This window comes from Leptopilina heterotoma, unplaced genomic scaffold (genome assembly GCF_015476425.1).
Source record: "Leptopilina heterotoma isolate Lh14 unplaced genomic scaffold, ASM1547642v1 Lhet_60, whole genome shotgun sequence".
In the NCBI taxonomy this organism is placed as follows: Eukaryota; Metazoa; Arthropoda; class Insecta; order Hymenoptera; family Figitidae; genus Leptopilina; species Leptopilina heterotoma.
The window spans coordinates 6,747,509-7,900,941 of NW_025111138.1; the positions used below are offsets into that span (position 1 = coordinate 6,747,509).

At 23.7% G+C, this 1,153,433-nt stretch overlaps 57 protein-coding genes and 5 long non-coding RNA genes across 116 annotated transcripts in view; 30 read left to right on the forward strand and 32 right to left on the reverse strand.

Annotated features, from left to right (window-relative positions):
• Positions 1-8,278: 8,278 nt before the first annotated feature.
• Positions 8,279-10,624, reverse strand: LOC122509321. The gene is made up of 3 exons (XR_006302347.1): positions 10,585-10,624; positions 8,724-8,822; positions 8,279-8,459 (listed from the first exon to the last, which is right to left on the reverse strand). It is a non-coding gene; the product is annotated as an uncharacterized LOC122509321 (long non-coding RNA).
• Positions 10,625-12,066: 1,442 nt separating this feature from the next.
• On the forward strand, positions 12,067-18,158 carry LOC122509344 (egalitarian protein homolog). Its single transcript, XM_043623332.1, has 6 exons — positions 12,067-12,470; positions 13,087-14,558; positions 16,000-16,080; positions 16,163-16,407; positions 16,530-16,912; positions 17,289-18,158. Exons 2-6 carry the CDS (start codon positions 13,173-13,175, stop codon positions 17,660-17,662), a joined length of 2,469 nt encoding a protein of 822 aa, XP_043479267.1. The 5' UTR covers positions 12,067-12,470; positions 13,087-13,172; the 3' UTR covers positions 17,663-18,158.
• Positions 18,159-20,079: 1,921 nt separating this feature from the next.
• LOC122509346 (protein unc-50 homolog) lies at positions 20,080-22,541 on the reverse strand. Of its 2 annotated transcripts, none has more exons than XM_043623334.1 (7): positions 22,387-22,541; positions 21,971-22,070; positions 21,651-21,802; positions 21,355-21,541; positions 21,106-21,239; positions 20,477-20,578; positions 20,080-20,401 (listed from the first exon to the last, which is right to left on the reverse strand). In XM_043623334.1, exons 2-7 carry the CDS (start codon positions 22,060-22,062, stop codon positions 20,265-20,267), a joined length of 804 nt encoding a protein of 267 aa, XP_043479269.1. In that variant the 5' UTR covers positions 22,063-22,070; positions 22,387-22,541; the 3' UTR covers positions 20,080-20,264. The 2 variants fall into 2 exon arrangements, with proteins under 2 accessions (XP_043479269.1, XP_043479270.1); XM_043623335.1 differs by having other exon boundaries at positions 22,338-22,489.
• Positions 22,542-22,799: 258 nt separating this feature from the next.
• Positions 22,800-25,924, forward strand: LOC122509345 (heparan sulfate glucosamine 3-O-sulfotransferase 6). Its single transcript, XM_043623333.1, has 5 exons — positions 22,800-23,025; positions 23,381-23,706; positions 24,024-24,235; positions 24,544-25,034; positions 25,280-25,924. Exons 2-5 carry the CDS (start codon positions 23,419-23,421, stop codon positions 25,402-25,404), a joined length of 1,116 nt encoding a protein of 371 aa, XP_043479268.1. The 5' UTR covers positions 22,800-23,025; positions 23,381-23,418; the 3' UTR covers positions 25,405-25,924.
• Positions 25,925-28,574: 2,650 nt separating this feature from the next.
• LOC122509322 (sodium-independent sulfate anion transporter) lies at positions 28,575-57,427 on the reverse strand. Of its 2 annotated transcripts, none has more exons than XM_043623288.1 (11): positions 57,289-57,427; positions 46,667-46,848; positions 44,529-44,782; positions 35,733-35,934; positions 35,087-35,313; positions 33,563-33,734; positions 33,227-33,391; positions 32,817-32,978; positions 32,568-32,708; positions 32,070-32,215; positions 28,575-29,638 (listed from the first exon to the last, which is right to left on the reverse strand). In XM_043623288.1, the coding sequence occupies exons 2-11, from the start codon at positions 46,845-46,847 to the stop codon at positions 29,264-29,266; spliced, it is 2,025 nt and encodes a 674-aa protein (XP_043479223.1). In that variant the 5' UTR covers position 46,848; positions 57,289-57,427; the 3' UTR covers positions 28,575-29,263. The 2 variants fall into 2 exon arrangements, with proteins under 2 accessions (XP_043479223.1, XP_043479224.1); XM_043623289.1 differs by lacking the exon at positions 57,289-57,427 and adding an exon at positions 53,658-54,373.
• On the forward strand, positions 35,825-57,439 carry LOC122509323. 2 transcript variants are annotated; one of them, XR_006302349.1, is made up of 5 exons: positions 35,825-35,952; positions 46,634-46,862; positions 49,614-49,759; positions 56,697-57,008; positions 57,309-57,439. It is a non-coding gene; the product is annotated as an uncharacterized LOC122509323 (long non-coding RNA). The 2 variants fall into 2 exon arrangements; XR_006302348.1 differs by lacking the exon at positions 35,825-35,952 and adding an exon at positions 44,677-44,808.
• Positions 57,440-65,060: 7,621 nt separating this feature from the next.
• Positions 65,061-138,281, reverse strand: LOC122509324 (axin). 5 transcript variants are annotated; one of them, XM_043623293.1, is made up of 11 exons: positions 137,883-138,281; positions 122,029-122,307; positions 99,736-99,843; positions 74,151-74,306; positions 73,554-73,923; positions 72,899-73,336; positions 70,689-70,847; positions 69,863-70,575; positions 67,474-67,778; positions 66,971-67,272; positions 65,061-66,691 (listed from the first exon to the last, which is right to left on the reverse strand). In XM_043623293.1, the coding sequence occupies exons 4-11, from the start codon at positions 74,215-74,217 to the stop codon at positions 66,565-66,567; spliced, it is 2,481 nt and encodes an 826-aa protein (XP_043479228.1). In that variant the 5' UTR covers positions 74,218-74,306; positions 99,736-99,843; positions 122,029-122,307; positions 137,883-138,281; the 3' UTR covers positions 65,061-66,564. The 5 variants fall into 5 exon arrangements, with proteins under 5 accessions (XP_043479228.1, XP_043479225.1, XP_043479226.1 ...); XM_043623290.1 differs by lacking the exons at positions 99,736-99,843; positions 122,029-122,307; XM_043623291.1 differs by lacking the exons at positions 99,736-99,843; positions 122,029-122,307; positions 137,883-138,281 and adding an exon at positions 97,464-98,387.
• LOC122509332 (transmembrane protein 170A) lies at positions 122,261-158,402 on the forward strand. 4 transcript variants are annotated; one of them, XM_043623310.1, is made up of 5 exons: positions 122,261-122,378; positions 139,846-140,087; positions 154,833-155,042; positions 155,264-155,369; positions 158,085-158,402. In XM_043623310.1, exons 3-5 carry the CDS (start codon positions 154,937-154,939, stop codon positions 158,278-158,280), a joined length of 408 nt encoding a protein of 135 aa, XP_043479245.1. In that variant the 5' UTR covers positions 122,261-122,378; positions 139,846-140,087; positions 154,833-154,936; the 3' UTR covers positions 158,281-158,402. The 4 variants fall into 4 exon arrangements, with proteins under 4 accessions (XP_043479245.1, XP_043479244.1, XP_043479243.1 ...); XM_043623309.1 differs by lacking the exon at positions 122,261-122,378 and adding an exon at positions 138,662-138,835; XM_043623308.1 differs by lacking the exons at positions 122,261-122,378; positions 139,846-140,087 and adding an exon at positions 154,281-154,502.
• Positions 141,892-147,125, reverse strand: LOC122509325 (phosphatidylinositol N-acetylglucosaminyltransferase subunit Q). 2 transcript variants are annotated; one of them, XM_043623297.1, is made up of 6 exons: positions 146,796-147,125; positions 144,099-144,895; positions 143,645-143,925; positions 142,565-142,757; positions 142,330-142,444; positions 141,892-142,149 (listed from the first exon to the last, which is right to left on the reverse strand). In XM_043623297.1, exons 2-6 carry the CDS (start codon positions 144,882-144,884, stop codon positions 141,959-141,961), a joined length of 1,566 nt encoding a protein of 521 aa, XP_043479232.1. In that variant the 5' UTR covers positions 144,885-144,895; positions 146,796-147,125; the 3' UTR covers positions 141,892-141,958. The 2 variants fall into 2 exon arrangements, with proteins under 2 accessions (XP_043479232.1, XP_043479231.1); XM_043623296.1 differs by lacking the exon at positions 146,796-147,125 and adding an exon at positions 146,040-146,242.
• On the forward strand, positions 146,360-147,699 carry LOC122509334 (transcription factor MafK). Its single transcript, XM_043623312.1, has 2 exons — positions 146,360-146,680; positions 147,148-147,699. The coding sequence occupies exons 1-2, from the start codon at positions 146,654-146,656 to the stop codon at positions 147,511-147,513; spliced, it is 393 nt and encodes a 130-aa protein (XP_043479247.1). The 5' UTR covers positions 146,360-146,653; the 3' UTR covers positions 147,514-147,699.
• LOC122509329 (tRNA (cytosine(38)-C(5))-methyltransferase) lies at positions 149,581-151,178 on the reverse strand. Its single transcript, XM_043623301.1, has 2 exons — positions 150,998-151,178; positions 149,581-150,688 (listed from the first exon to the last, which is right to left on the reverse strand). The coding sequence occupies exons 1-2, from the start codon at positions 151,050-151,052 to the stop codon at positions 149,676-149,678; spliced, it is 1,068 nt and encodes a 355-aa protein (XP_043479236.1). The 5' UTR covers positions 151,053-151,178; the 3' UTR covers positions 149,581-149,675.
• LOC122509327 (vacuolar protein-sorting-associated protein 36) lies at positions 152,016-154,259 on the reverse strand. Its single transcript, XM_043623299.1, has 7 exons — positions 153,818-154,259; positions 153,553-153,748; positions 153,330-153,475; positions 153,036-153,236; positions 152,813-152,977; positions 152,524-152,739; positions 152,016-152,362 (listed from the first exon to the last, which is right to left on the reverse strand). The coding sequence occupies exons 1-7, from the start codon at positions 153,911-153,913 to the stop codon at positions 152,189-152,191; spliced, it is 1,194 nt and encodes a 397-aa protein (XP_043479234.1). The 5' UTR covers positions 153,914-154,259; the 3' UTR covers positions 152,016-152,188.
• Positions 158,403-161,337: 2,935 nt separating the features above from the next.
• LOC122509330 lies at positions 161,338-173,990 on the forward strand. 5 transcript variants are annotated; one of them, XM_043623305.1, is made up of 8 exons: positions 161,338-161,450; positions 168,370-168,454; positions 168,710-168,932; positions 170,948-171,108; positions 171,203-171,356; positions 171,597-171,842; positions 172,339-172,437; positions 173,856-173,886. In XM_043623305.1, exons 1-6 carry the CDS (start codon positions 161,418-161,420, stop codon positions 171,835-171,837), a joined length of 897 nt encoding a protein of 298 aa, XP_043479240.1. In that variant the 5' UTR covers positions 161,338-161,417; the 3' UTR covers positions 171,838-171,842; positions 172,339-172,437; positions 173,856-173,886. The 5 variants fall into 5 exon arrangements, with proteins under 5 accessions (XP_043479240.1, XP_043479237.1, XP_043479239.1 ...); XM_043623302.1 differs by lacking the exon at positions 161,338-161,450 and adding an exon at positions 167,927-168,151; XM_043623304.1 differs by lacking the exon at positions 161,338-161,450 and adding an exon at positions 167,927-168,151 and having other exon boundaries at positions 170,966-171,108.
• Positions 161,434-167,976, reverse strand: LOC122509326. Of its 3 annotated transcripts, none has more exons than XR_006302350.1 (8): positions 167,795-167,976; positions 167,462-167,702; positions 166,917-167,220; positions 164,587-164,787; positions 163,961-164,403; positions 163,519-163,768; positions 161,668-162,066; positions 161,434-161,564 (listed from the first exon to the last, which is right to left on the reverse strand). XR_006302350.1 is itself a non-coding variant. In XM_043623298.1 (7 exons), the coding sequence occupies exons 1-6, from the start codon at positions 167,846-167,848 to the stop codon at positions 163,563-163,565; spliced, it is 1,449 nt and encodes a 482-aa protein (XP_043479233.1). In that variant the 5' UTR covers positions 167,849-167,976; the 3' UTR covers positions 161,650-162,066; positions 163,519-163,562. The 3 variants fall into 3 exon arrangements, 1 of the variants encoding a protein (XP_043479233.1); XR_006302351.1 differs by having other exon boundaries at positions 166,917-167,217; positions 167,795-167,975; XM_043623298.1 differs by lacking the exon at positions 161,434-161,564 and having other exon boundaries at positions 161,650-162,066.
• Positions 173,991-183,107: 9,117 nt separating the features above from the next.
• On the reverse strand, positions 183,108-193,301 carry LOC122509331 (globin). The gene is made up of 4 exons (XM_043623307.1): positions 193,156-193,301; positions 192,611-192,768; positions 187,053-187,278; positions 183,108-184,098 (listed from the first exon to the last, which is right to left on the reverse strand). The coding sequence occupies exons 2-4, from the start codon at positions 192,763-192,765 to the stop codon at positions 183,970-183,972; spliced, it is 510 nt and encodes a 169-aa protein (XP_043479242.1). The 5' UTR covers positions 192,766-192,768; positions 193,156-193,301; the 3' UTR covers positions 183,108-183,969.
• A 600-nt stretch (positions 193,302-193,901) lies between these two features.
• Positions 193,902-196,721, reverse strand: LOC122509335. 2 transcript variants are annotated; one of them, XM_043623314.1, is made up of 7 exons: positions 196,508-196,721; positions 196,222-196,441; positions 195,641-195,823; positions 195,120-195,366; positions 194,615-194,715; positions 194,410-194,536; positions 193,902-194,164 (listed from the first exon to the last, which is right to left on the reverse strand). In XM_043623314.1, the coding sequence occupies exons 1-7, from the start codon at positions 196,654-196,656 to the stop codon at positions 194,076-194,078; spliced, it is 1,116 nt and encodes a 371-aa protein (XP_043479249.1). In that variant the 5' UTR covers positions 196,657-196,721; the 3' UTR covers positions 193,902-194,075. The 2 variants fall into 2 exon arrangements, with proteins under 2 accessions (XP_043479249.1, XP_043479250.1); XM_043623315.1 differs by lacking the exons at positions 194,410-194,536; positions 194,615-194,715.
• A 450-nt stretch (positions 196,722-197,171) lies between these two features.
• On the reverse strand, positions 197,172-199,989 carry LOC122509339 (deoxyhypusine hydroxylase). Its single transcript, XM_043623323.1, has 4 exons — positions 199,850-199,989; positions 199,242-199,523; positions 198,475-198,798; positions 197,172-197,503 (listed from the first exon to the last, which is right to left on the reverse strand). The coding sequence occupies exons 2-4, from the start codon at positions 199,519-199,521 to the stop codon at positions 197,193-197,195; spliced, it is 915 nt and encodes a 304-aa protein (XP_043479258.1). The 5' UTR covers positions 199,522-199,523; positions 199,850-199,989; the 3' UTR covers positions 197,172-197,192.
• Positions 199,990-199,996: 7 nt separating this feature from the next.
• LOC122509338 (26S proteasome non-ATPase regulatory subunit 4) lies at positions 199,997-203,812 on the forward strand. The gene is made up of 6 exons (XM_043623321.1): positions 199,997-200,146; positions 200,547-200,687; positions 200,906-201,017; positions 202,287-202,661; positions 202,867-203,152; positions 203,470-203,812. The coding sequence occupies exons 1-6, from the start codon at positions 200,121-200,123 to the stop codon at positions 203,685-203,687; spliced, it is 1,158 nt and encodes a 385-aa protein (XP_043479256.1). The 5' UTR covers positions 199,997-200,120; the 3' UTR covers positions 203,688-203,812.
• A 337-nt stretch (positions 203,813-204,149) lies between these two features.
• On the forward strand, positions 204,150-221,708 carry LOC122509336 (farnesyl pyrophosphate synthase-like). Of its 4 annotated transcripts, XM_043623318.1 has the most exons (8): positions 214,255-214,401; positions 214,695-214,879; positions 216,556-216,718; positions 218,583-218,723; positions 218,843-219,046; positions 219,291-219,455; positions 220,751-220,963; positions 221,309-221,696. In XM_043623318.1, the coding sequence occupies exons 2-8, from the start codon at positions 214,734-214,736 to the stop codon at positions 221,507-221,509; spliced, it is 1,233 nt and encodes a 410-aa protein (XP_043479253.1). In that variant the 5' UTR covers positions 214,255-214,401; positions 214,695-214,733; the 3' UTR covers positions 221,510-221,696. The 4 variants fall into 4 exon arrangements, with proteins under 4 accessions (XP_043479251.1, XP_043479254.1, XP_043479253.1 ...); XM_043623316.1 differs by lacking the exons at positions 214,255-214,401; positions 214,695-214,879; positions 216,556-216,718; ... (3 more) ...; positions 220,751-220,963; positions 221,309-221,696 and adding exons at positions 204,150-204,602; positions 204,852-204,986; positions 205,775-205,983; ... (2 more) ...; positions 206,652-206,775; positions 206,872-208,635; XM_043623319.1 differs by lacking the exons at positions 214,255-214,401; positions 214,695-214,879 and adding an exon at positions 207,997-208,208 and having other exon boundaries at positions 216,580-216,718; positions 221,309-221,708.
• On the reverse strand, positions 208,702-214,036 carry LOC122509337 (protein FAM98A). Its single transcript, XM_043623320.1, has 5 exons — positions 213,859-214,036; positions 213,309-213,672; positions 211,897-212,187; positions 211,399-211,694; positions 208,702-209,461 (listed from the first exon to the last, which is right to left on the reverse strand). The coding sequence occupies exons 1-5, from the start codon at positions 213,894-213,896 to the stop codon at positions 208,951-208,953; spliced, it is 1,500 nt and encodes a 499-aa protein (XP_043479255.1). The 5' UTR covers positions 213,897-214,036; the 3' UTR covers positions 208,702-208,950.
• A 1,294-nt stretch (positions 221,709-223,002) lies between the features above and the next one.
• Positions 223,003-234,133, forward strand: LOC122509340 (farnesyl pyrophosphate synthase-like). 3 transcript variants are annotated; one of them, XM_043623326.1, is made up of 7 exons: positions 223,003-223,108; positions 223,196-223,355; positions 223,450-223,590; positions 225,246-225,449; positions 225,573-225,737; positions 225,836-226,048; positions 233,622-234,133. In XM_043623326.1, exons 1-7 carry the CDS (start codon positions 223,074-223,076, stop codon positions 233,820-233,822), a joined length of 1,119 nt encoding a protein of 372 aa, XP_043479261.1. In that variant the 5' UTR covers positions 223,003-223,073; the 3' UTR covers positions 233,823-234,133. The 3 variants fall into 3 exon arrangements, with proteins under 3 accessions (XP_043479261.1, XP_043479260.1, XP_043479259.1); XM_043623325.1 differs by lacking the exon at positions 233,622-234,133 and adding an exon at positions 226,262-226,510; XM_043623324.1 differs by lacking the exons at positions 223,003-223,108; positions 223,196-223,355; positions 223,450-223,590; ... (1 more) ...; positions 225,573-225,737; positions 225,836-226,048 and adding exons at positions 228,624-228,808; positions 228,946-229,108; positions 231,199-231,339; ... (1 more) ...; positions 231,910-232,074; positions 232,282-232,494 and having other exon boundaries at positions 233,622-234,125.
• Positions 234,134-234,295: 162 nt separating this feature from the next.
• LOC122509342 (farnesyl pyrophosphate synthase-like) lies at positions 234,296-238,267 on the forward strand. 2 transcript variants are annotated; one of them, XM_043623329.1, is made up of 7 exons: positions 234,296-234,437; positions 234,532-234,694; positions 235,035-235,175; positions 235,318-235,521; positions 237,078-237,242; positions 237,326-237,538; positions 237,903-238,267. In XM_043623329.1, exons 1-7 carry the CDS (start codon positions 234,427-234,429, stop codon positions 238,101-238,103), a joined length of 1,098 nt encoding a protein of 365 aa, XP_043479264.1. In that variant the 5' UTR covers positions 234,296-234,426; the 3' UTR covers positions 238,104-238,267. The 2 variants fall into 2 exon arrangements, with proteins under 2 accessions (XP_043479264.1, XP_043479263.1); XM_043623328.1 differs by lacking the exon at positions 234,296-234,437 and having other exon boundaries at positions 234,447-234,694.
• LOC122509343 (nucleolar protein 8-like) lies at positions 235,401-243,460 on the reverse strand. The gene is made up of 7 exons (XM_043623330.1): positions 243,389-243,460; positions 243,139-243,291; positions 242,835-243,052; positions 239,149-239,399; positions 238,661-238,882; positions 238,287-238,450; positions 235,401-235,537 (listed from the first exon to the last, which is right to left on the reverse strand). Exons 1-6 carry the CDS (start codon positions 243,428-243,430, stop codon positions 238,302-238,304), a joined length of 1,035 nt encoding a protein of 344 aa, XP_043479265.1. The 5' UTR covers positions 243,431-243,460; the 3' UTR covers positions 235,401-235,537; positions 238,287-238,301.
• Positions 243,461-243,912: 452 nt separating this feature from the next.
• Positions 243,913-247,762, reverse strand: LOC122509341 (CDP-diacylglycerol--glycerol-3-phosphate 3-phosphatidyltransferase, mitochondrial). The gene is made up of 8 exons (XM_043623327.1): positions 247,567-247,762; positions 246,993-247,188; positions 246,391-246,513; positions 246,032-246,309; positions 245,324-245,595; positions 244,993-245,229; positions 244,664-244,873; positions 243,913-244,222 (listed from the first exon to the last, which is right to left on the reverse strand). The coding sequence occupies exons 1-8, from the start codon at positions 247,599-247,601 to the stop codon at positions 244,020-244,022; spliced, it is 1,554 nt and encodes a 517-aa protein (XP_043479262.1). The 5' UTR covers positions 247,602-247,762; the 3' UTR covers positions 243,913-244,019.
• Positions 247,763-248,059: 297 nt separating this feature from the next.
• Positions 248,060-263,771, forward strand: LOC122509460 (intraflagellar transport protein 172 homolog). Its single transcript, XM_043623569.1, has 11 exons — positions 248,060-248,251; positions 248,355-248,498; positions 248,653-248,765; positions 248,978-249,163; positions 251,342-251,911; positions 252,195-252,745; positions 255,285-256,393; positions 258,506-259,066; positions 259,210-259,653; positions 262,141-262,464; positions 262,556-263,771. The coding sequence occupies exons 1-11, from the start codon at positions 248,213-248,215 to the stop codon at positions 263,720-263,722; spliced, it is 5,208 nt and encodes a 1,735-aa protein (XP_043479504.1). The 5' UTR covers positions 248,060-248,212; the 3' UTR covers positions 263,723-263,771.
• A 2,312-nt stretch (positions 263,772-266,083) lies between these two features.
• LOC122509283 (brefeldin A-inhibited guanine nucleotide-exchange protein 2) lies at positions 266,084-281,805 on the reverse strand. Its single transcript, XM_043623222.1, has 13 exons — positions 281,157-281,805; positions 278,109-278,620; positions 277,483-277,859; positions 274,742-275,146; positions 274,121-274,477; positions 273,725-274,036; positions 273,330-273,571; positions 272,857-273,137; positions 271,647-271,980; positions 270,846-271,442; positions 270,415-270,635; positions 267,991-268,194; positions 266,084-267,648 (listed from the first exon to the last, which is right to left on the reverse strand). The coding sequence occupies exons 1-13, from the start codon at positions 281,278-281,280 to the stop codon at positions 266,524-266,526; spliced, it is 5,091 nt and encodes a 1,696-aa protein (XP_043479157.1). The 5' UTR covers positions 281,281-281,805; the 3' UTR covers positions 266,084-266,523.
• A 3,289-nt stretch (positions 281,806-285,094) lies between these two features.
• LOC122509287 lies at positions 285,095-289,346 on the forward strand. The gene is made up of 5 exons (XM_043623230.1): positions 285,095-285,252; positions 285,992-286,211; positions 287,289-287,376; positions 288,110-288,340; positions 289,069-289,346. The coding sequence occupies exons 2-5, from the start codon at positions 285,997-285,999 to the stop codon at positions 289,180-289,182; spliced, it is 648 nt and encodes a 215-aa protein (XP_043479165.1). The 5' UTR covers positions 285,095-285,252; positions 285,992-285,996; the 3' UTR covers positions 289,183-289,346.
• A 3,267-nt stretch (positions 289,347-292,613) lies between these two features.
• LOC122509288 (dynein light chain Tctex-type 5-like) lies at positions 292,614-294,105 on the forward strand. Its single transcript, XM_043623231.1, has 3 exons — positions 292,614-292,750; positions 293,414-293,598; positions 293,940-294,105. The coding sequence occupies exons 1-3, from the start codon at positions 292,700-292,702 to the stop codon at positions 294,103-294,105; spliced, it is 402 nt and encodes a 133-aa protein (XP_043479166.1). The 5' UTR covers positions 292,614-292,699.
• Positions 294,106-294,783: 678 nt separating this feature from the next.
• On the forward strand, positions 294,784-299,377 carry LOC122509285 (multiple inositol polyphosphate phosphatase 1-like). 4 transcript variants are annotated; one of them, XR_006302339.1, is made up of 11 exons: positions 294,784-294,866; positions 295,077-295,243; positions 296,093-296,224; positions 296,299-296,489; positions 297,178-297,297; positions 297,433-297,580; positions 297,673-297,883; positions 298,013-298,222; positions 298,798-298,940; positions 299,076-299,178; positions 299,277-299,377. XR_006302339.1 is itself a non-coding variant. In XM_043623228.1 (10 exons), exons 2-10 carry the CDS (start codon positions 295,090-295,092, stop codon positions 299,105-299,107), a joined length of 1,341 nt encoding a protein of 446 aa, XP_043479163.1. In that variant the 5' UTR covers positions 294,784-294,866; positions 295,077-295,089; the 3' UTR covers positions 299,108-299,377. The 4 variants fall into 4 exon arrangements, 2 of the variants coding, with proteins under 2 accessions (XP_043479163.1, XP_043479162.1); XR_006302338.1 differs by having other exon boundaries at positions 298,798-299,178; XM_043623228.1 differs by having other exon boundaries at positions 299,076-299,377.
• Positions 299,378-299,965: 588 nt separating this feature from the next.
• On the forward strand, positions 299,966-312,503 carry LOC122509284 (multiple inositol polyphosphate phosphatase 1-like). 3 transcript variants are annotated; one of them, XM_043623224.1, is made up of 9 exons: positions 299,966-300,321; positions 304,629-304,797; positions 304,895-305,026; positions 306,079-306,269; positions 306,413-306,532; positions 306,729-306,876; positions 309,088-309,298; positions 309,710-309,919; positions 311,309-312,503. In XM_043623224.1, exons 2-9 carry the CDS (start codon positions 304,644-304,646, stop codon positions 311,568-311,570), a joined length of 1,428 nt encoding a protein of 475 aa, XP_043479159.1. In that variant the 5' UTR covers positions 299,966-300,321; positions 304,629-304,643; the 3' UTR covers positions 311,571-312,503. The 3 variants fall into 3 exon arrangements, with proteins under 3 accessions (XP_043479159.1, XP_043479160.1, XP_043479161.1); XM_043623225.1 differs by lacking the exon at positions 299,966-300,321 and adding an exon at positions 304,128-304,266; XM_043623226.1 differs by lacking the exons at positions 299,966-300,321; positions 304,629-304,797; positions 304,895-305,026 and adding an exon at positions 305,673-305,896.
• Positions 312,504-312,514: 11 nt separating this feature from the next.
• LOC122509289 lies at positions 312,515-461,848 on the reverse strand. Of its 2 annotated transcripts, XR_006302341.1 has the most exons (4): positions 461,262-461,848; positions 409,648-409,821; positions 366,012-366,046; positions 312,521-312,592 (listed from the first exon to the last, which is right to left on the reverse strand). It is a non-coding gene; the product is annotated as an uncharacterized LOC122509289 (long non-coding RNA). The 2 variants fall into 2 exon arrangements; XR_006302340.1 differs by lacking the exon at positions 409,648-409,821 and having other exon boundaries at positions 312,515-312,592.
• On the reverse strand, positions 341,381-343,488 carry LOC122509286 (heart- and neural crest derivatives-expressed protein 1-like). Its single transcript, XM_043623229.1, has one exon. It carries the CDS (start codon positions 343,146-343,148, stop codon positions 342,405-342,407), a length of 744 nt encoding a protein of 247 aa, XP_043479164.1. The 5' UTR covers positions 343,149-343,488; the 3' UTR covers positions 341,381-342,404.
• A 4,953-nt stretch (positions 461,849-466,801) lies between the features above and the next one.
• Positions 466,802-472,312, reverse strand: LOC122509543 (WD40 repeat-containing protein SMU1). Its single transcript, XM_043623706.1, has 8 exons — positions 472,127-472,312; positions 471,929-471,995; positions 471,591-471,734; positions 470,955-471,069; positions 470,042-470,684; positions 467,809-467,910; positions 467,151-467,487; positions 466,802-467,080 (listed from the first exon to the last, which is right to left on the reverse strand). The coding sequence occupies exons 1-8, from the start codon at positions 472,150-472,152 to the stop codon at positions 466,982-466,984; spliced, it is 1,533 nt and encodes a 510-aa protein (XP_043479641.1). The 5' UTR covers positions 472,153-472,312; the 3' UTR covers positions 466,802-466,981.
• Positions 472,313-472,461: 149 nt separating this feature from the next.
• On the forward strand, positions 472,462-483,809 carry LOC122509542 (serine/threonine-protein kinase 11-interacting protein). Of its 3 annotated transcripts, none has more exons than XM_043623702.1 (19): positions 472,462-472,726; positions 472,979-473,857; positions 473,966-474,262; positions 474,447-474,640; positions 475,444-475,786; positions 475,928-476,272; positions 476,332-476,410; positions 476,636-476,810; positions 476,976-477,102; positions 478,057-478,227; positions 478,922-478,999; positions 479,678-479,813; positions 480,021-480,139; positions 480,247-480,420; positions 480,820-481,010; positions 481,181-481,278; positions 481,378-481,580; positions 481,760-482,064; positions 483,459-483,809. In XM_043623702.1, the coding sequence occupies exons 2-19, from the start codon at positions 473,392-473,394 to the stop codon at positions 483,681-483,683; spliced, it is 3,726 nt and encodes a 1,241-aa protein (XP_043479637.1). In that variant the 5' UTR covers positions 472,462-472,726; positions 472,979-473,391; the 3' UTR covers positions 483,684-483,809. The 3 variants fall into 3 exon arrangements, with proteins under 3 accessions (XP_043479637.1, XP_043479639.1, XP_043479640.1); XM_043623704.1 differs by having other exon boundaries at positions 473,033-473,857; XM_043623705.1 differs by lacking the exon at positions 478,922-478,999.
• Positions 483,810-483,840: 31 nt separating this feature from the next.
• On the forward strand, positions 483,841-487,743 carry LOC122509545 (carbonic anhydrase 2-like). 3 transcript variants are annotated; one of them, XM_043623709.1, is made up of 6 exons: positions 483,841-484,464; positions 484,562-484,609; positions 484,673-484,840; positions 485,039-485,310; positions 485,474-485,701; positions 487,311-487,743. In XM_043623709.1, exons 1-6 carry the CDS (start codon positions 484,434-484,436, stop codon positions 487,482-487,484), a joined length of 921 nt encoding a protein of 306 aa, XP_043479644.1. In that variant the 5' UTR covers positions 483,841-484,433; the 3' UTR covers positions 487,485-487,743. The 3 variants fall into 3 exon arrangements, with proteins under 3 accessions (XP_043479644.1, XP_043479645.1, XP_043479646.1); XM_043623710.1 differs by having other exon boundaries at positions 485,480-485,701; XM_043623711.1 differs by having other exon boundaries at positions 485,039-485,289.
• Positions 487,744-487,989: 246 nt separating this feature from the next.
• Positions 487,990-512,260, reverse strand: LOC122509544 (vacuolar protein sorting-associated protein 13). Of its 2 annotated transcripts, XM_043623707.1 has the most exons (56): positions 511,787-512,260; positions 510,668-510,754; positions 510,389-510,586; positions 509,611-509,843; positions 509,257-509,395; positions 508,738-508,984; positions 508,034-508,268; positions 507,510-507,630; positions 507,137-507,383; positions 506,754-507,008; positions 506,507-506,606; positions 505,818-506,057; positions 505,392-505,575; positions 505,228-505,310; positions 504,987-505,116; positions 504,627-504,859; positions 504,317-504,454; positions 503,988-504,132; positions 503,167-503,384; positions 502,924-503,076; positions 502,597-502,731; positions 502,320-502,489; positions 501,730-502,034; positions 500,395-500,531; positions 500,021-500,315; positions 499,554-499,813; positions 499,196-499,318; positions 498,863-499,112; positions 498,432-498,628; positions 498,177-498,314; positions 497,776-497,895; positions 497,328-497,507; positions 496,954-497,130; positions 496,561-496,722; positions 495,918-496,202; positions 495,421-495,645; positions 495,024-495,239; positions 494,539-494,580; positions 493,576-493,779; positions 493,190-493,327; positions 492,858-493,004; positions 492,553-492,701; positions 492,343-492,454; positions 492,003-492,241; positions 491,464-491,626; positions 491,072-491,288; positions 490,811-490,986; positions 490,569-490,688; positions 490,290-490,411; positions 489,916-490,229; positions 489,670-489,791; positions 489,412-489,581; positions 489,182-489,296; positions 488,786-488,917; positions 488,387-488,551; positions 487,990-488,122 (listed from the first exon to the last, which is right to left on the reverse strand). In XM_043623707.1, the coding sequence occupies exons 1-56, from the start codon at positions 511,884-511,886 to the stop codon at positions 488,075-488,077; spliced, it is 9,756 nt and encodes a 3,251-aa protein (XP_043479642.1). In that variant the 5' UTR covers positions 511,887-512,260; the 3' UTR covers positions 487,990-488,074. The 2 variants fall into 2 exon arrangements, with proteins under 2 accessions (XP_043479642.1, XP_043479643.1); XM_043623708.1 differs by lacking the exon at positions 494,539-494,580.
• A 1,674-nt stretch (positions 512,261-513,934) lies between these two features.
• Positions 513,935-521,955, reverse strand: LOC122509413 (integrin beta-PS-like). Of its 5 annotated transcripts, none has more exons than XM_043623460.1 (10): positions 521,732-521,955; positions 519,777-519,941; positions 519,405-519,663; positions 518,832-519,060; positions 518,637-518,721; positions 517,705-518,361; positions 515,908-516,213; positions 515,423-515,620; positions 514,624-515,127; positions 513,935-514,246 (listed from the first exon to the last, which is right to left on the reverse strand). In XM_043623460.1, exons 2-10 carry the CDS (start codon positions 519,939-519,941, stop codon positions 514,181-514,183), a joined length of 2,469 nt encoding a protein of 822 aa, XP_043479395.1. In that variant the 5' UTR covers positions 521,732-521,955; the 3' UTR covers positions 513,935-514,180. The 5 variants fall into 5 exon arrangements, with proteins under 5 accessions (XP_043479395.1, XP_043479392.1, XP_043479390.1 ...); XM_043623457.1 differs by having other exon boundaries at positions 521,687-521,955; XM_043623455.1 differs by having other exon boundaries at positions 521,654-521,955.
• Positions 521,956-527,781: 5,826 nt separating this feature from the next.
• On the reverse strand, positions 527,782-546,395 carry LOC122509527 (serine/threonine-protein kinase 10). 3 transcript variants are annotated; one of them, XM_043623671.1, is made up of 13 exons: positions 546,133-546,393; positions 543,831-544,102; positions 543,395-543,683; positions 540,979-541,143; positions 540,650-540,848; positions 540,417-540,547; positions 539,960-540,283; positions 536,741-536,825; positions 536,469-536,629; positions 535,876-536,372; positions 534,952-535,406; positions 532,500-534,709; positions 528,363-529,581 (listed from the first exon to the last, which is right to left on the reverse strand). In XM_043623671.1, the coding sequence occupies exons 3-13, from the start codon at positions 543,551-543,553 to the stop codon at positions 529,282-529,284; spliced, it is 4,686 nt and encodes a 1,561-aa protein (XP_043479606.1). In that variant the 5' UTR covers positions 543,554-543,683; positions 543,831-544,102; positions 546,133-546,393; the 3' UTR covers positions 528,363-529,281. The 3 variants fall into 3 exon arrangements, with proteins under 3 accessions (XP_043479608.1, XP_043479606.1, XP_043479607.1); XM_043623673.1 differs by lacking the exon at positions 528,363-529,581 and adding an exon at positions 527,782-528,093 and having other exon boundaries at positions 543,395-544,102; positions 546,133-546,395; XM_043623672.1 differs by lacking the exon at positions 546,133-546,393 and adding an exon at positions 544,772-545,170 and having other exon boundaries at positions 543,395-544,102.
• Positions 546,396-547,193: 798 nt separating this feature from the next.
• LOC122509528 (exportin-4-like) lies at positions 547,194-559,123 on the forward strand. The gene is made up of 12 exons (XM_043623674.1): positions 547,194-547,322; positions 548,026-548,415; positions 550,962-551,229; positions 551,416-551,864; positions 551,979-552,240; positions 552,320-552,576; positions 552,665-553,104; positions 554,106-554,389; positions 554,560-554,735; positions 554,957-555,255; positions 555,486-555,714; positions 557,688-559,123. Exons 1-12 carry the CDS (start codon positions 547,272-547,274, stop codon positions 557,973-557,975), a joined length of 3,393 nt encoding a protein of 1,130 aa, XP_043479609.1. The 5' UTR covers positions 547,194-547,271; the 3' UTR covers positions 557,976-559,123.
• Positions 559,124-561,684: 2,561 nt separating this feature from the next.
• LOC122509441 (glycoprotein endo-alpha-1,2-mannosidase) lies at positions 561,685-565,626 on the reverse strand. 3 transcript variants are annotated; one of them, XM_043623537.1, is made up of 5 exons: positions 565,268-565,626; positions 564,129-564,749; positions 563,568-563,830; positions 562,726-563,044; positions 561,685-562,617 (listed from the first exon to the last, which is right to left on the reverse strand). In XM_043623537.1, the coding sequence occupies exons 2-5, from the start codon at positions 564,690-564,692 to the stop codon at positions 562,348-562,350; spliced, it is 1,416 nt and encodes a 471-aa protein (XP_043479472.1). In that variant the 5' UTR covers positions 564,693-564,749; positions 565,268-565,626; the 3' UTR covers positions 561,685-562,347. The 3 variants fall into 3 exon arrangements, with proteins under 3 accessions (XP_043479472.1, XP_043479470.1, XP_043479471.1); XM_043623535.1 differs by having other exon boundaries at positions 561,686-562,617; positions 565,290-565,625; XM_043623536.1 differs by lacking the exon at positions 565,268-565,626 and having other exon boundaries at positions 561,686-562,617; positions 564,129-564,850.
• An 81-nt stretch (positions 565,627-565,707) lies between these two features.
• On the forward strand, positions 565,708-566,955 carry LOC122509442 (U3 small nucleolar ribonucleoprotein protein IMP3). The gene is made up of 4 exons (XM_043623539.1): positions 565,708-565,932; positions 566,076-566,390; positions 566,602-566,674; positions 566,854-566,955. Exons 1-4 carry the CDS (start codon positions 565,796-565,798, stop codon positions 566,875-566,877), a joined length of 549 nt encoding a protein of 182 aa, XP_043479474.1. The 5' UTR covers positions 565,708-565,795; the 3' UTR covers positions 566,878-566,955.
• A 20-nt stretch (positions 566,956-566,975) lies between these two features.
• On the forward strand, positions 566,976-569,659 carry LOC122509443 (HIG1 domain family member 2A, mitochondrial). Its single transcript, XM_043623540.1, has 2 exons — positions 566,976-567,313; positions 569,334-569,659. The coding sequence occupies exons 1-2, from the start codon at positions 567,172-567,174 to the stop codon at positions 569,519-569,521; spliced, it is 330 nt and encodes a 109-aa protein (XP_043479475.1). The 5' UTR covers positions 566,976-567,171; the 3' UTR covers positions 569,522-569,659.
• Positions 569,660-570,680: 1,021 nt separating this feature from the next.
• LOC122509461 (rhotekin-like) lies at positions 570,681-677,176 on the reverse strand. Of its 2 annotated transcripts, XM_043623570.1 has the most exons (9): positions 676,978-677,176; positions 660,901-661,948; positions 576,914-577,086; positions 576,065-576,277; positions 574,616-574,795; positions 574,443-574,537; positions 573,910-574,124; positions 573,152-573,419; positions 570,681-571,073 (listed from the first exon to the last, which is right to left on the reverse strand). In XM_043623570.1, exons 2-9 carry the CDS (start codon positions 661,744-661,746, stop codon positions 570,919-570,921), a joined length of 2,145 nt encoding a protein of 714 aa, XP_043479505.1. In that variant the 5' UTR covers positions 661,747-661,948; positions 676,978-677,176; the 3' UTR covers positions 570,681-570,918. The 2 variants fall into 2 exon arrangements, with proteins under 2 accessions (XP_043479505.1, XP_043479506.1); XM_043623571.1 differs by lacking the exons at positions 660,901-661,948; positions 676,978-677,176 and adding an exon at positions 612,470-612,783.
• On the reverse strand, positions 629,308-630,556 carry LOC122509463. Its single transcript, XR_006302357.1, has 3 exons — positions 630,504-630,556; positions 629,691-629,727; positions 629,308-629,434 (listed from the first exon to the last, which is right to left on the reverse strand). It is a non-coding gene; the product is annotated as an uncharacterized LOC122509463 (long non-coding RNA).
• LOC122509462 (serine protease inhibitor dipetalogastin-like) lies at positions 629,386-633,268 on the forward strand. 2 transcript variants are annotated; one of them, XM_043623573.1, is made up of 3 exons: positions 629,386-629,511; positions 631,306-631,476; positions 632,973-633,268. In XM_043623573.1, the coding sequence occupies exons 2-3, from the start codon at positions 631,311-631,313 to the stop codon at positions 633,056-633,058; spliced, it is 252 nt and encodes an 83-aa protein (XP_043479508.1). In that variant the 5' UTR covers positions 629,386-629,511; positions 631,306-631,310; the 3' UTR covers positions 633,059-633,268. The 2 variants fall into 2 exon arrangements, with proteins under 2 accessions (XP_043479508.1, XP_043479507.1); XM_043623572.1 differs by lacking the exon at positions 629,386-629,511 and adding an exon at positions 630,558-630,712 and having other exon boundaries at positions 632,973-633,239.
• A 6,085-nt stretch (positions 677,177-683,261) lies between the features above and the next one.
• Positions 683,262-832,409, reverse strand: LOC122509464 (caskin-2). 6 transcript variants are annotated; one of them, XM_043623578.1, is made up of 9 exons: positions 831,973-832,409; positions 831,459-831,586; positions 831,003-831,229; positions 698,120-698,401; positions 691,605-691,928; positions 690,925-691,262; positions 688,220-688,612; positions 687,478-687,903; positions 683,262-685,053 (listed from the first exon to the last, which is right to left on the reverse strand). In XM_043623578.1, the coding sequence occupies exons 4-9, from the start codon at positions 698,391-698,393 to the stop codon at positions 684,802-684,804; spliced, it is 2,007 nt and encodes a 668-aa protein (XP_043479513.1). In that variant the 5' UTR covers positions 698,394-698,401; positions 831,003-831,229; positions 831,459-831,586; positions 831,973-832,409; the 3' UTR covers positions 683,262-684,801. The 6 variants fall into 6 exon arrangements, with proteins under 6 accessions (XP_043479513.1, XP_043479515.1, XP_043479511.1 ...); XM_043623580.1 differs by lacking the exons at positions 831,003-831,229; positions 831,459-831,586; positions 831,973-832,409 and adding an exon at positions 828,509-828,828; XM_043623576.1 differs by lacking the exons at positions 831,003-831,229; positions 831,459-831,586; positions 831,973-832,409 and adding an exon at positions 816,309-816,707.
• A 9,231-nt stretch (positions 832,410-841,640) lies between these two features.
• Positions 841,641-846,773, reverse strand: LOC122509465 (NAD-dependent protein deacetylase sirtuin-7). The gene is made up of 4 exons (XM_043623581.1): positions 846,200-846,773; positions 845,952-846,049; positions 843,307-843,522; positions 841,641-843,187 (listed from the first exon to the last, which is right to left on the reverse strand). The coding sequence occupies exons 1-4, from the start codon at positions 846,296-846,298 to the stop codon at positions 841,969-841,971; spliced, it is 1,632 nt and encodes a 543-aa protein (XP_043479516.1). The 5' UTR covers positions 846,299-846,773; the 3' UTR covers positions 841,641-841,968.
• Positions 846,774-847,356: 583 nt separating this feature from the next.
• On the forward strand, positions 847,357-851,408 carry LOC122509437 (methyltransferase-like protein 23). The gene is made up of 2 exons (XM_043623532.1): positions 847,357-847,691; positions 850,812-851,408. Exons 1-2 carry the CDS (start codon positions 847,518-847,520, stop codon positions 851,394-851,396), a joined length of 759 nt encoding a protein of 252 aa, XP_043479467.1. The 5' UTR covers positions 847,357-847,517; the 3' UTR covers positions 851,397-851,408.
• Positions 851,409-851,670: 262 nt separating this feature from the next.
• On the forward strand, positions 851,671-852,437 carry LOC122509438 (acyl-CoA-binding domain-containing protein 6). The gene has a single exon (XM_043623533.1). It carries the CDS (start codon positions 851,671-851,673, stop codon positions 852,379-852,381), a length of 711 nt encoding a protein of 236 aa, XP_043479468.1. The 3' UTR covers positions 852,382-852,437.
• A 6,490-nt stretch (positions 852,438-858,927) lies between these two features.
• On the reverse strand, positions 858,928-870,666 carry LOC122509351 (rho GTPase-activating protein 44-like). 3 transcript variants are annotated; one of them, XM_043623341.1, is made up of 10 exons: positions 870,034-870,625; positions 868,100-868,253; positions 867,729-868,017; positions 867,175-867,399; positions 866,680-866,977; positions 864,072-864,311; positions 863,128-863,930; positions 860,971-861,131; positions 860,097-860,144; positions 858,928-860,015 (listed from the first exon to the last, which is right to left on the reverse strand). In XM_043623341.1, exons 1-10 carry the CDS (start codon positions 870,084-870,086, stop codon positions 859,713-859,715), a joined length of 2,574 nt encoding a protein of 857 aa, XP_043479276.1. In that variant the 5' UTR covers positions 870,087-870,625; the 3' UTR covers positions 858,928-859,712. The 3 variants fall into 3 exon arrangements, with proteins under 3 accessions (XP_043479276.1, XP_043479274.1, XP_043479275.1); XM_043623339.1 differs by having other exon boundaries at positions 858,929-860,144; positions 870,034-870,459; positions 870,559-870,666; XM_043623340.1 differs by having other exon boundaries at positions 858,929-860,144; positions 870,034-870,301; positions 870,559-870,648.
• Positions 870,667-870,857: 191 nt separating this feature from the next.
• LOC122509352 lies at positions 870,858-873,229 on the forward strand. Its single transcript, XR_006302353.1, has 3 exons — positions 870,858-871,340; positions 871,629-871,721; positions 872,557-873,229. It is a non-coding gene; the product is annotated as an uncharacterized LOC122509352 (long non-coding RNA).
• Positions 873,230-874,942: 1,713 nt separating this feature from the next.
• LOC122509317 (50S ribosomal protein L1) lies at positions 874,943-878,914 on the forward strand. 2 transcript variants are annotated; one of them, XM_043623277.1, is made up of 8 exons: positions 874,943-875,065; positions 875,336-875,525; positions 876,299-876,500; positions 876,665-876,844; positions 876,980-877,094; positions 877,214-877,332; positions 878,180-878,277; positions 878,680-878,914. In XM_043623277.1, the coding sequence occupies exons 1-8, from the start codon at positions 875,050-875,052 to the stop codon at positions 878,822-878,824; spliced, it is 1,065 nt and encodes a 354-aa protein (XP_043479212.1). In that variant the 5' UTR covers positions 874,943-875,049; the 3' UTR covers positions 878,825-878,914. The 2 variants fall into 2 exon arrangements, with proteins under 2 accessions (XP_043479212.1, XP_043479213.1); XM_043623278.1 differs by having other exon boundaries at positions 875,027-875,128.
• A 3,473-nt stretch (positions 878,915-882,387) lies between these two features.
• LOC122509304 (cadherin-99C) lies at positions 882,388-1,080,985 on the forward strand. The gene is made up of 22 exons (XM_043623263.1): positions 882,388-883,045; positions 1,028,052-1,028,121; positions 1,033,088-1,033,153; positions 1,037,108-1,037,286; positions 1,039,010-1,039,132; positions 1,042,837-1,043,100; positions 1,058,040-1,058,189; positions 1,058,683-1,058,901; positions 1,059,712-1,059,906; positions 1,061,015-1,061,302; positions 1,062,934-1,063,251; positions 1,066,549-1,066,689; positions 1,068,806-1,069,090; positions 1,069,747-1,069,920; positions 1,070,155-1,070,364; positions 1,070,663-1,070,794; positions 1,070,940-1,071,056; positions 1,071,662-1,072,060; positions 1,074,755-1,075,374; positions 1,077,282-1,077,512; positions 1,079,571-1,079,800; positions 1,080,398-1,080,985. Exons 1-22 carry the CDS (start codon positions 883,043-883,045, stop codon positions 1,080,706-1,080,708), a joined length of 4,725 nt encoding a protein of 1,574 aa, XP_043479198.1. The 5' UTR covers positions 882,388-883,042; the 3' UTR covers positions 1,080,709-1,080,985.
• LOC122509305 (UPF0489 protein C5orf22 homolog) lies at positions 920,157-924,902 on the reverse strand. Its single transcript, XM_043623264.1, has 2 exons — positions 924,594-924,902; positions 920,157-921,644 (listed from the first exon to the last, which is right to left on the reverse strand). The coding sequence occupies exon 2, from the start codon at positions 921,512-921,514 to the stop codon at positions 920,375-920,377; it is 1,140 nt and encodes a 379-aa protein (XP_043479199.1). The 5' UTR covers positions 921,515-921,644; positions 924,594-924,902; the 3' UTR covers positions 920,157-920,374.
• LOC122509306 (uncharacterized protein C15orf61 homolog) lies at positions 929,821-939,867 on the reverse strand. Of its 2 annotated transcripts, none has more exons than XM_043623265.1 (4): positions 939,703-939,867; positions 936,440-936,599; positions 933,589-933,832; positions 929,821-930,050 (listed from the first exon to the last, which is right to left on the reverse strand). In XM_043623265.1, exons 2-4 carry the CDS (start codon positions 936,542-936,544, stop codon positions 929,923-929,925), a joined length of 477 nt encoding a protein of 158 aa, XP_043479200.1. In that variant the 5' UTR covers positions 936,545-936,599; positions 939,703-939,867; the 3' UTR covers positions 929,821-929,922. The 2 variants fall into 2 exon arrangements, with proteins under 2 accessions (XP_043479200.1, XP_043479201.1); XM_043623266.1 differs by having other exon boundaries at positions 933,575-933,832.
• A 10,296-nt stretch (positions 1,080,986-1,091,281) lies between the features above and the next one.
• Positions 1,091,282-1,107,877, forward strand: LOC122509347 (leukocyte surface antigen CD53-like). The gene is made up of 9 exons (XM_043623336.1): positions 1,091,282-1,091,818; positions 1,096,787-1,096,875; positions 1,100,868-1,101,080; positions 1,104,202-1,104,387; positions 1,105,335-1,105,457; positions 1,106,449-1,106,502; positions 1,106,620-1,106,712; positions 1,106,782-1,106,865; positions 1,107,191-1,107,877. Exons 2-9 carry the CDS (start codon positions 1,096,828-1,096,830, stop codon positions 1,107,251-1,107,253), a joined length of 864 nt encoding a protein of 287 aa, XP_043479271.1. The 5' UTR covers positions 1,091,282-1,091,818; positions 1,096,787-1,096,827; the 3' UTR covers positions 1,107,254-1,107,877.
• Positions 1,107,878-1,112,021: 4,144 nt separating this feature from the next.
• Positions 1,112,022-1,122,783, reverse strand: LOC122509538 (carbonic anhydrase 1-like). The gene is made up of 5 exons (XM_043623698.1): positions 1,122,726-1,122,783; positions 1,121,831-1,122,097; positions 1,117,114-1,117,370; positions 1,112,492-1,112,716; positions 1,112,022-1,112,126 (listed from the first exon to the last, which is right to left on the reverse strand). Exons 1-5 carry the CDS (start codon positions 1,122,781-1,122,783, stop codon positions 1,112,022-1,112,024), a joined length of 912 nt encoding a protein of 303 aa, XP_043479633.1.
• Positions 1,122,784-1,123,093: 310 nt separating this feature from the next.
• Positions 1,123,094-1,125,607, forward strand: LOC122509539 (carbonic anhydrase 2-like). The gene is made up of 7 exons (XM_043623699.1): positions 1,123,094-1,123,138; positions 1,123,424-1,123,591; positions 1,123,868-1,124,006; positions 1,124,352-1,124,457; positions 1,124,838-1,124,940; positions 1,125,301-1,125,398; positions 1,125,593-1,125,607. Exons 1-7 carry the CDS (start codon positions 1,123,120-1,123,122, stop codon positions 1,125,605-1,125,607), a joined length of 648 nt encoding a protein of 215 aa, XP_043479634.1. The 5' UTR covers positions 1,123,094-1,123,119.
• A 263-nt stretch (positions 1,125,608-1,125,870) lies between these two features.
• On the forward strand, positions 1,125,871-1,128,535 carry LOC122509540 (carbonic anhydrase 2-like). Its single transcript, XM_043623700.1, has 7 exons — positions 1,125,871-1,125,895; positions 1,126,149-1,126,283; positions 1,126,917-1,127,061; positions 1,127,233-1,127,338; positions 1,127,796-1,127,898; positions 1,128,098-1,128,234; positions 1,128,431-1,128,535. The coding sequence occupies exons 1-7, from the start codon at positions 1,125,871-1,125,873 to the stop codon at positions 1,128,533-1,128,535; spliced, it is 756 nt and encodes a 251-aa protein (XP_043479635.1).
• A 2,170-nt stretch (positions 1,128,536-1,130,705) lies between these two features.
• Positions 1,130,706-1,134,511, reverse strand: LOC122509541 (MYCBP-associated protein-like). The gene is made up of 4 exons (XM_043623701.1): positions 1,134,016-1,134,511; positions 1,133,351-1,133,904; positions 1,131,054-1,131,485; positions 1,130,706-1,130,915 (listed from the first exon to the last, which is right to left on the reverse strand). The coding sequence occupies exons 1-4, from the start codon at positions 1,134,509-1,134,511 to the stop codon at positions 1,130,706-1,130,708; spliced, it is 1,692 nt and encodes a 563-aa protein (XP_043479636.1).
• Positions 1,134,512-1,136,798: 2,287 nt separating this feature from the next.
• LOC122509436 lies at positions 1,136,799-1,142,024 on the reverse strand. The gene is made up of 6 exons (XM_043623531.1): positions 1,141,718-1,142,024; positions 1,141,145-1,141,345; positions 1,140,898-1,141,064; positions 1,140,486-1,140,781; positions 1,137,615-1,137,892; positions 1,136,799-1,137,170 (listed from the first exon to the last, which is right to left on the reverse strand). Exons 1-6 carry the CDS (start codon positions 1,141,960-1,141,962, stop codon positions 1,136,996-1,136,998), a joined length of 1,362 nt encoding a protein of 453 aa, XP_043479466.1. The 5' UTR covers positions 1,141,963-1,142,024; the 3' UTR covers positions 1,136,799-1,136,995.
• Positions 1,142,025-1,150,491: 8,467 nt separating this feature from the next.
• Positions 1,150,492-1,153,433, forward strand: part of LOC122509395 (homeobox protein ceh-19-like) — a 10,487-nt gene continuing 7,545 nt past the window's right edge. Inside the window, exons 1-2 of the mRNA XM_043623427.1 lie at positions 1,150,492-1,151,360; positions 1,152,265-1,152,408. Of these exons, the coding sequence (XP_043479362.1) occupies positions 1,150,979-1,151,360; positions 1,152,265-1,152,408 (526 nt within the window). The 5' untranslated portion in view covers positions 1,150,492-1,150,978. The remainder of the gene's footprint in view (positions 1,151,361-1,152,264; positions 1,152,409-1,153,433) is intronic.

Genomic DNA, 1,153,433 nt, shown 5'->3' on the forward strand with positions numbered 1-1,153,433 from the left:
ATATCATTTATAATTCTATAAATTATAACTGATTGAAAAACAAAATTTTTATACCAATAAAAAATTGTATCACTCACATTGAAATTAATTCCAGAATTTTTTTTTCCCGAAGAGGCCCAAATTCAATAACTCGCTTCCTTCCTTCTTTCTTTCCTTCCGGGACAAAAAAACTCGTCTTCTTCTCAATTTCACCTTGAAAAAATAATTAAAATCTAAAGTATTTAAATATCGTAAAAAGTACCATTATACCAGTCACAGAAAATATATGCGTTTCGCAGAAAGTCTCTTTCACTAGCACTCATGAACTATGACTAATATAATGAAAGTAAACGCCGAATTTTAATAAATGTAAAAATCCATTTACTAAAATTTAACGTTCCTTTTTTTCACAAACAAAAACTTTTTCACACTAGTAATGAGAGAGTAAAAGTAGAAATTCTACTTTCTCCGTATAAAATGGAATAACATTTGCAATAAATATGCAATAAGCAAAACATGCAAATAAACAATAAGCAAAATATGCAAATGTGCAATAAGCAAAATATGCAACAAGCAAAGAATGTAAATATAGGATAATCATAATATGCAAATAGGGGGAAATCATTATGCAAAAATTGCAATAAAAATAGTATGTGGATATGGGATAAACATAATATGCAAATATGGGACAAAAATAAAATGCAAATTTGCAAAAAGCATAAAATATGCAAAAATGGGAGAAAAATAATATTATGCAAATATGCAAATAAGGGAGAAAAATAATATGCAATTAATATAAAAGGCAAATATGCAATAAAAATATTACATAAAGCCGATTATATAAATATTAATTCAAAATAAAAAATATTGGCAATGTCAAAAGTAGAAAAATGCACAAAGCATTTAGAATTCATAAAATGTAAAATTGAATTTAAAACAACATAGTGACAAAATAAAAAATATAATATAATATAATAAATATAAAATTAACAAAAACTTTATAACTGGTACTCCAGTTATTGTGTCACACATTTAAAAAAAAACGCCGATTTCCCTACCTAAGAAATATAAAAGCCACGAAAAAAAATTATCTCAATCATACAAAAAAAAGCTAATCCTTCCTAACCCGATCTAATTAAATGCAAACTTAATTTTAATTTACAGAAACACTCCACGGTCCTCTCACATACCGCCCCGGTGCAAAAAAACCTACTCTAGGGATAAAGGGGCACGTTAGGCTCACCCATACGTCCCGGGACGCATCCGTCACCTGAGCTCAAAAATTGCCTGAAAATAAACATCACAATTGAGAATTTGAATTTTATAAGAGGAAATATAATAATAGAAAATAAAATTGGATAAAATAAAAATAAAATACGATATTTTATAACGTAATGATTAATCAATTATCGTTAATGATTAATTTTAATCGTTAAATTTGAAAAGTTTAATTTTCAATAAGACACGTTATAATTCGTTTATAAAATCCCTCTTATAAAATTCAGTCCCATAATTAATACATTTAGTGAATTTACCAAAAAACTTTAATTTTACTTTTAACTTTCAAATTCCGCATGCATTAACTTTTTAATTTTATTTTTAAAAATTTACTATTAAAAAGCAAGGAAAATTTATCAATTTTTCAAAATTATTCTAACTTTCAAAAAATATCAAACTTCAATTACTTCAAATTATTTCAACTGAAGAAAAAAAAAAAGTTACTTTAAATATAAAAAAGAAAACAGTTACTTCAAATTTAAAAGAAGAAAAAAATTAATTCAAATTTAAAAATTTACAAAACACGAAACAATTTTTATGTAAGATACATGCAAATGTTGTAAACAATAAACATTGACAAAAATTTTAATTTACGTTATAGTAATAAAAAAAATATTACTAAGACTATAAATAATTAATTTTTGTCAATGGTGTCACTATGTTGTTTGATTTCCTTCCCTGTCTGAATTTTTTCTAAATACAAAATTACGATAAGATAAACTAATTAATTAGATTTACTAATTAATTAGATTAACTAAACTAATTAAATTATTAAATTAAAATAATTAAGTACACTGAAAAAAAAATTGTTTCAAATAACCAATTACTTGTTTATTTTATCTAATAAATATTTAATCGAATCAAATAATTTTTATTTAAATCAATTAAATTGTATATTTGCTTCAAATACTGAAATTATTCGTTCAAATACCATTTATTTGATTACAATACTTTAGTTTCAATAAAAATTCTTTGATTCAATGAAATATTTATTTGATAATAGACAAGTACTTCCAGAGAAAAATTTTATTTAAACCAAATATAATTTATTTGAATGTGAAAGAAATTAACAATCAATAATTTATTAAGTTGATAATTTATTGAAGTTAAATAAAAGTATATTTGTCTCAGAGAAAACTAGATTGTTTATTTGTTTTAAATAAAAAAAATTTTTCGACATAAATAAAACTTTTCTTTGAACCAAATAAAATTTTATTTACACCAAATAAAATTTATTTGAAACAAATAAAAAGTCTAGGCACCTTTGAAACAAATATCTTTTTTCTGTTTGTAATCGGTTAATTTAGTTATATACTAAATTATTTTCAGAGTATTAAATAATTTAATAATTTAATCAAAATACAAATTATTTAAAAAGAATCTTCCAAGCTTCATTGGGAAATTATTAAAAGGTAGTCCATATATTACGTCACACTTTACGGGGCTGGGATATAGGGTCAAAGCCATCGATAATAACTTGTGAAAAAAAAAATCGCGCAAAATACCGAACAAGTATATTGCAGCGGATTCAAGAGGGAGGAGGACATAAAAAAACATGACGTAATGTACAGACGACCCTTAAATTAAAAAGAAAAATTTATATTTATAAATTGATGTTAATTTCCAAACCGTAGGAAATTTACTCATCAATACCACAATTTCAAACAGAGAAGGAATCACGTAAATTAAATCAAACTAAAATTTTTATTTTAGTTTGATAATTAAAAAAAAATCAAATAAAATTAAACTAAATTAAAAAAGAAAATTTTCATTTGACTCATAGAACGATGAATCCCACGATGGTCGAATGGACGCCATGCCATCGTGCCTCCTCTATTGTTGATTGCACCATCGTGATAGAGATATGATGACAGCGTATCCACTTCCAACAGATGAGACGTACCAGAACTCCTCCAGATGTAGCTCCGCAACAAATAACCATTCTTCAAGAAATGAACTCCTATAAATAGAAAAAAAGAACTATTTTAAACAAGATCTTCAAAATTTTGTCGGTTCTCTATTTATTTACGTTCTAAATCGTTTCAAAATATTATTTCAAACTTTGTATTATATTTTTTTAAATAAATAAACTGCAATTTTTTTTTTTGCAGTAATAAACATTTCTAATTAAGTATTTTAAAACACTAAAAACAATTATAATTTTTTTATTGTTTTTTACTAAAAACAATTACTTTTACTAATTGAGATTATAAATACCAAGAATATTGAATTAAATTTTAATTACAATAATGGAAATTCGGCATTTATTTAAGAAAATAATTATTTATTTCTAAATATTCAATTGAATCGTGAATTACGAAAAGGGCTCAACTTGAAAAAGCGTAAGTGTCATTTTCACATGACAATAATGAAAATGACTACAATTTTTAGATTTGTGCCCTTTTCGAAATTGATAAACAAATAAATTCAAAATCTTATTATCAAAATTCTCTACAAAATTCGATAAAAATCACGATTATAATATGAAGATATTTTTATCACTTCAAATGTAAAACAAGAACTATTGAAATTTATTACTTTTAATAAAAATTGATGTCTCTAAAGTTTCGAACGTTCAAAGGAACAATATTTTTTTCACTTATTCTTTTATATTTGAACTTTATTACAAAACACTTTTTTTATAATTAGAAAAATCATTTTTAACTAAATAAATATTCAATTAGAATATTTTTCATTTCAGTCCAATAATTTTTAAAAATATTTAAGTGTAAAAAAACATTTTATTCATCTGAAAGTTCATAACTTTGAAGAAACAAAAATTGTGAAAATTAATATGTTTCTAAAGTTTCGAACGTTCAAGTCAACGACAATATTTTTGTTACTGCTTTTAATTTGCATTTTATTATAAAAAATTATTTTTTATCCTGAGAAAATTAATTCATGACTAAATTGCATGTTTAATTTGTATTGTTTTTCATTTTAGTATAAAAATTTTTGAAAATATTTTAGCACAAAAAAAATTTCATTCAGTATGAAACTATGAACATTCAAAACTTCAAGGGAATTAATTAATAAAAAGTAAAAAAAAAACTCTTCTAGATAAAAATTCGAATAAAAAAATCAATTGAAATCGAAAAAATTAAGAAAACAAAAAAAATTATTTAAAATGTCGATTAACAGAAAAAATACCAAAATAAATACAAAAGAACAATTAACAAAAAAAACACAATTAATACATTTTTGACATTAAATTCTTGCTTACCAAAACACAGATCTTCAAGAAAAAATCGATGACAGTATATTTTTTGAGAACAGCATATTCAGCTTTCGATTGCTTAAAGTTTTCTTCGGCCAGATAAAAATTCGATCACCTGGACATTCTGCAAAAACAAAATTCGAACAAATGGTAAAATTCATTAATTTTATCAAAAGGAAATTCTCAAAAATTTACACTAAGAGCAAAAAAAAATAACTTTGTCTCTAACTATTTTGTAGAAAAAACGATTTTTATACAAAAAGCAAATATTTATCATAAACTATTTCTCCTAATTTAATTTATCAATAGATTGAAAAATAGAAAAAAGAGTTTAGAAAATTATTGTATTCTGTGAAAAACTAAATCAATTTTATTATTTATTTTTCCACAGAATACCATAGAACTTCTTTTTTTTTTTTATTTTAAACCACTCTTTCTCTATTTTTTCTGTAAAACTCGAGCAATTCTCTTTAATTTTCATCCTTTTACTCTATTTTTTTCACTATAAAACTAGAACATTTCTCTATAATTTTGTGCCGTCGCTCTATTTTTTGGTTAAAACTAAAGTCATTCTCCTTGATTTTATTCCTCTGCGCTCTATTTTTAGAAAACTCGACAATTTTACAAGTTTTATATTAATTACTTGTTGATATGGTGTAATAAAGTTTAAAATTAACAATAATGAAGAAAATAATAAACGAAAAAAATTAAAACGCTGTAAAATTCAAATAGAACATTTATTATCAATTACTCAAACATTTACGAAAGGAATGAGCCGTGAAAAAAATATGAATGTTATAAAAATCTGCAATTAAGCTCATAATTCTGTCATAAACTATTAAAACTTTTATAAGTTAAACAGCCTGTTACCGTATAAATTTTTTTCTATTTTCCAAAGATTTTATAATTTTGCAATAATTTAATAACCTAAATTATCTCTTTTATCTTTTATAAAAAATTTTCAAAAAAAAATTAAATTATTTTAAAAAAATGTAATAAAACTCGTTGCAAGAATTCAATTATTCTCATAAAGAATAAAATTCTTTACAGGATTTTAATTATTTAAAAAAATGTAATAAAAATTCGTTGCAAGAATTAAATTATTCTCCTAAATAATAAAATTCTTCACAGGATTTTAATTATTTTTAATACAATTTTAAGTAAATTCTTCGAAAAATGTAATAATTTTCAAAAATTTTATTAAAATTCTTCGAAAGAATTTAATTATCAATTATTTTAAATAATTTTTGCAAAAGTTCCTTGATAATTTTTAAATCCATTTGTTTACAATTCAATTTTACGAACTTTTGATTATATTCGAAAATTCTTCAATTAAATATTTAGAAAATAAAAACTTAAAATAATGTCAAAAAAATTATATTGAATCTCTGTAAAAAATTTTATTTATGAAAATAATTGAAATATTGCGAAGAAATTTATAAAAAATTTGTAAATAGTTGAATTAAAGCTTATTAATTAAAATTTTATTAAAATAGTAGATATTAAAAATCATTGAATTGAGGAAAATTTTTTAGAAGAATTTTATTATTTTTAAAGATAATTGAAATTTAGACGAGAATTTTTTTTTAATTTTTGAACATAATTGAATTTTTGCGAAGAATTTTATTACTTTTGAAAATAATTGACTTTCTGCAATCATTTGTAACTTCTTCAAAATTCAATTTTTTTCCGTACTTTAATAGAAAAAATCCCTGACTTTTCCCTGATTTCCCTGACCAATTCTTCTGTCCCTGAATTCCCTGATCTATAGCAACTCTGTTAAATAGAAAATGTATAATTTAAATTTGAAACTTTTATCAAACAAAAAATGAATTTCTTGTTTATTTTTACATTATTCATCACCAAAGGAAAATAAATTACGAGAAAATGAAGAAATAATGAAGTTCTTTTTTAGAAAAAATCTATGACTAAAAAAAGAAGAAAAAGAAGAAGCAGAAGGCAAAGCAACCGAATAAAACAAAGTGAAATGAATAGTTGACACCCACTAGTATCTACCCCTTTTCTCTTTCTCTCGTTTTTATACAGCCAACCTACATCACCAAGTAAACTTATCCCACTAATGAACGCGGGGACTATAACCTCAAAATGCAAGTACCCACTCTTTCCTTCTGACGGCACTAGCGCTTGAAAATTGGAGTACACCAACCTGCAGATTCAAAAAACTATTTTTAAGGTTGCAAAGCAAACTGAAATACACTGACTTATATATTAAAGTTAAATCGTGACAATTCAAAGAAAAAGAGAAAGTGTAAATGCAGAATAATTTAAGTCATGAAAATTCTATTTTCTAATTATCTATTTTTGAAAATATTAACTAAAAATTAAATTAACGGTACAAAAAAATTAAATAAATATATCTACATTACTAATTGATGTATTCCTGTAATCTGTTCGTAGTTTTAAGCAAAGAATTTTATTAAAAAATTTCAAAATAATTGAATTACTTCGAACAATTTAATTATTTATGAAAATAATTGAATTCTCAAGAAAAATTTTAATAAAATTTTTGAAAATCCTAATTTCTTTAAATCTTTTTTTTTAAATAATGGAGTTTCTTTAATAATTTTAATTAAAAATTTTTGAATGTAATTGAATTCTAATGATTCACAACTTTTGAACATTCAAATAAACGAAATATTTTTATAAATTACTGATTGCAATAAAAATTGAAGGCAAATTTTGCATTTAGAAACTTCATTATTATTTTTTTCCTGATAGTGACGCAAAATTATTGTAATAAAAATTTAATTTCAAGAAGAAATAAATAAATTTCGTTCATTTGAACGTTCAAAACTTTAGGATCAGGAATTTTATGAAGAATTTCTTTCAAGTTTTTAAAATAATCGTTGAATTAAAACATTTAATTGCTGATTTTCATTAAAATTTTTAGAAAATAATTAAATTATCCTCAAATTCTTCCCAGAATTTTATTACAATGTTTTAAAAATAATTTAATTCATTCAATGAATTTTACTAAAATATTAAAAATAATTTAATTCTTTAAAAAAAATTCTTTAATTTTTTTAATAAAATCAATTTTTGTTAATAATTGTAATTAACAATTTTTCTATTAAATTTTATTAAAATTATTGATAGAAAATTAAATTCTTTAAAGAATTTTAATGGAATTTTTTTAATTAAATTTTTTAGAAGAATTTCTTTAAGTTCCTTGAAAATAATGTAGCTTTTTAATAATTTTAATTGAAAATTTTGAAAAGAATTGAATTAAAAAAAGACTTTTTCATCTTTTTAAAATAATCCTGTCTATCAATAATTATAATTTCATTATTGAATTTTATTAAAATTGTAATTAAAAATAATTGAATTCATGAGAAGAATTTTATTTATATAAATAATTGAATTGTTTCGGATAATTTATTAAAATTTTAGAAAATAATTGGATTCTGTAGAAAAATGTTATTAAAAATTAAATTCCTGCAAAAAATTTTACTATTCATAAAAATAATTGAATTCTTCCAAAGAATGTTATTATTTATGAGAATAATTAAATTTTTGCAAAGAATTTTATTAAAAATTTTTAAAGTAATAAACAATAATAAATAATTCTTTAATTATTTATTCTGTACTCTGTGAATTTTTTAAATTTTCAATATAAAATTATTAAAAAATTAAAGTTTATATTTAAATATAAAAAAATTTTGTAATTTGCATAATAATAATAAATTGAATATCACGTTCCGCGCGCGTAACTTTTGCTAGTTAAATAAATAAAAATTAAAATTAAATTAATATGGTACTGAAATTTTTAAAACTCACCGAGTTCACAAATTGAATACGTCGAAAAATGTTGCAGCGTTGCTCATGGATCCTTCCCTTTTATACACTGAAAGTAGTAAAGTCAACATTCAGTCAGCCGCTTTTTTCTTCAACATCCTGTATCCTTTATTCTTCTTGTTTTTTTATTCAACGTTCGAAAATAAAGTTCTTCATGAGAGAAATTTCACTACAAAGAATTATAAACAATTATAATAATTTGTTAAAATTCAATTGTTATTAAATAATTTATAAAGTTTAATTTCCATACTTTTTATAAAAATCTAACATTTTTGTCCCAAATACAAGAAAATATTTTTCATCAAAAAACAGTTTTCAGTTTTAAAAATTTCATAATTGAATTTTAATTAATTATATTATAAATAGCATTTATGAGATGAAAAAAGAAGAAAAAGGAGAAATTGTAAAGAGAGTAAAAATAAAAAATACTTACAAATTAAATATCCTTATGTATTGATAAAATAGCTGACTTCTGGATCATAGCAAAATTTTAATCCTCCTTCTTTATTTTGTTATTGAATGACTCTTGAATCTGTAAATAAAATAAATCAGTGAAAATTCTCAACAATACTTAATAATTATTTCTGAAAAAAAAAATTATTTATACTATTTTAATAAAAGCTATACAAAATTCAAGGCGAAATTTACAAAAGTTCATAAATTTCTTTCATTTGGTAAAGAAAATTTGCTTTCGCAGTGCAAAAGTGTTTTATCAAAACACAAAGTACAATTGCGTATTATTTTCCAAATATTTCAGGCAAAATTCTTTTTAAATAAACAAGAAAGAAATTTTCACTTTACTAATCTCACGCGGGTACAAATCTCATTTTATATTCCATTTGTCTTTAATTGCAGAGATTGCAGACAAAAGAAATTCGAAGTCAAAATTAAACTGTCGATTTTTAGGTTAAAACTGTTGACGTTTTTAAATTCGTTTAAATATTAAAACATCGACAATTTTTAACACTAAAGATTATTCAAAATTTTCCATATTTGAATCAGACTGGAAATTATTATTAAAAACGTCTCGCCATTTACTTAAATATTATTAAATACTTTTCTTGATTTTACAAAAGATTCGTTACTTTTCTACAGTTTCAACTGTTTTTTTAACAATGCGATGATAACAAATGTCTACCATTGATACCAACCCAAGATAAAAAAAAAAACATGTCAACTAAACCGGAATCGGAAATTATGAGAAATTGATTTGATTGGCTCAAAATAAGCGCTTTTATTTGAAAATGGTTAAAAAAACAAAAACATTTTTAATTCTTCCGCTATTTCGACGACACTTACTCATCTCCTTCCGATTCCGGTTTCTCGCAAAAACAGTAGAAGGGGAAAAATGTGACAAGGACAACTCTCCTTAAGAATCTGTAAAACGCGTTTGTTTCTGAATAGAAGAAAAAAATTTGTTTGAGCTTTCAGTAGAGAATAAATACAATTTTTATACAAATGGCTATTTATAGGGCAAGAGATCGTACTTTTGGCGAAGTATTCATCATGCCGGAGATGTTGAGACTTTTTGCGACATTATGCGAGGAACGCATTCTAATGCATATTGGGAAACGCAGATGAGCTGCGTAGGCCTAAAGATTATTTAAAATATTTATGTTTATCAAAAGAAATAAATAAATAAAATTATTACCTATAAAATTCCTATGATTTACTTAAATATTAATAAATATTTTTCTTAATCCCTAAAATATTCGTTAACTTTCAACTATTTTTCAACAATGACGACATATTGGTGTATATAATATATATTTTTGCACCAGATTATCTTCCATTGATAACTGTGTAATATCTAATTGAATTATCAATTTGCATTACAAATTATGAACGTGATATAAATAATAGCGACACTCTAATTTCAAGGTCACATTTTACTCAAAAAAGTTTTATTAAATTATAATTGAGGCCTTGGATCCAATAACTCGCCCGACGCTCGGAGAAACGCGCAACTGCCAGTCAGTGAGCAGTGAGCGCCTCTGGGCCACTCACTGCTACCCGACTGGTATTAGCGCGTGCCTTCGAGCGTCGGGCGAGTTATTGGATCCAAGGCCTCAATTAAATACTTCATTTTTGTTCAAATTATTAATTATTTGCATTTAATTATGTTACACTGAACTTTATACCTGTATTTGTTATAATCGCAATGGTCGCAATCGCAACAATGAAAAAATTTTGAGGTTAAAATTTTGTCGGAAAAACTTTTCTCAAATATATTACTTTATATTCAAGTTGCCAAAAAACTAATATGAATTATAAATTATTGACATAATACTGACCTTAATTGGCAAAAAAAACATGCAGTAAACGTAATGATTTTAATGCAATATTACGATTTGATGTTAACAAGCACAAACGCGTCCTCTCATCATTCTATACAGCAAAATGGCGTCGGCGACTCGGCGTCTATTGCGAAGTTAGCAGTGAACAGGGTTGCCAACCTAACATATTTAAATCTACCGTGATTGTACATTTTTCTCTTTTCATTAATTTTCTTTAAATGAAAATATTAAATAATTGTTTTATTTTACTAATTAATTGATTTTAAATATTATTTTAATTATTTCCTTCATCTGTAATTGCTATTTCAATAAAAATAAATTTTTTATTTCTCCTTACACTGACATCTAAAGGCAGCGATGCGAAATAAAACGAAATATTTTCGAAAAGTTGAGAATACAATTTTGCAAACAATATTAATATATTTGTACGATTTATAATAATTATTTATGGAATTTGATATAAATTATATTAAATATAATGAACATCCCAGTAAACGAAAACTAATTGAAATGAATTAAAAAGAATTCACAAAGAGCTTTCGTGAATCCCGCTTTGTGACAAATACGAATTGGAGCCATGATGCAATTTTCCTGAATTCGTGAAACTGTATTGAACTTCCGAACCTTCTATCCGTACCAATTCACTGGACAAGTTTTGAGCCTTTAATTTTTTTCAATTCGTTAGCACGAATTCAATGCATTCCTTGGCCATTTCTTTCGAATGCGAATTCGTTTGGACAAATTGGTACATATTGAATTAAATTCAATTGAATATACAAAGAGCTTGAGTGAATCCCGCTTTGTGACAAATACGAATTGGAGCCTACCAAAAATGTTAATTCGTTTCAATTCATTTGAATTAGTTTTTTTTTACTGGGATATTTACCAGTAATTATTTGTCGAAATTTGAAGTTTACGTTTTGGTGGATAGAACAAATATAAATTTTCGTCTAAGCTGACAAGAAAACAATTACTAGTACAATTACAAACAATTACTAGTACAAAACTGAACTTAATTACTGAAATGTACAATTAACGATAAACGATTTAAATGTAATAATACTTATTTAAGTGATTCTAAATCCGTGAACAACACTTGTTGGCACTTGTTGGACAAGGTCATCTGTATAATGCCCGTTTCACAGTACAATCGAATGCGAACCTAAGATAAAAAAAAGTTACTAGACTTCTACCAGTTCTACCAACATTACCACTCTATTTTTAATATATGTATTTGTCTTTTTTATTATTGTTCAATTGTTCATTAAAGTTTTAAAAAGTGATAATTAATTACTGAAATTTAGAAATCAAAATTTGAAACTCAAGTTTAATAACTTTATACAAAATTATCAAACAACAAATAATTATATAAAAAAATATTCATAAGAAAAATTGAACAATTTCTATTGACTTTAAAGAATTATTTGTTTTTATAAAATGGGTTTTTAAACCCCTATCACTATTTCCTTGAAGTCTGCTGAAGTTAATTAAACTAAATAATTTTTTTATTTTTCGAAACATAAAACAATGCATTCCACAATAAAGAAATTCATCTGAATTGACAAAATTTCTTTCGACATTTTTAAACAGAGAAGAATCACCTCGTTTAATTGAATTTTGAGGTTAGAATGTGAGAATCTGTTTCCAAGATTTATATCATGTTTGCCCGATTAGTATGACGCGAACTGTCGAAGTATATATTAAAGTTCACTGTCCCTTGATGACTTGGGAACATGTAAGTGAATATGTAGTGAAAGCTCCTTCAATGAAAATTAGAGGAGACAAATGTTGACTCTCTGTGTATAACTGTTGACCACCAGTCATTCGGCTCCGACCTGCACCAAAGTAGTTTTCATTCATTCATTCATTATTTAATTTTTAAGGTATGTAATCCGATTATAAATTGTAGATTTTGCTCTGGTACTGGGGTCCATGCCCATTTTCTTTTACTCCCACTATAAAAATTTACCTTTGAAAATTTCTAATCTTTTTAAAATTCGACAACCTCAATTTTTAAGTGAAAAATTTGGTAGTTTGTAGAAATGTTATTCTTGTACCATTCTTACCATACAAGATAAATTTATAAACCATAAAACAATTTAAGTTATTTTACGTAAATTTTATTGTCAACAAAACTATTTCACCTTCATAAATTACCATTGGAATTTTAATGACTATACGTATTGAATAGGTTAATTGTCTTGTCAACTATTTCATTAAGATTTAAAATGAAAATGAAGAAAATTATTTTTAGTATTTAGTTTTGTACTGATTTAATAATTGTTAATTATTTCCTTATATTAGAAAATTAATGACAATGAGTTTATAAAATATATTGTGATCTTTCGACGTGACCCTGTTATTTTAATGAGATTATTACATACTTATTGCTTTGAAAGCAACGGTTATAAATACAAATACAAGTATGTCAAGACATGTCAAGAAGATTAAAATTGCAGTTAATAATCGGAAATTTATTAATATCTTTCTCTTTTTCAGATTTATTGGACAAAATTAACTATAATTAGATATTAAAAGAGGAAAGTATCTATAGAAACAAGTGAGAAAAAGAAAAACAAGAAAAAATGGATAGTTCTGAATATGAATTGGTACGTAATTTGACACTCCTCTTTTTCTTTGAACGTCTCATGGATAAAGGTGGTCCACGTACACTGCATGATTTAAGTTGTCAATTTGGAGCAAAAGGTTTTACGAAAGAAATGCGTCAAATAGCCGGTGGTTCACAGAGTGGTCTTAAAAAATTTCTATCACAATATCCATCACTCTTTCTTATTGACGATGACTACGTCTCGGTAAATACATTTCAACCAATAATTGAAGAAGACAGCGGAACAAAATGCAGTGGTAAACGTGATTATGCACGCGAAGCCGTAGAATATTTTTCTAACAAACTGATGCAGTACGGAGCCGGAACTGAGGTGCCGATAAAAAGTCTACTTGGACATCGTTCACAAGCATCGCCTGAGGTTCGACACATATCAGGCCAACATTATAAGGAATTTCAAAGTTTTCTCGAAAAGCATCCCGATGCATTTGTCGTTCATGACGATACAGTAATATTAAAACAATACGAGGGCATGAAAGCCGAACCATTTCGTGAATTAGAACCCGATATATCAATTGATCCCGAAGTAACAGCGAGATTATTAGATTTCTTCGCCCTTTCAATTGAACAAAAAGGTGTTATCACTGTCGATCAATTATTTTCAATGGTGAATGAAAAATTCCCCCAAGACACAATATTTCAAACACATCAAGATCTATCGACTTTTCTGAAAATGTTCTCAGACGCATTTCACGTGCAAAGTAATTTGGTAACACTCATCGGTCGGCCAAAATCATACCAAAACGATGGTAAAGTAAAAAAGGAAAATGCTAAAAACCAAAATCAAAATAATAATCAACCACAAAAAACATCGAGTCCAATACAAAATCAAATTACTCTTTTTCAAAATTCACCCGACAGTATTGTGTCGAATAGTTCGAATTCACAGCCAAATTCATTGCAGAATATTATACATTCGCCAACTGAAAGTAATAATAATTCACCGCCAATTAGTTTGCAGCAACAGACATTGAAGCAGAGAATAAATACACTTGTTATGAAAACATTGGCCGATAATACGGAAAGAGATCGTAGTTTGCAGAGTGTTCAAATGGGTGACGCTTGGAAATTAAAGGTGATACAGCAAACAACAGTTATTGTTAATCCTCGTGAGTGCCTTCGTATTGTTGAGGATATCATGAATCCTAGACGACCACCGGCTGATGGGAAAATTGTCATTTCGGTCGATTGCGAAGGCGTTAATCTCGGCATGAAGGGACAATTGACACTTCTTCAAATTGGAACAATGAGCGGGCAATCTTATCTTTTTGATTTATGCACCTGTCCAAGTTTAATTCAAGCCGGTGGGCTTCAACGACTTCTTGAAAATGAAAATGTTGTAAAAGTGAGTTGAGAATTTACTTTTTTGAGAATTTATTTTTTAGACTTTTTTTTTACTATTTTCAAGAAGGCAATTTGCTTCAACTTATTTTACAAAAATGCCACTTTTCCGACTATTTTTTGCAAGACTTGCAATAAAATACCAATTTTTTGGTATAAAAAGCAACTTATTTCGATTTCTGTTATGTAAAAAATAACTAGTCAAAAAGTACAAAAATTATTTTTGAATTATTTTTTCAAATCATTAAATTTTTGAAATATATAATGAATTTTTAAAATCAAATTCTGAAGGATTTTAATTTTTAAAATAATATAACTATCAAAACAATTTTTGATCATAAATGTTCAGGTGGAAATTTAAATTTGAAACTAAATAAAAATTAAAGTTTAAAAATTGAAATATTTTTTAAAAAAGTGAATTTTAGAATTTTTTTCATTATAATTAAAATATTTTCGATTACACATTTTGAACAATTCAAATAATTCTTTTAAAAAAGTGTTTCACTCTTTAAATTGTCAAAAAATTATTTTTAAAAATACAATTATCAAAAAATTAAAATATTGTATTTTTAAAATTTTAATTCATAGAATTTTTTATAATAATTTTTTTAAATTCATTTATCTTAAAATTTTTGAGAAATCAAGAATTTTTTTATTTGTATTGTAATAATTGAATTTTTAAATTTAAATAATTGATTTCTAGACAAACTTTCAGAGAATCATTAAAAATAATTGATTTAGAGAAGAAGTTTATTAAAATATTCTTGAAAATAATTGAATTTTTGTTACAATTGCAATTTAAGATAAAAAATTCAAATTTTTTTATTTAAATAATGGAATTTTGGAAAAACCTTTTCCAAATTATTAAAAATGTTTGATTTAGAGAAGAATTTTGTTTAAATATTTTGGAAAATAATTGAATTTTTTAATGAATTGAATTTGTAATTTTTGGAAATAATTGAAATTTTGTTACAGTTACAATTTTATAAAAAATTAAATTTTTGTATTTAAATAATTGAATTCTTAAATTTGTTAAAAAAAATTTGATTTAGTGAAGAATTTTAGTTACAAAAATTCTGTAAATAATTGAATTTCGAAACAATTACAGTTGTAGTTTTTGAAAATAATTGAATTTCAGAAGATATGAAACTGAAATTTTCAAAATTTTAATTTTAAATATTTGTCTAATAAAATTATTGAATTTTTAAATAATTGAATTTAGAAATCGGTGAAATGTCGGAGAAATAAAAAACAGTAATTTTTTCTACTTTGTTTTCTATTTTTAATCATAAAGGGACTTTTTTGCACCTTAAAATCGATCCGAGGCCTGAATTTTGCCTTTTTTTCTATTTTCTATTTGATTTTTTCCCTATTAATTTTGTTTTTGTATATTTTTTCTATTTTCTATTATTTTAATGTTAATTCTTTTTTTATATTTCTTTCAGGTTATTCATGACTGTAGGAATGACAGTGTCAATCTTTATAACCAATTTGGAATTGTTCTGAATAATATTTTCGACACACAGGTAAGAAATATTTACGTTAAATTATTCTTTTTCAATGAGAAGCAACTGGAGTAATTAAAATTAATTTTTCCCTCGTTTTCAGGCTGCTCATGCGATTCTACAATTTCAAGAAACTGGCAAACCTGTTTATAAAGTGAAGAACGTTAATTTAAACGCTCTCTGTGAATTGTATGGCGCACCTTGTAATCTTCTAAAGGAACAATTAAAAAATATTTATCGTCGAGATCAAAGATATTGGTCCAGACGTCCACTGACTCGCGACATGCTAATTTATGCCAGTAGCGATGTTCTCAGCCTCGTTCCCCAAATTTACAACGCCATGTCTAAGTAAGTTCGCTTAAAATTTAATTTTTTATTTAAAAACTATTTTTATTAATAATTTAATTTAATTTAATCAATTTAATTTAATTATATTTAAGAGTTTATTTAATTTCTTTTTTGTTCTACAGACTCATTAAGCCGGAGATGTTGACACTTTTCGCAGAATTATGCGAAGAACAGGTGTGCATGCACATAAAGCCGCAGGATGTGAAGACGAGAAAAAAGCAACGCAAGGTTGAAACCGAAGTGGCAGATCTTCGTAAAAGAATGGAGGAAACGACGGGAAAAAATATTGTTCTCAGTAATCGGGAAATTCGCCTTCTGCGTTATTTATCTCTCACTGAAGAGGAGAAGGAAAAATTGAAAGGCAGCTACAAGGTGGCGAAAAAATTGGAAAAACTGGAAAACATTGGTGACAAAGATAAAAACGATTCTAGTGACGACGATGACGACGATGACAAAAATGATGACGCGGAATATCCAAGTCTCGACTCAGAAACATCCCACTCGGGTACAATTTTAATTTACAAATTCAATTCATTTTTTTAATCACTCTACATATTTAATAATTAATTGCTACTATTTAGTAGATATTAATTATAATAAACTAATAATATTAGTTGCTACTATTTAGTAGCTATTAATTATTGAATACGTAGAGTCATTAAAAAATGAACTGAATTACTATTTAAATACTAAATTTAATAAATTTACAAAATTAATTAAATTAATTACTCATCGAGCCAATTTTTAACGTCGGTTAAGGATTTAATCTTTAACTTTTAAATCTAAACTGGTGAAACTGGCTCTAAATTTAAAAAAATAATTATTTATTTAATAATAATTTGTTTAATAACAATATTTATTTAAAAAATATTTTCCCCTAGGCGGTGTAGTGTCACCACGTAATTCAGAAACACCAAGTCTCACCGAATCAATGCACATGATGGACGAAATTCTCTCCGACGTGCAAATGGATCGTTTTGAAAAAATTGAACGTCTCGAGGCAATTTTATCGGCAGTCACCGGTTCAACAAATGACACTGACACATTGGATTCAGTGTCAACGGCAACATCTCCTACCAAGTGTACGTGTATGTGCCAATTAAACAAAATGTCTAATCAATCACAAAGTGTTCCAAAACAAAATCAAGAAGTCGCGTGTCAAACCCTCAGCACTGGTGATATTGTAATCACAAGGATTCATTTCTCCGAGGAGGAAAAGGAACGCGAAAGATTACTCAATTCACCAAAAAAATAGGTAGTTTGAAAAATTTTTGAAACCTCTTACGAGAAAATAAGGAAATGAATTTTTTTTTTTTTTAATAATCCCAACAGTTTGAAGGACGAGTCATTCTTAGATTTTTATTTCAGACATTTTTTTTTAGACAATTTTCATTAGATGATTGTTTGAAACCTTAGATAATTTTTTTTAATTAATACCGCTATCGAGTTGTTTTAAATATTTATAAATTTGCTGCTTTTTAATTTTTTTTTCGTAGTAATTTCTAACAAGGGAGATTAATTTTTTTTATTCCCTAACTGATTAATTTATTAATGTTTATCAAACATTTTTTCAATGTTTATTTATTATTGTATTGTATTTAGTAGAAATGCAGCATTTTACATTATACGAAGTTAATTTTAATTGAATAATCAAAGAATTGTTTCGGAAAACAATGATTTTTTTCCGATGTTTTGATTGAGAGCTGTGCCATTGATACGTTTTGCTTTCAATCATCACATCGCTAAATATTTAATCGTTAAATATTAAATTAAAATAATTCTTTAATGAAATTAAAATCTTTAATTGAATTGAAATAATTCATTAATCAATTATATTGCATAATACCGTTTTGTTCAATTTTGTTATCATTGAATATGATTTTTATTAAAATAGCACAATATTTTGAATCAAAATTAATTAAGAATGTATTTTTAACGTTTTTTTTGTGTATTTGTGTTTTATTTCCGTTTTTTGTGGGTTTTCTCCTGTTTATATTGTTATTAAAAAAAGCATAATGCAATGTACACCAAGTAGCTTCTAATTTTAATTAAAATTAATTATTTTATTTTCAAAATCACGCACATGTGTTTACACTACATTATGCTTTATAGTAATTTAAATTTTCAATAATTAGTTGAGCACTTCTAACATTTTTATTTCTAAAAAGAAAAGTGTAAATATATAATTAAAATACTATACGGGAGAAAAAAATCAATTTTAAATTCAAGTTCTTTTCAATGTCTTATTTGTACATAAGTCATTTGTGTAATGTATAGTGTTAGATTAACGGTACTAAATTGATCATGAGGCCTTATTGTAGTTCATAGTTAAACGAACTATGAAAATTCAATGCGTAATACGCCGACGAAACTTTCAAATAATCAATGGTCAATTACAATTTTATATTATTTATAGTTATTACGTTTTCAATTGCCATTTAATGACTACAATTAACAAAGAAACTGTCCTTTTAACTGTGTTTTTACAGTCTTTATCGTTTTTTTTAATTAAAAATATATTATGTGTATTTTAATATTTTTTATTCGACTTGCCATAAAAAAAATTGTTTATTCTTTGAAAAATTTAATTTTTGCGAAACTGAAGTTTTTTTTTGATAATTTTTTTCTTTTTAACTGTTAAATAATTGAAAAAATATTTTTATATACAATGTTAATTGCCTTAAAATAGAGGTGCTTTCGTTTTATCATCGAAAAATTCGTAAAATCAATTTCATTATTATAGTTGTAATTGAAATTTACTTATTTGGTATTTAATTAGTGAAATAAAAAATTTAATCGGGGAATGGGATAGAATATTAACAATTATATATATTTATTGATAAATAAATAAAGGGGAAACAGTATTTTCAAAATTAATAATTAAAAAATTAATTTTACAATAATTTAAATAAAATACTGTTTCTTGGGGAATTTTTTTTTTTTTAGAATCAATTAAAAATATTGGGTTTTATTTGGGATATTAATTTACAATTCTGCCTTTTTTGCGAGTGTAAAAAAAGTATGAGTTTATTAAGCGTGGCATAATCCAACTTTTATGCATAATATCATGTGATATTAATTTGCATATCGATAGAGAGAATTTACTGCCAGATTCTGGTGAGAAGTTATTTCAGAGAAATTAATTTTTAATGTGTAAATTTTTCTTCTAGAGCAAATTAAATAATTATTAGATCGTTTCACGATTTTTTTCTTTTTTTTTGAACAAAATGAAACAATGACTGTTGTCGACTAGACAAATTTATTGTGAATAATCGAAATGAATCTCGATGAATTTTTTTTCTTTCCGAAAAGGAATTTACATTTTTTTCTGACGAGATTTTCGCAATTTTTTGTTAATGATCTAATATTTATGACAAAGCTATAAATCATGAGCATCTTGTAAATAAAGAAAACAATAAAAAAAACGACAGTAGTGATATTAGTAGAAAATTCAAAGCTAATTGTAATTTGATAATAATTCACTTTATATCGGACATTTACATAGTAAAAATTATATATATATATATATATATATTAAAATTATAATATTATGAAAAATATTTACACGCTGTTAATAAGTAACGCATTTAATTATCTATTTAAAAGAAAATTTTTTAAAAAATGTATTTTTAACATTATTAAAACAAAAAAAAAAGTGAAAAAAAGAAAACGTTATATACAAATGATTTTTATGTCATTCAACGATATGTTTACACAATTATTTAAATATATGAGAAATTTGACAAAATGAAATTTTCAATTTTATTGACTTTCTTCCATTGTTCACCACTTAATTTTTATTTATTTGTGAAATTAGATTTTTGCGTTATAAAAAAAAATATATTTATTTACACTAACTACACGACTCTGTCGTAATAGAAATTCATTATCATTCGGGTAATATTTATTCCTCCAGCTAATGTTGTTACGTAAAGGAGAAATGCTATCGGTAACGCTGATAAAATTACATGTGTTTTAGAAAGAATCTCTACATCTGCAACAAAATGCAAAAATTAATTTTTTGTTTCTATTTTTAAGATTCAATTTTTTTTTTGAATAATAAACTTACTAGCGTATCCTAAGAATGTTATATAAATGTAATAACTAACAGCAATCATCCAAAAAGTATTTCCAAGAAAGCGAGAGGAAAATCCATCGTGAATAATGAAACCTAAAATTATTTCAAATTAATAAACATTCAATTCTTTTAAATTGAAGGTACAGTGGAACCTCGATTATCCGAACCTCTGTTATCCGAAACCTCTATTATCCGAACCGAAAATCATTTTATCCGAATTTCTATTATCCGAACTTTTTTTTGGCTATCCGAATTTTAAAATTTATTTTCTCTATTTATTTTATTACTTATGTTTGTTTATGCCAAAAAAGTCTTAAAAAAATCATATATTGTGTTTTATTAATATATTATTATAAATTAATATATATACTTATATATCTTTGAAAAATGTATTAAATTAAATATGTACATATAGTTCAACTGTCCAATTTTTTTACTTTAATTATGAAAAACATTAAAACCTCTATTATCCGAATTTTCGATTATCCGAATCAGGCCGTGCCTAGGTTAGTTCGGATAATCGAGGTTCCACTGTATTGAAATTTTTTCAATTATAAATTGAAATAATTCGAGAAAAATGTGAAATATAAATTATTTTTTAATTTCTAGAACTACTTTACCATTGTATAGAAATAGTTGAACAAAATGAAGAATTATGAGAGGTGGGAAAAAAGCATTTATATGAATGTCGAAACAATAGCCCCATTCAACGTCCTGAGTTTTATCTATTCGAAGATATCGATTTGTCACAAACCTGTCGATAGTAAAATTAATTTAATTACATTGTCATTAAGTTTGACTCTTCTCTCAGTTTTCTTTAAAAACTTTTCCTCTTTTTTTGTCTAAAAAAGAAAATCTTTTTTCATTACCAAAAAAGCGAAGCGACTATGACTCCAATTCCAATACAATCGACTATGATCACGTAAAATAGAAACGCGAGAAATTGGAAAAATCCTAAACCTAAAACAATGGCAAAGCCAACGGATGAAACGAACAGCCAGAACGTCAATAACACAAGAAAAGCTGGATCATCTCTGGCAAACTGCGATTTTGTCTCTATAAATAATATTTTAGTTCTCATTTCTTTACAAAAACATTTCGAATCGTATTTAAAATAAATTTACTAATAACTTAACTAATATTTTAATAATTTTTTACTACTTACGCTTTCTACTTCTGAAATTTCTATAAACTTTCTGTGGATTTGTAAAAAGATAGATCATTTGCCATGTAGCAAATTCAAAATCCATTTGTTCAAACATTAAAAGTTTTCGTAGGTATTTGTAAAATTTTGTCGGTGCACCAAAACATTCTTGCCTGAAAAAGAATAAATTACGAATTACAAAATAAGACTAAATAAATTTTTACTTAAGCTACAGTAAATAAATAAATTAATTTAAGTACCAATTTATATTTAACTAAATTACTTAGGCAAGAAAGAGAAAGAAGTCGAGAGATTGAAAATAAAAATAAAGAAAGATTTACCTGTAAGTGGCAGGTATCGGTAGCGATGAAGATGATCTCATTGACATAGGAGATGCACATCTACTTACTGGCGGTGATGTGGAATATTTCATCTTAATTTCTAAATGACAGATAAATTATTAGACGAACGTTACAGACCATTAATTAAATTTCTTGCAAACGCATGTCCCCCCAAAATTGAATAGAAATATAATTTTTATCAACTATAATCATTGAAACAATTTTTATATTATTTATTGCTTTTTAAAACAACTCTTTTATAATTATTTAAAAAAAAATAAATGACAAAAAGCAAAAGATGTCATCACTATTTTGAGGTTAAGTTTCAATTGTTGACGTATACCACGGATACCACGTATACAATTACGTTTTTATCTATACTGCACGAATATACTCATTAAAAAAACACTCCTTACGCTTTATTTACTCGATTACTAATAAACATAGTCCACTTATTTCCCGGATATTAATGACAAAAATTAATTTTTATTTAAATAATAATAATGTCAATATCATTTAGGAACTTTTTATACAATCACAATTTTTTATTTTTGTCGTGTTTTTCCCCCTGAAATTCCCTAGACACTTTTATCCGTTCTGCACATGCGCTTTTGATTGCGCGCTTATTTGAAAAATCGTCCTTCTTTAAATTTTCCTTCTAGAGTTGTAGAAAAATTTATTTACACTATTAGTTTCTAATTTTCTCGAATATTTTTATTTTACTCAAGGTATTGTTTGTCAAAAGTAAAATATTTGGGTGGTAAATTGTTTGTTTGAATTTGAAAACGGGGAAAATGTTGCGAATTCTTTACCCTATTCGCGGGTTTTATCGATTTTTCACCAACACTGCCAAAGGCTGTAAACTGTTCTATCTACTATTAAAAGTATATAATTTTCTTGTTCGAATTTGTCAACAAGAAAAGAAAATAATGAAATTCGTGTGTCAACAAACATCAATTACAATAACTCAATAAATAGGAATAATAATGTCTTCTTGTCACATACTCGAAACAATTCCATGCTCTTCCTGGTGCTAAGTTTCTTCTAATAATAAGGTAAATTTTTTTGTTCTATTATCTAAAAAAGTGTCAGTGTTCCTCTAAATTGTCCCATTTCAATTATTTTAGATTATTTTTATATGTTTATTTTCGTTTAAAGTTTATAAATTGTATTTATTACAATGCATAATATATATAAAAAAAGGTAAAATTCGTGAGGAATGAATTGAAACATAACCAAAAAATTTGACAGATTCGTTCGTTTTCATTAGACAGGCATTTTTATTATAATATTTATAAGTGGTTTAGTGATAATATTGTAAATAATTCAAATATTGTCTATTTTTAGTTTTCTTTTAGAAAAATAGAAAACAAAGTACATGAAAATAAATGTTTATTATACATATTTTAGTGCGTGTAAAATTATGATAGAAGAAAGAAGAAGAATACATGATGGAAGTTAGGAAATCATGGCAGTTGGTGAAAAAAATTCTAGTCATTATTTGTCTTCTATTATTTCTCGTGTGGATAATTATCAATGAGAAATCGTGTCTGTTTAGTGGTCTTTCACGTAAAATTACTCTACACCGAATAAGACTGACATCGAATCATTTTTTGAGAAGAGTTTCCGAAAGTATTAAAGTTGAAGAAATTCCTCTAGACGACTTTACGAATATTAATTACAAAGTAACCAAGGTTCAAGTCGTTCCACTTTTGACCAGCAATGAAAGTTTCAAAGTAAGTAGATTTTATTTTTTTAAAAACGATTTTTGTTTATTAATTACTTTACTTAACTAAATTGCTAATAATTCCCTTATTAATTAAATTCTTAATTTCCTTAATTAAATTGCTTAAAAATTACTTAATTAAATTGTTAATTCCCTTATTAATTAAATTCTTAATTTCCTTAATTAAATTTCTTAAAAATTACTTAATTAAATTGTTAATTCCCTTAATTAAATTACTTATTTACTTAATTAAATTTCTTAAATAATTTGCTTAATTAAAGGATAATTGAAATAATTTTGAGGAGAAAGTAATCAATTGTTTTTTAGGATATTATTGATGTGTCTCCAAAGTACAAGATCTTTCGACAACAAGGTTTAGTGCCGAATAGACAACTTCCTACTGCTCTTATAATTGGCGTGAAAAAAGGAGGCACCAGGGCTCTCCTAGAGTTTTTGAGACTTCATCCCGATATTCGAGCAGCTGGCTCGGAAGTTCATTTTTTCGATCATTATTACGCGAAGGGATTCCATTGGTACAGGTGAATTTCAGGAAAATAGAAATTAACAGAAAAAGAAAATATTTTTAATCACCGTTTTGTTTCTACTTCAGGGTTGCCACAAGTCAGGGAAATCAGGAAAAAGTCCGGGGTTTTTAGTAAAAGTACTGGAAAAAATTGAATTTTTAAAACTCATAAGAAAACTCTGAATTTTGATGTTTTTTTGTCAGGGAAAAATTCAAAATTCTGTCTGGAAATCAGGGAAAACGAAATTAAATATTTGTGACAATCCTGTATTTTTTCTTCCCCTAATTATGTTTTTATTTTCTTTTTTCTATTTTTATTAATAGACGCAAAATGCCACCAACTTTGGAGGGTCAAATTACAATGGAAAAAACGCCGTCATACTTTGTGACGCCGGAAGCACCAAGACGTGTACAACACATGAATCCTGGCACAAAATTAATTGTCGTTGTTCGCGATCCAGTGACACGTGCAATATCCGATTATACTCAAGTGAAGAGTAAACGAGCGAAAATGTTGAGATTTGAGGATTTGGCATTTTTGAATGAATCGCAAGTCGTTGACATGACGTGGTCTCCTCTTAGAATTGGTGTTTACGCGAGACATTTGGAACGTTGGCTACAATATTTTCCATTATCGCAACTTCTCTTTGTCTCTGGCGAACGATTAATTGCCGATCCCGTCACTGAAATGACGCGTGTTCAAGATTTTCTCGGCATTAAACGAGTCATTTGCGAAAAGCACTTTTACTTTAATGCCACCAAGGGTTTTCCCTGTCTTCTTAAATCCGAGGAGCGAGCGACTCCCCATTGCCTTGGTGAGTAAATAAAAAAAGAATAAAAAATATTTCTTTCAAGAATTAGATTAACTTTTCTTTTTTCTGAATTAATATTATTTTAGTTCATATTTTTTTAATTAATGCTTAATATTATTTTTTTCTTTCGAATACAAATTTTATTTCTTTCCTTTCTTTTCAAGGAAAATGGCAAAATCAGTTAATGTTATTTTTTAAACTTCTATTAAAATTTTCAATTTTCTTTTAAATGGAAATTTTCTTTTAAGGAAAAAATAAAGGCAGAAGTCATCCGCACATAGAACCAGTCGCAATTGAACGTTTACGCGATTTTTATAGACCATTCAATCAACGTTTTTATCAACTCACTGGAATGGATTTTGGCTGGCTTTAAAGGTATCCGCACAATTCTATGAGCAATAAAGATGAGACATATCGTAAGTAGAATCTAAAGTAACTTGGTCAATTTCAAATAGATTTACTATGAATATTTGATATTCAAAAAGAGACTCTCTTTAAAAAAAAAAGTATCCTTAAAGTTTCGAACGTTCGACATGAACCTTATTTTTTATTTTACTAAAAATTTATTTACATATTAAAACACTAATTGATAAATAAAATTTTTATTATGAATACCTGGTAAATAGTAAATTTAAATTAATTTTGAAAAATTCAGAAACAAATAAAAAAAATCGTTCATTTGAACGTTTGAAATTTTAGCGGAATAAAAAAAATGTTTATCAATTTGGTGAGATTAGGAATATATCATAACGAAACGAATGTCAATCTTCTAAGTCAATTTTTTCGAATATTTAATTAAAAATTTCAATTTAATGAAAAAAATTGAAATTAACGAACGTTTTATTTACGAATTTACAAATAAGTTGTAAAAATTAAGTGAAAATCTTATTGAAAGAAAATTTTAATTTAAAATCGTTTAGAATAATTTATAATTATAATTTTAATTCTAAATTAAATTATAATTATAATTCTAAACAATTAAAATTATACTTTAATTTATAATGAAAATTATGATTCTAAACAATTAAAATTATAATTTAATTTATAATGAAAATTATAATTGTAATTGTTTACAATTATAATAATGTTTTTCTTCATAAGTTTTCAATTAAAAATACGTGCAATATGATATATAAAAATTGTGATTAAATTTATATATTAAAAAAAAAGTGCATACGTACAAAGGAAAATTAATATTTAAGGAAAAATTTATGCTTCTATTATATATCTTCCATAGACGAATAATTTACAGTAGATTCAAGTAGAACTTTAATAATAAAAGAAATTTTTTAAATTCTATAAAATTTGTTTTCAAAAAACTTGTTTAAAGAAAAACTTGTTTAAAAAAAAATTCCGAAAGAAAAGTCCAAATTTTTGAATAGAGAGAAAGAATAGAGAATAAAAAAAAGAAAGCATATCAATATATACACGAACATACGTAAATTTTAGTCAGGGTGTAATAATTTTTAATTTATTCGCAGTATTAAAAAAAAGAAGACTTAAATTTAGAACTAATAAACATATTTTTTATAAGAAAAAAAAACACATTTTCTCAATAGAATATAAAATTAAAACCAAAGACCATCTAAATATAAGTAAAGTGATAATTAAAATTACTTATATTCTGATGATTCGTTAAATTCGTTCAAAATTATTCCATTCCCACTTTCGTGTGTTCGATGAAAGATAAAAATTGTTTTTAATTCTATAATAATAATAATAGGAAAAAAAAATACAATGAAAATAAAAGAAATGAAGAATGCACAAAGAGGATGCTTTTGCTCAAATGTACATACACTAGAATATATGAATTTTATTTATAATATTCAAAATTGTTAACTAAAAAGTATGTTGATTTAGAAATTTATTTACTTGTTTTATTATGATCGTATTATTAATGTAATAGGTAGAAAAATTTTTTATGTATATTTTTTCTCTTAACTAGGAATGAATGATTTTTAAATAGGTATTTTTTAAGAATTGAAAAATATTCAAATTATTCAAGTCTCATTCCTAATTAAGAATAAATTTTCGAATGGTTTATAATTGAACTTTATTATTCAATCAATGAAATGTTTTTTGCATTTCCAAAACTTGTGTTATTCAATAAAGTTTATATAAAATGTCTTTTGCTACTGTACTTTTCAAACCAAACAAAACAATTTATTGTTTACAAATTTTATTAATTTTCAACTTAAATTAATTTTAATATTAATTTTCAATTTAAATTACTTTTTAATTTAAATTACTTTTCGATTTCAATTACTTTTCGATTTAAATTGCTTTTTAATTTTAATTACTTTTCGACTTAAATTACTTTTCGATTTTAATTACTTTTCAATTCTTATTATTTTCAATTTCAATACATTACTATATTTAAATAAAAGTGTAAATAAATAAATAAATATAATTTTAATTAAAATTAGTTGTATTTAAATTACAATTTTAATTTAATTTTGATTCATTTTGTTTCAGTTTCCTCTAAATCTTTTTTTGAAATAATTTTTAATCTAGAAATAAAACTAGATTCGAACATAAGAAATGAACACGAGGTCAAGAAATAAAATACCCAAAAAATAATATTTATAAATATATTAATATTACACGGAAAAAAGAAGTACGTGAATCCTTCCTTGACAGTGCTTGACTTTTGGATAGGACACAAAATACAAGAATTATTCTAGTACTAGTATGGGCCGTACTAGTACTAGAATAATTCTAGGACTTTCTTATATTTTCTAATAAAAAGTATATGGAACAGCCTTGTATTTTGTGTCCTATCCAAAAGTCAAGCACTGTCAAGGAAGGATTCACGTACTTCTTTTTTCCGTGTATAACGATTATAACGTGATAGTACAGGAAGATCTTTCCGTTTCTGTTTTTTTTTTGTCTCTTTTTTATAAACTCTTTGTTTTAATTTTAAACTCTATTATAATCGTATAATCACAGGAACTACAAATATACTTTACATTTTGTTTTTAAATTTTACATTTTCTTCCATTTTTTATACTTTTCTTTCATTATTAGAGGATATATTTTCATGAAATTATCTCTAATTGGCAGAAAGTGCACATAATTTTTGATGTTTGCTGATTATGTATAAACTAGGTCCTAGAATTATAATACTACAATTTGACTACTTTTATTATAATACATTTTATCATTTTCTTCATTTTTTTTTTTTTTTTACAAAAATTATCACAGTATTTGTTACAAACTTAATCTATTTACACATACACACTGCCATATCAAAGCGAAAAGAAACATTTCTCTCGAAAATTTTTAAACTCCTAAGAAATACTAAAGAGTTTCTTATAAGTTAAAATTAATTAATTAAAAATAAATAAAATAAAAAATATTTATTAAAACGAAACTTGAGATGTCAATACTAAATGTTTAATATTATAATTTCGATAATATAATGAGAAAAATAATTATAATTGTAATAATTAAATGCAATCATTATGTATTATAAAAATTAATTAATAATAATTATTAATAATTATTAATCAGTTAATAATGATTAATAATTATAATTATTATTTATAGAATTACAATATTAACATTTTTCGCTAATTAAATGACAACTGAAGATTATTGTTAACAAATATTGTTAATAAGTACAAGTTTTCTTTCAAAATATTCTTTGTAATAAATAATTTTTTTTATATCTTTATGTAATATATAATACTATAAAGAATGTCTTTTTATCGCTCGGCAGTTACATTCGAAAATACTGTTTCCGGTGCATAATAATTACACTTTTCCATGCGACGTCAAAATTTATTAAAATACCTATTTGTGAATATATAATTTTTATTCTCATGAAAAACAAGATTCATCTTCTTTCTATTAATATATAATTAAATAATTTCAGTAAATTTAAATCTCGTTTTTCTTACAATAGTAGCACAAAGTATCGAAGTTAAAAACTATTTCAAGACATTTTTTTAAGTCATCCAACATTGATATTCTCTTAAATTTACCATTATTTTTTTTTTGTAACTAATTTTCTTTTTTTTCTTTAAAAATCTTTCTTCTAAATTTTCAACATTTTTTTTTTTTAGAGTTATTTTTATTTAATTAATAATAATCTAGAATTTACAGGAATTAATACTTTTTCATCTCTATGTATTTATATCGATGTTGTGGTGTTTCCACCGAAGAATCGATTGGGGAGAAATGAATTTTGTAATTTAGTAATTAAAAAAAAAAATTAGAAAGTTTCTGTTTCAGACTAATGGAATGTCGTGTTTAATTTGATTGAGATATCCACGTTCTTTGAGGAGATCGTCAAGTCCTTCGCGGGTATAATAAACGACAAAATCAGTGGGCGAAACACCTTCGAAGACGGCATGAACCGATGGTTTTAAATTGAAAAAGAATAATGGTTGTCCACGTGCAGCAAAGTCTTTTGTTAAAGTTTCAATAACTGTCGCGGCTGTAAAATCGGCACCGTAAATGTGCGAACAATCAATAACAACTGGTGTCAAAACACTTGAACCACGACAACTGTATTTTGTCACGAGATTTCTCACATAGTCAACTGATGGGAAAATTAAACATCTATCTGGAGTTAACATCAAGTATTCAATTCCATGACGACTCTGAAAATTAATTTCAACAACATTGGTCAGGTAAAATTTAATTTTAATTTTATAATTTAACAATATTAATTTTCTTTTCAATTTATTAATTGAAATTATAAATTATTAATCAATTGTTAATTAAAATTATAAATTATTAATCAATTATTAATTAAAATGATAAATTATTAATTAACTAGCAAATGTTACGCGCGAACTCGGTATCAACTTCAATAATTGAAGTTCGAATAATTTATTTAATTTATTTTTGAATAATTTCAGATTCAGATTTAAAAATAATGCAATTATTAACATTATTACGTAATTAATTATTATTATTTTTTAAAATTTGAATGAAATTCTCCGCTAAAATTCAATTATTATTTTCATAAATAATAACATTCTTCTCAGGAATTCAATTATTATTTGTTTAATTTTAATAAAATTTCTCGAAAAAAATTTAATTATTTTTATAACTAATAAAATTCTTCGTAAGCAATATTAATAATCGTTGTATTCCGGTAATCTGTTCCCAGTTTGAAGTTAGTTTTTGTTTGCTTCTTTGTTTACTGACTTTTGTAATAATTTTTCTTTTTAAATATTTTCAATTTTAAAATTAATATATTGAAAATCATTGAATTCTTGCAAAGAATTTTATCAAAAAATTTAAGAATAATTGAAATTCTCCGAAGAATTTTATTATTTATGAAAATAATTGAATTCTTGCAAAGAATGTTATCAAAATATTGAAAATTTTGACAGTAATTGAATTTTATGAACAATTTCTTTCAAGTTTTAAAATTATTATGTTTCTTAATAATTAAAATTAAACAATTAAATTATTGAATTCTATTACAATTTTTAGAAAATAATTAAATTCTTCTCAGAATTTTATTACAATTTTCTAAAATAATTTAAGTAATTTAAGGAATTTTATTAAAATATTGAAAATAATTGAATTCTTTCGAAAAATTTTATTAAAAATTTTTAAAAATTGAATTGTTTCGAAAGATTTTTAAAAATTTTAGAAAATAATTGAAATCTTTTTAAAAATGTTATAACAAATTAAGAAAAAAATTTGAATTATTTCGTGAAATTTTATTGAAAATTATTGAATTTTTTCAAAGATTTTTACTATTTAAAAAAATATTTGAATTGTGAAAGATTTATTAAAATATTAAAAAATAATTGAAATCTTTCGTGAAATTTTTTAAAAAGTTTTTAAAAAATTGAATTTTTGCAAAAGATTGTACTATTTATAAAAGTAATTGAATTCTTTCAAAGAATGTTATTATTTATGAAAATCATTGAATTCTTGTGAAGTGTTATTTAATTATATTAACTTCAATAATTTTAAAAACTTTAAATAAAATTGCTCGCTAAAATTTAATTACTTTCATAAATAATATAACTCATCAGAGAAATTCAATTATTTTTTATATCAATTTAATAAAATTCTTCCCAGAAATTCAATTATTTTCATAAATAATAGAATTCTTCAGAGAAATTCAATTATTTTGAACGTAATTATATTTAAATTTCTCGAAGGAATTCAATTGTTTTCAGAAATAATAAAATTCGTCGAAAATGATTAATTATTTTGAAAAAGAATTTAATGAAATTTCTAAAAGAATTCAATTATTTCCATAAATAACAAAATTCTTTGCAAAAATTAACTTTTTTCATAAATAATATAAACTTTCAGAGAAATTCAATTATTTTGAACATAATTTGATATTTGTAGTAAGATTCTTCGAAACAATTCAATTATTTTCATAAATATTAGAATTCTTCACTGGAATTCAATTATTTTGAAAAGAAGTTTAATAGAATTTCTCAAAAAACTTCAATTATTTACATAAATAATAAATTTTTTTCAAAGAAATTCAAGTGTTTTTTAAATATAATTTTAAAATTTCTCAAAAAACTTCAATTATTTACATAAGTAATAAAATTTTTCTAAAGAATTCAATTGTTTTGAACATAATTTTTTAAAAATTTCTCGAAATAATTGAAGTATTTTATAAATTTTTTTATCAGAATTCAATTATTTTCAATTGAATTTTAATTAAATTTCGCGAAATCATTTAATTATTTTCAAAATTGTCCATAATACTTTTCGTAACAATTCGAAAATTTTATTAAAATTCTATAGAAAATTTTTGTTAATAAAAATGTTATCTTTTAAAATTAAAAACAAAAAATTACGAAAAATAAAATAATTTCTAAATTTTCTTACAAAAATAGTGTCACAAAATTTATTCTCTAAATCTGAATAAGTAAAAAATTTGAACAATTTAGAACAAAAGTGATAAGAAATGTTTGAAAAATTAATTTTTGAATTCTACAGAGAACAGTATAATTATAATTAAAATATATAAAATCCAGTTTTTCTTATGCGATAAAAAACATTAAATTTATTTATTTTATTACTTGTTTCGCCAAAACTTACCGAGAGTTTTTCCACAGATATCTTTGGCCTGGCTGCATGATAAAGAATAAAAAGAACGTTCAGTCCAATTCCAAAAAGAATGCCGATTTCCAGTTGCAGAACCAGACAGGCGATAAAAGTACCAATACCTGGTATTAAATCGGATTCTACCAAAAAGAAAAGTATTATTCAGGTCAGTAAATATTCGACACAATAATTTAATATCAAAACGAAATAACAATTAAAAAATAACTTTTATTAAAAAAACATTATCAACCTTTTTAACTAAACATTTCAAAATTAATAGTTTTAATTTCAAAATTAACAGTTTTAATTTCAAAATTAACAGTTTTATTTCAAAATCATAGCAGTTTTATTTTAAAAACAGCAGTTTTATTTATGAAAATAAACAGCAAAATAAAAAAAACATTCTCTGGTCATATTAATTTATATAAAAAACAAGAAAAAAATAAAAGGAACTGCAAAATTGAAATGCAACGAAAAAAAAAGCTCACGTACTTTTTGTCCTCCACATGGGCCTCACGACCTTGACCTCAACCATAAAAATGACAGCAGCGATAATAATCGCAGCCAAGGACGCTTTTGGAATATAATAGAAATAAGGCGTGAGGAATAAAAGTGCCAAGATTACGAGAATACCTGTGCAAATGAAAAATTATTAACATCATTTTTACATTAAATTCAACAAAAAAAAAAAAAATGAAACAAAAAAGCAAAAATGTTTTCATTCTGATTAACATTAATTACCAGTGTAAAGTCCACCGAGTGGGGTTCTAACTCCAGAAGCATTGTTAACTGCACTTCGGCTCAATGAACCTGTCCCAGGAAAAGATTGCACAAAAGAATTTCCTATATTTGCCATTCCAATTGCTATTAATTCCTGAGTTGCGTCAACGGATTTTCCATTTGCTAAAATTCAAAATAGAATTTATTTTTCTTTCGTTTAAATTCAAATTTTGTTTTCAATTATCGTATTATTATATTTTAATCAATTGTACTATTTAAAATACCTCCGAGTGGTAAATATAATTATTATTAATCCTACAATTTAATTAATTTAACTCATCAGTAATTTTAATAAAATTTCGTAACGTATAAAAATATTTTTTTAGTGTATTTTGAATACAATGCAAGAAATAAAATATTCTTTAGCATACCAAAGGCTTTGCAGATGGCCACATTTTCCATGAGAGAAATAAGTGGAACAACAAGGATTCCACTTCCTAAATTTTTACACATCTCAATGAAGGAAATTGTACTATTGGCATTATTTATACTAAATGGTGGTAGTTGTATCGTTGGCATTCCCCTTGAAATTTCACCTTTAAAATAGAAGGAAAAGAGAAACAAAATTTATTAAATGAAGAAAATAAACAAATTTAATTGAACAGAAAAAAAAATTGAAAATAAATTATTGAGGAAAAATAGAATTTTATTTAAAAAAAAAAAATACTTCCTCCATGAGGAAACAAAAGAGAGGAAAAAAATCTTACCAATCAAATGAATTTCTTTATTTTCCGAAAAATAATAGCCCAAGCCACCGCACATGATGACTAATAGGGCATTCCTTGAAGTTCCTGTGAGCCAAATAATTTTGTTTATCACTTTTTGCCTACTTGTTCGAAGCTCTTCTTGCTTGGGGCCTATGTTAAATGACGTGATCATCTGCAAGGGAATTTTTTCTTTATTAAAATCCAAATATTCCGAATTAAAAATAAAATAAAAAAACTACTGTTTTTTATATTATTTTTCTATTCATTACATTTTTTACTTATAATCTTTCTGATTTTTCATTTATTAAAATATTTTCATGAATAAAAGTCTTTTGATTCTTTATTTATTGAAATTAAAAAATTTGTGTTATTGAAATTTTTATTTCTTTATTGTAAACTAGCAAATGTCATTAAATATTCTTGTTTATTAATTTTACAAATTTTAATAAAATTCTTCACAAGAATTCAATTATTTTTATAAATAATAAAATTCTTTGTAAAAATTCAATTATTTTTTTAAATAGTAGAATTTTTTGCCAAAATTTAATTATTTTTAAACAAAATTTTAATAACATTTCACGAACGAATACAATTATTTTCTAAAATTTTCATAAATCCTTCGAAACAATTCAACTATTTCTTTAAATACCGTAAAATTTTTGCAAAAATTCAATAATTTTCAAAAAAAATTCACGAAAGAATTCAATTTTTTTGAATCGTTATAAAATCTGCAAAAATTTAATTATTTTCAAAAAAAATTCACGAAACAATTCAATTTTAATTATAATCAATAAAATTCTTTGGAAAAATTCAATTATTTTTAATACAATTTTAATAACATTTTTAGAAAGAATTCAATATTTTAAAAAAATTTTTAGTAATATTTTTCGAAAAAAAATCAATTATTTTCAAGAATTTTAATAAATCCTTCGAAACAATTCAATTATATTTATAAATAGTAAAAATTATTTGCAAACATTCAATTATATCCTAAACAATTTCACGAAAGACTTCAATTTTTTTCCTAATTCGTTATAAAATTTTTCAAAAGAATTCGATTATTTTCTAATATTTTAATAAAATTTAAGAATATGTTTAACTTCAATTAATAGCAAACACGATTTTTTTAAAATCTTGAAAGAAATTGTTCATAAAATTCAATTATTTTCAAAAATTTTAATTAAAATTATTGAAGAAACTCCATTACTTGAAAAAAAATTAATAGAAATTCTTCAAAAGAATTTAATTAGAATTTTCAAAAATTTTAATAAAATTCTTCACGAGAAGAATGACATTAATTTACATCAATGCAATAATTTTAAAATTGCAAATATTTAAAAAGAAAAATTATTTTAAAAAGTTACGAAACAAAAACTAACTTTAAACTGCGAACAGATTACCGGAACACAACGATTATGAATATAGATTTTTTTTATTCCTTTATTTATAAAAGTCTTAGGTTTTTTCTTTAAATTTGTTTTCAACTATTTTTTATTAGCTTAAGAATTTAAAAATTTTACCTACCCTAAAAATAAGTAAAAAAACGATACAGGAGACACCAATTGAAGCATCCAAATAAGAAATTGGACCATACGATACTTTATCAATGATGCTTGTCCACATATCGAGAAAAGTCGTACCTTCCGCGGGTACTCCTAAAATATCTTTTATTTGTGACGTAACAATAATTAAAGCTACAGCTGATGTGAATCCTGAACTAACAGGACCGGAGACGAAATTTATAATGAAACCTGAAAGCATAAAATTTCTAATTAAAATAAAATTTAATACTAATATAAAAATAGAAACTATCTGTAAAATAAAAATCTAATCTATCTATTTCTATAAAAAAATAAAAATAGAAATAAAAATTTAAATTAAATTAAAGTACCTATTAAAGTAAATTTAATGAAATATATTTAATTTAATATATTAAAATTTTATATTAATTATATATTAATTAATATCGTTATTTTTATTATTATTAGTAGTAGTATTAATATTTTTATTCAAGTATTAATATTATTTTAAATTAGTGTAGAGTTTTTGTTAAATATTAATATTAAATAAATATTTTTGCAAATAATATTTTTACTCTATTATATTGATAGTAAATAATTATTATTTTCTTTTCTAGATCCTGAGAATTGCTTTTGAATGGAATAATCACCTAGACCGAAAATTCCCATCAATAATTCAAAGACGCCTGCTATGAAACATAAAAGTAAGGCGTGAGAGACTTTATCATCTAAATGAGCCACTGTTTGGTATGTTAGCAACGAAGCAATGGCAGTGGGACCCACAGGAACATCCTTACAGGATCCGAATATAATATAAATAAAGCAGCCGAGAAAACTGCCATAAAGTCCATACTGCAATTCACAAAAAACGTAAGAATGATAAATGCATATTTCATATAATATCAAATTACTAAATTTTCAAAAGCGCCTCTAAATTTTGGGGGGAAAAAATTTCCGAATTTCTCTAATTGTTTGTGTTAGTATTTTTTATCTAAAATTTTGAGAATCTAAAAAATAGATATAAAAATAAATTAAAAAACAGATTTAAAATTAAATTTAAAAAATAGATTAAAACAGATTTTAAAAAAAATAAATTTAAAAATAGAATAAAAAATAGAATAAAAACTAGAATAAACAATAGAATAAATAATAGATCAAAGAACAGACTAAATAATAGATCGATAGATATTTTAATAGATTAAAAAATAGATAATTAATAGAATAGACAATTAAAAAAATTGACAAATCTCTTATTATATTAAGTTGAAGAACGACCGACCGACCGACCGACCGACCGACCCTAGCCGTATATATATGTATATCTTTTAAAAATAATATTAACACAAATGTATACATATTCACAATGTCACGCATGCGCAGTAGTGTTCTGTCAATGTTACGCATGCGCAGTAGTGTTCTGTCAATGTTACGCATGCGCAGTAGTGTTCTGTCAATGTTACGCATGCGCAGTAGTGTTCTATCACTGTTACGCATGCGCAGTAGTGTTCTGTCAATATTACACATGCGCAGTAGTGTTCTGTCAATATTAGGCATGCGCAGTAGTGTTCTGTCAATATTACACATGCGCAGTAGTGTTCTGTCAATATTACACATGCGCAGTAGTGTTCTGACAATATTACACATGCGCAGTAGTGTTCTATTAGTGCCACGCATGCGCAGTAGTGTTCTGTCAATATTACACATGCGCAGTAGTGTTCTGTCAATATTAGGCATGCGCAGTAGTGTTCTGTCAATATTACGCATGCGCAGTAGTGTTCTGTCAATATTACGCATGCGCAGTAGTGTTCTTTAAATATCAGGCATGCGCAGTAGTGTTCTATGAATATCAGGCATGCGCAGTAGTGTTCTATCAATGTGAGGAATGCGCAGTAGTGTTCTATGAATATCAGGCATGCGCAGTAGTGTTCTATGAATATCAAGCATGCGCGCATAACACCCACACATGTATACTCACACATATACACTAATCACATGTACATGTATACTCACACATGTTCATAAATTACATACACATGTATACTGCTCATATGCAGATATAAACTCCTACATATACACAAATCACATATATGTATAGATTTAATAAACGATTGATAATATAAATTGTTGAATTTTTTAAGGTTCGTTGATGCACGTAGTGTCTGTTGAAATTTTTTTAAATATACGTAAATACCTCACTCGCTAATGCTGCGCTGTCTGTGTTGTAATGGAACTTATTTATTTACTTGTGTATTTACTTATTTATTTCAGGGTTGCCACAAGACATCGATTTTAAAATTCCATGACTTTTCCAGGTTTTCCAGACCATTTCTTAAAAAATTCCAAACCAGAAATAAAATTGTTTTGGTATGTTTTTAGCTAATTACGACAAAAAGTATAAAATCCTTTAAGTAAATTGTTAACAAAATAAGTTATTAATTTTTAATTTCATTATTAACAAAAAATTAAGTTAAAATTTGTAAGGTTATTTGAGATACGCTCCGAAGAAAGATGAGGAGCAAATCTTTTTAAATTTAAAAATTTAGTTAAGTTTAGCATTTTTCACAATTATTAAACCAGTATTTTAAAAAGCATTTTAATAACATTTTATGAAACTGAAGTTACCTACGTTTATTCAATGACAATTTTTTCTTTGCTAATTATTTATTTTAATGTTAGAAGCCTTTTAAAAAATTTTAAAAGATCGAAGTCGGGGAAATTATTAATTTTGATTTTTTACACAGATTTTCGAAAAATCCATATATTATTTAAACAAAATTATTATTTCCTCACCTCATAAGCAATTTTTTCTTTTACAAATTATTTATTTTAATGTGACAAGTCATTTAAAAAAATTGTAAGAGGATCTAAGGAAGGCAAGGAAATTAGTGATTTTTAATTATTTTTTCGTAGATTTTCCAAATATCCCGAAATTTTAACTAAATTATTATTTCCTTGCTTCAGAAGCAATTTTTTTCGATTGCAATTTTTTAAAGGGCTTCTTACATTAAAAAACAATTAGCAAAAGAAAAAATTTTCATTGCATAAAAGTTGGTAGCTTCAGTTTCATAACATTTTGGGGTTTCTAAAATGTATTAATTTAAAAATTATTTAAAGGAAGATAGAGACCAAAAGAAACTAAAATTTAGAAATGCCATATTGATTTCAATTGTAAGCACTAAATTTAAAATCAAAAAGTTGTATGTCAACTTGAAAACTTGAAATTTTTACGACTCAAATACAAAAAATTGAGCTTTTAGTATCAGGCTTTATAAAATTCCCTGACAATTCCAGATTTTTCAGGTTTTCCATGACTGAAAAAAAATTCCATGACAATTCCGGGTTTCCCAGGTTTTCCAGGTCCGTGGCAACCCTGTATTTGTTTGGCAGACATCAACAATAATTTTTTAAATGGATAATCAGTGAAAAATGACTTATATTTCTGTAAGTTAGTGTTTCACTTCGATCCGCGAATTTCATTTTTTCGAGCGATTATTTGGTTATCGTCTTTGGTTTTCAAACGATCATCTTGTTTATTCTTTTGTTAATTGTCAAATCGTATCGTCTAATTTTCTAATTGTCATCGACCGAACTTCTCGACTTTCCCATAACTGACAACTAAAAATAATACAATAATAACCTATTTTTTGAAAAAAATCGATATCCAAAAACATTTAAATTCTTTTTTATTAATTCTATTAAAAACTAAAATTAAATTCATTTTAGTGAATTAAAATTATTATATCAAGTTAAAAATTAATTCAAGGTGTCTAGTGAATTATTATTTTTAAATTCCCGGACCAAAAATAAATATTCCCGGATTGATTTTTTAAAACAGCAATTACTATAAAATTTAAATATTAATACTTTTAATAAAGAAATTTTTAAGAAAATCAATTTTAAAAAGTCAATAGACATCTTTATTTAGAGAAATATATATAATATTACTTGTTATATATTACTTAATAAATCTATAACATTGTAATAGTTGGATCTAAATTTAAAATTAACCTACTTTTTTATTTTTCTATTAGTTGGGCTTTTTTGCGGAGTATTATTATTATTTTTAATTGTGTATTTAAATAATAAAAATTAAAAATAATTATTTTTAATTTTTATTATTAAAAAAAAAAAGTTGTCTGTTCATTGAACAAGACCTACATGTCTTATAGTATTTTGGCCCCCTGAATACGAATATGAAGTCAGAATTGCTCCATCACCCTCTGTTTTCTTTTAAATCGAAAAAACTACCCTTAAGTCTAAAATTCAAGAATTAAAGTAAAAAAAAATAAAAACACGGCTTTCTTCGGAGTAGAAGAATATATTTATGCGTTTTCTTCTTTCAACAACTCAAATAATGTCAAAATTGCTCCACCACCCCTACTTTTTTTTAAATCGAAGAAAGTACCCTTAAATCTAAAATTCAAGAACTAAAGTGAAAAAAAATGAAATAACCGGTTTTCTTCGGAGTAGAAGAATATATTTATGCGTTTTCTTCTTTCAACAACAAATAATGATAAATTAACTCTGATTCTGCTTTTTAGTTATGAGAACAAAAATAAAGGAACGTATGCTTTTGTCTAAAACTAATTGTTTTTATTGTTGTTAGTATACTCTGGGTTCATACTTAAAGGGGTAGTTTTTTCAATATAAATCAATAAGAGGGTGATGAAGCAATGCTGATGCTTTTTTAAAAAGTACATAAATATATTCTTCTACTTTGGAAAAAACCTGTTATATCATTTTTTACTATAATTCTTGAATTTTAGATTTAAGGGCAGGGGGTGATGGAGCAATTTCGTCATTATTTCTAAATTGTTGAAAGAAAAAAACGCATAAATATATTTTTCGACTTCGCAAAAAAACTGGTTATTTCATTCTTTGACTTTAGTTCTTGAATTTTAGATTTAAGGGTAGTTTCTCCCATTTAAAAGAAACAGGGGTGGTGGAGCAATTTTGACATTATTTCTGAGAGGTTAAAGGAAGAAAACGCATAAATATATTCTTCTACTCCCAAGAAAACCGGTTATTTCATATTTTTTTACTTTAGTTCTTGAATTTTAGATTTAAGGGTAGTTTCTCCTATTTAAAAAAACAGGGGTGGTGGAGCAATTTTGACATTATTTGAGTTGTTGAAAGAAGAAAACGCACAAATATATTCTTCTACTCCGAAGAAAGCCGTGTTTTTATTTTTTTTTACTTTAATTCTTGAATTTTAGACTTAAGGGTAGTTTTTTCGATTTAAAAAAAACAGAGGGTGCTGGAGCAATTCTGACTTCATATTCGTATTCAGGGGGCCAAAATACTATAAGACATGTAGGTCTTGTTCAATGAACAGACAACTTTTTTTTTGTGTGCCTGTGATTGTAATCATGCCTAAATTAAAAAAATTTAACTTTTTTAGGTATAAAATAATTTTTTAATAAACATTAATAAAAATTTAGTTTTCTAAACATTATTCAAAAGTAGACGAAAGAACAAAGTTTTGTCCTCTTGATGTAATTTTTCTAAATTCAATAGATTAAGTTATAGATAATTAAAAATAAGTATACTTAGATTTCTTTGAATAATTTTTTAACACAATTAAATTTTTCAAATATGTCTACAATAGAAACCTTTTTGAATAGTTGAAATTGTGCAAAATTTAATTGAAAATAATTAATTTATTTCAAGTATTTTGTTACAATTTTTTGAAGAATTTTAATTGCAAATTTTGAAAATAATTGAATTACCAAAAATTTAAAAAAAATTTTTAAAGGTAAATTAGGATATAAGAATTATTTTAAGAAATTCAATTATTTTCGAAAAATAACATTATAATATTTTTAAAAACTAATATTATTAGAATTTTTTTATAGTAATTTTTTAAGATTTAATTATCTTCGAATAATGTAAATAAACATTTATGAAAATTTACTTCAATAAGACGAGCGAACATGACAGCTTGGTTATCAAAACAAAAAGAAAATCGTTTTTTGTTCGTTTCTCGGATCGTGTTGCTCGAATGAAACACTACTGTAAGTGTAATTTTCAACTGACTTTTAGTAAAATTATTTGTTTGACAGAAATTTACAATATTAATAAATAAATCACAATAAAATAATAATCAGTGAAGAATGACTGATATTTTAGTACTTTTCAACTGATTTTCAGTAAAATTCCACTGATTATGAATCCAAAGTCACTTTTTAAAAATACAAAATGGCGAATCCAGGATAGCGGACGAAAATGAAAGGTTTAGTAAGAGAATACGTAAAAATAACATTTCGTATAATGTACAATGACATTTTTTGTAAATGTCACTTCATAATTTTTGTCTTATTACACAATGATTTTAAATAAAATAATTTATATTTTTATAAATATTAATAATTTTTTACATTTTCTAACCACTATAAGGTTTTAATTTTGTAAATGTTCAAATTCTGGTTTAGAAAGAAAAATTTATATTATTATACAACTATATTGTCTAGACTTGCAAAAACCCAAAGTCTAGACTTTGTTGTAACAATATTGTTACAATATATATTGTAACAATATTGGTGACGGTGACATGCGTAAGAATAGTGCAGTAAAAATTTCAAAAAAACACCCTGATCATTACCTACAGAAAATCCTATTAGTAAGAAAAGAATGGACGTATCTTCGCCCTTTTCTTACTAATTATTCGAGACGCCTGTTTATCCCCGTTTATGCAAATGCTCTAATAGTCATTTGATCTAATTTAAAGGTTATAAATATTCAAATGATCTAAAGAACATTGAATATAATGTGATTTTATATAAAAGTCTAATTAATAAAATGAGTTTATTCTATAATTTATTTTTAAGCCAATAATCAAAATATCCAATTCGCATTTTCTATAATCATAAGCAATTATAAAATTTTTTTACGCAAACTTTCAACTGATAAAATAGTTGTATAAGCCAAAGTTTATTTTTTATAATTTTATAATAACCTAATTTTAAAGTGTTATAATTTTTAATTTGTATAAATTGTAATTTAACAAATGTCTGTCAAATCTAAATGTAGTAAAATATAATATATTTAAATAAAATATCTTTTTTAAAAAATGCTAACAACCTCGAATCGACAATTGATCAAATATTCAAAACATCTAATCGTCATTTCGTCCAATGCTAAAAACATCGAATCGTCAAATGGTCGAATGCTTAAAACATCGAATCGTCAATTGATCAAATATTCAAAACATCTAATCGTCATTTCGTCCAATGCTCGAAACGTCGAATCGAGAAAAAGTTGAAAAATTTGCTTGATGTAAGTTAACATTTATTTAAACCAAGCAAATTTTTCCAATTTTTGTCGATTCGACGTTTCGAGCATTGGACCAAATGACGATTAGATGTTTTGAATATTTGATCAATTGACGATTCGATGTTTTAAGCATTCGACCATTTGACGATTCGATGTTTTTAGCATTGGACGAAATGACGATTAGATGTTTTGAATATTTGATCAATTGACGATTCGAGGTTGTTAGCATTTTTTAAAAAAGATATTTTATTTAAATAAATTGTATTTTACTACATTTAGATTTGACAGACATTTGTTAAATTACAATTTATACAAATTAAAAATTATAACACTTTAAAATTAGGTTATTATAAAATTATAAAAAATAAACTTTGGCTTATACAACTATTTTATCAGTTGAAAGTTTGCGTGAAAAAATTTTATAATTGCTTATGATTATAGAAAATGCGAATTGGATATTTTGATTATTGGCTTAAAAATAAATTATAGAATAAACTCATTTTATTAATTAGACTTTTATATAAAATCACATTATATTCAATGTTCTTTAGATCATTTGAATATTTATAACCTTTAAATTAGATCAAATGACTATTAGAGCATTTGCATAAACGGGGATAAACAGGCGTCTCAATTATTCAGAGAATCAGGCTAACATTCAAAATCTAACCTTCTAAGTTTAGTTATTTCAAAAAAATTATTTTATTGATGCAAATAAATATTTATTTTAATTAAAAACTATGCATTATTTAATCAAGTAATTTTTATAATTGATTTAAAGCAATATTTATTAAATTAAATTATTCTATTTAATTGACTTAAGTAATTTGTATTTGGTTCAAATAACTATTTAATAGATACCATAAATTAAAATATTTATGTCCAGTAAATATTTACTTAGTTCAAATAAAAAAAAAAAAATAAGTAAAAACTAATAAGTTTAAATACAACCGAACGAGCGTTAGCGAGTGAGGTATATGTTGCTAGTTATCAAATTATTGCTGAAAAACGAAAGATCCATATCTGTATTATTCAACTTTTATTATAGTCATAATTCACTGTAGATTTTGTTTGAAATAACAAAAAAAAAAAAAAAGGAATTACGCGACATTATTTGCGAATTTAAAAAATTTATTGCCTTCTTACTTTTAACTGAATTGAACTGTTAATTGTTCCACTCACTATAAATATATCATCAAACGAATAATCATGACTCATTAAATATTTAACTTTGTTTTGCAACACTAATTAAAGAATCATTAAACTTGAAAGACGGAACTATTTTCGAAACAGTTCTATATAAACAAAGCTCTTTTAAAAAAAAAACTTTCCTTTTTCGGAAACTATTTACAATAGGCTTCACAAATACGAAAAATAACTTCATATAAATTATATTTTTCAAAATATAGAATTTATATTATTTTATTTCTATTCTCGCCAATTTAATTAGACAAATGAATTTTAACTTATATTTATTAATTATAATAATTAATTATACTTATTACTATCGTTTATTAAAATCTTCGGGAGGAATTAAATTAAATTGAAAAATATGAAAATTATACTAATTATTATTATTATTAATAATCCGAATGGTGATAAATTATTTTCTTTTATTAAAATCCTCTGGAGGAATTAAATTAAATTGAAGAATGTGAAAATTATATTAGATTATCATCAATAATATCGGAATAGTGATAAATTATTTTTGTTTTTATTAAAATCCTCTAGAGGAATTAAATTAATTTCAAAAATATGAAAATTATTAATTAATATTATTTATTATACATAGTTCATGCCTTTTGGCTTTGAACGACCTTCCGGCATTCTCCTTTACGTTGTAATTTAGTAATTAATTAATATTAATATCATTAACAATCCGAATAGTGATAAATTAGTTTTGTTTACTAAACTCCACTGTAGGAATTAAATTAAATTTAAAAATGTAAAAAATGATTAATTAAATTCAAATTCATAGAATTAAGAAAGTGATTAATTAAATCAAAAATAGTATGGAATTGAAAAAAATGCGCAAAAAATGTTGTTTAGAAGGAAAAAAAAATTTTTTTTTTCCAAAGACTTAAAGACGCTTTTCATGTTAAATCATTATTGTTCTTTTTCTTTTCTTTCTTTTTGCAGATGTGAAGTAAATATTATGTAATTTGTAATATTACCTGAGCTGGCAATCCCGCGACACGCGAATATGCCAGAGATTGGGGAATCACAGTCAAACCGACTGTGATTCCTGCCACGAGGTCACCAAGCGCATCTTGTGCATTGTACCTCGGTAACCATCGCAAAATTGGTAATCTTTTGTATAGAGTTTTTTTCGTGCAAATCGCTCGTGCACGTCTTTTCGCCAATTCTGCCACTGATTTGCAGATACTATTCTTTTGGTTGCCCTCGTCATCTCCGGGCTCTTCCACCACTTGAAAAACAAATTTTTACTTATAGGTATTGATATTTTTTATTTTTATTTATTACAAATATTATAATTAGATATTATTTCTATACTTTTGATTATTATCATTTTATTAATTTTACTATTATTTTTGTTATTATTGAATAAAAATAATAATTCTTAATTTTTTAAAATTATTACTATATTATTATTACTATTACTATTATTATTTTTACTATTTTTGTTATTATCGCTATTTTTTTATTATTTCCATATGGATAGTATTTTTATTTTTATAAAAATATAAATCGTCATTTAAATCATTAAATTGTTGATAGTAATAATTAAAAGTAAATTAATTTAATTTCCTGCACGGGAGCATTTAAATATTTAAATTTACTTGTAAGTTATTTCAGAAATAGTGAAAAATTAAAATTAACGGAGAAAAATTTTCTAGGAAAGTGAAGAAAAACAATTTCATGAATATATTTAACATTATAATTCAACTTATTTTCCAGTATAAATAAAATTCTATTTTAAAAATTCAATTTGAAGTGATGCAGACAACTAGACTCCGCGTGCTTGGTAAATTATTATTCCGCTCAATTACAATGACTTAACTCTATTTCAATTAGATTCGGAATAACTATTTTTTTTTTATGGAACTAAAAAATTTTTTTTATCATACCTAGAAATTTTTTTTTCTAATGTACTTTCAAATTTATTTAATAAACAAATATGAATATGTAGAAATATAAAATTTATGCGTAAAAATAGAAAATTAAATAGAAAATAATAGTAATAAATATTAAAAAAATGATAATAATAATTTATTTACATCACGTTGTCAACCTTGACATTATATAATGGCGACATATTTTTGTTCAATTTTTGTTGAGTTTCCGACAACGAAATTGATACATGATTATCAATTCTCTTTCAATAACAAAGAATAAGGGAAAATCTATTGTTTATGAGCCTGTAAATTATTAGAAGTAAAATTACTTATGCTCTTGAAAATTTTCTATACAAAGTGAGAATTTTTTCGAAAAATAAAATTTTTTTCGTTTAAATAAATTATTGCAATTCTGTATATTAATAAATTTACTGTTTTTTAAAATCTGTCAACCTATTCTTGAGATAAATGCATTTTGTATGTATATAGAGGCCAATGTCACACAAGTCTGTTTATACTTGACTTTTTACTGCCTCGTAAACAATGAGAAAAAAGAATGATAAAAAGATAATTTAATAAATTTGACATTTTTGGAATTACTTACTATTGTGGCATCCTCGTGGCATGTGACAGAAATCAATGTTATTTATGACCATTATTAAGCGTAAAGTTAATTTTAGTTTTTAATCAATTTTACTTTACGCTCTGATTTAATTTTTTTTGTGATTAATTTTTTATAAATAAATTTAAAATTATGATTTTTAATCTTGATTTTTGAGAATTTGGATTGAAAATAGTGAAAATAATCAATAGAAATTAATTTATTAATTTTTTTTTTTTGGAGAAAAAAAACAAAGAAAAATATTTCATTTTCAAGAAAAAGCATTGTCATTTTTCTATTAGTGGAGAAAAATCTCATGAAATAAATTCCTAAATTTCTTTCAAAATAATTTTATTTTCCGCAAAGAACAAGGAAAACGGATAAAAAAAATTGTTTTTAATAATTTTTCAATTTAAATGTATATTATCATTTTAAATCCAAGGACAACAATAATAATATACAATTAGAAAGAAATAATAAATAACTTTATTAATTGTTTAAAATAAAACAAAAATAATATCGAAACAAATAAATTAAGTTTCAATAGAAAAAAAATTCTTTCTGCAAATTCAGATATAATTAAAATTTCTCTTTTTTTCAGGAAACTGTGTTTTAAGACGAAAAAGGAACTTACAGATGAAGTCGGATGATCCCTGTATCTCAGGATGAACTTTATGTGAATTCTGAAGTTTTTGAGAGGAGCCATTTGCTTGCATGAGATTTAGACTTCCACCAGAACCACTTAGCGCATGATTTATATATGCTCCACCGATTCTTCCCATTTTCTCATCACTTACAATGTCGACTCCCTTCATTCTGAAAAAAGAGAGGTACATATAAAAATTACATCAAAAATTCTCTCCGAAAAAATTCAAAAATTCTGAATTCATCGAAACATCTAAATTTATTAAATTAATCATAGCAATTTTTTCATTACTCAAAAATTATTCCATTTGCAATAAAAGTGGACAAGGGAAATATATTTAACAGAAAACAAGATAAAAAACGAAAGCAAATATAAAAAAAAGTATTATGTAAAATTATTTTACAACAATAAAATATTATTCCTTTGTTATATTGAGTTGTAAAAAATTTCAACAAAAACCAGTTCAAGACAAATAATAGAGAATAAAAATTTTATAGATATCAAAATATAAATAAAAAGAAGAAAGGATAATAAAAATAAAAATAATAATAATAAAAATAATAAAAATAATAATAAAAAGAAAATTTGAATAAAATAAAAAAAGAATAAGACTAAAGAAAAAATGGTATACAAATTGCAAACATCAATTCATATATGTTAGATTATACAATCTTAATTACTGTGAAGATCAATTAAAATCGGGAAGATAAAACTAATTCTCTCCGGAAGTTGAATTTGCGCAATAGAATTATTTTTTATAATTATTTTTTGTTTTGTTTTGTTTAAACTAAAGCACTCATTTAAAAGTGGTTAAACAGAAAGCAAGAAAAAAACTTTACGAATGTACGGAATAAATTGTCATCACTTAGATCACTAATTATTGCATAACATTATTGTATCACGTTCCCTTACACGATTATATATTAATCACTTTACTATATATAAAGTGGGAATAAAAATGTAGTTCGTAAATTTCATAAATAAACATTTTTATCCAGACATATATGCAAGCGGATTTGTGTAAATTGCAAAAAAATAAGAAATACTGTATCACAGATCTTGGAAGTTTTTCACAATGTAGAACAAAAAATTTACACTATTTGTCAATTTTAAAATCGCTTTTTATTGCAAATGGACTCAAGTCATCAATATGTATCCACGAGCTTGCCTTATATCCTTGAGGAACACTCTTATCACTTTAAGTCATAACCGGCTCAATACACCTTTGAATTTTTATAAACATATTGACTAAGCAAATAAAATTGTTAATTTTTTTCCATATTTTTAAAAAATTAAATTCCTTTTAATTTAGAATTTTTTGCAAACTTTCACTGAGTTAACTAATCAAAGCACATTTTTAATTTCGATGTTTCGAATTTTCGAAATTATGTTTACTTTTGAAATTCCAAAAATTTTAATAAATTCAATATTAATAATTACCGACTAATATTTAGTTTTTAGAATTTAAATGATTTATTTTAGTTAAGTAATTAATTTAGAATTTAAATTTAATTTCAGACTATTTATTAATTTACTATTAATTTGGATTTTGGAATCATTAAAGAATTTCTTTCCTGATGTCACGAAAAAAAATTCTGTTTTCAAAAAAATTTGAATTCAAATAAATGAAAAATCTGTTAATAAATTCAATAACTGCTAATTACGAGAATACAATAAATTGATTCAAGAAATTAAAATTATAATGAGGAGAGAAAAAAATTGCAATTATGTATTCAGGCGAAAAAATTAACACTGAGATGGATTTCCAAGTAAATTCTCTCTTAAAAGTTTGCACATGTGGCTAAGTGCGATAAAATTTTTCGTTTGCCTCAATAAAAGTTTGTCGGAAATAAAATAAACTGACGAAATAAAAAAAAATTGACAGAATAAAATTTACGAAATTTATTTCGTAAATTTTATTTCAATTTTTCTTTTTTAAATTTTAATTTTATAAATTTTATTCTGTTAAATGAAATTTACAAAACAGAATTTACAAAAGAAAATTTCCAGAATAAAATTTCCAGAATAAAAATTAACAGAATAAAAATTGAAAAAATAAAATTTACAAAACAAAAAAAATTGAAAAGGAAAATTAAAAAGATGAGAAGATTATTGTATTGAAAAGAAAAAGTTTTGAGAGCGTGATGATAAATTTTGCAAAATATTCTTCGTGTGTGTGTGTGTGTGTGTGTGAGGGAATAATAATTATTGATATAAATTAATATTTATTTTCAGCTTTAATATGATTGTTAGCATTTGTCAACTCGAGTTATAAAATGTTATCTTGCCTCGTAAACAAGAGCACGTGCTCACACGGATATAAGTGCGAGTTTACTTAATTGTGCGTGTGTACATTCAGAATTGGTCTCGTGACCAAGTCATGTGAGAAATATATCATTTTAATCAACATTCTCTACAGGTGTGTAAGCCTTGAGACACATGTGACCGGAAAAAATACCTGTTTTTTTGAAAATCACATGCTAAATCACATGACCCACCTCTAGACAACAAGTTTTAATAATCATCCATATAATTGACATACCGAGAATTATCATCATATTAAATTTAATATTTTATTATCTCCAATTTTAAGTCTCGGCAATTATTTACAATTGCAAACAGAAAGAATAGAAAATAAATTTTTTTACATTCTTTTTCATTTATTTTCAAAATTTAAATATAAAATTACTTTTAAAAATTCCTTAAGGTAAAAATTATGTCCTGTGATAAAAATTTTTCTACGAAAGGAATTTTTTTACAAAATTTAAATATTTCTTTTTTATTTAAATTTAGGATGAATTTAATAATTTCTTTTTTATCAAAAATATATTTTTATTATTGTATTATTATTTTCTTATAAGTAATGTGTTGACAAAATTGATAATTGGGAAACAAATTAGTAAGACTGATAATATTTCGAATTTCTTTTTTTTAGGTGGGAGCCTTAGAGCAATTGAGAACTGACAAATCGGAAATGGAGAATTTTTGAAGACAAAACAAAGGAGGAGTGAAAACGTGCATAACACTTGGAGCAATAGACAAATATGCATATATCTTTTGTATCTATGTACCAGATGTTACGTGAGTATTCGTTTGCGGGTATTAAAATGGCCCCAGTATCTATTTTATGTAAGATTGCAAAACCGTTTCATAACTTTTACATTTTATCGCAAAAAGGACGATCAATACCATCTTACACGCGCAACGTGTCACATACGAATTTCGATAAGTCATGTGAATGATAAAAAGGGATAATATTTTTTTTTTCTCACTATTATAAAAAGGTAATTCATTAATTTCTAATAATTTAAGTAAAAGCACTTATAATTCGAGTCAAGTGGAATATTCTAAATAATTGTTTCTTTAATAAAAAAAATAGTCGCAAAAAATTCTAAACTAAAAAAATAATTTAAAAAATAGAATTAAAAATTTTACTACACTATATAAAAATTTAATTTTTAATAATTTATCTGAAGCACTAAATTCGAGTCAATTAGAATATTCTAAATTATTGTTTCTTTAATCAAAAAAATAGTCGCAAAAAATTCTAAATTCTAAACTGTAAAAATATAATTTGAAAAATAGAGTTAAAAATAGAATTAAAAAGAAAAATCAAAATTACAAAAATATATAAATAAAAAATAATAGTAATAAATAATAATTTGTTTATTTTTATTTATAAATACAAAGAAATTAATTAATTTATTTATAAATAGAAAGAAATGATATAAAACTGTAAATTAAACCTACAAAAATTAAAATACTTATTTTTTTTTCAAATTTACATAAAGAAAAAAATATAAAATCACAAAAGGATCCAAGCACATGATATTTATCAATAAGTCAATCAATATAACTATGACGCCAACCAATCGTATCCACTTGTACTAATTTCAACCAAAGCTCGATGATTCTGAATATAAATCAAACGAATGACTATTCGTATTCGTTTCGACTGAGACGTTTATTTACAATAATTAAAAATCTCCATCGCATTTTTTTTTCGCAAAAGTCAAATTTCAATTAAAAAAACTGTGTTCAATAATTGAGTGGATCAATAATTCTAATTGATAGATAATTGATAGAAATGTTCAAAAAAAAATTACGTAAAATATTTTATCAAATGTTAATTTATTTTAGGAAATAACTTCGATAAATTAGATAGTGAAATAATTAATGAAAAGTGTCATCGAAAATGTATGATCGAAAGGTTAATATTAATAATTAATGTTAGTAATCAACGGTTTATGGCTAATTAACCATTTAATGGAAAAATATATTCCTCTAATTAATAAGGGAAAAAATATATTCCCCTATTCAATAAGGGGAAAAATATATTCAACTATTTAGGAAAAACATATTCTCCTAATTAATAAGGGAAAAAAGAAATTTAATTAATTAATTTATTTAAATGGGAAAATTTAAATCACAATTAAAAGAAAGAAAAAATTGTTTTAAATAATCGAAATTATCGAAGATATAAATTATTTTGTTAGAAAATTATTTTAATTTATTATATTCAATTTATTTTAGTTGAAGGTAAAATGAAAAAAAAATAAATGCAATCGTCATTAAATAAGTGATTGGGGTACGTGTTTAGTCAGACATATAATAGAGACTCGAGCAATGAAGGCGATTATTTAAATTTAAATAATATTGTAAAAATTATATTTTCAATTTTAATACTGTAAAATAATTACTATAATTATTATTTTAAGTTTAAAATTATTTTTTTATTTTTAATAATAAATTTTAAACTTAAATCTTAAAAAAAATAAATAAATAATTTACTAAATAAATTAGAAAAATTTTTAATTATAAACTTCAATTAGATAAATAGTGAATTATAAACTTGAATTATAAAAATTACGATTTTTATAAAATTTACAAATTTGCTTGAATCATTTTTAGTTTCAAATTTATAATTTTTAAATTTGTAAAAATTATAAACTGAAATTATATAAATTAAAAACTAAAATTATTAATTATTAACTTAAATTATAAAAAGTGTAAATTATAAACTCAGATATAAAAATTCTAAAATATTATTTAATTAATATACGATTGTTATACGTATGATTATTTCTTTGTACGATTTTTATACGTTCGATTATTTGTACGTATATTATATATTCGATTATTATACCTAACGATATTATTTTTATTCGAACGCAGAAATTATGGAATTAACCAGTTCATGCAAATCAAGAACAAATTGAAAAAACATTAGTTAAAAATTGATAGCAAACAATTTTTTTTATTAAAAGAAAAATAATTAGAAATAGTTTTTTTATGCGTTGTGATAAGACTCTCATACATTTTTAATTTACCGTGATTTATTGTCAATCTTAAAAGAATAAGATCATTAAATTCTGTATTACGATAGAAATTTTCTACTTGGTTCCTTTTTTATGATGAAAAAATGAAATTAAAAATTAAATTAAAAATTAAATTAAAAATTAAATTTGTTAAAAGAAATTTATTTTACGTCATTATAATAACAATTTAATTACTTTTACCTAATTTTAAAAGAGTCAAAATTTTCCACATTGAAATTCGAATTGAGTGCTTTTTAATGAAAACGAAAATTATTTACATTTACGAACTTTAATTTCTTTTAGACGATATCGATTAAGTACCTTTATAAAAAACAATTAAGTATTTGTCTTTTCAAACTAAGTGGCATATTCCAATGTTTTCTTGATAAAGAATTTCATTATCTTAATCAAGACAATATTTGAATTTTACATTAATATTGTGATTAAAAACATAGTTTTATAAATAGGTTACATCTCGAATATGAAAATTAACTGATAAACGATCACGGAAAAAATGTTTCGATTACTAATTAATTTTATTTTTAATTTTTATTTTTGAATTTACTGAATAGAAAACATTTTTTTTATTCAATAATTAATCATTTCAAATATTCATTTTTAACAATTGATTATTAAACGCCGATTGTTAACAATTTATTATTAAAACCTAATTAGTTTTATAACAATTATTTTTTAATTTAATTAATTTTTTTTTAACAATTGTTAACAATTTATTACTAAAAACTAATTGTTAACAATTTATCATCAAAAACTAATTGTTAACAATTTATTACTAAAAAAATAATTAACAAACTTATTACTAAAGACTAAAAAAATAAAAAAAATTGTTAACAAGTAACTCTTAAAAACTAATTGTTAAAAATTTATTATTAAAAATTAATTGTTAACAATTAATAAAAACTTTAAGGTGAAAATTAAAACTAAGTGAATAATTCCAGGAAAAACTGGAAAATACAAACAAATTATTAACAATTAATGTTTAAATAGAAAAATAAATATTGAAGTATAGAAAATGAATTTCAGAAGTATAAAAAAATTAATTACCGAATTGTATTAATTTCTGTAGAAAATTAAATTATTTATTGACTTTTGCAGTAATAATGAATAATAGTAAACAATAATTAGGTAATGGGTGAATGGCCGGAACTAGAACGAGTTTTTTTTATGACTAACTCTTATTGAGACAAAAGCCTTGATTAGTGATGTGACTCGCAAAAGGAAATAATATCTTTGAAAAAAAGTCATTTACAAAAATTTTTACAACAATCGAAAAGAAAATTCTCTAAATTTTACTCACTATTATCATTTATGAGAAGAAAATAAATTTAGAACAGAAAAATACAGACAAAAAAAATTAATAGAAATTAAAAGGAATATTATTTTGTTTTTGTTATCAATTATCAATTTTCTCAACAGACACAATAATAAAGATCGAATGGAAAAATTGTTTAATAATATCAAATAGTCTGATAAATTATCTTCTATATTTATAATACTATTTATAAAACTAAAATAAAATTTTAAAAAAACTAAAATAAAACTAAAAAAAACTAATAAAACACTAAAAAACGAAAATTTAAAATGAAAAAAAATTGAAAATAGTGAATTAAAATTATTTTTGTTAAAAATCAATCACTCACCTAATTTTCTCTCTTTTTTTTGCAAAAATTGACAATTTTTTCGAAATAATATTGTCTCCTTTTTCTAAGTCTCTTCTCGCTCTTTATCTTCTCCACTTTTTAAACATTTTCTAGTCTCTCTTCGTGGCAATTAAAAACAAAAAAAAAATCAAAGAAATTAATGAAAATAAAAATCCCACAGTGAAGAAAGAAGAATCGCTCTGCGAAGCGATTCCGTATTAGTCGCACTTGACGAAAAAACTTGTATCGACATTCACGCACAAAGTTTATATACAAACGCCGATTATTATTTTTTTTTCCAGAGACGAAAAGAATCAACTCGGTTTTTTTTTTTTTTTTTTAAGAAGAAGAAGAAGAGAACAAAATGGAAAAAAAATTCAATAATCCTAAGGACTAAAAAACAATGATGAAGGAAGAAGTTAAAAATTTTGTGTTTAATGCTCAATTTTTCAAACTGCAAAATGAACACAACGACTGAGTTGACGCGGGTGTGCAGCTTGCCATATAAATGGTACCGAGCAGCAGGTTTCGCCAGTATTTTCCTATCATCTTGATTCTCTCCCGTGTACAAATCACTCTGGGCAACCCCCACATGTTGTCGTCATCGGCGAATACGCCAATCAGGACGACGACTCGTGTGTGCCTTACTTGGATGAAATTCATTCAATTTTCTTTTTTTACTCAAACTCTATAATTAACAAATAGTTCCATCAAAAATGCTCCAATTTAGAAAAAAAAAATTTTTGTAATCAAATTTTTGATAAATTGTCCCTGACAATTAAATTTTAATTATGTAATTAATTTTTAATCTTCTTCAGATTAAAAATCTTTTATTAATCTTCTTAAATCACTAAAAATTCTAAGCGAATTTTTTGAATTTTCAATTCTCCCTTTTCTTCTCGAATTAAATTTTACTTTTCAATATTAAATTTATTTTTTCTATTTTTGACATAAACTTTATTAATTGGACTTGACTTTGTTTCTCTTTCTCATATATATTAATTTTTACCTTTAAAAATATAAGAGAAGAAATTATAAAATAAAACTTGTCTTTTCCCCCTCTTCACAACATCTTTCGGTGAGAGATTTACAATTATAAGTATTGTATTATATTAAAAAACAAAAAGAAATATCATTTACAAAACTGTTTATATAAAAACAAGATTTAAAAGGAAATCCCAACTCGTAAATATAGTTTTTTTTTTTCACTCTTTACTCCGAATGCATACTTCTTCAATGGATTTAATTAACTTCCTGTCTGCGAACTATCATCATCTGATAAATGCATTAAAAAAATTTTATCTTCATTTTAAGGAATGACTAAAACATTTGGAATTCAATACATTCTTGTAAAGCTTACAAATTAAAAAAGATGATTTTTTTCCACCAGAGAATAGAATATTTAAATATCCTCTCACACACAATACAAACAAAATGAGGAATAATTAATCTTTGGAATAATTTTTTGATAATAAAAAAAATAATTTGCAAATATAATTCGAAAAAATAATTTTAGTAAATAATTTGCAAAACATAATTTTTTAGTTAATAATTTGCAAATACAAGTTTGGAGGAAATAATTTGAAAAAGTAATATTTTAGACAATAAATGGAAACAATGATTTTAGACAATAATTTCAAAAAATTATTTGAAAATAATTTGGATGTATTATAAATATATGTCAATATAATTGGAAAGTGATATATTGCATAATGAATATAATTAACGACTCAACGTATTGTTAACAAAAATTTATATTCTAGAAAATTCGAAAATGCCTCATCAAATAATCAAACAGAACGATATCTATCTTTTTAATAACACTTTAAAAAAAAAAAAAAAAGTTACATTTTTACTGTCATGAAGAAAAACAAGTCTATTTGCTTTATTCATAAAAAGAATTTTCGTTTATTATTTACTGAAATTAACAAAAAAAAAAAGAAAATAATAATAAACTTGATTCCTTTTTTTTTTTGGTTTTGTTTGCATTTGTTATAAAGTCTCGCAGGTGAGATAACAAAAGGTGGATGAACATAAACAATGAATCATTCAACACATAAGTTCATAAGCGCAAGTAGTTACAAACAGAAATATATGTAATGAATTGTCATTCTTACACAGCCACTTATGCTCTGTCTTTATCTTTAAATCTCCAAGTTAATTAAACCACTTTTCGTTTTTAATAATTTACATGACAGGTACTTCCATGTTAGGTGTAATTATAATTGGAAAATAATTTTTTTTCTCAAAAATTCAATTCAGGAATGAAGGAAAAAAAAATTTTTTTTTTTTACATTTTCGCAAATAAAAATTAAAAATTCAAATATAATTTAAAATTACAATTTTTGTCCTTTTTCGAATTCTGTTTGTGTATTATTTGAAAATTATTATATAATACTTTTAATCGAAAATTAATACAATTTTTCTGTTAATTTTTTTTACTATTTAAACATTATTTCTCATGGAAAAATTAATTTTCTTTAAAGTTTGTTTAATTTTGTACGTTTTGTACTATTTCGAAATTATTTTCTGGAAAAATTATTTTTTTTTTAATTTTGTTCAAATTGGAATTAATTTTACAGGAAGAATTAATTTTCTTTTAATTTTGACGAATTTTAAAAATTATTTAACGAAAAATGTAATTTTCTCTTAATTTTGTACTGTTAAAAAATAATTATACGGAAAAATTAATTTTTTTCAAAATGTTGTCCTATTTAATAATTAATGAAAATTAATTTTCTTCTAATTTTGAACGGAAAAAACCCATTACCATCTCATGATATTTAAAGATTATTTTACAGAAAAATTAATTTTCTCTTTATTTTCACCTATTTAAAAATTATTTTAGCGAACAATTTAATTTCCTTCTAATTTTGGACTATCTATAAAAATTATTTTACAGAAAAATGAATTTTCTCTTTATTTTCTACTATTTAAAAATAATTTTGTCAAACAATTTAATTTCCTTCTATTTTTCTATGACTGCATTTATAGTTCCAATGAATAAATAGAATTTATTGTAGTTTAATCTTTTTTCAGATTTCGGAGAAGGAAATATTAACTACTATCAAACAGGAGAAAACATTGGATAATATGACGTGGATTCATATATAGAATTTCCTTTTTATTTTTTTTTCTTAACACACAGAAATCACATGATTAGGAAAAGTAGAAAATCACATGATTTTAAAAACATTTCACATGCAAAGGAGGTAACTCAGTTCCTTGAACCAGGAAAATCCAAGTCAACCTTTCTAACTGTCACGTGTTCAATATATTCTAATACATTTTCAGAAAAGGAATATTAATTATTCATCGGGAAAAATTCTAAATTGAGGAAAAAAAAATCAGGTAAAATTCCTCAAAAAAAAATATTTTTCAAATTATTTTTACGTAATTAAAATATCAATATTTTATATTTTCTTATTCTTATTGAAAAAAATTCATTGTCGTTTGGTTTCAACAAAAAAAAAAAGTACTGAAAACAACTGACCGTAAATAATTACAAATAATAATTGTTTAAACCTTTTTTTTTCTTTTTCTAAATTTTTTTATATTTCTTCTCCGTAAATGTTGATATTTATAGAAAAATACATTAAATAGAGGAAATGAATTTTATAATAATAAATACCTTTGTTTGTTTTTGTGCAGGTGCAATCGATGAATTTTTGTGGAAATGTGAATAAAATATATTTTTCGTTGAATTTTGAAAAATATTTATTCATTTTATATTTAGAGAGTCATGTGAGAGATTATTTTGTATATACGTGCGATCACTTGACGTTAATTCAATGTTTACTTTCTACTAGGAACAATAATAAATTAATTTCGCTTCGTTCATTCATCAGAAGCACATGACTTGAGGACATATAAGGTACTTATAAACATGTTAACTGACAATTATAACAAATTTTTGATGTCGATGAAAAGCACATGACTTTTTAAAAGGACGTTACCATTCGCACGTTATTCTTTCTGTCAAATTAAAAAGTGGCACACCAACGTTTGCACATTTTGTTCCAATTTTATACCTGTCGCGTCGAATGCAACTCACGCAACTCGTACACCTAGAGAAATGATTTATTTGAATTAAATAAAATTTATTTCAAACAAATAAAAAAGGATATTTGTCACAGAACCAACTAAACTTTTATTTAGCTCAAATAATATTTTTTATTTGAATTAATATATTTCGTTTAAATATCCATTTTTATTTAAATGAAAAAAATTTTATATTTTCTTTAAATATATTTTATATTTAGAACAAATAAAAAACACTTTTCATTTTAATAAATCCTGTAAGCATTCTAAAATATTAAAATTCACTTATAACCTTCAAATAAATTTAACAATCACAATCACTAATGGAACTTTTAATATTCATTAAAATAAATGTTTATTTTTATAAGAATATTTGTTAAATAAAGTCAGGTTTTTTTATTGTTAGTCATTTTACTTTACTTTTTCACTTCATATGTAAAAGTCCACTGTCACATTTTTCTCACAAAATCTCAAATAAGACACTAAAATGTAAATGAAATCACATACAAATCTGTTACTTTGTACTAATTAAAATTTTCACTTAAAAAGAAAAATTCTGTACTTAAATCAATTAAATTTGTTAACTATTCATGATGAATAAACCTCTTATAATTGTACGCGTTAAACTGTTAAAAGCAAAACATCTTATTGTTTTACTATAGCAATGCAATATGCGCAGGCGTCTACTTATAAGTCAAACAAACATTTATTTGAATCAAATATATTTTTTATTTGCTACAAATATACTATTTCATAAATTGCAAATATATTTCTTTATTTTAGATTAATTAGTGCATTTATTTGAAATAAATATTAGTTTATTTATTTTAAATAAAATATTTATTTGCAACAAATAAATTTTTCTTAAATATACACTTTTAGTTAAAATAAATAACTTTTTTCTCTGGGTGTAATAAATTTTTTATTTTTACTTTTCTTTCGCATCTCAATTTCAAATGGTACGTGAAAACTTTACTGAGGATCTTGAAAGAAAAGGATCGAATCAAAAAAAAATTATTTGAATTCAATATTGAAGAACAAATAGAGAAAAAAATAGAAAAAAAATTGATTCCGTTTAGGTAAAATTCTACAATTTTAAATTTATAAAAATACTATCAATTTTTTTTTAATCAAAGTCATGCGGTGTTAATAAATTGAAAATTTAAAAAAAAAGAATGAAATCTATAACAAGAAAATTAAGACAATTAAGAGAAAAATGAAAACTAGAAATGGGAGTGAATAAATTGTGAATCGAGTAGCGTTTCTTGAAACTGTCAACAGAAAGCACGTGATGAGACTTTCAAGATATCAACCAGTTTAAAGAAGCGGCAATGTTAAGAAGGGCACAAAGATCAAATGAACCCAATTGTATTGTGTCACGTGCTGTTAAATATTAAAGCCAAAGGCATTCCAAAATTGATAAGTCAAGATTGCATTATTATCAAATATCATTTAAGAGCTATTAAACGCTTTACTTTTCAAAATGTATATTTCTTTTTCAATTTTGGGAAAGTCTTCCATTTTTTCATTAAAACATTAATTCAATTACCTATTGTCTCGTTGCCCAATATTAAAGTCATAACATTTTTTTTTATCATCACGAACGAAACGTCACCACGTGACAGAAATTCGTCACGTTGGAAAATAATTAAACAAAAAAAAAATAAAATAAAAAATATAAATATAAATAAAAAAATTAAATACAAAACAAAAATTATTATTAATTATTATTCATTATTATTTTAACTATAATAATCGTCGTATTCTGTCCAGTCTGTCCACACTTGAAGTTAGACTATTGTGCATGCTTTTGTTTTTTTGATATATTCTGATAGATAATATTATACGTCATTATTTTTTCACTAATTTTTTAATTTAATAATATTATTTTTATTTCTCAAATAATTCAAAAATATTTTTATTAATTTAAAAAAATTATTAATATTATTATATTATTCATTATTTCCTTTGTTTCTAAAAAATAAATCCTGCAAAATATTTTCTTTTTTTTTATATGAAAAACTTAATTACTTGACAAAATTTTGACTTCTTCCCTAACCCTAAAGAAAATTCTGATACACTCTAAAAATGATTAGACACTCAAAAAATGTTCTATTACATTTATTTACCAATTTCTGAAATTATTTGAAAACATCAATAACTTCTTTTCTAAATAAATTTTAATCATTATTATTTTCGCACAGGAATAAATTATTTTTAATAATTTTTGAAAAAAGTTCTTTGAGAGTTTTAAAATCCATTTGTTTACGAAATTTAAATTATTCAGAAATTCTTCAACTAAAAATACGAATTAAAAAATAAATACTTCAAATAATTTCAGAAAAAAATTCAATTAAACTTTTTTAAAATAATTAATTTTACAGAATTGTTAGTTATAAGTATGAAAAATACAAATTTTTAAAGAATTTGATTTGAAACCATTTTAAAATTTAATTATTTCTTAAAATTCATGCTATAATAATGCCTATAATAATCAATTATTATGTAAAACTTTAACTGAAATTCATTTTGAAATAAATTTTTAATTAGATAATTCAATAATTTAAATGCAAAAATAAATAATTTATTTAATATTTAAAATTTCTTAAAATTGAAGTCTCATAAAGAATTTTATCAAAATATTTTTAAATCATTGATTTTTTTTTAACGATTTTTCATAAAATTTTTAAGAACAATTACATTTTTCGATGAATTTGATTAAAATTGTATTAAAAATAATTTAAAATCTGCGATGAGTTTTATTTATGAAAATAATTTAATTCCTGAAAGAAATTTTATTATTTATAAAAATAATTAAATTATTGCGAAGAAATTTATAAAAATATTGTAAATAATAGATTTCTTATTAAATTTTTTAAAAATAATTGACATTTTGATGAGAATATTAAAAAATTCTTGAACATAATTGAATTTCTGCGAAAAATTTTATTACTTTTGAAAATAATTGCATTTATGCAATCAGTTATAAAGTTTCAAAAATTCAATTTATTATTGGGAGGCTTAAAAATGAATTTTGTGCAAAAATTAATTTTGTGCAAAGTTAGCAAAGCATTCAAAATTTTTGCTCACAAATTTTTTTTAGTTTTTTTGTTATTTGTAACAGGAATTTGTCGTAAATTACTGAAGTAACATTTCAAAAAACTTTAACTAATTCAATATCTATTGATACTAAGAGAAACTACACGTGCGCTTTAGCGCGCGTTTGTTTAGCTGTTACCTATACAATAATTTAAAAAGATAACATTTTTGTAATTTTTCATAAATTTTTCGAAGAATTTTTTATTGAAATTTTGTCAAGATAATTTTATTTCTTTTGAGTAATAATAATTATAAATTAAATACTTCATTTGGCGGGCGTGACAGTTGCTACTTATTTATATTATTTAATAAAAAAAATTTTAAATACAAATTTCATAAAATTCAATTATTTCTTTAATTTTTAAATAAAAAATTATTCCAAAATAATTCATAAAAAATAATTTTTTTTCGACAGTTTTTCAATAATTAAATTATTTGAAAAAATAAATTTTAAATCTTTAAAGTCTAATTATTGTTAAAAACAGGAAAAGTTTGAAATAAATAAAATCTTTTCAACGCTGAAGAATAACATTCAGAATTTTCTTATGAATTCTTGAAATTGAATATTATTCCAGCACTTTTGACAAAATTCTCTGACTTTTTTCTGATTTTCCTGAATAAATATAGAAAAATAGTGATTTTGTGTAGAATTCTTCTGAATAATTGAACTTTTTAATGTTAATGACATGAAAATAATATTATTTAATTTTGACTAGAAAACTATTAGAAACAAAATAACAAATAAGTAATTAATTGTAATTTATTTTTGATAATTAATAAGTCAAAATACTGTAATAAACATATCTTCTATTATCGTCTCATTGGCAATCACGCTTTTCTATGAACAATAGTCAACCTTAAAATATAACATGCTTAACGGAATAAAAATTTAAGTCTTATTCTCATGTGACATGTAATGTAAAAATTACATTATTGTTATATATGTTAAAAGTGAAATAAGAAACTTCACGCGCGCTTTAGCGCGCGTTATTTGTGCTAGTGATAAAATAAAAGAACAAAAACAAATTTAAAATGATAATAAAATTGTCGACATAGAATAATTATTAAACGGTGATAAAAGCTAATTTTTTTCATCGACCATAAAATTCAATTAATTTATAATTTAGTGAGTATAGCAAATAGCGAATTCAATTTGTCACGAGTATAAATGCAAAAATAATGAAACAAATTATTATTAAATAATAAAATATGTGAAATGAATAATAAAAAATGTTTTTCTTCGTTTTTGACTCGAAATGGCAATGTTATCTGCCAATGTTAATGAAATACAGAAAATAAAAAAGAAAGAAAAACTAGTTAAACGAGTTATTTGAGTCTATCGAAGAAAACTATGTTTTCGCTTAAAGTATAATTAACACTTACTTGCAAGCACAATTAATAAAAAATGCAACAGTCCACGTTGAACGATTACGTTTTTTTTTTAAATATGGAATTATCTGAATTTATTATCTGTCCAGAATTCAATTATTCAGATTATATATTTGTATTTTCAATTTGACACGAATTCTTAATTAAAAGAAAAAAATTCGATTTTGATTAAATATTATCGACTGATTAAATAATAATAAATAAAAATATTTTATTGAAGATTTTATTATTATCTATAATAATTTTATTTTATTTACAATTTACTGAGATAATTGAAAAAAAATTATTATTTACTGAATAAATATTTTTAGTAAATAAGTATTTAATAAATAAATATTTAGTAAATAAATATTTAGAAAATAAATATTTTTAGCAAATAAATATTTCTAGTAAATAAATATTTCTAGTAAATAAATTATTATCATATATTTCAAATAAATTGCCTCGTTTTGGAAAATTACGAATTTTTTCAATATCGCCTCTTCTAGGATAATAATCCCACTCAATGATCTGTAATGTCTTCATTAGACTTCTTGAATGTTAATTAATTAGGTAATATTCAAATTATAATTTTACAAACAAGAACCATTATTCAAATTTTTTTAAAATGAATATTCAAAACCAAAAAAGCGAGATTTTTAAATTTTCCGTTTTCAAAGCAATAAAAATTGAAATTGTATTTTTAATTAAAATTTATAAAAATTGATTTTCATTTTCATAATTACATTTTTTGCCTGCAATGATTCGAATAATAACTCTAATTGTTTTTTAAGGTTTAGAAAATAATTTCAAATCTTTTTTAATTTTCAAATATAAACTTCAATTTTTAAATATAATTTTAGATAGAAAATTTGAAAAATTCACTTACTAATTACATAAATAATTATTATTTATTTATTTATCAAAATACATACAATAAAAAATTATCGTTTATTATTTTCAGAAATTTTAATATGTAAAATTCTTTGTAAGAATCCAATTATTTTCACAAATTATTTTAAATTATTTAAAAATATTAAAAATAAATTATTATAAATTATCTTCTTTAATTATTAATACAATTTTTTAAAAGAATTCAATTACTTTCTAAAATTTTAATAAATTCTTCGAAAGAATTTAATTATTTTTATAATCAGTAAAATTCTTCGCAAGAATTAAATTGTTTTTATAAAAAAAAAAATGTTACTCAGGAATGCAATTATTTTCAAAACAATTTTAATAAAATTCAATAATCATATTTATAATTATTTTGTAATTATAATTATTAAAAGACACGATCATTTTCAAAAGTTAAAAGAAAATTATTTTGAAATCCATTACTTTCAAAATTTCCATTTAAAATTATTAAAGAAACTCCATTTACTTTAAAAAAATTCAATGGAATTCTTCAAAAGAATTTATTTAGGATTTTCAAAAATGTTAATAAAATTTTTCGCAAGAATGCAATTATTTTCATAAATATTAAATTTCTTTGAAGGAATCCAATTATTTTCAATTTTTTTGATAAAATTCTTTGCAATAATTCAATGGTTTTTAATAAATTAATTTTTAAATTGAAAACATTTAAAAAGAAAAATTTTTAATTTAGGAAATATAAAATATACAAGAAGAATATATGTATATAATTTACTTGAATAAAAATTTTGAAGTTTCAAATTTTTATTTTCCTTCTAAAACATAAAATTTATCTTAACAAAAAATCACATTTTCAAAATGAATAAAATAAATTCATTTCAGGGTAAAGATTGACAATAAAAAACCAAATTCCAGTGAAAATCGCGTTATTATTTTGAATACTTTTTGATATACAATAATAATTTTAATAATAATAATAATAATAATAATAATAATTTTAATAATAATAATAATTAATTAGGTACAGGAACACTTTATTAATTAATCATAATTAATTACGATTAAAAAAGATCAATTGTTTGCAATGCACCGCCTCCTGAAGTGACAAATCGAATAAAAATCAATTTTCTTTCTTTTTCTTTTTTGATAAATTTTCTATCAAAAATCTTAAATACGAAATAAAGTTTCAATGAAAATTACATTAATATTATATTGTAAATTTACATAAATTTATTAATTATTTCACTTCAAAGAGGCGGACAATTGGTGACAGCGTAGATTTTAACAAAATACCATTCACGGAGAGACCGCTCTGAGAAATTGTGCCGACTTCCGTGAAATACTCGCTCAAAAAAAAAATTAAAAAAAAGAATACTAGCAATAAAAAATGTCCTATACAGTGTACAGAATAATCTGTAAATATTGCCGACGTTTTATTTGACTAAAAGAGAGAGAAAAAAAAAAGTTTCGCCCAACAATAAATAATTACATAGCGCTCAAAAAAGCTTTCTCATTATAACATACTATATGCGTTTCAGCGAAATTCCAAGATTCTAGGCATTCTTAAAAACTAAATAAAAATTAAAAAAAAGAAAAATAGAGTAGCTTTGCTTCTCCATTTCATGTAATACTAGAATATATTTTATTACATACTCGTTGGTGTTTATAAATTTAATATTTTTTCTATTTAATGTTCGTAGATTCAATTTTAAAATTAATGACAATTTCAGAAATAAAATAGTTTCCTAATTTTTTTATTTCCTAATAAATAAAAATATTATTTTCGTTAGAGAAGGAAATATTTATTTAGATAAATATTAATTCATTTTAATAACTATTCAAAGAAATATTAATTTTAATATTTATTCAAAGAAATATTAATTCAAATATTTATTCAGAGAAATATTAATTCAAATATTTATTCAGAGAAATATTAATTCAAATATTTATTCAGAGAAATATTAATTAATTTAAATATTTATTCAAATAAATACTAATGTAAATAAATATTTATTCTCTAAATCAATTTTTTGTCGGAAAATATTTGGAAATTTAAAGTTTTCTTTTTTTGATACATATTTTAAAAATGTATTTAATAAACAATGTACACTGACAGCAGGGGAAGAAAAAAAAATAATTTATGTACGATCACGGCTGGCCTCTCGGTAACGGACCCTCAATTTTTTTTTTTCGAGTACAAAGTCAAAAAAAATTTGACATATTGTGATTCATTTAGGCTTAATATTCAACCTTACTCCACTAAAAAGGCACAATTTTCCGCACCTGATAAAGCATTGTTACGTTCTAAATGCTAATGCCTCCTCCGCGGTATTCGTCTCTGTTTTTTCTCTAACGCAAATCCCATGTTCATGTATCTTCAGTCTATTTCGTATCAAATACGAGTTTCTTTTATGTATAATGTAATGATTATATTTTACAATGTCAACGATGATTGGCGGCACGATGAGTCGTAAGTTACAATTTTTTTTTTTATTATTTTCAATAATTATCTCTCGCCTTATATATAATATATACCACATATATATTATATATAAAAACCAGATGTATATATATATTTATATAATATACATAATATCTTTATTCTTATAAACTAATTTGTAATAATAACTTTTTTTTCCCTATAATTTCAAGTTCCATTGCACAGATTTAGACAAGAGCCGATTTTTTTTTGTTGACTTCGACTTTTGTTCTGTCTCTGAACAATAGAAACTCTTTTTTTTTTATTTCTAGTCTAGGGTCTACGCAGACCTTATTAAGGCGGTAAACTACTCAGGCGCTTTGTACAGACGATTGGAAAACTATTGGGAAGTCTTCGAGAGGAAGAAATTTTTAATGATTTTTCTTTTAAAACTGTTTTGAGCGAATTTTCACTCATCAGTCTCTCATCGATTTCTTTCTTTTCTTTAAGAAAATTACTATTACATTTATTTACACAGTCAAGTCTTGAATAATTCTTCGCTTCCTTGAAAAAATTAACAAATATATATATATATATGTATATATATTTTATGTATATCTTATAATTGGGTAGACATTTAAAAAATTTTACCCATGTGTAAAAAAATTATCTTGCAATTAAAAAAATTTCTGTAAAATATAAAGAAAAGAGAAAAAAATCTCTTCTTTTTGTTTGTTTGTTTGTTTATACACTTCAACCGATATATTCAGATCGAACTTGTAAATTGCATTCTAAGAATCTACAATTATTTTTTGAATTGAGAGAAATTGTATACAAAAAATGAATTCTATTCACAAAAAGGGAAAAGAAAATTAGATACCCTGATATTATTTTTTTTCGATTCCTCGTTTTTCTATTGCTTACTTTACATACCGTAAAATATAGAAAATGATTTTTCGTTGAATCGTAAAAAATATGGTTCAAGTACTTTTCGAAACACACGTTTGTTTTTCTTTTTTTAAACTAGTAAAAAATGTTTGTAACGTTTGTTACTTGTCTTTTTCTTTTCTTCTTCTTTTTCTTTTTTCTTTTGAAAAACAAAAATTATTCCAGAGATTTTACCTCGGCCATTATCTTTCCTTCCCAGAGTGGTAAAATTTCAGCGTCGTCAGTTATCTCCTCCTGAATCACTTTCACGTCCAAATCTTCGCATTCCGTTTTAAAGAAATACCTGTAGGAGGAAACATTTTTTTATTATTCTATGAAACATTATCAAAAAAAAAGAAGGAAAAACTGTGTTTATTATTCTAAAAAAAATGTAAAAATTATGCTTATTTAAGGAAGTCTAAAGATTATGTTTATTATTCTTTGAAATATTAAAAAATTCTAGATTTTTAGAAATTTATTGTTTCTAAATCTAAAGATTGCAAATTTTAGATTCTAATTTTTAAAATCTAATTTTTTAAATATAATTTTTAAAATCTAATTTTTTAAAAAAGCAATAATTTACCTGTAGCTGCCTTTCTTATGGAGAATTTCTTTAAATTGCTTTAAAGTTATATTTCGTCCTGGTATTTTTGTTCTGTATGGATATTGTTCGTCACAGAAATTGAACACAACCGTGGTAAAATCTTTTTCCTCTTGTTTCGTTTTTCTTAGTGTCGATTGATTTGAATATGAGCACGACGGACTTTGCGCCGATTGCTCGTAAACTTGTTTATTGCCAGGATATCTCTGTCTATTGTTACCTCGTCCTCGATCATCTTCCATTAAAGGAAGTAACCTTCTTTTTGCCTCCTCGAGTTGTGTATCCTGTTAGAGAGAAAAAAATAAATCAATTATTTTCGAAACAAAGTCAAAATAAAGAAAATTGTCCCGCCATTCTTTCCTAGTGTTATTTTTTCAAATCTAATCGTTTTCATTTTATTTTTGTATTTATTTTATAATGAGGATTTTATTTTACAATTAGGAAAACAAAGTATTTTTGGTAAAAAAAAATTTATTTTTGCTTACAGTGTGCGGTTGAGGAAGAGGTGGCATTCCAGGATCGGCCACAAACGGTTGAGCGGGAGCGAGCATGTCTTGATTTGATCTCTCCAAAGATCCACTACGAGAACCATAAAGATTGAGTTGCTGTCTAACGTACTTGACGTCCGAGCCTTTGTCCGAGTCCTTCAACCAGGAAAGAAGACGCCTATCTCGTGGCAGAGACGATGCCTCACTAAGGACACTGACTCCACTGTCAGTTAATTCAGTCAACGACTTTTTTGTTGTCGATCGCCTCGCAATTTCCGCCTTCTTCATTCTTTGCTCACGACCTGGACAACAAAATTTCGAAAATTATTCTCCAAAAGAAAGCATTAAAGCGAAAATTATTTCTCGAAAGAAAACATTGTGACGAAAATTATTTTTCGAAAGAAAACGTCAAGATGGAAATTATTTTCCAAAAGGTAACATTGTGACGAAAATTTATTACCCAAAAAAAATACATTAAAAGAATTCATTTTCAAGAAAAAAATGAATTAAAACAGGGTTGCCACAAAAAATTAACTTTATTATATAATAACTCATAAAAATATTATTATAAAACATAAAGATAACCCAGTGACTATATATTATAAGAGTATTGTTTTTGTAACTTCTTCAAAATTATTTTCATCATTTCAATTCAATTATTATTTTCTACAATTTTCAAATAAATATCTTCTTTAAATCAATTACATAAATTATTATTCAATTAAACTTTTTCCAAAAAAAATAAATTCTACAGAATTTTTAGTTAAAAGTACGATAAACAATAATTGAATTCTACGAGAATTCAATTATTTAAATACAAAAATAAATAATTTATTCAATAATTGAATTTTTCTTACAATTTAATTTTTTTACGAAGCGTTGTATTAACAACTTTTGAAAATATTTAATTTCTTTTAAGGAATTTAATTAAAATTTTAATGAAATTTATTATATTAAAGAATTTTACAACAATATTTGAAAACAATTGAAAACTTTTTGAAGAATTATATTAAATTTTTTAAAAAAAATTGAATGCCTGAGAAGAATTTAGGTACTTTTTCAAAAGAATTAAATTCTTATGATAAATTTTGATATTTATCAAAATAATTGAATTTTGGAAAAGAATTTTATTAAAATTTCTAAGAATAATTGATTTTATTGAAAGAATTTCTATAAATGAAATTTTATTTTATTTATAAAAATAATTGAATGTTTTTGTAGAATTGTATCAAAATTTTTTTTTCAATAATTAAATCTGTTGATAAATTTTATGAAAATAGTAAATATTGAAAGTTATTGAATTGCGAAAAACTTTTGAAAATAATTGAAATTTTGCAAAGATTTTTATTTAAATTTTTGCAAATAATTGAATTTTTGGCAAAAAATTTTGCTATTTGCAAAGATAATTGAATTCTTGTAATGAATATTGTTATTGATGAAAACAATTGAATTTTTCATACAACTTAAATATAATAATTAATAATAATTGAATTCCTATAAATGAAATTTTATTATATTTATGAAAATAATTGAATGTCTTTGTAGAATTGTATCAAAAATTTTTTCAATAATTAAATCTGTTGATAAATTTTATGAAAATAGTAAATATTGAAAATTATTTAATTGCGAAAAACTTTTGAAAATAATTGAACTTTCCATACAATTTAAATATAAAAAATATATAAATTATATAAAATTATATAAAAAAAATTATTATATTTTAATAAAATATATAAATATATAAAAATTTAATTTCTATAAATGAATTTTTATTATATTTATAAAAATAATTGAATGTTTTCGTAGAATTGTATCAAAAATTTTTTTTCAATAATTAAATCTGTTGATAAATTTTATGAAAATAGTAAATATTGAAAATTATCGAATTGCGAGAAACTTTTGAAAATAATTGTAATTTTGCAAAGATTTTTATTTACATTTTTGAAAATAATTGAATTTTTGGCGTAAAATTTTTCTATTTGCAAAAATAATTAAATTCTTGGCAAGATATTCATGAAAATTTTTAAAAATAATTGAATTTCGACGAATTTTATTACTTTTGAAAATAATTGAATTCTTGTGATGAATATTGTTATTTATGAAAAGAATTGAATTTTGTAAAGAATTTTATATTTATTAAAAAATTCATTCTTGTCAGAAATAGAAAAATTTTTTGAAGATTTTGTATTAGAATTAGTGGTGGTTTCATAGTTTATGAGGCAAACAAAAAAGACCCAAAAAATTCAGAATTTTCTTATGAATTCTAAAAATTTATTTTTTTCCAGTACTTTTAATAAAAATCCCTGACTTTTCTCTGAATTCTTTGATTTCACTGACCAGTGGCAACCCTGTAAAAATAAAATTTTCCAAGAAGCAAAAAATTTACCTTGCAAGTAGAAATCGTGTTTATGGAGGGAATCTGCATAATCGGATGGTACGGATTTAGATTTAGGCAAATGTGAGCCAAGTGAACTCATGGAACCAGCGCCGATAAGATCGCTTCCTTCGGGGAAATCGTGAATGTTACCACTGTCAATGGAGAAAGTTGAGAATACATCTTTGTCCCGTCGCTGTTTACTTGAACGTGAATAGGCGTGTTGGGGACGTCGTCTCTCTGGCAAGCGTGGCGGTGGCGATGCCAAACCGTGCGGCGATCTCGAGGGCGTTGAATCAGCCCAGACACGCGACACATGCTGATCGAGAATAGCCTGATCATTATCATCGTCAATAAATAGATTTTGTCTAAGTTGATCAGTGAAAAATATTCCCCGACTATCGCCAATATTTCCCGTTGTCAATGGACCACCACTCGATTCAACGTCCACCTCACCAAATGACATCATCTCAGGATCCTGTAAATGACGACTCAATCTCTCTCCATTCTCCTGTTGTCGTTTAACAATCTCCAATTTTTGTATTAAACGATGTGCAAACGATTCGGGATCTTGCGGCTGATTCACGTCACGTGTCATTCGTTGTGTTCGCGGTATCATTGAATCCAAATTATCACGATTCTTCGATGCACTCTCCTTCATTGCTCGATGTTGTCGACTGTACTGCTTTTTACTCGCAAACGATTTACCTATCGACATTCCGTCACTGGAAAAAGAAGAACAAAATCATTTTAAAAAAATGAAGTTGTAAATTAGGAAAAATCAAATTAAAGAATTAAATTCTTGTGTCGATAATTTGAAAAAAAAGAGAATACTTACATGGACGAGCCATTAAGTGACATTGTGTCAGATTCAGTGCGAGCATCGCTGCTCACACTTTGCAGTTCGGAATCCTGTCTGGAGACTGGGTTGTATGAGGAATATTGAGCGTGCATTCTGGTTACATGGTAGGGATTAGCTCCAGGTTGTAAATAAATGCTACGCAATCGCCACATAAAACGGCAAAAAAACGAACAAACAAAAAAATCAAAAACTAGCTCAAAAATAAATGTTTTATATTAAATAATAGGGGAAAAAAGCCAGAATTGGACATTTTTGGCAAACAAAACTTATTTTCAACTTATATTCAAAAAACTGCATTTAATAAATTGCTAATTTGAATTTATTTCTTAGCTTCTTAAAATAAAATAATAATAATAGATATTTGAAAATAAATTTCGTTTTGAGTTTGAAAATAAATTTCTATTTGAATTTGAAAATAAATTTCTATTTGAATTTGAAAATAAAGTTCTTCTTTAATTTGAAAGTAAATTTCTACTTGAATTTAAAAATCAATTTATATTTGAAATTTAAAATAATATTTCAAAATAATAACATAATGTCCAATTCGAAAATAGCAACAAGACATTTATTAACAGCTTGCAAAAAATATATCACAAGCAGGAAAATCAGCATCTGACTAATAAGAAATACAAAAAAAATTTCTAACTAATTAAAAAAAAAAAATTACTGTACAGAATAAAAAATCTTTTTCCACGAGGCTAGGAGGCAAAAATAATAAAAAATTACGGTAAAGAATAAAAAATAATAAAAAATTACCACACAGAATAAAAAATAATGAAAAAATTAAAAAAATTCAATTATTAACAAATTTACTAATTCATTATAATTATTTATAGTTCTAAAAGAAACTTGAATAAAATTTTTCGCAGGAATTTAATTATTTTCTATACAATTTCAATAAAATTTCTTAAAAGAATTCAATTATTTTTAAAAATCTCATAAAATTCTTCGCAAAAATTCAATTATATTAAAAAATGTTGATTAAATTCTTTAAAAGAATTCAATTATTTTCAATATTACAATTTTATAAAATTCTTCAGTGAAATTCAATTATTTTGAAAAATTCTGATACAATTCATTAGGAGAATTCAATTCTTAATATAATTTTTATTACCTTACTTGAAAAATTCAATTATTAACGAAAATTTTAATAAATTTTTTAGAAAGATTTCAATTATTTTCATAATTTATAAAAAAAAATGAATTCAATTATAAATGAAAATTTTAATAAAATTCTTAGAAAGATTTCAATTATTTTCATAATTTATAAAACTGTTCTCAAAAATTTACTTATTTTAAACAATTTTAATAAAATTCTTCACCAAAATTTTATAATTTCGAGAAATTTCGGTTAAATTTTTGAGGAGAAAAAAATTTAATTCTTTTTCTAAATAATAAAATTTTTGGCAAAAATTCAACTATTTTGGAAAAATTTAATAAAATTCTTAGCAAGATTTCAATTATTTTCATAATTTATAAGATTTTTCTCAGAAATTTCATTATTTTAAAGAATTTTAATAATATTCTTCGCAAAAATTTTGGTTAAATTCTTTATCAGAATTGAAATAATTTTCAATACAATTTTAATTCGATTATTTGAAAAAATTCAATTATTTTCCAAAATTTTAAAAATTCTTCGCAGAAATTCAATTGTTTTCAAAAATTTTTATAAAACTCTTTATAAGAATTTAAATTAAGTCTGTTGAATTAAATTTCTTGTAAGAATTAACTTCTCTTTGAAGATTTAAATTCAATTCTTCCCAAGAAATTTAATTATCTTAAAAAATTTATATAAATTTCTTTATAAAAATTATTTCAGATTCAAAATTATAAAAGAAAGATTTTTAATTGAAAACAATTTGAATTGAGTTTTGCTATTTTTTAATTTTCAAATCATTAAATTAGAGTTTTATTAATTTTAAAATTCAAAAAATTAACTACAGAATAAAAAATAATACAAAAATTACGGTACGAAATAAAAAAATAATAAAAAATTCTACAGTGTAAAAAATTACTGTACATAAAAAAAATACTCTACACAATAATTTAGGTAAAAAATTTTTTAAAAAAATAAGAAAGAAACGTCAATGCTATGGACAATTTTTAAAAACAGGTATATGTAAAATGTCTACGGCAGTCAGTGGAGAATTTCTTTTTTTTAACTAAAAAAATTAAAAAATACATACCCAGCAAAAGCTTCGGGTTTTCGTTTAAAGTCCAATGCTCTGACTTGTTGCGTTCGCATGAGAACCTCCTCGGTTAATTTCACTTCTCTAGTCATTTCCATGGACGTTGAACTAGTTGTATGAGGGACATGCATCGAACTGATAAATTCGCTGTCTTCAAATAATGTTGGTAGCGTATTAGGCCCACAAGAAAGAGACATTTCGCGACTTGATCCTGGACTTGGACAACCGCCAGGATCGGGATTTTGGCAGGATTGAACATACTGTAGGTATGTGTCGGACCTCAGAAAATTCGGATATGTCGTTTCATTAATAAGATGTTCAACTTGTAATTGCGCCACATTAAACACCATCTTATCGACTAGACCTTCTTTAACTCTACGATTCGCCTCCTTTCGCACTTCCTCCGGTATTTGTAGCTGTGACTTAACGAAAAACCTGCGAAAATTCAAAATTGTTCTTATTATATTCTCTTTTATTTCTACCGATATTATATTCTATATTTTATTTCTATTTAATTTTGTTTATTTTTTTTATTCTCATTTATTTTTATTTATTTTTGTATATATTCTCATTTATTTCTATTTTTTCTATTTAATTTTTAGAAAATAATTTTGAGAAAGTAATTTTTCGATTTTTATTTCAGAATTCTCACCTTCCATGAATGAGTTTGATGAGTTCGTATATTTGTTTAGCATCTCGTTGTTTTTTGAGGCCTTCGCAAGCGAACCAAAAATTGAGGGGATTCACGTGAGGTCTCCCTTCCTGATCCAAATATTTTCGAAAAAGTTCAAGACCCTCGGGATCGTGTAGAAGATTGTGCAAATTTTTTGCCCATTGAAGACAGGGTAGACGTGGATCGCTCTCCATGATGGTTGCGCCACAAGAACCCTCTGGTTCAAAGCCCAAAGGTGCGGAAGCGTCATAATAGCTCGATATCGATGGACGGACGAGAGATGAACGCCTTGGTGTTAATGCTGGACTTTGAAGATTGCAAGCGCCAGTAAACTTTTCCGTTTCTCCTCCTGAAAGACGAAAAATAATTACTTTAACTACCAATAATTAATTAAATTAATTCGATTCAGAAAAATAGTGTTTTAATCAATATTTTTTTCATTTTTGATCATAGATTTAATGAAGAAGATAAAAAAGCGAAAAAAAATCTGAAAAAGAAAACAAAAAATAATTTCTTGATGAGGAAGTGAAAAATTAAATATTTTAAGAAGGGAAAAAAGTGAAGAGCAACATTTACCAGGAACAGGTGGCCTTGGACATTTTTCATTGAAGCTGCGAGCTTCACTCTGTCGAGGTCCACTCATTCTATCTGACGCGTTTCTCGCGTACGTCTTCTCTGTCTATGGTGAATTTCAATTCACGTCGCCGCCTACAAGACATGGCTGGTCCAAACCTGAAACAATAAAATAAATTCTCATTAATAATCAAAAAAACAAATTTCCAATTCAATTTCAATCAAAAAAAAATTTTTTTTTTGAATTATTTTTGTTAAATAAACAATTTATATGAACATTTCAAAACAAACAATTAGAATCAATCAAAAACATTCAAAATACAAAAAAAAAAATTTTTTCCAAAAAAAAATTTTCTATTTTTGCAATTTTTTTTTAAATAAACAATTTTTTTTTATTGCAAATATTATCAGTCCTTCAAGAACAATAATGATAAGAATATAAAGAGGAGAAAGAAAAAGAAGCGAGGGGTTGAAAGGTATTGATTTCGTCAAATGAGTGCTTCGATGTGCCTCGATGTGCCTCCGAACCATCATTCGATGATCGGAACAAAAGGCATTCAGACTCAGAGTTTCAGATCGATGGAGCTAAAGGTTGAGTCATATGCCAATTAAGGATTGAAGGGAATATTTTTTTAATATGTGCACCACATAAAAGAGGGGGGGAGGGGTTTACTATGAGAAAACATGGTCCAAGTTGTGCGCATCGAGTCGCTTCGATGAAGGTTTTCATCAGTCTGCGCAAGAATCTTTGTCTGGGTATTGATCGACCAAAAATTATGACACAATCGTTAGAATCCTGTTGAAAGCTAAAAAAATAATAATCCCTTTTAGCATTATCAATGAAAAGAAATTTCATAAGGCGGAAAAATATTAATAGAGCCTCATATGGGCAGTCTATGCTTCATCGAAGGAGAGACCTTTCGAAGGCCCACAGGGTTTCGAATACAAGTCTATTATACGCTTCACTCTTTTGTTATAAACCTCTATTGAAATATTATACACACTGGGGTTAAAATTTATTTCTATATTAAATATTATAAATTAAATTCATATTCAGTGCACAAAAAAAAAAATTTTTACTTTTTTTAAAATTTTTTCCAAAAAATTTTTCAAAGAAAAAATTTTTTTTTTCCTTTACAAAAAAAATTGTTTATTTTAATTTATACAGAATGTTAATGTTTTCTATTTACATTTTAGATTGTTATTTTAATTGAAAATAATATGCATAGAGGTGGAGAAAAAAAAATTTCTCTTCGAAGACTTAAGTGGCTCGGTTCACCACTTACCTTCGAAGGATTCATTAAATTCATACAAAAAAATAATACACGCATATATACAAACATCATCACAAGCTATAGAAAAATATTAAGCTGGAAATTTGAAACCAGAAATTAAATAGAGAGTATAAAAAGCGAGATAGGTAGCAAAAGAATAAAGAAATATGAAATGAAAAGCTGTCATAATGAATCATCTCACATGGATGCATTCATACCTGAAGAGGGGTGAGGAGTGCACATACCATTTTTGAAGTATACCCTTCGAAGAAATTTTCTGAATGCTCTGAGAAGTCTAAATATCTATTACAAGATTAATGTATATTAAGATATTAGTAAGAATGAATTAATTAAATGGTTGTTCTGCAAGGAACAATGAAAATTTTGACGTTTCGATACTCAAGCCGAACGATTCGAACTGAGCTGATGCAGCGTCCTGACCAGGACTGAAGCCAGATTGTCAGGGGAGGAACCTCAAAAGAGGGGAGGATTCACAATCCTGAGCAGTTGTAGCTACCAGCAAGCAGTGATTTGTGCTATGAGTACTCTGCTGGGATTGTTCGGTCCGCTTCGAGGAGAAGAATGGGTTGGGGGCTTCGAAGGCTGTTTCATCGAAGAGCACAATGCATCTCATGCTTCCATATTTTCCCTTCATCAATTCCTTTCAATCAATTAATTTCTCATTCTACTTCTATTGTTTACAATTATTAATAATTTTTTTTGCAAAAAAAATGTTTATAAAAAAAATTTTTTTTTAAATAAAAAAAATTTTGTTCGAACAAAAAAAAAAATTTTTTTTCGTATAAACATAATTAGATAAGTCAATTTTAACCCTGTCTCTGTTGATTACAAAAAATAATTTCTTATTATTAATAATAATTTATAAACAATCTTTTTGCCAAAAATTTTTTTTTTAACTTTGCAAAAATTAGATTTTTTTATAAAACCTCTTTTATTTATAATTACTCCTACATTTAATGGGAAATTATCATTTATAAACAATTTTTTTGCAAAAAATTATTTTTTTACTTTGTCTTGTCAAAACCTTATTGTTTACAAAAATTTGTAATAAACAATTCTTTTTGCCAAACTAATTTTTAATTTTCTTTTTCTGAAAAATTAATTTTTTACGTACATTTTTTGGCAAAAAATTTTTTTTAATTATTAATTTTCTAAATAAACGTCATTGTTTACAATTATTTTTGTTTGCAATAAAAAAAATTTTACAAACAACTTTTTTTGCAAAATTAATATTTTTATTTCCTTTTTTTGCAAAATTAATTTTTTATATACTTTTTTTGGAAAAAAAGAAATTTTTATTACTTAATTAATTTTCTAATTAAACCACATTGTTTACAATTATTTTTGTATGCAATAAAAAAATGTTATAAACAATTTTTTTTGCAAAATTAATATTTTTATTTCCTTTTTTTACAAAATTAATTTTTTATATACTTTTTTTTGGCAAAAAAGAAATTTTTATTACTTAATTAATTTTCTAATTAATCGACATTGTTTACAATTATTTTTGTTTGCAATAAAAAAATTTTGTAAACAATTTATACCATTTTTTTTCCAAAATTTGAATAATATTTTTAATTAAGTAAATTTTTTTGTAAACAATTACTTAAATAATTGCAAAAAATTATTATTTAATTTAACTTTTTTTTAATTATTATTTTTAATTAGTTTTTAGAAATTTTACCTTAATTTGATTAATTAAATTGTGTGTAATTAAATAAATACTGTATTGAATATTAATAAATATTTAATAAAAAGTTAAGTAAATAATTACACAATTTATAAACAAGAAAATAATTATCTGAATATTTCAAGATTTGAAATTTCGCGGTTACGTTTCGAACTTCTGGAAATAGCCAATCAGAAGGCATTATTGCTTACAGCGCTGCGTGCGCCGTGTCAACAGTAGTATGCAGGAAACAAGTGTCTTGTAATCAACAAAACTGTCAAATTTTACACAAACGATATCTAATTATCGCTATAAATAATTCGAATGAAAGTATTTGCAACAGAAACATGAATTCTTTATGTCACAGATGAGTAAATTGAAATACGATTTAGTTCGGAAGAAGTAGACGTTCCAGACCAGAGAAGTAAGCATGTTTTTGAGGTTATGTTACCCATCACCGGCAGAAAGTAAATAACAAGGTACAATTAAAGAATTTTAAATGTTTAGTGTAAGTAGATTTAAAAAACTTTATAAACTAAATAATAGGGAATAAAATTGCAATTAGAAAATGGCGAAAAATGTTATAATGCGAAAATCAAGTCGAAACATGAAGCAAAGAAAAGAAGCTGAATTCGTGTAAATAATTCGGTATTAGTAAAGTTTGTGCCATAAAAAATTGATACAAACTAAAAAATATGCTTAATGGACATATTATAATAATATATTTATACATTTTACTATTATTTTAATTTAATAAAAGTTTGACGCGTTCGGAATAATTGACAGATTTTGCTACCAATTCGTTAATATAACGTATTTTCATAACGCGGTGCAAAAAAGGGCACTTTTTTGCACCTTGTTATGAAAGATATCGTTCGTAACTTATTAACACTATTGATTAAAATTTGCAATCAAAAGTTTTCTGAAATGTAAAATCACCAAAAAGATCACAATTTTGAAAACTTTTGTAATTAAAAACGAAAAAATCAATTTAATAACTTAAGCATAAACATTTTCTTAATAAAAAGAGAAAATGCTTTCGAAAAAATCTTTTTTTGTAGAAAAAGTTTTTAGTACAAATTTCATTTGATTAATTATTATTATTTCAAATATTTTAATCTATTTTATTATTTAATTTAAATAATTATTTAGTTAATTAATTAATATAATTATTTAGTTAATTAATTAATATAATTATTTAATTAATTAATTATTATAATATTATTATTGACTTTAACACGAAAAAGTTTTTCGATTTTTGAAATTTAAAAGAATTTATACAGTTTATCGTTAAAACTATTGAAAATATCCCAACTTGTTATTCTTTTCCGTCTTTTTTTAAAGACCACAATTTTCGAGTTGGAAAAAAGCATTCGAAATGGCCTTTAAAAGTATTGATTTACGAATTCAACAATATTTCAGCTGTTTTGTTCAAGTCAAAAGACGCATCTAGTGTCTGCACCCGCTTGCTTCTGTGCGGTAAAAATAGATGAAAGAAAAACCACGATCCGCAGTCTGCGGCAACTAAATCTCCAGACTAATGAAGTTGCCGTGGATTTTCGATGTATTTATTACACGCATTAATTTTTTTTTTCTCTTTTATTTCTTGTTTTATTTTTCTGCGTCCAAAGTCTCGCGGAAAAAAAATCATTGAAGCTCATTCGACTTTAATCGAAATTTATTGACAAATTCATTCCAATATAAGCTTTTATATTACACACATATTATGCGTATATATATCTATATACGAAATCAGTAAATATAGTATTTCCATTAAACCATACGAACATTTCAAAGAGATCAAAGTAAGCCTCTTACGATAAATAAAATTAAAAAAAAAAAAGAAAAAGAAGGAAAAAGTAAATCATTTTCTTCTTATTCAAATAAATAATAGTCTTAATTCTTTGCGTGGGTTTTCTTAATTTCATAGCAGGTCTTAACGTCTTACATAACACGCCGCGAGCAAACTTCACTGAAGCGTGCGCTTTCCTTTACACCACCGACTTATGAGTTTCATGTCGGGGCCTACCATCAAAGAGGGAGAGAGAGAAAAAAAATAATTGTAATTTGTGACTCTGAAATTCTACGGCCTTTTACCTCAGTTTATATTTGCGTAATGATGTCCGTAGCTTTAATTATTTGAGCGAACGTCGCCTTAAGACGTAATTAAATAGCAAAGGAATTGTTTCAAACGAGTTTAATGTTTGCCAAACTTCAAAAGCACGTTTTACGACTGATCAGCACACTTGCTAAATCACGATGTGCATTTTTAATAATAACAATCGTTTTTATTGCCCTTACAGTTAAATTTATTAACTAATTAACTATTATTGTGATATATTACTTTCTAAAATTTTAATTATTTAATTATTTTTATAAATAATAAAATTCTCCTTAGTAATTAAATTATTTTGAATATAATTTTAATTAAATTTTTTGACAGGATTCAATTAATTTTTTGAAAGATTTTAATAAAATTCCTGGAAAAAATTTTTTCATTTATTTCAAAAATTTTAATAAAATTCTTCGAAATTTATAACAAAATTTGTCGAAATAATTCGATTATTTACAATATAATTTTAATTAAATTCCTGAAAAGAATTTAATTAACTAACAAATTTTTAGTACAATTCTTCGAAACAAATAAATTGTTTTCTAAAATTTTAATAAAATTCTATGCAAGCGTTCAATTATTTTTATTAATAATAAAATTCTTCATAGAAAGTCAATCATTTTGAATACAATTTTAATTAAATTTTTGACAGGATTCAATTATTTTTAAAAATTTTAATAAAATTTGTGGAAAGAATTTCAGTTATTCCAAAAATTTTAATAAAATTCTTTGAAATTTATAACAAACTTTGTCGAAATAATTCAATTATTTACAATATAATTCAATTATTTTTTATATTTAATAATATTCATTGAAGGAATTTAATTATTATCATAAAAATTAAATTTCTTCGTAAGAATTCAATTATTTTCAAAACAAATTTTGATAAAATTTCTGAAAAAAATGTAATTATTTTCAAAAATTGTATTAAAATTCTAGGAAAAATTCAATTATTAAAAAACAAGATTATTCTAAAAACTTGAATGAAATTCTTCGTAAAATTCAATTATTCTTTAAATTTTCAATTGAAATTTTTTCGAAAAATCTAAAAAGAATTCAATTTTTTATCAATAATTTTGATAAAATTTAATAATAAAATTATTAATTACAATTCCTAACAAAATCAACTATATTCAAAAAATTAAAGAAATGCTTCGAAAGAATTCAATTATTGTTAAGAACTTTACGAGTCTTCTTGGGAAAAATTCAATAATTTACAAAATTTTAATAGAATTCCTTGAATGCATTCAATTATTTTAAAAAAATTGTATTAAAAATCTGAGAATAATTAAATTATTTCCCAAAAATTTTAATCAAATTCAATGGTCAAATTTTTAATTCAAATTATTTTTAAAAAAAACTTAATTATTTTCAAAAAATTCAAAGAATCTCTAAAAAAAAATTGAAATTATTTTCAAAAATTTTAATAAAATTATTTACAAGAATTTAAATATTTACATAAATAATAAAATTCTTCACACAGAAATTAAATTATTTTTAATACAATTTTAATAAAATTTCTCGGAAAAAATTCAATTGTTTTAAAAAATTTTAATGAAATTCTTCGGAAAAAGTAAGTTTTTTTCTAAAATTTTGATAAAATTTTTTATAGCAATTCAATTATTTTGAATAAATTAATTTTAAAATTCAAAACAATGAAGAAGAAAAATTATAGATTAGTAACTAATCCATTGTTAATTAATTAATTAATTATAAATTATTAACGAATTAATTATTAATTAATAAATTATTAAAATTATTAGTACACTAGTAATTAAAATTATTATACCATTACTTTTACGCATTTTGCATAAGAAAAAACTTATCTTCGAGGTAATTAATTTTTAAAATATTAAAAAAAATTGAAAATTCACTATTTTGTGTAAATTGTACACTTTTTTTCAAAATTTTGTAATCTCTGCTTGCAATTATTAAGTTTTTGTTTCATAATTAATTTTTTCCTATATTTTCTTTTCTAATTTATTTTTAATAATTATTATTTTCAATTAGTTATGTTACTTATAATTAATTGTATTATTTTCAATGAATTAAATTATTTTTAATTCATTGCATGATTGAAAATTATTTATATTATTTTTAATTAATTTGCATTATTTTTAATTAATTGCATCATTTTCAGTTAATTTTATTAGTTTAAATTTAATCAGCAATAAATGAGAAAAGTAATTAGATATTTTTTAGAGCTAGAAAAATAAAAAAAAGGAAAATTCCGTAAATTATAAGTCAACTGATAAACAACTTGAGAAAAGTTTTTTCTCATGTATCTCCATGCGTTTAAAGACAAGTGAAATAAGACTGGAGGGGTACATAATTCAGACTGGCGGCTTCCACTTATATTACAAGTGAAGAACCGACAGGTAAGAATGGATCTCCCATCCAGAGTGAAAGATAAACGTAGACTAGACACATTACTGTCTTTAAAAAAAAATCCTCCTTTTCCACATCAAAATTTCATAAAAAAGAAATTATTTTATCAAAATTTGAAATCCCAAAGATTAAAAAAATCTTTTGGAATTTTTTTTAATAAAAAAAAAGAAAGATTAAAAGATTAAGAAATAAGAAATTTAAATGTTAAAGTAAAATTTTTTTGAATATTTAATGAACATTTACTGAAAAAAAATTAAAAAATAAAAAATAAAAATAGGTGTTTTTATAAAACGATATTTCATTCACGAAAGTCATTTCTATTCAATCTGTCTCGGCATGAAGGCATGGTATCAATTTTTTTTACTCTCTCTCTCTCTCTCTCTCTTACTAAAAGACTCTTTTTAGCTGACGCTTTGGAAATTTGAACTCTATGTCCCTAGTTGAAACTGAATAGAGCTTCTTTCTTCACTCTCCACCTTCTATAAAGGTTTTAAATTAAAATCTCTCTAATTGCTAACTAAACGAAAAATTTTCCCTTTTCCTTTTATCAATTACATGACATGATATCTCATATATATACATTTGGAGTAAAAAATTGCAGATTATCCTCCTTTTTTATTTTTATTTTCTTGTTACATATGCTTTGGGCGCTGCGCTTTGATAAACGTGCTTTGAGTTCAACTTTCTGAGGTTGGTCCAGTCGCGGCGAGATTTGGCTGACGCGGTATAAAAAAGTTTCAATATGTATATAAAATGCAGCCTAGAAAACTTTTGCTGCAGTAGTCAAACTTCTGGATAATCAAGTCGCGGAAATATACTTGAAACCAAATGCATAAACCTCATTCCATAACTTTCAATCATTTTAATTTAAAAAAGTAGCAAACCCCGAAAAAAAGAGAGGCAAAAAAAAAAAATTACACTATATGCATAATTTATCAAGAAGTAAAAATAGTTGCGGTATTTTTTTTCTTCTCCTTTCGTATTTTCAATAAGTACAGATTCGGAATTTCAATAAGATTCTGAAAAAGAGAATTTTTGAAGAAACTTTCTTCTCATATTGAAACGATTCATAAAATATGAATACCAGATGCAATCGAGTATGAGGAATTTTTTCTTTTTTTTTTGCAAATGAAAAAATATTTTCAACAGAATTGAGAGAATTTTTGAAGCGTTAACATACCATAAGAATGGTATTAACTTTTGTATCGTCTTCTCAAATCGTTTGAAAGAAAATTTTTGCGGTGCAAAAGTCCAGTATAATGTGAAATCCATGATAGGAATATTGAATTTGTCATTCTTGTTGAAGAGAAAAATATATCTTTCGGAAAAAGGGATTTCTTGTGGTTTCTTTTTTCTCTTTTTGCTTTTTTTTCTCTCTTGATGTCGATAAAGCAAACTCACAAAATCACAGTTTACCGCCATCGCTCGTTGAAATCTTGCACCACTAAACATCGTTGAATATCCGCAGCATCCATTCCCGACAATAGAGAGAGAATTCCCCCTTTCTCGTCGTCTCATATGATGAAAAGAGAGACGATTTCAATGCTCGATAATTTCATCCCTTCGAGTTACCGACCTGAAAATTGCGTAGGGATTTATCGGAATTATTTTTGTTTATTGATTTTTTCGACTATTTTCAAAATTTTGAAAAACTAGATACTGTCTTAGGAACATGACTAAAGTAATTATTGTTTTTCCTCTCGAATTAATTTTTTAAAGCTGGATTTGTTTTTCTGAACTTGAAATTATTGTGAACCACCAGTCGGTATCAGACTTGAAGTATTTGATGTTCTTGAAGGGTTTTTTTTTGAAAGTTCTTGTCCGGAAGATAATAGAGAATTTTTCCGAAGATATTTGATTAATTTCAGATAACAGATTTATTTATAAATCAGAAAAAATCTTATTTGATATAGAAGAATTTTTGATAATCCAGAATTTGTTTTTCAAAATAAAGTGATTAATTTACTTTGCACTGTTACAAATGGAATAGTAATTAAATTAACCGATTTGAAACTGATGCTTTTGACCTATTCGATTTGTAAGCAAGCACTGCTTATATTTGGATTTAAAACATTTTCATTTGCCGGCAGATTGTTAAATATTTTCCAAAAGTTAATTATTTGTAAATTATTTACCAAACACTCGCTTTTGGAAATTATTTTCCAAAAATTGTCAATTTGTATAAATTATTTCCCAAAAGCTGGCGATTTCTAAATTATTCCCCAAAAAACTGTCGATTTGTAAACTATTTTCCAAAAATTATTTGTAAATTATTTTACAAACATGGCAATTCGTAAATTATTTTTCAGAAACTGGACATTTGCAAATTAGTTTCAAAAAGCTGGCGATATACAAATTATATTAAAAAAATTGTCGATTTGTTAATTATCTTCCAAAAGTTAATTTTCAATTCTTCAAGAAATCTGTCGATTTATAAATTATTTTCCAAAAAGTTATTTATAATTATTTTCCAAAAATTCTTCATTATTTGTATATTATTTTTTAAAATTGTCAATTTCTAAATTATTTTTTTCAAAAACTGTCCATTTGTAAACTATTTTTCAAAAATTATTTGTATAAAGTATTTTCCAAAAATTGACAAATTTGTAAATTATTTACCAAAAGCTGTTGATTTGTAAATTATTTTCAATAAATTGGATATTTTGTAAATTAATTTCCAAAAGCTGACAGTTTCTAAATTATTCTCCAAAAAAGTTGATTTGTAAACTATCTTCCAAAAATGATTCGTAAATTACTTTCAAAATTTTGGTTGTTTAAATTTCTTTCCAATAATTGTTAACTTGTAAAAATGTTTCCAAAAGCTGTCGATTTTTAAATTATTTTCAAAAAACTCGATTTCCAAATTATTTTCTAAAAGTTGATTATTATTTTGTAAATTATTTTCCAGAAGCTGGTGATTAGTAAATTATTTTTTAAAAATTGTTCGTTTGTAAAATATTTTACAAAAATTATTTATAAATCACTTTCCAATACTGGAGATTCGTAAATTATTTTCCAAAAACTGTCGATTCATAAACTACTTTCCAAAATTTATTTGTAAATTACTTTCCAAAGTTGGCGATTTCTTAATTATTTTTCCAGAAACTGGAAAGTTGTTAATTATTTTTCAAAATTTATTTGATAATTATTTCACAAATCTGTCGATTCGTAAATTGTTTGTCAACAGTTATTTGTAAATTAGTTTCCAAAGTTGTCGATTTCTTAATTATTTTCCAGAAACTGGAAATTTGTTAATTATTTTCCAAAATTTATTTGAAAATTATTTAACAAATCTGTCGATTCGTAAATTATTTTCCAACAGTTATTTGTAAATTATTTTCCAAAAAGTATCGTTGGTTAACTAACTTCTCAAGAGTTATTTGTAAATTATTTACAAAAATTGATTATTTTTATATTATTTTCCAAAAGCTGTCGAATTCTAAATTATTTTCCAAAAATTGTCGATTTGCAAGCTATATTCCAAAAATTATTTGTAAATTATTTTCAAAAACTGTCTGTTTGTAAATTAATTTCCAAAACTTGTCGACTCGTAAATTATTTCCCAAAAGCTGACGAACTATTTTCCAATATGGATTTGTTCTCCTGAACTTGAAATTATTGTAAACCGCACCAGTCGGTATCAGACTTGAATCATTTGATGTTCTTCAAAGCTTTTTTTGTTCAATCTTCCCCTGAAGATAACAAAAAATTTTTTCCGATGCAATTTGATTCATTCGAGATAACAGATTCATTCACAATCATAAAAATGCTTATTCGATTGTAAAGAATTTTTAATAATCCAGAATTTTTTTTTCAAAATAAAGTGGTTTGCTCTGTTACAAATGGAATAGTAATTACATTAACCAATTTGAAACCGGTGCTTTTGACCTATATTTATTCGGTTTGTAAGCAAGCAATGCTTATATTTGGATTTAAAACATTTTGTCTCGCCGGCAGTGGTACTCATACAAAAGTCAATGTTTTGCTTCTTTGGCAAATATATTCTCTCCTCAAATAATAAAACATTTATGTGTTTACACATTGATGTGCGCACTTATTTGTCGATATGTTCTCTCACCCCATGATATACATTTCTTTCTTCTGCATTATACACTTTTTTTGCCCAAAAAAAATTTTTTGTTAATATTTTTTAAAAATATTTTTTCGTGTTAACTATTTTTCCGAAATAACAACGAACAAATGAGAAACAAACAGAAGGCAAAAAAATAAAATGGTAAAAGCTCTTCTCAAACAGTAAATTCGTTATCCTGTTGGGGAAAAAAAGCAACTTTGACCCACTTTTTTTTCAACAAACACACAAGCTAGGCGTATCCGAACAACATGTATACATAAAATCAACGATCGATAATTCAAATAAATGTGAACTTCTCCATTAATGGTTGAAGTCATTAGCGGTGTTGCGCGCGGCATTCTTTTGTGAAAGCAATGTAGGCCGTCTTGACGTGAAACTTGGCCATAAACGAGGACAATAAGCAGGATATGTTGTGTTGTATAAGAAAGTCGACATTCAACAGCGAAAAACTTTTTGATAGGACCAATTTCCAAATACCACAAACGACCCTCTAAAAATTTTGACAAAAAGGGTACACCTCTTGTTTCGTGTATTAAGATTCCTTCTCGAAGGGGACACGACCGGTTACTACATCGGCCACTGTCCGATGTATATAGTATTGCTTTCTTTTTCCTTCTCTCTTCCTGTGTCTCTCCCCATCCAACCTTTTACCGTTCTCGAGAATCGCATACACACAGTGGTAGCTTGTTTTTGAAAAGAATGTTAATCGCACAACGATAAGGGAAGTTATATATACGTATAAACTCGTATATATACCTTTTATCTCATTCTCTCCCTTCCATAATATAAAAGCAAGGAGCCACAAAACTTCTTCTCTCTTTCTCAAGAAAGAAGGAAGTAGCAAACACCCTAAGAGAAAGAGGAGAAGAAGAGAGCAGAGCAAAAAAACAACAAAACGCTATAGAAAAACAAGAGAGGCCGCTGCCCTGAAAAACTAGTAGCCTCCGTGTAAGAATGCCGACTGACAGCTCCAAGGGATCTCAGAAACCTTGCATATAAATACGCACCACTCGATTTGCAATCCACGTTACTGTAATTGGATTTAGATGACAATGACAATCGACAGCGACAGGTTGGATAATAGTAAACGAGTATTACTGTCACTCTATGCGCATTTTCTCTGGAATGCTTTTGATTTTAAACAACTTTTTTTTTTATAGATATCAAACATCTTGTGTACATTTCAGACACGATTGCATTCCTCCAATTACATTCTCACAAGAGAGAAAGTTACGGTCTATTTAATTTTTCCAGTTTCTTTCTGAGGATCACTGCGCGCGAGGATGTTTATCCGATCTATACCTAAAAAAACAAATCTCGCATTTAATAACGAAAAACTATATCATTAATTTTTTATCCTTTTTTTTAGGAATAAAATAGGATCTGAATTAAATTTTGAATAGGAATTCATTTCAAATTTCTTTCCTTTTTTTCTATTTCTGAAAAATTATGTTCCTTAAGTTTTGAATATATTCAAATGGAACGAAATTTTTGTTACTTCATTTAATTTGTATTTTGTATATTAAAAAAAATTCTTAACTAAGCAAAAATATTTAATTTAAATAAATTAAGTTTTTAAAAACTAAAACAAAAATGTAATAAATAAATAAATTTGCATTGAATTTCGTAAATTCTGGAAAAATATTGAGAAAGAAAACTTTTGTTCACTTGAACGTTCAAAATTTTAGGCCAATCAAAATTTAGCAATTTTATATTCTTTCCTTTTCATTTCTTAGAACTTCAATTTTAAGTTTTTGTAAAATTCAATTTTATTTGACACATTTTTCTTCAAAAAACACGATTATTTTCAAAAATCGTAAAAAATTTCCTCAAAATAGAAAATTTATATGAATAAAATTGGATGAAATTTATGATTGTTTGGCAAATTTTTCAATTAATTAATTTCAAGAATTCAATTATCTTCAAAAAAAATTATAATTAAAATTCTTCAAAAATCTACATTTTTCAAAATTTATCAATTCAGTTATTAAAAAATTCAATAATCTTGCTAAATAAAAATTTCAATTTCAAATCTTCTAAAATTTAATTATTTCTAAAAATTGCTATTGTAACTTCTTCAAAATTCAATAATTTTCTAGGTTTTTTAACTAAAATTAATTGAATTCTTGCGAAGAATTTTATTATTTATGAAAATAATTCAATTCTTGTAAAGAATTTTATTGTTTATGATATAATTAAATTCTTACGAAGCATTTCTTTGAACTTTTTTAATATAGTCGATTTTGTTAATAATTGAAATTAATTATTTTATAATTAAATTTTATTAAAATTATTTTTAAAAAATTTAATTCATTTAAAGAATTTTTTTAGTTTTCAAAAATAATTAAATGTGTAGTTTTTTAAAGAATATTTAAAATGATTTTGATGAATTTTATTAAAATTTTTGAAAATAATTGAATTTTTTCGAAACATTTCTTTGAATCTTTATAAAGTTATTGAAAATAATTGAATTCGAACGAAGAATTTTATTAGTTTTGAAAATAATTCAATTCTTGTGAAGAACTTTATTAAAATTTTTAAAAATAATTGAATTCTTTCGAAACATTTCTTTCAATTTTAATAAAGTTATAGAAAATAATTGAAATCGAGCGAAGAATTTTATTAGTTTTGAAAATAATTCAATTCTTGTGAAGAATTTTATTAAAATTTTTGAAAATAATTCAATTCTTTCGAAATATTTCTTTGAATTTTTTTAATATAGTCGATTTTGTTAATAACTGAAATTAATTATTTTATTATTAAATTTTAGTAAAATTATTAACAAAAAAATTTTATTCCTTTGAAGAATTTTTTTAGTTTTCAAAAATAATTAAAATCTTTTGAAGAATTTCTTTGAATTTTTGAAAAATAATGGAATTTTTTAAAATTATTTTAATTGATTTTAAAAGTAATTGAATTTTACAAAGAATTTCTTTCAAGTTTTTAAAACAATCGTGTTTATGACTAATTGTAACTAAAAATCGGAAATCGGAAATAATTGAATTCTTGCTGGAATTTAAATATAATTTTTAAAAATAATTGAATTCTTTCGAGAAATTTTATAAAAATTGTACTGAAAATAATTGAATTCGTGCGAAGAAATTAATTATTCATGAAAATAATATGATTTTCTAGATTTCTAATAATTTTGAATAAATTCTTTTCGATTATTCAAAATTTTTTAATTGAATATATTCAAAAATTCCAAATAATTGCTAATAATTAAATAATTTTAAAAAATATTTAAATTAAAAAATGTTTTTAAAACTAAGTTGTTTAGAATTTTTAATTAAAATTACTCAAAATACAAACATTCAAAAATTTCAATTATTTTCTAGATTCTTAAATTCTGACATTCTTTTCTAAATCAATTATTCTATATAAGTTTTAGAAAGTACTTCGAGAATTGAATTATTTAAAAAAATGTACATAAAATACAATTTAAAATTCAATTATTTTAAATTCAATTTTACGAAAATTTGATAATTCGAAAAACTTGCAGAAAAATGTTCCACTTTCTTCTATAATACATAATAGAAATTAAAATGAATTCCATATCGACCAATAATTCAATAATTCAAGTTTAGAAAATTAACAGAATAAAAAGAGAGAAAATTTGGAATATTTTCTTTTGAAATTAACCATTTCAAAATTTATTCTAAAAAGCAACGAGAGAAGCTTCATTTCATTTTATCTTTTTTCGAGTCACGAGACCAATCTTTTTCCTTCCTTCTTCTCTAAATCGGCTTTTCGAATCCAATTTTCAAAATTCCAATTGAATCTTTTTTCCTCACTCTGAAAGGACATGCACACATATAATTCCTAATTTTAACAGACATATTGATAGCGTAGAGAGTGAATCAAGTCCAAGACCGAAAGCGATAATCGGATCTAATATCAGTTGCCGGAGCTTTGAACGAGCGGAAAGTTGAAACGCGCGTATATGTTGCGACTTACGTTCGAGAAAGAAATCCCTCCATGAATCTGAAGGAGAGGTTTTAACAGGTAAATTCGTATATGTTAGAGAGAAAGAGAGAAGAGTGCCAAGAAATAGAGAGAGAGAGAGAGAGAGAGACGGAGGGAAATGATAGAAGTGAGAGAGAGAAGCGGATGAAAAAAAAGAGAGACGGAAAACGTAGACCTCGATGGCTGGCGGCACCGCTTGATGTACGCCGGGTCCGTAATTACAGGTTTTCGGAACGCCTCGCTTGGCCGAGCCACGCTGTTCGAGAGGCAGGGCCTTCCTCGCCACTACATCTACCCGGTGTGCCTTCAGATTTATCTACTTATATGTACCTCTAGTATTCCCACTCTCAAACGAACATAACACCTGCTACCAAAAATATTTCACATCATTTCAATTTTCCATTTTTACTTTATGCATTGGGTGGAAAAATATTTTCCGAAAAATTCCTTATTTGTGGATTATTTTCAAAAAATCTGCTTGGTTTGTCAATTATTTTCCACAAAAGTTGGCGAGAAGTAAATTATTTTCCAAAAACTGTTTGTAAATTATTTACCGAAAGCTGGTTAATTTGCAAATTATTTTCCACAATCTAATGTAAATTATTTTCCACAAACTGTCGATTCGTAAACTATATTCCAAAAATTATTTGTAAACTATTTTCCAAAAACTGGCAATTTGTAAATTATATTCCAAAAATTATTTGTAAATTATTTTCCAAAAGCTGTCGACTTCCAAATTATTTTCCCAAAAACTGGCGAGTTTTAAACCATAATTTCCAAAAAATATTTGTACATTTTCCTCCAAAAATTAGGTTTTTGCAAATTATTTTCCAACAGTTATTTGTAAATTACTTTCTAAAGTTAACGATTTCTAAATTGTTTTCCAAAAACTGGCTATTTGTAAACTATTTTCCAAAAATTGTTAGCACATTAATTTTTCAAATACCGGCGATTTGTAAATTATTTTCCAAAAACTGGCGAATTTCAAACTATTTTCCAGAATTATTTGTTTAATATTTTCCAAAAACTGTCTGTTCGTAAATTATTTTCCAGAAACTGGCGATTTTTAAACTATTTTCCAAAATTATTTGTAAGCTGACGATTCATAAATTATTCTCCAAACTCTCGATCCTTTTAAATTATTTTTCAACCATTATTTGTAAATTATTCTCCAAAAAACTGTCGATTTATCCAAGTATATTCCAAAAATGATCAGTAAATTACTCTCCAAAATCCATGCAAATCGTAAATTATTCTCCAATAGCTCGATATTTGTAAATTATTTCCCAAAAACTGCGCGTTTTTTAAATTACTTTCAAAACTCCTGCGTTTCGTAAATCATATTTCAAAAACTGGCTATTTGTAAATTGTTCTCCAAAAATTATTTGTAAATCATTCTACAAAGCTTGTTATTCGTAAATTATTTTCCAAATCAAGCGATTCGTCATTGTCCAAAACCCAGCGATCCATAAATTATTTTCCAAAAACTGGAGATACGTAAATTATTTTCCAAAAACTGATTGTCTCTAAATTTTGTTCCAAAAGCCGACTGTCAGTGAATTATTTTGCAAAAATTGGTTATTTGTCCTAAAAAACAAAAAACAAATTGTAATAGTAGAAAATTATACAAAAAAACAGAATACATAGTGAAAAAATAGGTACGATATTTAAATGAATTATTACGGAACTTGCTTTTCGGTCCATTCTAGGAAATGCAAAGTCGATTAAATATTGAAATCATGGTCCATACATTTGAAAGATTCAACAGGTCGTGGAGCGGGAATTAGACGAGTCACTATGAAAAAAAAACTGAAAATATTATCAGGAAATCTTTACAATAAGCAAATTTTTTTCTGACTTCAAAAAAATGTTTTTCAACGTTTTTCAAAGGAGCAAAAGTAAAAAATACATTACTTTATCTTTGATTTTCTTTCACTCTTCTATTATAATTATCCAAATTTTTACTCTTAGTGCTTATAATAAAAATCTTAGGAAAAAAGAAGATAATTCAGAAATACAATTTCTGATTCTCTTCTATTTTTCTAATTCGAATGTATTTGTAATTTAAAACCTCGTCTGGAAAATCAAATAGAAATTACGAAAATTAAAGTCTTCTGGGAACAATAATTGTTTACATAGTTTAGTATAATAATCTCGTCAAATATTTCGAAATTCAGAGCATGAGATTGTGCGGGGCATTTAAAAAGAAATTTCACAGGCAATTCGTGCGTCGGCAGCCGGTTTGAGACACTGGGTACGTGATCCTACGCGCCATTTATGAATGCAGCTGGAAGAAAAGGCTTGGACTACTCTTCTTGAAACGTTTGTGAGCGAGATGGATGGACGAAAATACGATTAAGGGAGGGTATACCTATACACAACGTGCACAGAAAGATGCCGGTAGTATACTCTAGAGTCTCTTTTGAATTTCGGCTCCTCGGGCAGTCTGGAGCCCAGAGAGAGAAAGAAAGAGAGAGAGAGCATATCGGGTGTTGGAAAAGTGTGCTGCATTCAAATTTTATGCCGTTAAATGTACTCTCATCAAGCAGCCACAACAAAATTCTTAGGCAAATATGTTAAAATTAAAAGTGGTCGGTGTCGGAAAATTCTTTGAAATCTGGTCCTAACCATCATCGACCAACCGAAACAGGAACGAGAGAAAGGGAAAAAAAGAGAGAAAAAAAGAGAGGAGAGAGAGGCAGAGAAGGTTGCCTCAGAGATGCAGCGGCTGACTAAACTTCTAAGAAAGATACAATGATGCAGGTATGGCTCGTGGGGATTTTCTTTTTTATCTTTCTTGGTGTGGAGTCCTCATCGACACCTCGGCTAAGTTAAAAGAAAACAAAAAAAAAAATTCGTCCAATGAAGAAACAAGTGAACGACTTTCTATTCCAGATCTTTAAACTATCCCAAAAAAACACTATAATCTCCAAAAAAAAATTTCTTCTTCAAATATTCGAAATATTTCTCCGGTTCATCAGTTATTGAAAATGAGTCTCATTGAATATCCAAAAAAACGTTAGTTATTCAATATCTTTGTTTGTTGATTAAATGAGTTATTCAAATACATCAGTTATTGAAGCATTTCTATTTTTAATGCACAGATATTTTGGAGACATGTACAAAAATAAAACACACACTTGTGCCGAAACAAGGAAGAAGAGAAAACTCAAGAGTTCAGTGAAAAAATGGAAAAAAATAACTTCTCGTTTTTGAACAGAATGTTAACGAAATAAGAGCAGAAAATGAAAAAATAATTACAATCCTAGTGCGTCAAAACCAGAAATAAATTGTATATTATTTATCAAGCAACTGTGGTCAGTGTTTGTCCCACCGGAAAGGAATCTTAAAACATCTACTTAAGATAAAAATGTCGATTAGAAAATCTCGTGTTACGAAGAAAACACAAGTGATAAACAACAACAGGCGCATTCCTTACGCTTGCACCAAACTCCTGTGTTTTGAAAAACTTTTTTAGACAATATATTGAAATATTGAGCAAAGTTGTCAATTAGAAAGGGCCAAAGGGTCCTGATTCATAATAAGAAAACAAGAAGAAAAATGCTTCGAAACGATTATACAGGTAAGGATTCAGTAAGGATCATCATCACCTAACTAGAAATGCAAAGAGACAATTGGGTGGGGATTAAAGTATGAGAGGAGAGAGTTTTTTAAAAACTCTTTTATGTTCTCGCACATCAACACACAGACATAGTCAATAGAATGTTAGAAAGGGTTAAGCGAGGGTGAAACTGATGATGAAGTCGAGGGCGTTAGAGTCGATAACTACGACACTGGGCAATCCGAAGCTTCTCAAACGAGAAAAGCATACACACGGCTCCCATTCAACTAACCCTTTCAGTCTTTCTCCGACGACCCCGTTCTTCTCTTATACCCCCGCGTTCATCCACCCTAATCGTCTTTCTTTTTTCATCGTATATACCTTCCTTCTATATCGCCTCCTATACTCTTCAAGCCATCATCCTGCCTCTCGCAATGTCGGCAAAATCTCTTTTACACGCCTCAAGAGAAAGAGAGAGAGAGAGAGAGAGAGAGAGAGAGAGAGAGAGAGAGAGAGAGAGAGAGAGAGAGAGAGAGAGAGAGAGAGAGAGAGGCGATATCCAAAGCGAGTGACTAAGAGAGTTATATCACTCTCGAAAGAGAGCGAGAGAGAAACAGACACTATACACCTTTCTCTTATTCTGGCATTCGATGTCTGTCAACCGTGTCCTTTGAATTAGGCCTTATTTGCATCATCTACAAAACGAAAGAATTAAGAAATGAACTAAAAAGAAATTAAGAATTAGTAGGAATAAAATTAGGAAACGAATTAAATAAAATTAAGAAAAGAAATAGATTCGAGAAACGAATTTTCTACTGCAACAGAATTTAGGATTGAAAATTAGAGAACAAAATACAAAACAGAAGAAATAATTTAGGACCAAAGACTCCAAAATGGAATCAATTCAGTTTTCCAGACTCTCGCTCGGTCGAGTCTGGAAATTATGTCATTATATAGAAATAAAAAGAAAGTCCCCAAGAGTAAAGTTTCTTTTATTTCCCGCATTGGCCTCTTGCCAGCAATCTTGTCCATCTTCTCCATGCGCGAGAACAAAAGTCATATTTTTCTCTCGCATTATTACGAAATTGTTTACCCTTACATAAGTTTAGAAAAAAAAAATAATACTTCAAAATTTCCCGAACAGAAAAAAAAACAACAATCTTTTACGATGAGAAATAATCACGTGAATTGATATTACGTAAGAATTCTCTTTAAAGACAGTTTGATGATTCTGAATTCCATTCACTGTTGTAATATGAGAAGTTCGCCAAAGATTCATTCATGGGACATTTTCGTTTTGAAGAAAGAAAGAAAAAAAAACCCTTTCGACGTATATATAAAGGTGTTGTATGACCGCAGTTAAAATTGATGGTTTCCAGGTTTTTTTCCTCATCCTCAGAATTATACTTTATATTCATAATTAAGGGGATATTAAGTTCAATTTCAGTGTAATGAAATGAAAGAAACAATTTTTTTTTCCAAGAAATTTCGAGAAAATATATTTTATTTTTAATAAAGGAAGCGGCGAGTATAAAGGAATAAATGTTTTTCTTTCTCTCTCTTTATAGTGATAAATGCTAATGGTTTCCTGAGGATGTGGCTACCAGATATTATAGAAATCCCTAATTATGTATTTTCCATATGGCTCTAATAGATATAGAAACGAACCTGAAGCATCTGGATATGTTTCAAGAAGAATTGTATATTGATTGTCAGTGCGAATAAATCAATGTCAATCGGATCGGACATAAGAGAGACTAGAGAAAGAGACACTTGTGTTAATTATTTTTGTTGGAATTTACAATCTAATTTTGCTTCCTCTCGCGATTCTGGTCGAAATAAGTTTTCTCTTTCCTCTCTTTTCTCAAAAGAAAAAATGAAACAATAAAAAGAGGAAATTAGACAATTAGAAAAAAGAAATCAGAATTCGAGGAGGAGGAAAGATTGTATTCAGAGGAAATATTTTAAATGCATGAAACACAAATTTGTCGCCGGTGTCCCTAGATGTATATAATCATGCCGAAGGCAATGGACCCTCGGCGCAAATGCTCCACACAAATGCTCCAGTTAAAAATTAATGATCTTGATCCAGGCTCATTAATCACACTAGGTGGTAGGTCTTCGTACTCTTTAGGGTCATGTTCGTTCATCGCTTTTAAAAATTTCAAGGTGGCCCGATTCCGTAGTCACCCTGTACACATATATATTTTTGGGGTCGACGTAGAATAAAAGCATGGCGCGATGCCAAAGTCTCAAGTAGGTACACACAAGTACCTGATATTTACTGGCTCAAAAATCCCACCAGGATAGCAGAATTTTTTTTATCTTCATCTTTCCCCGAAATCATCAATTATGGAGAAATTCTATTAATCATTTCCAGCAAAGATAAGAATAGAACAACAAAGATAATACTAAAATAGCAATAGAAAAGAATAGATTAACAAGAAGAAGAAACTAAGAATAGAAAAGAATAAAGCTAATGGAATGAAAAAAGCAAAAAATATAAGAAAACAGTTCATTAGCAGTGAACCATTTTCATTTTTTGTTTTCAACATATGGCACACAATATTTGAAGAGGACGATCAAAGAGATTGAGAATAGAGTGACGAGTTGACCGGATGTTAAGGTCGAACGGAAATCGCGAACACTTTTCTCTCTCTCTCTCTCTCTCGCTTTTGCAAGAGAGAAACCGCTTTCTCTCCTTTGCACTTGGATGACGATATTGACAAAGATTGTGCGCGCGGAAATCGTCAAAGGCCAGTGTCTGCGTTATCAGACAAGATGACTTACGTAGCCAGGGAATTATTGTAACCCGCAGAGCCAACGAATCCTTCAAAAGAAACATCAAAGACACCGCATGGTCGGTTCGTCCACTCAAAAGCAAAGACAGCTTCAGCCGGCTACCGAGATCCCGGCGCCCCTTGAAGCAAAAGAAAACACTTGTACACAGGGAAAAGTCCTTGGCTTGAAACTTTAGATGAATCTCTGACCCGGACTTAAGTCCCGAAAAAGAAAATTTTCCCCAAAAGAAAATCTCCTAAAGAAAAATCTCAACAATAAGAAATTTAAACTCAGCTTCCTTTAACAACAAACCTTGATTAGTACAACGTTTTCCAGCAATAAAAACTATTCATTTTCCCTCTAAATAGAAGCTGTAGGAAAAAAAAAATATTTTCTACAAATAGACTCTATTTGTAAAATCCATTGATAATTACCGATTTTTCAAATAGTGTGAACGTGTGATTGTGTGAATGAATCATTAGTGTGTGTGAAAAAAATTACGTAATACAGGGTCATGACCCTAACAAAGTGTGCGACAATTAATAACTCGATTCATATATATACATGTATACATGCATGCGGTGAAAGTTGAGAGAAAAAAAATAGTGTATAGCAAATTCCACAGTAATTAATCGCCGTCTCATTAAGCGGCGGTTCTTTTCTTCTTTAGCCATGTAAAAAAGTTATTACTTCAATGAAGAATGCAATTCGAGTATATGTTCACCGCCTCACTAAGCACTTAGGCCTGTCGGCAAGATAAGATTCATTTTAATTATTACATCAAGAGATTCCTTTTTCAAAATAATTATGAATTCATAATTTTTAATTTTAATGCTCCTCTAATTTTTGATAAATCGATTCTCAATCTTTCGGGATAATCGACAATATTTTAAGACACCAAAAAACAAACTTCCTCCTGGAATAATCTGTTACTAAAAGAAACAGGATTTTTGTGCATCGATAATTGACAATTTAACAAAGTAAATACAGAATAGAATATTAAGTAGACTACTAAATACTACTAATACTACTACTGCTATTTTTTCTGCTATCCTAAATGCAATACTAAATACAATACCAAATAGAATACTTAATGCAATACTAAATATAATTCCAAATAATATGCTGAATATAATACCAAATAAAATAAAAACCGAATGCTGAACATAATGCCAAATACAAAAAATTGATCCAAAATTTGGATCAATTAGCATTTGGTATTTGATACAAATGGTTCACTATTTGGATCAATTAGCATTTGGCGCTTGATGCAAATGAATTACTATTTGGATCAATTAGCATTTTGATACAAATGGTATTGTTTTAGTGAAAACAAAACAAGAAGAGATAAAAATAAATTATAATAAATTCTGTTGGAAATTATGGTAACACGATTATCTCTCATCAATATTTATAATGTGGGTAGAAAATAAAGAAATGAAGCAATACCTCGGCATCACTTTGATCCATGACAAGAGGTGCGGCGTCATAAAAGAGTTTTATATGCCTCCGTGGCTGTGTTCGATTTAAAGTAAGCTGCTCAAGGCAATCGCTCGCCTAGACTCACTTTTCCTGTTAAAATGGACATTTGTGCTCGAAAAGGTACTATCATTACTATAGACTCGTGACACTATCATTACACTGACAGTTATACCGTAATTCCCTTGCATTTGATGTCTTGTAATTAAGGCGGGAGAGAGAGAAAGAGAGACCCCGTTACACTTCCTCGTCTCCACAACTCTCCAAACGTTTCACGTTTTCTTCTCTTCTGTCTCCCGACAATCGCGATAAAACATCTCAAGTGTCAACAGCTCCAATTTATCCGTTTCTATTTCTTCAACAATTTTTTGTTTCTTCTTTCCTGAACTCCAATTATTTCTTTTGGTCCACTTAATCCATTTAATACGTTTAATAAATAGCAAAGAATTGTTCTTCTTTGGTGAAATAGAATAATTCTTATTTATATAATTTTTTTTTACACAATTATTGCAGAGGAGAAAAAATAGCGGGTATTTATTTTTTTTTGGTTTCACTTATAAGACTTCACTAGATAATTTCACACTTATCTTTCACTCTCAAGTACACGTTGAATGTGAGCTATTAATGCTCAGCGGCATGGAATGTATTTCAAAGGAACGCTTGTTGCCGGTTTAAATTAAAAATAATAAAGCTAATATAATTTTTGTAGTTGGGCGCGAGTTTGTTGACTTCGAGAAGAGAGGAACGTGTTTTCTTCGACGAAGAAACTAAAAACTCAGACCGGCCTGTGCAGTGAACGAACGCGGGTAGACTGAAGTCTAGAGAACAGTGACCATAACCCGGGACGAGAACTCAACTCTCTCTCTCTCTTTCTCTCTCGCTCTCTCTCTCTCTCTCTCTCTCTGTCTGGCAGTTGCCTCACTCGGTGATCTCCCTCTTTCTTACATGTATACACATCTCGCTCCCTCTCACATGATTTCCCCTCTCTCTCTTTTGTCGTCCTTCGTCGGCGTCGCGAAGAACTCAGAACAAAAAGTGGAACAGAAAGGGACGCACCAGGTATGAGGGCTGAGGGCGAAGTCTCCTGAGGGTCTTTAAATGAAAACGCTCTGTTATCCGATCCAACGCAGAGAGTTGAGGCTGCTGGAGAACGATCGATTTCCTTGCATTAATTATTAGCTGGCGCAATGAGTAGCGTTATTATCTTTTGTTTTTGTATTTTTTTTTCATCCTCTCTTTTTTTGTTAATTTTTTCTTCCATTGTCGACGCTCAATTATATTTGTTTCAACAAAATGCTTTTTGAAAATTCCGTGAAATTAGCTGGCTCCTTTCCAAATAACAAACGAAACTCTTCTCTGACAAGCAGTTAAACGATTTTCATTGATGTTGTACCCAAAAAATAAATTAGGCATTAGAAAGCCGATCGGTATTATTGATGAAAGAACTGCTGTTCAAGACATGTGAATGCGCTTCCTATCGTTTTTCCTTTTTTTTTTTTTTATTTTGATAAACTTATCAGACAATCGCTGGAGCAAGAAATTTCTGTCCATTACAGTGACTTTCCTAAAAGTAAATATGTTCGATCCAAAAGATTTTATTCCTTTCAAGTAAAATTTTGAGGAAAATTAATTTTGTTTTAATATTTAGAAAAGTAAAAGTTCTTCAACATATTGCTTACTCTTTGCTTGTGTGTATGATGTGAAAAATTTGATGAAACAAAGGGGGTCGGAGGTCCAGGTGGATTAATTACCGCTGGTTTAGGGAACGCATCCTGGGATGAATCGCTTTTGCGATCAAGATGACGATTACAAAACCATGATAACGAACGAGAGGATAAATAATAGAGAGCTGAAAACTAAAGATGGAAATGAATGCCCCGACATAGCGGAAGTTCTATATTAACGTAACTCCTGAGAATTTCAGGTTTCTCGTTTCAAATCATTTTTCCGTTGAATAGGAAATTGCGGATTTATATAAAAGCCGGAAAAAATTCCATATCTCCACAGGAAAATACAAAAATAATTCTTAATATTTCGTGTAAATTTTTCTACTTTTTTTCGTAATAGAAAGAAACTAATGCGAATCAAAAAGGATAAAAATAAATTTCTAAGTTTACAATTAGATACAATCAAAAATCTCTTTTAAATTTTCATACCTTTGAAAAGGATACGATTTTTTAAAGATGAAAAAAAGAACTGCATGGAAAAAGTGATTAATGGATGATTGAATTAAATAACATACTTGAGAGTGTTTTCGGTGAAAATGGACGAAAATTAATCTTCAAATTTCCGAAAGAAATGTATTATATACTGGAATTTTATAATCAACTTTGGACTGCTTTGTTCATACCTGAAACAAACAAAAAAATGTAAAATTAGAAACAATTCGTAAATTTGATAGTATATTAATATTAACAGTGAGATATATTTTTATGAGTTTCCGCTACTGATAATGAGATAAAAATGATCGTTTTCCTTTCTCACAGAAAAAAAATACTTATCTACTATCACTCTTTTATTAATATTTGGTTAATATTTCCCAGGAAATGTTACGGAATCAAAAGCCATATAAAAAAAACGATTTGTTTTCGATAGGAATTTCAGAATCAAAAAGAAACTTTTGTTTATTTTCGGTTCAGATTTGTGAATCAAAAAGTGATTACGTTTTGATTCAAAAATCTGAAGTAAATTTTGTTTTCTGTTATGATTCCAAAATCATAATCAAAAGTAAACTTTGTTTATTTTGGGTTTGGTTTTCTGTATCAAAAGCGGAATCTGTTTATGTTTTGATTCAAAAATCAGTAGCAAACATTGTTTATTTTCGGTCAGGTTTTCTGAATCAAAAGCGGATTCTGTTTCTGTTTTGATTAAAAAATCAGTAGCAAACTTTGTTTATGTTTTGATTCAAAAATCAATAGCAAACTTTGTTTATTTTCGGTTCAGATTTTTGAATCAAAAAGCGAACTTTGTTTATGTTTTGATTCAAAAGAACTTTTAGTTTTTTTTGGTTTTTTTAATTAAAAGCGGATTCTGTTTATGTTTTGATTCCAAAATTATAATTAAAGTAAACTGTTTATCTACGGTTCAAACATTTAATTCTGTTTATGTTTTGATTCAAAAATCAGTAGTGAACTTTGTTCAGATTTCTGAATAAAAACCGCATTTTGTTTATGTGTTGATTCAAAAATCAGAATCACAAGTAATTGTTTATTTTCGGTTCAAATTTCTGATTAAAAATCGAATTCGGTTCATACTTTGATTACAGAATCAAATTCGATTTTGTTGTCAGTTTTGATTCCAAAGTCGACAGAAGTATCTGAACCAAAAATAGATTCTGCTTCTAAATAAAAACTGATTATTACTATTAATTTTCGCCTTGACTCTGAACCAGAATCAAATTTGGTTTGACAATTTTCTTTTGTTCCTTAAAATTGAAGAGAAAAAATTGAACTTTCGTTAAGGATGAAGTTTGTTTTTTTTTCTCCACTCAGAGTACTCATTCTATTAAAGTGCGGTATTTGTTTGATATTCTCTTCACAGCAGTAAATAAAAAAAAAGAATAAACCCCTACTATTGTAATATTACAATGGCAATTGCGTAACAAAAAATGTAAAAAGGATTTAAAATGACAAGAAGCTACATATATAGTATATACACCGAGATTACATTTTGAAAATCTGTTTTCTCTCTTGCCACAATTCACTCAGGGGACAGAGTTTACCGAACTTGAATAAACCAGGTGTAATGGTACCGAATTTTCACATCACAGAGAGTTGGAGATTAAACGAATACTCGAGAGCCCTGGGGGAAGTCCTCTGAAGAAGGAGACGTTGCCGTCGCGCACGGATAAAAATCGAGGGAACTTTTTGAGTTTTCCTGTTTCCCTCAACAAAAGAAAAAAAAAAAAAAAAGAAAAAAACAACAACAACATGGCACAGGACGAAAAGGAGGGGAAAAAAAAGAAGGATATATATGGGAGTTTGGGTTCTGTAGGATATGGGGGCCAGGGGGGAGGCGGAAAACGTCAGGTTGTGGCGGGCTCAGGCGGGCTATTGAGTCGTTAGAGAGCCATCGAGGAGAGACTTGGTCGTGTGAGTAAAAGTGAGATTACCGGTGGCGTGCGAGCGAGCGAGTAAGCGAGAAAGGGGATTCCCCTTTGATCTTGCCGCCGCACGCGATCTCACACATGCACGCTACTGGTCGCTACGTGTGAATCCCCCCACGGACTCACCAATACAAGCCACAAATTAATGCACACTCGCCCTGTATAATAAACACCGTGCGCAACTCCACGCTAAGTCGCCTATAATTTCTCGCGGAAAATTATATGTTAATGCGCCCTAATGGCGTTGTTCGTTAACGGGACCGTCAAAGAAGACGCACACAACTTTCGAAAAAAAGAAGAAACAGAAAAAAAATGACCACCTCTCGACAATCTTTTAAGTTACCTCCCACTTGCACCAACTTTCGTTCGCATTATATGCATAAATGAATTCGAAAAATATTGTCAACCTTCTGATAATTCTGGCCTATTAAAACCGTCTAGACTTGCAAAGTCTGAATGCATCTCTGAATCATCATAGTCCGAATGATTTTACTTCAAAATTATGCTTCTGATATTAGAAGAAAGGTCCTTTACTATGAAACTACTGATAGTCCAACTTCTATCGAGGAAAAATTTGCTGTTGTTGTCCCAGAGACACAATTAGGGACAACAAGCGTCTAATGGGAGCATTTTTAGGGCCAGTTTCACCAACTCCGATTAAATCCTTAACCGACCAATCATGTTAAACTGACTTTGATCATAACTTTTAATCGGAGTTGGTGAAACTGGCCCTTGGATCAGTTAATCAATGATTAAATCCTTAACCGACCAATCATGCTAAACTGCGACTTTAATCATTGATTAACTTTTAATCGAAGTTGGTGAAACTGACCCCTAGTGTACTAGGCAGGATGAAATGAAGCCAGCGAATCCTAAGAATAATCCTGACACAATTTGTCTCCCATTTTTGATGACTGTACCTGAAGATAAATATAGTTTCCATTAGAAATCAAGTTCATTCAAATGGTATTAAGAATTTAACGCTTGTCCATTATAAGAAAAGAAACTCTTTGACCTTTTTCCGACTGTGTGTCAAAAAACGTCCTCGATTTCTATAATCGCTTCTAATGATGCAGTATGTTAATAACCATTGGGATTAGTTAACACTATTACGCAGCTGAATTTCAGAAAGTTGTGCGCGATCGCATCAGTTGCGCGCGGAGTTCATTCAATCGCCGTCAAGATTTCGATCAAGAAAAATAAAAATAAAAAAAGAAAAGAAAAAGACCAGAGAGCGAGATGAGAAAGAGAGAGCGACAGGTAAGTCATTAAAAAAAGACTTCTGTCGTGAAGAGCCGGTAGAAAGAGACGGTGAGTTGAGAGTGCGCTAGCATGCGAGGTTTAGCGTCGAGAAAGACGAAGACGATAAAGAAGAAGCAAAAGTAGGCGGAGGGGAGGAGAGAATCGAGCCGAGGACACCAACTGAACTTCAAAGGACTCTTTGATGGTTTCCGCTGCTGCTGCCATTGCGAGATCTTGATAAGCCAACGTTATATGTCGGTAGTATACTATCTTGTGCGGCGTGCGGTATCATATTGTATGCCCAAACCAGTTTTCGTTCGAGACCGTGGCGTAATTAAATACGTCAGCTTCGCCAAGCCGTAAACCCAACGCGAGAGTGTACTTACAGTGCCCCTGAAGCCGTTACCATAATCGCGGAAAACTTCTTTTAAACCCCCCCCTCTGGTCTCATTCTTGGCACAAGTTTTTTTTATTCTCCCACTTCTTCTAAAATCTAGAACACACAATTATTTCCCATATGAGACATAAGCAGTCCCACGCATATCCTTTCAAAGTAAAATATACAACATTATCTCTATTCGTGATTTTTTTTCTAGATAATTCAACTAAAAGTATGGATAAGGAAACAAGTCCTATATAAATATAAAAGCTCTCTGTGAAATCAAGCTCTATATTCAACATGACTTGAATGACACACCTTCATTCTTATCGATTTTCAGAATTGCTACAAAAATTTAATTTTGTATTTCCCTGATTTTGAGGAGATGACTTTTTTCCTGACCCTAAAGAATATTCTGATTCAGTCTAAAAATTATCAGACTTCCCTGACTTTTTCCTGAATTCCCCTGACCTGTGGCAACCCTGATTTTGAATTAGAATCAAGTTCCAAAAGATCGAAATAGCTTGAAATTAGGTATCAAATCACGAAAAATTAAGTAACGAAAAAAAGTCTATAGCGGTTTGGTATTAATTCCCAGCAACTTCATTACAATGAAGTGAGGATTAATGCAAGAATTAGAATCAAATTCCTAAATATCAAAATAATGAAAAAATATATACCCTTAATTTATAATTAACCGATAGAAATGTAGTCAATTATTTTCCTCACTTAATGATGAGAATTTTCAATCAATACATTTGATGGACATTGTGTCAAAAAAAATTGAGAGATTGAAACAAAAGCAAAACTGTTGAAACTACATATTATGGATAACTTTTGTTTATACACACAAACGTATGAACACACATCGAAGAGAAAATCGAATAGCAAACACACAGTGAACAATGTTGGCCTGACACAATCGGAGCATTGTCCTCAAATCTGTTTCCATGTTCCTATATGCGCTCAGACACTAATTATTCGAGAACGATGCAAATTGCCCACAAACTATATTGCAGACGTGACCTCTAATTTGAAGCCGCTTCGAATAAGCGGTCATAAAGGATTCTCCGTGACGAAGGGATAAATCTTTAAATATTTTTCTTTTACTTTTACAAAAAAAAAAAAAAAATAAAGAAACATTGCCTACCAAAAAAGAAACATTATAGGATGAAATTCTCAAAAATTGAAGATTAAGCAATAAAAAAAGCGGGAGAATAAAAAAGAAAGCGAATGAAAAATTAAGAGAGAAAAGAGAATGAAATATATTAAATGAATAGCAAATAAATAGTAAATTAAATAAAAAAGAAGAAAAAAAATAATAAGAGAGTTAACAATCTATCTTTCAATATTAATAATCGTTCTATTCTGGTAATCTGTTCGCAAATTAAAGTTACTTTTTAATTCCTTCTTTGTTTCCTAATTTTTTAAATAATTTTTCTTTTTAAATGTTTTGAATTTTAAAATTAAAATATTCAAAATCATTAAATTCTTGAGAAGTATATTTCAAAAAATTTTTAAATAAATTGAATTCCTTGGAAAGATTTTATTATTTACGAAAATAATTGATTTCATGCGAAGAATTTTATTAACATTTTTGAAAATTCTAATTAAACTCTTCTGAAGAATTTCTTTAAATTTTTTAAAAATAATGAAGTTTCTTTAGTAATTTTAATCGGCAATTTTGAAAGTAATTGAATTTTCTGAAGAATATATTTTAAGTTCTTGAAATAATCTTGAAATAATTCTGTTTGTTAATAATTTAAGTTAAACATTTTATTATTGAATTTCATTAAAATTTTTAGAAAATAATCAAATTCTTCTGATAATTTTATTAAAACTTTTAGAAAATGATTAAACTCTTCTTAGAATTTTATTATAATTTTTTAAAATAATTTAATTTATTCAAGAAATTTTTTTAAAAAATTAAAAATAATTGAATTCTTTCGTAATATTTCTTTGAATTTTAATAATATTATTGCAAATAATTTAAATCCTGCCAAGAATTTTATTAAAATTTTTGAAAATAATTGAATTTTTTCGAAGCATTTCTTTGAATTTTTTTAATATAGACGATTTTGTGTTAATAATTGAAATTATTTTGAAAAATTTCTTTGAATTTTTTAAAAATAATATAGTTTTTTAAATAATTTTAATTGATTTTTAAAGTAATTGAATTTTAGGAAGAATTTCTTTCAAGTTTTTAAAACAATCGTGATTATGACTAAAAACTTTATTATTGGATTTTTACTAAGTTTTTTGAAAATAATTGAATTCTTCCCAGAATTTTAATATAATTTTTAAAAATAATTGAATTCTTTTGAGAAATTTTATAAAAATTGTACTGAAAATAATTGAATTTTTGCAAAGGATTTTACTATTTATAAAAATAATTGAATTGTTTTAAAAAATTGATTAAAATTTTAGAAAATAATTGAATTCTTTCGTGAAAGTTTAATAAAATTGTATTGAAAATAATTGAATTTTTGCAAAGAATTTTACTAGTATTTTTAAAAATAATTGAATTATTTCAAAAAATTGATTAAAATTTTAGAAAATAATTGAATTCTTTCGTGAAAGTTTAATAAAATTGTACTGAAAATAATTGAATTTTTGTAACGAATTTTACTATTTATAAAAATAATTAAATTGTTTAAAAAAATTTATTAAAATTTTGAAAATAATTGAATTCTTTAAAAAAATTGTATTAAAAATTAGAAAAAAGAATTGAATTTTTGCAAACGATTTATTGAAATTTTAGAAAATAATGGAATTTTTCGATAAATGCTATTAAAAATTATTTTAAAAAATTGAATTTAATTTTTATTGAAATTGAAATTTTATTAAAATTGTATTGAAAATAATTGAATTTTTGCCAAGAATTTTACTATATATTTATAAAAATAATTGAATTCTTCCAAACAAAATCATTATTTATAAAAATAATTGAATTCTTGCGAAGAATTTTATTAAAATTTTTGAAAATAATAAACAATAATATTTAATTTTATACTTAATAATGAATTTTTAAAATTTTGAATCTGAAATTTTTAAAAGAATTTATACTTGAAAATAAAAAATATAATTTGCATAATTATAATAAATTGAATATCACGTTTCAAGCGCGTAACATTTACTAAAGGTACTAGTAAGAGATTAAACAATAAAAGAATAAAAGATAAGAGAATAAACAATAAGTGAATAAAAATATGAGAAAAGACAATAAGAAACGAGAAATAAAAATAAGAAAACAATAAAATTGTCTACTATCGAGAATTAACTTGAATCACTCTTTTACGAGGCCTTAACTAATATTTCTCAATAAAATTCGTTACGTTCTCCGTATACACGCAGTACAAGAGATTTTCGTCGAGAATTATTGTCGAAACGGAACGAAAAGCAAAAAAAATTGATGACAATTGAGGAAAATTGGACACAGTTTTGTGTTTGTGTGACTCAACATTATCGGCAAAGATCATAGAAAGTAAAGGGCGAATAATCAGATATCGAATAAACGTACTGTGAATTGCAGGGAAAAATAAAAAAGAAATATGGATGAGTACACATTCGAATGTTCTTGAAATCAACGAACCAATGAGAGTAACGACAGCTGAGGTGGTCAGCGCGCCTTTCCTTTTATCCTTACCGCCTTTCTGATTCACTTCACGCGTATTTACACGACTGCCGTGGGGGTTGGGGTGTCAGAGAGAAAAAGAGAAAATGGGGAAGAGAGTTGAACATCGAGTAGCAACTGTCTCGAGAGAGAACTAGGATCAGCTGCCTATATATATGAGAATTGCTAACCAATATTATAAGGGGGGCGGCAGCTGACGGAAGACATTAGAAGGAAATAGCCGAAACAGACCCTTTGGGAAATTATGGATTTTCTTCTCGGGTTATTTAATAATATAAGAAACTCAACACCACGGGGGCTCGATAGAAATTAATTCCCGAAAAACAATATAGAGAATATTTATGTAAAGGGATCCGAACGAAAATTTACACTATAGAGAAGAATAAATTTTGAAATTCGTTTCGATTTCTGGTCGAAATTTAGAAAAAAGAAAGAGAATTTTGAAAGATTAGATTTATGTGATAAACCAAAAAGAACTTTAAGGGCCAAGGGACCGTGAGGTGCTCTTATTTGCACATCTTAGGGGTCAGAATGTAATCCAATTGAGTCGCTTGATTTTGCTCTAAATTTCAAAAGTTAGAATAACAAATTATTCGAAATGCAAAAAGTTCGAATGTTAATTTGCTAGAATTATCAAAAGTTCGACTATTTCTTTGTTCTAATAGCCAAAAGTTCGACTATTTATTTCTTCTAATAACCAATAGTTCAACAATTTTTTCCCTCAATAGCCAAAAGTTAAAATATTTTTTCCTTCAGTAGCCAAAAAGTTCAATTTTTTTCCTTCAATAGCCAAAAGTTCGAATATTAATTTCTTTTCATAGCCAGAAGTTTGAATATTTTTTTTCTTTTAATAGCCAAAACTTTGAATGTTCATATTGTCAAAAGTCCGAATTTTTCTTTATTCAAATTGTCAAAATTTCAATTTAAAAGCTTCTGAAATTCTAGTACTTATAAAAATTTAAAACTCAACTCTGTCAAAATTCAATTATTGTTTGAATTTTTAAGTAAAATTATTTGCTAAATAATTTATTTTAAATAATAATTTTATGAAAGCTCTTCAAGAAAATTATTTAAAATAAATTCAATTCAAACATTTTGAAATTTAATTATTTCTAAAAATTGCAAACACAATTCTTTCAAAATTCAATTAATTTTCGAATTTTTAGGCAAAATTATTCAAAGAATTTATAAACGATTATTTTATGAAACTTCTTCAAGAATTAAATTATTTAAAATAAATTCAATTCAAAACTTTTGAAATTCAATTATTCATAAAAATTACAAACACAATTCTTTCAAAATAATTCAATTATTTTTGGAATTTTTGAGCAAAATTATTCTCCAAAGAATTTAATATTTATAAACAATAATTTAATGAAAGTTCCTCAAGAATTAAATTATTTAAAATAAATTCAATTCAAACATTGTGAAATTTAATTTGTATTTCTAAAAATTGCAAACATAATTCTTACAAAATTCAATTAATTTTCGAATTTTTAGGCAAAATTATTCAAAGAATTTATAAATGATAATTTTATAAAAGTTGTTCAAGAATTAAATTATTTTAAATAAATTCAATTCCAAACTTTTCAAATTCAATTATTTCTAAAAATTACAAACACAATTCTTTCAAAATTCAATTATTTTTTGAATTTTTATGTTTTTTGTTCACAATTTTTACTAATAATTGAATTTTAGAAAAGTTACCTTTACAATTTTTGTAAATAATTGAATTTTAAACCTTAAAGTATATTATTAAAAAATTATTAAAAGTAATTATTTTTAATCATTATTCAACAATAATAATTCTTCTCTAAATTAATTATATTTGATTAGAGAAGAATTTTTGTTAAAATATCTAGAGAATAATTTTGTTTATTTTGAATTATTTTACAATTGAAGATATTCAGAAATAAATTAATTGAAAACATTTTTAAAATAAATTAAAATATTCTTTACAGTCAGGGAAAAATTCAAAATTCTGTCTAAAAATCAGGGAAAAGTCTGAGAAAAACAAAATCAAATTTTTGTGTCAATAATTCTATTAAAATAAATTTAATTCAAAACCTTTAAAATTCAATTTATAAAAATTCAAAATGGAGTTTCTTAAAAATTCAATTTTTATTGAATTTTTAGGTAAATTTAAAAATTATTTTCCAAATAATTTAGAAATGATAATTTTATAAGTTTTTCGAGAATTTAGTTATTTAAAATAAAATCAATAATTGTAAAGTTCAATTATTGTCGGAAATAGAAAAAATTTAATGTTTCGTATTCGTGGCGATTTGAAAGTTTCAAAATTTCAAGAAGAATTAAATATTTTTTGCTGGACATCAAAAGAATATTTTCAATTTTAGAAATTTAATACTTTTTGCAGTACTTTTAATAAAATTCCTTGATTTCCCTGATTTTCGTATAATCAGTGACATATTTGAACTTTTGTCAATTCGCTCAAATGATGAAATTATTATTCCAGTTTTTGAAATTTAGAACTGATCCAATTTTGATTATTAGGATCATTGAGACGAGAATAAAATTTGGTATTTTCGATTTAGAAAATTCTCCTCGTCATAGAGGGAATAAAAATGGGTTAAGAGAGAATAGTGGTCAGAAGTATATATATAAGAACGAAATGGACAGAATGTAAAAGTGCGTTGGGGGAATGACGAACGTCGACCCCGAGAGTTGAGGCAGTTACTTGACGACGATAGTACTCTCATGATTGTTTGATCGGCCTCCTGGGTAAAGGGGGTTGCCAGAGAGAAGTGAGGTCGACAAAAGCCAGAAGGACGAAGTAGAGTCAGAGACATCGTCAAAGAATAAAGATCGGTTGAGTAAAAACGCGACACGAGGTGCGGCACCTTTGACGTTTTTTTCTCTCTTCTCTTCTCTTCTCTTCTTTCTCTCTCTCTTTGTTTGTAGCACGTGTGTCGAAATCTCTCGCTCTTCACCATACGCACAACATCAATTAAGAGAGCCAGATCTGCCCTTTTACTCTTTTCCCTGGACAAACAATTTCACTATCTCTTTTCGTGTTCTTCTGTTCTCTTAGATCTCGCGTAAATTCTCCTCATCTTTCTCCTCTCTTTCTTCTTTATTTACTTCTTTTTCAATCTCTTCCTTCCAGAATATGACTCTTTTCTCTTCTTTCACACTTGCCATTTTTTTGTCTTTCTCTTTCTCTTTCTCTCCTTTTTCGTCTGTAAACAAGGAAGCAGAATATATGTATCTTTTTCATACGCACTTTGTTCAATCTACGTGACAATTCTATGTGTACATCAGTCAGATGATAACTGACGCATTCAAGTTTCTTTATGAGAAAAAGTTTCACACAAAAAAATTGTCACTCAGACCACAATTTTTATAATAAAAATACAGACAATCTTTTTTTTAAATAAATAATTAAATGCTATTTATTAATATTATTAATAGCATTATTTAGTAAATATACTGCTAGAAACGTGGTATTTAATTTATTATTATTTTCAATACTTAAAAGTTTTTTATTTAAATATCAACTTCAACATTTTTAAATGATTTCAGATTCAGAATTTAAAAAAAAATTCATTTATTTACTAAATTAATTATTATTTAGTTAAAAACTTTTATAAAATTCTTCAAAACAATTCGATTATTATAAATACAATTTTAATAAAATGTCTCGATAGAATTCAATTATTTTCAAAATTTGTTTAAAAATTCTTCATAGGAATTCAATTATTTTCAATAAATTTTTAATTAAATTTGTCGAAGAAATTTAATTATTGTCAATCAATTATTTTTAAAAAATAATAAAATGATTCAATTCAATTCTTTTGAATAAAATTATTCGCAGCGATTTATTTAATTATTTTCAATACAATTTTAATTGAATTTCTCGAAAAGATTTCATTATTTTAAAATTTTTTCAGTTAAATTCTACAAGTTAGGTAATTTAATTATTTTTAAAATTTAAATAAAATTCTGTGCAAAAATTAAATTTTTTCAAATTAAAAATTATTAAACGTTACAAAAATTACAAAAAGTAATATAAAAATATTAGTATAAAATAAATAAATTAATTTAAAAATTTTGATTGCCAGAATATTATGACAAAATATATTCTCTGTTTCGTTTTAGATGTTTTGAATTTTACAAATTACATAATATATTGTTGAAAATCATTGAATTCTTGCGAAGAATTTTATTAAAATTTTTAAAAATAATTGAATTCTCGTGAAGAATTTTATTAAAATTATTGAAAATAATTGAATTGTTTCGACATTTTTTTTGTTAATTTAGGAAAATTATAAATAATAATAATTTGTCATGTAGTTAATAAGCGAATTTTTAAAAATTTTGAATCTGAAATTCAAAAATTGGAATTGATATTTGAACTATTTTGTATATTTCAGAATTTTAAATTAATTTTACAAATTAAATTATAATTTCTGATACAAAACAATTTTGTTTAATTAATTTTGGTTATTACTTCATTATTATTACTTCACTTCTTGAAATTTTTTTTTTTAAAATTGATTGATTAAATTAAAAATTAAATTAGAATTTCATTAATTAATTCAACATTCAAAAATAGAAATTATTATGAAAAAAATTAGGAAACGAAAAAAACTAACGTCAAACTGCAAACAGACTTCCGGAATACGATTATTATTAATATAGAAGAAGAAGAAGAAGATTAAATGGAATCATTAAAAAAGAGATTAGAATTTTCTGATACAAGGAAAAAGTTTGTAATTTTCAAAACCCTGAGACAGAGACTGACTAACTGATATTTATAGATCTGAAAAGCCATAATTTTCGATATTGCGGGAACTTGAAAAGAAAAATGTTTCAACACATCTTGAGAAATTATGATCCTAGACATTTGGTTGTAGGCATTAGATTTTAGTCATTTTTTTTTTCTAGACATTAATTAACATCTGTTAAAAAAAGTAAATTATTTCTTTATTTAGAGCGACTAAAAATGAACAATCCGTTTTTATAGCAAGCACACTTTTTTTTATATATAAAATTAAAGCAGATTATCATAATGCGTACATTTGAAATTTACCGACTCGACGCGACAGTTGGTCGACGAGCAAAGAGAATTTAAACGCATTTGTGATAATGAGCGATTTTCCCACAAAGCGGTTTTTCTAAGGGAACTTCCGGAATGGAATAACAGCTTTTGCTACTTCAGAAGGGAGATAAATCCAATAATTGCATTCTTTTGATTTGCGTTTGAAGAAAAGCGAACTTTGCTAGATTTCTATAAAGAATATTATTCCTTAAAGTGAGGAAGGCGAAGGTCGGATTTCGATAGGGCAAAAGGGGGAAAGAAAAAGAAAAAAAAAAAAAAAAAAAGAGGAACCAGTCGACAGCCCAGCGCCGTCAAGTGGCACTTTAATCTTTGAAAGGGGGAAGGGAGAGGTAAAGATCCGGACTTCAAAGTTACCTGCAACTTGAACCATCTGGTTGATAAATGTTTCAGCGGCGGTAAAAGCGAAATCTCATCCTCCTTATCCTTTTTCGCGATGAAGCAGAAATCACCGATAAATGTTCACCGTTTGATTTTTTTTATCCTTCACCTTTTCGCCGACAGTAGCTTGTTTTTATCTTCCACCAAGAGACTCTTAAACATTTGCATAACTGCTTTAAAAAAGAGAGAAAATAAAAGAAGTGAGCATCGGCAAAAAGAATTTATTTTTATTTCTTATCGCTCTAATTGACCAGATAGAAATTTTAACTTATGAAATAAAAGCTTTTTAACGGATGAAAAGAAAAATAAATATATTCTTTATTTTTTTCTTTTTGTTCGACACCTGCCGGTGCCCTGCCGGCGCAGAGAATAAAAGAGAAGCAAATTCTACCGTTTGTTGTTTACACGAAGAATTAAGTCACGCTAATTACTTTTCTATTCTCGTATCTAGAGGATAATTATTACCCTAATACCATAAAATCATAATTATAAATTACGACATTTATAATTATAAACTTTACAAACTGAAGAAGTTGAGAAAAAATTCAGAGATAATACTAAGAACTATTGAATTATTATTGCGTCCTTTTTAGATTCTCATTAATAACGTCATTATGATCATTAAAATTTCCAAAGTTTGTGAAATATTACGAAATTGTTTTCACATATCCAGGAGTTTATATAGTCGGTTTTTTTTTTATTCTGCCTTTCTCTACCGTCTTTAAAGAAACCCAGACTGTCTGGCAAAACAATTGGAAAACGGATTAGAGCAGATTTTATGGGGATCAGGACTCGAATGTATATATGTATATAGCTTGAAACCTTTAGGCGACCTTAAATTTAGACGAGAGTTATTCTATTTTTTACAACAGTTTGCTAAATATTCTGTAAACTGAAAGTAACTTTAGATTTGTTAAAAGAATCCTGCGAAAATTCAGCCCCAACGATCTGAAAATTTTATTTTAAACGAAAATAATTCTATTCTTTTATAAAATTTTCTTAATGTTCAAATGAAGGAATTATGTTCCTAAACTTTTGAACGATGAAATGAACAATACTTTTAGAAGAGAATTCAACTTTTTTAAAAATTTAATTTAAAATTATTAATGAAAACTGCAAACGCAATTTTTCCAAAAATTCAATTATTCTTCGTTTATTTAAGTAAAACTGTTCTCTAAATAATCTCTAAATTATTTATAGAAAGTACAAGAACGACTTGTGGAAAATTCAATTAATTTTGGAATTTTTAGAAAAAAATATTCCCTAAATAATTTTGAAACAATAATTTTTATGAAGGTTTTTTGAAGAATTAAATTATTAAAAATAAATTCAATTCGAACCTTTTGAAATTCAATTATTTATAAAAATTGCAAACACAACTTTTGGAAAATTCAATTATTTTTTGAAATTTTAAATATAATTATATTCACAAAATCATTTATAAAATAATAATTTTTAAAAAGTTCTTTGAGAATTAATTTATTTAAAATAGATTCAATTCCAAATTTTTTAAAATTTAATTATTGTCAAAAATTGAAAAAAAATTCAATAATTTTTAGAGTTTTGAAACAAAATTATTCGCAAAATTATTTATAAATTCAATTCAAATCTTTCGAAATTCAATTATTTTTATAAAAATTGCAAACACAGATTGTCCAAAATTCATTTATTTTTAGAATTTTCAAATCAAAATTATTCGTAAAATTATTTATAATAAATGAGAATTTTTAAAAAAATCTAAAATTATCAAAAATTCAACATTTTTTCTTCTCTTTTATGGCATTTAGCTTCATTATTTTTGGACTCTTCAAAAACATTTTACTTATTTAATAGTCTTCACCCTTTGGTATAAAATCTAAAATTATCAAAAATTATCAAAAATTTAAAAAACCGAATTTCTTAAAATTCAACATTTTTTCTTCTCTTTTATGGCATTTAGCTTCATTATTTTTGGGCTCTTCAAAAACACTTTACTTATTAATTAGTCTCCACCCTTTGATAAAAAATTAAAATTATCAAAAATTATCAAAAATTCGAAAAACCGAATTTCCTAAAATACAATACATTTGTTCTTCTCTTTTATGGCATTTAGCGTCAATATTTTTGGGCTCTTGAAAAACACTTTACTTATTTAAACAGTTTGTTTAACAAGGATTGAGAAAATAATTCCCTGACTTTTTACTAATTTTATTTCTGCTTTCTTGGGACAAAAATATGGTAACTGACATATTTAACAATACAAGAAATTAATATCTAATGATAGAAACAAACGATAATAAAAATCTTCTAAGTTTTGTTAAATTAAAAAAATTTTTTATTCACAAAAATTTTAATTTTTGTATAAATTTTTAGAAATTTTCCTGACTTTCAATGAAATTCTCTGACATTCCCTGACTTTTCCATGACTTTTCCCTGAACAAAAAAATTTCCTAACTTCCCTGACCGTTAGACACCCTGTATTGTCAAAAATAGAAAAAAATTCAGGATTTTGTTTCAAAATTCGTGATTATCAAATTTTTTAAAGGAACACAAAAAATTAAAGAAAAAATAAATATTTTCAAAGTTTGCTTGATGTCAAAAATATATTAAATTTTGTAAATTTATTTCACAATTTTGGGAGAAAATTTGACATATTTAGCAAATTGTAAATTTAATATTTTTTTGTTTGTGTATTAGGATTTTGATATTTTTTCAATACTTTTGATGAATTTTCTTTGAATTTTCCCTAATTTCCTTGACAAATTCTATTTTTCCTGTGATTTTTCTCGAAATTAACTATAGTTTCCGTAAATTTTGATATTTTTCCAATACTTTTGATGAATTTTCTTTGAATTTTGCCTATAATTTCCTTGACAAATTCTACTTTCCCTACGATTAACTATAGCTTTCGTAAATGAGTAGCAACCTTAAATAAATTTCTTTTATGTGAATCGTTCAGAACTTTAGGAACATTATTTTCAAAATTTCCTCTAAAATTTAGAAAAATAAATTTTCTTCTTTTTAAGCCAGTATTATTATTAGTAGAAGATTATATGAGAATTGTGTCCTAATTCTCATCATCATTTTCTCTAAAATAATATTTAAACGAAAAACTTTTCTGCCCCCGGATGACTGAACATCTTCTAAATCCATCAATAAAACCGCATTTAAAAAACGATTATAAAACCTTAGTTGTAGCTTTGAACAAGTACGTGTCGAACAATTGTTCCTCAATTGCAATAAATTGAGACGATATGTGATGGCTGATGAAGAAGTAAGAGAGAGAAAAAGCAAGAGAGAGAGAGAGAGGGGGGGGCCACAAAGGAAGACGAGGGCCTCGAGAGGTTGTAAAGGGTAGAAATCCATAGAGTGCACTTAACAGTTTACAGGCACTTAGCCAGGCGCGCTTCGAATTCGCTTGGATTAGTGAAAAGGGGGAGATATATGTGACCGGGTGGTGGCTTGGTGATATGTGCAATGCGTGTGTAGAAATCAAAGCAAACACACGGGGAGAGAGAGAGAGAGAGAGAGAGAGAGAGAGAGAGTAAAAGAGGTGGCTGGTGTTTACTAACGGTCTAGATGCGTAAAGGGGGCATCCATCCGTCGCAAACAATAGAGACAATTATTGTGTGCAGGACCTATGGAAATAATGGATCAAACGCGGGGCCATTTCGGTATGTTACGCGTCATCGTTTCGTCTGTCTCGCCATAATCGTCCTCTGTCGTCTGCCAGTAAACCACCAATCGTATTTACGTGCAGGGGAAAATTGTCAGAAGTTTCGGCTCTGTGTGTACATTTATACATATAGTTCTGGATATACAATTCGGCAAGCTTCAAAGCGCATCATGCTCTATTGTAGGGCCCCTATCTTCCTATATTGTCGACGTTAATCGATTTTCGTGTTTTTCTTTCTCTCTATTTTTTTTTCATCATTATTTACCAAGCAGCAGTAGGTTTATTTGTACTCTATCTATCTGCCTCTCTCTCTCTCTCTCTCTCTCTCTGATCTATATTTTCCTTTAGGAGAACAAGGTCCCGTAATTTATACTAAATTAGAATCCAATCTGCTCTTGATTAATAGCTCTCTGTCGAAATAATCTCTATATGATGAATCCCAGTGGTTTTGATATTTGATGTGGTAAACTGTCACCCCGATATCGCTGTACTCGACATTCGAACTCTGCATTTGCCTATAAAAATAATTTTAAAAAAACATTTAAATTCCGTCTGATTTGAATTTATTAAAATAAATCATAGAAGAAGTGCAGGGCTCGAACCAGTGAAAGTATTTAAAAATACGGACTTTACGGACCAAAAATGAAAAATGGACTATTTGCGTACCAATTACTGACAAAATTCAATTATTATTTTCTAGAATTTTCAACTAAAACTCTTCTTTAAATCAATTATTCTAATAATTATTTTTGACAAAGTTCTTTGAGAATTTTCAAATCCATTTGTATACAATTTAATTTTTTTAAAGGGTTTATCACCCGTTTATATATATATCTAAATAAATAAATTTATCAAATTTCAATTATTCGGAAATTCTTCAATTAAATATTTATTAGAAAATAAAAACTGGAAATAACTTTTTAAAAAATTTGAATTAAAGTTTATCAAAAAAATTAATTTGACAGAATTATTAATTAAAAGTATGGAAAATTTGGAACTTCAAATATTTTAACTTTAAACCTTTTCAAAATTCAATTATTTTCAAAAATTCACCTTATAATGCTTTTAATATTCCATTATTTATATAGAACTTTGACTGAAATTCATTTTTAAATCAATTTTCATCAGAAAATTGAATTATTTAAATACAAAATTAAATAATGTACTGAATAATTAAATGTTTCTTAAGATTGAATTATTTCGACGAATTTTAATAAAATTTTTGAGAATAATTGCATATTCCGAGGAATTCATTTAAAACTGTATAATTATTAAAAAAACTGAATTCCTAAAAAGAATTTTATTATTTATGAAAATACCTAATTGAATCCCTGAGAAGAATTTTATTATAATTATGAAAATAATTGAATTTTTGTAAAGAATTTTATCAACAAATTTTTAAATAATTGAATTCTTTCGACGAATTTTAATGAAAGTTTTAAGAATAATTACACTTTTAAAGGAATTCCATTAAAATTGTATTAAAATTCAACATTGAGTTTTATTATTTATAAAAATAATTGAATTCTTAGAAAGAATTTTTTTTAGGAATTCAATTATATTATTTATGAAAATAATTGATTCCTGGTAAAAAAAATTATTATTTATGAAAATAATTGAATTATTGCGAAGAAATTTATTTAAAAAAACTTGTAAATAATTGAAATTTTACTCAGAATTAAAAATTAAAAAGTTTTGAATTTAATTAAATTTCTGCGATTAGGTTTAATATTTATGAAAATAATTGAATTCCTAAAAAGAATTTTATTTACAAAAATAATTGAATCCCTGTAAAAATTCTATTTTTTGTTAAAATAATTGAACTATTTAGAAGAAATATATAAAAAAAATTTGTGAATAATTGAATTCCTGTGAAATTTTTTAAATAATTGAATTCTTTTGGAAAATTTGATTAAAATAGCAAATATTAAAAATCATTGAATTGAGGAAAATTTGTGAAAATAATTGAATTTTGGAGAAGAATTTTATTATTTCTAAAAATAATTGAAATTTTGACGAGAATTTTTAAAACTTTTGAACATATTTCAAATTTTGTCCAAGAATTTTATTAAAATTTGTGAAAATAATTAAATTTCGAAAAAGAATTTTTTTATTTCTAAAAATAATTGAAATTTTGACGAGAATTTTTAAAAATTTTTGAAAATAATTGAAATTTTGTCCAAGAATTTTATTAAAATTTGTGAAAATAATTAAATTCCGAAAAAGAATTTTATTATTTCTAAAAATAATTGAAATTTTGACCAGAATTTTTTTGAAATTTTCGAAAATAATTGAATTTCTGCGAAGAATTTTATTACTTTTGATAATAATTGAATTTCTACAATCATTTGTAATTTCTCTAAAATTCTCCAAATTATATCGTACAATTTACGAACTTTTTTGTCCTTTCAAATTACGGACTTTACGGACCTTTTTTCAAAAAAACGGACTTTCACAGACTTGAAGCAAATTTACGGACCTAGTTCGAGTCCTGGAAGTGCTCTTGAAACCTTTTTTTTGATTTTAACTTCCCGCGAGGGTTCGGAAGAGATTTTTTCCTTCTTTTTTTTCGGTGTGATCAAGAGCCGAAAGGAAAAGAGAGGCGTCAATTTGGATTAAGCTGCACATTCATTGGAATGAAAACAATGATTTCCGCTTATACAAAAGAGAGTCAGTCACACAGTGCCTATAATTCAGGGAGTGGTTCAAACTATAGAACAACTCTTCCCCTTTGGAGAATGAAACCGCGCGTGGAACATGTGATTTTCTCACTGTCCTTACCGCACGCATCCCAACGACGAGGGATTCCCCAATGGAGTTGAGAGTAAGCCCGGAGGGAGGTAGGTGGGGTGCTTGATGGTTGGGTTCTTGTCCTGTTTGATACCACGTGCTCGGCACGATCAAAGAGTCGAGTATACCCCGCGACCTTTCATTTCGATGTCAAAGACTTATCACGCCCATCGCCCTTGTTTTAAACGACCCTATAACAGATAATTAATCACAATCTACTCTGACTTATAAATTAACTGAAAATGAAAACAAACTTATTAATAAAATTTTGCCAGGAAAATTTAATTTTGGCTTTTCCATGAATTTACAGACAAAATTTTCACTTTTTCCTTGATTCTATAAAGAATATTCTGATTCACTCTAAAAATGATTAGACACTCAAAGAAATATTCTATTACATTTACGAATTTCTTGAAATGTAAAATTATTCGAAAACATCAATAACTTTTTTTTAAATAAATATTTAATTATTTTTCAGTAGGAATTACAAATTTTGAAAACATTTAAAATCAAACTTTTTTGAAATTTAATAACTTATAGGAATATTATTAGGTATAAAATATAAAGAAATTCTTTTTGAAATCAATTATTTTTAATATTTTTCAAAAAATGTTCGTTCTTTAAGAGTTTTCCAATCCATTTGTTTAAAATTCAATTTTACGAAATTTTGATTATTCGGAAATTCTTTAATTAAATTTATTTGAAAATAAAAACTTCGAATAATTTCAACAAAAAATTCAATTAAATTTAAAAAAAAAAATTAATTCTACAAAATTGTTAGTTAAAAGTATGAAAAACTGAAATTTTCAAAGATTTTAATTTGAAACCTTTTCAGAATTCAATTATTTCTAAAAATTTACGCCATATAGTGCTTTTAATATTCAATTATTATTTAAAATTTTAACTGAAATTAATTTTTAAATCAATTTTTATTAGAAAATTTTACGAGAATTCAATTATTTAAATACAAAAATAAATAATTTATTGAATAATTGAATTTTTCTTAGAATTGAATTCTCATAAAGAATTTTATCAACAAATTTTTAAATAATGAATTTTTTCGACGAATTTTAATAAAATTTTTAAGATTAATTACATTTTTCGATGAATTCGATTAAAATTGTATTAAAAATAATTGAATTCCTAAAAGGAATTATATTATTTATAAAAATAATTGAATCCTTGTAAAAAATTTTATTTATGAAAATAATTTATTGAATTATTGCGAAGAAATTTATTAAAAAAACTTGTAAATAATTGAATTTCTGTGAAGTTTTGATTATTTATGGAAATAATTAAATGTTTGAGTAGAATTTTATTAAAATTTTTTTAAAAAAATTAAATTCTTTTGGAAAATTTTTTTTAAAATAGTAGATATTGGAAACTAAGAAAAACTTTCGTAAATAATTAAATTTCTATGAAGTTTTGATTATTTATGAAAATAATTAAATCTAAATTTTTTAAAATAGTAGATATTGAAACCTAAGGAAAACTTTTGAAAATAATTTAATTGCGGAAAAGAATTTTATTAAAATTTTTGAAAATAATTGAATTCCGGAACAGGATTATGTTATATTTGTAAATATAATTGAAATTTTACACAGAATTTTTTGAACATAATTGAATTTCTGTGATGAGTTTTAATATATTTATAAAAATAATTGAATTTCTAAAAAAAATTTTATTATTTATGAAAATAATTGAATCTCTGTAAAAAGTTTTATTATTTTTGAAAATAATTAAATGTTTGCGTAGAATTTTATTAAAATAACAGATATTGAAAATCATTAAACTAAGGAAAACTTTTAAAAATAATTGAATTCCTAAAAAGAAAATTACTATTTAAGAAAATAATTGAATTTTTGCGAAGAAATTTAAAACAAAACTTGTAAATATTTGAATTCCTGTGAAATTTCTATTATTTATGAAAATAATTAAATGCTTTCATGGAATGTTATTAAAATTTTTGAAAATAATTCAATTTCGGAGAAGAACTTTATTATTTATAAAGATAATTGAAATTTTAATCAGAATTTTTAAAAGTTTTGAACACATTTCAATTTCTGCGAAGAATTTTATGACTTTTGAAAAGAATTGAATTTTGGCAATCATTTTTTTCAATAACTACTTCAAAATTCAATTTTTTTTAGTGTTTTTAACTAAAATTCTTCTATAAATCCATTATTTTTAATAAATAATTAAATTTATATTTAAAAATTTAATTAATTTCAGAAGAATGTGAACTATTAAAATTTTTCAAAAATCTTTAAAATTTCTATTTAAATTCATACAAAATTGAAATTTTATAAAATTTCATATTAAAAACTTTTGAAGTACATTTTTTTATGAAAATTGTAAATGCAACTCTTTTAGAATTCACTTCATTTTGAAATATTTCAGTAAAATTATTCATTATTTTTCTAATTTTTAGCTAAAATTTTTTTCTAAATAATTTATAAATTATTATTTTTTATAGTTTTGTCGACAGTATGAAGTATGAGTGTGTATTGTAAAGAGTGGGGACGAGTTCACAGTCCTTTAAAACTAAAGCATAAGCAGGTGTGGTCAGATTAATTAGTCGCTACTCAAAGTGATAGCACGTTTGTCTTCCAATAAGGCTCAGTGAAGAATTGGAAGGATTGATTATCTCCAAGTTTTGTACTTTTACTTGTTAAATAAATAAAGTAGAGTTGGCTCTCAGTTGAGTAACCAACTCACCAAAAATAATAATATTAGTTGTTTCTTACGGCGACAACAGTTTCTCAAAAATTAAATTTCAAATAAATTCAATTCAATCCTTTTGAAATTCAATTATTAATTAAAATTGCAGAGGTAATATTTCCAAAATTCAATTATTTTATGAATTTTAATAAAATTATACGCTAAATAATTTATAAATAATAATTTTATGAATGTTCTTAAAGAATTAGATTATTTAAAATTAATTTAATTCAAAACCTTTTAAAATTCAATTAATATACAAAAATTGCAAATGCATTTCTTGAAAAATTCAATTATTTTTTGTACAATTTGATAAATAATTGAATTTAATTATCTAAGTAATTTTTAAATAATAATTTTATGAAAGCTATTCAAGAATTGAATTTCTACAAATAAAATAAATTTTATTTATTAATTTTATTTATTTTATTTATTAAAATTATTGAAAAATAGATCCAATTATTTTTGATAAATTTTGAACGTAACTTTTTCGAAATTTAATTATTATCCATTAAATAATTTTTAAGTAATATTTTTATTCGCCTGACCTGTGTCAACTTTGTTTTCGTTCGTTGCTGTTCAATTTTCTTTGGATTTTTAGAGTCACCAATTTTATATTCAGTTAAAAGTTGTTGATAAAAATCAGAAAGGCCAGAAGTGCGCCTTCAGCACCGACACACAAGCTTCCTTTTTTTTCTTTTCGTCATTAACTTCAATACCTTCTTCCTCTCCACTATTAAATTCAAATTAATTTTTTCTGTTTCAGTACATCCTCGAAATTTATTTGTTGACGCCCGTTGATGAATTTATTCCATTCTTTTATTAAACTGTCAATAAAAACAAACAATTAAGCAAATTTTTGGAGAACGGATGATCAATTAGAAGAAGAATGTTTCGGGTAAGTGAAAACAATTAAAATATTCATTTTTAAGCGAATGAGAAATTGAAGAAAAAAAAAGATGTGAGAACTGAGGGGATGGAGTTTATATGCATGGATGAATTTGAAGTGTGAAGATCATTGACAATAACTATACATATATATAGGGAATGATGATGGGTATAAGGAAGGGAGTTTTAAGCTTCTGTCGTCGTCGTCGCGGGAGCACACGAGACAGAAAGTCTCTTGTGCAAAGTGGACCAATACAAGGGGGTGAAAAGCAAAGGGTAAGAGGCAACCTCGATCCCGTTTGATACCACGTGCTTCTCTCCGGCACGGTTAAAGCGCGGGTATATATCCCCCTACTTCCTTTCATTTCGATATCAAAAGGCTGCGCTCCCGGGGTTGCTAAAGCGTTGCTTCTCGACTTTGCAAGTCCCGCCCTTCACTTCTACTCTTTCTCACTATCTTCCTGTCTTTGTTACACGATCCGTGAACTCCTTTTACTTTGTATCGGGCGCGAATTAAATTTCATACTACTACTACTCTTCTGACTTATGGCTTCTCTTTAAATCCTCAATTCCCTCCAAATCCTTCACAATTTCTCTTCTTTTTTTTTTGCTCAACGCATCCTCATTTTCAATCTTTATAATCTTCCAAAGAGTCCGGCGAGTCCAAAAGAATTTTGAATTAATTCGATAATAAAATTCCAACCAAGAATCATTTAACTGTCAGCAAATTTGGAAAAAATCTGAAATCAAAATTTTCATTTTACAAAATATTTCTAATTAAACAATGGATAACACAGAATAGAAATTGGATTTTTTTTCCTGATTTTCAGAAAGAATTTTGACTGTTTCCTTGAGTAAGAAAAATTTTCTGATTCCTCTAAAAGTGATTAGGAGAAAGAAGAAAATATTTATTACAGGAAAATGTTTCTAATTTCAAAAAATAGGAATTTAAAAAAGTTTTTAAATTCATGCCCCTAAAGTTCTCAATATTGAAGTATATATTTGTATGGAAAAAATACTTCGTACAATTGAAATTTCAGAACTTTTTGTTTCTTTTGAAATTCAATTATTTATACAAATTGCAAACGCAACTCTCTTAAAATTCAATTATTTTAAAAATTTTGAAATAGAAATATTCGCAAAACAGGGTGGTCACAAGTTTCAGTTTATCAATTTCCCTGACATTAAAATTATTTTCGCCGACAACATTTTTTTTACAGGAAAATATGAATGTTTACGGAAAATCGATTATTTTAAATAATTTTCTGAAAGTTTTTCGAAAACAATTGAATTTTTTAAAAGAGTTTTTGTATTATTTAAAAAAAACTAATTAATTTTTTGATGAATTTTAATGAAATATTTTGAACATTATTTTTTTCTATAAAATGTTAAAAATAATTCTAAAATATTATTATTTTTTGTATGTATTTGAATTTTCGGAAATATGTAATTGATAGTACTGAAAATACTAAATTTAAAAAAATTAGAAGCTAATTTTCATTAATTTTCATTTTTAAATTTACGTTTAAAGTTTTTTCATTAACATTTTCGATAATTCAATTATTTTCAAAATTTGGAATTAAAATTCTTCAAAAGTTTATTTTTAAAAATTCTAACAAAATACTTGAAAAAAATTGTTTTCAATTAAATTTTACAAAATTTCAATTATTCAAAATCTTTTTAATTGTATATTTCGAAAATTTAAATAGAAAAATGATTCAAAAAATATTTTTTGATAGATTTGTTTGTAGTTATTTTTCGCACTATAAAAATCGGACTGAGTTACGAAATGAGTCGAGAAAGACGTAATTTTTTAAAGAAAGTTGAAAGAAAATTCTACGAGAATTCAATTATTTAACTATAAAAATAAATATTTTATTAAACAATTGAATGTTTCTTAAAATTGAATTTTCATAAAGAATTTTATCAACAAATTTTTAAATAATTGAATTCTCTTGACAAATTTTAATAAAATTTAAAAAAAAAATTTCGAGGAATTCGATTAAAATTGTATTAAAAATAATTGAAATTCTACAAAGAATTTTATTAAAAGTTTTTAAAATAATTGAATTTCGGAGAAAAATGTTATTATTTATAAAGATAATTGAAATTTTGACGAGAATTTTTGTAAATTTTTAAACATAATTGGATTTCTACGAAGAATTTTATTAAAATTATTTTGAAAAAAATTGAATTGTTACGCAAAGAATTTCATTAAAATTTTTGAAAATAATATTTAAATTTTAATAAATAAATTGTAGCAAGAGTTATTAAAATAATTGAATTTCTTTGATAAATTTTAATAAAATTTTTAAGAATAATAACTTTTTTCGAGGAATTCCATTAAAATTGTAATTTAAAATTTTTAAAATGTAAATAATTGAAATTCAGCATTTAGTTTTATTATTTATGAAAATAATTGAATTCCTGTAAAAAAAATGTTATTATTTATGAAAATAATTGAATAATATATGAAAATAATTTGCAAATAATTGAATTCCTGTGAAATTTATTTTGAAATATTTAAGTGAAATTAGATTTCAAGAATAAACACAATTATTTTAGAAAACAACAATTTTCCAGGATTTCGATCAAAATTCCCTGACTTTTCTAGGTTTTTTCAAGGTTTATAAAATTCCCTGACATTTCCAGGTTTTCCATGTTTCCAGGTTGCGTAGCAACCCTGTATTAGAAATATTATCAGGGTGGCCGCAAGATTGTCTTTATCAATTTCCCTGACATTTTACTGACATAACAACGAATTTCCCTGACAAAAATTTTTTTGTTTAGAGCAAATAATATATTGCGTGACCGTCTTAATTTCTTTAATTGCCCTGACAAAAAAATTTTTCCTGACATTTCCCTGACTTTACTGACAAAAAATTTTTTTTCCTGACATTTCCCTTTTTCTTTAATTGCCCTGACAAAAAAATTTTTCCTGACATTTCCCTGACTTTACTGACAAAAAATTTTTTTCCTGACATTTCCCTGACTTTACTGACAAAATATTTTTTTCCCTGACATTTCCCTGACTTTACTGACTTTACTGATATGTGGCCACCCTGATTATTGTCAAATTAATTTCAAAGTCGAATTTTTCATAGGCTGGATTCAATTTTCGAAAAATTGATTAAACGATCAATTTTTTTTTCAAACATATTAGAAATGTTTGTCAAATTAATTTCAATTTGAGTCGGAATACTTCAAAGACTAGATTAAATTTTCGAAAAATTGATTCAAAAATTAAAATCAAATACATATCACAGTCAGTTTCTCCTCGAGAGAGTATAGTAGAGCGCTCTCCATATCCTCTCTTTTAATGTCAGCGTCGGATTATCTGATACATAAACAACTCGGAGCTTCATGCATTAATTCATTACTCAAATAGCTTAGGTACAAGGATCAAAGCACTTTACAGAATGATAGATTAATTTTCTAAAATGATGATGATGATGATGATGATGATGTGGTTTTGAAAAATAATTCTACTTTTTTCTTTTTTGTATATTCTTATTACAATTTTTTTTTGTCTAGACATAAGCAAGGATTGCGAGATGAAGATTGTGCGCGTTATATACAAAAGAATCGGTGAATATTCAGATAAGGGTTCTTTCTGTTGTAGGCGACTTCAACAAAAGAATAATAGTTGCACTCAATGAGGTTTCTTCGTGTCTGAATGTTCCCGATTGTATCCAGCACTTAAGTGCATCGATTCATACCAGCATGAATGATTGAATCAATTCAAGAATTCATATCATTATAAACAAAATTCGATCAATACGTAGGTCTCAATAGAAATTTCGCATCAGAAATGGTCGTTAGTTTCATTAAATAAAAAAAAAAAAAGAATAAGAATTGGAAAAAATTTGTCATTTTTTTTTGACAGAATTGTCACAGGTCAGGGAAATTAGAAAAAAAATTGCAGGGGAAGTAAAATTTCTCCATGTAGAAAATCAGGCAAATTTTCGGAAATTTTATCAAAACTTCATGGAAATAAGGGAAAAATAAGAGAATAATTTTTGTATAGAAAAATACTGGAAAAAGTATTCAAATTCCAAAATTGATAAAAAAATTCTATTTTTTGGTTGATATCAGAACTTGAAAATATTAAAACAATTAAATTCATCATGAACTTTTCTGTTCGCCTTGTAAACTTTGAAATCGTCACGAATTTTAATCAAAATTCTTCAATTTTTTCTATTTATGACAATAATTTCATTAAATTTTGCAGAAAATGAAATTCAATTTATTTAAATTTAATTCTTGGAGAATTTTTATAAGATTTACTTGAAAATTCAAAAAATAATTGAAATTTTGCACAAAGAAAGTAATTTTTGTTGAGTTATCAATTTATTTCATTCAAAAATAATTTATTCGTTTGAAAGAAATTTCTTTGATATAAAGAACAAATTTTTGGAGTTAAAAAATTTGGTTTCAAAAAATTATTTAAATATTTTCAGTATTAAAAAGATTGCTGGACAACAAAATTTAGAATTTCTTTTATGAATTGTAGGAATTTGATAGTCTTTTAGTACTTTTGATAAAATTTTATTTCTGATAATAATTGAATTTTACTGAAACTGAAATTGAATTTATATTCAACAACTTAATTCTTAATGAACTTTTACAAAATTATTATTATTTATAATAATTTATTCAGCGATAAATTTTATTTCAAAATTTAAAAAATAATTGAACTTTACAGAATATTCTTTTTTGAATTTTTTTAAAAAATTGAATTTTAAAAGATTTGAATTGGATTTATTTTAAATAAATTAATTTTTAAAGAACATTCATTAAATTAATATATATAAATTATGTAGATAATGATTTTACTTAAAAGTTCGAAAAATAATTGAATTTTGGAAGAATTACGTTTGCAATTATTATAAATAATTTAAATTCGAAAAGTTTAAATTGAATTTGCTTTAAATAATTTAAATTCGAAAGGTTTTAATTGAATTTACATTAAATAATGTAATTCTTAAAGACTTTCCATAAAATTATTATTTATAAAATATTTAGCAAATAATTTTACTTAAAAAGTCATGAAATAATTGATTTTTTAAAGAAGAGTTTACAATTTTTACAAATAATTCAATTTCAAAAGGTTTAAATTGAATTTATTTTAAGTAATTTAATTCTTGAAGAACTTTCATAAAATTATTGTTTATAAATTATTTATCGAATAATTTTTTTTTAAATTCCAAAAATAATTGAATTGAAGAATTGAGTTTGCAAATTTTTAAAAATATTTAAATTTCAAAAAATTTGAATTGAATTTATTTTATTGAAAAATTATTCTTAAAGAACTTTTATTTAATCCTTAATAATAAATTATTTAGAAAATCCAAAAAATAATTCAATTTCAAAGGAGTTGGCGTTTGTAATTTTCCTATAATAATTGAATTTTAAAATGTTTGAATTAAATTTACTATTTAAATAATTTAATTCTTGAAGATCTTTCATAAAATTATTATTTATAAAATATTTCGCAAATAATTTTGCTTAAAAATTCATAAAATAATTGATTTTTTGAAGAAAAGTTTAGCATTTTCACAAATAATTGAATTTCAAAAGGTTTGAATGGAATTTATTTTAAGTACTTTAATTCATGAAGAACTTTCTTGAAATTATTATTTATAAATTATTTTGCAAATAATTTTACTTGAAAATTCAAAAAAATAATTGAATTTCGAAAGAATTGCGTTTGCAATTTTTATAAATAATTAAATTTCAAAAGGTTTGAATTGAATTTATTTTAAAAAATATAAATTTTGGTATTTTCATAAATAATTGAATTTGAAAAGGTTTTAATTCAAAATATAAAAAATTTAATTTTTAAAAAAACTTTGTAAATATTATTAAAATTTATAAATTATTTAAATATTTTCAGTATTAAAAAGACTGTTGGACAATAAAATTCAGAATTTTTTTTTATGAATTGCAGATGTACTTTTGATAAAATTCATAAAGATTTCGTTGATTTTCCTGATTAATTTTATTTTTTCTGACTCTTTCCTGATTTCCTGTTGAGTAGAAATATAGAATTTGGGATGAATTTATGAAAAAGAGAATAGTAGCGGTATTTTTCAAGAAGGGTATTTATTTTACCGGAAAGAATATGGATATAGTTTTGAAGAGATAAAATCTCTGGAGTTTCAAGAAGAGATCTTGGAATATAACAGATGTTATTGTTGTTGTTAGTGTAGATGCAATAACGCAGTGTGGAAAATTGCGGCCAATGACGCTTTTCCCGTTTTCTCTTTTAAATCATGCACACACGATTACAGAGTAGTACGCCGGAAGTTTATGATCGGTAGTCGTGACTTTTTTTGCCAGCGTTACTGACCGAGCGCAAAAACACGGTGAGAGGAATACAAAGCCAGCATCGGCCAATGCCGCGTCGGGAGCATAAGGCAAGGATAATGGTATTAAGGCTTAAAGAGACCTTAACCTAACCGTTAGTTTATTGGCGTGAAGGAGTCGCAGAGCGTGTCTACATCAAAGCTGCCGCTTCCGAGTCTCTCTCTCTCTCTCTCTCTCTCTCTTCTTCTTTCCCCTCTGTTTAGAAACGATATTCTACACCGTCGTCTTCGTCATTGCCGTCTCTCTTTCTTTCTCTCTTAAATTGAAGAGAGAGAGAGAGAGAGAGAGAGAGAGAGAGAGAGAGAGAGAGAGAGAGAGAGAGAGAGAGAGAGCTCTTGTGTATGTACCTCCCAATCTCTATGTACATTGACTACACGGCCCTCTTTTTACTTTCACATCAATTCTCTTCACTCACGATCTTTCCTTCCTTAGTATGTTGTCCTACGATCTATAGACATCTATTAATATTTTCGCTCTCCCTCTGCACCCTTGCGAATTTTGCATCGTGTCAGATTATAGATTCCCCCTATATTTGACAATAATCTCCTTTTATCAGACCGAGAGTACGTGCCTCAAACAAAATGATTCATGTTTCTTGAGGGTAACAAGATGAGCGTGAAATTTCATTATGTCAAAACCCCTGTTGGGGTAGAAGAATTTTAGTAGCAATCGAAATACACTGAAATTAGAAGGTGGAAATAAAAAATTTTTTAAATACTGTTACAGTGAAACCTGTCGGAATGCAACTCTATTTTAGAAAACTTTTGTTTCCATTTATAAAAATGTCCAACAAAAATTATTTTCCCCTTAGTTCGAGAATATTGTAAATTATTACAAAATTTAATTATACAACAATTTTTTAAGGATTTTTTACTGTAATAAAATTTTAAAAAATGCACGACAGGTTTCACTGTATTTCATTAAATGAACGTTGAAACGAAAATAATTTTGTTTCAATATTTAAAAAAATGTTGAATGTTGAGAAATTGCCAATTTTTTAAGTCTTCGACTTGGAAGATTAATAATTTCTCAACATTCAACATCCGTCGTTATTTGTACGAAGTAATAATTCCTGTTATTACATTAAAATATTTGAAAAGTATTTAAATAATTTAAAAAAATATTTAAATGACTATTTAAAAAAATACTTAAGTATTTTAAAAAATAATTACAAAACAATATCAAAAAATAATAATTTAATAGTAACTTAACTAAGAAATAATTTTTTTAATTACGTTTTTTACATTTCGAACGTTTAAATGAACGACGATATTTTCTTTATGCTTAATTTAATTTCAGGGCTGCCAAAAAATTGAATTTTGTTTTTTCGTGATTTTCAAACAGATTTATGAGTAACTCCTCCAAATTCAATATTTTAATTTAAATTTAGAGTAAAATTATTTGCTAAATAATTTACAAACAATAATTTTATGAGAGATCTTCGAGAATTAAATTATTTAAAATAAATTCAATTCAAACCTTTTGAAATTCAATTATTCATAAAAATTGCAAACGCAACTCTTTCGAAATTCAATTATTTTTTTGAATTTTCAAGTAAAATTATTCGCAAAATAATTTATAAATAATAATTATAAGAAAGTTCTTCATGAATTAAATTACTTAAAATAAATTCAATTTAAACTTTTTGAAATTGATTTATTAATAAAAATTTTAAACTCTTCTTCAAAAATTCAATTATTTCATGACTTTTTAAGAAAAATTATAAATTTGCTAAATATTTTATAAATAATAATTTTATGAAAATTCTTTAAGAATTACATTATTTAATGTAAATTCAATTAAAACCTTTCAAATTTAAATTATTTATAATAATGCAAACGCAATTATTCCAAAATTCAATTGTTTTTTGAATTTTTAAGTAAAATCATTTGCTAAATAATTTATATATAATAATTTAATGAATGTTCTTTAAAAATTAATTTATTTTAAATAAATCAAATTCAAATCTTTTAAAATTCAATTATTTAAAAAAATTCAAAAACGAATATTCTGCAAAGTTCAATTATTTTTTGAATTTTGAAATAGAATTTATCGCTGAATAAATTATTATAAATAATAATAATTTTGTAAAAGTTCATTAAGAATTTAGTTGTTAAATATAAATTCAATTTCAGTGTCAGTAAAATTCAGTTATTATCAGAAATAGAATTTTATCAAAAGTACTGAAAAACTATCAAATTTCTACAATTCATAAAAAAATTTCTGAATTTTGTTGTCCAGCAGTCTTTTTAATACTGAAAATATTTAAATAATTTATAAATAATAATATTTAGAAAGTTTTTTAACAATTAAATTCATTAAAATATTTTGAATTCAAACCTTTTGAAATTCAATTATTTATAAAATTTTCAAACGCAACTCTTTCGAAATTCAATTATTTTTTGGATTTTCTATTGAAAAATTATTTTCTAATTTATTAATAACGATTAAATAAAAGTTCTGTAAGAATAATTTTTTAAAAAATAAATTCAATTCAAACCTTTTCAAATTCAATTATTTACAAAAGTTACAAACTCAATTCTTCTAAAATTCAATTATTTTTGGAATTTTTAAGGGAAATTATTCGATAAATAATTTATAAATAATAATTTTATGAAACTTCTTCCAGAATTAAATTACTTAAAATAAATTCAATTTGTAACCTTTTAAAATTGAATTATTTGTAAAAATTTGCAAAAATTTTCTTCAAAAATTCAATTATTTCATGACTTTTTAAGTATTAAAATTATTTGATAAATATTTTATAAAAAATAATTTTATGAAAATTCACCAAAAAAATACAAACCCTGAATTTGTAGTTTGAAAAAAAATTATTCTGGACATAAAAAAAGTACGTATAATTCTTAACTGAGGAAAAATTCAGAATTTACATTTTTTTCCTTTTTATTTAGTAAATTTTAAAAAATATTTAAATCTAAAATAAATTGTGTTTTTTTGAACGATCAGAACATTAGAAAAAATTTTAATTGTATGAAAAAATATTTTTTCAACACAGAAGTAATTTTAGGAGTAAATTGAAAGAAGTAAAAAAATTTGGTCGTTCATTTTCTCGTTCGAATCATAGGGACAAAGATACTGTCTGATTTTTATTTCTATTGGAAAATACTTGTTGAGAATATTAATCAGAGATATATTGTTGCTAATTTTTGTCAATTACTGCTTCGGAAAATTTTCTAAACGATTTAAACTATGCCAAAAAAAAAGATATATTTGACTTAGAGCCAAGGAGACTTATTTGTTTCAAATAAATTTTATTTTGTTCAAATAAAAGTTTTATTTATGTCGAATAAAATTTTTATGTAAAACAAATAAATAACCTATTTGGCTCTGAGGCAAATATATACTTTTATTTAATTCAAATAAATTATATTTGGTTTGAATAAAATTTTTCTCTAGGTGTAGTTACGAAAAGGATCTACGATTTGCTTAATTGGAAGAAAATCAGAAAAGTAAAAATCTATTTTGTCTCGGAAATTCCCCTGCTTACTTTGACCTTTGGCCAAAACCTGATTTAGTTAACCCCAATGTCCGCACGAAGCTTAAATTTCAACCCAAAGTTAACCTTACACATACGTACAACTTCAAAGCACAAATGAATGTTCATTACATTCAAGAGAATATAAATTTCATCGTTGATCAATCACGAACCTAATAGATTTGTAAGTCAAAAATTTCAAAGAACATTAATTACTAAAACAAATTTCTATGAATATAATTAATATACATATGTATATAAAGTGTTTTAAAATAAAAATCTTTTGATGAACGAAATAAACGGTACATCAAAGTTCTCTTCCTCATATTCTAGTAATTATAAAAATCTTGTGTAAATGATCAAAGGAAGTTCAGTTGAATAAAAATACTCTATGGCAATTGAATCTTCTTTCTAAAATGCGAATTAGAAAAAAAAACATCTAATTTAACTTTTTTTTTCCTTTGCCTATTATGAATATTAGTTTGAAACTTTACTAACGAATTAAAGAAAATTTAGTAGACTAATATTTATTTCTTTTTCTCAAGTCTTTAAAACTGAGAAATATTAATTTTTTTTTTTGTGAAAATATTTAGATAGAGAAAAAAAATTCTACATTCATTTCAATGTTCGGTAGAATTTACGGCAAATTAATTTTGAAAGGAAAATTTATCAAACGATTTAAAAAAAAATATTCTTAATTAATTTAAGAGAAACTTGGGAAAAATTTTTTTTTTTTTTTTGAGAAACTCTTTTGGCCCTACTCGTGACCTGAATTTCTGGAGATAGTGTTAACTTGTATATATATCGATTTTGCTACCTAAAAATAAAAACCTTTGCCAAAAGGGGAGAACCACGTTTAAGAATAATAGAAAGCGAAAAAAATATTCTTAGCTTTGGCTAATTATTGTTATTATGATTATTATTTTTTTTCTGTTTTTAAGGAAACATACAAATAGTCTACCATTCGAATTTTTAATTATTAATTACATGATAATTAGTAATAAATATTTTTCCTAAACAACGGAAAATTTTTGTTAATTTAGTAAAAAGTTTTATTCAACTGAATTTCCTTTGAATAATTTTTCCATTTAACCAAATTTTTGAATTTTAATTTTAACCGAATTACAAACTTTTTTCTAATTCTGACATTCGTTTAGCAAAAAAATTTATTCAACTAAATATCCATTGAATAAATATTAAATTGAATTGAATGAATTGAATTTTAATAATTGAATTTGAATTATAACCGAATTACAAAATTTTTTCTACTTCTAACATTCGTTTAGCAAAAAAATTTATTCAACTAAATATCCATTGAACAGATAACTAAATTAAATCGAATGAATTGAATTTTAATTGAATTTTAATTTTAACCGAATTACAAAGTTTTTCTTTTAATTCTGACATTCATTGGACTTTGAAGTTGGATATAGGTATATGTAAAAGAAAGAAAAATATTTTAATGATTAAAATTTGTCGTTGATTTATCCACAAGTTTTTTTTTTTACTTGCCCTGTAATGTCAGGGAATTTAAACTTGAAACTAAGCGAAACGTGACGTTATTGGGGTTACACTTATAACTATATATGAGGGTGGAGTAAAAAGTATTATATGAAGAGTATATATGAACAAGTCTGCGTATCCATAACCTTTTAATTTTTTATGCTCTAAAGAAAGCTGACGACGGGGACGCTAATTGAAATCCATGCTTATGCACCCATTAACTATATTTATATCAATGTGAGATTACGCGTTAGAGCAGAAATGTTATTGAAAATGCGTATATCCTTTGATCAAGCCGTGAGCGAGACTTTTTTTTGTAAACGTGTTTTTATAAATTACAAAACAAGTGAAACGCAAGCGTATATATCACTGTTCGAATTTTGCTTAATATCTATTCAATTTCCAAAAAAAAAAATTAATTGTATATTTAAAAATATTAGCATTATTAACTTTTTTTAATTTTTTGTTTATTACTTTTCAGGCCTCGGATCGACTTTAAGCAAAAAAAAGTCGCAGCAGTCAATTAAAAATAGAAAAAAAGTCGAAAAAATCGTTTATTTAATTCACTGTTGACACAAAAATTTTATTTTGCATTTTCTTGACCTTTCACTGATTTCTAAATTCAATTATTCCAGACTTTCATACTTTGTAAAATAAATATTTAAATACTTCTCGTTTTTCCACGGGAAACAAAATTAAAAAATTTCAATTTAAAACCTTCTGAAATTTAATAATTTCCAAAAACTAAAACTCCAAAATTCAATTATTTTTTACAATTAATAAATTATTTTTAATTAAAATTCATCTCTAAATAATTCAATTATTTTTAATAATCTTTTAAAGTTCTTCGAGAATTTAAATATTTAAATACAAAAATTCAAATTTTTATAATAATTGTAACTGTAACTGTCTGTTTTTTTAAAGTTATTTTCAAAAAATTATAATAAAGAAATTATTAAAATTAATTTTCTAAAAATATTTTTAAATCATTTTTCAAAGGTAACAGTTTTTTTAATTATATACAATTGAAAAATTTGCAAACAATTGGAATTTGGTAAAATTTATTAAAAATAATTGAAATTTAGTAAATTCTTTTAAAAATAATTAAATTTTTGAAGAATATAAAAAGAATTATGATAAAATTCTAAGAATTAGTTTTTTAAAAATATTACGTAATGAAATTTTTCGAAATTAATTGAATTTCTTAAAAAAAATTTTGTATAATTGAAAAAAAAAACTAATTAATTTTTTGAAGAATTTTAATTAAATAATTTGAACATTATTATTTTCTTCAAAATGTTAAAAATAATTCTAGAAAATTTTAAAATTATTATTTTTTGTTTGTATTTGAATTTTTGGAAATGTGTAATTGAAAATATTGAAACTATTTAATTGAATTTTAGAAAATTAGAATGAAGAAATTTTAAGATTTACTTTTTTCAAAAATATATTTTAATATAATTTTTATAAGCTAATTTTCTTTTTTAAATTTACATACCTACTTAAAGATTTTCCATTAAAATTTTTAAAAATTCCATTAATTCAAAAATTTGAAATTAAAATTTTTCAAAAGTTGATTTTCGAAAATTGTAATAAGATACTTGAAGGAAATCAATTATTTTCAATTAAATTTTACAAAATTCCAAATATTAAAAATCTTTTTAATTGTATATTTCGAAAATTTAATTAGAAAAATTATTCAAAAATAATTTTTGAAGGATTTGTCTATAGTTATTTTTCTCATTGTAAAAATCGAAATAAGTTTAATTTTATATTAAAAAATGTGGTATTTTGTTGCAATATTTGGAAGAAAAGTCGAAATTTTTTAAAATGAGTCGAAAAAAGTCATAAGATCCGAAGCCTGTTTTTATAGCAACTTAAAAAAAAATTACAATTTATTAATTTTATTTCAGTTTGTTCTTCAAGCGAAGTTTAATGATTCACAAGTTTTGAATGTTTAAATGAACGAAATATTTTTGATTAAAAGTATTTTCCTATTGAAGAAAATAATTTATTATTAAAAATATTTCAGTAAAAAATTACTGATTGTAAATGTAAAAATTAATAAATTAAATTTTACATTTAGAAACCAATTAACTTTTTTTCTATAGTTACGCAAAATAATTGTAATAAAAATGTAATTTGAAGAAGAAATATATAAATTTCATTTCACAAATCAGAACTTTAGAATCATAACTTTTTAGAAGAATTTCCATATAGTAGAACTTTTAGTATTTTGAGAATTTTTAATTACATAATTGTTATTTCAATGAATTTTAATTTTTCTTAACTTTGAATTGTAGGAATTATTATCTTTCGCTGAAATAAAAATTCTATTATTAAAAATTTAAACAACTAGAAGTTCTACTAAATAGAAAAAACTAATAAATGTAAATTCGGTTGATTATAAATTTTTTTAGGTGAAAATTCTCGTAAATGAATATTTAGTAATGTAAATAATGTGCATGGCATAAACAATATAATTGAATAATTATAATATAATTGAATAATTATAATATAATTGAACAATTACAATATAGTTGAATAATTATAATGTAATTGAACAATTACAATATAATTGAATAATTGTAGTATAATTGAACAATTATATTGATTGAATAATTATAATTCAAGTGAATTAATAAAAATTTGATTTAAAAAATTTTCTTGAATGGATATTCAGTCTTTTGGCAAAATTTTCTAAAATGAAAATTGATTATATCTATATCCCAAGATTGATTTTGTTTAGAAAAACAAAAAATTTTCTTTAAAAAAACAGTATTTAAAAAAAAGATTAAATAATTAAAATCTACAGTGATAATTTACCTTCTTTGAATTACACGTTTGTCCATAACGATGAATATTTGAAGACAATTAAACTGAAATTTGCTTATATACACCTATCATCGTTTGGTATACCATTGATATGTTTCTCTGAAGAATATTATAAATAATTAAGGCTCCCACATTCTGTGTAATATATCGAGTACAGTGGACGATGAATCAATACTAATTTCTTTTTCAAAGAAGCGTTCATGTGTTGTTTGCAAATAATGGACATCAGTTTTTCTACAAACGTCCAAATTTAGAGGAGTGACTGACACTATTGATTCAATGAAAATTTCCCTTGAACGTATAATTAAACAATTCTCCATTATATATGTGTTTCCAAAAGTCTAATTATGTAACAATTCGCTACAACAATAGTATCAATTTTGTCGAAAATTCCAATGAAAATAATGAAGTATTGTTTCACAACATTTCTGAAAGCAGAGTAATGAATATTTTAGTCATTTAAGTGCAAAATAAATCACGTATTCAATTAATATAGACATTGAGAAGAAAAAAAATTAATTAAATTCCCAGAGTGTAGAATAGAATGAGAATTTAATTTAATTTTTATTCTGTATACAAGTAAAATTGATTAAAAAAATTTTAGAAATTAATTTTGTTAAATTATGTATTGTTATTAAGTAATTAACTGAGTAATTTACCTTATCGTTTAGAAAATATTCTGCACTTCATTTATGTGAATGAAAATAATGGAGGGAAAAATTAGGAAAAAAATAAAATCCTCGCAAGAATTTTCGACTTTAAAGTCTAGTTGCAAGGGAATAAATTCAGTTTAAACGTGAACAAGTTTCTATGTGATTCAGAGAGCCGTCGATTGAAAAGAAGCCACGAAAGGTAGAAAAACTAGCTCGATGAGGAACGTAGAGGAAGGAATGAGTTTTACTGACAGAGACACAGGCATGTACAACAAAAATGACTGCAATAGTTTGCTTGAAACCAAAACCATCAAGAGTACAAATCAAGAAAGAGAATTATAAGTTCTTCGACATTGGCAAGGAAGAAGCCCAGGAAAAAAGACACGAGGGAGGAAAAAGAAGATCTCTATATACAGAGACGCGTGAAATGTCTTCAAGCGGAAAGCCACAAGTCTGGCTGGAGAGGGGGGGAAAAGGGAGGATGGAAACATTTCTCCCCCTGTGTAAACGACCCTTTTTGGTCGGAAAAACGAAGAGAAGGCTACACACCCTTCTTGATTGTCCTGAAAAATTTCTCCACAATAAAAAAAGAAACATTATCACATTTTTTTTTTTCAAAGAGAAAACATTAAAAATAAAAAGAATGTTATGATTTTACCTGCTGCACGATGACCTCTCAAGGCACCGGCTTCTTCTCTCTTGTTGATGAGGCGTTTTTTTATTACGATGGTCCGCCTTTTTCATGGAGCAAAAGCTCAAAATAGAGGCCCATGCCCGAAGGTGTCAACTCTCGTCGAGGCCACGCCGTTTACACATCGCGATGCCCACTTCTCTCCTTGTGTCCCTTTAAATCCAAGCCGTTTAACTAAACTAAAAACACAAACACTTCACAATCAGTTGGAAAAAACAGTTCTCCAAATGGTAAATTTGTGATAAACTTCGATTTAGAAACTCCGTGAATTTTGACGCAATTCATGTACGGTTTTTATTCATTAAACACACAACACCGTCCCCGTCGCCATCAACTCCTAGCCTCGCACACATATACAACACAGAGAAAAAATAGTCACGACGTTTGCGCCTTCTGGCGCTCATTTAAACAACTTTCGTTCAAAGCGCGGGGCCAATCAACGAGCCGCATGCCCTGTGACATCAACACCCTCGAACTCCACATTTTCAGAGCCCTGCACTTTTTAATTTTCTTCTAATTTTCCCTACGTTGACTTTCTTTTCAAATTTTTCACGAAAAACTCACCTGATATACCTCTTCTAATTTATTTCTTTCCTAAGAACCCAAATTTACTGAAAATATTACAATATTAAGTAAAAATGATAATTAGGTGCTAATTCATTTTTCAAATTCCCGCCAAAATTAGTTTTGAAATTAAAGGTTAATCACGTGATTTATCAACTGTCGGAATTCGGAAATCGGAATCATCGGAATAGTTTCTAACGTTTTTTCTATAATATAATGATAAGTGATTAATAGTATGATAAAAGTGAATAACTGAATAATTAGAAGTATTTTGATTGTTTAATTAAAAGATAAATTTAATTAAAGGCGAAAAATCGAAATATCGAATTAGAAGGATTTAATTAAGGAGATAATTAGTGAGTGACGATAAAAAAAAAGAGGATATATACGTTTAATAGAAGATGTGCCCTACGCACCTTGTAAGGAAATAAAGAGTGAGGGGAAAAAAAGGTTGTGAAAACCGATGATTATTGTCCAAGTACCATTGGTACGAAAGGCAGCACCTTGTTCCTACTTGTAGCAAATACCCGTTTCTTTGATCCTCGCATCTCTTTGATCTCGCGACACCCCCCGGACGTCCTCCGGCTCCCAACCCTTCGCCGGCGCTTCACAAGTAACTCAACTTTTCCTCCCTCTCCCTGGGCCACACAAAGTGCATGATGCCGTCTAACAAAACAATTTCAAAGTCTCTTCAATGTGTGCCTTGCAGCATTGTGTGTATTTGCCTCAAATAAAAAGCGAAGTCTATTGCCTTCGCGGCTTCATCGTCATCCTTTTTTCGTTTTCTTCCCTTTAAACCCCCCACCGTATAAGGAGTAGAAAGTATCCTTGAAAACAGAGGAGACACTTTAACTGTCTTTTGTACATATATATATGTATATTTTTCTTATTTCTGGAGCTTCACTTCATTTCGCATTTTCTCGAGAAATTCTTTTTCTCCATACAAATCATTTTTTTCGTATATTGTTATTCGTATTTTTATTTCATATCTGGTTTTAATGAATCCAGGGTTGTTACGCAACCTGGAATTTTGATTGAAATCCTGGAAAATTGTTGTTTTCTAAATAGTAATTGTTTTTATTCTTGAAATCTAATTTCACTTAAATATTTCAAAATTAATTCAATATTGAAAGAATTGCGTTTACAATTTTCATAAGTAGATGAACTTCAAAAGATTTTGATTTAAAATTTTGTAAAAATTTCAATTTTAAATGAATTTAATTAAAAATATAAAAAAAACTTAGATTTAAAAAAAAAATTTTAAACTTAAATTCTTCTGAAATTAGTTAAATTTTTTATTAAATTTACTTTCAAGGGGATAATTTTTTTCTTTTTTATGTTGTTAACATTTTCTTTCTTTTCGCAGGAAAATTTTTGCTCCAAAAGATGTTGGAGAGAAATCGTGTTTTGGTTTTCAAGTGTGATTAGTGGAACGTTAGAGGAATTAGGAAGAGGAAAAATTCTGGACATCGATGTCCAGGGAAGTTAAATTCGTTAACGAAAAGTGCCTGGACCCCTGTAATGAATGGCCTTACCCTCAGGAAAATTGCTCTGGGGAAAAGAATCGCTCCCTAATGTCTATGGAATGCCAATGAAAAGGCGAAATCGGTAAGAATTTTTTTTGTTTTTTCGAAAATCAAAAGAAGACTTACATAAAAATAATACGAAAAAGAAACATTAATTTTTCGCTACACAAAAAATGATTATTTAACTACAGTCAATAATTTAATAAACTTCCTCCGAGAAAAATGAAAATGAATTTAATTTATTTTTTCGAAATAATTAAAATTATTATCATTTCAATTTCATCTTAAGAAGAAAAAGAAATTTTTCACTACTAGAGAAAATTATTTATCTAAAAATAATTATTTCACTTAATTATGAAAAACGATTTCACTTAACAATTAATAATAAATCCCCCCCCCCCAAAGAAAAATTGAAATGAATTTAATTCGTTATTCGAAATCGGTTAGAATATTATTAAAATTATTATTATTATTATTTTATTTAAATTTCATTTTTATATGGAATGATAAAAATACAAAACAGTTTGATCGCTCGACTGAAAAATAAAATTATCTATTAAACAAAAGTAGGCGCATGTCAGTTCGTTGTAAATGTCCCCTTTGCAAAATCCAATAAATTATCCTTTGAAGTCAACATCAGATACTTATGCTTTGAACAGACCGAAAGTTAAATACAAAAAGTGAAAAAAAAGAATAATAATGAAAACTTTAATTTCATCAAAGTCGCAGCGTAAAATGCATTATCTGTGTTCTAATTGTAAATATTCAGAAAAATCCGTTTGCAATATTAATTTTTTTTATTATATTTTATCTTTCACAGTCGATTGAATTTTGTGTTTATTCTAATTTTCCCTTTCACGATAAGAAGTTAAACGATTCGGTAGATAAGGGATGCTGTAGATAAAAACGAAAACTGGTTTTATTTGAACAAGTAGAGTAATTGATTTCTGAAAATCGATATTTTTATTGGTTAATTATTTTAAATTTTTTAATTGAAAAGAAAATATTAAATAAATAAATATCAATGCCATTTTTAAATATACTTTTAGATTTAAAATTTAAAAAAATTCAAATTATTTACTGTTTCTTTATTAATATTTACTTTCAAAAAGTTTAATAATAATAAAAATCTTTTAAAGAATTCAATTGATTTTAAAATTTTTAAAAAAATTCCCAATTCAATTATTTTCTTAAACAATAAAATTTTTCACAGGAGTTTAATTATTTTTCTATACAATTTCAGTAAAATTTATCTTGAGAATTCAATTATATTCATAAACAATAAAATTATTTGCCAACAGTTAAATTATTTTTAAAAATTTTAATGAAATTTCTCGAAAAAATTCAGTTAATTTCGAAAATTTTCATAAATTTCTTCTAAGTAATTAAATTACTATCAAAAATTTTAATGAAAGTCTTCTCAAGAATTCAATTATTTTAATAAACAGTAAAATTCTTCGCAGAAATTCAAATTGTTTTCAATGCATTTTTTATATAAAATTTCTCCAAAAAATTCAATTATTTTTAAAACTTGTAATAAAATTTTTAGCAAAAATTCAATTATTTTAAACATTTTTTAATACAATTCTTCGAAATAATCCAATTGTTACCAAAAATTTTGATAAAATTTGTATATAAAAATTCAATTAATTTGAATAGAATTTCAATTCAATTCCTCGAGAGAATTTAATTGTTTTCAAAATTTTTAATAAAATATTTTGCTAAAGAATTACATATGTCAGATTTAAAATTATAAAAATCACAAAAGTTCTGACATCTTTTTAATAAAAATATTATCTTCTAAATTAAAAAAAAAATCCTTTATAATTTTTTTTTATAATGAAGAACAGAAATAAGAAAAGGCAGAATGAAAAAAAAATCATTAATTAAATATTTACATTTTTCTTTATTCATTTTATAAATATATAATTATATATTTTGAATTTTTTAGTATTACAAAGGATAGATCAACTCCCCGCATATTACATTATTTACAATTCTATTCCATTCGATTGAGGGGTAAAATTTAATTGTATCGGGAATGCATTGTTTCCACGTTATACTCCACGATGAGACAACCATTTTTGAAATTAAAGTTATTGGTTCATTCTCTAGTCTCTTGTGCACTTTAATATTTATACAATCTGTAATTAAATTTTTTTATTAGCTTTCTTCTCCTGTAATTATTAATTATCTAAACGAAAGAAAACATCAAATTCTTTAAAGTTAATTTATTTTAAAGAATTTTATGTTTTTCGTTACTTTTTAAATTACTTTTTTCGTTACTTAATTCTGAAATAGTGTACGAAATAATTTAAACTCACTGCGAACGCTATCGGCGCGAAAAATCCAATTAACAAAAGTGAAGATTGGTATAACTTGCAGATAAAATTTCAGTCTTGTCAAAGTGCCTGCAAGTCCTACCATTATTAGTCTGAGCTGAAATTACCAAAATAATTTTTTTGTATTAATATCGCCATTTAATATTGAAATTTATTATTATTATTCAAAATCTATAAAATCGGATTTTTTTATATTAATTTCATTTTTAATACAAACCGTTGTGAAGACAGAATAATAAACCCAAGTGGTTGGAATGAGAAATAAAAGAATCGTGAATAGTAGAGTTCCCAAAAATAATTGATCCGGTTGATATAAACAAGAATCCACTCTTTCTCTCAGTGGATTTTTTTTCTTTCCCAAGAAAAGCCGGAATAATGCTGTGAGACCCCTCAGTTGAATATTAAACAATCTGCAATTTTTTTAAAATACAATTTAGAAAAACAACTAAATAAAAATCGATTTTTAATATTTTATTATCATCTTTATATTTTTAACTAGCAAATATTACGCTCGAAACGTGATATTCAATTTATTTATATTCAATTTATTAAAAAAATTCAATTATTAACTAATTTACTAATTAATTATTCTTGTTTATTAATTTCAAAAATTTTAATAAAACTCTTTACAAGATTCTTGGAAATAATTCAATTATTTTTATAAATAGTAAAATTTGTTGCAAAAATTCAATTATTTTTAAACAAAGTTCCAATGAAATTTCACGAACGAATACAATTATTTTCTAAAATTTTAATTAATCCTTCGAAACAATTCAATTATTTTTTTAAACAGTAAAATCTTTGCAGAAATTCAATTATTTTCTAAAAAAATTTAGATAAAATTGAATAATCATGTGTTTTATTTTAATGATTTATAAACTCGATTATTTTAAAAACTTGAAAGAAATTGTTCATAAAATTAAATTATTTTCAAACATTTTAATTAAAAAAGAATTTAATTAGAATTTTCAAAAGTTTTAACAAAATTCTTCACGAGAATTCAATTATTTTTCTAAATGTGTAATAAAATTCTTCGAAGGAATTCTATTATTATCAAATTTTTTATATAAATTTTTTTATATAATAAAATTCTTTACAACAATTCGATGATTTTCAATACATTAATTTTAAAATTGAAAATATTTAAAAAGAAAAATTATTAAAAAAGTTACGAAACAAAAAAGCAAACAACAACTAACTTCAAACTGCAATCAGATTACCAGAATACAACAATTATTATTATAGATATTTTACTTTAAATTACTTTAAATTTAATTTAAAACTAAATGGAATTTACCTTGCTGCATAAACGTAAATACAATAGGAATGAAAGCTGAGAAGTGCTAAAAGATCGCCAATTATTGCAATTTGAAAAGTAAGACCTAAGCGACCGAATAGCAACGCAACTTCAAAGGCAAAATTCATCACGGGTTCAATAATTGTTAGAAAAGTCCACCACAAATGAATATGGTACAAAAAAAATTTGCCCAGCATTTCATTGAAGCAAGAATTTAATTTCAATCCAGCCGGCGATCCCATTAACCAGTTAACCAATTCTTTTAACGTCACGACAACTTTCTGAAAAAATATTTTAAATTCAATTAATATTATTATTTGCAAAAAAAAAATTCTACACATTTTTCTAAAGATGAAATATTTGTCAATCAAGTGTAGTATTTCTTAAAAGAATGAATCTAAACAAAAAGAATTTTAGGTTTTCTATTTTTATTTTTATTAAAAATAATACTTACGTCTGCATTAGTTAACAATATTGAAGACGGAGTATCGTCCTCAATAGCGAATAAAATAAATTTCAATACTAGAATTCCCAGAATCATATCAACAATCATTGCTAAAATATAATTTCCCGTTTTTATCGAAATTCTCTTCTCGTGAATAATCGAATTCAACATCCAATTAAAATTTTCCAACCAAGCATTCCAGTGTAAACCGAGTGTTGAGTACTTGGAAATTGGCAATAGAAATTTACTCACACTTGATAGAAATAAAATTGGATAAAATAAAAGGAATGCACAATTTGTCAGGATAAATTCCCGTGTACAATCGTTGAGAGTTTTTCTTCTAATTTCATTTTGGTTCGCTTTTTTCTTCAATAATTGTTGTAATTCCACAAAGTGATCCTTTTTCGTTGAACTAATAAAAAGTTCCGATTGAATAAGTGATAATTGATCGTAAATAATTATCATAGTGTGACACATTGTTGGAGAGATAGTTTTACCATTCACCAAAATATTCTTTAGACAATAATCATAATTGAGGTGATTATCATTTTCCGATTTAGTGTACAAATTGATCCAATTTGGACATTTTTTGTCAATTCTTTCATTTTTCGTACAAGTTCCAGAATAGTAGCCTAATATTTCAGTCTTATTTTTTACTATCGGTAAGCTGCTTTGTCTTCCAATTATGTAGAATTTTTTTACTTGGTTTATTTCGTCGTAGACAATTTGCCCGAATATTTGTCCCGCTTTCTCTTCACACAATCGATTTGGAATGAATATTAATAGCATTTTCATGGTGAATTAATCTGTAAAGAAAATAATGAAAAGTTCTCATAATTTAAAATTTCTCGAAAGAATACAATTATTTTTAAAAATATTAATTAAATTCGATTATTTTCAAGAATTTTATTATAAATTCAATTATTTTCGACAATTTTAATGAAATTCTTTTTAAAAAAATTATTATTTTCAAAATTTTTAATAAAATTCCTTTAAAAAATTCAATTATTTTCAAAAATTCAGATTAAATCAATTCAATTATTTTAATGAATTGTAAAATCCTCTGTAAAAATTCAAATATTTTTATAAATATGAAAATTCTTCGCAAGAATTAAAACAATTTCATAAATAATTAATTTCTTTAAAGAAATTCATTAATTTTTATAAATAATAAAATGTTTCGGAGAAATTCAATTATTTTCAATACAATTTTAATAAAATTCTTCGAAAGAATAGAATTTTTTTTTAAATGATTTAAATTCAATTATTTTTAAGAGTTTGAATAAAAATTCAATTATTTTCAACATTTCTGATAAAACTCGTCGAAACTATTCAATTATTTTTATAAATTGTAAAATTCTTGGCAAGAATTAAATTATTTTCATAAGTAAGAAAATTCTTGGCAAGAATTAAAATGTAATTATTTACAAAAACTAATAAAATTGTTTTAAAGTATTTAATTTTCTATGAATAATTTTAATATAATTGGATAGAAAACTTATTAATTACAATTAATAATAAACACGATTATTTCAAAAACTTAAAAGAAAATCTTCATAAAATTCAATTACTTTCAAACTTGTCAGTAAAAATTAGGTATTAAAAAAAAACTCCATTATTTTTAAGAAAATTGAAATAAATTCTTCAAAACAATTCAATTATTTTAAAGAATTTAAATAAAAATCTTGCCAAGAATTAAATTATTTTCAATACATTTTCTCGAAAGAATTCAATTATTGAAAAAAATGTTGATAAAATTCTTGAAACGAATTCAATAATTTTCAAATTTTTTGATAGATACTTTTCAAGAATTCAATTATTTTCAGTATACATAAATCTTAAAATTGAAAACATTTAAAAAGGAAAATTATTAACATAGTTAGGAAACAAAAAAGCAAACAGCAACAAAAGTTAAAAAAGTTAAAAAAACAAAACACACGAACACCTAACCTCTTTGTTTAGATTATGAAGTATTTCCGCAGGTAGAGTTAATTAATTGACTAAACTTTTTCTCTAAAAATAATCATTTTTCATTGAATTAAAATTACTGGATGAAAACAGTAATTTGTGTGTAGTATATAATTTACAATTTTTGTAATTTTACGTTCGCAAACTAAAGACAGCAAGTGTTTGACGTTTGTTTGTTATGGCTGTCACAAGATTCTTGGGCTGTCATCAATTTCCGGAAGTAAGCAGCGCCTCCTTGCGGATTAGATTTCGAACTATTTCGTCATTTCCGGTGGTTTTTAAACGGAAATTGAAACTTTTAATCAAAATGTAAACAAATAGGAAAAAAGTGTAAATTTATATGAATTTTTTTCATTATAATGTTAGAATTGCAATTTTAAAGTATCTCGAAAGCAACAAAGAGTTAAAGAACTGATGTTTTTGGAAAAGCCAGTAGTTTACGATCATTTATTATGATATGACAGCAGGAACGCTCGCAAAGAATCACTATAGAATGACTAAGCAAATTTATTTAGAAAGCGAAAGATCCAGAGAAAAATTGTGCATCCAGTTCTTTTCCCACGTAGGAACTTGAACTTTTGTGCTTTCTTTTAATTATGAGCATTAAGAGATCTATGAATATGGTGAGTACTTTAAATCATATGTCCACACATGTTCTCATTTTGTTTTGATTTCGATATTTCTCGCTACTACACAATTCCAAAAACATACAACAAAGCATTCTCATTAAAAACACACCTGAATTTTTGTTGTTATTTTTTCTTCTTTCTCAAGTCGAAAATATTCCGAATAATCCCCTTTCTTTGAAATTTGATTTCATAACCTCAAAATTCATAAATGTCAAAATTTTCTATATTATGGAATTTTTTTTAATTTCTTCATCGTAGATTTTTCTTTGGATATGAGAAATTTTCTGTAGAATTTGTTTCTTTTCGACACCTTTATGGAATTTTTTTTAATATCTTCATCATAAATTTTTCTTTGGATATGAGAAATTTTCTGTAGAATTTTGTTTCTTTTCGACAACTTTTTGATGAATTATTATAAATATCTTTTATTATATTTCTAAGATTGTTTATTTATCCGTCAGGATCCTCTTTCACCTGGTCCTTGCTTGGATATTAGTGACGATGAACTTGTTTCAATATCAGTTCGTGATTTAAATCGTCAACTGAAACTTCGAGGTTTGTCTCGTGAGGAAATTGTTCGTATGAAACAGCGTCGACGTACATTAAAAAATCGAGGTTATGCAGCGAGTTGTCGTATTAAGAGAATCGAACAAAAGGACGAATTGGAAACGGAAAAAACTCAGGAATATCGTGACATGGAAGCAATGCAGGACGATAACAATAGAATGCGAGAGGAAGTTGAATCATGGCATTCAAAATATTTAGCATTAAAAAAATTCGCATTACATGAGAAAATTCACATTCCACCTGAATTGGAAACAATATAAATTTATTCTTTTTATTTAAAGTATTAAGCTAAGGGTAGAAAATTATAGAAAACTTATAATTATACCGAACTAATGGATATATTGTTACTTTCTTACATAAGGATTTTAAATTTTCAATTAAGATGTATGTAATTTACAATGTGACTTTACGATTAAGTGAAATTAAATCTAAACTGATATTTCAAATTCAATGGTATTTTTTCATTGGTCGAATTCGCACTTGGATTGACTTGATTGACAAATATTTCAGTTTTTAATTAATGATAATTTTAATTAAATATCTAACTAATTAATAACAAAAGTTTCAATTGTGTTGGTTCTTTGAATGATAAGTTGGGAATTTTTGGCAAATGAATTTCAGGATTAAAAAAATTGAGTAGAGGAAATAGAATAATTTCAGAGGTAATACAAGGTTGCCACAGGTCAGGGAATTTGGAGATTTTTATTAAGAGTAATGAAAAAAATTAGATGTTTAGAATTTATAAAAAAATTCTGAATTTCTGAAAAAACCTTAAATTTCTTCTATTTTTGACAATAATTTATTTTAAATAATTTAATTCTATTGAAGAACTGCCATAAAGTTATTACTTACAAATTATTTAATGAAATATTTTTGAGAAAAATTTTAATTTCAATTCTTGTAAAATTAGTTTCAATTTTAAAAATTTTAACGCAATTCTTCGAAAGAATTCAAATATCTTAATAATAAATATTAAAATTCTTTCCAGAAATTCAATTATTTTCAAAAATTAAAAAAAAATTCTCGATATTTCTATTATCTTTATAAATTGTAGCAAAATTCTTCGCAGAAATTCAATTATATTCAAGAATATTCACAGAATTCAATTATTTTCAAAATCAATAAAAAATTCAATTATTTTCAAAAATTTTAATAAAATTCATTTCTAAATTTCAATTATTTTTCTTAATTCAATATTTTGTATATCTATTATTTTAATAAAATTTCCCAAAAGAATTGAATTATTTAAAAATAATTTTGACAAAGTTCTACACGAATATTCAATTATTTTTCTAAAATAATGAAAATTTCACAGGAATTCAATTATTATAAATAGAGGTTCATACATTTTTTCGAAAAAAAATCAATTGTTCGAAACTTTTTTATAAAATTCTTCGCAATAATTCAATTATTTCCATAAATAATAATAAAACTCATTGCAGAATTTCAATTATTTTTAATACAAATTTTAATCGAATTCCTCGAAAAATGTAATTATTATGAAAAAAGTTATTAAAATTCGTCGAAAGAATTCAATTATTAAAAAATTTGTTGATAAAATTCTTTATGAGAATTCAATTTTAAGAAACATTCAATTATTCAATAAATTATCTATATTTGTATTTAAATAATTGAATTTTCTTAGAATTTTCTAATTAAAATTGATTTAAAAATGAATTTCATTTAAAATTTTAGATAATAATTGAATATTAAAAATATAGCATGGATTTATAGAAATAATTGAATTTCGAAAAAGCTTAAAAATAAAATGTTTGGAAATTTGAATCTTTAATACTTTTATTTTAAAATTCTATGGAACTAATTTTTTTAAAAAAAGTTTAATTGAATTTTTTTTTAAATTATTGAAAGGATTTTATTTTCTAATGTTTGTTTAATTGAAGAATTTCCAAATAATTGAAATTTTGGGTAAAATTGGATTGTAAACAAATGAATTTGAAAGTTTTCAAAAGAAACTTTATCAAAAATTATTTAATATAATTGATTTAAAGAAGAATTTTAGTTTTTTTATCTTCATGTTTTATAAAATATTCTTATAAGTAATTGAATTTTAAAAGGTTTGATTTAGAAATTTTGAAAATTCTTTGTTTCCATGGAAAAATAATAATGATTAAATATTTATTTGAAAATGAAGTTATTGGTGTTTTTGAATAATTTTGCAATTAAGAAAATTTGTAATTAAATGTAATAGAACATTTTTTTGAGTATCTAATAATTTTTAGAGTGAATCATAATATTCTTAAGGTTCAGGGAAAAGGGCAAAATTTTGTCTGGAAATCAGGGAAAAGTCAGGGAAAAACAAAATTAAATTTTTGTGACAACCCTGAATATTTTAATCGCAATGAGGTATTACAATCGATAGGAAGGAAATTAAGAGAATATAAAAATAAATTCCAAAACTGTGTCAGCTGATTGTGCCCTCGTGGTTTAAAAGAAATATCAATTGACTAACGACATGAACATTAATCGAATTGCCCAAAAGTCTATATCTTTGTTTATTGGTGATACTATTTGGAAAGGAAAAATCCTCTGGAAAGCACATGAGTCTCGACACTTCCTTAGGCGTAAAGTAACGTAATTTTAAATCAATCAAAGGTTGCAATTCCTCTAAAGGCACTTCTTTGCAATTCTTCAGTTTCAGGAAATTCTCCTTTATTATTTCCTCAGAATGTGGACAAAATACGGAACCAGTTCCCTCCACGTAATGTCCATATGCTTTTGTGAAACAACAAGATCCCTGTGAATTATTATTTCTTATGTCAAAAATTGAGGCGTATTTTTGAAGTGTTTTCTCTGGAATTAAATATTTTTCGTCAACCACTTCATCCAGGATGTGTCGTAATTTGTAACAATTTGTTTCTGTTAAACATCCGTCTTTTAGTGCTAATAATCGATGACGACTTGTTGGTAGAATTTTGTGAAACTCGTCTGGAAGAGAATTAATTAGGGATTGATTTTTAAAACAGAAATTGAGATCCTTTCTTTTTGCGAGTAGATAATATCTTTGTCGTGAATTAGGAACGCCGAATTGACAGGGACTTAGTAATAATTCTTTGTAATTAAATTTCGTTTCAAGGCACTTGACGAGTTCATTTCTTGTATTCGAGGCTTCGAAGCCTTTGACATTCTCGACAATTATGTATTTTAGCGTTTCAATTTGAGGTATTAATTTTAGAATGTGTAGCAGTGATTCGGATCTATTGTCTAAACTGTCTTTCTTTAGTCCTACCCTCGTGAATGGTTGACAAGGCGGACTCATTAAAATTGTATCAATATTAAATTTTCTTATTTCATCGATACTTAGTGATTGAATGTTTCGGCTGAAATTTTTTGTCTTTTGAAAATTGTGCCTGTAGACTTCATTTGCGACTGTATTTACATCAATTGATACAATTATATCTCCCTCCACGTTGCTTTCTGGAGAAAAATTATCATAATTAGTATTACATTATTAAATAGTAATTAATTAAATTATTAAACAGTAGGTAATTAATTTTAATTATTAAAATACTTTCTTCAAAATTAGATTTTTTGAGGTTAAAACTGTTTTTTGTCTAAAATTCCTCTTTTTATTATTTTAAAGCTTTAAAGTCATTAAACAATTTAAGTGATTAAATATTTCGGAGAATCGACTTGCAAACTTATTACTTATTTAAGAAAACTTTAAATATCTTTGAAATTAAAATGTTACTGATGAGTTTTGTAAATAGTAAAAAATTAACGTACCATTGAAAGCATAGTGCATTCCTCCGATTCCGCTATAAAGTTCAAGAACTCTCATTGTTTGCGAAAATATATATTTTAGAATGAATAAATTTTATATTCCACTATATATTAATTACAAACATAAATATGTTTGACTTTAAGGTTATATCAGTGACAGAACAAAATAAGGATTGAGGACACGTGAACTTAAAACTACACAAATCAAAATAAGTCCTAATTTGAAAAATATATTTGCAAAAAAATTATTGTATTATCATATTATTATTATTATTAGGTATAATAATCGACATAATCTGTCCTCAGGTGTTTTTTGATTTCAATTTTTTGTTTTATAGTTCGAATTGTTATATCAAAAGTTTGACAGTTAATTTTGTAAATAATAAAAAAATTGGAGTAAGAAAATTGAACTCCAATTTCAAAAACTCAATAAAGAGGTACAGTTGCAATTTTTAAAAATAATTAATTATTCTATGAATTATTTATTTTTGTATTTAAATAATTGAATTTTGATAAGAATTGATTTAAAAAAGAATTTTAGTTAAAACTCTAGAAAATAATTCGTTAAAGTAGGATTCTTTAGAAATAATTAAATTTCAAAAAGTTTTTAAATTTCAATCTTTGAAATTCTAATTCATGTGAAAGTATCATAATATTTCAATATAAAAAATTATTAATTTGTTAGCTTTCTTCAAAATTGAAAGTTTTGAATAATATTATTCGAAAATTCTAAAAAATAATTGAATTTTGGAAGACTTGCAGTTTAAATTTCCATAAAAAAATTTTCCAATGGTTTTACATTGAAAGTATTTCGAAATTTGAAGCAAGTAAAGAACAATAAGCATTTAAATATGTATTTTACAAAAATGATCGAAATTTGAAATTTTTTTTTACGCGCGCGTTTAGTTTTCCTAGTTGTTTCATAATTTAAATTAAAATTTGATTAATTTCTTTATTTATTGCTTCCTTGTTTTTTTTTATTTTCTTTCTTTTCCTTTAGATTTCAAGTAACAAGAACTAATTGTTTTTGTAATAAATGTATTTTCCGTGTAGTGTACAATTGTTTGTCTTAAAATGAAGAACAAGCACAATGCAAAAAGGCACAAAAATTTTAGTATTTTGTCAGTATATTAAAAATATCAGACAATATTCCTGAAAAAATGCTCATTAAAGTCGGCGAAAAAAATTCAAATATCACACATCCTGTTCTAGAAAAAGATTAGGATAAAATCTCAGTGCCTCTATAGAATCATCTCTGCAAGCTCTTCCATTTTTCTCTGTAACTAATAGTCTTTCTCGTGCCAATGTCACGGATATACCTTCTGACTGAGCTAATTCCTCAGCCGAAATTGATCCTCTGTCTTTCAACTGTAAAGACAAAAAAAATTCAGTAAATTATAGGAGAAAAATGTCAATTTCTGTAGATTAAAAGATAATAAATTTTACTGTATACCAAAAAAAGTTAATTAAATTTTTTAAATTAATTAAATTTCTTTAAAAAAAAAAATACAGTGAAAGAGAATATTTACCAATTCGGCAATAGATTCAACGACTGCCTCATCATCGAGAGATCGAATTTGAAGGACCATGACACCACTGTCAAAAACTCTCAGTACAAGTGGCAAATCCAAGGGACCAAGTTGTCGACTAGCGTTCAATAAATCCTCAGGGGATAAAAGTTCCAAACCTCGAGCTCGATTAACTCGACAATAAACATCCGTTAATGTCATCATACCCCCTACTTCCTGTAAAATTTTTCCATTTTCTAGAAACGAAAAATTAAAATCATAAAAATGGTGGAAAATTTTCGAAACAAACTTTAATAGGTTCTTCTAGAATATCCGCCAATTGTCGGGCGAGTTGTCGAAAATACTCATTGCTACTCCTGTAGGCATCTCTAGTGACCGGATCATCAATACCTAAGCTCATCAGGTACGACTTAAATCTGACTGTTTCATCTTCCGTGATATCGCCTTGGCGTTCCTGTAATTTTTTCCGATTATGAACGACAATTATTTAAAGCGCGATCTTTGACAATCACCCTTATTTTTGTTGAGATGGTCTTCGATATTGACACCATGTCCTTTGCCATTTCCATCAGTTTCCTGAGATCTTGAAATGCCATGGTAATACTTTGATCGGTGGCTTTTTGCCTCTCCTGAAGATTCCTCTCAATTCCAATGATTCCCGTGCGTGTTTTTATTTCTGGTAGACGTTTCATACTACTGGAACCGCTTTGTTGCTGGAAAAAAATTAATTAACGGAAATTAAAATAATTTAAGTAGATTAAATAAATTAGAAATATTTTTCTAATGAAAATTGGAAAATTAATTACACTTTCAGTAATCGGAGGCATAAATTCCCAAGCTCGTCGCGTAAGAGCGTCCGATAATTGAACAATAAAATTTGGATCCAGTCCTTCTTTGAATGATAATTTGATATAATTTTTTGTACTGTCATCAAGGGGACCTTTCGTTTTCTCTGTAAAAATTTTTTTTAGTTAATTACATATTTAAATTAATAGTAGTTTTTGTCAATGCATTAAAAATCTGACGCACCTGGACCGGGTTCGGTAAGATGTAGGACAACCTTTTTACTTCGACTAAATGAAAAAGCACCAGGATTTTCCTCCTCGAGGAAAATAACGTATTTTAATGACAGTGCCAAACGAGAACCTTGATTGTCGACTTCATTCGGTTGGCCCCAAAATATTCTATAATTTGTCAAGACCAAATCACTGGTGACAAAGTGTGTCTGTTAAGAAAATAAATAATTCAGTTATTAATAAATTTGTCAATTGAAATTAAAATTAAAGATCTTTACCTTTGTTTCGCCATCATAAAGACTCACTCTTCTGTCAGTTCTCAAATGAACTTCATTTGGTAAAAATGTTAAAGTCGCATATTCAAATCTATTCATATTGTCTGTTCGTCTTCAATATTTTCAGTATTTAAAATTGGAATTATTATTAATTATTTATAATCTTTATCTTTATATGTAATACATAATCTAGTTCAGTTGAATCAATTCTATGCTCGTATGGCTCGTATACACGGTATACACAGAAACCTAACCTCAAAATGTACACTTTTCGCCCTTTCTCCAAGCAGTGAATTTTTCTTTACTAAAAATATTTTTTATAATATTGAAAATTTGAGTTATTTCTCATACACTAGTAAATAGAGTAATTTTATTAATTAATATCATTAATATCATAGAAAAAGAGAGTGACGAGACGGCAGACGCAACTCACCCCCACCATTGCTCTAAACATACTGACATCTGTCAAAAAAATTCAACAAAATGTGCAAAGTGTGCATTCCAAAAATTTTGGCGAAAGTAAATGAATTTTTGTTAAGTCTCATTAAATAGATAACACTGTCTCCAGTATCGTTAAACACTAGTTTGTAAATATTAATAAATACAATATGAAATGTGTTCAACAAGTTCCAAAAATCGTTGCATTGTTTGCATTATTGACAGTCGAAGAATGAGAATTTCATTAATGGTTTGTCTTCTTTTTCAACAATAATCTAACAAACTAATCCGTTTTTATTTTTGTATTTATTTTTGTTTTCTTTTACCGTTCATGTAATCCGCAATTCCTATTTTAAAATTGAGAAATTAATCATGTAAACATAACCTCACTTTCTGAAAAAGTAAGATATGATTTTTATTAATTAAATTGTTTCAGGGTTTTATTATATATTATAATAATTATTCTAGTTTTCTGGAATATTCCAATATTATTATTCTAGTTTTATAGAATATTCTAGTTATTATAATTAATAAATGTTATTTAACAAATTCAGGTGTTAAAACTAAATTTTTTTTTCAGCTGACACTTTGGAATATTACAACGCAATGAGACTTGAATCTGACGAAACTTGAAAAATAAATTAGTGTTTATTGTATTTTAATAGACACTTGCAATTCTTAGAAATGCCAGATGATAATTTACAAAATATTGCACTTCAATCTCAACCAGTCAGCAAATCAATTAATAATGCTGGAAATATTTTCGACACGCCGTTAACATCTTTTGCTGGTAAGTTTTTTTTTATTTTTTATTTTTTATTATTATTATTATTATTATTATTATTATTATTATTACTATTACTTATTTCAAAGGTATAATAATAAAATATAATTTAAAATATCAGATTAACTATAATTAATAGTAAAGGAACGAAAATCGTTAATTTAATTTTATTTTAAAAAAAATTCTGATTTCTGTGAATTCACATTTAATAGTCTAATGAATTACAGAGATGTGGTACCAAATATTTTTATCGGCACTCTTCTCCTCAATTTTTGTCCACACAATTGCTGGTGCAATATGCTTTGCAACTTTAAGAAAACACAAATATGGAAAGTATGTATACAAAATACATTTTTTGTGTTTGTTTGTTTAAATTAAAAGTACACATCGTACGGATGGGTTTTGAAATATTGTGAGAATCAAGAAAAATGGAATTAATTGGACAATCTGAAAGTATAAAGAGAAAAATAGTAAAATAAAAAGTACAGTAGTTATTTATTTAAAGATAAATAAATACTTTTTCTTTATTTTTCAGATAAATAACTACTATTTTCTCTTTATTTAGATAAATTAGTATAATTTTTTTTTGTTTATTAATTAATTATAGAAAAAGATTAGGGTCAATACGAAATTTACATTCAAAATTTTAAGCTGGAAAAAATTTATTTGCTTTTAATAGCCGATTATTTGTCTATTATCAAATAAACATGCATTTAATTAAATTACATTTATTTGTAGAAATTAAAAATTGTTAGAAAAAAAATTTTAGAAAATGACCTTCATTAGAAAAAGAAATTTTAGAAATTCACCTTCAAGGTTGCCACAGGTCAGAGAATTCAGGGAAAACTTAAGGAATTTAAATAAAAAAAACTGGAAAAAATTAAATTTTTCGAATTCATAAGAAAATTCAAAATTTTGTTTTTTTTTAAATTTTGTAAAATTTCAATTTTGAAAGAATTTAATTAGAAATTTTATAAAATTTCAATTTTAAAAGAAGTTAATTACAAATTTTAAAGAACAATTTTAATAATTCAAATTCTTCTGAAATTAGTTAAATTTTTAAATATATATTTAATTAATTATTAAAAATTATGGATTTATAGAAAAATAATGGAAGAAATTGAATTTTGAAGTAGTTACAAATGATTGCAGAAATTCAATTATTTTCAAAAGTAATAAAATTCTACTCAAAAAATTAAATTATGTTCAAAAATTTTTTTAAATTCTTATCAAAATTTCAAATATCTTTATAAATAATAAAATTTTCTTCTAAATTCAATTTATCATTTTCAAAAATTTTAATAAAATTCTTGGCAAAATTTCAATTATTTTTAAAAATTTTCCTCAATTCAATGATTTTCAATATCTGCTTTTATCTATATAATACCTAAAATTTTCCAAAAGAATTCAATTATTTAAAAAATGTTAATAAAATTCTGCGCAAAGATTTAATTATTTTCATAAATAATAAAAACTTCGAAGGAATTCAATTAATTACTAATTTCTAATAAATTTCTTCGCAATAATTCAATTATTTTCATAAATAATAAAAATGTTTACAGGGTTTCAATTATTTTTATAAATAATAAAACTCATCGCAAAATTACAATTATTTTTAATAGAATTCCTCGAAAAATGAAATTATTCTTACGAATTTTATTAAAAATCGTCAAAATAATTCAATTATTTAGAAATTGTTTGATAAAATTCTTTATGAGAATTCAATTTTAATAATCATTCAATTATTCAATAAATTATTTATTTTTGTATTTAAATAATTGAATTCTCGTAGAATTTTCGAATAAAAATTGATTAAAAAAGGAATTTCAGTTCAAATTTTAGATAATAATTGAATATTAGAAGCATTTTAGCATAAATTTTTAGAAATAATTAAATTTTAAAAAGGTTTCAAAATTAAAATCTTTGAAGATTTGAATTTTTCATAGTTATAACTAACAATTCTGTGAAATTAATTTTTTGGGTTATTATTTTCAAAAGTAATAAAATTCTTCGAAAAAATGGAATTTTATTCTAAAATTTAAAGAAAGTCCCGTCAAAATTTAAATTCTCTTTATAAATTATAAAATTATATAATTCTTCTCCAAAATTCAATTAATGTCAAAAATTTTTATAAAATTCTTTGCAAAATTCCAATTATTTACAAAAAATTTCTCGCAATTAAATGATTTTCAATATCTACTAGGTATTTTAATATAATTTTGCAGAAGAATTCAATTATTAAACAAAAATTATGATAATATTCTACGCAAACGTTTAATTATATTTTCATAAATAATAAAAATTTCACAGGAATTCAATTATTTACAAATATTTGATAAATTTCTTCGTATTAATTTAATTATTTTCTTATAATGAAATTTTTTTAAAAAATTTCAAAAATAATTGATTTAAAAAAGAATTTTAGTTAAAAATTCTAGAAGATAATAATTAAATTGAAATCATGAACAATATTTTTATAAAATAATAATTTTATCACTCGGTCATCTGTAATTAATTATTATAAAACATGAAGAAATCGATCACTCCGACTCGGAGTTATTGATTTCTTCATGTTTTATAATGTTCTTATATTATTGAATTTCAAAAGGTTTGAGTTTTAATGTTTCGAAAAATTTTAATTCCTACGGAAATATAATAATTAAATATTTATGAGAAGTTATTGTTGTTTTCGAATTTTACAATTAAAGAAATTCGTAAATAAATGTAGTAGAAAATTGTTTTTGAGTATCTAATCAATTTTAGAGTGAATCAGAATATTCTTTGGGGCCAAAAAAAAGTCGAAAATTTTGTCTTGAAATTATGGAAAAATAAAATTAAAGTTTTGTGGCGACCCTGTATTTATTTATTTATATTTATTTGATTATAGACAAGTAATTTCTTATTTAATTCAAATAACTTTCTTTCTCAGTGTAAGAATTTTAGAATAAATGTATAAATTCAAAATAAAAAAAAAATTAGCCATCCTTGCGTATAGTGTGACTTGAGAGAGAGAGAGGAATATAAACAAATAATTTTCTCTTAATTAAGGTTCTTCCCCCTGTTGATTATAATAATGGGCTTTGTACTGCCGCTAACATCAGGAGTTCTCAGTTCTGCTGCAGTGGCTTTTGTCTATCAAGCGTCAAGCTATCAAATGCCATCTTTATATGCCTTATTCTGGGGTATTGGGCAGACTTTCGTGGCTGCTTGCGTTGGCTTCACGAGAATTTTAGCAACCTTATAATCAAAGAAAATTTATTTTCCTTTCTGTAAATATATTTCTTCGTAACTTATCATTTCTGTCGTAAAGCACAATTTTTTTATTTTAGAATTCAACATAGTTTTCGAATAAAATTGTTCCTTCTTTATTTTTTCAATATTTCTAGGTATACTGTATTCTAAACCGTTGCCTTTAATACATGATATTAAAAGAAAATTATAGATAGAAACGAAAAAGGAAAAAAATTGACAATTTTCCGTTTTTGTCTCGATTGATATTAGAATTTTTAGTTTTTCAAATTAAAAGAAAGTTTATAACAATATCTTGTAAGTTATGTTATACAATTAACATAACCGGCATTCTTCGTTTAAATAAGAAAATAGAATTACATTTTTAAAAATTGAAAAAAGTAATTTTAAGAAAAAATTGCTGTACAGGGGAAAAAAGTATTCAAATTTGACTACTTAAAAAATCGGACATTATAATAATTTCTCTAAATGACTGTAACTTATTTATTAACAGACTATAAATATTATATATGTCCGATAATTTATATAAAAAAAGTCAATTAAAAATAATGTTTATTTTATAAACTTGACTGAATTTCTTAAGAAATTTAACAATGCGTATACAAAAGAAAATTTTTGTTTCACTTGATTATATGAAAAAAAAAATTATATTTTGCATTTTTGCCTATAGATTTTATACATTTAGTGAAATATTTTTATTTTTCACTAAAATTATTTGTGATTATAATTTTTATTTACATACCTATTTAATAATTTCCAAAAGAAAAAAAAATGTGTGCAATAAAAAAAAGAAGTATGCAAGAAAGATAATAATATAAAATTACGTAAATTTTGTACATAAAATAATTATCGAAGTATTTTTAATTGAAAATAATTAAAAAGTATTTAAATAATTAAATTTCGATATTATAGATTCAGTTATAGTTAATTTAACAATATTTTGTATTTACTCGAATACTTCGGCACATTAGCTCACTCATGTCTTTCATATAGTAAAAAAGTTGTTGACATTTTGTTGCATGATTAATGAAGGCATTTTTCTTTTGAAAAATGTTATTTTTAAAGTAATTTTTTTATTACAAATTTACAAATTGATAAGAATATTTTATCATGCAGAGTCGACTATTTAAGTATTTTCCTTAAAAAAAAGTAATTAATTGCTTACCTTATATACATCGTATCTGTAATAATAGTTAAAAAAAAGAAATTCTCACGGATATCATATTTACACGATTGTATATTAACAAGTATGTATGATAATTATTAAATAGATACATTTATTAACGTTATTCGTCGTATTGTTCTTAATTTTCGTTTGTCGATACTGTTAATTAATTTATTATTATTTATTTACTTATTTTTTACTATTCGAATAATTTCCAAATTTTTTAAATAAATAATAATATAATAAATAATTTAATAATATAGTAATAATAATAATAATAATAATAATAATAATAATATTAATAATATTAATAATAAAAATAGTAATAAGAATAATAATATAGTAAATACTATAATAATAAAATATTTTTATTAAAATTTAAAGAAAAATACAATTTGGCCAAAAAGTTCTTTATTTTTCGTGGCTTTATTTTTTCTATAAACAATAAATCAGATTTTATAAAAATTTTAAATCAATTTTAAAATTAAATCAAAATTTTAATGTTTGACGAATTTGTTTATTTATTTTAAAAAAATATTATTTCGGAGTAAATATTCTTCAGTTGATCCAATTATGATTATTATACATTTCCTTGAAACAATTTAATATTTATTTTTTTTTTTTATAAATGTTATCGATTTAAAAAAAGTAAAAATTTTACCTGTCTATATTTTCTTTGTATACTTATTTTCTAATTTTTCTTCTCTGCCTTTTGCGTGACCGAATATAATCTACAGTCCGAATATCAGTAAATTTATCTTCATCGATGTTAAAAAGTTGACACATTTCACAAGTGCAAATTTCATTTAATTTGTGAGTGACAATTTTCTCTGTTTCTGAATTTTGTGTATTTATTTTCTCTCTAGATTTTTTTGATTTCTTCCTTTTTTCTTTTGGTGGACAGACATTTTTATTTATTTTCCTTAATTTAATACTGTTTTTGTTTCTTCTATTTTCCTTATTCTTATTGAGAGTGAATAATTTTTTTATCTTTAAGAAAGGTAATAGTAGCTTCAGTCTTTTTTTCGAGTATTTCTTGTGGCTATTATTCTTTTTTTGTTTTTCTTTAATTTTCTCATTAATCATCGATTGATTTAAGGAATTTTCGTCACTTTCAATCATTTCAATTCCAGATGATTCAGAAGTATTTAATTTTATTTTATTATAATAAACTTTTTTGTGACAATTTTTTCTGTTTTCGCCTCCACGCCTGTTTTTTTTTATAGAAATTGTAATTTTTATTTTAATGAAATTTATTATTTGATAAAAAAAATATTTATTTCAGTAAAAATTTAAAATAAATGATTTTGGATATTGTTTTGGAAAATAGTAACTACTCTAAATTCGTTGGATGGAAATTTGAACGAATCGCTCGAATGTAGATCACGAGGAGCAAACATCCAAAAGATGTTATTATAATTAGACTTCCAATTATCATGTAAATAATTAAATTGCCGTCATTGTATTCGATGATTTCGGCTTCTTTTCTTTTACGGGAATTCCTCCTGAAGTTGCCATTTCTTAAAAGATTAAATATTTTTTTTATTAAATGAAATAAATATTTCAAATAATTAATTAAATAAATAATTAAAAAATAATTTTTATTAAACTATTTATTGCAATATTTTTTTATTTTATTTAAATATATTTTTTTTTTGATAATAGAAAAATATGAATAAAAATAGAAATAAATCGAGTATTTTATTTTTCAAATTAAAAGTTGTATCCTACCGATGAAATTCATTGTGTTTTATTTTTCTTTCAGAACTTGGAGAGCGCAATTCCTCATTGAAATATGCAACGAGATCCGATTTTCCTAATTTATAGAGAGCCTTTTTTAACAAGCCTCGAGACAACGACTTTGGTATTCTCTCATTCCAATTGACGAGACTCTCCAAACAATGTGAATTCGATATTTCATTCCAATTTTCCGGGAAATTCTCATTTTCAAGTTGTCGTAATGCTCGATGAACATCTCGTTTTGTCAAAACGATAATAAGGTAAAAACATTCTATTGGATCAAGCTTACTGACAATGTTTTTCAATTTACCATTATCCAAGTGTCTGGTTCTTCGCAAATTTCCCTAAACAGATGTTGCCAAAGATACCGGCACCTTCCAATTTCACAGGTGAAATTCATGAATTTTATTTATTTTCATATTTTTTTTGACAAAAAAAAAAGAATAGAGAATATAAATATAGAATTTAATCGTTTACCTCGATGATAATTATGAAGAAATACAAGTACGAAAATTTCATCATCAGCTAAATTTGTTCATAATCAATTTTTTTCTTTTATTTTCGTTTGTTTATAGAGAAAAAATTTGTGACATTTTTCCAACATATTTTCCAAGTAAGGAGCAATTTCAAGTGATTCAATTATTTTTTCTATTGTTTTTTTTTATTTTCTTCGAAACAGTTGAACGGCTTGTAAAGTGTCTAATCAATACTCGTCTTTTCATTTCTGTTCTTTCTCAACCCTTTCTTGCGACGAATCTTTTGACCCTCAACCTTGACCGAGAGACTTAATCTAGATGTCGGAGTATTCTCATCCTTTTGAGTGCAACGATTATAGTCTCAGAATTTTCAGAGAGAATTTACCAATTACTAGTTTTTCTAAAAGTCGAATAATTTTAATAAAAAAATTTTTTTTTCAAATTCATAATTCGATTTATATTATTAGAAATCGAATTGTAATTTTTAAAGTTAATTCAAGAATTTTTTAATCTCAGATCGAATTATTTTTTGCTTCCTAACTTTTTTCGATAAATTTTTAATAGAATTTCTTTTTGAATGTTTTGAATTTTAAAATTAATGAAATTCTAATTCAATGTTTTGAAAATTGAATATTAACAAAATCTTTGTTATCATATTCATAATTTTATTCAATTAGTTTAATTAAGCAAAATTGTTTTTAATTAAGAAATATAATTTAATTAAAAAGTTTAATTTTACATTAAAAAATGTAAAAATTGTTACTTGTAAATTATTGTAGAAAAACGAATTTTTATTAATACAAAATACGATTAATAATTAAATTCCAGCAAAGAATTTTATTATTTACAGAAATAATTGAATTCTTAGACAGAAATTTATTTCAATTTTTAGAAATAATTAAATAATTTTTAAGTATTTCGTTGAAATTTTTTTTTAAATAATGTAGTTTTTTAAAAGTTTTAATTGAAGATTTGATTTTTGAGTATAATTAAAATTTGTAAAAAATGATTAAATTTAATATCACAATTTCTTTAAATAATTAAATTCACTCAAGAAATTTTATTAAAATTAAAAAGAATTGAATTCTTTCGAAGCAATTCTTTAATTTTATGAATATAATCGATTTTGTTAATAATTGAAATTAATAATTTAATATTAAATTCTTCAAAGTTATTGACAAAAGAATGAATTCATTTATTTTATTGTTTTGAAAATAATTGAATTTTTTTGAGTAATTTTATTCTAATTGCATTGAAAATAATTGGATTCTTTCAAAGAATTTCATTAACTTTTTGAATATAATTGATTTTGTTAATTGTAATTAATAATTTTATTAATAAATATTATTAAAATAATCGATAAAAAATTGAATTATTTTGAAAAATTTGTGTACAGTGTTCGAAAATAATTGAATTTTTGTGAAGATTTTTACTATTTACGAAAAATAATTGAATTCTTGCGAAAAATTTTACTGAAAGTTTAGAAAATAAATAAATAATAATTAATTAGTTATTAATTTTGAATCTGAAAATATTTTTAAAAATTATTTATTTAATTAAAAATTGCTAGTTTCTATAATAATTGCAGATAACAATTAAATTATCTTACTAATTATATGAACTAAATTCGATCTAAGATTAAAGGATAAAATATAAAATTTACTGAATTAGAGAATTAATTAAATATTTATTTCTCTAATTGTTGAATAAATATTTAATTATTCCACTAATTTTATATTCTGAATTTAAAAGCCCGCATTTGATTTTTTCTATATTGCAAATTGTAAATTCTCGGCGTACTGTAAATTATTTCTAAAATAAGGTAAAATAGAAAAAACAGAAAACTGTTTACCGGAGGATAACAAAATTGTGCAATTTTCCAAGTAGTAATTAAATTTACACGCTATTTTTCCCGTGTCTCTTTCCCTTGGCTATTTTTCTCCACTCGCAGGTTTTTCTAGAGCAAGGACTACTTGAGTCGTATTGAAACAATTTCTCTGCGTTTTTCGATCCCTTTATTCTCTTTTCCTTCAATTGCGGCGATGTCCAACCACTTTTCTTTTTTTTCTTCCCTTTTTTGGTCGCTATAATAAACTCTGTTTCTAAATAAAATGAGAAAAGGAAAATTTCACTATTCAACAATTTTTGAAAAGGAGAAAAGAAACTAGAATTTCTGTTTGGTAAAAATAATAAATTTTTGTGTGAGAAAAATAAAAGAAGAGAAGATTAAAAAATAAATTAGAATTTTAGGAGTAAAATAAAATACTTTATATTGAAAAAAAAATGTTTTCAACCTTCACTGGTGCAGTTACACTGATAATGGTTGTAGTTATTTTTTGGCACGGTGACAATTTTATTTTGCATTTCCTTATAATCAGTACGTGATGGTTCACTAATGGCACTTCTCTGACACTTTCGTATTTTCATTTCCTTCTCGAGACACTTGTTTCTCGCTACTTTCTTTGCCTCTTTCTTCTGGCATTTCTCTCTCGTTTTTGAATGTGTTTTCTTCTTTCTCAATTTTTTGCATTTTTGCACGCACGCCGTTTCTTTCATCAAACGTGACTTTTCATTGTTATCGTCTCCCTTTGAATCCAAACAGCACTTTGAGCATTTTCTGGACCATCCACTTTCCATGCAGTCTACATTCGAATAAGCCCTTCTACTTGTTTCTCTTCGCTTACCACAGCAACATACGTTAATATTCTGCTTTTCTTTACTTAAGGCCCATTCTTGACTTGAACCGAAAAACAAAAATTGTCTCTCAAAAAAATTTAAATGTTTAAAAAAATAATTGTTTCGCAAAAAAATTTATTTAACAAAAAAAAAATTGAAAAACTTGGAAAAATTATTTTTAATCATAAGGAAGAATTTTTCTTCTCTAAGAAAAAGAAAAGAATTCTTTTAAAAGAATTTTTACCATAAACGACCCTTGACAAATCGATCGCAATTTTTTCTGTAGATGAAAAAAATTCCACTTCCACAAATGGACATGATTACTAGAGCAATAACAGTGATAAGAATAATCCAGTAAACGTCAAAGTTCTTCTCTCTTGTTTTCCCTCTAATTACGTCTTTATTTCTATTTTCGTAATCATTTTCATTAAAAGTCTCTCCGCTCCTGGAAAAAGGGAGGAAAAGAAACACATCGAGTTATAAAAATAAAGTAGAAAACGAGAAGAAATAAAAATAAATAAGTTGAGATGAAAAATAAAATAAAAAATTCAATTCAAAATATATTTTATCAAAGTACATACTTGAAAATTTTATGAAAACTTTTACTAATTTTATAAAATATATAAAAAATTTCTCGTAGTTCTTTTGAATTTTATGACCCATTTTTTTTTAATAACAAGATTTTATTTTTATTTGATTCAAGGTTCGACTCAATTGCAGATTAATGGATTCATTTTTTTTAAATGCTTTTTAACAAAGAGCATTTAGTTTGAGAGGATATTTTTAGGATTGGAGAACAGTCGAGGAAATCAGGACAAAATATAATAATTGTGGCAAAAGCGTGACGTCGTCTTATCAAACAAGTTTCAAGGAACAAACGAAACAAAGGGGCAGTAATTGTCTCTGGCCCTGACTATCATTATCAACTTCTCATTGCGTTCTACTCCCCTTATTGTTTATGATTTTAAAGGGTACGATCAGATTTTAATATTGCATTATTGACAATAACATTTTACATTATCAGATCTCTTTATTCTCAAGAATATTTCCAATGTCAACGATCATTGAGAAAGCTCTCTTCATTATCGTGAATTGTTCTCTTAAAATTTCATTTTCCAAAAAAAGAAAGAAATAAGAATTTTTTTTTGCTTAAAATTTTTATTGAAAAGTTTTTCAATTTTTTCAAAATTATATTTTATTTTTTCTATCTATATTAATAATCGTTATATTCTGGTCATTTGTTCGTTGTTTGAAGTTAATTGTTGTTTGCTTGTTTCTTTCCTAATTTTTTGAATAATATTTCTTTCTAAATCTTTTATTTTAACATTAATCTTTTGAAAATATTTGAATTTTTTTGATGAATTTAATAACAAAATTTTTAAAAATAATTAAATTGTTTCGAGAAATATTAAATTTTATTGATAAATAAATTTCTGCTAAGAATTTTGAAAAAATGAAAATATTTTATTTCTTGCGAGAAATTTAATTAAAATTACAATGAAAATAAATGAATTCTTTCACAGAATTTTAACAACATTTTTAAAAGTAATGGAATTTTTTGGAAAAATTAAAAAAAAAAAAAATAAAAAAAATAAATAATATTAAAATTGTATTAAAAATAATTGAATCCCTGTGAAGAATTTTATTATTTATGAAAATAATTAAATTTTAGCGGAGAATTCCATTAAAATTTTAGAAAATAATGTAGTTTTTTGATAATTTTAATTGAAAATTTCATTTTTTTTAATATTCTTAAAATTATTAAGAAATAATTAAATAGTTAAATTTAATAATCTTACAATTCTTTTAAATACTTAAATATAATTGAATTCCTGTGAAGAATTTTATTATTTATGAAAATATTTCAATTCTTTCGAGAAATTTAATTAAAAATAAAATGAAAATAATTGAATTCTTTCAAAGAATGTTATCACATTGTTAAAAATAATGGAATTTTTGGAAATTTTTTTTATTTAATTGTATTAAAAATAATTCAATTAAATAAATTAATTAATTAAATTGTTTTAAAATTAATTGAATTCCTAAGAAGAATTTTATTATTTATGAAAATAATTCAATTTTAGCCGAGAATTTTCTTTAATTTTTAGAAAATAATTGAATGTTTCAATGAATTTAATAAAATTTTTAGAAATAATTGAATTTTTTCTAGGATTTTAATTAAAGTTTAATTGAAAATAATTAAATTCCTAGGAATAAATTTTTCAAAACAATTAAATCATTTTAAAGAATTTTGTTGCATTTTTTAAAAATAATGTAGTTTTTGTTAATAATTGCAATTGAAATTTTAATGTTTGAAATTTATTTAAATTTTTAGGAAATACTTGAGATCTTCTCAGAATTTGATAAAAGTTTTTGTTAAAATAATTTAATTTTTTCTAAAATTTTATTAAAATTTGAAAATAATTGAATTCTTTAGAAAAATTTTATGGTTAGAGTTTAAATTCTAATTTAATTTTCCTTTAAATATTATAATATTTGATAATTGATAATTATTGTAATTATTAATTATTATTATCTTACTTTTGAAATCAACTTTGAAAAAAAATTTCTTACATAACGGCTTGAGTTGGAGGCGCATGGTTGCTATCAATTCCATCTAAATCGAATTTCTGATATAGATTATTTTTCTCGTGACCGTTTCCGTTTTGATATTTACTTTGATTCATTTCTTCGTCATTCACGGCTTCATATCGTTTCGCTTCATTGTAATCATTATTTTCCATTAACTTTTCAAATCTCTTTAAATGTTTGATAAAATGTCCTCTTTGAGTTTTTCTCAAATATTTCACTAAATCAGATCTTCCCAAAGATAATAATACATCTTCCATTAATTTACGTCCTTCAATATTTCCATCTTCTTAAAAAAAACATTGGGATAAATTTTCCCCAAATTATTGCAAGAAAATGTAAAATATTTTTTTCCGATATTAATTACTTAAATGATTATTATTAACATTATTTATTATTTAATAATTTCAGAATAATATCAACAATACCAATAATATAAATAATATAATAAATATAATAATATTTATTGTTATTACTATTATTATTTTATTATTATTTATTATTATTTATTATTATAAATTATTACTCACCAGGAAAACTGTTTTGCCACTTTAGCAAATGAGAAAAGCAACTTTTGTCCGTAGACCATGATTTTTTCAAAATACTTTTTATCTCCTCTTGAAGTTTTTCAAGTACAATAGATTTTTCTGAGACGATTTTTTCATAAATCACATCAAGAAGTTTAAAACACTCCATAGGTTGTAATTTTTCTGATAAATATTTCAATTCACCAAATTCAAAATTAGATGTCCCGAGAACGAACCATTTAGACTGAAATAAAAAAATATTCATTTTAATATTTTGCAAAGTAGTGACAATATTGCATTCCTTTTTGTTTTTCTTAGAGTAAAAAAAATACTTACTTTGGTTAATATAAAAATCAAAATATACGTATAAAAATAGTGTACAAATTTCATCTTAAAAATAATAAAGTGTATAAATTTCGAAAAGAAATTATCCTCATTTTCGATTAACAATCTGACAGATAACCTCAGTAAATATAGTGACAATTGCTTGGGAAATTTATTGTTTACAAAATCATAACCTGTTAAAAAATATATAATAGATTCTTTCAATTCATTCAATTCTTATGGGATTTTTTTAAAATTAAAACTATTTTTGCTATGAAACACGAATTTAAATGTAGAAATTTATTTAATGTTTCGAAAAATAAAGCAACTGTTATAATTATCTTTTTATTTCTCGTTTCAATTCACCAGGTACTATGAAAATTTTTTGATTAAATTCAAACTAAATTATGTTCAATGAATTATGTTGTAAATTACAATTTAATTGCAATCAGAATTATTTGATAAATTATTTTCATTTATACGCAGTTTTTAAATTCTAAACTTTTTGGAGTTTTTTAATTTAATAATTAGCTAAAAATGAAAAATTTCACTTTTTTAAATTAACTCTTATTTTTTTTCCATTTCAGGTCTCTTCTGTCTATAATCGAGAAATCCAATGTTTAGCGGATTTCCTCAAGCCTGAAGAATGTGAAAAATTATTGGCTTTTTCCGGTAAAGTATTTATAAATTAAAAACACTAATTAGACAAATGCTGCTTTAATATTTTTCTATTTTCGTATATTTCAAACTTTTTTATAATTTAATTTCATGTTATTAATTTTTATTTCACTTAATTATTATTATTTTTTTTCTTTTGAATCTGAGATATTATTTTTAAAATTAATAATTATATACCTAAATTTTATTATTTATAATATTGTTATTGTTTAGGTTCAATATTTATTATTAAAAAAAATATTATTTCAGATGGAGATTCTTTGAAAGCGACAAATTATAACAATTCAATCGAATGTTTTCAAAGGCTTGCCAATTGGACTCTACATTTGAAATGGAAACAAAAGGATACATATGCGATGCTCAAAAATCGATTTCGTCAAATTGGAGGAAGAACGAATTTGGTCTCGTTAATTCACAATTGTTTCACTCGTTTTCGCAGAGAGATTGTGGACGAGACAATTGATGATTGGGGGTAAGCTGCTCACTATAAAACAATAAATTTATACGCTCGGCAATTATCCATTTAAATGAAAATTTATTTTACAAAAAAACAACGCCTCACATTTATATTACATCAAAATTGTATCCAATTCATTAACTTAATTAGCGCTATAGTTATCACGAGTTAGAAATGTTTACATATTTTAATTAAAATTAAAATTTGTTAATTAAATTCAAAAAATTGTTTTGAATTTAAATTAAAAATAAGAAATGATAATTTTGAATTTAAATTAAAAATAAGAAATGATAATTTTAAATTTAAATTAAAAATGAGAAATGATCGTATCTTAATTTAAAAAGGATGAAAAGTTATTATAAAAAAAGAGGAAGAGAAATTTGAAGATCTTATTCTTGATGGTTAACCTTGGATCAGATTTGAAATAATTGGAAAAGATTTGAAGCAATTCGATTCTAACTTGCGTTTCTGTTGGTCTCTTTCTATAGGTTGAACGGTGACAAGAAAGAGACCATCAGAAACTCTCGTGTCGATATACCCGTGTGTAGTATACAAAACCTTATCGAAAATCAATAATCTTCTTTTCGGTGTTCCATGATTGGAATCGATCCCTGGTTCATCAACGAATGCAAAAGATATTTGAAAGTTACAATCGGTCCTGGGATCTGGATTGAAACTTCTGATGAATGCTTCAACAGGAATCAAATCACACTTTATTAATAGAAAACAGAACAAAAGTGAAATTGACAATTTTTGTTTTTCTTTTTTTTCCATGACTAACAGTTACCAATTTTTATGACGCTACGCCTCACACAACATGGATTTATTTTTCTTACTATTCATCAATTTTTTTCTATTGAATGTTTTCTATTATTTTTCAAATCATTTTTTATTCTTTTTCTTTTTTTTCAATTTTTTTTTTTATTTTTTTTTATCTTTTTCGATCGAATCGATTCACTTTTTTCTATTGACTATTTTTTATGTTTTTATTATCTTTATCTATTATTATAATTTCTTTCGAACTTTCTATTATTTTTTTAGTATTAATCAATTTATTTCTAAATTAATTTCTTCGATCGAATCGTATCACTTCTTTCTATTGACTATTTTTAATTCTTTTTCTATTGTTTTCAATTATTTTTATCCAATATTAGAATTTACTTTCAGTTGAATTTTTGAATTATTTATTTTTTTTAGAATTAATCAATTTATTTCTAATTTAATTTTAAAAATTGTTCCTTCGTTGATTTTTTTATTTATTGTTAATATTCATTCAATTTTCTTAATTAATAAAAATCTTCACAAGAATTCAATTATTTTCTTAAATAATAACGTTCTTCGGAAGAATTTAATTATTTGTATAAATAGTTAAATTCTTTGCAGGAATTCAATTATTTTCAACACAATTTTAATAAAATTTCACGAAAAAATTCAATTGTTTTTAAAAATATTTAATACAATTTTTCGAGAGAATTGAAATCATTTTTTTTTAAATTTTAATACATTTTTCAAAACAATTCAATTATTTTCAAGATTCTAAATTAAAATTAGTAAAAAAACTACTTTATTTAGAAAAAACCTAAAGAAATTCTTCAATAGAATTCAATTATTTACAAGAACTCTAATAAAATTGTTTAAAAAAATTTTAATTCATCTCAATAATTTTAATAAAATGTAATAGTAAGATTATTAATTACACTTATTAACAAAATGGATTATATTTAAAAACTTGAAAATGTTGAATTATTAAAAAAAAACTGTATTATTTGAAAAAATTCAAAGAAATTCTTTCAAAGAATTTAATCAAGACTTGTAACAATTCTTATAATATTCTTCGCAAGAATTAAATTATTTTCAAATTTTTAGATATAATTATTTGTCTTATTAAATTATTATTTATTTGACGTAAATTATTCTGTCATTGTTTTCAATCTTAATTTTTTATTCGTTTTCTTAAGTAATTAAATTTTAGATTATTTACTTCACCGGCTGCTTTTTTATTATCACTTCAAGTACAAATCTCATTTTAGCTTTTATCCCGTTCCTAGGGAAGATGGAGAAAAAAGCAATTTGGAGGAAAGTTTTACAAAAGGAAAAAAAGAAGAAAGAGAGGAAGGACAAAGTGAAGGCAAATTTTCAAATTCACTTCGGTCAAGATCTATTTTTAGTTCTCTCAATTCAACTTCGAGTGGTAAATAGTTATCTTTTCTGTAACTGCTTCTTTTTACTTCTTTTTAATATATAAGAAAAGGAATTGTTAATAATTTTAAATATTTCATTTCTAGATTATCCGTGTTTGAAATTAAATCCGTATATAATTTTGGGAATTGTTGGTATTATTGTCCTGTGCGTTTGCTGTAGTACTCTTGTTATAAGAAGAAAATTGGCCAATTGTTTCAAATGCTGTAAAAGAAAGAAGAAACCAAAAAAATCGTCCGGGTAATTTTCTAAGATAATTTGTCTTTATTTCTTTTTGTACTTTTTTATCGTTTCGTTCAATTTTTTTTTTAATTATTTAGTCAATTTTTAAATGTATTAATTAAAACAAAAAAAATTAATTAAATAATTCATATAATTAAAGAGTAAAAAAAAGAAAAATGTTTAAAGAAAAGAAATTATACTCGAGAAAAACATTTATTAATTTTGTTATTTAGAGAAGAAAAATTATTTATGTTACAGAAAATATTCTCCAATTGATGCTGAAAAAGGAAAAAAATCACCGCGAAAAAAGAAAATGTCGTTTTCTTCAAAGGCAGAGGAGAGAAATGACGAGTCTTCGAAAGTTTTAATAAATACAGCAACTCAGGATAGTAATCCTTCTGTTCGAAGAGTAGAAGAAGAATCGCCTCCTTCAGGTTGTTGTCAATGTTGTAAGAAAAAGAAGAAAAAACGAAAGAAAAGTACAAGACGCAAAAAGTGATGACGGTAATTAAATTTTATTTCTCAAGCATTATTTATGAAAAATGAAAACTAAGGAAAAAATAATTAATTTAAAAATTGAAAAGTAAGACATTCAATTTAAAATACAATTTCAAATTAAAATTTAATTATGAATATAATTTCAATATAGAAATAAATATACAAATAGAATATTTAAAAGAAAGAATAGAAATATAATTAGAGAACTTCGTTTATTTATTTGAAAAAAAGTAAGAAAATAGCTGAAGTTATCAACAAAATTAAAAAATATTTAGAAACAAAAAAAGAAAATTAAAAAAATTTTAATTAGATAAGTAGAAAAAAATGAATGAAGATAAATTTTTGGTAAATATTTATATCTTATCTGTCACATGAAAGCTACAAACAAACAAATTAGTAATAAAAAGGAAAAAAATGAATTATTTAATTTTAATTAATTATTTTTTAATTACGTTTCCATTTCTGATTTCCTGCACTATAGATATTAATTTATCTGAACTAGAATACATAGCTTCACATCTCGATCCTTTTGAGTGTCGACGACTCATTGCTGCCCTACACTATTCATCTCATGATTTACCGAAAAATTTATCAGGAGCAGGTACATTTTTGTCTGACAAAAAAAATATTTATAACATTTCAAAGATTTTTGACACAAAAATTTTTGTGTCAATTTATTTGACATTATTTTATATTTTCAAATATAAACATCAATTATTCTCTTAAATAATAACATTTTTTAGAAGTTTTCAATTATTCTTACAAATAGAAAAGTTCTTTGCAAGAATTCAATTAATTTTAACAAAATTTTAATAAAATTTCACGAAAGAATTCAATTATTTCTAAAAATTGTAAAAAAAAAGTTCTACAAAATTCAATTATTCGCAAAAGTTTGAATAAAATTCTTTGTAAATTTCAATTACTTTCAACATTTTCAATTAAAATTATTTTAAAAATTCCATTATTTTCAAATAAATTCTTCAAAACAATTCAATTATTTTCAGTGTAATTTTAATAAAATTCCTTCAGAGAATTCAACTATTTCTAAAAATTTTAATAAAACTCATGGAAACATTAAATTGTTTTCTAAAATTTTAATAAAATTTAATTATTTTCATAAATAATGAAGTTCTTCCAAAGAATTCAATTTATAAAAAATAAAATTCTTCACATGAATTTAATTGTATTCAAACAAATTTCAATAAAATTTCTCGAAAGAATTCAATTATTTCTAAAAATTTTAATAAATCTCATGGAAATATTCAATTTCTTTCTAAAATTTTAATAAAATTCAATTATTTTCATTAATAATAAAATTTTTCGCAGGAATTCAATTATTTTAAAACAAATTTTTATAAAATTTCTCGAAAGAATTCAATTTCTAAAAATTTTAATAAAATTTTTCCTTGAATGAATTCAATTGTTTTTACAAAAATTTGAGATTATTAAATTTTATTAATTAATTATTTTCTAAAAATTTTAATCAAATCCAATAATCGAATTTTCAATTAAAATTACTTTCGAAAAATTTAACGAAATTTTTTAAAATAATTCGATTACTTTAAAAAATTTTAATAAATTTTCTCCTAAGAATTCAATTATTTCTGTAAATAATAAAATTCTTCGTAGGAATTCAATTATTTTCAATCAAATTTTAATAAAGTATCTCAAAAGAATTTAATTGTTCTCATTTTTAAAAAATCCTACAAAGGAATTCAGTGATTTTCAATACATTTATTTTAAAATTGAAAAGATTTCAAAGAAAAATTATTTAAAAAAATTTGTGAATCAAAAAAGAAAATAAAAACTAATTTCAAATTGGGAAAAGATTTCTGGAATACAACGATTATTAATATAGATGGTAAAATTATTCATAAAGCAGAAAATACAAAAAATTATTACGAGCGAGAAAAATATTGCAAGTTATTTAATAAGTGGATGATATTAAATTTTATTTTACTTTATTTTATTCAATTCAATTTTGCTGTATTTTTATTTTCACTTGATTTCTCTCTACAGAACGAAAAGTGAATGAAGAAATTCCTTGCCTTCGACAATTGATTCATTGGAATATATCAACGAACGAAGGAAAAGGTAAAACGCACGAGGAACTCGAACGTCGCCTACGACAAATGAATAGAAATGATCTTGCCGATTGGCTAGGAAAAGAAACCTTCAAACAACTTGGAAAGGATTTTGGAAGAGCTCTTGACCATCCGTTTGGTGAACTTGGCGATGAACAAACCGAAATTCCGTAAGTAATAAATAATAAATTATTTATTAAAATTCTTATTCATTCTCAATTCTTCTAAATTTGAAAAAATCATTTTTTTAAATTCTTATTCATTCTCAATTCTTCTAAAATTTAAAGAATTATTTTTTTAAATTCTTATTCATTCTCAATTCTTCTAAAATATAAAAATTATTAATTAAATTATTATTATTTTCATTATAATTATATAGAAATTCTTTATAATTTTCATTATAATTATACATAAAAATTATAAAATTATTACCATCACAATTTTCTTAAACGAATCAAATTAATAGAGAAAATACAAAGCATAATAAAAATGACGAAGAAATAAAAAAAGAAAGATCAACAAAAAGTGCAGTAGAATCTACTGAAAATATTTATGAAAATGAAGATATTGAAATTTAAAACTAAAAGAAAAATAAGGAAGTCAAAAAACAATGAAGTATGTAAATGTTTCCGAAAAAAATTTACAAATTCTGGAAAATTCTATAAAAAAATCGTCAAGATTAAACGAATTATATTGGGTGTTAATATTCTATTTTCGAAAGGTACAAAAATTCAAAAACAAAATGGAATTTTAAGAAAAAATTCAAAAGAAGATTTTAAATTAATTACACCTAAAAAACAACCGGGTTTAACGAAAATTCTCCATCAATCAAGTGTGAAATTACGAGAGGAAAAAATACGAAAAGAAATTGTGATATATAAGAAAAAGCCCTATTGAAAATAAATTGAGTCCTTTTCTCGTATGTGAGATTTTCTCGAGAAAAAAACACACACACACGATGTATGTAACACGGGGAAAAACAATGGAATAAGCTCCTGTGAGACCTTGACAAAAGAGAATAATAGCCTAGATTTTTTTTCAATTAAAAAAATAGAAAAAAGAACAGGCACACGATATGCATTGAAAATGAAATCCAGGAATAATTGTGCGCGCGCGAGAATTAATTTTAATTATTGTATACTCGTTATAAGTCGTGTTTTATTTTAACATCAACTCATGTTCACCTTTGATGCGAAGAGTATAAATGTTCTATACGTTCTATATATGTTCTATTCGTTCTATATATGTATATATACATATATATAATTCCTATTGGTTTATATATACGGAAGCTTTGAACAAACAAGGGGAAAATGAAATTTTTCGCATACCTATACTTTCTTTTGTCCAGATCCGTATATATACATACATTGACGTTCCGTTGCATTGCAATGGAACAAATTGCCGGTCGTTGGCTCATAATACTATTCCTACAATGTCCGGTCGCATAGACGTACCGGAAATCATACAATTCTCATCTTCTTTTCTTTCTCTCCGTCTCTCTTTCAATTTTTCTTCATTTCTGAATTTCAGAATTCATAAATGACGATGAAAATCAAATAACTCGGAAATACAAGTTTTTTCTTCTGAGGTGAAAATGAATTCTTTTCGGAGATATTATCAAAAATTGGAAATTTTTCTCCTCTTCTAAACAATTTACATCTAATTCTAAATTATTTCTTCAAATAATTAGGAATGGAAAATAACAAGGAAATAGATTTTTTTTCACGTTAAAATGAATTTTTTTGTAGATATTTCAAAAATTATTTATTTATTTCAAAAAAAAAAAATTATAATTATAATTATAGACATGAATTTTCTTTTTAATTCAATTGAAAAATTTAGATATCAAATTCTAAGTTATTGTCGAATAATTTGAAAATTATAAAAATAACTCGGAAAAATATTTTTTTTTATGAGAAAATGGATTTTTAAATACATAATTTTAAGCATATGAATTTTCTTCTCGTTTAATTAAAATTTAATATTTATTCTACTAAATCTGCAAAATAATCTAGGAATAATTAGAATAACTCGGAAATAGAATAGAAAATGATTTTTTAACAGACATTTTCTAAAATATAAATTTTTTTCTCATTTAATTAAAAATTTAATTAAATACCTTAAATAATTGAATTTATTCTAACTCTAAATTAAAATACATAATTGAAAAATAATAAAATAGCTCGGAAGAATATTTATTTTCATGAGAAAATAAATTTTTTAATAAATCATTTGTAAAAAAAAAATTTTTCGTTTGATTAAAAATTTATATTTCTTCTAAATGATCTTCAAAATATTTCAGAAATAATGAGAATAACTAGGAATTAAATCTTTCTTTCACTTCAAAATAAATTTTTTAACGGAAATTTTCAAAATTATGAAATTATTTTCAATCAATTAAAATTTAATTATTTAGGAATAATTTAATTTATTCTAATTCTGCATTATTTTCAAAAAATTAGGAAATAAAAGTAACTTGAAAATATATTTTTTTTCACCGAAAAAATAAAGTTTCTTAGCAGATATTTGAAAAGCTAAACATTTTTTTTTCTCATTCAATTAAAAAATTTATATCTGATTCTAGAGATCTCTGATTCTAAATTATTTTTAAATAATTGAAAAATAATAAAAATAGCTCGGAAAAAAAATTTTTCTTTTTGAGATTTTGTTTTTAGAGTAATTTTTATTATTCTCTAATTGTTTGGAAATAGTTTAGATATTATAAAAATTATGAATTTCTTTCTCGTTCAATTAAAAGTTTTATTTTATTTAATTAAATAAATTTGATACTTCAATTTAATATAATTCTAAATTATTTTCAAACAATAAATTTGGAATATACATTATAATAATCGTAAGTTTCCTTTCCGTTAGCAAATTATCTGCATTCATTTGTTTGTTTTGAAAATTAAATTTTGTGGGTTAAGTATTGGCATTTTATATATATTTTTTAATCTCAAACTTTTTAATGTGGAAAATACTTTACTTATTAAATTGTCTAGACTCTTTGGTAAAAAATCTAAAATTATCAAAAATTCGAAAAAATTCAAAAATCCGATTTTCTTAAAATTCAATATTTTTTCTTCTCTTTTATGGGATTTAGCTTCATTATTTTTGTGCTTTTGAAAAATACTTTACTTATTAAATTGTCTCGACTCTTTGGTAAAAAATCTAAAATTATCAAAAATTCGAAAAAATTCAAAAATCCGATTTTCTTAAAATTCAATATATTTTCTTCTCTTTTATGGGATTTCGCTTCATTATTTTTGTGCTTTTGGAAAATGCTTTACTTATTTAATAGTCTCGACTCTTTCATAAAAAATCTAAAATTATCAAAAATTCGAAAAAATTCAAAAATCCGATTTTCTTAAAATTTAACATTTTTTCTACTCTTTAATGGGATTTAGCTTCATTATTTTTGTGCTTTTGGAAAATACTTTACTTATTAAATTGTCTCGACTCTTTGGTAAAAAATCTAAAATTATAAAAAATTCGAAAAAATTCAAAAATCCGAATTTCTAAAAATTCAACATTTTTTCCTCTCTTTTATGGGATTTAGCTTCATTATTTTTGTGCTTTTGGAAAATACTTTACTTATTAAATTGTCTCGACTCTTTGGTAAAAAATCTAAAATTATCAAAAATCCGAAAAAATTCAAATATCCGATTTTTTTAAAATTCAATATTTTTTCTTCTCTTTTATGGGATTTAGCTTCATTATTTTTGTGCTTTTGGAAAATGCTTTACTTATTTAATAGTCTCATCTCTTTGGTAAAAAATCTAAAATTATCAAAAATTCAAAAATCCGATTTTCTTAAAATTTAATATTTTTTCATCTCTTTTATGGAATTTAGCTTTATTATTTTTGTGATTTTGAAAAATGCTTTACTTATTTAATAGTCTCGACTCTTTGGTAAAAAATCTAAAATTATCAAAAATTCGAAAAAATTCAAAAATCCGATTTTCTTAAAATTTAACATTTTTTCTTCTCTTTAATGGGATTTAGCTTCATTATTTTTGTGCTTTTGGAAAATACTTTACTTATTTAATACTCTCGACTCTTTGGTAAAAAATCTAAAATTATCAAAAATTCGAAAAATTTCAAAAATCCGAATTTCTAAAAATTCAACATTTTTTCCTCTCTTTTATGGGATTTAGCTTCATTATTTTTGTGCTTTTGAAAAATACTTTACTTATTAAATTGTCTCGAATCTTTGGTAAAAAATCTAAAATTATCAAAAATTTGAAAAAATTTAGAAATCCGATTTTATTAAAATTCAATATTTTTTCTTCTCTTTTATGGGATTTAGCTTCATTATTTTTGTGCTTTTGAAAAATACTTTACTTATTAAATTGTCTCGACTCTTTGGTAAAAATTCTAAAATTATCGAAAATTATCAAAAATTCAAAAATCCGAATTTCTTAAAATTCAACATTTTTTCTTCTCTTTTATAGAATTTAGCTTTATTATTTTTGTGCTTTTGGAAAATGCTTTACTTATTTAATAGTCTCTACTCTTTGGTAAAAAATCTAAAATTATCAAAAATTCGAAAAAATTCAAAAATCCGATTTTCTTAAAATTTAACATTTTTTCTTCTCTTTAATGGGATTTAGCTTCATTATTTTTGTGCTTTTGGAAAATACTTTACTTATTTAATACTCTCGACTCTTTGGTAAAAAATCTAAAATTATCAAAAATTCGAAAAATTTCAAAAATCCGAATTTCTAAAAATTCAACATTTTTTCCTCTCTTTTATGGGATTTAGCTTCATTATTTTTGTGCTTTTGAAAAATACTTTACTTATTAAATTGTCTCGAATCTTTGGTAAAAAATCTAAAATTATCAAAAATTTGAAAAAATTTAGAAATCCGATTTTATTAAAATTCAATATTTTTTCTTCTCTTTTATGGGATTTAGCTTCATTATTTTTGTGCTTTTGAAAAATACTTTACTTATTAAATTGTCTCGACTCTTTGGTAAAAATTCTAAAATTATCGAAAATTATCAAAAATTCAAAAATCCGAATTTCTTAAAATTCAACATTTTTTCTTCTCTTTTATAGAATTTAGCTTTATTATTTTTGTGCTTTTAGAAAATGCTTTACTTATTTAATTGTCTCGTCTCTTTGGTAAAAAATCTAAAATTATCAAAAATTCGAAAAAATTCAAAAATCCGATTTTCTTAAAATTTAACATTTTTTCTTCTCTTTAATGGGATTTAGCTTCATTATTTTTGTGCTTTTGGAAAATACTTTGCTTATTTTATACTCTTGACTCTTTAGTAAAAAATCTAAAATTATCAAAAATTCGAAAAATTTCAAAAATCCGAATTTCTAAAAATTCAACATTTTTTCCTCTCTTTTATGGGATTTAGCTTCATTATTTTTGTGCTTTTGAAAAATACTTTACTTATTAAATTGTCTCGACTCTTTGGTAAAAAAATTAAAATTATCAAAAATTCGAAAAATTTCAAAAATACGTTTTTCTTAAAATTCAACATTTTTTCCTCTCTTTTATAGGATTTAGCTTCATTTTTTTTGTGCTATTGGAAAATACTTTACTTATTTAATATTCTCGAATCTTTGGTAAAAATTCTAAAATTATCGAAAATTCGAAAAATTTCAAAAATCCGAATTTCTAAAAATTCAACATTTTTTCCTCTCTTTTATGGGATTCAGCTTCATTATTTTTGTGCTTTTGGAAAATACTTTACTTATTTAATACTCTCGACTCTTTGGTAAAAAATCTAAAATTATCAAAAATTCAAAAATCCGATTTTCTTAAAATTCAATATTTTTTCTTCTCTTTAATGGGATTTAGCTTCATTATATTTGTGCTTATGGAAAATACTTTACTTATTTAATACTCTCGACTCTTTGGTAAAAAATCTAAAACTATCAAAAATTCGAAAAATTTCAAAAATCCGAATTTCTAAAAATTCAACATTTTTTCCTCTCTTTTATGGGATTTAGCTTCATTATTTTTGTGCTTTTGAAAAATACTTTACTTATTAAATTGTCTCGATTCTTTGGTAAAAAAATTAAAATTATCAAAAATTCGAAAAATTTCAAAAATACGTTTTTCTTAAAATTCAACATTTTTTCCTCTCTTTTATAGGATTTAGCTTCATTTGTTTTGTGCTATTGGAAAATACTTTACTTATTTAATATTCTCGACTCTTTGGTAAAAATTCTAAAATTATCAAAAATTCAAAAATCCGATTTTCTTAAAATTCAATATTTTTTCTTCTCTTTTTTGGGATTTAGCTTCATTATTTTTGTGCTTTTGGAAAATACTTTACTTATTAAATTGTCTCGACTCTTTGGTAAAAATTCTAAAATTATCGAAAATTATCAAAAATTCAAAAATCCGAATTTCTTATAATTCAACATTTTTTCTTCTCTTTTATGAGATTTAGCTTCATTATTTTTGTGCTTTTGGAAAATGCTTTACTTATTTAATAGTCTCGTCTCTTTGGTAAAAAATCTAAAATTATCAAAAATTCGAAAAAATTCAAATATCCGATTTTCTTAAAATTCAATATTTTTTTTTCTCTTTTATGGGATTTAGCTTCATTATTTTTGTGCTTTTGGAAAATATTTTACTTATTAAATTTTCTCGACTCTTTGGTAAAAATTCTAAAATTATCGAAAATTATCAAAAATTCAAAAATCCGAATTTCTTAAAATTCAAATTTTTTCTTCTCTTTTATGGAATTTAGCTTTATTATTTTTGTGCTTTTGAAAAATGCTTTACTTATTTAATAGTCTCGACTCTTTGGTAAAAAATCTAAAATTATCAAATATTCGAAAAAATTCAAAAATCCGATTTTCTTAAAATTTAACATTTTTTCTTCTCTTTAATGGGATTTAGCTTCATTATTTTTGTGCTTTTAAAAAATACTTTACTTATTAAATTGTCTCGACTCTTTGGTAAAAATTCTAAAATTATCGAAAATTCGAAAAAATTCAAAAATCCGATTTTCTTAAAATTCAACATTTTTTCTTCTCTTTAATGGGATTTAGCTTCATTATATTTGTGCTTATGGAAAATACTTTACTTATTTAATACTCTCGACTCTTTGGTAAAAAATCTAAAACTATCAAAAATTCGAAAAATTTCAAAAATCCGAATTTCTAAAAATTCAACATTTTTTCCTCTCTTTTATGGGATTTAGCTTCATTATTTTTGTGCTTTTGAAAAATACTTTACTTATTAAATTGTCTCGAATCTTTGGTAAAAAATCTGAAATTATCAAAAATTCGAAAAAATTCAAAAATCCGAATTTCTAAAAATTCAACATTTTTTCCTCTCTTTTATGGGATTTAGCTTCATTATTTTTGTGCTTTTGAAAAATACTTTACTTATTAAATTGTCTCGAATCTTTGGTAAAAAATCTAAAATTATCAAAAATTCGAAAAATTTCAAAAATCCGAATTTCTAAAAATTCAACATTTTTTCCTCTCTTTTATGGGATTCAGCTTCATTATTTTTGTGCTTTTGGAAAATACTTTACTTATTAATTACTCTCGTCTCTTTGGTAAAAAATCTAAAATTATCAAAAATTCGAAAAAATTCAAAAATCCGATTTTCTTAAAATTCAATATTTTTTCTTCTCTTTTATGGGATTTAGCTTCATTATTTTTGTGCTTTTGGAAAATACTTTACTTATTTAATACTCTTGACTCTTTGGTAAAAAATCTAAAATTATCAAAAATTCGAAAAATTTCAAAAATCCGAATTTCTAAAAATTCTAAATTTTTTCTCTCTTTTATGGGATTTAGCTTCATTATTTTTGTGCTTTTGAAAAATACTTTACTTATTAAATTGTCTCGAATCTTTGGTAAAAAATCTAAAATTATCAAAAATTCGAAAAAATTCAAAAATCGATTTTCTTAAAATTCAACATTTTTTCCTCTCTTTTATGGGATTTATCTGCATTATTTTTGTGCTTTTGGAAAATACTTTACTTATTTAATAGTCTCGATTCTTTGGTAAAAAATCTAAAATTATCAAAAATTCGAAAAAATTCAAAAATCCGAATTTCTTAAAATTCAACATTTTTTCTTCTCTTTTATGGGATATAGCTTCATTATTTTTGTGCTTTTAGAAAATACTTTACTTATTAAATTGTCTCGACTCTTTGGTAAAAAATCTAAAATTATCGAAAATTATCAAAAATTCGAAAAATGGAATTGCTTAAAATTCAACATTTTTTTTTTGTCTTTTATGCCATTTAGCTTTATTATTATTTGAATTTTTATTCAAGAGAAAAAATGGAAAACTGAAAAAATTTAGAAACTTTTAAAAATTCCAGGCCTTTTCCATGATTTCCCTGATTTCCAGAAGCCTTTTAAAAATTCCATATTATTTTCATGATTTTCCAGATTCTGTAGGAACCCTGCTTTTGTCTGACTTTCTTCTAAATTATCGAATTCAGTGATTTTTGGGGTGAATTTGGTTAAGTTGTAAAATGATTAATTTCTATTTGAATTCGTTTTTTTTTAATGTAGAAAATCTGATGTTAATTTAATTCTTTTTTCGTTATGCACGGCAAAAAATATTTAGCTGGATGAACTACAGATTTCACTTTAGTAGCGAAATTTTTCAGTGCTTCAATTAATACTTTCGTTATTCTAGAGAAACTTATCGCTATTTCAAGTAAAACTTTTTTCAGTGTGTAATAATTATTATTTCTTTAAAAAGTATTTAATTTAAAATGGCTTTATAAAATAGGCAATGCAAAAGATGACCCAGATACTAATTGTAATTGTTCTAGCCATAGTTTAAGTCTAGTAATGTAAATTCTATTTAAATTGAGACCATTGAGTGAAATTATTTGATTTTTAGTTAGTTAAATCTCTTTGTTAGGTTATAATAATTATTTCTTTAGAATTTTTTAAATTGTTTAAAATAAGCAGTCCCATACAACATTCCCGCGCGGATAGTTTGGCTAGTTTTCAAATAATTAGAAAATAATAAAAATAACCAGAAAACACATTTTTTTACGTGAAAAACGTATTTTTTTAAAAAAAATATTATAAAAATAATAAATTTCTTCTGAAAATTGGATATTAATTAAAAATTGATATCCAATTTTAAATTATTTTCAAAATTAATAACATTTTCAGTCCCTATTAAATAAATAAATACCCAAATATTAAAATTGAATAATTCGTGTATTAAACTCGCTTTATTTTACAAACATTTTCCCTACTTAAAATGCATTGAAATTTGTCATTTTTATAATAATTAATTACATTTTTTTGATTGATAATTAATGGATGCTTAGAGCAACACTTAAAACATTATTGATAATTATTTTTAATTGAGTATTTTACTCAATCTATAAATATCTGCTAGTATTTTTTTTCTTCTTATTCTTCTTTTGAAAGCATTTATTATTTACATAAATTAATAATCGTAAATATTTGAAAATTATCAATTCTGTTCAAGCCTCTCTATGCAAGAGTTATCTTAAAATATAACTTAAAAATACAATCACATATTATGTAAAATGTAAACATTATTAGATCATTTAATTAAGTTTTTCATATAAAACAAGTAGTCAACCCTATTAAAATATAACGTATCTTATTAGTTATTATAATTATATTAATAATATGTAATATTCAATATTATTATTATAATATTACAATTATAATTAGTAAATATTTTAATATACTAATTTTTTTTTACTGTTTATCGTGTGTAAAACATAGACACTGTTTTGACATTTTTTTTCTTTTTTAAGACAAAAACTTTGTTTTCAAGAAAATATTGATATTACCGATTTTTATTAATTTCTTTTTTTTCACTGAATTCATTTCTTTTAATTCAATTTAAATTTCATTTTTTAATTAATTTTACTTTTTAACTTGCAGGGGATTTTTTTTTTTTTGGTCTAGGAGTGTTGTCCTAGAAATATAATAACATAGCCACAGTGAAATTTGTGATAGGCCGGTATTTGATGTTTTTTTCATCAGCGAAAACATTTTTTCTTTTGTTAATTTTTTCAATTATAATTATTAACAAAGCTGTTGATTACTAAGAGTATGCTTTATAAAGGCATTCAAAAGCAACGTCAAGGGTCTTATTCCAAGCATCTCGTGTTTCTGGTGTGAATTTCGAGCCCAAACTTACGCCAATTATTTCCAAAATCACCGCTTTTAATTGCTGAAATAAAAACAAAACAATCTTTTTTAGATTCTTTGAATTATTTTGCATTTGAATTGAAAAAAAATGAATACAATTTTTTATTCTATTGGAATTTTCTTTTTTATTCGAAGAGAAAAATTATTATTTTTTTCTCAAACACAAAGAAAGAAATAGAATTTATTCGATTTAATGATTACAATATAAACTGTTGTGTCGCCGGTAATTTTCTACTAGAGATAGAAGGAGTAATTCCTTTTATTCATTTCTCCTTGATAAATAGAAAATTGTGGATGATTGGAGTTTAAACTTAATACCAATTTGATAAATTATTCCAATATATCTTTATCTCCCTTCTACTTGTCGTATTGATATAGAATTAAAAATATGAATATATTAAATATGACTTTGTGTTAGAAAAATATCGTTAATTCAAATCAATGAAGCGAACCGATTTAACGACTTGCGGTTTAACGAGTGTCTGACAATGTATACGCATTAACGCAGTGTATAATTTCCAACGCGAATCAAAAATCATTTGAATATTCAAATATTGTTTTCCCCCTGACGCATGAAAATAATGTCGTTAAATTGTTACTCTTTCAAGTACGTGACTATCCCTGTTAACTAGAAACTCAAATCATTATTCCGCCTCGCATCCTTCAAACAATATTTGACTAATTAAATTCTCCATATTACTAATAAGAGGAGAATCTCGTTTATTATGGCAAAATATCTCTCCAATTGTCGAAAAAATAATTATTGACAATTAAAAATCAAAAAATAATTACTGACAATTGGAATTCAAAAAATAATTAGTGACAATTAGAAATCAAAAAATTATTACTGACAATTGGAATTCAAAAAATAATTATTGACAATCAGAAATCAAAAAATAATTACTGACAATTAGAAATCAAAAAATAATGACTGACAATTAGAATTCAAAAAATAATCATTGACAATTTGAATTAGAATTTTCCGAATTTCTTCGAATTTATTTTTTCGTCTTTAACTCAACATTGAAAAAAATTGGATTCTTTCCAGATGATAAAATTTGTTTCTTCAGCGAAAAGAAGAGGCGAAAAATAAATGAAGGAAATATTAATAAACATGGTGAAAAATAAAACAGGCTTCGCACTCTTTAATTAATTGAGAAAGCAGTTGTAACACTGATAAGAAGCAGTAAAAAAGGAGCAATTGAAAAAATTAAATTTGACGAATTAAAAAACTCGTTTCAGTCGATTCCAATTTTTAATTAAAAATTAAATTCAAATATATTAAATTGAATAAGTTAAATTAAATTTTACAATTTTTCGAAAACCTAATTTTCTTCAAAATTTACAAATTAAATTATTCAAAACTTGAATTTAATAATATTTGTTAAATAAATATTTAAATACTTAGGAATTTTTATATATTTTTTCTTAGGAATTAAAATTTTACATAATAATTTCAATGTAAAATCTTTTGAAAATTAATTTTTTCTAAAAATTACAACTGCAATTTTTTTCTTTTTTTTGAATTTTCAAATATAATTATTTAAAACTTTAATAATTTAGAAAAATAGTAAATTAATAATTTTAAAAATTGAATATTTAAATATTATTATACTTTTACAGAAATTAAAATTTACAAAAATTTCAGTTTAGAGACCATTTGAAATTTTATTATTTTTAAAAATATTCAATCAATATTGAATTTCTAAAAATATTACTTTTAATATTCAGTTTATTCCTAGAATGTTGACTAAAATTCTTCTCTAAATCAATTATTAATTAAATTTTTTAATAAGTTTCCGAAAATTCTTATAGAATTCAATTATTTAAATACAAAAATTCAATTTTTTTATAAAAATTACAAATGTAACTTTTTTTGTTAACTTTAAAAAAAATTCTTAAAATTAGTTTTTTAAGAATATTTTCAAATCATTTTTGAAGGATAATAGATTTTTCTCTGATATATAATTAACAAATTTTCATATAATTAAATAAGTAAGTTTAGTCAATTTTTGGGGAAATAATTGAATATTTTAAAAGAATTTTTCGAGAATACTAAAAAATAATCAAGTTTTTAAAGAATTCTAATTAAAACAAACATGAAAATAGATGATTTCTGTACAAATTTTTTATGAGTCTATAAAAGTAGATTTTTTATAATTTTCTTTTTTTTTAGATAATTTAAACAATTTTTTAAATTATTAAAATTTCAATTGAATTAGTTTTCTAAAAATATTGCATGCAATGCAATTTTTCCGAAAATAATTCATTTTCTTAAAAGAATTTTTGTAAAATTCGAAAAACTAGTCAATTTTTCAAAGAATTTAAATGACGAGAATTAAATTATTTTTATACAAAAATAAATAATGGATAAAATAATTGATTATTTCTAAAAAAAAATAGCAACTTTATCTTTATTTATAGTGTTTTTTTCAAATTTTTACGGTGAGAAATAAAATTCATCGACAATTTAAGTTTTCCAATAATTTGATACTTTTCTACTACTTTGGGTAAAATTTCCCTACTTTTTTTAATCCTCTGTGAAAATTTCCCCTTCAAAAGAAGGGATTATTTTCCAAAAAAGTGCTAAAAAATATGTTAGATAAAAACAAAATTAACCTGTTGAGTGCGAAGCCTGATAGAAGAATAAAATATTAATAGTATTATTTAAATAGAAATTAAAAAAAAATTCCATTCTTCAAAATTGTCCAACTCTTTGTGAAATTCGCGAGGATTATGTAATGATCTAATTGACGCCAATTTAGTTTGAAAGAATATTTTAACTCATGCAGAAAATTCAATTATCGTTATGTTCAAAGTGACAGCAAGTTTAGAGACTTTATATTATATGTACAATGAATTTATGACTTTCAGCTCATAAAGTCTCTCGTCTCGTCGCCGCTTGTCAGTCTTAAAGAGAAGTATATGTACATTAGTCATGCAGAACTCGAAAAAAGAAGTTGTGAAGCTACTCACGTCAAACTGCTCTTTGGTTTGTCCACGTCTTCTGTGCCTCTCACCCAAGCTAATCAAGCTTGCTTCCATCAAAGGAGGATCGTTAATGGCATCGATCACACTGCCTAAGGCCGTCACAATATTCAAGCAATGTGCTTGGTATTTTTTATTATTTGGAAGCTCGTCCAATGGAACGTTGCTGAACGAGGCGAATAACTTTTGATATTCCGGATATTTTTTGAAATATCTGCAAAAATTTCAAGTCAAAGCCAAAATTTTAATCGATTTCTAATTTACACAATTAGGAGACAATTTATGTTTATTGAGAAAATAATTTATTTATTTTATTAATATATTAAAATTAATACTTCATAATATAATTCAAATTTCGAAAATTCGATTGCAAAGAAATTTATAATTTCGTTAAATTGAATTCGACGAGTTTATAATTTCGCTGAATTTTGCAATTCAATGGAATTATAATTTCGTTAAATTAATTTTCCCAAAGTTTTAAACATTCAAATGAACGAAATTTTTTTTCTACTTAAATAATTTCCAAAATTCCAATCTGCATAAGAAAAATAATTAGATACAATTAAACATTTTCTTATCTAATTGTACCAATTTTCTGAATTTAATAATTTTCAATATCCACTATTTTAATAAAATTTTTCAAAAGAATTCAATTATTTAAAACAATTGTTGATAAAATTCAACGCAAACATTTAATTATTTTCATAAATAATAAAAATTTCACACAAATTCAATTATTTTCATAAATAATAACACTAATTTTTTTGTATTTAAATAATTGAATTCTAGTAGAATTTTCTAATAAAAATTGATTTAAAAAAGAATTTTCGTTAAAATTTTTATATAATAATTGAATATTAAAATTTAAATTACTCTTCAAAGGGCCTTTGAGCCCGTATATACATTAAATAAATAAATAAATAAATAATTAATTAAAAGCATTAGAGTGTAAATTTTTAAAATAATTAAATTTTAAGAACATTCAAATTAAAATCTTTGTAAATCTGAATTTTTCATATTCTTAACTTCTCAAAGAACTTTTTCAAAAATTATTAAAAATAATGGATTTTTGGTAAAATTTTAGTTAAAAGCACTAAAAACAAAATTTAATTCTGGAGAAATTATAAATTATTGCAAAAATTCAATTATTTTTAAGAATAATAAAATTCTACGGAGAAATTCAATTATTTTTAAGAGTAATAAAATTCTTCGGAGAAATTCAATTATTTTCGTAAATAATAAAACTCATCGCAGAATTTCAATTATTTTTAGTACAATTTTAATCAAATTCCTCGAAAAATGTAATTATTCTTAAAAATGTTATTAAAATTCGTCAAAAGAATTCAATTTTAAGAAACATTCAATTATTCAATAAATTATTTTCTTTTTATTTAAATAATTTGAATTCTTGTAGAATTTTATAATAAAAATTGATTTAAAAATGAATTTCCGTTAAAATTTTAGATTACAATTGAATAATAAATGCATTATATCGTAAATTTTTTAAATAATTGAATTTTGAAAACGTTTCAAACTAAAATCTTTGAAAATCTGAATTTTTCATATTCTTAACTTCTCAAAGAATTTTTTTTCAAAATTTATTAAAAATATTTGATTTTTGATAGAATTTTATTTAAAAGCACTAAAAACAAAATTTAATTCTGGAGAAATTACAAATTATTGCAGAAATTCAATTATTTTTAAGAGTAGGTAATAAAATTCTTCGCAGAAATTTAATTATGTTCTAAAATAATAAAATTCAATTATTTTCACAAATAATAAAACTCATCGCAGAATTTCAATTATTTTGAATACAATTTTAATCGAATTCCTTAAAAAATGTAATTTATTCACAAAAATTTTATTAAAATTCGTCCAAAAAATTTAATTATTTAAAAATCATTCAATTATTTGCAATAAATTATTTATTTTTGTATTTAAATAATTTAATTCTAGTAGAATTTTTTAATAAAAATTGATTTGCAAAAATTCAATTATTTTTATAAATAATTAAAATTTCACAGGAATTCAATAATTATTTACAAATTTTTTAAAAATGTCTTATAAAATTCTTCACATTTTTAAATTATTTTCATAAATATCATAAACTTATCGCAGAATTTCAATTATTTTGAATACAGTTTTAATCGACTTTCTCGAATAATGTAATTATTCTTAAGAATTTTATTAAAATTCGTCAAAATAATTCAATTATTCAATAAAAATTATTTATTTGTGTATTTCAATAATTTAATTCTACTGGAATTTTTTAATAAAAATTGATTTAAAAATGATTTTTAGTTAAAATTTTAGATAATAATTGAATATAAGAAGCAATATAGGTAGCGGGAATTTTTAGAAATAATTTAATTTTGAAATAAATTTTTTGGAAAAAATTTAATTAAAAAAAATTCAATAAATTTCTAAAAATAAAAAAAAAAATTATTTAGAAGTTTTTATTTTTTTAATAGGTATGTATTTAATTGAAGAATATAAAAATAATTGAAATTTCGTAAAATTGAATATTGTGTAAACAAATGTATTTGGAAATTCTTAAAAAAAAAATTTTCGAAAATTATTAAAAATAGTTGATTTAGAGAAGAATTTTAGTTAAAAATTCTTGAAAATAATTTTGAAGAAGTACAATATTCTTATAATATAAAACAATGATATTATCACTGGATCATCTTCATGTTTTATAGTTATGAAAAAATTTAATTTATTGTTTTAAGTATGATTAATGATTAAATATTAATTTCTCAATGAGACAATTATTAGAATTTATCAAATAGCGTAGAAATTTTGGCATTTTTCAAAAGACCCCAAAAATATCTTTGTCGTGGAAATTGTGCCCACGAATAAATATTTCATTCATTAAAGAATCATTTTTTACAAAATGAAATTGAATATGAAAAGAAATTGAAAATGAAAAGAATTTGTAATGAAATTGAAAATGAAATGAAAAGAATTTGAAATAAAATTGAAAATGAAATGAAAAGAATTTGAAATAAAATTGAAAATGAAATGAAAAGAATTTGAAATGAAATTGACAATGAAATTTCTCAAACGAGATTTTAATAACTGCACACAGGTGTGAATTAATAAGAAAAATAAATTGTTTCATCATTTATTGAAATACAGTAGTTTCTTCATGAATGAAGATACGCTTAATTAATTTCGAAGTAAAGTACGTGCGTAGTTTACTAATACTACCAAGGTATGCAGAAAATAGTGCATCGCGCGTTGAATAGTAATGTCAGTAGCACGTGTGACAAGAAGCAAGTGCAATTAATTTTATAACACACTAAACAAAGTAGAATTAGCTTGTGGTAAATGTTTAAAGGCAAACCAGAAAATCAATACTTCTATCATAATACATATTTCAATATTCTCTAGATATATATTATATAAATAAATAGCCATGTATAAATAATAATGCTAAAACCCATATTTCTCGAAAATCACCGAGCACAAAGTGATTTATATCGAACGAAATGAAACTTAATATCATCGTAAATGACTTAATGTCCGATAAAAGGATTCAAAAATTTGCAATGTGGAAAATATGCAAAAAAAAAGAAAAAAATGTTCTTTTTATTAGTCGATAAAACTGAATTATTTGACGGGATCTTTTTTTAAAGGCTGTTTTGAAAAATTGTTTTTATATATCCAACGAAATTTATTTTTTAATTCAAAATATTCCTTTTTGTTAAAAATATTTTCTGTATTATAATTTCTTTTTTAAAAATATTTTCTATTTAATTTTCCTTTTTGTTAAAAGTATTCTCTGTCTAATTTTTCTCTTTTTCAAAATTATTTTCTACACTTTTTTCTTTTTGACAAAAATAATTTCTATATAATTTTCCTTTTTATTAGAAATATTTTCTGTATAATTTCCCTTTTTATTAAAAATATTCTCTTTTAAAAATATTTTGTGTACAATTTTTATTTTTATTGAAATATTTTGTATATAATTTTCATTTTTATTGAAATATTTTGTATATAATTTTTACTTTTTATTAGAAATTATTATTATGCAAATAACAAAATTTTTTATATATAAATTCATTTATTGAATAATTTCAGATTCAAAATTTTCAAAATTTACATATTAAGTACATACGTAATTATTATTATTGTTTTTTTTTTACAAATTTTAATAAAATTCTTCGAAACAATCAAATTATTTTTAAAAATAATAAAATTTTTCGCAAGAATTAAATTGTTTTTATAAGAAATAAAATTTTTCTCAGGAATTCAATTATTTTCAAAATTTTAATAAAATTGTTTGAATGAATAAAATTATTTTGAAAAATTGTAATAAAATTCTGAGAAGATTTTAATTATTTTCTAAAACTTTTAATAAAATTCAATAATGAAACGGTTCATTTCAATTATTAACAAACACGATTATTTTAAAAACTTGAAAGAAATGCTTCATAAAATTCAATTAATTTCAAAATTTTCTATTAAAATTATTTTAAAAAACTCCGTTATTTTAAAAAAATTCAAAGAAATTTTTCTAAAGAATTTTATTAGGATTTTCAAAAGTTTTAATAAAACAAGAATTCAATTATTTTCATAAATAATAAAATTCTTCGAAGAAATTCAATAATTTGAAAATTTTGATTAAGTTGTTTGCAAGAATTCAATTACATATTTTCTATATAATTTTCCATTTTGTTAAAAATATTTTGTATAATTTTTTCTTTTTTAAAAATATTTTTTATATAATTTTCCTTTTTGTTAAAAATATTCTCTATAATTTTTTCTTTTTTTAAAACTATTTTCTATATAATTTTCCTTTTTGTTAAAAATATTTTCCACACAATTTTCCTTTTTCCTAGAAATATTTTCTATTTAATTTCCGTTTTTATTAAAAATATTCTCTACATAATTTTCCACTTATTAAAAATATTTTCCGGATATAATTTTCTTTTTTATTTAAAATATTTTCTACCTATATAATTTTCCATTTATTAAAAATATTTTCCGTATAATTTTCCTTTTTATTAAGAATATTTTCCACACAATTTTTCTTTTTAAAAAAAATATTTTCCACATTGTATCGTGTTAATTATTAAACAATAAAATAATCCACATTTATTTCAATAATTTCTTTCCCCTCACGGCAAATTTCAACGGTTCTTGAAAATTTTTTTGAATTCTTCGGCACTTGAAGAAAGTACTCTCAAGGAATCAAAACCGGTTTGTAAATTATAGAATTCGCAAAAAATTAAAATATAAAATTACAAAAAAATTTTATATATCAAATTAAAATTACATTAGAAATTTAATACAGAAAATTAAAATTACACGAAACGTTTAGTAAATAAAATTAAAAATTACATAAAAAATTTAAATTTACACAAAATATTTAGTAAATAAAATTAAATTTCCGTTATTATCACACTTGAAGATAAGAGAAAACGTTAATATTTCATAATGATAATTTAATCGATGCTTATATTTGAAAAATTGAGAATATAATATTCTGGAGGAGAAGTTTGCGCATTTTAAGAAACGAGAAAAATCTGAGTACTCACGCAATCATTATTGCAACACCGGTGCCAACGGGATCCTTCTTTAAAATACTCCACGTGTTCTGAACAAGTTTTTTCTGCCTTCCCGACAGATTGGTCACAGGATCGATAACATTATCATTCGATGAATTCCATAACATGCTAAGCGAAGAACCCATCGTCTGTTTAAAACAAAAATTAATAAAAATATAGGACCAATATTACAAAAAAGAAACGAACTTATTCATTAAATTTGCAATTTTCTACGAAAACAAAGCACATTAAAAAAATATTTCTATTACTTCTATTAATTTATTTTGCAATGTAATTATTTTCAAACTCTCGAAGTAATTTGCAAATAAAAATGAATTTCTATATATTTTTGTTTGAAAAGTAGAAATCCTTTTTAAAAATTTTTTGGAATCTTTTTTAAAGTTTTTAAATTTTTAAAAATTTTTTTAAACTTTTTCCCCAAAGTTAGTTGATTTTTTGCAAAATGGAATTTTTATTTGAAAAAAAAATGAAAAGAGGAGAAAAATAAAATTTCAGTGGTAAACAATTTTTTTTACACTGTGTAATATTGATAAACAGTTCAATAACGGTTTCTTTTTTGGAGCACTAAACCTCTCGGAGTTTTGGCGAGAACTGTTAAACAACCTGTGACTCGTCTACATCTATACGTACTCATTTCCGTGACTCGAAGCGTGGTAGAGATGCGCTTTCGATCTCGAGTCTCTCTTTTCTCTTGTATTATATATTTGACAAACTATTTTTGTGCGCCGCGCATCCAAATTTAAATGTATTTATATGTTGTACAAATGTCATATATGCAAAAATAGACCGATTCAAACAAAAAATTTACATACTTTTTTCTCAAGTTTTTTTTTTTAAATTATTATCGCTTTTCAATTTCTTCAGAATCTAAGAAAAGAATATTTTATTTTTATTTATAAGTAACAAGTTTTGTTCTTATTTCATTTTAATTACTTTTAAAAATAAATATTCATTAAATAAATTAGAATTTATTTATTCTGAAGTTAATTTGATCTCTATAATAAATAATTACTAAAGTGAAAATATTTTTTCAGAAAAGCATTTTATAAAATAAAAATTGCTTATTGCAAATTTATTGATCGATTTATTATAAAATTATGTTTGGTTAATTTATTATAAAATTATTTTTGGTTAATTGAAATGTACTTTTATATAAAAAATTAAATATTAAATTAGAATATTAGAATAAAATGTTAAATTAGAAAATATTCAATTTCAACTGAATAAAAAGATTTTTTGAAAAATTAATACTTGCCTGAGAGATATTCTTTTGTCAATATTGTTGAAAATATCAGAAATATCTTTTGTCCTTCTTTAAATTCTAGAAATTGGAATATTTTTAGTTTCAATTATTTATTTCCGTCCATATTTATATGGAATATTTTTAATTTCAATTTAATTATTATTTTCGGAATAGAATCTTTGCATCTGATTATCATATTTGATTTTTATTTCCCACTAGTTGCCTCCTACGTTCTCGTGCTGTTTCCATCGTGTTTCCATTATCATTCGTTGAACTTGAAACTGAAAAAAGAAAAGAACTTTTTATTTTGTAAATAATGTAAAAAATATATTGATTTTTTTAAATTAGATAAATTTTAAATTAAATATTTAAATTGAATTAAAAATCAATAATTAAAGTTAATAATTAATAATTAAAATTAATAATTACAATCTGATAAAATTAGCTACTTAAATTAAATTGTAATGTAAATATTAATTGATTTTAAAATAATTACAGTAAATTATAATCAGTTTGAAACACTTACAAAAATAAAGTTCCGAATTTCGTCTCGATAATTTTAAATAGTTAACAGCATCATTAAAAGCTTCTGTTTTCTTGATAGATCCCTTTCTTAAATTTTTAACTGCTCTGCAATCAAGATTGCTCTCGCACTAAAATATTTATTGTACGCTTAAAATTTAAGAAAACGTAGATTAAATTAATTGGTTTAAATAAAAACAATAATCTACTGAATTTTCATCGATTGCCTCCATTCGAGAATCAGGCTGAGAATTTTTTAAATGCTTTTCAATGCCACGTTCACTTGATTGCCTCTTTTTATATTTAAGTGCTAGAAGAAATATTTATGTGCATTCTAGGAAATAATTAAATTAAATTTATAATAATTAACATTTGAAGGATAACATTTAAAAATTTAACAGAGATTTATTTAATTAATTTAATAATTAACTAAGAAAAATTTAACATTTGAAAATAATTTGCAATCATTTTTAGAATTGAAATAATGATTTATAATTAATCAATCAATCAATAAATTAATTAATTATCTATTTAATTAATTAATCAATCAATTGATTAATTAACTATTTAATTAATTTCAAAAAATTTTACAAAATATTTTTCAATTTCTTTTTAATATTTAAAAATTTGCAGTTAAATAAAAATTAATTAAAGTAAAATTAAGAATTACTTGAAATTATACAAATTCGGAAATTTAAATTCGTGGATATTTACTTGTTTCTTCGTCAATAGAACTAGTTTCAGAAAAATTACGAAACTGAATTCTCATCTCGCTTCTTTCTTTTCTTCTTTTTGTCCTTGAATCGTTAACATTTTTTCTTATTTTCGAATGCGTTGTATTTGAAAAATCAGTAACTAATGTCGACCATAAAGCAACTCTTGTGCACCAATAAATTCTTCTTGCTTCCCAGTATTCCAAAGATTTTCCATAAATCGTTCGATTTTTATTCCATCCACAAAGCTTAAAATAAATTAATTGTACTATTAATATTATTATAATAATAGGAGAAATATTTTGAATTTTCCCACCATTTTTTACGAGATGAATAATAATAATACAAAAACGAAACGAATAATTATTATTATTATTAATTATTGTATTATTAAATCATTATTATTGTCTAATTAAAAACTCTTATTTGATGTAGAAATTTATTTATGTAGAAATTTTATAGATTATTTGCTAAAATAAATAAAAGAATAATATAAATAGAATTAATTAAAAAATTACTTACCGATCGAAAAATAGAGTCGTCATTCGAATTAAATTTTAAATCATTCTCTCTATGAATTATCATCAGGGAATTCATTTTGTGAATTAAAATATTAAACTGATTCGACTGAATGACAATTTGCTCCTTTGTCATAAGTACCGGAAATTCCCATTTTAACATTTCCAAAAAATCGGACGAAAAATTCTGAAAAAAAAGAAAATATTTTTTAGTGATAAATGTAAATAAATATAAATAAATAATCATAAATAAATAAATACAATAAAATATAATATAAATCGAATAAATCCAGTAGAAAATGATTCCAATACTTTTTAGAACTAAAGCAAAAGCAAAATCAAAAATATAATTAAATAGGAATAAAATAGAAAAATATTTAGAGCAGAAAATAGAAAAAATTTAAATTTGTTTATAAACTAGGTATATAATTTATTAACGTCAATTGGATTACCAAAACAATAAAATACCTGAGCCCCTGAAAGCACGTTTGACCCAAATGCATAATTTAAATCCACTTTACTTTAAGGACTTGAGTTCTAATACTATCTAAAATGAATCAGGTACATAAAAATTATGTCACATACCTCGAGGTCCTTAAGAGTTAGTTGCATGTCTTTGTGAATCATGGCTATGAAATCTAAAACATCATTTCTCTGTTGGGGCTTATTAAAATAATCTACAATCAAAGTACTCATTATAGCACAAACTGAGGAAAATTTCTTTTTCATTTTAGCGTCTTGAACGAATTGCGGAATTAAATCGTATTGAAAGTACTTGATGTATTCAGGATGATTTTGAAAGAATCTAAATATAAAAATTCGATTATTTTTTTTCTTCTCTTAATTTTTCATCCTGAAAAAAGTAAATTACATTTTACCAAAAGCCGAACCATAATAGTTGACATCATTTTCCACTAATTGCCAAACTTTTTTCAAAGTCTCCGACTCCTTTGATTTGATTGAAATTTTATTCAATTTTTTCAATTGTTTTGCATTTCCATGGGAAATTCTATTACCCATTACGATTAACTATATTAATTTTCTTATAATTTGTAATTAAAATTATAATTTATAACTAAAATTGTAATTTATAATTATTTATAATTATTTATAATTAAAATTAGAATTTATAATTAGAATTAGAATTTATAGTTAGAATTATAATTTATAATTAAAATTACAATATGTAATTATAATGACAATATAAAATTATAATAATGAAATTTTTTCATTCGAGTTTTAGTATCATTAACTATGAATTAATTCACAAAATGTCAAAATAGAAAATAGAAACATTTGAACGCTGCATAAAAAAAACATTTTTTTCTTCTTTTTATTTCTCTACTTTCAATGTGGCAGTGTAAGAAAAAACTTTGACCTTATCTTCCAATTGTCAAATATAATCAATATTTTATTCAAGTAAAAATTTTAAAAAAATGTACAAATACAAAATTTATTAATTTTTTTTCGCATGAAAGAAATCAAAAAGTGTAAAATTTATAAATTTGAAAATTAGCGGTTAATAAAAAAATATACTAAGCCTTTTTTGTATAATGTTACGAGACAATTTCTGACAGAGTGTCAGCGTACTGAAATTCGGAACTGTTTTCATATTCACACATGTCCAAAGCAATAATGCAACTTTCGCGAACAACACGTTTTTCATCTTCGAGATATTTGTTCAAAATTTCCAAACAATCTTCAGTTGCAATTGCACCTAAAGCTTCGGCGCACTCGTGACGAACCATTTCATTTTCCTTTTCGTCCACAAGCGATTCCTTTAGGTATGGAACAGAAACTTCTTCTTGCAATTGCCCAAGAACAAATGCAATCTCATGACGAAATAGCGCGGTTCCTGCCTTTAAACCTGTAACAAAATTGAATCATTTTTTATTGAAATAAATAGATTTTTATATATTTTAATAATTTAATAAAATTCTTCGCAAGAATAAACTTATTTTCATAAGTAATATAATTCTCCGCTGGAATTTAATTATTTGCTATTCAATTAAAATAAAATTCCTCTCAAGAATTCACATTATTTTTAAAAATGTTTATAAAATTCATCGAAAGAATTGATTTTTTTCAAACATTTTGATACAATTCATTATTATAATTGAATTAAATTTTAAATACAATTTTAACTAAATTAAAAAAATTTTAATTGTCTATGAAACAATTACATTTTTTTCCAAAAAAAAATTAATAAAATTCTTGTCAGGAATTCAATTATTTTCATCATTTAAAAAATTCCTCAGAGGAATTCAATTATTTTTAATACAATTTCAATAAAAGTTAGCGAAATAATTCAATTATTTTTAAATAATTAAATTTCTTGAAAGAATTCAATTATTATCAAAAATTTAAATCAAATTCTTGTCATTAATTCAATTATTTTACGTTCAATTTGAATTTAACTCCTCGAAAGAATTTAAATTTTCTTTGAAGCACTTGAATTTGTATTTTTACAAATTTTATTATATTTTATTTATTTTCATAAATATTGAAGTGCTTTGCAGGAATTACATTATTTTCAATACAATTTGAATAAAATTTCTCGAAATAATTGAATTATTTTCCAAAATTTTCATAAAATTTGTTGTTTAGTAGGATTTAATTATTTTCAACACATTTTAAATTAAATTCAGTAAAAAAATCCAACAATCAGAATTTTTCTAGTAATTCTAGAAATTTGATATTTTTCCAGTACTTTAGATAAAATTCTCTAACGTTTCCCTGATTTTTCTGCCAAAATTTCATTTTTCTTGATCTGTGTCAGTTTGAAAAAATTTAATTAGTTTCTGGTTAGTAGAATGAATAATTAAAATATAAATTTACCTTCAGCAATGGCGATTGTACTTTCATCTGTTCGAATATTTCTCAATGCAAACATTGCACGATATCTATTAAAAAGTGATTCATTTTCATCCAAAAGAATAATTTTTAATTCGTCGATACTTTTCATTTCGCAGGGTGGTGCGGGATCAACAGAAGCGTAAGGATTTTTCGACAGTTTTTCCTTTGTCGATGCAGGATCATCCAACCATTGCAATCGTCTTAAAGCCAATTCGCAAGTTTCAGCAACCTCGGGGAGTGGATCTTTTGAGTATTCTTCAAGTATTGGAATCACTTTACTGTCACCAATTGCTCCCAGTGCCTCGCCTTTGTTTATTAACAGAATTTTGTTATCAATACGAATATTATTATATTTTTAAATTCTTATATATTATATTTATTAATTATATCTCACGAATCCTACTTTAAATAATTATTTTCTAGAGTTTTAACTAAAATTCTTTTTTAAATCAATTCTTATCAGAATTCAATTATTTAAATCCAAAAATAAATAATTTATAGAATAATTAATTATTTTTAAAAATTGCAACTGGTACCTCTTTATTAAGTTTTTGAAATTGGGGTTCAATTTTCTTTGATTTTCTTACTCCACTTACTTTATTATTTACAAATTAACTGTCAAACTTTGACATAACAATTCGAATTATAAAACAAAAAATTGGAATAAAACAACACTAATTTCAGGTGAGGACAAATTATTATTATTATAATATGATAAATAATAATAATAATATATTTAGTATTATTACCTGCTTCGTGACGAACCATTGGCTCTTGGGTCTTATCCTTTAAAACTTTAATAAGTACAGACAGTGCTTGAGTGTCTTGCATTTGTCCCAAACAATAGGCGAGTTCGTGCTTTAATAATGCAGACGGATCATTAAATCCCTTCTCTATTTGGTCGATTGCTAATTTTCCTCCAATATTTTTCAAGGTAAAAAGAGCTCGAAATCTTTCCTTTAACGGTCTGTTTTCGTCATTTAATACTCGGCCTATTGCCACAATGTCTTCATCTTTTACGTCTGCCATATCTAAAAAAACAATTAGTTTTACACTTCATTGTATAATTAGCCAACAATTTTTAATTAGTCATTTATCACAATATCCAGCTGCGATTAAAAAATACAACTCCCAAAGATTTTAACTAGCAAAAAATGAATCAGTAACAATTCTAATTGTTAATTACTACATTGTATTTTAATCAACTAGAATCTTATTTTTAATTCCTGTAATTCTTCATTTTTCTTTATTTTTGCTATTTTCCTATTTTATTTATTTAATTAAAATGATTAAAATTTTTAAATTGAAAAATTTACACATAACCTAAAAAGGAATCGAATGTGATTTATCCATATACCTTTTGGGTGCGTCTTATTAAAAAATCACAAGTAACAGAGAAGAGAAAAACTATTATGTAATTTTTCCACTTGTCAATTAATTTTAAACAAAATAGAAAAGTTATTTAATTATTTAAATAATAAAAATCAAATAACGTCAATCGAAAATCACGTGGAGCAAAATAAAATTCAACTGTCGGAATCAGTGGAAAAGGATTGAAAATTGAAACGCAGAATTCCAAGAAGATGAAACGGTTGAAAACTGGAACTTGAACCACTAGTAAATGCAAAATGGTGCTCGAAAGTACTATGATATGGTGAGCTGTCAATAATATTTTCAATTATTTTTAATATTAACATGCACTTTAATTATTTAACAATTTTTATTGTGAAAAAGAATTTTTACTTTTTACATTCGTCTTTTCCGTAAACGTCTGGTGTCAAAATTATTTAAATAAATAATAATGTTATCCCTTCTATTTAGAGTATGACACTGCAAAGTTGAATATCATGGTATACTTGAAAAATATCAAATTCCTTCAATTTATGCATTAAAACTGAAAAAGGATAGTTTAAATAAATAATTCTATTAGTCTTTAATTTGATTTTAAGGCTAATCGAGAGAAACTAAATATTACAGTAAACATAACCTCTACGTATTGGGGAATAAAAGAAAACTTTTGTTTATATTTTTACCGAAAATCTATTTTTTTCCAGTGTCGACAATAGCGACTACATGAGAAATGGAGACTTTTTACCAACAAGATTGCAAGCTCAACAAGATGCTGTTAATTTAGTCTGCCTTTCGAAAACTCGATCCAATCCTGAAAACAACGTTGGATTGTTAACGCTCGCCAAGTATAAATCTATTGTCTAAATAATTTATTTATTGTTATATTGTTTATGATATTATTTATTTACTTATATTGTTTGCAAAGTTTTTAAATGAATGAGAAATTGAAAAATTTCGAGGTAGTCTGAAATTATTATTTCTTAGATTTCTTGTCAATTTTTAATAAATAAATTGTAATGAAGAAACAAAATGAACTTTAATAAAGAAATGAATTCTTTTTCAGTGCTGAAGTTCTAGCAACACTGACCAGCGATGTAGGACGAATTATTTCCAAACTCCACAAAGTACAGCCGCATGGAAACCTCTGTTTAATCACGGGAATTAAAATTGCTCACGTAAGTATAAAATACGAAAAATAATTTACAGGGTTGCCACAAATCAGGAAAGACAAGGAATTCAGAAAAAAGTCAGGGATTTTTAATCAAAGTACTGGGAAAAATTTAATTTTTATAATAAGAAATTCTGAATTTTTGTGTTTTTTTGTTTGCCTCATAAACTATGAAATTACCACGAATTCTAATACGAAACCTTCAATTTTTTCAATCTCTCACAATAATTTCTTTTTAAATAACTTAATTCTTGAAGAACTATCATAAAATTTTATTATTACTTCGAAATTATTTAATGAATAATTTTACTTAAATATTTCAAAATTAATTGAATTTTAAAAAAAGTTGCGTTTATTATTTTCATAAACAGATCAACTTCAAAAGGTTCAAATTTGAAATTTTATGAAATTTCAATTTTGAATTCAATTTTGAAGGAATTTAATTAGAAATTTTGAAGAACTTAGATTTTTCAAAAAAGTTAATAATTCAAATTTTTCTGAAATTAGTTAAATTTTTTAATATATATTCAATTAATTAATAAAAATAATGGAGTTATAGAAGAATTTTAGTTCAAATCACTAAAAACATTGAATTATGGAAAAGTTACAAATGATTTCAGAAATTCAATTATTTTCGAAAATAATAAAATTTTTCACAGAAATTCAATTATGTTCATAAATTTAAAAAAAATTCTAGTCAAAATTTTAATTATCTTTATAAATAATAAAATTCTCCAAAATTCAATTATTTAAAAAAATTTTTTGAAAATTCTTTGCAAAATTTCAATTATTTTCAAAAAATTTCCTCAATTCAATGATTTTCAATATTTACTATTTTAATAAAATTTTCTGAATTTTTCGAAAAATGCAATTATTTTCAAAAATTTTTATTAAAATTCGTCGAAAGAATTCAATTATTTAAAAATTGGTCGATGAAATTCTTAATGAGAATTCAATTTTAAGAAACATTCAATTATTCAATAAATTATTTATTTTCATACTTAAAAATGGAATTATTGTTTATTGATGTTTTCGAAATAATTTTTTTTATAGTATCTAATAATTTCTAGAGTGAATCGCAGAATATTCTTTTGGAATCAGGGAAAAGGTCAAAATATAGTCTGAAAATTGGGGAAAACGTAAGGGGAAAACAAAATTAATTGTGGCAACCTTGATTTATTAAAAATTCTCTTTGAATTTTAAAAACCTCGTCAAAAAGAGGAAAGGAATTTGTAAAGTTTTTTTTAAGACAAGACTCGAAAACTTTTCTTTTTAGTTGGCATTGAAGCATCGTCAGGGAAAGAATCACAAGATGCGTATTGTTGCATTTGTCGGAAGTCCAGTGCTGATTGATGACAAAGAATTAGTGAAATTAGCGAAACGTTTAAAGAAGGAGAAGGTCAATGTGGATATTATAAGTTTTGGCGAAGAGACCGTGAATAATGACGTTTTGACGGCATTCATTAATGCCCTCAATGGAAAGGACGGAACTGGAAGTCATCTCGTTACAGTTCCACCAGGTCCACATCTATCCGATGCTTTGATTTCGTCTCCGATTATTCAAGGCGAGGATGGAATGGGTGGTGCTGGAATGGGAGGAGCTGCATTTGAATTCGGTGTCGATCCGAATGAAGATCCTGAACTTGCATTGGTATAAAAAGAATTATTTAATTATTATGTTTATTATTATTTTTTGATTTTATCACTCGGTAGTCTTAATTATAAATAAACATTTGAAAAACTTAAAAACAAACACTCCCGAGTCGAAGACTCGGAGCTTTTGTTAATCTCAAAGTTTTATTTATATTTTATTATTATTATTATTGAAGTCTATAAACTAAACAAATTACTTTTAGGCTCTTCGTGTTTCCATGGAGGAACAACGACAAAGACAAGAGGATGAGGCGAGACGAGCTCAAGTTAAGGACGCGACTGCAGATAAGAAACCTGAAACAATTAAAGAATCGCCGAATGAAGAAGCAATGTTGAAGCGTGCACTTGAAATGTCCATGGAAGGACCTGAAGAATCGACACCAGTACCCGAAAATACAACTGCCAGCACTGGGGCAATGCCCGATTTTGCTCGTATGACTGAAGAGGAACAAATCGCCTTTGCTATGAAAATGTCCATGCAAGATCAACGTAAGTTCGCGTCATATTTAATTTTACGATTAAATTAAATTGTAATAAAAGCTCTAGAAGCATATTTCGATCCTTTATTACAAAAATAATTAAAAGACGGTTAAACAAAAAAGAAAAATTAAATAAAAATATCTTTCAGGCCTTGGATATTATGACTTTTTCCAACTATTTTCGAATAATGCGACTTTTATGGATACTTTTTGATACTTTTTTAAAATTAATTATTGAGTGTAAAGCCTGTAATCACAATTTATTGATTGTAATTGACATTTTATTATTCGAATAAAAATATTCTAATTGTTTTGTGCAATTTACAGCTGAGGCAGATCCACCGAAAGAAGAAGCAATGGACGTGGAAGAGGACTATGCGGCTGTAATGTCAGATCCTGCATTTTTACAATCTGTTCTGGAGAGTCTTCCCGGTGTGGATCCACATTCGGAAGCTGTACGCGAAGCCGTGGGATCATTGCAACAAAATAAAGATAAGGAAAAGGAGAAAGAGAAGGAGAAAGACAAGGACAAAAGGAGTGGCTGATAATTTTTGATAGTAATAAGTTAATTTTTCGATTGATTTATAATATTGCTATTTGATACTCGATTGTGTGGAAAAATGTATCAATTCTACACAGGAAAAAAAATAATAAAACAATTTTCATTCAATAACTTTGTTATTTTTAATATTAAAAACGTAATTACTATTAAGTATTAATTTTTTATTTTAGTTTCGATAATTTATTTTCAGTTCTATTTTTCTTTTCTTCTTTTTTTGTTCGTGGCTTTTTGCTATTGCGATTCAGTTCTCTTTTTGCTTCTAATATTTTATTTTCAAAAAAAGTAATTTTTTATTTTAAAATTAAAATTTACTTTTTATTTAAGTATATTTAAATAATTTAAATTATGCAAATAGTTTTAAGGCTTATTTTCAAATTTATGCAAAATGGAATTGTTGCATTTTCCCGCACAAATTTAAAATACCCAGCAACCCAGCTGCAATTGTTATGAAGTGTGTACTACCCTTAACGATCAGTGAAACGAAAACATTAAACAAAATGTGTTTACCTCTATGATTTTTGTGTTTTTTTTATACATTTGGTAGCAATAAAAAAATTTTCACCACTTTCAGTGTTTAGTATTAAAGTTATGTAACACACATGGTTTGTTATATTTCGGTTTATATAACAAAAACAATGAAAGAATGTGATGTAAACGATGTAAACAATAAGGCGACATAACCTATAAAAAAGAAAAATTTTATCCATTTTATCAATAAAAATTTATAATATTCAGTATTTTCAAGAGAAAAATTAATTACAATGGCAGGTTTTGGTGAGAGAATTGTAGTGCTAATTGATATGGATTGTTTTTTCTGTCAAGTTGAAGCTAGACTTCAACCAGAATACCAAGGAAAACCACTTGCTGTTGTTCAATACAATCAATGGAAAATGGGAGGGTAAACAATATTAATTATTAATTAATTAATTGAATTTCAAGATTAATTTATTTCGTTTAAGTTCTACTAAATTTAATTTTCTAAAATATTTGGAGATTAAATTTTCTCGATTTTTGATTTCATTTTTTCGAACTGTTTCCACGCGACTTTTATTTATTGTTTTGTATTTTAAAGTTGATGTAAATATTGTTTGTTCATAAATATATTATAAGACGATAATTTTAATTATCAAAATAATTAATTTTGCAGTATAATTGCCGTAAATTATGAAGCTAGAGGTTTTGGTGTGACTCGACATATGCGTGGTGAAGAGGCTAAAGAAAAATGTCCAGATGTAATTTTAGCCAGTGTTCCAGCTCTTCGTGGAAAATCAGACACATCTAGGTGATTTTGAACTATTTAATCACTAAATAAACAAAAAATTTTCTATATTATTAATCATTGTATTCTTGTAATCTGTTAAAAATTTGAAGTTGTTTGCTTTTTTGTTTCCTAACATTTTTAATAATTTTTCTTATTAAATGTATTCAATTTAAAATTTAATGTATTAAAAATTACTGAATTCTTATTGCTAAGAATTTTAACAAACAATTAGAAAATAATTGAATTCTTCGAAGAATTTTATTGTTTATAAAACTAATTTAATTATTACGAAGAATTTTACTATTTATAAAAATAATTTAATTGTTTCGAAAAAATGCATTTAAAATTGAAAAAAAAGAATTGAATCCTTTCATGAAATTTTATTAAAATTGTATTGAAAGTAATTGAATTTTTGCAAAGAATTTTACTATTTATAAAAATAATTGAATTCTTGCGTAAAATTGTATTCAAAATTAAAAAAAATATGTAATTGAATCCTTTAGTAAAATTTTATTAAAATTGTATTGTAAGTAATTAAATACTGCAAAGAATTTTAATATTTATAAAAATAATTGAATTCTTGCATAAAATTCTCGAAAATAATTAACAAGAATAATTAATTATGTACTTACTTCAAAAATTGAAGTTTATTATTTGAAAATAGAACAATTTTGTAATTTGCATAATAATAATAATAAGTTGAATATCATGTTCCGCGCGCCTAAAATTTGCTAATTCTTTTATAACTGCTGAGATTTTTCAAAAAATACAAGAATTACATTACAAGGATATTTTAATGAAAATTTCAGATATAGAAGCGCTGGAAGAGAAGTAATCGATGTTCTAAAAAAGCATTGCAATAAAATCGAAAGGGCAAGTGTTGATGAAGCTTATTTAGATATCACTCAAATAGTTGAAAATCGATTAGCCGCAAATTCTCCTTCTTCAAGTGAATTAATGAAACAATTGTCAAATACTTTTGTCGTTGGTTTCTCCGAATCTGATGACAATGATGAAGGTATGCATATTGATAAGAGAGTAGAACAAAATTTTATTAATATTCTAAAATTGTTTTAATTTTCGATCATTTTTTGCAGAGCAAAGAAGTAAAGGTCTTCAAAATTGGTTAAATACATCATTCGACGAACTTGATGATATACAAGCACAAAAATTAGCCATTGCTGGAGTTATTGTTGAAGAAATCAGAGATGACGTATACGAAACGACAAAATTTAGATGCTCTGCAGGAATTTCTTACAATAAAGTACGTACGGTCTTCTCTAACCATTTAATTACTTTTTTAACTCGACCCTAAAAACCCCGAGTTTATTTATTTCATTGTAAATTAATCTGTTTACATATATTTTTCAGATATTGGCAAAACTCGCGTGTGGTTTACACAAACCAAATAGACAAACAATATTGCCATCAAATGGCGTTCCCTCGTTATTCAAAACTTTACCAGTGAAAAAAGTGAGAAATCTAGGCGGAAAACTCGGAGACGTTGTTATCGATTCACTCAAATGTAATGTCATGTCAGATCTTTTGCGATATTCCCTAATGGACCTTCAAAAAGTATTCGACGAGAAAACCGGGTATTACTATTAAAATTAAAACTATATTAAAAATTCAAATATAATTCTAATAATTTGTTAAATTATTTATAACCAAGTATTTTTATTTCAGATTTTGGTTGTATAACATTGCTCGCGGTATTGATAACGAACCAGTGACAACAAGATTAGTTTCCAAGTCAATTGGCGTTTGTAAAAAGTTCCCTGGAAAGCAAGCTATCGCTAATGCTGAAACAGTGAGTTTATAATAATTTTAATTCAATTTAGACAACTAAAAATACCTATTAATAAATATTTAGGTATTAAAGCTCAATTTTCTTTTTTCGAAACAGTTGAAAAGCTGGCTCAAAGATCTGACAGCCGAAGTTTGCGAGCGTCTGGATCAGGATCTTGAGGAGAACGAGAGGCGGGCGACACTCTTGACTGTCAGTTTCCATTACTATCAAGACAAAGTTGAAATTTCTCAGTCACGTTCCTGTCCTTTGAATTCGTATAAGCCCGAAAAAGTCGCCGATTCATGTTTTAATATCATAACCAAATCGGTACAACATCCTGTTGCCTTTATTGGACTTTCGGCGGGAAAATTTATAGCTGCAAAAGGTAGCGATTACTTTCGAAGTTTTTTCAAAACAAATCCAAATAAAGAAGAAACTAAAACAAATTCTTCGGAAAAGCTCGAGTCGAAAAATCCACTTAACACTAGTTTTGAACTCGAAAACAATGAAGTCAATTCCGCTTCTAGTACAAAAGAAAATAGCAATTCTAATATAAAAGAAAATAATAGTGATTCTGATACGAAAGAAAATAATAGTAATTCTAATACGAAAGAAAATAATAGTAATTCAAATACAAAAGAAAATAACAGCAATTCTGAAGCGAAAGAAAATAATAGAAAAATAGAGAAAAATTATTTTAAAACAGATGCAAATGCTTCGAAAACAGTTGAAAAAGAATCTAAAACAGATGAAAATGAAACAGATTTTAAACAAGAAGAAAATGAGGGAAAAATCAACAAAAATTGTGAAGATTTCTTCAGCAATAATCGTAGAACAAATTCACGTGACAGTTTCGATAGGGCCTTAAATTCCCAACCATTTAAACAATCATTTTTCATGAATATTCTAAAAAAGAATCACGAGAGCACTGAAGACGAAACAAACGATTCTGTTCCTCAGACAAACGAAGAGGAACAAAATGAACAAACTAACGTTAATTTAAATGTGTACGACACAAATGAAAATCAACTCCTCGATTCAGAAAATACGGAAGAAATTCCCATTCGTCAATCTTCCGCCACATTGGAAATTTCTTCAAAAGCAGAAGAAAAAATCGAAGCCGAAGGAAAATATTCATCATCCCTCTATTCACAAGTATCGAACAGCAACTGGTCTGCAGCAAAAATGGACAATGTGGAACCCTTCGTGAATAACAACAGCAAAGTTAATGTCAAACTACAAGAAATATTTCCCGATTTATCAGACATTGATCCCGGTGTAATATCACTTTTACCACAAGAATTACAACAGGAAGCTTCTGAACTCTTAAAGAATGCCACAAAAATAAATAAGAAAGCTGAAATTGTAGCGAAACATATAAAAATGAAAAAAATTATGAATAAACAAAAATTACAAGAAGCAGGAACAAGTAAAGGTGAAAATACAATACAAAACTTTTTAATTAAAGCAAACACAAATTGTGAAATTGACGATTCGGTGAAGAAATGCGACAAATGCCATCAATTAGTGCCCGTTGAAAAACAAATCGAACATAATGATTATCACATTGCACACGAGTTACAGAGAAAAATGAACAAAATCGAAAATACGACAATAATAACACAAGAGAATTGTATGAAACGAAAGCAAACATTCGATTCCAGTGGGGAAAATAATTCTAAAAAACGAGGTACAAAGAATCAGAAAAATAGCACTAGAAGTAAATCAATAGCCTCTTACTTTTCATAAAGATATATTTTTTTAAATTATAAAGCAAACTTGTAAATATTGTCCCGAGTCTACGAAACATTTTTTATAAATTGTAAAAATTTTCTTTATTCTATTAATTTTTCTAAAAAATAAAAATTAAAGAGTAAATTTTATGCTTAGTAAAGTGTATCCTTGAATTTCCAAATTCTTTTCAATTTTCTTTTCAATTCTTTTCAATTCTTAATGTATTTCTATTCTTATTTCTTTTCTATTCTTACGTAATGTTTTGAGTATAACAATTCAAAATTTAGAAATAATGTTCTAAATTCAATATTTTTTTTCGCTAGTGAAAAAGAATATTTATTTCTGTTCACAACAGAATATTTATACGATTAGATATTTTTATAAAAAAAAGCTTCGATTTATTTTTAAAATCTAGAAAACAAAATTCGAAAAAAAACTCTCCTGTGCGTGGGGAGAAATAAATTAATAATTACGACCTCTTCCACGATGATAACCACCACGTTGATAATTTGAATCGCCTTGATTCCAGCCGCCTTGAACTCTTCCTCGTTTACCCTCGTCTCTGTGATCGGAATAACCTCCACGCTTTCCATCGTTTTTGTGATCGGAATATCCTCCACGTTGGCCATCGTCTCTATGATCGGAATATCCACCACGTTTTCCATAGCCTGACGAATTTTGAGAAGACGATTGAAAATAATCTTCTGCTCTTGGCTTTTGATTACTGAAATAATCCTCGGCTCGATAACTTCTCTCGGGTCCTGATCGATTTTGACCGAAATTATTCGACGCATCCTTGTGATCGTGATAACCACCTCTACCGCCATAACCACCACCTCCGCCGCTGAATCCTCCACGGCCGCCGTCGGCACCACCTCTGGCTCCTTGTCCGCCTCCTCTACCTCGGCCTCCGAAACCACCTCCGCCGCTGAAGTTTCCGCCACCTCTGGCTCCTTGGCCACCTCTGCCACCCCTGAAGAATTATTTATATTTTTGTAAATTGATTTAGTAATTTTTTTTCACTTTGATATTTACAAGCCTCGAATCGACTTTGACACCCAATTAAGACACAAAAAAAAAAAAACGCTTTAGATAGAAAAATAAAAAAAAAAAAAAAAAAATGTGGAAAAAGAGTAGTCAGAAAAATTTCATTTTGTATTTCCCTGATCTTTTACTAATTTCTTAATTCAATTATTCGTGATACTAAAGTTCTGAACTTTCAACAGAACGAAATTTGTTTATATTTTCTTCAAATTAAATTTTTAAATTATAATTTGCGTCATTAAAAAAAAAGTTAATTATGTACAAAGTTTTCTACATGTTTAACTTTTTAATTTTACAATTTAAGTTTTTAATATTTGTTGATCCTTGAACATTATTATTCAAAACTCCAATAATTGTTTAAATAAATATAGAAATACTTGTTTATTTTTTAAGTTTTAACTTTTTTCAAATATCAAAATATCTAAAATTAAAGTTTAAAAATTCTTGATTTCTGTAAAAAATAAATAACAATTATTTCAATATTTATTGAAAAAAATTACTGGAGTTTTGAATAATTAAGTATAAGAAGTTTTGAATTTCTTAAAAGAATTTTTGGAGATTTTAAAAAAACCAATAAATTTTTAAAAATTTTGAAAATGGACTATTTTCTCAAAAATTTTAATAATAATTCATAAAAAGTAGATTTTTAAAAAAATTTCGATTTACTTTTCTTTAGGAAATTGAATTTTAAAAAATTATAATGAATAAGTTGAAGAATTAGTTTTTTAAAAATATTTTAATTATTAATGTAATGTTTCGAATATAATTAAAATTCTTAAAAGAATTTTTGGACAATTTAAAAAAAACTAATATAAATTTTTAAAGAACTTTAATTAAAAATTTTGAAATTGACTGCTTTCTCCAAAATTTTAAGAATTAATAATTCAAAAAAAAGTAAATTTTTTAAAAATTTCGATTTACTTTCTGTTAAGAAATTGAATTTTAAAAAATTATTTTCGATTTACTTTTTTTTAAGAAATTGAATTTTAAAAAATTGTTTTCGATGTACTTTTTTTCAGAAATTGAATTTTAAAAAATTATAATGAATAAGTTGAAGAATTAGATTTTTGAAGATATTTTAATGTAATTTTTCGATAATAATTAAAATTTCTACAAGAAGTTTTGGACAATTTAAAAAAACAAATAAATAATAAAATTTTAATAATAATTATTAAAAATTATATTTTTAAATTATAATCTAAATTCTTGAAGCTAATTTTCAATTTTTGAATTTTTCAATTGAAGATTTTTCATTAAAATTTTTGAGAATTCAGTTATTTTTGAAATTTACATTTGAAATTCTTTTAAAAATTCTATTTTCAAAAATGCTTATGAAATACTTTTAAAAAAATCAATTATTATCAATAATCTTGTACAAAAATTTAAATTATTGAACAAATCTTTAATTATTTTTTTAACAGAAAATTAAATTCAAAAATAATTTTTGAAAGATTTGACAGGTATATTTATTTTTCACGCTATAAAAATCAAAATAAGTTGCATTCTATGCCAAAAAAAAATTGTATTTTGATGCAATATTTTAAAGAAAATACAAAAAAGTCTCAGTTTTTGAATATAGGTCATGAAAAAGTCGAAAAAGTTATAATGAGTCGTGTATTTTGTTATATCTTATTATTTACTTTAATAATTGGTTAAATTTTATTATTTATATTAATAACTAGTTAAATTTTATTATTTACTTTAATAACTGGTTAAATTTTAATATTTACTTTAATAATTCGTTAAATTTTAATATTTGCTTTAATAATTCGTTAAATATTAATATTTACTTTAATAAGAATTGGTTAAATGTATTATTTTTAGTTTAAAATTTGCTAAATAATTATTTATTTGAAAGAAACTTACCCAAAGCTTTGTCCTCCAGCACGATCCTTCTGCCAAGGTGGCATTTCCGGTGGCGGTGGTTCCTGTTCGTACGGCCTTCCTCCACGATCAGGAACAGCGCCTATTATTACTTTATTCACTTGACTTCGAGTATTTTTACGCACCGAGGCATTACTCGTTTTCTCCAATATCGCAATATCCTCACGAGCCGCCAGTAAGTGGGCAATTGAAACTCCCGGTTCTCGTGACATTGTATCTTTTTTACTCTTGAAACAAGTCATCACCTCTGTCTCCTTACTCTTCAATCTATCCGACCACTGTAAGTAAATTCCATTTTCAAATTCGTTCAAATTCATTTAAATTCGTTCTAATACATTCAAATTCGTCTAAATTTGTTCAAAATCATTTAAATTCGTCTAAATTCATTCAAATTCGTTCTAATCAATTAAAATTAAATTCAAGACGAAAATATTAATTTATTTATAATAAAGAAATAAACCTTTCAAATTTAATTCTTACCAAAAAGGACTGAACAGTGACATCCAATCGTTTCAGCAAAAGTTCACGTCTTATCGTATATTCCGATTGTAATTCGCTCTGTAGTTCTCTCAATTTTTTCCACTGATTACCAGAAAGTTTCCCGACAAATATCGGTTTACTTAGAAGCTTAGGCGGTACTTGTGCTTTCACTTCCTGTAATTTTGTCGCAACTTTATTAAAAAGAACATCCGCCGCTATATTGTCCGGCGGCTTTTGAAACCTCAACATCACCAGAATATTTTTTAGATTCTTCGCAGTTGAAGTTTCACTCTGAAAAGGAAATAAAATTTGAAACTTTCGTCCTCTCAGTAAAGAATTCAATTATTTTTAAAAATAATGAAATTTTCGCTAGAATTCAATTATTTTAAATACAATTTTAATTGAATTCTAGGGAAAATTAAATTATTTTTAAACATTTTTTTAAACTTCTTCGAAGGAAGTCAATAATATCAATAAATAGTAAATTTTTCACATGAATTCAATTATTTTAAATACAATTTTAATTAAATTCTTCTCAAAAATTCAATTACTTTTGTTAAAATTTGAAAAAATTCAATTATTCGCAGAAATAATAAATTTTTTCGCAGGGATTCAATTATTTAAAAAAGTTTTAATAAAATTCTATGAAAGAAGTCAATTACATTCAGAAATAATTAAATTGTCGATGTACTGAAAATCATTGAATTCTTGGAATTTATTTATTTATAAACAAATTTGAAAATAATTGAAATTTACGAAGAATTTTTTAAAAAATTTTTGTGAACAATTAAATTGTTTAGAAAAATTTTATTACAATTTTTAAAAATAATTGAAACTGTTCGAGAAATTTTATGAAAGTTATCTTGAATATAATTGAATTTTTTCCTAGAAATTTTATTAAAATTGTATTGAAAATAATTGAATTTCTCAGAAGAATTTTATTACTTACAAAAAATAATTAAATTCTTGACAAGAATTTTACAATTTATAAAAATAATTGAATTGTTTCGAAGAATTTTATAACAGAATTGTTGAAAATAATTGAATTTTTATTAAAACTCATTTTGAAAAAAAATTGAATTGAATTCCTCCGAAACATTTTATTATTTAGGAAAATAATTGAATACCTTTGTAGAATTTTATTATTTATGAAAATAATTGAATTCTTGCGGAGAATTTTACAATTCATAAAAATAATTGAATTGTTTCGAAGGATTTTATCTGAATTTTTGAAAATATAGGTAGTTGAATTTTTTGAAGGAATTTTATTAAAAATTTTGAAAATAATGATTTTTTAAAAAGAATTTTATAAAAATTGTTGAAAATAATTGAATTTATATTAAAATTATCATTTGCTAGTAGTATAAATAATGAAATTAATAATAATAAATATTAAACAATTTGAAACTCACTATAGTAACTTCCATGTGCTCCTCAACCGGCTTCTTGGATTCTAACAAAGTTGCCGTCATAAGTTCCGAAAGCAAATAATCTAGAAGAAACAGTCTTTGCTCTTTGTTGGCTAATCGTTGATTAACATTTCCCGTCATTAATTGCTGATTGATACATCCAACTTCTTTGAGAAATGCGCTTAATTCTAGGAGAAATGAACTAGCATCGTCTGGTGATGTTGTGGGATGAACACTTTCATCAAGTTTACTGATTAATACAATTTTCTCCACTATCCATGCAACAAGACCAGTAAATTGTACAGATTTTGGTCCAATTTCAACAGCTTCGCAAAATTTTGCATAATTCAATAGCGGTCCCGTATACCTTAGTAATTAAAACACCAATTAATTAATCAAAATTGTATATATAATTGAAACAAGAAATTCATATTCTGATCGAAAATAATAGAATTAGTAGTTGAAAACTTGTTCCTATTTTTATATCTTACTGTTAATTTATTGTAAATTTGATCATTTTGACAATGTTTTGTAACATAACCTCAAAACTTACCCGAAATCCTGAAGGATCTGTAACATTTCTTCTTCCATGGCTACAAGGCTACAGGTACTTTATGTTTGTAATTAACGGACGAACATGTAAAAACTAGAGTATTTATAATGTTTATTAATTAAATTTCAGTCCTAATGTCAATACCGACACCGACACTACTGCTCCAAAATCTCCGAAGTCCGAAGCTGAACTCTCAAACGCCTGAAAAGTAGCTTTTATTCTTACTTACAAGCATGTCATTTCAAACGTCAAAACTCATTGTGATCTTAAATTCCCTATACAGTACAAAATAAAACAGATTTCTAGGAATTTCGATGATTTTATTCTGTGGAAATTCAAACGGATTTCCTCAAAGTCATTACTTATATTCTCCTTTATAATTCTATTCATTCTAGTATATTAATAAATAATAACGATTACCATTTTGATAAACATTGTTTAGAAATCTAATCTAATAATATTGACAACTTGAAACTGAAGATACTAAAAGATTAAACAAATTTTTTTTTATTGTCAAGGACAGAAGATTTATATCATAATAAGGTTTGTTTTTTTTCAACAACACCTAGGGAAGTTTTTTGTGTTATCAGCATTGTCACGGCCACACTTTTATAAAATTATCATAAAAGAAATTCCTATAATATCATTTCAATCATTGTTGTCAAACGCACCTGACGTTTCTTTTGAATTTAAAGTGACTTATTGTTTTTTTTTGCAATTTTATAATTTATGTTAATGAAAGAGTTGATTTTTCTCGAGTCATTAAACTTTCACGCACCTAAATATTACTTTTTAATAAGAAATTTAGGTTAATTAAGTATATTATACACACACAGGATACGACGTGTAGAAAAAAAAATAACAGTACAATAAATATGTCATCATGTATACAAAAATGTACTTCTCTTTTGAGGAATGGATATCCTCAAAAATTTATGAAAAACGGAATCTCAAAGATAACCTCAAATTCAGTTCGAAGTCAATCAAGTGATAAAAGATGTTTTTTATCTCCTTTAGCGGTGTAAGTATATTTTATATTATGTGCAAATATTCATATTATTTATTTCCGTTTTTATGCGTGCAATATGTTTTTTTAATATTCTATTTTAATTTTTATAAATAAGCATGACGAGTTTAATTCTTTTGCTGTTAATTACTTTGTTTAAAGAATATATTACAGAGTTATAAACAACTTGATTTTATGGATAACTCAATTTTATAATTTAGTTTTAAATAACTTATTTTTATTTTCGTATTAATTCCTCGATTAATTGATTCTTTTATTGATTCGTCTTTTTTAGAATTTTAGTTTTATAAATTATTTTTATATTAATTAATTTTATTTTGATTATGAATTATTTTCACTCTTGTCATTGATTCGTATTTTTTTGCCGAATATTCATTGTCTTCAATTTTGAAACGTTTTTTTACAATTTTTTTTTAAATATACTATGAAATAGAAAAACAATATTTATGTTTACAAAGTAAATAATTCAAAAACGTGACTTTACAATCATATCGATAAATTGCTGTTTTGTGAGTAAAGGTTCACAATGTATTTCAGTTTGTGTTCCTCTATGAAATGCTTTTAATATCAAAACTTCTTTAGTTGCACTAATTTCATCCTCTGATTCCTCTGAATTCTTTAAGAAAAAAGTTTTTTTTTAATTTTGTACAAACAAAAAATTACTAAAAATAAATAGAAAAAAATTGGAAAAGATTTTAATTACTTTCTACAAGATCAGAATATTTTCTATAATTGAGGCTCCGGATCTTAAAAGGGCACTTTCAGCATTGATTTTAAATGATAAAAGTGGCCCTTTTAAGATCCGGAGCCTCAATTAGCATATACATGTAATTAGTGTCACACTTTTCCCTAAAAATATTATTGTGAAAGAGTTGATAATATTTTACCTTTCCAGAATTTTTGTGAAAGTTTTCATTCATTTTGGTATTTTTCATAGGCTGCATAATATCAAAAACATCCGGAATTTTGAATTTAATGAAAAAAATAAATATAACCTGTGAAACTGTTAAATTAAAACTCACGGCTATTTTCAGTTTGTAAATTGCAACAAAATATTTGCAAATACTTATCTATAACGTTTCACTTCCTGTTATTCTATTTTAAAAAATACGTTTCAATTTTATCTACGTAAATCATTTTTAATTTCCTCAAAAAGCAACAAATGTAAACAAATAAAAAGCAAATATTTAAATTTCAAAAAAGGAAATATAATCATTATTTTTATGTATTGAAATTTATTGCACTACATTCATATTTCTTTTTTTTATTGACAGTTTGTTATTCTCATTCAAAAGTTTCTATTGTATAACAAGTTTTATTATTATGTTTATGTTTGAAAAAATCTTAATTAAAAAAAACTGAATAACAAAAACAACAAATAGTAAAAAGACTATTTTTAAAATAATAGTCATCGTAAATAAATAATAATAATTTTTTAAAATTAATTTAATAGATTAATTTAAATTTTTTTAAATATTAATTTAATGGATGAATTTAATAAATTAATTTAATTAATTTATCAGGAAACGTGAGAATATTCTCGTTTTTTTTTTAATTCAAGTAATAAACAAGATTTCACTTGCATTATATTGTACCGTCTGCATTATCTAATCTTTCACCAATAATAAAAATAAAATGTCACTAAAAATAATTCTGCAAATATTTTACAGGCCTAGTAATATTCACAATATGGTTCATACGGCGCCTCAAGCAAATTGGGTTACAAGTAAAGATGAAAGTCGAGAAATGATGGCTTTATGGCCAGATGTAGTCAGAGATCTCACGGACGGTCGTCATTCAGATATGCCCGATGTGACCAGATGGTTGTCAAAGGTAAACAAGGAAAAATTCATTACGAAATTCCACTGATACAGACGAAAATTATATTCGAAAAAACAAGAAAATCTCCAAAAAGAAAGTCATGTAAAAAATGTGAAAGTTAAAAGAACTTTTAATAGAAGATTCTTTTTTCCATTTTATGACTCAAATCTAAAAAAATTAAAAATGAATTTTACAATTTTTCTACTTAAATAGTTTTTTATAATTGTTTTATTTAAAGTTTATGCCACTAAAAACTAATTTCTTTTCTTTAATTTGCACTACTTTAAACCCGCTAATAGGAAATAAAAAAAAATTCATATTTATTTTCTTCAAAATAATCCAAAACTCATGAAATCCAAAACCTTTTCACCTTGTCTTATTAATATCCAAAAATTTTGTTACTAAATATAAATTTATTAATCCAAAATATTCTAATCTAATCTTAATCGATTCAAATTACAAATTATTAAAATTTTAAGTGTTGATAACAAATTTATAAATAACAATTGATTAAAATTACAATCCATTAAATTAATTTACAAGTTAATTTGTTTTATTTAAAATTTTTTAGCGTCTGTTTTGAGAAATAATACCTCTTTTTATTCTGTTAAAGTAAAAAAATAAACTGACGTGATTCCTGAGAAATTATTTTTGAGTTAGACATTTCTTTTACATTTTTATCACTTTTGATAATAACGGGATTCTGAAAAAACGGGAAATTAAGAAAAGTAGAGAAATTTAACCCAAATAATATAATAGTCAAATATATACTCAAATTCTCAAATTACAAAAGGTTTTGTTTTAAAATTTTTTGAAAATTTGAATTTTGACTAAAATTTTATTAAAAAAATTGTAAAGAACTTAGTTTTTTGTTGGACAATTTTAGTACAAATTCTTTTGAAATTAGTAGAATTTTCGAATACATATATTATTCAATTGAAAAACTTTCGAATATTCGAATTTTATTGACAGAAAAAATAATTACGTTTAAAATATTTCAAGAAATCTAATTTTTTTAGAATTATTATTTAACTTTTTGAAGAAAGCAATTAATTTTCACAATTTTTGATTAAAATTCTTCAAAAAATTGACTAGTTTTTCAAATTGTTCAAAATTTTTTTTAAGGTAATTATGTTTGAAAAATTGCATTAAAATATTTTTAAAAAACTAATTAAATCGAACTTTTTATCATAATTTTTATAACATTCTAAAAAATAAAGGAATTTTAGAAGAATTACCGTTGTAATTTTTTAGAAATAATTAAATTTCCGAAAGTTTTACATTGAAATTATTTAAAATTTCAATTCTTGTGGAAAAATAAAAATTATTTTTTATTTTACCACAAGAATAAATAAATAATATTAAGTATTTATTTTTAAAAAATTATTCAAGTATTGAATAAATTTTAAAAAAGAAACTATTGTAAATTTTATCATATCATTATCATTGAAATAAATGTTATATTTGAAAAAATTTTATTTTTGTAATTTTAAAAATTATTATTTTTGTAATTTTAAAAATTATTATTTTTAAATATAATCGTAGTTTTGAAGAATTTTAACTGTAAATTTGGAAAATAATTGATATTTAACGAAAATTTAGAATTGAAGTTATTACTAAGATAAGGAAGAAAGTTATTAAATTTTTTCTGGAAATCAGGGAATATTTTTATAACTACTTTTTTCTACTTCTTTTGAGTCTTAAAGATAATGTTTGCTATTTCTTTTAGTGAATTAATAAGGACAAAGCTTGTAATTAGCTAGTAGTTTTAAAAAACAATTATCGAATTTCCATCATATTTATATTGTATTCATTAGACTTTATTTTGCTTCAATTAAAAGTAATTTGTAATCGAATAAAATAATTTTTTCTCTAGGTTTTGCAGTACAATGTTCCTGGTGGCAAGAAGAATCGTGCTTTAGTTCTAGTCTATGCGTATAAACAATTAGCTCTTCCGGATCAATTAACTGACGAAAATATTCGATTAGCGCGCATTTTAGGATGGTGCAATGAAATGGTGAGAGAAATTAAAAATACCTCTTTCGAAATCAAAACTGTATACGTGTCAAATAGAAAAGTAATTATGTTCCATAAATTAATTCATCACTCAATTAATCCTGAATTTTTTATTTATAGCTGCAAGCATTTTTCTTGATAGAAGATGACGTTGTGGATCATTCGCAAACACGTCGAGGACAACCCTGCTGGTACCTTCACAATGATATTGGACTAACGGCCGTTAACGATGGAATTCTAGTGGAGCAAATGATCTTTCAATTGCTTCGAATGCACTTCAAGCATAAATCTTGTTATATGGATCTTGTCGAAACACTTCACGAAGTAATTAATATTATTGATCTTAATTTTTATTTTTATTATAAATCTCAGTTATTATAAATTGAAAATAAAAATAATATCGTAATAATTTTACGATATTATTGAAACAAAAATAATATCGTAATAATTTTACGATGTAATTGAAATAAAAATTAAATTTAAGCAAGAAAATAAATTTCGTTCAATTGAGACTTTAGAACTTCAGGGACGTGAAAATAAAAAATAAATAGAAATGAAAAATTTTCAGAATATCTACAGAACAACAGTGGGTCAAACGTTAGATTTACTATCGACGAATCATGGGAAGAAACCTAATTTGAATCTTTTCACAATGGACCGATACAACGCTATAGTAAAATACAAGACTGCTTATTATACGTTTGTTATGCCTGTAATGTTAGCTATGCACCTCGTAAGTATTCTTCTTTTTCTTCCTTTTACAAAAAAGAAATTTTTATAAATAAAAATTTTACAGAAATTCTATTATTTACAAATTCTTTATAAATTTCTTCGAAATAATTCAATTATTTTTATAAATAATAAAACTCATCCCAGAATTTCAATTATTTTTAATACAATTTTAATGGAATTTCTCGAAAAATGTAATTATTCTTAAAAATTTTATTAAAATTCATCAAAGAAATTCAATTATTTTAAAAATCCTTCCTATAATTTATTTATTAGAATTTATGTATTATTGTCAATACATTTTTAATTAAATTTCTTGAAAAAAAAAAGTTTAAAAAAAAATTCTCTTCAAAATTTCAATTATCTTTATAAATAATAAATTTTTTCTCCGAAATTCAATTATTTTCAAAAACTTTTCTCAATTCAATCAAATTTTTTACAGAGATTCAATTATTTTTAATAGAATTTTAATATAATTTCTCGAAAATGAAATTATTCTTTAAAATATTATTAAAATTCGTCAAAAGAATTTTAATTACTTATTTAAAAATTTGTTGATAAAATTCTTTATGAGAATTTAATTTTAAAAAACATTTAATTCTTCTAAAAATTATTTTTTTTATTTAAATAATTGAAATTCTAGTGGAATTTTCTAATAAAAATTGATTTAAAAATTAATTTCTGTTAAAATTTTAGATTATAATTAAATATTATACTCTGTAAATTTCAATTAGTAAAAATGTTTTCTAATTTCAATTAGTGACTGACTTTTTTCTTTTGAAATTTGAATTAGCAAATTTTACTAATAAGTAGTCGTTTTTACTAATTTAATAGTAAACTTTACTAATTCAATAGCAAAAAGTCAGTCACTAATTCCAATTTAGTAAATATTTTTACTAATTCAAAATTAGGGAGAAAGTATTATAGCGTGAATTTTTAGAAATAATTGAATTTTGAAAAGGTTTCAAATTATAATTTTTGAATGTTTGAATTTTTTATTCGAGTCGAAGACTCGGAGTAATCGATTTCTTCATGTTTTATAACAATTTTTTATAAGTTGTTTAAATTTCAAAAAGGTTTGAATTTGAATCTTTTGAAGCATTTTAATTCCACGTATTTGTAAAAATTTATTGGAATTATTTAATTTTGTAAAATATAATTTAAAAACCTGGAAAAATTCGGTTTTTTAACCTGAAAAACCTGGAAAAGTCAGGGAATTTAAAATAAGCAAAACCCTGATTTTAGTTTCTTTCAAAAAAAAAATTTAGTCTCATTTGTTAAAATTTATCTACTTTACAGGCTGGAATTAAAGATGATGAAATGTTTCGACAAGCCACAACACTACTTATTGAAATGGGTAATTTCTATCAAGTGCAAGATGATTATTTAGATTGTTTTGGAAATCCGGAGGTAACGGGAAAAGTTGGAACCGACATTCAAGAGGGAAAATGCTCATGGTTAGTTGTTGTCGCCCTGCAACGAGTCACTCCTTCTCAACGAAAAATTTTAGAGGTAATAATTAATAAATAATATTAAAAATCACCCCGAACTTTAATAAAAAACTAATAATTTTAAATTTCTTCTATTAAATACAATAATTTAACTTTACAGAATATTAAATTGAATTTGTTTTCAAAAATTTATTCTTGAAGAACAATCATAAAATTATTATTCATAAATTATTTAACGAACAAATTTATTTAAAAATACCAAAATTAATTAAAATTTCAAAAAGAATTAAGAATGAAATTTCAGAAAGTTTGAATTTAAAATAATTTTAATTCAAAATTACGAAAAATTTTTAGTTACTTAATTAAAGTGCTTTTAAATTAAAATTTAATATTTTTATCCTTTCAGGAATGTTACGGAATAAATGATCCGGAAAAAATTGCAAGAGTAAAGCAATTGTATCACGATTTAGGAATACAAACAACTTACTCTGTTTATGAAGAGGAAAATTATAATTTAATTAATACTCATATACAACAAATATCACGCGGACTACCTCATGATTTATTTTTCAAAATATTGAATAAAATTTATCGCAGAAATATGTAAAATTGCGCTGCGAATCAAAAAATTTTATTCAAATGAAATAATAGGCATTTATCTCTGTTGCACATTATGAGCTAAAACTGTTTATAGTCTAACTCTCAAAGTTTCAAATCAAATAATTTTAATTTAATTTTTAATTTTCAAATAATTTTAAATACAAAATTTCAAAGAGTTTCAAAAACTCAAAAATTTAACTTTCAAGTTAAATTTAAAAATTTACTTAATTTTTCTTTCATTTATGAACAATTTGAATATTTTTTTCTTTTTGAAAAAAAGAAAGAAAATATTTATCAAAATAGAAAACAAACAAGATTTCAAAGAGTTTGAAAAACTCAAAAACTTAAAATTTAATGAACAATTTGAATCTTTTTTCTCTTTTATCTTTTTGAAAAAGATAAAAAATATTTTCAAAAATAGAAACTTTTAATACTTGAATATTTGTGACTATTGAAAATTTTGTAGGTACTTTGGGTATTTTGATAATGAAAACTTTGAGTTTCAAAGTTTTACTCGAATTATTGAAATACTCAAATTTTATTGTAAATTTAAAATGTAAATTTAAAACTGATTTAAAATTCTGAGACTTAAACTATAAGCACAAGACTCATAAATTCCATATGAATTAAATTATCGCATTCCTATAATAATTACTTTTTTAAAGCAATTTAATTGCGAATTTTATATAATGTTTTTTGATAATATTTTGAAATAATCTAAATATAATCAAAGTTTATTTTAATAAAATAAACTTTTATTTAATATAAAAAATATATACACACGAATATAAATTTTTTTTCCATTAAATGAGAATTTAGGGATTTTTTCTTATAAACTATTTTTCTAATCTTTATCAATGACAATTGAATTATTGAATTCCTGTAACTTGAAATGGAAAATATTTTTCTATTTAAAAATTTATAAATGTGATATTTTCTTAAAATTAACTAATTTTCGTTGAATTTTTAAAAACGAATTTTCAGAATTTTGATGTTTTATAATAACTTATTAAATGGATATAAAATGTTGTCAACAGAGTTGCTTAAAATCAGGAAATATTTGTAAGAAATCGAATTATTAAAATACTAAAAAATGTATTGTGAATACATTTGTTCATCATTGTAAAGATATAAAAATATATCGAAATAAAAAATATTTTTAAAAAATATAAATTCTTCGAAACATTTTAATTTTAATTTTAATTTAGAATATAATCTTGATTATTTTCTATATGTATGTGGAATTTGTAGAAATAATTTTTAGAAAAATTGATTGACACTATTTTCAAATAATCTATACATAATTATAAAAAAAAATTAAAGTTTATGTTGACAGTTCAGAACAGGCCTTGCAGAAAATATATAAAAGCAAATATATGCACATATGTTTAAAACTACATGATGCTGAAAGGATTTTATTACTTTCTTAATGCTCCCAATAATTTTACATATTTCACTTTTTGAAATAAAAATTAAAACTTTCAATCGTCAGTTGCTAAACAACTGTTGAATTAATTCCTCCTATATTTAGAAGTTTATAAAGTAAAATAGATTAAAAATTTATCTCAAGAATGAGAAAAACAGTGATAAATCTCTACAATAAAAGGTTAAGAAGACTTCTTTGATATTTAGTTTTTTTTTCATTGAATTTTTGTTATGATTTTTTGAACTAATAGAGAAAAATATTTTCCAGGCTTTTCAATATTCATATGGAGCGAAATATTCCTCAGAGGAGATGGATTAGCAGTAAGGATGAAAAACAAGAAATGTTGAATTTATGGCCAAGTGTAGTTAGAGATTTAACAGATAATCATGATCCGAATACTCCTCAGATTACAAATTTGTTGACAAATGTATTCTCTTAATTTTAATTAAAATTTCTTCAAAATTAAATTTAATTTCCTTCAAATGTCAATTAAAAAAAAATTATTAGAATATTTTTTTCAGATATTGCAGTATAATGTTCCAAAGGGAAAAATGACTCGTGCTAGAGATTTAGTTATTGCTTATCAACATCTTGCTCCTCCTGATGAATTAAATGAGAAAAATATTCGATTAGCACGAATTTTAGGATGGTGCAATGAATTGGTAACGAAAATTGAATTCAAATATTTTCATTTATAAATAGTAAAATTTATAAATTAATGTTTTTCAAAAATTCAATTATTTTCAACAAAATCTTAATAAAATTTCATGAATTTTGGAAGACTTGCAGTTTAAATTTCCATAAAAAAATTTTCCAATGGTTTTATATTGAAAGTATTTCGTAATTTTGAGCCAATAAAGAACAATTAGTATTTAAATATTTATTTTACAAAAATGATTGAAATTTGAAAGATTTAATTTAGGAATTCTGAAAAAATTAGGTTCTTGAAAAATAGTAATTAAAATTTTTTGAAGATATTCTTTAATTCCCGAAAATAATTTTAAAAAATTGAAACAATTGGAAATTTTGTAAAATTTTATATTTTAAAGAATTTCATTTTTTCATCTTTAAACATTTTCTATTTTAATATAATTGTATTTTTGAAAATACATTATTTTATGAATTTACAAAAATTATTCTATTTAAATAAATTTGAATTCTGATAGGAATTGAATTATAAAAATTAGATTTAAAAATTTTAGAAAATAATTGAATATTTAAGGCGTTGAAACAGAAATTTTAGGAATTAATTAAATTCAAAAAAATTTTTTTTTAAATAAATTCTTTGAAAATTTAAGGGAAGGAAAAGTATAAAAATATTTCAATTTTTATTTTTCTAAATTATTAATTACATTTTTTTCTTTAAAAGTTCTTAAAGTTTTTCAATAATTTTATTCAAAAATTCTAAAAAAAATTATTGAATTTTTCGAAGAATTACAGTTGCAATTTTTAGAAATAATTCAATTTCATGAGGTTTCTCATTAAAATAATTTGAAATTTTAATTCCTGTGGAAAAATAAATAAGAATAATTTTTAAAATTGTTATATAACAAAAAGTACTAAAGTTTTGAATAATTTAATTCAGAAATTACGAAAAATTGTTTCTTGAAAAAAAAATGTATGTACAAATTAAATTTTTTTTAAAAATAATTGTATTTTCGAAAATAATTTTAGAAAATTGAAACAATTGGAAATTTTGTCAAATTTCATTGAAATAAATTTTATATTTTAATGAATTTCATTTGTTTACTTTACAAAATTATTTTGAAATATAATTGTATTTTTTAAGAATTCTAATTAAAAATTTGGAAAATAATTGAATTTAAAAAAAATTTTAAATTTTAAAATTAAAATTTAAAATTTAAAATAAACTTCATACCAGGATAGTTCAATTATTTAATCAAAAATATCTTACATTCAAGTTGCTGTTTGAAATATCTTGGCGATTTCTATACGAATTGTTCGAATAATTAAATTTAAAGAAAAACTGTTGGAAAAATTATATTTTTTAAATTAAATGAAGAATTTTCATTAAATTTCAAAAAGCAAATTTTTTAAGTAACTGAACTGAAGGACAAATGTTTAATTTCTAATTTAAATTGTTTTTCAGTGGATTTAGTAAATTTTTGAAAATATTTAAATAGAAAAAAATTATTTTTTCATTTGAATGTCCAGAATATTAGAAAAATTTCCAATTTTAGTTAATTTATTTATTTAAAAATTTCCACGAATAGATGTTTATTTAATAAGATCAAATTCCTAGAATTAAAAGTCCTTCAACGAATTTTATGTAATAATGAAAAAAAAATGTTTACAGTTGCAAGCATTTATTATAATAGAAGATGATATTATGGACCGTTCGATATCTCGTCGAGGACAACCGTGCTGGTATCTTCAGGACGATATTGGACTTGCAGCCATTAAACATGGATTTTTAGTAGAGCAAATGATTTATCGTCTACTAAAAATGCATTTCAGAGAAAAACCTTGCTATCCTGATCTCGTTGATATATTTCACAATGTAATTATCCTCTCCGAAATGTACTATTATTTATTGTTTTAATAATTATGTTTAATTATTAATAATTTAATAATTGTTTTAATAATTAATATATAGTCAATAACCGAAATAAAATATTTATAGACTATCTACAAGACTACAGCTGGTGAATATTTAGACTTGTTTTGGGCGAATTTTGGAAAGAAACCAAACCTGAATCTTTTTACGATGGACCGATATAATACTATGATAAAATATAAGACATCTTATTGCTCATTTATTTTGCCGACAACTGTAGCTAAGAATTTCGTAAGTTTTACTCCATTTTTCCTCTTTTCTACAAAATCAGAATTTATTTATTTCGATTAAAAAAAAATAAAGTCATAAAAAAATTTTCTTTCTTATAGGCTGGAATTAAAGATAATGATGAGTTCAGACAAGTCGATAAATTACTCATTGAAATTGGTAATTTTTTTCAAAATCAGAACGATTTTTTGGATTGTTTTGGAAATCCGGAAGAAACGGGAAAAATTGGAACCGACATTCAAGAAGGAAAATGCACCTGGCTGAGTACTACTGCCTTGCAACTAGTCAATTCACAGCAAAGAAAAATTTTAGAGGTAATACTTGACGAAGAAAAGAAGTAGAAGGAAAATATATATAAAAAAAGTAGAAAAAATATAGGAAATATAAAAAAATTACAAAAGAAATACAGAAAAAATAATTAATATAGAAAAGAAATAGAGAGAGAAAATATAGAAGAGAAAATAGAAAAAGTGTTAAACAAAAATTTTTCTCTACAATTTAAAATAAAAGTATATTTTTTATTTTAGGAATGTTATGGAGAAAATGATTCTAAAAAAGTAGCAAGAGTGAAGAAATTATATAATGAATTGGACTTGATAACCGTTTACAACGATTATCAAAACGAGAATTACAAACGCCTCAAAACGAATATTCAACAAAAATCCCCGAAAATATTACAGGATTTTCTTCTTACAATATTGAATAGAGAATATCGTAGGAATCGATAAAACTAACATCAATTTATATTTCCAGTCTTACAATTGAATTGAATTAAATTTTTTTACAATCAAATCAATTGCAAAGTTTAGACATTATAATTATTATTTATTTACTATTTATAACTTTTTTGATTTAACAATTTGCTAATATTTGAACATTTTTTTCAAAAAATTCAATTATTTTCAAAAATTTTCCTCATTTTAATAATTTTTAATATTTCTACTATAATTTTAATAAAACTACCCAAAAGAAATCAATTAATTAAATAAAAAATTCTAATAAAATTGTACGCAAACATTTAATTATTTACATAAATAATAAAAATTCCATAGGAATTAAATGTATTTACAAATTTTTTTATAAGTTTCTTCTCAATAATTCAATTATTTTCATAAATAATAAAACTCATCGCAGAATAAAATTATTTTCGTAAAATATATATCATTCTTCTTAGGAATACAATTATTGTCAAAAATGTTTGTAAAAATCTTCGAAACAGTTCAATTATTTTTGTAGAAAATAAAATTCTTCGAGACAATTGAATTATTTAAGAAATTTTAATAAAATTCTCCCTAAACATTTAATTCTTTTTAAAAATAAAATTCTTCACAGGAATTCAATTCTTTAAAAAAAATTTAATAAAATTCGTTGCATGATTTCAATTATTTTCATAAATAACAAAACTTATCGCTGTATTTCAATTATTTAAAATGATTGGAATAAAATTCTTCACATGAAATTAATTATTTTCACAAATGAAATTCTTCACAGGAATTCAATTATTTTCACAAATAAAATTCTTCGCAGGAATTCAATTCTTTAAAAAAAATTTTAATAAAATTCGTTGCATGATTTCAATTATTTTCGTAAATAACAAAACTTATCGTAGAATTTCAATTATTTTTTACACAATTTTAAATAAAATGATAGAAAATTGGATTTATTCTTAAAATTTTTTTTTTTTAATTCGCCCGAAAGAATTCAATGATTTTTAAAAATTTTGATAAAATTCTCCGTAAAAATCCAATTTTAAGAAATATTCAATTATTTAATAAATTATTTATTTTTGTATTTAAATAATAATTGAATTCTCAAAAAATTTTCTAATAAAAATTGATTTCAAAATGAATGTTAATTAAAATTTTAGATGATAATTGAATATTAAAATAATTTTCAAGAAGTTAAAGTAACAATATTTTTATAATGTAAAATAATTATTTTATCTCTCAAACATCTTTGATTATTATAAAAAATGAAGAAATCGATCACTCCGTGTCTTCGACTCAGAGCAATCAATATATTCATGTTTTATAACAATATATTTTTTAAGTTGTTTAATTTCAAAAAGGTTTGAATTTGAATGTTTTGAAGAATTTTAATTCCTACGAAAAAATAATAATTAAATATTTATTTAGAAAAGAAGTTATTGATGTTTTTGAATAATTTTACAATTAAAGTAATTCGTAAATAAATGTAACAGAACATTTTTTTTTTTTTGAGTAAAATTTGTTCCTTTATTTTCTAAAAATTGAAAAATTTTAATTTTGAATTAAAATTTGTAATTGATAAATAGAATTGATAAAAATTTTGTTCCTTTATTTTTAAAAAACTTTGAATTTTATTTAAACAATTGTAACTAAGAAATAGAAATAATATAAATTATTTCCTTATGAAAATTGAAACAAAAATAAATTCTACAAAAATATTAAGAAACGGGAATATGTAATGTTTTTTTTCCCAAATAAAAGAATGAGTTTGTCAACAATATTGTTATTGAGAAATAAAAAAAAGTCCATGATAAACCTCTACAGCAAAAGGTCTATTCAGACAAATATTTAAACTTCTTTGAATAATTTTTTTATGTTGGGATTTTTAAAAATTTAAATATTCTTCAGCAAAAAATATTCATAAAAAATCTTCGAAAATATTTTATAATTTTCATTTTACAATAGTAAATAGAGTATATCGTCGAAATAAACAAAATTACAATATTTTTTTTTTTGTAGAAATAAAATCATTTTGTCCAATAAAAAATACCCGGAAAAATTAGTGAAGAAAAAAAAATGATTCTTAATAATTCAATTCGTTTCGTAGTGCATGGACCTTGCAAAAAATAGATGCATAAAATAATATATGTACATATATTTGAAATAATAAAAAAATTTTACAACTTGGCTATTAAATTATCTTATCATAATTTCAGAATTTTCTCTCTTCAAAAACAAATTGTAATTTTTAACAGATAGTTGTCAAAGTGCTACTGAACTTATCTCTCATATATAGTTTACTAAGCAACATATTAAAATGCTGCATATAAGAATGAGGAAGTCTATGATGACTCTTTGCCACAAACGGTAAATTTATTAAAATAATTTAATACTCAAACAATTAATCAAATAATTATTGAAAACAATTTTCGATTTTTAAGTGATTCTTAACGGATTTTGTAAAATAAATCTGCTGACAATTTTTTCCGACTGTGCCTTTTCAGACTCTTCAGTATTCGCGTCTTACACAATGCGCCTCAAAAAAATATAATTACGAATAAAGATGAAAGACAAGAATTAATGGCTCTATGGCCAAATGTTGTCAAAGATCTAACAAAGTTCGATGGTGATTTAAATATTCCTGAAGTAACCACAAGATTTTCTAAGGTTTACTCTCTTCATTTTTGTCTAAATATTTTCTATCAGTATAGAAAATATTCTACTTCAGGTTTTGTCACAAAAATTTAATTTTGTTTTTCCCTGATTTTCAGACAAAATTTTCACCTTTTCCCTGATCCTGAAGAATATTCTAATTCACTCCAAAAAATGTTCTATTACATTTATTTATAAATTACTTCAAAAGTAAAATTATTCGAAGACTCTTTTCAAAGTTCAATTATTTCTAAAAATTCACGCTATAATGATTTTAATATTCAATTATAATTTAAAATTTTTAAGTGAAATTCATTTTTTAATCAATTTTTATTAGAAACTTTTTTGAGAAATCAATTATTATTTAAATACAAAAATAAATAATTTATTAAACAATTGAATACATATTTCTTAAAATTGATTTTGTATGCAAAATTTTATTAAAATTTTTAAAAATAATTGAATTCTTTCGGGCGAATTAAAAAAAAAAATTTAAGAATAAATGAAATTTTCTATCATTTTATTTAAAATTGTATAAAAAATAATTTAAATTCTGCGATAAGTTTTGTTATTTATGAAAATAATTGAAATCATGCAACGAATTTTATTAAAATTTTTTTTAAAGAATTGAATTCCTGTGAAGAATTTTATTTGTGAAAATAATTGAATTCCTGTGAAGAATTTTATTTGTGAAATAATTAATTTCTTGTGAAGAATTTTATTCAAATTTTTTTAAATAATTGAAATTCTGCGATAAATTTTGTTATATATGAAAATAATTGAAATCATGCAACGAATTTTATGAAAAATTTTTTAAAGAATTGAATTCCTGTGAAGAATTTAATTTGTGAAATAATTAATTTCTTGTAAAGAATTTTATTCAAATTTTTTTAAATAATTAAATTTCTCAGAATTTTTTAAAACTTTTTGAAAATAATTAAATTCCACCGAGAAATTACATTAAACAATTAAAAAAAAATTGAAATCTGACAAAGAATTTTATTAAATTTTTTTCAAATAATTGAATTCCTGTAAAAAATTTTATTTTTGAAAAGAATTGAATTTTTGGGAAGAATTTTATTAAAATTTCTTAAATAATTCAATTGTTTCGAAGAATTTTATTTACTACAAAAATAAATGAACTGTTTCGAAGATTTTTACAAACATTTTTGGCAATAATTGTATTCCTTGGAAGAATGATATATATTTTACGAAAATAATTATTCTAAAAATTCTAAAAATTGTTAAATTTATAATACATTTTATCAAAATTTTTAAAAATAATTGAATTCTCGAGAAAAATTTTATTATTTTCAAATTTTTTTTAAATAATTGAATTCCCATAAAAAAGTGTATTTATTTGTGTAAATAATTGAATTCTTAAGAAGAATAGTATGGAAAATATTTGAATTGTATAGGAAAATTTTTATTAAAATAGCAATTTTATTAACTAAATCTTGTAAAGAATTTTTTCAAAATTTTTTTTAAATAATAGAATTTTTAAAAGAATTTGATTTAAATTTTTCGAAATAATTGAATTTCTCAGAATTATTTTTTTCAATTCTCTAAATATATTTAAATTCTTTCGAGAAAATGCATTAAAAAATTTAAAATAATTAAATTAGTGCGAAAAAATTTGTAAAAAATTGGCAAGTAATTGAATTTTTGTGAAATTTTTATTAAAATTTTGTTTAAATAATTGAATTCTTTGGTAAAATTTTATTAAAATAAGTAGATATTAAAAATAATTGAAATGTGAAAAATTTTTGAAAATAATTGAAATTTTTCCAAGGATTTTATTAAATTTTTTTTGAAAATAATTGAATTTTGGAGAAGAATTTTATTATTTATAAAGATAATTGAAATTTTTACGAGAATTTTTTTAAAATTTTTGTACATAATTGAATTTTTTTCATATAGTTTATAAGGCAAACAAAAAAAAACTGAAATTAAGAATTTTCTTATAAATTCTAAACATATAATTTTTTCCAGTACTTTTATTAAAAATCCCTGACTTTTCCCTGAATTCCTTGACCTGTGGCAACCCTGTAACTTATTTGCGATTAACAATTATTTTTGTAATAAAGATGGAATATTTTTTTCAGTTATTGCAATATAATATTCCAAATGGTAAAATGGGTCGTGGAATAAGTCTTATTAATGCATACAAAGAACTTGTCCCCGTTGAACAATTAACTGACGAAAATATTCGATTGGCACGAATTTTAGGATGGTGCTGTGAAATAGTATGTACATTTACAAAATAATTTGACAATTATATATATAATAATAATAATAATAATAATAATATCCAGTTACGAAATAGGTAAGTGAATTAAATACAAAATGACGAAATTTGAGAAATAGACAAAAGATGCAAATATTATAGAAAATATAAAATGTATAGAAGTCAGGAAAATTAATCGAAATCCAAACAATTCTTTCGCAATGAGGAAGCAAAATATAAATTACTAGAAAATAAATTTCTGTTTTAAAACAGATGCATGGATATACATTGTTAGAGGACGATATTATGGATCGCTCATTAACCAGAAGAGGACAACCCTGTTGGTATCTTCAGGACAATGTTGGACTTTCAGCCATAAATGATGGACAATTATTAGAACAAATGATCTTTAAACTACTTCATATGCATTTCAGAGAAAAATCATACTATCTGGATCTTCTTGAAACATTTCACAAAGTAATTAAAAGTCTACATATAATTATTCACATCTATTCCAATATAATCATGAACTCTTCTAATCAGAATTCAAATTAAATTGTAAATAATAATCAAAGCAAAAACTTTTTAGATTATTTATAAGATCCTAATTGGTCAAAGCTTAGATCTATTGTCGACGAATTGTGGAAAAAAACGCAATTTTAATTTTTTTACAATGGACCACTATAACACTATAGTAAAATACAAGAGTGGTTACAGTACATTTCTACCTTCGGTAATGTTAGCCATGAATGTCGTAAGTTTCGTAATCTGTCTAAAAAATAAAATATTAATTTATTCGTTTCACAAAAATAGAAAATTTATTTATTCGTTTCACAAAAATGTAAATTATTTCGCTTCGTTCGACAAAAGTAAATAAGTAAATAATAAATAAATAAAGTAATTAAAATTGCAATAGAAAGAAAAAAAATTACAATTAAAAGTTAATTTTTCAAACTTTCAGGCTGAAATCAAAGACGATGAAATGTTTAGAGAGGCGAAAAATGTACTTTGTGAAATAGGTATTTTTTATCAAGTCCAAGATGACTATTTAGATTGTTATGGAGATCAGGATATAACAGGAAAAGTTGGAACTGATATTCAAGAAGGAAAATGTAACTGGTTAATTGTTTCAGCATTGGAAAGAGTCACTCCGGAGCAACGAAAAATTTTAGAAGTAAAATATTTAAATTTTCATTTCTACATTTATAACTTAAAAAGTAAGAACTTTTTAAGTTATAAATTCTAAAAGTATTTAAATTTTAAATTGAAATATTAAATAGCAAACAAAATTTTAAAAAAAGAATTTTTTTAAATTTAAATATTTTTTACAACAAAAAATTTATAACTTAGTTTTTAAATATTAATTTCAAATTTTTGGAATAATTTTAAATTCATAATTAAAGATAATTTCGATTATTAACTAATTTAATAATTAATTATTATCGTTTACTATTTTCAAAAATTTTGAGAAAATTCTTCGAAACAATTGAAAACAATTCAACTAATTTCTAAAATATTAAATAAAAAATACTTTTAAAAAATTCAACTATTTACATAAATAATAAAATTCGTTGCAATAAGTCAATTATTGTTTATACAATTTTAATAAAATTCTACGGAAGAATTCAATTATTTTTATAAATAATAACATTCTTCGTATAGAAATTCAATTATTTTTAAAAAATGCTCATAACACTTTTCGCAGAAATTCAATTATTTCCAAAAAGTTTTGATAAAACACTTTATGAGAATTAAATTATTTTCCATACAATTTTAATTTGATTTCAGGAAAGAATTTGAATTATTTTTAAAGATTTTAATAATATTCTCCGCCGAAATTCAATTATTTTGAACTATTTTTTGAAATTTTTCATTTTTCAAGAAAAATTACATTTTGATCAATTTAAATCGAATTCTCTGTATTTTCGACAAAAAGTACAACTTATTATAAAGTTACAGAAAAAATTTGTTTAAATGACCGAGTTTGAGAAATAATTATTTTTTTATGCAAATCTTAAAAAAACTTGGTGGAAATCAAATCTAATCATATTTTGCCTTTCTTTTTTTAAATTCATATAAATATTAATATAAAATTAATATAAATATTCATACGAAAATTTAAACCGAATAAGTCGTATAGTTTTTCTTCCTAGAGCAAGAAAAGAAATTTTGCCAAAAAGCAAAACTAATAAATAGGGTTCCATATATAAATTAATAATTAATTAATGCACTTCATCTACAAGAACCCTAAAAATGGAAAATTTTGAAGAAACTATAAAAAAATATCCTTTCTAATTCCAGGAATGTTATGGAGAAAATGATGGAGAAAAATCAGCAAGAGTGAAGGAATTATATCATGAATTGAAATTGCAAACAATTTACAACGATTACGAAGAAAAAAAATATAATTTAATAATTAATCAAATAAAACAAAAATCCCCTCAACTATTACAAAATTTACTTTTAACAATATTGAATTCAATTTATCGTAGAAATAAATAAATTATAATTATATAATTATTATTATATTTGATTGATAATTATTCATTTCTTCACCAATTTTCACCATCAATTGGAGAAATAAATACTTTTCGACTTTGGTTCGAATTATATTAAAAATATTTTAAATTCTCCATTGTCGTGAGAAAAAATAATAATTCGTCTAATAATAGTCGTTACTCATTTTTGTAAATTTTCCCAGAAAAAACAAAATTTTGAAAACTAATAAATATTAAATTTTAATCTATTCAGAGACTTATTATAATATATTGATTCATAATCAAACATAATTAATTCGAATAAATTAATTTTGATTAATTACATATATATATTGCTATTTGATCTAATCATAAATAATGATTAGAATAAAAGGAAATATAATTTCAATACGAACAAAAAATGTAAAAAACATAAATTATGTATCTTTTGAAAGAATATTTATGCAATAAACCTTCTGTAGCAGAGGGACATCATGACCTTCTTCATTCTTATTATAATTTTAAAGTACTTTTGTCATAAAAGCAACTTCGACTTGACAAATATATTTAGTAGTTCTTTGGAATCTATCAGTTCGAGAGTACAATTTTTTTTCTCGTTTAAAAAAAAAATGAACGATAAGTACGATTATACTTGCAGATAATATGTTGTGTGCAATGTCAGCTCTAATTAGAAACCAAAAGAAAGTGTTGTATAATTATAAAACATTTTTCAGGTCAGTCAATATTCAAAAGGATTCTAATGCGCCTCAAATTACTTCGGTTATCAATAAAGATGAAAGTCGGGAATTAATGGCAATGTGGCCGGATGTAGTCAGAGATCTTACTAAAGACAGTCGTTTTGCAGATGCTCCTGATATCACCAAGTGGCTCGAAAAGGTATGTAACAAATACGAGAAATACCACAATATTATAATTACGAAAATAATTCCAGTTTTCTTAAAATTTCGAAAGTAATTTTAGTTGTTCTTAGAATTACGAAAGTAATTTTAGTTATTTTAGAATTACAAAAGTAATTTCAGTTATTTTAGAAATAAAAAAATAATTTCAGTTATTTTAAAAATAAAAAATTAATTTCCATCATTTTAGAAATAAAAAAATAATTTTAGTTATTTTACAATTTCTAAATAAGACAAAATTTCTTTTAATAAATAACATAATTTTCCAGAGAAATTCTAGTTGAATATAATTTCTAATTTAAATGGCATAAATTTTCTAGATGTTGCAATATAATGTTCCAAAGGGTAAGATGACTCGTGCTACAGATTTAGTTTATGCATATAAACAACTCGCTCCTCCTGATCAAGTAACCGATGGAAATATTCGTTTAGCACGAATTTTAGGATGGTGCAATGAAATGGTAACAATAAAAAAATTCTAATTTTGACAATGGAAATAAAATACTTTATGCATTATAAAGTACAGTAAAAAATAAAGGAAAAAAAAAAAATTTAATATAGCATCTAAAGTGTTACCTTATATTGAAATCTTTTTATTTATAGCTGCAAGCATTTTTCCTGATGGAGGATGATATTATGGATCATTCGAAAATTCGTCGAGGACAACCTTGTTGGTATCTTCACAACGATATCGGACTTGCAGCCGTTAATGATGGAATTTTAGTTGAGCAAATGATCTATCAACTTCTTCAAATTCATTTCCGAGAAAAATCTTGCTATCTCGATCTTGTTGATACATTTCACGAGGTAATTATCCGCTGAACTAAAAAAATTTTTTCAATTAATAGTTGATTTATTTAGTATTATAAAATAATTAATTAAAAAATTAATTATCAGAAATTTAATAGAACTTTTGTTTTTCGTTCTTAAAAATTCAAATTTTTAATAATTCAAAATTATTTACATTCTTATTTATTATTTACTTACTTATTCAGAGAATAAGTTTTTAAAAAAAATATTTTCACATGAAAAATTTAGAAATTATATTCTTTTCTTTTCTTGCTCTAGGAAAAAAACTATTCGACTCATTTGGTTTAAATTTTGTCTGAATATTTATATTAATTCTATATTTAATATTCATATGAATTTAAAAGAAGAAGGGCAAAATATGATAAGATTTGATAATCGCGGAGTAAACAATCGTACATTTTTCGAACATTATTAAGAGAAAAATACAGAGAATTCGATTTAAATTGTTCAAAATTTAATTTTACTTGCAAAATGAAAAATTTCAAAAAATAGTGGTCACCAAATTAATTAACTGATTAATTGATATTAATATTAATATCAATTAAAATTGAAAAATTACAAAAATTTTTCAAAATAATTGAATTTCGGCGAAGAATTTTATTAAAATCTTTAAAAATAATTCAAATTCTTTCGAGGAATTTAATCAAAATTATATGGAAATTAATTGAATTCTTTTAAAGAATTTAATGAAAATTTTTGAATATAATTAAATTCTAATAAATGAATTCTATATAAAATTTTTAAAATAATTCAATTCTATCAACAAATTTTATGAAAATTAAGTTTAAAATAATTGAATTACACTGAAAGAAATTTAATGAAAATGTCGGTGTAAATAATTAAATTCTTATAAATGAATTCTATAAAAAATTTCGAAAATAATTAAATTCTTTCGAGAAATTTTATTCAAATTGTATTGTAAATAATTGAATTCCTTCGAGGAATTTTATTATTTATGAAAATAATTGAATTCTTCCAAGAATTTTATTAAATGTTTTGAAAATAATTTAATCATCTCAAAGATGCTTATTAAAATTTTCGAAATTAATTAAATTGTCTGGAACTATTTTATTATAATTTTTAAAAATAATTGAATTTTTTCCAATAATTTTGTTAAAATTGTACAGAAAATAATTTAATTCCAGTGAAGGATTTTATTATTTATGAAAATAATTGAATTCTTGCAAAAAATTTTATTGTTAATAAAAATAATTTAATCCTTGCTAAAAATGTTATTATCTATGAAAATAATTGAATTCTTCCAAAGAATTTTACTATTTATGAAAATAGTGGAACTGTTTTTAGAAAAACATGAATAATAATAATAATAATAATAATAATAATAATAATAATAATAATAATAATAATAATAATAATAATAATAATAATAATAATAATAATAATTAGTTAAGAAGTGAATTATTTGGAATTTTGATTCTGAAATCATTCAAAAACTGAAATTGATATTTAAAAAAACAAAGATTTGAAATTTGCATAATTAAGAAACTCCTCGAGTATAATTATAGTAATTAATAGAAGTAAAATTTGTTTAGAATATCTATTTGACAGCAGTGGGACAATCATTGGATTTATTGTCAACGAATAATGGGAAGAAACCGAATTTAAATATTTTTACAATGGACCGATATAAGAGTATTATAAAATACAAAACTGCGTATTATACATGTGTTTTGCCAGTAGTATTAGCAATGCACCTCGTAAGTTTTTCCCATCTGAACAAAAAATTAGGAATTTTTTTTTTCTTAAATATTAATTCAAAACTAAATTTTCTACTTTACAGGCTGGAATTAAAGATAGTGAAAAGTTTAAACAAGCGACAAATATACTTTTGGAGATAGGAATATTCTTTCAAATTCAGGACGATTATTTAGATTCTTTCGGAGATTCAAGTGTCACGGGAAAAATTGGAACCGATGTTGAAGAAGGAAAATGTACCTGGTTAGTCGTTGTTGCCCTGGAACGAGTCACGCCGGCACAACGAAAAATTTTAGAGGTACTATTAATAATATTATTTTATCATAAATAAATAAAAAGAAAAACTTTAAAAACTAATTTTTAATATGAGGCTGAAGTCCGCAATGTTATTGAAAATGAAAAGGCAAAAATAATGCGAAGAATATATTTTATTTTTTAAGTAATTGCCCTTCAAGTATCAATTAATTTCTTCACCAGTGAAAATTTTTGAAAAATTGCACTTTAAAATTAGACATGAATTTAAATTGAAAAAGGTTCTGTTTCGATTTTTCCTTTTCAGAAAATGTTGTGAACTTCAAATTTTATCTAAAATTAAAATTTAATTTTGTAATTAAAGACCTTATTTTAAATTTAATTTAAAAAAAAAACCTTTTGAATTCTAGGAATGTTATGGCGAAAATGATTCGAAAAAAATCGCAAAAGTGAAAGATTTGTATAATGAATTGGGATTGCAAACAATTTACTCTGCTTATGAAGAAGAAAGTTATAATTTAATCAACACTCATATCAAACAAATGTCCTGCGGAATGCCTCGTGATTTATTTTTGACAATATTGCATAAATTTTATCGCAGAAATATGTAAAATCAACTTTCATGAATTTATTCATAAACGTTGATTCTAATTTTGTAAAAAAGAAATAGACCGAGGACTTATTCATATAAATGAAGTTTGGCAATATTACAAAATTTACTACCGTAAAATGACTATTTGAGCGAAAAAATTAAATAATAAATAAATTCGTTCAATTGTTTATAATTTATTTACCTTTCTATTGGAAGATTAGTACTTTTTCCTTAACCTTTTACGTTGTGTGGAATTCTTTTTCAAATTTGTTCGAATTCTCTTCCTTATAGTTTGCTTCAATTTTGGACGAAGGGTCTTCAAATTTTCACTGTGTTCTGATGGTTTCTTGAAAAATTCTTCACATTCTGAAATAGACGGTAATTTAAACAGTAAAATAATTTAATGATTAATCATTTTAAATTAATAACAAATAAAGTGAATAAAAAATAAAATAGATAAAAATAAAATCATTATTTTAAACAGTAAAATAATTTAATTATTAATTTTAAATCAATAACCTCATTAAAATCAACAGAAAGAAAATAGAAAATAGAATAGGAAATTTATTAATTTACCTTGAAATCGAGAATCGTCAATGATGAAAAAAAACCTATCAGTGCTACCAATGAAATTTGAAGATTCTATCTTTTCTGATTCAAATTTTCTTTCTGTTTTCTTTGAATCTTCAGTTACATCTTCATCATCAGAAGTGTCGTACTTGAAAGCCCTGCTTGAACTGAATCCAAATATTTTATTTTTTGAACTAGATTCACAAGATGTTTCAACTTTCTCGTTATCTGAAAAAAATATTAATTTTTTAGTCACTTTACGGTAGTAAATTTTTCATATTTTTAAATATTAAATTTAAGTTTTTAATTTTTACTCTAATGAGAAATTTTTGATAATATTTTTAATGAAAATTATTTCGTTTCTTTAAACGTTTAAAATTTGTGGATCATTAAAAAAGAATAATTAACGACGTTATTTATTAAATTAACTAATTTGTAATAAATAAATAAATAAATAAATAAACTAATAAAATGCACTATTTTGAAATTAATACCCGATTCTGGCGCTTCTTTTCCAAATGCTTGCAATAAACTAATTTTTTCCTCCTTTCCAAAAACTGATGTTAACAATTTCGAATCAGTAATCACATAAGAACGTTCTTTTGAAACTTCTGGCACTTCAGGTTTCTCGACAATTTCAATTTCTTTCTTTTTCTTCTTCTTGACTTTCTCTTTTTTCTCGGGTAAAATTTCATATTCCTGATGTTGTTCATCAGCGGGATCATATCTTATCATTCCTCCAATACTAAAAGCATTTTTTTATTTCACTTCAACTGAAGATATAACATATAATCATGTAAAAAAATATAAATATATATAAATCAAAATAGAATTTATTATTAAATTTAATTATTATTTTTATGAATTGTAAAATCCTCCACAAGAATTCAACTATTTTCATAAAAAAGAAAATTCTTCAAAGGAATTCAATTTTTTTATAAATAATAAAATGTTTCGGAGGAATTCAATTGTTTTCAATACAATTTAAATTCAATTATTTTCGACAATTATGATGAAATTCTTCGAAACAATTCAATTATTTTTATAAATTGTAAAATTCTTTGCAAGAATTCAATTATTTTTATGAATTGTAAAATTCTTGGCAAGAATTCAATTATTTTTGTAAATAATAAAATTCTTCTGAGAAATTCAATTATTTTCAATACAATTTTAATAAAATTTCTCTAACAGGTTCAATTATTTTTCAAAATTGTAATCAAATTTTTCTAAACAATTCAATTGTTCTCAAAAGTTTTTAAGAAAATTCTTTATAAAATTCAATTATATTTTAAAAATTTTTAATTAAAATTATTTTAAAAAATTTCATTATTTTTACAAAATTTAATGAAATTTTTCATAGAAATTTTAATTGAGCTCCCGCGGGCAATAACTCGATCTGCGCTTGAACTGAAAAATCCAAGCCAGTCAAGCCGTCAAAAAATGAAAAAAAATAAAAGTCGGAATTTTTAATTTTAAAACATACTACCGTATAGAACATAAAAATGCGCAACTTTTTTGTCTTTGAAATTTTTTTGTAGGACTTTTATTTTTAATAATAATGGAAAAAACTGAATTTTTTTTATTCTTCAATTTCAATGAATTTCAAAACATAAATCGACTTTTCTCAAACAAATCTGCATGAAATTAATTAAAAATTGATATACTTACGTATCAGGGTCTACTGAAGACGATAAAATGATTAAAACATTTTAAAAAATTAATTGTAAAATTATTTGTTAATGTAAATAAAGACCTGTCAGTAAATACGTTTTCTCAACTTTGAAGAGAAAAAGTATGCGGTGAACTTTCGAGTTGACAAAACTTCCAGTGAGACATTTGTTTATTAATGTGTCAAGAAGTTTTTTGGAAATTTTTATTTAAATCGAATGAAAAATAAACAAGATACATAATGTTAAAAAAAATATGCGTCGCGCGGCGTTTTGACATTTTGACGCGAAAGCTTTACGATAGGAGGAAATTATTGGTAACTATTGCTATTTTCTGTTGATTTATTTAAAAAATAATTTTATTATTAATATATCTGACTTTTTAAAATATATACATAACTTAAATTCTTTTGTTCTTAAAAATTTGTTAATACTGTTTGGTTTTTCAAACCAGATTAAAACATTAAATAATAAATAAAAGTGTTACATAGAGAAAACATACTCGATTCAAGTAAAAAAATAATTTTAATTGATTTTGTTTAATTTAAATTAGTTTGTAAGCTTAATCCTAATATATAGAAAATATCTACTGCTTTGATTCAAAAATAATATTTGTTTGAATAATTATGTTTAATTCAAATATATTTTTTGTTTTGGTTTAAACAAAAAATACCTACGTTTAAAAATTTTATGTTTGATTTAAACTTAAAAGTTGATTATAAATAATTTAAAATCAACCATAAATTAAATATATTATTTTTATAAATGAACCAAAAAATATGTTTGAATTAAACTTACATTTATTTGACTGTAAAGCAAAAATATTTTAAGTTTGATTTAAAAGAAATTTGATTGAATTAAATAAATTGTTTTCTCAGTGTATTCTTAATCTGATTGTTTTACTTTTTTGGTCGTTTTCTTGAAGCACCTTGCACACACTCTACTTCTAACATTATTTAAATTTTTTTTATTAATTTACAATTAATTTTCAATTTTAAAACACATGGACTATTAAAAAAACTTAACGACAGGAATAAAGTAAACTGTATTTTCTTCGAAAAAATACAAGGACCTGCTATGTTTAAATTAATGCACAGTATATAGTGCATCAAAACAATCTTAACCTTGGATTGAGTTAAAAGTTGGAAATAAGATTCAAAAAACGTAAAAAGCTGCCTATCATATATAAATGTATAGAATTGGTTTTATTTTAAATACAATACATGCATAAAATTATTTTTTAAATAAATCAACAGAAAGTAGCAATAGTTTCCAATAATTTCCTCCTATCGTAAAGCTTTCGCGTCAAAATGTCAAAACGCCGCGCGACGCATATTTTTTTAAACATTATGTATCTTGTTTATTTTTCATTCGATTTAAATAAAAATTTCCAAAAAACTTCTTGACATGTTAATAAACAAATGTCTCACTGGAAGTTTTGTCAACTCGAAAGTTCACCGCATACTTTTTCTCTTCAAAGTTGAGAAAACGTATTTACTGACAGGTCTTTATTTACATTAACAAATAATTTTACAATTAATTTTTTAAAATGTTTTAATCATTTTATCGTCTTCAGTAGACCCTGATACGTAAGTATATCAATTTTTAATTAATTTCATGCAGATTTGTTTGAGAAAAGTCGATTTATGTTTTGAAATTCATTGAAATTAAAGAATAAAAAAAATTCAGTTTTTTCCATTATTATTAAAAATAAAAGTCCTACAAAAAAATTTCAAAGACAAAAAAGTTGCGCATTTTTATGCTCTATACGGTAGTATGTTTTAAAATTAAAAATTCCGACTTTTATTTTTTTTCATTTTTTGACGGCTTGACTGGCTTGGATTTTTCAGTTCAAGCGCAGATCGAGTTATTGCCCGCGGGAGCTCAATTATTTACAAAATCTCTAATAAAATTATTTAAAAGAATTTAATTTTCTATGAATAATTTTAATATATGTAATTGAATAGGAAACTTATTTTAAATAAATAAAAATCTTGCCAAGAATTAAATTATTTTTAATACACTTTTAATTACATTTTCTCGAAAGAATCTAATTATTGAAAAAAATGTTGATAAAATTCTTCAAAACGAATACAATTATTTTCAAATGTTTTGATAAATAGTTTGCAACGTTTAAATGAACGATATTTCTTTACTTATTTTAATTTGCTTTTGTTTTGTATAAAGAAATTATTTTGTATATTACAGAAATTAATTCTTAACTAAGTAAATATTCAATTTTAACTATTTTTCTTTTTTAATATGAATATTTTTATGAATATGAAACTATTTTTCTTTTCTTATAGCAATTGTTAAAAAAATTTTCTTCATTTGAACGTTAAAAACTTTAGAAAAATTTATTTTTGATAAATTATAATTAATAATTAAATTAAAAAAAAATACAATATAAGTAATTGAATTAAAAAGAAAAATTAAAAGAAAATAAATTATAACTGACCTGTTTATTGTCAAATAAATAAAAAATGAAATAAGAATTGCAACATTTTTCGTACCTTTTTGCCTTTTTATCCTTTTCAGGACTCTTTTTAGCAGCTATTGGCTTTCCAAGAATACTTCCTAAAATTTCCAATTGCTTTGTTTTTTCATCGATATGTTCATCAATTTCCTCCTCTTCCTTCTGCTGATCATCCTCAATGTCTTCATCCTCCAAGAAACGCTCGTCCACAGCAAATCGTTCATCAGTTCCAATTGAGGATTGAAGTTTTGCCAACTTGATTTATTTGATAAACAACAGCAGCGAAAAAATTTAGTAGACAAAAATATAAAAATAGAGGCATTATAAATATTAAATTTTACCTTAGCTCTTGATTTGGATTTAAATTCACTGTCCTCTGGAAATACAAATTCCTCATCCTCTTCATCACTTTCTAGCAATAATTTTGGTTTTTTCGGCGCTTCAATTTCTCCCTCCTCATCGAATCTTAATCTTTTGCTTTTGGAAACAGTATCCTTGCAATGAAAGTACGTAATTTATTAAAATAACAACAATTAGAAAAATAAGAACTGAAATTAAAAATATTAGTAGTGATGGATATTTATTACTTACAGTTCCATCGAAATTTATTTCTTGTTTTGACGCAGACTTCATTTTTTGGCACTTTTTTCTTTATTTCTTCTTTTTCTTCTTCTACTTTATTTATTTTCTACTTCTTTTTCTTTTTCTCCTTTATTTATTTTTTTCTTCTTCTTCTACTTTATTTATTTTCTTCTTCTTTATTTATTTTTTTGGCATATTTCACTTTAGAGCGTTTAGCACGTGGTTGTCAATTTTCAGTTGAGGTTAGTTTGGAAACTTAAAACGTGGATCAGACGCAAATAATGAAGCTAAAGATTACTTCTAAAAATCCCCACTAAAGCGGAGCGCTTGCTTACCTACCCTTTTACTGAATTTCGTAGTGTTTTTTATAAAAAGTTTTTTTTTTTATAATAATAATCTAAATAATTTATAGAAAAAATGAAGAAAATTTTTTTACTAAAATTAAAAATATTAAACCTTATTGAGAAAATAAGTTTGTAAAATAATTACTACCTTTCAGTAATATTTACATCTTTTTTCAATATATTTTTTAATTGAGTTTTCTTTAATTATTAAATATGTACAATTATTCATTTCATTGATTTCATTAATTTAATTAAATTACGACTAATTAATTAAATTAATTAATTATGACTAGTAATTAAAAATAATATCGACATAGAAGAACGACAGCACGTACCCAAGCTGGAGGAATTCTATCATCCTGTCGAAATGATTTTGAATTCACCGGTGTCGCGAGCTGGAACAATCTCTCATATTCCCTTTGAAGTGAATTTTGTAATTTTTCATTTTTCGTGACAACTGCTATTTGAGTTTCAAGGTCTCTCATCACAGATCTGTAGCCTAAAAGTCAATTAGAAATTATTTTTTCGTAAAAGAAAATTAGTTTATTATTTATTTATTTATTTTCTCCGCATTGTCAGAGAATTAATAATAAAAATAAAATTTTTAATTATTATTCGGTATTTTTAATTGGATAATTATCGCCTAAGTGAAGTTCACAACTATAACCCAACGATTAGAAGAGAAAAGAAAAGTTTTTACGCAAAAAACATGAAGAAATATTGTTATAAAAAATTTTTTAGCCAAACATTTGAATGGAAAAATATTTTTTCTATTAAATCTATTATCTATTAAATTTTTTCTATAATTTTTATTAAATATAATCTTTATAAATTATTATAAACGTTGTGAACTTCAACAAAATGTAATTGTCTCAATAAAAGTTAGAAAATCATCATTTATTTGTCAATAATAGTCTGTTATTCAATTTGAGTAAAATACCGAAATTTGGTGAACCAATAAGTGTCAGAGAAGGTTTCTGTTGATTAGGTAACGTGTACCAAAGTCCCTTGGCGTGATACGTCCATCCCGGTCGTTGGAATTCCCATAAAGTTATTCTTTCCGCTTGTTGTAATTTTTCCGATAACTTGCAAAATTTTTCCTCGATTTTTGTATAAGCGGCAGGTATTCCGCCTGCCATTCCTTTGGCACCTTTTACAGAATTAAAGATTTTATTATATTACTTATTTAATTAATTTATTATTATTGAACTTTACGCAATTTACCAAATATTTAATAAAATAAATCGTAAATTATGTTTATATGTTTACCAAAGAAACCATTAGCTGTCGGATGTGCAGTGAGAAGATGACAAACAGCTCGACAATCGCCCAATAATGCGTTTCGATATTCGGTCGTTAAATTAAAATAGCCAGTCGCAAGTCTCAAGGTAGCACCAAACGGAGCAGTTTGTAAAAGTCGAAGTGTCACTTCACTGTCATGCCAAATATCCAACTGGCTCATTTGTATTAAAGGAAATATCCACGTGTCTGTCTCGAGACTTTCCGCTGAAACACCGAAAATTTGTTCCTTATTTTTTAAATTTAATATCTTTAATAAATAAATATAGTGTATTAAATAATTCACTGTATTAATAAATACCTTGCTTATTAATTTCCGACCGTTTCATTATTTCCGTTTGAAATAATGTACGAATTTTCCCAGCAGCAGATTCATTAAATTGCTTTGCCGGACTTTTCAGTGGATTACATTCCACGGAACAAGGAACTGCACTTCCATCTGGCATTAAACGAAAACTAAATTCTCCTACTTTCTCTATAAGTTCACTATAAAAATCGCAAAGTTCCTTGCAATCTTCAATCATGAAATATCTATCTTGTCTATTTGTAAAATAATCATTACTGAGATTGGCACTGAAATTCAAACAAAATTTCATTTTTAGTAAAATTCAATTTATATTGAATTAAATTCAATTAAAATTAAATTACGATACAGAAATTTTGAACGTTCGAATGAACGAAAAATTATTCACCAAAAATATTTTTTTAAATTAGGTACTGATTGTAATATTAAAAAATAAAAACCTAAATTTAACGTTTAGAAACTTTATAATTAATTTTGTTGATATATTTACAGAAAATTATTGTAATAAACTTTTAATTGAAAGAAGAAGTAAATAAATTCCGTTCAGAACTTTAGACATATTTTTAATTAAAATTCTATCTAAGTACAAAAATTTTTTTATGAGAACCCAAAAAAATGAATAAATTCCATTTCTTTGAATGAATGAATTTTTTTTTAAATTAATAATAATTTCCATGATTTACAATATGGATAATAAATACTAACCCGCTGATGATGAGAGTATCATCGAATAAATACAACTTCATATGCTGCAAACCAATCATTTCATTATAACGATCGGGCGTGACTCTTTTTAGAACTCCTCGAAGTTTCGGTGTGTGATAGAGAAAAACATTCCAGCAATTTTTCCACTTGCCATTCAAGGAGGATTGTAATAATTTGCGAGAATTTTGTTTGCCCCGCGAACCACGCATATAGTCTATTAATATACTTATTTTTACACTGCCATCATTTGCATCCAGAGTTTCTTCAATAGTGTCAATCTATATTGAAAAATAAATTTTTTTTTATCTACTGACCTAATTCTTATTTTAAAATACTGTATAATTTTTTTATCTACTCACCAGTTTGGTTTCCAATTTTCCATTTCCAATATACAAGGAAGATAGAACAATACGATTTTGGGCTGTTTTGCATTTTTCTAATAAAGTGGAATAAAATTCAGAAGGCTCCTCGATAATTGTGATCTGAAAAAATAATTACTCACTTTAGTACAAATACTAATTTTGACGTATTATTAATGGTTCATTTAGAAAGTTTATACATAATTATGTTCGTGGCGATTTTTTTTTTGGTAGTGACGAAAAATTATTGTAAGAAAATTTTAATTTGAAAAAAAGAGACAAATAAACTTCGTTCTTAGCACATTTTTAAGGAATTCAATTATTCTTACAAATAGTAACATTCTTCGGAAGAATTCAATTATTTTTATAAATAGTAAAATTCATTGCAGGAATTCAATTATTTTTACAAATAGTAAAATTCTTCGTTTAAAATTTCTGTAACGTAATTTAAATTTAATTGAATTTAATTGAATTTAAATTTAATTGTACTAAATAAAATTGTATTGTTTAAATTTCAGTGCCAATTTCAGTAATGATTATTTCAGAAGTAGACAAGATTAGGAGCATTATTATTATTAATAAGTGAAGAATTATAAAAATACCTTTGATCCATTCACAGGAAAACCTGGAGCCGCTTGATGGAGCCATGAAAGACTGCTTATTTCAAATTGCAAAGAATCCACTTCTGACAGTCGACAACGATCATCTAATACTGCCATTTGATCTTTAAACATATTACAATATGTGCTAATAAATCTCAAACTCTTTAAGTTCTCCAAACCTTTTGAATTCTGAAAACTAGACAATTCAATGTTATTTACCTCATTTTCCAACAAGTAAACATAGAGTAAAAAAATATTATAAAATAATATCTTCTCACATAATTAGAATGTGTCTGACAATTTTATTTTAGTTAAAATTATTACCAATATTTACCAGATAAATGATTGAGCAATCACAGTATAATAATAAATTATTATAAATATTAATATTACGATTATTATCAATTACTAATAATAATACATAATTTTGTAATAAATGAATTAATAATAAATAATGACACACAGTTTTGTAACAAATTATTAATTTGATAGTAATAAATAAATAATAAGAAATAAAATAAAAAACAATTTTGCATAAAGACAATTTTTGAGGTTATGTGTGACAAATATATACCTTTTGACAATTATACGAAATGATGTAGACGACATTCCCCATGTGTATGTAAAAAACACTTAGTACAACATAAAAACTTATAGGAAAGTAATTTTAATACGAAAAGTAAACAAAATTTTCTATAATTTAATAGTAAAAATTGATTTCAAAACGATGACAGTATGACACCGATGACACTTTCATCATAATATTTATTCCATATTTATTCCTATACTAACAAATAGCCAATAAGAACAATTCACTCTCAATAACGATTTTCCATTGGGCTTGAAAGTCACGTGACTTTTGAGCACGTGACTCCGAACACGTGTTTAAAGCTCAAATTCAAATGTCAAAAAAATAAATAAATAAATATTTTAAAGATTTCCTTTACAAGAGCGAAATTTGTCAAACTTTCTCATCTTTTTACATTTTTCGATAAAATAGTGAATTTTTGACTAAATATATTTATGGTAGAAATTAATTTCTGATATTCTCTAATTTCTTTCTCTTTTTCTGTATTGTTGCTAAGCAACTAAAATTCAATACAAAACTAAAAACATGGCTGTTCCTATCAAACGTGTCAAACACTGTCAAATGTTAAGAATTTAGTATTAAAAAAATACTTGTATTTGTTAATTATTAACTAATTTTAAATTTTAATAAAATGTTGTTAAAATATTTAGGATCTATTTTATCAGCTCAAGTAAGTAAATTATTAATGGTTATTTAATATTTAAAGAATTTTTTAAATTATTGAATTTCACTTAAGTTTTCGTCTATTTATGGATTTTTTTACTTTCACTTAGGATCAAGAAAATAGAATAGCAGGAATTGCCTGGTCGCCAAATAATTTAAAGTTGGCTGTTGCTTTATCGGATCGTACAGTTTATTTATTCGACGAACAAGGTGTCAGGAAGGATAAATTTTCCACAAAACCTGCTGATCCCAGGGTAAAAAAAACAGTGACTTTGTTTAGAAATTCTAATTATTTTTGAATAAAAAAATGTGGAAATTTTTTTTCTACATGAAAAAAAATTGGAATATCTAATTAAAATTCCACAAACTCTAATTAAAATTCAACAAAAGTTAATTAAAATTTTACAGTTTGGTAAAAAAAGCTATCTTGTCAGAGGAATCGTATTTTCGCCAGATTCAACAAAAATTGCCATTGGACAAACTGACAATATCGTTTACGTTTATAAAATCGGAGAAGAATGGTAAAAAATTTATTTCAACTAAAATAATTAAATAGATCCTAAATTTAATATTTAGAATATTTAATTTAATATTTAGACTATTTAATTTATGTTCAGGTTAACTAATATTTAGAATATTTAATTAATATTCAGGTTATTTAATATTAAAAAAAAATTTAATTTATAATTAGGATATTTAATATTTAGAATATTTAAGGAATATTTACCTACAGGGGAGAGAAAAAAGTGATTTGCAACAAATTCAATCAGTCATCGTCAGTGACTTGTCTCATTTGGCCTTTGGAGGGTCCGGTTGTTGTTGGATTAGCTGACGGCAAAGTTCGAGCAGCTTTAGTGAAAGCAAATAAAGCTCAAACTTTGTACGCTGCTGACTCGATGACCATTGCATTGGCTACAAAGTAAGAATCCTTATTTGAATTCATTAATTATTTATTGAATTTTTTTCCAAGAAAAAAAATACATTTCATGTGACATTCCACGATTTTTTTCGAATTGTTAACTATAAAAGTATTCGACAAATAATTTATAAATAATAATATTATGACAGTTCTTCAAAAATTAAATTATCTACAAAAAAATTTTTACAAAAGAAAGAAAAAAAAATTATTTAAAATAAATTCAATTTTATATTTTTTAAAGTTCAATTATAGACAGAAATAGAAAAACTTTGAGGTTTTGCATTAATATTTGTGATGACTTCAAAGTACATAAAGTGAAAAAAAAATAAATCAAGAAGAAAATTTTTAATATTTTTAAAGGTTGCTGGAGAAAAAAACTATAAATTTACCAATTTTAGAAATTTAAAACCATTTTCAGTATTTTTGATAAAATTCCGACTTTCGAAGAATTTCTTTGCATTTTTTTTTGTAAATAATGGAGTTTAAAAATTTATTTTAATTAAAAATTTTTAATGTAATTTAATTTTACATCTGAAGGAGTTTCTTTCAAGTTCTTTTTTAAGTAATCGTCTTCGATAATAATTGAAATTAAACATTTGATTATTGAATTTCATTAAAATTTTTAGAAAATAATGAAATTTTTCTCAGAATTTTATTACAATTTTTGTAAATAATTTAATTCATTAAAGGAAATAAAAATAATCGATTTTGTTAATAATTGTAATTAAAAATTTTACTATTAAATTTAATTAAAATTATTGATACAAAATAATATTTTTTTAAACAATTTTATTAGAGTTTTTGCGCAAATATTTAAATTCTTTGGAAGAATATCTTTCAAATTTTTGAAAATAATGTATTTTTTTAAAAATAATTTTAATTTAAATGTTTGAAAAGAATTGAACTGAACAAAGAATTTTATCAACTTTTTAAAATAATCGAGTCTGGTTAATAATTATAATTAAGAATTTTGATTATTGAATTTTATTAAAATTGTATTGAAAATAATTGAATTCCTGAGAAAAATTTTATTATTTAAATTATAAAAATATTTCAATTCTTGCAAAGAATATTCCTTTTCATAAAAATAATTTGAATTTGTCTTCAAGAATTTATTAAAATTTTAGAAAATAATTAAATCCTTTCATGAAATTTTTTTAATATTGTACTGTAAATAATTAAATTCTTCCGAAGAATTTTATTATTCATAAAAATAATTGAATTCTTACTAAGAATTTTATTGTTCATGACAATAATTGAATTCTTTCGAAAAATATTATTAAAAACTTGAAAGAATAATTGAATTCTTTTGTGAAATTTTATTAAAATTATATTGACAATAATTGAATTCCTGCATAGAATTTTACTATTTATAAAAATAATTGAATTCTTGAGAAGAATTTGATTATTTATGAAAATAATTGAATTCTTGCCAAGAATTATTTTTATTTATGAAAATAATTGCATTATTTCGAACAATTTTATTAAAATTTTTTAAAATGATAAAAAACAATAATTATGTATTTAATAAGTGAATTTTTAAATTTTCAATCGTAAATTATTCAAAAATTGAAGATTATATTTGGAAATTAGAAAAAAATTTGTAATTTGAATATTAATAAATTAAATTAAATTGTTATTATAGTAATTTTTTGAGAGAAATTCAATGGTCATAAAATAAAATTAGAAAATATTTAAACTTTTTTTTTAATTTTTATTTATTTTTCTTCAAAATTAACAGATTTTAAAATCCATGGCTAATTTTGTAGAAAAATTAATTTCTATCAATTTTTAAGGGAAATAAAATTTCTAAAAGGGTTAAAATATTTTCTGAATGATTTTATTTTATGATCATTGAATTTTTTTCAAAAAATTACTATAAAAACAATTTTTTGGAATAATTAAATCATTTTCATGATAAATAATTAGAAATATTGGCAATTTCTCTTCTTAAAATTGACACAAACATAAACTGAAATAGTTTTTGGCTCTTTCTTCGTGGAATGTCAGATAGAAAAAATTTAATTTGATAATGAAAGTGTTTAAATGTATTTAAGTGATTGAATTAAAATTGAAATTGAAATTGAATTTGAAATAAATTGAAATTGAAATTAAAATTAAAATTGAAGTAAAAAGAATTTAAGAACTGAATTTAATATAAAGAAAATACTTTTTAAGCACGAGAGGAACGGGCTTTCTATCAAGCCACATCGATGGAAGTATCATAAGATATTTTGTATCCGACGATGGAAATATGGAACCAGTTGGTCGTGTACTGGTGCACAATGTTCCCGCGTACAGTTTAGCTTGGCCTCAAGGACACATTTTAGCCTCGGGTTCCGATAAGAGAATAACATTTTACGATTCTCGTGGCAAAGTGGTGAAATCACTGGACTACAGTCGTGAACCAGGTGAAAAAGAAATGACAGTCGCTTGTTGCAGTCCCAGTGGACAGAGTGTCGCCGTTGGTTCATGGGACAAAATTCGCATCATCGACTGGAGTCCTCGACGTTCAGTCTGGGAGGAGGCGAATTGTCGAAATCTACCCAATTTCTACACAGTCACGGCGATTTCCTGGCGACGAGACGGTTCAAAACTCGTTATCGGCGGTCTCTGCGGTGCTGTCGAACAATTCGAAACAATCCTTCGACGTTCAATAATCCGCGGCAGTCACGAAGTCTCCTACGTTGGTCCCAGTCAGGTCGTTGTTCGTCGGCTCGACAATAAGTATCCTCCAGTGATCATCAGGTAATAATCTAAAAAAAGGAAATTTATTTATTATCTAAAATAAAATATAATTGATATAAATTTTGAATTATACTAAAGTTTCGAACGATTTGTTCTTTTGGTCGGCGGCGATTCACTTGACAATGAAGTAGAAATAAATAAAGCAATTGACAAATTTAGAAGTGAAAATGTTCCATTTTCACTTCAAAATTTGTCAATTGCTTTTTTATTTCCTGTGATTATCAATGAAGTAAAATAAAGTAAAAGAAAATGAAAGAAATAAAGTAAAAAAATCTATTTACAGATCCCAAACCGGAAATGAAATAGAAGACGTCAAGGTGATGGGCCGCAAGGATAATCACATAGTGGCAAGAACATCGGCTTCATTATTAGTCTGCGATATCGATTCAGGCCTATTGAGTGAAATACCATGGAATCATAAAAATCATAAGGAGAAATTTTTCTTCGAATATTCAGCAGTTTGTTTGGTATTTTTGAACGGGGAATTGAGTGTCATTGAATATGGAAAGAACGAAATTTTGGGATCAGTGCGAACTGAAGCTGTCAATCCGAGAGTGGTGAGTGTTCGGGTCAATGAGAGGAAGGTTCTCGGGATGCCATTGAATAATCGACTGGCTTATCTACTCGATTCGAAAACAATTCGCGTGGTAGATCTTTCGATGGGTACGACGCTCAATATAATTAATCACGACACACGGGTCGATTGGTTGGAATTGAGTGAAACTGGTCATAGAATTCTTTCACGTGATAAACGAGGAAGACTTTGGTTGTGTAATGATCAAGGCGGAAGGGATTTGCTTCTCACTGGAACTGGGTTTGCATCTTGGGTACCTGGTAATTTATTTCTTAGATTTCGATATTTAAGTTCAAATCGTATTTCGATTTTTTCTCTTTTCGTATTTTTTTCCTTTCGTAGTTTTTTCTTTTTCGTATTTTTCCCCCTTTAGAATTTTTTTTCTTTTTTGCATTATTTCCGTTTACGTATTTTTTTTCTTTTTCGTATTATTTCTGTTTTTATATTTTTTTTTCATTCTCATATTTTTTTCTTTTTTCAAGCTTCACATCATCTACTAAAACCTACTATTTAGTATTATTTTTTAAGATTTCCCAATATTTGGAAAATTTTTTTAAACTTGTGCTTCTAAAAGAAGATTTTACTTTTATTTGAATTTGCACTACTTTAAATCCGCCAATAGTTGAAAAAAAACAATTGAAGGGCTACATAAAATAAGGGGACGAACGCGAGGCTTGGAAGGGATACTACCAGTCGGGTAGCAGTGACAGGCCTTGAGCCGCTCGCTGCTACCTGACTGATATTATCCCTTTCAACCATGCGTTCGTCCCCTTATTTTATGTAGCCCTTCAATTATTCTCAAAAATGTATCTTTTGAAAAGATTCAATTATTTTCAAAAATTTTCGCATGACTTCAATTATTTTCATAGATAATAAAAGTTTCAGAAGAAATTCAATTATTTAAAATACAATTTTCAAGAAAATTTTTTAAGAGAAGACAATTATTTTCAAAAATTTTGATAAAATTTTGTTTATAAGAATTAATTTATGTTCAAGAAAATTTTTATTGGATTCCTCGAAAAAATTTTCGTAAATAATAAAATTTCATCGCAAGAGTTCAATTATTTTTTAAATATCAATTAAATTCTTCACAAGAATTTATTATTTACAAAAATTTTTAATAAAATTCTTTGCATGAATTTAACTAATTTTTATAAATAAAATTTTTCAGTGGAATTCAGCTATTTTGAATATAATTTTAATAAAATGTCTCTAACAAATTCAATTTAAAAAAAATTTTTTTAAAATTTTAAAAAATTTTTTTTTTTTTTTTTTATTCAATTTTTTCTTAAATTATAAAATTCTTCGCAGGAATTCAATTAATTTTCATAAATAATAAAATTCTTTTCAAGACTTCATTTAATTTTATATTTTACATAATACAATTTTTCACAGAAATTCAATTATTTAAAAAAAACTTCTATAAAATTCTTCGCAGAATTTAAATTATTTTTAATACAATATTAACTGAATTCCACGAAAAATGCAATTATTCTTAAAATTTTTATTAAAATTCATCGAAAGAAATCAATTATTTTCAAAAATGGTGATAAAATTCTATGAGAATTTAATTTTTAGAATTAATCAATTATTTTGTCAATTATTAATTTTTGTATTTAAATAATTGAATTCTAGAAAATTTTTCTAATAAGAATTGATTTAAAAATGAATGTCAGTTAACATTTTAAATAATAATTAAATATTAAAAGTATTATTGTCTGAATTTTTAGAAATAATTGAATTATAAAGGATTTTTAAATTAAAATCCTTGAAAATTTTAATTGTTGCAAAACTGTAATAATATTTAAATATTTATTTGACAAAAATCATTGTTTTTATTTTTCTAAAAACTTATTAAATGTTTCAATAATTTTATTTAAAAATTATAGAATAAATATTAAAATCCATCGCAAGAATTCAATTATTAAATTCTTCACAAGAATTTATTATTTTCCAAAATTTTAAGAAAATTTTCGCATGAATTCAATTAAATAAAATTAAGTAAATTAAATAAAATAATTAAATAAATAAATTAAATTAATTAATTTTATTAATTTTTATTAATTTTTAATTACTTAAAAAAAAATTTTTCAAGAAAAAACAATTATTTTCAAAAATTTTGATAAAATTTTGTTTATAAGAATTTAATTATTTTCAATATTTATACAATTTTTATTAAATTCCTCGAGAGAATTTTCGTAAATAATAAAATTTCTTTCGAAAAATTGTAATAAAATTTTATGAAGTTGGTTAAATTGCGGGAATTTTTTTTTTAAAATTGTATTAAATTTTCCTATTAATTGGAAATTTTGTCAAAATTTAAAACGAGTTTTTTTAGTTGTCTAATTTAATTTTTCAATATCTACTTTTTTACTACTTATTTCAATCTGAAAGATATTTTTTCCTTTTTTCTATTTTTCCCCTTTCGAATTTGTTTCTTTCTCATATTTTTTTTATCTTTTCGTATTTATTCCCCTTTCGTATTTTTTCCTTTTTCTATTTTTTCTCTTTTCGTATTTTTCCCTTTTCGTAGTTTTTCCTTTTTCGTATTTCTTCTCTTCTCGTATTTTTTCCTTTCGTAGTTTTTCCTTTTTCGCTTTTCTTCTCTTCTCGTATTTTTTCCTTTACTGTATTTATTCCTCTTTTGTATTTTTTTTCTTTTTCATATTTTTTCTCATTTAGCATTTTTTCCCTCTCTTTTTTGTATTTTTTACCCTTTCGTAATTTTTTTTATCGTTTCTTATCTCTTCCTTTTTCCAATAAAAAATTTATTTTGAATCATTTCATGAATTTTTTCAGAGAGCGACGTAGTGGTTGCTCAGTCAGGTCAGACGCTAGCAATCTGGTACAACGTGGACGCCCCGGAGGCGGCAACATTGCTCTCAATTCGCGGCGAGGCAACGGAAATAATTCGCGAAAATGGACAAACTCAAGTGCAAGTGGAAGAATTGGGAATAAAAACATCCTATCTGTTAGACGAAGGTTTAATTGAATTTGGCACAGCACTACACGACAATGATTTCGGAAGAGTCGTCCTCTTTCTCGAGGAATTCGGCGATCGACCACAAGCCGAGGCAATGTGGGAGAATGTTGCCAGAAATGCAATGAGTTCACGAAATTTCCTGATAGCAGCGCGATGTTTCGCGGCACTTGGCGACGTTGCTCGTTCACGATTTCTCCAGGATGTGGTGAAAATAAGCGAGGATTACGCCCAAGAGAGTGGAAACGAGGCGCTGGCGAGTCCCGATTGTTGGGCGAGACTGGCAATTCTCAATGGGGAATTAAAAACCGCCGAGGCAATTTACCTTGAGCAGAATGAATTGGAAAAGGCGTTGGAGATGTATCAGAAGTATTGGCACTGGGAGGATGCGATTACTCTCGCACAGAATCGTGGCTGGGAGGGAGTTGCTGAATTGAGAGATAAACATTTGAATTGGTTGCTTGACAGTGGACAGACGGCGAAGGCAGCGGGGATAATTGAAAATAATAATCCTCGAAAGGCGATAAAATTGTACCTTGAGGCTCATCGACCTGGACGAGCTGCTAGATTGATATTGGCGAATGAGGATTTACTGAATGATAATTCTTTGGTTCATGAGATTATCAAGGCACTCAAGTCGACGTATCTCATGGAATTGGCGGGCGAAATTTTCGAGAAGACTAACGATTATCCGGCGGCAATTAAGGCTTACGCTCAGGCTGGTGTTTTTTCACGAGCTCTCGATCTCGCGAGGCAAGCAGAGCCGAATTCTGTCGTGAGTCTCGAGAAAGAATGGGGTCATCATTTGGTCGAATCTGGTCACTACGATGCTGCGATTAATCATTTTATCGAGGCCGGTGAGACGTCTCTTGCTCTAAACGCTGCCGTCAACGCTCATCAGTGGCGGAAAGCTCTGCAAATTATTCAGGTATTATTATTTCAATTATTTTGAGAACAAATTCATTTTGACTTTGAATACATAACTTTTATTATTTATTAAACATCTATTATTTTTAAGGTCCTAAAAATTGAAAAATAATTATTTATCAAAACTATTCAGAGTTGCAACAAAAATTTAATTTTGGTTTCTCCTTAACTTTTCCATGATTTCCAGACAGAATTTTAACTTTTTCCCTGACCCTGAATAATATTCTGATTCACTCCCAAAATAATTAGATGCTCAAAAAAATTTTCTATTACATTCATTTAAACTTGTATTATTTTATTTAAATTTTTGAAAATAATTGAATTTTTTGCGAAAAATTTTGTTATTTATAATGATAATTGAATTCTTGACGAGATATTCGTTAAATTTTTTTGAAAATAATTGAATTTCTACGAAGAATTTTATTACTTTTAAAAATAATTGAATTCTTGTGATGAATGTTGTATTAAATTTTGTTTAAATAATTGAAATTTTGCCAAGAATTTCATTAAAATTTTTTAAAAATAATTTAATTCTTGAGAAAAGAATTTCGCTACCTATTTATAAAGATAATCTAATTCTTTACGAGAATTTTAAAAAAATTTTTAAATAATTTAATTTCTGCAAAGTATTTTATTACTTTTCAAAAGAATTGAATTCTTGTGATAAATTTTAATATTTATCAAAATAATTGAATTTTGGCAATGAATTTTTTTAAAATTCCTTAAAATAATTGATTTTATGGGAAGAATTTTGTTGTTTATCAAGATACCTAATTGAATTCATTTTCAGAAGTATTTAAAAATTTTCGATAATAATTGATTTTCTGCGACGAATTAAGTAATTTATGAAAATAATTGAATTATTACAACGAATTTCATAAATTTATTGACATTTTTTTTGAGGAATTTATTTAAAATTATATTACGTTATTTAAATTTTTGAAAATAATTTAATTTTTGGCGAAAAATTTTGCTATTTATAATGATAATTGAATTTTTGACGAGATATTCGTTAAAATTTTTGAAAATAAATGAATTTCTACGAAGAATTTTACTACTTTTGAAAATAATTTAATTCTTGTCATGAATTTTATTGCTTTTGAAAATAATTGAATTTTTCGCGAAAAGTTTTGCTATTTATAAAAATAATTGAATTCTTGACGAGATATTCGTTAATATTGTTGACAATAATTTAATTCTTGTGATAAATCTTGTTATTTTTTTAAATAATTGGATTTTTGACGAAAAATTCTGTTATTTATAATGATAATTGAATTTTTGACGAGATATTCGTTAAAATTTTTGAAAATAATTGAATTTCTACAAAGAATTTTATTACTTTTGAAAATAATTGAATTTTTGTCTAAAACTTTTGCTATTTATAAAAATAATTGAATTCTTGACGAGATATTCGTTAATATTTTTGACAATAATTAAATTCTTGTGATAAATATTGTTATTTTTGAAAATAATTGAATTTTTGTCGAAAAATGTTGCTATTTATAAAAAACATTGAATTCTTTACGAGATATTCATTAATATTTTTGACAATTATTGAATTTCTACAAAAACATTTATTACTTTCGAAAATAATTAAATTTTTGTGATGAATATTGTTATTTATGAAAATAATTTAATTTTGCAAAGAATTTTATTAAAATTCCTTAAAATAACTTAATTTCTGTAAAGAATTTTGTTATTTATCAAGATAATTATTGCGTTAAACGTTTTGAAATAATTAAATAATATTAAAAAATTCATTCTCGTCATAAATAGAAAAAAATTTATAGTTTATGAAACAAAAAAGACACCAAAATTCTGAATTTTCTTATGAATTCTAAAAATTAAATTTTTTCCAATACAATAAAAATTCCTGACTTTTTCCTGATTTCCCTGAATTAATTTCTGTTTTAATTAAATAATAGAATTAACAAAAATAATAATAGAAATAAAAGAAATAATAGAAATAGAATAAATTTAAATATAAAAATTAAATAAAAATTTGTTTGTTACTTTAATTTCGAAGGTAATTGAAAACGACGAAATGAATAATAAAACATAGAATAAATTTAAATAGAAATTAAATAAAAATTTGTTACTTTAATTTTTAAAGGTAATCGAAAACGACGATCCAGAAATAAGAAAGCAGTGCGAGAAGCTCGGCGAGTATTTCGCTTCGGTGGGCGACAAGAATTTGGCGGAGAGTCTATTTCTCCGCAGCGGAAAACCGCATCGTGCTGTTGAGACACACATAAAAGCGGGCGATTGGGCTCGAGCGCAGGAAGTCGCATTGGGTCAGATGGATTCCGTCGAGGCAAATGAAATTCTCGCCAATCATGCAGAAACTCTCAAGGCTTCAGGTGATTTGCGACACGCCGAAGCATTGTACATCGCAACAGGTGATCACGATTCGGCAATTGCAATGTACAGAAAAGCCGGGCATCGTGCCGATATGATTCGTCTTGTCGGCAAATACAGATCAGATTTACTTCAAACGACTCATGCACACCTCGCTCGAGAATTGGAGGCTGTGGGGAAAATTCGCGAGGCCGAGGAGCATTTCCTGGGAGCTGGCGACTGGAAAGGCGCCGTTACTGCCTACAGAACTGCAAACATGTGGGAGGATGCACTGAGAGTTGCCAAACGTGCCTCGAGTGAAAAAGCCGCTCAACAGGTGAAAACTCGACGAAAGTTTTCCTTTTCTTCCATTTTTCGTTTTCTGAAAAAGAAAAAAGATCCTGTTATGAAAATTCCTTTCTTATTTGATTTACATTTAATTTTATTTTGTTTGTCTTAATTTTTTATGGCTTTTTGCAGGTTGCGCTGATGTGGGCACGAACCCTGGCACCGGAACTCGGCGCAAAATTACTGGGAAGATTGAATTACATGGATTCGTGTTTACAACTTGCGTGTGAGGCGAGTCTTTTTGAATGGGCATTGGATGTCGTCAAGTACGGAACAGCGGAACAACAGCAGGAGGTTCATTATCGATATGCAATGTATTTGGAGGACGAGGGTCAATTTGCCGAAGCAGAGAAGGAATTTATTCGTGCTAATAAAGCACTGGAGGCGGTACAAATGTATATTCATACTCGTGATTGGGAAGCTGCTGAGGAAGTTGCAAAAAATCACAGTCAAGAAGCTCTATCGCAGGTTCTCGTCGCACGGGCAGCGGAAGCTGTTAAGAATCAAGATTACAGCACTGCTGAGGCTCTTCTTCTTCGAGCGCACAAACCGGAGATTATTATCGATCACTATAAGGTAGCGTTTCTAATTTTTGATGCAAAAAATATTAACAGGCCTCGGATCGACATTAGTCACTTTAGACAATTTATTCCAATACAGGGCTGACACAAAAATTTAATTTTGTTTTTCCCTGATTTACAGATAAAATTTTTATTTTTTTACTGACCCTAAAGAATATTCTGATTCACTGTAAAAATTATTAGATACTCAAAAAAATTTTCTATTACTTTCATTTACGAATTTCTTTAATTTAAAAATTATTCGAAAACATCAATAACTTCTTTTTTAAATAAATATTCAATCATTATTATTTTTCCATAGGAATTAAGATTTTTAAAAATTCCAAACTCAAACCTTTTTGAAATTCAATAACTTATAATAATTAAAATAGTCCGAGTGATAACATCATTATTTTATATTATAAAAATATTGTTACTATAACTTCTTCAAAACTATTTTCATCATTTCAATTCAATTATTATTTTCTACAATTTTTAACTAAAATTCTTCTTTAAATCAATTATTTTTCATCATTTTTGAAAAAGTTCTTTGAAAATGTTCAAATCCATTTATTTTCAATTCAGTTTTTACGAAATTTCGATTGTTCGGAAATTCTTTAATTAAATCATACATTAGAAAATAAAAGCTTCAAATAATTTTAAAAAAATTCAATTAAACTTCTTCAAGAAAAATTAATTCTACAGAATTTTTAGTTAAAAATACGAAAAATTCAGATTTTCTAAGATTTTAATTTGAAACAATTTCAAAATTCAATTATTTCGAAAAATTCACGCTATAATGCTTTTAATATTTAATTATTATCAAAAATTTTAACTGAAATATATTTTTAAATCAATTTTTATTAAAAAATTCTACTAGAATTCAATTAGTTAATTACAAAAATAAATAATTTATTGAATAATTGAATGTTTCTTAAAATTCAATTCTCATAAAGAATTTTGTCAACAAATTTCTAAATAATTGAGTTCATTCGAAGAATTTAAAAAAAATTTTTAAGAATAATTACCTTTTTTTAAGAAAGATTAAAATTGTATTAAAAATAATTGAAATTTTATGATTAGTTTTATTATTTATAAAAATAATTCTTAAAGAGAATTTTATTATTCAACAAAATAATTTAATCTCTTTAAGAAATTTTATTATTTATGAAAATAATAGAAAAAATAAAATATAAATTTAATTTTTCGAAGAATATTTAAATCCTTACTAAGAATTTAATTAAAATTAAACTGAAAGTAATTAATTTTTTCTAAAGAATTTTACTAAAAGTCTTGAAAATAATTGAATTCTTTCAAGAAATATTTTTATTTATGAAAATACCTAAGTGAATAATTGCGAAGAAATTTATAAAAAATTTGTAAATAATTGAATTCCTGTGAAATTTTGATTATTTATTAAAACAATTAAATGTTTGCGTAGAATTTGATCAAAATTTTTTTTAAAAAAAATTGAATTCTTTTGAAGAATTTTATTAAAATAGTAGATATTGAAAATGATTGGATTGAGGAAGATTTTTGAAAATAAAACTGAAATTTTACCAAGAATTTTATTAAAATTTTTAAAAATAAATGAAACTTTACCAAGAATATTATTAAAATTTTTGAAAATAATTGAATTTTGGAGAAGAATTTTATTATTTCTAAAAATGATTGAAATTTTGATGATAATTTTATTATTTATAAAGAAAATTGAAATTTTTACGAGAATTTTTTCAAATTTTGGAAAATAATTGAATTTTTGCGAAGAATTTTATTACTTTTGAAAATAATTAAATTTCTGCCATCATTTGTTACTTCTCCAAAATTCAATTTTTTTAAGTGTTTCTAATCTAAGTTTTAAATTAATTTTTTAATTCTAAGTTCTTTAAAATTTCTAATTAAATTCCTTGAAAATTGAAATTTTATAAAATTTCAAATTGAAACCTTCTGAAGTTCATCTATTTATAAAAATTGTAAATGCTATTCTTTTAAAATTCATTTAATTTTGAAATGTTTAAGTAAAATTATTCATTGAATAATTTCTAAGTAATAATTTAATGATAGCTCTTCAAGAATTAAGTTATTTGAAATGAAATTATTGTCAGAAATAGAGAAAATTGAAGGTTTTGTATTAGAATTCGTGGTAATTTCATAGTTTTTATGAGGCAAACAAAAAAGACACCCAAATTCAGAATTTTCTTATGAATTCTAAAAATTTAATTTTTTCCAGTAAAAAATCCCTGAATTTTCCTTGATTTCCCAGATCAATTCTACTTTTTTCTGACATTTTTCTGAATTGCCTAACTTCCCTGACCTGTTAATAATTAAATTTCACAATATTTGGAAAAAAGTTGCATTTTTTGAAAAAAAATCGAAAAAAAAGTCGCACTTCTCGAAATATAGTTTAAAAAGGCGAAAAAGTCATTAGTATCCGAAGCCTGTTGATACAAAATTAAAAAAAAAAACTATTCAAACAAAAAAGAATTGAATAATTTTATTCCAGAATGGCGGAATGTGGTCGGAGGCGATGAGAGTTTGTCGTGAATATTTACCAAGTCAGGAAGCAGCATTGAGACGGGAATTGGGCCAAAAAACGTCCCAAATCGATGGTGGAAATAATCTCGAAGAAGCTCGGCGATGGCTCGAAGTTGGTGAAATTCGTGCTGCACTGGATATTCTTCTCTTTGATCCACAAGCCTCAAGAGCCGCTCTTATTCAAGCGGCAGACATTCTTTTACATCAAGCAGAACCGGACGTTGCCGCTCACATCGGCGGCGATCTCGGAACTCGTTTATTCTCCGTCGGCGAGTATGCTCTTGCTGCTCAGGTAACTAAAAACCAATCATTACATTAATTTTATCATCATTATTATTATTATTAAAAAATGAAAAGAATAAAAAAAACTCACCAAATTTCAGGTATTTCTTCAAGCGGACAGATTGAGAGACGCGATAAATTCACTGGCAGCTATTGGCGAGTGGGAGCGAGCAAAACGTGTCGTTCAAGAGCTCGCACCCGATTTGGAATACTATTTAGAGGAAAAATACAAAGAGACAATGATTAAAGAAGATCAAATGGATAAATTGGCGGAAGTTGATGCCGAAGCAGCATTGGAAATTCTCGTTCGCAAGGGACAATGGACCCAGGTATTTGAAGCGGCAAGTGCAAAAAGTTCATCCCTCCTTCACAAATACGTCGCTCTTCGTGCCGCTCAATTACTAAAATCAGATTCGCCAATTCAATCCTTACAATTGTACGTGCAATATGGCACGCCACCAATTCCGCAAAATTACAATCTCTACTATCATCTGGCGGAGACAATTCTCAATTCGGAAGAGACTCACAGTGAATATCGTTATTTATCGCAATTACGCGATATTCTTGTGAAATTTGTGAAAAATCTCGAATCCACGGATTATTTGGAGAAATTCGAAAGACTCTTTCGAGCGGCTCACTATTCGAGTTTTCGTTGTGCAATGAGAATGTATCCGCCTCTCGCGGGATTAATGGTGAAGGCGTCAATTGTTCTTTTGCGATATTCGGATATATTGTTGGCTGATCGTTGTTACTATGAGGCGGGAATAGACGCGAGATCGGCGGGTTTGAGTAGTGAGGCTTTTGTCTTTTTGAATCATTTTCTCGATTTGGAGGAGTGCATCGAGGAGGGCGATGGAAGTATTTTGGATGTGGATGACTTGAGAATGACTGATTTTCCACTCGAGGTTCCACTTCCGTCGCGATTGACTTTGACGAAAGATGAGAGGGAGGAGGTGCGTGAATGGGTTCTGACGGTGTCGGTGGATCAAAAAGTGGAGCAAGGATTGCCGACCGATCATCGTGGAACTTATACTGGATCGTTGACTAATTCTACGGATAAATCGAATGCATTGCAGGAATGTGCACTCACGGGTTATCCGATTCGTGGACCAGTTGTTAGATTTGAAGGGACGAGTTGTGTTGCCGATCGGGACGATTGGAATAAACTTGTGAGCGCTGCTCGACAAGCGCCTCCCGACTCCAATCTCAATGATATTCTCGCTTTTATGCGAGAATGGTGTGGAACGATTCCCAATTATTCCTTCTAATTTCATTAATTTCATTAATTTCATGGGAGAATTTTCCTACGAAAATAAATACAATGCTTCCTGATGAGGAAGCAAAAACAAAGATTGATACAAAAGAAATTAAATGAAAAGAAAATATTTCTTGATTTTCATCGAGAGAAAGATAAAGAAAAAAATGTAAAAAGAATAATGAAGAATCAAGAAATATTTTTTACATAGATGTTAAAATAAATGCAAATTTAAATTCAATTTTTTTTAAATTTGAATTTATATTTGCACTTATTTAATTTATTTAATATTTAATATTTAGAAATAATGAAAGATTTTAATTATATTTATAAATAAATTTATATCCTATAGAGTCAATCCATTAAATGTCGGTTAAACTCATCGCCAACTAATTATAATATTTTAATAAATATTACAATATTTTGCAAAAATGATTTTGAAGTATAAACATTAAGAAATGAAGAGCATTTTTCGGAAATTTTCTACATTTTCCAGTAAATATTATGTGCGAAACGTGGAATTTAATTTATTATTCTGCAAATTTTTTAATTCTTTTATATTTTCAAATATCAAGTTCAATTTTTTAATGAATTTAGATTCAAAATTTGAAAAAAAATTAATTTTCTAACTAATTATTATTATTTATTTTCTAAAATATTAATAAAATTCTTCACAAGACTTCAATTAATTGTTTATAAAATTTTAATTAAAATTCTCGAAACAATTCAATTATTTTCATAAATTTGTTTTTTTTTTAAATTTACATACTTTCAATTCATTTTTAATTAAATTTTTTTTAATTCTTTCACAAGAATTAAATTATTTTTTATAATTTTTTAATAAAATTCTTTAAAAAGTTTAAATATCTTTAAAAGTTTTTGAAAAAAAATCTGTAGAAAAATTCAATTAATTTCAATATAATTTTAATCAAATTCCTCGAAAGAATTTAATTATTTTAAAAAATTTTAATGAAATTCTTCGAAACAATTATTCAATTATTTCCGAAATTTTTTAAAAATTCGTCGCAAGAATTGAATTACATATTTCAAAAATTTTCCAAAAATTCTTTCAGAAGAATTAAATTATTTCAAAAATTTTGATAAAATTATTAAAAGTTAATTATTTTCAATTTATTTTTAATTAAATTTCTTGAAAGAATTTAATTATTATCTTAAAAAAATTTAATGAAACTCATCGAAACAATTCAATTACTTTCCCAAATTTTTTTTTTAAATTCGTCGGACGAATTGAATTATTTTTATAAGTTATAAAATTCTTTGGAGGAATTCAGTTGAAAAAATTCAAAAATCAAAAAAAGAATATTAGTTTTTATCAACAGTGATTAAATTAAATATTCTAAATTAACATAAATACTTAAAGATATGAAATTATAGATAAAATATTATTACAAAGTTTACCTGTCAAATATCCTAATTTTGCGATTTTTATCCATTAACTATATGAGAAAGTGGAATAAATTAAGGATAAAAATAAAAAAATTAAGATTATTTGACAAGAAAATTTTGATATTATCTATTATTTCATATCTTTAAATATTTATATCAATTTATTATATTCAATTTAGTCATTGTTGTTAAAATCCAATAATTTTCTTTACATTTTTTTCCTGAATTGTATATTTTCTTTGATTATTTTCTACTAGCTGAAAAATTTACAGTTTTTAGCATCTCATAAGCACATTAAATTCACATTTTACAATAAATGTAAAATTTTCATAAAGTTCTATTCATTTCGTGATTTTCATACCTTCTAAGTAAACAATTTTTGCAAAATATTATTTTTTTAAATTAGTCGGCGACGACTTTATTCGAAATGTAATGTTTTGACCCTATAACGAAAATATTTCTTGATTTCATGTCAAAAAGAAATGTAAAAACGGTTGAAAGTAAAAAATCAAGAATTATTTTTTACATATAGATCGAAAAATAAATCAAAATATAAATATAATATTTAAGAAGAATGAAAGATTTAAAATATATTTATAAAAAAATTTCTAACTTAATTTCTAAATAAATTGTAATGTAAATTAATATTCTATAAATGTGACGCTCTCCGAAGAAAGACACTTAAGAAGCAAATCATTTTAAGGTTTTATTTGTGTTATTTTTACCTTAATTAAAATTTTCTGCTTTATTGCGTAAAACTAAAAGTAGTGTTTTAAAATGATTTTGGATGTAATAGACTTAAACATCAGTGGTTTATTTATCAAGAGTTGAATCCTTTTGTGTATTATCATTTTCAAAATTACAAACAACCGATACATTTTTTTCTTCTTAGTTTCCTTTTTTAAGATCGCGTCACAAATATAACACAATTTTGTAAATATAAATTCTACAATTAATTGAATCAAGATTTTAACATTTGTAATTTGGTTTGGAACCAAAAAAAATTTATTAAAATCAGATCGCACTAAACTTATAATAAAATAGGCGCCATAAATTATTTTAAACGAGAATAAACATCTAGTCGAGTACAAATGTACAATGTAACACATTCCTCCAGTACTATAAATTGAAAAACATAATTCCCTATTTATATATGTATATATAAGAAATAAAATTACTACTTTCACGCATTCTTCGATACCGAAGTTACAATAATTATATATATTTATAATAATTCACTACTCTGTGGTTTTTTTTTTCTTTTCAAATAAATTGTGTATGTATAATATTGTAATAATATATAATATGTATAGAATGATACAATTTTAAAGTACAATTCCTTGCGTTCACACTTGCGTTTTCAAGCAAAGTACCAAATAGTTGACATTATTACCGTTTAGTTATTAACTATTGCTGTGTAATTCTGAAAACAGGACCAAGCCTAAGGAAAAACCTTCGCAGAACAGATCTTAATTCAGGTTTAAGATCGAAGCACATAACTTCGCATAGCAATAGATAACAATTTGATGCGTGCACTGCAAAACGATTGTCGGACATTTTCAATATTCTCGTTAGTAGGAGAAGGAGAATTGGCGTCCATGCGTCACGATGCGCTTCGGTTGAGAGTGCGAGGAAATAATCCAAAGCCTCGCGCGCCACTTCCTCGAGACGATTTTCAACTTTTGACCAATCGTTTCTGTGCGCTTCGTCACTGTACATTTTGAAAAGAATTCGTAAAGCACAGGCTAAAGATTGTGTCTCTTGTTTCATGAGACTTGGTTTCACATTGCCACGAAATCCCGCCTTCCAAAGGACATTTCGTTGCTCGTGATTGGAATTGAAATTTTTCGCGAAACGATGCGATTTCAAGAGACACTCGACAAGTCGCAGAAGATGATTTGCCGTCAATGAACAGTACATGCCCTGTTCCTCTTTCTGTTGATCACCGCCATTACTGCCGCCTAATTCGCTTGATTTATGATTCATCATGTCAGCTTGAGCTAGAGCAAGATTCTCCTGATCCTCTTTTCTCGAGGTGGCCGGATAAAAGACGACATTGTCAATTGTTTGGATTAATTCCAATTGCACGACACACTTGATGAGTAGGGCGGAGAAAATTTTCGTTCGATGATTCTCACCGTTCGTTAGACTCTGATTACTGTTACTTCTCTTCAGGATGCCTACATGATCGGAATCACCGGTGATTACATCGAGATCTGATTCCTTGTTCGGTGATTGTGGTTTCCACGTGAGCAGTGCATTTGGCAGGGTACTTTCAAAAATATCAAAGACACAACGACACGTTTTATCCCACGTTTGTTCGTCAAATTTTATTCCATTACTGATGACTAAATTCTCGAGACAATTTGTTCCTGATCGTGCCAATTGTTCATTGTCTTGTTGAACACACCATAATAGTTGGGAGTACAATTGCTCAAGGAGAATGGGTCCGAGAATCTCGTAAAATTGCGAGAAGACATCGACTATTGCGTAGAGTGCATGATTACACGTCGTTGTCATCCATTCAGCTTTCTACAAAAGTATTTACTTTTTTAACAAATTTCCTTCATTTCTTTCTTCCTCTAATTTCTTTTTCTTTCTTATCAACTAAACTAGAAATTTTCATTGTTGATCAAAATGTAAATTTTTGGAGAAATCTTCCTCCAAATTAATTAATCTTAATATTGTCAACTAAGTTAACTACATTACTCTTGTTAATAAAGTGAACTATTTGAGAGAAATAAATTATAATCTATTGCTCTCAAATACTTCACTTTGTTAACTTTGTTAACTTTGTTTTTCTTCAATTTTAACAAATTCTGTTCGAAATTTATATCAGAAAATTTTTAAATACATGAAAAATTAATAATTTACCTCTGTATGTTGCTCGGGTAATTTCATATTATCGAATATCCTAAAGAGAACTTGGAACAAATCTTTCCACCAATGTGGTTTAAAAGACAAACCATGGGTTTTGACAACTTCGAAAAGTACAGTCAACGCTCTCGTTCTGACATCTAATTTACATCTGCTAACGACGCACGATAATTCGAATAATAAGGGGAACCAACCTCTCACCTATAAATACATAAAACAAATTAATTTCATATTGAAATAAAATAATCTTACAATTAGTAGTTTAATGATTTTGATTGAACAATCAATTTGAACAAATTCTTTCAAGTTTTTAAAATAATCGCAATTCTTAATAATTGAAATTTAACAATTACTTATTGAATTTTCTTAAAATTTTTGTAAATAATTGAATTCTTCTCAGAATATTATTACAATTTTCTAAAATAATTTAATTCTTTCAAGGAATTTTATTGAAATATAGAAAATAATTAAATTCTTTCGAAGAATAGATGCTATTAAAAGTTTGAACTATAATTGAATTCTTTCAAAACATTTCTTTAATTTATTGAATATTAATTTTGTTAATAATTATAATGAAATATTCGGTTTTTGAAGTTTATTAAAATAGTATAGAAAAGAATTGAATTCCTCAGGAGAATTTTATTATTTATAAAAAATAGTTTAATTTTTGGGATGAATTTTACTTCGAAAGGGTTTCTTGACAAGAATATGTTTCAAATTTTGGAAAATAATTGAAATTCTGTAAGGAATTCAATTATTTATGAAAAAAATTAAATTCTTGACACAAATTTGTTTCAAATTTTTGAAAATAATTGAAATCCTTTGAAGAATTTTATTATTAACGAAAATAATTAAAATCTTTAAAAGATTTTTAATTTTTATAAAGATAATTGAATTCTTGCGAAGAATTTTATTAAAATTTACAAAAATAATTTAAATCCTTTGAAGAATTTTATTATTTAAAATAATAATTGACATCTTAAAAAGAATGTTATTTTTTATGAAGATAATTGAATTTTCAGGAAGACTTTTATTAAAATTTTTGAAAATAATTGAAATCCTCCGAAGAATTTTATTATTAATGAAAAATAATTGAAAACTTGCAAAGAATTTTATTTTTTATACGGATAATTGAATTCTTGGAAAAAATTTTATTAAATTTTTTGAAAATAATTGAAATCCTCTGAAGAATTTTATTATTAATGAAAAATAATTGAAATCTTCAAAAGAATTTTATTTTTTATGAAGATATTTTTACCAAGAATTTTATAGAAATTTTGCGACAATAATTAAATTGCTTAGAAGAAAATTAAAATTCTTTTGAGAAATTAAATTGAAATTGTATCAAAAATAATTGAATTTTTCCGACGAATTTGATTTAAATTTTTAACAATAATTGAATTTTTAAAAGAAATTTTATTATTTAAGAAAATAATTGAAATTTTCAAAAGAATTTTTTTTATGAAGATAATTGAATTCTTGCGTAGAATTTGATTGAAATTTTTGAAAAGAATTTAAATTCTCAGAAGAATTTTATTATTAATGAAAATAATTGAAAACTTGCAAACAATTTTATTTTTTATGAAAATAATTAAATTCTTGCTAAGAATTTTATTAAAAGTTAGTGACAATAATTTAATTGCTTCGAGGAAAATTAAAATTCTTTCGAGAAATTAAATTAAAATTTTATGAAAAATAATTGAATTTTTGAAAAGAATTTCATAGCTATTGAAAATAATTGAATTTTCAGGAAGAACTTTATTAAAATTTTTGAAAATAATTTAAATCCTCCGAAGAATTTTATTATAAATGAAAATAATTAAAATTTTCAAAGAATTTAATTTTTTATGAAGATAATTGAATTTTTAGGGAGAATTTTATTGAAATTTTTGAAAATAATAATTGGATTCTTTAGGAAAATTTTATAACGAATTAAGAAAAAAATTGAATTCTTTTGGGGAATTTTATTGATAATAATAATTTAAAGTTTGCAAATATTTTACTATTTTAAAAAATAATTGAATTGCTCTAAGGATTTATTAAACTTTTGTTGAAAATAATTGAATTTTTGCAAAAAATTGTATTATTTATAAAAATAACTGAATTCATCTGAAGAATTCAATTATTTTCATAAATAATAACATTCTTCGGAAGAAAGATTTTTGAAAATATAAACAATAATAATTAATTATTTAAGAATTTTTTTAAAATTTTGATTATGAAATTATTCAAAAATTTATATTTGAAAATAAAAAATTTTGTAATTTCCATAATAATAAGAAATTGAATATTACGTTCCGCAAGCGTAACATTTGCTATAGTTACAAAATAAATTCAAATGCTGCGGAAAAAAATATAAAAAATTAACTAAATTTTAAAATCAAAATAGTTATTTCATGTTTATTGATTGAAAATTCTCACCCAAGCTCGATCATCTTCAGACACCATTCCATTATCATCCATCATACCTTCAGCGAACATATTCGGATTCATATCGATATAACAGGCACAAGATCGAATCAGTCTTATCGCTTCCATACTTGTGTCAGGAAATGACGCATTACAGGCGAATTCACTTAGGCACTTAACCGCATCTTGAAATGAATCTACCATGATGCTAAAATCTTCAGCGTACAATTCATCTGCGAAAAAAGGTTTAATTACTTTAGAATTCTTTTTCCAAAAATCCCCTAATTGTTATTAGGATTTATATTTTTATTTGGACAAATAATATTATATTAACAAAACAAGAATATAAATAAGGTTTAGTAATAGTATAAGTAATTGTGTTCTAATATCTATTAGAACATAGAATTTAATCTCTACTAGAATTAGACAAAGAAGAAACTCACTGATAATTTTTCCAGTCATAGAGAAGGCAAGCTCAACAACCGACTCATCACGATCACTCGCCGCATGATGAAAAACGCTGAATATATTCTTCCAACCTGATCGTATATTCGGCGCTTGTGAATGTACAATTTGTGCAACACATCTGACAACCATATCGCGAATAATTGGCGAACGATTCTTCTTCATTATATGCTCGAAAGGCCTGAGAAAATCCTTTTGAAATCGGAAATTTGCAAATTCACCTTTCTCAATGAATTTCGTTGCCAATTGTCTCAATGAATCGACGGCAAAAAATGAGATATCCTGTCGAGGACTACAGCCGACACGATCAAAATGCTCGCCAATTACTTGCCAAATTCGTGACCATTGCAATCTAATACGTCCCATATTGTAGTAGGAAATTTCAACTATTTTTGTCAATGAAAACATTCGCGGTTGCATTGGATGCGCCAATTCTTCCAGTGATACTTGACAGAGTGCCTTGACAAATTCCACAATTGCATCGCCGTCCAATCTGGTTGAACCAGTAAATATTCTATCCACTGCCACGACAACGCTCTGCGAACTTGTCTCGCCGATTGACTCCTTTACGCTCGCTGAAAAAATTAAATATCCAAATTAGAATAAATTAAAAAATGTCTCCAAAATTCTCGACGTCTTATTTGGTGTTTTCGAGATCAAAATGTCACTAATTATTATTTATTTCGCCCAGAAAATAATTATCGTTTTGATTGCAGAAAAGAAATTAAAGTTCAGGAATTAAAAGAAGGAAATAAAATTAACTGTAATTAATTACTTACGATCTAGAGAACTGAGATTTAAACTATTGGACTGATTAGAATTATTGTAACTTAAACTCGTGAGATTAGCGAGTGGCGATTGAAAATGAGGCTTCGAGGGAGGTCCCAGAAGTTGAGGTCGCACTCCAGTTCCAATTAATTGAGCGAGCTCCAATTGCGATATGCATTTGACGACATCGAGCCAAGAGCTGCCAAGGTAATTTCCGTCCGTGTGCGCGACAGTTATTAACGTTTTTATTGTATCTATATTCTTTGATTTCATTTCCGTTATGGGCGAATTTGCCGTCAAGAGAGTGAATCTCGCCAAAGCTTGTACATACGCATCACGTTCCAACTGCAATTAAAAATAAAATCCAATTGTTTTTTTAATAATTAATACAGGCCTCGGATCGACTTTAAAATGCAATTCAATTATTTTCTTCAATTTTTAACTAAACTTCATCTATAAATCGATTATTTTAAATAATTTTCCGAAACTTCTTTGAGAATTCAATTCTTTAATTACAAAAATTCAATTTTTTTATTTGTTGTCTCAAAAATGTTCAAAATAATTCTAAAAAATTTTAATGTTATCATTTTTTCTATGAATTTGCATTTTCGGAAATATATAATTGAAAATATTGAAAATAATTGAATTTTAAAAAATTCGAAGAATTACATTTTTCAAAAATATTTTAACATAATTTTTAAAAGCTAATTTTAATTAATTTTCATTTTTATGAATTTACACTTGACGATTTTTCATTAAAATTTTTGAAAATTTAATTATTTTCAAAATTTGCAATTAAAATTCATCAAAAGTCGATTTTCCAAAATTTGTAATAAAATACTTGAAAAAATCAATTATTTCAATTAAATTCTACAAAATTTCAATTATTCACAATTTTTTTTAATTGTATATTTCGAAAATTTCATTTTAAAAATTATTCAAAAATACTTCTTGAAAGATTTGTCTATTCTAATTTTTCACACTATAAAAATTTGAAACAAATTGAATTTTTCCAAAGAAAATGTGTTATTTTGCTGCAATATTTGGAAAAAGAAGTCGAAAAAGTCTCAATTTTTGAAAATCAGTCGAAAGAGTCGAAAAAATTTAAATGTCCGAAGCCTATTAATAATATTAACATATGAATAATTTTCTTAAAAAAACTACTACTAATAAATATTTAATATTTAATTTAACTAACTAATTTGGTTAAAAAAAACTCACCGTCATGTGGAAAATACAAGCGATTCTAATTGCGCATCGAATACCGTCTAAACACAAAGAGGCAATTTCAGGATCATCACAATCTTGAAGACCAACACTGAAAGCTGCCAGGAATGGTGTCCACGCAATTTTAAACATTGGACGAACATGTTCGAGATGTTTTGCCGTGGTGAATGGCGCTTGAACGTGACTAACCGACTCCATTAAATTCTTTGCTGCCGTTGAGATCACTTCCATTTCCATATTCCACAAAAGTCTCCGTTTCTTTTCACTAGAAATAACTGTAACAATAAAAGAATTGTTATTTTATTCAATATTTAGAGAATACAAAAATAATGATGAACTATTATTAACTATTAACTATTATTAACTATTAACTATTAATAATTTATTAACTATATTTTAATTTTGATAAAATAAATTAAAATATTTAAATCATAAACATTTAAACATAATATTTAAATCATAAACACCTTGTTTCCCAAGTCTATTTGGATTCGATTTCATTTTGATTTCATTGCCCGCAATTTGGTCGTAGATTTTCGACAAGTACTCCTCTGGTAAATCTTCATTATCACTAATTCGTCGATTTAGTTTGATGTATTGCTCTTTGGTCATTTTGTTTTTGACCTGAGGTGAATGCAAATCTGTAGTGAGCATAATAATTGAAAAACCGAGAACATAGACAGTATCGGCACTAGTAAACAGACCATTACTGTAAAAGAAATAAAAAAATTTATTTTCCGACTTACAATTAGTTATTTCGAGTCATTTTATCGAATAGAAAAAAATTCTTCAAAAAACGATGAAATTTTAAAGTTTTTCTTTTAAATAGACAGAAATAGTGTATTTAATTAAAAATACATACTTGGGATTACACTCGCAGTATCGACTGGCAAATTTCTCCATTAGCCGATCGATTTTTTGAGCTTCACCCGGCAGTCGAAATCCTTCCAAAAAATATCTAAGAGCATTGACTAATTCTCGCTTCGCAAAATCCATTTGATCTATATAACTGTACATAACTACATTATGATTATGATCACCGAGGAAATCTCCAATTGCAGTTTTATCGAGACGCTCATCGACGTGTAGCCATCTCGCCACATCAGTCGGCGATGTTCCCAAACGACCTTGTTCCTGAAGATACTGGATTCCTTTACTTGGTTTACGATTAAATCTTTTGGAAAAAAAAATAAATTAAAAATCATTTGCTTTAAGTTAATAAATAACGATAAAAAAAATTGTTCCAAATAAAACTTACATTTCAATACCAGCTTCCCAAACTTCTTTCTGATGTTTTTGTACCTCGTATTGCTCCGGAGAATCGGGAACTTCCTTATTTCCTACGAGACTAGAATTTGCGGACGACAAACTACCGGCACTTCCATAACGTGGCAAAGGTGGATCGAGCGGAGGATCAGGCGGCTCCGTTGGCAATTGTTGTTCAGCGGGAATACTGGGATTCACGTAGAGATCACGACTCCATTCGACCATACACTTCAAAATCGACACCAAGCACTCGAGACCTCGTATTCTCATCGATTTCTCCTGATTCGGAGACGCGCCAAGCTCCAGGGCATGTCGACCTTGCGCTATCTTCGATAAGTCATTAACCAGCCTGAAAATCACAATCGAAATTAATTCAAATTTTAATTAATTTAATTTAAATTAAAATTTAACAATTAAATTTAAATTAAAATTCAACAATTAAATTTTAATTAAAATTCAACAATTAAATTTTAATTTAAATTCAACAATTTAATTTGAATTTGAATTAAAATTAAACAAAATTAATTGTAATTTTAATTAAAACTAAACAATTTAATAATTTTAATCCGAATTTTTCATACAATAATGAAATGATTTAGAAAATAAAACAAACCTTTCAAATAAATTAGCAGCCGATAGATCACAGTCATAGTTTACGTAAATATCAACGACACTTTGCGCATCGGCACAAATACGAGTCAGTGCATGTATCACCATCCATTTATGTTCAAAGGAACTGCTTGATGTTTCGAGTATATTCATGAAAATCTCCTTGAAAAATACTTCAATCTGCATTTTTAAATGTACCTTAAAACGTGCTAGCAATGCAAGGAATAACGCCAAGGACAATTCAAAAACTTCAGGTACTGAAGAAACGCCATTCTTCGATAAAGCAACACACAAATACTGCTTAATTGCAATAACAAACATTTCATTCGATCTCAATATTGGTCCCGCATTTTGCAATATACCCAAGAGCAATTGTAGTGACAATATTTTTGATCGTAGCTCGTGAGATCTGTAACAATTTTTAATAAAATATTTTATTTATCAACTGAATTACAATTTCAATTAAAAAATTAAAGACAAAATTAAATTAAAGATTAAAGTAAAAACAAAAAAATTAAAATTAAAGTAAAAACTAAATTAAAAATTAAAATCAAAACAACAAATAAAAATTGAAGTAAAAACTATATTAGAAATTAGATTTAAATTATCTGGGTCATCACAATTAATTTAATTCACAATTCTTAAAAAGTAACCACAGCCGATAATCAGCAGAAGATGAAAAATTATTTTCTGAGCGAACTTTATCTTCTGTTTACTAACAATTGTTAGTCAAAATATTTTTTACCGGTCCCAAACTATTGCTAGAACAATTCCAATTAATATCTAGGTCATCAAAATTAATTTAATTCACAGTTCATAAAAAGTAACCACAGCTGATAATCAGCAGAAGATAAAAAATTATTTTTTTAACGAACTTTATCTTCTGTTTACTAACAATTGTTAGTCAAAAATTTTTTTACTGGTCCCAAACTATTGCTAGAAGAATTCCAATTAATATCTAGGTCATTAAAATTAATTAAGTATACATTACAAAATAAAAACTTCAAATAATTTAAAAAAAATTCAATTGATTTTTTTCTAAAAAATTATTTCTATATAATTGTTAGTTAAAAGAATGAAAAATTCAAATTTTCAAAGATTTTATTTCAAAACCTTTTCAAAATTCAATTATTTCTAAAAATCCATGATACAATGCTTTTTTAATATTCAATTATTATCTAAAATTTTAACTAAAATTCATTTTTAAATCAATTTTTATTTAAAAATTCTAGGAGAATTCAATTATTTAACTTCAAAAATAAATAATTTATTAAATAATAATTGAATGTTTATTAAAATTGAATTTTCATAAAGAATTTTATCAACAAATTTATAAATAATTGAATTCTTTTGACGAATTTTAAAAAATTCTTTAAGAATAAATTCATTTTTTGATAAGTTCCATTAAAATTGTATTAAAAATAATTGAAATTCTACGATGAGTTAATTATTGTGAAAAAATTTGTAAATAATTTGAATTTCTGAGAAATTTTAATTATTTATGAAAATAATTAAATCTTTGCATAGAATTTTATCAAATTTTTTTTAAATAATTCAATTTCGGAGATGAATTTTATTATTTTTAAAGATATTTGAAATTTCGACAAGAATTATTTTTAATTTTTGAACATAATTGAATTATTGAGAAGAAATTTATAAAAAAAATTTGTAAATAATTGAATTCATGTGAAGTTTTTATTATTTATGAAAATAATTAAATGTTTGCATAGTATTTTATCAAATTTTTTTTAAATAATTGGATTTTGGAGAAGAATTTATTATTTTTAAAGATATTAGAAATTTTTTTAATTTTTTATCATAATTGAATTATTGCGAAGAAGTTATTAAAAAATTGGTAAATAATTGAATTCTTCTGAAATTTTTATTATTTATGAAAAAATTTTTTGAAAATAATTGAAATTTTGCCAAGAATTTTGTTAAAATTTCTAAAAATACCTATAATTAAATTTTGGAGAAGAATTGATTATTATTTATAGAGATAATATTGGTAATTTGACGAGATTTTTTTAAAATTATGAACATAATTAAATTTTGTGATAAGAATTTTATGATTTTTGAAAACAATTGAATTTCTGCAATCATTTGTAACTTATAAAAAATTCAATTTTTTTAGTGTTTACACTAAAATTCTTAGCTATAAATCCATTATTTTTAATGATTAATTAAATATATTTATTAAAAAATTTAACTTATATTTCAGAAGAATTTGATTTATTAAAATTTTTCAAAAATCGAAGTTCTTGAAATTTTCTAATTAAATTCATTCAAAATTGAAATTTTCTAAAATTTGAAATTGAAACCTTTTGAAGTTCACCTATTTATGAAAATTGTAAACGCAACTCTTTTAAAATTGAATTAATTTTGAAATATTTAAGTAAAATTATTCATTAAATAATTTCTAAGTAATAATTTTATGATATTAAGAATTAAGTTATTTAGAAAGAAATTATTGTCAGAAATAGATAAATTTGAAGGTTCTGTATTAGAATTCGTGGTAATTTCATAGTTTATGAGACAAACAAAAAAGACAAAAAAATTCAGAAATTTCTTTTGAATTCTCAAAATTTAATTTTTTCCAGTAATTTTAATAAAAATCCCAGACTTTTTCTTGATTTCTCTGACCAATTCTACTTTCCCTGTCTTTTTCCTGAATTTCCTGACCTGTGGCAACCCTGCATTTGTTATTTAAACTGAACTTTATTCTGTGAAATTAATTTTTCTTACTTTGGATCAGGAGTTCCATCGGGCAGTGGTTTCATAGAAAGTTTGCAAAGTGCGCGGAAAACCAAAAATGCATCTTTTTGCAGAACATGAGTGAATTTTGCAGTTACTATATTGTCACTTTCGGCGACTGTCTCATCTGTATTGTCGTCGGTTGGAACTTGATCCAAACTAATTGCTTCCGAAGTGACGGGAATTGGTGACTCCTCAGAAATAATTGTATTCACCACATCGTCTAAAATTGACTTCACAACAATCTGCGACTCCTGCACATTCTCTCCACTCGGCTCCTCATTGACAACCTGCTCGCTCTCTGTTTCCGTCCCCGAAGTTCCCGACTGATCAGGTTGCTCCATTTCCGCCTTAATGTGCTCCTCCTCCTAAAATGGTAAACAAATTAAAAATATTTCTCTTGAAATAAAGAAATAAAACTCTAAAGTATAAATAACTCTAAAATAAATAGAATTTCTAAAATATTTTAGAAATTCTATTTATATTCGAGTTATTTATACTTTAGAATAAAGAATCTCTAAAATAAATAAAAAGTTAAATTAATACTAAAAGAAATTAAAATATAAATTAGAGAAAAGCGTAAAATTGTAATTTAAATTAAAAATTGTATTTCTTACAGCTTGCGTCTCCATCCTTGCGAAAATAACATTAATCATTTGCGTGAGAGTGGCACGAGCTGTCGTTTGATTGACTAAATTTCTCGACGCAAGATAAACATTGTAAACGGTGCGAATTGTGAGAAGAACAGTTCCCTCGTGAACTTCGACGTGTTGACTTGTCATAACGGTCAACAAGGCTTTGATAATTTGTAATTGAACTCCCTCGTCCGTCTGTGGACCCATAAAGCATGCACATATTGTCTCCACAATGCGAACAATCAGCAATTTACTTGGATCGGTTGAATCTGGAACACTGCCCGTCAGGTGACCGTACGCTATCAACTTTTGTAAACAATCCAATGATGTGACAACAATTCTTGGCGATTTACTTTGACACGCCAATTCAAATGGAAGGAAATATTTTTCCGCCGAAATGACACTTGAATCACTTTTCGGTTGGGGTAATGCATTCGAAATTGCTTCATCACTCTGCGAATTTGGGACATCTTTGATTTCGTTCCGTAAATCCTCTGGAATTTATCGATAAACAAAATTAGTTATAAAAGACAATTTGTACTTTAGATAAAACTTTTTTTTAATTTAATGTTAAATAAAAAATTAATTAAGCAGTGTAACAATTTTATTTTATATTTCACTGGCACTTTTCCCTTATTTATGCTCTCAAAGGTTTGAACGTTCAAATGAACGAAATATTTGTTATTTAAAAATATTTCCATAAATTACTGATTGTTATAAAAATTAAACATTTTAATTTTATACTTAAAAACTTTATTATTAATTATTTTTGACAATAAAGCAAAATTATTGTAAGAAATATTTCATTTGAACAAAGAATAAATAAATTTCGTTCAACTGAACGTTCAGAACTTTAAGATTATCCTGATTTCTAAATTCAATTATTCGAAACTTGAATAATTTTATTAAATAAATATTTAAATACTTATTTGTTTTTTCCACGGGAAATAAAATTTTAAAAATTTCAATTTAAAACCTAAAATTTTATAATTACTAAAAAATACCTTCTAAAATGTAAACTATTTTGTACAATTTTTAACTAAACTTCATCTCTAAATCAATTATATTAAAATTAAAATTAAAATTGAAAAATAATTGAATTTCTTAAAAGAATTTTAATTAAAAATTTTGAACATGCTTGTTGTCTCAAAAATGTTAAAAATAATTCTAAAAAATTTTAATGTTATTATTTTTTCTATAAATTTGAATTTTCGGAAATATATAATTGAAAATAATTGAATTTTAAGAAATTATATTGAAAAATTCGAAGAATTACATTTTTCAAATTTTAACATAATTTTTAAAAGCTAATTTTAATTAATTTTCATTTTTATAAATTTACATTTGACGATTTTTCATTAAAATTTTTGAGAATTCAATTATTTGTAAATTTGCAATTGCAGTTTAATTCAATTATTTTCTGTAGAATTTTAATAAAATTTCACAAAAAGATGCAATTAGAATTTTTAACAATTTTTAACAAACTTTTTCGAAAGAATTCAATTATTTTCTAAAATTTTCATATAAAAAACAATTCAATTATTTTTATAAATAGTAAAATTCTTGGCAAGAATTAAATTATTTTTATTAATATTAAACTTCTTCTAATAAATCCAATGATTTTCAATGCAATTTTAATAAAATTCAATAATCAAATTGTTAATTGCAATTATTAACAGACACAATTATTTTAAAAAGTTGAAAAAAAATTCTTTGTTTAATTCAATTATTTTCAAAATTTTCAATTAAAATGATTAAGAAACCTACATTATTTTCAAAAAATTTAAAGAAATTCTTCAAAATAAATATAATTTCTTGAATAAATTAAATTTTTTTAAAACATTTTAATAAAATTCTCAGCAGAATTTAATTATTTTCTAAAAATGATAATAAAATTCAATAATTAAATGATTAATTTCAATTGTTAACAAACTTGATTATTTTAAAGACTTGAAAGAAATTCTACATAAAAATACAATATTAATTTTAAAAATTTTCAATTAAAATGATTAAAGAAACTCCATTATTTTAAAAAAATTTTTTAAAATTCTTCAAAAGAATTTAATTAGGATTTTCAAAAATTTGAATAAAATTTTTCGCATGAATTCAATTATCTTCATAAATAAATATCAAAGAATATCAATTATTTTCAAATTTTTTGATAAAATTCTTTGCAAGAATTCAATGGATTTTCAATGCATTAAAAATTTTAATGTTATTATTTTTTGTATGAATTTATATTTTCGGAAATATGTAATTAAAAATTTTTTTCATTAAAATTTTTTAAGTATTCAATTATTTTCAAAATTTGCAATTAAAATTCTTCAAAAGTTGATTTTCAAAAATTGTAATAAAAATATTGGAAAACGTCAATTATTTTCAATTGCATTTTACAAAATTTCAGTTATTAAAAATCTTTTTAAATGTATATTTCGAAAATTTAATTGGAAAAATAACTAATTTTTTGAAAGATTTTTGTCTATAGTTTTTTTTTACACTATAAAAATCGAAAAGTTCCATTTTTTTATACTAAAAAATGTGGTAGTTTCTCGCAATATTTGGAAGAAAAGTCGAGAAAGTCACAATTTTTAAAAATAAGTCGAAAAAAGGCGCATTTTTTGAAAATAGTCGAAAGAGTAACAATATCCAAGGCCTGTAAAATATAAATTTTTTTAGTTGTTAGCCATTAGTTGATTGTTAACAATTAGTTGGTTAACAAGTTATCAGTTAATAATTAATCGGTTAACAATTCGATAGTTAAATTAGTCGGTGAACAATTCGACAGTTAATAATTGTTCAGTGAACAATTCAACAGTGAATAATTAGTCGATTAACAATTTCTCAGTCGTTAATTATTAATTAGTTGTTAACAAATAAATTGTTACTACTTAATTAAAACTAAAATTAAATTATTAGAAAAAAAACATGCCTTGTGACACTGACAATTAAAATCAATTGAACAACGAAACAAAAGATAAAAAAAAACAACCAACAAAATTAATGAAACAATCAATTGTTTAATAAACTCACCAAGTGCTGATTCGCACGCTTTTCTAAGTTGTGAGAGATGTGATCTTTTGACATCTCTGTCGGCGAGAATTTTTTCAAGAGCTCTGACAATGAACATCTCTCTGGTTTTGGAATTATTTTGCATCGTCAATTATGACACCTGATCCCACTGATCTCCAGTTCAAATTCTATCCAACAAATATGTATTGAATGGCAGAATTGATAAGTAAGATAAGTAATGTAATAGCAGGTTAAATTTGTGAAAGTAGATTGACGTAAGCATCCTGACGATTAGGTTGTCAACATTAATATAGTGCACATTGCAATAGGTTTAATTTAACGAAGAAAATTTTAATTCACAAATAATTTTCATGATTCGAAAATGAAAATTTACTTATTTAATAGTCAATCGGATAATTTACACAGTAAGCATTACTAAATATATGTGAAGAAACGATTGTTGAATGTTGACAGATTGACAGGGCACATATTCGATTTTTTTAGTGGTTAAGTATGTGAAGGTGGTCCTCCATCATGGGCCACCTATAAACTTTTTAGTTGATTCACGTTCCAGTAGATGACACAATTGAAAATTTCTTGCTAGTTACCATGTGAGTTAAATTTATCGACTGTAGGTTTTCTTCGCCGCGGGAATTTTCAAATTTAATTTTCTTCTTTCTTTTTTCATATTGTTTTCCATACAGATTTTTTCTTTCTTTCTTTTTTCCGTTTTTTTCCTTCCTATTTGTTCTTTCCGTCTTCATTTATTTATTTATCGATAAGTATTTTTTCTTCTTTTTCTTTATTTTCGGACTAATATTTAATACACTCAGGAAACAGTTTCACTTGGATTGAATAGATTGTCGTTTCTTCAATAAATAATCTTTTCGTAAATAAATAATTTTATTTTTTCTCTTCGCATTCAAAAATTATTTTATTATTAAAAATAATTTCAATGATTTTAATAATTTTTGGACCTGAAACAAAAAAAAAAATTAATTATACTGACGAAATGAAATTAACTATTATTAATTATTATTAAATATTACAAACCTGTTATAGAAGATTTTTCGTTATTATAAACTGAGACTAAAAAGCATAATTAATTATAATTTAAAACAGAAGAAATTTAATTATTTAAATCTAAAACGGAAATTTTTTTCAATAATTATTATTAACCTGAAAGAAAAAATGTTTTGTTTAAAAGTAAATAATAATAATTTTCTAAAAAAGACTTGCCGTCGATACGTTTTCTCTGCGCATTATTATCCTCACTTACTTGTCTGAAACATATAAAGAAAAATAAGATTTATTAGTTTATAATTTTAGTATTTGGAATTTTTTTTTTATCAATAATGAATAAAATAAATAATAAAAAGAATAAATTTTTTAATAATAAAATAATAAATAATAATTTGTTATTTAATAAATCATATGTTTGATTTTTACGTTTCGATTTTTCTTCTCGTCAAATTTAATTTTTCCTTAATTACGCATTTTTTTCCTTTTTTTTTATATTAAAATTACATTTTTAATAAATTGATTCGTTCAAATAAAAAATTTTATTTCCAGAAAATAAAATATTATTTTGTGTCAAATAAATTTTATTTAGTTCAAGTAAAACATTTATTTCCATTAAAAATATGCACTTGTGTCTCAAATAAATATTTTCTTGGGTCAAACAAATTTTATTTGGTACAAATAAAATATTTTTTTTTTTATATTATTGTAACAAGTGTGAAGCTAGGAGAAGTGATTTTAAATAAATTAATAAAAAATTTATATCGATTAATTAAAGTAAATAATATTAAGAATATTAAATAATATGAATATTATTATATTTATTTATTATTATAATGTAATTGATAAATTTAAATTAATTAGAGCTTAAAATTTCTCCTTTTAATTGAAAAATGTATTGAATTTATTTCATATAGTTTTTTTTCTGCACTGCATTCTTATTAATATTCATTATAAGTGATAATTCATTAATAAATATTAAATCGCACAAATTAATCAATTTCAAAATTTTCAATTCTTGATTATTAATTAAAATCAATTTATTATTTGATTATTTTTAAAAATTTTAACAAAACTCTGTAAAAAAAAATATAATGAATATTTGAACTGTAAATAAACTTCAAAGTTTTAATTATTAAACAATTTTTTAAACTCATTACTTTCAAAAAAATTTTTTTTCATTTAATTTTCAAAAATTAAATTATTTTCTTGAAAATTTTTCATTATAATAAATCAAATGGTAAATAATTTTTCAGAAAAAGGTGTTAAAAATGTTAAATAAAAGAAATTACCTAACTTGCAAAATAATTAATTTATTGTAATTTTAATAAATTGAAGCTTTTTTTATGAAGAGTTAAATTTTTAATAGTTTAATTAGTCAATTAGTTTAATAATAATTGTTTTAAATCGACTTAAATTAAAATAGATTAGATTAATTTAATTAGTAAAGTTAAATAATAAAATTTTTATATTTTAAATTCTTGAATTTGAATTTATGTTTATTGTGATGAAAATAAACTATTAAATTTTTTATTTCAATAATTAACTGCTATAAAATAAAATAATCAATTTTCAAAAAAAAGGAAAAAAGCAGATACATTAAAAGTATTAATTAATTAATTAATATCTACTTTTGATTTTTTAAATTTACTTTTAATTTCATTTAAATTAATTAATAAAATTGGAATTGGATTAAAAATGGCAAAACTTTATGAATTTTTGAATTCATCATGGAAATTTAATTTAATTTATTTATTTAAAAAATTATTATTTTGTTTATTTATTTATTTTGAAAAAATTCTAGTTCCAATGAATTTTAATTTAAAAATGGAAAATATATTAATAAAAAATCCAAATAGTAGCAAAAAGAAAGAAAAAAAAATAGAAATTTAAAATATTAATTAACTAATTAATATTTTTGATTTCTATAATTAACTTTTAATTCAAATCAATTAATGAAAATGGAAATTTGATTAAATATTGCAAACTTAACGGAATTTTTAATTCATGTGAAAATTTTATTTTATTCATTTATTAAAAAGGTTGTTATTTTGATTATTTATTTGAAAAAATACTAATTTTAATAAATTATAATTTAAAAAATTAAAGTACGTTATAAAAAAATTCAAATACCTATAGTAGCAAAAAAAAGTAGAAATTACTTTTAATTTAAATTATAATTAATAAAATTGGAATTGGATTAAAATTTGCAAACTTAACGGAATTTTTAATTCATTGGAAATTTTATTTTATTTATTTATTAAAAAAAATTGTTATTTGTTTATTTAGTGATTTGAAAAAATTCAAATGAATTCTAATTAAAAAATTGAAATTATACTATAAAAAATCCAAATAGTAGCAAACAGTAAAAAAAATAATTATTAGATGAGTGCAAAGTCTGAAAATTTCGGAAATGTGTATTTTACAATAGTTGGTTCAGTTTAGAATTAAAAAATCGTAATCAATTGTCATTTGAAATATAGTCGATAAATAACATATATAAAGAAAATAGTTGAATAAAAATTACTGGCGCTAAATTTGAAAATACTATAAATTACAATATCAAATTTCACGTTGTAAAAATTAAAAATACATAGACGTGTATACAATTTTTGGTGAGAAGGAAATATTTTTCTAAAAAGCAATTGTTAAATAAATTGTTAAATTTAAAATAACATTAAATTGCATTACAACAAAAAATGATTAAATTTTTCTAAATAATATTTTCACTCAAATTATAGTTTAAATAAAAAAAAATAATTTTTCTAGTCAGATAAAATTTGTAGGAGGCGATTAAGCCTTATAAGTCTCATTGCATACATGAAAAAAGAGAATAAAATTTTATTATATAGTAGAGAAAAATGAATTATAATTATGCTTCTTATATACTATATATGTACATCTATAGATATACAATTTTATCAAAGTTATAGGCGCTGCCATCGCTCGGATCAATAAAGGGTAGGAGGACTGTTTTGTCAACTTTCTTCTAAAGCATTTGTTCGATACATTCATATAATAGCAAATGTGGACTTAATTAAAAACATTTATAACAATACCCTTCCCCCCAGAAACAATCCAAATTATTCAATCAATTGTAAGTAGAATTTTTTTTTAATTATTACGCTTATACACTCTTGGGGAAAAAATTTACAAATTTCAAATATTTTCCCTTCATTGACAGTATACAATATTTTGCTAATAATAATCAAAAATCTATAAGTGTGAGAAAATTATAAATTAATATCCACTGTTTAAAAAAGACAATATAGAAAATTATTTAATTTTTAAAAAATTTGATAAAAAATTTTTTTTTGAGTTTATAGAATTATTATATTATAGCTAATTTTGATCTTTGACATTTACAGAGTAAAGTTACATTTACAGGATTTAGTATAACGTTAATTTAATTAATATTATTAAATGTTGACTTTTAACTTATTTAATAATAATTTAATAATATTGTAGACAAAATGAAATTGATAACATATTGTTTGATTTTATCTTTAGTTTTAAAAAAATTATTCATAGTATAAAAAGAATTGTTACTATAAATTTATTGTAATAAATAAAATTTTGTATATTGATAAATAAAAAATAAAATTTTATTAGAAATAAAAAGTAAAAAAAAAAATAAAATTTTAAATTCTTTCTTTGTATTTATAAAAATACAAAAATACATAAATACAAAAATACAAAAATACAAAATTAAAAATTACGAAAAATTTAAATTTTTTTTAATTTCTTTCCAAATTGGTTTTATTTTTTTTTTTTAATAAATTAAATGAATTTGGTTTTTATTTAATTAAATAATTATTTGTAAAATTTTGTTTCAGACGATATGGTTACTTTAGAAGATAGTTGGAAAGAAGCGACTGAGGGCTTAGATAGTGAAGTTTGTGAAACTTGGTTTACTCGACTCCAGGAAGCATATTCCGAGGAGAAGAGGACTTTTCATCATGTAGAATCTCTTTGCGAGAAGCTCAATCATTTTTATGAAATAAAGGAATGCATTAATAAGCCACAGGCAATGTTGTTGGCGCTTTTCTTTCAAAAGTATGTACACAATATTTTTTAAACAAAAAATTTTTTAAAAAAATTTATTTCTAAACTAATTAATTAATTAATATTAATTAATAATTTATTAATTTATTAACTAACAATTATAATTATACATATTTTATCTCTTATTTGAATTAATAAAAATGAAATAAAATTAAATATTTTCAAACCCCTCTAAATTTGAATAAATAAAAGTGTTTACTAATTTAAATTAGTGACTGAGTTTTTTCTTTTGAATCAGTAAATTTTACTAATAAATTATAGTAGCAATTACTATTTATTAGTAAACTTTACTTGTTTTTGCTTTTGAATTAGTAAACTTTACCAATAAATTAGTAGAAATTATTATTTGTTAGTAAAATTTACTACTTTTTGCTTTTGAATTAGTAAATTTTACTAATAAATTAGTAAAAAAGACTATTTATTATTAAAATTGACTAAATCAAAAGCAAAAAGTCAGTCCCTAATTCAAATTCGCCATTAACTAATCAAAATATTAATAAAAATTTCTACTAATTTAAGTCTACCTAAACTTTAACTATTTTCTTTAGAAATTTTTAAATTGTTTACTTAACTATTTTTTTTTAAATTAGGAAAAAATTTTATGTCCCTGAAGGTTTACACGTTCAAGAAAACGAAACTGTTTTTTCCAATTAAATATTTTTTATAAAAATATATTACTATACGAAAGTGAAAAATAACATAAATTATTTATTTACTCAACAATTTATTAGTTAACAATTTAATTCTTTAATATAAAAAATAATTGTTACAATAACATACAAAATTAAATGAAGTTACAAAAATATCTTCGTTTATTGTAAAGAAGTAGGTCGTTCTAAACTGAGGAAACATAAATTATTATTACAAAAAAGTTACAAGAAATATTACAAAAAATTTTTTACAAAAAGTTAGTCATTTTTTTTTACTAATTGTTACTAATTTAAATTAGTGGACGATTTTTTACTAATTCAAGTTTAGAGAATAAAATATTAAATAGAAAGTATATATAATAATTAAAATTAATAATTAATTAAAATAGAATATTAATTTGTATTTTTTATTTTTCAGCTTTGAATACGATCCAAAAGCATTAGACGATGAAAATAAAAGTTTAGAGCACTTCTCAGCTTTTGCAGACGAAGTTGGAATTCCAGCAGTAAGTTTATATTATTGAAAAACAAAATTAATTTCCATTTTTTTTTTTTTGAAAAATATATTTTTATTTCGAAAATAAAATGAAAAAATAATTTTTTTTAAAATTTTGTTTATTAGATATTTGTTAATTATTATTTATAATAATAATTATTATTTATTATATGGTTTTCTACACTGAAAAAAAAATTTATTTGATCCAAATAACCGATTAGTTGCCTATCATCAAACAAATATTATTATTTAATATTTGTTAATATTTATTAATTTATTATTTATTATTATTAATAATAAATTATTTTACATTTATTATTATTAATTAATAATAAATTATTTTACAATTTATTATTATTAATTAATAATAAATATTATTGTCCCGTCATGTTTATAAATAAATAAATAAATATTAATATTTATTATTAAAAATATAATTCTTATTTAATTTAAATTTGTATATTTGTACAAATAATTTAAATATTTGAATCAAATAAATCTTATTTATTTGATTTAGTGTAATTTTAAATATATTTTATTATATATTTATTTTTTTATTTGACTTATAAACGGACTGTGCCCGTTTATAAGTTTTATTTTAATATTCTACTTTTTTTATTTTAATATTAACATTATTATTTTATTATTTTGAATTTTGCTTTTTTTCTAAATAAATAAAAAAATATAAATTTACGTTTTTTCTGCCATTGTTTTTACGCTCTAAATTAATAATTTATTTATAGGATGGAGAATTACGAGAAGAGACTTGCGCTCTATTGAGAGCAGCGGCGACGCACAGTACAGAGGCACATAAAATTGGAGGCGCATTCGGAGGAGAAGATGCTCACTATTTATTAGATTTAGATATGGCTATTTTGGGATCTGTACCTGAAAAATATGCAGAATACAGAGAACAAATCCGCGGTGAATATTCATTTCTCAGTGAACCCATGTACACTGCACTGAGACTAAAGGTAAAAAAATAGCATAATAGAAAAAAAATTATCAATCCCAATTATTTATTATTTTAATTATTAATTATTTATTTATTTAAACTCTAAAGTTTTTGAGAGATAAAATAAAAGTTCAATTTCTCCACCTGAGAGCGCCAAGGTCGCCACCAGATAGCGAGGAATCTGATTTTATCAACCGAACTGCCATCTGACGGTGACCTTGGCGTTCGCAGGTGGAGAATTGCAACTCCATTTTGAATCTCAAGATATTCGTCAATATTCGTAATTTTATAATTATTTATAATTAAATTTTGAGAGATTTAAAATTAATATAAATGGATTTTAATTTTTAATTTACTTTCCTTTTTCGATATTTTTATCCCTTTCAATTTTTTCATAGTTGCATTTAAGGTCATGTTATTCAGTGTAAAGTTTTTCCATAGTCAAGTATATGGGGCACGTGACCACTGAATAACATGACCTTAATATACAAACATCATTGTAATAAATTTTAATAAAATTTAAATAAAAATATAAATTCAAATAAAATTTGAAAAATTTAAAAGAATTAAAAATACAAATAAACAATTTGATGGAGAAATAAATAAATTTTCCCTTATTTTTAACGTTCGAAACTTTAGGAAAATAATTTCTTGCGATTGAAATTTGACGCATGATTAAAAATAACAAAAAATATTAAAAAATTATAATTTACAGTGTAAAATGACAAAAAAAATTTCTTTCAACAGGTGCTACAGAATTTTGTGCAGATTCCAAATATCTTTGCAACGAAGGAATTTCGAGAAAAATTTGAAGAGCAGGCGCGACAAAATATTCAAGCCGAAGTTGAACTTTTGTCATAGAATGTTTTTAAAAACATTTTTGATAAATGCCTTGATATTATTTTAAACAAAAATGGTCATAAAATAATGTCGTTTTTTTGTGACTGCAAAAAACTATATATATATAAATATAAATAGATCTCATAAGATCGAAAAAACACTATTAAAAATAATAAATATTTAATTTACGTTCAAAAATTGTTTGAATATTTAAATTAGATATTTTGAATTATTATTCAAATTAATTAATAATTAATTTTTTATTATTAATTAAATTAGTTAATTAATTAATCAATTTATTAAATTTATTAAATTAAATATTTTTAATTCAAATTATCTAAAAAAAAAAAATGAGTAGTTCTAAAAGTACAAGCACGAAGGAATTAGCGATCTTCAAAAGAATCGCCACCGAAGAGATGAAAATATATCCGAAAAATTTAATATATATTTGTGAAAATTTATTTTCTTTTGTGAAAAAAGAATTTATTTTCTTTTTCAAAAATCCAATTTTCGTCACCGAGAAGCTATTCATAGTAAATAAATAAAAATTACTGTTGTTTAAAAAAATTAATGTGAAAATAATAATAATAATGAGAGACTTGATGGATTTTTTCCAACATCTGCAAAACACTATGGAAAATAAAATTGTTTCCAATATTGAACTGTTGACTGTAGAATATTAAAAAAAATATCAATATTCACGTTTTTTCTTTCCTTTTCATATATTCAGTTGTAAAAAATGATTTATTATCAATAAAAAAAAAATAGATAAGAATTGTTTGCAAAATTGTATTAAAAATTGTAAATCAATATCGTAGGAAAAAAAATTTGATAAATATTAAAAGATGAAGAAAAGGCGGAAAAAACAAATTGTAATTAAAAATTAATTCTTGTCGTGTATACGTCTGAATTTATACCTTAAATAGAGATCGCAAAAAAATACACGAATTAAAAAGTAATTGTGAGCGCAACGACTGCTATTGAATTATAATAGAAATCTACAGTTTTAGTGTTTTTTTTTTGTAATTGTTCTTTTTAGAAATTTTTCTTCAGAAATAGTAACTTCATACTAATTAATAGTAGAATAATATTGTTTAAATTATTTTTTACATTATTATTAAAAATTATTTAAATTATTATTTATATTATTATTATTTAAAATATTTTTTTATTTTTAATTGTTAATTTCATTTAGAAAAAATTATTGTTTAGCACATTTTTGTTGGCTTAACTTTCAATGTTATACAATTAATGACGATAAGATATTTTTGTCCTTTTATCTTTATTTCGCATATAAATATAAAACTTGAAATTAAATAAAAAAAACTGTATATTTCGTTGTAAAAAAAATTTTTAAAGCACTTGTTTAATTTTTAATTTTTAATCGTTAATTTAATTTAGATAAATTTATTGTTTACCATATTTTTCTTGGCTTAACTTTCAATGTTATAATTATTAATGACGATAAAATATTTTTGTTCTTTTTATATTTTATTTCGCATATAAATATAAAACTTGAAATTAAATAACAAAAAAACTGTATATTTCGTTGTAAAAAAAAAAAAATTTTAAAGCACATCTGTGAAAAAACAATCGAATGGTATAATTATTGAGAATTGTGTCGAAAACGGGTAAAGAAGAAAAATATCAATTCAGGATTTTAAAAGTTAAAAAGATACTTAAAGACAAGTGCTTTTATTGTTATCTAGATATACTCTAAATATATTATTATATATAAATATAAATATACGGGTTCGTTTTATTTAGAAGAAAAAAAATTGATATACAATTAAATGTAAAGAAAAGGATAATTATATATACACACGATCAAGAGAGTTGTATAGTAATCCTCTTCAATTTTGTCAAATGTTATTTCAAAAATATGCGGTGCAATATGTGAATTTATGATGACAAATAAATAAAATTAAATAATGAATTTGATCTTTTCATTTTTAGTTTCATTATTATTTTTTTTACAACTATTATTTATAAATTATTTAATAAATAATTTTACTTAAATATTTCAAATTTAATTGACTTTCAAAAGAATTGAGTTTACAATTTTCATAAATCAATTATTTTCAAAATTTACAAAAAAATCTCGACAAAATTTCAATTATTATCTTTATAAATAAAAAAATTCTTCTTCAAAATTTAATTATTTTCATAAATAATAAAAATTTCACAAGAATTCAATTATTTACAAATTTTTTAAAAATTTCTTCGCAATAATTCAATTATGTTCAAAAATTAAAAATAATTCTCGACAAAATTTCAAATATCTCCAAAAATAATAAAATTCATCTCTGAAATTCAATTATTTAAAAAAATGTTGATAATATATTCTATGCAAAGATTTAATAATTTTCATAAATAATAAAAATTTCGCAGGAATTGAATTATTTACAAATTTTTTATAAATTTCTTCACAATAATTAACTCATCGTAGAATTTCATTATTTTTAATACAATTTTAATGGAAATTCTCAAAAAATGAATTTAATCTTAAAGATTTTTTTTAAATTCGTCAAAAGAATTCAATTATTTATAAATTTGTTGATAACATTCTTTATGAGAATTCAATTTTAAAAAACATTGAATTATTCAATTTTCAATATCTACTATTTTAATGAAATTACCCAAAAGAATTCAATTATTTAAAAACAATTTTAATAAAATTATACGCAAACATTTAATTATTTTCATAAATTATAAAAATTTCACAGGAATTCACATATTTACAAATTTTTTTATTTTTTCTTCTCAAGAATTCAATTATTTTCAGAAATAATAAAACTCATCGCAGAATTTAAATTATTTTTAATACAATTTTTAATCAAATTCCTTGAAAAATTTAACTATAAAATTTTTTATTAAAATTCGTCAAAAGAATTCAATTATTCAAAAATTTGTTAATAAAATTCTTTATAAGAATTAAATTTTAAGAAACATTCAATTATTCAATAAATCATTTATTTTTGTATTTAAATAATTGAATTCCCGTAGAATTTTCTAATAAAAATTGATTTGAAAATGAATTTTAGTTTAAATTTTAAATAATATTTGAAAATAATTTTTAAGAATTTACAGTAACAATATTCTTATCATATAAAATAATAATTTTAACACTCGATTCTCTTTAATTGTTATCTTTATGTTTTATAACAATATTTTTAAAGTTGATTAATTTCAAAAAAGTTTTAATTTGAAATTTATATTTTTTATTGTAAAAATTATTAAAAAAATTTTGTTTACAGTTTTTTCACACAAATTGTTTCGGAATTTAGCATATCAATTTAATTTACGAGCATTTTTTCCAAATTTCTATTTTTCTTGGCGAATTGAAAAAAAATATATTGTATAAAATACTAAGACTCATCATCATGACAATAATATTGATTAAACAAAACATTTTTGTTTCGTTTCCAAGATACGAAAACAATTACATAAGCGTTAAAATTAGATTTAGTTTTCTCCTCAAAAAAAAGAGTTAAGTTAAAAAAAACAGTTTTCGTTTTTAAATGAAGAAAATTGAATTATGCCGACGAATACTGAAGTCATTGATAGGATTAGTTACGAAAACGATCAGGTTCGAAAAAGAAATTTACAAAAAAATAAAAATAAATACAAGTTCTTTGATATTTGCTTCAACATCTTGATATAAACAATTTTTTATAAGATATTTATTATTAATATATTTAATTTTTCTTATTCTTCATTTTTTATTCATATTTTCTTATTATTTATTTGTTTATATTTTATAATTATAGTTTAGTTACAATTATTATTATATTTTTATATTACTATATTTTATAAACAATTATTATTACAGTTTTAGTGTAATTTTTTTATTTACATATTATTATATTGTAAGTAAAAAATAATAACTGTAAAAAGTTATTATTAAATTTGAATTAAATTAAAAATTAAAACTTTTTAATTATATATTTATTATTAATTTTTATTTGCTATTATGTATCTATAGTATATTATATTATATTTTATATACAAATAATAATAATAATAATTATTATTATTAAAATTATTAATGAAAATTTATTATTAAATTTAAATAAAATAATAAAAATTCTTAATTTTAATTTAAAATTTTGAATAATATAATTAAGATACTTTCTATAGTTTTTTTTTATAGTTACAAATTACTTGGAATAGATTGAAAAAATTTTTTGAAAACTTCGCTCCTCATAAATTGCAATTTTCAAAATATGGAATGATTATAAATTATTTTTAGATAGCAAATTCCTATCGACTGGAATCGCAAAATCCATTTAAAGCGGAACCAGTGGAGAAGATTTTAGAAACATGGATGAATAATATTTTAGAAAATGCATCTTACGATGCAAATGAAAGTCCAAAATTATGCGCGCAAATCGCAAAAGAAATTAGAAATCGAGTCCAAATGTTAGAATTTGATAGGTTGGTGTATTTATTCAGATATCATATTTTTATTTTCTATCAAAAATATTTTTTATAAATAGAAAAGTATTTCTATTACAATAATTTTTTTGTAAATAAAAAAACTATTTTCTATTTATTTTATTCACTTTATATATTCTTAAAAAAATTTTATTTTTAATTTCTTTATTAAAAAAAAAGAAAAAAGAAAAGAAATTTTTAATAAAATTTTATTTTTCAATAATTTTAATAAAAATTATTATTTTATACTTTATAGTAAATTATTTCTTAGAATTTAGTCAATTTATTTGTTAAAAAAAAATTTACACATTTGGATGCAATAAATATTTTGTTTTTTGTAGATACAAAATTGTTGTTGTCGTAACTATAGTGGAAAAGGAAAATCAGGGCATAACATCAACAATGGCATGTGTCTGGGATAGTCAAAGAGACAATTATGCTAAATATGTTTTGGAAACTCTTACTTTTATTGCCTATTGTTGCGTTTATGGAATTTATTGTGAATAATTATTATAAATATTAAATGTTTCTTTGAAAGCAATTTAAAATTTTGTCAATTTTATCTATTCAAGAAAAAAAGACATTTTTTTTTTCAAAAAAGGAAAAAGAACTTTTTACTTTATAATTAATAATATTTAAGAAACCAATAAATGAAGAAAAGGACAATTAATTTATCTTTACTTGTTTCAAATAAATTTTATTTGCTTTAAGTAAAGTTCATTTGGTTTAAATGAATTTTATTTTGTTCAAATAAAATTTATTTGATTCACTTAAATTTTATTTAGTTCAAATAAAATTTATTTGATTCACATAAATTTTATTTGGTTCAAATGAAAATTATACTTGAATCCAAAAAATTGTTTATTTAAAACAAATAAATAATTTAGTACATAGCTTCTGAGACAAAATATACTTTTATTTATGTCAAAATAAATTATTATATTTGATTTGACTAACAAATTTTTTTTGTGTATAAAAATAGTTACAGAAAAATTACAAAAATAATTCAATATCTCCATATGTTGAATAAATATTTACGATAAAAAAAATTCATGAAGAAAATATGTATTTTTTATTGACTGAAATGTCCAAAAAAATTCTTATCTAGTAAAATTCATTTTTAAAGTGTACTTAAATTGTTGCGTTTTGACAAAACAATTAAAATTTTTTTTGATAAAAAAATGTGTTTTTTAAAATGAATTTAAATGGGAATTTTTCTTTTTCATTTATTCTATTAAAAGTAATTGGTGGAGCAGGTTTTCAAAATGGTAAATCCATCTTTTTTTAAAGTTAAATATCTATTTTTTTATTTATATTTTAAGCACTATAATTATTAATTAAATTATTAATTATTATTTAAATATTAAATATTAAATATTAAATATATTAATATTAAAATTATTAATTAAAAAAAAAATATTCCATTGGTAATGAAAAGAATTATTTTTTTTATAATTACATTTTTTGTTTCCTACTAGTTTGCGCAAAACAATGTATTGTATCACAATTTTTTTGACACTATTGGCATGTATTGTCACTGCTGAAGAATCACACCACTGTCATGCAAATGATGACAATCCCTACTTACATTTTGGTACAAAATCTGCCTATAATTTTATGCATGGAGAATTGAAAACTCAACAAAGTAAGTATAATTTTTTATTTGAAATTTTAAAATTCTACTCTATATGTATTTATTTACTTTTTTGTTTAATAATTCATTTATTCAAAAAATAATTGATTTATTAATTAATTAATTAAATTATTTCTTTCTTTAATAATTAAATTATTTATTTACTTACTTATTTAGTAATTTATTTATTCAACTACTTGTTTGTTTATTTAACTTAATTCTTTAATTGCTTATTTCCTTAATAATTGATTTACTTATTCATTCATTTAACTATACTTGTTTATTTATTTTATTTATTTTTTTAAAATATAAATTTTCTTAATAATTAATTAATTAATTAATTAATTTAAATATTTATAATTTTAAGTACTTATTTCCTTAATAATTCAATTATTTATTTACTTACTTATTTATTTAACAATTTATTCATTTATTTATTTAACTAATTGTTTGTTTATTTAACTTATTCCTTTAATTGCTTGTTTATTTATTTAATTTATTTCTTTAATTGATTATTCCCTTAATAATTGATTTATTCATTTATTTGTTTACTAATTTAATTATTTATTTCCTTGTTTAAAAAAAATTTATTTATTCATTTAATCATATATTTATCAGAAAATATTCATTGATAAAATTATAATTCAATTTCTCCACTTGAGAACGCCAAGGTCGCAACCAGATGGCGAGAAATCTGATTTCATCAACCGAACTGCCATCTGACGGTGGCCTTGGCGTTCGCAGGTGAAGAGTAGTATCTCTACAATGAACTTCAAATATTAATATTAAATAAATAAAACAAATTAAACAAAATAAATTAATATTAATTAATAATTATTAAAAAATGTAATATATTTTCAGATTGTAGACCAATTCAACTTTTTGTTGTTGTGAGACATGGAACACGTTACCCTGATTTAGATCAGATTCCAAATATGCAAAAATTATTAATTCTTCGTGATGAAATTATTTCCAATCACAGAGAAAAGCAAAGTGAGTTTAAAAAAATATAAACAATTATTTGGGTAATTATTTTAAGCAATAAATTATTATTATTATTATTTCAGTGGGACATCTTTGTGAAAGTGATTTGAAAAATTTAGAGAACTGGAAATTGGATGATAATGTCACGGACAATATGACAGAACTTTTAACACCGCAGGGAGAAAATGATTTAAAGGGATTGGCACTACGATTAAAGGCAGCTTTTCCAGAACTTTTAACAACAATTAATAATAGTAGTACGAACGATTATGTGGTAGGTTGAAGAAGATAATTTTTTTAATTAACTATTTATTTATTTAGCAATTTATTTATACATTTAACTAAATAGCTATTTATTTATTTATTTACCTATTTATTTAGTAATTTATTTATGCATTTGACTAATTAGCTATTTATTTATTCATTTAATTATTTAAATCACAATAACATTTTTTGCATTTTATTAATTATAAAAAAATTTTTGAGAGATAAAACTGTGGTTTTGATTTCTCCACCTGAGAACGCCAAGGTCGCCACCAGGTGGCGAGGAATCTGATTTTATCAACAGAATTGACATCTGGCGGTGACCTTGGCGTTCGCAGGTGGAGATTTGCATCTCCATTTTGAGATTAATTGTAGTATTAACGAAAAAATAATAAATTAAAAAATAATATTAGACAATAATATTAGGAAGTAACAAAAATAAGACACAACGAAAAGTAATAATTGAAAAAAAGTAGGAAAAAGAATAATTAAAAAACATAATAAAAATAGGAAGAAAAATTAAAAAGCAATAAAAATATGGGGAAAAATATAATAAAAATAGGAAGAAATATTAAAAAGCAATAAAAATATGGGGAAAAATATAATAAAAATAGGAAAAATAATAATTAAGAAAAAATAAATAAGAAAAAATCATAGAAGTAGAAAAAATATATATTCAGAAAAAAATTGTTCTTCAGTTCAGGTCAACTAAAACTCAACGAACGGAAAAAAGTATGTCATCATTTATCGAGAGATTATTCGGTAATAAAAATGCAGTAACACCGGAAAATGTGCCTAACAACGATACCTTATTACGAGTAAGAAAAAAAAAATTTCTTTTTTTATTTTTCAATAATTTTTTTGTTTGTTTTAAATTAACAAAAATTTGTCGTACTTTATACAAAAATTAAAAACAATGTCAATTTATGACAATAATTTTTATTTCCCACAAGGCAAATAAGCAATGTGTCCCAATGAGAAAAGAAGTCAGACGAAATATATTTACCGCTGAGCGTAATAAATTTGATAATGAACCAGAGATGAAAAATTTAATTCACAACGTTAGTCGTCGACTTGGTTTTCAAAACAATATCACCCTGGGTATAAAAATCGACATTTAGATTATTTATAATTATATATTAGTTTTATATTAAATAAAAATTTATTATGTAAATAATTAAAATCTGTTACAGATTCAGTGATTTCAATGTACGATATGTGTAGATTTGAAAAAGCTTGGAATGTGGATAAAATTTCTCCATGGTGTGCCGTATTCAGCAAACAAGAATTTATTGTTCTTGAATTTAGAGAGGATTTATATTATTACTATTATGTCGGACCTGGTAACAGGAGAAATGCTATACTCGGATGTCCACTTATGAAGGACTTGTTTCAACACTTTCGGTATAAAAAAAAAAAATTGCACTTTAACAAAAGCTCAAAAATTTTAAAAAGTTATTTCAAAATTTAATAATTTTGAAATAAGTTTTTAATTTATTTCAATTACTGTTTATTACAAAAATTATTCTACAGAAAATTGGAAGGAAATGATTTTAATCAAGAGCCAAAGGGGATTTTTTACTTTGCACATACAGCGACTCTTCAACCTTTACTGACAGCTTTGGGATTTAATAATGGTTCTCAGCCACTATTGGCCACTAATTTTCAAGAATCAAAAGAACGTCAGTGGAGAACATCGTTTATTGGCCCGTTTGCAACTAATTTGGTTGCTGCCTTTTACAAGTAAATTTATAAAAAAAAAAAAAATAAATTTAAAACATTTATTGCTTTTTCATGAATATTAAGGGAATTTGAACCATTATGACGTCACAGATTAGAACAAATGCTTTGAACAAACTGTGACGTCATAATGGTTCAAATGCCCTTAAACTTTTAAAAATTTTTGAAAATAAGACTTTTTTAAAAAATTTTGTTAAAAAAATAACAAATAACTTGTAGAACTTTAAAAATCGCTTTGATTCACTTATTTTTAGAATATTCGTATTCGATCAGAAATTACGAAATTATTTTTATTTTAAAAACCAAAAATTAGGAAAAATATCATTTTCAAAATTTATAGTTAAAATAATTTTATAAAAGCAGAAGTGTTTAATGTAATAAACATTTATGTGATAATAAAAAATAAAATAAATTGATCGAAAAAATATCCATAATAAGGAAGCAAAGTGTTCATGAAATGAACACACTTTTAACTTGGCAGCGGTTTTATATTTTATTTTTTAATCATATTTTTATTTATTTTTTAAAAAATAAATTTTTTGAATGTTATTGTACATTTAAAATTTGTTCTTTCAAAGGTGCAAAAACGATAATTCAACAAATGTGCAAAACAAAGTGGTGTTCCATTGGGCAGAGAGATTAGTGAAATATGATGGTTGCACTCAAGGACTATGCAATTGGGAATACATAAATGATAAACTTGGCAAAAAAGCTGACGATTGTAATATGGATTTCTGCTTTAATGCAACTAAACTTGCGAAATAATGTTCTTGAATGATATTCTTTAATAATATTTTTAAATTTATAATCGTAAAATAAAAAGTTCAGAAGCTGAAATTTTTACATTTTTTTGCAGTGTGTGTTAATAATTCGAAAACAGAAAAATGACGTTTTCGATTTTCAATAAATTGTGAAAATAAATATTTATATGAATATTGAGGAACATGTGTTTTCTATATGTATGTATACAGTTGTTTTATTGCATAAATTTTATCTATCTACGAAAATTTTATCCGGAAAATTTTCATTTTCAAATATTTTCTCCAATTATTTACAGAGTTCTGTAATTCGTTAATGCACAGGAAAAAACTTTTGCATAAATGTCGATCTACATTTTTAAAAAGAGAAATAATTATAATAATAAGAAAATCTTTTGAAGAAAAAATAAACATGTCACTGAAATTAGCGTCGAGAACTATTATTTGAGGCTTTTTACAAAAATGTCACTAAATTCACTTCTTTATTCACCTAGGGAGTTAAAAACAATTCGAGAGTAATTTTTTAAATCTGAAAACTTAGAAAAAAATATTTTATACTTTTCGGTTTCGTAAAAAAAATGTTCTTGACGCTCAGCGTTGACGCTAACTTCAGGGATTTAAATAATAAAATAGTAAATAAATTACTAAAGGGAAAATTAAAAATATACTAAATAAATCACTCTGAAGAAAAAATAAAAAAATACTAAATAAATTACTAAAGGAAAAGTAAATATTTAATAAATTATACTAATGAAAGAATAAACAAATAATTAGAAAATTACTAAAGAAAAAATAAATAAATATAAATATATATTATAAATATTATAAATAATGTAAATAAAAAAATGGAAAAAATAAAAAAAATCCAAAAGATGATAACAAAAATAAATTTATTACTTTTGTACGAGTTAAAATTAAGAATGAAAATAATTTTCTCGCGACAGTATTTATTTATAAAAAATAGAAAAAAAGAAAATTGAGCAAAGTTTACCATTAACGGGAAAGAGAGAAGAAAATTGCAACTACAAACTATTAAATAAGAGAGGCGATAGAGTGGGTTTTGAAACAAGTGAAGTTGTTTCATACCTGCCACTCACTGTAAGTTCAGACTCAAATGAAATAAGATGCATTGATAGTTGCAGTGATATAAAATAAAAGTTAATTTCATTTTTCAAATATAATATTTAAATCTCTCCCCCCTATTTTTCAATAAAACAATACAAACATTTTTTTCGTCATTATTTTCTTTCTTGTATTCGGCTTGTCCCGAATACAAGAACGATTATTCTTTCGTGTGTTTCAATTTAAGAGGAAGAAGAAAAAGGATTACTTGCAACGATAAAGGTGAGAAAAAAGAACTTATTTTTCGAAATTTTTTTTAATAAATTTTACATTAGTTTTATTTTTTAAGAAGTTTTAAATTTTTCTATTATTTTATGTTTTTATTTTAAACTTTTGTTTTCTTATAATTTTATTTTCTATTTTCTTCTCTTTTTTCTATTTTATTTCTTGAATTTTTATTTTCAATTTTTTCTATTTTATTTCTAAATATTCTTATTTTATATTATTAAATTTTTATTTGTTTCTATTTTATTTCTTAAATAATTTTCCATTTTCTCTATTTCATTTCTTGAATTTTTCTTTTCTATTTTTTCTATTTTATTTCTTCAATTTTTATTTTCTATTCTTTCTATTTTATTGCTAGAATTTTGATTTTCTATTATTTCAATAATCAGATTAATTTTATTATTAAAATTATTATTGAAAATTTCTTAAAATTGTCATATTATAAAACAATAGTTATCAATTTTTCTGCATACAATGAAGGAAAGCTTCAAAATAATTTCAAAAATAAAAATAAGAATATAAAAGAAGTAAAAAATTGACGAAAATTAAATATACAAAATTTAATTTATTAAAATACTTATTAAAATTATTTTCCTATTTTTGAAAATTAGAAAGAAAATAAATGAGGGAAAAAATTGTTGCAAATTAAAAAAAAAAATTTTAAATATTAAAAATTTATTTATTTACAAAGTTTTGCGTTCGAATAAAAAGTCATTGCACTCGAAAAAATTGATTTCTATCATTTAAAATGGGTTTGGTCAGGAAATTGAGATTTTTTTTTTGAATTAATGTCAGTCATTAACAAAGTGTGGGTTATGTTGCTAGTGAACTCATTCTTCGTTATTTTTATCCAAAGTTCGAAGACTGACATTTTCACACTCTAAATAATAATCTTCATTAAAATATAAAATTTATATTATTAATATTTATTATATTAATATTATATTAATATTACTATAATTACCTGTAATTACTAATTTATAACTAATTGTTTACTAAATTCATCAATTACTATTTTTAATTAATTTTTTAAATATTATATTGTCATAATAATTAATTTTTTTCTATTATCATAATTATTAATTAATAATTTTCAATTTATTTTTTTACACTTTTATTATAATGATTATTACGTTAAGATTACTTTTTTACTAACTAACTATAGTTAGTTAGTAAAAAAGTAATTAAAAGTAAATTAATAATTTAATAATTTAATTTAATTTAATTATTTTAATTAAAGTAATTATAATTACAAATTTTTCTAATGATAATAATTTTATTAATTTAATTAATTATTATTTACTAATTAGTTTTACATGATTTTTTCAATTATTATTATTCATAATTAATGCAGTTCTTAATATATTATATACTTATTATTTAAAAATGTATTAGTTTTTTCAATTAGTTTCGAAATAGTTAATTTTTTCCAAAAGTATATAAACTTTTATTGAATAAATTAATAAAAAAAAACAAATTATTAAAAAAATAAATTAATACAAAAAATAAATTTAGAAAAAAAATTAATGAATTCAGTTACTTATAAAATGTGATGAATTTCGTAGTAAAAATATTTAATAAAATAAAAAAGATTATTTAATTCAAAAAGAGAAGTGTAATTTTGAAGAAATTACACTTCAGTAATAAATAAATTTAATTTAAAAAAAATGTAAGTATTTTTGTTGTAAGATAAAAAGTTTGAGAATTGAAAGAAGAGTTATTAACCTTAAGGATTATTTAATAACTTTTTTTTGTTATCTATGCTCATGTATTTTAGTTTATCAAAGAAAATATGCGTCACTAAATGAGTTCTCTACTCTACAATATATGCACCTTATTTGCGAACGAACTATTATTGAATAAAAGAGAAAATTTCACGTGTCAAATTCTTCCCATTTCAAGAATAGTTTCAAATCTAAAGTACTTGAACTTTATATGTCCGTGTAATTATAACAATTAGAATTTTAATTTCATAATTATAAATTATTGCCGCGAATAAATGAATTATTACCACGTTAAAAAGCAAGTGTTTAAAAAAATAATATACATACACTGAAAGAAAAAATTATTTCATTTAAATAACCGATTACTTGCATGTGACTATTATTAAATATTTTTATTAAATAGTAAATTAAATATTTACTTGAATCAAATAATCTTTATTTGAATCCATTAAATGATATTTGCTTCAAATACTGAAATTATTGGTTCAAAACAATTTCACTGGATTTAAATAAAAATTATTTGATTTAAGTAAATATTTAATCGATAATAGTCAAGTAATCGATTATTTAATTCAAATAAATTTTTTTTCAGTGTATTATGTTCCGTTCATTACTTAAGTAAATAAATATTTATTAGTCATAAAAATATAATCTTTAAAATTTATAACAAAAAATTCTAATCATTAAAATAAGAAATTTAAATAACAAATATTTATTACACTTCGATCATGTCTTTCGTTTTTCAACATGTAAAATAAAAAAAAAAGTATTTTAAAAAAATTACAAAAAACAAAAATAAAAAAAGTAACGAAAAAACATAAAAAACATAAAAAAAAGTATTTTAAAAAAATTAAAAAAAACAAAAATAAAAAAGTAACGAAAAAACATAAAAATGAAACTTTTTATTAAAAAAAAATTGAAGAAATTTTATTCTTTCGGAAATATATTACATTTTTATGTTTAAAAAAATTTTTAATTCAAATTATTATGAATGAAAGGTACATGAAGGTAGACGTAACTTTATAGGTGGGTCAACGAGTCATGTAATATTGTTACAGTTGGTCGATTCAACTCAAAGCCGTTGAAAGTGACAGTTGTAAAAAAAAAAAAAAAAAAATGAGAAAAGATATACGTTTCTTTTTAAAGATGCATTAGAAAATGTTCAGATAATGTGTCTTTTTTTTTAAATGAAAATGCGGATGTACCTTGATTTCAATGAGCCTTTCTCTTTTATTCGCCAATAAAATGATATAGAGTTAATCAATAAAATAATTATTTTAGATAATATTGACATGAATTTAGAAATATAGTTGCAAGAATTTTTATTTTTATTACTTCTATTTTTATTGTTATTAATTTTTTTATTATTATTTGTATTTGTACTTTTATTATTATTATTATTATAGTATTTTCCTTATTATTATCAGTAATGCAATTATTATTTGTGATAATCACTAATAATTAACAATTATTATAAACCATAATATTAATAACAATTATCGTAAACAATATTAATAATAACTCAATTATTCTTAATATCATTATTCATAATACAATTATTGTTGACATTATTATTAATAACACAATTAATACTAATATTAATACGAATAACACAATTTTTTTTTTTTTTTTTTGCAAAACTTTTTAACACAATTATAAGTTATTAATAACCACTAGTTACTTATACACTGAAAATGAACAATTAATAATCAATTCAACAATTATTATTTATTATTCAATAATAAATTATTTTTTTCTTCACTATTTACCGTTTTCTTGTTTTTTCTTTTTTAATTTAATAATTAATTTCATGACCTATTATTTCCAGGCGACAATTTTTCTCTACGATTGAAATATTATAAATATTGAACTTGCATGATTTTTTTATTTTCTGAATAATATTGTCCTAGTTTAGCTATTATTATATTTCAAGGATATAGAATTGAATAAACGTTCGAAATTTATTTTGTTTTCTATATAAATTTGAGAATTAAATCAAATAATCATAGTGGAAAATCTTTTGAATTATGTAATGAGTATATTCTATTTACAGCAGTGACCATCAAATCGCAAGAATTCTTACGTGCATCATATACCAGGAAACTGCATAAATTAAATAATTCTGATGTCCCATATTTTTTTTTCCATGATAAGAATGTCTATTTGTTATGGAACATTAAAAGTTTGTCATTGAATTCGCATGATTGTTGCGTGAGCGGTAATTTATATTATAGAAAATTGGTTCATATATTAGGAATTTAATTAATTAAACTTCGAATAAATTTTAATAAAAATAAATAGAAAAAATTTTTTTAAATTAAAAAAAAATTTGAAAAATAAAAGAATAATGAGTGAATAATAATAATAATAATAATAATAATAATAATAATAATAATAATAATAATAATAATAATAATAATAAAAAAAATAATAGTTTTAATTTTAAATATTAAATAAATAAATATTTAAATAATATTAATAAATTATTAAAGATTCGTTATTTTTAATTGTAAAAAATTATTTTGCAATAAAAATCAAATTGAGAGAATTAAAAAATAATTATTCTTGCTTCTTTTTCAGATCGTGTAAACAAAAATGTATTGTATCACAATATTTCTAACATTATTGGCATGTCTTGTCACTGCTCGAGAATCTGATTACTGCCTTGCTGATGATGACAATCCCTATTTATATTTCGCTACAAAATCTGCCTATAATTTTATGCACGGAGAATTCAAACCTGAACGAAGTGAGAATGATTCTAATTTTTCATTAGGAAATTAAATTTAAAAAAATAAAATTTCTAAAATTTAATATAATTAATTAATTACAAATATACTTTTTAGATTGCAGGCCAGTTCAACTTTTTGTTGTCTCAAGGCATGGAACACGTTATCCAGGATCAAAATCAATTCCAAAAATGAAAATACTGTACAAACTTCGTGATCAAATTGTTTCTAATCATCTAGAACGAAGACGTGAGTTTGAAAGAAAATTCCAATTAATTTTCTTGTTTTTTGCTTTAAATTTAATATTTGGATTGTATAATAATAATAATAATAATAATAATAATAATTAAAACAAGTGGAAAAAAATACTAACAAATTTTAATTTTTCAAAGTTAAGTTCAACTTGGTCGAATAAATAAATAATTCAATAAATAAATAAATGAACGAACAAAATAAATAAATAACATTTCTGAATTAATTTCTACTTTTTCAAATAAGTAAATATGCAAATAAATAACTAAATATAAATAAATAAATAAAATAAATGACTAAATAGACAAATAGATAAACAAATAAATAACTAAATAAAAAAATAATTAAATAAGCAAATAAATAACTAAATAAGAAAATAATTAAATAAAAAAATAAACAACTAAATAAATAAGCAAATAAAATAGAAATATAAATAATAGAATACAAATAAAATTTACAGCATAATTAAGAAATAAAACTAAAACTAAACATAGTTAGATAGCATAGAAAAATTTTGTCTACAAAGAGAAAAACAAATTCGTTTCTCTCTTCAGGTGTACAAAGTATGAAATTTAATATGGTGTTTAAAATGAATTTTTACGTGTATTGCTTTCAAGTATAGATTTTATACAGATAGTGGACTCGATACTTATTTCCTTTAAACTCGCGGGTGACATAATAAGTATTTGTAAGCATAGAGTGCATTCTCGCATGTTTTATGCGTTAAGAAAAGTGGGTCAATATATATAAACACTGTAAGAAAAGCATAGTTGCATACACCAAGAAACTAATCAACTTACGTCATTTTACACACACACTTTACACATGAATGTAATTTTCAATACGGAAATTGTCAACTCTCATACAGTAATTAACCATTTAACAGCAATATGTTAAAATTTGCAACTTTGCATAAAGAAAGTTTAGAATACACTTCCTTGTATATAATTATAGTTATCTGCTAACTTTGCTATTCTTTTGAAAAATCAGTATTGTCAACAACTATATCATTAAATTTGGAAAAGATAACAAACTTTTTTCTCTTACAGTGGGACACCTCTGTGATTATGATTTGGAAAATTTTCAAAATTGGAAATTAGATGACAATGTCAGGGAAGATATGGCAGATTTTCTAACACCCCAAGGAGAAACAGATTTAAAGGGATTGGCTGTTAGATTGAGAGCTGCTTTTCCAGAACTTTTGACACCAACTGATTACAATAGTATGCATAATTACGTGGTACGTACAACTATATATACAGATAATTTATCACTGCAAAATTTTCTATACTATTTTTGTTTTTCAAAATTAATTTTCACAAAATAATTTTTTCGAAAAAAAAAAATTTTTTTTTTTGATTTTAATTTAGCAAATTGTTCTAGTTCAGGTCGACTAAAACTCAACGAACAGAAGAAAGTATGAGGGCATTTATAGAGGGATTATTTGGTGGTAGAAATTCAGTAATACCAGAAATAGCACCTAATAATGATACTTTATTACGGGTAAGAATATTTGCAACACATTTTTTTTTTATTTTACTTCAGCAGTAATTATTTGATAAAATGTCAAGTAAAACAAATAAAAATAAACAATTCCGGAGTAATTAGTTGATAAATTATCAAGAAAAATTTAAAAAAGAAATAAAAAATAAAACACTGTGAATGAAAATTAGAAAATTTGTTAATGTTTCCATTTTAGGCAAACAAAGAATGTCCTTCATGGGAAGAAGAAACGGAAAGTTTTAAATATCTCGAGGAACGTAATAAATTTAACAATGGACCAGAGATGCAAAATTTATTTTACAACGTCAGTCGTCGACTTGGTTTTCGAGAGAATATCACTCTGGGTATTGAATATTATCATACATTAGAATTTTTAAATACTTATTTAAGAAAAAATTTATTTTTTAAAAATTTTTCACTAAAATTCTTCTATAAATCAATTAATTTTCGAATAAGTTCTTCGAAAATATTTTCAAATCCATTTGTTTACAATATTCAATTTTACGATTTTTAATTGTTCGTAAATTCTTCAATTTAATATATATATATTAGAAAATAAAAACTTCAAATAATATAAAAAAATTCAATTACACTTTATCAAGAAAATTTCAAAATTCAATTCTCACAAAGAATTTTATCATCATATTTTAAAAATAGTTGAAATTTTGCAGAGAATTTTTTAAAATTTATAAAAATAATTGAATTTCGGAGAATAATTTTATTATTTGTAAAGATATTTGAAATTTTGATGAGAATTTGAAAAAAAATTTTTATCATAATTGAATTTTTGAGAAGAATTTTATTACTTTTGAAAATAATTGAATTTCTGCAATAATTTGTAACTTCAAAATTAAATTTTCTTTTAGTGTTTTTAACTAAAATTTTTCTACAAATCCATTATTTTTAATATAATTTTTGAAAAAGTTTTTTGAGAATTTTCAAATTCATTTGTTATTAACTGAAATTCATTTTTAAATCAATTTTTATTAGAAAATTCTACTAGAATTCAATTATTTAAATACAAAACAATAATTTATTAAATATTTGACTGTTTCTTCAAAATTGAATTTTCATAAAGAATTTTATCAACAAATTTTTAAATATATTTAAAAGAATTTATCACTTGGTAAAAAATTATATAATTCGAAATAAAAGGAATTTATCAATCTTCCAAGTCAAAAACTTGGAAGAACTTGGTTTTTTGACTTGGAAGATTGATAAATTCCTTTTATTTCGAATTATCAAATTTTTAAATAATTGAATTCGTTTGACGAATTTTAATAAACTTTTTAAGAATAATTACATTTTTCGAGGAATTCGATTAAAAATTGTATTAAAAATAATTAAAATTTTTGCGATGAGTTTTATTATTTATGAAAATAATTGAATTCTTGTAAAAAGTTTTATTATAGAAATTTATATAAAATTTGAAAATAATCAAATTCTTGTGAAATTTTTATTTTTCATCAAAATAATTAAATCTTTGTCAAGAATTTTATTAAAAATTTTTTAAATTATTGAATTTTGTAGAAGAATTTTATTATTTTTAAAAATATTTGAAACTTTGACGAGAATTTTTAAAAATTAAAAAAATTTTTTTTTGTAAATAATTGAATTTTTGTGAAATTTTTATTATTTATCAAAATAAGTAAATGTTTGCATAGAATTTTATCAAATTTTTTTTAATTAATTGAATTTCTTTTGGAAAATTTGAATAAAATAGTATGGATATTAAAAATTATTGAATTAAGGAAAATTTTTGAAAATAATTCAAATTTTGGCAAGTATTTTATTAACATTTTTTATAATAATTGAATTTCGGAAACAAATTTTATTATTATTTATTTTGACGAAAATTTAAAAAATTTTTTTAACATAATTGAATTTTTGCGAAAAATTTTATTACTTTTAAAAATAATTGAATTCTCATAAAGAATTTTATCAACAAATTTTTAAATAAATGAATTCGTTTGACGAATTTTAATAAAAATTTTAATAATAATTACATTTATCGAGGAATTCGATTAAAATTTTATTATAAAAATAATTGAAATTCTGCGTTGAGTTTTACTATTTACCAAATTATTGAATTATACTGAAAGGAATTTTATTATTAAGAAAAATAATTGAACCCCTTTAAAAATGTTATTATTTAGAAATATAATTGAATTATATTGCGAAGAAATTTGTAAATAATTGAATTTTTGTGAAATTATTATTATTTTATGAAAATAATTAAATGTTTGCGTAGAATTTAATAAAAAAATTTTTAAGTAATTGAATTCTTTTGAAAAATTTTATTGCAATAATAGATATTAAAAATCATTGAATTGAAGAAAATTTTTGAAAATAATTGAATTTCAGATAAGAATTTTATTATTATTTATAAAAATAATTGAATTTCAGATAAGAATTTTATTATTATTTATAAAAATAATTGAAATTTTGACAAGAATTTAAAAAAAATTTTTGAACATAATTGAATTTTTGCGAAGAATTTGATTACTTTTTTGAAAATAAATGAATTTATGCAATCATTTAAAAATCTATTGCAGATTCAGTGAATTCAATGTACGATATGTGCAGATTTGAGAAAGCCTGGCGGATAGATAAAGTTTCACCATGGTGTGCAGCATTCAGCAAATGGGAACTCAGAATTCTTGAATTCAGAGAGGATTTAGATTACTACTATTATGTTGGACCTGGTCGGGAAACAAACGTTAAACTCGGATGTCCACTCATGAAGGACATGTTTCATCACTTCCGGTAAGCATTGAAATCCATACAGTAAAATATTAGATACAGTCAACTCTCGATAAATCGAACCTCAAGAGATTTAGGGAAAAATTCAAATTATCTCAAGTGTTTTATTTATCGCAAATATTTTAAGTATAAAAATTTTTCCAAAGAATAATCTGAAACCTCAACTTTAATTTATTGAGAAATTCAATTTATCGAGAGTTGACTGTAATTACATAATTACATTTCATACATGGATTTTCTGTCCCTTGGAACTTTAGATTTGGACATTTTGTACTGTAATCATTCTACTTGATTAATTTTAATTAATTTAATTTAATTAATTTAATTTAATTACTCATTTAATTTAATTTATGAATATTAATATTATAATTGAAGTTTCCCTAAAGTATCGAATGTGCGAAAATTCTTTTTCAGAAAACTGGAAGGCGATGATTATTATCAAGAGCCAAAGGGCATTTTTTACTTTGCGCACACAGTGACCCTTCAAACTTTACTCGCGGCTTTGGGATTTAATGACGATCCTCAGCCTCTATTGGCCACTAATTTTAAATCATCGGCAGGACGTCACTGGAGAACGTCATTTATTGGTCCGTTCGCCACTAATTTAGTAGCTGTCTTTTACAAGTGAGTTTAAAAAAGAAAGAAAAATTTTAAGTAAGTTTAACAATAGTAAAACAATAATAAACAATAATATAATAATAAAAATGAAAATAATAATAAAAATAATAATAATAATAATAATAATAATAATAATAATAATAATAATATTAATAATAATAATAATAATAATAATAATAATAATAATAATAATAATTAGTAATGAAGTTAACAGTAGCCAATTATAATATAATAATAACACGAATACAGTCAACTCGCGATAAAATTAAAATTGGTTTCTGGTCCCTTGAAAAAATTTTTTCATAACGCGGTGCAAAAAAGGGCACTTTTTTGCACCTTGTTATGAAAAATATCGTTCGTAACTAGTGCTAGCAGTTGCCAATTTTTGAACGAGCACTTTTTTTGGAACAAACTGTAGGCGAAGCTTCGCTTCGCCTATAATTTGTTCCAAAAAAAGTGCTCATTCAAAAATTGACAACTGCTCGCACTCGTTACGAAATATACTATGATACAGTCAACTCTCGATAAATTAAACTTTAAGGGACCTAGAAAAAAATTAGAATTCTCGAGGGTTTTATTTATCGAATTTTTAAAATACAGTTAACTCTCGATAATTAAACTTTCCATTTATTTTAATTTCTCAATAAATTGAAATTGATTGCTGATTCCTTAAAAAAATGTTGACACTTAAAATATTCGATAAAATAAAAACCCTCGATAATTTAAATTTTTCCCTAGGTTCCTTAAGATTTAAATTATCGAGAATTGACTGTATCAAAATTTTTTCAAGCGACCAGAAACCAATTTCAATTTATTGAGAAAATTCAATTTATCGAAAGTTTAATAATTATTGAGAGTTGACTGCGTTCTACATTTAATAAGTAAAACTCTTGATAATTTTAATTTTTCCCCAAGTTCCGTAAGGTTTAATTTATCGAGAGTTGACTGTATCAAAATTTTTTCAAGGAACCAGAAACCAATTTCAATTTATTGAGAAATTCAAAATTTTATTGATAAATTATCCAAAGTTTAATTATTGAGAGTTGACTGTATCAAAATTCTTTTTAAGGGACCAGAAACGAATTTCAATTTATTGAGAAATTCAATTTATCGAAAGTTTAATTATTGAGAGTTGACTGCGTATTTAAAATATGCATAAAACTTTCGATAATTTGCAATTTTTCCTAAGGATCCTTGAAGTTTACTTTATCGAGAGTTGACTGTAGTAAAAATTTAATTCGATATAAATAAAACCCTCGATAATTTGAATTTTTCCCTAAGGACCCTTGAAGTTTATTTTATCGAGAGTTGACTGTAGTAATAAGTAATAATAATAATTATTAACATTAGAAATTAAAAAATATTGAAAAATTAATAAAATTTGTTTATTAACAGATGTAATGACTCAATGTCATCGAATGTGGTGAACAAAGTGATATTCCACTGGGCAGAGAGACTAGTGAGATATGAAGGTTGTAACGTGGGACTGTGCAATTGGGAATACATAAAAGATAGACTTGAGAGAAAAGCTAACGAATGTAACATGAATTTTTGCTTTAATGCAAGTGGACTTTCGAGATTATCCAATTTCAGTATTATTCACTTGGTACTTTCACTTTTCCTTCTTCTAGTCGGTCACAAACAAATACTTTTCTAAAAAAAAATTTTATATTTTTCTAAGGAAAAGTATTTTTGTTCATATTTTTCTCTATAAGGAAAGTACTGTTTATTTTTTAATTACATATTAAATAATCAAATTGTTTTCTATTTTTAAATCTCAGGAAAGATCTGATTAACATATTTTTTGTTAAGCTTGTAAATATCTTTTTTGCTATACGTAGAAAGCCAAATGTTTATGATCTAATTTTTTACGTTGATAATTCTTAAAAAATTGATTACAAAATTTTTTTTATGTAATTGTTTATTTAAGAACAGAATTCTTTTTTATTTAATTTAATTCTTAAAAATTTCTTTTATGTAATTACATGTATGAGTATAGAAATCGAAATTATCAAATTTTTTAAAATTTTTTCTATTTTTTGAATTTATTTGTAAATTTATTTATTTATAAATTGATCACTTAATTGCATAATTAAATGTTGCAAAAAATTGCAAAAGACGTAAAAATCTATTTGTACATAATAATTGATTATAATGTTGAATGCGTATTATAACGTTGCCAAAAAATTGCAAAAAATGTGAAAATTTATTTAATTATAAATTAATTACAATGCGAACTGTGTATTACAATGTTGCGAAAAATTGCAATAAAAAGAGCAGCATTGAAACGTTAGATTGGAGCAGAAATTAAATTCAATTATAAATTTAAAGTTAGTAATTTTTAGTAATTAATAAAATTAATAAAAAAAATTAATTGTAATTATTATTAATTATTAATTACTATAAATATAATAAGTGTTTTTAAAATAGAAAATATTTGAAAGAAAATCGCTTTCTGCTCCGATCTACCTCAATTTAAAATTAATTTTCGTTTGAAGAACTGATATTATTATAATTAATATTGACTAATGTTCGATTATTGTTGTAAACTGACATAATAAAATGAAGAAAAATTTTATTATCGATAAAATTGTATATCTCACTTACCATTCGTCTCCGATGAAATTGTTGAGCCGAGCATCACTAGAGAGCGCCAAAATTCCCATTTTGGTTCGAGTTCTAAAACAAATTAAAAGAATATTAAAAGAATATTTTAGAATATTAAAAATTAAAGTCATTTTTCTAAATTTAATATTTTCGAAAAAATTTAAGTATGAGTAAAAAAATTTATTTATAAATAAAAAAATATAAAAATTTATTTATAAATAATAAGGTATAATAAAAGGGATAATTACAATTATAAATATATATTTTTTTATTATTTTAAACCAATAATTTCAATAATTTGAGACAAATACAATTTAATTGACTTTAAAAATTAAATAATTTTTAAAGACAATTAAATAAAAATTAAAATTATTAAATTTAATAAGCAAATAAAAATCATTTGATAGAAATAATAATTTTATTATAGCCAGAAGTAATCGTATATTTGAATCAAATAAATATTTATCTAAATCAAGTAAATTTTATTTGAACTAATAATTTTAATAATATAACCAATAATTTTATTATTATAACCAATAATTTCAATAATTTAAAGCAAATACAATTTAATTGATTTAAAAAAATATTGTTTAATGCAAATAAAAATCATTTGATAGAAATAATTATTTTATTTGACAAAAATAAACAAGTAATCGTATATTTGAACCAATAATTTTATTATTTTAACCAATAAGTTCAGTAATTTGAAGCCAATACAATTTAATTGGTTTGAATAAAACTATATTTAATGCGCAAATAAAACTTATTTGATAGAAATAATTATTTATCTAAATCAAATTTATTTTTTAATTAAATTAATTATTTGAATCTGTAATTTTAATATTTGAACCAAATAAATAATAATAAAGCAAATAAATATAATTGAAATCTTTAAACTAATCAAAAAAATTTCTTCAGATTTTGGTTATAATTTTTTCTAAAATTTGACAAATGAAATTAAATTTCACAATTAATTTCAAAAAAATAAATTAATGTTATTGTGTTTGAATCTGTTCGCAGTTTTAAGTTAGCTTTTGTTATAGCTTCTCAGTTCTCAATTTTTTTAAAATAAATTTTCTTTTTCAATGTTTTCAATTTTAAAAATTAATGCACTGAAAATTACTAAATTTTTGCAAAGTTTTTACTTTTTATCCAAAAATTTGAAAATATAGGTAATTAAAGTCATTTGACGAATTTTATCAAAAATTTTTTTTTCAAATAATTGAATTCTTTCGAGAAAATTTAATTAAAATTATATTGAAAATAATATTGAATTCTTGCAAAAAATATTATTATTTATAAAATAAGAATCGAATTATTTCAAAGAATTTTATTAAAATTATTGAAAATAATTTAATTTTTAACAAGAATTTTGTTACAAATTTTTTTAAATAATTTGAATCTTTTAGTGAAATTTTATTAAATTTTGTTTTGAAAATATGTAATTGAATTCCTGCGATGAATTTTACTTGTTTATAAAAATAATTGAATTCCCCCAAAGAATGTTTTATTAAAATTTTTCAAAATAACTTAATTCTTATCATTAAAAATTTTTAATAATAGATGTAAATGTTTTTTGGATTGAAAATTTTTGTTAAATAATTTAATTCTTGCGAAAAATGTTATCAACATTTTTGAAAATAATAAACAAGAATATAGTTATAATTATGTAGTTAAAAGGTGAATTTTTTAAATTTTGAATCTGAAATTATTCAAAAATTAATGTTTATATTTGAAGCTATAAAATTTTTTTCATTTGCAAAATATTAAATGGAACAGTAACATTTACGATAGTAATGAATAATTATTACATTTATTATTACAATCATAAGAATGTAAAGAACAAATATAATTTATCTTTAAAAATTGCTTTAATTTTCTTCAGATTTGAAAAAAAATCTTCCAATCTGTCAGCACTGATTATATACTATAAAGTATATAGAATACTATAAATTATATAGTATAAAATAAAGATATAGTATAAAAATTTATTCAAGTGAAAAATAAAAGTTTGAATCTGAATGTAGTGCGCGGGACAAACAATAGAGAAATCCCTGACGAGTTGGTGTTTGATTAAACAAAATTAATGTCGAGAGAAAGAAAAAAAGAGAAAAAGGGAGAAAAAGAGAGTATTCAAGTACCAGGGCGTGTGCACTTTGTCGAAAAGAAGCCGCGTGCCACAAGGAGAACCCCATTTGAATTTTACGATTTTCAGTTGTACACGATACGGCACTTCATCAGTACCAAAGCATATATTTCATCAGAGGTAAATAAATTTGCGCACATGCAAACAAATCAGTTCACACGCATGATCGCATTTCACTATTGAAACCAGTTAATATCATTATATAGCTCGGATTAGTCGTTGGGAATATTTTTGATTTCCAGGTGACATCTAGCATTCTCCAGGGACCTCTTCTCAATAAATTTTTTTTTTTTTGTTTGACTCTCAAAAACCGTTTTTATCCAACCCCAAATAAATACAGATGAACAATAATTCTATACAAGGGAAAATAATTAATTTTAATTAATTAATTAAATAAAAATACTATTTCTTTTTATGGCCAAGAAATACCCTTCAAAGCTGGTACAATTTCTTATAGAAATTAATGCAAATTATGTCCGCCATATTGGATCCGCCATTTTGAATTTTATGAAATTGACAAATTTCATAAAATCCAAAATGGCGGATCCAACATGGCGGACAGAATTTACATTTCTTCAAGAAAGATGAGCGTTAAATAAATTTTAATTTTTGACAATTGAATATTTGAATGCATTTAAGCATTCAAATATTCAATTGTCAAAAATTAAAATTATCAAAACCGTCATGCACGTTATTGGATTAAAAACAAAAATTTTTACACTTCGAAGTGTAAATTTTTAATTTGTCAATAACTATATAATTTTTACTAAAAACTTGTACTATTTATAAGAAGGGCAAGCATAGTTTTATTGAAAGTATCAAATTGATACCAAAAAATTTAGATCTAATTTTAATTCGATCCATACATTTTCGGTATCAATTCGTAGCCATATGATACTTTTAAATTAGCGAGTGAAAGTAAAACCTAAAACCTCCTGAGCATTTTTACTTTTTTTGTGAATTTTTACTATATATTTTCAGAAAGTAAATTTTACACCAACTATAAAAAAATTTAACTCATTTTCATTAAAATTTATATGTACACTTTCTAAATCCGAAATAGTAAAATTTTAATTAGTAAAAATGTTTACTTTTTAATAATTTTGGTTCTGAGAAGTAAACAGTTCGTATATATATAGTAAAAAAATTGACAATACGAAAATTATTTTATTAGCATTGTTTCGTGTATTTTATATTATGAAAGCTAATAATTAAGAAAAGAGTCATCACTCAATAGAAACAGAAACAAAAAAGTAAGTAATAAACTAATAACTTGAAATTATGATATTAAAGGGATCGAAACCATGTCGTAAACACTAAAATGAACGCACACAGTAATAGATCGACGAGACTTTATTAATTGCGGTAATTTATGTTGTGGATCAAATGCAAGAAGCTCATTTCATAATGACCCATCATCAATAACTTTATCAAATGCTTTAGTAACATTCAGTATATAAATCACTCCAGACTGTAATCATTTCAAACATCATAAATGCATTTCCCGCGTGTAAATTAATAAAATTTCTTCTACTCCATACTTCTTTTAACAATAAATATTTATTTTCTATACTCTCTAAATTTCAATTAGTTAAAAATTAATTTATTTTGCAGTATGTACTCTCCAAATTAGAATTGCTGAAGATTTTCACTAATTCTTATAGTAAAATTTTACTGAATATTTAAAACTATGATTTTAAATATTTTAATAATTAAATAATATTTTAATTTATTTTAAATATTTATGAATTATGAAAATAATTAAATTATTGCGAAGTATTTTATAAAAAAGTTGCAAAAAAATTGTTTTTTTCGGAAAAAATTTATGCAAATTCTATTTTTAATTTAATAATTGAATTCCTGTGAAATTTTTATTATTATAGAAAATAATTGAATAGTCGTGTAGAACTTTGTCAGAATTGTATATGTATATGTTTATATGTTAAATAAACTTACTTACTTACTAATTGAATTCTTTTGGGAAATTTTATTAAAATTAAAATTAAATTCTGACCTCCTCCAAATTATTTTATTATTTATGAAAATAAATAAATCCCTTAAAGAATTTTAAAATTTATAAAAATAATTGAATTACTGCGAAATTTAATTACTGTTAAATTTTAAAACATTTGATTTTTTCGTAAAAATTTATGCAAATTCTATTTTAATTTTTAAATAATTGAATTTCTGTGAAATTTTTATTTTTTTGGAAAATCATTGAATGTTCCTGTAGAATATTATTAAAATCATTGTTTAATAATTGAATTCTTTTGGTAAATTTTATTAAAATATGTAGGAGAATATTAGAAAATCATTGAATTAAGAAAATTTTTTGAAAATAATTGAAATTTTAACATAAATTTTATTAAAATGTTTGAAAATAATTGAATTATTATCAAGAATTTTATTACAATTATTAAAAATAATTGAATTCTTGCCAAGAATTTTATAACAAATTTTTTTTTTAATAATCGAGTTTTTTTTGAAGCATTTTCTATAAAAAATTGAGAAAATAATTTATTTCTTCCGAAGAATTTAATTACAATTGTAATGGAAAATAATGGAATTTCTGTGAAAAATTATATTATTTGTGAATATAATTGAATTTTTGTAAAGAATTTTATTAAAAATTTTTAAAACAATTTATTGAATTCCTGTCAAGAATTTTATCAAAATTTAAAAAAAAGTAATTCAATTCTTTAGAGGTATTTTATTAAAATTTTTAAAGAATAATTTAATTCTTTGAGAAATTTTATTAAAATTTTTAATATTAAAAATAATTGAAATTCTGCAACGAGTTTTATTATTTATAAAAATAACTAAATTATTGTGAATCATTTTATAAAAAAGTTGCAAACAATTGTTTTCTTTTAGAGAAAATTTATGCAAGTTCTATTTTCAATAATTGATTTCCTGTGAAATTTATCAAAATTTTTGTTTAATAATTAAATTCTTTTGGGAAATTTTATAAAAATAATAGAATATTTGATAATTATGAAATTAGGAAAATTTGTTGAAAACAATTAAAACTTTTGCCATGAATTTTATTAAGATTTTTGAAAATATTTTAATTTTATTACTTTTGAAAATAATTTAATTCTTATTGTTCTTCAATAGAATTAAGTTATTTAAAATAAATTTTTGTCACAAATAAAAGAAATTGAAGTTTTTTTTAAGAATTCGTGGTAATTTCATAGTTTATGAGGCAAACAAAAAGACACAAAAATTTAGAATTTTCTTATAAATTCTGAACATTTAATTTTTTCCAGTACTTTTAATTAAAAATCCCTGATTCTCCTAACTTTTCCCTGAATTCCCTGACCTGCGCCAACCTTGTATTTCTAATTATAGTAGTTTTTGACTAAAAATAAGTAAAAATGCTTAATAATTAATTGAAATTAACGAATCAGCTTTATTCCATTAATTATATTTTAACATTCGCAATATAATTCAGGACCAAATTTTTTTCTTTTTCCAAATTTAAGATGTGCGATTAACTATCGTCTACACTGTTAGAAAATTCTGTTGTGATTTTACAGCAAAAGTACAAGAAACAATTATCCATCAAAATAATATTGTAATTTTACTTCACTAAAGTGCTGTAAATTTACAGTATACCATGTATTTCAAAAATATTCCCTACTATTAATTCGGAAATTCTATCATTTGAATATTTACATAAAAAATCAAAACTGTTTATATTGTTTTCTGATATGTTATAATAAAAGTAAATTAACTAAAAAAAAAGTTTTATTAGCATTTTATTATCATTATTACGGAAATGCGACGCCACGATTGGAACCCTTAGTCGTATATAGTGTTGTCTATCTTGTATGGAGCCATCAACCTTGGGAGCTGCGCCTAGACGCGCTCGACCAAGGGAGGCTATGAAAGTCTCTTGCAAAGTATTATGTATATATTGTCCCGACGCGAAATAGTCATTATAATAATCAAATTATTTATTATATGAATGTTGAATGACTTTTCTTCGATCGACAGTTAAAAATGAATTAATTTAATGTAATAATCGCAAATTAATAAGAAATAAAATATTATCTTTTTGTCAAATTATAAAAATTAATGTTATATTTATTAAAATTATACATCTCCGAACTAAAGTAAAGTTAAATTAAAATTTTGCATAAGACAAAAAATAAAAATAAACTAAATTTGTTACAGTATCAAATATAAGAAACATGTGTACCATACTCTATTCTTCTTTTCAGTCCAAAATTATTCACTAATACTAAAATGCAATATAATTAAAAAATAGTTTTTATTGAAACTATTTTTAAGCTTAAAAAATGATTCAGCTATACTTTTAGGACTTAAAATCATATTCTTAAGGTTAAAATTCAGTCAATGCTATAGTTATAATGTAAAAAACCTCAGCTAAAATCACAAAATGAATATCTGTAAAATTCTTTGAGTTTTATACTGTGATTTCGCAAACAATTTACTGTAAATAAAAAGTAAAATTTTTTTTGCTGTGAATTATTCAAATACAATGAAATTTTGCTGTATTTGTAAGGTTTTACTGTAAAAATTACAACATTTTTGTGAATTTACTACATTTATGTGTTATTACAGCAAAAACTGTAAATTCACAATATGTTTGTACTGTAAAGTTGCTGTAAAATTACAGAAATTTCTAACAGTGTATATATACGAAAATTATCCACAGAATACAATGCAGCATAGTCGCATAAGATAATCATATTATAATCTTGGATAAATACAGATTTCTTTCATAAAAATAAATCGGTAAATTCAAAAAAGCACAAAAAAAACAGAAGAAAACAAAACAAAACAAAAATCACAAGGTAAAAATATGAATAGAATTGCACTCTTAGAAGTCGAGAGAAGTATTATTTTGACGTTTGGCACATAATACTAGGTTCGATAAATCTTCAAGCACAATAGGAATGGTTTTTGCCGCGATGCCTTTTGGCATCACGCACACGTCGCGAGAAGATCGCATTTTTTTTTCTCTCTTCTCCTGAAAAAAACTGTGTGCTGCGGCTAACACACATAGAAATCGAAATGAACAATCGGTATCGAATCGGGGCACGCACTAGTCCTAATGTCTCCTTGAATCATTCCCGTCTGTCTACCTGCTTATATAATCCAGGAGCACTCTCGTCCTGAATCTATACTATTAACTTTTCTGTGCTCATATTTCTTTTTTTTCCTTCTTTTTTTTTTGACACAACACGGAAGGGTGTTTGGGTGTATGTATATTCTTTTGGCGACGACGCCACCAATTTACACTATATGGCAAACGACAAGCAAGTCAATAGACTTCCGCCAGGACCACCCCGAGTCAAACATGATCAAATGAACATCGTGGCTTTGTGGCAGTCGTGCGGTTTAACGGCTCGCGCCATTCTAATCCTCACCTTTTTTTTAACACCTTTATGTTTCACTCTTACAAAAATATAATTTATTCATCTAAACTGAATAGCAATGCCGGGGAACGTGTGTATATATAGTCATAAAAAAAGACAAAACAAATTTCTTTATTTACTCTGTACATATATAGAAGGGTTATCTTTTTTCTATTGTTCACTGATTATTAAAAATTTTTAAAAATCGAGAAATTATAGTTTTATGACATTTCTATATGAATATAGAGGTATTTTAGTTTTAGTTTAATTTATAACTAGCAATAATTCGCGCGCCTGACTTCTCACTCACTTTTTATAAATAAAATTAACAATTTTAAAAATAATAGAACGTAAAAATTTTTAATTTAAATTTATTTATTTATTTATTTTTTAAATAAAATATGAATTGGAATATACAGTTTTAATATTATTATAATTGTAATAATCATATATTCTGACATTGGGAATTCAGGAAAAAGTCAGGAATTTTTATTAAAAGTAATGAAAAAAATTTTTAGAATAATATTCATGAGAAAATTCTGAATTTTTGTGTCTTTTTTGTTTGACTATGAAATTGCCACGAATTCTAATACAAAACATTCCATTTTTTTTCTATTTCTGACAAAAAATTCTTTTTAAATAACTTAAATCTTGAACAACTATATCATAAAATAAATAAATTATTTAATAAATATCAAATAAATATCAAAATTAATTCAATTTTAAAAAAGCTGCGATTGTAACTTTCATATAGATAAATGAACTCAAACGGTTTCAATTTAAAATTTTAGAAAATTTCAATGTTGAATGAATTTAATTAGAAATTTTAATGAATAACTTAGATTTTTGAAAAATTTTTATAATTCGAAATCTTCTAAAACTAGTTAAATTTGTCAATATATATTTAATTAATTATTAAAAATAATGGATTTATAGAAAAATGTTAGTTAAAAACATTTAAAAAAATGAATTTTGAAGAAGTTACAAATGATTGCAGAAATTCAATTATTTTCAAAAGTCATAAAATTGTTATTACAAAAATCAATAATTATTTTCAAAATTTACAAAAAAATCTCGACAAAATCCCAATTATATTATCTTTATACATAAAAAAATTCTTCTTCAAAAATCAATTATTTTCAAAAATTTTCCTCATTTCAATGTATTTTTCAATATCTACACTATAAAAAAAAGGTTCTAAATTAGAGCTGATTTCGGTACTAAAATAGAACCAAATTACGATTTAGTACCAATTTTGGTACTAAATTAGTACCTTTCTTTTTACAGTGTACTATTTTAATAAAATTACCCGAAAGAATTAAAAATATTTAAAAACATTTTTAATACAAAAATTGTACGCAAACATGTCATTATTATCGTAAATAATAAAAACTCAACAAAAATTCAAATATATTTACAAATTTTTTATAAGTTTCTTCTCAATAGTTCAATTATTTTCAGAAATAATAAAACTCATCGCAGAATTTCAATTATTTTTAAAACAATATGTTAATCAAATTCCTTGAAAAATGTATTCTATTCTAAAAAATTTTATCAAAATTCGTCAAAAGAATTCAATGAATTGTAAACAAATGGAATTGAAAATTCTCAAGGAACTTTTGCAAAAATTATTAAAAATAATTGATAATTGAATTTCTTCGAAGAATTTTAATAAAATTTTTGAAAATAATTACATTTTTCGAAGAATTTACTTAAAATTGTATTAAAAATAATTGAAATCCAGTGAAGAATTTTATTATTTATGAAAATAATTGAATTCTCGCAAAAAATTTTTATTACGTTTTTTTTTATAAGTAATTGAATTATTTTAGATATTTTATTAAAATAGTATATAAATTTTGAAAATATTTGAATTTCAGCTAAAAATTTCATTATTTGTTAAATATAATAAATTGAATTCTTGCAAAAAATTTGTGGAAATTTTTTTTCTCGAGAAATTCATAAGTATAAAAAATAATGAAAATCATATGAAAAATTTTTATTATTTATGAAAATAATGAATTCTTGCAACGAATTTTATTACATTTTCTTAAATTATTGAATTCATGTGAAAAATTCTATTATACTTGTAAAAAATAATTGAATTCTTGCGAAGGATATTTTATCAAAATTTTTGTAAATAATTTAATTTTTTTTTTTTTTTTCGAAATTATTTGAAGTTTTTTTTTATGTGTATATAATTAAAGAATTTACGCTTAATCGGAATTTCGTAAAATTGAATTGTAAATAAATGGATTTGAAAATTGTCAAAGAACTTTTTCAAAAATTATTAAAAATAATTTATTTAAAGAAGAATTTTAGTTCAAAATTCTAGAAAATAGTAATTGAATTGAAATGATGAAAAAAGTGTTAAAAAAGTTATAGTAACAATAAATATAAAATAATGATTTTCACACTCGGTCATATCTTCGCATGTTTTATAATAAATATTCTTATAAGTTGTTGGATTTCAAAATAGTTTGAATTTGAATGTTTTAGAAAATTTTAATTCCTATGGAAAAATAATAATGTTTAAATATTTATTTAGAAATTAATTGATGTTTTCGAATAATTATACAATTAAAGAAATTCGTAAATAAACGAATAGAATATTTTTTTTGAATTAGTAGAAATGTTTACTAATTTGAATTGATGACTGACTTTTTGCTTTCGAATTAGTAAATTTTACTAATGAATTAGGAGAAATTACTATTTATTAGTAAAATTTACTAATTGAAAAACGAAAATCAGTTACTAAGTGAAATTAGTAAATATTTTTATTATTTCAAATTTAGAGAGTATCTAATCATTTTTAGAGTGAATCAGAATATTTTTTAAGATCAGGGAAAAAATGGTTATTATAAAAATAATTATTTTTATTATTATTATTATTATTATTGTTTTTATTATTTTAATTTTTATTATTACGGTTAAAGTTGTAATTATTATAATTGTAATTGATAGTAATCACGCGGAATAATTATTTTAAATCAAAACTGTTTATGCATACACAATCTTGGGATTATTATGTCCTCTCTCCTTCTCTCTCTTTGAAAGAACAATAATTAAGATGGTTGAAAAATTTCAAGGGGGCTTTCGTGTTCTAAAGTTAAAAGTGTGCGCGGTTTTAAAGATGTATATATACATATATATAGAATTGCGTACGGACATCGAAATGATCTTCGCGCCGCGATATAAATCAAGCATTTCCGACATTGGCCGTCATCCACAGTAAACTTTAGTCATTAAGGAAGCTGGCTTCTCCTTTAGATTTCTCACTACATGGTCGACCGGTTTTATTTAAAGAGGTTCTGCTTGAAAAGCTTTTAACTCGCACCCAAGTCCTTTACTGTATATCTATATACATCCCTTTAAGATATGCGTTCCTTTACACCAAAAGATTTACGAAATTCACACTTTTGTTTCTAAATTTCTATATTATAAATTATCACAGAGAAATTTGGATTTTTCCAAACAAAATTTCGCTTGGGAATTTTAAAAATTAGTTTAGGGGATTTTTTTCAAGAACCTTAAAAATTATGTATTTTTTTCCCAATGAGTGTAGAAACAGGAGAAAAAAAACCACAACTAATTAGTTGAAAAAAAACAATAATAACTAATTGAATAAACAAAATAACCTGAAAATTATATTTTTACAACAAACTATCGTATATATTTGATAAAATAATAAATTTTTCCTACTAGAAGCGTAGAAAGAAGGAGGGGAAAAAAAAGACTCGCACCCAAGGAGATATAAAATAAAAGGAGTCCTAAAGCGACGAGTAAAAGGTGCCCTTAAATGTATGCCGACAAATTATATATTTATCGCTCGATTCCTTGAGTGAGATTAAATTATTTCCACAACTTCTTTTGACTACTGCGCTTATATAGGCGCGCGTGAAACTCAGACATTGAGGAATTTTGGTGAGTGAACCTATAAACAAATTCCATGGGCAAATAAAGTGATATCGCGATGAATATAGCAATTCACCGCTGCGGCTTTTCTATTATGTCTTTTATATATCCAAAGTATTTTGACACAGGGTGACTACGATTTCTATCCGCAAGGAACGCAAAAAACTATACATTTATACTTTGTATTGGCATACCGATTATACTGAATGAGGGTGATGAGAGAAATCACGATTCAAACTATTTGCATAAAAGAGAAGGGGAAATTAATTACCTTGGAAAATATTTAAGAATTTTTTGTCTATATATAAATTTTAGAGGAATCTATTTTTTTTATTACCCGAGAAAAATATTATTTGAACCAAATATAATTTAAGTTTATTTATTTATTTATTCATAATAAAATTTATTCATATTTAATTCATAATAAAAAGTTCTTGAGAGATAAAAATGGTGGTTTTAATTTCTCCACTTGAGAACGCCAAGGTCGCCACCAGATGTCAAGGAATCTGATTTTATCAACCGAACTGCCATCTGACGGTGACCTTGGCGTTCGCAGGTGGAGAGTCGCATCTCCATTTTGAATATCAAGATATTCGTCGATATTCGTCAATATTCGTAATTCTATAATTAATTATAATCAAATTTAAAGAGTTTCAAAATTAATATAAACGTATTTCAATTTTTAATTTACTTTCCTTTTCGATATTTTTATCTCCTTCAATTTTTTATAGTATTATAATTAATTTCTTCCCTAAATATAATATAATTATTCACATATTCATTTAATTATTTATTTACCAATTTATTTATTTATTCACTCAATTATTTACCAATTTATTCAATTATTTATTTACTCATTTAATTACTTTTTTAGTGTTAACGCTTCTTTATGAAATTAATTCATTGGCTTTTTATTTTTTATGAATGTTATTCAAGAGGGTGTAATAATCTTTCCATGATTAAATTTTTTTTTAATTTACAGGACTTGGAAAATATGTTCTTAACTCTATAAAAATTTATAATCAACTTTAGAGAGTTTGGCAATTAATATAAACGAATTTAAATTTTTAATTTACTTTAATTTGCGATATTTTTATGTTCTCCAATCTTTTAACCTTAGAATGAATTTCTTCACTAAATAAATTGATATTTAAAATCTAAATAAGTGTCATTAGTAATTTCTTCATAAAAATAGTAGCTAAATATGTTGCAAGAATAAAATTTAATTAGAACAAATAAAAGTTTTAGAGATTATTTATTTTTTATTTAAATTTTTTTTTTATTTTTTTTATTTTTTTTATTTAACTATTCCCGACAGTAGTAATTTTTCTATTGTTTTCAATTTTTGAGACTAGTTTTTACTTTTTAGTTAACAAAGTGCAGTGAAAATTTTTTTCTCAGAAGTCAAGAGACGGAAGTTCAAAATTTTTTTCTTTAAACATTTTTATCATATTTATTTTTCATCATGTAGTAGTCTAATTGACAGATGTTTCCTCTGAACTAAAGGTGTTATAAAATCTATTTACCAGTAAAGAATAAAACTTTTCTTTATATATTTACTTTTTTCTAATACTCAGAAATGGAAATTCACACCTAATTATTATCATAATTCATTGTATTACTCACTTTCTTTATAAACATTTAAATAAAAAATATAATGATGAAAATCATAATTTAAATTAATATTTAACATAATGTAATAATAATAATTGTAATAATTCCGAAATAAATAAATAAATTAAATAATAATAATAATAATAATAATAATAATAATAATAATAATAATATAATAATGATAATTTAATAATAATATTAATAAAAATAATTATTATTTCATCAAAACTAAAAGTATGAACGTTCAAATAAAAGAAACTTTTTTAATTATTTAAATATTTAAAAAAAATTACTCTATTAAATTGAACACCGCGAAAAAAGGTTCATATTTGACTCAGAGTCAACAAAATTTTTTATTTATTTCAAATAAATTTTATTTGGTTGAAATAAAAATTTAATTTGATGAATAAAAATTTTATTTGACAAACAAAAATTTTATGTGTTGAATAAAATTTTTATTTAAAACAAATAAATTATTTACTAGCTTCTGAGTCAAATATAGGTTTATTTAACTCAAACACATATGTTACAATTTGTTGTTAATTGTCAACTACAATTTATTGTTGTTGTAATTTGTTATTATTTAATACAATTTTGTTATTTGTTACTTTCAATTTATTACTTATTATTATTACAATCTTGTTATTTGTTAATTATAATTTGTTATTATTTATTATTACAATTTTATTATTTGTTAGTTGCAACTTGTTAGTATTATTATTACAATCTTGTTATTTGTTAATTATTATTTGTTATTACAATATTGTAAGTTACTAATGAAATGACGAAAAGTCTTCCACCAAATGATTTAGTAATAATTTTACTAACAAATAGTGAAATTTTACTAATTATTAGTAGATTTTACTAATTGCTTAGTAGAATTCTACTAACAATTAGTAGAACTGTTTTATTAATAGTCGATAAAACAGTTTCACTAATTCATTAAGTAAAAAAGTGACTTTCAATTAGTGGAATTCTACTAAAATATTAGTAAAATATTACTAAAAATTAGTAATATTCTACGAAATGAAAAGGGGAAAAGTCTTCCATGAAAACTACTAAAAATTAGTAAAATTTTACTATTTCATAGTAGAATTCTACTAATTCAGATTTAGAGAGTATAATTTATTGTCATTTCTTAATACAATTTTGATGTTATTCGTTAATTAATTATTTGTTATCACAATTTTGTTAATTACAATTAAAAGTTACAATTTGTTATTAATTATTATACAATTGAATTATTAGTTCGAACAATTTTATAGTAATATTTAAGTAATAATTATTATTTGTTATTATTAATTTTATTATTATTGTCACCATTATTATTATTATTATTATTATTATTATTATTATTATTATTATTATAATTACTACCATTATTATTATTAATTATTATTATACATATTATTATTATTATTATTAGTTACGATGACGTGACATATATAGTTGGTTAAAATAAAATTTTTCTCTGATACAAAACCATTTGGTGAACTTTTAGCAATAAAAAAAAAATTGAAAACAAAAAGTAGATACCGTAAAATATAAAAAGTTGATAAGAAAATACATGGTAATAAAATGGTCCAAAAGTACCAATAAACGTACTAATAAATTTCATCTCTCTCTATCTCTCACACACCAAAAGGTGTGCGCTCCAAAATTTATCCCATTTGTAAATTTGAAATTTAACGCATTTTAAGTTTATCTATTTGAGAAAATCAATTGAAAGTTTTCTAATGAGATAGATGGGTCACGATAAACTTAAAGTAAAACAGGTGGATTTTCTCTCAAATTTTTTTTTTTTTTTTTTGAAGGAAAAACGGTCGCTGTAAAATTTGGGTACGCACAACATAAAGCGGAATGGTATAAAGTTGAAAGGACGAACGTTGCGTATATATATACGGATAATCACGCGTATATATATACATATATACAGTGCGTTGTTATTATTACGCTCTAGAGCATCACTTGAGATTTACACCGCGTCCTGAACGTAAATTAACTGAGGGAACGTAATTTGCTCTAAACAATCCATAAAATGAGCACGGGGCACATAGTGATGCTTCGAGCAATGGTTTTCGCATTAGCATTTCTTGTATTCATGTTTTTTTTTCATTTTCTCCTTCTTATATTTTTTTTCTCTGGTTTTAAAAAAAAGCGTGTGTATTGAAAATGCGCGAAAATTGTAAGTGATTATAATTTTCGAACAATTTTGATATTTACGATTGTTTTACGGTGCCGCTCTACTTTTTGTAACATCCTTTCACATCTTTTCACACTAATCATACACGAATATATTATCATTTTTTTTTAAAATTAAATCCCCAGTTTTTTAGTACGTTCAGCGTTCAGAGAAAAGTACCAGGAAAATTTTATTTTATCCTTAGAGAATATTTATTAGTTAATTTAATATTTATTATTAACTAATTGTTCATTTATTATTAGTTTATTATTTATTACTAGCTGATTATTTATTATTAGTTTGTTAATTATTACTACCTAAATATTTATTATTAGTTTATTCTTTATTTATTCTACATTTTATTATTATTAACTAATTGTTTATTATTAGCTAATTATTTATTGACAGTTTATTATTAGTTAATAATTTATTGTTAGATTATTATTTAGTAATAAATAATTGTTTACTATTGTCTTATTAGTTATTATTAATTTATTATAATTTATTACTCATTATTAACTTATCGTTTATTATTAACAAATTATTTACAGTTTCTTTATAATTAGTTAATTATTTATTATTAGAGTTTATATTATTTACTATAAGTTTATTAATTATTAGTATTCTTAACTATTTGTTTATAATTGGTTACTTATTTATTGTTAGTAATAATAAATTTTGTACTTTTTTCTTTTTTACTATAATTTTTACTTAAAAGAACTAATTTTTGTTGTTGAGAAAACGGAAGAAATTTGTGTTTTACATTTATGTAAAAATTCTATCGATTATTGATAATTTTTTTTTCATTAGCAGTGCGAGAATCTTTGATTTTTTCTCTAGATCAATAGGAAAAAATATTCCTCTTATCTTTGACGGCATCGGGGAATCTGACTTTCTTTTTTCAGCAGGTGGTTTGTCTCTCTACACTAAAATACGATGACGTTTTTGAAAATTATTCGAGAAGCTCCAAAACAATGAAGTAATTATGTAATAAACTTCGAATAATTTTTTGGTAATGGCATCTTAAATACTTATTAGCATTTTTATTGAACGAAATGGATCGTTATTTAGAAATTACTTCACCTATAGTAGCTTTATTTAATTCGAAAAAGTATTATTTTAAAATTTCTTAATTCAAATTGTATTTTCTTCTCAATTGTAACATTTATTAAATTAAATATTATAATTAAAATTAAAAATTAAAAATTAAAAATTAAAAATTAAAAATTAAATTAATTATTAATTTAAAACAAATTATTAAAAAAATAACTAAAAAGAGAGATTACAAAAAACAGGCCCCGGATTGACTTTAAAAACCGCAAAAAATGTCGCTTTAGTCGATTAAAAATACAAAAAAGTTAAAAAAAATCGTTTATTTAATATTCAGTGTTGTCACAAAAATTTTAATTTTATTTGTTTTCTCCAAAATCTTAAAAAAAAGTCTAAAAATGTTTGTAAAAATTTGAATGTAATTTTTAGAAGCTAACTTTCATAATTTATTTTCATTTTTAAATTTACACTTGAAAATTTTTTATTAGGATGTTTGGAGAATTCAATTATTTTCAAAATTTCTAATTAAAATTCTTCAAAAGTTGATTTTTAAAACTGGAATAAAATACTTGATAAAAACAGCGATTATTTTTAATTAAATTTTACAAAATTTCAATTATTCAAAAATAATTATTGAAAGATAATATTTTTTCAATTACATACAATTGGAAATTTTCCAAATAATTGAAAATTTGGCAAAATTTTTTAAAAATAATTGAAATTTGACAAAATCTTTTGAAAATAATTGAAATTTGACAAAATCTTTTGAAAATAATTGAAATTTGATAAAATCTTTTAAACATAATTGAATTTTTGAAAAATATAAAATAAAGTTTTTAAGAATATTTGTTATAAATATGGACATGATTTCTCCAAAATTTTAATAAGTATAAAAAAATTAATTTTTAAAAATTTTAATTTACTTTGCTCGAAGACGATTGAATCTTAAAAAATTATGATAAAATAATTCTAAAAATTAGTTTTTTAAAAATATTGTAATGTAATTTTTCGAAAATAATCGAAATCAAAATGTTAAAAATAAATCTAAAAAATTGTAATATTATTATTTTTTGTATGTACTTGAATTTTCGGAAATATGTAATAGAAAAGATTGAAAATATAATTGAACTTTAAAAAATTAGAAGGAAAAAATTCGAAGAATTAATTTTTTCAAAAATAGTTGTATACAATGTTTAGAAGCTTATTTTCATTAATTTTCATTTTTAAAATTTTAAACTCGAAGATTTTTCATTATAATTTTTGGAGAATTCAATTATTTTCAAAATTTGTAATTAAAATTCTTCAAAAGTTGATTTTTAAAACTGGAATAAAATACTTGATAAAAACAGCGATTATTTTTATTTAAATTTTACAAAATTTCAATTATTCAAAAATAATTTTTGAAAGATAATATTTTTTCAATTACATACATACAATTGGAAATTTTCCAATTAATTGAAAATTTGTCAAAATCTTTTAAAAATAATTGAAATTTGACAAAATCTTTTAAAAATAATTGCAATTTGACAAAATCTTTTGAAAATAATTGAAATTTGATAAAATCTTTTAAAAATAATTGAATTTTTGAAAAATATTTAAAAAAAGTTTTGAAGAATATTTTTTATAAATGTGAACATGGTTTCTCCGATATAAAAACATATTTTTTTTAAAATTTTAATTTACTTTGTTCGAAGACGATTGAATCTTAAAAAATTATGATAAAATAATTCTAAAAATTAGTTTCTTGAAAATATTGTAATGTAATTTATTCGAAATATGTAATAGAAAAAATATTGAAAATAATTGAATTTTAAAAAATTAGAAGGAAAAAAATTCTAAGAATTACTTTTTTTCAGAAATATTTTAATATAATTTTTAGAAGCTTATTTTCATTATTAAATTTAAACTCGAAGATTTTTCATTAAAATTTTTGGAGAATTCAATTATTTTCAAAATTTGTAATTAAAATTCTTTAAAAGTTGATTTTTAAAAATTGTTATAAAATACTTGATAGAGAAATCAATTACTTGCAATTAAATTTTACAAAATTTCAATTATTCAAAAAAAATATTTTTTTTTGTATATCTCGAAAATTTAATTAGAAGAATTATTCAAAAATTATATTTTTGAAAGATTTTTGTCTATAGTTATCTTTTACACTTTAAAAATCGAATAAGTTGCATTATATACTAAAAATGTGGTATTTTGTCATTTTGTCGCAATATTTGGAAGAAAAGTCCAAAAAGTCACAATTTTTAAAAATAAGTGGAAAAAAGTATGGAAAATGTCTTAATATCTGAGGCCTGGAAAAAATTAAAAAAAGGCAGTTAAATTTAACTTCGTTCGTCTTAAATAATTTTTATTTAAGTAAATTGAAATAAATACTTTGTGAATAAAATTCAAATAATTTTTAAAAATAAAATTATGTAAAAAATTCAGAACTTTCAAATTATCGAAATTTGTTGACAATGTAATTGTCAACAAATTTGGATAATTTGAAAGTTCTGCATTTTTTAGATAATTTCAAACTAAATGTTTCCTATTTTGTTTTTTGCTTCTTTTCCTTTTACTATAGTAATAATAATCCGTTAAAAAAAATATTAAAAGAATTAATAATCCGTTAAAAAGAATATTAAAAAAATAAATAATCCGTTTAAAAGAATTAATTAATTAATCACCTTACCTAACTACTTACTAGTTACTTAATTGACTCGTTATCTTTTATAAACATTTCACCAAGCATAAAAAGTAAACTTTTGTCTAAACAACCAAAAATAAAAAAAAATCTTTTGTTCAATAATAAATCGGAAATAATCAAGGAGAAATTTCTCTTTTTCTTTTCCTCTCGGTGCGTTATAAGACAGACAAAATTTTCCACAAAGGAAATAAGCAATTCGTTTCTTCCTCCCCTATTAAAAAAAAATAATAATCTATTTTTCAAAGCATTGAAAATTAATTACTCACGCTAAACTGTTATATAGGTAGCTAATAAGCAATTTAATTTTGTTTCTTGTTTTTAGAGACCCGACAGGGAGGAAAAAGGGCTTCTTGACCTGGCGCGAATTTAGCGTAACACGTGTGCGCTCAGTACTTCTATATTATTTTATCATAAGCGTGAATAACGTGGGAGTAAAAAAATTGTGGTCGGGACACACACGATGGATGTGAAAGTGGGTTTGTATATATATGTTTTTGATATTCGAGTTTTTCATGGGTGCCTGTATATGTATGGGGTGAACATCAAGGGGTGTGGCATATACCCAAGGGTTCTCGATAGAAAATTGAGAGCAATACTAATACGCACTAGAAATAAAAGTACTATAAAATACTATATATATTATATATATAAAAATCGTATGTGTATAGACACGCGACGCCAAATGCGCTCGAATCGTTTTGATATCTTTTTCCCGAAGTAAACGATATCCCAGCAGGACATTAATAATTCTGAATATATTTAATCGGTTTGCTTTAAGGAATTTCTTTGTATATTGTATTTGATATTAAAAGTGATGCTGAGATGCATTTTTCTCCCTTTCTTACTAAATTCAACTAAATTAGCGAGCAGAAGGGAAAACTTTTCCCCCTCAGCGAAAAAAACGGTTCTTTAATTTTTTATTTTTGAATAAAAGTTTTAAAAAACGATTTAAAAATCACGTTTGTAATACTAAAATTTTTATTTGCAATATAAATTTTAAGGTGAAAAATAAATAAATAAATTTCGTTCATTAGTAAAGATTTTTACTAATTCAAATTTAGAGAGTGAATTTGAATTAGTAAAACAGTTTACTAATTTGAGTTAGTAACTGTGACTTCTCGCTTTCGAATTAGTAAATTTTATTAATAAATAGTAATTTTTACTAATCTTTTAGTAAAATTTACAAATTTAAAAGCAAAAAGTCAGGTAATAATTCAAATTAGTAAACATTTTTACTAATTTAAATTTAGAGAGCAGTTAATAGGTAACCTTGCTGCATAAGCTTTAAATGTAATCTGACAGTTGGTCAAAAAAAGAAAGTTATAGACATAAAACCAAATAAAAACCTGACTAAAAAAACTACCAACACATTTTTTCTATAAGGATATCAAATTGAAACAAAAAACGAATCAAAAGTGCTGCAAAGCAATTCATTTTCAGACTTCGCACTCGATAATTAATTTTAAAAAAGTATAGCTTTCCAACTAAAAAAAAAGTATCAAAAAAGTATAGTCATCGAAAAATTAAACTTGACAACAACAAAAAACTCGTTTTAAACACTTTACAAAAATGACAAAAATTATAAACCATATTTTTTATTTTCCTGACTATTTCCTAATTTTCATCAAAAATATTAACTTCTTTCTTATTCTGATGATAATAAATTGAATTCCTCTGCAACGAATTTTATTATTCACTAAAGAATTTAAATATTTATAAAAATAATTGAATTCTTAAGAAGATTTTTACAAAAATTTTAAATAATTGAATTCCTGAGAAATTTTTATTATTTATAAAAATAATTGAATTCTTAAGAAGATATTTACAAAAATTTTCAAATAATTGAATTCTGCTTGGAAATTTTATGAAAATAGTAGACATTGAAAATCATTGAATTGCTAAAAGTTTTTAAAAATAATTAAATTTTACAAAAAGTTTAATTAAAATTTTTTCAATAAGTTAATATCTATGTGGTATTTTATTAAATTTTTTTTAAAATAATTAAATTCTTAAAAATCATTTTATTATTTATCAAAATAATTTAATTCTTGCGAACGATTTTATTAGAATTTTTTTAAATAATTAAATTCTTGTGATGAATATTGTTATTTATGAAAATAATTGAATTTTGCAAAGAATTTTATTAAAATCCCTCAAAATAATTGAATTTTCCGGAATAATTTTGTTATTTATCTGCATAATTGAATTCTTGGGAAGAATTTTATTAAAATCTAAAAGAATAATTATTGAATTATTTCAAAAAAAATTTAATTAAAATTGAATTTAAAATAATTGTTTTCTTTCGAAAAATTTTATTAAAATATTTGAAAATAATTAAATTCATGTGAAAAATTCTAATATTTTTGTAAATAATTAAATTCTTTCAAAGAATTTAAAAAAAAACATTTTTTTAAATAATTGATAATTTCGAGGAATTGAAATTAAATTTTTTTAAATAATTACATTGTTTGAGTATTTCTTGTAAAATTGTCATAAAAATAATTGAAATCCTGCGATGAATTTGATTATTTATGAATATAATTAAATAGTTGCAAAGAATTTTATTAAAATTTTCAAAAATAATTGAATTTCTGAGAAGAATTTTATTATTTATATGAAAATAATTGAATTCCTGAGAAGAATTTTATTATTTATGAAAATAATTGAATTATTGCGAAAAATTTTATTAAAATGTTTAAAAAGAATTGAATTTCTTTGAAATTTGAAAATTTTTGTTATTTTAAAAAATAATTGATTTCTTCAGAGGAATTTGATAAACATTGTTTTAAATAATTAATTTTTTCGAAATTTAATAAATTTTATGAAAATATTATTTTAAATAATTGAATTCTTGTTAAAAAATGTATTTATGAAAGTATAATTGAAGTTTTCTAATTTAAAATAGTATTAAAAATCATTGAAATTCTTCGACGAGTTTTATTATCTATGAAAATAATTGAATTTTTGCTTAGAATTTTATCAAAAAAATTTTTAAAAATTTGAATTTCCATGAAAAATGTTTTTATTAAGAAAAGTAATTGATTTATTGTGAAGAATTTTATAAAAATTTTGTTAAATAAATGATTTTTTCGAAATTTTTTTTGTAAATGCTATTCTAAATTAATTGAATTCCTGTGAAAATTTTATAACTTATGAAAATAATTGAATTTTGGATGAATTATGTCAATTTTTTTTAAATAATTAAATTGTTTTGCGAAATTTTATGAAAATACTAGATATTGAAAATAATTGAATTTCGAATATTTTTTTGATAATAATTGAATCGTTTTAAAGAATTTGATTATAATTTTTCAGAATTATAGTTTTTTGATTTCTATAGTGAATTTAAATTAGTGGAAATTCTAACAAAAAAAAACAGAAATAGTAGCTTTTAGTGGCTGAAATCTAAAAAAAAAATACTAGCATAACTTAAAAAAAGTATAGTAAATAGTAGGTTTTAGTAGATGAGTGCAAAGCCTGCGTTTTTGATTTGTTTTTTGTCTCAATTTGATATCCGAAAAAAACGATTGTTTAAAACAATAAAAGTAGTTTAAAAATAGGAAAAAATTCCGCTCGCCTCCTTTTTTTCAGTGTTTCTTAAACATTGTCAACAGAAAAAACTTTTCGGCTAATACTTTCGCCGATTAGGAAAAAAAATGAGATTGGGTGGTGACTGTTTTTTTTTCTTGACCTCAAACGTCATCAGGGATTATGAAAAACTGGAGAATGTCGTCGGCACTTTTCTATAATAGTTTTTCGGTAAACGCCTACCAAGGACCCTTTCGAAAGGTTTACGATCCCTATATTTTCGACCTTTTATCTCCGCCTTCTTTTTTATCCCGTGACGCCGGCTCTTGAAAAATTTGTTTTTTTATTACAGTGCAAATTTTTCCATTTTCTCCTTTAAATAATAATCAATTAACCCTAAAAAATAATGCCGATGAGTCGCTAAAGGTATCTGCCAAGTTAACAACTTTCTTTTAACAAAATATCTTTTCCAAATTTGCACCAGTCAGAAAATAGATATATTTCACTCAGAGTCATTTTTATTTCTTTCACATCAATTTTATATTATCTCTAAATTGGAATTAGTAAAAATGTTTACTAATTAATTTTTCCAGTACTTTTGATTAAAATTCTTGTCTTTTCCTATTAATTTGAAAAAAGGACTATAATCGTATAGAACGAGAACCAATAAAGTGCGCGGGAAAATTAGAAAGTTAAAAACAAATTGCTGGGTAATTTTTCATCTTTAAAATTATTAAATATATAGAAACATGTTTATTAAAATCTCAAGAAAAATTAAAAGTGCGTGAAAATGGGAAAATACGCACCTTGTGCGAATATATTTTTATGATTTAATAAAAATATTAATTGCATGGACATCATTTAATTTTCGTCGCTTTTACACGCGCTTTTATGGGATGTGTGAGCCTATAAAAAATGGAGAATACCGTAAAATTATGCCATGCGTCTTTTTCAACATTTACAAACGATCTTTATAACGTGGAACACGATTCCGTGTGGCGCATATTATAATGTACATGCGGGAAATGTGTGCGCGGGGTTGTGGTGATGCATCGGAAGAGCTTTGAAAGTCAACGGTTAGTCGGCGGTGTATATATATGTACATGAATTGCGCATAAAGCTATAAGCTCATAATGCGGTTCACTTCAGTGGAAGCTGAACGCATCTCGAAACTGATGCTGTGTGCCACGCACTTAACGCATTTCTGCGCTCATAACTTTCCTCATAATAAGTCATTTGAATCTCCGCACAACATTGCTCAAGTGGAACTAATAAAAATTTCCCAAAAACGAAAAAAAAACGCTCCCATTTCTCATCTACCTGCCGGCCTATATATACGAAATATCTTGTATTTTTAATTTGTCAACCTCCTCATATTTTGAATATGAAAAAAAAAATTATTTTCTTAGGGATTTTTACTGTACTTCTAATGTAAATTTTAGTAAAAATTACTTTGAACGTAATTGCAAATTTTACTTCTGAATTATTTTTATTTATTTAAATTATTTAATCTACATCTTGTGCAAATAATTAAAAATAAAAATAATAATAAAAATAATAATAATAATAAAATTAATTAATTAATTAATAATTAAAATTACCTTCATTTATAATTTTTAATTATTTATTTAATATTATTGTGAAAGTTTGATTCATTTCCTCATGCAATTATTGTTATTAATTATTATTATTATTAACTATAATAATCGTGGTATATTCTGTCCATAGTCTATCCACACTTGAAGTTAGACTTTTGTGCATGCTTTTGTTTTCTTGATAAATAATATTTATCAAATATTAAAATAAAAATAAATTTCAGTTAAAATGTTAGATTACAATTGAATTTTAAAAGCATTAGAACGTAAATTTTCAGAAATAATTGAATTTTGAAAAGATTTCAGATTAAAATCTTTGAAAATTTGAATTTTTCAAATTTTTAACTAATAATTCTGTGGAATTGATTCTTTTGGAGAAACTTTAATTGTGTATTTTTTTGAAATTATTTAAAGTATTTATTTTCTAATATATATTTAATTAAAGAATTTACGAATAATTGATATTTTATAAAATTGAATTGTAAACGAATGAATATGAAAATTTTTAAAGAACTTTTTCAAAAATGATTAAAAATATTGGATTTATTGAAGATGTTTATAGTTGAAAGTACGAAAAAAAAATTCAATTTTGGAAAAGTTACAAATTATTGCAAAAATTAAATTAAATATTAAATATTGTTCAAAAGTAATAAAATTCTTCTTAGGGATTCAATTATTTTCACAAATAATAAAATTCATTGCAGAATTTCAATTATTTTTAATACAATTTTAATCGAATTTCTCGAAAAATGTTATTATTCTTAAAAATTTTATTAAAATTCGTTGATGGAATTTAATTATTTTCATAAATAATAATATTCTTTGCAGGATTTTAATTATTTAAAAAAAATGTAATAAAAATTCACTGTAAGAATTTAATAATTTTCATAAATTCATGTTTTATTAAATTTTTAATAATATTCAATTATTATCTAAAATTTTAACTTAAATTCATTTTTTAATCAATTTTTATTACACAATTCTACAAGAATTCAATGATTTGAATATAAACATAGATAATTTTTTGAATAATTGAATGTTTCTTAAAATTGAATTCTTATACTTTATTTTATCAACAAATTTTTAAATTATTGAATTTTATCGACAAATTTTAAAGAATATATAATTACTTTTTTCGAGGAATTCGTTTAAAATATTGTATATTAAAGATAATTGAAATTCTATAATGAGTTTTATTATTTATGAAAATAATTTAATCCTTATAAAATTTTCTATTATATTTGTAAAGAATTTTGGAGAAGAATTTTTTGGAGAAGAATTTTATTATTTTTAAAGATATAATTGAAATTTTTACGAAACATTTTAAGAAACTTTTAATTATTCAATAAAATTATTTTTGTATTTAAATTTTAAATAATTGAATTCTAGTAGAATTATCTAATAAAAATTGATTTTCATTTTATAAAAATGAATTTCAGTTAAAATTTTAGATAATAATTGAATATTAAAAGCAATATAGCGTGAATTTTTAAAAATAATTGAATTTTGAAATTTATTTTTTGTGAAAAAGTTTATTTGAATTTTTTTAATATTATTTTAAGTTTTTATTTTCCAATATTTCTTTAATTGAAGAATTTATGAATAATTGAAATTTTTAAAAATTGAATATTGTAAAGAAATGTATTTGAAAATTGTCAAAGAACTTTTTAGAAAATTATAAAAAAAATAATCGATTTAAAGAAGAATTTTAGTTAAAAATTCTTGTAAATAATAATTGAATTGTAAATGATTTTGTCACACGGTCATCTTTAATTATTATAAAACATGAAGAACATGAAGTTATTAAAAATTTAATTTATAGTTTTAAGTAAAATGTTCTCTTATTTCACTCGAACTGCTATTTTTGTCAGTAATTGGTCCGTAAATGGTCCGTAATTTTTCATATTTGGTCTGTATAAAGTCCGTATTTTTAAATACTTTCATATTGGTTCGAGCCCTGTAGTTTCATTCCAAACGATAATAAAATCACTAATGAAATCACTAATGAAATCACTAATGAAATCGCTAATAAAATCATTAATAAAATCACGATTAAAGGTACAAATATAAATTATAAATATCTTTGTTAAAAATTGCGAATATACATCTCCTGGAATCGTTTAGCGCCATACAGAAATAATTGACTCCGAAAGAATGTTATAACCACGTGTATACGCGTATTTTTTATACGTGAGAATCTTTAATAACACGGTAACACCTACAGGAAAAAATTCTTCTAATTCTTACAACAAGGCTAAAAAATTAACCGCCTATAATATACGTATATAAAAGTGGACTTGTTCAGGGTAAATCATTCTTTCTTTAATTTAATAACCTTTAATTTAAAAGGATGCTTATAACTATAATAAAATGTTAATAATAACAACAACAACAGCAACTCGTGTACGCAGATGAACTGACAAGTTCCTTAAAGAAAAAAAGAAAAAAAAAATGAAAAAGAGTAAAAAAAATTTCGCTCGCATATCTATCATTACCTTGAACCACTTATACGGATGTATGAGTTCAAGTAGATGTATACATGCGCGAGAGCTTTATGATGCGCCGCAAAACGGTTTTATGAGTCCTGAAACGTGTCTAATTGAATGAATCGCGCAAAAGTTGCGACGACGTATTATACATATACTCTGTACCGTGTGCTATGGGAGGAGCAATGAGTTTTGCCATACATGGTGCATTATGATTTTACAACTACTATACTCGCAGTATATATATGGTGGAGTTATTTAAATTCCATATCTTGGCGAAAAGCGCCTTTTGCCATGTATACCGCGGTAATGTGGCTGTTAATGCCTTTTCGCCGATCATCGTAATCCCTTCTTGTTTTAGCTTCCAGAAACTCAACGCCTTTACACCCGTATGAACTTGAAACTTTACTGCCAAGATTCAATACATAATTTTCAGCAAACGCTTTTTTTTATTATATACTATATACGTGCCGATCAATATAATGGTGTGAAAAATAATTTTATTATATTGTATTGTGATATGATTTTTTGCTTTTTTTTAAATTTGTGAAAAAATCGTTTTCAGGTTCAAAAGAGGTTTAAAAAAAGAGGGTCAAAAGAGGGTCTAAATTTTGACTCGGGTTATTTCTGAGTTTTAATAGCAATAAGATACAGCAACCGTCCTTTTTCTTCACGTACGTTTTGTGATTTTTTTTTACAAACTCTAACGAGTGCGAGACTATATGTTATTATCATGATTTTAATGTCATTTAATAATTAGGATGACTGTAAATTATGCCGATTATACTTATAATTATGATGACGATTATAATTATGATGAATAGCACAAGACAATGATCGTGAATACAAATAAAATGCGTTCACCATTTATTTCTTATATTAAAGTTTCAAGTAATTTTTCATTTTTTAATGCCCGGGGATAATTTATTGAACTTTTCCATCGTCAAACGTCTCAAGTGTGATTGGTGATAAGATAATTAATGTTTTCATATATATGATTGATACGAAACTACCGGTAGTAAATTGCGTCAATTGAGCAGTACATAAAAAAACAAGTTTTCCCCCCGTCCTTATTATTAATTCTTATCGCACTTTTCATAGATTTTTTAAAGCTTTTTTTTCTTATTTTTATACAATCAAGCCTCAGCTCGATTTTAAGGCGGGCAAAAAAAGTAAATTTTACTTAAAAATCAGTAGAAATTACTATATTAATAATATTTTCTAATTCAAAAGCAAAAAGTCAGTCACTAATTTAAATTAGTAAACATTTTTACTAATTCAAAGTTTAGAGAGTAAGATAAATTAAATATGATAATAAAATTATTATTATTCGCAAAAACGTCGATTTTTGCTAGTGGGCCCGGATATTGCCTAACTTTTAATAAACGTTGGCGAGTTTTTGGGATGGCGGAAGGCGATATGTTCTCAAATTGCGATGAAATTGGGCACCGGCGCGTCGTTGGGTTTCGAATGACAACGGGACCACCGATGACGTTGTTCTTCTTCCCTCTTATTTTCTCGACTTATGAACTCGTCAACTCTCTTTCTATATATAGTCGAAATGATGATCCCGCAAAGACTTTATGCATTCAGCCTTGGCCAATGCTCCAGCTCCGACGATCAATGAAAATTACACCTGCGAGAACGAAAACTACCCCGCCAAACAAGAAGATGAGAAAGCAAAACGAACAAAAAAGAAGAAGAAGCCTCTAATTCAAACCATCAGAAAACAAGACCACAAATTTACTATCCACATAAAAAAGAACTTGATATTGGTATTTAACTTCATAATCCAATTTTGCACCTCATTTATCCAAATTAAGTCAAATTAGGTATATAAACTATTCAAAAGTCAAAACCTAAAGTCGGAATTTATTTTAAAAGGTTTTAAAAGGTTTTAAAAGGATTCAAAAGGTTTTAAAAAGATTCAAAAGGTTATAAAAAGGTTTTAAAAAGTTTTCAAGTTTTTATACAGAAAGTGGAGTTATTAAAAATGTCAGCAAAAAATAAGTTCAAGTAGAAAATTTATTAACAGTTTTCTTTTCCTCTCTTTTTTACAAATATGCATTTCAGTCATTTTTTGATATATAATCAGGTCGTCGAGCCGACACAATATATAATATATAAATACCTAAACTATGAAAATGTTTAATATATAAAAAATATACAGAGATCAATCTTTTAAACATTGAAAAATATATATAATTCATTATCCAGAGAATTATTTTCAATCATATTCTCTTTAATAATTAATCTGCCTTTTTAAAAAAACTATTCTTTACACATTATTCAAAGAACATAATTTTGAATTTGCACAAAATTTACACAATTTGTGCATTTAATTGCACAATTAGTTGTAATTTACTGTTCACATACGTGAACACTGACGACAAAAATTTATTTGATTTATTTGATCCAAAATGGCACCAAAAATTATTTCATGTAAATTAAAATTATTCTGAATGTAATTAAAAAAGTAACCAAAAAATTTTTAAAACGTAAATCAAATGTCGAAGGAAAGCAGACGTTCTATAAAAATAAGTACTGGCGCAGTTTACATGTATTCAGTCGAAGATATTTAAATTAGTTCAAATAAATACAAAACTTCCTATCTTTTACAGTAGAAAAATACTTGAGTCACTTTTCCTCTAAAATCTCTCGATATAAAAAAAGACTCATGTGTCAAATTTACTATTCTCTTTGTGTATATATAAAAATAATTATAAATATATAAATAAATATATATGAATATATTTATACATATACAAAAGTAGGTAAATGGTACAAAGTACGAAACATTACTTGGCAATAAATTTCGCCTCTTGAGCAACTTTCTTTAATTGACAATCAGACAGCAAAGAATCAACAGTATAAAAAAAATCATTTGTCAATGTTCAGATCACGTCAAAATATGTCATCTCGAAACTATTTACAAATCTATTTACAAAATATACACAGTGTGGAACCATATTTACAAGATGGTGGAAAAATAATTTTTAAACATTGAAATGTTTTTTAAAAATATATACAAGTCTTACAAAAAATTAATCCACGCAATCAACTCCACTATTAACAAAAAGAGTTTTTCAACGTATCACAGAAGTCTGGATTCACATGTCAGGTTCCTTTTACATCCCATATCAGCTATTCTTATCCTCTTTTTAGAAGAATAACTGAAGAGGATAAAAATATTCTGTACAGTATCAGAAAACATGTACAGAATCAGAAAACATGTATATACAGCATCAGAAAACCACAGAATCAAAATTTTTTTTTTCAGGAACTACTGCAGTAAATCGTACAAGGCCGTAATGTAGGACTGTGCCATTTGCAGTGTCTCGTACTTTGACAACTGCCTGTCATTACCCAGAGATGGAAGATACGTCCTCAGTCTGTCAAAGGCCTTATTGAGATTCTGCATTCGTCGTCTTTCTCTTGCATTGGCAGCCAATCGCCTCTTCTTAACAACCGTTGAACTCACATACTTCCCCCGTCTCCTTGGCTCATCATTACACTCCTGATCATTGTCACTCTCGGCACCGTCGCTCTCCTCAAGATCCATTCTGTCCTCGAGACTACTGCCATTACTGATAACACTTTGCCTCGAGGATCTCTCCTTAATTTCCAATTCATCTTGCACGAGAACATTATGATGATGATGATGATGGTGTGGATAATGATGGACACGATTCATTATTTGATTGCCGGATACTGAAAGAGTTTCGTACCTCTTCTCGTGCTGAAAGTTCGACCCCCTTCTTCCTGTCAGTGTTCCGCTTTCGGACTCTGAGGAAACGGATGTCGTGGTTGGACTTACGGATCTCAAACTCGCCGCAGGACTCGGTGTGTGCCAACCATCGCTACTATTGTCATACGGTACGCACTGCGGTACTGTCAATGTGCTAACTGGCGGAAGGCAAATTTCCTTCTTTAAATAATGATAGTTGGGCAATTCCAAGTACGTTGGTGTGACATCCTCCTGCGGTGGGTACATGTATCCGTACCGGAACATCTCTTGCAACTCCATATTTCACTTTTCCTTCTCTTCTTCTTCTTCTTCACTAGTCTGTTTTTCTACTTCTTCACTAGTCTGCTTCTACTTCTTCACTAGTCTGCGAGTATAAACTCTACAGAATCAGGACAGTAGATCACTCGCGAAAATCGAGAAAAGAAGCAAAAATATTCAAACACTTCACGATTATTCTTTGTATGACTTCTTGTAAAACAAGAAATTAGAACGTGAATAAAACTTGTAATAATAATAGTATAGAGTATTAATAATAATAGTATAGAATTAGAACTTGTATAGAAGGCACGATTATTTTCACGTTAAAGATTTGGTTGAACCAAAAAAATTTGAAATAACTTTCTCGACGGACGAGAAGATTCTGAGGAGTCGGGAAGAGAGTCGGTCGATTTATGCACTTGGGGAGCGAGTCACCCTTGGCAGCACGTGCCCCAGGACCAATGGGAAGCGAGCGGTTCCCCACCAGTTCGCCGGTGGTTCGGCCCAAGAGAAGTAACGCAACAGGTGGCCCGGCGCCTGTATAGCAATTCCAGATAGGTATTACACATACGTATATGAAGCTCAAGTCGCACGACCAACTACAGGGAGATGACGAGGGTGCGACTTGTGCTACCTGTATGAGTTGACTTGTGCTTAGTCAGTATGTGCATGCGTTATTGCTGAACACATACTGCGTGGATGATGCTTTACTGCATGCGTACTAGATACGCGTACTGCATAATGCTGCACATTTGTTTAATAAATGTGTATAGTAACGTATTATGCTGAATGTATGCAGTATGAAAAACGCAGTTTTTTATGCTGCATACATGCAGCATAAAAGTAAGAAAACGTAAAACTACGTTTTACTTAACTTTCCTTTTTAATTTTACTATGCAGTAAAACTATAATGTATAGTATAGTTGTAGTATTGTAGCTGCAGCTGTACTGCTGTCCAAAAAAAAATTGTAACCACATTTTCCGTAAGGTTGTAATTTGTATATTTTGAATTTCGACCTTTCTGAAAATTCGGTTACTAGGTTTTTACTTTGGATAGCAAAGTATAGTATAGCAGCAGCAGTAGTAGTACTAATTGTAGTAGTGTATTATACAGATGTAGTAGAAGCAGCAGCATTAAAATACTAATAATATTTGTCTCACTTGATCCACTTCCCGACAAACTTTCAGATACATTTATCGCATGTTATTTCTTATGGCTATTTGACAGTTAAAGTTCACTAAGAGTTGGATCAATTAGGTCTTAGTGTATAATATATACAGAAGTATACTTCTCTTACAAAAATTAGATTTTGTTTTTTCCTGATTTCCAGAAAAAATTTTGACTTTTTCCCTGACCCTAAGGAATATTTTGATTCGCTCTAAAAAATGATTAGATACTCAAAAAAATGTATTCTATTACATTTATTTACGAATTTCCTTAATTGTAAAATTATTCAAAAATACCAATAACTTCATTATTAAATAAATATTTAACCATTATTATTTTTCCATGGGAACTAAGATTTTCAAAATTTCAAATTTAAACCTTTTAAAATTCAATTAACTTATATGAAAATCCTTCGCAAGAATTCAATTATTCTTATAAGTATTAATACAATTTTTCACATCAATTCAATTATTTAAAAAAATGTAATAAAATTCGTTGTAAGAATTCAATTATTATCATAAATAATAAAATTTTTCCCAGGGGGCTGTCCATAAATTACGTAAGACATTTTTTGGGTAAATTTGACCCCCCCCCCTCGTAAGATATTTTACATACATTAGCGCCATTTTTCCTATTGTTCGTAAGATCTTGCTGACCCCCCCCCTCCCCCCTAAATGTCTTACGTAATTTATGGACGGCCCCTTAGGATTTAAATTAATTTTAATACAATTTTTAAATGAATTCCTCGAAAAATGTAATTATTTTCAAACATTTTTTGCAAGAATTCAATTAAATTTCACAAATAATGAAACTCTTCTCTAAAATTCAAATATTTTCAAAATCTACTATACTTACATATAGTTTAATAAAAATTCTCAAAAGAATTCAATTATTTTCATATAAATAATAATATTCTTCACAGGATTTCAATTATTTAAAAAAAATGTTTTAAAAATTCGTTGCGGAAGACCTTCAATTATTTTCCTAAATAATAAAATTCCTCACAGGTTTTCAATTATTTTTTAATACAATTAAAAGTAAATTCTCCGAAAAACATAATTAATTTCAAAAATTTTATTAAAATTCTTCGAAGGAAATAATTCAACAATTATCAATTATTTTTAATAATTTTTGCAAAAGTTTCTAGAGAATTTTCAAATCCTTTTTTTTATACAATAATTCAATTTTACAAAATTTCGATTATTCGTAAATTTTTCAATTAAAATATACATTAGAAAATAAAAAACTTGCAATAATTTTAAAAAATTTGGATTAAGTTTTTTGAAAAAAATTAGTTCCAAAGAGAATGTTTAATTAAAACTATGTATATTATATGAAAAAATCAAATTTTCAAAGATTTTAATTAACTTTAACTGAAATTAATTTTTAAATCAATTTTTATTATAGAAAATTCAACGAGTATTCAATTATTTAAATATAAACATAAATAATTTATTAAATAATTAAATGTTTCTTGAAATTAAATTCTTATATATATAATTTTATTAACAAATTTTTAAATAATTGAATTTTTTTGGACGAATTTTAATAAAACATTTTGAAGAATAATTATATTTTTCGAGGAATTCAATTAAAACTGTATTAAAAATAATTGAAATTCTGCAACAAGTTTTATTATTTATGAAAATGATTGAATTATTGCAAAGAATTTTATAAAAAAAAGTTGCAAAGAATTTTTCTTCGAGAAAATTTATCCAAATTCTTTTTTTAATTATTGAATTCCTATGTGAAACTATCATTATTTTAGAAAATAATTGAATGTTCGTGTAGAATATTATCAAAATTTTTGTTTAATAATTGCATATTCTTTTGTGAAATTTTATTAAAATAGTAGGGGAACATAGTCTAGGTCGGCCACCTTTTTGACTTTTGTTTATAACTTTTTTTTAAAAATGAATTTGGACAATTGAAGTATATGGTTGGAAAGTCCTGTTTAATAGGAACATTTTTTCTGTACAAAGTAAATTGACAGGTTTAAAAATGAAAAAGTTATAAAGATTTAAAAAAAAAAAAATTTGTAGTCCAGGTTAGCCATTACAGTCAAGGTCGGCCATGTTTAAAATTCAAAGGGCATTAATCGTTAAAAAATAAAATAACATGTTTGGAGTTACGGAAAATTGATTCTTTATTGTTTACAGTTTGTAACTTAATGAAATAACAAAATAATAACAATAAACAATATAAAAAAATAAATATAAATAAAAAAAGTTTTGCACTAAAATATTAATAAAATTAAATAAAAATATTAATAAGATGATCAATTATATTATGACTTATACAGAATTGCAGTTTTTGCAAATGAAGTAGCTCGTCCTCAACTTTGCGCATTTTAAACACATAGTGGCCGACCTTGACAGTAAGTAACATTACCGAATTGTTGTAAACAAAAAGAAATACGTTTCGGGATTCGATTTTTTACTTTGTTTTCCTTTCAACCATGAGTCCCACAAATTTTCTGCATACTTGCCTTGACGATTCAATTTGTTTTTTATCTTTTATTAATGGTTTTTCACATTATGCACAAAACTTTTTTTGAGCTTTTTTTGTACCGACGTCACAGAAAACACAATTTTCGATTTTCCGAAAATGTAATTGAACAAAAAGTTAGGTTTCACTAAGACAAGCTTCGACAAAAATGCGCGTAGGTGGCGCTAGTGAACTTGACAAAAAAACGCGAGTGGCCTACCTAGACAGTAGGCCAACCTTGACTACATTCCCCTAGAATAATGAAAAATTATTGAATTTAGAAAACTTTTTGAAAATAATTAAAATTTTGACATGAAATTATATTAAAATTTTTGAAAATAATTGAATTTTATTAATTTTGAAAATAATTGAATTCTTGTGATAAATACTATAATTATTTATGAAAATAATTGAATTTTGTAATGAACTGTATTAAAATTCCTGAATGTAATTGAATTTCGGCGAAGAATTTTGCTATAGTATTTATATAAAGATAATTGAAATGTTGATGAGAATTTTTTTTAAAACTTTTGGAAAATCATTGGATTTCTGGAAAGAATTTTAATATTCATTAAGATATATCTTTCAAAGAATTACGTTAAAATTTTTAAAATTGAAACTAATTTCAACAGAATTGAAATTAAATTTTTTTTAAAAATTACTTCGTTAAATGATTTATAAGTAATATCTTTATGACAGTTGTTCAAGATTTAAGTTATTTAGAAAGAAATTTTTGTCAGAAATTGAAAAAATTGAAGGTTTTGTATTAGAATTCGTGGTAAATTCATAGTTTATGAGGCAAACAAAAAGACACAAAAATTCAGAATTTTCTTATAAATTCTAAACATTTAAGTTTTTCCAGTATACTTTTAATAAAAATCCCTGACTTTTCCCTGATTTCTCTGACCAATTCTATTTTTCCTGCGACTTTTCCCTGATTCCCCTGATTTGTGAAAATGGCCCTTAGAGAGTGTAGTATACAGAAATAATAGCAGCAGTATAGAATTAATATTAGTATAGTAGTATTAGTAGTATAGTAGTAGTAGTAGTAATTAATATTAGTAGAAACAGCACACTCAGAAAAAGAGTTGGCTGCCATAGCCAATTAAATAGTTGCTATAGCGCGATCCAATTAATTGGATGGGGCAACTATTTCTTGGTTGATACATCCAACTTTTTAGCTGCATTACATACATAGCTGGGGTACCTTTTCGCATGGAAACAGTATCCAATAGTTGGATGTGCTAACCAATTAATTGGATCGCGCTATAGCAACTATTTAATTGCGGTTATGGCAGCCAACTCTTTTTCTGAGTGTAGTAACAGTAGCAGAATTGCTAATAGTAGTGGTATTTTAGCATATACAGAAGTAGCATCAGCAGTAGTACCAAATAGTAGCAGTAGCATTAATACAGCAAATAGAAATAGTACATCAGCAGCAGTATTACACTTTACAGAAGTGTACTACCATCAGTGCAGTATGCATCCACGCACACACACCGAACACGCGTCCCATGCTTTCCGCAGTTTTGCAACAAAATCCTCAGAGTCGAAGATGTAATTACGCATGACGAGAAGGATGACGAAACGCACGTGTTCCGTCGATGAGAAAACAGCGGTTGCATCTCGATTATTGTATAGGTCAATGTCATTGAAGGAGACGCGTATATAGCGGAGCTTTTCAAACTGCGTGCGAGGGGGAAAAATCGCGATTCACGAGAATGAAATTATTTATCATTTAACTGTTACCGCGTGTATATATATATATGTGATGTCCGTCTCCCCATATATATACATATGGAGAGTCATTGCACTTGAGGAGAGAGAAATAGCTTTCAAGATGTTCTTCTCCCTGATGGCTATTTCATTTGTACAGACAGTTTTTATTTTAAATTTTATATTACAAAGGCGAATATGTATAGTTTATTTTATGAAACGACAATTTATTTTTCATACCTAATCTTATATTATTAATGGGTCTGCTTTTTTGTAACAACATTCCTCTTCGCTTTTATTTGTATGCATGCTGTGTGCGCGCACTCTTGACAATTTTTCTTTTTTTACTATTTTTGTTTTATAGAATATTTCCTAATTGAGATTTCTGATGCAGTGTGTCTGCATAGTATGATCGAGGAGAAGCTGTACAGATTTGTTCACAGATTCCAAAAAGATATCAATTTAATTAATGTGCTTTAATGCTGTTAGATATACTAATATGATTTAATATCCGTTTTTGTATAAATATTTGTGAAAGAAGTCGACGATAACTTCATTATCAGTATGATACTTTTTTGATAATTTTCTGTTAGTACTTAAATAATATTTGCTAATGTTATTAATTACCACTAATAAATTTTGACAGGTTTCATGCACTGTACGGCATTCAGTACAATTTTAAATTCTAAAGAGTGTTAAATAGTTCAAGTGTTAGTACACTTCATCTATTTATCTTGCTCTTTACTCTTTTGTAAACAGTATTATTATATCTCGATACAATTTCGAGTATCAAGAAAAACACCAAATTTGAATGGTACCTGATCCTCGAGAGTAAAATCACAAAATTCCTGCTTATCATTATTTTGATGTAGAGAATCAAGTTCTTATCATAACAGGGAAATCATCCGCGACTAAAATAAATACAGATTCCTGACAAGAATATTCGGACGGAATATAAAGAATACGAAATGTTATGATGTTAGTCTATTTATGTTAACGAATTTCCAATTATGTCTTTTCAAAAGATCCCAAATTACAGAATGGCTACTCAAAATTTTGATGTTCTCGCACCTCGTGATCATAGGAGAAGAAGAAGAATAAAAAAGAAACAAGTAGAACGAAAAGATGAACAAAAAAAACAAGAAGAATGAAAAGAAGAACAACATGCAAGAAGAGAGTAAGAAGAACAAGAACAATAAAGACACGGAACTGTTATTGCAAATCCGCAACAAAATCGGAAAAATAGAAAAATAAATCAACAATGGAATCATCAAGCATTATGTGAAACTATAATTTTTAATTGATACGTCAACTATATTCTATGCAGCATTATCGAATGATGCCATTACGTATACTCTGAATAATATCCATAAAGCCATTCTTCCCTTTAATACATTTAAACTAACTATGAAAGATTTTTGCAAGGAAAATTTCATCTTATCATCGTTGCATGCTTGTCGACGGTACACTTTATTCTCCTGTCAATTTTGCACTTCCTCTCTAGTCATCGTTAGTGATTCAGCTTCTATATTCTACACATAATGACCCGTATCTGTCGTTTGGTTTGGCAGACTACTTTCATTGACTCTCAACCAAAAAAAAAAAAAAAAAAAAAAATCAACAACTCCCATACGCGCTAGAGCTATTATTTTTAATTTAAGGGTTTCAAAGTGGTAAACGAAGGTGCTAACAGTCAAACTATTGTATAGAATCTAAAAGTGGCGAAATTTTGCATCGACACAAGACACAATAGAAGAATAGAAAGAACACTACAATTTTATCACCTTTTTCTCTCCTTTCTGTTAGCGCGCCGATTTTTTTTTTTTTTTTTGAAAATAAAATAATCAGTAATAATCACTATTCGACACGAGAACAATTTTCTATATGCATTTATTTATTCTAATCCTTTCATCTATACAAACTGTTTGTTGTGTCACTGCATTTAAAGAAATTCGAAGAAGAGCATTATAACATATTTTGTCTCGCATTTTGTTTAAATAAAAAATGAGTGTCTTTATTCTTTTCAATTTTATAAATATAAGGTATGAGATCGATTTTTTTTGAAAGTCTATATGCGAGTTTTGTATATATGTATATAAAGTCTTGTGTACAAAAACTATATAGTTAAGAGGAAGAGAGGAGAAGTTAAAAAATTTTCAAGGTCTGTCGTGCGAACGAAAATACTCCTTTGTATAAGGATAGTTAGTTATATATATGTGTATGTATATGTATATAGGTACAACCTGCAAATATCTTTCTTTGAATAGACCTTTTTCCCTTGGAGGCTTTTGTATTGCTTGCTGAAAGCAGCTTCCGCTGATGAGAGAGAGGTCAGCAGTAATTTAAACTGGCGCTTGATTGGCACGTGCAGAAATCGACAATCGACTTCCGATATATACCTGAGTTCAACTTTTCGAGAAAAAAAAATTATTTCCTTCAGCCTTGAATGAAAAGTATATTAACCAAAAGTATCTTTATACTTTCTTGTATATATCATCACAATTGCAATAACTTTAGTCTCTAGGAAAAGCTATTAAAAAATTATGAAACTAAACTAAAAAATTAAACTAAATACTGAACAAAATAAAAAAGTAACTAAAAAGGTTATTATTTTCAGTGCTCTTTTTATTTTTTTCTAATTTTATCCATTAATAAGAATTATGTTCAACTAGCAAGTGTTACGCTCTCGAAACGCTGTGTTCTATTTATTATTATTATTATTATTATTATTATTATTATTATTATTATTATTATTATTATTATTATTATTATTACCCAAATTGGAAACTTTGTTATTTTCAAATATAACAACTTCAATTTTTGAATATAGATTTAGAATTTAGAAAAATTCACTTATAAACCAATTAATTATTCAAATTATTAAAATTTTTCGAAACAATTTCTTATAATAATAAAAGCCTTTTAATAAAATTCTTTGAAACAATTTATAATTGTTTCAATAAAATTAATTTATAATTAATTTACAATTTTTTATTAATTTTAATAAAATTTCAAGATTTTTAAAAATTTTAACAAAATTCCTTGAAAGAATTCAATTATTTTCATAAATAAATAAAATTCCTTGAAAATTCAATTATTTTTTTCATAATTAATAAAATCCTTTGTAGAAATTCAATTATTTTCAATACAATTTTAATAAAATTTATCGAAACATATAATTCAATTCTTTTTCAAAATGTGTAATAAAATTCTGCAAATAATTCAATTATTTCCAAAAAATGTTTACAACATTCTTTCCAAGAATTCAATTATTTTTATAAATAATCAAATTCTTTGCAGAAAACTAATTATTTCCAAATCAATTTAAATAAAATTTCTTGAATGAATTCAATTATTTAAAAAAATTTTTGCAGAAATTCATTTTTTTTACATTTGAAAAAATAAAAAAATAAAAAATTCTTCGAAATACTTAAAGAATTTTTAAAAAAATTTCAAAATTTTTTTCCAGAAATTCAATTATTTCCAATGCGATTTAAATCAAAATTCTTGAATGAATTTAATTATTTTTAAAATTTTTTATAAAATTCTTTGAAACAATTCAATCATTTTCAGACATTTCGATAAAATTTCTTATAAGAATTCAATATTTAATACAATTTTAATTAAGTTCCTAGCAATAATTCAATTATTTTTAAAAACTCTAATAGAACTCTTTGAAAGAATTCAATTATTTTCATAAACAATAAAATTCCCCGAAAAATTCAATTATTTTTATAATTAATAATATCCTTTGCAGGAATTCATTTATTTTCAATATAATGTTAATGAAATTACTGAAAATAATTCAATTATTTTCAAAATGAATACAATTCTGCGAAAAATTCAATTATTTACAAAAAAATTTTTATGAATTGCTTTGCAGAATTTTATTTCAAAATAATTCAATTATTTTCATAAATATTAAAAGTCCTTGAAAGAATTCAATTATTTTTTTAATTAATAAAATCCTTTGCAGGAATTAAATTATTTTCACTGCAAATTTTTATAAAATTTCTCAAAATAATTCAATTATTTTCAAAAATTGTAATAAAATTCTATGAAGAATTCAATTATTTCCAAAAAATTTTAATAAAATTCGATAATCTAATTTTTTATTAAATTTATTAACAAAGACGATTATTTGAAAAAACTTGCAAAAAATTTTTATTCCTATAATTCAATATTTACTTTCAAAATTTTTAATGAAAATTATTAAAGAAACTATACATTATGTTCAAAAAGCTTTTAAAGAAATTCTTTAGAACAATTTAATTTACGAAAACTTAAATAAAATATTGTTCATAGGAAATCAATTTTTTATTAATAATTTTAATAAAATTTAAAAATAAAATTCTTTTTTTAATTCTTTCAAAGTTATTAATAAATTCGATTATATTTTTAAAAAATTAACGAATTGCTTCAAAAGAATTTAGTTATTGTAACTTTAATATTCTTTGAAAAAATTTAATTATTTCCAATATTTTAATAAAATGTCTTGAATAATTTATAAAATTATAATAATTACATATAAGGGGCGCCGTCCATATACCACGTGTACAGTTTTTCAAAGATTTTTGACCCCCCCTCCCCCCTTGTGGACACAAAAATACATGGGATCGTGGACATTTTCAAACCTTTTTTAACCCCCCCCCTCCCTCCCTCCAAAAGTGTCCACGTGGTATATGGACGACCCCTAAGATAATTTTATAATAATAATATTGACAGATTTATAAAAAAATTAATTTAAACTGCATATATAGCGTCTAATTACATCCAAGCAAATTTTAATATCAAAATTATTTAAAAAATTGTACGAGTTTAAACTGCATATGATTGAAAATTATAAATTTTAATCAAAAAATAGAATTAATCAAATTAATAAAATTAGTGTGTACTTCATACGAAAAAACTGCACAAGCTTATATTTTTATTAAATGTATATTAAAAAATGAGCAAAATTATTTATAACAAACTTGTTTTTATTAAATTTATTAAAAATAAGCTTGTATGCAGTTTGACGCTATATGAAGTTTAAATTAATTAAATATTTTTTATAAATTTGTATGATTTATATAATCAATCAAGTACAGTTGTTGCATGCAGTTTTTCTGTGTATACAATTGAATTTTATTGTATAGGCAATAATTGATACTGCCCCAAAAAATTAATTGTACAAATTTTCACCAAATATTTCTTTGTAGAGTTATTCTAGTAAAATTATATAGAATTTTTTTTTTTTTTTTTGACTATTCACTGCCTAATATAGGAAAACAAATATTTTGAAAAACGTGAGTGGACTTTTGCAGTGACAAGTCTTTTGTTCGCGCGAGAGTGTAGAGAATACGTTTATGCGAACGCTGAAAGAAAAATAGATTGTATCTGGACAAAAAGGGTGCACATACCTTGGGAGCGCAAGGTCCAGTTACATCTTTACTCGCTCAATTAACGAAAACAGGTAGGATAAAGTTTGCGGTGAACGCGACGGTGGTCCTGAAGCAACCCGATCTCTGTCATTCCTTTCGCATAGCCTTCTTGGATTTCGCGATCGCCCTGTTCCCCCAAAAACTCCCAGCCTAAGTAGCAAAACGATAATCCCGGACTTTAAAAATGCGTATACGTGCATCGCCCTCTTTTTTGGCCACTGCGACTTTACATTTCAAAGATCTGCATAGCTAATACCACGCTCTCATAAAAAAAGCATATAGGCTTCGCACTCATCTACTAAAACCTACTGTTTACCACTTTTTTTTAAGTTCTGCTACTATTTGGGTACTTTTTTTTAGATTTCATCCACTAAAACCTATTATTTCTGTTTTTTTTTGTTGAGAATTTCCACTACTTTAAATACGCTAATACTACACTGAAAAAAAAATTTATTTGATTCAATTAACCGATTAATTATGACTATTATCAATTAAATATTTAATTGAATCAAATAATATTTATTGGAGTCAATTAAATGGCATTTGAGCGAATAATTTCAGTATTTGAAGCAAATATGAATTGAACCATTTAATTGACTCCAATAAATATTATTTGATTCAATTAAATATTTCATTGATAATAGTCAACTAATCGATTATTTAAATTAAATAATTTTTTCTTCAGTGTAGAAATCAAGAAACTATTCTCAAAAATTGTAATCAAATTCTTTAAAATGATTCAATTACTATAAAAAAATATTCGAAATTCAATTAATTTTAATATCCAGTATTTTCATAAAATTTCGCAAAATTCAATTATTTAAAAAAAATAGATAAAATTCATCCAAAATTCAATTATTTTCATAAATAATAAAATTTCCACAGGAATTCAATTAATTTAGAATAACAGTTTGAAAAAAATTTCGAAAAAATCAATTATTTAACACAATTTTTATACAATTCTTCACAATAATTCAATTACTGCTTTTACTAATAACAACATTTTTCATGGAAATTCAATTATTAAAAAAAATGTTTAATAAAATTCTAAACAAGAATTCAATTATTTTCATAAATAATAAAACTCATCGAAAAATTTCAATTATTTTGAATACTATTTTAAATTAGTTAATTGAAAATTTCAATTATTTTCACAAATAAAATTTTCCACAAGAATTAATTTCCATAACAATTAATAAAATTCCTTGAAAGAATATTCAATTATTTTTATAACTAGCCAAACTATCCGCGCGCAAGCGCGCGGGAATGTTGTGTGAGGCTGCTTATTTTAAACAATTTAAAAAATTTTAAAGAAATAATTATTATAACCTAACAAAGAGATTTAACTAACTAAAAACCAAATAATTTCACTCAATGGTCTCAATTTAAATAGAATTTACATTACTAGACTTAAACTATGGCTAGAACAATTACAATTAGTATCTGGGTCATCTTTTGCATTGCTTATTTTATAAAGCCATTTTAAATTAAATACTTTTTAAAGAAATAATAATTATTACACACTGAAAAAAGTTTTACTTGAAATAGCGATAAGTTTCTCTAGAATAACGAAAGTATTAATTGAAGCACTGAAAAATTTCGCTACTAAAGTGAAATCTGTAGTTCATCCAGCTAAATATTTTTTGCCGTGCATAACGAAAAAAGAATTAAATTAACATCAGATTTTCTACATTAAAAAAAACGAATTCAAATAGAAATTAATCATTTTACAACTTAACCAAATTCACCCCAGAAATCACTGAATTCGATAATTTAGAAGAAAGTCAGACAAAAGCATGGTTCCTACAGAATCTGAAAATCAGGGAAATCATGGAAAAGGCCTGGAATTTTTAAAAGTTTCTAAATTTTTCAAGTTTTCCATTTTTTCTCTTGAATAAAATTTCAAATAATAATAAAGCTAAATGGCATAAAAGAAAAGAAAAAATAAAGAATTTTAAGAAATTCGATTTTTCGGATTTTTGATCATTTTTGATAATTTTAGATTTTTTACCAAAGAGTCGAGACAATTTAATAAGTAAAGTATTTTCCAAAAGCACAAAAATAATGAAGCTAAATCCCATAAAAAAGAGGAAAAAATGTTGAATTTTAAGAAAAACGGATTTTTGAAATTTTTCGAGTTTTTGATAATTTTAGATTTTTTACCAAAGAGTCGAGAGTATTAAATAAGTAAAGTATTTTCCAAAAGCACAAAAATTATGAAGGTTAATCCCATTAAAGAGAAGAAAAAATGTTAAATTTTAAGAAAATCGGATTTTTGAATTTTTTCGAATTTTTGATAATTTTAGATTTTTTACCAAAGAGTCGAGACTATTAAATATGTAAAGTCTTTTCCAAAAGCACAAAAATAATGAAACTAAATCCCATAAAAGAGAAGAAAAAATGTTGAATTTTAAGAAAATCAAATTTTTGAATTTTTTCGAATTTTTGATAATTTTAGATTTTTTACCAAAGAGTCGAGACAATTTAATAAGTAAAGTATTTTCCAAAAGCACAAAAATAATGAAGCTAAATTCCATCAAAGAGAAGAAAAAATGTTGAATTTTAAGAAATTCGGATTTTTGAATTTTTGATAATTTTCGATAATTTTAGATTTTTTACCAAAGAGTCGAGAATATTAAATAAGTAAAGTATTTTACAAAAGCACAAAAATTATGAAGCTAAATCCTATAAAAGAGAGGAAAAAATGTTGAATTTTAAGAAAATCGGATTTTTGAATTTTTTCGAATTTTTAATAATTTTAGATTTTTTACCAAAGAATTGAAACATTTTAATAAGTAAAGTATTTTCTAAAAGCACAAAAATAATGAAGCTAAATCCCATAAAAGGGAGGAAAAAATGTTGAATTTTAAGAAAATCGGATTTTTGAATTTTTGATAATTTTCGATAATTTTAGATTTTTTACCAAAGAGTCGAGACAATTTAATAAGTAAAGTATTTTCCAAAAGCACAAAAATAATGAAGCTAAATCCCATAAAAGGGAGGAAAAAATGTTGAATTTTAAGAAAAACGTATTTTTGAAATTTTTCGAATTTTTGATAATTTTAGATTTTTTTACCAAAGATTCGAGAGTATTAAATAAGTAAAGTATTTTCCAAAAGCACAAAAATAATGAAGCTAAATCCCATAAAAGAGAAGAAAAAATGTTGAATTTTAAGAAATTCGGATTTTTGAATTTTTGATAATTTTCGATAATTTTAGATTTTTTACCAAAGAGTCGAGACAATTTAATAAGTAAAGTATTTTCCAAAAGCACAAAAATAATGAAGCTAAATCCCATAAAAGGGAGGAAAAAATGTTGAATTTTAAGAAAATCGGATTTTTGAATTTTTTCGAATTTTTGATAATTTTAGATTTTTTACCAAAGAATTGAGACAATTTAATATGTAAAGTATTTTCTAAAAGCACAAAAATAATGAAGCTAAATCCCATAAAAGGGAGGAAAAAATGTTGAATTTTAAGAAAATCGGATTTTTGAATTTTTGATAATTTTTAATAATTTTAGATTTTTTACCAAAGAATTGAGACAATTTAATAAGTAAAGTATTTTCCAAAAGCACAAAAATAATGAAGCTAAATTCCATCAAAGAGAAGAAAAAATGTTGAATTTTAAGAAATTCGGATTTTTGAATTTTTGATAATTTTCGATAATTTTAGATTTTTTACCAAAGAGTCGAGAATATTAAATAAGTAAAGTATTTTACAAAAGCACAAAAATTATGAAGCTAAATCCTATAAAAGAGAGGAAAAAATGTTGAATTTTAAGAAAATCGGATTTTTGAATTTTTTCGAATTTTTAATAATTTTAGATTTTTTACCAAAGAATTGAAACATTTTAATAAGTAAAGTATTTTCTAAAAGCACAAAACTAATGAAGCTAAATCCCATAAAAGGGAGGAAAAAATGTTGAATTTTAAGAAAATCGGATTTTTGAAATTTTTCGAATTTTTGATAATTTTAGATTTTTTTACCAAAGAGTCGAGAGTATTAAATAAGTAAAGTATTTTCCAAAAGCACAAAAATAATGAAGCTAAATCCCATAAAAGAGAAGAAAAAATGTTGAATTTTAAGAAATTCGGATTTTTGAATTTTTGATAATTTTCGATAATTTTAGATTTTTTACCAAAGAGTCGAGACAATTTAATAAGTAAAGTATTTTCCAAAAGCACAAAAATAATGAAGCTAAATCCCATAAAAGGGAGGAAAAAATGTTGAATTTTAAGAAAATCGGATTTTTGAATTTTTTCGAATTTTTGATAATTTTAGATTTTTTACCAAAGAATTGAGACAATTTAATATGTAAAGTATTTTCTAAAAGCACAAAAATAATGAAGCTAAATCCCATAAAAGGGAGGAAAAAATGTTGAATTTTAAGAAAATCGGATTTTTGAATTTTTGATAATTTTCGATAATTTTAGATTTTTTACCAAAGAGTCGAGACAATTTAATAAGTAAAGTATTTTCCAAAAGCACAAAAATAATGAAGCTAAATCCCATAAAAGGGAGGAAAAAATGTTGAATTTTAAGAAAAACGTATTTTTGAAATTTTTCGAATTTTTGATAATTTTAGATTTTTTTACCAAAGAGTCGAGAGTATTAAATAAGTAAAGTATTTTCCAAAAGCACAAAAATAATGAAGCTAAATCCCATAAAAGAGAAGAAAAAATGTTGAATTTTAAGAAAATCAAATTTTTGAATTTTTTCGAATTTTTGATAATTTTAGATTTTTTACCAAAGAGTCGAGACAATTTAATAAGTAAAGTATTTTCCAAAAGCACAAAAATAATAAAGCTAAATTCCATCAAAGAGAAGAAAAAATGTTGAATTTTAAGAAATTCGGATTTTTGAATTTTTGATAATTTTCGATAATTTTAGATTTTTTACCAAAGAGTCGAGAATATTAAATAAGTAAAGTATTTTACAAAAGCACAAAAATTATGAAGCTAAATCCTATAAAAGAGAGGAAAAAATGTTGAATTTTAAGAAAATCGGATTTTTGAATTTTTTCGAATTTTTAATAATTTTAGATTTTTTACCAAAGAATTGAGACATTTTAATAAGTAAAGTATTTTCTAAAAGCACAAAACTAATGAAGCTAAATCCCATAAAAGGGAGGAAAAAATGTTGAATTTTAAGAAAATCGGATTTTTGAATTTTTGATAATTTTCGATAATTTTAGATTTTTTACCAAAGAGTCGAGACAATTTAATAAGTAAAGTATTTTCCAAAAGCACAAAAATAATGAAGCTAAATCCCATAAAAGGGAGGAAAAAATGTTGAATTTTAAGAAAAACGTATTTTTGAAATTTTTCGAATTTTTGATAATTTTAGATTTTTTTACCAAAGAGTCGAGAGTATTAAATAAGTAAAGTATTTTCCAAAAGCACAAAAATAATGAAGCTAAATCCCATAAAAGAGAAGAAAAAATGTTGAATTTTAAGAAATTCGGATTTTTGAATTTTTGATAATTTTCGATAATTTTAGATTTTTTACCAAAGAGTCGAGACAATTTAATAAGTAAAGTATTTTCCAAAAGCACAAAAATAATGAAGCTAAATCCCATAAAAGGGAGGAAAAAATGTTGAATTTTAAGAAAATCGGATTTTTGAATTTTTTCGAATTTTTGATAATTTTAGATTTTTTACCAAAGAATTGAGACAATTTAATATGTAAAGTATTTTCTAAAAGCACAAAAATAATGAAGCTAAATCCCATAAAAGGGAGGAAAAAATGTTGAATTTTAAGAAAATCGGATTTTTGAATTTTTGATAATTTTTAATAATTTTAGATTTTTTACCAAAGAATTGAGACAATTTAATAAGTAAAGTATTTTCCAAAAGCACAAAAATAATGAAGCTAAATTCCATCAAAGAGAAGAAAAAATGTTGAATTTTAAGAAATTCGGATTTTTGAATTTTTGATAATTTTCGATAATTTTAGATTTTTTACCAAAGAGTCGAGAATATTAAATAAGTAAAGTATTTTACAAAAGCACAAAAATTATGAAGCTAAATCCTATAAAAGAGAGGAAAAAATGTTGAATTTTAAGAAAATCGGATTTTTGAATTTTTTCGAATTTTTAATAATTTTAGATTTTTTACCAAAGAATTGAAACATTTTAATAAGTAAAGTATTTTCTAAAAGCACAAAACTAATGAAGCTAAATCCCATAAAAGGGAGGAAAAAATGTTGAATTTTAAGAAAATCGGATTTTTGAATTTTTGATAATTTTCGATAATTTTAGATTTTTTACCAAAGAGTCGAGACAATTTAATAAGTAAAGTATTTTCCAAAAGCACAAAAATAATGAAGCTAAATCCCATAAAAGGGAGGAAAAAATGTTGAATTTTAAGAAAAACGTATTTTTGAAATTTTTCGAATTTTTGATAATTTTAGATTTTTTTACCAAAGAGTCGAGAGTATTAAATAAGTAAAGTATTTTCCAAAAGCACAAAAATAATGAAGCTAAATCCCATAAAAGAGAAGAAAAAATGTTGAATTTTAAGAAATTCGGATTTTTGAATTTTTGATAATTTTCGATAATTTTAGATTTTTTACCAAAGAGTCGAGACAATTTAAAAAATAAAGTATTTTCCAAAAGCACAAAAATAATGAAGCTAAATCCCATAAAAGGGAGGAAAAAATGTTGAATTTTAAGAAAATCGGATTTTTGAATTTTTTCGAATTTTTGATAATTTTAGATTTTTTACCAAAGAATTGAGACAATTTAATATGTAAAGTATTTTCTAAAAGCACAAAAATAATGAAGCTAAATCCCATAAAAGGGAGGAAAAAATGTTGAATTTTAAGAAAATCGGATTTTTGAATTTTTGATAATTTTTAATAATTTTAGATTTTTTACCAAAGAATTGAGACATTTTAATAAGTAAAGTATTTTCTAAAAGCACAAAAATAATGAAGCTAAATCCCATAAAAGGGAGGAAAAAATGTTGAATTTTAAGAAAATCGGATTTTTGAATTTTTTCGAATTTTTAATAATTTTAGATTTTTTACCAAAGAATTGAGACATTTTAATAAGTAAAGTATTTTCCAAAAGCACAAAAATAATGAAGCTAAATCCCATAAAAGGGAGGAAAAAATGTTGAATTTTAAGAAAAACGTTTTTTTGAAATTTTTCGAATTTTTGATAATTTTAGATTTTTTTACCAAAGAGTCGAGAGTATTAAATAAGTAAAGTATTTTCCAAAAGCACAAAAATAATGAAGCTAAATCCCATAAAAGAGAAGAAAAAATGTTGAATTTTAAGAAATTCGGATTTTTGAATTTTTGATAATTTTCGATAATTTTAGATTTTTTACCAAAGAGTCGAGACAATTTAATAAGTAAAGTATTTTCCAAAAGCACAAAAATAATGAAGCTAAATCCCATAAAAGGGAGGAAAAAATGTTGAATTTTAAGAAAATCGGATTTTTGAATTTTTTCGAATTTTTAATAATTTTAGATTTTTTACCAAAGAATTGAGACATTTTAATAAGTAAAGTATTTTCCAAAAGCACAAAAATAATGAAGCTAAATCCCATAAAAGGGAGGAAAAAATGTTGAATTTTAAGAAAAACGGATTTTTGAAATTTTTCGAATTTTTGGTAATGTTAGATTTTTTACCAAAGAGTCGAGACAATTTAATAAGTTAAGTATTTTCCACATTAAAAAGTTTGACATTAAAAAATATATATAAAAAGCCAATACTTAACCCACAAAATTTAATTTTCAAAACAAACAAATGAATGCAGATAATTTGCTAACGGAAAGGAAACTTACGATTATTATAATGTATTATACTGAAATCATTTGCTGAAATTCAATTATTTTCAATACATTTTAAATCAAATTTCTCGAATAAATTCAATTATTTTAAATATTTCAATAGAATACTTCGCAGAAATTCAATTCTTTTAAAAATTGTTAATATTCATCGAAATACTTAAATTATTTTCAAAAATTAAAATAAAATTTTTTGTAAAAATTTCTTGAATGCAATCAATTATTTTTTTAAATTTTAATAAAAATCTTAGCAAAAAATTAAATTTTTAAAAAATTTTAAACAAATTATTTGCAAAATTCATTTTTTTTTCATTTTCATAAAATCTTTGAAACAATTTAATTATTTTCAAACTGTTTAATTCAATTATTTAAAAAAATTCAATTAATTTCAATACAATATTAATTAAATTCTTGGGAATATGTATATATGTAGTAAAATTGTTTTCAAAAAGTTTAACAAAATTCTTTGTAGCAATTCAATTACATTTTTAAATAATAAAATTTCTTGAAAGAATTACATTATTTAAATCAATTTAAATTTTAAATACAATTCTTTGAAACACTCCTATTATTTAAAAAAACGTTAACAAAATTCTTTATAGAAATTCAATGACTTTCAAAAATGATATCATAACATTCTTTCATTCTTTGCAATGATTTCAATTATTTTCAAAATTAATAAAATTCTTTCCAGAAATATTCAATTATTTTCAATTCATTTTAAATTAAATTTCATGAAAGAAATCAATTATTTTCAATTTCAAGGATTCAATTATTTTCATTCCAATTTAAATAAAATTTCTTGAATAAAATCAATTAAATTTTTTTCAAATTTTAATAAAATTTTTCGTATTAATTCAATTATTTTAATAAAAAATAAAATTCTTAGCAACTATTCAATTATTTTCATAAATAATAAAATTCATCGCAAGATTTCAATTATTTTTAATACAATTTTACAGGAATTGCTCGAGAAATGTTATTATTCTTAAAAATTTAATTTCAATTCCTCGAAGAAAACAATTGTTTAAAAAAATGTTTTTTTTATTTGTCCCAGAATTTTTCACGAAACAATTATCAATAAATATTATTATTGATTTTTTTAAATTCTTTGAAAGTATTCAATTATTTACAAAAATATTAGAATTTTTCACAGGATTTCAATTATTATTATTATTATTTAAAATAACTATTTTTTTACTACTTTTTTTTTAGTTTGAAAGTTACTTTTTGCTACTTTTTTAAAATTAATTATCGAGTGCGAAGTCAGAAAAACAGAAAAGAAATCTAATAATCCAATTCTCAGCACTCAACTCTTTATTGATTCTAATAATTTCGCCTCATCTGTCTGATTATTTAAATAAATAACAAGAATCAATTTTATATCACAAAAAAAAATATTTTTCCCGAAAAGATCATTATAGTGATTTCAAAATATTGTTCCAAGGAAAATATTTGATCCAAAGAGTTGAACAGTTTTTTTCTGTATAATGAATTTCCATCATATGCAAATCAGTCCTTGTATTAATTGAATTCGATTATAAAATGAGAGAAGAAAAATATTCCAGATGACAGGAAGATATGTCGAAGTTGAAAAGAAATCGGATATAATGATTTGAAGTCTGAGTGACTAGCGAACGTCAAAGAAAATTATAGGCTATAGGCCTTATATTATAAATGTATACGCTACTATATAGACGAATATTAAAGATATACATTAATGAAAACAATAAAACTGTCTATTCGTAAGACGGTGTTAGACATAACGCGCGTCTATCAAAAAAAAAGAAAAATATAATTCTTTTTTTTTTCTTTTCCCAAAAGATCGAAGCACACTTGAAAACATAACTATCTGTTTCATCGATAGTATTTTTGCCATTTTGACTAGTTATTAAAAGAAGACGAGGGTCCATATAGTGATGTGTAATTTAAAGATAACCAAATCATTTTCACGGTCTTTTCAAAGGCAAAAAAAATTTGTTTCATCGGAGGAACGAATGACGATGATGATAATGATGATAATGATGAGGATGATGATGATCATGCTTGTAAAGAAGTAGTAGCTAAAGAGGGATTTTATTATCCGGCAGAATTAATTGTCGTCGTTTCACCTTTTTACGCGCGTGGAAAGCGAGAAAGGAAATCTTTATAATCTCTTTAGCCTACTTGAAGCATCATTCTCATCGCGGTTTATTTTTCTCTTTTTTCTCTTCTTTCCTCTATATTTGAAAGCCTCTGTGTTTACAACTATCAGGCCTTGGATTGACTTTCAGGCGCAAAAATTTCCAAAAAATCATTAGTTAATTCTTATTAATTATTACTAATTATTACTAACTATTACTAACTATTACTAACTATTAAATAAATCAAATAAATTTTATTAATAAATTCCTTAGAATCCGTATTTTATTTTAAAAAAAAACGGCGCATTTATTTAAAATAGCCGAAAAGTTATCCAAGGCCTCAACTTTGTATTTTAATTTCAAGTAAAGTTTCAAACATTCAAATTATTTGTTGTTTTGATTCTTTTTATATTTTTTATAAGAACCGATAATTATTGGAATTTAAAAACTTAATTTTCAACATGAAGAAAAATTATTAAATTTCTTTCATTTTTCATTTTATTTTAATAATTTTTGAAAATATTAAGGATTTAAATGATCCACAACTGTTGAACGTTCAAATGAATGAAATATTTTCATAATTTACTGATTGCAATAAAAATTAAAAACATAAATTTTACACTTAGAAACTTTATAATTAACTTTCATGATATATGAAATGCGTCAAAAATTTAATTTTGTTTTTCCCTAATTTCCAGACAAAATTTTTACTTCTTCCTGAGGCTAAAAAATATTCTGATTCATTCTAAAAATAATTATAGATACTCAAAAAAATGTACCTACGAATTTATTTAATTGTAAAATTATTCGAAAACTGATTAATAACTTCTTTTTGAAATAAATATTCAATCATTATTATTTTTCCATAAGCATTAATATTTTCAAAAAATATCAAATTATTCTCTTCAATTCAATTATTATTTTCTACAATTTTTAACTATAAAATTCTTCTTGAAATTTTCAAAGATATTAATTCGAAATCTTTTTAAAATTAAATTATTTCAAAAATTCACGCTATAATGCTTATAATATTTAATTATTATATCAAAAATTTTAACTAAAATTCATTTTTAAAGCAATTTTTATTAAAAAATTCTACGAGAATTCAAGTATTTAAATTTTAAATACAAGAATAATTTATTGAATAATTGAATGTTTCTTAAAATTTAACTATCATAAAGAATTTTATCAACAAATTTTAAAAAAAATTGAGCTAAATACTAAGAATTTCATTAAAATTTTTGAAAATAATTAAATTATTTCAAGAAATGAAATTCAAAATATATTGAAAATAATTGAATTCCCGCAAAGAATTCTAAAAAAATTCTTTTAAGTATTAATTGATTGTTTTCAAAAATTTTTTATGAAAATCATGTTTTAAATCATTGAATTTCTGTAAAAATTTTATTATTTTTGAAAATAGTTGACATTTTGCCAAAAATGTTATTAAAATTTTTAAAAATAATTGAATTTTGGAGAAAAATTTTGTTATTTATAAAAATAATTGAAATTTTAAAGAGAATTAAAAAAAATTTTTTGAACATAATTGAATTTCTGCAATCATTCGTAACTTCTTCAAAATTCAAATTTTTAAAATGTTTTTAACTAAAATTCTTTTATAAATCCATGATTTTTAATAATTAATTAAAAATATATATAAAAAAATGTAACTGATTTCAGAAAAATTTGAATTATTAAAATTTTTCAAAAATCTAAGTTCTTTAAAATTTTTAATTAAATTCATTAAAAATTTAAATTTTATAAATCTTTAAACGCAACTCTTTTAAAATTCAATTAATTTTGAAATATTTAAGTTAAATTATTCATTAAATAATTTCTAGGTAATAATTTTATGATAGTTATTAAAGAATTAAGTTATTTAAAAAGAAATTATTGTCAGAAATAGAAAACATTGAAGGTTTTGTTTTAGAATTCGTGGTAATTTTATAATTTATGAGACAAACAAAAAAGACACCAAAATTCAGAATTTTTTTTATGAATTCTAAAAATTTAATTTTTTCCAGTACTTTTAATATAAATCCCCAACTTTTCTCTGACCAATTCTACTTTCCCTTACTCTAAAATACTTAAACAGGAAAAATTTTTTCTCCGCATTATAACGTTCAAAATAGAAAAAAAAATCAATTTCATTAAAAAAAACACTCACCATTTCGGAAAATCTGTTCAACACGTGCATCATTTCTGAAACAAATAGAAAAAATGATTTATTTCAAAATAAATTCACCATTGTAATAGTACTAAAAGTTTTAGTTTTTAGACCAAAAACTTGAGAATAAAAAACAAAAGATTTTTCTAAAAAGAAATCCTTTTTAAAACTAAAATTAATTTCCGTAATCTGTCAAAACATAAATAGAATCGACTAAACTTTTGTTTTCCATTCCTTTTTTTCCATTAAATGATTTTTTATTACCAAAAGTCCGATTTTCCCCTTTTTTTCTATTAAAAAACAAAAAAAAAAAAAAATACTGCACCAAGAAGAATTGATTGCTTTCATCTATTTTAACTCTAGTTCGAAAAATGGGAATCGCGGCTGCATGGAACTAATAATTAGGACTGATGGACCCTCGAGACGAACAACTATTTTACTATAGTTAACAAAAAATATAAAAATACACTGCCATATACTCTATATTATCAGTCATCAAAAGGAATCTTTTTTTGGGGGTTCATCGAGAGTTTGCAAAGCCTATATCTCTCTTCCATAAGTAATATACATTTTTAGAAACAACAGTTCTTTCAGGGCGGTCAGTCTCTCGATTTAGGGTCTCTCGCACTCTATATACTAAAAAACAAGGTGGTCCCGCGATGTGGATACGCCCTGGGCGTGAGTTGAGTAATTAAATATAAAGTGAACTCATTTGTGGATCTCAGTGGCAAATAACATGTTACGCGGCAACAAGCGATAATTTATGAGAGCATATATAAAAAGTTTAAAAAGAATACAAGTCTCAAGCTGCGAGCAATGAATATGTATATACAGTTGAATTAATAAAGATGTTGCTCTCCTTTCTAACGATCGGAGATTCCAAAACACATAGTATATGCATATTCTGCGAGGAGAGTTGTCTTAACTAACCATTTTTTATGGTTTTTTTGGTCTCTGGTTTTTTTTCTCAATTTTTGACATAGGTGGTTATTATATCTCAATTTACGTCTTTGGAAAATTCAAATAATTTTCAGAGATTTCGAATGTAGATTAGAAAGATATTAATTGTTCTTTCTTGCCGAGATTTTGTTATATAATCTACCAGCAAGATTTTTTTTAGGCAAATATGCATGTAGAGAGAAAAAAGAATTTGTTAAAACAGAATTAACAAATTTTTCTTTTGTCTTTGTTTTCAAAATTTTTTGTTTTTTTAATTTGTACCCATTTCTCTAAATTTGAATCAGTTATAAATGATTGATTTAGAAGCAAAAAGTCAGTCACTAATTCAAATAGTAATATTTCTACTGACAATTAGTTATAAAAATAACTGATTGTCATTTAAAAATAACTTGTGTTTCAGTAAATTTTTTTAACTGATTCAATTAGTCAAGTTTAACTAATTTTTCAATTATTTTTTTTTAATGAACATCAGTTATTTTCAACTGATACAGAAGAAAAAAGTCAATCACTGATTGACAGTTAAAACAATGATTTTTAACTGATTTTAAATTTAGAGAGTATATTAATAATCGTTAAATCCGATAATCTGTTCGTAGTTTAGAATAGTTGTTCTTGTTTGCTCTTTTGTTTTCTAAAATTTTTTGATAACTATTCATTATAAATAATAATTGAATTCCTGAAAAGAATTTTATTATTAATAAAAATATTAGACTTCTTTTTAAGAGGAAAAAAGAGTTTTTGAAAATATCATCATTGAAGTGAATTTCTGCTAAGAATTATATTAAAATTTGAAAAAATAATTGAATTTATTCAAGAAATTTCATTCAAATAAGAATGACAATAATTAAATTCTTGCAATTAAAAATAATTGATTTCGTTTACGAAATTTTATTTAAAATGAATTAAAAATAATAAAAAATTTCTAGAAAGAATTTTATTAATTATGAAAATAATTCAATCCTTTGAAGGAATTAAATTATTTATGAAAATAATTGAAATTATTGCAAATCGTGAAAGAATTTTATGATATCATTTTTTAAAATAATTGAATTTCTGCAAAGAATTTTATTAAAATTTGAAAAAATTATTTATTTTATACAAATTGGAGTGACAATAATTACATTCTTGCAATTAAAAATAATTGATTTCTTTCAAGAAATATTTTATTTAAAATGAATTAAAAATAATTGAATATTTCTAGAATAAATTTTACTAATTATGAAAATAATTCAATTTTTTGAAGGAATTGAATTATTTATGAAAATTATTGAAATTATTGCAAAGAATGAAAGAATATTATGATATAATTTTTAAAAGTAATTGAATTTCTACAAAGAACTTTGTTAAAATTTTTTTAAATAATGGAATCCTTTCAAGAAATTTTATTATTTATGAATGTAATTGATTTGTTACAAAGAATTTTGATAAACTTTTTAAAAATAATTTTACTACATATTTCCAGGAAATTAAATTAAAATTGTATTGAAATTAATTGAATTTTTATAAATAATTTAATTCAACAATTTGGAAATAATTGAATTGTTTCAAAGAATTTTATAAAAAATAAAAAAAAATTGAATTTTACAAAAAATTTGTTTAACATTTAAAAAAAAATTGAATTTCTGCAAAGAATTTTATTAAAATTTGAAAAAATTATTTATTTTATACAAATTGGAGTGACAATAATTACATTCTTGCAATTAAAAATAATTGATTTCTTTCAAGAAATATTTTATTTAAAATGAATTAAAAATAATTGAATATTTCTAGAATAAATTTTACTAATTATGAAAATAATTCAATTTTTTGAAGGAATTGAATTATTTATGAAAATTATTGAAATTATTGCAAAGAATGAAAGAATATTATGATATAATTTTTAAAAGTAATTGAATTTCTACAAAGAACTTTGTTAAAATTTTTTTAAATAATGGAATCCTTTCAAGAAATTTTATTATTTATGAATGTAATTGATTTGTTACAAAGAATTTTGATAAACTTTTTAAAAATAATTTTACTACATATTTCCAGGAAATTAAATTAAAATTGTATTGAAATTAATTGAATTTTTATAAATAATTTAATTCAACAATTTGGAAATAATTGAATTGTTTCAAAGAATTTTATAAAAAATAAAAAAAAATTGAATTTTACAAAAAATTTGTTTAACATTTAAAAAAAAATTGAAATTCTGCAAAGAATTTTATTAACATTTGAAAAAATAATTGATTGCATTTAAGAAATTTTATTGAAATTGCAATTACAGTAATTGAAATCCTGCAAAAAATTGTATTATAATTTTTGAAAATAATTAAAGTGTTTCTATAAATATTAACAATTTAAAAAAAATTGAATTTCTGTGAAGTATATTTTATTAAAATATTTAAAATAATTGAATTTATTCGAGAAATTTTATTTAAAATGTAGTGAAAATAATTGAATTTCTGCTCAAACAGTTTCAGTAATATTATAAAAATAATTGAATTCTCTCAAGGAATTTTATTATTTATCAAAATAATTGAATTGTTACAAAGAATAATTGTTTTTAAATAATTGAACTATTTCTAGAAATGTCATTAAAAATGTATTAGAATTAATTAAATTTTAATAAAAAATGTTATCAAACTATTTGAAAATAAATGAACTATTTCAAAGAATTTCATGAAAATTTTTTTTAAAAAATTAATTTTTAACTAATTTTTAGTAGAATTTTACTACTTTTATTTAGTATCTTTCAATGTTTTACTGTAACTTTAGTGAAAAATTACTAGAAATCAGTGTAAATTTTTTAGGATAAATTTGTAGTAGTTTTAAAATTTAAGTTTTTTTAAAAATTCTTTTATGAAATTTTAATAAAAAAAATTACTAAAAATTAATAGAAATTTTTAAGCTCAGTTTTAAAGTTTAGTTTTAGTTTAGTTAAGACATTTTTAATTTTTCTTCTGATTAGTGAAAAATTACCAGAAATTAAAAGAAATTTATTTAGTAGAATTTTTCAGTTTGTTTAAATTTATTTACTGAAATTTTTAAGAAAAATTACTAGAAATTAGTATAAAAATTTTAATGTTGTTTTCAAGTTAAAGTAATTTTAAAATCTGTTACAAAAGTTTTACTGAAAAATTAGCATAAGAAATTATAAGAAACTTTTACTAATTTAAAATTAATGGTCTCTTTTCACTATTAATGATCCATATTCAAAGATGAGTAAAAATATTACAATCTTTTTTTTTATACGTGACGCAAATATTATTGCAAGAAAATTTGAATTTAAAAAAGAAAACTTCATTTGAACTTTCGAAGAACTTTAGTGAAAATTTTCTAATTTTACACTCGTTTTAAAGTCAAATTTTCTATTTTACCGTACAAAACAATAACCAAAGAGAAAACCCATTGCAAATTCCTGTTACCACTGACCTATTTCTTGAAAAAAATAAAATAAAAATAAAAACAAGTATTGTCTATACAAAAGGAAATTTTCTTCAATTTCGAATCGATTATTCAAGTGAAGAATGATAAATGGAGTTAAAAAAATGTAAAAAAATCGAAAGTGAAGTACACATAGTAAAAGAAATCCCACACAAGGAGCGCTATAGGTAACCTCTGTATGGGGTCTTTCTTTGAGGAGTGACGAATTATGTGATTTTAAACGGTGGTATTTTATAATACCGCGAGGTCGTCTATTCAAATCAAGAAAAAAAAATTTACCCCAGGTACCAACAGATTACTTACATTATTTATAACACAGTTGGAGACATCTCAATTTTCCAAAAGTGCTTTTTTTCAATATTAACCTTCGTATTTCAAATGATTTCAAAAAAAGGGTGTAAAGTTAATACGGAAAATCTATAATGATGACAATTTGATATTATAATAAAAGAATATGTAACGAACGAATTTTTAATAAAAATTTATTTTTCCTTTCTGGAACAAAAAAAAAAATAACAAAAACCTTCTATTATTTATTTCAAAAACGAGATGAGAAATATAAAATATAAAAAAGGGGATAATGAAAACAAAACAAAAGTTCAAAGTATGTGTGTGATAAACAATTTTTACCTTATAATTAGATTTTTATGAAAAAATATAAAAAAAATCATTTCCCTCTCGAAAAAACTGATTATATTAATAATTGTATTCGCTTATAGGAAGCGTGTATTGTTTACGAGGAAATTTTAAAGTGACTGCTGGTCTATCAACTGTCGAAGAGCGTAAATGGTTAAATTAAGTATACTGTCAAATTAACTCCTAGATGTAACGGTAAGAAGTAAATCATTCATTGTAAGCGTCAATATAGCTTATAGGAGAGAAACGTACGTGCGAAATGTATAGTGTATGGGTATTATCTTCCTTGCATTGCACACACGGTAGAGGACGATACTACTTTTTGCCTAAGGGCCCCTCATCTCTTTTAATATGCTAAGAGAATATAGGTGGCAAACTGCTTCGTGGAAGCTGATTATCGTATTAACTGCAGGTTCCACTTCCAAATTTCAAATCACATTATAGTTGCGGATTTTATTTTTGCGAAAGAGAAATTTATTAACAGAAATTTATTTTATCTAAATATTCGTTATAGTAACAAATAAATATTTACTTGAAACAAATAATTTTTAATTATTAATTATAAATTCAAATAAATATTTTATTCCAGATAGTTTTTCTAATGATATCAAATTGAGACAAAAAAAGCATCAAAAGTTTTGCATTGCAACAAGTGTTTTTCTAAGGATATCAAATTGAGACACAAAACGTATTAAAATTGTTGCATTGTAACAATTATTTCCAAAAATTAACGCTATATTACATTGTAATATTCAATTAAAAGATCTAAAATTTTAACTCAAATTCATATTTAAATCAATTTTTATTAGAAAATTCTATTAGAATTCAATTATTTTCATAATAATAAATTTCTTCCTAGGCATTCAATTATTTTTAATACAATAAATTATAAAAAAAAGTTTCTCCAAAGAATTCAATTCACTGAAATTCAATTATTTGTTATACAATTTTAATACAAATTTCTAGAAATAATAGAATTATTTCGAAAAATTTCAATAAAATTCTTTGAAGAAATTCAATTTTTTTAAATTTAAAACAAATTCTTTGCAAAATTCAATTTTTTTTTAATTTTCATAAAATTCTTTAAAACATTTCAATCATTTTTAATTTTTAAAACAGTTTAATAAAATTTTTTATAAAAATTCAATTCATTTCAATACAATTTTCATTAAATTCCTAGAAATAGTAAAACTATTTTTAAAAAGTTTAATAAAAATTCTTTGCAACAATTCAATTACATATTTTTATAAGTAATATACAATTCCTTATTCAAAAGATTCAATATTTTAATAATTAAAAAAATTCTTTTTAGGAATTCAATTATTTCCAAACGGTTTAATAAGATATAATTATTTTAAAAAAGTTTAATATTAATATAATTCTTTGTAACAAATCAATTATTTTCAGCAATAATACAATTCCTTCAGAGGATTCAATTATTTTTATAATTAAAAAATATTCTTTTTTGGAATTCAATTAAAATAATAAAAAGATTCATTTTAACTTTTTCAAAAAAATTAATTTCAAAATTCAATTATTTCTAAAAATTCACGCTATATTGATTGTAATATTCAATTAAAAGATCTCAAATTTTAACTGAAATTCATATTTAAATCAATTTTTATTAGAAAATTCTACTAGAATTCAATTATTAAAATACAAAAATAATTTATTGAATAATTGAATGTTTCTTAAAATATTAATTTCTCATAAAGAATTTTATCAAAAAATTTTTAAATAATTGAATTTTTTGGCGAAATATTTTTCGATTTATATAGATAATTGAAGTGTTAACGAGATTTTTTTTCAAATTTTTGTAAATAATTGAATTTCTGCAAAGAATTTTATTACTTACTTTTGAAGTTAACTGAATTCTTGTAAATTCCTAAATTCCTAAAAATAATTGAATTCCCAAGAATTATTATTAATATTTCTTTTGAAAATAATTGAATTTTTCATTGAATTTTCTTAAAATTCCTGAAAATAATTTAATTTCTGGGACAATTTTTGTCATATATCAAAATAATTGAATTTTTTCGAAGAATTGCGTTAAAATTTTTGAAAAAAATTCATTAAATAATTTTATGTTAGTTCTCGGAGAATTTCGGAGAATTTCGGAGAATTTAGTTATTTAAAACGAAATTATTGTCAAAAATGGAATAAATTAAAAATGTTGTATTATAATTCGTGGCAATAATTTGTAATTTTTCTAAAATTACATTTTTTTTCGTGTTTTTATCTAAAATTCTTCTATAAATGCATTATTTATAATAATTTAAAAAAAATTTTTTTGAGAATTTTCAAATTCATTATTGTTTCGAATTGAATTCAATTTTACAAAATTTCAATTATTCGTAAATTCTTCAATTAAATATTTTTTAGAAAATAAAAACTTCATATAATTTAAAAAAAAATTATAATTAAACTTTCTCAAAAAAATTAATTCCACAGAATTATTAGTTAAAAATATGAAAAATTCAGATTTTCAAAGATTTTAATTTAAAACATTTTCAAAATTCTACAAGAATTCAATTATTGCATGCTTCTTAAAATTGAATTCGCATAAAGAATTGTATTAATGAATTTTTAATGTAATTGAATTCTTTTGAGGAATTTTAATAAAATTATTAAGAATAATTACATTTTTCAATGAATTCGATTAAAATTGTATTAATGATAATTGAAATTTTGCGATGAGTTTCATTATTTGTAAAAATAATTGAATTTCAAAAAAGAATTTTACTATTTACGAAAATAATTGAATCCCTGCGTAAAAATTTTATTATTTATGAAAATAATTAAATGATTGCAAAGAAATTTATAAAAAATTTGTAAATAATTGAATTTCTGTGAAATTTTTATTATTTTATGAAAATAATTAAAGTTTTGAGTAGAATTTTATTCCAATTTTTTTAAATAATTGAATTCTGTTGGACAATTTGCTTAAAATAAATAAATTTTGAAAATCATTTGTTGAAGAAAATTTTTGAAAATAATTGAAATTTTGACAAGAATTTCATTACAATTTTTGAAAATAATCGATTTTATTAATATTTACACAAAGAAATTATAATTTTCCTAAATATTATTTATCCAAAAAATCATAATATACAAAAACGATTTATTCTTCCAAAAAAAAAAAAAAAAATGATTCATCGATCTCGTTTCAGAAAAAAGGCACATTCCTTTTCAATTTAACGCTTATAGATCATCTGAATCTATTACTAATGTGCATAATATATATAGATCAGGGGTGAAAATTTACGATAACATATTGCCATGAGTGAGTTTATAATATTATTCCTGATTTCTGAACATTTTATAATGTAATAAAAAGGGACCGACGATCAACAGGCTTGGGAAAGAAAAAAAAATGCTTTTGAAGAATTAGGGCGAAAAAAGGGCTCGTGTGGTGTGTATCATGATGCGTTCTTGACACCCCATTTGGCTTTTAAGACTGCCGACGTGTATGCATTAATGCGGACGCTTTTCACGGCGTTATCTCTAAAAATCCTTAAAAACTCTTCAGTTCACGATCACTTTCAATAAATGTCTTCTACACATCACTTCAAGTATATCTCGTGAAAGCAGAAATTTCTATTAATTTAGGAAACACGTTTTTTTTTGTTCTTTTTTTTTGACGTTGAACAAAACGCACGCCAGCAGTTCATACACGAAGGAGGATGATACTCCCTCAACGTAGTTAAAATTATCAAAAAGCTCGTAAATTCGATTTTACTGTTTTACTTTTTTCGTTTAAAAGAAATTCTTTTATAGTTTTTAAAGATAGTGTTCATAATATTAAGATAAAATTCTAAAATTAAATTCGACTCGATAAAATAAAGAATTCAATTATTAATTAGTTATAACTAATTAAAATATAGATATTTATTATTTTCAAAAATTGCAATAAAATTCTTCGCAAAAATTCAATTATTCTAATAATAATAATAATAATAATAATAAATTTTTCCCCTAGGCATTCAATTATTTTCAATACAATTATTTATTTATTTATTTAAGAAGCATAATTATAAAAATATTTCTCCAAAGAATTCAATTATCATTAAAAATTTTAATGCAATTCTTCGAAAACTTCAATTGTTTGCATATGTAATAAAAATATTCACTGGAATTCAATTATTTCTTGTACAATTTTAACACAAATTTTTAGAAATAATTGAATTATTTTAAAAAAGTTTTAAAATTTTAAATAAATTCTTTGCGAAATTCAATTTTTTTTTAATTTTCATAAAATTCTTTAAAACATTTCAATCATTTTTAATTTTTTAAACAGTTTAATAAAATTTTTTATAAAAATTCAATTATTTTCATAAATAATTCAATTCCTTCAAAGGATTCAATTATTTTCATAATTAAAAAAATTCTTTTTAGGAATTCAATTATTTTCAATTCATTTGAAATATTTAAAGAAATCTATTTTTAATTGCAAGAATTCAATTATCATCATTCCAATTTAAATAAAATTTTTTATATAAATTTAATTATTTTTAAAAACTTTACTAAAATTCCTTGGAGAAATAAAATTATTTTTAAATATTTTCATAATATTCGTCGTAAAAATTTAATTTTCAAAAAAGTTAATAAAATTCTTTGCAACAATTCAATTATTTTCATAAATAATACAATTCCTTCAACGAATTCAATTATTCTCTCAATTACAAAATTATTTTTAGGAATTAAATTATTTTCAATTCATTTTAATAAAATTTCTTTAGATAAATCAATTATTTTTAATTGCAAGAGTTCAATAATTATTGTCATTCCAATTTAAATAAAATTTCTTGAATGAATTTAATTATTTTTAAATATTTTCATAGTATTCGCCGTAAAAATTTAATTATTTTCAAAAAATTGAATAAAATTCTTTGCAACAATTCAATTATTTTCATAAATATAATATAATACAATTTCTTCAAAGGATTCAATTATTTTTATAATTAATAAAATTTTTTGAAACAATTCAATCATTTTCAAACAGTTTAATAAAATTCTTCATAAAATTTTAATAAATTTCAATAAAACTCGAATAAAATTCTTCTAAAGAATTCAATTATTTTTATAAATAATACAATTCCTTCAAAACGGATTCAATTATTTTCAAACAGTTTAATAAAATTCTTCTAAAGAATTCAATTATTTTCATAAATAATTCAATTCCTTCAAAGGATTCAATTATTTTCATAATTAAAAAAATTCTTTTTAGGAATTCAATTACTTTCAATTCATTTTAAATATTTAAATAAAATTTCTTTAAGGAAATCAATTATTTTTAATTACAAGAATTTAATTATTTTCATAAAAATTTAAATAAAATTTCTTGAATGAATATAATTATTTTTAAAAATTTTACTAAAATTCCTTGGAGAAATTAAATTATTTTAAAATATTTTCATAATATTCGTCGTAAAAATTTAATTATTTTCCAAAATGTTCATAAAATTATTTGCACCAATTCAATAATTTTCATAAATAATTCAATTCCTTCAAAGGATTCAATTTTTTTTTATTATTAATTAAATTCATTATTAATTAATTATTTAGTTCTACAAAGTTATTAGTAAAATTTACTAATTCAAAAGCAAAAAGTCAGTCACTTTTTCTAATTCAAATTTAGGGAGATATAAATTAAATTTGATAAACTTTTACAATAGTTTTGATATGAAACTAAAATTATCACCGTAAAGCAGAAGAATTATTTTTTAACACTAAAAGAAGTCAATGTAAAAAATATTCAAAGTTGCATTCCAACAGGTTCCATAGCATAACCAAAACTATGTCCTTCTCAGGAAATTTCGAAATCGAAATTTTGACAATAATTTTGGAAGAACTCTCATTATTTATCCTTAAATTTCCAGCGAGTGTTATGGGAAAAAAAAATTTTTTCAAGACAGGGTTGAAATCAATTCGGCAAGCTCTTATATGGCTAATTTAAACTAGAGGTGATGGACCTACGTGATGAATATTTAGTTTTCTGTTACGCACTTAACACAGGACTAATTACATATAGTTAAAGGGCGCATAGTTTACCTGCTAAAATTCACGGTTAGCGACAAATTACAGAGGAGAAATTGTCGCAGTTTAAAGAGTCAAAGACAAAAACCTGAGAGTGAAACAGTATAAACCAGAAATGGATTTTACCTTTCCAAAGTCAGACAGAAAGAGAGAGGACACGGTCATTACAAGGCGGCCTCATCATCTAGACAAGTTGGAAAGGCAAAGGACAATTTTCGGGAGTGAAACCACCCACATTTTTAGCAACCGTTCCACGCAGTGACGCATTTGCCACCAAGAAATTTTCCCATCCTTTTCCTCTATATTAACCATATACTTTCGCGTCAACATTTTTATGCCCATTAATCATTAATTTTCAGAAGGATTTAAGAAACACAAAATCGTATATAATACTTTTTTAGGATTTGTGACACTAAAAATTACTTTTTTTTATCTTTTTGAGAATTTGCAATAATTTAAATTCACTAATATTGGAATAAAAAAATTATTCTCAAAAAGTTTTATAAAATTCTTCTTATAGAAACAATTCAGAAAATTTTAAGAAATTTTTCGCAAGAATTCAATTATTTTCACAAATAATGAAATTTTTTGCTGAAATTTAATTATTTTCAATAATTACTATTACAATAAAATTTATCAAAAAAATTTAATTATTTAAAAAAAATTTTAATGAAACTTTTTGTAAAAGTTCAGTTAATATCATGAATAATAAAAATTCTCAAAGGTATTCAATTATTTGAAATACAATTTTAGAACAATTTTTTCTGCAGAAATCAATTATTTGAAATATTTTAATAAAACTCTTTGAAAGAAATTAATAAGTTAAAAAAAAATTTTAATTAAATTTGTAAAAATTGTATTATTTTCATAAATATAGTAAAATTCATCTAAAGAATTCAATTATTTTTTTAAATAATAAAATTCATTCAAAGAATTCAATTTTTTTAACTTTAATAAAAGGATTTAAAAAAAATTCAATTATTTTTAAAAATTTTACTAACAATCTTCACAAGAATGCAATTATTTTTACAAACAATAGAATTTTTCATAAGAATTGAATTACCTATATTTAAAAAAAAAATTAATAAAATTTTCGCAGGAATTAAATTATTTAAAATAAAATTTTCATGAAAATTTTCCGAAGGAAATCAATTATTAGAAATATTTTAATAAAATTCTTTGAAAGAAGTTAATTAGTTTCAAAAAATTAAAAAAAAAATTGTAAGAATTAAATTATTTTCATAAATAATAAAATTCACTCCCAGAATTCAATTTTTTTTAAAAATTTTAATAAATTCATAAAAATTGAATTATTACCAAAAATTTTAATCCAATTGTTCGCAAAAATTCAATTATTTTTATAAATTCAAAGGAAATCAATTATTTGAAATATTTTAATAAAATTAATAAGTGTCTAAAATATTGATGAAATTTGTTTGTAATAATTAAATTATTTTTATAATTAATAATACTCGTCCAACCAATTCAATAATTTTTTTCTATTTCAATAAAAGGATTCATAAAAATTCAATTATTTTCGAAAATTTTAATAAAATTCTTTGTAAGAATTCAATTATATGTTTACCAACAATATCATTTTTCACAGGAATTCAGTAATTAAAAAAAATTAATTAAATTGATTGCAAGAATTTAATTATTTTCACAATCAGTAAAATTCTTTGCAGGAATTTAATTATTTTTAATACTTTAAATGAATTCCTTGAATAATGTGATTATTTTATAAAATTTTATTACAATTTTTGGAGAGAAATTAATTATTTAAAAAAGTTTAGATAATGTTTGTTATAAGAATTAAATTTTAAGAAATAATTAATTATTCTATCAATTATTTACTTTTGCATTTTAAATAATTTAATTCTTGCCGAACTTTCTAATAGGATTTGATTTAAAATTTAATTTCAGTTAAAATTTTACACTGTAAAAAATTTGGGGAACATTCACTAACTTTTTATGATGAATATTACACATTTTTTGGGAAAAGTACTTTTCCCCAAAAAATTGGTGAATATCTCTTAAAATTTGGTGAAAATTTTACAAAATTCTAATGAATATAATTTTCCCCAAAAAGTTTATGAATATTCCCCAGATTTTAAGGAATACTTTTTATAAATTGGTGAATATTCACTAACTTTTTAGGGAAAAATATATTCAACAAAATATGAATTAATTTTCAACAACTTTTTATTTAATTAAAATTACTTTTATTTGATTTAATTTTATTTACATATTTTCCACCGAATCCTAAAAAAGTCAGCCAAGCTTCTCGAGTTAAGTTTTTAGAGAAATAAATTATTACTGAATATTTATTGCCTTTAAACTTATAATTATGTTAACATTATTTAATTAAATTACATAATATATCCAATAGTTTTTTCAAAATAAAATTTGTGGATTAATAAAATATGAAAGTTAGGAAAAAAATACTTTTTGTGCATTTTTATTAACAAAGAATGTTTACTTATTTCATTGTAAAATTGAATGAGTTTCAAAAATTAGTTATGTATACTATATTTTGTAAATATTTTCGTTTTGAAGAAAAAATAAAAGATGCTTTAGGGAAGAATATTCGCTTTTTAGAAAATATGTTTAACATGTGGTTTCTTAGGATGACCAACTATACTGGTTTCTTGTTACAAAAGGGTCTATTGTATGAGTTTTTCGGTGCCTGTTTTTTTCGTATAGTTTTATTGAGATAGAAAGATGGGGGATTGAAAAGTGCAGAAGAAAAATTTAGAGATCTCAAATATTTTTCACAAAATTTCCGAATGTCAGCATTCGCCGCGTCAGTTGCTCTTAAGCATTTGCTAGAGTCGAATCTACATCTTTCGTGCTAAAAATTTTTTTTGTGTAAGTGAAGTTTTAAAATTGTGAAAAATTTATGGATTATCTTTAAAGAATACGTATTAGACAGGTAAATAATATTTAATAACAATAAGTTAATAGTAACTGCGCTCCCTTGATCGTAATGAGCGAAATGGAATAAGACTAATTATTGATTTAATAAATCTTTTAACAACTTTTCAGAATGTTATTGGATATTAATCTCATGAAAAGACAAGAAAGTGGATGAAAAATACAAGAAAAATGGTCAGCGATGCAAAGTCTGACTGATTGATAAATAACATAATAGATTTTAATGGAAATTTTTGTACTTTAAAAAATATTTTATCATATATATTATAAGAAAATAAAATAATATTGTATTATATTATTTGTATATTATTATTATTATTATTATTATTATTATTATTATTATTATTATTATTATTATTATTATTATTATTATTATTATTATTATTATTATTATTATTATTATTATTATTATTATTGTATATAATAGTGTATTATAACTTAAGATTACCTTAAGTATTGCAACTAATAAAAAATATATATTAGTTTTCATTTAAACACATGGTTTCATTTTTAAGTAAATATATAATAAAATTTAATTTAATCCACATAATCCTGAAGAAAATATACCAAAAATATAGTATAACAATTACAAACATTTGTGAAATTTCTCTAAAACTCTAGTAAAAATCCATCAAAATATTGTAGGGAACATTCACAAATATTTGAGGAAATTTCATTTAACTTGATTGAAAATTCACCACAAAATTTTAGGAAAACGTTACCAATATTTGTGGATTTTTTCAAAACTGTTGTTGAAAATTCACCAACAAAATTACAGAATATTCATAAAAATTTGTGAAATTTCCACAAAATTTCCTGGGTAAACTTTTCACCAAAATCTTGGTGAATATTTCACAAAATTTTGGGGAAAATTTTCCCCAGAAAATTTTGGGACATATTCCACAAAATGCCTTCAAAGTTGCGTCAACAGAATTTTGGGGAATTTTCACCACAAAATTTTTTACAGTGTAGATAATTGAATATCAAAACCTTTATAAAGTGGATTTTTAGAAATAACTAAATTTATAAACTTTTTTTTGTAGAAATTTTTAATTTGTTGAAAAGTGTGAAAATAGTTAAATATTTGTTCTAAAAAATATTAATTTAATATTTTTTTAAAAAATGATTGAAGTAATAATTTTATTTCAAAGTTCAAAAAATAAAATAAGTTTTTAAAGAATTACAGTTGTAATTTTTTGAAATAATTAAATTTCAAGAAGTTGTTTCATTAAGATTTTTTAATAATAATTATTTAATTTATTCTTGTGGAAAAATAAATAAGAATCAGTATTTAAATATTTATTTCACAAAAATTATTCAAATTGCAATAATTTAATTTAGAAATTATGAAAAAAAATTAGTCTTTTGAATATTGTTAAATTCTCATAAAATTTTTTTTTTTAGTTTTACTTTATAAATAGTAAAAGTTACTCTATATTTTTCTCCATGCACTGTATTCCATCTGTATAAAAAATCACACCGTCTTTGACATCCCCGTAAAAATTACAATATTTGCGTATAATAATTTTACAAAGACCAAAAAAAATTCAATTTTCTTTTTTTATTCTCTTCTTTTAGAGAATGCTTCTTCTCGAGAAGAAACATAGTGTATTGAATGAAAAATAGAGAATAAACCGTGTAATTTAAAATAATTCTCAAATAAAATGAAACAAGGTCTATACGCAACAATTGAAATATACTCAAAAAAAAAATAAAAAAGGACAATGGAAATATTGGAAGAGAATGTATACACGTATATACATAGATTCAGAAACACCACAGGAATCACAACGTGAAGTCTTCTTTGCACCTAATAGGAAGCGAAATCCGGTCAACCGCATTACACGCAGAAAAAGAGAACCTGTTCGCCTTTAGCCGCACTATCAAAAGAAGCCGCTTGTCTAAACTGAATACCCATGAGAAAAAAAAACTTTTTTCATTTTATTAATGACATTTGTTTTTTCCTCATTTTTCTTTCTTTCAATAATATAATCAATAGTCAAATAAATGTATATTTAAAATTCGTTTCAAAATTCAAAAAATCCATGCAAAAATTTGTTCTTTTCTCGGGAAGAAAAGAATAAATTTTTGCATGAATTTTCAAACGAATTTTGAATTAACATTTATTATTGTATTTATTATTGTAAAAGTAAAAAAAAGTAAAAAGTATAGTAAAAGTATATAGCGCGTGTGTGTAATAGAAACATATTAAAATAAATTTGCAACTTGATCAGAGAAGAAGGAAAAAAGAAGTATTCTATTAATGAAAATTTGTTGTGAAATAAAAGTCAGGAGGCAATTTGTAAAATAATTACTGGTTTGTGCTAAAAGTGACAAAGACCGTTATACATTGCTTGTTATAAGAGGCACTGTGCGATCCCTCGTTAGTGATGTATATTATACACAAAATGCAAAACACGAAAGTGTTTTATTAAGTATTACAAATACATTTAGGATTTCTGTAAAAAATTTCATCTGTGCCTCGTAAAATAAAGTCAAGATTTTAACAATGTTGCCTGTCCAGTTATGCTCCCGGCTAGCAGCGAGAGATTTATTTCTTAAACAACTTTATGTCTTCATTTGCATTTAGCGCAGTTGATATTTATTATTCGCTTTACAAGCGAAATCCGTCCGATCGTATCTCAAAAAATAGAACTAAAAAAGGGTTTTTTGAAGGAAGAAAAACAATCCTGATCATCTAATCAAAAACAGTTTAGTAATGAGTCCCAAACTATACCAGAATCTTTAGATTCTGGTATAGTTTGGGACTCATTACTAAACTGTTTTAGAACTATACCAGAATCTAAAGATTCTAGTATAGTTTGGGACTCACTACTAAACTGTTTTAGAACTATAACAGAATCTAAAGATTCTAGTATAGTTTGGGACTCATTACTAAACTGTTTTAGATTAGATGATCAAGATCGTTTTTCTTCCTTCAAAAAACCCTTTTTTAATTCTGTTTCTTTTGTAGTACACTATATACTCATTACAGTTTTCTTTAGATTCGATTATTCCCCTTATTAATACTGCTTAGAAAATTAAACAAAATCTGTTTACAAAAGAAACAAACAATAAAAAAAAGTCCATAAATTAAAGTGAATTAGGAACACTTAAAAATAAACGACACAAATCATCATCGCAATATTAATAGAATAAGCAGTTAGTCATTAGCAGATTGTTACAAGTATTTATATTACGAGTGTTCGAACAATTATCCCTTCAATTTTAGCAATATATCTTTAAAACGAAAAGGAGCTTCTGTATATATATTTTTCTATATAGATGCAAATCTAAAGTTGTTACACACACCTGTGAGGCGCATTACACTTTGAACGACTAAACTTCCCCGCTATTAAGCTGCACTTAATGAGCCAGGAAGAAACCAGGCATATAATATCGCAAACACAGTAAAAGATGCGATGCTTTAGCTCCGAGAAAAAAAGGTTCACGCGCGGAAGAGACGTATACTCAACGGACATACAGTATATATTCTAACCAATGACTTTGCAGAAAGAGATTTTTTTTTGGACCCTCGCTCGCGCATCACTACCGTCGCATAATGTAGAGTTTTGATCCTAACATAAAGATCGTTTTGTACGTAATCATCAAGTTTGATATAATTGTTTACTACTTCCAAGTATAAATTAGCGAGGAAATTGTTTTAGTTCCGACAACAAAAACAGAATTGTCACAAAAATTTATTTTTGTTTTTCCTCGACTTTTTCCTGATTTCCAGAAAAAATTTTCACTTTTTCTCTGATCCTAAAGAATATTCTGCGATTCACTCTAAAAATTATTAGATACTCAAAAAAAATGTTCTATTACATTTATTCACGAATTTCCTTAATTGTAAAATTATTCAAAAACACCAATAACTTCATATTTAAATAAATATTTAACCATTATTATTTTTCCATCCGAATTTCCTGATTCCCCAGACCTGAGGCAACCCTGAAAAAGCTTTGGTCTCAACTAAATTTTATGCTTTCTAAAACAAAAAAATTGTTTTGGGCGCAAAACTAAGAGCAATAATTTTCTTCTTCTCGAGTCTCAAATGTTCCAAAAATCCTCCAAGTCTAAGAACAAAACGACTGGACTTCGGATCGGATGCATTTTCTTAGCAACTCTTTTCTCTGCCTTTTTTTGAAAATATTATGTCATGCAATCGCGTTTTATGTTAGACTTAAAAGCACATCTCGAGTGTATAAGATTACGCATTCGTTTTGCATACAGTGCATGTACCTCTTTTATGTCCCTCTCCATAACGGTAGAAGTAATTCTCAATTCTTTCTGGTCTTTGCAAGCATCACAATGCAGGTTTCATTATATATATCTCCTATGTGTATGGTTCCCTTCATTCTAATTACAAAATTACCCATGCAATAAGGGTGTTGATAGTCCCTAGACTCATATAAAAACATCGGGGTACTTGTGCTGCTAATTTATACAAATGCCTTTGAAATTTGTTACTTTTAAAAGCAAAAAAAGGTTATTTCAGAAACTGTTTATTTTATACTCTGAACATTTTTTAATATATTTTTTAATATATATATTTTATAGCAAATAGTATTAAAAGAAGTATAGTATAAATATAGTAAGTGCTTATAGTATCTTTTGAAGTACACAAAGACCTAGAAAACAACAATTAATTCTCATTAGTGAGTATTAATTGCGACAATAATTATTTATCTAGAAATAATTATTCTGAAATAATATATTTATAATAATGAAACATATTTTTATATTAACAAATGATTAACGGTCTGTGATTAACGGTATTCTTTCTTTTTTCCTTCTCAGTATGAATTTATGTGCTTAAAGGAGTTTGAAAAGATTTATACTGGAGGTAATGATGCATTAAACCTGAAGTACCTCAGCTTGTAGTTAATGAAGCTTCGAGGCCACCGACTTGTTCGTTTCTGATTGAATTTTATGCTCCTGCTTAAATTTTTATTTTGGAAAATTCTAATTCACAGATGCTAAAGGAAATTATAATCACAGGGACACTAGAATCTTTTGCACATATAGAAGTACTATATAACTGTAAACTATATAATACAAAGGTTTGTACCATATAGTCAATAAAAGCAGGACATCTATACAAAAATTTATTTTTACCTCTCCAATCATAAAAAATTATCAATACAATTTTGCTTTCTTTTTTTTTAGACAGGAATATTTATTCCTCTCTAAAAAAACAAACAAAGCGATATCAACATTTAGGTAAAAAACATTTATTATAAGTGTCAAATAGTAATCATAAAGAATTTTGATTTTAGTTCACTAACAACATTTAAAGATTTGCATAATTGGAATAAAAAGGTCTAATTTTGCTTCTGTTCATTTTTCGGATATTAGAAAATAGCCTAGGGTTGTCACGCGAAATACCATTTTATAAATACGGCAAAAGGATGATAATTAATCGAAAGAGTATTAACTAGAGTTGCTATTGTCTGCACGAGAATTATATTGTAAGTTTTTTTTCTTCGAAAGTTTAGCACGAAGCGTGTGGCCAAAGACTATGTATATTTTTCTACAATCGATTACTATGAAATATATGTGGGATCTGCGCATTTCCATAATTTAAAGAAGAAACTAGACTCTAAAAACTAGACTTCCTCCTAATATATATGAATTCGACTAATACTAAGTCCACGATCCTTTTAAGATAAACACATATCTTTGCAGTTGAATTCGAAATGAATGAGTAGCCGCGCCTGAAGAAACGAATTTTGTACTTGAAATTCCAACACGAAATGGTTAAAATTAAACGATATTTATGGGGTTAAATACCATTTAATATTAGACACAGGTCAAGGAGATCTGTGAGATATATTCTATTTTTTTGTTTTAACCAAAAATTTTAAGTATTCTTTTTTTGGCTTGTTCTTTGAGAATCCGTAAGGCTATTTTTACAACTCTGTAAATTTGAATTAGTAAAAACGTTTACTATATAATTTGAATTAGTAACTGACTTTTTGCTTTCGAATTAGTAAATTTTATTAATAAATAAGTAGAAATTACTACTTATTAGTAAAATTTATACACAAAATCCGTTATACCATAGGAAAACAATTATTTTTTAATAACCTACAGTTCTTTTTTCGAAATTGATGTCCTGTCGTGTTTGCGATCAACTAAAAATGTTTTAAATTTACTCTTGCGTGAAAAACTCAAATAACATAATTTTTGACTTTGTAGAAAAAACCCCTATTTAGTTGTTTCCTCTTGCGGAACCCTACATGTTAAATGACCTCTAATACACGAATTCAATAATGTTTCGAGAAACTACGCATTAAAAGTTAATTTGATCAAATGAGTTTCTGATATAATTCTCTCTATTAAAGTACGACAAAATAATTACATTTTTTGAGTTATTGAAGTTTAGTCTCAAGTTTTAATAATTTATTTTTTTCAAATTGAAGTCAAGAGTGAAAAATGATCTTTAATCTCTTAATTAGTTTGGTAATACATTTTTTTTCAAACAGAAATTTTTTAAAAGTTCGCAGCAAAAAAAAGACGTTTTGTTGTTCTATTTTTGAAACAAGAAGAACAATTGGATTTCCCTAACTTAACGCATTATTAAACACTGCTGCATAGTTTTATACCATTTGTGATTAGAATTCAACGGTTTTATAATTTTGTACAGCAATTCCAAAAATTTGTGCAACATCGCACATTTAGTACGTCAGTACGGACATTAATGATTTGCTAATTAATTTAGTGAATGAAAAATTTAAGAGACTTCGGATTCCATGATTTTCGCAACTAAAGATTCCGAAGGTATCAGTCAAGTTAATTTCAAGTTTCAGGAAACTTTCAAAGCCGTTCGGATCACAACATCAAAATAATACCCGATTATGATTTCCCAAAATAAAAAATGAACCTAAAATCAAACATGAAAAACAGTTTTCATAAGAATATCAAATTGAGACCAAAAAATGTATCAAAACTGTTGCGAAGGAACGTTTTGATACATTTTTTATCTCAATTTGCCATCCCTAGAAAAACTGTGAATAAAAAATACAACAGTGCAGAACAGAAAAGAATTCAGAAAAGAATGCAAACGCATAACGAGCAGAAAAAAGTACCAAGAACATATGTCGACAAAAGGGTTCGGAAAACACGTCGGCAGAGATTACAAGACTTTGCATAAGGATTATACTAGGAATTACTAGGATTACCATCAACTAATTTCTCTCCAAAGAAATAAAGGTGTGTGATGCTCTTCTTGCGTATACGCGCATCATATTACTCCGCATGCAATATACATGAGTCAGTTTCGCCTAATAGTCTAATAAACTTTATAAATAAGGAAGAAAGAAAATACCCGCGGAAGTGAGGCACATATTCATATACATAAATATACAAGTATGTTTATAAGGTGTATTACAAGGAAGAAAGAAAGAAACGAAGCGTGTCCAAGAGCACGCGCGAGTGTCCTTGAGGAGGGAAATATTGTTAACGACGACATTGCGATGGCGTCGAGGCGGACAAATGTGTGTCTTAAAAAAGTTGTAACCCCTCGGGTTCACAAACCGAAACCAAATTTAAACCAATGATCATTGCAATGCAATGGAGAAAAGAGAGAAGAAGAAAAAAAACAAGAAAAGAGAGAAGGAGAGAGAAGGAGAGCGGGGGAATATTGTAACCATAGGGAGAGGTACAACCAGCACGCGCCAGCCACACGCCTCATACACCTGGGTCAGTTGGCAAGCGAGGTTTCCCTCTCTTTTTCATAGTCAACACCCGCGTCCGTTCTGATACTCGTCAAAATTTTACGATTCCGACATATCGATGGAGACTATTTACAAAAACAATAAACTTATATATTGTATTTTAAATAACAAAGCGACCGAGTTTTTTTGGATGCATTCTTTCGTCTACTCTATAATAGTTGAAGAACTAGATTTTCTCTTTTTCTTTATTTATCAAATGTTCCTTTATGAATCTCTTTCTTTTATTTATGATTTTCTTTATTATGCCTTGGATCTCTGAATATTTCAAAACATTCCGAATAGTTTTATTAATTAATATAGTTCAAGTACTTTTTCTTTCTGCAAAACCAAGAAACAAATCCAAAGAGAAACTTTTGGAATTCAGCTATATGCTAATGAAAGCTTAACAGTTTTCATTATCAGCTGAATTCCAAAAGTTTCTGTTAATGACATGTTGGATCACAAAAGAAGCTCGAAAAGTTCTTCGATGCTGAGTATTGATGCCAATTTTGGCTCTTTAGATACAACAAGACATAAAAGTTTCTTAATGTTGTGTCATCGGTAACAAAAGGATTTAAAGCACTTACAGCATAAATCTGCATATTTTAAGCAGATGTCAAAGTCGATGCGATTTGTCCATTGGACCTTTGCCTAAAAATCGCATCGACTTTGACATCCCCCCGGTATGAAAATGTTTCTAATTAAGATGCAATATTCATAATCCAACAAAGCAATCATCAAAAAAGGCAAAAATGTGATGCAAAATGTCACATCTCTGTAAAACTTGAAACTAAAAATCTACTAAAATCTAATCTAAAAGAATTTAGAGTCAAACATTTATCTAAATCTGAATTAGAGAAATTTACTTGTACTTTCGTCACTTCAACAAACAAAATTTTAAAAACGACAGCAACTTCCTAACGTAAAGTTTATATTACAAAAAAATAAAATGTTTTTATTTCGAAGAGAACAAGACGTACAAATTCCAGTGTTTCAGGAGAAGAACGGGGCGTTTCGATCGGCGATGCTTTCATTCGTTGTTCGCTGGTGTGGGCGGAGGATATACTCTACATTGAATTAGTACGTACTACATAATGGTTCACGGGAACTTCTTTTATATGATATTATTCGCGTATCATTGGATAGAAAAATTCTCATAGCTCTAAAAATACACACTAAAAATCATCAAGACTGTTATACCAATGAGGTTCACATGATGATAAACCTATTATACGAAATATTGAAAAATGAAGGGCACTCAACACGAAAATTGCTAACGAGACCATATCCTCTCGTGTTAAATGAAAAACTGACCTGTCTGTCCATCAAAACGACCCTTATGTCCTGTCTCCTATAAATTAAAATTTATCCTCCCTTTTATAGTCATCCAATTCAATATACGAAACTATCATTCGCTCATCATCATGAAACGATTAAAAATATTAATCGTTTTTTCTAATTTATCATATACACAAAGACTAATTAAAACACTTTTAATTATTTTCTTCTGAACTAACATCCACTAGTAATTACCTATTTTTTCTGGATGTACTTTTTAGAAACGTAAAATTTTTAAAACATAACATTTGGACAAAATAAAATTCATATACACGAACCGTATCAGATTTGTAATTGAACCAAATAAAATTTACTTGTACCGAATAAAATTTATTCGAAACAAATAAAATTTACTCGAACCAAATAGAATTTATTCGAACCAAAAAACAATTAATTTGAAACAAAAAAAAGTGTACAGTATAGAGTCTGAGTCATATATCTTTTCTCTAGGTGCACACATCTCTTTTTTGCCCCTCAATTACTCCCAATTACCCAAACAAAAAACACAATTTCCTTGATTGATTAAGCCATATATACCTATATAAAAATCATAACATCTATATTTCTAATTAAATTTAATTTAAATCGCATTAGTACCAAGCGTAATAGAATACGACAAAAAAACCTTAAAAAAATAATCATCTGTTGAATGGAAAGAGAACCATGCGCAACAAAAAAACCAAACACCTTGATTTTTATCATCAACCATAAACATTCGATTTCCAATAATATAAGAGAAAAAAATATTCAATATCCATAAAGAAAAAAAATAATTATTCCGTGACCTATACAAAAAAGCATCTGCATTCAAAAGTATAGAAAGAGTTAAAATCTCCGATTGTAATGCTTGATATCAAAGAAAATATGTTTCTACGATGGAAATTTCTATATGTATACGTTTAGAGAAAATAACAAAGGATGAGAGTGGAAAAAAAGAGAGTGAGGCCACGTGCCTTATAGTCTAATATAGGAAAAATATAAGTGTTATGGCTACGCACCGCGCGATCATCAATGATCTCTTCGAGGTTAATTCCTGATACATATAAGAAAGGCCCAGGGTGAAGGGTAAAAGACGATGAGGATGAGCCACCTGATTTTTTTCGACAGTAGTTTGGCAGTAGATTAAACCCTTGAGGGAGCGGGTGCCTGCTCACCGTATGCTTCCCATATGTTCAAATTCCCTTTATATATATATAACTATAAATGTATATATGTATATCTATACATATGTATATGTTTTGCCTATATATATATAAAATAAATAAAATAAAAATAATCTCGTTGGACTCTAAAAATGAAAAATTACAAAGAAAAGGCTATAACAGCATCCGGATATTTAGGATATATGCTGAGGTCAGGACGTCTTAAGGATGTTCGGAAATTATTATATACGCGTATATTATGTCCTAGGGGCATCCATAGATATCCTAAATATCCGGATGCTGTTAGGGTATTGTTGCTTTTTAGCCCCTTTCTTCAATCTTTTACTTTTAGAGTCCATCCAGATTATTTTTATTTTATCTATTTACGGAAGTCTTAAGGATATCCGGAAATTATTACATCCGTATTACGTCCTAGGGACATTCGACATAGATATCATAATTTCCGTACATAACCAGGACGTCCAATTAGTAATTGATTCTACTTCTGTATTTTTACCCCAAAAATTATAAACATGACCTAAAATTTGTTGCAACTTAGGTATATCTTATTTCTTACGGAAGTTCTAAAAAAAAATTTAGAAACTTGGAAGTTTAGAAAACTTAGTTGGCGCGTGTTGCTTTTCTCTCTCGCAATTCCGAATAAGTTTTACGAGTATATATATACTCGGAAAAAGAGGTGAGTCCTTTATACCATCGCAGTGACATCGGGGGCTTAACCTAAATAACTGTGGATGTGCACGCACTTATATGTAGGGTATGTGCGCATATGCACCTGCGAGGGCGAACCAATGAGGCTTTCATAATACTATTCGCATGCGAGGTGCTTCCGGTAAACAAGAAGGGATAATGATATACTCTCTTCATCCCCCACTATTTCAATGATTGATGGGTTCCTTCACGAGTCTTCAATATTAGCCTACATTATCCTTTTTATACACAACTACACATATATATTATTTCCCATGTAGGCAAAATATTATAACAGACAACCTATATCTCCCCTATTCTTATTGACACTTTGTAAAAATTGATTTAGCATAGAGAGTACATTATTTTAAAATGCTGCATGCGCAGTACGTCATCACTTCTCTTAATGCAGAAAAGAGCCAACGTTTTACTAACAATTAGTTAATTTAACTACACAGGAAAAAAAAAGTCTGACTCCGTTTACACCTTAAATTCAGCCCATGTATTTCACATAAGTCTGTCCTTGTTTAACGGGGCTGACTCCGTTTACATCTTAAATTCAGCCTCAAAAATAGGCTGAAAGTAAAACTTTTTTTTTAGTGTGTATAATTCAGGTTTATACACTGTTCAAAAAATCTTAGTTTCAGACTTTTGACTAAAACCGTTTACATTAAAAACATTTTTGACTGAATCTTAACTTTGGAAGCAATATTTTAAGTTCTAGAGTTATTATTTAACTCATAGTTTTAAATTTTAAAATAGGCTATACTTTTCAATCATTTTGCGGTTTTAAGATGTAAAACAAAATCTATATATTTTCATTAAGCTTAAATACTTGGTTTTAAGATACAAATGGTTTAAGACTTTGCCTTCTCTACAAAACTGTTTTAGATCTAAGAATTAAAAATAGAATAAAAAATATTATTTGATATATAAGATCCTTATTTTGTTGAAAGAAAAATTTTATTTCTTTTAGTAAAAAGTAAAAGAAATTTTAGTTTTTCAATTCGAACAATTGTGTTGTAAAGAGAAGACAATCGTCTTTTCTTCAGTCTCGTATAACCTCGCGGATATATAGTTCATTATACCGGCACAAAAAGGGAACCATGCATTTTTGTCCGACTCCCGCGAATAAAACACCGGAACTGCGAGGCATATATATATATACGAAGATTGTTTCGAAATTTATCGTGGGAACCGCAAAGACGTTCGCACAAAAAGTTGCTCAACTTTATTTTTACAATTATCTCAAAACGAGCTTGTAAAATAATATTGATGCTAACAAATTTTAAATTTCTAATACGCACTTTCCTTCTTATCAAAATGGATCCAAATAAATTTGATAAATTTCAGATTAGAAGTATAATGATGATGTAATCTCTAAATTTTTGAATTAGTAGAATATTTGACTAATAATCAGTAGAATTCTGTACTAATTGTTGTAGCCACAATTAAGTTACTGATAATTAGCAGAAATTTACTGATTCATTATAGTTGTATAAAAGATCCAAAATCAGTTGTATAAAAATGTGGCTTTTATCGTCAAATTTACTAATTTATCAGATAATTTAAAAGGTTACTGTACTTACTGTACTTTTATGGTGAAAACTTTCCGGTAAAGCATTTCTGGTAATATTTACTATACTTTTGGAATAAATTTTGCTACGTTCGAAGTAAATTTTACTAATTTTTACAAATTTGTACTTCCAACGTATAGCAAAAGTATACCAAAAGTATAGTAAAAATTACCAGAAATGCTTTACCGGAAATTTTTTACTATAAAAGTAGTATAAAAGTTACTTTATATTTTTCTCCGTGTATTTACTGATTGGATCAGTAATTTTGCAAAAAATTATTAAATGATCAAATATATTTGAAATTTAATGATTGATGACAACTTTGGACTGATTCAAATTTAGAAAGACGTTGCAAGCAGGACTTTTTGAATCGATTTTTGTTAAAAGTAAGGTACTTATTAAAATGTTATATTAAATAACAATTTTTTTGTAAAATTTCAAAATTCCAGTAGGTATTGGTATTTATGAAGACCATCCGTACAGTTGTGTGGTATACACGTAATATAATTAAATTAAGTCATCATAACGAATTCGGGTGCGTGGATCATCATATCATATACGTATACAAGGAAATGACGATCCATATTTCCTGCGCTATTTTCCCTCAAGTATATATAAAAACACGATAAAAAAAGGGGAATAAGAACACCTACGAAGATCGAACAAGGTGCTCCATAGAATCGACTATTATTAACAATTTGGAATAGTGTCTTTGAAATGTTATATTAAGTTTTACAGAAATTTCGAAGAGTCACGGTGGGATTTTTATTGTGAGTGAGATTTTTATTGTCAGGGGGTCGAATCTTTCGAGACTCACCCAATATAACGCCCACTCCAACTCCTTTCAGATTACGTACCATCTGTATATGTATATAGTATGTGTATGTTTCGGCTTTCGTGGGGCTTTAATGAATGGAGAAGTTAGCGTGAGATTTCTTGAATGTGCGCTTGCGAGGATCATTAATTTAAACAGGATGTCTCGAGTCAATTTTAACGAAAACAGAGATGTAAACCACCTCGTCGAGTCATCTTATAATATATTTAAGGTGTATATATATAATACAGGAAGACGATCAATAATCAATAAATTGCCGGATATCCTTCCTGTAAAAGAGAGTCTGTAGAAAAATTCGCTTCCACGAATTTCATTATATCTGTATACAATGAATGAAATTCACTTTTTTGGATATGTAAATTAAGATAATTTAAATGTCAATAAGTTTTGGAAATTTGTCGAAATTTGTTTCGTATACTCAGAAAAGTGCACTTTTCTGCATAGTATTTAGCAAATTAATGAAAAGTATATGGCGAAAAGTACACATTTCTGAATAGTAAAGTAAAAATGAAGAAACCTTTTTTGCATAGTCAGGGTTTTGCCACAAAAATTTAATTTTCTTTTCCCTGACTTTTCCTGATTTCCATATAAACAAAATTTTTACTATTTCCCTGACCCTAAAGAATATTCTGATTCACTTTAAAAATGATTATATACTCAAAAGAAATGTTCTATCGCGCACTTATTTACGAATTTCATTAATTGTAAAATTATTCGAAAATATCTATAACTTAAGTTCTTTTTTAATCATTATTATTTTTTCATAGGAAAAATAATTTCAAAAATTTCAAATTCAAACCTTTCGAAATTCAATAACTTGAAAAAATTTTATTATTTCTGCAAACATTTGGAACTTCTCTAAAATTCAATATTCAATCCTGCAAATTTAATTTTTTCCAGTACTTTTAAACAGTTACTTTTAACTATTTATATTATTCTTTCAAATGTTTGGACATTCTTGTAGCATAATAAATAAATTGCACGGGAGAGAAACATTTGATTAAAATAATCTTAATACAGCAGTAGCTAACTAATAAATTTCTAAATTCTAATTTTCAAATTAGTAAAATTATACATTTTAAACGAATTTTACATTTCAACACTAATAGAATTTATAATAATAAATAATAATATATTAATAGAATACCGTAAAGAGACTTTCCTGAGAAAATTGACAAATTTTATTCTCACACATACACACACTCTTTGAATGACTAAATCTTTCTATAATACTGAAATTTATTTGAAATTAATAAAACGATAAGAATCATTAATTGAAACTTGAAAAATGGTTAATAAATATAAATTTAAATATTGCTCAAAAGTTATCCCTTCTCGTCACTGAAGAAAATTTAAATCCCCATAGGAAAAGCTTTTAAGATTTTTATCTGAAAAAAAGGGACTAACTCTCCAGCAGAGAAGAATCCCTTTTAAAATCTCATTCTTAACCGTGAGACATAAACAAATCGTGAAACAATATTATACTTATTTTCTCTTATACTAACTTGAAAGTACCTCTATCCTTGCTGATGATTCGGAAGAGAAAAAGGTAATGCACTTGACCGGGTTTACATAGTATATTAACCCTTGAGAATCGTTTTTGCTCCCAAAAGTTATTTCTTTTTTGGTGATTTTTCGAAAACAGGTACGTACCACTTCTCTGGGACCCTAAAAATTATATGCGTATAAAGAGAGGTGAGAGAGGCCCATGAGAGAAGTTGAAGGTTTTCGTTAAATTTAAAGATGAAAGTTGATGTAATCGCTTTAATCGCGTATGAAATGTCGGGGATTGTACCCCGAAAACGGAGCCGCCCACATCCGCTGATTCGGGCGTCAGATCGGTAAATGTTTGTTGGTTTTTTCGCATAAATGTGCTCCATTCATATTCCCGGCGTGATCTTAAAACTCTATCATAATTGGACCGACACCATAAATCTCATGACTTGTTGGTGGACCAATTTCAGACGTAGAGAGAGTCTTCTTCCTCTTTTTCTTCTCACACGCACTACTCTTCCCTTGTCTGCTGTACTTTTGCATTCAACTTCCGCTATACTTGTTTCATATTGGCCATAATATCTTTGCATCCTGTGTAGATATAGGACAATGTAATTCTGATTTTTTTTTAATTTTAGCCCTTTAAATTTTTTATGGAGTTTTTGTTGTAACAGAAATAAGAGATTCTTCCAAAATACTTCCTTTTTTGTGCGAGTATTGGTAACAAGGGAAGAATTATTAATTTGTGTAACACCTGGAAGAAAGGGAGATGTTTTGTTTAACGTGGTTTAAGGTTAAATTAACCCGCAAAAGATTGGTTAATTTTTTCGAATTTAAAAGCATGAGGAAAAGTGTACTTTTCTGCACAATTTTTTTTACTCTCTGCTGCATACTATCAGCACGGAGAAAAAGGATTCTTATACATTGACAAAAAGATTGTTAATATAGAACTAACAAATTTATTTTGTTGTCCTAACAATTCAAATTTTTTCTAATAACAGTAATTTGTTGAGGTGACAACAAAATTTGAAAAAAAAAAATTTGTTAGTTCTATATTAACAATTCTTTTTTCTCTGTGAGGGTTGACACAGGTCAGGGAAGTCAGGGAAATATCAGAGATTTTTATTAAAAGTACTGGAAAAAATGAAATTCTATTATTCTATTACTCTATTATTTTTCATAAATAATAAATTTTTTTACAAAGATTCAATTATTTTCATAAATAATAAAACTCATCATAGAATTTCAATTTTTTTTAATACAATTTTCACCGAATTTCTCGAAAAATGTAATTATTCTTGAAAATTTTATTAAATAATCGAAAAATTCGATTATTTAAAAATTTGTTGATAAAATTCTTTATGAGAATTCAATTGTGAAAAACATTCATTTGTTCAACAATTTTTTCATTTTTGTATTTAAATAATTAAATTCTCGTAGAATTTTCTGATAAAAATTGTTTTAAAAATAAATTTCAGTTAAAATTTAAGATAATAATAATTGAATATTAAAAAGCGTGAATTTTTAAAAATTATTGTATTTTGAAAAAGTTTAATTGAATTATTTTTTAAATTATATCAAGTTTTTATTTTCAAAATATTTAATTCAAGAATATCTGAATAATCAAGTTTCGTAAAATTGAATTGTATAGGTATAGAATAATTTTAAAATTCTCTACAAACTTTTACAAAAATTATTAAAAATAATTGTTCATTGTTCATTTATTTCTGTTGAAGAATTTTAATAAAATTTTTGAAATTAATTACAATTACAATTAAGTAATTACTTAAAATTGTATTAAAAATAATTGAAATCCTGTCAAGATATTTATTATTTATGAAAATAATTGAATTCTTGCAACGAATTTTTATTACATTTTTTTTTTTAATAATTGAAATCCTATGAAGAATATTATTATGTATGAAAATAATTGAATTCTTGCATCAAATTTTATTCTATTTCTTTTTAATAATTGAATTCTTTTGATAATTTTATTATTTAGAAAAATAAATCAATTCTTTTGATAATTTTATTATTTATGAAAATGAAAATAATTGATTTCATTTGAGAATTTTATTATTTATGAAAATAATTAAATTCTTACAACGAATTTTATTACATTTTTTTTAAATAATTGAATTCCTATGAGAAATTTTATTAAAATAGTAGATTTTAAAAATATTTGAATTTTAGCAAAAAATTTAATTATTTGTGACATGTAATTAAATTCTGGCAAAATTACTTAAAATTGTATAAAAATAATTGAAATCCTGTGAAGATTTTTATTATTTAGAAAAATAATTGAATTCTTGCAACAAATTTTATTCCATTTCTTCTTAATAATTGAAATCCTATGAAGAATATTATTATTTATGAAAATAATTTAATTCTTTTGAGAATTTTATTATTTATGAAAATAATTGAATTCTTGCAACTAATTTTATTACATTTTTTTTAAATAATTGAATTTTAGCAAAAAATTTAATTATTTGTGACATGTAATTAAATTCTTGCAAAATTACTTAAAATTGTATAAAAATAATTGAAATCCTGTGAAGATTTTTATTATTTAGAAAAATAATTGAATTCTTGCAACAAATTTTATTATTTATGAAAATAATAATTTAATTCTTGCAACGAATTTTATTACATTTTTTTTAAATTATCGAATTTTTTTGAAAAATTTGATTAAAATTGTAAATTTTGAAAATATTTGAATTTTAGCGAAGAATTTAATTATTTCTGAAATATAATTGAATTCTTGCAAAAAAAATGTTTGAAAATAATTACACTTTTCGAGGAATTTTTTTAAAATTGTATTAAAAATAATTTAAATCCTATGAAAAATTTTATTATGTACGATAATAATTGAATTCTTACAACGAATTTTATGAAATTTTTTAAAATAATTGAATTGATGTGAAAAATTGTATTACCTATAAAAATAATTAATTTCTTGCGAAGGATTTTATTAAAATTTTGGTAAATAATTACATTTTTTTTTTTTTTGAAAATTTTTATCGAAGTTTAAATTTTTATAAAACATGAAGATAGCGATCACTCCGAGTCAAAGACTCGGAGTGCTCGATATCTTTGTTTTATAAAAATATTCTTAATAGTTATTAAATATCAGTTTTTTTTAAATCTTAATTCCTATGAAAAAAAATAATGATTTAATATTTAAATTTCAGTTTTTTTTAAATCTTAATTCATATGGAAAAAAATAATGATTTAATATTTATTTTAAATTTATTTATTTATTTTTATTTATCGATGTTTTCGAAAAAATTTACAATTAAAGAAATTCGTAAATAAATGTAATATAACATTTTTTTGGGTATCTAATAATTTTTAGAGTGAATCAGAATATTGTTAAGGCTCTGGGAAAAAATTAAAATTTTGTCTGGAAATTAGAGAAAAGTCAGGGAAATAGAAAATAAATTTTTTTTGTGTCAACCCTGATGAAAGTCAATGTAAAAAATGAAAGTCAAAATTTTAAAGTAAAAGTAAATGACGCAAAACAGAAAAGGACAAGAGGTCCAAGACAGCACTTTTACTATAAAAGTATAGTAAAAATTACATTATCCGATTCTGCCGTACGATTTATCTTTTTTTTTTTTTGTTTTATCTTTTCGGTCGAGGACTAATAAGTTACGGATACATAGAGAATTCTATGAAAGCTCATAAAATGTTAGATGAAAAAAAAGTAAAACTCCGATTTAAATTTTCCTTTGATACCAAAAAAATTGCTTTCAAATTCTGGGAATAGCTTTCTCCTGATTTGAAAATCGAGATATTTGCACTGATTCAGAAAGATCTATATGATTGTATCGGTACGTGGTTCTTTCTTGTGTCGGGAATAGAGATTCGAAACACCACAGGGTGTCTATCGTACCAAGAAGGACTTGGATGTAGGAAGTAGACACACAACTTGTTTAGTTTTCTGTTCATGTACAGCAACGACGAGACAACTCTCACTCTTTCTCTCAAAGGACCTTTATATGGATAACATTATAGTGCGGTAATCTGATCGTGTCATCCTATAGTAGATCAGCTTCTTGCCGCACAGTACATCCAAGTTTCGAGTCTCTTCGCACCTATTTCAACACGCAGTCTTATCGTATCCGATCTATCAGCATTTGTCTTCTAAACGAAAGTTTCTGGTACTATTTCATTCTGCGCTTGTTTCGCTTGTCAAACGAAATCGGGATCTCATCTCTCATCTCATTTGTTGTCGCCTCGGAAATTATCCTCGTTTGCTCTCATTTTTTAAATAAGCCTAAGCCGTACGTGTTTACATTATATCCGATATCTTGTTGTATTATATTTTGTTAGAACATTTTTCTAACATTCTTTTATGTATGCATATATAATTATCAGATGGAAATAAAACATCCGGATTGAGATATATTGTTAAAGAATTCGATGATTAATTTTGATTGATTGTAATTTAAAGCATAGTATAGTAGTATAGATTATGCACCAAGAGTGCATTTAATACTTTTAAAAATAATCGATCTCTTGTGATGAATATTGTTAATTATGAAAATAATTTTTTTAGAATTTTGTTAAAATGCCTCAAAATAATTGAATTTTCAGAAATATTTTTGTTATTTATCAACATAATTGAATTCTTTCGAAGAATTATTTATGTAAATAATTGTATTCTTAGCAAGAATTTTATTAAAATCTAAAATAATAATTCAATTATTAAAAAAAAATTTAATTAAAATGTTATTTAAAATAATTGATTTCTTTCGAGCATTTGTATTAAAATATTTGAAAATAATTAAATTCCTGTGAAAAATTCTAAAATTGTAAATAATTAAATTCTTCCAAAGAATTAAAAAAATATATTTTTAAATAATTGATTTTTTGAGGAGGAATTGAAATTAAATTTTAAAGAATAATTACGTTTTTTGATCAATTCCTGTAAAATTTTATTAAAAATAATTAAAATCCTGCGATAAATTTTATTATTTATGAAAATAATTGAATTGTTTCAAAGAATTTTATTGAAATTTTTAAAATTAATTGAATTCATGTGGAAATTTTATTATTTATGAAAATAATTGAATTCCTGTAAAAAATTTTGATATTTTTGGAAATAACTGAATCGTTTTCTTCGAGGAATTGAAATTAAATTTTTAAGAATAATTACATTTCGCGAGCAATTCCTGTTAAATTATATTAAAAATAATTGAAATCTTGCGATGAATTTTATTGTTTATGAAAATAATTGAATAATTGCTAAGAATTTTATTATTTATGAAAATAATTGAATTATTATTGCGAAAAATTTTATTTAAATTTGAAAACATTTAATTGATTTTATTCAAGAAATTTTATTTAAATAGGAATGACATAATAATTGAATCCTTGCAATTGAAAATAATTGATTTCTTTCAAGACATTTAAAATGTCTGAATGTATTTAAAATGAATTGAAAATAATTGAATACTTCTGGAAAGAATTTAATAAAAAACATTCTTTTAATTTTAAATAATTGATTTTTTCGAGAAATTGAAATTAAATTTTATAAGAATATAATTACATTTTTTGAATAATTCCTGTAAAATTGGACCAAGTAAAAATAATTGAAATTCTGCGAGGAAGTTTATTATTTATGGAAATAATTGAATATTTGTAAAAAATGTTATTAAAATTTTCATAAATAATTGAATTCCTGAGAAGTAGTTTATTATTTATGAAAATAATTGAATTATTGCGAAAAATTTTATTAAAATGTTCGACAAGAATTGAATTTCTGTAAAAAATGTTATTAAAATTTTCATAAATAATTGAATTCCTGAGAAGTAGTTTATTATTTATGAAAATAATTGAATTATTGCGAAAAATTTTATTAAAATGTTCGACAAGAATTGAATTTCTGTAAAAAATTTTATTACTTTTTGAAAATAATTGAATTCTAGTTTATAAGAATTTTATAAATATTGTTATAAATAATTAATTTTTTCGAAAAAGGTACAATAAATATTTTGAATATTTGAATTCTTGTGTAAAACTTTATTTTTGAAAATAATTTATTTTTTCGATTAATTAATTTTAAATGGTATTAAAAATAATTGAAATTCTTCGATAAGTTTTATTATTTACGAAAATAATTGAATTCTTGCTTAGAATTTTATCAAAATTTTTTAAAAATAATTTAATTTTAGTGAAAGTATTTGAATTATTGTGAAGAATTGTATAAACATTTTGTTAAATAATTGATTTTTTCGAAATTTGTTTCAAAATTCTATTCTAAATTAATTGTATTCCTGTGGAAATTTTATTATTTATGAAAATAATTGAATTTTGGATGAATTTATCTATTTTTTTAAATAATTGATTTTTGCGAAATTTTATGAAAATACTAGATATTGAAATTAATTGAATTTCGAATATTTTTTGATAGTAATTGAATCGTTTTATAGAATTTGATTACAATTTTTGAGAATAGTTTTTTGATTTCTGTATTAGCGAATTTAAAGTAGTGGAAATTCTAAAACAAAAAATCAGAAATAGTAGCTTTTAGTGTCTGAAATCTAAAAAAAGGACCCAAATAGTAGCATAACGTAAAAAAAAGTATTAAATAGTAGTATAGATGAGTGCAAAGCCTGCATTTGTTTAGCAAAAAGTAAAAATCGAATCAAAAGTCAAATTTCAAAATCCCACCCGAGAAATACAATGCATTTTCTTTCCAAAAATAAAATTTCCAAACCTAAAATATACCTTCTCCAGTAAAATTCCAAATTATACGACAACCGATATAATATGCATGCGCGCGAATTAAAATACCAAATATCAGCGCGAAAAATTTTTGTGTCGAAATAAAATACACAAAAATGTAATTTGACTCTAACCATATTCCATAGAGACAATAACATTCCTTATGAATGGTTCAGTTGCAGTTTTTCTGTAAAACAAAATTCATACAGGTGTTAACGACATTCCAGTTGACACCCGATCACAGGTCCTGACGATCAGCTTCGTCACTCCAGATTCCCCGGGTGGTCCAGTCCACTGTTACCCCGATCCTATCTGTACACGATCTTTAGGTTCACTATATATATGTAGAGCGAGAAATATATAGCAAATTTTATACCAGCGCACTCAAATCTATATAAAATAGTTGAGCGACAATGATCATGATAGCACACTATATATAGTGAGAAAAAATTCTAATCGCAAATGCTTCTTCATCGCTTCCGAACATTTCCGCAAGCATTAAAATTAAATGGCTACCACCCAAGTAGTAACACAAGAAACGTCAATTCGATTTAATCGATTTGAAACGAAGGTTGTAATCCAGAGAGTGAAAATAACACGTAGCGATTTCTTAGAAATTGGATATGTCGATCTAATGTTCTACATTGTGTGATATAGCATCTATAAAGTTTCAAAATATCACACTTTTTTCTGCGGCTAATAAACGAAAGTTATTTTCTTCGAAATTTGGAATATTTTTGCTATTTGACTCTAAATGTTTTTGCTTTTTGTGCGCACATTTTATTTCTGATTTATAAAGACCCCCTTATAGCCCATCGGTCAATAAAGTGTCCATTATTGCCCTAGAGCAATAATGTCCACTTTATTGACCGCTTGCAGGTCATTATTACCCTAAGGCAATAATGTGACCTTTATTGACCGCTTGCAGGTCATTATTTTCCTAGGGTAAAAATGAATATTTTATTCACCGCTCGCAGGTCAATAATATAACCATTATTACCCTAGGACAATAATAGGCACTTTATTGATCGGTTGCAGGTTAAGAAAAAAATACAAAATTAAATTTTTGTGATTTTTCTGAATCGTCTAAAAACAACTCGTTTTAGACGATTCAGAAAAATGACAATAATTTAATTCTGTATTTTTTTTTTAATTTAAGAAAAAATAACATTTTTTCTCATACTGATGCTAATAACTTGAATTCTAAATTTTTACAAAATTCAATATTTTTCAAAATTTCAATATTAAATTTTACAAAAATACTATATTTAAAAATAATTTTTAAATGTAGAAAAAAAATTGTTTAAATGTACAATTTATTTCTATTAAATATGACAATATTTCTAAAAAATTGGGAATATAATTTAATCTTTTAAAAATAATTTTGTGGGAATTCACTTCAAAATATTTTAATTACAATTTTTCAAAAGACGAACATTTTTCATAATTTTCAAATTAAATTATACATTCAAAACTTGAATAATTTTTGTGAAATAAATATTTAAATACTTATTTATTTATCCACAGAAATTACAATTTTACAATATTTTAAATGATTACATGTGTAAAATCTTTTTGAAATTTAACAATTTCTAAAAATTACAACTGCAATTCTTCCAAAATTCAATAATTTTTTTATTTTTGACGTTTTTAATTAAAACTATTAAAAACTTTAATAATTTTTTAAGCAAAAAATAAATTTATATATTTAAAAAAACGAATAGAAAATTGAATATTGTTACAACAATAATTTAAAATTTCAAAGATTACAATTTCAAAATTTTTTGAAATTTAATTATTTATAAAAATCCACACTGTACACGCTTCAAATATTCAATTATTATATAGAATTTTAACTGAAATTTAATTTTAAATCAATTCTAAATGAAAAAGTTCTACGAGAATTCAAATATTTAAATACAAAAATAAACAAGTTTTTGAAAAATTGAATATTTCTTAAAATTGAATTCTTATAAAGAACTTTAACAAAATTTTTTTCAATAATGTAATATTTACGAAGAGTTTCATTAGAATGTTTGATAATAATTAAATTCTTTCAAGAAATTCAATTAAAAATATTAAAAATAATTTTTAAATTCAAATAAACAAATTATATAAAAATTAATTTATTTAAATTATTGAATTCTTTCGAAGAATTTTAATAAAATTTTTAAGAATAATTGCATTTTTCTTGAAATTCATTTTCATTAACAATAATTACAATTCTGCGATCAGTTTTATTATTTATAAAAATAATTGAATTCTTGCAACGAATTTTATTAAAATTTTTAAAAATAATTGAATTCCTCAGATGAATTTTATTAATCATAAAAATAATTGAATTCTTGCTAAGAACTTTATTAATTTTTTTTTCAAATAATTGAATTCTTGCGAAGAATTTTATTATTTACTTAAATAATTGAAATCTTACAAATTTTTTTGGCGAATTTAATTACAATTTTATTGAAAATAATTCAATTCTTATTTATAGAATTTTAATAAAATTTTTAAAAATAATTGAATTTCTGCGAAGAGTTGCATTAAAATTTTCAAATAATAATTGAATTTTCAAGAAGAATTTTGTAAAAATTCTTTTAAATAATTAATTTTTTCGAAAAAATTTAATGAAAATTGTATTTTAAATAATTGAATTCGAGTAAAAATTTTATTATTTATGAAAATAATTGAATGTTTACAAAGAAATTTATTAAGATTCTTTTAAATAATTGAATTCTCTTGGGCTGTAATAGCGGCGCACTTTATTGACCATACGCACAGGAAAATAAAGTACTAATTATTACTCGAGGGAAATAATGGTCACTTTATTGACCAGACTGCAGTTTGCTGCTCTTTTTTTTAACCAAAAACTTGAAAAAAATAGTTTTATTCTTTTCATTTTCGCCAAAAAGAAACGTTTTTCGACTCTATAAGCATCGTCGCTACCTTCAAGGACCCGAAATTTTTTGTTTTATAGAAGCCCTTTTATTTTATGGCACCTTTTTCTTTTTTCTTTCTCTTTTTGCTAACTTTTTTCTATTTCACGCCAATTTTTTTGCTATATGACAACTTTTTTTGCTCTACTGCAAAAGATACACAAAATAGATGTGAAAAAGTGATGAAGTGTGAATTTAGAGTGTTTCTATTAATTCTAACATCCTTAAACATCGAATAAAATCATTTACAGACGAATAAGTAGAATATACATACCATTACGTAATTTAATTGGAACAGAGTTTTTGACGAGGGTTTATTCTTTTGATATATATTTTAACGATGATCTTTGATGATTCTCAAAGTCCTTTTACGCGTTGTTTTGTTAACTTTTTGATATTTGATACTCGAACGGTCTAGTGCGCATTCTATGTGTACAAGATTGGAAAGGTAATATATATAGATCCAGGATCGTGCAATATAATACTTATATATACTGCGTGAATATATTGTGTGTACATGAACTATATGCCAGTGTGTCTGGGTCATGTCTATACTCTAACAATTTTCAAAAAAAAATCAAAGATACTACTATTCTGTAATTTTGAATTAGTAAAAATGTTTACTTTATTTAAATTAGTGACTAAATTTTTGCTTCTGAATTACTTAATTTTGTTAATAAATAGTAATTTCTAACAATTTATTAGTAAAATTTAATAATTCAAAAGCAAAAAGTCAGTCACTAATTCAAGTTAGTAAACATTTTTACTAATTCAAATTTAGAGAGTAGAAAAAAAAATTCAATCAGACAAAAAGAATTTCATTGATTTGAACTTTGATTCAACAAAAATTTTTGTTTACAGAAATAATTTTTTTCTGAGAACATGAATCGAAATACCAATGTATTTAGATTTATGGAAAATTAGTCCCGTATTTCATGAATCAATTTTGAGTCATCGCAGAAAATCATTAGCGATAATTACAAGATGAAGAAGAAGAAAAAGGAAAATAAAGTTTTGTTGATGTAGAATGCGGAAAAGAGGGCGGACAGCTTTTAAAAAATGATGATACACTAAAATAATAAATGAATATTTCTTCTTTCCGTTTGCTAAGAAAATTCAAATTTTTCCCCTTATGAAATATTTTTCAAATATAAGTTAATAAAACTTATTAATTTTTTTATTCCTAAAATTTTCGAACGTTCAAAATAAGAACAACGATATATTTTGAGTACTTCTGTTTTAAGTTAAAATTTCGTTTATTTGAACGTTGAGAATTTCAAGGAAATTTTTTTAATTCAACTTTCTTTATTAGTTTAATAAATTTATTTCATTATTATTATTAATTATTAGTAAATTTATTTTATTATTATTAATTATTAATAAATTAAATAGTATTAATCCAATTGCTCACTCAGCGATATTTTAATAAATTAATCAATTATACTAATAAATAAATTAAATTTAAACCATATTTGAAATCAGTTTCAAATTTCCATTTTCAAAAAAATACATTTCTTATCTTACTCTTCTTCTTTCACTCAAAATTTGACATTTATTTCTGATTCTGGTTTTCTTTCAATCAGTATATAGTATGGGAACCATAAAATCACTGTCGCCAGACGTTATAAGGCCACCCCTCAACAATATTTGATGGGGGGTGGTCTTGACGAAGTTTTTTGACCGCCGACAAAGTTGCCGAAGAGAGAAGAGCGATAAAAACAAGCCGCCCGTCTAAATACGTGCCCGTTGCCGCCTTCTAATATTAGTGCCAGAAAAATAAGCGCAACAGTGCTCCCAAATAAAAAAAAAAAAAAAAAAAAATGGGGAAAAAATCGTTTCTTGACCAACCGTAACGACCAATTACGTATTGGCGGCTGCCGAAGTACACACGGTTTAAAGAAACCAAATATTGAAGCCAAAAATATAAATAAGACAACAATCCTAAGAGAGTCCGCAATAGGAGCTGATTACTTTCTTAATTGAAGACACAAAAATTCTCCTTTCCCACTTTTGTTTTCAATGAAATAATCCATGAAGAATGTAAATAAAAAAATTTTTAAATAATGAAAAAATAAAAGACATAATTATTTTTACTCTCTAAATTTGAACTATGTTAAAAATAACTGATTATTAGCAAAATATTTACTCTCTATCTAAATTTTAATTAGTTGGAAATAACTAATTTTATAGTAAAAAATAAGTCACTCTAAATTTTAATTTATTGTAAGTAACTCATTTGATAGTTTCTGCATAAAATACTATAATTTCTACTATAATTATTAGTTCTTTTCTAGTAATACTTAATTATTTTCTACTCTCTAAATTTGAATAAGTAAAACTATTTACTAATTTGAATTAGTGACTGATGACTTTTTTCTATTGAATTAGTAAATTTTACTAATAATTTAGTAGACATTACTATTTACTAGTAAAATTTAATAATTCAAAAGCAAAAAGTCAGTCACTAATTCAAATTAGTAAACATTTTTACTAATTCAAATTTAGAGAGAAATTCTAATTTGAATTAAATTCAAACAAAATTTTAATTTGAAGCGAAATAACCAAATATTGTTAATTTGAACGCTCAGTAGAGAATTATAAGGTAAAATTTGTCACGAAGAATTTAGAATAAAGAAAATTAAAATTATTAAAAATTAAATTATAAAATTTCTTCTCGATAAAATAAAACAGAATATTTTTCACCAAAATATAATTTTCAAGATGAAAATATGAAATGTTTAAAAATTGATTCACTGAATTGTTTCGTTCTACATATATTTTTAAAGAATTCGTTACAACCTATATAAAGAAGGAGTGTCTATAATACTCAACACTCACTGAGTTGAAATTTGAAAAATATAATGAAAACTCAAGTATGACAAACCGGAAAAGTTTCGGTCAGTTCATAAAGGGCCGGCGAATGGGCGCCACTCTGATCTGCCATATACCATGCAACTCATAAATTTGTGCGCAGAAGCTGAGAAAAAGGATAATCCGAATCCCTTTTTTCTAATTTAGTCTAAATTCGAGATTAAAAGTCTCGAGCAAAAAATCCTGAGTCACGTTTTGACTTAGGATTTTATCACGAAACTTTTTTTCACGCAAACACTTTAAGAAACAATAGAAATTTCAACTAACAGTATAATAACCTGCAGAATTTTTGTTTTTACCACATTTAAAAGCGGAAATGTCTTATTTCGCAGATAAAGTGAAAAAAAACAAAGTCCTAAAGTACTTAAAGCTTAAACAATTAAGTTTCAAAATGAACTAATATTAAAGTTGACTCTCTAAATCTAAATTAGTTAAAAATTACTAATTGTTAGTGAAATCTTGGCTCACTTTTTGCTTCAGCAATTAGAAAAAAATAACTATGTAATGACTTAATTCTATTTTTTATTTTTAAACCTCAAAGTGAACAGAATTTATTTATTTCCTCTACAAATTTAATTTTTACTACAAAAATTTTGCTATACTTTTGATGAAATTTTGATGAAAATAATTGAATTCTTTAGAGTAATTTTATTAAAATTATATTAAAAATAATTGAATTTCTGTAAAGAATTTTATTGTTGTATAAAAATATAATTGAATTCTTGCAAATTTTTTTCGACAGAATTTAATGAAAATTGTATTGAAAATAATTGAATTATTTTAAAGAATTTTATTAAAGTTAAATGGTTTTAAATTTCGAATCTGAAATTATTCAAAAAAATTCAAGTTGGTGGTTGAAAATAAAAAATTAAATTTTATTTATAAAAATTGAAAGCGCAACTTTTTTAAAATTCAATTATGTATAGGTATTTCTTGAATTTCCAAAGAAAATTATTCGCAAAATAATTTATAAATAATAATTTTTCGAATGATTTCCATGAATTAAATTATTTAAAATAAACATTCACTTTTAAATCGACAAAGTTTAATTATAGAAAGAATTAAAATTAAATTAAATCTTTTCAATAATTTTAAAGCTTGCTGGTCAACAAAATTTAGCAATTTTAAAAATAACACATACAACATTGATACAACATTGTTGCCATTTGTTGTACTATTTAGCCTAAAATAAGCCTTTCTTTTTAACTGTGACAAAAAATAGAAAAATTCTTCTCCTATTTTTCTACATATTCTGAAATTAAGAATAAAGAAGAAAAGAATTTATAAAGTTTATATTTTAACATCTTTCACAAAGAAGAGGAATTAGCTCACACCTATTATATTTTTCTCCAGAAATAATCGCATAGAGAATATTCCAAAATATCATCATATATTTTTCACAAAATATATTTTTTCCACACAAAGAACTATAGATCATAAAAAATCCAATTTCTCAGAAAAATCAAAAAACTCAGCTCTACATTTCGAAAATTTTGACAACTTTATTAACCTCACTATTGTATTCAGAAAATTGTCCTCTGTCGAGAAATCGCGTGAAATAAAAGGGAAAGAAACAAATTTTCAAGTTTGCCCTAAAAATTTAAAAGGGTTCTGAGAATGATCAATCATCGCTTGTCTGTACTTTTTTCAAAAGCTCTATATGCTTATATATATGTTTTATAAAATGTTCCCCGGGGAGTGAGAGAGTTATAACCAACTGTGACTCCTAAAATGGCACATCATAGCAATAGGATGAGTTTCACTCTATATGTCGAAAGGCGTATTCCTTGTTTAAAGAGGTTGCATTCTCTTAAAACGAAGAAAAAAAAATTTAATAGGAAAATCATATTTGGAGTTCTCGAAGAGAGAAAAGATGCGTGCACGTGCCAGCCACGCTTCGAGAAAATGACAGTTGGTTAGCGTGCTGACCATTTTCAGTTAGTTTACATTTTATATGTTCAGTTTTGTTTTCTAATTTAGAGAGAAAGAGAGAGAGAGGGAATTTTCTTATTTCGAGTTTCACTGTTGAGTATTAATTCTTGTCTATATAATTCAAAACATCAGGATTATATTTAGATGCCGTGGAATGTTATATAAATGGATGTTCTATCCTCTGAATATTTTTCATAAACAACTGCGCACAGGGTCTTATTGAGTAATTATAAAAGAAGCATATTCAAAAAATTCTTCGAGGTTATTATTTATGGAAAATTAGGCAAGAGAGTACACGATTTTTGAGTTTTTTATGTGCACAAGTGTCGTTATATGGATATTGGGACTATATTGCGCGTACCTTTATTCGTGTGTGAGAAGCGGGTGGATTCAGTGAGAAGCTCATTTGTATAATCAAGCGGAGAGCATCTGTGCGATCCAGCAGGTGCCTAAAGGCTTTTATCGCTGTCCCGTGTTATACGGCTTCCTGTCCCCATCTGGACCAAATTCACCAAATTATGATCAAACTTCGTACCTGAAAAAGACAAAAAAAAGTTTTATCAGAACTCTTGTAACTTTCATTTGAAGAGACAAATCTTGATTTAAAGAAGCATATTGTCAAAAGTTAACAAAGAAAGAAACTACACGGCAAGACAATCGTTTCAAAATTTACAAAATATTGTAAAAAATTAACAGCATGTGACTCAAGATCCTAATTTCTAGAATTACTATACATACGACGTTCGTATATGATCCTGAAATAGCTATATGCTATTAGAAAATATAAAAGCAATAACAATAATAGAGATTGTAGAGAGTAAGGGCTAAAAATGGTTCGAAAATATTTAACAAGAGTTTCCTCTTGACCTTACATGATAAGATTTAGAAAATTTTGAGTAAATGTTCTTTTGACATTATGTGATAAGAGTTGCCGAAGAAATTCTCCTCTCATTTACAAAGTGAGCTGTCAAGTAGTGAAACATTTTTATAACCACCGCAGTCATATCCATTTCACGGGTCGCATTATAAGTCACGCTGTGGACATTAAAGCAGCAGACAGATATTGAGGAAGAGGCGTAACGCTCATTACGGACAACCGTTCTTTCTCAGTCACAAATCAAATATAAAAGTTTACTCGTATGTCCTGCGTAACCGTCAAACTGCATCAAAAGCGCAGACACTTCGCACGCAATAATTTTAACCCTGCCCTTTTTTTCTTCATTTATGCAAGCATTAACTTTGTCTAATGCTCATACCAAATAGAAAAAATTTAAATCAAATAATCTAAAATTTAAAAAGACATCATTTTTGAATAAAGAAGTAGAAAAAGAAAAAAAAGAAGAAGAAAGAAAGAAAGTAAGAACTTATTTTAATAACAAAAATAATAAGTTTCAATTGAGTATTAACTTTCTTTACGCTTTTTGCTATAAACGGGATTCGCAACTATCATCTCCTGAGTTTGAGACGTAACAAATTGTATAATATGTTGAGTAAATGTTCACGCCTAATGGGGTAATGATAGAGTTAGGGAGCAACTTTAATGATACACATGGACATTGAAGTGAAAAACAATTAAGTGTAAATGTTCGCCTTTCCTATTCCTGAATTAAACACCAGAAAACAATATGTATAATTACCGAAAGAGTATATATAACAGCGGGTGGTCCACGTCTGTGGTCTCATGTCTTTAATAGAGACTTAATAATTGTTTGTATGTTTAACTAAAAATGTTCGCAATAAAAAATAGAAGCATATTCTTTTTTTAATTTCAATTTCGATAAACGAGTTGCAACAAAAATAACCACAAGTTTTTATTTTTAAATAGTGAATAAAAGTTGCGATAAAATAATTTATGATTGAGGTTCGGATGATCTCAGATCATCCGAACCTCAATCATAAATTATTTTATCGGAACTTTTATCGTTGTGTAATTTTTCCGATTCTCTAATCGGAAAGATAAAAGTTCGGATGTCGCAGGTTTAGAAGATAAAAGTTCGAATGATGATGATTCGGAAAATAAAAGTTCGGATGCTGCAGGTTCAGATGATAAAGATTCAGAAGATAGAAGTTCGAATGATGGAGGTTCAGATAATATACAGATTCAGAAGATAAAAGTTCGGATGATACAAATTCGGAAGATAAAATTTCGGATGATACAGATTCAGAACATAAAAGCGTTTGGATGATGGAGGTTCGGATGATACAGATTCGAAAAACAAAAGTTCGCGGCGAGTGTCACAGGTTCGAAAGATAGAAGTTCGGATGTTACAGATTCGGAAGAAAAAGGTTCTAATGTTATAGGTTCGGATGATAAAGATTCAGAAGATAGAAGTTCGAATAATGAATAAGGTTATCAGATGATAGAATAAGAAGTTCGGATATGTTACAGATCCGGTCGGAAGATAAAATTTTGGATGTTGTAGCTTATTTAGAGGATAAACGTATTCAAATGTTACAGGTTCGAACGTTTCGTTTCGGAGACTTTTGGAATAGTATTCGCGCGCGTTTATAAACACACTACATATTTTGATATGCGGCAAGTAGAGGGAACATGCAGAGAAGAATATTATCCCGTCAGAGAATGAAGCGGCTCATTCTAACGTCCGCCCACGTTCACAGCTTGTTACAGATGAGGGTGAGACTGTGACCCTGCCAACATTTTACCACCTTTAGCGTTATAACGTAATCCCATAATTGCTAACCGAGTGATGGTTGTCATAACCTTAACTGGACTATGAATACGATTCTTATCCTCAGTTGTTTTCTTTTTAGGCAGCGCGCCGCCTTGTAAACGATCTAAACGAGCTGTTTGTCAGAGTAGAGCAATATATTTCGCGCCATATTAACGCTATCAAAATTTTACTCACGTTGAACAGCCGCACGTTAATTGACTCGGGTATGTGTAGGTATTACATATACGTTCTTCGTAAGTGAAAATTTCATACAATACAATAATAACTATACAACAATACAGCATTAAACAATTATTTTTACTATTTTTGCTCTAGTAAGTTTTGTTTTTTATAAAGATTAAAAAATAATTTAACCTCTTTTTTAAAAATGGAATAAACGCCCGAGGTCTGATGGAAATTTTGCTCCGAACTAATTATTGGCACGTGCCGAAAATTGCAAAATAAGATTTGTTACGTCACGTGTCTTACAGAAACATTTCGTGTATCTACAACGAAAATTCGTATTGTTTTTAAACTAATACTTTGTCACTAAATGGATCAGAATTAAGATATTAAAATCCTGGCGAAATTTAACAATTTTTCTATAAAGTCTGATTCACATATAATATATATTATATATGGCGAGAGGTCCAGAGGAAAGATGCTCGTAAATTTGCACGGTTCAAGGTCCAACTGTGTCCGAAACGAAACGACTCCTCCCCTTTGTTGGTTTATAAGCGCTTAATTCGGTAATCAAATAACGCAAAGACTGATTCGATCTTGAAGCTCCATATAATTAAAGGGGATATAATAACAACCTCCTTCCGACAGCATTAACTTAATTGCTTTATTAGATTAGGCGACCTGAAAAATTTGGTTCGCACACACAAAGATCAAATCTTTCATTATTATGCCATATAATACCGCAGTTTCGATATTAGAAATCAATGGGAAAAATTGTAGGCACAACTGCATCAAACATTTTTTATCCAACTATTGCAATTTGTTACTTTTAACTACAACTACAGGTTAACAGTGTATTTTTTATTACCTGAAAAAAGACATTCGGATGTTTATAACAAAATTGGGTGCTCATTATAATACCGCAGGGTACAAGATAAAACTGTTCTAAACTTTGCTAAACTGAACTTATTTTCGTTAATTAAGGTATATAATGAAGACGTTAACGGTGATGAAGATCGATATTTTAAACCGTCAAATTTTACCTAAGTCAACATAAACTCTTTTACAGTTAACAGGAAATATAAAACGGATATAGGTTGAAGAAAATTATAAGTTTGTCTCAACTGGTCCTGAGCTTGTGTACTTCAATATGGAACTATCGATGTGTTCTATTGTCTAAAACTCAATCTAAAGACCTACTAATTTTAACGACGAGAGAGAGCTATTGAAACATTTATGGTGAACGGAAACCACATATGTATTTTTATAAATATATGAACTTCCGAATAGAATTGTTATTGCAGCATGAATAACATACATTAGTTCTGCAACTATATAATTATAAACCGAAGAGAAAAAACAAAACATTAAATCTGTAGCAATAATTTTTAAATACTTTTTTTTTATAAAACAAATTTTGTAATTTAGTGCATGATTGATAGTTAAAAATAATCCTTGTTTAGTAACTGTATTCAAGAATTAAGAAGCTAATTGGACGGATGGACATCATTTACAGCGAGATTTATATATTTTTTTCCAAGGAGTCTAGATATTATTATAAAGACTTATGACGCCTTATGAAGACATAATTCGTGTTGGCAACTGTAGCAAAAGAGTTTTTATTCATTGAAAAAAATGCTAAGCCACTCCATTCAATAAGGGGATTATTAGAAAGCTTTTAAATCAAAACTAAGAGATAACCGATCTCATTCAACATTTTAATGTTGAAGTCTCTTCTTTCCGTACAATATAAATAAAATACTGCGAAAAGACTGCTAAACTTTGAAAAAAATTTTGATACTCTAACAAGAAGGATGAGTTCTAATCCCCTAGTGAAGTTTTTAAGTCTACTTTATTAGTTATTAGTACCAGATGTATAAAATCACACTCATAATCACTATATTCATATAGTATAAAATCAGAACATTAAAGTCAATTCAAAAAGAAAATCATTGTTTAATATTTAACACCTGATTCCAATTATTCCTCTCTATTCTTCTTCTAAGCGAATTTATAAAAAAAAAGGATTCCTTTTGCGCGTAATCTTCAAAAGGCAACATGTGCACAAGCAAATAAAAAAAGCATCTAAAGATTAGATTCAATAACCTAGACTAATTAACATTTTTATTGAAATATCGTTCGGCGTACGAAAAAAAAAGTTCAAAAAATCACGGGAAAATAAGTAGTTATTTACTTCTCGTGACGATATTGCGGTCACATGTGTACAATTGCCGTATAAATTAGAATAAATTTTGAAGAACGATTGTGTCCTATAGCGAAGCAGTAATAACTTATTTTCCACGTCAGGTGTGTGTTTCAAAAAATTTTAAAATACGAAATTCGCGCGATTATATATATTGTTCGAACAAAAAGATTTTAGAAGCACACACGCAAAATATTCTTTTGCTCTAATAGATGGTATATAGTTCTGGAGACAAAACGATTATTAAATCCCCCAGTGCCATTGTTCATTCACAAAATTCAACTCAGTTATAGATTGCGTGTTTTGTGCTTTATATGCGCGGCTGTAAAAATCTCTACTCTAATCGGCGCGACGAATAAAAGAAATCGACAATGCTTAAAAAGAAATAGTAAAAAAGGGTAGAAAAGGGTAATGCATACAACCTGAATGGCTTTCATTCTATAACTAAAAAATATTCGACATGCAATTTTTGCGTTTTCGTATAAACAGAGACAGACAGACCTAAATATTCATACCTAAATCTATATGCATATTATTTCGTATAAGTATATACAAATACATTTAGGTTCATAAAGTTCCAATTGTCATAAAAGATTTTTTTTTGTATTCCTATTATGATGTGACATGACTAGAAACAACCATAACACTTCAGTGCGATCGATTTTTGAATGATCGGATATTTTGCATGTATTTCCCTTTAACTGACAGCGTGTTATTTCACCAACAAATAATACGCATAGGCTATTGTGAATCGGTGAGTGCACTCAAAATTTTGAGGGCCGAGTTTAAATGCTTTTAAATACGTGCGAAGAATGCACCGACTGAAGAGGAGGCCAAGAACCATATAGCCGATGGCATATGATCCCCTTGGCTCGACCAATCTCAACAACTACCTGCTAAATTACAATGACGAGTTGACGATCGTTTAGAGAGAACTTCACCCAGTGCCAATTACTAAGCAGACTTTGGCTGAGGACCCCCCAACCGTTATAAATATAGGAGAACCTTTAATTGTCCGATCTTGTCGCTTATCTATAAACACATGCGTACTTCATATTTTTAATAATACGCAAACTTTTAGTACACATACTTTTATTATCTACAAACTTTTATACACATCCTCATACATATTCTTTTAAGGCACATACTTTTTTATAAAAGCTAACATGTTCTTTATACTGAAAACTTATGACACTTATCTCGCCACTAACAAAAGAATAATGTGTAGAATATTAATTACCAGATCTGAAAACTTTGGGTACAAAAAGAATAAATTTATTCAGAATTACTTTCTGATTTTTTTGCAACTTTTAAAATCTCTTTTAAGAACTTATTCTGTTTTCGATAAATTTAAAGCGAATGTTGCATGTGCCTGAAACTAATAAAACGTTTAAAAATTTTACGTAAAATGTAAGAGCATAGAAAGATTAGTTAGATTTGCTTGAAATTTATTAAATATGTTCCTTAAGATTCTTCTAAATGTTACTCAGAAATCAAAACTGTTATTAAAAATCATTAGCGAGCAATGGAATATATTAAGTTAAGTCATAAAAAACTCTACGAAACATTTAACGGCATAAAACTTCCGTTGATGTTTTCTGAAAAATCCCCAACAACTGAAATTCCTAAAATTTTTAACAGCATACACAAATGTACTTATGCTAACTATTATGATATACCAGATAACTAAATGTTCGCAGCTCTATATAATATTAGATCGTCCAACAACTCGTGAGAGGCGACTAAGTGTAAATCGTATATACCCATTGTTGATCTTCCTCTCGTCTAATTTGTATGAAATTGTCGAGTGTGCCTAGGAACAATGATATTTACACTCAAACGTATTTCGAGTATCATTCGAGTATCCAGAAGAGCGGTTCCCACTCAAATCTTCAATGCACTTGAGTGTTGGACATGGACCAAAGCAGAGAGCTTCCCTTCAGTTCCCATGATTCCCTGGAGCTAAACTACCAACACTAAGTTGCGCACACTACACACGTATATGTATGGCACGTATACCTGTCTGAATAATCGTAATTATCTCTCTGCAGCCACACGGGTCCTATAATACCGACTTCTTCTCTTCCACTATATACAATAACAACAACAAAAAAAGGAGAAAAAAAAAAAGAAAAGGCGCCCATCTCACATGAAGCGTGAACTCTCGCTTTGATGACAGTACATTTCATCCGTAATTATGATTGCCTTCATAATCGCAATCACAGAATATAATACCTACCAAATTACAACTTAAAGTGCAGCACATTTCCTTTTTTGTCCACGAAAGCATTTAACATACTTTGCACTAATGAATTGAACATTATTCATCACTATATGGATCAATTCCGCGAACAAATTATTCTCTTGTATTATAAAAGTCTTTAATTTAATTCTTTTTTTAGGTTTTGCTAGAAAATTAAGAGAAGTTGAAGAAGAAGAATTTTTTTTTCTCTCATTGAAGAAAAGATATGATCAAGTTTCGTACTCGATAATTAATTTTAAAAAAGTAGAAAAAAGTAACTCTAAGACTGAAAGAAAGTAGTAAAAAAGTATAGCTATGGAAAAATTAAACTTGACGACTCAATTTCTTCATAATATCCGTAAATAAAATTACATTCAAGAATAAAATAATTTTTTTAAATAAATATTTAAATACCTATTTATTCTTCCACAGGAAATAAAATATTTTAAATAATTTCAATGTATTTTCTTTTTGAATTAAAACTATTTCTGAAAATTGTAACTGTAATTCTCCCAAAAGTCAATTATTTTTTTCGTGAAATTTCTAAATAAAATTATTCAAAACTTTAATCATTTTATTTTAAAATAAAAATTTAAATATTGCAGTTTTACAAAAATTAAAATTTTCAAAGATTTCAATTTAAAAACCTTTGAAAATTTAATTATTTCTAAAAATTCACGCTGTAACGCTTCAAATATTCAATTATTACCTAGAATTTTAACTGAAATTCAATTTGAAATCAATTCTATAATCAAAAAGTTCTACGAGAATTAAATTATGCAAATACGAATTTTATTAAAATGTTTTTTTAATAATTGAATTTTATTGAAAATAATTAAATTTCGTCAAATTTTTTAAATTAATTAAATTTATACGAAGAACGAGAACTCAATTATTTAAAATTAAATACAAACATAAATAATTTATTGAATAATTGTAAATTCCTTAAAATTGAATTCTTATAAAGAACTTTATCAAATTTTTTTTTTTTAAATTATTGAATTCTATTCGAAGAATTTTTATAAAATTTCCAAGTATAATTGCATTTTTTTGAAATATATTAAAAATTGTATTAAAAATAATTACAATCCTGTGAAGAATTTTATTATTTATGAAAATAATTGAATTTCTGAGAAGAATTTTATCATTTATAAAAATAATGGGATTTCTAAAAATAAATTTTATCATTCATAAACATAATTAAAGTCTGGCGAAAAGTTAATTAATTATTTTTTAATAATTGAGTTCTTGCGAAGAATTTAAAAAAAAATCTTTTTAAATAATTGATTATTTCGTGAAATTATAAGAAAATTGTGTATTAAATAATTGAATTCTTGTGAAAATTTTATTATTTATGAAAATAATTGAATGTCGAAAAATTAGTTAAAATAATTAAATCGTTTGAAACAATTTTTGTTAATATTTTTGTAAATAATTGAATTCTTTTAAGAAATTTAATTAAAATTGCATTCAAAATAATTATTAAATTCTAATTGAATTCATGATACGAATTTTACTAAAATTTTTGAAAATAATTAAATTGTTACGAAGAATTTCATTAAATTCTAATAAACAAATTTATGTATATCAAATTTTTTTTAAATAATTGGATTCTTTTGAAGAATTTTAATAAAACTTTTAAGAATTTACTGTATCTATTTTTCGTGAAATTTATTTAAAATTGTATTAAAAATAATTGAAATCCTGCGATGAGTTTTATTATTTATAAAAATAATTAAAGTCTTGCAACGATTTTATTAAAATTTTTAAATATAATTGAATTCCTCAGATGAATTTTATTAATCATAAGAATAATTGAATTCTTACGAAGTATTTTAAAAAATCTTTTTTAATAATTAACTAAAATTAACTAAAATCAATTTTGAATCAGTTCTAATCAAAAGTTCTACGAGAATTCAATTATTTAAATACAAAAATAAATAATTGTTTGAAAAATTGAATATTTCTTAAAATTAAATTCTTATATAGAACTTTATTATAATTTTGTTCAATAATTCAATTTTTACGAAGAATTTCATTAAAATTTTTGATAATAATTAAATTCTTTCAAGAAATATAATTAAAAATCCCATTGAAAATAATTTTTAAATTCTAATAAACAAATTACGCATCAACATTTTTTTAAATAATTGAATTGTATTGCAGAATTTTAAAATAATTTTTAAGAATAATTGCATTTTTCTTGAAATTTATTTAAAATTGAATATTAAAAATAATTACAATCCTGTGAAGAATTTTATTATTTATGAAAATAATTGAATTCTTGAGAAGAATTTTATTTATTCATAAAAGTAATTCAATTCTTGCTAAGAACTTTATTAAATTTTTTTTTAAATAATTGAATTCTTTTGGGAAATTTTTTATTAATAATTGAATTGTTCGAAAGAACTTTATGAACTATTTATAAGAACTTTATTAATATTTATGTTTTTTTTAGTGTCAGAAATCTAAAAAAAAGTGTCCAAATAATAGCAAATCGTAAAAAAAATAAAAAAAATAATAGGTTTCAGTAGTTGAGTACGAAGCCTGCATGACACGACTACTGTCATCGCAGTTTCTTTCCTTCATTCAATTAATGAAGTCTTCCTCTGGTATTAAATTTCCATTCACGTAAATCTTTCTAAAACAGGAGTAAATCTTCTTTCAGCAGGAGTAAAGGAAGCTGCGCGCAGGTATATACAAGTTACAAATGGTATTTCTTTGACATTTTGAGAAATTTTTCACTACTATTCAAATTTCTAGAAAACTAGCTGCTTATCTTTAAATTTCCATCATGAATGTAAACAAGAGTTGTCCACTGATACGAATCACACAAATTTTTGATGAAAAATCTGCTATTAATTCTCTTATTGTCGCGGATGTGTTATTTCATTCAAGAATGAAGACACAACACGAATTCTATACACTAATTTTAAATTCCAGTTCTTCTTTTAAAACAAGACAGAAATATAGTGGGTGCAATTAATAATCGAGAGAAAGACCGAAAGAGCCGAAGATCAGAAGGCATTAAATATTGGTCATTTATCATGAGCTGAAGTTTGTCGGACACTCAACAATGTAGAAAAAAATTTTCCTAGTAAACCACCTTTTTAAAATAAACAATAAAGTCCTAATGACATTTAATGAATATATAATCATTATTTTAATTATATTTCTCGGTATAATTTTTAATGAATAATCTAATTAATTTCAATTATATTGAATCAAACACGAAATATAATAAATGGAGAATTAAACGAATAGTTTTAATGAATAATTATCCTAACTAATTTCAATATAATTGAATCGAGCGAAATAAAATAAAAGGAGCATTAAACGAATATTTTTAACGAATAATTATTCTATAATTATTTCAATAGGGGAATGTAGTCAAGGTTGGCCTACTGTCTAGGTAGGCCACTCGCGTTTTTTTGTCAAGTTCACTAGCGCCACCTACGCGCATTTTTGTCGAAGCTTGTCTTAGTGAAACCTAACTTTTTGTTCAATTACATTTTCGGAAAATCGAAAATTGTGTTTTCTGTGACGTCGGTACAAAAAAAGCTCAAAAAAAGTTTTGTGCATAATGTGAAAAACCATTAATAAAAGATAAAAAACAAATTGAATCGTCAAGGCAAGTATGCAGAAAATTTGTGGGACTCATGGTTGAAAGGAAAACAAAGTAAAAAATCGAATCCCGAAACGTATTTCTTTATGGTTACAACAATTCGGTAATGTTACTTACTGTCAAGGTCGGCCACTATGTGTTTAAAATGCGCAAAGTTGAGGACGAGCTACTTCATTTGCAAAAACTGCAATTCTGTATAACTCATAATATAATTGATCATCTTATTAATATTTTTATTTAATTTTATTAATATTTTAGTGCAAAACTTTTTTTTATTTATATTTATTTTTTTATATTGTTTATTGTTATTATTTTGTTATTTCATTAAGTTACAAACTGTAAACAATAAAGAATCAATTTTCCGTAACTCCAAACATGTTATTTTATTTTTTAACGATTAATGCCCTTTGAATTTTAAACATGGCCGACCTTGACTGTAATGGCCAACCTGGACTACAAATTTTTTTTTTTTTAAATCTTTATAACTTTTTCATTTTTAAACCTGTCAATTTACTTTGTACAGAAAAAATGTTCCTATTAAACAGGACTTTCCAACCATATTCTTCAATTGTCCAAATTCATTTTTAAAAAAAAGTTATAAACAAAAGTCAAAAAGGTGGCCGACCTAGACTATGTTCCCCTATATTAATTCTGCTTTTATTTCATTTTCTTTGATTCAATTAATCAAACGAAATAAAATAAAAGCAGAATTAAACGAACATTTAATTGTAACTATAACAATGAGACAACGAAAATACTTATTTTTTTTACAGTAGTTAATGTGTGAATCTGTCAAAATTACGATCCTTTCAAAAATAATATGCGCAGTCTATAATTTAACGGAGAATTCAAAGTGACCGCTTTAATCCTTGGTGGGAAAATTGGAAAAGATCTCCTTTTCTCCAGAAGCGATAGGTCAAGAATTTTATATTTTGAATTTTAACAGAAACAATAGTCGTGAAATTGTCTTCACTGCCCACTTTTTTTTTGAAAAAATAGAATTACAAAGTTAAAAGAAAATGCAACCGAAAAATTGTACTATACGAAAATAAAAACTTTGAATTAAAATTTTTTAAGTTGGATTTAAATTTTAACTGCATATAACTTTAACTTAACTCCTTCCTCTTTCTAAAATTTGAAAAAAAAAGTTTTTATAAACTTGTAACTTATTAAAATTTTCAAAATAAATTTTAGTAATTTCCTAAAATTCGTGATTTTTTATTCTTAATTTTAATTTTTAACTCTTAATTATATTTTTTAACTCAGAATTATAATTTTTAACTTAAAATTATTATTTTTAACTCTGAATTATAATGTTTAACTTTGAATTATTATTTTTAACTCTGAATTATAATTTTTAACTCTGAATTATAATTTATAACTTTGAATTATTATTTTTAACTCTTAATTATAATTTTTAACTCTGAATGCGCAATTATTTATTCTTAATTATCAGTTTTAACTACTAATTATAATTTTCAATTCCTGAGTTAATTTAAACTAGTTAAAATTATTAAAAATTAGTGTTAAACATTATAAGTAAGAATAAAAAATCGTAATTCAGAAAATTACTAAAATTACTATCAAAAATTTAATTAAAAAAAGTATTTTAAAAATGACTCAAATTTCAGCAAGAAGAAAAGAAATTAAAATTTTGGGATTATATTATAGCACCTTGTGCTACTGATTCATATTGGGTCAAAGGGACCTTAAAAACTGGAATTTAATCCGATATTCTTAGCTATAACCATCAGTTTTTGGAGTGTATTTCAAGAGATTATAATGCATGAATAGATTTTGATGAATCAAATAAACGAAAAGAACTACAATAAATTACATTTATTTTTTAATTGTTTTTTTTGGAAACATTTTTAATACTAAAAAAATAGTTTCTATACTTCCTAATCTTTTTGATAATTTTTCTTACCAAATGTTTTGAACTTTTAAAATTAATAAAATTCTCTTTTAATTTTCTGAAGATTGAATAATAACAAAAATTAATCGAACAACATTTTTTTAAATTAAAAATCACACATTTTTGTTAAAAAATAATGATATAATTTTTATAACATAATTTTGAATCAGAAATAATTAAAATCTTCCATATAATATTACTTAAATTAATCAAGAGAATTTAATTATTTTCTTAAAAAATAAAAAAACTTTGAACAATTTTTTTTTTCTTAACTATATTTTATATTTTCTTAATTAATTTTCTTAACTAATTAATAATATTCTACTAGAAATTCAAGTATTTTTATAAATTTTAATAAAATTCTTTGGAAAAATTCAATTCTTTCATAAATAATAAAATTCTTCAAAGAATGCAATTATTTTCTTAAATAATAAAATTCTTCGAAAAAATTCAATCATTTTCATAAATAATAAAATTCTTTATAATAATTCAATTATAATTTAAATACAATTTTTTGACAGAATTCAATTAGTTTTAAAAATGTTAAAAAATTCCAGTTCTTCTTTTAAAACAAGACAGAAATATAGTTAACAAAAAAAAACAAAATTTTTCGAAAAAATTCAATTATTTACAAAAATTTTAATAAAGTTCTTGAAAAAAATTATTTATTTACAAAAATTAAATAAAAATCTTGTAAAAAATTGAATTTTTTTCAATATAATTTGAATAAAACTTCTCGAAAGAAATTAATTTTTTTAACAATGTTAATACAATTTCTTGAAAAATTTAATTATTTACAAAAATTTTGATAAAATTTTTTATAAGAATTCAATTATTTTGCAGAATTTATTAAATTCTAATTAAATAAAATAATTACAATTTTTAAAAAAATTGTATTAACATTGTTAAATGAATTCATTTCTTTCGATAAGTTTTATTCAACTTATATTGAAAATAATTGATTTTTTTAAAGAATTCTATTTAAATTTTTGTGAATAATAATTAAATTTTTTTCCAACATTTTTAAAACTAATTAAATTCCTTCAAAAAATTGTATTTAAATTATAATTGAATTATTATAAAGAATTTTGTTATTTATATGAAAATAATTGGATTTTTTCAAAGAATTTTATTATTTAAGAAAATAATTGAATTCCTTAAAGAGTTTTGTTATTTATAAAAATAATTAAATTCTTTCAAAGAATTTTGTTAAGATTTAAAAAAGTAATTGAATTTGTCGTACAATTTTATTAATTAGTTAAGAAAATAATTGAATTCCTCGAAAAATTTTATTATTTATAAAAATAATTGAATGCCTCGTAGAATTTTATTAATTAGTTAAGAATAATTGAATTCCTTGTAGAATTTTATTAATTAGTTAAAAAATAATTGAATTCTTCGAAGAATTTTATTATTTAATAAAATAATTGAACTCTCTTTATTCATTTATTTATTTAAAGTTTAAACGGACAGAAAACTCTCTTGAAAAACATTATTTAAATTTTCAAGAATAATTGCATTCCACGAAAACGTTATTATTTATGAAAATAATTGAATTTTTTCGAAGAATTTTATTAAGATTTAAAAAAAAATTTAATTCCTCGAAGAATTTTAGTAATTTAAAATTTTAGTTTTTTATTAATTAAGAAAGTTGAATTGAAAATTGAATTCTTATTAGGAATTGTATAAAATTTTATCAAAATGATAAATAATAATAATGAATTAAATAATAAGATAATTTTTAAAAATTAAAATCCTTCAAAAAATAATAGTTAAAATTTTCCTAAATTCATAAAAATACAGCCGCACAGTAATTTTCTCATTTTCATTATACCATCTAATTTTCAAATTATCCCCTAAATTAACAAATTATTTCTAATGATTGTAAAAACACTGAGAATATTCTTTAAATTTTACTTATATTCGTTTTTAAGTGCAGACCTCACCGGAGACTTTTAAAAACCTATAATAAGCAATTAACAACTGTCTTTTCGCCACCACTTTTGACACACAAAAATGCTGGAAGGACTTTTCAAAACCTCAAAAAAAAATTCTCACCAAATCGCGTAATAACTCACAGGTACAAATCCTGTGATCCTCCCAAAACAAAAGTCTCAAATCGAGAAAGTGTCGAAAAATTTTAACGCCTCCCTTTATATACGTGTGTGGTGTTAAATTTTCCAAAAAGTTCACACTTTCAATGTAAAAAAAAAAAAAAAAACTGCCCTAAATATAACGATACACACATATTGAGGGTGTGTCCAAGGTTTATAATAATAAATAAAAAAGTAGTGCGCAAAATAAATCGAAATAGTGTGTTTGGTAAAAGAATAGAAATAAAGGGAGAAAAGAAAGGGATTTTCCGTATAGGTGGGAGGACCGTCTCGAATTGTAGCGCCATATATTTAATTTTTGTTTCTCAACGTGGGCGATCTCTTCTTCTTTCGTTTTTGTCTTCCAAAGAATCCTCATTATGAGAAATCAAAATTTTAGATATAACTTTCTTCATTATTGCCGGTGCCTCATTTTTTTTTTTTTTCTAAGAGAGTGGGGGGATGGAAACGGTTTATTGTTTCAAGAATTTTTTTACGCACGCCACGTGTGGGAAAAGATGTGTTTTTTCCAGAAAAGAAAGAAGAAGAAAAAAAGGAACGTGAAATTGAATCACCTCATTTATACAAATTTTCATAATAGAAATAAGGAGAAAGTCAAAAAGAGCGCGAGCCATTTTGAAAAATTGAATAAAATTTGAGTAATGTTATTACGATCATATACGTCAAGTTTTGAAAGGAAAAAAAATTTATAAAAGAATGTGAAAATGAACGAATAAATTTTTAGAGGCTCTGCCCATTTGGCATTAGGAACAAATTTTTATTTCAGACATAAAAAACAACGACCGAAAAATGTAAAATTTTTTTGTAAATCGAAAATATGCGTTGGTAAATATTTATTTTAATTTTTATGTTAATTTTGATTTTCATTTGTATTACGACATTTCGAATGTAATATTAATTAGTTTGTTTTGTTTGAAATGAATAAAGTCGATTATAATATTAATTATTGTTATTAGGTTATAAAGATTATTCACAAGGTTAATTGATTAAGGCTGTTTATTTAAATGTTACGAATTTTAGGAAAACCAAATTTAATCCAGAAATAGGAAAAATTATGAAGTGAATTTTTTAAATTTTTACTTAAATTTACTTCGAACATAGTAACATTTCCTCAGAAATATAAAAATTCTGAACTAAATTTTGCTATAATTTCTACTAAAATTCACTTTAAATGAACATTTATTTCAAAAATATAGTAAAAATTCTGAAATGTTTAGAATTTTTGGAATACGAAATTTAATCCAGAAATAGTAAAAATTAAGAAGTAAATTTTATTAATTTTTACTAAAATTTATTTTTTAAACGTTTAAGTAAAATTTACTTACTAAGTAAGATTATTTTAATAATTCTTACTTTAAATCCACTTCACAAGTTATAGTAAAAATTCTGAAGTAAGTTTTACTATTTTTTTATTGAAAATTACTTGGAAAATAGTAAAATTAAATCCAGAAACGTTAAAAATTTTTAAGTAAATTTTTCCTATTTTTTATAAAAATTTACTTTTAAAATAGTAAAATTAAATTTAAAAATGGTAAGAATTCAGAAACTTTTACTAAAACTCACTTTGAAAATAGTAAAATTAAATACAGAAATGTTAAAAATTCTTAAATAAATTTTACTATTTTTTACAAAAATTCACTTTGATTTTTTTTTTTACTAAAATTTACTTGGAAAGTGTTAAAATTCAAACCAGAAATAATAAAACTATTGTGAAATTTATAATTAATTTTTGACAAAATTTACTTCGTCTAAATTTACATTTACTGTAGAAATAGTAAAAATTCGGAAGTTAAATTTACTATATTTCACTGAAATGTATTTGAAAAACAATAAACTTTAATTCAGAAATAGTAAAAATTCTGAAGCGAATTTTACTATAATTTCTACTAAAATTTACTTGGAAAATAATAAAATTTAATTCAGAAATAGTAAAAATTCTGAAGTGCTTATTCATTTTTAATTTTAATAAAATTTATTTATAGAAAATTAAAAAATTTTCGTCATAAATAGAAAAATTTGAAGAAATTTTACTCACTTTCTCTAAAGTTTACTTGAAAAATATTTAAAATTAAACCAGAAATAAAAAAAATTATGAAAGTATTTAAATTTTACCAAATTTTACTGAATTTTACTTTAAAAAATTTACTTCACAAATAGTGAGAAATTATAAGTAAATTTTACAATTTGTAATATTAAAATTCACTTGCAAAATGGTAAAATTCAATTTTAGAAATAAGTAAAACTTTTTTAATTAAAATCCACTAATTTTTGTACTTACTAAAATTTACTTGATAAATAGTAAATTCTAATCCAGAACTTTATAGTAAAAATTTTGAATTAGAAAATATATATGCAGAATTTAAATTTGACATTGTAGTCGAAATATAAATTTAAAATTTTAGAGAGGGTAGAAAATTTTTTTTTTGTTAAAAAGAAAAGTATCGAAACGTGATTCGTAATTCTAGGGTCGTATTTAATTTTCTGAATGTAACCGCATTTCGAAGGGAACTTCCTGAAAGCATCTATAACTGTCAGGAAATCAAAGAATATCGAAGGTCGATCACCGAACTTTTGTATTAGAAATAATATAATTATATTAGTCATGCCTTTTCTATGTTTATAACCTATTTTGAACTAATTTTCATAGCAAATTATTTGTCCACAAAATGATCACGTTTCTTTATAAATCCACCTTTTTCTCTTTAGATTTTAATAGAAAAAGAAACATATTCCATCAAATATATATGTCGATTTCATCAAAGGGAATACCGACAATTTCAAAACTATCAATTTCGAATTATAGATTATAGAGTATTTGGTATTAATAAATTTACCAAGATTTTTTTTATTGAACTGTACTATGTGTATATTGTGAATTTAAATTATAGTGTAAAAATTTTATTTTTCTCTGGAAAAAAAATGTTGTAGCAATATTTGGCATCAGAAATTAGCGCAGAGTTTTTAATTTTTGTATATAAAATAATTAGAAATAATTGAATTCTTTAATTTATAATTAAATCAAATTATAATTGATTTATAATTAAATTAAATTACACAGAAGAAATATAGAGCAACTTTTACTATTTTCGCAAAGAAATACCTACACTGCCGGAAAATTTTGTGCATTTTCATCAATTTTTACTATTTTCAGAATTTATTTTGCTTCATTTCGAGTAGATTTTACTAAAATTTACAAAAATTTTACTTCTAGAAAAGTAAAATATACTCCGAAAATAGTAAAAATTTTAAAATAAATTTTACTATAATTTTTAATAAACTTCGCTTCAGAAATAGCAAAATTTAATCTAGAAATAGTAAGAATTGTGAAGTAAGTTTTACTACAATTTTCAGTAAAATTCACTTTAAAAACAGTAAAATTTAGGTAATCTAAAAATAATAAAGATTCTGAAGTAAGAATTTTACAAAAATTTTAATAAAATATATTTCAAAAGCAGTAAAATTTGCTCAAAAATAATAAAAATTCTAAAGAAATTTTGACTATTTTTTACCAAAATTCACTTCGAAAATAGTAAAACTAAAGGCAATTCAGAAAATGTAAAATTTAGAAAATTCTGAAATTTTACTTTAATTTTTACTAAAATTCACTTTAAGAACATTAAAATTATTTAATCTAAAAATATTAAAGATTCTGTAAGAAATTTTACAAATTTTTGTAAACAAATTCTTTAATAACAGTAAAATTGTTCAAAAATAGTAAAATTTCTAAAGCAAATGCGACTATTTTTGACTCAAATTCACTCCGAAAATAGTAAAATTGAATCCAGAAATGAAAAAATTCGAAAACAAATTTTACAATTTTTTACTATATTTTCTGTAAAATAGTAAAATTTGAATCTAGAAATAGTAAAAATTCCGAAAGTTTTAACAACTTTTAATAAAATTTACTTAGAAAATATTAAAATTCAATTTAGAAATAAAATAATGTTTGAAATGAATTTTACAAATTTTTAATTACTAGGTATAAAATTAAATTCGAAAATAGTAAAATTTGCTACGAAGCAATTAAAAATTCTGAAATAACTTTTATTGTAATGGCTCGGTAAAACTAGCGACCCGCCGGCCGCCAGCCATCAGAAGAATCCATAGGCGCCGACACACATAGTAGCGCGGTGGCCCAATACGGTTCAATCAACGCAAAAACAACGTACGCTAGCTAATACAGTTTATAGAAAAAAATTGCAATAGTCACATTTTATTAAAGAGCAATAATCCCCCTTTAATTTGTGACCAAGAAATTTTAAAGAGCAATAATCACCCTTTACTCAAAAAAACGAAAATTGGAAAAAAAATCGAAAAAAAATTCATAACTCAAACAATTTTAGACCAAATGTTTATTTCTTGGTCGCAAATTAAAGAGGGATTAATGCTTCTTTTGATTAAACCAATAGGAATTTTTTAAAACAATTTTTGATAGCCAGCGTCCCCACCCGCCCGTATCAGAAAAACGAAAATTTGGAAAAAAAGTTCAAAAAAAATTCATAACTCGAAAAACTTTAGACCAAATGTTTATTTCTTGGTCGCAAATTAAAGAGGGATTAATGCTTCTTTTGATTAAACCAATAGGAATTTTTTAAAACAATTTTTGATAGCCAGCGTCCCCACCCGCCGGTATCAGAAAAACGAAAATTTGGAAAAAAAGTTCAAAAAAAATTCATAACTGGAACAATTTTAGACCAAATGTTTATTTCTTGGTCGCAAATTAAAGAGGGATTAATGCTTCTTTTCATTGGACCAATAGGAATTTTCTAAAACAATTTTTGATAGCCAGCGTCCCCACCCGCCCGTATCAGAAAAACGAAAATTTGGAAAAAAAGTTCAAAAAAAATTCATAACTGGAACAATTTTAGACCAAATGTTTATTTCTTGGTCGCAAATTAAAGAAGGATTAATGCTTCTTTTCATTGGACCAATAGGAATTTTCTAAAACAATTTTTGATAGCCAGCGTCCCCACCCGCCCGTATCAGAAAAACGAAAATTTGGAAAAAAAGTTCAAAAAAAATTCATAACTCGAAAAACTTTAGACCAAATGTTTATTTCTTGGTCGCAAATTAAAGAGGGATTAATGCTTCTTTTCATTGGACCAATAGGAATTTTTTAAAACAATTTTTGATAGCCAGCGTCCCCACCCGCCCGCATCAGAAAAACGAAAATTTGGAAAAAAAATTCATAACTCGAACAATTTTAGACCAAATGTTTATTTCTTGGTCGCAAATTAAAGAGGGATTAATGCTTCTTTTCATTGGACCAATAGGAATTTTCTAAAACAATTTTTGATAGCCAGCGTCCCCACCCGCCCGTATCAGAAAAACGAAAATTTGGAAAAAAAGTTCAAAAAAAATTCATATCTCGAACAATTTTAGACCAAATGTTTATTTCTTGGTCGCAAATTAAAGAGGGATTAATGTTTCTTTCGATTAAACCAATAGGAATTTTTTAAAACAATTTTTGATAGCCAGCGTCCCCACCCGCCCGTATCAGAAAAACGAAAATTTGGAAAAAAAGTTCAAAAAAAATTCATAACTCGAAAAACTTTAGACCAAATGTTTATTTATTGGTCGCAAATTAAAGAGGGATTAATGCTTCTTTTGATTAAACCAATAGGAATTTTTTAAAACAATTTTTGATAGCCAGCGTCTCCACCCGCCCGCATCAGAAAAACGAAAATTTGGAAAAAAAGTTCAAAAAAAATTCATAACTGGAACAATTTTAGACCAAATGTTTATTTCTTGGTCGTAAATTAAAGAGGGATTAATGTTTCTTTCGATTAAACCAATAGGAATTTTTTAAAACAATTTTTGATAGCCAGCGTCCCCACCCGCCCGCATCAGAAAAACGAAAATTTGGAAAAAAAATTCATAACTCGAACAATTTTAGACCAAATGTTTATTTCTTGGTCGCAAATTAAAGAGGGATTAATGCTTTTTTTGATTAAACCAATAGGAATTTTTTAAAACAATTTTTGATAGCCAGCGTCCCCACCCGCCCGCATCAGAAAAACGAAAATTTGGAAAAAAAGTTCAAAAAAAATTCATAACTCGAAAAACTTTAGACCAAATGTTTATTTCTTGGTCGTTAATTAAAAAGGGATTAATGCTTCTTTTCATTGGACCAATAGGAATTTTCTAAAACAATTTTTGATAGCCAGCGTCCCCACCCGCCCGTATCAGAAAAACTAAAATTTGGAAAAAAAGTTCAAAAAAAATTCATAACTCGAACAATTTTAGACCAAATGTTTATTTCTTGGTCGTAAATTAAAGAGGGATTAATGCTTCTTCTGATTGGACCAATAGGAATTTTTTGAAAAAATTTTTCATAGCCAGCGTCCCCACCCGCCCGTATCAGAAAAACGAAAATTTGGAAAAAAAGTTCAAAAAAAATTTATAACTCGAAAAATTTTAGACCAAATGTTTATTTCTTGGTCGTAAATTAAAAAGGGATTAATGCTTCTTTTCATTGGACCAATAGGAATTTTTTAAAACAATTTTTGATAGCCAGCGTCCCCACCCGCCCGTATCAGAAAAACGAAAATTTGGAATAAAAGTTCAAAAAAAATTCATAACTCGAACAATTTTAGACCAAATGTTTATTTCTTGGTCGCAAATTGAAGAGGGATTAATGCTTCTTTTCATTGGACCAATAAGAATTTTTTTAAAAAATTTTTGATACACTGTAAAAAGAAGTGTGTTACTGGAATGCACTTCAAGTGCATAAATGATGTCCCAGATCTGAACACACTTTGAAGTGCATTACCCTCATGCGTTTTGGTCACAAATGTAATGTATTTCACTTTTTTATGCACTTTAAAGTGCATAAAAATTTGAAGGCTAAATGCATTAAAACACACTTCTTTTTATAGTGTAGCCAGCGTTCCCACCCGCCTGTATCAGAAAAACGAAAATTGTAAAAAAAAGTTCAACAAAAATTCATAACTCGAACAATTTTAGATCAAATTTTTATTTTTTGGTCACAAATTAAAGGGGGATTATTTTTCCTTAAAATGTGACTATTGCAATTTTTTCTATAAACTGTAATAGCTAGCGTACGTTGTTTTTGCGTTTATTGAACCGTATAGGGCCACCTCGCTACTATGTGTGTCGGCGCCTATGGATTCTTCTGAAGGCTGGCTGCCGGCGGGTTTGTATTTTCACCGAGCCTATTGTAATTTTTACTATACATACTTTAAATATATAAATAAATAATTAAATAAATAGATATAGTAAAACTATAGTAAACATTTTGAAGTAAATTTTACTATTAGTTTTTAATAACATTTATTTCAAAAGAACTTTTACTTTACAAATATGTAAAAATTTTGAAGTAAATTTTACTATAATTTTTACAAAGCTTCGCTTCAGAAATATTAAATTTTAATTCAAAAATAGTAAAATTAGTACTCAAGTAAGTTTTACTATAATTTTTACTAAACTTCGCTTCGGAAATAGTAAATTTTAATAGAGAAATAGTAAAAATTCTAAAGTAAGTTTATGATCATAGTAAGTTTTACTACAATTTTTACTACACTTCACTTTCAGAATAGTAAAATTTAATTTAAAAGTATTAGAGATTCTAAGTCAATGTAAATTTTACAAATTTTTACTATAGTTTAATTAAAAACTAGTAAAATTTAATACAGATGTAGTAAAAATTTCGATAGCAAAATTACTTATTTTTACTAAGTTTTAGAAAAATTTTACTTAAAAAAAAATAAAATTTAGTCTGTAAATAGTAAAATATGACAGAAATGCACTGAAATTTCGAACAGTTCAGATTTTTACTTTGGAAATAGTAAAAGTTGCTCTTTTCTTCCCCGTTTGCAATTAATTTATAATTAACAAGATTTTTAATTTTTATTTAAATTGATTTATAATTAATTCACAATTAATTAAATTAAGTCTATAATTAAACTTATAAATAATTGCAAAGTGGAGATTATTTCGTTTTTAATTTCAGTCTGGTTTGAATTGATTAGAATTGAATTTTGAATTGACTGAAATTAATTAAATTAGTTAAGTATGTAGTTGTTTTTTTTTACTAATTTTGATTTTAGGGATGAAGGGAATAAAAACGAAAAATTCAGAGGGAAAAAAATCTAATCGCATATAAAAGTAGATGAAATACACATATCAGTTTCGTTTTATGATTCGATAACAAGAAAGCATTGTTGTCATAATTCTCATGTATATTGTATATAAAAGTAGAGAGACCAGGGGTGAAATAATAGCAGAAACGATTGCCCCCAATCAACTCGTCGCCTACGCAGTCGGTAAAACATAATAGGGACTTTAGAAACATGCATTAATATACCATTAATCCGAAACTGCGTTTACATCGTCGCCCATGGCCGTTTCTTTACTATAATAATGACCCTTCACTGCAACTTCTCAAATATTTGCGATAATAATATTTGGCTCTCAAATTTGATATACATACTTGCTTGAAATAATAATAATTATATACATTTTTAGTGCAAACAGTTTATACATATATGTATATATATCAGAATGAAAAAAATGTAGAAAAAAGTAGCTTTAAGGCTGATAAAAAGTTTACAGAAAGGTAGCTGAAGAAAGAATAAAAAATAAAAATAAAAATTCAACTATTTTTACATAAATAAAAACATTCTTCGGAAGAAATCAATTATTTTTATAAATAGTAAATTTTTTTACAAAAATTCAATTATTTTTAACAAAAGATTGTTAAGAAATTGTAAACTGCATATGCAAGAATTACAAACTGTCATCATTGTTTGTTTGGCAAAAATATACCGAATAACAATAATTTGCATAGTAATAATTTATTTGCGTATGTAATAATTTGCATTATACAGAGTATAATTAAAAGTGGAGAAAAAATTAATAAGATTACAATAATTAATTTGAAACACTTCTCAACTCCTCCCACCAAGCAAATGATCTAGACGACACAGGAAGTCCTTTTGAAAATAATAATACATTATAATGACGACGATGATGACGACGACCCTTGGAAAAATATATATAACGATGAGAAAAAAAAATGTCGGCGCAATTTTCTCAAAGAGAAAACCGATACGTATCTCTCTCTGATTTTAAAAAACCAAGTCCCGAGGAAAAAAAAATAGTCTGGCGTTACGCTTTAAAAATTAAATTTACCAAGGTTGGTCCCTGGGTATCAATATAAGGTATCCAGTATCTCTAGTATCCCTAGTATAATTATGTGGAAAATTATAATATTACTGTCTGATTATAAAAATTTTTTTTTTTTCTTCCATTTTATTATTAATTCCTAACTTTTGATACCTATATCTCGACAATATTCTTTTATTCTCAAATCGATTCTGCAAACACTACAGGATACATTGGAAGAGAAAAATATAAGAAAAACCAAACAATTGGTCCTTTGGGAAACAATTGACGGGTGTGCATTGAATTCGGCTTATGGAACCAATAATAATAAGCGAAGAAGGAAAAGTTACGGATTAGTAGATGGCGTCCTCCTGCGCGCAACAAAATACTTGTTTCGTTTCAGTTACAAAATAGAAGAACAAAAAAGTTTATCGATTTTTTATCATTGCTGCTATTCATAAGAATGCTTTTCTATAAATTAATTATGTAACAATAGGCAAATAAATTTTGTAAGGGTAAAAACTTGATAAAATATATACGATTTTCTGGTTTCGAATTTTAATATTTATTCAGTAAACTATAGTGAGAATTGGCAAAATTTTTTTAAGTTTTACTATTTTTCGCTTAAATTTTAATACTTTTTTTTAAATTTTGAAAGTAAATTTTTAAGTTAAAAAATTAGTAAAATTTGATTCAAAAGTTTTATTTATTTCTAAATTGAAGTTTAGTATTTTCCAAGTAAATTTTAGTGAAAATGGGTAAAATTTATTTCAGACTATAATTTTTCTATTTTCAAAGTGACATTTAGTAAAAAATAATAATATTTATTTTAGAATTTTTACTATTTGTGAAGGAGGGAAAATGTACTTTTAAGTACTCTTTAGTAAAAATTGTTGTAAAATTTAATTCAAAGATTTTACTATTTCTCAAATGAATTTTAATAATTTAAAAGTAAATCTTGGTAAAAATAAGTAAAACCTTTCAAATTTGTATTATATCTAAGATTGAATTTTTACTATATTACATTGAAAATTTGTGAAATTTATTTCAGAACTTTAATACTTTTGAAATTAAAATTTATTACTTTCGAGGTAAATTTTACTAAGTAGACCTTTCAAAATTTACTTCAAAAGATTTGCTTATTTATTAATCGAATGTTAATATTCTCCAGGAAAATTTTAGTGAAAGTGAATAAAAATTTCAGAATTTTTACTCTTTCTGAATTGAAATTTTACTATTTTCCAAGTAAATTTTAGTTGAAATTATAGTAAAATTCACTTAAGAATTTTTACTATTTCTGAATTAAATTTTACAGTTTTTCAAATATACATTTCAGTAAGAAATAGTAAAATTTACTTCCGAATTTTTACTATTTCTGTAGTAAATGTAAATTTTATTAAAAATTGATTTAAAATTTACACAATAATTTTTTTTATTTCTGGTTTGATTTTTAATATTTTCCAAATAAATTTTAGTAAAATTTAGTAAATATTTCAGAATTCTTACCATTTATGAATTTAATTTTACTACTTACAAAGTGAATATTTTGTAAAAAAAATAGTAAAATTTACTTCAGAATTTTTACCATTTCCTGATTTAATTTGAATTCTTTACTATTTTCAAAATAAATTTTAGTAGAAAATTTTACTTTAGAATTTTTACTATATTTGTTATGTGAATTTACGTAAAAATTATTAAAATCTTATTTATACTTAAATAAGAGGGAAGTTTAGTAAAAATTATAGTAAAATTTACTTAATAATTCTTACTTATTCTGGATTAAATTTCGTATTCCTACAATTCTAAATATTTAAATAAACAAAATTTATTTACATTCTTTTAATTTAAATTTTACTATTAAAAATAAAATTAATTAAATTTTATTATAAGTAGAGAGAAAATCTGACAAACAATCAGAATAAAAGTTTTCATTACATTTCGTATGTTAAATGCAAAAAAGCAATTAAAAATTTCATTTGAATAAAAATTACTACGTTTTATCCGGCAAAACGTTTCAGGTATATAACGCACACTAAAGAAAATTTGATTTAAATAACTGATTATTTGTCTATTTCAAAATAAATATTTACTTAAATCAAATAATTTTTACTTAAATCAAATCATAAATGTCATTTGCTTCAAATACTGAAATTATTAATTCAAACACAATTTATTCGATTCAAATACAATTCATTCGAATCAAATATACAATTTATTCGATTCAAATACAATTTCTTTGAATTAAATATAAAAATTATTTGATTCAAGTAAACATTTATTTGAATCTAAATTTCTTCCCAGTCTAACGTAATCTATAATTTAACATACATTTTTTAATGACAAAAAAATTGCAATTTAATTTCTTTCTTATTGTAAAACCCGAAATTACAGCATTGAACTAACTTTTCTTTTGACTGTCCATCAGATTCTTAATATTCTTTAAATGAAAATTCTCTCAATGGAAATTCAACATTACAAAATTTGAACCAAAGGATAACTATAGAAAAATATTCAAAGCCGTATATATAGAATTGCAGGATAAATAAAAATATGAGAACAAAACAAACATTAAAAAAAAATAAAAAAATACATACACAGAACTTCGCAGTCTTTATATATATATTTTATATGAAAGGTCAATTTTCTTATAATTCTAATGAAATAGTACGTTTCCGTTACACTCACAAAAGTAGGTGGTCCCTGAATATATCCCTCGCATGCTTAATTGTTGATCAAGGCAGGAAAGGGTGGGAAGTAAAAAAAAGGGCACGGAGAGGAATTGTTCACCCTGTGGTTTTGCATTTAAGCGCACGTGTCTGTGGTTTCGGTTACACCACACTATCTCACATGTATATATGTATACAAACCGATAATACAAGAAATAGTGATCGTTTTCCTCATAACGATTATCGCTGCCTAGTTATATGCCTTTGTGGATTCTATAGCGTGTCTAATTGATAGATATTCGGCTTTTTCGGTCGGTCTTCTTTGATAATTTTGCACGTAAGCAATTTTCTAAACTAAATGTAAAATCAAATATGAAATGGATCAATTTTAATTTTTTTTTTTATTCTTTCCTTTTCTTTTTATTTTTTTGGAAAAGGAATATGCTGATCATTGTTTTCAATGTATTCTTTTCGGTTCAAGTTTTGCAACATTGTTCTATGACTTTTTTTTATTCCTTATGAATATATATATATATATATATATATATACAAAAGAGAGGATAACTAGTCTCTCATATTTTGTTATGAGTGATGTTCTTTATTTGATTCTTTGAAAAATTATATTCAGCCTAACGAGAGAGGTATTAACAAGCATCATGAGCGTCTCTTTTTTGGAAGGCAAAAAAAATTGTAAAACACATAATGAACCACAAGAGTTTTGAACGTTTATTCAAATGAATGAAATATTTAAACATTATATAAATAATTCAAACATTATTTTTATATTTTTTTCAAAAATTGCTCATAAATAATTAAGAATGTAAATTAAATAATTTTTAAACATTGTAATTTACTTCTTTAATAGTGGACGAAATATTATTGTAATACAATTGAAATTTACGAAAAAATAAATAAAAACTTCAATACTTTTGCTAATTCTCGATTGAAATTTACTATTTTCGAAGTAAATTTTAATAAGTACTACAATTAGTAAAGTCTACTTCAAAAGATCACTATTTTCTGAAAACATTTCAGTACAAAATTATAAAACTTACTTCAGAATTTTTACTATTTCTGGATTTAATTTGACTAGATTCCAAGTAAATTTTCGTAAAAATTTGCCAAATTCACGCTGGAATTTTTACTATTTCTAAATTAAATTTTACTACTTTCCAAATCCATTTTAGTAAAAAATTGTAAAACTTACTGCAAATTTTTTTTTATTATTTCTGGATTTAATTTTACTATTTTTCAAGTAAATTTTAGTAAAAAATTTCCAATATTCAAACCAGAACTTTTACTGTATCTGAATTAAATTTTACTATTTTTCAAAAACATTTTAGTAAAATATATTGTAAAACTTACTTCAGAACTTTTACTATTTCTTGGATTTAATTTCACTATTTTCCAAGTAAATTTCAGTAAAAATTTGTAAAATTCACGCTAAAATTTTTACCATTTCTAAATAATTAAAATTGACTATTTTCCAAACCCGTTTTAGTAAAAAATTATAAAACTTACTTCAGTATTTTTACTATTTCTGGATTTAATTTTACTATTTTCCAAGTAAATTTCAGTAAAAATTTGTAAAATTCACGCTGGAATTTTTACTATTTCTAAATTAAATTTTACTACTTTCCAAACCCATTTTAGTAAAAAATTGTAAAACTTACTGCAAAATTTTGTTTATTATTTCTGGATTTAATTTCACTATTTTCCAAGTAAATTTTAGTAAAAAATTTCTAAGGGGCCGTACACATAATACGTCACGCGATTTTTGACCATTTTTGACCCCTCCCTCCCCCTATGTCACACTTCGTCACAAACCTTGAACCCCTCCCTCCCCCTACGTCACGTCACACACGTAAATTTCACTGTAAATTTTATACATTGGACATTATATATTATATACAACACTCTAAATTATTGAATCAGTTAGAAATAACTGATTTAGAAGCAAGAAATCAGTCACTAATTCAAATAGTAATATTTTTTTTCTGACAATTAGTTAAAAATAACTGATGTTTCAATAAAATTTTTTTGGATTGATTTAATTATTAGTCACGTTTAACTACCTACATAGCACCGAAACTTTCCTAACAATTTATTGAAGGCAAGCTTCGAAATATTTAAATGCAATGTTTAGTAAAAATTGTATAAAGATTTAAATATCAGGTCTATTAAGTTGGCACCACTACTTTTATATTTTGAGTTATCAACTATGTCACAATTTAGGGCTCAAATAGGGCTCTTCAACGCTCAAAAATAAAAATTTGACGCCCCTCATTTTTAAAAAAAAACTTTGATTCTGCTAGCTTAACGTTAAGTTGGCACAAATTACTCTATAACTTCAATAAATAATTACAAATCAAAAAAACTTTAACGCTATAATTTAGGGCTCATTTAGGGCTCTCTGATGGACAAAGAACAAACTTCTTAAAAATACTCTTTGTCTTAAAAATTGCCCATCCACATTTCTTTTAATAAAACCTTGTTTTTGCTAACTTAACGTTAAGCAAGCACAAATTACTTTATAACTTCAATAAATAATTACAAATCAAAAAAATTTTAACGCTATAATTTAAGGCTCATTTAGGGCTCTCCAAAGGCTAAAGAACGAACCTCACAAAAACTACACTTAAATTTAAAAAATTACCTTAACTACTTTTTTATATTTAAAAAATTTTTTAAAAATGACCTTTTTTATCTAATTCATTTTTCCAGCCTTACAAATTTATAAAATACTATTTTTATTTATAGTTAGAAACTCTAAATCCTAAAAATCACTCTCAAAACACTCATTTAAAATAAAGGACGTTAATGTTACCTCATCATTTTTCTGGGGCCATATACACTCTTAAATTATATCAAAATAATTAATAATCAAACATTTTTAAACACTATAATTTTAGGCACACTTAGAACTCTCTAATTAATGAAAAAACAATTTCCTAAAAATACCCTTTTGCCTAAAAAATCTCCACAACCCCATTTTAAAAAAAAATACCTCGTTTTTGCTAGCTCAACTTTAAGTTGACACAAATTATTCTGTTACTTCAATAAATAATTACAAATCAAACAAATTTTAACGCTATAATTTAGGGCTTATTTAGGGCTCTCCGATGGACAAAGAACAAACTTCTTAAAAATACTCTTTATCTAAAAAATTGCCCATCCACATTTTTTTTTAATAAAACCTTGTTTTTGCTAACTTAACGTTAAGCTAGCACAAATTACTTTATAACTTCAATAAATAATTACAAATCAAAAAAATTTCAACGATATAATTTAAGGCTCATTTAGGGCTCTTCAAAGGCTAAAGGACGAACTTCCTAAAAACTACCCTTAAATTTAAAAAATTACCCTAACCACTTTTATTATATTTAAACAATTTTTTAAACGTACCCTTTTTTATCAGCCCCGTGAAGCTAGCAGACCGACAGTGGTCCGCAGCCACACTTGGCAGTCAAATACGTGTGGCTGCGGACCGCTGTCGGTCTGCTAGCTTCACGGGGCTTTTTTTATCAAATTTATTTCTCTAGTCTTACAAATTTATTAAATGCTATTTTTATTTATAGTTAGAAATACTAAATTCTAAAAATCACTTTTAAAAACTCGTTTTTGCTATCTCAACGTGAAGTCGGCACAAGTTACTCTATAACTTTAATAAATTCTTTTTTTGAATTTTAATACCAAAAACCTTAAAAAATATATATAAAAATTTGCAAGTTTGATGCAAATTTTCTCAAGTACCAATGTCAAAATTGAAAGTTGTTGGATCAGGCTAATATTTTTCAGTATTTAGTATTATAAATTAGTACTTAAACCAACAAGTAGTATGAAATTTTATAAAAAATTGTAGAGCTTTTTCAAAATGTGGAAACAGTTTCTCAAAAAATTCAAAATTTAATCTTTTTTTTTGAAAATTAAAAAATTTTTTTTTCAGAAAGAACTCTTTTTTATATCAAAAGAGATTAAGATTTGTACTTTTAATATGCGAAACAGAAAAAATGACGTTTTTTTCTTTTCAAATTATTAATTAATTAGTAAAAATTAATAGAAATTAAAATATTTTACAACAATTTTACATCAAACGAGCCCTATGTGAAGAATTTTTGATAAACTGACGTTTTCGAAATAAATATTTATAAAAAATTAATTATTAAATGAATATCATTCAGAAAAATAAAGATAAAGTGTTAGTTTTTTTAAACGAATGTTTATGTATAAAAGAATTTTTAGAATTGTAATTCTACGTTAAAAAAATGTATCCCAGTCCCAGGACTTAATTTTTCTTACATTTTCTGAAGAACATTTTTTTATTAAATGTTTACATTTTTCATGTAAGAAGAACTACAATAAAGCAAAGCAGGAAAAGGTCGAATTAAAAAAAAGTCTAACTCGAAAAGTATCGAAATAAGTATTATAGCATCAACAGTGCTATGAATACATTGACAGGATAGTGACTGGTGCCGCCGCAGCGCTGGCTGTACATAGATCCGATATTCTTATCGGTAATTTAAAAAAAATAACATTATTTTTATTATTTTGTTTATTATTATAATATATTTTAGTTTCAGTAAAATCGGTTAAGGAATTTTTGAGAAAAATGAGTTTTTTGAATTTTTTTTTTAAAAAGTCGTTACTTTAATATTTCACCTCCAACAAAATTTTGAAAATTTCAAAATTAATTTTTTTTGACTTTTTTTGAAAAAAAAATTTTGATATTTTTTTTCTTAAAGGTCTTACTAGTATTTATAACATATTTAAATTTTAGAAAAATCTGTCGAGTGGTTTTCGAGAAAATCAAGTTTTTTAATTTTTCTTTCCCCCTCCATAACTCCCAAAGGAAGTCGAATGAGGGGTTGAAACTTGCAGAAATTTATACTTATATTGGTAGCAATATAACCCAGTAAGAAACGAAAAATTGAAAAGTATTAAAAAGATTCTATTCTTTTGAATGCCATTTCTGTCCAATACTTTTCTATCCAGTGAGAGCAATATAAATAGTAACGATATCAATCCTCTTGAATACCCAGTAAGAAAGCAAAGATTAAGAAGCATTAAAAAAATTCTATCCTTTTGAATACCATTTCTGCCCTATGCTTCTGAATTCCGCGACAGTAGTATAATAATATAATACTAATATTGCTGACATATAGAATGTTCAATTACTTTCAAATAACTGAACTCATGAATTATTTGCTATTTTAAAAATGAATAATTATTAAATTATCAGTTAAGAGGGTTAAAAGTGTTTAAAGGTCTCTGAAATTTTTAGGTTATGATTTATTGTCTAACAGAATAACGTCCCTGACTCGTTTAAATGACGTTAAATTGGTAAACAATCAATTTTTCAGCAAGTTTTTCTTTGAACACAAACACTTTTTACAAAATCTGCCACTGTATGTATCTTATAAATTACAAAAATCCAGAAGATTGCTTGAATGCATGCAGAAACGCGGTTCCAATGAAAAATTGAAAAGTGATATAATGACAGGCTGTAATAATTTCGGATGGGATTGGAAAGCATTCAGAAAAAAATTTTGTCTTTGTTAAAAATTACAAAAAGAATTGAATAGCATTCATTTTTAGACGAAACGTGGTCCTATCATGGTATAGAAAAGTATTGGACAGAAATGGCATTCAAAAGTATTGGATAATTTCTACTATACCATACAGAGTTTGAATTATTTCAATCCTTTTCAATTTTTCGTTTCTTACTGGGAAGGTACCAATATGAGCTTAATACATGCGGGGGCACTTTTTGCATACTTATCCCCCTATGCCCTTTCTATTTCAAAGGAGGCTAAGCAAAACCGCGCCATAATTGGTACACTTACCCTTGTAAATAATTATTTAAATCAGTTATAAAAATTATTTCATTTAATATTTAATACAAAATTTTTTTTTAATATTTAGTATTTTTTTAAATTTATGGAATTTAAATCAATAAAATATAATTTTGTTATGTCAAATATTTTTCTTTTATACATAGAAAAATTAAATACTAGAAATAAATAACTGATTATTTGTATTAAACAAATTCGCTTTTATTCAATTCAATTAATTATTTAATTGAATCAAATGCGATTTATTTGGTTCAAATAAGTGTGATTCCATTAATTCAAGTTATTTGAATCAAATACATATTTTTTTGATCCTACTAAAAAGTATTTGAATAATAATTAAATATTTTTCAAATAATTTGAATTATTTGAATCAAATAAATTTTTTTTCAGTGAAAGATTTAATAAACAATTTTGACAAATAAGTATACAATAAAAAAATATAATACATTTTAAAAAAAGCGCAGTGACTTTTCAAAAAATAAAAGGTAAAACAACTCATACGTAGAAAAAGTTAGCCATCGCAGCTAACATATGGTTTATTATAATAGGCATAGCTAAGAATAAAAAATATTAATTGTATTAGCTAACACTCAATCATTTTTACTAATGTTAGTTGTAACAGCAACAAGTTCACTTCTTCTTAAAGCTTCTTAGATATGGTAGCTAACTTTTAGAGATTTTACAGAACAATATTGTTTAATAAATATGTAATTATTTATTGAAGTTATAAAGTAATTTGTGCTAGCTTAACGTTAAGTTAGCAAAAACAAGGTTTTATTAAAAAAAAATGTGGATGGGCAATTTTTTAGATAAAGAGTATTTTTAAGAATAATTCTGATATTATTAATGTGGAATACGTATTTTTAATAAAGTAAGATTTTAGGCCATTTTTTTCCACAGGTTTGTTTATTTATTTATAACAATAAATTTATATATTTTATTTTGTTATAAATAAATAAACAAACCTGTGGAAAAAAATGGCCTAAAATCTTACTTTATTATTTTTAAGAAGTTTGTTCTTTGTCCATCGGAGAGCCCTAAATAAGCCCTAAATTATAGCGTTAAAATTTGTTTGATTTGTAATTATTTATTGAAGTAACAGAATAATTTGTGTCAACTTAAAGTTGAGCTAGCAAAAACGAGGTATTTTTTTTAAAAATGGGGTTGTGGAGATTTTTTAGGCAAAAGGGTATTTTTAGGAAATTGTTTTTTCATTAATTAGAGAGTTCTAAATGTGCCTAAAATTATAGTGTTTAAAAATGTTTGATTATTAATTATTTTGATATAATTTAAGAGTGTATATGGCCCCAGAAAAATGATGAGGTAACATTAACGTCCTTTATTTTAAATGAGTGTTTTGAGAGTGATTTTTAGGATTTAGAGTTTCTAACTATAAATAAAAATAGTATTTTATAAATTTGTAAGGCTGGAAAAATGAATTAGATAAAAAAGGTCATTTTTAAAAAATTTTTTAAATATAAAAAAGTAGTTAAGGTAATTTTTTAAATTTAAGGGTAGTTTTTGTGAGGTTCGTTCTTTAGCCTTTGGAGAGCCCTAAATGAGCCTTAAATTATAGCGTTAAAATTTTTTTGATTTGTAATTATTTATTGAAGTTATAAAGTAATTTGTGCTTGCTTAACGTTAAGTTAGCAAAAACAAGGTTTTATTAAAAGAAATGTGGATGGGCAATTTTTTAGACAAAGAGTATTTTTAAGAAGTTTGTTCTTTGTCCATCGGAGAGCCCTAAATGAGCCCTAAATTATAGCGTTAAAGTTTTTTTGATTTGTAATTATTTATTGAAGTTATAGAGTAATTTGTGCCAACTTAACGTTAAGCTAGCAGAATCAAAGTTTTTTTTTAAAAATGAGGGGCGTCAAATTTTTATTTTTGAGCGTTGAAGAGCCCTATTTGAGCCCTAAATTGTGACATAGTTGATAACTCAAAATATAAAAGTAGTGGTGCCAACTTAATAGACCTTTAAATATCCCACTTCAATAAATGTTTAGCGCGAAACATTCCTGAAAATTTAACTTAAATTTTCAGCAAAATTTTTACGAAAGTATAGTCAAAAGTGTAATTAAATGTTCAGGAAAGTTTCAAGCTATATTTTTAAGAAAATTTGACGATAAACATTTATTGGAGTGAGAAATTTAAATCTTTACACAATTTTAAATAAACTAATTGCTAGTAAACTTTTCGAAGTATGCAAGCAAATCTTTAATATACATATATTTAGAAAAGTTTCGGTGTTTTGTGGATAATTTTTCAGTTATTTTTAACTGATTCAGATACAAAAAGACAGTCACTGCTGATTGCCAGTTTAAACCATGATTTTTAACTGATTCAAATTAAGAGAATATATTACTTATCATATTATAAATAATATACCAATAGATGTTAAACAGGTACATATAATAGATATTAAATAGTTTAGAGCATTTTTAACTTGTTTTATTTAGAAAAAGTGCCATTGTCACATATAATTTCTTATAATCTTTGAATTTAAAAGATTGTGACGTAACACATGAGTTCACCCCCCCTCCCCCATGTCACACTTAGTCACAATTCTCAGACCCCCTCCCTCCCCCTAGCCGCGTGACGTATTATGTGTACGACCCCTAATATTCAAACCAAAAATTTTACTATCTAAATTAAATTTTATTATTTTTCAAACCCATTTTAGTAAAATATTGTAAAACTTACTTCAAAACTTTTACTATTTTCGAATTTAAATTTGACTATTTTGCAAGTAAATCTTAGTAAAAATTTGTAAAATTCACGCTAAAATTTTTACTATTTCTGGATTTAATTTTACTGTTTTCCAAGTATAATTTTCAATAAAAATTTGTAAAATTCAATCCTAAATTTTTACAATTTACGAATTAAATTTTACTACTTTTCAAACCCATTTTAGTAAAAATTGTAAAACTTACTGCAAATTTTTTTTATTTTATCTGGATTTAATTTTACTATTTTTCACGTAAATTTTAATAAAAAATTTCTAATATTCAAACCAGAAATTTTACTACATCTAAATTAAATTTTACTATTTTTCAAACCCATTTTAGTAAAGTATTGTAAAACTTACTTCAGAACTTTTACTATTTCTAAATTTAATTTGACTATTTTCCAAGTAAATTTCAGTAAAAATTTGTAAAATTCACGCTAAAATTTTTACTTTTTCTAAATAATTAAAATTGACTATTTTTCAAACCCGTTTTAGTAAAAAATTGTAAAACTTACTTCAGAATATTTACTATTTCTGTATTTAATTTTACTATTTTCCAAGTAATTTTTAATAAAAATTTATAAAATTCACGACTAAATTTTTATAATTTATGAATTAAATTTCATTATTTTTAAACCCATTTTAGTACCTACAAAATCGTTTTAATTTACTTTAGAATTTTTACTATTTCTGGATTTAATTTGACTATTTTCTAAGTAAATTATAGTATAAATTTGCAGAATTTACAAAAATTTTACTATTTTTCAAACCCACTTTAGTAAAAAATTGTAAAACTTACTTCAAAATTTTTACTATTTCTGTATTAAATGTAATTTTACCGATTTTTAACTAAATGTTATCAAAATTTAATATAAAATTTACATCATAATCTTTATGATTTCTGTATTCAATTTCACTTATAGTATTTTCCAAATAAATTTTATAGTAAAAATTGAGAAAATTTATTTCAAAATATTAACTACATTTCGAAATTAAATTTTCCTATTTTCCAAAAACATTTTAATAAGAAATATATAAAATTGACATTAAAATTTTTACTAAGTCTGCAGTAAATGTATATTTATACTCAATTTAAAGTAAAAACTTTATTAAAAATGTACATCACAATCTTTACCATTTCTGGTTGAGTTTCAAAATAATTTCCAAATAAATTTTAGTAAAAATTAGTAAAAACTTTATAATTTTTAGTTTTCTTCTTGGCTAAATTTTACTATTTTCTAAGTAAATATTATTATGTAAAATTTTAGTAAAATTTACCTATTTTTAGAATCTTTACTACTTCTGGATTATAAAAATTTTATACTATTTTCTAAGTAAATTTTATTGTGTAAAAGTTTAGTAAAATTTACTTTTTTCAGAATCTTTACTCCTGGATTATAAATTTTACTATTTTCCAAGTAAATTTTTAGTTGAAAATGTTAAAATTTACTTTATAATTTCTACAGTTTCTGGAGTAAATGTTATTAACTGGATTGCGTTTATTTTCTACTTTTAAAGTAAATTTTTATTCTATCAATTTTTGATATAAAAACTTTGAAATAATTATTTGATTCTTTTATAGATTTCAAGAACAAAAATTGTGTTTGTACACAAGAAATTTTAAAGAGAAAAAAGAAAATTTCGAATAGTGATACATACTAAACCACAACAAAAACTAAAGCGTTAATTTCTCCTGAAAATTACAGTCTATTGTGATAATTATACACAATAATCATATGTATTAAAAGATGAAAATTGACATTTTACATACAAACGAGGCACTATTATACAATTTGGGGGGTAATATTAAAATTCTTAAATAACCAATTTGAAATGTTCTTATATAGCAGTGTAATTAAACGTAATTTTCGTGTGAGAATGAGAATGTAAATTGAGAGAGAAAGAGAGAGAGAGAGAGAGAAATTCTTTTAGCGCGGGAACAATTAAAAAAATCTTCTTTCCTGAGATCAATTATTCGATTCCTTATTTTGAGAGTCTGCGAAATCAGAAACGCTCGTGAATGTGTGTGTGTGTGTGTGAATTCCGCTTTCGATGTCTATTAAAATCGAGGGCTAGGAGATGCGTGTACACAGAAAAATTACACGGTACGAACGAAATGGCGCCCCACATTCTGACGCTTTTGCCGAATTTCTGACCGCTTGACCCTTCGGTTCCCAATAATTATCCACTTAAATCGAAAGTCGTGCGAGTGCAATTATTTGTGGGGGTGTGAGGGTTAATTTGATAATTGCATTATTCCGTTGTAACTAAATACTACCTTTCTGCAAATGCAAATCCCGCTATTTTAGGTGTTTGGCGCGAGAATGATATGGAGGGGGGAGGGGGTGGGTGGGACCATATAGGGGGAGAGAGAGAGATAAAAAGAAAGAATGCGCGACGATTAACCCGATCCCAGAGAGATCGCACCCGCGCGCTTTTAACTCATCCGCAAAAGAAGAGAAGAGGAAGAAGAATGCAGGTCCCAAAAAATGCTTCTTCTACACCTGCTTTAATGGTGCGAAAGACTCTCTTTCTCTCTTCGCATTATAGCAAGAGACAAGAATATATTATACGTATACAATAATAAGAAAAAAGAAGAGAGGACTAGACTCTATACAGACACTATAAATCTAAGAGGAATTCGTGCTTCGCAGCTATACTTCAGTGACTTCTGAAGGAAACCCATATAATACTATATTCACATATTCATGTAAACACGCATCGATTTTGAATTTCTATTTCTATTATGTTATTTATCGGGAAAGTTTTGTTAAATAATAATGGAATCAAATTTTACGCTTGCGGTGTATATAAATCAAATATTGAATGGATTTTGTCAGATTTCAGGTTGACACACAATAAACAGAAAATCTCTCACATTATGTAGTACAATAAATTTGAGGATAAAACTTAAATTTAGTCCGGAAAATTGAAAATGGACTTTAAAGACTCGTACTCTTTAAATTTGAATTAGTAATTTTCTGCTATAATGAAATAATGCGGATTCATTTACCAATTTGAATTAGTAACAGTTTTTACTAATCTTTAGTAGTTTCTTACTAATTTCTAGTAGAAAACTACTAATGAATTTAGTAAATCGACTTACTAATTTGAAACAGTAAAAAATACGACTTACTCTCTAAATCTTAATTAGTTAAAAATAACTAATTGTTAGTAAAATCGTGGATGACTTTTTGCTTCAGCAGTAAGTAAAAAATAACTAATTATTAGTAGAAAATCACTAATTAATATAGTAAATAAATAACTAAAAAATATAGTCAAATTTTACTAATTGAATTAGTTACTACAAATTTCAGTCATTTTTACATAACCTAAAAGTGAATTTAACTAATAATTAGTCATTATTAACTATTTCATTAGTAAAATATTACTATTTGAATCATTGACTGACTTTTTGGTATCAAATTAGTTATTTTTACTCTCTAAATCTGAATATGTGAAATTTCACTTATTGTACGTTATAAGTCGTCCTCTCGATCAATAAGTGCATATACACTTATAAATAAGTGAATTTTTCACTTATTCTGAGTGAAATTTCACTTATTATAAGTGTATATGCACTTATTGATCGAGAAGACGACTTATAACGTACAAATATGTGAATTTTCACATATTCAGATTTAGAGAGTAACAAATTCAAATTTAGAGAGTACTAATGAATTAGTAGTTTTCTACTAGCATTTAGTAAAAAAAAACACTAAAGATTAGTAAAAAATTTACGAGTTTACTCTCTAAATTTGAGAATCAGTTAAAAATAACAGATTTTAGAAGCAAAAAGTCGGTCACTAATTCAAATAGTAATATTTCTAATGCTATTTAGTTAAAAATAACTGATGTTTCAGTAGATTTTTTTAATTAATTAATTTAGTCAAGTTGAACTAATTTTTCAGTTGCTTTTAACTGAAAATAATTTATTTATAACTGATTCACATTTAGAGAGTAAATTAAATATTTATTAATTATTATTAATTAATTAATTATTTATTCACTAATTCCTGAAGCAAAAAGTCAGTCAAAATTTTATCAACAATTAGTTATTTTTAACTAATTTAAATTTAGAGAGAGAATAACAGGAAGTTCATAACTTTTACAATCAATTATGATTGACAAAAAAATACTTTTTAAGCAAAAAAAAATATTTTTTCTTCTAAATCGTTGATTATAAGCGTTGTGAACTTAACCACAAAATGAAGAATAAAGAAATTTAATTGATTTTTTAAGAAACCGTTGAAGTAATTATTGTAAACTTTGTAAAATTTTTCTTGACAGTTTATACTGTAAAAAATTTAGGGAGTTAACGGACTCGGGAGTTGGGAGTGAAATTTTTCGAGTTAAAAATCAACTCCAAAAGAGAGTTAATTTCTAACTCCCCTCATTCAACACCCGCGCGAGTTATTTTTTCCTTGGGGAGTTAGCATTTGGGTGTGAAATTTTAACTCTCTTTATTTAACTCCCCTGGCATTAACTCCCCAATGGGTGCGACTTTTATAGACCCCCTGGGGGAGTTAAAATTTAACTCCCTTTTTTTACAGTGTATTATTTTTGAAAAAATTCGTAAAGAAAAAGTTTATTGTTTATCGATTAAAATACATTATTCTCCATTAATTGTTGATAACCAAACGTTGTTAATTAAATTTAATTTAATTAACAACAAAAATTTAATTGAATTGAATTTTGTTAATTAAACATTAAACGTTGTAAATTTCCTCGATATTATTTTGTTATTACTCTCTAAATTTGAAGACGTTTAAAATCACAGTTTAAAAAAATTGAATTTTAAATGTAGAAACGTTATAATTATTTTTTTTATAGTGTCGCAAAATTCTTGTAATAAAAATTTAATTTGTTAAAAAAATGTACATAAATTTCGTTCTGATGAACGTTCAGCGAGCTTAAGGATCATTATTTTTAACTGATCAAATTTAGAGAGTAATTATATTTAAAAATCTAAACTTTTTGAAATAATTTAAATAATTTAAACAATTGACGTAATTAAAGTAATAAAAATAACTCAATAAATTGAAAAATATAATTCTAAATTCATTTTTAGGTGATATGTATAAAAATAACTAAAGTTTCTGATTATTATTTCAATGTTGGTCATAAATTGAACATATGTTCCTATAAAAGTTATGAAAATTCAAATGAACGCAGTTTATTTATTTCTCCTTTAAATTAAAATTTATTTCGGTAATAGTATTGCGTCACTTGTAAAAAATTAATTAAAAAATTTCTAAATATTGAAGTTCAGTTTTTTACATTTATACTGTAATGAGAAGTATTTGAAAATATTTTTAATGTAAAATATTTCGTTCATTTAAACATTCAAAATTTGTGGATCAAGTTTGACTATAGTTTTCCAGCTATTTTGTTATTATTAATAAAATAATTGTAAATATTAACTGATTGAAGTAATTGGATCAATATTGAAATAATTTAAATAATTCAACAAATTGAAAAATAATTTTAAATTGATTTTTAATTCATATACAAAAAAAAAAATTAAAGTTGATGCTGATTGTATGCTATTTCAGTATTAGCTAAATTTGACTACTTTTTTTTAGTTTTTCCCTAAAATTCCAAACGTTAAAACAGACAAATTTATTTATATTTCTTCTACAAATTCAAATTCTTCAAATTCTAATTATACAATAATATTTTATTATGGAGCTGAAGTTCTCAACGTTTTTAAAAATCAAAACGAAAAAATAATGAGACGATTTGTATTTCAAAATTAAGTTATATCTGAGTAGCTGCGTTCTCTAAAAACGAATTAATTTATTAAAAATTTGTTACCATCAAAATTGTAAATGAATTAATTGGAAAAAATAATTCTTTTTTAATTCTTAGTTTTTCAAAACGTCTCAAACTTCAGGTTCATAATTATATTTCTAACTGGTAGAACAGCATAAATATTCGATTTAGGTTCCTGAAATTGGCGTCGACACTGAGTGTTTAAAAATATTTTTTTCACAAAGCCAAAAAGAATAAAACAATTTTCTGATGTTTTTAGGTATGTCGCTAAAGTTAGCGTCGACGCTCAGAATCAAAAACTATTTTTTAGGGTTTTAACACTAATTTTACATCTTTCATTCACTTCCAAAGTGAAAAATAAGTTCAGGTCACTTTTTCATTATAAAACTTTTAAAAAATTGTTTTATTTTTTCTTTTTTGTCAAAAAAAGCATTTTTCGACGCTGAGCGTCGACACTAACTTCGGGGACCTTTAGGGTTAAAAAAATACTTTTAAAAATACTGGAAAATAAACTGGAAAATTATTTTACTCACTAGGCTCCCAAGTGAAATTAGTATAACCTATAAAATTTGATCTCTAAAAATCTCAAAAGATAATTTTCGACGTTGAGCGTTGAAAGCTAACGCTAACACTCAGGGACATTTCTATTTTAATCAAAATATCACATAATAATAGTTCATTTAACCAAAATTTCAAATAAAATTCCTACTGAATATTAAATCATCCTTAAGAGTCTTTAAAGAAAAGAACAACATCCTCTTCGAAAAAAGCACCTGTTTCAAATTCAAGAATATATGCACTATGCGCGCTTGTCGTATATATATAAGGTGAAATTGCGGGGGATGTGTGAGAGAGGTTGTAAAGCAAAAGAGGTCGCGAGAAAAGAGGAGAGATAGAGAGAGAGAAGAAAAGAAAGTAAGAGTACATGTATACATGTATATATAGTATATATATATAAGAAAGGGACAAAAGAAAAAAGAGGATCCGTGGATCGTTGAGGGTTAAAGAGGGGAGAAGCACGCGTCAGCCACGCTCCCTTTGCACGCACCTGGGGCCAGTTGGCTAGCGAGAAAGGGCCTCCTCCAACGGCACAAGCAATGCCCAATTATTAACAAATTATAACCGCGAAATTGAGGATATTCCGGAAATCCGGAAACAAAGTCTCGCATTGGACCCCGCCGCGAAATATCGATTCGAAGAAAAGAAACATTCTCTTGTTAGCGCTCTAGCAAAACATTGACAAATGATTAGATGCTGCATACAAAAATAACAAAAGTTCCTTATATGAATAACATGCACGTATACAACAATAGCGTTTGCCGTTGGGCACTTTATGCTTTATAGCAGATGAGATATAAAATAATTAATTTATATTAAAATACAGACAACTGTATTCAATATACAAAATACAATACAAACTTTTGATGTTCCTATACAGTTCCGAACGTTCAAAATCAACACATTTATTTCTTTGTTCAAATTAAATTTTTTTTTACAATAATATCACGTATGGAAATGATGCACAAGTTTAAAGCTAAATATTTTTTTGTTGTTAAAAAACGAATATAAAATTTTAAAAAATTAACTGCGAGTGCAAGTTTCAGCTTCATAAAAAATATTTAACACTAAAATTTAATTTCCAAAATTTGGTGTGAGTTTCAACTTCATAATTGTATAATAAAAATTTAATTTCAAGGAAAAATAAATAAATTTCGTTCGCAATTGAATGTTCGGAACTTTATTAAAATATCATTATTATATAAATTCTGAAGTTCCTAAATCTGAAATTTAATTTTATTGCAACAAAATTTTTGAAAATATTTTCAATTAAAAATATTCTCTATCATTTTGAACCTTCAAAATTTGTGGATCATTACAACTTGTATTTATGTATTGAATTACATACGAAATTTATTTAATATAACAGGAAGGGACTCTTTGCAACAGGGGTTCGAAACATTCCGCGCAGGGGAAAAATTTGACTTTGACAACAAACATTTGGTTAAATGGATAATCATTCGTGATCGAATAATTCGATAACGATTTGGTCGTTATGAATTTTTTTCCTAACACGCACACTTAGGGTGAAATTACATAGGTATACATTTGAATCAAATACTTTATTTTGTTGAAATTTAAAGCTAAATTTTAGGTTATTCTACCTCTTTAAATTCGAGGTACATTTACAAAAATTTACTTCGAACGTTGCAAATTTTACACACACAAAAAGTAAGTTTTGGTTTTACTTTAAAAGTTTAGGTTTTACTATGAAAATTTACAGAATTTACTTAGAAAATAGTAAAATTTAATCTAGAAATAGTAAAAATTCTAAATGTATTACTAATTTTTACTAAAATTTATTTGGAAAATCGAAATATTCAAATTTAAACCGTAAAAATTATTAAGTTTTCACTTTAACTTTTTACTAATATTTACTATAGGAAAATATTAAAATTCAAACCAGAAATGGTAAAAATTGTGGAGATTTTTAATAAAATTTAGTTTGCTAAAATTTTGGTTAACTGTATAGAAATAGTAAAAATTCGGAAGTAAAATTTACTATTTCTTACTAAAATGTATTTTTTTGGGGAAAACAATAAAATTTAATTGAGAAAATAGTAGAAACTCTAAAGTGCATTTTAAAATAATTTTTACTAAAATTTTTTTGACAAATATTAAAATTCAAACCAATAAAAATGGTAAAAAATTATTGTATAAATTTTATATTAATTTTTAAACTCGTTTTTAACAAAATTTACTTTAAAATCGGTAAATTTACTTTCAGTAAATGTACCTATACATTTACAATAGAAATGGTAAAAATTATGAAGTAAAATTTATTATTTCTTACAAAAATGTATTTAGAAATTAGTAAAATTAAAATTCAGAAATAATAAAGATTGTGAAGTTAATTTTACTAATTTTTACTAAAATTTACGCTTTGAAAATTGTAAATTTTTCTCCAGAAGTAGTAAAAATTCTAAAGTTCTTATAATTATTTTCACTAAAATTTACTGTAAAATACTAAAACTTAATCCAAAAATGGAAAGGATTTTAAAATTTTACCAATTTTTATTAAAATTTACTTGGAAAATAGTAAAACTTAATCTAGAAATAGTAAAAATTCTGAAATTTTTACTTATTTTATTTTTTACAAAAATGTATTTAGAAAATGGTAAAATGAAAATTCAGAAATAATAAAGATTGTGAAGTTAAATTTACTAATTTTTACTAAAATTTACTGTAAAATACTCAAATTTAATCCAGAAATAATACGAATCTATAAATTTTACCAATTTTTATTAAAATTTACTTGGAAAATAGTAAAACTTAATCCAGAAATAGTAAAAATTCTCTGGAATATTTTTACTTTTTTTTACACTAAAATTTTCTAAATTCAATTTAAAAATAATTTGTTAAGTAAAACTTTTGAAGTAAATTTTACTAATTCTTTACTTACTAAAATTTACTCAGAAAATAGTAAAGTTTAATCCATAATAAATATTTTTAAATTTTTACTCATTTTCACTAAAATTTACTTAAAAAATAATAAAATTTAAAACTTTAACTATATAATGTAAATTATTAGTAAACAAGATTGACTAATTATTTAGTAATTGTCATTGTTGTTAGTAATAATTACAGTTATTATTTCTCCAATTAGTAAAATTTACCAAATAATAATATTTTATAGTTTTTTACTAATATTTTACTAATTAATTAATAGATAATAATGACTATAATATTAGTAAATTTCACTGTTATTTTATGTGAAAATAACTAAAATTTTCTGTGACTAATTTAATTAATAGTTAAATTTGACTATTTTCTTAGTTATTTATTTACTAATAATTAGTTCTTTTTAACTAACTAAAAATTACTTATTTTTTACTATTTCAAATGTAGATAAAACAAAAACTTAAATAATACAAATTAAACATTTATTTTTATAGTTAAGAATTAAATTTTTTAGTACAAAAAACAAGATTTTTCAATAAAATTCAAATCGAAAAAAAATAAAAATATTGTTGTTTATTTGAACGTTGGAAACTCTATTAGAAACATGTTCGAAAAAAGAATTTTGTCACCTGAAGAAAAATTTCCAGTTGAACCAAACAAATGTTTAGTTAACTATATAGCAATGAATTCAGTGGAATTTATTCAAAATTTGGTTGTTTCAACAAAAATCTGGTTAAACAAAATTAATCTGGTAAACAAAATCTGATTACTTCGAAACAAATTTTTCTCTTAGTGCATAGGTATAACAGTTGAAAACTAAAACGACCGTTATTTCTTGACGATTTAAAATAAATAAATATATGTTCAATTAAAGATTGAACTTAACGGGAATCAATGAATGGAACTTGTATGCCATCGAAGGAAGTAAAATTAATGAAGTGAATGTCCTTGGAGTCTTTCAAAGTCTAACCGTACGTAGTTCCTCTTTCAAGCGACCAGGCTTCGCAAATTGTTTACGGGTTTCCGCTTCTTTCCTGGAAGTGTGCTTTTTGAATATGTTTTCCCTTTTTTTTTTGTTTTTTAGAAAAATATCGAGGACACACGTGTAACACTAAATTCGATCTGATCAATTACATATCGCACCTACAAAATAATAATTCAAAAATATAAGATAAACTTTGCGCGCTTTTTCCTTATAATATCACAGACGCAAAATACACAATACGATCTAAATTCAAAGTTACGAAATTCGATATTAAACTGCGGTGGGTCGAATCATTATCCTCCCGGTTTTGTTTCATGATTTATGATTCCGGGAAAACGTAGTTTTAACTCAAAAGTAAAAAAAAGGTACCTGTTACGTCACAATTTCATATCCTGAATTCGGTCTCTATTGCAAAAGGACTTTGTAATCTGCGGTTTTTTATATAATCGTTATATCGATAGAAAATGGAAATTATAGACATTATTGACTTAAAGCAGTTTAAAAGGGTATAATTTCTGGTAGCTGAAACTTTATTGCAAATATTATACACTTGATTCTTTTAAAGAAAATGTCTTAATTATAAGACGAAAAAAAATAACGATGAATATTACTTCCGTAGTTTTTTTTTATAATTTCAAAATCAAATTTACGGGATTAATATCCAGTCTATTAATTTCATACACACATGTATAATTTCAAGAAACTGACACTCGGAATAACTTAGAAAAAGAGAAGAAAACCGCATCCGAAATAATTAGAGGATCTAGTTTGCCGAAAAGGAAATAGACCATAAAATTAAAAACCAAGGGTGTCACACTACTGTCAACTGAAATCCTCTCTCACAAAAAAATACCAGAAAACAAAAGCAGAATAATTAATCTTCTCAAAAAAAAAATTTCCAAACCGACGACATGGTTGTAGATTTTTATAGTATAATATACGTTATTTGTTTTTGACGGTGAATTTTAGCTTCAACCCAAATTAGTTCTATATGTGCACAGTTTAAAAGGAAAATGACCACCCAAACTTCCGAAAAGTCGAAAATCTTCAGGTATAATGTTATAGTGTATATTAAAGTCACATTAGAAGTGTGAGAGGAAGTTGACGATATTTTGGTCCATTTTAAAGGACCACAAATATGTCACCGGTCGTTCCTTTCCCTTTTTTTCCTTTTAAAGAATTTTAATCTTGAAAATATATTTCATATTCTACACTCTTTTTAACTCACCGCGTTGCGTTCGTCATTTGTCTAGAAAATAAAAACTACCTGTGATGTTTGCACTACTGTTTCACCTTATTCAAAGTTCCGCTTTGCAGCTTCCCGTGTTAAGTGTGCGTATAAAGTTAATTTAAGAAGATGAGTAAACGCCCTTATATGAAAAGTTAAAACTTGTAGTTCAATAATAGATTTAACAATAACTTTTATAGTTTTATTACCTTCATTGTTCCTCGATTTTAATAACCGCGCGGTTCAAAGAAACATGCAGACGGAAATAACATTATATTGTATTCTATATGGACCACTCAACCTACATTTGTTTGTCTTAAAAACTTTATAATTTTTTTTTTTTTACAAATTCTCCAAATTCAGATGGCAGGGCACGAACCAGTGAAAGTATAAAATAAATAGACTTTACGGATCAATTACTGACAAAAATATAACCAGTCCGAGTCAAATAAGAGAAAATTTTACTTAAAACTATAAATTAATTTAAATTATTCAAAAAAAAATTTTTAATTTTCGAATGAATTCAATTATTTTAAAAACTTCAACAAAATTCTTAGCAAAAATCCAATTACCCTGAATACAATTCCAACAAAATTTCTCGAAAAGATTTAATTATTACAAAAATAAAATTTTTCGAAACAATCCAATGTTTTGCAATAGTTAAATATGACCGAGTGATAAAATCATCAATTCAATTATATTATTTTCAACAATTTTTAACTAAAATTCTTCTATAATAATAATCGAATAATTTTCGAAAAAGTTCTTTGACAATTTTTTCAAATTGTTTTCAAATTATTAGAAATTCACGCTACATTGCTTTTAATATTCAATTATAATCTAAAATTTTAACTAAAATACATTTTTAAATCAATTTTTATTAGAAAATTCTACGAGAATTCAAATTATTTAAATACAAAAATAAATAATTTAATTGAATTTTTCTTAAAATTCAAATCCCATAAAGAAAGTTATTAACAAATTTTTAAATAATTGAATTCTTTCGACGAATTTTAATAAAATTTTTAAGAATAAATTACATTTTTCGAGAAATTTGATTATAAAATTGTATTGAAAATAATTGAAAATCTGCAATGAGTTTTATTATTGGTGAAAATAATTGAATCTCTAAAAAGAATTTTATTATTTTTGATCAATATTTAATTTTTTAAGATTTGAATATTATTACTCTTGAAAATAATTGAATTTCTGCAATAACTTCCCAGGCGCGAAAGACCAGTGCTGACGACGGGTTGAAACTTGACTGAGTCTTGAACGCCCAGCGTGGGTAACCCAGAGTTGAAGCAGTCTTTATATCATTGTCACTCAATATTGGTTCAGCATGGGACACCAATGTTCGTCCCATGCTCGATTCAAGACTCGGTCAATCTTCGTGAGTGGAGCTTCAACATCCAGTCTTTATTCAAGCTTGAATCAATCTTGATAGTTTATTTATTACCGTGTGCACTTAACAATATTAGATATAAATACTTATAAATTATTTAATATTAAAATATTATTTCTGATAATTTTTAGTAATTTTTTATACTATTTAAAAATTATTATTATTAATTATTATTAAATAATATAATAAGTATTATTATTATTGTTATTAAGATATCAATTGGTAAATAAATATTAATATTTATTTAGTGTATAATATTTATATTAATTACATAAGATTCATATCAATACAGTTAAATTATTATATATTATTTTTTTTCTTGCACAGAGTCAAATTATTATTTCAAAGTTCAAGAGTTTCGTTTATCTGAAAAATTTTCAGTGAAAAAAATGCTCATTAGGTAGTAATAAATATTTATGCCTATAGTAGATTTACACTAGGTTTAACTGTTTACTGAATATTATCAAAAATATATTTTTCGTCAAACGCGCGCGACTAAACACAAATAACCTTGAGACGTTGCGATTGTCGTGCTCCCACCATCCCATCTACTCAATGCTTTCCCCTCATGACGTCACAGGCGGGGAGTGTATTGAGTAGATGGGATGGTGGGAGCACGACAATCGCAACGTCACGCTGTAAAGTCTCAAGGTTATTTGTGTTTAGTCGCGCGCGTTTGACGAAAAATATATTTTTGATAATATTCAGTAAACAGTTAATCCTAGTGTAAAACTACTAGGCATAAATATTTACTACTACCTAATGAACATTTTTTTCACTGAAAATTTTACAGATAAACGAAACTCTTGAACTTTGAAAATAATAATTTGACACTGTGCGAGAAAAAAAATAATATATAATTTAACTTATAAAATTATCAGAAAAAATATTTTAATATTAAATAATTTATAAATATTTATATTTAATATTGTACAGTGCACACGGCAATAAAGGAACTGAATATTGTAACAAGATTGACCGAGTCTTGAATCGAGCATGGGACGAACATTGGTGTCCCATACTGAGTGACGGCACTGGCATTGATATACAGTCGAACCTGGATAAGTGGTCCCTGGATAAGTGGGAATCCTCTTTAAGTGAAACTTTTTTTGCGGTCCCTTGCACAAGCAATGCAAAATATCAAAAAAAACCTCTATAAGTGGGAAAACGCTACCTCTATAAGTGGAACTGATTTTTTAAAATAAGGCCTCTATAAGTGGAACAGTTTCTTAAATTTACCTCTATGAGTGGAACGTTCCCTCTATAATTGGAACTTTTTATTCATGTACCTCTGTAAGTGGAACGTGTCCTCTATAAGTGGAACTTTTCATTTATGTACCTTCATAAGTAGAATCTAAAACTTTTGATTAAACCACGATAAACACCATTAATGATTGGTAAATCTGCTAGACCGAGATGTTTCAAACACATCAAAACCTTACCATTTACATACAGAAACAATAAAAATGCTTGGATGACGTCTCTTATTTTCAAGGAATGGTTGTTAGAAGTTGATAAACAGATGAAGGCTCAAAGCAGAGAAATTCTTCTCTTTGTTGACAATTGTACAGCCCATGCGGATATACCTCTACTACATTCAGTTAAAGTCAAATTTTTGCCACCTAATACGACAAGTAAGCTACAACCGCTTGATCAAGGTATAATTCAAAATTTTAAAGTTTTTTATCGTCATAAAGTTTTGAACTTTATTATCGATTTCATTGACAATGGCAGTAATTACAAAATTACGTTAATGGACGCAATGAGATTCACGTTCAAAGCGTGGCATAATGTAACTAAGACAACAATTTCCAATTGCTTTAGAAAATCTGATGAAGGGGACAACTATGATGACAATCATGTAAAAGTGACAAAAAAAGATGCGCTAAATGCTTTAAAAACAATTACACAGTATTTTGAAAATAATGTCAGTGACAATGAAGTTTTCAATCATTTAAGTATTATAGAAACATCCATATATAAGACAAGTAATAATTTAAAACAAACTTCGATAACCGACTTTTTTATTCATTAATATTGTAAAAATTTTTTATTTTATTACTGTAAAATATTAATGTAAAATACTTATATATATAAAAAGTGCAAGACAAATATACCTCTTTAAATGGAACTTGGCCTACAACGACCTGGATAAGTGGGAAACTGGATAAATGGAATACCTCTGTAAGTGGAACGAAAATTTCGGTCCCTTCAGGTTCCACTTATCCAGGTTCGACTGTAGTAGATTAGGCGAGAAGCCTTCCAGCCTTCTGTGGCCGAGCGGTTTAAATGCGTGCGTTAGATACTTCCGGTATGCGTTAGGGGCGGGGGGCGTGAGTTTCGATCCCACATGCGAGCGAATATTTTTCATTCTTTGTTATAAGCGTTTATATAAAAAAATAAAATTGTGTGTTGTGTCGTGAATAAAAAATGTGAACATGTTTATAAATAATGTTAAAAGTATGTTAAAAATCAAGAAAAAAATGTAACAATTAACAGAAAAATTGTCTTTTTTTACTAAAATTATTTTTTTAAAATTACTATTTAAATGATATTTATTGTTAGTAATATATTCTTATTTATATGAAAATAATATAATTATTACAAATAATAATTTATTGTCATTAAATATATATGTATATATACGCACATGAATTAAAATAATAACAATAATATTTATTATTATTATTAATAATTCATATATTCACATTATATTGAATAAACGTGAGAAACGAGTAAATTTGGGAACAGTGGAAGCAGTCTTGTTTCAGTCCTGCGTTAGGCGTCCGCAGCATTGATTGAGCATTGATGTCCAATGCTGAATCAAGGCTCGCGCTGCAGTCTGGAATCGGTGTTACATTAAAGCTTCGATCATTCCTGCTCTCGCTGATTCACTCATGCTCAATCAATGTTGACCAATGCTCGGCCAATCTTTATAAAGCCTTAACTCGGCGTCACTTCGCGCCTGGGTTGTAACTTTTCCAAAATAAAATTTTTTTTCGTGTTTTTAACTAAAATTCTTCTATAAATGCATAACTTTTAATAATTTTTAAAAAAGTTCTTTTCTAATTTTCAAATTCATTTGAAAATTCAATTTTACAAAATTTCAATTATTCGTAAATTCTTAAATTATAAATTAAAAAATTAAAACTTAAAATAATATTAAACAAATTTAATTTAAATTGTTCAAAAAAATTACTTTCAAAATTCAATTATTTAAATACAAAAATAAATAATTTATTGAATAATTGATTGTTTCTTACAATTGAATTCTCATAAAGAATTTTATCAACAAATTTTTAAATAATTAAATTCTTTCGACGAATCTTAAGAATATTTTTAAGAATAATCAGATTTTTCGAGAAATTCGATTACAATTGTGTTAAAAATAATTGAAATTTTGCAATGAGTTTTATTATTATGAAAATAATTGAATTCCTAAAAAGAATTTTATTATTTACGAAAATAATTGAATTCTTTTGGGAAATTTTTAAAAATAATTGAAATTTTGACAAAAATTTTATTAAAATTTTTGAAAATAATTGAATTATTTATAAAAATAATTAAAATTTTGACGAGAATTAAAAAAAAATTTTGAACATAATTGAATTTCTGCGAAGATTTTTATTACTTTTGAAAATAATTGAATTTCTCCAATCATTTATAATTTCTCTAAAATTCTCCAATTTATATCGTACAATTTACAAACTTTTCGTTTTTTCGGACTTGAAGCAAATTTACGGACCTAGTTCGAGTCCTGAGATGGGGAAAGAAAAAAAAATGGTACCATTTCTAACCTGGTTTGGGGATGACTGTCTCTCTCCAATCCTCTCGATTTTTATCCACTTGATAAACTCCAGATGTTGTCTTCCAAAAAAACACTGAACACTTTAACACGAGTTTTTAATCACACTGGTACAATTTTTTTTATGTTAAACACTTAGAGACAGCAACATGTGGTCGTGCTGTCATTTCATCGCGCACTTGGTTTCACCGATTGTGATTGAATTTATTTCATTTCACACTGTTTACACTATTCCACACTTCTTACCGATTGCGAGATTATTAGGACACTCCCGAGTACTTTTAATTTTATAAGACGAAAATTAAAATTAATCAAAATTCTACAAACTTTAAATTTGGAAAAAATTATTCCAAACACGTGATTGTCGTCAATGGTCATTTTTCTATTCACGTTACAATGAGATAGTAAATTAAAACTTACACAAAATAAAACGAAATTTAAAGAAAATTCTTACTCTTTCGAACTATTGGAATAATTAAAACGACTCAAATGTAAACTAGAATGTAATATAACCAATGAAAATAAATAAATAATCCAGAAAAAGAAAAGAATAACGCCACTTGTTTCATTGTTAAAGTTACCAGAAATAAACAAAGCGCCAACAACGCTAATGGTGATAGGAAAAGCAACTAATTGCTCAGATCATAATGTTGAAAAAAAGTTATTCTATCAAAATGTAGATAAAAATATGAAATTACAATCTGTAATGCACTTTAAAAGAATAAAATAGCATTCCTTTATAATTATTAAATTTTGAAAAAACAACAGTGAAACTATATTTTTAGAGGAACGAAAAGTCCCAAACATAAATTATATAGGAAAGAAATTGCGCAGGTTAATAATTTATTCAATAATTGAATTACGTGATCCGTTAGGAACAATCTAATATAAACTGTAAATTGGCCACCATGCACAAAAAGACAAGAAAATTAAAGATTTTCATTAAAGGAAAAAAATTGCGACTAGAATAAAGACGCCATATTGATTATAGCGCCAATGGTAGTAAAAAGAGGAACTAATTGCTCCATTTTCATCTCAATTTTAAGACCTGAAATTAAAAAGAATTTTCCAAACACTTTTCTAAAAATATTGCAGCGTTGATGAAATTACACCCTCCTTTAAACTTTGGAATAATGATTAACAATCGGATTGAAAATTTTAATATTCACGAAACGCGATTTCGCCCTTTGAGAGAAAGAAAACTTACGATATTGACAAACACTTTGCGAATAAAATAATGACCAAGGCAAAAGATTTATACAATCTTTCTGTCAATCAACCAATTAATAATGCAAATCTTAACTTTAATTTACACACCACGCAATAAAACTAGAGAAAATTTTAGATTTCGAGAGAAGAAAAATCGCGACACGGACAAGTTGGCCACCAAGCAAGGAATGAATGTAGCGCCAAATGCGGTCGACAATGTAACTAATCGACAAATTTTCTGTCGGTAAGGTAGATTTGAAAAAAAATTTATCTTCGATCAAATTTGATGAAAAGAATAGAAAAATCAATGAAATCACATCCTGATTCAAACTTTAAAGTAATTAATATGAACTTGCCTGTATTTTTCAATGAATAAACTCAAAGGGAATAAGAAATGAAAATAGATTTTGGGAGAGAGAAAAGTTTCCGAGTTGCCAAAAACTATGAACAAAATAAAGACCGTGTTAAAAAAATTATATAATTTTTGCTTTTCTAACTAATTAATAATGTCCCACAAAACATTAAATTACACTCCGCGAATTAAAACTAAAGAAAATTTTATGATTTCGAGAGGAGAAAAATCGCGACACTGCCAACAAAAAGCGCGGGCTTATACTGAACAAAAGAGCCAACGCCCAACTGTGGTTGAAAATGTAACTAACTGTTAATTTTCACCAGAAAAAATTTTCATTGATTGAATGATTTTTTTTCAAGAATACAAAAATATATGAAATTACACGCTCTATTTAACTTTAGATTAATTAATAAGAACCGAACTGAATTTCATAATAATTAAACTCAAGAAAAATTGCAACGAATTTAGATTTTGGGTGGGGGAAAAGAGTTCCGGAAATTTTAAACACATGACGAAAATATTGATCGAGTTGTAGAATTTATACATTTTTTATGTACTTTTACCAATTAATAACGTTCCACTAAACTTTAATTTACACTCCGCGCATTAAAACACAAGAAAATTCTAGATTTTGCAAGAAGAAAAATCGCGACGCCGTCGCGAAAAAAACGCGGGATTACATACTGAATACAGCGCCAACGGTGGTTGAAAAAGTAACTAAATGCTAATTTTTCAATAATACCAACCTAATTTCTAAAAAAAATTTTTCACTTAATTTTCTTTTTTTAAATCGAAAAATTGATGAAATTACACAACCTTTTCAAAGTATAGAATAATTATATAATTAATAACAACCGGCCTGTACTTTTTAATTAATTAATTGAATACAAATATCAGCGACTTTAGATTCGTAGAAAGACGGGTTCGGAAATTGTCGAAAATTCTACGAATAAAATAACGATTGAATTCATGATTTTATACAAACTTTGCGTTCCATAGCTAATTAATAATGCCCCACAGAACTTTAAATTACACTCCGCGAATTAAAACTAAAGAAAGTTTTATGATTTCGAGAGGAGAAAAATCGCGACACTGCCAACAAAAAGCGCGGGATTATACTGAACAAAAGAGCTAACGCCCAACTGTGGTTGAAAATGTAACTAACTGTTAATTTTCACCAGAAAAAATTTTCATTGATTGAATGATTTTTTTTCAAGAATACAAAAATATATGAAATTACACGCTCTATTTAACTTTAGATTAATTAATAAGAACCCAACTGAATTTTATAATTAAACACAAGAAAAATTGCAACGAAGTTAGTTTTTGGGTGGGGGAAAAGAGTTCCGGAAATTTTAAACACATGACGAAAATATTGATCGAGTTGTAGAATTTATACATTTTTTATGTACTTTTACCAATTAATAACGTTCCACTAAACTTTAATTTACACTCCGCGCATTAAAACACAAGAAAATTCTAGATTTTGCAAGAAGAAAAATCGCGACGCCGTCGCGAAAAAAACGCGGGATTACATACTGAATACAGCGCCAACGGTGGTTGAAAAAGTAACTAAATGTTAATTTTTCAATAATACCAACCTAATTTCTAAAAAAAATTTTTCACTTAATTTTCTTTTTTTAAATCGGAAAATTGATGAAATTACACAACCTTTTCAAACTATAGAATAATTATATAATTAATAACAACCGGCCTGTACTTTTAATTAATTAATTCAAGAAAAATATCAGCGACTTTAAATTCGAAGAAAGACGGGTACAGGAATTGTCGAAAACTTTACGAATAAAATAACGATTGAATTCATGTTTATATACAAACTTTGCATTCCTTGGCTAATTAATAATACCCCACTGTACTTTTAATTACACTTCGCACTTGGAAACACACAAAAATCTTTTATATCGGGAGAAGAAAATTGCAACGATTTGCCACCCGGAAAACGCGGGAATGATCTAAAAATAAAGCGCCAACTGCGGTTAGAAAAGGAACTAATTTCATTTTTAGCGGCAAATTCGAATTTGAATTTATTTACTTTTTTTATTTTTTTACTATTTATTACTAATTATATATTTATTATTATTTATTTTATTATTAATTTTTTTAATTAATTTCATTTTTAGCGGCAAATTTGAATTTGTTTACTTTTATTTTTTACTATTTATTAGGCTATATATTTTTATTTATTTATTTATTTATTATTATCTATTTTATTATTAATTTTTTTTTAATGAATTTTATTTTTAGCGGCAAATTTAAATTTATTTATTTTTATTTTTTTACTATTTATTACTATATATTTTTATTTATTTATTTATTATTTATTTTATTAATTTTTTTTTGTTTTTTATTTATTTTAATATTAAATTATTTTTTCTATTTCTCACGTAATTTGGAGATGAATTAGTTTCTAGTTATTTACTACTCGAAAAAAAATTGTTTTTTTTCCTTTTTACATTTTATATTTATATAATAAATAAATTAATATTTAATATTTGTAAACACTGCATAGTTAATTATAGAAAAATGTGAAAAATCTGATTTAAATAAAATATAAAAGTAAATGAAATAAATAAATTTTTTTATTAAAATAAATTTAGTAAATAATTAATTTTCCTTTGAAAATAATAACGTAAGTAATAAAAAAATTAATAAATAATAAAAAAAATAAATAATAAAATAAATAATAAAATGTATAATAAAATAATAGGTAATAAATAGTAATAGTAGTAATATTATCAGTAGTAATAAATTAAATTGATTTATTTTTTCGTATAATTAAATAAAATTTATTTTTTATATAAATAAATAAAGTTTATTTATTCTTTATATAAAAAAATAAAATTTATTTGTTCTTTATATAAATAAAAAAAATTTATTTGTTTAGTATATAAATAAATAAATGAAAATTTAAATATATTAAATAAACCAGCTCAATTAAATTTACTTAAACTAATTTGATTTTCAAAATCACGACAAAATTTCTAATTATTATTATTATCATCATAGTGTTTCTCATTATCAAATCGAATATAATCACATTACCTGTAAATACTTCCGAAGATCTTTTTTACAAGATTATCGAGCTCGATACTTTTGATAATGGATGTTTACATCCTTCCGCTTCGTATTAGCTTTAATTTATCTCCTCACTTTCCTTGAAATGGTTTTCTTATTTCATCTCTTCTTTTATCGATAAATATAATATTCCCGCGATATATAGGTAAACCGGCCATACAGTATGAAGATATTATATATTTTTCGTGGAGGGGAAAATGGAACAAGACACGTAAAAATGATCGGGGTCCTGGGTGCCGGTTTTAACGCTGTCTAAGGCGCCTGGTTACGTGATGATACTCCCGATAACCTGGTTAACCCCAACAGCCCGGCTATTATAATATTTGCCGAACCAAAATATAGTAATTGCTTATTTGCTTGAGCCCAATTATTGTAAGTCTGATCCCCGTATATGCGAGACCCAGATAGGCACCTCTCTCTTTCTCTCTCATTCTTTTTCTCTCTATCGGTGAGGGTAACGATTAGGCCAATTGGGTGAACAATAATCACCGAGTTCTCTATTATTCATTCGCGCCCAGAAATTGCACTCCTGTGAAATTCAGACCATTAGATTTATCAATTTTTTTCTTTTTTATCAATTAACGTAAATAAACAAAATAGGAAAGAAACATTTTTTATAAAGTTTGGAAAAGTATTAATGATTTTAATTATGAAAACGAAGTAGTAGAGTAGTTAAAATTTGAAAAAATTCAAAAAATAGTAAAATAGAGTTAAAGAAAGCTAGTAAAAATATAGAAAATAATTTCTTTTTTCCACGATAAAAAAATTAGTTCTAGTAATTTTTAATGTAAAAGTTCTTTTATAATTTCGTACATAATTTTTAATGTTTACATTTCTCTCGAGAATTAAAATTAAATATAAATTAATCCGACTTGGTAAAATTTACATATTTCTTATGTACTTTATTCATTTTTTACTTCGAGTCTTTCTTTTACTTCAAAAAACAAAAAATCATGAGAAATATTTCATTTGAAAAATCTAAATACGCTTCAAACTCTATTAAAATCTATAACGTAAAAAATTCCTTTTTGTCTTTACTCTCCGTCAATACCTTACGGTTTCCAAAGTTTCAATAAACCGTCTTCGCTATACGAACAAAGTAAATTTTGATGCGGGTGATGAGCTAGGCCAATTACATCTTTTTCGTGAATCTGAAATTTTTTAATTTTGACGTAATTCAAACTGTATTTGTATTTTTTTCAATAGAAGAAAACAACTCACATTTAGGGTTCTTTCCAATTTTCCCGATGTTGTCGAGAAACAATAGAGTACAAGATCCTCTCCCACGCAGTAAATGAATTCACCTCGAGGACTCACGACAGTACAAACAAAATCACCGCCCTCACGTTTACCAGAAGAAAAGGATCTGACTATTTGTCCTTGCATATTCATGATGACAACTGTATTCGAACGATTGCAAACGACAAAATGTTCTGGATTCCTTGGCAGTGGTTGAATACTATTAACTGTTAAATCCGCGGCACCAAGAGATTTATACGTTCCTGTGCATTCAGTTGTTTTTAAACTCCAAACCTTCACGGTTCCGTCCGATGAGGCACTGTAATTTTTTCAAGAATAATTGTATTATTTAAATTTAAAATTAAAAATCTCTATTCTAGTTAAAATAAAAAAAAAACCTTATGAAAATTTTTAATTGAAACTAAATTTAAATTTACATTAAGACTGCAAGAGATGTAGAACAAAATTTTTTGTATCAAGAAATAAATTCTATTCTATAACATATATCTTTGTCTTAATCTTGATTACGTCCTTGTTTATTAATTCTATTCTAAAATTTAGATTGAAAATTAATATTACAAAAAATTTGTTTCTTAGCACCTAACTTTCTTTATAATAATTATAATAAATTCTACTTTACCTAATAACATTGTGTCCATCAGGAGAAAAGACCACTTCGTTAACAAAAGACGAATGTCCTCTAAATTCCTTAAGAGTTTTGCCAGATTTTAATCCGTGTATTCTAAAATAAACCAAATTAAATAGTAAATAATAATAAAATAATAAATAGTAAATATTAATATAATAATAATAATAAAATAAAATAATAACAGGTTTCGCACTCGATAATTAATTTTAAGGAAGTAGCAAAAAGTAGTTTTAAGACAGAAAAAAGAACTCGTTTTAAAATCACAAATAAAATAAAATAAAAATCACAAAAATTTAAAAATGTAGTTCCCTGACTTTTTCTTGATTTCCAAAAAAATATAATTTTTCCTCCTATCCTGATAATAATTTCAATTCCAAATATTTCTAAAATTCAAGTATTTTGCAAAGTTTTAATTAGAATTCTTCAAAAAGAAAGATTTTATTTAAAAATAATTTTGAAAAGTAAATAAATAAAAATACTTAAAAATGTAAAATTTATTTCAATTAAATTAGACAAAATTTCCAATTAACTCAAAATTTAATTAATTTTTTTTTTCATTTTTAAGGGAATTTAACAATTTTCAAAAAGTTTTAATTAAAATTTTTCAAAAGATTATTTTCTTTTATAATTTCTAAATTAAATATTTGCTTTCTTTCAAAGAATTATAAAAAAAATTTATGAATAATAATATTTTTGGAGGAAATCATTTTAAATTTTATTAAAAATAATTGAATTCTTGTAACGAATTTTATTATGATTTTTTTAAATAATTGAATGTCTGTGAAAAATTTTATTATTCGTTAAAATAATTGAATTCTTGAGTAGAATTTTATAAAAAAAGTTTTAAAGTAATTGAATTCTTGCCAAGAATTTAATTACAATTATTGAAAATAATTGAATTCTTGGAACGAATTTTATTATGAATTTTTTAAATAATTGAATTTCTGTGAAAAGTTTTATTATTCGTGAAAATAATTGGATTCTTGCAATGAATTTTATTATGGTTTTTTAAATAATTGAATTCTTGCAATGAATTTTATTATGATTTTCTAAATAATTGAATTTCGGTAAAAAATTTAATTATTCATTAAAATAATTAAATTCTTGCCAAGAATTTTATTAAAAAATTTTAAAATAATTGAATTCTTGTCAAGAATTTAACTACAATTTTATTGAAAATAATTGAATTCTTGCCAAGAATGTTATTAAGTACAATTTTTGAAAATAAATGAGTTTTTTTAAACATTTTTTATGAAAAATTTTGAAAATAATTTATTTGCTTCAAGAATTTAATTACAATTATATTAAAAATAATTGAATTTCTGCGAAGAATTCCATCATTTGCGAAAAACATTGAATTCTTGCGAAAAGTTTATTTAAATTTTTGAAAATAATTTAATTTTTTTCAAGAATGTTATTAAAAGTTAAAATAATAATTAAATTATTTCGAGTAAATTAATTAAAATTGCACTAAAAATAATAAAATTTTTATAAACAAATTTTATCAAAATTTTCCGAATCAATTATTTTCTTTTAAAGAATTTTATTAAAATATTTTAAATAATTGGTTTCTTACAAATTTTTTTTTTTTTAAATTGTACTTTAAATAACTGAATTTTTGTGAAAATTTTATTATTTATGAAAAGAATTGAATTTTAGCGAAGAATTTTATTATAGTTTTTTAAAAATATTTAAATTCTTTTGGAAAATTTTATTAAAATTTTCTATATTGAGAATAATTGAATTTCAGCGAAAAAATTTATTATTTGTGAAAATAATTGAATTCTTATGAAAAAGTTTATTTAAATTTTTGAAAATAAAAAAATTGTTTCTACGAATTTTATTAAAATTGCAGAGAATAATTTTTTTTTATTTTAACTATTAGCTGATTTAAAGTAGTGAAAATGCCCTAAAGATTCGAGCGTTCAAATGAACGACGATATTTTTAATTCCTCTTTTGATTAAAAATTTATTACAAAATTTTGTCTTTCATGATTAAAAAATTGATTTTTAACTAAATAGTTTGTTAAATTACATTTTTCATATTGGTATATAGAAAATTTTTAAAAATATTGTAATACGAAAAAATATTTTATTTATTTAAACGTTCGAAATTTTAGGAAAATGTAAATAGTAAGTTTTAGTAAATGAGTACAAAGCCTATAATAAAAAATAATAAAGCAATTGCCAATAAATTTGTTTAAATAAAAAATCAAATAAATACCTAATTGTGGTGTCAAACGATGCGGACAATATTTGACTGTTATCGCGACTAAATTGAAGACAAGTGACACCCTTGGAATGTGCTTTTTCAAATCGTCTCAAACACTGTCCATTTTGCACTCTCCAGACTTTGATTTTTCCATCCTGTGAACCTGTCGCAAGCATTTCACTATCACGACTGAATGACATTGACAGTACGGCTTGTTCCATCATCATAAAATTATCCTGTGCCTGATATTTAAGATCTTTACGAATTTTTCCCGTGGTGAAATTCCAGACCTCAATGAAACCATCGACCGAACCAGTGACAAGAAATTGTCCATCAGGCGAGAAACGAGAACATTCAACATGTGATTTCTGTCCGAATTTAATTTGTTTCGATAATTGTGTTGGATATTTTTCATCCTCTTGATCACGAACGGCAGCCTTTCCTCGAAACAAATCGATCGTCGTTCCTGGAGGCAAGAGTCCCTGATGCTGTTGCCATTTTAGTGCCTGTCCCAATAGGGCCAATAATCTGCTCGATGGGACAACTGACACTTCACCGGCTAAGGCAGTTGCTATGTAGGCTCGACGTTTCTCTTTTGTACTGCCATCGGGATAAGCTTCACGTGGATCGAAATAGGAACGTGCCAATAGATTTTCTGCAAGGAAAGAAAAATTGTAAGAAGATTTTCTTTAAATAAATAAATAAATAAAATAAAATAGGAAAGAAAAGTAACGAACCATTGGATTTTCTGCAAGGAGAACAAAATTTTAAGAAAGAAAAGAATTGAATAATTAATTTTCTGTAAGGAAAGAAAAATTTCAAGAAAGAAAAGAAAGAGCCAATTAATTTTCTGCAAAGAAAGAATTTTAATTTTGCTAAGACTAAAAGCAATTATATTTGAAAGTAATTTAATTATTTGCCTTACCTAAATGAATGTATCTCTCAGCCTCTTGTTGCTTCATCATAACCATTGGATCAGTTTGTCGGAGCAGAGATCGAGCTGCTCCCAATTCTCGCAATTCAATTAATTCCAAGACCACCTGGAAAAATACATTAAAATGAAATTGATTTTTAATTAATTAAAAACTTCCAATTAAAATTAAATTGACGTAAAATTAAATTATAAAATTAAATTAAGGCTTTAAAAATTTTAATTTCAAACCTTCTGAAATTTAATTATTTCTAAAAATTACAAATTGAACTCTTCCAACATATAATCTAAACCTCTTCTCTAAATCAACTATTTTTAACAATTTTTCCGAAAGTTCTGCAATATTTATTAATTGAACACAAAAATTAATTTTTTTAATAATTATGACTGTAAGTCTTCAGTTTTTTTTTAAAAAAGCTAGTAAAATGAATTAATTGAAATATGTAACAGAAAATATTTGTAAATAATTAAGTTTTAAAAAAATAAAATAAAAGTTTCTTAAAATTTGTTTTTTAAAAATATTTAAAAAAATATAAAATTAAAGTTTTTAAGTGTCATGACAAAGATTTAAAGGCCAAAATCTTTGCAATCTCTACTCAAGAAGTTAACAATTAACTCAAAAATTTTTACCTGTTCATATAAATCAATAAGCTTTTTATCCGGTAATTTAAGCGATTGAATAGCTTTAAGCACAGTATCCCAATGTCCATTGTTTATATCCGCAACAAAACCGTCTACACTGTCAACAGTATTTAATGACACCCCAGTTTCTTCCTATAATTGTAAATTCATTACATTCATTAGCACAATTCATTACCACAAAGATTCGTTTTTTTGGTAATTATAATAATCGAAACTTCCTAGTAAAATTAACCAAGAATTTTAATTCCTCGTTTAATAGTAAATTTTTGCTAAATTGTTATTATGGACATAAAATTACACTAAATAATAAAAAAAATTAATAATACCTGAAGAGTTTGTAAAGTTCTAACAAGATTAGATTCCTTCAAATATTGCTGTATCAATCGAATCACGCTGAAATTTAAATAAGACAAAGAACTTAGAAATTACAATAAATTAAATATAATTACAAATTAGAAACAATCAATTTGTTTACATCGTTTACATGGAAATCGTGTGTGGAATTTAAAGGCGAAATTACTTACTCAGCTGACTCGATTTCGATGGACATTGTCCCAGATTAATTATATTCTTCGTTATTTTATTATTAAGAATATTTATCACTTCTTTTATTTATATATTTATATTTTTTCACCACAGAAATAAGAGTAGAAAATTTATTTTTTTGGTTATGTTCGTTATGTTGATGTTAGAGCCAGGGCTGGGAACTAACGTCAGTTCTCGAGTAAGAAGAGGGCACCACTTCTGCAGCGGGAAATTTAAATTACTACTTAAATAACCAATCAAAATTTTCCGACCTAAATTTTTTACGATTTTTACGATTCTTACATTTTTTACGTTTTTTTTTACATTTTACGACTCTTACATTTTTGACATGTCACATACGTAAAAAAACATTGTTATAACTGCGCAACCCAGTAAATACTATATGTGTTATTTAAAAACAATAAACAACATTGTAATAATCAGTTTTACTTAAGAAGAAATCTAATAATATCATTGTTACAAGATATATAATTATTCAGCTGTCAAGACAGCACGTGATACAATCGTGGAGTGCAGTTTGTTTCCTTTGTTTTAATACAGCAACTGTTGGGATTTACTGAATTTATTTACTTTACTCTGTAAGTAAATTATTTATTTCTTCTCATGTCTTCATTTGTTCTCTTTTTGTTAAAATTGGTAAACGCTATTTTAAATTAAACATTTAGGGAGTTTTGATTCATTGTTTCCGATCTTCGTTAGAACAATTTGACTTTTCGTTTCATAAGCTTTTAAATTATTTACGCCTATTACAAGAGATAAAAAAAACAAATGTTTTCTATTTATCTAATTGATGGAAAGACTTTAAACTTATGATGCAATTGTATTTGTAGATCAAGTGATTATAATAGAGAATTGGATTAAACGAACTTTTAATACACCTCCAGGCGCAGTTGCACTTTATATCGTCTCCGATTGGTTCTAATTAAATAGAATTGACATAAATGCAATGGTCTCAAAATGATGATGCACAAAAACAGTTTTAGAACAAAAATACCACACCCGTCTTGCCGTCATTAAAAAAAAAACGCGTGAAATTTTTTCCTCACTTTATATTATTATTCTTGATAAGTGAGTTTGTGTCTAGCGCTTGACAATGACGATGAGGTTAACATTTATTATTAGAAAGTTGAATTTTCCGCTAAATGTGACGTTTAAAATATTCTAAATCCTATCAATTATATATCGCACACAAAAACAAAAAAATTAAATGAAGGAATGAAGTGTTTGGAAAAATTCTTAAATCATGACAGAATTGTCAAGCAATCCAATGACAATGTCTGGGATACAGGAAATTATCGAATTAGCAAAATTGTTACGACAAAACGGTGACAAAATATTAAACGGCACCAGTAAACTCTCATTATCGACGACACTTTTGCATAACCTAAATCATGAATTCCATCAAATTGTCAACGAGGCAGAAGATATTGAGAGTTCCTTTCAAGTTTGTAACAGTTCAAAGAATGATGTTTTTCGGGACATAAAGTTTCTACATGATTTTGTGCAAAAAACGATTGGATTAAAAATCACCTGTAATCTCGCCGAAGCAAAAGTTGACATTGATATCAGTAAATTTCGACACTTAAAATATTTGGAGTTGCAGAAAGTTTGCATTGAATTAACGAAAGGAATACAGAGTATAAGGGGACAATTGGAATGTGTCATTTGTGCTGGTGGACGAGGAGTTAGCAGTATTGGTCACTTGTTGGGTAAATATTTTGTAAACATTTTGTTTAAATTTCAAAATATCAAGTAAATTAATCTCTGGTTAATATAAAGCTGTATTTTTGATTTTTAATTTGATTATTAATTTTTAGCCGCTTGTGGTGGAGATGCAGGTGTTGGATTTGTTTGGAATTCACTAAATCGACTTTCTTTACCCTACAATACCTTAACTGGATTAGATAAATCCCTCGAACTCACTCCTTGGCTCCAGATGTTGGATTTAAGTCATAATCTGATATCAAAAGCATCTGAAATAGATTGTTTACCGAGTTTGAAATACGTTAATTTAGGATTTAATAAATTAGAGGCAGTCCCTCCTTTTCATAAGGCGACGTTTCATACGCTACAAAAATTAATACTGAAGAGCAATTATATTGACAATATTAAGGGTATGTAATAAATTTAAATTTAACAATAATTATAAGAATAATATTATTGATTTTTATTTTATTCTTTTATAATATTAAATATTGTAAAAATAAAAATATAATTTTTATATTTTTTATTTATATTTATATTTTTTTAGATAATTTTTCATTTTCTTTTAATAATAAAGTGATTATTTAATTTCAGGTTTGCAAGGACTTGAAAACTTGGTTGAATTAGATTTGTCCTACAATTGTTTAACAGAACATTTTAATTTATGGCCTTTGGAAACAATGTCAGGACTCTTGTGGGTATCGTTGGAGGGCAATCCTATTTCTTATCATCCTAATCACAGATTACTCTCTTTAAAACACCTACATCCGTGTTTAAGTGGCACTAAGGTACTGATATTTAAAAATTAAAATTCTTTCTAGCGAATTCAAGTCAGAAAATTCAAATTTTGTTTTAAAAATCCACAAGTTTTGAAAATTTAGATAAACGAAATATTTTTTATTAACAAAATTTCATAAATTACTGATTGCAATAAAAATTGAAAATTTTAATCTTTAATTAAGAACTTTAATTTCTATGTAAAAACTAAAATTACATTTAGAAACTTTATAATTATTTTTTTTGGTAGTGATTCAAATATTACAACGAAATATTATTTTCGGGCATGAAAATTAATTTATTTCTATTTTTATAATTTAAAAAACTCAAATATGTAATTTTTAGAAATAATTAAATTTCAGAAGAATAAATAAATAAAAAAAGTTTAATTCTTTTGTAAAAATAAATAACAAGCATTTAAATATTTATTTAACAAAAATATTGATGGTTTGAATAGTTGAATTTATAAATAAGTGAGAAGTCAGGGAAAAACAAAATTAAATTTTTGTGACAATTCTGAATAAGATAAATGACGTTTTCGACTTTTTTCGTCGGAAAAGTTTTTGTTTTAATAATTTATTAAAATTTTTAATTTTTTTAAATCCAGTAAAGCGACTTTTTTTTGCACCTGAAAGTAGATTCGAGGCCTGTAATAAAAAATTAATTCAAAGAAGAAATAAATTTTTCTTCATTTAAATATTCAGAACTGCAGGATCACAAAATTTAACTACTTGTAATGATTAGTTTATGATAAATTAATTATTATTTTATTATTTATGATTAATAATTTCAACATATTTTCAATTATTTTCAGTTCGTTTTGGATCGATTGCCACTTACAAGATCGGAAAAAATTCTAGTGTCGGAAAATCGAAATTATTCTATTAGATCAATAGGCGCCGTACCTAGAGAATATTTTTCAAGTGTATCAGATTTTGCGTCCGACAATTCATTTGCATCGTTAGAGGCATCATTTTGTGATGATAGTAGTGAAAAGAGACAGTCCTTTGATGGAATGGACAGTTTAAGCACAAGTGTCACAAGCATAATGAAAAGTAAACGAAAGCAAACTGTAAAGGAAGCTATAATAGCCGAAGAAGAGCACGACAAGGAAAAGTCATCCGGAAAACCCGCTTCTCTATCCAGTTCTTTTATGGGTAAATTTCAGTACAACCTTTAAAGTTTATACTTTATTAAAAATATTATTTGTTAATTTTCTTTTATTTATTTATTTACTTATTTTTGATACTGTATTCTATAGAGCAGTACTATGTTTAAAATCTTTTTTTTAAAAACAGAATCATCCATGGAACATTTGGAAACAAAAAGACAGATTCTCGCATTGCGGAAACAATTTGGAGAAAATAATTGGTTGAGTCATCGTGCTGGAAGTGTAATTCAGAATATTATGGGAATTGATAGTGTAATAGACGTAGTGCCTTCAAGTTCACCAATACCTTCGATAAAAATTCTCGATTCACCGCCAAAATCGAATCAAGATGAAACAATCAAAATTGAGGATAAAACTGAAGAGTTTGATGAAACTGTAAATAATGAAAATGAATCACAAAATGACGGAATTGCGATAATTGAAACTAGCAGTAAGGAGCAGAATGAAGAACCTATTTACAATCCAGAAGAAGGTAAACAAAAATCACAATTGCATTTAAGTAATTTTTCTTAAATTAATCCTCTTTTTCAGAATTGGGCGATTTGTATTTAGTTCAGAAGAAAAAGAATGAAAATGATCTGGAAGAAGTTTTTCTAATAGTTACTAACGAGTAAGTTTTGTTTAACTTTTTTCTTATTAATAGCTTACGCGTCTACTTTTCCTTATTTATTATTAGAGCTTTTTTTGCCTGGAAGAAGTTTTTCTAATAGTTACTAACGAGTAAGTTTTGTTTAACTTTTTTCTTATTAATAGCTTACGCGTCTACTTTTCCTTATTTATTATTAGAGCTTTTTTTGCCTTTTATCTTTTATTAAAATTAAATATTTTTCTTCAGGGAGGTGAAGGAAAGAGATTACATCACCGGGAAATTGAAATTTCGTTGGTCGACAGAAACAGTTTTGTCGTGTGTTATTGGCAGAGGAACACCGACAACTGTTAATATTATTTTTGACACAACACGCAAAGATAGACAGAACAGAACCTATTTAGTGGAAATTGATGACGCAAAAGTAATGTTTGATTTTATATTAATTTTAATATTTAAATATTATATTTACATTTTATATAATTTTATTATTTAATAATATAATTTTATATAAATATTTACTATATTTGGGTTCGAAATTATATTTCGATAATTACTTCTATTAATTAAAGACAATAAATTTTTGTAGAAAATTGTCAAAACTCTAAACGAGAGAATAATAACGAGGTCGATAGAATTAAAAGTCTACAAGTGTATGAAATGTTCAACGCACTTCTCTCACGACACGGAAATCACGACTGTTTCCATGCTACCAGGTACATTATTTTTATTACTCTACACACAAAATTAATTTTCATATTTGACAATATTTTTCATCATCAAAACTTATCATTAAAAATAATTTAATTCTTGACAAGATTTTTATTAAAATTCTTTAAAATAATTAAAGTGTTTTGAAGAATTTATTTCAATTTTCTCGAAAATAATGGAGTTTTTTTTAATAACTTTTATTGAAAATTTTGAAAGTAATTGAATTTTTGGAAGATTTTCTTTTAAGTTTTTAAAATAATCGTGTTTATCATTAATAATTTCCCTATTAAATAAAATTAAAATTATTCATAAAAAATTAAATTCTTTTAAATAATATTTTTAGAGTTTTTGTAAATAAATACATTTTTTAAAAAGAATTTAATTAAATTTCGTAAAAATAATGTAATTTTTAAAAATAATTTTAATTGAAAATTTTGAAAATAATTGAAATTTACAAAAAATTTTATTAAAAACTTTTGAAAAAAATTGAATTGTTTAGAAAAATTTTATTACAATTTTAAAAAATAATTGAACCTGTTAGAGAATCTTTTTAAAATTATCTTGAATATAATTGATTTTTTTCCTAGAAATTTTATTAAAATTGTATTGAAAATAATTGAATTTCTCAGAAGAATTTTATTATATTTACAAAAATAATTGAATTCTTGCGGAGAATTTTACAATATTCATAAAAATAATTGAATTGTTTCGAAGAATTTTATCTGATTTTTTGAAAATAATTGAATTTTTTGAAGGAATTTTATTAAAAATTTTGAAAATAATGAATTTTTGAAAAGAACTTCATCAAAATTGGTGAAAATAATTGAATTTATATTAAAATTCTTTAAAATAATTGATTTTAATTAATAATTTAAAAAAAAATTGTATTCATTAATTCAATAATTCAATAATTAATTATTTCAATTTATAATTATTAACTAGTAAACAATTTTTTTAAGGATTAGGACCTCCAAAGTGTCCTGCCTGTCAAAGCGCTCTAGTTATTCAAACAGACGATTTCAACACTCCAAATGCTGATAATTCCAAAAATCAAGCAAAATCTGAAGCCGAGGCGCAAAAAGATATTCTGGAAGGCAATCTAAAACATTCTGAATCGCAATCAAGTATAGGTGAGACTTATAATAATTCAAATTCTCTACAGTGATTAGAAAAAAAAGAGAAATAACTTTCGTGGTTTTTTCTATCACATCTTTTTCTTTGCATGAAGTAGTAATTTAGTATTAACCCTCGATAATTATTGTAGATTGTTTAGCTATTTATTTAAAGCAGTTTTTTATATTTCTTGTATATTAATATTTGTTACTAATACTAAATAATAGTTTTGTAAATTTTATAAAAATAATAATTTACAATTTCAATTTTTATAAAAATGATAATTTTACTATTTTGTAAATTTTACAAATTTTATGAAAATAATCATTAGACTTGCAATTTTATAAAAATGATAATTCGTAATTTTATCAATTTTATAAAAAGGATAATTTCATGAGTTTATAAATTTAAAGAAAAAAAATTATTTCCTAATTTTATAAATTTTACAAAAATGACAATTTAAATTTATTAACTGGTTAATATTAATAGGTGTTAATTGTTAATTAATAAGGTGTTTTTTTTCTTCTGCCTTTTTTTCTTTTGGTTTTGAGACTTTTTTTCTGAACATTAACAAAACTTTCAAAAAAAAAAAAAATTAATTGTAATAGATAATAATATTTTTAAATAATAATTTTATTTGCTTAACAAATCATGAATTTTTTGCTATTAAATTCCATTGATTAGAATGTAACAAACTAATACCCAGTACAGGTGGAACTAAGGGTGGAGCTATAAACACCACCTCTTCTCTGGTGAACAGTGACTTAAAACGTCGAAATCCAATCTGCTGTAAGCTTTAGTCACAATAATTAATTCTAAAGCACATCGAATCTCTTTTTTTGTTAAATTTTACCTAATTTATCGTCTCTTTATTGTTATATCGTAAATTTAATTTCATAAATAATTTTTCACATTTTCACTTTTAAATATTACACATTATTTTTCATCAAGCATGATAATCATTCAGCTTGCTCTCTTCGGATGTAAATATTTGTAAGAAATTCATATTCATTCGATTTAAAAAAATTTCTATTCTTACCATCACTTTAAAGTTATTTAAAATATCGATGTATTTATTTCTTCACTGTTTGTAAAACTATTTTTACGTTTTATTAGCTTTTTCCATTTATTTCAGTTTTTATTAGCTTATTTTTAATTTTTTTTCTTATTAGTTTATTTTTAGTTTTATTTGTTTTTATTATTGGATTTTTTTAGTTTGGTTTTTTATTTTCATTTTTATTTTAGTTTCGTTTTTTAGTTTTTTTCAGTTTTATTTATTATTTTTTTACTTATTTTCATATAATTTACAGTTTTAGAAAATTTTTAAAACTGAATTTGTAAATTATTGTCAAATATTCCGTATGGATAACACTAAATTATTATTCATCATCTACGATCATTTCTTGTGAATTAAATAATTTCCCACTCGTTGGGAAATAAATTTCTAATCAAATTTTATTTCAATAGGTTCAGCGGCAAGCCTCGAAGATTCTAGGGAATCAACACCGTCCGGAGGGACGACGGCTAAAAAATCTGAAAGCGACATTGAAGTTCTGAGCAATCCAAGTCAAAGTAGCATCGAAGTCCTGGATGAAGGTTCAAAGTAAGATGATTTCAAAAATTTACATCAAATTTAATCACAGTAAATCTATTTTATCAAAAAAAGTTTGCAAATTTTCAAGTCGAAAATATTTTTTTTTTATTTTTTGTCACTAATTTAGTGCACGAATTAATAAAATTAATAAAATTAATGAAATTAATTAAATTAATTAAATTAATGAAACATTAAACGACATATTAAAACGTACAGGTCGAATTTAACACCAAAACGAAAAAGATCCGAAGGACAACGCAATGCAGGAGAATCTTCTGTTATAACAAATGAAATAATTCCTATTATGGCGGGTCTAACAGAAAGTAGTTCATCAGGTTGGAATTAATTAATATTATTAAAATTAAAAATTGTGCGAGAAATGTTAATTATTAATTTCCCCCTGTATAACTGAGTGAATTTTATTCTTTGTCTCTGTTTGCAGGCTCTATGACTGACAGTGTGTGTACAGCTTATGAAAATAAAAATGTCAAACTATGCGATATTAGTGAAATGTCGCATAGTAACGATAATGTCGACAATGATGCTATTAAAAGCCAAGAAATTGAAAAAGAAACAGTTTTTATGCCTGTTACAAATTTGACATCAATGTTAGGAGGTGAGAGATAAATGAGACATCACTAATATCGCATAAGGTGTTAACTAGCTTTGCTGTTTTGATAACTCTAACGTTTGCTAGTTAATATCTTATGTGTTAATCTCTTGGTTTTTTATTTTAATTTATTCTGTTAATCATTTTACTGATTAGTATTGTGATTTTACTGTTTAATTTTTTAATTCACTATTTTACTGTTTATAATTAATTCACGATTTTACAGTTTTACTATTAATTTACTATTTTACTGTTTCACTGATAATTAATTGTCGAAAACGTTTCTTTAAATATTAAACTATTAATACGTTTCTAAATAGATTTTTTAAAATGAATTAAAAAATGTTATTTAGTAATATTTTCAAATCTAATAATAATTCACGATAAATTTGATTTTCCTTTTAGAATTGCTGCAAACTATGAAAATTGGAAGTACGAAGACAACGCCTACAAAATCGGAGGAGAGTACTGAATTTATGGGAAGTGACGTTCATTATTCGTACACGGATTTTAATAGTGTAGACCACAGAATTAAACTTCATATAATTTTAAATATCTTCGAGCAGGAAAAAGAAGAACTTGTCCTTTTATTGAGGGTAAACAAAACTTTCATATATTTTATTCATTTTTTTCTAATTTTCTCATAATAAAATTATACTTTTATTATTAAATATCGTTATAAATATTTAATTTATTGTTATTGTTGTACTATTTTTGACTATTTTTGTATTTTTAGTCTAAAAGTCTTCTTTTATTTTAATTTCAGGCTGAAATTTTCACTCCAGCATCATCAAAAACATTTCCAGGTTGTTTAGTTTTGTCCACGTCTAAAATTTACATTCTCAAGATTTTTGGACCCGAAGGGTAAGAATTTTCAAGAGTAAAATTTATTTGAAAACTAAAAACAATATTTTTCAAATTTCGAAATTTTCAATTTTCTTTTTACCGTTTTTTTTTTAATAGAGAAGATCCTCAACGTTGGTTGAAAAAAGAATCGAGTTGGACAATGGATAGACTACGCACGTTTGCTCCACTACCTTTTAAACAAGGTCTTTTGGTGCAATTGGAAATGCCAAACAAAAGTGTCGAGGAAATTCAAAATTTTACTCTTCTCTGCATTCTTCAAGATTTTCAAAGAACTTCAAGTTTTTTATTTTATCTAACTGGTGAGAAATAAGAAAGAAAAATTTGTTAAAAACAAATTAATTTTATCTTTGAAAAATTACACTTTAGAAGAAATTTTTCTTCTAGTTAATATGAAGGGGAAGGAAAGGAAAATTTATTTCTAAATAATGTAAGAGAAAAAAGGGAAATTTGGTTTTAAATAGAACTTTTGCTGTTTTAGAATTGAGTTTGCCGGCAAGTTGTGAGGTTGAATTCATTGTGCCAGATCATTGTAATTTATCGATAAAAAATATGCTATTAACATCGAAGAATCATCGAACAAGCGATCATGTTCGATTGCTAGCGATGTTTTCGTCAGCTATTGCAAAATCAGAAAAATGTACAACAAAATTAAGTACCTCTGGACTTGTCACCACTTCGTCGACGTTAATAATGTTGGAGGATAATTTACAGTGGCTTTTGCCGGATTATAATAAAACTCCAGCCATCGCGGTAGAACAAGCGCTTAGCAATTTAATAGCAGTGGTAAGAATTTATTTTTTCAAAATATAATTTCTAACGCACGTTTTTCTATACACTATAATACTTTTTTTCTACTGCAGTTTTTTAATAATATAAATATAACAATAATCTTTCATAAATTAAAATATTAATTCAATGAATAAATTAATTTTCTTCTTCTATATTAATAATCGTTGTATTCCGGTAAACTGTTCCCAGTTTGAACTTATTTGCTTTTTTCTTTCCTAAACTTTTCTAATAATTTTTCTTTTTAAAATGTTTTCATTTTCAAAATTATTGAAAAATCATTGAATTTTATTAACATTTTCAAAAAATAATTAAATTCTTCTTAAAATACAATAATTTACTGCAATTTTTTAAAATAATGTATTTAATTCAAGAAACTTTTTTTAAAATTAAAAATAATTGAATTCTTTCGAAGAATTTTATTAAAATTTTTGAAAATTCTAATTAAATTCTTTTTAAAAATTTCTTTGAATATTTTTAAAACAATGGAGTTTCTTTAATAATTTTAAATTGAAAATTTTGAAAGTAATTGAATTTTGTATCAGAATTTTATTACAATTTTTAAAAATAATTCATTCATAGAATTTTAACAATTTAAAAATTTAGAAAATAACTGAATTCTTTCGAAGAAGAGATTAATAATTGTAATTCCTAATAAGTTTACTATTAAATTTTATTAAAATTATTGATATAAAATTAAATTCTTTTAAACAATTTTATTAGGATTTTTGTAAGTAACTAAATTTTTTTGAAGAATTTCTTTAAGCTTTTTGAAAATAATGTAGTTTTTTTTAATAATTTTAATTAAAAATTTTGAAAATAATCGAATCAAAGAATTTCATTTCAACTTTTTAAAATAATTGTGAGTTAATAATTATAATTAAAAATTGGATTGATGAATTTTATTGAAATTGTATTGAAATTTGAAAATAATTGAATTTCTGAGAAGAATTTTTTTGTTTATAAAAATAGTTTAATTTTTTAAGAATTTTACTATTATTTATAAAAATAATTGAATTGTTTCGATAAAATTAGAATTTTAAGAAATAATTCAATCTTTTCGTTAAATTTTAATTAAAATTGTATTGAAAATAATTCAATTCCTGCAAAGAATTTTACTAATTATAAAAATAATTGAATTCTTCCGAAGAATGTTATTATTTATGAAAATAAGTGAATTTTTGCAAAGAATTTTACTATTTATGAAAATAATTGAATTCTTCAGAGGAATGTTATTGTTTATGATAATAATTGAATTCTTGCGAAGAATTTTATTAAAATTTTCGAAAATGATAAATAATAATAATTAATTATTTTCTGGTTTAATAAATAAATCTTAATTCAACAAACTAAAATCTAAAAATTACTCATTAAAAAAATCTATTTTTCAGGATATAGAAATTGACTCGAAAGTGGAAAATGGAAGTGCAAAGCTCAATTTGAGTTTCTCGGATGAAATGGCAGGCTTGGAAGAAACCTGGATATTGGAATATGTCTCAGTGGGTGCTGCCGAGTCTGTTGTAAATTCTATTCAACTACCATGGGAGGAACTATTTTCAGTTCCATTGCAAATAGAAACAAGAATACTCAACTCGACGAAAAATGTTGAAAGATAAGAGTATAGTAAAAAAAAACCCCCGTATAGTTATATTTTCTTTCTAAACAATGTCAATTTTTTAACAAAAACATTTTAATTAACAAAAAGTTAACAATTTTACTTCTACACTAGAACAATTTGCAATTTTATTACACATTTTTATTTATAAATTTAAAAAAGAAATTATATATTGTAAATTAATAATATTGTAAAAAAAAACTAATTTCTAAAAACTAATTATACAAAGAAATAGTTTTTCTCCAAAATAAGAAAAACTACAATTTTTCTAAGAAAATTCTGTAATATTATTGCGACTGTGATATGTGCGTATAAAATCATATATGTAGATATTTTTAGTCCAATTAACATTTTATAAATGTGTCTATATAAAAAAAATTTTACCGAAAATTTGTCATAATAATTATCAAACTGGAAATTATAATTAGAATAAAGTTTTTGTTTTCTTTTGAAAAAAAAATTAATGGAATTTAAATCCTTTATAATTTTTCCACAAAATAGAAATAAATAAATATTCGATATTACATGGATTGTATAGAAATTGAAAAATAGGTCAAGAGAAATATTATTGGCACATGTTTTCATTTGGCGAATACAAGTTACATAATCGGATATTTTTAAAATTTCACACCTGCAAAGCTTAAATAGTGCAGAGGTAGAATATGCGGCGAAAACACGCCAAATTATCTCCAATTTTTATAAAATAACGAAAATCGAGTGTTTTCACAAATTTTCTCTATAAAAATAAAATATGTTTGTAATTTTATTCTCTTTTCTTCTGGGTACGATTTAAAATTACTTTTTTAGTTTTTTATAAATTTAAATTATTAATTTCTAAAATTATTAATTTCCCTGAAAAATTTATTATTTTTAATATAGTTTCGAGCATTGTTACAGACGGACATCATTTTGGATATAGTAAAAAAAGTGAGTTTAATTATAAAATAAGTAACAAAAACTAATTAAAATAATTAATTTTTTTTACTTTAGATCAACATTTATGGATGAAAGATCACAAAACATGTGCTGGAAAATTACAATCACCAATTGCTTTATCAACAAGTCAGTCTATTTCGCTACCATTGCCGGCTTTGGAAATGATTGGCTATCATGATTTTTTGAAGAATCCTTTGAAATTAGAAAATAATGGCCACTCGGGTAATTTGAAAATAATTTTCGAATTAACAGCAAATTATTTTTATTACACACAAAGATATCATTTTTTTGGATTAAAATATTTAGTGAAAGAAATAGAAAACTATTGTTTTCTATTTTTTTCACTAAATATTTTAATCCAAAAAAATAATTAGATTTTGATAATTTTCAATTATTCAAAAATATTTTTCTCCTGATCAGTGACTCTAACACCCAGCATCGATTCAATAAATAAGACAATTTCCAACAATCCCTATATTTTCGGAGGTTTATTGAGTCCTGGCAAAGATTACGAATTCCAAGCCCTTCATTTTCATTGGGGCAGAAAAAATAATAGAGGATCTGAACATTTACTGAATGGTGTGCGATATCCAATGGAAATGCATTTAATTCACAAAAATACAATTTACGAAAATATGGAAATTGCTTTAAATAATTCGGATGGACTTTCGGTGATTGGAGTCTTTTTTCAAGTAAAAATAATAATTATCTTTTTCAAAAATTGATTGACAAATTGTAACATTTTAAAAAAAAGGAACCTTCAAAATTGTTTCCAATTTTAGAAAATAACGAAAGAAAAATTTCAAAATTAAATCCGAAATGATAGGAATTAACAAAATTTGTTAATTATTAAAGTTACAGGAAGAAGCTAATCCACGACTTGTTCCAATTTTGAAAGTTTTACCAGATCTTCAGTGGAATAATAGTCAAGTTTCTGTAAATTCGTATTTAACTCTATCATCCCTAATGCCATCAAATGTGGAAGTATTTTACACTTACAAGGGATCATTGACAACTCCTCCTTGTAATGAGGCAGTGACTTGGATCATTTTTCCCACTGCTGTACCAATATCCCTTCGACAAGTATAAAACTTTTAATAATAAAAAAGCCAAAGTTCCATAATTATAAATTTATAATAAAACTAGTTTTTTTTGCCATATTTTTACTACTTTGTAATATTTTGCCATAATTTCTATATTATAATAGAAATTATATTAATATCAAAGTAAGAATTAGTTACTTTTTAAATAATAATTTTTTTTCCAGGGAAAATTAAATTATTTTCAAACATTTCTTTTAAATTCACAGGAATTCAATTATTTTAAATACAAATTAATAAATTATTTTTAATACAAATTAATAAATTATTTTAAATACAAATTAATAAATTATTTTTAAAAATTCACTTATTTTTTTAAATTTTTCAAATAATCAATTATTTGTAAAAATAATACATTTTTTCTCAGGTATTCAATTATTTAAAAAAGTTTTAATAAAATTCTAATCAAGAATTCAATCATTTTTAGAAATAATTCAATTGTCGATTTGATTTTCAAATTTTTTTTATAAATACTTTACAAGAATTCAATGATTTTTAGTACAAAATCATTGAATTCTTGTAAAGTATTTATAAAATATTTATAAAATATTTATAAAATATTTATTTTTTCAGTAGAAAATCATTGAATTCTTGTAAAGTTTTTATAAAAAAATTTCAAAATTAAATTAAAATATTAAATTTTATTAAAATTACTCACAGAGAATTAAATTCTTTTAAACAATTTTATTAGAGTTTTAGTAAATAATTACATTTTTTTTTTTTTTTTAAAGAATTTTATTAAATTTCGTAAAAATAATTAATTTTTTTAAAGTAATTTTGAATGCAATTGAAATTTACAAAGAATTTGATTAAAAACTTTTGTAAACAATTGAATTTGTTTAGAAAAATATTATTAGAATTTTTAAAAATAATTGAACCTGTTGGAGAAATTTTATTTAAATTATCTTGAATATAATTAAATTTTTTCCTAGAAATTTCATTAAAATTGTTTTGAAAATAATTGAATTTCTCAGAAGAATTTTATTATTTACAAAAATAATTGAATTGTTTCCAAAAATTTTTATCAGAATTGTTGAAAATAATTGAATTTTGATTAAAAATCTTAAAAATAATTAAATTTAAATAATATTTTTAAAAATAATTGTTTTCTTTCGAGAAATTTTATTAGAATTGTATTGGAAATAATTGAATTTCTTCGAAACATTTTATTATTTATAAAAAAAATTGAATTCTTGCGGAGGGTTTTATAATTCGTAAAAATAATTGAATCGTTTCGAAGAATTTTATCTGAATTTTTGAGAATAATTGAATTTTTTGAATGAATTTTATTAAAAATTTAGAAAATACCTGATGATTTTTTAAAAAGAATTGAGTTTATATTAAATTTCTTGAAAATAATCTAATTTAATTAATTTTTAAAAAAATAATTGTATTTTTAAAAAAATAATTGTATTTTTTCGATAAATTTAATTAAAATTGTATAGAAAATAATTGAATTTCTCTAAAGAATTTTATTATTTATGAGAATAATTAAATTCTTGCGAAAAATTTGTTTTGAATATAATAAACAAGAATATTATTACTAATTATGATTTTACTAAATTATCATTAATGGAAAAAAAAATTTACAGCTGAATAAATTTAGACACCTCTCAAGTGGCGAAGGATCATTAGCAGACAATTATCGTCATGTTCAAGGCATAGGACGTAGAAAAGTTTACGTAAGAAGAATTGATGCAGGAATTATGAATAAAACGAAAATACCAAATTTAGACATGACAAATTTATCCTGGTACTGGGAGTAAAAATAATTTCCAAACAACTCTCTCAAAATGATACTGTGATATTAATTAAAAATTATTCAAACTTATATAATATATATTTTACAACATAACACATATATTTTAATAAATGTTACTCCTTTCATTCATTATAATTGAACAAAATGTAAAAAATAATAAAATCTTTATCAAAAATTAATTATATATTTGTAAATCAATCAAAAAAGAAAAAAAAATTATACGAAACTTATTTTTACAAAAATATAATATGTAAATTCATTTTTAAAATGAAAACAATCTCGAATGAAAAACATTTCGAAATATAAATTGTCAAAAATATTTTTTTTAATCAATATTGTAATTCAACTTAATTGATAATTATAAAAGTAGTTTTCTTTTATACTTTAGTAAAGTGTGTACTTTTAGTACAAGATTGTAATTTTTGAACTTATTCTAAATTAACTTACTTTGATATTGTGCCATGGTTAGATTTTCTTTTTTGTATCATCGGAAGAAATAATTGCTTTTCTTTTAGAAAAAATCATACATACTTGGTGTTTTCTTTTTACATGACTTCGTTGCATTAATTGTGTGGAGTTGCATTGACTTTTATTTTAAACCTCATTTTGTCGAATTTGCTCATGAATCTTGTTACAGAGAACCTGCAGAGAAGAGAAGAAATTTTCCCATCAATAATTATTATTTTATTTATTTTAATAAAAAAATATATTATACAAATTAATAACAAAAATGTTAAAAGTAAGAGTAAAGTAAATTTCAATATTGAATTTTTATTATGTAGTAATTGACTAAATTTGTAAATTAACAATTAAATTTAAGGCAGAAAAAGAAAATGAAATAAAAAATAAATAATAAAATAAATTATAAAATCTTTTCAAAAATTCATTATTAGTAAATAAACTTACTTGTTTCAACAGATAATCGGGAATAAGGAGAAGTTTTACATGATCACTACTGCCAAATAATTTCCCCAGTTTCTTTTTCTTTGTGTCTTTGATGCAAAGTTGTACACCTTTCTCTGCTACGGCAGTTGATTCGCTAATTTCCTGCCATGTATGTGACCAATCAACCTGTCAATATTAAAATATTTGTTATTATTTATATTATTTTGTTAGAAGGACATTAGAAATTTTTTTCTTTTTAATTTAAAAGAACAATAGAAATTTTTTTTATTAAATTTCTTTTTAATTTAAAATATAGAAAATTAATTATTGAATTCAATTAAATTCAATTCAATTCAATTCAATTCAATTCAATTCAATTTAAATTAATTATTAAAATTAATTAATTTGAATATTACAAACCTTCCAACCGCCAAAGATGTCATTTCTTTCTAAGTACAATATTCTCTTATCCGTCAAAAGAACAACATCTTTGTTTATGTACAAGTGATAGAAGTAAATATCAGTATTTGCATATTTTCCTTTCTCCAATTCCTGCAAAAAATTAATAACGATTAAGCGATAACAGAAGAAAATGCTGAATATTTACAACAAAATTAAATTGTTAACAACAAAATTAAATATTATATAATATTATATAATTCTAATATTATTTAATTAGGTAATTATGATTATTAAACGTAGAAGCACAAATTAAATATAGAAATCTAAACAAAAAAAAATGCTGAATATTTATAATAATAACAAAATTAAATTGTTAAGAACAAAATTAAATATTAAAAGTAAATGGAAATTTACACAAAGAATTTTATTGCCCTCGGCTTCTATACGGATGTAGGGTCTGACAAGATTGTCATGCTGGAAAAATCTGGGAGGCCTAACTCGTTTTGCTTCTTCATTCAATTCAGTTGCGCTGAAAAAAGAATTTTTTTAAATTTAATAATATTTAATAAGTTATTGATATTATTATTTAATAATTTATTATTAATATTTAATTATAATTGTCAAGAGATAAATAATTAATCTACCGTCTAACAGCTCCGAAAGATCCACTCGCGAAATCAACAACACCAGCGGTTGGTCTGGTAACGAGGCCGACGACTCCTTTACCGAAACCTTTGAAGAAACCTTCGACACCTTCTTCTCTTGCTCCGGAAATTGGTTTTGTCACCACGCCAGTTACACCATCAAACACGCCCTTAATTTTACACATAACAATTCTGTTAGATATCAATTTTTTTTTTTTTTTGAATTAATTGAAGAAAAAATACCAAAAAATCGCTCACCATAAATAATCCTTTTCCACTCTGTGCAAGACCTTCCTGAAGATTCGCCGGCTGTTTGTTGAGTTGCTCCTGTCGCTTTCTTTGATAATCCTTGTCGAACGTCAAAGCAGCGAGTCCTTTGCCTATTATAATTTAATTATTAATTTTAATTTAATAATTAAGTTTAATTTAATTTTAAAAATTGTCTTTGAATTTAAATGGTAAAATTATGACCGTTATTAATTTTAATTAATTAACAATAATTACCCATAGCTCCTGTGATTTTGGAGACGGCGCCAGCCATTCCGCCGACAGTGTGTCCGAGCATACTTCTAACTCCAAGGAACAAGCCCTCGGCAAATTCTCCAGGTCCCTGAATTGCTCCTTGGAAAGGCTCGTAGAACAAATCTTCAATTCCTTTCATTGTACCAACGACGAGTCCATAGGGATTTCCAATAACATCGAGACCCAAAATTAAAACATAAGCCTGTTTAATTGATTGACCCACGTAATGATTTGTTGCCTCTGAAATTAATTGTTTATGCGTCATAAACACATAATCCCTCTCGAAATACGCCAATCTGAAAACAATTTCCAAATTAATTTTTTGCTCTAGTTCATTATAGATAAATTCGACTCACTTGAAAACAATATCGTTTATATCCGTTAAAGTTACACCAATTCCTTGAAGCAAGACGTTTAGAACTTGAGGCACTCCGGACGATTCGCCACTGCTTCCAGACATTGAAAAACTTATGTGTATCTAAAATAAATATAAATTACTCATTAAAAATTACGATCAATACACTAATTATCTATTCTAAATAAAGTATCGATAAATGTTATTCTTAATACAGTAAATTTATTTTAATCTAATTTGATATTAAATATATTTTTTAAAATTGTTTCTTTAAACGAACCTTCAGTGGAGAGAAATGAAGCAAATCGAAAAAGTTCTTTTGCTCAGCAGTTGTGATCAAATTTACATGATGCATAAGCGGTTCATCCACCAATTTCATGTCAGACTGGAAGAGCTCACTCTAAATAGTGTAAAAAAATAATTAATAGTAAAAAAATAATCTTACAAATATTTAAAAAATATAGTATTATAAATTATGTATTATTCGTTACAAAAAATTATTCAAATATAAAAAATAAATACCTCTTGTGATTCATTAGCTTCGTCAGCCACGAACAAGGCGGATAAAGCGTTCATAAATGCAATATCAACTTTGACATGGAATTCTTGAATGAGAACTTTAAAGTATCTGAATTGTTGAACTGAGCTGTGTTCCAATAATTGTTTCACAATACTAAGTTCGGCGAACGGTTTCATTACTGCAAAAAAAATTAACAAAATAAAATCACAATTTACACTGTAAACGATAATTAATTAATGAACAAAAAAATCGTGAATATTTACCTGTACTTTGAGTAACACTCTTTGGCGGTGGAACTGGCGCCAAAATAACAGGGAAAATACACTCGGAAAGTTGATTGTCAATTTGAAGTTTATTAATTTTCGCATGCAAATGAACTTGATGACTTGATGTGCGATATTGAATCCATAAACCAGTTTGGAAAGTTCGTCGCATGTATCGACGACTTGGTCGCAGCATTTCCATATTCAGATAGTCGACCTATGAAAACAATTCATAAAATAAATAAATATGTAAAAAAAATGAACACATAAAATAATTATAAATAAATAAATAAAGAATTACGTAAAATAAATAACAAAATCAATTATTTTCAATTACAATTTACATTTACAATTAATTATTAATTCTGAATGAAAAAAATTGAAATATTTACCTCGAATTTAGGTTCAAGCATCACTCGATAGTGTGTTTCTTTATCAACTTGCACTTCTTTCATGTAACGTTGATATCCCTCTTCGATTAGGCCAACTTCCCTCGAATCTAAAGCACGCCAACGACCACCAACGGTTTTTCGATTCTCCCAAATTATTCCCGAACTGAAAGACAAATGTTTATTTCAAATATTAACTATATTTTAAATATACTTTTAATAAATTATTCTTAAATATAACGTCCATAAAGTTTTGAACCTTAAAATGAACGAATTATTCATTTCTTCTTTAAATTAAAATTGTATTGGAATATAATGCGTCAAATATTAAAAAAATAAATTTTACAAAATCTAAATGTTTAATTTTGCTTTTGCTTTTTATAAGTCAGTAATAATTTTTATAACATTTATAGTAGCAAAATATTTCGTTCATTCCAACGTTCAGAACTTATAGATTAATTTTTCTTAAAAATTTGTTTTAATAATTATTCTTGAATACTTTTTTTAATAATTGTTCTTAAATATTCTTTTAGAAAATATACCTTGCAATGCACATGTACAAAAGTTCCGATTTAGTGACATTATTTACAAGCGACAATCCAACTCCATGAATACTTAAAGTAATGTCTTGATCAATCACTTCAAGATCGCCAGCAAGCTGACAATCTTCGGCTACTTTTAAACTCGTTGTGAATAAAAGAATTCTCTGTGTTCCATCAAGAAACGAGACATAATAAACTTCCTCATCAATGTCCGGTATTTTGAACGTTCCCAAATTATCCTACAGTAGAGAATAAATAAATTAATATTTTCATAAAATTAATAATTAAGAAAATTATTAAATTTTTGAATTTATTTAAATAATAAAAATGCATTGGCTACTTTTCGAAGATCATCCTCTATTTCCCGTTTGTTGCCATCTTCCCATAACAATAATCTCGGTCCCACTGGATTCTCCCAAGTGTAAAACATTTGATTGAAGGACTGAACGGATCTGTAATCAACATAAAGAATAAATTTAAAATAATTTTTGAAAAATAAGTAAAACAAATTAATTTTCTTTCAAATATAAATTTATAAATGGTAACAAACCTAATGTTAATGGAACCTTTTTCCCAAATGTTAATTGTATGACTCGTGTGATTCATGATTAACGCTGGAGCATTTCCATGATTGTAAGCCGACAATGAAATGTAAATTCCACCTTCGTTAATTTGAATGTCTACGTTTATTCCTCCAAACTGTTGGAAACATTTTTTTTTAAATAATAAAATAAAGAAAAGTTTCAATAAAATAACAATAAATAAAATAAAAAAAATTTAATAAAATAATGAATAATAAATTATAATTCAAATTAATATTATTTACTTTTAGTTATTAAAATTGTGAAAAGTTACCTTGTTGTTCAATTTTAATAAAGTTGTATGAACGTTTGTATAGAGAAAAGGAGCCGTTTTCTCCTTATGTCCGGACACATTTGCTTTCAAAGTTTTCTTTTCTTGCTCGGATCGGGGCCAAAGAGCTGCACATTCACCAGCTGGGACCTTTAAATAAATAATAAGTAAATAAATTATGAAATAAGTAAATAAGTAAGTAAAAAAGTTATTAAATAAGTAAATAAATATGTAAATAAATAAATAATTAAGTAAGTAAATAACAAAAAAATAATAATCAAGCAAAAGTATTTAAAATTTGTATTTGCTATTAAAAAGTTGAATTATGAACTCACTAAAATTGCAGGATCAGCTGGTCGATCGCCTTCCTGACACTCGATAAGGAAACTCGAATTGTTTATAAGAACGTAATATGGAGTAAAGGTGATTTGTTTCGTTAAAGAGTTGTACGTTAACTGATTATGTACACCAATCTGAAAAGACAAAAATTATCCACATCGTCAATCTTCCAACAATTATTCTTTTCTTATCAATTTCTATTAAATTTCTTCCTAAATTTCTGTTAAATTTCTTCTTTAATTTCTATTAAATTTTTTCTTGAATTTCTGTTTAATTTCTTTTTTTAATTTTCTTTAACTCCTGTTTTGAATTTCTTCTTAAAACTTCTCTTTTCAAATTTCGCTTTCATCAAAAAAATGTAAAAAAATAATCAAAAACATACCTGATAAGTTCTATCATTGTATTTACACAAAACAACTCCTTTACTTCCAGCAACATCAATAGAAAACTTATCCGACCATTCACCATCTTCAACACGAATCATCGCTTTCTTTTTGCCAAAGAACGCCTTTGATTTAAACGAAAAGAGAATTGGTCCTTTATAATGTTCCGGATGATAAAGTACATTCAATTGATCCTCTTGACTCTGTAAATAAAGAAAAAGTCTTATTTTCCAAAAAAAAATTAATTAATCAACAAATCTAATTCAAAACAATTTTGAATTTAATCCCATGGTTATTGAATGTGTGTAAATTATTTAATATTATTAATTATTAATCACACTACATTAAATTAACAGTCTTAATTATTATTAAAGAAATTTCTTTATTTAAGAAATTTCCCTCTTTCTTCTTCATAAACTTATGATTATAAAATCTTTGCAAATTATGCAAAAATCCTTATCTCTGAAATAAAACGAAAGCAGAATTAGTACAAAAATATTTACTAGTAGTGTAAATATATTTCCAATTTCGCTAAATAAACCAGTGGATGACAAATAAATTGAGTAATATAAAAATACAATGTTTTCCAGCCCATCACCACTCCTAAAAACTATATTCATGCATAATTATAAAACTACGATTTTCGAAAATATAATTAAAATCATTTTTAATATTATCGGTATTAACCAATACTCGATAAATTATTAATTAAAATTAAATAAATTGCTTTCTAAATATGCAATTTAGCCCATTGATCTATAATAAATCATTATTTATTATTTATTTCTTTAGTTATTCTTTTTCGCTTCTAAAAAGCACTGGATCCCAAAGAGTATTTGGATCAATCCCTAATTTTGTATTCTTCATTATTTTATAACGAGAAGATAAGCCTTATAAAGTGAATTATAAACATTGACAGCCACAAAAAGCACTTAAACATTACAATAGTTTATAATTTCTACCTTGCATGGACTCGAGTGTATTTTTCCACCTTTACTTGATTTCTGTAAACACAATTAATACTCGGTGACAGTTTAATAGAAGAAAATATAAAAATAAAAAACTTATAAGTTGTTTTTCGTAAAATCTGCAAATTATAAAAATATCATAAGAAAGCGGTATTTGTCGGTTTCTTTTCCAATTGCTTAATTAACTCAAAAAAATAAAAAGCTCTTATTTTTCAAAGAATACTTTTCTGTGCACGTCACGTTAATAAATAAAATATATTTATTAAATATATTTCCTAAAAGTTTCTTTTAAAATAAAAAATCACAGGGGGCAAAACGACATGCAAACGATAAATTTCAAATTTTATCCATAACTTTTTTTTTAAGAAATTAGAGAAATAGAGAAAATAGTTTGGATAATATTTTGGATGTAGCACAAAATATGTTAGTTAAGCAATCCAGTAATTTGAAAGTATAATTAACAGGAGAATTCAACTCACTCTGTAGGATAACATCAGTCCAGTTTTATTTAGCATCCAGAATGGACAATAGAGAGCCATTATTACGGATCCATGTTGGAATGATGAATGAATTCCTAAATCCATTATTACTCTTTGCGCACTGTCAAAGGACTCGAAGGACCAAACGGAAAATTCTGGTGGATTCGGAGTAATGTCCACATTACAGGACCAGTCTTTCTCCAAATACTGAGGTAGCTATAATAAATAATCAAAATTTGAATATAAAATTAAAATTTGAATACAATATTAAAATTTAAATATATAATATAAATTTTCAAATATAAATTAAAAATGTATATTTTAGATGATAAATTGATTTATTTTCATTTGGAAAAAAATGACTTAGGAAAACTGATAAAGAAAAATTAAATCTTACTTTAATTACTATTGACGATTTACTGGGATCTATTGTCGATAATTGTAGAGTTTTACTAGCTTCAACTTTTATGTCTTGTGCATTGCCAGGTTGACAAACGAGAATATCAATCGGTAGGAAATTCTTCAGGTACACTGACGGATACAGATGAACGTTGTAAATTGTACTCGCCATCGTGTGACGAGTTGTATTTTCAAAATACACTTGTTCAATTTCACCAACAGCCTAAAAAATAGAAGAATTTTATACTTCACGCAAAATGTTTTTTTAAAAAAAGTAAAAATAAATGAAAATTCCCTTTCAGATATATATTTTGTAAGAGAAGTAAATTCGATCAAAGGAAGATAGAAAAACAAACAATTTTTATGTTGTTTTGTCAAATTACGATTTTTCATAGATCAAATTTACTTGTGATAAAAAAAGTAAAATTTAAAATGCGTTTGTAAAATGTAAAATTTTAAATGTATTTTTATTTAGGTAATAAATGAAAATTGTACCTGAATATAAAATGGTGCGGTTGTTTCTTTATTTGTACGAGATTCACATTTTAGAAGTTTCTTCATGGAAATTGTTTTTTGCAGATCTTTCCAAATAAACGGTTCTATCGAAACCATGTACCCTTTGATGTTAAAGAAAAGCCAGTAATTATTTGTTGGAGTGTAGACTGCATCCAATGGAAGATTCAAACGTTCCTCGGGATTTACAGTGCCCACGCATTCGACTTCGTTTCCTCGTTTCGTCATAAAATAGACAGAAACTGGCACATTAAAGTGATTATACACCTGGGAAAATTTCAGAATAATTAATGAATAAAGAAATTTTTGCAATCATTATATTTTTTGTTACTATTAAACATTTTGTTATTATTATAGTTTTGTTACTATTACAGTTTTTGTTATTATTAAACTTTTTGTTATTATTATATTTTTGTTCCTATTATATTTTTTGTCACTAAATATTTTGTTACTACTTATTACATTTTTTCTACTATTATATTTATTTTCCTATTATATAATTTCGTTAATTATAATAAATAAAACAAACAAAAAAAAGAAATAGAAAAAAAAGAATACGAGAAATTATACAACTTTTAGAAAATTTACATAAAAATTTACTTTAAATAATAGTTTGTAACGTTACCTGTAAAACGCTCCTCAATGTGACAATTGTGCTACCCTCATCGACAACAACATCAGAAACTATTCCCCATTCTTCAGAACCTTCTTTTCTGTGTTTCAGTGAAAAGAATCGTTTATCAGCTCTAAGTACTGGTACTTCAAGTTTACCCTGAATTCCTTTCAACTAAAATATAAATTTCGATTATTTTTCAGTGACAAAATTTAGAAAATTGAAGAAAACATAATTATTTTTTAATAATTAAAATTAAAAAAGCATTCTAAAATTCTAAATTTTTAATTTAAAAGTTTAAAACAAAAATTCATTATCAAAAAATTTATTAATTAGAATTGGTAAAAAAATTCATTTATTAAAAATAATCAACAAAAAATTGATTAATTAATTCAATTAACACACCGAAACAATTAATTTGTGCTGAGTGTTCTGCTTAACATGATCTGCTCTTAGTTCCTCAAGTAATTTTATTTCCTTTTTGCCAAATTTAGGGGCTAATTGTACCAAAGCACCTGCCTCGAGAATTATTTCGTTGTATTCAGATTTATCAGCGTCCATATTTTTTCCCTGCTCTACAACCTGTTCAAAGGAATACAAATTTTGTTATGAAAACTTTTTCTTTTCCAAAACAAATTAAACTGTAACCGAGAAATTTAATTTGAATAGGAATAAATTAATTTTCAATTATGTGAGAATATTTTAAATTTAATAATAGAAAGTTTCAATTTCAATTAGATGGGAATATTTTCAAGAAAGTAATTTTAAAAAAAAAATACCTTGAAATTTCCATTTTCCAAATGAAGAGTCATAGATAATCCAGTCTCGTTTTTCAATATAAATGGAGCCATTTTACTTTTGCCTGATTTTCCTCCCGGTGCCATTGCATTAGAGAAAGCATTTCCAAGTTGTTTCAATACATCCAAACACGTCTTCGTCACTGTTAGCTCTAAATTTTCCTATTTTTTCAAAAAATAAAAGAAAAATGTAAAGAAACTGAAAAAGACTTTTATATTTTTCGTCTAGTTTCTTAATTTATTTCCTCATTTCTAATTTGCATTTTCCTAAAATTTTGAACCAATGAACGGAATATTTTTTTCGTATTCCAATACTTTTAAAAATTTAAATTAAAAGAAGAATTAAAAATATTGTCGTTCATTTAAGCATTCGAAACTTTAAGGACATTAATTCACTTTCTTGGCAAATTTCTTTATTCTTGTTTCTTACCGTTGATGAAACTTCTATTGACATTTTGGAAATTTGCTGCAATTCCTCCGGTTCTCCTTCAGTACTTGGAGTAACAGCACTCGCTCCTTTCGATACTTGATTCACATCGTTAAATTGAATCTAAAATAAACAGAAAATTAATTTAAATTTAAATTTTTTAAATTAATTTTTCATAATTACTCTTTTATCTAATACAAAATTTTCTAATTAAAAATATTGAACTTAAAACAAATTTTATTTTATTTATATTTTATTTTTTCTTAATTTTCTACTATACTTTATTAAAATTCGAAACATATTAAATTTAATTAAAAATTAACTAACAATAATGTTAAAAAATGATAAAAAATGTTTCATTTTTAAAAAATTTAGAACTAACACTTCTTTTGAAACATAAATACCTTTGTTTTTAATTCCCAAGGAGTAGAAATTCGCTTTCCTTTGTGAAGTCCTTCAATTGGTTCAATTAGTGGTTCCCAAAGTGCAAGACGACTGTTATAATACGCAACTAATAGTGACATTGAAGCTTCTATACCCATCTGTTAAGGGTAATTAAAATTTTTTTTATAAATTGAAAAACAATTTTCTTTTTATGACTAAAATTTACTTTCCTCTTCTTTAAATTAAAATTCAACAATGGAAAATAATTTACTAACCGTTTTGGTGCTCCAATCATTAATATTGCTCTGAAAACCTAAATGAAAGAGAAGCATCGGCAGGGTTTTATTTCCAACACCAGCTTCCAATGTTAATAAAATAACAGGTGCTGAAATAATAGCCAATTCTGGTTTGTAGGCAGGCAAAAATTCTTCATCAGCAAGAATCATATCTTCAATTGCTTCAATTCCAATTTCTGTAATTTAAAAATCAAATGAATGAATTTATCACTTAGTGGCTTCTACTCTTTTATCCAAAATTAAAATATTCTTTTCATTATTTTTTAATTTTAATTTTGTTTATTGAAAATCGATTTTCTATTTCTATTCATTCTATTACTTCTTTATAGAGGAAGGAAATTTAGTTTTTTAAAATGTTTATTTTTTAAAATCCCTTTTCAAAAATTTGTTTATCCTCCAGTGATATTTACCTGTTTTCAAGAACCAATATTCCTTTTCCTGATACGGAGAAATCAACCATAATTTTTCATGGCTAGGTCCTGGTTTTTCAATTTCACTGTCTTCCACTTCTTTTTTCGTTATAGTTTGAACGACTTTATTTAAAATTTCAATTACTCCTGGCGACACCGAGACATGAATGTCTGTGAAGCAAATATCCAAATGCAAACCTTCGCCTTCCGGTGTAGAACCAGCGACACTCATACTACAGGGTTTTAAAACCTGAAAAATTTACAAATAAATATGGAAATGTAAGAAATTAATTGTCAACCGATTTTTTTTTTTTTCAATTTTTCCGAACTTACTTCATACATGGAATCCGCTCTCTTATCAATATTATAAATTCCAGTCGTCAGCGAAAGGTCTTTGATAGATCCAGATATAACTTGATGTTCGCCCATTAATCGAACTTTCAACAAAATTTCACTCTGTACAGAAAATAATATCAGTTAAAAGATTATTACTTTAAATGAATATTAACTTTAAAAAATACTCAACTTAAAAAAATACTCAACTTTAAAAAATTATTGTTTAGAAAATTACTAGTTAAAAATTTACTCTACTCAAAAAGTTATTATTAAAAATATTACTACTTAAAAAATTGTTACTCAAAAAATGCTTTCAAAAGAAAATAAATACTTCTGATTGAAAAAAAATGCGTACGTTTAAAATAATACAATTTGAATCAATATCGTCCATGTCTTCGAGTAGAATTATATCGGGTTTTTCTACGTGCAAATTAATCGTAAGCTTGGGCAATTCCCCGGGAGTTTGCATTGTTTTCTTCTTAACAATAGTTTCAGGCACTTTTTGCGACGCCTGAATGGCTTGCTTCGAAGTTTCATCGGCAGCGAAAAAGTCCTTAACTTTCATCAAATAATCCAGAGAAACTATTATACTGAATGAGAAGACTCTACAATCGACTGAAATAAAGCAACAATAATTAAACATTTCAATTGATTTTAAATTTTAATATTTTTAAATTAAAATTTTACTTTTCAGTAAAATTCGATATTTTTACATTCAAATTTTACTTTTCAATAAAATTTGATACTTTTAAATAACAATGTTATTTTTCAATAAAAAATATATTTCCTAAATTGTGTAGAATAAAATTAAAAGTCAATTACCAAAAGTGTCATTGGGTCCTTTTCTGATAGTAACATCCAACATGCTTCTGGCAGAACTCTTCTTCTGCTCGTAATCTACAACTCCCATGTTGGGAATTGCAGACGTTCTCTCCATGATTCTAGCGAGACCTCCTTTTCGATTGTATCTCGTGTCGTCTAATGTGCAATTCATGAGAATCACCGAAGTCGCCAGCAATCCATCGTCAAACATACGACCTTTGATGGCAAAATGCGTCAAGCCAAATGTTCCCAATCCATTTTGTGGCAAATGCAACGACGAACTTTTAGAGTGAAGCTAAAGTTTCGATAAAATTAAAACAATAAGAATATTTTTTTTTTTTGATTTTTGATTAATGTTTGACTTTTAAAATTACCTTTTTCGTTCCTCCACTAAATAATTCAATCACCAAACTGTCCATTATAAATTCAAACTGAATCGAGGTGTGCGCCTGTCTCTGCCTCTGATTATCATCTGATTCAACTTTGCTTACAATTTCCGCCTCTGTTTTAACTGTAAACGATATTAATCATGTCAGGAGATAATAAATAAATAATAATTGTGTTAATAATAAATAAAAAATCTATAAATATTCTCTGTATATTTTTTAACTAACAAATAATACGCGCGTAACGCAGTATTCAATTTATTTTTATTACGAAAATTACAAAATTTTTAATTTTTAAATATAAACTTCACTTTTATTGAATAATGTTAGATTAAAAATTTTAAAAATGCACTTATTAGTCACATAATTAATTAGATCTTAAATGTTTATTATTTTTAAAAATGTTAATAAAATTCTTCTCAGGAATTCAATTATTTTCAAAAAAATTAATATAATTTTTAATTATAATTATTAACAGATACGATTATTTTAAAAGGTTCAAAATAAAAATTCTTTGTGAAATTCAATTATTTTCAAAATTTTCAGTTAAAATTATTAAAAAAAACTACAATATTTAAAAAAAACTTGAAGAAATTCTTCAAAAAAATTTAATTATTTTCAGAAACTAATAAAATTATTCAAAAGAATTTAATTTTCTACCAATAATTTCAATAAGATTTAATAATAAAATTATTCATTACAATTTGTAACAAAATCTATTATATTTAAAAAATTAAAGAAATTCTATAGAAGAATTAAATTATTTTTAATATTTTAATAAAATTACTTGAATGAATTCAATTATTATAAAAAATTGTAATATAATTCTGAGAAGAATTTAATTTTTTTCTAAAAATTTTAATAAAATACAATAATTAAATATTTAATTACAATTATTAAAAAAACACGATTACTTTGAAAACTTGAAAGAAATCCTTCATAAAATTCAATTATTATTAAAATTTTCAATTAAAATTATTAAAAAAACTCCATTATTTTCAAAAAATTCAAAGAAATTCTTCTAAACAATTCAATTATTTTCAAAACTTTTAATAAAATTCTTCACAAGAATTCAATTATTTTCATAAATAATAAAATTTTATGCAAAAATTCTAGTATTTTCAATACAATTTTATTAAAATATTTCGAAAGAATCCAATTATTTTTAAAAATTTTGATAAAATTCAGTTATTTTCAAAATTTTTGATAACATTTTTTGCAACAATTAAATGATTTTCAATACATTAATTTAATAAAAATTTATAAATAAATAAATAGTATAAAATGAAATAGAAATGAAATTCAAATCCAAAATTTACTCACAGACTTTTGTTCTTTGAAGTTCATCAATCTGTTGCGATTTCCTCTCATTTCTAGGAACAACTTTACTTGACTGTGCATCTTCGTTCTGTTCTCCTAAATTTTCATCCATTACTGTCATAATCATCACGTAATCTTCATGACTCAGTAGCAAATGTATTTCGTTCATTCTACCCGACATGTCGATATCGGGCACAGATTTATACCAATTTGTGGATAAATTTCTCTTCAGAAGTAATGTAAAACTCACTGGTTGGAGTAAAAGAAGTTCATCTTCTTCAGCAAATGACTCGACGTCTAACGTTATTCTAAAATTTTTTAAAATAATTTTGTTCATTTTATTTAAAATAAACATCCAAAAACATATATATTTATCGAATCAGGTAATAATTCATTATATTAACAGTTATTTTTGTTTATTATTTGCTCTTTTGTTATTTATATTCAAAATTACTTAATTAATTACTGAATTATTATTCTTTTTATTATTCAAGAAAATTATTTTTAAAAATTAATGAATGAAATATTATAATTTTTAATAACAAAAGAGTAGACACTGCCCAGTGATAAATTCAAAAAAATATTTTTCTTACCTAGATAGCTTCAAATTTTGCAATTCAACTTTCATTTCATCAATTACTGGATAGCATTCTGCTTCTGATATTTCCAATTTTTTGAAGACATTTCGAATAGTAAGATTACCCATGTCCAACATTAAGCATTGATCGCTTTTTGAATTTTTCGGCACATAAACAACTGGAGCCTGTAATAAAAAATTATAAAAATATAAGGAAACAAAAAGAAATCGAATTTTTGTAATATTAATATCAATTGTCATTGAAATACATAATTTTTTACAGAAATAATTACCTTAATGTTAACTGCCAATTCTATGCGTGCGGCACTTTCCTGGACGTCTTTAATATTCGTCTTTGCAGCTTCAGCCGCTGCTGCGGAAGCTTCTCTAATTGCTTCTTGTGCAGCTTGGAAATTATTCAAAAAGTCCTGCAAAAACAAGGTGGAAAATAATTAATATTATCTCCTACTTTTTTATTGTAAAAAATTATAAAAAATTATTTTATTTAATTAGATTTCATAATTAATAGTTTTTTTAAAAATTTGTTTTTTTCAATTTAAATTTATCATTTTTATCAATTTGTAATATTATTTTTGTATTTGTAATATTTGTAATGTTACCATAACACTGGCGACGAAAGCATTGAGGAAAACTATTCTGTGACAACCCATAATGACCGTGATGGACATATTATTCTTTTCCGTTTCGTAATCATCTAAATTATTCATTACCGCTTGAATCTGTAGAGATTCCGAGTCCTCGACCGACACAATCTGAAACAATATAATTTTATTGTTAATTGTATTTAATAATTTATATTTCAAAATTATTTCTAAATATTTTTATTTTAATAATTGTCTTACGTTTCGATAAACAGAGGATGTATTCAAATCTTTAATATTTATCGAAGAGAGACTGATATTTGCTTGCGAATACGAAGCCTTCATAATGTAACCAGCAGCAAGGCCTTTTACGAAAAAACTTGCGATGTCTCTGTTATTACACGCCATTTTAATTCCGATTTCTCCAATTTTTGCTTTTACTTTGAAATCAATTATCTCAACGTGTGCTTTCTTTCGACCTGAAATAAAGAATTAATATCAAAAAATGCAAAAAATAGAAAAATATAAAAAAGAAGGAAAATATAAAATTGATATCAAATTGAGAAAATTAATATATTCCTAAGGTTTTGAACGCACAAATGAACGAAATTTATTTATTTCTTTTTGCAAGTCAAATCTTATTTTACGGAAAATTAAATTAATTAAATTTTTTTAAATGAATTAATTTTTTTTGTTAAAAATACGAAAAAATGGAAAATATACAAAATTGATAGCAAATTAAGAAAATTAATATATCCCTAAAGTTTTGAACGTACAAAGGAACAAAATGTATTCATCTTTTTTCAAATTTAAATCTTAGGTACAATAATATTGCGCCATGAATTAAAAAGTAATTTTAAAGTTTCAAAATGTTTAATTGAACCGCCGGATCGAAGAAGGGCATATAGCCAATGTAATTCAAATGGGCTATATGCCCTTCTACGATCCGGCGGTTCAATTTACGTTTTTGACTTGTTGCTTTTAAAAATACAAGGAAAAACTATTTCATTTTCATTTGAACGTTCATAAGTTTTGTTGCATATATCAATGAAAAAAATACTAATTTTTACGAAATAACTAACGTGTAACTCTATCGCGTTGTTTTTGAATATGCTCTTTGAAAAATGTAGTAGCGTCTTCCTGAATTGTCGACAAATGAGCTGTGCGATTAACTTTTTGCTTAATTTTCTTCTCATTCATCATTGCAGTAGTGGTACTTATTTTTTCCTAAAAAAAAATTCCAATCCATTAGAAATCTAATTACATTTTTAATTGTTTTAATTTTTTAAATATTAATTTAATCTTTCTACTCTTATTTTAATATTTTTTATTCTACTTCAATCTTTTTAATTCTACTTTAATCTTTTTAATTCTGCTGTAATTTTAGATTAGATTTCATAAAATATTTCACCTGAATGTTTGTCATAAACTTTAGAACGTTAACAAGCACTTCCTGGTGGAGTAAAACATCTAGAGTCGTAAACTCCATTTCCAATAATTGCGTTACTGATCCGTGAATTGTGACAAATTCTGGAGATCGCTTATTGACCTAAATAATTTCAAGAAGAAAATTAATAAATAATAATACAATAAAACTAATAATAATAAAAATAATAACAAATAATAATAAATAACAAATAAATAAATAAATAATAAAAATAATAAGGAAAATAATAGCAAAATTATTACTGCAAAAACTAAATAATTAGAAATATTCTCACATGTACATATCGTAGGATTATCAAATATTCTTTACTTCCAGTTGTCATTGGAGTATTAATCATAAAAACTTCTCCAGTATCGTGATACTGTTTCACCTGAATTCCACCCAATCTCAACATTATTTCCTGATTATAAGTTCTCTGCAGCATCTCCGCTTCCAATTTAAGAAGTTGAAATTTCAAAAATGGCAACATTTGTTGCACACCTTGTTTTGAAATTGTAATAGTAAGCTCTGAAAAAAAATAAAAGCAATTTTAAAACACCTTTAAAATAATTATATGTTTAACGATAAATTATTTAATTTATTTTAATTTATTTATTATTTAAATAAAGTTATAATAAATATTAAATTTTTATACCTTTCATAATGAATTTCGCTTCTAAATCCGTCGTTTGTTTAACGGGAGTAACATCTTTTTCCTTCTTCTCTGGTTTGTTGACCATATTCGAAAAGTCTTTAAATAATGACAATTGTGAGAGTGATTTTGTCTGAAAGAAAAAGAGCGAATAATGAAAATTATTTTCGAATAAAGAAAATTATTTTTTCGATTCGAAAAAAAAATCGAAGAAAGATACAAAGAAGAATCGAAAAAAACGTACTAAAGATGTGGCAATTTCGGGTTTATCTTCTTCCGGAAAAGGAATACTTTGTGCTATTGCGAGACCTTCCAGTAATCGATTTTCTAAATAATAAAATAAAAAATAGTCAATAAAATAGAAAATTGAATTACAAAACAATTATCAAAAATTTTATTATTAATTACCATCGAAGTTAATTTCAACCGACGGCAATTGTCCAATTACTCTCATTTTCGGCAAAAGGGGATCGTCCATAATGAGGCATTTGTGAAATTGCACTTCTAAAGTTGTTGGTTGAAGAATTTTCATTGGACTCACTGAATCGGATAATGCATTTCGCCAATCTTCGTTTGGCATTGTTACAAGGGCCTAGACAAAATATTAAACTCTAATATTTTTAAATAATTGATAAATTAACAAAATTCGATATAAGAATTATTCAAAACAAATTTCTATTCGAGATAAAAATTAATAAAAATAAAATCAAATTCGATAAAAATTAATAATAAAATAGAATTCGATAAAAACTAATAAAAATAAAATCAAACTCGAAAAAAATTCATGAAAATAAAATCAAATTCGCCAGTAAAAAATCTCCAAGAAAACAATACCTGGAAATTTACAATCTTCAGAACAAATTTATCGTAGCTGTACAATCGGAGATGAGACAAAATTTCTTCTTCACTTTTCCCCATGCTGACTAATTGTTTAACAGATAAATGCGCAGATTCGTCTTTTGCTTTCTCGAGAGAATGAATTTTCAAACTACCCAAATTAATAACAAATAAGGATTCGGTTCTATTGTAGAATCCACCGTAGGGAATTATCAATTGCGACGCATTTAAGTCCACCTGTAAGAATATTTTTTTCATTTAATAAGACAATTTCAATATTTCCCTTGATCTTGCAAATTTATAAAAATAAGAGATTATTTCTCTTCGAGTATAATATATTCCCAGTTTTTGCAAATTAATAAATAAGAGTATTTCTCTTCGAGTACAAAATATTTTTCTCGTTTTGCAAATTAATAACTAAGAGTATTTCTCTTCGAGTACAAAATATTTTTCTCGTTCTTGAAAATTAATAATTATTTATTTTTCTTCGAGTACAAAAATAGTATTCTTCTCATTTTTGTAAATTAATAAATAAGAGATTCATACTTCATTATAAACATGTTTTATTATTAAAAACTTGGACTTTTAAATGTATTTTTTTTTTGCAAAAAGCATTTCTTAATCTATAAAAATGTTAATTTAACTAGTTTGATAGTTCTGTTATTTTTAACGATCAATAATCTCACCTGAATATCGAGGACGGAATGTTTTTGAATAGCATATTCAAGACCTAAGGCAGACATTTCTTTCAGGCCAACCAATCGCTCAGCAGCGACTGCTTGAAGTCTAAAATTAAATAAAACATTAAATCAAAATTAAAATAAAAAATAAATAAAAAAAGTAAAAATAAATCTGAAAAGTAAATTAAAAATAAATTTAAAAAATAAACAAAAATTTTAGAATTCAAATTTGTTAATTAAAAAATATACGAACTGATTTAATGTCGTTGGATCTTGAACTTTGAATAAATTGATTAATTCTATAATTGTTTGTGCATCATAAACGATGTGAACAGACGCAGATTTAACAATTACACGATCTCCGCATAATTTATCCAATGGATTTTTTTCATATGACACAGAAAACAAATTACTGTCTGAAGTGCTGCTTTCGGAATTAAAAAGCGATGGTATTTTTTCTCCTTGTTGAACGCCCAATAATTTCAAGTCGCCAATCGAGGCAGTAACACTGAAAAAATAATATTTTTCTTTATTATTAATCACAGCAATTATTGTTATTTATAAATTTCAATTCAGATTTTTTTTGTATGGAATAATCAGTTGATTATAAAAAAATTAATTTAATATAAAACGTACGAAATTCCGTTTGCCGATGGCCTTGATTTAAAGGTTGCCAAAACGTTATTGAATTGCAGATCTAAAACCTGCGGAGACTCTTTATCAGTATCAAGAATAACGATTTGAAGACCATGCAGGAAAAATTTCGTATCAATCATTTCAAATGTTTCGGGATAATGAGTTGGCGCGGAATTTTCTTGATAATCAATGGCAAGATACAATTTTTCCTTTTCCTGTGGTGTCATCTCTGCCTCCAATTTTTTCACTGTAAATTATTATTATTTTTATATTTACTTACTTATTATTATGTAATTTAAATAATAAAATGAAACAATAGAAATGAATAGAAAAAAAAATAAATTAAGAACATAAAGATAGAAAATATTCATACTAATTGCAGCTGCAGAATTTAATCCAGCTTCTTCCTCGTCATTTTGTCCTGATCCCCACCAACTACTGAACCATCCTTGTTTCGCCTTTAAATTCTTTTCCTTTTCTGCCAATTTTTCCACCTGTAGAAGAAAAATTACCGAATTATTCAACATATTTCAATTTTATTTTAGTAAAATAAATTTACGAAAATAGTATTTTAATTCTATTTTAGTAAAATATATTCACTAAAATAGGATTTTATTTTTATTTTAGTAAAATAAATTTACGAAAATAGTAATTTAGTTTCATTAAAAAATTTATATTCTTCATTTATGTAAGAGAAACCTCTCGCAATTATGTTAATTAGTTGCTGCGAAATTATCAAAAATAAATTTAATATTCCGCCTGATTTTAAAAGGTTGACATTCTTCCGACAAGCAAAAAAAAATTATCATAATTTCGCAATTTTGGCTAGACTCAAGAAAAAAAAAACAATCTTCAAAAGTATTGAATGTAAATTTCTTGAAAAACATTTAAACATGCCTCCATTTCTATTTGTTGCCTAATTATAACAAGATTGAAAATATCCAATTTAATTTCACATTCTGTTATTTTACTGTCAATATCACTGGGACATCGTTTCGATGTCAATTTTGTATGATAAACATCAGCGTAAGTTCTGCATGTATCTCGATGTTCCTTCATGTGATTCCAATCCCAATTTCTCCGTGGTCTTCGAATATTTTCCTCTAATACACTCGTGTATGCGAAATTCCACCTAATGGAAAAATTCTAATTAGAAATCAATTAATATTGCTGAAAATTTAATAACAAAAAACAATTAAAGCAATTGTACCCTTAAAATTTTTATTTAAAAACGAAAATTAAAAGCCAAAATTACTGGATGTTAAAATAATTTTCAAATAAAAAACTAAATATTAAAGTTACTAATTATTGTAATAGCTGATTTTAATAAGTAATAAAAAAATAAAATAACTATATACTAAAGTAATTAAGTATTTAAATTACTGAATATTAAAGTAACTAAATATTAAAATAACTAAATATTAATATAACTAAATATTAAAATAACTAAATATTCTAGAAACTAAATATTAAAATAATAAAATATTAAAGAAATTAAATACTAAAGTAACTAAATATTTAAATAACTAAATATTAAAATAATTGAATATTAAAATGAAGTAAAAATAAGGAAAAGAAATTTACAAAATTAAATAATTTACCATTGTTTATAGTGACCTCGATAGGACGTTAAATTAGGTCTGTATTTTCTGTAGGGCCCAGCTTTATTAGCACGATCTAATCCTTCACCCAGCTGCATAAGAGCTTGATATTGTTTTTTCGTTAATCCAACTCTCAATTTTTGCATTTCAAGATCGAGCCATACTTTTGGTATTGTATAATCACTACCGTCAGTTTCCGGTTTCGGATTAAGTTTTAATTTTGCCTTCACATTTATTGGACCCAATACTAAAACAAAAAAAATTTAACAATAAAAAAAGAAAAATTTGTAAGCATAAACAAAATTTGTAAATTAAAATTATTTAAGAGATTTAAGAGATTAAAAACTAAAAATGTATTAAAATGTATAAAATTTAGAGACAAAAAAAATGTATAAATACTATTTAAACAAAATTTGTAAATAAACATTAAATATCAATCATATTTAAAAGATTCTCATTTCCAAAGTCGTTCGGATAAACTTTTAATATTAAATTAAATTTTTCTGATAAATTTCTTACAATACAAAAATCCTTCTGGTATTAGATCAGCAGTTGCAATTGATTCTTTGAATATTTTTAAATAAGTGTCTCGTGGTTCTTTGCTGAAAAGCTTTACAGTTGGATTTAGATAAACGGCAAAAGCGTCCATGGTACAGAGCTGTGAAAATATTTTTTTATACATTATTTAATGTAAATAAATATCAAATAATAATACTAAATATTAATTATAAGTAATAATAATAAAATAATAAAAATAACTATAAAAATTATTAAATATTATTTAATAATTAAATTAAATTAAATTAGATTAAATATTATTAAATAGTTCTAAATAACAGAAAATGGGATATAATCCTTCAAGAATTGACTCACTTTGAAAATTTGCTGAATCGCATACATATCCTTTAGATTTCCGGTTGTTTGCCAAGCATCTGTGCAACTCTCTAATGCAAATCTATTCAGTGTGATACCACAGGAAAATGAGAGATCTTTAAAGGATATATGATCTTCATAACGCACATGAATTCCTTTAATTTCCAAATGAATATTTTTTATCATTCGGGCAACAAGTTTTTCCATCATGGAATCATCAACTTTCTCCTTGGCTGTAGAAATTCGTTAATGTTTTTTGTTTATTAAAAGTAGCAAATTAAACGATTGTGAATAAATAAATTATTCTAGAAAATATAAACTGGTAATATTATAAAAAATATATTTTAAATTCGCTTCTAAATGAATTAATGTTTTTTTTTGTTTGTTAAAAATAACAAATTAAACGATCATGAATAAATAAATAATTCTTGAAAATATATTCTAATAATATTATAAAAAATATATATTAAATTTGCTTCAAATAAATTAATGTGATTGTAAAGTTCCGCAAGTTCAAATAAACGAATTTTATTTATTTCTTCTTCAAATTAAATTTTTATTGCAATATTTTGCATCACGTAGATATAAAAAAAATGAATTAGTTTTTAACTGTAAAATTGAAGTTCTTATTTAGTTTTGCAATTTAATTTAGGAGAATATTTTCAATTTAATTAATTTTAATTAATTAATATTAAGGAAATTAGTTTCAATAAAGTTATTCATTTAAATGTTTAAAACTTCTCGGGCGTGAATTAATATAAATTGACAATTAATTTACATTTAAGTTCAGCCAATCGTTTCTTGTTCTCCACTCTCGCAAGCTCAGCCCTTTTCGCGTCCAATTGCGCCTTCGTTTCTTTTTCGGCATCATATTTCACCTGACTTGTTGGAACTATTAAAATAAACAAATCTTCAACAACTGCATCAATCTGACCATTCCACATATCCTTGAATGGAATCTTAAGAACTAATTTGCCTGAATAAAAGAAATTATACGATTATAATAATTATTATAATTAAAATGATTCACATACAATAGAAATATAAAATTACAAACCTAATCGACCATATTCCAATTTTATTGGCAGATCTAGCATATCAAGTGCACTTTCATTTATTAACAAGTCCTTCAGGACTACATCGCCTGAAAATAAATAAATAAAAACATAAATTAGTTAAAATAAATAAATTAAAATATTAAAAATAAATAAATTTCTCTAAATTTTAATTATTTCAAGAAATCTTCAATTTATTTCAACGAAAATAAAAAGGACTATAAAAAACTCTTTAAAAAATAAGAATTAATTTTGAATATTTTTTTATAGAAAGTAGGTGCCATAAAATTTACATAATAGAATTAAGTTTCGAATTTATTTAAACAAGCCAAGGACTTTTTTCATTTTACAATGACAATTTATTGCTCTTTAAATAATCATTGGTCGCTAAATTTAGAAGATAAAAAACTATTAATACAATGTATTTACATTCGCATATAAAAAAAAAATATTTTCGACATATTTTTTTGGGAATTAGATTTAAGAATTCGAATATTTTTAGAAAAAAACCAATTTATATATTTAATAGCCGTAATTATTTCTCGTAACTATCATGAAAACTTATCTCCCCCTGAAACAATGTTTTAATGTCTCGTTATCGTTGTTAATTTCGATAAAAAGGAAAAAAATATATCTTAAAAGTAACACAAAAGCTGCTTAAAAAGAAATCGACTGTTAGAATAATGAATTTAATTCCTATTTGAGTTTTCTAATTTTAAATTAAGGGGATTTTTCTAGGTGTTTAATTTATTAATTAGTTTTTTAATCATTTTTTTGCGGTTCTAAGTAAAAAAAAGGTACATTTTATTAATTAATTAAAAAAGGTAAAATCGGTAAAAATCAAAGGAAAGTAAAATGAATAGGAGTCGAAAATAGAATATATTAGTTTCTAATAAAAGACCATAATTAAACAGACACGTGTCACTATTTATAAATAGTTGAGTGATACAAAACAAATATTATTGTTTACAGAAAAAAAATACCAAAACAATGTAAATATAAATGTTATTGATTTTGAAAACAGCCCACGTGTTTCGAATAACCTTCCATATATTGATTTTCGAGAATTTAAAGGTAAAATTAAAATTTAATAGTAAATAATAAATAATCAAGTTACTTACCACCCCATAAGCTGAGCTTTAATTGTGTACAATCCAAATTTTGGATGTACTCTCCTAGAACTTTGTTCAAAAGATCAGCTACAATTGATTCGAAAACCATCTTGATTATGATATAATTTTCGAAATTCAATAACTAGGTACCACAAAATAAAATTTTTAATTGTCTTTTAAAATGCTACAAAATATAGTTTTTCACTATTCTATTAACTGTCATTATTTTCACATTTGTTTATTTGAATTTACAAAATATAAATTCATCTCTCAATAATACACGAACACATGTTTCATTGCTATCTTTACATTTTTAAAGGACTCTCTTTTTGTAATTAAAGATTCAAAATTTAAACTTGTAAAGAGCTATGTCGAACCACAGCATGTAAAGAACTATTCTTTTAAAAAGTATGACATCAGAGAAATATTTTGTTTATATACTTTGCTCATCCCAAAAATCCCACTTTTACGACGCAACTGCTATTAAATAATAATTTTAGGTTAGGTTCGAAAGTTGTCTGCTGCACTGCAGCAGACGACATTTTTATCTTCTGCAAACTATTTTTTGATTCGTTAAATTATGGTGCAAACTTTTGTGATTGGTCCATTTTATTAAACGTTAATTAATTGGTCACTCATTTGGAACTAAAATTTAAATTTTAAATTTTACTTCTTTTCATTATTATTAATTTTTTTTTATTATTAAAAGTTAAAAAGAATATTTTTTACGATTATAAATATAATAACAATTAATAAAAATAACAATAATAACTAATATTATATATAATAATATTAATAATAAATAATTGAATTATCACGAAGAATTTTGCTAACATTTTTGAAAATTCCAATTAAATTTTTTTTTAAGAATTTTTTTTGAATTTTTTTTTAAATAATTGAGATTCTCTAATAATTTTAATTAAAAATTTTGAAAATAATTCAATTTTATGAAAAATTTTTATCAAGTTTTTAAAATAATCGTGTTTGTTAATAATTTAAATAAAAACATTTAATTATTGAATTTTATTAAAATTTGAGAAAATAATTAATATAATTAATATATAATTGAATTGCTTCGAAGGATTTAATAAAAATTTTAGAAAATAATTGAATTTTTTCGAAAAATATTATAAATTAAAAAAAAATTGAATTTTTGCAATGAATTTTACAATTTATAAATAAAAATGAATTGTTTCGAAGGATTTATTAATTTAAAATTTTAGAAAGTAATTGAATTCTTTTGAAATATTTTATATCGAATTAAGAAAAAAATTTAATTCTTTCGTGGAATTTTTTTGAAAATAATTGAATTTTTACAAAAAATTTCACTATTTATAAAAATAATTGAATTTTTACAAAAAATTTCACTATTTATAAAAATAATTGAATTCTTAAGAAGAATGTTATTATTTATGAAAATAATTGAATTCTTGCGAAGCGTAACATTTTGCTAGTAATATAATAACTCGTAAACGCAATTAGGAGGAAAATTTAAAAATGCAAAATCTATTCCTTAGAAAATTATTATTAAAATTGTGTTAAAAAATAAACGACTAAAATAAATTATAAATTAACGAAAATTCTAATCAGATACGTGTATAATAATTACAAAAACATAACTTTATTACACAATTTTCCTAGTAATACAAAGCAACTTATAATATTGTTATTTTATAAAAACTAATAAGTATAGTTTTAATATTTATTAGACAATTATTGACAGTAACGATTGTCAAAAAAATTAAAAAATAAGAAAACAATGAGTAGGTACATTAATAAATTAAAATATTTACAAATTTCAATAGTTGACACCTACAAATCAGTCTAAAAAAAAAATTTGAGTGTATTAGAGCACTCTTTCTTTTATTTTTAAGTATTAACGGCGTTATTCTTGACTTTTTAAAAAGTATTTTTTCTAACATTACATTAAAATTATTGCACAAATTATTATCAACAATTTGCTAATAATAAATGCTAACAATGAGAATTATAGATTTGTCGCATGATTCGCTAATTTTTTTTATATCATTTTATTAAAATTCTAAAAAGAATTTCATTTTTACTGAATCTGAAGAATTTTTCATAGAAATCAAGTTCTTAATATCTAATATTTTGATGTTTTTTTACTGGAATAAAATATAGTTAGTTGTCATTTAATCTTATCTTTATCATTTATCTTTTATGAATCATGGCAAGATTTCTAATTTTTTCTTTGCGAACACGAAAAAATTACTAATTTTTTATATTTGCGATTGCGAATCTGATTCGCAAGAACATTGATAATTTTTTTTTATTGTTCCAATAGGATTTCTTCAAAATTCTTTATCATTAATGATTGTTACTGATTTCGGAAATTTGTATACAAACCTTTCATATACAAATTCTGATTTGAAATCCTCGAGATCATCTTCCAGCGTAAGTTGGATTTTTGAATGTTGAAGTTGCTTGTTTGTAAATTGGATTTTCTCCCTAAAAAAAATAAAAACATGTAATTAAAAATATATTTTATACAGTCAAATCTCGATAATTAAACTTTCGATAAATTGAAGTTTGATTTTGAGTCCCTAGAAAAAATTTCGCTATTTAAAATCCTCGATAATTTGAATTTTTTCTGTGTCCCTTGAGGTTTAATTTAAAGAGAGTCGACTCAAAAAAGAACAGAAGTAATTGAATAAATAAATAATATTTACTATTTAATTATTAAATAATAATAACTGTTTAATTATTAATTATTAATTATTAAATAATAGGGTTTGGATATTAACAGTTTAATTATTAATTATTGAATAATATTTACTATAATTAGTTATTAGTTATTAAATGAAATTTTTAATATTTTTAATTACCGCGTCCCATTTGGCCATCATTCTCTCCTTCTCGAATTTGGCGAATTCCTGTTTATCCTTGATTGTTGCAAAAGTTTTCCACGTGGCCAGCATTGCGACACCTGTCAAAACAATGCCCGCCACGACAGCAAGAACAACACCAAGTAAATAAATCACTGGCGGACAATGATCGGGTTCCTTTTGTGATTGAATTACCAATTTTGTCTCATTGTAATAATAAAGATAAACATATGTACAATCATCGTCGCCCTTGAAATAACAAATCGTCTCATCATTCTCGATTAGAGTTTTATCGATTTTTTCCACAACCTCAACATTAATGTTTGTGCAATTTTTCGCACATTCCTCGGCAGTAATATTGCCTGTGTGATTCATTTGACACATAACGCATGGTTTTAGTTCTTCACATTGATTTTTGCATGTTAGGCATTTTTCACAATAAAGTCCCGAGTAGCGAACTTCGTCCTCTACGCGGCACACGCATTGACCACAAACGCAATCGCCCTGAAATTATTTTATTAACAATTTAGTAAAAATTAACTATAGTCATTTTAAAATAATTTCTTAAAAGTAATTAGTTTTAAGAAATTATTAAAAAATTAACTAAAATCATTTTATAACATTTTATTAAATTAACAATTAACTTTAAGAGTATTAATATTATTAATATTAAAATATTCATAATTTTGCAAGTTAACAATTTTTATATTTTTAAATATAAACACTAATTTTTGAATAATTTCAGATTCAAAATTTAAATTAAAATTCACTTATTAAAATGTAAATAGAAAAGACTTACTTTTCCTGAGCATATAAGATTAGATCCTGGTCGCTTGCAAGTGTCGGTTGATGTTATGCATTCACATGCTTTTCCAGACCAGCCCGAATAACATTTACAAACTCCATTGCAGTCACAATCTCCGTTTCCAGAACAGTATTTATTGTCACGACGATCACATGAAAAATTGTCACATTCACAAAAATCGCCCCATATTCTCTGAAAAAATATAGTTTCTTTATTTAAGTTCGTAAAAAAGATTTCTGTAAAGTTATTTTTTACTTCCTCTAAGTTAACTTTTGCTTATTTAAGCAAAAATATTAAATTAGAAATAAAAATTTTGATAGCAATATTACTATTGAAATTTTTATAAAACGTATACAAAGAATTGACTTAAAATTAATTTAATGTAATTAAAGAAAGTGAATTTAAAAATTAATTTAATTTATCTTAAATTATCAATAAATAAAAATAAATTCTTGCTTTTTAAAATAAAAATATCTTACCACGTATTCACCACTGGGACGGTTGCAATCACAAATTCCGCAGGTACATTCTCCTCTACCTGAACAATCGACTAAACTGGTGTTATCACGCTTACAAGATTGCATATTGTAAGGATCGCTTGTCGCAGTATTGCATTCGCATCGTTTTCCAAAACTGAGAGGATTACATTCGCAAGTTCCACATTTATAGGTTCCACTGTAACTGCATTTTGGTGAATTTATCTCATAAGTCGAGTGATCCGGTCGTTCGCAATCACAATCGCAAATCATTTCCAAATTTATTCTCAGAGATTCATTAATGCCGACCTTAAATGAAAAATTTAATTGTAAACACAATTATCAACAACTAAAATTACTAACATCTAAATTTATTTTTCAGTTTCTGACTGTTTGATATTTTATATTTAATTTATGATCCTAAAGTTCTGAACGATCAACTGAACGAAATTTTATTACAATAAATTTGCATCACTACCAAATTGTTTTATTATAATAAATTTGTATCATTGTCAAATAAATTAATTATAGTTTCTAAATATAAATATAAATAAAAATATTTTTAATAAAAATTATTTCGCTCATTTGAAAGTTCTGGATAAAGGTAATTCTTGCATAGAATTATATTAAAATTTTTGAAAAGAATTTAATTGCTTCGAAGAATTTTGTTAAAAAATGCTGAAAATAATTGAATTCTTGAGAGAAAGTTTATTAAAATTGTAATGAATATAATTAAATTCCTGCAAAGCATTTTATTTAGGAAAATAATAAAAAATAAAAAAGTAAAACTTGTAGAAATACAAATTCAATTGTTTCGAATAAAATTTAAATTGTGCTAAAAATAATTGAACTATTTTAAAGAATTTTATCAAAATTGTTGAAAATAATTGAATTCTTTTAAGGAATTTTATTAAAATTTTGAAGAGTAATTGAATTCTTTCTAGAAGCCAATAATTATAAAATAAAATTCTTTAGAAATTCAAAATTTTTTAAAAATTTGTAATAAAACTGTTTTTCGAAATTCAATAATTATTTACTAATAATTAAATTTAAATTCTTTGAAAATCAATTTTGTTTTAAATTTCTATTGAAATTGTTTGTTGAAATTCAGTTATTTACCAATTATTAAATAAAAATTTTTCTACAATTAATTTATTTAGAATCTGTCATAAAACTTTTTAAAAATTCAATTATTTTAGAATCTCTCATAAAATTCTTTAGAAATTCAATTATTTTAGAATCTTTCATAAACTTCTTTGAAAATTCATTTATTGTAGAATCTCTCGTAAAATTCTTAAAAATTCAATTATTTTAGAATCTCTCGTAAAATTCTTAAAAAATTCAATTATTTTAGAATCTTTCATGAAATTCCTTTGTCAAAATTCAATTATTTACTAATTATTAATTAAAAATTTTTTGAAAATTCAATTTTTTTAGAATGTCTAAAAAAATTCGATGTCAAAATTCAATTATTATTTCCAAATTAATATTCCAAAACTTCAATTAATTTGATAATTGAATTATGATTAAATAAGATTGAATAAAAATCCAATTTTTTTACTAATTATTAAATTTATTCTTCCGAGGAATTTAATTAATATTGTACTGAAAATAATTAAATTCTTTCGATAAATTTTATAGAAAATTTGTCAAAATAATAGAATTGTTTTAAAGAATTTTATTATTATTTTAGAAAATAATAATAATCAATTTGGTAATAAGTGAATTCTTTTTGAATTTTATTTTCGTATATTAAATCTAAAAATAAAAACTAATAGAAACTTTGAGAAGAACTCTTACCGGATAAATCATAAATGTTTGATTCCATTCAGAACGATTTTTCGGACAATGAGTGGCAGTAATTTCAGCAATGAATTCAACTTTATCGCCCTTTTGCAATTTGTCGCACTTCATTGTCTCCACGAGTTCTCCATTTTTATTGAGACACTGTGACCAGTATTTAATTTTAACAGCCTCACTGATAGACGTGTCACGAATTTCCACCGTACTTCTAATTTGATTGTACTGCTCTTTAATTAATTCAACAACATTACTGGAATCATTTGACAAAACACCAGCCGAAGATCCCTCGACATGCGAACATAATCTCGAATAAGTGCCCATTTCTCGTTGCGTTACTGCCCAAATAACATTGATGGCATTTTGTTTTACTTTTTGATTGATTTGCGAAATACTCGGATAATCTTGAATCGATGAGTGCGTATACATTCCAGAGAAGGCATCCAAGTGACACAAGCCATCGTTTGGCTTTACAATTCCACCTAGTTTTCCATCGCCGGCAAAATGAAAACTGGCATCCGTTGAGAAAACCAAAAGTCTTCTGGCTCGATCACGCCAACCGATTTGATCTTTACAAACAATTGCCTGCATTATTGCGTCGAAACCTCCTTCGGGTGCGTCCAAATTTCCGGAAACTGAGGCACTACGCACCAGACCCTGAAAATTTAAATAAAATGTTAAATATTTTTTTCCAGTTTATTTTTGATGAATGTTAAATAAATTCTTTTTTGTATTTCTTTAATGCAATCAGGTTTTGGTGAAATATTTCTTGACATCTTAATAATATTTCTAATATCGAATTGACAAAAGGATTCGAGTTTGTTTTTTCTTGATTTCAGAAAAGAATTTTGACTTTTTCTCTGATCCTAAAGAATATTCCTTTTTAATATTTTTTTCAGTTTCCTTCTTGAATTATTTATATATTTACTTACAGAAAATCGGCTCGTATCGTCCGAAAGTGACATGATGTGTTTGTAACCATACGGAGCAGCACATTTTGAACACGGCTCGAGAAGTCTATTAATAAGAAGGAAAATTGAAATTAAAAAAAGGTTTTAATATATTATATTATATTAATTAAATAATTCAGACTATTTTATACTATTATTATTAATATTAATATTTACTTCTGTGGTACGACGCTCACATAGGGCATTACGACTTTATCGACAAAACTACCGAATCCCAATCGAAATTTGCTAGTGAGACTGCTCATTTCCCTGACAAGAAGATCCCCCAGATCGGAGAGTTTTTCCTTATCGTCCTCCATCGATTTACTCAAATCCATAAGATAATAAAGATCCACTGGATAATCCTCAGCCTGGGAAACTGCAAATCTTACTTTCTGCGCTTGATCTGAAAAAAAGGAAAAAGATTTTATTATTTTTCTTCTCCAATAAAAAATTTTGTTGCTCTCTTGAATGAAGAAATTAAATTATGGCAAAAATGTTTTTTCGGAGCAAAATTAATCTCGAAAATAATTATAGGAAAAAAATCCTTATTCATAACCAATATCATGCAGAGAAAAAATAGAATAAGATTATATCTAATTGTAAGAAAATAAAGTATTGAAAATTGTATTTCGGAGCAAACAATTAATTTCCTAATTTTTAAAAAGAAGAATTACAAGAAAAAAAAAATACCATACAAGGAAGAAATATTAGAATATAAATATAATATTTAAAATGTTCACTACTCACTGATTCTGACTTTTATATTAACTTCCTGAGGCGCTATCTGAACTGCATCGTGTTTTCCGGCACCGCAACAAGTCGCATTAAATTGCGAATCATATGTTTCAGTTTCCGTGAATGTTGACTCTGAATAATGCATCTCAGAACTTAAATTACGATTTTGTATTATGCTAAATATATTCGATGGATAAAAGACATATTCCTCCTCGCAGAATTTCGATATATTCGTACCCGGTGCGTAGAAACATCGCCGCTCATTTAAATCCTAAAAAAAAAGAATTGTTAAACTCTCACTGCCTATTGATTTAAAAATTAAATTCAATCTCGAAAAATATATATAAATATCAGGATTTTTTCATTAATATAATTATAACTCACAGGTTTCATGCACCAGGCACAGAATTGCGTTTGAATACATTCGTGACAGGTTTGTCTGCTGATGCAGATATTTGTTCCCGATTGCGACTTCACCTTCACACACATCATCCATATTATTGCTAGTGTTACGAATCTCCATTTCCAGTTACCGCACATTTTTATCATCTAAAAAGAAAATAAGTTTAAAAAAATTATTTTAAGCAAACTTTGGATAAATTCGAAATTTTACAATTAATAAAAAAAGAGGGAATTTTATTTTAAACACTGTATAGAAATAATTTTAATCGTCTCAAACAATACCCACAGGGATGTTAGAAAACACTGTCTATTTATAATCACTGACTCAAATTTCTGAATCACTAATATACAGTGATTATTCTTTTTCTTATTCAATAAGTTTTACACTTTTTTTTTTAAATATTCAGTGCCAACTGGTTAATTTAATTAACGTTAAATATAAAAATTGCGTGAATAAGATAAAAATAATGGGGATAAAATAGAAGCACTGTTCGTTTACACGAATAAATAAATAATAAAAATAGAATAAAATAAAATTAGTAAAAATAGAATAAATTTGAAATAATGGGATAAATTCGAAATAATAGAATAAATTTAAAATAATAGAATTAATTGGAAATAAAACAATAAAGTAGAAATAATAACAGAATAAATTAGAAATAATAATAGAATAAAATAGAAGTAATAAAATAAAAAATAGAAATAATGGAAAAAAATAAAAATAATAAATAACAAAAGAATAGAACAGAAATTATAAAAATTGAACAAAATTCACGAAAATATAAAAAGAGTTTTTATAAATTAAGCACCGAAGTGATAGTAAAAATAAATAATTGAGTTTTGTTTAATATTCACTGGGAAAAAATTGTAATTCGATAAACAAATTGTCCGCAATTAATCATTTTGAAATGTGATTTATAACCGGATGGGAAACTATTTTTAAAGTCCTATTATCTCATGTGATAATAATCTCGTCCGCGTAAATGACCGTTCACCCAAAAGATTATACAACAATTAAATTGTAATGACAACATTGCTCCAAATTAAATAAACAATTAAAATTAACAACCCAGAATTAAAATTTACAAAAGAGAATTTAAACAAACAAACTAGAATTTAAATTAACAAAAAAGAGTTAAAATTAAAAAACAAGAATTTAAACTAACAAACGAGAATTTGAATTAATAAAAGAGAGTTAAAATTAACAAACGAGAATTTAAATTAACAAAAGAGTTAAGATTAACAACCGAGAATTGAAATTAACAAAGTAGAGTTAAAATTAACAAACGAGAATTTAAATAAACAAAAGAGAATTGAAATTAACAAACGAGAATTTAAATTAACAAACGAGAATTTAAATTAACAAACAAGAATTAAAATTAACTAAAATTTAAATTAACAAAAGAGTTAAGATTAACAACCGAGAATTAAAATTAACAGAATACAATTCAAATTGACAATAATAACACGATTCAAGATAACAAAATATGATCAAAAAATTAAAAACACTTTTAAGAAATTAAGAAAAATCGAACACTACGAATTAATTTATTTTTAAATAAATATTTAATCGAACTTTGTATACGATTTTAGGTCAGAAAATATACCGGTTAGTCAACTCAGCAATGTCGTCATGTTTATATTTACAATTTTATAATTGTATATTATATAGCGTTAAAAAAAATTCCCTCTTGTAATTTCACAAAACTTATAACAATTATAACAATGCAATTAATCCAATAAATAAACAGCGATCGTCACTCACTTTATCGTTAGAAAAAAAAAGAAACTAAAAGCACTGTAAATTTTGAAAGCGACAAACTTTCACAAACTTGTGTTTTTCGTTATATATAGATCACCATAAAAGGTAACCCAGGAATGGAGTTACACACACTATTGAGGCGAGTCACCAGCCCACCCGCCAGAACGAGACTCACTCTTCTTGCTCACACTCTCCATCCACAAACCGCCGACGTAATGATTACAGAAGGCAAAACCAGTGAAGGCAACTCTTTATAGTTGATTCAAGTTCATTCACAAAAGGAATGGCACAACATGGTTGAAGAGTTTTCATATACAAAACTCAAACGAGAGTCTCCTTCTTCAGCACCTTTCTTTTCTTCTACTTCTTCAATCTCTGCTTCTTTTTTATCTCTTCTTCTTTTTTACTTCTTCTTCTATTTTACTTCTTCTTCTATTTTACCTCTTTCACTATTTTACCTCTTCTTCTTTTTTGTCTCTTCTTATTTTTTATCCCTTCTTCTTTTTAATCCCTTCTCGCTTTAAAGGGGGTCAAAATTTCTATTTTTACCTATAGGTCAGAAGAAATATAATATTATTATCAGAAACTGAAAGCTAGAATTGTATATGTTCAAAACTCACCTGGATGATTTGCTTCTTTTGAATGATTTGCTGAATTTGCTTTATTTCCTATAAAAAAGAGTGTTACGCCCAATGAGTTGTATCAATTCCTTTTTTTTTCTTCTTCAAGAGGGGAAAAAAAGCACCAGTTACGATAAAGATCCTCGAGATGAAAATGGGTCAAATTTGTCATTTGACACCCAACCCTCGAGGAAAGGAATATTAATGATCCTTCTGAAAAAAATAGTTCTAGAAACGTTTTTTTATTGATGAGATTTACAAGATATTAAAGTAATCTGTTCAAATAGACTTCAAATAACGATTTGAAGAGTGAATAAAAATCAAAAAGCCATTTAATCTCTCTTAATTTTTCACACTCCTTTCTCGTATTCAACGATTTAATAAATGGAAATTAAATTATTACAAAAATGTAATCAATTTCATAAAAATTTTAAGAAATAATTTAATCCTTTCGTGAAATTTTATTAAAATTGTTTTGAAAATAATTGAATTTTTTTGAAGAATTTTTATTATTTATAAAAATAATTTGAATTCCTGCAAAGAATTTTATTATTTATGAAAATAATTGGATTTTGTCGAAGCATTTTTAATATTTATAAAAATAATTGAATTCCTGGTAAGAATTTTTATTTATGAAAATAATTGAATTTTTCAGCAACATTTCTATTTTTTATAAAAATAATTGAATTCCTGCAAAGAATTTTATTATTTATTAAAATAATTGAATTCCTGTAAAGAATTTGTATTATTTATGTAAATAATTGAATTGCAGTGAAGAATTTTACTATTTATATAAATCATTGAATTCTTGCAAAAATTGGTATTTAAATTGTTGAAAATAATAAATTTTATAATAAATAAAATTAAATATTTTCAAAAATTAATAGAATAGAATTAAGAATAAAATAAACAAAATAATAAAAAAATTTAGATATTTTCAAAAATCACTAGAATAAAAATACATATAATTAAAAATAAATTTAAAACTTCCGGAAGGAAATTAGTTTTCTAAATTAAAAAAAATATATATTTGCCAAAATTCAAAATTTAGCAAAACATAGAAAAAACCCGTCGTTTATTTAAACGTTCGAATCTTTAGGAACAAGTCTGAAAAAAACCTTTCTATTTACACTTAACTAATTTATTCGAAGGTTGTATAAATAATTGTGAAAAATATTCCATCTAAAAGTATAATTGAAATATTTATTAGGTACTTATTTTTTAATAACATATAACGTTACCATTTTTTTTTTATCAAACCTAATTAAGACTGTGATAATTAATTAATTTCCAATAAATTCCAAGTCAAAAACTGAGAATCAAACATTAAATTCACGTGGTATTTTTTTTAAATATTTTTTTCAATATAAATTTATTTAAAAAATAAATCCACGTAAACCTAATGTCCTCGTGTTTTTCTTTTAAATTTCCCTTGAAATATCAAGGAATTTTTCTTTTTCATTCAAATTCTGAGCAATTACTTAAAAATATTATTTTCTTTTCAAATAAATGTATATATACAATACATCGGATCTTTTTGTCATTTATTTCCTTTCGTTTTTTTTATTTGCACACGTCGTTAATTAAAATGCGCAATTATTTGTTTCTTTCATTTATTAGTATAAATACAATTCACCAAAGATATAAATATTTTTTTCCCCCTCAATTACAACAAAAAGGAATACAAACTTGATTTCACTTTTTAATCAAAATATTTGATTTTTTGATTTTCTTAACTTTATAATAACTATACAAAAAACGACTTACATAATAATGTATAATAATAATAATAATAAATTACTTTTTATATTAGAAATATAGAAAACACTCAAATTTCATAAATGGAAGAACACATTTATAATTTTTGTATTACTTAAAGAAGAACGAAAAGAAAATACATTGGCACCGAATTTTTTTTTATATAAAAATATATTTATATTCCCTTTTGTCGAATTTTCGTGATTTTGTCTTCTCTTTTAACTTTTTTCGAGGGTATTTTTTTTATATAATATATTTACAAAACAAACAAGAAGCGAAAGATTGTAAACTTTCATTTTACAAATAATCAAAGTTATGGTGAGGGGAAGGGGGGAAATTTTTACAAAAAAAATTCTCCCCCAACTGTTTTAATCACCGTTTAAACACCTATATAATTATATAAAAAAGATACACAATAACAATGGATTTTTCTTTTATACATTATTATTATTATCATTCAGTCCAGTCGCACGAATTTACGATATTCTGTGTTTTTTTCTTTCAAAAATCGCGATCGTTTTTCTCAAGTCGAATCATTTTTTTGAAACTGCGATCATTTCTTTAAAATTACGACCATTTTTCAAATAAAGACTATAAAAGATTTCTTTCGAGATAAATCTCTAATATGACTCAAATCTTCAATAATAAAATTCGAATAGTTTTGAATCGTCAAAAAAAAAAACACAGGAAATCGTGATTAAATGTAAAAATAACATTTTTAAGGTGCTAACTTATTTCTTTTCTTTTTTAATTATTATTCACGTGCTGCAACGATAAATGTTAATATTTTATATATGTTTATGTACAAGCAAGTCCCTTAATGGGAAACTCTACTTTTAACTATTTAACAATTCACCCACGATACAATAAATGTACACAACTAAAAAATAGGCTGTATTAAAAAAATAAATAAATAAACAGCGCTAAATATTTTAATAACTTCGTAAAGCTCGCGATATTTGAACATAATTGTCCATTTTCTTCTTCTTTTTTTTTGTTGCATAAATGAATAATATGTGCCCCACAATTAAATGGAAAATTTTTAAACTATGAGAAAAACTAAAAAAAAAATTCAAAAACGTAATGCCTTTTTATAAGTGAATAAAATTGGGAAAGAAGTAAAATTATCAGTGCAATGAGAAAAAAAGTTGACTCAAAAGAAATTGAGTTATTAAGAAAAAAAAATGTTAATAAATAACATTTTTTTTTTATTAAAAAATAATGTTAATAAATAACATTTTTTTTATTAAAAAATGTTTTCAGTACAAACTGTAAGTATTTATAAGTATTATTTACATTAATAATCTTTATTTGATTTTAATGAAGGCATTTTTCACCAGTGCACTAGACGAATTTTATTTCTATTCTGCATCTTAAATATATATATATATATATATGAATATTTTTTTCATGTATAAAACAGTCATGCGTCTCGAGGTTTAACAGGTTTTTTTTCTTCTTTTAAAATCTATTGTCTACGTGACAAGATTGTCGAGATTAAGAGGGCAAAGAAATTCGCTATTTTTATCATTTAATTCCTTTTCCGAAAACAGATTCAATTTCAATTCAAATTTTCTTGTCTGTTTTGAATTTCAATTCGAATTCAAAAAATGCAATCGTAAATTTGAATTGAAATTGAAACTGACAAAAAAATTCTTTCTTCTTAGATATTATATCAGAAAAAAAATTTTTTTTTTCATAACTTATTGAACAAAAGTTAAGTATTTGAATCGTGTTGATTCATAAAACAAATTAAGAATGACAAGCCCTTTTATCAACGACAAAATATAGGAAATATTTTTCTTTTCATTCTTTTAATATATTCATGCATATTGTTTTTTTTTCAGAGATTCTTTAAAAGCTTGTAAGGCTACGCAATAACGCATACTGTATTTGGTGTTGTTTTTTTGATTTCGGTAAAATACCGTTCGCTTGTGATTAACTGTCCGTCATTTAATTTTTAACCAAAATTTATTCATTAATAATTCTTATCTGACGATTTTGCGAAATCGACATTTGTCACGAGAAATTCTTCATTAGGCAATATGAAAAGATTAGGCCGAGTAGAAATTACTTTGATATTAAAATTAGACTAATAAAGAATTGACAAATGACAATTGAAACGAATAAAAATTCGGCTGAATTTGATCGAATTATTTGAAATCGAATTAATCAAATTAATTAAAATCGAATTAAAGAAAATAATTAAAATCGAATTCATCAAAATAATTAGAATCAAATTAATTAAATTACTTGAAATCAAATTAATTGAATTCATAGAATTACTTGAAATCGAATTAATTAAATTACTTGAAATCGATTTGATTGAATTAGTTAAAATCAAATTAATTGAATCGATTGAATTAGTTGAAATCAAATTAATTGAATTCATAAAATTACTGAAAATAAAATTAATTGAATTATTTGTAATCAAATTAATTGAATTAGTTGAAATTAAACTAATTAAATTATTTGAAATCAAATTAATTGAATTAATTAGAATCAAATTAATTGAATTACTTAAAATCTGATTAATTAAATTCCTTGAACTCAACTTAATTAAATTACTTGAAATCAAATAAACTTAATTAGTTAAAATCAAATTAATTGAAATCGAATTGATTAAATTAATTTAAGTCGAATTAATTAAATTAATTTAAATCGAATTAATTAAACTGATTTAAATAAAATTAATCAAAATTAATTGAATTAATTTCCTTCGGACAGTAAAATTGAAAAAGTAACATTTTTTCGAAAACAGGATTTTTTTGCGTTTCGAAACTAAATTCAAATATAGATTTTATATATAATATATATATTATTATTCATCTGCGGGTAAATGTTACAAAATGCCGTGATGGCACGCATATGCTGCACGATTACTATACCTAATCTCTAAAAATTTATCAAAGAGACTCAAAATATAGCTTTCTTTTGTATCACTTCACTACGTAACCATACTGCTTATAAAATCATGAATAAGAAATTACTATATGGCCTACAAGATGCGTGGGAAGTGCCTTATTAACAGGCAAGTACGCTCCAGAGAATAACGAAAATAATATAACTCAAAAATAATTCCACTCATGATAATAATAAAACTTTTTGCAATTGTTTCCCTTCTTTAAATTTTATCAATTTAAAAAAAGAGACAAACAGAAAAAAAGTTTCACAAGAAATCTCAAATTTAAAATAAAATTTGAAATAAAATTCCAAATGAAATTTTAAATTTGAAATAAAATTTATTTCAAATTTGGAATTTTGTATCAAGTTTAAAATTTTATTTGGAAATATCATTTCAAAAAATGCAATCATTTGAGTGAATCAATTTTCGAGAACAATTTGAAAGAAATAAATAATAAAAATGAAAATCATACCTAAACGAAAGATAATTTCCTTGCATAAAGATATTCCCTCTCATCACTCATTTTCTCCTTTACTTATTTTTATATATAAAATGTGACTTTCTTTCCAATCGAATTGACATTTAATGGACTATGCTTACAATAGAAGGCTATTAAAAATCAGTGCATTCTTGATTTTTTTTCTCTCTAATCGGGTGGATTAGGCGGAATTGTACCATTATATATATACTTTCTCCTGTGACGATAGTAAATTATTTACAAAAATTTCATTTTTTTTTCTCCTGAGCCAAAAAATTCTCTGGCAAGAGTATGGAAAACTCTTTCGATAATAATATTGAGCAAAACATACGGATTATTTCTTTCTTCGAGAGGAAAAAGAAAAAAACTACTCTCCCGAAAAGTCGTAGACTGAAGGAAGCAAAAAAAGTCCTCTTCGAAAAAGGACAAATCTTTTGGAAATTAAGAATTTGTTGTTCTAATATCCTTTTCCTTTCTGCTTTTTTATTTTCCCTTTTCCTTTTTTCTCCGTTTATCCACTTTTTTCATTTTCGGCAGATCTCGGAAGAAGATGAATCAAATTGAAAGAATAGCAAACAAATTAGACATTGTTTCGATCACTCGGGGAACAAAGTGATTTTTTAACCCTCACTGACGGAAGATAATGAACTTCGCGTTGAATTCGCCGTGTGATGAGTTAGATCAGGTAAATCTGGCGGCAGGCACAGAGGAATAGCACTAGGTCCATAAATTAATTCCTGTTCTTCTAATTGCAATGCAAATTGTTCTTCCAATTTCTGTAAAAAAAGAAAAAAACAGATTTAATACTCCCTATTTTTATATTCTTCAATCTCCATCCATTTTTTCTCTCTCTTTCTCTCCCTCTTTCTCACTTTCAAAAATCTCAAAGTCTCACTGTATAAAATTTTGATTAATTATATTATAAATCGAAAATTCGTAACAACTAACCTGCACAATTCAGAATAAAGTCACTTTATCTCCTTCACGATCTTGACTACAATTTTTCTCAGGGAATTTTTTTTGTTTTATTGATTTTGCAGGAAAGTATAATCAAAATGAAGCGTTTATTTGATACGTAAAAGCAACAACAAACAAAATGATAATAAACAATAAAAACAAATTTACCTTTTTTTTCTCTATTAGTACAAGGTACATATCCCTTTATAGGTATAATGACTTTTTTTCGATAACATTTTCAACAAACCAACAATTGGAATGTTTATGGCACTACAAACATAATTTAAAAAAAAAATTTATTGACACTACCTGTGACATTGACCACAAAAAAAAATGGAATGTAGTGACGGACGGACAAATAAACTACATAATACTTCAGAAATTACACGAAATAATTTCGAATTTCTGAAAAAATTGACGACAATTCTGAGGTACTTAACTACGAAAATTACTTAATTACAAAGGTACAAAATATACCACGATTAATTAAACATTATTATAATTAGGTAATTAAATATTAAGAAAAAAGTGTCTTAAAAAATATTCTAGAAATTTGCACTAAATTATGAACAATTTATAATTAATAAAAAATCAAGCGAAGAAAATAAAAAAAAAACCAAGCGATTAAATCAAATTAAATTTGTTTCTTTACTATAAAATAAAATGATATTTCGTAATTCCTGTTAGAAACAAAATTAAAAAATTAAATTCAGAGATTTTTTTTTAAAAAGAAAATTTTCGAAAAATTGACATCTTTTGTATTCAAATCTAGAGAAACAAGACTAAAAAATACAAGGACTCAGCATACAACCCCCCAACGAGACTTACTCTGTTAGATGAGAATTTTTTTTTCGGAATAATTTCTGGAAAAAAATTAATTATGCAAAAAAGCAAAAAATCGATGACGAAAATAATTTTTTTCTAATAGACAAACAGAAAAAGCATGTATGATGAACAAGATAACGAATAAGATGCATGGAACAGAGATAAACAGAAAAAAAATTTGACTAACTACGAGGAGGAGATGGAACAAGGTCTGATTTAGAATATCTTCTAGAGAGCGTGCTGCTCAATGAACTTGTGTCTGAACCACTGGTTCTCAAACTCACACGGGGTATGCTAAATGAAGAAGGCGAATTTGGAGTGGAATGTGGAATTTGTGTGGAGGAACGTTTCAAGGTACCGGGCAATGAAAGTGTTGAGTAGTCAAAGGTAGTAAGATAGAAGCCGCTAAGACGAGAAGGCAAATAGCCGCGGTAATGAGTCTCCAATGCTTCCATTTCTGTTGTCAGCTCCGCCTCTAATTTCTACAACAAGTATATCAACACAAGACTCATTTTAAATTCTCATTCTATTATTTTCCTTCCTCGCGAAGGGATCGCGAATTATTTTTTTCATTTCCTGATAACGAAGAGTTTCAATTAAAAAAAAAAATATTCTAATTTGTTCCTCTCTCTTAGTCTTTTTTATCAAGAAATGCAGAAAAAAATATCTTCATAAATATTTTTTGTTAGTTAAAAAAAAGAAACAGAGAAAAGAAAAAAATCAGAAAAAAGAAAATAAAAACAGAAAGAAGAAAAAATGAAAACAGAAAAAAGGAAAAAGAAACAAAAAGAAATAGAAAACGAAAAAAGAAATAAAAAATTTTGTCTCTGGAAATTAAATTCCCGACCTGCGAGTAGAAATAATAAATCCAAGTGTGAAATTAAAAATATGCTTTATACTTTTTGGAACCAAGGAGTCGATAAAATTTGCATTTTTTTCCGAATTCAAATGGTCTAGAGAAAAGAATAATAATTACTAACTCATAACTCATAAGAGAGTGAATGCTGAAAAGGATTTGCTGCAAATGTTGACACCATTTATGTGTACGCATAATATGTGGGCAGTCAAGAATGTTTTACAAAAGAAAAAGTTGTAGGCATACGTTATTTAAATTTTTCACGACTTTGCGAAATAAAATTGAAAATTTCAGCCTTGCAAAAATAATTTTCTTCAGTACGTATATGAGCTTGTTTACTTTATTCAATTCAAAATAAATATGTAAACAATATTTATTAAACAAACAACAATTATTATTTAGTCAAAATATTTTTAAAAGTTATTAAAATAAATTATTCAGTGTTTATATTGTCAATAAATAAATTGAGTGTTGCCACTAATAATAATTGTCACAAAAATTTAATTTTATATTTCCCTGACCTAAAATAAAATCGACATCAATTAATAATTAATTTCTAAATTCAATTATTCTAAAATTCCAACAATTTTTTTGATATATAAATATTTATTTTTATTTTTCTATAAAAATTAAAGTTTTTTAAATTTCAATTTCAAATCTTTTGAAATCTAATTTTTTCTAAAATTACAACTCTAATTCTTCCAAAATTTAACTATTTTCTAGAATTTTTAACTCAACTTCTTCTCTAAATCAATTTTTTTAAAATAATTATCCAAAAATGATAGATTTTTAAAAAAAAATAAAAAAATTGTTAAGATTTGTTTTTTAGAAATATTTGTAAATAATTTTTGAAAGATAATAATAGATTTTTCAATTTTATATATTATTATTAGAAAATTTGCAAATAATTTATTTATTTATTTTATAGCAGATAATAATTGAAATGCAATGAAATTTTTTGGTAATAATTGGATTTTGTAATAGAATTTTTGGAAAATATTAAAAAATAATCAAGTTATTCACGAATTTTAAGAATAAATATAAAAACAATACGTTTTATTCAAGATTTTAAATAAATATTTTAAAAAGTAAATTTATTAAAAATTTTAATTTACTATTTTTAAAAATAATTGAATTTCTTGAAAGAATTTGTAGACAATTTAAAAAACTAATCAATGTATTTTTGAAGAATTGTAATTAAAAATTTTGAAAAAATGATTTTTATCTCTAAAATTTTAAGAACAATTTTAAAATTTAGATTTTTTTATAAAATTTTATTGCAATTATTTTTTATAGATATTTGAATTTTTAGAAAATATATAATTGAAAATATTAAAAATAATTGAATTTTAAAAAATTATAATGAAAAACTTCTAATAATTACTTCTCTAAAGAATATTTAAATATACAATTTTTTAAAGCTATTCTTTTATTAATTTTCATTTTCTAATTTTCATTTAAAGATTTAAAATTTAAACTTTTGAAAATTTAATTATTTTCGAAAATTTGTTTTTATAAAATTTTAATGAAAAATTTTATATTTAAAAGAAAACTATTATTTTTAATGCTAATTTACAAAATTTGAATTATTTACATTATCTTTTTAAATGTTTACTTCAAAAATTAATTTCTCCAAAACTTTTTAATAATAATTCTAAAAAGATAGAATTTTCTTGTAATTATTTTTTGTAGATATGTATTTAAATTTTCGGAAATAAATAATTGAAAATAATATTATTCAATTGTAAAAAATTATACTGAAGAAATTCTATACCTTACTTTTTTAATAAATATTTTAATATAATTTTTTGAAACCAATTTTTATCAAGTTTCATTTTCAAATTCTCATTTTTAGATTTTTCATTAAAATTTTTGAGAATTAAATTATTTTCTAAATTTGCAATTTAAATTCATCACGATTTTATTTTCCAATATTTTAACGAAGTCCTTAAGAAAGTCAATTATTTGTAATCAAATTTAACAAAATTCCAATTTTTTAAAACCTTTTTAATTCAAAATTTCGAAAATTTAATTATCTTAAAAAAATTGTTCAAAAATCATTTTTATAATTTTTGATTACAGTTACTTTCACCCTTTTATCAAAATAAGTTGCGTTTTGTACAAAAAAAATGGTATTTTGTTGCAATAATTGAAAGAAAAGTAAAAAAAAGTGGCATTTTTTTAAAGGAGTCGAAAAGTCGTCTTTTTTTTAAAATAGTCGGAAAAAGTTTTTTAAAAAAACCCGAGGCCTGTATTTTGGTTTTCAATTCTGAAAGAAAAATTTCAATCCCATATATAAATCCTAAACTGCGTAAATTTATTACAGGGAAGATTTAAATTATTTGCAAAAATCAAATTTTAATAAAAAAAAGTCTTTGGAAAAAAAAATTAGCACATTGAAATTATGCTGGTATAAATAGAAGCTTTTTAGCATATTCAAAACGTATAATAAAAAGAAATCAACAAATTGAAAAATTGGCAAACAATAAAAATAAAATCAAAAAACAATAAAAGATCAATGAAATAAAAATTAATTCGACATACCTGTTTACGTGGTTTCAATAGAGTCTTCCACTCTCTCAACTCCTTGGTATACGCCTCTTCTTGCTCCTTCAATTTCATTGTCTCATGCTCCATCAGCATTTTTCTCTTTTCATTCTGCAGTTGTTCCAGTTCCTTAATATTCGCATCGCATTGAGCCTTAACTTCCTCGAGTTGTCGGGCGTGTTTTAATTCAAAACGCTGTTGCTCCGCACGATACCTTTTCTTCTCATTCTCCTGGAATTTCTTCAATTTATCCCTCTCGGCGTCTGGATCCGGCGTCGTCGACGTTATGGAAATTCTCATCGACTCTCTAAACATCATTTCCCTTGCTTTCATTTCATTGCGAATTCGTTTTGGTAAATTTCTCCGTTCAATTGTCTGTCGTTTTATTAATTCCTCCTCCTTTCGAAGATTCATCCGTTTCATTTGTTCCAATTCTTTCTCGTGTCGAATTAACATTTGATGTCGTTGAAGGAAAAATATGTCTTTTAATTGTTTCTTTAGTAATTGTTGTCTCTCGTGTATTTGACGTTCTTCCAATTCCCAAATTGCAGCCTCTCGCGCTCTCATTAATTGTTGTTTTTGTTGAAGGAATTGACGCTCCATTAGGGCAATTTTCTCCCTGTGACTGTCTGATAATCGTCGTAGTGACATTTCATGATTTTCGTTTAATTTCTCGAGGAATAATTTCTCACGATCCTCGTGTTCAGCTTCGAGTTTTTCCTTACGTACCTTAAAGGCGTTCTTTCGCTTCTCTTTGGGCATTAGGTCAACCTCTTGTTTAATCAGTCTCAAATCTTGTTTCAGTCCCTCGCGGAATTGCTTTAATTCACGTTCCTGTTCGCTGCGGATTTTTTTCGATGCTAACCTCAAATCGGCTTCTTGCTGTGTTTCGGCGCGTTCGATTTGCTGTCTTTGTTGACGGGCGAGCATTTCTAAATCGGCCTCGGCTCCACGTTCTAATAATTGTCTCTCTTGCTCGAAACGTTTCTCTTGCTGATCCTTGTAGCATTGTGCTTTCTGCGAGAGATCTTGAAATTGTTTTTGTTCCATTTTCTGTAGCATTTTTAATTCTCGTAGTTCTTGTTTGCGGAATATTTGATCGTCGTAAACTCTTCCATTTTCATCGTCACCGTAAATGACACGCGATGTTGTTGTTGTGACAACAACACCGTCAATTTCGAATTTTCTTGTTCGCTTTCGGGTCTTTTTCTTTAGATTCATCATTTGTATGTCTTCCTTTGTTCGGGTTGTTCGCGGAACGTCGCGATTGTATTCGGGTTTGCGACGAAGAACAACTTCGTCGTCGATTTCGGATGATTGACGGGATTCACGACCGATGTGATTTTCTTTGTTTGAACCGCGACTGTCTTGACTGATGGTTGTTGAGATTGATTCGGCGTCGGAACGATCGACACTCTTACTTGGTGTGTAGGATCGTGTCGAGCCTGAATCGCTGTGCGATCGAGAACCTTCGTAACTATCGGGAGAGACACGTTTTTCTTTTTGTGTTTTGAGATTGGTTTCAATTTGTTTTTGCAATTTTGGAAGTCTATTCACTTGTGATGGTTGATTATTCTTGAGTTGTCCGTTCATTTTAACGGGCGCTTTACGTCCGGAATCGTCAACTTCGGAAGCATCGATTTTTGAACTCGCAGTTATTATGGAGGTTTTACTTGTTTCATCGCCACTGTCACTCTTGGTGCTTGATCTTCCGGTTGAACTGAGATCACTTAATGATGAACCTGTTCGATTGACGGATGAATCTTTCACTTGCTCTTGTTCGTCGCCGACTGTAACCACTGAAACGTGACTAGTATCCTGTAACTCGTCCACTATTGGACTGACTATGATGACTTCGGATTCGTCTAGTTTTTTACCGATTTTCTTACTTGCGTCCGTGATAACAATTGACTGTTCCTGCGGTGTGTACTCCAAACTATCGAGACTAGGGAATCCGTCATCGTCAGTTGAACTCTCGTTGACTTGGGTTTTATTTGTCTCGTTAGCGACGATGACAACCTCTGACGTTGGCGAGGAATGTCTCGGTGGCGGCGATGATGTTGCGTCAACGAGAACTGGTGGATGAGTCGTAACCACTGTCACTTGACTCACATTACTTGCGAGGCTGTTCGATGGATCTGGAGTTTCAGTCGTGATCCTTACTGTTGACGTGTTTAGACGCACTTCCTGATCGATAGGCGATTTTCCTAAACACAATTAGAATTTAAGATAAATTTAAGATTAAGGCTAATTAAGATTAAAATAAAGATTAAGTTTAAGATTAAAATAAAGATTAAGTTTGAGATTAAAATAAAGATTAATTTTAAGATTAAAATTAAGATTTAGATTCGCATTCAAGTTAAGATTAAAATTACGATTAAGATTAAAGATTAAATATAAAAAATTGTCAGCAAGTACAGACAAAAAATTAATTCCTCTGCTAACTTACCAGTAATAACAACAATATTATCTCCACTTCCAGTTCTCGTGACACTTTTGCTTCTATGTGGCGTTGATGTGATAACCGCGACATTAACCGCAGAACCAGAAGCCCTCCTGTCCCTTGTGCGCTGCCCTGACGGACTTTCACGACTAGGTTTCGAGACATTTTCGTAAGAATCATTTCTGGACGAATTTTCGCTACGCCATTTTTCGAGATCTTCACGAATTTCCGAATTCTTCTTAATATCCCCCGTGGAACTTGCTTTCACAGAACTCTTTTCCGAAAAGGTGGGATTTCGCGTTTTTGGTGGTTGCTTCGTACTTTCGGCAATAGAATCATTAATTCTTTTTCCAACATCCATTGATATTTGCCTCTCCAACATGGCATTCAATTTTTCCTCCACTGATCGACGTTTCTCCTGAATACTTTTACTATTTTCGATTGATGGTTTTCGTTCAAGTCTGAAATTAAAAATTCTTAAATTATAACAGTATAATTATAATTAATCAAATTATAGGATCAATATTTTGATTTTTGTTGCAACATTTTCGTGTTCACAAAAAATTACTTCTTGAAATTCAGTTATCTTTTTAATAAAATTTTAATTTGTTTTTGAAGAACTTCATTTTTTAAAAATTTTTGAATTCATTCACAAGTTTATCTAAGGTTTGAATAAATATTTAAACCTGTGATAAACTTGTTTCAAAAAGCTAAGTTGTTTAGAATTTGTAATTAAAATTATTTCTGTATTCAAATCTTCAAAATTTTCAATTTCAAATCTTCGGAAATTTAATTATTTTTAAAAGTTGCTACTGTAACTATTCCAAAATTCAATTATTTTCTAGAATTGAAAATAGTTGGAAAAAGTCAATGGTTTAATTAAAAGTTCAGGCCAAGATCTGAAAATAAAGAATTTAATTGAAATTTTACCTGTTTTTCTCTTCCAAGGAACATTGTTTATTTAAAACAGGCTTCTTCCATTCATCACTCGATAAAGGACGTACTGGTGCAGATTTTCTCTTCTCCTCAATACTCATTTTATTCTTACTTCCCGAGTGTCTTTTGTCTTCCGCTGATTTTGGTCTAATGTCAACATTCTTCTTTTCATGATTACTTGCCTTTTCCTCAACTTTTGGCGATTTCACTTTCTCCGAATTATCCACTAGAATATTCTTCTCAATTGCTTTTTGACTCTCGCCATTGAGATTCGACGATTCTTCTTTGTTATGATTTTGCATTGTACTTTTGTTTTGTAACTTATCATCAACTATCGACTTTGGACGATCTGTTATCTCGATTTTCGGGACATTTTCCTTCTCGTCATTTTTACTATCTTGACGTGGCAACGGTGGCGGAGGTGGTGCAGGTCCTTTTTCCCTGGACAGTCTTCTTTCATTTGTCTCACCCGTAGCTGGCGGCTTTGGTGCCTAAAGAGAAAATATATTTTCAAAAATTAATCTCTTTTTAATATTATTTTTTTTGTTTTTACCAGTAAATAAAATAAATTCCATTTTTTAACATACCTGTTTCTTTTCAACTGACAATGGAATATTTTCCTTAGAATCAGTCTTTCGTATTTTCTTATTTCTTTCTTCTTTCTCGCCATCGCGAGTAATTTCTCGTTTGTTGCTTTCTTCCTTCTTAACAGATACGGGTGGTGCAATTGTCGTTTCTTTATCGTTAACTGCAATTTTAAAAATTATAAAACGTTTAATAACAAAATTAAAGTACAGAATTAAAAGTTCCATCAAACAAAATAATGTTTAGCAAATGGAAAAAATCAAATTAAAATTACCTTTAACGTCAATGTCACTGCGTACAGATGCAGAGTCATCTCCGAGTTGATCCAGTTCCAGTGGAAGCTGTGACGTGCGCTGCTCCTGCAAATCATTTGAAAAATGTTTAAAAATACAGAAATTTTCTAATAAAATCATAATTGCAAATAATTTTGCTATAAAAACACAGACAGCGTAAACTTAATTCGACTCATTCGTAATAATTCAAACTAATAATCAAACTAATAAATAAGAAAAATCGTTAAATATTAATGAATATCTATCTCCTCAGTAAAAGGAAGTTTATTTTCGCATTCTTCTACAGAAAATCTTCTTCCGTTTAATATCATCTTCCGTTTACCAGGAAATATGATAAAATTGCTGCATAAGGCGAATTTAAAGAAAAAAATAATTGGGCCTACATAAAAAAATAAAAATATGTCCGATATTATTTGCAGAAGCTACTGACCTGGCAATCGCACGGGCGATGGGGCTGGCGAGGCCCAGGAGAGCCGCATGCACAGCCGAATAATAAAGTTACACGTTACAACAGCGCATTCACGATTTATTTTTTAATTCCAATTTAATTTTAGAAATTAAAAAAGAAAGAACGTGAATTTCAAAAATTAAAAAAGAAAAAACGTTAAATATGAAATAAAAAATTGTAATAAAAAATAATTAAACTAATAATTGCGATATATCAGCAAAAATTGTGACTTGCATTTTTTTTATATAAAGTGAACGATTATTCAATATTTTTTTTTCTGTATTAATTATATATGCATGACAAATGACATATGATAATAGAATAAAAATTGCATCTTCTTTCTGCGTGATCATCTAAATACATTATTGAAGAAGCTAAAAAACTATTCCGTGCAAATGTTTAAAAAATTAATGTAATATTGTGGAATTTTCAAATAATTGACATAAATTTTAATGCACAAAATATAGACTAATATTTAGATTTCCCTGCAGATAATAAAATGCAATATTTTTGGTTTTTACTGGTATTTTTTACAATATTGAATTAAAAAGTAAAAAAAAATGTATTTATTTAAAATCAGTATTTTATTTAAAAATAGAATTTTTAAATTTAAATATTTCAGTTTTTAAAAAATCAGGCCCCGGATCGACTTTCAAGCTCAAAACAGTTGCTTTAGCCAATTGAAAATAGAAAAAAGTCTTATTCAATTCACAGATGTCAAAAAAAATTTTATTTTGTACTTGTCTGATCTTTCACTGATTTCTAAATTCAATTATTCAAAACTTGAATAATTTTCTTACATAAATATTTAAATACTTATTTGTTTTTCCACGGGTAATAAAATTTAAAAAAATTTAAATTTAAAACCTTCTACAATTTAATAATTTCTAAAAACTACAACTACAATCCTTCCAGAATTCAATTATTTTCTACAATTTTTAACTATATCTACTTCATCTCTAAATCAATTATTTTTAATAATTTTCCGAAAATTCTTCGAGAATTCAATTATTTAAATACAAAAATTCCATTTTTTATAAATGTAACTCTTCATGTTTTTTTAAAAAAAGTTACTAAGATATAATAATTATTTTCAAAAAGTTATAATAAAGAAGTTCTTAAAATTAAATTTTTTAAAATATTTTAAAATAATTTTTGAAAGATAATAATTTTTCAATTATAAACAATCGAAATATTTTCAAACAATGGAATTTTGGTAAAATCTTTTGAAAATAACTGACTTTTTAAAAAATATACAAAAAAATAATCAAAGTTTTGAAGAATTTTAATTATAAATATAAACACGATTTCTCCGAAATTTTAATAAATCTAAAAAATTAATTTAAAAAATTAAAAAAAAAATTTTTAAACTAATTTATTCGAATTGAATTTATTTATTTTGAATTTTAAAATCTTGAAATCTTAAAAAATTATGATAAAACAATTTTAAGAATTAATATTTTAAAAACATTGTAATTTTTCGAAAATAATTGAATTTTATAAAAGAATTTTTCTACAGTTTAAAAAAACTAATTATGTTTTAGGAGAATTCAAATAAATATTTTGAACATGATTGTTTTTTCCAAAATGTTAAAAATAATTCTAAAAAACGTTAATTTTACTATTTTTCATATTGTAATTGAATTTTCGGAAATATGTAATTGAAAATATTGATAATAATTAAATATAAAAAAATTAGAATGAACAATTCTATAATAATTACTTTATTCAAAAATATTTTAGTATAATTTTGAGAAGCTAATTTTTATTTTCAAATTCTCATTTGAAGATGTTTCATTAAAATTTTTGAGAATTCAATTATTTTCAAAATTTGCATTTAATATTTTTCAAAATTCGATTTTCAAAAATTGTAATAAAATAGAAGAAAATAAATTATTTTCAATTAAATTTTACAAAATTTCAAATATTCAAAATCTTTTTAATCGTATATTTTGAAACTTTAATTGGAAAAAATTGTTCAAAAATAAATAAAGATTTATCTATTGTATTTATTTTCTACATTATAAAAATCGAAATGAGTTGCAGTTTATACTAAAAATGTTTTGTATTTTGTCGCATTATTTAAAACAAAAGTCGTAAAAGTAACTAGTTTTGAAAATAAGTAGAAAAAAGTCGAAAAGGTCATAATACCCGAGGCCTGAAAGTACTTAATGAGTATTTAAAAATATTTCAGAGAAATTCAAATATTTTCTAGAAAAATAATTTGCAACTACAGTTAATTGCCTTTCTCTCTATCAAGAGAGAAAAAAAGAAATTTTTCGAATCAGCCAAAAAAAAGTGGTAATATTTTTGCTAAAAAGTGACTACTAGCGATGGTATCACTTGAAAGCAGCTTACCAATTCGCTGATACTGTTCTCTGTGCTTTTTCGCCTTTTTGGCCTTCTATCGTAGAGTAAGCGTGTAACAACGTATTTACATATTAACCGTATAATTCAAGCGAGCACTATTTTTCTTTCTCGTTCTTGTTGTTATTATTATTATAACTGTTATTCTCAAACATGCTATTTCAGTTGAAGCAAAAAATACCGTGATGTCAAGAAGTATTTTTAACGAAAAAGAGTAATTTCACAGTTTTATGAAGTAGAGTTTTATGGAGAGAGAGTATGGTTTTTTTATGAAACTTTATGGAATTCTTTACAATGTATGATTATTTAAATAAAAACAACAGAAAAAAAGAAGAGAAAAGAATTAAAAGTAAAAAAAAATTGAAATAAAAAGAAAATTTTGTACCTCAGCTTCTTCGTCGACGAGTTCTTCTTCCACAACATCAGCCTTATACTCCAATAATAAATCCCTAATCGGTTTTGAATCCAATGTTCGATTAATAAACGAATGCTTAAGTAATTCTTCCGACGTCGGTCTTGAAGCGGGATCTTTGATAAGAGCCTTGGCAATGAAATCATTAAATTCTTTACTCCATTTGCCAGGTTGATCAAGCTTTGGTGGATCGCTTTTTTGAATTTTTAATAGAACTCGCATTGGGGACATTTCGTGATTTGGCGGTTCCATTTGTGCGAATTCTATTAAAGTTATACCTAGAGACCAAATATCCACCTGGGAAAAACAAATTCATTTTTTAAATTCTTCTTGAAATTTAGTATAAAAAGATTACTAATTCGACTGAAAAAAAAGTTATGAAATTATTGTAATTAAAGAATTCTATAAATTGAAAAAAAAGAAAAATTACTTTAAAATCGTATGGATTGTCCCTAAACGTTTCACATAAAACCACTTCTGGCGCCATCCAATAGGGCGTACCAATAAAAGTATCATGTTTCTGTAGGGTTTGTTTATTTTTAGCCGAGACCCCAAAATCAGCTGCAATAAAAAAGAATTAACATTCAATTAAAATTAATTGAGCAATTTAATACTCGCAAGTAAATTTACTTTTCCTGAAAAAGTTAATTTTATCCTTATTACCTATTTTAATACCGCCTTGCATTGTCAATAAAACATTGCCCGCTTTAAGATCCCTATGTATAACTTTGGATTTGTGCAAAAATGCCAGACCTTTGGTCATATTTTGACAAACGTAAGATATTTGTGGTTCGGTTAATGGTTTTTCCAATTCAACCATTATTGAATCCACTGCGCCACCATCACAGTATTCAATTAACATCTACAATAATAAATTAGACGTGTTAAGTGAGTTTAATTCGCGTGAAAAAAATTGATTCAAGGTAGTTTAAATTATTAGAACAATTATTATTATTATTATTATTATTATTATTTCTAATTATTATTCTTACCCATAATTTGCCTTCTGTGAAGAACGCCTCATATAGTTCGACTACATTTGGATGCTTACATTCTGACAATATGTCTATTTCAATCATAAAGTCACTTAAATCATCTTCGCCATCAAGTGCACACATCTTTGCAGCAGCCAGCTGATGCGTTTGTTTTTGCTGTGCCTAAAATTAAACGACTTATTAATTTCGGAGAATTATTTTTCTAATTTCAGTTTCTTATTTTTTTTTTGTCAGGATTACTGCAAAAACTTCATTTTAGTTTTTCCCCGACTTTTCCCTGATTTACAGAATTTTTTTTTTACTTTTTCCCTGACTCTAAAGAATATTTTACGATTCATTCTAAAAATGAAAACTTCAATAACTTATTTTTTAAATAAATATTTAATCATTATTATTTTTAAGTAGGAATTAAAATTCTTCAAAATATTCAAATTCAAACATTTTTGAAATCCAATAACTTATATGAATATTTATTTGAAAACATGAAGATATCGATCACTCCGAGTCTTCGACTCGGAATGATCAATTTCTTCATGTTCTCTTATAATTAATAATAAAGATGACCGAGTGATATAATTATAATTTTATATTATAAGAATATTATAACTGTAACTTCTTCAAAATTATTTTCATCATTTCAATTAAATTAATATTTTCTAGAATTTTTAACTAAAATTCTTCTTTAAATAAATTATTTTAGATAATTTAAAAAAAAAGTTCTTTGAGAATTTTGTAATCCATTTGTTTACAATTCAATTTCACAAAATTTCATTGATTATTCAGAAATTCTTCAATTGTATATTAGAAAATAAAAACTTCAAATAATTTTAAAAAAAATTCAATTAAACTTTTTGAAAAAAAAAATCAACAGAATTGTTGAAAAATTCAGATTTTCAAAGATTTTAATTTGAAACCTTTTCAAAGTCAATTATTTCTAAATAATTTCTAGAATAGAATTAGAATTTTTGTAAATAATTGAATTCTTTTGGAAAATTTTATTTAAATAGTAAATATTGAAAATCATTGAATTCAGGAAGATTTTTGAAAATAATTGAAATTTTGTCAAGAACATTATTGGAAAAATTATTTTATTATTAAATTATTTTTAAAAATTTATTAAAAATTTATTTATTTAATATTTATATGCAATATTTATTTATTTTATTTAATATATAATACCAAAAATATATTCTTAAATTAAAAACTCGTTAACAATTACAATAATATAACCTATTTATAAAAATTGTAAACACAATTCTTTTAAAATTCAATTAATTTTGAAATATTTAAGTAAAATAATTAACTCTAATAATCGTCGTATTCATTAAATAATTTCTAAGTAATAATTTTACGATCGCTCTTCAAGAATTAAGTTATTTAAGAAGAAATTATTGTCAGAAATAGAAAAAATTGAAGGTTTTATATTAGATTTCTTGGTAATTTCCCAGTTTATGATTCAAACAAAAAAGACACCAAAATTCTGAATTTTCTTATATATAAATGCTACAAAATAAATTTTTTCCAGTGTTTTTTAATAAAAAATGAAAAATTTAACAATTTTTTCTTAGAGACGTAAAGTTTTTGTTGGAAAAATTGTTGAACGTCGTTCGATATTGTTTGCTAATAAGATTAGAAAAGAAGCTTTACAATTTCAGGTGCTTATTTGTGTTAAGTAGAATATTAAGTATTCTTTGAATCTTTTTTCGATTTCGTTTTATTTCATTCGATGGTGAAATTATAAATAATAAATTAACATCTTTTTTTTCCAAACATATAAAAGTAAACATTAAATTCTTTTTCAAATTCCGATTTTCTCTCAATTTATTTGATTAGAAAAAAAAAGTTTTTCGATTAATTGTAAATTGCAGGAGAATTAAATTTGACAAAAATTATCTCTTGATATTGCAAAATTTGAACAAATCAATTTAATAGTTTCAATTGTGACAGAATTGTGTTAAATGTATATTTTTGTACTTTTTTTATGATTTATCACAGCAATTACTAGTCATTATTGAGTTCGTAATTGATTTTTTTATCAACTAATGATAAAATATTCCTGAATATTTATTTATTCTGAGTTTTCTTACAATCTTAGAGAAAATATTTTCTTTTATTTTAACGTTAATCACTACTCAATAAATAATAGTTTTGTTTTTCTATTTATTAATTTTATTATTATTGTCTCATTTTATTATTTATTTTGTTTTTTTTTATTTTTCTATTTATTAATTTTATTCTTGTTATTGTCTTGTTTTATTATTTATTTTGCTCTATTTTATTATTTTTTGTTCTACTTTATTATTTTTTGTTTTACTCTATTATTTTTTATTCTACATTATTATTTTTTGTTCTATTTTATTATTTTTTATTTTACTATTTACTTTATTATTCTTGAATAATAAAATTTCGTTACCTTATACACAATTCCAAAAGCGCCGCCTCCCAATTCTCCAACCATTTCCCAAAATTCCTCTGGATCGCAATCCATTCTGATGTTGTTGTAAAGTTTTTTCTTCTTCGCGTCATTGCCACCAAAGTGGAGTGCTTTCTTCAAGTTTGATAGAAAAGACATATTGACTGTTGCAATATTAATTCACTAAGATTTAAAAAAAAACACAGCGATGTCCACCTTCCTTTTTTTTACATAGTGCACAAAACTAAAAGCATTCACTATAATACTTAATTGACGACGTTACTTTCACCTATGAAAATTATGAAAATAACTGTAAAAAGACATAGTCTCAATATATTTTGAGAAACACGGAAAACACAAGATGACAATTATTCCTCTTTAGAAAAATAATTCTTGATAATGAATCATTCAGTTTTAAAAAACAAAGCCGGTATACCATTTGGAAGTTGCATCACCTTCAAGTAATCCTCATTTTTTCTCTCTTTTTTATATTCTCAATAATGAAATTAAATTCAATTCAAAATTTCTTCCAAAATTTAATTCAATTAATTCTCATCAGAGCCCTGGTTAATTTCCAGGGAATTAAATCGTTCCCGCATCTTGACAGAAAAAAATCCTCTTAATTGTAAAAGTAATTTTTATCCTTAATTCTCAAATATCCTCTTTTTTGATCCATTTTCCGAATTTTAATTTGTAAATCCAAGGCACCTGAAATAGAGAAATTGTGAAAATTTTAAAAATAAATAATTTTCCATTAAATCAAGGCTGGTAAATATTATATTGTTTTCTTTTCATAATATCACTAATATTTATGTGTTTCCCCCTAATATTTAGATTATCATAATCACAAGAAAACTTTCTGTCAGCCAATAATGACTTAATGACATCATTCCTTTTTGCTTTCACATACTTTCAATTTTATTGACTGAAAGGTAAGTATTGAAAAGATTTCAAAGAATTACTTCCTTTTTCTACAAATTGTAGAATATTGCAGAGAAAAAGGAATTGGCGGAAAAAAAACATCCAAGATAAGAATCAATTATTTTAGAGATCAATTTAATAAACAAGGTGTTTTAGAAAGGAAGAAAGAAAAAAGAAAGTGTGCAACTACAAATACTGAAACTTAAGGAAATGATAGTTAAAAAAGCAAAAAAAAAAAAATTTGTAAACTTGGAAAGAACTTCTTTTCTGAACAAGCATAATTAATGTGCTAGTAAGAAATTCTTGCAATAGAGAAAACTAGGACATGACTGTTAGACCAACATTCCATCCAAGAGGCCTTCTAATTTACCATTGGTCTTGACTTTCATTAAATAGTTTTTTATATATTTAATTCTTGCATAATAGCGAAAGGCCGATATGTAAATATTTACTTACAAAAATCTTTCGCTTCCTTGAGCTTTAAGTCAATGGCCTCATATTTAATCTCTCTCAACTTTTTGCATCTCTTTTTTTTGCATAAAATGTGAAGAACAAATCCTGGTTTTCAAAGCAATTGAATTTTACCTACTATCGTTAGTTTATCAGCATAATTCAGTTATCACGTTCATTGTTCATGAGAATGTTAGATAAGAATTGATATTGCGTTGCGATAAGAAAAATTTCGTTAGATCAGAGGGATCAGAGCATTTGACATTCTTAATTAAATAACGAAAATTTACCTTCTAAAAATTAAAAAACGAGTTAGAATTGTCGAGAAAAAATCTATCTTTGCACTCCCGAGTCTTCTAGCAATCATAATAGACTAGGAACTATAAAATAATAGCTATTTGTAAGATATTAACGTCATTGTTCAGTGAATCATAAATTCCTCCAAGTACAATTTATGCCAATGACTTATTGCGCTTCTAGACGAATAACAACAGATTTCCCGTAGACTATCAATCAAAAATAGGACACAATTTTTTTCCGTATAAAGCCAAAGGGGTTAGAGAGCAATAATGTATAGTTAATACTTTGTATTTTTGATGTTGCAAATATAACTTCCTGCTGTATTATGAAATTCACTTTTTTAAAATAAACCCACGCTTCTCATTAAACGAGAAAAACAACTTTACCCACTATACTGAATAAATTGAATTGAGCCTTTACAATTGAAACTATGACACAAGACTTGCTTTCAATATACACTTTTTTTTATAATTAGTCAAAGTTCGTCTTCATCTTGACATCGATTTTCATTACCGAAAAAAGAAAAAACCGAGCTAAAATAAGTTTGTGAACTACTTATCAGACACTCATAAGTAAACTTGAATTACGAAAAATCCGAAAAATATTTGTGCTAAATACAGTCAATCTAAAGACGTCTCGTGGCTTCCGTCCGTTCGTCCATTTGTCCAAACGTCTGTTCAACTGATTGAAAACAAATCGACAGGTGCCGACGTTTTAAAGATTGAAAATAAACAATTTTTGACACAATTCATCTCCATCTTTCAATGTTTCAAAGATTCTACAAAGAATTAATTTGATCAAAAAAAATACACTTGGAGAGAAATTTTAACACTTTAGGAGGACATCAGCAATATCAATCTGCGAATGTAGCAGGCGCGTCTCCCATACGATAGAAAATTTGGTTCGTGAATTTTTTTTTCCTCGTGAAAATTAGGTGCAATATTCTGTCAACATGATTATAGATAGAAATTGACAGTATTGATGAAAACTTTTTCAATGTCGAGATGGAGATTAAATTATTACACGCTTTTTCGTTTATAGTGAAAGGTCATCAATGAAGAACTCACCTTATTTTGCGGTAAAATCCTTTCGCATACGCGAAATTCGGTGAGACTTCACTTTGCAAAAAAACACTTGGCGTGTCGACACCCTTTTTTCACTTGAAACTTGAGTACGATTTCGTAATCACATACACACGATAAATATCTACATCGGAAAACCACAAATATTGAAAAATCACAGAATTTCGTACGTTTGACTGTTCATCACGGCCATTTTCAGCGCACGCACAGAGCACACACGATTAAACACCACGCCTGGAAGTGACGTAACTAAAATGCAACACTGCGCTCTAGTGATAATGTTCCTAAAGATCCCGCAATGCACTTTACTGCATTTTCTTGTAGAAATTTGTCTTCATACTTTTTTCTTTTATCGGTTTTTTTTAAATGAGAAGTTAAAATTATTTATTTTCGAATTGAATCAAAGAGGAGAATTTAAAGAGTTTTCGGCAGGAAAAAAATGAAGGTCAGGGGCACTGAGTTTTCTAGATACAGTGGTGTGATAGGCATGGAATTTAATTTTTAAATGATAAAATAGTATTAAATATTTAGAAATTAGAAATATTGTTTAAAAACACAATATAAGTCATTTTTTACGAATTACAGAACTGTTTGAAGGGACATTTCGATTAAAACTTTTTTCTTCTTTTTCACGAATTGTTGATTTGATAAAAAATTCTTTTTTATAACTTATTTATTCTTTAGAGACGGATCCGTTTTCAAATGTCAACTTAGCGATAACTTAACTACTATTTTTAATTTTTAACCATTATTAATTATTAATATTAACAATTAACTTATTTATCCGATTCTGTTAACAACAAAATATTTAAATGAACTTGTGTCTAGGGTGTCTAGTGACAACTAGTGATCTGAAGTAAATCACTTCTTGAAGTTGGTGGCACTTTACGTAACAGCTGTTGCGCATGTCAACCTGAAGTTTTGCTATTGGTTGAAAAGAGCGCCTATATTTAAAACAGTAAGTAAATTTTAAATTATCGCGCCTATTTCAACCAATGAGGGAATTCTTTGAAGTGCTTTGAAGATACTTGCAACTGGTTTGATATTCTGTTGGTAGACATGATTTTATTAATTAGAGGGTGGGGGGTGTAAAAAATTATTATTTTTATCACATTTATGTAAAAATGGCTGATCAAGTGTTAAGGGAATTAGAGGCTGCTGCACAAGTTGTTTTAGTAAGTTCCATTGCTACTAATACTAATTAAACTATAAACATTTAAAGTTGAATAATTATGTTCCCTTCGCTATATTAAATGCATTTTATATTATATCCATATTGACGGAATTTTAATGTTACACCTTCACGATGATGGTTATGTTATCATAGTCGAAAATACATATTATTGTTTATTTTGAATAGGAAAAATATTTCTCTATTACAATGTTTTTTTTATGTTCATAAATATAAAATACTAAATTCCGTTAAAGGACAAACACAAAAAGTATTAATTATTGACAACTATTTTTTAATTAAAAGGGAAAATATAAAATGTATAAAATTAGATTTACACCGCACTTTCATCACAATTAGCTCGTTATTTTAGGAAACTGAGTTTTTTTCTGTATTCCGAAGCTTTCTTTTCACTTTCTAGTCAAAGCATAATATATACATTTTTATCATTCTCTTGAAGCTTTTTTCCGCTTCGTTTGAATTCATTTCAAGTTCATGAGATTTATAAATTTATGTAAAATTACAAACTTTATAAAACACGTGTAATTTTCATATTGTGAGAGTTTTTCGTTTTCTTTTATGTAAAAAATAAATAATATAATTAAATGTAATGGGAACGAACGATTTTTGAAAATACTGCTAAAAAAGTAAATTTCTAATTTTAAGTTTGAAAAGAGAAAGGAAATTTATGAATGAAAATGTTACAGGCGCCTCCGAATCTTGTGAACGCTGAGCAGAGACAATCGGCAGAAGCAGTGTTCCTTAATTTTCGAAAAACAAAATCGCCCTATGTACTTTGTCGACAAATATTGGAGACATGCACCGTAGACTATGTTCTCTTTGAATCGGCTGGTTTAATAAAATCAGCGTTAATTAGAGAATGGACATTTTTGCCACCAGAGGATATTGTCTCATTGAGACAATATCTTTTGCATTATATCATCACGAAACCCACATTGGCATTATTCGTGAGGGAAAGAATATTGCAAGTTATTGCAATAATGGTGAAAAGAGGAAGCGTGGAAGATATGGGTGAAGAGAGACGTCAAATATTAAATGAAGTTGAAAATCTCATTATGAGCGGAGACATGCAAAGGGTAATTTTAATATTTATTCAATAAAATTTTGATATAAAATAGAAATAAATATAACAGGGTTTGCCACAGGTCAGGGAAAAGTCAGGGAAAGTTGAATTGGTCAGGAAAATCAGGGAAGAGTCAGGGATTTTTACTAAAAGTGCTGGAAAACATTTAATTTGTAGAATTTATAAGAAAATTCAAAATTTTGGTGTCTTTTTTGTTTGAATTATGAACTGTGAAATTAACATAAATTCTAATACAAAACCTTCAATTTTTTCTATTTCTAACAATAATTTCTTCTTAAATAACTTAATTCCTCAAGAACTATCATAAAATAATAATTTTATGATTTATTTACCTATAAATTATTTAATGAATAATTTTACTTAAATATTTCAAAATTAATTCAATTTTAAAAGAGTTGCGTTTATAATTTTCATAAATAGACGAATTTTAAAAGCTTTTAATTTTAAATTTTGGGAAATTTTGAATTTTAAATAATTTTAATATGAATTTTGAAGAATGTAATTTTTAAAAAATAATAATTAGAATATTTTTGGAATAATTTAAATTTTGGAATATTATATTGTAATTGTTAACGAGTACATTTGAGAATAATTTTGTGTAAACTTTTTGGTTTCTATTTAAAATAATTGAATTTTTGAAGAACATTCTCAAAAATTATTAAAAATAATTGATTTAGAGAAGAACATTTATTCTTATCTTTTATAGCATTTAGCTTTATTATTTTTGGGCTCTTCAAAAACAATTTACATATTTAAAAGTCTCTACCCTTTGGTTAAAAATTTAAATTTATTAAAAATTATCAAAAATTCGAAAAACCGAATTTCTTAAAATTCAACAATTTTTCTTCTTTTTTGTGGCATTTAGCTTCATTATTTTTGGGCTCTTCAAAAACAATTTACTTATTTAATAGTCTCCACACTTTGGTACAAAATCTAAAATTATCAAAAATTATCAAAAATTCAAAAAACCGAATTTCTAAAAATTCAACATTTTTCCTTCTTTTTTATGGCATTTAGCTTCATTATTTTTGTGCTCTTCAAAAATACTCTACTTATTTAATTGTTTCCACCCTTTGGTAAAAAAATCTAAAATTATCAAAAATTACCAAAAATCGAAAAACCGAATTTCTTGAAATTCAACAATTTTTCTTCTTTTTTATGGCATTTAGCTTCAATATTTTTAGGCTCTTCAAAAACAATTTACAATTTAAAAGTCTCTACCCTTTGGTTAAAAATTTAAAATTATCAAAAATTATCAAAAATTCGAAAAACCGAATTTCTTAAAATTCAACATTTTTTCTTCTTTTTTATGGCATTTAGCTTCAATATTTTTGGGCTCTTCAAAAACACTTTACTTAATTAATAGTCTTCAGCCTTTGGTTAAAAATTTAAATTTATTAAAAATTATCAAAAACTCGAAAAACCGAATTTCTTAAAATTCAACATTTTTTCTTCTTTTTTATGGCATTTAGCTTCATTATTTTTTTCATTATTATTCAATTTAATTATATCTAAAAATTTGTTTAAATTGTCTTCAAAGTTTTATTGATTTTTATAAATAATCAAACTCTTCTCCCAAATTCAATTATTTTCAAAAAATTTTTTTAACATTCAATTATTCAATTAATTATGTATTTATTTTTGTATTTAGATAATTGAGTTCTAGTAGAATTTCCTAATAAAAATTGATTTAAAAATTAATTTTAGTTAAAATTTTAGATAATAATTGAATATTAAAATCATTATTAGCATAAATTTTTAGAAATAGTTTAATTTTGAAAAGGTTTCAAATTAAAATCTTTGAAAATTTGAATTTTTCATACTTTTAACTAACAATTCTGTAGAATTAATTTTTTTAAAATAGTTTAATTGAATTTTCAAAAAAAATTATTTGAAGCGTCTATTTTCTATTGTTTATATTTAATTAAAGAATTTCGTAAAATTGAATTTAAAAAAAATCGTTTTGAAAATTCTCTAAGAACTTTTTTAAAAAATTAACACAAATAATTGATTTAAAGAAAAATTTTAGTTAAAAATTCTAGAAAATAATATGGAAATTGAATTAAAATGATGAAAATAGTTTTGAAGAAGTTACAGTTATAATATTCTTATAATATAAAATTATCATTTTAATTTCTATTGTAAAAAAATTATCATTAAATATTTATTTAAAAATGAAGTTATTGATGTTTTCGAATAATTTTACAATTAAAGAAATTCGTAAATAAATGTATTAGAACATTTTTTTGATTATCTAATAATTTTTAGAGTGAATCAGAATATTCTTTAGGGTCAGGGAAAAAGTCAAAATTTTGTCTCGAAATCAGGGAAAAGACAAGGAAAAACAAAATTAAATTTTTGTGGCAACCCTGTATAAAAAAATAGAAAATAGAAGTAAATTTAAAATATAAAAAATAAAAAATAGAAGTAAATATAAAATATACATAAACCTAAAATATAAATATAAATTTTCCAAAGAGTTAATTTAAGGATATTTAAGCACCAAAGTTTCTCATCTTTTGTTTTTTTATTTTTAAGCAACTTTTGGGATGCAGCATAATATCATCTCTAATGCAAGAATATGCAACGACTGTAAAATCCTCCGACGTTGGATTAACATGGGAGACTCATTTTAAAGCCAAGAAACAATTTGAATTGACTGATTTAAAGAGGATATTTAAATTTTGCATTGGAGCACTCGGAGAATTGACTAAAGAGAATATACGTGAAGAAACATTACCACTTGTCAAACATCTTTTGGTCATATCAGACAACATTCTCCTATGGGGATTCATTTATGCAAACTATATCCTTTTTATATTATTCATTTTTAAATTTCAAGTTTAAAATTTCTTAAGTTCAAATTTTATTCTTTATTATTATTCTAAAATTCTGAGTGTTCAAATGAACAAAGTATTTTTTGTTCTATAAATGATACATTTTTTTTTTTTTTTTGTTAGGAACTAAAATATTATCCTTAATTCCTTTGCACTGCCAAAAAGATTAATAGGAGTTTTTGAAACTGTTCACGAATCGGATGTACCATCATTACGTTTGAATAGTTCCTGGCAAGATGTGATTCTCGATCCAGCTGTTTTAGACTTATTTTTTACTCTCTACTGGAAAGTTCGTACCAATCTACAACTCGCTCATCATGCAAGGAATTGTCTTGTTCAATTGGGAAGTCTGAATATGATTGGTTTCTCTAGTTCTGGAAAATTACAGTATCTGACAAATTATTTACAAAACTTCCTTAAACTTCTCTCCAATATTGAAATTATCGATCAGGAAGCTCTTGGAATTGCTAGAATTATAAGAAAAATCATGACATTCTTCCAAAATACATTAAAATCATTGCCCGAAGATTTATTCAAATCGTTCATGGAACAAATCACGAGATTAACTTGTCTATTTGCTGAAGGCGCTGCTCGCGAGGAGTCTGTAAGTATTTTTGAATTAATTATTAATTTTTTAATTTTTATGGATAATATTTCTGGATATTCTCTGATAGACTATATTTTTTTGACTAATTTGAATAAATTTGTTTTTTTTTAGATGTGTGCAGACGATTGTTTATACATGGAAGCATTCGAGAGAATGCTTGACATTTGGAGCACAATTACATGCCAATACAATTTGTGTCCTAATGAATTTAATGAAAATAGTTTTGTACAAATATTTAATACGTACCTTCAGTGCCACTTATCACCTCCTGATGGTAGCAGAGGAGCAGGAGGCAGAGAAATCAGCAACGAAGAAATTAATTCAAACGAGGCAGACGATAGAACTAAATTTAATTATCAGTTACACAGTATAGGTAAATATTTCTGTTTTATTTATTTACATTTTTATTTATTTTCTTCAAATATAATTAAATATTAAAATACTGTTTACAGGAAATTTGGGAAGAGAAATTCCGGGTCATTCGCTACCACTTTTAGCCCGACTTCTTGAAGATCGAACGAGCCGGTTGCGAGCTCAACTTAGCAGTATATTAAGTCAAAAGATGACAGCCAATATTCCAATAACACTTGAAAACATTTATGAAGATTTACATTGGATAATTCTCCTCGCGAGTCACGTTCTCTGTATGGAATCAGAAGGAGAAGTGCCTACAATTCCATCAGAAATTATGCGCTACAGCATGAAACAGGTAAATTACTTTCCAGTAATTTTACTTTTGATGGATAAAATTTAAAAAATGAAAAATATATTAAATTGTGAAAATTTGTACATTTTAGGTACAAAATGGCCAAGTCGATGTAAATACAACATTGCAGCTTTTGGCATCACCACAAAGTAATTTATCGGACATAAATGGTGCTGAACAATCAGCAGATCACGTTGTTAGACTGACGGCCGCTGTTTTTCGAATAAGCGAAATTGAAAAAATGGCAATTGAAGCAAACGCGGCATATATATTGAGTCCTGAATTAAGTAGTTCGATAATGTATTTTTTACATAATTGGTCATTGAATTATTTGATGCCAAATGAAGCAAATTACTCGGAGATTAGTACAATATTTTTGCAAGCTTTCGGTGAAGAGAGCCCGGGAGGCATGTGGACTGTTAACTTTTTATTGGAAAAAGTTCTCTATATGATTGAATCATTCAAAGGAGAGCAAACTTTATTATTATTGATTATTCAATTATTATCGGCATTGGCTCAATCACAAACCAAGTATGTATCTTTTATTTGTATTCTTTTTCCTTTGCTAATTTCAGTTTTTTCAGGGTTGCCAAGAAAATTTGAGTTTTAAATTGTAAGCACAACTCTTATAAAATAAAATTAATTAATTATTAAAATTAAATTATATGATCTGTGTGGCAACCCCAATTTTGTTCTGTTTTATTTACTATTATTATTATACAAATTACAAGATTTTTTATTTTCAAATATAAATTTTTGAATAATTTCATATTCAAAATATTTAAAAAATTCACTTATTAAGTACATACTTTATTATTATTTATAATCATAAATAATAACATTCTTCAGAAGAATTCAATTATTTTTTTTTATAAATAGTAAAGATTTTTGCAAAAATTCAATTATTTTCTAAAATTTTTTAAAAAAATTTTGACACAATTCAATTATTTTTTTAAATAGTAACATTATTCGCAAGAATTCAATTATTTCCATAAATATTAACATTCTTTAGAAGAATTCAATTATTATCTAAAATTTTAATAAATCCTTCGAAACAATTCAATAACATTCTTCAGAACAATTTAATTATTTTTATAAATACTAAAATTCTTCGCAAGAATTCAATTATTTTCATAAATAATAACATTCTTCAAAAGAATTCAATTACTTTTATAGATTGTAAAATTTTTTCCAAAAATTCAATTATTTTCAATAAAATTTCACGAAAGAATTGAATTATTTTTTAAAATTGTAATAAATTCTTCGAAACAATTTAATAACATTCTTCGGAACTACATTATTTAAAAAAATTCAAAGAAATTCTTCAAAAGAATTTAATTAGGATTTTTAAAAATTTTAATAAAATTCTTCCCGAGAATCCAATTATTTTCATAAAAATAATAATATTCTTCGAAGGAATTTTGATAAAATTACCGAAGTACAACGATTATTAAAATAATATAGATTTTACTTTCAACTCTTATTTTTAATTTTAAATTTGAGATTAAAACTTGAATTTCGAAAATCTACAGGTCTGGGGCTTTACTGCAATCCGATCATTTTCCGAGATTGGTCGACTTAGCGACAAAGGCACATTTAGATTTGTCACAAATTGCAAAGCGAGGTCTATCGAAGGTTATTGTTCAAGTTGGTGGAGCTATTCAAGATGCATGTAATAAGGAGCAATATTGGTCGCAAACTTTGCAACCTTTACAGAATAGATTCAAAGAAATTATTTCTAATGAATCCTTCTCTAGATCGTATCATCAAGAGAATGTCAAAATGCAAATTATCGATATACTCGAATCAATTATAGGTAATATTTTATTTATATTAATATTGTTTTTTAATAATAGCATTAGTAATAATAATATTTTATTGCTTCCTCATAGAGGAAGGATTGTATTTTATTATCTATCGTTTTGTTTGTTTATTATTTTTATTTATCAAATGAACATTTATTTTATTTAATTTTAATTATTTCAGGGGTCGTTCAAGGAGTTCAAAGTTCAACGGTTGATAGCGTTTTTCAATATACGAGTGTTATTCTAAATGAACTTCCTCAACTTCTCTCGTTATATAATAATTATGAACAAGTGGTGCAACTTATTTTGGAATTATTTTGCGAGTGCTCGAAAGGAATGCTTTGCTATTTATCGGAGGTAAGGCGTTTTTTTTTTGTTTATTTCTTGTGATGAATTTAAATACGATGCGCTACGAAAAAAGGTACAAAAAAAAATCAAAAATTTACACTTTATGCTTTTGATCGTTTTAGATTGAATAATGGAGTAAAATGCGAAAATTTTCCCTTAGCCACTTTTATTCGTAGCGCGTGTTAAATGGAAATTAATTATTTTACAATCCTTTTTTGTGCCAATTTCAGTCAAATAGCTCACTGATGTTTCAAGCGTGTTTGCATACTGTTCAAACGTATGCACGATGCAACACAAATCGATCGACTATTGATACAACGGCTGAGGAAGACAGCTTTCAGGATATTCTTCTGCTCATGAAACTTTTAACGAATTTACTTGGCAAAGACATTTTTGACTTGAGTCTCCCGGATCCTGATTCTAGTCGCGATCAACCTTTTACATCCGTGAATGTATTTTTGTATGGTTTGAATATTGTGATGCCCATGATGACCATTGATTTACTCAAGTTCCCCTCCTTATGTTTACAGTGAGTCTCTTTCGTTTTTAAGTCATTTTCAATTTTTATTCATTTCCAAAAATTATTATTTATTCAATTTCATTTATTTTATTTCAATTTCATTCATTTTTAAAGATTTGCTTTATTTAAATCATTTGTTTTTTTAATTCTTAGTTTTTTTTGAATAATTAGTTTTTTTTGTTAGTTTTTCGAATTGTTAGTCATTTTTAGAATTGTCATTTTTTTCTTTCTTTTTTCAGGTATTTTAAAATGATCACCTTCGTGTGTGACGTTTATCCCGAGAAGGTTTGCGCACTGCCGGAAGATTTACTGCAACATTTACTTGTCTCAGTGGAATTGGGCTTTTTCTCATTTGGACATGACGTTACTATTTTGTGCTGTGATATGGTCCATGTTATGGCCATGCATATTTTTAAGGAAATTAACAAAGGACAACCAAGAAATCAACTCATGGCCCCATTTTTAAACGTAAGTTTTTGAAAATTATCTCTCTTTCTAAATATTATGAATTAATTCGCGAAAGAAATCGACGAAACAATTTGAATGATTTTAAAGTAATTTGTAAAACGTAATCAGGCCTCGAATTGACTTTTTTTAAAAAAAAGTCGTTTTATTCGATTTAAATTACGTATAAAGACAAAAAGTCGCTAATTTTATTCATAATTTTTAAAGAAATTTGACTTTATGCTTATCTGACTTTTCCCTGATTTTTAGAAAAGTTTTTTACTATTTCCCTTATTATGATAATAAATTAAATTCTTTTGTGAAATTCAATTATTTTGAAAACAAAAAAAAATTTTTATAAATTCAAAATTTCAAAAACAAGGTTATTTTTAAAAAACCGATAAAATTCTCCAAAATATAAAATTTAATTCATATAAAATTTGACGAGGTTTACAATTTTTGTCAATTTTTCAATTAATTACTTTTGGAAATTTAATTATCTTAAAGAAATGTTTAAATAAAATTTCTCAAAAACCTAATTTCTTCAAAATTTCTAAATTCAATTATTCAAAAGTTTAATAAATTTGTCAAATAAATATTTAATTTCTTTACATAAATTCAATTTTTCGAATATTTTTTAGTTGAAACCTTCTGAAATTTAATTATTTCTAAAAATTACAACTGTAACTTCTGTAAAACTCAATTATTTTCTAGAATTTTTAACTAAAATTCGTTTCTAAATCGATTATTTTCAATAATTTTTCAGAAAGTTGTCTGAAAATTCAATTATTACATAAAAAAAAGGTTCACTTAACATACGTTTAAAAGACAATAATTTTTAATTTAATTTTATGAAAGAAAATTCATGAAATAAATAAATTCTTCAAAATTATTAAATTGATTAATTCCTCAAAAATTTATAAAGAAATTGCTTTTTTTTAAATAATTTAATTCACAGTTTTTTAAAGATATAAATTGTTTAGAATTTCTAATTCAAATTATTCATAATAAAAATCTTCAGAAATTTCTAGTCAAAACCTTTCGAAATTCAATTATTTATAAAAAAATTCTACTTAAACTTTCGACAAATTTCATTATTTTCTCAAATTTTTTACTAAAATTCTTTTCTAAATCAATTATCAATTATTTTCAATAATTTTTCAAAAAGTTGTTTGAAAATTCAATTATTCAAATAAACGAATGTTTACTTAAAATACGTCTAACAAACAATAGTTTTCAATTTAATTTTACGAAAGGAAATTCGTGAAATAAATAAATTCGTCAAAATTATTAAATTATTTATTCCAAAATTTTAAATAAATGTTAATTATATAAAAATAAATTAATTTTTAAAGAATTTTAATCACAATTTTTCAAATAACTGAATTGTTTAGAATTTTTATTCAAATTTAATTTTCAAAAATGTTCAAAAAAATTACAAAAATTTCAATTTAAAGCCTTCTGAAATTTAATTATTTTGTAAAAATTGCTACTGTTTAATTTTCCAAAATTATTTTCTAGAATTTTAACCCCGAATTCTTTACCTGCAATCAATTATTTTTAATAATTTTCAGAAAGTTCTTTAAAGAATTGAATTATTCAAAAAATTAAAAAGTCCACTTAAAATACAATTTTAAATTCAATTTTACAAAATTTAGATTGTTAAAAATTTTTTTAATTTATTGTATATTTAAAAATTCAATTAATTTCAAAAACAATTTTAATTCACATTTTTCGAAAAACTGAATCGGTTAGAATTTAGAAATTTAATAGTTTCCAGAAATTTCTACTTTCTTCAGAAATTTAACAAAAAATAAATATTTTTGTAGCATTTCATATTTTTTACAATTGTATTCAACGTAATTATTATTCAAGGCCTGCGTAATCAATTCAAGAATGAATTAAAAAAATTTAATAAAAGAATAGAATGTAGCAATTTTGAAAAATAAAAAAATAAATAAAAATAATTTTTTTCGAATATTGACATTTGTTTGCAGCTGATAATAAATCTCATCTTCAATCATCAAATCAATTCGGATCTCATATCTCACACGGTTACACCATTGTATTATTTAATTTGCTGCTATCAGGAGCAATATCAGCAAATTGTCCAGGATGTCTTATCATCTCAAGAGAATACACAAATTGCCGAAAGACTCGCAGCAGCTTTCACCGAACTCACAGCTAATATTGCATTAAACGGCGAACGTGTAACAATGATTAAGTTCAAAGACAATTTTGACAAATTTATTGTCAACATACAAGGATTTTTAATAGTCAAGTAAAATTATGTCCATTGTACTTACTGTAATACATTTTTTACGACTCTCCCAGTAATTACAAAAGAAAAAACAAAAAAAAAAAAAAAATTGTGAGTGTATACGTTTGTAATCTTAAGAAAAAAGTGAAATGATTTCTACTAAAAAAACTGAAAAAGACGAATTTTCGGAATGTCACAACGAATTGATTTCCGAATATTTTTAATACAAGCGTACAAATACAAAAAATAATAATCAAGCCAATACATTCTTCCAGTCATCGAAGCTTGAGAATATTTTTCGAATACAAATGTTTTCAATTCTCGATAAATAAGAGAATTTTCTGAGTTCTTTTTTTTAAATGATAAAAAAAACAGAGAACTTTCAGAATAATCAAGAACTCCAATATTTAAAAAAAAACTCGATTTCTTTTTTTAAAGAATCAATTATGCTGTGAAAGTTAAATTTTAAAGTACCAGTATTTAATCTACACGAAAAAATTATTCTGCTCTAAATCGACTCTTATTGCACAGCACGAAAAAGGAATATTTAAGCTCTAATTGTATCGCAAAAATTCAGTCCATTTGTATAATTATTGTGACGTTATTTATGCAATGAAAATGTGCTCATAAATATTCTATAAAAATTTTCTAAATATGACTGATAATTCTTACTATTATAGTATTGCTGTTTGTCGAAATCGATAAAAGAAAAAGAGCTGAAATCAAAATTTTATCTAATTGTGTTAAATATTGTATTGGTACTTTATTGCAAAACAATTTAACAAATGAAACTAAAATACTACTTAATTTTAAATTTAGAGAAGTTAAAAGTTATTTTTAAATTCACTTTTTTAACACTTAAAATAGATATCAAGCAGAACTGATAGACTGAGAATATTTTCTCTTCAAAAAAACTTGGATTATATTTTCAAAATTTGACACTAATGCACATTTCCTGTTATAAAAAAAACTACATTTTTTTCGCTTGTTAAAACACGTATAAAAAAAAATGAAAATTTGATATCACTTTGTCCACTGTTTATATTTCCTCGATTTGAGTATTATGTACAGTGATTTTTTTTTTGTTGCCTCCCTTTTTGTGGATTCATCCAAACGACTCCATTTCAGTGTAAAATTGAAAAATCGAATTTTCAATAAAATCTGTACATATTACTTTTTGCATGTTTTTTCAGATTTCTTTTCTCTTACATAGGTATTATTTTTACGCTGTTTTTTCTAATTTGAAAATTGAATTTTTGTGTGTGATTTTTTTTTAATATTATTATTATTATTATTTGAGATCAATTATTCTAATCGAAAGTATATTAATTTAGAATAGTGTTAATTGTTGTAAATAAAATTATTTTATATTTACAAGAAGCTATATACCAATTGAAAGTATTCACATATGCAATTTTCTGTTTTTATTGCTAATGTTAATGTGTAATGCATATTTAAAGTAAAAAAAAAAAAAATGTATATTTATTGAAAAAAAGAACAAAATTTGTGCTACAAATATATGTGTCCTATAAATATAATCTTTTCAAATATCTCTTTGTCTTTCTTCTAGTTACAGAAAATTCGACCTTTCAATCAAAATTTATTTAAATAAAATAAAATATTTAAATTCATTTAATTATATTTTTTTTAAATTAAAAAATGGTTCATAAAATCAAAATCAATGATTGTGGATCGAAATATGTTTCATGGTATTTTTTATTTTTATTCTACTCTGTTATTTCACTTATTGAAAATTTGAATTAACTTTTTTTCAGCCTTGTTTCAATTTTCTTTTGTTCGAAAATAAATCGCTAGAATTGAAAAAAAATTGTAATGGGTCGAAAAATCGAAATTTAATTACAATGTCACACGAAAAATACAAAAAAACGAATTAATTTCAATGAATGTAATTTTATTTACCCGTTTTTTGTGCACTTAATTTTTTCGCACATGTTTCAAACAATATTATTAATGATAAACATGAGATCAGTGCTTATATTAATATTAAAAGTGTAACTTGAATACTTATTACAATATCAATCCTAGAATTATGTTCTAGATATGTATATATTAATTCGACAAATAAATTATCGAAGCTAAAAATAAATCATCGACTATTATTTTATTTTTTGTTTACAGACATTTTTATTTTTGTTTCTAAAAAAATTCTGTTATTGCAGTTTTTCGAGGATTTTTGAATCATTATACAAAAATGTTAAAATTTAAGGACTAATTATTATTTTTAAATACATTAATATTAATAATTAATTAATAATTAAAAATTTTAACATTTATACAACACGTTAAGTTGAAAAATCTAAAATACTAAATAGATATGCTTTGGATAAAAATTTTTAAGATTATTCAAGGAGAATGCAACTTTAAAATTCTACAATAAGATTAATTACCAGGAAGAAATTACCCTGTGAGTTGTAAAGAACAGGGACTGATTATTGTCTATATAATATACATACAATAAAGGTACACCAAAAATTACTTTTCGAGAATTGATAGTGAATTATTTAGAATTTGAAATATTTGTTTTGTATTTATATTTACAAATGTATGCGCGATTTTTTTATTTATTATTATGAAAGATCTTTTTTTTTTTTTTTTGCAGAAATTTACGAGGAGAAAATTTTTAGAGAAATTATTCTTAAATTATGCGGTAAAGATGATAAAGATTTCTCGCTCTGAATTTTTGGTGTATCAAAATAGAGTATTCAAAATTTTAGCTTTCGTGGAAGAAATTTTATTCCCTTTCTCCTGTTTTCATGACTAGCATTCAAAATTCTAAACTCGTCATTATTAATGTTAAGTATTATTGTATTATCAACATTGGTCACCAATATTTCACAAAATTCAAAATTTCCTTTCACAAAACCCAATTCTTTGGTACACGTTGCTTATTAACTATTTATTCTTGTTGAAAAAAATATTACAACATAGCAATTTTTTAATTTTTACAGAAAAATAAAATTCAAACTTTATAATAATTAATTAATTTTTAATTAGTTGAATTACATTAATTACATTAATTAAAAATAATTAATATTCACTAATATTGTTTTCAAGAAGAAAAAAATATTTGCGAAGGAACTGAAAGTTAAGTTGTTTTTCTTACTTTTCTGGTAATATTTTTTTCACAAGGAAAATATTATAGTTTATGAAGAATACATTTAATTTTGTTAAATACTTATTACGCAATATGAGTATTAATAATTATTAAATAGTTAAAGCCATAATATAAACAACCCTGGTTAAAATACACTTTTGTGTTTTTTTCTTCTAATTAATCAATATTCTCACAGAAGAGCGAAATGAGAAAATTGTAATTCAATTTCTTGTAAAAAATACTCTTAATTAGAAAATATTTAACAAATCCTTAAACAGTAAAATTTATCACCCTCGTAATTATATAAAAATAAATTGTAACACAGTAGAATTAGAATTAATTAATCATAATACACTTTTAGTCGCAAATTTAATTTTAATTTAGAATTTGATTTTAACTTTGAATAGAATTTTAATTTAGAATTTAATTTTAATTTCAAATTTGATTTTAACTTAGAATTTAATTTTAATTTCTAATTTAATTTCAATTTCGAATTTAATTTTAATTTAGAATTCGATTTTAACTTTTAATTTAATTTTGGAAACATACTTGGAATTTAATATCAATTTAGAAATTTCATTTTTAAGTTATGAATTTAATTACAATTTTACAAATTTAATTTCAATTTACAAAAGTCAAGTTCTTTTCGATATTGTTAATTATTTTATAATTGTTTTACTGACTATAAAGCAATACACTGTTGGCTGTTTATAAATATTTTTTTTAAAAGACGAATTTTAATTTATGTTAGAGAAAAAATGTTTCTGTTATTTTTCGAAAAATTATTAAATTCATCAATATTATGAGGAATTTATCACTTTGTTGATATATTATAATAATTAGGACAAGAAAAATTGACTCTCAAAATCAATTAACAAAGAAAAAATTTTAAAACAATATAATTATTAAATATAATTATAATTATAATTGTAATTATTAAATAATAAATTTTATTGTATCAAAATTAATCAAAGTTAGTTGACTGAAAAGTATCGATTATTCTTGCCCGAATCTCCGGTTTCTCAATACCTTTATATTTTTATATTTAAATCGGTAAAAATAGTCTTTCTCTTGAATATTTGAAATTTTTCCATTTTTTCGTGAGAGGGAAAAAATTGGAGAAAAAGAAGAAAAATTTCTAAATATTGAAGAGAAATGTTTTATATCAGAGAGACATGATGAATTTTATCTGTAACAGATATGCTTGATGATGAATGGATAAAAGTTTTTTTTTCTGTAGAAGATTAAAATAGATTAGAATAATAATAATAATTGTTAATACTTATTGAGCTTTGTATTTTACCGTGAATTGTTGAACCCACCATTTTGTTAAATTCAGATAAAAATTAGGTCCTTCTGGTTCATAATCTAAATAATTAAAATCTTTATTACTTGCTGGTTTGGCCGGTTCTATTTGTGTTCCTTCGTGCCATTCGTTAAACGAAGTTATTGAAATTGTCGTTGCTCCGCTATTTAGTGCCGTTCTCCATGCAACTTCATAATATTGTCCATGACGACGTGGTCTTGTATTATCCGCATTCCAAGGACGTACCTGAAATTAATTACACAATTTATTAATTTTAATAAAACAAAAAAACAATTTTTATTATTTTTTTTTATAAATTAAAAATAAATAAAAAAAAAATATTTTTTTGTATACCTGTGTATCGGCATAGCCGGGTCCAACGCTTGGTATAAAAAGAAGTTTATTTTGAATGGCGAATTTATTCAAATCCTTCCAATTCTTCCAGGTGCTTCCGTAGCTGAAGCCATTTACCGCAAAGTACGTATAAAATCCATCAAAATGTGATTTTTTAATATGACTTTTATGCTGCGATTCTACTAATAAACCTATATAAAATGCATCCATTTCCGAGCCTCTCAAAGTTAAATTCCCCCTCTCCGATAATAATTCCCACCAAGCAGTGGATGGAAATACGTACGAGTCATAAATGTAAATAACCGGCAATATTGCTCCACTGAAACATTTTACAAATTCATTAATACTTTTTTAATTAATTTCCAAAAACTTTAATAAAATACTTAAAAAAACAATCATTTTCGAATAAAATTGTACTAAATTTTAATTATTCAAAACTTTTTAAATTCATTTATTTCAAAAATTTAATTATCTTAAAAAAATGATCTAAAAATAATTTTTTAAAGATTTAACTAGTCATTTTTACACTGTATCGAAATAAGTTGCATTTTATACCAAAAAAGTGTCATTTTGTTGCAATATTTGGAGAAGAAAAGTTGAAAAAGTAATAATTTTTGAAAATAAGTCGAAAAATTTGCTTTTTATTAAAAATAGTCGAAAAGAGTTTAAAAAGTCATTCAATCCGAAGCCTGTAAGTTTAATGAAATTAATTAATAAATTTATTTCATATGTATTCATAATTATTTCTTTATATTTTATTTATGTCTTATCGATATTTAAAATTAGATTTTCCTTTAATAATAATAATAATATTTATAAAAAAAAATTGGCGCATAACTTACTCGTCCTCTCTCTTTAGTCTGTAGAGTGCTGGATGCGATCCATAATTTGTGAATAAATATTTTATGTGGTCCAATAAATTAATTGGATTTCTTCCCTCGTATGGTTCTATTTGCGGTGCAACTTTTAATTGATAACGATGAGCTGCATCCAATAAATCTGGCATTAGTACGTCTGTATTATCGGCTACTGTTTGTGGAGTCCATGAAACAATTGCAACGCCAATTCCCGTTTCTTTTAACTGCTTCATATGCAAATCGATCACCTGCAAATTTCACATTTCTTTAAAGCATTTTCTTTTTATTTCAAACATAAATAAATTACTAGCTAAATATATTATATTCATAGTAAATTTACTAGACAACAAGAAATAATTAATACACAATAAATAAAAAAATGTTTATTTCGATATTAATTATTATTAATAGATAGAAAGAAAAATAGATAAATAAAAAATGGATGAAAAAATAAAAAGTAGATAAAAAAATAAAAAATAGATGAAAAAATAAAAAATAGATCAAGAAATATTTAGAAAAAAATAGTAAATAGGAAATATTAAATACCTTTGGATCGAAAGAACTGTAACAGCCCAAATCGGGATAAAAATTAGAGCCAATATCAGCCGGTGGATCATGATGCCCTTGTGGAAAGATTCTCTTATCATTTTTCTTCCAATTTGGCAAATACTCGTGATTCCAGTGCTTCCAAAATCCATCGTATTCCTTAGATCGATACCAAGGATAGTAAAATATATGAATATTGTAATTTGGCTCGACAATAACGGAACTATTTAATAATGGAAGAATTTTATTTCTCATTCGCCTTGACATGCGAGCAATTTTATTTTGAACAATTTTCTCCCTCATTTCATTATATCTCCTGTTATTCATTTCCTTTTGATTATTTTCAATTACTTTCGGTGTTGTTATAGGATCAATTTGTTGATTTACAATTGTACTCCATTCAACACCCGGAGTTACTGGATGTGGTTGACATTTAATTGATTCTAAAGGTGTTAATTTCACAATTATAACTGCTGCCATTAATGTCGAGAGCACCAAAACCACAGCGGACAAATAAAAACATCTTCTTAAAGAAACTGCTGTCATAACCCCAGTCAGTATCATGATTGTTTTTTTTTTAAAAACTCGTATATTATTTAAATTTTCAGTTTATTCAAAAAGCTGTAAAAAAGGGGGATTAGAGTTGTAAACGGTAGGAAATAATAAAAATTAAACAAATCCACTGAAAAGAAAAATTAAAATTAATTATAAATCTAATTATAAATAAATTGTAAATAAATGAAATAAATTATAAACAAATCCACTGAAAAAAACGATAATTTTAAATCTTAATCTTTTTCTAAAAAAATCTTTTTCGAAAGAATTAATTTGTTTCTTAAAAACTGGAATTATTTTTATACGAGAAATTTATAGAAAGAAATTATCATAATATAAATTCAAAGCAAAGCATTCAAAGGGTTAGGAAAAGTGTGCTTGAAACAATAGAAAATCAATATTGTTCAGGATGGCAACAATATATGGTAACAATAACAATAATAACAATAATTTCTCATCTTATTGTATTTATAAATAATTATCAAATATAATAAATTATAAATGTATAAATAATGGAGAAAAATGAAGCAAACTAATAAACAAATATAAAAAAGAACTTATAAAAGAAATAAAAATATACAGACATGCTGGATTATAATTTGGAACCTTTTGTAATTTGCACTTTAAACACTTTCTTTAAACCCTATTCACTAATACACTAATTTTTAAAAAGATTTTCACTATAAAATCTGAATATTTTATAATATCCACTTTCAAGAAAAGCACTTTTGTCTGTATCACAAATTGTAGATCTGAAATAATCCACTTTGGCAAAAAAAAATGCAGAAAATTATGCGATTTAATGCGAAAAATGGTGTGAAAATTATAGTAAACCTATTATTGAAATACTTGGAAGTATTTAATGGCGCAATTCGCGAATAAATTCCATGAGAGAGGAGAGACAATGAGAGAACACAAGAGAATTTTGACACATTTCACACATTTGACAGGTCGCAATTTTCGCAAAAAACTAACCTCTCAAACCGATTCGATCTTTCGATTCTATCGCCATTGCGATTCGATAGTGATACTCTGCAAACTTCAGAGAGTTCACAAGTCACATTGTTGCTTATTGTTGAGTTAACTGTCAATATTTATTAATTAGACATAAAATGGTACGAAAATTGAAATATCACGAACAAAAACTACTAAAAAAGGTCGACTTCATTTCATGGAAAGCTGACAACAATTTACACGAAGTAAAAATATTGAAACGTTATCGTATTCAAAAGAGAAGTGACTACACAACGTGAGTACATAACCTATAAACTTTATCAATCCATTGATTTTATCACTTCTTTTCATTTTCTTTTCATATTTCATACTATTTATATTTTTATTATTTTATCATATTTTATTCCTTCTATGATTTAATTAATAATTTATTTGTAGATATAATCAATTAGCGCGAGAAATTCGGGAAGTTGGCAAAAAAATAAAGGAAATTGACCAGGATCATCCTTTTCGAGCCGAGCAAAGTGCATTATTACTTGAAAAATTGTACATGATGGGTCTAATTCCTACAAAATGGGATCTATCATTGTGTCAAAAAGTAAATGCCAGTTCCTTTTGTCGTCGACGATTGCCAGTTATAATGGTTCGAAATAAAATGAGTGAAAATTTAAAAATGGCAGTGCAATTAATTGAACAGGGACATGTGAGAGTTGGAGCTGAATTAGTCAAAGATCCAGCTTTTCTTGTAACGAGGTAATTCACTATTAGTTCCTCATTACAATTATCTTTAAAAATAATAAAATTTTTCTCCGAATTTCAATTATTTTCAAAAATTCTATTAAAATTCTTTGCAAAATTTCAATTATTTTCAAAAAATTTTTCTCAATTCAATGATTTTCAATATCTATAATATCCAAAATTCTTCAAGTTGAAAATTTTAATTTAAAACATTTATTATTTTCAGAAATTTGGAAGACTTTGTAACGTGGGTCGATACTTCAGCTATTAAGAAACACATAATGACGTACAACAATGCCGTAAGTATTAAAATTTATTATTTTATAATTTATTATTTAAATTTAAATTCTTTAAATTCTATTCGTTTGAAAATTTTAAATTTTAAATTGCAAAATTGCGTTAAATTGCAAACTTCATACAAATTGCAATACAAAATTCTTGGATGAAAAATAATGAATTAATAAATTTTCCTTTACAGAGAGACGATTTCGATGCTATGTAATTATAAAAAGTATTTCTATAAAATAGGTTATTGATAAAATAATTTCTAATTTTTTTAAATAAAAACTATTTGCTAATATTTGCTCAATTTTTAATTGTCCCGGGCTAATTCATATTTAAATACATCAGAAAATGTAGATTCCTCTCTGATCTACACAATTGTTTTCGTTTCCCCCTCTTCCTTACTGTTTTTTTTTGTAATAAAAAGTGCGTTCAACGTGATCAACGTGATTGAAATGAACGAAATGTGAATTTGAATGAATTATTGAATTTAAAGAAAAAAAATATTTAAAAAATGTCGAATAAAGAAGAAATTGGTGCAGCTGAATGGATTCCTAAGGTTAATGTTGATACAAATGAATATTCTAGTGAACAATATGAAGGTTCCATGGACAAGTTAATTCGCAAGTGTAAAGAAAGTCCTGGTGTACCTTTGGGTAAATATGTGTTTTTATAATTAAAAAAGTGATTAATTTTAGCTAAATTTATTTGTATATTCTATTGACGTTGAAGAATTTTAATGTTTTATATAGTTTAAGAATGTTTCATGACAATAAGAAGACTCCAAACATAACCTATCGTTACAAACGAAGGAAAGAACATAATATTATACAAAAATAGTATCTTTTTCCATAAAAATCTGACTAAGAATTTTTTAAAAATATTCGAAAATATTTCAATTATTTGAAGAAATTCAATTAAAATTTATTGTAAAAAAATTTAATTCTTAGAAAGAATATTATTTCAAAATAATAGAATTTCTGCGCAGTACCTATTTTTAAAAAACTTTTTAAATTATTTAATTCCTGGGAAGTGTTTTAATTTAATTATTTATTAAAAAATTATTATTTATTATTATTTATTATTTCTTAAAACCGTAAAAGGCCTCTAAATATTATTATCAATATTCTTATAAAACGGTTCTTGTAAAAGGCCTCTAAATATTATTATCAATTTTGAACATTATTATGAAAAATAGTTATGAACATAATTAAATTTTTTCAAAGTATTTAGTTAAATTTTTTTCTTATAAAGAGTTTTATACAGAAAATATTATTAAAATATAACTTCTGCAAAGAATTTTATTAAAAATTTTCAAAATAATTGAATTTCTGCGAAGAATTTTATTGATAATGAAAATAATTGAACTATTGCTAAAAATTTTAAGGAAATTTTTGAAAAATAATTTAAATCTTATATTGAATTTTTTGAAATTAACAGAATTTCTGCGAAAAATTTTCTAAATTAATTCAATTCCTGGAAAGAATTTTATTAATTATGAAAATAATTGAAATCATGCTCGAAATTTTATTAAAATTTTCTAAAATAATTGAATTTTTGAGGGGAATTCAATTAAAATTGTATATTTAAAAAAGAATTTAATTCTCAAACAAAATGTTTTCAAAATAATAGAATTTCTGCAAAAAATAGTTTATTTAAAATTTTCAAAATAATTGCATTCCTGCGAAGAATTTTATTGATAATGAAAATAATTGAACTATTGCTAAGAATTTTGTGGAAATTTTCGAAAAATAATTGAATTCTTCCGAGGAATTTAATTAAAATTTTGTGGAAAAAGAAAATTTTAATCTGAAGAATTTTTTAAAATTAACAGAATTTCTGCGAATAATTTTATTAAAAAATTTTCAAAATAATTGAATTCCTGGGAAGAATTTTAATAATTATGAAAATAATTCAATTTTTTCAAAGTATTTAATTTAATTTTTCATTTATAACGAGTTTTATCAAAATTTTAAAGACTAATAGAATTTTTGCTATGAATTTTATTAATAATATATAGAAAATAATTGAAATCCTGCCAAGAGTTTTTATTTTATATTTTAATAAAGAATAATTATAATATTCTGATTTAGTAATATCACTTATAATTTTTTGATTTAATTCTTTGAAAAAAATGGAATTTTTCTTAAAGAGTTTTATTCAAATTTTGGAAAATAATTGAATTCTTTCGAGGAATTTAATAAAAATTGTACTAAAAATAATTTAATTTAAATAAAGAATTTTTACAAAATTTTTCAAAATAATTGAATTTTCGCGAAGAATTTTATTAACTTTTTGAAAATAATTGAATTCATTTCATAAGTTTTCATTAACTAAAAATGTAAATAAATTGTTTCAAAGTATTTAATTAAATATTTCCAAAGTAATTGAATTTTTTCTGAAGTATTTTATTAAAATTTTTGATAATTGATTTTTTTCTGAAGAATTTTATTAAAATGTTTGAAAATAAACATTAATAGTGAAATTAGTAAATTAGTTAAGAATTGATTTTTTTTGAATTATGAAAATGAAATTATAATTTGTAAATAAAAAATTTTTCTAAATTGCATAAAAATAATAAAAAAAAATTGAATACAATTTATTGTGGTACAAGAATAATTACTAAATATATTAAGAAATAATTACAATTACAATAAAATAAAATTTTATCTTCAGGACTTTTGGCAACTACCAGTGCTCTGACTTATGGTCTTTATCAATTTAAAAAAGGCAATAGTATGAAACAACAATATGCCATGCGTGCTAGGGTTACTTTTCAAGGATTAACACTTGCTGCGGTTGTATTCAGTCTTTGGATTGCAAGGGCAAATGACATGAAAAAAAGGGGCGAAGAAAAATCTTGAAAAAAATTACTGACCGATTTTGTCTAATTTATGATAAATAGTTACATGTACAGCATAAATAGGACCTTAAGCCATTGTATTATTTATAAATAAAACATAACTGTTTTAATAAATTAGTAGGATTTTTAATATTTCAAATTTTCGCTGAATTATTTATTTTACTTTTTTCCCTTTTTTTATTTACCAGTATGATTTCTATTACAAAAAATACTTGGATAAAAATTCTTCACCTTTATTCGAAAATATAGACGAAAAATAGAGAAGATAATAATTATTTTACTCAACATTTTTCATCCTTGAAACTAATTTACAATTTTTACGAATTTATTTTCGAAAATTAATTTTTTAGAAATGGAAAATTTTAGGCGAATCAAAAGAACAACAATGACGTAGTATTAATTATTTCAGTTTTATTGATTATAAATCACAATAAATTGAATTTCAAATATTTTCAAAAAAAAGAAGAAAAGAGTATGAATATTTCGTACACTCTTTCAATATTATATCTAAGCAAAAATTTTACATAATATTTATCGCTGAGAAATACATTAAATTGTGTCTGTATTCTAAACTCAATACGATGCTGCGCTAATTACTGACTCAATTATTTTCTTAAACAAAAATTGTAGCCACAGCAGTGATATTATTAAAAAAAAATATTTCATACTTTTCTTAATATTCTAAAAAATAAGAGAGCAGGGTCATGGAATGCAAACCGTAATAAAAATTATTGCTTGCTTCTTAAATTCGAATATCTCAATTTATTACGTATTCGCAAAAAGAAAAAGATTTTTATTTAATAATTCAATTAATTATTGAAAACCAAATGTTTTGGTTAATTTTTTCTTGGGCAAAATAAAATTTGAAAAAAAAACCATGTTTTCCATGCAAGCTCATAAAAAATTACGTTTACCTGTTAAATAATAATTTGATCATATTTAATATACAATCACAATATTGTAAACAATTCTTTTCACCTGCGAAAAATTCTCTTAAAGCAAATAAACATAATTTATTCGCATTAAGTCTTTACAAAAAAAACACAAAATTAAATTAATTTTTTTACATGACAAAAAAAAACTTGAGTATGTTCGGGCAATGCCATTATTTCTATTTTTGAGTGTCTTTTTTCACTTCTTTTTTGTTTTTTTCCCTTTTCTTTTATACATTTCTTTTCAATCAGTCTTTTCAAATCGAGTAGTAGTAGTAGTAGTAGTAGACTATGAAGATAATCAAGTCTCTTTGTCGGAAACTCCTACGCAGAATACAATACATAATTGTCCAGCAAGTCGTCCTGGTTTCTTGTTCCACAAGAACAGATAATTGCTACAAAAAAGTCTCTTGGAGACTTTTTTTTCCTTTTTTTTAAATGTATATATTGATATTGGTAAATTTGATCAACCTAATCGTGACTTCTGTTGGAGAATGGCCATAAGAGTTTCGAGTTTTCTTGTACCACTTGTACTGTGGGATCGCAATCTTAATGTCGACGAATTTGACGATAATCCAAAAATTTCCTGCACCGTTGGACGTGAAGAGGAATAATCGGATTCTGTAATATTCAAATTTAAATATTTTGTCAATTTTTGTTTGTTTGCTATTTTTAAAAGAATTTTCTATAACACTATTTTTTGTTTAAAAATACTTTTTTGTATGATCTTAAAGTTTCGAAGGTTCAAATGAACGAAAATATTTTTATTACTTCTTTCAATTCGCATTTTAAAAAAAATTATCGTTTTTTATAATTAAGAAATTAACTTTTAACTAAATAAATAAATGGCAATATTTTTCACTCCAGTTTAGTAATTTTTAGAAATATTGTACGAGAATATATTTTCTCATTTAAACGATCAAAACTTTAGGGACTTTTTTTCCTGATTTCCAGGCAGAATTTTGACTTTTTTTTCTAATTCCTGTATAAAAAAATTCAAAGGCAATTCAATTATTAAAAAAAAGATAATTCTTAGAAACAAAAAACTCATTTTAAACTCTACGGTTGTCAAACTATTTTAAAAATAAAATTTATTTAATTTTACCCAATTATTTTCAAAAGTTCCAATAAAATTCTTAAAAAATTTAAGTCGCTTGTTTCGAGCCAGAAGTCTAACGTTTTTAAAAGCGAAAAATTAAAAAAGAATTATTTTTTCTAATTAATCCATTTCCATCTACACAAAAATAATTTGATCTTGAAGATAAACTAATACAAATAGTCTCATTATTTTTTTCCAAACTTCAGCTTCATGAAATTCAATTATTATTTTTTTTAATAAAATTTCATAAAAAATTGTAATAATTATTTCAAAAATTTTCAACTATTTCTTTATTAATATTCATTTATCGTTAAAAAATGGAATTAAAATATTTAAAAAACATAATTTTTCCAGAATTTCAAGTAAAACTTTTCGGAATTTCCAATTTTTTTTAAAATGATAAATTTAGTTATTTAAAAAATTTCAATTATTACGAAATTTTATTATTTCTAACAATAAAACTGCAATCCATCCAGAATTTAATTATTTTCAAGTATTTTTAACTAAACTTCTTCCTTAAATCAATTATTTTTAATAACTTGCCAAAAGCTTTTCGAAAATTCAATTATTTAAATACAATAAGTAAAATAATTGAATTTTAAAAAATTATAAAAAAAATTCTAAGAATTTGGTTTTTAAAATAATTTAATATTCTTTTTTTAAAGCTAGTTTTCATTTTGATTTTTCATTAAAATTTTAAAGAATTTAATTATTTTCAAAATTTACAATTGAAATTCTTCAAAATTTGATTTTCAAAAATTTTAATAAAATAGTTAAGAAAATAATTATTGTATCAATAAAAGTTTACAAAATTTCAATTATTTAAACACTTTTTTTCAATATATTTCGAAAATTTAATTAGCTTAGTAAAATTAGTCAAAAATAAATTTTGAAATATTTGACTATTTATTTTTTACTCTATAAAAATCCAAGTAATTTTCATTCTATACCAAAAAAGTGGTAATTTTTTGAAATATTAAGAAGAAAAGTAAAAAAAGTCTCATTTTTTGAAAATAAGTCGAAAAAAGTCAAACTATCCAAGATCTACAATTGTTTAATAAAATTATTTAAAAAATTCAAGTATCTTTAAAAAAACTAACTTAAAATTTCTTCAGTGAAATCTATTTCCTTAAAATTTTAAATAAAATTATTTAAAACTCAAATAACTTTTTAAATAAATATTTATCAGTCATTTTTTGATAGAAAATATTGAAATTTTCAAAAATTTTACTTTAAAACCTACTGAAATTCAATTATTTCCGAAAATTGCAACAATAATTAACTAAAATCTTTTCCAAGTTAATAAAATAATTCGCAACTTTAATGAATTTATTCTAGAAATTAATTATTTAAAACAAATTTAATTATTCGAGAAATAAAATTAAAACAGAAAAAATATCAAGTTATTATTTAAAATTAAAAATTCTCTGATATTTCCCTGACGAATTTTTTTTCCGGAGTTTTCCTTGAATTTCCTGATTTCCCTGACTAGTATTAATTATTTATTTTAATATTAACAATAAACCTTGTATAAATAATTAATTAACTCTCATATAGATAAAATTATATTTAGTAGAAAATAGAAATAAAATTCACTAACCAATTAATGGAGTCTCGTCGTACAGTGATCCCTGTCTTTTATTACCTATAAATGAATTTCTAGCAGTATCGACATTTGGTACATTTTGCAAAGATTCGGCAGCGTGCTTCCATCTGAGATGATCCTTGACATGAGTGTTTAGTTGTCTCAGCCATTTTTGAGCCTCTTCACTCGAATCTAATTTGATTATTGACGTTTTCTCAGCACCGTCGATAGTGTTAATAATGCGCAATTCCTTCGAAGATTTTGTCGGCTGAATGGAAGTTTCCTGAAAGATGTATAAAAATATTTTGTTTAAATCTTTATTTACAATCTAAAAATATAAAATTTCAAATTTTTAAATCTCTAAATCTAAATCTTAGAAGAATTTTTATTTTTTCAGAATTGGTATATTTAAAAAAAATTCTTGATAACAAATTTTGATCTATTAAAAATTATAATTCATATAAATTGTGATTTTTAACTTATAATTTATATAAATTATAATTTTTAATTTGTACAATTCATATAAATTGTAATTTTTAGTTTGTAATTTTTAGTTCGTAATTTATATAAATTGTAATTTTTCATTTGTAATTCATATTGTAACTTTGAATTTATACATTTTTTGCTAAAAAATTATTCTTAATTTTTAAATAAAACATTCTGAGAAAATGACAATTCTTCTAATAAATAGAATTTGTTTATTCTTTTCGAATTCAAATGAATATTATTAAAAACAGCGAATAATATGAATAATCAATAAAAAATTTATTCACTCTATTAACAGCAATGACGTGAGCAGGACTTTGATCTTCTTCAGCTAATTTTCTCGATTCCCAGGTTTGTATTTCAAATCCCTGCAGTCGAGCCCAACAATTTCGTCCATTCAAATTAATATTTCCTGTACATATTTCTTTACTCACGCAGTCTGGTTGAGCAGCCAGACGACAGCAAAAATGCCCGAACAGAGGTAGTGCGTGATTTTTATTTTCTTCAATAAAAAACGACAAAAATCAATTAGAAATTTTATGCGCAATATTATGTTAATAGAAAAATTACAAATACTCAAAATAGTGGAAATTTAAAAATAAAAAATACGTAGTTAATGGAAATGACTAATAAAGTGTTAAGAAAAGTAATAAAATAAAAAATTAATTTTTTTTTTAATTTTTATTTAATTAATTTCTTTTTGAAATTTTGATTTTCATATATTAATTTCCATGTTTAATTTTTATTTCATTAATTTTTGTTATTAATTTCTTTGTTGAATTTTTATTTTATAAATTTCTGTGTTAGTTTATTAATTTACCCAAATTGTTGATAACCAAATCGTGTGTATGAATATTATCGTCCGTGTCGTCCAACGATAATCTCGCCGATGCCATTAATTCAAATTGTGGTCCCCTGGAATAATATTTGTTTTTTCTTATTCGGTTTTCTTGTAAATAAAATTACAATAGATCAATATTTGACTTTACTTACATTTTTCCCGAGTTAAGCTCATCACGCAGGGAAGCGGCCAATTTTTTACCAACTGTTTTTGAAATCGAGGAATGAATTGTCCTCTTGATTCTTCGTGGTGTGCTCGCAATACTCATATCTTCCTGAAGAATATGGCTGTATATCTCAAGCGTCAATTGGAAATTTTCTGGCACGTTATTACTGCAAAAAAAAAGAGAAAAATTGTTTATTAACTAATTCGTAAATAATTAATGAAATGGAGAAAAATATTTTGAATATTGAAACTTTTTTTTCAACATTAGCAATTTCTTTTCAACATAAACCATTTTTTTCAACAATTTTTTAAAAATTACCTTAGAACTTTTGTTCATTTTAAAAATTTTATTCGACAATAAAAATATATTATTTTCAACTAAAACTACGCTAATAAATTTCTTTTTAACAAAAAAAATTTATTTTTATCCATAAAAATTTATTTGCAACACTAAAAATTTATTTTCAAGTTTAAAAATTTATTTTTAACTATAAAAATACCTTTAAAAAATTCTTTTCTCTAATTTGCAACATTAAAAATTTATTCTCAACTAAAAATACCCTTCATAAATTTTATTTAACATTAAAAATTTATTTTCAAACAAAAAAAACCTTTAAAAAAATTCTGTTCAACATGAAAAATTTGTTTTTAATATTAGAAATTTATTTTCAACTCTAAAAATATCCACCAAAAATTCTATTCAACATTAAAAATTTCTTTTCAACAATAAAAATTTATTTTTAACTAACTTAATAAATTTTTTTCAGCATTAAAAATTTATTTTCAACTTTAGAATTTCTTTTCCAACTAAAAAAGTATTTAAAAAAAAAATTCTTTCCGACAGAAAAAATTTATTTGCCAGATGAAAAATGTTTTATCAATTTTAAAAATTTATTTTCAACAAAACAACCCTTGAAAAATTATGTTCAGCATTAAAAATTTATTTTCCTCAATAAAAAAAATTTTTCAACATTAAAAACTTATTTATAACATTAAAAATTTATTTCCAACTTTAAAACTACTCTCAAAAAATTCTTTTCAAGAATAAAAATTTATTTTCAAGTTTAAAAATTTCTATTCAACACTAAAAATATATTTCCAACTAGAAATACCTTTAAAAAATTCTTCCCATCATTAAAAATTTCTTTTCAACCATAAAAATTAATTAGCAACATTAAAAATTTATTTTCAAGCTTAAAAATTTATTTTAAACTAAAAAAAACCCTTAAAAATTCTGATCAACATTAAAAATCAATTTGCAACATTAATAATTTATTTTCAGTTAAAAATATTGTTAAAAAATTCTTTTCAAGATTAAAATATCCTTAAAAAAATTTTTTAACAACTTTAAAAATTTATTTCCCACGGTAAAAATTGAAGAAATAAAAAAAAAGTATTTACATATTAAAAAAAAAGAATTCTGAAAATTTTCTTACAATACTAAAACGTCTGGAAAGCTGATATCGGTAAGAACACGATCGACGGGCCAGAGAAGTGCAGTGTCGTGAATTTCAGTGCCAATACGAGCCAAACAGAAGACGGCAAATCTTCTATAATCTCCTCGATTTTTGAAGTGATCCGAATCTCTCCACATTAGAGGCACCCTCAGATCCGAAAATGAGACTCTTGCAGTACTGACTGTCTGTACACTAAATAAACAAACAAAAAAATATTAATTTACTTATTAATTATTAATAATTATTATTAATTTGATTTTATCAAAAATATTCTATTTAAAATTCGAAATATTCATTTTAAAACTAAAAATGACAATAAATTTGAAATACAGTCGAACCTGTCGGAATGCAACTGTATTTTAAAAATTTTTTTCCATTCAAAAAAGTTCACCAAAAATTATTTTCGCTTAGTTCCAGAATATTGTAAAAATCTAAAAATATTACAAAATTAAATTATAAAACAATTTTTTAAAGATTTTTTACTGTAATAAAATTTAAAAAATCGAGTTGCATTTCGACAGGTTTCACTGTATCAAAATTTAAAATCTAGGCTAAAAAAATATTTCCTTAAAAAAATTTGTGTTTTTTTTTAAATTTATTTTTTACTTTTTATTTTCTTTTTATTTACTTCAAATTTCTTCTATTTTTATTTCATCAATTAATAGAAGTTAGATTTATTTTGGTTTATTTTATTAATTTTTTTTCATTCATTTATTTAATAATTTATTTTTTTAAATTTATTTTCAGTTTATTTCATTTGAATATTTTTTTTTTTTTTGATTTTCTAATTTATTCTATTTATCTATTTGATTTTCAGGCATAATTTACCTCGATTTGCGACGTTGTAATTCAGCCATGTACGTGGACATCCTTTCGTTGGATGTCAAGAGTGCTTTGGCAGCTTCCAAGCATTGCGCACGATGTCGAGATGCTGCCAAAAGTCTCGTCGATCCTTCTCGCATTTTAATCTCCACTTCGATCTTCTGCTCGAGGTCATAATCCTGAAACAAAAACATTAAAAAAAATTTTAACAACATTATAATATTACCGAGAATAAATTCTCGTCAGAATTGAGTACAAATATTGACATTCTTAAAAAAATAAGCCTCACATAATATAATAAATGGCTTAAGGTCGAATACTTTATCAAGTTTAAAAAAGGAAGAAACAAATTTCAAAAGAGTCAAAGCAAAAAAAAATAACACAAGTTTTTCCTTTTATCTGTAATAATTTTTTTTTAATTTCACATTTTTTTATAACTTAATTTTTAATATTGATTTTATTTTTCTATTAAAAATTTATTACATCTTCAATATTTTTTTATAACTTAATATTTTTATTTTTTAATTTTCCATTAAAAATTTTCACTTAAAAATTTTTTTTTAATTTTCTTTTATCAGTTTGAACAAAAATCATCATTTAATTTATTTATTCAACATTTCGTTATTTTTTACTTTCGAACAATTTAAAAAATTTTTTTTATTTAACAATTTGAACAAAAATCACCATTTAATTTATATTTATTCTTTATTTATTTATTTATTCAACATTTTATTGTTTTTTACTTTCCAACAATTTAAAAAAAATTTTTTATTTAACAATTCGAACAAAAATCACCAGAATCATTGTTTTGAAAAATTGTGTTTGAGATAAAGGAAAAAAAAACAGTTCAAATTTAATAAATTTAATTTATTTATTTTTACTTTCTAACAATTTAAAAAAATTCTTATTATTTAACAATTTGAACAAAAAGCACCAGAGTCATAGTCTTGAGAAATTTTATTCGAAAATTGGAAAGAGAAGAAAGAAATTCGTTGAAAGGATGAGTTTTTGAAGAAAAAATTGTTTTTTCCGCCTTTTGCTAAAATAGAAATAGCAAAAGTGAAGTAAACGAAATAATTAGCGTAATGATGTTAATTTTCTCACTGTTTGATTCAGAGTATCTGCTAGAAGTCGCATCACGATTCAAAAATAGTGCGATGACTAATACTTTCGACAAGAAATTTTATTTTCCCCCTCGCAATTATTTTTTGCAATTAAAAATCACATTTTCGCTAATTAATCTAATTATAATATTATGAGAGCGTAATAAACGTATTTTTCACCGTATCACACTTAGAATATACATTAAAGATAATAATTTTAATTTCTTTCTCTATAAAATTGATAATTCAACCGAAAATCACCAAATCACTTTTTAAAATTAATAAATTCGAGAATCAAGAAAATCAGAATTAAATATCTAGAATAAAAATAAAACAAAAAGAAAATAAAAAGAAATTAAAAAGAAATTAAAAATGGGATAAAAATAAAATAAAATAAAAATAATATAGAAATAAAATAAGATGGAAATAAATAAAAAGCAGAGAGTTTTTTCTTATCTAGAAAATTGAGTATTTTTGCGATAAATTAATTAAAGGAAAATTGCAACCACGAAAAAATTCACTTATTTCTTGAATGCAATGAAAAAAAATTCACTTATTTAATAACTTTGAAGAAACACAAAAAGACGTAATTTGTTCAAATTGCCACGAACGACTGAAAAGAAACTTAACAGTAAATGTACAGCTTAACTCGTAATATTGTAATGCTACGAAAGTGGGGAATAATAAATTCACTTTATTCATTTTCACAATCATAAGTGTGACTTTTCCAATTTGTACGATAAATGAATTTGTTTATTAATCATTCCTGATACTGCTTTCTAAAAACAATGATAATTTTCATTATATTTCAACTGCATTTGCAGTTTTAATAAAGAAATTAACTGCCTACATTTATTAAAAGTTTTAAATTAATTTTATAAGACTTAAAAATTAATTAATTAATTTTAGCAAAGGCGTAATTATTTTTTAAATTAAATATTTTGTTTTTGTTTTTCTAATAATAAATTAATATCTATAAATTATAAATTAACAAAATAATAAATTAATATAAATTAATAAAAAATAGAAACTAAAAAATAAAGACAGAATAAAAATAAAGAGGACAATAAGATAAAACAATAAAATGAGAAAATAAAATTTTACAATAGAAATTAAAAAAATAAAATGGAAAAATAAAACTAGAAAAACAAAATAAAATAACAAAAATAAATAAATAAATAAAATATGAAGTCTTTTGTATTATAATAATTATTTTTAGAAAGGTAATTAGTATTATGAATAAATAAAGAAATAAAAATACAAAAATAAAACCAAAAACAGAACTAAAAAAGTAAAAGCAAAAAAGAAAAATAAAACGAAACATTCAAAATAGAAAAGTTAAAAATAAAATTTAAAATAAATAAAATATTGAATATTTTATTAAAATAATTATTTTCCGAAAAGTAATTATTATATACAATCGATTATAAATTTGCGAAAAGGAAAAAAAAAGTTCCAAAAAATATCAAATGATAATTTTATGTAATAACGATAATAAAAATCGCATATATATATTATAAATTATTTATCAAAGAATCACACAATTCACAGGAAGTTGGTAGTTTCCTGTCTTGAAAGGAGATAACACATTTAAATCTCTTTCGAGTTTGGTAGAATTTCGTTGCAATTGCAAAATCTTTTAAAAGCCAAATCAGCAAAAATGTCTATTAATAATGACGTTCATTAATTGTGAATTTAAATTTTGTCACGCGTCGACAAAGCAGGTGTTTAATTTTTCACTTACATCTATGAGAAAATAATCTTCTTACATAAGAAATTATAACATAATTAATATGAACAATATTTTTTCAATATTTCAATATTTTCCCCTTAAAAATAAAAATAAGAAATAAAAAATATTTATTTTTTATTCATTTGGAAAAATAAAAAATGAATAATAATTAAAGTACAATAATATAAAAATTAGTAACAATATAATTATGTTTTATTGAACTAAGTAAAGAAAATACAATTAAAATAATAATACTAATAATAACAATAAAAAACTAAAAAATATAATAGTAATAAAAAAGAGCAATAACAATTATTATTATTAGAATAATATATCGAAGTAAGTAAAAATAAATGAAATAAATAATTTATATAGTAAAATAATAATATTAAATAAATCTTAGAGTAATAAAAAATAAAGAAATAAGTTAGAAAGAAATGAAGAAAAATAAATAGTAATTATAATAATGATTGTTATTTATTATTGATTATTATTTATTCATGTAATTCTTCGAAATAATACTTTTTTAATTAGAAATAAACAATATTATTTTTATTTATGAATAAATAAATAAATAAATTTCTGACGTTAGTAAAAAATGGCAAAATTATCTTAAAATCAGTTTTTGCGGTTAAGTATATGCGGCGAATAAGGGATTCTTTCATGGTGAGAAATTTTCGAATTTACATTCTCCCCTTTTTTTTTTTTGCAATAAAAAAAATCGTAACTCGAGAAAGGTAATAAGAAAATTTATCGAGCGTAATAAACTATAAAATCTGCTTGTGGCAAAACAGGATCAAAAGAACAATCTTAGATCAAATTTCAAATCTCCGATGCAATTAAAAATTAAATATATGTTAATACAAGACGAGAAAAAAAGATTTTTATACTTATTCAATATCGTAAATAATAATACAAATAACACAACAACAATATCAATCAATCAATTGAATAATCGAAATATAGATTACAAATTTATCATTATGTGTATAATTTTCCACAGTGGAAATTATGAAATACGAAATTATATTTAATCGTAAAAAAAGTTGGTGGAAAAATTCGTCAAAAAAAAAAAAAAAAATTAAAGTGATAAAATAAAACGTAAAGAAGTAAATAAATAAAGTAAATACAAAAGTGAATAAATAAAGAAAGTAATAAATGAAGGAGGTAGTAAATAAAGAAGTAAATAAATAGGGAAGTAAATACATAAAGAAGTTAATAAATAGAGAAGTAGATACGTAAAGAAGTTAATGAATAGAGAAGTTAATAAACCCTGATAAAATACAATTATATTTGGTTCAGAGATTTTTATTTATTTATAGACATTTATTTAATGGTTTCAAAAAAATTTAATTTGATTCAAATAAAAATTTTTATCTACATCGAATAAAATTTTTAATAAAAGCAAAAAAATGATTTATTATGCTCAGAGGCTCAAATAAATTATATTTTGTTTAAATAAATTTTTTCTTGATAAATAAAGAAATTAATATATCTAAAAAAATATTTGACTCACTAAAATTTGTTTCAAATAAATTTTACTTGGTTTAAATAAATTTTACTTGGTTCAAATCAATTTTACTTGGTTCAAATAAATTTTACTTGGTTCAAATAAAAATGTTATTTGCGTCAAATAAAATTTTTCTTTAAAAGAAATAAATTATTTATTACGCTCTGAGATAATTATAATTTTATTTAGGTCGCAAATAAATTATACATTAGATTTAAATAAAATAGGTTAGGTAATAAATAAAGAAGTTAATCATTTTCAAAGTTAATAAATAAAGAAGTTAATAAATAAAATTAGTTAATAAATAAAGAAGTTAATAATTAAAGAAGTTAACAAATAAAATAACCTAATAAATACAGAAGTTAATAAATAAAGAAGTTAATAATTAAAAAAGTTAATAAATAAAATAAGTTAATAAATACAGAAGTTAATAAATAAAGAAGTTAATCATTTTCAAAGTTAATAAATAAAGAAGTTAATAATTAAAAAAGTTAATAAATAAAATTAGTTAATAAATAAAGAAGTTAACAAACAAAATAACTTAATAAATAAAATAAGTTAATAAATAAAGAAGTTAACAAACAAAATAACTTAATAAATAATGAAGTCAATAAATGAAGAAGTTAATAATTAAAAAAGTTAATAAATAAAATAAGTTAATAAATACAGAAGTTAATAAATACAGAAGTTAACAAACAGAATAACTTAATAAATACAGAAGTTAATAAATAATGAAGTTAATAATTAATAATAAAACTATTTTTTAATAATTGTAATTAAGTTAATAAATAAAATAAGTTAATAAATACAGAAGTTAATAAATAAAGAAGTTAATCATTTTCAAAGTTAATAAATAAAGAAGTTAATAATTAAAAAAGTTAATAAATAAAATTAGTTAACAAATAAAGAAGTTAACAAACAAAATAACTTAATAAATAAAATAAGTTAATAAATAAAGAAGTTAACAAACAAAATAACTTAATAAATAATGAAGTCAATAAATGAAGAAGTTAATAATTAAAAAAGTTAATAAATAAAATAAGTTAATAAATACAGAAGTTAACAAACAGAATAACTTAATAAATACAGAAGTTAATAAATAATGAAGTTAATAATTAATAATAAAACTATTTTTTAATAATTGTAAAAGTTAATAAATAAAATAAGTTAATAAATAAAGAAGTTAATAAATAAAGAAGATAACAAATAAAAATAAATATAAAAAAGAAGTTAATAAATAAATAAAAATAAACGTCGAATTACACTGTAAAGAATAATGAGAATAATGATGCTGTATTTTTCCCCTTTTCCTTTTTCTTTTTGAAGAAATATGATGAATCATTAATGTTGATACGAGTACTTGGGAAAAATTCTTTTTTCCGAGTGCGTGTAATAATGTGGCAGATGCAAGATCTTTATATACAGGAAGGAAACCCGACGGACGTTAAAACATTATCCACAAGGACTTTTTGTAACAGTGAAATTTAGTATGAGAGCTCGTGCGCGCTTGATAGACGAGCGAGATAAATGGTTCATCACATATTCGAAAGAGACGGATGTGTTGAGTGCCATTAAAAAGACCCACACTGATAGCTATTGCTTTCTATATAATCTTTTTCAAATTTACTTATTTTATCGCATAAAAAATAAAAAAAAAGCAAAAAAAAAAATTCTAATTGAAAAAAATTATTAAATGAATCATTTTCTTTAGAAGGTTTGATACAAAAATTTAATTTTCTTTCTCCTTGATTTCCAAAACAAAATTTTGATTTTTTTTCTGACATTAAAGAATATTCTATGATTCATTCTAAAAATTATTAGATAATCAAAAAAATGTTCTATATTACATTTATTTGCGAATTTTCTTAATTGTAAAATTATTCGAAAACATCATTATTTAAACTTTAAAATTCTTGAAAATAATTACAAAAAAATTAAAACAAAAGTTCTGAAATAATTGAAATAATTAAATAATAATAATAAATAATTGAAATAAATTTTATAACTATGGAAATTAATCAAGAGCCTCGAAAAGGTCAACGTACTTTTCTGCTTGTGCAAAAATATATTCTGCAGTTTTGAAATTGAAACCTTCGATATTTTTCCTTCTTTCGAGGATTATTTTATTTCTAATGTATACTTTGACCTTTTTTCGAATTTAATGCCAGAATATGTACAACTTATTTATAAATCAAGTGGCATTGAGACCGTATTTACGTTTTAGAAGTACATACATACTCATGAAATTCTTGGTCACCTATTCCTTTTTCATCAGATGACATTATTTTATTTAGTATTCGTATCGAAGATCGGCCAGGATGTGATTTTAAAAGACTCACTAACAGCGAGGAGCTCTAGTCAGAATTCCAAATTGTTTTCCTTCTTTTTCATCATTCAAAATTCAAAACAAAATTCAAAATACAAAAAAAAAAAAAAAAAAAATTGGAGCAAGTGTGAAAAATTATCTAGCAAGGGGAAGAAGTAGTTGTTTTTGGGCTCAAAGGACTAATTACCGCAAAAAAAAAAAAAATGTACCGCTCTGTACAAATTATAAGATATTTAACAAAATGTTCTATTACATTTATTTACGAATTTTCTTAATTGCAAAAATTATTCAAAAACACCAATAACTTTATATTTAAATAAATATATTTAATTATTATTATTTTTCCATAGAAACTAAGATTTTCAAAATTTCAAATTTAAACCTTTTGAAATTCAATAATTTATAAGAATATTATTATAAAACATGAAGATATCGATCACTCCGAGTCTTCGACTCGGAGTAATCGCTTTCTTCATGTTTTATAATAATTAAGTATGACCGATTGAAAAAATCATTATTTTATATTATAAAAATATAGTTACTGTAACTTTTTCAAAATTATTTTCATCATTTCCATTCTATTATTATTTTCTACAATTTATAAATAAAATTCTTCTTTAAATTAATTATTTAATTAAATGAAAAATTATTTGAAAAAGTTCTTTGAGAATTTTCAAATTCATTTGTTTACAATTCAATTTAACGAAATTTCACCGATTATTCAGAAATTCTTCAATTAAATATTAGGAAAAAAAACTTGAAATAATTTTTAAAAATTACGATTAAGCTTTTTGAAAAAAATTAGTTTCATAGAATTTTTAATTGAAAGAATGAAAAATTTAGATTTTCAAAGACTTTAATTTGAAAACTTTACAAAATTCAATTATTTCTGAAAATTGTAATTATTAATAACTTCTCAAAAATTCAATTATTATCTGAAACTTTATCTGAAATTAATTTTTTAAATTAAATTTTTATTATAACACTCTAAGAAAATTCAATTTTAAACACAAACATGAATAATTTATTGAATAATTGAATGTTTATTAAAATTGAATTCTTATACATAATTTTATAAACAAATTTTTAAATAATTGAATTGTTTCGACGAATTTTCATCAAATTTTTAAAAATAATTACATTTTTTGAGGAATTCGATTAAAATTTTATTAAAAATAATTGGAATTCTGCAATGAGTTTTATTATTTATGAAAATAATTGAATTATTGCAACGAATTTTAGAAAAAAATTTCAAAAAATTTATTCAAATTCTATTTTTAATAATTGAAATTCTATGAAATTTTCATTATTTTTTTTTAGAAAATAATTGAATATTATAGTGTAGAACTATGTCAAAATTGTTTTTAAATAATTGAATTATTTTGGGAAATTTTATGAAAATAGTAGAATATTGATCATTATTGAATTAAGAAAAGTTTTTTCAAATAATTGAAATTTTGACATAAATTTTATTAAAAATTTTGAAAATAATTGGGTTTTATTATTTTTTTAAAATAATTGAATTCTTGTGATGAATATTGTTATTTATGAAAATAATTGACTTCCTCCGAATGATTTTGTTACGTATGAAAATAACTAAATAACTTAAAAGGATTTTAAAATAATTTATGAAAATAATTGAATTATTGCAAAGAATTTAATGACAAATTTATAAATATTTGATTTTTTCGAAAAAAATTGATGCAAATTCTATTTTTTATAAATAATTGAATTCCTGTAAAATTTTTATTTTTTTTTTGAATATAATTGAATGTTCGTGTAGAATATTATCAAAATTTTTGTTTAATAATTGAATTCTTTTGGGAAATGTTATTAAAATAGTAGAATATTGAAAATCATTGAATTAACAGCATGTGATTGTTAGGCTCTCAATGGTAATTTTTTCAACCACTTTTCTCTTCAAATATTTAATAAATTGAGCTGAAATTTTGTACAAAAGTCTAAAATACAATAAAGAAGGGCAGTGATGTGCAAAAGTTTTAATATTTTTAAAATCAATTATTACAAATTACTTTAAAATTATCAGTTGTCACGGTCACTTCTAATCACTTTCTCGTCTTTATCGATTTCAAAGTGTTTTATTATAATTTATTTTTTAATTATTAAAACTTTTGCACATTACTGCCCTTCTTTATTATATTTTAGACTTTCTTACAAAATTTCAGCTCATTTTATTAAATATTTAAAGAGAAATGTGGTCGAAAAAATTACCATTAAATGTCTAACAGTCACATGCTGTTAAGAAAAATTTTTAAAAATAATTGAAATTTTGCCATGAATTTTATTAAAAATTTTGAAAATAATTGGATTTTGTTACTTTTGAAAATAATTGAATTCTTGTGATGAATATTATTATTTATGAAAATAATTGAATTTTGCAATTAATTTTATTAAAATTCCTGAAAATAATTGAATTTTGGCAACGAATTTTGCTATTTATTTATAAAGATAATTGAAATGTTATGACAATTGTTTTTATGTTTTTTGAAAATAATTGAATTTCGGCGAAGAATTTTATTAATTTTGAAAATAATTGAATTCTTCTGATGAATATTATGTTATTATTTATTTGAAAATAATTGAATTTTATAAAAATTTCTGAATGTAATTAAATTTTGGTGAAGAATTGAGTTAAAATTTAAAAAATTGAAACTAATTTCAACAGAATTGAAATTAAAATTTTTCTTTAAAAAATTCTTTATTAAATGATTTATAAGCAATAACTTTATGGCAGTTCTTCAATAGAATTAAGTTATTTAAAATAAATTATTGTCAAAAATAGAGGAAATTTCAAGTTTTTTTTCAGAAATTCAGAATTTTCTTATAAATTCTAAAAATTAAATTTTTTTTAGTACTTTTAATGAAAATCCCAGACTTTTCCCTGAATTTCCTGATTTCCCCGACCTGTGGGAACCCCTTTTATAATGTTTGAGAGTGCGGAAAAATATGTTGAAGCACGTGCTTTATAAATATATATGGTTTATGCCTCATGAATCCAGAGCTAGTGTTATAAGTGTATGCGTAAATGCACTCTCCCGCAGAGTAATGTAATTACACTGGTTACGACATGGAAATTGAGAACCAAACCGCGGAGAATCACATTATATTAACATAATGTCTTGAAGTTAATTTCATTCTGAAATGGAACCAATATGATAATATTATTACGAAACGGAAAGTTCACCACCCGAGAAATAACGTTTTTTTTGTACTGTATCTACAATTAAGATGTATTCTCTAAATATTTAATTAATCACCTTTAATTAATCACTATTGACAAATTTGCTAATTAATTATTCTTGTTTATTAGTTTCAAAAATTTTAATAAAATTCTTCGCAAGAATTCAATTATTTTCATAAATAATAACATTCTTCGTAAGAATTCAATTATTATTTTTATAATTAGTAAAATTTTTGGCAAAAATTCAATTATTTTATAGCAAAATTTTAATAAAATTTCACAAATGAATACAATTATTTTCTAAAATTTTAAAAAATCCCTCGAAGCATTCAATTATTTTTTTAAATAGTAAAATCTTTGCAAAAATTCAATTATTTTCTAAAAAAATTCCACGAAAGAATTAAATTTTTTTCTTAACTCTTTATAAAATATATGCAAAAATTCAATTATGTATTTAAAAAAAACTTCACGAAAGAATTCAATATTTTTTCTTAATTTGTTATCAAATATTTCGAAAAAATTCAATTATTTTCTAAAATTTTAATAAATCCTTTAAAATAATTTAATTTTATTTATAAATATTAAAATTCATTTTAAAAATTCAATTATTTTCATAAGTAATAACATTCTTCGTAAGAATTCAATTATTTTTATAAATAGTAAAATTTTTGGCAAAAATTCAATTATTTTTTAGCAAAATTTTAATGAAATTTCACGAAAAAATTCAATTATTTTCTACAATTTTAATAAATCCTTGGAAATAATTCTATTATTTTTTTAAATAGTCCAATCTTTGCAAAAATTCAATTATTTTCACTAAAATTTTACGAAAGAATTCAATTTTTTCTTAATTCTTTATAAAATCTTTGCAAAAATTCAATTATTTTTAACACAATTTCACGAGAGAATTCAATTTTTCTCTTAATCGTTATAAAAAATTTCAATAGAATATTGAATTATTTTCTTAAATTTTAATAAAATTCAATAATTAAATGTTCAATAATTTCAATTATTAACAAACATGATTATTTTAAAAACTTGAAAGAAATTCTTCATAAAATTCAATTATTTTCAAAATTTTTAATTAAAATTGTTAAAGAAACTTCATTATTTTAAAAAAAAGTCAAAGGAATTCTTCAAAATAATTCATAAATAATAAAATTCTATGAAGAAATTCGATTGTTCTCAAATTTTTTGATAAAATTCTTTGCAAGAACTCAATGATTTTCAATGCATTTATTTTTAAATTGAAAATATTTAAAAAGGAAAGTTATTAAAAAATTATTTAAAAAGTTAGGAATTATCATTATTATGCAAATTACAAAATATTTTATTTTCAAATATGAATTTTTGAATAATTTCAGATTCAAACTTTGAAAAAATTCAATTATTAACTAATTTACTAATTAATAATTTTTGTTCATTAATTTCAAAAATTTTAATAAAATTCTTTGCAAGAATCCAATTATTTTCATAAATAATAACATTCTTCGCAAGAATCCAATTATTTTCATAAATAATAACATTCTTCGTAAGAATTCAATTATTTATATAAATAGAAAAGTTTTTTGCAAGAATTCAATTATTTTTAAACAAAATTTTAATAACAATTCACGAACGAATACAATTATTTTCTAAAATTTTAATAAATCCTTCAAAACAATTCAATTATATTTACATATAAATAGTTAAAATTCTTTGCGAAAATTTAATTATATTCAAAAGAATTTCACGTAAGAATTCATTTTTTTTCCTAATTCGTTATAAAAAATTACAATAGAATTTAATTTAAAAAGAATTCAGTTATTTTTGCAATTATTTTTGCAGAAATTCAATTATTTTTAAAAGTATAGTAAAATTCTTCACAAAAATTCAATTGTGTTCAAAAATTAAAAAAAATTCTTGTCAAAATTTCAATTATCTTTAAAAATAACTAGCATTAAAAATAAATATAGTCATAGACTATTTAAGATTTTGAAAAATTAGATATTTTTTTTAATACTTTGGATAAAATTTTCTTTACTGTTCTGTGAAAATTCTGTTATTGTAAAAATTCTGGGGGAATTTTTACTCTATAATTTACAAATTAATTTTCATTTCTTTCACACGACAATTTTAGCTGATTTGAGCTGTAAAACAAAGTAGAAATTTTTTTAATTCTATTCTATTTTTTCAAAATGCCTTAACTTCACGTGAGGACAGAATATCTTGATTGTTATTAAATAATAATTGAAATAGTATTCAATTTCCTTATATTTCTCCCAAAAAATACTTTACGAAGGGGAATATAACAAAAAAATAAAATAATAGTTGCAATTAAATTTAAAGTACTTCCTCTCTGGGGAAGCTCAATAAATTATAATTAATTACTACTCCTAATTATGATATAATTACAATAAAATATCAAACAACCGCTAAAATGTTCCATTTGGTAACTTGCAATTTTTTTCCCCTTATAATAAAATGCAGTTTGCTTTATAATTTGTATCTTTTTTTGGTCTTCCTCAAGGATCAAAAGACTCTCGAGTAAAAGGAAAGAAAATGAGCAAATGATACTACTTGTTCCAAGTACTCGTCAGAATCTCTCGGAAGTATTTTGTGCGACAGATTTTGCTCTTCCAACATCTGGATATAGACGCAAGAGTGTATAACCGCGGCAAAGGTATATATATATATAAAAGTAAAATGAATATATAGAGGGAAGAAATGAGATGCACGATAGTTTTGCTTCTCTTCACTCTAAAGTCTACTTGCAACGAGGAGATGCTCCATACTGCCGCCACCACCGCCGCTTGAATCTAATTCGAGAGTTCGTCGACCAGATGAACTTCACGCATAAGCCACCCTACCACACGAGTTACGTTATGTTTGCCAGAGTGCAAGACACAAATAATGCACCTTTTCTCAAGCGGTAAATAAATTTCAATTTCCCCACAAAAAACCATTTTTCAATATCAATGAAATACAGTGATGAGAAAATTTTTTTTTTTTAATTCAAAAATAAGTAGCCAACCAAAAAAATATGTTTCAATTAAACATATTTTATAATTGAATTAAACGTATAATTTTTATTGAATGAAAATTATTATCTTTAATCTTCTAAATTAATTTGCCTTCTATATTATCTTCTATATTAATAATCGTTGTTTGTTGAATTTAAAAAAAATCGGTTTTTCGAATTTTTGATAATTTTTAATCATTTTAAATTTTTTACCAAAGGACTGAGGTAAAAAATTGGGTGGTGTTTCTGAAGAGCCAAAAAATAATGAAGCTAAATGCCACAAAAAAAAGAAGAAAATATGTTGAATTTTAAAAAATTCGGTTTTTCGAATTTTTGATAATTTTTAATAATTTTAAAGTTTTTACGAAAGGACTGAGATAAAAAATTGGGTGAAGTGTTTTTGAAGAGCACAAAAATAATGAAGCTAAATACCATAAACAAGAAGAAAAAATGTTGAATATTAAGAAATTCGGTTTTTTCAATTTTTGATAATTTCTAATAATTTTAAATGTTTTCCAAAGGACTGTGATAAAAAATTGGTTGAAGTGTTTTTAAAGAGCACAAAAATAATGAAGCTAAATGCCATAAAAAAGAAGAAAAAATGTTCAATATTAAGAAATTCGGTTTTTCCAATTTTTCATATTTTTTAATAATTTTTTATTTTTTTCCAAAGGACTGTGATAAAAAATTGGTTGAAGTGTTTTTAAAGAGCACAAAAATAATGAAGCTAAATGCCATAAAAAAGAAGAAAAAATGTTGAATATTAAGAAATTCGGTTTTTCCAATTTTTCATATTTTTTAATAATTTTTTATTTTTTCCCAAAGGACTGTGATAAAAAATTGGTTGAAGTGTTTTTAAAGAGCACAAAAATTGTGAAGCTAAATGCCACAAAAAAAAGAAGAAAATATGTTGAATTTTAAAAAATTCGGTTTTTCGAATTTTTGATAATTTCTAATAATTTTAAATGTTTTCCAAAGGACTGTGATAAAAAATTGGTTGAAGTGTTTTTAAAGAGCACAAAAATAATGAAGCTAAATGCCATAAAAAAGAAGAAAAAATGTTGAATATTAAGAAATTCGGTTTTTCCAATTTTTCATATTTTTTAATAATTTTTTATTTTTTCCCAAAGGACTGTGATAAAAAATTGGTTGAAGTGTTTTTAAAGAGCACAAAAATTGTGAAGCTAAATGCCACAAAAAAAAGAAGAAAATATGTTGAATTTTAAAAAATTCGGTTTTTCGAATTTTTGATAATTTTTAATAATTTTAAATTTTTTACGAAAGGACTGAGATAAAAAATTGGGTGAAGTGTTTTTAAAGAGCACAAAAATAATGAAGCTAAATGCCATAAAAAAGAAGAAAAAATGTTGAATATTAAGAAATTCGGTTTTTTCAATTTTTGATAATTTCTAATAATTTTAAATGTTTTCCAAAGGACTGTGATAAAAAATTGGTTGAAGTGTTTTTAAAGAGCACAAAAATAATGAAGCTAAATGCCATAAAAAAGAAGAAAATATGTTGAATTTTAAGAAATTCTGTTTTTCAAATTTTTGATAATTTTTAATAATTTTAAATGTTTTACGAAAGAACTGAGGTAAAAAATTGGGTGAAGTGTTTTTAAAGAGCACAAAAATAATAAAGCTAAATGCCATAAAAAAGAAGAAAAAATGTTGAATTTAAAAAAAATCGGTATTAAGAATAATTGAATTTTTAAAATGAATTTTAATATTTATAAATGAAATTGAATTGTTTCGAAGGATTTATTAAAATTTTAGAAAATAATTGAATTATTTCGAAATATTTTATAACGAATTAAGAAAAAACATTGAACTCTTTCCTGAAGTTTTTTTTTGAAAATAATATTATTGAATTTTTTCAAAGATTTTATAAAGAATTAAGAAAAAAATTAAATTCTTTCGTAAAATTTTAGTGAAAATAATTGAATTTTTGCAAAGATTGTACTATTTAAAAAAATAATTGAATTGTTTCCAAGGATTTATTAAAATTGCAGATAATAATTGGATTTTTTCTTGAAATTTCATTAAAATTTTTGTTGAAAATATTTTAATTTTAGCAAAAAATTTCACTATTTATAAAAAATAATTGAATTCCTGCGAAGAATTTTATTTAAAGTTATTGAAATTAATAAACAAGTATAATTAATTAGTAAATTAGTTAATAATTGAATTTTTTTAAAGTTTGAATCTAAAAACTATTCAAAAATTCATATTTGAAAATAAATTATTTTAAACAATTTTATTAGACATTTGGTAAATAATTAAGTTCTTATTCTGAAGAATTTCTTTAAGTTTCTTTTGAAGTTTTTTAAATAATTTTAATTGAAAATTTTGAAAATAACTGAAAAGAATTTTTTTCAACTTTTTAAAATAGTCGTATCTGTCAATAATTATGATTAAATATTTGTTTATTGAAGTTTATTAAAATTGTATTGAAAATAATAATTGAATTCTTGAGAAGAACTTCTTTATGTATAATGTATAAAAATAATTTAACTGTTCATATGAATTTTACTAGGTATACTTATAAAAATAATTAAATTGTTTCGAAGAATTTATTAAAATTTTAGATAATAATTGAATTGTTTCGAAAAACATTATTAAAAATAAAAATAAATTGAATTCTTTCATGAAATTTTATTAAAATTCTATTAAAAATAATTGAATTGTTTCGTGAAATTTTATTAAAGTTTTGTTAAAATTTTTATTTTTGCAGAAAAATTTTACTATTTATAAGAATAATTGAATTTTTCCCAAGAATGTTACAATTTATTTATGAAAATAATATTGAATTCTTGCGAAGAATTATATTAAAGTTTTTGAATATTATTTATAAATTATAATTAATTATAAATCATCATAAATGCAAACGAGTACTTATAATTTTTCTTTCCTTCAACAGAAACCATAAAACGAACCTGTGGACAATTTTAATGAAATTATAAAACTTGGTTATTATGAAACCTCGCTATTTGTGTTAAGTCCCTTTTATCTAAATATGTAAATAAAATCTGTGCCTATTTTTTTCTATTATTATTATTCGAATTTTTACACGACATATTAAAATAAATGTAAAAATTATAGAAATTATTTTATTCCTGTCATTTCTGCAATAAAACAAAATCGAAATTTTGAAAAAACAATTTCAAGGGAGAAATTTGTTTTTTAAATATTTAAAAAATTAAAAAATTGTTCTACAGAGTTTTTAGAGCAGAAATGTCAAAAAAATGTCAACAAAGGAAATTTCTATTAAATCGGAACAGGAAAAATGGCCTTATATAAATATTAATCATGAATATCTTACAGAAAGTGCATGGCAAAAATTTAATCGTAAAACTCTATCTCCTATTATTCCTCTCGGTAAATAGTTTCACTATAAACATGTTGATTAGAAAATTTGTTTGATAAAAAAAATCATTTCGATTTTTAACCTATATTCATTATTTTCTGTTTTCAAAATATTTTTATTATTGTATTTTTATGCATAATATTTTTCAATTTTATTTAATTAATTAAATTAAATTATTTATTTATTATTTTTATTTTTTATTTATATTTATTTTTCATTCTATTTTCTATCTATTTTTATTTATTTTTATTTGATGATTTTTATCTATACTGATTTTTATTTACCTATTTCTTTATATACCTACTCTATATTTATTTAAAATAAAATAATGAAAATTCTATTTACAGGTCTTCTAACAACAACATGTGTCTTTTTTTACGGTTTGTGTTCTAGTGACAAAATGAAACAGCAATATTGCATGCGAGCACGTATAGTCTGTCAATTTTTAACAATAGGTGCTCTCTTTCTTGGCTCAATGCATCGTGAAAAAAAGCGTCGAGTTAATTATACTAATCGATTTTTTTAATGAGTTGAAAGAAACAATTTTTTCCTTCAAATAATAATACGATTTCAATTATTTCCCGTAATTATTATCAGCATATCAATTTAAAGATCGAAATATCTCAATTTTTTTGCAAATGAGGAAAAATGAAAAATTACGAAGACAAAAATATCAATTAAAAATCAATAAAAAATAAAAAAAATTTTTTTTTTTAAATAAAAATTGTAAAAAAACAAGGAATTACCTAAAACGAATAAAAATAAAAAAGTATGTATAAATAAAAATAAATAAATTAAAGTAAAAATAATAATTAAATAAATAAACAATTTTTTTTCTATAAGTAATACTTTTCTAAAATAACACTATATTTTTTTACATTCGAGAAAGTAATAGTAAACTTTTGTTTTAATGAAAAAAATGTATATTAATTTTAATTAAAAAAACAGTTCCACATAACGTTTCTTGTCATTAATAATATGAAATTAACAGATTTAACTACTAATTGAATTTTTATTGCCGTCATACACTAAAAAGCACAATAGCGTGCGTACGACAATAATAACTGATAAACACAATAGCGAGTTAATTAAAGGTGAGCAATAAAATATAAATGCATGTCGAAGATTAATTACAAAATTGCATTTTTCTATTCCGCATATCATTTATTTTACAATTTAATCTCGATTTAATAAAAAGAAATATTAACAGACGAAAAATAAAAAGTTATAAACGAAAAAATATTTCTTGCAAAATCTATTGAAAATTAATTGGCAAGAATTTAATATTTAATAATAATTATTTTCATCTGATTTCATTATTATTATTTTTATTATTATTAATATTACTATTATTATAATAATAATAATTATTATTATTAATTAATATAATAATTTTCATAACAACTAAATTGAAAAATAAAATTTAAATAAATACAGTAATAATTATGAATTAATATTCCCAGTAATATTAATATAATTAAAATAATAATATAATATTAATAAAATATTTGTAAATTTAAAGGTATCGCAAATCTTCGACTAAAAAGGGAAAGTGTTATGAAAGGCAAAAAACTGTAATTAGAATACAGAAAATTGGACTGTAAATGTAGAAAAGTTTTCGCGTGCGACTTCTATTTATGGCAACGCGTAGGAAGAACTCCTCTGGACCCAGCATCCCACCAAAATGTCGACATTTCGAAGAAAGTCGCGAAAACGAATAAATAATATTCTAATTAATGATGTTTCAACGAAACAGAAAGTCAACTCTCATCGAAATAATAATTTTATAGTAAGATTGAAAAAATTTATATTTGTTTAAAATAACCGATTACTTGTCTATTATATCAAATAAATATTTACTTCAATCAAAGAATTTTTATTTAAATCAATTAAATGGTTCAATTCATATTTGCTTCAAATACTGAAATTATTGGTTCAATTATTAAATTTATTAATTCAAATACAATTTATTTGATTTAAATAAAAATTATTTGATTCAAGTAAATATTTATTTGGTAATAGACAAGTATAATCGTTAAGCTGAATCAAGCTGGATTTTTTTTCACTGCAAGTTAATATTTTTTCTTTAATTCTCGATCAAATTTTTTGAGATGAATCAAAATTAATAATTAAATCTCAAATACTGAAACCAAAAAAATTTTTTTCGTACATTTTTTTGGTATTAATTTGAAATTTAATTCGTAAAAATTTGTGTTACAAATTGATGCTGTCCTTAAGTATTCTTTTAAAAAGAAGACTGAGTTTGAATATTTTTGTAAAATATTTTGTCGACTAAATGAAAAAAATTTTTTTCCCAAGATTTTTTTTAATATGTTTTCTATAGATTTTACACCCAGAGAAAAATTTTATTTAAATCAAATATAATTTATTCGAAATAATAAAAGTACATTTGTCTAAGAGTTAACTGGGTTATTTATTTGTTTTAAAAAAAAAATTTTATTTAAAAATAAAATTTTTACTTGAATCAAATAAAAATTTAGTTGAACCAAATAAAATTTTTACTTGCATCAAATAAAAATTTAGTTAAACCAAATAAAATTTATTTGAAACAATTAAAAAGTCTAATTGGCTCTGAGTCAAATGTATATTTTTCTTCTGGGTATAGTAAAATATTTTGTTGACAAACAAAAATTTTGTTGTATATTATTTTTCTAGTAAAAAAATTGAAACGTTCAAATACCTTTTTCGCTGGCCTCGACACTATCAAATTGGTCATTCTTTCCTCAAGATTTGTATTTCCCATTCCCAGCACGCAAAAAACATTCAGTCACGATGTTTCACGTTAGAGAATTTAGAATATAGATATATTCTCTCAGTTAAATAATATATTCCCACGACACAAACACACCACACGACTTGTCAGTCTATGAATTTATATATTTAATTTAAATACATTTTTTCCGCAAAAAAAAAGAAAACACATTTTTATTGTTATTGCCAAAAAGATTCTCCACCGTCTGAAAGAACATTTTTTTAAACAAATAACATTTTATTTATTTCTATTATTATTATTATTATTATTTACTTTTCAATAAAAATAAGGTTTTGTCCCAAAAATTGTAGTTTTTTTCTTTTTGTACTAAAAATTCTTAAGTTTTTCCTTTTTGTATTAATATATTAATAATTTTGTGAATTAAAAAATTTCTGTTTATTTATCTGGATTTACGGAGACAGAGAATTTGTGTAAAATTTACTCTACTGAAAGAGATTGTTGCAAGAAAAAAAAAAGATTTATAATTTCGTCAGTGAAATTTGTATTGCGTAAAGTTGGAGGTTATATGTTGAGGTAGAAAAACACCCCCGTAAGCTTAGGTTTGTGAAAGTGTACTGAAGCCGGGGGTGGCAATGCCGGTTCGTGACGGAGACTATCCACTGTTCGCGAAGGGAGTTGTGGCGCCATGGAATATCGATCCATTTTAATACCCCACCCTGTTACGAATTTACACTTTATCCCCTTGAAAACGATGATGATCGTCGTCATCATTGAGTCGCAGAATCAACAAAAGCAGAATTAAATGCTTTCCCCTCTATTGACTACGGCCACTACGGCCATCTAATTTTTTCATTTCAAAAATAATACACTATGGGATGCACTGCCAGAGAAAAGGTATATTATAATATTTGTCTCAAGGCCAAGTAGAAATTTATTTTATGCAATTAAATTTTATTTGTTGCAAATAAATATTATCTGTTGCAAATAAATTTTATTTGTTAATAACAAATTTTTTTTGTCACAAATAAATAATATTTGTTACAAAGAAATATTATCTGTTGCAAATAATTATTATTTGTTGCAAATAATATTTATTTGTTGTAAATAATTATTATTTGTTGCAAATAATATTTATTTGCAACAAATAAATTTTATTTGTTGAAAACAAATATTATTTGTTGCAAATAAATATTATTTATTACAAATAAATATTATCTGTTGCAAATAAATTCTATTTGTTAAAAACAAATTTTATTTGTTGTAAATAAATATTGTTTGTTGCAAATCAATATTATTTGTTGCAAATAAAGATGTGTTACAAATTTTTATTTGTTAATAAACTTTCTAATTGCGGCAAATAAAATTTATTTGTAACAAATCAATTTGAATGTACTCATTAATTTATTCTATTTATTCACAAATGGAATTTATTTGAACCAAATAAACTTTATTTGCAACAAATAAATTACTATTTGGTTCAAATAAATTCTATTCATTATAAAGTAAAGTTTAGTTCAAATGTGAAAGTTTATTAACAAAAGAAAATGTAATAATACTAATAAAATTTATTTGCAACGAATATAATCAAATAAACTTTATTTGCAATTGCAACAAATAAATTACTATTTGGTTCAAATAAATTCTATTCATTATAAAGTAAACTTTAGTTCAAATAAAAAGTTTAATTACAAAAGAAAGTGTAACAATACTAATAAAATTTATTTGCAACGAATAAAATTTATTTGAATCAAATAAACTTTATTTGAAACAAAAAATGTCTATTTTTAGTTTAAAAAAACAATATTTCTTTCAAGTAAATTTCATTTTGATCAAATAAAAAGTTTATTAACAAATAAAACATTTAATCAAAACTAATAAAAATTATTTGCAACAAATAAAATTTTATTTAAACAAAATAAAATTAATTTGTAACAAATAAAAAGTCTAGTTGGTTCTGAGTCAAATATATCTTTCCTCTGGATGTAACTGCAAGTAAATTTTAATTGGTTCAAATAAAAAGTTTATTAGCAAATAAAACATTTAAACAAAACTAATAAAATTTATTTGCAAACAATAAAATTTATTTGAACCGAATAAACTTTATTTTGTAATAAGTAAATTTCCATTAGGTTTAAATAAATTAACATCCTCAAAATTTTTTTAAAAATCCATAATAAGTAGAGTGACAGTTGCAATTTTTAGAAATGATCAAATAATTTTATCACTTATTTTTGTATTTAAATAATTGAATTCTCGTATAACTTTTTCAAAAGAATTGATTTGAAAAAGAATATCATCTAAAATTTTACAAAATATTTGAAGAATTGCAAAAATTTGTCGTTACAATTTTTAGAAATAATTAAATTTTAAAAGGTTTTACATTAAAAGAAATTTTGAAATTTTTATTTCTGTTGAACAAATAAATAACAATAAGTATTCAAGAATTTATTAAACAAAAATTAATGAAATTTGAAAAATTTTATTTAGAAATTCTAAAAAATGAAGTTTTTATAAAATCATAATTCAAAATAAGTTTTGAAAATAGTTTAATTTCAGAAATTTTTTTTTAAAAATTAATAAAATAAGGAATTTTTTAAAATTTCATGAAAATAAATTTTATATTTCAAAGGTTTTTTATTTTCTCACTTTAAAAACTTATTTTTAAATTTAATTGTATTTTTTGAAAAATTGTAATTAAAAACTGGAAAAATAATAATAATAATAATAATATTAATAATAATAATAATATTAATAATAATAATATAATAATATTAATATTAATAATAATATTTTGCAAAAATTTATGAATTTAAATAATTCAATTATCGTAATTGAATTTTAATAACAAAGAAAAAGAATTTCAGTTAAAATTATTTAAAATTTCAATTAAAATAAATAATAAGTTTTAAAATATTTGTTTATAAAAAATTATTGAACTTTCAAATAAATTATTGTGGAAATTCTAAAAAAGTTAGGCTTTTGAAAAATAGAAATTAAATTTTTTTGATAATTGAATTCCTGAAAATAGTTTTAAAAATTAAAACAATTAAAAGTTTTGTCAAATTTCGATGAAATAAATTTTATATTTGAGAGAATTTGATTTTATTCCAAAAAAATAAGGTTTTAAAAAAATTGTAATTAAATTTCAAGAGGTTTTATATTGAAATAATTTTAAATTTCAATTAAAATAAATAACAATTTTTTAAAATATTTGTTGAACAAGAATGATTGAACTTTTGAATAAATTATTGTATAGAAATTCTAAAAAAAATTAGGCTTTTGAAAAATAGTAATTAAATTTTTTTTTTCAAGATAATTGAATTCCCGAAAATAGTTTTAAAAATTGAAACAATTAAAATAAATAACAATAAGTTTTAAAATATTTGTTTACAAAAAGTTATTGAATTTTTGAATAAATTTAGAAATTCTATAAAAATTAGGCTTTTGAAAAATAGATATCAAAAGATTTTACATTGAAATAATTTAAAATTTCAATTAAAATAAATAATATTGTTATTTATTGTAATTGAAATTTAAAATTATTTCAATGTATTTGTTTGTAATTGTTGTAAAGTAAACAAAATATTTGTTTAGGAAAAAATTATTGGATTTTTGAATAATTTATTGTTGAAATACTAAAAGAAGTTAGGTATTTGAAAAATTTAAATTTCTTCAAAGATTTTTATTTTATTTCCACTTTTACAAAAAATAAATATTTTCGAATTGATTGTTTAGTATTTTATTGGTATTCGGTTAATATTTTGGTTGGCATTCTGGAAATTTCAGTTTGATATTGGTTTTGGTATTTACAGTAGATGCTTATGCAAATGTCGCGCATAAATCAAGCGACCAAGCGCATAGATCAACTAGATCATAAGATGATATTATACTCGATACGTTCATTACGCCCATGGTAATAAATCGTATCGATAAAACGCGGATTTGCGCTTCTCGGTCTAATAATACCGCTGATGGGGTTGAATTATTTATTTATGAGCAGCAACCATACGGTATATGTCGTAATTGTAGCATCCTACAAGAACTGCTTAGACTCCAGCACGATATGATTCATTAAGACTCGTTTACCGGTGGTCAGGAGTCAACTTTGTATCCGTATTAGTAATTACGTACATGCTCTGTCTGCAACAATTTCTTATCCTCTACATATACACACACAAAATGCGCGCCTTCTTATTTGTACAACTACAAAATTATTTATTATCATTATTATAAAAAAAAAAAAAAAAAAATAGGCAGAAATTTGTTTTCAATTTTTTAAAAACCGATATTTTTATACGAGTTAAATTTAGAAATTTATTTCGTGATATTGTGGTAGTAGAGTAAGTTGCTTTTAACAAAGTGGTGACTTGATTAATTGAGGTCATTATATTGACGCAGAAGTAAACTGTTTCATTCTAAAAATACTTATTGTTGAACAAATGTGGAGAAATTGTAATTACTCGCTGTGAATGACAATAGGTGACATATTTCTATTTATCGAATTTTGTACCGATTATAAAGGCTTTGAAAACAAGTTTTGACAAAATATAAATAAAAAGTTCAGCTATAAAAAATATGCTGCAATGAAAACAAAGTACAAACTTCACAGGTAATATACAAAAATGCAAATTAAAGATCAGTACAAACTACGTTGATGAAGTTCACAACGTTTATAATCTACAATTTACGAAGAAAAATATTTTTTTAAGCAAAATTTTTATTAATTTTCGTATAGAAAATATTTTGATTAGTTTTTTGAATAATGATTTACAAAAGAAATATTTGTGAGCAAAAAATTCTATTCTTTTTGGTAGGAACATAATTTTTCTCTTTCAATCGTTGATCATAAACGTTGCGAACTTCACCGAGGTTACAAACTAACTAGCAAATTTTGCAAAAAAAAAAAAAAATTTGCAACAAATTGCAGATTTTGCACTCGATAATTAATTTAAAAAAAAGTAGCAAAAAGTAGCTTTGAAACTAAAAAAAAGTAGCTATCGAAAAATTAAACTTGACGAACAAAAAAACTCGTTTTAGAAACTTGACAAAACTGACAAAAATTCCATTCTATATTTTACTTTCCTGACTTTTTCCGAATTTTCATAAAAAATATTTACTTCTTTCTTATCCTGCTAATAAATTGAATTGCTGCAACGAATTTTATTATTCATGAAAGAATTTAAATAATTATAAAAATAATTTAATTCTTGCGAAGAATTTTATCAAAATTTTTAAATACATGATTTCTTTTGACTAATTTTAAGCAAATTCTAATTTAAATAATTAAATACCTCAGAAATTCTTATTATTCATAAAAAGAATTGAATTTTAACGAAGATTTATACAACAAATTTTTTAAACAATTGAATTCTGTTTATAAATTTTATGAAAATAGTAGATATTGAAAATCATTGAATTGCAAAATGTTTTTAAAAATAATTAAATTTTACAAAGAATTCTATTAAAATTTTTGAGAATAATTGAACGTCTGTGTGTCAATTTAATAAAATTATCAAAATTGAATTCTTGCCAAAGATTTTATTATAATTTTTTTTAAATAATTAAATTTACAAGAAAAAATTTATAAGTTTTAAAAAGAACTGAATGCCTCAAAATAATTGAATTTTCGGGAATAATTTTGTTATTTATCGACAAAATTGAATTCTCTCGAAGGATTATTTATGTAAATAATTGAATTCTTGCGAAGAATGTTATTAAAATCTAAAAGAATAATTGAATTATTTCAAAAAAATGTAATTAAAATTGTATTTAAAATAATTCATTTCTTTCGAATAATTTTATTAGATTATTTGAAAATAATTGAATTCCTGTAAAAAATTCTAATATTTTTGTAAATAATTTAATTCTTCCAAAGAATTAAAAAAAACATTTTTGTAATTAATTTTTTCGAAGAATTGAAATTAAATTTTTAAGAATAATTACATTTTTCGTACAATTCCTGTAAAATTGTATTAAAAATAATTGAAATCCTGCGATGAATTTCATTATTTATGAAAATAATTGAATAGTGGCTAAGAATTCTATTAAAATTATCAAAAATAATTGAATTCTTGCGAAAGATTTTATTATAATTTTATTTTAAATAATTGAATTTACAAGAAAAAATTTATTACTTTTAAGAATAATTGAATTCTTGTGATGAATATTGTTATTTATGAAAATAATTGAATTTTGTAAAGAATTTTGTTAAAATGCCTCAAAATAATTGAATTTTCGGGTATAATTTTGTTATTTATCTTTAATAATTGAATTCTTTCGAAGAATTGTTTATGTAAATAATTGAATGCTTGCGAAGAATTTTATTGAAATCTAAAAGAATAATTGAAATATTTAAAAAAAATTCAATTAAAATTGTATTTAAAATAATTGATTTCTTTCGAACAATTATTTTATTAAAATATTTGAAAATAATTGAATTTCTGTAAAAAATTCTAATATTTTTGTAAATAATTGAATTATTGCGAAAAATTTTATTTATATATTTAAAAAAAATGGAATTTCTGTAAAAAAATGGTTATTTTTGAAAATAATTAAATTCTTCATAAGAATTTTATAAACATTGTTTTAAATAATTAATTTTTTCGAAATATAATAAATATTATGAAAATTTTATTTAAAATAATTCTTGCTGAGAATGTTATCAAAAATATTGTTAAAAAATTGAATTTCCATGAAAAATATTGATATTAGTGAAATTAATTGAATTATTGTGTAGAACAGTATACAAATTTTGTTAAATAATTGATTTTTTCGAAATTTTTTTGAAAATGCTATTTTAAATTAATTGAATTCCTGTGAAAATTTTATTATTTATGATAATAATTGAATTTTGGGTGAATGTTATCATTTTTTTAAATAATAATTGAATTCTTTTGGAAAATTTTATGAAAATACTAGATATTGAAAATAATTGAATTTCAAATATTTTTTTGAAAATAATTGAATCATTTTAAAGAATTTAATTATAATTTTTGAGAATACTTTTTTAATTAGTTAAAGTTAGTTTTAATTAATTTAATTAATTTAATTTTTAATTTTTTTTTTAATTAGTTTTAGTTTTTTAGTTTTTTTTTAATTTCTAGTATTAGCGAATTTAAAGTACACGGAGAAAAATATAAATAGTAACTTTTACTACTTTTATATGTAGTAAAACATTTCTGGTAACTTTTAAATATAAAGTAACTTTTACTACTTTTATTGTAAAACATTTCTGGTAACTTTTACTACTTTCGGAGTAAATTTTGTTACGTTCAAAGTAAATTTTACTACATTCGAAGAATATATTTGTAATAAATTAGTAAAATTTACTTCGAACGTAGCAAAATTTACTCCGAAAGTAGTAAAAGTTACCAGAAATGTTTTACTGTAAAAGTAAGTGCAATTTTTTACCTTTAGTTTGAATTTAAAATTTTTGCTGTTTTTAGAAAAAGAAAGTTTACCAAAAAAGAGAAATAAATCCTTTGCTTCGATATTTTTCTCTCTTGTCAGCTGTTCTTAAGTATAGATTTCTTTGACAAAACTCCTTTTTAGTGGAGAGGATTCAAGTACCAAAAATAAAGTCATCGCTTTTAATCACTCGATAGTGATCAATTCAGTGAATATTCCAGTGGACTGAAACTGATTAGTGTATTTCCTTTGACCTCATTTCTGTTTATAATCTTCAATGTTCCGAAAAATGCTTGCAGATTTTTAGCCCATTTTTTTTTATTTTTGATATATTTATTTATAAACATGTGAAAGATATTTTCTTCTGCTCTTCTTGTCTTCATTGCGACAAAAAAAAAAAAAAAAAAAAAGTGCTGTGTCTATAAATAAAGAGAAAAGTATATATCTGCTCTTTATTAAATTGCAAAAGATAACGATTATATATTAAAGAAAGATTTCACCGTTCATCAAACATTTATTTTCTTATTTAACGAATTGCAACGATTTGCAGTTTTAAATGAGAGGGTACCTTTATTCTCTCTTTTGCCTCTGATTGCAAGCACTCAAGGTTCAGGTCAACAAAAAAAGGAGAAGACGTCCTTGTACCACTTTTATGTTAGTACCCTTCCTTAGTTTTATATAAAAATTAAAATTACTCCTATATCAAAAAGAAGATGGGAAATTTTGTTTTTAACTTGAAATTCTCATCTCGATTTATAAAAAACTTTTTTATTAGTTGAGCAGACTATACAGACTGTAAATAAAAAAGAAAAAAAAACACAAAGACACTGGAGGAGCTATTTTTACACTGCTCGCCACGCGGGGAAACAAGAGAGGAAAGAAAGAAAAAAAGAGAATGAGAAAAAAGCTTCAGGAAGTGACAAAAATAATATTTGGTGAAAGTGAGAAATTTATTTTTGGATAGGTCAAAATTATTTGTTTACTTATTTTTTAATTTTTAATAATACATATCTATATTTGCTATTGAAATCTCGATCCTGTGGAGGAAATTTTTTTCTTTCTACATCAAATTAAAACTTTATTGCAATAATTTCACGTCACATATCGAAAATATTATAACCATAAAGTTCTTGAATGTTAAATTTAATTTTTGAATTTTTATTACAAAACAGTATATAAAAATACAGGTTTTGAATCGACTTTAGAGCGCAAAAAAGTTGCTTTAGTCGATTAAAAATTTTAAAAAAGTAGAAAAAGTCTTTTATTTAATTATTTTATAAAAAAAGTAAAATTAAATTATTTTAATAACATTAAAATTAAATTCGGGCTCTCTTTAATTACTTCAAGCGGAAATATCATTCAGTTTCCAGAAGGAAATTCTCCCTTCATTCAAAGAAACTCATAAAAAAAATTTTCTTTCATAGATACAAAAAAAAAACATTTCATTGAGCCGCCTATGTTTTTCTCTATATACAGTAAAAATAGAAGAAATCTTTACTGATGTATTAGCTACACGTAAAACGAAACATTTCCGACGATTAATGCCGACATCCTCTTTTTTTTAAAGATAGAAACTCACGCTTCAAAAATAGTGCCGAGTGTCTCATCGCCTTACGGTGCAATTATATCTTTGGAGGGTGATTATATATATTATGAACTCTCCAAAATAAGCTCACGATTCTGAGAAAAAGCTGCATTACGACATTTTTCAACACCAATTTTTAATATCACCACACATTGATAAATTCCCATCCTAATTAATTTTTGAATACACCGATGAAAATGCATTTTAGACGAAAATTGAGGAAAAGAAAAAAGGGTTAGAAAATTATTCGTTTCCCTTCATAATAATTTTTTTAGATACACGAAACCTTGAAAATTAATTAATACGAGAAGAAAATTATTTTCTAGCCTAGACAATAATTTTTTATAATATATGAAATCTTGGAAATTAAGTAATACGAGAAAAAAAATTATTTTCTACACTAGACTAGAAAATATAATTTTTTTTCTCCCAATCTATAGAATATTCTGTTTTCAACAGAGATGTATCTTCAGACGATGAATAATAATTACTTGTAACTAAAGTGTATAAAGAAATTAGAACCGTGTGCGGGGCAAATATAGAGAAAGTTTCAGGAAGAGACCTAAGATGCAGTGACAAGATAAAATTTTATAACATTTGCTGCTTGTCCAAAACGACACTACATATACCTCTGTGCCAAAAGATAAATGTGATGAAAGATTTCTAAATGATATTTAAATTTTGGCTCGCATTTTACGAAAGATTTTCTCGACGTTTCAAATTAAAAATTATAGAAACATTAAAAACTAAAAAAAAAAGTTTATTTTTTTTCCTTCTTGTTCTCTAAAAATTTTTCTATTTGAAAAAAGAAGAAAATAAAAATGCAAATGGAAATAAAAGAAAATAAAAAAAGAAATAAATAAAAGAAAATGAAAAAGAAACAAATAAAAGAAAATTAAAAAATTAATTAATAATAATTAATAAAGAAATTAATAAAATTAAAAAATAATAAATGGGACAAAAAATGTATAAATAAAAAAAGAGGTAAGTGGAGAAATAAATGTAACAATAATAATGATAATAATTTATCATAAAAATAAATAAAATATAAATAAAATTTAATTCTATCACTCGGTCATTTTTAATAATCAAATTTAAAATTTAACGATTACTCCAATTCAAGAAAAAATTTTCAATGTAATTGTTAATAATAAATGTAATAAAAATAAAGTAAAGATAACGAATAAAATAACAAAAATAGAAAAAATATTTTCTATTCTACAAAATAAAAATAGAAAAATACAGTAGTTTTCGGTAAATAAATAGAAAAGAAACGAATTTAGAATATTAAAAAAAAAGTAATAGTTTCCAGACATGTAAGCAGATGCAACAGGAAGATGCTGGTCATCTTTCACTCTTAGGAAAAAAGGAAGTGAACCTCCTCGAAATAATAAAAGAATCCTATTTCCAAAATAAAAACATTTTTATATATTTTTTGCTTGGAAAAACATAAACGACAAGAAGTTGTAAATTAAATAGAAACAAATTTTCAATAAATAATTATAAATTATAATTATAATTGTTGTAATTATTATTTATAATAATAAAATAATAATAATAATAATAATAATAATAATAATAATAATAATAATAATAATAATAATAAAATAATAATAATAAAAATAACTCTTTACATTATAAAGTTAATATTACATACATGTAAAATATTTCCATTCATAAAAATTGTATTATAAGGTAATTCACCTACATGAATGACACAATTTATATTTTTAAAAAGCAGGTTGGTCAAGACATTTAAAATAAAACAGTTGTGGAATAATATTCAACAATATAAGATTTTTATTGATCGATGAACCGGTTCGCCCACAATTCCAGAAATTTTTCTTAAATAAAGATTTTAAGCTATTTGTAAAATATAAATGTGAACATTAAGAATGTGTTGAAAAAAATAATTAACGACAAAAAATAAAAAATAATCAAAAAATAAATTTGTTTCAAAAATTTTAAACTTTTCTTATCGAACAATATAAAACTATAATTATTATCATAATTTACACATAAAATTCACACTATTTATTTATACCATAATTATTTAAATAATTCACTATAGAAATTACATTTAAAAAATTTTAACTCCAATAATAGTTTACACGATTATGATTTTTATTATTATTATTATTATTATTATTATTATTATTATTATTATTATTATTATTATTATTATTATTATTATTATTATTATTATTATCATAAAAATATATTATTTATATAAATATTTATATTAAAATTAATGTAATATATTTAAATTACAATTAATAAAAAATATGATATTATAAAAAATGAAATAATAAAAATATTTTTACTAGGATTATTATTTTTATTATTATAATTACTACTATTATCATTAACATTATTATTATTAATACTGCTATTATTGATGTTTATGCTATTATTAATATTGTTATTATCATTAATAAACATTATAAATAATTTATAAATACATTAAAAAGAAATTTTTAATTTGACGCTTACAAGAAGCTATATTTATTATCGACTGTGAAATTATGAAACAAAGGGCCATTATACTAAAGTGAGAGCGCATTAAAAAATGTTTTTCAATCCCGAGACGCTAAATTGTATAGTTTTCGAAAATTAAAGAGAGCGTTTTAAAAAAATTATTCAAGAAAAAAACACAGCACGGAAAGTGAACACATTTAGAATAGTATTATTATATCAGATGCGTGAGAAAAAGAAATAATTTTACTATCCTCATTAAAATCCTAATATCGCAGATAAAAAAAATACTTTGAAAGAGTAATAATAAAAGTGTTGATGAAGATGCACATAATTAGGAATTTTTTCTAACATCTTTAAAAATTTTTTTAACTGCGACAGAAATTATAAAAGACAAACCGAATTCCCAAGCAAACGGTTATAATTTCCATTTCTGTTGGTCTGAAATTTTCTTTCTCTTTACTTTCATATGACTTATTCAAAGAACTTTTAAAACACCTATTGTTTTAAAATGCAAAATTAACCTCATGAATGGCAAAATGCAATCAAAGGAAATTAATAGCCAACTATGAGAGAGTGATAAGAAAATGAAAATTTACATGTAAATATAGACATATAAGGTTAATATATAGGTGTTGGCGAACGCGTACAGAATAAATTACCGAAGGAAATTTAACTTGTTGCTGTTCTTGTGGATGTGTGTATTCATAGTAACCTCGTAATACAATTATGTCGTAATTGTTCACAATAGCGCCAATCGCAACAAGTTTCTTAATTAGATCAATTAATCAGCAAATATGGAGACATTTACTTTGTATATAGATTCGTCACTCATGTATGAAAAAAATTAATTGCAAACATTAAAGGTATTTGAACCAAATAAAATTTATTTGAACCAAAAATAATTTTTTTTGAACCAAATAAAATATTTATTTAAAAGAAATAAAATTATTTTGATCAAAATTAAAAATTTATTTGAACCAAATAAAATTTTTTGAACCAAATAAAATTTTTTGAACCAAATAGAATTTTTTTGAACCAAATAGAATCTATTTCAAACAAATAAAATTTATTTTAACCCAATAAAAATTAACTTAACCGACTACAATTTTCTTTATACCAAATAGAATTTATTTGAACCAAAATAAAAATTTATTTGAATCAAATAACATTTTTTTGAACCAAATAGAATTTATAAATCAAATAGAATTTATTTGAACCCAATTAAAATTTATTTGAAGCAAATAAAATTTGTTTGACCCTAATAGAATTTATTTAAACCAAATAAAATTTTTTTGAACAAACTATAATTTTTTAGAAACAAATAAAAACAATTTCAACCAAATAAAATTTATTTTGACCCAATACAAATTATTTTAATCGACTACAATTTTTTTGTACCAAATAGAATTTATTTTAACCAAAATAAAAATTTTTTTGATGCAAATAAAATTTTTTTCACCCAAATAGAATTTATTTAAACCAAATAGAATTTATAAACCAAATAAAATTTTTTTAAACCAAAATAAAAATTTATCTGTAGCAAATAAAGTTTATTTGAACCAAATACAATTTTTTTTAACCAAATAGAATTTATTTAAACCAAATAAAATTTTTTTGATCCAAAATAAAAAATTATTATAACCGAATACAATTTTTTTTAACCAAATAGAATCTATTACAAACAAATAAAATTTATTTTAACCCAATAAAAATTAACTTAACCTACTACAATTTTCTTTATACCAAATAGAATTTATTTGAACCAAAATAAAAATTTATTTGAATCAAATAACATTTTTTTGAACCAAATAGAATTTATAAATCAAATAGAATTTATTTAAACCCAATTAAAATTTATTTGAAGCAAATAAAATTTGTTTGACCCTAATAGAATTTATTTAAACCAAATAAAATTTTTTTGAGCAAACTATAATTTTTTAGAAACAAATAAAAACAATTTCAACCAAATAAAATTTATTTTGACCCAATACAAATTATTTTAATCGACTACAATTTTTTTGTACCAAATAGAATTTATTTTAACCAAAATAAAAATTTTTTTGATGCAAATAAAATTTTTTTCACCCAAATAGAATTTATTTAAACCAAATAGAATTTATAAACCAAATAAAATTTTTTTAAACCAAAATAAAAATTTATCTGTAGCAAATAAAGTTTATTTGAACCAAATACAATTTTTTTTAACCAAATAGAATTTATTTAAACCAAATAAAATTTTTTTGATCCAAAATAAAAAATTATTATAACCGAATACAATTTTTTTTAACCAAATAGAATTTATTTGAACCAAAATAAAAATTTATTTTAAGCAAATAAAATTTTGAACCAAATAGAATCTATTTCAACCAAATAAAATTTATTTTAACAGACTACAATTTTTTTTTAACCAAATATAATTTATTTGAACCAAAATAAAAATTTCTTTGAAACAAATACAATTTTTTTTTAACCAAATAGAATCTATTTCAACCAAATAAAATTTATTTAAACCAAAGTGAATTTTTTTTCCACCAAATAAAATTTATTATAATCGAATACAATTTTTTTAAACCAAATAGAATTTATTTGAACCAAAATAAAAATATATTTGAAGCAAATAAAATTTTTTGAACCAAATAGAATTTATTTCTACCAAATAAAATTTATTCTAACAGACTACAATTTTTTTGTACTAAATATAATTTATTTGAAAGAAAAGAAAAATTTCTGTGAACCAAATAGAATTTATTTGAACCGAATGGAAATTTATTTGAACTAAAATAAAAATTTATTTGAAACAAATATAATTTTTTTGAACTTTTAGTAATCCCTCAGTCAAATATAACATTTTTCCGTGAATAGTAAATTTATTTTTGTCAAATAAACATTTGTTTGTATCAAATATTTGTTTAAATCAAATAAATATTTGTTTGTATCAAAAAAATTTTATTTAAGTCAATCAAATAGTGTATTTACATCAATAACAGAAATTATTGATTCAAATAAATTTCCACAAGTTAAAAAACAAATTATTGACATAAATAAAAATTATTTGATTCAACTAAATATTTATTTGCTAAGACTATTTATTTAAGAGACAAGTAATCGTGTTTATTTTTCTCAAATATTTTTTTTTTCAGTTGCATTTTTTTCTGCAGGGAAAATTAAAAAAAAAAATCAATTCACACACGTCACTTATTATGCGTACATAATTGAAAAAGGGTTAGCGGATGATAAGAGCGAAATAAATATTTATTGAGAACCTCTGCTGAATAGCACGTGTGTGGTCCGTTCAAGGTTTGTCCCTCAGACTAAAAGTCATAAGAATTAAACTTGAGCAATTTTTTCAACAACGACATTTATTATCGACAAAATGGTTTTTTCAAAAACAAAATTCTTACTTTTTTTTTATTAAATTTTTTTTTTTTAATGAAAAAAACAGAAAATTTTTCTGAAATCTTTTCCTGTGTATGTACACATAGAAAACCTACTCAAGACCGCCCTATTATCTAAAGTACTACATCTTCTGATCTAAAAGGTTTACGGCAATTCCGTTTCTGCAAAGAAAAGCAATTTCATGCAATAGAGGGTTCTCTGTCTCTATCAGGGAAAAAGTATACCGCGAAGACAAGCTGGGGTTGATTACAGTGAAGATGAATCGTGTGCATGAAATGCATTCAAAGCCCCAGGACACGAAAGACCTGTTTTTTTTCTTCTTTTTTTTTCATTTTTTTTTTAATCTAATCGAATCAAAGCGGCAAGTTTCTATAAATTATGTTTGTATGAATTACGACGAAACACGAAACCTCATTATTGTGTATTTGACAAGTACCTATCAGTTTGTAAATTCACATTGTCTTCATGTAGAAAAACGATAAGCGAAAAGAAGCATTTTTTCCATTAAAGTTAATTATTACAATATCAAGCGAAATATTAAATATTATTGTTAAATTATTATTATTCCTCGATCATTATTATTCTTATTTTTATTATTATCATTATTACTATTACTAATAATTTTTAAACAACTTTTAACAATGGAACAAATAATAAATAATATAGTAAAAGTAAATATTTTTAGTAACAATATTGTCATGAGTATTAAAAGATAAAAAAAAAATCCTTACAAAATTACTATTTTTAGTAACATTATTGTCATGAGTGTTAAGGACAAAAATAAGTTTTCAAACTTATATTTGCTATATAGAGTTCTAGAAATATAAAAGTCAAAGGCAGACTTTGGTTGAGTCAGAAAATAAGGAGTGTCGCAAATATTAATGGACAGTTAAGAAGCGTGAGCCGTAACATTAATGAAGCATCACTGATCTTTCATTATTTCAAGAAGACATTCTTTCCATCAAAACGTTTCAAAAGAAAAGAGAGAAAAAAATAAATGATTTAATGCCTCGCACAAGAATAAATTACCTTTTAAAAGCAAGTTCCATACTATATAGTTTGGCGAAATTACATACGTGACTGAAACAAATTTACCAGAAAGATAGAAAATTTTTCCTAATACCTACAAATTGTTTTTTTTTCAAATTATGTTTAAATTTTATATTTGTGTATAAAAATAATAATAAATTTCTGGTAAGGAATTTTTGGTAGAAAATAAATGTATAGTAATAATTTTTTTAAAAATAAATCTATGGTAAAACCAGGAAATTATCACTAGATTCCAATTTTCAAATGCATTTTCAAATTCACCCAAAAAAAATAAATCAAACAATCAACAGAAATATTACTTCTGAAAACAAAATCCCATAAAATGTATAACAGTTGGAAAAAAGTATAATTTACTGTTAAGGCAAATTAATGATAAATGAGTAGAAGATGGTGCACGTGGACAAACAAGAAACTTGTCTCGAGGGACTTTCCGCTACTCAACAGAGAGCAACCTCATAATATACCCTCAAGTCTCAAGTGACTGTATATATAAATAATTATTCCATACATATTAGTGCGCAAAAAAAAGAAGTGAAAACCCTCCTGTAAAAAAATATACTTCTCTTCTTTATTTTCAAAAAAGAAAAAAAAGAAAAGAACTTTTTTATCTAATAAAGAAGAAAAAAAACCCAATACACAACAATAAACATATTCCGAGAAATTTGTTTTTACCTTTAAATTGTGAGCGATTTGACGAATATAGTAAAAATCCAAATCCTGTAAAATCTCAATTTTTCCAGGTGAATGACCACCAACAGAGGGTGTGGGACTATCTCCACTACTAAGACGATGTTTAATAGTTGTCGGCGATTTTTTCGTGTCCCTGAGACTCAATGTTGCCAAGGGCGGAAAACAGGAATCCATTTTGATCCAAATTTTATGACTTTTCTTTGAAATTCTCTTCTCGAAACTGATTTTCAAATTCAAATTTTATTTAAAGATGAAAAGAATGAATTTTCAAAGACGAAAATTTGTTGCAACAAAGTCATACTTTTCGAAATAATTAACTAATATTTTCTATTATTTTTGATGTAACGTCACGATTTCATTTTCGTTTCAAGCAACAAACAAAAATTCGTTTGCAAAAAGTCATAGTCTTCGAAATAATTAAGTAAATTTTACTATAATTTTTGATGCAACGAACATCGTGATTTTTCGTTTAAAACAACAAACAAAAATTCGTTGCAAAAATCACTGTTTTCAAAATAATTAAGTAATTTTTAATCTATACTTTTTGATGCAAACAAACATCAAGTTTTAAGCAACAAACTTCACGATTTCATTTTCCAAGCAACAATCAAAAAGTCGCATATAATTTTTGATGTCATTAATTAAGTTTCACTGTATTTTTTTGGATGCAACAAACTTCACGATTTCAATTTCGTTGCAAGCAGCAAATAAAAATTCATTTCAAAAATTTGCACATAATTTTGATGTCATTAAATAAGTGTCATTATTTTTTTCGGTGCAACAAACATCTTACGAGCACTTTTCACCTGTTTTGCATCTTTAATCGATTTTTGAATTCGAACAATTGTTATTGTACGACAATTGTAATTGTACAGCAATTGTAACAGTACAAAAATTGTAACAGTACAAAAATTTTAACAGCAAAACAATTGTAACAGCACAACAATAAATTGTAGTCAATAATGATACAAACTAGAATTAATATTTAAAAAACACAAAAAGTGTATTGTTGGTGGAAAAAATGTATCGTCGAGAGAGCATAAAAAGGCAAAAGAAAACGGTATAATGAGTGAAAACAAACACGCGGTCTGAGCGCACTTCTCGCGATGTTGAGTTCGTTTCCAGTTTGCAGCCGGCGAATACTATATCGTCGCCAAAAGACACTTCAGCTTCCTTTTTTTTCTGTCTAGAGAGATGTGAATATGAGAAGAAAATCATGCGTCACAAAGAACTCAATTTGTCGAGAAAAAAAAAATTCTCTCACGAAATTTCTTTCTTCTATATGCAAAAATCGAAAAATTATTACTTTACAACGAAGAAAATTTTTCGTTTCTTTTTCTCTGCTTTTCCACCAGTGATGGTCCATACAGTTTCCTTTTATAAAAATTCTGATTTATTCTAAAATTAAGATCCATCAGTTTGTTATCCTCTATAAAAATCACATCATCCTTAAAATCATTTTGCTATATTTGTCAATTGTTTATTCCTTAATGTTCCTTATTTCGAATCTTTTTCCCCTCCTCTCTCGAATAGTGAATATTTCCAAAATAAAAAAAAGTTTACTTGGGAATACAACAGGTAAATGATACACCTGTGCAGAACACAAACTCGGTTTATCTCGTTCGCGATCGGTCACTCTCGGTTAAGTATGATTTATCACTCGTGTAACATCGGTTTTCTTCGTGCCGATCAAAATGAAAAGTGGGAAAAACGATAGAAGGGGATTACAAACAAAAGCAAGTGGCGGGAGTTCATGGGTCACTTAAAGTGCAAAATCCTCGGCACACAGCATCTTTATAAGGTCCACCAACTTTTTTCTCAGTGGAGAGAGAAAACGAGCGAGCGACGCTCTCTCGGTCGCGAACAAACTCTGAATGACGCCCGATCACCGGATAGTACTTCTTGTTCTCTGTATGAGTCTATATGGCTGTTGGGACTCGTCCCTTGTCAGCTGAGAGAGAGAAAGAAAAAAAAGGAGACAGATTTGAAAAAAAGGCGAGAGAAATATAAAACTGATTTACAATCAAACTGATGGAAACAGAGATGAAGAGAGAAAAGCAGATGGAGATGAAGAGAGAAAAGAAGATAGAAATAAAGATAAAAAAGAAGATAGAAATAAAGACGAAAAAGAAGATAGAAATAAAGATAGAACTGAAGATAGAAACATATAGGTGAAAGATTTCTTCGAAAAAGAGATGCATAGCAAGAGAGAAAAAGAGGAAGTAATACTGGAGAAAAGAGAATTAAATAAAGACACATGAAGAGAATTTGAGAACGAAGGGATTTTTTTTTTAAAGGGGCGTGGAATTTATGCCAAAATGAAAGAGTGAACACGAACAAATGTTGAATATAAGCACGTGCGTGTTCACAAAGAGAACCAGTCGAACAGCATGGATAACCACTAATAAGCACCCTTCCCACAGAAGAACCATTCGTGTTATTTCCCCCGTTTTGCAGAGGCTATTTCCTCATTTTATTGGATTTTACCAGATTTTTATTATCGTATCCACTTATTATAAAGCGCACTTGGGAATATTTTTGATGTACACGTGCTGCTCTGGATATTGATTATCAATGTATTATAACGATGATATTTATAATTGTTTCTTTGTGATTGTCTGATGTGGTATAATTACCATTTAATGATCTTTTTTTGTCAACAATAGCAGACGTAGAATTATGCAACTGAAAACAGACGCAAAAGAATTGAAGCTACTATTAATACAACTGTCATTAATTCAAATTACCATAGGGCCCTTAAGTTAGAACCAGAAATTGAAACCACAATTGGATCTAGGATTAGTGTAAAATTCTAGTTATTGTCTGCTGATGCAGACAATAACTAGAATTTTCCACTAATCGTTTTCCACTACCAATTGAAAATGGTATTAATTGGGGTAACAACAGATGAAACCTCTATTGATTAGGATTACCAACAATTAATACTTTTATTTATTAGGACTACCAATAGTTGAAACTTCTATCGATTAGGACTATCAACAATTAAAACTTCAATTGCTATCAACTATCAACTGAAATGACAATTAGTTGAAACTAAAATTAATTAGCACTCTAATCACTTGAAACTACTAGTGATTGTTAGAACCAGAAGAAGAAACCATAATAGTCACTACCAATTAAGAATATTTACGGATACTACTAATATTTAAAACTAATTTTGATTATAATTACCAACAGTTAAAATTACTATTAATCGGCACTATAATTAGTTGAAATTGCTGGTAATTAACAGTAACAGAAAATGAAAGCACAACTAATTAGCACTACGGATTAGAGGAATCTTTCAGATGTTGTCAGCATCAGTCTACAGCAATTAAAAATTCTATTAATTTCCTGTACCAAATATCGAAACGACTATTAATTAGGACTACAAATAACCAAAATTACTATTAATCAGGACTGCTTCTATAGTCATGATCTGTATCAGTCTGAACCAATTTAAAATCCTTAAAAAATCGAAATGAAAAATTGGCATTACCGGATGTTTAAAAATACTACTGATTGGCACAACCAAAAACATTTAAAAACACTATTGTGTTAATACAGTATTTAAAAATACTATTGTTTGATGCTAACAATAGTTGAATCTACTGTTTTCTATAAGAGCAAACTTTTGTTTATAATTTCCCTATAGACATAAAATCGCACTTGCAAGGGCCATGAATTCTCCAATGAAAACATGTTTCGAGAGAAAAGGTGAAAAAAATTAGAAAACGCTGGGTCGAAGGTACAACAGAGCACCGCAGAACGGGTTAAACAAGATTCTATTCTCTTTATTATTCTCCTCGCTTTCTCATAGAATTCACACATAACACAATGCTACGTCAACTGAGAACTGACTCCAGCAAAAGGTGTTTCCTATACGTTCATATTCTTTATTTCCCCATTCAAAAAAAATTAAAGAGAATTTTACAATTTTCGCTTATTTTAATAACAGCAACAATAACAACGAGAACAACACAAAAATAATTAATAATAATATTTATTATTATTACTAATATTATTATTATTGGCCCCACTATTTTTTTAGTATTTTTAAGGGCATTTGAACTATCATGACGTCACAGAGAACACCTTAGGATCAAAATAAAAAATTTCCTTAATCTAATTGCTGAACTATTCAGCACATTCTGTTTGGAAATATTTTCAGAATTATTAACATTCGTAAAAGCACTTTTGTACATGTGTATTTAAATTTAAACACTTGTGTACAATTATGATAGATAATATACATAATTCCGAGAATAATGATTATAATTATAAATGACGGTACGTGCGAAATGTATTCTTATTTTCGCCATTATACAAGCACGCATTTTACTTTTTTCACTAATCATTTTAAAGATTAGTGGGAATCATTGAAAATGATTCAAAATGCTAATATAAGATAAATTAATTCAAAGAAATGATATTATATTATTATATGCTCTATAAAATTTTCCCTTGTCTGAACGCGAGAATTGGCACAAAGTGAAATAATAGTTTGTTACTAGTAGAGTGTCATTTTAATTAATGAACGCATTTTAGCGGAGCAATAAAGTTTCAGTTAAGTACATACACAGCATAGACACTTGTTTTGACATAAACATTAATTACGTTTCGAATTGTTTGAAAATCGTATTCTAAATAGATAATCCATGTTTCTATTCCTATTTATAGTGCGGCAAGGAAAATCTTTATCTAATATAATAGATAAAAAAATGATCCGCACGAGTTTTGAAGGTTCAAATCAAGGAAATATTTTTTATTGGAAATATTTTCTTATAAATTACTCATGTTCCTGAAATAATAGTTCTCGAAGTTGAGCGTCGATGTTAACGTCGACAATCAACGTCGAAAACTATTATTTGGAAATTTTACAGATGAAAATGTGACTAATTTTTCTTTATTATTCGCCTAAAGAGTTACAAAATTTTTTAAGGCAATTTTTTAATTAAAATCTTTGAATAATTTTTTTGATTCTTTTTGGAATCAGGGGGAAAAATCAGGGATGCCATAGGTTAGAGAAATCAGGGAAATGTCAGGGATTTTTATTAAAAGTACTGGAAAAAATTCAATTTTTAGAATTCATAAGGAAATTCTGAATTTTTGTGTCATTTCAGAATTTCAATTATTTTTAATACAATTTTAATTAAATTTCATGAAAAATGTCATTATTCTTAAAAACTTTATTAAAATACGTCAAAAGAATTCAATTATTTTGATATATATCAGAATAATTTCCAGAAATTCAATTATTATTAAAAAATTTCTAAACTTATCGTCAAGATTTCAATTATTATTATTTCATAAATAATAAAAATTTCACAGGAATTCAATTATTTAAAATAGAATTTGAATAAATTTTTTTTTAAATTCTTCGCAATAATTCAATTAATTTCATAAAGATTAAAATTCTTTTCAGGGTTTCAATTATTTCTGTAAATAATAAAATTCTTTTTAGGAATTCAATTATTTTCATAAATAATAAAACTCATGGCAGAATTTCAATTATTTTTAATAAAATTATAATCGAATTTCTCGAAAAATTCTCGTAGAATTTGCTAATAAAAATTGATTCAAAAATGAATTTCAGTTAATATATTTTAGATAATAATTGAATACTAAAAGTTTATATCATGAATTTTTAGAAATAATTGAATTTTGAAAAGATTTCAAATTAAAATTGTGGAGAATCTGAATTTTTCATTCTTTTAATAGAATTAATTTTTTTGGAAAAGTTTAATTGGATATTTTTTTGTAATTATTTGAATTTTTTATTTTCTTATATATATTTAATTGAAAAATTTCCGAATAATTGAAATTTAGTAAAATTAAATTGTAAACAAATGGGTTTAAAAATTCTCAAAGAACTTTATAAAAAATTATTAAAAATAATACATTTAAAGAAGAATACTTTAGTTAACAATTGCTAAAAATTATAATTAAATTGAAATGATGAAAATAATTTTCGAAGATAAGTTACAGTAATAATATTTTTATAAGTTGTTGAATTTCAAAAATGTTTAAATTTGAATGTTTTGAAGAATTTTAATTTCTCTGGAAAAATAATAATTATTAAATATTTATTTTAAAAAAAGTTATTAGTGTTTTCAAATAATTTTAAAATTAAAGAAATTCGTAAATTAAAGAATTCGAACATTTTGAGTTTCTAATCATTTTTAGAGTGAATCAGAATATTTTTTTGCTTCAGAAATTAGAACTTTAGAAAAATGCTAATAAAATATTAGTATTTGAAATATTTAAAAAAAAATTTTAAATCTCAACTAAATTAATTTCTTTAATGGGGTGAAAATGCAGTCTATTTTTGAACATATGCGCTCAAAAAGAATCATTTCACCTTTAGTTTGCTCTACAGGGTAATCTTGTTTGCAGCGGGTTATAATTCATTCATTTTTCAAAGGGAGCAGTGTCCTTTTCAAACTGGTTCCAATCTGTTATGTCTCTCTTTCGATGAACCGGGATTACTAAATAAAATTCGAAATAAAAATTTCATTTCAATATTCAAGAATTATTCACATTTTTCATCAATTACAGAATGAGTAATTTCGAATTTTTATCATCATATTTTTAAAACTTCTCTTTGATTTTGTTTACATTTTTCCGAGTTGTATGTTTAATAATTAAAATACGAAAAAAAAAATTACAACATGCATTCGAAATCATAAATCTCACCTCAAATATATTATTCAGTCTCGAATGCACACATATATCTCTTATTCTGACTCAATTTTATAATAAGGTGATTAAACTCAAGAGATTATTGAAAGAAATCTTCAAATTCTCTCGTTTTTTATTTCTTTTCAATAAAAATTTATTCCATTCGTTTTCAAATAATTTCAGTGAGAGAGCAAATTTTCTTCAAAGCAAATATTAAATAAATATAAATTAACAATTCTAAATTTATAAGTTGCGAAAAATTTATCAATTTTTTTAATATATAGTAAATGTCAATATACTGACAAGAAATAATGTCAGTGAACTACAAAATATATGTTGGAAATTCTTACTGGGTGGTGATACAATTTTTAAACTTGTACAGCTATTATTCACGAGTGCATTTATCTGCAAACGTATGATTGAAAATTTGTAGTACGAATACATCTTCCGAGTGGGCGAGGCATTTACCGGAAGAGTAGAAACGTCACGATGAGGTCATAAAACAGAAAAATTAACACTAATTCTCAACTTTAAAGGCATCTCTCAACTATTAATTTTCGACTTGACATAAATAACGATTCTCTTTATTATGCACACTATTTGTCTAATGTATATCACTGAATCATAATAAAAATTATGAAAGTTTATGCTCATGTTTTCAAAGACATAAAAAGTTGGAAAGTTGTTTAAAAGTATGCACTGAACAAAAAATTTATTTGAATTGAAAGGAAGTGAATTTATCATTCGGTGATTAAATATAAAATTTGAAGAAGTTAACAATTTTCCCGAATCAATCTACACTTAAATAAATTAAATATCTTAAATAAATCTCGATAAGCTCATGGGCTTCAATGTATCGACAGCACAGCAGCTGCCCTAATACAGAAACCTGCTTAATTTGAAAAATATTTTCGAAATTAATTAATAATTTCAAAATTATCAAAGAACTCAAAAAAACTCCAAAAAAAAAACTCAAAAACAAAAGAACTCGGAGAGTCTCGGGGTGCATGTAGCTCAGTGGTCAGAGCAGTCTACCGGCAATAGAAAGGTCGTGGGCTCGTATCCCACCATGCTACCGTTTTTTTCTGAGTTCTTTGATAATTTTGAAATTATTAATTAATTTCGAAAATATTTTTCAAATTAAGCAGGTTTCTGTATTAGGGCAGCTGTGCTGTCGATACATTGAAGCCCATGAGCTTATCGAGATTTATTTAAGATATTTAATTTATTTAAGTGTAGATTGATTCGGGAATATTGTTAACTTCTTCAAATTTAATAAAAAATTTATTTGTTTCAAATAACCGATTACTTGTCTATTACCAACTTACTAATTACTTGAATCAAATTTTTATTTAAAGCAAATGCCATTTAACTGATTTCAATTAATAATAAAATGCTTTTTAGGAATTAAATTATTTTTTAAAAAATTTAATAAAAATCTTTGTAAGAATTCTATTCTTTTTATGAATGATAAAAATTTCTCAGGAATTCAATTATTTAAATTATAGAATTTGCATAAAATTAGTCGAAAGATTTTTGATAAAAACTAGGAAAATGTCAGGAAAATAAAAGATGGAATTGAATTTTTGTCAGTTTTGTGAAGTGTCTAAAACGAGTTTTTTTTGGTCAAGTTTAATTTTTCGATAGCTACTTTTTTACTACTTTTTTTTAGTTTTAGACACTTCACAAAACTGACAAAAATTCCATTCCATATTTTATTTTCCTGACTTTTTCCTAATTTTCATAAAAAATATTTACCTTTTTCTTATCCTGCTAATAAATTGAATTCCTGCAACGAATTCTATTATTAATTAAAGAATTTAAATATTTATAAAAATAATTAATTAATTATTCATAAAAAGAATTGAATTCTTTCGAAGATGTTTACAAAAATATTCTTGCGAACTATTTTATTAGAATTTTTTGAAATAACTGAATCTCCAAGAAGAAATTTATTACTTTTAAAAACAATTGAATTCTTGTGATGAATATTGTTAGATTATGAAAATAATTGAATTTTGTAAAGAATTTTATTAAAATGCCTAAAAATAATTAAATTTTCGGGAATAATTTGGATATTTATCGACATAATTGAAATCTTTCGAAGAATTATTTATGTAAATATTTGAATTCTTGAGAAGAATTTTATTAATCTCTAAAAGAATAATTGAATTATTTCAAAAAATATTAATTAAAACTGTATTTAAAATAATTGATTTCTTTCCAACAATTTTATTAAAATATTCCAAAATAATTGAATTCCTGTGAAAAATTCTAATATTTTTGTAAATAATTTAATTCTTCCAAAGAATTTTAAAAAAATTTTTGTTTAAATAATTGATTTTTTCGACTAATTTTATGCAAATTCTAATTTAATTAATTGAATTCCTAAGAAATTTTAATTATTCATGAAAAAAATTGAATTCTTACGAACATTATTAAAAAAAAAAATTCTTGCGAACGATTTTATTAGAATTTTTTGAAATAATTGAATTTCCAAGAAGAAATTTATTACTTTTAAAAATAATTGAATTCTTATGATGAATATTGTTATTTATAAAAATAATTGAATTTTCCAAAGAATTTCATTAAAATGCCTCAAAATAATTGAATTTCCCAGCATAATTTTGTTATTTTTCGACATAATTGCATTTTTTAATAATTTTTTAAATTGAATTTATGTAAATAATTGAATTCTGGAAAAGAATTTTATTAAAATCTAAAAGAATAATTGAATTATTTAAAAAAAAATTAATTTAAATTGTATTTGAAATAATTTATTTCTTTCCAACAATTTTATTCAAGTATTTGAAAATAATTGAATTCCATTGAAAAATTCTAATATTTTTGTAAATAATTTAATTCTGCCAAAGAATTTTAAGAAAACATTTTTTTTTAAATTATTGATTTTTTTGAGGAATTGAAATTAAATTTTTAAGAGTGAATGAGCAATTCCTGTAAAATTTTACTAAAAATAATTGAAATCCTGCAATGAATTTTATTATTTATGAAACTAATTGAATAATTGCTAAGAATTTTATTAAAATTTTCAAAAATAATTGAATTTCTGTAAAGAATTTTATTATTTATGAAAATAATAATTTAATTATTGCGAAAAATTTTATTAAAATGTCTAAAAAGAATTGGATTTATGTGAAAAATTTTGTTATTTATGAAAATAATTGAATTCTTACTAAGAATTTTATCAAAATTTTTTTTAAAAAATTGAATTTCCATGAAAAATATTATTAGTGAAAATGTTTGAATTATTGTGAAGAATTGTATAAAAATTTTGTTAAATAATTGATTTCTCGAAATTTTTTTGAAAATTCTATTCTAAAGTAATTAAATTTCTGTGGAAATTTTATTATTTATGAAAATAATTGAATTTTGCATGAATTTTATCAATTTTTTTTTCAAATAATTAGATTCATTTGCAAAATTTTATGAAAATACTAGATATTGAAAACGATTGAATTTCGAATATTTTTTGAAAATAATTGAATCATTTTAAAGAATTTGATTATAATTTTTGAGAATAGTTTTTGGATCCTTATTATTAGCGAATTTAAAGTACCTAGTAGAAATTCTCAAAAAAATAAATAAATAAAAACAGAAATAGTAGCTTTTAGTGGCTAAAATCTAAATAAAGTACCCAAATAGTAGTATAACGTAAAGAAAGTATAGTAAATAGTAAGTTTTAGTACATAGATGAGTGCAAATCCAGTCAATCAAATAATTTCTATTCAAGTCAATTAAATTGTATTTGCTTCAAATACAGAAATTGATGTTTCAAATATAATGTCTTTGATGTAAATAAAAATTGTTGATTAAAATATAATTTAGTTGATTTAAATAAAAACAACTGCTGGTTCAAATATAATTTATTCGAATTAAAAAAATTTCATGCAAGTAATTTGTGTAAATAAATAATAATAAAATGATGGCAACGTATGTAGACTGTTGGAATAGATGTACAAAAGAGAGCATTTTAATTAATTCTTGGTAACAAGAAAGTTAACATGTATGATCTATATCATAACATAGTTGATGAGTGTCAACTGATGCATCGACCGAACTCTGTCTGCGTAAATGAATACATTCTCTAACACCCTTAATTAAAATGATTACTTTCCTCATTTATATGCATTATCAAGGAACACCTGGGAGTAATTCCAAGAATCTATAAGAATTTATATGTCGACACGCAATGTATTTATGCGCAGATTTATAAATAGCGGCGCGCACATTAAATGCGAAAACACTCTTAAAATATTGTATACAATTGTTCTCATGTAACATTTGTATGCATGTATCATTCACGTTGTAAATGTGCGTGAATACAGTATAGGTACACGTGCTTCAATAGAAAAATTAGTCTCAGTATTTATAAAGTTCTTACAAAATTATTTGTAAAATATTTGTAAAATTTTTTTAACAGAAATACCAGTTGTAAATAAATTAATTCGCACTGGTTCTTCGAATGATATTTATGCATTGAAAAAATATTTATTCGATAAAAATAACCGATTATTTGTCCATTATCAAAAAAATATTTACTTGAATCAAAATAATTTTTATTTGAAAACAAATAAATTTTTTTTAGTTTATAATAAACAGGAAAAAAATTCATTTGTTTCAAACACTGGAAAAAAAATTATTTGATTCAAATAACTGATTACTTGACTATTATTAAATATTTACTTGAATCAAATAATTTTTATTTAAGTCAATTACATTGTATTTGAATCAATAATTTTAGTATTTAGAGCCAATACCATTTAATTGACTCAAATAAAAATTATTTGATTCAAGTAAATATTTAATTGATAATAGTCAAGTAATCGGTTATTTGAATCAAATCATTTTTATTTAAGTCAATTACCTTGTATTTGAATCAATAATTTCAGTATTTAGAGCAAATACCATTGACTCAAATAAAAATTATTTGATTCAAGTAAATATTCAATTGATAATAGTAAAGTAATCAGTTATTTGAATCAAATAATCTTTTCTTCAGTTTATTATCAAAAATAAATATTTACTTGAATCAAATAAATTTTATTCCAGTCAATTAAATGGTATTTGATTCAAATATTGAAATTGTTGATTCAAATACAATTTAATTGACTGAAATAAAATTTATTTGATTCAAGTAAATATTTATTTGATAAAGTATTACATTTATTTAACAAGTATTTCAAGGAAATATTTACTTGAATCAAAAAGATTTTATTTAAGTCAAAAAAATTGTATTTGAACCAATAATTTCAGTATTTGAAGAAATACCATTTAATTGACTCAAGTAAAAATTATTTGATTCAAGTAAATATTTATTTGATAATAGACAGGTAATCAGTTATTTGAAACAAATACATTTTTTTTCCAGTGAATATTAGCTTCAAGTACTGAAATTATTGGTTTAAAAACCAATTTCGTTGATTTATAAATAATAATTATTTGATTGAAGTAAATATTTATGTAGATAAGTACTATGTACATATTATGAAATCTGTTATTTGTAAAGAATACTATTTGATCGATTTAAATAAAAATTATTTTAACAGTCAATTAATCGTTTATTTGAACAAAATAAACTTTTTTCAACGTTTTAAAATTCATATATAATGGAAAATTTTCTAATTACAAATTTAGCTGCATATAACTAAAAATCTAGATGAAACTGGGTATCTAATTTTGTGGTCTCTTCTCACTTTTAACGCAGGAAATTTACATTATCTAGCGTTTCCGCAGTAATTTTATTTTACGAATGATCTAATGTTTCATCAAGCATAAATTTCTCTACTTAAGCCACTGTAGTTAATAGGGTTCTTTCAAATGTAGAGTTTTTTTAAAGAGTCGCACTTTTTAATTTTAGAATTAATTTTAGAATTAAAAAAAATAATGCGTAATAATTTTGAAACTTTTAAATTCCCATGGATTAAATTTGAATTTGATTAAAATATTAAAATGCAATTAAATATTTACGTGAATCAAATAATTTTTATTTGAGTCAATTAAATGACATTTAATTGAATTTATTTAAATTATCAGTTCAAATACGATTTAATTGACTAAAATAAAAATTATTTGATTTAAATAAATATTTTATTTCATAATAGACAAGTAATCGATTATTTTAATCAAATATACATTTTTTTTTAATGAAATTACAATTTATACCAAATATTTAAATGTTATATATAATTTAAAATTAATGTTTAATTATTAATTAACGTTTTATAAATATGAATTCTTATTAATGAAAATAAATTCAAATGGAAAAAAGTAATTTCGCAGTGCAATGAAAAAAATTCCCAAGCGATTTTTTATTCTTTTAAAGGAATTCGAAGCAGAAAAACAATTTTAAAAAAAGGGAAAAACTCGTTAAGGTAACGCCATAAAATCGTCAAAGAGCACACGTCTCAAGTGGTGTCTACAGTTTTTCAAACAAAAGTGTCTGGTGCCTCTGGTGATGAACGCGCGATTTTAATTGCAAAAAAAGAAGTCTTTGAATTTTTATACAATTCTATGCTCAAGTTATATATATCATTTTCATCGAAATAATGCGTTTGTATGTATTAAAATAAAATGAACAGAAATTTATTTAAAAAGTAAATTTAAAAAAAAATTGTGTATTGTTGATAATAAAAATAATTTATTGATTTACTTGTACTCGTATTTACTAATTAATTTAATTTCATTATTATTATTATTAGGGGAACATAGTCTAGGTCGGCCACCTTTTTGACTTTTGTTTATAACTTTTTTTTAAAAATGAATTTGGACAATTGAAGTATATGGTTGGAAAGTCCTGTTTAATAGGAACATTTTTTCTGTACAAAGTAAATTGACAGGTTTAAAAATGAAAAAGTTATAAAGATTTAAAAAAAAAAAAATTTGTAGTCCAGGTTAGCCATTACAGTCAAGGTCGGCCATGTTTAAAATTCAAAGGGCATTAATCGTTAAAAAATAAAATAACATGTTTGGAGTTACGGAAAATTGATTCTTTATTGTTTACAGTTTGTAACTTAATGAAATAACAAAATAATAACAATAAACAATATAAAAAAATAAATATAAATAAAAAAAAGTTTTGCACTAAAATATTAATAAAATTAAATAAAAATATTAATAAGATGATCAATTACATTATGAGTTATACAGAATTGCAGTTTTTGCAAATGAAGTAGCTCGTCCTCAACTTTGCGCATTTTAAACACATAGTGGCCGACCTTGACAGTAAGTAACATTACCGAATTGTTGTAAACAAAAAGAAATACGTTTCGGGATTCGATTTTTTACTTTGTTTTCCTTTCAACCATGAGTCCCACAAATTTTCTGCATACTTGCCTTGACGATTCAATTTGTTTTTTATCTTTTATTAATGGTTTTTCACATTATGCACAAAACTTTTTTTGAGCTTTTTTTGTACCGACGTCACAGAAAACACAATTTTCGATTTTCCGAAAATGTAATTGAACAAAAAGTTAGGTTTCACTAAGACAAGCTTCGACAAAAATGCGCGTAGGTGGCGCTAGTGAACTTGACAAAAAAACGCGAGTGGCCTACCTAGACAGTAGGCCAACCTTGACTACATTCCCCTATTATTATTATTATTATTATTATTATTATTATTAATTAAAAACTGAAGTCAACGATCACTCCGAGTCAGGATATTTGACAAACCGAGTGATAAATTCGTTTATATTATGTTTATTATTATTATGATTATTATTATTTATTAATTTAATTTTACTACTTATTTTTTTACTTACTTTTGGAGTAAAATTAATCTTTAAATTTCAGTAGTTAGAATTCAATAGAGAAAAATTGTGATAAAAAAATGTTAAATTATGTTAAATGTTAGAATTTTTAATTAGTGTTTTTAATGATTTTTTTATTATAAAATGGAAAAAAAATTTTTTGAATCAAATGATAATTTGCCCACAGTTTCGTTTTTAGCTTCCATTAGTTCTTACTCTTTAAGGGTAATACAGAAATTTTATAGGATAACACAGCTTTCTACTATCCAGTCGGTAAATTGGCTTTCACTTTTGTTACCAAAGAGCAGATAAAAATAAATAGCATAGTATCATAGTATCATAAATTAATAACATAGTAACATTTATGCCTTAATTAATATTAGCATATACAATAAAAAATTTACTTGATTCAAATAAACGATTACTTGTCTACTGTCAAATAAATATTTACCTCAATCAAATAATTTTTATTTAAGTCAAATAAATTGTATTCGAATCAATAACTTCAGTATTTGAAGTAAATATCATTTAATTGATTTAAATAAAAATTATTTGATTCAATTTTAAGAAATAAATGAATTTTATGTAAATATTATTGAAAATAATTAAATTCTTTCGAGGAATTCTATTAAAATTGTTTTTAAAAGAATTGAATTTCTACAAAGGATTTTACGATTTTTAAAAATAATTGAATTCTTGCGAAGAATTTTACTATTTTTTATAAAAATAATTGAAATGTTTCGAAGAATTTATTTAAATTTTAGGAAATCTGTAAAGAATTTTATTAAAATGAAGTATATATTCAAATAATTGAATTTTTTCAATTTTTTTGAAGAATATATTTAAAAATTGCATTGAAAGTAATTTAATTTTCATATGGAATTTTTTAAAAATATTTTGAGAATAGTTGAACAATTTTTACAGAATTTTAAATTCTTGTTGAAATTGAATTTTATGGAAATTTTTTAAAATAATTAACTTCTTTCGTGCAATTTTATTTAAATTGAAATAAAAATAATGTAATTCCTGCAAAGAATTTTACTATTTATAAAAATAATTGAATTATTGCGAAGTATTTATTAAAATTTTAGGAAATAATAGAATCTTATGGAAATATTTTAAAATATTTGAATTCTTTAGAGGAATTCGATTAAAATTGTTTTGAAAATAATTGAATTCCTGCAAAGAATTTTACTATTTATATAAATAATTGAATTCTTTTAAAGAATTTTAATAAAATTTTTACTAATAATTGCCTTTTTCGAGAAATTTATTTAAAATTGCGATCCTGTGATAAGTATTATTATTTATAAAAATTGAAAATTTGCAACAAATTTTATTAATATTTTTAAATAATTGAATTGCTGTAAAGATTTTCATTATTTGAAAAAATAATTGAATTTAGGTGAAATATTTTATTTTTTATAAAGATAATTGAAGTTTTGACTCGATTTTTTTTAATTTTGGAACATAATTGAAGTTTTTGGAAGAATTTTATTACTTTTGAAAATAATTGAATTTTTCTGCAATATTTGAAGAGGAAATTGAGTCAAATAAAAATATTTATTTGATAATAGACAAGTAAAATGTTAAAATACTCTTTAAAAATATTTTCTACACATGTATTGGGTTATTTGAATCGAATAAAATTTTTTCAGTTTATTTGATTCAAATAACCGAATACTTATCTAAAAGTATTTAAAAAAACGTTTTATTAATGTTTTATTAATCAAATATAATTTAATTAAGTCAAATAAAAATATATTTGTCACAGAGCATACTAAATAATTTATTTTTTAAAATATAATTTTATTTTGCACAAATAAAAGTTAGTTTGAAACAAGTAAATAATTTAGTAAGCTCTGAGTCAAATATATCTTTTTTCTGGGTGTTGACAATTAATTTTGGTTATTCGAATCAAAAAAATTTTTTCCAGTGAATTATTACAATTTATTAATGTAAATAATTTATATTATTGTAATATTAAGAATTTAGGATAGAATTAATTGTGGCATAAATATTATAATAATTTAAATTTTACTTTAATATTCTAAATTTAAATTGATAAAAGAATATATAAAATTTAATTTAATTGTAAAAATTTGAGAAAAATCCGCAGGCACTTGGTATTTCTAATGAGATATTAATTACCACCCTAATGACTGAAATTAAAAAAATACGAAACTCTTATGTGAACTAAACTTGAATTCTGAATTCGCTATTCATAACTGGTGACTTATAAAAATAAAGGATAGACTCTCATTAAGCAGCAATTAGTGAAAATTACCAAATTTAAAGACAGGAGTTCTCCAAATTTTTTCTATACAATTTATTACAGAATACAAAATATAGAAGTGGGAGAATTCCCCTTCCCCTGTTTTTGAAAGATGCATCAAAGAATCCTAAAATTTTGCAAGGAACCCATCAGTTCAATTTGTTCCTCCGTAGAGTTATTAACTCTCTGACTAATTGGAAATACTCCAAACCAAGTGTAAAAATTCTAGAAAAAAAATTAAGTTTACTCTGTGACTATTTTATTTTACTGAAAATTTAAAGCTACCTCGAAATAAATAACTGGTGAGCTTTGGAATTCGATTTCTATTTTTCAATAAATTTGTAAATTTCAGATAAATAAAATAATTAATTTTTTTAATTAAATAATTAATTCTTGTTAATAATAACGATTTTTTCATGTAATATCAGGTTAAAAAGGGGATTTTAATTATTATTTAAATTTTTAATATATATTTACTTACGAAATCAACTCGATAGAAAACATGTTGTTTAACTCACCTGAAACAAGAAGAAAAGAAAATACGTTAAATTAGAATTATTAATAAAAAAATAAAAAGTGAAAACATATAATAATTTTTACACTGAAAAAAAAATTTATTTGATTCAAATAATTTTTAATTTTAATAATTATTTGATTACTTGACTATTATCAAATAAATATTTACTTGAATCAGATAATTTTGATTTAAGCCAATTAAATGGTATTTGCTTCAAGTACTGAAATTATTGGTTAAAATTCCATTTAATTAATTTAAATAGAAATTATTTGATTCAATAAGTAAATATTTATTTGATAATAGACAAATAATCGGTTATTTGAATCTCAAATAAATTATTTTTCAGTGTTTCTAGCTAATTAATAGCTAAATTAATTATTAATTTATTAATTATTAATAAATTAATAATTAAATTAATTTTTAAAAAAATGAAAATTTCAATTTTTTTGTTGTTGAAATTTTGTATTTTTGAGAACAATATGAAAAAGTTTAATTATTTTGAAGTTACTTTGAATAATTTTTTATAAGTTTAGTAATTAATTAATTTGAATAAAATTTTATTTAAATAAAATAAAATATATACGAAGCAAATAAATAAGTTAGCAAACTCTGAGACAAATAAATTTGAACAATAAGATTATCATATACTATAATTTGTAATGCATTAAATTAAATCACGTTCTTATAAGTACTTATTTTTCAAAGATCAAATGATACAATTTATGTCGAAGGATTTTTTCTTCAAATCTCTGAATAAAAAAGATTTTTAATATTTACTTTAATTGTGAAATTAATCACTTGTACATTCCCTTTTTTGCTGACAATCTCACTCTTATCTAAATGCGACTAATTTAAAACAATGAAGGTGGTTACACTTGTCTTCAGTCGAATAAAAGTATTGGTCAAGTGCTGACAAGCAATTCTTGAATTATTAATTCATTTTAAAGAATTTAATTTTGTTATTTCTGATTTTCATTCAAAAAGAGGTGAGACTATTTACTACTTTATTGAATAGAGTTTCCTTTTTAATTTTTATTTTCTACTTTTTTTTAATCTTATTTTTTTCAGAAGAAATTTTTATACCTTCTGAATGTTTCAAAAGAACGAAATTTATTCACTTCTTATTCATTGGGTCATGTATTAAAAAATAAATTGCACAATTAAATAATAATTAAATATTATTAAATATTTATAATTATTATAATTAAATTATACAAATAATAATTTATAATTTATTCAATTTTGTTTCTCCTTTTCATTGCAACATTAAATTTCGTGTATTCTACAATCAGAACTTATGGAATATACACTGGAAAGAAAATTTATTTAATTCAAATAATCGATTACTTTTCTATTATCAAATAAATATTTACTTGAATCAAATAATTTTTATTGAACGAAAAATAATTGAAATCAAATAAATTGTATTTGAACGAGAAATTTCAATGATTGTTTGAATGAAATAATTTTTTTTCAGTGTATTGTTATAAATTGTCAATTACTCTGTTTTTTCAATATTTTTTGGCAAAAATATATTTTTTCTTAAACATATAAAAAAATAATTTATGAATTTTTTCAGAAAAAATGCGTTCTACAATTTTGCTTTTGGTAGTCGCACTTTTCATTGTAATGATCAATGGAATGTGTCCATGTCCAAGAAACTACGATCCTCTTTGTGGCAGTGATGGAAGAACTTACAACAACCAATGCCTATTTGATTGTGCGCTACGAGAAAGAATTGAAAAAAACGGTAATTTATTTTTTAACTATTAAAAATTATCAGTTTTCATTTTTTTAATAATAAATTCAAGTTGAAAATAATTTAAACGTTCAAATAAATATTATAATCTTTTGTTAATTATAAATATTTTCAAGAAAAAAATTATTACCAACTGCATTATTAAAAAAAAGTAAATAAAAAATTTAGAAATTTTATCATTTTTTTCCAACTATTTATTATTATAATTATAAACTTCATTGAAATTGTTTTCAATTGTTTTTAAATTTTAAATTAAATATTATTCACGAAAAAAGAACTTTACTTTGAACAGTGAAAACACAGGAAGAAAAAATTATTTGAATAAAAAAACCGATTAGTTGTCTATATTATCAAATAAATATTTACTTGAATAAAATAATTTTTATTTAAATCAATTAAATGGTATTTGCTTTAAATATTTAAATTATTGGTTTAAATACCATTTAATTATTGATTTAAATAAAAATTATTTGATTCAAGAAAATATTTAATTGATAATAGTCGAAGTAATCGATTATTTGAATCAAATAAATCTTTTTTCAGTTGTAAGTTTTTCTGGAACAACAAAAGTTTTAACTGAAACTACCAAAAATTTTGATAATAATAGTAAAATTTGTAATCTGTAAATGTTTCAGACGAAACGTTTTTTCCTTGTTTAAAAATTTAATTGATATTTCTTTCTAATTCTGCGTTAAATTTGTATTTAAATTAATTTATATAAAATTTGTATTTGAAGAAGAAATAAATACATTTCGTTTATTTAAACGTTTAAAATTTTAAACACATTTGATTAAATTAATCTATAGGAAAATTTTTATCCTAATTTTTATATTGAAAAAAGAATTTTTTCATTCACTGAAAAAAAATGTATTTGATTCAAATAACCGATTAATTGTCTATTATTAAATAAATATTCACCTTGAATCAAATAATTTTTATTTCAATCAATTAAATGATATTTGCTTCCAATAATAAAGTTATTGGTTCAAATACAATCAAAATACATTCATTTGATTCAAGTAAAAATTAATTAATTCAAGTAAAAATTATTTGATTCAAGTAAAAATTAATTAATTCAAGTAAAAATTATTTGATTCAAATAAAAATTAATTAATTCAAGTAAAAATTTTTTGATTTAAGTAAATATTTGATAATAGACAAGAAATCGTTTATTTGAATCAAATAAATTTTTTTTCCACTGAAGCAAAAACGAAACAAAATTTAATCAAAATTCGACCATTTTTTGTATTATAATTATGACGTCATATTATAAAATTTAAATTTCTCCTATAATCACGTCATCATTAAATCAATTTTTTTTATCAAAAAATTTCACGAAACCAACAAAACAGTCGATCATTGTCAAATCATGATAATCGTTAAATCAGTTTTTTTCCGATTTTCATTTTACATTAAAAATATTATTTCCAGACAGAGACGATAAGAAAAATTGATTATTTATTTATATTCTATTGTTTTTTTTTCAGAGCCCATAATAACAGTTGTCAGTCACACTCCATGTTTCAAGTATATGCCTCTTCACGGATTTGGAAATGATTATTTATATGAATAATTTAAATTAAATTAATTACTTTTAATTTTATTATAAATTACATTTGTGTATAACTAAATATATGTATATATGTATGTTTTTCGAAAAAAAAGTTTAAGACTACACTGATAATGAATTTATTCGATTCAAGTAAATTACTTGTCTATTTATTTGATAGTAGAAATGGTTTATTTGAATTAAATAAATTTTTTTTCAGTGTAATATTTATATTTTTATAATAATTTTTATATAAATATATTTACATTTTTATGTGAACTTAAAAAAATATTTTTTAATAAATTTAATGTTTGTTTAATTTACGTTGCTTCAATGATAAAAATTATTCGTTTCAATAAAAATAAATTAGTTCAAGTAAATATTTATTTGATAGACGATTATTTAGATCAAATGGATTTTCTTCCAGTATCATATTAGATAGCAAAGTATCAACAGTATATTATAAAATTTAAAATATTTTCAAATAAAAAATTTTTTAACAATAAAAATAATTAATTAATATTTATTCCATTATCGAAAATTTGTGATATAGAAAAATTCATTAATCAAAATCGATTATGTGTACGAAAAAAATATTAGATAATAAATTTTAATTGTAGTGTTAGTTAAGTTATTACTGTTTGCAATTTCTAAATAAAAAAATTACTTGAATAAGGGATTTTTTTAATGAATCATTTTTAATATTCCTCCATTTACCTGTATTCGCATTTATTCCTGTATTTATAAGCTGAAAAAAAAATTATTTGATTCAAATAATCGATTTTATTTGTCTATTATCAAATAAATATTTACTTGAATCAAATAATTTTTATTTAAATCAATTAAATTACGATTTAATTGACTTAAATAAAAATTATTTGATTCAAGTAAATATTTAATTGATAAGTCAAGTAATCGATTATTTGAATCAAATCAAATTTTTTTCTCGTATTTATTTCTTGTATTTATTTCTGTATACCCAGACAAAAATTTAATTTAAATCAAATACAATTTACTTGGGTCAAATAAAAGTATTTTTGTCTTAGAGAAAATTAAACTAAATTATTTATTTAAATTTAATTTAAATTTTTTTCGAGGTAAATAAAATTTTTATTTGAACAAAATAAAATTTTATTTGTGACAATTAAAATTTTTTTTTAAAACCAAATAAAATTTTATTTAAACCAATTAAAATTTTTTTCAAACCAAATAAAATTTTATTTAAACCAATGAAATTTTTTTTTAAACCAAATAAAAAAGTTTAGTTTGCTCTCAGTAAAATATATTTTTATCTTGGTGTATTTGTTTCAGTATTCGTATAATAGAGTAGAAGTTATTATAAAGCAAATTGTGTTTTATTAATAAAACGATAGTCATCACGTCATCAAGATATGTAATCAAACTACAATAATCGCACATGTTTCGCAGTTAACAATTTCTGGAATGTTCAGCACTAGTATATAATACCGTTGTTGCAATTGAGTGCGTTGTAACTTTTTCACGGTGTGCAGTGCCCACTTGCCCAGAGTGATTTATCTAACGGTGCGCCCTTAAGGTTATATACCCAACAAAAGTTTTTTTTTTCTATAAATTAAAAGAAAATTATCAACGTTTTTTTTTTTATTTTCTTTTTTTGCTAAACCTCAACACAGTGGAGGACTAATTTTCAATCACGATTTCACAAAGATCAGATAAAATCACTTCACGATTGTTGAAATTGAAAATATAAATCCCTACACAATAGGAGAAAAAAGCAGAGACAAATTCAAGCAAATATAAATTGGTTTTGAATTAATAATTTTTTAAAATTTTTATTTATTCTATTTCTTTTCGGTAATTATTTTAATTATGCAACAGGGTTGGAACAATAATTTTATTTTGTATTTTCCTCATTTCTATAAAAGAAAATTCAAAAGGAGATCAATTATAAGAACAAAGATATTTTTAGAAACAAAAATTTCATTGACAGGAGTGAATTATTTAAAAAATAAAATTAATTACTGTAGTTAACATTCGTCGATTATTTAAAAAAATTTCGATAAAATTTTTCTAAAAAATTTAATTAATTTAAATACGATTTAAAGAAATTTCAGTTATTTCTAAATTTTTTAATTATTTCTTTATAAAAATCCAATTATTTATTTTAAAACTGTAAAAATTTCAACTATTTCAATATTTTCAATTACTTGTTTATTAAAAAATCAATTAACATTAAAAATAGAATTGAAATTTTTTAAAAAGTTATAAATAAATAATAAAATAAAATTCAATTAGGTAAATATATCATTAATTTAAAAAATTCAATTACTTTTAATAAATTTAATAAAATTCAATTATTTCAATATTTTCAATTATTTAAAAAAAATAGAATTGAAATAATTTGCAAAAGTGAATAAAAGAAATAAAATAAATACATTAAATATAAAATTCTTTTTAAAAATTAAATTATTTTTAATAAAATTTAAGAAAATTTCATATATTTCAATATTTTCAATTCTTTGGTTAATAAAAAATTTAATTATCTTTGAAAAATAGAATTGAAATAATTTTGAGACGTAAATAAAAGAAATAAAATAAAATTCAATACAATAAAGATAAAATTCTTTTTAAAAATTATATTAATTTTTAATAGAATTTAAGAAAAATTCAATTATTTCAATATTTTCAATTCTTTGGTTAATAAAAAATTCAATCATCTTTAAAAAATAGAATTGAAATAATTTGGAAATGCAAATAAAAGAAATAAAGTAAAATTCTTTTAAAAATATAATTATTTTTAATAGAATTTTAGAAAATTTCAATTATTCTAAAATTTTCAATTACTTGTTTCTTAAAAATTCAATTATCATAGAATTGAACGAAGTAATAAACATGTTAATATGTAACTGTTTGGAAATTAAATTCTATTTTTAATTAATTAATTAACTAATTAATGTCACAAAATCCCCATTAATTTGCTTTAATTAAAAATTCAATTATCATAGAATTGAACTAAGTAATGAAAACTTTAATATGTAACTCTTTGGAAATTAAATTATTTTCAATTAATTAATTAACTAATTGATGTCACAAAATTTCTATTAATTTGCTATTTTTTTAATTCAAGTGTTGAAGAATGAAATTAAAAGTTCTCAAATACTTGATTTTTTCGAAAATTTTATTAAAACTTTTTAAACTTTATAATTTTTGTAGTAAATAATTTATTATTATTATCTTTTTCAAGGAAATTGTAATTATGAAAAATTTTGGTTTGACTCCTTCTGAAATTCAATTATTTTTGAAAATTGCAACTGTCATGATATTGTTTCAAAATTTTTTGTGATTCAAAAAATTTTAAGGTTGAAAAAAATTCTAGTCTAGATTTTTGTTTTCTCTTTTACTGTACCAATTTTTATTTTCACTCTAATTTTAACATGTGCTTTAATAAATTTTTATTTTCACTTTCATTTTTGCTTTGATAGTAATTTTTTTTATTTCCACTTTAAGAAATTTGTACTTCCACTATGATAGATTTTTTAAAAATTTATGAAAGTGGAATTAAAAATCTACCAAAGTGAAATTGAACGAGAAAATAAAAATTTTTCAATGTGAAAATGAAAGAGAAAATAAAAATTTTTAAATGTGAAAATGGAAGAGAAAATAAAAAATTTCCAATGTGAAAATGAAAGAGAAAATAAAAATCGATCAAAGTAAAAATGATTGCAAAAATAAAAATCTATAAAAGTATAAATGAAAATGAAAATGAAAGTCAAAGTGCAAAATAAATTACATAATCCACCTCCAGATTTAAAAAAAATTAATTCTAACGAGTGCAAAGCTTGCGATTATTATAATATAATAATTAATTAAATTAATTTTAATATTAATATTTATATTAAAATTTAAAATTTTAATAATTACAACAGTTAATTCTGATTAAATAAAATCTAAATAAATAAAAAACTCAATTTATTGAGAGAATATTTCCTCTCCTAACTTCCATTGGTTTTGAAACAATGAAAAATCTCTTTAAATGAAAATAAATGGATCTATCCCTTGCGGTGTGTAGTATACCATTTAACCAGTTTTCACTGTTGTTTTATTTTTATTCCAATTTATTCGCATAGTGGAACAAATGACAGGGGGGGGGGGTCTTTAAATTAATTCGTTGTTTAAGAAAGTTGAATAAAAACGTGTGCAATAAATAATAAAAGTGTACAATATATATACATACATAAATATATTGTGTTAGCTGCGGAATAAAATATCAACCTGTCGACTTAATTGAAGCCTACAAATGTTGATTACACATTATGCTTACAGCCAATTTGCGATTCGTTTCGCAAGATGATTTTCACTATAACGCTGTGTTGTATGGATGTTCATACACACCAGCATTAACAAATGACATATTTAAAATTTATTATGCATTTTATAAATTACTGTAACGGGATTTATGAAAATTCTCCTCTGCAAATTAGATAAATTTTTTATACTCGCGTTTTTGGTTTATGATCTATTAAAATTTTATACAGAATTTTAGTTGTTGTATGCTATTTATATTTTAGTATCGAATTTATTTTCCGAAATACAGGGTGTCTACTATTTTCGTCCAACAAAATTCCCGTTTATTTCCCGGCTTTTTCCTCATTTTTTTCTCATCAAATTGTTTGCGTAGAATATTATTAAAATTTTTGAAAATACATATTTTATTAAAATTTCCCAAAACAATTAAATTATTTCTAAGAATTTTAATAAAATTCTTCGAAACGATTCATTTACTTACTTAAATTTTTTTTTTTTTATAAATTTCTTTGCAAATATTCAATTATTTTATAAACAATAAAATGTTCACAGCAATGCACTTATTTAGGACACAATTGTCATAAAATTTTCAAAAAATTTCTAATACATAAAAAAAGTTTAATAAAATTCTTCGCAAAAATTCAATTATTTTTATAAATAATAAAAGTCTTCTCAGGAATTTAATTATTTTTAAAAATTTTCATAAAATTCGTTGTACGAATTCAATTATTTTTAATACAATTTATTTTAAATTATTTCTTCGAAAAATAAAAATTATTATTACAAATTTTTTTAAAATTCTTAAAAAGAATTCAATTATTTAAAAAAAAATTGATTTAATTTGTTTATTAAAAGTTAATAATTATTTTTAATAGATTCTTAATTAAATTAAATTTTTCCAGGTTTTTAAAACTACAGTTATATTTTACAAAATTTTTAATTCAAACCTTTTTGAAATTAAACAACTTATAAAAAATTGTTATAAAACATGAAGAAATCGATCACTCCGAGTCTTCGACTCGGAGCAATCGATATCTTCATGTTTTATATAATATATAATATAATAATTAAAAATGACCGACTGATAAAATCATTATTTTACATTATAAGAATATTGTTATTGTAACTTATTCAAAATTACTTTCATCACTTCAATTCAATTATTGTTTTCCAGAATTTTCAACTAAAATTCTTCTTTAAATTAATTATTCATTCATTTTTAATAATTTTTGAAAAATTTCTTTGAAAATTTTCAAATCCTTTTGTTCACAATTCACTTTTACAAAATTCCATCGATTATTCAGAAATTCTTTAATCAAATATATATTAGAAAATAAAAACCTCAAATAACTTAAAAAAAATTTAATTGGACTTTTTCAAAAAAATTTAATCTACACAATTTTCAGTTAAAGGTATGAAAAATTCACACATTCAAAGATTATAACTTGAAACCTTTTCAAAATTCAATTATTATCTAAAATTTTAACTGAAATTCATATTTGAATTAATTATTATTAGGAAATTCTACGACAATTCAATTATTTAAATACAAAAAAAATAATTTATTGAAGAATTGAATGTTTTTTAAAATTGAACTCTCATTTAAATAATTTTTACAACAAATTTTTAAATAGGTAATTAAAATTCATCTGACGAATTTCAAATTTTCAATCAAATTTTTTAAAATAGTTTCATTTTTCGAGAAATGAGATTAAAAATGTATTAAAAATAATTGAATCTCTGTAAAAAATTTGATTGAATTGAGAAAAGTTTTTAAAAATAATTGAAATTTTGCTAAAAATTTTATTAAAATTTTTGAAAATAATTGAAAAATTGCCAAGAATTTTATTAAAATTTTTGAAAATATTTGAATTTTTGGAGAAACATTTTAATTTTTATAAAGATAATTGAAATTTTGAAGATAATTTTTTTAAACATTTGAAAATAATTGAATTTCTGCAAAGAATTTTATTTTTACTTTTGAAAATAATTGAATTCTTGAGACGAATTTTTTAATATTTCTTTTTAAATAACTAATTATTTTTAATACAAAAATAAATAATTTATTGAATAATTAAATGTTTCTCAAAATTGAATTCTCATAAAGAATTTTATCAATAAATTTTTAAATAGGTAATTAAAATTCTTTTGACGAATTTCAATAAAATTTTTAAGAATAATTTCATTTTTCGAGAAATTTGATTAAAATTGTATTAAAAATAATTGCATCTCTGTGAAAAATTTCATTGAATTGAGAAAAGATTTTAAAAGTAATTGAAATTTTGACAAGAATTTTATTAAAATGTTTGAAAATAATTAAAATATTGCCAAGAATATTATTAAAATTTTTGAAAATAATTGAATTTTTGGAGAAAAATTTTAATATTTATAAAGATAATTGAAATTTTGACGATAATTTTTTTAAACTTTTGAAAATAATTGAATTCTTGAAACGAATTTTTTAATAATATTTCTTTTTAAATACCTAATTGAATTCTTTTGTGAAATTTTATTGAATTAGTAAATATTGAAAATAATTGAATTTTGATAAATTATAGAAATTAATGAAATTTCTACGAAGAATTCTATTAAAATTATTTTGGAAAAAATTGAATTGTTAAAAAGAATTTCATTAAAATTTTTGAAAATAATTTAATTCTTTCAAGAAATGTAAATAAAAATGTATTGACAATAATACTTATATTCTAATAAATAAATAATAGGAAAGATTTTTAATTTTAAAATAATTGAATTTCTTTGATGAATTTAAATAAAATTTTTAAGAATAATTGTACATTTTTCATGATCCACAAGTTTTGAACGTTCAAATGAACAAAATATTTTGTATTAAAAATATTTTCATAAATTACTGATTCGATTAAAAATTTAAAACTTTAATTCTACGTTTAAAAACTTTAAAAATGAATTTTTTTGATAGTGACTCAAAATTATTGTAATAAAAATTGAATTTGAAGAAGAAATAAATAAATTTCGTTCATTTGAACGCTCAGAACTTTAGGATCATCATTTTTCGAGAAATTTCAATAAAATTGTATTAAAAATAATTAAAATTTTGCGATGAGTTTTATTATATTTATGAAAATAATTGTAAATCTGTAAATTTTTTTATTATTTATGAAAATAATTGAATTAGTGCGAAGAAAAATTGTAAAGTCTAAATTTGAAAGAAAGAGTGGTATAATTTCAAAGAATATAAATAAATTATAAAATCAATGGACAAAAAGGGTCAATTTTATAAAAATCAGCCACGTACTTAAAAAAAAGGTTATTTAAATTTAATTTTTTAATTATTTTTTTAAATCTTTTTTTTAATTTAAAATAGTTGCACTTTAATTTTGCAAAGTGAGAGTGTCATCTGTCTACGATAATTAAACGAGAGTAAAGAAGATCGGATCGACTTGTGGATGGCCTTGGGCAACCTTGCTGTACGGACTTCTTCTTGGATGAGAGTCGATCGTTAACTGTTTCAATCGACTCCCCAAGATCGCGACACTAAATTTATGGGAACACTTGTGTACTAGTACTGACCTTGAATTACCACAAGCAGCATCAGAGCGAAAGGAGAGGAAAAAATCCCCTAAAGCCCTTAATACACTCCATATATTTACTAACACGATTAATAAACATTTTTTTTTAATTACATACTTCCACGTGTCATTCCAGAATAAAACTCTTGCAGTGAATTTCAACTTCACGCTAATTATATATACACTTCTAGAAAATAGTATACACTCAATATAATTATTATACAAGTACAATTATACAAGTAATATAATTACTGAACTAATATAATTACTAAACTTGTGTATCATAATTGAAATACTTTGTATACAGTAAAGATGTATATAAATAAAATTAAATAAAATAAAGAAAAAAAAGTACCGAATCAATTATAATTAACATAAATGCAGGCCTCGGATCTTCATGTAATTAATTTTCTATTTCCAGGGTGTTTACTAACCAGGAAAAATCGGGAATTTTATGCCAAATCGGGAATTTTTTCATTAAATTAAAAATAGTTTTATTATTTTAATTTGTTTTTAAAAAATCGCTTTTTATTTCAATTTTTATAAATATTAATTACTCTAAAACAAATTAAATTTTGAAGTAATTACAAATCATTGAAGAAATTTAATTATTTTCAAAAGTAGTAAAATTTTATACTTCTCAGAAATTCAATTATTTACAAAAATTTTAATAAAATTCTTGGCAATATTTCAATTATTTTCAAAAATTTTAATAAAATTCTCGTCAAAATTTCAATTATTTTCAAAAACTTTCCTCAATTCAATAATTTTTAATATCTACAACTTTAATAAAAATTTCTAAAAGAATTCAATTAGTTAAAAAAAATTTTAATAAAATTCTACGCACAAACATTTCATTATTTTTATAAATAATGAAAATTTCACAGAAATTCAATTATTTACAAAGTATTTTCATATATTATTCAATTATTTTCATGAATAATAAAACTCAATGCTGAATTTAAATTATTCTTAATAGAATTTTAATGGAATTTCTCGAAAAAAGTTATTATTCTTAAAAATCTTATTAAAAGTTATCAAAGAAATTTAATTATTTTAATAACCTTTGCTACAATTTATTTATTAGAATTATTATTTTCAATACATTTTTAATCGAATTTCTTTAAAGAATAAAATTATTTTCCAAAATTTTAATGAAATTCTTTGCGTAGCAATTATTCTTAAAGATTTTATTAAAATTTGTCAAGAGAATTAAATGATTAAAAAAATTTGTTAGTAAAATTCTTTATGAAAATTCAATTTTAAGAAACATTCAGTTGTTTAATATAATATTTATTTTTATAGTTAAATAATTAAATTATTCTCGTAGAATTTTCTAATAAAAATTGATTTGAAAATGAATTTGAAATTAAAATCTTTGAATATTTGAACTTTTTATACTTTTAATTAAGAGTTCTATAGAAATAGTTTTTTTCAATAAGTTTAATGGAATTTTTTTTTAATTATTTCAAGTTTTTAATTTCTAATATATTCAATTGAATTTTTTTGTATGAATGTTTGCAAAGAATTTTATATACATTTTTTAAAATAATTGAATCCTTTAGTAGAATTACATTAAATTTTTTTTAAATAATTGAATTCTTTCGAAGAATTTTAATAAAATTTTTAAGAATGATTTTTATTTTTCGAAGAATTCATTTAAAATAATTTAAATCCTGCGAAAATGATTTTTTTATTTATAAAAATAATATTGTATTTCTGCGTAGAATTTTGATATTTATAATAATAATTGAATTTCTCCGAAGAATTCTGTAAAAAAAATTTTTAATTTTTAAATAATTTAATTCTTAATAAGAATTTTGTTCTTTATGAAAATATTTGAATTCTTACGAAGAATTTTGTTATTTATAAAGATAACTGAATTTTTGGCAGGTACTTTATTAAAATTTTTGAAAATAATAGAATTTTTGCGAAGAACTTTATGATAAGTTTTGAAAATAATTGAATTTCTGCGAAGAATTTTATAAAAAAAAATTTTTTTAATAATTAAATTCCTCCGAAGAACTTTGTTCTTGATGATAATAATAATAATTAAATTTTGTTATTTATCAAGATTTTTGTTAGGTTAGGTAGAATTTTATTAAAATTTTTTTTTGAATAATTGAATTCTTTTGGAAAATTTTACTAAAATAGTAGATTTTGAATTGAGGAAATTGAAATTTTTGAAAATAATTGAATTACAAAGAAGAATTTTATTATTTATATAGAGGTAATTAGAATTTTGACAAGAATGTTTAAAAATTTTTGAATATAATTGAATTTTTGCAAAGAATTATATTATACTTTTAAAAATAATTGAATTTCTGCTTTATAGAATTTACGGCGACATAGTTCGAGCCCTGTAATTGAATTCCTGTTAAAATTTTAATTTTTCGAGAAAGTGATTGAATGTTTGTAATGAATTTTATAAAAACGTTTTGAAATTATTGAATTCTTTTGGGAAATTTTTTTATTAAAATAGTAGATATTGAAAATAATTGAATTTCGAAAAATTGGTGAAAGTAATTTAATTGAATCGTTTGAAATAATTTTATTAAATTTTTTTTGTATTGTTTTGAGTAATTATTATTAAAATTTTTGAGAATAATTTTTTATTCCAAATATTAGCGAATTTAAAGTAATTGTAGTTTTTAGAGATTTTTACTAATTAAAAGGCATATAAAAAAGGGGGAAAAAGGCGTCTTAACTGCGACTAAATTCCACGTGACAGGTGTGAGTATATTTACAAAAAATAATTTTTCTGCGAATAGAACATTTGCCATTAAACAAGTTGAAAGTGTAGAGAGCAATTTAACGGTTGTGATGTTAAAAGTTTTGCAGGTTATATATATACTTTAATTTCCATAACACGTTTTGGATGAGTGATTACTATCTTGAATAAACATTGACACGCATTGTGTGCATACGGAGGCGTCGATATACTCGCGAAAATGGTAATCAAACGCATCTGCCGCGCCCACGGATTTTCACACAACGTTTCGCGTCCTTTGATTGTTAAATCAGATAATAGAAGTGGTTGAGTGCCCATTCAGAAACCAAAAAAAAAAAAAAAAAAAAATAGACATCCTCTCTAAAATTAAATTTTAATTACCCGATAATTAAATGCAAGGAAAAAAATTCAAAGTAATCCGCAGTAATTAAAATTTCAATTTTGCATTTTTGTCTCAAAAAAAGAGAAAATTAGAATTGACATATATAATTATAAATAATCTACTCTAAAACGAAAAATATACGTTCTTTTCCAGCATACCTATATACATAACAGGAAAATTCCTCTAAATCGTTATTATGTTTTCTTTTTTGGTTTACGATCGTATTTTTCACGCGACAAACCATAAGTCAATTATTAACTTCTGTACACAATTTTAGCGCAGAAAGAAAGTGGGTTTACATGTTTTCGTTATGGCTTGTTATCGTGATAGTTACATACCATAAAACCTCATATACAATCGCGTTATTAGTCCTGCATATTTTACTAATCATATATGTGTTACGCGGTAAATTATAATAACACAACAAACTTTTAATCGTCATTTCTTGTTCCTTTTACTTTTAGGCCAAATTATTTTCAACACGAAACAATGACAAAAAAAGAGTCTTTTCAACTCATTGCGTAGTATTCCGTTTCTAGGCGCGCAATTATTTTATTTTTTACAATTACAAATTTAATTCCTGAAGAACTTCTTTTTGCAGGTGTAAAAACTTATAGAGTGTAATATTTTACAAAATAAAATCATTATCAATTTTTCTTTGTAATGCTTGAAGATAATACTAGAAATTTCACTATGTTATTAATTTTAACTATCGCGTTAAATAATTTATTTTTTGCTCTTGAATAAAATTGAAAAAATTATTGCGGAAGATTAAAATTTACTGAAATTAGTATTTATAATTAAAAGAATAATTATAATAATAATGATAATTGTTAGTCAAAAAATTTCTTACTGGTCTTAAACTATTAGTAGAACAATTTCAATTAATATCTGGATCATCAAAATTAATTTAATTAACAATTCATAAAAAGTAACCACAGCAGATAATGAGCAGAAGATGGAATATTTATTTTTAAGCTACCATTATATTTTTTTTACTAACAATTGTTAGTCAAAAAATTTCTTACTGGTCTTAAACTATTACTAGAACAATTTCAATTAATATCTGGATCATCAAAATTAATTTAATTCACAATTGATAAAAAGTAACTACAGCCGATAATCAGCAGAAGATGAAAAATTATTTTTCAAGCGACCTTTATATTTTTTTAACTAACAATTGTTAGTCCAAAAATTATAACCTGGTGCTAAACTATTAGTAGAACAATTCCTATTAATATCTGGGTCATCAAAATTAATTTAATTCTCAATTGATAAAAAGTAACCACAGCCGATAATCAGCAGAAGATGAAAAATTATTTTTCAAGCGACCTTTATATTTTTTTAACTAACAATTGTTAGTCCAAAAATTATAACCTGGTGCTAAACTATTAGTAGAACAATTCCTATTAATATCTGGGTCATAAAAATTAATTTAATTCTCAATTCATAAAGAGTAACCACAGCCGATAATCAGCAGAAGGTCAAAAATTAATTTTAAGCGAACTTTATTTTTTTTAACTAATAATTGTTAGTTGTAAAATTATTTTTTGGTTTTTTTATTTAAATTTAAAAAAAAAATGAATTATTGTCTACAAAGAAAACATTTTTAAATGTTGACAAAGCGATTTTCACAGAACATCCCTTCAACTTGCACTTATCGAGGTTTTACTGTATTATAATTTTCAAATTCTATTTTTTTCTCGCTCCCTTCTATACTTATGTCATTGTTGGCCGTTTCTCAATATATAAAAACATAAACCACATTCCTGCATCGGAAACAAATGTTGAAAATTGACCATTTAAACGAGCGCTCAAAACAAAAAGTTGTCTGCGAATATAAGCTGACCGGAATACTTTCGTTTTAAAGTACCACCTATAAGGTTTAAACTCCAAGTATACAAGTTCTTTTCCTGTACATCTACATATATAAGATTGAACAAGAGCTTTTCAGATAAAGAGGAAGAAATTTATTCAATAGAGTAGAAGAAGAAGAAGAAGAAGAAGAAGAAGAAGAAGAAGAAAGTAAAAATAAATAGAAAATTCCTATTAAGTCTCTCACAATGTGTCACACGTAATATTTTCTTATTAATATTTAATGTACCTATTAATATTTATTTATTTTCACTAATTATTTAAATGCAAGTATGGGTGACTTTTCAAAAGTGTCACTTTTGTATACATTTCCATTTTTCAATTAATTAATTTTTTACATTATTGTAATTAATAAAATTATTAATGAAATTATTAATAAAATTATTAATAAAATTACTAATAAGAAATAATTATATATAATAAACAATAATTAATCATTTAATTAAATATCACGATAATTAAACTTTCGATAAATAAAATCCTGGATAATTAAAAGTTTTATTAAGTCCCTTGAGATTCAATTTATCGAAAGTCAACTGCATTTAAATTCACATAAGTGAAATTTATCCAACTTTTAATTCTAGACCAAAAGAAAAGGATACCCACGTTTTATAACTATTCAATAAATTAGGTAAGTCAAATTATATATTGTAAAAATTATAGTATCAGAAATTACAAAATCACTACTGAATTTGCATGAAAAAAAAATAAGCACATTTCTATTCGCTCATTTTGATTCAATCGTTTCGTGAACTCCTTTGTCCCTCTCGTGTTAGAAAGTCGAATATTGTTATAATACCATTACTGGTCCTATTAACCAGTGTATATATGATAAATTTATCTAAATATTTGTAATAGTTATATAATAAAAGAATATTTTTAAAGAAATAAAAAAAAGTCTTATTATATTTCGAAAATTTCCACTCGAGAGAAATTGGTATATTTTCCATATTAAATCAATATTAGGAATAATTTTTTCATGCTGAAGAAAACTAGGGTAATTTTCCATTTACGCAATTTAGTAAAAAATATATATTATCAAGATATGCAAATATTGTTATGTATGCTTGCTTGAAAACACGTGCAAAAACTATAATATAACCATCATGTAAACCAGGTGTGTAAATTGACAGTTTTAGAAAATATTCAGCTGATAAGGAAGCACTTTAGAAAACGGCTGCTTTCCGTACTTGGTACACAATGTACACAGAAAAAAAATTTGATTCAATTCAAATTATTTGAAAAATATTTACCTAGTTCAACTAATTGTTGGATTGATTGACTAATTAAAATTAACTAATTTTTGGATCAAAAAAATATATATTTGATTCAAATAACTTGAATTATTTGAACCAAATAAATCTTAATATTGGATCAAGTAAATAATTAATTGAATCTAATAAACGAATTTATTTTACTCAAATTATTTATCTAACATAACTACTTATTTGAAACTAATCATTAATTTATTTCAGTCAAATATTTAAGTTTATAAAAATTACTTGGCACAATTAATATATTTTATGAATTCAAGTTAGCAAAATATACTCTCTAAATCTGAATTAGTAGAAAGTTACTAATGAAATGGTGAAAAGTCGTCCACCAAATGATTTAGTAATATATTACTAACAAATAGTAAATTTTACTAATTGATTAGTAGAATTCTACTAACAATTAGTAGAACTGTTTTATTAATAGTCGATAAAACAGTTTTACTAATTCATTTAGTGAAATGAGTGACTTTTAATTAGTGAATTTCTACTAAAATATTAGTAAAATTTTACTAAGAATTAGTAATATTCTACTAATTAAAAAGGGGAAAAGTCGTCCATGAAAACTACTAAAAATTAGTCAAATTTTACTATTTCTTAGTAGAATTCTACTAATTCAGATTTAGAGAGTAATTCGATACAAATAATCTACTATTTAATTATATTTTTCATAAAAACAAATAAATATTTAAATCAACTAAATAATTTATTCAAACGAAAATAGAGAATTATTAGAATAACAAAATTCAAATATTATTACAGTTTTAGAACAATTAAAATTTTCAAAGATTTCAATTTAAAAATCTTTTGAAATGTAATTATTTCTACAAAAATTCATAATATACCTAATGCTTCTAATATTCAATTATTATCTAAAATTTTTTTTTAAATCAATTCTCATCAGAAAGTTCTATGAGAATTCAATTATTTAATAATACAAAAATTAATAATTTAATGAAAAATTGAATATTTTTTAAAATTGAATTATTATAAAGAACTTTATCTAAATTTTTGAAAACAATTCAATTCTTTCGAAGAATTTTAATAAAATTTTTAAGAATAATTGCAAAGAATTTTATAGATTTTTTTTTAAATAATTGATTTTATTCGACAAATTATATGAAAATTGTATTATTTAAATAATTGAATTTCTGCGAACAATTTTATTAAAATTATATTCAAAACAATTAAATTTATCTAAAGTATTTTATTATTTATGAAAATAATTGAATTCCCGCAAAGAAATTTATTATTTATGAGAATAATAATTGAATTCTTATGAATTTTTTCGACGAATTTAATTAAAATTCCATTGAAAATAATTACAATAATTATAAAAACATAATAAATTATAACAATTATAACTGAATTCTCATAAACAATTTTATCAACAAATTTTTAAGCAATTGAATTCTTTCCAAGAATTTTAATAAAAAATTTTAATAATAATTACATTTTTTGAGGAATTCATCAAAAATTGTATTAAAAATAATTGAAATCCTGCGAAGAGTTTTATTATTTATGAAAATAATTGAATTTTTGCAACGAATGTTATCAATATTTTTAAATATAATTGAATTCCTGAGAAGAATTTTATTATTTATAAAATTAATTGAATTCTTGAGAAGAATTTTACAATTTATAAGAATAATTGAATTGTTTCGAAAAATTTATTAGAATTTTTGGAAATAATTTAATTCTTTCGGTGAATTTTAATAAAATTTTTAAGAATATTTTTTATTTTTTGAGGAATTCATTAAAAATTGTATTAAAAATAATTGAAATCTTAATATGAGTTTTATTATTTATGAAAGTAATATTCAATTCTTGCAACGAATTTTATTAATATTTTTAAAACATAATTCAATTCCTGAGAAGAATTTTATTATTTATAAAATTAATTGAATTCTTATGAACAACTTTATTAAATTCATTTAAATAATTGTTTTTTTTTGAAAAATTTTATAAAAATTGTTTTTTAAATAATTAAATTCCTGCGTGAAACTTGTATTATTTATGAAAATAATTGAATGTTTGCTAAAAATTTTATTAAAATTCGTTTAAATAATTGAATTCTTTTAGGAAATTTTAATAAAATAGCAGATATTGAAAATAATTGAGTTTCGTAATAATTTAAAAAAATAATTGAATCATTTCTGAGAATTATATTGAAATTTTGGAGAATAATTGAATTTTTTCGAATGAATGTTTGCAAAGAATTTTATATACATTTTTTAAAATAATTGAATTCTTACGAAGAATTTCTCTAAAATTTAAAAAAAAATTGAATTCTTTCCATGAATTTTAATAAAATTTTTAACAATAATTTACTTTTTTCGAGGAATTCATTAAAAATTGTTTTAAAATTATTGAAATCCTGCGAAGAGTTTTATTATTTATGAAAATAATTGAATTCTCGAAAAGAATTTTATCAATATTTAAAAAAAATAATTCAAATCTTGAGAAGAATTTTATTATTTATAATATTAATTGAACTCTTGCGAACAACTTTATTACATTTTTTTAAATAATTGATTTTTTGGAAAAATTTTATAAAAATTGTTTTTTAAATAATTAAATTCCTGCATGAAACTTGTATTATTTATGAAAATAATTGAATGTTTGCGAAGAATTTTATTAAAATTCTTTTAAATAATTGAATTCTTCTTTGACATTTTAATAAAATAGTAGATATTGAAAATAATTAAATTTCGTAAAATTTTCAAGAATAATTTGAATTCTTTCGTTTGAATGTTTGCAAAGGATTTTATATACATTTTTAAAAACAATTTAATCGTTTCGAAGAATGTCATTTCAATCTTTTCAATTTTTGACAATAATTGAATTCTTTCGAAGAATTTTAATAAAATTTTTAACAATAATTTTCATTTTTCGAGGAATTTATTAAAAATAATTGAAATCCTTCGAAGAGTTTTATTATTTATAAAAATAATTGAATGTTTGTGAAGAATTTTATTAAAATTCTTTTAAATAATTGAATTCTTCTTTGAAATTTGAATAAAATAGTAAATATGGAAAATAATTGAATTATTTCAATGAATTTTAATAAAATTTGTAAGAAGAATTTTAACTTTTCGAGGAATTCATTAAAAATTGTATTAAATATAATTAAAATCCTGCGAAGACTTTTATTTATTTATGAAAGTATAATTGATTTTTTGTAACGAATTTTATTACATTTTTTTAAAAAATAATTGAATTCTATTTTAAGAAATTTTATTAAAATAGTAGATTTTAAAAATATTTTGATTTCAGTGATGAATTTCATTATTTGTGATATTTAATAGAATTCTTGCAAACAATTTTTGAAAATAATTACAATTTTCGAGGAATTCATTTAAAATTGTATTAAAAATAATTGAAATCCTATGAAAAATTTTATTATATTTATGAAAATAATTGAATTCTTACAACAAATTTTATTACATTTTTCTGAATAATTGAATTCATGTGAAAAATTGTATTACTTGTAAAAATAATTGAATTCTTGCGAAAAATGTTATTAAAATTGTAAATTAATAATTATTGTAAATAATAATTAATTTTAAATAATTGAGTGAATAAATAAATAATTGAATAAATTGTAAATGATTATACCGATTAGTTGTCAAATCAATAATTTCAATATTTGAAGTAAATACAATTTAATTGATTTAAATAAAAATTATTTGATTCAAGTAAATATTTATTTGATAATAATAAACAAGTGATCGGTCATTAAAATCAAAATTTTTGAATGTAGAAGTACAAATGGCTGATGGATGGATAAATGGACATAAAAATTTATCATTTATACAATGATTAATAAATAATTTTTTAATGGAAAGAAAATATCTACAAATCGTTATAGAGTAGATAATGAGCGCGAAAAGAAGTTGAGGAGCATATTGAGCATATGATGCATGCGCAATGCTAAAGGCAATATACCTTTATTGCAATAACAAAGTAGACTTTCTACATAACCAATGGCGAGTGGGGCAAATAACAAGAGGGCTCAAGATATTCGGTTGACATTTCATTTCGCAATTCCATTAATGCCCCGCGGTACTTGCTCTCTGCGAATGTGAAGATCAGCATCTACCTGTTTCGACACTAACACGGGGGAAAGGTTTTAATATATTATATACCTGAAACCAAGAGGTGATGATGCTTCTTCAATGGCATCTGCAATCTTATGTACCAACTATCGATCAAAGAAAAAAGAAAAACCCTGTCTCCTTAAATACGCAAATATTCAGCAAACATGTCTCTCAAAAGAACACAAAAACTTACACAAAGAATTTTGCAGAAAAATAAATTTATTATCAAATTGCCACAATATTATTTATGCAACAAACATTCTAAATTTATAAAATACATAAATTTCTCTTCCCTGTTTAGATCAAAAAACATTTTTTTTTTGTATTCCAACTTTTAATTTTTGCTATTATGTCTCTCTCTTTTTATTGGTATGTTAATGATATTCCTGCTGATTAGCATAAAATATCTTCAGTCAATTATTTATGAGTATGGATAATAATTTTGCAACATACACTAAAATAGTGTCAAACATGATGACATGACTAGAGGTGCAATATTTGAAAAACACTAATTCTCTCTCTCTCTCTCTCTCTCTCTTTCTCTATAGACACCAGTCAAACCGGGTCCATTATCAAGGAGAATAATTTTTGTTCAACAAAATTGCATATTACTTGCATTCTGCGCATTCTTTTTTTTTCTTCTCTCCTTTATAATGTTTCAACGGAACCCGCTAGAATTTGTTGATTTAAGGTCAACAAACCGGTGCGAAATAGGCGTTCTCAAAAAAATCTTCTGACATACACTCTTTTCTTTGAAAATTGTGAAATTATATTTTTTATTGCTCTTTCATTCAGTTTAATTTCCTTTGTTACAGTCCTTGAAACGATATATATACACTTGAAAAAAAGAAATGAAATGCGAGGAAAAATATTTAACTGTAATAGTTTCAACCCACTTTGAAGAGAACTATAATTTTTGAAATATGATCACGCACCTTAAAATTGTAATTCAATTAAAATTTACTTGTTCAATTTGAATTTGAAATTTAAATTCAAAATTCTCTACAGGAATGATAATTTCCTAAGTGGGTGAAATTCGAAAATTAATTATTCGAAGAAAAAATTAATAAACTATTTCCGTTTAAAGTATAATGCCGCACAAAAATTTAATTTTGTTTTTTCCTAACTTTTTCCCTGACCCTAAAGAATATTCTGCGATTCACTCTAAAAATTATTAGATACTCAAAACAATATTCTAATTGCATTTATTTATAATGCATTTATTTACGAATTTCTTCAATTATAAAGTTATTCGAAAACATCAATAACTTCTGATTAAATAAATATTTAATCTTTATTACTTTTACATATATAAATTAATATTTAAAAAATGTTAAAATCCAAACCATTTTGAAATTCATCAATTTATAAAAATATTAAATATTATAAAACAAGAAGATATCGATCACTTCATGTTTTATAATAATTAAAGATTTTTTATAAAGTTCTATTGAGAATTTTCAAATTTATTTCTTTACAATTCAATTTTACCTGAAATTTCGATTATTCGAAAATTCTCCAATTATAAATATTTATACATTAGATTTTAGAAAATAAAAACTACAAATAATTTTTTTTTAAAATTCAATTAAACTTTTTCAAACAAATTAATTTTACAGAATTGTTACTTAAAAGTATGAAAAATGCAAATATTTCTAAAAATGTATGCTACAATGTTTTTAATATTCAATTATTATTCAAAATTGTAACTAAAATTATTTTTAAATCAATATTTATTAGAAAATTCTACGAGAATTCAATTATTCAAATACAGAAAAAAATAATTTATTGAACAATTGAATGTTTCTTAAAATTGAATACTTCTAAAGAATTTTATCAACAAATAATGCTTACATAATTAAATTCTTTCGATGAATTTTAATCAAATTTTTAAGAATAATTATTAAATTTTTCGAGGAATTCAATTAAAATTATAATAAAAATATTTTAAATTCTCCTATCAGATTTTTTATTTATGAAAATAATTGAATTCCTAAAAAGAATTTTATTATTTATGAAAATAATTGAATCCCTGAAAAGAATTTTGATATTTCTGAAAATAATTGAATTATGCGAAAAATTTAATAAATTTTTTTTGAATAATTGGTTTTCTTCAAAAAAATCTATGCAAATTCTATTTTAAATAATTGATTGCCTGCGAAATTTTTATCATTTTTAAAAATAATTGAACTCCTAAAAAGAAATTTATTATTTATGAAAATAATTGAATAGCTGAAAATTTTTTTAAAATATTTATGAAAATAATTGAATTATTGCGAAGAATTTTATAAAAAAATTTTAAATAATTTATTTTATTCGAAAACATTTATGTAAATTTTATTTTAAATAATTGAATTCTTGCAAAATTTTTAATATTTATAAAAATCATTGAATGTTGACAAAGAATTTTATTATTTATAAAAATAATTGAATTCCTAAAAAGAAATTTATTATTTATGAAAATAATTGAATCCCTGAAAAGAATTTTAATATTTATGAAAATAATTGAATTATTAAATAACTGAATTCCTGCGAAATGTTTATAATTTATGAAAATAATTAAATTTTAGTGTAGAATTTTATCAAAATTTCCATAAATAATTGAATTCCTTTGGGAAATTTTATTAAAATAGTAGATATTGAAAATCATTGAAAAGAGAAAATTTTTTGAAAATAATTTAAATGTTTCAAAGAATTTTTTTTTCAATTTTTCGAAATAATTGAATTTTGTCGAAGAATTTTGCTATTTATAAAAATAATTAAAATGTTGACGATAATTTTTTTTTTAAATTTCGAAAATAATTGAATTTCTACGAAGAATTTTATTATACTTTTGAAAATAATTGAATTCTTGTGATGAATATTTTTTTTTTTATAAAAATCGAATTTTACAAAGAATTTTATAAAAATTTCTGAAAATAATTGAATTTCAGGGGAAAATTTTTTTGGTAATTTCATAGTTTATAAGAGACAAAAAAGTCACAAAAATTCAGAATTTTTTTTAGTGAATTTAAAAATTTAATTTTTTTCACTACTTTTAACTCGACTTTTAATAAAATTCCCTGAATTTTCTCTGAATTCCCTGATTTCCCTGACCTATGATAACCCTGATAGTGCCAATAACCAGTAATGTATGATATAAGAGTTCTTAAATAAAAAAAATTATTTATTTTACGAAAAAAAAATTCATCCTTTTGACGTTTTGACCCATATAACCCTTTAATTTCCTAATTCTAAATCACGATACCTAATTATTTAAAATTATGAAAACTAGAATTACGAAAGTATAAAAGTGTCAAATATAAAATCAAGATAAGTATCAAAAATTTGTATATACTTGAAATTATCAACCTTGAGCTAATTAAACGATTTCCTAAGTATTAAAATTGTCTCGATCTATTTTGACGAATTTCTGCGCTAAGATTGTAACGAACAGCAACTTTTCACTTTCAATGGAAGAAACCGGTTGATTACGGAAGTGCTTTCTTCTCTAGCTCCAGGGGACTCTTGAGAGCAAGCTTCTCATTTGTGTCAATCTTTTTTTTTTTCGATAATTTCCTTTTGAAGTATTACGTGATTATTATGTAAAAACAATGTTACGAGAAAAATGTGAAAGTATTTAAAATACTTTTGCAAAAATATGTCAAGAACTTATAATGGCATTTTTCCCTGATCCAGAGGGAAATACTAAAACTGCAATTGGCGTAGTTATTTAACAAAAAAAACAGGTATTTTTCGAACAATACTTATATGTAGAATTAAACTCTGTTTTGTTTCATTTGCAAAATTGTTTTTAATAAGTAATAATAATAATTAATCGAAGTAATTCTCTCTAAATTTTAATTAGTCAAAATGTTTACTAATTTGGTTCAAGTAAACATTTTATTTCTGATAAATAAAATTTTTATTTAAACTAATATTTTTTATTTAATTTAATATATATACGAATAGTAAAAACATTATATTCCTTTAAATATATAACCTTCGCGGAATAGGTGAGGTTAATATAAGTCAGTACTAATTAAATGTATAATAAAACAATAATTAAGTTCTAACTAATTGTATCTAATTTAGAAATTATACTAAATCAAATATTGAATATTCAATAAATTTACATAAGCAACGTTTGCGTGTAAACTACAAGGGGGAATTAAAAAAATATCATTTAATTAAATATATATATTGCACCACAAATAACATGCATAGTAATCACATTCAGTAATTACCCAACATGTGTATTTCGACAATATAATAATTAATTCACCATATATAATATGCATTATAATAATAAATTATTAATATATTCTCGAATGATAAAATAATTATAATAGTAATATTAAAAATAATAATAGTATAATAATAATTAATGCTGTAGCATTTATTTATCTCCTCAAATGAAAAAAAATGGTATATGCGCATTAAAATAATATAAATAATAAGAAAAATAATTGTAATTAAAATTATAATCAGAGATGAATTCTAAATAATTTTTAAGTATACAGTAACGTTTCGGAAAAAGCTCTTTTTTAATAAAAAACGACCATTATTAATTTTAAAAAAAGCAAAAATTTTATAATCGATATAAAAAAATATCAAGACCAGCGTCGTTTTTCCACATAAAATTTTTTTCTGAATTAGACATGAATTTTAAAATGTTTCTGACTACCGCTTCGTTTCGGAAAAAGCTCTTTTTTAACCAAAAAAGCCCTTTTTCAAGAAAAAAACTCTAATTTGAGAATCTACTCCAAAAAATCCTATAAAAAGATGTTTTAAGACCAGCCTTTTATTTTTCAAGATAAAATTTTTTTTTTTCAATCAGTGATGAATTTTAAAAAATTTCTGTATAAAGCCACGTTTCGGAAAAAAGCCCTTTTTTAACAAAAAAAAAAGACCAAATTTTATAATCGACTAAAAAAAATCGTATAAAAAATATTAAGTTCATCGTCGCTTTTCAAGGCACAACTTTCATCTGAAACAGGGATGACTTCTAAAAAATTTATGAATATAACCACATTTCGGAAAAAAGTCCTTTTTTAATTAAAAAAAAGCCAATTTTTAATGAAAAAAGCACAAAAATTTTATAATCAACTCCAAAAATCGTATTGAAAAATATGAAGACGAGCGTCGTTTTTCCAGATACAAATTTTTTTCTTAATTATGAATTCTAAAATGCTTCTGACAATTGTTTCTCCGAAAAAAGCTCCTTTTCTAAACCAAAAAGCCCTTTTTCAATAAAAAAAAGCTCAATTTTCAATGAAAAAAAAATTTTTCAACATAAAATTTTTTCTTGAATCAGAGATGAATTTTAAAAAGTTTCTAAGTACTGATACGTTTCGGGAAAAAACCATTTTTTTTTTAATAAAAGAAAGCCCATTTTTAATCTAAAAAGCCCACATTTTTCTAATCGATAGTAAAAATCGTATAAAAAAAATCAAGATACCAGTGTCGTTTTTCGACATAACAATTTTTTCTGAATTAGAACTCATGAATTCTAAAAAATTTTTGAGTACAGCCACGTTTCGGAAAAAAGCTCTTTTTTATTAAAAAAAGCCCTTTTTCAATAAAGAAAAGCTCTTATTTGAGACTCAGAAAAATTATATAAAAAGATGTTAAGACCAGCGTTTCTTTTCAAGATATAAATTTTTTTTTTAAACAGAGATGAATTTTAAAAAATTTTTGAGTAGAGCCACGTTTTGAGAAAAAGCACAAATTTTGTAATCGACTAAAAAAATCGTATAAAAAAATTAATTTAATATTAAAATACTAAAAATCGCCAATTTTTAATAAAAAAGCACAAAATTTTATTATCAACTCAAATCAAGACCAGCGTCGTTTTTCCAGATAGAAATTGTTTCTGAATTAGAAATGAATTCTAAAAAATTGTTGAGTACAGAACGTTTCGGAAAAAAGCTCCTTTTTTATAAAAAAAACCCTTTTACAATAAAAAAAGCTATAATTTTTGAACAGACTCCAAAAAAATTGTCAAGACCGTCCTAAAAAAATTCTAAGTACCGCCACATTTCGAAAAAAGACCTTTTTGAGAAAAAGCCCCTCTTGAATAAAAAAAAGCTCTAATTTGATTCAAATAACAGATTACTTGTCTATTTAGAACTAAGTATTGAGAGGAATCAAATAAAGTTTTCTTTTAGTGTAATGATAGTAAAAATAGTAATAATAAAAATAATTGTAATAAAAATAATGATGATGATAATAATAATAAAAATAATAATAGTAGTAATAATAATCATAATAATAATGGTAATAATAATAATAATAATAATATAAATTGTGACCATGACCAATCAAGTTGCAAAATTTGATGTGCATATGATTATATAAAGTATTGCATTAAGCTCGCAGATAAAATGCGCTCGCACTGAATTGCACTGAATGAAAATACACGCCCGACTGAATAAATGAATCGATTTCATTGAGAAAAGGATTCACGTGTAATAAATATTGCAGATTTATTGCAATTTAGCTATACATCACGGTGATAACTCGACGATTATTTTACTCCATCTATATAGAGTTTAGAATGCTATAATATCCCGCTGTCTGTGCCTGTTCTGTCTCGAAGGCTATTTTCATTCCTTTTATTATTTTACTTTTCTTTTATTTCCCTACTGGCTCTTTCTTTTTTCTTCTTTTTCTCTCTTTTTTAACCCAAGCCAAGTGAGCCTCGTTATGTGATATGGGTGCACGCACTTCGTATATAATGCTAATTCACTCTTCTGAAAATTGCATGTTACATCGTTGCAACTCATATTGCGGTATGGTATTAACTTTCTTCGAAAAATTTCCTTCTTTATAATCTTTTTTTCTCTTCTATCATCAAATCAACATTTGTAACGAATTTTTTTTTTTTTTTTTTTTTTGTAATTTTCGTGTGAGTTAGTGTGAATTAAAAGTGTGCTTTCTGATTAGGAGAGGTGTTTTTTCTCTGTATCATCAAATCAAGATTTGCAACGAATTTTTTGCAGTTTAATGTGAATTTTATTCGAATAGGACTCTTTGTAAAATTCAATTATTTATCAATTATTTAATAACAATTCATTGAAAATATTGTTTTAAATCTTTAATAAAATTAAAGTTTTTTCAATTCAATTCTATTCGTAAAATTTTATAACTACAGCTTTTAATACGAATTTTGTAAGTGGACTGAATAGAATTTTTACGAGTTTCATGTTTTCAAATAATTTAAATTTCCATAAAATTTAAAAAAAAAGTAAAATTATTTACAAAAATTTTAATAAAATCCTTCGCAAGAATTCAATTTTTTTTTCAAGTAATACAATTTTTCACATGAATTCAATTATTTAAAAAAAGGTAATAAAATTCGTTGTAAGAATTCAATTATTTTCATAAATAATAAAATTTTTTATAGGATTTCAATTATTTTTAATACAATTTTAAATGAATTTCACGAAAAATGTAGTGAAATTCGTTGCAAGAATTAAATTATTTTCATAAATAATAAAATTCTTCACAGGATTTCAATTATTTAAACAAAATGTAATAAAAGCTCGTTGAAAGAATTAAAGTAATCTCTTAAATAATAAAATTCTTCACAGGATTTCAATTATTTTTAATTCAATTTAAAGTAAATTCTTCGAAAAATGTAATTATTTTCAGAAAAAGTTATTAAAATTCTTCGAAAGATTTCAATTATTAATTAACAATTTTTTAAAATAATTTTTGCAAAAGTTCCTAGAGAATTTTCTAATCCATTTGTTTACAATTCAATTTTATGAAATTGCGATTATTCGGTACTTCTTCAATTAAATATTTAGAAATAAAAACATTAAATAATTTCAAAAAAAATTCAATTGAAACTTTTTCAAAAAAGTTAATAAATTCTACAAAACTCTTAGTTAAAAATATGAAAAATTCATATTTTCAAAGATTTTAATTTCAAAACCTTTTCAAAATTCAATTATTTCTAAAAATTCAAGAAATAATTATTTTTATATTCAATTATTATCTTAAATTTTAACTGAACTTTATTTTTAAATCAATTTTTATTAGCAAATTCTACGAGAATTCAATTATTTAAATAGAAAAATAAATAATTTATTGAATAAATGAGTTTTTATCAAAATTGAATTCTCATAAAAAATGTTATCAACAAATTTTTAAATAATTGAATTATTTCGACGAATTCTAATAAAATTTTTAAAGAATAATTACATTTTTCGAGAAATTCAATCAAAATTATATTAAAAATAATTGAAATTCTATGAAAATTTAAAATTCTAATAAATTATTTCTGAAAATAATTGAATATTATTGCGAAGATATTTTTTAAAAATTTATAAATAGTTGAATTCCTGTGAAATTTTTATTATTTATGAAAGTAATTGAATTTTGACAAAGAATTATATTATTTATGAAAATAATTGAATTTCTGAGACAAATTTTATTATTCATGAAAATAATTGAACTCTTTCAAGAAATTTTATTCAAATCTTTAAAAATAATTGAAATTTTGCCATGAATTTTATTCAAATTTTTGAAAATAATCGAATTCTTGTAATGAATACTATTACATATTTATGAAAATAATTGAATTTTGCAATGAATTTTATTTAAATTCCTGAAAATAATTGAATATTGTCGAAGAATATTGCTATTTATTTATAAAGATAATTGAAATGTTGACGACAATTTTTTTTAGATTTTTTGAAAATAATTGAATTATTATTCTCAAGAATTCTTGAGATCAATATTGTTATTTCTAAAAATAATTGAATTTTACAATGAATTTTATAAAAATTTCTGAATTTAATTGAATTTTTGAGAAAAATTTTATAATTTTTAAAAATATTTGAAATTTTGAAGAGAATTTTTTTTAACTCTTCAACATAATTGAATTATTGAGAAGAACGTTATAAAAAAATTTGTAAATAATTGAATTCCTGTGAAATTTTTATTATTTATGAAAATAATTAAATGTTTGGGTAGAATTTAATCTAATTTTTTTTAAATAATTGAATTGTTTTGGAAAATTTGAATAAAATAGTATGGATAATGAAAATTATTGAATAGAAGAAAATTTTTGAAAGTAATTGAAATTTCCAGTACTTTTCCCTGATTTCCCTGAACAATTCTACTTTCCCTAAATTCCCTGACCTGTGTCAACCCTGTGATGATACCAACGGATGTATAGCGAAAGTTAAAAAGTAAAATTTCTTTTTTTTTTGGTTAAAAAAAAAGGTTGTAAATTATTTTAATTTTCCCCCGATGTTTTCGAAACGATAAAATATGTAATAAATGATTTGAGGAGAGTGCGTACTTCCTAGCACCTAAGTTCCGTGATATATAAAATATATATTGATTGCTCGAGAAAGTATAATTTATACAAATTAAATATAGTTAGATAATTTCCACAATCATTAACAGGCTTTTTTATTTTGATTATTTATTAACGGTGCATTAACCATTCAAATGATATGTGTAATCAATACATTCAAGTGGAGCGGATTTCTATCTACAATAAAATGTCTTTAACCCAGATAATAATATACATGAACCTTTTTACTAATTCTCATTTCTTTCTTAATAAAAAATTTTTAAGGAGGAAATTAAATTATAGAACTTCATTAAAATATTTATCGACACTAACACTTTACGATTTCTAAATATGACGAAAAATGTGCATAAAAAAAAACTCACCATATATCTGTTGAGTTTATTATTCCTACGAACGATCGTGGACCCTGTGGAACTATTACTCTTGATAGAAGCATCATCCTGTATTATGTCGTCATGATTGATTTTGTTTTGAATCAAAATTCGTTTATCGTGAAGAATTATTGGCGAGGAAGAGGAAAATTTTTCGTTAATTCTATTCTTCTTTCGTTCTTCACTATCTACTTGATCGTATTCACAATTTTGAATGATCCACGAATTATTCGAGTGTCTCTCAACTTTGTCATCGGTTTCTCCACTAGTGTTCATATTCTCAATAATTGGAGTGAGTGATCTTAAAAAATTGTCATTCTTGACAGTACGACACATTCCGTATTTATTGTTATCATCAACTTCCGTTGATTTACAATCTTGCAAATTGTTATTAACATTCTCTGTCAGTTTAGCATTTCTCTCCAACATCTTTTCCTGAAGATTGAGAGCCAATTGTTTTATTCTCGGCGATGCAAAAACTGACTTTCGAGGTATATTGGCATGATTTTTTGGTAAAATTGGAGGTGGCACTAGTGGTTTTTCATAAATTAGACCATTCTCTAAAGGAAGTAAATTTCCACCTCTGTTCGAGAAAGACAATGACTTTTCCAATGAATTAACATCACATTTATTCATCTCCTGACGAATTTGCTTCAATTTCGGCGAAACTGAATCAGATTTACGATCCTTTTGAATGATGTTCTGCCGTAACAAACTTGGTCTGCGAGAATTTCTTCTCTGCATCATTGGCGGTGGATAATCATCGTCATCAAAGAATTCTTCATCGGGTGCCTCCTCCTGCAGCTCTTGTACCACATACAATCGTATTTTATGCATTTTTCCCTTTTTCTTAATTTGAAAACAACAATAATTCCTGTTATTGTTAATCAATGAATAATTTACCGAAAAATGCTACAAAGTTGAGAGAGACGAATTTGCAGGATTTTCAATTAATTTTCCTCATATGTTTGCAATTTTTCATTAGGGTGACAAACTCCCTTTGGCAATTTTTGAGAAAACATTTTTCTCAAGATGTTATCTGAAATATAATTCGAAACCTGCATTCGAAAAGAATCATTTTTTTCTAAATTTGACATCAATCGAACAAACTTTTTCTCGAGCAGGGTGTCTACTATTTTCATTCAACAAAATTCCCGGCCATTTCCCGGCTTTATCCTAATTTTTCTCGGTTTTTTTCTCATGAAATTTAAATTTATTTGATTTCGAACATAAATAAATCTACAAATAACTTCCAAAATTTTTATTAGAGTTTTTATGAATAATTAAATTCTTTTGACGAATTTCTTTAAATTTTTTGAAAATAATTGAATTGTGGAGAACAATTTAATTATTTATAAAAAGAATTGAAATTTTGAGGAGAATTTAAAATAATTTTCAAACATAATTGAATTTCTGCGAAGAATTTTATTACTTTTTAAAATAATTGAATTGTTTCACCCTGTCGAGGTAAATTTTTTTGTACAATTCAGAAAGGAAAGAAGCTTCCTAAATAAAAAAAATCAGAAGTTGTACGAAATATTTGCAAACGTCAGAATTGAGAAAGAAGTAACGATTTACCAGTTATTACATAAAAAAACGATAACGTCCTTGGCTTTCTAATTGGATTCTTAAATGTAAGAATAGAATACTTAAATTCTTAAATGATTCCTAAACAATACTTAAATAATTCATAAAGAATACCCAGTTGGAAAAATTCCATAGAATTTTACTAGAATGACTCTGTAGCAATTCTAGTAAACATTTAGTAGAAAAAGGAAAGAGTAAAAAGCAAAAATAGATTAATGTAAATAAATAATCTTTTTTTTCTCCTACTTTATTTTTTTATGTAAATTCATTCTATAGAATCATTTTAGTAAAATTCTATCAATTTTGTTTTGACTCGGTACTTAAGTTATTTTCTAAACAATGCTTAAATGGTTCATAAATAATTATGTAATTCATAAATAATTAAGTAATTCATAAATACTTAAGTAATTCATAAATACTTAAATAATTCATAAATACATACGTAAATAATTCATAAATAATTTAATAATCAGTATTATGATCAGCACCTAATATAACACGACATGATGATGATAATGAAATCTTTCTGGATATTTCGCATACCTAATGATTCAGTTGAGAGAAGATCATTTTCTTTGCTGATTTCTAATGACACTGCTCACGAAAAATGCAAATAGAATAATTAAATTACGAAAGCAACTCTTTTCTGAATTTTTAAAGAAAGGTAATAATTACGGAAAATTAAAGTTAGCTATAGTTTCCAAATGGGTTTGGATCTATGAAAAATGAGTTTTTAAGTATGACAAATGAATAATAATAAATTCACTCATATAAATATATACGTATTTATAATGACTGACTTTAATCATTGTTTGAGTGATTAGAAGATATTTACTGCTATTATGTAAAGTCATCCATACAAGCACAAAAAATAGTACACACTCTATGCGAGAAAACAATCTTGATGAAATGACAAACGAGTTTTACAGAGGCGAAAGTTGAATGAATTTATGATGACACGGTTGTCACGCAGAAAAATTTGATTTTCCCCCTGATTTCCAAATGGAATTTTGATTTTTTTTCTCTGAACGTAAAAAATATTTTGATTCACTCTAAACATAATATTAGATACAAAAGGAATTATTTATTATTTACATCTATCTGTAAATATTCTCATTTGTGAAATTATTCGAAATCAATTTTTATAATAAATATTTGTTATTAAATATTTAATTACTATTATCATTTTTCCCAAGGCATTATAATTTTCAAAAAAATTTAATAAAAAATAAATATTGACAGAAATAGAAAAAATATAAGATTCAGTTTTAAAATTCGTAGTAATTTCAAAAGTTTTTTAATTGAATAAAAAACAATTCTAAAATAATTAAATGTTTTTTAATATATTTAATACCGAAAATTAATATTGTTGATAAAATTCCCTAAGTTTTCCCTAAAGTCTCTTATTTTCCTGACCTGATCCCTGGAAAATATAATAATTTTCTTCACAACAACAAAAATTTACTGAATCATAATTTTTCTATAGAAACTTTATAAAATAGAATTATCGAGTCAAATAAAAATTAATAACAAGTAGATAAATAAATATCAGTAAATAAAAACTTAAAATAATATTTAAAAAATTCAATTAAACTTTTTCAAAAAAATTAATTTCAAAATTTAATTATTTTTAAAAATCCACGCTATATTGCTTTTAATATTCAATTATTATATAAAATTTTAACTGAAATTCATTTTCAAATCAATATTTATTAGAAAATTATATTAGAATTCAATTATTTAAATACAAAATTAAATTAAATTATTAAATAATTGAATGTTTCTTAAAATTCAATTCCCATAAAGAATCGTTATCAACAAATTTTCAAATAATTGAATTCTAGTAGAATTTTAATAAAATGTTTAAGAATACACATTTTTCGAGAAATTTGATTAAAATTGAATTAAAAATAATTGAAATTCTGCAATGAGTTTTATTATTTATGAAAATAATTGAATCCGTAAGAAGAATTTGATTACTTTTAAACAATATTTAATTTTTGCGAAGAATATTATTACTTTTGAAAATAATTGAATTTTTGCAATAATTTGTAACTTTTACAAAATTGAATTTTTTTAATCCATTATTTTTAATAATTTTTGAAAAAGTTTTTTAAGAATTTTCAAATTCATTTGTTTACAACTCAATTTTTACAAAATTTCAATTATTCGTAAATTCTTCAATTAAATATTTAGAAAATAAAAACTTAAAATAATATTTTAAAAATCCGCAATTAAAGTTTCTCAAAAAAATTTAACTCCACAAAATTGTTAGTTAAAAATTTAAATTTTTAAAGATTTCTATTGACGAATTTTATTAAAATTTCTAAGAATACAATTACATTTTTCGAGAAATTCGATTAAAATTGTATTAAAAATAATTGAATTTTTCCAATGAGTTTTATTATTTATGAAAATAATTGAATTCTTAAAAAGAATTTTATTATTTACAAAAATAATTGAATCCCCGTAAAAATTTTATTATATTTACGAAAATAATTGAATCCCCGCAAAAATTTTATTATTTATGAAAATAATTGAATGTTGACAAAGAATTATATTATTTATGAAAATAAATGAACTCTTGAGAAAAATTTTATTATTTATGTAAATAATTGAACTCTTTCAAAAAATTTTATTCAAATATTTAAAAATAATTGAAATTTTGCCATGAATTTTATTAAAATTTTCGAAAATAATTGAATTCTCGTGATGTATTCATCACGATGTAATATCACTATTACATATTTTTGAAAATAATTGAATTTTGCAATGAATTTTATTTAAAGTCCTGAAAATAATTGAATTTAGTCGAGGAACTTTGCTATTTATTTAAAAAGATAATTGAAATGTTGAATTTTTTTTAGATTTTTTGAAAATAATCGAATTATTTCAATTATTATTCTCAAGAATTCTTGAGATGCATATTGTTATTTATGAAAGTAATTGGATTTTACAATGAATTTTACAAAAATTCCTGAATATAATTGAATTTTAGCGAAGAATTTTATAATTTTTAGAAATGTTTGAAATTTTGACGAGAATTCTTTTTAATTCTTGAACATAATTGAATTATTGCGAAAAAATTTATAAAAAATTTGTAAATAATTGAAATTCTGTAAAATTTTTATTATTTATGAAATTATAATTAAATGTTTGCGTAGAATTTAATCTAATTTTTTTTAAATAATTGAATTCTTTTGGAAAATTTTATGAAAATAGTAGATATTGAAAATCATTGAATTGAGGAAAATTTTTGAAAATAATTGAATTTCGGTTCAAACACAATTTATTTAATTTAAATGAAAATTAATTAATTCAAGTAAATATTTACCTACTTGATAATAGATAAGTAATCACATATTTGATACAAATAAATTTTTTTTCCAATCTGTCGAATATTGATAAATATCAAAAAATTAAATTGCCTATAAAGCAAACACGTCATCTGTAATTAATGTTGAAAACCTCTCTTTCATCTGATCTCGTTTCTTGCATCGATAAAACTAGATCAAGTCATGTGAATAATTAGCGCGCAATCTTTTTGCCCTCTAATGTACATATAATTAATAACAGAAATCTAGATAAACCAATCAACCATATCAACACTCATTGGAAATTCTCCTAAAATAGACATATTTTTAAAAGACTATAAAACGGAAATTTTTTTTTACTCAATTTTTCCTTTTAAATTCAAAACATTAAACTTCTAATGATGATAAAATTCATAAATCGATTGAAATTAATAACGATTACTTTTTTCCTCTTTCTTTCTTTTTTTTGGGGGAGGGAAAATGAGGCTAATCAGAGAAATCAGAACCAAAGTTTCTTTTTCAAAATTCTGGATATAAAAATACAACCTAATTCCATTGAAGAATACAAATTTTGTTAAACTTTCTTCAACAAAAGAGACATTGAACTACTGCCAGAAGGCGAAAAAAAAGTGAATCCTTCATCACTTGCATCAACGTTCTCCTTTCATTGAGGAGAGACCTGGAAATTATAAATTGGAATGTTTCATATACCATTCTAGCCTTGGAAAGTATGCAAAACGATGAAGGGAAAAAACAAGTGGAATGATAGTATAATTTAATCGACCGCACGATTGTCACTTGTGATTAATATGACACAATTACAAAACACACACTATTTGTAAATCCAATAACATTTAATTGTCATTTGACATAATGAATTATTGCTCTATGACAGAAAATAAACAGATTATCAAATTGAAATAAACATTCAAATAACAGACTTTCCACGAAATTTTTTTTTTTAATTTTTCCTAATTTTCGGAGAAAACTTTTGACTTTTTCCCTGATCTCTATAAAAATTAAAATTTTAAACTGAGACTATTTTAAACATAAATTAAAATTTCAACACTACTGCTATATTTTTTTGCTTTTTTGTTTTAAAGAAATAAAGAAGAAGAAGAAGAAGAAGAAGAAAAATAAAAGAAGAAAGGCAATTAGATCGCCTTTCTCTATTTTTCTCTGTACACCTATTTTGATGAAAAAAAATTTTTTCCTCTTAACTATCCGTTAGAATAAATTACCGTCAATATAATATGTATATGTATATAGTATAAGAAAAAGGTCAATCGAGAGGCAAAAACTTTTCAATGTTTTACAAATCGAAACAAATAAAGCGAAACCGTTAAAATTTGCATCTCCGTTTTGTTCGCAACGGTTTGTCATAGAATACTCGTTATGTATTATATAGTTGAATGTGTAATTGTATATAAACGCGTGCACGTCACGCTAAGTGGACGTGTAAGCGTAATACTCGCAGATGAAAACAAATAAAAAGAAATATACGATAAAACAGCACAACAAGGTGTACGCACTAAAGGAGAAGACGAAAAAAAATTCAGATTACCCAGATACGGAAAGAAATGAAAACCACGTGCTTGTTTCTATTGAAACGTTCGTCCCGAATACTCCCAAAGGTCAAATTTTTTTACAGCCATAAAAAAAATTATTATTATTATTTATTTATTTATTTAACAAATATACGGGACAAGCCCTTTCGTACATAGTACTCTTACAATCTAAAAGTTGCAACCGCAACTTATATTGTACAATATTAACTGTATGTAATCAACGCTAGGTAGTTTTAATTTAAAAGTCGAAAATAAACCTACGCAATGAAGAGGTGAATCTTAAGAAGTTACTATCAAAAAAGTCAACAATATTTGACATCGAATTAGCCTCTCTACTTAATCTTGTTACAAAAGTAACAAGTTGTTATTATTATTATTATTATTATTATTATTATTATTATTATTATTATTATTATAATTCTAATCTTATTATTTATATGAACGAAGATTTTTCTTCTTACTTAGTTCAATTTTAATTTTATTCAAAAATAATTTTTTTGGATATTAAAAAAAGCATGGTTGACACAAAAATTTAATTTTGTTTTTCCCTGACTTTTCCCTGATTTCCATAAAAAATTGTCACTTTTTCCGTGACTCTAAAGAATATTTTGAATCACTCAAAAAGTGATTAGACACACTCAAAAAAATGTTCCAGTAAATTTATTTTATAATTTCTTCTTTAATTGGAATTAAGATTTTAAAAAATTTTAAATTCAAATCTTTTTGAAATTATTTTTATCATTTCAATTAAATTACTATTTTCTACAATTTTTTAAATAAAATACTATAATTTTAAGTAAAATTCATTTTTCAATCAATTGTTATTAAAAAATTTTACGAGAATTCAATTATATTTAAATACAAATATAAATAATTCATTGAATAATTGAATGTTTCTTAAAATTTAATTCCCATAAAGAATAGTTATCAACAAAATTTTCAAATAATTGAATTCTAGTAGAATTTTAATAAAATGTTTAAGAATACACATTTTTCGAGAAATTCGATTAAAATATTGAATTAAAAATAATTTAAATTCTGCAATGAGTTTTATTATTTATGAAAATAATTGAACTTTTATAAAAAAAATTGTATTATTTATGGAAACAATTGAATTATTGCGAAGAAATTTATAAAAAATTTGTAAGAAATTGAATTCCTGGGAAAATTGTATTATTTATTTTTTTATAAAAAATATTTAAATAATTGATTGTTTTAAAAAAAAATGTATGAAAATTCAATTTTAAATAATTGAATTCTTGTGAAATTTTTATTATTTATAAAAATAAATGAAATGTTTGCGTAGAATTTTTTCAACATTTTTTTAAATAATTGAATTTCAGAGAAGAATTTTAATAATTTGAAAGATCTATTTGAAATTTTGACGAGAATATTTAAAATTTTTTTATAATAATTGTTTGTTAATTTAAATAATTTAATATCTGGTAATTTTACTTAAAAATAAAAAAAATAATTGAATTTTGAAAGATTTTATGTTGTAATTTTTATAAATAATTGAATATCAGGAAGTTTGTAATTGAAATTTTCTTAAATTTTAAATAAAAACCTAAAAATCAGGAAGTTTTAATTAAAAATTTTAAAAATTGAATTTTCAAAAATTTTCTTTTGTAATTTTTATAAATAATTGAATATCAGAAGATTTATAAATGAATTATTTTGAAAATTTTAATCAATAACCTGGAATTTTGACAATTTTATTTTAAAGATTTTTTTTCTAATTTTTATGAATAATTGAATATTGGAAGCTTTTTAATTCTTGACGAGAATTTTTTAAAATTTTTGTACGTAATTAATTTATTGCGAAGAAATTAATAAAAAAATGTTTAAATATCATAGAATTCCTGTGAATTTTTTTATTATTTATGAAAATAATTAAATGCTTGCGTAGAATGTTATCAAAATTTTTTTTTAAATAAATAATTGAATTCTTATAGAAAATTTTACTTAAATCGTAAATATTGAATAGAATTGAATTAGGGAAAATTTTCGAAAATAATTGAATTTCGGAGAAGAATTTTATTTCTTTTGAAAATAATTGAATTACTGCAATCAAATGATAAAGTAATTGATTTAATTATTGTAAGTTCTCCAAAATTCAATTTTTTTGAGTGTTAACTAAAATTCTTTATAAATCCATTATTTTTAATAATTAATTAAATATTGAAAAATTTAACTAATTGCAGAAGAATTTGAATTATTAAAATTTTTCAAAAATTCCAAGTTCTTTCAAATTTCTAATAAAATTTATTCAAAATTGAAATTTTCTAAAATTTTAAATTAAAACCTTTTGAAGTTAATCTATTTATGAAAATTGTAAACGCAACTCTTTTAAAATTCAATTAATTTTGAAATATTTAACTAAATTAACTAAATTAAATAATTCTAAAAATTCAATTTTTTCCAGTACTTTTAATAAAAATTCCTGACTTTTTCCTGATTTCCCTGACCAATTCTACTTTCCCTGAGTTTTCCCTGAATTTCCTGAATTTTCTGATCTGTGGCAACTCTGAAAATTATTTCACTGAATTGAAAAATAAATTCTCAATATTTAGTTAGTGAATAATTGTTTTGAATACAAAAAATATTAAATATAAAGCAAAGAAGTAGTGTAAATGAAATGAGTATGGGAAAAAAGAGGAAGCTGAGGTAAAAAGGGAAAAAGTATATATATTTTTTTTAATAATATAATAGGAAGTGAGGAATTTCTGGATTTTCGTGTGAAAGAAAAAGAAACGCACCGAGAATGCAGATCATCGAGGTGTTATATGGTCTTGAAAAAAAAATTGTAGCGGTTGCCTAGCGAATAGGGCTTCCTTATTGGTCGAGGAAATAACTGCAGTTTATACTTACAGTTTAGACTGTTTAATGTTTAGCTTTAAAAGAACTTCAATTATTATTTTAAAAGTTAAATAATTAACTTCAAATAATTTTCAGTTCAATAATTAACTTCAAACAATTTTAAGTTCAAGAATTAAATTCAAATAATTTTAAGTTCAAGAATTAACTTTAAATAATTTTAAGTTCAATAATTAACTTCAAACAATTTTAAGTTTAATAATTAAATTCAAATAATTTTAAGTTCGAGAATTAAATTCAAATAATTTTAAGTTCAAGAAATAACTTTAAATAATTTCAAGTATTTATTCTTTGTCGATGACAAAGAATAATTATATTGAATTAAATTATGTTGAAAAAAATGTATTTGATCTAAATAACCGATGACTTGTCTATTATCAAATAAATAATTATTATAATTATTAATTGAGTGGAATAAAATAAAAACAAAAAAACTACAAAAATTTAAAAAAACAAATACTATTTACGAACGAATGGGCATAATTTTATAATAATAATAGTTCTCCAAAATTGCAACAGAATTTTTTTCAAAACATAAAAATAAATTGTTTTTCAAGTACATTATTATATAAAATTGATCAGTTTGTATTAATTTAATTTATATAAAATGGAATGTTTGTCACGCCCGACAGTCGCTTAATAAGGTTAGCCACGTGCTTTGCTCGGTATTCGCAACACATACTCGATATTTTCTCACTTTCACAATTGCAAAGCCTATCTCTGTGTGTATATAAAGTATCGAGTTTAAAATACTTTTTTCCTTCTTATTGTATATTTTTATATATATGTACTTGAATGGGCAATTAACAATAGCTTCCGATTTCAACAAATTATATTATACTATTATTTAAATTGTGTAACTGGCAATAAACAATGATTTCTTCATTTTACTTGTCGTTTTTGGCAAAAATTTATTTTAAATTATTGTTATAGGATACAAACGAACCACCTGCGCGCTCATTTGTGTTTTACACGTGGGTTGTATACACACTATTTCTTCCATTGTCTTTTTATTCTTTTTTTTTACGCATTAATTCATACATGTTCGTGTATATTTTACTTTTAAATGATTATGTCGTTTGTTGTAACTTTCAGAATATTATAATAAATTTCACTTTTACAAGGGCGAATCGATCATAATTTTTTTTTATTCTCTCGAAAAGTTGAACTGATCAATAAAGTAGTCTCCTTCGATTGTATGACTTTTTTTTAGTTTTCGATTACATATTTTCAATAAAATACAATTCAGGGTTGCCACGCTTTTGCTCATTTCAAATTCCCTGACTTTTCCAGGTTAAAAAACGGAATTTTTCCAGGTTTTTAAAAAATAAATTTATATTTTACAAAATTTTTAATTCAAACCTTTTTGAAATTAAACAACTTATAAAAAATTCTTATAAAACATAAAGAAATCAATCACTCCGAGTCGAAGACTCGGAGCAATCGATGTCTTCATGTTTTATATAATAATTGAAAATGAACGACAGATAAAATCATTATTTTATATCATAAGAATATTGTTACTGTAACTTATTCAAAATTACTTTCATCACTTTAATTCAATTATTGTTTTCCAGAATTTTCAGATAAAATTCTCCTTTATATTAATTATTTTCAATAATTTTTAAAAAATTTCTTTGAACATTTTCAAATCCTTTTGTTTACAATTCAATTTTACGAAATTTCATCGATTATTCGGAAATTCTTCAATCAAATATATATATTAGAAAATAAAAACCTCAAATAACTTAAAAAAAATTTAATTGAACTTTTACAAAAAAATTTAATCTACACAATTTTCAGTTAAAATTAAGAAAAATTCAAACATTCAAAGATTGTAACTTGAAACCTTTTCAAAATTCAATTATTATTATCTAAAATATTATCTGAAATTCATATTTGAATCAATTATTATTAGAAAATTCTACGACAATTCAATTATTTAAATACAAAAAAAATAATTTATTGAACAATTAAATTTTTCCTAAAATTGAATTCTCATAAAGAATTTCATAAACAAATTTTGGTAAATTAATAATTAATAATAATTAATTTAATTTAATAATTTAATTTTTTCGACGAATTTCAATAAAATTTTTAATAATAATTTCATTTTTCAAGAAAGTAGATTAAAATTCTATTAAAAATAATTGAATCTCTGTAAAAAATTTGATTGAATTGAGAAAAGTTTTTGAAAATAATTGCAATATTGCCAAGAATATTATTAAAATTTTTGAAAATAATTAAAATATTGCCAAGAATTTTATTAAAATTTTTGAAAATAATTGAAATATTGCCAAGAATATTATTAAAATTTTTGAAAATAGTTGAATTTTGGAAAAAAATTTTAATATTTATAAAGATAATTGAAATTTTGACAATAATTTTTTAAAACTTTTGAAAATAATTGAATTCTTGAGACGAATTTTTTAATAATATTTTTTTTTAAATACCTAATTGAATTCTTTTGTGAAGTTTTATTGAATTAGTAAATATTGAAAATAATTGAATTTTGATAAATTATAGAAACTAATGAAATTTCTACGAAGAATTCTATTAAAATTATTTTGCAAAAAAATTGAATTGTTAAAAAGAATTTCATTAAAATTTTTGAAAATAATTTAATTCTTTCAAGAAATTTAAATAAAAATGTATTGACAATAATACTTATATTCTAATAAATAAATTATAGGAAAGATTTTTAATTTTAAAATAATTGAATTTCTTTGATGAATTTTAATAAAAATTTTAAGAATAATTGTACATTTTTCGAGAAATTTCATTAAAATTGTATTAAAAATAATTAAAATTTTGCGATGAGTTTTATTATTAATTTATGAAAATAATTATAAATCTATAAATTTTTTTTATTATTTATGAAAATAATTGAATTATTGCGAAGAAAAATTGTAAAGGCAACTCTTTTAAAATTGAATTAATTCTGAAATATTTAAGAAAAATTAGATTTCAAGAATAAGCACAATAACTTTAGAAAACAATAATTTTCCAGAATTCCGATGAAAATTCCCTGACTTTTTCAGGTTTTTTCAAAGTTTATAAAATTCCCTGACATTTCCAGGTCTTCCAGGTTGCGTGGCGACCCTGCGATTTTTTTATTTATTTTAATATAATTTTTGACAATTAATTACGATTAAAAAAATCTTTTTTCTCAAAACAAAGATTTTGGTTCAAAACAGTTGCAATTTACTGATAAATAATTAAATTTCAGAAGGTTTTAAACTAAATTTTTTTTAATAATTCAATTGTTGTGTAAAAATTAATGATAATTAAATATTTATTTAAATATTTAAATATTTCTGAAAATTATTATAAATTTCAAATTCTGAAATAATTAGTTTTTTTGAGAAATTTTAATTTAATTATTCTTAAAAAAATATTCTCTTTCAAATTCAAGAAACAATTTGTCAAGTTTGATGGTATAAAAAAAAATTTGTCCCCTTGAAACCAAGAGGCTTTTCTATGATTTCTTCAGGGTTTCCATAATCGAATTTCAGAAGCCTTTCAAATACACTATACAGTTTGGGTTTTGCATTCTGATTAATTCACCTCTATATGATAACTTAATTTCAATGAAAAAAACAGGTCAAAGCGCCTTCTCCTATCCACAATTGATATTCAATTCATGTCGAAGGTGAATAATAAATATATAATCGGAAGAAAAAAATTTTATTATTATTATTAACAGAAAAAAAACCTTCAAACAAAAAAACAACCAAATATAAATAAAACTAATTAAAAATAATGAACTAATTAGGGAAAAAAAATTTAGAAACTCCCGGAAATTAAAAAATACCAGAAAACCTAAAAAAAAAAAAATGTTGAAATAATAGAATTTTAAAGAATTTAGATAATTTGTACAGCTATTTTACACCCATACCTAACAAGAGAGGTTCATATGAGCGAAATGTCTCTTAATTGTAGTTTTAATTAAAAATGTCAAGCTGCAATAAAGACTACAATTATGTATAATTGTCGGAAATTTCTAATTCCTCTATATACTAGATTCAACAATATTAATCAATGAGCTATTTAATTGTATTAATTATTCCATTTCTTTTCTCTCTGAATTTTAATCTTTAAGAGATAGAAAAAAAAGTGAGACATTGGTTCAAATTTCACTAAATTTGATTGATGGGTAATAAAAAGAAATTATAGTACACTATTAATTAATTAATTATCGAGTATTATAAATTATAGAATTATTATTTAATATTTAAACTGAATTATTACCATTTCTTTAATTACGAACTAAACTATTAACACACTTTCTCTAAATTATAGATTAGCCTAATAAATTGTATATAATCACTTTTGAAGTATATTTACAATTTACTTCAATCTTAAATAAATTAAAACATCAATTACTTCAATTTTAAATGCATTAGAAACTTTGTTTATTTATTGTAAATTTTTTAAAACTAAGAGAAATTAGTAGCAAATAAATAGTAATTTTTAGATTTTTGGTTAAAATTTTTAGAAAAATAATATAATGCAAAAAAAATTCAATTCTATTTTATTTAATTTAAATGTAAAAATTATTTTTTTGACATTTAAATTAATCCACATCTAATTAATTTATAAGTAAAAATTAATTAATTAATTCAAATACTAAACTCCAAATTTGCTAAATTAACAAATTGCTAATGAATTTAACATTAATCCAAAAATCAATTAATTCGAGACTTAAATTTTCATCTCGAAATTCGCTTATAAATATAAACAAAATATTCCCAAGTTTCATATATAAATTTAATTTTTCAAAGAAAAAAAATTTTTTTCCCAAAGAAAAATATTGCAAATCCAGCTATGCAAAATAGGAGATTATCGAAATTTTTTTTCTAAATGTCGAAGGTTAAAAAAAAATTCTAATACCTACTCAAACATTTTAATCCAAGCAGTTAAATTTTTTTCCACCTCTTTTTTATTATTTTAATTAATAATTCATAAATCATTCATTCAACGTTAATTAATTTTGGAAAAAAATAAAATTTCAATATTAGAAATCTGTTTATTTCTGTATATAAATACAATCAAAATAAACCTAAACTTTTTCTATACACTTGCGGCATTTGAACCTTTCGTGTAAAAAGATCAAGCCAACAATAACTCCGAAAGGTCAACTTTGAAGTCGTTTAGTGAAGACTCGGAATTATGTAAATATATAAAATAAAATTGTACATAAAAACAATTTTTTTTTCTCCAAAGTTTTTTTTTTCTATACCAAATTGGCAAATGGAAAAGTTTGTATGGAAAAAACTATTTAAAAACTTTATGAATTATGAGAAAGAAAAAAGGGGGAAAAAATTGTCTTGATAATTAAGTACTTTGTAGTGAATATATTTGATAAATAAATAAAATAATAAAACAAATAAATAAAATAATAATAATAAAATTATTTTATTTGCAAAGTTTTTTTAATTTAAGGAATAAAATTATTTTCTTTGCAAAGTTTTTTTAACTTAAGGAATAAAAAAAGTAAATAAATAAATAAATTATAATTTCAGAAATGTATACCTAGTAAATAATACAAGACAAACAAATAATTAGCACGTTTTTCAATCTCATTAAAAATTCGTAAACAACGAAATTAAAATCAACAGAGTGATTCACTGAAAAACATCAGAAAATTTATTCGAGGGAACAACGATCGGAAAAGAGCAATTTTCTGTCAATCTTTTTTTTGCTTTCTCTCACCAGATTCTGAATCATGACTACGAATTCTAAAATGAGGTTAGAATGCAAGTGAAAATAGAAAATTTCAATTTGCCGTAATAGCTCTAATTGCAAATTGAAATTAAAGGACGATTCTCTCGAAGAAATATCAAAACTCTCACATGTGCTTCATACGAATATTAGACGATGATTGTATTTTCCAAATGATAAACATGATTTATGAATAGTTTTCCAAATTAAAAACAAGCAAAATAATGTTGAACCTATACACGCGAGGAAAGAATCCCACATATAAGAGACAATGAAAAGTAATCGAAAGATTAATTATAATCACCGCGTGTGTATATAAAATCGTCGGAGCGCATTCAATAAAAGTAGGACGATTTTCATATTATGTACATCTCGAAACTTTCTGATTTATATTCTCAATTCTGATCATTTCATCAAATATAAGGTACTTTTCATTATTTGCGATAAATCAACATAAACAATCGTTCGTGTTCGATTGATGTCCCAAGAAACATTGCGGGGAAAAAATATAATCAACTTTGTCAAACGATAATTGTACGCACAAATAATATTTTTCAATTATTAAGTAAACTTAATTCACGGAAAAAAGCTTCAATCGAAACAGCGATAAGTTTTTCTAAACTAGCGAAAGTTTTAACTGTAACAACTAAAAATTTCCCAAATATAGTGAAAATAGTAAAATCTTCCACTTTTTTTTTTAGCAAATTGAGACAAAAAACGACGCAAATGTTGCTTCGCAACACTTTTGATTCGTTTTTTGTCTCAATTTGCTAAAAAAAGTGGAAAGGCAAAAATTTATCAAAAAAAAAAAGAAAAAACAATAACAAATTAAGTAAACAAAAGAAAAACAAATTCTATCGATAATATTATTTACTAACTATTAAAACAAAAAAAGTATATTTTTCGAAATTGAAACAGCAAAAAAATAAACAAGTGTAATTTGAAACTTTGACAAAATAGATTATTGAAAATTACAGAAATTAAAAAAAAATACTCACAAATCCCAAGTATCGGGGAATTTATAACAAAAAAAAGAATCCTTAATTAACAATCTTTTTTGGAAAGGAAAAAACAAATTCACTTTTTTGGAGCACTGGAAGTACGACACCAACTTCGTAGAACGGAAGACACTTCACAACGTTCGAAACAACACTGATAATACCGGCGAGCAATTCTCTTCGAGTACTACAAGAGGGAAGGGCGCAATGAAGGAGATGAAACCACGTTAGAATTTTTGAATTCGAGAGAGAAAGGTGAGACCAAGGGAGGAGGAATGTGTTTATATCAAGAGGTGGTATAGAAGAGAGAATGAGAGTGAGTGAGTGAGTGAGGGAGAGAGAGAGAGAGAGAGAGAGAAAGATTGAATATCAAAACCACAACAAACGCCAATGTGTCAGGAATAAATACATTAAAATGAATCGAGCCAATCGAAAGGTTATAATAAAACGACCACATAGGAAAGACAAAAACGAACCAGAAAGGCGAAGAAATTTTGTAATTAATAAACATGACTACTACGGGTCAAAATAGAAAATGACGATTAAAATTTAACTTCTAAATTGAGAGAAGAAATTGATAAAATATGATGAGTAATTAATAAAACTATCACAATTGCCAAAAATGACAGGGTTGACACAAAAATTTTATTTTATTTTATTTTTCCCTGACTTTTCCCTGATATCAAGACAAAATGTTGACTTTTTCCCTGACCCTAGAGAATTTATACTATGATTCACTCTAAACATGATTAGATACTCAAAAAAATGTTCTCTTACATTTATTATTATTATTATTTTATTATTATTATTTTTCCAGAGGAATTAAAATTTTCAAAAATTTCAAATTCAAACCTTTTTGAAATTCAACAACTTATATGACCGAGCGATAATATAGTTATTTTATATTATAAGAATATTATTACTGTAATTTCTTCAAAATTATTTTCATCATTTCAATTTAATTATTATTATTTAAAGAATTTTTAACTAAAATTTTTCTTTAAATTAATTATTTTAATAACTTTTGACAATGTTCTTTGAGAATTTTCAAATCCATTTGTTTACAATTCAATTTTATAGAATTTCGATTACTCGGAAATTCTTCAATTAAATATATATTAGAAAATAAAAACTTCAAAAAATTTCAAAAAAAAAAAAAAAATTCATTAAACTCTTTCAAAGAAATTAATTCTACAAAATTGTTAGTTAAAAATATGAAAAATTAAAATTTTTAAAGATTTTATTTTGAAACCTTTTCAAAATTCAATTATTTTTAAAAATTGAAACGTTTTATTAAAATTTATTAAACAATCGAATCATTTCGATAAATTTCAATAAAATTTTTAAGAATAATTACATTTTTTGACGAAGTTAATTCAAATTTTATTAAAAATAATTGCTAAAATTAAAAAGAAATTTTAAAAGAAAAAAGAATTTTATTATTTATGAAAATAATTGATTCCCTGTAAAAAATGTTAATATTTATGAAAATAATTGAATTAATACGAAGAATGTTATAAAAAATTTTAAATAATTAATTGTTTTCAAAAAAATTTATGCAAATTCTATTTTAAATAATTGAATTCCTTTAGGAAACTTTATTAAAATAGTGGATATTAATAAACATTTTTGAAAATTGAATTGCGGCGAAGAATTTTACTATTTATAAAAATAATTTAAATCTTTTCGATAATTTAAAAGAAAATTTAAAAATAATTGAATTTATGCTAAGAATTACATTACTTTTGAAAATACATAATTGAATTCTGGTGATGAATATTGTTATTAATTAAAATAATGGAATTAGAAAGTTCTATGAGAATTCAATTATTTTTAACAATACAAAAATAAATAATTTATTGAATAATTCAATGTTTCTCAAAATTGAATTCTCATAAAGAATTTCATCAACAAATTTTTAAATGATTGAATTCTTTTGACGAGTTTTAAAAAATTTTTTAAATAATTACATTTTTCAAGGAATTTGATTAAAATTGTATCAAAAATAGGATTGAAATTCTGCGATGAGTTTTATTATTTATGAAAATAATTGAATTCCTAAAAAGAATGTTATTATTTATGAAAATAATTAAATCCCTGAAAAGAATCTTAATTTTTGTGAAAATAATTGAATTATTGCGAAGAATTTTATTAAAAAGTTTTAAATAATTCTTTTTTTTAATTTATGCGAATTCTATTTTAAATAATTGAATTCGTGTGCACTTTTTATTTATAAAAATAATTGAAATTTTGCCAAGAATTTTATTAAAATTTTGGAAAATAATTGAATCTCTGTGAACAATTGAATATTTATGAAAATAATTGAATTATTGCGAAGAAATTTATAAAAAATTTGTAAATAATTGAACTGCTATGAAGTTTTTATTATTTATAAAAATAATATAAGGTTAATGTAGAATTTCATCAAAATTTTTTTTAAATAATTCAATTCTTTTGGAAAATTTTATTAAAATAGTAGATTTGGAAGAGAATTTTTGAAAATAATTGAAATTTTGCCAAGAATTTTAATAAAATTTTTGAAAATTATTGAATTGTGGAGAAGAATTTTATTATTTATAAAAATAATTGAAATTTTGACGAGATTTTAAAAAAATTTTCTAACAATTGAATTTCTGCGAAGAAATGTATAAAAAATTTGTAAATAACAGAATTTCTGTAAAATTTGTATTATTTACGAAAACAATTAAATGTTTGCGTAAAATGTTATCAAAAATTTTGTTAAATAATTCAATTCTTTTGGAGAATTTTCTTAAAATAGCAAACGCGATTTTAAAAATTTCAAAATTTGTTCGAAAATTATAAAATTAACAAAACAATGTTATAATTCATGAAACATTAGTTTTTGAAATTTAAAATTAAAAATTATAATTCATGTAAAGATTCACAGCGCTATCTATTTAATAACACCTGTACTTTCACGACTTTACGACTCCACCCACGGTTCAAATTTTAAATTGTAACGGACATGCAGAAATCAATTTATGTGTACCTTACATGAAGGAAAATAATAGAATATTTTTGCAAAGCAACATTGCCTCTTAAATACTATGAATACAAAGCAAAACAGAAAATCCGTTTCAAAAACGAATAAAACATGTAAACTGTCATAATGATCCAAATTCCAATGTGTAATAATTCACTTGGATCAAAAAATAGCGCACATTTTTTTTATCGCCCCGTAAAAATTGAGCACAGTATTAAATAAGAAAAATGCATTTACATTTTCAAGTCGAATTCACCCGTTTAAGTCAACAATTCGTTTTAATAAAAAATGTAAACAATGCAATGCAACAGGTAGAAATGTCAAACAATGATCAATAAAAATTATCTCAAAGAGACTTACCAATATACTTCTGGCACTACGTAGTGTATCTCGTCTTCGAACTCTTGATTGAAAATCCCTCAATACGTGTAAATAATTATTCTCCTTGTCGTGAAAACTATTAAAAGACTTCCTTGACACTTTGAGACTTCTTCGACGTGACGCCATTTTTGTTCCAACTGTTGTTGAACGTTGTGAAGCTGCTGCTTTACCGCCAACTTCACATTGAACTCAATCTCGATTCTCCATTCGATTTCATATCGAATTTAAAAAAATTGCGACGTCGCCGGTAAATCTATTGTAAAATTTCTATTAATGAAACATTTCTTTTTGTAATGTATATTACATGCGAATGTGGAAAATATCCAGAAAAATCTAGGTACAATTTTGTTTTTATGGATATTAACAAAGTGATGGGGTACAACGTGCACGTGCAAGTGACTCAAGCGACTGAAACAGTAAAGAAATTTATGATGTACTTACAAGTAGATTTTCTGCACTAAGTGGAATTTTTCATTCTTGCGATGTTTCTTTTCATAGTCACACAACATATTTTAGTTAATATTCTTTTTATCACTACTATTCGGGAGTATTTTTTGAGCAGGTACTGAAGGAAAAGTCAATCGGACGCCATTTTGTTTCTATACACTTCTCGATCGAGAGTACATATCTCGAACGTATCGATTCCATAACGTTTGAAAAATGGCGGGAAACTAACCTAAAAAAATAATAATAATGAATAATTATAAATAATAATAAATAATTATAAATATTTATACATCATTAATAAATAAAAGTATAATTGATATATTAATAATAAAATGTTGTCTGGTAAATTATAGAAATAAAAGTATTCACATAATTGTTTGCTTTTTTTATAAATGCACTTTTTTATGTCTGACTGCAAAAGTCTTTTACTACTTGCTATCCATTGTTAGTGATAGTCTCTTTTTATAGTCAGCCAGTAGTAATTAATTTCTTTTCTTCTAATTTTTATTATTTATAAATTAATTATAGATACTTTTATTTATGATTTAAAAACAATTTTAAAAAAACAATTTTTATGCAGTAAATCCTTTTTATGTAAATATTTTTAACATTTTATTATTAATTAATAATTATATCTATGAAATTAGAATTCACAAAATAATTGTACTGAATAATTATCGAATTTTTTTTTAATCAATAATAAGAAATATATCAAATAATTTAGAAAATATCTTCATTATATAATTTAATTTATACACTGAAAAAAAATTTTATTTGATTCAAATAACCGATTAATTTACTATTATCAATTAAATATTTAATTGACTCAAATAATATTTATTGGAGTCAATTAAATTATATTTGCTTCAAATATTGAAATTATTGGTACAAATTCTAATTTTTAGAATATTTTCGAAAATTTGAATTTTCCATTTTTCAATAGTATTTGGAATTATTAATATTCTAAATTTTTATTATTCATTTTTCATTATTATTTCATTTATTTATTATTAAATTTATTTTTTAATATATTTATTTTTTTTATTAATTATTATAAATAATAGAAAATAAAACAGAGAATTATTAAATAACTAAATACAAGCTTAAAAATTAATGCACAAAAAATTATAATAATTATTTTTGTTGATTCTAAAAAATAATATTAATTTCTATCATTATAAAATAGAGCACACTAAAACTTCCGTGTCAATATCTTTATTTAAAGATCAATCTTCTTTATAATTGTTAAATCAAATAATATATTTTTAATGTATATTAAAACCAACATGGAAGGGTGGTGTACAATGCAATATCGGCGAGCGCAACAACTCGCTGGGCGAGACGCAAGAGCGCTTACCTTTGTACAAAAACTATAACTAATATAATATATTTATATATAATATGCATATACCATGTAGGAACAATGACTTCGAGTCATTTTGCCGTCAAGTCTTTTTAAAAGAATTATTTTTCAAATTAGAAAAATCCGCCAAAATACTCAATTTATATTATTTTATAACTCAGAAGAAAAATAAAGGAGTAATATTGGCAAAAATATAAAAATTCTCGTAGAGTTACGCAGTCAGTTCGATCATCAGTCCACAGGACATTTCAAATTTTTAGTCCAAATCTTTTATCTATTTCACAAATAGTTTTTTCTAAAAAAAAGAAAATAGTCGAAAATCGACATATTTTTATTATCATTCAAAATTAATTTTTTTTTCACAATTTTTCGATTAATATTATTATTAATATTTCGCAGTTTTTATTTTATTATTAACATTTCAATATTATTTTAGAATACTATTATTTGAATATTATTTTAAAATAATATTAATATTTAAATACTATTAGTATTTTAATGTTAAATAAAAATACTATTAATATTTAAATATTAGTTTAAAATACCATTAGTATTTAAAAATTATTGTAAAATATTATTAGCATTTAAATATTATTTTAAAATACTAATGATCTTAAAGTTCTGCACGTACAATGAAAGAAATATAATTTTTTTTTCAAATTTTTATTACAAAAATTTTACGACTTATATAAAAAAAATTGAATTATAAAGTTTCTTAAATGTTAAATTTCTGTTCTTGATTTTTGTTGCAATCAGTAATTTCCGAAAATATTTCGTTTATTTCATTCAAAACTTATGGATTATAAAAAAATCACTATTTAAATACTATTAATATTGGAATTATTTTACAAGAAATATTAATAATAATATCAATTCGATTACAATATTAATGTTAATATTTTGATATAAATGTTACCTTGTAGAAAATGTACTTCGCTATACATTCTAAACGCGGAAAATTCTCTATAAAAAATGTTTCAATTCCCAGCTCGGGATTCGAATCTTATTTGATTTTGAAAAATTCTCAAAGTCAAAAAGTCTTTTTTTTTTGTCTCAAAAAACACTGGTTTTCTTCGTAATTCATTTTTATACGATAGAAAGTCGTCCCATTTTAGGAAAGCTTTTACAAAATTTTTTTATTTAAGTGAATAAAGTAAAAAGCTGGTCCATTTTTTTTTTAGTATCGTCGTGATATGAGTTTCTCAAAATCACTGCTAGCGCATGGTATCTATAATATATAACTATACACCTACAATAGTTAACAAGACAAGTCCGCAGTCCGAGATGATCGGGCTGAATTTTTAATCGATTAATCTTACGATAAGTTTATCTTAAGTAGTGTGTGTATGTTTACGTTTTTTTTCAGAGTTGAAACGAAATTTGTGTTTTTGTCTTCTCGCTGAGACGCAACTCTTTTTTTTTTTTTAATCTGAGGAGTGGTGCTAAAACTTTTTCTGTTAAATGCGATTCATCTCGAATTTTAACGACAGGGCAGAACGTCTGAAACTCAGTTCGATTATTAAATAATTACGAAACTCAGTTCGATTATATTTCTATAATAATACTCTGTTATTCTGCACTCTCGTTTTGTTTGCTTTTTTTTGATTAAATGCGCAACGACGAATTCCGGACGATCTGCAATTTTTGTTGTTGTCCAATAGCAAAAAGTGTCAGTGTCGATTTAAATGGTATGTATAAAATATTAATTGGCATTCAGTAATATATTTTTCTAGTCTTATTGCCTCGATTGTTTCAACTATTTTTTTCTTTCAAGTTTTAACAAATTTCAACTAAAGTTCGTTTTCTTTCAACGAAAATTTGAGACATTTTTTAAAAAGTACATTAATTGAAGTTAACTTATAGGGGACGGATGTTGGAAACACATCGAAATGTCCACGAAGTATGGAAATTTTTTCTTTGGAAGTTTCGGATATTTGGAATAATTGAAAAAAACACTTGTGAACTAAAACAATCTTAAGCAAATAGAAAAAAAATTTAAACAATAAAAATTGTTTGCAATTGTAAACAAAGAGAAATTTTGAAATTCCAAACAATTTCTAAAAAGGCAGAGTTATTTAATTAAATTGTAGAAAAGAAATTTTAGAAAAAGGGCACTTACTGCGAACAACAACTGTTATTTGGAGGTATTTTCAAGGAAGTTGAGGAAGAAAAGTCTGTGGTACAAAAGACTTATATCCAAGGAATTTGGCTCTTCATTCACTTTTTAAGTACGTGATTTTCACTCTCTAGAGTGAAAAAAATTGAAAGTAGAAAAAATTGTTTTCTAATCTGCTAATAATTGTGCAATAGCACTGAAAGTTTTTTTCTTCTTCTTTCTATAAAAAATAGAAATGAAAATTCGGTATTGTTTCAAAAAAATGGGATCCATGTCCCTCAAAAAGTCAGTCAATAAGCTCTGTGTATCAGTTTGGGGGGGAAATTGTGCCTAATCCACTCCTCCAGATTCTTCATTAGCCCCTCATCTCAATTACAACTGTGATTCGGGAATGTAAAATACGTCGACAAGATCAAAAAGAAAATTATTTTTTTTTTGTAGTCTGGTATTCTCGTCATTCTATATGGCAACATTCTTGAAATTACAAAAAATGCGAACGAAGGCAGATGGTGATTATGAATTCAGGCCTTGGCGCTTTTCCTCCTCGAGCATCGCGTCCAGCTCATTCGTAAGATTTGTCAGCATGTTACCGATATCATTTAAAACGTCCGCAGGCTCTCCACCACTCGTATGATGATTCACCAAATTATTTCCAATTGTGCCTGCACTTCCAACGTATTCCTGGGCCCTTGCCGCTCTCTGCTTTATCGTACCGGCATTCTCGTTGGCGAACGGCAGAGAATCCGATTCCGTGCTAGAGCTCGACTGTTTCAAACAGAAAATGAGAAAAATTAATTTTTATAGTACATGAAAAAAATATTGTTTAGCGAATTACAATTTTTTAAATACTCTTTTTTTTATTAACATAATCTACATTAATGATTTTTGTTCCAATAAATTCAAATTTTTACTAATTTAGATTTATTTAGATTCAGAATTATTATTTACTTTTTCAGAGAATAAGTTTTATACACAGAAAGAGAAAAACTATAATAAACTTTGTAAAAGTATTTTACAATTTGGGGAAAAAGTGCAACAAAGCAAAATTTTTTGATATAAAAAATACTAAGCTTTAAAAAAACTCATGTGAAATTTAGCAAAGTTAGATTAAAATTTAATTAATATTCAAAATACAATCATACTAAAATATAAATAAGTATTTTTAAACTTTAGTATTTGTTACATCAAAATTTCTCTTTGTCGCATTTTCTCCACAAATTGTAAAATACTTTTACGAAAGTTAATATTTATTCTCTCTCCGTTAAGAAATATTTTCTCGATAAAATTTTATAAATTATATCATTTTCTGTAATTTTACGGTAATAAGTGAACTTTTTAATTTTAAAAATTAAACTTTGTTGAAAAATTTTTATGAAAAAAATAATTACCTAAAAATAAAATTTGTAAAAATACAAATTCAATTGTTTCGAAGAAAATTTAAATTCTTTCAAGGAATTTAATTAAAATTGTACTAAAAATAATTGAATTTTTTGGACAAATTTTTTTAAAATCTTTAAAAATAATTCAATTCTTTCGAAGAATTTCATTTAAATTGTACTGAAAATAATTAAATTCCTGTCAAGAATAATATTATTCATAAAATTAATTAAATTTTTAAGAAAAATTTTAATATTTATGAAAACAATTGAATTCTTGCGAAGAATTTTAGAATTCATGAAAAAATTGAATTCTAGCGAAGAATTTTATTCATATTTTTGAAAATAATTAAATTCTTTTGAAGGAATCTTTTATTCATGAAAATAATTGATATCTTGCTAAGATCGTCATGAACGATTTTATTATTTTTGAAAAGATTTTAATTCTTAAGAAGAATTTTATTATTCATTGAAAAAATTCAATTCTTGCGAAGAATTTCATTTAAAGTTTTAAAAATAATTGAATTGATCTGAAGAATTTTATTCAAATTTTTGATAATACTTCAATTATTTTGAGGGATTTAATTTAAATTTTGAAAATTTGAAACTCTATAAAGAAATTTTTTGTGGAATTTAGTTAAAATCGTATTGAAAATAATTGAATTTTTATAAAAAATTGTATCAAAATTTTAGAAAATATTTTAGAATTTTTTTTGTCGAATTTCCTTTAAATTCTATTGAAGATAATTAATTACCTGCGAAGGATTTTATTATTTATGAAAATAATAAATTAAATTCTAGCAAAGAATTTTATTTATGAAAATAATTGAATTTCTTGCAAAGAATTTTATTTATGCAAATAATTGAATTTCTTGCGAAGAATTTTAGAATTCATAAAAAAAAATCAATTCTTGCGAAGAATTTCATTCAAAGTTCTGAAAATAATTGAATTGATATGAAGAATTTTATTAAAATTTTTAATAATACTTAAATTCCATCGAGGAATTTAATTTAAATTTTGAAAAATCATTCAACTCCATCAAGAATTTTTATAAAAATTGTATTGAAAACAGTTGAATTCCTACGAGGAATTTTATTATTTATTAAAATAATTGAATTTATATCAAGAATTTTATTAAAATTTCGAAAATAGTTTACGTATTTCGATTAATGAAATTCTTTAGCGGAATTTAATTAAAATTGTATCGAAAATAATTGAATCCTTATAAAAAATTGTATCAAAATTTTGGAAAATAATTGAATTCTTTTGGGGAATTTCATTTAATTTGTACTGAAGATAATTAAATGCCTGCGAAATTCATTTTATTTTATTTTATAATTAATGATTTTATTATTAATGGAAATAATTAAATTCCAGCAAAGAATTTTATTTATAAAAATAATTAAATTCCATCAAAGAATTTTATTTATGAAAATAATTAAATTCCAGGGAAAAATTTTATTTCTGAAAATAATTGAATTACTTGCGAAGAATTTTAAAATTCATGAAAATAATTGAATTCTTACAAAGAATTCTATTTAAAAAATATTATTAATGAAAGTAATTAATGATAATAATAAATTAGTTAATAAACGAATTTTTAATAATTTTGAATTTGAAATCATTCAAGAATTGAACTTAATATTCTAAAATAAAAAAAAATTGAAATTGTCATAATAATAGTAAAAGAAGTACCGCGTTTGCTAATATAATTTTAATTTTTTTAAAAAAATTTTTATCGTAACATGTCAAAAAAATCAAAATATGTAAAAAGAAAGTTAAATTTATAATTAGTTGGAATTGTAAACTTACTTTGAAACTAGCGTCGGATCCATTACGATGCTGCAGGGCAAGAGTGGCAATGAGCTCGTGTTCTTCATTGACACTGACGCTGACACTTCCCCAGGAACGTGACATGGAGGAAGGCGGCCTACTGAGTTGCGGCGGTGTCGATGGAGGCGCTGCTGGTGCAGGTGGTGGCGGATGATGATGGTGATGAAGATGATGATCATCGCACGTTGCAGTTGGAACGGGACCACTGCAATCTATCACAACATCGCCTACATTATTACCACCGCCAACATTTGTTCCCATATCTCTGGAACTCTGTCGTCTCGGCGGTGATGGAGGACGTCGTTTCGATAAGTTAGGACTACTTTCCAATCCGTACGTCAGCTGATATTTATTATCAACAAAATCTCGTGGCAGTGATTTAAATTGTCCCGGTGTTGCTACAACCTGAAAAAAATTTTTCCATTATTCTCCTTTCGTTCTAAATTCACTTCCATATTTCTAAAAATTTCCTCTCTCCTTATATTAACTTATTCATTCTCTGAAATTTTGAATATTTTTATAATTATTCACTGTTATTTCCAAATTATTTACTATTTCTTTTATTCTTAATATTCACTATTTTTCATATTTAAAAAATACGTAACATTTTACGATGAAAATACAACTTTTTTTTGCCAGAATTATAGTTTGGAGTGAAAAAAAATCAAGTTGACCAGTTCGGAAAGAGAAAAAATTCTTTTTTTTTTTTTGATAAAATTACCTTGGCAACGGGTCGGGGTCGAACGAGACAGTGTCTAGGTCTGGGAAGAGTTCCACCTCCAACTTCGATGATAGAGCCTTCGTTGGTTGGAGTTAAATCGCCGTCTTCATAACTTCGCGGCCTCCAATCGACGGGTTGAGGATGTGACACGGGTGCGGGTGATGGTGGATAAGTAACAGGAGCGTCTTCTAAACTTTCGAGAGACTTTCCTCGCGAATTCCCCCGACCAACTGTATTATAATCCAGCCCAGCTGGTAGTGCGGCATACATGCTCCTCCACGTTGCGTTCGAATTGTTTTCGTTGCCGGCTCTTTGGAAAGATCTTAATACCGGCGACGAGCAGTCTTCATCGGGCGATGGCAAGTCAGAACCACCACGTTGAATGACAACATCCTGCAAAATATTCTAATTAATGTCTATTCAAATTTTCCCCATTCCAATAATTCTTTTGTTTTCTATTTAGTTTCATTTGAATATTAAAATTAAAGAAAAATAGAGTACATTCGTAAGAGAATTTTTTGAAAATTTAAATTGCATCTAAACTAGGCATTAGATTACATTTATTTATGAATTTCTTTAATTGAAAAATTATTCAAAAACATCAATAATCTTTTTTTTTAAATAAACATTTAATAATTATTATTTTTCCAGATGAATTAAGATTTTCAAAAATTCCAAATTCAAACCTTTGAAATTCAACAACTTATAAGAATATCATTATAAAACAAGAATAAATAGATCACTCCGAGTCTTCGACGCGGAGTAATCGATTTCTTCATGTTTTATAATAATTAAAGATGACCGATTGATGAAGTCATTATTTTATATAAATGTAGTTGATTTTTCTTCCATTGTTGAATTTTGTTAATATTCTTTTAATCGATTATCAGAAGAGTAATAAATGAAATACTATTTTATTAGATGTGCAACGTTTCATCATTATTTTATATTATCAGAATATTGTTACTGTAACTTTTTCAAAATTATTTTCATCATTTCAATTAAATTACTATTTTCTAGAATTTTTAACTAAAATTCTTCTTTAAGTCAATTTTTAAAATAATTCTTGAAAAAGTTCTTCGAGAATTTTCAAGACCATTTATTTACAATTCAATTTTACGAAATTTCAATTAATCAGAAATTCTTTAATTAAATAAATATTGGAAAATAAAAACCTCAAATAATTTCAACAAAAATTTAATTAAACTTCTTGAAAAAAAAATTATTCTACAGGATTGTTAGTTAAAAGTATGAAAAACTCAAAAAATGAAAGATTTTAATTTAAAACGATTTTAAAATTCAATTATTTCAAAAAATTCATGCTGTAATGCTTTTAATATTCAATTTTTATCTAAAATTTTGACTAAAATTCATTGTTAAATAAATTTTTATTAGAAAATTCTACGAGAATAATACGATTATTTAAATAGAAAAATAATTTATTGAATAATTGAATGTTTCTTAACATTAAATTCTCATAAAGAATTTTGTGAACAAATTTTTAAATACTTGAATTATTTCGGCGAATTTTAATAAAATTTTTAAGAATAATTACATTTTTCGAGGAATTCCATTAAAATTGTATTAAAAATAATTTAAATTCTGACATGCATTTTATTATTTATGAAAATAATTGAATTTCTAAAAAGAATTTTATTATTTATGAAAATAATTAAATCCCTGGAAGGGATTTCAATTTTTGTGAAAATAATTAAATTATTGGGAAGAATTTTATAAAAATTTTTTAAATAATTGATTGTTTTACCAACAAAATTTATGCAAATTCTATTTCTATTTTTAAATAATTGAATTCTTCTGGAATTTTTGTTTATTAAAATGATTAAAATTTTGCCAAGAATTTTAATAAAATTTTTGAAAATAATTGAATTTCGGAGAAGAATTTTATTACTTATAAAGATAATTGAAATTTTGAAGAGAATTTTTGAATATTATTTTTCAACATAATTGAATTTCTGCGAGGTATTTTATGACTTTTGGAAATAATTGAATCATTATGAAAAATTTTATTAAAATTATTGAAAATAATAAAATTCTTTTAAGAGATTTAATCAAAAATGTATTGAAAATAATAAATTTAATAAAATTTTTAAGAATAATTGAATTTTTTGAGGAATTCATATAAAATTGTATTAAAAATAATTAAAATTCTGCGGTGAGTTTTATTATTTATGAAAAAAATAATTGAATTTCTAAAAAGAATTTTATTATTTCTAAAAATAATTGAATCCTTGTAAAAAAATTTATTATTATTATTTTTTCATAGTTTATGAGGTAAACAAAAAAAACATTAAAATTCAGTGTTTTCTTATGAATTTTAAAAATTCAATTTTTTCCAGTACTTTTAGTAAAAATCCCTGACTTTTCCCTGATTTCCCTAACCTGTGGTTCTTAAATTCTATTATTTAAATTTTCAATAATTTTTTAAATTAAATACTTAAATGCTTGATATTTGATTTTACACAAGAATTTAAATTTTTTTAATTCTAATTTCAAACCTTCTACAATTTAATACTTTATAAATATTAATACTTTAATTCTTCAAAATTTATTTATTTTCTAGAATTTTTAACTAAATTTCTTTTCTAAATCTTAGAAAACTTCTATTGTAAAATAAAACAAAAAATATTTCAATTAATTAAGAAGAATATATCAATATATTTTTCAGGTAAACAAAAAAAGTTTACCTGCGTTTGTCCTGGATGTGGTGGAAGTCGAGCCAAATCCAACGGTTGAATTCGTTTACCGGCACGAATATCCTTAACTCGTTTAATCGCCAAAAGAAGTTTCTTCTGATGACCAAGTCGAACGATACCAATGTCCTCGAGATCCTCCCACGTGAGAGTCGTAACATCCTCAACGGAACGCATACCCTGTTGATGAAGAGCACCAAGATATTCCTCGAGTCTTAATAACCTCAGCCACTCTTCCAATGAACCCGGAACATGTTCTGGCAGACCGTCTCCTATATTTAAATTATCTATTTCCGCCTTCAGTCGTTTCCTATGGTTCGGCTTCTTAATACCTGCAAAACAATTTTATTTTACTCACAATTCTTTTTTACATACAATTTTTTACAAATTACAATTTATTCTTTTACATTTATCTATTTTTCTTTTACTAAAACATTTTTTCCTAAACTTTTATTGAAGATAATGAAATATTTCAAAAGAAATTTATTGAAATTTTTGAAAATACTATTATAAATACTATTATTATTAGTAACTAATTTTATTTTTAAACTAATTAAATTTAGATAAACAGATATAAATCTTATGTTGTAAATAAATATATAAATTAATTAATTAAAAAAAGAAAAGAAGAGAAAGAAAAAAGTATTTCTGATTAAAAACCGCAATAAAATTACCTATAGCTGTGAGATCCTCGGGGGTCATTCGAGTTATAGTAGCGAGATCGTAGCCAGCAGAAGCAAATAATGGAAAGTACTCCTCGAATTGAAGCTCGGTTAGCCAAGCATGAACAACATCGAGATCTCCAGGTCGGTCGGGATGACTTCCAAGTGAACTAATGGAACATCTTGGTGATGATGTGAGTGTGCCGTGTCCTCGGGGACCTAAATGATATCCAGAAGCTCTTCCAGAATCAAGAGACGCTGTCGAGTGCCTTGAACCAGATCCAGAACCAGAACTCCCAGGACTATCTCTTCCGGGGCTTTGTGTCATGTCGATGCCTAGTGAAAAAAAATTAACAAAAGCAAAACTCGTTAAACACATAAATATATTAATTCGCTTTATCGTCAATCCGCTTATCATCATACAAACGTACATGTCTCTAATTGCGGAAATTGTATATTTCAATTATTCTTCGCTTCTCAAACTCATTAAATTTTATTCTACCTATTTATTTTAATAATTTTATTTATTTAACTAAATTATTAAAGTTTTCTTTTTTTTTAATATAAATGAATTTGGTTAGTGAAAAATCAGAAAAATTAATAATTAAAAAATAATTCACTTTTTTCATGTTTTATATTAATTAAATATGACCGAATAATATTTTCATCATTTCAATTCAATTATTATTTTCTACAATTTTTAACTAAAATTCTTCTTCAAATCAATTATGTATTTTTAATAATTTTTGAAAAAGTTCTTGGAGAATTTTCAAATTTATTTGTTTACAATTCAATTTTCCGAAATTTCATCGATTATTTGGAAATTCTTTAATTGTATATTAGAAAATAAAAACTTTAAATAATTTCAAAAAGAATTCAATTAAACTTTTTCAAAAAAATGTATTCTACAGAATTCTACCTTTTCTAAAATTTTAACTGACATTCATTTTTAAATATATTATTTTTATTAGAAATTTCTACGAGAATTCAATTATTTAAATATTTATTTATTTTTCTCAAAACTAAATTCTCAGAAAAAATTGAATCCCTATAAAAAACTTTTAATTTTTGTGAAAAAATTGAATTATTGCGAAGAATTTTATAAATAAATAATTGATTGTTTTCAAAAAAAAATTTATGCAAATTCTATTTTAAATAATTGAATTCTTGAGAAATTTTTATTCAGGAAAATAATTGAAATTTTGCCAAGAATTTTATTAAAATTTTTGAAAATAATTAAATTTTGGAGAAGAATTTTATTATTTATAAAGATAATTAAAATAAATTTAAAATTGAAATTTTGAAGAGAATTTTTAAAAATTTTCCAACATAGTTGAATGTCTGCGAGAAATTTTCTTATTTTTGAAAATAATTAAATTCTTTCAAGAAATTTAATAAAAAAATGTAGGTATTGAAAATAATAAATTTAATACAATTTTTAAGAACAATTACATTTTTCGAGAAATTCGATTAAAATTGCATTAAAAATAATTAGATAAAATTTTCCCAAGAAATTTTATTATTTATGAAAATAATTAAATCCTTGTAAAAAAATTGATTATTTTTAAAAATAATAGAATTATTGCGAAGAAATTTATAAAAAAATTTGTAAATAATTGAATTCCCGCGACATTTTTATTATTTGTGAAAATAATTAAATTTTTGAGTACAATTTTATCCATAATTTTTTTTAAATAATTGAAATCTTTTAGAAAATTTAATTAAAGTAGTCGATATTGAATATCATTGAATTGAGGAGAATTTCTGCAAATAATTAAAATTTTGACAAAAATTTTATTAAATTTTTGAAAATAATTGAATTTTGGAGAAGAATTTTATTATTTATAAAGATAATTGAAATTTTAAAGAGAATTTTATTATTTCTGAAAATAATTGAATTTCTTTAATCATTTCTAACTTCTCCTAAATTCCATTTTTTAGTGTTTTTATCTAAAATTATTCTATAAATTAATTATTTTTAATTATTAATTCTTGCAAAGAATTTTAAAATAATTAAAATTCTGACCAGAAATTTTTAAAAAATTATAAGAATAATTGAATTCTTAAGAGAAATGTTTGTTTTAATAATAATTGAAATTCAGATAGATTTATCTCCGTGTATAAACATTTTAAAGAATTGGATTTTTTGGAGAAATTTATTAAAAATTGACATTTTAAAAAATTTTAAATTATAAACTTTTGAAATTCTTTATTCTCTATGAAAATTGTAAATGCTACTCTTATAAAATTTTTCTTAAAAATTTTTATTATTTTTAAGAAAATAATTAAAAGTTTGCGTAGAATTTTATCAAAATTTTTTTAAAATAATTGGATTCTTTAGGAAAATTTTATTAAAATAGTTAATATTAAAAATCATTGAATTGAGGAAAATAATTGAAATTTTGCCAAGAATTTTATTAAAATTTTTGAAAATAATTGAAATTCAGAGAAAAATTTTATTAAAATTTTTGAAAATAATTGAATTTCTGCAATTATTTCTAACTTCTCCAAAATTCAATTTTTTTTAGTGATTTTAACTAAAATCGTTTTATAAATCCATTATTTTAATCAATTAAATATATATAAAAAATTTTAACTAATTTCAGAAGAATTTGAATTATTAAAATTTTTCAAAAATCCACGTTCTTTGAAATTTCTAATTAAATTGATTCAAAATTCATGTTTGTTCTTTTGTTGTTTTTGCTTAGATTTCCCTGTAGTTTTCTTTTTAATTTCTTTTTAATCAGTAATTATTGAAAAAATACATTAAAAAAATATCCCTTTCATTTAAATACAATATTCATTGAATTAATTGAAAAAAAAATAGCGAGAGAATAGAAATATTCTCCATACACGAACAAATAATAGAAAATTTTTTCATTTTATCAAAAAGATAGATCTTGTGTATTGATACGAGTGTATGTGCAATCTCCAGCGATAAGTGTTCATTGATAGTGTCCAAGTTGTCTATTGAGTGAAATACTGGAGCACAAAGTGATCGTAAACAACTATTAAAGAGGTCGATGATTATCCTTGCTTTTATATACATATATATCTAAGACAAAAAGTGATCAGTTTCCTCATCTTTTGCTAATCCACTATAAGATTCGTATCTCTTCGAGAAATCACTGGTAATTTATGTTGGAAACAAATATATTAAAAGCTTTACGCATATAAAGTATTGAATTAAAACTGATCAAACTTTATATATACACGAGAAAATAGACATCTCGTGTATATAAAGAGAAAAACATGCATATTATGTGTTTGTGTATAAATATTCAAAGTGCACATTAACTGTACAAAAATATCCGTATTTTCTAAATTTAAAAATTTCCTTAACACGTTGAAAACAAATTTATATTATTATTGGAAAAATTTTTACGATTTTCTGATAAAACGTTTTCCGCTTTAAATATATAATAGTTACATTAGAACCAGTATTTTAAAATTAGCCGAGAAAAGAAAAAATTAATAAATTGTATTTTATTTCCACTCTAGAAATAGATTCCAAAAAAAAATAAAATTATCTAATTTATAATATTGTTCCTTAATTCAAATTAGTTTACATATATTTCAATTGAAAAAATCAAAAAGTAAACTTTAGTTATATTTACTAATTTGTAAAACTAAAGAAACATTTCCAGAAAGTTATTTACAAAATTAAAATTCAAGAATGCACTTTCAAATTAAACAATTTGCGCGAAAAATATTTTAATTTGAAAACAGAATTTCTAAATTATTCTGGAATTTATTATTTTTCTTTCTATATATGTATTTAAATATACGTGTATATGAATAACGGAAGATAAAAATTTTGCAAGTGCCATTATTTTAACGTTATTTCGTTAAAATTGTTATAAAGTATTTTTGCATCATGTAAAATTTAATATTTTGTCGTGGCATTATTTTCGATAATAAAATTCAACTATTAAAGGATTCATATACATATTTTCAGTGAAAATCAAGTGAAGAAACTCTTATTCTTTTCATTATTCACTATGTTATATGAATCAAGCGAGACAAAATTTATATACTCCCATAGTATTATTCAAGGGAAATAAATTCTTTAAAAATGAGAGAAAGATGCGGTAAAATTTATTACTCGTAAAAATATTTATTCTCTTGTATATATGTATAGAAGTCGAAAACTTTTGCGTCATCATTTTTAAACTACGATATAGATAGAAATTGAAAGAAGAAAAGGAATTTCTTTTTTGAAAGCAAAATCAAGAATTTGATAAGAATTATATTATTTCAATAACTAGCAAATGTTGAGAGCGAAACGGGGAGTTCAATTTAGTATTTTTATAAAAATTACAAAATTTCTTAAAAATTAAATTAAATTTTGGAATAATAGTAGATTCAAAATTATAAAATAAAATTTTTTCGAAGATTTCAATTATTTCCATAAATACTAAAATTCTTCGTGATAATTTAATTATTTTCAAAAATTTTCTCAAGATTTCAATTATTTTCATAAATGATAAACTTCTTCATAAGAATTCAATTATCTTTATAATTTAAAAAAAACTTTTCGTTAGATTTCAATTATTTTCACGAATAATAAATTTTCTTTCAAGAATTCAATTATTTTCAAAAATTTCACTAACGTCCATTTTTAATATTTCAATTATTTTCTTAAATAATAAAATATCTCGCAGAAATTCAAATATTTCCAAAATTTTTAATACAAAATTCTTCGAAATAATTAAATTATTATTAAAAATTATAATCAAAACCTTCGCAGTATTTCAATTATTTTCTTAATTAAATAATAAAATTTCTCGTTAAAAATTCAATTATTTACAAAAAGTTGAAAAAAATTTGTCGCAAAATTTCAAATATTTTCATAAATAATAAAATTCCTCGCAAACATTTAATTATTTTCAAAAATTTTAATTAATTAATTATTAAGATTTCAATTATTTTCAAAAATAATAAAATTCCTTGTAAAAATTCAATTATTTTCATAAATTATAAAAAATGTCTTCGCAATATGTCAATTATTTTCTTGAATAATAAAATTTCTAGTAAAAATTCAATTATTTTTCTAAAATTTTAAGAAAATTCTTTTCAAGATTTTAATTTTTTGCATAAACAATAAAAAAATTCAATTATTTTCTCTTAAAACTAAAATTCTTTAAAAAAAATTTGAATAAAATTCTTTTAATCGATTGAATTATTTTAAAAAAATTTAATAAAATCTATTCCAGTTTTTTTTTTTTTAAATACAATCCTTCCAAAAAATTAAAATATTTTTAAGAATTTCAGTGAAATTTTGTGCGAGAATGCAATTATTTTAAAAACTTCTTTTATAAAAAAGATTTTATAAAGATTTTATTACTTAAATAAAATAAATAAATAAATAAATAAAATTCTTTTGAATAATTAATTAATTTTTATAAATAATGAATTTCATTAACAGAATGAATTTTAAAATCTTTCAATTTTTAAGAAAAATAAAAATACAAATTGAGTTAGAATATTTTCTGACTTTATTAATTAGTTTTATTAATTTTGAAATTCAAAACATTTAAAAAGAAAAATTAAAAAAATAAAATAAAAATAAAAAACAAAAATGCATACAAAAACAACAAAAATAAAATAGTTTTGCATTAATGTTAATGTTTTCTCAGTGTAACATTACATTAATTTATAAATATAATTAATATTTATTTATTTAATTATATTAATTATTTATTAGAACAGTATAAAAGTGCTTTTGTCAAATAAATGTTAAATATAGCACAAAGTAGGTACACGAAGAGAGAAAAGAAGATGTTTTTCGATAAGTTTGTAAATTTACTGCTTGAGCGAAGCGAGAGCAAACAAAAATTTACAAACTTATCGGAAAATATCTTCTTTCCTCTCTTGGTACACAAAGTACTTTTTAACTTTCCAAAAAATTAACTAAATTGAATATAAATTTTTGAAAATATTTAAATAGAAAAAAATGTCTAACATTTGATCGCTCAAAACTCTAGTGGAATAAATAATTGAAATAAAAATAAAATAATTATAATAAAATAAAAATTGGATGAATATATAATAATTATAATCAATAATAATAAACATAAACAAATATAATAATCATAAATAAATAATAATTATAATCAATAATAATAAATAATTTATAAAAAATAATAAACAAAATAAATAATAATAATAATAAATAATTGAAAGAAAAATTGTTGAAGGAGAAAAATAATTGTTCCATTTATAATTCCGTTGTACACTGGCTCTATAAAATGAAATGAGAATTATCCATAGGGATTATAATTTAGATCGAGTATAGTTAATTTTCAGCGACTTGGAACAGAATATGACATGGTGTTGTAGTCATATTATAAATGGATTTATTTCTTTGACTGTATGTATGTAAAAACAAGAACGATCATGTGGTTCTTAATCTCGACGAGAGAAAACCAGTTTCTTTATGTATAGTGGCAAAATTGTTGCTGACCACATGCGAATTTCTAACTGTATAACCCGCTTGTCGTGTGCACATATATATATATATGTACCTTGATCCTCGGCGTGGGCGTATTTGCCGACGATCGGTGGGAAAGCGAAACCAGGGTGCGTGAAAATTGGCCCTGGACTCTTTCCCGATGGCATCCCATAGGAGCCGTCATCGCCAGCGCCTCCGCTTCCTGTGCCGCTCGACAAAAAGCATCCATCCTCACTGCTCGCGTATCCTGCTGAACCAAAGGACGAGCCGGAATGCCGGAATACATCGGGGACCGCCGGTGGTGCCACTTTCTTCACCTGGGTCACAGCTTTCGATGGTCGGTTCATTCCGCCAACTGGAAAAAAAATTCATTCACAATTAAATAATGAAAAAGAAGAAATTAGAAAATTTTATTTTTTATTTCTCCATGAGAGAGAATTTTACTCAACAAATAATAATTATTATTAATAAATTCTTTGCAAAATTCAATTATTTTCATAAATTGTAGTAAAATTCATGGCAAGATTTTAAATTATTTTCTAGAATAATAAAATTTCTCGAAAAAATATTATTCTCAACACTTAAAATATATTCAAAAATAATCAAATTCTCTGCTATAATTCAATTATTTTCTTGAATAATAAAATATCTCGCAGAAATTCAAATTATATTCATAAATAATAAAATTCCTCAAAAGATTTCAATTATTTTCATGAATAATAAAATTTTCTTGCAAAAATTCAATTATTTTCAAAAATAATATAATTTCTTGAAAGAATTCAATTATATTCATTTATATTTCAAAAATTTTAATTTTTATCGCAAAATTTCAATTATTTTTATAAATCACATACAATTCTTTCTGATAATTAAATTATTTTCAAAAAATTTAATTACATTGTTCTGAAGACTTAAAATATTGTTAAAAATAATAAAATTCTGTGTTAGAATTCAATTATTTTCAAAAATTTTAATAAAATTCATAGCAAGATTTCAATTATTTTCTAGAATAATAAAATTCCTCGTAAAAATTCAACTATTTACAAAAAATTTAATAAAATTTGTTCGCAAAATTCAAATTATTTTCATAAATAATGAAATTTCTCGCAAGAATTCAATTATTTTAAAAAATAATATAATTCTTTGTAAGAATTCAATTATATTCATAAATAATAAAATTCCTCAAAAGAATTAAATTATTTTCATAAATTAAAAAAAAAACTCTTCTCAAGATACTTAAAATATTTTTCAAAAATAATATAACTCTGTAGAATTTAATTCTTTTCTTTAATAATTAAAAAAACATAGTAGAAATTCAAATATTTTCAAAATTTAAAAAAAAAATATTCAGAATAATTCAACTATTATCAATAATTGTAATAAAATTCTTTGCACGATTTAAATTTTTTTTAATTTAAAAATTTCTCGCAAGCATATTCAATTGTTTTCAAAAATTTTAATTAATTTCTTATATAAAGATGTAATTTATTTTCATAAATAATAAAGTTCCTCGTGAAAATTCAATTATTTCCAAAAATTTTAATTGATTTTTTATCAAGACATAAATTATTTTCATAAATAATAAAATTCTTTCTAAAAATTTAATTAATTTTATAAATTTAAAAAAGTACTTTGCAAGATTCAATTATTTTCATGAAAAATAAAAATTTTCACAAGAAAACAATTATTTTCATTACAATCTTAATTAAATTCCTCGAAAGAATTTAATTATTTTCAATTATTGTAATAAAATTATTTGTAAAAATTCAATTTTTTTCAAAATTAATAAAATTCTTGTCAGGAAGTCAATTATTTTTTTTAATAATAATAATTTGTAGTGAAAATTCAATTACTTTTAAAAGTTTTAATACAATTTTTCGAAAGAATTCAATTATTGTAATAAAATTATTGTCAACAATTAAATTATTTTCATAAATAATAAAAATCTTCGTAGGAGTTCAATATTATTTCTATTACTTCATGAATTTTATTATATCCGAAGTAAATTTCAGTAAAAATTAGTAAAATTTAGTTCAGACTATGTAAAATGTACTATTAAAAATTTTTCTTCACAGAAAAGCTTTTAATATGTATTCAATTTTAGTACAAAAATTAAATATGAAAAAAGTAAAATTGTGCTATTAAAAATTTTTATTTACAAAGTAATTTGTATACAATCCAATCAAAATTTTAATAAAAATTAGTAAAACTTACTTAAATAAAATAATTAAAAATTATTTTCAACAATTTTCAATTAAATTTCAGAACTATAATAAACAAATAATTGTGGTAAAAAAAAATTGTCCTAAAAATTACTTAAATTAATAAAATTTAGTAATAAAATGTTTACTTCCAGAATAACTTCTTCTATATCCAAAGAGAATTTGTTTTTAAAAATTCCTTAAAATCTATTTTATTAGTAGTAAAATTTACTCTAAATATTTTTTTTTCTTCATTATAATTAAAAATTTTTGTAATTTATAAAAAAATGATAATTTCTGTTAAGTTTTTCGCTCTGAAAAAAGGGGGAAAGGGGAGTATATGCATAATTTTTGATGTTTTAGGGGATAAAAAGGTGATTATGTAGAAGAGGGGACTGATTGTTATCCCCTAAAAATTGTAGTTATAGTAATATAGTAATTATAATATTTATTTTTATGTTAAAACCTTTTTTAATTATTTTCTAATAAAAAAAATTAAATAATAATAATCGCGTAGTAATAAAAATAATAGTTATAATAGAAACAGTAGCGAAGTGTGAAAAGAAGATTCGACCCCGAAAATCTAAAATTCTAAAAAGCTACACATAATTATAGCTTTTCACTCCCAAGTGAAAGTTTATAAAATATAAATAACGTTACAATAAGCCCCATCTTTCTGATTTATATATTAGACATATATACACATGAAAATAATAATTATCACGAGGTAAATGTACATTCGAGGCAAATGTCATTTATCTCTCCTTGTATATATTGATACAGCTATAATAAATTATTTATCCCATCATAATTCCTAATTCGAAGGAAATTAAAAATTAACAGTCCCGGCATTTGTATAAATATTTTTCAATTAAGGGAAATATTAATTTCCCTTTCTTCGCACCTTTCTATTCGTCGGCTATTTTTATAAGGAATTTTTCAAAGAATTTTATACTTTTATAATAAAATTAATTTTACTTACAATTTTACAATGCAATTAATTCAAAAAACGTAGCACTTTCTACATTGAGGCAAAAGTAACTGTTCCCCTTTTTTCAATGCTCGCTTTTATTGCTGTTGTATTATTCAAATATTTTATTTCCAGTTCATTTAAATATACCACTAAAAATTAAAATATACCATTAAAATTGTTGGTTAACATTGAAATAAAAAAATATTTAAAAGTAAAAATATGAAATGGAATTTTCTTTTCTGAGAAATTGAAAATCGACGAAGTGGCTTTTCCGACTGAAACTTATTTTTTTATTTTCTTTTTATTATTTATTTAATTTATTTTACTTCTTTTTATTATTCATTTAATTTTTTTATTTAGTTTATTTTATTTTTCTTTAATTACAAATTTTTTTTGCAACTGAAAGTTTATTTTCTTTTCTTTTTGATTTCTTCAAATTTTTATTTAATTCGATTTTTTTATTTTAACTTATTTTTATTTACCTCCAAAATTTTTTTCGGATAAAAGTTTATTTAATTTTAGTGTCTATTTTTGATTGTTTATTTAATTTTTTTATTTAGCTTATTTTAATTTTATTTAACTCCACAATTTTTTTGCGACTAAAAGTTTATTTTATTATTTTATTTAAAAAAATTTTTTTTATTCATTTTGCAGTTTTTATTTAATTTATTTTTAAGGGCATTTGAACCATGATGACGTCACAGATTTAAAACTAATGCTTTGCACAAACTGTGACGTCATCAAGGTTCAAATCCCCTTAATTAACTCCAAAATTTTTTTCTGATGAAAGTTTATTTAATTTTTAGTGTCTTTTTTTATTATTTATTTAATTTTTTTATTTAATTTATTTTTAATTAACTCCAAAATTTTTTTCTGATGAAAGTTTATTTAATTTTTAGTGTCTTTTTTTATTATTTATTTAATTTTTTTATTTAGTTTATTTTAATTTTATTCAACTCCAACATTTTTTTGCGACTGAATTTCTTTTTATTTCATTAAAAAAATTTTTTTTTATTTCTTTTGCTGTTTTTAATTAATTTATTTTTAATTAAATCAAAAATTTTTTTCTGCTAAAAGTTTATTTTATTTTTAGTCTTCTTTTAATTATTTATTTAATTTTCTATTTTTTTTAATTTTATTTAACTCTAAAATGTTTTTCTGACCGAAAGTTTATTTTATATTCTTTTTAGTTATTTCAATTTTTTTATTTAGTTTGTTGTTTTATTTAATTTATTTTTATTTACCTCCAAAATATTTTTCGGCTGAAAGTTCATTTCATTTTTAGATTTATTTCTATTAAACTCCAAAATTTTTTCCGAATGAAAGGTTATTCTATTTTTAGTTTTATTTCCATTCTTTATTTAATTTCTTCATTTAGTTCATTATTTTTATTTAGCTCCAAAAATATATATTAAACGTTTGCTAATTATTTTTAATAGCAACAATATTAACGTTGCTAACTATCGATTATTTTCAAATGAATAAAAAACAATCCACAATCACTATTATTAGAAAATAAATACTTTCAAAATTAATAACATATAATTAATCAATTACAGACGAAAATTGTCTTATATTTTTAATTTTTGAAACAAAATCCTACACACAGTAAAGATCACACACTATAATAGCGATAATTAATGTTTAGATTTGTAGCTAATTGAAAATAATCTTCCCTCTGTTCGCTCTTAATTGAAACAATTTTCAAATAATTACCGAAATAAATTATAAATAACTGAACACTATTCTTTTATTTCTCAACAAGTATACGACATTTATCGAAACTTATTAAAACAACATTTCAATCAACAATACTACCGTTCATTAATTACATCAATTACAAAATATACTTTACAGTTAATTAAACAACTTGACACTATCTTTATATTAAAACTATAATTCTAAATATCTCCATAATAAAACTGCCACACATCAAAATCATTTACAATATATAAAATAAACCGGTTTTTAAAGAATAATTCAATTCAAATTGACAACAAAAAAAAAAAAAAAAAATCGTAACGAAATTTTTGTTTCTATAAATAAAAGTATATAATAAAAGCACAACATGAAAATGGTTCTTTGAAACTTTCGTTTTGAATTAAACAAATCGTTCCCCTCCATATTGTAATTATAATGCAATGACAGAGCATTAATTTTATTTTTCAGACTCACTTATCATAAATGTCGTGTCTCTTTATGCAGCAGGAGAAAATGATGTAGATGAAGCGTGGGCCTAATATACACGTGTAAATGCATTAAATTTGTAAATTTTCAAACTCAGAACTCTCATCCCACTGCTAAACCGAATTGGCCCAAGTTCTTTTTTGATTTCAACTTGAGTTGATCCGGATTGAGTAGAATTTTTTCAGAGACGAATATTTGAGACATCACAAGTCGCAAACTGAGGGAAAAAATTTTTATCGTTTATGAGAGAATATATATATATATATATATGTATAATACGACTTTATGGTCTCGAAGATGAGGGAGTAGAAACTGTGATCCACGCGTCCATGTTCTTCACGTCAAAATGCGGTTTTGCTTGGACAAGAAACAGGTTCTCATCGGCGTAGGACGCCCAGTCTTTTCTCTCTCTTTCTCTTTTTTTTCTCTCTTTCTCTCTGTATTTTTATTTTTCTTTCTCTTTCCTTTTCTCATTTCTTATCTCTCTTCCTCTCCCTGCTTTATTTTCTCTTTCTCTTTTAACAAGTCTAATTTTAAAATCGAACCAGTTCCTTCAGTTGAAAATATATTTATTCGGAGTATACAACAAAGTAGAAATAGGTGATGCACTTCCGTTTGCAATGTTCCAAGTTTTGCGAAAACAGAACGCAGGCTATGTTTATTTAGCGGTGAAAATTGACAGTCTGTGTGATCTGTCGAAGGTGCATTATGTTACTTTGTTCTGTAATGTAAATATGCAACCATTGAGTCTTGTAAACCTCTGGTAAATTATTAATAATATGTATATTAAAAAAAAATCATCTGCTAAAAGCAATTACTTAACACTTTTTTTACACTTTGGTACTATTTGGATAAGGGTTGCAACAAAAATTTAATTTTGTTTTTCCCTGATTGTCAGACAAAATTTTACCCTTTTCCCTGACCCTAAAGAATATTCTGATTCACTCTAAAATGAAGATTTTCAAACATTTCAAATTCAAACCTTTTTGAAATTCAACGACTTATAAGAATATTACACGGAGAAAAATATAAAGTAACTTTTACTACTTTTATAGTAAAACATTTCTGGTTAAGCATTTTTGGTAATTTTTACTACTTTCGGAGTAAATTTTGCTACGTTCGAAGTAAATTTTATAACGTTCAAAGAACATATTTATAAAAATGAATAAAATTTACTTCGAACGTAGCAAAATTTACTCCGAAAGTAGTAAAAAGTTACTTCATATTTTTCTCCGCGTGTATTATCATAAAACTTTTATTATAATTTATAATTAAAAATGACCGAATGATAAAATCATTATTTTGTATTATAAGAACATTATTACTATAACTTATTCAAAATTATTTTCATCATTTCAATTAAATTATTATTTTCTAGAATTTTTAACAAAAATTTTTCATTAAATCAATATTTTTAATAATTTTTGACAAAATTCTTTGAGAATTTTTAAATTCATTTGCTTACAATTCAGTTTTATCCGACATTTCGATTATTCGGAAATTCTTTAAATAAATATATATATTATAAAATAAAAACTTGAAACAATTCAAAAAAAAATTCAATTAAACTTTTCCAAAAAGGTTAATTCTACAGAACTGTTAGTTAAAAATATGAAAAATTCAGATTTTCAAAGATTTTAATTAGAAATCTTTTCAAAATTGAATTATTTTTAAAAATTCACGCTATAATACTTTTAGTATTCAATCATTATCTAAAATTTTAACTAAAATTCATTTTTAAATAAATTTTAATTAGAAAATTCGACGAGAATTTAATTATTTAAATACAAAAATAAGTAATTCATTGAATAATTAAATGTATCCTAAACTTGAATTCTCATAAAAAATTTCATGAAACAAATTTTTAAATATTTGAATTCTTTTGACGAATTTTAATAAATTTTTTAAGAATAATTACATTTTTCAAGGAATTCGAATAAAATTGTATTAAAAATAATTGAAATTCTGCGATTAGTTTTATTCTTTATGAAAATAATTGAATTACTGAAAAGAATTTTAATTTTTGTGAAAATAATTGAATTATTACGAAGAATTTTAATTTTTGTGAAAATAATTGAATTATTACGAAGAATTTTGTTACAATAATTGAAAATAATTTAATTCTTTCAAAGGCATTTAATAAAAATTATATTGAAAATAATTGAATTCCTGTAAAGATTTTTATATTATTCATTAAAATAATTTACATCTTGATAAGAAATTAATTAAAATTTTTGAAAATAATTGATTTTTGACGAGAAACTTTTCCAATTATTAAATTTTTTGAAAATAATTGAATTTTGAAGAAGAATTTTATTATTTATATAACAATAATTGAAATTTTGACGAGAATTAAAAAAAATTTTTGAAAATAATTGAATCTCTGCGAAGAAATGTATAAAAAATTTGTATGGAATTTCTATTATTTGTGAAAATAATTAAATGCTTGTGTAAAATGTTATCAAAGTTTTTTTTAAATAATTGAATTCTTTTGGAAAATTTTATTACAATTGTAGAAAGTAATTGAAATTTTGCCAAGAATATTATTAAATTGTTTGAAAATAATTGAATTTTGGAGATGAATTTTATTATTTATAAAAATAGTGGAAATTTTGCCAAGAATATTATTAAAATTGTTTTCAATAATTGAATTTTGGAGATGAATTTTATTATTTACAAAAATAATTGAAATTTTGACGAGAATATTATTAAAATTGTTTTCAATATATAATTGAATTTCGGAGGAGAATTTTATTATTTATTAAAATATTTGAAATTTTGACGAGAATTTAAAAAAAAATTTTGAACACAACTGAATTTTTGCAATCATTTGTAACTGCTCCAAAATTCAAATTTTTTAGTATTTTTAACTAAATTTCTTTTATAAATCCATTATTTTTAATAATTAATTAAATATATTTATTAAAATATTACAATATAAAATACAATATAATATTTTTTTCAAGAATTCCTCATATGAAAAAATTCACTTCTTCGTTAAAATTGATTAAGAAAAATGGAGTAAAAAAATAAGTATTTTTTATATCGTTTTGTAAATAAAACTTTTTCTTTCTTCTAATTATATACCAAGCACTACATAATTACAAAGTGATTTTACAATGAAGAAAAAATTATTGTTGAAATAAATAATCTCGTTACCTTGAATGTTCAATGGAACATTTTATGCATAGATATTATTTTTTAACGAGAAATAGTGACTTGCAATATTATTAGTAATGAAATTTTGAATAGAAGGCTATTTGTGCGAGAATATAAATTAAAAGAAAACAAAGTATTCACATAAACTATTATTGATACTAAAATTGTCATATTAAGTTTCTATTATCGGGTGATTCAGTTTTAATATTAAAGATCGGTAATAAGAATGTAAAGATACCAATCGTCATTTCAATACATATTATTATGACCAGTAATAAAATTTTGTATGTACACTGTTAAAAATAAATGGATATAATAATGTTCGACAGAATGAATTATTTAACAAGGTAGTGCATAAATATTTTTAAACTCTATTTGTTCTTTTTTATGATCCAAAAGTTTCCGTGAATTTTTTGTTTCATTTTTTCTTATTTCCATATTTCCATCTTTTCTAATGATGCGGAAATATTTTTTGTTCACAAAAAACGAATTTTACCTACAACAGCTAAAATTTTCACTATATTAGCGAATCTTTCAGTTCTTTCAGTGAAGACTTTAGCTATTCTAGAGAAAATTATCTCTGTTCCAGATGAAATTATTTTTCCGTAATAAAAATATTTTCAAACATTATTGATTAGCTCGCTGATTAGTTACTTATTAATTTTATTAATTTCATATACACTGAAAAAAAATTTATTTGATTAATTTATTTGATTCAAGTAAATATTTAATTGATAATAGTCAATTAATCTGTTATTTGAATCAAATAAATTTTTTTCAGTGCATTAGTTTAATTTTCAATTTAGAAAATTTTTGTTCGTAGCGACGAAGCAAGATTATACTGCTCGATAAAAATACAATTTGAAGAAGAAATAAATTTTTCTCATTTGAACGCTTGGAACTTTAGATTCTTTTTATTTAAACTCTATTTGTTCTCTTTTCTATTCTTTTATTTTTATATCGTGATTTTATTCGCGACAAACTTTTTCTATTGGATTTAAAAGGTTAAGATACACACGAACTCGTTCCTTTTTCCTCTGTCTCTTTTTTTTATTTAACGTTCCGCGTATGAATACTTATTTGTGCTAAACTTGAGTTATGTCACGTCCTCATGCTGCGTAACGTGCAAGTTTCGCAGAAGTACTTTAAGAAATCTTTCGTCTTATCATTTTTCCTCTTTATTGACAATACGTTTCTTGCGAATGAGAGCGATAAAAGAGTGCATAGTATGTATGTGTGTATGTGTGTGTGTGTGTGGGGGGGGGGTCTTAACATAGAAAAAAGAGGTATGTAGACGGTATCATCTAAATTGTATTTTGTAGCGTGAAAATTTGCACTTTAGAGAAAAGTCGTCTTGCAAATATATATGCGGAAAGATGTTGGATCCTAAGTGTTATTCAAGGAAAAATGGAGAAAAAAAATGTATTGTTTACTGAAGAAGGAAAATATTTTTAATAACCATAAAAAAACAAACATAAAAAAATATACATAAAAAAAGACAAACATAAAAAGAAGACAGTAAATCAGAAAGGCAGACTTCGTACTCGATAATTAAATTGAAAAAGTAGCAAAAAATAGCTCTAAGATTGAATAAAGCAATAAAAAAGTAACTATCGAAAAATTAAATTTGCCAACTAAAAAAAAACTCGTTTTAACCGATTTACAAAAATCACAAAAATTTCATTAAGTATTTTATTTTCCTGACTTCTTCCTAATTATCATCAAAAATATTTGCTTTTTTCTATACGCTGCAAATAACTTCAATTCTAAATTTTCTAAATTTTAATTTAAAATTCCTCAAAAGTACGATTAAGATTTAAAAATAAAATTTTTAAAAAGTGAAAAAAATCGAATTCTTCAAAATATAAAAAAATTATTTTAAATAAATTTGACAAACCTTCCAAATAATTGCAAATTTAATTTAATCTTTTTAAATTATTTACGGGAATTCAACTGTTTTAAAAAATTTTTAATTATAATTTTTCAAAATACTCATTTTTTTTAATAATTTCTAAATTAAATTACATTCAAAACTTTAATAATGTTTGTTAAATAAATATTTAAATACCTAGGTAATTATTTATTTTCTCACAAGAATTAAAATATTTTCAATGATTTCAGTGTAAAAACATTTTGAAATTTAACAATTTAAAAAAAATACAATTTTTATTCTTTCAAAATTCAATCATTTTTTGTTGTTGGAATTTTTAAATAAAAATATACAAAACTTCAATCCTGTTTGAAGAAAATAATAAATTAATAACTTTTTAAAATAAAAATATAAATATATTATTATAGTTTTATACAACAATGAAAATTTTATAATTCAATTTAAAAATCTTTTGAAACTTATGAAAAATTGTGTTAAAAATAATGTAAATCCTGCGATAAATTTACTTATTTGTCAAAATAATTGAATTTTTACGAAGAATTTTAGTAAAATTTTCCAATTAATTGAATTTATACTCAAAATTTTATTAAAAATGTTGAAACTAAATCAATTCTTTTAAGAAATTTAATTTAAATTGTAGGTATATTGTAAATAATTTGATTCTTGTAAAGAATTTTAATAAAATTTCTAAAAATAATTGATTTTTTTGCGCAGAATTGAATTATTTAAAAAGGTAATTGAATTCTTGCCAGGAATTTTAATACAATTTTTTTAAATAATTGAAATCCTGAGATAAATTTAATTTAAATTCTATTGAAAACAATTGAATTTTTTCGAAGAATTTCAATAAAATTTAAAAAAATAATTGAATTCCTGCCGAGAATTTTGTTATTTATGAAAATAATTGAATTCTTGTCAAGAATTTTATTAAATTTTTCTAAAATAATTTAATTTCTGATTTGAATTTTATTAAAAATGTTGAAAATAAATAAATTATTTTAAGGAATTTAATTTTAATTGTATGCATTGTAAGTAATTTAATTCTTTTAGAGAATTTGATCAAAATTTTTAAAAATAAGCAATTTCTTTTAAAGAATTTGAATAAAATTTTGAAAGAATAATTGAATTATTTAAAAAGATAATTGAAATCTTGACAGGGATTTTATCAAATTTTTTTTGAATAATTTAAATTCTGCGATGAGTATTAATATTTATGAAAATAATTGAATTCTTGCCAAGAATTTTAGTAAAAATTTTCCAAAATAATTGAATTTCTGCTACGAATTTTAGTTAAATTTTCCAAAATAATTGAATTTCTACGCAAAATTTTATTAAAATAGTTGAAAATAAATAAATGCTTTTTAGAAATTTAATCTAAATTGAATATATTGTCAATAATAATTTAATTCTTGTAAAGAATTTGATAAAAAATTTTGATAAAAAATTTTTAAATCAAATTTTTTTATAGAATTTCAATTATTTTAAATAATTCAATTTCTGTGAAAATTTTATTATTTATGACAAATAATTGAATTTTTGCAAAGAATTTTGTTAACATTCTTTTTAAATAATTCAACTATTTTGGAAAATTTTATTAAAATAGTATACATTCATTAATAATTTTTTAAAATAAATTGAATCTTATTAAAGAATTTCATAAAAATTTCTTGAATTGTTTCTAAGAATTTTCTAAGAATTTTTAAGAATGTTTTTTTGATTCCTACTTGAAAGTATTGCAAATTTTCAAACGTAGAAAAATAATAATAATAATAATATTAATACAATTGTTGTTGATATAATAATAAATATCGTATTAAAGAAAAAACATTTTATTTTTATTCTTTGCTTTCTGTTATTTTTATGATAAAATTGTAAAATAATTAATAAACAGACGACAACGGAGAATGGAATTTAATGAAAGAATATCGAGAAACATATTTTTCTCCTCTCAATAACTTTGTATTGAGGATCTCTGTCTCTTTTTGAAGTGGATTCCTTCGGTCAAGAGTGCTTCTTCGTCCCTTTTTTTTCTGGTGAAATCTTGTTGGTACGCGGGACACGGAGCATGACTGGGACAAGTGTCCTTGTAAAGTTTCTCTCTTTCTCTGAAAGGAGTACTTGAAGCTAAACTGTAATGCTTCGAGTCCTCATGATCTTTGTGGTTTTTCTTAATTTACACAATCAATTGAGACTCACTGCTGTTGACTTTGACTCTTGTAGACTAATGTCAAGTTAACTTACATCATTTCATTATAAGCAACGTCTTGACCTTCTTTTATGTACCACAGTCAATTTACCAACTATATTATTAATGCGGTAAAAATATTTGCCTCTAAATTATTAATACTCGAGGGATTTGGTATTTTATTAACAGTTTAGAAACTAATTTTCTTGTTAATAATTTTGCCTTTGTATCACTAATTATATTCAGTCGCACTAATTTATATTGTTAGTGATATATTTAGGGATGACAGTTGGTCCCCTTTTTTTATCTAATCCTCTTTTTCCCTTTTCTACCTCCTTAAATTAATAAAAGCTCCTAGAACCCCTAAAAGTCATGTATATTTCCCCCCCCCCTTTTCTATTTTTCCAAGCGAATTATTATTAAAAATTATTTCTACACTATATCATGAAATTTGAAAACAAAAGTAGCGTTTGAAGAAAAATTTTCATTGAACAAAAGTCTAATATTTAAAAATCATTATTCTTGAAACTGAATCCTTTTTTTAAAGATTAAAATTTCCTTTAAATAACTTTGAACTATCCCAGTAAATCGTGAGGTATTAAAAAGTGTTGCAGATTAAATTAACACCAAAAAAGATTAAAATAATCAATTTTGGTGTTATTTTTTACAATGAATGAAATTTTAGTTCATTAAATTTTTTTTATAACTATAAAACGTGAAGATATCGATAATTTTATAATAATTAAAGTTGACCAAGTAATGAAATCATTATTTTATATTATAAGAATATTATACTTCTTCAAAATTATTTTCATTACTTCAATTCAATTATCATTCTCAAAAATTTTTAACTACAATTTTACTTTATATCAATTATTTTTAATAATTTTCAAAAAAGTTCTTTGGCAATTTTCAAATCCATTTGTTTACAATATTCAATTTCACGAAATTTCAATTATTCCTAAATTCTTTAATTAAATGCATATTAGAAAATAAAACCTTCAAATAATATAAAAGAAAGTTCAATTAAACTTTTTCAAAAAAAATTAATTTCAAAATTCAATTATTTCTAAAAATTCACGCTATATTGCTTTTAATATTCAATTATAATCTAAAATTTTAACTGAAATTCATTTTTATGAAATGAAAATCAATTTTTATCAGAAAATTATACAAGAATTTAATTATTTAAATGCAAAAGTAAATATTTTATTTAATAATTGAATGTTTCTCAAAATTCAATTCTCATAAAGAATTTTAGTAACAAATTTTTAAATAATTGAATTATTTTGTTGAATTTTATTAAAACTTGCATAAACATAATTACTTTTTTCAAGGAATTCAATTATAATTGTATGAAAAATAATTGAAACGCAGCGATGAGTTTTATTATAAGTAAAAATAATTTGAATCCTTAAGAAGAATTTTATTACTCTTGAAAATAATTGAATTTCTGCAATAATTTGTAATTTCTCTAAAATTAAATTTTTTTCTAGTATTTTTAAATAAAATTCTTCAATAAATCCATTATTTTTAATAATTTTTAAAATAGTTCTTTGAGAATTTTAAAATTCATTCGTTTAGAATTCAATTTTACAAAAGTTTTAATTATTCGGAAAATCTGCAATTAAATATTTATTGAAAAATAAAAACTTGAAATAATTTCAATAAAAATCCTATTATACTTTTAAAAAGAATTAATTCTACAGAATCGTTTTGGCAAAAATATGAAAAATTAAGAATTTCAATGATTTTAATTTGAAACTTTTTCAAAATTTAATTATTTCTAAAAATCCACGTTATAATGTTTTTAATATTTAATTATAATATAAAATTTTAACTGAAATTTACTTTTAAAAACCATTTTTATTAGTAAATTCTACGAGAATTAAATTATTTAAATACAAAAATAAATAATTTATTAATTTCATGTTTCTTGAAATTAAATTCTCATAAAAAATATTATCAACAAATTTTTTAAATCATTAAATTCTTTGGACGAATTTTAATAAAATAATATAAATGAAATGTAAGAATAATTACATTTTTCGAGGAATTTGATTAAAATTGCATTAAAAATACTTAAAATTCTGCAATGAGTTTTATTATTTATAAAAATAATTGAATTCCCAAAAGAATTTTATTATTTATAAAAATAATTGAATCCCTGTAAAAATGTTATTATTTATGAAAATAATTGAATTATTGCGAAGAAATTTATAAAAAAAATTTGTAAATAATTGAATTCCTGTAAAAAATTTTATTATTTATGAAAATAATTGAATTCTTGACAAGAGTTTTAATAAAATTTCAAAGAATGAAAAATTCAAATTTTCAAAGATTTTAATTTGAAACCTTTTCAAAATCCAATTATTTCTAAAAATTCACGCTTTAATGCTTTTAATATTTAATTATAATCTAAAATTTTAACTAAAATTCATTTTTAAAACCATTTTTATTAGTAAATTCTACGAGAATTCAATTATTTAAATACAAAAATAAATAATTTATTAATTTCATAATGTTTCTTGAAATTAAATTCTTATAAAAAATGTTATCAACAAATTTTTTAAATCATGAAATTCTTTGGACGAATTTCAATAAAATTTTTAAGAATAATTACATTTTTCGAGGAATTCGATTAAAATTGCATTAAAAATAATTAAAATTCTGCAATGAGTTTTATTATTTATAAAAATAATTGAATTCCTAAAAGAATTTTATTATTTATAAAAATAATTGAATCCCTGTAAAAAAATTATTTATTTATGAAAATAATTGAATTATTGCGAAGAAATTTATAAAAAAAATTTGTAAATAATTGAATTCCTGTAAAAAACTTTATTATTTATGAAAATAATTGAATTCTTGACAAGAGTTTTAATAAAATTTCAAAGAATAATTGAATTTTTTGCGATGAATTAAATTATTTAAAAAGGTAATTGAATTCTTGTCAGGAATTTTATCAAATTTTTTTAAATAATTGAAATTCTGCGATGAGTATTAATATTTATGAAAATAATTGTATTCTTGACAAGAATTTTAGTAAAATTTTCCAAAATAATTGAATTTCTACGACGAAGTTTATTAAATTTTTCCAAAAATAATTGAATTTCTACGAAGAATTTTATGAAAATTTTTTTTAATATTGGAATTCTTTTGGAAAATTTCATTGAGATAGTAGGCATTGAAAATCATTAAATTTTAGAAAACTTTTGAAAATAATTGAAATTTTGACAAGAATTTTATTAAATTTTTCCAAAATAATTTAATTTCTGATTAGAATTTTATTATTTATAAAGAGAATTGAAATTTTGACGAGAATATTTTTTAATTTTTGAACACAATTGAATTTAGTAACTATGTTACTAAGTTATATAGTTAGTAAGTTAGTAACTAAGTTAGCAACTAACTTACTAACTTACTGTTCTCCCTGGAGAAGTAAATTCGTTGATTTTTTACAAATCGTTGATCTTTGGTGTTTTACTTGAAAGTAAAATTTAATTCATAGTTGAAAATAAAACCAAAATAGATTATTTTAATCCTTTTTGGTGTTAATTTAATCCTAGGGGGATTAAACTGTTGCAGATTATTTTAATCCATTCTGGTGTTATTTTAACACCTCACGTTTTACTGTGTATGTATAAATTTAGTGCTATATTATTCAGTGACAAATTGATTTTAATTTGAATTCAGTTGGCGAGGAAATTGAGAGGAAGGAAATGTTGTAATTTATAATGAAAGTGCTTTTTCTTTTTTTTAGATGTTGGTTTTAGTTTTTGAAATATTGCGTGCACATCGGGCTTCATCTTAATCTCGTTCTCGAAAATATATGTCGTCTGAAGAGAGAGAGATGGAAAGATTTGCAGGGCATGTTTATATGTATTTCTGGCAACCGGAAATAGATCCGTTCTGCGTTCTGCATTTAGAAGCAGTAGCACTTAAGAGAGCGCCCTTTTTTTAATGGAACACGTGCTGCTTCTCTTTTACATTTGTACAACATAAACGTGTCAGCGAAACGTGCGCGTCAGTCTAGCTTTTGAGTCGTCTACAGCGTAAAATGCTAATGCAACCTCCAGAGCGATTTTACTGATTAGAATATAACCACAATGGTCAAGAATCATTAATTCCACCGCTGTTATTATCTCCCTAACGAGAGAATATTTATTCTCCAAACTCTTTCTTTTTTTAACCTTCACTTGTTTAGTCGAAAACAATTTTTATTTTTATAAAAACAGAAAAATTCTCATCTGTTAATTACAAACCAAACTTTTAATTTTTAGATAATTGTTTATTGCTAATACCTTATTACTATTTTAGTGTTTTAGTGTTTTTAACTAAAATTCTTCTATAAATTAATTATTTTTAATAATTAATTAAATATTTAATAAAAAATTTAACTGATTTCAGAAAAGTTTTTTCCGTGTACTATTTATTATTACTTTTTTTTTTACTATTTATATTACTACTGATCTATCAAAATTATATAAAGATAGTTGTTTCTAATTGTTATTTAACGTGTATGTAAATATGTTTACTTCCCAAAATTCAACACCGGAAGCAATAGTTTTTATTGGAGCCAATTTGCGAAGGGCGGGTGGACCTTCCAGGTGAAACATATGGGCAGGTGAGGTTGAACACCCTGCCATCTCCATCCTTTTTTTTTCTTTTTTTATTGGGCCTTTATATTATTATTCAATGTATACTATTTCGTTGCGAGGTTTTTTTTCTCCTGAATGAAATGAGCTTAAAGACCCTTCACAATTTTTCAAGAGTAACTTTATTCTGTTTTCTTCTTTTCAATAACGTTGGACATTTGAAAAATCAGTCTCTCGCATATGTATGGGAATTTTTTTCATTTGAAAAAGTATATTCTATTCATCAGTCAATTAGATATGCTCCGAAGAAAACGTGCGGTCCAAATGGTTTTAATGTTTGCCTTAAGGAAGACCTCAATATTCTCCGTTGACCGTTTCTTCTCTTATTCTTTTGTTGAATTTTCAAAAAAAATTTATCTACAATTATATATTTTTATTTCTTAGTGGTATGATAAAGCTCTCTCATTGACCGAGTACTTGGAAGAATAAAAGTTGTCTCTGACTTTTGGAGTATGAAGAGAAAGTCTTATTTTTAAGGTGAAAAAATTATGATTTTATTTAATTATTTAATATAATTTATTATTTAATATTTAAAAATAAAAAATTTTGTAATTTGTACAACAATAATAATAATAATAATCTAAACATCGCGATTCGCGAACGTAACATTTGCTACTACAAAAAATATTTTTATTTCTTATACGAATTTATTTACGAATTTCTTTAATTATTTTTTAAATAAATATCTAATCATTATTATTTTTCCAAAAGAATTAAAATTCTTCAAAAGATTGTAATTAAAACCTTTTGAAATTCAACAACTTATAAGAATATTAATATAAAATAATCCAGTGATAAAATTAATATTTTTTATAAAAATATTGTTACTCTAACTTCTTCGAAATTATTTTCATAATTTAAATTCAATTATTATTATTTTCTAGAATTTTTTAACTGAAATTCTTCTTTGAATCAATTAATTTTAATAATTTTTGACAAAATTCTTTGAGAATTTTCAAATTCATTTGTTTACAATTCAATTTTACAAAATTTCAATTATTCGGAAATTCTGCAATTAAATACATATTGGAAAATAAAAACTTGAAATAATTTCAATAAAAATCCTATTAAATTTTTAAAAAGAATTAATTCTACAGAATTGTTTGTCAAAAATATGAAAAATTCAGATTCTCCACAATTTTAATTTGAAACCTTTTCAAAATTCAATTATTTCTAAAAATTCAAGCTATAATGCTTTTAATATTCAATTATTATCTAAAATTTTAACCGAAATTTATTTTTAAATAAATTTTTATTAGAAAATTCTACGAGAGTTCAATTATTTAAATACAAAAATAAATAATTTATTGAATAATTGAATGTTTCTTAAAATTGAATTCTTTCGTCCAGTTTTAATAAAACTTTTAAGAATAATTGCATTTTTCGAGAAATTTATTTAAAATTGTATATTAAAAATCTTTGAAATTCTACGATGAAAATAATTGAATTCCTAAAAGAAATTTTATTCTTCATGAAAATAATTGAATATTTTCGTAGAATTGTGTCAAAAATTTTTTTCAATAATGAAATTTTGTGTTAAATTTTATGAAAATAATAAATATTGAAAATCATTGAATTGCGAAAAATTTAATTATACTTATTTTACTTAAAAATAAAAATAATTGAATTTTGAAAGATTTACTGTTGTAATTTTTTAAATAATTGAATATCAGAAGGTTTTTAATTTTACTTTTTTGGAAATTTGTATTAAAAACTTCAAAGGAAGATAATTTTACTCAAAAATTAAAAAAATAATTGAATTTTTAAAGACTGGTGTAATTTTGATTAATAATTGAATATCAGGAAGTTTGTAATTGACATTTTCTTTAATTTGAATTAAGAACCTAAAATTCAGGAAATTTTAATTAAAAATTTAAAAAATTGAATTTCTAAAAATATCTTTTTGTAATTTTTGTAAATAATTAAATATCAGAAGATTTAAAATTGAATTTTTTTTTGAAAATTTGAATCAATAACCTGAAATTTAGATAATTTTACATTCGAAGATTTTTTTTTCAATTTTTATGAATAATTCAATATTGAAAGCTTTTTAATTCTCGACGAAAATTTAAAAAAAATTTTGAATGTAATTGAATTCTTGCGAAGAAATTCATATAAAATTTGTAAATAATATAATTCTTATGAAATTTTTATTATTTATGAAAATAATTAAATGTTTGCATAGAATTTTATAAAAAAATTTTTTTGAATAATTGAATTCTTATGGAAAACTATTAAAATAGTAGAAATTAAAAATCATTGGATTGAGGAAAATTTTTGAAAAAAATTATAATTTTTCCAAGAATTTTATTATTTATTAAGATAATTGAAATTTTGACAAGAATTTTTAAAAATTTTTAACATAATTGAATTTCTGCTAAGAATTTTATTGGTCTTGAAAATAATTGAATTTCCTTAATAATTTCAAACTTTTCCAAAATTCAATTCTTTTTGGTGTTTTTATCTAAAATTCTCCTACAAATACATTATTTTTAATAATTAATTAAATATATGATAAAAAACTCTTTTAAAATTCAATTAATTTTGAAATATTTAAGTAAAATTATTCGTTAAATAATTTATAATAATAATAATAATAATAATTTTTATGAAAGTTCTTGAAGAATTAAGTTATTTAAAAAGAAATTATTGTCAGAAATAGAGAAAATTGAAGGTTTTGTATTAGAATTCGTGGTAACTTCATAGTTTATGAGGCAAACAAAAATGACACAAAAATTCAGAATATTCTTATGAATTCTAGAAATTTAATTTTTCTTTAACTTTTAATAAAAATCCCTGATTTTTCCCTGATTTTCCTGACCAATTCTACTTTCCCTGATTGCACTGACCTGTGGCAACCCTGAATTGATAAATAAATTTTTATTTCAATTTTCCAAGTGATAAAAAATTAATAATTATTATAATAAAGCGAAAGATGAATAAAATTAATAATGACAATGAAGCGAAAGAGTTTTAAAAAAAGAATTTCTCTTTGTTGTCGTCGCGCTCTTTTGATAAAGTTCAGGTGCATATGTTTCTCTGGAAAATATAACACGACCCAGCTAACAAAACAGAAACTAATCATTTTAAAGCATATGTTTCTGTGCGTATATATAGCGAGGCGTTTAAAACGACCTCGAATGCACCCAGGAATCGCATAATTGCGTGCGCGCGTGCTATTGCGTTTGGTGTTTAGAGAGAGAGAAACATGTGAGCCTGCACGTCGTCTCTTGAATGAGCTTCGCAAAACTGTGCGCGAATAGAAAAAACAAATCAAACGCACACACAGTAAAGATTAATGTCTTATCTTTTTATCACGAATAAACCACGATAAAAACTGGTTTTGATTCCTCTTGATTAAGCTTTCAATGCGCGTTGAAATCGACATTTCACTTTCAAATTTTTTTTCATTTTTCCCTTTAATTAATTTAATTAATCTTAATTTAATCTCTCTATTTGATAACTAAATGAAGCACATTCATCTTTTTCAAACAAAAGCAACTAAATCAATCGGATTCTTTCAACTTATATCCACCAGATCATTAATTCGTTTTCAATTTATACATTTTAAATTATAATTTCTATTTAGAAAAATATTATTTCTTCAAAGAGGAATTTTTTTTTAATGCTTAAAAATAAATTGAAGTTTAAAAAATGTTTCAAGAATATATTGAAGTTTAATAAACTGCACCCAAGAAAAAAGATATATTTGACTCAGGACTTACACCCAGAAAAAAATTTTACTTAATCCAAATAAAATTTATTTGAAACAAATAAAAAGTCTAGTCGGCTCTGAATCAAATATATTTTTTTTCTGGGTGTACTAAACTTCTTATTTGTTTCAAATAAATTTTATTTGCTTCAAATAAAAATAGTAAATAAATAAACAAGTAATGAATAAAAATTTTATTTGTGTCGATGTCGAATAAAATTTTTATTTAAAACAAGAAAATAATTTTACAGACTCTGGGAAAAATATACTTTTATTTAATTCAAATAAATTCTATTTGGTTCAAATAAAATTTCCCTCTGGGTGTATTTAATAAAACTAGTAAAAATAATAAATAAATAAATAGGTGATTAAAGAAGTAATTAATGAAATAAAAAAATATTTTCTGTATTGTACAATTCCCGTTTTTTCCTCTTCTATTCCTATGAGTTAATTATAAGTAAATCTATATTTTGCGCAGCAAATCGTAAAATGATTTTTACCCTCATCCAAATTGATTCTGTTCAACTATAAAATAAATTGTTTAGTCTTTGGAGAAGACTAAAAATAGTTTTGTTGAGCCAATAAAATCTTTTCTCTTACACAAGTTTCTCATAAAATTATTTTGTTAGTCTATAAAATGTTTGTTTGCTTATAAAAATAAATAGGTTTTCAACGTATAGAACAAAACTATTCGTAGAGGGATAATAAAAATCATTAATACTGCTATGTGTAACAGAATAATTGACTTTAAGCAATTCAGAACACACATAAGCACAATATTGACATCAATATAAATATATTTTTATTGTTCCATTTTTTTGCTTCTATTCTTTTTTGTTTTTTTTTATTTCTTCTCATTTAATTATTTTTTATGTTTATTTTTTTTGTAAATTAATTAATTTTTTTTTATGTTTAATTAATTTTTTTATGTTTAATCTCACAGTTTTTCTAAGAATATCAGGGTCGCCACAGGTCAGGGATATCAGGAAAATTCAATTACTTTCATAAATTTTAATAAAATTCTTTGCAAAATTCAATTATTTTCGAAAGTAATAAAATTCTTCAGAGAAATTCAATTATTTTCAATTTTTTTTTAAATTATCGACAAAATTTCAATTATTTTCATAAATAGTAAAATTCTTCGCCGAAATTCAATTAATATCAAAAATTATTTTTAAAATTCTTCGCAAATTTTAAATTATATTTTCAAAAGATTTTCTCAATATCTGCTACTATTTATTAATATTTGCAAAATTTTAATAATGTTTTCTGAAATTTACTTATATTTAGAAATAAACAAATAATTTTTCTTTCTTAATAAATATACAATCATTATTTGTTTTCTACAAGAATTCAAATTTTCAAAGAATTTTAATAAAATTAAAAACTATCAGATATTCAATGTATAAAAATTGCAAAAGAAATCTTTCAAAGTAAAATTATCTAAATTTCAGGTTATTGATTAAAATTTTCAAAAAATTTCCATTATAAATCTTCTGATATTCAATTATTTATAAAAATTACAAAATTAAATTATTAAAAATTCAATTCTTTTAATTTTAAAGTGAAATTTTCTGAATTTCAGGTTCTCGATTCAAATTTAAAAAAATTTTAATTACAAACTTCCTAATATTCAATTATTTATAAAGCTTACAACAGTAAATGTTTCAAAATTAAATTATTTTTTTCTATTTTTAAGTACAATTACCAGATATTAAACTATTTATAAAAATTATTTAAAAATTTAAAAGAATTAAATTTAAAAAATCTTTAAAAATAATAAAATTTGTCGCAGAAATTCAATTATGTTGAAAATTTAAAACAAAATTCTTTTCAAACTTTCAATTATCTTTATAAATAATAAAATTCTTCTTATAAATTCAATTATCTTTAAAAATGTTAATAAAATTCTTGGAAGAATTGCAATTATTTTTAAAAATGAAAATTTCAGAAGAATTCAATTTTTTAAAATAGAATTTACATAAGTTTTTTTGAAAACAATCAATTATTTGAAAATGTTTTATAAAATTCTTCGTAATAATTTTAATTATTTCAGTGAATATTAAAATTATTTTCAGGGATTCAATTATATTTCATAAATAATAAAATTATTTTTAAAGAATTCAATTATTTTCACAAATAATAAAAAAACTCGCACAATTTCAATTATTTTTAAAGCAATTTAATACAATTTTAATGGAATTCCTCCAAAAATGTAATTATTCTTGAAAATTTTATTAAAATTCGTCTAAAGAATTCAATTAGTTAAAAATTTGTTGATAAACTTCTTTATAAGAATTCAATTTTAAGAAACATTCAATTATTCAGTAAATTATTTATTTTTGTATTTAAATAATAATTGAATTCTCAAAAAATGTTCTAATAAAAATTTATTTAAAAATGAATTTCAGTTAAAATTTTAGATTAATAAATGAATTAAAAATATTCTGATATTCAATTATCATTTACAAAAATTACAACAGCTTTTAAAATTAAATTATTTTTGGAATTTGTAAGTAAAACTATGTCTGAATTCCAGACAGAATTTTGAGTATATTTTCTCTAACTGTAAAAAAATTATTTTGATTTCCATTAAAAGTAATTAATTAATTTATTATTAACGAATATTAATTAAGTTTCAAAACTTTATAAAAATCATATAAATTGAATTAAAAAAAATTTTTTTTAAATTAATTTATTAACTTTTTTTTAACTTTATTATATGATTGTAGTAAAAAATCGTAACAGAAAAATAATATTAAAAAACCTTAATATTTATTCGTTTTTTCGGTGCTGACGTAAAAATGATTAAATTAATAAATAATTAATTAGTTAATTATAAGTAGGTATTAATAAATATTAGAAGTTACACAGTTTTTCTAAGGATATCAAATTGAGGCAAAGTACTCTCTAAATCTGAATTAGTTAAAAATAACTAATTATTAGTAAAATCGTGAATGACTTTTTGCTTCAGCAATTAGTAAAAAATAACTAATTATTAGTAGAGAATCACCAATTAACAGTAAATAAATAACTAAAAAAATAGTCAAATTTCACTAATTGAATTATTTACTACAAATTTCAGTCATTTTTAAATAACCTAAAAGTGAATTTAAGCAATTTAACTAATAATTAGTCATTAGTAAAATTAAATTAAATTTTTTATAATTAGTCACTATTTCATTAGTGTGTAAAAAATATTACTATATGAATCAGTGACTGACTTTTTGCTATCAAATTAGTTGATTTTTAACTAATTCAAATTTAGAGAGTATCAAAATTGTTGTGATTTCACGTTTTGATCCTATAATGATCTCAATTTGAGAATATTAAAAAAAATGTATAATTAATATTTAAATTTTGATTAAATAGTTAATTGTAATATTGTTAATTATAAAGTTACTTTTCAAAATTGTCAATTTCTTATACATAGAAATATTAAGTAAATTATTTCTTATTCGAATGATCAATTTCGGAGAATTTTGCTTAATAGCTAAATTGCGGAAAACAATTGGGCCGCGAATCACCTGTTTTATAATAAATTTGTAACAGTAGTGAATAGAGTACGTACATGTACCCTTATAAAGAAACTGACTGACCTTGTTTTTTTGTTGTACTTTAATTACCGTCTTTGAATTGCAGCAGACACTTAAAGTATGTACATTAAAGTGTATAGAAATAGGGTTTCTAGCAAACATGCGCCTTCATTAAAACACCAACTTTTATTTATGTATTTACTGTGGCACACGTTATAATCGGGTAGTTATGATTGTTATTATTATATACACACAGGTCTCGCTATTAAAATTTATAGTTGCGTAAGTAAATCCTGGCGCCACGTTGACCAATATTAAGCGCAATCATAATCAGTTAATCGGTTGCTTGCTTTGAAAAGGTTCTTGGTTAATTTCTGACGCCATTTTTCCCACCCCTTGTCACTAGCTCGTAGGCGAGAAAATTCATTCAAGAAATAGAAAAATCAACAACCTGTTGATATCCTCTATATATATGTAACCAAAGTTAGATGCAATTCCACGTTTATATTTGTGTGTGTCAATGTGTGTTTTTCAAATGGGTCGAGAACACTTTATTTACTTGTGAGAGTATGAGCCATTTAGTTAGGTGCGTGCGTGTATATAATATGGAGTGAGTGAGTGAGAGAGAAAGAGAGAAAAGTTAGATCTTGTTAGTTTGCAGAGAAAATTACTTTGGCGGCTTCTTCAGAGTGAGGAGGTGGCCACTTTAGATAGTGAGGATATAAGTGCCTAAAAGCATCAACGTGAAACATTTCACCGAGATTAGAAATTGCACTTGAAACTGGAGTTTTATATTATGCAGTTTTTGCAATTTTTTTCCCCCTTCTATATGTGACTACTTTCTTTCGCCAAATTGAAAATGATAAAAAGAAGTTTACTCATTTTTAAAATGATAAAAAGTTTTTTTTTACGACTTGACGCGGGAAATGAGAGGTGTTATAAAGGAGATCTCTCCGTCTTGCTTCATTTGCAATGAACTGGTGATAATTTCTTCTTACAATGTCTACTGAGATAGTAAAATTATAAATAAATAAAAGTTCCAACAATAATTGAATTTTAAAAGTTCTGCTGTTGCAATTTTTGTAAATAATAATTGAATATCAAAAGATTTTTAATTAAAATTTTTTGCAAATTTAACATAGAATTCAAGAAATTTTACTGTAATTCAAAAAGTGATTGCAAAAACAAAGATAAGTAGGAAGTAAATATAAAATAAAATTGTCAATTATAATCCTAAATATAATTATTACTAGCAACAATTCGCGGCTGAGTTCTCACTCACTTTTTTAAATAAAATTAGCAATTTTAAAAATAATAGAACGTAAAAATTTTTAATTCAAATTTTTTTTTATAAAAATAAAATATGAATCGGAATATATAGTTTTAATATTATTATAATTATAATAATCATATATTCTGACATAGGAAATTCAGGGAAAAGTCAGGAATTTTTATTAAAAGTACTGAAAAAAAATTAAATTTTGAGAATTCATAAGAAAATTCTGAATTTTTGTGTCTTTTTTGTTTGACTCATAAACTATAAAATTACAGCACGAATTCTAATACAAAACATTCAATTTTTCAAATTTCTGACAAAAATTTTTATTTAAATAACTTAAACCATCAAAAACTATATCATAAAATAAATAAATTATTTAATGAATAATTTTACTTAAATATTTCAAAATTAATTTAATTTTAAAAGAGTTGCGTTTACAATTTTCATCAAGAACTTCAAATTTGAAGAACGGTTTCAATTTGAAATTTTATAAAATTTCAGTGTTGAATGAATTAAATTAAAAATTTTAAAAACTTATATTTTTCAAAAAATTTAATAATTCAAATTCTTCTGAAATTAGTTAAATCTTTTAACATTTAATTAATTATTAAAAATAATGGATTTACAGAAGAATTTTAGTTAAAAACACTAAAAAAAATTGAATTTTGAAGAAGTTACAAATAATTGCAGAAATTCAATTATTTTCAAAAGTAATAAAATTCTTATCACAAAATTCAATTATGTTCAAAATTTACAAAAAAATCTCGACAAAATCCCAATTAATATCTTTATAAATAAAAAAATTCTTCAAAATTCAATTATTTTCAAAAATTTTAATAAAATTCTTGACAAAATTTCAATTATTTTCAAAAATTTTCCTCAATTCAATGATTTTCAATATCTACTATTGTGATAAAATTTTCCAAAAGAATTCAATGATTTAAAAAATTTTTTAATAAAATTCTACGCAAACATTTAATTATCTTCATAAATAATAAAAATTTCAATTATTTTCATAAATAGTAAAATTTTTTCAGTTGTTCAATTATTTTCATAAATTTTCCTCAATTCAATGATTTTCAATATCTACTATTGTAATAAAATTTTACAAAAAAATTCAATGATTTAAAAAAAATTTTAATAAAATTCTACGCAAACATTTAATTATTTTCATAAATAATAAAAATTTCACAGTAATTCAATTATTTTCATAAATAGTAAAATTTTTTCAGTTATTCAATTATTTTCATAAATAATAAAATTCTTTTTAGCAATTCTTTCATTTTCATATGGTAAATAATAAAATTCATGGTAGAATTCTTCAACCAAATTCAATTATTCTAAAAAAATTTTGATGTAATTTGTTCATTAGAATTTATTTTTTTCAATAAATTTTTAATTAAAGATCTTAAAAGAATTTAATTATTTTCATAAATTTTAATTAAATTTTTCGTAATAATTCAATTATTTTCAAAAAAAAAAAATTTGATAAAGTTCGTTATAAGAATTGAATTTTAATAAAATTCATTGGAATAATTAAATTATTTTCATAAATAATAAAACTCATCGGAGAATTTCAACTATTTTGAATACAATTTTAATCGATTTCCTCGAAAATTGTAATTATTCTTAAATGTTATTAAAATTCGTCGAAAGAATTCAATTATTTAAAAATTTGTTGATAAAATTATGTACAAGAATTAAATTTTAAGAAACATTTAATTATTCAACAAAATATTTATTTTTGTATTAAAATAATTGAATTCTCGTAGAATTTTTTAATAAAATCTGAATTTTTCATACTTTTAATTAACAATTCTGTAGAATTTATTTTTTTGAAAAAATTTAATTGAATTTTTTTTTGTGTTTTGATTTTTAGTTTTTATTTTCTAATATATATTTTATTAAAGAGTTTCCGGATAATCAAAATTTCGTAAAATTTTAAATTGTAGAGAAATAGATTTGAAAATTCTCAAAGAACTTTTTCAAAAACTATTAAAAATAATTGATTAAAAGAAAAATTTTTGTTAAAAATTGTAGAAAATAATGATTGAATTGAAATGAAGAAAATAATTTTGAAGAAGTTGCAGTAACAATATTTTTGTAATATAAAATAATGATTTTAACACTTGATCCTATTTAATTATTATAAAACATGAAGAAATCGATCACTCCGAGTCGACAGACTCGGAGTAATCGTTTTCTTTATGTTTTATAACAATATTTTTAAAGTTGATTAATTTCAAAAAAGTTTGAATTTGGATGTTTTGAAGAATTTTAATTCCTACGAAAAAATAATAATAATTAAATATTTTATTTACTGAAAAAATACGAAAATTAATATAGTTAATTACAGTAATTATTTTTATTATAATTGTTACTATATTATTATTATTATTATTTTTCCTACTAAGTATTTTACATTTCCTTCATATATTTATAATTTATTTTATTTCTGTTTTTAATCTCCATTTTTCATGTTTCAATATAATAATATTCAAAAAATAGTAGTAATACCGGTACATGAAAATTGCTACCATTAAATTGTAATTCAATAAATCTTGTTTAAAAAAAAAAGTAACAGTAAATATTCATTTAAGATATAATCAGAAATGTAAAATAACCCAAAAAAAACACACATTAAAAGCGATAAACGTTTTCCAATGAATCAAATCAAAAAAATGAAATAAATTTCCAAACCAAAAATATACATAGTGTTTCAATAATTCAACATACATATATGAGATTTTTTTGACTCGATTAGAAATCCATTAAAACACAAAAATTATCATAATCTTCACATAATAATTGTGCGGTATAATAAAACTCGATCGCGTGAAAAATGAGAAATCAATTCTCTCGATATATATTTTAATTGCGTCATTAATTATATCGACACCAAAAAGGGAAAAAAATTTCCCCTGCACATACATATCTGAACGGAAGTGACCTTGACATTAAATGTGATACCTTTAAAGAATCATTTATAATGATGATAAGAGTTTATATATTTTAACATACGCTCTCATTTGTTGAAATGATATCATTTTATTTTCTTGATTCTCTCTTCTTTTTTTGTCGACTTTATATGATTTCTCTTCTTTTAGTATGCAATTTCAGTACATTTTGCATTCACACGAGTATCACGAGCAAATGTTGAGAGAATTTATTCTTCGGAGGTTTAGGTCATAAAACACGCCACTGTTCATATCCTTAACATTAATATTAAAATGCGAAAACTTTTTCAAACATATGCTGCTTTCATTTCAAATTTCAATTTTCAGTTTATTAAAAATAATAAATATGTATGTATGCTATCGTCGTGATTTTTATGTCAAGTTTCTTTTTTTTCGTGAGGATAAATTATATCAGGGTAGACACAAAAATTTTATTTTGTTTTTCCCTAACTTTCCCCTGATTTCATGAAAAAATTTTGACTTTTTCCAAGACCCTAAAGAATACTCTGATTCACATTAAAAATTATTCTTTAAATCAATTTTTTAAAAATATTTTTTGACAAAGTTCTTTGAGAATTTTCAAATTCATTTACTTGCAATTCGATTTTACAAAATTTCGATTAATCAGAAATTCTTCAATTAAATATATATTAGGAAATAAAAATTTTAAATTACAAAAAAAATTCAATTAAACTTTTTCAATAAAAATAATTTTACAGAATTTTTAGTTAAAAGTATGAAAAATTCAAATTTCCAAAAATTTCAAGTTGCAACCTAAAATTTTAACTGAAATTCATTTTTATATAAATTTTTTTTAGAAAATTTTACGAGAATTCAATAATTTATAATACAAAAATAAATATATTATTACATAATTGAATAATTCTTAAAATTGCATTCTCATAAAGAATTTTATCAACAAATTTTTAAATAATTGAATTCCTTCGACAAATTTTAATAAAATTTTTATGAATAATTACATTAATCGAGGAATCCAATGAAATTAAAATTGTATTAAAAATAATTGAAATTCTGCGATGAGTTTTATTACTTATAAAAATAATTAAATTCCTAAAAAGTATTTTATTATTTATAAAAATAATTGAATCCCTGGAAAATATTTAATATTTTTGAAAATAATTGAATTATTGCGAAAAACTTTATTAACATTTTTTTTAAATAATTGATTATTTTCAAAAAAATTTAAGCTAAATTTGTTAAGTATTTTGTACAAAAGGCCTTTGTGCCCGTAAACACATATAAATAAATAAATAAATAAATAAATTCTATTTTAAATAATTGAATTTCGGAAACTTTTATTATTTTTAAAGATATTTGGAATTTTTATGAGAATTCTTTTAAATTTTTGAACAATTTTTATAAATAACTTAATATCTAGTAATTTTACTTAAAAATAGAAAAAAATAATTTAAATTTTGAAACATTTACTGTTGTAATTTTTTAAATAATTGAATATCAGAAAGTTTTTAATTTAAATTTTTTGAAAAATTTATATTAAAAACTTGAAATTTAGATAGGTACTTTTACTAAAAAATTAAAAAAATAATTTAATTTTTATTAATACATTTTCTTGAATTTGAATTGAGAACCTAAAATTCAGGAAATTTTAATTAAAAATTCAAAAAATTGAATTTTCAAAAATTTCCTTTTATAATTTTTGTAAATAATTGAATTTGAATTTATAATTGAATTTTTTTAAAAAATTTGAATCAATAACCTGAAATTAAGATAATTTTACTTTCAAAGATTTTTTTGCAAATTTTATGAATAATATTGAATATTTAAAGCTTTTTAATATCTTAACGAAAATTTAAAAAAAATTTGAACCCAATTAAATTCTTGCGAAGAAATTTATATAAAATTTGTAAATAGAAGAATTGTTGTGTAATTTTCATTATTTATGAAAATAATTAAATGTTTGTTTAGGATTTTATTAAAAATTTTTTTTAAATAATTGAATTCTTTTGAAAAACTTTATTAAAATATTCGATATTGAAAATCATTGAATTAAAGAAATTTTTGTAAATAATTGAAATTTTGCATAGAATTTTACTAAAGTTTTTGAAAATAATTGTATTTCGGAGAAGAATTTTATTAATTTTAAAGATATTTAAAATTTTGACGAGAATTTTTAAAAAATTTTGATAATTGTTTATGAATAATTTAATATCTGGTAATTTTACTTAAAAATAAAAAAAATAATTGAATTTTGAAAGATTTGCTATTGTAATTTTTATAAATAATTGAATATCAGGAAGTTTGTAAATTGTAATTGACATTTCCTTAAATTTGAATTGAAAACCTTAAATTCAGGAAATTTTAATTAAAAATTTAATTTTTTCAGAACTTTTAATAAAAATCCCTGACTTTTCCCTGATTTTCCTGACTTATTCTACTTTCCCCGACTTTTTCCTGTGGCAATCCTGTATCTCTTTTTAAAATTACGAATTTTCTGTGCTTCGCTATCATCTTTTTCTCGTTTCGCTGAGGGAGAGAAACTAGATTCTAGTTTAGGTTCAGATATAGGTATAGGTATATGAAACGTATTCAGTAACTCGATTTCTAGCATTGATGTTCTGGTTCACGCACCATTTCTCAAGACCTCGGATTATACAGCTCTATGAGCTTCGAGTATATATAATGTATATGTGCGCGCACACAGACGTTTAAAAAGTACCTACATCCCGTGAATATCAATTGACTTATCATCACGCAATGGGGATGCACGACACAGATTCGTACTGTCTTTCTTTACACTCTAAAAATAGTCAATTAACAATTCAGTGTGGAACTTGAATTTTTTTTATATATACAAGAGAGAATTCATTTTTATTTCGCGCAGTTTCGAAAATTTTCTCGCGTCTGTCTCTCTTTGCGTTTCGTATTTAAAAAGAAGGGGAGAGTTTTGCCAATTAAAAAAAAAACAAGAAGAAGAAAAACAGAATTCAAATGTCCTTCAATTTCTATTAAGCAATGAGATTTTGCTTTTCACTGTTTCACACTAGTAATTTTTAAAAAAAATATGTTACATAAACAAAAAATTTCTTTAATTCAAACGTTTAGAAATTATAGATCAAAATTTGATCAAAATAATAATAATTATTGAGGAAAAAATAATAAAATTAAAGATTTCATACCAATATGTGAAAGAGGGATTATTGAATCATCGGTATCAGAAACTTACCTGCAAAAGAAAAAAGAAAATTAAATCAGACATGATAAGAAATCAAATTAAATGTATAAATAAACATAATAATAACAAATAATAGTAACAACAATAATAATATCAACAATAATAATATTATCAATAATAATAATAATAATAATAATAATAATAATAATAATAATAATAATAATAATAATAATAATAATAATAAAAATATAAAATAAAAATGTAAACTAAAATTTTGAGGAATTTACAAGAACATTCTTTTTACAAATTGTTTAAAAAGTAGATTTTCAATTTAATGAGATAATGAGTTTTTAATAGCAGTTTTTGTTGCTCATTAGTGTTCTTTTACAAACGATAAATATAGGAATTTCTCAAATGGAATTAAAAAACGCATTTGTATATTTAAACATACAGTTTACTTTGTATTTTATAAAAAAATATTTTTTTGTGTATTAAAAAAAATAATTCCTTATTAAGTTAACGTTAAATTTGAATTTTAAATTAATTTACTTATATAATTATTAAAAATTTAGAGGTTTTTGAATTAGTGACTGACTTGCTTTCTTTTAAACTAGTTAAAATTTACTGTAGTAAATAAAAAAGAAACTGTAACTATAAAAAAATAGTAACTAAATTAAAAATAGTAGATGAAAATAGTAATTAAATAAAAAAGAAACTGTAACTATAAAAAAATAGTAACTATAAATTAAGAATAGTAAATGAAAATAGTAAATAAAATAGTAATTAAATAAAAAAAAACTGTAACTATACAAAAATAGTAACTAAATTAAGAATAGTAAATGAAAATAGTAAATAAAAAATAATTTAATAAAAGTAATTAAATAAAAAAACTGTAACTATAAAAAAATAGTAACTAAATTAGGAATAATAAATGAAAATAGTAAATAAAAATAGTAAATGAAAATAGTAAATAAAAAATAGTAAATGAAAATAGTAAATAAAAATAGTAAATAAAAAATAATTAAATAAAATTAATTAAATAAAAAAAGTGTAACTATAAAAAAAAATAGTAACTAAATTAGGAATAATAAATGAAAATAGTAAATGAAAATAGTAAATAAAAATAGTAAATGAAAATAGTAAATAAAAATAGTAAATGAAAATAGTAAATAAAAAATAGTAAATGAAAATAGTAAATAAAAATAGTAAATAAAAAATAATTAAATAAAATTAATTAAATAAAAAAAGTGTAACTATAAAAAAAATAGTAACTAAATTAAGAAAAGTAAATGAAAATAGTAAATAAAAAATAGGAAATGTAAAATAGAAAATGACAATAATAAATAAAAAATAGTAAATAAAAAATAGGAAATGTAACATAGGATATGAAGAAAATAAAAAACTGTAAATAAAAAATAGCAAAAAAAAAGTAAAAAATAGTATGAATAAAGAAACAATACATTTACTAAAGTAAAAGCAATTTCCCATAAATTCGCCAATAAATTTCAACTAATTCACTAGCTGATTCAGATTAGTAAAAAAATTTACTAATTCAGATTCAGAGAGCAAAATATTTAGAGAGTCTATAAATCTAAAAAATAATACTCCGAAAAGTAGACCTTGAGCCTTGACAATATATTTATTTCTCTCATTTCTTCAGACTGCTTTAGACCTTATATCCTTCCTTCTTTCCTTCGTATTCATTGTCAGTTATTGAATGAGAGAGAGGGCAATTTCTGTTATTTGATACCAGCAAAAAGGTGCTTTCCCTACTTTTTTTCTTTGACAAGGGAACAACATAATTTTCAAGTGTACCTACATTTTTCTTATACACAGAACCTTTTACAACCAGTAGGACCATTTTCAACCCAAGGAACAATGAATTTCAGAGAAAAAAATCCTCTCAAGTACCCAGCAACTGTTCAAGATCAATTTCACGCTCTTAAGGCACATCGCGCGTCTTCAAAAATAGTCTTGCATATAAAGACGACATTTGTTGTTATTTGCGACCAAAAAATGAAACATTTCTGTGTCTCCTTTTTTGACGTCGCTTGTGTAATTTACAACACATTCACAATCAACGATTGAAAGAAAAAAAAAAATTTCAGAGACGAACATGACATTTGTTTCCAAAATTTATTTTTTAATATAATCCAATCCCCAAAAAAAGTTATTTGAAAAATTTTCAATGGAGTTTTTGGCAATTTTTATTCAATTAAATGTTGTACTTTAAAGAATTTTTCTTCCAATTTTAGAGATTAATCTTGTTTTTGAAGAAAAATGGAAAAAAAATATATTGAATTGAAGAGTTGAAAATTAAAACTATGAAAAAATAGGGGACTAACTCTGCTGGGTTTATTTTTTTTAATTTCGAATCTGAAATGATTCAAAAAAATTAAAGTTTTTTTATAGGAAAATAAAAACTTTAATAATTTGCATAATAATAATAAATTGAATATAATCTTAAGTTACATTTGCTAGTATAAATGATAATTCAAAAAAAGGAATAAGTTTTTCTATAGAATAATTTATTCCACATATTTTTATTTAATGATTTTATATACGTGATTTATAATAATAAATAAATAATAAATTTGAAAAGACTATAAATATATATCTAGCATCTAAGCAATATGGAGGCGATCACGTCAGTTGTGTATAGTCGGATGCAGCAACATCCTTTCAAATAGAATCAGTCGATCGCGGACCAGGTAAACGAGTTCGATATATGGCATTTATCAAGTATCCTGCTGTGTCCCTGTTGCTAGTTATAAATTTGTGTGTTTGTGTGTGTGCGTGTGTGGCTTTTTCTCTAAATGGTATATACATTTCCCCCATAAGTATCAACAAACTTGCATACCTTGTTTATTCTCACTAACGATTTCCAAATTAGGAAGATAAACTATTTTCCTTACCGGTCAACACTAACGAAGTAGGACTCTCGTTAACTGATTCTTACATGCTGTGTGACTATTTAGAAAATAAAAAACTAAACCCCACAAATATGACTTTCAATTTCAAATTCATTTTTATTTAATTTTGAATTAGAATTAATATTTATTGGAATTTTATTGTTCCTTTTCAACATTAATGGTTTCCATTAATTGTTGTTTTAATCAATGGTTTTTTAAAGTAGCTGCTGTTTCGATTAACAGTTGTTTCAATTATGTGTTGTTTAAATTGACGGTTTTTTAATTTATCGTTGTATATTAACGGTCTTTTAAAATTAATTTTTGTTTAGATTAACAGTTGTTTCAATTAATTGTATCTTTAATGAACTGTTGTTTCGATTACTAGTTGTTTTTATTAATTGTTGTTTAAATTAGTTGTTAATTCAATTAATTGTTGTTTAAATTAATAGTTTTTTCAATTAATGATTAATTAATGATTTTCTAAAATTAATTTTTGTTTCAATTAATTGTTAAAATTAAGGATTTTTTAACTAATTGTATCGATTATTTAATAATTGTTATAATTAATTGTTGCTTCAATCAATGATTTTTTAAATTAATTTTTGTTTCCATAAATAGTTGTTTCAATTATTTGTTGCTTCAAAAAATTGTTTTTTAAATTAATTGTTGTTTTGATTAGCTATTGTTTAAATTAATTGTTGTTTAAATTAATGGCTTTTTAATTCACTGTTGTTTCAATTAATTGCTGCTATAATTAATTATCGCTTCAATTAATTTTTGTTTAAATTATTGTTTTTTTAAATTAATTGTTATTGGCATTAATTGTTGTTTAAAATATTTGTTCCTTCAATTAATCGTTGTTTAAATTAATGGTTTTTGTAATTATTTGTTGCTTTAAATAATTGTTTTGTTAATTTAATTGTTGTTTCGATTAGTTATTGATTCAAGTAATTGTTTCGTTACATTAGCTGTTGTTTAAATTAATGTCTTTTATAATTAACTGTTGCTTCAATTAATTGCTGCTATAATTAATTATAAGTAATTTTTGTTTAAATTAAATTTTATTCAATTAGTTGTTTAATATCATGGTTTTTTAAATTAATTGTTGTTTAAATTAATCGTTTTCTTTAATTGATTGTTAATCGATTAATAATTGTTGTAATTAAATATTGCTTTAATTAATGTTTTTTTAAAATTAATTGTTATGTTGACTAATTGTTTTTTGAACTAATTGTTGCTTTAATTAATTGTTGTCGAAATTAACAAATAATTCTAAACAATTTTGGTTCTTTCTTTTCATTACTGTATAAATTTCTTGATCAGAGTAAAAATTGAAAATTGCAGTTTTAGTGAAAAATGAAAGAAATTCTTACGCTTTTGAATTAGTAAACGATTTCGCATCATTTTTAGATTTCAAGAATAAAATAAATAATAAATAAATAGAATAAAAGGAAGGCGAACATTTTCTGACTAAACCCTAAAAATCTCTTAACTTCATAGGTAAATATAAACTATTGTTCTTTACAAATCAAATTAAAAAATTCGTTGAAAAAAATATTAATTTCCATACAATGACATTTTCCCTCCACATATAATATTATGAATTTGTAATGAAATCCTGAAATTCTTTTCCCTCTACGCGTTATAATCAATCATAATAATTAAATGTTATTCAATACACTTTTAATACGATAGCATGTTTCTTTGAAACGAATTGATGTAAAATGAAAATTCATTCGATAAATATCAGACTGAGTGGCTTTTATTATTCAATTGATATAATTAATTATCTAATTTACTGATCGTATCGGCTGTTTGTCTGCAAATGTAAGAATAAATCATACCCTCGATTATAATAGAGTATAAATGTATTATGAATGTTTTTGAATATTTATATATGAAACAGTTCACTGACACGACAAATATATTTATAGTTTTCATAAAATTCTCATTTTAATAATTTCAAATTTTGTACATCAATGTCGTCGTCTTTTCCATTATATTGCACTCGTATTTATTATTCAAATTACTTTGTAGACGAGTAAAAATAAATCAAAATAAAAAAAAATTTATAAAAAAAGGTTTAATTTTCTATTAGATGATTGTATCAAAAAAATTAATAAAAATCGAAACTAAAAATTCTTTTCTTAAAATTAATGTTTCAAAAATTCTGAACATTCAAATAAACAAAATAATTTATTCTTTTATAAATAAATTTCGTATTCATCTGAACGTTCGAAATTTTAGAATCCTCTACAGTAAAACCTATCGGAATGCAACTCGATTTTTTAAATTTTATTACAGAAAACAATAATTTTGGTATTTTTTCAAGGACCTTAATTTTTGAACTAAAGTTTACAACGACTGTATTAAAATTCACTTTCTTATTCGTCCAAGCATTCAAAGAAGCATCTATCGAAACTTAAAATTCTAAAACCAATAGGGGAGTTATTTCTCTAGCCATAATTTTCGATAAGAAAAAAAATACTCGATACGTGATAAAAATTTTTTTACCAATATGTACACTATATTCCAAAATACCGTTAATTTGAAAGTACGATAATAATATTGATGTTGAGGAGAAGTAGAAGATGAATAAGAAAAACGTAAATTTTTCATTCTCCTCAGCCTATTTATTCATGTTGAGATTAAGATTAGATTTACACTAATCCTATTTAACATAATTTGAATATTTCTCCTCTTTTTTCGTATTTAATGCCCGTGGCTTGAACTATTTAGAAACGCATTTACACCCACGAGCGTGTAAAACTCTTAGGGGACTCGTGAGTTTGCACCTTTAGGAACGTTTTCTGTTTAATACACATACATCTAGGTGTATATATATAGAAGTCCTCGTCGTTGATTCTCAGGAACGAAGAACTCGTTTACGACTCGACATGAGAGTTTTACCGTGTCACCATAAACCACCTTAGCAAAGAAAAAGATTGCGCTATAAAGAGTAGCCCCTGAAAAGTTGATTTAAAAGCGTTAAGAGGTAAAGAGTGAGAGATGATGTTTCGAATCACACAACCGCGCTCTCTTTATCACTTCTCATCTATTTTTTTCTTTTCCTTTCTTTTGGCGCTTTTTTTTATCATTAAACTAATTCTACATTAATAGTTGAAAACAAATTCCAAAATACCATAAAATCAAAATTTTTCTAAGGATATGAAATTGAGATAAAAAACGTATGAAAAGTGTTGCGATGCAACACTTTTAATACGTTTTTTATCTCAATTTCATATCCTTAGAACAAACTGTCTTTCTTTTCAGTGAAAAAAAATTTTTTCTTATACTGAAATTTATATTTGTTAATGTTATATTTATGTTATTGGATCAAGTAAATAATTAAATGAATCTAATAAACGAAATTAGTAAACTTTACTATTTCTTAGTAGAATAATTCTACTAATTTTGATTTATCGAGTAAGATTTCAATATATTAGCTTATTATTTTTTAAAACAAATAAAAGAAATTAAGTTTTATTAAATTTAACTATCCAATTCAAATAAACAAAATTTATATAAAATTTTTTTCAGATAATTCAAATTCTTTTGAAGAATTCTAATAAAATTTTTAAGAATAATTGCATTTCTCCAGAAATTAATTAAAAATTTATTAAAATAAATTTGAATCCTGTGATAAGTTTTATTATTTATGAAAATAATTTAATTTTTGCAAAAAATTTTATTGATTTTTTTAAAAGTAATTGAATTCCTGAGAAGAATTTTATTATTTATAAAAATAATTTAATTCTTAAGGGCATTTGAACCATTATGACGTCACACTTTAGAACACATGCTTTGCAAAACTGTGACGTCATAATGGTTCAAATAAATGCCCTTAAGAAGAACTTTATTACATTGTTTTTCAAATAATTCAATTTTAGAGAAAAACTTTATTAGTTTTTTTTAATACTTGAATTCTTGCGAAGAATTTTATTAAATTTTTTGAAAATAATTGAATAATTACCAAGAATTTAATTAAAATTGCATTAGGTATGAATAATTGAATTTAAGTTTACAAAATTTTATTATCTATAAAATAATTGAATTTTTGTAAAGAATTTTATTAAAATTTTTGAAAATAATTGAATAATTACCAGAAATTGATTAAATTTTAAATTAATTGAATTCTCTTGAAGAATTTTAATAAAATTTATAAGAATAATTGCATTTTGTCCCGGAATTCATTAAAAATTGTCTTACAGATAATAAAAATCATGCGATAAGTTTTATTAGTTATGAAAATAATTTAATTTTTGCAAAAAATTTTATTGAATTTTTTAAAAGTAATTGAATGCCTGAGAAGAATTTTATTATTTATAAAAATAATTGAATTCTTAAGAAGAACTTTATTACAAATTTTTTTAAATAATTAAATTTTAAAGAAGAACTTTACTAGTTTTTTTTAAATAATTGAATTTTAAAGAAGAACTTTACTAGTTTTTTTTAAATAATTGAATTCTTGCGAAGAATTTTATTAAATTTTTTGAAAATAATTGAATAATTACCAAGAATTTAATTAAAATTGCATTAGGTATGAATAATTGAATTTAAGTTTACAAAATTTTATTATCTATAAAATAATTGAATTTTTGTAAAGAATTTTATTAAAATTTTTGAAAATAATTGAATAATTACCAGAAATTAATTAAATTTTTAAATAATTGAATTCTCTTGAAGAATTCTAATAAAATTTATAAGAATAATTGCATTTTGTCCCGGAATTCATTAAAAATTGTCTTCTTCAAAAATAATTGAATTCTTAAGAAGAATTTTATTCAAATTTTTTTAAATAATTGAATTCTTGCGAAGAACTTTATTAAAGTTTTTTTTAAATAATTGAATTTTGCGAATAATTTTATTCCAATTTTTTTAAATAATTGAATTTTTGCGGAGAATTTTATAAAAATCTTTTTAAATAATTGATTTTTTCTTAAAAATTTTATTAAATTATGTTTTAAATAATTGAATTCCTGTAAACATTTTATTATTTATGAAAGCAATTGAATGCCTTCAAAGAATATTATAAAAAATTTTTTTATATAATTGAATTCTTTTGGGAAATTTTTTATTTAAATACAGTAGACATTAAAAATAATTGAATTTCGAAAATAAATAATTAATGGTTAATAGTCAAGTAAACCATTTAATTGAATCAAAGAATTTTTATTTAATTCAAATGAATTTTTCTTCAGTGCATTATATTTCATTTCTTTGATTCCTTGATGTTATTTATTATTCTTTGCCAATGAAATTAATTCCGGTAAAATTTTCTTTCCAACAGCACCAAGTAAAAGGAGAAAATAAATAATGTCAATGAGAGGTAAATTTTACATCCGGAAAATCAAATGAATTTCATTAAACACTTAATAGTGCCGGTATTTAGTCTTTGAAGTGTACAATATTATTGACTAAGTAGTTAATCTTTAAAATTACAGAATCCTAACAGCGTGCCATATATGTATAGTGAATGTATATAAACATTTTGTGATAAATCAAAAGATTTTGTACAAATACATATTATACATCAACAGGTGAGCTGACCTTTGTATTTTAACTTTTAATTTCCATTAGCATTTTTCCATTATTTTCTCAATATATCTCCAATGTTTCCATAAAGTTTCACTTCAAGAATCTTGAATTGCTTTCCTCCTCTGAAATTCCCATCAATTAAAAATATATTGTATGTATATAATTGGTGCATTCTGAGTATAACCAATAATGGTGTAATGCACATAAGTACTTATACATAAATGTGCGTCAAGGACGAATTGCAAATTGGTTACTTGCTGATGATGCTCGTTAAAGCGTGAAAAATTTATACCATACACCAATTGTATTTACTTCTCTTTAAACTACTCTACGGATATAATTATTTTTAAGAAGGAGAAAAGTAGGTCATATTCGCAGAATACAATATATTTTTCTTTATTGATTTTATTTTATATAAATGATTTTTAGTAAAATGCTCTTCTATTTAAATTTAGTCAGGAGTGATGATCAAAAAAAATTTCTATTTAAAAATATACCTTCTAGTTTCCTATCGGTTCATCAATCAACTAAAATTTTTCTAAAGGGAACCGTTTATAATATAATGCGTCAATATTCTTCTCTTCTATATCATCAACTGTTATTCCCCGCAGTTATACTTCCCTTTATCATTTGTACAAATGTGATGTCATTTTGAAATGAACTTTTTATAATGATGGTGCCAAATGACAATTTTTACCATCGAATTTATAAAAAATGTTCATATTCTATTTTTAATAGAAATTTCCTAATGGACTGAATTTATCATTTAAATTGAATATACTTATAAGGGGAAAAAATTTGATTAACTGTAATTTATTGCCAGCAAATGTTACGCTAGAAATGCTGTATTTAATTTTCTATTGTTATGCTGATTACAAAATTTTTTGTTCTTAAATATGAACTTTAACTTTTGTGACTAATTTAAGATTTTAAATTATAAAAGTTGTGAAAATTATAACATTTTTTACCAAAAATGTTATTTTTTAGAATTAAAAAATTGCACCTATTAACTAATTAACTAGTTAATTATTATTTTCAAAAATTGAAATCAATTTCTTCCTATGAACAGAAATTCAATTATTTCAATACACTTTAAGTTTAAACAAAATTCATCAAAAGAATTCAATTATTTTCAATACAATTTTAATTCAATTCCTGGTAATAATTCAATTATTATTTTCAAAAGTCTTAATAAAATTCTTTTTAAGAATTCAATTATTTCATAAATAATATGATTTTTCAAAGGAATTAAATTATTTTTAATTCAATTTTACTCTAATTCCTGCGGTATTAATTCAATTATTTTCAAAATTTTAATAAAATTAGATGCAAAAATTCAATTATTTCCATAAATAATGAAACTAATTGCAGGATTTCAATTATTTATACCAAATACAATTTTAATTCGATTCCTGATAATTATTCAATTATTTTCCAAAATTTTAATAAAATTATTCGCAGAAATTCAATTATTTTTAATACAATTCCTCGCAAGAATTTTATTATTTCATAAATAATGAAATTCTTTGCAGGAATTCAATTACTTTCAATACAATTTTAATTAAATTCCTCGAAAGAAATCAATTATTTTCAAAAACTTTAAGGAAATTCTTGGAAATAATTCAATAATTTATAAAAATTTTGAAGAAAACTATTAGCAAGAAATAAATTACTTCAGATTTAAAATTATGAAATTAACAAAAATAAAATTTTTTTAATGAAAATGTTAACTTCTAAAATAAAAAAAAAAATCTTTTACAAAATTCAATAGAATTTTTTGCAAATATTAATTTATTATTTTGATAAATTTTAATAAAATTCTTCAAATGAATTCAATTATTTTCCAAAATTTTGATACAATTCTTAATCAGGATTCAGTTATTTTCAATTTTTAATAAAATACCTTAAAAGAATTGAATTATTTTCAAAAATTTCAAGAAAATGATTTGCAAGATTTTAATTATTTCAAATTCAAATTTACAAAAGCTACAAAAAAATATAATATTTTTTTCAACAAAAGTGTTATCTTTTAAAATTAAACAAAATGATTTTTTATTTTTGGAGTAATTAAAATTGATTAATAAATTAACAGATAAAATTTTAATTTAATGAAAAAAAAATTTGTTCATTTATACCTTCAAAATTTTAGGAACATAAAAAAATTAATAATAAATAGCAAAAGTAAAAGGTACTAACTTCAAACTGATATAACAAACATCCGGAGTATAACGATTATTAATAGATGTAGATTTATAGTTTATAATTTGATGTAATGAAAATAAAATTCGTAAGTACTTTTTTTTTCTTACAAACTTTTTCCTGATTTCCCTAATCAATTTTACTTTCTCTGACCTGTCGCAACCCTGAATCGGAAATTAATTGAAGCACCATGTAGGCGTCGCTACTCTGATATGGTTACTGCACTTGTAAGCTAAAAATATTTCTAAATTTTCGATTTTATCGTCGCTTTTTAATTAAGATCACTTTTCCTCTTTTCAAACTCTCTAAATCTTAATCAGTATAAAGTCGTCTTTTAATTTAAATCAGTAAAAATTTCTATACTAATTTTAATAACTTTTCACTAAAACTTCACTCTCTAATTCTGAATTAGTTAAAAATAACTAATTATTAGTAAAATCGTGGATGACTTTTTGCTTCAGCAATTAGTAAAAAAATAACTAATTATTATTAGTACACGGAGAAAAATATAAAATAACTTTCACTACTTTTATAGTAAAAAATTTCCGGTAAAGCATTTCTGGTAATTTTAACTATACTTTTGGAGTAAATTTTGCTACGTTCGAAGTAAATATTTGTAAAAATTAGTAAAATTTACTTCGAAAATTGCAAAATTTACTCCAAAAGTAGTAAAAATTACCAGAAATGCTTTACCGGAAATTTTTTACTATAAAAGTAGTAAAAGTTACTTTATATTTTTCTCCGTGTAGAGAATCACTAATTAATAGTAAATAAATAACTAAAAGAATAGTCAAATTTCACTAATGAAATTAGTTAATACAATTTTCAGTCATTTTTACATAATCTGAAAGTGAATTTAACTAATTATTAACTATTTCATTAGTAAAATATTACTATTTGAATCAGTGACTGATTTTTTGCTATCAAATTTGTTATTTTTAACTAAGTCAAATTTAGAGAATAGTAAAAAAATTTAAAACATCTAAATAAATACCAAAATTTTACTAAAAATTAGTGGAAAATTTCACTAATATGAATTAGTGGGGGAACTTTATAAAAATTAAAAAACTATTTCACTATATTAACTTAAAAGTATCAAATTGCAACGAATTGATACCAAAAATGTGTATTAAATCAAAAATTGATCTAAATTGTTAGTATCAATTTGATACCCTTTAGTATCAATTTAATATTTTTAAGAAAACGGTGTTAACTTTAAAATTTAATATATATGAGGCTGAAGTACGCATGGTTTTTTAAAACGAAAAATCAAGAATGAATCATTTCTAATTTTCTTATTCGTATACAAATATGAAAATTTGTCTTTCACACTCTAAATCTGAATCAGTGAAAAAACTGATTTAAATTCAGTGGTCCAGTTTTTTTTATGAATCAGTGGTATTTTACTGACAATCAGTATAATAGTTTTTACTGATTCTCAGTGAAATTCCACTGATGAATTAAAGAAAATTGGGCGACTGAATTAAAATCAATGGAATTTTCACTGATTCAGATTTAGAGTATAAGTAATAATTGTCACTTAAAAGACAAATGGTAAAAAATAACATGAAATGGTAATTTTTGCGTTTTCGTTTTTAAAAAACATTGCGGACTTCAGCCTCATAAATTTAATTTCCAAAATTAAGTGGATGCCAGTATCAGCTTCATCCTTAGGTGCAAAGACAAGTTGCAAAATATGAGGCTGAAATCGGAAACGTTTTCAAAATCGAAAACAAAAAATAATGAGCTGTTTATTATTTCAGCTTCAAATTTTTAAAGAAGTAACTTTTTGACGTGCCTTAATATTCCTTAAAAATTAAGGCACATCAAAATTGTGTGAATCGACATGAAAATTCTTTTCCAGTTTTTCGTTTTTTAAAAAGATCGCAGCCTTTCAGGTATAATGGTTCAATTTACCCCATTGGATGATAACAACTATATATATGCTTTATGAGACTGCATAAAGAATGAAATCGGATCGAAAATCAAGTATATTCCGAAGTGTTAGTGTATATGTTGAGACTTACGTTGCATGAGATTTCTCCAGCTGCCGTAAATCGCCTTGATGCACTTATCGAGAGGCGTGGATGTGAGCATCGGACTTTTTTTTGAGTTCAAGTGCCCCTCGGAGCAACTTCTGTAGAGATTGGTGGAGGTTGTTGTTGGCTTGGTCGTCGTCCTCGTCGTTGTCCTGTTTTGATCTCTCGAGTGCGGTTTGCCTCGTTGATCGGATGACTGCAAGCCGTTGGGTATCCAGGCCTCGACGGCGGGATCGCGGAAGCTATGATAGGTCGAGGACATTTTTTTCAATGCTCTCTGCTGGAAACGTTTGCCCGGTGGAAGAGGCGGGGGCCCCAAGCAACTCGGCACTGCAGTGATAGCCATCGTATGCAAGACGAGGACAACAGTGCAACAAGTATTTTTCTTTCTCTTACACACTAGACTGTATTTGCTCTTTACTGCTTCTGTTGCTTTGCTGCTTTTGCTTCATGTAGCTTCCCTAGCCTTTTATTCTTCTTTTTTTACCTTTTTTCTTTTCCCTCTTCTCTTTTCCTCTTCTTTTTTATCTTCTCTTTCCCGCTTCTACCTTTTCTCTCCTCTCTTTCCTTCTTCTTCTTTTTCCTCTTCTTTTTCTTTTTTCTCTTCTTCTCTTTTCCTCTTCTTCTTTTTCTGTTTCACTTTTCTTTTTCCTTTTCTCTTTCCTGCTTCTTCTTTGCTACTTCGTGGATCACGGCTGATCGATCGATCGATCTCCCTCGTGGAAAAAAAAGAGTAAAGACACGACTGCAACACTGAGGGAGTGTCACGACATTACCGTATCCGCTTGTCAGTGTGCCTCGTCTTTAAAAACAAATCTAATCAAAGTTTACTGCACGTGTTTCACGGCATGCCGTCGTTAAGGTTGTTGCTTCACCACACCTCTTTTTTCAATTAGGATAAATTGTGTATCAGTAGGTCGGAAAAACGTGTCCTTTTTTTCTAAATCTCACACTGCTATTCCTTCTTTTACAGACTTTTTATCACTCTCGATTCTCTCTTTCCTAAATGAACATTTTTCTTGTCTAAAACATTTTTTTCGTGAAATATTACGCAAAAAAAAGGGGGGGGGGGGGTTGGTTTAATTCTCAAAAAGGGGATTCAGTTAAAAGAAGGGTATTCGCAAAAATTGAGTAAAAAATTGTTATAATACTACACGAAAAAAATGTAAAGTAGTTTTTACAAATGAGAATAGTAAAATCTATAAGCTTTTAGAAACTTCAGCGCATTTCAGGTTACTTTTACTGTTTTTAGAGTGAATTTTGCACAAACTTGGGCCCATATTTGGTAAATGTTACTACTTTTGGAGATTTTACGTCGCAAAATCCACTCAAAAATTCATATTTTCTTGGTAAATGTATAATTGATAACTATATTATAATTTGTAATAATTGCAAACTTAATTTTTACATTTTAAATTCCAAAAATTGCATAATTATTACATCGCAAATTAATTAATAAAAAATACACTATACAGGTTTTGTACTCGATAATTAATTTTAAAAAAGTAGCAAAATGTAGCTTCTCAGACTGGAAAAAGTAGTTACCGAAAAATTAAATTTAACGACTCAACTATTTCATAATTTCTTAATTATCAATTACATTCAAAAATAGAATAAATTTTTTAAAATAAATATTTAAATACCTATATTTATTTGTCCACGGAAATAAAAATATTTCGAATGATTTCAATGAGAAGCCTTTTTGAAATTTAACTGTTTTTAAAAATTACAACTGTCATTCTTCCAAAATTCAATAATTTTTTTGTTGAAATTTTTAAATAAAATTATTCGAAACTTTAATCATTTTATTTAAAGAAAATGAATTTAAATATTATTAGGTACAGTTTTTCAACAATTAACATTTTCAAAAAATTCAATTTAAAAACGTTTTGAAATTCATAATTATTTCTAAAAATCCACAATATAACGCTTCTAATATTCAATTATTATTATCTACAATTTCAACTGAATTTCAATTTTGAATCAATTCTCATTAAAAAGTTTTACGATAATTCAATTATATTTATAAATACGAAAATAAATAATTAAATAAATAATCGAATATTTCTTAAAATTGAATTCTTATAAAGAACATTATCAAATTTTTTCTAAATAATTGAATTTTTTCGAAGAATTATAATAAAATTTTCAAGAATAATTGCATTTTTTGAAGAATTTATTTAAAATTGTATTAAAAATATTTGAAATCAAATTAAATTAATGAAATAATTTAATTCTTTTATAAAATTTTATTAAAATAGTAGATATTGAAAACAATTAAATTTTAACAAATTTTTGAAATTAAAATTAAATTTCTACAAAGAATTTTTTGAAAATAATTGAATTGTTACGAAGAATTTCATTAAAATTTATGAAAATAATTAAATCTTTTTAAGAAATTTAATTAATAATGTATTGAAAATAATTATTAAATTGTAATAGACAAATTTTATAAAAATTTTGCAGAATAATTGAATTTATGAGAAGATTTTTATAAGAAGAATTTTATAAAAGTCTTTTAAATAATTGATTTTTTACGACAAATTTTATGAAAATTGTGTTTTAAATTATTGAGTTCCTGTGAAAATTTTATTCCTTAAGACAATAATTGAATAGTTGCTTATAAAAATCATGTTTGTTTATAAAGAAATTTATAAATGTTTTTTTAAATAATTGAATTCTTTTTGTCAATTTTTCATTAAAATAGTAAATATTGAAAATAATTGAATTTCGAAAATTTTTTGGAAATAATTGAATTGTTTGAAGGAATATTATTAAAATGTTTTGAATTGTTTCTAAGAATTTTATTCAAATTTTCGAGAATAATTTTTTATTCCAGCTATTAGCGAATTTAAAATAGTGCAAAATCCCCAAAAAAGATAAAAAATTAGCTTTTAGTGGCACAAATCTAAAAAAAAAGTATCCAAAAAGTAGCAAATTGTGAAAAAAAGTACCAAATAGTAGATTTTAATAATGAGTACAAAGCCTGCTGACTATAAATAATAGAAACACCCAAAACCACGTATAAAATCTAAAAATAATGAAATGACAATAATAATTTACAAATAGGAATATTAATAATTCCCGAGACCGAGACACATTAATTTTTCAAAAAGAATGACTGCCAAAACAGCGTTGAGTGCGAGACGTTGTCACGTCAAAATGAAATTAAGATTTAGTACGCCACAGAGGAAATTAACGCGCGGAACAACTTTCAGGCATGAAATTTAAAACCGAATTCAACTTTCGGGTTTGATAATGAAAAATGAATTAGTTACAAAATCGTCAGACTGAAATCTATCAATTTTAATCAACATCAAAAAGATGTGCTATTAATCAAGAATAAATGATTTTCAAAATGAAAACAAGTGTCAGATGGGTTTATATAAGAATTTTTCTTACAATACATTTGGTCAGTGAGAAAAAAAGGAAGAAAAAGAAGAAGAGAAGGGGGAGACTTCGTGACCAATAACCTTAATAAGTTCTCATATATCAAACAGGAGAAAGTCTCTAACTCGTTTGTTGCATCGATATATGATGACGTTAATTACATCGTGTACTATAAATTATAATAGTTGCAATTTGAACTCAATATTTCATACTTTAGGCGACAATAATCTGATATTTGAGAATAAAGTTTTTTGCACTTTTCGTTTTTTATTTATTTTTCTTTTTTTGTGGAGTGACACGCGTCGATACGATTCTAACTTGTGACAGGGAGGCGTAAGCCTGTCGATAAAACGACACGGATGGTAAACGATGCACCAATTCCCAGTCTTCTATCTATATGGGGACGAGTGAGAATGAACTTCGTATCTTATCGATCCGTGTACCACACCGCTTATCACGAAAACGTAGTGCTTTTAATCCCCCTAGTCTAGCGGCTCTTATCACTAAATTTTTTTTTATCAATACGCGCTCACTGCGCGAATCTTTATAGTATCATTTCACTCTCAACCTACGTTTTGATTCAGGTGAAAAACAAGTTTGTTTTTCATGATGGCATAAAAAATTTATCAACTACTTTATTTATTTTTGTTTATTTTGTTTTCTTATTTTATTACTTTCCTTTATTATTTTATTACTTTCTTTTATTTATTTTATTTCTTTATTCTATTGTTTTTATAATTTATCACAGCCGGAATATTTTTTATTTATAAAATAATAAATAAAATAGTCTGTGTGTTTAATTTATTCATTTCGAACTTTTGTAAATTTCATTGTAAATTTCAATTTTCAACACTAAAGTGTTGAATCTGCGTAATTTATCTGAATGACTCGGTAATTTTTACGCGTATTTTTTAAAGAGAGAAAGGAGCAATTTTTAAAACCCTCTCATTATATATGTATTTAAAAATGTCAAATATATTTCAAAAAGTAATTTAAAGAAAAGTTTCTCTAAAAAAGAGAGCCAGCAAATTTAAAGTAAACTAAAAAAATAAATAAATAATTCATAATACAAAACAAGAACAATTCGAAAAATTAAATTAAAAAAGGAACCAAAATAAAAAATTAAGAAAAAAAAGAAACAATCCTAAGAAAAATAATAAAAGAACGAAATACTAAAAAATAAAATAAGAAGAACGAAATATCAAAAAATAAAATAATAAAAGAACGAAATACTAAAAAAATAAAATAATAAAAGAACGAAATTCTAAAATATAAAGTAAAAAAAAGAACGAAATAAACAAAATAAATAAAATAAATTGCCGCAACCTTCGTCAATAAAATAATTGAGTAATATATAAATTTCACGGAGTCTGTCGCGGAGGCGGAAACCTAATAAGGCTCAAAGATTAAAATAAAAAAAGTGAAGATTTTTATGTTTGGGAAATTAATTACCTTTGACGTCATTTTAAAAGTTAGTTGTAATTTATTCACTTCTGTTTTTATCCTGTTTGTAATTTGTAAAATGTTTAATAGCAACAAACTACATATCATCATCAGGAACTGTAATTATTAACATCTGTTTATCTGATTGAAATTTGAAATGGAAATTAAGAAATTAAACTAATTAAAACCGTTTGTATTTAAATTTACTAAAAACTAATTTAATTTTATCAATTATAATTTTGACTTTAAAAAAAATTGCATTTAAAAAAAAACAAAATTTTGATTTAAGAAATTTACTCTTTTTATTTCTTTATACTTTATTCTTTATATGTATTTAATTTTATTTTTACTTTCTTTGCTTATTTTATTTTTTATTGTACTGTTTATATTTTCAAATTAATTTTTTTACTATTTTTTATTCTTTAGTTATATAAAAAGTTATACCTATTTATTTTTTATTATAATTTTCCAATTTTTATTATTCTGCTTTCTTTTTTTTTTACATTTTTTCTCTGATTTAAAATTTTGCTTTCTTGACCTTTCTAAGTTTTACTTTCATTTAATACATAATATCTCCTTAATAAACGGGAAAAAAAGAAAGAATTCTAAATTTATCAACTTGTCCAGTGTAAATTACAAGCAGTTTATGACGAATGTGACACGTTTATATTTACTTATTACCATATAAATATGACCTAGTTTGATATTTATGCATTAATTGGTATTTTATTGCCATTGCAATAACATAATTCTCCTTTATTTTATTGGCACGATATTTAGAAATAACTTCATCTAATTTGAAAATTTTTAATGTCACGCAAAATTACTTTCCATTAATTTTATATAAAACAGTCACTACAGGAACTATTAAATTTTCAAACTAATTTCTTCGAACCTAGTTATATATATATATATATATATATATTGCCGTTTTTATGCCACAATAAATATTTGGATTTATTATAATAATCATTTCAGAACGAGTCGATGGTGTTTATTTTTCTTTTTTTTAAAATTTTTTCACACTTTTGGGATTGGAAATTTTATCTTTCAATTACTACCATATAACAGTTTTTCTGAGGATATCAAATTGAGACAAAAAACGAATCAAAATGTTGCTTCGCAACACTTTTGATTCGTTTTTTGTCTCAATTTGTTATCCTTAGAAAAACTGTGATGAAAAGTGTTTTTTTTTTGCTTTTATTTAATTTTATTTATTTGTGTTAATATCAAATTAAATATTGAATTTAATACAGAATTAAATATTGAGTTTAATATTAAATTCAATATTGAATTTAATGTCAAATTAAATCTTCAATTTAATATTAAATGAACTATTTCATTTAATATAATACAGGCTTTGTACTCGATAATTAATTTTAAAAAAGTATCAAAAAGTAGCTTTAAGACACAGAAAAAGTAGCAAAAATGTAGCTCTGAAAAATTAAATTTTACGACTCAATTTTTTAACAATTTCTAAATTAAATTAAATTCAAAAATACAAATAGAATAAATTTTTAAAAATAAATATTTAAATACCTAGGTATTAATTTCTTCACAGGAATTAAAATATTTTAAATGATTTCAATGTAAAGCCTTTTTCAAATAAACTTATACTTCTAAAAGTTAAAAAGCTGTAATTCTTCCAAATTTCAATCATTTTTTAATTAAAATTTTTACATAAAATTATTCAAAACTTTAATCATTTTATTTCGAAATAAAAATTTAAAAATTATTACTATTTTACAACAATTAAAATTTTCAACGATTTCTATTTAAAAATCTTTTAAAATTTAATTATTTTTAAATTAACGTTTCTAATATTCAATTATTATCTAAAATTTTAACTGAAATTCAATTTTAAATCAATTCTTATTAAAAGTTCCACGAGAATTCAATTATATTAAAATACAAAATTAAATAATTTATTTTTAAAATTGAATTCTTATAAAGAATTTTATCAAATTTTTTTGAAATAATTGACTTCTTTTAAAGAATTTTAATAAAATTTTCAAGAATAATGCATTTTTTCAGAAATTCATTTAAAATTGTATAAAAAATAATTGAAATCCTGCAAAGAGTTTTATTATTTATGAAAATAATTGAATTTTTGCACCTAATTTTATTGAAATTTTACAAGATAATTGAATTCTTGGGAAGAATTTTATAAAAATTTATATAAATCATTGATTTTTTTCGAAAAATTTTATGAAAATTGTGCTTTTTAACTAATTTAATTTCTGTGAAAATTGTATTACTTATGAAAATAATTGAATGCTTGCAAAGAATTTTATAAATTTTTTTTTTAATAATTGAAATTTTGGGAAATTTTTTACTGAAATAGTAAATATTGAAAATAATTGAATTGTTCGAAAAAATCTTATTAAAATTTTTATAAATAATTGAATTAAAATTGGTTAAAAAATAATTGAATTCCTTTAAAAAATTTGGTTCTAAAATTCTTGCGAAAAATTTTATTTAAATTTTTGAAAATAATTTAATTATTACCAGGAATTGAATTAAAATTGTATAAAAAATTATTTAATTCTTGCGAAAAATTGGATTATTTATGAAATATTAAAATTCTTGCGTAGAATTTTATTAAAATTTTGTAAATAATTGAATTATTACAAGGAATTGAATTAAAATTGTATAAAAAATAATTTAATTCCTGTGAAAACTTTTATTATTTATGAAATTATTAAATTCTTGCAAAGGATTTTATTAAAATTTTTGAAAATAATTGAATTATTGACAGATATTAGATTAAAATTCTTCTGTAAATAATTAAATTCATTATGTAAAAATGTTATTATTTGTGAAAGTAATTGAATGTTTGCAAAGAGATTTATAAAATTTTTTTTTGAAATAATTGAATTAAAAACAATTTTTTTAATCTTTTGGGCAATTTCTTATTGAAATGATAGATACCGAAAATAATTGAATTTCAAAAATATTTAGAAAATAATTGAATCGTTCAAAAGAATTATAACAAAATTTTTTGAATTCTTTTTTAAAGAAATTTTATTCAAATTTTCGAGAATAATTTTTTATTCCAACTATTATCGTATTTAAAGTAGTGCAAATTCTCAAACATAAAAAAAGTAGCTTTTAATGGCACAAATCTAGAAGAAAGTATCAAAATAGTATCAAATCGTAAAAAAAGTACTAAACAATAAATTTTTGTTGATTAATACGAATTTTAAGGAAATTTAATTTAAATCCTATTTTAGTAACTAACGCGAAGTAATCTTTTAGCGAGCATATTCTGCTCAACTTACGATTTATATTTAAGTTTAAAATTTGCCGAAAGGAGGGTCATTTTTCATCACTTCACACAACTCTTGAAGTTTACCTTCGATTATTAATTCGAGTTCATAATTGTACCGATCATTAATAAAGTTAATTAATGCTACGCCAACAAGCACTTTTATACAGAAAAGTTTTCCTAAAATTTCCAAAAGTGAATATTCACTAAAGGGTGTTAATTAATTCCACTGCCAAGCTTGACTAATAATAAATCCATATATAGAATTTATAATTATAAATTCAATTTAAAAAAAAGTAACCCAAATTTCTTGAAGGAATGAGACTCTCGAGAGATGAAAAAAGAATTCCATAAATGGAAATGACAAGTGCTTCTGACAAAATCACCTTCACGAAGGTCACTGAATTAAAAGGCACATATATACATATACAAAGTAGAAAACCAAGTTGCACACGCGACTCTGATTGGGTCGGAGAGCGTGAGTCGAACGAAAGTTCTCATTCTCCCTTTTGGACCACTACATGAGAGGGAGATAGTCCGACCGACGACGACTGCGACGATAAAAACTGTGTAAGGCGCCGGACAAAATGAAACTGGATAAAACTGTCAGAAATGTGTCTTGGGCAAAACTTGTCGTCGTTGTCGACGTTGTCGTCGTCGTCAGCCAGTGCAGGTATGGCAATGTTGTTAAAATGTTGCTCAAGGTGGTGCTGGTGGTGGTGGTATTGGTGAACGTGAAGGGGAATGAAAATGAAGAAACGATGGTGGGTGAACGAGTTCATATAATGAAAAGTATGTGGGACGTCGCCACTCTGGCCCGCGTAGGATTCAAAAACCTATCTAATCATTACAAACATTGAATTTTAATTCGCCGAGTTCATGGAAATCAGATGCTCAAAGTGAAGTCAACACAATATTTTTATCTCTCTCTCTCTCTCTCTCTCTCTCTCTGTTTTTCCATTCATAATATTACATCCCAAGTGTCTATGTGATTTAGAAAAAAAAAATTCTACTTTCACAATATACACTGACTAATCAATCAGATCATCGGCATAAAACGTGGGGGATACCCACGAATGAAATCACACACTGCAATTTTAAGCTCAAGATTTTTTCCCCTTTTTTTCCAATTTCTCAGAAATATAGAGATAGTGGTAATTGCGAAAATATATTTATCATTTCAACCGTTAAGGATGTTCGAATCATTTACATAAACACAAATAACTAAAAAGTGGTTTATTAGCATAAAATAAAACTATGAAAAAATGTCCCTCAAAAGTTTCGAAAGTCAATTTCTGATATTTTGTTCAAAAATCAATTTTATTTATTTATCTGAAAAATTAACGAGCAATTCAGACCTCGGATTGACTTTAAGACGCAAAAAAAATTAGCATTGTCACGAAAATTTAATTTCGTATTTCCTTGTAATTTTACACTGAGGGAAAAATTTATTTGATTCAAATAACCGATTACTTGTCTAATATAAAATAAATATTCACCTGAATCAATTATTAATAATATATTATAATTTTTATTTAAATCAATTTACTTTGCATTTGCTTCAAATTCTGAAATATTATTGGTTCAAAAAAAATGTATTATTGATTTAAATAAATATTAATTTTACAATAGACAACACGGAAAAAAACTTTACCTGGAACAACAGTGAGTTTCTCTAGAATAGCGAAAGTCTTAATTGAAACAACTAAAAATTTGACTAAAGTAGTGAAATTTATAGCTGTTCCTGGTAAAATTATTTTTTTTCGTGAAGTATTCGGTTAATTGAATCGAATAAATTTATGTCCAGTTCACTCATTTCTAAATTCAATTATTCAAAACTTTAATAATTTTGTTAAATGAATATTATCCTTATTTATTTATCCACAGGATTTGAAATTTTTTAAATTTTAATTGCAAACCTGATAGTAAATTACTTTTGATAAATATAACAGTAAACTTTCAAAAATTTAATTATTTTCGAGAATTTCTACATTTCTTCTTCTGCAAATCAATTATTTTTAATAATTTTCAAAAAGTTCTTAGAGATTTCCACTATTTAAGAACAAAAAATGAATTTTCTATATAGGGAATAATTTATTTGTAATAAAAAAGTTCTTAAAATTAATTGTTTAAAAGTATTTTAAAATAGTTTTCAAAAGATTTGTCAATTAATATTAAAAAATTTCCAAATAATTAAAATTTAGTAAATTTATTTGAAAATAATTAAATTATTTTAATTTAAAGAATTTTTTAAAAATATTAAAAATTAACAAAGTTTTTGAAAAATTTTACTTACAAATACGATGCAAAAATTTATGGACATATGATTTCTTTAAAATTTTAATAAATCCAAAAAGTCGATTTTTTAAAAATTGTTACTTATTTTTTTTGACAAAAAATTTTGCTAAAAAATTATAAGAATAAGCTTTTTACAAATATCGTAATATAATTTTTCTAAAATAATTGAATTTCAGAAAATAATTTTTGTACAATTTAAAATCACAACAATTTTTTGAAAAAGTTTAATAAAAAGTTTTGAAAAAGTTTATTTTCTCAAAAATTTTAGCAATAATTAAAAAAAAATGTAGTTTCAACAAATTTTAATTTAATAATTGTTTCTATATTTAAATTTTCAGAAATATGTTATTAAAACAATTTTTTTTTTTATTTTTTTTTTTGTGTCTAAATGATATCTTCTCTAATTGAAAATATTGAAAACAATTGAATTTATTAAATTGATGACGAAAAAAATTCTAAGAATTTAGTTTTTAAAAAAATATTTTAATATAATTTTTTAAAGATAATTTTTAATAATTTTCATTTTTAAGTGATTTCTTAAAGAAATAATGAATATCTAATTATTATTTATTTCAAGAAAGTTCAAATTTTATCAATTGAAAATAAATTTTTTCAAAATTGAAAAAGTAAATTTATAACTAAATAATAGTTTTTTTTATTTGATTCATTAAAACAATTACTTGTTTATTATCAAATAAATATTTACTTGAATCCAATTTTAATTTTAATAATTTTTATTTAAATCAATAAATTAATTGGTTCAATTCATATTTACTTCAAATACTGAAATTATGGGTTTAAGTACCATATTTAATCGATTTAAATAAAAAATATTTAAACATTAATATAATTTAAGTATATTAATTTAAATATTTATTTGGTAATAGACAAATAATTGATTATTTGAATAAAATAAATTTTTTTTTTACTGCATGTTGAAAATATTTAAGTAGAAAAATTCCTTTATTTGAAGGATCAAAATTTTAAGAAAGAAGCAAAGAAAATAGAATTTTATATACTTTAAAATGTTTATAAATAATATAATTTACTGTAAATATTATTCAATAATAATTTACTTGTGGATATTTCCAAAAATAGAAATTTTTTTTGCCTATTAAAATATGTGAGCATTGAGAAAAAAAAACTTCCTCTTTCGAAGGGGGAAATTTACGATCTATATATAGAAAAAAAAATGTTCTACAATGTTTGTAAAAAGTCTAGAGAGAGATTTAACCTTCTTTTGTGAATGAATACAGAAATTTTGAAGGTTTAGTATGAATCTCGTAAAATCTTTGCTACAACTATTGTGTGCGATTGTTATAGCCCTGTAGAACACGTGTTATATATGTTTACTCTCTTTACGAGATTTTATAGACGTACGATTTATGAGATTTTGCTTCAGTGACGTTTTCGTTTTTCTATTTCATGCCTCATATACGTTTTTTTGTTTTCACCTTTTTTTCTTTCTTTTTTCTCTCTTTTTCGCTTCTATTTCTCTTTTTCTTCCTTTTCCTCTTCTGTTTGGCTTTTTTTCTCTTCTCTCTTTTTTTCTTTATTCCTCTTCTTTCCCTTTTTATTTATCTTTTTTTTTCCTCTTTTTTTCTTTCTCTTTTTTTTATTTTTTTTGAAATGAGTATTTGAATAGAAGAAATAAATTGTTCTCTATAACTTACTGCGGGAATATTTGAAACAGTAACCAAAGACCAATAGAGTAGAAATTTAATTTCATGCATTTAAAGTAATGTTTTTGAGTTTTGAAATATGTTTTAAAAACTCCAAGATTAGAGATGATTTAGAAAGTCGAATATTTAATTTTATATACAATGAATGCATTTGGAAAATTAATTTCTTTTTTGAATTTGTAAGTCATCATTCAAATTTATGACAAAATTGCGTCAAGAAAATTGTTTTTTAATTGCATTTCGATGTTTGAATTATACAACTAATGTAGTAGGACTTTCGTTACTTGAATTAAATGGATCAGTTTTTATGTTAGGAGAAAGTTACGTCTTGTGATAAAAAAGAACTGTCAGTTTTGTAACTGTTGGAAAAAAAAATTCTATAGCACTCCTTCATTCACTGTTTTGACATCTTTATAAAATTAATTATCTGTTTAATAACAATTAGTACCAATAATAACAGTAATAAATAAATAATAAAAATAAATAAATAAGAAGAAATAATAAAAATAAATAAATAATAAGAATAAATAATAAAAGAAATAATAAATAAATAATTATAAGCAATAATTACAAATTAATTTCATGAATTATACAACTGATAAAATCCAATTTTTCTGAAAATGAAATGAATAAAATCCACACATGAAATATTGCATCATAAAATATTATCAAACTCGAGGAGCGGAAATGTAGTTATGCATATTGTTGGCGCAGTTTTTTTTTTATTTTACTTCTCGCGATATAGAATGTCATATGAGAGAAAAATAGAAGGAATGCACACACGTAGGACATTATAGGAATTCCACAACTTTGGCTTGTGTCTCCTGTCGACAACATGAAAAATGAATGGCGTTCAAAGTAGTAGGGATTGTATAAATAAATATGTACACACGAAAGGAGCGACTCATTGATAAAACTTGTCTCTCTAGGATAAAATTTCGCAAGAGATGACTTAATCGAAAGAATAATGTACTTTTTATTTATTGAGGAAGGTCGTACGCATAGCTAAACGCCTTCGTTTAGTTCTCGAATCAGGTTTTAATAGTCAATGAATGTACAATCATTATCTCATTAGTCGCGGTGGAAAATATTGGTCCCCTCCCCCCACGCCCCTTGTCACAGTTTAAAAAAAAACACAGGACAAGATAAGCATTATGCGTATATGTACTTCCTAAGCTTATCTCATTTCACGTCTCATACAATTCAATTAAACGAATTATAAAATTTTAATTTTGAAAAATTTCATTGCGATATTTTCGAATTTAAATCTAAATATAGACATACATTCTACCAATTTTTATTAATTCTACTCTAAATTTGAATTAGTAAAAATGTTTACTAATTTTAATTAGTGACTGACTTTTTGCTTTTAAAGTAAAAAATTTTACTAATAAATAGTAATTTCTACTAATTTATTAGTAAAATTCACTAATTCAAAAGCAAAACGTCAGTCACTAATTTAAATTACACGGAGAGAGAATATATATTAAATTTTGTAAAAATATTTTCAAATTGGGGAAAAAGTGCGACAAAGCGAAATTTTGATATCAAAAAATATTAAACTTTAAAAAAACTTATATGAAATTTAGTAAAGTTATATTAGAATTTAATTAATATTCTTGATATTTGATATAATTATACTAAATTTCACATAAGTTTTTTTAAAGTTTAGTATTTTTTGATATCAAAATTTCGCTTTGTCGCACTTTTTCCCCAATTTGAAAATATTTTTACAAAATTTAATATATATTCTCTCTCCGTGTAGTAAGCATTTTTACTAATTTAAATTTAGAGAGTAGATTTAGATAGTAGCGAAATAATTTTCCTTCAAATGTTTTATTATTTTCGAAAGTTTTAATAAAATTCATCTCAAAAATTTGTTTAAATAAAAATTTCATACTGCAGGGCTCGAAACGGTAAAAAAATATTGTACTTCTTCAAAATTATTTTCATCATTTCAATTCAATTATTATTTTCAACAATTTTTAACTAAAATTCTTCTTTAAATCAATTAATTTTCAAAAAGTTCTCTAACAATTTTCAAATCCATTTGTTTACAAAATTCAATTTTACGAATTTTAATTATTCGTTAATTCTTCAAATAAATTGTATATTAGAAAATAAAAACTTTAAATAATATAGACAAAAATTCAATTAAACTTTTTCAAAAAAATTAATTTCAAAATTTAATTACATATTTCTAAAAATTTACGCTATATTGCTTTTAATATTCAATTATTATGCAAAAAATTTTAACTAAAATTCATTTTTAAATCAATTTTTATTAGAAAATTCTACGAGAATTTAATTATTTAAATATAAAAATAAATAATTTATTGAACAATTCAATGTTTCTTAAAATTCAATTCTCATCAAGAATTTTATCAACAAATTTTTAAATAATTGATTTCTTTTGACGAATTTTAATAAATTTTTTAAGAATAATTACATTTTTATAGGAATTCGATTAAAATTGTATTAAAAATAATTGAAATTCTGCGATCGAAATTCTGGGAAATTTTTATTATTTATTTTATTAAAAAAAAGATATTTAAATAATTGATTGTTTTCAAAATTGAATTGAATTTTGGAGAAGAATTTTATTAATTTTAAAGATATTTGGAATTTTTACGAGAATTTTAAAAAGTTTTTGAACATAATTGTTTATGAATAATTTAATAGCTGGTAATTTTACTTAAAAATAAAAAAAATAATTGAATTTTGAAAGACTTGCTGTTATAATTTTTAAAAATAATTGAATATCAGGAAGTTTGTAATTGACATTTTCTTAATTTTGAATTAAAAACCTGAAATTCAGGAAATTTTAATTAAAAATTTAAAAAATAGTATTTTCAAATATTTTCTTTTGTAATTTTTATAAACAATTGAATATCAGAAGATTTATAATTGAATTTTTTTGAAAATTTTAATCAATAACCTGGAACTTTTACAATTTTACTTTTTTTTCGTAATTTTTATGAATAATTGAATATCAAATGATTTTAAATTCTTGACGAGAATTTTTAAAAATTGTTGGACGTAATTGAATTATTTCAAAGAAATTAATAAAAAAAAAATTTAAATATCATAGAATTACTGTGAGTTTTTTTTTATTATTTATGAAAATAATTAAATGCTTGCGTAGAATTTTATCTAAATTTTCTTTTAAATAATTGAATTCTTATAGAAAATTTTATTTAAATCGTAAATATTGAATATCATTCAATTGAGGAAAATTTTCGAAAATAATTATTGAATTTCAGAGAAGAATTTTATTATTTATAAAGATAATTAAAATTTTGACAAGAATTTTTTTTTAATTTTTGAACACAATGTTTCTTAAAATTCAATTCTCATAAAGAATTTTTTCAACAATTTTTTAAATAATTGAAATTTTGCTAATAATATTATTAAAAATTTTGAAAATCATTGAATTTCGGAGAAGAATTTTATTATTTCTATAGGTAATAACAATTTTGACGAGAATTTTTTTTTAAATTTTTGAACATAATTGAATTTCTGCAATTATTTGTAATTTCTCTGAAATTCTCCAAATTATATCGTACAATTAAGGTTCAAAACTTTTCTACCAAAAAAATAAAAAAAAACAAAAGAAAAAAAATTGCCAGAGAAAAATTTAAATGTGTTTAAAAAGAATAAGGAATAACAAAAGAGAGGAGGGCAATTTCTTGAAGAATTCTTAAGAACATGTGCAGAATCAGCGAAGAATATTTCGACGAGAGGTTAAAGTCGTTAGGAAATTGAATTAAGATGTTCGTTTTCTCATCTTCGAGAGTTTTCTTCTTTCTCCAATGAATATTATTGGAAAAGTGGTATTGGAAATGAAGAAAAAAAAAGAAAAAAAAATTCCGGTACTTTTATTATTGAAGAGGAAAAGAGTTTTGCCGTTGAAAAATCTTTTGTTCTTCTCGGTAGACGCAAGTCTCTCGCGCGCGGGTTCTTTATAAAAGGTGTGCGCGCACTTGCTCCTTGACTCCTACACGATCATTTGCTTTTGAATCGTTGTTGCGAGAATATACCATTATTATGAAGAAAAGTCAACGCCCCTTGTTTCTTGAGTTGAGTGTTATGTCATAAAATATTATATATAAAAGCGCGAGAAAAGCGTGCGCGCTTCAGTCGACAATGAAGAGAAAAATTACAAGAAAGTACATAAAGAAAACAAATAAACAATCTTTGTTTTTTCTAAAACACTAAATCACTCAATTAACAAAGTTGTTTTCACGTATATACAAGTTTTGTAATACTGTTTTTTGATTTGCTTCCAAATTTTAAAATTTATGATGGCATTGAAGTATTTCAATTTTTGTACTCAATTTTATATTTTGCATAATATTATATATTTTATTTAATTAGGGTGGCCATCAAAAATAATTTTTTTCCCTCGACTTTTCCCTGATTTTCAGACAAAATTTTGACTTTTTCAAAATTTTGACTTAAACCTAAAGAATATTCTGATTCACACTAAAAATTATTAGATGCTCAAAAAAATGTTCTATTACATTTATTTAGGAATTTCTTTAATTTAAAAATTTAAATTTTCTTGTTAAACATAATTTTAAATTACTTACGGAACAGAAAATTTTCATAAATATAATGCATCATGAAACTCACCTGAAACAAAAAATAAATATTTCAATTAAAATTTGTTTAAAAAACTTTCCAAAAATATATATTTATAACTAGGAAAAGAGTAAAAAAAATTAATAGTTGTCAGTACAAATAAAAAATAATTCATACTCCGAAAAAAATTTCTTTGATTCAAATAAACGATTACTTGAATCGAATAAATATTTATTTGTATCAAATAATTTTTATTTAAGTCAATTAAATAGTATATTTACTTTAAATACTAAAATAATTGCTTTAAAAATTGAAAATGGTTTGATTTTAGAAAATATTTATTCGACAATAGACGAGTGATTTGATTATTATAATACATATTATTTGCAATTTACAAAAATAAACAATATAGTATGCAATAATAAATTATAATTACAATAAAAATTTGAATTAAATAAATTCTTTTTAATGTAAATTTTATCATATTAGTTAATTATAATAATTAATTTCCTTAAAATAGTTCATGAATAAAAATCCATTTATACAATATATATATATATATATATATATATATATATGTTTATAAAAATATATAGTAAAAATGTGAGTTTATTAAAAGAATATTTACAATAGAAAGATTAAAAAAAAATTCATCACAAAAAAGCAGTAAAGAAAGCAAACAGTAAACAAAAAAACTAAACTCAAATAAAATAATAATGCACTATTTATACAGAAAAAAGAAACCCAAAGGAATAAAATACAAAAAGTAAAGAAAAATTTATCAACAGAACTCAAACCACCTCAAATTTAAGTGTTCTCGTGAAAAAAAATTTACAAAAATTTTAACACATAAACATATGTATATAATTAAACAAAAGAATTTCGTTCAGAACGTTTGGAAGCCATTATGATAAAAACACAAGACGACAATTCAGAGAAATTGCTTCTCTGTTTGTGAGTCCGAAAAAGAAAAATGATAATTAGAGGGGGGAAGAACAAAAAAAAAGAGAAGTAAAAAAAGAAGATGAGTGAGGAGTATGAGACACATATTACGTAATATAAGAGAAAGGGAGAGTAATATGTATTTTTGCTTTATACGCTACGTCTAACTACGTGAATACAATCCGAACAACTCTGGTAAGGACACTTTTGACTTCCGTTGGAGCGTGTGGAGGCAATCGTGTACTCGAGAGAGGGTGCTGCCTTTGGAAAATGCTACAGTTGGAGAGCAAAAAAAAAAAAAGAAGAAAAAAATGGGGGGAAAAACCAAGAGCGGATGCAAAGAAGAGAAAGAAAGACGCAATAATGGAAAGAGAGGGAAAATCCACTGATTTTTACCTCATTGGCGAGGAAGGTTTGCCCTTCGCTCGATATGCATTGTCTGTGTCATATCTCTCCTTACAATTAGTTTTCACTCACTTTTTTTTCCCAACATTTTTCACCATTTTTCTTCATCTCCTCCTCAAAATACTTTTTTCACTATCTTTTTAAGATTCTTATTCACTTTTTTTCCCTTTTTACCTTGTTTACCTCCATTTTCTTTGCCGTATTTTACCAGGCGAATAATTATACATATAATTTTGTAATACAATTTTTAATACTTTTCTCCTCTAGCAGGTTTTTTTTTCTTTTTTTTTTAAATCTCTCTTGTTTCTTTTTTCTCTCATTTTTTTTTCCTATTTTCTTCCTCATGGAAGAGGCTTTTTAAAAGTATTCTTTGAGGCGAATAATTATATACGTAATTTTTTAATATATACCTGCAGAACAATTTTACGAAAATTTTTAGTGCAAATCAATTCAGTTGCTGGATAAAATCAGATTCCTCTAAATCTCGTACTGAATTTATAAATAAAATATACTGTTAAAAGTATTATAAAAATATTCGAAGTAGTTGCAAATTCAGTCAAAAATAATTCTAATTTAAATTGTTTTAATCAAAAGTGGTCTGAAAGTAATATTTATTTTTTACAGTGTGAGAAAAACTTATTCTTGTCCTCTTCTAAAGCCATTTATTTCTATTTATATCTCTCCTTGCTCTTTTCTTTTGATTCTTACTTTAGCGAACATATAGACGTGTACGTGTTCGTATGTGCAATTTCATTTATAATAAATATAAGTGTTTCTCAGATGAACGATTACGATCTCGTGTCTGATATATAGAGAGTTACTCTCTTTCTAATAATCCTTTTTGGCGAAATGATACTGTCTTTAAGACCATTATTTTATATATTTATATTTTATGATCTATGAACGTTATTAGAAAATAAAGAACTTTCTCTTTATTTTTCAAGATAATCTTTAAGTCGAGAGGATAATCCGCGGGACTTAATAAGATATATACGCGCAAATATTACCAACACTGACATAATAATGTACATATGTTAGTTCAAGACTTGAGACAGATTTTTTGAATAAATAAAAGAACTAGTTTATTTGAAAAAAAAAAATTTTCCGCGTCAATTAAAATTCTTTCTTTCAAATTTTTTTTATATTACATGAAAATCCCTCTACTTATTCTAATTAGTCAAAATTGACACTAATTTTTATTAGAATTTAACTATTTCATTCAGTACTTTCTAAATCTGAATTAGTAGTAAAATTTCTTCATTTTTAAGTAATAAATTTGGTAGTTATCCTGAAAAAATTCTATCCTTTCGTCAATTTTTTTTCAATGTAACCGCAAAAATAAAAAGATAAAGGCAGTACCTACTGAATTATTTATACGCGCATATTTAAAAAAAATATTCTCTATATATTTATTCTCAATTATGATTTATTTTACACGTAAACGTTTTCTTCCTTGTCATTTCATTTTTTTTAAAAATTTATTTCGAATACTTAACCGAATGAATAATGCAAGTGATAAATAACTGAATTTCATCCGGGGCAATTTTTTAACGAGGTAGCAACGATAATAAAGTAATAATAAATTTGCCGTGTTAATTGACATCGTTAATTTAAAAATGTTAAAATTACGGTCATTTGCGCTTGAGAAACACTGTCACATTATATACATATATATAAAACATACACATGTATATTGACATACGCATTTTATTATTTTTACATCTATATACATATACAAAATAATAATAAAATGCGTATGTACGCAAGTCCCCCACTATCAAATGAAAAGAGGGCCTCGAGGCTGCTTCCGCATTACGCTTTGGATCCCTTTGTTCATCATGCACACAACGCGAAATTACCTCATTCCACTGTCATCTCGAAGGAAAAACCGAGAGAGAGAGAAGTGTAATTACTATCGATGGTGCCTGGAGGTCGAGAGCAGTCACATTACTGCTGTCAAAGTCTTTTCAAAATCCAACATGAATATAATGAGTAATCGTTTCAGTGGATTATTTACCTTATATATATATATATATATATATATATATATATATATATATATATATATATATATATATATATATATGTCTCCAAATACCAATAATAACAATAATAGTATATTATTTTTTAATCTTCACACCCTCTAAACTAATTACAAAATCTGTGCAATTCTCTTTTTCAGTCGCACGAGAAAATTTTGTCTTACTTTAAATATTAATAACTATCAAAAATTGGACGTACCTAAATTAAAAATTAAAGAAAAATTAAATAAGTATAAATAAAAAAAAATGAAATACTACTTCTACATAATGAAATATAATATAAAAATAATATGAAATAATAAAAATAGTATAAAAATTAGTAGTGCACAACATCTTTAAGGCTAAATGGGTGCAGCGTCTTCCAATAATGATCCATCTCCGGCAGTGAAATGAAGTCAATATAAATATATTCCTCGAAGCTGGTGAAAATAAAAAAATAAAAAGTGAAATGCTAAAAGTAATTTAGTAATAACAAATGTGCGATGTGTGGTACTATTATCGTTAAAGGTACACGCAAGAAAGAACACATCACACATCAGGACATATCGTGCGATGTCCCTGGCATGTCCTGTCGCAATTCTACTGCTCCATAGTAGCTAGCGAGACAGTATGAGGTCGACTTAATCCTAGAGAGATGTGGAACGAGAGAATATTATCGGGTACTGAAACGAGAATAATCTCTCGTATAGAATTTTTTTTTCCTCCATATACTATTTTCCTTTTTTTTATATACATATTACAGGAATTTTTCCCTTTAATTATTTCGAAATATTATTTGTATTGAATTTTTTATTCTCTTTTGCAATTTTAATTATTTTTTTTTAATAAATATTTATTCACACTATTTTTTTATTCACTCTTGCAATTTTATTTATTTTATTTTTATTAATTCTTATTTATAAATTATTATAATTAGAATTTTTTATTTTATTACTATTACTCTCACAGAATTGTTAGTTAAAAATATGAAAAATTCAAATTTTCAAAGATTTTAATCTGAAACCTTTTTAAAATTCAATTATTTAAAAAAATTTACACTCTAATGCTTTTATTATTCAATTATAATCTAAAATTTTAACTGAAATTTATTTTTAATGATAGATCGTCCAACGTCCTTCCGGCAGGACGAAAAAGACTCAGGTGAGTCCCTCCGAAATCACTAAAGAAAACTAACATGGATTCAGATAAATAAAAAATGAAATATATCATTGGAAAGGTAACGAAACAAGCTTTCAGCGCATATAAATATCGAGCTTGTAAGTTCAAAACTAAGGGCTGGGTAGTTTGAAGAAGTTACATGTTCCAAAAATTCACATAATTTTTAGTCACAGAATGACGAAGCCCGGTCCTGCCGGCAGGACGCTTTTCGCTTTATTTAAGAGACTGCCTAGCCCAGGTTTATAAATTTAAAGACTCGATATTTACATCATTTGAAAGCTTGTTTCATTACCTTTCCAACGATATACTTAGTTTTATATTTATCTGCTTCCATATTAATTTTATAGAGCAATTTCGAAGGGACTCGCGCCTGAGTATTACTCAGATATACTGAAAAATATTAAAAATGAATTTTTCTTTAATTATAAAATTAGGTTTCATTCTTTGAACGTTTCTGAAGAGAAAGAGACTTGTCCGGTCAAAAAATATTGATTTTTGGGGATTTTACATTAAATTTACGAAAAAATGTTTTTTTCACTGTTTAAAAACATAGCAAGTTTGAAGTCTTTGAAAAATGGTTTAAATTATTATTTTAAAAAGTCAAAAATATGGATTTTTTCTTTTTTTCGTCTACTTTAACCCCAAAGAGTGCCAGAAAAGAAAAGTTGAATTCCCTTTTTTTAAAAGCCTTTTTTTCGGAACGTCCTTCCGGCAGGATGGGCGCTTGGACGATTTATCATTAAATCAATTTTCATGAGAAAATTCTACTAGAATTCAATTATTTAAATACGAAAAAAACAATTTATTGAATAACTGCATGTTTCTTAAAATTGAATTCTCATAAAGAATTGTATCAATAAATTTTTAAATAATTGAATTCTTTTGACGAATTGTAATAAAATTTTTAAGAATAATTACATTTTTCGAGGAATTCAATAAAAATTGTATTAAAAATAATTGAATTCCTAAAAAGAACTTTATTATTTATGAAAATAATTGAATGATTGCGAAGAAATTTATAAAAAAATTTATAAATAATGAAATTTGTGTAGAATTTTATTAAATATTTTTTTAAATAATTGAATTATTTTGGAAAATTTTATTAGAATAGTAGATACCTATTAAAAATCATTGAATTGAGGAAAATTTTTGAAAATAATTGAAATTTTGCCAAGAATTTTATTAAAATTAAAAATAATTGAATTTCTGAGAAGAATTTAATTATTTCTAAAGATAATTGAAATTTTGCCAAGAATTTTATTAAAAATTAAAAATAATTGAATTTCTGAGAAGAATTTAATTATTTCTAAAGATAATTGAAATTTTGACGAGAATTTAAAAAATTTTTTGAACATAATTAAATTTTTGCGAAGAATTTGATTACTTTTGAAAATAATTGAATTGCTGCAATCATTTGAAATTTCTCTAAAATTATCCAAATAAGAATTAATAAAAATGAAAAAATAAAATTATCCAATACAGAAATTATTTTTTCAAATAGAGTTCACTTATTTTTCCCATTAGTACGAAGTACGTTAACATTCCTGTAATATTTCAGTGAAACATTGGGAATATTCCAACCACTTTACTGAAGTATTCGAATTTCATCTGAATATACCTTTAGAATATTGATTTATAAATTTACAATTTTTTCATTTCAAAATAAATTCATAATTTAATATTAAATTTACAATATTTCGATAATCGACATATTCCTAAATTATTTCATAGAATATTCCAAAAGTAGAAAATATTAAAATTCTTAAAAAAAAGGATGGATTATTCCAAGGAAATATTTCATGCTTTTGAAGTTTTTGATTCGACTAAATTTTTTACAGTTTTTGTCGAAATTCAGATAGTAGAAATTCACAAAATAACGCATGTGTATAAAAAAAAAACAAAAAACGCCAGAATTTTACGCAGAGATTGAATAACGAAAAATTCGTATTGAAATATTTTTTAATCTGACATGAAAGAATATGTAACTTATATTTTTTACAGTGCTCCCTGTCGTTAATTTTTTTCATTCATTATTGTGGAAGACTAAAAACCGACGCACCGGAGATTCGCTACGTGCGGAGAGTGATTGTTAGACAAGGGATTGTTATGCAGAATCGACGATGCAGTGAAATACAAACGCCAGTGAAAAGAAACAAAACGAAAATATAACGTATATATAGATAAAGAGAGAGAGAGAGAGAAAAAAAATATTCGCAATTTCACAAAAAACCAATTAAAATAATATGTGGATATAATTCCATTTCATTCATATATAGAATTTATAACATTACACCTAGAGAAATGATTTATTTGAATTAAATAAAATTTATTTCAAACAAATAAAAAAGGATATTTGTCACAGAACCAACTAAACTTTTATTTAGCTCAAATAATATTTTTTATTTGAATTAATATATTTCGTTTAAATATCCATTTTTATTTAAATGAAAAAAATTTTATATTTTCTTTAAATATATTTTATATTTAGAACAAATAAAAAACACTTTTCATTTTAATAAATCCTGTAAGCATTCTAAAATATTAAAATTCACTTATAACCTTCAAATAAATTTAACAATCACAATCACTAATGGAACTTTTAATATTCATTAAAATAAATGTTTATTTTTATAAGAATATTTGTTAAATAAAGTCAGGTTTTTTTATTGTTAGTCATTTTACTTTACTTTTTCACTTCATATGTAAAAGTCCACTGTCACATTTTTCTCACAAAATCTCAAATAAGACACTAAAATGTAAATGAAATCACATACAAATCTGTTACTTTGTACTAATTAAAATTTTCACTTAAAAAGAAAAATTCTGTACTTAAATCAATTAAATTTGTTAACTATTCATGATGAATAAACCTCTTATAATTGTACGCGTTAAACTGTTAAAAGCAAAACATCTTATTGTTTTACTATAGCAATGCAATATGCGCAGGCGTCTACTTATAAGTCAAACAAACATTTATTTGAATCAAATATATTTTTTATTTGCTACAAATATACTATTTCATAAATTGCAAATATATTTCTTTATTTTAGATTAATTAGTGCATTTATTTGAAATAAATATTAGTTTATTTATTTTAAATAAAATATTTATTTGCAACAAATAAATTTTTCTTAAATATACACTTTTAGTTAAAATAAATAACTTTTTTCTCTGGGTGTATAATATAAATCCCATACATATATTCGTATTAAATATTGCATAAAAGGATTTTTATCACATCAAAGTAAATCGAGATATTAATATATGAATTATTCCTTTCTAAAAAAATGAAATATAATAAATTTATTATTATTAACAAGAGAGATATCAATAATTAATAAATCTTTGTTCATATTAATATATTTCGCTACTCATTTCAAAGCCGAAAGGAATTTGTACAATATTTTACTAAAAGTAGATATTAAATTTCCGTTATATAATTTTCAAACGTATATAATTATAGACAAAAAAAAGCCAAAAAACTCAATGATTAGTGAAATATTAATTAAATTTCAAACTAGACATCTTCTGCATACGGTCTATAGAAACTGAACCTTTATATACAAAGTATATTTTAATTACCATATATTCGCGTTTTAATTATCAAATTAATTATCCAATCGCGAGATTTTTATTCCAATATGATTTTCCGTGTTTTGCTCTATAATTATATACTGTCGTTTTATCAAGAAAAAAACTGCGATATATCTAATTATATATTTAATGTGAAGAATGCTTCTCATTCCCTATATATAAATGAAGATATCATTTCGGTGTTAATGATTTTATACAAATCAATCATGGTGATAAAACTCCAGAAACAATTTATGGGATGCGAGGAACGTAAAACAGGAGGAAAATAAACTATCTCCGTGTGCGTCTTCATTCTTATACAGATAACAAAATGCGCGCACGTTTTGGAATTTCTCAACATAAAAAAAATACAAACAAGGATAAAAAATTTGCTTAAAATAATTTTTGGGAAAATTTTTTAGAGTAAATTCAGAGAAATATCGATATGATTACAATTAAAGTTAACAGTAGGAATAATTATTTAACTGCAAAAATTTATGTTCAACAAGTTTCGAACATTTAAAGACTGGGAAAATGTTTTATTATATCAGAAAGTTAACTTTTATTTAAAAATATTTGAAAAACTTAAGTTTTTCAAATATTTTTAAACAAAAGTTAACTTTCTGATATAATAAAAAAATATAATTACAAAGAAAGTAAAATAAGTAAAAATGAATTATTTAGCTAATTGAAATTTAAATAATTTCAATTAAATTTAATAAATTTAATTTAAGCAAATTTAATAAAGGCAGATCAATTCCCTGACCATTCACTGATTTCTAGATTCAATTATTAAAAACTTCAATAACTTTGTTAAGATAACAATTATTTTTAATGATTTTGCGAATTGTAAAATTTTCAAATAATTGAAATTTAGTAAAAAAAATTTGAAAATCATTGAATTTTTAATTGAATAATTAAAGTTTTAATGATTTTCCGAATGTTCTTCGAGAATTCAATTATTTAAATACAAAGATTAAAGTATTTATTTATTTTATTATAATTAGAACTAACTCTTCATTGTTTTTTTTTATTAAGTTAAATTATTGAAAATTTGTAATTAAAAATATTGAAAATAATTGATTTTTAATAAATTTTAATAGAACAATCGTTCAAATTAATTCTTTAAAAATATGTAACAATAATTTTTGAAAACTAATAGTTTTTTAATTATATATAATTGAAAAATTTCCAAATAATTGAAATTCAGTAAACAATTTTGAAAATAATTGAATTTTTGATTGAATAATTGAATTTCTAATAATTTTACGAATGTTCTTCGAGAATTTAATTATTTAAGTACAAAAATTAAATTAATTATAATGATAATTAGAACAGACTTTTTATGTTTTTTTTTTTAACTTTTTAAGGTACATTATTAACCCTCACGGGCTCGAGCCGGGTCCCTCGGACCCGGAGGAAAGTTTTTTTGATCTACTTCCGGTTAAAAAAATATTATTGGAAAATCAACTTCACATTAGGCTTGGGGACGTAAAAACACACATTTTTCATCAATATAAACAATTCTTTATTTATAAAATATTCTGGAAAAATTACTTTTTAAGTCGAACATACGTAAGAGCTCAAGCCGGGTCCGAGGGACCCGGGCTATGAAAAAAATTTTAAAATTTACAATTTTTATGCAATATTGGATTTATTTATGGTATTTTTATCAACAACTGCCATAATAACAGGTGATAACATATGTTTAATACATCGGTAAATTTAATAGAACAAAAAATACACATTAAAAAAATCTTGCTTAATAAGTATGTAGTTCGATTTATTCAAAATGACTCATTAAATTTATTAAACAAATTTTAGTTATATCTTGATTACTTTTTAATATTTAAAATTTTTTATGCAATTATATCATTAAAATTGTATTAAATATGGAAAATATGAAGCACTTTGCTATTAAATTTTATTTTTTATTGCATTGAAACATCCGGGTCCCTCGGACCCACCTTGTGCGCGCATTTCAAAAATCGAACTCGAGCCTGTGAGGGTTAAAAGTTTGTACTTTACAATAATATTGAAAATAATTGATTTTTAATAAATTTTAATAAAACAATTCTTAAAATTAGTTCTTTAAAAATATTTAAAAATTATTTTTGAAAGCTAATAGATTTTTCAATTATTTATAATAAAAAACAATTGAAATAATTAAGTTAAAATAATTAAAATTTAGTGAAAATATTTGAAAATAATTGAATTTTTGGAAAATATTTAAAAATAATAAAGTTTTTGAAGAATTCTAATTAAAACTTTGAAAATACATAATTTCTCCAAAATTTTAATGATAAGTCTGAAAAAATTAGATTTTTAAAAACTTTGAATTTACTTTTCTTGAAGATAATTGAATTTTGAAAAAATATGATAAAAATCATTCTAAAAACTGGTTTAAGAAAAATTTTTAATGTAATTTTCCGAAATTAATTGAATCTTTTGAAAAAATATGTGGACAATTTAAGAAACTAATTAATGTTTTGAAGAAATTTCATTTAAAAAAATTGTTTTTTACAAAATTTAACAATAATTTCCAACAATTAGATTTTATAAAAAAGTTTACTTTACTTTGCTTTAAAAATAATTGAATTTTCGGAAATGCGTTTAATTGAATATATTGGAAATATTTGATTTTGGAATTTGATTGGAAATATTTGTTTTTTAAAAAATTTTTAAATAATTTTTTGAAGCAAATTATTTTATTTATTTTCATTTTTAAATTTTCATTTGAAGATTTTTTATCAAAATTTTTTAGAATTCAATTATTTTTCAAATTGTCATTTGATGATTTTTCATTAAAATTTCTTAGAATTAAATTATTTTCAAATTTTGCAATTAAAATTCTTCAAAATTTGATTTTCAAAAATTTTGATGAAGTACTTATAGAAAAATTAACTGTTTTCAATAAAATTTTACAAAATTCAAATTATTTAAAAAAATTTTGTACCAAAGTTATTCATAAATTATTTTTATAAAATGTGTGACTATAAAGTTATTTTTCAGAATATAAAAATCGAAATAAGTTTAATTATACTCCAAAAAAAAATGGTTTTTTATTTGCAATATTTGGAAGAAAAATCGATTTTTTTAAAATAAGTCGCCTTTTTTGAAAATAGTCGTAAACGGTATTTTTTTAAATATTCAAAATGAAATATTTTATAACAGAGTATAAATTAAACGTAGTAAAAAAATCCGATGGTCAATTGAACATTCAATATGACATCAATATTGATTCAGTCACAATTGAAACTATTGTTAATGTTTGCAACAACAACTAATTACCTCACCTTCAAACTAAAAATAATTGTACGATTGTACTATCAATTAAAATTAATATTTGACCACTAATTAAAAATTCCGTTCACAATATTAACTGCACACGATTTTAGGAAACAATATTGCGCTATTTATCATCAGTTGCAATTAATCACCAACTCATATACACAAAGCACATGAAAAATGTATTATTTACTCTAACGAGAAATGAAATATGATTTAATCGAAAAAGTTAATATGCACCATTATATTGATATCAAACGACAATCTATACCTGGAAAAATAGAATATTCACGATAAGCGAATATATTAACCATCAGAGAGTTTATAATTTCGACAGTAGAATATGGGCACTAAAAGATAAAGCTCAATCGAAAGGACAATATGAATTGTGAAACGCTTATCGCTTGACGTATATGTGGGCAGATCATACTCCCGCAACCTTTTAACAGCTGCTCATGGTCGACAGACGTAGCGACCTTAGCAATACAGACAGCTGTGCTTACTTCATTTTTCGACTGACGCACAGCGAACACGTGCCATTGCAGGCACAAACCGATAGTGCACATAGTATCTTTGTATATCGTGTAGAATAGAATATACGTACGTCCCTTTTATGCTCCATAGTGGCACGCTTTGAGGTTTAACTTAATTCATGACTTGAAAAGACTTACGTTCTCATCCACCCCTCCCTCTTTTTCCCTTATACAGGATACACACTCTGTTACAAAAATATAGCTGCTTCAATTTTCCACTAGACGTGTGTATGTGCTAGTGCTCTCTAAAATTACCAAACTTAATTTATTGCTTTTCTCTCTAGTTTCCGCTTTTCTTTTTCAATCTATATGTAAACCTTTTTAATTAAAAAAGAAAGATTTAAAAAGAATTTAAGAAAAAAATCATTTAAAAATTTAAAAACAAACATTTTGAAAAAATAAGCAAAAGTACAACCAGAAAAAATTATTATTTAAATCAAATATATTTTCTTTGAGTTAAATAAATGTATATTTATCTCAGAACCAACTAGACTTTTTATTTGTTTTAAATAAAAATTTTATTCGACATAGATAAAACATATATTTGAATCAAATAAAATTTTATTTAAACTAAATAAAATTTATTTGAAACAAATAAAAAGTCTAGTTTGTTCCGAGCCAAATATACCTTTTCTCTGGGTGTATAAAATATTTTAACAAGATTTCTACAAAAAATTTTATTTTATTTTTTCCAAACTTTTCCCTGATTTCGAGAAAAATTTTCACCATTTCCCTGAATCCTAAATAAAATATTCACAATGAATTCAATTATTATTAAGAAGAATAATTTAAATTATACTTTTAAAAATTAAAACAAAAGAATAATATTAATAAATACCGAAAATAATTTAAAAAATAAAATTTTTGCCTCTTTTGAAAGTAATTGAATTTTACAAAGAATTTCTTTCAAGTTTTCAAAATATTCGTGTTTGTTAATAATTGAAATTAAACATTTGATTATTGAATTTTATTAAAATTTTTAGAAAATAATTACATTCTTTTCAGAATTTATTACAATTTTTTAAAATAATTTAATTATTTCAAGAAATTTTATTAAAATATTAAAAATAATTGAATTCTTTCGAAGAATAGATATTATCAAGGGTTTTGACATTTAATTTTTTCAAAAATTTCTTTAATTTTTTTAATATAATCGATTTTGATAATAATTATATTTAATAATTTTACTATTAAATTTTATTAATTTTACTATTTATAAAAATAATTGAATCCTTTCCTAAAATATTATTATAATTGTATTGAAAATAATTTAATTCCTGCAAAGATTTTACAATTTGTAAAAATAATTGAATACCTGCAAAGAATTTCTTAGAATTATAAAAAATAATTGAAGTCTTACGAAGAATTGTATTACAATTTTTTTAAATAATTGAATTTCTGCGAAAACTTTTATTAAAAAATTTAAACATAATTGAATTTCTGCAAAGAATTTTGTTATTTATAAAAATAATTGAATTCTTCGGAAAATTGTTATTTTTTTATGAAAATAATTGAATTATTGGAAAGAATTTTTTTTTTAATTTAAACATAATTGAATTCCTGCAAAAAATGTTATTATTTATAAAAAAAATAATTGAATTCTTCGGAAAATTGTTATTTTTTAAAGAAAATAATTTAATTCTTGGAGAGATTTTTTTTTAAATTTAAACATAATATTGAGTTCCTGCAAAAAGTGTTATTATTTACAAAAATAATTAAATTCTTCGAAAAATTGTTATTTTTTATAAAAATAATTGAATTTTTGCAAAGAATTTTATTTAAAAATTTAAACATAATTGAATTCTTGCAAAGAACTTTATTATTTATAAAAATAATTAAATTCTTCGAAAGATCGTTATTTTTTATGAAAATAATTGAATTCTTGCGAGGAATTTTATTAAAATTTTTTAAAATAATAAACAATAAATTAAAAAATTAACTAATTATTAAAAATTTTAATTGTAACTCAAAATTAAATTATCTTAGAAGCAATTTGATCCCTTATTAATTCTACATTTCATACTAACAATCATGTGAAAAATATTATGATTCTTTTTATAATTCAATTATTTATACATTATTAAATTAAAAATCTTCGAAAATTCAATTTTTTAAAAATCTTTAATAAAACTCTTTAAAAACTTTTTTGAAGAAATGATAATTATTAATTTCTTATTAAAGAAATTAAAATTTTTTGAAAATATCTATGTATTATTTCTAACTTTTTGTTTTAATTCTTACTATTTTTAATTATTTCAAACTATTTTAAGTCCGTTGATATTATTTTAAGTATTTATTTTTAATTGTTATGCTATAAAAATTATCTAATAAATTGCAATACAGAAATTTTTTAATAAACTGAAAATGTTTTCTGTCATTAAAGCAAGTACTGCTGATAAATATTGTAAAAAAAAACAATTTTTGCAATTTTCATAAACTTCTTTCCTTTTTTTAAAAAGATAAGCGATAAGAGTTCCGCCACAAAATGATACAAAAACGTTGTTGATGAATCATTAAAAGCTTTTTATTTTTTGAAGGCGAGGAAATAATTTTACGATCTTAAACTGAATTTTATTGAAATGATTAGAAATTATTAATTTCTATTCAAAATTTATACGACACTGGCATTAATGTCCAGGCAAATACAAAAAGTCAGCCAACTTCAAGTGCAAGGAAAAAAATATAAAAACAAACTTTTACTAAGTAGTTAAAGTTATGCTACTTTTTGTAAACTTCCCTAAAAGTTCGAAGTATATTTCACTAAATTTCGCCGAAAGATTACTCGTATATAGTAAAAATTAGATACTAAATAGTAAAACTAACTAACAAATAGTAAAAATTGCTGTACTAAATAGTAAAACTAGCTCCAAAAAAGTTGTTTCAAATAAAAGTATCAAATCAAATAAACATTTCAAAAAAATTTTCATCTGCAGAAACAACTGTTGAAATATAGAATAGAAGAAGATTCTATTCTATATTTCAACAGTTGTTTCTGCAGATGAAAATTTTTTTCCCTACATCTTTTATCGAGCAGATCATCCAGGAGTCATTAGACTTTTAGATGATTCTTATTTTCCAGAAACTATACCCAAAATGATTGATGATCGTGTTGCAAAAAAATGCGGCTACATTCAATTAATGCAGTAGTGTTATAAATGAACTTAAAATGTCCAATATCTATGCATCCATTTATAACGGTACCGTCGTTAAAACATGTTAATAGAGTGACTTTTCATATCGGTATGTATACCTGGGAAGGAAAAGTTGTTAAATTTTAAAGGGTTGCAAACTATACACATACACACACATACACAAAACTGATGATATTTGGCTAAAGCCTGATACCGTCATACATATATTAACATATATTAATATCAGTATTCATGAATGTATGCGTCTGCACCAACAACTTCTTCTTCTTTTTTTTTGCACACAAATATAATAAAACAGAAAAAAACACGATATTTTGGTCCTATAAATTTTTTTTTCTACAACCTTGGAAAGATCAAACGTGAAGAGTAAATATTTTTTTCCTCAAATTCAAACTAAGCTGCCAAAGTTAACGTCGATGTTTATTCAACGAAAATTAAGTTCTATTTTGTTAAGAGGAGTGAGAGTGAATTTTTTCAAGCCGTCAAGAGATAGCCGTGTATGATTTTATAAATAAGGTGCGATGCTCTTACTCATATACATTAAAACGTTCATCATATTTATTCTTAGCAACGAAAATACACTTCACTTTTCGAAATGGAATGTTAACGAGAGTGGACTGCCTTTTTCAAAGAATTTTTATTATTTAATCTTCGGTAAATTTCGGGTAAATTTAAAGGGTTTTTGGTATTACTAAGAGAAAAAGATATTTATTCTAATTCAATTATTTTGAATTAAGACTGTTTAGAAGTGTTCAATTTTTTTTCTGTCAAAAAGAAGATGTTTGCTACTTACGGACACATGTCCTTAATTTAACGAAAAGTATTTGGAATACAAATTTTCTTAAATGGTACTGTAATAGTATTGCATAAGGAGTGTTATTATCCTTATGATAATGATGATGATTTAGAATTAAAAAAATCCAATCCGAATAAAAAAGCATTTTTAAAAATGAAAATACAACAGTTGCCTCAAAAATTCAACTGTTAACAAAATATTAAACGGATTTAATATCCGAGTCTTCGACTCGGAGTGATCCATTTCATCCTGTTTTTTAATAATTAAAGATGACCCAGTAATAAAAACATTATTTTATATTATCATATAAGAATGTTGTTACTGTAACTTCTTTAAAATTAGTAACTTCTCCAAAATTCAATTATTATCTAAAACTTTAACTGAAATTCATTTATAAATCAATTATTATCAGAAAATTATATGATAATTCAATTATTTAAAAACAAACATAGATAATTTAGTGAATAATTAAATATTTCATAAAATTTAATTCTTATACATAATTCTATCAACAAATTTTTAAATAATTAAATTCTTTCGACGAATTTTAATAACATTTTTAAGAATAATTACAGTTTTCAAGGAATCCAAATGAAATTTTATTAGAAATAATTAAAATTCTGCAATGAGTTTTATTATTTATGAAAATAATTTAATTCCTAAAAAAATTTTTTTTATTTAAGATAATAATTGAATCCTTGTAAAAATTGTATTATTTATGAAAAAATTAAATAAATACGAAGAAATTTAAAAAAAAATTGTAAATAATAATTGAATTTCTATGAAATTTTTATTATTTATGAAAATAATTGAATTTATTTTATTAAAATTTTTTGTAAATAATTGCATTTTTTTAGAAAATTTTATTAAAATAGTAGATATTGAAAATCATTAAATTGAAGAACATTTTTGAAAAAAATTAAAATTTTCTAATTTTGAAAATAAAACCTTTTTAAAATTCAATTATTTCTAAAAATTCGGGTTAAAATTCTGTTACTATTCAATTATTATGTAAAATCCGAACTAAAAGTTATTTTTGAATCAATTTTTATTAAAAAATTCTACGAGAATTCAATTATTTAAATACAAAAATAAATAATTTATTGAATAATTAAATGTTTCTTAAAATTGAATTCTTATGCATAATTCTATCAACAAATTTTTAAATAATTGAATTCTTTCGACGAATTTTAATAACTTTTTTAAAAATAATTACAGTTTTCAAGGAATTCGATTGTAATTTTATTAAAAAATAATTGAAATTCTGCAATGAGTTTTATTATTTACGTAAATAATTAAAATATTGAGAAAAATTTTATAAAAAAAGTTTCAAACAATTAAGATTTTTTCAAAAAAATGTATGCAAATTTTATTTTTAATAATTCAATTCCTGTGAAATTTTTATTTGCTTGAAAAATAATTGAATGTTCGTGTAAAATATTGTCAAAATTTTTGTTTAATAATTGAATTCTTTTGGGAAACTATTATTAAAATAGTAGAATATGGAAAAATCATTGAATTAATAAATTTTTTTTTAAATAATTGAAATTTTGCCATGAATTTTATTAAAAGTTTTGAGAATAATAATTTTATTACTTTCAAAAATAATTGAATTTTTGTGACGAATACTATTATTTATGAAAATAATTGAATTTTGCAATGAATTTTATAAAAATTTCTGAAAATAATTGAATTTTGTTGAAGAATCAATCATTTATAAAGATAAGTAATTTAAATGTTGACAAGATTTTTTTTGAACTCTTTGAAAATAATTGAATTTCTGAGAAGAATTTTATTAATTTTGAAAATAATTGAATTTTTGTGATGAATATTGTTATTTATGAAAATAATTGAATTTTACAATGAATTTTGCTATTTATAAAGATAATTAAAATTTTGACAAGAATTTTTTTAAACATTTTTGAAAATAATTGAATTTCTGGAAAGAAGTTTAATATTTATTAAGATAGTTGAATTCTTTTAAATAATTGCGTTAAAATTTTTAAAATTGAAACTAATTTCAACAGAATTGAAATTAAAGTTTTTTTTTAAAAAAAACACAAAAATTCAGAATTTTCTTATTAATTCTAAAAATTTAATTTTTTCCAGTAATTTAAATAAAAATCCCTGACTTTTCCCTGACCTGTGGCAACCCTGTCAATGTTTCTAAAGACGAAAACGAAAAAATAATTTATGTATTACTTTAGCATTAAAATTAAATTAGGTAGATATTTTCTAAGAGAGTTTCCTAAATTTTTATGCACATCAAACTCAGAAATGAATTACTTAACAAACAAGTGCTTTCTTGATTTTTATCTCTTTAAAATCATTGCAGACTTTACCCTCATAGTGGTTTAAACTTGTTCAGAAAATATTTAGCCCATATCAAGCTTTTTACGAAAGAAACTACGGAAAATATTTACATTACTAACATTCACATGTCCTTAATTTAAAGGAATTGCAAGTAAAAGTAAAAGCAAACGAAATAGGTATTGTATGAAGAAAACTATGGCTAAGAATGTCTAATAGATAATGATGGTATACAGATAGCATAGAAAAAAAATTCAATCCCAATAAAGAAGAATTTTAAAAAATAAAAGCAGGAAACAGTTTTACAAGGAGGAAGCAGTTTTTACAAATACGAAACATTTTTACAAGCAGGAAACAGTTTTTTACAAGTATAGGAAACACTTTTTACACCAAAGTGTAAATGGTCCAACACACTCTTTTTTTCCATTACGCTTTATTGCGATCGAAATTTTTGTTTCTGGCGCAGAACTGCCAACTCCACGGGCAAAATATGACAATGTTAACAGCACGCTCCATAAAATTTTCTTTATGTCACTTCATATCCGCGCTCTCCACTAAAACCATAAATTTCTCCACAAAGTGGCAATCGAGTGTCTGATGCGCACATTCAAGTGGTGCACTTCGCTCTTTGTTTAAGTAGCGGTACACACAACATCCATGTATACATACCTACATACGACGAGAGAGAAATATTTATTAAGTTACAGAAAACATTTCTTTGCACATCCGTTTGGATATGTACTTAAAAGAAAAAATATGAGACTGTTGAATCTCTCTGCAAACTGACGACAATCTTTTTCTCCAAGCAACCAACATGGCGAACATCAAAATTGTATTAATTAAATTTCACTTAATTTTTAAATATAGAAATTCAATTAATACTATTTAGCAGGTTTGAAATTTCGTTTTTACCTAGAAAATCTTTGTTTAGAAAAGAAATAATTTCTAAATTGTGCTAGTGCTCGACAAACATCTCCTTAAGGAGAAATAATGTCAAAGAAATTTTTCCAAGAGTTAAAGATCTTTTCTCTGGGTGTGTCACAGTTTGTAGAAACAACACTTGTCCGATTATTTCTGGGATGTGATGTTTACTAGAAACGAGAAAATACTCTTCGAGTTGATGAGTAAAAATTTAGATAAGATCAATCAGAAACTGGTACAGCACAAATGAGTAATAGCCTTAAGACAAAGGGACTTTGGTTTAAATTTGCGACGGAGAGTTTGGCCACTGAAATCACAAAAGTCGATATTTTTGTTACAATTTGGCAATTGTTGTAACGTAATTTATTCTCTAAACCTTCTCTTCTATCTTTATTGAATCTTTTAGTAATCGCAAAATCTCAATTTCGATGAAAGCATCGAAGGGTGTTAATAAATTTGGCATGGAATACGCCCGGGTGATCTCGACGGCCAATTACCAATTTGAAAGTCTAATAAAAGCTTATCGGCCCTTGGACAGAGTTATCGGTCTTAATTGCTGGTTGAACTTGGGAATGGAGGGCGTCACACTCACATGCATACGATAGAGATTCAGACCAGTTCACCTCGGATGGATGCACCATGAGAGATTATGCAAATTCACTGGTCCATCAGAGGTCCCACAGAACTCAAAGGAGAATAGAAAGAGAGAGGAGAAGGAGAGACGAAGAGGAGCAAAGTTGGAAAAAGAGGAGAGAAGAGAAGTCCGACCGACTTTGGTCGACTGCGTCAGCGTAAAAATAAACGTCACTTCTTCCATGAGCGCGCGTGCATCGACTTCTCGAGTACCTTCGAGGTACTCGAAGCTTCAGTGTACTCTGCCTGGCTATGCCACTTCTCAAGCGGAACAGGCGTCGAGCTTAATGGACCGTTCGGTGTATTTCAAGAATTTTTATAATCCTCCTCCACCACCCACGTCAACTACCCCTTTATTTTCATAATTTTCCTCTTGCGCTTAGACAAATTCCGACTGCAGAAAATGCGCCAACTCTCTACTTAGGAATGTTGTGTTTTCCTTGAGAAAAATGACCGGAATACGGAATTCTCCTGCAAACAGTTTATGTAAACGGACACTTCATTTTCTGCCCTACATTTCTTTCGAGCTTTTGGAAATTATTTTTCAAATTCTTATTCTGAATTACTGAAAAATTGTTCTTTAATTCAAGTAGTAAAAATTCTAAATTAGTAAATTCTTCTATTCTTCTTAGCCTCGACGTTAAGCGTCCAAAAAAATGTTCCTTCTGGTAAACTAAAAGTGGAAGGAATTTTTTCAAAGATTTTTAAGCTTCAAACAGCATACTTTTGATTAGTTGTAAAAATTACATGAATGAAAGTCAATAGTTTGAATCACCCTTCCCCTCAAAAAGCTATATGGTTTATGAAACCCTAAATCCAAAAAAGTAATTTTTGAAATGACGCTCACCATCGACCTAATTTTAACACTTAAATGGTTCAATGTTCCGGAATCCTGGATGAATTAAAAAAGAAAAATTAGTGTTGTTTCCTTTACTAACAACCAAAAAATGTAATTTTTGCTAAGTTTGGACGCCAACTTCAGGGATCTAACTTTAAGACTAATTTTTATTCATTAAAACACAGAACAATGGGTTTTCTTTATACTCGCATCGTTTGTAATCTAGATTGTATCCTTTCTAATCTAGGTTGACCATTCAACAACCGGATTATGTATCTATAAAATAAATTGTGTAGCACATAGCTGTATTTTGAATTTTAAAAGGTGGATTACAATTTGCTACTAAATAAACAGGTATTAATTGTTTAGTTTCCAGCCATACGGTTCGATCTGTTTAATGCTTTTATAATTCAGATTTTGTCGATATTAGTTAAATTTTATATGCACTAGAAGTCTCGAACGTTCAATGAACTTAAGCCCGCACTATGCGATCACTCGTAAACTCAAAAATTTCCTCCAAAACAGTGCTCGAATAAAATTTAAAATCCTAGACAAATGAAAACAGTGACATTTTCAGGCAGAAGTAAATAGTTTTCGTCACCTAACGTCAACGCTAATTTAAGGATCTGCAGGTATACACCAATTGATGCTAAATTATATGGTACGTTAAATTCTTTCGAAAAAAGGAAACATTTTTTACGTCAAATGTTTCTTTTTTCGAAATACATGCACAGGGAGAAAGTAAAAAAAGAGCTTGGGTTTCGGAACATCCGCCAAGAGATTTTCTGTTTAAGGACATGCAAGGCGAAGTATGAGGCAATACTGCCGCATCACCAGAAACGGAAGGTTGCACCGAGACACGAGATATGCCTGTATATCGGCTTTTATCTTATATACACTCTCGTCGCTTTCGCTCAAAATGTTACACGCCACAAGCGTCGTTGTCGTCCTATCGCGTAGAATAAAAGTCTCTCTGCGGTGAACCCAAGCAAATTGATCGAGATATTCGCCTCATGGCAAAATAAGACAAACAAAATATTGGGTGCAGCCCGGAAGTCACAGGTTATCAAGCGAAATAAAAATACAGTTCCATCTTTCAATTTCATTTCAATTTTCAAGGACCCACCTTTCGCTCTTCTCTTCTTTTCTCTCTTTCTCTTTTCTATAAACACAAAACAAATTATCCTTCCACCGCAAAGTATATTGTTTTACTTTCCGCGCTATTTCCAATATCTGAGTTGGAAACTTTTTAAATGGAAAACTGATAGATGTATAAAATCGAGATGAAAATATTTTTCATTATAGAAATATAATTTCCCTTAATGGTTAAATTTGAAACCAATATAGAGGTAGAGTTAAAGAGACTATAAACTTTTAGGGAGAGTTAAAAACTTGATAAATATAAAATGAGAAAGTTAATTTCAAAATGACAATGGAGCATGAACACGGTTGAGTACAATTTGGATCTATTTAATACGTTCGTAATTGGTCCAATTTGATCCAGGTGTTACGCAACGGGGGATTTTAGGGGAGGGGGGGAAATCCAACATATCGTTTACATTTTGTCTCCCCTCTAATTTAATCATTGCGTGTGTAATTGTATACATGCAGAATATATTAAACGAAAGAAATTTCCATTGTCTGAATGGAACATTCTATGATGACAATATTTCAAATTCAAATTCCACTCTCCAATAATTAAAAATGGAAAAAATTAATATTCAGACTGCGCAAAGTAATATTCAATAAATATTCAGGGTTGACACAAAAATTTAATTTTAATTTTTCTGATTTTCAGACAAAATTTTTAAATTTTCTCTTTTGAAATTCAATAACTTATAAAAATATTTACTATAAAACGTGAAAATATCGATCACTCCATGTTTTATAATAATTAAAGGTGACTTACTTTATATTATAAAAATATTCTTATACTGTAAATTCTTCAAAATTATTTTCATCATTTCAATTCAATTATTATTTTCCATAATTTTTAACTAAAATTAAAAGTATAAAAAATTCAGATTTTCAAAGATGTTAATTTGAAAGCTTTTAAATATTCAATTATTTCTAAAAATTCATGCTGTACACTTTAAATCTGAATTTTTTTAATTAAAATCATTAAAATTTGAAATTTTCTAAAATTTATTTATTTAGATATATAAACGGGTGATAAGCCCTTCACAAAGCATAAAGATATTGACAAGAACTTGTCGCATTTTAACATTTATATAATTAGGAATTAAAATCTTTTAAAGTTAATCTATTTATGAAAATTGTAAATTCAACTCTGTTAAAATTCAATTAATTTTGAAATATTTAAGTAAAATTATTCATTAAATAATTTATAAGTAATAATTTTATGATAGCTCTTCAAGAATGAAGTTATTTGAAAAGAAATTAATGTCAGAAATAGAAAAAAAAATGGGTTTTGTATTAAAATTCGTGGAAATTTTATAGTTTATAAGTCAAACAAAAAAGACACCAAAATTCAGAATTTTCTTATGAATTCTCAAAATTTAATTTATTCCAGTACTGTTAATAAAAATCCCTGGCTTTTCCCTGATTTTCTTGATATTCAAACTGAAATTCAAAAAGAAAAAAAATTGCTTTCAGTATGGAAAAATCTGCTTTTACGTTTAAAGAGGAAATATATCAACATTTATTTCGATCGGTAATGATTATATTATCAAGGGATATTAAATGAAAAATTCTCTATTTTGCAGATAATATATTTCTAGTCTTTTAAATTGTCACCATTTGCCTGAGAGGTAACATTATACCGCAGTTTATGCAAATAAATATGCCATTTCTATGCGAGAGCAAGTCATGTTGAAAGAGCCTTGGCAATGATTAACATACGAGAAAAATCGATTCTTCCGCACAATTCGAAAAAGCACTGTATATAATCCATTTATACGAGTCAGAAATGCATTTGTATGGGTACGGGTTTGAAAATTAAAAGTCAAGGGATTATAGGGGGCTGCTGTATGTGTGTGTGCAAGTGTCGTCTTTTTCTTCTGCAGTTTCTCTTCTCTACTTCTTTCTCAGGGTTATATAGTGCTTGTGTGTGAGAGAAAGAGAGAGAAAAAAGAGAGAAAGAGAGACACTTATCGATTTTATGGTTTCCTCAATGGTGGAAACGTTAGATTTTAACGCCGTGAGCGGCCTCGACCGCAAAACGTGCGAAAAAGAGAGAAAAAAAAGAGCAAAATGATAGAGAAAGAGAGAAGGAGAGAAAAAGATGTAGACGTGCGGGTACCTTGGATCAGTTACAAGATGGCGACAATATATATATATATATACACACACAAGACGGCAAAGAGAAAGACCAAATAAGTCACTAAGATGGAACAACCGGAAAACATATCGTGTTGCTCCCCCTGTCACGCTGTTACGTCTCTTTTAATCTTGATCATGTGGAAAACGATATCAATTACTCTCATTCAATCAAAACCAATTACAACTGAAAGTGTTGTAAGGAACGGGGTCCAACAGTATAATCGTCACAGGGCCTAGCGAAGAGTAGGGAGAAGTTGTAGACGACGATGAAATTGTCGATTCATGTCGAAAATTAGTGGTCGAGGGACCAGAGCGTGCGAAGCATGCGAAATAACTTATCAATTGTGTATAAAGTAAAATTATAAAAACGTGTCAAGTGTTCTGGACGAGACGCTAAGCACAACGCCCGATTGGGGTAATTATTTGTTGAATAATAATATGTGAGTTTTATGTAATAATCCTATATAATTGTATGTGTTCTGAATTTAAAGCGTTTGGTGAATATCTATAAATCATCCGTGTTTTCGTCGATGAGCCTGCACAATTTATACTCACCGTAAAGAATCATTTCGATAGAAATTGTCAACTAAATCTGATATACCGGAGAAGCGTCTACATTGATCAATCTTCCGATTTAGATATTGGTCTTTAAATATATGTCTCCGTTGGAATCTTTTTGGATTTGGCCAACCGAAAGTTCCTTGGACACGCTCTCCGATTAAGGAAAAATCAATCAGAATTTTATTATTATTATTTGACTTCCATCATTGGTGGAAAATTGTTATTATATTGACTCTGGTGAGTTTCTTATTTTGTCTAATTATATAGTGATATATTCGTCCAAATCAATTCTTTCGCTCCCTCGATCACACATTCTTTCTGATAATTTGTAAAGTCATTTATGAATCGAATCTTTTATTGTAAATGTAAATTTGTATGTTTTTGAATGAATGTGTATGATTGAAATAGTTGAATGCTTTGTTTGTTTAATATTAATTGTAAAAAAAAAGGAAATTACATTATAATAATTTTAAATTAACTTGAAATATAACTAGACTGATTTTCGTCAATGAATCAACGAATGTAATTAAATAATATTGATTTGAGAAAATATAAATCGATTCAATTAATATAATTTTTGAGAAGGTCGTCACATTAATTTCCTAAAAACATTACTTAACAAATAATTTGTTACAACTGGCGCCCAACGTAGTGGCATTTATGACTTTGTAAATTTTTAGAATTAATATTTTGATTTTTGAATTTTATCTAATTACAATTTTATTTTCATGTATATGGTTGAAACTCGTGCGTCGAGTAAAGCGAGAGATAACAACGAAAAGAGTGACTCATCGCAAACAATGGATGTTGATCAACAAGCTATAGACGAGCTGAGGGAGCAACTGTCGAGAACCACAACCCAGAGAGTCGTAGCTGAGAAAGAAAATGTAATGTTGCGAAAAGAAATAAATCGTTTGAAGGAATTATTTGAAACTAAGCTGCGTGATGAAGGCGAAGGTGGAAACAAAGCTGACATTGGGTCGCAAACTGAGGAAATAATATTAGCTGGGGCTCAAGGTAACATTATGACTAATAAGGTAATCGATCAGAACATGCTAGGGGTAAATTTTGATTTAAAACAAATTTCACCATCTGAAAATAAATTTCATTTTGACAAGAATGGGAAATCGTTTGATAATGTAAATAAAAACAGTGTCGATATCAATGGTCATCAGGACGAAAAACAAAATGCGTTAGTAAACGGTATATTAAATTACTTTCAATCTTTACAAGTTACGATTTCTTTGCCAAAATATGATGGTACAAAACGAAATCCAGTAGAGTTTATTAAACAATTAGAAAAATATTTTGTAAGAAAAAACACAACGGAAGAGTTAAAGTTAATGTTAGTAGAAGATGCATTAGTTGGCAGAGCCAAATTATGGTACGATGCGCGTACTTTTCCCTTTATAGATTATGTTCATTTTAAAGAAAAATTTCTTCAAGAATTTTATTCTATAGAAGCACGAATGGTTGCAAAATCTCAATGGGAAAATCGACGATTTAAAAATACCGATTTATCTTTACAAGCTTATTATACCGAACAAATACGTGACGCGAAATTTTGTATGACATCTCTGCAGGAATATGAGATAAATTATCTGATTATAAAACAATTACCTCAGAGAGCTCGTGAAGTACTGGCAACCATTGATTATTTAGATACTGCAAAGATTAGTCAGACATTAGCTCGTCTGGATGTTACTCGGGGTGATTCTGATTTAGGGGTGCCTTTTAGAAGTAGTAATGCTGGTGTTTCGGGTAATAATTATAATAAAATTCAATCTGGGCAAGCTCGACAAACGAATGAACGAAATGAAAATGCACACGAAGAGAGAGGGTCAAATGCACAAATAGTTAAATCAAATCACGATGAAGCGAATAGATCTAAAAATTGGAGACAGAGACCGGCACAAAATCCTCAATTTTATAGAGATAAACCAACCGAAGCGAATCGAATGGGTGAAGCGGGTCGAATAGACGAAAATCAGTCAAGGTCGAATGTTAGAGTACTAAATAGATCAAAAATGTCCGAGTTTGTAGAAGAACTATGTTGGGATGTAGAGCCTTTAGAAAAAACAAATCTCACTGATTTAGAAACAAAAATAGTTAGTCCAAGGATTAAAGCAATAATTGGGGAGAATGAGGTGCCCATATTAGTTGACAGCGGCAGTGAAGTTACTGTCATCTCGGAAACGTTTTATAATCTTTTAAAGGCGAATAATAAATTGATAGAGTTACCAGTAAATAATGTGACTGTAAACGTTGCAGTAGGTAATAAATCAACGACGATAAGACGACAAGTGCAATTGATGTTGGAAATTGATAAAGAAAATTTCGAATTCCCTTTTCTCGTGGTTCCGGGGTTATCAACACATGTTTTAATTGGAATAGATTGGATGATGAAATTCAAATGCGTAATTGATGTCGCGAATTTACGAATAAGATTGGGAACAAAAGATTTATCAGATGAATTTGTCACTTTTCGAATGGCACGTGAAGTGAAAGCTTCGTGTCGTCTCATAAAAACGCAAGGGATGTTATGGTACAATTTGGATGGATCTCAGGGAAGATTAGGAAATGGGATGAAAAAACAAGAAGAACTTCTTTGTGATTGCGAGAATTTATCTGAGGAACTTAAAATTCCTAATAAACTGAATGTTGAAAATAAAAATATTAGTTATATTGAAAAAGAAGATTTAAATTTTAGCTGTCAAATTAATGAGTACGTTTCAAAAATTAATACTATTGATCAAAAGCAAAAAGAAAAGGTTAAATCATTATTATTAAAATATGAAAAAGTATTCTCAAAAATACCAGGTTGTACAAATGTTTATGAACATTCCATATTGTTAAAGAATAATAAATCAATAGTTCGTAAATCTTATCCCGTTGCTTTAACTCAGAGAGCAGGTGTTCGTAAAGTGTTAGAAAAAATGGAAAGTTTAGACATTATTCGACGTTCAAATAGTAGGCACTGTAATCCGTTGCGATTAGTTATAAAAAAAAATGGTGATATTAGAGTTTGTTTAGACGCGAGGTTCCTAAATGATAAAATAGAATCAGACAATGAATGTCCGCCATTGATGGAAGAGTTGCTGCAGAAATTCGAGGGTGTGAAATTTATGTCAACGACAGATATGAACTCGGGTTACTGGCAGATTCCTTTAGACGAAGAGTCTAAACAGTATACGGCTTTTTTATTTGAGGGGCATTTATATGAATTCAATCGAATTCCTTTCGGCTTAAAAACAGCAGGTAGCGGTTTCATAAGGGCATTGAGTATTGCACTAGGTCAGGAGTTGGAAGAATTCATATCTTGCTATGTTGATGATATTTTAATAGCGTCAAGGACATTTGAGGATCATCTAGAACATTTAGAAAGATTGTTTATAAAGTTAGAGGGAGCTGGCTTTACTCTGAGTTTGGAAAAATCGCTTTTCTTTAGGGATGAGGTTTCATTTTTAGGATTCAAATTATCAGCTGAAGGGATTCGAGCTGATCCTGAGAGATTATCTGTCATTGCAGATTTTCCTTGTCCGAAAGATAAGCGACAACTGCAAGCGTTTCTGGGTGTTTGCGGGTACTACAGGCGGTTTAGCGTAAAACATTCTGAATTCGTAGGCCCGTTTCGAAACTTATTAAGTAGTGGTGGTAAGTGGTGCTGGACAAATGAACACTCCCAGGCATTCCAGAATTTAAAAGATAATTTTTTGAGAGCAGTGACTTTGAGTCACTATTTACCTCATAAGAAATTCAAATTGCAAACGGATGCCAGCGATATAGGTATTAGCGGAATCCTGTATCAGGTTGATGATGAAGGGGATAATCGAATAATCTCATTGGCTAGTCGAGTTTTAACGCAGTGTGAATCTCGATATACGACCTCCGAAAAGGAATTGTTAGCTATAATTTATTGTTTAGTAAAATTCCGGATGTATCTTCTTGGTAGTAGGTTTGAAATTATAACGGACCATCAGGCATTGACGTTTTTGTTGTCAACACCTTATCACAATGCTCGTCTGATGAGGTGGATTTTATCTATGCAGGAATTTCAATTCGATATCGTTCATTGTAAGGGATCGGATAATTTCATAGCAGATTTTTTTAGTCGAAACTTTGAAAATGAAACTTATATCGATAATCACAATCAATTTCTTATAGGAAGATTGATGATAAATGGTATGAAACGAAAGTTACTAAAAACATCTTCAGATAAAAATGAAATTCCAAGTATTGACTTTGATGAAGAAATTATTTCTGATTTAAACAATCTTGGTTCTATTCAACGAGATGATGAGTGTATAAGAGGGTTGATGGCGGCTGAGTCATCAAATTTAAACTTCCAAGAGGTTGAAGGGGTAGTATATGTTAAAGGGAATCGCGATAAAAACTGGAAAATCGCACTGCCTCGATGTTTTGTAGAAAGATTATTGAATGCTATTCATGATCAATTTTGTCATGTTGGTAGTTATAAAATGCATAAATATTTAAGTCAATGGTTTTACTGGCGGTATATGCGTAGGGATATAAAGAATTATGCGCGCAATTGTGATTTATGTCAGCGAACCAAATATGTAAATTATAAGATGGAAGGTGCATATCAATTTGTCAAGGCCTCATATCCGAATGAGATAATAGCTGTTGATTTCTATGGTCCATTGCCTGTGTCAGTAGCCGGGGTCACATACATTTTTGTAGTCCAGGATTTGTTCTCAAAACTTGTTTCTTTATACCCAATAAAGAGGGCGAATACCAAGATTTGTTTGGCTAAGTTAAAAGATCACTACTTTAAAAAAATTGGCAAGCCAAATCGCGTGCTTTCGGATCATGGGACCCAATTTACGTCTCAAACATGGAAGAATAGCCTAGATTCAGAGGGAGTAAAAGCGATATTTTCTTCTATTAGGCATCCACAGTCAAACCCTGTGGAACGCACCATGAGAGAACTAGGTAGAATGTTTCGCACCTTTTGCGCGTCTAAACATGTAAGTTGGGCTCGATACATTCCCACTATTCAAAATTGTTTAAATGTGGTGTCACATCATAGTACGGGGATGGTTCCTTACACGTTGCATTTTGGTATATCGCCAAGAGACAAAATTGTGGAATTATTTCCAATATTAAAGCAAAATGAGGAATCAAAAGAAATTATTGTACAGCTTGCTCAGGAGAATTTAAAAAAATCTTTTGAACAGAGGGCAAAAAATCAAAAGAATATTAGTAAAATGAAACTCGAAATAAATGATTTGGTTTTGTTAAGGGTTCCCCATATATCGGATGCATCGCAACGAGTAACACATAAATTTTTTCACTTATACGAGGGACCTTTTCGCATTGTGAAAATTTTAAATGAAAATGCATGTGTTCTGGTCGATTCGGAAAATGAAAAAATTATTAAAGGAATATATAATCGTTTCCATCTTCGCAAATATTATCGAGCAATTGATAAAGTAGATTTAAATTTGAACAGTCAAATAGAATAAGGGTCGGAAACTAGTGGTTCTCGTGGGTTGCGAACTCAAGAAGCGAGTTTATTGTTATGTTGAGTGTGTTTTGTTATTCATGTTGGAATGTCGACGATTATTGTTAATTTTTATATGCCATGTTTTGTCTTATAAAAAAGGGGTGCATTGTAAGGAACGGGGTCCAACAGTATAATCGTCACAGGGCCTAGCGAAGAGTAGGGAGAAGTTGTAGACGACGATGAAATTGTCGATTCATGTCGAAAATTAGTGGTCGAGGGACCAGAGCGTGCGAAGCATGCGAAATAACTTATCAATTGTGTATAAAGTAAAATTATAAAAACGTGTCAAGTGTTCTGGACGAGACGCTAAGCACAACGCCCGATTGGGGTAATTATTTGTTGAATAATAATATGTGAGTTTTATGTAATAATCCTATATAATTGTATGTGTTCTGAATTTAAAGCGTTTGGTGAATATCTATAAATCATCCGTGTTTTCGTCGATGAGCCTGCACAATTTATACTCACCGTAAAGAATCATTTCGATAGAAATTGTCAACTAAATCTGATATACCGGAGAAGCGTCTACATTGATCAATCTTCCGATTTAGATATTGGTCTTTAAATATATGTCTCCGTTGGAATCTTTTTGGATTTGGCCAACCGAAAGTTCCTTGGACACGCTCTCCGATTAAGGAAAAATCAATCAGAATTTTATTATTATTATTTGACTTCCATCATTGGTGGAAAATTGTTATTATATTGACTCTGGTGAGTTTCTTATTTTGTCTAATTATATAGTGATATATTCGTCCAAATCAATTCTTTCGCTCCCTCGATCACACATTCTTTCTGATAATTTGTAAAGTCATTTATGAATCGAATCTTTTATTGTAAATGTAAATTTGTATGTTTTTGAATGAATGTGTATGATTGAAATAGTTGAATGCTTTGTTTGTTTAATATTAATTGTAAAAAAAAAGGAAATTACATTATAATAATTTTAAATTAACTTGAAATATAACTAGACTGATTTTCGTCAATGAATCAACGAATGTAATTAAATAATATTGATTTGAGAAAATATAAATCGATTCAATTAATATAATTTTTGAGAAGGTCGTCACATTAATTTCCTAAAAACATTACTTAACAAATAATTTGTTACAGTGTCTTGACTCTTTTATTTTCACGATTTCTTCTGGGGAAATTCTGGGTTTGTCTCTATATGGAATTTCTGTTTTTGTACTTTTGGAATCTAAGCTTTAAAAAACACTTAAATTCTCATCAGTTAGCAAAATCTTAAAAAAATTAAAAAATAGTTGTTTTAGTAGATGAGTAGAGTGAAGTCTGACAAAAATTGCAAAACTTTGCAAAAGGATGGTATCACAATTTGGTTTACAAACAAGGAACAATTTAAAATTTCACCTACAATCTTAATTGTAAATGAATTAAACTACACGCAACAAGGATTATAATTACCACCATGTATTTAGTACCCCATACAATCTAGATCGTAAATTATATAATCTTATTCTCCGTACGCCTTAAGTGTATGCATTAAGTGTACATTAATGTATTTTGTAAAACAAATCCTGTAATTTAGCCTTCAACAGTGAAAACGAGGTAAAAATTAGTTTTCATATTGATTTTAAGGAGACATTAATAACCAAAGAGAGAAGCAATATTCAAACGTCACGATATCAGTTCATTGTTGTACTTCTCACGATTTAAAGACACGTTTTATCGGAGATGGTGTTCTCACACCGTGCGGACGTCTGTCTGGAAGTTACAAGCCTGATGTGCCAGGTCGACTATCGATCCTTCGGCTATTGTATATCATGTGCTGGAAGAGGCGCCTCTTACCAACATTAAATTCGAGCCTAGCCCATTTCACGGATAATTACATAAATTGAACATGAACTATGATTGGCGAACAGAAACACGGAGTAATTTTGCCACACTTACACAACATCCCTGCGCGCCCGCCCTTTCCTTTGGCCCATTTTGTGATTAAATATCGTTTAAAAATTACTACCCACACATCATAATTGCTGATAGAATGCAAGATTGAGTGTTCATCAATCTAAAGCTAAAGAGCATTAAATAATAAATTGACTTTATAATTATCTTTACACTTTTACTTGTATTGTATATTGAAAGGGGGGTTTCAAAACTGGTAAACACTGGTAGTTCCAATCACGATAATTCTGTTCAATAACTATTACTACTACCACTAATTAGAATAAGTATAATTATACTAATTAGTAGTAGTTACTATTACTATAGTAGCAGTAGCAATAATAATTATGTTATTATACGATTATTATTGTATTGTACAAATCTGAATTGATACACTCTTAAAAATGTGACTCTAACTTTACACCAAACGGATTGAAAACCATGTTCAGGCTTCGTACTCAATAATTTTAAAAAAGGAGCAAAAAGTATTATTTCGAACTGAGTTACTTCGAATTGAATTACTTTGAATTGAATCATAAAAATTGTATTTTAGTAAAAATGTCTCCTCTCTTCACTGTGTCAGCTGTTTTGAAATTCTGCTCGCAATCGCAACCTTATTTGTCCTCGACAACGACAACGTCGACGACGGACAATCAACAATCTATCTTTTGGCATCGATCTTGGCTCATTCATGAGTCGAACAATCTTCTCCTGGTGGCCCAGATATAACGCACAATTTCTCAGCATTGTATTTCAATGTTCCTCTCTCGGAATCTGATTTCGCATGTCCTCTTCGATTCCCTCAGCAAGTGACACAATTGGGAAACAATATATCCGATTATCTCTCATTTTTCGGATTTTTCTACTTTTACTGTCGAAATCAATAAACTCAAGAATTGTCCAATTAACCATAAATAAAATTAAAAAACAAAATTTAGGAATTAAAATCAAGGAACAAAATTTAAGAATTAAAAGGAACAAAATTAGCTAATTTTATTCCTCGCCAAAAAAGGGGAAATTAGCCAAAGGAGGGAAAAAAATTTTTGACAGAATTTGTCATTTTTCCTTGTTATTTGCAGGAGATGAAAGAAGGGAATGATAATTGTCGTTAATAAATTCCAGTTGAAAACGTGTTGGACCGTTGATGTGGCAGTTGGCAAGGGAGAAAGTATTTAGAGCGAGAAGGGTCATGGGACAGGGACACATTGAGGAGAGAGAATGTGACAAGACACGCGACATTGTGGATTTTAGGACCTTCTTTTCACGTCTCGTTTTGATTTTTTTTTCATCTCATTTTTTTCATTAAAGGAAGCACATAAAGTGTGTCATCATCATCATCATTTTTTTTTTTTTTTAAAGAGAGTGGGAGGAATATCTGATGGAGTTTCGAACATTCCAACAGCGAAAAATAATGAGAGCTTTCTCGCTTGCGTTGAGAAATCACGAGGAAGAAATATCGGTTTGACTTTATAATCAAAAAATAAATTTGTCAACACAAAACAAAATTATTTTCCAACTATAATATTTTACTTATTTTCGGATTTACTTATTTTTGGGTTTAATTATTTTCTCTATTCTCATTTTTGTTCTATTACACAATGTTGGTGGTTCAAATTCTTTTTTTCCCAAACTCATTCATCATTGTTGATATTAAGGCAGCATAAATTTACATGCAACCAGGTGAATTTAAATGAATTGAACAAATTATGATAATATTTTAATGTCTCTCAAGTTTTGAATGTCCAAATGAACGTCGATGTTTTTTGTGACTACATTTAATTCGTATTTTATTACAAAATATTATTCTGAATATTAAAACAATGAACTATTAGCTAACGTTGAATTTACATTATTTTACTTCCTCACGTGGAAGTAAAATTTGCATTTCCATTCAGTAGAGTTATTTTTGATGTTCCTAAAGTTAGCGTTCGACGCTCAGCGTCTAAAACAATAATTTGAGGTTTTTAGAGATTTTGCGAAAAAGTATTTTTCGACACTCAACGTCGACCACAATTTCAGGGACCTAATTTTTAAAAGTATTTAAACAGAAAAAACTTAAACCTTAAAAATTTTAGTAAAATTTTGATTAATAAATAAGTTCTAAACAAAATCGTACAAGTTTCAAATATACCCGTGCAGAAATTTTGACCGGGGCCATGGCACTTTGCCCGATCTGTCCGCCCTGTCGGGACCCGGTCGGGGCCATGGGATTTCCCCCGATCTTTTCGCTACCCAGGTAGAAATCCAATACTGACTGCATTTTATTATATTAAAGCTCGTTATTTGATTATTAAAGCATGGGGAGTATTTACTTCAATATTAATAATTATTATTAATATTTTTGTTGTAAATAAACTTTTATGAGTGTCATTAAAAATGTAAATAATTATTAGAATTGCTTTTATTGAACTAAGTTTTAAAAAAAAATATTTTTCTTATTTTCTTTCATTAATTTAGACAGACTATCTTATTTAAATTAATGCCTAATTTATTATTATTATTGTTAATAATTATTTAAACCTATACTTTATGTAACATTATTAAGAATTATACACAAAACACTTAAAACTAAGACGGAAAAATATCGCACGCACGGGGGATCGAACCCTAGACCTCGAGGACGCAAGTCGAATACACATACCGCATAGCCACGCAAGCTTGGAAGCGACCTCGCTTAAACTTCCTTTTGAATCATGGGACCGTTATATACAGTGCTATCATAATAAATTGACTGTATCATATTTATTTATAGAAAAATTATTAAAAATGTATGTTATATATATAAATTAATATGTTTATCATAATAATATGGTAAAAATTATTAATTTAATTATTCATTCTATATTATTTATAATTTAACTATTTTTTAAAATAATAAAAAATTTTTATTATTAATAATTCACAATAATACTAAAAATCATTAATTAATAATAATTTCTTTTTTTGCCTTAAACATGGAATTTCAATTTAAGTGTGAAAAATAATTTAGAGTTTTTAAGAGTTATAAATGTCAAAAATAATATGTTAATATTATAACCACAAATAAATTTAACATTTTATGCAATATTTTTGGTTATTACCATGATAACATCGACAAATGGTTCACCCTCGACAATTGGTGCGTTTGTCCTATTGTTTTAAATTAAAGGAGAATAAATTCTTAAGACATCCCTCGAGGTCAATTTTTGAGTTTTTGATTGTTTATAATTTTTATTTTCAAATTTCAATCAAAGTTAACAAATTAACACAATTTTTTTAAAAACGGACGTTCATTTTCTTATTCCGTTACTGCACATGCTCTAAATCAGTTCAAATTAATCCAATATTACCAGCAGACAATTAAAAACCCATAAAGTAATATATTTCAATTGTCATAAACAACATTAATTAACAAATAGTTAACTTTGATTCCTCTCCAATAAAAAATATTTTTTCCACATTTTCTTTTTAATTTTAGTTCATTTGAAGATTATTTTTCCTTTATGATTAAAAAATAACTTATTTAAATTGTTATAAACAATATTAATTAACAAATAGTTAACTTATGATTCTGCCCAAAAAAAAATTTTTGTTACAAATTTTCTTTTTTACTTAGGTTCTTTTAAAGAATATATGTCTTTTTTGCTTAGAATATAACTTATTTAAATATTTAATATTATATATCCGTGGTCTTTTAACATTATCTAAAGAAAAAAGTAAACGTGAAAAAAAAATTTTTGGTGGAAAGGAACAAAAATTAACTATTTGTTAATTAATATTATTTGTAACCATTTAAATAAGTTATTTTTTAAACAAAAAGTACACATATTTTTAAAATGAACTTAAATTAAAAAGTAGACGTGAAAAAAAATTTTTTTGGTGGACAGGAACATAAGTTACATAACTATTTGTTATTTAATATATTGTTTATAACAATTTAAATAAGTTATTTTTTAATCAAAAAGGACAAATATTCTTTAAATAGACTTAAATTAAAAAGAAAATGTGAAAAAAAAATTTTTAATGGAATAGGAATCAATGTTAACTATTTGTTAATTAATATTGTTTATAACAATTGATATAAATTACTTTCTGTTTTATTAATTGTGTGGTGGTCATATTGTATTAATTTGAACTGATTCAGATCATATGCAGCAACGGAATAAGAAAATAAGCCTCCTTTTTTGAAAAATTGTATTAATTTGTTAACTTTGATTGAAAATAAAAATTATAAACAATTAAGAACTAAAAAATTGACCTTAAGGGATGTCTTAAGAATTTATTCGCCTTTAATTTAAAATAAAGAATACTGAAACCGGTTAAGAATTGTAGGCTGTAGACAGTTTTGAACAGTAAATTGTAAAAAAAAATCCCATTGTGCGCTGTTTGTAGATCCTTGGGCAAACCCGGCCTGGTCCTGGTCGGGGCCACGAAGTCGGGGCCAGATCATGAAAACCCGACCGGGGCCAGGGCGGTAATCGGGAACAAAAGTGGCGATTTCTGCACGGGTAGCTTATCACAAATGATACAAATGAAAACAGTATCGTAACGAGAGCAAACATGATTGAATCATGGAACTATAACTTCTCCCTACTCCTAAGCTCTACTTGCAGCACACATTTCTTTATGGAAATAATTCTCAAGGTAAGTTTTAAATAGATAAAACTAAAACGAAATAAAAATGATGATTAAAATGTTTTGAAGATAGTATGATGATGAAAATGTTGTATATCATGAATGTTACGAATATCAGATATTCTCTGCGAAGATGATGCGTTTCTTTTTTCGATTATATTGCACGACCATGAGAGACGTAAGGAGTTATAAATCAAAGGATTAAATACTGCACAAGCGAGTTATATGGAGGCGATAATTAATAAGATGAGTACACGTACACTCGCGCATAATATGCACACGAACAAAGAATTCATCTTACGAGCGCGTAAAGGCCAGTTCAAGAGATAACGATTGAGGCTGTAAATGACCGCAACGTGTATACACACACTAGTGAATATATACAATATACATACAGTAAATGTATATATACATAAAATAAGAAGCATACAGGGTGCTCTGAATTTACTCGTTCCTCGCAGAGAGCGAAGAAGAGAGACCAGTTCCCTCCTCTTTCTCTCCCTCTCTATCCACTAAGTGGTTGGAATCCATTCGCCTATTGCTGACTTTATATTTTTAATTTACTTCACGTTTTATATGATCATTTTAGTTTGAACGACATCGCATTTTTATGGTTATAATTATAAAGAGAGAGAGAGAAAAAACTTTTAACTCTCAAACATTTTCAGAAAGTACCAATGTTTCCATGGTTCATGAAATCAGTTGGCTATGAATGTTATCATATGCAAATGTATATATAAGAAAAATTAAAAATCAAATCTTTTATACGTGTATAAACAGAAGGAATAGAGTAAATCTGTGAGAATTACGAAATTAAATAAATTACTGAAAGATGCCACTTAAAATTTTACTATGTCCATAACTCTTTCATTTAGCAATTTTCTAAATAATAATAATTATCATTATTGGTAGTGAAAATGTGTTTTAAAACACGGAAGAGTTGCTTCAAAGCGTTCAGTTCGTAAAAAATTAATCGTATACATTAAATTTTTATCAAAAATGGTATAATTGATATTATTATTGTATCGAATGCAATTATTATTACTGTTGTTATTATTATTATTATTATTTTTATTATCATTATTTATTATTATAACAATTAAATAAAACATTGCTTCCATTGAAAACGTTACAAACTTCTTCAAAATAAAATATTTTTTTCCTTTGAATCACTTACAGTGATTAAAAATACAAGTATTAATCAATTATTATAAATGTTAATAAAATTAAATGTTCCCTTCTTGATGTAATAATTAAGTGCAGCTATAGTGTCTAATTAATAATAATGGAAAGTGACATAATACCAGTTTAATTTAATATTGTTCGCAAGTAACACTAAAATAATTTGTCATAAAAAAGTGACACAAATGACAGATAGTAGTAATAATTCAGAAATAATAGCTCTCCTAATTTATAAAAATAATAGGCAACCTCGCGAGCATCCTCCTTTTTTTCATTCGTTTTAATGAAATATTTTCTCTGCGAAACAAATTCTATAGAGATTTTTAAAACTGACACGAACATTGTAAATATAATTACAGTGACATAATGCTATTCTTTTAAAATTGAAATAATAATAGTAAAAATAAATAGTAATAATAATAATAATAAATGTTCACAAGTTTTTAACCTTCAAATGAACGCAATATTTTTCTTACTACTTTTAATTTTCTATTTTATTAAAAAAAAATCATGTATTTGAAAAAATTAAATGTTCAATTCACGATTTTGGTTTTTATTATGCAGTCAGCAGTTTTCAAAAATATGTAAAAAGAAACTTGGTTCATTTTCAGAAATGAACGAATTTCGTGCACGTTCAGAATTTTTTATACATAAAAAAATTAAAATCAATAAAACTTACGAGTCGAAGATGAATCTTTTCAAAGAAAAACTATACAATATGGGACTCACCTGAAACAAAAAAGATAAGAAACAGATTAGATATAACATATAATTGTTAATTCTTTTGTATACATGAATAACAAAAAACTTTCCTTCCTCAAAGCATATTTTTAAAACTCATTTAAATTTCACATCAAATAAAGCAATGAATATACATATTTAAATCACATTATATCTGCAACTTTTAAAACGAATACATTTTAAATGACACATTTTCATCAGTTCATTGAACTTTCCCCTGCGGTATTAGTTTCGATGCTAGCAAGAGAAGAAGAGAGAAGAAATTCTCAGTTAAAATTCAGGATGTAAAATATTGAATCAGAACAATCCTCTGAGGATTGATATTTTTTAAATGTCTATACAGGTACATATAGATATATACATACAGAAAAGAGCCACATCCCGTCGTTTACACTGATATAACCAAACGATTCTTATCGTTCGTTGTATTTGTGCTTGAAAATATCGCTTGTCAATTTTTATTATCTTGACGTAGCACAAGTATAAATTGAAATGGAATAAATATCGAAAATCGAACTCACAATATTGAAATTGAACTCAATAATCTAAATGATGAACAATCTCTCTCTCTCTCTCTCTCTAAAATCGGAAATAATATTTATTATATCATATATATATATATATATAATTTTTAGAATAAAATTGCTTGTGCTTATATATTTATAAAGCGAAATGTGTGTTCTGGTTGGAGGGAAATACTGAGACATTCTGCTAGTTAAAGCTTATAATTCGTAACATCTGCTTTGGCCATTTGGTTAATATTTGAACATAAACTGAAAGGTGAATACTCTCTTGCACTATCCGTCTAGCGGAATACTATGCAAACATGTACATTTATATACACATAGTTGCATGTCATGTGTATAGTTGTTGTTGCCTTCCAGCATCTAGTTTTCTCTCTCTCAAAGGGAGAGGTCTTCTTTCTAAACTCCCCATATTCTTTCTTTTCTTATTTTCTTCTTCCTTTTGTTCCCTACACCACACTCTTTTTCTAACACTCATGACTCTCGGTATTCCATGAATAAATAAACCTACCACACCAACTCGAATATCATGACTCCCCAAAGATGTTAAGACAAAAATGAATAAAATCTCTAAAATCCCAATAATATTGTGAATGATTGATGCAACCTGTATAATATATATAAAGGAAGAAGTTTTAAATAAATTTTCAAGATTATATCAAACATACCGTTAAAAGGTCTTGTTTGATTATATTCCCCCTGACATAATAGGATACTTTGGAGTGCAATCGATTGTAGATTTATGATAATTATTTTTTTTCTTTGGTATGTTTTTGTGTATTAAAATATTTAGCTTCGCAATCATCTACTAAATATGGACTCAACACGGAACTCAATCTACTTCCCATATGCAACTGTTTACTCCTGTTTTTAAGATTTGATACTCTTTGGATACTTTTTCTTACTTTTCTGACACTAAAAGCTAGTTTTTTTATTTAGAGAGTTTCCACTAAACTGCAAATTTCTAATCGACTTGTTTTATTATTTTTAACAGAAGACAAATTAAAAACAGGGTTACCATAAAAATTTAATTTTGTTTTTCCCTGACCAATTCTAATTTCCCTGACTTGTGGGAACCCTGAAAAAGTAGTAAAAAATTTTTACCCTTCTTGTGAATGATGAAAACTTTGCTGTCATGGTTTTTACGCTTTAATATGATTTTTATTCGTCGAATTTAATTTTCCGCCAACGACTATTTAGTTACTTTTTTCAGCCTTGAAGCTACTTTTTGTTACTTTTTTTATCCACTTTTTTGCTAACAAAGAGAGCGAAGTCTGAAATATATTCTTTATTCAACTCGACGATGAACAATGTGTCATTCTAAAAATATTTTTACAAAGAAGAATTGAGAAGTATTGAGAAATATTTGAGAAGAATTGAGAATAATCGAGAAGATGTGGAGTTAAAAAGCATTTTATCAGTATTGAAGGATGCTAAGTTGTTGGCTGGTAGAATTTCAAAAATAACGACCCATAAAATAGGGGTATAAATATTGTAGACAGACACGTATACTGTGCGGTACGGAACAGTTACTTTTAACACTTGAAGGTTTTCATTTCCAGGTGGCTATCGCTAACACAATCCTATACTTTTTCGAAACCATACCATATAATCCGTAATGGTTTAGTCCATAGCTACCATATTCCTTTATTAGTTTCCTCCCCCCTTTTTTTTGTGTCCAAATCGTTTATCAAGTTTATAGTTCCTCCGTATGGCTATTTAGTCTTTCCTCGCGCCATGACTATATGTGCTTTTTAATTGCTTAATGAGAGGCTCTAAAACCTAATAAACCTTCTTCTTTTGTTTAAAAGCGCATTTTCTTCATTTTATCACGAAATTAGTCTTCTTAAAGTCGTGGACTTTTTATGCTCATATACCTGCGAGGTAGAAAAAAAACTCCCTGACAATTTCTGCTTTTTCAGCAGCAGCAGCAGCAGTAGCTTTAATAATAACAAATTTCATTATGTCTGCAAATTTATTTTGCGCGGAATATTTAACAGAATTGTTCACAGAATTCTTTGTGGATTTTTGCAAGATTTTTTTTAATAAATGAAAGATTTTAATTAAAGGTGATGAGAGTTATTGCTGCTAGAAGAAAAATTGCACTAAAGAGTGAGATAAGGAATTTTTCTTTTGTGCATTATAGACTAGTTTCAACCCTATTGTTTCAAGTTGGATTTTCATGGTTCTTGATCCGTGAATCCGTATTAGATTTTTGGCTCTGGTAGGTGTGCTTTCAGTAGCAGCTTTCCAATAAATTTGCCAAGCTTTCTTTTGCTCTCGTTTCATTTTCGACCCGGCTTTTCCGGGCAAACGGTTGCAGCTGCGAGAAGGTCTTGTGGGAAGCGCGTGGAGATGACGTCTTCTGCGAATGGAACGAGAGAATCAATAATGGACACGAGGCCTGGAACAGGGCGGATTCGTAAGGGGCGTATTTTCAATTGAAACTGGAACTTGGACGTCTATCTAATATGGCAATATGATTACACATGTGTGGCAAAAAAAAACAGAAACTATCAACTCTCTGTGTACATTTGTGTCTGATGATAGAACGTGACATTCCATACTTGGTTTCTATTCCAGAATGGATTCCATTCTAGAATTTTAAGTTTAAAAGAGAGAGAGAGAGACTGTGTGTTGTAGTGCAACACTCGTTACTGATTTCCACGCAAGTTGACATGTACAATCGTTATACTATACCGGTTGAACAAGGACAGTTGGCATCATTCTGTAGTAACTATACGGTGCTAGAAAACCCGCTCGCAAGATGTTACAAGAGTCTGCGATGACATACAGTTTAAAAAGCTCTCCACAGAATAAAAGAACGTGTATATATAGTTTCCATGAAGAAAACGAGACTTTTGTATCCAGATCGTTAAGCAGGTAAATTTACTAAACAAGACTAGAAATAAAAACTTTTATTTGGAACAAACTTGCTCGTTGATTTTTTTCTCCTTAAATCGAAATTGTTACAAGAATAAACTTTTTTCCAGAAAGCAAAAATTCTCAGTAACCTACAGGTTTGATGCTATTGTGGATAACGATTACAGGACCTGTACTATTTTTAGTCTCTCCGTATAGCAAAAAACCAGAAATTAAACGGGACACTTGCAGGAGAATTTTACGATACAAAGCTTATTCTCATTTTAAAGAAATGACATTTTCTTATAATTGCAATATTACTTAATGAAACAAAATTGTGGTCTAATTAATGAAGAAGAGAGGAAAAAGATGAAAATCTCAACCACCCTGATTTGCATATATACTCTAAAAATATACCAAGAGATCATTAACATATTCATGTGCGTTATAACTTATAAAATATAAACCTAAATAAACGTCTTCGCTTTAAAATTTTTTCACCCCACGATATGAGACAGTTAATAAAATATATCTACCCTATGTTGCTAATTCAGATATAAATTGATCTAAAATATTAGTCATATTCATTACATTCCTACCCACCCCCCTTTTGATAAATCCCGAATGCGTTGAGCCCCATAAAGACTTTCGACAAATTGGTTTCACGAGTCAATCTTTCTTACAAATTGAATCGGATGTTCAATCCTCTTCCAAAAGTGGATTATACTTATGGATCGGTGATTTAATATTAGATTTATTTTTACTGCAAGTATTTCTTCTACATTCATACTTTATAAAATAAAGCAAGGAGCATTGAGTGCAAATTTGATTTAAAACTTACATAAAAAAAGAAAAAAAAATTTTAAATGAACCATTTTAGCTACTTTAGCTAACTCAATTACTATTATATGGATAGCAATTATTGTTAGCTAATACAGCTAGTAATTAGTTTTAAATTTTAATTATTTATTATCTAATTTTAAGTTCATTTAATTTAAAGTTCTATTTAAATGAATTTTCATTTAATTTAAAAGTTATAAATTCGCTAAAGACAAACATTTAAATTCATTTCAATGATGAATGTTATTTAAAAAAACAAACGCCACTGTAAATTCAGAAATCAATTAGTTAAACCAAACGATCAACTGTCTCTATAATTAGTCATTTGTTTGAAAAACTAATTCCAAAGTCCGACAGATTTGTATGTATATAAAAGATATAAAGGTCTCGAAGAAAAATATATCACGTTCGAGTCTATAGTTTGTCTTGTGGATAATTTTAGCACTAGAAACAGTGTTAAGGTAACAATCTCGCTTCATTTAACCCCCATGAAAGCAACACTAAAATCCAACGCAACACTAATGAAATATAACCTTCCTCCGATGTGTAACACACTACACTGAATAAATTATTTTATCTAGGTCCCTCAACAATCGTCCAATTTATTATCATGATGAATAGAAAGCAATTAATCTAACATCGTCCGATATATTTGAAATTCCAAAGGTTTTCCAGAATAAGATTTATACAATTTCAAAATGAAACTAGATAATCAAGCTGCACGCGCGAGATCCGCTTATTTTTACATACCATGGAAAAGTGAATCATAGTCTTTGGAATGATTCAAACTATTTATATATGGACATACGCGCATCGTTTCGTATTTCATTGAATAAATGGTCTCTCTTAATGATAAGCAGCATCCTAGAATTAAACATTACGAGGTCTTTAAATTTATCGTCGACGCTAAATGTTAAAATTTTCCTTCTGCGAATCTCAAATACTTCGAGATTTAAAAAATTAGAAGAATTTTTCCAAAAATTTTGAGTCCAAACAGTTAAGAAAAGTGTTAAAATTCTAGGTGAATAAAGGAATAAATTGTCACTTTTACTCCAAAGAATAATTTTTGACGCTAAAAGTTCAAGAACCAGCATTATGTGTGACAAAGATGAGAAAGGCGTGTACGAAAAAAAAACGAATCGTAGAGAGAAAAATCAATCCAACGTACATTTCCCAATAAAGTTGCGATTAGCATACGGAAGGGTCTTCCGCCTTCTTCGATTACATCCAAATAGGAGTCAATGTCCTCTATCGAGTCCTAACCCTGCCACCCGCTGCAATAAAGACCAATCCAGATCCCATATCGATTCAAAATGTCTCCTGGAATGATTTACGAGGTAATTGCCATTTCGGTACTATATTTTCTCTTTAACCGAAACACCTAAGCTAATGACCATATTTACCGAACACCTGTATTGCTAAAACGTCTTCCGCTTGATAATGTCGCTCTCATATTTTATCTCCGAAGGTTCATTTCAAAAGGTCAAGGTCTTCATTGCTCATTCTTTTGCAAAAAAAAAATTCAGCCTAATGAGGAAAATTTGCATCCAAGAATGATGGAATCATCCTAACATGTTGATACACACACAAACACAAAGATAGCCATCTTCCTTTCAATTATCCGATTCTCACATTAGATAAATTCTGGTTAGCCTTTTCTGCGCCTTAATTTGTTGTCATTCAAATGGAGAAAAGAGGAAAAAATTTCCCTCTTACGCATGTGAAAATACTTTCATTTCTTCCTCTCTCTCAACATGTATGATAATAAGATTTCGAGATATAATTTAATTAACGAAAACAAACAAAAAGAAAGAAAAATCGAAAATAATGTCGTTAAAATCTTGAGACAGGAAAAGTAAGACTTAATGAGCTGCCCTGTCATTATCGTAGAGGTTTCAATTTTCGTAAAGTAATTTCAAGGAAGAGGAGCTTTATCAGACGTGCGCGAGGTGCATGCCGCACTTAACCATTCCAGGACTTCTCTTTTATTACCAAGCATTTAAATGCAAAGTATCGATTCCCCTTGGTCCTCGCTGGAGCGCGCACCAACTATTCTTCTTATCCTCTTTCTTCTGCTCCGAAAGAGCTTTTCCCTTACACCGTGACTTTTGTACGAAGCATTTTTCACATCAAGACTTAAAAGAAGAGAGAGAGAGGGGGGGGAGAGGGAGAGAAAACCTCTTTGCTTGTCGGAAGAACGGACACTTCAACTTTTCACACGCGCGCTCACACATATACAATATATAAGAAAAGAAATAATTAACCGTATAATAAGGAGTGCCTTCTTCGTAACATATTAACACAAAATACAATTATTTAGTATGAAGTCACGTTCGTTCTGTTAAGACGTCAGTGACCAGTAGGAATTATAATCTCAGCTCAACTTTTCTTTCAAAACTTAGGTATTTTACTTTTTACCCTCAATACTTGTTAAAAATTATACTGAAAGAAACTTTTCTCGGTAGTATTTCCATATTGGGTCTTGTTACTGCGAAACAGTTCGATCTTGGTTTTTAGTTATGGTGCTTGTAGATCCGACACAACAACAGGTTAACATAACCTTTACTTTAGTGACAAATCATTGAATGTAGAAAATAAATCTTACTTTCAGCCTTTTTCGACTTAAACCGTTCACGTTCGAACCATTGTTGACTTAATTTTTAGCATAAAGGGTCTAAAAATACGCCTAGAAAGTTGTAAAATTCACTTTTAATACTTTTAAGCTCACAGTATAATAAGAATGTTTTATTCTAAGGCGGAAAAAAGTCTTAAACTAAAATGCACCATTTTTAAGAAAGCCAATGCTGAATTTCCGCAAAGGTTTTGAAAAGTTTTTGCACATAAGCATACCACATACACTAATTTTAAATTCAGATTTTCCTTTTTTACTCCCAGTTTTCCTAAGGATATCAAATTGAGACAAAAAACGAATCAAAAGTGTTGCGAAGCAATGTTTTGATTCGTTTTTTGTCTTAATTTGATATCCTTAGAAAAACTGTGCTACTTTTAAATTATTTTGCTCCTAAGATAAAAACGGTATCTGACTTTCTTTTTTCTACGCGTTTTGTGACATAAACATCAATTTGAATTAGCATTCAAGATATCTTTTCAAAAATCCAGATATAGACAAAGAATGAAAAGCAAACTTTCCGCAAAAGTTGAATTCTACAACTTCCCCATTTGTATATACCACGAGAGAAAAAGAGAGAGAGAGGGAGACGAAGAAGAGAACTTTCCCTAATCAATGAACACCATTTTCCTCCTAATAATCCAATCTCGATAACTTTCACTAATTTTCCCATGTTAAAAACAGATGTTGATTCCGTATTCACACGTATTATGTACATATATCGCGGTACTTGGATGCGGTCAAGTGGAAAAAGCACTGAGGGAAAGTATTTGCGCTGAATTATAAGTTTTAATCCATTAGCAACTCACGCGTCCTTCGACTTTTCAATATACAAGTTTTAGCAAGAAATTTAAATTAAATTTCCCGGATTAATAAGCGCGTAAAAGCGAGTAGTAGTTATGTAGTAGTAAATAAAAGTCGTTGCTCTTGATGAGAACGAGGTTATTGGCAAAGTAAAGATACTTCACTACCGTTGTTACGATCCAACAAGGAACCAATCCAACGAACGGATAAATGGGTTAATTTCAATGGAAAAAAAATATAATACTCGACTATAGAGCGCAAAAACGATCATTTCTGTTAAATCATTTTTCTAAAAATCACTATAATAAAAATCACAAAGAAATTTATGTAAAAATTTTTCCACAAAATAGAATATACCTCAATTTTCACACATATTGAAGAGGAAAGAAAGCCATTGTACTTTTGATTCGTTCACAATTTTATATATAGATAGAAAATTGGAGTACAAGAGTTCGTGCCATCTTGAAAACTGAATCATAGTGGAGAATCGAAATGCATTATCAAAGGCGGTTCTGGAAAATGCGTTGGAAATAAGGGAATATGAGAAGCGGAAGTACCATAAGAAAGGAGAGAAGCAATATTCTCGATTTTTCATAGTGCCGCGTTGCCACATCTCAAACCCGTATCTTTATCAAAAAGGACCATATATAAATTAATTTCTTTATATGAATTTACAGTCGGGTACAACTCAATAATTAATTTTCGTTCTTCAATCTTTTTTTTTTCTTTTGCACCAGAAGCAAAAAGACTGTAGCACATATACACAAACCCAGAACCCTAATAATAATCTTTTCGAATCGTTCAAAATATTCACTCGTGATTTATATCCAAACATGCTCAATAAATATTTATATAGGTACTTATTTAAGCATGAATAATTTTTCAAATAATCTGTGGTTGTTCTTTAAAGTATTTAATTCACTATATGTAAGATCTCTTTCACGAGATTACAACATATTAGTAAGAAGTCAATATTAATTAAAATATTTTGCACTCAATAATTGCGAAATTACAGTTTATGAAAATTAATGATATTCGTTATTAAATAAAATCTCCGCTTTATCATATTTAACACAACATTCGGCGAATCAATGAATTTTCCATTAGGAAAAAAAGCGATGGGAAAATTATTTCGGAGGAAGAAAGACCGTAGAGAAGAATAAGTTTCTTTTTGAATAAAAATGAAATAAAGGTTCGGTGTCACTGGACGATATGAAATGCACATAATGGTAAAAAATACACTTTGTAAATAGCAACGAAAGCTTCTCTTTGTTCATAGTTTTGTCTCGTGTTCCCTTATTAAAACAACGTTTAACTCTTGCGTATTTTACAAAGAGGTTCGTAACTGTTACAAGAACGCTCAACCACAATGCCATTGAGAAAGTGGATGTAAGAATAGCTTGCTTTTTACGGTCGTGCTCAATTATACTTGGAACAATAGCAATGTTCTAAATCTCCTTCAAAAAAATCATTTATTTTCATATGGTATTAACATATACTGTCAAACATTGTACTGCACGGTCAAACCTAATATTAAAATCAACAATGCTTGTATTTAACAATAGGATCAATTAACACAAAATGATTGTGTTAACTAGACAGCTTGTGTGTGCATCAACCCTAAATTTCTAAACAGAACTTGCGGAAGGATCTGTAATGCTAATAACTTCTACTGCTCCTAATAAACACTGCCTCTGATAAATACAGCTTCTAATAAATACTGACTACTAATAACTGATACTACTGACACTAATAATAATTACTGATAGTAATAACTACTACTATCACTAATGACTACTACTGCTGCTGCTGATATTACTAACAACTGTTGCTGCTATACTACTAAAAATAAGCACAACTATTGATAACTACCAACTACAAATACTTCAACGAAAGATCTTTTTTCTGGATCCTTTTTTGCTACTGCTGATACTATCACTAATGACTATTACTAATAACTGTTCCTGTTTCTACTACGAATAACTACTACAACTATTGATAATAACTACTGACAACAAATACTGCCAATAAAGATTCTTTTACCTGGTTACAACTGCTGCTACTACTACGAATAACCATTAAAACTGCTAATAATAACATCTGGCAACAAAATATTAGTGTCAACAAAGATTCTTTACCCTAGTTACAACTGCTGCTTCTATTACTACGAATAACCATTAATACTGCGAATAATAACATCTGGCAACAAATAGTGCCAACAAAGATTCTTTACCCTGGTTATAACTGCTGCTAGTACTGCGAACATCTACTACAACTATTGATAATGAAAAGCAACGTCAAATACTACCAATAAAGATTCTTTTTTCTGATTACAACTGCTTTTATTACTCCGAACAACTACTTCAACTAGTAATAATAATTACAGACAACAAATAAAACCATTAAAGATTCGTTTTTCTGCTCACAACTGCTGCTAAGACCACTAAAAAAATACTAAAACAACTAATAACTCCAACAAATACCACCAATAAAGATTTTTTTCTCTGGCTATACATTCTGCTTGATAACAGACAAGAGCGACAAAAATGGTAACGAGTTAAATAGATGATTTATCAGTGGAGCATGACCTCACCGGTTGGGGTTATATGCTCATTTACTCGCTTAGCTTGACAAAAAAGTATATACTAATTAACGACTTCGGAGGAAAGCGTGATTACGAAGTGGTACAGATGATGCAGACTATACAGAAACGGTCAACCTCTTGTTGGCGCTTTATGAGCGTGGCGGAAATGTTTTTAGTATGGACTGTATAGTTGACTCGACGAGAGAGGACCACGTTGCCACGTTTTGGCCCGGCATCAATGTTATACGTTTCGAATAACGTAGCATGCGCTCAGATTACCTGGCGGAAAAATAGCGTCAACTCTCCACCCTCACAATCTTGATCCCCTGGGTCCCCCGGTGACCAAAGCCAAGGCCTAACCACAAGGAAAAGAGGAAAGGACGCACGGAGAGAACGCAATAGAAAAAGAGAGAGGGAAAGAGTAGGAGAGTTGAAAAGAGTAAAAGGGAGAAAGAGTAGAAGAAAGAAAGAGATTACACATGAAAAATGGAAAACCCATCTCATGTCTCGACATCAAACTCATCCCCAATTACAAAATCGAATTGTGTGTCAAGAAGACAGAAACGGCTCGATGAGGTATACGGGATCTTTGAACGCAAAATAACGGTTTCGTCTGTCCTTATCTGCGACCTTAAAAAGTCGCGTGACGTTGGTGAGATCGTGTCCACTTGATCCCGAGGTATATTACCCGCAAATGACTTTACTGCATCTTTACTATCTATGGACTCGTCTTCTTTATATCCTTACAAGTATACGAAACAAAAAAATACTTTCTGTACAATATTTGACCTTCTAATGCCGACTTTTATCTTGCTCGACGTTTGTTAAATTACAAACGCACACTACACTATGTGTGTACAATAGGATTACGCAACGGCCTCGACTGAACAATAAAAGAAGCATACTTGATACACTAACAGATCAATTTCGAAGATAAATTAGAGAACATTTATAAGAAAAAAGCGATCGTCAACATACGAAAATTGTTAATAGAGATTACAAGAGTGAATACTTTTATTCATTTTATTGTCTTAATATTCTTTTATAACAGAAAGAAAGTTTATGAAATATTGCTATTGAGTTTACTTTTTATACACTTTCTCCTCTTTGAGATCTAATATTAGATTGTTAATGAGACTCGTCAAAGTAATATTTTTTTCAGTTGCAAATAAATTAGGCAAAACTAGACGCAAACTTCTAATATGTAAAATTTATCAGAGTTTATGTTAATAAACAAGGGGGAAAAATGGATAGAAATTTATTTCTTTACTCCAAACAGAAAATATATACTTCAAGAAGAAAAAACCTTTCTTCCTATTTATTAGTTTTCTTTTTAAACTTCTGGTGAAATTTTTGTCCCACTTTAAAGCATCTGAAATCTGATCTTGTTTCGTGTTTATCAAGCGGCAGCAATCGTAATTGATCGACTCTTTTATGTAAATCTTTATAAGCATTGGGCTTCATCTTATTATCTATCGCATGTATCATTTGCGGAAGAAACGAAACTACACACGATTAAACTCACGTTATAAAAGCTACACTTTAAAACTGGTCTTTATCGAAATCAATCGTCTCGAATGTTACTTTACTATTCGCCTACCTATAATTAGATACACCCTAATTGTCAATATTATCGAAAAATTTAACAGAACGTGACCTACAACAAATAAAGTTATTTGTTTTTTGACAAAAGAACCAAGTATATTTTGCCAGTTCTTCCTTATATCTTTTCCTTTTTTTTATCTCTTTATCTATTCAAATAGAACTTGTTTGTATAAAGAATCTGTGTGTGCATAAATTCCGGAAACAAATTCGTTTTACATTACACCATCTTTTGATCCTAGGAAATTAAAATGTGAACTTTCACCCGAGATTTATGGGGCTTTGGATACTTGTTTCAGAGTTCCTTTGTCTAAATCTATACGAGCACACCATTCTGTGTGGTATACAAAACTAAAAGGTATATATATACATACATGGGGCGAGGGAACCAGAATTTTAGGGTGCGCCACATATGTGTACACAATCTGCACACATGTACATACATGCATTCCCTTGATAGTTTCGGCCAAACAAGTCCCTTGTGTGCATTCGTTGAATCTTCGTCTCGAACATATCGTTGGTTCTTTTGTGGTATGATATTGAACAAAGAGCGATATGCCTTTTCAAGGTCGCGCCCACAACCATAAAAACCAAGGATTAGTCTCTCTTATATGGGTATATATGTACGATATTTTAGAGGCGAGAACCCGGGTTAAATTGAGTACGCCTAGAAGGCATACTTGCGTAACCCGCATTTAAGATTAAAGGGGAACGAATTAAAATCATTGCCCCCATCGATTCAGAGAGACTCGTTGTTTTGGATAACAGCTTTGTATATAGTTGAAGGAGTTTCAAGTGCTTAAGGATCCTTAGGGAGCAATATGAGTAAGAGCACATTGCACTCTTTGCATACACCGTTTTGAATATGTAAAATTCTTCAAACTATCTGCCATTTTATCTCCCTAATTACCGCATAAACTCTAATCTAGTGATCCATGTCGAACAAATAGATGTCATTTATTTTTCGACTCCTTTCATAAATGAAGTAAACTCAATTGTTTTGATAGTTATTGACTATATTTTCGACTTTCGAGAATCACTCGACATGCAACACTACTCTAATCCATCAAAGAATCAAAAGAGAAAAAAAATCTAACAAATTTATTACCAAAGGTTAAAATTTCTGGTTTTTAGATCTGGTTAACCTAGATCAAAATTCTACAAATGAGTTCGTAGAAATCGTTAAAAACTCGTCTTTTCTAAATTGATGCAGAAACATATGTGTTGAAGAAATATAATCTTAATAGAAAACTAGAAAAGTTGTAGAGTTTTTAACCTGTATTATTCGAGAATACAAGTGGAGTTCGATGGAAGTTCGACCTTCGCATACCTACACACATGTTTCCGCAACGATTTACCTCGACCTTTGTTTCGTCGACTGCAGTTCGCAGGCATAAAAAAAACTCTTTACGTGCCAAAAGCGTACGTCTCGAATTTCACGATTACAATTTCGGGTTAGCCATTTTTTTCTCTCTCTTTAAATTAACCATTGTAATCTCAAAATACAACAAACCTCCCTCTGTTTTCAAAAACCATTTCATATTTATTCCAAACATTTTTCCCTTATTGATATTTTCTACCTCTCGGATTATTATATGCACTACTTCAAGAGACGTAAATTCATAAGCGCAGCAATAAATTATTATTTATTACTTGCTTATGAATTTACATCAAGAATGATTATTTTTTATTTTGTAAATTCTTTAACCTGAAAAAGCCAGAAACATGTGACGTGGGTTTGATTTCTTTGCGCCTTTTAAGAGATATGAAATTATTCACTGCTTAGGTGTCTCGTCGTGTAAAGATTGCGCGCGGATATAGTTGATATAATATGCATCTGCATCGCGTGAAATATGCGTTCACGCACGAATAAACTCACGATATATACCGATGCCTCTATGTCCTTTACGCGACTATTCGTTGTTTTTGCTCAAATAAATTGTGACAGGCGCAAAGTTGGATCGATAAAATCGACTTTTGCTACCCTTCTTTTGGCATCAAGAGACCAAGTGTGCACTTTGTGTCGACAACATCAAGGAGATACGAGAAAGACTCTTTTTCTTTGTCTAAGTTTGCATAAGTCCTTTGAAATCATAAAAGGTTGTAAAACAAAAAAAAGAGAGTAACGTGAACTAATCATATATGAGAAAAAAAATACTCTCTACAATCAAGAACGAAAGGAACAAAATGAGAACCAAAAAAAAAAAAGAATAAAGTAATGGTACAGTCAAGAGAGAGAAAAAGATCTTCTTTTGAGATAAATCATTATATTTTGGCGCACATTAGATGGTACCTTTAAAAGACAATGTGTAGGCGGAACATTTGTGTTGCTACCCACTCTATGGAGTATATCAGAAACTCTAAAAAGACCATTATAAACACTAGACTTCTTTACGGTTATTTATAACTTAGAATTGAATTCAAAAATTTTCAAAACTAGAATTCAAGCAGCAGGAATAAAAATTTTAAACCCAAAGAATGTAATTATTCAATTTTACGAAACATGAGAAACTGCCAAGTGGCTGGCCCATTTTCTTTTGACGCACAAAACGGTACAACAGGATAGAGGATTTTTTACGCATCTTCTCAAATAACACGTAACAGGAGACGATTTTTCAAAAGCTGAAGGCTTCTGAGTATTTGCGAGCTGACAGTCGACAGCAAAATGCATTGAAATGATTGTAGTTCGGATAAGGAAAAAAGGGAAAGGGGGGAATAAATCGAAATGGACGACTCGATCGGCCTTGCGCTTTGCTCAGAGCGACGTGGATTAACGATAACGAGGCGAATTAATCGCCGCTAATTACACTCTGGTTTCAAGGTTCAGCGCCACAAATATGTATACATTTTACCTTTTAGAATTTACATCAACCAACTTGCAAATATTTTTCTTTTTGAAAAAAAAACTACACTATTCATCAGCGATTTTCATCTAATTTGTCTCGTTGGGTTTGGTCCAAGCACTCAACGTCAAGTTCTGCTGATTTTGCAACGTGATTGCACTTTTCCAAGTGCTCGCAATATAAAGAAAAAAAGGACTTGTTCTAGTTTTCGAATTGCTTCTAAATTGAAATTTATAGTCTTGAATGTAAGTGAGGTATAAACATCTTCAGAGGGAGGTACGAAAATGGAGTGTTTAAAGTATAAATCTTTAACCCTTTTCAGAAATAAATCGACTTTTTTTGTGAAGTCCGTATCCTGAAAGTTAAATCTAAGTTTACTGTATAATAATACTGAGGATAAAATGATTAAAAGGAGAAAATTCTTTTGGATTACGACCTTGGAGCTTCCGTCGAGATTTAAGAATTCCCAACCCAAATCTTGGGATTCGATTCGACCTTAAGACAACCCTCTTCTGGATAAAAGGTATTATCTCAACGACTTTCTACGGTTTATGCTTTATTGCTAAAGAAGCCTGGCGACTAGTTGGCTAAGGGACTTTTTTCCTCTTCTTTCTCTTGGATAGTACCGGCTGTTCAAGACACAAGATTTTATGAGTCTACCCTCCTAATATGGCACTTTAGGGGCGAATGTCCAGTCAGCATAAATAGTAAGTCTTTTAGTAATTGAAAAAAATGCCAATAACGAGGAACTTGACAGATAATTCCTAACCTAACTTCTCTTCCAAGGGAAAAAAGCGCAAACAATTCAGATAAATTTATTCATCTCTTTAACATCCCTCCGACTATTCAATCATGTAAATCAATAAAACAAAATCGTACAACAAAGTATCAAATTTTCACATATTCAGAAGTTAAATCAGAATTTTTTATTCTTTGATGTTTCTCACCGATTAATTTTATTCAGTACTACCGACTGGAAATTAATTCGAAAAAAATAAATTGTTCCACCTCGAACGAAACGATTAAACAAAAGTGCAATTTGTATTTTATTCCAGCTCTTTAGATATGCATTTGAGCAGAAATTAAATTTACTTTCCCGGCTTTCAATCACTATGAAATATTGGACCTCTCTTGTTCTAAAAGAGTGAAAACAAAAATTTTATCAATCTGCTAAATAGCACTAAAACCTTTCGACACAAAGTATGGTATTCAATTTTTCAAACAATTAAGAACATTAAAAATAAACGTCCCTAAAGTTCCGAACGTATAAATAAACGATATTTATTTATTGCTTCTTCAACAATAAAGTTTAGCGTTAAAAATTACTCTTTTGGGTTTATAATGTTGAAATATTTCGTTTACTGAAACGTTCAGAACTTGTGGAACATTTAAAAACTATTACCCCAAACGATTATTATTATTTCTAGAGCCCCAAATGCTACATAAGTGTCTAGAGCAAAAAATTGAAAGCAGTCATTTAAAAAGAGAATTTTTCCATCAAACTCTAATTGCTATCACTGTGGGTGGTTTGATAAAAATCATTAATCAGGTTTTCGACCCTTTTGCCTCTGCTATACAACAAAGAAGTAACTAACCCCATATCATGGGCTTCCTTTCTATCGACTTTTCAAAGTCTTATCTCTCTGGCGAAGACCTAATATCGGCTTATGTGTGCTGGTCTGTAATAAGCGAGAAAATTACAAACGTGACAAGTGTAAGACGGAGCCCAAGAGGAAAAAATGAGTTCCATACACCATTAGGCCAACATAAAGTCGTTGTGGAATACAAGAGGCCATCAAAGAACGACTCGCTTCGCTAGGTCGTGGAATAGTTTCTCAGAAGTAAAGCAAATCGAGTAGAAAGCTAAACGCACATTGCTCGCATCGCAAACCTGAAACTGAACATAAGGACATCCCCCCTGTAAATGGATCGAGTATCTTGTAGTTGACTTCCGTACAAAACAAAAGCTCATGATCCTTAAAGCAATATCGCAATGTATCTCTTCAAGAATTTCTTATCTCGCCTATATTTACATAATTATTTATGAAACGCAACGAATATTCTCCAGAGATTGTATCACCATATAAAAAAATAATAATATACAAGTAGGCAAAAAATCACTTTTTTTTTTTCTCTCCCTCCTCTTTCTAGCTATTGCTGTCTTACTTTAAATAAATTTAATTACACTAATTAAACAGTTTTTATATTTAATTACGTGTGCGATACACATAGAAATAAATATATGCTCTAAATAGTCGGTAAATTATAACTTCCGGTTTTGTTCGTAGTTTTCTAATTTCAGTCTCGTAAAACGTCAATATATGAATCCTAACGTTTGAAACTTTATGTTTGTATACTATTTTCAAGTGGGCGGAAATTCAAAAAATAAAGCATTGCTTTAATGAATTTGGAGTTAAGTACCAATAAAGAATATTACTTTTCTCACAAAATGTACATTTTGTAACAATTCCAAATTTCAAATCGTAAAAAAATGTTCCTAAAATTTTTAGTTCAGATGAACGACATTTTTTTACTTCATCTAATTTGTATTTCTTTTAAAATTAATTAATTCCTTGACTAAGTATTATGTTTTCTTTTTTTTTATGGTAATTTAAAAAAAAATTTCGTTCATTTGAACGTTTAAATCTTTACGAAAATTTTATTGAACCATTTTATTTTAGTTCAAAAATAAATAAGAATTTTCTCTTAGATAATATGATGATTTTTGTGTTAAATATTCTAGTAAATAATACAAATCTATCGATTAAAATTTGAAATGTTAAAGTTAATGTAAATTATCATTATGTGACACGCTCCCAAGAAAGGTACCTAAGAAGCAAATGGTTATGTTTATAATACACTGCAAAAAGAAACATCTTAAAATACATTGTAGTCACTTTTAAGATATTTAAAACATCTTATTTTCCCACCTTCCATCTTAGAAACCAATGCATTTTAAGATGTTTTTGATAACCTTTTCGAAACAACTTAGAAGTGACTACAATAGTATCTTAAAATAAGATGCCTTCTTTTTACAGTGTTTGACCACTTTTTATTGGATATTTTTGATGTAATAAAGATTGGAAGTTAAATAATTTTTAATAATAATTGATTCTCTTTCTTTATTTTTACTCCAAAAGTTATAAACATAACCTAAAATTTGTAGCTTCTGAGGTTTCTTTTTTAGGAGCGCGTCACTCATTTTTAATTTAATTGTATTTTTTAAAATTATGTTTTAAAATTATAACTAAAAATCAAATTGTAAACTAGTAAAACATTAATTAATTAACATAAAAGTTAATAGAAGTTGTAAAGAAGATAAATAACAAACTATTCTAACCTCAATATAGGAAAAAACGTCGAAGCAAAGAACTCACCAATATTTCTTTTGTTTCCATCAATTTAAAAAAATTTTTTTGGTTAACAAAAGAGAAACAGTAGAAAGTAAAAATGAGCCAATCTCGAAACAAAGTAAATTACACACTGTCAAGAGGAGTGAAATTTAAAAATTAAATGCTCACGGGTTATGGCTCCAACAACCATAAGAACAAAAGATCAGTTCATCACGAACAGGATTTGCCTTGAAGGCTTCCTTACGGAGTTGTAAATTCAAAGTTAAAGAGCTTGCCTAGCACTTTAAAGTTGGAATTTAAAGCATTAAAAACTTTTTTTTTCTTCAATTCCAATCCATTGGCACTGACTGACAACAGTGAGTCGTTTGTTTACAGTATGATTCTTCAGAACATGATGGCGTGGCAGACAAGTATATATACATAGCACACAGTCAAATTGACCCTTTTTTATTATCGAAACCTCATCAATTATTCCACTTTGCATATTCATTCGCCAGTGGCTCAATAAACAAGAAAAAGAACACGTCTACTCTCGAAAAAAAATTGTTCATCTCCGTTAAGGTTAAGGTCGCTTACCACTAATTCGTCTCATGGCGAGTTTTCGATAATATGTCTGGAACTCCAAAAATTGGCGTCGTTAGGGTCACAACAAAAGATCATAAACACCATACCACACGAATGCCAATATCACCTAAATCGCGCACAATCGACACAAGTCCCGCACACCATAACTTTTTTCCTATGTGTATACAAAACCCGCTTACTCTTGGCGGTTTCAATCCTGATCATGGAACATTTATAAATACAGACTACACAATTTGCACCAAAATTTAATGTTTACTATCATTTCACCAGGAAATTTTTAGTTTTAATTATTGTAAAAAAATTGGCACAATAAAAATGTTTATAAAAACATTAATTATAACAACAAAAAAATAAAGTGAAATAATAACTATGCAGACAGACGCGATTCGACGATCTCTCGCGTAGCACTGCCGCCAGCCGCCGCTAGTGCTGCCAACATTGGCTACAACAATCCCCCCCCCCCACCATTGGCTTTCTCCTACCCCCCTTAAGTTCCCCTTGTTCCCTTCATCTATACAACACCCTGTCAAAGCCCTTTTATTTTTATTATTTATTATCTCATTTTATTTATTATTACCTTGTATTTATTATCTTTTTTATTATCTTTTACGCGCTATCTTCTTTTTAATTGCCTTTTATTCGTCATCTCTCGTTTTTTTTTACTTTTACTATATCTTTTCCCTTTTTTATTGAATAGTGTATATTTATAAATTTGCTCATTTATTTTTAATTTTACATATAATTAAACATTGAACTATTTTAATAAATATTAATACATTATACATATAACATATTGTTTTTGTTCGTTTTCTCGATTTTTTTTCTAAAGTAAAATTAGCTTCTTTCATTCATAATTAATTAATTAATAATGTAATGATAATAATAATAATAATTATTGGTCAATTTAATTTAATAAATTTAATAAATAAAAAATTTAATAAAATGACGTTAGAATGTTTCAAATTCCCTTAATAATATAATTCAAATGTTATTAATTATATTTATTGCTTTTTTATTTAATGTTTATTGTTCCTAACTCTAATTTAATTAACTCTTTAAATTTGAATCAGCAAAAATGTTTACTAATAATATTGAAATTAGTGGCATACTTCTTGTTTTTGAATTACCAAATTTTACTAATAAATTAGTAAAAATTACTATTTATTAGTAAAATTTACTAATTCAAAAGCAAAAAGTAAGTCACTAACTCAAATTAGTGAACATTTTTAACAATTCAAATTTAGAGAGTAAAATTTTTAGAATATTATTTTATTACTTTTGCTTATTTATTTTATTTTAATAAAAATTATAATGAAACATAATATCAAAAAAAATATTTTTGAATCGTTCGTTTTAAATACATATGCGTGGAAAATATGAAATTTTTAACACGAAAACCTAAAAAAGAAAAAGTTTATTTAAGAAATTTTATCTTTGAGAAAAGGTATGTCGTTTTATTCTTCAAGATGTAATCCGTTATTATACAAACATTACTCAATATATTCCTAAAAAGAATGACTTTCCTAAAGATAAATCGTTTGTTTCGTATATTAATTATTTAAAAATAAAGAAATATTTTTAATAGTTTTGTGTTCAATTATTAATATTTAATGTTTTATGTAAAAAAAAAACAATTTTTTCAATTAAATTAGTTTCTACCTTAGTAAAATTTTACTATTTTAATTAGTAGTTTAAAAAATTTTACTAAAGTTTTCATGGAAAGTTACTAAAAATTAGTGTAGAAAGATTTACTAATTTAAATTAGTGGCCGACTTTTCACTATATATAATTCAAATATAGAGAGTTAATTTCATAATAAGTAATTAATTTTTCATAGTTTACATTATCAAAAAATGTTTGTAAAACTTACAGTTTATAAACAATTTACTTAATAAGTTAAAGATCAAAATAAATATTACAAAATTTAATTTTTATAAATTAAGAACTCGAGTGAGACACTTAAACATTATATTCTTGATATTTTATCCTTATTTTAATCTCGAATATATGTAATTAACTTGACACGCAAAAAAATAGTTTGAAAATAATTTTAAAAAGAATTAAGGAAATTAAATGAACCAAGTAATAATTACATAAATAATAATAATAAATAATACATACATTACTATATAATTTCATTCAGAACTTCAAAAATATTTCTTAAAAATTACCAACGACAAAAATTCCCTCATTATGTCATCATTAATTTGGTTAAAATAGTTTTTTCATTAATTAGTGTCAGAGAGCTTCTTGTGAAAGCTCAGCGGAAGTTCTAAAGATATCTTTAAGGGATATCCTGTATAAAATGTGTATTCCATATATAAACGAGCGTTCAAGCAAGTATTGAAACATTATTAATAGAATATTCCATAGAGAAACTATACTTCCATAAAAATAGTGTACCAATGTATTGGTTTATTTTCTTAAAGAATATTCAATCAATTAGTATTATCAATAAATTATTATTTTCTCAAAAATAAACGTTTTTCATATTTTCCACATACTTCTAATCGTTTAAAAAATATTACAATTTATAGTTATAGTTTTTATTTATAATAATAAAGACGATAATAATATAATAAAAATGATAATATAATAATAGTAATAATTAATAAAAGCAATAATAAAAAAACAATAATAAACAATTTTTTAAAATAATTTTAAAAATAATACCTACTAAAATAATTAAAAAAAATAAAAAGGGGAAAAAGCAATTGAGTATCTTGATAATTGAATATTGATTTCTAAATTGAAAGAAAAGAGTTTAAGAACCAAAGATGACTTTAAGATGAGAGGAATGACATCACATTTACATTATTAGTATCAATTATTTTGTTGTCCTCAATACAAAAAAAAAAGTTATTCAATTGATTTAGTTAATTTTAGAATAAGAATGATCCGCTAATTTCTACAGGCGAGACGTCACGTGTTTACATTATAATATATATACATACGTAATAAGAACATTTTGACTTCTTCGCTTTTAAAATTCGAACAGAAACGTGATTACTTAATTTTATTTCACTTATTGGTTGGGAGCTGAAAAACCAAAACTCGTTTTAGAGCTTTTAAAAGAGAGGCATTAAGTCGCGCTCTATAACCATTCCTCTCTTGTCTAGTAATTTACCTCTCAAAAACCTACTCAACTCGTTAAACCAGCAAAAGCCAATGGTGTAGGACCTTTTTATAAAGAAAATATTTACTTTATTTCAACTTTCCGAGAGTTATACATGTATATATAGATCTTAAAATTCAAACTATTCATATATAATAATAACAACTAAAATCTACAAAGTTTCCTTGAAAATTAAATGCTACTCACTTTATTTTTTTTTTGTTTTATATTATGCAAATATTTTACTTAATTGCAGAGTACTGAAGTTGTGAAATATATATGTATATTCTATAAAACTGTTTTAACAACATAGTAAATTGTTTCTTTCTAATAAAAAAACAATTTCAAAAGCTCAGGAAATTTACTTTTTCAAGATTATATGTTTTAGGATTAAATCTTTTGATGGAGTATCACTCGAAGTATACAAGATTTTCTTTACACAAGAACAATGCCAAATTACTCTCTAAACTTAAATTAGTAAAAATGTCTACTAATATTTGAATTAGTGACTGACTTTTTGCTTTTAAATTGGTAAATTTTATTATAATAATAATAGTCATTTCTACTAATTTATTAGTAAAATTTACTAATTCAGAATCAAAAAATCAGTTACTAATTCAAATTTAAAGACTACACGGAAAAACTTTTTCTTCTAATATTAAATATATTTGGTTATCTTTATTCTAAAAGTACGTTAGAATGTGAGGATTTTTCGTGCGTTGTGCTAATAATTTCAACATTAATACGAAAATATGATAAGTTCGTTATATATTAAGCAACCTTCGGTGTACAAAAATTACTATCTGCATTAGAAATAGTCTTATTTTTCTTTAGAAAAGAATAAAATGCTAGTTTTTGTTTGTGAAATAATACGGTAATTCTAACCTTTTTTCCACATATAGATAGAATATATAACAGACATTCTAACGTAACATACCAATTTTGGAAGGACTGCGGGCGGACTTAACCGATTTCGCCCGAGCATCACCGAGTCCATCACCTGACGTCGCGAACTAACCCTAATGTTTTCGAAGTTGAAATTCACACGTGTATGAAAGAAAAAAACCTTTTATTAATAAACGTTAATGTCTCCTCATGCCAAATTAAATTCAAGAACTGTTCCTCAATATAACATAATTTTTTTCACGACTTTTACTTATTTACATAATTTGATTAGAAAGTTATTTAAAAAAATGCTCTCTCTCGAAGGTACATATTTTTCCACTCGTTTAATATATAAGGACGATTCAGCTGTGTACTTCTAACGAATCGTGCGATCTTTCGGTTTCCGTGACCAATCGTCGTGTCTTTACTTGCGTGTGCGTGTGTGCGTTAATAATATAGGTTAGGTTCTTACGTCGTGTTAAATATATTTACCTACAGTTACAGTGACATACACTAATGCCATCTACCATCAGATCCAAGTATCACTATCGTCTCTATGAGTATCTATAGACAATTAATTTGTTGTGTTTCTTTTTAATTCATGGCTTTCCCAACTTTGCAAAAATTATTATTTTCTTTCTAAAACAACATACTAATTTTCGTTAGTTTCCTTATGAAGAACTGTAAAATATATACTGAATGAGTGTTTTTGATAGTCTCAATAGCAATTTCTATAACCTATGTCGTTTTTCCCTTGAATCTAACCTAACATACTAAAATGTCTCACCAGTTTTAAGAATTAGTGGTATTAAAAGTTTCTCCGTGTACTACAAGAATATTACTATATATCATTTATTATTATTAAAAATAATTTTTAATTTTTAAGGTTTGAAAAAAATAGCAGACGAACAATTGGAGCAAATAGTCCAGCTCCATTATTTTGTAGTTTAAATGAAAAGTTCGAAAATTTGAAATTATGGCATTCAACTAACTTTTGTTTTGACTGTCCATCAGATTCTCTTCTTCAAAAGAAACAGAATTCGTTTATTTTAACACATCATTGCGATGAATTGACGCACAAGAAAATTTTCAAATAGAAGAATAATTTTATAAATATTTTTCTTCGAAAGAAAAATTAACAAATGCTAATTAGACAATTAAAATTAAAAATAGAAATTCATGTCAATACTTTTGTACACTGAAAAAAATTATTTATTTAATTCAAATAACCGATTACTTGACTATTATCAATTAAATATTTAATTGAATCAAATAATATATTTATTGGAGTCAATTAAATGTGTAGAATTTTTAAATATTAGAATTTAATATTAAATATCATATAATAAAAAATACAACCGCAAAGAAAAATTTTATTATCCGCAGAAGCTAAATTTATCGCTAAAAAAATTTTATTTGAAACAAACAAAAAGGCTACACTGAGAAAATATATTTAATTCAAATAGAAAAATAATTTTAAGTGATTTTGTTTAATTGAAATTAGTTTGTAAGCTTAATCCCAATATCTAGATTGAAATTAGTTTCTGTTTGCTTTATATTGTTTTCTAACTTTTAAAAATAATTTTTCTTTTAAAATATTTTCAATTTTAAAATTAATGTATTGAAAATCATCAAATTTTTACAAAAAATTTTATCAACAAATTTGATAATAATAGAATTTCTTCGAAAATTTTAATTAAATTCTTTTTGAAGAATTTCTTTGAATTTTTTTTTTTTTAATGGAGTTTTTTAATAATTTTAATTAAAAATTTAGAAAATAATTGAATTCTTTCGTGAAATTTCTTCGAAAATAATTTAATTTTTACAAAGAATTTTACTATTTATAAATATTGAATTGTTTTAAAAGATTTATTATAATTTTAGTTGAATTTTTTTGCAGAATTTATTAAAATTTTAGAAAATAATTGAATTCTATTGAAATTTTTTATAACAAATTAAGAAAAATAATTTAATTCTTTCCGGAAATTTTTTTTTGAAAATAATAGAATTTTTGCAAGGATTTTAATATTTAAAAAAATAATTGAACTGTTTTAAAGGATTTATTAAAATTTTAGAAAATAATTGTATTCGTTCGTGAAATTTTATTAAAATTTTGTTAAAAAATAATTGAATTTTTGGGGAAAAAAATGTACTATTTATAAAAATAATTGAATTCTTAAGAAGAATTTTATTATTTTATGAAAATAATTAAATTCTTGAGAAGAATTTTTATTACAATTTTCGAAATTAATAAACAAGAATAATTAATTAGTAAATTAGTTAATAATTGAATTTTTTAAAGTTGGAATCTGAAATTATTCAAAAATTCATTTTTAAAAATGAAAAACTTTTGCAATTTGCATATAATAATAATAATAATAATAAATTGAATATCAAGTTCGGCGCGTAACATTTGCTAGTTCAAACATATTTTCTGTTTTGATTTTAACAAAAATTATTATTTTTAAAAATTTTATGTTTGAATCAAACTTAAAAGTTGATTATAAATAATTTAAAATCAACCATAACTTATGTTTGAATTAAATATATTATGTAACCTGATAGATAAATATGAATTTATTCAGCCCAAAGATATTATATTTGGTTCAAAGAAAGATTTCTCTGCGGTTGTATATATTATTAAATATAACAATAATAGTAATGATGATAATAATAATTTATTATTATAATTATTTTTATAATTATTCATTCAAACTACGGTATAATAATAATACAAATAATAATTTATTATTACAATTATTATTATAATTATTTATTTAGAGTGCGATTTAAATAATAAAATGAATAATAATAATAATCTCCCGGTAGGAAGAGTTCATAAATACAGACAAAAACTTTAAGCTTCTGATAAAATCAGATCCTGTTTTTCCATGTCAGGAGGAGAAACTTTTCTGATTTTAAATGACTTAAGTGGGCCAAAAAACATTATCATTCAAGAGAGATCTAAAAACACTGTCACAGGACACTATATAGTGGGTTAGCTTAGTTATCTCCCTGCCCTGTCTTTTTTTTTTGAGGACCATGTATTTCTAGTGGACCATTTTAAAGTTTTAAGGGTATACAAGCATTCACGGTAGATTAGCATGTATTGTTTGGACAACAGGCTTATGAGATGATCAAGGTCGGTCACAAGGGGATGCGGCGCCAAGGGCAAGGACGTTTTACAAAAGACAGAGAGGGGGGGTGGTTCAGAACCTGTAGAGCGAGTTATACGAAAACTGCATTTTGACCATTGACCAAAAGAGATTCGGATATACCAAATGCAAAAAGGATAAACGCATCAAAATTTTACCATAATTAATTGATTTTTATTTGATATAAATCATTCTTATCAACTTTAATTTAATAAAGAAATTTTCTATTTAAAAATATGGCGCATATTAAACAATACTGCGTACTGGGGAAATTTTTTCTTCAGACTAATTTTTACATTGCATTCATTGGTAGAGCACGTACTCTAATTTAATCTTTAATTATATCATATAAAACAAAACTACATTCGAACCCCGTTCTACCATAAAGTGTAGATAAAGTACTATTACTTTATCCCCACTTTATGGTAGAACGAGGTTCGAGTGTAGGTTTGTTTTATGAGATATAATTAAATAGTCAAAACGATTACAAATTCATTTAACGAAAGCAAGGATTAGCTGACATTGCTAAAAACTAACTATATCCATATAAAATCAACTCTTTTTCTCCATGTAAATTTGCAAACTAATAACGAATCATACAGAGACGAATTCCAATTAAATACTTAATTACTTCATTTCCAACTATAATGTTAACCACGCAATCATTTGCTTTCCACTAAAAAGTAGTTCTCAGCCTTAAAAAAAAATACATCTCTAAATCTCGAGAGACTTTTTCGCGCTCTCGCACCTTTTTTCTTAAAAAAGAAAAAGTGGGAATGGTGCCAGGCAAAGGATTTCTTTTAGCAATTGCGTGCATACTGTTGAAACTGTATACAACATTTTTATATACACACATATATAGTAGCGCAAGGGTTCAGGGCAAGTATACAAGAAGATCTTGTCCAGGAACGAAAGACCGTTCTTTTTCGTCGACAACGGTTCTCGAGAACAGAACGTACCCTCCGAGTCAAGTAGCAACGTTGAGTATCGCTAAGGATCGGCGATGCTGACAGGGGAGTGTAGTCATGGCAACCGTCCTTTCTCAGGGCCGAACCCAAAGAGGGTGCCTGAAAGGGCTAGCTTTGTTTTATGATATAGCCAACACACTTCCTTTGACTTCATAACATTCCTTGTTCACTTCACTCACTCTCTATCTTTCTCTCTATATACATGTATACATTACATTCTCAAATCTTGCCGAAATTCAAAAAGAAAATTCTTTCCCTTCACTAACACCCGAAACTTCATTACATATTATTATATAAAATCAATTTCTATCATTTTGATTAAACTATGCGATTTTATTGCACACAATTATTTATGGTATTTTATTTCATAGTGGATGGTATTCTATGTAATTATATGTGGTATCTCATGGAATTATGTGTCATATTTTGTACACAGTATTTCAATTAACTCAGGTATTTCATATTCGATTATGTCTATTGAATTCGAATGTGTATTGAACTTGATATTTAAAATTTAATTTTTAATCTGATTAATTTAATTTAATTAATCTAATTTTTTAATTTAAATTTAATTTAATTGTAATACACTAAGAGCTGGTTTCACCAACACCGATTCAAAACTAATTAATGACTAAATCCTTAACCGACCAATCATGAGCGGTTAAACTGACTTTAATCATTGATTAACTTTTAATCGAAGTTGGTGAAACTGGCCCTCAAACTTTGATTATTGTACTCTATCTCTCCCCATAAAAACTGAAATTCAAATTGCAATTTTTTTTTTATAGAAAACGGAATATACTCTCTAAAAATTAGTAGAATACAGTCAAATAGATTTGACTGAATTTTGTACTGTAGTAAAATGGGTAAAATGTAACTAATTGTTAGTAATTCTCATGGACAACTTTTCCTCTTTTTGATTAGTAAAATATTAAAAAATGGTTAGTAATATTTTGCTAGTTTTTTAGTAGAAATTCATGAATTGATGGTCATCTAATTATTACTAAATCATTTGGTAGACATTTTTATTATTTCTTTGGTAACTAATTTGTGACTAATTCGCAATAACTAATAATTTAAATTTTGAGTAAATAACAAATAAAATAATTTTTACTACTTTCGTAGTAAAACCTAATAAACTGTAATAATTTTCTGCGACTTTCTGCTTCAATTAATTTTGACATTCACGAAGTAAATTTTACTAAAATTCGAATTCGAATTACCTTAAAGTAAAACCTGTCGAATTGTAACACAATTTTTGAAATTTAATTAGCAAATGATTTAAAAAATTACTATACTCCCTAGATATAAATTAGTCACTTTTGCAACTAATTTAACAGCATCGATTCGTTTATTAAAATGATTAACAAAATTAATTAATTATTACTAATTAATTGTTAGTAAAAAATAACTAATTTATTAGTTAATCTAATTTTTAGGTTATGTAAAATAACTAAAAAGTTATTAGATTTATTAATTATTTTTTACTAATTAGAATAGAGCCAACTCTATCACGGTTTTACTCTTCAAATCTAAATTAGTAGAAAATTACTAATTAACAGTAAAACCTTGAACAAGATGGCCTCATTCCAATTAGTAAAAAATAACAAATTATTATTAAAATACAACTAATTTAGTAGTCAAATTTGACAAATTATTTGTAAAGTCATTAATTAATTGCAACTAATTTATATAATAAACGAATCGATGCTGTTGAATTAAGTGAAAAGTGTTAATTAGTAGTTTTCTACTAATTCAAATGTAGATAGTGTAATTAAATTTTGTAATAAGTGTACTATTTAATTTTTAACATATTAAATATTTAGAATAAAAGAAAGTGATTTCCAAATCTTATTTGAAATTGTTTAAAATAAAATCAAAGTAGCTCTTATATGTTTTGGATTTTTAACTCAATTGTCTCTGAAAATTATTTTGCGTGAGATTTCAAATATATCAAAATGCGTTAATGGACTTAAATTGTCCACTTTGTTGCAATGCACGATTTGTAAATGGGCTTATAAGGTGTATCAACTTAATGCAAGAATGAATAAAATGAATTTAATTGATTTCAGGCTTGACAGAAAGGAATTATACGCGGATGAAGTGAGTGCATTACAGTAATCCGTGATGTTTATTTTTGTGAATAAATATATAAATAGAGAGAGAAAACATTAAAAAGTGCAAAGTTTTGTGAAACGTTGTCATGATAAATACTATTTGAATGAATATCATAAAAGTCATATTTATTTTACAAATGAATATATGTATAATCTCTAAATCTGAATAAATGGAAATTTTCTAAAAATAAGTCAAAGAAGTTCCACATATAAAAAATAAGTAATATTTACTTGTTTTCAATTAATATGTTTAGTAATTAGTAACTAGTAAAAATCTTTATTAATTTTAATTAGTGGATGCTCTCTAAATCTGGATTACTCTCTAAATTTGAATTAGTAAATTTTACTAATAAATTAGTAGAAATTACTATGTTTATTAGTAAAATTTATAGTGACTGCCTTTTTCTTCTGAATTAGTAATTTTTACTAATATATATGTAGTAATTTCTACTAAATTATTAGTAAAATTCACTAATAAATAGTAATTCCTATTAATTAATTAGCAATTAGTAAAAGATAACTAATTATTAGTTAACTACGAAAATTTTCAAATTTGACTAATTAAATTGATTATAAATTTTTTTAGTGATTTTGCCATATCTAAAAGTAAATTTAACTAATAATTAGTACTAATTAACTATTAAATTAATCAAATATTACAATTCCAATCAGTGGCTAACTTTTTAGTATCGAATTAATTATTTTAACTGATTCAAATTTACTGATTAGTGACTTTTCACTAATTCATATTCAAAGAGAAATAAAATATTATTCTTTACAGTAAACTCATTTCAAACGATTTATTTATTTGTATTAAAACACATTTAATTAATTTAATTAAGTAATCTAATTAGTAGAATTTTACTAACAAACTGTAAAATATTACTATAATTGTTAGTAAATGTTTACTAATTAAACGACTTTATAATTCCGTTAGTAATTTTTTACTAATTCAGATTTAGGGAGTACTATAGTTTTAAAAAATTTTATAAACTATCTCTAATTATTGTCTTTTTCCACTAATGTGGCACTATTTCTATTATAATATGCATTCAGAAATAAAATCTAAACATTTGATTCAACAAATACTGACGGAATCTATGTAGATAATTATTTGGAAAACTATTTAAAAAATTTGCAAAAGAGTACGAAAACTTTTCTGGAGAATATGAGGATTTGACTTAAATTACTGATTACCTTTTAATTTATTACAAAACTATGCTGTATTTAATTTAAATTATAATTGTAGAATTTAAATTATGATTTCATAGTGAAAATTAATTTAGCTATAATACGAACTTTATAATTGACGGCTATGATTTGGTGAAAACTAAAAGAAGTTATAAATAATCAATTTGGTAATAATTAAAAGAAATTATAACTAATTAATTAGTAACCAATAATTAAAAAAAAGAAAATTCCATCAATTAATAATTAAAATAACTACACGAAGGAATTTTTCGAAAACATTCTCCAAATAAAAATATTGTCAATAAACACTCAACTTTGCAAATTGAAAAAAAAAGAAAATTGGGTGAAAAAGATAACAATCAACTGCAAATCCTTGAAAATTGTTTACTCTCGGAGAAAGAATAAGAATTATTATTTATTACTAATTGAAAAAGTGCAACACAGCTGTCAGTAAAGTCAGTGTACTTTCATAAAATTGTATTAAGCGTCCCATAATATCTTGTATTTTATGACTTTTGGGTTACACGTTCACCCCATGGTTTATGGTCTCCACTTTAAGGTCAGACCTACACACTTTTGTGTCTCACACCCCCCTCTTTATCCAGAAAAGGTTTCTTCTCTCTATCCCTATTTTCATCCCCATGGATATTCTATCTTTCTCTCTCGCTCGCTCTCTCTCTCTCTCTCTTTCGCTCTCTTTCTCGTTCATTCATTTATGAACTCTACGGGGTTTTTTTTCTCTATATGGTGTACCACTCACCACTGTGTATGTATTATAAGTCCCGCTGGACAAGGGACGACTTGAGATCGTTTAAGTTCATCTCGGGCCCTTCAATGGAGTATTGACATCATCGTTCGTGAGCATCAGTATAATGTCGATTCGCGTCCGCATGGTGTACATCTATATATATACATCTATTTTAGGGCGGTTTCACCCTAAATATGTATATATCTATATGAACGTAACACGAATCGAAAATTTCCCCCGAAGGCAATGACACCTCGGGGGAGAGGTCACACTGTACCACCGGACTCGGGATGAAAATTACGCGAGCTGGCTACTTTTCTGATGCAGAGAACGAGAAAAGAATAATACACACCGGGGCGCTCGTACGCGGACGCGAACGTCGCGTGTACTCTTTCTCTTTCTCTCTCTCTCTCTCTCTCGCTCGCTCGCTCTCTTTTCCACTCTCACCCATTTTCCCCCAACATTGCAAATCCCACGACTTCATCCTTCTCTGTCTAATGCTACCCCGCGAGCCCCGCGATATCGATTGCCCCCCCGCGCACATGACTCGTTGGGGCGACCTGCGAGACCAGCCATTTCATGTATGCGCCGCTGCCGCCTACTGCTAGTGCTGCTGCTGCTGCTTCTGCTTTACCTAAAAGTTAGGATTCGCGCCGTTATATGCCTCCGAGCAATGTTACTCCCCCATATACACATATACCTATGGGACATGGGACAATATTATGGGTGTAAATTAAGTTCTCTCAATTTGAGGAAACAGACATTGCGTGATTTGAATGCTCCACACTGCTATAGATTCAAAGGATTGATGGGATAATGTGATTTTCTCTTTAATTGCAATTCGTTGACCGATCACATTTCCCAAAATTCTATTTCGATATTTATATCTCATCTATTTATTGTTTTTCCATACGATTTACTTTCTACTCTCTAAATCTGAATTAATCGCTGTCTACTAACTACTCTTTAAATCTGAATTAGTTAAAACTAACTAATTGTTAGTAAATTGACTTTTCACTTCAGCAATTAGTAAAAAAAATAATTAATCTTCAGTAGAAAATAACTAATCATTAGTAAATAAACAACTAAGAAATAAGTCAAAGTTGACATAACCTAAAAGTGAATTTAACTAATAATCCGTTAAAACAATTAACTATTTGATTAGTAGAAATATTACTATTTCTGTATCAAAGTACACTAAGAAACAAATTTTTTAATCCAAAAATAAGTAGCCAACCAAAAAAATATGTTTATATTAAACATATTTTATATTTGAATTAAACGTACCTAATTTTTATTGAATCAAATAATATTTATTGGAGTCAATTAAATAGTATTTGCCTCAAATACTTAAATTATTGGTTCAAATACCATTTAATTGACTCCAATAAATATTATTTGATTCAAATAAATATTTAATTGGTAATAGTCAAGTAATCGGTTACTTGAATCAAATGAATTTTTTGTTCAGTGTAGTTAATTAAAGTTATAATTATAATTTAATTAATAAATTTAATTATTAATTTATTAATAAATAAAAATTAATAAATTTATTAATAAAGAATATAATTAATAAACTGAATTAATAATTTAATTTATAATTATAATCTTATTTTAATTTAAAATAGAACTGTTTAAAAGGAATGTTCAAATAAAGTCAAATCTAGGGGAGAGTGAGAGGGGGACGGAACTCATCTATAAAACGTGACACAATACGAAAGTGTCGAAAATTTAAAAAATGCATAAAGTCATTTTTGAAAAATGAATTGCATACCGGCTGTTATAGAACCGTTTTAATTCGTAAAATATTAAACGAATACGAATCGTAAAAATCTATAAATAATAATATAAATATTCCAGCAATATATTGGAATATTAAAATATAAAATTGTTAAAAATTCAATTTTATCAATAAAAATATTGAAAATTAAGGTAAAATAAATGTTACATGTAAACAAACATTCACGATTCCAGTTCACACATCAGGGGTGAGGGGGCAAGGGTGGGGATCAAGCTCTCTATGTTTAATATTGAAAAACTATTCAATAAAACATTAAACTATGTTTGGATGTGAAGATTGATATAAAAAGAATTTAAAATTTATATATTTTTAAAAAAGAATTTAAATTACTTTAATAATACCGAATTATTAGCTCAAATTAAAACTGTCACTTAAAGTTATTAAATTAAAATTTTTTTTTAAAATAATTTTTTAATAATTTAACAATTTAAATTATTATTTTCAATTCACAGAAAATCATTTCAAAAATTATTAAAAAGCAAGATAATAAACATTAAAATAGACGCAATTTTTATTTGCATCAAAGTAAATAATTCTCTACAATAAATGAATCATTCTCTATTTTTCCCTAAACTTAATATTCATGTCGATTTGAAAAAACTTTTAAATTAAATTTAAAAAATTCAAATTTTTAGAGGGAGGGCATAAAATGTGAAGTAAATATTGGAAATTGTGAAATAATATAAATTAATAAAAATGACTCGCCAGTAATCCTCCTCGAAGCTGTGATCCTTTTCGTCCTTTAAAACCTTATCTGGACCAGCTGATATAAATCCTTTATCAAAACACCAAAACTGGAGGGGGTGGCACTTCCTTTGTATTGTCCTGTCTGTCCTTTAAAATTTCTATGATCCATTTCCAATCCTGCTGATTTAGGATTATATTCTCTTCTTTGTCCATTTTTCCAATTCTCAAAATGGACTAGAAACTGCCTGTAAAAATGCCAGAAATTAATATTTCCAAATATTTAGATTGTATCTATAAAACAAAAATCTTTAGCAATAATAGATATGTATTATACACAGCACTGTTAAATTTCATAATTTTTTACACAAAATTTCAAATCAATAACAATTAACAACAGTGAATAATAAATTTCAATTAAAAAAGGAAAGAACTCATTATGGTGTAATAAAAAATAAAGAGAAAAAAAATACTTACCCATAAGAGATTCCATCAGAATGATGACAGCACACACTCCTCTATACCCCCACACACTGAAGGCTAGGAGAATGTGACACTTTTTTCATGTACCATCATATTTTGTCTTTGAGATCTTTAGGAATTTCCTGAAACAAAAGAAAAAAAAAGAATATTTGAAATATTTAAACATAAAAAATTTAAGAAAAATTAAATTATTTTCAGAACAAACACCTGTAATAATTTTAATGAAAACAACGGAAATTTATTTAAACTGTCAAAAAAGAAAAGTCTATTTTAAAAACTGACAAAAAAATCAAAAATATTACCTAACAGTTTAAAAATATATTGAATTTATTTAAATAATACATTTTATTTAATAATAAATATTTGTATTTCACTAAATTCAATAAAACTTTAAATTGTTTAAAATTGTTCTTTATATTATTCTTATTTATTAATAATTAGTAATAAATAAAACAATATAAATAAGCGTTTAAATTTAAAAAAATTTGTAATGGAAAATATTACTTACCGATTAGAAATCCCATCTTCCGAAAGTTGATGGCGCGGCATCCTTGGACCAGCTTCACGTTCTCGTCATCGGCCTCATCTCTTGATCGTCCTCCTGCCACCATTTCCTATCATCATTTGATAGGACCCCTTGGCGACTAATGCAGTATGGCATTGCATTTCTTCTGATGGTTCCTAAATAACCCATTCTCTAAGGAAGTACCCACAATAGAGATTTTTAGGTTAAGTTGACACGTCACTCTAAAGAGACTCCATTTTGTACAAGGTGTCAACATAACCTTAAATTCCCAATTGTGGAATTACCCCTCTTTTGACTCCACAATTAGAAACCCTAAGTGTGGAGTCACCTTCATATTGGCAACCTAGACATCACTGCCTGGAGTCCAGGGTGACAGCTGCAATAAGGGGTGAACCCAATGCGCCTCTCACCCTGGACTCCAGCCGATGATGTCTAAGTTGCCAATGTAGAGCAAACTCCACAATGAGGTAAAAACCCCATTGTGGAGTCTGCTCCACATTGGCAACCTAGACATCATCGGCTGGAGTCCACCCTGGACCCCAACCAGTGATGGCCAGTTTGCCAACTGGGCCACCCCTAGTCCCCCCTGGGGTCACCCTCCTCCTCTGGGAGGGGCCCCTGGCGGCTTCTCTACCACCGAGGAGTCCCGTAAGGGGCTCAACCCGGGAGAGCCAGCTACCACCGTCACCGATGGTTGCTCGCCGCCAACTGAGCTCCGCGCACAGCACTTACGCATGTTCGGAATGGCGCGCTCCCTATTGGCTGGCCGCGTCGACCAATGAGCAAGCGCCTAGGCGTTCAGCGCGCTCGTGTCGATTATTCAAACTAAATATATCGATAATAAACTATCGATATTCAAATTCTGTAAAATAAATATTAAATTAACTAAATAATTAATAGATGAAGTATAATTAACTATTAAATAAAATCAATAAATATAAATAATAGTAACAATTTATTAAAAATAATATACTAAAATACTGTTTTTCTAAAACTATTTTTAAACAATCGATTCCTAACCTCAAATCTTATGTCACCATAACTTCTGAAGAAAGAAAATGTCAATAACAGTCAACAATCAAAGAATCAAAGACAATTGTAAATAAATATTAATAAGTTTGAAATATTAATAATTGTAAATAATCGAACAGTGAATAATTTACACTCGTCTATTATAAGTGATACGAACAAAAAGAATTTATTTACAGACAACGAATGGTTTCTCGAATGGCTTGGTCAAATAATCCTTTGTTTTTCTCAACTTTGCTGGACCACCAGGAGTTAAAAGTGCATTTTCTAATGTTCCACAAAGAACAACAAGGATTTAAAGATTATAATATAGATGTTTGTAATCAGCAATTAAATCGAATCATCCATTGCTTGAGGAAAACACTCTAAACCGAATTGAACTACTTTAGGTATTTCTAACTAATTTCCACTATTTTTTCTTCTTTCTGATATTTTTTATTAATTGCTTTTAAATTACGGCAATTATTGTAATTTTAATGAGGGAAATTAATTTTTAAAAGTGAAAAATTAGGCCTTAGTTAATTATTCTAGTAATTATTGCATTAATTAGTGATTATAATGTTTAATAATAATTTTCGTTTGCCTGAATTATTCTATTAAAAATGTGTTTTTTTATTTTCTTGTTGAGTATTAAACGTATTAAATTTTTTGTTTCAATAGACGTGCATTCAAGGGACATTTTCGTCTGTTTTTTTTAACAAAATGTAAAATTCAACACAGATTCCAAAGGAATCTGTCAATTCTGTTACTACTGGATCGTATAAATAAATTTTCTCCTTTTTTAATTTCTTTTACTGTCATTTGAATTTTATACTCGTAATGATTGTTTTTAGAACGGAAATCTATTGACAATGACAATAAATTCTTTTCTAAAATACGGCAACGAATATTTTGGAAATGGTTCTTGACTCGTGGTAACTCGTTTAACCGATAAAGATGTTATCGGACATTATTCGGGGCTTTAAATTTACGTCTCGGTGGAGCACCGGAAGTTGGAACTGGAAAAATGGAAACGAGGAAAGATTTACCTAAAACCATCGCCAAACAATGTGTCGCCTACAATTGTTTCAACGAATTGGATTACATTTGGAGAAAATAATTATTTTTAACAAAATTTTTATACATCACTTTTCCAGGAATTTGCATCGTACGGAGTCTGGGCATTTTTTGATGAATTCAATCAAATTGATTTGGAAATTTTCAGTAGTTGCTCGATTTAGGAATTATTTTTAATATTTAATTTAAATAACGTGACACGTAAATATTGTTTTACAAATTTTAAATTTATTATCAAAAAGAATAATATTTAGGTATCAATTTATAAAACAATTCTTTTGAAAATGAATTTAATTTTGTTTTATTAAAATCTTTTCATGCAGAAATTTATTAATTATGTAAATTATTAATTAAAATCTTTTACGAAGAATTTTAAACTTAAAAAATAATATTTTATTAAGTATTAATATAATTTTGTAAAAATAACGTTTCGATAAAATATTTATTATACTTTTTTGAAAAAATACAATAATGAATTATTTTTTTAGGGCACCTAAAAATGGATAATTAGTGGAAAATACTCTCTACTAGAATAATTTTTACAATGAAAGAGCATTGTTTGTAAAACTTGTCAAGGCCTATCAATTTTGCTTGGAGCAGTTATTGACCCAAAATCATTACGATTATAGAAAGAGGACAATTAAATCAGTTTTTGTAGCTGCCGACGATTTGAAACTAAAATTTCCAAACGAGAATGAAGATATTTTTATCTTATGAATCATTAAGGACGAAAATCTACCAAAAATTTCGGTCCTGATCTTCCTCTTTTTTACGTAAGACAATAATTATGATTTCTTTTGAAATATTCATTAATCATTCAAAATTATTTACTAAAATAATATCAATTATTAAATTTCTAATTAATTATTATTATTTTAAATTCAATTAAATTGAAATTGTTTTAAATATTCATTATTATTATTATTATTATTATTCGTAATTATTCCCACGCAGATAATTTTGCTAATTTTAATAAGAAATTAATTTATTTAACTCTTATTTAAAAGTTCCTTTTTTACTTTTCGTTTTAATTTATTTATTTTACCTGTATATAAAGTAAATATAAATTAATAATGATTATTATACTATTAAAACTTGAACATAATTTAATTATAATTATTACTCTTAATAATTAACATGGGTGAAGTTCACAACGTTGATGATCAACGACTGAAAGAAAAATATTCTTTTTACGGAGAAATCAATATTTTCTGTTTAAAAATTTTTCTTCATTAAGTTCTTAATCAAGAAAATTTTTAAACATTTTTTTTAGAAAAAAATTCAAATGTAAAAATATTTTTTCTCTAAATTGTTGAATATAAACGTTGTGAACTTTATCAACATAATAATTATTATCATACATACTATTAGTAATGATTAAAACATTTTTATTAACAAATAATAATAGAACAAAAATAAAACGAAAAAATGTAAAAAGAAATTTTAGAAAAACGCAAATTAATAATAAAAATAATAATAAATAATAATTCGAAAATCTTAATTTCCCTTTTGACAATAATTATTAATTGTACCAGTAATTTTCTTGAAATGAATTATTTGAAATTTTTAAAACAAAAACTGAATTTACAAACTCATTAAGAGATAAAGCGGCTATTCATATACAAAAGTTTAATTACGCTCATTAATAAATAAATATATTGCCCTTAATTTTACAAGATTACAGTTTAATAAACAGTAAATTTCACTTCATAACTTCTTTTAGATAAAATCAACAATTAAAAAAGGTTTTATTTCAACAGACTTTCATTGGTGAATGTATATATATGTTTGCATAAAGAGCTCGCAATGGGCCAAGAATCAGAGAATCTAGAGTCTGGTGGTTTTAAATATTAAGTAATTAGAGGAATAAAGTACTGTATTGTAAACCGGATGCAAAAAGCAGAAAGAGGAAAAGACCACTCACGAGATACATATGTTATTAAATCCCCCCGAGGATGCATCCATATATGCTGTAAAATTTATTTACTTGGATATTTGACATTTAAAGTCATAATATTTCTTAATTATCGAATTTCATTAACTCACAAATAATATTATCAATATTATTTGTATAATATTCGAGAAATGTTAATCTTCTATATATAATTATTTTCTTAATTGAATTTCAAAATCTAATTTCGAGATAAAAATATTATATGAAAGTTCTATACTATGAATGCATTACATACATTAATGATTAATAAATTATCATAGGCATAAAATATTAAAAATTAAACAAAAAAAATTGATTTTTCTTTACTATTTTGTCAAAGTTTCGTGAAACAATTTATGTTTCACGACTGTCAATTTAACGATTTCTTTAAGAAGGGAACATGTGCAACGTTTTACGTTTACAAGATTGTATGCGCTTAAGAGGTTTCCTGATCGTCTTAAATGTTTTCTCTCGTATAGGATTTTAAATTTTTTAAATGTTTCAATCTTGATTTTTCTTTTGTAGGATTCAATTTATCGTCTGTGTACAACTCGCATATATAGGAGAAAAAAGTATTGAACTATTTTTCATAGAGAGAGGAAAGCGTCATCGAACGATATACCAAACATGGTATTCAACTTTCGACTTTTCGTATCAATTTTCTCCATTTGTGAATGAATAATGTATCAAGTTCATATGCAAATAATGTAAATTGTATGTAAGACTCACCCGTTAGTTGGTGGCGATCATGGTCACGCTGCTACTGATGACAAGAAACATTGACAGCACTTCCGACATTAAGTTTCCGGTAGTTCCTTTTCTTCTCTCAATCTCTATATTAGTACCGATGAGAATTAATAATACTGATCGAAAATAAGATTGAAAAAAAATATTTTATTATATATATTATTCATCTCAGGCAGATTATTACTTTTCGTATATATAAAAAAATATTTACACGTATCGTCTATAAATATTTATAAAATAACAAGTAAAAATGAATAGCGATAGGAGAAATATTTTTATACTTTTTCTATTTTTACGTTTTTTCACTATTTTTTTTATGTCTCTTTTCTATTTTATATATACGTATACAGTAAAATTAGAAAACTTGTCAAGAATATTTTTCCAATCGTATAAAATTGAATACTTTCATTTTATATAAAATTAAAAGCAAAATTTCTTTCGAGAGAAAATATTTTCTTTGAAGATTACAAATTTCGTTTTTTACAAATAAAAATTCATTTAATTTTATAGATTCACCGAATTTAATAAACTCGTAAAAAGTATATTTAAATTAAAAATTAACTCGAAAAAATATGGCGTAATAATTTTATTAACTTTTAAAACTTTCTTCAAAATTTAAATTGTCTTTTCATAATCTGCAGAATGTATTTATTAATCCCTCAAGTGCCTTTAGGTGCGCAAAAGTTTTTAGTCGTAAAATTTTTGCCATCGGCACTTTTAAGGGGTTAATAAATCGATTATTTAAAATACAGGAAATAAATATTCCATAAATTATTTATTCCTCGTATCGTTGAATAATAATAATAATAATAAAAATAATATATATATAAATAATAAAACTAATTATAATAATAATAATAATAATAATAATAATAATAATAATAATAATAATAATAATAATAATAATAAATAATTGAAAATAATTGAATTCCTGAAAAGAATTTTATGAGAATTTTTGAAAACAATAAATAATTAGTAAATTAGTTAATAATTTAATTTTTTTTGCATTTTTGTATCTGAAATTATTCCAAAATTTAAATTAATTGTTGAAAATAAAAAAAAATGTTAATTTGCATAATAATAAATTATTAATATATTAGCAATAAATATATTAATAAAAGAAGATTAACGTAAAGAAATATTATAAAAATAGCAAAAAAATGACTTTTTGAAAAATTTTGTTTCAGATTGGAAAAGAAAAGAAAAAAAAGAGGAAGCTTTGAAAAGACTTTCTCAATATTAAAAGAAAAGTTTGTTCCAGTAATAGCCAATATGAATCTATTTCAAATACGTGAGAAAGCAAAGTTTATAAATAATATTCCGTTCTACTTTTAAGCATTTAATAAATTATTGATGTTTTAAAAGCGCGTGTGTGAATACGTTGCATTCAATGAAAAGTTCATCAATAATAAATGTAATTATGTATATATAACTGCAGCTCTCTTTTTAATCACTGATTATGGAATATTATTTATTTACGGATTTATGGACATTTAAAGAGTTGATGGAAATATATAGACCCTCCTTTTTCTAGAATTCACAAGGTATACTTTTAATCTCACAGTTAGAATATAATTCTACACAACAATACATGACATTACGTGCTCTTGAAACAGAGCTCAGTCTGCTCTGTTTTTTTCTTTTTTCACTTTTATTTCCTTTTTTTCTATATTGTATACTTATTAAATAATCTTATAGCACTATCAACAAAATAAATTTTTTATTTTCGAAATTGCCTCGGCTGGCTTCATTCTGATATTAGTAATTTTGTTCGTTTATGACTCTTCGAGGAAATTTTTTTTATACAAAATTTTATACGTTATTACGTCCTTTTTTTATTGCATAGAATTCTCCAGTTTATTTATTTAAATACTTTATTTAAATAATTTGTTATTTTTTTTTATAACTGGAAACGTAAATTTTATGAATTTTGAAAACTGAACAAAAATTTCCATTAGGTTTAATTATTTTTAATAAAAGTTATTTTTAATTAAAACATTTTCATCCTTTCTGTCGTGACTATTATTATATGACACTATTTTTTTCAATTACGCAATTAGTTAATTGAAGCAACTTGCACTTTTTCTGATCAATTCTGTAGAGTAATTTTTGTTCTGTAGAAAAAGTACTATTAAGCATTTTAACATAAAAAAAATTAATCGTCGTTTTTTATTTCCAGAAGGGCCGAGACAAAAAATACTATTTTTCTTCCAGTTTAATAAAACTTGAACAGCAGTGCAGTTTATTATTAAACAAAACTTACTTTGAAGCAAAGTATTCGAATTCAGGTAAAAAAAGAAAAACATATTCACAAAAATTTTCACAGCACTAAGAGTATTTAAAAATATAACATAAAAAATGTACAGAAAGACTTTACAATGATGAGAAAAGAAAAAAAAGAAAGAAAAAATTATATTTACAATAGTAAGAATTACTTTTTATGCGAAATTTAATTAAAAGAAAATTCTTTCCTATTCTATAAAAAAAATTGTAGAAAATAATATTTACATAAATAATTCTCACATGTTTTTTTTCTTCCAATTATTATAATGCAAGAAAATTTTAGATAAATAATTTGTTCATGCTCTTACTTTGCAGAAAAATAATTTAAAATTTTCATAATATAAAAACTAAATTTATAACAAATTTCAAATGATTTCACTCAATAAATAGTAACAATAAAAAATTATGTAAATTAAATAAAGAAAGAAATAAATATTTCCCGATAAAAAAAAAATGTTTTTTCGTAAAAAAAACTCAAAAATAATAGATCGAAAACAAAATTTAAGAGAAAGTTTCCTACTCGACTCAATTATTATAAAATATTGAATCACTTAATTTCTTAGTGTTACGAAACAAAAATATCACACTAAAAAAATCAATTTTTTCCTAAACTTTCGGAAAAAGCGCAAACTAAAAAAAATGGTTAGTCTGCACACTGTAAGAAACTAATCCGTAGATTCGATAATTTACATAATTGTGAATTTTCAATGATGGACATTAAAACTCTTCGAAATAATTGTTCGAAAACACACTCTTGTGATTCAAAGCTTAAAAATGCGACAAACAAATTCAGTAAAATTTTTCATCTACGCTAAAAGCGTTTCTAATTTTTTTGTTTTCATAGAAAGAGACTTAATATCAAGATAAATTTTTTACGTCATAAGATATTCAATATCAATTGCTAATTACGTTTTACTTATTATACGTGAGAGTTATTATATTACTATTATTAATAATTCTAAAACTACAATCAGTACAATTTTTTTTCACTGTCAGTACTGTTGTGTTCAAAGAAAAACAAAAAAAAATTTTATTATTTATATAATATGTAAAAAAGGTCACGCTTATTCTATCTTTGACTCTAGTCATATGTATATAGCAATATAAAAAAATTAGTGCAATCAATTTTGATTATCAGCAACGTAAAAAAATAAGTTTTTTTTCTATAAAGCTCAAGGTTCGCTACACATTATTATGTATAGGTAAACAGTCGAAGCAAATAATTAATTAATTCAATTAATTAATTTTCTCACACACACGCGCGCACACGTACAATTGAGATAAATTCGAGGAAGATGTTCAAGACCAGTCATTGTCAGTAATATTAATTATTAACATTACCAACCTTTTTTTAAAAACGACATTATAGTCGTTTAAAAACCGTTTTTACAAATGAAAATAACAAAAACGAAATTATTTAAATTAATAATCGTAAAAGTTTTCAAATTTGAAAACTAAACTATTTTGCTTTCATAAAAATGGGAAAGTATTACTAACACTATTTTTCTATTTAGAATATTGAGTAAATTTGTTTGCGAAATTTGTTCTTGAGAGTTTCTATAAATTTTACGAAATTGAGGAGAAAAAACACTTATAATTGAAAAATAGTTAACGAAAGAAATTAACTATTCTAAATGCTAAATACTTGTGTAATAATCGATAAACATTTTTCATCCCGTCAGTCAATTTATTCATTGTTTTTTAAATTATGAAAGTTGGGTTAAAACCAATAAAATTTCGGTTTGTTATTATTATTATTATTAATGAGTATTTAAAAATTCACACAAACCCAATACCTTTCATTATTATGAGAATATAATTATTAAATAAATAAATAAATAAATTAGTATTTTGTGTTAGTAGGTAACTAATAAATAATTTCAAATTGTTCAAATTGCAAGCTTTACAAAAACTTTTCAATTTTTTTTACTTTTTGTACTTTTCTATCTTTAAGTTCTTTTTAATTTTAAATTAATTTTAGTCTTTTACTTTTTTCATTAATTTGTCCGAATTAAAATTTAATTAAATTTATAAGTTAATTTAAATAAAATCAATATTAAATTTAAATTAAATTAAATTAAATTTCAACTTCAATTTCAGAATTTAATTAAAAATTTTAAAGTCTGCAATTGATAATTAACAATTTTAACGAATTTTAAGAATAATGTAACAATTATTATTGTATTATTGAGAATTCAATTGTTATTTTCCAATGGTTAGTAATTACTTCATCTAATTATTCGTAATCTGAACTTTTAATGAAATTGGCAACGCTTACAATCAACGATTTAAAAGAAAAAAATAATTTTCTGTTCAAATTTTTTTTCTATTTATTTATATTTAAATTTAAAAATATTCTATTTTAATTAAAAAATAATCTATTGATGAATAATTTAAATTAGAAAAATTTCTAAACAAAAAATTGTGTTTAAAAATATTTTTTTTCTTGATCGTTGATTATTACGTCTTTTCTAATCAACGATTTAATGTGGAAAAATATTTTTTACAGGAAAAAGAATAAACTTTAAATACTTTACAAAATTTTCCTATTAAAATAATTGTAAATAAAAAATATAAATAAATAAAATATAGAAAAAATATAAATAAAAATGAAAAAAAAATTGTATATAGTTTTCATAACGGAAAATTATGAAAATTTGTTAATAGAAAATTTTTTTCTCCTAATTCGTTAATTATAAACGTTGAGAATTTTACTAACGTGACCATTAGTAGAACTTTACTGACAATTCGATGAAAAGTAACGAATAAATTGCTCAGTGAGAATGAAAAAGTGATCGAATATAAGAAAATATTTACGCAATGGAGAAAAAAGAAGAAATTATCCTAATACGAAATAATTTGTTCAAATTGAGAAAGACTGCGAATTAAATGAGTAAAAATAGACGCGATATGAAAAGAATGATTGAATGCTACCGTTTCTTTTTCAAACCCTTTCGATATCCCTTGCCGAACCAGCCTGGATTTTTTGCAGTCGATACCGGTGTATTAACATCTAACGTGAGTGCATCAGAATCTTGAATTTGTTCAAGTGACGAGACATTTTCCATTTCAGTTTCCGTCTCCTGTGGCAGGGAATCAGTGGTCACTGGATCATCGCCATCACGTTGATAATACAAACAAGTAAGAGAACCCTCATTTTCCATACAAAATGTGCACGCAGGTTTTGGCTTTGCCGTTTCAGTCGTTATTGTCGGCATTTGAATAAACGGATAATAAAGAAATGGGGATAGTTGAGGATACATGTACATTGGAGGAAATGGCAAACCCATTGAAAGAAATGGTAGTGCAGCGAAAAATGGCGCTGGATAAGCAGTCATTGGTTCAGTGAGTGTAATTTGCGAATTACAATCTGTCTCCGTTTTTGTTTCAACTTTAACAATTGGTTTCTCGTCCTTTACCTCGACGCTAAAACTCTCCTCCTCCTCCTCCTCTTGTTCAGTGAGAACAGGTTCCTCGAGTAACGGTTGCGTTCTCGTCGATTGCTCCGCACTTTGCAGTCTAATTGCATGATGAAAAATTGGATCTTTAGCACGATAATATTCTGGAATTTCAATACCTAAGTGTGTCATCACTTTTTTCATCACCTCATCACATTTGCCGTTAATTTTTAAAACGGCATTCTCATCTTTTGGTGTCCATTGTAAATTTACAATATAAAGGGATGGTCGCTTATGTATCGGTCGATCCATTTGCCAAAGCCAAGGGTATTTTTTTAAAACTTTTAAACTCGAACCAAGACAGAGTATAACGTCGGCTTGCTTTGCCGCTCTCGATGCGCCACTCCAATTAATTGGCCATAATAAATTTCCCCTCTCGCCAAAATGTACAATTGAATCGTGAAGTGGGGAATTACATTTATGACACAGCCGACCAGTGCCGTGATTGTATCTTGCCGTTTTTTCAGTGACATCGAATAGTCGCCAATATTCTCGAGAAGGTTTACAGGTTTTACATACCTCGACGTACATGTTGCCATGAACTTCCGACATTAATGTTCGTGGAATTCCACTACGTAGATGAAGACCGTCACAATTTTGGGAGACTATGTGCTTTAATACACGCGCCTTGTACAGTGCATAAAGAGACATGTGCGTTATGGTTGGATCCGCCTGGCTTAGATCATGATTTCTGAAAATGAAAATAAAAATAAAAAATCTTTCCGGAGAAGAAAAATTTATTTTCAAAAATCTATTTTTTAAAATAATATTTTTTTTATAAATAAAGTTAAGTTAAAAGTCACAACCTACCCAATATCCTTTCCTTGTTGCATTCTCGTCCAAACACCATTAGTGCCTCTGTAATCTGGAATCGAAGCTGCTGTACTAATACCAGCACCTGTATAAACTGCAAGGGAAGTTGCTCTACTAATGGCAGCCGCTAGTCGCATACACTTCTCTTCCAAAATTTCCGGTGCATCTTCAACTTCCTCTTGTCTTGCTTTCACTCTATCCCTTTTCTTTTGCCTGCAACAAAATCGTTATACAAATTTAATACTAAAACCAAATAAATAATCAGAATTCACACTCGAGAATTAATTTTAAAAAAATTTGCTTTAAGACTGAAAAAAAGCTAATATGATCAACAATTTTTGAAGTACAAATAAACAGAATATTTTCATAAATTACTGATTGTAGTATTAATTGAGGACTTAAATTTTACATTTAGAAGCTTCATAAAAAAATTTTTCTTGATAGTGACGCAAAATTAATGTAACAAAAATTGAATTTCAAAAAAATAAATAAATTTCGTTTATTTGAACGTTTTGAACTTTAGGATCGCAAAAAAGTAATAAAAATAACACTGAAAAAAAAATTCGGCAGAATGTGCTTTTTACTCAGGCAATTTTTGCCTAAGAACAAAAGCAATACACGTAAAGCAATTGTTTCTTTTAAAAAAAGGCAATTTTTGTCTTTTAAAAATGTAAAAATTGCCTTAGTTAAAATTTTTGCCTTTTTTAAAAACAAAAATTGCCTTTTTTTAAAAGAAACAATTGCTTTACGTCTATTGCTTTTGTTCTTAGGCAAAAATTGCCTGAGTAAAAAGCACATTCTGCCGAATTTTTTTTTCAGTGAATAGCTATTGAAAATTAAATTTGACGACTAAAAAAATTCGTTTTAGTCCATTCACAAAAAACACAATAATTTGATTCTGTATTTCCCTGACTTTTTCCTCATTTCCATATAAAATATTCACTTTTTTCCCTATCCTGATAATAACATCAATATTCTACATTTTTCTAACATTCAGTAATTTTACAAATGTTTAGGTAGAATTCTTCAAAAATACAATTATATTTAAAAATAATTTTAAAGATTAAAAAAATAAAATTCTTTAAAATATAAAATTTATTTCAATTAAATTTGACAAAGTTTCCAATTAGTTGGAAATTTCAATAATTTTTTTGAAATTTTTACATAAATTTAATTAACATTAAAACTGTGTTTTTGAAATTTAATTATTTCTAAAAGTTACAACTGCAATTCTTTCCAAATTCAATTATTTTTTTGAATTTTTAAATACAATCATTATCTGAAATATTAATTGAAATTCATTTTTAAATCAATTTCAATTAGAAATTTCTACGAGAATTCAATTATTTGAATACATAATATAAATAAATAATTGATAGAATAATTGATTATTTCTTAAAATTGCATTCCTATTAAGAATTTAAAAAAAAATTTTGAAAATAATTAATTTCCTTCCCAGAACTATCATAAAAAAAAATATAATTGAACTCTTGCGACAAATTTTATTATAATTCTTTAAAAAAATTGAATTTATGTGAAGAAATTTATTATTTTTGTGAATAATTGAATTCTTGTGAAAAATTTTACTAAAATTTTTCAAAATAATTTAATTTTTTGGAGGAATTTAATTACAACTGTATTAAAAATAATTGAATTCTTGTGAAAAATTCTATTATTTATCAAAATGATTAAAATTTATTAAATTGAAATATTGAAATTAATATTAATATATAATAAACTGAAAATAATTAAATTTTTTCCAAGAATTTTATGAAAATTTAAAAGAATAATTGAATTTTTTGGAGGAATTTAATTATAATTGTATTTAAAAAAATTTAATTCTTGTGAAGAATTCTATTATTTATCAAAATGATTGAAATTTATTAAATTGAAATATTGAAATTAATAAATAATAAACTGAAAATAATTAAATTTTGTTCAAGAATTTTATTAAAATTTAAATTGTATTGAAAATAATTTAATTTTTGTGAAGAATTTTGTTAAAATTTTAAAAAAAGAATTGATTTTTTTAAGCAATTTAGTTAAAATTGTAGATTATTGAAAATAATTGAATTTCAGTCAAGAATTTCATTATTTATGAAAATAATTGATTGCATGCGAAAAATTTTCTTCAAATTTTGAAAATAATTTAATCGTTTCTAAAAATATTAAAATTTTTTAGAATAATTTTTTATATTTTAACTATTAGCAGATTTAATGTAGTGAAAAATCTCAATAAAAAGAAAAAAGTAGTGTCACAAATCTAAAAAAAAGTATCCAAATAGTAGCAAATCATAAAAAAGTAAAATAAATAGTAGTTTTTTGTTGATAAGTATAAAGCCTTTAATACTAAAGTGATTACTAAAACAATAAACTTAATTACTAAAAATAACAAACTCAAAAGTAAAATAAACTTTACAATTTAATACATTTATAAAAAAATATAACACAAAACAAATTGCAATAAATGACACTACTTTCCTACTTTTTAGGTTAGAAAAAAAACTGATTTTTGTTGTATAACATTTACATTAATGTTGGAATTTTCTTATACAAGTATTTTCACTTAATTGTGAAAGAATCTCTAAGAAAAAAAGAAAAAGAAAAAATAAATCTCTCCTTTCCAGACAAAATGGCCATACCTTAACTTAACCTCTTTAACGATATCACTGTACGATTTTAAAAATTCTTCCTCTTCAGGTGACCTGGTATCTTCAGGTTTTTGTAAAATAGCAGTGACCTAGAAAAACACGGGAAAATTAGAAAAATTTTCCCTACTTTACAATGATTTTCAATTAACCGGAAGATTTTTAAATTTTTAAATGTACCATTTTTTAACAAGTGTGCACATGTTTTGATATTTTTATTAAAAAAAACTAACATTCTTTACCTTCTTAACAGTGGCTAGTCGATCATCTTTGACTTTAAATGCATTTAATGCCGCTGAACGCCTTCTTGACAGAATCCTCTCCTTAATATCTTCCTCCATCTTTAATCAAACCCGTGGTCCTAATAAATTGCTTTCAAATTTGACTAGAATTATATGGACACAACCAAATTAACCCATTTTCAATTTCTATTTATGTAAAATTTACGATGATATATCATAACACACTGGATCTTTTAGCACTGTTGAGCACTGTTCTCATTTGTTATTTTCAATTAAATGAGAAAAAAAATGATAAATTGTTGCCATCGTCGTCGATTATGAGAAGACATCAAAGCACATACAGGAACATACCTCCCCCTTTGATTAATTTGACAGAGCACGGTACTGTACCTTATCACGTAATCATCTTTTCAAATTATTGAACCGATTCATAAATTGAATATTACATCACAGATAGCCCAGTTACTTTTTAATTAATAGCTTAAATCATGTTTTTTTGATATGAGATAATATTATTTTGATCGAATTGTCAAAGATGGAGATTAATTGTTTTTTTTACAGCGCTCAAGTGGCTAAATTATGAAGTATTATGTTTTTTTTATTTTCATTGATAAAGTAGGAAAAATATGTTACTGACGTTACTGACCATTCGAAAGATTTGAAATAAAAAAATTGTGGTATTATAAAAGTAAATTAATTTATGAATTATTAAGTTTTTTTCTTTTATAAAGTACATTTTTCTCTTTAGCAAGCGCGAAAAGTATTGATAATTTAAATTTCCGAATAACCTTTTTGCATTTAGTTAATTCTTTTTGAATTATTCAACTAAGTAAATTGCAAAAAGAAACCTGCGAAGTGTAAGATTTTCTTTCTAATTCTTCTAATCAAACACAATAAATATAATTAATTGGGTTTTAGTATATTTAACAAACGGGTATTTAAATTTACCGCGTAAGTCAAAACATCTCCTCTTTACATGTCTGAATTAATAAATAAATTGAAGGAAAACTCAATACAGGAGTGGAATTTTTCGAAAAATTACTAAAAATTCTTAAACTAGTCAAGTAGTACTTATTTTACAATAAGTTTGTTTTGTTTAAATAAATGTTTTTAATATAATAATTTTTCAATACAAAGGAAGTCAAATTCCGACAGTATGCGCATGCGCGTTGATGGCGAATCCTTTAAAGGACGAAAGTATTTTTTATTTATCGGTTACCTTAAGAAATAGTTGCTAAAAAGTCCTTTGTTAGTGAAGAAAAAAATAGTAAATATGATTATATTTGAAGATAAATAACTTGCAGTTTGATAGTCAGTAATGCCGGGTTTAGAAGAAAGTCTTTGGCTGAACAGAAATACACTTGATTACGGCCTGATGACCGATGGTGTCGCCTCTGAGCAAGTGAAAAAGTTTTTTTTCACGTCGCGAAAAGCAGGAGAAGATGGTGAAGAAGATCAGTATGATGAATCATTAGAGGTCTTTATTCCGGAGGTAAATTAAATCTATTTTTCCCTGTCGAAGTTTTGTTATAATTACCCTGGAAAACGTCTGTTTTCAAGTGCTACTGGTATTACACGTTTTTTAGGTTATGTTAGTCAACATTTTTTTATGCAAAATCATCACACATTTTTTCTTTTGGATTTATTTTGGTATTTATGATATTATTTTGCGTTTGGTACTTTTTTTTGTTTTTGAAAATTTGGGGAAATTTGAAGTATACTTTTTGTTATTGGTTCATTTACGTTAAGCACGTTTTTTTTGTTTTGTTCTTGCGGTTACATAATATGTTTTAAACAATTATGGGCCCAAATTATGATATTTATAGTTGTTATTTAACGGAATTATAAACTTTATAATCATTATTCACATTTAACAATTAATTTACATTTAAAAATTAACATAATTTTTACGCTGTGTCTATTTCGCCCGCAAACGGGCGAAATAAGAGTGATGAATTATTTCGCCCGTCACTAAAAATACGTAGGTGGGGGACAACGGGCGAAATAAGAGCAATGAATTATTTCGCCCGTTATATAGTTATTCCTATAATACCATTGAAAAATTTTAAATTTTTAAGGTGACTGACAGAAATGAAAAGAAGTGTGTTCAAGTCAGGTTAGTAACCTTCACACCAAATTCAAATAATTATGTGTAGCTCATTTTTAAAAAAAGTACAGTTTCTTTATTTAAGTTTTAAAATGAATTTCACACTTTCACACTTTCTTTAAAAAAATGTTTTTGTCAATCAAAATAAAAAAAAATAAAATTATTTCTAAATTTTTCTTTCAAAAATAGTATCATAAAACTTATTTTCCAAATCTGAGTTAATATACTTTTGAACTGATTTGAACAAAAATAATAAGAATTTTCTAAAAATTAATGTTTTTAGTCTACATAGATAGGTAGAAAAAATATTAAAATACATAATCTAGTTTATTTTATAAAATATTATGTAGAAAATTACTAATGAGCACCAAAAATATTGATAAATAAAGAAACTTTGTGAATTATTATAAAAATTCACAACTTTTTAAGTTTTTAATTCAATCTTCACAAAAATATACAAGTGATAAGCTAACCTTTTTCCCATTAAAATTAATTAAAAAACCAAAAACGGGCGAAGCAATGTGTCATTGCTACTTCGCCCGTTTTACATATTTTTACTTATTTTTCATGATGGGCGAAATAATTTACTATTTTTATTTCGCCTGTTTCCCCCCCTACTTACTAATTTTTCATGACGGGCGAAATAATTCATCTCTCTTATTTCGCCAGTTGTCCCCTACCTACGTATTTTTAATGACGGGCGAAATAATTCATCACTCTTATTTCGCCCGTTTGCGGGCGAAATAGACACAGCGTAATTTTTAACTTGTGCAATTGGAAGCAATCCTAATTGTTAAAAGTAAAATATTTATTTCTCATAATTCTATGCAATAAAAATGATAATTCAATTATTTGCAAATTATTTTCATAAATTATTATCATAAATAATAACATATTTTACTGGGATTCAATTATTTTCATAAATACATAATAAAACTCATCGTAGGCTTTCAAATTACTTTTAATACAATTTTAATGGAATTCCTCCAACAATGTAATTGTTCATAAAAATGGTATTAAAATTTATCAAAGAAATTCAATTATTTTAAAAACCTTTGCTACATTTTTATTTATTAGAATTTAAGTATTATTTTCAATACATTTTCAATTACATTTCTTTAAACAATTAAATTATTTTCAAAAATTTTAATGAAATTCTTTGTAACAATTCAATTTTTTTCAAATTCTTCGTAGAAACTTAATTAATTTGAAAAACTTGTCAAAATTCAATTATTTTCAATGTTTACAATTTCAATAAAATTTCACAAAAAAAATTTAATTATTTATAAAAGAAATTTTAATAAAATTCGTCTCAAGAGTTCAATTATTTTCAAAAGTTAATATAATTCTTCGCAAAAATTCAATTATGTTCACAAATTTACAAAAATTGACGTTAAAATTTCAATTATCTTTATAAATAATAATTTTTTTCTCCGAAATTCAATTATTTTTAATACAATTTTCATCAAATTTCTCGAAAAATGAAATTATTCTTAAAAATTTTATTAAAATTTGTCAAAAGAATTCAATTACTTAAAAATTTTCAATTATTTAATAAAATATTTATTTTTGTAGTTAAATAATTGAATTCTCGAAGAATTGAATCCGAAATTCAATTGTTTTAAAAATTTTAATAAAATTCTTCGGAAAATTTTAATTAATTTCAAAAATTAATTAATTTATTAAATAATTTATTAATTTAATAATGATTACATATTTATTTAAAAATGAAGTTATTGATGTTTTCGAATAATTTTCGTTTTAAAAACCTGGAAAATCTGTAAAGGTCAGGGAATTTGAAAAGAGCAAAAATATTTTCAATTTTAAAATTAATGTATTGAAAATCATCGAATTGTTGCAAAGAATTTTATCAAAAAATTTGACAATAATAGAATTCCTTCGAAGAATTTTATTATTTAGAAAAATAATTGAATTCTCGCGAAGATTTTGTTAGAATTTTTGAAAATTCTAATTAAATTCTTTTTGAAGAATTTCTTTAAACTTTTTTTAAATAATGTAGTTTTTTTAATAATTATAATTAAAATTTTTGAAAATAATTGAATTTTATGAACAATTTCTTTCAAGTTTTTAAAATAATCGTGTTTGTTAAAAATTGAAATTAAACATAAAATGAATTTAAAAAAAAATTGAATTCTTTCGTGGAATTTTTTTTGAAAACAATTGAATTTTTGCAATGAATTTTACTATTTTTAAATATAATTGAATTTTTTCAAAAATTTTTTAAAAATTCAATTCTTTCGTGAAATTGTTTTGAATATAATTGAATTTTTGATAAGAATTTTATTATTTATAAATATTATTGAATTTTTTTGAAAGTATTAAAATTTTATAAAATGAGAATTTTTTTCAAAAAATATTAAAATTTTTTGAAAAAATGAATTCTTTTATGAAATATTATTAAAATTGTATTAAAAATAATTTGGGTGTGAAATCATGCGTCCCTGACAATTATTTGTATTTCTAAGAATTGTGTTTTTGTTTCAGCTTCTTCAGGCAAGTTACAATTTTTATACTTGGCCCTCAGCACCAGTGTTGGCTTGGTTTCTTTGGGAGAATCGAAAGGATTTGAAAGGCAAGAGGGTATTGGAGCTTGGATCAGGAACGGCATTGCCGGGAATTGTTGCCAGTAAGTGTGGGGCAAATGTAACATTGAGTGACGCTGCAAATCTTCCAAAAAGTTTACAACACATTCGACGTAGTTGTGAATTGAATGGTGTATCGTCACAGGTGAAAATTGTTGGTATCACTTGGGGTCTGTTCTTGTCCAGTCTCTTCACACTTGGTCCACTTGATCTTATTTTGGGATCCGATTGTTTCTACGAGCCATCGGTTTTCGAAGATATCGTCGTGACTGTTTCATTTTTGCTCGAGAGAAATCCAACAGCTAAATTTTTGTGCACATATCAAGAGCGCAGTGCCGACTGGTCGATTGAGCATCTCTTGAGCAAGTGGGGTTTAACTTGCTCTCAAATACCACTGACTGAATTGGCTGCCGATGCCGATATAAGTATTCACGAATTAATGCAAGATCATACAATTCAATTATTGGATATTCGAAAAGTTTCTTGAATTAATCAACGATGTCATTGTTGTATGTAAGAAAAGTTAGCTGGGCAATGTCAAGCTTGGAATTATTACAATATTTCTCCAAGTACGGTCGTGTTCTGAAAGTGGCACAATTTTATAAGCCAAATGGTATATCGTCTGGTAAAGCAAAAGTAGTATTTCAGAACGAAGAAAGTCGAAATAAAGCTTTAGTCGATAAGCATAAGTTTAATAACAGACATTTTACAGTAAGCACAACAGAACAAGGCGACTTTTAGATTAAAATAATTTTTAAACAATGGCTGAAGGGGATATTTTCCAGTCAACCGAATTGGAGGAGACGTTCGATAAGGCAGCTCGTCATTTACAAAATCTCGTTTCAAAACTAGATTCCGGTCAACTTCTTGGATTTTATGGACTTTATAAGCAAGCGACTTGTGGTCCATGTGACACATCTAAACCAAGTTGGTATCAAATGCAAGCGAAACATAAATGGGAGGCATGGCAAGCTTTAGGAGAAATGAGTCGGGAAGTGGCGATGGCAAGTTATATTCGTGCTGTTGGTAAAGTTGATCCTGATTGGGAGGAGGAATTTAATGATAATTCACAAACTTGGGTAGCAATTAGTAGATTACCAAATACCGATGAGGAATTGCGTGACATTGATAAAACATTTTTCGATTGGGTTAAAGATGGTAATGAAGTGAAAGTTGGTGAAATTTTATCGCAAAATTCCAAATGCATTTTACAAGATGATGAAAATGGTATGTTTCCTCTGCATTGGGCTGCTGATAGAGGACACGTTCCAATTATTAAGTGTCTTGTTGAAGCGGGTGCTGATATTAATGCAAAAGATCGAGAGGGACAAACACCATTGCATTATGTTGCATCGTGCGGTCATGTTGAGGCTTGCAAATATTTGTTGGCAAAAGGGGCTGAGAATTTAAAAGACAACGATGGCTTGACGCCTAAAGAAATTGCTGATGAAAATACTTTACCTATGTTTTAATACAAGTACACAAATTGTCTACGTATTTGGGTGTAATAAAAGTATTGTAAAAAACACTTTGAACTTTCTTACTTTTTGTTCTTTCTTCAGACTTGCCACAGGTCAGGGAATTCAGAGAAAAGTCAGGGAAAGTAAAATTGGTCAGAGAAATCAGGGAAAAGTCAGGGATTTTTATTAAAAGTACTGGAAAAAATTAAATTTTTAAAAATCATAAAAAAAACTCTAAATTGTGATGTTTTTTTTTGTTTTCTTCATAACTATGGAATTACTACGATTTCTAATACAAAACCTTCAATTTTTTTCTATTTCTGACAATACTTTCTTTTTTAAATAACTTAATTTTTCAAGAATTATCATAAAATTATGACTTATAAATTATTTAATGAATAATTTTTACAATTTTCATTAATACTAGATTGATAAAAGAATTTTAGTAAAATGTACTAAAAAAAATTGAATTTTCTGCAATTTTCGTCAAAATTTCAATTATTTTTGTAAATAATAAAATTCTTCTTCGAAATTCAATTATTTTAAAAAATTTTAATAAAATTCTTGGCACAATTTCACAGGAATTCAATTATTTACAAAATTTTTAGTAAATTTCTTCGAAATGATTCAATTATTTTCATATAAATAATAAAATTTTCACTGGAATTCAATTATTTAAAATACAAAATTTCATAAAATTTTTTGAAAAATATCAATTATTTAAAAAGATTTTTATAAAATTCATCGCAAGAATTCAATTATTTTTATAAACTTGAATAAAATTCGTTGCAAGAATTCAATTATTTATATAAATAATAAAATTCTTCACCGAAATTCAATTATTTTTATAAACTTGAATAAAATTCGTTGCAAAAATTCAATTATTTATATAAATAATAAAATTCTTCACAGAAATTCAGTTATTTTTATAAACTTGAATAAAATACGTTGGAAGAATTAAATTATTTTCAAAAGTATACCTAATAAAATTCTTTGCAAAAATTCAATTATATTTAAAAATTAGAAAAAAATTCTTATTAAAATACAAAATTTCATAAAATTTTTTGAAAAATATCAATTATTTAAAAAGATTTTTATTAAATTCATCGCAAGAATTCAATTATTTTTATAAATATTATTCTTCACCAAAATTCAATTATTTTTATAAACTTGAATAAAATTCGTTGCAAAAATTCAATTATTTATATAAATAATAAAATTCTTCACAGAAATTCAGTTATTCTTATAAACTTGAATAAAATTCTTGGGAAAATTTCAATTATTTTCATAAATAATAAAACTCATGGCAGGATTATAATTATTTTTGATAAAATTTTAATCGAATTCATCGAAAAATGTAATTATTCTTAAAAATTTTATTAAAATTTGTCAAAAGAATTCAATTATTTAAAAATTTGTTGATAAAATTCTTTATGAGAATTCAATTTTAACAAACATTCAATTATTCAATAAATTGTTTATTTTTTAATTTAAATAATTGAATTCGTCTAGAATTTTCTAATAAAAATTGATTTAAAAATGAATTACCGAATAATCAATTTATTATTTCTGAAAATAATGGAATTCTTGCAACGTATTTTATTACATTTTTTTAAATAATTGAATTTTTTTGAGAAATTTTAATACTTGTAAAAATAATTGAATTCTGACGAAGGATTTTATTAGGATTTTTGTAAATAATTAAATTTTTTTTGAAAAATTCTATGGAAATTTAAATTATTATAAAACATAAAGAAATTTATGAATAAGAAAATATATCTTTATGTTTTACATTAAAATTTTTAAAAGTTATTAATTTCAAAAGGTTTGAATTTGAATTTGAATCCTCATTCGTATGGAAAAATAATAATGATTGAATGTTTATTCAAAAATAGAAGTTATTGATGTTTTTTCTAATTTTACAATTAGAGAAATTTGTAAATAAATGTAATAGATAATTTTTTTGAGTATATAATAATTTTTAGAGTGAATCAGAATATTCTTTATGGTCTGAGAAAAAGTAAAAATTTAGGCTGGAAATCAGGAAAAAAAAATTAAATATTTATGGCAACCCAGTTCTTTCTAGATTTTATTCTGTATTGTTTAGTTGAGCGTTTCTTAGCTTTTTCCTAGTTTTTCTTCTTTAATAAAAAAAGAATTTTTTTCTTTTTTAATTTACTGATATTAAAGATGTAAATTTTTTCAAAAGGGCGTGAAAAACACATTCTATCATTGTCGTAAAACGTTTTATTTATATACAAATACATGTTTTAATACTCCACTGTACTCACAGCCTAAGCTTTCCTTAGGTAAATGCATGCTCAGTTATTTATTTAAAATATTCAATTGTCAATAATTAAAATATTGACAGTTATTGAGGTTTAATGTTTGGAGACGGCAAATTTTTACTTTTTTCTTTGAAATATATAAAAGGCAACGCGAAATAGTGCGTTTATGGTATGTAGATATAAAATTTTTATGGATGATATATTAAAGAAATACCAGTCATAAAATTATTGACGGTACATTGTCTTTGAGTTTTATTTTTATATTGAAGCACAGATAAATTGGAATAAAAGAAAAATATTGTCAAAAAGTATTTCAATTGAATTAGAAAGAAATTTTTTATTTAAACTTGCTAAAACTCAAATGTAAAAATTGATATTATAAATTTTTTTTTATTTTTAGTTTTAATTTCTATCAAATTAATTAAATAGAATTTTTAGGTAGGTATTTATTTGTAATTTTAGGGAAAGACTTTGAGATTTTTAAAGAAACTTGAAAAATTTAACTGACAAAAACAGTTAAAAGAATTTTGTAAAAAGAAAATTTATTTTGAGAACGAATGAATTTTTTTATACTGATTGTCAATTTTTTTAACAATTTAAAAAAGATTATTCCTAATTACTACAAAGGCAACGGGGTTGGCAAATATTTTCAAATTTAGACTACTTTTTTTTAACAAAGCAATGTGTTGATGTGACTCTAGTTACATTATTTTTTTGTATAATTCTGGCAAGATCGAAAAGCAATCTGGCAAAAATTATTTACATATCAAAAAACTTTTTAAAAAAATATACTATTTCAAAAATTCAAAATAATGGTAAAAATCTACTATTGGAATTAAGTAAATTAGAAAAAAAAAGTTTTGGCAAGAAAAATAGTACAAATCATGGAAATTAATTTTTAAATGTTTTGAAAAAACTTTGTTGCCAGGTACAGCAAAAATAATTGTTTTAAAAAAACAGCAATGTCACTCACACAAGGAAAAGTATTTTAAACTTTTCTATCTTTTTCATTTTACAATTAACTTCTTTCTAGCTTTTCTTTTTAAATTCTAGATATATGCCAAAAATAATTTTTTAGCTTTCTTCAATCTATACGCATTTTTTTTATTCAATCATAAGGTTTCTTAGTAAAAACGATTTTAATAACAAGATAAAAAATCGCCATTTTACGTATTTTTCTATATTTTCTCTAAAAATTCTTATTTTTGAATTCCGAATATAATTAACATTTTACCGTTTAACGGTCTTATCACCATAATTTTTTTTGGATTTTTCTTAGTCTTAAATTTGCCTTAGATTATTTTTTTTCCATTTTCCGAATAATACTCATACATTTTTTTTTCTTTTGAATACTAAGCAAGAAAGACGCCAATAAAATAAATGCAGAAATTATAACAAATGTTTTTAACACGATAAAAACATAAGCTGCCTATATTAATAATAATGATTAATTTGTAACAATTAAAAATTTTGTTTCGTTGTAGAATAATAAAACTCTTAATTTATAGTTTTGAAAACATAAAAAATTAATAATGCCTCTTTGTTAAATGAGAGATTTTTTAACAAAAAACGTCTACTTTACAAGTGACATGTTTAAAAACTAATAAAACTAATATTTTCTATTTTCATTTTCTCTCTTTGTCTCATTTTCACTCTTTCTCTCGCTCAAAATATGTCCCTGTAGATACAAATATTACAATTGAAAAACAAAATTCATAATTAAGTCCTAAGCTTCGGGGGGTCTTATGAAATTTGTATAATATATAATCGCGGTATAAGTTCCTTTGTTTTATATTATTATATTGATTAAAATTAAAAGTATTTACAAATAAGATTTCGTAAAAACCTAATTGACTCGAATTCTTTTTTCTTCTCATTAAAAAATTACAATCTTATAAAAGAAAATTTGTCCATCTGTTAATTAATCTGACTAATAGTTTTGCATTTTTATTTCTCGGTGTAATTAATTAACAGATTTAAAACAAAATTGTCAATCTTTTATATTTATCTCTACAAGACTTTCGTTGAAAATATCAAACATCTTATGAGCACATGGAAATGTTGTGCGCTTATAAAAAACACGTTTGAAAATATTAATAAGATAAAAATATCCTTTGTCTGTATCTAGTCGCTTAATTTTACTATATTTATATGAAAAACTGCTAGGCTAGAAAAATACTTGGCATTAAAAAAGTTTTTTCTCCATTAAAAACTACACTGCAAATCCTATTTTATTTAATAATGAAAAGAAATAATTTTTACTATAAAATTCCAATGTGATATTAAAAAAAAATAAAAAATAGAAAAAAAGTAAAAAGAACCAAAGTATTTTGAGTATCAAACATGAAATTATTTTGAAATTCAAAATATTTTAATAAAACTATTATTTTAGGCATTTTTAACTTCTTCGTAAAAAGTTTTCCTCATTACGTCTTATTGATAAATAGACATTTTAATTTATTACTATTTGTATTGAGCCTTCTCATCTTATTTTTTCTTGAAATTTTTTCATCTCATAAGGATAATTCAGATTCATCAAGAAATGAAAATAAAATTTTTTCTAAATAACAAAATCGTTTTCAGTTTTAAATAGTAAAACAAGGATATAGAATACTCAAGTATCTTATTAAAGGAAAAGTTCTAACAATGGCAAAACAGAAATTAAACAAAAAAAAATTACAATTCGTACTTGTTTTTTGAATTTTTCCTTCTGCCATTGTCACATCACAGTCTAATTGTTAAACGGTTAAAGGGGTACGATAAGGGCTCGTAAGCTAAGCGCAACAAATCCAATTTTTCTTCTTTTCAACTCCAGATAAACAAGAGTTGAAATAATTAAAATTTCTTAAGTTTGTGTGATTATCTTTCAATTTCTACTTTTTCTACTATTTCAATTGAATCAAAATTTTTGCTTTTATTGGATAAATATTTCTTTTGATATAATTACTCTATTTTATATCTTGTTACTTATTTCTTTCTATTTTGTACTATTGTATTACTATTTTGTGCTATTTAATTTCATTTAATGTAATTTTTTCTAATGTAATGTAATGTAATTTAATTTAATTTAATCTAATTTCTTAATTTAATTTATATTCAAATATTTTTAATTATTACATTTTTCATAAAAATATAATAATTGAAAAAATTCCACTCGATAAGATGAAAAACTACGTTAGTAAAGTTTACACGTCGCTCAAGTTCACAAAGTTTATGATCAATTGAAAGAAAAATATTAATGATAAAAATAATTGAAAATAAAAATTGAAAAAAAAAAATTTTTTCTTGACAAAAACAATTAAAATGTTTTGCTTTGCAAATTATTTATGTAATTTATTTTGTAATATATTTTTCAAATTATTTTTTGATGCTATTCTTGGCGATATTTTTGATTTTAAACTGCAAAAAATTATACAAAACATTTTTTTTTAAATACCTAAGTAAAATTTAAAAATAAAAATATTTTTACTTCTAAATTGTTAATTATAAACGTTATGATAATGCCAACGTAAATTTACAACGTTTATAATGAACAATTTAGCGGAAAATTTATATTTCAATTCCGATTTTTGTCTACAAAAATTTTTTCTTGCTCGAGAATATGCAAAAAAGAAAAATTTTTATAAATAAAAAATATTGTTTTCTGCGCAAAAAATATTTTTTTCTCACAATCGTTGATCATACTTTGTAAGACATTGTAAACTTAATTAACAATGATGATTGAAAGAAAAAAGACTATTTTTCTTGACAAAAACAATAAAATATTTCGTTTACAAATTTTTCTTTTCTAAATTATTTTTTGATACTATTTTTGATTTTAAACATAAAAAAATTATGAAAATCATTTTTGGTACAAAAATATGTAAAAATTTAAATTGAAAAATACGTTTTCTTCAAAATTAGTGATTAAATGTTGTAAACATTACCAACGAAAGTTTACAACGTATATAAACAACAATTTAGCGGAAAAATTACTTTTCAATTTCAATTTTTATCCACAAAAATGTTTACAATTTTTTCTTGATCAAGAATTGAAAAAATTGTAAATAAAAAATATTGTTTTTTGTGTAAAAAGTATTTTTTTTATCAAAATCATTGATCATACTTATAAAACGTTGAAACTTAATTGACAGAAAAAAATATTTTTCTCTACAAAAACAATAAAATTTTTTTTTTACAAATTTTTCTTTTCTAAATTAATTTTTCATACTATTTTTGATTTTGAACATCAATAAAATTAGGCAAAACATTTTTTATACAAAAATATGAAAAATTTAAATAAAAAAATATTTTTTCTTCTAAATTGTTGATTAACTTTGTAAACATCACCAACGTAAATTTACAACGTATATAAACAACACTTTATCTGAAAAATTATTTTTCAATTCAAATTTTTGTCTAAAAAAGTGTTTACAATTTTTTCTTGATCAAGAATTAAAAAAAATTGTAAATAAAAAATATTGTCTTCTGGTCAAAAAGTATTTTTTTCTCTCTCAATTTTTTATAAATATTTGTTGTTCATAAATATCGTAAACTTCATTGACGTAAAACTTTCAAGTATTGAACAAAATTAAAATTTTGATAACTAAACAAGTTTGAAACATAGTGAAAATATTGACGATCCACAGATTTTGAACTTTAAATGAGAGAAATTTTTTCATTAAAAATATTTCCAGGAATTATAATAAAAAGTATATAAGAAAAAGTTTAGGATAAAAAGTTTAAATAATAAAAAGTAAAAACTCAAATTTAATTAAAAATTAAAATTAAAAAAAAATGTAAATTTAGAAAATTTATTGTTAACATTTTTGATATGTGAGACAAAATTAGAACAATAAAATTTTAATTTATTGAGAAAAGAAATAAATTCCCTTCTTTTGAAAGTTCAGAATTTTGGGAACGTGGAAATTGAAAATCCAACAATAGAAAAAGTAGAATTTGAGAAGACAATTGAAAAATAAAAACAATGTTCACGTATTTTTCAGCGGGTGACTTGATAATAGCTTGATATAAAAAACAGGAATTTAAAAACTAATTACTAGCACTGTACGAATTCTACAAATTGGTACTTTCCTGCTCAGATTTAGGCCGAGCAGTTGGAGGTGGTGGCGGTGGAGGTTGAGGTCTTGGCGGTCGTTGTAGAAACCTTGGGGATGCTGGCGATGGTTGTTGTTGTTGTTGTTGCGATTTAGAGACAATAATCGTGTCAGTCTGCGTTTGAACGTCAATGATATTGCCCTCTGATCTCGTCCTCGTGTGTGCCTTGGTTGTTTCCGGAACATCTGGTCTCGGTGGTTTCTCCGGACGATCACATGACAGAGACATGGACGACGGTCGACTACCAACACTGGGACTTCTCTGCAAGTTCGAACCCGTATTTCCATTGCTTTGGCCCGAATGTAAAGCATTGTTGTTGCCACGCACTTGAATTATACTGACCTGTTGTTTATCCACCGAATACATGTGCGCTCGTTCCAAGGTGAGCAGCTGTAGAATAAAAGAAAAAAATAGAATTAAACAAAAATTTATAATCCACCTATAATGCACTTAAATTACAGGAAATGTTGCGCAGTTAATTAAAATAAAAAAAAAAAAAAAACAATGTATCTCCTGATGGAAAATCGCCTTGGAGTGAATTGATTTGAATAGTGAATAAATAATTGATAAAGTTTTATGGAATAAGGAAATTAGTATGCTTTGCTTTGTTGATGACAGTGAATACATGCTGTAATCAAGATGTTCGAAGCGACGATGCGGAAAATGATTGTTTTTACCTTTTCTTTCGTATTCACCATTCAATTGTTTCTCAAGATAAAGAAAGATCGTAAAAGCCATAGACGGTTTCCTCCACGTGCTAGATTTCGTTATCGATCAATTCTCCAAGAACTATCAAGATTACTGATGCTTTGTGTCTTATTTTTTAGAAATATTATTTTGAGAAAAAAATGCAAAAAATTTTCTAATAAGCATATATTAGAGAAATTTCAGTGCCAATCAAAGCAAAAAAAAGTATATTTTAGTTATTTTTTTAAAATTTCAAATACATGAAATAGGCTTAAATTAATTGTGTGTAAATAAATTCTATAAAACAGTAGTGAATCATTTTGTTATAACAATGTATTTAAATATTTCTTTCGTACATATTGTTACTTTGTTGTTAAATTATATATATAATAATAATTACTTTTGTTACGTCATTAGTGGAAAGAATAGTAAATTTTTAACATAAACAAATTATTCGTAAGTAATTAAAATTTACACATTTTGTAGAAAAAATAATTATCGAGTAGGTTCAAGAATTTAAAATACTCACCCCTGATTCGTTATCCAAATTTTCATTACTGTGACGCGGTTGTGGCCTTATGAGACTTGAAGGTCGTGCTAAACCAGCTGGTCTTTCCGGAATGGCGGGTTTGTGATTTTTTTCCGATCCTGATGAAATCTCAGGTTTTTTTCTCATTTCCACAATGTCATCTTGTTTGGAAAATTAAAATTAATATTAGTATTTTCATTTTTTCATTTTAATCCACTTGGGAGTGGTCGATTTTATCAATTATAATTTTAAAATTAATTTTTGCTCTTACAGGCCTCAGATCGACTTTAAAATGCAAAAGAAAGTCGTTACAAAAGGTACATTTTTTCCATTTCTCTTACATTTCACTGATTTTTAAATTCAATGATTCAAAACTTTAACAAATCTATTAAATAAATATTTAAATACTTGTTATTTCTTTTTCCGCAAGAATTAACAATTTTTAAATTTAAATTTCAAATTTTCTGAAAATCGCAATTATTTTCAAAACTTGCGACTGTAGTGTAAGCTTCTTTTCTAAATCAATTATTTTGAATAATTTCTCGAAAGTTCTTCGAGAATTCAATTATTTAAACATAAAAATTCAATTATTTAAAAAAATTATAAACTGCAATTATTTAAAAATTCAATTATTTTCAAAAATGTTTAAATAAACTTCCTCTTTAAATCAATTATTTTTAATAATTTCTCGAACGTTCTTCCAAGAATTCAATTATTTAAATACAAAACTTCAATTTTCAAAAATAAACTTTTTCTCTAAATTAATTATTTTTACTGCTTCTCTTAAAGTTTTTCGAGAATTTAATTATCTAAATACAAGAATGCAATTTTTTATAATAATTCTAACTATAATTAGTTACCTATTACCAAAAAAATTAATAAAATGAATTATTTTAAAAAATATGTAATCGAAAATATTTAAAACAATTGATTTCTTAATAATTGCAATCAAAAAATTTTTATAATTAGTTTCTTAAAAATATTTTTAACTTAATTCTTAAAAGATAATAAATTTTTTAATTACAAATTGAACAATTTCAAAATAATTTAAATTTCGTACAAGTTTTTTTTTGAAAATAATTGAATTTTTCAAAATAATTTAAATGAAAAATATTTCAAAAATTATAGAGTTTTTAAATAATTTTAATTACAATTGTAAAAATGCATGATTTCTCAAAATTTTTACAATAATTGAGTTTTTAAAAATTATGATAGAAAAATTTTAATTAATATTTTAAAAATCCTGTAATGCTATTTTTCGCTAATAATTGTATTTCATTAAAGAATTTAAAAAAAATAATCACTTTTTTAAAATAATTACTATTAAAAAATTTTGAAAATGACCGTTTTTTTAAAAATGATTGTTCTAAAAAATTATTTTTTTTTAAATTTTAGTGCAATTGTTTATTTTAGATATTTGAATTGTTGGAAATATGTAATTGAAAATATTATATTATAGTGAAAATAAATTCTAAGATTTATTCTTTTAAAAAATATTGTAACATAATTTTTAAAGTTAATTTTCATTTTTTTTTTATTTTCAAATTGTCATTATTGAAGACTTTTGATTAAAACTTTTGAGAATTTAATTATTTTTCATAGTTTTCAATTAAAATTCTTCGAAATTTAATTTTTTTAAATTCTATTAAAATACTTTTAAAATAATCAATTATTTTGAATACAATTTTGCAAAATTTCGATTATTTAAAAGCATAATAATGTATTTGAATAATTTAATTGCCGAAAAAAATTGTTAAAAATTTTTTCAAAGTTTTGACTAGTTGTTTTTTACTCGAAAAATCGAAGTAAGTTACTTTCTATACAAGAAAGAGTATTTTATTGCAGTATTTGGAAAAAAGTCGAAAAAATCGCATTTTTTGAAACTAAGTTGAGAAGAATCGTTTTTTTTTAAATAGTAGAAAAATGTTTTAAGTCATACTATCTGAGGCCTGTTTTTAATTTTAATTCAGTCGGAGTGATCAATTTTGTCAATTATATTATTAAATTTAATTTCTTTTTTTAATGATTCAAAATTAAGTAATAAAACAGTCGTGAATAATGGTGCAAATTTTACAAAAAGTACTTAAAGGTTTCCTTTGGTGGAGAATTTTAAAAAATATAAATTTTTCAGAAATTAATATTCTTTTTCTAGTTTACCTGTCGTTTGTAACGATATGTTTGTAATGCTTCTTGGCGCTGCTACAGGAATGGGTCGCCTTTCTTGCGTTGTTGGACAAGTCTTTTCACTAGGCACCGTTTTCACTTTCGATGAATTATTATCTAAATTTTCAGACTCAACATTAGCATCCTGTTCCGTTTTGACAAGAGCCTCAAAACCAATGGGAAGAACACTTTTCAATTCTTCTGCAACTTTCTCAGTCTGATAATTTGCTTTCGTAGAAATTGTTGTTTCCTGTTGTTCCTTGCGCGTTTCAACTGGACGTTCAATGTTTTCCGTTTGATTAGCAACAATGGATTTCGTCGATACATCACAGTTTGTGGATTTAATATTGCGCTCGGAATTTTTTTCAATTTTCTCTCCACTTCTATTGGATGGATTTATTAATTCGGCGTTAACCTCGTGCTTTTGTGCTTTATAAGTGACACGATTTAATGTTGCTGTTGCGAGGGGTCTTGGCGGTTTGTCTGGGGCGGGCGGTGGTTTATCGTCAGATTTTCTCTCGTGTTTGTCGGGTGTGAAAGACGGTGGAATTGGTGCCGGTTTATTTTTTCGACGTGTCGCAGGCTTTGGACTACCCTGCGGTGGACTCTCTCCCAAATCGCTGAGACTGCTATTCGACATACAACGTCTCATGCCAACAACCTGATTTTCCGAACCGTTCACAATTCCTACATCTAAATCGCGATCGAAATCTATTTCGCCGGGGAAAAACCAGTCGGCGTATGTTACCAGCTGATCTACTATAAGACTAGAATTGTTAGCTGTACTCATTTCCATCCTGCAAAAAATAATTTTCGACTAATAAAATTGAAATTTTTTACTAATTAAATTAAATTTTTCAATATTTTATTTTATCTAAAAAATTAAATATTTATAATTTTTTTTTCTAATCTTGAATAAATTTTTCGTATTAACTTACGCCATGGGATTCAAATCCTCGGGTGGACTCCAGATAAGATTTGGAGCAATGACAATGGCAATGTTATGAGGGGTCATTTTATTAATATCCTGATTTTTGGTCAGCATTGCTAAAAATTTTATTAGGAACCTTAAATTTTCTAAATTTGCCGGCGGTAACTTGTGTAGCACCTCCCAGAGAGCTTTCAGCCTTGCTTCGTTTTGAACTACTTTAGCAGCTGCCATCCATTCGGGATATAAACTGAAAATATTCAATGAATAAATTATCAATTATATAATTATGTTTTTAAAGTAATTTTATACGGTTTCAATTTTATCAATTTCGCTATTGCATCGCGGTGTGAATTGTAATGAAGAAACAGTTATTCCACTAAATTAAATTAGTTGCGCTTAAAACGTTAAGCACATTGGATTGGGTAGTTGAGCAAACCACTAAATCACTATCAAGGACAATTCAATTGAATTTGCGCCTTGTCTCTTCAGTCAGTTTGCACTTTCATTTTATTTTACATACGTTTATTATATATGATGAATAATATCTCGAGAATTAGGCTCATTACTATTTTCTTATTATTGTTATTATTATTATTAATATTATTATTATTTTTCTTACTGTTCTTATTATTCTTATTCAGGGTTGCCACAGAAATTTAATTTTGTTCTTCCCTAATTTACAGACGAAACTCAATCAATAGTTTTATTTAAAATAAATATTTAATCATTATTATTTTTTCAAAGGAATTAAAATTCTTCAAAACATTCAAATTCAAATCTTTTTAAAATTAAATAACTTATAAAAGTATTTTGTTATAAAAATACTTTTATAATACTTTTATTATACTTTTTATTTTGTTATAAAAATATTTTTGCTCCGAGTCGAAGACTCGGAGTGATCAATTTCTTCATGTTTTATAAAAATTAAAGGTGTCCGAGTGCTAAAATCATTATTTTATTTTTACTGTAACTTCTGCAAAATTATTTTCATCATTTCAATTCAAATTATTACCTATTTTCTACAATTTTTAACTAAAATTCTTCTTTAAATCAATTATACTTTTAATAATTTTTGAAAAAGTTCTTTGAGAATTTTCAAATCCATTTATTCACAATTCAATTTTACGTGGAATTTCAATTATTCGAAAATTCTTTAATTAAATGTACATTAGAAAAAAAACTTCAAATAATTTCAAGAAAAAATTGAATTAAACTTTTTTAAAAAAATTAATTCTACATAATTGTTAGTTAAAGGTATGGAGAATTTAAATTTTCAAAGATTTAAATTTGAAACCTTTTCAAAATTCAATTATTTCTAAAAATCCACGCTTTAATGCTTTTAATATTCAATTATTATCTAAAATTCATTTTTAAATCAATTTTTATTAGAAAATTTTACAAGAATTCAATTATTTAAATATTTAAAAATAAATAATTTATTTAATAATTAAATGTTTCTTAAATCTCATAAAGAATTTTATCATCAAATTTTTAAATACCTAATTAAATTCTTTCGAAGAATTTTAATAAAAGATTAAGAATAATTACATTTTTCGATTAAAATTGTATTAAAAATAATTGAAATTCAGCAATGAGTTTTATTATTTATGAAAATAATTGAATGTTTACGTAGAATTTTATTAATTTTTTTTCAAATAATTGAATTATTCATTTGCAAAAATATTTTAAAATAGTAGATGTTGAAAATCATTGAATTGAGATAAATTTTTGTAAATAATTGAAATTTTGATAAGAGTTTTATTAATTTTTTCGAAATAAATTGAATTAATGCTAAGAAATTTATAAAAAATTTGTAAATAATTGAATTCTTGTGAAATTTTTATTATTTATGAAAATAATTAAATGTTTGCGTAGAATTTTATTAAATTTGTTTTTAAATAATTGAATTCTTTTGGAAAACTTTTTTAAAATAGTAGATGTTGAAAATCATTGAATAGAGGAAAATTTTTGTAAATAATTGAAATTTTGCCAAGAGTTTTATTAATATTTTTGAAAATAATTGAATTTCGGAGAAGAATTTTATTAGTTCTGAAGATAATTGAAATTTTTACGAGAATTTAAAAAATTTTTGAACATAATTGAATGTCTGCTAAAAATTTTATTACTTTTGAAAATAATTGAATTTTTGAAAATTTTTCTCTAAAATTCAATGTCTTTTAGTTTTTTGAACTAAAATTCTTCTATAAATCCATTAGTTTTAATAATTAATTAAATATATAAATTAAAAAATGTAACTAATTTCAGAAGAATTTGAATTATTAAAATTTTTCAATAATCCAAGTTCCTTAAAATTTCTAATGAAATTTATTGAAAATTGAAATTTTATAAAATTTAAAATTAAAACCTTTTGAAGTTCATCTATTTATGAAAATTATAAACGAAACTCTTTTAAAATTCAATTAATTGTGAAATATTTAAGTAAAATTATTCATTAAATAATTTTTATGTAATAATTTTATGATAAGTTAGTTCTTCAAGAATTAAGTTATATAAAAAGAAATTATTGTCAGAAACAGAAAAATTGAAGGTTTTGTATTAGAATTCGTGGTAATTTCATCATTTATGAAGCAAACAAAAGAACATGAAATACTTACTCGAAAGTAAGTAAAGGAACAGGTAACTCTCTAAGGTAAGACTTTAGAGCTCCAGCAATCACATGTGGATCCTTGTATTCAAGAGCAGTCGGCAAATTAAGACAACAAGCGTCTAAACTGAGCTTGATTCGTCGAAGTTTTGAAGCACCACCTGCTATTCGAAAAAGTCCTTCTTCCTCCATTCCTAGCCTTAGTAACGCCGAGACGCAAAGTTGAATCGGCAATGCTATTTTTCTATTTGTAACTCGTAAATGTTCCTCTAGAGAATAACCGTAAACGGGTTTCATTTCGTTGTTATCTGAAACATTCAACGATACATTTTAAATTCCCTTTTTATTTTAATTAACAATTCGTTTCTCTAGTCTGTAAATGAAAAGAAAATCACTAACTGAAATAATATTTAATAGAATTTTACTGAAAAAAATCTAAATAAATTTCAATTTAAAAAAACTTCTTTTTTCTATTCAAAATAGAATTTGCTATTTGTAAACTTACTAATATAGCATTCAAGTCCCGGGATAAGATCCTCTAAACAATGCAGCATGCTCTCATGATATGCTCTTTGAAGTTTTACATATTGAATGATAATTTGGGCAAGTTCAGTTTCTCTAGACATTAACTGAAACATTTCAGCTGCAAGGTGATCTCGACATTGTTCAACTTTCGCCTCGGCTTCCTCCAATTCATCCTTTAGACTATCAACTTTCGTCGCTCCCGTTCCTGTGAATTCAAAATTTTGCTAATTTATCAATTCGTCAAAATTTATATCTTTAGGAAAAATTAATTATGACGCCAAAGGCTACAACGTTTTTGAAAACGAAAAAAAAATCAATGTGACGATTTACATTATTTTTTCTATAAATTCATGTTATTTTTGAGCAATTGACTTTTGGTTCACAATTATTAAATATCAATTCCTCAAAAATTTACGCACATGAAAATTAGAGATAAATTTAACGAGAAAAAAAATTCTTTCCTGATTTTTCGGTTTTAAAAAACGTTCCGAATTTCATAAATTAATTGCAAGAAATTAATTACAAGGAACGTACCACTGGCATTATGTTTACTCGCTTGATGATATCTCGTTCGCGCACTATCCATATCCAAAATTAAACGCTGTAAATTTCTTTTAAATTTTATAATATTTGGCACATCTGTTTCTAAAATGCGCAACAGCGGAGCGGCAACATATTGTTCCACTTTGGATTCATGATCGACAGTTTCAGCGGCTAATGCAACTTGCGCCCGTCCACATTCTGACATTACAAAACTGAGAAGACTCTCGTCGCCAGTACTCTCCAGCATTGTTTGTCCTAGCACCCATTCTGGACATTTTTTCTAAAAAAAAAAAGAAAGAAGAAATAAATTAAATTCCCAAGTAATAACAATGGAAAATTAATATTCAAAAATATCAACAAACCAGACGCTTTTCTTTGTAAACACCTTCTTGGGCCACTGCTTGGTTTGGTAGATTTCCAAAACGTTTACTTAATCCATTAAGAGCTGTTCTGATTTGTTCCACATGTTTATCCGCTGCTTGCAAATCGTCCGTTAATACCTCAGTTTTTCCAGCTCTGAAAAAATTTACAATTTTGAGAATGAAACAACTCAATATAGAATAAATTTCTAATAATTACTAGTATATTTATTTATTAAAATTTATTAAAATAATAAATTTTTTTTGAATTTTTTTAATGTTTATATTAGTAATTAAAATTTAATTTTCAGCTTAAAATTTAAATCTATTTCGAATTTTTTAAGTTTTATCGTTTTTATTAGTAATTAAATAAATTGATAAAAATACGACATACAATATTTACATTCATCACAAATTGTTAGCTATACGTACTTATCATTTTTTTTATCGTAATTCCGATAATTTGACATACTCGATAGATAATTTTGCTGTGTGTGAAAAAATTTTCAGCATCTCGCACAATTTTGTAATAATATAGAGACTAATTTTTTTACCATAAAAATTATAAAAACTTCAGATGGAAAAATATAAAATCGGTCAAATTGAAAAAGAGTAAAAAATGATAACAATTAAATTTTAATCGGTAAAATATTTTTATATAAATTAAAATGAAAGTTAAACGCGATTATTAATTTTCTGTTTGTATCGATAGAATAAAAAAAATATCATATTATTGTTGATAAAGTGACTTTAAGTCAATTTTATTTACTATCTTCTTACATTCAAATAGATTAATTGGATTATCGTTGATATAGTGTCAGAAAATAATATGCATTCAGATTCTAAATGAATTTTCAACTCTAAAATGAAACTGCGACTATAAATAAAATGATAATTATACAGATTAAATTAATTAGAATTTATTAAAAAAAAGAAGAGTATAACGCATATTTGTAACATTATTAGGAATATATGAACTGTATACACGTTTGTCTATTCTTATCTCTAGTAGTTTATTTCCATCCTTGAAGACATTAACCTTTCATTCAAAATTTTCGTAATTTAATAAAACTACAAAATCATTTAGATTTCGAAACGTTGGAGTAAATAAATATTTTATTCATTGTCCGAATGTTTTCGTTTAATTTGCCTTAATTTATAAAGGATCTCGGACGTTAAAGATTATTTAACTAATAAAACTACTAATTACTCAAAATTAAAAAAGCAATTAAAAAATATAAAGGAATTAATTCTAAATTTGCAATTACTCAATTTTACTTTGATTCGAAAAAAATTATCTAATCCAATAAAAATATTAAATTTTGTAATTGTTTATTGCCTTAAAAAATATAAAATAAAAAAACGTTTAATAATCTTTAATGCATTAATTATAAATCATGTTTGAAAGAATGTTAAATGAAATTCCATTTTAAAATTATCACTAAATGAACTTTGATTTCAATAAATTGGATATGATTGTTTCATTTCAGTCATTGTCAAAGTTTAAATATTACTCTAAATTAAAGCAAATAGAATAAATTATAATTGTTAATATTACATTAAAATACGTGACATTTTACGAAAATAACATTTGTTTACAAGTTGATGTAGGTTAAAGAAATATTTAATTTTCATCGTAATTATAGTTGAAGGTACAAATTATAATTATTAATAAAACAATGTTATGCCAATAGATAAATATGCAATATTATTTTTAAATGCTGCTGTATTTTTAAACGATTTGTCACTATTTTTTAATTACAATTCCATAGTGAATGATTATTAATGGAAAAATTAGAAATTTAAATGAGAAAAAAAGAGCAGGTGATTATCAAAGTATCTAAATTGAGTCTAAATAAACACTTCTAACAAAACTAAAAAAGGAAAAAATACAAGACTTAAAAGGAAATGTGGCCTTGATTATTATGAGTAATTACCTGGAAAAAGTCTGATCCGCCAGTTGTTTTACTCGAAAAAATTGTTTCTTCATGTTTACTGCTTATTTTGACACTCGATCGAAATATTGATAATTAAATGTTTTCTCGTTTACGAGGCACTTTTGGCTCGGAAAATCAGTCCATTCTCATGATTGCGCAAAGTGTAAACCACCTTTTGGAGTCGTCTAGAAGAGATTGTTCGACAAAAGGCGATATCCTTCAGACGACGTGAACAGTGATCTGTCATAATGATCGCATGGTGATCTCACTACACAAACGTCACACAAGTAAAACACAGTTGAAGCTTCGATAAGCAAAAAGTTATTTTTACTTTAGGCAAAATTTTGGCGTGACGGGCCAAAATTCCACGCGATGAACCACTATTTGTCTTTTTTTTCTAAAAGACTAGCTACACAAACTTTTAATCTGAAATTATTGATAATCTACATATAGTAACAAAGTGCATTATTAATAATGAAAATAATGTCTTTAAAGACAGATTGTCTTTGTATTTTTTGACCTCACCTTGTTTCTTGTTTTTCCGGTAACATTTCTTGACAAGAATTCACTATACAATAGCCTACTGTATGTACTGGTATGTACAATGGCGCAGCCATTGGTCCATATTACAACTTAGTTTCAATTTCCGCCGCAAGGGGCGCACGTTCTAATGGAATAAGAGTTTCCTTTCTATGTTAATTATTCATAGACCGAAGTCGGATAGAGATTCATTGTTAAAATCAATTTCTTGTCGAATGTTTGTTTAATTAATTGTTACAATTAGTAGAGTTAGATCGAGATAGGTCTTAGTTTTCATTATTTAACGTTTATCTATATGTAAAAAGAAGTAAAAAGTGAATAAGATTGTTCAGATAATTCATGAGATGACAAACTGAGCTTACAAGTTTCGACACGTTCCGACAATTCTCAACTTTATTAAAATCATTAAAATTTATCACTATTTCAGTAATTTCTTTCGACAAATATGCATTGCATTGTCAGATTTTGTATTTTCTGTAAAGTAGAATAGAAAATATCGTAAAATAGCGAAAAAAAGAAAAATTCATCATACGCTAAAGTACAGTCTCAGTAGAAAGTATTCTACAGTATCGACAAACGCATTCGATTCGTGGACATTTTATTCCTCGCGTCTGATTTGCTGAGGGACGGAGGTATTTTCAAATTCTCTCCAATGCCAACAGTAGAAGAAGAGAAGTTTGTAAGTTGGCAACACTGCAATTTTCGCGCAATTTGCCTGTTCATTCCTGTCGGTTAACGGATTCCACATTCAGGCTTTAACATGTTTAGTGAGTGCTTTTTGGTAATATTTTCGAGATTTTTCGTCATTTATTTATTTATAGTGGTAATACTCGATGAGAATAATAATTGAATATAAAAAATTTCGCAAATAATGAAGACTAACGTCGTAAAAATGTGCAAAATAGAGCATTTTATCGCCAACAATGCATGGCGGACATTTTGTCTTTTGTTGAAAATTTATACGGAAACAAAGGAAAATGATGGAAAATTATCATTTTTCTGAAAAATTGTCGAATCATATGAATGCTAATCATTATTTTCTTTGTTTTTTACAGGTTTTTGGTGATTTGAAGACTGAACGAAAAAGACCAAGTCGAAAAAAAGAGAGTGTGTGATATCAACAAAGGAGGCGGAAATTTTGTCAAAGTGTAAGTATATTTTTCGCTTTTACATTGTTAAATTATATTTTGAAAACAATGTTTTAAATAATCGAAAAACAATTTATAACCTCTAAAAAAAATTCTTATAAGAATTTTTTTTGAGGTTATAAATTGTTTTTTGTTTGATTATATTTTTTGTCTATAGACAAAAAATATAATCAAACAAAAAACAATTTAAAACCTCAAAAATTAAAAAAAATTCTTAAACAAAAAATATATAATTTAACACGGGAATTTTTCAAAATCGGAACAAAATTTAGTTCAATATTTCAATTCCGTATATAATTTAAAAGAAAAAGGCAAATTAAATTTTAAATTCATTTTGATAAAAGCATGTAGAATTTAATTTTCAACATTTTAAACAATTTAAAGTTGCTCTTGAATAAAAATTACAATTTTTTTATCAATAAGAAACGATTTAGGTAAAATAACCTAAAATTTAACGAATATTTCTCATTGACGGTAAATTGTAATTTTTGTGCAAATGCAACTTTTAATTGTTTAAGTTGTTGAAAACTTAAATTCTTTCTGCTTCTATTAAAATGAATTTAAAATTTAAATTGTCTTTTTTAAATTAAAAATTATAACGCATTGGACAAAAGTTATTTTTTACTGTCCGTCAGATTCTTCCTTAATTATTTTCTTGTACAAAATTAAAAAAAAGCAACAATTTTTTTATTTAATTATTGCTAATTAAAAAATAAATTAAATTCTGGAATATAGATAAATCTTGTCTAAAACTATTTAGAACGTTTAGAAAATAATATTCCCGAATTCGTAAATTTATCCCTTCTCTAAAAATTAATAAAAATTTTATTTTCAGTTCAAATTGTGAGGCCTTTGTAATTAAAAAGGACATGGCAAAAGTGTTACAAGTGTTTGTTTCCTGGCGATGAAGAAAAAGAAGAAGAATTTCGAAGCTACTCCAGAAAGAAAATCAAAGCAAAGTTCATCGAAGTTTGCTGCAGATATCTTCGCAGGATTGTTCCAGGAATGATGTGAGAACCCCATCCGGACGTATTTTGGTATTTTGGCAAGTCGATTTTTATTTTATAAAACCTTCTCTGTTTTAAATAAATCGTGAGACAATTTTTCTCAATAAAAATTAATTTTACTGGATTAATTAATTTATTGGATATATTAAATTAATTAATCTCAGTAGATTAATTTGGGAATTTGAAATATTTTTTATTTTTAATTTATAGGAGTTGTCCGCATATTACGTCACAGATTTTTACCCTTTTTTTAATGCTCGCAATCATTTTCCGCCATGCGACAAATTGTTGTATAAAATAGCGCCGTTTTTTCTACAGGCTGCTATATAAATAATTTAATTCCCGCCCCCTCCCCTTGACCCTTTAGGTATAATGTAATATATGGATGACCCCTTAAATAATTTGTGAATTATTTTCTCAAAATTTTATTGAAAACGTAAATAACTTCATATTAAAACCGTAAAATGATGAAAACTCTTTAAAACAGGGAAGGAACTCTTTAACAATATAGTGACACTCATTGACAAAATTTATTATTTTGTAGTTATTCTTTATTACAAAAAGTAATATTTGTCAATGTTTTATTATGTTTTTTTGTTTGTCATTTACATGAAATTATTTTTCCAATGTTTAAATTAATTCTTAATTAATTTAGGAATTTAAAATATTTTTTAAAATCTTTTATTATTCGAAAATTTATTATTATTTTATTATTCAAATTTAATTCAATACTTTATTATAATTCAATATTCAATTCATTTAATTTAATTCAGTAGATAATGAATATTTTAACGCTTGTTTACTATAAAGAATTATTTTTTAAAAAGAGTAATTGATTTTCTTAATTATTTATTACAGTTATATAAATTTATTGATAATTTTTCTAATTTTTCTATTTAATTGTTGAAAGTATTTTTTAAAAATTCAACGATCCACAAGTTTTAAACGTTCAAAAGAGCAAAATGTTGTTCATTAAAAATATTTTCGAAAATTTCTTACTAGAGTAAAAACTAAAAATTTAAATTTAATATTTAGAAACTTAACTGATTTTTTTTACTCGTGTCGTAATATTTCTCTGAAATAAATTTTATTTTAAAGAAGAAATAAATAAATTTCGTTCATTTGAACGTTCGGAATTCATGCATTCGAAATTTTTTTTAAAAATAATTTCGTGTAAATACAAAATTTTAATTTCTGTTTTTCTTCTATTTCTGTCTTCTGTTTACACAATACAAAATTTTGAGCTCAGGTGACGGGTGCGTCCCGGGACGTATGGGAGCCTAACGTGCCCCTCAAACCCCTAGAAATAGGAATTTTTGCACCGGAGTGGAATGCGAGAGAATCGTGGAGTGTTTTGTGAAAATAAAAATTAGGTTTGAAATATATAGACCAAGAAGTAGGTAGGAATAGCTTTTTTTGTATGAATGAGATACTTTTTTCGTTTTTTGTACAGAAATCTGTAGGCAGGGAAATCGTGCATTTTTTTTATCTGTGAATATTTGTATGCTACACATTTTCTTTCTTATTCTTCTTTCTCTTTGTGCCGCTATATTGTACTCTTTGAAATTTGAATCAGTGATATTATTCATCGATTGAAACTCAAAGAGTTAAATTTTTTAATTTGTTACTTATCAAACAGATTGTTTGTTAAGTTAATTTGATTTAATTTGATTTTTTGTCTTGCAAATTTAATGTTGAGTATTAATATAATATTATATATAAAATAATATATTATATGTAATAAAATATAAAAATACAAACATTTTATGAAATTTAAAATTAAAAAACATTCTATAAAAAAAATACTTTAAAAAATTGTTGTTAAAACAATCAACTTTTGGTAATTACGCCCTCCCTTCCCCCCTGCCCTAATTTATTGTTAAAAATAAAATTATTCAGAGGTTTAAAATAACTCTGAATTCGGTCCGAACGAAATAATACGTTTTTAGTAGATTTTAACTCCTTATCGAGAAGTTAAATTTTGTTATCACAGATTCAACTCCAAAGTTAAATTATAATTAAGAAAATATTTGACTCATTTCGCAGCAAATTGGTGGAATTAATTAAATTTTGCTTAATTCGATTTATTATTTTTGGGCGTTGAGTTTGTGATAATTTCGGTCGATTGAAGATTAAATAATTCGCTGTATGTTTCGTGACATTGTTTTTGTTTAAATTGACAAAAATTGAAAAAAAATTGTGTTCAGTGAAGTGCACTTTTGTTTGTGGTGGTGACTTTAGGAAACAATTCTTGCTTCAAAACGTGGGTCGTCCCCACCACGTTCAGTTTCTGAACTTGTTTACATCAGAGAGTGTTCATCATGTTTTATTTAAGAGGTATAATATTTTCTTATTTTTATACAATAATTTAATAATTATGCGTGTAAAATGTCAATTAAGGTATGAAATTTCTCAAAATTGTATTTTACTGATTTATATCTCTTTGCAATTATTTACTTATTTATATTTTTCATGACGTGAGGAATATAACCTTAAAAATGAGAAATACCTTGTAATTTTAGATTACAAAATTAATATGTTTTTCATAAATTGTATTTAAAATATAAGAATGTATATAATTACATTACATATAATTTTTGTGTTTAGGACAATTTATAAGTTCAATGCTTTCATCATTGTCTAAAGTAGCAGTAGAACCCAGTATTTATGGTGGATTTTTGCTTCAAAATCGAAATTATGCCTTGAGAATAGGAACGAGGGAAAGAAAATTAAAGCAAAAACTAAGAAATATTGCTGCAAAAAGATCAAAGGAATTGAAAAAGCCACCGAAAAAGGTGTAAGTGTAATATTTCAATTATCTCTCCTTTCCTTAAAGTTTTGAATGTTCCAAACGAACGAAATATCCTTTTTTTTAATTAAGTTCCAGAAAATTCTAAACGTTGAAATGAAGGAAAAATTTAATTGATATGAAAATATTTTGAACAATTAATTGGACAAATATTAATTTTTCTATTTAATTCAATTTTCTAATATTTTTACAATATTCTGAAACTTAAGTGAAAATAATTCTTATTGAACATTTTTTACTACAAAAAATTTTTTTAAATAAAGTTGCATTCCGACAGGTTTGACTGTTGAAAATCAAAAACATAAATTAAACATTTTTGAACTTTATAACTTTCTTTAATACTTGATACAATATTATTAAAATAAAATTTAAATTTAGATGAGGAAAAATAAAAAAACTTTCTTTCATTTGAACGTTGAAAACATTAGGGACATTTTCCAATATTTAAAAAAATTACCTAACTGAAATGTAAAATATTGTAATTGAACATTTATTCAGTTAAAAATGAATTTTTTCGGATTATAAACAAAATCAGTTTGTAATAAAATTTAAATTAAAAGAAGTAATAAAGTTATAATAATGTTAAAATAAAATAAAAAAATAATAATAGAAATATAATAAATAAAAAAAAATTAAAAGAAGTAATAAAAATGTCGTTACTTTCGAAACTTTAGGAATATTATTTCTGTTTGGGAAGGACTTTAATTAATTATTTATTTATCCTGATTGTAAATATTAAGAAGTAAATTTTTATTTTATAGTAAAGCAGAACTTATAGATGTTCACAAGTATCCTTTGGCAGATAATCGAGTTTCTCCAGACAATGTTTGGATTCAAAAATACTACACATGGAAAACGTATTCCTTCGAAGAAGCTGTACAATGTAATCGTGAAGTATTTCATCCCACTGTTTATGATATTCCCGATGCGAAATTAACAGCTGTTTTCGAAATCAATATGAAGGTAATAATTTTCTAAAATTGCGACAAGACGAGTAGAGTAAGTTTTGAAAAACAAACTAAAGTAATAATTATCTAAATTAATAATTGTGTTAATAATATATGTTGTGAATTGTGATAATAATTGTTCTCGTAGAAATAATTATAATAGAAAATTATTTTTTACAGGGTCCTAGCAAATCTAAAAAACTAAATACATTCAACAGTTTAGTTTCTATCCCTCACAGTTTTAAACTCGAAGCACACCGAACAATTATGGCAATTGCAGGCACACCGGAACAACAGCAAGAGGCTCGAAATGCTGGTGCACATATTGTAATTGGTCCTGAAATCGTTCGCTTAATAAAGGTTGTACTTTTCTAATTTTAAAATATTTCTTAATATGCATTTCTATTTTTATTTGTATTTCTATTTGTATTTTTTGATTTCTATTTCTATTTGTATTTTTATTTTCATGTATTTATTTATTATATTTTTATTTAGATTGGAGAAGTGAATGTTGCTGATTATGACGATGTTATTGCTCATCCCCAAATGCTCTCACATATATTATCCATAAAGGGTGTTTTGAAATTGAAGTTCCCAACGTTGAAACAAGGTAACGAGCTTAAAAATTAATTGTGAATTTTTGTTAGAATATTTAGAAGAGATTTATTATTTTGAATTATAAAAATTAAAATAAAAGTATAAAAATGATATATGTATATATTATTTCAGGAACTCTTGGAGATGATCTTAATGCTTTAATATATAAGCATTTGCATGGTATTAGATACACTTGTACGGGCAATCCGAACTATACTGATTTTGGTCATTGTGAAGTTCCCTTCGGTAGAGTGAGTATAATGAAAAATGCTTTTTTAATTTTTACAAATTAATTTTCTGTTTTTAGAATAAATTTAGAGCCGATTTAAAAAATCCTTTTAAATTAAATTAAATCCTTTTAAATTTTACTTTCAAATTTCTCTCAAATTCTGAACGTTTGCAATTGTACTTTTCTTTTTTAAAATTATTTTCAAAATTACTATTTTGGTATTGGAGAAAGTTTCTTAAGTAGCAAAAGTTTTAAGAAATTAATTATTAAATTAATTGGATTAATAAACTTTATTCAATTAATTAAATTTATTAAATTAATAATTTTTTTCTACGTGAAGTAATATTTTATTTTTTACCTTAAAGAAGTAATAATTCTCTTAAAGTTTTTAAAAGTTTAAATGAACGAAGTATTTTCTATAGGTATTTTATTCTCAAAAATTACTTCCATAAAATGAAAACTAAATAAAAATAATTATTTAACTGAAAATTACTCTTTTATTTAAAAAAAAAATATTTTTAATAACTTTCAAATTTTAATGAAGTATGAAAAGAAGTTTCGTCCATTTGAAAGTTCGAATTTTTAGGAACATAGTAATAAAAAAAATTTAATTTGTAAAAAATTTCAATGAATTTAAATTCAAATTTGAAGGAAGTATTAAAAAATGTGTCGTTTTTTTGAACGTTCGGAACTTTAGGTACATAGTAATAAAGAAAATTTAGTTTAATGTAATTTAATTTAAATTAAATTAATTCCATATTTAAATTCAATTTGAACGTTTGGAACTTTAATAGAGTTAATCATAAACTTGATTATTAATTACTATAATATTAACTTGATTATAATATTATAACCCATATAAATTTCAGCTCAATATGAGTACACCACAATTGAAAGAGAATCTGAAAAGTGTAGTGGATGATCTTTTGAAGCGAAAACCAAAAATAAGCGAACCAATGATTTTGAGGTATGTGTACAAAAAAAACTCTTCCATCCTATTGAAATTTGCCATAAAATTAAATACAATTAAATTTTTCTAAACAGCGTAGGAAATTTAGGGTTTAAATTATTAATTTTCTCAAAATTTAATAATAGTCGTAAAATATCTATTGGAAAACAATTTCAAATGTATTGGATAGTATTTTTGTTTTGTTTCTTAAAACAATAAAATTAATAAATTAGTTTATTAAAATTAAATAATTTTATTATTTAATTATTTAATTAAATTTTTGTTGAATTAAATTTTTAAATTTAATTTATTTTATTAAAATAATAGTATATTTTTTTACATAAAGCAATATTTTATATTAAAAAAAAATGTTTAGTCAAATAAATTCAATATATGAATTAATTTAATAATTTTTTTCAGAATGCGATTGAAATGTTCTCCAAATCGTGAAGTCTTTAAATTAGATCTTGGTGAATTTATTGAAGAAGAAAAGAAACGTGATTCTTATGACGAGGATGATGATGATGACGACGATAATGATACTGTAGCTCGGGCTGAAATTTAGGTAAATTGAGAAATTACCTCTCAAGCAAATTTAAGAATTTTTTAATCTACGTTGTTTACTTATTAAGTTTAATAAAATTATTAAAAATCATTTTTGTTGTTTGTCAAAATTTGACGAAATTCTTTAATTTATTACACAGTATTTTAAGAAAATAATAATACACTGAAAAAAATTGATTTGATTCAAATAACCGACTAATTGTCGTTTATGAAATAAATATTTACTTGAATCGAATAATTTTTATGTAAATCAAATTAAATGGTATTTTTGAATCAAATAAATTTCATTTAGTGTAGTAATAATGATAGCAATAATAGTAATATTGTAATATTTTAATTGCGATTTATATTACTGATTTACAATTTTCAATTTCTAAATTTCAATTAATGAATAGAAATCCTAATTTAAATTACTAAAAATCCCCATTGATGTTTCAGTAAAAAATCTATAAAACTAAAAATTAAATAGTGAAATTTTACAAATTAATAGAGATTTTTACTAACTTGAATTAGTGGACTTTTCACTATTTGATATTTAGAGAGTATGAATTTATTATTTTGATACTTAATTTTTTTAATATTATGAGAGAATAATTTGACTTATTAGAAAAATTAATTTAATTTCTAAACTTTAGAAGTGATTATATCGAATAATAGTGAAAGGAAGAGTTTTTTTTTAGTTTTTCTAGAAACATGAAAGAAATAATTGAAGAAAAGGCACTTTTGTATCTTTTATCTATAATGCGTTTGTCCTCGATATATTTTCTTGAAGTATTTTTTTTTATCTCAGTTCAATTTTATTCTGCTCTTTTCTGTTGATTCTTTGTAACGCTGAAAAAAAATGTTTTAGAATTATTTTTATATTCATTTAGAATACGCGGAAAAAGTTTTGTAAATTTTGAATTATGTACTTGTAATTTAATTTTTTCATTCGATTGAGATTTTTGTTTTATTGGTTTCTTTCTTTGATTCTAAAATTATTAAGAGTTGGTTAATTTACTTCGAATCTGAGAATATTTTTATAGAATTTCTTCTCATGAAGTTTCATTGTCTTCCTGTTTGACTCTCGCGTATTATATTTACAATATTTGGCACACAGAGTTTAAACAGTAATTAATTCTCATTTGCAGTTCAGAACGATAATTTAGATATGTTTGGTTCTTTCTTTTCGATCTTATTTTTTGGTATTTGTTCCTCTTTCTCGATTTTTTATTTCTTCTGTTCGAAAAATTTTTTTCTTCTACTTTTTAATCATTTATTATATATTTGCATATTCCATCAAAATTTTTGTTTGTTTATTTTTCTTTTTTTATCATCTTTGTTTTTGTTTCTTTTTTATTATTTTTAATGCTTTCTTCAATATCAAAATTTTTGTTTATTCTCGTTTTTGTGTCTTTTTCCTTTTTTCATCTTTGATATATTTTTTCAATTAAAATTTTTATTTTTTTTCTTATATTCTTTATCATGTTTAATATTTTTTTCTTTCATCAAAATTTGCATTTGTTCTTGTTTTTGCTTTTTCCTTCCTTTATCGTCTTTTCGACTTCTTTGTATATTTTCTTTCTCGAAAGTTTCATTTCTACTTGTTTCTTCTTTTTTTTATCATATTTAATATTTATTTTCTTTCATCTCAATTTTTATTTGTTCTTATATATTTTTATTTACATTTTTTATTATATCTTCTTAAATCAAAAAATTCGTTGTGTTCTTTTTTTGCTTCCTTTTTCTTTTATTGTCTTTTTATTTTTTTTTTATTTTTTCCTTGTTCTTGTCTCTTCTTTTTTTTAAATCATTTTTAATATTTATTTTCGTCCATAAAATTTTTATTTGTTCATGTTTCTGTTTTTTCTTTCTTTCATTATATTTTTCATTTTTATTGATATTTTGTTCCTTAAAAATCGTTTGTTCTTGTTTCTTCTTTTCTTTATTATTTTTATTATATTTTCTTCATTTAAAATTTTTGTTTCTTTTTCAATTTTCTTGATTATATTTTCATCAATAGAAATTTTTGTTTATTCTTGTTTCTGTGTCTTTTTCCTTTTCTCTTCTTTGATATATTTCTTTCAATTAAAATTTTTATTTTTTTGTCTACTTTATTCTATTATTTTTTGTTGTTGAAATTTTCGTTTATTCTTGTTTTTATGTCTTCTTTCTTTTATTGTTTTTGATAAATTTTCTTCATTTAAAATTTTTGTTTCTTTTTCCATTTTCTTGATTATATTTTCATCAATCAAAATTTTTGTTTATTCTTCTTTTTGCTTCTTCTTTCTTTTATCGCCTTTTTGATATTTTGTTCCTCGAAATTTTCGATGGTTCTTTTTTCTTCTTTCTTCATTCATCTTTAATATTTATTTTCTTTCATACATTTTTTATTTGTTGTTGTTTTCGCTTCTTTTTTTATCATCTTTAATAGATATTCTCCCATCAAATTTTTTTTTTTATTTTTCGAGTTCTAAAAAGTGGAAATTGGAAAATAAACTTGACTTTCTTGATTTGAATCAGAATAGAATTTTTAAGTGTAGGAAATATAATTATAAATTTTGAAAGTGATACCTTCTCAAATCGCAGGGAAAAAATGAATACAGTCGAACCTTTCGGAATGCAACGCTATTTTTAAATTTCTTTGCAATCAATAATGTCCAAAAAGAATTATTTTTACTTAGTTCCAAAATATTGTAAAAATATTACAAAATTAAATTATGAAACAATTTTTTATAAATTGTTTACTGTAATAAAGTTTTAAAAATCGTGTTGCATTCCGACAGGTTTTACTGTATTAGGGAAAAGTTATGGATTTAAAAAAAAAATTCGAATTTTAGGGAATTTTGCCTTTAAAGATTCACAATAAAATTGTTAAAATTTTATTATTTTTATTGTCGAATCGAAATTAAAAAAAAATTGTCTTCATAGGTAAAAAATACTGTAAATTTTGCTAAAATGCGATAAATTAGGCTTCTTTGTTTTGTTATTGTCAACACTGTTTGAAATTGGAAAATTTGTTATAATTACGATTCAGGAGAAATGATAAAAAGAATCAGGGAATTTCGAAAATGAAATTTTTTGCATCTGTTCTGATATAATGGAAAAAATTGAATCTAACTGGAAATTTCGAACAATACACTACAATTCATTTTTTCTTCAATTGTTTCATCTCTAGATGATTCACATCCAAGTTCGCATATAATGTCTATAGCTGAGGCATTGTTTAGCGATTCAAAGGAAGCAAATGTTAAAAGGTTATAGGTACATTAACAAATCGTAATTTATTCATTTAATTTTTCAAAATTGGAAACTTAGAGAGAAGTGGTGCATCTTTTTTTTTTTTTTTTCTCTATTTGAAATGATTGAACTCTTGAGTTTCTAGAAAAAGGAGTGTAAGGTGACCTTTTCGCAAGTATCGCCCAACCGAGTTGAAACCCACTGCACTTTTCTACAGTGGGTTTTACCTGTTGTAACCCCACCCCATATGCTTTAGATCCGTGGCTCGCCACTGTGTGTGAGATGTGAATCAAGAAGACAGAATAAGCAACATATAATAAGGCGAATCGTGCGGTGAAGGAAAAGTTTCGAGAACGGAGAACGCGACGTGAACGGTGAGCGGACTTTTGTGGAGGGGAATTGGCCACCTACCTGCCGGTCGTGAGCTCAGTTTCTGTTCGCCAGGTTGAAAATCCGTCGTTTTCCTCCGGTTCTTCTCCTCTTTCATTCCTGGCATTCTAAATTCTTCGGGAACATCTGTATTGATAATAAGATAAAACTTTGGCGGCAACTATCGCGTGAGACCGGTTATTGTTATTATTGTTGTTTGTATTTTATCATTTTGCCGAATAGTTATCACGTGGATTGTGTGACAAGAGGAGAGAAATTTTTCTTTTTTTTTTTTTATCATTCTGTTTGTTTATGTATTATGAAGTTGAAATTAAATTATGTTTAATATCGTGTGGGCGCTCGCGCCTGAATTTCGCGATTAAAGAGTGAAGCGCAAGTGCAAATATTTGAAAGAAACGTGTTTGGTTTTTTTTAATACTGATTTACATATATACATATACAGTAGGAAAAAATTTATGGTTCAGAAGTTTATTTAGTTTATGATAAAGAAAAGTGTCAAATAGGTGGTTGTGACCTTTATTTATACAAAAGCAATAAATAATTTTTAAGTGGTTTCATTTTGGATATGTTGGAAAGGGAGAATTTGCGATTTTAGAACGTGTCATAAAAAATGGTGAGTCGACAATATTTTGAAATATTTATTTCTTTTTGGTGACAGTCAACATTTTTAGCTGACTGGTATTTTTAATCGAAATATTGAAATGTTGCGTTGTATTTACCTTTCGGTATTGAAATATATAACACAATGTTTTTCTGATGGTAACAAATGGAGACCAACTTGATATACAAAAATTTTAATTAAGTTATGTTTTTATCTATATTTTTGGTGTCAATTAGTTGCAATTTGATACTTTTAAACTAGCAGTGAAAAAAATTAGTCTTTACAATTAGGAAAAAAAATTAATAAAATAAATTAGAAATTTAAAAAAAGAAAGAGAAACTTTATTTGCAAAATTAGTAAAATAAAAAAATAATCCAGAAAATTAGTCTTCAAAATAAGTAAAATAAAAAAATCTAGAAAATTATTCTTTAAAATTAGTACCTTGAATAAAAAATTACAGTAAAAAAAATTAGTCTTCAAAAGTAGAAAGATAAATTAGTAAAATATTGAAATAAATTTAAAAAATAAAAAAAAGTCAAGAAAATTAATCTACAAAATTTTTAAAATAAAAAGAAAATAATCAGGAAAATTAGTAAAATAAAAAAGACAGTGGGATAAATTAATCTTCAAAATTAATAAAATAAAAAAAATTAGTACAAAAAATGTTAAATTATAAAAAACTAAGTTGAAGTCCACAACGTTGATCAACGAAAAAAAATTGTTCACTTAGTAAATTAATTAAAAATGACGCATCAATATTGACACAAAAATATTTAGAAAAAAGAGATTGATGTTTATGTTTTGATAATAATTATTTTACAATTAAATATTAAATTAAAAATAATGCATGAATACATTAAATAAATTTTTTTCGTTGATAAACGTCGTGGACTTCAACTTCGTTATAAAAATAAAAAAATGAAAAAATTATTATTCAAAATTATTATAACAAAAAAAAAAAAAAAATAGTAAAATAAATTTGCAAAATAACAAAGCAGTAAAAAAAAATAAGTCTTAAAAATTAGTAAAAAATAAATGTTAAATAAATGAGAAAAATAAATTAATATTAAAACTAGAAAATAGTCAAGAAAATTATTCTTCAAAATTTATTAAGTAAATGTAAAGTAAGTAATTTAATAAAAAAAAGAGAGTTAGTCAAAAATTAGTAAAAATAAATTTTAAATATTATTAGTAAAATAAATTCAGAAAAGTAAAAAATAGTCAAGATAATTAGTTCGAAAAACAAGTAAATTAAAAATAATCAAGAAAATGAGCCTTCAAAATTAGTAAAATAAAAATATAAACAAAAAAATTAGTTTTTGAAACGAGTATAATAAATTCGTAAAATAAAAAAATTAAGAAAATTAATAAAATAAAAAAAATGAAGAGAATTATTCTTCAAAACTTATTGGGTAAATCTAAAATAAATTAATAAAAAAAGAAAGTTAGTCAAAAATTAGTAATATGAATGTTAAATAAATTAATAAAAAAAAAGTTCGTCAAAAATTATTAAAATAAATTAGTAAAATAAAAATATATTCAAGAGAATTAGTTTTTGAAATTAGTAAAATAAATTCCTAAAATAAAAATATCAAGAAAATTGGTAAAATAAAAAAAATAGTTAAGAAAATTAATTTCCAAAATTAGTACCTAAAATAAAAAACAGTGAAGAAAATTAGTCTTAAAAATTAGTGAAACAAATGTTAAATATAGATTAGTAAATTAAAAAAACAGTGTAGAAAATTAGTTTTCAAATTTAGTAAACTAAAGAACAGTGTAGAAAATTAGTTTTCAAATCTAGTAAAATAAAAAACAGTGAAGAAAATAAAAAATAATAAAAATTTAAATACTGTTAAAAATTGAAATTTCTTTCTTTAAAAGATAAAAAAAAGAAATAAAAAATACCAATAAAAGAAGAAAAAAATAAATTTGTATTCGTGGCACATTAAGATCCGACTGCTTTCGTATATAGTTGATGATTCAAATTTATCTTGTGTAGGTCAGCAATAGCAATAATCTTGATGAGAAAATCATTAAAGGTTTCTTGTTTTTAGTTTTGTAATTTCTATCTTCTTCTTCTCTCCCTCTGTATATTGCATCTGATTTGTATATGAGGTTTTACAAACTCTATATACCGATTTGAGATGAGCGGTGTTATTAAGCGACTATATCATTCATCGACTGCCACGAGGCGGGTATAACCTCGTGGTTTCATGCGTCCACACGCAAATTGTATGCGAGCTCGTAAATCGTAATTTCATATCTTGCCGATTTCGAAAACCACAACATAAATTCATAAGTCGTTTGTATTTTTTCATATTGTCCTATTTTTTCTCTTTTTGTATATAATATATAATAACTAAGTGTTATAATTTTCTCCTCTCGCCATTTCTTCCGCTGGGATCTTCATATAGTATATTTACTTCGTTCTCCACGTTCTCCACAAAGTTTGCGCTCGTTGGGTTCAATAATTTAAATTTTTTATTCTTTACGAGATTCTATATAATGAATGTTTAATTCCAATAATTGGAATAAGTATCAGTAATTCTAATTTTGCATTAATTTTGTACAAGATTTTTTTGTAGTCATTTATTATTTATTTTGAAAATTATATAAAAAGTAAATTACTATTCAAAAATATGTCACATTAAAATTTAAATTTAAACCCCTTTTCATAAAGTTATTAAAAATAATTTATTGTAAAAAAATATTAAAATTATAATTTTTTGTTAAACATGACATAAGTTTTAATAAAAATAATTTATTATTATTAAAAGAGGTAATTTACACGTCAGTGAAGTTCACAACTCTTTATGATCAACGATAGGAAGAAAAAATATTTTTCCTGTGAAAAACAATACATTTTTTCGTTCAAGATTTTTTCTTTTGTAAATTATTAATTAGGAAATTATTGAAAACAACTTTTGAAAAAATTGAAATGGAAAAATGTGTTTTTTTCTAAATTGTTGATTATAAACTTGGCGAATTTCACGAAAGTTAATTTATTATTATTAAAAAAAGTAATTTATTATTAGGAAGAAATTTATTATTATTAACTTATATAAATATTTTCAAGTATTTTTGTTACTTCTTTTAGTTTGGTATTTTATTATAAAAAATATTTTTTGTAATAAAAAATTAAATTTTTTGTTACAGAGATGTTTTGATGTTTCAAAACTTGTTTATAATTTCAATAATTACGACGTTGACGGGTTACATAAAAATTTGTAATTTATTTGAAATGAATAAAGTAAATAAAAATTCAAAGTTTTATGAAACCTGTCAACATCGTAATAATTGAAAAAATTAATTTTTTTATATTAAAAAAATTAGTTTTATGATCCAGAAATGTTTAAATTTCAAATGAACGAAATATTTGTTCTTAAAAATATTTTATTTATTTTTATTTATTTTAGATTATTACTGATTGCAATTTTATATTTTACATTTTTACAATTAATTTTTTTGATAATGACAGAAAGTTGTTGTAATAAAAAATTAATTTCAATTAGAAATAAAAATAAAATTTCGTTTATATATTTGAACGTTCAAAACTTTTGGAGAAATAATTTTTATATTAAAAAAAAATAAATTTTTGTATAAAATATTATTATATATTAATTTTTTTATGTAAAAAATTAATTTCTGTATTAAATATTTTTGTTACAAAACAATTAATTTTTGTAACAAATATTTTTGTTTTAAAATTTGTATAAAATAATTTTTTTTATGAAAAAATTAATTTCTGTAGGAACATAGTTTTTTTTATTTAAAAAAATTAAATAAACCAAATAATTATTAAGAATTTACATTATTTTCCAATTCAATGCGATAATTGTTAGAAAATATTTAAAGAAAAAAAAATTTCTGTTTAATTAAAACGTTAATAAATAAATAATTTTATTGAAATTGAAAAAGGAGATTCGAAGTGTTCAATAAGCGAATAAGTATAGGTGATGCTTTTTGTATTAGGAAATAAGGGTTTTTAGCTTCACAAGCAGATATTTGATACTACTCAGTAAGGCATCATTTGCACTTTCCAAGAATCGGTTTCGAAATTAAATTTTCTTTTAATTATATGTACGCAAGTAACAAGTAAGCATTAATTTTTTTGCTGACAGCGGATGATATTTGAATATTTTTACTCGACTAAAGTACATATACTTTAGTAATTAAAAATCGTTTTAATTAATTAATTTCATCACCCATATGGATCTTTATCGGAATTGTATACAGAATAATTGAAAATGAAAATAGAAAGTTAAATAAGAATTGAAAAAAACAAATTGGTTCTTGTTATAAATGTGTCGACATTAAAATTTCTATTTTTTAACCAGTTACCAGATATCGATTTTTGTCTTTTCTATTATAGTTTTCTTTTTTATTTGTCTTTATCAGTTTTTTTTTAGTTTTTAGTTTCTTTTTTCTTTTTTTCAGTTTTGTTTTTAGTTTTTTCTAGTTCTTTTTAGTTTCTTGTTTAGTGATTTTAATTTTGTTTTTAGTTTTTTAGTTCTTTTAAGTTTCTTTATTAGTTTCAAAGTTTTCCTAAGGATATCAAATTGAGAAAAAAAATGAATCAAAATGTTGCTTCGCAACACTTTTGATTCGTTTTTTTGTCTCAATTTGATATCCTTAGAAAAACTGTGTTTTTAATTTTGTTTTATAATTTTGCTTTTAAGTTTTGTTGTTAATTTTATTTATACTTTTGTTGTTAGTTTTGCTTTTAGTTTTGTTCTTAGTTGTTTTTTATTTCTTTATTCTTTCAATGTTTCTTTATTAGTTTTTTTTAGTTTCGTTTATAGTTTTGCTTTTAAATTTTGTTGTTACTTTTGTTTTTGCTGCTACTTTTGTTTTTTCCTTTGTTGTTAGTTTTGTTTTTAGGTTCAGTTATTAGATTTATTTTTAATTTTGTTGTTAGTTTTGTTTTTATTTTTTATTGTTAGTTTCATCTTTAGTTGCTTTCTAGTTTTTTTTAGTTTTGTAATTAAAATTGTTAGTTTTGTTTTTAGTTGCTTTCTAATGTCTGTTAGTTTATTTTTTAGTTTTGTTTATAGTTCTGCTTTAATTTTTTGTTTTTAATTTTTGTTTTTATTTTTGTAGTTAGTTTTGTTGTTAGTTTAGTTCTTAGTTTAGTTTTTAGTTTTGTTGTTTCTTTTAGTTTTAGATTTGTTGTTTTTTTTAGTTTTAGTTTTGTTGTTTCTTTTAGTTTTAGTTTTGTTGTTTCTTTTAATTTTAGTTTTGTTGTATCTTTTAGTTTTAGTTTTGTTCTTTCTTTTAGATTTAGTTTTGTTGTTTCTTTTATTTTTAGTTTCGTTGTTTCTACATTTTTTTTGCTGAAAATTTTCATAACGTGTTTCACTTGATTAAAATTAAATTTGGTTAAAATTCTTGTATCTATTTTTAAAGTTGTTTAAAATAATAGTATTAAAAATTTATTTCCGAATTTCATTAACGGGAAACATCAAAGAATATATATTATATGTATTTAAATTCTACAAGTTAGTTATAAAAAAAACTTTATAGACTTTTTTTTATGTAATTTACGGAAAGAATTATTTTATGTTGGTTTTTCGACAATCGAGTCAAGTTGTTATGGTCCATTGATGCGTAAAGATTAAAGCCTGTATGAGAGAATATGGAAATCACATTTCTACTTCTGAAAGTCACGTTCATCCTCGCGGTCCACCACTGACAGTTTATTTATTTTTCTTCAGAGAGAACTCTTATGTTCTTCTTTCTCTCCTTCTTTTTCTTTCTTTCCTTTTCCTTTCTTTCTATTTCTCCTTTTCTCTCTTTTGTTTTTTTCCTTTTTTCTCTGTCGTTTTTTCTTTTTCCTTCTAACGTTTTCTCTTCCTTTTTTTGAGATTTTAATGACGGGACAGGAACGATGAACCGCGAAACATTTGCGGTATAATCTCGATTCTATACGCACAGTATATCCATAGATATTATTATCTTCGGCTCTTTAGCTTCTTTTTCTCTCGTACGTTTATGAATATTCATTTACAGAAGATGAACTTCTCCGAGTGAAATTGATATTGACATAACGGTCCATTTTCTACATTTATGGAGAATAATTTTAATCTTTCGAAATTTTCAATCCGATCTTTTGAAGCAATAGGTAAAGATTCGATTTTTTTTCTCTATAATTTCGTAAATATTTTATATCGGGATTAAGATTATTTAGATCTTTTCTTAATCCTCTGTCATATTCATGAAAAAAAAAAAATTCTCGATTATTTATTTCTCTAGAGATAACCTTCAGAATGTCGATTTTTATTTCTCGACGAATTGGTTTTATATTTACAAAAAGGAACCTAAAAGTGAAAAAACTGAAAAGAAGTAGAAGAAACTAAAAAATAAAAGTAAAAAGAAAAGTAAAAAATAAACTTTGAAGGAAAACAAATTTTTGAGTTAGAGTTTTGCAATTTTTGGAATTTGTTTTTTTAAGTACGTTAATAAAATTTGAGGTTTTGTTGTAAATTGAATGGATTTGAGAATTTATTGTATAACTTGTAGGTGTCCTCAATAAGCAATTCGAGAAGAAGAATAGACATAAGGTCAAAGTCGTCTTTTGTCACGGTTTGCGAAGAATTAGAAATTTGTTTTTTTTAAGTTCTGAGACCTGTTGCTTCTCTTTTGTTCCCTACGGGTCTCAAAACATCTTACCTGTTTCTATTATTGCGCTTTCGAGTTAGGTGTACACCTTAATCTTTTCGAAGCAGAATAAGACCAGCTGCCCACATGAGCCAGCTGTTCTCGATTCGATTGTTAGTTGGAGAAATCTTTCAAGATTTAAAAAAATATTTCTTCCTTTTCTTCTTGTTCTACTTCTACTTCTTCTTCTTCTTCTCCTCGAGAAGTATTATAACCACATAGGTTTATAGTGCCAATTTCGTGTCTCTTTAATTTTAGGGTTTTAAAATCTTAAATTCGAAAATTTAATAGCTTCATCATTTTTAGTTCTCATAAATACGAAAATTTAATAACTTCATCAATTTTATATCGCAGAAATACGAAAATTTAGTATCTTCATCATTTTTCTTATCTTATAAACGAAATGTAAAATAGTTACTCAGTTTTTTTGAAAGTATCACAGTTTGATCTACATTAAAAATTTGGATTAAATTATCAAATTTGATGAAATCAAAATTTAATATAAAAAGTATTAAATTGATACCAAAAAAAGGTCAAATCATAATTTAATATACAAATAATACAAATTTTACGTATAAATTGGATACTTTGCAAGAAAATTGTATGTTATTAATAGGAAGTACTTGAATCGTGAAATGAATCATTTCCTTTATTTATAAGGAAATTATGAAAATTCCAGTTACATGATGTTTATTTTAAAATGTCAGTTGATGTTTTAAGAGTGTTTTATTCAATGTTCAGTATACTTAAATTATAAGTTGAAAAGTGAGCTCGGAAAAATAAAAAATAAAAGTAACTTTCATTGTGGATCACCTCGATTTTAACCTTGATTTACTTTATAAGGATGAGGATCTTTATTGTCATTTAGGTTCGTTCAAAGTAAGAGGCATTTTTTGCTATAATTTATTCTTAGTCGCAAATTTGTATTTAAATTTAATTAATTTAATTTAAATTCCAAGAAGTACTTTTTTACGATATTCACTAATTTTTATTGAAGAATATTGAAGATATGTTAAATATTTTTTTGTACAAATTAGTTTAAGTAATTTTTACTAAACATTTAGTTTAGCTAATTTTTATCGGCAAATATAGAAGATAAATATTTTTCAGTAAAACTTAGTTTAGTTAATTCTTTATTAAAAAAAATTGAAGACATAATGATTATTTTTCAGTAAAAGTTAGTTCAACTATGTAATTTATACTGAAAAATATTTTTGTACTAAAAAAATTTGTTCAGCTAATTTTTATTAAAAAATATTTAAAGATATGCTATAGATATTTTCTAGTAAAAATTAGTTAAAATAATTTTTACCAAAAAATATTTAAAGATAGGGGAGAGTGGGGCAAAATGGGGTAGGCGGGTCAAATGGGGTACCTCTGTTTTTCCATGATAGGTACTTTTAATTTTTTTTTCCTCGACATATATCATTAATGTTGATAAGAAACTGTTATTAATTATGAAGACACTCCAAAGAAAATTTTTTTTTGAAAGTTATACAACTTTTAAGTTTTAAGCAAAAAAAATATGAATTTTTTTCAAAATTAAAGTGCTCTCCAAACTTTTTGGGATAATGCATTTAATTTGTCAAGTGTGGGATCTTTTTCAGTACTTATTCTAGAGTAATTTCCAATAGAATAGATTGTTTAATTGTTTACAATAACTTGTAAACATTGCATTTTGTTTTAATATGCAGTGTGGGGCAGAATGGGGTACCTAAGTGTGGGGCATGCCGGAAGCTACGCCGCTTCATTAAAACTATTTAAAAACATTATATTATGCATATTTAAAGGTTTCCTGCAAAAGAATCGATATTTTTGTTTCCAAGCATTTATACTCTCGATGTTTAATAATCGATATATCGATATTTTGCAATATCCATGTTTTTTTGTTAAATTCTAATAAATATTACTTGTTTTTTCATAGTAATAAAGAATCCTACTTTGTGTTTGTATTTATAATCTCATACAACAAGAATTTAATGAATTTTGAAAAAATATTCAATGTTTTGTATAGTTATTTGATGCCACCCCATTTTGCCCCACGGGTGGGGCAAAATGGGATTTTAGCACTTTCTCAGAAAATACGATATAAGTTCTTTCAAAAATTTTTTTCTCCGCTATTATCATAATTTCCTCAAAGCTAAGTGTACAAAGAAGAATTCTGAAGTTTAGCTGAATCGATTTATTCGTTTGGTTCTCTGTAAACAGCCAATTTCAAAAAGGTACCCCATTTTGCCCCACTCTCCCCTATGCTAAATATTTTCTAGTAAAAATTAGTTCAACTAATTTTTATCGAAAAATATTAAACAGGTGTTAAATATTTCTTCAGTAAAAGTGACTTCAACTATACCTACTTTTTATCGAAAATATTGAAGATATATTAAATATTCTTCAGTTAAAATTAGTTAATTAGAAGTTAGAAATTGTTTTGATTTATAGTTATACAACAAGCGAATTAAAAGAAATCGAAATGAGTGAAAACTGTCATTTAGTAATGAAATAATAATTGTATTTGTAAAAATCGAATGTACTCCAATTCGCGTCCAATTTCAACGTTCACTTGAATATCGTTTTACCGGTGGATTTGCCAAGCAAGGCGATTTGCCTTCGGCAGAATAATGACAGCATGCTTGCACATAAGACGACATAACTGTATGAATACGTTAGATGTATGTTCATTTACATATATGTGCATTTTATTTTATGCATGTATATATATAGTGAGAATGTAACGGAATTTGTCTCCTTTGGTCGTGGCTGCGAAAATAGAAGAAATTACCGGTACAAGTCGCTCTTTTATACAAAATAAGAAAAAAAAGAAAAAAAGAAGTTTAAAGGTCGCCGAGACTAATTCACTTTATATTTTTATACTCAAACGACAACCAATTATAACTCAAAGCTACATATGCTTAAACTTCCTCTTAGCTTCATGACATCTTTTTTTAAATATTGTATTCAGAAATATTTCCTACATTTCTCATCGTGTATTGTGAGGAGAAGTATTTATAATAACTGTTTAAGAGCACTTCTCACCGAAAGGATAAATATTATAGTTTTCGTAATAATTTCTATATACTGAACATTGTATTTAAATTATATTATTTTTATTGTTTATTAAAACGAAAAATAAGTATTGTTTGATAATTTTACTTTCATTTATTTAAATTATTTATTTAAAATGACTTTTTGAAATGGACGGAAATTTACTAATTGGAATTTACTTTTTGCTTTTGAATTAGTAAGTTTTACTATGAAATAGTAGTTTCTACTAATTTATTAGTAAAATATATTCGTATTTACTAATTCATAAGCAAAAAGTCAATTCCAATTGTAGTAAACATTCTTACTATTTTAAATTTTGAGTTTAGAGAAATTAAAACAAAAAATAACTTTAGAGGAATTACTCAGTAGAGAATTAATTTTTTTTTCAAATAGAAATGAATATTTTCGGGTAATACTCAAATTTTAATAAATTATTAAAAAATAATAAAAGCTGCTTCATTTGAATCTTCGAAAATTGAGGGTCATTTGAATTGTAAGAATTTTGTTTGATGAATTGTATAAGATAGACATATAGGGGTCATTAAAATATTAACAAGTTGTTTTTAATTGAGATAAGACTCTCTTTAACTAATAAATTATTTATGTGCTAACTCTTTTTTATGATCTGTATTCCGATATATATTTTATGACATTCACCCGTACTATTTACATAAAACTAAAAGTTTTTTATAACAGTCGCCGCAGTTTTGAAATGAAATATTAAATTCCTCATTTTAATAACAAAAGAGAGAATAAGGGAGAGTGAAGCACAGAATTTTTTTTATCCTTTTTTTTACATTTACATATTGTAAAAAAATTTTATATTTTCGATTTATTTTATTATTTGGGAATTAAAAACTTGATATAACATTGAAAAAGGAACACGGAAAAAAATTTAAAGTAACTTTTACTATTTAAGTAATATTTTTTATAAAGTTACACTAAAACTGTATTAAATTTATTTTTGCGCATTTCTGTTAATTTTTACTTTTTCCATTTTTCAGAGTAAATTTTAATACGTCCGAAGTAAATTTTACAAATGTTGCTAAATTTTACTTTGGAAATAGTAAAATTTACTTCGAACGTATAGTAAATTTTACTCCGAAAATAGTAGATACTGACAGAAACTGCAGTCAATTTATAGTTTTTATTATGAAAGTAGTAAAAGTCCATTTTTTATTCGTTTTTTCCATGAAATTATAAAAAAGAATCGAAAAAGTAAATTAAATATAATTATCTTTAAATATAAATTTAAAATTAAATACAAATTTAATTTTCAAAAAATCTTTATACATTCCTATTATTATCAGAATATAAAAAGAACTTTGTAACTTAAAAGTACTTCCGGTTTTTAATTTTATATTTCAAATTACATAATTCGATAAAAATTGAAATTGATTGGATGAAATGTAATCTTAGTAAATTGTTGTTTAATTACACGTGTAGAATATTATTATTACTCCAAATCGTTTGAGAGTTTTATTAGTTGAGAGTTTTAGAGTTTATAAATGCGATGAGAAATGGAAACTTTTTGAAATTTGTTATAATATACAAAAAGGTGTGGAAGCAGGTGATATAATTTTGAATTTTGGGCAAATTGGGCACAGGGATATTTGCAAATAACTCGCAATATATATAGAAGGTGTATATATAAGGTTGATTGAAAAAGGCTCAGAATAAATGTACTGTTATATGAATCGAAGTTGGAGTAAACCAAGATGTGATACGTCTACACAGGAAGTAGGCCACCGACCGTTACATCGGCGCCCAAGGCTCTGAAACTTACCTCTCTTCAGCCTCAATTTGCTCTGGGTCCTAAATTAATCATTTCTTTTTCTCTTTTAAACTTTTTCCTTATTTTTTGCCTTCTTTTTAATTTGTTTTTTTTATATCGTTTAAAGTTTTTTTGAAACAAAAAAAAAAAATTACGGGAAACACAGATCTTGTGTTATGTAATGTAGGGTTGAAAAAAATTCAAAACATCTATTAATTAATGTGATTGGAACATTTAAAAAAAATGAAGGGGAAAAACAAAACGCCGGTATATTTTATTTTAGCTTTTTATTTAAGGATTCACACGACTATTGATACTTTTTGGCACTTTTTTTATCTCATGCAACTATTTAGCTACTATTTTTTAAAAATAAGTTATTAATGACATTTATTTCGTTAAAAAAGCCTCTAATGGAACTATTTTTTGAATCGAGATTTTAAATATCAATTTATTTAGTGAAGAAATTAATTCTAAGAATAGAAAAATTGAAGACTAAAAAAATATCGATGAGGAAAGTGAATTAAAAATTGAAATCCGTTTAGATTAATAGTCATACTCTCTAAATTTGATTATATATAAATAATTGTTGAATTAAAAACAACTTGAGATTCAATATGGAGATGATACTTTCCACCTGAGAACGCCAAGGTCATCACTAGATGGCAGGTCAGTTGATAAAATTAAATTCGCCACCTAGTGGCGATCTTGACATTCTCAAGTGGAGAAATTCATTTTATCCGTCAAAAACTTTTTTATAATTTTATAATTAAAGGTTATTTAGAATTAAAAAAATATTATTGTAAGAATAATTTAAATTGTGTTTTAGTTATTTTAGTTTTGAACCAAATAAACTTTTTTGCAATGTTTATATTGTGTTAGAATTTTATAATAATTATAATATTAAGGCGGACATAATAAATATTGTCAGGTAATATTAGCAATATTCGACTCTCTAAATTAAGAATTTTAATTTTTTATTTAAATTTAATTAAATTAGTAAACATTTTTACTAATTTAAATTCAAAGAGTATTTGAATGTTTTGCTATTAGGGGAAATTATTCTTGTATTGATAACTATTTCCTAAACATTTTACTAAAAATTTTGTGTCTCAAAATTAACAACAATAATTTTTTAAAAATTGAAAAATATTTAGAAAAATGTAAAAAAAAGACTTAAAAGAAAAAGGAAAATATTTTTAAAAAATAAATGAAGAAACTCTTGTTTAATTTTTTGTTTTCAAAAAGTTGCGGACTTCAGCCTCATTAAGTCATTTATTAATTAGATGAATTGGGAACAATTCATTTCGAAAAATATGTACATAAGTATTAATACTTTGGACAACAGAAAATATCGTCTCGCAAGCGTCAAAAAAGAGAAGAGAAAAATAGTTATTTTACTGAGATGTTCATTTGCACATTTCGCATATTCATTTATTTCTGTGCTATGAATTTTAATGTTCTTCCTGAATAAATCACGCATTTATTGGCATGATGAAAGGATCATTAGCTTCTGTGTAATTAGCAAAGCGTATTGAGGTAATTATTATTGGTTTACATTATCGGAATATTCTACATTATTAATTACATTTAAAATTATTTCAATTTGTCATCATATATTTTCTATGTGCGATTATTTGTGTATGTTTATCGTTCATCGATCACTTGTCAATATTGTAAATATGCGTGAATTTCTTAATTTGCAAACATTATAATTTCCATATTTTTAAATATAATTGCTGATGAAATTTTTGTGATAGGTATATTTGATTTTGATATTTAAATGTTATTCCTTTCTTTTTGCTCTATATATTTATATTGCAAAAGCAGAATTTTTTCTTTTTATTAATTTGATCGTATATATTTTCCATATGCATTTGCATTCTGGTGTTCTTGATCTCTTCATTCTGGAAATATTTTTAGAATAAATATATAGTTGACAAGGGATTAATGTGAGTCAATTTGAAAGGTTTACATATTATTTATTAAACTAATGTAGGCAGTAAAACCTGTCGGAATTTATTTTTAAACTATGGAAATTTAATTTCTAATTAAGAAAATTTAAAATAAGAATTAAAAGAAAATAATCGTTTTAGTGGAAATTTTTGATAAAAAGGAAATTTGGTATGTAGAATTTTTTTTTTCTATGAGTAATAAAGTTGTTGTAAGGATTGTTTAGGATTGAAGTCGAGTCAGAGAGAGAGAGAGAGAGAGAGAAATTGAAATAAGGGCAAAAGAGGAAGATGAATCTTTCATTGTGGGTTATACAACATTGCATAGAGATCTTGACCGTTAATCGATGACACGGATCGTGACCCCCAACAAATGCGTCTCGTGCCGAGAATCAAGGTCATATTGAATCCGACCTCATAATTTTCATTCTTGAATAAATGTCGCAAAAATCTTGCATAATTTTTTACTATATTAGGCAAATTTAAGTTTTTATTCAATTAACGATTTTTTAATTAAAAAAAAATAAATACAATTTTTAAACTTCAAAGATTATTGAAGATGTTAATTATATAATTGAATTATGATAATGAACTTAGCTAATTAATTGGCTAATTTAATTATAATAATTAATTTAGCTAATTTCATAATTTAGTTATCATAACTGACGTAGTTAATTAATAATATAATTTAATTGTGACAATTAACGGAGTTAATTAATTATATGATTCAATTATGATGATTGATGTAGTTAATTAATTATATATAATTCAATTACGATAATTAACATAGTTAATTAATTGTGTACTTCAATTAGGATAATTAATCTAGTTAATTGTATAATTCAATTATGTCATTTACTTCAGTTAATTCATTATATAATTCAATTAAGATAAATAAATAATTTAGTTAATTTTTTATTTTGAACAGTCGATAATTATTTCTAAAAATTTTAACTGAAATTCATCCAAAAATAATTGTATTTTTTAAGAATTTTATTAAAATTTTTTTAAATAATTGAACTTTAGTTAATTGAATTAATAAAAATAATATTGATGTTTTGCGTAGAATTTTCTTATAATATTTTTGAAAATAATTAAATTTACAAGAAAAATTTTATAAAAGTTATTTGAAAATTGTAAATATTTGAATTCTTATAAAGAATTATATTAAAATAAAGTATCATAAGTATAAGAAAGTAATTGAATTATTTAGAGAAATTCATTTAAAATTGTTTTAAAAATAATTGAAAACTTGTGAACAGTTTTATTGTTTATAAAAATAGTTAAATTCCTGAGAAGGATTATATTACAATAAAACAAAAATAGGTAATTGAATTGAATTGAATTATAATTGAAATCCTAGGATGAGTTTTATTATTTTTAAAAATAATTTAATTCTTGTGAAGAATTTATTAACCATTTTGAAAAATAATTGAATTTTTACCTAGAAATTTATCAATTTTTTTTTATTTTAAATAATTGAATTATTTTAAGTATTTTTAATAAAATTTTTACGAATAATTGTACTTTTCGTGAAATTCATTTAAAATTCTATTAAAAATAATTTAAATCTTGTGAACAGTTTTACTATATTATAATAAAAATAATTGAATTCTTGAGAAGGATATTATTACAATTTAAAAAAAATATTGAATTTACGTAAAAATGTTATTATTTGTGAAAATAATTTATCAATTTTTTAAAAATAATTTAATTATTTTAAATATTATTAATAAAATTTTTATTGTACTTTTCATGGAGTTCGTTTAAAATTCAATTAAAAATAATTTGAAATTCTTCTATAAGTTTTATTATTTATGAAAATATTTCAATTCTTATGAAGAATTTTATTAAAATTTTTAAAAAATAATTGAATTTTCTTTAAAAATTTTGATATTTATGAAAATAATTGAATGTTTCCAAAGAATATTATTAAAATTTTGTTTAAATAATTGAATTCTTTTGGAAAATTTTATCATGATGATTAGTAGATATTGAAATTAATTACATTTCAAAAAATTGTTGAAAATAATTGAGTCGTTTCAAAATTTTTTTATTAAAATTGTTTGAGAATAATTTTTTAATTTCAACTATATATTAGTGAATTTAAATAAGTGCACGAAGAGAAAATAATTTATTAAATTTTGTAAAAGTATTTTACAATTTGGGGAAAAAGTGCAACAAACCGAAATTAAGACTATAAACAGTGAAAGAAATAATATGAAATTTAGTATATTAAAATTAGTTATATTAAAATTTAACTAAAATTCTTATATTTGATATAATTATACTAAATTTCACATCAGTTTTTTTTAAAGTTTAGTATTTTTTATATCAAAATTTCGCTTTGTCGCATTTTTACCCCAAATTGTGAAATACTTTTACAAAATTTAATATAATTTTCTCTCCGTGCGCAAATTCTCAAAAGAAAAAAAAAGTAGCTTTTTGTGTTTAGAAATCTAAAAAAAGTATCGAAATACCAGCAAATCGTATAAGCAGTAAATAGTAGGTTTTGGTTAGGAGAGTGCGAACGAAGCCTTAACATTATTTAGAAAAGAAAAACATTATTTCGAAGTTAATGATCTAATATTATAGTTTCGTATTTGAACATTACTCGAGTCGTATATTATTGTATAAAGTTAATAGTTGCCGACCTTTATTATTCTGGGGGACCACAAATGTATTATATATACATACTAATTCCACACGAGTGGATTAAGGGTCAAATGTGAAACTCCACTTTCCGAACTGAACATTAGAGAGTATATGGGTACACATATCACACAGTGTAATGTGAATCGTGCAATGCGGAACCAAAACCTACCCAGGATCGGTATGTTTGTTCCGCAGAAGCGTATTATACATATATATGTACACACAGAAGGTTGAAGGTTTACCGCACTGTGTGTGTCTGGAGAGTTGCACATTGCCATGACCACCTACCGGTCGAGTAGCTCTATAGGAAATTTCTAGTTCTGTGGACGCGTCGACACGGAAAACGTGACGATATCGCTGAATTACGTAGAAATTCTACACATAGGAGGAGATGAAAAAAAAAGAATGAAAAAAAAAGTTCTGCGACTCTCAGAGTCCACTCCTTTTAGTCGCGTCCGCACTTGCAACTCACTTCACTGAACGGTATCACGATATAACGTCTCTCCCATTGTATAAACCTCTTGCCATTCTTGCTTCATTTTTATCTTATTTTCCTAATTATAAAATAGTTTTTTTTTGTTAGGATTCTTTTTTACTTGACATTGTTTTAAATTTTTTCTTGACATTGTTTGAGTTTTTTTTTCTCTTCTGGAGTAAACTGTTAAAGTTTTTCAAAGTCGGGGTAAAAGGGTAAAAAATTTATTATTTAAGTTGTAAAAAATTTGAGAACATGGAAAAAAGGAGAATAGAGTAACTTTAACAGCATGTGACTCAGGGTTGCTATGCAACATGGAAATGTCAGGGAATTTTATAAACCTTGACAAAATTTAATTAGAAATTTTAAAAAACCTAGATTTTAAAAAATTGTAATAACAAAAATTCAATTATTTTCAAAAATTTAAATAAAATTCTTGGCAAAATTTTAATTATTTTCAAAAACCATCCTTAAATCAGTGATTTTTAAAATCTACTACTTTAATAAAAATTTCTAAAAGAAATCAATTAGTTAAAAAAAAAATTTAATAAAATTCTACGCAAACGTTTCATTATTTTCATAAATAATAAAAATTTCCCAGGAATTCAATTATTTACAAATTATTTTCATAAATAATAACATTTTTTATAGGGATTCAGTTATTTTCATAAATAATAAAACTCATCGCAGAATTTTAATTATTTTTAATTCAATTTTAATGCAATTTCTCGAAAAATGTAATTATTCATAAAAATTATGTTAAAAATTATCAAAGAATTTTAATTATTTAAAAAACCTTTGCGTATATTTTCAATACATTTTTAATTAAATTTCATCAAAGAATTAAATTATTTTCAAAAATTTTGATGAAATTCTTTGTAACAATTCAATTTCTTTCAAAATAATTTTAATAAAATTCTTCGTAGTAATTTAAATAATTTCAAAAATTTTTCAAAATTCAATTATTTTCAATGTCTACTTTATCAATAAAATTTCACAAAAGAATTCAATTATTTAAAAAGAAATTTTCATAAAATTCGTCTCAAGAATTCAATTATTTTCAAAAGTAATATAATTCTTCGCAAAAATTCAACTATTTTCAAAAATTTACAAACATTCTCGTCAAAATTTCAATTATATTTGTAAATAATAAAATTTTTCTTCGAAATTGAATTATTTTCAAAACTTTTAATAAAATTCTTGGTAGAATTTCAATTATATTTAATACAATTTTCATCAAATTTCTCGAAAAATGTAATTATTCTTAAAAATTTTATTAAATTTTGTCAAGAGAATTCAATTATTTAAATATTTGTTGATAAAATTCTTTATGGAAATTCAATTTTAAGAAACATTTAATTATTATTCAATAAATTGTTTATTTTTGTATTTAAATAATATAATTGAATTCTCTTAGAATTTTCGAATAAATATTGATTTAAAAATGAATTTCAGTTAAAATTTTAGATTATAATTGAATATTGAAAGCATTATATCGTGAATTTTTAGAGATTATTGAATTTAATAATAAATTATAATAAAACACTTTGAAATCGGTAAAGAAAAAAATTACCATTGAGAACCTAACAATCACATGCTGTTATGTACTTTCAGAGGAAAATAAGGCTTGAAAACTTTTTAGAAATTTTAAGCATTTCTGTCGAATTTTTACTATTTTCGAAGTAAATTTTATCGTTTCTGGAGTAAACTACTTTTCCGAAGTGAATTTTTGTAAAACGTATAGCGAAATTTACTCTAAAAACAAACAATAAAATTTGGAAGAAAGGCGCAAAAGTTCCTGATAGTTTAGAAATCTAAAATTTATAAAAATTTGATTTTTGTAATAATTTTGATTTTTATTATTTAAAAAAAGAAATTGATTTTTCGTAAAGAAATATTTAGTGGGAATGACATTTCTTTCACTGCGTGGTAAATTTATTTTAACGCTGAATGGACTGTAAGTCTGGATTTGGGAAATGGTCCATGAAAGTCAAGAATTGGGTGATTTAAAATGAAATATCTTTTGTGTGAAAGGTATACAAACCGAAACTCGTAAACTTGCGGGAAGATATATTTTCACGGTGGTTGCGTACAATTTTTCCTCGAAATCACTCAACTTAAGTGTATTTAATGCACCAAAAAAAAAAAAAAAAATAGAAAGAGAGAGAGAGAGAGAGAATTATTGTGAATATAAATATTCTTTTAAAAAGATGGAAAGTACTGGCGGGAAAAGTTGACACTTTTTTCTACTTTATGTACACTTTAAGAAATTAGGAAAAATGGTATTTTTAATAATTTATTGAAGATACTTTTTTATTTTACGAAAATTTTAAACGTTCAATTATTTACAAATTCTGAAAGTTCTATTGGATGCAATTTTTGGTCAATATAAATATACTTTCATCTCTATTAAAAAATTTTAACCGTTCAAACGTTTGGAATGTTTTTTCTAAATTCAAATCAGAACAGTTCTGAATTTCTGATTTGAATTTGCCTATAGTAGGCACATATATTTTTACAATTGCACCTGCAGTCAGTGAAAATCCTTTTAATTTGAGAGGAAGACACATTGTCTTCCTCTCAAATTAAAAGGATTTTCAACAAATTAAGAGGCGTCGAAAAGTTTCCAAAGCTGTGAATTTGATTTAGATTTCGGTTTTCCACTTCAAAGAAGATGAGCTAATGTGGGCGTGTAGGGAAAACAATTACTTCTACAAATTAGAGGGTTGGCCTAAGAATTGTTTCCGACCAGTTTTTATAAATTACAGAAAGGAAATTATCATTAGGAGATAAATAAAAAAAAATTTTTTCGATCATATGGTTCTTGGATTTTTTTTCGCACAGCAGGTACAGTTTGTAAAAAAAAAGAAGTTCTAGTCGCACTGGTGACTGATGTAAAAGTCTTTATGCACCTGGCTACCTGAAAGACATATAACCTGCTTGAAACTCCAGGAAGACGGTCGATGACATGACAGTAGTGGAGTGGAAACTACCGCTTACAGAAAACCTGGAAATGTTAGATGTACTTATTGTGATCCTGAAAATGATTCTCTTCGTGTTAAAGAAGGATGGAGAGAAAATATATAAATGTGTGTGTGTGCACACTCTCTGTATATTGTCGTGCCAAGAGTGGAGTGAATAAGATACGGTAGCAAAACCTAAACTCCAGAAGTATAAAGCGTGATGAAAATGCGAATCGCGTGCGTTCACTCGTAAATGTCGCATTGCATGCGATTCATGATTTTGAGGTGAAAATAAACGGAAAGTAAAATGGGAATGTACAATGGAAAGAGTGGTATTGAAAATGGTATTGCGTGATTAGAGAAAACAACTTCTTCTTTCATCTCAACACTTTTTGTGTCGTATTTCTACTGTATATGTGTGTTGTGAGAAAAATATATATCTGGGAGAGGCCTTTCAATTCTGATTTATCTTTATATAAAGAACTTACCGATAATAATCTGTTTGTGGTTATAAATTTTATGATTCACTTTGAACTTGAATTGAATTTTTATAAATACTTGTGATTCTAAAGTTTCGAACCCATATATAAACGATTTTTCCCTTAATTTTTACAATACAGGCTTCTTCGATGTTATGATTTCTTCCACTTTTATCGACTACTTTCAAAAAAATGCGACTTTTTCGACTTTTCTTCCAACAAAAAACCACATATTTAGTACTTATTTCGATTTTTATTGTAAGAAAAATAAGTATAAACAAATCTTTCAAAAATCATTTTTCGAATAATTTTTCTAATTCAATTTTCGAAATATACAAGTAAAAATTGTATAAAAATATTTGTATAAAAGATTTTGAATTATTGAAAGTATGTAAAATTTAATTGAAAATAATTGATTTCTTTATCAAGTATTTTATTACAATTTTTTAAAAATCCACTTTTGGAGAATTTTAATTGGAAATTTTGGAAATAAATAAATTCTTAAAAATTTTAATTTATAAAAATGAAAGTTAACGGTAATTAGCTTCTAAAATTATATTAAAATAGTTTTGATAAAAGTAATAATTCATTTTCAATTGCATATTTTCGAAAATTCAAAGAAATTCAAAAAAATAGCATTAAAATATTTTTTGAATAATTTTTCTAATTCAATTTTCGAAATATACAAGTAAAAATTGTATTTAAAAGATTTTGAATAATTATTGAAATTTTGTAAAATTTTATTGAAAATAATTTATTTTTCATCAAGTATTTTATTAAAATTTTTTGAAAATCAACTTTTGAAGAAATTTAATTGCAAATTTTGAAAATAATTAAATTCTTAAAAATTTTAATGAAAAATCTTCAAGTGTAAATTTATAAAAATAAAAGTTAACGGTAGTTACCTTCTAAAAATTATATTAAAAAAAAGTTTTTGGAAAAAGTAATTCTTCGAATTTTTTTATTCTAATTTTTTAAAATTCAATTATTTTCAATATTTTTAATTGCATATTTCCGAAAATTCAAAGACGTACAAAAAAAAAATAATAACATTAAAATATTTTTCAATTATTATTTTTAACGATTCGGAGAAAACAATTATGCTTGAAATTTTTAATTAAAGTTCTTTAAAAAATGAACTAGTTTTTTTTAAATTATACAAAAATCCTTTTAAGAAATTTAATTACTTTCGAAAAATTACATTACAATATTTTTGAAAAACTAATTCTTAGAATTGTTTTGTAATAATTTTTTTAAATTCAATTATCTTCGAACAAAGTAAATCAAAATTAGTTTAAATTATTAAAACTTCGAAGAAATCGTTTTCATATTTATAATTTAAATTCTTCAAAAATTTGATTATTTTTTTCTCTATAATTTTCAAAAATTCAATTATTTTTTAAAAGATTTTACCTAATTTGAATTATTTTTTAAAGATTTAACCAAATTTAAATGATTTTTTTAAGATTTTTATCAAATTTTAATTATTTTAAAAAGATTTCACCAAATTTCAATTCTTTGAAAATTTTTCAATTGTATTTAATTAAAAATCTACTGTCTTTCAAAAATTATTTAAAACTGTTTTAAAAAATTAATTTTAAGAATTTGTGTAGGGGAGAGGGCCCTAAGGTGGTCACCCATCTTTTGAACGACTGCAGATTTTAAATGGAATTATATATAAAGGTCAATAATACGGCGTTTGAAACTTTATCTTAATACCTAACTTCCTATCATAAAGTTTTTTTTCATTTCATTAATAAAAAAAAAGTTATGGCACTTTTTAAAAAAAGTTGAAAATTCGACTTTTAAAAAAGTGGCCCCAAGGTGGTCACCATACAAAAATTCACTAAAAAAGTTTTTAAAAAATGTACAAACGTATTATTAAGTTGTTTATTTAATATTAATTGTTTTTCAGGATCACAGAAACATATTACATATTTTTTTTTGCACTTTGTCCTTTCGTCAAAAATGATACTTTTTGTGTATGTATTAGACAGGTAAAATTTTGAAAATAATTCTATTTCATTATTATTCATCATAAAACTTAAAAATTGATGAAATTCACAGTCACAGTGATAAATGTTGATAAATATAGCGTATAAACACATTTTCATAAAAAATCAAAAGTGACCACCTTGGGGCCAAAAAAGTGTCCACCTTAGGGCCAAGACACAATTTTTTAAACGTTAATGAAAAAATTTTGTAAAGCACAATATTAATTATATTCATTTGGAATATTATTGTACGATATATAAAGATAATTATAACGATTTTTACTAATTTAAAATGGTTAATTTCGATGATTTTAAAACCCTGAGAAAAAAATTTCTCGATCATTTAAAAAACAGAAATTTTACGACGTTCACGTTACAAAGAGACTCATACGACTATTTACCTCAAAACTTTACTAAAATCTTTGTCTTCTCAAATAATAACAATAACAAAAAACATTCGAAGATACTGACTAATATACACAAATTTTCTTAGGGTGACCACCTTAGGGCCCTGACCACCTTGGGGCCCTCTCCCCTATTATAATTATTTAAAAATATTATACCTTAAAAACTTTCAAAAAAAACATGGACAGTTACAGTTAAAATTTTTATGTAAAATTTAATTTTTGTATTTAAATAATTGAATTTTTGAAGAACCTTTAAAATTTTTTTGAAAATAATTGATTTAGAGATGAAGTTTGGTTAAAAATTGTAGAAAATAATTGAATTTTGGAAGTGTTATTGTTATAATGTTTAGAAATTATTAAAACTCAGAAGGTTTTTAAATTGGAATTCTTTTAATTTTATTTCCCATGGAAAAACAAATAAGTATTTAAATATTTATTTAACAAAATTTTATTGAAGTTTTGAAAAATTGAATTTAGAAATCAGTGAAAAGGGGAAATCAGAGAAATACAAAATAAAATTTTTGTGGCAGAACTAAATTAAATAAACGACTTTTTTAATTTATTTTGTATTTTTAATGGACTAAAGCGATTTTTTTTGCGCCTTAATGTCAATCCGAGGCCTGATTGTATTTTGTTAAAAAATATTATTTTCTACATTAAAAAATAGTTCTTAGCTGATCAAATCTTATATTATTTTTTATTTCAGTGTAGTAATTTTTGGAAATTAGTTAAAATTACTGTCACTAAACTTTGAAAAATCTTTTTGTATTATTTTCGAGAAAAATTATCTTGGGTCAAAAAATTTGTTTTGAGGTAAATGATTATTTAAACAGCAAACACATCGATGAATGTTTTTTATGCGTGACGTAATGTTACAAAAAAATTTAAAGTTTAAAGGAAGAAAGAAGTAAATTCGGCTCATTTTAACATTCAGATGAACTTTATAAGAGCAAACATTCAAAACTTTTGGGACATAAAAAAAGTACTTGGACTTTTTGAGTATAAAGGGATTTCATTATATAGTCATCAATCATTGTACTTGAAGAAAAGTGTTATTTTCTGTCAGGCACATCATTAGAAATCATCAGTTTTGATTGTGGAGGGAAATATTGATTCTTAATGCGCGGATAATTATATAATAATTATAATATATTATAGACATTTCGCCTAATACATTCGATAAGTAATTAATTGCTATTAATATTCATTAGTATTATTAATATTAATAATATTAATAATTACTAGTATTAATATTGGTAATTACTAGCAATTCTATTAATAATTATCAAAGGTTGTAGTTACTAGTAATTATCTATTAGTATAATTATTTTATCAAACGATAGTTAAATTTTATCTATAATGAAAAATTCTGTTTTTATCGGGCGTTAATTATGTCCCGATTATCTATTTTCGAAAACGGAATTTTTTGGAAAACGGTTTTTAGAATAGGTAGAGAAAAAGATTTAAGATAGAGAAGATGTTTATTCGATGCAGTTGGATTTTTGAAAAATATTTTCTTTCACTTTTGCCGCTTTTCAAACTGTTTTATATACATGCCTGATATGATAATACCGATTCATGTATATAACGGTTACTTTGAAGGCAAGTCGATTTCGATCCGGACACTTACCTGGAACGACAGCAGGTTTCTTGAACCGACACCTGTTTCACGATATGGGTTTTATTTGATGCGTGATGTAGTGTTTCTGTAGTTGGATTTATGTGTATTGACTCTCTTTCTCTCTCTCTATTCACGACACTCACCATAGAGATATTTACCGAAGGCAGATCGAAAAATTTGTATTTTATATTTTATGACTCATCGGAAAAAAGTATCACGCTTTTCTAGTATGTACAATATTTGTATTGTATTTCTCAACATATCATTTATTTTGTGAAAGAAATGTGATGATAAATTTAAGACTGGTAGCTTTTTGATATGACTGTTAGTTTTCAACGTGTAAGAATTAATGGGGTTCTTCCTGTCATCGTTTATATATTGGTATAAGTCATCATTGTTTCTTGTATTTTTTACGTTCCTAAATATGTTTTCGTAAATATATTTAAATTTTTTTTTATTTTTTTACATAAAGAGACATATATATACAATTTTTGTTTAACGACATGAATAGAAAATCTTCACTGATAAAATTACATTCTAAATTTAAGTAGATTTTCTTAAATTTAAAATGTAATTTTTTTCAGTGTTATTGAATATTTATTTAAATATTTGATCTTAATTTCCTGTTTGTTGATCTGAATTTTAACTTTGTTTTTTTTTTTTGAAAGCAAAAAGGAATTTGAATTGTATTGAAAAATGGGAAATTAAAATTTTACCTATACTATTTACTACTTTTATAACGATTTGCTATTTATTTGAATACTTTTTTAGATTTGTGACACTAAAAGCTACTTTTTTTTTTTTTTTTAGAATTTGCACTACTTTGAATCCGCCGATGGCAAATAAAAAATTATTCTCAAGAGATTTAATAAAATTCTTTGAAACGATTTAATTATTTTCGCAAACAAATTCAATTACTGATATTTCGACGTTTTTAAAGTTCCATCAAATGGGAATTCATTTCATCAAATGAAAATTCCGGTAATTGACGATTCCATGGATTGGAAATTATGACATTTAAAAGTACGACTCAATAAAATCCTGTTTAATGAAATTTCTGCTAAATTAAAATTCAATAACAAATTAATTTCTTTTAAATAAAAAGAATATCAATTAAAAATGACATCAATTAAAAACTTTATCACATGAGAACTTTTTTTAACAATCATTTCGATGATCTCATATTTTGCAATTAGGCATGTGTATATAAAAAGTCGAAAATGTTAAATTGAGATGAAAAGTATTTAATAAAATTCTCTTTCGAAGAAATATTTGATTATCCTATTGAAATATTCGAATCAAATGATTCACAAGTTTTTAACGAGTGGATGAATTTAAATGAAGTGTTTCAAACGAAGTATTTTTTTTATTAAAAATATTTTCGTAAATTATTGATTGTGACAAAGATTAAAAACTTAAATTTTACATTCAATAATTTTGAAAGAAAAAAACTTTCAAAAGACTGGGTTGCCACGCAACCTGGAAACTTGGAAAACCTGGAAATGTCAGGAAATTTTCTAAACCTTGAAAAAACCTGGAAAAGTCAGAGAATTTTGATCGGAATCCTGGAAAATTGTTGTTTTCTAAAGTTATTGGGTTTTTTGTATTAGAAAATTAATTAAATTTCTAGAATTCATAAGAATATGTATAATAACATTCTTTGGAAGGATTCAATTACTTTTTAAATAGTAAAATTTTTTGCAGAAATTCAATTAGTATCAATACATTTTAATAAAATTGAATTAGTCAAATTTTCAATTATAATTATGAACAGACAAGATTATTTTAAAGAATTAAAAAAATTCTTTGTTTAATTCAATTTTTTTTCCAAATTTTTAATTAAAATTATTAAAAAGAATATTATTTTCAAAAAATTTAAAGAAACTCAGTAAAAGAATTTAATTATTCATAAAAACTCTAATACAAATTTTTGAAGCCAGTTGTAGATAAGATTTATTTATGTTAGGAATCAAATAAATTTAAATTTGATGAGAAAAAAAACCGGGAAAAATTAGGACAAAGCCGGGAATTTTGTTGAACGAAAATAGTAGACACCCTGGAATTTCAAATGAGTAAAAGCGTGGCAACCCTGGAAAGATCATCTAGCCAATAATTTTGATAGAGGAAAAATAATTTTTATATATCTCAATTTCAGAATATGTAGACGATTTTAAAATTAGAATTTTATTTTGATGTTCGGAAACTTGAATTTATACGTCACACGCAATTAATTTTTGCACGACGAAGATACGATGTTTGCCCCTAATATTTGCATGTGCCGCTATACAGTCGGTGAATTTATATAGAGATACAATCTTTTTCCTTTACATACAGCTATATATGCTATATCTATTACAATACCTAACGCTTCGACAGTCTTTAATGACCGTGAAGCGTTGAAAAAAGGAGAAGCTCTTAGATAAGGGATCGCGTGTCTAAGAGAACACCCCATTCCTTCGACTACTATGCTTAGGGCTAAAAAAAACTGTATCTATAGCCACTGGTTTGTTCTTTCACATTTCAAAAAAAAAGAAAGGTAAAAAATGCGAAAAGTGGTGTAAAAAATTTTTTTCTTTCGCAATTTTAGATACTAATAGAGATTATTTATTCTCAAGTCTCTTTAAATTATGTATATACACGAGGCGTAAACGTATATATTTTCTTCTTGAGATATCCTATGATGATTTAGCTTTTAGGCCTCTGGTTAAAATAAATATTATGCTGCAATTTTTCGTCAAAACGTTCAGAGGAATAAAAAATTGTTTCACAGCAAATATTTATTAAAAGTGTAATAAAAATTAATGAACAAACATTTCCTCTCGGGATCAACAGCGCGTGATTCCGCTGTTAATTAATCCCCTTCGTGTATATTATATATAAAATAGTATATATACATAAAACAGTGTGTGTATAAGTAAACACATACATTTAAATTAAAGAGGAAATGTAGGATAAAAAAAGTTCGCAAATCAACGAAAGTTGAATTTTCGAGATAACAGAATTCACTTAAACTGCTTAAGACTAATGAGCTTAGAAATTGATTCGCACTTTATTTATAGACTAGGTTTCATCTTCCTGGAAGCAATTAGATCATACCAGCAGTGTCAGTGCACCAGCTTGCGGGCATCTATTTATTATTTATTGGTTTTTAGGGGAGAAAAAAATTTGATAGATTGAAGATGCGGTTGTTAAATGGAAAAAGATTAGTGTCCTTCAAACTTTAAAGTTAATTAGTCTTTTGTGATGACAAACTATATGATTTATAAAATATTTTTTTTCAATCTTGTTTGTCGTCTTAATTATTAGAGATTTTATTTTGTCGATAAATCTAAATATTCTTAATTAACAGTCTTCGACTAATTATTTGTTTAGCTCACCTTTACGATCGTATTTTTTAGACTATTTTCAAAAAAGTTCTCTTTGACTTTCTTCCACATATTTTTTGAAAATTTTCATATCTAGAAAAAATTTGTCAGGAAAATCAGGGAATTTAGGTAAAAGTCATGGATTTTTATTAAAAGTACTGAAAAAAATTGAATGTTTAGAATTTATAAGAAAATTCTCAATTATTTCTGAAAAAACCTTAAATTTTTTCTATTTCTGACAATAATTTATTTTAAATAACTTAATTCTATTGAAGAACTGCCATAAAGTTAAAATTACTTATAAATCATTTAATGAAGTATTTTATTGAAATATTTTTATTTCAATTATGTTGAAATTTGTTTTAATTTTAAAAATTTGAACGCAATTCTTCGAAAGAATCAAAGAATTCAGCTATCTTAATAAATAGTTAAAATTCTTTCCAGAAATTCAATTATTTTTAAAAATGTTTTAAAAATCGCCGTCAAAATTTTAATTATCTTTATAAATAGCAAAATTCTTTTCTGAAATTCAATTATATTCAGGCATTTTTATAAAATACATTGTAAAATTAAATTATTTTCATAAATAACAATATTCATCTCAAGAATTCAATTATTTTAAAAATTAATAAAATTCTTCGCAGAAATGAATGAATGAATGAATAGCAAAATTCAATTATTTTCAAAAATTTTTCTTAATTCAATGATTTTAATTTTACTATTTTAATAAAATTTCCCAAAAGAATTCAACTATTAAACAAAAATTTTGATAATATTCTACACGAACATTCAATTATTATTTTCTGAACAAATAAAAATTTTTCAGGAAATCAATTATTTTAAATAGAATTTGGATAAATTATTATTGAAAAAATCAAATGTTTTAAAATTTAGCATTCAATTCTTCGCAGTAATTCAATTATTTTCATAAATTTTAAAATTCTTTTAAGAGATTTAATTATTTTCATAAATAATAAAATCATTCGGAGAAAATTAATTATTTTCATCAATAACAATATTCATCACAAGAATTCAATTATTTTCTATAGAAATAAAATTCAATTATTTATTTATTTTCAAAAAATTTTCTTAATTCAATAATTTGTTTATCTATTATTTTAATAAAATTTCCCAAAAGAATTTTGACAAAGTTCTACACAAATATTCAATTATTTTCTAAAATAATGAAAATTTCACAGGAATTCAATTATTAAAAATAGAATTGCATACATTTTTTCGAAAAAAAAACAAATTGTTTGAAACTTTTTTTTATAAAATTCTTTGAATGATTCAATTATTTTCATAAATTATAAAACTCGTTGCAGAATTTCAATTATTTTTAATACAATTTTAATCGAATTCTTCGAAAAATGTAATTATTCTTAAAAATGTTATTAAAATTCGTCGAAAGAATTCAATTATTTAAAAATTTGTTGATAAAATTATGTATAAGAATTCAATTTTATGAAACATTCAGTTATTCAATAAATTATCTATATTTGTATTTAAATAATTGAATTCTCGTAGAATTTTCTAATAAAAATTGATTTAAACATTAATTTGCAGTTACAGTTTTAGATAATAATTGAATTTTGAAGATAGTAGTTACTAATAATTGCAGTTTTTAGACATAATTGAATTTTGTAAAAGTTTCAAATTAAAATCTTTAAAGATCTGAATTTTTCTACTTTTAACTAAAAATTCTTTGGAACTAATTTTTTTTTAAAAAGCTTAATCGAAATTTTGAAAAATTATTTCAAGTTTTTATTTTCTAATAATGTATATTTAATTGAAGAATTTCCGAATAATTGAAATTTCAAGTAAAATTGAATTGTAAATAAATGAATTTGAAAATTTTTAAAAGAACTTTATTAAAAATTATTAAAAATAATAATTGAAATGAAATGTTGAAAATAATTATAAAGATTAATAAAATTTTTCGCAAAAATTTAATTATTTTCAAAAACATTAAAAAAAAATTTCAACATTTTAATTATCTTTATAAATGAATAGCAAAATTCTTGAAAAAGTCAAAATGTTGTCTGGAAATCAGGGAAAAGTCAGGGAAAAACAAAATTCAATTCTTGTAGCAACCCTGTTTGTTAATTAGGACATTCGAAAATTGTGGATCTGTTTTTTTAAATGAGAAAATGCGTCCAAAAAAATTGGCCCATTTTCTCAGTTAATTATAAATAAAATTGTCTATAAATTGTATTGTACTTTTGTTTTTCTTGCAAAACTTGATTGTATAACAATATTTTCTGCGAGAGAAATCAATGGGGCAATGCATTTATCGCAAATCATCTGTGACGGGTTTTAGTGATATTATTCCGATATTGAATTCAACGTGGGAGTATATAAGTCTGAGTCTATATGTATATATAAGTATTCTTATGGTCTGAAGAAAATTCCTCTATCTCCTCTGATGGTGCAGGTGCATTTAACTCCCACGTAACGCAACAACACACAGTGTCAAGACTTTCGCCTTATAGAACACGCGCAAAATCAAGACAAAATATATAGTATATGAAGTAAAGGTGTACTTATAAAATCCCAGAAATAGAATCATGTTAATTGTCACCGCAATTACGTAAGAGAATAATACACGAAAATGCAATAACTTTATATAATAAATGCAAGTTCTGGAGAGTGTGAATTTCTCACGATGAGATAATTAAACTACAAACTTTTCTATAATCCCTATAATAGAAAATAATCTTGAGAGAATAATCATTAGAGAATTTTTGTTGTATTTAAAAAATTGTATTGTCATCACTTGTATATTTAATGATTTTTTAATTTCGTGATTAATCTATACACATTTTTTTCTTCTAGTAAAATACACTTTTTCGTTATTATTATTATTATTATTATTCTTATTATAATGAAAAATGTGTCTTACGTTTGACAATGGATTTTCACTATTATATAAGGAAATGGGAAGAAAAATCATTATAGTAAATCCGGATTTCAGGGGATGATTCTATATAAAAGGTGGAGAATTAAATGATTTAATGGAATAGCTATTGTATGCGATTATAAAAGGAAAGTGGTGTGATTTACACGGAGGCTGTGTTAAATTTTTTTTTTTCTTTTTTCAACGAAAAAAAGTCATTCCATTCGTTTTGAATATCGACATCCTGTCCTTTCGCGCCGCAGGTGATTCTTTTCTTTTTTCTTTTGAAATGTCTTTCATAAAAAAGCATAAGTTACGTAAAAACCCCATATGGAATCTTCTTTAATGTTACACATTCATATTATGCTTGAAATGGGCTTTCTTGGCGAGATATGTCAGAAAAAAAATTTTATATTTTATTACATTTTGTTGAAAGTTGAGAACACTTTTGGTTGAAATATAATTTTTTGAATATAATAATGGTGAATGCACAATTATTATTATTATTTTGGAAAAAAGGGGGTAAATATTATTATTAACTATATATTAATCTCCGTATTCTTTCATGCATTCTGTCTGCAGTTTGAAGTTAGTTTCTGTGTATTCTTTTGTTTTATTTTCTTTAAAAAATATTGTTTGACAAATCGAAAATATGCAGGTATTTTTTTATGATTTATAATAAAACAATATTCTAAATTAGAAAATTTAATATCTATTTAATGCAAAATTTTTATTTTTCAATAACATTAAACAAACTCATTTTTTTCTTTTGGGAATAAAAACATTAGATATTCCATGTTAAATTCATTTACGATTATCTTTAATTGTAAAATTATTCGAAAACAATAATTTCTTTTTTAAATATTTTAAATATTTAATTATTATTATTTTTCCATAGGAATTAAGATTTTCAAAAATTTCAAATTCAAACCGTATTAAAATTAATCAACTTTAAAAATATTGTTATAAAACATGAGGAAATCGATTACTCCGAGTCTTCGACTCGGAGTGATCGATTTCTTCATGTTTTAAGGATCGAGTGTTAAAATCATTATTTCATATTATAAGAAAATTATTACTGTAACTTCTTAAAAATTATTTTCATAATCTGTTATTATCTAAAATTTAAACTAAAATTAATTTTCAAATCAAGATTTATTAGAAAATTCTACGAGAATTCAATAATTTAAATACAAAAGTAAATTATTTATTAAATAATTGGATGTTTCTTAAAATTGAATTCTTATAAAGAATTTTATTAACAAATTTTTAAATAATTGAATTCTTTTGACGAATTTTAATAAAATTTTTTAGAATAGTTAAATTTTTCAAGGAATTCGAATAAAATTGTATTAAAAATAATTGAAATTCTACAACGCTCTAATACTTTTAATATTCTATTATTATTTAAAATTTTTTAAAAAAATTTATTTTAAAATAAAGTTTTACTAGAAAATTCTACGAGAATTCAATCATTTAAATACAAAAGTAAATTATTTATTAAATAATTGGATGTTTCTTGAAATTGAATTCTTATAAAGAATTTTACTAACAAATTTTTAAATAATTGAATTCTTTCGACGAATTTTACTAAAATTTTTTAAAATAGTTACATTTTTTAAGGAATTTGATTAAAATTGTATTAAAAATAATTGAAATTCTACGATGAGTTTTTTATTATTTCTGAAAATAATTGAATTATTGAGAAGAAACTTATAAAAAATTTGTAAATATTTGAGTTCTTGTTTGTTTTTAAATAATTAAATTCTTTTAAGAAATTTTATTAAAATAGTAGATATTGAAAATCATTGAAATGAGGAAAATGTTTGAAAATAATTGAAATTCTGACAATAATTTTATTAAAAGTTTTAGAAATAATTGAATTTTGAAGAGAAATTTTTTTATTTATAAAGATTATAATTGGGATTTCGTCGAGATTTTTTTGTAAATTTTGAACATAATTGAATTTTGTGATAAGAATAAAATTTTATTACTTTTGAAAATAATTGAATTTCTGCAATCATTTGTAACTTCTTCAAAATTCAATTTTTTTTTAGTGTTTTTAACTAAAATTCTTCTATAAATCCATTATTTTTAATTTAAAATTTAATTTTTAACTATAATTTTAGAAGATTTTGAATTATTAAAATTTTTCAAAAATCTAAGTTCATTAAAAATTCTAATTAAATTCATTCAACATTGAAATTTCATAAAATTTTAAATTGAAACCGTTTGAAGTTCATTTATTTATGAAAATTGTAAACGCAACTTATTTTGACAATAAGAGAATTTTCATAGGTCAGAGAAATAAGTAAAATATAGGGAAATGTTATCCAAAGTATTAAAAAAATATTAAATTGTTGAAAATCTTTCAAATGGTTTTACATTGGAAATATTTTGAAATTTTAATTCCTAGTGGACAAATAATAACAATAAGTATTCAAATATTTAATGAAATTTGAAAAATTTTATTTAGAAATTCTGAAAAAATGAGGTTTTTAAAAAATCGTAATTAAAATTTTTTGAAAATAGTTTAATTCCCGAAAATAATTTTAAAAAATTGAAAACAGGAAACTTTCTCAAATTTTATTAAAATAAATTTTGTATTTCAAAGAATTTTATTTTCTCCCTTTAAAAACTGTTAATATTATTGTATTCATATTTAAAATAATATATTATTATAATAATATATTTGTTAATAGTGATTGAATAGTAGATTATTTGATAGGGTGTAAAGGAGACAAGAAAACGAAAATTAATAAATGTCAAAACAGCCGTGTGCGATTAAAAAACAAGATACAATTTTCTAATCAGATTGTGGCTAATTAAAATGCATCACTTTTTGATTTAAGTAGTGGCGAACAATTTATTCATTTTGCAATATTGATTTCAGTTTAGTAAATCATTAATCGACAAGCATTTGGACCGTACACTTATAAAACTGTATATACTTGATTATAATACAGGTTTAGAATAATTGAATAATAGTTAGTTCATTGAATATTTCCACTCTCGATCTGTATAAACAGATAACAATATTGTGGTCCACTTTATATATATATACAGAATACAAATGAAATAATTAATGTATGTTTTGTACAGGAGTTAAAAATGTAACATTGAAATGAAAATATTACGTTACTGTGAAATACTGGAATATATTAAAAATTTTTCAAATGGAACTGGAAATTAATACTGTTTGCTCATTGAGCAATTTACTGACACATATGGGTTTATTAAAAGAATTTTTTTCTCCATTTTTTCTTATAGATTACAGGGCTTTTAAAATTTAAAAATTATGTATTTATGTCACACACTAGATATACAATTTTATATGTATGTCTTGTATGCTACTTTATTTCTTGTCATTTAATACGTTTTCGTGTCATCTGATACGATTTTGTACGTTTCTTTCTTTTGCTTGGTTTGGTTTCTTTCAATATTGGATGAGCTTCGGAAAAATGCATTTAATATTGAATTGAATGTGAAATAAAGTGGATTGAATTTTATTGAATAGAGATAGAAATTTCTTTCCTCTCGAGGTTAATAATTAATTAATTAATTAAAATTAAAAGTTGACCTCGTAAAGAATTAGATTAAATTTCGGCACATGTATTATTAACATTTTTTTAATAATCCAATTCTAAATTAATAATGATTATAAATTTATAATAAATACTAATTTAAAAGTCAAATAGTAATTTAATAATTAAATTCTCTTTTTATTACTTCTTTAAATTTCTAAAATATTTTTACTTTTCTTTTTTCACAAAACATTACGGAATTCATATAGGAAATTTTTTTCACATTGAGCTAATTTACATTACATAGTTTTAATGGTATATTTTTATAATTAAAGGAAAACTAATTAAACAATCTGTCAAAAAGCTCATAATTCGTGAAACTAATTTGAAGTTGGATTAGCAATATGGACCTTTAGAAACATATAATAAAAGAAAAGTTGTAATCTAAAAAGTTTTTGCTTATACGGCAATATAATAAGTGCAATTAAAAGTTGTAAAAACGTTAAATATTGCTTGATTAAATAGGTTGGATTTTTTTTAAGAATATATAAATTACGCTTTATTGTTTTAACTTACATATACATATACGGTGAATTTTAATTAAACATTTCTTTCATCAGAAGTATTTTTTTATAACAAGCACATTCTTTACGAAGAGTAGTAATAAATTTATTTACTTTTGTGGTATGTTACATCATTGTTGTTAATTTTTTTACTTGTTTAGAATTTTTCAAGAAAAGTTGTTTTTTGTGTTATTCACTATGCGGAAAAAATTTATAGTAGGGGAGAGTCTCCAGTTGTGAGACGGGTTTCATTTTTGACCCGTAAATTGTAAACAGGTAAACGAAATTGTAAATAAAATACACCGTTCGAAAGGTAACAGAAATACGCAACTTTTATTAAAAGAAAGTATAGTGTTTCGATGAACTCAAAAAATTTTACGATACATTTTCCGAGCACATCGCTTTTTTCAAAAAAAAAAAAAGTCTCCAGTTGTGAGACACTCATTAAAAATTGCTAAAATTTAATAAGTTTGACATAAAACGTTATGTTTAGTAGAAATAATTAAATATATTAATAATATATATTATTATATACTAAATAATAATATTTATTCGCCAAAATATGAATATCAAATAAACACAATTTAATAGCTTCAACAAGAGCATTAAAATTGATTTCTTCTGAATCAATTGACTTTTTTCCACTTGACATGCCCAAAAATACTAGAAAAAGAAATCAAAACAACATTTAAATAGTATGCCTGCAAAGTCGTATTTTTTATGCTGCCCAGATGGGTGTTGACACCGTCTCACAACTGGTGATATGCTGTGTCTCACACCCAGAAATTGGCGCTATTTTGAAAAAGGAAAACTAAATTATTTTCAACCGTAGATTGGAACAATGCAATATTGCATCACAAAATATAAGGAAAAGACTAAAAGAAAATGCATTACATTTACCTTTTCCAACTAATTAACTTGGAAAAAAAGTACTTTGCATTTATTGAAAAAACGCTTTTTAGTCGATTATCACACACAGTGTTGGTATTTAACAAAAACAGTTTATATATCCGCTTCGGCGTACATGAAAAAGTTGGCTCATGTAAAAAGAAATGTTTTTATATAAACCAATCGGATTTTTAATATTGCATGTTAAAAAAAATTGACTGTCTCACAACTGGAGGTGTCTCACAACTGGAGACTCTCCCCTATAACTTTTATTATTTAAATTTAGTTAAATCTAAACTGTCAGCAATTTTTGCGCATTTCTGTCAATTTTTATTTCTTTCGGAGTAAATTTGATTTCAGTTCAAATAAAAATTTTGTTTATGTCGAATACAATTTTTATTTAAAGCAAATAAATAATTTAGTAGACTTTGAGACAATTACACTTTTATTTAACTCAAATTATATATTTGATTTCAAATAAAATTTTTCTCTGCACTGAAAAAAATTTATTTCATTCAAATAATCCTTTACTTGTCTTTAAGCAAATAAATATTTACTTAAATCAAATAACTTTTAATTTATGTCGCAATTGTTATTATTAGTATTTGTCTCAATTAAATTGTATTTGAATCAATAATTTGAGTATTTGAAGCAAATACCAGTTAATTAATTTAGATATAAAAATTATTTGATTGAAGAAAATATTTGTTTGATAATTAGACAAGTAATCCGTTATTAGAATCAAATGAATTTTTTTTCAGTGTGAGTGTGAGTGAAAAAAACCAACATACATGTTATTTTCTAACGAGGAATTCAATATATCTAATATATAATATACTTTATAATAATGTTTGATAAATAGTTGAAAGTTTTAGATTTACAGTCACCGTTCAATTAGAATAAATATCGTTCAAGTTTTTACGATTCGCAATTTGTAAATCCTATTTAAAATCCTATATTAGAAATTTAACAAAACGATATCTTCTTATGTAATATTGCATATCCAACTCAGTGTTAATTGAAACATAAGATTCGTTTCATAACCGACAGCAAGGAATTAATTGAAACATTAGTTTTAATTATAAGCTTGTACATATTCTAGTGTGAACGTGCCATGTACTTGTACAGTAAAAATTTATTAAATAATAATTAATTTAAATATATGTAGGTACATGACAGAAAATTGTGCCTTGGGAATTGCATTGTTATTTGGATTTATTTTTACAGATCAAACATTTTTTTCATTTTTATTTACAATTTATTGTTACAGTGGTATTCTACACCGTGAAAAATTTTATTTAAACCAAAATATAACTCATTGGAGTTAAATATAAGTATATATTTCTTTCTCTGAAAGGAAGTTGTGTACTTTCTTTGTCAACTGTAAGACATTTTTGAATTATATCAAAAGCAAGATTTTCACAAGTCAGGAAAATCAGGAAAATGTTAGGAAATTTTATTAAAAGTACTGGAAAAATAATGATTCACAATTTTTGAACTTTCAAATGAACAAAATATTTTTTATCACAAATTGTTTTATGAATTATTGATTGCAATATGAATTAAAGACTTAAATTTTACATCTTTAGAAAAAATAATTAATTTTTTCTCCAATTACGAAAAATTTGAAGAAGAAGTAATTTCGTTCATTTGAACGTGTTCAGGACTTTAGGATCATGAAAAATGTCAAATTTTTAGAGTTACTACAAAATTATGGTTTTTGGGGTACAAAAATATTTTTGAAATACTTAAACATTTAAACAATTAAATAATTAGGCTCGGAGACAAACTATTTTATATATTTTTTTATCGAACATAAAAATATTTCTTTCATTTTCGAGAAAAATGTCTTTTTATTGAACAAAACATACTTATTACAAAATTGTTATTAAAATTGTATAAATTGTATAAAAATTGTAATTTAAAATTTATATCAATAAACACATTGATATAATTTTCCTCATCAACATATTAACAAAATACAGTTAGTATTTTAATAATTTCAGTATTAGTTTCAATTCCACAGAGTAAGGGAGGAGGGGGGGGGGCTATTAAAAATTATTATTCCTTAATGCCCTGAGCGTAAATATTAATTAACTTCCTCCTCCAAGTAAAGTAATTTCGTTTCCACATCAACGCCAAGTCTATCTTTCAGTTCATCAATCACGCCCACTTGAATTTGATCCACATCCTCCGGAGGGCAGTATTCATCATAGCTGGACCTGGCAATAGTGACAATCGTAGGTGGTGCAGGCAAAACCGACAAGAAAGATTTAAAAGTCCCACTGATGAGTCTATCAAGATCCTGCTGACTTGTCACATGATGTGGAAGTTCACCGTCATCAATAGTGCATCCAGCATCATGAATCGACAACCATTCGATTTCTGAATCTCTATAAAATCTCATCATCTCACGATAAATCGATTCCACATTCTCATATCTCAAACTCCTCTCACCCTCATAACCCATTAAATTTCTATTCTCCTCCAAATGGGAAAATAAATTCTTCAATTCGGTTAATTGCTCGTCTCTCGCAATTGTCGCCTCTCGCAATAAATCCGGATCTGTCGAATGTGGTCGTTTAAATTCGTAGATTGGCGCTAGTTTCTCGTAGATATTTGCATTTTCGTAAAGTGTTTTGAACGGATTTTTTGTACTGAAAAAATCGAGATCAACATCGAGAATATAGGGTGTATCACTTTCGGGTAAATATTGCCTGATTGCCGATGCAATTGATGGGAAATCGTCACGTCTCATTGATGGGTCAATGAGTGAGCCGATTGTTATCACGTGTAGTGTCACTTCTCGGGTGTTTTCGAGTTCATCCGGATGGCAGTAGAGTGCCTCGCTGACAAAATACGGCTCGGAGCATGTTAATCTTATTGTACCTGACTCTCTATGCTTGCCGATGAGAAACGTGAGCATACCGTCTGTCATCTGTTTTGCCCAGGGCGGCTTAATCCACACCAAGTTCTTCAAATGTCCAGCATAAGCTGCAGGAAGTATCCAGTTTTCGATGCTAATTTCACTAAATAGCTGTTGCTTATCCCACACGGTGTCAGCATTCATATCCTTTGGAATAAGCATATCAGGATGGGAATCCAAATGTATTATTGTGTTGCCCTCAAATGGCAGATGCTTCGATCCCAAGCAACGATAAATACACGGCAATGCATCGTGATGATCTTCAACGACGTAAATTGGAGTTTTCTTAAATTTGCGAGACATTTTTCTCTAGCTCTCCTCAAAGTTTCGTCAATTTCTCCAACAAGTTTTGTCAATTTATCCAATTTGCACAATCAAAAGATTTCCCCAATGATACAATTAACTTCCTCTTTTTATTACTAAATGACATCAACTGAAAAAAAGAAAAAACAAAAATCAATCCAACATTTTACGTGATTATTGTCTATATAACAAAATGTCAGAAAAAAACAATTTTTAATGAGATAAAAGAAAAACAAAAATCAATTCATCATTTTAAATGAGTGATTATTGTCTATAACAAAATGCCCGAATAAAACAATTTTGAATGAAATAAAAGAAAAACAAAAATCAATTCACCATTTTAAATGAGTGATTACTGTCTATAACAAAATGCCCGAATAAAACAAATTTGAATGAAATAAAAGAAAAACAAAAATCAATTCACCATTTTAAATGAGTGATTATTGTCTATACATCAGGATTGCCACGTAACCTGGAAAACCTGGAAAAGTCAGGGAATTTTGATCGGAATCCTGGAAAATTATTGTTTTCTAAAATTATTGTGCTTATTCTTGAAATCCAGTTTTTCTTAAATGTATTTCAATAAAATTACATAATTGAATTTTAAAAGAGTTGCGTTTACAATTTTCATAAATAGAAAAACTTCAAAAGGTTGTAATTTGAAATTTTGTAATGGAATTTCTCAAAAATGTAATTAATAATTATTCTTAAAAATTTTATTAAAATTCATCAAAGAAATTCAATTTAAAAAGACTTCCTATAATTTATTTATTCGAATTTAAGTATTGTCAATACATTTTTATTTAAATTTCTTCAAAAAATTAAATTATTTTTAGAAATTTTAATGAAATTCTTTTTAACAAATCAATTTTTTTTCAAAATAATTTTAATAAAATTCTTCGTAGAAATTTAATTAATTTCAATACTTTATAAAAATTCAATTATTTTCAATATCTACTATTTCAATCAAATTTCCTAAAAGAATTCAATTAGATATTTAAAAATTCGTCTCAAGAATTCAATTATTTTCAAAAGTAATAAAATTCTTCGCAGAAATTCAATTATGGTCAAAAGTTTTAAAAAATTCTCTTCAAAACTTCAATTATCTTTATAAATAATAAAATTTTTCTCCAAAATTCAATTATTTACAAAAATTTTAATAAAATTCTTGGCAAAATTTCAATTATTTGCAAAAGTTTTCTTAAATTCAATGATTTTCAATATTTAGTATTTTAATAAAATTTTCCAAAAGAATCCCATTATTCAAAAAAAATTTTTTTAATAAAATTCTACGAAAACATTCTATTATTTTTATAAATAATAAAACTTTTTACAGAAATTCAATTATTTACAAATTTTTTATAAATTTCTTCGCAATAAGTCAATTATTTTCATAAATAATAATATTTTTACAGGGATTCAATTCTTTTCGTAAATAATAAAATTCTTTTAGGAATTCAATTATTTTCATAAATAATAAAACTTATTTCAGAATTTCAATTATTTTTAATGCAATTTTAATCTAATTATTTTCATAAATAATAAAAAAAACTTTATAGGTTTTTAATTATTTTCATAAATAATAAAACTCTCATCGCAGAATTCCAATTATTTTTAATACGATTTTAATCGAATTTCTAGAAAAATGTAGTTATTCTAAAAATTTTAATAAAATTTCACAAGTAAATTCCAATATTTAAAAAAAAAATTTAAATTCGTCTCAATATGAATTCAATTATTTTTAAAAGTATAATAAAATTCTTCGCAGAAATTCAATTATGGTCAAAAGTTTTAAAAAGTTCTCTTCAAAATTTCATTTATCTTTATAAATAATAAAATTTTTCTCCAAAATTCAATTATTTTCAAAAATTTTATTAAATTTCTTGGAAAAATGTCAATTATTTTCAGAAACTTTTTTCAATTCAATCAAATTTTTTACTGAGATTCAATTATTTTTAAAAATGTTATTAAAATTCGTCAATTATTGAATATTGAACTCTCTAAATTTCAATTAGTATAAATTGTTTCTAATTTGAATTAGTGACTAACTTTTTGCTTTTGAATTAACAGATTTTACTAATAAATAGTCGTTTCTACTAATTTATTAGTAAAATTCACTAATTGAAAAGCAAAAAGTCAGTCACTAATTCCAATTAGTAAACATTTCTACTAAATCTAAATTTAGAGAGAAAGTATTATAGCTTGAATTTTTAGAAATCCTATAATTGAATTTTGAAAAGGTTTCAAATTATAATTTTTGAATGTTTGAATTTTTCTTCCTTTAACTGAAAATTGTGTAGATTTAATTTTTTTTCTTAAAGTTTAATTGAATTTTTTTAAGTTATTTGAAGTTTTTATTTTCTAATATATTTTTAATTGAAGAATTTCCAAATAATCGAAATTTCATAAAATAATTAATTTAAAGAAGAATTTTAGTTAATAATTCTGGAAAACAATAATTGAATTGAAGTGATGAAATTAATTTTGAATAAGTAATAAGTTACAGTAACAATATTCTACTAGTATAAAATAATGATTTTATCAGTCAGTCAATTTTAATTATTATAAAACATGAAGATATTGATTGCTCCGAGTCGAAGACTCGGAGTGATCGATTTCTTCATGTTTTATAACAATTTTTTATAAGTTATTTAATTTCAGAAAGATTTGAATTTAAAATTTTTGGAAATCTTAATTCTTATGGAAAAATATTATATTGACTAATTATTTAGTTTTGTAAAATATATATAGTTTTGAAAACCTGGAAAAATCAGGGAATTTGAAATGAACAAAAGCGTGGCAACCCTGCTATAAAAAAATGGCCGAACAAAAACAATAATTTTGAATGAGATAAAAGAAAAACAAAAATCCATTCACCATTTTAAATAAGTGATTATTGTCTATAACAAAATGTTTGAACAAAATAATTTTGAATGAGATAAAAGAAAGAATAAAAGAAAAATAAAAAACAATCCACCATTTTACGTGAGTGATTATTGTCTATAACAAAATGGCCGAACAAAACAAATTTGAATGAGATAAATTTTTCTCGTGCATGAGAATAAAAATGATTACTTACGGAATTATTATTCTGAGCAACAATTTCATCAGATTAAATGATTGCTTTAGGATCAAGTACAGCTTGAAGTTAATAATTCCTTTCACTGTGCGGCACGAAATGAATACACTGACTTGTTGTTATTTTTAAGAGAGAAAAAAAATTTCTTTTAAACACTGAATTAAAAACACAGTACATTAAATAAATTTTGTAAATAATTATCACAGTTTCTCTCTAATAATCAGTTAAAAACAATTAAATTTTATTTGAAAGACATTCTTAACCTTATTCTTTGAATGTCTCGACACCAAAAGTGCGACGTCGATAAAATACAGAGGAACACACGCTGGGTTCGAGATTTCAGTAAAAGCAGGCGGTCGAATTTAAAATTTTCAGCGGATTAATTATTTAGAGCCAGAGGCAAATTTTTTACTAATACATAATTTTTAACAATAGTTGTTTAATAGTTTAAAAATTGTTTTTTGCTATTTAACATTAATTGACTTTATTTAAAATTTTTTTTTTATATAAACTTTTATTAAAAATTAAAATAAAATAATTAGAATAAATAATTAAAATAAATTTATCAACATTTATTTTAATTAATAACTTTATTTGAATAGGTTAAATTATTTTAATTACTTTATTTTTCAAACATATATTATTTTGAATAATATATTATTATAATTTTATTCATTTATAGAAGGGACAATAATATTTATAATAAAATCACAATTTTTTGAAAGTATTTAATTGATACCAAAGTGGATCAAAGTGATTTAAAAAATTTGGATCAATTTATCTTAATTTCTATAGTTTTAGTCACTTACAATTTGATATTTTCGAGTTAATTGTGATAAAAATACTTTTGATTTTTTTAAATTTTTGTAAATAATTTTTTTTTATTTATTTTAAATTAAATTTAATTTATTTCAAATAAATTTTTACACAAATTCCAAAATAACTTTCTTTCAGTTAATGATGATAATTAACTGAGAACAGATTTTAATTGGAAACAGTTGCAATTTATTCTTAAATAATTGGAATAATTAAATTTCTGAAAGTTTTAAACTAAAATTTTTCGAAAATTTCAATTGCGAAGGATTGAAAAATAATTAAATATTTATTTAAAAAATTATTAATGATTTTGAAAAAATTAGGTTTCTTGGAAATTTTAATTCAATAAATTATTAAAGATTAGTTGAATTTAAAAAAAAATTACATTAAAGAATTTTCAAATTAATATGAAAATTTTTGAAAATTCAAAGGAAACTAATTAAATTTGTTAAAATATTTCAATGTCGATTTCTTTAAAGATTATTGAATTTTTAAAAAACAAGTAATTAAAAAGTTTCGAAATAATTGAAATTATTTTAGAAAATTGAATTTTTAAAAAGTTTTATTCAAAATTCTGAAAAAATAAGTTTTTAAAATATTTCAATTCAATATTTTTTTAAGGATATTTGAAATTTTATAAATATGTAATTGAAAATTTTTGTTGTAATTAAAATTAATTTTTAAATTTGAAGTGTCGAAAAGTTGTATTTAAAATTTTGAAAAATTGGATTTTTTAAATATTTCAATTATAATTAACTGTTTACAAATAAATTTCTAAATAAAGATTGTTTAACATAAATAAATATTTATTTGATTGAAATAAATATTTACTTGTTTTAAATAAATATTTATCTGATTTATACAAATATTTATTTAATTTAAATAAAAATTTATTTAATTTAAATAAAAAATTAACAGATTTTTGCGTTCGAAAAAAGAATTTGATCATTTGAAGTAGTTTTTTATTTGAAATAGGGAAATGTTTAATGGCAATACATTTATTTGGTTGATTTTACGACTAAATTTAAATAGTTTATTAAGTGGTAACAAATTTAAATTTCTAAAAAAAAATTTCTTTCCTCGTTTATTTTTCTTGTTGCGTTTCTTTATTTTGAGGAGAAATTAAGTCGGTGCAAATATTTTATACGTTTTTTAAAATAAAATTGAGATTAATAGAAAACAAAAATTTGTAATTGCCCATGATTTCTAAAACTTGGAGAATAAGAGAGAGAGAGAGAGAGAGAGAAATTTTCTGAAAGATAAAATAAAAGTAAAAATGTTTTCACTTGAATGTAAATTGCATCAAGTTACGGGAATTTGCGTTTGCACGTGTTCAATCCTGATGCATAATTTGTATTAATTATGCACAGTGAATGCTTGAATGCAGATAGTCAGATTCATAAGCTCCATAATATTCCACGTTTTGGACACAAACAAATACAATCTCATTGGCATCATTTTCGGGAATTTATTTCATGCGTTAATAAATGTTAATATACAATTCCAGTAATTGGACATATACTACTGCTCTCATTATGCCTAATGATCCAACGTATTATATAAAAAGACATGAAGAAAATGACCTCATTTTCTTGACTACTGGTGAGAAACTGTTTACTATTTGCATATTAACTTTTTTTTGACAAAGAAAATATTATGTGTAATTTTTTAAAAAAACTTTTTTCTTAACTTGAAAATAAATAATGACTGCGTGCGTGAAAGTTATTAATTAATTGAGTTGTTGTGGAAAAAGACAAATGATGTGTAATGACATGTCTAGCACCTGATTTGCAATTTATTTTTGTTTTTTGTTTTGTTATTGCAATTTAATTTTGTTGCTTTAAAATTGCAATATAATGAAACGCTTTCTGCACAAGAGGGTCATTTGTTGTTTGTCATAAGTTGTATTAAATATTTGTTTTTTTTTATTGATCATTGCGCTTGAATCGAGAGATTACTTCATCATTGCCCTTCGGGAAAATGTTTCCTTCTTTTTTTCGCCAGTTCATTAGGAAAGAAATACAAGTCAAGAAGCCTAAAAGCATTTTTCCAAACAAGGTAGATTTAATTAAAAATAAAATGAAACGAGAAACAACCCAGTGATTAGATTAAACATAGTGTGCCTTGTTAATTCGTTATGCTCAATGAGAACTTTCAGCCAATTAGAGTTGAAAGTTTATCTCCCTGTTTTTTTTTTTTTTTGGTTATTTTTTTTCTTTTCGAAATCACATGAAAATGCAAAAGGAATTCAAAAGATTCTTCTTCAAGTGTGTCATCGAGTCACGATATACATTTGAATATATAAATCTTGTGAAAATGGATTTTTCTGTTCAATGTTTTCTATGTAATTTTATCAGTTTGTTTGTTTATTTAGTTTTTACTATTTTTTATTATTATTCATTTTTTATATTTTCTGTTATTTATTTTTTATTCAATCGAGTGGACGAAATATTTTCTGTTCAATTTCCATTTTTTTTTTTTTTTTGTATTAAAATTTCATCAAAAATACTGGAAAAATATTATATATTTCTATAAATAACTACAAAAATTCTGGTTTTTGGTGTCAAAAAAAAAACTTGAAATTACTTAAAATACTTGAATTGTTTCTCAACTTTTTTCATCTCAAATACTTTGAAATCATAATTAATTATAATTACCCTCAAATAAATTCGAGTTAAAAGCAATTGCAATTTTCAGAAATAAATATATTTCAAAAATTCTAAACTAAATTTTTTTGAAAATTTCAAATGCTGTTAAGAAATAAATTATAATTATTAAATATTTATTTAAAGAATTATATAGGTAAATTTTTTATGTATTTATTTTTGTATTATTTATTTTCTTTGCATCATTTGTTTTGAATTATTTATTTTTTACTACTTAGGTAATTATTATTTATTAATCGATTCATTTTTATTTTCCATTATTTTTGTTGTCTATATTATTTGTTTTCTATTATTTATTTTTCATTGATTTTTTATTCAGTTGGATAGACAAAATATTTGCTGTTGAATTTCCATAACTGGTTTTTTCACTAAGACCCCGTTTAAGGGAATGAAAATAAAATGACGAATAACAATTTCTTGTCAATGAGGACAAATGAGGCAAAGTTGCAAAAACAGATATAGTCTCTCGTGAAAGGTATAACTTCCGTGGTTGCTCTTCGTGATAAAAGTATTAATCAAAGTCTACTTTCACCTCAGTACTTTCCTCGGTGAAATAAGTTTCCTCACTTCTGCTTCTTCTTCTTCTACTCTTTGGAATTTTATTTTTCATGAATTACAAAATTTATCCTTTGCTGATTTTTTAAAATATAATAAAGGCATAGATTTAAATGTTTCATTAAAAAAATAAAAATTTAGGGAAAAATTTTTATTTTTTCCTTACATTTTTATTTGTTTAATGAAATATTTAATTATTTTGTATTTATTTATTTATTTTCTTCTTTATTTTTATTTTTTCCTTACATTTTTATTTGTTTAATGAAATATTTAATTATTTTGTATTTATTTATTTATTTTCTTCTTTATTTTTATTCTTTTCAATTGCAATAAGATAGAAATAAAAAATAAAATAACAGAGATCAAATTTACTTCTCATCTAAACGAATAAAAAAATTGTATCTGTTAGGATTAGAACCCTAAACGGCATCTAATTCGGTGCCTTGGACCACACGTCCAAATGATCACATTTAAAAAAGTAAAATAGAAAAAAAAATAAAATAAAAAACAGGAAGCAGAACTACTCTCGCGGTAAATGTAAAATTTTAATGAATGAAAAAAGAAAAAAATTGAAAATGACTGCAATTTGTTTTTCATGATTTAAACGAGCATGAGCGAAAGGTCATTAAAAAAATGTTTAATATATATAAGTTTTTGAAAGAAGAAAAGAAGAAAAATGATGATGTCGCGTAAAAGGTTGTCTCTTAACGAAGCGACTCACCAAACTTGTTTCTTGATTTTCCACTTATTTATTCCTAGCATGTTAATTACTCAAACGAAAGAGTTGAAGATGTCTAAACGTCGATATATGCGTGGAATGACGAATTTCCGTGTTTGACGATGCATCTCTGGTTGAAAAAAGAAAAAAAAAAAGAAAAAAAAATATAAAAAAAAGTCGCATTGAAAAAAAGACGCAACTCCCTTGCGGAAAAACATGAATTACTAATTAGAATATACCTCAGTTTGATAAGAAATAGAACTTGGCACCTTGTCTCCCTCTCTGCCTTCTTATCGCGAATTCCATGGCAACTGATTCAGGTCTTGAATATTCAAAATGGAAAAGTAAAAATAGAATTGAGAAAAAATTATTGAAACCCACATCAGATTACATGCGTGTATTACAACTCTCCCTTTAGAAGTCGATGTCCTTCGAAGAGGAAGTCGGGAGAGGCTTGATTTAAAATGACTCATTTAAATTATTGACATTTTATATTTATTCTACATTATGTATGTGTTTTGTCGATCATTTCGCGAGTATAATTTTATTTTTGTTTCGCTTTTTTTTTTAAATTTTAATATTGAGAACCTTTATCTTCGGGTAGCAAGAAGTAGATTGTCACTTCTCCTTTGTTTGTTCTCACCAACTCCTTGTGACGAATCAGTTGGGTCGCGGCTAATCCGTACAGGAGTGTTGGAATACCTGCAACAAATTTCTCGTTATTGTTTCAATTTTTTATTGAAATTTTATTGAATTATTTCTTTTTTTCTCCTTCTTTGTTCTCTTCCCCCCTCCCACTTTTTTTTAAAGAAAAACTTACAGAAATTGACATTTCTTTTGTAAGGTGGAAAATTTTTTGATTATGTTGAAGAACAAAAGTTTCTACTTTTTGCGAACTTTGGGAAAATTTTAGTTCTTTGAGACTCAAAAATCTTTTTATATTGTTTTCTCAGAGTTTTTTTTATACAAAGTAACAAATGTAAAATAATTTTTATTATTAGTGATTTTACTATTTTATTATAAATTTTATTATTATTTAAAAATTTATTTATTAAAATTTTATTGTATTATACTTAAAAATTAAGCCCAAATTGTTTGGAAGTAGTAGAAGTTATTCTGGAAATAACAATTTTAATAGTATAAATTTTACTATTTTCGGAGGAATGTTCATCATGTCCGAAGCAAATTGTACTAACTTTTACTATACTTTACTTCGGATATTTTAAAATTTACACTAGAAACAACGAATTTTTAATAGAAAATCAGGAAAATTTTTCTAATTTTTATAAAGAAATTCTGTTCGGAAATAATAAAAGTTATTTTGAATTTTGAATAGTAAATTTTTAGTTTATTTTTTTTTTTTTTAATTATTTTATTTTAGTCCGAAGTCGATTTTCCTAATTTTTATTAAAATTTACTTCGAATATCATAAAATTTACTCTAGAGAACACGATTTTTAATAGTTAAAGAAAATTTTATTTATTTTAATTTCAAGAATTTTACTGTATATGTAAGTAAATTTCAATAAGAATTAGTAAAATTTTACCCAGATCTAGATAAATTTTTTTTATTGTATAAAAATTGTTGAATTTAAAATAAAATAAAAATTATTGAAAACAATGATAGGTAATTAGTTAAAAAAATGTTTATTGATTTAATATATTATTAACTCCAAAATAAATTTTATTAATTTAATAAGTAAATTTTACTAATTAAATAAGTAAATTTTACTAATTAAATAAATAAATTTTTCTCATTTCCATAACGAAATTTTCTTGAGAAATAGTAAAAGTTATTTTGGAAATAACAAATTTTCGTGGTAAATTTGACAATTTTTAGAGAAAAGTTTACCAAGTTCGTAATACGTTTTACTAATTTTTACTTAAATTTATTAAAATATTATAAAATTTACTCTGGAAATGACGATATCTAATAGAAAAATTTACTTTTCCCATAGTTAATTTTTGTATTAAAATTTATTAAATTTTCTTCTAGCGTAGTAAAATTTGTTATTAAAAATGATTATTTTTAGAGTAAATTTTACTACTTTTTTCTAATTTCAATAAAAATTAATTTTTCTAATTTTTATAAGAACATTTTCTTCCTAAATAGTAAAAGTTAGTCTAGAAATGAAAATTTTTAATATAAAATATTACTATTTTTATAGGGAATTTTACCAAAGTCCGAAATAAATTTTACTAATTTACACTAAAATTTACTTCGGGTGTTTTAAAATTTACTCTGAAAACAACGATTTTTAGAAGAAAATTTTACTTTTTCACAGTTAATTATTATTTTTGTATACAATTTTTTTACATTTCATCGAACGGAGAACAATTTGTTATTAAAAATTATTATTTCCGGAATAAACTTGACTATTTCTGAAGTAAATTTTTCTATAATTTTTCTGAAGAATTTTTCTTCAAAAAGTGGAACAAATTAGTCGAGAAATAAAAATTTTTAAAAGTAAATTTAAAAAGTAAAAGGCAGTACCAAGACTAAAGTAAATTTTTTATTGTAAAAATTCTTGAAAGTGAAGTAGAAATTATTGAAATAAAAGTTTAGTATCAAAAAGACCGAAGTAAATTTTAGTAACACTGCCAAGGCCAAAGTAACTTTTTCTATTTGTAAAAATTGTTGAAACTAAAGTAGAAATTATTGTAATAAAAAAAGTAAAGTTTTGTAGTAAAAAATTTTACCAAGTCCGAAGCAAATTTAATTAATTTTTACTAAAATTGACTTCGGATATTTTACAATTTACTCTGGTAACAACGATTTTGAATAGCAAATTTTACTATGTATTTCTATAGTTAATTTATGTATAGAAATTTTTTAATTTTCTTCCAATGAAATACAGTTTATTATTAAAACTTATTAGTTCCATAGTTAAGTTTACTATTTTTGAAGTAAATTTTTCTACTTTTTATAAAAAAAATCACTTTGGAAATTGTAAAAGTTAGTCTAGAAATAACAATTTTTAACAGTACATTTTTTTAAAAGGCTACTTTTGTTTTAAAATTCCATGAATAGTTTACTTTATCCAAAGTAAATTTTATCCGTAAAAACACAGAAAAAAATATGTGTTAAATTTGTTGCGTGTAGTTTTCAGGTGATGTTGTTTTAACACAATTTTGGTGTTATTTTAACCCCATTTAAAATGTATATCAATTTAACACCCTGTAGTGTTAATTTAACACATTCCAGTGTTATTTTTACACCAATGAAGTGTTAAAATCACCCACTGTCGGTTAAAAACGTTGCGTGTAGGTTTAACACTACTTTTAGTGTTATAATAACACTTCTTTTTTCCTGTGAATTCGTATAATATAACTTTAGCAAAGTCAAAATTAAATTTTTTTATTGTAAAAATTATTGAAAGTAAGGTAAAGTAAAAATAATTGCAGAAGATTTTAGTTAGTAAACAGTTTTACCACGTACAAAGTAAATTTTTTTATTGTTGAAAGTAAAGTAAAGTGAAAATTGTTACACTGTAAAAAAGGGAGTTAAATTTTAACTCCCCAGGGGATTCTATAAAATTCGCACTAATTTGGGAGTTAAAGCGAAGGGATTTGGATGAAGGGAGTTAAAATTTACACAGTAAAAATAAGAATAAACTCCAAAAGGGAGTTAATTTAATAAGTAACTCCCTTTTGGAGTTGATTTTTAAATTTTAACTCTAAAAATTTCACTCCCAACTCCAGTGACCGTCAACTTCCAAAATTTTTTACAGTGTATACTAAATCTTAGAAAAATTTCTAGTAATTCTCAATAAAGTAATAAAACTTTATTTAGAATTTCTAGTAATTTTTTTATTCTTAAGTTTCGTATACAAAACTTAAGAATAAGAAAATTACGATAAGAATCTTACTGAACTAGTTCAGTAGTTTTTCAACTATTCCATTAGCAGTAGAATGTCACTGATTGAAATTCAACAGAGCAAATATGGATGACAAAAAGAAAAAAGCTTTACGTATGCATAATAAGTATAAAATGTTGATGAATAATTAAAACAATGCAATTCATATAGACATGATTTATTTTGCGCACATGCGTGCGTTCGTGGATCAAGTGGGTCAGTTTTTGTATTTGTTTCATGTGAAACCATAATGAGAGTAGAATGAAAGAGAGAGAGAGGAGCAAAACTGCGCATTTCTAGGGGCTAAGGCGTGACTAATGTGAAGATATTAGTTACGTTAGTCTCTTTTGCCATTAACTTAGAGAAGTACATATATGAATATACCAAGGTTAAGTATCTTGATCGCCTTGAAAAATTTGTCTTCGAGTGTGAGGTCCTGTTTGGATCTTTTGGTGCAGTGATACTTGATGTAGGGAAAACAGCCCGTTCTTAAAATATGATAGTTGCTCTTGCCCGCTGGCCAGTTGAAATGAGACATTCCCCTTTGATCGTTCGTTATATCCGCATATTTCACGAAATATGACGTCCATGGTGGCTCTTTTGTTTGCAACAAGTAGCTCGTTAAGACCTGTTTTTTTCATCGAAAAACAAATAAAGATTTTGAATTATGTCCTTTTATTTATTCGTTTATAGGCTTTGGATTATTGTTTGGGTATTTAAATTTTTCTTTTTTTGTGATCAGAAATGTAAATTTTTATTTTTCGAATTAGAAAATTAAAATTTTTATATTTCCTGTTCGAAAATGTAAATTTTTATTATTCGTATTAGAAAATTAAAAATTTTTTTTTGTATTTAAATTTTTTTTTATTCACTTATTAACTGAATAAATAATTATTAGTTTTTATTATTTCTAAAAATTTTAAGAAAATTCTTTGTAACAAATTCAATTATTTTTAAAGTTTTGAATAAAGTTTCTTGAAAGAGTTCAATTATTTTCATAAATAATAAAATTGTTCTCAGGAATTCAATTATATTTATTTTTAAAAATTTTAATAGTATTCTTCTCTGGAATTCAAATCTTTTTAAATATTTCAATAAAATTTTCCTATGAATTCAATAATTTTCAATACAACGCAAGAATTACATAAATTTAGATTCAACATTAAAAAAAAAACATTTATTAACTAATTAACAAATAAATTAATATTATTTTTATTATTTTAAAAATTTTTAATTAATAAAACAGTAATAATTCAATTATTTTCATAAATAATAAAATTCTTTTCTGGAATTCAATTATTTTCAATATAATTTTAATTTCTCAAAAAATATTTTTTTTTATTAGAATTCGTTTTAAATATTTCAATAAAATTTTCCTAAGAATTTAATAATTTTCAACACAACGCAAGAATTAAATGATTTTAGATTCAACATTAAAAAAAACCATTTATTAACTAATTAACAAATAAATTAATATTATTTTTATTATTTAAAAAAATTTTAATTACTAACACAGTAATAATTCAATTATTTTCATAAATAATAAAATTCTTTTCTGGAATTCAATTATTTTGAATACAATTTTAATTTCTCAAACCACATCAATTATATTTATTTTTAAAAATTTTTAATTAAATTCTTAAAAAGAATTCAATTATATTCAAAAATTTAATATTATTCTTTATTAGAATTCAATTATTTTCACTACAATGGAAGAATTAAATAATTCCAGATTCAAAATTTAAAAAAATTCAATTATTAACTAATTAACTATTTAATTTTTATAATTCACATTATTTATAAAAATTTTAATAAAATTCTCTGCATAACAATAAATTTGATAAATTTTCGAAATCCTAATGATATTGTTTGCAAGAATTCAATTATTTTTATAAATAATAAAATTCAACTTAGGGATTTAAATATTTGCAATATAATTTTCAATAAAATTTCTCCAAAAAATTCAATTTAGTTTCAAATATTAAAATTTTTCATAAGAATTAAATTATTTTCAAATATTAAAAGTTTTCATAAAAATTCAATTATTTTCAATACAACGCAAGAATTAAATTGAGAATTGAAAAATTTACTTATTAACTAATTAATTAATTAATTAATTATAATGATTTAAATTATTTACAAAGATTTTAATAATATTTAATATTATTTTAATAATATTTGAGAGAATGCAATTATTTTTATAAAAAATAAAATATTCTTTTTAGGAAGACAATTATTTTTATAAATTAATAATAATAATACTATTAATAATAATACTTCTTCATGTTTATAATAATATTCTTATCATTTTTTGAATTTAAAAAATATTTGAATTTGAATGTTTTGAAAAATTTTAATTATTGTTATTGATGTTTTCAAATAATTTTACAATGAAAGAAATTCTTAAATAAATGTATATTAGAACTTTTTTCTCAGTATCTAATAATTTTTGGAGCGAATTAAAATATTCTTTAGGGTCAGGGAAAAAGTGAAAATTCTGTCTGAAAATGAAATGAAATCAGTGAAATGTCAGGAAAGAATGAAGTTAAATTTTTGTGGCAACTCTGAAGGGGAACTTAGTATTTACCGTTTGTAGGTGAATAAAGTGCCTTAATTTGTCCTAGGGTAATAATATTTATGTACTATATTGACCTGCGAGCGGTATGTAAAGTACACATTATTGACCTAGGTTAATAATGGGTACTTTATTGACCGCTGTGGTATAAGGGGGAACTTTGACAGCTCGAAGGTGAATAAAGTGTTTATTTTTGCCCTAGGGTAATAATATGGACTTTATTGTCCTGCGAGCGGTATTTAAGGAAGCTATTATTGCCCTAGGACAGAATGAAGCACTTTATTAACCACTAAGCTGTAAGGGGGAACTTTTTCGTCTGTAAAGATAAATAAAGCCTGAGTTGCATAAATTTTTTTTTTTTAAACGAACATAAAATTTTGAATAAAAATGAACTGGGTACAAATTTGAGCTTAATATATCAATGAAAGTGGTTATAATTGTGAGAAGGAAGGAGAAGAATGATGAAAAGTAAATAGTGCATTTTTCACCTTTCCGCTTTCTCACGATCTTTTTTTTGGCAGATTTGATTTGTTGGTTTTGTTTTTCTAGTTTTGTTATATGTTTGTATGTATGTGGTGGGTATTTGAAGGGAGGTAATTGACGTTTGTTGAGAAGGCATGCGTGTTATTTCCGAATTCTTAGACTGAAGAAATGACTGACCTCCGAAGATAACGGTTTTGGCCTCCGGGTAAAATGTCTCGCACATAACCCATTAGTGCGGCAGCCGAGCGATTTTTCAATTGGCCGTAGTAGAGCGGCAATCATTCGTGGATTACTCCTCCCAGGCTTGAACAATTTTTTCTTCCTCTTCTTCTTCTTGCTTCATATAATATGAATAATAAATTATTATCTATGTACAGTATTTGCTTGGTACATTAATGCGAGGGTGGTCTACTATTTTATATAATCATCTTAAATGTCAACAGTAACTATATTGTCATTACGGCGCTTTTTTATAATTTCAAAGAGAGAAAATAATGATCACGAATGCGCGTGGTATTAAAGTTTAGTTATACAATATTATGTACAATAAAACTTTTAAATATAATGAATTATCTTGAGGGAATTTTGCAATACTGTATAGATATAAGGAAAAAAAAGGAAAATAAATGTTTCATTTAGGGGAAAATATAGGATGGAGAATAAATTGCAGGCGTGGTCAACAGGTGATTGTGTGGATATAGTTACGGTAGCGATTGGAATACGACTATTCTTAATACTTTCTAAATATTACTTTATACTATGTATGAAATGTCAAGGTTTTTTTGTGTAAGAAATTCAGATATTGTTGAAGTTGCGGCTTTATTTCCTGGATTATAGAATGTAGAGGAATCATTATTTGAGAAAGTGATATATGCTTAGGAATAATTTTACTATTCTGAGGTGATATCCTTGTTTGGGGATTACTGCGAGGAATTCATATGTGCCATAAGGTCAAAGGAGAGTTGATGACATTGCCTGTGGAATATGAGAAAAAATTCCTAGGTATGAAAATATATTATTTGAGAATGTCTCGCCATTTTTAGTGTGCGCTAAATCACTACATGGCTTTTATACTTTAAGAAAATTAAGATTTTTTTCTAATAATCAATTTTTTTTTAGTTTCTTGACAATTTTTCATTTTCCCATCAAGTTTTTTACTTTCTTGACAATTTTTAACTTTCCTATCAAGTTTTTATTTTCTTGACAATTTTTAACTTTTCTATAAAGTTTTTACATTCTTGTCAATTTTTTTATATTCAAAAATTTTTCAAACTTTCAAATGAGCAAAATATTTCTGCCATATATAAATATTTATTTCCTTATAAAGTTTTGAACATTCAATTAAACGAAATATCTTTTGTGCTCAGATATTTTTTAAAAACTTATTTCCGTATAAAGTTTTGAACATTTAAATGCACGAAATTTTTTTCCCTTTTATTGTATTTTCATAGACAGTTTTTCTAAGAATATCAAATTGAGACAGAAAACGTAACAAACTTGTTGCAATGCATATTGTAAATAAAAAAAAATCATTTTTTTAAGTAAATAATTCATTAATAATGTAATTAATAATTAATATATTGCATTGAAACTAAATCTTGAAAAAAAGAAACAAATGAATTCGTAATTAATTATTATTTTTATTATTTTCAAAAACGAAAAAAAATTCTTCGCAAGAATTTAATTATTTTCATAAAATATAACAATTTTTCGTAAAAATTCAATTACTTTTATGAACAAGTAGAATTATTCACAGGAATTTAATTCTTTTAAAGTCAATTTTAATGGAATTTCACTAAAATTCAATTATTTTGAAAAATTTTTAATAAAAATTTTTGAAAGAATTCAATTACTTTCTAAAATGTTAATAAAATTCTTGAAAACAATTAAATTATATTATTATTGTAAATAATTAAATTCTTCGCAAGAATTAAAATATTTTTATAAATAAATTTTTTTTTAAGAATTCAATTATTTTTAATAGAATTTTAATAAAATTTCTCGAAGGAACTCAATTATTTTTAAGAATTGTAATACAATTTGTCAAAAAAATTGATTATTCTCAAAAGTTTTTTCTTCTCATGAATTCAATTATTTACAGTAAATTTTTTTATAAAATACCTATCTCAAATGAATTCAGTTATAGTCTGAGAATTGTAATAAAATTCTAAGAAGAATTCAATTATTCCAAAAAAATGCAATACAATACAAAAATCAAATTTTTAATTATCATTACTATCAGACATTATTATTTTAAAAAGTTGAAAAAAATTCTTTGTCAAATTCAATTATTCCCAGAATTTTCAATTAAAATTATTAAAGAGAATTCATTATTTTTTTCAAATTCCAAGAAAGTTTTCGAAGCATTTTAATTATTTTCAAAAATTTTAATAAAGTTCTTCGCAAGAATTGAATTATTTTCAATAAATATTAATAATATTTCAATTGATTTTGAAAATTTTTAATAAAATTTTTCTAAAAAATTCAATTATTTTCTAAAATTTTGAAAAAAATTTTTTCGAAGAATTAAATTATTTTTGAAAATAATAAAATGCTTCCTTAGAATTAAATTATTTTCAATACAATTTTCAGAAAATTTCTGGAAAGAATAAAATTTTGATAAAATTCTTCAAAAGAATTGAATTATTTTCGAATATTTTGATAAAATTCTTTGTAATTTTTTGGTTTATTTTAATTTAATTTAAATAATTAATATTCAATTATCGGGTTTAATTGTTTATTTTAAAAATAATAATTAAAAAGTAGTACAAATTCTTTAAAAAGTAGAAAAAAATTGCTTATGTCATAAATACTTAAAAAAGTATTCAAATAGTAGCTTATAGTAAATAAGTAGTAAATAGTAGTAAAAAATTGTAGTTTTCAAACTAAATGAGTGTGAAGCGTGCTCTAAAATTATTTACTTTTTTGTGAAAAAATATTTTTTGTCTCTTCCTTTGAAAAATTGCTTTATTTAAAAAAAATCTAAAATTGAAAGAAATTTTTATATTTCCTTTAAAATAATAGAAAAAAAAGAAATTAAATGAATTGAAAAGAAATTAAACCAAAATAATCGCGCCTTGATTTGAATCAAATTCGCAACGCATGCGCTGATATTGAATTTTTTTCCCCATGCACAATTAAAGTTCGAATCGAATTTAAATAAAGATTCACATTTTAGGAATTTTTTTCGTTCGCTATTTCCTTAATATTTAATTTACTAAATAAATAAATTTTGAAAAAATTAAATATTTAATAATAAATAATAAAATGATGAATAAAATTAAGCGCCATGCGCCAAAGTCATATGAGTGAAGAGAGCTTCTCATATCGGTGAATACGTCTCGTCGCGCCACTTCCCCCCTCACTTCATTTTCCCCTCATCCATCGGGTTTTCACTTCGATCACTTGGGATACACACGCATAAAAAATAAATATGTTACCGGTTCAGTTAATTCAGAATTTTCTTGAAAGAAAATATGCTGCGAGAAAGAGACTCTCACTGCCTTATTACAATAGTTGTCATTGAATTATTCAAGTCACACGTTTCGTGAAATTATTTTCATTTCTATGACTGAAGGTCACATCCATTGCTACACTATACTATACACGCCGCGTGTCTCGTGAATCGTTCATGTATATCGATAAAAGTGTTGGCGGTCTTTTTTAAATTTCAACGCCCACACACTTCTTCGACATTACAAGCAGAATTTTGCACGCAACATTCGAAATTCCTCTGTAATTAATTACTTTTTCGATATAATTAAAGATTGTCATTGAATTATTTGAATTATAGTGAATGGAAATAGCTGGAAATGAATTATATTAATTATTAATTAATTAACAGTATTTAATTGAAAAAATAACGCATTATTAATTAAATAATAATTTATTAATATGTACTTCACTTAATAATTAATAATTGTTATTTTAATTATATATTATTATTTACTTTCTAAATTTTAATTCACCATTTTTCTAGGAATAACAAATTGAGACAAAAAACGTATCAAAACGTTGCTTCGCAACAATTTTAATACATTTTTTGTCTCAATTTGATATCCCTAGAAAAACTGTGTTAGTAAAAATGTTTACTAATTTGAATTCAAAAGCAAAAAAGTTAGTCTAATTCACATTTGTAAACATTTTTATATTATTTCAAATTTACAGAGTGAAATAACTTAATTATTAATAAATTTAATAATAATTGAAATGATAAATAATATATACGCATTTGACGTTTTCTGCTGATATTAATAATAATTCATTGTCATATAAATATTTTCAAAATTTACTTTGATAAATAGTTCAAAAGTTTATATTAAATTCTAACAAAGTTTGTAATTAATATTTTGATACGTGAGGCAATATTAATGTATAATGAAATTTGATTTTGAAGGAGAAGCACATAAATTTCGTTTATTTGTACGTATAGAGTGCATTAGGAATATCACTGAAATCAAATGATTTTCTGTTAATATAGCCTTGATAAACACAGAATCGAGTAATTTCATATAAATAAGGCAGACTCATCTATTATATCTAATTAGTTTAAAGAGAAAAGCACAATGATATAATTAAGTGAATTCTTGTACCATGAAAATAGTAATTAGATGTATTATCCAAGTACTTCTCCGCATAAATTAATAGTAGAAATTTTGAAAATACGAATAAAATTGAAATTAGAAAACTTTGTTATTAACCTACTTTTATTATTAAATTAATTATATTATATATTTATATTTATTATTAATATTATTTTTTTTTGTCAACTGACTTTTACTATATTCACTATAAATAACGCTTAAAATTATTTATAAAAATATTTTTTAGTAGAGAAAGACATTTTTTGTCAGACAAAACGGTTCATTAGTATGAAAAATGGGATTTAAATTATTTGATAATTTTGTCATCAGTAGTAGTAGGAAATTTTTGTCAGACTAGCATTTTTTACTGACAAATATGATTGAAATTCTTTAATTATTTATTTGTCAGTAGTAAAGGTCAGTTTTCGTCAGACAAATTGTGTTTTTACTAATAAATCGGCTGAAATTATTTGACAGTTTTTTATCAGTAGCAAAAGAGAGTTTTCGTCAGACAAATTGGTGTTTTTACTAAGAAATCGGCTGAAATTATTTGAGTTTTTTATCAGTAGAAAAAGACATATTAGTCAGACAAATCGGTTTTTACTGACAAATATTATTGAAATCGTCGAATTGTTTAATTATTTATTTGTCAGTAGTAAAGGAAAATATTATCGTCAGACAAATCAGTTCTCTTCTAATACATAAATCGAAATTATTTTATAGTTTATTTATCAGTAGAAAAAGACAGTTTTTGTCAGACATCATGTTTTCGCTGAAAAATATGGTTCAAATTATTTTTAAATTTTTTTATCAGTAGTATAGAAGAATTTTCGTTAAACAAATGGTCGTTTCACTGATAATATATGTTTGAAATTGTTTGATAATTATTCTATCAGTAGAAAAAATCCGTTTTTGTCAGACAAATCGGGGTTTCACTTGTTAATTTGATTGAAATTGTTTGGTAATTTTTCGATCAGTAGAAAAATTCCGTTTTTGTCAGACAAATCGAGGTTTCATTGATAAATATGTTTGAAATTGTTTGATAATTTTTCTATCAGTAGCCAAAACGGTTCAATCAACGCAAAATCAACGTACGCTAGCTAATACAGTTTATAGAAAAAAATTGCAATAGTCACATTTTATTAAAGAGCAATAATCCTCCTTTAATTTGTGACCAAGAAATTTTAAAGAGCAATAATCACCCTTTACTCAAAAAAACAAAAATTGGAAAAAAAGATTAAAAAAAATTCATAATTCGAACAATTTTAGACCAAATGTTTATTTCTTGGTCGCAAATTAAAGAGGGATTAATGCTTCTTTTCATTGGACCAATAGGAATTTTTTAAAACAATTTTTGATAGCCAGCGTCCCCACCCGCCCGTATCAGAAAAACGAAAATTTTGAAAAAAGTACAAAAAAATTCATAACTCGAACAATTTTAGACCAAATGTTTATTTCTTGGTCGCAAATTAAAGAGGGAATAATGCTTCTTTTCATTGGACCAATAGGAATTTTCTAAAACAATTTTTGATAGCCAGCGTCCCCACCCGCCCGTATCAGAAAAACGAAAATTTGGAAAAAAAGTTCAAAAAAAATTCATAACTCGAACAATTTTAGACCAAATGTTTATTTCTTGGTCGCAAATTAAAGAGAGATTAATGCTTCTTTTCATTGGACCAATAGGAATTTTTTGAAAAAATTTTTGTTAAGTACTTTTGTCATTAGTAACAATGGACATTTTTTGTCAGACAAAAATTTTTTTTTTTACTGAGAAAAATGTGCATTAATTATTAAATAAATTTTGTATCAGTAAGCATAATTTTGGTAGACAAAGTAATAGATTTTTAATTTAAATAGTAGGAAGTGATAGTTTTAGTCAGACAAAGTATTTTGAATTCTTAGAATTTTACTGCAAGTAGTAAAAAAACAGTTTTGCCCAGACACAACTGTAATATGAATATAATTACACTGTTTTTATATTCTTCCACTCTCGGTGTGTATTAGTATAGTAAAAGTCACTTACAGTTAGACGAAATATTTCATTTTTCAGAATTTAGTAGGCATCATTTTTTCAGTGAAAGTGAGGTGTAAAGAGAGTTTTCAAATTCTCCAGTCTATCGTAATAAGTAGAAAAAATTGTTTTGGTCAGACAGGAGAATTAAAATTTTACACCTAAATTATTAAAAAAATATTCTTCTATAAGTAGTATAAGTAGTAAGTCGCAATTTATGTCAGACAAGTCTTCTTCCCTAATTGTACATTTTTTACTACTTATACTATCTACATTTGAATTATTAAAAATTGTTTACTAATTTAAATTATTGACTAACTTTTTGCTTTTAAATTAGAAAATTTTGTTTACTAATAAATAGCAATTTCTATTAACTTATTAATAAATTTTACTAATTCAAAAGGTGAATTAGATGTAAATTTTACTTATTTTTTTAAATTTAATTCTTAATGTAAGATTTATATAAATATATTTTAATCAAATATATATTATTACTATTATTATTATCATTATTATTTTAAAAATATAAATTATTATTTGTTTTCATTTTTTTGAGAATTGTTTCCATATATAAAGTGTTTCCTTTTCTTTTTGTTTCAGGTGAGTTAAACATAACATTATGTTTTCTGTCGAGTTGATTTTGTAAGTTAATATAATATATATGTATATATATTTATATTATAAGTAAAACATAATTACAAAAGAAATAATTTAAAAATTCTGGTTCTGCAGTTAATTTTACTACTTATAGTTATTTCACTACATATTAGGAAAGTTGTACATTTTTTATATTAGTAGAAAAAAGCGGTTTTAGTAAGACAAGATATTTCAATTTCTTTTTTTAAGACAGCAAGTAGAAAATGCAGTTACAGCCAGACAGCGCATGTTCTTAATTTTTTCTATTAATTAAAAAAAGTATTTTCAGTTTCAAATTTTCTGAATTTTAGTTTTATTTTAGTAGCAAAATTAAGTTGCATTCAGACTTTTGAAATTTTTCGATCACACAGCATAGTAAAGGACAGACTTAAAATTCTAGCAACAGTAGTGAAGGTCGATTTTAGTCGGACAAAATCGTACAAATTGACAATTTGGCGTTAGTAGTCACAGAAAGTTTTAGTCAGACTGATAATAACATTTTTCATGGAAATTCAATTTTTTAAAAAAATTGTTGACAAAATTCTGAGCAAGAATTTAATTATATTCATAAATAATAAAACTCATCGCAGGATTTCAATTTAATACAATTTTACAGGAATTGATCAAAAAATGTAATTACATTATTAAAAATTCAATTTCAATTCCTGGAAAAAATCAATTATTAAAAAAAATGTTTTTTTTTTAAATTCTTCGGAAGAATTTAATTATTTACAAAAATATTATAATTTTTCACAAGAATTCAATTATTTTCAAATATTTTAACACAGTTGATCGAAAGAAATCAATTATTTTAAATATACAATTTTAATTACATTTTTTTGAAATAATCCAATTATTCTTTTAGATTTTAAAACAATTCTTTCCAATAATTCAATTATTATTTACATAAATAATTCTTCAAAAGAATTCAATTATGTCGATAAATAGCAAAATTATTCCCGCAAATTCAATTATATTAAAAAATTCTAATAAAATCGTTCTCAAGAATTCAATTATTCTCATAAATCATAAAATGCTTTTCAGGAATTCAATTATTTTCAAAAAATTATTTTAATAAAATACCACACAGACATTCAATTATTGTTAAAAATTTTAATATAATTCTTTGTAAAATTTAATCTTCGTAAGAATTTAAATTCTTTTCATGAATAATAAAAATTTTTTAGAATTCAATTATTTAAATTATAATTTGCATAAAATTAGTCTAAAAAAATCGATTATTTAAAAATTGTTATAAAATTCTTGGCAAGAATTTAATTATTTTTATAAATATTTAAATCCTTCCATAAATAATAAAATTCGTTGTAGGAATTGAATTTATTTGTAGGATAAGAAAAAAGTAAATATTTTTGATGAAAATTAGGAAAATGTCAGAAAAATAAAATATAGGATGGAATTTTTCTCAGTTTTGTGAAGTGTCTAAAACGAGTTTTTTGGTCGTCAAGTTTTATTTTTTGATTCTTTTTTTTCCCTACTTTTTTAAAACTAATTATTTCGAGTGCGAAGTCTGCAGTAGTTATGGAAAGTTAACGCTAGAATAATTTTTTTAATTTTTTAACTTTAATTTTTAAACTTTTAAACTTTTCCTCATTTGATTGGTTGTGATTTGTGTCGCACATCCACATACGGTTGGGATGGAAAATAAAATTTAGTCACACTTTAAGTTATTAAAAGTTACTCAAACTTTTAGTTATTGTGAGTAAAAATAAATTTCAAGTTCCTGTAGACAGAAAAAAATGTACTGTGCTGTAGAACTTTTTGTTTTCTGTTTTCGATAATTTACAGTAATATGTGAATTGTATACGATAGTCTTTGGGAATATAAAATTCATTTCGGAATTTTTAAATAAGAGGTACTTTATCTGATACAATAAATTCAGCAATTTATATAGAATTACATATGTGAAATGCATAAGCCATGTATCACGCTATGAATTCGATTATGGCAAAGTCTCTCAACAATGACGTGGTAATGCACGACTTCCTTCCAAGATTTATTATTTTCATTAGTGACCATGCCTATCATCGCAAGGCTGCAGATGAAAATGGGATATTGCATGCTCACTGGTTATACATTTATATACACATATAGTATATAGATATATGTAAAAAGGACATAAAAGGATGTTTTCGAGATGAGAAAAGGGGACACGGTAAATGCGCCGCGCGCGCGTTACTTATTTTGTTTCGCTCGCTCGCTCGCTCGCGAGAGAAGGTATCTTTCGCGATTTTCCGCGATAAATGATGTAACGGCCATCCGCGATTTAGCCTGCTTCTCTCTTCGTTTCTCTATATACGAAGAAGAAATTGTGTTGCGCTCATGTGTATATATAAAATTCAATACGAAAGCACAACTGACACGCTGTTGTATATAACGGGAAGACTGCTAAGACTCGATCTTAGATATGTTCGTTTTGTCTGTTAACCGCGCATATAAGTTCAAATTACTACGAAAACACGATACACAAGACCATGCGTGTAATTACGGGTCATTCACATTTGTAGACGTCAGTGTAAATGGCTCTGCGGTTATTATAATGGGAATCAGACACTTCTTGCGCGAGAGAAACAAATAGCAATTTTCGCTTTCAAAAAAAAAATAAATGTACGCACTTGCAACGGCTTTTTTATTTGTCAATATAAAATGTTTAGGAGAGGGACATATTGCGCATTCCGTGACGCACTTTTTTTTCTAGCTCCTCACTGACATTTTCTATGTTCTTTTTAAAAAATTATAAGTATGAATGTGAAATAAATCGGAATTCATTTGACAAATAAATTATTATTATTATTATTATTATTATTAATTTTTAAATTAATTATTCAATTTATTTAAATTAGTAAATTTAGTAAGAATTAGAAAATTTTACTAATAAATTAGTAGAAATTACTATTTATTAGTAAAGTTTACTAATTCGAAAGCAAAAAAAAAACTGTTTTTTTTTTGCTTGAATTATAATTCAAATTAATAAACATTTTTATGAATTCTAATGTAGAGAGTAATTTAAATTTTTCTAAAAAATTATTTCACAGAAATCCAGAACGTTTAAATGATCTGAATACTTTTTTGATTCGATTTCAATATTTTTGTAATAGGATTTGAATTTCTTAAATAAATCGATAAATATTCATTTGAACGTTAAAAGTGTTGAGAACATAAAAAATTGTATTTTCGGAAAAATTTGTTTTAAGCTCTGAAAAATTAGATTTTTACAATATTTTAATTCAGTTTTTTTCGAAACAATTAAATTTTTATTAACAAGTAATTAAATATTTAACATAAATTGAAATTTTCTAAAACTTTATTAAACATAATTGAAGTTTTAGGCCAAAAATTTAATTTTTTAAGAACTTGAAAGAATTTTTTTTTAAATAATCGAGGAAAATTTATTATACAGTAATTTAATTGAAAGAAATTTTAATCAATAATAAAAATTCAATTTAAAAGTTTTTTGTTCATTATGTTTGAATCAATTGCGAATTAATTTTTAATAAGGGTCAAAATTTCCCAAGTTTGTAAATAGAAGATTATTAAAAAATTAGTATAAGTAATTTTTATCTTCTAAATATTAAATAAAATTATTCAAAATTTTAATCATTTTAATTCAAAATAAAATTTTGAATATTGATACAATTTTAATTGAATTTTCGAAGAATTTAATTTAAAAGTATTTTTTAAATTTAATTATTCCTTAAAATTGCATTCTTGTAAAGAACATTATCAAAATTTGTTTAAATAATTGAATTGTTACGAAGAATTTCATTAAAATTTTTTGAGAATAATTAAATTGTATCAAGAAATTTAATTAAAAATATATTGGAAATAATTAATTGATTGTAATAAATAAATTAAATCAAATTTTTTAAAAATATTTGTATTCTTTTAAAGAATTTTAATAAAATTTCCAAAAATAATTGCATTTTTCGATTTCATTTGAAATTATATTAAAAATAATTGAATTCCTAAGATGATTTTTATTAGTTATGAAAATAATTGATTTTTTGCAACGAATTTTATTAAAATTTTTGAAAATAATTAAATTCCTGAGAAGAATTTTATTATTTCTGAAAATAATAGAATTCTTGCTTTGAAAGTTATTACAATTTTTTTAAACAATTAAATTCTTGCATCGAAAGTTATTACAATTTTTTAAAATAATTGAATTTCTGAGAAGAATTTTATTATTTATAAAAATAATTGAATTTTTGCGAAGGACTTTATTAAAATTTTTAAAAATAATTGAATTCCTGAGAGGAATTTTGATATTTATAAAAATAACTGAATTCTTGCGAAGAATTTTATAAAAATATTTTTAAATAATTGATTTTTTTTAAATGTTATGAATAAAAAATAATTGAATTCTTATGAAAATTTTATTATTTATGGAAATAATTGAGTGTTTGCAAAGAATTTCAAAAAAATGTTTTTAAATATAATTGATTTTTTTTAGCAAATTTTTTATTATAATAGTACATATTGAAAATAATTGAATGTTGGTAAAGAATTTTATAAAAACTTTTTTTAAATAACTGAATTCTTTTGGGATATTTATTAAAATAATTGATACTGAAAAAAATTGAATTTCGAAAAATTTTAGAAAATAATTAAATCGTTTGAAAGAATTTTATTGAAATTAGTTGAATTGTTTCTAAGAATTATATTCAAATTTTTGAGAATAAATTTTTTATTCCAACTATTAGCAAAAAAGTAGAGCAAATTCTCAAACATTGAAAAAAGTAGCTTTTAGTGTCACAAATGTAAAAAAAAAAGTATCAATATAGTAGCAAATCGTAAAAAAGTAGTGAATAGTAGGTTTTAGTAGATGAGTACGAAGCCTGAGATTGTATTTTTGTGCTTAGTAGATATTGTTATTTGTTATGATTACTTGTTATTCGATATTATTATTATTAAAAATATTTATTTTAACCTAAACATCATAAATTTGAATAATTCATTATGAATTCAACAAAATTATCATGAATTCAAGACTAGTTTCTTAAATTCCTTATTCTTGGCATTTTTGGAGGAAAACAACATTCAAATAAATCATATTCAAGTTTATAATTTTTGTTTTCTTATGAGACAAGCATTTACATAATGGTGTCTCTCGATAAGGATTAAATTTAATTCCACCAGTGGGTTCGTATCGCAAGAGAACACGAGAAGTCTTTTTCTTTGGTTGTTGTTACGAATATTGCGGTTGGCGCGCGGTTAGATGTAGTTCTGAAAGAGAATATAAAACTAAAAAAAAAAGAATTTCAAATGTATTTAGTTTCCGTCAACCTTTTCTCTTCACGACTTTCTACTCGAAGATCATAGCTTTAATATCTGTACTAAATCTTAGAAAAAGTGACGATAAAAAAAATTTGTCTCGAAAGCGGAAAAATCGGATAAAAGAAATTATTACACTGAATATAATCGATTTTAAATGTTTTGGGAAATTTTCTTCTTTAACTGCGATAAATATGGACGATATCTTGTATGTAAAAAAATAAACGTCTATACTAAATTGATATTGTTTTTTTTTGCGTAATTGGGGAATTAATTATTAAATTTTACTGGGTAATTCTCATTTTTTGCTGAGGACTTTTAATAATTAATTTTCGCTTAAGCTGGGAGATTATACCGTAAGAATCTTTGTAGATAATTCAAGATTTGTTTTAGAAAAAATTTATCAATTTCTTTTTCAAGTGTTAAAGTTGATTTTATTTTTAATTAAAATGTAACAGCTTTTAAAATATTATTCGAAAAATATTGAAAGAACATAAATTCGGAGAGAGAGAATAGAAAATTTTCTTTTGGAGAACCAGGAAATAGCCGGGAATTTAATTTGACCGGGAAAAACTGGGAATAAGACAGGAATTTTATACCAAATTAAAAAAGTGTTATTATTTTAATTTGTTTTTAAAAAATCGCTTTTTATTTCAATTTTTATAGATATTTATACTGTTCTCTAAATTTTAATTAGTTAAAAATAATTAATTTGATAGTAAAAAATCGGTCACTGATTCAAATACATATAGTATGTAAATAAATTTTTAAAAAATTATCGAATTAATATAGAAATTTTGTAAAATTCAACTGAAAATAATTAAATTTGTTAAATAATTTTATTTAAAACTTTTTAAAAAATCGAATTTTCAAAGTAAATTTAATTCAAATTAAAACTTTTATTAGTTAATTCAAGATAATTAAATTTTTATAAACAAATAATTGAAATTTCTTTACATTCTATTAAAAATAATTAAATTCTTTTAAAGAATTTTATTTAAATTTTTCAAAGTGAAGGGAAGTTAGTTACCATAATTATAATTTTATTTTTAAAAATTTTTTCGCAATATATTCAATTATTTTCCTAAATATTAAAACTCATTGCAGAATTTCAATTATTTTTAATACAATTTTAAATCAAATTCCTCGAAAAATGTAATTATTCTTAAAAATTTTATTAAAATTTGTCGAAAGAATTCAATTATTTCTAGTAACTGAAAAAAAATCTTCTCAAGAATTCAACTATTTCCATAAATATCAAAATTCTACAGATTCACTAAATTCTTTTGAATATTATTTTTAAAAAATACTTGCAACAATTTGTTAGTTTAATTATAGTTAATTCTTCAGAAGAATTCAATTATTTTCATAAATTTTCATAAAATTCTAAAAAACAATTCAATTATTTTCTAAAGTAATAAAATTCTTCGTAGAATTTCAATTAGGTTTAAAATTTTTTTTACATTCTCAAAATTTCAATTATATCTTTATAAATAAATAAATTGATCTCCACAATTCAATTATTTTCAAAAATTTTAATAAAATTTTACGCAAACATGTAATTATTTTATCATAAATAATAACATTCTTTGGAAGGATTTTTAATTTTAAAAAAACTCGTCTAAAGAATTTAATTATTCATAAAATTTTTGAAGTCATTTGTAGATTTATTTATGTTGAAAATCAAATAAATTAAAATTTGATGAGAAAAAAAAACCCGGGAAAAATTAGGAAAAAGCCGGGAATTTTTTTGAACGAAAATAGTAGACACCCTGATTATTTTAAATGTTACGGCTAAATTTATAGTGCAATTCAGTGCGTATATGCTTCGTGTTTATAATGAGATTAAATCTTTCAAAGTACTGTGGAATTTTTATTATTTATCACTTGGAAATTATATACGAAAGAATCGTGGAATTTTTTACAAAAAGAAATGAGTAGATGAAATAGAATTATTAAGTAAATACTCTTATACTTTGAAACTTGTTAGCTCTTAATCCCGGAGCGTGATATTAAGAAACTTAAGAAATCGTAATCGTTTTAGACTATTCTCTAATTATAATATGCAAATGACATTGATGAAAAGTCTCGCAAATGTGAATTTGCATAACTTTTAATCCATTAGATGACCACACGAGTTGTTGGCCATCAACAAGGCAATACCCCCGCTGGCTGCGTAGTATCGTATATAACTGCACCCGTAATTCGAATAACTATGTCTATTCTCGGATGAAATTGTCCATTATCTTTGCTGAAGAGCTGACTTTTCAGATTGGTAGTCACTTGAAAGAGGCTCGTGGTCATAAAGACACCTTTCTTAGGGCCTCATCATTACTCGGGAGAGAGAAAGAGTGCTTGCTTATAGCGAAGGGAGGAGAGGATAATCCGGTTTGTGTTCGACAGCCTACGAATAAATAGGTTCTGGGCAAGTATGTGCATCAGAGACAGTCCAACAACTATTAGCAACACGCATCTTCTTATTTTATTATTATGCCTCGCCAGACTCTATTTAATTACAACAAGTGGAAGATTAAGAAAGCTTGTCATCAAATTCCACCCGATCGCAACAAGATTTCATATATATGTGCGTGTAGTTTGTTGGTATTAACAGGTAGCTTCAACCAGTGTGAAATGACTTTTTTAGATTATACATACCGCATTTATCTTCTTGGGGGGAAGTCTAATGGAAAAGAAATCTATTTGACTATTTATTTTTTTTATTTTATGTTTCTATTTACGATTGGAAATTGAAAATAAGGCCAGTGACGACGTCAATATTGTCTTTATGCACTTTATGCACTTAATGTTGCATCAAACCTTCTATTTTCTTATCAAACACGGAAAGAAGAGATCCTTCTCCCTCTTTTTTCAAAAAATAGTCAAAATTCGTGTTTATGTAGTTTTGATTTCTATTAGAATTTTCTTTTTGTAAAATTTTGGTTAGAAAAATTTTCTTAGTGCCACGAAAACGCTGCTGGTTTCGTACTCATCTATTAAAATATAGGGGAGACTGGGGCGAAAAGTTAAATTTTGCATAAATGATTTCTTTTTGGCAATATAAGCCGCTTAGATGCAAATATTTGTATATCAATATTGTAGGGCAACTTGTCCTCTACAACTTTCAATAAAAAAGTTCCTGATATTTTTGCAAAAATACATGTTTTGTCCTTTTTTGAAAATTTTGTTTTTTTTAACTTTTCGCCCCACCCTGGGGCGAAAAGTTAAATGGCTGGGGCGAAAAGTTAAATTCTATTTTTAGCATACTAAAACTATTTTCTGATAGGTGATAAGTAGTAGATAAGTTAAAGTATACGTAAACAAGTAATTTAGTAAATAAAAGATCTTTGTTTATTTGACAAAAGCTTTAGAATAGTTGTAAAGTTAAAAAATTGAAATTTCAAAAAAAAAAAAAATTTTTTTTGGTTTATTTCACGTTAACCGGTTTATTTTTTGACAGAGTACTTGCCCAATGTCAAATAAATCATTTTTAAACAAATAAACCCAAAAAAACGAAAAATAAAAAAAAATTTTTTAACAACATGTAAAAATACATTTAACTTTTCGCCCCACCCATTATTTAACTTTTCGCCCCAGGGTGCGTTTTTGGCTTTAACAATAAATATAAAAAATCTGACTAAAGGTATTTGGCAAATACCTTTAGGTATCTCTTTAGGGGACCCAAATAAGGATCTAAAAAAATCGCGATGAGAATAAATTCAAAAAATATACTTAAAAGTTGATATTTTCTTTTTCGAAAAAATTTTCAAAAGTAGGTTAAAAAAAAACTTTCAATTTAGACACCACAAAAATGAACAGAATTGCACACAACTCCGGACATTTATTTAGGGTGATAACACCCTTCTATAATTAAAATTGCAATGCTCTAACTATTTTCGTTCGAAAGATAATGAATTTTAACGGTTTTGTCAGTTTAACTTTTCGCCCCAATCTCCCCTACTATTTACTACTTTTTTACGATTTGCTACTATTTTGATACTACTATTAGATGAAGTGACACTAAAAGCTACTTTTATTTTTTTTTTTTTATAAAGAATTTGCACTACTTTAAATTCGCTAATATAGCTGTAATATAAAAGTATTCTCAAAAACTTAATTAAAATCCTTTCAAACGATTCAATTATATCCCAAAAATTTTTCGAAATTTAATTATTTCCAATATCTATTATTTTAATAAACAATTTCCCAAAAGAATTCAATATGTTTAAAAAAAATTTTATTAGATTTTTGGCCAACATTTAATTATTATTTACAATTTCAAATAAATCCCTTAAAAAATGCAATTAGTCCTGAAAATTTTATTTAAATTCGTCAAAAGAATTAAATTATTTTAAAAAATTTTGATATAGTTTATTTATTACAATCAATTTATTATTTCCAATGTATTTTGAATTAAATTTCTTAAAAGAATTTAATTATTCTCAAAAATGTTATTGAAAGTCTTCGTAACAAATCAATTACTTAAACAAATTTTGATAATGTTCTTCACAAGAATTCATTTTTAAGAAATATTATATATTATATTATACATTATATTCTCGTATAACTTTTTGATTAGAATTGATTTAAAATTGAATATATTAGTTAAAACTTTAGATAATAATTGAATTTTTGAAGCGTTTATAGTTTTAATTTTTAGAAACAATTAAATTTAAAAAATATTTTTAAATTGACATTTACCAAAGGAATTAAATTATTTAAATAGGTATCATAAATAATAAAATTTTTATAGGAATTCAGTTATATAAAACACAATTTTCATAAAATTTTTCGAAAAAATCAATTATTTACAAAGATTTTTATAAAATTTTTCGCAGGGATTCAATTATTTAAAATGATCTGTATAATATTATTCGCGAGAATTCAATTATTTTTATAAATAATGAAATTCTTCTCTGGAATTCAATTTTTTTTTAAATTTTAATAAAATTCGTTACAATTTTACTTTCATAAATAATAAAAATCATCGCAGGATTTCAATTATTTTTAATACAATTTTAAATGAATTTCTCGAAAAGTGGAATTATTATTCTTAAAAATTTTATTAAAATTCTTCGAAGGAATTCATTATTTAAAAAAAATTTGATATAAATAATTTATTAGAATTTTCTAATTATTTTCAATACATTTTTAATTAAATTTCTTGAATGAATTGAATTATTTTCAAAAAATTTAGTGAAATTCTTCGTACCAATAATTTAATTATTTTCAATATCTACTATTTAAATAAAAATTTTCAGAAAAATTCAATTATTTAAAAAATATTTTTATAAAATTCTTCGCAAAAATTCAATAATTTTTTTCTGAAATTCTATGAAGAAATTCAATTATTTTCAGTACAATATTTGAAAATAATTTTTTGATGGAATTTAATAATTTTTAAAAAGTTTAACAAAATTTCTTGATAAAATTCACTTATTTTTAAAAAGTTGTGATAAAATAATTAAGAAGAATTTAATTATTTTTAGTTAATTATATTCCTCGAACTTAAATTTTCTTCGCAATAATTAAATTTTTATTTTTGGGTCAGAATTCGTGAAATTTTCACAGAAAATAAAAAGTATTTTTTTTAAATCGAAATTATTCGAAAGAATTCAATTATTTAAAAAAATATTAATACAATTTACTTATTAGAATTTAATAATGATTTTCAATACATTTTTAATTAAGTTTCTTAAAAGAATTTAATTATTTTCAAAAAATTGAATAAAATTCTTCGTAACAATTCAATTATTTTAAAAAATGTTGATGAAGTTCTTTATCCGAATTCAATTTTAAGAAACATTCAATTATTCTAGAAATAATTAAATTTCAAAAGATTTTTAAATTGAAATCTTTAAAAATTTAAATTCTTGTAAAACTATAATAATATTTAAATTTTTATTTTGAAGTAAAATGATTATAGTTTTGAATAATTTTATTTAAAAATGGCAACAAAATAATGATTGAATTTTGGAAGAATTACAGTTGTACTTTGTAAAAATAGTTAAATTTCAAAAAAGCTTCAGATTGAAATCATGGAAAATATTTTTATAAATAATTATTTAAAAATACACTGAGAAAACGATTTATTTGATTCAAACATATTTTGTTTAAATCAAACTTAAAATATATCTTTGCTATACAGTCAAACATATTTAAGTTTAATTGAAACATACTTTTTGGTTCCTTTAAAGAAATAATATATTTAATTCAAACATAAGTTGTGGTTGTTTTTAAATTACTTATAATCAACTTTTAAGTTTGAATCAAACATAAAATTTTTAAACATATTTTTTGTTTAAAAATCAAGACGGAAAATATGTTTTCAAACAAATATAATTATTCAAACAAATAATATTTTTGAATCAAAGCAGTAGATATTTTCTATATATTGGGATTAAGCTTACAAACTAATTTCAATTAAACAAAATCACTTAAAATTATTATTCTATTTAAATTAAGTATAATGTTTTCTCAGTGTAGTAACAGCATTTTCCGTAAAGTTGTGATTTGTTTATAACCTAACTGAAGTTGGACCTTCCGGAAAATGCGGTCACTATGTGTTTACTTTGAACACTTTGAACACTTTGAACAACAGAACTTTAGGGGAAACTTGATGTAATGTCATTATTAAAATTTGTAGTTTTCAAGGAATTCCTAAGGTTATTTTCAAAGGTTTTCATATATGCAACTATGTTCTTAACAAACCAAAAAAAGAGTTTGTATTTGATTTTGAATAAAATTGGATTAACAATCGATATATACAGCGAGAGGGTATTTTTATTTTTCCAAGTAAAGTAAATTTACCCTCAACTTTAGAGAAGATGTGTAAACATTTTTTCTCACAACACTTCTTCTATTGTCAACTGAAAATAAATTTATTTTTACAAAAGAGTAAAAGTCATTTCCTGAAAGCTAATGTTTTTTCCGCCACTATATACTGTGAGGATGGTTAGGTAACATTTAATGTGAGAATGTGATGTCCCTAATTAAGAGTACCACTATCGGACCCTTATCTTTGCAATGTGTGCAATAAAGCCGCGCAAGAAACGGAAAATGGAACAACAGAAGGGATAATTCTAGCTGTGTATGCATTGGTGGTTGACACCCTAGCTTCTTGTTTTCCTCAGTACATGGATGTACATGAATAACCACTTTAGCAATGAACTAACCGGATACCTATCTGAATCGTCGACACACTACAGATATATACATATAAATGTGTGTGTGTGTGTACAGAGATATACGTCATTAGGAGCGTCGAGACTAGCCATCAGATGTACATCCGGTGTGTAACGATTGGTGGGATCCATAAATCGATCAATTAATTGCTCTCCCGTTGGGAAGAAATAATTCGCTCCACCTTCCCGTCAGTTTTCTCCCTTCTTCTTCTTCTCTTATATGCGATTTGCGATTTGCTCTTTTCCTCGTCCTTTCATGTTGCGGTTATTCTTTTTCTTTTTTTGCCTCGACGATGTCATTCAAGTTCCGATCGATTGCTTCATGTCTCGCTCTCTCTCTTTCGATCATTCTCTCTTTTTCTGCCTTTTTTTCTCTTTCTCCGTCTTTTTCTCTCTTTTTTTCTGTCCTTCTCTCTTCGTGCCTCGTTCTGTCCCTTTTTTTCTCTGTCTCCTTCTCACTCAGATCAATGGAATTGGACTTGTTCGTGTGGTGATCGTAAAGCGTTTGTACTTGGAGTGGGCGTCGTTAAATCGAACGCCCCGCCATTACGTAGGCTTAAAGCCGCAGCATCCGGAATTAACGATCAACTCTGATCGTTTCGACTTTTGACAAATTGCCGAGTGATACAGTATGTTGGGATCGCGATAGTGTCTACATTTACATACTTAAGGAAAACCCATCAGGGATTAGATTAGCATTGCTCGTTTAGTTTTAAAACTTCGGACTTTTTTCCTCTCGCTGACAATTTTTTCTTTTTATTATCAGATTGTAAGATATTAAAATTAGATGCGATGTTCTTTTTTCGAAATACGGAATCGCAGGTCTCGGAATGGAAAATAAATTAAAAATCGAAATCGGTTTATATTTAATTGTCAAAAACTTGCTAAATTCAGGATTGACACGCAACCCAGAAAACCTGGAAAGGTCAGGGAATTTTATAAACCTTGAAAAAACCTGGAAAAGTCGGAGAATTTTGATCGGAATCCTGGAAAATTATTGTTTTCTAAAGTTATTGTGCTTTATTCTTGAAATCTAGTTTTTCTTAAATATTTCAAAATTAATTCAATTTTAAAAGAGTTGCGTTTACAATTTTCGTAAATAGATAAACTTCAAAAGGTTGTATAATTTGAAATTTTATAAAATTTCAATTTTGAATGAATTAATTAAATAATAAAAATTTCACAGGAATTCTATTATTTACAAATTCTTTATAAATTTCTTCGCAATAATTCAATTATTTTCATAAATAATAAAACTCATAGAAGAATTTCAATTATTTTTAATACAATTTTAATAGAATTTCTTGAAAAATTTAATGATTCTAAAAAATTTTATTAAAATTTCACAAAAGAATTCAATTATTTAAAAAATAATCGGTATTAAAATTCGTCACAATAAGAATTCAATTATTTTCATAAGTAATACTTAAATTAATAAATAAATAAATAATCAAATTTTTTAAACAGATTCAATTCTTTTCATAAATAATAAAACTCATCGCAGAATTTCAATTATTTTTAATACCTACAATTTTAATGTGATTTCTTGAAAAATGTAATTATTCTTAAAAATTTTATTAAAATTTAACAAAAGAATGCAATTATCTAAAAAGAAATATTAAAATTTGTCTCAATAAGAATTCAATCATTTTCAAAATGTAATAAAATTCTTCTCAAAAATTCAATTATGGTCAAAAGGTTAAAAAAAAATTCTCTTTAAAATTTCAATTATCTTTATAAATAATAAAATTTTTCTTTAAAATTCAATTATTTAAAAAAATTTTAATAAAATTCTTGGAAAAATTTCAATTATTTTCAAAAAAATGTTTTCAATTCAATCAAATTTTTTATAGAGATTCAATTATTTTTATTACAATTTTAATCTAATTTCTCGAAAAATGAAATTATTCTTAAAAATGTTATTAAAATTGGTTAAAAAAATTTTAATTACCTATTTAAAAATTTGTTGATAAAATTCTTTATGAGAGTTCAATTTTAAAAAACATTCAATTCTTCAATAAATTAGTAAAAATGTTTTTTAATATGAAATAGTGACTGACTTTTTGCTTTTGAATTAGCAGATTTTACTAATAAAGTATTTTCCACTAATTTTTAATAGTAAAATTTACTAATTTAAAAGCAAAAAGTCAGTCACTAATTCCAATTAGTAAATATTTTTACTAATTTAAATTTAGAGATAAAGTATTATAGCGTGAATTTTTAGAAATAATTGAATTTTGAGAAGATTTCAAATTATAATTATTGAATGTATGAACTTTTCATACTTTTAACTAAAAATTGTGTAGATTTAATTTTTTAGAAAAAGTTTAATTGAATTTTTTTAAATTTATTTGAAGTTTTTATTTTCTAATATATATTTGATTCAAGAAATTCATCACACTTTTCATACTATTTTGTATTTCTAAATTCAGTTCAAGGTCAGAAAATATCAAATTTGTTGAATTAGTACAAAACTTTTAGTTTTTGGTATAAAATTTTTTTTTTAAATATTTAAAACCTATACAATTCTCTTAAAAATTTTTTTCACTTGAACAACTTTTGCATCGCAATTTATTTAAATTTTCTTTTTATTTTCTCATTGTTTTTTTCTATTTCTGTATCTGAATAATTAAATTTTTAGAATTTTATGAATAATTTAATTTCAGAAAAATTCAATAAAGTAACATTTTTCGAAAATTTCAATTACTGTGAAGTACTGAATAAATAATTAAATATTTATTTAAACAATTATTTAAGTTTTAAATCCTGCAAAAATCATCTTTTTGAGAAATTTTAATTCAAATTTTCAAGGATACATGAATTTCTAAATAAAATTTGTTTAAGGGAATTAAAAATAAAATAAACAAGTTGTAACGGAAGAAGATTCTTTATTAAAAATGAACAATTTGTTTCCTCATTGCGATCGAAAGAAAAATTTCATTTCTCGTAGAAAAAACGAGAGGAAGAAAATTTATTTCTTATTAAAACATTCTTTATATATACTTTATAAAATCATTCTTTTAAATATTAGCTTTTGGATGATTGTTTTATTTTTAAAAAATTGTAAAAAAAAGATTACAGCCTTAAGTTATGAGCGTTCAAAAGGAATGAAACTTATTTAATTCCTCTCTAAAATTAATTGATTTAAAAGTTAATTTTAGTTAAAATTTTAGAGAATAATTATAGCGAGAATTTTTAGAAAAAATTGAATTTTGAAAAGGTTTTAAATTAAAATTTTCAAAAATTTGAAGTTTTCATACTTTTAATCAACAATTCTATAGAATTAATTTTTTTGAAAAAGTTTAATTGAATTTTTTTTTAAATTGTTTGAAGTTTTAATTTTCTAAAATTATATTTAATTGAAGAATTATTAGTTAAATTCTAAAAAATGATAATTGAATTGAAATCATGATAATAATTTTGAAGAAGTTACAGTAACAATATGATAATATAAAATAATGATTTTATAACTTCTTCTTTAATTATTATTATAAGTTTAAAATGAAAATATTGTAAAATGGGTTAAAAATAAGCAAAAAAAAGGGTTCTATATAATATTTTTAGCAACTAACAATAGAAAATGTCACTTTATTAAATGAAATGGATTTATTTCCAATTATCGGTACTCACTGATCCTGACTGTTGATTATTTTAATTGAAAGGAAATTAAGGAAGTCGAGGAATAAGAAGAAAAAGTATTAAATCTGCGGGCTTTAGAATAAAACTAGTGTCGCTAGTTCGAAATGAGAATTTACCATCTTTTCTTTAATTTTTAATCTGCCTTTATAAAATCGAATTTATAATCTTCTTATTCAAGATTTATTATCCCCGTGTTTTTATAGTCGGGTAAATAGAGCTTGACTTACAATTTAATACCTGTCTAGGTGAAATGAATTATTTGAATTGTTACTTAAAACTTCTTTTCAAATACTGTAAATAAATTTTTTTATATTTTCCTTTTAAGGAATATTTAAAATTTACCAAACTTGAAATTTCGAAATTTAAGTTACCAAATTTTGCAAGGTAATCAAGGAGAATTTAATTTAAATTTCTATTTAATTTCTATTTAAATAAAAAATAAATGTAAATAGAAAATAGTTGTTTTGTATTTTTGAGAATGAGTGTCACAAAAACTAAAAATGATTTTGCATAAAGAAAAAAAAGCTAGGATCACTTTAATTAAATTGACTCTCTGCTTTTCATCATTTCCTGGAGCAGAAGGAAATTCAGGTGAAGCATATCATACTGGAATATACACGTATCAGTATATGTTGTGATTAGAGATGCCCCAAGATGTATAATATGCTATATTAAATCTATCGAGAAGATTATATAGGCTGAAGCCGGTTTCTATTTATTAAATGTGAATGCGAATCGCAAATATTGTTTATGAATGGATGAAAATCAGTGATGCGTTTGCTTCTTTAGTTATTATAATTTATACTCGAGGTTTAGTGATATAAACTTTGGAATATACATCCATATAAATGCTCTATGTTGAATATTTTACTGCAGCATCAATTTTGATAGCCACTCAGGTCGAATTATTATTACGAAATGCTGTGTGTGTGTTTACATTTGATGTTACATATTTTTATGTTTACATTCATCGATGTTACGTGTTATTATGCTATATGCTTAGATTCGATGTTATGTTTGGATTCAATGTTACAAATTTTTGTTTAGATTCAATGTTATATATTTTTATGTCTAGATTCAATGATATGTACTTTTATGTTTAGATTCGATGTTGTGTTTTTTTTCGATGTTTATGTTTACATTTGTAAACATTTTGTTTTTGGTTAGTTCTGTTGGTTTTTCATTAGTTCTATTATGTTTCCATTAGTTCAATTACTTTAAATTCACTTATAATTGTTGCAATAAAAAATTATTCTCCAAAATTGGAATAAAATTCTTAGAAACAATTCAACTAATTTTAATAAAATTCTTTTGAACGATTCAATTATTTCCAAAAGTTATTCGAAATTGAAGTATTTTCAATTTTAAATATTCAGTGTTTCAATCAAAATTTCCCAAAAGAATTCAATACTTTAAAAAAAAAATTTTAATTCTTCGAAAGAATTCAATTATTTAAAAAGAATTTAATAAAGTTTTCCCCAAGAATTCAATTATTTTGATAAATATAAAGAACATCTCAGAAATTCAATTATTTTGATAAATAATAAAAACTGATTAGAAATTCAATTATTTTTAAAACAACTTTAATAAAATTCGTTGCAAAAATTCAATTATTTTCATAACTAATAAAAATCATCTCATGATTTTAACTTATTCTCGAAAACTGAAGAAAAATTCTTTGAAACAATTCAATTACTTGATTTTATTATTTTATTAATATTATTTACAATTATTGTATTAGTAATGTATTATTATTTTTAAAAATTTTTCAAAATTCAATTATTTTCATTATCTACTATTTTATAAAGAATTTCCCAAAAGAATTCAATTCTTTAAAAAAGAATATAAAATTCTTTGCAAACATTTAATAGCTTTCATAAAAAATAAAATTTCAATTCAATTATTTAAAACGATTTTTATAAAGTTCTTTACAAGAATTCCATTAATTTAAAAATAATCAGGATTTCAATTATTTTTAATACAATTTTTAATGAACTTGTCGAAAAATGCAATTATTCTTGAAAATTTTATTACAATTCTTCGAAAGAATTCAATTATTTAAATTAATTTGGTATTATTCATTTATTAGAATTTAATAATTATTTTCAATTCATTTTTAATTAAATTTTTTCAAAGAATTTAATTATTCTCAAAAATTTTAATGAAATTCTTCATAACAATTCAATTATTTTTAAAAATTTTGATAAAGTTCTTTAAATAAGAATTCAATTTTAAAAAATATTCAATTATTTAATAAATTATTTACATAATTTTGTATTTAAACAATTGATTAGTATCAATTAAATTATTTCCAAAAAATTGTAATAAAATTCTTCGAAGAAATTTAATTATTTTCAAAATTTTTTCAAATTTCAAATATTTTAAATATTTACTATTTTATAATAAATTTTCCAAAAGAATTACATTATTTAAAACACAACTTTCATAAAATTTTTGAAAAAAGGAATTATTTAAAAGAAGTTTAATAAAGTTCTTCGCAAGCATTCAATTATTTTTAAATATTCGAATAAAACTCGTCGCAAGAATTCAATTATTTTCACAAATAATTTAAAATCATAGTTAAGGATCTCTATTATTTTTAATAAAATTTTAAATAAATTCCTTGAAAAATGCAATTATTCTTAAAAAATTTATTAAAACTCGTCGACCGAATTCAATTATTTAAAAAAAATTTGCTTATAATTTGTTTATTGAGTTTAATTCACTTTAATTATTTTCAATACATTTTTAATTAAATTTATGAAAGAATTGAATTATTTTCACAAAATTGGAATACAATTCTTTGTAGTAATTAAATTATTTGAAGAAATTTTAATAAAGTTATTTATAAGAATGGAATTTTAAGAAATATTAAATTATTTAATAAATTATTTAATTTTGTATTAAAATAATTGAATTTTCGTAGAACTTCTAATAAGAATTGACTTAAAAATGAATTTCAATTTTTTTATAAGAATAGAATATTAGATGCTTTATAGTGTAAATTTGTAGAAATAATTAAATTTTCATCAGAATTTTAAAATTGTAATATTTGAAAATTATAATTGTGAAACTGTAATAGTATTTAAATTTTTATTGTGAAATAAAATGATAAAAGTTTTGAATAATTTTATTTAAATATTTCAACAAAAAAAGTGATTGAATTTTGGATGAATTATTATAGTTGTAAGTGTTAGAAATAGTTAAATTTTAAAAAGGTTTTTCATTGAAATCATTTAAAATATTTTAATTCCTGAGGAAAAATAAGTAGATATTAGAATATTTATTTTTAAAAAATTAATCTCTTTCTGAATGGAATTTAATTTAGAAATGATGAAAAAAGCGAGTTGTCGAAGTTAATTTTTCGCGCTACTTTTTTAAGTCTTGAAGTTACTTTTTGCTACTTTCTTAAATTTAATTATCGAGTACAAAGCTTGATCTTGTTAAAAGTTGCTGTATATAGTCAACAGTTATTCATTTTAAATCTCGCTTTAGGTGGGTGGGTTAAAATCTTTTATAGATCGACGTGAATTTTGTCTGAAATTCTAGTAGGTACTTAAAGATTTACCCTTGCTTTGAATATGCATATAATTTGCGTTTGGCTGCGCGCTCCAGTTTTCTGAGGAGTGCAAGTTTCCACATCCAATTATTGCAAAAATCTATTTTCTCCCACAGGAAAATAACATCTATAAGTGTAGCATTTCAATGTGCAACTCTTTATAGCAGAGGTAATATGCGCATTGTACTCTTATTACTATCTCGCAATATTTCGTGCAATGATACTTGTATAATGTTATTCACCACGGACATAAGTCTGAAGGAACAATTTGATTCGTAAAATCATTCCCTTATTCATATGTATCGGAGAAAAATACAGACGGACAGTTGTAATTTCATTACGAAATGATGGTTTTTTATTTTTATTTCCTCAGCAGAATTTGTGGCTGATGTTCGTAATTCGTAACTTTTACAAAAAGAAAATTCTAAAATCAAGAAAATTTTTTTCAAGTTAATTGTCGTTTCCTACGCGTTTTTCGAATTTTTCCACTCTCAGGGCTTGAATTAGGTCCTTAAATCCCGTAAAAGTCCGTAACTTTGCTTGAAGTCCGTAAAAGTCAGTTTTTTTCAAAAAGTTCGTAATTTGATTGAAAAACATTTACGAAAAGTTCGTAAATTGTACGATATAGTTTGGAAAATTTCAGAGAAATTACAAAATGAATGCAGAAATTCAATTATTTTCAAAAGAAGTAAAATTCTTTCCAGAAATTCAATTACGTTCGAAAATTTTTTTAAATTCTCGTCTAAATTTCAATTATTTTTAGAAATAATAAAAATCTTCTCCGAAACTCAATTATTTTCAAAAATTTTCTTTTTTTCAATAATTTTCAATATCTGATATTTTAATAAAATTTTCCAAAAGAATTCAATTATTTAAAAAAAATATTGATAAACTTCTACCCAAACATTTAATTAATTTTAAAAATAATAAATATTTCACTGAAATTCAATTATCAGCTTTTTTTTATAAATTTCTTTGCAATAATTCAATTATTTTCATAAATAATAAAACTCATTGCTGATTTTCAATTATTTTTAACACAATTTTAACGATTCAATTATGTTAAAATTTTTTTTTCAATTCTCGTCAAAATTTCAATTATCTTTATAAATGATAGAATGCTTCTCTAAAATTCAATTATTTTCAAAAGTTTTAATAAAATTATTGGTAAAATTTCAATTATTTTCAAAAAATTTTCCTGAATTCAAAGATTTTTAATATCTATACTATTTTAATTAAATTTTCCAAAAGAATTCCATTCAATCACAAATTTTAATAAAATCAATGGCGAAAATTCAATTATTTTCATAACTAATAAAATTCATCTTAGGATTTCAATTATTTGTAATACAATTTTAAATGAACTCCTCGAAAAATGCAATTATTTTTAAAAATTATATTAAAATTCTTCGCAGAAATTCAATTATGTTAAAAACTTTTTAAAAATTCTAGTCAAAATTTCAATTATCTTTAAAAATTCAAAATTTTCAATATCTACTTTTTTAATAGAATTTTCCAAATAAATTCAATTATTAAAAAAAAAATTAATAAAATTCTACGCATGAATTCAATTATTTTCATTAATTATTGTAAAACTCAATACAGAATTTTAATTATTTCTAATACAATTTTAATCGAATTCATCGAAAAATGTAATTATTCTTAAAAATTTTATTAACATTCGTCGAAAGAATTCAATTCTTTCTAGAAACCGTACAAAAAATTCTTATCAACAATTCAATTATTTCCATAAATAGCAAAATTCTTCAGATTTACTAAATTCTTTTTAATATTATTTTTAAAAAATATTCTTCACGAGAATTCAATTATTTTTATAAATTTTCATAAAATTCTAAAAACAATTCAATTCTTTTAAAAAGTATTAAAATTCTTCGCGGAAATTCAATTACGTTTAAAATTTGTTTTAAATTCTCCTCAAAATTTCAATTATTTTTATAAATAATAAAATTATTTTTAATAATTCAATTTTTTTTATGAATTGTAAAACTCATCGCAGGATTTTAATTATTTTTAATATGATTTTAATCAAATTTCTAGAAAAATTTAATTATTTTAAAAAAATTTATTAAAATTCGTCAAAAGAATTCATTTATTTAAAAATTTGTTGATAAAATTTTTTATGGAACTTTAGTTTTAAAAAACATTTAATTATTCAATAAATTATTTATTTTTGTATTTAAATAATTGAATTCTCGTAAAATTTTCTAATAAAAATTGATTTAAAAATTAATTTTAGCTAAAATTTTAAATTATAATTGAACCTAGGTTCAATGCTTTTAAGCTTAAAAGCATTACAGATTGAATTTTTAGAAATATTTAAATTTTGAAAAGGTTTCAAATAAAAATCTTTGAAAATCTGAATTTTTCAAATTATTTGAAGTTTTTATTTTCTAATATATATTTAATTGAAGAATTTACGAACAAATGAAATTTTGTAAAATTGAATTGTAAACAAATGAATTTAAAAATTCTTAAAGAACTTTTTCAAAAATTATTAAAGATAATTTATTTAAAGAAGAATTATAGTTAAAAACACGAAAAAAATTTTAATTTTGCAAAAATTACAAATTATTGCAGAAAATCAATTATTTTCATAAATAATAAAACTCATTGCAGAATTTTAATTATTTTTTATCCAATATTAATCAATTAATCAATTAATTTTTGTTTAAAATTTTTTCTTTCATAAATATAATGGTTAAAAATAAAATGTTAAAATAAAATTTGTAAAAATAAAAATGTAATTGTTGGGAAGAAAATTTAAGTTCGTACGAGGAATATAATTAACTAAAAATAATTGGTCTTCTAAATATTTTATTACAATTTTTAAAAATAAATGAATTTTATCAACAAATTTTGTTAAACTTCTTAGAAATCATTAAAAATTTTTTTAAACAATTGAATTCTTCTGAAAATTTTTATTGAAATAGTAGATATAGAAAATAATTGAATTGTTATACGAAAAATTTTATTAAAATTTTTGAAAATAATTAAATTCTTTCGAGAAATTTAATTAAAAATGTATTGAAAATAATTATTAAATTCTAATAAATAAATTATATGGAAAAATTTTTAAAAAAATTGAATTCTATCGAAAAATTTTAATAAAATTTTTAAGAATGATTCCACTTTTCGAGGAATTCATTTAAAATTGTATAAAAAATAATTTAAATCCTGCGATGAGTTTTATTATTTATGAAAATAATTGAATTCTTCCAACGACTTTTATGAAAATTTTTAATAATAATTGAATTCTAGAGAAGAATTTTATTATTTATAAAAATAATTGAATTATTTCAAAAAACTTTATTAAATTTTTTGTAAATAATTCAACTCCCACGATGAATTTTATTACTAAAAAAATAATGGTTCAATTTTTCATTTTTGGTTCGTAAAGTCCGTATTTTTAAATACTTTCACTGATTCGAGCCCTATTTCTATTTCTTCTGTAGCGAATATGAGACTGAAGTCCGTAACTTTTTCAAAAAGGAAACTAAAAACAGAAAATTTTTTTTTCCAAGTTAATTGTCTTTTCCCACGCGTTTCGAATTTTTCCGCTCTGCATCGTTTTGTATTGCATCTTTCGTTTCTTATTAAATCACTAAACTTCCTTTACCGTTGAGAGGAGAGTGGTTAAAAAATAGTATATTCACGAGAAGGCATCGGATGTTCTCGATAAAGAGAAGAGCACAGCCACAGCGCATGCCGCTTTGCTCAAGTAGCTTTATAAGTAGGTTTTTGAAAATCGAAAATGCAATTCTTCGTCTTCGTCTCTTTATTCAAGTTCTTGGATGGAACATAATTTATCTCGCGTTCATGGCTCTGCTTGGGGAATAAGGGATTGGGAATGAGAGAAAGAGTTAGCTCCAGTATACGCATAGCTTCCTCGTTATTAATCAAGATGTATTGACCGTTAGTTCTTAGTTTCTGTTCTGAGAGTTTTCAGGGCTCTCGTGTGCTCCGATAAGTTATTGCATTCAATGCAAATCTGTTCTGGTCCACAAGACTGACTGTTGCACGCGAATCAAGGGAATTTTTCAGTAATTCACTTCCGCCTCACTTTAGGCCTTCCACCGTGACCACTGTGATCGCGATGGGAATTGGAAACATTGCTACTTATGATCCTTCATTCTTGTTCCACGAAAACTGCCTGAAACCCTCTTCTTCCTTTTTTTTTTTTTATTATTCAAGAATTTGCTAGCTTCCCATGCTGTGGAAAATGTAGTGTTTTTATTTCGCGGATGAAGCTCTTTGCAATTTTTTTTTACAATTTTTTTTTATTTATTCTATAGAGGATAATGGTTGTAAATGAAATTTTTGAATTTGTATCTTTACTTTATTCTATTCATTTGCTTGCTTGAGAAGATAAATGGGGTTCATTCTCGTCGATTCTTAGAATTCATTAAATTCATAAAATTTTAATAAAATTCTTTCAAACGATTCAATTAGTTCCAAAAAATTTTCGAAATTCAATTATTTTCAATATTTAGAATTTAAAAGAAAATTTTGCAGAAGAATTCAGTTCTTTAAAAAAATTATAAAATACTTTGCAAATATTCAATTATTTTTATAGATAATAAAATTTTCACAGGAATTCACGTATTTAAAATACAAATTCCATAAAATTTAAAAAAAAATTAATTATTTACAAAGATTTTTATAAAATTCTTTTCAAGAATTCAATTATTTTAAACTAATTTAATTCAGTTCTTTGCAGGAATTCAATTATTTTAATAATTAATAAAATTCTTCTCAAGAATTCAATTATTTGAAAAAAAAATTTAATAAAGTTCTTCGCAAGAATTCAATTATTTTTATAAATAATAAAATTCGATGCAAGAATTCAATTATTTTTATTACTAATAAAAATCATCTTTCTCAGTATTTCAATTATTATTCATACAATTTTAAATAAACTCCTCAAAAAATGCAAATTTTTTAAAAATTATTATTAAAATTCTTCTCAAGAATCCAATTATTTTTTGAATTAATAAAATTCTTCTCAGGAATTCAATTATTTTCAAAATTTTTAATAAAATTTTTGACAAAAATTCAATTATTTTCATAACTAATAAAAATTATATGCCTTAGTATTTCAATTATTTTTAATACAATTTAAAATAAACTCCTCGAAAAATGCAATTATTTTTAGAAATTACATTAAAATTCTTCGAAAGAATTCAATTATTTTCAAAAATTTTAATAAAATTCGTTGCAAAAATTCAATTATTTTCATAACTAATAAAAATTGTCTGCCTTAGTATTTCAATTATTTTTAATACAATTTTAAGTGAACTCCTCGAAAAATGTATCTAATTATTTTTTGAAATTATAATAAAATTCTTCAATAGAATTTAATTTTTTAAAAAAATTTAGATATAATTTTGTTTATTAGAATCTAATAATTATTCTCAATTTTAATATATTTTTAATTAAATTTCTTGCAAGAATTTAATTATTCTCAACAATTTTAATGTAATTCTTCCTAACAATTAAATTATTTTTTGTACAATTTTAAGTAAATTCCTCGTGCGAGCTTAAATTTTCTTTGAAAAATTTTTACAAACTTTTGTGAAAAATATGTATTTTTACAAATTTTATTTTCTTTCATGATTTTTATCTATTATTTTTATAAAAAATAAAATTTTTAAGGAAAATTTAATTTTATTCAAGAGAGAATTGAATTAAATTTCAATTATTTTTATTTTAATACAATTTTACATGAATTCTTTAAAAAATGAAATTATTTTTGAAAATCTTAATAAAATGCTTCGAAAAAATTCAATTATTTAAAAAAAATTAATAAAGTTCTTCGTGAGAATTCAATTATTATTTTTATAAATAATGAAAGGACACCGCACTAAATACACTAAAAATGTCTTTCGGTTAAAATTCTTAATATTTTCAAAATTTTTAGTTAAAGGTTTTCTGTTTAAAAAAATAATTAATCGAAGGTCAAGAAATAAATAACCGAAAGCCATTTTCAGTGTGTTTAGTGCGGGGTCCTTTGTTGCAAAAATTTAATTATTTTAATAACTAATAACAATCATCTCAGGATTTCAATTATTTTTAATGCAATTTTAAATATATTCTTTGAAAAATGCAATTATTCTTAAAAATTTTATTAAAATTCTACAAAAGAATTCAAGTTTTACAAATTTTTTATAAAGTTAATCTTTGTAAGAATTTAATTTTAAGAAATATTCAATTATTTTAAAAAAAAACATTACATATGTGGTGAAAACCGAGTAATAGAATCATTATTATTAAAAAAAATTTATTTATTTTTGTATTTAAATAATTGAATTCTCGTCAAACTTTTCAATAAGAATTGATTTGAAATTTAATTACAGTTAAAATTGTAGATAATAATTGAATATTGCAAGGGTTTTAGTATGAATTTTAAGAAGTAATTAAACAGAAGATTTTTAAATCGAAATCTTTAAAAATTGAATTGTTGTAAAACAGTAATAATATTTTAAATATTATTTTAAAATAGAATATTATTTTTAATTATTAGTTTTGAATAATTTTATTCAAATATTTCAAAAATAAAATAATTGAATTTAATAATTAATTAATTTTAATTTAATAATTGAATTTTTTTTTTTGAATAGGACTTTACGTTGAAATAATTTAGAATATTTTAATTCCTGTGAAAAAATGAATAGAAATTTAAATATTTATTTAAACAAAATGATTCTATTTTTGAATGTAATTTAATTGAGAAATTAAGAAAAAATTGAGTCGTCAAATTTAATTTTTCGTTATCTACTTTTTTACTACTTTTTTAAGTCTTAAAACTACTTTTTGCTACTTTTTTAAAATTAATTATCGAGTACAAAATCTGATATTTAGAAACTTGATAATCTTTTTACTCGTAACGTATTATTTAATTATTTACAAAAATTAATAAGTCAAAATAAACGGAACATAAAATTTTATTTCGATCTAGAAAATAAATAAATTTCCTTTATTTCTTCATAAGTTTAAGAATATTCGAAATTTTAAAGCACAAAGGTGGAAATTTGAAGTAAAAGAAGTAAACTTTTAGAGGTAACACTAACACTTTATTTCTTATTTATTCTTCTGTAAAACACAAAAGTCTGAAACAAAAAGTCTTTTTAAAACTAAACCCCTATACAGTTGATTAATAACATTATCTGAAAAGTGGCTTCTTTCATGAAGAAGATAATGTGCTCAATAATACTGGATTGCAGATCGCTCTCTCTCTCTCTCTCTCGATTTTACGTTCCTATAAAACAGGACTATAAATGCGGATCTATGAAAACACCTACGTGTCCTTCATACCAAGGTAGAGAATTGACCACCGAGAATAAAATCTTTTTCCCTCCACAATATTCCAGTGCCTATAAAATTTTTATTTAGAGTCTCAGAGAAAAAAAAATAACTTTCGTCGAGAAATGTTTTTCTCTTGTTTTGTTGAGAAAAAAAAAATTGCGAATTTCTTGTATATAGGGAACTATATAATATAACACTTTCCATTTATTGGTGATTTGTTCAAGTGAATATTGTAAAGGTACCAATTTTTCCCATAAATTTTTCTGTGAAATCCTCCAACTACTTCAATTCCCACGGGTTTTCGCATCGAGTCAGATTTCTATGTGTCAAGTGTCTTGGCCATGGTGTTTGTTGTGTTAAAGGTTCGACGATCTCTGACGCGTAACATGGGAGGAGAGAAAGGATTTGTCGATATTGACCACACAATTATTCATAAGAAAGAGAGAGAGAGAGAGAACGTTCGAGATTGTTGAGTGTTTCATTCTTACTTATTGGCTTGTTATTGTTCGATATACAGAAAAATTAAACAAAATATCTGTTGGTAATTAATTTTTGAGAATATACTATGACAAAAAGTGTTCGTTTGCAATGTTATCTTAAAATTAAATTTTTATTTTTTAAATTTAAAAGAAAATTATTTTTGGAACATTGGGGAACAATAATAGAAATGGTAAATTAATTTTAAGTAGTCAAGATCAATATTTGTCGTTCTCAAAAGATTTCCTACTATATTGGAATTCATTTCTGGCTAATATTATTCGAAAACATCAATAACTTTATTTTTAAATAAATATTTAATCAAAATTGTTTTGAAATTCAACAACTTATAATTTAATTGAAGATCATCAATTGTTAAAATTATTATTTTCTAGAATTTCCATCTAAAATTCTTCTTTAAATCAATTATTTTTAATAGTTTTTGAATTCAATTATTTAAATACAAAAATAAATAATTTATTGAATAATTGAATGTTTCTCAAAATTGAATTCTTACCAAGAATTTTATCAACAAATTTATAAATAATTGAATTCTTTTGAAGAGTTTCAATAAAATTTTTAAGAATAATTACATTTTTTAAAGTATTCAATTAAAATTGTATTAAAAATAATTGAATTCATTCAACAAATTTGATTAAAGTTCAATTCTTATAAAGAACTTTATCAAAATTTAAAAATAATTAAATTTAATCATTAAATTCTTTCGAAAAATTTAAGTAAAAATTTATTGAAAATAATTATTAAATTCTAATAAATAAATTATTTGAAAATTGTATTAAATAAATGAATTCTATCAAAGGATTTCAGTAAAATTTTTAAAAAAAATTTCATTTTAGTTTATTTAAAATTGTATTAAAAGTAATTGCAATTCTGAGATTATTTTTATTAGTTATGAAAATAATTGATTTTTTGGAACGAATTTTATTATTTATAAAAATAATTGAATTCTTACGAAGAATTTTATTAAATTTTTTTAAATAATTGAATTCTTTTGAAGAGTTTTAATAAAATTTTCAAGAATAATTTCATTTTTCAAAGAATTCATATAAAATTGCATTAAAATAAAAATAATTGAAATTCAATTCAATTCTCTCTTGAATAAAATTTTATTCAAGAAAATTATATTATTTATGAAAATAATAAATAAAAATATTGAAAGAAAATAAAATTTGTAGAAATACAAATTCACTTATTTCAAAGAAAATTTAAGTTCGCAAGAGGAATTTACTTAAAATTGTACTGAAATTAATTGAACTGTTACGAATAAATTCATTAAAATTTTTGAGAATAATTAAATTCATGCTAGAAATTTAATTAAAAACATATTGAAATTGAAAATAAATATTATATTCTAATAAACAAATTATATCTAAATTTTTTTAAATAATCATATTCTTTAGAAGAATTATAATACAATTTTTAAAAATAATTGCATTTTTCCAGGAGTTTATTTAAAATTGTATTAAAAATAATTGAAATCCTAAGATGATTTTTATTAGTTATGAAAATAATTGAATTTTTGCAACGAATTTTATTAGAATTTTTGAAAATAATTCAATTCCTGAGAAGAATTTTATTATTTTTAAAAATAATTGAATTTTAATGTAATTTCTAAAAATAATTGCATTTTTCGAGGAATTTATTTAAAATTGTATTAAAAATAATTGAAATCCTGCGATGAGATTTATTATTATTTATAAAAAGAATTGAATTCCTAAAAATAATTGAATATCCATGTTAAAAATTTTATTATTTATGAAAATAATTGAATTATTGCGAAGAAATATATAAAAAATTTTTTGTAAATTATTGAATTCCTGTGAAATTTTTCTTATTTTTGGAAATAATTAAATGTTTGCGTAGAAGTTAGTCAATAATTTTTTTAAATCCTAATTGAATTCTTTTGGAAAATTTTATTAAAATAGTAGATATTAAAAATCATTGAATTGAGGAAATTTTTTGAAAATAACTTAAATTTTGCCAAGAATTTTATTAAAATTTTTGAATATAATTGAATTAAGGTGAAGAATTTAATTATTTATAAAAATAATTGAAATTTTGACGAGAATTTAAAAAAAATTTTTGAAACATAATTGAATTTCTGCAATCGTTTGTAACTTCTCAAAAATTCAATTTTGTTAGTATTTTTAACTAAAATTCTTTTATTAATCCATTATTTTCAATAATTAATTAAATAAAATATAATATATTAATAAATTTTATTAAATTTTTAATTTTTCTTTTGAAGTATATCTATGTACGGAAATTGCAAACGCAACTCTTTTAAAATTCAATTAATTTTGAAACATTTAAGTATAATTATTCATTAAATAATTTATAAGTATTATAATTTTATGATAGTTCTACAAGAATTAAGTTGTTTAAAAAGAAATTATTGATGCTCCTAAAGTTCAGAAGGTTCATATGAACGAAATTTATTAATTTCTTCTTCGAATTAAAATTTTATCATTATAATATTGTCACTGTTTCCAAATATTAATTTTAAGTTTCGAAATATTAAATTTATAGGTAGTTTGAATTTTTATTTTAATCAATAATTGTTGAAAATATTTATAATGAAATAATATTACGTTCATTTCAACGTTCAGAACTTTAGGAACATAATTATTGTCAGAAATAGAAAAAATGGAAGGTTTTGTATTAGAATTCGTGGTAATTTTATAGTTTATGTGGCAAACAAAAAAGTAACAAAAATTCAGAATTTGTTTATGAATTCTAAAAATGTAATTTTTTCCAGTACTTTTATTAAAAATCCCTGACTTTACCCCTGACCTGTGGCAACCCTGTTTTTTAACCTAAAAATTTGGAAAAAATTGTTTAATTCTTTTTGTGAAAAAAAAAACATTTTTCGTCAACTTCAAGGACCTATTTAGAGAAAATAATTTTGAATAGAAAAATTAAAGAGGAATTCTCTTTCTCAAAATGAGAATAAGAGGGATTTCTGCTTCGGTTGCAGAGAGCCGATTGGTGTCTGCGCTGTGTAAACTTTTGCAATGGAATGTTCCCCGTACTACATTTACATACATGCACATGCATGTGCGGTATCGTCGGTGCGTGCAAAAGGGTTACTCTCCTCTAAAACACAATGCAAATAATACAAAGTGGCTGACCTTGAAAACCGTGCGCAGCATCACACTGCAAATGTGTACCCTTTTTAGGTCCCAAGAGTATATTTATTTATTTATTGTATAGTATATGCTTTTATATTCGAAGGTATATAAGCGCAGGTGAAACGTAAACATTACACACTGGCGAATGCTGTAAACGCGTTAATGGATCTTTCTAGCCAATCATTTACAGCATGAGTTGTATAGAGTCGCGTACATTTTTTTCTTTCATCTGCACGAAAAATCAAGCTTCCAGCATCTTCTTGAGATTGGAGATAGGCTATTCTTGAATGATTCCCATCTCTCTCTTTCTTCTATGGTTTGTTCGAGAGTCATCCACTGATTTACGATACAAGGCCACATGAAGGAGGAGAAGCTCTCAGCGAAATTAGAAATTCGATGACGATAGCGAATTTAGTCGACGTTAGCGTTTTACGGCCCATAGAGCTTTACAAGCGGAAAACGAGACGAGCCGGAAGTTATTTTCACCAACAGTGTATATTAGAAAGGGTGTTCTTACCTCTACTCTCCCCGTTTGAGTGAGAATATTTTTTTCCTAGGCATTCTTTATTCTTACTTACCTTTCTTCTTCATACATTGTGATGGGAGAAACGATTTCCTGGGTCAAGAATTTAAATACATTTTAATTTTTTATTTCATTTTATCATTTTCTATTTTTTAATTTTACACCGAAGGGAATTTATTCTGAAATTGAAGATTTATTCTACTCAGCACCTATTTTAGAATTTTTTGGAGAGAAATTTTTATTCCATAAAGCAATTCTTCTATAATTATTTATTACAGAAATGGAATAGATAAAATTTTATTTGTCAGAAGTGCGAAATTTCTTTTTTTGCTAATCTTTATTATGATTTTAATTTAAACTAATTTCCATAGTACATTGAAAAAAAAAATTTATTTGATTCAAATAACTAATATCAATTAAATATTTAATTGAATCAAATAATATTTATTGGAGTCAATTGAATGGTATATTTGCTTCAAATACTGAAATTATTAGTTCAAATTTACCATTTAATTGACTCCAATAAATATTATTTGATTCAAGTAAATATTTAACTCGGTTACTTGAATCAAATAAAATTTTTTTTCGGTGTACAAAATTTTTTTATAACCAAAATTTTATTTGACAGAATTTACATTACGTCGAAGAATTCTATTAGGATTTAAAACACAACTTTTATAAAATTTTTAGAAAAAAATCAATTATTGAAACAGAATTTAATAAAGTTCTTTGCAAGAATTCAATTATTTTTATAAATAAAAAAATGTTTCTTATGAAAAAATTATTATTGAAAATTAATTAATTAATTATTATTTAAAATTATTTTTAAAAATTTTAATAAAATTCGGTGTAAGAATTAAATTATTTTCATAAATAATAAAACTCATCGAAACATTTCAATTTATTGTTTTTAATGCAATTTTTAATCAATTCCTTAAAAATTGCAATTGTTTTAAACAATTTAAATAAAATTCTAAGAAACAATTCATAAAATATTAATAAAATTTTTTCAAACGATTCAATTATTTCCAAAACTTTTTCAAAATTCAATTATTTTTAATATCTACTATTTAAAAAAAATTTCCTAAAAGAATTCAATTATTTTTTAAATACAATTTTATTCGAATTCATCGAAAAAAGTAATTATTCTTAAAAATGTTATTAAAATTCGTCAAAAGAATTCAATTACTTAAATATTTGTTAATAAAACTCTCTGAGTATTGAATTATTTTTGAAAATAATAATATTCTTCGCAGAAATTTAAGAATGTTAAAATTTTTTTTAAAATTCTCTTCAAAATTTCAATTATCTTTATATAAATAATAAAATTCTTCTCGAAAATTCAATTATTTTCATAAATAATAAAATTTTTCACAGGGATTCAATTATAAATGATAAAATTCTTTTTAGGAATTCAATTATTTTCATAAATGAGGCATTCCATGTCAAGTGATCCAGGTGTCTCACGGTGTAATGCTTATTTCGATAATTTTTTACTCTTAAACTATTAAACATAAAAATTTGGCAAGGTACATTTTGGAAAGGTTTTTTCATGCTCTTTCGATTGAAAATAAGCATTTAAAAAAAAAAATTTTTTTGACCCAAAAAAATCAAAATTAAAAATAAATTTTAATTTTTTGGAAAAAAGGTCCCATTTTTTTTTTTTTTTTTTTTTTTAAATGAAAGCTGAGGTTTTTTCCTAAAAGGACATATAAATGAAAAAGTGGGACAAGAATGTTTAAACATTGAAAAACAGAGGTTTCTACTCTCTAAACCCGGTTTTTAGCTCTGTTTACGAGAAAATTCATTTTTTCAATGTTTAAACATTCTTGTCCCACTTTTTCATTTATATGTCCTTTTAGGAAAAAACCTGAGCTTTCGTTTAAAAAAAAAAAAAAAAAAAAAATGGGACCTTTTTTCCAAAAAATTAAAATTTATTTTTAATTTTGATTTTTTTGGGTCAAAAAAATTTTTTTTTTTTAAATGCTTATTTTCAATCGAAAGAGCATGAAAAAACCTTTCCAAAATGTACCTTGCCAAATTTTTATGTTTAATAGTTTAAGAGTAAAAAATTATCGAAATAAGCATTGTACTGAAAAACCCAAAAATTTAACCCCCTCCCCCTCGGAAAATATTGGACTAGGTAAAAAAATATTTTCACGAAAAATTACTATCTATTAGTACTACAAAAGCCCCAAGTTTTGCTACGATTGGAGAAAAATTTTTCTCCACCCGGATCACTTGACATGGAATGCCTCAAATATAAAAATTCTTTTCAGGGATTCAATTATTTTCAAAAATAATTTTCTTTTTAAGAATTCAATTATTTTAATAATAATACTCATCGCAGGATTTCAATTATTTTTTAATACAATTTTTAATGAATTACTCGAAAATTTCAATTATTCTCAAAAATTTAAATAAAATTCTTAGGAACAATTTATAAAATATTAATAAAATTTTTTCAAACGATTCAATTATTTCCAAAAAGTTTAACAAATTCAATTATTTTTAATATGTACTATTTAAAAAAAAAATTCCCAATAGAATTCAATTGTATTTAAAAAAAATTATAAAATTCTTTGGAAACATTCTAATATTTTAATAAATAATAAACTTTTTACAGAATTTAAATTATTCAAAACATAATTTTCATAAAATTTTTCGAAAAAAATCAATTATTTAAAAAGATTTTATTGGAATTCTTCACAAGAATTATTCTTGAAAATTTCATTGAAATTCTTCGAGAAAATTTAATTATTTAAAAAAAATGTTGATATAATTTGTTTATTGGAATTTAAAAATTATTTTCAATACATTAAATTATTTTTTTGGAAAAAATTAAAGATTTTCAAAAGTCTTAATGAAATTCTTTGTAAAATGTCAATTATTTAAAAAAATTTTGATAAAGTTCTTTATAAGTATATAATTTTAAGACATATTTAGTTATTCAGAAAACAATTATTTATTTGTATATTTAAATAATTGATATCTCGTAAAAGTTTTTGATAAGAATTGATTTAAAATTGAATTTCAGGAAAATTTTAGTTAATTTAGTTAATAATTGAATATTAGAAGCGTTTATAGTGTGAATTTTTAGAAATAATTAAATTTCAAAAGATTATTAAATTGAAATCTTTGAAAAATTTAATTGTAAAACTGTAATAATATTTAAATTTTTGTTCTGAAATAATCCCCAAAAATTCCAGAGTGATAAATTTTAAGCAAATTTGATTGACTTCTAATTTTATTGTCCACAATTTTATATTTTGAAAATATGGTATATTTATTTATAATTTATCAAGTTTCTTTATTATGGAACTGAAAGGGTCAGTTTAATAACATTTTTTTCAAATTCTGAGAAAAATTTTCTATTTTAACTCATTTTTGTAATGGAAAAACAAATATTTAATTTTTTGTAATTATGGTACATTTTTTCTTTATGCAAACCACGTGTGTGGTAAAATTTTTAGTTTACATTGAACTGCTTTTTATTTTAAAAAATGAAAATTGTGGACTTATTTCAATATGTAATTAAAATTTACTAATTTAAAAGATTAAGAAGAATTTACCCAACATTTTTTTTAAGTGTAAAGTTCTACTTTTCTTGAGAGAGATTAACGATTTGAGATAAAAGATTCATTTTCTTAATTTGTAAAGTTTCACGTTGATTCGGAACAGTAAGTTTCGTGAAATTAGAAATTTCACTGAATCCGATACTGAAAGTTGCTTTTGTGAAAATTTCATTCACTGAATTCAATATTGTAAAGACACTAAAATAACTCTCTCTTTCTATTCTCTCTCTTTTTGTTTCTTTCTCTTCTTTTCTCTCTCGTTTTCTCTCTTTGTTTCTCTTTCTCTTCCTCTTTTAAGAAAGATACACAACCGTTTTTTTAATAATTAAAAATAAAAAAAAATACCTGCGGTATTAAATATTTTAATTACAAGTTTAAATATTAAGAACAGGATAAAAAAAATTTTGTTTGACTCTTTAAATTAATTATCACGCAAGCGAAAATAAAATTGTACCAAACTCGTTATTTTAATATTAATGTTGACGGAATTAATACAACTGTTATAAACTCGGAAAGTTATAATTATTTTAATTCCTTTTAACTGTGACACAGAGTAATTTGATATTTATATTGATCCACAGAATACCTATAGTCTGATTAATTTACTGTAATATTGACTCATGTTTCTTTTTATAATCGTTATATAGAAAGAATTGAATTGCATCCGCATTATTTGAATTATTCTGAACCGTATATATCAATTTACAATAAATATTTATTTGCTTTATAATAATAGTAAAAATAATAAAAATTATAATAATATAATAACCTTATGATAATATTATAACAATATTATAACAATAATAATAACAATAATAATAACAATATTATAACAATAATAATAACAATATAATAGCAATGATAATAATAATAATAAAATAGTAATAATAAATTTCAAACTCAAATATTTATAATATTTGTAGATAAAATTCCAGTGCTGAGAGGTACATTAAAACTTTTATTATATTATTATGAACGTGAATTGAAAAAGGAAGGTTATAATAACTTGTTTGTGTTTATTTTTTCGAAACCTACGTTTAAGGTGTTTGATGTCGGAACATATTACTTGTCGATCCTTATCGAATACTGCGCTTTCGAAGCGTCAATCACGTTTTATTACTCCTTAGAGTTAATTAATTTTCAAGAAAGAGTTGCAATAGTATTTTTAAATTAATGTCATTTATCTAAAAGTTATCCAAAAAGAATGGAGAATATTTCTCTTTTTTATTATAAATAAAATAAATAAAATAAAATATTATAAATAAAATCCTAAAGATGTATAAAAAAAATAGAAAAAAAAAGATATATTAGCAGACCTATATTGAGATGTCAAGATAATAGTTATTCCGATCCCATTAAATATTTTTCTTTATTCTGAAAAAAAGTATCCTATATCATATATTTTGTCTAATGTATAGTATAAAAATTAATTGAACGGGAAATTTTCTTGTAGGAAAGTAGAGTTGTTGAGGAGAGGAAGTGAGAATTTTTTTTTTTTTGATTTTTTAAAAATTCTAATAGAGATATAATTTTAATTATAATTATCACCCGGGAAAATGTAATTTCATATTGAGAGGAATTATCCTCTTATATCTTCTCCATTTATCCTCTAAAAACAAAAGTCTTCTAGTTCAATGTAGAATACTGTACATTTTTTTTATTTGTTTAATCAAAAAAATAAATAAATGTGGAATATTTTTAATTTTTTCGAATAATAATGAAAGAAGAAAATTCTTTTGGAGTTTTTGATGTCAAAAACATTGAAATCGTAAAGGAAATAAAATTAATTAATTTATTAATCAATTAATTTTTTTTTATTTATCAATATTTATTTATTAATGGAGATTAATATAGTTAATTAATAATAAGTAATTATATAACGTATAATTTTTTATTTTTTATAAATTAACATTACTTTTTTAGGCCCTTTTTTAATTTTTAGTAGTTAACGTCAATAATAAATTAATAATAGATGAAAAATGAAATAAATTGTTTTGACAATAATTTCAGTATTTTAATAAAAAAGACTGTTTAAATGACTTGGATAAAAAATTTTTTGAGTCAAGTAAATATTTGATAATAGACAAATAATCGGTTATTTGAATCAAATGCATTTTTTTTAGTGTATGAATTGAAAATGCTGAATTAAAGAGTTTAAGTAGGAAAGTATTGTATAAGACAGACACAAAAGAACGACAAAGAAAAATTAATTATGATCGTGAGAAATCTTTCGAGGACGACTAATATTGATCTTGACTACTAGAAATAAGTGTGGCAATTTGAAAAAAAATTCTTTTCACTTAAAATGTCTTTATTGGCCGACCAATATTGACTTTTACTACTTAAAACTGAAAAAGCTCACAGAAAAAAAACAATATTAATCTAGTAAATATTTATAGTAAATATAGTAAATACAGTAAATATTTATAGCAAATATAGTAAATATTTATAAACATTTAAATAAATATATAAATAAATATTTAGGGTAAATCTAAAAAATTATTCAGTTTCACAGTTTTTCAAAGAATATCAAAATTGAGACAAAAAAAGTATCAAAATTGTTGCATTGCAATCTCAATTTTGATATTCTTTGAAAGATTACAAGAAAAAAAATCCATACCGAAAAATCCAAGAAAAAAATCCAAAGTGCAAAAAATCCAAAATAAAAATATCCAAAGTCAAAAAATTCAAAATAAATAATGATACATTTAAAAAATCCAAGTTTTTACTTTTAACGCTATAAAATCCGAATTTAAAATGTTAATGTTAAAATCGCAGGATTTTAATAATTTACATAAATAATAAAATTCTTCAAAAAAATTCAAATATTTTCATAAATAAAAAAAATCTTCACATGAAACCTCCATAATTATTTTCATAAATTAAAAAAAAATCTTCACAAAAATTCAATTATTTTCGTAAATAAAAATACTTTGAATATTTCAATTTATTCTATAAAATTTTTAAAACAATTATTCCAAGAAATAAAATTATTTTCTCAACAATTTTGATTAAATCTTTACAAAAATTAAATTATTTTTTTCAATATAATTCCAATTTAATTTGTTCGATTAATTTAATTACTTTCAGAACTTTAAAATGTTAAGTTTACCTACTTTCGATTCACAGTCATCGAAATAACCATCCCCAAAAAAGGACAATTTCTTTCAAGGCAACCATTTAAATTTTTATATCTCAATTTTTTTCATTGGATTTTTAATTTCTTTGGACAAAAAAATCCAAAGTGAAACTATTTTTTTGGATTTTTTGGTTTGGACTTTTTGTTTTTGTCTTCTTGTCCGGATACCCCTTTCAAAAAACTGTGATTATAATACAGTAATAATTTTTTATTGTGAAAAAAATGGTAAAAATACAAAGAAAATAAATTAATAACGAAACATCAATAAAACAAACAAGAAAAAAACAATTCTCCATCAAATTTACATGCGCACGCGGATTTATATAATTAATGCGCTCCGATTTCTTTATAATATAAATCAAGTCGGAATGAATATATTAAAAAGGAAAAGAAATTAAGATGTAATGTTAATTGGTGGCATTTGGCTTCCTGAGAATGTTGATGTTATTGGAAATTGCGAAAGGCATATATATATATATATATACAAACATACGTCAATATATAGTTAGATTTCTTGTCAAAGTATATATAGGCAAAAGGGAGTGTATTGCCCATAGTCTATATAGTAGGAGAATTACAAGATGTTGTAACAGCAATAATTCTATTTGGACGTGCTCGCTACATACTCAAACGTCGTGCTGAACCAAGTTCGATACACATATATATATATATATATATATATATACACATAGAATATTATATTCCAACAGATAGTCGCGGATTATCATCAACTTTCTCCACATTCCTTTTTTATATCCACGACGATTATTATGGTCTTGGACATACACAATATTTTATTAATATTGTGACTTTATGAGATCATTTTCTCTCATGCTCTCTTTCTCTCTCTCTCTCTATCATCGAGAGAACATTATTTTAGATCAAAAATTTTTCAAGATCATTTTTTCTTATCATTTTTTTTAAATACAATTTTAATTTTAATTTAATTTAATTTAAAATCAAAAAGCACGGCCTCTAGTACCTATAGTACAGTAGGGTAAAAAAACCACTTTTTTTTACAATTAGCTACTATTTTGATACTTTTTTTTAGACTTGTTACACTAAACGCTACTTTTTTCTTTTTATTGAGAATTTGCACTAGGCTTTAAATCCTCTAATAGTTAAAGTAAGAAAAAAAAATTCAAAAGTTTTAATAAAATTCCTCTTAGAAACAATTCGAAAAATAAAAGAAAAATTCTTTGAAACAATTCACTTAATTTCAAAAATTTTAAGAAATTATTTCGTATGAATTCAATTGTTTTCAAAATTATTGAAATTCTTCCACTAAATTCAATTATTTTCAAAAATTTTAATAAGATTCTTGGCAAAACTTCAATTATTTTTAAAAATTCTCCTCAATTCAATGATTTTCAATATCTACTATTTTAATAAAATTTTCTAAATGAAATTTTTTTTATAAATTTTTTCGCAATAATTCAATTATTTTTATAAATTAGCAACATTTTAAACAGGGATCTTCAATTATTTTCATAAATAATAAACTTCTTTTTAGGAATTCAATTCTTTTTATAAATAATAAAACTCATTGCAGGATTTCAATTATTTTTAATACAATTTTAAGTAAATTCCTCGAAAAAAGCAATTATTTTTAAAAATTACATTAAAATTTGATTATTTTTAAAAATTGCATTAAAAATCAATTATTTTTAAAAATTACATTAAAATTCAATTATTCTTAAAAATAATAAACTTCTTCTCAAGAATTCAATTATGTTTAAAAATTGTTATAAAATTCTTCGCAAAAATTCAATTACTACCATAAATAGTAAATTATTCAAAGGAGTTCAATTATTTAAAATACAATTGTCATGAAAATTTTTGGAAACGAATCAATTATTTGCAATATTTTAATATAATATTCTTGAAAGAAATTCTTTGAAAAAAGATAATTATTTTCAAAAATTTTGACATTTCTTTTTAAGAATTAAGTTATTTTCATAAATAATAACATTTGTTTCACACTAATTCAATTATTTAATAAGAAAATTTCATAAATTTCGTTAGAAATTCAAGAATTCAATTATTAAATAATAACACTTTGAGCTGAAATTCTTCGAAATAATTCAATTATTCTATTAAGTTTCAATAAAATGATTTAATAAAATTCTTCGCAGCAATTCATTTATTTTCACAAATAATAAATTTTTTTACAAGAATTTAATTATTTTAATAAATAATAAAATTATTCGCGAAATTTTAATTATTTTTAATAAAATTTCAAATGTATCCCTCTAAAAATTTAATTATTTTTTTAATTTTATTAAAATTCTTCCGATGAAATCAATTATTTTCAAAAATTTTGATATTATTTATTTATTAAAATTTAATGATTATTTTCTACCCATTGTTAATTAAATTACTTGAAAAAATTGAATTATTTTCAGAAATTTTAATAAAATTCTTTGTAACAATTCAATTATTTTTAAAATCCACTTTTTCAAAAGAATAATTCCAAAATGAATTCAATTATTTTGATAAATAATAAAATTCTTCTCAAGAATTCAGTTACTTTACAAATTTTAAATAAAATTGGTTGCAAAAATTAAATTTTTTTTGTGAATAATAATTAAATTTTTTTTACATGAATTCAATTATTTTAATGAATAATAAAATTATTCGCGAAATTTTAATTATTTTTCATACAATTTTAAATCTATCCCTCGAAAAATGTAGTTATTTTTAAAAAATTTTATTAAAATTCTTCGAAAGAAATGAATTATTTTGAAAAATTGTGATGAAATTCTTTATAAGTTTTCAATTGTAATAAAAACTGAATTACTTTATTAATTATTTTTATTTTTTGTATTTTGAAATAATTGAATTCTCCCAGAGCTTTCTAATAAGAATTAATTTAAAAATGAATCTTCGTTAAACTTTTAGATAATGTAAAAATATTTAAATATTTATATTTTAAATATTATTATTTTATTATTCTTCTAAAAAAATTATTCAAGTTTTAATAATTAATTATTAATTAATTATTTTAATAATTCAAGTTAATAATATTAGTTAAAAATTTTTAAAATTGAGTTTTGAAAAAATTACAGATGTAATTTTTAGAAGTAGATTTCAAAAACCTTTTACCTATATTAAAATTATTTTATTCGCGAATCGATTAAAACGAGTTTTTAGTTTTTTAGCCCTCGTTGATGGTACTAAATTCTCGTTAATTGTAATTAAAAATTAGAATAAATTATAATTAAACGGTATCAATTATTATTATTCACAAATGTTTGAAGAATTTGAAATTGAGTAGTGATAAAAAATTCTATTCCTATAAGAATAAATAGCATTCTTTATAAAGAGGCTAATATGACACGACGGCGCGTAAAAGAAGAATGATCGATGACGACTGGATTTATATTCCCGTATATTTTTAACTTCCTCTCCTTTTTTTTCTCTCTTCTTCGTTTGGAATTTCTCATTGTTCGTCAAGAAATATCGAATATTGAATATGTATATGAAAGACCTATGCAAAAGATTTCCGGGAGTGGCACATAACGATTGTATAGTATCATAGTTTTATTATAACAACTGACGAACAAAATGAGAATTACATTCGTTTCTCGTGAAACAAATATTCGCTAAAGCAAAAATTTATATTTCATTTTTTTTTAAGTTTATTCAAAATATATTTATTCAAAATATATTTTTATTCAAAATATATTTTTATTTAAAATATATATTTTTATTCAAAATATATTTACTTTTTATAAAGTTATATACTTTGGAAAAAATAATCTTTATTTTAGCAGGTTTCTCTAAATTTAATTTATATTTTTTTATGCTACTCACAGTTTTTCTTTCGGATATCAAATTGAGACAAAACGAGTCAAAACGTTGCTTCTCAATATTTTTTATTCCTCTTTTGTCTTAATTTGACATCCTCAGAAAAACTGTGCTAACAAAAATTACTGTTTTGATATTTTAGCTGTTTGAACCACATTAAATGTTAGTAATTAAAGAAGTACTACATAAATATAATTAATGACTAATTATGTTGCACAATTTTTCAAACTCTTACTAATTATGAATTATTTATTAGTAATTACTAAAAAATTTAATTCATAATTAGTAAAAATATAAAAATCTGTGCAACATAATTAATAAAGCCGTTGGCTATTTTAGTAAAATTACTTTTTTGAATAAAAGTAAAATTATTTATTATTAATTAAATTCTATGCAAAACAGTGTAATTTAAATGCGTGTTTAAAATTAAATCATCGAGAATTGGGGTATAAATAAAGTGATTAATTAAGTTTCGAGTATAATTAACGACTCCTAATCAATTAGGAGGTAGATAAATAACAGTCACTAATTAATCAAGATTTCCATAATTGCTAATTTAGTAATCAAAGATCCTATTGTAATTAAACATTTAATCAATTAAGATTCAAATTTTTATAGATATTTTTTCGTTAATAATTTTTTTTTTTTGAAATGTAAAATTTTCTCTATTTGAAACAAATTTAAATTTATTTTTTATAATATTTAATATTTATATTTATATATTTTAATATTTTTATTTTTTTTTATATTTAATATTTATATTTATACATTTTAATATTTATATATTTTAATAATTAATATTTACATTTATATAATTTTTATTATAAACACAGTTTTTTTTAAGGATATCAAATTGAGACAAAAAACGAATTTCTATATTATAAGAAAAATAATAACAATAAAATTTTCCAAATCAATATTTAATTTTTGTATAAAATTGATTATTTTTCTTCTTTTTCGGGGTATAAATTTAGTCAAGAGGATGAAAGTGTAATTGAATTTTTAAGCTTGATGGCGTGGGTGGCCTAGTGACTTGATAACCCTTCGTGAAGCAGTTAATGGGAATCCATGTGTCAAAGTCGGTCGAGTGTGACTGTGTTCAAATATATACACATATATTTATATATGTATATGTATGCATAGAGCGCAGCAATTCCATCGTGATATTAACGATCACTCTCTCGACGAGAAAACACTGTTAGAGACGATAATATCTAGAGATATATAAGTAGTAGGCTGTGCATTGCACTTGATGTCATAGGTTAAAACGATTTTACATATTCCGTTCCTTCTTCCTGACATTATTATTGTTTACTGCCGATTCCCTTTCAGAGAAATCGCTCAATTGCAATGTCTCGGAATATTTGCAGCTATGCAGCACTGTGTCTGAGAAAGTTATTTTCGAGATTATTATTATTTTTTTTTTTTTGAGGCTAATCTGAGGGAAATTGTTATGTGAATTACTGTATTTATATTATTAATTATTAATAATTTTACTATTTACAATTTTTAGCATTTTTACTATTTAGTATTAGTAACTTATTGCCTTTACTTTTCTTTTGTCTCTCTCCTTGAACTTAAACTACTTTTTTTTAGGTATTTAGATCTCGTGCGACTATTTATACTTTTTTATACTTAAAGGGCCTAAAAAAATAATGTATTGATATTGTATAACTATTACTATAATATTACCCTATTTTTATTAATAAGTTACCATTTTTTTAAAAATAAATTACTATAATTACATTTTGTTAAAAATTGGTAATGGTACTATTTCTAACCGAACTTTTGTAAATCAATTTTTTTACCGGAAAAATTAATTCCAAGACTAAAAAAATTGAAGAAGATGAAAATATCGAAAAGGAAAGTAAATTAAAAATCGAAAGTCGTATATATATTAATTGCCAAACTCTCTAAATTTGATTATAAATAGAGAATTACGAATATTGACGAACATCTTGAGATTCTCCACCTGCGAACGTCAAGGTCACCGTCAGATGGCAATTCAGTTGATAAAATCAGATTCCTCGCCATCTGGTGGCGACCTTGGCGTTCTCAAGTTGAGAAATTCATTTTATCCCGCAAAAACTTTTTTATAATTAAAAATTACAATAAAAAAAAATACAATTTATTTATTTTCTTTTTATTTAAAATATAAACGGGATTTTTAATTTAAATACAAATTTGACCTTTATTTTAGTTTAGTATTCACGATTCAATTATGAGCATAATTGTGACTTTAATTTATTATTATCTTATTATAATTATGATTATTATTTATTAACTTGATTAAACGAAAAAAAGTAGACAAATAATAATTGAATATTTTTATATGAACATTTTTTAATGAATTGCTTTTTTGTTGCAGGTAAGTCTCGCCAGTGGTGGAAATAAAATTATAATTTATTGACTGACCAAATGAGAGAGTATAATATTTAATTACTGAACATTCAATATTTAAATACGTCTGTGGGTAAGATTTGCACTGATTAATAATTTTTGATTACAATATAATTTAATCAAACGTTTTCGAATATTTGACTTATTTTATTAAATCATATTTTTTATTTTATTTTATTTTATTTTAATTTATTTATTTATTTCCTTATTTCGATTTTATTTATTTATAATATTTTTATTTTGTTTTTATTATTTGATTTATTCTGTAGACAATTTTTTTGTAGTTTTATTTATTTACTTTTTATTCATATTTCATTTCATTAATTTTTTTTAGTTTTTTTCTGTGATTTTTTTATAATCAATTTTGTTCAGATTTTATTGGATTTTTTTTAGTTGTTTTTATTTGCTTTTTATAGAAATAATTTTTTGTTTAAGTTTTGATATTTATTATTAACATTTTTAAAAATTTTTCTATATTTAGAGAATGTATTTTTGATAAATTTAACCTTCTATTATAATGGGTACGTGTTTTGAATTTTGATTTACATTATTATAGTTATAAATAAACTTTGAAAATAAAGGGAATTACGGAATACAGAACGTTTTTCACGCAACTTGGGAAAGATATTCTCATGCGAAAGGTGAACTGAGGGCGCATTCTAAAACTAACTTTCCCATTATTATTCTCTCGTTTCGACGAGTGCAGTGCAACGACATTATATAGAAATAGTAAATACTTTAAAAATTCCCCTCACAGTCGAACGAAATAAAGGTTTAATTTAAACGAATAGTGACAACTGGAAATAAATAATTGTTTAACTCCTTTTTTGTATTTTGAAAATTCTTTTTGCAGAGTGGAAGAAAAAGTATTTTTAAACTGGAAAAAAAAATACTTTTTTTTTAATTTAAACGAATGGAAATAAATAATGTTTTTATTTTGAAAATTTTTTCTGTCTAGTAGAAAAAAACTATTTTTAATCTGGAAAAAAATTGTTTGGTATAATTATAATAATAATAATAATAATTATTATTATTATAATTATAATTATAATGACAAATGGAAATTAATCTTTAGACCTTTTTTTGTACATTGAAATTAATTTTATTTTCATTCAAATCAGTTTTGTTCTAATTCAATGCTTTATTCAAATTGAAGTTAAAATAATCCAATTCTGAAAGAATTAATAAAATTGATTGTCAATATACAAAAAATAGATATAGAAACTATATAAAGTTTTGAAAAGTGAGAGATAAAATATTGCTTTTTTAAAAAAAAAAGTATTTGAAATATTATACAATTTCATTACTTGAAATTACAACCTTCTTCATACCCGAAGGCACGAGTTGTCGATTTTCCAAAGAAAAACTTTTTACGAACCACAAATTATTGTCTGTGCTTATTGATACAGATAATCGAGATTTAATATTAAAAAAAAAAAAGAAGTAATCATCGAGACTTAAATTTTATTATACAAGAAACTTTAGACATATAATAAACTGTTTTATTAGTGGCTTTCAGACAAAAATTTATAAAAAAATCCTTAAAATGTAATGCAGGCCTTTTGCAAGCAAAAAATATAAGTGGAGTTATAGATATTATCGACACGGTTTATCTTCATTTCTGGGAATTTTTTTCTTTATTGATTTTCAGAATGCTGAGCTAAAGTGTATAGAATTATTTTTCTTTTTGTGAATTTTTGAGGGGAATAACGAATTTTTGTTTTTGGAAAATATTTTCTTTTTGTTTGAACTTTTTTTTGTCAACTTTTTGGAAAATTATTTTTGTAAATTAAGTTTTAATTGCAAATTTTTTCGCCAGATGTAAACTACATGGCAAATTTATTTATATTTATTTATCAAATAAATTTTTTTTTGTAGCAAAAATTTCATTTGTGGTAAAGAATATTTTACAATATTTGTTTAGGAAAAATTAATTGTTTTGTAACAAATAAATTTTCTATTTGTGTCAAAAAAATTTCTTTTGCAGCAAATAAATTTTTTTGTAGGAAATAAATTTTCTATTTGTGTCAAAATAATTTCTTTGTAGCAAGTAAATTTTCTACTTGTACCAAATAAACATTTTTGTAACGAATTAATTACTTTTGTAACAAATAAAATTTTTATTGTATCAAATAATTTTTTTACAAATAAATTTTTTATTTACAGCAAAAAATTTCTTTGTAGCAAATAAAACAGTTGCTTCATTAAAAGCCAAAGTCAAAAGGCAGTAAACGTTATAATTTCGAATATAATCAAGACATTAAGTGATACGACAAAGCCATTAAATTCTTACATAGTTAAAATCATCGATTATAATAAAACTTGTGTCAAAAGTGTATGAAGAACAAGAAAAGTCTTTAGATAGATGAAAAAAAGGGTCAGAAAGTTAGGTACAATTATTTCCCTAAGGCGAGGAAACAGACAATGATTTAACAACCCTTAATAATGTAGTTGAAGTTTCGAACGTTCAAATGAACGGAGCATTCTTTTTCTTCAATTTATCCTTAAATATACTATACAAAGTACCTATGTAATTTTACACGATAAATCATAGGAACTTAATAACCAACTGAACAATAAGCTATGAGTCGACAAAAAATTAATTCTTCAATGGCTATACATATAACGTTCGAGGAGTTGCTCATTTTTAAAAATTTCCTTTTCACCAGATTAGTCTCTAAAACAAATTTTTATATATTTTTTTTTTTTTGTGCTTCTCGATCCTCGAACGGTAAAATCAAAGGAGATAATTGTTGTGTCAGTGAACCTCATCTGAATAAATTTTATTTTTTTTATCGACGTTATTAATTTTGTCCAAAATTTTGTTTAATGAAATCACAATTTTTCTAAGGATTATCAAAATGAGACAGAAAAATGTATTAAAATTGTTGTAACAATTTTAATACGTTTTTTTTGTCTCAATTTGATAATCCTTAGACAAAATGGAATTTTTTAATTTTAAAAAGTAATTTTTTAAAGTAAAAAAATTAAGTGCATTTGAAAAAGTGATGATAAGAAAGTATAATACATATATGAATGTTGATTGGTGAATTCAACCTCGATTCCTTCTTGTCATGGAAAAAATGATATTCTCGCTAGGATAACTGCTTGTTTGTTCACTGTAGCGTGACATATTCAGACCGACAAAGATGAGACATTCGTATATGCGGTATATCTGTAGCTATCAAAATATGTCCATTTTTCAAAAAGTTTTCTGTAAACAAACATAAACACCCATTTTCCTCACTCCTTTCTAGAGGGACGCAATATAATCTTCGTTTTTAACGAATTTTTCCCATTTTTTGGAAAATTTCTCTTTTATAGTATTAAAAGGGTTCTTATTTCCGTTTCAGATGCAATATTACTCTTCTTTAGAAAGGATATATTCCTGTTTTTTAGAGAATAACCGTATGATACCGAAAAGTTTTCCGTTTATTTGTGAAACTTTGTGAATTTAATTTTTTTTTAGATTTTTACTTTCGCAACTTCAGTAGTTGACATTAACTCTGTTTTTTCAAATGAGAATGTTTTGAAAGTTATTTATTTTTATGAAATTAACTCAAAAGTTATTCTTTTTTTTTATAAATGACTTAAGTAAATATTTATTTGATAATAAAAAGAATAAGCCAGGAATTTTATGCCAATTCGGGAATTTTTTCAACAAATTAAAAAAAGTTTTATTATTTTAATTTTTTTTTTAAAATCGCTTTTTATTTAAATTTTTATAGATATTTATACTGTTCTCTAAATTTACATTAGTTAAAAATAATTAGTTTGATAGTAAAAAATCAGTCACTGATTCAAATATAGTATGTAAATAAATTAAAACAAATTATCGAACTAATAGAATTTTTGTGAAATTCAACTGAAAATAATTAAATTTGCTAAAGAATTTCATTAAAAAATTTTTAACAAATCGAATTTCCAAAGTATTTTAATTTAATAATTGATAAATAATTGAATTTTTATAAACCAATTATTGAAAAATTTTGAAAAATTGAAATTTCTTTGCATTCACCGTAATTATAATTTTATTTTTAAAAATTTCTTCGCAATATATTAAATTATTTTCATAAATAGTAAAACTCATTGCAGAATTTCAATTATTTTTAATACAATTTTATTCGAATTCCTCGAAAAATGTAATTATTCTTAAAAAATTTATTAAAATTCGTCAAAAGAATTTAATTATTTGTAGAAACTGAAAAAAAATTCTTCTTAATTTAATTATTTCCATAAATAGCAAAATTCTGTGGGTGTACTAAATTCTTTTGAATATTATTAAAAAAAAAATTCTTCACAAGAATTCAATTATTTTTATTAATTTCCATAAAATTCTAAAAAACAATTTAATTATTTTCAAAAGTAATAAAATTCTTTGCAGATATTCAATTATGTTTGAAATTTGTTTTAAATTCTCCTCAAAATTTCAATTACCTTTATTATAAATAATTAAATTGTTCTCCACAATTCAATTATATTCATAAATTTTAATGAAATTTTTCGTTATAATTCAATTATTTTCAAAAATAATAGAACTCATTAAAGAATTTTAATTATTTTTAGTACAATTTTAATCGAATTCCTCGAAAAATGTAATTATTCTTAAAAACTTTATTAAAATTTGTCGAAAGAAAGAATTCAATTATTTATAGAAACTGTTAAAAATTCTTCTCAAGAAATCAATTATTTTCATAAATAGCAAAATTATTCAGATTTACAAACTTCTTTATTTTTTTTTAAATTCCTCTCAAGAATTCAATTATTTTCATAAATTCCAATAAAATTCTAAAAAACAATTCAACTCTTTTGAAAAGTATTAAAATTCTTCGCAGAAATTCAGTTATGTTTAAAAAATTTTTTAAATTCACCTCAAAATTTAAATTATTTTTATAAATAATTAAATTTACCTCAAAAATTAAATTATTTTTATAAATAATTAAATTGATCTTCACAATTCAATTATTTTTATAAATTTTAATAAAATTCTACGCAAACATTTTATTATTTTCATAAATAATAACATTTTTTTGAAGGATTCAATTACTTTTATAAATAGTAAAATTCTTTGCAGAAATTCAATTAGCATCAATACATTTTAATAAAATTGAATTAATAAAATTTTCAATTATAATTATGAACAGACAAATTTTTTAATTTTAAAAAATTAAGAAAATTCTTTGTTTAATACGATTATCTTACAAATGTTTAATTAAAATGATTAAAAAAACATTATTTTCAAAAAATTTAAAGAAACTCATCAAAAGAATTTAATTATTCATAAAAACTCTAATAAAGATTTTGAATGCCATTTGTAGATTTATTTATGTTCGAAATCAAATAAAAAAAAAATTGAAAAAACCGAGAAATAACCGGTAATTTTGTTAAACAAAAATAGTAGAAACCCTGCTTCTTACACTAAACCCTACATTTTTCTTATTATTGAAAAAATAGCTAATAGTTAAAGTAAGAAAAAAAATTCAAAAATTTTATTAAAATTCCTCTTAGAAACAATTGGAAAAATTAAAAAAAAGTTCCTTAAAACAATTCACTTAATATCAAAAATTTTATTAAAATTCCTCTTAGAAACAATTGGAAAAATTAAAAAAAAGTTCCTTAAAACAATTCACTTAATATCAAAAATTTTATTAAAATTCCTCTTAGAAACAATTGGAAAAATTAAAAAAAATTTCCTTAAAAAAATTCACTTAATATAAAAAATGTAAAGAAATTATTTCGTAAGAATTCCATTATTCAAAAATATTGAAATTCTTGGCTGAAATTCAATTATTTTCAATATCCATCATTTTAATGAAATTTTTCATAAAAATAAAGTTATTTAAAAAAAAAAAATTAATTAAATTCTTCGCAAAAATTCAATTAATATCATAAATAATAAAATTTTCAAAGGTCTTCAATTATTTAAAATACAGTTTTCAAGAAAATTTTTGGAAACCGTTTATTAAACGGTTAATATAAATCGACCTGGATAGATTAATCATATATACTCTTTTTCTTCATCAGTGAAACTATTTTAGAATAGAAAATAAAGTTCAAAAAATATAGAAACAGGATAAAAAAGGAAAATTCCACGAAGATTGATAGTCGGAGATTGAGATTATCTACAGAAACATCTGAAACAAGCGTGGAAGACGTCTTTAAATCGAGAATGTCTGTTTGAGTTACAAGAAAACTTAACAACAAAAAAGTTCCCAGTTGTAGAGAAAATTAAGTCCAAGTATTATTTATAACCACGAAGCACATAATTGGAAATTTGAATTAATTGATAAATTTTGAGTCAAATGTGCCAATTTCTAAAGAAAGGTACCATCAGTATCATCAAGCATCAGTTAATCCTTTTTCTATATTTTCGGTCCAAAAATTACAACAAAACGTAAAATTTATTTTTATCTGTCTTCGGAGAACGTTACAAATAAAAAAATATAAATTTAGTAGAAGGATGCTGGACATCCACTTCTTTCAAAGTCATCAAACATATTTTGTACTTAACAATCTCGAATCGAGTGTGAAATTAGTTTCGTTCGTATATTCAAATCTTTTTCCACTTCCCTATCACGTTTTATCAATCCCATAATTCTGAATTAAACTGAACTACAATTTCCATATAGATATATATTTCTTTTTGGTATATTTCTGTACATAACTTTCTAAAGTTACATACAATGATGCCCGCAGTATATATACGCATACAATAATATACATCTTCAACGAGATAAAATCTTTAATAATGTTTCTAAAAATGACGGAATAGAATGATAAGACTAATTGGATTATAAACATAAGAAATCCACTAATATCTGTTCGTGAAGAATAATGTAATTGCCAACTCGTATCGGATCTAAGTATGTTCACCATTTTTATTACAAATGCTAAATAGAAGTAGCACCATTTGTTAATTAAGACTTATCTAAAGGCGTCACGCCCATAATTTTCTCCCCATGATTTTTTTCTTCTTTTAAATTATTCAACTGTTACGAATTACGAACTGTATAGAGTAATACCCTCCATGGAGTTAATATTTTTTCCCCATTGCGAAGTGGAAAAAAATATTAACACATTTCAGTTGATACTAAATACTGTAAAAATTCTCCTATCGATTTTCAAAAGGTCATAAACAGGTGTTATTATTGCAAATAATTTTTTTGTTTCTTTTTGGTCAGACACAATAATATCTGTCACTTTTTACTAGGTGTGAAAAGTGGTAGCGTGTCCAGTTGCTACCGGATTGCCAGGTTCAAGTTTCACTTTCGGAACTGTATATATAAAGAACATAGAGGCGAGTTTATCATGGGAAAGTTGTCATGAATGACCCGATAATAATTACTTATTCGAAAACCGGGATGTAACTTTTCTGAAAAATTACATAAAAACCAGACAATTTTTATGCTCGATTTAATTTCTTTTATTTTTTACTAGTTACTATTTTTCATATTTTGTTTTCCTTACTTTACTGTTTGTAATTTTTTGAATGAAATTACACAAAGGGACTTAACTCTCAATATAAAAAACTAATATTAAAATCTTCATTACAACTAAAATAAAAAAAAAAAAAATTTAAATAAATAAATAAATAATAAATTAATTAATTAATTAATTAATTAATTAATTTATTATTTATTATAATAAATTTATTTATTTATAATTTACTTGGAGATTTTTATATTTTTTGTCGTAATTAGAAAAAAATTTATCAGAATTTTTGGACCTGGAATTTTTTAAAAAATTGTCTGGAAAACTCGGAAAAGTCATGCGATTTTAAAATACATATTTTGTGGCAGCCTTGATTTTTTTATAATTTTCAAACCTTTTGAAAACATCTTGAATTTGTTTTTAATTTTTCTGTATACGTGTAGTTCTCAGTTTTATAATTTAAGATTTAAAATGTCACCTATTATGGTAAGACTCATAAAGTGCATATTTCTCTTGTTTCTCCCTTTTTCTTCTCGTCTTTAGTATATAGTGCCTTCACAGTGACGTGCATTTAGGTACAAATGGCTTAATTGCAAAGTACATAGAACATTTTTTTTCTCTCTTTCAACATCGTCGCCCTGCTTTTAATCTTCTGCACGAGAAGGCGAAACGCGTCTTAATTAGGTGTCCAATTTAAGAGAGCGGTTACATTTTCTCTAAATTTTAATTCCCCTTAAATTTACCTTTCAATGGAGAAAATATTAAATAGAAGAGCAAATTTTTATTTTTTTTTACATTATAAAAAAGAAGGTTGAAACCTTGTCCTAATTAATAATTATAAATTTTAATTAAAGTAAAATATTTTTTTTTTCATTCTATAAGAATATTGTTACTGTAACTTCTTCAAAATTATTTTCATCATTTCAATTCAATCAGTATTTTTTAGAATTTTTAACAAAAATTTTTCTTTAATTCAATTTTTGATAATTTTTGAAAAAGTTCTTTGAGAATTTTCAAATCTATTTCTTTACAATTCAAATTTTTCGAAATTTTAATTATCCGGAAATTCTTTAATAAAAATATAGATTAGAAAATAAAAACATCAAATAATTCACAAAAAAAATTCAATTAAACTTTTTCTAAAAAATAAATTCTACAGAATTGTTAGTTAAAAGTATGAAAAATTCAGATTTTATTAGAAAATTCAACGAGAATTCAATTATTTAAATATAAAAATAAATATATTATTGAATAATTGAATGTTTCTTAAAATTTAATTCTTGTACATAAATTTATCAATAAATTTTTAAATAATTGAATTCTTTCGACGAATTTTAATAACATTTAAGAATAATTACATTTTTTGAGAAATTCGATTAAAATTGTATTAAAAATAATTGAAAATTCTGCAATGATTTTTATCATTTATGAACATAATTGAATTATTGCAAAGAATTTTATTAAAATTCAAGTTTTATAACGAACTTTATCAAAATTTTTGAAAATAATTGAATTATTACGAAAAATTTCATTAAAATTTATGAAAATAATTAAATTCCTTCGAGAAATTTAATTAAAAATGTATTGAAAATAATTATTAAATTCTAATAAACAAATTACATCAAAATTTGTTTACAATAATTGAAATTTTGTCAGGAATTTTAAAAAAATTTTTGAAAATAATTTAATTTTGGGAAAGAATTTTATTATTTATAAAAATAATTGAGATTTTGAAGAGAATTTTTTTTTTAATTTTGTTAATATAATTGAATATTTGCGAAGAATTTTATTACTTTTGAAAATAAGTGAATTTCTGCAAATATTTGTAACTTTTCCAAAATAAAATGTTTTTTAGTGTTTTTAAATAAAATTCTTCTATAAATCCATTATTTTTATTAATTATGTAATTAAATATATAATTATATTGAAAAATTTTACTAACTTTAGAAGAATTTGAATTATTATCTAAAATTTTAACTAAAATTCATTTATAAATCAATTTTTATTAAAAATTTCTACTAAAATTCTATTATTTAAATACAAAAAAATAATGTTTTGAATAATTGAACATTTCTTAAAATTGAATTTTCATAAAGAATTTTATCAAAAAATTTTTTAAATAATTAAATTCTTTTGACGAAAATTGTACCTTCTAAAAATAATTGAACTTCATTGATGCGTTTATTTATTTATCAAAAAAATTGAATTTTATGGATGAATCTTATTATTTATAAAAACATTTGAATTCAAAAAAGAATGTTATTATTTTTGAAAATAATTGAACCCCTGTAAAAAAATTTATTATTTATGAAAATATAGAATTATTAATTAAAAGTGTAAAACATTTAGATTCTCAAACATTTTGATTTGAAAGCTTTTCAAAATCTAATTATTACTAAAAATTCGTGCTGTAATGTTTTTAATATTCAATTATTATTTAAAATTTTATATTAAATTCATTTTGAAATCAATTTTCATTAGAAAATTCTACGAGAATTCAATTATTGAAATACAAAAATAAATAATTTATAATTGAATGTTTCTTAAAATTGAATTTTCATAATTAATTTTCATAATCAATTAATTAAATTCCTAAGATGATTTTTATTAGTTATGAAAATAATTGAATTTTTGCCACTAAATTTTATTAAAATTTTTGAAAATAATTGAATTCCTGAGAAGAATTTTATTATTTCTGAAAATAATTGAATTCTTGCTTTGAATTTTATTACGATTTTTTAAAATAATTGAATTCATGAGAAAAATTATATTATTTATAAAAACAATTGAATTCTTGTGAAGAACTTTATTAAATTTTTTTTTAAATAATTGAATTCTTGAGACGAATTTTATAAAACTCTTTGTAAATAATTGATTTTTTAAAAATGTTATGAAAGTTGTATTTTAAATAATTGAATTCCTGTGAAAATTTTATTATTTAGGTATAAAAATAATTGAATATTTGCAAAAAATTTTATAATTCTTTTTAAAAAATTGAATTCTTCTGCAAAATAATTGAAATTTTGACTAGAATTTTTAAAAAGTTTTTAACATATTTAAATAGAAATTGAATTTGTTTTTAGAAAATTCGTGGTAATTTTATAGTTTATGCACTGAAAAAATTACATTCTTAATTTAAGAAAATCTACTTAAATAGGTAAAACAAAAACAAAAAAGACACCAAAATTCAGAATTTTCTTATGAATTCTAAAAATTTAATTTTTTCCAGTACTTTTTATAAAAATCCCTGACTTTTCTCCCTGATTTCCCTGACAAATTCTACTTTCCCTAACTTTTCGCTAAATTCCCTGACCTGTGGCAACCCTGATAAAGTTTATTTGATTCAAGCAAAGTTTATTTAATTCAAATGACATATTTCTCTCGGTGCAAAATTGTTGTTTGATACAAAATAAAGTTTGTTTTTATTCAAACAAAGTTTATTTAATGGAAAGAAATTATTTTTTCCTTTGCAAAATATTATTAAAAAGAGAGAAAAAAATGTTTGAACTTGAAGGCTCATTGGACGCTCGTTACAAGAATAATATCAAAACGAGTGACAATGATCTTGTTAAAGCGTCTAGTAAGCAGTGGGGAATCTAGACCGCCTATGGTTTTTTCTGAAGGGAGAACGTGCAAAAAAAGTATAAAATGTTCAAGCGCTACTTCTCGTCGATACATCCAATCAAGCGATCAGATCTCCAGACAGCATCTTGGCAATAATAGAATATCGCAGAAGCCACGTGATATAATTTTTTTTTTCTTTCTCCTCTAAAGAACGCCTTCGGACCTATTCATATATAATATATATAATATTTTTAAAGAACAGTTATACATATATCGCAACTGTATGCGCACTAAAAACATGCGGATATGCCGTTCTTGAATCCCTTCATTTCACCGGAATGAGCCTGCTGAAACTCGACCTGTAAATCATATTCAGATTCAGTTGGTGAACTCATAAAGCATCTTGCGAGAGCAATCGCGAGTCTGTTGCTACAATATTCTTCACCAACGTATATATAAATATATAAAGTCTATTAGAAATTTATATAACAGTTTCGCTATATTAATGTAATTGATGTAATTTACATAAATGTTTGCTACAACAATTTTACTGTTCACGTTATTAAACACGATAGTTTTATACTTGAAAATGAATAATATTTATTGCCATATACATTATCAGCTTTATAACTTTGCTTCAAAACATCATAATCTATAATTTAATGTATAATCCATTCAATCTTATCACAACTTCCTGTATATTTTATTTTAATATTCATTCACTTTTCACATTCGCGATTTTTTCACACTCATAAAACAATTGCTATAATTTTAAATACACATGAGTTACTTTCCTTAAAGCGCCACATTGATTTTTCAATTTATTTATTTATTTCTCTTTGAAATTATACCGTTCATTCTTATGAAACTGAAGTTACAAACTTTGATTCAACGAAAAAATTATTAAAAAAATTTTCTCTAAAAAGTTCCAAGATGCAAATTTTTCTTCTTTATTTTTAATCCAAGTTAACCCTTCAAACGATAAAATAAAAACAAATGTGTGAAAACATTAGTTCTTATTTTTTTGTGTCACGAATCCAAAAATTTCGAAATTTCAACTTAATTAATAATTTTTTTCTTTTGATAATGAATTATTTTAATATCAGAAGCCCTTTAAAAACATTGAAAAAGGTTCCAAGTCGGGGAAAACAGTGATTTTAGTTTTTTTGTCACGGATTTTCCAAAAAACCGAGAATTTTAAGTAAATTAATAATTCCTCGCCTCGGAAGCAATTTTTTTCTTCTGATAATTAGGGGCCATCCACATATTACGTCACACTATTTCTGGCCATTTTTGACCCCCCCCCCCACGTCCCCCATGTCACACTCTATTACATACATTAGCGCCATTTTCTCTGCAGGGTGTCACAAATTGTTTGACCCCCCCCCCCTTAAAGTGTGACGTAATATGTGGATGGCTCCTTATTTATTTTTGTGTCAGAAGCCATTGTAAAAAAATTCCAAGTGGTTTTAAGTCGGGGAAAGCAGTGATTTTTATTTTTTTTAATGAAATTCCGGTATTTTTGGAAGATTTTCGACAGAAAAATTCAAAATCACTGCTTTCCTTGCCTTGGAATCACTTGGAATTTTTTTAAATGACCTGTCTCGGTTATTTACCGGCTTTGTCCTAATTTTTCCCTGTTTTTTTCTCATCAAATTTAAATTTATTTGATTTCGAACATAAATAAATCTACAAATGACTTCCAAATTTTTTTATTAGAGTTTCTATGAATAATTAAATTATTTTGACAAGTTTCTTTAAATTTTTTGAAAAAATTTTTTTTTTGAATAATTATAATTAAAAATTTGGAACATAATTGAATTAAACAAAGAATTTTTTTAATTTTTTAAAATCGTCTTGTCTGTTCATAATTATAATTGAAAATTTTATTAAAATGTAGGTATTGATACTAATTGAATTTTTGCAAAGAATTTTAATATTTATAAAAGTAATTGAATACTTCGAAAGAATGTTATTATTTATGAAAATAATTAAATGTTTGCGTAGAATTTTATTAAAATTTATAAAAATAATTGAATTGTGGAGAACAATTTAATTATTTATAAAGATAATTGAAATTTTGAGGAGAATTTAAAAAAATTTTTAAACATAATTGAATTTCTGCGAAGAATTTTAATACTTTTCAAAAGAATTGAATTGTTTTTTCAGAATTTTATGTAAATTTATAAAAATAATTGAATTCTTGTGAAGAATATTTTTTAAAAATAATATTCAAAAGAAATTAGTAAATGTGAAGAATTTTGCTATTTATGGAAATAATTGAATTGTTGAGGAGAATTTTTTGTACAGTTTCTAGAAATAATTGAATTCTTTCGAAGAATTTTAATAAAATTTTTATAAATAATTACATTTTTCGAGGAATTTGATTAAAATTGTATTAAAAATAATTGAAATTCTGCATTGAGTTTTACTATTTATGAAAATAATTGAATTCTTGCGTAGAATTTTATTAAATTTTTTTTTAAATAATTGAATTTATTTGGAAAATTTTATTAAAATAGTAGATATTAAAAATACTTGAATTTTTAAAGATAATTGAAATTTTGACTAGAATTTTTAAACAGTTTTTAATATAATTGAATTTCTGCGAAGAATTTTAATATAATTTTTAAAAATAATTGCATTTTTCGAGGAGTTCATTTAAAAATGTATTACAAATAATTAAAATCCTAAGATGATTTTTATTAGTTATGAAAATAATTGATTATTGTTGACACTGATTTTATTAAAATTTTCGAAAATAATTGAATTCCTGAGAAGAATTTTATTATTTCTGAAAATAATTGAATTCTTGCATCGAAATTTATTACGATTTTTTAAAATAATTGAATTCCTGAGAAAAATTATATTATTTATAAAAATAATTGAATTCTTGCTAAGAACTTTATTAAAATTTTCTTTAAAAAAAGTTAATTATTTTTGATAGAATGTAAAGAAATTTTAATTATTTCAAAAATTTTCAATTATTTGTTTATAAAAATTCAATTATCTTGAAACAACAGAATTGAAAAATTTCAAAAATCTTATTTTTCAGAATTTTAAGAAAACCTTGCGAAAATTCAATTTTATTAAAAAAATTTAAGTGTGTATATCTTTTTTTAAATTAACTAATAAAAATTTTCATTCTTAATCTTCGCACAAAGAAACATGAATACATTAGAATGTGAATCTTTATAAAATTCAATTATTTATCAATTATTAAATTAAAATACGTTGAATATTCGATTTGTTATAAAGTTTTCAATGAAATTCTTTAATAAATTTTATTATTTTTAGTTGAATTTCCCAAAATTTCTATTAATTCGATAATTATGTTTTTAATTTATTGTCATACTATAAAAATTGAAATAATGAGCGATTTTTTAAAAACAATTAAAATAATAAAACTTTTTCTTAATTCGGTGAAAAAATTCCCGGTTTGGCATAAAATTCCTGGCAATTGGATTTTTTTTAAATTGCTTATGACATGTAAATAATTAATTATCAAAAGAAAAAAATTGCTACCTAGGCGAGGAATTATTAATTTACTTAAAATTCTAGGATTTTTGGAAAAACCGTGACAAAAAATTCAAAATCACTGTTTTTGTTTTCCCCGACTTGGAACCATTTACAATTTTTTTTAAATGGGCTTCTGACAGTAGAATAAGTAATTATCAAAAGAAAAAAATTGCTACCGGTGCGGGGAATTGTTAATTTATTTGAAATTCTCGGATTTTCGGAAAATCCGTGAGAAAAAAATAAGAACTACTGTTTCTCCACGTTTTTTTTGTATTTTAGTGTTTGGAGAGTTTACTTGGGTTAAAAATAAACAAGAAAAATTTGTATCTTGAATTTTTTAGAGAAAATTTTGTTTATAATTTTTTCGTTGAATCAACGTTGATAACTACAGTTTCATCTTTCTTTTGCTATATTATTCAAATAACCGGTAATCTTTAATAATAAATATTTCTTCAAAAATACGATTATATTTGAAAACAATTTTTAAAAGTTTTAAATGTTCTCTCTTTCACTCTTAATTGACACTGTTTTTTTTCTAATTTTTTTTTCCTCAAAGGCAATTCTAATTTTTTATCTTCCTCTCTGATACATATAAAGACGAGTACAACAGCAAAGGTAGAACCCGATAAATTGTATCGATCTTATCGGTGCGTAGATCTTGCTGCCGATTCATTGCTTCCATGTGTGTGTATTGTATTTGTATGTACCTTTTAACATTGAATCGAGAGTACAGCAAAAGTATAAGCATGGTAATGAGTAATAAATAATCGTTGCGCGAATCTCCCGCCCCCGAATCCTTCTTCAATATCAAGATAATCCCTTTTCTATATCAAACAAATTCTTACTTCGATTATCTATATAGACGGGGAAAAAAAAGAAGAAAATATCTCCCTGACATCTACATAAACGAAGTTATGCCGATAAGAATCTACGGATATTTTACCCGCGAGCTTTTTAAAAGTATCGATGTCCAATTTTGCTTAAGGTCATCAGGAGGAGATAATCAATGCTATTCAAATGATATTTCAGTATGCGAAAGCTGTCGAATGATTATATCCGATAAAGGTTTTGTGGAACTTCAGAAATATATAAAAGCCGCTGTTCTGCGCTGTTCTGCGCTGTGGTTGGTTATATTAAGTGTATAAAAGTTTCATTTGCTCTCTTAAAAAGTTGATGAACTGGAAAAGACGTTTTGTGTATAAATATTCTAAAAGCGAGTGTATATAAATACATTGCGAGGGGGTTTTAAAAGCTTGTAAGTGAATATTGGAGGAAGTTTTTTCTTCGAAAAACCAGAAGGGAAGAAATAGGTTTATTAATGTTTCAGGAATAAAGTCTTCTATTTATCGAGGGACATAAATTTATTAAAAGTTTATTGGGTCTATAATCTTGAATGAAATATGCAGGACATTTATTCTTTAACACTTTTTGAAATTTATAACATTCATAAAAATACATCTAAAGTATTTCATGTTATTTTAGAGAAGAATTTGTGAGATCGATATTTTTTTGAAATTCTTCTAAATTGCATAAAAAATTTATCAGTTCAATTGGGGACATTTTTTAATTATTTAATTAATTCCAAAAATAATTATTTAATTCACTATCTAAAATAGTGTAGTTTCTAATTTTAGTTTTAATAAATATCAATTATAAATAATCGTTGTTTTCCGGTAATCTGCTCGCAGTTTAAAATTAGTTGTTTGCTTTTTGTTTCCTAATTTTATTGATAAGTTTTCTTTTTAATGTTTCAAATTTTTTAATTAATTTTTTAATCAATTTTAATTAATTATAAAATTAATTTAACCAAATTCTTTTAAATTAAAAATATTTCTTTTACATTATTTTATTATAATTTTCAATCTGCAATAATTGAATTCTTATAAAGAAATTTAATTAAAATCTTTAAAACTAAGATAATTCTTACAAGCAATTTAATTAAAATAATATTAAAAATATTAAAATTATTATAAAGAGTTTTATCCAAATTTTTCAAAATAATTTAATTTCTGCGAAAAATGTTTTAATTAACATTATTTTAAATAATTCAATTCTCTCGAGAAATTTTGTTGACTACAATTTTTTTAAGTAATTCAATTCTTTCTAGAAATGTTATTAATTATGAAAATAATTGAAATCTTGGTAGGAATTTTATTAAAATTGTATTCAAAATAAGTAAGTTCTTATAAAGAATTTTACCAAAATAATAAAATTTTACCGAAGAATTTTATTAAAATTCTTTAAAAAAATTAAATTTCTGTGAATAATTTTATTAATAAAGAAAATAATTCAATTCTTATAAATAATTTTATGAAAATTTTTCACAGTAATTAAATTTTAATAAAAAAATTTATTAAAATTGAATAAAATAATTATATTTTTTTAAAGGAATTTTATTACAATTTTTTTTAAATAATTGGATTTTTTTGAGAAACGTCAATTCTTATAAAGAATTTTATCAAAAGTTTTCAATATAATTGAATTTCTGCAAAGAATTTTATTAAATTTCTTTAAACAAATTAAATTCTTGCGTGAAATTTTATAAATTATGACAAAATTTTGATAATTGAATTTTTTGGAGAAATTTTATTAAAATTCTTTAGAATAATTAAATTTCTGTAAAGAATTTCATTAAAAACAAAAATTATTCAATTCTTATAAATAATTTTATGAAAATTTTCCACATTAATTGAATTTCAATAAAGAAATTTATTAACATTAAAAAAAAAATGAATTTTTTCTAAAGGAATTTTATTACAATTTTTTTAAATAATTGAATATTTTTTAGAAACGTTATTAATTATGAAAATAATTGAATTCTTGGAAGGAATTTTATTAAAATTGTATTAAAAATAAGTCAATTCTCATAAAGAATTTTACCAAAAGTTTTCAATATAATTGAATTTTTGCGAAGAATTTTATTAAATTTCTTTAAACTAATTAAATTCCTGTGAGAAATTTTATAAATTATGAAAATTTTGATAATTTAATTTTTTGGAGGAATTTTATTAAAATTCTTTAAAATAATTCAATTTCTGTGAAGAAAAAATTAATAACGAAAATAATTAAATTCTTATAATTTTATCAAAAAATTCCAAAGTGACTGAATTTCTATAAAGAAATTTATTAAAATTGTTTAAAATAATTAAATTTTTACGAAAATTTTTATAAATTATGAAAATAGTTAAAATTTTGCTAATAAATTTATTAAAATTTTCGAAAAAATTGAATTTTTTCAAGGTATTTTATTTACAATTTTTTTTAAATAATTCAATTCTTTCTGGAAATGTTATTAATTATGAAAATAATTGAAATCTTGGTAGGAATTTTATGAAAATTGTATTAAAAATATGTAAATTCTCATATAGAATTTTATCAAAATTTTTCAAAGTAATTGAATTTTTGCGAAGAATTTTATTAAAATTCTTCAAAATAATTAAATTCCTGCTGGAAATTTTATAAATTATGAAAATTTTGATAATGATTGAATTTTTTGGAGGAATTTAATTAAAATTGCATTGAAAATATTTCACTTCTCATAATGATCATGTAAATAATAATTTTCAAAATAATTTAATTTTGGCGAAGAATTTTATCATATTTTTAAAAATAATTCAAGTCTTTTGAAAAATTTTATTGAAATTGTATTAAAAATAATAGAGTTGAAATTATCGATCACCCCGAGTGAGGTAAAGAAATAATTGAATAAGAAATAATTGTATTGAAAATAATTGAATTCTTGGGAAGAATTTTATTAACAGCATGTGACTGTTTCAGAAATCAATGTTAATTTTTTCGACCACTTTTCTGTTAAAATATTAAATAAATTAAGCTAGTTTTTTGTGAATAACTCTAAAATATAATAAAGAAGAGCATTGATGTGCAAAAGTTTTAATAATTCTAAAATAAATTATAAAAAATACTTTGAAATCGGAAAAGACGAGAAATTAATTAAAAGTGATTTTGAGAACTGATAATTTTAAAGTTATTTTTTAATGAATAATTTTAAAAATATTAAAACTTTTTCGCATCACTGCCCTTCTTTATGATATTTTAGAGTTATTCACAAAAAACTAGCTTAATTTATTTAATATTTTAAGAGAAAAGTGGTCGAAAAAATTAACATTGAATTCTGTAACAATCACATGCTGTTAAAGTTTCTAAATGCAATAAATAAATAATGTACAATTAATTAGTAAATTACTTAATAATAGAATTTTTTTTTAATTAATAAAAAATATTTGATATTTAAAAAAAAATTGGAAGTTTGTTAAAAAATTGTTATTGAGAAATATAATAAGTGGACTGGTCCAAATTTATTTATAATGTAATTTAAGAAGAATTATATTTTTCATTCATTCATTCATTTATTCGCAGTGCGTGGATTCAATGAAAATGCGTAAATAATTGTTGCGATTAATTTCAAGTGCACTGACCATGGCTATTGGAAATGACATAATAGCAGTTGTTTAGTCACGTCTACTCAATATAAAGTTTCCCATGTTTAGTATTACACAGTGAAATAGCCGCATTTATACAACTTTCCGTCAGAGACTTGACTTTTACAAAGGTGAATTACTTCACTTTCTACAATCTATCTTATTAATCGCGAAAGTATGGTCTCCTTTTATCGCGTCTGTCTAAGTCGGAAGTGAATCGTGCCTGGTTGCAGGTATACACCCTTGCGAAATAGAGTGCACTCGCAACACGATGGAAAGACCGGTTGTATCATAAGTATACCAACGTGAACTCCCGATCCAGGACATACGTATTCACTTTTCTCCGAGTTTATTTGGATATCATTTTTTTTTTTTAATCTGTTACTTTTTTATTTCGATTTTTTAATTTATTTTTCTTTCTTCAAACTGTAACGAGTTTTCCTCTTTTGAAGTTATTCAATTTTTCTCTTGAAATTCCTTATTAGATATTTTTCTTTTTAGTTTTTTGGATTTCTTTGTTTCATTCAATTTGAATTTCGCGCCTTTTTAATTCTGCAAACCTCCGCCTAGATGGCATGAAAATTCGCTCGTAAACGAAATGAACTGAACGAAATATAGACTCTTTAAGTTTTGATTTATAAAATTATAATTACTATTTTTTTTTTTTATTTACAAAAATATAAATATTAAGTATTATTATTAAGTATTATTATAATATTTTTTATTCGAAAAATTATTTTATTATTAGAAAAATTAATTTTTTATACGTCTTCCAAAAATTAAAAAAAGTTAATTTTATCAAAATAATTGTGGAAGAATTTCCTAAATATTAAATACAATATTATTATAATATGATTTGAAATCTAATTCAGGAAAATAACATTATTATTTGATTAAAAATTTCTTTATTACAAAATCACAATATTGAATACAATGTTTCTAGGTGTGCGTTCCGATTAAAAAGTGATATTAAAATATATACGTATAAATAACATTTGTCTGAAGTTATTCCATTTTGTATGTAATTCAATATCTATTGCTCTGAGTTTTATATAAGTTTGTGTTTATAAATTTTTTTCGAAACATTATTTATTGCAGTTATGTGCACAAATATCTACATATCTAGAAATCTGAATGTAAACCTCTACATTATATTTACACTCCCAACTTATTACTAATTAATGTGAACGATTTTTTTGTTAAAATCTAATCATTTATATTAGAAGTCATTAGTTTAGTAATTATATAATTTTAACCATTTTTTGAAATTATGTAAGATTTGCTAATTACTTATATATAGACAAAGTTTACACATTTTATTAGATAAAGAAAATAATAAAAAGGAAAAATAAATTTATAAATTTATAAAGTTTCAATTTCGCATGAATTTCATTATAGATTTTAAAAAACTTAGATTTTTAAATAATTTTAATAATTCAAATTCTTTTAAAATTTTAATAAAATTCTTGACAAAATTTTAATTATTTTCAAAAATTTTCCTCAATTCATATGATTTTTAATATCTACTATGGTAATAAAATTTTCCAAACGAATTCAATTATTTAAAAAATTTTTTAATAAAATTCTACGCAAATATTTAATTATTTTCATAAATAATTAAATTCTGTCAGTAATTCAATTATTTTCTCGAATTATAAAATTTTTACAGGTATCCAATTATTTTCAGAAATATAATAAAATTCTATTTAGCAATTCTTTCATTTTTATATGCAGTAAATTATAAAACTTATCCTAGAAATCTTCAAAAAAATTAAATTATTCTACAAAAATTTTCATGTAATTTGTTTATTAGAATTTAATAATTATTTTCAATACAGTTTTAATTAAATTTCTCGAAAGAATTCAATTATTTTCATAAATTTTAATTAAATTTTTCGTAATAATTCAATTATTTTCAAAAATTTTGATAAAGTTCGTTATAAAAATTGAATTTTAATAAAATTCTTTGCAATAATTCAATTATTTTTATAAATAATAAAAATCATTGCAAAATTTTCAATTATTTTTAATAAAATTTTAATCGATTTCCTCGAAAATTGTAATTATTCTTAAATGTTATTAAAATTCGTCAAAGGAATTCAATTATTTAAAAATTTGTTGATAAAATTATGTACAAGAATTAAATTTTAAAAAACATTCAATTAATCAATAATATATTTATTTTTGTATTTAAATAATTGAATTCTCGTTGAATTTTCTAATAAAATCTGAATTTTTCATACTTTTAACTAACAATTCTGTAGAATTTATTTTTTAGAAAAAGTTTAATTGAATTTTTTTTTTGTGAATTATTTGATGTTTTTATTTTCTAAACAGAATTTCCGGATAATTAAAATTTCGAAAAATTTGAATTGTAAAGAAATAGATTTTAAAAATTCTCAAAGAACTTTTTCAAAAATTATTAAAAATAATTGATTAAAAGAAAAATTTTTGTTAAAAATTCTAGAAAATAATGATTGAATTGAAATGATGAAAATAATTTTGAAGAAGTTACAGTAACAATATTCTTATAAAATAAAATAATCATTTTATCGCTCGGTTATATTCGACTCAGAGAAATCTCATGTTTTATAACAATATTTTTAAAGTTGATTAATTTCAAAAAGGTTTAAATTTTAAATTATTGAAAATTTGAATTTCTATGGAAAAATAATAATAGTTAAATATTTCAAAAATAAATCGTTCACATTTTCAAAAAATTTATTTATTTATTTAATTTTGCCTGTAATTTAATTATAAATTATCTCCCAATTAGAACAGTTGTTGCAAACTTTATTGCAAGTAGCTATTCAAAAGAAATTCAAATTGTTATTTAGAAAAAGAAATGTCTTACTAAAATTCCTGTATAAATGAATATATAAAAATTATTATTGATTTTACTTGCCTCTAATAAAATCACTTCAACTATAAATGCCTTTACGCAAATTTAATAGATTGAAAATTCGCTCACTCTTATCAAAGTGTAATTAAATTTAAAATATTTGCATTTATCGAGAAAACGTTATGTTTTAGACATAATGCTAAATGCTAATTTAAAAATACTTTCTCGATTTCCCGTTATTGAATATCGCAAGTTTAAGTTGTATTATAAATATTTAAAATAATAAATATCCGTTCAAACTGGTTGCTTTATTTCTCTCATTTTTTTTGTCTCCCTCTTTAGCAAATGTATATAGGTATTTGTAATGGGTTATCATCTCTTTGACATATTAAAAACAAAATAAATAAAATGCGACTAATTAAAAATGCCTCCCTTCTAAATTTAGAAATTTCTAATTATTTTCATATCATTGAAATTGAAAATAAAAAAAATGGAAAAAATAGTTTTAATAACTTGTTTTTATTTATAGTAGTTTTTTGATAACTGTGAGTTGAATTTTAAAACTGGAAAATAATTTATTCAAAGTGATTTAGTAATGAAATACAGAAGCTGGTATATTATGTTTGTACTTCTTTTTTTTCCGTTTGAACGCTTCAAATTGCATTTTAATTAAAATCTATCGTCACTTCATGTAGCAAACAAGAGATGAATCAGGATATCCACTAAGAGCAAAAGTGAGAGTATTATTACCTAAGTTTCAAACACAAATACAATTATTCAATTTGAAGTAATGATCAATAGAATGCGTTTTAATTAATTTTTTGTGATTATTACAATTGTTTTTGATACTTTTACTGTTATTATTAATAACTTTTTTTTAAAATAAATGTTTAATCATCATTTCAATTCAATAATAATTTTTTAGAATTTTTGCCAAAAATTTTTCTTTTAATCAATTTTTAATAATTTTTGAAAAAGTTCTTTGAGAATTTTCAAATCTATTTCTTAACAATTCAAATTTTTCGAAATTTTAATTATCCGGAAATTCTTTAATAAAAATATAGCTTCGAAAATAAAAACATCAAATAATTCACAAAAAAAAATTCAATTAAACTTTTTCTAAAAAATAAATTCTACAGAATTGTTAGTTAACTTAAAAGTATGAAAAACTCAGATTTTATTAGAAAATTCAACAAGAATTCAATTATTTAAATACAAAAATAAATATATTATTGATTAATTGAATGTTTCTTAAAATTTAATTCTTGTACATAATTTTATCAACAAATTTTTAAATAATTGAATTCCTTCGACGAATTTTAATAACATTTAAGAATAATTACATTTTTTGAGGAATTCGATTAAAATTGTATTAAAAATAATTGAAAATTCTGCAATGATTTTTATCATTTATGAACATAATTGAATTATTGCAAAGAATTTTATTAAAATTCAATTTTTATAACGAACTTTATTAAAATTTTTGAAAATAATTGAATTATTACGAAAAATTTCATTAAAATCTATGAAAATAATTAAATTCTTTCGAGAAATTTAATTAAAAATGTATTGAAAATAATTATTAAATTCTAATAAATAAATTACATCAAAATTTTTTTACAATAATTGAAATTTTGTCAAGAATTTTTAAAAAAATTTTAAAAATAATTTAATTTTGGGGAAGAATTTTATTATTTATAAAAATAATTGATATTTTGAAGAGAATTTCTTTTAATTTTGTTAATATAATTGAATATCTGCGAAGAATTTTATTACTTTTTAAAATAAGTGAATTTCTGCAAATATTTGTAATTTTTCCAAAATAAAATGTTTTTTAGTGTTTTTAAATAAAATTCTTCTATAAATCTTTTATTTTTAATAATTAATTAAATATATGTATTGAAAAATTTAACTAATTTCAGAAGAATTTGAATTATTACCTAAAATTGTAACTGAAATTCATTTTTAAATAAATTTTTATTAAAAAGTTTTACTAAAATTCAATTATTTAAATACAAAAAAATAATTTATTGAATAAATTAAACATTTCTTAAAATTGAATTCTCATGAAGAATTTTATCACAAAATTTTTTAAATAATTAAATTCTTTTGACGAATATTAATAAAAATTTTAAGAACAATTACATTTTTCGAGAAAGTGAATGAAAATTGTATTAAAAATAATTGAAATTCATCGATGCGTTTATTTATTTATCAAAATAATTAAAATTCGTAGATGAATCTTATATTATTTATAAAAATAATGGAATTCCAAAAAAGAATTTTATTATTTTTGAAAATCATTGAACCCCTGTAAAAAATTTTATTATTTATAAAAAAACAGAATTATTAATTAAAAGTATAAAACATTTAGATTGTCAAACATTTTAATTTGAAACCTTTTTAAAATCTAATTATTACTCAAAATTCATGCTGTAATGTTTTTAATATTCAATTATTATTTAAAATTTTATATTAAATTCATTTTTAAATCATTTTTTATTCGAAAATTCTACGAGAATTTAATTATTTAAATACAAAAATAAATAATTTATAATTGAATGTTTCTTAAAATTGTATTTTCATAAAGAATTTCATCCACAAAATTTAAGTAATTCAATTCTTTTGACGAATTTTAATAAAATTTTGAAGAAAAATTACATTTTTCGAGGAATTCGATTAAAATTGTATTAAAAAGAATTGAAAATTCTGCAACGAGTTTATTTTCTTTGGAAATAATTGAAATTTTGACAAGAATTTTATTAAAATTCTTCAAAATAATTGGATTTTGAAGAATTTTTTTATTTATAAAGATAATAATTGCGATTTTGTCGAGATTTTTTGGCAAATTTTGAACATAATTGAATTTTGTGATAAGAATTTGATTATTTTTGAAAATAATTGAATTTCTGCAATCATTTGTAACTTTTTCAAAATTCCATTTTTTTAGTGTTTTTATCTAAAATTCTTCTAAAAGTCCATTATTTTTTAAATCTAATTAAATATACTATATTGTTATATTTATCTAATTTTAGAAAATTTTTAATTATTAAAGTTTTTCAAAAATCTGAGTTCATTAAAATTTCTAATTAAATTCATTTAACATTGGAATTTTATAAAATTTCAAATTCAAACCTTTTGAAGTTTATTTATTTATGAAAATTGTAAACGCAACTCTTTTAAAATTGAATTAATTTTGAGATATATAAAATTATTCATTAAATATGTAATTAATTTATTTTATGATTGTTGTTCAAGAATTAAGTTATTTAAAAAGAAATTTAAAAAATTGAAGGTTTTGTATTAAAATTCGTGGTAATTTTATAGTTTACGAGACAAAAATTCAGAATTTTCTTATGAATTCTAAAAATTTAATTTTTTCAATACTTTTAATAAAAACTCGTATAACTTTTCCCTGAATTCCTTATGTCAGAGTATATTATAATAATATTACAACTATATATTTCAATTCATATTTTATTTTTATAAAAAAAAAAATTGAATTAAAAATTTTTACGTATCTATTATTTTTAAAATTGCTAATTTTTTTTTATAAAAGTGAGTGAGAAGTCAGTCCATTAATTATATTAATTATTAAATTCAAAAAATTGGATATGAAATAGAACCTGGAGAAAAATAAATAAAATATGAGAATTGATTAATGATCATCTGCCGACAGTGTGAATAGGTGTTGATAATAACAATAATCATCCCGGAAGATGTCATTTTACTGTTAAATAGATTCGCACGAAGTGTGAATATATACATACAGGGACAATCCTTTATGAATGTGTACATATATATTCTGTATATTGCACATGAACTGACAATATGCATAAATGAGGAGCAAATTATGAGCTAGGATACACCTGTCCTTGGCCGTTGTGGTCTACCAGTCGGAGACACGAACCCTCCTTCCGCTTTCAATGCCAACATATAGATACACGAGAAAAAGGTGCATTGCACTCGATTAACAATTTATAATATACAATCTTAATGAAAAATCAAAAATCAAAAGGCAATTCAAACTTATAGTTATGGTCTGAATTCTTTTTTTTTATAATAAATAATAATAATGATGGGAACAATAAAAAAAAAAATACAAGACCTTTTTCATTTCTTATGAAAATATAAATAACAAGATTAGTAAATAATAACCAATTAATAACTGATCTCAAGTTTAGTTCTTTATAACTAAAAAAAATCAAAAAAGGACAAAAGAATAATACGATTGACAAAATATAATTTTACGCTCTAAAAAGTCTGTAAAATTTATTCAAATATTTTTAAATTAAGGTTACTTGAAATTTAACAATTTATAAGAATATTTTATTATATAAATTTACTACTTAAACTTTACCCGTTTACTACTTAAATAAATAGCATGAAGAAATCGATTACTCCGAGTCTTCGACTCGGAGTTCATTCATTTTTAAAGATTTTTATTTTTAAAGATAACCGAGTGATAAGATCATTATTTTATATAATAGAAATATTTTTACTCTAATTTTTTCAAAATTATTTTCATAATTTTAATTCAATTATTATTTTCTAGAATTTTTAAATAAAATTCTTCTTTAAATCAATTATCATTAATAATTTTCGAAAAAGTTCTCTTTGAGAATTTTCAAATCCATTTGTTTACAATTAAATTTTACAAAATTTCAATTATTCAGAAATTCTTTAATTGAAGACGTATTAAAAAATAAACACTTCAAATAATTTCTCAGAAAAAAATTTAATTTAACTTTTTTAAAATTCTTTTAATATTCAAATATTATTTAAATATTTGAATAATTTGAAAAAAAAATTCAAATCTAAAATTTTAACTGAAATTAATTTTTAAATTAATTTTTATTAGAAAATTCTACTAGAATTCAATTATTTAAATGCAAAAATAAATAATTCAAATTTTGTCAAGAATTTTATTAAAAATTTTTTAAAAATTGAATTTGGTAAGAATTTTATTAAAAATTTTTAAAAAAATTGAATTTTGCCAAGAATTTTATTAAAATTTTTAAAAATAATTTGATTATTTTTGAAAATAATTTAATTTATGCAATCAATTCTAATTTTTCCAAAATTCAATTTTTTTTACTGTTTTTAACTAAAATTTGTCTGTAAATCCACTATTTTTAATAATTAATGAAATAAATATTAAGAAATTTAACAAATTTCAGAATAATTTGAATTATTAAAATTTCTAAAAACCTAAGTAATCTTTAAAATTTCTAATTAAAATTTTTGAATAATATTATTCAAAAATTCAATAAAAAATAATTGAATTTTGGAAGACTTGCCGTTCGAATTTTCATAAAAAATTTTTCCAATGGTTTTACATTGAAAGTATTTCGAAATTTTAAGCAAATAAAGAACAATAAGTATTTAAATATTTATTTTATAAAAAATGATTGAAATTTGAAAGATTTAATTTGAAAATTCTGAAGAAATTAGGTTTTTGAAAAATAGTAATTAAAATTTGTTGAAAATATACTTGAATTCTCGAAAATAATTTTAAAAAATTGAAACAATTGGAAATTTAGTAAAATTTTATATTTTAAAGAATTTAATTTTTTCATCTGTAAAAATTTTCTATAAATATAATTGGATTTTTGAAAATAAATTATTTTATGAATTTACAAAAATTATTCCAATTAAATAATTCAATTCTCGTCGTTGAATTTTGATAGAAATTGATTTTAAAAAAAGTCCAGTTAAAATTTTAGAAAATAATTGAATATTTAAAGCCGTTATAACAGGAATTTTAGGAATTAATTAAATTTTAAAAGGTTTTAAAATTAAATTCCTCGAAAATGTAAGAGAACCAAAAGTATAAAAATATTTTTATTTTTATTTAAGAAAATTATTAATTATGCATTATTTTTCTTTAAAAATGCTTAAAGTTTTAAATAATTTAATTCGAAAATTCTTAAAAAAAATAATTGATAATTATAATACATTTCGAATAACGAATTAAAAATAATGAATCTAAATGAATAAAATTAATAAAAGTAATAAAAAAATAGATAATATATATAATTATTTTTTAGAATAGATAATAGATGTAATTATTTTTTAAAATAAATAATACATTAGTTTTAATAATAGTAATTTCAAGATCTATAATGCTTCACACCTTATAATCAAAGTTTCTAATTAATGTTCATATTGCAAACAAACACGCGCATTTATTATCAATGATCTGATTAATAATTTATATAAAAAACAAATTAGATATGTTTTCTCGATTCTGCGTATTTTTTTGAATATAATATTCCACACCTAAGTGCCTAGAGATATCAAAAAGCATACATAAATTTTCTTTTATTAACGCGACTTTCATATAAGTAATCAATTTAACTTTCAGTTACTGTAATAAAAACCCGCTTTTTTTAAAAAACCATTTTATCGTTGACTAGATTCATTATAGAAGGTTTTTGAGAAAAAAAAATTCAGCATTCCAGACAATTATTATCACTGATATATTAATTCAATTATAAGTCAACTCCCGCTCAGAGATCACAGTCCTTTTTTTCTATTAAAATATAGAGGGAAAGGCGAATTATTTTCAGAAAATAGCAAAAAGGTGGAAAAAAAATTGTTACATAAAAAAATCAATGTACGTAATAATTAATAATTTGCATCGATAATATATTTGTAATAATTTGTATCCAAGAAACTAAAGTCTTTTAATAAATTAAAGAAAATCTACTAAATTAATTAATTTTATAAGTATTAAATTAAATTTTTATTTTTTAATTCATTTATTTAACTTTTCAATTACAATAAATTTAATTACCTTAAATTAAAAATGAAATTAAAATGAAATTAAAATGAAATTAAAATGAGAGAAAGGCGAAATGAAAATGAAATGAAATTAAAATTAAATAGAAATTATTTGATACCAATAAATATTTATTTGCTAAATAGATAAATAATTGTTTATTTGAAGAAAATACATTTTTTTCTCAGTGTAAAGAGTGAGAATTGGAAAAAATCTACTCAAAAGAGATATTAATTTTTTTCTATCAATTTACATTAGGGAAATATTTGAATAAAACTAGTAATTTTAACTTATAATTTTCGTAAATTCAAAATAGTCCGTCAGGATTTCAGTATAAAGTTGTGTTTAACTTCTTTAGAGAGTAAATATTGTCTGAATGAAATATTTGCTCCATTTTAGTATATATACGTGTTTACTAGAAAGCTAAATAATATTTTAAGTTTTATTTTCTGAGTTCGAAAAGGATAATAAAAATTTTTTTTACAGGTTTACAAATTTTATTTATTAGTAGAAAATTTTAATTTATTGTTAAATGATAATTATTGAAGATTTAATTTTTTTAAAGAAGAAAATATTTTGTTTATCTTATTAGAAAAGGCGAGTTTTAAAATTGATTTTTCCCAGGTAAAAATTTTCCCGGGAATTGGACTGAGAAATTCCCGGGAGTGACTCTCGAGAAATTCTCTGGACTCTCCCAGGAAGACTCCCGGGAATTTCCGTGTCAAATTCCCGGGAACTTTTTCACCTGGGATTATTATTTAGTAAAAAGGTGTAAATCAAATTTAATTTTATGAGAAAAAAATTTTCAGTAATTGAATTTTAAGAGGAAAAAGTTTTCAGTAATTGAATTTCATCAGAAAAAGAAATTCAATAATTGAATTTTATTAGGAAAAAATGTTTAGTAATTGAATTTTATTAGGAAAAATTTTTTTGGTAATTGAATTTTATTAGAAAAAGAAATTTAATAATTGAATTTTATTAGGAAAAAATGTTTAGTAATTGAATTTTATTAGGAAAAATTTTTTTGGTAATTGAATTTTATTAGTAAAATAAATCCAGAAATTGAATTTGACTAAGAAAAAATTTTGGGTAATTGAATTTTATTAGAAAAAGAAATTTCAGTATAAAATTGAATTTTATTAGGAAAAAATGTTTAGTAATTGAATTTTATGAGGACAAATTTTTCACTAATTGAATTTTATTAGAAAAATAAATTCAGTAATTGAATTTTATCAAGAAAAAAGGTTTAGTAATTGAATTTTATTAGGAAAAAATATTTATTTATTGAATTTTATTAGGAAAAAATGTTTAGTAATTGAATTTTATGAGGAAAAAATATTTATTTATTGAATTTTATTAGGAAAAAATGTTTAGTAATTGTATTTTATGAGGAAAAAGTTTTCAGTAATTGAATTTTATTAGAAAATGTTTTTACAAATTGAATTGTATCAGAAAAAATTTTTTTAAGATTTGAATTCTATTACAAAAAATATTTAGAAGTATTTTTTTTTTTTGATAACATGAAAAAAAGATATAAAAACATCCAAAAGTTCAGGAATATTTTATATTTCCGTTTCAAAAAAAAAAAAAAATGAAAATCGATAAGACATAATAATTTAATAAAACTTTGATAATAATTGATTGAGAATAAACATTTCATAAATAAATTGCATATTTAATAATGCGAGACAGGTAGTTTGAATGGATTTTTCTAATTATGATAATTACAGTTAACAAGGGGTGTACAGGTGAAAAAACGTTTTCCTAGAAAACTTTGGATGAAAAAAAAAGTCAGATAATTATGGCTATACAAAGTGTTTTACATCATTTAAATGACCACCTTGTGTACAAACAATGTCCGACTCTTACACATCGTTAGGTAATTGAAATAGTGGTTATGTAGACCTCAGTTTAGAATATCTTATGTTTAGTAACGGTTCTTGGCTATGGAACAAATTAGTAGTCCATTTCCAACTATTATATACCATGCGAATGTGAATTGAACGAAAAGTGATTAGAAAGGAGAAAAATAAACGATGGGAACTTATAATACGCTGAAAAGTATTTAATGATCGTAGCACACTACATTTTCTATTCAAGTAATAATCAACTTATTCGATATATAATCATAATTGAAATTTTTTTCCATTTAACCTCACTCTGAAATAATTGGTAAAATTATTGTGGGTACTGTTTGAATTTTTTTGGACTATTTACTACTATTTACCAATATTTACTAATATTTAATACTATTTACTACTATTTAATATTTAATTAGCAACAATTCGCGCGCTAAAGCGCGCGGTTAACTTTCTACTTAATTTTTAAAATAAAATTATCAATTTTAAAAATAATAAAATTTTAAAATTTTAAATTCAAATTTTTTTTGAAAATACTAAAATAATTCAATTTTGGAGAAATTGCAAATAAATTATTGCAGAAATTCAATTATTTTCAAAAGTAATAAAATTCTTCTCATAAAATTCAATTATATTTAAAATTAAAAAAAGAATTCTCGTCAAAATCCCAATTATCTTTGTAAATAACAAAATTTTTCCTCAAAGTTCAATTATTTTCAAAAATAGCAATAAAATTCTTGTCCTAATTTCAATTATTTTCAATATCTACTATTTTTATAAAATTTTCCGAATTTAATTATTTAAAAAAAAAATTAATAAAATTGTACACAAACAATAAATTATTGTCAAAAATATTAAAAATTCCACAGGAATTCTATTATTTACAATTTTTTTTTATAAATTTCTTCGAAATAATTTTTAATTATTATAAATTATTATAAAACATGAAGAAATCGATCACTCCGAGTCTTCGACTCGGAGCAATCAATATCTTCAAGTTTTATAGCAAAATACTTTTATAAGTTGTTTAATTTCAAAAAGGTTTGAATTTGAAATTTTTGAATGTCTTAATTCCTGTGGAAAAATAATAATAAATTAAATATTTATTTAAAAAAAGAAATTATTGATGTTTTTGAATAATTTTACAATTAAAGAAATTGGTAAAAATGTAACGGAACATTTATTTTGAGTAAAATTTTTTCCTTTATTTTCTAAAAATTCAAATTTTCATTTTCAATAAAATCGACATTTTAAAGAATTTTAATTGAATAATTGAAAAAAATTGAATTTCACAAACAATTTTACATGAAATCGATTTTTTATAGAATTTTAATTTTATAAATTGAAAAGAAATTGAATTTTTTAAAGAATTTTCCAAAAAATTGAGTTTTCAAAGAATTTTAATTTCATAATTGAAAAATAATTGAATTTTACATAAAATTTAACAAAAAATTGAATTTCCAAAGTATTTTAATTGAATAGTTAAGAAAAATTTAAAATTTTCAAAAAATTTTTTCGGAAAAATTGATTTTTTAATGAATTTTAATTTAATAATTGAAAAATAATTGAATTTTAAGAAAAAAATGTTCAATAAAATCGACTTTTGAAAGCATTTTAATTTAATAATTGAAAAAAATTGAATTTTACAAACAAGTTTATATGAAATTGATTTTTTAAAGAATTTTAATTTAATAAATTAAAAAAAAATTGAATTTTTTAAGGATTTTCCAAAAAAATTATGTTTTGAAAGAATTTTAATTTCATAATTGAAAAATAATTGAATTTAACGAATACCTAATTTTTCTAAAAAATCGATTTTTTGATGAATTTTAATTTTATAGTTGAGAAATAATTGAAATATTCCAAAAAAATTTTCTGAAAAGTTTATTTTTCAAAGAATTTCAATTTAATAATTGAAAAATAATTTAATTTAAACAAAAAAATCCGAAAAAGTCGATTTTTGTAAACATTTTAATAAAATAATGGAAAAATAATAGAATTTTAGAATAAAATTTTTCAATAAAATCGACATTTGAAAGAATTTTAATTTAATAATTGAAAACAATATTGAATTTTACAAACAATTTTACATGAAATCGATTTTTTAAAGGATTTTAATTTAATAAATTGAAAAGAAATTGAATTTTTTAAATATAATTTTCCAAAACATTGAGTTTTCAAAGAATTTTAATTTTATAATTGAAAAATAATTAAATTTAATAAATAATTTTCTTAAAAAATCGATTTTTTGAAGAATTTTAATTTAATAGTTGAGAAATAATTGAAATTTCCCAAAATTAATTTCAAAAAGGTTTGAATTTGGAATTTTTGAATGTCTTAATTCCTGTGAAAAAATAATAATTAAATATTTATTTAAGAAATGAAATTATTAATGTTTTTGAATAATTTTACAATTAAAGAAATTCGTAAAAATATAATGGAACATTTTTTTTTGAGTAAAATTTTTTCCTTTATTTTCTAAAAATTCAAAAATTTTTATTTATTTATTATTAATTTGTTTTGGAAATTGTCAAACGTTTTTTTAATTTGAAATTAAAATATTTTAAAATTTTGTATTTTTAAAGATATTAGTTCTTCATGTTTATTTAATATATGGATTAAAAGTTTGTCCTTTGGAGAAAATTGTGAAAGTACATTTCAAAGAAGAGATGACTTATTTCAAGAATTATTCTCCATCTTAAATGGCTAATTAGCGACGAGATATTTTTCTTAAAAAAAAAAAAAAACTTACATTTTTCGTTATAGTTAATGACTTGTGGGGTCAATTAGTATTTTCAACAATCATTGTTCGTGAATCTCGAGCGTAAAGTTAATTGAAACTGTAATATATACATGAAATCTTTATATCTTTCACGGTCAATTAAAACAACTTTATTTTCTACGCAATCATTTTTTAAACGCTCAAGTTTCACTTGTCGTCGCAAAGTAATTGTTGTGACCTTGAAAGTTGTTTTTTTTAAGTATAAATATGTAATTTAAATGAATAGTTGAAATAAATAATTGAAACCAATATAATTAAAAAAAATAATTGAAATAAATAATTAAAACAAATAAACTTTTCGTCTGACTGTATAACTGCTTCTACTACTGATAAATTTTTTTGCAATATTTCAAATTGTCTGAATAAAAAAGATCTTTACTATACTGACAAAAAATGTACAAAATTTGACTACGAATAACTTCTTTTATTACTTATAGAATAAAATAGGTATTGTTCATTCAATGTCTGACTGTAACTGACCTTTACTACTGATGCCCAAAAATATACAACAGTGTCTGACTGAAACTGCTTCTACTACTAATGACAAAAATTGTACAAGGTTAAATATACGTCTGACTATAACTAATCTTTGCTATTGACAAAAAATGTACAAAGTCTGACTATTTTAAATAAATAATAGAAATAAATGTTTTCAATAAATAATTAAAGAAAATAATTAAAATTAATCATTTTTAGGAAAACAAATTCAAATTTGAACCAGTTATTTAATAGCATTCAGTAAAAAGTAGTAAAAAATAAATTATTATCTAATTAAATAAATAATGAATAAATAAATAGTTTATTAATAAATAAATTGTGTATATATTTTAGAAATAGTTTTATTTTATTTTTTTTTGTTATTGTTGAAGAATGAAGACTTTCTTTGGCTTTGTTTTTGAAAAATGCTCTCAATTTCATGGCTTTTAACTTCTATATCGTGTGTGCATGCATTGCATGTGAAACCATACGATGGACTTATAAATATTTTCTCGTTGGGGAGTTCTCTACAATATTGTAGCTAAATGGGTTGCATTTCTCAATGTGTCTTTATTGAAGGAAGAATATATTTTAAAAAATCAAATCGATACGGTAAAATGCATCCAATGTGCGATCAATTTTATCGACTTGGATAAATTATACGACTGACAAAAAAAAAAATGCGATGTGTTATGATTTATACAAAGAATAAACTTTTTACGCTATAATATTGAAATGAAAAAATGTAGGTATTAATTTTAATTATTGGATTCCTCAAAAGAATTTTTATTATTTCCACAAGAGTTCCATAAAATTCTTTAAAATTAAATTATTTTCAAACATTTTAATAAAAATCTATAAGGAAAAATTAAATAATTATTTAATTTGTTTTTCTACCATAATTTATAAGGAACTAATTTTAAATTTGTAATTTTTATAACAGACTATATTTTTTGTGTCTATATAATTTATACTGTATAAACTTTGCAAAATATTGTTTTCGAGTTATATATTTATATTAAATTAAGAAATTCATTTGCCATGATATTTAAATTTTCTCATGATGGAATAATTTTCGTCTACGGTAGAATGTGAAGAAAATGTATAAATTTTAATAAAGCTAATAGAGATGTTGATAAATTTATTTTCAATCTCGATCCATGTCGAGAGTAATATAATAATAATAATATTATTCTTATTATTATTACCATTCAGAAGAAATGCTGTTATAAAAATATTTGATTGGCAAGTGGAGAAGAAGTTTTCAGGTGAGAAATACCTAAAGAAACTTTTCAAAAGATTATTCAATTCAGATAACATTGTTTTCACTGCTGAAAACATCATTCTCATTACCCTATGTCCGTTGCTCCGTGAACAAGAATATTAACATACATTATAATATGTTTGTTATTTCACATCTGACGTATTACGTTCACAAGGGAAGTCCTTGACATGTTATAACATCTATTTTCATTTGTTATTTTCATCTAATACTAAAGTTTCCATTCTGAAGGCAAGATCTTCAAAAAATTTAATAAATATAAAACTATTTATTTTTTTACTCTGTTTTTTTTCCTGAAAATTCCTCTTCGATTTTTTTTTTGCTGAAATTTGGGTTTTTCTTTTGAAATCCTTTTTTATAATATAAATTTTTTTAATTTTTACTCTATTTGTTCATTTTTATTTTTTATTTTATTATTTATTTATTACCTAATATTTATAATTTTTTCTATTTGGTTATATTTTATACTTATTTTTTTTAACATTATAAATAAAATCGAAGTATTGAATACAAGAGCTAATGGAAATTTTTCTTTATCGTTAAAACTCAAAGTATTCATTAATTATCGATAGTACTATATATAGCATTCTTGAAGACAGTTTGATAATCTTAATTATCTTATCAATTCAAGAAACCACTAATTGAATTAGTTTAATTAAACCCCTTTTTTGTTTACTATTTCATTTAAATAAGAACAAGAATTTTATCTGAGATTTTGATAACATTCGTCTACACACTGATGGACTTTATATTTTATTAACAGAACTTTGTGACGAAATATTGTCTTTTTTTTTGTTCGGAAATTTTCTAAATCTTTAATTTACTTAATTTTTCTCTTCTTTATTCCGAAAAAACTAAAACTCCAGAATATAATTGTAATTTTTTACTGAAATTCGAAAAAAATAGAATTTATTCCAGAAATTATAAAAAAATGAAGTTAATTTTACTAATTATTTTTGTAATTTGCTTTAAATTATTACTAAATATTTTTATAAATATATCGTGAGAATTTAAATGGGAAAAAAGATAAAAAAAATATCAGTAATTACCAAAATAAAATTGAACAAAATTTGATCAATCAAATGAATATAAATATTCTTGTATAATTGTTTAATTTTTGGTAAAAAGAGGAAAAGCAATTACAGTCAGACAAATCTTAAATTTTTATAATTTTCGGTATCAGTAGTGAAAGACAGTTATAGTCAGACATTAGATTTAAAATCGTTTTTTTTGTAAGTAGTAAAAAAAGTTAGTATGATGACTAAAGATTTTTTTAATTGTCTGACTAAAATTGACTTTTACTACTTTCAAAAATACAAAATTTGATTAGTCAAATGAATTGCCGGGGTGTCTACTGGTTCTTGAAGTCCTGGAATTCCTGGAAATAATATTATAAAATAATAATAATATTATAAAAATAATTGAAATTATTTGAAAGTAGGTATATTTGAAAGTTTTGTTACTTTTATGAAAATAATTAAATTCTTGCAACGAATTTTATTAAAAATCTTTTTAAAGAATTGAATTCCTGTGAAGAATTTTATTTGTAAAAGTAATTGAATTCCAGAAAAAAATATTATTATTTATGAAAATAAATAATTGCTTGTGAAGAATTTTATTTAAATTTTTTTAAATAATTGAATTTTTCAGAATTTTTAAAAACATTTTTAAAAATCATTAAATTCTATTTAGAAATTTTATTAAAAAATTGAAAATAATTGAAATCTGACAAAGAATTAAAAAAAAATTTTTTTTAAATAATTGAATTCCTGTGAAAATGTTTATTTTTGACAAAAAAAATTAAATTCTTGGGAAGAATTTTATTAAAATTTTTTAAATAATTGAATTGCTTAGAAGAATTTTATTTTTTACGAAAATAATTAAAATTGTTTCGAAGAGTTTTAAAAATATTTTTGACAATAAAATTTTGTATTTTTAGAAAAAATGTTGTATTTTACGAAAATAATTGTATTCTATGACCGATTTTATTATAATTTTTCAAACTTATAAAGCATTATAGCAAAAATTTTAAAAATAATTGAATTCCCATAAAAAATGTATTATTTATGAAAATAATTGAATTCTTAAGGAGAAATGTATTAAAAACTTATTGAATTGTATAGAAAAATTTTATTAAAATTGCAATTTAATGAACTAAATATTATTGCAAAGAATTTTGTCAACATTTTTTTAAATAATAGAATTATTAAAAAAATTTTATTTAAAATTTTTGGAAAAATTGAATTTTTCAGACTATTTTTTTCAATTTTCTTTATATATTTGAATTCTTTCGAGAAACTTTATTAAAAAATTTGTAATAATTGAATTGATGCGACAAAATTGGTAAATAATTGAATTTCTGTTAAATTTTTATTAAAATTTTGTTTAAAAATAATAGAATTCTTTTGGAAAATTTTTTATTAAAATAGTAGATATCAAAAATATTTTACAATGAGGAAAATTTTTGAAAATAATTGAAATTTTGCCAAGAATTTTATTAAATTTTTTGAAAATAATTGAATTTCGGAGAAGAATTTTATTAGAATTTTGTATTAGAATTCTTGTCAATTTCATATAGTTTATAAGGCAAACAAAAAAGACACCAAAATTCAGAATTTTCCTATGAATTCTAAAAATTTAATTTTTTCCAGTATTTTTAGTAAAAATCCCTGACTTTTCCCTGACCAATTCGAATTTCCCTGACTTTTCCCTGAATTCCTTGACTTCCCTGACTTGTGGCAACCCTGTTACACATATGAATGTCCTGGAAAAATAAGAAATCTGTCAGATAAATCTTAAATATTTATAATTTTCGGTATCAGTAGTAAAAGAGAGTTATAGTCAGACATTGGATTTAATTTTTATAATTTTTTACAGTATCCGTAGTAAAAGACAGTTATAGTCAGAAATTGAATTTAAAGTCGTATTTTTGTATGTAGCAAAAGAGATAGTCTGACAACTAAAGATTTTTTTTCATTGTCTGACTAAAATTGACTTTTACTACTTTCAAAAATACAAAGTCTGACGACTTTGTATTTTTGAAAGTAGTAAAAGTCAATTTTAGTCAGACAATGAAAAATATCTTGCAAAAATTTTATATCAGTAGTAAAAGCAGTAACAGTCAGACGAATCTTCTACTTCATAAATTTGATATTTATTAGAAAAATTGTGAACACTTTTAATTGAGAGAAATGGAAATTGAGAAAAAATAGACAAAAAAGGAGAAAGTGGAATTTTTTTTTAAAATTGTACCAGTTGTGTTGCACTGTCAATAAGTTTGGTTGTAATATATCCGGGGAAGGGGAGAACAATGTCATAAATTACAAGATAGCACTTTTATAACTTTGTGGTCCCGAGTCGTCGTCGTCGTTGTCGTTCAACATAAATATTATCCGTGTAGATACGGACGTGCTCTGAAAAGCAGATCATAGCGTGTGCTCACGTGTCTGCTGCGTGTATATAAGGGCCGGCATTGCACCGTCTCTTGGCCATCAGAAAAATACATCAACAGACGCGAGGTATCAATAAGACTTTATCGACCATCCTGCCTTGAGATGGGAATTCACTATCTACACTCAGTTCGATATTTTACTTATCTTAAGATATGGTTTTTATCATTTTTATCATCCTTTCGATTAATGATGTCTGTAGAAAAAAAATGAATTCTCCGATAGGGATTTTTTTCTTCTTTTCGAATTTCTTTAGGAATTTATCCAATGTCTGACTAAAACTATCTTTTACTACTGATATGTTTTAAAAATTATAAGAGTTAAATATTCGTTTGACTGGAATTTTCTGATGAAAATTAAAAAAAAGATAATAATTTATATCCAATGTCTGACTAAAATTGTCTTTTACTACTGCTACCAAAAATCACAAAAGTTAATATTCATTTTACTGAAATTTTCTGACGGAAATTTGTCCGTTAAATAACTTTGTTTAATACTTACAAAAAAGAAATAATTTATATCCAATGTCTGACTAAAATTGTCTTTTACCACTGGTACCACAAAATTACAAAAGTTAAATATTTGTTTTACTGAAATTTTCTGACGGAAATTTGTTTTTTGAATAACTTTTTTTTATACTTACAAAAGAAAACTAATTTACATTGCAATGTCTGACTAAAATTGTCTTTTACTACTGGTACCACAAAATTACAAAAGTTAAATATTCGTTTGACTATAATTTTCTGATGGAAACTAAAATAAAAAAAAATACAAAGTCTGAGTAATAACTTTTATTATTACTAACAAAAAAGTTATAATTTAGTCTGACTAAAGTTGACTTTTACTACTTTCAACAAAAAAAAAATATATATATGGAGTGTCTGACAAATAACATTAAAACTTCTAATTCAGTGTCTGACTATAAATGTCTGTTACTACTGATATCAAAATTTCAATTCGTCTGACTGTAACTGCATTTACCGTAATTGTTTGATTGAAATAATGTTTTACTATTTTTACCAAAAAAATTAATAAAAATTTTAATTCGTCTGACTAAAACTTTCTCTTACTACTTACTGACACTTTGAAACAAGTATTTTAAAATATTAAAAAAGTTTCTTAAAAAATATTTTTAAAAAAAATTTTTAATGTAACGTCTGAATAAAACTCCCTTTTTCTACTGATGCTGAAATTTACAAAAAAAATTTAATACGCCCGACTGTTACTAATTTTACCAGTAGTTTTAAAAATGTATTTTAATATGCCAGATTAAAATTGACTTTTATCACTCTTTGAAAAATTCAAAAAAAAAAGTATAGCCCGACTGTAACTTATTTGTTCCACAGATTCCACAGTATAAATAAATTTTTATTTTTGTCTCTGACAGAAACGGACTTTTTCCACTAATTATGAAATACATGAATAATTATAAAGTTTATTCCTTTTAATTCCAAAAATATTTCCGCTTTGTAAAGAAGAATGTTTATTTTTTAAAAAAAAGAAAAAAGCAAAAAAACGTGAAATAAATTTTTCAGCTCAAAAATAAAAGCAGTTTTTTTAATTCCTGTAAAAATAATTAGATTTACAGAACGTAAATTAATAATAAACTAAATTCTTTTTAACTTCAAAGAATAATTTCTGCAATTAAAAAAAATATTTATTTCCAGATGAAAAAATTTGAACTTAATTACAATGTTCAAATTTAGTTTTCCAGATTAAAGTTCGGCTTAGAGTTGTATTTCAAATTTTTTTTAAAAAACTTCAGAACTAAATTTTTAAGTAAAGAAGCTATAATTATGTGTATAATATTAGTTTCTATTCAGATTTCGTATTGAAACATATAATATTTTTTACATGTTTTATGGTATACAATTCAAAGTTGAAAAGCACACAGGAATTTATTATTCATTCGCGCATGAGTTGAAATCAAAGAGTTTTTTTCTATTTCGCACTGTACATACAAATTTAAAGTATATGTGCCAGGTGCATATGTCATACATTTGATGTTGTTTTGACTGTCGAGAGTTTGTTTTTCTAAAGATTATTTTTCCATTGTTTCAGGCGCGGACGAGGGTCTGGTGCATTTTATTATGCGTGACATTTTTACTAAGGGATGTCACTTCAAAAGCTGGTAAGCATTTTATATCCATAGATGTTCTGAGATAATTAAAAAGTCATCAATTATATTTATAGAGAATTAATGAACTATCGTTTATTATATTTTGCTCCTTTCTTTTCTCTTCTTTCACCAAATGGCACACATTATCCTCCGTGTGTAATTAATTAATTTTGATATTTATTTATTGATAGGTATTTATTTAATTATTTACTGATTTATCTATTTTTATCTCTAGTTGGTTCATAGTTATATATAGATTGTATTTTCCTTTTGGCAAATTTATTTACTTTCTTAATTATTTATTTTATAGATAATTATTTCTTGATTTATTTATTTAATTATTTATTAAATTGTTTACTTATTTAATAATTTATCATTTATTTACTTATGTAGTTATTTATTTTTTATTTGTATACTGATTTATTTATTTACTAAAATATTTACTCTCCTAGTGATTTATTTATTTAATAATTATTTACCGATTTAATTATTTAGTTATTTGTTAATTTATTTACATATTTAGTTATTTATTTCTTAATTATTTGCTGACTTATCGATTTTGTTATTTAGTTAGTATACTTGTTTATTTATTAACTTATTAATTTTCTTAGTTATTTAATTAGGTATCCGGACAAGAAATCTAAAACAAAAAATCTAATGTAAATAAAATCCAAAAAAGTAAAAAAAAAAAAATAGTTTCACTTTGGACTTATTTCTTGGATTTTTTGTCCTGGTCAAAAAGTCCAAAGAAATTAAAAATGCAATTAAAAAATTGAGATATTAAAATTAAAATGGTTGCGTTGAATGAAATAGTCCATTTTTTTTGAGTTACTCATGTCGATGACTGTGAATTGAAAGTAGGTAAACTTAATTGAATTTTTGTGAAGATTTTTTTTAATTTATGAAAATAATTGAATTTTTGTGATAGATTTTATTATTTATGTAAACAATTGGATTTTAAATTCCGATTTTATAGCGTAAAAAGTAAAAACGTGTAGTGTCTTTTTCACATATTTCATTATTTATTTTGGACTTTGTTATTTATTTTGGATTTTTTGACTTTGGATATTTTTATTTTGTATTTTGAATTTTTTTCTTGGATTTTTCGGTTAATGGATATATTAAATTTTTTATTTATTGATTGATTTAATTATTAATGTCCCAATTTAATTATTTACTTAATTATTAATTTTTAATTCAACTTTTTGCCTAATTATTAATATTTTAATCTAATTATTTATGTAAATATTAATTTTTAGATTTAATTATTTAATTAATTATTCAAATTTCTTCACGAGAATTATCGTTTCTCCTTTCAAAGAATAACATTTGTGCCAGGAAAAGTTTCATGAAATGATTTTAGCCTTGAAATTGGATTCCAGAAATCGAATGTACCGCAAGAGTAAACGAAGTGCAACAATGTGTCGGTAATTCCCGCGGCTGATTTTCTGTTGTCACTTATTTTTCTTCTTCTTCTTATTCTTCTTTTGCTTTTGCAGGCACCGCCTGACCATTTCTCTCGATAGTTCCTTCTGTAAAGGTCGAGCCGATCGCTTATGGTCGTAGGTCGAGCAATAAGAGTAGTACAAAGCTTCTCGAAAGTCTCTTTACTACTCTCAAACGGTGCCACGTGACATTTGCGTTCTCCGTTACCTACTTACAAAACAGGGCCGCATTTGCATTACACTTTCCTTTCCAAAAAATTTATCTTTTTTATATTATAATAATTTTTTCCCCATATTTCTTTATCGATATGGACATTCTTCTTTTCTGGAATAAAATTTCATTCATTTTTTTAATGTTAATTTAAATCTAAAATTAATTTTCCATAAATTATTCTAATTTAGTAAATTTATTATTATTTACCATTATTATTATTACATATTATTACAATTATATTATATAAATTGACAATTGCATAAATTTATATTTTTTTTATTCATATGTTTGTTGGCTAATTTATTTATTCATTTGTTTATTTATTTATTCATTTATCATTTTATTAATTTATTTATTTGTCCATTTATTTATCTATTTATTAATTCATTTGTTCGTATGCTTATTTATTTATTAATTTGTTTATTTATTTATTTATTCATTTATTTATTTATTTGTTCATTTATTTATTTATTTATTTATTTATTTATTTGTTTATATATTTATTTATTTTTTTATTAATTTATTTACTAATATTCATTAATTTATTTATTTGTTCGTTTGCTTATTTATTTATTCATTTGTTTATTCATTTGCTTATTAATTTATTTACTTATTTATTCACTTATTTATGTGTTCGTTTATTTATATTTTCTTATTTATTTATTATTTTATTTACATTACATGAAATCGGATTTACAAAAAAGGAAAATTATAGTCCTTTAGTGCATAATTTACATATTATAAAATCATAAACAGAAAAAATTGTCATAATCTTGGGAGAAGGGAAAAGTTTCGTTAATTTTTATCTGCAGAAATAATGTTACGTGCGATGTTTAAAAGAAAGTTAAAATTTATATTTATAACCAGGAAAACTAATTTTAAAGGTGAAAATTATTTTCAATGGATAATTATATATCTTTTATTTTTTTTCCCCTCCCTTTTCTTTATTTCTGCGTGCGTTGTAAATTATTACTCCTACATATGCACATAAGTACAATAACTATTTATTTACTGGTTTTTCTTATTCAGTCTTTGCTTTATGAATTTGCAAAAATTCAAATAAGTACAAAGTATACACGCATATAATGTAAAACTTGGACAACCGAAAATTACCAATCTCAAGGATAAATAAATATTTTATAGGTACGTGTCGTAAAGATATAAAACTCATTCTTAAAATTTAAATTTTATAGCGTGAGATAAGGGAGAGAGACTGTGAAATTTTAACTACCAGAAGAATATGAATTTTTATTTTTTCTTGAACGTGAATTTTTATTTTAATATTATATTATGTAAAGAAGTGTTTTTTTTGCTGCTGTTATGCTCTTTTAAAAAATTATTTACGTCCAATATAAAGAATGATTTCATTTTCGCTTTTTTTTATCTCTACAAAGATTGAAATTTTTTTCTTGTTTGAAAGCAGTTATGTTATAACTTTCTGTTAATATCACCAATTCAAGTAGGAAAAAATATTATTAATTTTGGATTTTTTATTACAATAATAAAACATATAATAAATTTCTTTTAACAATAAATAAATATACGTACTGAAAAAAAATTTATTTAATTCAAATAACCGATTACTTGTCTATCAAATAAATATTTACTTGAATCAAATAAGTTTTATTTTATTAAATTAAATACTATTTTATTTATAGTTACATACTATTTATTACAAATACTGAATATTGGTTCAAATAAAATATTTTTTTTTTCTAATTTTATTTTATAAAACATTTTTATAATTTAATTTAATTTAATTCAATTTTTTTAATTTTTGTAATTATTTACTTGATTTAAATAAAAATGACTTGATTGAAGTAAATATTTAATTGATAATAATAGACAAGTAATCGGTTAATTGAGTAAAATAAATTTTTTCCTCAGTGTAATAAATTAATTTAATTTTTATCGTGTAATAAATATAAAGTTAATTTGAATGAAAAATAATAAAAATTGAATAATTAATTTGAATATATGAGACAAACTAAAAGAAGTGTATAAGTTATGTTCGAAAGTAAAAGAATAATTTTATTTGAAATTAAATTCCGATTCTCGGTGATTTTACAGTGCCGTGAGAGGAGTATTATTTTAAAATAAATCTTCACTTAAGTTATTGCTCGGGACAGGTTCTTTAACATACAACTTATGCTCTACAGAGATTTGTGCACTTTGGTGAAAGTAAGAGATGTATGTTTTATGAACATCTTTATACATCTTTGTGAGATACATCTTTGTGAGATACGTCTCTTCTGTAGAAAATTTATACAATTGCTGATGAAAATTGTGTCAATGTTGGAAAATAAATAGACTTTCTTAGCACGCAAACAATTACATATACTTGATAAATACAATTAAACAGTTACAAACAAGACATGATACAACATTGTCCCATTTACTTTATATTTTCTTTATTTTTTTATTAATCTTTATATTATTTATTTCCCGTATTTTCCCTATTTTTTTTATTTTCTTCATTTTCTTTACTTTCTTTATTTTAATTTATTTTCTTTATTTCCCTTTTGTTCTTTATTTTCTTCATTTTCTTTACTTCATTTATTTTCCTTAATTTTCTGTATTTTCTTTATATTTCTTTTTACGTTCTTTAGTTTCCTTATTGTCTTTATTTCCTTTATTTTATTTTTTTGCTCATTTTGTTTATTTCCTTCACCTTCTTTAGTTTCTTTATTTTTCTTATTATCCTTTATTTTCTTTACTTTCTTTATTTTTCTTGTTATTTTTCTTGTTATTTTTACTTTCTTTATTTTCTTAATTTTTTATTTTCTTTTGTTCTTTATTTTCTTTATTTCTTTTTATTTTCTTTATTTTTCTTGTTATCTTTACTCTTTTTATTTTCCTAACTTTCTTTAATTTTTATATTATTTATTTTACTTTACTTAATTTTTTATTTTCTTTTTTTCCTTGTTATCTTTACTTTCTTAATTTTTTATTAAGATTTTAATTTTATTAAATAAATTTTCTTTATTTCCTTTACTTTATTTTTTTTTGCTCATTTTGTTTATCTTCTTCACCTTCTTTAGTTTCTTTATTTTTCTTGTTATATTTACTTTCTTTATTTTCCTATAATTTTCTCTATTTTTTTTTATTTACTTATTTCCCTTTTTTAATTTCTTAATTTTTTATTTTCTTTATTTTTTAATTTTATTTCTATATTGTGAAAGTTTGGCAAAAATTTTTTTGGCAATAAAGTACTTCTGTATATTTATTCAACGTTACTAAGTGTCTTTCGGTACCAAATATTTCGCGGTAAAATGATTTTTGTTGGCACAATAAACTCAATTTACACGATTTGTTTCAGGACTATGCGAAGTGGAAACGGGACAATCAAATATTATTCTCGACATCGAAGAAAGTAAAGGAAGCTGTAAGTTCTGAATATTTTGGTTATATATTTTTTTTTTTGTAATAAATAATTGTTGGGAAAATATACATAAAAAAAAATGTTGGAAATTGTAAGAAAAGTTTTTCTTCATACATTTAGTTTTACTATTCAATCGAGTTTTTTTTTTAAATATTGCATTGTTAGTTTGTCTAGTTTAAAATTTATGTAGATTTTTCTTAAACAGACAATTATAAAATAATCATTTTTCGATTTTTCTTCTGGAAAAAATTATTTTCTTTTTTAAATTCTAACCTCTTATTGAAAAATTTATATCTTTATGAAGAAAAATCAACAGTTGAATATTTAGGTCAGAGAATAAAATTTTTTTAATTTGTTGACTAAAATTTTTTTTATTTTTTAAAAAAATGTTTTTTTACTGTGGAAAATAATCTTTTTTTACTTTATAAAAAAAAAAATTACTCAACAAAATTGGAAGAAAAATATATGCAAGAGATGTCAAAATATTTTTCAAAAGATGTGGGACAAAAAAGTGTTATTTCACTAAAACCGCGAATCATGAATTTCCCCTTGAGATGAAATATAACTGTTATGATGGGAAAAAAGTGAAAAATTTTTGCATATTCTTGATACTCTTGGAGAAAAAATTGACAAAGCCCATGATTACAATAACCATATCTGGAATGTTACATAAGTCTCTGGAGTTCATAGCGTTTATGATTAATAATAATTGAAAGAAATTTTTGTATAAATAATAATTAGCATTAATTTATGTTCAAAAATTAATTCTATTTATATTTTAATTTTTATATTATTATTATTTATTTATAAAATAAACAGAATAGATATATTTTTAATTAATTACTTATTTATTTATTATTATCTATTAATTTTATAATTTAAAGAAATCATTTTCTTAGACTCTTTTCGTTAATTTGTTTCATTCAAAATAAATTTTTCTTTCAAAGAAAATAGGGTTTTTAATCCAAAGAATATTTCTTTTATTTCAACAACATTTCTTTAATTTAAATAATTTTTCTTTGAATTCAAGAAATTGTTTTCTTTAAACAAAAAAAATTTATCTTTGATTATAGGGTCAAAGAAATAATCTTTTAATTTAAAAAGAAAAATTTGTTTGAATCAAATATATTTTTTTGAATAAAAGAAAAATTAATTTTCAATCGAAAATACAAGTCAAAGCAAGTGATTTCTTCAAATCAACAAAAACTTTTTTCTGAGTGCATATTTATTATAGGTATTATTATATATTTTATTATTTTATATACTTTATACATTTTAAATGTGATTATAAATTTATATACAAAAAAATATTTTTTCCTCAAAATCATTGATCATAAACGTTGTGAATTTTATCAAATTATTTATAAAATTTGTTAGTAAACAATAAAAATGTTTATAAATACTTCCATAAATAAAGGAGAATTACCATATTACGATAAATACACTCAGGAAAAATTATGCTTGAATCAATTTTTCTATGTCTTGAATTTTCAATTTGAATTTGATTTGATTTTACATAATTAGCAAGAATAAAAATTATAAAAAATTAAATAAACAATATAATTTGATTTGAAAGAAATTTAAAAAGAAATTTGATTGAAACAACACACTTTCAATTGAATCAAGCAAATAAATTATAGTTATAGATTAATTATAGATAAACTATATATATATATAGTTTAGTCATATATTTATTTGGTTTAATGAAAATTTGTTTATTTCAAATAAATCTGGTGGTTTCAAATAAATTTTTTTTCTGAGTGTATATCCTGTATATAAAAGAGAGAATACAGAAAAAAATACAAGAATGGACTTTCCTTTGCAATAAAATCTTCTCGAATCACAATAAAATAGGAGAAAAAAATTGAAGGAAGAAGGAAAATAGAAGAAATGTCAAAGAGGAAACTTTTAACAGTAATTGCTGTCTAGAAAGGAGACTAAAAAAAAAATATGACAAAAAGTTGAACTTTTCCAGAAATGTTTTGAGGTTAAAATAAAATATTTTTCTTAGTCTAACACTATATGACTACAGTTTTTCTATTAGAAAATTATTTTGCTGTTATAATTATTATAAATATAAAGGTATGCGTACATGGCGAAAAATTGATATAATGACTTGTAATCAATTGCTATCTGGATAAATAATGATTGTCTGATGAGAAAGGCCTTTTATTTTTTCTATGTCTACAATGAAGTCTGGATATAATGAATACGGAAGGGCAATTTGTTAAATTACCTTGATTTATTCATAATTTACAAATAATTACACTTTATCATCATTAAATAAATTATTAATACTTCAATTATTATTTCTTTATGAATAATAGTTGTTATCACAGCATAAATAATAATTGTCACTATATAAATAATAATTATTATTTATGTTTAAAAAAATTATTATTATACTGTATGAAAAATAATTATTATTACTATAGAAAAAGAAATTATTATTACTGTATAAAAACTAATTATTATTACTGTATAAAAAGTAATTGAGGCTCTTGATCTTGAAAGGGCACTTTTACCATTTAAAATCAATACTGAAAGTGCGCCCTTTCAAGATTCGGAGCCTCAATTATTATTACTGTATAAAAAGTAATTATTATTACTGTATAAATAATAATTATTATTACTGTTCTTTATAACCGTCTTTTAATTATTTTGTAATAAAAATTGTGATCCTTTTCATTTCAAAATAATTATTATCGCTGTACAAATAATTACCATTTCTCAATAAATAACAAATATTAATTATTACTGTAAAAATAATTATTATACTGTATAAAAAATAATCATTATTACTTTCATGTTAAAACCGTTTTTTTTTTAATTATTTTGCAATAAAAATTTTAGGACTTTTTCTGACACAATACTTATTAACAAAAATATTTTTGAAGAATATTAATAAATATTATGAATATTAATGAACATTTATAAAGAAATCTCTCTCAATAATCGAGATGAAAAACCAGTTTTTAATTTTTTTTTCTTTTTTGTCCATTATTTCACTATTAATCACAAAAAGGATCTCTGGTTTTGAAAAATAAGTTTCCTGACAACAATAATTTATATATAAATTGTAAAAAGCTATAATTTGTCATTTTTGAAACTTAATTTTCGTCCTCGGAATTGGGAAACTTTTTCACGTAAAATTGTCTCTTTTTTTTGTCATTTTCTGTACGGTTCAATATCAAGGAAAGATAGTTGCTGTCTTCTTGTGGATATTGGTTTTATATCACTAAACACGATCAAACCATGTAGAGACAAGGTTAAAGGAAAAATTACGTGATCAAATTTACTTTCCTCTTCCCCAAAAATAGGACATATTTTCAATAACAATAATTGAAATTTCGTTTTTTCTCATTTTGTAAAATTAATTTGTTTTGCTGGGAATAATAAAATAAGACGTAGAAAAATGAAAATAAAGTGAAAAAACAATTTGTAATAATAAAAAAAAAAAAAAAAAATGGTAGAAAGAAGAAAATAGAATTTAAAAAGAATTAGTAATTATAAAATAAAGTAGAATAAAGAAAATAAGGTAAAAAATACTCTGACAAGAGTAAAATAATATAAAAAGAAGAAAATAGTCTAAAAAAGGAAAATATAAAAAGGAAATAATTAAAAAGTGATAAGGTAAAAAAACAACGTAAATAAATAATGAAAATAAGAAAATATATAAAAAAAAAGAAAATAATGTAAAAAAAAAAAATTTTTAATTTGTCCTATTTTTTGAAATTGTTTATGATAATTTAATATAAAAGGGTTTTTTTTCGCGTTGAAAACTGTATTTTCTCTCTCCATCTATTGTGAAAGGAACAATTAGGTAATGTAAAGTGATCGTTATTTTGAAATTAGCATCACGTAACGATTCTCTGTTTACTTGAAAAGCATTGGTTACATAATGCTATTGGATTCTCTCTTGTGATTGATTGACATGAACTGAAATTTTCTTAACAGCCATCGATCAAGCGACCGCGCCAGAAGAGCTTCCTGTGTCTGGAGATCCACTGACAGAAATAGTCTTGGAACTTATTTTCACTGGACGAAAGCCACTTTTTATTCTCAAGGGAAAAAAGTTACAGCTTGTCGAGCCACTTGATAGGGACGCTGAAAATTTGTCGCACATTGTTTTTCAGGTGAGGAAAAAGAATTTTTTTTATTATTATTTATAGGTGTGTAAAAAAAAATGAAAATTATTTTACTTACTGTTTATTAATATTTTATTTTGTTCATATTTCTGCTTTTTGGGACTGGAAGGGAATTTTTCTTTTTATTTTCTGATAGAAGAAGAGAATTTTTTTTATAGAAAAAGAAAAAATTTTATATTTCTCTTTTTGATAGAAAAAGAGAATTATTTTTCTTTTTTTATATCAAATGAGGATTTTTTCCGTTTTTATTCAAAAAGGAGGATTTTTATTTCTCTCTTTCAATATAAAAAGAGAATTTTTTTTACCTTTTTTGACACGAAGATAGAAATCTTATTAATTGTTTTTTTAATAAAAAAGATAAATTTTTATCTTTTTTTCTTAATTTAAAAAAAAAAAATTTACGCTTTCTTTTTTGGACGAAAATCGAACTTTTTTATTTTGATTCGTATGGAAAATTTTAACATCTCTTAATTTCTTTTAATTCAGAAAGATATTTTTTTCGTATTTTTATTTTTTATTCGTATTTTATTTTATTTTAATTCGAAAGAGGTTTTTAATATTTCTGTTTTGATTCAAAAAGGAGGATTTTTATTTCTCTCTTCCAATGCAAAAAGATAATTTTTTTTTCTCTTCTTTAAAAAGAAAATAGAAAATTATTTACTTAATTACAAAAACATAAATTTTATTTCTTCTTTTTTTAATAGAAAAAGGGAATTTTTATCTTATTATTTTAAATTCAATAAAAAAATGTTTGCTCTTTTTTTTTTGTCCGAAAAGAGAATTTTTATTTTTTACTTTGATTCAAATGGACAATTTCTATCTCTCTTTTTAATTTTTTTAATTCAAATAGAAATTTTTTTCTTTTTTATACGAAATTTTTTTTCGTATTTCTATTTTTGTTTTAATTCGAAAGAGAATTTTTATTTTTTCTATTTTGAATAAAGAAGAGAATTTTTATTCGAAAAGAGAATTTTTATTTTTCTATTTTAATTGGAAAGAGGAATTTTTATTTTTCTATTTCTATTCGAAAGGAGAATTTTTAATTTTCTTTTGTGATGCAGAGAGAGAATTTTTTTTTTCTTTTTTTTTATGTGACGCGATCTGAAGAAAGGGACCTTAGAAGCAAATCACTTTAAGGTTGGGTTAGAGTTACTTTTTTCTTGTTTGAAAGTTTCTTTTTATTTATTTCGAATTAAAATCAGTGTTTATTAAATATTTTAGTTGTAATGAAGACTTAAACATCAATGATTTATATTGACAGTTGATCCCTTTTTTGTATTTTCATTTAAAAAATTGAAAACATAACCTATAATTTTTTGCTTCTAAGGTCCCTTTCTTCAGATCGCGTCACTTATAGAAAAAGAGAATTTTTATTTCTTTTCTTTAAATTCAAAAAGAAAATTTTCCGCTTTCTTTCTTTATACAAGAAGAGATTTTTTTCATTTTTTTTATCCGAAAAGAAAATTTTTTTTTTGGAACGAAATGAGAATTTTTATTATTATTTTTTTTTTTTTAATAAAAAAAGGACTTTTTCTTTATCTTTTTTCGTTAATACAAAAAAGATTTTTTATTTCCCGTTTTTTTTTTTTTGGGATAAAAAGACAAAAGAAAAATACATTTTTTTTCGAAACATAAATGCTATAATTTAGAAAATTATATATTTAAACTGCAATTTAATTTAATTTAAGTTAATTTAATTTTTTTCTTACAGTTGACGTGTACAGTGAAGTCAACAAATAAAAAGAGAACTATTCCCATAATAGTTAGACTTTCGGATATTAATGACAATGCCCCTCAATTTGTCAACACACCATATGAAACGACAGTCCCAGAGGTGAGTGCTCAGATAATTTTAAATTTGAATTCCACCATTGTTTCATCCGCAATGAACTTTCCTTTCTCGTTCAACGAGATGAATTTAAATTTATTCCCCTTAGATACTGTACATCTTTGAAATTTGTAATTCGCCAGTAAGAATTTTAATGTGTTTCAAATTTGTTTTTATTCTAATGCAATTACCGCAAATTATGTAATTAAAATGATTAGAATTATTTAAATTGATAATAAAATAATAGGCGTAACAATAAGTTAATTAGAAATTTATATAATTAATTTATCATTATCTATATTATTTTATTATCAATTTAGATAATTTCTGTTATTTTAATTATTTCATTATTAATTTTTTTGCCTCAATTAATTAATAATTGTTTATTTAACTATTAATCAATTATTGTTATTTAGCTATTAATTACTTAATTATTAATTATTTAGATATTAATTACTTGATTATTAATTATTTAGTTATTAATTACTTGATTATTAATTATTTAGTTATTAATTACTTAATTATTAATTATTTAGTTATTTATTACTTAATTATTGATTCGTCAGTGCTGAATTACTTAATAATTAATTAATTAGTTTAATTACTTAATTTTTGACTATTTAGTTATTTATTGCCTAATTATTAATTATTTAATTTTCGTAAAAAATAACTCTAAGAATACAATAAAAAATTGTTGATAATTCAATTGTTACTTTATTTGTTTATTGAAATTAGTAATTAACCTACTTTTTCAAATTTTTTCTTCAATTCAATTCAAGAAAAAAAAATTAACGAACTGCATTAAAATTTTAATGAATTAATTATTTGTTTTATATTTTATTACATGAGATGATGATGATAATAAGAAAAAGTTGTCGAATCAAGTCTATAAAATATAGTCTACAAAGAAGCATCATATACAAAAAACAATTGTTAAATTATTTATGAGGTGATCCGTATTATAAATATATAGTTCGCCAGTAAGAGACCGTTAATTCCCATTCGGGAAAATAGCGAAAAAAAAAAGAAAAAAAAACGTTTACAACTATTAACTGCACTGTAATTATTCAATAATAACTGTATTATTTCATAATTGCAAGTATATGATTTTTATGCCGTAATATTCCCTCAATGATAATAACATTTGAGTATAACAACTTAATTATTTAAATTTCTAATCAACTATGGAGATTAATAATTTCTGATATATATGGGAATTAATAAATATTTTAAAATAATGAATGTTTTTTCATTTTTTTTTCTACTAATACATATACAAGGAAGTTGGATATTTTTTTCTCATCAATCATAATGAGGTAGTTAAGATTTCACGTCATAAGCAGAATGAAAATTTATATTCAAGGGAGAAGCGGTCTAAAATTCAATTTATATAAGCGCTGAAAGAAATTTTATAGATGGATTTTTTATAAATAAATAATTATAATTATTATAAATATATAAATATTTATGATTATAAATAATTTTCACTATGAAAATTTATATTTGATAATAATTATTTCACAAATATTAATTACATGAATAAAAATAAATTTAATACCGTATTTCACTCGTGACATTTGCTAATTGCTAGTAATAACAATAATAATAATATCTTTAGAAATAATAAAATTCTTCTACAAAATTCAATTATTTCCAAAAATTTTAATAAAATTCTTGGCAAAATTTCAATTATTTTCAAAAATTTTCCTCAATTCAATGAATTTTAAATATCTTCTATTTTAATAAAATTTTCCAAAAGAATTCAATTATTTAAAAAAATTATCATAAAATTCTACTCAAACATTTAATTATTTTCATAAAATAATAAAAATTTCACAGGAATTCAATTATTTACAAATTTTTTATAAATTTCTTCGCAATAATTCAATTATTTTCATAAATAATAAAACTCATTGCAGAATTTCAATTATTTTTAATCAAATTTTAATCAAATTTCTCGGAAATTGTTATTATTCTTAAAAATGTTATTAAAAATCGTAGGAAGAATTTAATTATTTAAAAATTTTGTTGATAAAATTCTTTATGAGAATTGAATTTTAAGAAACATTCAATTATTCAAAAAATTATTTATTTTTGTATTTAAATAATTGAATTTGAATTTAGTTAATTTTTTTAATATAAATTTAATTTAAAATTTAATTAAATTTAATTTTAAAAAACTTTTAACGTAATCCTTTGAAAGGATTCAATTATCTTGACAAATATTAAAATTCAATTATTTTCAGACAATTTAATAAAATTTTTGGGAAAAATTTTGATAAAATTGTTCGCAAACATTTAATTATTTTCGTAAATAATAAAAATTTCACAGGAATTCAATTATTTAAAAAAGAGTTGTCATAAATTTTTTTTTTGAAACAATTCAATTATTTTAAAATTTTTTTATAAAATTCTTCGCAATAATTAAATTATTTTAATAAATACTAAATTTTTTTTACAAGGTTTCTATTTTTCTCAAAAAAAAAATACAATTTTCAAATTTTTAATGAAATTTCTCTATGACATTTAATTATTTTCAAAAAGTTTGAAAAAATTTTGAGAAATTCAATTATTTAAAAAAATTTGAATAAAATTCTTTACAAAAAATTAATTATTTCCATAAGTAATAATAAATATTTTTCTCCGGAATTCAATTATGTTGACAAATAAAATTCTTCACAGGAATACAATTCCTTAAAAAAATGTTTAATAAAATTAGTTGTGCAAGAATTCAATTATTTTCATAAATAACAAAACTTGTTGTAAAATTTAATTTATTTTTTATATAATTTTAAATAAAATGATAGAAAATTGCATTTATTCTTAAAATGTTTTTTTTTTAAATTTGACGAAAGAATTCAATTATTTTTAAGAATTTTGATAAAATTCTTCATAAAAATTCAATTTTAAGAAATATTCAATTATTTGATAAATTATTAATTTTTGTATTTAAATAATTGAATTCTCAATAATTAATTTTCTAATAATAATTGAATATTAGAAGCATTATTGCATGAATTTTACGAAATAATTGAATTATGAAAAGGTTTTGAATTAAAATCTTGTAAATATGAATTTTTCTTATTTTTAACTATAACTATTCTGTAGAATTAATTTTTTGAAAAAGTTTATTTAAAGTTTATATTTTCTAATATATATTTAATTGAAGAATTTATGAATATAATTGAAATTTTGTAAAATTGAATTGTAAGCAAATGAATTTGAAAATTTTCAAAGAACTTTTTCAAAAATTATTACCTAAAAATAATGCATTTATAGAAGAATTTTGGTTAAAAATTTTAGAAAATAATCATTGAATTTAAATAATGAAAATAATTTTAAAAAAGTTACAGTAATAATATTCTTATATAATAGGTATAAAATAATAATTTTATCAATTTGCCATCTTTAATTATTATTTAACATGTAGATATCGATCATTCCGAGTCGAAAACTTGGAGTGATCGATTTCTTCATGTTAAATATAAATTTTATAGTTATGAATAAATTTAATTTATAGTTTTTAAGTAAAATTTTTCTTATTTGACTCGGATTGGTTATATTTTTGTCTGTAATTGGTCCGTAATTTTGCATTTTTGGTCCGTAAAGTTTGCATTTTTAAATACTTTCACTGGTTCGAGTTCTGTAATATTAATAATAAATAATAATTTTCATTATAATAAAAAATTTGGATTTTGATTTAATTTCAGTTAACGCCAGTGGGCTCGACAATTTTCAAAAAAGTTCACGCCGTAGACGCGGATGCTGGAGTGAATTCTCTTATAGAGTATTCCATTGCACCTGGGGATGGCACCGGGATTGGAAATAGCGATGGAGTTGGACGAGATAGGGTTACAACCGCTGACGGATATGGTTACTTCAGCATTAATCTACCCCATCAAGGCCAAGTCACTGTAAATCGTACTTTAGACTACGAGAGAACTCAACGCTATCTAGTCACCATTCTCGCCTCAGTAAGTTCTTTTCAAAAAAGCAAATAAAAAAAATAAAAAAAGAAGAAGTTTCTTTAACCCTTCTCACAATAACCGAACCGCTATTTCCGGCGTTTCTGGAGAAAAAAAAACTGCTGACAGTATAATACCGTTAACCCACACAAATTGCATTTTCCTTATAACTTCTTACATTTTTAGTCAAGTTTAATAGCCAGTTTTTTTCTTTTTTTTCCTCACTCGAAAGCAAGTTTCCATCATGAGACTGTATTTAAAAACTTTTGAGACTTTAATTATGGGTATTTTTATTTAGAACGAGACTTTTTTTCTTACTCCATTATAAGTGCGGTAATGGTGATTTTTTTAGTGCGTGATTTTCTGTTTTTTTCTCTTCTTTTTCTAAACGCGGGGAATATATTTGAAAATTAGATTAGATTTTATTTATTTATGAAAATTGTATTAATAAAAATATAAAAATATTCGATTTTTATATTTTTATTTGTACAATAAATATTTGGGTTAAATTCGCTAATACTACCAATCAAAAAACTATTCACAAAAATTATAATCAAATTTTTTAAAACGATTCAATTATTTTCAAAAAATATACAAAATTCAATTATTTTCAATATCTAGTATTTTCATATAATTTCGCAAAAGAATTCAATTATTTTCAATATCTACTATTTTCATAAAATTTGAAAAAGAATTCAATAATTTAAAAAAAAAAAATTCATAAAATTCATTCAAAATTCAATTATTTTCATGCATAAATAATAAAATTTTCACAGGATTTCAATTAATTTAGAATAACAGTTTGAAAAAAATTCCGAATAAAACCAATTATTTAACAAAATTTTTATACAATTCTTCAAAATAATTCAATTACTTTTACTAATAATAACATTTTTCATGAAAATTCAATTTAAAAAAAAAATGTTGATAAAATTCTAAACAAGAATTCAATTATTTTCATAAATAATAAAACTCATCGAAGAATTTCAATTATTTTTAATACTATTTTAAATTAATTAATCGAAAAATTAAATTATTCTTACAAATAAAGTTTTCCACTATAGAATTCAATTATTTAAAATAAAATTTTCATAATATTTATTATATTTTGCAAAAATAAATTATTTACAACAATGTGTATAAAATTCTAAACAAGAATTCAATTATTTTTGAAAATAACAAAATTTTTGACAGAAATTCAATTATTTTCATAAATAATAAAATTTTTCTCAGGAATTCAATTATTTTAAATACAATTTTACAGGAATTGCTCGAGAAATGTAATTATTCTTAAAAATTTAATTTCAATTCCTCGAAAAAATCAAATATTAAAAAAACATGTTTTTTTAAAATTCTTTGGAAGAATTCAATTATTTACAAAAATATTAGAATTTTCCGCAGGAATTCAATTATTTTTAAATATTTTAATAAAATTATTTGAATAAAATCAATTATTTTTTTAAATACAATATTAATTAAATTTTTTTAAAATAATTCAATTATTCTTTTAGATTTTAATACATTTCTTCTCAGGAATTCAATTATTTTTGAAAATTTTAATAAAATTCTTTGGAAGAATTCAATTATTTACAAAAATATTAGAATTTTCCACAGGAATTCAATTATTATTTTCAAATATTTTAATAAAATTATTTGAATGAAATCAATTATTTTAAATACAATTTTAATTAAATTTTATTTTGAAATAATTCAATTATTCTTTTAGATTTTAATCAAATTCTTTCCAACAATTCAATTATTTATATAAATAATTTTTCGAAAAAATTCAATTATTTCGATAAATAACAAAATTATTCCCGAAAATTCAATTATTTTGAGGCATTTTAAGAAAATTCTTTGCAAAATTCAATTATTTTTATAAATAACGATGTTCTTCACAAAAATTCAATTATTTTTAAATATTCTAATAAAATCGTTCGCAAGTATTCAATTATTTTCATAAATAATAAAATGATTTTTAAGAATTCAATTATTTTCAAAAAAATTTAATAAAATATTCCCCACAGACATTCAATTATTCTCAAAATTTTTAATTGAATTCCTTGTAAAATTTAATTATTTTTAAAAACTTTTCGCAATTCAATGACTTTTAATGTCTATTATTTTCATAAAATATCCAAACATAATTCGATTATTTAAAACAAATTTTGTCAAAATCTCCGTAAGAATTTAATTCTTTTCATGAGAATAATAAAAATTTTTCATCTATTTAATGATTTAACTTAGAATTATTTATATAAAAATAAGTCGAAAGAAATCAATTATTTACAAATTTTTACAAAATTCTTGGCAAGAATTAAATTATTTTTATAAATATTGAAATTCTTTTACGAATTATTAAATTCGTTGTAGGAATTCAATTTATTAGCAGGATGAGAAACAAGTAAATATTTGTTTATAAAAATTAAGTTAAAGTCAGGAAAATAAAATATATATAATGGAATTCTTGTCAAGTTTTGTAAAGTGTCTAAAACGAGTTTTTCTGATCGTGAAGTTTAGTTTTTCGATAGCTACTTTTTTACTACTTTTTTTAGTTTGAAAGTTACTTTTTGATACTTTTTTAAAACTAATTATCGAGTGCAAAGTCTGTTATTGTCAGAAATAGAAAAAATTTTGTATTTGCATTCGTGGTAATTTTATAGTTTATGAGGCAAACAAAAAAGATATATTTGATAATAATTAGTTATTTCTTACTAACAATAATATTTTTGATACTAAATTATTAATTTTTTTTTCTATTTGTTGAAAGCAAAAAGTTGGCCAGTATTTTTCTATCACAATTACTAATTCTAATCTAATTCTACTTCAAAAAATTTACTATGATTTATTATATTATTTATTAGTTTATGTATTCTAGTCATTTAAACTAGAAAAAAAAGGAAAGAGTTTAAAATAGATCAAATTTTTAGAAAAAAAGGAACAAGAGATAGCTTTTAGTGGCAAAAATCTAAAAAAAAATCCATATAATTGCAAACCGTACAGAAAGCATTAAAATATAGTTTTTCGTTAAAGTACGAAATCTGAACTAAAAGAAAATTTGTTTTTCCAACAAAAATCGTTTCTAGACGAAGAATAAACGTTTTTCTTAGATCCGATACTTATATTCAACAACTAAAAAAAACTTAAAACAACATATAATTGAATTGTTATTTTCCCTCACATCAGAACTTCAACTCAATGAATAATTCATCAGCATCGATATCTAAAAATTGATTCTAAAAATTCAGGCAAAGAAACATTATTGTCAATTCATTCCACACACAAATAACATTATTTTTTCCCCTCTCGAAGGACATTTGCACTTAAAATTCTGTGTATAGTATAAAGAGAGTAGTTTTTTTTCTCTTTCTTTTTTTTTTTTGAAAGAGAAAGGATTATACTATATACATGATACAATTGTATAAATCATGAAGCAAGAGTTAGTGATTCTATCAGAGAAGAATCTACACACCTGATGAATCAATTACGATCAAACAAGATGCAATTAAAAATCAATAGCCGGCAAAGATTCTTGGAACTGATGGACTTGTTTGCAGTTGTGTTATAATGTTAGATTCTGCGAAAGGAGACCTCTAATGATCTTTAAAAGCCCAAGTGTATCTTCGATGTATATAGCTTTGAGATCAGAGTTAGTGACATTAGCACATAATAAACAATGGGTGACACAAGGTGTGCCTTGCACGCAGGCTGCTTGTATATTATATCTGAGGAAAAAAGAAAAGACACCTTCCCTCTTTCACCTTTCCTCTTTTGCTCTTAATTTTTCCCGGGGCGTTAATAACACAAGAAAACTAAATGACAGAAATACCTAAATGCCGCATCATTAAATTCAACTAACTGCATAAAAGTCTCTTGCATTTTTAACTCGACATATGAAAAACATTTTTTTTTTTATTCTTTCTCTGATTTCCATAAAGTGTGCTTTGCGTAGACAATTTTTTTTTCTTTTTCAAAACTAAAAATTAATTAACGTTTCTTTGTCACTCCGTTTATAAAGCATTAATATGGTTGCCTCAGGTCAAGGAAATCATTGAATTTTGCGAAAAGTTAGATAATTTAATTAAAAGTACCTACAGGAAAAGAATTAAATTTTTAGAATTCATAAAGAAAATTCTGTATATATAACATTATTAGTAGAAAATTACTAATTAAAATTACTAATATAAATAATTTTTAATTAATTAATTAATTAACTATGTACATATAATAATAGTCGTATTCTTTCTTTGAAAGTCCACATTTTTTGAAGTTAGTCTTTTTTGTATTCTTTTGTTTTTCGTTAAGTTTGTATAGATTTTATTGTGAACGTGATATTCAATTTATTATTATTATTATTATGCAAATTACAACATTTTTATTTTCAAATATGAAATTTTTAAATAATCTCAAATTCAAACTTTAAAAAACATTCAATTATTAACTAATTTACTAATTAATTTTTTTTTTAAATTAATTTCAAAAGTTTTAATAACATTCTTCGTAAGAATTAAATTATTTTTATAAAAATTAAAATTTTTTTTGGAAAAATTCGATTATTTTCAAACGTAAAATTTTAATAAAACTTCACGAACGAATACAATTTTTTTTTTTATTTTAAATAAGTAAAATCTTTGCAAAAATTCGATTATTTTCAAAAAAGTTTCACGAAAGAATTCAATTTTTTTCTTAATTCGTTTTTTTCTAAATAATTCAATTATTTTCTAAAATTTTAATAAATTCTTCGAATAATTCAATAACATTTATAAATAGTAAAATTTTTTGCAAAAATTCAATTATTTAAAAAAAAAAAATAACGAAAGAATTCAATTATTTTGTTAATTCGTTTTTATCGATATCATTCAATTATTTTCTAAAATTTTAATAAATTCTTCGAATAATTCAATAATATTTATGGACAGTAAAATTTTTTGCAAAAATTCAATTATTTTCAATAAAATTCCACAAAAGAATTTTTTTTCTTAATTCGTTATAAAAAACTTCAATTGAATTCAATACTTTTATAAAATTTTTATAAATCCTTTGAAACTATTTAATTCAATAACATTTTATGAAATAATTGCATTTTAATAAATTCTTCGAAAAAATTCAGTAATATTTATAAAATAGTAAAATTCTTTGCAAAAATACAATTATTTTCAATACAATTTTAATTACATTTCATAAGAGATTTCAATTTTTCTTTTAATTTTTAATAATATTTTTCGTAAAAATTCAATTATTTTCTAAAATCTCAATAAATCCTTCGAATAATTCAACAACATTTATAAATAGTGAAATTTTTTGCAAAAATTTAATTATTTTCAAAAAAAATTTCACGAAAGAATTTTTTTTTCTTAATTCGTTATAAAAAATGTCAATAGAATTCAATTATTTTCTAAAATTTTAATAAATTCTTCGAATAATTCAATAATATTTATAAACAGTAAAATTTTTTGCAAAAATTCAATTATCTTCAAAAAAATTTCACGAAAGAATTTTTTTTTCTTAATTCGTTATAAAAAACTTCAATTGAATTTAATTATTTTCTAAAATTTTTATAAATCCTTCGAAACTATTCAATTCAATAACATTTTAGGAAATAATTGAATTTTAATAAATTCTTCGAATAACTCAATAATATTTATAAATAGTAAAATGTTTTGCAAAAATTAAATTATTTTCAAAAAAATTTCACGAAAGAATTCAATTTTTTTTTAATTCGTTATAAGAAATTTCAATAGAATTCAATTATTTTCTAAACTTTTTGTAAATTCTTCGAATAAATTCAATTTTATTTATAAAATAATAAAATTCTTTGCAAAAATAGAATTGTTTTCAAAAAACTTTCACGAAAGAATTAATTTTTTTTTTCTTAATTCGTTATAAAAAACTTTACTTGAATTCAATAATTTTCTAAAATTTTTATAAATCCTTTGAAACTATTCAATTCAATAACATTTTATAAAGTAATTAAATTTTAATAAATTCTTCGAAAAAATTCAATTATATTTATAAAATAGTAAAATTCTTTGCAAAAATACAATTATTTTCAATACAATTTTAATAACATTTCATTAGAGATTTCAATTTTTAAAAAATTTTTCGTAAAAATTCAATTATTTTCTAAAATCTCAATAAATCCTTCGAATAATTCAATAATATTTATAAATAGTGAAATTTTTTGCAAAAATTCAATCATTTTCAAAAAAATTTCAATTACATTCTAATTTATTAATAAAATTTGAATGATTGATTTTTAAATTCTATCATTTTTAAAATTGTTAATTTTATATAAAATGGTAAATAAAAAAAATTTTAATATTTTTAATAATTGTTAATAAACAAATCATTTATCTAAACAAAATAAATAATATATTGTATTAGTAAAACTATGAAAGTAGTCAAACTTTACTAATTAGATTATTTAACAAAAATTTTAATTATTTTGACTTAACTTAAAAGTGAATTTATCTAATAATTAGTTTAATTACTAAAAATATTATTGTGTAAGTAAATGACTTTTTACTTTCAAATTAGCTATTTGTAACTAATTCTAATTCAAAGAGAATCTAATTAAATTTTTATTGATTGAAATTCCACTTCTTTAAAATTTTAAACTATACTTTAAAACTTTATTTAACATTTTTGAAAAATAATTTATTTGGAAAGAGAAAAATGTTATAAATACAAATTGGTTTTAATTAAATTATGTTTGAAAAAAAAATTAATTTTCTAGAAAAAATGTTAAATTAAATAAAATTGATTTTAATTAATATTTTTTTGAAAAACAATTCATTTGGCAGAAAAAAAAATGTAAAGTGAATCACGTTGATTTTAGTTAATATTTTTTGAAAATCAATTTATTTCAGACAAAGAAAAATATGAAATAAAACGAATTGAGTTTAATTAATTTGTTTGAAAATATTTTTGAAAAACAATTCTTTTGAGAGAATAAATACAAATTATTTTTAATTAACGTAATATTGAGAGAAGAAAAATCTATTGGAGAGAGAAAAAAGTGTAGCTAGAAAAGTTAGATTTGATTTCTTTTCATATTCTGTTTTGTATTGTATACCCTTTTATCATCTGAAGTAAATTTCTATCAACTTCGGTTATCTGAGAGTATGATGTTGAATTACGTTTATGTATAATATAAATGAAGTCACTTCGCCATTTTTGCATTATGCAGGATTCTAAAGGAACTTTTTAATCTGGTGAAAGTGTAACTGCTTTGCAGACGTTACTATATATTGCTCCTTAACGCTCCTTGCCCCTTTGGAATGCAGATTGTTACGCCCTGGGAATATTTTTTTCTCGAAAAAAAAATGAAAGAAAGAAAGAAAGGAAACTACCTTTTCCTTGACAATAAACAAGTTAATCTGATTTATTTATTTTTTTTTTTAAATTCAAAGATTCTTCCTGAAATTGGTTAGAAAATAATTAAAAATAATGTAATTTATAAAATTTAGTTTCTGAATCTCGCTCTGAATGGCAAGAATTTCTAAGCTGAAATTGGTTCAAATTTTCAGACTTGTAATTTGAAAGTAGAATTTGATTTACTAATTATGAAAAATTTATTTATTTCTAATTTAATTAAATTGTTTACTATTTAATTAATTTAATTGTTATTGTTTATTTAATAACTAGCAACAATTCTTCTAATTCAATTTCTTACTTACTTTTTAAAATAAAATTAGAAATTTTAAAAATAATAGAATTTAAAATTTTTTGTTGAAAACATTAAAAAATCCAATTTAGGAAAAATTACAAATAATTGCAGAAATACAATTATTTTCAAAAACAATAAAATTCTTCTCACAATAATTCAATTATGTTCAGAAATTTTTGTCAAAATTTTAATTATCTTTATAAATAATAAAATTCTTCTCTAAAATTCAATTATTTTCAAAAATTTTAATAAAATTGTACGCAAATATTTCATTATTTTTATAAATAATAAAAATTTCGCAATTATTTTCATAAATAATAAAATTTTTGTTAAGAAATTCAATTGTTTTCATAAAAAATAATTAAAAATTCTAGAAAATGTAAATTTAATTGAAATGAATTTTGAATTTTATTAAAGCAATTGTAATTAAGAAATAGAAATGATGCAAATTATTTCCATGAAAATTGAGAATTTTCTATATAAATATTATGAAACGGGAATATGTAATGTTTCTTTTCCATCAAAAGAAAAGAACGAGTTTGTGAACAATATTATAGTTAATTAATTTTCTCGTTTGACTTTAATTTTTGTTTCAATGAAAAATGATTATTTATTTATTTATTTACAAAGCCCGCGTTCCTTCAATACTATTTGGAGAGTACTAAAAATTAATTATTTTAATTTCTGATCAATAAAAATTCGAGATAAATATTTTTATTTATTTATCCATTTTGCACTGATTTCATGAAATTTAAATTTTGATTTCATTTTACAATTCTGGAAATATTAGAAAGTTTATTTCATATAAAAAAGAAATTTAAAATTTAGATAAGGGAACATTTGGTGAAAGTGGCATAAAAAACATTTGTATCTGTTAAAATGCAATTTTAGAAAGAATATAAAAATAAAAATTGTATTTCTTATTGTTATTTATATTTATTTTATTTTTACGTTTATTATTATTTATAGGTTTTTTTTTTTATTCATTGAATAAATAAAGAAATTAGTAAAGAGAAATAAATAAAAAAAATAATGAAATAAAAAATTAATATTAATAATCGCTGTATTTCGGTCAATTCCAGTAATCTGTTCGCAGTTTTAAGTCGCAGTTGTTGTTTGCTTTTTTGTTTCTTATCTTTTTTAATAATTTTTCTTTTTAAATATTTTCAATTTTAAAATTAGTGTATTGAAAATCATTGAAATGTTGCAAAAGATTTAATAATAGTAATTAAATTCCTTTGAAAAATTTTATTACTTATGAAAATAATTGAATTCTTCCAAAGAATTTTCTTAAAATTTTTGAAAATTCTAATTAAATTCTTTTTGAAGAATTTCTTTGAATTTTTTTTTTTTAAATAGAGTTTCTTTAATAATTTTAATTAAAAATTTTGAAAATAATTGAATTTTATGAATAATTTCTTTCTAGCTTTTAAAATAATTGTGTCTGTTAATAATTGAAATTAAATATTTAATTATATTAAATTTTATAATAATTTTAGAAAATAATTTAATTCTTTTGAAATATTTTATAACGAATTAAGGAAAAAAATTGAATTCTTTCGTAAAATTTTATTGAAAATTAAATTTTTGCAGCGAATTTCACTATTTATTAATATTATTAAATTATTCGAAGGATTTATTAAAATTTTAGAAAATAATTGAATTTTTACGAAAAATATTATTAAAAATTTTTTTAAAATTGAATTCTTTCATGAAATGTTATTAAAATTGTATGAAAAAAAATGTATTTTTACGAAAAATGTTACTATTTTATAAATAAAATTGAATTTTTTCCAAGAATTTATTTAAATGCAATTATATTATTTTATAAAATGTTATTAAATTAAATTGTTTCAAAGGATTTATAAAAATTTTAGAAAATAATTGAATTCTACTGAAATTTTTTATAACTAATTAAAAAAAAATTGAATTCTTTCGTGAAATATTATTAAAATTGTATTAAAAATAATTGAATTTTTGCAAAAACTTTACTACCTATTCAAAAAAAAGAATTGAATTGTTTTGAAGGATTTATTAAAATTTTAGAAAATAATTGTATATTGGTTCGTGAAATTTTATTAAAATTTTGTTTAAAAATGGAGAAAATATTTTTTTTACTAAATAATTGAATTTTTGCAAAAAATGTTACTATTTATAAATTTAATTGAATTCTTACGAAGATTGTTATTATTTATGAAAATAATGGAATTCTTACGAAGAATTTTATTATTTATAAAAAATTGAAAATAATTGAATTCCTACGAATAATTTTATTAAAATTTTTTAAATCAATAAACAAGAATAATTAGTTAGTAAATTAGTTAACAATTGAATTTTTTTAAAGTTTAAATCTAAAATTATTCAAAAATTCATATTTTGTAATTTGCATAATAATAATAAATTGAATATCACGTTCCGCGCTCTACTCTCTAAATATAAATTAGTAAAACTGTTTACTAATTTGAAAAGTTTAATAAATAAAGAAATAAGTATCTAATTAAATGAATAGAAAAACAAATAAAAAAGCTTTCTCATGGGGAAGCAAAAAATAAGTATAAATAAAAATAAATAAAAATAAATATATGAAAAAATTGAAAAATTCTAAACTTAAAAGGAAATTGAAAAATAATTTTGAGCCGAAAATAACTGAAAGTGAAAATGAGTTTCTCCTTTCTCGCGCAAGTATAAAAAATTCCATTTCTATAGAATTAATTAACATAAAATCAAAATATTCAGGGAGTTTTCTCCTATGAATCATTCCCCATACAGAAGACACGAGTTCACTTTCAGGATTACATACATATATATATAGTTTTTCTTCCTTCCTGTTTCTTTATCCGGATATGGTATGATATCAAGTCTCCTCCTTTGGGGCAAGTGGGAAATAATATAAAATTACGAAGGAGTAAAAAGATCGTTTTAAAGCTCTTATAATATGAGAAAGTCAATTCGCAGCAGTGTATATATCGACATGTGTATATATATAGAAGGCAGAACATGTATAGAACATGGCAATGTACTTGAATATCAGGTATATATGTACAGACATACATCCATAAGAGGAGACCGGGTTACCTAATAATTTAAAACCGCCAATTGGCTTGAAATTACATTACATTACCATTGCGAATGAACAGATGATTCAGCCGGTAATAAGATATCGGAACTTCTTGAAGCAAAAGTACTCTTCTTCTTTTACGTTCGCTTTTATGCTTGTTTCGTTATATAGCTCTTTCTTGTTGCATTCAAAAAACATCAATGTCGATGCCAATGTTACGAGGGAAATCATCTAAAGTCCTTTTTCAACGAATCAAATTATTTCGATCTCATTCCTTTTTTCATTTGGTCCTCATCCTTGCAGTTGCGAATGAATCTATTCAATGTTCGTTATATCGAAAAAGGATATAAAAATAAACCCAGCTCGTATTTTGTACGTGAATATGATATATAATGGAAATAACAATTTTCCAATTTTTTTTTGGATTTATAATAAATTTTTTATTTTGTGTTCACTACATTTGAATTAGTATAAAAATGTTTACTAATTTGAATTAGTGACTGACTTTTCTGCTTTTGAATTAGTAAATTTCACTAATAAATAAATTGTCATTTCTACAGAATTTATTATAGTAAATTTAACTAATAAATAGTAATTTCTACTAATTTGTTATAGTAGTAAATTTCACTAATAAATAAATTGTCATTTCCACTAATTTATTACAGTAAATTTTACTAATAAATAGAAATTTCTACTAATTTATTAATAATAATAATTTAATAACTAAACTTTCAGTACAAGTTGATTTTTATTAAAAATAATAGAAAAAATTTAATTTTTAGAATTCATGAGAAAATTCTGAATTTTTGTATATTTTTTTGGTTTGTCTCATAAACTAATAAATTACCACGAATTCTTTCAGGAATTTTAATAAAATTCTTTGAAAAAATTCAATTATTTTCATAAATAGCAAATATCCATTACATAAATTCAATTATTTTTAAAAGTAATACAATTTATTCTTTGCGGAAATTCAATTATTTTCAAACAATTTTCTTAATTCAATGATTTTCAATATCTATTATTTTAATACAATTTCCCAAAAGAATTCAATTATTTGAAAAAAAATTGAAAAAATTCTACACAAACATCCAATTATTTCCATAAATATTTTCATAAAAAATTAAATATTGTGAAAAAATAATTGAATTTTATAAGAGTTGCGTTTACAAATTTTATAAATAAATGAACTTCAAACGGTTTCAATTTGAAATTTTATAAAATTTAAATTTTGAATGAATTTAATTTGAAATTTTAAAGAACTTAGATTTTTTAAAAAATATAATAATTCCAATTCTTTCTGTAATTAGTTACATTTTTTAATACATATTTAATTAATTATATTAAAAATAATGGATTTATATTATAGAAGAATTTTAGTTAAAACACTAAAAAGCATTGAATTTTGCAGAAGTTACAAATAATTGCAGAATTTCAATTATTTCCAAAAGAAATAAAATTCTTCGCAGATATTCAATTATGTTTAAAAATTAAAAAAAATTCTCGTCAGAATTTCAATTATCTTTATAAATAATTATTTTCATAAATAATAACAATTTCACAGGAATTCAATTATTTACAAATTTTTAATAAATTTCTTCGCAATAATTCAATTATTTTCATAAATAATAAAATTTTTTACAGGGATTCAATTATTTTCACAAATAATAAAATTCTTTTTCGAAGGTAATTCAATTATTTTCATAAATAATAAAACTCATCGCAGGATTTCAATTATTCATAAATTTTTTGTAAATTTCATCGCAATAAATCAATAATTATTTTCATAAATAATAAAGAATTCACAAGAATTCAATTATTTACAAATTTTTAATAAATTTCTTTGCAAAAAATCAATTATTTTTATAAATAATAAATATATTTTCACAAGGATTCAATTATTTTCATAAATAATGAAACTCATCGCAGGATTTCAATTATTTTTAATGCAATTTTAATCGAATTCCTCGATAAATGTAATTATTATTAATTTTATTAAAATTCTTTCAAAAGAATTCATTTTTAAGAAATATTCAATTACTCAATGAATTATTTATTTTTGTATTTAAATAATTGAATTCCTGTAGAATTTTATAATAATAATTGATTTAAAAATGAATTCTAGTTAAAATTTTTGATATAATAATTGAAAATTCAAAAGCATTAAGAGGATGAATTTTTAGAAAGAATTGAATTTTACGAAGGTTTCAAATTAAAATTTTTGAAAATTTGAATTTTTTATTTTTAACTAACAATTCTGTTGAAAAAGTTAAATTGAATTTTTTTATAATTACATGAAGTTTTTAATTTTTATTAAATATTTAATTAAAGAATTTCCGAATAATTGAAATTTCGTAAAATTGAATTGTAAACAAATGGATTTGAAAATTCTCAAAGAACTTTTTCAAAAATTATTAAAAATAATTTATTTAAAGAAGTGTTTTAGTTAAAAATTCTGAAAAAAATTATTCAATTGAAATAATTGTATTAAAAAATTATCGATTTTACTTTCATTTTTTTTTTTTCTAGTTTCTTTGTCGGTATGAAGAAAAAATTCAAAATTCTTTTTATTTTATGAATATTTGATTTACTTGATGTTTATTGATTTATTTTCAATTTTTTAACAATAGTGTTGCTAAAGAATATTATCGATTTTAATTGCAATTTTGTTTTGCTGTTTTACTGTATTTTATTTATTATTTACTCATTTTATTTTTTATTTATTAATATTATTTATTGTTTATTAATATTATTTATTGTTTATTAATAAATATTAACTTTATTTTCTAATGTTTCCCTTTAGTACAACAAAAAATCTGAAAATTCAATTTTGCTTCTTAAAGTATATTTTCACTTAGCAAAATTGCAAGAAACTTTTGTTTTATTATTTGATATTTAATTTTCCATTTGCTCCTTAACGAACATATATTATTATAGTTTTGCTAAACAATTATCGGCCAGTTTATGTACTGTCTAGTGTCTGCAAATCATTATTTTTTATGGACTTTTTTGTGCAAAAAAAAAAGATTTAAAAAAGTTTTTATTTCTCTTATAACAACGTGAATGTTTTTAGTTGACAATAAAAGTTTGGAAAATATACGTGAGACACGTCGTTCTAAGACTATTTATCACATAAACGAGTAAATATGCGCAATGCGAGATTCCAAGCGGCACTGAATTTACATAAAATTGAGTGTAAACATGAAAACCTGAAAATATGGTCACACTATGCGTAGAGTGGGTGTAACATGCAAATTAAATAGGAAATGAAACTCAAAAACTAACGGGATGCATCAGTGGAGTAATCTTGAAATAGGAGAATATAAATAATATTCAAGTTTAACTGTTTGTATATGTATAGGTTTTTTTTTATTTATATATTTTTGTGTATTTTTTTGTCCATAAACACCTACAAAAAAAATATATATTTATATATTTTTGATATTAATAAGCATTTTATATTTAATTATTTATACATATTAAATTATTTATATACTGTTTATATTTTTTTTATATTATTATAGATTTACAAATTATATTCACCCTTTTCTACTAATTTACTTTTTTTATTCGCTATTCATTTTTCATTATGTTTATGAACAATTCATTTGCAATTTTTGTTTTTTATTTACGTATTTTCATTGTTTAAATAAATTTTATTTTATCTGCAATAACAAATATTTCTTTTTTATTTTTCTTCCGTTTTTTTGATTCGATGGTTATTTTTCATAATGTTTATAAACATTTAATTCGCTATTTTTTTCACAGTCAGTGTTTATAAAAAAATTTGTTTTTTTAAAGAAATTGCTTTTTTCTGAAAGTAAACAGTTTTGTTTAAAATTTAAATAAAATTTACTTTATTTGCAATAACAATTATTTATTTTTTAATTATTATTTTTCTTTTGTTTTTTGATTTGCTATTAATTTTGCATAATGTTTATAAACATTTAATTCACAATTTTGGTTTATTTATTTTTATTGTTTAAATTTTTTATTTTATTTGTAATAAGAATTATTTATTTGTTATTCAATTTTTTTTTTTTTTTGCTTTTTAATTCACCATTTATTTTTTGTAATGTTCATAAACAAATTTCTCTTTAAAAGAATTTGCTTTTTTCTGAACGGTTAACAGTTTTTTTTATAACAAATTCATGGGAGAAAAAAAAATCGTTTGCGATTAAATGATAAATATATTGACACAAGTTCCGTTTTATTTTATAGGATCGAGCAAGAAATGTTTCTGAGAGATTCACTTCAACGACGACTTTAGTCGTTAACATTAAAGACGACGACGATCAAGATCCATCTTTCATTTATAAAGGTTGTATGCTTCACAATGCCGCCTGCATCAATCCTGAATATTCTGCATCTGTGAGTTTCAAAAAATAAAAATAAAAAATATTCTTTACTCTCTGAATTTAAATTGATATTTTAGAAATTTGATTTTCGATTTTTTAAAGAAAAAAACAATATTGCTCTATTTTGATAATGAAGGCAAAAGAAAATATCTTATTTTTAATTACATGCAACAATTTTTGAAAAAGTTTCCTAAACAAATAGTCATTAATTATTTTTTTCTCAAATCCATCATTAAAAATAAAACATCATTTCCGGAACATGAATATTTCAAACTGTATTTTGAAATTAAAATGATTTCTTTTAAGTTCGATACAAAAAAAAGAGAAAAAAAATTTTTTCTCAATTACCCGAGAAAGGTGAGGAAGAAATGTATCTTGAGAGATCATTATCGATTGTCAATGTTTCTTTAAAGACTTTGCTATTAGAGTAAGAGCACAAGTGTTTTTCCTTTTTTTTTTTCTTGCCGCGGTATTAGTTGAACTGATCAATGATCGTCTTTAATCAGGTGTCTAGCGGAGTGCTGTCTGGAATTCTCAACATATCCCCAGAGAAGATTCAAGCGGTCGACATGGACAGCATAAATGCACCTGTTTATTATTCCTTCCTTAGTGGCAGTCCACCAAATTACAGAGATTTCTTCGAGATCAATCGTTCCACGGGCGCTGTTAGACAGATCAAGGCTGTCGATACGTCAGTCACTAAAAAATTTGACATTATCATCAAGGTACCCAGGACATTATTTCAATCAATTAAAAATTTTCCTGAAAAAAATTTTCTTCGTACAAAAATGAAAAACAAATAACGTTTCTTTTTTTTTAACGAATTTTTTTTTCTCACACTCATAATTTTTTTCTTCACAAATTTTTCATCAATACGAAAAATTATTTCAGTCAACTCTCGATAATTGAATTTTCGATAAATTATTTTTGTGGTTCCCTTGAAAAAATTTTCACACTCGAAACATTCGATATAAATAAAATCCTCGACAATTTGAATTTTTTTTTTGTAGAAAAAAATTCTAATTGCCGAGGAATTTATTTATTAACTTTATTTTATTGAATTTTTTCTGTAGAAAAAAAATTCAAATTGTCGAGGACTTTATTTATTATTGAATGTTTTAAGGTGTGAAATATTTTTCAAGGGACCAAAAAAAGAAATTCAAATTCTCGACAATTATTTTTTAATCGAGAAATATTTTTCTATAAAAAAAAAATTGTGGAAGGTTTTATTTATCGGATATTTCGAGTGTCAATAATTTTTTCAAGGAACCAAAAATTTTGACCAAGAAAATAAAATAGAATTTATTTGAATAAAGAAAGAAAGAATTAAATTAAATTAAAATAAATAAATAAATAAATAAAAAATTAAACTAAATTGAAATAAAATTTTTGTTAAATTAAATTCGTTCTGCTTTTTTTAGACTTTTTTTTTGACAAGTAGAATTAATTTAAATTAAATTTTGAATTTAATTAAAATAGATATAGAAATGAATAAAAATGGTTGTTAAATGTAATTTTTTTGTCGTATTTTTTAGGCGGTCGAAGCATCGGAAGCAGAACGTTCGGCAACGGCAAAATTAACAATTACTGTGAAGCCAGTGGATAGCAATCCACCAACAATAACAGCATCGGCAATCGAAGGTTTTGTTGATGAGAATGCGCCAATTGGTACTAGAGTTGTCGATGAGGAAGGAAATCCCATTCGACTGACAGTCACAGATGCGGATCTGGTGAGTAATCCGAATCGTTTTTCTTCTAAAGAATAAGTCACGAGATTCTCGAGAATTTTAGTTGGATGACTAAAGGGCACTTAGAACTTTCAATATTCTACTGTCATGTCCTTTATTTATTTCCCATCTCAACTGTAAATTTCAATTCTCGTTCTCCAGAATAATGAACGAAACGATTTTACCATTTTTTTTTTTAGACAATTTTTAAATATATTAATTTTATAGAAAATTAGTAATTAATTAAAAATTAAATTAAAAAATCATTCATTAATATCATGAGAGATTAATCATTAATTTCATGGAGAATTAATAATTAATTTTATAGAGAATTTTTTTAATTAATTTTTTTGGAAAATTAATAATTCATCTTATGGGAAATTAATAGTATTTAATTTTGTAGGAAATCTTTAAAAATTTATTTTCATGAAAATAAACAGGAATTTCTCTGAAAATTAGTAATTAATTTTATAGAAAATTTTTACTCCGAAAATTAATCATTAATTATGCAAGAAATTTTTTTTTTTAATTACTTTTAGGGAAAATTAATAATTCATCTTATAGGAAATTGATATTTAATTTTGAAGAAAATTTTTTCTAATTAATTTAAAGGAAAATTAGAATTTTATTATATTTTTTTATTAATTTCATTGAAAATTAGCCATGAATTGAATTGTGAATTAAAAATTCATTTTTTAGAAAAATTTTGCTTCTTAATTTCAAGGAAAATTAATATTCTTCTTATGGGGAATTAATAATTATTTTTATGTAGAATTTTTAGTTTTTAATTTCAAGGGGAGTTAATATTAATTTTACAGAAAATTCTTCTCCCCTAAAATTAATAAATAGAAATTTTTATGGAAAATTAGTATTTAATTTTGTAGGAAATTTTTTCGAAATAATTTACAAAAGTAAGTAGTTAATTTTGTCAATAATTAGTAATTAATTTTGTCGATAATATTAATAATTGATCTTTTGGAAGATTAATAATTATTTTCATGGGAATTGTTAATAATATTTTAATTTTAATTTTTACACTTTTTTGTCTTGAAATTAATGCAGAGAATTGATGATAATTTGCATATTTTTTTTTCTTCTCTTTTTTTTGCAGAGTCCTGAGGATCCGAAACCATCGTACGTTTTTGAATTGACGACGAATTTTTTTACAATCGACCAATTTGGAATACTCGTTGTTAATGAAGAAAATCTCGACCGAGATCCACCGAGCCCAGGACGTTTCCGCTTTCAAGTCGTTGCCCGTGAAAAATCCGGAGTCGCTGCATCCTCTCCGCTTTCATTCACTGTCACATTGAACGATGTTAATGACAATGCCCCTCAACTTCCGATGATTCCTTCTATAACTGTTCAGGCAGGCGAGACAACCAGAGAAATCGTTAAGGTGCAGAAGAAAAAACGAACTAAATTCTTTTATTCTTTTAGCATTTTGTCAAAGAGAGAGAGACCATTTTTAAGGCTAAAAAATATTTTTCATTTTAATCAAAAAACTCTTTGAGAGTTTTTTATTTTTATTTGCTTTTAAATAATTTCCCTAAAGTTTCGAACGTTCGAATGAATGTAGAAAAAATCGTATTTTTTTACTGTTATTTTAATTTGAATTTTATTGAACAAAATTATTTTGAACAAGAAAATTAATCTTTTTTTGGCGAATTTCATTTTTAAAAGTTTTGTCAATATAAATTAATATTAATATTTTAATTTGAAGTAATATTTGCGTTTGAATTTTAATATCTGAGTTTTAATTAATATTTGAGTCTGAATTAATATTTAAGTTAATATTATTTGATATTAATAATTATTATTATTTTAATTTGAATTAATAGTTGAGTTTGTCACTATTACAAATTTAAATTTTTATTCGATTTTGAATTAATATTTGAATTTGAATTTTAATATTTGAATTCCAATTAATATTTGAATTTGAAGTAGTATTTGAGTTTCAATTATTATTTGAATTTGAATTAATATTTGAGTTTGAATTTTAATATTTTAATTTTGACCTTAATTTGAAGTAATTTTTGAGTTTCAATTGTTATTTGAATTTGAAATTTTGAATTAATATAATTTAAGATTAAATTTTAAATATTGGAATTCCCTTTAATATTTGAATTTAGAATAATATTTATTTAGAATTTTTGTTTGAATTTGAATTAATATTTGAGTTTGAATTGTTATTTGAATTTGAATTAATATAATTAATTTTGAATACTAATATTTAAATTCCATTTAATATTTAAATTTAAAGTAATATTCGGTTTTGAATTTTTATTTGAATTTAAATTAATATTTGTGTTTAAATTTTAATATTTGATTTTCGACTTTAATTTGAAGTAATATTTGAGTTTGACTTATTATTTGAATTAATATTTGCGTTTGAATTATTACTTTAGTTTGACATTTAATATTTGAATTAATATTTTAGTTTGAATTTTAATATTTGAAGTAATATTTGAGTTTAAATTGTTATTTAAATTTGAATTAATATAATTTAAGTTTGAATATTAATATTTAAATTCCATTTAATATTTGAATTTAAAGTAATATTTAATTTTGAATTTTTATTTGAATTTGAATTAATATTTGAATTGGAATTATTAAATTTTTGCGTTTGAATTTAATTTGAATTAATGTTGTGTTTGTGTTTAAATTTTAATATTTGAATTTGAATTATAAATATTTCAGTTTGAATTTATATTAGAATAAAAATGAATTTATTCTATTAATAATAATTAATATTAATATTCAAATTTGAATTAATATTTGAGTTTGAATTGAAATTGAAATTTGAATTAATATTTAAGTTGGAATTAATATTTGAATTTGTATAAATATTCGAGTAAATATCAATTAATATTAATCAAGAGTAATTAACAATTATAACAATTAATCAACAAAAATCAATATTAATATTTCAATTCGAATTAATATTAAAAAATATTTCCAAAAAAATTTTCAACAATATTGAGAGTAAACATTTGCCTAAAATTTTGGATATTTTTTTTTTATTATCAGGTTGCGGCGACTGATAACGACGAGGGTGAAAATGCAGAGATAACGTACAGTATTTATCACGTGTCAAATAATGGACTGCAGAAATTTCGAATTGATTCGAAAAGTGGCATTATTGAGTCTATCAGGAAACTAAATGCCGGCGAACAATACAGCATAACGGTCCAGGCGACTGATAGTGGTGGAAAGCATTCCCAGGTGATTGTCGAAGTTAATGTTTTACCTGGACCCAATACCAGGAGTCCCGTTTTCCGGCAACCGGTGTATGAGGTACAAGTTAGCGAAGGTGCCTCCATCAATTCAACTGTTGCCAGTATCGTTGTAAGTGCAATTATCATCATTCAAACGCTATCTAGTCGAATGCAGTTATTTTCAAAATTTCGTATACATACAGTTCCCCTCTTATCGAAAGGCGATTTAAATATTAAGAGAATGAATATTCCTATTTACTATTTTATTCGCTTGAACTGAATTTTCGATGATCTGCTTTTTCAAAGCTTTGAATTTAAATAGAGGGTTATTAAATTTAAAGCTTAATTGAAAATTCACGCTTCACACTCGTTAGTTAGGGGAAAAAAAAGGAGAGAAAGAACAGCTCTTGTGAATAGGATGATTTTTTTGGACTTTTTTCGACTATTTTGGAAAAATGAGAATTTTTTTCAACTTATTTTTAAAAACTGCGACTTTTGTTCCGCATATTGAAACAAAATAACGCTTTTTTGCTGCAAAAAGCTACTCATTTCAATTTTCATTGTGTGAAAATCTGAAAAATAATATTAGTCAACTCTTTTCCTGCAAAATTAATTTTCATTGTGTTAAAAAAATAATATTAGTCAATTCTTTTCCTGTAAAATAAATAAATTATCCTGTAAAAAAAGGAAGTCCTGTAAAATTTAATTTAATAATAATATTAATATTATTATTCAAAAATAATAAATTTTAAACAAATAAATAAACTTTAGTCCTAAAAAGCGAAATTATTATTCATCAAAATAAATTTGCAAAAAAAATAGTTTAAAAAAAAAGTTTAACTCAAAATTCAATTTTGAAAAAATATTAAAAACTATTATTTTCAAATTTATTTTTGAGTTAGACTTTTTTTTACATTTTTATGAATTTTTACAGTAAATGAGTTGTCACAGGAGAGGGATATCTGGAAAATTAGGGAATTTCATCCAAAGTAGTAAAAAAAAATAATTAAATTTCTAGAAATTCTACAAAATAAAAACGGTTTTTCTGAGTCCTTTATAAATAGTGAAAAACTTAAATTGAGGCTCCGGATTTTAAAAGGGCACTTTTACCATTTAAATTCAATGCTGAAAGAGCCCTTTTAAGATCCCGAGCTTCAATTGTCCTTGACTTTTCTTTTTCATATTTACTTTTAAAAAATCATGTGAATTTACAGTTTTAATTTTCATTTTTAAAAATTTTAATTTTTATATTAAAATCATTGAGTTTTCGAATAGCCTTCTCAAAATTATTTAAAAAATAATTGATCTATAGAGAAAAATTTTAGTTCAAAGTTCTAGAAAATAATTGAATAATAAAAAAAGTTACTGGCAAGGACATTTTTTTAAATAACTTAATTTTAAAAGCTTTCAAAATTTTCGAAAATTTAATTTTTGAATTGGATTGGAAATAATTGAATTTAACACTTATAGCAAATGAACTCCTTTTTTTGGAATAATGGAATTTTCAAAGAACATTCTCGAAATTATTCAAAATAATAATCATTTAAAAAGACTTTTAGTTAAAAATTCTCGAAAATAATTGAATTTTTGAGAAGATAGTATCAATTTTTAGAAATTAAATTCTTTTTTTAGTTTCTGACTTTTCTCTTTAGTTTCAAAATAAATATTTTTGATAATTTCAATTGCAGCAGAAGTTCAATAATATTTAAATATTTTATTTTCAAAAGTTATTAAACTTTTGAGGAATTTTATTTTAAAATAGTAAATAATTGGATTTTTAAAAAATTTCCTCAAAATTGTTAATAATAATTTATTTAGAAAAGAATTCTAATTAAAAATCTTAGAGAATAAGAATTGAATTTTTGAGAAATTCCAGTAACAATTTATAGAAATTAATTGTTTTTACTTTTAGAAATTTTATTTACAAAAGTTGTTAAACACTTTTAACAATTTAATTTCAAAATTCTATAAAATAATTCAATTTTCAAAGAATTTTCTCAAAAATATTAAAAAATAATTTATTTAGAGAAGAACTTTAGTTTGAAATTTTAGAGAATAATAATTGAATTTTGGAGAAATTACAGTTAACAATCTTTAGAAGTTAAATTTTTTTAGTCTTAGATTTTTGAGTTAGAAATAAAATATTTTTGAATATTCTAAAACAAAAATTTAATTCCTATGAAAATATAATTAACAATAAATATTTAAGTAATTATTTTTTTTAAAAAACTTAAAATTTGTTGAAAAAAATTTTAATGTCCAGCGAAAATAATTGATAACTTTTCCAATAATTGCAATTTTATTAAAAAGAATTGAATATTTCAGACAATTTTATTAAAATTTATAAAAAATAATTGTTTTCTTGAAGAATTCAAACTGAGAATGTCGAAAATAATTGAATTTTACTAAAGCAGAATTGAAATTACTATCGTGATAATTTTGTGGAAAAGAATTTAATATTTTCGAGAATTTTATTTAAACGTAGATATAAAAATAATGATTTTCTTGAAGAATTTTAATCAAAAATGTCGAAAATAGTTGAATTAAAATTATTATCGGGATAATTTTATAGAAAAAAAAAATTGAACAATAATTAATGAAAAAGAATTGAATCTTTCAGACAATTTTATTAAAATTTATAAAAATAATCATGTTTTTGAATAATTATAACTGAAAATGTTGAAAATAATTAAATTTTATTAAAACAGAATTTAAATTACTATAATGATAATTTTATGGAAAAGAATTGAATATTTTAGAGAATTTTATTAAAATTGATAAATAGAAACATCATTTTCTTAATAAGAATTACTACTGAAAATATAAATAATTGAATTTAAAAAAACAGAAATAAAATTATCGCGAGAATGAAAAAAAGGTTATATTCTTTCTAAAAGTTAGAGAAAAATCAAAACACTGAAAATTAAATTTTATTTCCATTAATATAATTGTCGATTGAATTTCGCTGGATCCTTTATTTAAATGAAATGTTGAATAAAATCGATAAAAAGGAATTGAAGAAAATTGAATACTTATGTTTTAATAATAATTTAATTTTTAATATTTTTAATAATAAAATAAATGTAATAACAATATTATGTAAATTATGGAACAATTGTAGTAAACATAAAATTCCAAGTGCCTCCAATTATTGCCTTCCTATATCGTTAACAACAAACCAATAAATTGTTGAATTATGAGGCAGACTATTTTCCTATCTGCATATCGTTTATAGCAGGTCGATGTGTAAGGTGACAGAAATGCAAATTATAAAATGTTTCTCATTTATTTATTATTAGAGGTTGGATGTAACTTGATGCTAGGAGTTAAAATGAGTATTAAAATAAGCAGATTGGTAACAAGGGGGATGTAACAAGTGCAAGGATATATTCATTCTTTTTTTTTTTCGTTTTTATCTTTTTTTCAGGCAGTGGATCCGGAAAACGATCCAGTTTCATACTCTATCGTCTCTGGTAATGACCTGAGGCAATTCGCTATTGGTGATAAATCGGGTGTTATCACCGTTATAAGGAAGTTGGACAGAGAAGACCTGACTCGATATCAGCTGGTAAGTGTTCAGCCAAAGGGAATGTTTCGCCTCTCTTCCTTTTTCCGTTTGACTTACACTCGACGACAATAATTCTATCATAACGCTCATTCCTAACGGATGTTTGCTCTCAAATATTGTTTCATGCACTCGACTGTGTGAAGGGGATGGAATTAATTAAAAGTTTTTTTTAATTTCATTTTTTTGTTATTATATCAATTTTTTTTCTCTTTTTGGTTATTCTATTTTATTTATTCTGTTTTGTTTTGTTTAGTCTATTGTGTTTATTTTACGCTGACGAAAAAAATATTTATTTAGTTCAAATAAACGATTGTCTCTTATCAAATAAATGTCTATTTGTATCAAATAATTTTTATTTAAGTCGATGTTATTTTTTTATTTGTTTATCAGTTTTTTATTCCGGTAATCTGTTCACAGTTTAAATATTAAATGTTAATTTTCAATTTTAAAAATTAATGTACTGAAAATCATTGAATTCTTGCAAAGTATTTGTCAAAAAATTTGAAAATATTGAATTCATTTCAAGAATTTTATCAACATTTTTTTCAATAATTAAATTCTTTCGAGAAAATGTAATAAAAATGTAATAATAATGATTCTTTTATAGAATTTATTTTAATTTTCTTGAACATAATGGAGTTTTATAAAGATTTTCTTTTACGTTTTTAAAATAATAATTTAAAAAATATTTATTAGAGTTTTTGTAAATAATTACATTTTGTTTTTTAAGAATTTCATTAAAATTTCGTAAAAATAATGAAATTTTTGAAAATAATTTTAATTAAAATTTTATTAAATTACAATTTTTAAAAATAATTGAACCTGTTATAGAAATTTTATTAAAATTGTATTGAAAATAATTGAATTCCTCCGAAAGATTTTATTATTCATGGAAAATAATTGAATTTCTTTGAAGAATTTTATTATTTGTGAAAATATTTTAATTCTTGCGAAGAATTTTCTTATTTATGAAAATAATTGAATTCTTGCGGAAGATTTTACAATTCATAAAAATAATTGAATTGTTTTGAAGAATTTTATCTGAATTTTTGAAAGTAATTGAATTTTTTGAAGTAATTTTATTAAAAATTTTAAAAATAATGATTTTTTTTAAGAATTTCATCAAAATTGTCGAAAATAATTGAATTTATATTAAAATTCTTGAAAATAATCGAATTATTTGATTCAAGTAAATATTTATTAGATAATAAGCGAACAATCAGCTATTTGAATTTTTTTTCTCTGTTTTTTACTTTATTTGTTATTATTTCAACTTTGTTTTGATTATTCTATTTTGTTTATTCTGTTTTGTTTATTCTATCTTGTTTATTCTCTTTTTTTATTCGGTTTTATTTATTCTACACTAAAAAATTGTTTATTTACTTCAAATTTAATTAATACGAACATTATTGTTTCAAATACAATTTATTTCATTAAATGAAAATTATTTGATTCAAGTAAATATTGTTTTGATAATATGCAAACAATTAGTTATTTGAATTTTTTTTTGTTCTATTATTTATTTTATTTGTTATTATTTCAAATTCGTTTTGATTATTAAATTTATTTAAGTCAATAATATTTATTTATTTGATTATTATCATTTATTTGCTTTGAATACAAAAATTATTGGTTGAAATACAATTTATTTGATTTCAATAAAAATTATTTGATATTAGACAAGTAATCGGTTATTTTAATAACTTTTGTTTAATTTTTTGCTTTTATTTTCGAATTTTTTTGTTTATTCTATTGATATTTTTTCTATTTTGTTTATTTTAAACTGGAAAAAAATGCATTTGATTTTAATAGACAATTATCTATTATCAGATAAATATTTATTTGCATTAACTAATTTACATTTTACTGAAAATTTATTTTTTATTTTTATTTAATTGCTTTATTATTATTTATTTGCTTAAAATACTAAAATTATTGAATTAAATACAATTTATTGAATTAAATAAAAATTTTTTTTTTCTTTTTTAGTAATAAAACTAATTTTAGTGACTCATATTTTTTCTCAATTTTATCGAATTGTATTTTTTTCGTTTTCCTCTTAAATAATTTAAAGTTTTGTATAAAGTTTTATAATTTATCGAACTTCTTTTTTCAGTTGATTAAAGCGGAGGATTCTGGAGGATTATCAAGTACGGCTACTGTTAATATCAGAGTTACGGATATTAACGATGAAAATCCAAAGTTTGAAGGTCTTCCTTATGAGTTTATGGTTAAAGAAGGAGAAACTCGAAAATTAATTGGTCGCGTGCATGCTGAAGATGCTGACGAAGGAATTAATGCTGTTGTTACATATTTTGCCCCCGACGACGTTCCCTTCACGGTTGATCCTGAAACAGGAGACGTCCTAACTAAAGTCGCATTGGATTATGAACAGAATCACGTCAGTTTATTATTAATCTTGTCTTTTCTATTTTCTTTTTCATTTCGTCTTTTTTATTTTATTTTTCCTTTTTTTTGTTTTATTTTTCATTTTATTTTTCATTTTGTCAGTTTTGTTATATTTTTCATTTTGTCATTTTTATTTTATTTTTCATCTTGTCTTTTTTGTTCCATTTTTCAGTTTGTCTTTTTTATTTTATTTTTCATTTTATATTGTTTTATTTATTTGTTATTCTATTTTTTGTTCTACAATATTTTTATTTATTTACTATTTCATTTTTTCTGCTTTTTATTTACTTTTTTACTATTTATTTATTATTTTGTTTTTTATTTGGCATTGTTTTATTTTATTTTTGACTTTTTTTTATTTTACGTTGTTTTATTTTATTTTCTTTGACTTTTTTTTATTTTACAATTATTGTCTTATTTGTTATTTTATTTTTTATTTTACATTGTCTTATTTCCTATTTTTGTTACTTTTTTTATTTATTTATTTATTTATTATTTTTTAATCCTCTGGCAATTATTTTCTTTCTTTTGTTCTCTTTTCCTATATTTTGAAAGCAAGAAATTTCGTTTTGGATGTAAATTTTCCGCTTTTTTCCTTTTTCTTATTGTTGAAATTGTGTTGAGAAATTGAATTTCTTGTTTGACTAGGAATACAAATTTGTGGTAACTGCTCGAGATGGAGCACCGGATCACCGATTAGCAACAGCCACAGTCACTGTAAAAGTTCAAGACGTGGAGGATGAGGTACCAATTTTTCATCAAAGTAGTTACGAAGCCCGAGTGAGAGAAAATATTCCTGATAATACTGTCGTTCAAGTCATAGTGAGTTAAATTGCTTCCAATTTTATTTAAGTACTTTTTGTTTATTTTTCTCTTTCCTTATTCTATTATTTCTTTCTCTTTTTTTTCTTCTCATTTATTTATTTTGCTTTTTATTTATAAAATAAAATAAATAAGAATAGAAATAAAATAGAATAACATTTTTATTTATTATTCTATTGTTAATTTTTTATCAAGAATATATTTTTAATCGTTTGAAAATTTTTTTTCTCCAAGGCCGACGATCCGGATACGACAAAGCGAATTACCTACGAATTGAGACAAGGAGATACGGAGATTTTTGAAATCGATGAGAAGACTGGAGTTATTAAAACGATTCGCGGTTTGGATTATGAAAAGGAAAAGCAGCATATTCTCATTGTGGGTACTTTGGAGAATACGAGTGATTTGCCTGGATCGACTACTCGAGTTGTTGTTAATGTTGAGGTAAATAGAAGGCCTTTCAATTTCCACTGAAGGCTGAACAAAAAAAGAGAAGAAAATCTTTGAAATTCTGTTTAATTATTTTCGAGTACCGTTTTTTTTTTTTTTACTGGATCAATATTTGTTTTAATTAAGAGGAGAAAATATTGAAATGAGAAGCAGTTTTTTGGTTTCATAACAAGAAAATAAGTAAACTTGAGATTTTGAATAAGTAAATAATCATTATAATTGCATTTGTTTATTAACATTCGACAATATTGTATTGTTCCCAAGAGGAGTTGTATTCCATGTTATTTTCCAGGACGTGAATGATATACCACCAGTCTTTACATCAGTGCCTCGACCCGTCACGCTCGATGATGATATTCCCATAGGAACGACCGTAATAAATCTTATTGCCGCCGATTCCGATGGTACATCTCCGGGAAATCAGGTAAATATCAAAAAGTCTTTATATTCCTGATTTAATCACATCAAATCATTCCCAAGTATTTCAAATACATTTTTATTGAATTTATACTAAATTTAATTTCATATCAAACTAAAAGCATTTTATTTTGTAAAAAAAAAATTTCCAGGTTCGCTACGAAATAACAGGACGGGGCATTGCCAGTAAATATTTTATTATCGATCCGGATACTGGTGTTATTAGAGTACGAGACGATCTGCGCAAGGAAACTGACACTGAATATCAGGTTGATTTTTTTTCGCTCTCAATTTAAAAAAAAAATGCAATTTTACTTTCTTTTTATTGAGATTTAATGGAAAAAGTCATTATCTTGAAACTCAACTTTTTCAATTTTATGAATAATTGAGTTTTACTGTATTTATTTTAATTTAAAAAAAATTCTATTTAGTCGAGTACTAGGAAATATTTTCAAGTAGCTGGAAAAATTTCGCGGTATATTGAAATATGTACTTATAAATAATTAAAGAATTATACTCTTGAAATACTGTCGAGTGTCTTGAAATAATTTCGAGACTCTCAACGTTTTCTCAAGATTTGGTAGAAAATATTTTTGAGAATGTATTTTTTTATATGTAGCTCGCAATATTTATTTCTTTAGCTCGAAACATATTTTGTATTTCAATATTTCTTTATCTGAAAATATTTTCTCTAGCTCAATATTTATTTATCTTAAAATAGTTTTTCTATCTCAATAATTATTTTTTCCAGTTCTTGTAATTACATGGACTAGAAAAAAAATTTGGAGAATTTCTAAATTTTCTATTTTAACGGAGAAAAAACGAGGAAATTTTGCAAGATGGGAGTTTTTAATTTCGGTTTTTGTATTTTTAGGTGGATGTTCGAGCTTTTGACTTGGGAGATCCTCAACTATCGTCGATGACTTCGGTTCAAATTTTCATTCGACATGTGGCGACAGTGGCACCTGAAATTGGACTCGGCTTCGCTGAGGATTCTTACAACGTGGACGTTTCGGAAGATGCCGTTGATAATTCGTTGATCAAGACACTTACTGTCATTAATTCACATGCCCATGACACCACTCCATTAAAGTGCGAAATCTATAGTGGAAACGATGACGGGCTCTTCGAGACCAACGTGACTGAAGAGAGAAATTGCGCTCTCAGATTGAGAAAAGGAGCACTCGACTACGAGACTACAGAATCCTATCAAATCAAAATCAGATTAATATCACTTTCCGGTCTACTCAGATCCGACCGAAATACAACAATGGTTCGTAAAATTATTTCTAAAAAAAAAATAGAATTCTAAGCCAATAAATAATGACATATATCGATAGTAATTAAAATATTCCGAAAGATAATTATTATATTCTTAATATTTAAAATATTCTGAAAATTTACAATTTAGTTAAACTATTCCAAAAATAGAAATTTATAACAATTATACAGGATTGCCACAAGAGACAGGGAAATCGGGGAATTCAGGGAAAAGTCAGGGAAAATAAAATTGGCCAGAGAAATGTCACGGAATTTGATCAAAAGTACTGGAAAAATATGAAATTTCTAGTATTATTACAAATTTTCAAATATTTGGTTTTCAGAGACATTTCTAAAATATATAAAAACCGTGAATTATTCATTTTTCTTCTCCTTGAATTTTTATTCACAGTAAAAATTTTTGAATCATAATGAATTTTAAAATAATACATTAAATTTTTCTTATTAAAAATAATTAAATTTATTTCAAATCATTGAATTCTAAAATATGTTTATAAAAATTAATAATTTTATAATAATAAATAAATAAATAAATAAAAAAAATTTTAATCAACTTAATTATTTTAGTTCAGTTTTAGTTTAGTTAGTTTATAGTTATTTTAGAATTTATTTAAAATCAGTAATAATTTTCAAAAATATTTTTAAAAAACTATTTAAATATCAAATAATTTTATTTTAAATTCTAAAAACATTGTTTCCATTTTTTTATAAATATTTCAGTTCTAGTTTTTGAAAATTCAATTAAAGATAGGTACTTGAAATTTTATAATTATAATTTTATAATTGTAAGTTTGTAAAATAATTGAAATTTCCTAAAATTCTAATAAAAATTATTGAATTTGTTAAATAATTTATTAGAATTTTTAAAAGCAATTGATTTCCTTTGAAGAAATTTATTCAAAGTTTAAGGGCATTTGAACCTTGATGACGTTTCAGTTTGTGCAAAGCATGTGTGACGTCATCAAGGTTCAAATGCCCTTAAAAAAATAATTGAATTCTTTCAAGCAAAGAATTTTATTTTAATTTTTCAAAATAATTGATATTATTCGAAGAATTTTATTAAAATTTATAAAAATAATTGAATTCCAGCGAAAAATTTCATTATGTTTGAAAAAAATTAAATTCTTTCGCAGAATTCTTTTAAAATTGTATAGAAAATAATTGAATTTCTGCTAAAAGTTTCATAAAATAATAAATTTTTTTAAAAGAATTTTAGGATTAAAATTTTTTAATTATAATTAAAAGCTTGCGAATAATTTTATTATCTATGAAAATAATTGAATTCTTGCTAAGAATTATTATTATCTACAAAAAATAATTTAATTCTTAAAAAGATTTTTATTGCAATTTTTTAAAAAAATTTATTAAAATTTTTAAAAGCAATTGATTTCCTTTGAAGAATTTTATTCAAAGTTTTTTAAATAATTGAATTATTTTAAAGAATTATTATTATCTAAATAAAAATAATTGAATATTTGCAAAGAATTTTATTGTAATCTTTCAAAATAATTGATTTTATTCGAAGAATTTTATAATTATTTTAAAATAATTTAATACCTACGAAAAATTTCATTATGTTCGAAAACAATTGAATTCTTTTGCAGAATTCTTTAAAAATTGTATAAAAAATAATTGAATTTCTGCGAAAAGTTTCATTACATTTGTAAAAAATTAAATTCTTTCAAAAATAATTTTTATTTTTAAATTTAAATTATCTATGAAAATAATTGAATTCTTCTAAATAATTTTATTGAAATTTTTAAAATAATTAATTTTTTTAAGAATTTTTTTAAAATTTTGTTGTATAATTTAAAAGTTTCCCCATAATTTTATTATCTATGAAAATAATTGAATTCTTTCGAAGAATTATTATTATCATCATCTATAAAAAATAATTTAATTCATAAGAATATTTTTATTGTAATTTTTTTATAATAATTGATTTTTTCAACGAATTTTATTAAAATTTCTACAAATAATAATTGAATTCTTGACAAAAGTGTTTTATTATTTTCCAAGACAAATAAATTCTTGCGAAAAATTTTTTTAATGTTATATTGAAAATAATTGAATTTCTGGAAAAGTTTTATTATTTTTGAAAATAATTTGTGCGAAGAATTTTATGAAAATTTTTGAAAGCAATATAATTATATTGTTGAATTTTATTTAAAATTTTGAAAATAATTGAATTCTTGACAAATAATTTTATTATTTGTAAAAGTAATTGAATTCTTGCATTCAATTTTTATTATCCATGTAAATAATTGAATTCTTGCAATCAATTTTATTATCCATGGAAATAATTAAATTCCTTCGAAGAATTTTCTTTTATTTTTTTTTAAATAATTGATTTTTTGCGAAGAATTTTATTATTTACGAGAAAATAATTTAATTTTTACGAAGAATTTTGTTGGTATTTTTGAAAATAATAATTACTAAATTAATTAATAAGTGAATTTTTTTCAAATTTAAATCTGAAATTACTGAAAAATTAAAATTGTTGTTTGTAAAGGAAAAATTATTTAGGGATCGAGAAAAAAGTTAAAATTCTTTCTGGAAATCAGGGTAAAGTCAGCTAAAATGGAAATCAAATTTTTGTGGCAACCCTGTTATGTTGTAAAACCCTGTTATATGTAAAATATTCTCCAAAAGAAAAATTTATACTTTAATTTCCTCTTCCTTTCAGGTCAAAGTCCAAGTACTTGATGTGAATGACAACAGTCCGGAATTTGAATTTCCCGACATGAATATAACTTCGGGCCGATATTTTGCAGCAATTTCGTCAACGGCAAAATTCTCGACTGCGGTTCTTCATGTGAAAGCCCACGATAGGGACAGTGGGAAATATGGAAAATTAGAGTACACAATTTTAGAGGGACAGGGTTCAAACTATTTCGCCATTGATTCATCGTCCGGCAGTATTACAACTGCGGCAACATTTGAGAATGTCAATTCCGAGGAATTGCCATTTAAATTTAATGTACAAGTTCGAGATAATCCAAATTCGACGAGTAATTTTAATATTGCCGAGGCGACTGTTATTGTGAATTTAATTGGCGAGGAGAATTTATTGGTCATGTCAATTGAGAAGGCTGCTCATGAAAATTTACACAAGGACGGTCCAAAAATTGCGAAACTCATTGAAGAAAAGACTGGACTATTGGTGGGCATTGATAGAATTGTCGTGAGAATGGTGAAAACAGAAAATGGAACTATCGACATTCCTGAAGATTCGGATATTTGGTTCTATACAATTGACCCCGTAACGGAAATCATTCTTGATAGGAACAGCACTCGACTTTATAGGTGAGTAATTGCGTTTAGTTCCTTTCGTTGATAAGGGGAAACAATGCAGAGAAGAGAGAGAGAGAGAGAGATTATTTTCTATTGAAGCTATTGAAGAAAGATTTTCGAAACTGTAAGAAATTTTAATTGGAAAAAGGAAAAAATTGGAATTCAGGAGAAGGGAAAGTAAAAAATTGTAAATTCGAACTGAAAAAAATTTTTAGAAAACTTTTTTAGTAAAATGTTCGATAAAATGAAAAATTGAAATTAGAAAAAGTATAAAATTGTAATGAAAAAAAAATTATAAATTTCAATTGAAAAAATTTTGTACAAATTTGTTTACGTTTATTAAATTTCAATTTTCAAAGTCGGTGAAGTTAACAACGATTTAAATTGGAAAAATATATTTTTCACTCGGAAGAAAATAAAATTTTAGTTAAGAACGTTTTCCTTTTTCAAATAATTGATCAAAATTTGCAAAAGAAATTTTTATTTGTGTGAAAAGTGAAATATTGAAATTAGAAATATTTAAAAGTTGGAATTAGAAAAACTGGAAAGTAAAAAATTTTAAATTTGAATCAAAAAAAAATTCTTCACTCGGAAAACAGTAAAATTTTGTTAAGAAATTTTTCTTTTTAAAATAATTGACTTTTGTCAACAGTGAAAAATGGAAAAATTTAGAAAAAGTTTGGAAAAGCATTTGGAAAATTTTCTGTTAAAACTTGAAAATATTTAAATAAATTGTTCGTAAAGGTTTTAAATTGAAAATTGGAAAAAGTAAAAAAGTAAAATTAAAAAAAGTAGAAATTAAAAATTTTCTAAATTTAAATTAGAAGAACATTTTTTTCACTTGGAAAAGAATAAAAATTTTGTTTAGAAATTTTTCTTTTCAAAATAATTGATAAAAATTAATAAAAAAAAAATGTTTTTTGATTTATGTAAAAAGTGAAAAATAATGAAAATTTGATTAGAAAAATGTTTTTTTCCAAAGAAATATTTCTGTAAAATATATCTAATTAATATTATACTTAATATTATTATAAATTTTTGTTTATATATTTTTTCTTCTCCTAATTCGTTGATGAACTTTGCAAAAGTTTAATTAAAAATACAGAAGTAAGAGCGTTTTGTTAATTTTTTATCATGGTTGGAACGAAACCAAATGTGAAAGTCAACCGACGGGATTCATGAAAAATAAAATAAAAGCCGTGTTTAAAGCAAGTACCATTCAAAGACCTACATTAAATTTTTATATTTATTTTTTTTTCACATTTTCTTTTGAAAATTTTTCAATTCTTTTTTCAATCCGTCAACTCTGACCTTTTTCTTTAATCTTTATGAATAGATCGAGTCTGTGATAATTAAAGTTTTCTAATTCTTTTCTCTAACTTTTTTTTCCACATTACATATATTCAGAACGGTAATTAAAAAAACAAATAAAAGTAAAAAAGAACAGAAAAAATTCTGTTTTTTTAAAACAGAATTTTTAAAACAGAAAAAGAATTAATTGGCAAGATTTTAACATTTGCAAATTTATTAGAGATTTTTTTTGAAAATTTCTTTTTCTAAAAGAGAACAATTTTTGTAGAAAACAAATTTTTATTTTTTTATTTTTTCTATAGAGAGACACAATTTCTGAAAAAAAAATGAGATTAAAGATTAAAAAAAAAAGGTTAGAATTGTTCAGTGTCTAATAATAATTAAAATTCAAAAGGTCATTATTATTTAAGGAAATACAAGACTGGTGGAATAATTGCAAATTATTGCAAAGGAGGTAGGAGAAAAAGAGAGAGAGAGAGAGAGAGAGTGAGTTGTTTGAAATGAAATAGAAGGGGAAAGACCCGTATATTCCAATCGCCCACACGTTAATAATTTTTTTTTCTATTTACTGTGCGTAATAATCACAAATTGGTCTCTCCGATTTTCAGATCAGTATTGGAGAAACATGCAATGTCGAATATTACCTACGACGTATCGCCTTTGATCCGAGCAACAGCCATCGAAATCCATGCACCAGTTATGCCATCGGAACAAGTTCGCACACAAACAGCAGTGGCTTTTAGTGGCGAGGTTTTTCCATATGCACTTATCATTATTGCATGCATTATCTTCGTACTCGGAATCGCCGGAATTATTTATATTTGTATTTCTTGGTCGAGGTAAGAATTTATTTTCGAAAATTATTTTATTTTTTCCTTTTTTTTTTGTTAAAATTTTCTTTTTCTTTGCAAACATTTTTTCTTCTCTTTCAAATATTTTCTTTCTTTACAAATATTTTTTCTTTTCTTCCAAATATTTGTTTTCTTTGCAAATATATTTTTCATTTCAATATTTTTCTTTGACAATATTTTATATGTTTACTAAAATTTTTATTTCCTCCAAATAATTTCTCATTTTTTGAAAATATGTTTTCCTGTCATTCAACTAATTTTTCTTTTCTTCAAATATTTTATCTTTCTTTGCATAAAATTTTTCCTTTCTTTCAAAGAATATTTCTTACTTTCAAAATTTTTTTTGTTTCTTGGTTAATATTATTTTCTTTTTTCTTTGGAAATATTTTTTTCTTTGAAAATATTTTTTCCTTTCATTCAAAGGAAATATTTTATTTTATTTTATATTCAAATATTTTTTTGTTTGCAAATATTTGTTCTTCTTTCAAATATTTTGTCTTTGTAAATATTTTTTTCTTTCTTTCAAAGTCATCAGGTAACTTGTTCAAATTTTCCTCTCTTTTTTTAATTCGTGATTTCAGATGAGAAAAATAAAAGAACTGTACTTGAGAAATTTAATTATTCATTCTATAGTAATAAGAGAAAATTATTTTCCAGAAGAGTGCTCATTTTGGGTTTTATTTTACGTTAAAATGCAAATATTCCAGTGAAAAGTATAAAATTTCAAAATTGCTCTGTTGTTTCAATGAGTAGTACAGATAAGAAAATTGATATTGTGAACCAGTTATATTTACATAAACGGTCTTTTCGTTTACTGAGAAAATAGTCAAAGCGACTATATACAATTTAAATTTAAATTAAACACTTGAATCGAGAAATATTTGCCTAATTGATTAATAATAAAAAAATGTAAATGTAAATAACATTAAAAAAATAATATAATGAAAATAATAATTAAAAGAATAGTAATGAAAATAATAATAGAAAATAAAAATAATATTGTTTGGAGCAGTTGTTATTTTCATGCCCACAATTAATACAATTATGGTTCTTTCATCGTGTGAATTTATTCTTCTCCCTAATTAATTAAATTGACTCTAATTTAAGTTTCCGCAATTTTGTAATAGTCTATTATTACGTAAAGTTTCATGATAAAAGACACACTTTATGGAAATTAAACACATAAAAATATTCTCACTTTCAAGTTTTCATGAAATTTATTCAACATTATTTTTTCATTTAAAAATTTGTTTTCATTTTTTCATAAATGTATAACTTTTATTAGTATTTTATTTTCTGATTAAAAAAGAATTTAATTTACACATTCTAAAAATAATTTTACACGTTAAAGAAAGTTTTGAAAAGGAGAGAGGAAAATTTTAATAATGAAAATAGAGGTAAACAATTTATGAAAAAAGAAAAAAAAATTTTTAAAAAAGAAGCTGGAGTAAAATAAGAAGAAAACCAAATGAGATAAAAAGAAAAAAATTTGAAGGTGATATCAAACAATAAAGTAATTTTATACTTTAAAGAATGGAGAAATTATTGAAGACATAAGAGTGTAATTAGGGAAGATTTTCTTTAGTTTTTCACGAAATGTAATACTCCACAATTTTTAAAAACAATTTCAAACACAATTTTGTACTTTACTTTTATTTTCATTTATTTTTACAATATTTTGATTTTATTTTCATTCTGTTTTATTTTTATTTTTAATAATAAAAAATTCCCCTTAATTAAATTCTTTGCATGTTTTTTTCTATTTTCATTTCATTTCTTATTTATATTTTCAAAATTAAAAAACTTACCTTAATTTAATTTTTCGCAGTTTACTTTTATTTACTTACTTTTATTTTTAATAAAAAAAATTGAAATTAATTTAATTTTTCGAAAGTTTGCAATATATTCTATTTCTTAGTTTAAGTTCTTCTTTTAAAATTATAATTTTCGATTAAAATGAATTTGAAGGAAGGAAAATTTTTTGACTAAGTGTAGAAAATAAGAAAATTTTTTAATTTATTGTTTTTTGTGTTTTTTTTTAAATAGGTACAAGGCGTACAAGGATCGTATGCAGCGAATGTACGTTGTTCCGAGATATGACCCAGTTTACGTTGAACCAAATCTGAAGGAATATGAAACACAAGTCCTTCAAATGAGCGTTCCTGTCGATGATAATGACAGTTACAACGATTTACAGATCGACTTTAGTAATAAAAATCACGCCTTTAGCCTCGATAATGTGAGCTACATCACCAAAGATCCCGGCGAAAGTACAGGTATTGAATTACATCCAATAAAAATAAATTAATTGCTGAGGAAAAAAGAGGAAGTTCAATTATTGATAATTGAATTTTGAAAATGATGATGTTTTTAGATTAATAGAAGAGAAATATATGTAAATTTAATTTTGTAAATAAATAAATTATTTTTGAAAAGAATCTGTTTGATTTTGAAAAAAACTGTTCGATTCAGAAAAAAATGCTTCACTAGAAAAAAAAATTGTTTCATTAAAAAAAAAAACTGTTTCATTCAAAAAAAATAACTATTTTAAGTAAAAAAAAAATTTTTAATTTTCAAGCAAAACTGTTATATTTCAAAGAAAAAATTTGATTCGTTATTAAAAATTATTTTATTTGAAAAAAATTGTTTCATTTTGAAAAAAACTGTTAAATTAAAAAAAAAATCGTTTCATTAAAAAAAACTGTTTCATTGAGAAAAAAAGGTTAATTGGAAGAACATTTTTTTCCATTTCATTTTTTTTTTTTTTGTAGCATCCTACATTTCAAGAAAAAATTGTTTCATTAAAGAAAAATTTGTTTTTCACCAATTTGTTTTTCACGAATAAATAAAATTTATTTATATGACAACTTTAGGTCAACAAAGTCCTGTTAGTTCGGAAGCGGCGACAACGGCACGTGCATCAAGCATTGTTGGCAATCATGTCGATTCAAATATGCAATCATTGCGTCGTTCAACATTAGGAAGAAAAAATGGAAATGAAATCAATACTTTAAATAATCATCATACTCCGGTTCTCAATCCACTTTATAATCAGGGCGGAGATATTTTAAGTCACAGTCCATCCAATGACAATGTGATTTTTCGCGAAAGAAAAGACTACTCCCATCTTGGATTTACTTACTTAGGGGATCAAAGTCCCGTTGAAACTACTACGGAACTTTGAAATAATTTTTAATTACCATACTCTTTTTTAATATCCAAAGCGATGATGCGAAAACGTACTGAAAAAAAGAAAATTAATTCTATTATTTCCCGACCGCCAAAAAAAAAAAAAAAAAAATTAATTAAAGTTACAATCAAAGACTTATATAATATACTTCAATTTTTGATATTTCTCTATATTTCTTAGAGAAAAATCGATTTTACTAGATTTTTATATATTGAATGTAGAATATATTAATTAATGCGATATTAGTAATGGAATATTGATTCGAATTTTTTATCTGTTAATAAAATGTTGATTAATACTTTTCTAATTTACTTCGAAAATATTGATCGATATTTTTCTTTATCAGTAAAATATTAATATTTTGCTTTGCTAATTAAATATTGATTAATATTTTTCGTTGTTAATAAAATATTGGTTAGTATTTTTCTTTGTCAATAAAATATTGATTCATATTTTTTTAAGCGGAGGGTGAATCGATACTTTTAACAATATCGAGAAAATATTAATTCAAATCTTTCCTAAAAAAATAATTATTGTATTTTTTTGTGAGCAATCCAATGGGTTAGGAAATATTTTGTTTCATTTTGAATTTTCATTTTTCCTAAAAATTGATAAATTGTGAAATCCATTTATTAATTTTTTTACAAAATGTGTTTTTGTATCCGCAAAAAAAATTGCCCAATGAATAATTTGATAAATATAATAAATAAATATAAATATAATTTATTTTCAAAAGAAAATACTTCAAAAATAGTAAAAATAAAAATTTTTCACTCGGAAATTTTTGTGTGGATACAAAAACCAATTTTCTACCGAAATTCTCGCTAAAAAATATCATTAAAAAATTTTGTGGAATAATATATAAATATTTTCTTGATTTTGTTAAAAATATCGGTGTATTCTCGATTTATTAAAGAAAATATTGATTAAAGTTTTTTAATTTATTAAGAAAATACTGATCAATATTTTTTAATTTATTACAAAAACACTAATTAATATTTTAATTTACTATTAAAATATTGGTTGATATTTTTTTAATTTAATACGAAAATACTAATTGATATTTATTACTCTATTACAAAAATACTAATTAATATTTTATTTTACTACGAAAATACTTTTAAAGACAATTTACTTTTTGTTTTGTTATTTTTATTATTCGAAAACACGAAAAGTGGAATTTTAGAAAATCAAATCTTGTGAAATATCGAAAGAACTGAATTTGTAGAATTTTTTTACAGGCCAGAAACGATTTAAAAAATGGAACTATTCTTTTTTTGAATAATGTGATCATTTGGTTTTTATTTTATTGACAAATAATGTAAAATTTTTATAAAAATAGACAAAAGTAAAAAATATTTTTTTTATTTTTTTTTTTTCGAAAATTGTGAAAAAATTCATGGAACAATGAAACTCGATAGAGAATTTTTTGTTTTTGGAATTGTTTATAATTGCAATTTATGTCAAATTAGTTGTATTGTTTTTAATTCTTTTTAGTTTGATTTTTTTTTTTTTTGAAAATTTAAATAATTTTTTGTTCTACAAAAAAAGCCATAAAAGTTAAAATAAAAAATTTGGGAAAAAACCATAATTTAAATTCAATAAAAAAATTGAATTGCAATAAAAGTTTAATTTTTCAATAAATAATTTGAATTGAAATATAAAAATTCGATTTTTCAAGAAAAAATTGAGCTGAAATAATAATCCAGTTATTCGACAAAAACTAAAATTTTGTCTAAAGAAAAACAAAAAGATTTTTCTAGATTTTTAGACTTAAAAAATATTTAATATCCTGTTTAGTTCAATATCCAAGAAAGCAAGGAAATTAAATTTTCTGTTTGTTTTGTTTTACTAAAAGAAAAAATTAAAGTTGAGAAAAATTTTTTATTTTATCTTCCTGATACTTTTACGTTAAAGAATTTTTTTCTCCATCTATTCAAGAAACAAATGATTGTATATTTCAAAGAAGTATGGTTCAAAGAGAATTACTAAATTTTAGAGAAATTTCAAAAGAATTCATACAAACTCAATTATTTTTTTTTAATTTCAGATGAATTATTATTGTAGATATAAAATAAATAAAAATTCGTATTTCTCACATATTATGAAGAGAATCACTGTGGATTAGTGAGAAGATATCGATTTGTTTTTTGTCGATATAAATATATATATTTTATGACTTATCAAAGGAGAGAATCTCATTGTGAATTGTTTCTATTTATTGTGAAACGAGGCGGTAAGCCATTCGATTCCAGAAGAATGCTCGAGAAAAATATTGTTTTATATAGAAATGTATATGTGAGTGAAACTAGAGAAAATGTCAATATATTGTATTTTGAATTTAACAACGTTAATTTATGTATTATAGATTATTTATGTAATTTCGATTGCTCATTTTTATATTATTATTATATATAATTATAATATCCTAATGAATGTGAGTAGAATGGAATGTTTGAGAAATAATAATGTTAGAAATTCTCTGTAAGGGGCGAAATGTTGTTTTTTTTTTTGTAAAGAAAATTATTTTGAAAAAATTGAAGTAAAAAAAAATTAATTGTATTAATTAATTCACGGAAAGAAAACTAAAAGTTTCGATAATTTACGAAAATTTGTACTTATTTTAGATGAAGATTTTCTTCCGTGTAAATTAAATTCATTAAATTCATTTTCTAATAATTAGTAAATTTTAATTAAAGTAATTTTAATTATTACTATCGACTCTGGATACTACGAATTTCGCCCCAATTTTTTATGGCCTCATTTTAAATTCTCATTTTTATCTCCTTTAAAATATAAAAGAGAATTTTACTTTGACTGTAAAATACTCGATGTAAAAGAAATTTTTCTTTCATTTTTACATCGAAGAGTATTTTTTAATACCGACCATTATTCATTGGGACTTTACGTTAAGTATCTGGTCGAAAGAAAATTGTCTTTTAAATCGAGTTTAGAATTGGGGGTAACGATAGACTATGGGGCCATTTAGCTAAATGAGAATTTAGTGAGAATGAGATGAAACTATTGTTTTTTTGAAAGTTAATTAATTTTTAATTTAAAAAATAGTATAAATGCAACGAAAATATGTAAAGGCTTTGTACTTATATGTATTAATAATCTAAAGTGTATTTTTTGTCCGAAGCTAATCTAATTTAACTCAAAGACTTGTCTCTTCTTTATCATTTTTTTTTCTTTATAAAATAGATGAATATTCCTGTAAATAAATATTTTCTTATAATTTTTTGTTTATATAGTTAGCGTGAAGAATTTTTTTTTTTTTGTAAACTATTTACGTGGATATTATATTATACTGCCAATTAATCGGACAATATTAGGTACAAAATGTTATTGTCCCTCTGGTTGATTAATTCTTAAGTGGATGATTTTGTAAAAGCCATTGTAAAAAACTTGTTAATACAAAAAAATAATTATTATATTACTCGCAATTTTTTATTCTCCATGGATTTAATAATTATTTATTTTTTCACAAGGTGTATATTATTTATTTTTCCACTATTTTTTTTTCGACAAAAAAAAAGAATATTTTTTTAAATAAATATAATTAATTTTCAAAACAGTAATATTTATTTTTTATTCATTTTTTTAAATAAATAATATTTATTTTTCTATCGAGCAATAATTCTCAAATAAAAATGATATAAAAAAATAATAAATATTTCATTTCGATCACTTTTTTCATAAAAATATTCTTTTACTAATTCATTTTTTCTTGTTTTCAGAATTTCCAGCAATTTTCATCAAGTAGAATTCTGTTTCGTAAGTTAAGTAAGTAAGAGACGAAGAGAGAGAGAGAGAGAGAGGTCAAGAAGTGGTTCTTCAAAAAAGTTATTCAACATGAAATCAAGCGTTCTTGTGATTTCATTCAATTGCAGAATTTATGAGGAAAAACGAGGAAATAATTCAAATAATTTTAAAGATATTTAATAATTTAAAAATTTAAATTTTGTAAAAAATATAAAAATAACAATATGAAAATATTAAAACAAAATAAAATCATTAAAAAAGTGGAAATTTATTAAAATTAGATATTAATAATCTTCGTAATTTTAAGTTAATGGCTTCTCTATTTTATTGTTTTCTAGTTTTTCTTCGATAATTTTTCCTTTTTTGAAATGTATTGAATTTATTAAATTAAAATTAAATTATTGATATAAGTAGAAGAAAAATTATTTTATTTTTAATTCAAAATAATTTCATTTAATTAATTTTTGTTATTATTTAAGTAATCTTCAAAACGTTAAGGTACAATTTCATTAATTTTAAAATTTAAAATACTGCAAAAAAATTTAGAAATTTTTTTTCTATAATTTGCAAAATAACACAATTTTTGCCAAGAATTTTATTGAAGATTTTAAAGAATTTGATCGATGAATTTTATTAAAAATTTTGAAAGTAATTGAATTGTTTCGAAGAATTTTTTTATTTCTAAAAATAATTGAATTCCTTCAGAGAATTTTAATATTTATGAAAATAATTGAATTTTTACCAAGAATTTTATCAAAGTTGTTTAAAAACAATTGAATTTTATCCATGAATTTTATTACCATATTTGAAAGTAATTATTGAATTCTTTCCATGAATTTTTTTTTATTTTAAAAAATAATTGAATTTCTTTAGAGAATTTTAATATTTCTGATAATAATTGAATTCTTACCAAGAATTTTATTGAAGATTTTGAAGACTTGTGAATTTGATCGATTAATTTTATCAAAATTTTTTAAAGTTATTGAATTCTTTCGAAGAATTTTTTTATTTTTAAAAATAATTGAATTCTTGCAAGAAAACTTTAATAAATATGAAAATAATTGAATTCTTTCCAAGAATTTTATTAAATATTTGAATAATTGAAATAATTGAATTTGATCAATGATTTTTATTATAATATTTAAAAGTAATTGAATTGTTTGAAAGAATTATTGTATTTCTAAAAATAATTGAATTCTTGCAGAGAATTTTAATATTTATGAAAATAATTGAATTGTTTCGAAGAGAATTTTATTAAAATATTTTTGAAAATAATTTAATTGTTCCGAAGAGAATGTTATTAAAAATTTTGAATCTAATGGTAATTCAAAAATCAAAGTTGTTATTTGAAAATAAAAAGTTTTACGATTTGCAATAATAAGCATAAAATTAACCTTCTCCAGGTATAATCTACTGTAAATATTATATATACTTTCATTTTCAACAAAACTTGATTTTCAAAAATAATATTTTTCTGACGTCATTCAGTTTCATGTTTGATGTAATTAATTCGCTTTATCGATAGTTTTCTCCATTCCTTTGTCAACTCAATTTCCTGAACATATTGCTTTTGATGTGGGTCTACACTCACATGTCCTTTTTTAAACTCACAATTTCACATTTTTCAGGAATAATTTATTTTCTTATTTAAATTCAATTTTTTTTTTTAACTTTATTTTCAAAATATTTCATTTACCTATATTTTTCAATTTTTATTGAAATCAGTAATTGTTGAAAATATATTTATAAAATGAATATTTATTTTATTAAGGATTAATATTTCCTTCAATTTAGAACGTTCAGAAATTGTGGATCATTCAAAAAGGAAAAAAAGAAAAATAAAAACAAATGAAATTGTAAGTTTTTATTAAAAAATTTTCAAAAGTTATAAAAATAGACTCACAGGATATATAAGTTTATAAATTAATTTTTTTATTTACTTATTTACTTATTTGAGAAAACGGCCAACAGTAAAATTGAAAAATTATAGTTTCTAAATTTATACAGAATGGGAGTGAAAATTAATTTCCATCTCAATTTTTTGAAGCAAGTAATCTAGAATTCCAATCGAAAAGTGTCACTTCGAGTAATAATGAAAGGAAGATATAAAAATTGTAAAATTACTTAATAAAAAAAAAAAATTTTTTTTTAGTCTATGAAAAGTTTGTCAGATTACAGATTTAATTTTAAACTTTTAACGAATTTCATACCGACTTATACATTACATTTTGTATAAAAACTTATAACTGGAAGAGAAAATAAAAATGTTAAGCTTATTTACTCTGTACGGAGATAATACAAAAGAAATAATTTTTAATAAACTCAAAAGTACATAAGGTAATATAATAAATAATAATATACATTTGAACCTTTAAAAAATTATAGAGAAATACATTTACATTATAAATAAATGAGAAATGAATCTTTTTTATTTAGTAATTAAATATAGTGATTTTCAGTAGTTTTGGTCAATAATCGACCAGACAGTAATGAATTAAAAATATAATTTTATCTTCTAATTATAATATTTTTTATACTTTACTTAAAAATGAAAAGAATTTATAACTAATTTAATTTTATTTAAAAAATGTAGTTTTAAGTAGTTTTGGTCAATAATAGGTTAAACAGTACTTAAAGTAAGGTATAATTTTAACTTTAAATTTTAGCTTTATAAATAATTTACATTTTACCCAAAGTTTTATGAATTTTACTAATTTAATTAATTATAATTGATAATGAAATGCGTCAGTTTCAGTAGTTTTGGTCAAAATTTGATCAGACAGCAATGAATTTAAAATATACTTTTTTCTTCTAATTGTATTTTTTTAGACTTTATTGAAATGTAAAAGAAGATTTAACTTTTTTAAATTATTTAAAAAAGTTGTAGTTTTTAGTAGTTTAGGTCAATAATCAGTCAGGCGGTGGTTAAAATAAATTTTAAATAGTAAACTAAACACAATATTATACATTTCTTTATATATTTTTTTTTTACTTTGTAAGCTGTAAGTTCCTTAATTCACAATAAAAAATTTAATTTTTAGTAGTTTTGGTCAATATTAGATCAGGCAGCAAATAAATAGTCTAATTTTAACTCTAAATTGAAATATTATTTTTATTTTATCTAAAATTTTATAAATTGTAAATAATTTAATCAATTAAAATTACATAATGAAATGCGCTATTTTCAGTAGTTTAGGTCAATAATCGGTCAGACATTACACTATTGAAAATCTAATTTTATCCTCAAATCGCAAATTTCTTCAATACATTTTTTTCTTTTTAAACTTAAAGTTGTAATTTCTTTTTTTCAAAATAAACAATTTAGTTTTTAGTAGTTTTGGTCAATATTATGTCAGGCAGTACTTAAATGAAAGTATAAATTTAACTATAAATTGTAATATTATTTATATTTTACCAAAAGTTTTATAAATTTTAATTTATTCGACTAATTATATTTGTCAATAACATGCCTAACTTTTAGTAGTTTAGGTCAATAATTGGTCAGCCAGTACTTAATTGAAAATAGAATTTCATCCTTAAATCCCATTTGTCTTTAATATATTTTTTCTTTCTGATTTTGAGATTGTAACTTCTTTATTTCACAATAAAAATATTAATTTTCAGTAGTTTTGGTGAATATTAGGTCAGATAGTAATTAATTACAAGTAAAAGTTTAAATTGTATACTTTAAATCGTAATACTTTTGATATATATATTTTAACCAAATTGTTATAAATTGAAATTAAAATTAATTATGTTTGACAATAAAATGCATTATTTTCAGTAGTTTAGGTCAATAATCGGTCAAACAGTACACAATTCGAAATCTAATTTTTTAAAAAAATTAAATCGTAATTTTTTAAATAGGTAAATTTTTTTCTCTTTTAAATTTGAAATTGTATGTTCTTTATTTCTTACCATAAAAAGTTTAGTTTTCAGTAGTTTAAGTCAATATTTGCTCAGACAATTTTTAATTCAATGTACTTTATAAATATTGGAATTGGAAACGTAAATTCTTAGCTTTTTTAAATATACACTTTGCTAGTTTTTTTTTTATTGCTGATTGCAATAATTTTTGTTCGTTTACTAGTTTATTTATTATTATATTTTTATCTTTATTATTAAAGTTTATAAATTTTTAAATTTATTTATAAATAAAAGCACAGTAAAACGTTAGGTGTTAAAATAACACGAGAATAGCAATAGATTAAAATAATCTGCAACAGTTTAATCCCTCTAGGATTAAATTAACAGCAGAAAGGATTAAAGTAATCTATTTTGGTGTTATTTTTAACTATATAAATGAAATTTTACTTTAAATAAAACACCAAAGTCAACGATTTGTAAAAAATCAACGAATTTAGCTTCTCCAGGGAGAACAGTAAATTAATAAGTTAATTAATCACTTAATTACTAACTTACTAACTAACTTAGTAACATATTTACTAAATTCAATTGTGTTCAAAAATTTCAAAAAATTCTCGTCAAAATTTTAATTCTCTTTATAAATAATAAAATTCTTCTCTGATATTCAATTATTTTACAAAAAATTTTAATAAAATTCTTGTCAAAATTTCAATTATTTTCAAAAGTTTTCTAAAATTCAATGATTTTCAATATCTACTATTTTAATAAAATTTTCCAAAAGAATTCCATTATTAAAAAAAATTTGAATAAAATTCTACGCAAACATTCAATTATTTTTATAAATAATAAAAATTGTTACAGGAATTCAATTATTTACAAATTTTTTTATAAATTTCTTCGCAATAATTCAATTATTTTCATAAATAATAACTTTTTTTACAGGGATTCAATTAATTTTTATAAATAATAAAATTCTTTTAGGATTTCAATTATTTTCATAAGTAATAAAACTCATTGCATAATTTCAATTATTTTTAATGCAATTTTAATCGAATTCCTCGAAAAATGTAATTATTCTTAAAAATTTTATTAAAATTCGTACAAAGAATTTAATGATTTAGAAAAATTTGTTGATAACATTTTTTATGAGAATTTAATTTCAAGAAACATGAAATAAATAAATTATTTATTTTTGTATTTAAATAATTTCAATTATTTTTAATGTAATTTTAATCGAATTCCTCGAAAAATGTAATTATTCTTGAAAATTTTATTAAAATTCGTCCAAAGAATTTAATGATTTAGAAAAATTTGTTAATAACATTTTTTATGAGAATTTAATTTCAAGAAACATGAAATAAATAAATTATTTATTTTTGTATTTAAATAATTTCAATTATTTTTAATGTAATTTTAATCGAATTCCTCGAAAAATGTAATTATTCTTGAAAATTTTATTAAAATTCGTCCAAAGAATTTAATGATTTAGAAAAATTTGTTGATAACATTTTTTATGAGAATTTAATTTCAAGAAACATGAAATAAATAAATTATTTATTTTTGTATTTAAATAATTTCAATTATTTTTAATGTAATTTTAATCGAATTCCTCGAAAAATGTAATTATTCTTGAAAATTTTATTAAAATTCGTCCAAAGAATTTAATGATTTAAAAAAATTTGTTGATAACATTTTTTATGAGAATTTAATTTCAAGAAACATGAAATAAATAAATTATTTATTTTTGTATTTAAATAATTTAATTCTCGTAGAATTTACTAATAAAAATGGTTTTAAAAATGAATTTCAGTTAAAATTTTAGATTATAATTAAATATTAAAAGCATTATAACGTGGATTTTTAGAAATAATGAAATTTTGAAAAAGTTTCAAATTAAAATCATTGAAATTCTTAATTTTTCATATTTTTGACAAAACAATTCTGTAGAATTAATTCTTTTCAAAAGTTTAATAGAATTTTTATTGAAATTATTTCATGTTTTTATTTTTCAATAAATATTTAATTGCAGAATTTTCGGAATAATTGAAATTTTGTAAAATTGAATTGTAAACGAATGAATTTGAAAATTCTCAAAGAACTTTTTTAAAAATTATTAAAAATAATGGATTTATTGAAGAATTTCAGTTAAAAAACATTAGAAAAAAATTTAATTTTAGAAAATAGTTACAAATTATTGCAGAAATTCAATTATTCTCAAGAGTAATAAAATTCTTCTTAAGGATTCAATTATTTTTACTATTAATAAAACTCATCGCAGTGTTTCAATTATTTTTCATACAATTATTATTATTCAATTCCTTCAAAAAAGTAATTATGTTCATGCAAGTTTTAATAAAATTCGACAAAAGAATTCAATTATTTAAAAATTTGTTAATAAAATTCTTTATGAGAATTGAATTTTTGAGAAACATTCAATTATTCAATAAATTATTTACTTTTGCATTTAAATAATTTAATTCTCGTCGAATTTTCTAATAAAAATTGATTTTCGTTTCTCAAAAATGAATTTCAGTTAAAATTTTAGATTATAATTGAATATTAAAAGCAATTTAGCGTGAATTTTTAGAAATAATTGAATTTTAAAATTAATTTTTTTTAAGAAAGTTTAATTGAATTTTCTTTTATTTATTATTTATTATTTATTTATTTTGAGTATAGAAATTTCTATATGTTTTTAAACTCTAAAATTGTTAAAAATAGTATCAGAAAATGCAATAATGTTTTTCTGAATAATAATAGTAATAATAATAATTATAATAAAATAATACGTCAAGTCTCGTATATTTTGAATTAACATAGATAATAATAATAATGTATATCCGTGAATATGTACATATATTATAAAATGGTTTGCTTTGAAAAGAAGACCTAACAGTAAATTTTAAGCTTAGTATAAGTCCAGAGATTCGCAACGTCATATATAAAGAGCGTCGGCGCTATACTCAATATTACGCAGACGCTGCTACTGCGCGATCTGGATGCTGTGAGACTAGGTGGTGAAATTCGCCGAAATACTACACAGACAGTCCGCGACCTGGGCGCGTTCACTGCCCACCGTTTTTCTCTCGTTCGAAAGGAAAATATTTTTCTAATTACACAAAAATTTAACATTCAGTGAATTTTCTTCTCAACTTTTTGTCAATACTTGAAAAAAACCCCCCAAAAAGGAAAACAAAAATTAATTACAAAACAAAAAATGACAATTTTCATATTGTTTCTTGTTTTTAATGAAGAAAACTTTTTAATGAAAGCAACTGGTCTTTGTTTTTTTCGCAAGATATAAATTCGTGTTGTACACACTGAAGGAAATCAACCACCTGTGAACTTTATATACATGTTTAGAATGCAAATACTTAATAAATTGTTGTTCGCTTCGATTATGGATAAGTTATTATTTTATGGTGATAATGTTGGTGGCTTGTCGTCTCAATTTTCAATCAAAGAAATTGTGGTAAGTGAATTTTTATATGAGATTGAATTTTAAGTTGGGTCATATGAGATTAATTAAACTCGATATGAAAAAAAAAACGAAGAGATTTTTTTTTTTTTATTATTATAACGATAGTGAAAGTGAAAATTGATTTAAATTTAGAATTGGAAAGAATTTCGAATCAAGTGCGAGAAGGGAGAATTTGATTTTTTTTTTTATTGAAAATTAAATTGCAAGAGTTTCAAATTGCCAGCGTAATTTATATTTGAAAAGTCTCAAGAGTCACATGTTATTGCAATAAATATTTCACGAATTAATACGGAATAGTAGAGAGTGAATTTTGAAAGAGAACATTTTTTGCAATTTGCTAATTGTACAATAATAATAATAATAATTTCGTTTAGTTCCTTGGCAAAGGAATACCAAAAAAAAAAAAAATCAGAAGAAAATTATTTTTTTTATTATAGAAATAATTTATATTACTAAATTTTTGTATTATTTTTTATTAATTTATTAATAAACATAATAAATATAAATAATAATAATAATCAATTAATGGAATAATAATAAGAAGAATAATAAGAAAAATAAATGATAATAGTAATAATGATAATTTCTTTTTTAAATAAGTACTTTTTAATTACGTATTTTCAAATTCATATTTGAATACAACAATGCATTTCCTTTTTAATTAGTTACATAAGACCAGAAATTTCATAATTAAATCTCAGTATTATTTTACATTTCTGTGTAAATGAATTATTTTTTAATAAATCAAAATATAACAAAATAAATTCCCCGCATTTACATTAATTATTTTAATAAACTTTATTGTTAGATAAATATGCTTGGACGGAACATATTTTATGAAAGAGAGAAAGGTACTTCAAATTTTATTTGATAAACTTAGTGAAACCAGATTATGTATATATATTGACAGAGCATTGTTTTTTATAAAGCTATTGTTAAAATTGGAGAACTATATTTTTTCTTCATTTTTATTTTACTTTTTAACCAGCAAATTCAGAATTCGATTTACTATTATTTCATTTATTATTTTCCTTATTATGCAAATTACAAAATTTTTATTTTCAATAACAAATTCAATTTTTTTATAATACAATTCTCATATTTTTATTAATAATAAAATTCATCGCAGGAAATCAATTCTTTTCAACAGAATTTTAGTAAAGTTTTTTCAATAAAAATTCAATTATTTACATAAGTCATAAAATTTTTCGCAAAAATTCAATTATTTTAAAAAATTTTAGTAAAAATCTTTAAAAAATTAAAATATTTTTAAAAATTTTAATAAAATTCAATTATTTTGAGAAATAATCAAAATTTTTGAAACTAACAATTTCATTATTTTAAAAAATTAAAAGAAAATTCCTTGAAAGATTTCAAATATTTCAAAAAGTTTTAATAACATTTTTCAAAAAAAAAAAATTCAATTATTTTCATTAATAATAAAGCTTTTCGCAGGAATTCAATTATATTTATAGAAATTTTAATAAAGTTCTTAAAAAATTAAAATATTTTTGAAAATTTTAATAAAATTATCTTTTCAAGACTTTAATTATTTTCAAAAGTAATAAAATTCTTTGCAGGAATTAAATTATTATTTAAGAATTCAATTATTTTTTTAGAAATTATAATGAATTTCTTAAAAAATTAAAATATTTTTGAAATTTTTTAATAAAATTCTTGTCAAGAATTTAATTATTTTCAAAAGTAATAAAATTCTTAGCAGGAATTTAATTATTATTCAAGAATTCAATTATTTTTATAGAAATTTTAATGAAATTCATAAATCAATTTAAATATTTTTAAAAATTTTAATAAAATTCGTGGCAAATATTCAATTATTTTCAAAAGTAATAAAATTCTTAGCAGGAATTTAATTATTATTCAGGAATTCAATTATTTTTTAGAAATTTTAATAAAATTCTTAACAAAATTGAAATATTTTTAAAAATTTTAATAAAATTCTTGTCAAATATTCAATTATTTTTAAAAGTAATAAAATTCTTAGCAGGTATTTAATTATTTTCGAGAAATTATGATAAAATTCTTTGAAACAAACAATTCAATTATTTTTAAAAATTGAAATAAAATTCCTTGGATGAATTCAATTATTTTCAATAATATTGATAAATATTTTATGTAAGAATTTTATTTTTTCAGTTAAAAATTATAAAAGTTACAAAACTTTTAATTTTCTTTTTTGTTCACAATTTAAAAAGAAATTAACTTATTTACTGAATAAGTAATAATTTATTATTTTCAAATCCTATTTTAATAAAATTCTTTAAAACAGTTCAATTATTTTCAAAAAGTTTAATAAAATTCTTTAAAATAATTCAATTAATTTAAAAAATTTTAATGTAATTCTTCTCAAGAATTCAGTTATTTGCTTATTTCTGATTGAATATTCAAAAAACTACCAAATTATAATTATTTTAGATTCTAGACTAATTATTATTGAATTAATTGAATTGAATAATTAAATATTAATAATGTTGAATAATTATTATTATTATTAATTATTTTTAAAACTTTTGATACAATTTTTCGTTAAGAATTAAGAGCATTTAAACCATTATCACGTCATATCTGTAGAACACATCCTTTGCACAAACTGTGACGTCATAATGGTTAAAATACCCTTAAGAATATCTAACAATTATAATTTTTAGTTCAAAACAATTTTGTTCAATTAATTTTCGTTATTGTTCAATATATCTTCAAAACATTTATAATTAGATTATTTAGAATTCAATAATAAGTATTAAAATCAATAATTAATTTAATAGTATATTATAATTCAAAACATTAAATAGAAAAATTATCGAAAAACTTAGGAAGTAAAAAAGCAAACAAGAGCAACGAACTTCAAACTGAGAACAAACATCCGGAAGACAGTAGTGATTATTGAAATATATATAGAGTAATTTTTCAGTTAAACTTACAGTGAAATCTGTTCATATAGACAAAGGATTATTTTTTCTAAAAAGTTATCTTAAAATTCGCGAATTAAAATTTCAATGCTTTTATTTCCTACCTAGTTAATTTTATTATAGTTAAATAAAGTGAATTCAATTTTTCGGTTCAAATGAAAAAAAAATCAGGTCCGATAAACAATGGATAATTTTTTAAAAAGATGCTCTAAATTTGTATGCTTATTCTAAATACAGTTTGTAGCTATTCTGTTTTTATATTTATAGTACACGTCTTTCTCACAGTTAAAATTCAATAAAATGAAAGTTCTTTTATGTGTTACGTGGAAAAAATTTGAAAGAGTATATCATACATACCTAAAAGGTGTGATGAAAAAAGAAATAGAATTGCATGTAAAGTCAGAATATAATGAACAAGTCAACAGACAAGGTTTATGAAAGAAAAACTTGTATATTTAATGGGAATATTTTTCCACTTTTTTTTATTCAATTTTCTTCGTATTTCATGACAGAAAACAAATAATAATAATAAAAGTAATATATTGAAGTAACAAAGCTTTTTTTTAATATAATAAAGTAAAAAGAAATATATTGCATATAATACAGTGTTTAAGCTTTCGCGTGAAATTGCTTGTTTTATTTTCTCTTTTTACACGGAGAGAAATCTGTTGCGAATAATGTATAGAGTAGAGGTTATGAATATAGCATAAGCACTTACTAGCGAAAAGCGAAAAGTATAAGAGGTCCGCCTGAATATTAGTCGACTCCGCCTAATATTCAGGCGGACTCGAGCAATAAATAGGCTCTCCGTTAGGATTTTAGCATCAAAGAATCTATGGAAAAAGTATATGAAAAGTTTCAAACATTAATCCTAACAGATTTCTCTCCGTGTATGACAATAAAAAACTGTAAACTATTTATTATCATTACAAAAAGTATATATGTGCAATTCCACGTGAGATTTAAGTCGACCTCTTAAAATCGGCCAAAAATATTTTTTTTCTATTCTGTATCGAAAAATAACAGATACGTATTTTTTTATTTATGTTTAATTGTCCAAATTTTCGAGTTATGAATTTTCGAAAATTTGGACTTTTAATTGTAGACCTATATTCAGTAGCTTATATAAGTCCGAAAACAAAAAAATTTTTTTTTTAATTTTTTATTAAAAAAAAAATTTTTTTTATAAACAAATTAATTTTTTTTAACTTTGGGTCGGATTTTTTTTTATTTTCTTGTACCTTATAATATAGAGAAGATTTTCCAAAAAGTCCCGAAACAGGCCCATGGGCCTGATGTGTTAAATGAGTTTTAAAATATTTTCAAAAATCACTTGCAAGCATCACAGTGGGATTTTTTTTACATTTAACTTTTTAAAACTGTTTACAGCGTAGACCCTTTTATTTAAAACAAAGAACACTCAAATATATTAAAAATTATACGCTGTAGACAGTTTTAAATAGTTAATTGTAAAAAAAATCCCACTGTGATGCTTGCAATTGATTTTTGAAAATATTTTAAAACTCATTTAACACATCAGGCCCATTTCGGGACTTTTTGGAAAATCTTCTCTATATTATAAGGTACAAGAAAATAAAAAAAAAATAAAAAAATCCGGCCCAAAGTTAAAAAAAATTAATTTGTTTATAAAAAAAAAATTTTTTTTCAATAAAAAATTAAAAAAAAAATTTGTTGTTTACATTTCTTAAAAGTCGAAAGAAAACTACAACTTTTATTCTTTGACAACTTTTTTCTAAACTCAATATTTTCGGACTTATAAGCTACTGAATATAGGTCTACAATTAAAAAGTCCAAAATTTCGAAAATTCATAACTCGAAAATTTGGACAATTAAACATAAATAAAAAAATACGTATCTGTTTTTTTCGATACAGAATAGAAAAAAAAATATTTTTGGCCGATTTTAAGAGGTCGACTTAAATCTCACGTGGAATTGCCCATATGCATCATTAAAAGAAATTACGACATCGTTATTAAATATAAATTGATTAATAAAAAATTCTTTTCAGTTTAATGAGAAATAAAAAAGAGTTTAAAAACACTTGCTGGAATGAAGTACCTGAAAGTGACTCTTTTTGTATTCAACCTTTTAATATGGGTAAATATTTAAATACATTTAATGGTAAACTGTGTATTACAAATTTTTATATCTTTTTTTTATCTATTTTTATTTACTTCATTATTTATTTTATCAAATTGTACTATTTGCTTGTTAATCCACGTGAAAAAATTCCCGGGAATTAGACCGAGAAATTCCCGGGATGAGTCACTTCCGAGGAATTCTCGTGACTCTCCTGGGAATCTCCAGGAAGTGAAAAAACAATTAATGAATGAAAAAAATTTGTTTTTCACTCCCCAAAATTTCTCCGTCTCATTCCCGGAAAATTTTTCACGTGGGAAAATTGAATTTTGAGTGCAAAGTGAACTAACTCAAGACTAATTCACATTAGTATAAGTACTTTTAGGAAATTTTAGTAATTTTTGCTATTCAAAAATTTTATAAAAATAATTTTTTTCTTTCTTCTAAAGAAAAGGTATTGGAAATTAATTTTTTATTATTTTTTTGTTTTCCTTTTTTTTTATAAAATTTGATTTTTATTCTTATATCTTCAATTATGTTAATTTTTTTAAATCATTTTTTAATGTATAGATTAATTATATTAGATTAAAAAAAAAATTAGGTTTTCAGTAGTTTTGGTCAATAATTTATCAGACAGTACTTAAAAGACTATATAATTCTAACTTTAAATTGCAATATTATTTTTAATTTACACAAAATTTAAAAAAAAATGTTATTAATCAAATTAATTAAATTTGTTAATAAAGTGCTTTGTTTTTAGTAGTTTTGGTCTATAATTGGTCAGACAGTACTCTTAATTAAAATATGTAATTTCACACTTAAATCGCAATTTTCTTTAATATATTTTATTCTTTCTAAAATTGAGATTGTAAGTTCTTTATTTCACAATAAAAATATTAATTTTCAGTAGTCCTGGTCAATAAACGGTCAGGCAGTACTGAAACGATAGTATAAATTCAACTCTAAATTAAAATATTATTTTTATTTTTAAATGTTTTAAATGTTTTTTAAATGTTTTATAAATTGTAATTTATTTGACAATTATATTTGACAATAAAATGCCTGATTTTCAGTAGTTTTGATCAATAAGTGGTCAGGCAGTACTTAAAAGAATGTATAATTTTAATTACAAAATATAATATTATTTTTATTTTAATCAAAATTTTTAAAAATTGTAATTAACTCAATTAAATAAATTTGATATTGAATTACTTCGTTTTCAGCAGTTTTTATCTATATTAGGAAAGACAGTACTTAATTGAATTATAAATTTAACTCAATAATTGTAATATTATTTTTATTTTACTCAAAATTAAAAAAAAAATTGTTATTAATCAAATTAATTAAATTTGAGAATGGAGTAATTTATTTTCAGTAGTTTTGGTCCGTATTAGGTCAGACAGTGCAATAAAATGAAAGTTGAAAGTTTTTTATTTTACAATAAGAATATTAATTCCCAGTAGTTTTGGTCAAAATTAGGACAGACAGTTCTTTAATTGAATTATAAATTTAACTCTGAAATTGTATTATTATTTTTATTTTAATAAAAATTTTAAAAAAACTTGTTCTTAATCTAATTAATTAAATTTGTTTATGAAGTGCTTTATTTTCAGTAGTTTTGGTCAGTATTAGGTCAGACAGTGCAATAAAATGCCTGATTTTCAGTTGAAAGTTTTTTATTTCACAATAAAAATTTCCACTAGTTTTGATCAAAATTAGGACAGACAGTTCTTTAATTGAATTATAAATTTAACTCAAAAATTGTAATATTATTTTTATTTTACTCAAAACTAAAAAAAAATTGTTATTAATCAAATTAATTAAATTTGATAATGGAGTAATTTATTTTCAGTAGTTTTGGTCAGTATTAGGTCAGACAGTGCAATAAAATGCCTGATTTTTAGTTGAAAGTTTTTTATTTCACAATAAAAATATTAATTTCCACTAGTTTTGATCAAAATTAGGACAGACAGTACTTAATTGAATTATAAATTTAACTCAATAATTGTAATATTATTTTTATTTTACTCAAAATTAAAAAAAAAATTGTTATTAATCAAATTAATTAAATTTGATAATGGAGTAATTTATTTTCAGTAGTTTTGGTCAGTATTAGGTCAGACAGTGCAATAAAATGAAAGTTGAATGTTTTTTATTTTACAATAAAAATATTAATTGCCAGTAGTTTTGGTCAAAATTAGGGCAGACAGTTCTTTAATTGAATTATAAATTTAACTCTGAAATTGTATTATTATTTTTATTTTAATGAAAATTAAAAAAAACTTGTTCTTAATCTAATTAATTAAATTTGTTTATAAAGTGCTTTATTTTCAGTAGTTTTGATCAATAAGTGGTCAGGCAGTACTTAAAAGAATGTATAATTTTAATTACAAAATATAATATTATTTTTATTTTAATCAAAATTTTTAAAAATTGTAATTAACTCAATTAAATAAATTTTATATTGAATTACTTCGTTTTCAGCAGTTTTTATCTATATTAGGGAAGACAGTACTTAATTGAATTATAAATTTAACTCAATAATTGTAATATTATTTTTATTTTACTCAAAATTAAAAAAAAATCGTTATTAATCAAATTAATTAAATTTGATAATGGAGTAATTTATTTTCAGTAGTTTTGGTCAGTATTAGGTCAGACAGTGCAATAAAATGCCTGATTTTTAGTTGAAAGTTTTTTATTTCACAATAAAAATTTCCACTAGTTTTGATCAAAATTAGGACAGACAGTACTTAATTGAATTATAAATTTAACTCAAAAATTGTAATATTATTTTTATTTTACTCAAAATTAAAAAAAAAATTGTTATTAATCAAATTAATTAAATTTGAGAATGGAGTAATTTATTTTCAGTAGTTTTGGTCATTATTAGGTCAGACAGTGCAATAAAATGAAAGTTGAAAGTTTTTTATTTTACAATAAGAATATTAATTCCCAGTAGTTTTGGTCAAAATTAGGGCAGACAGTTCTGTAATTGAATTATAAATTTAACTCTGAAATTGTATTATTATTTTTATTTTAGTAAAAATTAAAAAAAACTTGTTCTTAATCTAATTAATTAAATTTGTTTATGAAGTGCTTTATTTTCAGTAGTTTTGGTCAATATTAGGTCAGGCAGTATTTAAAAGAATGTTTAATTTTAACTTCAAATAGTAATATTATTTTTACTTTATTCAAAAATTTTTAAAAATTGTTATTAATCAAATGAATTCAATTTGATGATGAAATGCTTTATTCTCAGTTTTTTTGACCAATAATCTGTCAGTCAGTACTTAATTAAAATACATAATTTCACACTTAAATCGCAAATTTCTTCAAAATATTTTTTTCTTTCTAAAATTGAAGTTGTAAGTTCTTTATTTTACAATAAAAATATTAATTTTCAGTAGTTTTGGTCAATAAATGGTCAGGCAGTACTTTAAAGAATGTATAATTTTTATTTTTAATTATTGTATTATTTATATTTTATCCAAATTTTTGAAAATTTGCAAATAATTAAATTTTTGTTAATAAAATACATAGTTTTCAGTAGTTCTAGTCAATAATTGATCAGACAGTGTCAATATAGAATTTTTATAAAGAAACGCTTTGAAACGAAATTTTTAATAGTTTTTGTCAATGAGCAGTAAGGCAGTACTAACTAAAACTATAATTTTATTTTCTAATGGAAATATTTTTTATTCTTTAGTTAAAATTAAAAAAAAATTTCAGTAGTTTTGGTCAATATTAGATCAGGCATCTTTTAATCTATATATTAATAATTCAAATTATAATATAAATAAATTAAAGTTTATACCTACAATCTTTCTTCTATGAGGAAGTAAATTATAAATTTAAATATATATTGTTAGTAAATGCGTACAATTATAAATTAATTTTTTTTACTATTTGTGAGTTGGTGGTTCACTGTTCTCTAATTCAAATTCGAGAAAGGTGTTGAAAATTATAGTGTGCAAGCCTTTAGGAAATAGAATATAATTTGTTTCTAGTTGGCCGGGTGCTCATTAATGTTTCTGGGCACCTGGTTGTTAATGGAGCCAAGCAAAGGACATCTTTTAAATCTCTTTCTGCCCAATTTGACTCCCCATGAGACAATTCACTTAATTGCATACAGTTTACTCGGACTTGGACTGACAGTTCTCACTGTTGGCTTTTTCGGATGTCGAGCAGCTCTCCATGAAAATCAATGCATTCTGGCAATTGTAAGTTCACTTTAGAAATTGTAAATTTATAAATGAAAATTATATATTTTATTTTATAAATTTATTACTGTATTTCATTTATAAATTTATTACTATATTTTATTTATAAATTTGTTATTATATTTTATTTATATAAATTTATTTCTATATTTTATTTATTAAATTTATTACTATATTTTATTTATACATTTATTTATAATCAGTAGTACATAACGTTTTTAGTCAGACAGAATTTCGTATTATTATTATGTGATGTATATATCAATGTAATTCATATCAGTAGTAATAGTCAAGTTTAAATCAGACATTTATTTTTACTATCATTATGATTACATAGAAAAATTTACCTGAAACGCAAAAAAATCAGTAGCAATAGTCAATTTTAGTCCGCCACAATATTTTATTTTTATTTTCAAGTGATAAAAACCAGTTTTAGTCAGACAAATAGCTAAATAAACACTTTTGTAACTATTCTCAGTAGTAACAAACTTTTATAATCAGACAATTTTTTTTCAATCGTATCAATTCTAATCTTACGTTTAGACTAGAAACAGTCTGTTTTAGTGTGCGAGGAGAACTTAATTTTTTTTCCATTTTCATGTGAGTAGTAAATGTCAGTTTTATTCAAGGGAATAGCGAGAGGAATTTTTTTTATGTTTGCGACATTAAATGTAAAATGATGTTTTCGTGTGACAAAAAATTTTTTACTGTCAGTAGTAAATAAAAATTTAAGTCAGACGTATTTTTATTTATTACCATGATGGACATAAGATTAGTAGTAAAGGTTCGTTTTAAGTCAGACGTGATATTTATAGGACAATTTATTTTTCTAGTGAGTATAGTTTCTAAGTAGTAAAGAACAGATTCAGTCAGACAAAAGGTGATGATTTTTCTTGAAAATTCTAGTTTCAGTAGTAAGAGGCAATTTTTGTCAGACGATACGATTGATAATTTCAATTAATATACTAAAATTGAAAAACTATTTACTACTTTTTTAAAAAGTATACAAATAGTAGCCTATTTGTATACTTTTTTTTAGATTTCAGCTACTAAAAGCTACTTTTTTTTCTTTATTTTTGGAAACAATTTGCAACATATTACATTCGCTAATAGTTGAAATAAAAAAAAATTCTAAAAATTCTAATAAAATTCTTTAAAACGATTCAATTATTTTTAAAAACTTTACGAAAATCTATTATTTTCAATATCTATACAATTTTAATGAAATTCCACAAAAAGATTTTTGATAAATTCTTCGCAAACATTCAATATTTTTATATGTAATAAAATTTTCACAGAAATTTAATTTTTTAAAATATTTCATAAAATTTCCCCCCCCCCCCAAAAAAAAATCAATTTAAAAATCTTTTTATAAAATTCTACCGCCGCAAGAATTCACTTATTTTCACAGACAATGACATTTTTCAGGAAAATTCAATTTTTAAAAAAAAAATTAAAATAAAACTTATGAAAAAAATACAATTATTTTTGCATAAATAATAAAAAATGCTTCTCAAGAATTCAATTACCTACTTTTACATTTTTTTTTAATTTTTTCACAAGAATTCAATTATTTTTCACAAATAATAAAATTTTTCTCAGAAATTCAATTATTTCTTAAAAAATTGATAAATTCTTCACACATATTCAAGTATTTTCCCAAATAATACAATTTTTCAAGAGAATTCAATTATTTAAAAACAATTTAATGAAATTCTTCTCAAGAATTCAATTATTTTCATAAATAAAAAATTCGTCTCAGAAATTCGATTATGTTTTGAAAAATTGATAATTTCTTTCTTTAATTCTTCACAATTGTTCAATTATTTTCCCAAATAATAGAATTTTTCACGAGAATTCAATTATTTTCATAAATAATAAAATTCTTCTCATAAATTCAATTATTTTTTTAAAAATTGGTAAATTCCTTGTAATAATTCAATTAGTTTTATAAATAGTAATATTCTTAGCGAAAATTCAATTATTATTAAAACAATCAAATTCTCATAGGAATTCAATTATTTAAAATAGAATTTTCATAAAATTTTTTAATAAATTCAATTATTTTCTAAAATTTTATTTAAATTCGTCGACAAAATTTGTAAGAATTCAATTATTTTCATAAATAACAGAATTCTTCTCAGAAATTGAAATATTGTTTAAAAAATAAATTATTATTAATAAGATTAATTCTTGATAAAAATTAAATTTTAAGAAACATTGAATTATTCAATATATTATTTATTTTTGTATTTAAATAGTTGAATTTCAGTTGAACTTTCTAATAGGAATTGATTTAAAAACAAATTTTAGTGGAAATTTTAGATAATTGAATATTAAAAGCGTTATAGTACGATTTCTTTAGAAATAACTAAATTTTAAAAGATTATTAAATTGAAATAGATGAAAATTTTAATTGTTGTAAAAACTGTAATAACATTGAAATTTTTACTTTGAAAAATTATTAATTTATTTTCTTAATTCCTGTGAAAAATTTAAATTAAATTTTATTAAATAATTTTATTTGTTTACTTTTAAAAATTACTTCTAAATACGCAATTGTATTTTTTAGGATAAAAAACTTTGGAAAATAATTGAATTCTTCAAAAAATTTATAAGCAGGATTAGAATAAGAATAATTGTTTTTGATTGAAATCAGGAAACAGTCGGGAAAATATTGAATCAAATTTTAGTGAATCGACTAAAAAACCATTTTTTTTTTTATTCGTTAAAAATTAATTTTCGATAGCCACTTTTCTACTAGGTACTTTTTTCAGTATTAAAGATACTTTTTGATACTTTTTTAAAATTAATTATTGAGTGTGAGCCCTAAATAATATATATATATATATATATATATATATATATATATATATATATATATATATATATATATATATATATATATATATATATATATATTAATTAATATATTACTCTATGTATATCTGAATCAATTGAAAAATTTAGTTTTTGTATGAAAATAAAAATTGAATTTTTGACTAGAAATTTTTGTATTTTTATGATTGATGGGCAAATACTATTGATATTTAATGTTCATTTTATAATTGAATACAAACATTAATCGTATAATTGGATAATTAATTTAATATTTTGGCAGTATATGAGTATGCAGATTGCATTAATTATCACGGAATTGATAACGGCAGCTATTATGGGTCTGATGACGTTCAGAATTCTCTCGGGATTAGAAGAGAGACTTGCAAGTCGATTAGCCGATCATTACGGTCATGATCCAACGAGTGACATACCCTTCAGTCACAGTCTTGATTTCGCACAATATAAGGTTCACCATTTAATTTTTATAAAAGCTCTTTTCTTATTTTTTAATATTAATTAATTTCAATTTTATTAATTGAAATTTTTTTAATTATTTAATATTTTATTTTACTCTATATCTTCTAGTGGTTATATTCTAGTAGTTATATTCATTTTTAATATTTCTCTCTGAATTTGAATTAGTAAAAATGTTTACAAATTTAAATTAGTAGCAGACTTTTTGTTTTTGAATTAGTAAATTGGAATTTAATTAGTAAATTTTTCTAGTAGATTGAAATTTAATTAGTAAATTTTACTAGTAGATTGAAATTTAATTAGTAAATTCTACTAGTAAATTGAAATTTAATTAGTAAATTTTAATAGTAGATTGAAATTTAATTAGTAAATTCTACTAGTAAATTGAAATTTAATTAGTAAATTTTAATAGTAGATTGAAATTTAATTAGTAAATTCTACTAGTAAATTGAAATTTAATTAGTAAATTTTACTGGTAGATTGAAACTTAATTAGTAACATTTACTAGTAAATTGAAATTTAATTAGTAAATTTTAGTAGTAAATTAGTAGAAATTATTATTTATTAGTAAAATTCTAAAATTTACAAATTCAATAGCAAAAAGTCAGTCACTAATTCAAATTAATAAACATTTTTACTAAATAAAATTTAGAGAAAGTTAAATATTGCTTATTGATAATTATTACTACTACTAACAATAAGAATAATATTAATAATAATATTTATAATAAAAATAATAATAATAATAATAATAACGTATTAAAAGTGTGAAATTTTCAATTTAGAGAGTGAGGAATAAACAATAAAAAAAACAAAAACAATAAAATAAACAATAAAAATAATAAACGTTGGTGGATAAGAGTTAAAAAGTTTGAATTAAAAAATTAATGTCCTTAATTAATTTAAAGTATAATTAACATTGATTGATAATTGTTACAGTTTAATTGCTGTGGTATTCATGGTGACAATGATTACAATGGCACTGCCTGGTGGAGGGATGGTCAAATTTCAGGATCAAAGCGACAAGTTCCTCTTACATGTTGTGTTTTGAAAGATGATGAGGCAAGAATTAATTTTTTTTGTTCATTTTAATTAAAACGTTAATCAAAGTTAATACAATAATAAATTTCCTTTTATTAATTTTTCTGCATTCTTCTATTTGATTAAATTTGTTTTTCTCTCGAATTTTAATTTTGACGTGAATTAAAAATAATAAATTGAGAAAATTGCTTTTTTCATTTTTTATTAGTCTTTCATTCAATTTAATTGAATTGAAGTTAATCAAATAAACATTTTAAAAATGAAAAATTAAAATTAAATTTAAATTAAATTGAAGTCAATGAAATAAAAAATAAAACATTTGATCCAAGTCACTTAAAATCAATTCAATTTAAATCAATTAAATTAGTTTTTCTCTTGAATTTTTATTGAAACGTTTATTGAACGTAATAAATTAATAAATTCTTTTTTCAATTTTTCTATATTGTTCTATTTAATTGATTTCAATTTAAATCTTTTTAATTTAATCTTTTTAATTTTTTTTTATCTTTTTAATCTTTTTAATCTTTTTAATTTTTTTTTTTTTTTTTTTTGTTAATTGAAAATAATAAATTAATAAATTTCTTTTTTTCAAATTTTTCTATATTCTTCTATTTAATGAAATTGAATTGAATTCGATTAGGTTTTTTTCTTTAATATTAATTGTAACGTTAATTAAAATTGAGAAATCAATAAAATTTCTTTTTGTTAATACTTTTCTTTATACTTCTATTCATTTCAATTCCGTTCAATTCGATTGAATTCATTTCAATTCCCTTTAATTCGATTAAATTCATTTCATTTCCCTTTAATTCGATTAAATTCATTTCAATTCGATTGAATTCATTTCAATTCCCTTTAATTCGATTAAATTTGTTTCAATTTTTTTTAATCCAAGTAAACTGAATTAAATTGAATTACACAGAAGTGAATTCGATTTAATGGAACTGAATTGAATAAAAAAGAATTCAATTCAATTGACTATTGTAAAATATTTTTTTTTTTCTTTTTTCAGATTAAAAATACAGGAAGTCCAATGAGTGTAATATCTCGAGTGTTTTATCAAAATGTAAGTTTTAATAAAATTTGTATTTTTAATTTTCAAATAAATAAATAAGTAAAATAATTGAAAAAATATTTTTTTATTTTTTACTGACGAGGACAATTTTATGTTTTTTTTTTTTAGAGTGAAACACCATGGCTTCATCCACAACCAAAGGACATGAATGCTTGCCAAGTAGAAGATTCAGTAGGTCATGATGGTTATAGACATAAACAAGTAAGTGAAATTTGTTTTTATTTTTCAACAGAGAAGAATTTTTTCTTTATGAAATTTCTTTTTTTTCAGGGTTGCTTAGACAAAGTTAGCGATTGGTTGGAATTCGAAAGTTTTACCCTAGTTTTTCTGGGAATGTCCATGGCGGGAATTCAAGTAATTTCTACACTATTATTATAATTATATTTATTTACCACGTAATTAGTTATTTTAATTTATTTATTATTTACACACGAAAAAAATATAAATAAATAAAAAATACAATATTTTATTTATTTTATTTATTTTATTTATTTATTTAAATGTAAATTATATTAATTAATTTTATTAATTAATTTATTATTTACAGTTTAATTTTTGAACATAATAATAATTTTGGTTTCCTAATGTATTTTTGACCTTTTTTCAAGTAAAATTATTTTATAAAAATTATAACACTTTCTACGCATTTAGATAAAAAAAAAATAAATAAAAATTGCAGACATTCGGAATAATTACGTCAGCATTCTTGTGTCGGACAATTAGGGACATGCGCACAGAATGAAGAGGACTGCGTGTTATAGAACATTATTTAAAACAAAGGAATTAATGTCTAAAAACGTTGGTATATATTTATTAAAGCAACGTTTTATTGATAATCGGTTAGATTTAAATGTATACTAATTTTTTGTGAATAAAATTTTGCATTCGTACGCGTTTTTTTATATTTTCTTTTTTTTGAAAAACATACAGTTTTTATATTTTCTTTAAAAAATAATATTTTTTCTTTTTAAAACATAACTTTTTTTTAAAAAATATTTTTTTTTTTAAACAAATTATTTTTCTCTTAATTTTCTTAAATATAATAAAGTCACATCGCGTTTTATATTTAAAGAAAAAGTAACGAGGCTCATTAATATATACATATGGATACGTTTTTTCATGTAAAATAAAAAGCATTTGAATCGAATTCGCGTACTGCTCATATTATATAAAGGCTCAAACAATTTTTAAGAAATAACAGGAAAAGAAAAACCCAAAAGGACATTTAAAAATGAAACTTTTATAAATGAAAGCTAGAAACTGCCGCTTTTTATTCTAGCACATAAATAATTAATATCTGAATAAGACACTTTGTACATTCTAAATCTGAATAAGTAAAAAGTAATTAATATATATATTTTATAATAAATTAATTTATAATTTTTTTTTTAAATTTTACTTTCAATATTCTATGAAAAAAATTAAAGGTTTACTTATTCAAATTTAGAGGAGAAATTTTACTGATTTTTTGATATATAGAAAATGAAGAATAGCAATAAAATTTATGAAATTATAGGGTTGATAGTTTACGCAAATATATTAAAAAAAAGAGAGTTCTTACAAGTGTTTTACCAACGTGAATATTAAACAACAAAGGGTTTTAATTATGAGCAAATAATCGTTAAAGTGGAAATTGTGTTTATTTGTGAAAAAAATGATTTTATAAAAATTTTTAATCTACTGGTGTTAAAAAAATTGGAAAAATTTCAAATTATAATTTTTTATATATTTATTCGAAATATGAAAAAAAACTACAAATTTAATTTTTAGTACCATTTTTATTCAAAACAGAAAAAAGACTAAAAATATAATTTCTATTGTACCTAATTTTCACTTAAAATAGAAAAGAAAATTAGAAATATAATTCATAGTCATTTTTTACTCAAAGCAGGAAAAAAATATAATTTTTATCATTTTTATTCAAAATATAAAAAAAAGAAACTAGAAATATAAATTTTTATTATCTTATTGAAAACATGAAAAAAAAAAATAAAAATATTTTTTAGTATTATTTTCTATTAAAAACGTCAAAAGTTAAAAGAACAGAAAAAGTACTTTATACAAAATTTAATTAATCTTTTAATACTTGGATTGTTAAAATTTTGCAAAAATTTCCTTTTTATACACTTATATTAAAAAGATTTAATAAAGAATTTAAAAAAACATTTTGCGTGCGAATGCTTAATTATGTAAATATACAGATTTTTCGACATAATCAAATAAAAAGTCGAATTAATTAGTTATATCGAAAAAGTATATTTACACAAAATATGAGACTTAATCGGAATAGTCTCTACTAAATCGCGAAGCGATGTTATTTTTAATATAAAAATAAAATGAAACAAAAAATGAAAAAAAAAAAAAAAAAAAACACCAGACTTCATCTTATATACATTCGGCTCATATATTTTGTATGTGCTTTCACTGGTGGAATTCCAGTGAACGATTGTTGTTGTAAATGTTATAGAGTATTTGCCATTAATGTATACTTGTCGTTATACGCGTACAAAAAAGTCAAAAATGTGTAGCACTGGAATAAAACAATTTTTTTTTCCATGTGTATAAATTGTATTTTTATTCTCCCTTTACGGTCTTTTATTTTTAAATAAATCATTAAATAAAGACAAATATTAAAAAAACAAAGACAAACAAAAATATTAAAAGTAAAAAAAAATAGTGTACAGTTTTTACAAATAATTTTTTTTTTTTATTAACGGAGTACTCAATATTTCATTTATATTATTATTTTGTAAATTAAAAAATTTTACATTTTCAATTTTTAAATAATTTCAGGTTCAAAATTTAAAAAATTCATTTATTAAGTACATAATTAATTATTCTTGTTTATTATTTTTAAAAAAGTTTACGCAAGAATTCAATTATTCTCATTAATAATAAACTTTTTTGGAAAAATTCAATTATTTTTTATAAAAAGTTCAATTATTTTTAAAAAAAATTTAATCAAATTTCATGAAAGGATTCAAATATTTCCGCAAAATTTTGATAAATTTCAACGAAATAATAAGATTATTTTTATAAATTGTAAAATTTTTCGCAAGAATTAAATTATTCTCATAAATAATAACCTTCATTGTAAGAATTAAATTATTTTTTATAAACAATAAAATTATTCTGAGAAATTAAATTATTATATTAATATAATTTTAAAATTAAATTTCTCGAAAGTTTTCAGTTATTTTTTAAAATTGTAATCAAATTTTTGAAAAAAATTCAATTCTTCTCAGAAGTTTTGATAAAATTCTTTGTAAATTTCAATTATTTTCAAAATTTTCAATTAAAATTATATTTAAAAAAAACTACATTATCTTCAACCTTCAAGAAATTTAAAGAAATTCTTTGGAAAAAATTAATTATTTACAAAAACTCTAATATAATTGTTAAAAATAAAATTTTATTTTCTATAAATTAATAAATAATAATTTTAGTAAAATTTAATAATAAAATTATTAATTACAATTATTAATAAACACGATCATTTTAAAAACTTAAAAGAAATTCTTCAGAAAATTCTATTACTATCAATTATTCTATTAATTATTTAAAAAAACTCCATTATTTTCAAAAATTTTAATAAAATTATTGTCAAGGATTAAATAATTTTGAATAATTTTTATAATATTCTTTAGAAGAATTCGTTTATTTTCAAATTAAATTATTTTCAATTAAATTATTTTGAATAATTTTTGTAATATTCTTTAGAAGAATTCGTTTATTTTCAAATTAATAATAAAATTCTTTGCGAGAATTCAATTAATTTCAATAAAATTTCTCGAAAGAATTCAATTGTTTTCCAAAATTTTGATAAAATTCTTATTTTTTAATTTTTTAATAAATAATTCGTAAGAATTCAATTATTCTTTATAAAAAGTTTAATTATTTTCAAAAAAATTTTAATGAAATTTCACGAAAGGATTAAAATATTTCCGCAAAATTTTGATAAATTTCAAAAAAAATAATACGATTATTTTTATAAATTGTAAAATTTTTCGCAATAATTAAATTATACTCATAAATAATAAACTTCTTTGGAAGAATTAAATTATTTTTTATAAACATTCCTCGAAAGTTTTCAATTAATCTTTAAAATTGTAATAAAATTTTTCGAAAAAATTCAATTCTTCTGAAAAGTTTCGATAAAATTCTTTGTAAATTTCAATTATTTTCAAAATTTTCAATTAAAATTCATTGAAAAAAACTACATTATCTTCAAGAAATTCTTCGAAAAAAATTTATTTTATACGAAAACTCTAATATAATTGTTTAAAAGAATTTTATTTTCTATATTGAGTAACAATTAATAGAAAATGAAATTCTTTTAATTATTAATGAACACGGTCATTTTAAAAACTTAAAAGAAATTTTTCAGAAAATTCTATTTCATTCAAAATTTTCAATAAAAATTATTTTAAAAAATCCGTTTTTTAAAAATTTTAATAAAACTATTAATATTACAAATATATTAAAAATATTATACAATAAAAATATTATAAATATTATAAATAAATAAATAAAAAACTATTGTCAAAAATTAAATTATTTTCAATAATTCTAATAATATTCTTTAATGAATTCGATTATTTTCATATTAATAATAAAATTCTTTGCAAGAATTCAATTAATTTCATTAAAATTTCTCGAAAAAATTCACCTATTTTCCAAAATTTTGATAAAATTCTTATTTTTAAATTTTTTAATAAATACTTTGGAAGAATTCAACGATTTTATTTTAAAATTCAGAACATTTTAAAAAATTTTTTTAAAAAGTTAGAATACAAAGATTTAAACAAGAACTAACTTCAAACTGCGAACTGATTAGCTAAATATCGACGATTATTTATATAGATTGACAATTTAAAAAAAATAATAGAAATTATAAACAAATAACAAAATTGAGTTCCCTAAAAAGTTAAATACAAGTAAGAAAAATAATATTGATAAAAATTATAATTTGTATTATTAATAGATTATTAATGATTAATTATATATTAATAGATTAATATATTAATATATATATATATGTCTAAAAAATAATTAATAGAAAAATTAACATAATAATGATACTAAGAAAAAGTAAATTAAAAATAAATATTTTATGTTCTAGATTAGTATTTTAGATTATTTATACGTCTCGTAGTTTGTTTTTCAAGTTAAAACGTCTGTGATGAAAGTATACTTGCTAGAGTAGATAATAATATATGTACACGAGTATCAACTGAGACAATGTTACCGCTATTAATATTTTTTTAACTGAAAGAAAATAGAAAACTCGAGATGTATAAAAATTCGTAATGAATTATATTTCTATAGAGATTCTTATTTTATTAATTTTCTTTCTTCCATTTCTAACATATATAACTAATAGAATTTTTTATACGTATTTTCACATTTATTTACAAAATATATAAGATTGTTTTAAAAAATAATTTTCTCTCAGTAAAAAAATAAAAAATTAAAAAAAAATACTAAGAAAAAAAATTCAAGTCAAGAAATTAATCATAAAAATAAACTTCACGATCATACAATTTCTGAACGGGTCTTGTATTTAATAATATCCGATTACCATTAACGGAACGTATTTTACGAAATTGCGCCACCTGCAAGTAAATTCAAAATTCTTTGTCATTCTAAGAAATTAATTACTTCGATAAAATATTAAATTGTATGCAAAAATAAATTAAAGTTGCTAAAAATCAATAATAATTAATAATAATAATAAAATTAATTAAAAATCAAAGTTTAAAAATTAAAATTAAAATCAAAAATTGAAATAAAATGAAATGAACAATTATGATTTAATAAATTAAATTTACTGATAATAATAACAATTAATTATTTTTTCAATTGATTGAATTATTAATCTTAATATTTGCTTTTTGTTGAAATCTTTTTTTGTAATAAAAAGGCATAAAAACACAATTAATTGATTAAAAAAATGTAGTTTAATCTCTGCTTTTTTTACTTGAAATGAAGAGACGGCAATAGGTTCTGGTTGAATGATCCAAGTGACCATTTCAGTGCAGGGAGGTTGGGTAAGTGAACCATTGTAACTATAATAAGAACATTCAAAGGGTGGGTAAAGCCATTCCAAAGGAAATGGTGGTATAGAGACTTTTGTTCCGGTCTTCGTAATTCGCCATAAATTTGTCACAATATGATCTAAGTAAGGGTTGTCCACATTCGTTATCTGTCAATTAATAATAGAAATGAAAATAATAAAAATTATAATTTATAATAATAATACACTGAAAAAAAATTTTAATCAATTTAAATAACCGATTAATTGACTATTATCAATTAAATATTTACTTGAATCAAATAATATTTATTGGTGTCAATTAAATGGTATTGGAACCAACAATTTCAGTATTTGAAGCAAATATGAATTATTGAACCATTTAATTAACTCCAATAAATATTATTTGATTCAATAAAATATTTAATTGATAATAGTCAATTAATTGGTTATTTGAATCAAATAAATTTTTTTTTCAATGCAGTAATAATACTCACGTCGAAAAATTCCATGGAATTTCCGTGGAAATTCCGTGGAAATTTTGCAAGTTTTATATTTTAATATTATTTTAACATTTCTATTATGATTAGAGTCTAATAATAAGCTTTGTTGCACTTTATTTGCAAAACTTGAATGAAAGTGAATTTTCCTGACTTTTCCCTGATTTCCAAAAAAAATTTTAAATTTTTCCCTGATCCTAAAGAATATTCTGATTCACTCTAAAAATGATTAGATACTCAAAAAACTGTTCTTGTACATTTAATTACAAACTTTTTTTAATTCTAAAATTATTCCAAAATACCAATAAATTTTTTTTTTATATAAATCTTTAATAATTATTATTATTCCATAGGAATTAAGGTTTTAAAAAAATTTCAAATTCAAATCTTTATGAAATTCAACAACTTATAAGAATATTATTATAAAACATGAAAATATCGATCACTCCGAGTCTTCGACTCGGAATAATTGATATCTTCATGTTTTATAATAATTTAGATTTCCATTAAATTTTTCAAACAAAATTTAAATTTCCATAAAATTATTCAAACAAAATTTAAATTATTTACAAAAATTTTAATAAAATCCTTCCTAAGAATTCAATTATTTTTACAAGTATAATAAATTTTTTCACATGAATTCAATTATTAAAAAAAAATGTAATAAAATTCGTATTCTAAGAATTCAATTATTTTCATATACAATTTTTCATAGGATTCCAATTATTTTTAATACAATTTAAAATAAATTTCTCGAAAAATGTAATTATTTAAAAAAATTTTTTTTAAAGAATTCAATTACATTTCACAAATAATGAAATTCTTCGCTGAAAATATTAAATTAAAATATTTTCAAATTCTACAATTTTAATAAAATTTCTTAAATGAATTCAATTATTTAAAAAAAAAAAATGTAATAAAATGCGTTGCAAGAAGTCAATTATTTTCATAAATAATACAATTCTTTACAGGATTTCAATTATTTTTGAAAAAAATTTAATAAATATTCGTTGCAATAATTCAATTATTTTCATAAATAATAGAATTCTTCACAGAATTTAAATTATTAAAAAAAAAAATTAATTAAAATTCTTTACAAGAATTCAATTATTCTCCTAAATAATAAAATTCTTCACTGGATTTCAATTATTTTTTATACAATTTTAAGTAAATTCTTCGAATAATGTAATTATTTTCAAAAATATTCAAAATTCAATTATTTTTTAAAATTCATGCTATAATGCTTTTAATATTCAATTATTATGTAAAATTTTAACCGTAATTCATTTTTAAATTAATTTTTATTAGAAAATCCTACGAGAATTCAATTATTTAAATACAAAAATAAATAATTTATTGAATAAAGGAATGTTTTTCAAAATTGAATCATCATAAAGAATTTAATCAACAAATTTTTAAAAAATTGAATTTTTTCTTCTTTTGAAAAATTTTTATTATAAAATAGTAGATATTAAAAATTATTATTGAATTGAGGAAAATTTTTGAAAATAATTGAAATTTTGCCAAGAATTTTATTAAAATTTTTAAATTAAATTGAATTTTGGAGAAGAATTTTATTATTTTAAAGACAATTGAAATTTTGACGTGGCATTTTAAAAATTTTTTTCAACATAATTGAATTTCTGCGAAGAATTTTATTGCTTTTGAAAATAAATTGAATTTCTGCAATCATATTTCAAACTTGTTAAATTCAATTTTTTCCAGTACTTTAATAAAAATCCCTGCTTTTTCCCTGATTTCCCTGACATATGACAACACTGCAAATGTTAAAATATTTTTAAAATAAAAAACTTGCAAAATTTCCATGAAAACTCTACGGAAATTTTTTATGGAATTTTTCGACTTGGGTATTAGTAATAATGGTAATATAATAGAAATAATAGTAATAATAGTAATAATAGTAATTATAGGAATAATAGTAAAAATAGTAATAAGGAATAATAATAATGATAATAATAATAATAATAATAACAATAATTAAAACCTAAAAATTATAATATTACTCATATTTTACCTAAAGTTTTATAAATTTTAAATTAGTTTAAGCTTTAATTCATTAAAGTTGGCACTGAAATGCTCAAGTTTCAGTAGTTTTGGTCAATAATCAATCAGACAGTACTGCATAAAATTACAGTTTCATCATTAAATCGCAATGCTTTTTATATATTTTTTTTTTTTGCTACAAATTTCAAGAAAGTAACTTTTATATTTCACAATAAAAAGTTAAATTTTCAGTAACTTTAATCAATAAAATCACAATCTGGTAGTACCGAATTAAAAATATAATTTCATCTTCTAATCGTAATATTTTTGTCCTTTAAACGTAATACTTTTAATACTTTAGCTAAAATTCATAGAAGTAACAATTAATTTTATTTGGTAGAATAAAATGTTTAGTTTTCAGTAGTTATAGTCAATTTTTTGTTAGACAGTACTTAAATGACAGTGTAATTTTGCATTTAAATTCATTGCATTTTTCCAAAACAATTTTACATAAATATATTTCTCTTGATAATAAAAAGTATAATTTTCAGTATAGTTATGGTCAATATTTGGTCAGCCACTACTTAATTCCAAATATAATATTATCCTCAAATCACAATCTTCTTCAATATATAGTCCTTCTTTGTAAACTTTGAAAGTTGTAATTTCTTGTAATTTCACAAAAAACAGTTTAGTTTTCAGTAGTTTTGGTCAATATTAGGTCAGACATTAGTTAAATGAAAGTATAATTTTAATTCCAAATTGAAATATTATTTATATTTTACCAAAAGTTTTATAATTTGCAATTAAATTCTCAGTTGTTTTGGTCATCAACCGGTCAGACAGTACTTAAATAAAAGTATAAGTTTCACTCTAAATTGTAATATTTTATATATAAATATATATTTTAATCAAATTATTATAAATTGTAATTAATTTAATTAATTATATTTGATAATAAAATCCGTTGCTTTTAGTAGTTTGGGTCAATAGTCGGTCAGACAGTACTTAATTAAAAATATAATTTTATTCTCAAATCGTAATCAATCAATCGTTTTAATCAATATTATGTCAGACAATACTTAAATAAAAGTATAATTTTAATTTTAAATTGTAATATTATTCATATTTTATCAAAAAATTTTATAAACTGCCATTAATTTCATTAATTAAATATATTCAGCCACAAGTCGAAACTACAACTACATCCAACTAATTAATTAATTAAGTAATAAAATTAATTAATTAATTATAATTTATAATAATTCATAATAAATAGCTTAATTTTCAGTATAGTTAAGGTCAATAATCAATCAGACAGTGCAATGGAAAATATATATATTTTAGCCTTTAATCGCAGTTTTCTCTATATTTTTTTTAAAGTTGAAGTTGTAAGATCTTCATTTTACAAAAAAAATTTCAGTTTTCAGTAGTTTTGGTCAATATTAGGTCAGACAGTACTTAAATGATAGAATAAATTTAAATCTAAAAATTGTAATATTATTTATATTTTACCTAATAATATAAATTGTAATTGATTCGACTAATTATATTTGTGAATAAAATGCCTAATTTTCAGTAGGTTTGGTCAATAAGCGGTCAGGCAAGACCTTATTGAAAATGTAATTTTATTTTATTATACAAATATTTTTATTCTTTAGTTAAAATTTAAAAAAGTTGTAAATATTTAAATATCATTAAGAAAGTGTAGTTTTCAGTAGTTTTAGTCAATAATCAGTCAGACAGTACTTTAAAAAATTTATCATTTTTATTTTGAATTATTATTGGTATATTATTTATATTTTATCCAAATTTCTATAAATTGTAAATAATTATATATTTGATAATAATCTACGTGATTTTTCGTAGTTTTGACCAATAAGCGATCAGACGGTTGTTATTTGTTAACAATATTATTATTATTTTTTTTTTTATTTGCATGATTATTGTAATTGAATAATATTGTAATGATATTATTGTAATTATTATTATTTTTATTATTTTAATTGTTATTATAATTTTAGATGTGAATTGTATATTAAAGAATAAAAAAAAATACAATACTTGTAAAAAATAGGAAATTATTGCCACAGCATCACGAGTATGAAGCAGAGAAGGATCCTTAGGGGAGGTGTAACATTTTTTCACATGAACCATTTGAAGTTCCATTGTGTATTTAATGTAATCCATAGTGTGCTCACTTCCTTCATCATTCGCTGGTCCCCAATGGAAAATCATCGAGTGAAAATTGTACGTATCATTTAATGGTCCTTTCGTTACATTCGGTACAGCTCCGCCTGACCAAACACCGGTTACCATCACTGAAAATCGTTAAGTGCCCAATAATATGATATTTTATATTCAGGAAATAAAATAAAATAAAATATGAAATAAAACAAAATTCGTAAAATTAACTTCTGTACAGTGAAATATTATATTTATTATTTTTTAGTATAAATAAGTAGAATAAAAATGGATTTTCATTGAAAATTAAATAATAAAGAATTAAAGATCTTAAATATTTTACTGTATATGTAAAATATAAAATATGACAAATTATAATTATATATTTCTAATATTGACCTAATATTGAGCATAGCTACTGAAAAACTAAACTGTTTATTGTGAATAAAGAATTATAACTTTAAATTCAGAAAGAAAAAAATATATATTAAACAAAATTCCGATTTAATGATAAAATTATTATTTCAATTTCAAGTCTGACCGGATTATTGACCTAAACTACTGAAAATAACGCAATTTATTATGTGATTGTAATTAATAAAATTAATTAGAATTTATCAAACTTTTTATAAAATATAAATAATATTTCAATTTAGAGTTAAGTTTACACTTTCATATAAGTACTGATTGACCTAATATTGACCAAAACTACTGAAAATAGGGCATTCTTTTGACAAATATAAATCATTTGAATTAATTAACCACTTCACTGGCGGAGCGTTCCAAATGGCGTTCCGCGCGCCGAGGCCCAGACTGGCAAAAATACCGAAATGGCGTTCCTAATAAAACTTTATTTTTAAAGAGTGTACACTACTTTTAACTTATACAAAGCAATATTTCTATAGTTTAGACATCAGGTTACAAGATTATCACAATGAAAATTTCAGTTTTTGGGATTTTAAATGTTTTTTCAAACGTTGAAATAGTGGATTTTTAACACTTTTCACCAAATGGCGTTCCACTTTTTTTCAATTTTTACGCAGTAAAACTCATATTTTTTATTTAAAAAATATATTTACATACAAAACATTATAATATAATAATGTTATAAGTAAAAAATAAATATAAATAATTAATAAATAAAATATAATAATTATTAATAATAACAAAAGTGGAACGCCATTTGTTAAAAAGTGTTAAAAATCGACTATTTCAACGTTCGAAGAAACATTGAAAATCTCAAAAACTAACATTTTCATTGTGATAATCTTGTTCCCTGATGTCTAAACTATAGAAATATTGCTTTGTAGTAGTAAAAAGTAGTGTACACTCTTTAAAAATAAAGTTTTATTAGGAACGCCATTTCGGTGTTTTTGCCAGTCTGGGCCTCGGCGCGTGGAACGCCATTTGGAACGCCCTGCCAGTGAAGTGGTTAAAAATTTATAAAACTTTAGGTGAAATATAAACAATATTACAATATTAGAGTTTAATTTTTACTTTCATTTAAGTACTGTCTGATCTAATATTGACCAAAACTACTGAAAACTGAAATTTTTATTGCAAAATAAAGAACTTACCACTTCAACTTTATAGAAAAAAAAAATTATAAAGAAAATTGCGATTTTAAAGCTAAAATATATATTTCCAATTGTACTGTCTGATCGATTATTGACCTGAACTACTGAAAATTACGCTTTTTATTATCAATTTTAAGTTACAATTAATTAAATTAGTTACAATTTATATAAATTTCGGATAAAATATGAATAATATTACAATTTAAAATTGAGATTATACTTTTATTTAAGTACTGTCTGACATAATATTGACTAATACTACTGAAAGCTAAATTTATTATGATTATAACAAATTTTAATTAAATTAATCACAACTTATAAAAGTGTATATAAAATATTAAAAATATGACCAATTAAAGTTATAATAATACATTTCTTTAAGTACTGTTTGATTTAATATTGACTAAAACTAGTGAAAAGAAAACTTATTTTTATAGTGAAATAAAAAAAACTCACAACTTTTTTTTAATTTTAGTTGAAAGAATAAAAAAATTATTTGCGATTTAAGCATAAAATTATATAATTACAATTAAGTATTGTCGGACTGATTATTGACCTAAACTACTATTACGCACTTAATTAATAATTAAACACTTGTTGAAATTTAAAAAAATTGGTGTAAAATTGAAATATTATATTACAAACGAGTTAAAATTATATTTTTAATTAAAAACTGTCTGACCAAATATTGACCAAAACTACTGACATCTAACAATTTTATTATGATAAATAAAATCAGTTATGAGTTATGTTAATTTTAGTCAAAATATAAAAATTATTACGATTGGAAAATAAAATTATACTTTCATTCAAGTAGGTATTGTCTGACCTATAATATTGACTAAAACTACTGAAAGCTAAACTTATTGTTAACAAATTTAATTAATTTAATTAATCACAATATTAAAAATTAATTTATTAGAAATTATCGTTGGAACTAAACATTCTTTTAAGAATTGTACGATTCAATATTGAGCTAAACTACTGAAAACAAAATACTACTATTTCAATAAAATTTTCCAAAAGAATTCCATTATTAAAAAAAAATTGAATAAAATTCTACGCAAACATTCAATTATTTTCATAAATAATAAAAAATTTTTAAAGGAATTCAATTATTTTCAAATTTTTTTATAAATTTCTTCGCAATAATTCTATTATTTTCATAAATAATAACTTTTTTCACAGGGATTCAATTATTTTTATAAATAATAAAATTCTTTTAGGAATTCAATTATTTTCATAAACAATAAAATTCATTGTATGAATTTCAATTATTTTTAATATAATTTTAATCAAATTCCTCGAAAAATGTAATAATTCTTAAAAATTTTATTAAAATTTGTCCAAAGAATTTAATGATTTAAAAAATTTGTTGATAACATTTTTGATGAGAATTTAATTTTCAAGAAACATGAAATTAATAAATTATTTATTTTGGTATTTAAGTAATTGAATTCTCGTATAGAATTTACTAATAAAGATGGTTTTAAAAATGAATTTCAGTTAAAATTTTAGATTATAATTAAATATTAAAAGCATTATAACGTGGATTTTTAGAAATAATTGAGTTTCGAAGAGGTTTCAAATTAAAAGTCATTGAAATTCTTAATTTTTCATATTTTTGACAAATAATTCTGTAGAATTAATTCTTTTTAAAAGTTTAATAAGATTTTTATTGAAATTATTTCAAGTTTTTATTTTTCAATATATATTTAATTGCAGAATTTTCGAATAATTGAAATTTTGTAAAATTGAATTGTAAATGAATGAATTTAAAAATTCTCAAAGAACTATTTTAAAAATTATTAAAAATAATGGATTTATTGAAGAATTAAAACTAGAAAAACTAGAAAAAAAATTTAATTTTAGAGAAGTTACAAATTATTGCAGAAATCCAATTATTTTCAAGGGTAATAAAATTCTTCTTAAGGGAATTTGAACCATTATGACGTCACATATTTAGAACAAAATAATGCTTTGAACAAACTGTGACGTCATAATGGTTCAAATGCCCTTAAGGATTCAATTATTTTTACTAATAATAAAACTCATCGCAGCGTTTCAATTATTTTTCATACAATTATAATTGAATTCCTTATTGAAAAAAGTAATTATGTTCATGCAAGTTTTAATAAAATTCGACAAAAGAATTCAATTATTTAAAAATTTGTTAATAAAATTCTTTATGAGAAACATTGAATTATTCAATAAAGTATTTACTTTTGCATTTCAATAATTAAATTTTTGTAGAATTTTCTAATAAAAATTGATTTTCATTTCATAAAAATGAATTTCAGTTAAAGTTTTAGATTATAATTGAATATTAAAAGCAATATAGCGTGAATTTTTAGAAATAATTGAATTGTGAAATTAATTTTTTCGAAAAAGTTTAATTGAATTTTTTTTTTATTATTTGAAGTTTTTATTTTCTAATTTATATTTAATTGAAGAATTTAGGAATAATTAAAATTTCGTTAAATTGAATATTAAACAAATGGATTTAAAAATTGCCAAAGAACTTTTTCGAAAATTATGAAAAATAATTGATATAAAGTAAAATTGTAGTTAAAAATTTTTGAAAATAATAATTGAATTGAAGTAATGAAAATAGTTTGGAAGAAGTATAATATTCTTATAATATAAAATAATGATTTTATTACTTGGTCATCTTTAATTATTATAAAATATGAAGAAAGACTCCGAGTTATCGATATCTTCATGTTTTATAGTTTTAAAAAAATTTAATGAACTAAAATTTCATTCATTGTAAAAAATAACACCAAAATTGATTATTTTAATCTTTTTTGGTGTTAATTTAATCTGCAACACTTTTTAATACCTCACGATTTATTGTGTTATTATTATTATTTATTTGTAAATAAATTGATATCAATTTATAATTATGTGTAAATACTTAATTTTTTTATAAACAGAAATTATTGTCGATTTGATAGAAATTGAGGATATTTTTATCAACGCAAAAAAAGGAGAAATCAATTTATTGGAATGTATTTTACCGGAATTTCCGTCATTTTCCAACGACATTGATGTAGGTTGTGAACGATAGCCACTCCATTTTAAAGGTTCAGATGATTGTAAAACTACAGCAAGACGTGTTACGATATTGATGGGAGATTGGCTGCAGCCATCGCTTTCAGGGAATAACAATTTCCATTTGTGTGGTCCATTCTCATTGTCATATCCGAAAGAAATTGAATTCGAATATCCGCAACTTTCCATTGAAAACATATCCACTCCGTCGACAATTTCCGATAATAGTAAAACTTAGAAAATTTCCCAAACGACCATTAGAAAACAATTTTTATTTATTTTTTATTATTTTATTATTACTCTTTATATTTTATTATTTTATTATTATTCTCTATATTTTCCATACAATATTTTATTATTTTTATTATTTTTTCTAATTATTAATTATTTTTTTTATAAAACAAAAATTTTTATTTTCAGTTATTCATCAATTATTTTTTATTAACGTTAAAAAAAAAATTCATCTCGCTTTTTAAATAAAAATTTAATTAATTTTATTTTTTTTCATTTTTTTTTTTATTATATTTTATCCATTTTCTGTATTTTATTTTATCCCTCAAAGCACTGACTAATTTAATATTGACCAAAATTACTGAAAACTAAATTTTTTATTTTATTGTGAAATAAAGAACTTTATAAAATAAAGAACTTTCAACTTTAATTTTAGAAAGAACAAAATTTATTGCCTTTTTTTGATTCAAGTTTTTTTTTTGAAATAAAAAAAAATTAGAGGTATAAAAAGAAAACGATGATAATTTTTAATCAAAAAATAATTAAATATCTATAAAATTCTCTCATATTGGTACAATTATATTTTAATAACAAAAGAATTTTTTGTGCAAAATATTATATTTCACTAACCAAAGAGTAGAAATATTCCAACTCCAACGAGAAATTCAGGTAAAGTGGGATCAATCATTGTTTAAATTTTCTTTACCAATTTTCTCTCTCTCTGTTGTGTTAAAAAAATGAATTTTTTTTATAAAAAATTCTATTACCTGACAATTTATAATTTTGCATTTCCATTAATAAAGAATTGTTTTTTTTTTATTATCAAATAAATAACCTCAAGTTGTCAGAGAAAATAACATTCGAAAATCACGTGGGAGTATTTTTTTTTTGCACTTTTGGAATTAGTTTTCGAATAAGTGTTAATATTAAAAATTTTGAAATTTTCTTCATATCTAACTACTTTTTTGTAATAATTGATTAGAAACAGAAGTATTAAAAAAGAATGCTACATTAAACTGTTTTAATGAGTCGCAGTTCGAAAAGTAGGTCAAATATTGAGTAATTCACGAGTGGCTATATATAGACGTATTATTATTTATAAAAATATTGTGGTTATAACCAAGAAAATTTTAATTTAATTTTTAATGTTTAATGATATTTCCAATAATATTTCATTCAATTTTAGAATATTTAAATTACTTTTAAGAATATTTAATTTAGGTTTAGAATATTTAATTTAATTTTAGAATATTTTTGGTATTTTCCATTTTTACTAATATCGCAAAATTTATTATAAATAGTAAAAAAGATAAATTTCTAATTTAAAGATAATAATGTCATTGTTTCAACATCTTCATCTGGTTATCCCAAATGGAAGCAATCGCCGATTGATTTAAATTTTGTCAATGTTTGGCAACGAAAATTTCCCCCTTTACTTTTGGGTGGACACTGGAAAAATGAGGGGACAGCAACTATTAGAAATACCGGAGAAACTGGTATTTTCTTTATTATTTATTTACTGAATTTATAATTTAAATTAATTTTTAAATTAGGTACTAGAAAAAAAAACTATTAATTATAACTAATTTTTCTAACTTTTTAATTATAATTTTCAATTTTTAATTTACAATAATAATTAATTAATAATTATAATATTATAATAATATTATGCTATGTTGTTATTAATAAATATATTAATTTAGTAATCAAATTTATTATATTATACAAATATTGGAAATTATTTATTTATTTATGAATAATTAAATTTTCAGTGCAAGTGGAACTGAATGAAAGAACAAGTCCAATGATCAGTGGAGGTCCATTAGGTGATTATTATGAATTTTTGCATTTACAGTTTCGCTGGGGTGAAAATAATTCTTCTGGTGCTGAACATTCTATAAATAATACATGGTAATTAATTTAATTAATTAATTATGTAATTACAATTAATAATTAAAATAATAATTGTGATTAATAATCAAATAATAAAATAATTACAGTTAATTAAAGAATTATAATTATTAATTAGAATTAATAATTTATAATTAAAAAATTAATAATTAAATAATTAGAATTAATTAATTTAAAAAATTAATATTGAAATGAAATTTTCTGTGAAAGCAATTTTTTTTATTGAAGCAATATTTTTTAAAATCTTTTTCTTTACATATTTTAATAATATGTATTTTTTTAAACAATCTTATGAAATTTAATAAAATTTTTCAATTTTGTTTTAATAAGAATTTTTCTTGAAAGGTATTCAATGGAAGCTCAAGCTATTCACTGGAATCCACGATATGAAACTTTAGAAAAGTGTTATGAAAATTCTGATGGAATGGCTATCATTTCATACCTTTTCCTGGTAAACTTTGATGTAGTGGGCGTTGTACATATAAATCCTATGCAAAATTTATTTTGCAAAAATCAAAGTGACTTGGTCATTGTCAAGGGATTTATATTTAAATTTTATTTATGAAATTCTCTGTATTATAAGTTTTTATTAAAAAAGTAGTTTTGATATTTTGAGAAATTCTACAAAAGCTAGAAAAAAAATTTTTCTAGACTTTAAATAATTATTAATTATTTATTATTAATTATTAATTATTAATTATTTATTATTTATTATTTATTATTAATTATTTATTATTAATTATTAATTAAAAATAGATTAAATAATAAATAATAATTAATTGGTATATAAAAAAATTGAATCCAAATAAAGTTTTTAAATAACTGTTTTAGGTTTCAGGTGATGTTGAAATGAGGGATAATATTGAATTTAAAAATATCTCAAACGCGTTATCGAGTATTCGTACAATTGGAAAATCTGTAAATATTTCGCCAGGTGGAATGTTAAATTTATTATTTTCTATTCTAGATTTTTCTTTATTCGTTATATTTGATTATTTTTTCCTTCTTTTTTTATTCTTTATATTTTATTATTTTTCATTTCTTATTTTTTTCATTCTTCATATTTTCCCTTTCCTATTTTTTTATTCTTCATATTATTTCTTTCATATTTTTCTTACTTGCAATAAAAATTGTTTGTTTTTTTCTCATTTTTTTTTTTTTTTTTATTTTAAATTTACAAATTAAATTTTTTTTTCAATTTATTAAAATGAATTATAATCATGAATTTTTTTTTCTTGTTTTTTTCGGAATTTAGATTCTTTGAATTGGATGACAAATTGTTTTTTCCAACCAGGTTATTACACGTACGAGGGATCATTAACAAATTTTCCCTACAGCCAATGCGCCACTTGGATTATAATTCCAAGACCTATCAAAATTTCATTAAATCAGGTTTCAATTTTTATTCATTTATTTTTTAATATTTTTTTTTTTTATTATTTTTGTCTATTTTATTTATTTTAATAATTTTATATTTATGCGTAATTTTTCGTCTTCTTTCCTTTGCATTTTCAAATAAAAATAGATGGAAGAATTCAGAAAAATACGTGACAAAAATTATGAACCAATTTTAAAAAATTATCGAGCACAACAACCACTGAATCGTCGGAAAATTTTTTACGCAAATGAATTTGCTTTCGATTATTGATAAATAAATAATGTTGGGAACTTGAAATTTAAAGATTTGAAAAAAAGGAAAGAATAGTAATTTTTTTAATAAAAAGAAATTATGAAAAAGGAAAAATGTAAAAAAAATTGTAAAATTCATTTGTTTTTTTTTACGCTAAAAGTCTATATTCTCTCGATGGAAAAATTTTAAGTAATAATTGTTTATTAAGTGAAAATTTGAATACAAAAAAAATTAATGGAATCTGAAGAGTGGATCCTTGGTAATTAAAATTGTGTATTATTTTCGAATTTAAAAAAAAAGTCAAGTCGTTTTTTTTTTGCTCTAAGTGAATCTAATAATTTTTCATTTTGTCATCAGGGAAAATGAACCAATTTGTTTTTTTTTCTTTCAAACGAACTAATGTAAAAAAATATTTGTGATAAATTTTTATTATTTATTTATTTAATCTTTTATCACTATTATTATTATTTAATTTTTAATATATTTTTTTATTCTATTATTTGAATTTCAAGGTTCTCAAAAATCAGGTCAATCTCCCGTAAATATAGACGACAAAGCCGTTCTGCCTGCTAAATTTCCACAATTAATTTTAACTGGACACTGGTTAAATGATGGTTATGCCTGTATGGTTAATAATGGAGAAACAGGTTTGAATAAAAAAGATTCTTTTTTTTCATATAAAAGAGCAAAAATACAGAAATAAATCTAGTGCAGATAAATTTGTCAAATTGATAAAAAATTTGCGTTTGACACACTTGAACGAAAAATATTTATTCTGAAAAATAAGAATCCTTGACCAAGAATATATTTTAAATTTAGAATTATTCTTTTTAGAAGAAATTTTAGAAACATATATTTATTAAAATATATTAAATAATTAAAGTAAAGAATTTAATTGCGATAAATAAATAAATACAGTAAACAAATTAATGTAGTAAATAAATAAATGCAATAAATAAAAAAAATAGTTAATAAATAAAAACAGTGAAAAAATAAAAACAATAAATAAAATACAGTAAATAAATAAATATAATAGATAAATAAATATAGTAAATAAATAAATGCAGTAAATAGGAAAACAGTAAATAAACAAATGAAGCAAATAAATTAATATAGTCAAGAAACAAATGCGGTAAATAAATAAATTACAGTAAAATAATAATAAATAATAATAATAATAATAATAATAATAATAATTAATTACAGTAAATAAATTAAAACCGTAAATAAACAAATATACTTAAGAAATAAATATAGAAAAAATTTTACAAAATATTTAGTGAAGATAACATTGACCGGCGACAGAATTCCTTCAACAATTAAAGGAGGACCTCTATTAGACGATATTTATGAATTCGAAAATGTTCATTTTCATTGGGGAGAAAATAATTGTCAAGGCTCCGAGCATACACTCAATGATACTTGGTGAAAATATATTATCATCAACTTTTATAAATAATATTTATAATAATAATAATAGTACTTGTTTAACTTAAATGTCTAAAAGGGCAAAAAATTAAAAAACAATTGATCGAACAATGAAATGAAATTTTTTTTTTTTACTTTGATTTAATTTAATTTTATATCTCGATGAAGGTTTTCTATGGAAGCCCACGCAGTTCACTGGAACAGAAAATATACGACATTCGCTGAATGTGTAAAACACAAAGATGGAATTTGTGTACTCGCATTCCTATTTCTGGTGAACAAAAAATGCCTTATTCTTTTCTCTAAAGAAAAAAAAGGAGAATTTTTAAAAGAGTACAAAAAAAAAATAATATACTTTTCAAAATATTTCAATATTGATAAAAGTTTTTTTTTTTTATCCTTACATTTCAAATTGCGATATTTTTATTAATAATAGAAGAATATGATTTCATTTCATTTATTCAATATATAATTTATTTCAAATATTCTTTTATAAAAAAATTAAATTATAAAAATTATTTCAATAAAATTTTAAGTAAATTATTATAACTAATTATTCATTATTAACAAAAATTTATATTAAAATTATTATAAGAAATTGAACACAAAGTAGATAACAATTTTTTAGTAATTTTTTTTTTTAATTAAAGAAATACGTTTTTAAAAATACTTTTTGAAAATATTTTTTGAAAATAACATTTTTAAATTGATTGTGAAATACTTTAATACAGGCAACTGATAAAAATTGCTTGTGGAGTAATTTTCATTTGGAAGGAATTACAGATAATTTGAAGTACATTCACGAACCGGAAATAATAACTGAAATACCAGCTAGTAAGTTTTAAGATTTCATTATTGTAAATATAAATATTTTTTAAGTAAATATATAATATTTATTACGTAGAAATATATGAATAAATTATATAGAAATATATGGGTAATTATATTATTTAAAAAATTAGTAAAAGAAGGGAGTAAAATAAATAAAAATTAAATTTAAAAATTATTTTGCCTACAAATTTTTCTCGACTAGATTGCCTGCACTGGATGAAAAATTGTTTGAATGTTAAAAGTTATTACACTTATCGTGGATCATTGACAACATATCCTTACAACGAATGTGTTACTTGGATAATATTTCCAAAATCGATAATGATTTCTGCCAAACAGGTACAATTTTTTTTTTAAAATCTTTTTATGTTTAAAAAAACGAAAATCGTTTCTTTACAAGAAATTAATTTACAAAAATAATTAAAAATTGATTTTTCAAAAGAAATTATTTTCAAAAAATCAAAATATGTTTCGTTATACAAGAAATAATTTTCAAAAACCAAAATCATTTCTTTAAGCAAAAATTTATTTTCAGATCGACGAATTTCGTAAGTTGAAAAACAATTGGAATGAAGAAATAAAAGATAATACAAGAAAAGTTCAAATTTTACGAGGAAGGCGAATTTTCTTCAGCTGTTAATAAAATCTATGTATTAATAAAAACTAAATTTTTTTATTATTTATTTTCTTTTGCTTCTTTTATTTTATGAATCATTTCTCTAATTTCTATTTTTCTCTAATTATTTATTTCACTTATTAAGTAGAAACCAAAAATCTCAAACACAATGAAATATACAAATTTATTTAGAGGGAATTTTACTTTTTTTTTATTAATAATACATATTAAATAATTAATAACATGGAATTTATATTTATTTATTTAGATTAGAATGATATTGTTTTGAATTAAAAATCATAATTTAATTTGAAAATTGAATTCGATATTCTCAAAAATAATGAAATTCTTTCGTAAAATTTTATTGAAATAATTGAATTTTTGAGAAGACTTTTATTAAAATTTAAGAAAATAATTAAATTTTTTCGAGGAATTAAATTAAAATTGTATTGAAAATGATTGAATTGTATTGATGAATTTTATTATTTTTGAAAATAATTGAATTCTTGCGAAGAATTTTATATTCTTTATGAAAAAAGTTGAATTTTTGAGAAGAAGTTTATTATTTATGAAAATAATAGAATTCTGTCAAAGAATTTTATGAAAATTTTTGAAAGAATTTAATTCTTGCAGATAAATTTTACGAAGAATTTTCTAAAACTTTTAAACATAATTCAATTCTTTCTAAGAATTTTATTATTTATGAAAATAATTGAATTCTTGACAAAAATTTAATTATATTCATGAAAATAATACAATTCTGTTGAAGAATTTTATGAAAATTTTTAATAGTAATTGAATTTTTCTAAAAATTTTTGTTTATTTACAAAAATTTTAGAATTGTTTTTGAAGAATTGAATGAAAATTTTTTAATATAATTAAATTTTGTTATTTTTGAAATAATTCAATTCTTGCAGATAATTTTACGAAAAATTTTATTAAAACTTTTAAAAATAATTTAATTCTTTTCTAAGAATTTTATTATTTATGAAAATAATTGAATTACATTGAAGAATTTTATCCAAATTTTTTATAGTAATTGAATTTTTTTTTAATTTTTGTTTATTTACAAGAATTTAAGAATTGTTTTAAAGAATAGAATGAAAATTTTTGAAAATAATTAAATTATCAGGATAAATTTTTTTATTTTTGAAATAAATGAATTCTTGAAGATAAATTTTACGAAAAATTTTATTAAAACTTTTAAAAATAATTTAATTCTTTTCTAAGAATTTTATTATTTATGAAAATAATTTAATTCTTAACAAGAATTTTATTATTCATGAAAGTAATTGAATTTTTTAAAAATTTTTGTTCATTTACAAAAATTTTACAATTGTTTTAAAGAATTGAATGAAAATTTTGGAAAATAATTAAATTTTCAGGATAAATTTTATTATTTTTGAAATAATTGAATTCTTGCAGATAATTTTTACGAAAAATTTTATTCAAACTTTTAAAAATAATTGAATTCTTTCTAAGAATTTTATTATATATGAAAATAATTGAATTGCTTCGAAGTATTTCATTCAAATTTTTTATAATTATAATTAAATTGTTTTGTTTTTTTAATTTTTGTTTATTTACAATTCTAAGTTTTAGAATAATTGTTTTCACGAAATGAATTAAAATTTTTGAAAATAATTAAATCCTTGCGAAGAATTTTATGAAAATTTTTGAAAATAATTGAACTGTTACGATAAATTTTTTTTTTTTTTAAATAATTGAATTCTTGCAGATAATTTTTACGAAGAATTTTATTAAAACTTTTAAAAATAATTCAATTCTTTCTAAGAATGTTATAAATAATTTGATATTATTTATGAAAATAATTGAATAATTGAATTGCTTTGAAGACTTTTATCCAAATTTTTGCTAATAATTGAATTGTTTTGCTTTTTTGAATTTTTCTTTATGTACAAAAATTTTTGATTTGTTATTATTTATGAATAGAATTAAATTAATTAAATTCTTGACAAGAATTTTATTAAAATTTTAGAAAATAAATTCAAGTTTAATTTTTAAAAATATGTGAAACTGCAATTTATTACAATTAAGGAATCAAAGAAAAAAAAATGATGATGAAAAAAAGTTTTCAAATGAAAATAATAAAAAAGGTAAAGAATTGTCTAGCTTTTCGCTGGAGAAAAAGAGAAAATATTTATTTTAAATCCTCTGTAATAGAAACTTTTATCTAGTTTTCTGATTCATGTAGTCTTATAAAAGAATCAATAATAGCACACGCTTTACTGATTGTCTCTTGGAGAATTTCATAAATCCTCAAATAAAATATTTCCTCGTACAAAATAATATCTCTCGATTTTGAAATAACCAATTTTTTCGTTTTCCAAGTCTCCTCCTTTGACTGCTCTAATGCCATTTGATCCCTCTTACGTTTATTTTCCTTTGATTTCACTTTCAATTTAGGTGTCAATTTTCCCAAGGAACTGAGACTATTCGACCTAGTTTCAGATCTCCTTCCAATTTCTAAATCTTCTTCATTTATTAATTCAAGGCAAATATTCATTTTTATTGTTTCACTTTCATTTTCAAATTTATTAACAAATGAACATAGTAAATTGTAAATTTTCTCGTATTTTTCACTATTTTCTGTTCTTAAGTAAATGGAAATTGGTTCTGATGCTGCTTTACAGAGATTGACAAAATGAGATAAATTATTGTCGTGTTGAAATTCTGAATCTTCAATTTCCAGGAGAATATTACGTAGATCGTGAATAGAGAGATTCCAGTTGGAATTATTAAAAATTTTATTGTAAATTTCACGAAACTCATTTATTAGAATTGAATTGTAAAAGTAGGATGGATTTTTTGTTGTGAATATGTCAGATTCGAGAAATAGTTGTTTATAAAATGGTTCTGGTGGTTGAAATATTAGGGCGTCGTTTACTATTTCGTCGAGAATTTCTTTAATTGCCGAATCTCTCAGTTTATTATTCAGATAATTTTCAATTTGCTGAAAATGAAAAATTTGGAAAAAATGTTTCAAATTGAAAAAATTGAGAAATTTGTTTTTAAATGATTCGTTAAAATATTGTGACAAAGAAATAGTTTATTCCCTTTTTTCAAAAAGAAACAATAGAATTTTGTAAAAAAAAAATTGTAATTATAAAATAGAAACTCTGTAAATCTTTTTCATTTACGAATAAATAAATAAATAAATTTATTTATAAACAAACTGTAATTTCACTAAAAATCGTGATTAACAAATAGAAATTATGGAAAATTTTTTCCTTCTTCCCCAAAAGAAACTTAAAATTTTCTAAAAAATGTGATTCCCAAAAATTGTTTTCCTCTATTTAAAAAAATACTTGAAATTTTATTGAAAAATTGTAATTTAGAAATTAAAATGATGAAAATTATTTCCTTTTCTTATTTTTTTCATCAAATTCATGATTTTTTAATTAAAATCAATTTTTGTTAGTTGAAAAAAAGTTCTTGGTGAAAAAGAAGTTTCTTTTATTGATTTCAATATTGTTTTTGGTTCAAAGAAATAATTCCTGGAATAAAACATTTTTTTTTATTGTTGAAATAAATTTTTGTTAGTTGAAAAAAAATTTTTTTTTGGTGAAAATAATGTTTTTCTTTTTAATTTGAATTTTTTTGTTGGTTCAAAGAAATAATTTCTGGTTTGTAATAATTTTGTTGTTTAAATAGATTTTTGTTCGTAGAAATACTTTTTTTAATCGTAGAAATAATGTTTTTTTTTGTTTGATTATTTAGTTTTATTCAAAAAAATCATGTCTGGATTAAAAAAATATTTTTTTTATTGTAGAAATAAATTAAATAAAAAATATTTTTTTCATAAAATTCATGTTTTTCTTAAATAAAATAAATTTTTGTTAGTTGAAAAATATTTTTTTTTATAAATAATGTTTTTCTCTCTGATTTGAATTTTTTTTTTTTTTTTTTTTGTTTGATCAAAGAAAATTTCTGAATTGAAACAATTTTTTATTGTTGTTGAAATAAATTTTTGTTCGTAGAAATATTTTTTTAAGTAGAAATAATGTTTTCTTTTATTTGGTAGTTTTTTTAATTCATAGAAATCATTTCTGGATTGAAACAATATTTTTTCCATAAAAATCGTGTTTTTTTTTTTTTATTGAAAAAAATTATTTTGGTAGAAAAATTTTTTTTAAGTAGAAATATTGTTTTTCTTTTTGATATGAATATTTTTTTTATTTAAAGAAGCCTTTTTTCAATAGAAAATTTTTTTTTTATTGTTGAAATAATTTTTTTTTTGAGTCAAAAAATATTTTTTCCATAAATATCAGGTTTTTTTTTAAATTAAAATGAATTTTTGTTAGTTGACAAAAATTTTTTTTGTGAAAATAATGTTTTCCTTTATGTTTTGAATATTTTGTTTATCTAAGGAAATCATTTCTGGATTGAAACAATTTGGTTTGGTTGTTGAAATAATTTTTTGTTGAATCAAATTTTTTTTCATAAGAATCATGTTTCTTCAATTGAAATAAATTTTTTTTGGTTAAAAAAATTCTTTTTTTGTCGAAAATAAAGTTTCTTTTTTGGTTGAAATAATGTTTTTATTTATGATTTGAATAATTTTGTTGATTCAAAGGAATCATTTCTTTCATTGAAGGATTTTATTGAAACAATATTTTTTTTAATAAAATAAATTTTTGTTTGTTTTTAATTAAAAAATTTATTTTCTTTTTATTTAAAAATTTTTAATTAAGTTTTAAATTTAAACTTAGCACTTACATAAATGAATAAATACTTATTTAAATGAAATAAAATATAAATAAATAAATTAATTAATTAATAATAAAAATCTGAATTTTAATAAAAAGAAAGAATTACTTGAACTTTATTTTTGGACCCATTTTCCTCGTCTTCTCGAGTGAATCCCCAGAAACGAAAAATAATATTTTCACTAGACAATAAAGGATCGGTCACGAATCTCCAATTTTCCCTTTTTATTCCCGATTCTCCACTTTTGAACCAAATGGGAAAATTCAAAATTTGCCCAGGCAAAATAATACCATGATTTTTATTAAAAAAGAAAGAACTCGATTTTTTTCTTCTCTCCAATAATAATAATGGTAAATTTGTCGAATCAAGAAAAATTTCTCTCCAGTAATATGTTATTTTTATATTTCCCTTATTTTCAAAAACAATAAATTTCTCCCCTTTTTCATTAATTCTACAATTGAATTTAATATCCCAACAATGGAAATGATTGTTTTCTAATTCAATTATTGAATTTAATCTTTTCCCAATGTTCTCATTTTCAATTCTCAATGCCGCAATCATTGCATCTGGATTAATATACAATTCACTGGTTTCATTCTCAGTTTCATTGTCATTTGTTATCGTTATCACTGGTACCTTCTTAATTATATTTATTCTTCTCTCTTTCATTAAATTTTTCCCCTGAATAAATAATTTTTCCATTTCCGGTGGATGTGGCTTTATAATTGACAAAAGGAGGGAATTTTTTATTTTCTCTTCTTCTAAATAGTCACTTCTTTTTTTAAATTCATCTCGTTTCGTTAAACCCTTTTCGCGTAGAATTAAATCCGGTGTGGCGATGGATGAAAAATTGTTTAATTTCAATTTTCTACTATTGGGAACAATTATTGTTGGTAAATGATTATTTCCATGATTCGAGAGTATTTCGGGTGTGATAAAAAAATTGAGATCAAAATCTTGTTTTGTCTGATAAGCATAATTTATTAGTGGATCTTTTGCGAGTTCAATTAGTTCTCTAGTTTCGAGTATTGATCTGTAATTATCACCTGAATTTAAGAGGAGTTCATTTCTGTTTAATCGTTTTTTATAATTTTCTTCATCTTTTTTTCTTATTTTTAACCATTTTTTCCAATTGGACAATTTTTTGTCTTCTATTAAACGAGGTTCGGTGAGTGTTGTTGATTGTTTGTAATTTGTGGAAATTTTGTATTTATTTTTTAAATAAGGCGAAGATGTTTTTTGATTTCCGAATTTTCTGGCGTAATCCATTTTTTATGGATTTTTGATAAAATTTTTGATGAAATTTTTGATGAAATTTTTGACTAGGTAATTCGACATAGAAAAGGGGGAAAAATTTTAGAAATTTTTTTTCTAACCTCTTTTTTAAAATTTTTTGTTTATATTAATTTATGTGATGAGTGAAATTAGAGGCGCATCGACAAAATTTGATTTCGATATTTCACTCCTCTCACTCAACAAGTTTTATAATTGACAGACTGGCAGAAATTTGCGTAAGTTCATTTTCTAATTAATTACCTATGGGTTATATTTAAAAAAAGGAGAAAGTTTTAAAAAAGTCAGTTTTTAAACTTTGATAAATTTCATCTTAATTAAAATAGTAATTATTTGGCATCATTCTAATTATTATTTTTATTTTCTATTTTCTATATTATATTTATTATTTATTTCATATTAATTAAGACACTTTTTTATTGGAAATTTAATGATTGTTAATTTTTTAATCAAGTAACAGAAACATAATTATTGAACGTAGATGAAGATTCTGATAATTTTCAATTTGCAGCAAATAAAGAATTTGGAAAAACTGTTTAAAATTGAAAAAATAGGAAAATTTTTCTTAATATTACAAAAACAATAAGTAACTAAAATAAAATTCAATTTCTTTTCAAGTATTTCTTCAACAAAATTATACAAAATTTCTTAACACTTTAAAAAAAATAAATAAATACTTGAAATAGAAACAATAGCATTTTGTACAAAAAATGTATGTAATTCTTTTCTATTTTCTTTTTTAAATTACAATTTTAAAAAAATCGTGAAATGGAATTTGGAAAAAATGTTTCAAATTGAAAAAATTGGAAAATTTTTGTTTAATTGTTTCGTTAAAATATTGTAACAAAGAAATATTTTATTCCCTTTTTTCAAAAAGAAACAATAGAATTTTTTACAAAAATTGTAATTTTAAAATAGAAACTCTGTAAATCTTTTTTATTTACGAATAAATAAATTTATTTATAAACAAACTAATTTCACTAAAAATCGTGATTAACAAATAGAAATTATGGAAATTTTTTTCCTTTTTTCCAAAAAAAAACTTAAAATTTACTCAAAAAAAATGTGAATACTAAAAATTTTTTCCCATATTTCAAAAAAACACTTGAAATTTTGTTAAAAAATAGTAATTTAGAAATTAAAATGGTGAAAATTATTTCCTTTTTTCCTTTATAAAATGAATAATTTTTTAATTAAAATTAATTTTTGTTGTTTAAAATAACTCTTTTTAGTGAAAATAATGTTTCTATTCGTTTAAATATTTTGTTGGTTCAAGAAAATCATTTCTGGATTGAAACAATTTTATTTCATTGATAAAATAATTTTTTTTTGGTAGAAAAAAAAAGTTTTTCAAGAAGAAATAATGTTTCTCCTTTTGATTTCAATATTTTTCTGATTCAAAGAAATCATTTCTCGAATGAAACAAATTTTTTTTAATGTTAAAATAAATATTTGTTAAATAAAAAATATTTTTTCCATAAAATTCATGTTGTGTTTTTTTTAATTAAAATAAATTTTTGTTTAGTTGAAAAATATTTATTTTTCGTGAAAATAATGTTTATCTTTTTGATTTGAATTTTTTTTGTTGATTTAAAGAATTCGTTTTTGCATTGAAATAAATTTTTGTCCGTAGAAAAAATTGTTTTTAAAAAAAAGCTTTTTTTTTGTTTAAATATTTTGTTGGTTGAAAGTAATCATTTTTGGTTTGAAACCATTTTTTTTTTTTTTTGAAATAAATTTTTGATCGTAGAAATTTTTTTTTTTTTAGGTATAGAAATAATGTTTTTTTTTGTTTGAATATTTTGTTGATTCAAAGAAATCATTTCTGGATTAATACAATTTTTTTTATTGTTTATAATTTATTTTATTATTATAATTTATTTCGTGAGTATTAATTACAAGATTTTTTTCTTGAAAATTTAATATTTGTTAATTTTTTAATCAAGTATTAATATTAGAAACATAATTATTGAACGTAGATGAAGATCGCAACGTTTATAATAATCAACAATTAAAAGAAGAAAATTTTTTCTATTTAAACTTTTATAAATTTTTTTTCATACTATTGTTTCTTAAGTGGTAAATTTAAAAATTTAATTTCCATATTTATTCAAATTTTATTAAAAGTCTTGCTTTTTGCTGGAATAATAATTTTTTCTTTCTTTCAAATATTTGAAATTTATTCTTTTCTAATATAATATAATTTTTTCTCGTTCTTTCAAATGATTAAAATTTTTTATTCTTTTTGTTGTCCCGTGAAAAACTCAAAATTTTGTTTATTTTATTCTTTTTCGTCTAAATATAGTAATTTTTACTTTCTCTAAAATGTAGAAAAAAAAAATTTTTGCTTCGAAATTTATTGAACAACAATTTGGTTGTTTTTCACTTAAATAATAATTTTTTCTTTTAAATCTTGGTCATATAAATGTTGTGAACTAGAATAACATTTTTTTTTTGTAATTATTTTCTTCGTCTTCTTCGTCTTTTTATTCTTTCTCTTTCGAGATTGCATGCTGGATAAAGTGAAGTACAGTCGGCATTACCAATGCCGAGAACTGAAGCTTTTACAGAATTCAGCATTGCCGACCACGGTGATTTACTCAGAATTCTACCAGAAACCCAACTCATTCCTAGACTGTTAAAAAAGATTCCCAATTGATCATTTTATACATTTTGTAGAAATTTTCTTTATCGTTTTTATTCAATTTTTTTTTAGTTTCCTACATTAAATATTAAATACTTCTTAGTAATTATTATCTTTCTAAATTTATTAAAGTTTATTTATTAATCTTTAAGAATTTTTTTTTTAACATTTTGCTCTTTAAATTTGAATTCGCAAAAATTTTTACTAATTTTCTGAGGATATCAAATTGAGCCAAAAAACGTAACAAAATTGTTGCATCGCAACAATTTTTATTCGTTTTTTGTCTCAATTTAATATCCTTAGAAAAACTGTGACTAATAATTATCATATTAATTATAATAATAATAGTAATAATAATATTAACGAATTGTTAATTTCTATAAAATATTAACGAATTTGTTGTTTCAAAAAATTAAATCCAATGAAATTTTATACCTCCAAACAGGAATCCAAATTCTTTGTCCACCTTCGGTATTTTTGGCGTGTCTATTGTCCTCGCAAAGAACTCTTCGAAGACAATTGCCATGATCACTTTGAGCAACTAGTGCCGCTTCAATTGAACGCAATACTCGATGTGACAATTCATTTAATTCCGAATTTCCAGAATAGGAGAGAGGTAATGAATTAAATACTTCTCTCCTTGCACGTGAATTGCCCAATGGTAAATCGGCAAAAATATTCGCAGTCGTTGATGGCGTTGAAGTGACTGCATTCTTTAAGAAAAAAAAATTCTTAATTAACCCCTTGATAGTAGAGTAAGAAATAAAAAAAACCATTTTAATTACAATTTTCCATAAGATGAAGTTTATTTCATAAACTCTAAATTAAATTGTTTAAAAGTAGAATAATCTTTGTTAAATAAAAATTTAAATACTTATTTATTTTTCCACAAGTGTTAAATTTTTTAATAATTTATTCTAATTTAAAAACTTTTTGAAATTTAGAAAAACAAACTCTAATTCTTTCAAAATTCAATTATTCTTTTTTTTGAACTTTTAAAAATAACATTGTTCAAATTTTATTAATTTTTTAGGTAAATAAATAATTAATCATTATTTCAAATAAATATTTAAATACTATTACAATTTTAAAGTAATCAAAATTTCCAAAGATTTTAATTTAAAACTCTTTTGAAATTTAATTATTTTGAAAAATCTATACATTGACGTTTCTAATATTCAATTATTATCTAAAATTTTAACTGAAATTCATTTTTGAAAGTTCTACGAAAATTCAATTATGAGAAAGAAAAATAAATAATTTTTTAAATATTTTACTGCTTCTTAAAATTGAATTTCTGCTCTAAAGAATTTTATCAATATTTAAAAAATAATTGAATATTTTATAATAATTTTATTACAATTTTTAAAAAAAATAGAATCAGTTCAAGACATTTTTTTAAAATTGTATTGAAAATAATCGAATTCTTGGGAAGAATTTTCTAATTTAGAAAAATTCTTGAATTGTTTCGAAGAATTTAAACAAATTTTGTAAATAATTGAATTCTTTCGAATAATTTTATTAAAATTTTTTTAAATAATTAAATTTTCGTGGAGAATTTTATTATTAATGAAAGTAATTAAATTCTTCCAAAGAATGTTATATTATTTATGAAAATAATTGAATTTTTGTGATGAAGTTTGTTAAATTACTTAAAAATAATTGAACTTTTTCTAAAAATTGAGCGATTTTTGAAAAGAAATAAATTTCTGTGAAGAATTTTTAAAAAAATTTTAGATAATAATTATTAAATTCTTGCTGAGATTTTCAGTATTTTTGAAAATAATTTAATTCTTGCTAAGAATTTTATTGTTTACAAAAATAATTGAATTTTTGCTAAGAATTTTGTTACTTTTGAAAATAATTGAATTTTTGTAACAAATTTAATTAAAATGTGTTTTTGAAGAAATTTTTATTAAAAAATTTTGTAAATAATTCAATTCCTTTTATTCTGGAACTAAATTTCAATTATATTTGAAAATAGATGAATTATTATAAAAAAATTTTACCAAAATTATTTAAAAATGTTTTCCTTCGTAGAATTTTATAAATTTTGTTTTCAATAATTTATTTATTCAACAAATTTTTGGAAAAATGCATTTCAAATGATTGAATTTCTGTGGAAATTTTATTCTTTATGAAAATAAGAAAATTTTTTGAGAAGAATTTTATTAAAACTTTTTTTAATTATTGAATTCTTCTGTAAAATTTTATTAAAATATTTGTTATTGAAAATAATTGAATTTTTGCAAAGAATTTTATTATTTGTAGAAATAATTGAATTTCTATGGAGAATTTTATTATTTATGAAAATAATTGAATTCTTGTAACAAATTTTATTAAAATGTGTTTTTTAAGAATTTTTTATTAAAAATTTAGAAAATAATTCAATTTTTTTCTGGAATTAAATTTCAATTCTATTTGAAAATAGATTAATTCTTATAAAAAAATTTTATTAAAATTATTTAAAAATGTTTTCCTTCGTAGAATTTTATAAAAAAATTTTTTAATAATTCATTTATTCAACAAATTTTATAAAAATAATTGAATTTTAGCAAAGAATTTCATTATTTTCTAGAAATAATTGAATTTCTGTGGAGAATTTTTATATTTATGAAAATAATTGAATTCTTGTAACGAATTTTATTAAAATGTGTTTTTTAAGAATTTTTTATTAAAAATTTAGAAAATAATTCAATTTTTTTCTGGAATTAAATTTCAATTCTATTTGAAAATAGATTAATTCTTATAAAAAAATTTTATTAAAATTATTTAAAAATGTTTCCCTTCGTGGAATTTTATAAAAAAATTTTCAATAATTCATTTATTCAACAAATTTTATAAAAATAATTGAATTTAAGCAAAGAATTTCATTATTTTCTAGAAATAATTGAATTTCTGTGGAGAATTTTATTATTTATGAAAATAATTGAATTTCTGTGGGGAATTTTATTATTTATGAAAATAATTGAATTTCTGTGGAGAGTTTAATTATTTATGAAAATAATTGAATTTCTGTGAAGAATTTTTAAAAAATTGTCGAAAATAATTAAATTCTTCCGCTAAGAATTTTACTGTTTTGTAAAATAATTTGTTTATTTTAACTATGTGCGGATTTAAATTAGAGTAAATTCTCATAAAATAGAAAAAAGTTGCTTTTGGTGTTACAAATATAAAAGAAAAAGTATTTAAATAGTAGTAAAGCGTAAAAAGAAGTAGTAAATAGTAGGTTTTAGTAGAATTGAGTGTGAAGCCTGAACAGTCTAAAAATAATAGTAATTTAAATCATAGTTTGTCAATAATTACCGCGATACTCATCAGCAGTTGAATAATGAACAAGCCAAATGCCAAAAATGCAAGAGCAGTGAGTGCAATTTCGAAAAAATCCTTTATTGAAAGTTCACTGCCTTTTTTACTGTGATGATGGACGTGACTTTCTTCGTGATGATTTGTGGGATAATAATAATGCTCCTCGTGAATTGAGGGCGAGAAACCGTGTCCTGATACACCATGAGATGATGCTCCATAACTTGGTGGAGCATAGTGTACTTGTGGTGGACCATAATTTATGTGATGTGCAGATGAAGATGGCATCAGTGGACCTGGTAACAAAATTTTAAGAGAAAAAACCCTTTTATTAAAATTTACAAACTTAAAAAATCTTTTTTTTTTATCAATTAAAGAATTGGTGCAATTAACTGCTTGATAATTAGTTTACCAGGATAATTATTTTTGCTCTTCTCGGAAGGAATGGGCATTGGTAATCCATAGCTAGTAACTTCTCCGTCATAATCTTGAAAATCATCTTCAGGTCGACCGGTATTTTTAACTTTCATTCTTCTTTGCGGAGAGTAGTGCTGATAGACGTCATTTAATGTTGTTGTTCTAATTAATAAAAATTTTATTTTTCTTTTGTTTAAATATAATTAAAAATAAAAATACAATGAAAATAAAAATATTCCTACCGTTGAAGCCAATCTTTATATCTTGAACTACCTTCGTCGGATAATAATTTATCATGAATTGTCACATTATTTTCATGTATAAAATCTGACATAATATTTTCCTGTGGCACTTGTAAGCGACGTTTAATTCGTGTTGGTCCCACTTGATTAAATATTTCTTCCGCTATATATCCGTGACAGAGATATTCATTCATTCTTAATCTGTAATTTAATTTAATTAAAAAATTTATATTTTTATTCTTTTTTAAGAATTGAAAAAATAATTTTTCTTTTTTAATTACTTATTTTTATTTATTTATTTATTAAAAAGTAAAAAAAAGTAATTAGAGAAATTACAAAAGAAAATTTCAATCATTAATAAAAAAGAACATTCAGAGAAATAATTGACAAAAAATATTTAGCGAAATAATTGATTAGGAGTATTTAGAAAAATAATTGGAAAAGAATATTTAGAAAAATAACTGAAAAGGAATATTTAGAAAAACAAATTGAAAAAAAATTAAATAAATACAGACTTTTTGAAAATAAAAATCGTGTACAGAATGAATTTCTTTTTTCAAAATTTCCAATTACCTGTGATAGCCCATTTCTCCAAATGCAGTATTAAACGATCCGTCAACAGTCAAATTGTCGAGTATTTTCCTTTTTTCACTAATATCATTAGGCTGTCCGAGAATAAAAGAACCGGGTAATAAATCGACTGATAAAATATCATTTTCATCGAGACAAAATTCACTTCCGTCATCGTAACACACTTGAGCTATTGTCAATGCACAAAAAACTTGACAAATAATCAGAAAATGTTTCATTCTAAACATTTTAAAGTCACAACTCTCGTACACTGAAGTCACCGTGTAAAAATATTAAAGAAATACAACGACGAAATATTTTTTTTTTGTAGAAAGATGCGACAATATGTGAAGTAGAAAATGACGGAAATAATTATCTAACAGTATATAACAGTGCTCATGAGGCGTTACTGAAAATATTTCACTACGCGTAAGTCAAAAATAAACACGAACAAAAATGTTGTCAATTTTTACAATTCTAATGGAAATTTAATTTAATTACAATTTAATATTATAATAAAATAATCAGTCATTATTAATGATAATCATTATTATTAATTATTAATAATTATTATTGCAAATTAATAATTGAACGCCTCGATGTAAGAACAAGCAAAATTTCTTTTCTTAAAGAAAACTTAAACTATTCTCCCAAAACTGCTTGGCTTTGCTGCAAATAAAATTGCTTAAAATTTCTGCTAAAAGAGAAATTGTAGCTCAATGACTTAAAATCTTCAACTTAATTCTTAATGTTTTTGACTTTGTTTTGTCATCTACTTTCAAGAAAGTTAATTTCGTACCTAATATAATCTTATATCCAGCAATGCTTTCTTCAGACGATTTTTAAGCAGAATTTTTGTTTCTTTTTTCTAAAAAAAGTTTAAACGATTTAACCAAAATTGTTTGACTTTGCTGTAAATGAAATTGTTGAAAATTTCTGCCAAAAAAGCAATTGCAGCCAAAATGTAACCAATTGTCAACAAGTGGAAAAGAACCAATAGCAATTTTTCTTTTTCAATTATGTCTGCCGATGAAATTTTATTCACTTTTGATGTGTAATCAGCAAACAGCAATTTTTGCAGCAAGCCATGATCAAAGGCTCTCAGAATTATTTCGTTAAATCGATCGACAAAGGGTGAACCTTTCCTTGTTATCCAGGATTTTGGGAAGTGCACTATAGACTCCTGCAGTATTTGAAAACCTAATTCTTGATCTTTAATAATGAATGATTTTACTGAAGTTTCAGCATCAAAGAGTATACAAGAAACATTTCTGTTTTTGATCAAATAGCGCAAACAATCAAATGCCATTCCATGGCCAGGTATCGTGGTAGATTTTGCGGCTAATTTTTGAATTTGAACGAGCGGGCTGTTTAACATTGAATCGTTTATGAAGGTTCTGAACATAGAAGTTAATGACGAGTTTGCCAATTCTTCCAGAGTTTGAATTTGAGAAACCTCCCGGAAATTGATGTCCAAAATTACTGAGAACATGTAACCAGAGTAGACCATGCAACTCAACATGAAAGCACCAAAAACTATTCTCTCTGCTAATTTTCTTGGTTTGTTATCTACGGACATTCCCATTATGATTTGACAGATGTTAAACGTGTTCCAAGTGCTTCTGCTAAATTTTAACAGCAAGGCTACAATTTTAATTACAGCAAAAGCACCAATTGTAGCAAGTATCATGTAAATAAATTCCTGCGAGACTTCCACACTTCGATTTTTATTTCCTACAGTTGGAATCACTGCCTTTATTGTACTAAACGACAAAATACGCATTGGTATAGTGTTAACAGTGGCATTCAATAACTTAAATTCAGAAAAAGCTATTACTATTTCTGCACTTTCATTATAAGAAAGTGACTTTTCCATTGTGTCTCTTCTAAATAAAAGAATTGTAATGTTACAATGCATTGATTGCATAACGTAGTCTATGAATCTTTGTATTTCAATCCAAATTCGTCGTCCAATTTTGTCGCTGAAGCCTGGCACTAAAAAGTTGAAGCGTTGTCCGTGGAGGTTCAATACTTTGTTTGGAAACCATTTTCTTCGTGGATTAACTTTCTGATTTGTATATTTCTTTGTAAAAAGATTGATTCTGTGAATAGTGGTCACATCCACTGTTTGCCACGTTCGATTTTCAATCAAATTTTCCAATACTGAAATATCTAAGAAGTCATCGTGCCATAGTGATTTTAGCATAGCCTTGTAAGAATAAACCTTTTTTTGATTGGTCAAGTTGATTAAACACTTTGGATATGAATGTCCATGGGACAAATATCGTAGTATTTTGAATGTAGCAATTAATTCATTCATATACCTCTTTCCAGATGCATTGAGAATGAAAACAAACAGTGTCGTTCTTCTAGGAATTTGCAGATGTAATGAAAAGTATTTTTCCAGATCAGTTTGTGCTTCATGCAAACTTATGCTCAATGATGGAAAGTGTTTGGAAACATCACGAATGAGTTGTGCTGTAGCATTGGATTCTGCATTTGCAAGAAATTGATCATCAATTATAAACATTACCTGATGGAGTTTCGATTTTTCTTTTAGATATCTTATTAATCCGTTAGTGTAATTACTTCCTCCTGACACTCCCAAAATAATTACACTAAGAAGTACAAAACAAAAAATCTTCTTTATAAACTTCATCATTCTTTTATCCATTAACGGAAATTCAACTGTTTCGCTTGTAAGAAGAACCGACTCTGTTCTTGTAGTGTTACCAAAAAGCTGTTGTATGTTTGATATTTTCTTTTAGTATGACATTCTTGAAGGGTAAATTCGTTTATTTATATTTGCTAAAACTTGTACGTGGCCTACAATGCTGACAATTATCAGTCATTTGATGCTAGAAGATAATAAAAATTGTGTTTCTTAACAATTAAGTTTCTTTTATTTTCTCTAATGTTTGAAAATTTACCAAAGGTTTATCTTTTACAATCAGTCGAGTTTCTTGTTTTTCAATACCACCGTTTCTATCGATCGTCCTTTGCAAATATCTAGAAATGAATTTTTTAAAAAAAATTTTGTCGAAATTTTATTCTGAGAAATAAATAAATAATAATTTAAATAAATAAATAATCGTGTGCGAAAAAATTTTATGTTTAGAGAATAGATTGTGTTTTAAAGTTGCATCTGTTTAATAAAACCTCTGTTTTGACGCATGTGCTTATAAAATAATTTTTTTTAAAACATTCTCTAATATACAAAGTACACGTGGCTTATTTGATAATTCAGTTGATACACTCCTAGGTTTTGGGATATTTTAATTCTTTTACATTTATCTCGACCATAAATAAATATAAGCACGAAAAATATAATCAGCTAAATAAAAATTGTTAGTTTTTAGATAATAAATATACAAAGTAAAATGAAAATTATTCTCGACATTAACAAAAGTTTTCGATTAAAAGAAATATAGAAACATTTTTGAAATATTGACAAACATTTTCTTTTTGCATTATCAAAAAAATGATCTGCATTTCTAGTAATTAAAGTTGACATTTTTCTTCTATTTCTTAAGCAGATTTTATCTTTCTAGAGGTCAAATTATAATAGTAGAAAAATATTAATGATCGCAATTATACATAGGAATTGTGTTCATCACCAAGGCAACTGTTTGTTATTGAAATTCTGCACTAAGGAAAATTAAAAAAAATATTGCGATACATATATGGAATTATGCAGACTATATACGAAATATTTATTTATTATATTTTATTGTAATCTGTTATAATAGTACTGAAAAAATAATAAAATAATTACCGGTTATTATTCTGAGTTAATTTTTTATTATATGCCAATAGTTAATAATTATTGTTAGTGCAGATTAAAAATTATTACTCCAAATCAATAATATCGTTTGACACATATAGAGTAACTAATAATTATTATTAAAAATTAATAATTATGTATATTACTAATTATAGTGATTATAACAAAAAATAATTTCGGGAACTATTTAAACATTTTTTTTATTGGCGAAAATTGAAAGTTTGAACACGTGTTTTTGCTGATTACTAATCTCTTTATCTCGAGCAGCTTTGAGAAGGATAATTTACATGTAATTCGATATCTGTGATTAAATACGTTTATTAAAAACCACTTACGATGCTCCTATGAATGTTTTAGGAAAGAGCCTTTCTGGACCGCAGGGGTTGCTGGTAAGATGTGGTAATGGGGGCTTTGTTCCCTTGGGAACTATCTCACCTGTTTAATATCTCAAGCTTATGGTGATGGTGTGAGAGAGAGAAAGAGAGAGGGAGATAAAAAGAGAGTGAGAAAGACTATATTTGTATAGATGTAACTCATCATTCTCAACATATAACAAAAATATATTGTTCATCCATTTTTCAAGCATCTTTCAATTTCTTAAACGATTTTTTTCCCTTCAATTTTGTTTTTCTATTTTTATTCTGTAAATTATAATAAATTAATTATTTGGAAATGAATTTAAAAATTTGTGAAAAATTTAATTTCATGTCTGTATTTTTTATGTTATTGTTATACGTACTTTTTTTTGGATGTAATTAATTGTATTTTTTATATTTATTTGTTTGTTAATTTATTTATTTGTTTATTTATTTATTTATTTATTTGTAATGAAGGAAGTGATTTATTTTCAAGCTGTAAAATCGCGTTTGAGAAAAGAAGAGAAACTATTATCTAATTTATTGTTGGAAAACGAAAACTCATGCAATGCTTAACGATCTGTTTGTGTATCTGAAAATTTTTAGTGCTTATGGTCGAATAAAGGAAACAGATGTTCATCTATATGATATTTTAGATAAAAACACCCAAATTCTTTTTGGGGGGGGGGAAAGCTTCTAATTTTCGTTAACCAGAACATTCGTGTCGAAGATCCCGTAACTATTTCAGGTGTTTGATTGATTGTCCGAATTGAATATTAGAGCGTGATATAAAACATCCCTCTTCACATAAATCTAATTGGTACCTTTTCTATATACGCCATTAAGCATCTGAAATAAAGAATTACCTTTTTTTCTTATACTGAACTTATGTGGGTAGAAATTCATTTTTGAGAGTTAAATAAATTAGCCAACCTTCTATGTTGCCCAATAAATACTTTTGCAATGAATTATTTTGCCAACTAAATACATTGCCAAATAAATACTTTGCAAAATAAATACTTTTCTAATTATTTATTTTGACAACTAAATATATTAACCAATAAATACTTTTCCAAGTAATTGTTTTGCCAATCAAATACTTTGCCAATTAAATATTTTCCCAATTACTTATTTTTACAACTAAATATATTGCCAAATAAATATTTTGCCAATTAATTATTTTGACAATGCAATATATAATCCCAATAAATACTTTTCCAATTAATTGTTTTGTCAACTAACTATATTGCTAATTAAATACTTTGACAATTAAATATTTTGCCAACTATTTATTTTGCCAACTAAATATAATAGCAAATAAATACTTTGCCATTTAATTGTTATGCCAAATAAATACTTTGCCAATAAATTATTTTGACAAGTAAATATTTTGCCAATCAAAGACTTTGACAATTAATTGTTTTGCCAATCAAATACTTTGACAATTAAATATTTTGCCAATTAATTATTTTGACAACGAAATATTTTGTCAATAAAATACTTTGCCAATTAAATATTTTGTCAATCAAATACTTTAACAATTAATTGTTTTGCCAATCAAATACTTTGACAATTAAATATTTTGCCAATTAATTATTTTGACAACGAAATATTTTGTCAATAAAATACTTTGACAATTAAAAATATTGCCAATCAAATACTTTGACAATTAATTGTTTTGCCAAATAAATACTTTGCCAATAAATTATTTTGTTAATTAAATACTTTGACAGTTAAACATATTGCCAATCAAATACTTTGTCAATTAAATATTTTGCCAATTATTTATTTTTCTAACTAAATTTATTGCCAAATAACTACTTTGCCGAATAATTATTTTTCTAACTAATTACTTGCTAGCTAACTAATTACTTTAATTTAAACAATTAAATATTTTACTAATTAAATTTATTGAGATGATTAAATTTATTTATTTAATTATTACTAATTAAATATATCGCCAATTAAATACTTTTCAAATTAAATATATTACCATCGAATTATTTTTCCCCTTTTTCTCTCTCCGCAGTCCTAAGAAGACAAAATTTATATTCAAAAAATTTTCTATATAAAAAAATTTGAATGTATCGATAAAATTTGTATAAAAGACTTGAATAAAATCCAGCTCTAGACTGTGAATTGAATATATGCAGTAAATATGAAAATTGTCTATTTCAGAGATCGATCTCTCAAGTGCGATGCGATGGTTTAAGTGCGTTATAATATAATAGAGAGAGAGAGAGGGGGGGATGGAAAGAGGAAAAATTCGTCTCGTGCTGAGGTGTTTTGTGGTATTTTTCATGTCTTTTCAGAAGCTGGAAATGGAAGAGGCGTTTATCCATTGCCATAACTATTGGAGGGGTTTGAAAGTACGATCCATCAGTTTTCTGACAACCCCAAGTTATAAGGGTAGCGAGAGAACGAGTGTTAAGAGGGCGGATTCATGATCAAAAAGCATGCGCTTCAACGACCAATGAAAGTTTCTTCCTTGAGAATCAAGATATTCTATGGTGTATAAAATTTATTGCCCAACAATTTACATTAATACATCCATCGGGGGGTTTAAAAAATTAAATAGAAGAGGAATTTTGGTTCAAATTTTATTTTTACATTCATTAGGTGTTTTTTTTTATTCATTGTTAATGAATTTTTTTACTCTGCAATTTTTATTATTGTTGTATATCTATTATTTTAATGAAAATGTTATTTATTATTTATTTTTTACTATTTTTGTATTTTTAATAGTATTAATTATTTTCTTTTTTCCCTTTTGCTATCTTTACTATTTACTATTTACTTTTTACTATTTTAGCAATTCTACGACTTATTTGTTATTTCTTTTACCATTTTTACTACTTATTGTTTACTTTTTACTACTCTTAGTACTATTTATTATTTATTTTTTTCTATTTTTCTATTTTCACTACTAATTATTATTAAATTTTTACTATTTTACTAATTTTCTACTTTTACCACTGTTTCTTATTAAATTTTTACTATTTTACTAATTTTCTATTTTTACTACTATACTAATTATTTACTTTTTCCTCATTTACTATTTTTACTATTTTACTAACTTTCTATTTTTACTACTGTTTATTATTAAATTTTTACTAATATTTTAATAATTTTCTATTTTACTACTACTAATTATTTACTTTTTCCTCTTTTACAATTTTTACTATTTTTTTTCTATTTTAAGATTTTCACTACTGTTTATTATTAAATTTTTACTATTTTACTAATTTTCTATTTTTACTACCTACTACTAATTGTTTACTTTTTTTTCTTTTACTATTTTTACTGTTTATTATTTTTTTCTATTTTTAGATTTTCACTACTGTTTATTATTAAATTTTTACTATTATACAAATTTTCTATTTCTACTGCTGTTTATTATTAAATTTTTACTAATTTTCCATTTTTACTACTATACTACTAATTATTTACTTTTTTCTCTTTTACTATTTTTACTATTTATTACTTACTTTTTTACTATTTAACTATTTTTTATTTACTTTTTACTATTTTTAGCATTTATTGTTTACTTTTTACTATTCTAACTATTTATTGTTTACTTTTTATTAATTTTATTTTATTTATTTATTGACAGTTTTTTTTTAATTTTTTAATTCAGTGTTGCAATTTTTAAAAATATTTAAACAAACAAAATTCTTCATTTAAACTTCCAAAATTTTAGTGTAATCACTAATAACAATAGGTAACAATTATAAAAAGATTTGTTTATTATTATTTGCGATACTTAGTCAATATTTCTACGAAAATAGGAATATTGATAGAATAGTATTAATAATATTATAATTACCACTGTAATTATAATTATTATTATATTAATATTTTAGTTAAATATTTTTAAGAATTATAATATTAAAAATTAATAATAATGTTAATAATAATTGTAATTTTTTAAATAATATTCTGTGAATATTGCACAGAAAAATAATAAAAAATAGTATTTGCTTCAAACACCAAAATTATTGGTTCAAATAAAATATTTTTGATTCAAGTAAATATTTAATTGATAATAGACAAAATCGTTTATTTGAATCAAATAAATTGTTTTTCAGCACAACAATATATTGTTTACAACATTAAATAATATTTAAAATAAAAATAATGTTCAATTATAATAATAACAAAATGTAAAAATAATATTTTGTATGAATAATAATAATAATTGTTATTAAAATTATTATTAATATTATTATTAATTATAAAAAAAAATAATAATGATAATAATAATAATAATAATAATAATAATAATTGTTGTTATTATTAACATTATGATTATTTTTTGTAAATTTCTTTTTTAATTAAATTTTTTTTCGCGGTTTTTCCTGGAGCAAAAGGTGTGAAAGGTTATAAAAGTTCCATTGTGATGCGTTCAGGAGGACGATCCTTTTAGCAAAAGTCGATGGTGGGGATGATGTGGGGTGGTCCTTTGGGATCATGGACACGTGCCACCTGTCATCATTTAGAAGTACTTGCTTTTGCTCTCTTAAGAGGGGATTAACCTAAGGATCAGTCTTTGATTCTAAACGAAACGAGAAGTATTCAAAATTCTATAACCGGAAGAGATTTTATTTATAGGACATTTATATTTATAGTCAAAATGTATATTTTATATTTAATCCGATAAAAGTTCATTACGTTAAATTTATTTTAATTTACTTTTAGTGAAAAAATATTAAAGAAAAATTGTCTTTTCTTTTTTGTGAAGAAATCTCCGAAATGTATTTTTAGTCATTGAATATTTTTGGGGAAAAACTCAAAAAATCTTTCTAGTCACTTGATTTTTAGTGAAGAAATCTGTGTGAATTATTTTTAGTCAGTTAATTTTTGGTGAAAAGTCCAAAAATATTTTTAGGAGCAACGAATTTTTTCGTGAAAAACCCAAAAATTATTTTAAATCACTTAATTTTTGGTGAAAATTCCCAAAAGGAATCGAACTAAACTATAAAGAATATAGTTTTCAAAAAAGTAACAAATTTGAATTTGAAAAAAATAGCAATTTGAAAGTAATTATCATTTTCTTTTGTGCTAATTTTGTGATTGAAATTAAAAATTACAAAAATTGTCAGTGATTTTGATGGTGTCGCAAAAATGATGGATACGTGGAAGGAGCAAAGGAAAATGGTCCTTAATTTTCAACATGATTTAGAGGAACAAGATGATGGGACAAAAGAAATGGAGGACGATAGTAAAGAATTAAATTTGGAAATTTTGGAATATTCCTCGGACTCGAGTAATGAGAGTGAAAAAACATTTAAAAGTTCGGAGAGTAATTTAAAAAAAGTTTCGCCAGTTGTGCACAGTGCATTTTCAATAGACAGTATTTTAGGTAAACATGACAATAAAAAGAGTGATGTCTTTTTGGGAAAGGAGAGTAGTTTTCGAAAAATGGAAAATAATTTTGATGATAAGGAAGAGCAGAATGAGCGTCATCAGTTTTTTAGTTCGGTTACCATTCCATCAGCACATTCCGGTAATTATTATCAGTGAATTAAATTCAATTTAATGGTAAATTATTAATTAAAACATAATTAAAATTGAATTTAATGATAAATTAATAATTAAAATGAAATTTAATTCAATAATTAAATTGAAATTTAATTTGATAGAACAATAATTTTTTATTTTACCTTCTTGACAATTATTCAGTGTTCAAGGATTCATTAAAATAAATCAAATCAGATTTAATAATAATAATAATAATAATTTAATACATTAAAAAATTTAATTATATTGTTGAATTATATAACAATTTCATTGAATTTTTTATAGTCAATTTTTTTCAATTTAGAAATATTTTTTTTCTAAAATTATAAGTTGAAATGAAGTTTTTGAAAAGTTAGCGTCAACGCTAAGCGTCAAAAACCTTTTTTGGGGGGATTTTTAATAATGAAAATATCACTAATTAAAAAACTGAAATTTAAAAAAATAAAAAAAATATCATACAAAGAATAAAGAAAGTAAAAAAAAAATATATAATAAAATGAAGTTGAACAGTTAGCGTCGACGCTAAGCGTCAAAAACCTTTTTCGGGATAATTTTTAGTAACGAAAATATCACTAATTAAAAAACTGAAATATAAAATATAAAAAAAAGAGTAAAGAAAGTAAAAAAGTAAAAATGTAATAAAAATATAAAATAATAAAATGTCACTAATATCACTATCATTAATATCACTAATTCTCCGTTCATATACGCGTTTAAAATTTTTTTATTAAACTTTGAACAGGAAATCGTTAAAAAAATCTGTTTATTATTATTTTTTTTTTACGTTACGAAACTAAAACACTTTTTGACGCTTAGCGTCGACGCTAAAAGAGAGACTTAAAATTTTAATTTGAAATCTAGAAATTAATAGAAATAGAAATTTCTTTCAGATTTTTATACAACTGGAACCTCTTGTCCCGGAGAAATTTTAGCCGAAACTTCTGGATTTTCGGCATCATCTTTAGCGTCTGCATCACTACTTTATGGTGGTTGGGTCGTACCATCCAAACCGGGACAAATGTTTGGACTACAAGGTAAATAATTGGGAAAAAATTTTCGTCGATAGACGATCTTTACTAGTAGACGATTTTTTTTTTAATTTTTGACGAGAAATAAATTTTTCAAAAATATTCTCTCAATGATTTAAGAAAAGAAAATTCGAAATTTTCACCGGGTGATTTGGGAAAAATAATTCAAAATGTTCTCCGAATAATTTAGAAAAAAAAAGAATTCTAAATATTTTTTCCGAATAATAAAAAATCAAAATAATTTCCGGATGATTTAGAAACTAAAATTAAAAATGTACTCCGAATGATTAAAAAAAAAATTAAAATACAATCCAAATGATTTGGAGAAAAAATTAAAAATATTTTCCAGATTATTTAGAAAAAAATTAAAAATTTTCTCCCGATAATTTAGAAAAAAAAAATTCATTAATATTTTCCGAATCAAAATGTATTTCGGGTGATTTAGGAGAAAAAATTCAAAATATTTTCTAGATGATTCGAAAAATAATTCAAAATATTTTTCGGATAATTTAGTGAAAAGTAATTAAAAATATATGTTTCGAATGATTTAAGGAAAAAATTTATAAATATTCTCCGAATGATTTAAGAAATAAAATTCAAAATGCCCTCTGGATGATTTTCACAAAAAAAAAAAATTCAATATCCACTATAAAAGGGAAATAAACATTTTAATATAAAATTCAGGAAAAAAAATGAACAAAATTTTCGAATTCAGGAGAGGTTGAAAGTAATTTATCATTTATTTAGAAAGATTAGGAGCAACTTTTCTTTATAAAGCATTTTGTGGGAGGAAACTTATTAACGCAGTTAATAACTTATCGCACGAATAGAACCATTTACGGGAGATAAAGGTGGGATGAAATTCAGTATGTTCTCTCAAGTTCTGAGGAATATTGGATATTATCCGAGGCGCCTTTGGTAACACCATTTGGACACGCAAACACAGCATCAAACATCCCCTCGATTTCAGTCACACATTATGTACCTTTATACACCTTCAACATAATTGCCCCGAAAAAAAAATAATCAGA

What these genes read in the sequence shown, in the direction of transcription:
- LOC122509344 (XM_043623332.1), top strand. Translation starts at nt 13,173, where the DNA reads ATGGATAGTTCTGAATATGAATTGGTACGTAATTTGACACTCCTCTTT. An exon ending in AAAATGAAAATGTTGTAAAA is followed by an intron (nt 14,559 to 15,999) that starts GTGAGTTGAGAA and finishes TATTTCTTTCAG; the next exon opens with GTTATTCATGACTGTAGGAA. An exon ending in ATTTACAACGCCATGTCTAA is followed by an intron (nt 16,408 to 16,529) that starts GTAAGTTCGCTT and finishes TTTGTTCTACAG; the next exon opens with ACTCATTAAGCCGGAGATGT.
- LOC122509346 (XM_043623334.1), bottom strand. Translation starts at nt 22,062, where the DNA reads ATGAAATATTCCACATCACCGCCAGTAAGTAGATGTGCATCTCCTATG. An exon ending in CCGATACCTGCCACTTACAG is followed by an intron (nt 21,803 to 21,970) that starts GTAAATCTTTCT and finishes ATTCTTTTTCAG; the next exon opens with GCAAGAATGTTTTGGTGCAC. An exon ending in AACATTCTTAGGATACGCTA is followed by an intron (nt 20,402 to 20,476) that starts GTAAGTTTATTA and finishes ATTTTGTTGCAG; the next exon opens with ATGTAGAGATTCTTTCTAAA.
- LOC122509345 (XM_043623333.1), top strand. Translation starts at nt 23,419, where the DNA reads ATGATGGAAGTTAGGAAATCATGGCAGTTGGTGAAAAAAATTCTAGTC. An exon ending in CCAGCAATGAAAGTTTCAAA is followed by an intron (nt 23,707 to 24,023) that starts GTAAGTAGATTT and finishes ATTGTTTTTTAG; the next exon opens with GATATTATTGATGTGTCTCC. An exon ending in AGCGACTCCCCATTGCCTTG is followed by an intron (nt 25,035 to 25,279) that starts GTGAGTAAATAA and finishes TTTTCTTTTAAG; the next exon opens with GAAAAAATAAAGGCAGAAGT.
- LOC122509322 (XM_043623288.1), bottom strand. Translation starts at nt 46,847, where the DNA reads ATGAAGGGAGTCGACATTGTAAGTGATGAGAAAATGGGAAGAATCGGT. An exon ending in GATGGGAATTTTCGGTCTAG is followed by an intron (nt 35,314 to 35,732) that starts GTGATTATTCCA and finishes TTATGCTTTCAG; the next exon opens with GTTTCATTATAAATTTCGTC. An exon ending in GCCCATGTGGAGGACAAAAA is followed by an intron (nt 32,216 to 32,567) that starts GTACGTGAGCTT and finishes TCTTTTTGGTAG; the next exon opens with AATCCGATTTAATACCAGGT.
- LOC122509324 (XM_043623290.1), bottom strand. Translation starts at nt 74,217, where the DNA reads ATGAGTGGACCTCGACAGAGTGAAGCTCGCAGCTTCAATGAAAAATGT. An exon ending in TCCAAGGCCACCTGTTCCTG is followed by an intron (nt 73,924 to 74,150) that starts GTAAATGTTGCT and finishes TTCGTCTTTCAG; the next exon opens with GAGGAGAAACGGAAAAGTTT. An exon ending in CATAAGAAAGGCAGCTACAG is followed by an intron (nt 66,692 to 66,970) that starts GTAAATTATTGC and finishes TTCCTCCTACAG; the next exon opens with GTATTTCTTTAAAACGGAAT.
- LOC122509325 (XM_043623297.1), bottom strand. Translation starts at nt 144,884, where the DNA reads ATGAAAATGCTATTAATATTCATTCCAAATCGATTGTGTGAAGAGAAA. An exon ending in TATTGTTAACTAATGCAGAC is followed by an intron (nt 143,926 to 144,098) that starts GTAAGTATTATT and finishes ATATTTTTTCAG; the next exon opens with AAAGTTGTCGTGACGTTAAA. An exon ending in ATTTACGTTTATGCAGCAAG is followed by an intron (nt 142,758 to 143,644) that starts GTAAATTCCATT and finishes AAAAAATTGCAG; the next exon opens with ATTGTTTAATATTCAACTGA.
- LOC122509334 (XM_043623312.1), top strand. Translation starts at nt 146,654, where the DNA reads ATGAGCATTAAGAGATCTATGAATATG. An exon ending in TTAAGAGATCTATGAATATG is followed by an intron (nt 146,681 to 147,147) that starts GTGAGTACTTTA and finishes TTTATCCGTCAG; the next exon opens with GATCCTCTTTCACCTGGTCC.
- LOC122509329 (XM_043623301.1), bottom strand. Translation starts at nt 151,052, where the DNA reads ATGAGAGTTCTTGAACTTTATAGCGGAATCGGAGGAATGCACTATGCT. An exon ending in AATGCACTATGCTTTCAATG is followed by an intron (nt 150,689 to 150,997) that starts GTACGTTAATTT and finishes ATTTTTCTCCAG; the next exon opens with AAAGCAACGTGGAGGGAGAT.
- LOC122509327 (XM_043623299.1), bottom strand. Translation starts at nt 153,913, where the DNA reads ATGAATAGATTTGAATATGCGACTTTAACATTTTTACCAAATGAAGTT. An exon ending in TGCCTCCGATTACTGAAAGT is followed by an intron (nt 153,237 to 153,329) that starts GTAATTAATTTT and finishes ATTTTTTTCCAG; the next exon opens with CAACAAAGCGGTTCCAGTAG. An exon ending in TTGAATCTATTGCCGAATTG is followed by an intron (nt 152,363 to 152,523) that starts GTAAATATTCTC and finishes TTGTCTTTACAG; the next exon opens with TTGAAAGACAGAGGATCAAT.
- LOC122509332 (XM_043623310.1), top strand. Translation starts at nt 154,937, where the DNA reads ATGCCAGATGATAATTTACAAAATATTGCACTTCAATCTCAACCAGTC. An exon ending in GCCGTTAACATCTTTTGCTG is followed by an intron (nt 155,043 to 155,263) that starts GTAAGTTTTTTT and finishes AATGAATTACAG; the next exon opens with AGATGTGGTACCAAATATTT. An exon ending in AGAAAACACAAATATGGAAA is followed by an intron (nt 155,370 to 158,084) that starts GTATGTATACAA and finishes CTCTTAATTAAG; the next exon opens with GTTCTTCCCCCTGTTGATTA.
- LOC122509326 (XM_043623298.1), bottom strand. Translation starts at nt 167,848, where the DNA reads ATGAAATTTGTACACTATTTTTATACGTATATTTTGATTTTTATATTA. An exon ending in TGATTTTTATATTAACCAAA is followed by an intron (nt 167,703 to 167,794) that starts GTAAGTATTTTT and finishes TTTTTATTTCAG; the next exon opens with TCTAAATGGTTCGTTCTCGG. An exon ending in GTGGCAAAACAGTTTTCCTG is followed by an intron (nt 167,221 to 167,461) that starts GTGAGTAATAAT and finishes GTTTTTTTTAAG; the next exon opens with AAGATGGAAATATTGAAGGA.
- LOC122509330 (XM_043623303.1), top strand. Translation starts at nt 168,056, where the DNA reads ATGAAACACGAATTTAAATGTAGAAATTTATTTAATGTTTCGAAAAAT. An exon ending in TCTCAATTCAACTTCGAGTG is followed by an intron (nt 171,109 to 171,202) that starts GTAAATAGTTAT and finishes TTTCATTTCTAG; the next exon opens with ATTATCCGTGTTTGAAATTA. An exon ending in AAACCAAAAAAATCGTCCGG is followed by an intron (nt 171,357 to 171,596) that starts GTAATTTTCTAA and finishes TTTATGTTACAG; the next exon opens with AAAATATTCTCCAATTGATG.
- LOC122509331 (XM_043623307.1), bottom strand. Translation starts at nt 192,765, where the DNA reads ATGGGTTCTTCGCTTAGCATGTTATGGAATTCATCGAATGATAATGTT. An exon ending in GGTGTTGCAATAATGATTGC is followed by an intron (nt 187,279 to 192,610) that starts GTGAGTACTCAG and finishes AAATTTTTGCAG; the next exon opens with ATATTTCAAAAAATATCCGG. An exon ending in AAACCAAAGAGCAGTTTGAC is followed by an intron (nt 184,099 to 187,052) that starts GTGAGTAGCTTC and finishes TTTTTATTTCAG; the next exon opens with CAATTAAAAGCGGTGATTTT.
- LOC122509335 (XM_043623314.1), bottom strand. Translation starts at nt 196,656, where the DNA reads ATGGGTAATAGAATTTCCCATGGAAATGCAAAACAATTGAAAAAATTG. An exon ending in AGGCAATCGATGAAAATTCA is followed by an intron (nt 194,537 to 194,614) that starts GTAGATTATTGT and finishes TAAATATTTTAG; the next exon opens with TGCGAGAGCAATCTTGATTG. An exon ending in AAATTCGGAACTTTATTTTT is followed by an intron (nt 194,165 to 194,409) that starts GTAAGTGTTTCA and finishes TTCTTTTTTCAG; the next exon opens with TTTCAAGTTCAACGAATGAT.
- LOC122509339 (XM_043623323.1), bottom strand. Translation starts at nt 199,521, where the DNA reads ATGGCAGACGTAAAAGATGAAGACATTGTGGCAATAGGCCGAGTATTA. An exon ending in AATGGTTCGTCACGAAGCAG is followed by an intron (nt 198,799 to 199,241) that starts GTAATAATACTA and finishes TAATAAACAAAG; the next exon opens with GCGAGGCACTGGGAGCAATT. An exon ending in TACAATCGCCATTGCTGAAG is followed by an intron (nt 197,504 to 198,474) that starts GTAAATTTATAT and finishes ATTTTGTTACAG; the next exon opens with GTTTAAAGGCAGGAACCGCG.
- LOC122509338 (XM_043623321.1), top strand. Translation starts at nt 200,121, where the DNA reads ATGGTGCTCGAAAGTACTATGATATG. An exon ending in CGGGAATTAAAATTGCTCAC is followed by an intron (nt 201,018 to 202,286) that starts GTAAGTATAAAA and finishes TTTTCTTTTTAG; the next exon opens with TTGGCATTGAAGCATCGTCA. An exon ending in AATGTCCATGCAAGATCAAC is followed by an intron (nt 203,153 to 203,469) that starts GTAAGTTCGCGT and finishes TGCAATTTACAG; the next exon opens with CTGAGGCAGATCCACCGAAA.
- LOC122509336 (XM_043623316.1), top strand. Translation starts at nt 204,466, where the DNA reads ATGGCAGGTTTTGGTGAGAGAATTGTAGTGCTAATTGATATGGATTGT. An exon ending in AATCAATGGAAAATGGGAGG is followed by an intron (nt 204,603 to 204,851) that starts GTAAACAATATT and finishes TTAATTTTGCAG; the next exon opens with TATAATTGCCGTAAATTATG. An exon ending in GGAAAATCAGACACATCTAG is followed by an intron (nt 204,987 to 205,774) that starts GTGATTTTGAAC and finishes TGAAAATTTCAG; the next exon opens with ATATAGAAGCGCTGGAAGAG.
- LOC122509337 (XM_043623320.1), bottom strand. Translation starts at nt 213,896, where the DNA reads ATGGAAGAAGAAATGTTACAGATCCTTCAGGATTTCGG. An exon ending in CAGATCCTTCAGGATTTCGG is followed by an intron (nt 213,673 to 213,858) that starts GTAAGTTTTGAG and finishes TTAATTACTAAG; the next exon opens with GTATACGGGACCGCTATTGA. An exon ending in GCTGGAGGACAAAGCTTTGG is followed by an intron (nt 209,462 to 211,398) that starts GTAAGTTTCTTT and finishes ATAATTCTTCAG; the next exon opens with GGGTGGCAGAGGTGGCCAAG.
- LOC122509340 (XM_043623324.1), top strand. Translation starts at nt 228,759, where the DNA reads ATGCTGCATATAAGAATGAGGAAGTCTATGATGACTCTTTGCCACAAA. An exon ending in TAGGATGGTGCTGTGAAATA is followed by an intron (nt 231,340 to 231,593) that starts GTATGTACATTT and finishes GTTTTAAAACAG; the next exon opens with ATGCATGGATATACATTGTT. An exon ending in TAATGTTAGCCATGAATGTC is followed by an intron (nt 232,075 to 232,281) that starts GTAAGTTTCGTA and finishes TCAAACTTTCAG; the next exon opens with GCTGAAATCAAAGACGATGA.
- LOC122509342 (XM_043623328.1), top strand. Translation starts at nt 234,461, where the DNA reads ATGTTGTGTGCAATGTCAGCTCTAATTAGAAACCAAAAGAAAGTGTTG. An exon ending in TCACCAAGTGGCTCGAAAAG is followed by an intron (nt 234,695 to 235,034) that starts GTATGTAACAAA and finishes TAAATTTTCTAG; the next exon opens with ATGTTGCAATATAATGTTCC. An exon ending in TAGTATTAGCAATGCACCTC is followed by an intron (nt 237,243 to 237,325) that starts GTAAGTTTTTCC and finishes TCTACTTTACAG; the next exon opens with GCTGGAATTAAAGATAGTGA.
- LOC122509343 (XM_043623330.1), bottom strand. Translation starts at nt 243,430, where the DNA reads ATGAAGTCTGCGTCAAAACAAGAAATAAATTTCGATGGAACT. An exon ending in AAATAAATTTCGATGGAACT is followed by an intron (nt 243,292 to 243,388) that starts GTAAGTAATAAA and finishes TTTCATTGCAAG; the next exon opens with GATACTGTTTCCAAAAGCAA. An exon ending in AATCCAAATCAAGAGCTAAG is followed by an intron (nt 243,053 to 243,138) that starts GTAAAATTTAAT and finishes AAATAAATCAAG; the next exon opens with TTGGCAAAACTTCAATCCTC.
- LOC122509341 (XM_043623327.1), bottom strand. Translation starts at nt 247,601, where the DNA reads ATGTCGTCTACATCATTTCGTATAATTGTCAAAAG. An exon ending in GATACTCTCATCATCAGCGG is followed by an intron (nt 245,596 to 246,031) that starts GTTAGTATTTAT and finishes TTTGAATTTCAG; the next exon opens with TGCCAATCTCAGTAATGATT. An exon ending in GTCGGAAATTAATAAGCAAG is followed by an intron (nt 245,230 to 245,323) that starts GTATTTATTAAT and finishes TCGGTGTTTCAG; the next exon opens with CGGAAAGTCTCGAGACAGAC.
- LOC122509460 (XM_043623569.1), top strand. Translation starts at nt 248,213, where the DNA reads ATGTTGTTAAAATATTTAGGATCTATTTTATCAGCTCAA. An exon ending in ACCATTGCATTGGCTACAAA is followed by an intron (nt 249,164 to 251,341) that starts GTAAGAATCCTT and finishes ATACTTTTTAAG; the next exon opens with CACGAGAGGAACGGGCTTTC. An exon ending in AGTATGCTCTTGCTGCTCAG is followed by an intron (nt 262,465 to 262,555) that starts GTAACTAAAAAC and finishes ACCAAATTTCAG; the next exon opens with GTATTTCTTCAAGCGGACAG.
- LOC122509283 (XM_043623222.1), bottom strand. Translation starts at nt 281,280, where the DNA reads ATGCAAAATAATTCCAAAACCAGAGAGATGTTCATTGTCAGAGCTCTT. An exon ending in TGGGAAGCTGGTATTGAAAT is followed by an intron (nt 274,037 to 274,120) that starts GTAAGTTTTATT and finishes TTTTTCCAAAAG; the next exon opens with ATTTAATCGTAAACCAAGTA. An exon ending in TACCCGAGCAACATACAGAG is followed by an intron (nt 267,649 to 267,990) that starts GTAAATTATTAA and finishes ATACTTTTGTAG; the next exon opens with AAAGCTGAATGGATGACAAC.
- LOC122509287 (XM_043623230.1), top strand. Translation starts at nt 285,997, where the DNA reads ATGGTTACTTTAGAAGATAGTTGGAAAGAAGCGACTGAGGGCTTAGAT. An exon ending in ACGAAGTTGGAATTCCAGCA is followed by an intron (nt 287,377 to 288,109) that starts GTAAGTTTATAT and finishes ATTTATTTATAG; the next exon opens with GATGGAGAATTACGAGAAGA. An exon ending in ACACTGCACTGAGACTAAAG is followed by an intron (nt 288,341 to 289,068) that starts GTAAAAAAATAG and finishes TTCTTTCAACAG; the next exon opens with GTGCTACAGAATTTTGTGCA.
- LOC122509288 (XM_043623231.1), top strand. Translation starts at nt 292,700, where the DNA reads ATGCCGACGAATACTGAAGTCATTGATAGGATTAGTTACGAAAACGAT. An exon ending in TTAGTTACGAAAACGATCAG is followed by an intron (nt 292,751 to 293,413) that starts GTTCGAAAAAGA and finishes AATTATTTTTAG; the next exon opens with ATAGCAAATTCCTATCGACT. An exon ending in CAAATGTTAGAATTTGATAG is followed by an intron (nt 293,599 to 293,939) that starts GTTGGTGTATTT and finishes TGTTTTTTGTAG; the next exon opens with ATACAAAATTGTTGTTGTCG.
- LOC122509285 (XM_043623227.1), top strand. Translation starts at nt 295,090, where the DNA reads ATGTATTGTATCACAATTTTTTTGACACTATTGGCATGTATTGTCACT. An exon ending in CAATCACAGAGAAAAGCAAA is followed by an intron (nt 296,225 to 296,298) that starts GTGAGTTTAAAA and finishes TTATTATTTCAG; the next exon opens with TGGGACATCTTTGTGAAAGT. An exon ending in TTGGTTGCTGCCTTTTACAA is followed by an intron (nt 298,223 to 298,797) that starts GTAAATTTATAA and finishes GTTCTTTCAAAG; the next exon opens with GTGCAAAAACGATAATTCAA.
- LOC122509284 (XM_043623224.1), top strand. Translation starts at nt 304,644, where the DNA reads ATGTATTGTATCACAATATTTCTAACATTATTGGCATGTCTTGTCACT. An exon ending in ATAGTATGCATAATTACGTG is followed by an intron (nt 306,270 to 306,412) that starts GTACGTACAACT and finishes AAATTGTTCTAG; the next exon opens with TTCAGGTCGACTAAAACTCA. An exon ending in TCGAGAGAATATCACTCTGG is followed by an intron (nt 306,877 to 309,087) that starts GTATTGAATATT and finishes AATCTATTGCAG; the next exon opens with ATTCAGTGAATTCAATGTAC.
- LOC122509286 (XM_043623229.1), bottom strand. Translation starts at nt 343,148, where the DNA reads ATGGAGTTGCAAGAGATGTTCCGGTACGGATACATGTACCCACCGCAG.
- LOC122509543 (XM_043623706.1), bottom strand. Translation starts at nt 472,152, where the DNA reads ATGTCCATCGAAATCGAGTCAGCTGA. An exon ending in GAACTTTACAAACTCTTCAG is followed by an intron (nt 471,735 to 471,928) that starts GTATTATTAATT and finishes TTACAATTATAG; the next exon opens with GAAGAAACTGGGGTGTCATT. An exon ending in TTATTGATTTATATGAACAG is followed by an intron (nt 471,070 to 471,590) that starts GTAAAAATTTTT and finishes GTATTTTTCCAG; the next exon opens with GTGGTCTTGGAATTAATTGA.
- LOC122509542 (XM_043623702.1), top strand. Translation starts at nt 473,392, where the DNA reads ATGACAGAATTGTCAAGCAATCCAATGACAATGTCTGGGATACAGGAA. An exon ending in CGTGTTTAAGTGGCACTAAG is followed by an intron (nt 474,641 to 475,443) that starts GTACTGATATTT and finishes AATTATTTTCAG; the next exon opens with TTCGTTTTGGATCGATTGCC. An exon ending in TGGAAATTGATGACGCAAAA is followed by an intron (nt 476,811 to 476,975) that starts GTAATGTTTGAT and finishes AAATTTTTGTAG; the next exon opens with AAAATTGTCAAAACTCTAAA.
- LOC122509545 (XM_043623709.1), top strand. Translation starts at nt 484,434, where the DNA reads ATGTTTGTAATTTTATTCTCTTTTCTTCTGG. An exon ending in TTTATTCTCTTTTCTTCTGG is followed by an intron (nt 484,465 to 484,561) that starts GTACGATTTAAA and finishes TTTTTAATATAG; the next exon opens with TTTCGAGCATTGTTACAGAC. An exon ending in TACCAATATCCCTTCGACAA is followed by an intron (nt 485,702 to 487,310) that starts GTATAAAACTTT and finishes AAAAATTTACAG; the next exon opens with CTGAATAAATTTAGACACCT.
- LOC122509544 (XM_043623707.1), bottom strand. Translation starts at nt 511,886, where the DNA reads ATGGTTTTCGAATCAATTGTAGCTGATCTTTTGAACAAAGTTCTAGGA. An exon ending in CCGAAATTGCCACATCTTTA is followed by an intron (nt 505,117 to 505,227) that starts GTACGTTTTTTT and finishes TTTTTCTTTCAG; the next exon opens with ACAAAATCACTCTCACAATT. An exon ending in CAATAGAAGTTTCATCAACG is followed by an intron (nt 497,508 to 497,775) that starts GTAAGAAACAAG and finishes TTGAAAAAATAG; the next exon opens with GAAAATTTAGAGCTAACAGT.
- LOC122509413 (XM_043623455.1), bottom strand. An exon ending in AAACATTTATGATTTATCCG is followed by an intron (nt 516,214 to 517,704) that starts GTAAGAGTTCTT and finishes TTTTCATTTAAG; the next exon opens with GTCGGCATTAATGAATCTCT. An exon ending in GTCCCAGTGGTGAATACGTG is followed by an intron (nt 515,621 to 515,907) that starts GTAAGATATTTT and finishes ATATTTTTTCAG; the next exon opens with AGAATATGGGGCGATTTTTG.
- LOC122509527 (XM_043623671.1), bottom strand. Translation starts at nt 543,553, where the DNA reads ATGTCTTTTCTATCAAACTTGAAGAAAGCACTCCACTTTGGTGGCAAT. An exon ending in CTTTTGGAATTGTGTATAAG is followed by an intron (nt 541,144 to 543,394) that starts GTAACGAAATTT and finishes GTTTAATTTTAG; the next exon opens with GCACAGCAAAAACAAACGCA. An exon ending in TAATATTGTTGTTATTACTG is followed by an intron (nt 534,710 to 534,951) that starts GTAAGTTAGCAG and finishes AATTGTGTTTAG; the next exon opens with GAAAATCGCCTATCGATCAG.
- LOC122509528 (XM_043623674.1), top strand. Translation starts at nt 547,272, where the DNA reads ATGGCTGATCAAGTGTTAAGGGAATTAGAGGCTGCTGCACAAGTTGTT. An exon ending in TGCTTTGCTATTTATCGGAG is followed by an intron (nt 554,736 to 554,956) that starts GTAAGGCGTTTT and finishes TGCCAATTTCAG; the next exon opens with TCAAATAGCTCACTGATGTT. An exon ending in TCATGGCCCCATTTTTAAAC is followed by an intron (nt 555,715 to 557,687) that starts GTAAGTTTTTGA and finishes ATTTGTTTGCAG; the next exon opens with CTGATAATAAATCTCATCTT.
- LOC122509441 (XM_043623537.1), bottom strand. Translation starts at nt 564,692, where the DNA reads ATGATACTGACTGGGGTTATGACAGCAGTTTCTTTAAGAAGATGTTTT. An exon ending in ACAGTTCTTTCGATCCAAAG is followed by an intron (nt 563,831 to 564,128) that starts GTATTTAATATT and finishes TGAAATTTGCAG; the next exon opens with GTGATCGATTTGCATATGAA. An exon ending in CCGGCTATGCCGATACACAG is followed by an intron (nt 562,618 to 562,725) that starts GTATACAAAAAA and finishes AATTAATTTCAG; the next exon opens with GTACGTCCTTGGAATGCGGA.
- LOC122509442 (XM_043623539.1), top strand. Translation starts at nt 565,796, where the DNA reads ATGGTACGAAAATTGAAATATCACGAACAAAAACTACTAAAAAAGGTC. An exon ending in AAGAGAAGTGACTACACAAC is followed by an intron (nt 565,933 to 566,075) that starts GTGAGTACATAA and finishes ATTTATTTGTAG; the next exon opens with ATATAATCAATTAGCGCGAG. An exon ending in CCAGCTTTTCTTGTAACGAG is followed by an intron (nt 566,391 to 566,601) that starts GTAATTCACTAT and finishes TATTATTTTCAG; the next exon opens with AAATTTGGAAGACTTTGTAA.
- LOC122509443 (XM_043623540.1), top strand. Translation starts at nt 567,172, where the DNA reads ATGTCGAATAAAGAAGAAATTGGTGCAGCTGAATGGATTCCTAAGGTT. An exon ending in AAGTCCTGGTGTACCTTTGG is followed by an intron (nt 567,314 to 569,333) that starts GTAAATATGTGT and finishes TTTTATCTTCAG; the next exon opens with GACTTTTGGCAACTACCAGT.
- LOC122509462 (XM_043623573.1), top strand. Translation starts at nt 631,311, where the DNA reads ATGCGTTCTACAATTTTGCTTTTGGTAGTCGCACTTTTCATTGTAATG. An exon ending in AGAAAGAATTGAAAAAAACG is followed by an intron (nt 631,477 to 632,972) that starts GTAATTTATTTT and finishes TTTTTTTTTCAG; the next exon opens with AGCCCATAATAACAGTTGTC.
- LOC122509461 (XM_043623570.1), bottom strand. Translation starts at nt 661,746, where the DNA reads ATGCATAAAATACGATTGTATGTGGTACAAGAGCTGCAGGAGGAGGCA. An exon ending in TTTCCAGACGTTTTAGTATT is followed by an intron (nt 574,796 to 576,064) that starts GTAAGAAAATTT and finishes TTTTTTTTGCAG; the next exon opens with TAATAACGTGCCAGAAAATT. An exon ending in TTTGGTTATCAACAATTTGG is followed by an intron (nt 574,125 to 574,442) that starts GTAAATTAATAA and finishes TTTTTATTGAAG; the next exon opens with AAAATAAAAATCACGCACTA.
- LOC122509464 (XM_043623574.1), bottom strand. Translation starts at nt 742,972, where the DNA reads ATGGCTATCACTGCAGTGCCGAGTTGCTTGGGGCCCCCGCCTCTTCCA. An exon ending in CTGGAGAAATCTCATGCAAC is followed by an intron (nt 698,402 to 742,614) that starts GTAAGTCTCAAC and finishes TTTTTTTTCCAG; the next exon opens with TTGGCGGAATGAACCGACCA. An exon ending in CGCCCACGCCGAGGATCAAG is followed by an intron (nt 691,929 to 698,119) that starts GTACATATATAT and finishes TTTTTTCACTAG; the next exon opens with GCATCGACATGACACAAAGC.
- LOC122509465 (XM_043623581.1), bottom strand. Translation starts at nt 846,298, where the DNA reads ATGGAGGAAGATATTAAGGAGAGGATTCTGTCAAGAAGGCGTTCAGCG. An exon ending in GTTAAAGAGGTTAAGTTAAG is followed by an intron (nt 843,523 to 845,951) that starts GTATGGCCATTT and finishes ATTTTGTTGCAG; the next exon opens with GCAAAAGAAAAGGGATAGAG. An exon ending in CAACAAGGAAAGGATATTGG is followed by an intron (nt 843,188 to 843,306) that starts GTAGGTTGTGAC and finishes TTTCATTTTCAG; the next exon opens with AAATCATGATCTAAGCCAGG.
- LOC122509437 (XM_043623532.1), top strand. Translation starts at nt 847,518, where the DNA reads ATGCCGGGTTTAGAAGAAAGTCTTTGGCTGAACAGAAATACACTTGAT. An exon ending in TAGAGGTCTTTATTCCGGAG is followed by an intron (nt 847,692 to 850,811) that starts GTAAATTAAATC and finishes TTTTTGTTTCAG; the next exon opens with CTTCTTCAGGCAAGTTACAA.
- LOC122509438 (XM_043623533.1), top strand. Translation starts at nt 851,671, where the DNA reads ATGGCTGAAGGGGATATTTTCCAGTCAACCGAATTGGAGGAGACGTTC.
- LOC122509351 (XM_043623339.1), bottom strand. Translation starts at nt 870,086, where the DNA reads ATGAAGAAACAATTTTTTCGAGTAAAACAACTGGCGGATCAGACTTTT. An exon ending in GAGTAAACATAATGCCAGTG is followed by an intron (nt 867,400 to 867,728) that starts GTACGTTCCTTG and finishes TTGAATTCACAG; the next exon opens with GAACGGGAGCGACGAAAGTT. An exon ending in GAGGATTTGAATCCCATGGC is followed by an intron (nt 863,931 to 864,071) that starts GTAAGTTAATAC and finishes TATTTTTTGCAG; the next exon opens with GATGGAAATGAGTACAGCTA.
- LOC122509317 (XM_043623277.1), top strand. An exon ending in GTTCCCAACGTTGAAACAAG is followed by an intron (nt 877,095 to 877,213) that starts GTAACGAGCTTA and finishes ATATTATTTCAG; the next exon opens with GAACTCTTGGAGATGATCTT. An exon ending in GTGAAGTTCCCTTCGGTAGA is followed by an intron (nt 877,333 to 878,179) that starts GTGAGTATAATG and finishes TATAAATTTCAG; the next exon opens with CTCAATATGAGTACACCACA.
- LOC122509304 (XM_043623263.1), top strand. An exon ending in AATTTGACATTATCATCAAG is followed by an intron (nt 1,058,902 to 1,059,711) that starts GTACCCAGGACA and finishes CGTATTTTTTAG; the next exon opens with GCGGTCGAAGCATCGGAAGC. An exon ending in CAGTCACAGATGCGGATCTG is followed by an intron (nt 1,059,907 to 1,061,014) that starts GTGAGTAATCCG and finishes TTTTTTTTGCAG; the next exon opens with AGTCCTGAGGATCCGAAACC.
- LOC122509305 (XM_043623264.1), bottom strand. Translation starts at nt 921,514, where the DNA reads ATGTCTCGCAAATTTAAGAAAACTCCAATTTACGTCGTTGAAGATCAT.
- LOC122509306 (XM_043623265.1), bottom strand. Translation starts at nt 936,544, where the DNA reads ATGATTGCCGCTCTACTACGGCCAATTGAAAAATCGCTCGGCTGCCGC. An exon ending in CAAAACCGTTATCTTCGGAG is followed by an intron (nt 933,833 to 936,439) that starts GTCAGTCATTTC and finishes TGAAAAAAACAG; the next exon opens with GTCTTAACGAGCTACTTGTT. An exon ending in GATCAAGATACTTAACCTTG is followed by an intron (nt 930,051 to 933,588) that starts GTATATTCATAT and finishes AATTTGTTGCAG; the next exon opens with GTATTCCAACACTCCTGTAC.
- LOC122509347 (XM_043623336.1), top strand. Translation starts at nt 1,096,828, where the DNA reads ATGAAGTACCTGAAAGTGACTCTTTTTGTATTCAACCTTTTAATATGG. An exon ending in TATTCAACCTTTTAATATGG is followed by an intron (nt 1,096,876 to 1,100,867) that starts GTAAATATTTAA and finishes ATTTGTTTCTAG; the next exon opens with TTGGCCGGGTGCTCATTAAT. An exon ending in ATCAATGCATTCTGGCAATT is followed by an intron (nt 1,101,081 to 1,104,201) that starts GTAAGTTCACTT and finishes ATATTTTGGCAG; the next exon opens with TATATGAGTATGCAGATTGC.
- LOC122509538 (XM_043623698.1), bottom strand. Translation starts at nt 1,122,783, where the DNA reads ATGATTGATCCCACTTTACCTGAATTTCTCGTTGGAGTTGGAATATTT. An exon ending in GGAAAATGACGGAAATTCCG is followed by an intron (nt 1,117,371 to 1,121,830) that starts GTAAAATACATT and finishes AACGATTTTCAG; the next exon opens with TGATGGTAACCGGTGTTTGG. An exon ending in TAATTTCCTATTTTTTACAA is followed by an intron (nt 1,112,717 to 1,117,113) that starts GTATTGTATTTT and finishes ATTAATTGACAG; the next exon opens with ATAACGAATGTGGACAACCC.
- LOC122509539 (XM_043623699.1), top strand. An exon ending in TAGAAATACCGGAGAAACTG is followed by an intron (nt 1,123,592 to 1,123,867) that starts GTATTTTCTTTA and finishes TTAAATTTTCAG; the next exon opens with TGCAAGTGGAACTGAATGAA. An exon ending in ATCTGTAAATATTTCGCCAG is followed by an intron (nt 1,124,941 to 1,125,300) that starts GTGGAATGTTAA and finishes TTTTCCAACCAG; the next exon opens with GTTATTACACGTACGAGGGA.
- LOC122509540 (XM_043623700.1), top strand. Translation starts at nt 1,125,871, where the DNA reads ATGGAATCTGAAGAGTGGATCCTTG. An exon ending in GGTTAATAATGGAGAAACAG is followed by an intron (nt 1,126,284 to 1,126,916) that starts GTTTGAATAAAA and finishes CAAAATATTTAG; the next exon opens with TGAAGATAACATTGACCGGC. An exon ending in AATAACTGAAATACCAGCTA is followed by an intron (nt 1,127,899 to 1,128,097) that starts GTAAGTTTTAAG and finishes TTTCTCGACTAG; the next exon opens with ATTGCCTGCACTGGATGAAA.
- LOC122509541 (XM_043623701.1), bottom strand. Translation starts at nt 1,134,511, where the DNA reads ATGGATTACGCCAGAAAATTCGGAAATCAAAAAACATCTTCGCCTTAT. An exon ending in AGATGAATTTAAAAAAAGAA is followed by an intron (nt 1,133,905 to 1,134,015) that starts GTGACTATTTAG and finishes ATTTAATGAAAG; the next exon opens with AGAGAAGAATAAATATAATT. An exon ending in GGTCCAAAAATAAAGTTCAA is followed by an intron (nt 1,131,486 to 1,133,350) that starts GTAATTCTTTCT and finishes TTTCATTTTCAG; the next exon opens with CAAATTGAAAATTATCTGAA.
- LOC122509436 (XM_043623531.1), bottom strand. Translation starts at nt 1,141,962, where the DNA reads ATGTTTAGAATGAAACATTTTCTGATTATTTGTCAAGTTTTTTGTGCA. An exon ending in TATAAAGATTGGCTTCAACG is followed by an intron (nt 1,141,065 to 1,141,144) that starts GTAGGAATATTT and finishes TTTATTAATTAG; the next exon opens with AACAACAACATTAAATGACG. An exon ending in AACTGCTGATGAGTATCGCG is followed by an intron (nt 1,137,893 to 1,140,485) that starts GTAATTATTGAC and finishes TTTTTCTTAAAG; the next exon opens with AATGCAGTCACTTCAACGCC.